This window comes from Ambystoma mexicanum, chromosome 3p (assembly GCF_040938575.1).
Source record: "Ambystoma mexicanum isolate Mex_15411 chromosome 3p, UKY_AmexF1_1, whole genome shotgun sequence".
Lineage (NCBI taxonomy): Eukaryota > Metazoa > Chordata > Amphibia > Caudata > Ambystomatidae > Ambystoma > Ambystoma mexicanum.
The window spans coordinates 261594509-262632637 of NC_090925.1; the positions used below are offsets into that span (position 1 = coordinate 261594509).

Here is a 1038129-nt window from a genome sequence, read left to right on the forward strand (position 1 = left end):
CGTCAGGGCCTTCTAGGTGGCCGCATTCCAGCATGTGGCTTTATGTCTTCTCAAAGAAATAGAGATTTCCTACAGAGACTTGGCTCCCTGTTTCTCACCTGCAATCTCCCCATGGTTCCAAAGGCGCAGTCGCCTCACACTGCTTATGAGCCTATGATCCTTCTGTCCTATAAGTGTCTTTTTCTAGTTAACATGGCTTTTGCTTACAGACTATATGAAGGGGCAGCCCTCCTTTCTACACAGCCTTAACTTAGCTTTGTTTCAGAAGGCCTCATCTCCCACCCCATCCATGACGTTCATCTTCATCATGACCTCACCCTTTCCATCCTTAACAAGTCTCAGAAGGGATCGGAGACAATTCTCTCCCAACCCTTGGACATGGGGGAAATATTTTGAATATGTTCTGACTCCCTGCAAATACTGTCACTGCGAGAAGCTATTTGATACACTCTGACCAGGCTGTTCTATTAAGAAACTGACTACAGAAACTTTAAGTAGATGGTTAAGGACAGCTGTCAAAATAACCTATAAAGGTGCTAGTTCCCTGAGGCCAGGAGAGGGTGCTGTGTAGATCAAGCAAGGCCATGTCAGGATCTTTTCGGGATCTTGTGCTGAAAACATGGGTGTCCCTTTTTGATGACAATTGTAGAATACCACTTGTGTCACATCTGAGTGTTTCATCAACCACTCAAAACGGTATATTGGGTTGGCAAGGCAGTCCTTCAGATCAGCTTTAATCTCATGCATGTATGACGAACTTGACATTTTGAGCCTAGACTATCTTTGGTGTGCAATATCTCAATGTTCTGCTGTAGTGTCATGAGACATGCTTCATGAGTAGCACACGTGATGCAAAGGTGGGTCATGTTACCCCTAAGGTTAGGTGGGAAACCACATTGTTGAAATAAAGTTTTAGTTTACACCCTTTGCCCCGTGTGATGGTCATCCTTTTCAATACCCGCTCTGTGTTAGTGTCAGCCTGCATGCCAGACACTGCATTTGTGACAAGCCTAGATCCGGCTTTTGTAAGAGCGGGTTTCGCCTGGCATGGTGCTCACAGCTCCATGCGAAACACGTACCTGATGGGGCACCCTGAGTACAGGCTGGCACACCAGCATCACTCAGGAGACCGAGGACCGCTGCGCCCGGAAATGAGGGTGTGGCGAGATGGACTGTGACAATGCAGAGAAAAAAAGCCTATGTATAAAGCGGAACAAGAACAAGAATCAACATATCAACTAGCACGACATACCAATAACCAAGGGTATAAAGACCACAGCACAGGTGAGAGGAAACCCTGCCTGATGAGGGTAGAGACTACAGGAGGGAGCCCGATATCCATAGCACAAGGGGACCAAACCACCTGCAGATAGGAGAGTCAGTAAAGGTGCAGCAAAACAGTAGCATATCAAAGGGAAGACCCACTGCCATGAAGCAACCAGGAAACATGCAGGCTACCCATAGTGTGGCTGTACACAAGGTTGTACGTCCTCAAGGGTACGGAGACAGCATCTTGAGATCCACCAGAGTAAACCCAAATCTTTCAGGACCAAAAATGGGAGACCAGGAGCAAGGGCAAGCAATCCCAGATCCAGTACCAGGAGACCTAGCACAGCAAATTACACAAGAAGTACGGAACACAGTTCCCCTACCAACGCTCCTCCTGTTTGACATAACAGACACGACCAACCTGGGGCCCATGTGGTTCAGATGGATCCGGGAGTTTGATGTATGATATGATAAGTCATTTACCACGCACCTGTACACAAGTCTTTCTAGCCGCGACAATACAAGGGAGGGAAGACAGAAGGAGGAAAAGAAAAACGATTTTACTAGTGCCTTGTGTCATTCAGATCGGGCAAGTGCAACAGTGCAGTGTGTAGGGGGATGGGAGAAGGGGGAAGTCAGAGGGAAAGGGACGGGGAAATGCCATCAGGGCAGCATTTCTCGGAGTAAGTGCAGCCAGGGCAGCATGGCACTGGGTAAGTGCAAGGAGGCAGGGGAGTATAGGGTTACAGTTACAGCCCCAAGTGCACGGTAGACCCAGAGGCAGTGCAGGGGAGACTTATCAACGAGGAGCCTGTACCCACTGAGATTCTATGGGTAGCCAAGCACCCAGCCAGTGCAGCAGACAGGTAGGTCAGCAGGGCAGAGGGAGAGAGAAAGCAAAGGAGAAAAGAAAGGTCTTGAGCAGCTTCCGGAACTTCAGTTGGTCCAGCGCACTTTTGAGAGGGTCAGGGAGGCCATTCCAGTGGGAGGCACCTGCAGAGGAGAGAAATCGACACCCCACTCTCCCCCCACTATACTTAGATGCGCTAGGTCCTCAAGCGAATAAAAGGGCTCCTTACGCTTACAGCAGGCCCAGAGGTGAGAGACTTCATTTTCGAACTGCCGGAAGATGTTGATTACACATAACGAGCACTCAAGCGCATTTTAAATTAACATTTTGCAATACACAATACACAATAATGTTGACTATGAACCACATATTTTCCACACCACCATGCAGATGGAAGGTGAAACAATGGACAGGTTGGTAAGACTGCGATCCAAAGTCAGAAACTGCGACTTGCATCGCTATTCCAACAAAGAGGCAATCACGTTGCAGATCATCCCAGGATGTATCTCCCTAACATTAAAAAAAAAGCGTTTCCACAAAACAAACACACTGGCAGAAATCCTGCCTCTATCTACGACCACCAATGCACTGGAGCACCAGGTGTCTACATTGAGCAAGCTACAGCTGTCGGCCATGGCTACAGTGAAGGAGGAGTCTGTGAACATACTAGGGACACAAGAGTTTGGGGTGAAAGATGAGAAGGAAGACAAAAAACAGTGCTCTTGCTGCGGATATGAATTCCCCCATGAAGGATCAATGACCCGCGCAAGGGGAGGATAGCTCCGCATGCAGGGCGAGGACCATTTCAAGTCCATATGTCGTGCCTTGAAATCTTCGGGAGCGCACCAAAAAGACTGCGGCTCATGCAACTGTCAATGTGATGGCCGAAGAGGAGTTAATGAAAATCATGCCTGAAAAAAGCCCAGCTGGATATTTATGCATATGGCACCAAGGAGCTGTTGCTGCGTAAAGGGAACTTCACCTTGTCCTGCCTTTATAAAGACAAGTCAGACCGCATCACAGTACATGCAATTGTCGCAGAAGCCACCAGCGGCTACATTCTCAGCTTCCGTCTGCCATCCAAATGGGACCGATTCATATTCTCTACCAAATAATGGCAGACAGATACATCACACCGACAGCAAAGATAGAGGTGACCTTTCCGTCCCTGTTCAAAGAAAAAGGAAAGCTCAAAGGCCGACAAATTAGACTGTACATCGACCCCTCCATCAAGCTTGTGGCACAACACTATAGGGGCATGCCCTTCAACATTCAGCCGCAGGTTGAAAAAAAGCTACAGGCACGGATCAGTGAGGACATAATTTAACCAACCCACTGGGCCAACACCATGGATATCGCCAATGGTCCCAGTACCAAAGAAAGGTCCGGAAGGACAGATCCAGCTGTGCATTGACATGTGAGTGCCAAATCAATCCATCCTACGTGAACGACACCAGACGCCACACATCACAGACATGATGCACCTACTCAATGGAGCAACTGTTTTCTCTCGGCTAGACCTGAACAAGGGATATCAGCAGATTGAGATCAGAGAAGATTCCTGCTACATAACGACTTTCACTACGCATTTGGGGCTGTTCCATTATAAAAGACTAAACTTCCAAATATCATCAGTTGGCAAGATTTCCCAAGAGGAAAGAAGAAAGGTCATATGTCACATCCCGAACTGTATAAACTACATACTCATATTTAGCCGCTCACAGGAATCACACAATGCAACAGTGCTGCGGGTATGCGAGCATGCTTGTATGAGAGGCTGAGCAATGATATTCGCAAGCAGAAAAAGAGGGTTTCGCTGTCGTCTGGGCACACAAGCACTTCCACTTGTTGCTGTATGGGTAACCATCCACTGTCACTACTGATCACAAAGCCCTGGTCACCATCTACGGGAAGCTGTCAGCACAAATGCCCCTTCACATTGCTCGCTGGGGGCTGAGACTACAGGTCAACATCGTCCACAAACCAGACTTCCTCTGCCGCCATCTTCGACAGAACCTCAAACCCTTGAGTGATCATGCAAAAGGGTACATCAATTATATCCTGCACCATGCCCACTATCCAACAATTACCCTTCAGGAGATCGGCAGGGAGACGAAAGAAGACCCAACTCTGTCCCTGGTGTCATCATGTATTCGAAATGGGAGATGGCGGGCCGCAGACAAGAAGCTGCGCTAAGCCCAACCAAAGACCCCCGTCTTTGGAAAACAATGGTCCGACTGAGAGATGAGCTGTCGATTGTGCCCTCCTACATTGTACTGAAAGGGAACCGGATCGTCATAGCAGACCGTATCAACAAGCTATTAATGTAGCACATGAAGGGCAACATGGCATTGTGTCCACCAAGTGACTACTGCAACAAAAGGTATGGTTCCCGGGCATGGACAGCCTACTTAAAAAACCCTCAAGTGCTGCTACACCTGCATCAACCTGCAGCCACACACCTTCCCAGAACCGCTACAGATGTCTCCACTACCAGACCATGGGTGGCAGGAAGTGGCAATTTACTTTTTTGGGGCCCTTTACTATGGCACATACATCTTAGTGGTACTAGACTAACATTCACAATATCCTGGTGTGCAGCTACTTCAGTCGAGAGCAGCTACAGCAGTCATTCCGGCACTGGACTGCATCTCCTCTATTTACGGCATCTTGAAGGTGGTAAAATCCGACAATGGACCCCCATTTAGTGTAAGTGACTTTAAGGCATTTGCCAACTACGTGGGATTCACACATCAAAAGATAACCCCGCTAGAACCACAGGCTAATTGGACAGCGGAGCGGTTCAGGGCCAACTTGAAGTGTGCTGTATGCATAGCAAACATCACCTGCTGACCCCTGGAACAAACTCTATATCGACTCCTGCATGAATACAGGAACACGCCTCATAGCTCCACGGGGGCATGCCTGGCGCAGCTGATGTTTGGCCGCACAGTGCGTATGAGCCTACTCCATGCCCCAGGCCAATTCGGGTCAACTGACAGTGATGGGGACGTGAGAAGAAATGACTGCAAAGCAAAAGAGAAGATAAAATAATATGCAGACCACCATTGTATAGACCGCCCCTCCGATCTATGTGAAGGTGAAATAGTACTAGTACGACAAAACACCATACATAAAGGAGTACCACCTTTTGCCCCACAACCATTGGTGCTGAAACAACGAAAAGGATCAATGGTGACGGCCTCCTGCCCTGACAAGATAGTGCCAAGGAACATCTCACTGTTCAGGAAGTTTGACCCTGGATCTGGGGGGGAGAGTGCCTGGGACCCGAGTGAGAGTGAAAGCTCGGGGTACTCGGGTGATGAAGATGAATCAACAGTAGGGGTGTACCGAACGTCGGCTTCGGGTAAGTATTCAGCCGAATTCCAGCTGAAAAAAAGCTATTCGGCTCCAGACGAATAGTTTCTTTATATTCGGCTCTTGCCAAATACTTTGACATTCTCATATGAATACAATGCAACAAGAACTCAGAAAGGCAAATATAGACTTAATTTTGCAAAAGTGAATAGAATTAGACCAGACACTTAGTCACAAGACCAGACAAATTGCTATCACACAGCTGTAAAATATCTTATATTGTAATCTGCTCTTTAGGGCATGTTTCGCTACAGATTCTTAGACATAAAAGGTGCTTATTTTATACTTAGCCTGCAACAATACAGGAACATCTTTTCTTTTGACAGATGTTCATATGCAAACAGAAAGAAATGTGCATATTTCACTTTAGGATACTTTCAGTTCCTCTCATGTCACTTCCCATTGCATACATCATAGTCCCCCCTTTTCTTTTTTTAGGGACTTGAGTCCTGAGTTTAACATCTGATATTTTATCAGGAATGATAAGTTGCATATGTTTGTGTATTGGCGAGAAGGAGTAGCGAGGATAAGTGAAAAATGAGCAGCATTTCTTTGGGTGGGGTGAATAGTTGTGAGATGGAGTTCACCCATTTCAGATTTCCTCTTGACTTGTGTCCTGCATGAGCCGACATGAACCATTTCATACATTTCTATGTGAGCTGCAAAAATGTTTAGAAACTCGACTGCATCGACTTTGCAACTGGATAGAGAATGCAATGCATCTGATTCACAAAGGCAGTTGCAAATTGCAATATCCATTTTGTTCATTGCAAACTAGTCCTTTTGCATTTGTGAGGGCTCCTACTTTAACTGGCACTGGTTTTGAATATGCAACAACCTTCTGTACCTTTGTACCCTTCGTGTTTGGTTAAATCTGTTTTTTTCTGGCTTTTATACTTCACATAAAGATGCTACATTCATTACAATGAAGAGAAATCCAAGTATAGAATGCATTTAAAATTGTGCTTTATTTGTTTTTTTTAATAAATGTGTTTTTTCAAGTTTGGAACATGATTTATTAAATAAAGGAACTATTCTGCTTCATATTCGGCTTTGGACGAATAGTTAAAAGACTATTCGGCGATTACTAAATATGCTATTCACCGGGGATCACCGGTCAGGCCCTGGCGTGGCTGACTTCTTTTCTCTCTGATCGACCCTCCGAGGTTCAACTTGGGTCCTTCCTCTCCTCTATCTCTACCTGTGGTGTCCCCTAGGGGTCTAACCTCTCTCCCTGGCTTTTCAACCAATACCTGGCACTTCTTGCCTACCGCATTGCCGTGCTCTGCCCCAACTTCCAGTGCTATGCGGATGACACTCAGCTCATTTTCAGGCTACCCTCAGCCACCTCTTCTCAATCTCTCATTTCTGACTGTCTGTCATCCAGGAGTGGTGTGCCACCAATGATCTCTGCTTTAATGCCAGTAAGACCAAGATTCTCCTCTTCGGCACACCCACACCCTCCTTTCCTGTCACTCTCTGGCCGGCCTCTCTTGGCCCTTTTCCTCATCCCACCTGTGAGGCAAAAAACCTTGGGGTCATCTTCGACTCCACACTCTTCTTCTCTCCTCACATCTCTGGCGTCTCTAAGAAGTCACACTACCAGCTGCACCTCCTCAGAGGTAATCTTCCTTTCCTCTCCTTCCCCCAGAAGCTCACTGTCTCCAGAGCCCTGGTTCTATCAAAGCTGGACTATTGCAACAGCCTTTTTCTAAATCTGCCTGCTTCCGCCCTCCGCCGTCTGCAACTCATCCAGAACAGGACTGCAAGACTTGTCCTTGGCCTCAAGCCCAGGGATCGTATCTCTCCAGGTCTGAAATCTCTGCACTAGCTCCCAGTGGCTGCAAGGATTAAGCTCAAAACCCTTTGCTTTGTCCACAAGGCCTTCTGGGGACTGGGGCCTCAATGCCTTCAACTCTCTCTTCCTAAATATCTTCCTTCTCGAGCTCTTCGCTCTTCCGCCTCCAACTCCCTCAGGGTCAGTCACTTCTCCAAGCAATGAGTTGATAGTAGATCTTTCTTCGGCTGGTGCCTCCCTCTGGAACAGCCTTCCTGCCTCCCTGAAACTTGAGAAGCATCTCCGGTTCTGGAAGCACCTCAAAACCTTTCTCTTTGCTTCCGCTTTCTCTCCTCCTCTCCCCTGCTGATTTCCTGGCTGAAACTGACACTGCACTGGCTACCTGGCCACCCTCTGATCTCGGGCCCAGGTCCCCTCCCCCGCCAGTTGCACACCTGCACTGCCTTCCTTGCAAGCCCTCATTTGGGGACTGTTTTTCTGTGTCCCTACAGTCCCTTTACCAGCACTTGACACTTGATGCCTGCACTTACCCTTTACCCCTGCACTTGCCAGCTTCTGGCCGTACTTTTCATATTGTTATTTATTCTATTATCCCTTGTACTGCACTTCCCCTTTATGCACTTGGGCAATCTAAGTGACACCTGGCCTAGTAGGATCGTTGTCTGTCTTCCCTCTGTTCCCCCGCCCCTGTCTTGTTGCGCCTTGGAACATTTGTGTATAGGCGTGTTATAAATGCCATATCATATCATATTCGGCACAGCCCTAGTCAACAGATTAAGGACTCGAACGTGAAGACAACCCAGAAAGGGAAGAAACCCAAGTTGTGGAAGAGAGACATTGCAGAGTAATAAGACGCCCCAAGAGGTGGATGGAACAGATGGGGTGAGACACTATTTATTTTGGGGAGAGGATCTAATGTCGCAAGACAAGCTTCACGAGTAGCATGCGTGACCCCAGGTTACGTGGGAAACCATGTTGTTGCAATACATTTTTTGTTTACACCCTGCCCCGGCCCGAGTGATGGTCATCCTTTTCCCTACCTGTTCTGCGTTAGTGTCGGCCTGCACGGTAGACACTACAACTGCGCTGTCTGTCCTCATGCAATTATGACTGGGGTGAGGAAGAGAGATAAGGAGGTAATGCCAAGATTAATTACTGGTAATCACATTACTCTCGGGTCTTCTCTTCCTTGTCCTGGTGCAGTGTTTCTCTCCCTCCTCCCTTCGGGGACAATGCTGAGGGGTTCATTGATGTGGTACAGACAGGTGGAATTTTGTGGCAATCTGGACTTCATGCCGTGTCCTTAAATGACTGTACTTCTGCTCCCAAATCGCTGTAGTGACGCACTTCGCATTGAATTTCTCGGCAGACGTCGGGTTCTCTTCAGCGTCCTCTATTTCGTTCCCCACTTTTTGTTTGTTTGCTGGTTCATGTGAAATGATCAGAACCGATGAGGAAGGCGTGTGAGACAGGAAGGGGGTGTCCTCGCAGCGGCGCGAGCCTCTATTTTGCGCTCTTACGTCGTCTCGCGCTGCCGCGCACAGAACAATGTAACCGCCACCTGCAGCCGTTGGAACTGATGCTCTCTGCCGTCCATTTGGCTGGCAGCGAGATAAGACCACAGCCCGCACGGCGCGGTGATTGGTTGACGGGGATGTCTGAAAAAAACTGGGGAGGCGGGGCTTAGCGAGGCGGTGAATGGGCGGCTGATGTGGACGAGCCAAAGGCGAAGTGTGGAGGAGAGAGGAGACTGCGAGCAGGTAAGGGTTTCAGGGAGTAGTCCAGATGGATGTTGCGAGGGGCACCATCCAAATGGACAAGGATGTGGCTCCGTTACCGGGAGGGGCTAACAAGGTGTAGGGAATTACACCTTAACTGGAGAGAGGAGGGGTGGTGGTGGAGGCATGTGAACACCACATTATGCTCAGATCTCTATTCTTCTCCTGTATACATAGTAAAACAGGCATTAGTAACCGCGCCTTGAGCGGCGTTGAGCGCATAGGGTGGGCGATATGAATGATATCCCCTCCCCGCAGCATGCCACGGCCGCATCCAGCATTGTATCACATGGAGGAGCCCGCCCTTCTTGACACACCCTCCTCCATCAGGGAGCCCACAGGCGTGGAGGCTTCAGCTCATCACTCGCCGTACTACTTTATTACCATATATGCAGTGTCTATATGCTACTATATACTGTCCTGGGGTGGGACAGTTTGCCTTTCAGTCTCTTGCCTAGTAACATCCTCGTGCTGGGAGTAGCCATGCGTGGTTGCATCACCCTCATGTACCATGCTTTATGGCTCTTGTTCATATTTTCAATGGCGTAACACAAAATGATGGGCGAGGGCTATATACTTTAGTGCGTGGCCCTGAAATTCCCACCAGGCGTGTGGGGCCCAATGCCACGCATGCATGGATTTGCAGTGGTGGCTGAATAGTGGTAACCCTGCGCTGCAGCAGATATAGGTATGCACGTCATGCCCCTATATTTTCCTTGCACCCTTGCTCATTGTTTGTGCACTTTATTTTATTTCTACACAGCTTGCATTTTCCTTCCTTGTTGGTTGTTTTTTTTGTGTGCTGAATCTTAAGAAATATTAATGTATAATTTGGTAAAGGAACAATCTAAATAAATGATATGATGACATAATGAAGTCTGCACCCAGTGGCGTGTGGATGAAACTCCTGCCATGCCCTTACTATGTAAATCCGAGGCTTACAGAAAACCCCTTCATGAAGTCTGCACCCAGTGGCGTGTGGATGAAACTCCTGCCATGCCCTTACTATGTAAATCCGAGGCTTACAGAAAACCCCTTCATGAAGTCTGCACCCAGTGGCGTGTGGATGAAACTCCTGCCATGCCCTTACTATGTAAATCCGAGGCTTACAGAAAACCCCTTCATGAAGTCTGCACCCAGTGGGGTGTGGATGAAACTCCTGCCATGCCCTTACTATGTAAATCCGAGGCTTACAGAAAACCCCTTCATGAAGTCTGCACCCAGTGGCGTGTGGATGAAACTCCTGCCATGCCCTTACTATGTAAATCCGAGGCTTACAGAAAACCCCTTCATGAAGTCTGCACCCAGTGGCGTGTGGATGAAACTCCTGCCATGCCCTTACTATGTAAATCCGAGGCTTACAGAAAACCCCTTCATGAAGTCTGCACCCAGTGGCGTGTGGATGAAACTCCTGCCATGCCCTTACTATGTAAATCCGAGGCTTACAGAAAACCCCTTCATGAAGTCTGCACCCAGTGGCGTGTGGATGAAACTCCTGCCATGCCCTTACTATGTAAATCCGAGGCTTACAGAAAACCCCTTGACCAATATTGAAAATGCAAATCCACCTTCTGCGTGCTCCTCGTCATTTCAAGGTCCTTCCCAGCACAAGAGAATCGGGGTATGTGTGTGCCCCACGCCATCTCATCTTTACAGCTAACTGCTAATGCTTTTTATTACTGAAGTTTCCACCCCTACCAAAATCAAAAGTAAAACTGCGCGAGAGGCAGTGAAGGAGAGTCAGAGGATGCCACCCTGTCTGTAAGACATAGCACAGATTTCTAGGATCAGAGAAGTTTAGGACTTGGCAGGCTGATGAAAAGTACAGAGATCAGATTTAGGGCAAGTCATTTTTGATCAACACAGCACATGTCTACTGCCAGTTAGGCACACATTTTCACATATAAAGTACCATTACTGCTAGATTAGGGGTCACTTTGGGAAGGAGAGTGGGACTCATCTCTTCCTGGCATGAAGCAGTGAGTGTGCACCTTACACCTATTCCATGTGAGTTACTGTATTACTGTACAATTGATATTCTTCTCCTTTGTTGTACATATGCTGGCCTTTCTTGCCATTGCTGGCAGGTCACTATATATATAAATACCTACATGCATTGTTGATGGATTTAGCTTATGGTGAACGGATTCATTACGCATTTGTGAGTATACTCTATAACGTATTGATTCGCTAATATTATGTGTTGCAGAAACTAGTTTGTGTATCCAAATTGTGATTTTCAAAGGTAATATCTCCTCAAGATCTTCTCTACGGGTTGATAGTACCTGCACAGTGAATAACCAACTGATCACATGATATTCATGGTTGTGTTCTTTGACATGTGCTACATTATGAGCACTGTATCCACGTAACCCCTAGTAGAAGACCTGTGCGCGCCTGTTCTAATTCTGACCTTCCTTATTATTTTTCTAACGTGTAGTAAACCTCTTCCTAGCATTAAATAATAGTAATGTTCATGTCAGACTGTGCCCATCTTTAAAAACTGGAATGACATGTGTTATTTTTACCCTGTTGAATGTGTTCATTTTATTGTGCCTGCATGGATAATGGGCTGAGACAGATCTGGGCAGTGGCAGTGTTTGATGGCATACTTCAACATTTTTGCATTATTGCAATAAATATTGCCCATCAATTGCCCACCACAGTACATGGCCTGTTGACAGTGTCAAAAGCTTCAGGTAGGTCTAGGTAGACTACCTAAATGGAGACCTTCCACTACCTCACTGCAGCTTCGCAACATTAGAAGAAACAGACAGTTAACTGAGGTAAACCTACTAAACCAGGAACCTGTTAAAAGGAGGTATAATTCCCTTTGTCTCTTCCCAAATAACAAGTTCTTTTACGAAGAATCTGGGGGAAAATGTTAGCGAAGACATAGAGTGCTTCTGTCATCCTGTAATTGGCCGGGGATACCTTACACTCTTCTTAAAAAAGGCATCATTTATCTGGGTCCAAGCTGTGGTGTAACTAACTCCCTTTAAGGACAAGCTTGCAAAAAAAGGAGTCTACAATTAATTCAAACCCAACTAATAGGGTCCCTTTCGATTGGTAATTTGCATATTCCATCAGGGCCTGGGGCACTTGGTGGTTTTAAAGCAACAATTATTTCAGTAATATCCTGAGTGCAGGCCGAACAATGGCAACTATGCATAACTGCCAAATTGGGAACCTCTTTCCATATTCAACTCAAGATTGGGTTGACCAAGGCAGTTGGGCCCTTTATTTGTCATGTTAATTTTCCTCCAGAATTGACAGTCGCCTTGACAAGAAGTAATTTCGAACTTGGCTAATATTAGTAATAGAAAGGAAGTGAGCTTGCGATGGGAAATCACCACTATTCTAATACATGGATGTTTTTATGGCCTAGATCAAAAGAGCATTTTCTTTTAGAAATGTGTAAAGAATGTATGCAGCTTCTCGTGTTCAAGTTGCTGCCTAGCCTACCAACCCTACCACAGTCTCAAAGGAGCTGAAAAATGGGTCCTGATTAGTCAAATTCACCTGGGCATATATATAAACGTACTAACCAAGTTAATATAATAATGCCAGAGCTCAATCTTCCTCAAGATTGATCATCCATTCAATTCAGTTAAGCCCAGTATTGAAATACATGTCAGTAGAGGCACTGCTTTGTACCGAAATAGTTGTTGTGCACTCCCATTTACAGGTTAAAGGGAAGTGGTCACTTTCAGATCTAGCAATCACTTTAAAAGGCGCAATAATTGGACAGTGTGCAGCTGGGTAAATAATGTCGTTTATGACTGAGGCAGAGCTGGCTGCACGCCTGGGGAAAGAGTCTTCAAACCTCCCGTTTAACTTTCTTGAATGTTGGCTTTCCAAATTATCCTGCCGAACCTTGCTTTGTGATTCTTTAACAGCTGCGGTAAGTGGGGCTCATTCATTTGATTGTTTTCATCTGATGGCATACTTCATCCAAAGGAGCTATGGAGGGGCATGTGACATTAATGTCACCTACGGCGAAGGTGGGTGCACCAGAGTAGGACTCTCCAATTTTCAAGTAAGCTTTTAGAATGTGACTAAATGATTTTGTAGTAGTTAGTACCGGGAGGCAATCATATGGGTTAATTATAAGCAACACCTCATGGCAATTAGTAGTAGACGAAAGCACCACTAAGGAGAGATTGGCTCAGAGGACAAAGTTCGCTTTTTTGGAATAAGACAAGAAATTCTTTACCGCAGTCATCAGGCCATCTTTTTGACAATCACGTTTTTGCACCAACCGCGGGATCATTAATTATGATGAGTCAGTCAATGTAAATGTCATTATTTAAGTCTACCGAGAAGCAATGACATAATTTAATATAAAGTTCAGAAAAATAAATATCCGATAGGTAACCTAAAACCTCTCATATTCCATGACAATATGGACAGTTGGTCAGCTGTGGATCAGCACACCTCCAGGACCCTGAACGATTTTGATTGAAATACCTCTGTGAGCCATAACCATGATGCACAAGAAACCTCACTGAGGGCTTCAGGATTCATTTTGACAGGAAAACCTGTGTCAACCTCTTATGCCCCATTAGCCTCTAAACCTGAAGCTGTTGCCATTGCACGCTTTGATATGTTTTCCTTAAAAAGGGACAAAAGGGGAAGGTGTCAAAGGTTAACTTTATGTTTTCAGAAAGCCTCAGGTTCGAAACAACCTCCACCTTACAAGAATACCCTCCCCCCATGATGGACTGGGAACATCATAATCTTGTTTCCTTGTATCTTGTATATAAGTTGGGATCAAGGAAGGGGATCTGGTTGAGCAAAATTTAGCACATGTGCAAGCCAAACTTTCAGTGGACAGCTCACAGCTAAACTCTACCAATTCCATATTTGAAGAGCTAATTACTCGCAGTGCAGGGCAGATAAGGTAAATATTAACCCTTCAGTTCATTATATCGGAAAGGTAGCGATAAGGTGGGCATCACGTGTGTCCACTGTTTCACACTCTTTTGGTGTCCACAAGCAGGTTAATCATTTTCAGTATTAAACAGTGATTTTCCATCTTGTAATCAAGCTGTATTTACCACCAGTGGTTTTCACTTGGAATACCGCAAACAGGAAATACTCTCATAGGCTGTAATGTGATTGGTGCTAAAACAGACAGTATTTGTAAAATGCCGGCAGTTTTATCATTATCGGCATGTCCGTAGTGAGGCCCTACATCTCAAACTCTGTGTAGTCTTTCTGCTATATTAATCATGGGATGTACCCTTCCTATAAAATTATAGTTTCTCAACAAAAGATCTCAGAAATAAATCAACATATTTTGACATTGGCTGTAACATGGAATGATTAAATCCTCAATATGAAAAGTTGGCCGTGTGAATTAGTTCAGGGTAAAGACTCCCTTTTAAGCCATCCCAGATCTCAAGTAGTGCGTATGACACTAAAACGTGTTAGCGAAACAACATATCTCATTCGGACAGTTGTAATTGATTTTCGCAGCTACTGCTAATTCATTAACAAATGTAAACAATACCATATCATCCAGTTTCATCATCAAAGAATGATTGTTACGTAACGTCGTGCTTATATCTCTCTTCCCAATTTGGATGAGTATGTTGCTCTTTGTTCTTTCCGGGGCAATTGAAAAGTCAAACAGGATGTTGCTCATGATCCAAACTTATGATGTGTGAACAAAAATACGATAGGAAATATGGGGCTACTGCATCTGTTTTTTCTTTTGATGTATTATCAACACAGAAGAATTTAGTATTATCTGTTCTAAAAAGATGCTTCATATGTAAGAGTCAAAGGTGTTATGAATAGTGCATAGCTTCCATTGGGATGACTTTGAAGTTCTGAATCCTTGTCTGAGAGTGCACATCTAAATGTAATATGTCAGGGGCAAGTGGGTGCATCTATTTTGTGAAGGTTGTTTACCTGTGGTGAATGTATATGTTATGTTAATACGCTTTCGTAATGCACCCATTCTGACCATAGGGGTCTTTCAGTGAAGGGGCTTGTCGGAATAGTTGTGTATTGTGCCCATTCCCAGAGCAACCAGACCGTGGTCTGTGGAGGTAAAGGAAGAGGGCAAAGAAGTGAGAGAGGCTAGGTCAGCATGAGTAGGATATAAACAAACAGACATGCAATTGTCAAGAGGTTAATAGGAGGGTCTCTGATTGTGGTAGTAGAGGTGCAGGTGTTCCCTATGGTAATGTATCAAAGAGAGAGCTGATCAGGAAAAGTCAGAAAGAAAAGCAACCAAATAGCAACCATTTTCCATTAAGGAACTTTCTCGGGCATTGTTACATGGTAATCGAATTATTCACCAAATGGTTGGATGAAGCATGTCCTTGAAGTGAGCCAGTTTCTCCACTCAGCAAAGTTTTAAATGAACCCACCCTCTACGAGAGAGAGGCAATTAAGTCTTCCCTTTTGGGTGTTCTGGGATAATGACAGAAGTAACCGTGACTAGGCTGTCAGATAATGGTAATGTGTACTTAGTGTTAAGGAAGTAAACCCCTGAAGTCCCCATTGTTTATCTTTCCGATGACCTAGAGTCTCATATACTGTGATGTATCTAGAGGTGTTGTCAAATGCTCAGTTGGCAAAGGAAACATGGAGAAAAGTTAATGGCATGCATTGCATTCATAACATGTTATGTACATATATAGTATACCGTGGTATGTTATGTTGCAGAGATGTTTTACCTGTGCAAAATCCCCACTATAGTTTGTTTGTTTATTTGATATGGCGCAAACCACAACCCTCAGGTAACTGGGCGCAGGCATTACAAGGATATTTACGAACTTGGTTACAGAACATTTCAAGGATACTTGAGAGAACCTAGTTACATAGGGAAGTAAATGCATATGTACATAGGAAAGTAGGTACAAGAAGGGGATAGTAAACATATTTTGGCCTAAAGTGCAGCTTTGCTAACACAGAGAGCCACCATGGAAATGTGTGCATTCTGCAGCCTGGAAGCAAAGAACATTTTTTTTTTGTTTTTTTTTTTTAAACTTTATTTAACAGTTGTGGTACATAACAGTGCAGCAACATGACAATTCAAACTCGCGTATATCATGTACAATCGATACAGCTTTTCAACACAACATGTGGTATTTACAGAACAGAAATATTATTAGGCCTTGCCGGGCTACTGTTAGCTGAGTCCATTTCACTTAGGTATACCCTGAACGTGGCCCAGATGTCTTTTGGTTTGAATGGGCTTGGTGGCGTCATCACATAATACTCCTCACATTCATTTACGTACATAAGTTCCTTGAGAAAATGATTCACCTGTGGTGCCTGTGCACTTTTCCATTTTTGCAGGATACACTTTTTGGCTATCGCACACGCGATGTTAAAGAGCCTTCTGGTCACCTCAGATCTCTTTCCTATATCCCCAAATAGGTATTTTAATGGTGTGAGATTTGCCGGTATCTGTGTTACCTCTTCTAGAATTGTTGCCACTTCCCCCCAGAATACCTTTATGTGTGGGCAGCTCCAAAACATGTGGAATGAGTCAGCCTGGTCGGCCCCGCATTTCTGACATCTGCCTGGGTCGTTTCGTGTGAATTTTGCAATTTTTTGAGGTGTGTAGTGTAGCTTATTCAACACTTTAAATTGGATCAGCCGGAGACCTGCATTCATGGACACCCTCTTAGTGAGCTCACAGTATCTCTCCCAGGACCCATCGGTGATGGTGGCACCCAGTCTCCTTCCACGGGACTCGGGGAGCGGTCGCAGGCAGCGCCGCAGTCGTCCCTGGGCGGGCGATCGCTCGACTCCTTCTTCTTCGTGTCCAGGATATTGCGAGGCACACGGTGCCCCTCCCCCACCTCGGCTTGTCGTCAGACGTCCCTGGAGCCCACTGATGGCCTCGCAGGCCCCCGCCAGCCGCCGGAACTGCCGAGCAGGATATCTCCGCACCTCGGTCCCGGTTTTTCACCGTTTCTTTTTTTAGTATGTGTGCTGGATCCTCCGCCACCCAAATGTAGCTTCCAGTAGAGTCTGGGACGCTCCTGACAGGATTTTTTGGAAAAAAGGATTGTGTCCGAGCTGGAGCTCTCACACTAGGCGGCCATCTTCCATGTGCGCAACAGCGCCCCCCTGAAGCAATGAACATTTTAAATAGGAAACTCCATTGACAGGAGTAATTAGAGGGCACACTTGCATGAAGGTGGTGACATTTTAACCTATGGAAAAATACTGACACAAGCAGCACAAGGGAAAACGAAGAGATGGCCTGTATTTACTGCGAGATGTAAAGCATATTTAATGTAAAAAATGCAGAAAGTAAAAGCATCATGTATTTTGCTGTTCCTAGGAATTAAGCTCAAAGCTGGACAGAACAGAAGACCTTTACTCATGAGATTCAAGAACAGTTCCCCATGTCCTTATATTTGCCAAGCCTGCCTTCCCCCTATCTGGAAAATCTCTTTGAAGCTTCTGCCAGCCAGGGAATGGGACGCCACCTGTGCCTTACCAAAGTTTATTGGGGGGATGGAATAACAGCACTGAATAAACAATGACCCAGTTTATAGATGTGAACTCTGAATAATCCCCCAAAATTCAACTACATTCGTGGTGCCTCCCTATGCAGACAGACAGTTGACATGCAACAGAAGACCACCACATGATGACAGGAGGTGGAGCTTTCGTCTCTGCCCTCAAAGATAAGGGAATAATTGGTCTATTAGTTCTAGGAAAAAAACATTTAAATGACTTTGTAGCAGGCAGTGTTAACAAAGAAACAGATGGCTTGACCTACATCTAAGTGGAAAAAGGAAATGTGATGTGTAATTGAAGTAATAATTATGCATATGACTTGAGATTACCATGGATGCTATGGGAAAATCATAATGGTTGATTATCTCGTGCACCATAATTCCTACCGAAATGGTTCAAATATTTTGGAAAAGCGTATGAAAAGACCTATCCAGTGATGTAACATTCGACCGTGGGACCCAGAGTTAGAAACTGAAATGTGATTCTAGCGTCTCAGAACAAGCTACGAAGTGGAGAGTCAGGAAGGTGGTATCTTATTAAATTAGATATCCACCTGTAAAATCTTGGGTTGATGATACATTTATACTTTATGAAGAAATAAAAATATATCCGCCATTCACCCCTGCAACCGCATGCCGAAATGAGACATAGTGCGTTACGACTGGCATGATCAGACACATTCACAAATATAGGGTTTGTGACTCTTATTTGTAAATTGGAAAAAGTTGTCAAGTTGTAGATTTTTGAAGTTCATAACTGTAGTGTTCAGAAATGCTAATGCAGATGGGTGGAGTTATATTTACCAGAATTGGAGCCTAGTAACTAAAGGAACCAATCAGTGCAATGGGGTGGACACTAGAGGTCCAATCCAAATCGTGAGACAATAAGCTGGCAGCTAATAATTTAGATATTTTGGGGTGTGATTATGGGTTTAAAAGGAGATGCACAATGGGAAATGGGGAGAGTTGTCTGAACGGATCCGAGTGATAACTGCTGACAAATTGCTGGAGAACCAACATTGCCTGATAGACAGAGAGATTAATAGGAAAATCAGGAAAAGAAACAGAGGTTGGGTATCTATTACCAGGAGAGGTAAATAGAGGGATGCTGGAAGCTATCCATGATTGATCTTGGAGTCTGCCTAGGTTCCTGTCCTTTACCAGGAGATGATCCAGGAGGCTTCGCGTTTTTATTCCTGAGCACAACCCCCCAGAGATGTTCATTGTAAGTAAACTTGTCCAACAGAACCAAGTATTTTGGGGATCTGCTTGAATTAATACCTTCCCCTTATTTATCGGTTGGCATACGGAAGTAGATCCCTAGCCTTTTCTTAACAAGTAATAACGTGTGTCCCTCTGTACAACAACAAAAATACTCCCACACAATTCATACCCCCAATGACGCAACTATACAATCGCCTGCACTATGCGCCACTTTTGTCTAACAGAGTTCGCCACACGCTATGCACCTCTCCTGCTCTACCGTAGGCATACACACACCAGAGCCCATTCCCTTTCGGGTTGTACACTCTAATATCATCACTTCTACAACCGATCAACCTCCCTTCTCAGAGGATGCGTCCTATACATCATAAAAATAATCTATCCCTCCCCCTCCCTGCACTATTGTCACAGTTTATAACAAGGCACACTCCAGCCTGGAACTCCTTCCCCGACAAGGAATGCGGCGTACAATAAAGTGCTTTTTATTTTTAATAAACCACAGATTCGTTTTGAGTAGGCTTCCAACCCGTCTCGCACCCAACCTTCACAAACACCCCATATCACAATGGACTAGGAACCAGGCCGGTGTGTATCCATAAGATATTTATTAATTTATTATTTAATTAAAAATTAAAAATCAACAATTTTACAACAGCCACCAATGTTGTGGCAATGCCAATGTAATGATTCCAACAGAACAATTGGTTCAGAAATCCTATCACAGTTTACACAGATCTTTAATGTCAAAACAGGAAAAAGAAACAGTTTTCAATCAAGTGATAGCATCAAGGTTTAGCACTCACCCCTGCAATTCTCACCCCCAAAAATCAGCTAACTTAATTCCTTTGAATGTAAGGCAGTGGCAAGGTTTAAGGATAAAATCGGATTTCAAATAAAGCCCACCACCCCAAAATGGGAAGTCAGAAAAGAAAAGGAAACTCATTTTTGGAGCAAAACGGCAGAATCGGATTTGAATTATTACTCGGCACGGCTACTCAAAACTGCTAGGGGACAGAATAAAAGAAATTCGTGTTGTTACACTTGAGATAGGGAAGCTTAGAGACTACTAATCAGTACACAGAACAATGTGGAAATGAGGTAAGGAAATCGATTTTTTTGGGGATAAAGCAAATGCAAATGGAAACAAAATACAAACGGCAAATGGAAATTTGTTTTACACTGGAAATCAGTTTTCAAAGACAAGGACAGGGGCACATAGAAGATAGGATTCTAGGCAAAAGGGATTGCTCTCAATGGGACCACGGTTTGGGGTTTTCAATAAGACAGATGCAAGTTAGGAGTTCATGGGGTAATGAACACAATACATGGGCAAATTCGATTTTCAGTTACACAGAGACTATGGCCCTCATTACGACCCTGGCGGAGAACCATGGTGCAATTTGCACCATGGTCCATGGCGCTAAGCTGCCAACTCCGCCATGGTGGTTGGCGGACTTACCGCCCCATTCCGACCTTGGCAGGGCGGTAAGTCCCCAATCCCCATTTACCCTTCCCCATTCCCATTTTTGCCCCATAGGGTATAATGGGAGTGGGGAAGGCGTTAATTACGCCACCGTAAATTACGGTGGCGTAATTAACAACAAGTCCCGTAGCGCCATGGATTTTTCCGCCTGCAAAAAGCAGGCGTAAAAATCACCATGGCGCTACGGGAACTCGTACTCAGGCGGAAAGGTACGCCATGGTTTACGCCGGCGTAAACCCCTTTCCGCAAGGGTCGTAACGAGGGCCTATATCTGTTGAGGCTATACTTTAATAACTATAGTTATTAAAGAAAGACACTAGGCACAAGGGGGTTAATTTCAAATTTTAACCAACTCGTACCATGAATTTCAATGGGGAATTCATTGATTTACTTCAAAATAATTCTATGGATTTATACAGACAACTGAGGGATTAATCAAAGGAATACGCTAACGCACACAGGCCAATACAGATTCTACTATGGAAAGGTGAATGAATTATACTGGCAATTTGGGACTTTCAATGGGATTTTCAATGGGGTTTCAATGGGATGCAATGTTACAAAAGGAGAGGGGTATGCAATTTGGGGCTGGGGTTATTTGCTACTTACAAAGTAAGCCTTGGTTTGGGATTCTGCAAAGTCAGCTGGATCTCAGGACCCTCTGGACAGCTAGGCAAGGGGTCTGGTCACTGCACTCTCCTGGATGGGATTCTGGACAGCTAGCTGTATCTTATGGCACCCTGGACAGCTAGTCAAGGGTCTGATCTCTGCACTCTTCAAGATGGTAAGGTTCAGCTTTCCCTCCATCCTCTTTCTCCTGTCTCCCTGCATTCTTGTATGTGTGTCTGTGTGTCTAGTACAGTCTCCCCTTATATAGCCCAAATGACATCATTCATTTTACAATCTAGGGGGAGTACTCTATAATTACTCCTACCCTGGGATAGGACAGCCTACCATTCCTCTCTCCAGCCCCTGGAATCATTGGTTCAGGGGAGGGAGCACCATCTGTCTGTTTGTTATTTATTACAGTTCTTTGTTTCTCAGGCCATCTTTATAGCAAAACTGAGTTATGTATCATAACTTCAAACTTATACTAGCCACCGCCATAAGAAATAGATATGCAGTTTCCGTGGGTAATAGGGAATTAGGCAAGGCGATCGCCAACTCTGTGCAAGGTAGTATGGCCCTTTGGCGCTTTTTTGTTCTTTTCAAGAAATGCATACCAGTTATAACTCTGCAAATGATTAAGCATGTTAATAATCTTATTTCCCACCTTTCCACATTTGTCCCATTTTAAATCAGCCTGAAACGAGTCTTTAGTGGCCATTTCAGTCCACAAAGTCCTAGCAACATGCACAGGGTCTCTTAAGAACCCCGTGGAAATCACATGGAAAAATAGCATAAAACAAAATGATTTCTTATTCTGAGTGCCGGGAAAAATGCCTAAAATGATTCAATCTTTTAATGTCAATCTGGAGGATCTGTCAGATATGGGAGGGTGGTGCATTATCCCCCAAAGCCAACTGTCTCCCCCTGGCTCAGCTTGCAACAAAAGAATGTTGTTACGCCCTTTGAAGTTTGTCAGTTTGTCCTTGGTTGTGGGTGCAGAAGGAGCTCACACTTCTTGGTCAAGCTCTAGCCACACTTGCTTTCTTCGCCCTCCCTGCTAGTACTGCCTTCCAGTCTGGCAAAGCAGGGAATTATAACGTCCTAAGCCACATCAGATGTCATTGCGGAATAGTTCACTTACAGGTGCGACTTCCAGTGGGAGGCTAGGCTTTCTATTGAGAAGTTTCCTTCCAGAGACAAAAAAAACATTTTTTCCAGTCCTCTGAGCCTCTTCTAAGGTGTTGGAAGTCATGTGGGACAACATACAATGTACATGGCTTTAGTCAACACCCCACCCGCAACATATTTCACTAACATTTCTGTGCGAGCAGAGCTGTCCTTTCAGGGTGATTTTTAGAAGTAATTGTCCCTTTTTTTCTTTCACACGTGTGGAAGCCGTATTTTATCTAACGTTTGAAATGATGTTCCGTAGGTCAAAACCAAGCCGTTTTTGATTTGCAATGTTTAGAGTGCTGCTGTTCACATGAAACGGGAAACAAAAGCTGTGTCGGGTTGCAATGTTGAAATCCTTTCCCCTCCTGTGAATTATCAATGAGACAAGGCCGTCTTGGGATGTAGTGCATAATTTCTGGTTATTCAGATGAAAGAGACACAAACGCAGGGACGTTTTTGGGGAAATGTTTAACTGCTTGCCACACATGTGCCAGGGAAAGAAAAGCACAGCCATTTTTGGTGGCAATGTTTAATGCAGCTTTTCAGGTGACAGGGATTTCTGCTTAGGGCCTGTAAATGCACCCCACACTATTGTGTTTTCTTGCATGGTTGTATTCACATCCTGGATACTCTCGAGTCCCTTTGGTAATGAGCCTCCACCACAGGCTCACCCTTCCACTGAGCGCAGGGCGGTGCTCGGGAACTGGCAGATGTTTGTGAACTCGGTGTCTGCAGAGCCTCCTAAGTTTTACAGGGATTCTATTGGTTCGTAGACATTGCCTCCTCGAAGGTTCTGTTGATTAGTGAAGCGTAATTGAAGCAAACAGTTCAACAGTTTCTCATTACAATGCCTCCCTATGAGGTATCACATTTATTCACACCCCATGCCGGAACAACTTGTTATTACTGAAGTAACATTTGTGCTAACCGCCAGAACTTTAATACACTGCCATTGATCACCATTGAGAACAGAACACAAGACACCCTGCAGCTGGTGGGAAAGTGGACATTCACATGATACCTATTGAATAATGACCATTGCAAACTCTGTAGTAGATACTTTAGCGGCTGGTTACCTTGTCAGAGCTCAAGAACTTACCGTCTGATTGGTCCTCCCAGGAACACCACTCCATCCAGTGTTCCGTTCCCACAGCCGCCTGCCAGTGGGCATCGGCAGTCATGTGATCAGCATACTGGTACAGAGCCACCCTCCTTGTTGCCATGTAGGGATGCTAGTTTGGCTGACCACCCTGTAATTACATCACACAGTTTTAGTTATGTTGGCTTTCTCATAATAAGCAGGTTGAGTCACACACCCCTTTGCAGCGGCCTGTCGTATTGGCCACATGTTTCAGATCGAGGTTTCTCAGTTCCAGCCCGCCCCGAGGGATTTCCCACTACATGTGTTTATGATGGGGCTATTTTTATCCTTCCCCTTCTTTAGCAAATCATAGCACAGTATCTTGGACTGTGTGTACACCCAATGCATCATTACCCTCTACCGTTCCCGGTGAAGGCCTTTGCACGGAATGCCTGTGGCTTAGAATGTCTGTGTCACTTTCTGTGTAGCTGCACCCACCGTCCCCCTTCTTTATTCTCGCAGTTAATAGGTGTGTCCCCCTGTCTGGCGCTGAATTAGCACCTTTAACACATTACTGAGGCTGATGTCACTGCTATCATTTCTCGATCACACCCTACGGCCACTCCTTCTGAACCTCTTCCTGCGACTTTGGTGAAACCAATCTTTTCTGCGATTGCCCCAGTTCTCACCCTACTTCTTTAATCTATCTCTGGCCTCTGGTGTGTTTCCTTCATCTTTTAAAATGGCAATTGTCATTCGACTTCTTAAAAAACCATCTTGCTCTCCTTCTGACCCATCAAATTTCCAGCCTATTTCTTTGCTTTTGAAACTACTGTAGCATCTTGTGCATACTCACTTTTCCTCTTTTCTTAACACACATAATCTTCACCCTTCTACTCAATCTGAATTCTGTTCTTTCTGTATCTGATCACATTCTTCATGCTCGTCACCGTAAACCTTTTTCCATTTTGATTCTGCTTGACCTCAGTGCCTCTTTTGACACTGTGGATCACTCTGCTTCACTTTTGACTCTCTCCTCCATTGGGGTTCCAGGTTCTGTTTTAAAATGGTTTCCTTCTTATCTTGCAAATTGTTACTTTTCTGTCTCCTGGAAGGATCTTATTTCTTGCTTTTTTTATCTCTGCCACTTGTCCCTCAGAGTGTCTGTCCTGGGTTCGTCTCTATTCACGCATTATACCTCTTCTCTGTCTTCTCTTATCACAGACTTTGGTTTTCTGGTGCACTTGTATGCTGATGACACTCAGATCTTTCTGTCTTTTCCTTCTTTCAATGATTTTATTCACTCTTGCTTATCTTCCTGTCTTGTGGCCATTTCTTCTTGGATGTCTTCTCATTTTCTTTGTTTAAACACTAAGAAAACTAAAATCTTCTTTTGTTCCATCTTCTTCTAAAATCTCTCCTCCCCCGTTGATTTTATTCCCTCCTCTGTTTCTTCCTTTATCATCTCAGGCACATAATCTTGGCAACTTATTTGGCCCTTCCTTTTCTTTTCAGACTCACATTTCTCCTGTTGATTGTTCTTGTATTTTTAATTGATTTAACATTAAGAAAATTCATCCCCTGCTCGCTTTTTGCCTTTGCAAAAATGTTACTCCAAACTTTGGGTTTATCTCAGCTCTACGTAATATTGTTGCTCACTTTATCTTGATCTTCCTAAGTTTGTTCTTCTTCCATTACGGTTGCTCCCTCATTCTGCAGTCCGCATTCTTTTGCTTCCCACTCCGTCTTCCCACATTTCTCTCTTTTTGGCTCGCCTTAAGTTACTACCGGTTGAGCAGCACTGTGAATTTCATTTTGTTCTTCAAATCTATTCATGCGCTAGATCATCCTCATTTATGTGCTCTGATTTCACTTCAGCATCCGTCACATAATCTTCGTTCTACCTCTCAGTTTCTTCTTTCTGTTCCCTCGCCTCTTGGCACTGCTTCTTGTTTTCGTTCTTTTCAATTACTTGCTCCCAAATTTACCTCTGTTAATCCGTTCTTGTTCTAATCTTTTACAATTTAAAAAATGCTTACAAATCCATCTCCTTCATCTTTTCTTCCCTGAATAATGTTTTGTACTCCTTCAGTGATTCATTTTTCTATCATTCTTCTAATATACAGCTATTAATTTGTGAGTCGCTTTGGATAAAAGCACCATATAAATGCAGTAAATAAATAAATAAATATGTGCGTACAAATATGACTTGCAAAAATATATCTGATGTAGAGCTCAAGTGTACATTCTATTGCCTACAATTCCTCCATTAGGAATCAGAATAACTTTTGTACCTGGCAAGGAATCATTTTACGCCCAATTTAACAAAAATGGGGAGTAAAATACTCCCATTTCAAAATCTTTTCTGGGTCCCTACTGGTAACTAAATAAACACAGGTGAAATATATCTTTTTTACTTATTTGGCCACTGAGGTGCTAAGAAATTAATCGAGAAAATACAAAGCCGAGAGGCCTGCATTATTATTTTTATTAATGTGTATTTAAATATGGCAGCTCCTTTTGGAAATGGTATCTTCAGAAACGTGCTGTGGTGAGCCCATGTGCAATGAACAGCTTTTTAATGGTGCCTTTTCACTAGAGATTTTGCAACAAGTAAGTTAGAAAATCAATTTCTTCAAAAAGTGTTGTAAAGCATCTATTATCCTGCCATGTGTAAGAATTGTTTTATGCACAAAATAACTACTCTTAAGGCCCAGTACCATAATTACCACCACCACATAAAACTGTGGTCAAGTGTGTAAGCTAGTGCAAGCTTTTCATCCAGAATTTCTGTAATTCATAATGTTACTTCTGTCACTCAAAAATAAGATCATTGGAATTCAGAATAACATTATATTAAATGTTAAAGACTCCATATTGGTAACAGTCTCCCAACTTCCTATGCAAAATCGAATTCAACCTTCACATTTAAGTCTGAAGGGGATAATGGGCAGGGCAAATTAACTACATCCTTTAGGACTCTCAGATTTGTTTTAGTTCTATTTCTGAATGAAAAGTGAAATGTAGCCTCCTTGACATTTAAGAGCCCAGTGTTTGTCCTACTGGTTGCTGTTATACTTGCCTTCCCAGATATGATTGAGTTGAGCCATCACAACAGGGTACCTGATGAAGCAGCGCAAATAAGGTCTGGCTACACTCACACATATTGAAGGCACCATGGACATGACAAGTGATAGTCCTCACTCATCACTAGATTCAATGGAACCGTTGCTGATGAATGCCCACTGAGATAACGCAAAGGCCATCTTACATGAATCCCAGTGGAGTCTGTTGAACCTTTCAGAGATGCTCAAATCAAATACAATAATCAATAATCTGGCCACTGCTAAAGTAGTAGTGGCCAGACTACCTGTGACCAGACTACCTGTGGCTTCCCTGCACCGGTTTAGCATTCTATCTGTAAGGTCATCATGCGGAGAATCAAAAGTATTGATCTTACAGAGATGATACTTAGATGGCTAACTCCATATTTTGGTCTGATAGCTTCAAGACCACATGTGTCTCTTCAAATCTTTCAAAATCAAAATCAAATCAAGGAAACAGGTTTGGCCCTTACATAGTCTTAAGCAGGTCGGTTCCAGAAACCCATCTGCCAGGAAGTGATAGTCAGCAACCCCTTGGGTGAGTAGCTATGCAGCACACCCCAAGGCATCTAAACGAAAAATAAAAGTTTCACAGAGTATTGTATGTAGAAAGCAGTTTCATCAATTGAGGATCTTATTTCTTAATCATGTTATGTTTTTATTATGAATTTCTAGAGCACAGACTTTTGCCACCGGGAATAACTACTTTGCGCTAAAGCAAATAGGGAATGTGACCTGAAGTGACCAGACGTGCATGACTAAGAGAACAAGTGGAATTTTGCCTGCTTCTGGAAGACTGTGTTATCTGTCGTCGGTAGGGAGCTGCATAGTTTGTGAGCCAGTACTGAGAAAGACCTTTCTCCAGACCTCGATAGTCTAAATCTACAGATACAGACAACCACAGAACCAGCATTTTGCTCAAGGAACACACAGCGGCACGGCGCTGCACCATGGAGAACACTACGAGATATCCTATGCTTCCCTGCACCCAAAGCCACAGTTTTGGTGCCTTGGCCTACACTTCAGGACATGATGAACTGTACCAGTGAGCTCTCTTAAATGTCAAGGGAGGAGTGACCAGAGACAGCTGGGTGAAGGAGAGTACACATTAGATCCCTCTGTCTTGAGCCCAGGTTTTGTGAAATCTGCCAGCATTTCTGGGGCTCTTTGTAGGGGGTCCTCCTCAATGGCTTGAAAAAATCTATCTGGAAATAATTGTGATTAGGAGAGGGGTGGACGTGTCAACTGCAGGCAAGACTGCAAACTACAAAGGTAAAGAGTGAAGCCACCGTGCCAATTACATTAGAATTACTCCCTCCCCCAGCCTTTTGTCTCAGGCCTACACAAAGACACATGTCTGTCAGCATGAAGATGGGTCAGGGATTTAGATGGAGACCATGCTTCTCTTCTATTCTTTCTCAAAGAGAACATGCCCTAACAATCTATTTTCTTCTGCCACCACTCTCTGGAAATCATAGCATGTTGGTGTGATCTCTGAGAAGTCTATAAACTGAAGTATTGCTGCTTTAATAGTGCTATTGTGTGCATCGATAGGGAACTAAGCACCTTTTTGCAGTACCTTTGTGAGTGCCCGACCCTCCCTGGATTCCCCAAAGAGACTTGGGATCATGATACCGACAACGCCATGAGCATAAGCTGCACTATCAGCTACATAAACCTGGGGTAACCCCACATTTCTCTTTGTTTCTGATCTCGACACAGGGTCTACCATTTGGACGCCCTGAAGAAGGTGCCTTATACTGGGCAAGTACTTTAAAGCACGAAACGTGCACCCACTTAACAACACACAGATGAAGACCGAGGACAGAATATGTACCTTTTCTCTTCAGCCACTAGTGTGTTAAATGAATGTTTTATGAACACGTTGGCTTAATACAGAGATATCCCTTAAGTCCAAAGATCCAGACCCTAAAAAGTCAACCCTGAGCACTGAAGTTGTGAGAACTATTAAGAACACTTTGCTCAAACAACTAAATCTCGAGGAAACCTAGCCTCAGAACTCATGTGATATTTCATACATGTCCAATAATTGTTCTGTTCAACTGTATGTCAAACAAAATATGTTGCAGGAAATATTTAGGCCCGATTTATGCTTATTCTTTCCTTAGCACATCGACTGTTTAGCACTAAGGATTTAAAGTGCAACATGGCTATATTTTGCTTTACTTTTGTTTTACCTTGTATATATGTGTCACTGTAAATTGTTCACTACACACTTGTATTATATAATTTGGTTCTTTTTACCACATAAATTGTTTTTTCATTAGAGTTGGTTGCATAGGGTCCTTTTTCTTTCCAACAAATACAGAGCCTGAATAAATAGTGGCATATGCATGAACTGTAGAAAAGGATATAGACCACAACCACTTGCAGAGTCATGAGAAGAGCTCCCCAGCAGTCCCCTTGTCTAACATCCAGTGTTGATTCAGTACAAGACAAGGAAGGAACAAGTTTATGCCCCCATTAAATTTAGGCGGGCTATAAAGAATTAGCTAAATGGGAGAGGGGACAACTTTTCCTTGTTGGCTCAGGCCTACACAAAGACACATGTCCGTCAGCATGAAGATGGGTCAGGGATTTAGATGGAGACCATGCTTCTCTTCTATTCTTTCTCAAAGAGAACATGTCCTAACAATCTATTTTCTTCTGCCACCACTCTCTGGAAATCATAGCATGTTTGTGTGATCTCTGAGAAGTCTATACTGAAGTATTGCTGCTTTAATAGTGCTATTGTGTGCATCAATCAGGGAACTGAGCACCTTTTTGCAGTACCCAAAAGGAAACAATCCGGGGACAGGGCAGGGGACTAAATGTGGACCTTCCTTTATTGAATACAAGTGCCTTTATTAGGAAATTATCTGGCCCTCACTCAAATTGTTCCCACATTTAAAGTTTCTTCTCTACCTCCCCAGGGCCATGCATCTAGCTCCCAAAAAGAAAGTCGATTTTAAAACAGTGACTAGGACTTAATGTCTAGGACTTCACAGGTAATGCCTACATGAGCAGTCTCCCGCAGATAGCTTGTGATCTACTAATAGCTCAACGGCTGCTGTGAGATCCTCTTCTGTCGCCTTATACAGAGTCGCTCTTCTGACAGACCTACAGGAAGTTTAAATGGGATTGATCAAGAAAGGCACATGGAGTCATGCTTATTTGTTTACTAATAATGCATTGCACGAAATAACTTCCAATACAAAGGTCATCTCTTTATGGTCTCTTTGGCCTTACCCGGCAGCAGGGGGAAAATCAGTCCGGAGACAGCTCAGGAGGCATGGATAAAGACACTACAGATAATGTTATGTGCCTGGACAAGTATAGGAGAGGACAAATGGACTTGGATAACCGAGATAAAAGGAAAAAAGGGGCATGCAAGCAGCAGTGGCACAGCTGCACTCTGAAAATATAGCAAGGTGCATGCACCTTTGAGATAGAAAAATGGGCACACTGTGTGATAGGTGAGAAAACATGATACACCGCTTTAAAAGGACACGGCTAAGAAAGCAAGCAATACATACAAGAAATGCATAATCATAAAACCGAATATTGTGAAAATTAAGAAGTAGCTACATATAAATTATGATAAATCAATGTTCTGCTTGTTCACAAACTGTAACCAATTACATTTTCTTCCATTTAGTGCATTGCCCCATCACTCTTTGGAATAGATGTGTATTGTTAGTTAATTGTTTGACTAAATTGTGAATGACCCAAGTTGTTTCTGCCAAAGGTTAATTTAAAACATATGCCCTTATATGACCCAAGAAAAGCTAAAAATATCAAAATATTAAATGTCTGGTTCTTAGAAATTTTAAAGTAGTAGGTCATACGGATAATACAAATCCCTTCACTGACCCTTTCACCGCCTAAGGGGAAAAATGTGTGGCTTTTTTCAGTGTGCAGCGCCTGATCATTTTCATTGATCACAAGTAGGTCTCATTACAGTAAAGTTTGGAGATTCCTGGCTTATTCCTTTGAAAGAATCCTTACAAAATGTTTTTCGATCCCTAGGATCTTGCTATCCATCAGCCCATTGCTGACCTCCTTTTTGTACAGCCAAGCTACTTAAGCGAGTAGATCATATTAGTTGCAAGCTCGTGTTGAGAATGTTATATTAGGGTGTGGGTTTTGTAGAGCGCAACACTCACCCAGGGTTATCTCAGCTCTTGACGTTTTAAGATGTGTTAATCTTGCATGCTGGTAAATCATGACAGAGTTTCTAGGAGCCATAGGCTTATTGTAAGTTGAAAAGGAAAATGTGTGGTTTCTTCAAAAAGGACAGGAGATTAGATTTTCTACAGAAATCAGGAGGTAGTGTGTTATGATATGATACGATATGGCATTTATAACGCGCCTATACACAAGTGTTTCAAAGCACAACGGGGCTAGGGAGGGGAAACAGAGAGAGGACAAAAACAACGATCTTCCTAGGCCTAGTGACATTGAGATTGCACAGGTTCATGGGAGTGGGGAGGGGAGAAGTACTGGGGGGGCATGGAAGGATGGGCAAGTGCAGGACATGGAATCAACACAAGTAGTGCAGCCAACAGGTGGCAAGTGCAAGTGTTAGAAGTACAGACAACAGGTGTCTAACAAGTGCAGGAAAGGGGACTGCAGGGTTACAGATACAGACCACAAGTGCGGGGGATGCCAGGAGGCAGTAAGGGTGTGCAACTGGATGGGCAGGTACCTAGGCCCGAGTTCATAAGGTAGCCAGGTGAAGAGTGCAGTATCAGACAGGAGATCAGCAGGGGAGAGAAAGAGAGAAGACAGAAGCAAAGAGTAAGGCTTTAAGGTGATTCCGGAACTGGAGATGGTTCTGCTCAAGTTTCAGAGATGCAGGGAGGCTGTTCCAGAGCGAGGCGCCAGCTGAAGAAAGAGATTTTCCCCCAACTCTTTGCTTGGAGAAGCGACTGACCCTCAAGGAGTTGGAGGTGGAGGAGCGAAGGTATTTCCTTAGAGAGAGTTGGAAGTATTGCATTCCCAGGCCCCAGAAGGCCTTGTGGACAATGCAGGGGGTATTGAACTTGATCCTTGCAGCCACTAGGAGCCAATGGAGAGATTTCAAGGCTGGAGAGATAGGATCCCTAGGCTTGAGGCCAAGGACAAGTCTTGTAGTCCTGTTCTGGATGAGTTGTGGAGGACTGAGAGAAGAGGCAGGTAGATTTAGAAAGAGGCTGTTGCAGTAGTCCAGCCTAGAGATAACCAGAGCTCTGGAGACACTGAGCTTCTGGGGGAAAGTGAGGAAAGGAAGAATACCTCTGAGGAGGTGCAGCTGGTTGTTTGACTTCTTAGAGACATCAGAGATGTGAGGAGAGAAGGAGAGTGTGCAGTCGAAAATGACCCACGGTTCTTAACCTCACATATGGGAGCAGGAAGAGGGCCCAGAGTGGGCGGCCAGAGAGTGACAGGAAAGGAAGGTGCAGTTGAGCCAATGAGGAGGATCTCTGTCTTACTGGCATTAAGGCACAGATCATTGGTGGCACACCACTCCTGGATTGCGGACAGACTGTCTAGGATGAGAGAGGTAGAAGAGGTGGCTGAGGGGAGACTGAAAGTGAGCTGAGGGTCATCCGCATAGCACTGGAAGTTGGAGCAGAGAGCAGCTATGCAATGGTCAAGGGGTGCCAGGTATTGGTTGAAAAGTCAGGGAGAAAGATTAGACCCCTGGGGAACACCACAGGTAGAGAGTGAGATAGAGGAGATGTCCCTGCATCTGATTGCTTGTACATGAAAAGAGCAACCACCTATATTTCATTTTTGGATTTTGGGGCAATCAATCTTTTATTTGCTCTTTGTATAGTGGAATGCGCAGATGCAGATGAGATAAGCTTTGAAAAGGGAGGATTTCACATATGGTGTTGCAGATTCCTTTAAATAATGCAGAGGCTTTTAAATGCAATTCGTTTCTTTACAGGCAGCAAGTGCAATTAGCGCAGGGCTGGAGAAATGTGCTCCTTGTTTTCATTAGGAGCCTTGCAGCTGTGTTCCTGACTCTTTCAAGCCTGTCAGTCATGTAGTTAGACAAACCACGATATATTGTTTTAATAAAATCTAACTGTAAGGAAACTAATGAATCAAAAAACAATGCCTGGTGTGGAAAGGATAGATAGGGAAGTAGTCTTTTGATTTTCTTAGTGATAAAATAACAAGACTTGATTTCTGATGACACTTGGGAATTCAGAGAAAGCTTACTATCAATCAGGATGCCAAGGTTTTTAACTTGAGGTTTAGGATTGGGGCACTGGCCAAAGGTATCAGTCCAACAAGCTGGTGTCCAAATATTAGGGGTGTCATTTATTACACCCCTAATAAATAAAATGTCATTTGTATCAAAGTTTATCTTCAGAGATTACATGACCATCCATGTCTTGACTGTTAACAGGCAATCTTTAACCTTACTTGACAGGATGGTATCATTCTCTTTAAGTTCCACCAATATTTGCGTGTCAACGGTATAGTTAAAGAAAGTCACTACGACCTGTTAGAGGACTTCCATCAGTGGACAAAGGTAAAGAGTAAAGGTGATTGTGCCGAGGCTTGGGGACACCACACTTGGACTCAAAAGGTTCAGAGAAGAAAGGACCCAGATGTGTCTGCTGTGTACGGTCGTATAAAAAGGATTTAATCTAGTTTAATTCTGCACCGTGAATTCCTAAATTGGAGAGGTGCTTCGGTAAGATTTTATGGTTAACAGTGTCAAAAGCTGCCGACAGATCTAACAGAATTAAGGTCCCCATTTCATTTTTCTCAACTTTGCTTCATAGATGGTCAATCACTGAAATAGTGACCACTTTGGTGCTACACATAGGTCTGAAACCTAACTGTCCCTATCAAGCAAGTTTGCTGATTCCAAAAGTTTTGAATTTGGGATACTACAGCTTTCTCAAGTTGTTTAAATAAGGAGGGAAGTTGGGAAATAGGTCTATAATTGGACAACTCCATGGGTCCCAGAGAGGGCTTTTACAGCAAGTGCTTAATGACAGAGCGTTTCCAGATCATAGGGACTACCTCAGAGAAGAGGGAAGTGTTAAATAGCGATAGATTATCATTCACAAATACTGTACATATATCTTGTGCAATTTTCGTGGGCATAGCATCCTGAGGCGAGCCTGACATTTTAGCTCATGATAGCAGATTATTAATATCTTGAAGGACTCCATGGTCATATTCGGGTGGGCGGTGCTTGATCAAAAGAATGATTGCATTTTTGATCAAATTCAACCAAAGTGCTGCCAATTTCGTGTGTTCTTACTCACTGGCGGCGAGAGGGTCTCTGGTGTTTAAGTCATCAATCTTATGATTTATTAGATTGATCATGTCAGCTATTCCTAGTATTTATGCCGAGGGCCTCATTCCGAGATTATAGGTAGTCATGGCGCTATTTGCGCCATGACTGCCTTCAATGATGGGTCCGGCACTGGTATGGTTCAGTGTGGACTTACCGGTGTAGTCCGACCTTTGCGGGACCGGTAAGTCCCCATTGAAAAAGCCATTCCCCATTCGCATTGAGCCCCCATAGGGCTCAATGGGAATGGGGAAGGCGCTAATAACGGTACCGAAATTGCGGTACCATTATTAGCTCTGAAGTCCCTTAACGGGTCCCGTCCATAACGCCTGGTCAGACCAGGCGTTAAAGGAGGGACCCGCTAAGGGACCTCGTAGTAGGGCGGTAAGGGATTACCGGCACCGGTCTCCTTACCGGGGCCCGGTATCCCTTACCGCCCTACTCGGAATGAGGGCCAGAGAGTGTAAATTCTGTTAATGGCTGGGAGGCATGTGTTATGCTCCACTTTCTGTGATTTATTTTAATAGCAGTTATTAAAAACAAGGTTACAAGAAAAGTAAACAAAACAACCAATCCTACAAGTCCTACACTATCCTCCAGTCATTGGCCATACAGTGCTTTATTATTGTTTGTTTCTCCCAAAATGTCATCTTTTTAAACTCTGAACTGGCTCCTTAGCTCGATGATCATCTGGGAAAAACATCAAACCAGCCACTGTCGACTAAAACCATCTTGATCCCTTGGAAGATCTTAAGTAGACTTGCTGACCCACTTGGAAAACTCCTGCTGCAAGAGAGAGAACACCTAGATCAGAGTGTCAAAACATGGGTGTTATAATACTTTCATGTGTGCCATTGATAGAATCCTGACACTCCATCATGAATACTAGCAACAATCGAAATTTTATGGCATGGTGTGAAGGCTTCATATTACGCATGTACAAAGATTCCTTAATACAGCTTGAGAAGAGTACACAATGGGCTTGCAGTAAAGCGTATGAAAAGTGCTATCATTAGACCAGACAGCCAACCACCCTAAGAATGTCGTCAAGCCTGGCACATGCCCAAAAATCATTTCATGCCATCTGCCTTCCCTAACATAATGAGCCCCTTAAACGTGAAGTATCACTACCCTCCTGAGACATTACATTGAATGAACCTAAGCACATAAGCATGATCTGCGTATCCAATAGAACCTAGTGAGATAGATCTTCATTAGACCACTTACATTTTACTATCAAACCAATTCCTAAACACAGACAAGACACAATTGATACCCCAAAGACAAGAATATTTGGAAGTCTGTGGCAGTGCCACCCATATGCCTTTATGAAATCTACAACCCAAACGGTGCTCCCCAAGCAGGAAGCCATTTATCCGACCATGCCTAGCAGAAATCACAGATCTGTAAGAATTGACAGTAGGGTAGGACAACTTTGCAACAAAATCAGCAAAGACATGTTCCACCTGCCTTAATCCTGTATGAAAGGGATCCAACTCCTCTGCATAGACCAGTGAACCTATACTCCCCAAGTATGGGCAGTATGGCAGTGGATTTCTGGATGAGTGATGAAGCCCTTGTTGAAATGCACTCTAGGAACCAACATTCCGTAAAATTAATCATACCATCAGCTGAAGTAACCCCTCCAAAACCAGGAGGTCAGGCTGATGAAAAGGGTCCAACATTGGTTTTCAGAATACCAGAAGAAGAATCAAAGCCCCCCACAGTCATTTCCAGGGCCAATGGATACCAAGCTTCAGCTAGAGAAAACGGGGTCCCCAGAAACAGTGTTGTGCCCTGCAGCTGAGCCAATGCAAAGAGAGAATGCACAGTGCCTTCCCTGTCCGCAGACTTGAAATAATGCATGTGATACTATAGCAAAAGGGTCAGGTCCCCAGCAGAAAAATGCTTGAGATGAGCATTCTGGTGGGATGTCAAAATAAATCCATGCGGGAAGACCCCACAGAACCTGGAGCCTGAGGAACTTGGACTGATGAAGCCGCTTGAGTTGCTGCATTGATGAGAACACCAGACTCTGCAAACCGGGAGGGTATTCTGTATTCCGTCTGTACGTTTATGCAGAACCTTAGAAAAAAGTCCCAGCAATTCGTGGCCAGGTCTGACAGGGAAGGAGAGCAGGCCCCCCTCGTTTGTTTTTTTTTATGTACGCGACTGCTGTCATGTTGTACTGCAACAGGCGCACCACCCAATGGGAAAACTGATCTGCAAAATGACCTGGCAAGCATTTCAAATGTGCTTATGTACCGAAAGAACTCCTGCTGCATATGATTCTAAAAGAAGACTGGGGATGGAAGGACAACTAGCCCACCTGGGCAATGCATACAGGCGAGCCAGCCACTAAAGCTCCTCTTCTTTTGCTTCTGTAGAAAGCAGCATCCAACTTGAATACCCTGTCCCCAGTGCAAAGCCTGAATGTGTAATCTCTGAAGTGCCCAGTAATGAAGAGGCCCCAGAAATAATCCTTAATGGAATAAGCCAAAATCCATAACAGTCCCGCTACATGTCTGAAGGAAATCGCCAACAGTAAGAGAGCCCTTTTTGCTCCTTATTGATGGCCAACAACCTCTTCGCTGGGAGAATGAGGGTGGACACCCTGTAGTTTATCCTACTCCCCAGGAATTGCATACTCGGAGACGGAACCAGATCAGATTTCTGCCGGTTTATGATGATCCCCAGTCGCTGTAAACTGAGCTTGGCCCAGAGAGGCCTGAGCAGACTTGTCTATAATCAGAATATCATCCAGACAGATCAACAGTCTGATACCCAGAGCTCCAGGTACGATTTCGAAGTGGTCCCTATCTTTTGAAGTTTGTAGTCAAATGATTTTAAATGAGTAAAAAAGTAAATCCTATTTCCAATGTAAGTATTTTTTAGATGAGTACAAATGTGTTTTAATTCTAAAACAGATTACTTTTTGAAATTAATACTTATTTGTACCTAGTAATTCAGGCTAATTAAATATGCATTTTTACGTTAAAGTTTCTCTTTAGATCAGGCAACAGTAAGAATTGTACAGAGCCATCCTGTGGCGCTGCTATGCTATGATGCATTGGCCAGAACGTCTTTGTGAAGCAATGTGAGTGGAAGTGGGCAGAATCCTCCTATATGTCCTGCTTTCCTATTTTATGTTCAGTATTTTTCCTCCCTATTTTAATTATTGGGGAATATGCACCTATTTTTGTTGAGTGGAACTGGCTTTTACACTACCTTTTTGGAGGCCTGCTCGTACCCCTTGCTCTGGGAAAGGCCACCCATAATTTGAGAAGTTTTGTAATGTGCCAGGACGCAGAGGAGAGGCCACAAGGAAGGGCTGTGAACTGTTAACAAATACATGTAACTCAATACATTGGGTCATCCCTCTGCTTAGGAAACCCTCCCTTGATCCCAGCCTACCTACCAACTATAGGCCCATCACCACTGTCTCATTCATACTCAAAATACTTCACCGTGCCACCTACCTCCATATCCAGGACTATCTGGAAGTTAACAATCTTCTTGGCTTAAGGAAATCTGGTTTCCGGCCTAGGCATGGGATGGAAACCGCCCTCATTGACCTAAAAACACAGAATGAGGTTCTGAAAGACAATGGGAAATTAGCCTTGCTATTACTACTTGATCTCTCAGCAGCCTTTCACCAAATCCTTTGCCAGCACCTCATATCAGCCGCCCACTTTTCTAACACTGCCACCACCTGGATCAGATCCTTCTTAAGCAATAGATCTATACAGGTTTACTCTCCGTCAGCATCTGCTGAGCCTGCCCCCATTCACTGTGGTGTACCCCAAGGTTCTTGTGTGTCACCAACACTTTATAATGTGTTCACCAAACCATTGTTTGATGTTTTTGACTATCTGGGTGTCTCATACACTAACTATGCTGACGACACCCAGATACTCAACCCCATCACGGATGATTATGCAGTGGACACCAAAGCCCTGAATGACGTCTACATGGTTATTAAGGCATGGATGGTGAATCATGAACTTTGCTTCAATGACGACAAGATGGAACTCCTTATTCTGGGTTCACACCAACGTCTTAACAAACTTGACCCCTCCTTAAAGTCATTCACCATTGATGGCAATGTCATTAAGGTCTCTAAGGATACTAAAACTTTAGGAATCTACCTCGATTCTACACTATCATTGTGCAGACAAACCAATGCTGTCAGTTCAGCGTCTGCCTACACATGCAAACTTATCACGGCCTGTAGACCATTCTTGACTACCCCCAATTGCACCATCCTGACTAGAACACTCGTCATGTCCAAGATAGACTATTGTAGCGCCCTTTACCTTTATCTAGGGACTAATCAATCTAACCTCAACAAACTGCAAGTCATTCAGAACAATGCCATTAGAGCAGCATTAAACATACCTAGAAACAACCACAAATCTAACCACAGGCGTAATCTACACTGGCTTCCTGTTAAGCATAGAATCTCCTTGAAAACACTTGCCCTAACTCACAAGTGCCTGACCAACCAGGCCCCCATCTACTTAGCCAACCGACGCACATCCCACACCTCCACTCGGCCCATGAGAGTGGCCCAAGCCCACAGTCTATCCCTCCCTAGGTTTAAAGTACAAAAAGCTGGCGGCGCTAGCTTCCCGGTCTTGGCCTCTAAGCTCTGGAATACCCTTCCTAATGCTATCATAACTGAGCCTTCCTTCCAACCCTTTAAGAGCAAAACCAAAGTGTGGCTCTCAGCACAATACATATGAGATATTTGACCTTATACTACAGATACTGCCAATCTGTCACTCACCTTAAAACTCTGCTGTATAGTTCATGTGTATATAAGGCTTGTATTCCTCATTGCATATATCTCTTGTACACAGATAATTTATCTTCCTGTGCCTATATTTTCGTGTGATCCTTCCTATATTTTTATGCTGTTAATTGTTAGAGCAACTGTTTGTATATCCCTCTTGCCTGTACATGCTCTTTTGTATTGTACATATGTGTGCCATACTGTAGTCCTACCCGCATGTTTACTGTAATCTGGTAGAGTCTTCTATTTTTCCATGTATGTAATGGTAACTTTGCCTCCTAAGATTTATTTATTTATTTGCATTTTCTTTTTTAAAGTGCTCACACAGCCTGGGGGCATCGAGGCACTGTTACAGAATTTTTTGTTTTGTTGTTTTAGTTGCATATTTATAACGTGCTTAAATACCCAGAGGTTTCTAGGCGCGGACCAGGGTATCGAACCTGTGTTGCTTCGTGTCGTCTTGCACTGAGCTATCCTCCCGGGACCAGGAAGATATGCGCCCAGATGCCCTTGGGCCCGGCGCGCTATATAAATAAACAAGATACAAATACAAAATACAAATATAAATTGTAGGAAAGCTCCAGTCAGCAGCATACACTGGGACCATGAGAAAGGCATCTTCAAGGTCCAGCCTCGCAAGCCAGTCTCTTGGCCTCAATACGTCTTCCCTCTTGAAGTGACAATACACCACTAAGTACCACAAATTGATTCAATTACCTCAGATTGAGCGCCGGGCGATACCCCTTGTCCTTTTTCCTGGCCAAAAATATATTTCTCTTAACCCCTCTGTGTTGTCGGGTTACCTTTTTCTGTGACCCTCTTGAAAAAAAGATCCTTTATTCCTGAGAGACTAGCTGATGATTTTCCTTTGACAAGAAAACTACTCTATTGGGCCTCCACTCGATCTGATTATTTACTGATTCCAATCTGAACTCTTGCCTGTGTGGAACAGCTAAGGATCCTGAGAAACATACAGCCGGTTTATCAAAGGAATATTAACCTCCAACTAACAGACCCTCTGGAACCTCTGGGAGTGGCATACCTACCTTCCGCACCTCTGAATCCTAGCGACCACATACCTTGGGGCCTCTGAGGGTAGAAGGTCTGTCTTGGGTGCTGAGGGCCTTGTTGGTACGCAACGTTCCTCGGGCCATAACAGCCTAAAAATAGGGAGTCACTGACTGCAGTACGACGCCTGCTATGGCCACAAAGTCTAGCCATTCACCAGAGTCAAATGTATTCATGAATTTGCTGAGCTCTTAAACAAATCTGTTATCAAATATATGTCCTGTGTTTTCTGGTCCCTTTGATTCCGCAAACCCTTCCCAATACCCTTCTGAATTTCCTGGATCATGGCTGCCTGGCCCAGTGGCTAACCTCTTCGGCATCTAAAGGAGAACCCACAGGTGTGGCCTTTTCTGCCAGCTCCAATTACTTCACTAACGGACCTGTGGTGTTAAGCAATTTTTCCAGCCACACCAACCCCTTTCGTATGAGCGTACCCATATTTGGAAAAAAAAGATGAAGAACATGGGGTCAATGGACTGGGTAATCAAAGTTTTCCTGACAAGAAAGGTTAGGGAATTTAGCGCTCATCTTGCTATAGGCTGCGGGGTCCACCCTATTATGTGAAAAGGTCTGCACATAATCCCCCGCTATTTGGAAGAGAAGCCATTCTCTAGAGTTGGGATGCATAGTAGGGGAAACATGGATTTCCCTAAAGAGCCTTGAAGACCAGAAGGACCCTCCCTAGTGTCAACCAAAGGATTCTCATCAACCTTTAAGAAGCCCGCCTCCTCTCCTGTACCATCCAGCAACATAGGAGCCCAGTGCTAATCCTCAACCCAACATCACCTGTGTGAGCTCCTATAGACCCAACACTATTCATATTGCAGGGATGCCCACGTCACAGCACCTGCATGACAGATTCCTCAAATTAATGTGAAAGGACTGATACAATAGCTCCCAAAGCCTTATCCACAGCCTGAGATAGACTCATTAATTAAAAAAGGCAAATATGCCCTGGCAAACTGGTGGTTCAGGTTCTAACTCATCAACCTGCTTCGTGTCAGTACCCTGACCTGCCTCTTGGACGGTATACTATCCATACTTTCACACTAATTTCATGAATCTATCACGCAGGTGCTGACACGTCGGAATCCCTGTGATCTGAATAGTGTAGGCTCTACAGGAGCTAACACGGTTGATGTAGGGTTGAGGCCATTAGGGAAGAAAACTCCCACAAAGATGAAACACCTGGTGCAGACTATGGACCCCTCAAGTGACGCTCAGCCATTTCAAGAAACTATATTTCAAAGCGCCGACTAAAGAAGCCAACTTGCACCTGTAAATGTGGGGTACCACTCTTTCACCTGCAGAGCACTAATATCACCTCTATGCACTGAATGAAGTTAGCGCAACAGGCAGGGGCTTTCTTCTTCTAACCCTGCAGCTACATGGCATGCGATTGCCTGCTCATCGGCCCACTAAACGCCCTGCAGTGTGTAGAGTTGTACATACACATGCGCCAAGACTCCTTAGCCTGTCCGTGTCCGGGATACGAGAAGTTCTCAAACTGTATGCTGAAAAGAATTGGTTTGTGAGGTTACTACTGGTGCGGATGAAACCCCTGCATAGTATCTGGTAACAAAATAAAGACAATATTTAACTGAATCTGGAAGCAGAAAGAAGAGGACATGTTCGGGGCAACTAAAACTAATAAAGGACTGGATGGCCACTGATAGATTGGCTGTCTGGGACATTTCAGGAAGGAATTTTGTGATTGGTCATTTTCTTTTCTTTGCTTAGAACTTCTTTTTTTCTTGCAGCTATTGAAATGTATAAAATAAAGGATTGCGTAATATGAAACCCTTGTGCCATGCCGTAGAAGTAATATTTAACAGCATGAACGACCAGATGTTTCTTGGCCACGATTTGGAGATGGAAGGCACTGATGGTGTGGGTGTGTCTGTTTGTTTGTCTTCTGGAGGTCCGCGGTTATCATGTCACCCTTTCTCTTTAATAGCGTATCCGCCTTGCCTCTTTCAAATATCTTTTGGGTTTGGTTATTGTAAGCTCCAAACAATAGCGAAGTACTGCTAACACCAGATAAGGATAATCGCCTTCTGGAACATGTGCTATCATACAGCACAATCGATCGCTCCCTGGAACATGTGCTATCATACTGCGCTACTGCTACCAATAGAAATGGACAATCGATCGCCCCCTGGAGCATGTGCTATCATACCACGCTACTGCTACCAATAGAAATGGACAATCGATCGCTCCCTGGAGCATGTGCTATCATACTGCACTACTGCTACCACTAGAAAAGGACAATCGATCGCCCCCTGGAGCATGTGCTATCATACTGCGCTACTGCTACCAATAGAAATGGACAATCGATCGCCCCCTGGAGCATGTGCTATCATACTGCGCTACTGCTACCAATAGAAATGGAGAATCGATCGCCCCCCTGGAGCATGTGCTGTCGTAACGCGCTACTGCTACCACTTGATAAGGATAATCGCCCCCAGAACATGGGCTATCATACAGCACAATCGATCGCCCCCTGGAGCATGTGCTATCATAACGCGGTACTGCTACCACTAGAAATGGACAATCGATCACCCCCTAGAGCATGTGCTATCATAACGCGGTACTGCTACCACTAAAAATGGAAAATCGATCGCCCCCTGAAGCATGTGCTATCATACCGCGCTACTGCTACCACTCGATAAGGATAATTGCCCCCTGGAGCTTCTGCTGTCATAACGCGCTACTGCTACCACTAGATAAGGATAATCGCCCCCGGAACATGTGCTATCATACAGCACAATCGATCCCCCTGGAGAATGTGTTATCATAACGCAGTACTGCTACCACTAAAAATGGAAAATCGATCGCCCCCTGGAGCATGTGCTGTCATACCGCGCTACTGCTACCACTAGAAAAGGACAATCGATCACCCCCTGGAGCATGTACTATCATACCGCGCTACTGCAACCACTAGAAAAGAACAATCGATCACCCCAGGAGCATGTGCTATCATACCGCGCTACTGCAACCACTAGAAAAGAACAATCGATCACCCCAGGAGCATGTGCTATCATACCATGCTACTGCTACCACTATATAAGGATAATCGCTCCCTGGAACATGTGCTATCATACAGCACAATCGATCGCTCCCTGGAACATGTGCTATCATACCGCACTACTGCTACCACTAGAAAAGGACAATCGATCGCCCCCTGGAGCATGTGCTATCATACTGCGCTACTGCTACCAAAAGAAATGGACAATCGATCGCCCCCTGGAGCATGTGCTATCATACTGCGCTACTGCTACCAATAGAAATGGACAATCGATCGCCCCCTGGAGCATGTGCTGTCGTAACGCGCTACTGCTACCACTTGATAAGGATAATCGCCCCCAGAACATGTGCTATCATACAGCACAATCGATCGTCCCCTGGAGCATGTGCTATCATAACGCGGTACTGCTACCACTAAAAATGGAAAATCGATCGCCCCCTGAAGCATGTGCTATCATACCGCGCTACTGCTACCACTCGATAAGGATAATCGCCCCCTGGAGCATCTGCTGTCATAACGCGCTACTGCTACCATTAGATAAGGATAATCGCCCCCGGAACATGTGCTATCATACAGCACAATCGATCCCCCTGGAGAATGTGTTATCATAACGCAGTACTGCTACCACTAAAAATGGAAAATCGATCGCCCCCTGGAGCATGTGCTGTCATACCGCGCTACTGCTACCACTAGAAAAGGCCAATCGATAGCCCCCTGGAGCATGTGCTATCATACCACGCTACTGCTACCACTAGAAAAGGACAATTGATCGCCCCCTGGAGCATGTACTATCATACCGCGCTACTGCAACCACTAGAATAGAACAATCGATCACCCCAGGAGCATGTGCTATCATACCGTGCTACTGCTACCACTATATAAGGATAATCGCTCCCTGGAACATGTGCTATCATACAGCACAATCGATCGCTCCCTGGAACATGGGCTATCATACCGCACTACTGCTACCACTAGGTAAGGATAATCGCACTCTGGAACATGTACTATCATACCGCACTACTGCTACCAATAGAAAAGTGCAATCAATCGCCCCCTGGGGCATGTGCTATCATACCGTGCTACTGCTACCACTAGAAAAGTACAATCAATCGCCCCCTGGGGCATGTGCTATCATACCGTGCTACTGCTACCACTAGAAATGGACAATCAATCGCCCCCTGGAGCATGTGCTATCATACCGTGCTACTGCTACCACTAGAAAAGGACACTCAATCGCTCCCCCAGGAGCATGTGCTACAATAGCACGCTACTGCTACCACTAGAAATGGACAACCGATCGCCCCCCTGGAGCATGTGCTATCATACTGCGCTACTGCTACCACTAGATAAGGATAATCGCCCCCTGGAACATGTGCTATCATACCACGCTACTGCTACCACTAGAACAGTACAATCGATTGCCCCCTGGAGCATGTGCTATCATACCCCGCTACTGCTACCACTAGAAAAGTACAATTCGATCGTCCCCTGCAGCATGTGCTATCATACTGCGCTTCTGCTACCACTAGATAAGGATAATCGCCCCCTGGAACAAGTGCTATCATACCGCGCTACTGCTACCACTAGAAAAGGACAATCGATCAACCCCTTGAACATGTGCTATCATACCACGCTACTGTTACCACTAGAAAAGGACAATAGATCGCCCCCTCGAGCATGTGCTATCATACCGCGCTACTGCTACAACTAGAAAAGGACACTCGATCGCCCCCTGGAGCATGAGCTATCATACTGTGCTACTCCTACCACTAGATAAGGATAATCGCCCCCTGGAACAAGTGCTATCATACCGCGCTACTGCTACCACTAGAAAAGGACAATCGATCGACCCCTTGAACATGTGCTATCATACCACGCTACTGCTACCACTAGAAAAGGACAATCAATAGCCCTCTGGAACATGTGCTATCATACAGCACAATCGATTGCCCCCCGGAGCATGTGCTATCATACCGCGCTACTGCTACCACTAGAAAAGGACACTCAATCGCCCCCTGGAGCATGTGCTATCATACCGCGCTACTGCTACCACTAGATGAGGATAATCGCCCCCTAGAACATGTGCTATCATACAGCACAATCGATCGCTCCCTGGAACATGTGCTATCATACCACGCTACTGCTACCACTAGATAAGGATAATTGCCCCCTGGAACATGTGCTATCATACCACGCTACTGCTACCACTAGAAAAGGACAATCGATCACCCCAGGAGCATGTGCTATCATACCGTGCTACTGCTACCACTAGAAAAGGACAATCGATCGCTCCCTGGAACATGTGCTATCATACCACGCTGCTGCTACCACTAGAAAAGGACAATCGATCGTCCCCTGGAGCATGTGCTATCATACCACGCTACTGCTACCACTAGAAAAGGACAATCGATCGCTCCCTGGAACATGTGCTATCATACCGTGCTACTGCTACCACTAGAAAAGGACAATCGATCGCTCCCTGGAACATGTGCTATCATACCACGCTACTGCTACCACTAGAAAAGGACAATCGATCGTCCCCTGGAGCATGTGCTATCATACCACGCTACTGCTACCACTAGAAAAGGACAATCGATCGCTCCCTGGAACATGTGCTATCATACCACGCTACTGCTACCACTAGAAAAGGACAATCGATCGTCCCCTGGAGCATGTGCTATCATACTGTGCTGCTGCTTCCAATCGCCCCCTGGAACGTTACCACTCTCCCTAGAGCAGTGGTCTTCAAACTTTTTTGGCCAGGGCCCCCCTGAGCAAAATTTGGGCAGGTCGGGACCCCCCAGAAATGCCAAATGGACAGTATATATTGCGCGCCGTCACCTGCTCCCATCAAAGTCGCTGGGCTCCCTCATCCCACTCCTATCCAGTCGCTGGTCTCTCCCCACCCCATCACACACCCAGGGCTCTCCCCACTCTGCTCCCATCACTATCCCATGGTTCTCGCCCATTGTGCTCCCACCATAGTCCCTCGGTTCCCCCATCCCGTTCCCAACACAGTCTGAGGGCCAGTGGCGGCTGGTGAATCTTTTTTAAGTGGAGGGGCATTAAGGGGAGGTTCGGGGGGGTTTCCCCCTGTGAATTTTTTTTTAAATAATAGGTTAAAATGTTGCATTGTAGAGCATACTTTTAACAAAAAATGGGTAAATAGCCAAACAGTTTGCAATTGTTGCTGGGAGTCCAGGGGGCAGGCATTGATATTTTATTTCTATTGCGCTCGTACACAAGTGTTTCAGAGCGTGACAAGGCAAGGGAGGGGAACAGAGGAGAATAAAACAGCGATCTTACTAGGCCCAGTGACATTGAGAACGCGCAAGTGTGAGGGGAAAAGTGCATGGAAGGGGGGAGAAGTGGAAAGTGCGAAGCAGAGGAGAAACAGATAAATAACAATAAATAAATAATAAAGGCAACAAACAGTGGTAGTGCAGCCAGCAATTTGCAAGTGCTACGTTTAAGGCAGCAGACAGGGTAGGTCTGATAAGTGCAGGAAGAAAGATGGTTCTCCTCAAGTTTTAGAGTGGCAGGGCGCTGTTCCAGAGGGAGGCCCCAGCCGAAGACGGAGATCTACCCCCAGCTCGTTTCTTTGATAAACGACTGACCCTGAGGGAGTTGGAGGTAGAGGAGTGAAGAGCTCGCGAGGGGAGGTATTTGCGGAGGAATAGCTGAAGGTATTTTGGACCGAGGCCCCAGAAAGCCTTGTGGACAAGGCAGAGGGTTTTGAATGATAGATGTCCGGTAAAAAGATACCATCCCTGTCCCCTGGGCCCCACTGGTCCTAACACAATGAACATGATTATGTGTATATGCAAGGCGCTGCACATTCATACAGCAATCACTCTATCATTCACATGAGCATCCATCACCATACACTCACTCATAACACATCCATACACATGTTTAAATAAAAACAATGAACATAAACGTACCTTCTGCATTGGCCTGTGTGTGGGTGCTGCTCCAGCTGCTCTGTCCGTATGTGCGAGGAGGCGCAGGAGCTCCCCCTCGGACATACAGACATGCAGTGCCCCAGCCAGCATTTCCAATGAGCTATGCAATGCTGGCGAAGCAAAACGCCCCAGCACTTGCATGGCTCAGTGAGCATGTGCGGCTGGGGAACTAAACTGAACTGTCAAAGGGAAACAGTGTTTCCCTTTGACAGTTCAGCCAGCCCAGGAGCACTCCATTAGCTGGATAAAGCAGCTGAGGGAGTGCTCACTGTTTCACTGGGCTGGCTCCTTAGCTCCTCCATAATGGGTGAGGGGCCACTATGCAGTTAGTAATGTTGACCATTGTTGCTGAATATATCACAATTTACTTACATTTTAACACAAAGCACCCCTTTGGGTACTATTGAAACAGTGGGCTTCATAACTACTCTGGCGGTAGCTGTGCCGGTAAAACCGGCACGGCTGCCACTGGAGTTGCATCCGGGTCTGGCACCCGCGAATGGGCAATTACTAGGTCATGCCGAGTTAGGCGGACATGATAATTGCCCTATCGAAGGTGCCGGTAGATCCCCATTCCCATTTGAGCCCCATATGGCTCAAATGGGAAGGGGGAGCTCGGATGCACCGGCACCGTTAATAACGGTGCTGGTGCATCCGACGAGCTGAGGTCAGACCTGGCGGGGGCTGTCAAGCACCCACGAGCACAACTCTTACTATGGCGGAACGGTAGCAACGGTGCCGGTAGTTTACCAGCACCGTTGTTACTGGTCCGCCATAGTAGTAATGAGGCCCAGTCTGTGACTAAAGGAATGAATATCCATTTACAACTGTGGGCCACTTTTTCATTGTTGCCTGAGACAGTTTCATGCTTCAGCCCGCCCATGTGGGCCACCCCTGCCCATTTCTTCCAATCTAAAAAAAAAAAAAATTCTTTTTTCATGCTGAGCTCTCAGGGCCCCCCTGGGATGCACCCGCGGACCCCTAGGGGGTCGCGACCCACAGTTTGAATACCACTGCCCTAGAGGTATCCGTGCCTGGCAATGTGTGTGCCAATAGACAGAGGTACATTTATTCGGGTGCCCCTCCTTTGTCTATCACCCAGATAAATGGAGATCTTCCTTTCACTACCTGCCTTTGTTCGTGTGGGTTTATTGGGTACTTTTCACTTCACATGGGTGGAGTTGTGAGCACGTTGTTTGCCCGTCTTGAAATGCTTTGCATATATTTCTTTTCCAGATAGGTTGGTTGCTATACATGGAAACAATACTTAGCTTGGCTTCCAGTCTGGCTAAATTAGCCGAGATTCGAGGCATCCAGAAGCTTGAGGAAAATATGCTGTTGGGGGGGGCATTTCACCTTTTACTGCTCTTCATTGGTTGCTTATAGGCAAAAGAGTGCCAATGAAAGTGCCTTGTAACCACGCAAATAGTTCTGATATAACATCTGTAATTGAGTTCTAAATTCAGGCTTCAGAAGACAAGCCTAACCCTGTGGCCACTGGGTGCCACATTCATTTCGAGTGCTAATATTTGGCACTTGTTGCTGGTGGAGCTGCGCAGAAAGACACTGGGAGGTTCCAGGGCCGTGGCGTACCTAGTACACTTGGATGATGTTTCTTCTTACTAGGCCGCAAGGGCACGCATGTAGAAAAAGCTAACCGTGAAATAAAGTCCATTCCAACTGAAAGGACGGGTGAAGGCCATTCCATTCGAGATCATGGGAAGGACAGTGCATACTCCGCTGGGGTCATCGTAATCTGATTGCACTGTGGAAAGTCCTGGTGTCTGGTCTGTTGGGAAAGTGAACTATTTTGCTATTGAAATCACTGCAATGTGTGTGTATGTATTCGGCGAGTCCAAGTTGTTACTCGTGAGTTTCCAACTGGATGAGCTCACTGTATCCCTTGGCTGATCCTCCTGGCTCGAGTTAGGCTGGGCTGCAAAGCCAGTGGCTACTTTCAGTTTCAGAATGGCTAGCGCAGGCCCCCCGTCCCCAGATAGGGCACCTCTCCCACCGATGGCGTGTCCCACCTATGGATGCTTTCAGTTTCGGGAGGACTGCCCTGATTGGACGAGACTTCTGGAGCTTAGGGGTCCCTCTGACCGGTGTGCTTTCAGTTTCGATAAGCAGAATAATAAGAGGCGCCGTCATCTGTTGTCTGCCCAATGTGTGGTAGAGGCACCACACTGGGTGCACAGTCAGGTGGCAGTAGCACGGCAGAAAGCAGCCTGTTCGGGGCAGAATCCCGCGAGGAGGGAGAACGCCGGTGGGGTGATTGACACACCGCAGCGTTGTGTGGAAGGTATTTTAAAATGATCAAAAACGATAAACATTCTGATGCAGTTCCTGGTGCAGCCAGCACGCTGCAGGCATGCTGGCCATTTTGGGGCATGCAGTGTGTGTGCACCATTGGTGGGGTCCCAGTGGCGTGATTGGGAACATGCTACGGTGTGTGCAGGTGCAGACCCCTTTCTACCAGGGAGGAAAAATACACAATATACTCATTTTGAAACAATAATTTAGAAAAATATCAGACAGCAACGTTTTCCTATTTGTGCATTGTGATTTTGTCCATTTGCTCTGGTAATAGGCAAGCTTGAATGGTTGTTTGGAAAATAGTTACACTTGTAGCGGGTTTGATAGTCCAGTGAGTTAGGCGCTCCCCTCGTGAAGTCGCAATCACATTTTCGAATTCCGGCAGGGCTGACCCAGGCTCATCTTATGTACCGTTTACTTGGATAGAAGTCGTGCTTGGAAGAATAAGAAATCAAGCATGAAACACAGTATGACAACATGATATAATTACTTATAACACAAGGGCCATTTTTTACGGCACATCGAGGGCGATATTTATTGAGAATGATTCTCCCGTGTATTATTTTTCATATTTTGGATTTTTACTATTTTGTACAATTTCCTAAATAATGTTTACATATTCTACATGTTCACATTTTTCATGTTTACTATTCTACATAACATATTCACGTTTTCCCCACAACCAGACATGAGCAAGGTCTGCACATACTTTATGGTGACATATTGTATGTGCTTGGAGAGGCACACAAGATGCATGCTGGGAAAATGTAGGGAGAAGAGCTTGCGTTGGGCCACCGGATGATGACATGTAGTATGCGCTTTGGAGAAGAGCGTGTGCTGGGCCTGATGAGGACATGTAGCATAGCCCTGTGCTAGGGGAATGGATTATATTCCTGTTGAGACTTACATTATGCATGCCTGGAAATGGAGGGAGGAGAATAGCTTGTTCTGTGCCTGATAGTGGAATGGAGTATATGCTTGCTGAGACTTGCATTATGCATGCCTGGGAGATGGAGGGAGAAGAGCTTGTCCTGGGCCTGATAGGGGAATGGAGTGTATGCTTGTTGAGACTTACATTATGCATGCCTGAGAAATGGAGAGGGAAGAGCTTCTTCTGTGCCTGATAGTGGAATGGAGTATATGCTTGTTGAGACTTACATTATGCATGCCTGGGAGGTGGAGGGAGAAGAGCTTGTCCTGGACCTGATAGGGAATGGAGTGTGTGCTTGTTCAGACATGCCCGGATACATGCCTGGGAAATGGAGGGAGAAGAGCTTGTTCTGTGCCTGATAGTGGAATGGAGTATATGCTTGTTGAGACTTACATTATGCATGCCTGGGAAATGGAGGGAGAACAGCTTTTCTTCGGCCTGATAGAGGAATGATATCAGCTTGTTGAGACTTACATTATGCATGCCAGGGAGATGGAGGCATAAGAGCTTGTCCTGGGCTTGATAGTGAAATAGAGTATATGCTTGTTCACGCATGCCCGGATACATGCCTGGGAGATGGAGGGAGAAGAGCTTGTTCTGTGCCTGATAGTGGAATGGAGTATATGCTTGTTGAGACTTACATTATGCATGCCAGGGAGATGGAGGCATAAGAGCTTGTCCTGGGCTTGATAGTGAAATAGAGTATATGCTTGTTCACGCATGCCCGGATACATGCCTGGGAGATGGAGGGAGAAGAGCTTGTTCTGTGCCTGATAGTGGAATGGAGTATATGCTTGTTGAGACTTACATTATGCATGCCTGGAAATGGAGGGAGAAGAGCTTGTTCTGTGCCTGATAGTGGAATGGAGTATATGCTTGCTGAGACTTGCATTATGCATTCCTGGGAGATGGCGAGAGAAGAGCTTGCTCTGTGCCTGATACTTGAATGGAGTATATGCTTGTTAAGACTTACATTATGCATACCTGGGAGATGGAGGGAGAAGAGCGTGTACTGGGCCTATACTGGGCTTGTATAGGGGCATGGAGTATATGCTTGTTAAGACACACATCATGTGTGCTTGGATACATGCATGGAAGATGAAGAGAGAAGAGATTGCTTGTTCTGGTCCTGATAGAGATGTCAGAGTCCAAAACTGCTGGGAGCTATCTGGCTCCTGCGTTTAGCCTTGAGGGCGTGGTTGGCTTGCCACCAACAGCTAACAGGAGTTCATTTGACTCCCCAGGGCAACTGGTGCCATGCAAACATACCTATGTGACATTAACTTTGTGTGTTAGGAATGTGTATAAAGAAACATGCAAATACATATAGAAGACATTTAAATACATAATACAAATAAAGGTTAACGATTGGGCAGGCTCATGCTGCTGAGCCCCTGTGCACTTAAGGCTGAGAGTTCTGCCTTCTTCCTTCCTCCATTTGGGAGGGCTTAAGCACGCATACACGATGAGTGCCGGGAAGATGTTAGGGGACGAGAAATAGGGGCCTTCTGAGACTGATGAAGAGACATGGCAGCATGCATGTTTAGAAACACGTGGTGCATGTTGGGGAGGAAATGACTGGAGTGTAGAGAGAAGAACCAGATCTATGAGGAGACATGGCAGCATGTATGTTTAGACACACGTGATGCATGTCAGAGAGGAAATTACTGTAGGGGAGCCAGAAGAACCAGACCTATGGGGAGACATGGGGGCGTGCATGTTTAGGCACACAGGATTCATGTCGGGGAGGAAATTACTGTAGCGGAGCAAGCAGAACCAGATCTATTAGGAGACATGGCAGTGTGCATGTTTAGACACACGTGATGCATGTCAGAGAGGAAATTACTGTAGGGGAGCCAGAAGAACCAGACCTATGGGGAGACATGGGGGCGTGCATGTTTAGGCACACAGGATTCATGTCGGGGAGGAAATTACTGTAGCGGAGCAAGCAGAACCAGATCTATTAGGAGACATGGCAGTGTGCATGTTTAGACACAAGTGGAGCTTCTCGGGGAGGAAATGGCGAGTGGAGTGAGAATAAGCAGATCTATGAGGAGACATGGCAGCATGTATGTTTAGAAACATGTGATGCATGTCAGGGAGGAAATTACTGTAGTGGAACAAGTAGAACCAGATATATGAGGAGACATGGCAGCATGCATGTTGGGGGGGAAATGACGAGTGGAGCGAGATGGACCATATCTACGAGAAATGGCAGCGTGTATGTTGGGAGACGTGGTGCATGTCAGAGAGGAAATTAGTGGTGCAGAGGCGATCTATGTGGAGACATGGCAGTCGGCATGTTTACTTGGTGTATGTCGGGGAGGAAATGGCTATACTGGTGAGAGGAGAGGCAGGTCTATGTGGAGACATGGCAGCGTGCATGTTTAGACACACGTGATAGACGTCAGGGAGGAAATCACTGGGGCGGAGCGAGACGATCTATGCGGAGACATGGCAGTCGGCATGTTTCCGTGGTGCATGTCGGGGAGGAAATGGCTATAGTGGAAAGAGGCAAACCAGATCTCCCTGGGATATATTATGGGTCTGAAATGGATACAGGGTGTATGCCAGGGAGGCGGAAGCGGTGGCAGACGCGGCAGAAGGTTTGATTCGCGAAGGCGGAGGGAAGCCTTCAAACCCGCCTCCCCCCGCCCCCTTCTCCTCTCACCCCAGGAGCGAGCTTGTCTCCTCTGCCGGGTTATTCTCGGCCATGCACCTGCTGCCTCAGGCGGGCGCCTTCATCTCGCGTCCACCAGGAAATTAGTCCCCACTGCTCACTTTGAAGCTGCGATGTGCCATGCAGACAGCTCCCACGGGCTGCCAACTGCTCCCCACAGTCCTTCGATGCCTAGATAAAATTCAGGATGCCAGTGCCTCTGGTATTGTTCAGATATCATAGTCTTGGTAGTTAGCGTTTCTTAAGGTTCACAGAAGCTGTACCCAAAATAATGGAAACCACGGACTCCAAAAATGTTTTTTAAAGAAGTAAAATCGTCAAACAATAGAAGTACAATCGTGAAACTGTTTCGGACACAAACGTGTGTGTGCCCGCGTGCGTGTATGTATGAGGCTTGAATGTTGAAATAACAGCAACACAGTCGTGCAACATTCTACATAAAAGACATCCAGCGTCACGCCCTCGTGCTACGTTATTTTGCTGCCAGGCTACGGCTGAGGGTTGGGATTTCCGAGACTATCTGAAGCCAGGAAATAGAGTTTCTTTTGCCAAGAGGCATTCCTCACATATGTTTTCGGTCATTTATACTGAAGATTACGCACGTTTGGCCTAATACTTTAAATATCCATTGACAATTAAAGAAAAGATGCTTGCTTCATGCTTAGGAAGATGGGTAATTTGAGTCTATTATATTACAGCAACTTATTATACCCATATATACTTCTGTAAGGGAAATTATCATTAAATAAACCCCTCTCCCAAGGGACGCAATATTTCCCAGTAATCATTTCGAGTGAACGACTGGGTTCTAAACAAACGTTTAAAATGGTGCAATTTTCTGAACACTTTATAAGTTAATGGTTAGACCCCCACACAATCTAAAACCAGTGACAAAAATACAATAAATGCCAGGTCTCCAACATTACACAGGAGCATTTCCCACGCATTTTCATGATGCCTGTGCATGGTTCAAAATAAAAATTTTAAGAATAGCTCAAACCAACTCCTGGCCACGGGGCATCATTTGGAAGGCAGGAGGTAGTTCTAAAGAACCAGGAGCTAGTTCATAGAACGCCACAAATCTAACTTCCACATGAGATCCAAACTTCAACTTTTTGTCCATTAATACTTCGATATCCTGCCCCCACCGCCCCATATTTGTGGGCGGGGAGCCCTTTTTCAGCATGAAGAAAAATCCCTCAATGTTTGTGGCCTTTAAGCATCCAGAGATTCCTCTGAGGTTCCATGGTCAGTGGCTAATTCCAAGGTGACTGCAAGTTTCCCCTCTTCAGGGCTAAATCCAGGTGCGCACCCAAGATTCCCCACTAAGGGGCTTAGACTGGACCAAAGTCTGAGGTTCCCGGACTCGGGGCTAAAACCAGGTCATCAACCGAGGATCCCTCTAAGAAAGCAAAAAAGAAACAGGCTAAATCTGCAGTCTTCTCGAAGGGCACTGGTCCAATTAAAATGGCCAGCCCGCCTGCTGAGGTCCCCCAGTTAGCATCAGACACAACTTTGCAGTGTTCGCCCTCTTGGAGCCATGCCAAGTATTCTGGCAAAATGGCAGGCAGTGCATCTAAGAGACACAAAATGGCGTCCATCTCAGGCAGTACACCTGTAATGCAGGAACCCCCTCCAGGTCCCCAGACCTCCAGGGTGTGCAAGGATAAGCACAGGCCCGGGAAGGTCTGCTCAGCTCTCATCAGGGGTGTGATCTCTTCAACCCTACAGTGCAGTGGCTGGTTCCTACTAGGATGGATTCACCACCCAATATGGATTTCACACCTTTGTCATTGCCACTTAATCTTCTCTGATCCGTGGTTTATGGGTGATAGGAAACCTGTGTGTGTCCCATATTCGCAACCTGTTTGTTGTTGACTTTCTGCTAAATGTCAAGGCTTTATGCAATCCTCTGTGATGAGAGGCTACTTAAGAACATTATACGGCAAATGCTGTCATTTCCGGTGAGAAGTCGGGCCCCGGTTAGCATGGCAACACTGACCTCTATATTGGTGGGGTCTCCCCTTTTGAGGATCCCTCCTCCTGCTTCTCCAGATCATGGACCCCTGGTTCGACCCCCTCTTCCACCTACATCCCCCTTCAGCTTCTCCACCTGCTGAAGTCATTTCCCCACCAGCGGGGTCACTGATAAGGCGGATGAAACAGAGGAGGTGATTCTGTCATCTGCATGGGCCTTCCATAAAAGGGTTGCTTGCCTACTGGAATTCTTTTATTTTTTATTTTTATTTTTTAAGATCAGAAAGCAATGCAAGTTTATTTGTACCAGTTTCTACAATAGCATTGCACTTTCTGGAGGCTCATTGGCGCCTCCTGCTGGCTCTATTTCTCACTGCACCATTTTGCCATCCTGTTGTTGATGGGAGTTTTCATGAAGGACTGGATTTCATGTAGGTGTTAATCTTCTCCAAAGCCTCTAATTGATCCAGAAAGGTCTTGAGGTTGGGGAAGGAGTCGAGACACTTGGGTTCCAACATGTGATGCTGGTCAAGTACATCGTACACAAGGAAATCTGCAAATACGATCTTTTCTCCAGCAAACCATTTCCGCTGCCCCAGGAATTTCTTCACAATACCAATGCCCAAGGCCCCTGCTGCAGATACGAGCTGCAGTCTAGACTTCATGGAGTATAGGTAAGTCAGGATCCCCTATGCAAAAGGACATCATGGCGGAAATATTATGGGGAAACCTGGCCCATAACATTTTAGAGGCAGGAGAGAGATTTTTAGAATAATCTTCTGTCCCTAAATAAAAATGTTCCATTGATTCCAACTCGTATGGAACTAGGCTCGTTACCCTTGTGTTATGTCACTAAACTGAGGCCAGTGTTTTTCTGGCTCTGAATCCACAGAGTCAATGATCTACATATTTGATTTGTAAAGAAATTGTGCAGGATTTGGCTCATGCCAATGACGGAATTACCTGGGATTGTCTCTCCCATATTAGGTCAACACTACATAATATAGGTTGGGTGTAGTTCATGGAATGGTAGCAGATCACTAACAGTGAGAGGGCGTGAAAAATGTAAACGTGCCTACAGTAACTTGGCAGGAGCCACCTCATAAATGGTAATACATTGGGTATAATGACTCCTGAATGCCTATCGTGCGAAATGTCTTTTGGGCCAGAATTATACTTAAGTGTAATTACAAATCTTTGCAAAAGACTTTTATTTTTTAAATTATGGTTGACCAAAATTCCCTTGGCTTTGGTAGCTGCATGATGGCGCAGCAATGAGCCGGGGAAATCCCAATCCTGGATAAGGTTGTGTGAGACATTTCGTTTAGTTTGACCTTTTCCCCTTTATATACAACTAAGAAAGAGATGGGTTATACCCCATATAAAACAGGAACACATCACACAGGTCTCAGTGGCTGCAAACCTTTCGAAGACAGCAAGTTCACAGGTAATAAGTTTATAAATAGTTAATTGTTTAGATGGTGCATAGTGCTTAATAGGGAGCTTTGTGAACGTGAACACTAATTAATGTGTTGTATTCTACTACTGATCTTAAATGTTTTTACTAGAAATGGATGTGTTAAGATATTCTTAATTAAACGATAAAGTCCTTTTTCATGCGATTGAATGGATAATGTGTGTGTTATTTAATGGAAATGTATTATTTAGGAAATGAGAGATGAATCAATCATTCATAGAGCCATGTTGGCGAGGGGCACATTGATTGCAGTTGACGTTAAGCGTAAGACTTACACAAGGGCAGTGAAATTGTCTGCCAATGTGCAGGATAAGATCCTGGAGCCACTGTTTGAGGATGGGGATCTTTTCCACTCATCCATGGATGAGAAATTACTTAAGGTTGGACCCATGGGTCCTGTTGGTAGGCTGGTTGGCTTTTCAACTCCTGCTTCCTCTCCTCCTACTTCCATGTCTCTGTTGCTGCTGCTGCTGAAGACCCTCACTGTAGCGTACAAGGTGCAGAAGTTGTTGGACATCCAGGCAATGGAGGATGTTCGCCCTTCCTAGAAAGGGGAAGGTTTTTTTTACAGACTGTTCAGAGTGCCCAAGAACAGCCAGGATGATCTGTCCACCATTCTGTACCTGTACTCCTTCAATTCCTACTTTCCACTGCAAACGTTCAAGATAATCACACAAGCACAGATCCTGTCTGGCCTCTGTCAAGGGAGGCTGGCTCTGCGCAGTGGATCTGAAGGATGCGTACCTCCATGCCCGCATTTGGGGTCCAGATCGCTGATTTCTGCGTACCTCTCTGGAGAACGGGCCGTTTCAGTACTGGGTTCTTACTACTGGCCTGATTGTGGTCCTAAGAAACTTCACCAAGTTGATATCAGCAGTGAGAGCCTTCCTGAGGCAGGGAGGCATTCCCATGTCTCAATACCTTGATCAATGGCTTATCCGGGTGTCCAATGCTCAGTAGGTGATCATATTGCTCCAGCTTCTCATTCTTTCTTCTTGGGATTCGCAATCAAGCCCTTGCCAGGATTGAATCCTACCTTGCACCTTGCCAATTATCTGTCTCCTGGAGCAACAACACCTCTCAACTCACTCCTCTAACTGTTGGTGTTCCACAGGGCTCTACCTTGGGTCCGCTCCACTTTACACTCTACATCTCTGCTCTTGGGGCACTAATCTCTTCTTTTGGGTTCTCGTACCAACTCTTTGCGGACGAGACCAAAATCATCTTCTCTTTTCCTGAACTCCCCTCTCTATCGAAATTTCCAACTGTCTCTTTGACATTAAATATTGCATGACTTTGCACTCTGGTGTTAAGCCCTACCAAATCAGAGGTGCTCTTCTTCCCTGCCAAAAGCTCTCTCTCATCTCTTCATATGTCTATCCAGTTCCCACCTGACACTCTCCCCTACTCTTCTTCAGCTAGAAACGTCTGTGTCATCCATGACCCTGCTCACACCTTCTCTACTTTGATTTCCAAAACTGGAACAGCAGCTCGCCTCAACCTCCTAAATATTAGGTTATCAGGCACCTCCTTTCCTCCCACACTGCCAAGCATTTCCTAACCACTATTGCCTTCTCTAAACTGGACTACTGTGCCAGCATCCTTTTTGGTCTCCCCAACTATGCCTTCTGTCCTCTCAACAAGATCATAAAACTTTTCTACCAGGACTCTCTTTGAACTCCCTTTCATCACACTGTGACGAATCTGAGGATGTCGTCCCTTCTTGCTTAGGGGGAGACCTTGCCCATGGGGGCACAGTGGTGCATTCACAGTGCAATAGGCCACTGGGGGGAAAGGGTGCACCGGGGGATGCTCACATGGCAGAGGAAGCCCCTTATGGGATTAAGGACGACCATTCCCAGAGAAAGCGGTATTCCTCTGCTTTATTAGACCCTCCCGCCTTCCCCAAACCAAAGTCTGCATCCCTGTTCCCAGTCCCTGCCAATATTTGTTATTGTGAGGGTGACCAACCTGCTAGCTTAGTCCTGATTGGTCAAAGGGAATACAAATCTGTAGAGGGAACAAACATGGAGAGAGCCATCCTCCGACGCTGGGAGATGCCGACCATATGACTGCAACCGGAGACACCGTGCACATAGGTGAATGGGAGCACAAAAGTATTCCAAGCAACCAGAGCTACTTGACTCGCTGTTAAGCATACCCCTGGGCGTCCTACAATCTGGCAAGCCATCAGAAAGCAAAGCCCTATCCCTAGAAAGGAGACAAAATTGGCAGAGCGACTGCCACCGAGAACAGAAACTCGAATGCAAGTTGACCGGCGAGGACGCCGACGACCCCAGACAATGTCAGGATGCTGCCGGAGCCTCGGTGGGAAGCGCTGCTGCTCTGAGGTCGTGAACCACAGTAACAGGTATGCGGGCAGACCAAGAGGTGCTGGAGGTCTGGGAGGAATCGGGGAACAGAGACCCACGCCTATGTGAAAGAGAGAAAACAAGAGCGTCTGTAACCCTTAGAGAAGCAGAGACAGTACAGAAGGGAGCATATGCTTGGCAGGAGAGTAAACCGAGTTATTGCAATGAAGCATTGCGAGTCTGGGACCCACACCCATATGAAAGCAAGAGAATAAGAGGGTCTGTGACCCTAAGTGAATCAGAGACATTACAGAAGGGAGTATATGTTTAGCAGGAGAGTAAACCAACATATTGTAACATAGCATTGCGAGTCTAGGACTCACACTCATTTGAAAGCCAAAGAATAAGAGAGTCTGGGACACTGAGAGAAAGAAAGTCAACAAGAAGGCATACGCTTGGCAGAACAGTAAACAAGTTACTTCACCCACACATTGCGAGTCTGGGACCCGCACCCACATCAGAATTTGAGAATAAGAGGGTCTGGGACCCTGAGAGCATAAGAGATGGATGAGAAGAAAGCCTATGCTTGGCAGGAGAATACACCCATTTGCAATAATACAGAACGGTGAGTCTGGGACTCACACCCACAGGAAATTATAAGAGCACAGTGAAGTGCATCCAAGAAGATATGGGTTCTGGGGCCCAAGGAGTTAAAGAGAGGAAAAGTAGAACCAGAAGGAATCTAGGGGAAAGGAGAAACCCCTTAATCCTTGGAGTTAAACATTGTGGAACATTTCCTTTTGTATGCCAATAAAAATAATCCAAAGAGCCAAAAATGCAAAGCACAAGATACAGGAAAACAAACATTCATTGCAATAACTTCCTTGTGGAGGTAACAACCAACAGATATTCAAATTGTAGTACGGTGAGCACATGGTTATATTGTGGTTACAGAAATCAAAAGCAACACTTTGTTTCAAATGTCTTAAACAGTGATTGGTTGGCACTAGTGATAGTATTAGCATTGGCTGTTCCAGAAGGAGTAAATGTGGAGTGAGTAAGCACAGATCTCGTTGACCAATCACCATTTTGAGTTGTGACAATGTGACACAAAATAATAACATCCAAGTTCCGTCCTAAGTGGCCTAAGCACATTGGCAATTTGTTATCACCCACACTCGTCATCATTAATTTTGTTGCCATTGCAAAGCGACAAACCTTCAGGGCATTGAAAGGTGGCATTCTGGTCTGGGATGATATTGTGACTCAGGGCCCCTTTGCAGACAACGTAAGAGGCGGAGCAGCCTGTATATTGGCGCCCAACTAGTCAGGCTCGTCTTCTTCATCCAGCGAATAGGTTGAAAAGTCCAAAAGATCAGTGTTCTCAAATAAAGATGTAAGGTGATTTTTGTCTGGCGAAGGGCCACCGTCAATTTTACGTTACCCTGCTGTTGTTGGGTTCTTTTAGAGAGAGTCAATGGAGAAGATAAGTTACGAAAGACGTTTTTTGCATCATAGGACTTATTGCATTTTGTATGAGCTATATACTTGGACTTTTTGGTTGTAGTAGCTCTCTAAGGGCCTTGTTCCCAATTTTCCTTTTCTTCCTTTTTTGAAATATAGGAAATGGCGAGTCCAAGCCGTTGGTCGCTTCAATAGGAGTTTCCTCTCTCTGGCTTTCCAAAGTGGGGGGCCACATCCACATTTCCCCATATTTCTGGCCCTTCTTTTGGCTGCTGGGCCTCCAAAGTAAGCATGTTGGCATTTGTGTTCAATTGGGGCAAAACCGAGATCCCCTTTTCTGGTTGTGGTAGAACAAAGTGGCTTGCTAAGTCTTTTGTGCAGCTGGTTTATCTGTGATGGTTTTTGCCCACATGCCAGCAATCGCACTAGCATCTCTTGGTAGTTAAGATTCAGCAGGAAGAGAGACACTATTCCTTGGAGACTTTTTTTCCCACAATGTCTCCAGAGAGTACCTAGTATATTTATTTTGTCAGCACTCTCAAAGTCCAGTGCTTCTTGAAGTTTTGTCTGCAGATAAGTCAATGTCGCTGCCTCATTGTACACCCTTGTCTGAAGCGATGCAATGAATGATTCAATATAAATCATTTTTGTGTGGATCATAGCCAAAAGCTTCATTTATAGTCTCATACAGTTTTATGAATGGAGTTAGAGCAATAGTTGCTGCTGACATGACATTCGCTTGAATGTTGGAAGTCATGGAGTTTGGGAGATGAGCAGGACCATGAAGCGTTCTATGTGAAAATAAATCGTCTTCCAACAACCAGATAGAAGTAGACGTTGACGGTTGTTTTTTCGAGAGAGGCGGTGGCAAGTCAGTAGAGAAGGAGATCAACCGTACTTGAGTTTGCAAGACCTCCTCAGCATTGCTACTTTTGGACTTCGGCTTGAGAGCAGGCTTCTGTGCAGTATTCATGAAGTTTGAATGCGCCAATGGTAAGGATGCATTTTCACATTTTAAATGTAGCTTATCAGAGAATTCATTGATCAAGTCTGCATTGCCCCGCTGCACCTTATGGTCCAAGTCTGTTTTAATTCGAGGAATATCACTGACCAGAAGAGCAGCAACAGCTGAGGGTGTCTCTATTTTTCCCAGGCATTCATCATCCAAAATGGTCAACTGAGATGTAGGACAATTAAGTAAGATCTCCTTGTATAGTAGAGGAAATGAAGCAGACCATGAGCTTGGAGCGTCAGGAATTACCATTTCGTTAAAAGTTGTTGGAGACTTGATGTTAGGTTTAGAGCACTTCAAATGCTCTAGTTTGTGTTCAGCATAATCGGTTGAGCTTATTGGTAGGAGTTGGGCCAAAATTGGTGCCAGGTCTGTCACCCAGATCTCCGCATCAGTTAAATCATTGGTGTTCTTCCTCGAGCATGAGGAAGCAAACCCTGAAAAAGATGCCTGGGCCTTGTTGTTTATTTGAGTAGAAGGGGCTAAAATAGTTTTGCTGGAAAACCGAAGTACATCCAAAGAGGCCAGAGGTGATTTATTTGCTTTCAGAGCTCTAATGAGCCTGGCACATTCCGTACCCTCTGTTGAGGCCCCCACCCACATGTTAGCATCCTTCAAATCAATTTCCAACGGGGCCTGCAGCACCAGTGGTCTAACTCTGAAGACTGCTCCAGTGCCTTCAGGGGTTGCACTGGTAAAGGATGCAAGTTTGCCTCCCTTCTTCAAGTGAGCGGGTTTGCTGCCGTGTTCTAGGGCAGGAAGAATTTGATTCCCGGGTCATTTTCCGCTCATTAATTAGGTATTCTCAGTTACGCAAGGGAAGCGGGAAGAGTGTGTCGCACTACCGTGAATCCCAGATAGTAACTATGGTCAATAGCCAAACTGCGCCTCCAACAGACACGTCGTATCGCACACTAGCAGCAGTCCAGAAGGTCACCTCTTTCCCATGGGCTCCCGGGGGAACACGTGAAACACTCCTAGACACTCTGTGATGCTTCGCGTCCGGAGAGTAGGTTTCGAAGTGTTAGCCCCACCTGCAGGAATCATCAGCAAAAACAGACTCAGCGCTGCAACAGAGGGGAGAGACACTGCACGGGAAACATCCCAGACACTCCCAGCTATGCAGTTGGTTATGAATTTTGAGATTGCACGGGTGAAGGATGGAAGGAGAAGTATATCTGTGTATTGTCAGCAAAAGGTGTTATTCAAAGCCAGAGGAGGAAATTCGTTTTCCAAGGTAGGAGATATATGGTGTGAAGAGAAGTGGGCCCAGGACTGATCCTTAAGGGACATCAACAAGAAGTGATTTTGGGGGGGAGGTGCTGGGGTTCCAAGGAGAAGGACATCACAGGCTCTTAGCCGATCAAGAAATGCAATGAAGGAAATCACTGGGTGGTGAGGACCAAGAAATTCATAGTAAGAAAGTGCTCTTGGCTCCAGATAAAAGTTTTGCAATGGGAGTAGTTTACTCCTTATTTTTTGAAGTTGAGGGGAAATTTTTTTTCAAGTAGTAAAAATGCAATTCTCATTCCCAAAGTTTTTTTTGTAGGCAAGTAAAAATATATTTAAACTGTATAACAGATATCTTTTTGTAATCAAGACTTCTTTGCACTTCGTAAATCATACAAATTAAAAGATGTATTTTTACCTTAAAGTTTATTTTTAGACCAGCCAGTAATGATATTACATCGCTTTGCTGGTGCAGTGCTCTGCTGGTCTCATTGATCCGAAAATATCTGTGGTGCTTTGTGGGTGGGGGCAGTAGAGAAGCTCCAAAATGTCCACTTTCTATTTTTTGTGGGCAATATTTTTACTCCCCATTTCATTTTGTCGGAAGAATTTGCATGTTTTTAGGGAGTAAAAGTGGCTGGTGTGCCGCTTATCTGTAGGGCTTGTATAAAAGTTTACGCCAATAAGCACAGCAGGCTTATAATAGTCTTGGTTGACTAGGTGACCAGAGACATTGTAACGTAACATGCATATCTTGCATGCAAGCCAGCAGGTGGTTCAACCCTCCTCGGAGGTCCTTTCCTCTAAGAGTCATCAATAGCAGACCTTTCATGCTGTATCTGGGAATGTGCACTCGGTTCCTTGCAGCCAAGGCACGTGAATAGGACATGGGGAAAGAGGACGATTAGCACGGTATGCGTTATGAACAACCGGCTGTTTTAAGTCACAAAATATCAACAGCATGGTGGCAGCCATGAAGACAGAACTTGGCACGCAGAGAGAGAGAGTGGGTCCGCTGCACTTTCAACCGCTGAAATACATGCACAATCCGTTAGCGCATACTGTCAATGTCCATACCTGAACCTGCTAAGTAGCTTGTCAGGTTCAAAAGTAAATAATGCTCAAATATGCCTGAGATGCTATGTCCAAGGTTGGCAAGTAAGATGAACAGGGATCAAAGATCGCTGCTAATGTATCGCAACACATAGCATGATTAATTAAATCACAATGTACGGTAAAACAGCATGCAGAGGGAGTGAATGAACTCTGTTGTGTTTGTCATTCTTGTTTGTATTCGATAGGGTTCCAGAACTGACAAAAGTTCCGGAACCAGACAGTTTTCGGAGCTGAGCCGGGCTGTGTGCCTGTTGCTCACTCATCTCTTACCTTAATAAACTGATCCTGCTTACACTTACTGCGTGCGGCCACAGTCACTTTACTGGCGATGAGAACTACGAATTCGTTGAGGGGCGAGCAGAGGAGAGAAGACCCTGACAGTGGCCACCTTCCTGGGACCCGCAGTGAACTTTCCCAGCACTCCAACACCGAGAGGAGTCCAAATGGAGGCGTGGTAGGAGAGCACCAGGCACCGCAACCACCGCTGGGCCAGGTCAGAGAGTGAGCGCTGCGCTGGAGAAGGGGGTGGAGCTGGGTGGAAACTTCCTAAAGTAGGCCTGCGGGCGCGCATCAAGCCAACGCTAGCAAGGAGAGCAGCAGAGGGCCTGCAGGACGTGCGCACGGCCACCCATGCGCTTACTCATTGTGACGCGTTGTCTGTCAATGCAGCGCGTCGCGGAGTGAGCCGACTCTACAGAGCTCCACAGAGGACTGGCTGCACACAGATCGGACGTGGGGCTGGACAGCCCAGTGAAGTAAAAGAAAAAAAAGTGGGGCACTTCTCAATTGTAAGGACCACATCTGAAGCCAAAGACACAACTAACAATGTCAATTCCCCATAATTTCCCAGGATATAAGTGGTTGATCGGGACAGAGAAGAAACCCAACAATGGCTGACGCCATTCTACCACCCCCACCATTCCTTGCAGAGCCTGGCACCACCCCCATCAGGTGGAAAAGGTGGAGGAGGATGTTTGAGAATTGCCTGGTGGCAATAGGAGGAGACAGATTCAGTCCATCCAGGAGAAAAGCTCTGTTGCTCCATAATCTGGGTCTAGAGGGCCGTTGTGTATTCGATGGACTTTCAAGCCGGTTGGAAGAGGGGGCTGGAGACCTGTATGAGTATGCAGTGACAGCCAAAAGGATAGAAGAACATTTCGAACACAGGAAAAACATCACTTTTGAAAGGCACAAATTCTTCCAGAGAAGTCAGGACAGCTCTGAGAGTCAGTGGAGACTTATGTAGCCACCCTAAGGACATTGAGTCACACCTGTGATTTCGGAGACCTGACTGATTCCTGGATCAGGGACCAGTTGGTCAGATGCACCAACAACCCGTCCAAGAGAAGCTGTAGGCCAAGGACATGTCGTTGGAGCAGGCTGTGGAGCTCATGAGAAGCATTGAGCAGACCATGCAATGCATGAAGGAGATGAAGGTGGAAAAGCAGATGGCACAGGTGGTATGTGCAGTTGCTCAAATGAAAAGGCTACCTGGTCGTGGCCCAAAGAAAGAGTGGTGGGGACAGAAGTGCCTCAGGTGCGGCAGCCCCAGACACAATGTGAGCAGCACATTCTGCCCTGCCAGGAGTGTGGAATGCTTTAGGTGCAAGGAAGCGTGCATTAACATGGTGGACCAAAGGGAGTACAATTGTGACTCATCAAATTCTTCAACTTCAGGTGCGTCTACTGCATCCATTCAAGAGAGCAAGCCACATCACATTTCTGAAATGTCTGCCCTGTCGGGAGAAACAAACCGCCCTGTAGACCAATTCATGATTGATGGGTGCAAGTTGACAAGAAAGTTGATTCGGCATCACCATGAACTATTGTATCAGAGGACACTCTTAAGCACACGTTTCATATGAATGGGCATGATTTATCACCAGCTAGAGTACAGCCTTGCGGCTATGGGGAGACCACAATAGACCTGCTGGGTAAATTCCAGGGTCTGGTGTGCTACAAAGGAAGGGAGTGCCCGGTTGATATTTTGGTAGTGAGGAAGGGTGCTTCGCTACTAGGATGGGAAGAGCAAAGGAAGCTGGGACTGAGAATCCAGGCCAGTGTACCCACGCCCATCACCATAGCCGAAGTAAATGACAAATGGTCTATGGAATTTCCAGAAGTATTCTAGAGGGCCTAGGAAGACTGAGAGACTTTGAACATGATATCAAGTTGAAGCCCAATGCGCACCCAGTAGTTCACAAAGTGAGACCAGTTCTGCTTAAAATGAGGCAGCAATTGCACGAAGAGCTGGCCAACCTTCTTCGTAATGGTGTGATAGAATGGATCCAAGGGACCAAATGGTTGACTCCAGTAGTTTTGGTAGCAAAGAGCAATGGGAAGCTGAGGCTGTGCGTTGATCTCAGAGAACTCAATAAGAATATCTTGGTGGAAAGACACCCATTGCCAATTATCTCAGAGGCCTTAGCCGAGTTGGGAGATGCCAGCTGCTTTTCTGTCATCGACCTATCGGCAGCATATCACCAGGTGCCATTATCCAAAGGAAGTTAAGACGTTGCAGCTTTCATCACTCGTGAAGGAACATTCAAATACCTGCGCATGCCTTTTGGGTTGGTGTCAACTGCTGCTGTATTGCAACAAGTGATGGAGGAGGTGTTGGAGGGCATGGCGAATGTTGTGTTATTCCAAGATAATATACTGGTGTTTGCTGTGAGTGAGGAGCAACATGATGAAGTGTTGAGGTCTATGTTGGGGAGATTGAGAAAGGCTGGTCTGACTGTTCAGAGGTGTAAATGAAAGATTGGGCTAAGGGAAGTGGAGTACCTAGGACACAAGATTTCCGGGCAAGGGATTGCACCCAAACTCAGTCTGGTGGATGGTATTTGTAAGGCTCCCGCACCGCAAGATAAAGACCAACTGAGATCCTTTATGGGGATGGCTGAATTTTACCATAAGTTTGTAAACAATTTTGCCACCATCTCCAGTCCCTTGAGAGAGTTGTTGAAGAAGGGGGTCAGTTTTAGTTGGTCGAAGGAATATCAAGTAGTATTTGAGAGAATTAAGGATGGCATTGGGGGTGCACCGTCTTTGCTTTGGGAAGATTTGTGAGCGGTAGGAGGACTGTGCTGTCTGTAGATGCAAGTTTGTTGGGTCTAAGAGCTTCACTTTTGCAAGTTGAAGTGGGGAAGGAAGAGCATGTAATTGCCTTTGCTTCAAGGCCCCTGAGGGGTGCGGAGAGAAACTACTCGCTAATTGAGAGGGAAGACCTAGCAGTGTATTGGGCAGTGATACACTTAAAATCTTTCTCGTGCGGACAGGAGTTCCTGATCAGAACAGATCACAAGCCACTGGTGCAGTTGATGAGCAGTGAAGGTTGGGCGAAGGGCTAGCCCAGGATTTCAAGATGGATGTTGGGCTTGCAGGGATATAACTTCCGGATGTGTTATGTACCGGGCAGAGAGAACATGGTCGCAGATTGCCTCTCTGAGTTACCGATGGAGGAAATAGGGGAACCAGCAGGGCTTGCACAGGAGGAGGACATAATAATTGCTAGCATTGATTGTGGTGCTGTGGAAAAGGAAGAGTGTGTGTTGGCGGACAAAGAGGCTAGGGTGAAAGAATGGACTGTAAGAGGGTGGCCAAGGAAAGAGGATATTGATAGGGTGTTTGATCATTTTTTTTTAAAGTCAAGAATGAACTATGTTTGTCAGAGGATGGCAGCAGACATAGGAGGGGCTCCAAGGTTATTCTCCCCGAAGGAGTCAGAAGCAGACTTATAAACATTGCTCATCAGGGTCATCCAGGTATGGGTGGAACCAAAAGGCTACTGAGACAATCGTTCTGGTGGCCGGGAATGGATAGTGAGGTGGATAGGAAGGTCTGCCAATGCAGGTAGTGTGCAATTTGTGACAAAAGTAAAGTAGTGAGAGAGGTTTCCCGCTCGCCTGTGCAGGTGCTGAGTGACCCGTGGAAAAAAGTAGCATTGGATCTAATGGGTCCCATCCAAGATTTGGGGGACCGTGTCAAGTTTGTGGTGGTTATGGTTGACTATCACTCAAAGTGGTTGGAATGGAGGGCCCTGAAGGAAGCGACCACGGGTGAACTATTTGCGTTTTTTGAGGATGTGTTTTACAGAGAAGGGTTTCCGTCTGTGTTTGTTACGGACAATGGAGTTCAGTTTTGCTCAGAGAAGATGAAGGCGTTTCTCTCACGTTTTGGGATAAGTCACTTGCGCACGACTCTGTACGACCCTAGAGCTAATGGGCTGGTGGAACGGGCCACCAGATTTCTGAAAGGGGGAATACAGCTGGCACTGAGAGCTGGGTTGTCGTTGATGGAGGTTTTAAAGGAAATGGTGTGGAGTTATTGCACCACACCTCCCTCTATCACCAAGGTTTCGCCATTTGTATCACTAAAGGGGCTCCAGCCAGCTACCAAGTTGTGCCCTGGTTGGTTGGGGTTGCCAGGGTGTGTGGACATAGAAAGAAAATAAAGTCATGAATTTGATAGACAAAGCTCAGTGTCAGTTTAAGTTCAGTTTTGATGACGCCGCTAAAGTTAAAGTGCATGAGTGGTCAGTTGGGGACCTGTTGTTGATTAAGAATCCCAGAGTTGTGCCTAAATGTTTGGAGTGTAAGTTCTTGGGCCCCAAGAGAATCACAGCCATTCGTGGTGGTGTAGTGATTGTAGAAGGCGGGGAAGTTTGGTCCAAAGGGAGGTTGCTCAAGAATGGTGCAGGGACGAGTGATGAAGTGGAATCGGAAGAGGAAGTTGCGGGGAAGGATGGTCTGAAGTGTGATTTTAAGAGTGTGGTGGAGGAGGAGGTTATGCAAAACAGGGCACTGGAAAATAATGAACAGATTATCAACCAACCAGAAGGAAGGCTCAAGAAGATGCCCATCAGATTCAAAGACTTTTATTGTGATTAGTGTGTTGTTATTGGTTTCGTTATAAGGAGGGAGATGTGTTGTGTTTGTCATTATTTGTATCATATAGGGTTCCAGAACTGACCCAAGTTTTTTTGTTGTCTCGCAGCTTAAAAATAAGCATGTTTACTCCCTTTAAGTCCAATTACCCTCTTCATTCGTGTTCTAATCAGAATGATAAACAAGTACAATTTGAGGGCCAACATTATCAGCCTACGAAGATGTTACTTCTGTTCTAGCATAGATACAGGAGACCTGTTATCAACAGCATCCAAGAAGGTATGCAGCCTGTAGTATTAATGCAGGACTGTATGTAAAAGGTACATGTAACCCAGAATAGACAGAAAACGTACATTTGCTACCTCACAGAACGCAAACGTGCTCAAGCATGGATAGAGGAGACCAATTGGGAGGAAGGAGAAAGCAACACGTACCATAGCATGGATAGTGGATGCAGATTAGACGCTACCAGGAAGGTGTCTGTATCCAGACAGACTGAGATTATAAGTTGTACATGGTTTTCAAATAGCGTTGCCATTAGAGATCAATAGAATAAGTGCCAATGAGGGCCTGTGGTGTGCAATATATCAATGCTCACTACTATAGTGGATGAAACACTATAGCCAGTGAAACCATGAGTGAGGCTGTTTTGAAGATCATACTCTAAGAAGGAAATCACTCTGAAGGGCTGACAATTTTGAAAGGTTAAGGGACCGGCAATTTCAAGAGGCTATGCAATACAAGGTCAAATTAGATGCCCACCATTGCACACACTGGTTAAGGGGTGAATTTGGGATTTGCGCCAACTATGCAATTTCTGCATTTGAACACTTTCATTACCAGTTCTTACCATGAACTAAAATAATCTAATTTTATAAAACGGACTTGGAAAGTACTCACATTACCAACCATGACAATTTTTAAAAACAAAATAGTATAGAAGGGTGTAACACAGAATGATTCTAGCTTCATTCTCTCCATCATCAAGAGAAGTATATAAGTACCAGCATACCAATCAGTGTGATTTAACAGATTTTGGGCCTCATTACACGGATGGCGGTAAGGATTTACCGGTACCGGTAAAATACCGGTACCGGTAAATCCTTACCGCCTTACTACGAGGTCCCTTTGCGGGTTGGGGGATTTAACGCCTGCTTTTTGCAGGTGTTAAAATCCAACCCGCAAAGGGACCTCGGAGCTAATTACGGCACCGCAAAATTGCGGTGCCGTAATTAGCGCCTTCCCCATTCCCATAGAGCCCTATGGGGCAGAAATGGGAATGGGGAAGGGCAATGGTGGAAGGGGGATTTACCGCCCCTCCAACCTTGGAATGGGGCGGTAAATCCCCTTTCCACCAAGGCGGTGCCGGTATATTACCGGCATGAGCCATGGCGCTAATAGCGCCATGGCTCACCGCCTACCGTGTAATGACGCCCTTAATCTGGGTTTGTCTTTTGAATTCTAAAGCTTTACATCCTTCCAAAACACTGGCTTGTAAAATTGTCATTTATAAACGTGCAGAAAAACCTTTGACTTTTATAAAAATGCAAAGTGTTTTTTGTGTCAAATGAGCAGACTTTAAAATATGCTTGCCCGAGTCGTGCACCTTCTGGTCCGCTCCCTTCTGTCTACCACCCCTTCCACTCAAATGGCCTACATAAGAAGAAAGATCAAGTAACGGGCTAAGCGATGCCACCAGCATGTGAGATGGCAAACTTCACAGAAGACAGAAGACAGTACAGTAATGTATGAAATATTAGATGATTTGACCAGGATCACTTTATTGTCTGCTGACAAATCAGAACAGAATACAAGCATGAATGCTTTGGTTCCAAATTCGGATACTTATTCATCTCTTGGACTAACAGTTTATGCTCATCGTTGGAGGTGATTGCCTAGGTTTTACAACACCCCATCTGAACAGACCAATTTTTAGACCTTCACCATAAGGAGGACATGTTCGTTTTTATTGCAACCCCTATTTGGTGCAGGTACAGTGCTGATAATAGCAAGACCAGTACATATGCAGGCGGGTTTATAAACTTCAGACATAGACAGCCAGCCTTACAGGAATGTGCTATTCTAGGGCCTCATTACACGTAGTGCGGTAAGGGTTTACCGGTACCGGTAAGGGCACCGGTACCGGTAAACCCTTACCGCCTTACTACGAGGTCCCTTTGCGGGTTGGTACTTTAAGCCTGCTGTTTAGCAGGCGTTAAAAACCAACCCGCAAAGGGACCAGGGTGCTAATTACGGTACTTCAATTTGCGGCACCGTAATTAGCGACTTCCCCATTCCCATAGAGCCCTATGGGGCAAAAATGGGAATGGGGAAGGGCAATGGGGGAAGGGAGAATTACCGCCCCGCCAACCTTGGAATAGGGCGGTAATTCCCCTTTCCTCCAAGGCGGTGCCGGTATTTTACCGGCATGGACCAAGGTGCTAACAGCACCTTGGTCCTCCGCTTACCGTGTAATGAGGCCCCTAATCTTGCATAGGAACACATATCTCTGCAATGTGTGCTTAACACACTGAGCAAACTTCTGAACCATTGTGGCACTCAATTTACCAATATGCATTTCAAATTTGGCTATTGCACATGATCAACATAATTCCAAAAGGAAGGAAAGAATGCTACAGGAGTTGTGCCGCAAGGAACACACAAACTATACATACCACAGTGAACACAAAAAGCATTACATGATGAATTGATCGAGGCAGAATGTACTTGCCAAAACAGACAGGCAATAGGCTTAGAGCCTCAGCACCATGCCATAAAATATCATGATGTGTGCTTTTTAAGTCTTGTGAACAAAGGAGTCTTTTTTAGATCAGGCAGCCTTGTGGGGCCCCCTCCAAGGTGGGGGCACTGGGCAAGTGCCCCTTTTGCCCTCCCATAAAAACGTCTCTGCATACCACGTGTGGCCACAGTCACTTTACACTGCTCTCAAATGTATATTAATTACCATGTTAAAAGTAAATAACGTTGTTCTATGGATCATATGGGAATGAGGAGGAAGTGTACACTTCTGAAATTGAAATTATGCAGCAGAGTCACAGAAGGTGCTCCTGATGCCAGATGCAGCCTTGTACACCTGAAGCATGGACTGCACATTTTATGGTATGGCAATAAAGGTGGTCCTCACAGTACACCTTCTCTGCCCTGTGGCACAACACTGGACAATTGTCCCATGGTGCAGCAGTGAGGTGTTTTGGGTTTTCTGAGTGGTACAGGTGCTAGAGAAATGTCTCTGAATACCTCCTTTGATGTCTGCCGCATGCAGATGCTCCACCATTTTCCATCTCTACTTGCCGCTGAATCCTCAGCTCACAGGCACTTAGGACTCCCCACCGGACCTTGACCCATCCAAGGGTGTGCTTCAGGGCATTGTCTCTTTTTGTTTGCTCTCTGGTCATTAACACATGGGTTCACTGGCCTCATGGAGGAGGCATTAGGAAGAGGCTTTGTGGCCACTCGTGGGTGATTTGGCATGCAGTGACTGCGTAGAAGGTGCTGCTCCCCCAAGCAGTACCAGCTTACCCCTTTGTCAAACCGTTGCAATTAGGATGTAGTTGCAGAGACCAGTTGCAGGTACAATCAAGGCAGTAGTTCATTCATCAGCATTGTTAGTCTCAAATAGGGAATAAGATATCATCATTAAGATAATAAGAGCGCACTCACTGGATATGCTTTTCATAACAGAATCAATTGGCACACAGTCAACACCAACAGCTGAGGCACTCATGTCCACATTCACTCCAGACACAACAATTTCTTGCCTTCATGACCAACGTTGTTATTTAATCCTGTACAATTCTCTCTCCAAGGGTTGGCAGGACAATTACTTAATGATTCAGGTAAACTTTTATTGTACAAATAAAGTTGTAAGGGGCACCCGCCCGCATACACAGCACAGCAATTGCCACTGTCCAGCAGGCACCCCTTACAATTTATATTGTACGGATAAAGTTGGAAGGGGCACCCGCATACACAGCACAGCAATTACCACTGTCCAGCTGGCACCCCTTGAAACATCCCAGCACTTCAACCCCTTCTTTACAAATTCCACCAACTACATTCCAGCACTTCCCCCAGGATGTCCATCCTATAACAATGCATAAGATACCACACCCTGCTATCTACCTCTCTGACCGTCTTCCATTACCTGAATCTCAGCCTCCATGTTACTTGCTTCCCTTACTTTACCTTTATTTTTCAAACTGATAATTCCTGACCACCCCTTTCACCTTTCTTTACTACCTACCCCTCTTTCTCCCATCACTGTTGGATCTGTTTCACACTACCAGCTTGTTCTATGACTGTGTTTTGCCCCATTCCACTACCTGCCCCTGTTACCTAGTGTATTACCTGCCTCTGTGACTTCCTCCCTCCTTTCCATTACTTCTGTGATTCTGGTCAGTTATTTGCCTCTGGGGCCAGCATGCTGTAGAGGAGAAGATGTGCACATCGTTGATAGACCCCACCCCCTCACCTCCAACTTATTGGATGAATAACAAGAAGACACTGTACATGACACCTGGTATAATTCCAATACAGCATTAAGTGTATGAGAGACGATATGCACTCAGACAACAGTACCGAATGTACCCTCGCACAGAAGTGGTAGCAGGAGATTTGCAGACACCACTGCAGACACCACTGAATATCGAGGAGCTGTAAAGAGAACCTGACAGGTGCAAAGTGATGTCATAATGAGAAGATACAATGATGCACTGAAACAATATATGAATACTTAAAGAATGACGATGCAACCAAAGAAACAAGAGTAAACATACATACAAGTGAGAAGAAACTATATATACAAAGAATATAAGTCACCAGATGAGTAGTATATGTATATACACAGAAACGCAAGGTAAATGAGTCATATAGAAGTTTGCTGCAGTAGAAAATAAAACTTGGATAAAGCGGCCATGTTGGAAAGATGGACACCGGCTCTCAATGATAGTACTCAAATAGCTCAAAGGAGAAAGACCAGGGCTGCAGAGCTGACAGAAGCTGGAAATACAAATGTGTGCTTGAACAAAGAATAGCTGTTGGCAAGAGGTCAAGGATGCCAAAGCAAAAAGCTAGTGAAGAGTACAGGGGAGTCAACGAGGATAAACAATGTGCGCAGGACATATTTCTCTTTGATTAAGTAAATGAGCGAACATTCACGAATTCCAAGTATCGACGATAAAAGATGCAGAAAAGCATATGTGAGACAGAACAACCAAGTCTCCAGAGGCGAAAAAGGGTAATGGCACCCAGGATAATTGAATCAAATAGCACTAAATAAAAGGCAAAATTGACAAAATCGTGGACTCTTCACACGTGGTGTAAGACCAGAAAACAAGGCCTATCCGTGAGCTTCAGGTGAAGATAACGATGTACCTTAACTCACCTTAAAGTTCCAGAGAAGAGAACAACCAGCAAGGTCAAGTACAAAGGAAAGACCTTGGCTGAAGGGTTGGCCGATGTGAGATGGTAGACTAATTGGACAAATGGGTAGTAGTCTGATGTTGGTCTCTACACCTTGGTTTCACTTTGCTTACGTTACGCTAGTGAGTCCTGTGTCCAAGTTTGGGATAGAATGCTAACTAATCAAAGGGCCTATGCAATGGTGAGCATACATTGTTGCAGAAGCCAATCCGCTACTGTATACTCCTGTAATCTGTATTATACGTAACTAGAGGGAAGGTCAAGGATTGCCTGCCAGTGAAGGGGCACTGATAATGTTACTAACACCTAAATAAGCTATAAGTAGATATGTTCCCCTAACCAATCCCTCCATCCTATAAGTTTTATTATTTGCCACATAGGATGACGTCAGAGCTGACGTACATCAAGGTATAACCAGGTTCACCAGATTTACCTACTTCATTGATCTGATAATAAAGCAAAAATTCTTTGAACAATTCTTTAAAGCGAAAACCTATTCTTTGAGTTTGTCCGGTTATTTTGGTTCAAGATTATTTGTTATGTCAATTCCATTCTGCACATAGACATGCCCAAAACGTGCTACTGCACAATGCCATACCAGCCACTGTGACCCCTCCTTTTGCTGTTTTCTTTCCACCATTTCCTCCACCATTGACCACCATTGCCCGACTCTGCCTATATGATCTCCCACTACCTCTCTGTGACCCACGATTGTCTGCCTCTGTGTCTCTCTCCCCCATTATCTTTCTCTATGCCTACTCATTACCTGGTTCTGTGATCCTGCTACGTGTCCCTCCAAACCCTCAACTATCCAAACCACTTCCGTAGCTTAGAAGCTGATCAAGTCTTCTAAACTTCAATAGCTACTACCTCCGCCAAAGACACCATACCGCTCTGACCAACTTTATTTTTTGCTTCTGTGACCGATCATTACCTACTTTTCAGGGTTTCTATGGGCCCCTTCAATTTCCTTTTATTACCTTCACCAGTGACCCCTCTCTATAACCAGCATTTCTTACCCACATATTACTTGTTTCTGCGACCCACCCTCAATTGCTTGCCTCTTTGTCCTCTGTTACCTAGCTATCATTCTGACAGCATTATCTGTCTCTGACCCCGATCAACTGCCTCTTTGATTGCATCAGCTACCAACCGCTCATGGGAGGATAGCTCAGGGGCAACGTGCTCGCCTTGGAAGAAAGACGATATGGGGCAACACAGGTTCGATACCGGGTCCGCGCTTAGAAACCTCTGGGTATTAAGCACGTTATAAATAACCTATCATATCATACCCCTACTACCTCCTACTTCTCTGACCTCTGACTCACCATTACCAGCCTATCTCCACTCTTCATAGTGTGCCTCTGTCCCCTCACTCTGACACCCACACTTACCCGCCACTTTTAGCAACATAAATTTCCTCTCCGAAAGCCTTTGCCTACCTTTGTATGCACGCTCCACCACCTGTCTCTTTGACCACATATTACGTGCCTCTTTCACCTGCCCTTCCCGTTTTTCCAGGTCTGGCTAATCAAGAGCCCATGATGTTTTCTGGCCCTTCTACTTCTGTGACCCCCACATTACTTTCCTATCTTTTGGAACATCATGTTACGTGCATCTGTGCTCCTTCTTCATTACTTACCTCTTTTACCCCATCACCTACCTGACTCTCTGACCCCATTAGTATTCCTCTGTGACTCCTCATTATCTGCCTTAGTAATCCCCACCATGTAACAAACCTCTGTGACACCCCCACAATGCCTGCCAATATGACTTCCAAATTTCATCCATCTATGATTTCTCCTACCTGTCTATATGTCTCCCTCATTACCTGCCCGAGTGTGCCCCTCTTTTACCTGCCTCTTTGTCCACCCCATGCCCATACGCCCACCATGTAGACTAACCTGCCTCTGCCTCACTCTGAGTCCTGTTCTTCCTTCCCTGTTTGATTTTTATTAGGGGGCTGTTGGAAGTTCTTTTCATGGTCCCATACGCACCTAAATTGAGCTGTAATTAAGCTTGTCCTTCTGTTTAAGAAACAGCTATTTAGTTAGAATCGTTGTCATCTGAACTATATTCTGCATTTACAGTTCTAGTTCACTTCTGTCATGTTGTAGCCATGAACACAGTGCTCTCTCATACTAACAGCCTGAATGCCTGTACTTTCTGTTTAGGTGAGCTAAAATGTAAAATTCCTCTATTCTCAAGCCAATACCGACACTGATGAATGGTACCATGTAATACGGCAGGTGGAGGAACCAGCCGTATTACATGGTACCAGCCAAACATTTGCTTTGATTTTAGAAGTTCAGTGTCTGAATTTGAATGCATTGATTTCCCAGAACTATGCTGCAGTAGTGTACCTGTTCACATTGGTACTAAATGATTGTTTAAAATGCTGTCAGTAAAATATGGATGCAGTGAGATAAAATAGCCGTTTCTCCAGTCGTCCTCAAACATAAACCTGCAAGATCTGTGTGACTGTCGATTGGTTTATATGACAAAAATTGACGATACCATGAAACAGCTTACCAATGAGAGTTGACAGTTTAGGTTTCTCTATACCACACCAGTGGCAGAGGCACCTTTTGGTGCTGGAGGGAGGGCAGAGGATCCTAAGAGGGCACCTCTATTGTAAGTGATTCAAGATTCTTTTGGGTGATTTCTTTCATAAGAGATTTTTTAATATCGCCCCCAAATTACTGTAGGAAACTAAGCGCTGCTAGGGAGCCCGAGACAAAGGAATGGCTTGGGGGGAGGGGCGGGGGTAATCCCCCCCCCCCAAGATATTTTTAAAGTAGTGTGATCAAATAATTTTACAACACAACCTTTGTGAAAATCTCTATAAAAAGCCATACAATTTACAGTCGGTTCTGTAGGCTAGCCCATAAAAACTCCAATATATCAAGTCCACGTCACCCAATCGTACACAGAAGCATTGCAAAATCATTTCATGATGCCTATTCTCACAATATATGCCAGAATTGGCACTGTAAAACATAGATATGATGATGCCCACAATATATGTCAACGCTGAGCTCATAAAGCACATGTTCATTAGGCGCATGTCTGCAGTTTGTGCAAAAATGACATTTTAATACTGCCTGTGCCCAAACATATGCCAGTGTGGCCACTCCACAGCGCAGTTATGGTGGTGACTACAATATATGTCAGAAATGTTACTGTAAACACATGTCCATGATGCTGGTGTTCACATATACGCCACCATGGCCTTTTACAGCACTTTATTTTAATGTTAACAGTGCCAAAATATGTGCACTCCACGGCACTTTAATAATGGTGGCCACAATATTTGCAGGCATGTCAGCTGTAAACACATACTCATGGTGTCTCTGTCCAAACAATTCATGCTCGGCTCCCTTGTCCCCAAGCAACAAAAACACTACTGAAACACATGCACACATCACACACTCAGTCCCTCACACACACATACTCACACACAAAAGAAGACAATGGCCCTCATTACGATCCAGGCGGTAAGGGGTTTACGCCGGCGTAAACATCGCCGACCCTTACCGCCTGAGTACGAGTTCCCTTAGCGCCATGGCGGATATAACACCTGCTTTTAGCAGGTGTTAAAATCCATGGCGCTAAGGGACCTTGTTGTTAATTACGCCACCGTAATTTACGGTGGCGTAATTAACGCCTTCCCCACTCCCATTATGCCCTATGGGGCAAAAATGGGAATGGGGAAGGGTAAATGGGGATTGGGGACTTACCGCCCCGCCAAGGTCGGAATGGGGCGGTAAGTCCGCCAACCACCATGGCGGAGTTGGCAACTTAGCGCCATGGACCATGGTGCTAATAGCACCATGGTTCTCCGCCAAGGTCGTAATGAGGGCCAATCTCAATCATAAATGGGTACACTACTTCAAACTGTTTTGCACACATGCAATTACTTTTTTATTATTTCTAAAAAGTACCTTTTCATGGTTTTTGTCTTTTCTGTAATCCATGGGACTTCTGGAAGCAAGTGTAGAAAGTTTTGAAGGAACACCTGTGGCACCCAGGGCCAGAGACCTTCATTGACTAACAACCTGTGACTGAGGGCTGGCGAGAGCGTAGCCATGCAGGTAGCGCCTTGCAGACTCTACTCTCACCAGCAAGCATTACATATTTTTGTCCAATGGGCTCACGCGCCAATCATCCTAGCAGAAATGTGGCAAGTGCACCAGGACATGGTGGAGGGACCCAGGGGTTTATGGGAAAGCCTGCTCTCTGGCCCTGGATTCTACACGATTATCATCTTCTCTTTCTTGCCACTCATAGTTTACACATTGTCGTGAGTCCATGCCCAGGATACAGGCCACCACACCAGTCCCGTTAGAGAGCTTCCTCTCCGGGAACGATCACTTCTTGTGAAATACAGGGCCTCATTACGAGTTTGGCAGTAACGTACTGGCGGGTTGCCGTTGAACACGCAACACTGTTTCCACCGCCTGATAGACGGTGCCAACGGGACATTACAAGTCCTGGTGGCCCGGTATGTCAGGCGGCAGAAGGAGTAAGTCCCCATTCCCATGGAGTCCGATAAGACTTTCCAACAGTTCCGGTGCTTCTGTGACAACACCGCCTACCGGGCCGTTTCGCCCGGCAGAGTTGGAGTGTGGCGGTCTGGAAAGGGTGTGGTACGGTCTGACCGGCACCCTTATTTCCGAACCGCTACACTCGGGGAACTAGCAGCAGCGCCTGTGGGAAAGAGACTACATTTCACCTAATTCCTGGCAAATGGTCACAGCATTTCCTCTATGGCACGCGGGCCAATCAAGAGTGTCCCCGGGGTGAACAAGATGAGGAAATCGGAAACAAGAGCTTTCATCGTGGGGAATGGGCGGTTCGGTGCTTCTTACTGACTTTCTTTTTCAAATATCGTTCGCACCGTTTGGAATATCTGTTTTCTCCACTTCCCTTCACTGTTGACTTCATGGGGGATCTTTAGTTGCTGGGCATATTGCTTCCATTGCCTTTACACTGTTCTGAATTATCCTTTGTATAAATGGTACTGTGTTTGCACTGTACAATTTGGAATATTCGGATTGCATGGAATGGGAATTCCCCTTCTAGTGTGGCATAGTTTGGTTGCCTGTTGTCATTAAGGAATCCACTCCTGTTTGACTTCCTACAAATTAAACTGCTTATCTTTTTATTTACTCCAAAAGAAATCATCTCCACCCATGGGTTCCGATTCCTTATCTGTGCCATCGGGTTCGCCCCTTCGCACACTTTGCGTGGGATTTGTGCGCGGTCCACCTGGGTTATCCTAACTCTGCCGGGTGGTTTTCCTGGTGTATGGACTGCAGTATATCCTGCTGATTCCTCTATTGACCAGTACCAAAGTACTAGCTCTTCGAGATGGGTGGATAATTTGGGAAGATCTCGAGGGGTTCTGGAGAAGTGCTACTGTTACGCATTCTCATCAAGTGTAGCCTGCCTTTTTTTCAACAGCCGCTGAGATAGCCAAGTGGTCCTCCTCCACCTTTTTCCCGTGGCCACATGTGGGGAACTGAGGGGAGAAGGCTGTTTTTCTTACCTCTTGGCCGTGCGGTCTGGAGAAAAGTCTCACTGCCCTCCTGAAGCCTATGACCATGAGACTCCCCTGACCAGGTCTGTTCCCTACAATGGGATAAAAGTATACCTCACCATCTCATTAACCAACTTGTCTATCTCCTACACTCATGGCTCAAAGAAACTATCTCTACCTGTCGAACTGCTGTGTGTAATTTATTGTATGTAAGTATTCTGCATATTTGTATTTATTAATTACATTGTTATCTGGCTTTCTTCCTACCAGTGAGTTGGGATGGGAAGCTAGGTCTTGCTGTGTAGACTTTCATTTAAAAAATAAAAAATAATAATATTTGGATATTACCACTGCCTGGTTACCCCTGATGGGGGCTCAGTATGCCACTATGTGGAAAAGCCTTGGTGCCGTAAGACCACTATGTTGGTGAAGGGTGCAGTACAAAAAGTTATTACCATAAAATAACATAATCTAACGTAACCTTCCGTAACAGAAATCCTTTCCTTCTGTGATAGTAATGATAGGAGGCACATTTGTATTTACTTAGGTGTTTTGTACAGTGCTACATGTCCCATTCCAGAGTCTCCAAAGGTTGTGTCTGCCTTGCGGAATACCAAAGAGCAATTCTTACTTCATGTTGATTGGCCGCTCTGGTGGTCTGATCAGTCACAGGGTTATTTCATATGGATTTTGGATGACTCAGCTTCGCAGAGGGCATTATTTTGATGCGATATGAACTAATGTCATGAACAACTGCTTTGCAATTATTTGTCTCAAGCTCTTGAAAAATGCTATGTTGTGAGCTATGACCCAGATGTGAGATCTAAGCTCAGAATTAAAAAGTATGAACTGAACAAGATCATTTCTGACCGGGTAGACTTCATTTTTCAGGAGTAAAATGTGTTATTTTAAAAATGGGGAGAAGGCTGGAAGGCTGCTTGCACATAGGTTGAAGGTGGCGGAGAGTGAACGGACCATCACGACTGTGAGAGATACATCTGATAACCTAATAATGACTCATAAAGACATAAATGGGGTATTTAGAGGGTTTTATGAACATCTCTATGAATCAGAGTCAACATGTGGGCAAGACACACTAGCATCCTTTTTTAATCAGACTTCAGTTCCTCGGTTGTCGGATGACCTTGCTCCTATGTTAGATACACTGATATCGCTGGAAGACATCCGTTCTGCAGTTTCTACATTAAGAGGATGCAAGATACTTGATGCTGACGGTTTGCCGGCTGAGTTCCATCGGATCTTGCCAGATTGTACCCTTCAACTGCTTTGTAATGTATATGCCACTTCGTTTGAAATTGGGTCACTGCCAGACACTATGAGGAGTGCCTTAGTGACAGTCTTGCTGAAGAAAGGCATGTCTGCAACGTGATGTACAGGTTATAGGCCTATTAGCCTGATTAATACGGATTGTAAGCTGTTTGGCAAAAATACTAGCCAAAAGGCTGGAGTCAGCTGTGCCGCCACTAGTGCATGAGAATCAGGTGGGCTTTGTCACAGGAAGGTCAGTAGCGGTTAACATGAGAAGGTTGCTCCTGACAATTGACGAAAGAAGTAAGCTGGTGTTTCCTGTGGCGGCAGTCTCTCTTGACACGGAGAAGGCTTTCGATAGGATTGAGTGGCCTTACTTGTTTGAATGCCTGAACAAAGTGGGATTTCGGTAGTGTTTCAGGCATTGCTGTATGTATCTATTGTAGATATGTACACTTCTCCTGCAAACATTTATTCGTATGTATATGTACTCTATGCCCATGTCATCTGTAACCATGAAAACTGTAATGCGCCCAGATGCCTACGGGCCCGGTGCGCTCTATAAATGAATAAACAATACAACAATACAATACCGGTACATGCACGCAATGCATGTTTGACCAGATGGAGTTTAAGTGGTGCCCTGGGAAGATTAAGTACTTGGGTATTTGGATTGGCCCAGAGTTGAAGTTTTTGCCCAAGATCAACTTTGACTTCATACTGCCTAAGCTGAGGACTGATATCGACAGATGGTCACTTCTGAAACTTTCACTATGGGACAAAATTAACTGCATCAATATGAACATGGCACTGAGGGTCAATTATATCCTTTCAATCCTGCCACTGAAAACGCCTAAATGTATATTCAAGGAACCAATTGTGCTTACACAGAAATTGTGATGGGATGGCAAACCGCCCATGTTGGCCATATGGAAGATGCAACTCCCATTGAAGAAGTGTGGTATGAATTTGCCGAATTTCTTTGATTATCATCTTCCATTCACCGTTAGGCATCTGTGCCGTGTGGCGAGGATTATGATATGATATGATTGGTTATTTATAATGCGCTTAATACCCAGAGGTTTCTAAGCGTGGACCCAGGGATCGAACCTGTGTTGCTCTGTTTCGTTTTGCTTCCAAGGCAAGCACTTTGACCCTGAGCTATCCTCCCGAGACCAGTGGGATGAATTCTAATTGGAATCTAGTAGTGTACTTAACTGGAACCCATGGCCTTGTCAACTGTTTCGAGGTCATCACGGCTGTTGAGTCCTGTGACTGCTTTCTTGCTTAAGTGTTGATGCTCCATATTGAAACGGCTGCGCAGTAAACCGTACCTGTTTCAGGATGCATCCATTTGAACCCGGCTTTGGCTATACAGAGGAAAGTCTTTGTCTGGTCATCCTGCTTTCTGGGTGGTATTCAATACACCAAAGGCCTGTTTGAGAATGGAACATGGATTCCTTTTACTCGTCTATGCAGAGAATATGACTTGAGAGATTGCTGCTATGCAGAATACAGACAGCTAGGGGGGATCATTGCAGCAAAGCTTGCTCTTGCTCAGCCATCAACAATGTAGAGCATGGCTTGGTCAGCGCTAGAACCTTGTGGACATACATTCCATCCGGCCACCACTATGTACAGTGTTCTTGAGTCTAATCGTAAAAGGGATTCTGTTCTTGCCAATGTCTGGGCTGGTGAACTGGGTGAGTCAATTGACCGTGACTGCTGGCAGAGATGCTGTAACAATGTCCGTTTGGCCAGCATGGACTGGGGTCTGAGGGCCTCTCAAACTAAAATTCTCTTTAGGACATATTGGACTCTGGAATGAATGTTTAAGAGACACCTTTTAGAGAGTGACCAATGCTGGAAGTGTAAGCAGGTAGGGGGTACATTGAGACATTTGCTTTGGGTTTGCAGCAAGACCTGAGACTTTTGGGAAGGGGTATGTGAGAGGTTGAGCCTGGTGCTGAACTGTACTATTCCAAGGAAAGCTTCCCCTTTGATTCTTGGGGATGTGTCTTCATTGGTGGATCTGCCATTTTGTAAGAAAATCTGTCTGAATGCTAGGAAAAATGATGGTTCTACGTGCATGGAAATCATCAAACTGCTTCTGTATCGATGATTGGGTGGAAAAGTTATTGACCGTGTCCAAATATGAGAGGGACATTTTCAAGCAGACTGGGGACACTGATAAATTAACTGACATATGGGGTCTATTCCTAGATCTATATGGCTGATATGCTTTTGAGGTGTGTTTCCTGATACGTTCTCATCTATGTAATTGTATTTGCACTGTTGCTCTTGAACTTGGATTATACTGTACCTACTGTATTTGCTATGTGCATGATTGTAAGACATATGATGTTTTTTTTTTTTCCTTCTCTCACACGTTGGCGTCATATCTGTCCTACTTGCTATAACCTGATTGTTCTACTGCTCCCCAGCACTGATTTATGCTTTTAACACATTACTTTTGTCCATTTTATTGTTGTTTGCTTTTGGCACATGAAAATAAAAAAATAAAAAAACCACACAAAGACAACTGCTTTGCCATTGGTCAGTGGATATAATAAATCAAGCATGCAGTGAAGCAGTTTGTTGTTCAGTTTGTAGCCATGCCCTCGTTTAGCAGGTGCCCAGAAACCTTTAGTTGTAGTATTTCTCACAAAAGGTTTGAATTTAAAGGCTCATCTAAATGGCAGAAATAAAGAGGCATTTCTTTGTAGCACCTAAAATAAATAAAAGCATAGTTCCTCATGCTGGCCGTGGAGTCCGAAGTTGCTTAATGGCATGAGGCATTACACTCTGTATAGAATACCTTGTAAATCGTAACACTTAGTCATAAACTCTCTCACTCAGGAACTGGCTCACCAACAGCAGGGCTTTAGTGAAGGTGATGAGGGCAGATCTAGTAATGGAACTGGTGAGCCAACATAAACTTGTAAATAGTCAACAGAAAAATCAAAGAGATTAAGGGTTGTCCAACTCCAGGCCTCGAGATCCGGATCCATGTCGGATTTTCATGGTACCCCTCATTAATCTTCATGAGATAAATTTGCATACAATTATTCTAAATGTATGCACATTTTTCCTCATGAATATTAATGAGATATATCATGAAAACCCATCAGGTTTCAAGCCTTCGAGGCCTGGAGTGGAGGTTACGCATACCTCTTGGATCCCGAGAACCTGAACTTAGTGAACTGAAAACTAAAATAAAAAAGTAAAATACATTTCTATCGAGAAAACCTGAATGATGGCTTGTATCAGGTGCAAAACATCACAGCTTTCTGTTCTAACTTGGCAAAGTGGAATCTGATCTTGATGCACTACATGGACATTGTGGAATCCATCCTTGCTATGATAACTTTCCCAATACTATCTGACGTTACTGGCCAGACTGTGCATAGTGGAATTAGGCACTGCTGTGCTAAATGGGCATAATGGTGTCATACCACCCTTGTAGCCGGAGGGAAGCCTCTGCACAGACATGAATATTGTTATTTTGGTAGCAAGTACGTCATTTAAATGTAAGTTAGAGCGACATGTAATAAAGGTAGGAGGCAATAACAAAAATGTACTCTTTACCAGGCCGTGAGCCAAGCCACGCAAATGGTCTGTGACAGCGGCTGTTAAAATGCACTGTGTCATATGTTTTTAAAATATGCAACAAGGAATATGCAAATGTAGGTTTATCAGCATGGGTGTTGTGGCCTCTAAGGACGACAGGACGCCTGGGTGATTGTAACTTCCTTTATTGATTAACAGAACACGTGGCTGCAATAATCCATGTGTGGAACGGGGCAGGTACTCACAGTCTTAGCTGGGCCTTCCAGTTATCTGCACTGGAGGCAGGGTGTGCATTTGCGCTGCACGCTGTGTACTTCCAGGGCCCCCATGAGGCCTCCCTTGGCATTGGACTTACGCCCTGGAAGTGAGCTGGTACTGGCTTGGGGCCTTCAGTCACGTTGGCTCCTCACATGGAGCAGCGCTGTCCAGACCGACTTGTCTGGTGCTCCGCCAGCCTCACACTGGCGCCAAAGTCCCTGCTCGCGAAGCGCGGGTCCGCAAGATCGCGTTGGGCCGAGATCTTGCGAGACCGCGCTCCCGCAGTCACATGATGTCCCCACACACCTCCTTTACTGGGAAAAAGATAGAGGGTCATTCCATGACGAAGACTGCAAACCTGCTGGGTTTCCTTTTCTCCCTCTGCGGTCTGCCTTGGTCTAGAAGTGGAGCAGGGTTGCGGGAGTACTCCTGGGGAGGTGCGGGTGATTCAGATCCTCCTTGTTTTGCTTTCCGCTGCTGCTCTCTGAGTGGAGCGGGGGAGTTGCTGCTTGAGAACTCGCTGCCGTAGGGTGACTCCGAGGCATCCCTTTCTGACTGGGAAGGGTTTTCAGGTGGCTCTGGTAGGTCTTGGTCTTCTCTGGTTTCCCAGCGTGGCTGTTTGAAGGGTTCTTTCCTGCGGTACATGGCCACCCTTTCTAGGTTCCATTTTCTTCCGTCGCTGGTGCAGATGTGGTTTGGCCCTTTGGCAGTGACTTCTATGGGACTGCTGTACCTGGAGCCTGTCACAGTGTCCTTGTGGGAAGCCGTATCTTGACCAGGTCGACTCTGTTAACTGATGTGCGGCGGGCAGACCGCCGCATGTCTCCTTGAGTCTTCATGGCCTCTTTGCTCCGCTGCATGCGAAAGACTACGTCTTCCATATCCACTTCTTCGTCAGCTCTCACTTGCTGGAGCAACGGTGGTACCAGTGTGGATGCTGCCCTTCTCCTCCTTAGCAGATGGAATGGTGACACGCCGGTAACAGCGTTGGGAGTGACGCGGTGGGCTGCGACGGCCTCTTTGACCGTCTTACATGGGTCTAGGCCCGAGGCATGCGCTAGTTGTAGCGCCCCTTTGATGAAGCAGTTCGCTCGCTCGACAAGGCCATTGGCCTGAGGATGGTAGAGACTTGCTCTTCGCTGTTGAATGTTGTTGAGTTTGAGGAATTTCTCCATTTCACGAGAGGTCAGCTGGACCCCATTGTCCGTCACAATTTCTTCCGGTAGGCCCTCGCGCTGGAATATGGCGGTGAGTGCTTCAATTACTGTTTTTGTGGTGATATCTGAAATAAAGTCAACTTCGACCCATTTTGAGAAATAGTCAACCGTGACTATCCCATATTTATGTTCTGGGGGCATGCTGTCCAGCGGCCCGATGAAGTCCAATCCTAGTTTGCGCCACACCCCTTTGGGGACTTCGGTGGGCAGCATGGGGGCTTGTCTCACGGACAGGCGCTTGTCGCTGTTGGCGCACTCGTGGCACCTTTCAACCATTTGTCGTATGTCCTGATCCATGCCTGGCCACCAGAAGGCATCGCATATCCTGCACCTGGTCATGTTGCACCCCAGATGGCCTGAGTGCGCTCTGCACAGTATCACTTTGCGAATCCCGCTGGGCGGGATCACTCGGTCGCCTCTCAAAATGAGACCGTTCATGACCGTGATTTCGTCGTTCACCTTCCAGTAAGGGCGTAGGCCTTCAGGGATCGCCCTTTCATCAGGCCACCCTCCGCGGACCCAGGCTGTTACACGCCTTAGGGCATCGTCCTGCTCGAACTCCTCCTGCCAGTGGCACTCACTCATGTCCATGTACTCGCCGTTCCTCAAGTCGCCTATGGAGGCTACAACGCATTCGTCTTATAGGAATGTGGTCCCAGGGTCGTCTTGGTTCAGGAGCCTGGACATGCAGTCCGCTTGTGCGTTTTTCCAGCCAGCAATGTGGGCTATTTCGTACGTGTACTCTTGAAGTTTTGCGGCGATCCTGGCCAGTCTCGGGGTGGTAGTCTTGATGCCACATGGGCTCAACATGTGGATGAGGGGCTTGTGGTCGGTGACCAGCCTAAATTTCGTGCCCCAAACGTAGGATCTGAAGTAGTCGACGGCCCAGGCACACGCCAACATTTCTTTCTCCACGGTGGAGTAGTTCTTCTCCGCTGGCGATAGTGCTTTAGATGCAAATGCCACAATGTTTTCAGTGTCGCCCTTCTTCTGGGTCAGGGTGGCCCCCAGTCCGTATGCGCTGGCATCCGTAGTGATGCAGGTGTCCCATTCGGCGTTGAAGAGTTTTAGATAAGGTGCATGCAGAATTCTGCGTTTGATTTCAGTGAAGGCTCCGTCTTGCTCTGGGCCCCAAGAGTAGGTTGCCCCTTTCTTCAGAAGATCCCTCATGGGGGACGTAGTTTCAGAGAACCTTGGGACAAACTTTGCGTAGTACTCTGCTAGGCCCAGGAATGAGCGGAGTTCCTCTCTGGACCTCGCAGCCGGGGCATCCGCTATGGCCTCCATCAGGTTCTTCTTGGGGCTCACTCCTTCGCTCGAGATGCAGTACCCAAGGTATTCTACTTTTCTCACTCGGAAAACACATTTCTCGTGGCGAAGATGAACGCCTGCTTCCTGAAGCTTGCTCAGGACTGCCTTGAGAGCCTTGTCGTGAGTCTCGTTGTCCTTGGCATACACGAGGATGTCATCCTGAAAGAATGAGACATTTGTGAGGCCTTTGATGAGGGCATTCATCATTCTCTGGTTTGCTGACGCTGCCGAGGATAGCCCAAACGGCATGCGGGTGTATTGAAAGGTGCCTAAAGGAGTGATGAATGCCGTAAGGGGGCTTGAAGACTTGTGTAAAGGAATCTGGTGATAGCCATCATGCATGTCAAGCTTCGAAAAGATGGCTGCCTCCTTCATCATCAAGACAATTTCGCTGATACTGGGGAGCGGGAAGCTATCGGTAACGACCTCCAGGTTTAGACTTCGCAAGTCGATGCATATTCTGAGGTCGTTGCTGGATTTCTTCTTGACTAGAACCACCGGACTCAGCCACTCGGAGGATTCCACGGTCTCAATGGTCCCTTCTTCGACCATCTTCCGGAGATGGGCCTCTAACGCAGGTCTCGCCGTGGCCGGCACCGGTCTACCTTTGTGCTTCACAGGCACCGCATTGTGTTTCAAACGAATCTTGTGAACAAAGTCTCTCACTTTCCCCGGTTTCTCGGAAAACAGGCTTGGGAACATCTCCTTGAAGTTTAGCGCTGCTCCTGAGGAGACCATGAGTACCTTTTCCGGAGTGCTGGGGTCTAGTTTGATGCTGAGTCTGTGTGGATCGTCCCACCCGAGCATGGCCGGCCCTCTGGTTGAGAAGTACACTTTGGAGTTGGTAGACATCCCTTTGAATTCAATTTGGGCTCTGATGTAACCCAGTAAGTCGACGGTTGCACCACCGAAAACCGCCGGTTTTTGCCTGGTCGATCTGATCTCCACTTTAGCCTTCCCCATCATCTCCTTGTATGTGTCTATCGGAAAGATTATGACGTCCGATCCTGAGTCCGCCATGACACGTGTTTCCATGCCGTCCACTTTAATGGTGCAGTGGGGCTTTTCCCTCCTGGCGTGAAGAGCATTGACCATGACGACCATCGGTCTGTCCTGTGGCTCGTCCTCGTCACTTGAAGCACGGTCTCCATCAACGCGGGAGACATTTTTTTCCCGCCATGTGCATGCAGGGGCCACGTGACTAATGCGTCCACACTTCAAGCATTCCTTGTTTCTGGCGGGGCAGTCGCGATCATTCGCCATGTGTTTGGTGCTGGCACACCTGTAGCATTTAGGAACATCCCTTTGCCTGGGGCCTTTTTCTCTGGGGCTGTCGCGGGACTGCTTGTCTCTGCGCCCTCTCCATTGTAGCACCGTCAGCTCGGGTACAGGTAGATGACTTCCCGCCTCTTTACGCCTGCTGGAGGTTTCTTCATCCGGGTGATGTAGTCGTCCACAGGTTCGTCCCTTCTTGTTTGCGGGTGTAGAACCTCATCCTGTGTAGTACTATGTTCTCCTTATTGGTGAACCGCTTTACGATGCGACGGATCGCCTCTTTGTAGACGTTGTCGTCATCCACTGGTATAGCTGTCAAACTGGCAAAAATGCGCTGTCCTTCGACTCCCATTGCGTTCAGCAGCATCGCCTTCTTCCTGGCGGGGGCATATCCTGTGCCGCCTACAGCCTCAAGGTACGGGGAGAACAGTGGCTCCCACTGCATCCACGGAATTGCCGGGGTCCCAGGTGAGGGGAGAAACGCCAGGGGCGGTGTGGCGCCTTGCATGGTGGGTCCGTGGGTATTCAGATATCCTCGTCGCCAGTTATGTTGTGGCCTCTAAGGACGGCAGGACGCCTGGGTGATTGTAACTGCCTTTATTGATTAACAGAACGCGTGGCTGCAATAGTCCATGTGTGGGACGTGGCAGGTACTCACAGTCTTAGCTGGGCCTTCCAGTTATCTGCACTGGAGGCAGGGTGTGCATTTGCGCTGCACGCTGTGTACTTCCAGGGCCCCCATTAGGCCTCCCTTGGCATTGGACTTATGCCCTGGAAGTGAGCTGGTACTGGCTTGGGACTTTCAGTCACGTTGGCTCATCACATGGAGCAGCGCTATCCAGACAGACTTGTCTGGCGCTCCGCCAGCCTCACACTGGCGCCAAAGTCCCCGCTCGCGGAGCGCAGGTCCGCGAGATCGCGTTGGGCCGAGATCTTGCGAGACCGCGCTCCCGCGATCGCATGATGTCCCCACACACCTCCTTTACTGGGAAAAAGATAGAGGGTCATTCCATGACGAAGTCTGCAAACCTGCTGGGTTTCCTTTTCTCCCTCTGCGGTCTGCCTTGGTCTAGAAGTGGAGCAGGGTTGCGGGAGTACTCCTGGGGATGTGCGGGTGATTCAGATCCTCCTTGTTTTGCGGGTCCGCGAGATCGCGTTGGTCCCGACAATGGGTTATGCATTAATCCTCTTAGAAACATGAGAACATATGTGTGTGTCTAAATGCTGAACGTGTGAAAGCTTGGACAGTTTAAAATGGCGCCTTCCTCATAGCTGCAAGGAAAGGGCTCAAGCCAAGGCGCCCACCTCCGATATCACTAATATCACCATCCTGGTACCAGAGCGGCAGTGTAGTGCTGTCATGGCCCTCTGCGCACCCTGAAGACCAGCAAAGCGTGGCAGTCTGGCGAAGCTCGGCTGTATTGCTTCCCACTGCGTTGAGGTGAGAAAAACTTGCAGCATGCCTGTTTTAAGTGCCTACTGTGAAGATTTGCCACTTCAAGGAACGTGGGTTAAGAGGTCCTGAGCGCACTCGTGCCCGATCCTCCTGTAAACCAGCAAAGCCAAGTAAAATGGATTCATAATATAAACGGAGCAGTTTTAAAGCGTGCAGCATCTGTTTTTTTAAATTGTCTGGCAAACATATAGTACACAGACTGCAGCTACGATCCCACCTGGTTTTGGGGTGTAGACTTTATCGTATTTTCTTTCAAAGCACTATTAACACTGTCCTTGAAACACTTCATGTGTTCCAAGACTTAGGAAGGAACTCTTGGAGCTGTAGTCCTAGGAAGCGCTTTAGCGACTGAATCTCAGAGGGAAGTGAAAGGATAACCATGGAAGTATGAAGTGTCATTGTCGTCCTAAGGGAACCTGTGTGTATTCATATTATAGTTATGCACTAAGCATTTTTTATTTTTTATTTTGATATAAAATAATAAAAGGTTTTAAACTACCATTCTGTGTAAGTGTGTTTGTGAACCACAGAATCACTGCGTCTTTCGTAAGCGTATATTGTAGGGGCCTGCATACCTCCAAGTGGCAGCATGTTTTCCACTGGCTATGACGTTTCTGATGTACATAAGGATTCAGGTGGCATACCACTATTGGTAACGACAGTCCTCCTGTATTGGTCCTGCACCATAGCATGTCCCAATAACCATCTTGGGAAACAAAGGGACTGTTACACATAGCAGGAGAGGGCCTGTTTCCTGTGTTATTCCCTCTTGCATGTCTGTGTTTCCAGCGTGCACAATGTAAGCCTCTGTGCAGTGTGCAGGTCTGCCCAGCAACCTGCTCTGCATAGTCACATGAAGGCATGCTTAGCCGCCTGAGAACTGGAATGAGAGTCACGTGGGTGCTAGGTATTGAGTTTATATAAGTCAAAAATAGGGCATGCAAAGGACTCTCCAAACTCCGAGAGCGCTCTGTCTGACACTAGCAAAGACAGGCGTATATATTTACAAAATGCGTCATAAGAACCTACACACTATAGGGGGCAAATGTTCGTGGGGATTGGGTGGCGACGACTAACTATAGGTGCAGCTGTGATGTGTTACGCCGTGGTTGGTGGACGTCACGGGGTGCCAACGTGGGGCGGGCAGGTCAGCTGGGCTCATCCGGGCGGTGCTGCGGTGCCAGGTGTGGCCAGTGTCAGTGATGAACGTCTTCCTTGGCTTTCTGCCCTAAGGGCCACGCACACCCCATTCATTCAATACGCAATATTATCTTTCCCTGTAAATCCTACAATAGGTTATTCTACAGGTTAATGCAACACAGGAGGAATGCACCTAGAGCGGGGTCCTTTGGTGATACATCAATACATGGTTACCATCATCCTGTTGGCCGGGTATCATAGGTCACGAGGTTGGGTCTCAGGGCAAGCAAGGGGTGAGCTGTCCAAGTTTTCGTGTCTCGTTGGAAGTCATTATGAATCGGTTCCCACAGTGTTGCTATAATATTGGGTGTCCTAATTTTACAGGGGCCATTAACCTGGGGTGAGCTGGTGGGTCGTGGAGCCTAAGAAAGGGCACCTTTTGGCCTGCGTTTATGGCCGGGGTTTACTGCTGGGTTGTAAATAATTCAGGTGGCTGGTCGCGGCCATGGGAGCTGCGGGGGAACGTGAATGCTTGAAGCGGCTCCAGCCAAATTGGGGTAGGTGAGGCAGAGCAGCCCGGGCCTCTGTCTTTCATCTGGCAGGCTTCACTGGGGAGGGAGGGGAAGTGGCCTTGGATATGCCCACAATGGTATTTTCCTCGTGTGTTTGCAGGTTATACAAAAAGATATAATAATTAATTTACTGTACAATACTCATTGAGCTTTTTCTTCAAAGCTTACATGTCTACATCGTTAGGGCCTTTACATGGCCATTTCAAATGTGTTACCTATACCAATGTTGCTATTGTTAACTATATGTTAAGCATTTAACAACCACGACATTTTGTTACACTCTATGCATGCACGATAAGCGAGGTAGTATTAAGGTTGGTGGAGCACGCAGGAACAACTGGCCAATGAGACTGATGGCAGTGACACATGGTGAGCTTGAACATTCGAAGGCATTCTATGCGTTTTCTTACACAATTTACATGAGCTCCCAATGCGGTTGCACTTGTTTTCCGTTGCACTCTAGCAGCATTAGTTCAGTTATGGCATAGGGCCTTGGAGTACATTCTTCTGGGAGAAACATATAACATAAAACCCGGGACACTTCTACCATTTGCGCATAGCTACGGGGATATGGGTATTTCAACCAGAATGCCACATGAACACACATTCTGACATCTTCATGGAGTTTACATATTTTATCAAAAAGTCATGGAGAGAAGAGTTTCATCACAGGCAGTTTGCATATTAGTATTTGGGGTCTCTACTTTTGTCGGGGGACCATTTTACAGTTCTTTTCCACCCCGGCGCTGCTGGCCGGGTCATACTGAGGACAGTGATACACTGCGGAAGGTAAATGTTACAGTGTTTGTTTCTAGCACTAGCTCATGTCTGTCTGTTCGTGGGAACGGGCTCTCAGCGGATCTGCCAGGGAGCTGCGGCCGCAGGGATAAGTGAGAACTCTCCAAGGGTGGGGGCCGCGCTGCGGTGCACAGGGGTTCATGTCATTCTGGTTTCACAAAATGGTTTCCAGGGCCTAGCTTAATACAGCACGTTTGGTCAATGTTTCAGCCAGTGGTCCACCCGCCACCTGGGCCCTGGTGGCAGGGGGGACCCCCGACGAGCCATGGACTCCACAAGGGGGGGGACTGCAGGGGACAGGGGGTCTCTTGGACCTATCCTCCCATACATTTCCCCCCTTTCGTTACTTAAGTAAAGAATACTGTAACTGCCTCAACCTCTTGCGTTCCTCTTCTTCTGCTACTGCCTCATCCCATGCGGCGGTGCCTTTTATGGGCATCCATGCCCTACATACCCCTCGCAGGCTTTCCCCCCTTCTAGCATACTCGTTTGGTGTACAGGTCATGTATATACAATCCCCGTCTCCTTCCAGATCCACCAACACCTCCTTATACCACTCAAGTTCATGGGGCTCTTTAATTGTAGTGTGCCATAGTCTGTCTACTACATCCCCACTGTGGTATATGGGCACCATCTGGAATTTTGGTGTGCTTTCTTCTCCTGTTTGCACCTCCACCTCCTGAATATTTTGTATTGCACCGCGAGTGTTTCCCATTGTCACCATCATCATCACATCATTTGGCACTGTGTTTGCACATCATCGAAGACCCACCTGCCACATACAAAAAATAAAAAGGAGTAACACCACCGTGGGCATCAGCAATTTGACAGTCATTCCCAGCCATGATGGGACCCAGGAGAAGAGGTTGTCGAACCATGTGCTTGCTTCGTCCCCACCTTCTGTTTTCATCCTCTCTCCAAGGTTATGCACGGCTTCGATCACGTGGGATAAGGTACCATTATCTGCATCTTCAGAAGGTTTGAAAGTGCAGCAGGCACTTCCAATTTTTCGGCAAACACCTCCATCCATCGCTGTTAATAGGTCTAAGACATACCTATTTTGAATGGTCATTAGCTGCAGTGCTCTCAGCTCCACCTTTATTACGTTAAATCCTTCTTCAGTGTCGTTTGCCAGCTGGATCAGCTCCCAGCGTGTGATTTGGAGCCATTTTGCATTTGCCCGTGCCTGGATGCTGGGGATGAGTGAGGCGAAGAAAGTCTCTGCAGAGCTGAATAATCGATACCTGTCTGGGATCTGTGCCAGTAGTTCTGAGGATGCTTTTGATATGTAGTTCGACGATCGTCTACTCCGAGACAGCATCTGCCCCTTATTGCCAGAAGACAGGACATATAATTGTGATTCTGCAGTTGGTTGGGCCTCATTCTTCTGAGGAATCTCTTGCATTTTCTTGCTCCCACCAATGTGGCTCTCTGGTATCACCATTAGTGCAGAATGTAGGGTGGCCAATGAGCAGATGCCGCTCCATGATTGTGGGAGGTGCAGGTATGCCTGATTGCCACATACCCAATAAGTGTCCATGAGGGCCGCTGTTCCTTTTCTCATATCCGGGATTGTGAGGGTCTTGTTGCAGTTTTTGTTTACCGCCATGCTAGTTTTCCCGTCTCCCTGGAAACACAGTTCATAGTCTATTTCTTTCTGTAGTTTGAATGGCTTTTCAATGGCAGTCACCCAGGTCAATTTTGGGATTTGCTCTTTCCATACTGGTGTACATGTTTTTTCTATCCACTGCAGTTTCTCTGGTGCCACACCTTGCAGTGCCTCAGCTTTGCACATTATTTCTTCATCTTTCCACTTATTTTCTGAGAATAATGTCCCTCTTATTATAAAAAATGGTTCTTCCAAACATATCACTCCTTCCGCTTTCGGGTAACAGGCCTTCTCATTTTGCAGCATTTTAAAAGTTACCTCATGTGCCTGGAAGGTGTTCTTAATTCTGCACAATGTGAGATGAAGGAGACATTGGGCATCCACAATAGGCAACTCTTTTGGTAGCAATACTTTGGGTGTACCTGAAGCATGGGGAATAAGGGAGCAGACATAGCAACTCTCATTTGTTGTTTGTTTTGCAGTTGCACTCATGTCTGCATACCATTTATTTGTCTGGTGGGGGTGTCGTTGGTCTTCCATTTTGTCCAGTCCCAACCCGTAATACTCGTCATATTTTCTCGTTCCCACCTCCCTTTTCCTCCTATTATTTCTAAGATATCTCCCGGCTTCACCGGCGAGGAACAGTCTAGACCCCCCTTTCTTCCCTCCGCCCCCCTTTTCCCATTCATCATATAATGCTGTGTATCTCACTGCCATCTCTTCATTCTCTTTCTTTATTCTATCAGGTAGTGTGTTCTCTGTTGTAGGGGTGGTTACATGTGCGGGCACGCTGGTGGGGGTGTTGTACAGCCATGATATAACAGAAGGGTGTCAGGTAAACTCTTACCTTCTTCTAGCTTCACTCCTGTCCCCCGTTTTTCTTTACCTCCTTCCTGTTCACTTTGAAATGTCCCTTCCGGTTCTGCTCCGAATCTCTTTTCCAGACAGCTTGCTCTCTGGTCTGATGACAAGGTCTACCCCGAGAGGAAGCCACCCTGCCCCTCGAACTCGGGGCAAAGGGGGCCCCCGAACCGGGGTAAACCGGTGTAGGGGAAAAAGCCCAGAAGGCACAAAAAACCCCTCTTTTTGCAGGTCTCTGTAGAAGGATGTGGCAGGACTGCAGGGCAGGACAGAGGTAAGCCGGTAGCGAAACTTGGAAGGTCCGCTAAACAGAACAAGGCAGGAGAGCCTGCATCGGAAGGTCGGAGCGACCAAGCAAATATGGAAGCCAGCAGGGAGCGAGGCACAATGGGAAAAGACACACGAAGCTTAAGCGAGGAAGAGAAAAACAAAGAGAAGGACTAGGAGGACAAAACAGAAGCGGGAGGAAAGCACCAGGTAAGCGAAGCGATGCACAAGGGGGAAATGTGGTGGTAGAAGCCACGGAAAAGAAACACTTCAGCGTACCAACCCGGAGCCTGACGCGAGGGTTGCAACGCGCGGGCTTCCGGGTTGGATGACGCTAAATAGGCTCCACAGAGGCGGGGCGAAAGAAACTAGACCGCTGCCAGCGGACGTCGGCAGCGTGACGGCCAAATCAATGGCCGCCCCATCGCCAGCGTCTCCACAGCCGCCAACGGCGGCCGAGCGTGACAGTATGCCCCCCTCCAAGGCCGAACCCCCCGGGCTTACCCGGATGAGCCCGGTGAAAACTCCTGACTAGCCTGGGAGCACGAATATAGGAGTTAGGCTCCCAAGAGTCCTCCGAACTGGAGTAGTTCTTCCAGGAAACCAGGTATTCCAACCTGCCCTTGCGATATCTGGAATCCCGGATAGCAGATACCTCATATTCTTCGGGCAGGGCCTTGGCTTTACTCGACAATCCAGAAGCCTTCTTAACTGAAACATGGGGATCAACAGGTCGAAGGAGGGAGGAGTGAAAGACCGGGTGTACCCGGTGCAGGGACTTAGGAAGCTGTAATCTATAAGCAACCGGATTGATCTTCTTGATGATCTTGTAGGGCCCTACAAATCGGGGGGTCAATTTAGTCGAATGCACCCATCTGGGCAAGAATCGGGTTGATAACCAAACTCGATCACCCTCCTTCCAATCAGGGCAGGGCAAGCGAGACCGATCAGAAGAAACCTTATACTTATGCCTAGCGGAAGCCAAACTCCGTTGAGCTGTAGAGTGTGCGGCAGTTATGTGATCCAAGGTAGATTCAATAGTAGGTATATTTGAGGGTGAGGAAACTACTGGAAGTATACCATGAGGGTGAAACCCATAGGAACAGAAAAAAGGGCTAAGACTCGTCGCCGAATGCACTGCGTTGTTGTATGCGAACTCTGCTGTGGGCAGAAGGCCAACCCAATTGTCCTGATTCTTGTTGATGTAACACCTAAGGTATTGTTCGAGGGAGGCGTTAAGTCGCTCCGTCTGACCATTGGTCTGGGGGTGAAAGCCAGACGATAAGGCCCTTTCTATCCCTAGTCGATGGCACAGGGCTCCCCAAAATCGAGATGTATATTGAGTACCTCTGTCAGAGATGATTTTATCGGGAAGACCATGGAGTCTGAATATGTCCTTAAGGAAAACTTCCGACATCTGGGTGGCTGACGGTATTCCCGGTAATGCAGAAAAATGCGCCAATTTAGTAAATGTGTCTATGGTAACCATGAGACAAGTCGACCCCTGGGATACGGGCAAGTCTACAATGAAGTCTGTAGAGATTTGCGACCACGGTCTGTCGGGTAATTCCGGTTGTGTCAGTAACCCATATGGTTTGCAGGTTGTAGTCTTATTTTGTGCGCACACCATACATGTTCTGCAGTGATGTCTCACATCCTGAGAGAGCGATGGCCAAAAGAATGAGCGAGAGATCAATTCTGTGGTTCCTTTAACTCCTCTATGTCCAGCGGTCACGTGGTTATGGCCCCAGACCAGGACCTTCTGCTGTAGGGTCTTGGAGGGAACGTATAAACGTTGTCCCACTAGCAAAAGTCCTTTCGACCAATTGATCTGTGGACGCAGACTCCCGGGTACTGAGGTGACTAAGTCCGGTCTGGTTACCATCTTGGTTTCTTGCAGAAAGGAAGAAACTATTCCCACAATCCTGTTTCGGGAAAACAGAGGGTTAGCGACAGGACGTATGAGGTACTCGGAAGACTGACTTCTGGATAAGGCATCGGCCAGGCGATTCTGAGTGCGTGGTATATATGTTATTCTGAAATCATACTGGCTAAAGAAATGTGCCCACCGGGCCTGCCTGGAGTTGACACAATCCATACTTCCGAGTACCTTCAGGTTTTTATGGTCAGTGCGTAACACAAAAGGATGGGTACCGCCTTGAAGTAGGTGTCTCCATTCTTCACAAGCGACCTTGAGAGCTAAAAGTTCTTTTTCTATTACCGAGTAATTCCTTTGGCTAGTTGAAAGGGTTTTAGAGAGATAGGCGATAGGGTGGTCCTTGCCATCCTTCAGCTGAAGGAGAACTGCTCCCAATGCGTTGGCCGAAGCGTCGGCCTCAACAATGAAAGGCTGATCCTGATCCGGTTGAGACAGGATCGGCGCTGAACAAAAACTTCCTTTCAGATCCATAAAGGCGTGATCGGCCGATTCCGACCAAAAGAAAGGCTTGGCATCCTTCTTCAGGAGGGCGGTGATGGGAAGCACAATCTGAGAGAAGTGATTGATAAATTTTCTATAGAAATTGGCTAACCCCAGAAACCGTTGGACGTCCTTGAGGGATGCTGGAACTGGCCAATCCAAGATGGCAGATACCTTCCTTGGATCCATAGTGACCCCTTCCTGAGAGAGGATGTATCCTAAGTATGGAATAGAAGGCTGGTAGAAGAGGCATTTCTCAAGCTTGACTAATAGCTGTTGCGACCGTAACCACTGGAATACTGTCCGAAGATGCCACACATGTTCAGTGTGGGTCTTTGAAAACACCAAGATGTCATCCAAATATATTATGACACTACAATACAACAGATCGGAAAACATGCGATCCATAAAGCGTTGGAAAACAGCGGGTGCGTTTACCAGGCCGAATGGCATCACCCGATACTCAAAAAGGCCAAACGGGGTCCGAAAGGCAGTCTTCCACTCATCCCCATTCCTAATTCGTAGGAGATGATAGGCACTACGGAGGTCCAGCTTGGAAAATATTGTGGAACCCTGGACTGCTTCCAAAATGTCTGCTATCAAGGGCATCGGGTATCGGTCTCGAACCGTGACCTTGTTCAGGCCACGGTAATCTATACAGGGTTTTAGCTCCGAGGAGTCCTTCTTAGGTATGAAGAAGAGAGAGGCACCGGCCGGGGATTTGGAATGTCGAATAAGGCCATTAACTAAGTGGGAATCCAAATATTTGCGAAGGGCCCTCTTTTCCATAAGAGACAAGGAGAACATGCGACTGAATGGCACCAGGGCATCAGGCAGCAACTCGATGGCACAGTCTTCCGGTAGATGTGGGGGTAGTTCCAAAACTGAGTTGTCCTTGAAGAGGTTTGAGAATTCGGCCAAATCCTGAGGAACCTTACAAATCTCGTTTACCCCTTCCTGTAGAGGAGTAAGGACCTGTACCGGCTCTTCTGCGGAATGGTTACCACACTTTTGTTTACAATACGAGGAAGTGAAGGCCAAAGTGTTCTGTGTCCAATCTATGAGCGGATTATGCATCCTCAGCCAGGAAATTCCAAGAATTATTGGAAAATGTGCTGCTCGGATTAAGTCGAACTGTAGCTGTTCCGAATGGTGAAAGATGCGAACCGTCATGGTTTCTGTGGAGTGGGTGATAGGACCTGATGAAAGCGGGGAACCATCGACTCCTTCCACCTTCTGGACTTCTTCCCTTTGTACAAGCGTGAGCCCTTGTTTGTGTGCCCACATAGTATCCATAAACACTCCTGCAGCGCCACAATCCAACAGGGCCATGGTGGTAAGGACCTCCTTCGAGGTAGTCAATTGGATGGGAACTGCCATCAGACGTGAGTCCAGCGTGGTTGGGTGAGACGCCACCGTCACTGTAAGATAGGGACTAATAGTCCGACCTCGTTCACTCGTCCCTTTTAGTTCCGAGGTCGTTCGTTTCCCGACCGTCTCGGCGGTACTTCTGGACAATTTCGAAGCAGGTGGGAATCCGAGCCACAATACATACAAAGCCCCAATTCCCTACGGCGTCTTCTCTCTTCGGATGACAAAGGGGTTCTGGTAGACCCTACTTGCATTGGTTCTTCTTTGTTGCTGGAGTGAGCTAGAGAAGGTAAAGAATGGGTGCCTTGAGGCAGGGAGACAGGGAACTTATACTTCTTTCTTTCTGCCTTGCGTTCGCTCAAGCGGTAGTCATTCTGGGTGACAATGGAGAATAAATCCGACAGTGTTGTGGGACGAGCTATTCTTGCCAGTTCGTCCATTATCTCCTCCTTGAGTCCACGACGGAATACAGTATACTGTGCCTGTTCGGGCCATCCTGCGGTGGAAGCCAAACGCTTAAAGGTGGATATGTATGTCAAAAGGTCGCTGGAACCAGGGTGAACGTCCAATAGCTCTTCTGCTGCCACATGAGTAATCTCAGCTTGTTCAAAGATCTGGCGCAATAAGGTCACAAATGCACCGTAATTATTTATCACAGGATCATTGTTTGACACCAAGGGAGTGACCCATGCTAAGGCGTTCCCTGTCATGTTGGAAACCATAAACCCCACCTTGGTGTGATCAGTTGAAAACAAACTAGGTCTGAACGTGAAATACATCGAACATGCTTCCAGAAATTCTTTGAGGTGCTTTGGGGTTCCATCAAACTTGCCAGTAGACAAGGCCATGGGAGGCAAATCATGATCCCTGGGTTCACGAGAAGTGATCAATTGTCTCAATGTTAGATTATCAGCCTTAACGTTCTGTAGTTCGACGTTCAAGGTCTGGACTGCGGCCACTAACTCTTGTACTTGTTCAGGGGTGGCCATAGTTACTTTCAGGCGTTGCAATCTGTCAGGTAAACTCTTACCTTCTTCTAGCTTCACTCCTGTCCCCCGTTTTTCTTTACCTCCTTCCTGTTCACTTTGAAATGTCCCTTCCGGTTCTGCTCCGAATCTCCTTTTCCAGACAGCTTGCTCTCTGGTCTGATGACAAGGTCTACCCCGAGAGGAAGCCACCCTGCCCCTCGAACTCGGGGCAAAGGGGGCCCCCGAACCGGGGTAAACCGGTGTAGGGGAAAAAGCCCAGAAGGCACAAAAAACCCCTCTTTTTGCAGGTCTCTGTAGAAGGATGTGGCAGGACTGCAGGGCAGGACAGAGGTAAGCCGGTAGCGAAACTTGGAAGGTCCGCTAAACAGAACAAGGCAGGAGAGCCTGCATCGGAAGGTCGGAGCGACCAAGCAAATATGGAAGCCAGCAGGGAGCGAGGCACAATGGGAAAAGACACACGAAGCTTAAGCGAGGAAGAGAAAAACAAAGAGAAGGACTAGGAGGACAAAACAGAAGCGGGAGGAAAGCACCAGGTAAGCGAAGCGATGCACAAGGGGGAAATGTGGTGGTAGAAGCCACGGAAAGGAAACACTTCAGCGAACCAACCCGGAGCCTGACGCGAGGGTTGCAACGCGCGGGCTTCCAGGTTGGATGACGCTAAATAGGCTCCACAGAGGCGGGGCGAAAGAAACTAGACCGCTGCCAGCGGACGTCGGCAGCGTGACGGCCAAATCAATGGCCGCCCCATCGCCAGCGTCTCCACAGCCGCCAACGGCGGCCGAGCGTGACAAAGGGTTGCGATCATTTAAACTGTGGGCATTGTAATCGGAGACATTTGGCGGGGAAGTTGTGCTATTCTGCATTTTATCCTGCATTCTTTCATTTCGCGAGGTAGCTGCATTGGGCGGTTTAGTGTTATATCCCTATACAAGTTTAGATCCGTCCCACACCAAAAAATCACCTTCTTTAGTAATCGCAGTTGTAGTTTGATTTGTTACATTATTCCGTTATTCCCTCCCCCCTCGTTCATCTCGATAGAGATGAACGCTATAAATCAATAGGTAGCCAAGCCAAACAGTATTGTAAAAAATAATTTAATGCATACAGACAATCCACACTCTTACGAATATCTACACCTTTCAGCTAAAGCATCTCTACATTTAATCAATCAATACGTTGCAGGCTGCCCGTTTGTTGCCATGGTAGTTCTTGTTTGAAATATAAAAGTGCATTAAGTACGTGCATGTAAACATTTTTGTTGGCACTGTATGTACCAGGAAGTTATAGAAAGGGAGATGGTCGACGGGGATGGGGAAAGGGGTGCACAGAGAAGGGAACAGAAAATACATATGTTTTACACCGTTATTTTCAATTAAACATTTCTTTTTTTTTTTCATCATTAATTTTTCTCATTTATCTCGATCAATAACCTGTAATAGAATTGTTTCGTTAACAGCTTAATTTACCAGTTACATTCCTCCATTCATCTGTTCATGTTTACTCATCATTTCCATTATTTTGGTTTGCTGTTGTCTGTGCCTCCCCATCCACTTCTTCCTGCACACTATTATATGCCTTCCGTACGTCTGTCAAATGTATCCAGTACCTGAGTCCCTTCACCTTTACAGCTGTGGGTGTACAAAAAACTACTTCGTATGGCCCATGGAACCTTGGGGCATTCCACCGGCGCACAAAGCTCCAGACATAAATGAACTCTCCTGGCATTAATTGTCCTTGTGTGTCCTGTTCCATAAAGGACACCGTTGTGTTCCCTTCCTCCCTGGTAAATGGCGGTGAGAGCAGCCTTGAGATTGCACGCGCTGCCCTAGTTAGCTTCTTCAGGTAATCTGTGAATTCATCTCCTAATATTGTGGCACTTCTGTGTGCATCTGAGTGTTGGCGCAGTGGGGACTGTGCTATGTGCATCCGCCTCCCTGTCACGATTTCGTGCGGGGACAGATGGTGATCCTTGCTCGGCTGATTCCTCAGCTCAAACAGTGCAAGGGGTAAGCAGTAGATCCAGTTTTTCTTTAACGAAAAACACAATTTAGACAATCTCCCTTTTAACAGGCCGTTCATCTTCTCGACAACGCCGTTACTTTGAGGATGATAAATCGAGCAAAGTTTATGTTTTATTTCTAATAATGTATTTACTTCCTTGAAGAGTTTGTTCACAAAATGAGTGCCGTTGTCTGAGCGAATTACGTCACAGATTCCCCAGCGTGGGAACACTTCCCTCACTAGGAACTTTGCAGCACTCTTAGCATCAGGGCGCGCACATGGACCTGCTTCCACCCACCTGGAGAATGGACATACAACCACTATCATGTAGCGTGCCCCATTACACCTCTCCCCATGTCTGCATAATCAATATGTAGTTCTCTGAAGGGCCCTGTTGGCTTTGGAATTGTCCCCCTCAGTGTCCGTAGGGTCATCCCTGAGTTATATATTTTGCAAGTCGTGCACTCCATTGTCAACTTGGATATGTGCTCCTGGAGACATGGCACGAACCAATCTTCCTGTATCTCTGCCGCAATGTGTTGTTTAGCATTGTGCGCTGGAAAGTGTAATTGCTGGAATGCTATCTCTAACAGTTTGATGGGCATTACTACTTTTCCTGAGTTATTTTGGCGCCACAATAACTCTGTTGCCGATTGGCTGCACCCCCTTTTTTCCCACAACACTTTTTCTTCCCCACTTGCACCTTCCTGCAGCTCTAGTATTTGCGATATGGGCATGGCATTGTATCCCTCTGGAAGTTCTTTGTTCGTCTGGTGCTGCAATAGGTACTCACCTGCTCCATGTCTTTCGAAATACAAAGCCTCCTTGGCAGCAGCGTCTTCTGCTGCGTTCCCCAAAGATACAACGTCGGTGTTAGACGTATGTGCTTGGCATTTCACTATTGCTACCATTGTTGGGCCTTTCAGGGCCTCAATCAATTCCTTCAACAGTTTGGCATGTTGCACTGGGGTCCCATCCGCCCTTCGAAACCCTCTCCGCCCCCACCGGGCTAGACCTCCATGTACGGTGGTCGTCATGTAAGCTGAATCTGTGTATATCGTCACTGCACATCCCTATTAGGGCGATAAGTTCTGCTGCCTGGGCTGAGAAATGGGACGGAAGGCGATATTGTACTAATACTTCATACTCACCCTCTTCTAGCCTCACTACTGCTAGTCCCACATGTTTCTCTCCTGTGTCCATGTCAATTGACGCTGACCCATCTACAAAGTACACCTCTCCCTTGCTCAGGGCATTTTCACACACCACCGTGCCCTGCCCTGTTTCTCCTGTGTATGTTGCACAATTGTGTTCTTGCATGTCTTCTAGTGTGCACGGTTCTGTGATGAATGTTGCTGGGTTTACTGTCCTGAATATTGGCGCTGGACAATATTAACTCATAGGCAGTTGCTCGCTGTGTAGTCAGTGTACTTTTTGATCTTTCCAGTATTGCAAACAATGAGTGTTCCACAAACAACGTGACAGGGCACCCCATTACTATTGTGGCACTTTTCTCAATGGCAAAAGCGGCGGCAGTGAGAGACTGCTCGCACGCAAAGTGGCCTTGCATTACTGCATCCAATGTGCCGCTATAGTAGGCCAATGGTTTGTGTCCTAGGGAAGTCTTTTGTGTCAGCACAGCCGTCATAAGAGTCCCCTTGCAATGTGAGAACAGGTAAAATTCGCGCTCATAATCAGGATTGGCGAGTACTGGCACACTCGAAATAAGCTCTTTTAGTGACCCGAACGAGTCACTCATTTCTTTTGGCCACTCTATTTTCCTGTTCTCTTGCTGGGCCTCTTTGAGTGCTTGCAGCAAAGGTCTGGTGTAGGCTGCATAATCTAGTATCCATGCTCTGCAATAGTTACACATTCCTAGGAATTTTTGCATCTCCTTCACTGTGGTTGGTTCTCTCACTGACCTTATTGCTTCCACTCTGTCAGGTATTATTCTTTTCCCATCCTTTGATATCAGCTGTCCCAGGTACAGCACTTCTGATTGGCAGTATTGTAGTTTCCCTTTGTCCACTTTGTACCTTTTATTGGCCAGCAGTGTCAAGAGGGTAACCGAGTCTCTTCTGCACATCTCTTCACTCTGTGCGCAGACGAGCAAATCGTCTACGTACTGAATGATCGTGCTTTCAACTGTTAGATTACCCAGGTCTTCGTGTAGTATGCGGTTGAATATGCTTGGACTCTCACAGTACCCCTGAGGTAGCCTGCAATGCTCGTATCTCTTCCCCCCTAGTGTGAATGCTGTCAATTATCTGATTTTTTTTTCTGCCAGGGGGATGGAGAAGAATGCATTTTTCAAATCCACCACTGTGAAATGTGATGCCGTTTTCGGGATACTGCACAGTATGGATGTAGGGTTCGGGACCAAAGGAAACTCTTTTTGTATGACGTCATTAAGGGGGCATGAATCTTGGATCATCCTCCACGCCCTTCCCTTTGCTTTTTTGATTGGATAGATACAAGTGTTACATGGGGAGTTTGAGGGCACTATTATTCCCTGTGCTAGCAATGCACTTACTGTCTCTTTTATCCCTTCCTCAGCTTTGCGCGACAATGGGTATTGCTTCACTCGGGGCACAATTGCCCCTGGTTTTAGTTTTATTACTACTGGTGTCACTCCATGCAACAAGCCTACATCATGGGGGCCTGTTGTCCACAACTTGTTTGGCACCAGTCGCATGTCATCATCAAAAAATGACAGCAATGCTCCCATCACTGCCATCAACTGGACGGGCACTTGTCTCGTTTAAATTAAAATGTCACAGGGTATTGCTATTTCCATTATTATCTCGCCATCACAATCTGAATCAGAAAAGAGATCCTCATACAAGTCACGTAGGGCGATATCAGCATTGATGCACAGTACAGTGCGCCATTCACACCCATCTATGTCCATCCCAATTACTGCAATCCTTTTGGCTGATACTTGGACAGCATGCAGGTCTAAGGATACCACTGAACCTGGTGCTATGTCTGGGAGTACTATTGGGCGGAAGATGAATTTTGCTGGTATCCTCCACTCTAACTTTTTTAGCTCGGGTACTACTTGGGCTAGTGTTTTTAATCCTTCAATAAACATTCTCTCGTCCACTGGCATGCCGCGTATTTCTGGTGCTGTTGCTCGGGCATGCACCACCAGCATCACGCGTAATGGGCATATTCCTGGGGTTGAGCACACTATCCCTCTCTCTGTAAACGATATTGTCATATTGAGCTTGCTGAGAAGGTCCCTTCCCAGCAGGTTTATTGGTGATTGTTCATAATAAAGTAAGGGTGTCTTTACCGTTTTACCCCCCACTGTCACATCCAAATCTTCTGTGTAAGGAACTTCAATTACAGCCCCAGAGAACCCCTGCATCTCTAACTTCCGGTTAGATAATGGAAACCGGCCTTCACGGATACATGATTGCTCGGCTCCCGAATCCACCATAAATATGAACTGCTTGTCTCCTATCTGCGCCCCTACCAATGGTTCCTCCGCTGCATCGTAGGTGGTAGACAGAACTGGACACGCAAGTGCTCTCTGTGGGCTGTCCTATGCTGGTTGTCTCATTGTCCCCCCCTGGCTGAAGACATTCCCTGAAACTACTGGCACACCACTATAGGGGGCCGGGGTGTTAAAGATGGCGTCACTAGGGCGCAGCGTACCTGTTCGTCCGGAAGTCGGCTTAGTAGATGATGCCAGAATGCCAGAAGTTCTGTGGTGATGTGAGAGTGACACAAGGAACCAGCCCAACTCCCGTCCAAATGGATACTGGACTGTAGGTGAACCAGCTCCCGATGCCACAGGTTAGCTCACCCCTGATTAATGTGGCATCAGGACAGTGCAAGCACTGACAGGGGGAGCCTGATAGTCTTTGGCTAGAAGTTCTCTGCAGACAACTGGAGCAAGAAGAGTTGCGAGTCGAATCCAGGAGCAGGAATCCAGGAGGCAGCAGAATGCAAGGGAAGGCGGGAAGGCAAGGGAACCAAGAAGGACCAAGAACCCAGAGGAAGGAACAGAGAACAACTGAGAGGGGGGAACTACCCCAGCAGGAAGGGAGCAAGGAGAAGGGAACCAGGGAGCCCCCTTACCCGGGCAAGGAAGGGCAGGTCTAATACAGAAGGAACTGGAAAAACCAGGCATGACAGAGCGGAACTTAGATCAAGGCAAGAGCAAAACAACGATCCGGTCAGACCACGTTGAGACGCGGTTTGATCAAACCGCCGGGCTCCTTAAGTAGGACCTCCCACACCCGGGAGGCTTGGAACGCAAGCCGTGCTGTTTCCCAGGTGCTGGGAGGCCCAAAGCGAGGCTTGGGCCGCAAACGGGCCAGGAGCCGAGAGCATCGTGTACCGCGCATGCGCGGAAAGCGGGAAGGGGTCGGCCGCGCATGCGCGGAACGGCACGCCCCGGGAACCCGGAAGAGCGCGGGACCCGGAGCGGCCGACCGCGTACGCGCGAGACCAAGCGTCCCGAAGATCCAGGAGCAACCGGTACCCAGGACCGCCCCGTACCCCCAGGCGAAAGCGGGGGTAAACCCTCCAAGGCGTGGCACGCCGCATCAGGTAAGTGGGCTGGAACAAGCCTGGGTTAGGCGGCGTGACACCATGCCCCCTCCCAGAAAGACCCGGGGCCTCGGACAAGGCGAGGTGCATGCACAAAACCGTGCGGTTCCCAGGTACGGTCACAAGCAGGATAACCCTTCCAATCTACCAGAAACTGGAGCACACCTCGACGAATCCGGGAGTCACATATCTCCTGCACTTCGAATTCCGGAACCCCCTGAACCTGGATTGAGGCTGGACGTGGACTGGAACGTCCAAACGTGTCTTTCACAAAGGGTTTTAACAGGGAAACGTGAAAGACTGGGTGTACCCGCCAAGATTGGGGCAATACCAATCGAAAAGCTACTGCAGATATGCACTTGGAAATCTTGAAAGGCCCAAAAAACCGAGGTGCCAGTTTAGTGGGCAGATTACTTACAGGTAAGTTCTTGGACGACAACCAAACCTGATCTCCCACCTGAAATCTGGGTTCAATGGTCCTTCCCCGGTTAGCCTGCTCCCTCATGCGCTGTTGTGCATCTGCCAGGGCACTACGAGCCAAATCATGCTGCTTCTGGATAACGCAGATCATCTGGTCAGCCGATGGGACGGCACTGGGTGGCACAGGACAAAAGGGAAACAGCTTAGGATGCTGTCCGGTAGAGCAAATATAAGGACTGACACCAGTGGCCGCGTGGGTTGCATTGTTGTAGGAAACTTCCGCCAAATCCAGGTACTTCATCCAGTTGGATTGGGTGGCGTTAGCATAGCAACGTAAGTATTGCTCCAAGGTCTGATTCGTTCTTTCAGTCTGCCCATTAGTCTGCGGGTGATAACCCGAACTCAGAGCTCTGCGTATTCCAAGGTGGCTACACAACTGACGCCAAAAGGAGGAGAGGAACTGAGACCCACGATCCGAAATGATCTTCTCTGGTAACCCATGTAAACGGTAGATGTGATGCAGAAAAGCCAAAGCCATTTGAGAGGAAGTAGGAATCCTGGAAAAGGGAATGAAATGCGCAGACTTAGTGAAACAATCCACCACTACCATGATGCAGGTGTGTCCCTCTGATGGTGGAAGCTCGACGATGAAATCAGTGGCTATGGTATGCCAGGGATAGGGTGGTAGTTCAGTGGGTCTGAGCAACCCCAAAGGTCTTCTCCTGGGCGTCTTGGTCTGGGCGCAAACTGGGCAGCTCTCCACGTATAGTTTGGTTTCCTTAGCCCAACCCGGCCACCAGAACTGCCTGGCAATCAACTCCTGGGTCGCCTTGATGCCACGATGACCTCCTACTTGCGAATCATGGAACCCATGGAGAATGTCCAAGCGACGAGATCTCGATGCTATGTACAACCGGTGTAGGAAGAAAAGAAAACCTTCACGTTCCGTGATTTGTGGACGTTTCAGTAGATTTGTGCGGTCTGGGTCTGTCTGAGTCTCTTGGAAGATCTCCTGCAAATGAGGAGAGATCGTGAGAAGAAAGTGCTTGGGGGAAATCAATGGAATGGGTTGGTTGACCTCCTCCACCTCTCTTTCCAAGGAGCGGGATAAAGCATCCGCTTTTAAGTTCCTGGCACTAGGAATGTACGTGATGTTGAAATCGTAGTGGGAGAAAAAAAAGGCCCATCGAGCTTGACGGGCGGTATGACACTGCAAAGATCGCAAGTACTGCAGGTTGCGGTGGTCGGTGCGGACTTCTACTGAAAAGCGACCACCAAGCAAATGATGCCTCCATTCCTCAAACGCTGTCTTGATTGCCAATAGCTCTCTTTCTATGACTGAGTAGTTCTGTTCGCAAGGAGAGAGTTTGCGTGAGTAATAGGCCACAGGATGTTCGTCACCCGTAGAGGGATGTTTCTGCAGCAGGACTGCGCCCACAGCAAAGCTGGAAGCATCGGCTTCGACGATGTAAGGCATCTCATCATTGGGGTGACAAAGTACAGGTGCAGTACAGAATGCTGACTTCAAGGCATCGAACGCCACTGATGCCTCAGTATCCCAGAGGTAGGGTATCTTCACACTGGTCAGACGCGTCAATGGAGCTGTGAGACGTGAAAATTGCGGAATGAAACGCCGATAAAAGTTTGCGAATCCCAGAAATCGCTGAAGTGATCTCACGTCCTGTGGTTGTTTCCAGTTCTGAATAGCCCGGACCTTACCGGGATCCATGCTAATTCCTGTACAAGTGATTACATATCCCAGGAATTCCATCTCATCCCGATGAAAGGAACATTTCTCAGCCTTGGCAAACAGATGATGTTGTAACAATCGTTGAAGAACTACACGAACGTGGGAGATGTGTTCCTCTAGGTTGTCGGAGTAGATCAAGATGTCATCTAAATACACCCAAACAGAGATGCCAATTAAGTCGCTGAAAACATAGTCCATAAACCGTTGGAAGACAGCCGGGGCGTTACACAGCCCAAAGGGCATTACCCTGTATTCATAGTGCCCGAAAGGTGTCTTGAACGCCGTCTTCCATTCATCTCCCTCTTTGATTCTGACGAAATGATAGTCTCCGCGGAGGTCTAATTTAGTAAAGACCCTGGCTGAACGTAAGGACTCCATGATATTCCGGATCAATGGTAACGGGTACCTGTCTTTAAGGGTGATGTCGTTCAGTTGGCGGTAGTCAATACAAGGCCGTAAAGAGCCTTCCTTTTTCTTCACAAAAAACAATGGGAAACCTGCAGGTGACTTGGAAGGAACGATGTATCCTTTCTTGATGCAATCATCGCGATAATCCCGGAGGACCTGTTTTTCAGACTGGGTGAGGGCATACACCTTTCCATGTGGCATCACGGCTCCGGAAACCAAGTCTATGGAGCAGTCAAAAGGCCTGTGAGGCGGCAGTGCGATGTCCCTTGGTTCGGAGAATACTGACATCAAGTCAGCATATTCAGACGGTATCATAGACAAGGAACACAAACCAGATGATTCTCTACCTGGGACTCAGGCTGTCGAGACGGACGTCTCTGAGGACGTGTTAGGGCTACAGCATTCTTGAAGGCAAAAAGAGGAGGTGAACTCCAGAGTACGTGTCTCCCAGTTTATTGTGGGGTTGTGTCGCTGAAGCCAAGGTAGCCCCAAGACCACTTGATATGAAGGTGTCCTTATAACATCCAGCGCGATTCTCTCCTCATGTCCTTTGATGCGTAACAACATACCCACAGTATGTAGTCGTATGGGGCCAGAAGCCAATGGGGTTCCATCAATGACTTCTACTGGAATCGCTTCTTCTTTGGTAAGCAATGGTATGCCGTTGTTGATGGCAAAGCGCTCATCGATGTAGTTCCCAGAGGCCCCACAATCCAATAACCCATGGATCTCGACTGTCTTATTCTGCCACTTGAGACTGACCTTCAGAATCATTAGGACTGCAGGCAACATGGGTGGAAACACAGATTCAGGGCAGGAAAGGACTGGTGGTTTAATCAGACCTGTCGGGGCCTTTCCGGAGCATGACAGGTCACCTAGTTTCCCCCTTTCTTGATTGGTCGTAGAGGACAAGTACCCAGAAAATGACCTGCGGCTCCGCAGTACAAACATAGGCGTTGGCTTCTCCTCCACTTCTTTTCTTCCTCAGACAAAGGGCCCCTTACGGCGCCTAGCTGCATAGGTTCTTGAGTGGTGTTCGAGGACACTGGTGTCCCAGCAGGCGGAATTGGAGGTCTGAGGTCCGATTTCTCAACCAATCTCTGATCAATCTTTAGCACCTGTTCAATGAGCTTCTGTAGATCTTCGGGTTCAGGAATGTGTAACAGCTCGTCCTTGTACTCTTCTCTTAACCCACGGCGAAACAAGGTCTTCTGTGTTATCTCAGGCCATTGGGAATCAGTTGCTAGTTGGCGAAAACGGCCTATATAAGAGATTATGTCTGTGTTGGCTTGTTTCAAATCCATTAACTGATTCTGTGCTGCTGAAGCCAGATTGGGGGACTGAAACACTTCCAGAAATGCCTTTTCAAAGGCCACACAATCACAGAGAATGGGACTGTTAGAAACCACAAGCGGTGTCACCCAAGCAAGAGCGTTGCCAGACAAATTGCCCAAAATATATCCAATCTTGGCTTTATCGTTATTGAAGTGGGCTGAACGATACAGGAAATGTATCCGGCAATGATTGCAGAATTCCCCCACACGTCTGGGGTCTCCATCGAACTTGATGCGAGTGGTGTGTGCCATAGCGCTCTCAGGTGGAGGAACAACATTTGAGCTCTGGGTTACCATCTGGCGTAGGGTTTGGTTCTCCTGGCGGAGTGCAATCATCTCAGCACGTAAGGCCTGCATCTCATCACGAAGGCTGGTGTCCTCATCCATCTCCGATTCCGAAGAGCCTCAAGCCTGGCGTCTCAATCTGTTAAAGATGGCGTCACTAGGGCGCAGCGTACCTGTTCGTCCGGAAGTCGGCTTAGTAGATGATGCCAGAATGCCAGAAGTTCTGTGGTGATGTGAGAGTGACACAAGGAACCAGCCCAACTCCCGTCCAAATGGATACTGGACTGGAGGTGAACCAGCTCCTGATGCCACAGGTTAGCTCACCCCTGATTAATGTGGCATCAGGACAGTGCAAGCACTGACAGGGGGAGCCTGATAGTCTTTGGCTAGAAGTTCTCTGCAGACAACTGGAGCAAGAAGAGTTGCGAGTCGAATCCAGGAGCAGGAATCCAGGAGGCAGCAGAATGCAAGGGAAGGCAGGAAGCCAAGGGAACCAAGAAGGACCAAGAACCCAGAGGAAGGAACAGAGAACAACTGAGAGGGGGGAACTACCCCAGCAGGAAGGGAGCAAGGAGAAGGGAACCCGGGTGGGGGTTACCATTTTGTTCCATCTCTTGAAATCCGTTGTTTGGCCTGTTCCTGCATTCTCTGGAAAAGTGACCTCACCTCCCGCAATTCCAACAACTTCCCTACGTACCTCTGGGACCTTGCCATTCATTCCCTCCGTTTCCCCCGTACCCTTGTCCACCCCCTCTGCGACCCCTGTACCCACCTCGTCCCCCTCGAGGGGCCCAATCTTGCCACTGCGGACCTCCGTTCTGCTCCTGCTCGTTCCACTGTGGTTGTCTTGCTCCTGCCCGATTCGTTGCCATCCTCCCCTGTATTGCTACCAGCCCCTCCTCCTCCTCCTCTCCCCCCCTGCTGTGTGGGACCGCGGCTACTGCTGCAGCGACCTTCACCAGTTTTGTTTGTACTAACTTTGCCTCGTCTGCCCATCTTTTTTGTGCTATTTCCTTTTCCCTCTCCTTTATCCTTTTACAGTGGTGAACTATTATGCTCTGTATTTCGGGCCACCCTTTCGCTTCAATACCTGCAATTTTGTCAAGTGCTTTTTGTACCTCTTTAGGGAGCCCTCTCTTTATTATGAAGTAAAATAATGAGGTTGACTGATACCAGGGTGTGCCCGTTTCCGCTCTCCACATCTCCTGGACCCGAAAAATGTAATCCATAGCATCTTCTCCATCATTCATCGTACATTGCATTACTGACTGCAAATCTGGGGTGTCTGGAAATGTTTCTCTTAACGCGTCCCACACCCATGCACGTACTGTGTTAAAAGAGACACCATCATGGCGATCGCAATCTAACGTTACTCCCGGGAAGCCAGCCTTTACCCATACTCTGTCAGCTTGATCCCCAACTGCCGATACTAGCAAACTCTTCACATCACCTATTGCTAGCGGTACCCCGGCTGTATGCTTCTCAAATGCATATATCCACTTGCTTGCCCCTCCTGATAGCGGCGGTAATAGCTTTAACAAATTAGCCTTGTCCATCTGAGCCCAGGGTATGTAATTTGGCCTCCCTCCTCCCCTGTGTATTAGTGGGAGTTGTAACTTCCCCTTCGTTGCCTTACCTGTACTCACCTTCATTCCTTTCTTTCCTAGTGACGCCATTTTCCCCAGCCTATTCCTTAATTTTCCTGCCCATTCTTCTTCCATTGTTCTTCCCGAGCATGCACCATCCAACCCCTCATTTCCTCCTCCCATCGCCATACTTAATCTTTCACCTTCCTCTGAGTCCTCTTCTATATCGCACAATAATTCCTCTCTACCTCCTGTGGCCATAATCTCATTGTCAGTATGTTCCTCCCTTTCCTCTACTTCAATTATTCGAGTTGGCTCCTCTTGTATTCTGAACAGTATCTCTCCCTTCTTCCACCCTTCCTCAATCGTTTTATCATGACCCTGTGTTCTTGTTGTCAGCTCTGACCAAGCAGTGTTAGCCCCACTCTGCTCACATATGCTTTTTAATCTCGAGAGCTCATCTTTTGCTACGGAGAGCCTAGTCTCTAAGTCTTCTGTTAGTTTCTCTATATTTACTGTGGGTGTACTCACCTGGTCGCGCTGTCTATGGCTCTCATACGGTGGGGGTGCCGTTGGCCCTCGAGTCGTAGTGACTGTTGTTGGGGGCACATATGTTGGGTCACTGTATCCTTCTGCGGGCACTGGCTTATTTAGTATTGGGTACAATCTAGTTACCTCTACTGGTGGTCCCCCTTCTTGCGACACCTTGTCGTCTTCAGGTATCAACAATGGATTATCAGTGGTGGATGGCAAATCAGTACTTAGCTCTCTTTTTTTGGGAGGGGGTACTTCTTCAAACAATCTCCATAGATCTAATATTTCTCTCCTATTATGTAACTGCTTCCCCTTGTATTTTAAACAAATGTATGTGGCTACCATATCCAGGACACTCTTGTCAAACGATCCTCCTTCTGGCCATATTTGGGGTAACCCTTCCCCCTTCAGTTCTGTAATCCACTGATCGTGATATTTCTTAATACGTTCAGCGTACCCAGGTAGATTCTTACAAATATGGGCCAGAGGTGTTTCTGCCCCCATGGTGTGCAGTTTGCCCTATGTATCACTAGATATATCTGCATGTATATGTATATCTCTGCGTGCAAGAACATGTGTGTTTTCACCACCTGGGCAATATGGGAGTAGGTGTGCACAGCTTATACTCGGTATAGTTTAGGGGGTACATACAAGAGCAAACCACTTTTTGTACACTACCAATATCTTCAGCACATTTATTCAAAAAATAGTCATTTTACTGCATCGGGCTCATCCCCGTAAAATTTCTTCTGGTCACACTTACCATGACCACACCATAATTATGCACTTTTTACCACTTTTACACATTCATCTTGACAAAAAGAATGAATAGAAAGAATAGCAGTTACTAATGTATTCACCGTGTCTCCCTTTTACAGACACCTTTATCTTATTTTCCACTTCTTCATATATTCCCACTACTAGTCAAGATAGCACTATGCGGCGCCGCCTTCTACCCCCTTGCGTCTCTTTATCTCTTTTCATCTCTTGATCCTAATGGCCATATGCAAAGAAAAAGTAGAGAAAGTCTAGAGTGGTTCTTAGTATTCCCAAAGTGTCCCTTTTTAAATAACCTTGTTCCCTGTCCTGTTTTCCTCCCCTGCTCCCTTTATGGTCGCTCGCACTTAATACTCACGTGCCCGTCTTGAACTGAGAGTCTCTGAACTGGGTCCGTCCAGGCAGTGTTGCCATACGCTCAACGGTCAGCCCCTGCTCCGGCGAGTGGTACTCAAAGGGGATTTTTCAACCGGGATCCCGTACCCTCTTTCTGTTGAGTGCGCACTTCTAAGCGTACCGGTCACCGTTGGCGGGCAGCCTACCGGAGCCGGCGCATCGTGCGTATCCCTTTTCGACCTGAGATTTTCGTGCTAAAGGGGACGGTAGGGATATATTTAAGGAAAAAATGATCACGCTGTCGGGGTCACCACTGAAGGCGAGCGTCCCCAGATAGCACGATCCTCCCCACAATGAGAGACAATAATGGACTCTCCCAAGATGGGAATAAGGCTAAGACGAAGTGCGCGTGAGCTTAATGGGAGTTTATATAAGTCAAAAATAGGGCATGCAAAGGACTCTGCAAACTCTGAGAGCGCTCTGTCTGACACTAGCAAAGACAGGCGTATATATTTACAAAATGTGTCATAAGAACCTACACACTATAAAGGGCACATGTTCGTGGGGATTGGGTGGCGACGACTAACTATAGGTGCAGCTGTGATGTGTTACGCCGTGGTTGGTGGACGTCATAGGGTGCCAACGTGGGGCGGGCAGGTCAGCTGGGCTCATCCGGGCGGTGCTGCGGTGCCAGGTGTGGCCAGTGTCAGTGATGAACGTCTTCCTTGGCTTTCTGCCCTAAGGGCCACGCACACCCCATTCATTCAATACTGCAATATTATCTTTCCCTGTAAATCCTACAATAGGTTATTCTACAGGTTAATGCAACACAGGAGGAATGCACCTAGAGCGGGGTCCTTTGGTGATACATCAATACATGGTTACCATCATCCTGTTGGCCGGGTATCATAGGTCACAAGGTTGGGTCTCAGGGCAAGGGGTGAGCTGTCCAAGTTTTCGTGTCTCGTTGGAAGTCATTATGAATGGGTTCCTACAGTGTTGTGATAATATTGGGTGTCCTAATTTTACAGGGGCCATTAACCTGGGGTGAGCTGGTGGGTCGTGGAGCCTAAGAAAGGGCACCTTTTGGCCTGCGTTTATGGCCGGGGTTTACTGCTGGGTTGTAAATAATTCAGGTGGCTGGTCGCGGCCATGGGAGCTGCGGGGGAACGTGAATGCTTGAAGCGGCTCCAGCCGAATTGGGGGAGGTGAGGCAGAGCAGCCCGGGCATCTGTCTTTCATCTGGCAGGCTTCACTGGGGAGGGAGGGGAAGTGGCCTTGAATATGGCCACAATGGTATTTTCCTCATGTGTTTGCAGGTTATACAAAAAGACATAATAATTCATATACTGTACAATACTCATTGAGCTTTTTCTTCAAAGCTTACATGTCTACATCGTTAGTGCCTTTACATGGCCATTTCAAATGTGTTACCTATACCAATGTTGCTATTGTTAACTATATGTTAAGCATTTAGCAACCACGACATTTTGTTACACTCTATGCATGCACGATAAGCGAGGTAGTATTAAGGTTGGTGGAGCACGCAGGAACAACTGGCCAATGAGACTGATGGCAGTCACACATGGTGAGCTTGAACATTCGAATACATTCTATGCGTTTTCTTACACAATTTACATGAGCTCCCAATGCGGTTGCACTTGTTTTCCGTTGCACTCTAGCAGCATTAGTTCAGTTATGGCATAGGGCCTTGGAGTACATTCTTCTGGGAGAAACATATAACATAAAACCCGGGACACTTCTACCATTTGCGCATAGCTACGGGGATATGGGTATTTCAACCAGAATGCCACATGAACACACATTCTGCCATCTTCATGGAGTTTACATATTTTATCAAAAAGGTCATGGAGAGAAGAGTTTCATCACAGGCAGTTTGCATATTAGTATTTGGGGTCTCTACTTTTGTCGGGGGACCATTTTACAGTTCTTGTCCACCCCGGCCCTGTTGGCCGGGTCATACTGAGGACAGTGATACACTGCGGAAGGTGAATGTTACAGTGTTTGTTTCTAGCACTAGCTCATGTCCGTCTGTTCGTGGGAACGGGCTCTGAGCGGATCTGCCAGGGAGCTGCGGCCGCAGGGACAAGTGAGAACTCTCCAAGGGTGGGGGTGGCGCACAGGGGTTCATGTCATTCTGGTTTCACAAAATGGTTTCCAGGGCCTAGCTTAATACAGCACGTTTGGTCAATGTTTCAGCCAGTGGTCCACCCGCCACCTGGGCCCTGGTGGCAGGGGGGGACCCCTGACGAGCCATGGACTCCACAAGCGGGGGACTGCAGGGGAGAGGGGGGGGTCTCTTGGACCTATCCTCCCATACAGTATTTGTAAAAAAATAAGTGCCAGGGCAGAAATATTCATGGCTCACTAATACCGGCCCCGGCGGCGCCACGGCACCAGCGGCCCGGCTCAGTGCTAGATCCATGTCACATGTTTGGCGCTGCAGCAAATGCTGGCATGGGATAGTGGGAAGGAGCACACATATCTATCCTTGTTTATTACACAACTTCTTTTATTTCATGTCTTAAATCACTTAAACTACCGTGGGGTTAACTAAATTTTTCAGTTTTGAATTTTCTTGCATTCTGGGAGTTATAGTTCACAATTAAAGCCACAATCATATTCTTTTGACTTAACATGTTGCTATAAGTATTTACATGCTGTCATATGGCTTTTTTATGCAATTTGTGTTTTTTGTAAGTAAACTCGATAAGACATTATTACTGTACATTGTAGTCCTTGAAATCCAACTATTGGAGCCAATCTTTGTGATCCTGGTCAGACCCCTTCCCCCACCATCCTGGCCATCTCTCTGACTAGCCCATCTCCAGCTGTGCCAGCTCTTCAGTCTGCCCGCCTCTTTCCATGAAACCAACCCTGGGTGGCTCATAAAACACACTATCTACTGCTCACCAATTGTGCAAATTGCAGTCAAATTCCAGAGGTGATCCAGGCTTGCTGTGTTGACAGGGGACCTATGGAATATGTAAAACATAGCCCAGTGTTGTTCATATTACCCAACACAGACTTGACACTAGTCCCTGCTGTCAACATTAACATGTATCATGCAAAAAAACAGGTCAGGGCTATTCATATGAGCGTATCTTCCTGATTAATGGTAACTTAAAGCACTAGCATGTGCCTAAAGCGCATTGAGGCAGTGGAAATGCCAGTTAAGCTCTATACAAATAGCACATGACATTAACATAAATTGTCATCCCTTTATTAATTTTACTGCCCAGCGTTATTAACGTTAACTAAACAAGCCCATTAACTAACCACACATGTTGTCAACATACATAGGGTGAAGTACTGGCCTGTGATATTAATGTTAACACAAAGCCCATGCACTATTAACATATGCTGTTAACATGCATGGGGTGCAGTACTGGCCTGTGATATAATGTTAACACATGATGTTCACATACACTGTGCAGTACTGCCCTGTGTAACATATGTTGTTAACATGCACGGGGTGCATTACTGGCCTGTGATATAATGTTAAATTAACACGTTTTGTTCACATACACAGGGCGCAGCGCCGGCCTAGAATATCACTGCTACCAAGCAAGGTTTACATGAATTTGATATGATGCTGGACATAATACGGGACAACGCTGGTCTGTAACACAGCGATGGTGTTACGAACTACTCATAGTTGAACTCTAGCTCCTACCTCACATTCTCAGCATTCTCTTATTCCCCCGGTCGCGGCCGCTCCTCTCACTCTGCCTCAGCTCCACCTCCAATAGCTGGCTGGCTTTATCCGGGATCTGGCGAGGCAAACATCGGAGGAGGGAAGCACTCCGATGGCATGAACATTGCCAGACAATCCTGGTGCATTAATTAGGACAATCCCATAAGCTGCCGGCAAATCCTCGGAGCAGTCAGGCAATCCCGCAGCAGCCAGGCGGCACCGGAGCAACCACGCAATCCGAGGGCTCGAAACTGTCCTGCGCGAGTCTGTGAGTCGACCACATTCACCTAAGAGCCAGGGAGCTGAGGCTTTTTAAGCTGTCTGCCGCTCTTCCCAGAGGCCGAGGAGTGTTCAAAGATGCACCTCCCCACTGAAAACACACCGGATCAGGTGAGGGAACACGCCCACCATTGTCAGTGCTCTGCCTGTGTCCTATGCGCGCAACCTGCAAGCAGACAGCCTGTCCTTCCTACACAGACCGTGAAAAGGCAGCGTGCCCGCCGGCGCCTGTACCAGCCTTTCACAGACACAGCCTGTGCACACACTCCGTGAGCTGCACGCACTCCGGGCCCTCAGCCAAGGCTCTGAGCAATCAGCCAGAGGGTCAGGGGGTGTCTGAGGCTCTGAGCCCCACGCAACAGTGTAGCCTGCTGTTCTCGGATTCCAGGTTTAAGATATAAGAGCCCCCAAACCCCCTTGCTACGCACCCTGCCTGCTTCTTCCCCGTGAGAGAAGCGCCAAAGGCAATTTCACAGAGGGACTAAATGATTGTGCATAGGGAGCCCACCCCCCAAAGCAACATGAGCTCGCAGTTCATGTCATGACCCACCCCCACCCACAACAATTTGTTTTTGAGAGTGCGGCCTGAGCTGGGCTGCTGCCTCCTGACTGGCGCCACACCGGCGTTGGCTGGAGCACTGCCAGCAGAGCCACGGCTAATGTGCATTCATCACAGAAAGTGAACACGTAATTGTTAACTTTCTTTGATGAATGCCTCTATCCCCGTGCACCGCTGCTCAGCAAGCCGTCATCAAGGGCAGTTCCAGAGATGGCCGGTGCCGAAAAAACAGTGCCGGTGTTGGCCACCAGCAAACACTGGCACAAGTTAAGCATTGAAATTAGGTCAACTCTTACTATGTAAGAGTGCATACAGGCAGTGGTTTGCATGACATGAATGGTCCAAGATGAAATGTACAGGACTTGAATGGTGCTGCAAACCAATGCCCTCCAAGATCAGAGGATGGTCTGTTGGAAAGTTAATTCTTATTGTAACAAACTAAATCTATCATACCGGCTCCTCTGAATGATCTCATTGTGTAAAACCCATTGAAACGCAGTTGATGAATTGTCCAACTGAACTGGAGATAAATGTCCAGTGATGGCTACGGTGGTGCTGCGCTGTGTGTGACTGGGCTATACGCCTACGTCCCATCCCCTTTCCTCCATACTTGTGGGACATTCTGTCCATCGGGACGGGAGCACTTTTGAAGCATCAAAAAATAAACTTTTTTGTCCTTTTATTTTTATGTGGGGCCACCACTGTGACCGCAGCCCTGCCTTCCTGAGCTGTGCCCCACGCATCGCCCGTCAGTCCTTTTCCTCCGCGCGGTCAGAGTCGGACAAACTTGCATCTCAGGGAATTCTTTCCTTTTGTTCCCTTGTCCTTCATATTGCTGCTCCGGTTCCACAGCCTTCTTTCTTCCGTCTGTGCTGCAGCATCTGGGATTCGTGTCCTGTTCTTTGTGTGAAGTCGTTTCACGAGGGCGGATCTCCACTCTCTCTGTCTGGAGTGCTTGGGCCCGGAACATCGGTGGGACTCTTGCTTCTTGTGCGACTCCCTCTCCGTCCGTGCACTCCAGCGTCGGCTTGTCAGGTGGGAGGAGGTGTTCTAGCGGATTCCTCCTCCACATTTACAACAGTTCATTGAAGAAAAAAGGAAGCGTCCAGTAAGTTACTTCCTTTTTAGGGCACTCTGGACAGGGGACTGGTTCCGGAAGGGGCCCAAGTGGCTCTGGTATCAGGGCTCTCCCTGAGGTGTCCCGAAAGGGATCTCACCTGCACTCCGGAGCTTCCTCAGGGGTTCCCTGTAAAGGGGCTGTCAGGACCGGATCTTCATCCGAGGTTCCCGATCTGGGGACTAAAGTTAAGCTCAGCATTTCTGGAGCTGTTTTCTCTGGGGTAGTTCCAGAGGTTTCCAAATCTGGAACTAAGTGTACTGAGACTCGTCTTGAGGTTTCCAATAAAGCGACTAAAAGCACCACAGTTACCCCTGAGGATCCCCTACTTGGTGCTATATCTAAAACCGCCAGGATCGAGGGGCCCCTTACGAGGGCTCTGGCTACGGGGGGTGATCCTAAGCCTTCCCACACACAATCCAGTGGTCGAACCGATCCTGCTGAGGGGGCAAAGAAGGCGGGCAAATACCCTAAGTCTTCAAGTATCAGCTCTGCCGAGGTTCCCTCACGAGGGCTAATTCTTCAGCAGACTCTAAAGTGCTCTAGACCTGCTGGCACAGCTTCTGCCGAGGTTCCCTGTCACAAGGCTAAAATGGAACACAAGTCCCCAGATAGGCCGCTGGTGACAGCAGCCTCACTGACACCTGTGACGCAGTTCTCCTCAGGCAATAACAAAATGGCGGTCCAACCCTGAAGACTGCAATGGCCATTTTGACTACCTCTCTCACACCAACATTCTCAACGGCTGGTACTTCGTGGCCTGTTCTTGGGGCAGAGCTGCCTTTTCCACGTAATGTGGATAATAGGAATCAGTTCCGCCCTCCGATGGATTGGTGTGCTTGTTTTCCACTGCCACATACAGTCTCGCTCCCTCCTACGTCTGCTCCCTTAGTCTACGTGGATCCAGCTGGTGGAGGGCCATCCTGGCAACCAGCCTCTTTGCAATCCTGGGGGTATGCCCCTTCAGAGAAGCCTCTACCCACTACAGTGACCAGGCCTTGTTCTGAGGATGCATTTTTTGGCAAGTTACAGACCCTTTTGCACTCTGCCCCGATGAAGGCATACTTTAAGGATCTATTCAAATAAATGTATCCTAAGCCTCTGCAGGTTCGGTAGTTCCACCTCCATCTCCTATTCCAGTAGGGCCCCACCTCCTCTACCACCACTGCCTCCACTTTCACCTGTGCTTATTGGCAGCAGCAGCTATGCTCCATTCTAAGCCATCCTCCACATCTTCTACTGCAACATCTCAAGTCTTTTCTAGGGAGGACAAGCTTCTTGATGCCATTGGAAAACAAATATTTTCTAATTAGGCTCTGCAGCTGTGACAGGCTAATACCGAGCTCATCCTGGTGCTGGTAATCTCAAGCTGTGGAAGGAGCTTGCCGAGCTTTCAGGAATGTATTCCTCCTGAAAGGCTCAGAGACTTTAAGGGCAGCTCAGGACCTGCTGGAGGCTGCAGCCCATCATGTCTCATTTCTGCTTGGGGACTTATGGTTGGAGTAGACACCTCCTGCCAAGCATTTCCGCATGCTACAAAGGTCTCGAAGGAGCTTTAGGACAAAGTACTTGATCTCCCTTTTGAAGGTAAGGAGCTAGTCCTCTCCTCTACTATTGAGGAATTCACCAAAACGAAGGCAAGCACCCAATCGGCTAAATCTTTGTTGATCCTTGCCAAAACCCCAGTTAAAGCAGCTTACACTCAGAGTTCGGGGTCTCAAACAAGATCCTTCTCTGGTTTCAGGGGGTTCCAGGGCCGCTGTGTGTGCCGGGCAGAATCTCCCGCTGGTGGGCCTCACCTCAAGCAGCAAAGGCAAGGTGGCCGTTTTTTCTGTCGGTCAATAAAACCTCCTCTTCAGCAACTGGGAGTCTCCCCACCGATAAACCATCTAAATGATGTTTTCCATCGGTCTCATGAGACTCCGGTCGGAGGGAAAATATTGTCTCATCTGGAGGCGTGGCAGACATTACAGAAGACCGATAGGTTTTGTCTGTCTCCCGAGTGGGCTTCTGCTTGCCCCTCCCTCCTGCCCCACCCTCCTCTTCAGCAGACTGGGTCGCCCTCCCTCAGAGCTGAGGTACAGAAACCTCTAGACCTCAAAGCAGTGGAGCCTATTCCCATCTGTTTACAGTGCCCAAACCCAACCAGGCTGGCCTGCGCACTCTCCTCAACATCTCTAATTTCAATCTCTTTCTACCCCAAGAGAAATTCAAGATGATTACGCCCAGCCAGATAAAGTCCTCTCTCCAGAAATGTGATTGGCTCAGTCTGGTAGACCTTCAGGACGCCTACATGCATATCCTGATCTGGAGCCCGCACCAGAAATGTCTGCAGTTCTCTGTGTGAATGGAACACTTCCAGTATCGAGTGCTACCGTTTGGTCTCAGCTCGGCACTGCACGTCTTCACGAAGAAGGCCGAATGCATGAGGAGACAGCTACACCAAACCGGCAGTACAAAATGAGAAGAAAAGCGGTGAGACCTGGAAGGATGACAAAGGGGGAATTGCCCTTGCGCTGTTCAACTCAAACCCGCAAAAACTCCAGAAGGGAAATCGTAAGACCCAGAGTTGCAGCTGACGTGCAGAGCCGCAGATGTCACTGTTACACAGTGGCCTCCCACATCAATAACGTAGGCAGATAGACAAGCTGGCTTCCATGGTACTATCCTTGACTCCATAGAACAAAGAAGCCAACGGGTTCGCACAGCTGGTGAGTCGGAAGAAGCTGATAGAAAATCGAACTGTGTTGAGCTCGAGGTTGCAAATAGCCACATTTTGAATGCAATGAATTTGCAAGACGAAGAACTTGTATGAACTTTAAAGAAAGCCCAGTTGAAGTCCAGGTGCAGAGGGTTCCGGTGTCACGTGGGTACTCATTCGAAAGATTCTGACCGGGACCTGTTTTGAAACCACAAAAACAAGAAGGCCCTAGAAAAGGGTGGCGTGAGGCGTCAAAGTGGTCAAATCCCCTGTACAATTAAAAGTCTCTGACCCGTTGCCAAAGGAAAGCTAGGGGAAGGGAACCCCGCTTTCCACTACGATTGTGTACTGTGATGATTGGCAAGTGTGAACCCCGACAGAAGGATGCCGAAAGAAAGCTAAATAGAAGGACAACCTGCTTTCTGATAAAAACTGAGCTATGCATGAACTGTATTAGAAATATATAAACCGTGTAAAAGAAAGGGTGTAGTGAACCTGACAGAGGGATTCCCTAACTGTGAGGAGGATCTGAGCCTGACGGAGGGAGATCCTGGGGTGAAGAACAATCGTCCAAGGTGCAAGTTCACTGAGAGAACATTTTGTTTGTTTGTCATTGTAAAACACCACAGGCCTTCTAAAAGACTGCAAGCGACTTTTGCAAAAAGGAGACTTATGCTCTGAAGGTTTTGATATTGTTGAACTGAACTGTGTACCTCATGCTGGCGTGGCCAATGAGTGTGCTGCGCTTGAGAGTCCTGCCTTGCCCGTGCTTCAAACGTGGGCAAGGGAGACCCAGCCTTACCATCTTGATTTATCATTTTGCAAACACTTCTTTCTTTTCTGGTGAACATTATCCCATACTCTTTTTGTAATTTACTAGTTAGGATTGGCAATAGTTGTTTTTAGTATAGTCCCTTTCTGCTTTACAAGACACCAGTAGGATTGCCTTATTTTTATTTGATGGTCATAGCTTGCTCCCATCTTAGATTTAGGTTTATATTAGGTGTTTACCTCACCCATTATACAGTTCAATAAACACCCTTGAACTGTGATCACTTGTGTCTGTCTTTACTGTTGCCACCATGAGTTCTTTACAGTGGCATAAGTGTGTATGGCGTAAGAATGTGTGGTGTATGATGTTTGAGTGTTTGGTGTATGTGTCTTGAATAGAAGTGCATAGCTTATAAGTAGCATCTAAGTGTTTGGTGTAAGGTCCTATGAAATGTACATGTTCTATACACCTCCAATACATTTGAAAACTCACATTAAAGTGAGGCTTGACTTTGTGCTTTTGTATACTTTTAAAGCATATAAGAGTTTTTCATGTATGCAATTCACATCTGTTAATATATTGATGTGAGTTTTTATATGTAAAGGAGTAATATAAGAGTTTTACATTTCATACATGTACACAATTTGAATCTCCTATATGTCTCATTTACATATGAAAACTCACATCAACTTCAGCACTGACTTCGATGCAAGTTTTCATACATCTAATACTGTACATGTATGAAATGTACATTGCCCAGTTCATATAGAAGTCAAATCGCAAATTCATTCTGCACATGCGTGAGATATAGATAAATCTTAAAATTTGAATATCTCAGAATTGGCCAGCTTGATGTTCAAACAAAATTTCAGTGCACCAAATCCTGATATGATGTAGGTGCATGCCAAAAGCATTGAACATCGAAGACGCCAATTTTAATATAGATGAGCAGAATTTTTAACTCCATGTTAAAAGCTGTACAAAACACAATTTAAAAATTCATAACCATCCATGAACATTACTGAAATGTTCCATGTGGGGGCAGATGCCTCTAAAATGTACAGTGGCAATCTTTTAGACTTTTTCAGGGAAGGGTTGGATGAAAGGTTTTTAGGAAATTATATTTTCTGATACTTAAATAAATAGATACATTGAAAGATTGGTATGTTGTAGGTCACCACCGTATTCTTAAGAAACTTAAAATAAACCCAATTTGAATTCACTCTTCCCAAATTCTATTGCTAACAACTTTTGTCTCACTTAAACGAATCAGGCTACAATTTCACAAAACATGTATTTGGTATGCGCCCCTCCAAACTGCACATTTTAGAGAAAATGCATTAAGCAATTCAAAAGTTACTAAGCAAAGGAAAAAGCTGTTTTACCCTACTTTCATTAATTTTCCTATAGAGAAAAAGGTGCTTCCATTGAATTTGCACACTGTGAAATCCGCTCAACGAATTTGCGCTTAGTAAGAAACAAGTTCAGCACAACGTGTTGCACATATTCCTTTTCTGCTTTGATGTAAATCCTTCCAAACAGAGAAAGTGGAGCCTGTGTTTCAAAAAACATGTATATAGCTCCCGTGGGGAAGTACAGAACTGAGGCTTTTTCTGAAATGAAAAGCCACCATTTATGTTCTTCGTTGTGCGTGATTCAGGCAGTAATCCCAGGGGAAGCCGAAAATGAAAAGGGCAAAAAAATATATTTGGAGGAGGCAAAAGGGTGGTGTCACATCAAGGTAAGGGTGGAGAGAATGGGGCTCTTAGGCAGGGTTCAAATTTAAGATTTGATGAGCAGGAGCTGAAACCAGTTCCTGGTTGTCCGGCATCACCCAGTAGGCAGGAGCTACCTCTGGGGAACCAGGAGTGAGTACATACTATGCTGCAAATCTAACTTACACAAAAGCTAAACATTTTAAGTTTATATGCATTGTGTATACTCCATTATGCTTCTGGATGTATTTGAATGCTTCTCTATACACATTCCTAACACACAAAGTTAATGTCACATAGGTATGTTTGTTTGGCACTAGTTTACCTGGGCTGTTGGTGCAAGAAAACCTGGGCTATAAGCAGGAGCTAAATAGCTCCCAACTCCCCGCAATGTCTGACCCTGCCCTAGGTGTCCACTCGGAGACGGGCTGGAGAGACCATTTTCCATCGGATTGTTTTTGTCTTACCATGGGATTCCCATGGTATTCCCACTGGTACATGGAAAGACACAATCAGGGGGCAGGGGGGTCTCCGGGAAAGAGCGGAGTAAATAGGATAATAGGACAGGGCCCGAAGGGACATATACAGTGAGGGGTGGGGAGGTGGAGAGGACCTAAAACAGAGGAGGGATGCACATGAAGAGAGGCAGTGTGGATGCAAAACACTTTTACATTTTGTAGAGTTTGAACGTTGCTGCAGTAATCTGAAAACGTTACGTGTCCACAGTAATGTTTAATGAATGAGTACATGAATTTATTTGTACATTTAGTTTTATGAAAGACCTTATACAATCATGCAAAAGTATCTAAGAAAAAGTCTTCATGAAATATGTATATAAAGAATAGAAAAGCCAATTGTAATAAATATAGACTAAGCAGCCATTTCTTTAAAAATCGTAAAGACATATTCACAAAAACTTACCATATAATATATTAAATTAAAATCATTTCCATTAAAAAACTGTCACATAGGTTTTGAAGGTTACAATTGTCTATTCTATTGGAGTATTGAATTAGGTATTAATAACGTAGTTTATCCAAACTTGTACACTCCACTGCTAAGTGTTTAATAGATTCAATAGGTAGTTTGCCACAGAAGCGACAGAATGATCCTTTCTTTCTATTTTCCTTCTTGCATCTACTATTTCCAAAGAATTTGCAATGTTACATTTATTCGCCATTAACTTACACACTGTATCACTACACGAGTAAACTTTAATATAGGCGGGAGCATTAACCCAATTCATATAGGAGACCACAAACATATTACTTTTAACCAATGTAACCAGCTGTTAACCAATGTAGCCATATTGACTAGATTGTGCTCTCTTTCTCAAGTTTTCAGGATGCTTTTAACAGTTGACTTATACATGGTGTCTGTCACGACTACACTGTTTATATCCCATTGTGCATCAATCGCTTTTTAACTGATCTAAATAAAAATTATTCCCTTGCCCCTGCATCCTACTATATGCATCCCTGATCAGCAGCAACAATGATCCATCCCCCACATCACATATCTTCTTATAAAATATAAGCATTTCTGATCGATAATTGTGTTACAGCTGTACAGGTGGCATTCTAATCTAGTATCTCCAATTGCTTCCCCACACTTCCACCCCATATATCAGTGATAGTAGTATTTTCGCTGTATATCTCGACAGTAAGGTTTGCACCGAATGACCTCCCTGTGCTCCTGCAAATGTATTAATAATACCAACTGTCTGTTAAATCTTCATAGTTAGCAGCCTCCAATGCGTATGCCAGCACAGTTGATCGTCAATTACCACACCTAGATATTTATACGTCTTCACTTGTTCCACTACTTGCGATTCTATATTCCAGGTAAACTTACACACACCTACTCCAACAGGCTTACACACCATTATTTTTGTTTTCATTATATTAATGATGAGCCCGTTTAGTTTTATATATTCTGCTAAAGTATCAAGCTTCTTCTGTAGTCCAGCCGGTGTGTATTCTGTCAATAAGAGGTAATCGGCATAACCAAGCCAGGACACTACTATATTACCATACTTGGAATTGGTCCATTAACCAACTATTACTGCATGCATATCGGCAAAATATACATTAAATAGCCAATGTGACAGAATACATCCTTGTTTGACTCCCTTCTGCGTTGTTATCCAATTTGTGACCCTACTTTCTTCATCCAACCTCACTCTTACCCGTGTATTAGTATACAACTGCTATATCATGCATAAGAGGCCATTCAAAATTTTCTGAATTTCCCAACAATTAAGTTTTTTCCACAACCTTATCTAATGACCGTCTCAAAGGCTGCACTTAGATCAATGAAGACAGCATAGACTGGCAATTTACTTTTGTCTCACTAAACGAATCAGGCTACAATTTCACAAAACATGTATTTGGTATGCGCCCCTCCAAACTGCACATTTTAGAGAAAATGCATTAAGCAATTCAAAAGGTACTAAGCAAAGGAAAAAGCTGTTTTACCCTACTTTCATTAATTTTCCTATAGAGAAAAAGGTGCTTCCATTGAATTTGCACACTGTGAAATCCGCTCAACGAATTTGCGCTTAGTAAGAAACAAGTTCAGCACAACGTGTTGCACATATTCCTTTTCTGCTTTGATGTAAATCCTTCCAAACAGAGAAAGTGGAGCCTGTATTTCAAAAAACATGTATATAGCTCCCGTGGGGAAGTACAGAACTGAGGCTTTTTCTGAAATGAAAAGCCACCATTTATGTTCTTCGTTGTGCGTGATTCAGGCAGTAATCCCAGGGGAAGCCGAAAATGAAAAGGGCAAAAAAATATATTTGGAGGAGGCAAAAGGGTGGTGTCACATCAAGGTAAGGGTGGAGAGAACGGGGCTCTTAGGCAGGGTTCAAATTTAAGATTTGATGAGCAGGAGCTGAAACCAGTTCCTGGTTGTCCGGCATCACCCAGTAGGCAGGAGCTACCTCTGGGGAACCAGGAGTGAGTACATACTATGCTGCAAGTCTAACTTACACAAAAGCTAAACATTTTAAGTTTATATGCATTGTGTATACTCCATTATGCTTCTGGATGTATTTGAATGCTTCTCTATACACATTCCTAACACACAAAGTTAATGTCACATAGGTATGTTTGTTTGGCACTAGTTGGCCTGGGCTGTTGGTGCAAGAAAACCTGGGCTATAAGCAGGAGCTAAATAGCTCCCAACTCCCTGCAATGTCTGACCCTGCCCTAGGTGTCCACTCGGAGACGGGCTGGAGAGACCATTTTCCATCAGATTGTTTTTGTTTTACCATGGGATTCCCATGGTATTCCCACTGGTACATGGAAAGACACATTCAGGGGGCAGGGGGGTCTCCGGGAAAGAGCGGAGTAAATAGGATAATAGGACAGGGCCCGAAGGGACATATACAGTGAGGGGTGGGGAGGTGGAGAGGACCTAAAACAGAGGAGGGATGCACATGAATAGAGGCAGTGTGGATGCAAAACACTTTTACATTTTGTAGAGTTTGAACGTTGCTGCAGTAATCTGAAAACGTTACGTGTCGACAGTAATGTTTAATGAATGAGTACATGAATTTATTTGTACATTTAGTTTTATGAAAGACCTTATACAATCATGCAAAAGTATCTAAAAAAAAGTCTTCATGAAATATGTATATAAAGAATAGAAAAGCCAATTGTAATAAATATAGACTAAGCAGCCATTTCTTTAAAAATCGTAAAGACATATTCACAAAAACTTACCATATAATATATTAAATTAAAATCATTTCCATTAAAAAACTGTCACATAGGTTTTGAAGGTTACAATTGTCTATTCTATTGGAGTATTGAATTAGGTATTAATAACGTAGTTTATCCAAACTTGTACACTCCACTGCTAAGTGTTTAATAGATTCAATAGGTAGTTTGCCACAGAAGCGACAGAATGATCCTTTCTTTCTATTTTCCTTCTTGCATCTACTATTTCCAAAGAATTTGCAATGTTACATTTATTCGCCATTAACTTACACACTGTATCACTACACGAGTAAACTTTAATATAGGCGGGAGCATTAACCCAATACATATAGGAGACCACAAACATATTACTTTTAACCAATGTAACCAGCTGTTAACCAATGTAGCCATATTGACTAGATTGTGCTCTCTTTCTCAAGTTTTCAGGATGCTTTTAACAGTTGACTTATACATGGTGTCTGTCACGACTACACTGTTTATATCCCATTGTGCATCAATCGCTTTTTAACTGATCTAAATAAAAATTATTCCCTTGCCCCTGCATCCTACTATATGCATCCCTGATCAGCAGCAACAATGATCCATCCCCCACATCACATATCTTCTCATAAAAATATAAGCATTTCTGATCGATAATTGTGTTACAGCTGTACAGGTGGCATTCTAATCTAGTATCTCCAATTGCTTCCCCACACTTCCACCCCATATATCAGTGATAGTAGTATTTTCGCTCTATATCTCGACAGTAAGGTTTGCACCGAATGACCTCCCTGTGCTCCTGCAAATGTATTAATAATACCAACTGTCTGTTAAATCTTCATAGTTAGCAGCCTCCAATGCGTATGCCAGCACAGTTGATCGTCAATTACCACACCTAGATATTTATACGTCTTCACTTGTTCCACTACTTGCGATTCTATATTCCAGGTAAACTTACACACACCTACTCCAACAGGCTTACACACCATTATTTTTGTTTTCATTATATTAATGATGAGCCCGTTTAGTTTTATATATTCTGCTAAAGTATCAAGCTTCTTCTGTAGTCCAGCCGGTGTGTATTCTGTCAATAAGAGGTAATCGGCATAACCAAGCCAGGACACTACTATATTACCATACTTGGAATTGGTCCATTAACCAACTATTACTGCATGCATATCGGCAAAATATACATTAAATAGCCAATGTGACAGAATACATCCTTGTTTGGCTCCCTCTGCGTTGTTATCCAATTTGTGACCCTACTTTCTTCATCCAACCTCACTCTTACCCGTGTATTAGTATACAACTGCTATATCATGCATAAGAGGCCATTCGAAATTTTCTGAATTTCCCAACAATCAAGTTTTTTCCACAACCTTATCTAATGACCGTCTCAAAGGCTGCACTTAGATCAATGAAGACAGCATAGACTGGCAATTTACGTCTATTCCATGAATATTGGATAAGTTCAGCTACAGTCAGTAAATTTGACAGTGTACTTGATCCTTTTCGGAAGCCTGTCTGATTGAACGGAATCATTTTGCACTCATCACATCATTCTGACAGTTGATTAAGCAGAACTGTCACAAAACCTTTTGTGGGAATATTCAACATTGCCAACAATCTGTAATTATGCGAGTCATTTCTACTCCCTCTTTATGTACTGGCAGTATGATTCCGTCCTTGCAAGCTACTGGTAACTTACCAGTATTACCGATGATAATAAACAATGTATGTTATGCCTTGGCCCATATAGTTGGCTCCAATCTTAATCATAACATTTTGTTATGATCTCAATCAATCCTTCTGGATTCTTATGACACTGCCAACTGTCCTCATAATGATGGTGTTGCCCTAGATCAATAACTTCACCTAGATTAGCAGCAGTATACACACTCAGCTGCACCAACACAATTAATCAATTTTGAAGGGCAATTTCTGTTGTTAATAATCCTCCTGAATGCTCTCTCATTCCTAGGCATGATTCAACAATTCCAACTATACTTGCTTATTTCGGTCTTTCAAATATATTCTTAGCCACTTTTTTATTTTGCTTTTCTAGCTCTTATCGCCTTGCAAAACTCCTATTCCTGCTCCTGCAGGGTATTACTACCATAATTCTGCACCATGTTTTGAATCTCAGTCCTCAATAGTTTCTTTTCCAATTGAATTCTAATGTCAAAATCATATCATCATTTTCTCAAATCTCTCCATAAGACCAAATTTGACAAATACCTGGTGTTCCTCAACACTGTTGACAAACTCTGCTAGTTCTGTGTTAGCTACCACATTTACCCTTTTGAAACTAAGAGTGTTCCAACGTAAACTGTTCATGCCAGTGTTGATATGGCCTCCCAGAGCATGCTCTTTCTCAAATTTCCTCTTTTCAAGATTTATGAAGACACACTGTGGTAGATGGTCACTTTCCGTGAGAAATACAATGCCCATATCTACGATCCATGCACATGCTGCATTATTTGCAAACATATAATCTATTGTGGATACACTACTGATACCCATTTGTGTAAATCCCAAGTGTTTATCTCTGGAATAAGTGCTATTTAGCATAGTTAGCCCATGATAACTAAACACTGTCAGCCATGCCATGCCTCTTTTATCCCCCTACTTTTCCAATACTGGTGCTGAATTCCACTCAACCTTTTTTGGTCTCATATCACGTTGTATTCTTGCATTGAGCTGCCCTTCCACAATGACTGGTCAACTATGTTTCAGTATGTCAAACATTATCCACTATACGTACATTTGTGGTCGGCTGATACCTATCTGGTGGGTCATATATATGAATGAACACTCCAGGACAGCGTACGCAGATGGACAGCATTCTGAACAGCCAACAGGCCCTTCCAGGACCCAAGACTCGAGCCATCTTGAATCGTTTCTTCCTTATCAGGAACCCCAACCAGGAACAACAGAGCCCATTCACTCCAATCATTGCCTTGATAAAGACCCTAGAGAACAAAACACATGTCGGCTGACCACTACCAAGACTAAATGTCTTCACCTAGATACTTTGCACCGTACCTACCTAATACTGTGTTGATACTCATCCTTTTCAATATAGCAGTGCAAGGTAGCCAGGATCTCTCTCTAAATATACCAAGAAGGTGTGGGCGTCACGTCCAACAACCTATGACCTTGCAGCAAACAATCATCAGAGCACCAGATACCAGAGCGCAGCACGGGAGTGTTCACAGCCTAGGGCCCAACAATTTTTCATATATATGAATGAATAGAATCCTACACCTTCCTAACTGTATTACCTACCATTATGCCCTCCAATACATACTCAGTACAAGTCGTTTTGTATGATGGACCATCCTTTATCCACCGAAGTGTGCAAGCAACCATTTAGGTCTTCCTTTTTCCCCCTTTCTAGCCTGTGCATTAATGGAAGTTCTTCCCTCAAATTCTAATGGTTCCACCAACCATGTCTCTTATAACATTAGTATGTTAAATATGTGGCCATTATCACTTAGTACATCTTCCTCCCATATATGTTAAAACCCCTAGTATTCCACAAAGAGAGAATAGTAAAATTATCAGGGGCAATGAGTAAAGTGAGATTTGATTGTTATCGGAAGCCATTGCCAAAACCCTTTAGTGGGCTCCATGGCTTCCTTCTTTTCTACCTTCACTACCTGCGCCTTGTCCTTACCTGATCTGACTGGCTTTTCAGTATTACACTCTAGATTTATTAATTCTTCTCTCTGATACTCCTTCTTTGTCAGTATTATTATTCTCCTACATTCATACCCTGTCTTATACAAGTCAGCCTCATGCTCCCTAACAAAATCTAATAATTCACTTGTTTCAAATACCACACGTAGTAGGCCTATCTGATCCTTCAACTTGATCGACTAGTTGAATATCCTCTGCTGATATCACCCTTAATGAAATAATACTTCTAGTTATTTGCATACAACTATGTCAATTTATTCGCAGAAGCCTACTTATCAGCGATACACAATTTATCCTCCGCGCCTCTTATACCTCATGCTTGCTGTTATTTGCTGGATTTGTCATGACGCCAACATTTATCCATTTTTTTGTATTATCAACATTTTTGTACTCCTCCCTTTTATCGGCACTTCTTTCTCTATTCGGTCACTGGATTCTTTCTTGTGGAAATACTAATTTTAACCCTTTCATGATATACCGATCTCCCTCTTATCTCATTCATCTTTTTTTACACTGCCTTTCATTACGGATGGACTTCTTCTTTTCCTCCACCCATAGGTATGAGCTAATATCATTTTCTTTTCGTTAACTTACAACCTCATCACCTGCGCTACCTCCTCCACCTTCCTCAATCACCATAACATGTTCTTCATTCAGAATAGCCCAGTTCTTTCTAACATCCTTCTTTTTCACCTCAACCTTTGCTTTAGTTGCCCCCTTGTCTATATTCCCATCTCAGTCTCGCTTGACACCAGATCCTTTGAGTTCAATGTTGAACTAGTCTGTCTTTTCTTTCGCTATTTTTATACATTATAGCTTGATGGATAACCCATTGCTTAAGGCGTTAAGGTTTATGTGGCAACTTCCCTGCTTTATACATTGCAGTCGTAATTTCTGTTGCTGAGGTGTCTTCAGGCTTAGACATGTTATTAATTGCTTGGGTTAAATTACCTCTACAGTTCACTGGTTCCTCTATAATACAAAGCTTACCCAATTCGGACATATCCTTTTTACTTGCACATACCGTTTTTTATTTTATTCATCAAAGTGGTATGCACCTCCAGTTTTGACTCAATTTTACCACATCTATTTACAACCTCACGACATCAGTTAATATGATCTCTCCCTACTATTACTCCTTTTGCTATATGATTTTAACAATTCAGAAAGCCATTCCAATTTGGATTCAATTATTTCAATTTTACTAATAACAACTGTTAGTAGTTGCTCCAGTGCCAAATATCGGGTAATAGATGAATCACTATCTCCCCCATTTATGAATTCATTGTTACTTAATATCTCTTCACTCTAATTACCCAATCTATTCTTTATTTATTTATTTATCATGTACTAAGGCCCGCAGGCATCAGGGCGCACATTTACACAAAAATACAACATCAAGAGACAGGACATGAGAGATACCAACAGCATAATCTACTCAAATAAGCACATTTTCAACCGTTTCCTAAAGGACACAGGGTTTCTTTCCTGCTGCAACTCAATTGGAAGGGTGTTCCATGTAGTTGCTTCTTGGACTGGGAAGGAACAACCGTTCCCACTCACTTGCTTGGTTCTTGGACACACCAGGAGGTTAGTATTGTAGCAGTGTAGTATTCTTGGTGGTTCATACTGCTTCAGACTTTTTCAAATACGAAGGGGCTGCACCATAAAGGCACTTATGTGTTAGAGTGTTTACTTTGAACTGTATTCTGGGAGCCACTGGCAGCCAATGCAGGTCTTTCCTAGTGACATGTTCTCCCCTCTGAATGTTCTTAACCATCCTGATGGCTTAATTTTGCATCACCTGTAGCCTTTGAATGCGTTTGCTGGCTCCGCTCAAATGTGCGTTGCAATAATCTATTCTGTGCGTGATTATTGCTCTCAGCAAGGTTTTGCAGTTTTTACTTGCGACAAACAGTTGTCTCTGTCTTAAGAGTCTCAGGTGGTATTGCGAGCTACTAGCAATATCTTTAGTATGTGCTTTGGCACCTATAGAAGACTCAAAATAAACACCCAGGGGCTGCTTCATGGAATTATTTGCGCCGAAAAATGGGGATTTGTGCGCCATTCTGCCCGCAAATCCCTATTTGTTAAACAGGGATTTGCGGGCAGAATGGCGCACAAATCCACTTTTTTCGGCGCAAATAATTCCATGAATCAGCCTACCAGTGTTTTCACCTTGTTCAAAACTGAAACACATCCAATGTGCTGACATCCAGTGACTGACAGAGTCGTAGAAGAACGTTAGTCTGTTAGCATCCTTGGCATAGTTACCACTCATCTCTATCAATAGCTGGGTCCCATCTGCCTAGCTTGTGAATGGTACCCCATTTTCAGCTAGCTTATCGCACAGAGGTTTACTATACACATTGAAAAGAAGTGGCGATAATCATGCACCTTGAGGGACTCCACAAGTGAGTATGGCTTGATCAGACACAGCATTGCGCCATTGTACTCTGGATTTCCTATTGTTTAGAAAGGAAAAGAACCAGCCACTGCACTCTAAGAGCAGCCTCTCATAGTTAGTAATGCTCCCAGGAGGCACTTGTGATCCAAAAGATCAAATCCTGCTGACAAGTCCAATAAAACTAGCAACCCAGTCTTACTTTTGTGAATGATGTTCAGCATTTGTGAATATGTATTACTTGATTGCCAGATATGGTCAAATGGTCATTCAAATTAGAATTAGAATGCACAGGAGTACGGCTTAGTGTTAGTTCGAAACCGTCGTCCTCAATAGTCCTTTGTACATCAGTCTTCACAGTCGACACCACTTTAAGAGGCTGTCTGTCATCCTTAATGTTGGCTTCAATATGGCTTAAACGGACCTCCAATTCCTCATTAATCTGCCCTGCACCCCCATTTGGCACATCCAGTTGTCAACATCTCCTTTATATGTTTGTCGGAGCTTCTTCCCCCTACCCCGCTTCGATCCTTCTTTTCTTTCCTATATTGCCCTTCTGATGTATTCATGCTACACCTAATATGGGAGTCTCTTTGTCATCATTTAAGCATGTCTCTACATCAGTTAAACACTCATTATTCACAGATGGTCGAGATACATATTTAACAATACTCCCTGTCATTTGTATGCCTAAACATGCCAACGGCGAGACCAAATCAGACTGAGATGACTCAATAGGGTTCACCACATTGGGCATAGTTGGGGGGGGGGCGTTGAGATTTTGTTAGTAGGCGTGACTGTTGCCAGTTTCTTATTCTCGTATCCAGCAACCTTGATGACTTTGGCAGGACACATTGTTGGATGCCGTAATGCGTAATTACACACAGGTTCCATTTTGTGGCAACGTAATGCTTACCGCCCTTAATACATCTCACCTCTCATACCCTTGATGTTTGTCCACCCTCACATTCTCCACCTGATGTCTCACCTCTTCCAGTTTCTCCATCGCCTGCTCGCCTGATGGCGTGATGGCAGCACGCTTTCGTATGCGGCATGCGTGTCGCTGTCGCTCAGTTCAATTGCCCCTTCAGCGCTGGCGTGGTTCTTATGAGTGAGGGCTCAAAGACCTCGACCCTGAAGGCACCCTCAGGTGTTGCCGGTATCCGTAGTGCACAGGCTCACACCAGACAGCACACAGTAGCAATTCCAATAAAACAGCAAAAAACAATGATTACAGAGCGGCAACACAAAACACCATTGTAATGATCGCAGGTGTCCTACAGCAGGAGGTTTCTGCTGGAAATTGTTGCAGAGAATGAAAGAAATAGAGGCAAGTGGCTGTGGGCCACTGGTCAGTAGACCATGAGCTTTTAGCAGAATTCTGGCAACAGGGTCAGTGACAACATAAATGAGGTGATGGCTGGAAGGTTTAGAATTAATATTAAATTCTGGAAATTGCTCTGGGCAGCCTTCCAGACCATTGTTCTTCGCCTGCCAAGCCATTACAGAAAGGGGAAAGACCATATGCAAATCAGGCTTGGCCCTACCCCTAAAGGGGCTATCCAACCCGAACTGCATGGTCACATACCTTCTGCATGAGACGACAAGCAAACCCTGACATGTTTCGACTTCATTGTGCGTTATCAGTGAGGTATAGCTTGGCTCTCTAGTCCAAGTGGGGACAGTGGGCCATGGCATGTGATGTGGGATCTGGTTATATACTAGTGATGGGCATATGCGCCATGGCCGTATCCTGATCTTCTAGCCTAATTGTGGCAATGTAGACAGTGGCAACCAGCAAAAGACCTTGGATGTTCGTATTTGTTTAATTGTTGCAATGTGGGCTGTGGCAGAAGGTCATGACCAGTGGGATGTGGTTATTTATGAGGGAGAGGGGCAGTGGCCACCGGCAAAAGGCCATGAATGTTTGTATCAAGTTAATTGTTGCATTGTGGACAGGGGCAGTATGTCATGGCTGGTGGTATTAAGTTATTTATGATGGGGGAGCAGCCATTAGGAATAACACGTGAGAATGCACCACCAAGTTCAACAAATTGATTCAAGATAGTATATGAAGATTTATATAGAATGTATAGCAAGCACTACAGAATGCCCAGTGGCACTACCACGCTAAACCGGAGTACAATGTAGATTGTAGTGTATTGGCTACAATGTTGTGTGATCACAGAAGGTCTATGCTAATGGCGTAGTACACCAAATTTTCAAAGAGGGGAGCGGCCATTGCACAATTGATGGTCAGTAGCCCACAGTCATTTATCCTAATTCCTGCATAGTGGACAATGGCCACGACCAGCCATCGCCAGTTGGTCCTGGAGAAGATACAGCGTAGTAAAACCCTTGAAATTCAGTGTGCAAACTTTATTTATTTTATTTTATTGTGCATTTATTAGGTGCTTATACAATAAGTCAATTCTGTTTCAAAGCGCCCAAAGGGCAACAGGGAGGGAACATGGAATTGAAACAATAATGCAGAGGAGGATAAAGATGACCTACTATGCCTTGTGAGTGTTCAGAACATGCAAGTGCAGCGAGAAGAGGGGAAGTGGGGGTGGGGGTAGGTGCTAGAGTGTCCATGTCTCTGGGTGAGCAGCAGATGAAGTACACAGTATGATAAGTGCTATGCGGCCAGAAGCCGCATTGGGTAGATGAGTGCACTGTGCAAGCCTACAGGACGAAAGCCAGTGGGTGCTGAGGCAAGTGCTGCGAGGTAGACAGAGGCTGGGGCTATTGGGTGTGGAAGGTCAGGACCCAAAAGGATACATAAGGGCCCTGGTCATCAGTCACATCGACTGTGAGATTAGCAGAGGAGGGAAGGAGCAAAGGAGGAAGTGAAGAGAAGCTTCCGGAATTTGAGGAAGTCCTGCTCAAGACTAAGAGGAAGGGGGAGGCTTTTCCATAAGAGGGAGCCAGCACAAGAAAGGGATTGGCCTCCGGCCCTCTGTTTAGCGAAACGCTTTACAGGCAGATAGTTGGAGCCAGAGGAGCGTAGAGGTCTAGAGGGAGAGTATTTATTAAGAGAAAGTTGCATATAGCATGGTCCCCGGCCCAGACAGCCTTGTGGATGATGCAGACGGATTTGAATTTGATCCGTGCAGCAATCGGAAGCCAGTGAAGAGTTTCTAGAGCAGGAAAGATGCGGTCCCTGGGCTTACAAAAACTTTCCTAGTGCTTTCCGGCTAAACATTTTACACAAGATGTTAAACATAACATTTGGACTGACCATGCAGAGTTGATGTTTTATATGAACAAGCAGGGTGGCACCAACTCTTAACCCCTTATGTACAGATTTGTGAATGGGTAATTCGGAGAGAGATATGGCTTCAGGCAGTTCATCTTCTGGGAACTGAGAATTCTGCATCAGGTTCCTTCAGTCATCTCGCCTTTGTGACTACGTGTGGGAACTAAACAACGAGGTCCTAAATCACATATTCAGTGAGTGGGGACTTCTCCAAGATGATTTATGTGCAACAGACGGGGAACAAGAAACTTCCCCTCTATGTCTGGAGAGAGGGCCTAGGAGTAATAGCTTTGGGAGAGGCTCAAGAGATCCCTTGGCATGGGATGACAGCTCTATCCTCCCCTCCCCCTACCACTAATCCATCAAGCCTTACTGCAAATGCATAAATCAGCCAATTGCAACCTGATATTCATTGCACTGTGGTGGCCAGCGATGGTCTGGTTTTCTGACCTTTTAACCCTTGTGACTTCTCCACCCATCCGTTTACCGGATCTGACAGACCTTCCTTATCAGGAGAATGGTTCAGTATTGTACCCCTCCCACGATTGCTGAACTTAGGACGTGATTCCTGAGATCAGGTCTTTAGGTCACCTCGGTCTCAAATTAGAAAACGTGCACCTCATTCAAGCGGCATGGAAGCCTTATAGAAGCGCTCCTTGCACAAGTAAGTGGCTAAGATGTTGTCAATGGTGTTTAGGGAAAGAAACCCACTGTAGGACTCTCTAGAGGATGTTCTTTTATTGATCGCAGAACATGCAGCTACAGGAACCCGGATAGATTCGTGTGCAACCTACCTACGGCTCTGTGAGGTACTTAAATTCACAAAACAACTTTTTTCCCTAACAAAGCCAATAGTAAAATGCCATTTTGATGGCATTTGTCACCTATGTCCTCTGATTAAGACTCTGTACGCTGAGTGGGATGTTAGTTGTGCCATGTCAATCCTTTGCACGTATGACTTCAATGGTTGCCTGCATTGTCTACATGCTTCGTTCTGTTGTGACACCCATCTCTTGTTGTGTCCCATCTACTGCTAATCCTCTCGTGTAAGGCATCCAATCACCGGACTGCTCTGTCCTCTGGAAGGTCCGTTTAGATGTTTCTGATCTAAGCACCGTTTCCATTGATCAATAAATGCAAAGAGGAAATTCAATGCTAAAAGGCTATGAAGTACGATGAATATCTCGTGATTGTAATTTCTCTGTCATGGTTCAAGAGATAGTAAGCAAAGCTTCCCCAGGGAAGTTGACACAGAAAGAGAGGCAGGTGCTGTTTTTAATGGATATTTGAAGGAAGGAGCACATTGAAATGGGCAGAACTGGCGGGCTTACTGCAGAATTGTGAATTGTTGTAATACATTTCGAATAAAGGTATGGTGTGAGAGGTGGGGTCAACAAAGAGGGGCTGGGGTTTCTAGGTACTGGCTTGAAGCTAGGGGTCAATATGTACATTCCAGCAGGGGTATGGGAGGGTTGGAGGGAGAGAGGTGCTGTCTGTCTTTGAGATATACAAGAACAAGGCTTAACGCCTATGATGTGGGATTTAAAGTTCGCAGTGGCGGTGTCATTCTAACGCAGTAAGAATAACCATGAGGTGGAAGGTGAGAGTGTAGAGTTTGAGAGAGGGAAGAATGGAGATGGGGAAGTTAAGATTGTAGTCCTGGAGTAAATTAAGACAAGTGCAGAACTGAAGATCGATTGCTGGAAGGGTTTGAATAAAACATAATTACTGGCATTGCTCTGAGCAGCCCTCCCAACTATCGTTTGTTCTTCAGTCTGCTCTGCCATTTCAGAAGGGGAAATACCAAATGCAAACCAGGCTTCAACCCAACCCAAAAGGGTAGTCCTTCCTGAACTGGCCACTTGCCCTGTGCACTAAACCAAACACGTTTCAGCCTCACTGGTCATCCTCAATGAGGTGTAGCTTGAGTATGTAGGCAGCAAACCCAGGACCCACTTCTAGACATGCATGTTCTACTAAGGACTTCACTACTACCTTTGGGGTGGAAACAAGCCTGATTCTTACGTGATCGTTCCACTCGTGTAATGGCATGGCAGGCTGAAAAACGATGGTCTCTCTCTGCAAGGCTGCCCAGAGCAGTCACACTGGCCATGACTCATTCACACCCTTTCCGGCCGTCACTGTTCAGTTTGAGAAAACTCCCACCAGTGGGACGTGTATATGCAGACGTGCTTCTCCAGTTTGCTTTGCCTAGAGACCCAAGCTGCGAGGCAATGATTACGCTCTATGACGATGAAACATATCAGGGGTTCACTCCCTGCTGGACTGCCTATTTTAGTGTGAAACCGAGCAGGGCACATGCTCCAAAATTGGAATTGGAGCAAGAAGTGATGTCAGAAAATGTCAAGTCACTTTAAGTTTTGTAAACAGGAATGTGCCTGGCCTCTTGGGTTAAACTTATTTGCTTCCCAGCAGAAAAGGTTTCCTCCGTTGACACACAGTAGTAGTCTGCGTAGAAACGGACAACGGTGGAGGAATTGCTATACACCAAAGTATATAGTAGTGTTAACAAACTACTGCACATTTCCTCCGCTAACTCCTTGATCATTCACTTTTATTTTGAACAAATGAGAACAGAGGCTTCCATTGATTTTCTGCTTGTCCTGCCTTTAAACTTTTGTCATTTTGAATTTTTGTAAGGTCCTTGTGGCATTGTGCCTTTACAAGTGTAAACCTACAAGTACCCGAATGCAAAGGGTTGTGGGTTTGAAAGCCAGGTGTGGCTGAACAGCTGACACCTGACTCAAGACAAATTAAGATCTCTGAAAACTATGCTACTCCGTTAAAGACTACAACACATACTTAAGGGGCTGTGTAATTTTCTCTACTCGTAGTAATTTTTTGACACGGCAGCCTGCTGTTATGCACAATGAGATTATATCTGCAGTGTATGTAGGGGAGGACTGGTCCAAGAAGACCCCCCCTCGCCTACGCTTTCTCCCCAGGTGAGGACTATGGCTCTCTTGGGCGTCCCCTCATGCCACCCGGGCCCAGGTGGTGGAGGGTTCACCCACTGGAGACATTGCCCGCACGTATTAATTGCCCACATGTATTAAAATTTAGCTAGGCCTAGAAACCATTTTGTCTGGTAAAGATGGTGTGAGCTCAGCGCACTGTAGCGCGGCCCCCACCCTTGGAGGGTTTCAGTCATCCTTGTTGCCGCAGCACCCTGGCAGATCCGCTGCGAGCACGTTCCCACGAACAAGACGGACATGAGCTAGTGTAATACACTAACATTGTAACAGTTCACCTCCCGCAGTGTATCATCGCTCCCAGCATGACCCGGCCAGCAGGGCAAATGAAAAGAACAGTAAAATGGTCGTTAGATGACAGACAATCTTTGTATATTAATGTTGAGACTACTTGCAAAGGATGCTTTTCTTCCATAAAATCCCTTATATTACAAAAGCCTGTAAGATGTATAATTACAAGAAATCATGCTCCCATGATATAAGCGATGGTGAGCCTATACCATTGCAGTTGGGTGCTAATAATAAAGGAACGCACCAGGAATCTGTTTGTTACGTGTATGACTGGAAAACTTACACCCCATGGGCTCGCGCCATAACTGAACTAATGCTGCTAGAGGACACAAGAAAACGAATGTAACCATACAAAGGGCCCATGTGAAGAATGCACGAGAAGGCGCATGTCATGTGTGCATGTCTAGGCCCCACATGCGCCACCACCGTCACGAACAAGTGGCGGGTTACTTTCTATGTTCTCCACCAATCCTAACTCTACCTCACTTACTGCAAATATATATGCATATAACTAAATACTGTACTTGTTAAAACATAATGGGCCTCATTAGGACCCAGGCGGACTTCGCGGTGCTAAATGCACCGCGAAGCATGGCGGAAAGCCGCCGATAGCGCCATGGGGGTTGGCGGATTTACCGCCCCATTCCGACCTCGGCGGAGCGGTAAATCCCCAATCCCCATTCTGCCCTTCCCCATTCCCATTTTTGCCCCATAGGGTATAATGGGAGTGGGGAAGGAGTTAATTACGCCACCGTAAAATACGGTGGCGTAATTAACAACGAGGTCCCGTAGCGCCATGGTTTTCTCCGCCTGGTAAAACCAGGCGGAAAAGGCCGCCATGGCGCTACGGGAACTCGTAGTATGGCGGAGAGGTACGCCATGCACTACGCTGGCGTAACACCCTCTCCGCCAGGGTCCTAATGAGGCCCAATGTATGAAAAAGGTGCTCGGACTGGGTATAATCAAGACACATCCAGCAAAGTTTAAATGCATGTTTTGTAATGTTTTGAATAAGTATTATAAGAGTGTTCAAATGTTTGTGATGTCTTTACCTAAATCGGCAACACACGAGGGAGATACCTTTGTGAAATACGTGCAAGGCCATTCCCCCTCCCACCCTACGAAGGCTGCCAAGGCATGAGAGCAGAGACCGCGCCGCGCTGCGTTACCTCCCCCAACCAGACTGGAGTCGCTTCAAAGATTTGTAACCCCCTCTGTAGCACCCAAGGCCACCACCTGCCACATGCATTATTTACAGCACAGCAGTAAACCTCTGCCTGAACACACGCGCCCCCTCGTAAACCTCACAACCCACCGGACCATCTCAGACTTATGGCCCTGTGCAATCAAGACACCCAACACTTTGACAACACACAGCGGAACATCCATAACAACTTCTAACAAGGCAGAAAGACATGTACCGCCCGTCCCAGGCCCTGAAGCTTAGCCCCTCAACCTATGGCCCCGGTCAACAGGACACTGGTAACCATGCCCTGACGTATTACCTCCTGTCCCCTCACAAGGTGCATTCCTCCTGTGTTGCATTAACCTGTTGTATAACCTATTGAAAGATTTACTAAAGAAGATAATATCAAAATGCCTGAATGACTGCGGTGTGCATGGCCTAGGGCTAATAAGTCAGGAAAAGACATTCATCTCTGCCACTGGCCGCGATGGCCCCACAACACCGCCTGGATGAACTCTGCCACCCTGCCAGGCCCAGCCCAACCCACGAGGCTGACCAGTGACGTCTTCCAGCCCAAGCCAACCACATCACAGCAGCACCTATAGTTAGTCGTCGCCACCCAATCCCCATGAACTTGTGCCCCCTATAGTGTGTAGGTTCTTATGACGTTTTTTGTAAATATATACGCCTGTCTTTGCTATTGTCAGACAGAGCGCTCTCGGAGTTTGCAGAGTCCTTTGCATGCCCTATTCTGATTGATAAACTCCCATTTACGCTCACCCGCACTCTGTCTTGGCCTTATTCCCATTTTGGGAGAGTCCTTCATTGTCTCTCATTGCGGGGAGGATCTTGCTGTTTGGGGACGCTTGCCTTCAGTGGTGACCCCGATAGCGTGATATTATTTCTTCCTAAACTCGTTATAACCGTCCCCTTTTGGCACGAGAATCTCCGGTCGAAAAGGGATACGCACGGTGAGCCGGCTCCGGGAGGCTGCCCGCCAACGGCGACCGGTACACTAAGAAGTGCGCACTCAATAGAGAAAGGGTACGGGATCCCGGTTGAAAAATCCCCTTTGAGTACCGCTCGCCGGAGTCGGGGCTGACTGTTGAGCTGACGGCGACACTGCCTGGACGGACCCAGTTTCGGAGACTATCGGTTCAAGACGGGCACGTGAGTACTGAGTGTGAGCGATTGTAAAGGGAGCGGGGAGAGAAGTGTAGGACAGGGAACGAAAAGGGGGTACGAAGATATACTAAAGATTATTCTAAAATTTCCTTTCTTTTTCTTTGCATATGGCCATTAGGATTACGAGGTGAATAAGAGATAGAAGTGACGGGAACCTAGCTCCGAAAGGGGGTGGAAGGCGGCGCCGCATAGTGCTATATTGACTAGTACTGGGAATATATGACGAAGTGAAATACAAGATAAAAGTGTTCAGCAAAAGGGGGCACTGAGAATATATTAGTGATCGCTATTACTTCTTTCTTTAGGGGTAGGGGGGAGAATAAAAAAAAAAAAAAAACAGAATTAGCACGGACTAGGGAGAAAAGTAAGGGAAAAAGGGTCCTACTAGAAGGGGGAGAGCAGGTTAAAAAAAAAAAAAACACAAATATATGTATATGCGCATCCATTTATCTAAGTAAGACAGACAGGGACAGCCGGCTAGGGAGGAAAGGGAGGGCAGCTCGAATGGTGAATTGAATGCTACCAAGAGGTGTGTGCACCTCGTATGTGTCAGAGGACGACTTTGATGTTGCGAATGTGTAAAACGGCTATAAATGTATAATTGTTAAATGGTCATGGTAAGTGTGACCGGATAAAACTTTTTGAAGACAACGTTGATACAGTGACGTGAGTGGGTGCCTTTTCATTTCCGGGTTGATATTGTCAAAAGAAATGATGGGTTGCTCTTGTATGTGTCCCCCAAAGAGAACAAAGTAGAAATTGTGTACAGTCAGTTTTGTATTGTGCAGTCAAGGGAGGGAGAGCCCAACCGAGCATAACATTGAATGTGAAGTAGAATACGAAAAATAATATTGATACTACATTCACATTGTAGTTGCAGACACACAGAGACACATAAGCACTAGGAGGGCACAGAGATGGGGGCTGAAACACCCTTATCACATATTTGTAAAAGTCTTCCAGGGTACGCGGAGCGGATTAAGAAATATCACGACCAATGGGTAACTGAGTTGAAGGGAGAGGGGCTACCCCAGATATGGCCAGAGGGAGGGTCATTTGATAAAAGCGTTCTGGATATGGTGGTCACATGCATTTTCTTGAAGTATAAAGGAAAACAGTTGCAAAATAGGAGGGAAATAATAGATCTCTGGAGGTTGTTTGAAGAGATACCACCGCCTAAAGCACCAGCATTAAATCCTGATCTCCCATCCACTACAGACAATCCACTGATGATACAGAAAGATATCAAAGAATTGTCAAGTATAGCGCCACCAATAGAGGTAATAAGTTTGTACCCGATATTAAAAAAGCCTGTACCCGCAGAAGGATACAGTGATCCAACGTATGTACCTCCCCCGACAACTACTACACCCCACCGGCCCACTGCACCCCCACCATATGAAAGTACAGGGGAGCGAGGTCAGGCGAGTACACAAAGGGTGGACATAGAGAAACTCACAGATGATTTACAGTCAAGACTCTCAATAGCAAAAGATGAGCTCTCAAGGATAAAAGACATGTGCGGACAAACAGCACTTAATGCGACTAGATCAGGGCGCACGTCTAGAGCGCCACGCGAGACAAGAAGACCAGAAGAGGGGTGGAAGAAAGGTGAGATACTGTTCAGAATTGAAGAAGAACCAACCCGAATAATTGAAATAGAGACACGTGAGGGAGATCCTGACAATGATGAAAGGCCTATGGGGGATAGAGAGGAATTACTATGCGATATAAGGGACGAGTTAGAAGAAAGTGACAGGTTGAGCATGGCTATGGGAGGGGGAAGCAAAGGGGGGGATGGCACATGTTCAGTGAGAACACTGGACGATGAGTGGTCGGGACGACTAAGGAACAGAGTGGGGAAAATGGCATCACTAGAGACATCAGCACCCACATCGGGTCCGGGTGCCATAACGAAAGGAAAGCTACAGCTCCCGTTGATACACAGAGGAGGAGGGAGACCTAACTATATCCCATGGGCACAAATGGACAAAGCCAACTTATTAAAGCTATTGCCCCCGTTATCAGGAGGGGCAAGTAAGTGGATATACGCCTTTGAAAAACATACTGCTGGGGTACCCCTAGCTGTAGGAGATGTGAAAAGTCTGCTCGTATCAGCGGTGGGCGATCAGGCTGAAAGAGTATGGGTTAAAGCCGGTTTCCCAGGAGTTACGTTAGATTGTGACCGCCATGATGGGGCCTCCTTTAACACAGTGCGAGCTAGGGTATGGGACACCTTACGCGAAACATTTCCAGATACACCTGACTTACAGTCCGTGATGCAGTGTACAATGAATGACGGGGAGGAGGCTATGGATTACATTTTTCGGGTCCAAGAGATGTGGAGAGCGGAAACGGGCACGCCTTGGTATCAATCGACCTCTTTATTTTACTTCATTATAAAAAGAGGGCTCCCAAAGGAAGTGCAGAAAGCGCTCGACAAGATAGCAGGTATTGAAGCAAAGGGATGGCCAGAAATTCAGAGCATAATAGTACACCATTGTAAACGAATAAAGGAAAGGGAGAGGGAGGTAGCTCAGAAAAGATTGGCAGACGAAGCAAAGTTAGTACAGACAAAATTGGTGAAGGTCGCAGCGGCAGTAGCCGCACTCCCACACAGAAGGAAGGGAGACGATGAGGAGGAGGGGCTGATAGCAATACAAGGAAGGATGGCAGCTAATTGGGCGGGAGCAGGACAGCGGCAGTGGAATGAGCAAGAGCAAGGTGGAGGTCCGCAGTGGCAAGAGTGGACCCCTCGAGGGGGACAAGGTGGGTACAGGGGCCGAAGAGGAGGCGGAACAGGGTATGGGGGAATGGGAGGAAATGGATGGCAGGGCCCTAGAGGTGCACAAGGAAGTTGCTGGAACTGCGGGCGATGGGGGCACTATTCTAGAGAGTGCAGAAGCAGACCCAATAACGGGTTCCAAGAGGTAGAACAATATGGCCATCCCCACCCGGGAAGCCCATATGGCCTCCCAATGGGACAACAACAACTAAGAAACCCAAGCCAAGGTAATGCCGGCCAGCAACAGGGACCCCAGTATAGAACACAGAACCACCCACAAAACATGCAAAACAACGACAGTATGCAATATACACCAAGCAACCCTTTCGCGACAGCAGCAAACGGGGCCCCCGCACCAGCACCTTACAACGGCATGTCAGTGGTCTCAGGTAACGTATTCAATGAAGGGGGGGCGATGAGACACCCCGCATAGGACAGCCCACAGAGAACACTTGCGTGTCCAGTTCTATCTACCACCCACAGTGCAGCAGAGGAACCATTGGTAGGGGCGCAGATAGGAGACAGGCAGTTTGTATTTATGGTTGATTCGGGAGCGGAGAAATCATGTGTCAGGGAGGGCCGGTTCCCGTTATCTAACAGGAAGTTAGAGACGCAGGGGTTCTCTGGGGCTGTAATTGAAGTTCCTTACACAGAAGTTTTGGATGTAACCGTAGGGGGCAAGACTGTAAAGGCACCCTTACTGTATTATGAACAGTCCCCGATAAATTTGCTGGGGAGGGACCTTATGAGTAAACTTAACATGACCATATCATTTACCGAAGGAGGAATAGTGTGTTCTACACCCGGGATATGCCCCTTGCGTGCAATGTTGGTAGTGCAAGCCTACACAACCACACAGGAAATACGAGGGCTGCCACAGAATGAAGAGATGTTTATTGAAGGGCTAAAGACTTTGGCCCTTATAGTTCCAGAGCTAAAAAGCATGGATTGGAGGATTCCAGCAGAGTTCCTCTTCCGCCCCATAGTGTGTCCAAACGCAGCACCAGGATCAGTGGTGTCGTTGGATTTGCACGCTGTGCAGGTATCAACGAAACGGATCGCTGTGATTGGAATGGACAGAGAAGGATGTGAGTGGCGCACAGTGCTGTGTACAAACGCCAACCTCGCCCTACGCGAGGTAACAGATGAGGATCTCTTTTCAGACACAGAAGCAGATGGTGAGATAGTAATGGAAATAGCGATGCCCTGTGACATTTTGATCCAAGCCAGAGAGATCCCCGTCCAATTGATGGCAGTGGTAGGAACACCACCGTCATTTTTTGATGACGACATGAGGCTAGTACCAAATAATTTATGGACAACAGGCCCCCATGATGTAGGGCTGTTGCATGGAGTACAACCTGTGATAATAAAACTAAAACAAGGAGCTATCTTACCCCGAGTCAAACAGTATCCATTGTCCCGTGAGGCTGAAGAAGGGATAAAAGAAACGATAAATGCACTACTAGTACAAGGGATAATAGTGCCTTCAAACTCCCCATGTAACACATGTATTTATCCAATCAAAAAAGCGAAAGGGGGATCTTGGAGGATGATACAGGACTTACGCCCCCTCAATGATGTAATCCAGAAAGAGTTCCCTCTAGTCCCGAACCCTGCATCAATACTATGCAGTATCCCAAAAGCAGCATCACATTTTACAGTAGTGGACTTGAAAAACGCATTTTTCTCAATACCCCTGGCTGAAGAGAGTAGATACCTTACAGCGTTCACACTGGGGGGAAAAAGATATGAGCACTGCAGACTGCCACAGGGATACTGTGAGAGCCCGAGCATATTCAACCGCATATTGCATGAAGACTTGGGAAACCTATCAGTAGAGAGTACGATTATTCAGTACGTGGATGATTTATTGGTGTGTGCACAAGACGAAGCAACATGTAGAAAAGATTCAACAACGCTCCTGACTTTACTAGCCAACAAAGGATACAAGGTAGACAAGGAGAAGCTACAGTATTGCCTGACTGAGGTCCTATACCTGGGACAGCTCATATCAAAAGACGGAAAGAGAATAATTCCTGACAGGGTGGAGGCAATAAGGTCAGTAGGAGAGCCCGCGACAGTGAAAGATATGCAGAAATTTTTGGGGATGTGCAATTATTGCCGAGCATGGATACTAGATTATGCAGCATACACCAGGCCCCTCCTACAAGCACTCGAAGCACAACAGGAGAATGAAAAAATAAAATGGTCAGAAGAAATGAGCATATCGTTTCAATCACTGAAAGAGCTAATTTCAAGCGCTCCAGTACTAGCAAACCCTGATTATGGACGCAAATTTTACCTATTTTCCCATTGCAAGGGAACACTTATGACAGCGGTACTGACACAAAAAACATCCTTAGGACACAAGCCCCTGGCTTACTATAGTGGTACTTTGGATGCCGTGATGCAGGGTCATTTCGCGTGCGAACAATCGCTCGCAGCAGCCGCATTCGCGATTGAGAAAAGTGCCACAATAGTAATGGGGTGCCCTGTGACATTGTTTGTGGAACACTCATTATTTGCAATACTTGAAAGATCAAAAAGCACACTGACCACACAGCGGGCAACAGCATACGAGATTATATTGTCCAGCGCCAACATCCATATAGTGAGATGTAAAACAGTGAACCCCGCCACATTCATTACAGAAGCGTGCACATTAGAGGATATGCAAAATCACGACTGCGCAACCCACACAGGAGAAGGAGGGGAGGACACAGTGGTGTGTGAAAACGCTCTCAGCGAGGGGGAAGTGTACTTTGTGGATGGGTCCGCATCAATTGATATGGACACGGGAGAAAAACACGTTGGCATGGCGGTAGTGAGATTAGAGGAAGGTGAGTTTGAAACACTAGTACAGTACCGCCTCCCGTCGCATTACTCTGCACAGGCAGCAGAACTGATTGCGCTCATAGAAGCACTACACGCAGCAAAGGGCTGTGCAGTAACAATATACACAGATTCAGCTTACATGACGACGACAGTACATGGAGGTCTAGCAAGATGGGGCCGTAGGGGATTCAGACGGGCAGACGGAACACCAGTGCAGCATGCAGTATTGTTAAAAGAATTAATTGAGGCCCTACAAAACCCTACTGCTGTAGCAATAGTGAAGTGCCAGGCCCATACATCCAACACAGACGTTGTGTCTTTAGGGAACGCGGCAGCGGACGCTGCCGCCAAGGAGGCTTCCTATTTTCAGAAATACGACAGGTGAGTTCATGATCAAGAACACAACAACCGAAGAACTGTCAGAAGGGTACAACATGATGTCCTTATCACAAATACTAGAATTGCAGGAAGGAGCTAGTGCAGAAGAAAAATTGACGTGGACAAAACGGGGATGCAGCCAATCAGGAACAGACCTATTATGGCGGCAAAATAACTCAGGGAAAGTGGTAATGCCACTACAGTTACTAGAAGTAGCATTTCAACAGCTACACTTCCCTGCACATAATACCAAACAACACATCGCAGCAGAAATACAGGAAGAATGGTTTGTGCCCTGTCTCCAGGAGCATGTGTCTCGATTAGCACTGGAATGTACAACATGCCAAATGTACAACTCAGGAATGACATTACGCACACTCCGGGGAACAATTCCAAAACCCATTGGCCCCTTCAGAGAACTGCATATAGATTATGCAGACATGGGGGAAAGGTGTAATGGCGCGCGGTACATGATCGTGGTTGTGTGCCCATTTTCAAGGTGGGTGGAAGCGGGACCATGTGCGCGACCTGATGCCAAAAGCGCCGCCAAGTTCCTAGTAAGGGAAGTGTTCCCGCGCTGGGGAATTTGTGACGTGATTCGCTCAGACAACGGCTCTCACTTTGTGAATGAACTTTTCAAGGAAGTGACCACATTACTGGGTATAAAACATAAATTGTGTTCGATTTATCATCCCCAAAGTAATGGCGTAGTGGAAAAGATGAACGGCCTGTTAAAGAGCAGGTTATCAAAACTATGCTTCTCATTGAAGAAAAATTGGATTTACTGTCTACCCCTGGCGCTATTTGAATTAAGAAATCAGCCAAGCAAAGACCACCATTTGTCCCCGCACGAGATTGTGACTGGGAGGAGAATGAATACAGCACACTCTCCACTGCGCGAACACTCAGATGCTCACAGAAGTGCCGCAATATTGGGAGACGAGTTTACAGACTATTTACGAAAATTGACAAGAGCAGCGCGCGCCATATCAAAACAACTCTCCCCACCCTTCACTAGAGAAGAGGGAAACGTAACAGGATCTGTCACAGAGCCAGAGCAACAGCTACAGCTGATGCCAGGTGACTCAATTTATGTTAGAAGCTTTGTGCGTCGGTGGAATGCACCACGATTCCATGGCCCATACGAAGTAATATTCTGCACACCCACGGCAGTGAAGGTGAAGGGCTTGAGGTACTGGGTGCATTTGACCGACGTACGGAAAGCATACAGCAATGTACAAGAGGAGATAGATGAGGAGGCACAGACAACAGCAAACGATGCAAATGAGTAGGATGTCTAAATATCAACTTGCGTGTGTGTGTGTGCGTCAGCACTGGACTAGAATGGAATAATGACTGACAAGGATATTCCAAAAAAAAAAAAAAAAAAATATGTGTGTGTGCTTTCTTTTTTTATCTTGTTGAGTGGTATGTAATTAATGAAATAATAATATTATAGCTTGTATATACCCTTGTCTGTGAATACCCCTCCCCCGCATCCCCACCCGCTTCCATTCCCCGTCAAATGTATTGGCACAGATGGTGCCAGCAAAACGTGTACATGCATGCACTTAATGCACTTTTATATCTCAAACAGGAGCTTCCATGGCATCTAACGGGCAGCCTGCAACGGATAGAATTAGTAGAATGAGAGAATTAGTATATGAGAGATGTAGATATTCGTATGAGTGTGGATTATCAGTATGCATCACATTGTTTTTTATGATAATGTTTGGCTTGGTTACATATTGGTTTATAGCGTTCATCTCTATCGAGATGTACGAGGGGGGAGGGAGTAACAACACTACTGGACCAATTAACAGTACCACCGGGCCCAATGCAACTGCAGGTGTCAAGACCAGGGAAGGTGATTTTTTGATATGGGACGGAACTAAACTTGTGTGGGGGTATCATACCACACCATCCAGTGTTGTGACCTCACAAAGAGAAAAGCCACAAGGTGGAATGCAGAGCAACACAGTGTCTCCACCAGGGGTATCCAATTACAATGCCCACAGTCTCAATGACCGAAACCCGTCTGCCATATCATGGTTGTATAACACCCCCACCAGCCAGCTTGCCCCCATCCCAAAAAACAATCTGCCAGATAACGTCAGGAAAGAAGACGAAAAGCTACTAGCAATGCACGAAATATTATATGATGAATGGGCCAAGGGGGGCGGGAATGAGAAAGGGGGGTCTAGTTTGTCCACTGCCCAGGGGGTTGGGAAGTACATAAGTAACAAGAACAACAGACGAAAGAGAGAAGCAGGGAGGAGGAAGTATGATGAGTACTATGGGCTAGGTCTAGATAAGATGGAAGACCCACGACACCCCCATCAAACAAATAAGTGGTATGCAGACATGAGTGCCACAGCTAAACAGACAACAAACGAGAGCTGTTATGTCTGTTCCCTCATCCCCCATGCATCAGGTACACCCAAAGTGTTGTTACCCAAAGAGTTGCCTATTGTGGATGCCCAATGTCTCCTTCATCTCACGCTGTGCAGGATTAAGAACACCTTCCAGGCACACGAAGTGACTTTTCAAATGCTGCAGAACGAGAAAACGTGTTACCCAAAAACGGCAGGAGTGGTATGTTTGAAAGAACCATTTTTTGTGATAGAAGGGACACTTTTTTCTGACAACAAGCGGAAGGATGAAGAAGTACTGTGCAAAGCGGAAGCACTAAGAGGTGTGGCACCGGATAAATTGCAGTGGATAGAGGAAACATGTACACCAGTATGGAGAGAACACATTTCAAAACTAACTTGGGTAACTGCCATTGAAAAGCCGTTCAAACTGCAGAGCGAAATGGACTATAAACTGTGCTTTAAAGGAGAAGGGAGAACCCCCATGGGAACAAACAAGAACTGCAACAAGACCCTCACCATCCCAGACCTAAGGAAAGGGACAGCGGCCCTGATGGACACGTACTGGGTGTGCGGCAAACAGGCATACCTACACCTCCCCCAGTCATGGAGTGGCAGCTGCTCAATGGCCACTCTGCACTCAGCCCTAATGGTGATACCAGAAAGCCACGTCGATGGGACACAGGAACGCATGCAGAGTGTGGCTCAACCAACTGCAGAGACACAAATATATGTCCTGTCGTCTGGAAGCAAGGGAGAAGTGCTGACCCGTAACAGACGAGCATCAAATTACATATCAAAGGCATCATCAGAACTATTGGCTCAGATCCCAGACAAGTATCGATTATTCAGCTCAGCAGAAACATTTTTTGCCTCACTCGTCTCAAGTGTCCAAGCAAGGGCAAACGCAAAATGGCTCCAGATAACACGCTGGGAATTAATTCAGCTGGCAAACGACACTGAAGAAGGATTCAATATAATCAAAGTGGAACTAAGAGCTTTACGACTAATGACCATGCAAAACAGGTATGTCCTGGACCTGTTGACGGCGATGGACGGTGGTGTTTGCCGAAAAATAGGAAGTGCCTGCTGCACTTTCGTACCTTCTGAAGACGCAGAGAATGGCTCCCTGTCCCATGTGATCGAAGCAGTCCACAACCTAGGAGAAAAAATGAAAATGGAAGGTGGAGCAGAAGCGAGTACATGGTTCGACAACATCTTCTCCTGGGTTCCCTCATGGCTTGGAACAACTGTGAAATTTTTAATACCAGCTGTTGTGTTCCTCCTTCTACTTTTTTGCCTGTGCCAGGTGGGTCTTCGAGTTTGTGCTAACGCAGTACTAAATGGTGCAGTGATGATGGTGACAATGGGCAACTCACACGGTACAATAAAAACGATGCAAGAAGCACAAGTACAAACAGGGATAGATAACTCGCCCAGGTACCAACTGGTGCCTATATACCACGATAAAGATATTGTAGATAAGTTGTGGCACACCACCATCAAAGAGCCCCGTATGCTAGAATGGTATGAGGAAGTTTGGGTAGATTTAGAAGGAGATGGTGGGTGCATATATCTAATGTGTACCCCAGATGAATACGCCCGGAGAGGTGAGAGCTTAAGGGGGGTGTGCAGAGCATGGATGCCCATCAAAGGAACTCCTGCATGGGATGAGGCGGTGATGGACGAGGCAGAATGTAGGAGGATAGAAGATTTAAAGAACTCGTTACTTTAGTAACGAAAGGGGGGAAATGTAGGGGAGGACTGGTCCAAGAAGACCCCCCCTCGCCTACGCTTTCTCCCCAGGTGAGGACTATGGCTCTCTTGGGCGTCCCCTCATGCCACCCGGGCCCAGGTGGTGGAGGGTTCACCCACTGGAGACATTGCCCGCACGTATTAATTGCCCACATGTATTAAAATTTAGCTAGGCCTAGAAACCATTTTGTCTGGTAAAGATGGTGTGAGCTCAGCGCACTGTAGCGCGGCCCCCACCCTTGGAGGGTTTCAGTCATCCTTGTTGCCGCAGCACCCTGGCAGATCCGCTGCGAGCACGTTCCCACGAACAAGACGGACATGAGCTAGTGTAATACACTAACATTGTAACAGTTCACCTCCCGCAGTGTATCATCGCTCCCAGCATGACCCGGCCAGCAGGCCTAGGCAAATGAAAAGAACAGTAAAATGGTCGTTAGATGACAGACAATCTTTGTATATTAATGTTGAGACTACTTGCAAAGGATGCTTTTCTTCCATAAAATCCCTTATATTACAAAAGCCTGTAAGATGTATAATTACAAGAAATCATGCTCCCATGATATAAGCGATGGTGAGCCTATACCATTGCAGTTGGGTGCTAATAATAAAGGAACGCACCAGGAATCTGTTTGTTACGTGTATGACTGGAAAACTTACACCCCATGGGCTCGCGCCATAACTGAACTAATGCTGCTAGAGGACACAAGAAAACGAATGTAACCATACAAAGGGCCCATGTGAAGAATGCACGAGAAGGCGCATGTCATGTGTGCATGTCTAGGCCCCACATGCGCCACCACCGTCACGAACAAGTGGCGGGTTACTTTCTATGTTCTCCACCAATCCTAACTCTACCTCACTTACTGCAAATATATATGCATATAACTAAATACTGTACTTGTTAAAACATAATGTATGAAAAAGGTGCTCGGACTGGGTATAATCAAGACACATCCAGCAAAGTTTAAATGCATGTTTTGTAATGTTTTGAATAAGTATTATAAGAGTGTTCAAATGTTTGTGATGTCTTTACCTAAATCGGCAACACACGAGGGAGATACCTTTGTGAAATACGTGCAAGGCCATTCCCCCTCCCACCCTACGAAGGCTGCCAAGGCATGAGAGCAGAGACCGCGCCGCGCTGCGTTACCTCCCCCAACCAGACTGGAGTCGCTTCAAAGATTTGTAACCCCCTCTGTAGCACCCAAGGCCACCACCTGCCACATGCATTATTTACAGCACAGCAGTAAACCTCTGCCTGAACACACGCGCCCCCTCGTAAACCTCACAACCCACCGGACCATCTCAGACTTATGGCCCTGTGCAATCAAGACACCCAACACTTTGACAACACACAGCGGAACATCCATAACAACTTCTAACAAGGCAGAAAGACATGTACCGCCCATCCCAGGCCCTGAAGCTTAGCCCCTCAACCTATGGCCCCGGTCAACAGGACACTGGTAACCATGCCCTGACGTATTACCTCCTGTCCCCTCACAAGGTGCATTCCTCCTGTGTTGCATTAACCTGTTGTATAACCTATTGAAAGATTTACTAAAGAAGATAATATCAAAATGCCTGAATGACTGCCGTGTGCATGGCCTAGGGCTAATAAGTCAGGAAAAGACATTCATCTCTGCCACTGGCCGCGATGGCCCCACAACACCGCCTGGATGAACTCTGCCACCCTGCCAGGCCCAGCCCAACCCACGAGGCTGACCAGTGACGTCTTCCAGCCCAAGCCAACCACATCACAGCAGCACCTATAGTTAGTCGTCGCCACCCAATCCCCATGAACTTGTGCCCCCTATAGTGTGTAGGTTCTTATGACGTTTTTTGTAAATATATACGCCTGTCTTTGCTATTGTCAGACAGAGCGCTCTCGGAGTTTGCAGAGTCCTTTGCATGCCCTATTCTGATTGATAAACTCCCATTTACGCTCACCCGCACTCTGTCTTGGCCTTATTCCCATTTTGGGAGAGTCCTTCATTGTCTCTCATTGCGGGGAGGATCGTGCTGTTTGGGGACGCTTGCCTTCATGTATCATAACAAGTACATGTCAACCATGCAATCAATCATCATGGAAATGTTATCGACCTCTTTGAATATCACCATCATCATATAATATTTATTTCTGTAAAAAAATACCATTATATCAAGCAATAAGATACACAATAACAATCAATGAACTGTAATTTATAAAAGCAGAAAACAGCAGTTCATTCCACACAGTATTGCAGAGCTAAGCAGTGTAACAAGTGAATATCACTGTGACACCAATGCACAGTGAGTTTAGGAATTCATTTTCCTAATTGCTAACGCCGACCTCAAAAAAGTCAGTAGTGTCCAAAAGATCAGGGGCGCAGGGGGGGGGGATCAGCTAACAAGATGAAAAGCATTGTTTGTCCCCATTGGTAACCATGTAAATAACGTAATAAAAGAATGAAAGTGTCTTTACGAACATGATCACATGTTGGACAGAAAAATAACAGATGTAAAAGATCTTCCGGGGCATTATTGCACAGATCGTAAATGACATTATCGGAGTCACCAGAAGCAATCTTTCCGTGACAGACTTTAGGGGAAGACGACTAAAGCGGGCTCTGGTAATCAGACAGCGTTCATTTAGGAGCTGTGAACCCAACCAGCTTTTTTGGGGAGCATTCGCATATCATATGATTTGTATTTTATTGATGTATTCTTGAATGTGTGTGTGGGGGTCTTTACTGCGGGCAAATGGGGTCTCTGGCCTTAACATGCAGCTAACTGTTTTTGTTTCGAACTAACATTGACAGCATGTTAGCATGCGATTTTGCCGGTTATCTGCTCCACAGGCTCCCGCCCCCACCACCTTCGTCAAGTGGTCTTTACATGCCCCAAGTCCCCGCTGTACAAATAGCAGAGGGACTTCCTCCACTCACTTGTTCCCTCGACCTGTGCCCTGGTGCCAATCATGATTTGCATACGATATTTCCCCTGTTGTAATGACATGCTAGACTATACATTTATGTTTTGTGGGATTGCCCAGGTCAATGCCAGTGGTTATGATGCCTGCAAAACCAGGCAGAAAGATTTCAGGCATGTAAATATGGCATTTACATTTCTTGCTCTGCCAAAAGGGCGCGCCAACGAGCTGAAAGGGAGGCGCGGGAGTGAAAGGTAAGGGAGGTGTGTGAGGATACACCTAAAGAAGATTTCCTGTATAGAGCCTTACACCTCCCACAAGCATCTCCAAAGTTCTAGAGGAGGGGTCAAATGGGAAGGCGGGGTAATACTGAAGAGGGAAGGTTGGCTGGATTGACAAAAGGCATGGTGGCAGGAGTGCGTAAGGTTAGAGGGGAAATCAGAGTTGCAGTGTAAGGAGACATGGGTTATTAGCAGTTTGGCAGTGCAGGAAAAGTGGCAGTAAAAGTGGCGGTAATTCTATTACCAGCCCCTTTTTCCACACCGCCGAACTACTAGTTTGCAGGTGAGGGGTACCTGATTTACCTCCAGCGAAGAGCGGGGGTAAATTGAGCCCTCACTGGCAAAAAAACGCTGGTATTACCGGCACCGTAAATACCAGTGCCGGTAATACCAGCAATTCCCCCCATAGAGTCGTCTGGGAACCCAGGGAATGGGGAATGACCGCCGTTGCTGGCACCTGCAATATCCCGGTGTAATATTCCGGTAGCACCGGCATATCAGGTGCCGGCAACGGTAGGTCAATTTGCCGGAATCCCACCGGAATTACCGGCGAGATACAGGTAATGTACCCCATGGTTTGATGATGAGTTAGAAGTTGCGGTGCAGAGTGGGAAAGCTACCTGGACAGAGAGATCCCATGGAAACACTCTAATGGGTTTATCCTAAAAATCCTTGCGCTCCTACCCCACAAAGAAGAGATGGAAAGCACCTAGGGTAAGAAGAGAGACAGAGGGGGGCTAGACATTAAACTCCTGGAGGCAGAGCTCGAGCACATTTGTAAAATTGGTTAAACCTAAGGTGTCGTTTTCTTTTTCTTGCTTAACATGTGACTGAAACAAAAACCCGCTTCCGGCCTTTTCACGCAACAGTGATTTCCCACAGTTGTACAGTATTCTCGCCCCTTTGATCTGTAGTCGTTAGGCAGCAGAGACCACAGTATGAAAATGCTCACTGGGCTGTGTCGCCAGAGGCAGGCTGAAAGCGGCCATTGTCTTCCATTGAGACGCGCCATGAGTGTCTCAGATGGACTTTTGGCTTCGCTTCAAGTCCTTTGTGCTTTAATAGACTGGCTGGTGGTAAGGCCCGCAAATGTATTTCCCTGCGCGCTTCACACAATACCTCGTATCCAATTTAGGAACTAGAAGCACAGGGCACTTTCTGTGAACATGTCTGGCTCCATGAGCGCCTAAAAAATCAATTTGGGACATGTTCCTTTTATTATTGTTCTTCTAGGGAGCGTTTAATATTATTTAAATCAAGGGTTTATTAACATTTTCGTCGACATGCACCCATCATGCTTTATTAACTCAGTTCGACTGTGTTTTATTTAAACCTCATTCCTTAATTTTCATAATTTCATGTTTGATAAGATTTGTAACTCTTTATATTCTGTGGATGGTTCTCATTGCCGGAGGAGTTGCCATGTTGAAGAAAGTCATCACACTGAGTGTAACCTTTTGGCCAGATAACTATGGAGCGAAATGCTGTGAGTGGCCTGAAGGTAACCAATGGTTTTTCACCAGTCTTGGGCCAGTAACTTGATAGCCCCCTGGCGACTGACCTTTCATTCAAAATCTCGAGTTCATGGCACGCTCCTGGAAAGCCATTTCGCTGATGTATTTTAGATATCGCACCACCCAGTCGAACATTGACGCCCCGTCTTGGATTCCAAGCGTCTTGGTCTCATTTCTTGTCATACTGGAACGGTAAGAGGTCTTAGCCTTGAAAGGCACACGTGCACCTGGGCCCTCTTGAATGGTGTCCTCATGAGTCAAAGCAGAAGTGTAGGGGCTGTAACCAAAAGTCAGTGGCTGAATGGGTAGGCTTTATGATACTGGAGTCAGTCTGTATTATCTTTCTATGGGTATTTCTTTCTCCAGTACTTATCTGTATTCTCATTTTATTTTCAGAATGAAGGAAATACTTTTGGGCTTTTTCAGCAACCTTGATTATTAACGCACTGGATGAACTTTCGTAGCAGCTCCAGAAACAAAGAGAAGCAGTTTCCGACCCAGAGGCATTGTTGCTGGTGGAAATGCCAAATAACCTGACAATAGAAAATTCGTTTAAGTCCAAACAGGAGCTTCTCTGTTTCAATGACTCCTCTCACCATGGAAACGGGTTTGGGTCAGACTCGCCTACCTCGATGGACGCATCGCCGTGCAATGGCGACTTACATTCCAGCTCTTGCAGCCCTTCGGACTCATACAGCAAGCCCCTCTGTAATGGGGCATCCCCAAAGAAGGCGCAGTACAACAGTGACGAACCTTGTGAAATCAAGTTTGTGCCATCAGAGAAGGAGTACTTGTGTGGGTGGGGTGCCTTCACACCCACATTCTTACAGTATTTCAACACGCCCAAAGGAGTGTTGTTTTTTCTCTGTGTGGCCTCCTTTTTGCAGGGAATGATCGTCAACGGCTTCATTAACACGGTCATCACCTCTATAGAGCGGCGGTTTGACCTTCGCAGCTACCACAGCGGCCTGATCGCCAGTTCCTATGACATAGCCGCATGTGTCTGTTTGACTTTTGTCAGCTACTTTGGGGGCAATGGACACAAACCGCAGTGGCTAGGTTGGGGGGCTCTGATCATGGGCATTGGCTCAGTGGTATTTTCACTACCCCATTTTATGACTAGCCAATATGAGGTGCACTTCTCGGAACAGTCAGGTGTATGCCACTCTAACCAGACATTTACCTGCGCGGAGGGCGCATCAAGTCTTTCCAACTACAGATTCCTCTTCATGTTTGGGCAGTTTCTTCATGGTGTTGGAGCTACACCGCTCTACACACTGGGAGTGACGTACTTAGATGAAAATGTGAAGTCCAACTATTCTCCTGTCTACATAGGTAAGTAGTGTGGCCTATTGTGTGACAAAGACCTCATTTTGTCATCAGACTGAATAGAAAGTCGCTAAATGCAAACTCGCTGACTAACCTGGTGGAGTACATTTTAAGATGGTTGGTGTTTAATTATAAATGTTTTAAAATAATAGGGTCTGCCTCATTATGTTTGTTATATTTATCCTTCTGCATGTGTTGGTCTGTTGGCTAATCTCCCCTTTCCTACCTCCTCGCCTCTAACCATTTTCTTTACTATCCACAAGCTAAGGCCTGGCGAGACCCTGGTGAGGTGCCGTAAAACCACTACAGTGGTGATGGGTGCAGTATAAATATTGCATAAAATATTTACGCCACATTCATGCACTTGTCAGGTTGTCCAACTGCAAGCCTCGTGGGCCGGAAACATTTTGGATTTTCAAAATACCCCTCATTAATATTCATGAGATGAATTTGCATACAATGATTCTAAATGTATGGAATTTTTTTCTCAGGAATATTAATGAGGGATATCCTGAAAATCCATCAGGATTCCGGCCCTCGAGCCCTGGAGTTGGACAAACAAAGCGGTTTTGACATTTTGGGGAAGCTCCCTCGAAGACATGAAGTATCTTTCATTTACTAGATCTCCTCTATTAGATCACTTAGGTGCGTTCCCCTGTTAAGAAAACACAATTGTAAAACACAATTTCAAATGTTGGAACATTCCCGCAAGTTCTCTGTGTCATTTAGAGTAGAAGCAACACACAAAAATAAGCACCAACAAAGCCAATAGATTTTGGCTGCCATATGTCAGCAGGTGCAGCCAGAAATGCTCCAATAAATTTCACGAAATGACCAATGGACAGAAATAAAGTTCAGAGCCTTGCAAGTGATAACAATCATTCAAGTGCTGAACAGACAAAAGGCGCAAATACTTCAAAAATGGGGCAAAGCAAACAGCCTCATTATAAATTTGCTGGTATCCTGGTGGGAAATCCGCCAGTATACCGGCAAATGATATTACTGTTTCCGGCACTCGATCCGGCGGCATTACTGCTGGATTATGAGTACCAGAGTGACAGTGTTAATCCCCATTCATGAAGTCCCATAGTACTCCATGAGGGGATTTGCCATCATCACCGGCACCAGCAATACTGGTATTGCTGGTAATAACACCAATTTCTGCTGGTAGGGCACATGCCTTGCCTCCAGCTCTTAGGTGTAATTGTAATGGGTTATTTATAACAGGCTTAATACCCAGAGGCTTTTAAGAGTGGACCTGGGGATCGTACTTGTGTTAATCTGCATCCTCTTGCTTCTAAGACGAGCGCGTTGCCCCTGAGCTATCCAAACTGTAGTTGGCCGGTCCGGTATTAAAGTGCCAGTCAAGGCTGGAGCATCTTGCACTATTCATTTAACTTTCACAAAATCACTCTTAGGGAGATTTCTTTCGGCCATTTTTCAATATTGATTGACAGGGTGTTTCCTTTGAGTTCATGACTCTTTAAGTGGTAGACTATCTAAAGCAGCCAAAGCAATCCTTCTGATAATGGGAGCTGGTGTAAAGGTGCAATCATTACACAATAAGGGATAGTCCACAAAATATACCTGTACAAATATATTGTTTTGATAACGTTGTGCATGTGATTTACCTGCAAACCATAAAGGTAAGTACACAATGAAATAACTTTTCAGAATATGGTTAAAAATATAAAAAGTGCTCTCAGAAACCCTTATAATGTCCACAAAAGTTGTAGCATTCTGTGGACTTTTCAGGAGGTCTTACAAACATAATTATCCCGGGTCCCAAAGCTTAGTCTCTCGGCCCATAGGCTACAGTGAGCCAATGCTATCCTATGGAGGTAAGTAAGGGTGTGCAAACAGGGTTCTGAAAGCAATTTTGACCAAAAGAAGATGCTCCATGAAGTTGAGGGGCCTCCCCAGGGACAGTTCAGTTCAAGAGGTCAACTCACCAGCCCCTAGGGCAGGAGCTCGAGTGATGACAATACTATCAAGAAAGCTCAGTCATGTTTCAGTTCTGGTTAGCTACCACAGCACGGGAGCACTACAGCTATGCAAGAATAGGACAAACCCACACAGGTGAGTTAGAATACCCCCAAATGAAGATCCCAGCAAATAAATGAAGACCAAAGTTGTTATGTTCTCCAAAGTGTTAATTGCATGGTGGGGACAGGCACGAATTGCAGTTGTGTGCAAATAGTTGCCATCCATGCAATTTGCCTCATTTCTTCTATCTCCCATCTCCTTTCCTCCATACCTGTGGGATAGTCTGTTGTTCTGGACGAGACAGGAACACTTTTTGGTAGCATCCCATAACATTGTCCTTTTTAATTTGTATGCATCACCAGCATGCGTATAGCTCTAGATAGATGGATAGATAGCCCCGCATCCCTGAGCCCCGCCCAGTGCATCGCCACCACTCCTTTTATTCGTGTGGTTGGCATCGGATGCGCATTGCATCCATAGGGGATTTTTTTCTTCAACCTGCTCTTGTCCTTCAACTTTTCTTCCTGCCTTGGTTCTCTGGTCATTTTCTTTTCATCCGCTTATGCCGGAGCGTAAGGGCTTTGTGTCATGTGTCTTCTGTGCACGTCAGTACGTGGAGGCAGTCCATCACAATCTTTGCCTCGAGTGTCTAGGCCCAGATCATCTGTGGTATTTGTGCTTCTATTGCTATTTCCTCTCGGTCCAGGCACTCGAAAGAAGACTCTTCAGGTGGGAGAAGGTCTTCCATGGTGTTCCTCCGGTCCACCTAAAGGAATTCATTGAGGTGAAAAGAAACCACCTGGTGAGTACCCTTGTTTTCAGAGGGTGATGCCTTCCCGGGGTCATCCAGTTCAGAGAGGAGTCGTCCTGACTGTAGCATCACCAGGGCGTGCTCTGTGTTGCCCCACTTGGGGACTAAACTGGATACTGGAGTCCGCTCCGAGGTTCCCACCTTGGGGGCTATAGGTACTGGGGTCACCCCCAAGGGCCCCTTGAGAGGGGCTAAGATGTCTACCAGGAAAGCAGAGGATCCCGTTCTGAGCATATAAAACCGAATTATCATCCGAGGTTCCCCTCAAACGGGCTAAACATTGTACCAGCCATGCTGAGAAAGCAACACGGAAGGAGGCTAATCCAAAGTCCACATCTACCGGCTTAGCCGAGGAGCCCTAAAAAAGCTCCTAAATAATGTCCAGAACCACAATGGCTCCGGGCTAGTCTGTGACATACATTACCACAGAATGGCTCAAAATGGCGGCTCCTCAGGTGTGAACGACGTCGGCCATTTTGTCTATCCTTCAGCTGAGAAATGTTTGGATACCAGGCCCAAGTCTTTGCTGTCTGCATCCTTGCGGAGAGGCCCTTACAGTCCAAGAGAGGATTGGACTCTGCATACGAGAACACCATTACCACCGACAGTCTCTCTTCCTCCTACCTCGGCACTGTTACACTACATCGATCCGTGGTTCGGCGGACCCTCTTGCCAGTCAGTATCAACTGAATCCTCCAGGCAAAATCCATTCAGCAGGCCGATTCCAGCTCCACAGCCAAAGCAATCCTCAGAGGATGCATTTTTCAGTCGTTTCCAAAACCTGATGCATTCAGACCTGGTAAAGACCTACTCCAAGGACCTCTTTCAGAACGTTCCCCAGGCCATGAGAACCTTCGGGGGCAGTGGAAGCACTGCCTCCAGCTTCTCCTCCTCAACTGCTGGTTGAACGACCCCCTGAGCCAAAGAAGTCCTAGCCTGCACCACATGCTCTGAGCTTGTCGCGTTCTGCTGAAAGTCCCGCCGATAAGGGTGCAGTGGATGTGCATGAGAAAGAGGAAGAGTCGCCTTCGTCAATCAGGGCATTTCATGACTGTGTGATTGATCCTGTGACTTATTTTGATATCCCGACACCAGAACCTCCTACCTTACAGGTTTTGTCAGGGAAACTTGCTCTAAAAACAGGAACGTCCAGACCTTTTCCTTCAGCAGGATATCTTGGCTGAGGTAAGAAAAGTGTGGGAAGAATTGCACATGCGCCAACACCTGAAAAAAATAGACACTCGCTACAGGCTTCAAGCGTCTGAGGAAATTCTTCTAACCACATGGTGGCAGCAGCTACTCTTCATGCAAAGTCTTTGATATCTTCCTCTTCATCTTCACAAGTCTTGTCAAAGGAAGACAAGATTTTAGAGGGCGATGGGAAAAAAGTGTTTGCAAAAGCAGCCCTCCAACTCTGTCAAGCAAATGCAGATCCGGTTCTGGCGTCGGTCAACCTAAAACTGTGGAAGGAGCTCTTGGAATTCGAGCAGTTAATTCCCCAGGGCAAACTTGACCATTTCAAGACTGCTCTATAAGATGCCATGGTTCTGGGTTAAGATTTATTAGAAACAACACAACAGCCCATCATATGGGTACTTCGGCGCGTAGTCTCGTGATTGGCTTGAATGTCACCCGACAAGCTTGGCTCCATGTGACCAAAATCACAAAGGAAGTCAAAAAGAAGATTCTGGACCTTCCTTATGAGAGTAAAAGGCTTTTCCACAGCAAAACCGATGATGAGCTTGTCAAGACCACAGCGAGTACTGTGACTGCAAAATTGCTATCCGTCCTCACAAAAGTACCAGCAGCAAAATCTTCTTACCCCCTGATGTCGGACTTTCGTTCTAGATCTGGACGCATTTCTATACATCTGGAGGCTTGGCAGACCATCATAAAGGATCCTTGGGTCCTGTTGGTAACCCGTTCGGATTTCAGTCTTCCTCTCCCACCAGTTCCCCCTTCACACCCTCCACTGACAAAGACAGGATCTCACACTCTCAGTTGGGAAGTTAAAAAACTGTTGGACTCAAGGGCAATAGAACCGTTCCTTCCAGAGAAAGTGGTCCGGGGCTTCTACTCCTGCATACTTACAGAGCTGAAATCCAACTAGGCTGACCTGCGCTCTATCTTAGACCTGTCTGAATTCAATCTCCATATTCACCAGGAAAGATTCAAGATGATCACACCTGCACAGATCCGCTCGTCACTGGTAAAGGAAGAGTGGCTCTGTGTAGTGGATCTTCAGGATGCATACCTTCACATCCTGATATGGAACCAGCACGGCAAATACCTTTGATTTTTGGTAGGGAGCGAACATTTCCAGTCCCAAGCCCTTCCCTTTGGACTGAGCTTGCCATCAAGAGTCTTTACCAAAATGATGGCTGTAATATCAGTCAGGCTTTGGGGAGTCCATGTCTATTCATATTTGGACTACTGGCTCCTCAGATGTCACTGTCCCCAGAAAGCAGCTTCCCAAATGCAAATGTTACTACAGATTCTATTCAACTTGGGGTTATCAGTAAACTGGAGGAAGTCTTCCATGATGGTCTCTCGTGATCTGATTTTCTTAGGTTTCTGCTGGAACATAACAATGGACAAGGTTTTTCTAACAGAAGAAAGGATAAGGAATCTGATTAAAACATGTACCCTTTTTCTAAATACCACTCACATGTCGGCCTACTGGCTTCAGAGGCTTCAGGACTTGATGACCTCCTGTGTTTTAGCTCTTCCCTTTCCAAGGTTAAAAATGAGATACACACAGTTAGACCTGTGATAGAACTGGTCTCAGGCGATGGATCCAGACTCTCAAATGATTCGAGTGACTCCTGTGAAGGCACCAGGAAGTAGACACAGACAACTGAGGAAAGTTTGGGTTACAAACCTTTATTAAAATCACAAAGGGGTTGGGATAACGCCTATCTTGCCCTATGTGAAAGTGGGATTTCCCTACCTACCTGAAACTAATGATAGTCTGTGTCAGGAAGTCCAAAGGAAATGTCTGTCTGTGTCCAAAACCTATACTTGCCCTCACATCTATTTGTTCAAACTGTGTAGGGATGTAAGCATGAAATGAGAAAGTGTTCAAACAAAAGTTCAGGATCGGACACCAGGGGCACAGTGATGTGCTAGCTCTGGGGTGCACAACATACGGCCAGCGGGCCATATGTGGCCCACCCTATTTTGATTTGCGGACCCCAGCGGGTAGAACATTCATAATGAGTGCGGCCCACTTCAAGCTACAGAAAACAAAGCAGGCCGCACTTCATTACGAAAGTCTTTCTTGCCAGAGACATTGCTGACATAGGCGTCCCTAGAGGGGTCTAATTTCCCCCCTAATTGATGACCTGCCCCCCCCCCCCCCAACCTCCCTCTCTGGCAAATAACTCTTTCCAAGGGCATTAAAGGGGGTCCTTTGTCCAGCTGTCATTCGAGCGCATTAGCAGGCTCTATTTGCATAGCCTGTGTCTTTCTTCTGGCCAGAAAGGGATAACATGGGAAGCAATGGGCCATGAATATCACTGGGGCGGGGGCGATTAGGTCAAGAGAGGGTACAGTACAGGAGTTGCCCTGTAGCAGCTTGCGAAGCTATTGGCTTATCCTACAAGCACAGACAAAGGCTAAGACTGCGGGCGAGACACTTTGAAATTCTTGAGACTGTGAGCAACTTGTAAAACAGTGTCATGAATGGACGCCCAGGAGTTACTGTACGGGTGCACGGACACCATGGCAAGTTGAAAGAAAAAAGGGTTTTATGATGAAAGTAAATTAAGTAGATATTAGGTTGAAAAGGGCCAGGAGCTTTGATGGCTGTGTATAGAACTGCAACTTCTCTTAGATGTGTTACTGGCAGGCTTGCAGGCAGTGGGCTTACAGGAGTTCATGGATTTCTTGTTGATGTCGCATAACGGTAATAGACCTGGTGCATGGATTGGTTTGCATTTGGGCTTGGAAAGTTGAAAAATTACAGCAAGGAAGATCCTCCTGTATGCATTAGGCCGAAACATTGAGTACTGATAGTAAGGGTCCTTTTTAATTCATGCTTCCATTTCTTCAGCACGTTTGCTTACTGGTCTTAAAAACACCATTTGTTGTATAGGCGCCTTACAAATATCCAATAAATAAATAAAATCTACATTGGATTTACCTGGTTATCTGATGTTCCTGCCTGACACGATGGGACTTTGTCACAGTGGCTTGCATGATCCTCCATTGGCTCCCAGTTTTAATTTGCTTGCATCCCATTTAGAAGCCTTCATGAGCCAAGTCTTAAATACTTTGCATTCCGGACCATGCTCATCTTTAACCCTTGATACCTGCAACACAAGAGTTCCTAGTGTTACAATCTGTCCATCTACTTTTATGGACAACTGTAGGTTCTCCTTCCAAGGCCCCCTAGTTTGGATCTATCTGCCCCAGTTCATCAGAGACTGTACTGCACTGACATAGCTTCAAACTCAAGAATATTTATATTTTATTTGATTGATTGATATGTTATTTAGAATGTGCTTATACACAAGTGTTTCAAGACGCAACAAGACAAGGGAGGGGGAACAAGGGAGGACAAGACAAACAGTCTTATTAGGCCTAGTGTCGTTTAAATTGTGCAAGTGCGCAACAAGAAGTGCCAGGGGAAGGGTATGGGGAGAAGTGCACCCAGAGCAGCACGGGCCTGGGTTAAGTTCAAGGAAGGCTGGGACTCCAAGGGGAATCACAACCCGGTAGTGCACGAGAGGCCAGGCGGCAGTGCAGGAAGGCCAGCAGGCAAGTGAAGGAGACTAGACAGGAAGTGCCTGGTGTCCCGTAAGATTCATATGAACACCAAGCAGCCAGTCAGCAGAATGTTGCAAGAACAAGGGAAAGTTATTAGGGGATAGGAAGAGAGAAAGAAGAGGAGAAAAGGAAGGTCTTGAGGAGCTTCTAGAACGTAAGGAGATCCTGCTCAAGGCGGAGAGAGGCAGAGGGGCCGCTCCAGAGGGAGGCACCGGCAGAGGATAGAGATCTAACCCCAGTCTCTGCTTGGAGAAGCAACTCGCCCGCAGAGAATCAAAAGTAGACGATTGCAGGGCTCTAGTAGGATCGTACATTGGAAGAGAGTTGGAGATCGTGAAGTCCATACCTCTTTTATACAGCGCAGGCAATACCAAGAGTGTCTTAGTGCACTGTTCATAGTTCAAATATGTGAAACCCAAGGTTATCCTCTGCACATCGGTTTCCGAGAACAGGATCTTCCCTGGGAACTACAGAAGATAATGCCAGGAAAAAAAAAACACCTCTAGAAATGAGAGTAGACCAGTAGTAATCACTCACATAGCCAACTCTGTCTCCTAGGGTGGAGGCAGCTATGTAATGTGCCTCTTTATGGGTTTGTGATAACCTGGACCAGGAGCTGCATATGGGTGAGAATGGGAAAATAATCAGACACTTATTCTTATGTCCCTTAAAGGTAGAAACCCCCTCCCACTACCTTGTATGGCCCATTGGGAATGTTGGCTGAGGAACTGCATGTTTGTGTAAGGGAGGCGCTGCTTTGCCTCATCCCACATGAAACGGAGCGAGGCACGTTGTCATCAGCATTCTGGCACGGGCACGCATTTGCACGAAAAAGGAAGCACTCTTTGCTTTGTGTTCATTCCTCGCGGGAGCTGGAGCGCTGGGAGGAAACATCAGGACCGGGGCAGAAGGTACTTTAATTTAAATATGTGTCTGTCATTGTGTATGCTTGTGTTTTACAAATGTTCTCAGGGAGGTGCGGAGGAAGACCCCCCAACACCTCTGGATTGGTTCGGGCTCCCTAGCTACACTCAATCACACTGGCATATTTGGGGGAAATAGTTATCCCCCTCCATTTAGAAAATGTGATGTGCCACCCCCGCCCCAACGCATTGTATTTGTTCCCCTGGTTTGACCCCCCAATACTGATTTCTAGTGATGCCACAGATTGCTGGCCCTCTATTGGCACAGCGTATGCACTACATGGCTGGATGGCTAATGATTCACATAGTGTGTGTGCTCAACCAATAGTGGCCCAGAACTGTGAGAACCACCGCTGGGATTGGGTAAATGGGCTATTCCCAACTTACTGTTGATGTAACGGAAGACACTCAGATGTCTCAACTCACCACATGGCCTACCTTGCCTCCATGGCATGCTTTGCCCAGGGGTTAATTAGTTTTTCTTCTAGCTTGGTAATAATGTGTACTAACACCAGCGCTATGAAGTATGTTAATAAGCACTAAAACAACTGTATTGGTTAATAAATGTGCTGCAGAATTGAAAGCACAAATGGCAATAAAGACAAGAAGTGCACCTCAAAATGCTGTTTCCCCACATGCTTACTAAAAATGTCTGGGGGGGTCGTAAATTCATCACATGCACCTCCCGGCTAACCCAGACACATAATCCGGCCCCCGGTAGACAGCTTGTTAGGTACATTCAGCCCTCTGGCAAAATTAGTTGTGCATCCCTGTCAGCTAGCTCATCTTTGTCGTTCCCCTTCAGCATTGCAACAAAGGGAGAAGATCCCCCCTAATTTGCCCACAGAGCACTGTGCCATCCCCCCTGAACCCAGCTAAGACCAAGTACAACGTGCGGGCAAAAAGACGAACCGGGAGAATCCCCGGAATAGCACAGAAAAAGCACCAGGAAGCTGGGGTGGTGGAAGCAACAGATTCATGCCGTCCTGCGGCTCCAGACAATAACAGTGGGAGGCTGCGAAGAAGAAACCGCGCCACCTTGGGAGAAGCGTGCCAAAACAGATCTCCCCCTGGAAGAGTACCCACAGTCAGTCTGCCAACCATCCCCAACCAAAATCAACAGAAAGCAGGAGGGCAGAGGGGTAGAGCACACTTCAGGATCAATATCGCAGTTGTCAGGGTTGAGTACCGTGGCCCCCTGCCCAATGTGATTGAAATATCTGAGGGCCCAGAGAGAGGCCCGGATAACCTGCACCACCCGTACCCCAGCAGAGAGCCAGGTGGGCAGAGAGTGGTGGGGTAGACAAGTGTGGCATCCAGCTGCCCGCGACCCCAGATGCTGATCGCGGTGGGGAGGGCTCCTCCTCCCCATCCACATACGTCGGAACTCCTAGCCAGTGGGGAACACCAGCACCTTGCCCCACGAAGACCGGCCTACTTCAAAATGCGGTGTGGGGGGTGCCCCAAGAGGAATTTAGAAGGGGCTCTCACAATAAGACAAGGCGGAGCAGCAAATCCTCCAGTAGGCGGTGTCCCGGCCGAGAGAGCACGGCAACGGGCCGTGGCGGGTGAAGAGGCCTTCACAGGGCATCCTCATCACCTGGCAACATCCGGGGGGGCAGTGGCATAAGTACTGCGAGCCCCCAGCACAGAGTGCCCCACAAAAGGTCCTAGACTCTACAGACACAGATCCCAACCTAACACAGAGCAGAAAGAAGGGAAGAAGAATGTGTCCTAAAATAAATGATTTTGAAAACAGGGAGCGCCAGAATAATCTTTGCTTCTTCGGGTTTCCTGAAAAAGAAGGAGAAACACAAAGACACATCGTCCAGCCAATCAAGGGAGTCATCATAAAACGTTTCAACGATGAAAACACCATGGAACTCACCATTGATAGAGCCCACAGAGCTGGGGGAGGTACCCGAGGCCCCCGCTCTATACTGGCAAGGTTCCATTACTATCCAGAGAAAACTAACATTTTAGAAAAAGCCAGGGCGATGAGCCCAATTGTATGGGAGAATCGAGGGTCAGCATCTACCAGGACATATCTTAATTTACTCTGTCCAGGCGTCGCCTCTGCACCCCCTTGACAAAATGGCTCAACTCAAAAGGCATCTGCTATAGATGGGGCTTTCCCTTCTCCCTGAACTTTGAACGTGAGGGATTTGATAACAACATCGGCAGGGTATCACCAGAACTAATGGGAGAGTCACCACAGAACGAGGCATCCATGGAAGTGGGTGAGATAAGGGGAAGGAACCCAAAGTCTGAGAGACCTAACGACAGGCAACGTATTAGGGGATACCACAAGTTCAAGAAGTTGAATCCACCTTCCCCAGCACAAACCTGAAGTGGAAATCAAGGAACCTAATTGACGCGCCGGATGGGGATCATTCCCGCACACAGTTGGTGGTAGAATAAACATTACAAGGTGATATGGGGCAAAAGGCGGATGCTCAGAGTGCTCAGTCAACTAATGTGGGAGGCTCGACTCCGGGGGAGAAGACAGCGATACCTGAGACGATAATTCACATGCAGGTTCGGGAGGGGGGGCAAGGAGAAGCGGGGTGCACAAAGTGAAAGTATAATATTGAGGTGTGGGGTTTCAATGGAATGCTATTAAGAGAATAATTATGCCTGGAGAAGGAAGGAAGACTGATGGTCTGGATCAATGGTGGCGTACATCTCGTCAGCGGCTCAGACGCGATCAAAAGGGAGAGTGGGGGAGAGTGGAAAGTTAAAGTTTTGCAGTTTGTTTATGTGGGAGGGATTTAACAATTTCATAAGGTGACACAACACGATAACCAAATACCAGGAAAAGCAAGGGAAGGAGACAGTCAGGTCAGCGTACAGGGATCCACAGTGACTGCGATTCAATCAGATACTAAACGAAACCCCAAATGTCTGATCTGATCACTGAGATATCATTAGGCTCACTTCCCCATCAAAAAGATCCCTAACAATCCGAGAATTTAACTGCTTGAAGATGGATGTCATGTTCCTGCAAGAGACCTATTGGAGGAGGGGGGTGGAACCAGCCATGAAAGCGAGGGCTATCGAAAAAAAAAATGTCCATGCCTCGGGTGTATCCAAAAAGACAGGTAGCAGTGGTTATGGCTAACAAGCTGGGCTTCACAGAACTCTCCACCCTACATATTGGTTAAGCGGTTGATAAAAGGTCAAAAGGTATCATTAGTCTCAATCTGCTGCTCAAATGAGGGACAGGACCACTACTGGGATAAAGTGAAATGGAAAATCCAAAGCTTTGAAGAGGGGCATCTACTTATTGGGGGGGACTTTAACATGGTGCTGGATCCGTCAAATAATAAGAAGGGGACAACCCCATCAAGGGGATCCAACACGCAGCGGAAGATGGCTCGACACTTTGCTCAGATGAATAACGAACTGGGGGTGGTAGATGCATTGACCCGTGAGGGAGAAGCTGACCCATCATACACATTTCACTGAAAGGGCCATGATAACTATTCAAGGAAAGATTATGTCCTCTTAGACTGTCCTGATACATAGAGTGTTGGAATCAACCATAGCACTGGTTCCCTGGTTGGATCATGATTTGGCCACTGTAAAATTGGGTGTGTGGACTTTAGAGCAGAGAAAGGGGAGATGGATGTGCAATGATCTGCTGTTGAAAGATAGAGAGGTGGCCCTGGGCTTGTAGAAATCGACAAAGGAGTTCTTTCAGTTCAACGATAATGGGGAGGTGTGGTCAACAACTGTCTGGGAGGCCTATAAGGCCATGATATGAGGGGAATTAATTGACTCAGAGCTAAAGAGAAAAGGTAAAGGCAGTGTGCAAAGCAGTGTGTCTGGTGGAGTTGGTGGAAGGTTTTTCCCTGACGTGGCTTACCAGCGTTATTGATTGACTGCTTATTCCTATTGCAGTTCTCAGCACTCAGTGTAAGGAGGAGCTGTGTGAAGTCCTTTTTTTAGCCGTACTACTGGCCGGAGGCGGACCCAAAGGGAGGAATCATGAAAAGGCAACACCGGCACGGAGCATGGTGCGGTGTGCAAAACAGTGTGTCTGGTGTCCGGTTCCCGCTGCCTGCTGCTTGCGTTGCCTATTACGGCTATTCGAGTGTCGCCTCCGTTGCTGATGTAAGGACATTACTCGTATCACACAGTCATCTGAGTAAGTGAAGACCTTATTCTGTGTTGATTATTTTGATGGAAGTTTGCTGAGCCTATGGCAGCACTGGTGTCTGGGCCACTTTAAATCAGCGTGCACCTCTTGTGACTTTGGTCTTGGAGATTTGGTGCCTGGCGGTGGGGAGTGACTGTGGGCCATGGCCTTGGCGCTCCCTGCGAGTGTTTAGACACCCGAAGCAGGATCATTTGTGTTTCTACGATTATTTGATAATATTTGTTTGTTGCCCAACGGCCAAGCACTGAGGAAAATTAACAGAGTTGTATGACTTTGGATTGTGATTAAAGAGTGCTAATTACTGTTGAGAGTAACGCCCCTTTTTGGTGTTGTATTTGGACGTTGTCCATCCAAGTATATCTTAGGAGTATTCGGGTTGACATTCCCAGAGTATCAACTCTGTACAACTGGGTAAATCAGGCCCATATATTCGTATAGTGGGTTGCGGTACTTGAGGCCATTATTGTTGCTGGTACCTGAACATTGTTTTCAATTTTTATCAATACCAGTTCTTGGGGTCTAAGTACTTTTTGGGCCGTAACAGCAAAGGGGCCTGATGTGGATAAAATGGGGGTTACGTTAAGAAGTAAGGGCTGTTTAGTTTAGTTTAGTTTAGTTTCTTTATTTGTACCGCGCGCCGAACCCTGGGGCAACCGGGCGCCAGAGACTTAAAGACAGTTACAACATGACAAAAATATACAATACACAATATGTATTGTGGAAGCTGTACAGCCTCAGCAGGGAAATGAGGGTGTTGTGAGACGACATAACCGAGGAAGTGCAGGAACCTCAGCACAAACAAGTATCCCGTCACTTACTCTGGGTATGTCAACTTTGCCTGTAGCAGAGAGAATGGCAATTGGTAACCCTAAGATTAGTTTTCGAAATTCTTTGTCGGACAAGGAAGTCCTGAATCATGGCTCCCCTGGGGTAAAAAATCAAGGGGAGATGGTGACAGGGGTCCTGGGTAATATAAATCAGGTTTTGGCCAATATAGAAGGTGATCTAAGTTCAATGGTCTCTGGGGATATGCTTCAGGAGGATGATTTAGTTTCAGATATTCTGATTTTGGCCCAGCTATCTCCCAAGAGTGGTCCAAAGGAGTGCGTCTGTGTTTGGATTTTAAAACCAACGAATGGGATCACCTGACCGGGATGTCAGCCTTACTGAAATAATGCTTCATCAGCATATGGGGAAAGGTCTATCCTTGTGTGAGCTTCCTCCCTCATTACAGTCTGCTATTCAGTCTGACCTACTTGGTTATAACTGGACGGCAGAATCTGCCAAAGGTGGTGCAATTGTGGACAAAGCTCCCAGGGATTACATGATAGGGGATGGGGCTAAAACAGGAGGGGAGGAGATCCTAGCGCCACCTGTGGATGAGTTGTCCTTCCCTATCCTGGCTGAAATTTTAGATTCAATGGACAGAGGTTATGAATCCCTTAGTTTTTAGATTCGGGACCTAAGACAGTCCGTGAAGGACTTGCTGAGTAAGGTACACCTCCTGGAAGGATATATAATGGCAGTATCAATCTATAATACTCTTACCTTAACAAAAGGGAAAATATGTCTGCTGAAGTCATTGTTGGGGAGTTGCGGAAAACGCAAGTAGGTGAGTTATTCACTACATCACCACGGGTATTGGTGGAAGTGGATAACCCCCAACCAAACAGAACGGTGGGTGAAGGACTCCTACCATCAGTCTCAATGTAAGGGATGGCCCGGGATCAGGGTATTAGAATAAGCAGTAGCCCTAAGCGGAATCACCAAGCCGTTAGTGATCAGAGAGGTCTGGTAAGAAGGAATAAAGTTCACCCGTCAGGAAAAAAACAAATACATTGCAAACTACCCCCTAAACAAAATAATAGGGGCTCAAGAAAATTCTCGAGAAAGTTAAGAACAGAGGTGGACAAGCAAATGCAAGTTGACAGGAACATTCTGGAAGAAAAGAAAAGAGACTTCTTTAAATTAAACAAAGGTAAGGGCATTAAAAACCCTTCTAAGGAGCAAGCCTTATCTAGGGTGGTAGTACACCTGGTAAACGAGCAGGTGGATGACAGCCCTTCTTTTGATTTGAGCAATATTTCCATCTACCCAGTAGATGAAGAAGTCCAGGTTCCTTTGGGAAGGGAGGACTCTGTTGAGTCTGCTAATACAGAGAAATGAATTGGTCAAGGGGGGAAGTGTTGCTTATTGAGGGATGGTGGGGCGGTACCACTGGTGGGGCCGATAAATTTAAAACCAATAGGCAGGGCTCCATTGTCCTTGAGTCATAAAGGGGAGGTTTCACAGGGAAAATTCTATGCAATTTTTTCGAAACCGATTGTAGTGAAGGATCCTGCTGGGGGTCATGCCTTTGGAGAGACCCAATTGGATATGCCGGTACCTCCTTCGAGAATACTAGAGGAAACGTGCTCTGGTCAAGCAAAGTAAAAACATAGAGGTGATGACTGGAAGGTTTAGAATGAATCTTAACCACTGGCATTGCTCTGGGCAACCCTCCAGACCATCGTTCTTCGCCTGCCAAGCCATTACAGAAGGGGAAAGACCATATGCAAATCAGGCAAAAGGGGCAGTCCAGCTCGAACTGCTAGGTCACATCCCTTCTGCATGAGACCACAAGCTTCCTAAAACATGTTTCAGCCTTGTTGGGCTTCATCAGTGAGGAGTAGCTTGGGTCTCTAGATCCAGCAGGCACGGGACCCACGTCTGGGCATACCCGTCCCACTCGAGGTGACAAAGCAAATACAAAGAGGTGATGGCTGGAAGGTTTAGAATGAATCTTAACCACTGGCATTGCTCTGGGCAACCCTCCAGACCTTTGTTCTTCATCTGCCAAGCCATTACAGAAGGGGAAAGACCATGTGCAAATCAGGCTTGGTCCCACCCCAAAAGGGGCAGTCCAGCTCGAACTGCTATGTCACATCCCTTCTGCACGAGACCCCAAGCATCCTCAAACATGTTTCGGCCTTGTTGGGCTTCATCAGTGAGGAGTAGCTTGGGTCTCTAGATCCAGCAGGCACGGGACCCACGTCTGGGCATACCCGTCCCACTCGGGGTGACAAAGCAAAAACAAAGAGGTGATGGCTGGAATGTTTAGAATGAATCTTAACCACTGGTCAAGCAAAGTGTCAACAACTAAGGGTTGATACTTGTTCTGACTTTGGGCCGGTGAATAGTGGGGTGAGATTTAATGCTAGGGTAACTCCACAACATAAATCTCCCCCCAAAAAAAAGACAGTGGTGAAAGAGCAGATTTGTATTTATATGAGCCAGTTACTTAAAAGCTCCAACAGATTTCCTCTCAATAGGCATTACACCCTCTTCCTCATGCACAAAATCCATAATTTAAGATTCCTAAACACGGGTGATATTATGACTGCGGAATTCGTGCATGAGGATTGTTTGGATATAGTAAAACTCCATTTGAGATCCTATATTACCAAAGAGGTCATTTTGGCAGAAAAAGAGCGTTTCTTAGCCCTGGGATTCGAGGTAATTGATGTGGGTGCATCAATAATCTCAAGACTTGCACCAATCTACCCAGATAAGAGCAAGATGGAGCGAGGTTCATCTTATATACGTAACAGTCTGATATATATATAGTGCACAGGGATATACGCAGGATCCTTCAAATAGGACGCAAAATGGAGGTTGGGCCCAAGGCTATAATAATAGGTGGGCAGAAGAACAAAGGGAAACACAGTATACATGACGGCCAATTGGACATTGGTCTCTTGGAATGCTAGAGGCTTTAATAATATTTTAAACATACAAGAACTCTTTGTGTTCTTTTATATAGTGTGTCTACCAGAAACCCTACTTCTAGAAGCACCAATTATTGGGGGTTTTGATTTAGTACATATTAAGGCCTGCGGGGCGAGAAAAAGGAAGGCCTTTTGGTGGTCTTTTGAAAGCAATTAAACGGGCCGATGGGCTCCCTATCCAAAGAATTGAATTGTATAGGAGAGATATGTTGGTGGCGATGTTGGTCTGGCAGAAGGGGGTGGCTGGACCACAAAGTAAATGCCTCCTGGTAAATGTTTATTTTAATCCAGATAAAAATCTACTCGAGGAGGCCTTGAGGGCACTATCCTTTACACTACTTGGGGAATTCCCTGAGGAAGGTGCCTCAGTGATCATTTTAGGCGATTTCAATGCGGAATTCCTGGACGATCACTGGTATTTGGTATCGACTAGAAGGGGTAATGCCAAGGGGTCACGAACCAGGGGCAGGAGAATTTGCCAAGAATTGGAAGCCTGGTACTTGTCTATTGTAAACGGAAATGTCCATGGGGATATCCCTCCTAATTTCACATGGCACAAGGGGCCATGGAAAACAGCACTAGATTATGTGTTCGTCTCTTCTGATTTAGCATTATTGGGGGGAAGTCTGGCAGTAAAACCATTGATTTAAGTGATCATTCTTCAATGGTGTATGGAATAATGTTACTGCCAAAGAGCTTGCGTTAGAAATAAATCCAAGAAATTGTGATGTTAGATGGTTCTCAAAATTGGCAAGGGCCTTTGACGACGAGATTGCCGGTCTGACCACTGAGAGGTTGGCTCTTTTTTGTTCTCCCAAAGGATTTTCTTCTACCATACAAGATGTCTTGGGTAGTTTAACTATGGACTCACATTTGAAGAGAGGTGCTTTTAAAGTGGGTGGAACTCATGGCTTTGATTTAGAGACCAATGCTCGCAAAAAGCAACTGCATAGGGAGGTAAGGAGGATAAAGAAGGACCTCCCAAGAGGCCATGAAAAGGAGTTCTGCAGGGTAAAACAGGAATATAGAAACTGGACGAAGGCAAGGCAATTTGTGTTGTATATTAATGATGCTGAAAAGATGCTGGCTTGTATGTCAGGGAATAACTCAGGAAGATTTTGGCAACTAATTAAGCCCAAAGGCAGAGACCGTTTTTTGAAGACCCGTTTGATTCCGGAGAAAACTTGGGTTAAGCAGTTCACTGACCTTTACATGAAACCGGGGCATAATGGGCCTCTAGAGTGGTCGCAGGCTAGGTGTAAGGGGGCTATTACGTAGAATTTGGAGGATATAGCTAATTTGATAATAAGGAGCAAACAATCTAATACTCCAGGCCCTGATGGCCTATCGAATTTGACATTTAAAGCAAACCCGAATGTTTGGTCCAAATTACTGTCAGATTTATTTGCAAGCACTCTGACAAATAAAGAATTTCCTGAAAAAGGGTCTGCTGCCACTATAATTTTGATTTCTAAAGGAGGTGATAGGTCTTCCCCTTTGTTTTTATAGACCTATATCACTGTTGGACGCCTCAAATAAAGTTTTTGCTGAGATGATGCTCAAAGAACTTAGGCATGCGAGTCTAACTGCCTGAATCCCTTTCAGTTGGGATTCAGACAGGGCATGGGTACTGCCTTAAATAGCTTTGTGCTGGAGCTGCTGGCAGAGCAAGCAAAAGCTCAAGCTAGACCTGTGTTTTTGGCATTTTTGGACATTAGCAAGGCCTTTGATTATGTAAATAGGGCCGTGCTATGGAAAAATCTGCAGGAAAGGGGCTGTCCACTTGCCATGATGGGGATATTGGAGGCAATGCATGTGGACACAAGGATTAGGGCGAGACTTGATGCTTATTGAGCTTATACATCATGGATTGAGACAAATAGAGGCCTACATCAAGGGTGTTTGCTGGCACCCTTTCTTTTTTGCTCTCCGAGGTTGGGAGGGTTCATAATTCAATACTTATTGTATGCGGATGATATTGTGATGTGTGATTTGACAGTCATTGGTCTCCAAAGAGCTTTAAGTGCAGTAGAAGAATTCTTGGATAGTTTGGACCTTTCGAAAAAAACACAGTGAAATCCAAGGTGCTGGTGTTAAAAGGGGGCAATAAAAAATGTAAAGTGGTACCCTGGAAATTAAAAACTGGTAGCTTGAGGTGGTCAATATGTTTAAATATTTAGGGACGCCGGTTATAACAACCATGAGTGGACCCGAGCTCTTGGCAGATCTCAAGGCTCAATTGCTGGGAGCATTGGTGAAGTTGCAGCGGCTTAATTCTAAATTTGGCAGAAGTGAGGATGCCCTCAGATTCCTCACACTCCGGGGCTGATACCTGTCCTTAAGTGGTGGTTGGACCGTTGGACTACTCCCCTTCTCAGGGCTATCCCCTTATGACATGTTAACGCCAGATTCCTCTATACTGGGTTGGGGAGCTACGTTGGGCCACCTGGAAGTGTCTGTCCTATGGTCTCCCTCAGACAGGGAACACCATATCATTTACCTCACATTATTAGCCATATTTCTGGCCCTGAACGTTTTCTAGTCCAGCATTACCAACAGAGTAGTTTGCATCAGGACAGACAATTCAGTCTCAATGTTCTGTGTAAACATGCAAGGGAAGACCAAGTCCATATCCCTAATCAAGATATCCCTACAGATATAGGAATTGGCTTTACAGAATGGAATTTGGCTTCAAGCGGTACACATTCCTGGCCATCAGAACACAGTGGCCAATATCCCTCAGCCGCCGATCTTCGGAAAAGCACGAATGGGAATTAAACTATCAAATTCTCTCCCATCTCTTCAGTGTGTTGGAGACCCCGAATATAGACCTGTTTCTGACCCACAGCAACAAGAAATATCCGATGTATGCCTGCAGAGAGGGTCTGGGCTCAGGCTCACTTGGAGATGCCCTGGAGATCTCTTGGGGTGGAGTGTTGGCATTAGCTTTCCCACCTCTCCCTTAGATTCATTGCGCTTTGCTGAAACTGCGGGAAGCAAAAGACTACACAGTCATTTTTATAGCACCTTGGTGGCCAGCCAGGCTCTGGTTTTCAGCGCTAAAGGTCCTGTCAATCAATTCGATAATTCAGTTGCCGGAGATTCCCAATCTCCTTTAACAGAACAATCGACAAGTGTGGCATCCCTCCCCACAATCTCTAAATTTCAGGTCACAAGCACAGTTCAATCCATCTGATAATAATATGCGTATTATACATGCCATGTGCAAACCTTCTATGAGTGCACAGTACAAGAGCAAATGGCTACACTTCAGACACTGGTGTCTAAACAAAAAGATTGACCCTCGTCATGCATCAATGGATCGTGTCCTTCCCTTTATATCGGACCTACATCCATGGGCATTCATATATACTGTTGCCGTACATACCTGTCGGCTATCGGTGCATACCTCAACACTGATACTTCTTCGTTCACCTCACAAGCCCAGTGACAAAATGACATTTTGAGGGCCTGCTACATATTTTTCCTCCTGCAAGATTCCTCAGGCAAAATGGAATCTCAATGTAGTGCTGAACGCGCTTTGTCATGAGCCGTTCGAACCCATGGTGACTGTTGATCTCAAATTCCTCCCCCGAAGGTGGCCTTCTCGGTTGCCATCACTTCATCTTGAAGAATTGGTGAACCACAAGCTCTGTACATTGATGTCCTTCCATAGGGATAAAGTGGTGCCTCGCACACATCCTTCTTTTCTCCCTAAAATAATTTTGGTGGTCCACTTGCACAATCTGAATGACACAAGGTCCTGTCCTCCCTCTGTCTTCCCTCCCTTGTCTTGTCGCGCCTGGAAACTCTTGTGTACAGGCGCATTATAAATGAGTTATCATACCATATCATAATCCTTACCTGTGCTTTTTCCTGACCCTTCTTCAGACGCAGAAAAGGTCTTACACAACCTAGACGTGAAGAGAACTCTTAAGTTCTACCTTGATACAACAAAGGACTTTAGGACGTCATCCCATCTTTTTCGCAACATTCGAGAATGCCAAAAAAGGAACACAGGCCTCTAAGGCAACAATTTCATACTGGATAGTTTCCTATGGAAGCCCACACAGTACACCTCCTTTAGGCCCCCAAGGGTATCCACACACATCTAGTACGGGATAAAGCTGCCTCTATAGCTTTCCAGAAATACATCCACTTGGGAAACCATCTCCAAGACGGCCACTTGGGCCTCTTCCTCAGTGTTTTGTAAACATTACTGTCTTAATCTGAGTCCTAGGGCCACCGCTCAATTTGGTCAAGCGGTTCTCAGGAACCTCTTTGACTAGTGGAGTTTAATCCATGCACCCATTATCTATTCATCAGTGCTGGGGATTCTCACACAAGTCTGGAGGAAAGGGGACGGGATGTAGGAATAAGAAAAACCTATCCACCATAGTGACTAGCATACTTCTAGTCCATAATCCCCGTTCCTCAATACACCCGCCCGGCGTCACCGCTAAAAAAAAGTACCCTTTAGTTGCTAATATGTCTACCAACCTTGGCGACTGAAAAGAACTGAAGGGCGATGCGCTGGGTGGGGCTCAAGAGCAATATGCGTAAAAACTTTAAAAAGGACAATGGTTTTGGGTGCTTGCAAAAAGTGCTCCGGTCCCGTCCCGAAGAACCGAATATCCCACAAATATGGAGCAAAGTGGACTATGAACTAGGAGTATGTTAGTCACTAGGATGAGTAACTTTTTCTTTCCACCACATAGTGGTAAACTATGGTGATGTAAATTCCTGTGGAAACTGCGTCCTTTTACCAGGTGGTACTTTCAGGCGAATTCCACAGGAATCCATTGGTTTCCAGCCAGCATGAAAATACATGGTGGCGGAAAACCTGGTGGATTTGTCAGGCAGAGCTGGAAAACCAGGAAGCCATGTTAAGTCTGTCCTGCTCCAAAACTCCTCCCGACAAATTGAAGAAAACCTTGTAGAGTGGTAAAAATGTCAGTAAAAACATACCACCATTTTTACTGCCATTTTTACTGAACCGCTGGACATGGCACATGACTCCTAGAGTCACTCCAGTGAAGGGCCTACACAGTTTAGCCTTTGGAGCAGTAGGATGAACAGTTGCGGTTCACAGTCGGATGGGCAGGGTCAGCAACAGACGATCCTGACCCCTGAGAAGCCGAACTGAGAGTACAGTTGACGTCACAGGGACCTCCCTGACGAAATGCAGGTGGAGAAGCGGCGCGCCATCAATAAGGAACAATGAGGCAGCAGTGGGGGCCCTAATCAGGTATCATAAGTCGCAGTTCAAAGAAAGTGCAACAGAACATGCTCCTGGCATGCTCCACACAGGCAGGAAAATACCCGGGTCCCACTATACAGATTAGCCAGTGAAGAAAGGGCCAACCAGAGGTAACAGCCAAACTGGGATGTCTGGAGGATGCGGTGCACAGATTCAGAAGTCTAGCAGCATATGTATGTCCTATGAGTTGCAGAGTCACAAAAACAAATGATACAGCTGCCCCTTTGGATCAAGGGAAAGGTGCATTGACAAAGCTCCTTCTGGTCAGAACAGTGGCAGAGTTTTGCCGTCAGAGTTTCAAAGTCCTAAAGGATGCGGTTGCAGAGCTTCCTTGGTCATCTTTCAGTCAGTTATCTGTGTGTATGCTTCAGGATCAAATCCCAGCAGCTGTTGTGCTGAAGGGAAGGAAAAGTGGATCCCTAACCATTCAAACACACCTGCACCATTAAATCATTTAGTGGCCATCCAGCAGTTGATGCCTATCACACACAAACATTTGCAGGCTTTCTCCTGGCCAAACTCAGGGAATGTGGATTGCTGAGTTATACTAGACATACAACCCACGCAATCACTCCTAGGCAACCCCATACATTGTTTTGTGAGCATCTGACCCGGAGCTCATGTCAGAAAAATTATTCTACAAAGTTCAGTCATGGTCCTCACCCAATCGCACTCAAGGGCAACAAAGTACAGTTGCCTGGATGCTTGATTTCACAATAGTAGAGACTCTATTTCGGCAGCCTCCTGGACAAAAAAGGTTTCTTGCAAGCCAGAATGTCTACTACTCTACTACGACTGTAGTAGAATACACTGCCACTAACCCGAATCAATTAAACTGTCTGAGTCAATGAACTGAACCAGAGAGACTAAGGTGCCCTTTAGTGGTACACCCCACCCTTGGAGTGCATAAGGCTCTCAGCCACATAAATATAACATTTGCGCCCAAGTGAGATCTAGGTGGACCGCACGGGGGTAAAATAGTCAGGGCATCATAAAAGACAAGCAACAAGTGGAGGGGACTCAGAAAAGTGAGCAAAATAAGATTTTCTTTCTTACAGTCTTAATGCCAGAAATATACAAAACGAGGAAATAATGAAACATCACAAAAGCAGATGTGTATTGAAACATACTTGCCCTTTCCCGCCATATATACTAGTAGTTTTGCTCCCCTGGGTCTTGCTATGCAATACCTATGAGCCGAAGCCTAACAAATGGTAGTTAGAATGGTCCCAGGGGTAATTAATGTCAGATGGGCATTGTACGCTATTATGTATCGTTGTGCATATGAGATGTTGACAGATTTGTATCCTGGATACACAGACTACTAATTAGATTATTTTGCTGGGTCGCATGACTCCTCAGGTCATCTAGGGGCTGAAAGCTCCGTCATCCAGTGAACCCTTCTTCGAAAGGCTACCATCTGACCTTCAAAGCATTAACACATGAATTAAGTTCTCTCACAGCATGAAAATCTACTAGTCGCATCCTGCGGATTTTCTTTTGGTAATCTGATCAGCCCTGGTGCAAAGGTGAAACCTGCCAAGCTACTGCTCTCTGGCAAGGATGGCCTACATACTTGAGGGATGTGAACACGACTTTATTTATGCACAGCAGCGGTGGGTACCTGATTGGAGCCTGCACGTTTTCAAACAAATATTTCCACTGAAGGGGAGATTGCTTTCTACCGATTCAAGGGCAAAAGCAAACATCTGCTAAAATGTTGATAAACGATTTGTATATTTTTCCCTAGGAATATGTCTATCAATAAGTGTAGTACAGTTGTAACCAATGACATCAATTCATTTCGCAGCAGTATCTCATGTAAATAAACAAAAATTGGCAACACCAACAGTTTTGACTTTTGTGTAGGCATGGGATAGGCATTATCCAGTCACTCTTAAAATGGTACTACCTGGCCATAAAATGGCAACAGCTGGCAAATGTAGGGATCGAAATTAAGATTTGATTGGCAGGCGCTAGAGGCAGCTCCTGGGTATCTAGCATTAACGAGTGACCAGGAGCTACCTCTGGGGAACGAGGAGCTAATACGTATAGTGCGTTCGGCAAATCTAACTTCCACATGAGAGGCAAATTGAGCACTTTGCACGTTATTTATGACCCCTTTTTCTTGTACACGTTATTCCACATCAGCATTCTGAGCTTGTTGGGAACACTTGTTCACAAGCGTTCGAACTTCGCCAACAATCATAATACACTAATCCAGGGAAAGGCAGGCATTTTCCATCTCCTCTTCTCAGTCATCCTTTCACAACATTTACAGTACTTTATTTTTCTTGCCAAAGAAGTGGTGAGCTGAAAAATGCCTGCCTTTCCCAGTTACTGTTTCACTTCCTCGTCGCCAAATGTAGTATAAATGAGGGGCAAGTGTTATAATTAATAAAGTATTTATTGTTACACTTAGGTATTAAGATATAGATATATAAAAGGGGATATGAGAGGAGTCTCTGAAGGAAGATGCTTCAGTCTCTCCAACCGTCTCTTCTCTGTGTTCTCCTCTCCACCTCCACATTCCCCTTCCAGAATCCCTCCAGATTCCACACTAATGTAGCAGCAGATGTTACCATGCTACACATGTGTCCTAATGTTTATTGATAGATTGTGCCAAATGAACAGAGTTAAATTCACATAGGTGTGTTTGTTCAGCAATCGTTTGTCTTGAGAGCCAAAAGTAGCTCCTGGTAGCTGTTGGTGTTAGTTCCTGGACATATTATTGTGGTGTGTGGTAAATGCCTATCTAATGTCTACATACGTGCCAAAGCTGATGGCTTTGCCTTGCTTTTATGCTCGTTTTCAAACAGGAATACTGCGCAAGGAGTAGATGCAAGCATGCGCACATAGCTTATAACTGGTCACAGTATTTTTATTACTTATGCAAATGCAAACTTTACCATTTTGTCCATTATGTATTATCCATTATGCTTTCATTGTCTTCTGAACGTATCCCAATGCTTCTTTATATACATCCCAGAACACACAAAGTTAATGCCAGATAGGCATACTTAAATAGCACTCATTTCTTTTTAAATGTTTTTAAATTGTGTTCATGGTACAATGTATGCCCACACAAACAATTTGATGAAATCAATATTACAAGAATAGATAAAACAAGAAGAAATGCAATTCTCCAGCATTGGATCTTTCATGGATTCACATGCTTAGAATATTCCCCGTCGTCAGACTGGGAACCCTCGGTACACATATATAGTCTTTTCCTATAGGAAAACTTCCGACACTTTTGTGTCCTATCTATGTCCTTTTAGGACCTGCCTACGCATGCTCCGTAGGCCGTCCCAGTATAAGAGGCCCGCCCCCGCGGCTCCCCTTCAGATTTCAACCGTCTCCAAGATAGTTGGATCTCCTCGCGTAGTCTCTACTGCTAGATTTTTCGAATTGTCGAAACTCCTGTGAGTTTGTTAATTTTATCGGAATGTCGGGTAAACCTCTTTTTCGCCACGTGCGGATTGAAGAAGGTTTATGAGGGGGACGGCCATTTAGACTGTATTTATTGCCTCCACCCTCACCACTCGGCAGACCAGTGTGAAATATGTAAAGGTTTTTCCCAGAAAACCCTGAAGGATCGAAACCGCCGGCTGGTATCCTGGTTAAATGACGGTGCGGGAGCGTACCCTCAGTCAGAGGTGGGTTCGGTGCGCAGTGTGGCCTCTGCGAAAACATCAGGAGCCCCTCGACGCTCAACCTCGTCGGAACCCCCGGCTAAGAAGTCACGACCTGTGGAAAAGGACGTTCCACGAAGTCACTCTTCTAAGGACTCTTCTAAAGACTCTGCAAGAAAGACATCTTCGTCCACTTCATCGAAGAAAGGAAAGGAGAGGCCTAAATCCTCCTCGGGCGATCAACACAGATCAGCCACGAGTAGAGATTCAGATAAACGCAGGGAGAGCGCTGTGAAGGCGGGACTGCCTAAACCACCTGCAGGCCCATCGTCAACGACGACGAACCAGTCGGTGTCTTCACTACCGCTGACGCAGTCGATTTCACCCGTCATCAACCCAGCGACGACCTTGGCGACGATGTCCTCGTCGACGGAAGTTCTGGCCTGGAGACCGGAGGTATTTGATATGGGGTTGCCTGACACATTGCTACAGGAACAGGCAGCGTCAATTGCCTCGAAAGAAGACGACGGCTTCAGAATTGTGAGCCCGGAGGACCTCGGTCTACGACCCAGGTTTCCATCAGGAGCAACCTGCTCTTAGGTGTTTACCCAACCTCCAAGCTCTCAGGCGACCCTGTCCATGGAGGTACTGTCCTCCTTACACTCGCTCCTGAAATCGCTGGACGAAAGGCTTCCACCTGTACCGTCGACACCCCCCGTCGACGAGCCCGGCCCTTCACACCGCCCGACCAAATCGATCGGGGTTCCAACTACTCCAGCAGTCCAGGAGGAAGGTGAGCTTTCGGACTCCCTATCTGACCACGGTTCAGCGTCAGATATATCCCTCTCACCATCGAGGGATCCATCCTGGGTGTTGGATGTGGAAATGGAAACACCAAAGAGTCCCACTCACCCGTCACCAGCGGACGATATAGGTTCCTTTCATTCTATGATGGAAAAAGCGTGCAAGGAGTTTGGCCTGGTCCAACAGGAGGAGAAAAAGGACTGTTTTCTTTTTGACCATATGTGCAAGAGTAGACGCTCAATATTCTCAATACCCATTTTAGACCATGTCTGGAAAGAAGGTGTCCAAACCATGCATCACCCATTTTCTGAGCCGGCTGTCAAAGGCTGCATTGAAAAGAAATTTAAAGCACCAGACTCTACACCGAAGTGTCTTTCTGCTCAACCTACTCCGGACTCGGTGGTGTCGTCGGCGGCGACGAGAAAAGCAAAGGCCCAACATAAATGCTCTACCCCTCCAGATAATGAGGCGAGGCGCCAAGACGTGTTTGGTAAGAAGGTTCTTTCTGTGGGGGCCTCAACGGTGAAAGCAGCGAACTCCCTGGCGATTGTGGCCAGATATGACAGGGAGATGTGGCACAGACTGGCACCTATCCTGGACCACCTCCCGGAAGAACATAGAAGAACGGCGATGTCCCTGGTTCGAGAAGGCGAAGAGGCATCGAATCATGCTATTAACATAGCGGTGGACCTGGCAGATTCGGGTTTTAAACAAATAAATAACGGAGTTGTTCTAAGACGCCAGGCTTGGCTTAAGTGCACCAACTTCAGACCCGAAGTACAGTATAAAGTTTTGGACATGCCATTCGAAGGTGATCTTCTTTTCGGAGAAAAGGTGGACGAGGCCTTGAAGGGCATGAAGGAGGACTCAGATACAGCACGCTCGTTGGGTTCTCTCCAGAGTGGTAAGCCCTTTCGTTCTTTTCGTCCCTTTAGAGGAGCATCTGGAAACGCAAGATTCTCAGCAACCAGGGATAGATCTTTTGGTAGATCAGCGTATCCTTCCCAAGGATATAGACGCGCCTCGCAGACCTCAAGCCGGCGCAGAAACTTCCAGTCTTCCAAGAGACGACCAACTTATTCGTCGTCGACGAGCAAACAGAAAGACCAGCAATGACGGGAAGCGTGCCGTTCTGGGAGGAAGAGTGTCAAGCTGCATCGAGGAATGGGAGACCATCACAACAGATCAGTGGGTTTTGGACACTGTGAGGTACGGACATTCCCTACTATTCAAATGCAAACCTCCAAAATGTCCACCAATACACCTATCCCAGCCACATCTAAACATCTTGAGGCAGGAAGTAACACTCATGTTACAGAAAGGCGCCATCGAATTAGTCCCTGCATCGCAGAAAGGCCTAGGGGTATACTCACGGTGTTTTGTGGTAAAGAAGCCAAACGGAAAATGGCGCCCTATTCTCGACTTGCGAGACCTCAACAAGACCCTACAGAGTCAAAAATTCAAAATGCTTACACTGCAGGAGGTGATCAGATCCGTCCAAAGGGACGATTTTTTGGCGTCACTAGATCTACATGACGCGTACTTCCACATTCCGGTGTGTCAAAAACACAGGAGGTTTCTGAGGTTCATGGTAGGTCAGACACACTACCAATTTGCAGTGCTCCCATTTGGTCTAAAGTCCTCCCCAAGAACGTTTACAAAATGTTTGGCACCTGTGGGAGCCTGGCTGCGAAAGGGAGGGCATCATGTATACCCGTACCTCGACGACTGGCTTGTGAGGGGATCCTCCCCAGCGTCGACCAACGACAGCGTACATGCCACCTTACAACTTCTGCAACGACTGGGGTTCGCAGTGAACTTCGAAAAGTCTTCTCTAAAGCCCTCAAAGAGCTTGAAGTTCTTGGGAGCTCAATTCGAAACCCACTCGGGAATAGTGAAACCGTCCCTAGACAGAATATTGAAGATCGAACAACTGACGAGTCAACTTCGCCTACAGAGCACATTTTCCGTGAGAAAATATGTGGCAATCCTGGGTTCCATGGCTTCGTGCATCCACCTAGTGGCAAACTGCCGATTGTTCATGAGGCCTCTACAGGAGTTCCTGTCAGACAGATGGAAGCAGGCCACGGGCCGGTGGTCGGACAGGATAACCGTCGACGACGACGGTGTCATCAGATCCCTCCAATGGTGGAAAATCTTTCACAACCTGGACAGAGGAGTTCCTCTACAAGAGCCGGAATTTCAGAACACCATCATCACGGACGCCTCCCTGACGGGCTGGGGAGCACACATGAACGATCATCAAACCCAGGGCAGATGGTCTTCGACCGAATCGCTCCTACACATCAACGTGCTGGAACTGAGGGCAGTGAGATGGGCCTTGAAATCATTCCTTCCACATATCAAAGGATCAAAAGTAAGAGTACTGACAGACAACACGACAGCCATGTTCTACTTGATAAAGCAAGGCGGCACCAGATCCAGGACCCTTTCGGCGGAAGCTCAAAAGATCTGGCACTGGGCGTTGAAACACAACATATCCTTAGTGGCTTACCATCTCCCGGGTGTGAAGAATGTGCAAGCGGATTCCCTGAGCAGGACAATGGCTCAAACACACGAGTGGGAGCTGGACACCGGTCAGCTTCAAATAATCTTCGAAAGGTGGGGGACCCCCTCAATCGACCTCTTCGCAACGAAAGAAAACAGGAAATGCGAACAGTTCGCAAGCAGATGGCCTGAAAAAGGATCCCTGGGGGAAGCGTTCTCGTTTCCTTGGACGGACAAATTCCTGTACGCTTTCCCTCCGTTCCCCCTTATACGGAGGACAATCCAGGGGATTCGCAGGTATAAATGCCGGGTCATTCTAGTGGCACCGTATTGGCCGAGACAACCATGGTTTTCCGACCTCCTACATCTGTCGTTGGAACAGCCTATAACTCTCCAGAAACTGCCGAACCTACTGTCCAGGGACAAGGGAACGGTGTGGCACCACAATCCGGACAGCCTCAACTTAACAGCATGGCTCCTGACTTTTCAGAGTTTGGCAGCTTGAAAGTCTCGTCGGATTGCCGGAGAATTCTGCAGGCGGCTAGGGCCCCTTCGACTAACAAATCATACATATGCAAATGGCGAAGGTTCTGTATGTGGTGTCAAACACAGCACGAAATTCAGCCTTTAGAAGTAACCCCTGAACAAATTCTTCCGTATCTTCTTCACCTAGCTGAGAGTGGTCTGTCATCATAGTCCATCAAAGTGCACTTGGCGGCCATTTCAAGGTTTACGAGGAGGAGACAGTCTTCACCATTATTCAGTGACAGACTGGTGAAACATTTCATGAGGGGTCTCTTTAGAACTTTCCCCCCTACGAAACGGTTCCCACCGTCGTGGAGTTTAAATGTGGTGTTGGCTGCCTTAATGAAGCCTCCATTTGAGCCAATGTCCTCTTCATCCATGCAGTTCCTATCTTGGAAACTGGCTTTCTTAATTGCCATTACATCGGCTAGAAGAATGTCAGAATTACAGGCATTGGTCATAGATCCTCCATATATGAGATTCTTTAAGGACAAAGTAATTTTATCAACTAACCCTACTTTCATCCCGAAAGTACCGACGGTCTATCACAAGCACTCGACAATTGCTCTCCCTACTTTCTTTGCGACACCGTCGTCGACGGCGGAAAAAGCCCTTCATACTCTGGACGTCAAAAGGGCGTTAAAATTTTACCTGCAAAGGACGCAAGATATCAGAACTACCAGACAGTTGTTCATTGCCTACGGTCCGTCGACGAGAGGAAGGGCAATCTCCAAGCAAGGCCTGGCTCGTTGGGTCTCTTCTGCAATTACTTTTAGTCACTCCAAGGCTGGGAGACCTCTACAAGGACGCCCTAGAGCCCATTCCACGAGATCGACAGCCTCCTCCGCGGCTCTATGGGCAGGAATTCCTCTGACAGACATCTGCCAGGCGGCGGCATGGTCTGTCCCACACACGTTTACACGCCATTACTGCCTGGAAAGGCAGCACACGGACGAGGTACAGATGGGAAGAGCTGTCCTGCGCCATCTGTTTCAATGAGGTAAGCTCCACGCTGTGGAGAATCTGTTTTCTACCTTTTTGATGACAGTATACTTTATGGGGGTAAGGTTATATGAGTTAACTTATTCCTACTGTACATATGCATTGTGTAGTATGGTGAGGGTATTACATTACATTCTCACCTCCATCTCAAGTGTTACTGCTATACAATCTATTCTAAGCATGTGAATCCATGAAAGATCCAATGCTGGAGAAGGGAATAGTTTCTTACCTGTAACTCCATTTCTCCAGCATTGGTATCTTTCATGGATTCACATGCGCCCGCCAACCTCCCCGGAATGCAATGTATTTGATTGATAAGTTTAACCCTTCCTACTTTGGAGGGGCCGAAATCTGAAGGGGAGCCGCGGGGGCGGGCCTCTTATACTGGGACGGCCTACGGAGCATGCGTAGGCAGGTCCTAAAAGGACGTAGATAGGACACAAAAGTGTCGGAAGTTTTCCTATAGGAAAAGGCTATATATGTGTACCGAGGGTTCCCAGTCTGACGACGGGGAATATTCTAAGCATGTGAATCCATGAAAGATACCAATGCTGGAGAAATGGAGTTACAGGTAAGAAACTATTCCCTTATTACAGGAGAAAAAAATAAAAAAATAACAGAGTTCATCATAAAGCCATGCACAAAACCCGCCCATTACATAATCGAACCAAGTGATGCTGAAAGTCAAGGAACATACCAAATAGTTATACTTCATTTACTAGACATTTCCACATATAAGTTGTAATAATTCCTCCCCTTCGATTTCAACTAATGATCATTAAAAACCTCACCAAAGCAAGTACTAAAGATAACTATGTCGCATTCATTCATCTTTTCCAGAAATCAGTTGTGATAACTGTGGATATACAATTAACAAAAGGGCCTAGGTGCTTTATTCTGTCGGGCCCTACCACCTCACATTTCATTACAACATGCAATATTGTTTCAGGACAGTGTGCAAGCTCTTAATTTGCAAGGAATATTCCACAGAGGACCCATGACCTTTACTGTAGGCAAGCAGTTTATGCAAAATGGCATGAACCATGCTCTGTAGACCTGAGAAGGAAATGTTATAACATATAGTTTGGTTTCGGGCTTGGTAACGTTCACCATAGCTCTATTACAATTTCAATCTTAGTAAATCTTCGCTATCCGTGATTTTATTGTATTGTATTGTATTGTATTGTATTGTTTATTTGATAATGCGCACAAAACCCAGGGGTAGCCGGGCGCAGCAGGTACAAGGTTACTTAAGCTTGGGTTACATACAGAGTATAGGCGAGAAACAACATAACAGTACAGTAAGACATATCAATACACGCTGTGTGGAAGAAAAAAAACTAGCATATTGTAGATTTGAGGGAGTGTACAGGTATAGGTATGAGAACAGAATCATTTTGGACAACGGTATCATGGTCATTGGGTGCCTCAAGAGTTAGTTGTCGTTTGTCCAGAGCCAGTTTTTTACCTTGCATCTAAAATTGGAGTAGGGTAAGTTGGCTCTTAGTGCAGTGGGCAGTGCGTTCCAGGCCTGGGCAGCTTTGACAGGGAAGCTTGCTCCGCCCGCTTTGGAGCGTCTGAATCTAGGGGTTTCGAGCAGGTAGTGGTTAGTAGCCCTGGTATGGTGCCTGGATGATTTTCTAGTCAGTCTGGCTGAGATGTAGGGGGGAGCAGTGTTGTTGAGCCCTTTATGGGTAAGCGATAGTGTCTTGAGCAGGACTCTGTCGCTGATTTTGAGCCAGTGGTGGTCTTTCCTAACGTTTGAGATATGTGCTTTGCGGGGTATGTCAAGGGCTGCTCTAAGAGCGTTGTTTTGAAGGATTTGCATTTTATTTATGATGGATTTGCTGGCACCTGCATAGAGGGCATTGCAATAGTCCAGTTTGGACATGACTAACGCATTGGCAAGCATGATGCAGTTGGTTTTAGAGAGGTAAGGTCTACAGGTCCTGATTAGTTTGCAGGTGTACGCTGTAGAGGATGCCAGGGTGTTGACTTGTTTTTTGAGGGATAGAGTGGAATCGAGGTAAAAGCCCAGGGTTTTTACTTCGGTAGCCACCTTGATTGTGTTGCCATCTATGTTAAAATTACGATAGTTGGGGCTCAGTTTTTTTAGGTTGGAGTCGGAACCCAGTATTAGTATCTCAGTTTTGTCGTCATTTAGGCAGAGGCCGTGGGAGGCCATCCATGCCTGAATGAGGAGGTAGATTTTGTTTACTAGAGCTGTATCTTCGACAAAGTTGCCTGATAGAGGTATGAGAATCTGCGTATCGCCCGCATAATTCGTGTAGGTTACCCCTAATTTGTCAAGTTTGTCGAAGAGAGGCTTAGTAAAGATATTGTACATAGTCGGGGAGACACATGAGCCTTGTGGGACACCACAAGTGATCTGGATTGGGTCCGCTGCTGCTACAGGGGAGAACACTCTCATCGAACGGTTGGCTAGGAAGGATTGTACCCATGCTATAGCTTCACTTGAGAAGTGAGCGGCAGACGCTAGATGGTTGCATAATACTGCGTGATCCACAAGGTCAAAGGCCGCTGACAGGTCAAGGAGGAGGAGCATAGCTGTATTGCCTTTGTCCTTCAGCTCGTCAATTTGTGTCTTGAGGTCAATGAGGGCTGTTTCGGTACCGTGCAGTGGTCTGAAGCCAGATTGCCGTGTACCTAACAGTTGGTGCGTCTCCAAATGGTTTTGGATTTGGAGGTAGGCTACTCTATCAATGATTTTAAGGAGGAATGGGACCGTAGTAATAGGCCTGTAGTTAGTGGGGATAGCTGGGTCAAGTGTCTGTTTTTTGAGAAGGGGGAGAACCCAGCATCCTTTAAGGTTGGTAGGTACAGTGCTCGTGTTAAAGGAGGCATTGATAAGTTTCAAGATGAAAGGTGCTAGATCTCTGGCTGCATCCTTGATGATTTGCGCAGGGCAACTGTCGCCTTGGCAGTTTGATGGTTTAAGGGACAGAATGACCTTTTCAGTTTCCAATATAGAGATATTGGTGAACCTGAAGGGTTTATCGTTGTTTTGTGGGGGTGTGCTGGGTAACTCCTTCAATGGGGTGGTGTGAGTACCGTGAGGGTGCAAGGAGGCTTTTTTCTCAGCAATTTTAGATTGAAGGGTTGTGATTTTATTTGCAAGAGTATTTTGGATGCTAGTGCACCAGGATTTGTCCTTAGGGACATTGTCTGTGGGGGCAATAGGGTTTTCCAATTCACGAAGAATAGTGAAGAGCTCTTTGGAATTAGAATTGGCTTTACTAATTCTATGATTGAATGAGTCTTTTTTCGTTTGAATAATTTCCTTTTTGTATTTTTTGGCAAAGTTAGCAAGTGTGGTTTTATTGTCGGCAGAGGGAGTATGCCTCCAAATAGCTTGGAGTTTACGTTTTTGGATACGCATTTCTTTGAGATGGGGGGTGAACCAAGAGTTAAGGTGAGTTTCACGTTTACTTTTGTGAAGTTTGGTAGGGGCAATCAAGTCTAACGCTTTGGTCATGGCGTTGTTAAAGGATTCAACTAACTCACTAGGGTTGGAATCGTTAGGACTAGCTATGAGAGTTGGTAGGAGAAGTGGGAGTAGTTTTTCAGCTGTGATTTCTTTTTTACTTCTTGATGGCATGGGGGGTGCTATTTTATTCTTATTGGGTTTGGGAGGTTCGATGTTGGCTGTGAAGTATATAACATGATGGTCAGTCCATATTTGAGATAGGATACTGGAGATGGTGATGTTGCAGTTGTGGTTGGCTATCCAGTCTAGCGTGCGGCCTTTTGTATGTGTAGGAGCTAGGACATTTTGGGTAATGTCGTGATTGGCTAGAATAGATTGGATTGCTTGTGCTTGTTTGTCTTCAGCGTCATTAAAGCCTAGGTTAAAGTCGCCTAGTAGAAGGAGCTGAGTGGAGTCTTTAATGCTGTCAATGAGGAGGCTAGATAGGTCTTCCTCAAAATTGCCTAGTGGGCCTGGTGGTCTGTACACAAGAAGTATTGTTAGTGTGCTGTTGTTTGAGATAGGTATTTTGGCTGAGAGAAGTTCGCACGATGTGAGAGCTAGGTGTGAGGTGAGTCTGGCAGCTAGATGTGTTTTGGTTATGATGGCTAGGCCACCTCCTCTAGTGTTGGGTCGGTCGACTCTAAGGATATTGAAGTTATCTGGTATGGCCGTCGAGAGGGCAGGGCCAGCTGCATCATGGAGCCAGGTTTCAGTGACAGCAAGGATATCTAAATTGTCCGAAGACAGTATATCTGCTATTTCGGTGTTGTGTGCTATAATGGACCTAGCATTGATGAGGGCTCCTGATAGTGTTGGATTTATCACACCTAGCAATCTTTTTTTTCACTACCCAGTGCGAGTCATCATTATTGACCCCTGTAGTTTCCATAAACCCTTTACAGCATTTGATGTATTTCCTGAGATACTGGTTGGTGCCTTTTCTCAGTAGTTCACCTAGCATAAAACCTAAACCGGGGCATTCCATGATCATCACCTCTCTGTACAGAATAATGCATTTTTTCATGTGTTGTGAGCATCACGATAAAAGCCCTAGCTCTGACCTTATGGCACTAATTGGTACTGCTTTGGGTAAATCCAAAACCTCTCTCCATCTAACAGCCTTCAGTGATGTCAAAATGCAATCTCCCACTGAACGGTACTAACTCCATTCCGGATAAGACAATTATTGACACCTTCCCTCAATAGAATTCAACCAAAGGAAGTAAAGAGAAAGCACACAACATGTACTTAATAGATTTAATCAGTGACACACATGCTGTTGCCTTATTCTACACTTCTGTTTCACCAAGGCATTTTTCACTGAAAAGATCAATCCTAGGCAACACAAGGACTCAACCTCTTTGATTCTCTCAATGTTGATTGTCCAAATAGTGGGTTTTGCACCTTTTAGTTAAGGTCAAAGTCAGGGATTTAGAGGGGTTGATCACCAGGCTATTGTGTTTTCAATATGAAGCAATGCCCTCAAGGGACTGTTGAAGACCGGCAGGAGTAACATCGAGTAAGATGAGATAGTCTGCATAAGCTATGCAGTTAACTCCTAGGCCTTCTAATCTAGGTGGATAACCACCCCATCTAAGACTGTCCTCACATAGGTCAGTGATGCACAGATTGAACAGAGTGGGGGTGATGACACAGCCCTGACGGGCCCCCTGTTTTCTTTGGCACTGCTTGTGAGATAACCATCAATATTCAATCCTACTCTGACTTTGTTGCCAGAGTATAGCTGCTGGAGCAGGTGCAGCAAGCTTGAATCAATCTCCCAACTACCAAGTTTTCCCTAGAGTTTCACTCTATCCACAGAGTCAAAAGCAGAGGAGACATCCAGGCTCACAATATATAATGTCCTCCCAGTAGCCCCCCCAGCCTGAACCAAGCAGGAAGCAAATGTTAACCCACTCAGCACTGTCCCAATCCCATTCCTATACCCTGTCTGCAGGGGGCTGAACCCTTTGTGGTATTTTCACAGTTTTTCAGGTCTTTCTACAGCAAGTTGGCCAAATTCTTTGAGGATGTATCAATAAGTGCAATGGGTCGGTAACTAGTGTGATTACCCCCGCCCCCTTTTGTTGTATATGTGTATCACGATTGCTTCCTTCCATGTTCCAGGAATAGATCAACTTATAACTTTCTGTGAAAACAGATTGAACAGTATATCAGCCCATAGATCAATCTTGTTTTTAAATAGGCAATTTGATATACTGTCGGGGCCACATGAGCAAGTTCTTTGATTTTTCAGTAATCATTTTGATATCTTCTCTATCGTACTGAAATTTCCACTGTTCAATCTGGCCACACAATTTCACTGGTTCTGAATTGGCCACACTGATGTCAAAGTGCACAGTCTGCATAAGTGTGCGACCCAGTCACTTTCTGAGACATAAGAAGACTGAGTTTGTATCTGGTCCTTATTGTTTAATTTCCACCAGATGCTAATGGCATCTTTACTTATTATTTGTACTAAAAAGTCCTGATTCCCTCTAGTATATTCCTGGGCTTTATAATTCTTTAACCAGTTTTTGTGAAATTTGCCTTAAAATGCATATTTTTGCCTCATTACGGCGGGTTGCCGCTGGACCTGTAATATTTTACCAGCGCCTGACTTCCCGGTGCCACTAGCTCATTAAGAGTCCGGCAGACCGGGAAGTCAGGCGCTGGCAAACTGTAAGTGCCCATTCCCATTGAATCCTTATCAGACTCTATGGGAGTGGGGACACGGAAGCACAGGCACCGTTAGCAATGGAGCTGGTGCTTCCGTGAACAGTCTGCCTACCGTGGCCGCAGCGCCCGGCAGGGTTCCACCTATCGGGCACAGCGGCCATGGCAGGCAGACACGTTGTGTTTCTGGACCGGCAAGCTTATAATGAGGCCCCATGTTTTTGAATAAGTTAATGGTACTAGTGAACTCCATAGGTGAACAGTGACATGTGTTCCCCTGTGCTGTTAGGTTCGCCCTCCACCTGACCACTTCACTGTTAACTTTGGCCCAATTTTTACTTATCTGTACTAACTTATTCCCTGCACTTTTAGTAACTAAATTCATGCATGCAGATGATACTTTAGTAGGTTTTGTGCAGGCACGGCAAGGTTTCCTTACTAGCATAGCGTGATCACTAAACTTGGTGTGTATGATATGAAAATTGTACATGTCTATATTATCTATATTAGCTAAAATAACGTATTGTGGAGGACGCAGATACACCCATTCTTTCATTTTTCCCCCCACATTATTATTTACTGCATCACACTCCGCATTGCTACCATTATCTAGATCTTCAAATTATAGTTCTATACCAGAGCAAGTGCAGTTGAAATCCCCTGCTGTTATTGATGCAACAGTACCTTGTATAGACCATTTGATCAGTAAGGAATCTAACTCGTTAATTACCTCATCAATTTGTTCTTTAGCTGGATTATAATAGATATTTCTCCAGCATTGGATCTTTGATAGATTCACATGCTTGAATATTCCCTGTCATCAGACTGGGAATTCTCTGTAAATTAATTAACATATTAAAACTTTCCCTTGGGAAAGAAAAGAAAAGAAAGCTAAACGGGCCCTATAGGGCTTGTGTAGCCTTTCATTTGTGGAGTCCCTCCACCTCCATTTGGTCCTTTTAGGCCCTAACCAATGTGGTGGCAGGGCTTAGGCTCCACCCTAGTCAACCATCTTCAGATTTTTCACTGTCTTACAGTACAGGGGATTCCTCCAGCTCTCTGAGCCTTATCAAAATTTTTCATAGTTTAACTCTAGTTTTTTACAACCAATTTAAGCTTTTCAGCTTCCTTCTTTCAGGGCCCTCCTAGCCCTACTCACAGAAGCCTGTATTTTTTCAACACACTCCCAAAATCGTTGTGTGTTTGATTCACTCTCCTCCTCATGGCTGAACAAGGCCAAACTGTCAAGGAGAAGACTTCTCTCCTCAAAGAATGTTCTAAGTGCAGCAAGAAGGTCATCTTTGTGAGGGACCCACACATATACTGCATCTACTGCCTGCGCCCTCATAACATTCAGCGATGAAGTATTGGACAGACATCCACCAATAAAGCCCCGGAGGACAGGCACCGAAGACTGCTTTTACATCTGGAGAGCAGGCAAATGTCCTCAGATGAGGAATCCTGCAAGACTGCACCATGAACTTCCTTCAGGCACACTGACAAGCGAGCTCACAAAAGGAGAGCTTCTTCAGTGGACAGAACATTCTCCCCACCAGCAAAGAACAAGAAGAGGAGTGGAAAGTCCTCTAAAGAACCCTCCAGAACCCAGGAGTCCATGGTGACGGGGGATTCACAGGTAAAGATTTTTCCTTATCCTCTCATTCGTCGGCGAAGCGGTCGTCCACAGGGACACCGACTACGACCAAGTTAGCCTCACTGTCTACTAAGACTATGCCGTCATCGACGGTTAAACCGTCATCTACTACCAAGCCACCATCGTCGTCGATGAAGTCATCACTGTCGACGAAGGGCTTGTCGACAACGCACTAGTCCACGAAGGAGTCATCGATCAAGTACTCGTCGTCGACAAAGAAGACGCCCTCCTCGACAAAGTTCTCATCAATGGCTAAGTCGTCCACAGAGAGCCCGTCAATGAAGCTTCCGTCTACGGGTAGGTCGTTGACCGAAAGCCCATACACAGATAGCTCCTTGATGCACAAGCATCTAACAAGCTTCCGCGTCGTCAACGGAGGAACCGCCAACGAGCCAAATACAGGGTTTAACACCACCGTCTTTACAAGGACCTACTCCGATGGTCAGCAAGTAGCTTCTGCCTCAAGAAGATGATGTTTTAAGTGTCCATTCACAATTGGAAAGCATAGAAGGCGCGGTTTCCCTCTCACCAATCACTGAAATGAATGAACTCCCAGATATAATCTTACAAGAGGAATTCTCAGAAGGGGAGGGACATTTACCAGTTCAACCCAAGGAAAATAGCCCTCACTGGCAACCTACAATGGAGGATGCTGCAGACCCTTTCGACCCAGCGCTGTTACAATCCATGCGCAGGAATATGAGGAATTGAACAGGCGGCAAAGAGCGAGACACTCATCACAGTCGGTCTCAGCAGTCAGACAACGGCAAAGCACATCGCCTATGCACCGCGATCGGAGCAGATTCCCCTAGGAACCACACACCTCACTGTTCACCACCGCCTTGTCAGTCCACTTCAAGCGACAGCTACCAGGGGCGCGAGCGTCATCGGGAGGAGCACAGAACGCAGAGGAGGAGACATTCCCCCTCGCCCCCGAGATCTTCTCCACAAACCGGGGGGTTCATCACCTCCGGACGATGTGGTATCCTTTCATACATTCATGGCAAAACCAGCAGAAATTTTTAAGATTCAGGTCGCTACTGAAGAAAAAGCAGCGGTTCTCTACGAACACAGGGACAAGAGGCGCTGCACCATCATGACAATCCCTATTTTGGAATACACATGGGATGCAGGTGTGAAGATTCTTGCTACACCATTCTACACCCCAGCGTTAGTAGCTAGACTGAAGAAGAAATACAGAGCCCCAGACACAGCCCCCTTATGCCTCAGAGGACATCCAAAAGCAGACTCTCTCATCACCGTAGCAGCAAGAAAAAGGCTGCAGAACCCGGCTTCCCCCCTCACCACTCCACCAGATAAAGAGGAACGTAAGCTAGAGGCCATCGGCTGCAAGGTCTCAACAGCGGTATCGCTTACAGTCAGTGCAAGCAACGCCATGGCCATGATGACTCGATTTGACAGAGAGCTATTGCTTTGTATATCTAAACTGGCGAAGCATCTCCCAGAAGAATTCCAGCAAGAAGCCAGTCCATCATTGCTGATGGCGAGACAGATCGGACCACATGATAGACACTTCGGTGGACACCGCTCAATGTGGTTTTGGGCAGATGGCACACGGAACAGTACATAGGCGCCAGGCCTGGATGAAGGCCACCAGTTAAGGGAATCAAGGCTGACATGGACACAGCTAGAGCAATTAGCTCTTTAAAAGACAAAGGCCCTCATTAGGACCTTGGCGGAGGACCATGGCGCTATTAGCACCATGGTCCATGGCGCTTAGCTGCCAACTCCGCCATGGGGGTTGGCGGACTTACCGCCCCATTCCGACCTTGGCGGGGCGGTAAGTCCCCAATCCCCATTTACCCTTCCCCATTCCCATTTTTGCCCCATAGGGCATAATGGGAGTGGGGAAGGCGTTAATTACGCCACCGTAAATTACGGTGGCGTAATTAACAACAAGGTCCCTTAGCGCCATGGATTTCAACGCCTGCTAAAAGCAGGCGTTAAAATCACCATGGCGCTAAGGGAACTCGTACTCAGGCGGTAAGGGGCGGCAAGGTTTACGCCGGCGTAAACCCCTTACCGCCTGGGTCCTAATGAGGGCCAAAGACAAGGACCAATGTTACTTTTGTAACTTTCAAGGCAACCGCGTCATTTACAAGTCTTATGGCAAATCCTCCCAGAGTCAGCCACCTTCCTCAAACCCCTCTCAGTTGGGGGGCAGGTACCACCAGAGTAACAACAGGTACCAAGATCAGTGTGGCAAAGAGGCTCCGGACAGGGCAGGAGCCATGCCAAAAAGAATAGACCATTACCCAATGCTCCTCCCACACCCAACCCCGGTAGGAGGACGTGTTTCAAGACACCTCGACCAATGGAACAACATAACGTCGGACAAAGGGGTGCTTCAGGTGATAAAAGGGGGACACACCATATAATTCATACAGAAACCACCACCCCACCCGCCACGAAAGAATAACGTAATGCTGCTACAACAGTTAAAGGTAGACACAGCCTAACTACTACAAAAAGACGCAATAGAGAGGGTACCCCCCTTAAAAGGGAAAGGATTTCTACTTTCACTTCTTCCTAGTACGAAAGAAGAACAGCCAGTGGCGCCCAATCCTAGACCTAGGGGCCCTCAACAAATGTGTACGTCGACTAACATTCAAAATGACTTCGCTACAATTGGTTCTCCCTTGGCTCAGAAAAGACGATTTCCTCGCCACTCTTGACTTGGAGGACGCCTATTTTCACATTCCCATCCATCCAACACACAGAAAATACCTCCGGTTGACAGTCAGCAACCAACGCTTACAGTTCAAGGTGCTGTGTTTCGGACTAAAATCTGCACCAAGAGTGTTCACAAAATGCTTAGCCCCAGTAGCCGCCCATATGAGGCACTCAGGAATCCAGGTTTTCCCTTACCTGGACCATTGGTTAGTGAAAGGAACCTCCCTAAACACAACGTCGGCAACAGTGGAAACAACAACATCACTTCTGCAGGTCCTAGGGTTCTCAATCAATGAGGACAAGTCCTCACCTATACCTGCACAAACAGCAATTTTTCTAGGAGCAGACCTCCACACCCGAGTACCCAGAGTGCGCCCCTCAGCAGACACTGCAATGCTAAATCTCATTGCATGGTTCAGAAAGAGGGCAAACTCTACTGTCAGGTAATACAAGTCCCTTTTGGGCATGATGTCATCCTGTATCCTCCTCATACCAAACTGCTGACTAAAGATGTGATCGCTTCAGGAGGAGCTGGACAACCAATAGGCACAGCACAGTGGGTCATGGGAAGGCATTGTTCACATCACCCAAAGTTTTCACAAGGCTCTCAGATGGTTTGCCAGTTGCGCTACTGAGGACGGATGCATTACTCGTGGGTTGGGGAGATCATCTAGCAACCTCCATGCAGTGGTATATGGTCACCAACAGAATCTCGCTTACCCATAAATGTGCTGGACCTCAGGGCCATTCGGTGGGCTCTAAGGTCCTTCCTTCCAGTTTTGACGGGCCAGATTGTGACAGTGCAGATGGACAAACCTTGTTGATGCACTACATGAACAAACAAGGGGGCACCAAATCCAACATTCTCTCGCAGGAAGCAAAACTGCTCTGGAACTGGGCCCTTCATCACAAAATTCACATGAGAGCAGAGCACCTTCCCGGCAAGCGCAACATCTTAGCAGACAAGCTCAGCCGGCACTTCCTACAATCACACGAGTGGGAGATCAACAGCGAAGATCTCAACAGAGTTTTCTGCATGTGGGGGAAACCCAACATAGATCTGTTCGCAACTCACCACAACACCAAATATGATCAGTTGGCTTCCAGGTACCCGGAAAGGCATTCACAGGGAGGGGCATTCTCCGTGCCGTGGAAGGAAAAATTCCTTTACAGGTTTCCACCAACAGCCTTGATTCCACGGGTGCTGCGCAGAATGATCAAGCAGCTCTGCACCATGATTCTAATAACCCCGATGTGGGCACGCCTGATCTGGTACCCGACGCTCCTTCAAATAGCGATCAGGAAGCCTGCATATCTCCAACCCCACTCTCACCTCTTATCTCAGCAGAAAGGTGAGGTACTTCACCACAATCCAGCCAGTCTATCCCTCAGGGTTGGCTCCTCAGCAGCGAAAGTTTCACAACCTCACGCTAGACCCTGAGTGCTGGGATATACTATGGGCGGCAAGAGCCCGGTCGACAAGGCGAACATGTTCCCAAAAATTGAAGCTTTTCAGAGCATGGTGTGTGCAGACCAACACAGATCCCCTATTGGCATAAGTGGAGCAAATACTACTTTACCTCCTATACTTAGCTAAGGAGGGTCTAGCAATATCTTCCATTAAAGCCCATCTCTCAGCTGTGTCCGCTTACATAACCAAGAATCGCCAGCATTCTCTAGTGTCTCATCCAGCGGTTAAGACTTTTCTCAAAGGGCTCACATGTCGTTTATTCCCAAACAAAGGAAAATCGCCACCCCATGGACCCTTAACAAGGTATTAGCCGCATTAATGAAAGCACCATTCGAGCCCATACACAGGTGTGATTTACATTTTTTGTCATGGAAGACTGCTTCCCTTGTAGGCATCACAACAGCCAGGCGCATCAGGGAGTTGCAGGCTTTATCTGCTGAACCTCCTTTCATCTATTTACACAGAGATAAGGTCGTTTTATGACCTCAACCTAAATGTATTCCTAAAATCATGTCGGAAGTCATTCTGGTGGAAAGTATTGTTCTACCTACATTCTTCGGCAACCACAAGACCACCGCCGAACGCACACTGCATTCACTGGACATGGCAAGAACACTTAAGTTCTACTTAGAACGTAGCAAGGAGTTTAGAAACTCTAAAAGACTCTTAATCGCATTCGCGGGACAAACCAAAGGCAAATGCATATCCAAGCAAAGCCTGGCACGGTGGGTATCCAGCTGCATCATGCACTGTCATGAACTCAGAAACAACCGATTGCCAGCCACACCCACAGTGCACTCAACCAGAGTGAGGGCGACTTCAACAGCCTTTCAAGTGGGAGTGTCCTTAAAGGACATCTGCGGGGCAGCCACATGGAGCACTTTCCACACTTTTGCCCGGCACTACTGCTTGGAAGAGGACAGCAAGAATGAATCTGCGGTGGGACAAGCAGTGCTCCAGCATTTGTTTGCTTAAGGTAGGATCATTCTCTGGTTCCTTGTTGTTGATTATTGATTGACAGTTCCCACCGTCCCATAACATGTGTTATTGGTAGCCTCATTTTGGCATGCTATAAGTATTATTACACAATATATATATAAATATATAAATATATATCAATATAGCACACGCACCTACGGTGCTACTCTACGTCTATCAAGCATGTTATGAGGTCTATGACTGCTAGGTATTCTATTTAAGCATGTAAATCTATGAAAGATTCAATGCTGGAGAAGTGATCTCCAGCATTGGTATCTTTCATAGATTCACATGTGCCCGCCCTCCTCCCCTGGGGAGAGGCTGCTCCTCCACCAGTCAGTCATCTTTTACTAGCCTTCACGGTTCAAAATCTGAAGATGGCTGACTGGGGTGGAGCCTAAGCTCTGCCACCTCATTGGTTTGGGCGTAAAAGAACCAAAAAGAGGTGGAGGGACTCCACAAGTGAAAGGCTACACAAGCCCTCTAGGGCCCTGAGGGTGTAGCTTTCTTTCCTTTTTTTCCCAATGGAAAATTTTAATATATTAATTTATATGATTTAATTTACAGAGGATTCCCAGTCTGACGACAGGTAATATTCAAGCATTTGAATATATGAAAGATACCAATGCTGGAGAAATACAATTACAGGTAAGTAACTAAGACTTATGACCAACATCATGATCATTGTGTTGCCCCGAAGATCACAGATAACTGTTTCACAACAATGTATCCGAGGTGGTGTTAAACCTTTGCAGTGATCTACCTTGACAATTCCTCACTGCAGTCAACAGCCCTCTGAAAGGTCTAACCATTTGACCTCTTTTCCTCAACTTTTGCATGAAGTAAAAAAAAATGCAAAGTCGTTACAATCAAGTAGTTACTAACCTCATTGCTCAGAAAGCTATTGTGCCCACGTGAGTTCCAACATAACACCCTAATTTCCTCTTTCTCCAAAGGCAGGTCTATTCCCAGTTGTGGTTGTGAACTGTGAAGCAAAGGAGGACCAACTTGTAGGCTCTTGATCAAACTTGACCTGCCTGCGACTGTCATTACCAATGATGCATGTCAAGTTATCTTTCTTTTTGAAAGCAGCACTATGAGCATCATGTTGGTCCTTGTTGCTAGAAAGATACATTCTGGGACCATATATTTCAAATCCTCTCACAAAATCCTCCTGACTAGCCAACACTAGATTCCTAATACATTTAGAATGGAAGTCAATGGCACTTTTACCCAACCATGACCCACCAAATTAATTCACAAACTTTAAATCAAGGCTAGAAATAGCACCTAGTTTAGGTATCATTGACAAGAGCTTCAGTATCCTAGCTCGATTTAAGGGAACCTCACGATCTTCCTCAAAGACTGATTAAATATCAATGTAAGTGAGTCATCAGTAGGAATCGGACAACTCTGTCTTTGTCCTGTCTCCTGGTCAATTGTCGCTGACCCGTCAACAAAGAGAACTTCCCCCTCCTCCAATGGGATATCTTTTGCCTTGGGGATGACATCCTCCTCCCCTTCTTATGTGGCACAATAATGTATTTCCAAATCCTCGTTTGTACACATTTCTGTCAGAAAAGTGGCAGGGTTTACTGCATTACACTGCAAAACATGAATGTATGGGATTGAGAGAATAATTTTGTATGCAGAGGCTCTCTGCCTGGTAAGGGTAGATTTTGACCTCTCTAAAATGGCGAATACTGAATGTTCTACATACAAAGGGATAGAGCATCCCATCACGATTGTGGAACTTTTTTCGATCGCGAATGCAGCTGCAGCTAGTGCCTGCTTGCACGTGAATTGCCCCTGCATAACTGAGTTGAGTGTACAACTGTAATAGGCCAATGGCTTGTGGCCCATTGTACTCTTTTGGGTCAGTATGGCAGTCATGAGTTTGCCGTTGGAATGGGAGAATATATAGAATTCCTGAGTATAGTCTGTAGTGGCGAGCACTGGGACTGTGGATATCTTTTCTTTCAGGTTGTTGTAATTTCTTTTACCATGTCTGCTGTCCACTACAGTTTGTGGTTGCCTTTTTGCTCTTCCTTGAGGGCTTGCAGGAGTGGCTTGGTATACGCTGCATAGTCTAAAATCCATGCTCTGCAATAGTTACATAACCCTAAGAACTTTTGCATGTCTTTTACTGTTATAGGTTTGGGGGTGGCATGCACAGATGCCACTTTGTCTGGTATGATTCTCTGGCCGTTTGCTGATATTAACTGACCTAAATACAGTACTTCCTGTTGACAGTACTGCAGTTTGGCCTTATCAACTTTGTACCCCTTGCGGGCCAGGACTTGTAGGAGTGTGATAGAATCTCTTCAGCAGTTCTGCTCACTGTCGCGCACGTACTGGATGATCATGCTGGGAACTTGAATATTTCCTAGGTCAGCATGTAATATTCTGTTAAAGACACCTGGGCTCTCTCCGTACCCCTGAGGCAAACAAGTGAGTTTGTAGCGCTTTCAGCCATGGGTAAATGCGGTGAGATACTATGATTCAGGGTGCAAAGGTATCGAGAAGAAGCAATTTTTAATATCTACCACTGTAAAGTGGATTGCTTCTTTAGGGATACTACACAAAATGGTGGCCGGGTTTGGAACCACCGGAAACTCTTTTTGAACAACATCATTTAGGGGGCTTATATCCTGTATCATTCTCCAATTGTTGCCTTTTTCACAGGGTAGATCATTGTGTAGCACTGTGATGTGTATGACACTATTATTCCTTTGTTGAGCAAGGCTTGTCGTGTCTCTTATTCCCTCCTCTGCTTCTCTTGATAGTGGGTACTGTTTTACCCAGGGTAGCACTGCTCCGGCCTTTAATGTGTTAATGTGTGATGTGTACTGGGGTCACTTCCTTTAAAAGGCCAACAGCGTGTGGGTTGGTGGTCCACAACTTCTTGGGCACATACTCTAAGTCTGCCTCGGTGAAGGGGGCGGGGCCTCAATGGCCATCAGGGAGTACTGCACTCTTCCATATTGTACCATGAACTCGCAGGAAATACAAATGTCTAGGAATATTTCTTTGTCGCTTTCATTATTCTCAAAAATGTCTGCATCAGTCACCTACTTAAGAGGTACAGTGGGGTCAATACAAAGTACTGTATTCCACTCACATCCGTGTCTGTCTGTCCCTATGAAAACCATTCTCTTATCTGATACCAACAACCCTTGCAAGTCTAGGGACAGGATTGGGCCTGCCACCAATTCCGGGGACACCACAGGGCAAAAGATAAAATCTGTTGGCACCCTCCAGCAGCCCTTGGCAATCTGTGGTACCACCTCCACAAGAACTGTTATTCCATAAATGAAGATATCTGGGTCCCCTGGTATCCTGCAGACCACCACTTCACCTGCCATTGCATGTATTATCACCATCACTCTTGTTGCGCACATCGCTGGTGTGGCGTAAACAATGCCCTGATCAGTAAATGTGATTCTCATGTTCAACTTAATGAGCAGGTCCCTGCCCAGCAGGGTGACAGGAGAAGTCTCTAAATAAAATAAGAGAGCGTGCACCACCTTCCCTCCCACCTTTACATCCAAATCGTTAGTATAAGGAACCATAGAAATAGTGCCATAGAAGCCCTGCATGTGGAGAGTTTTGCCCGATAATGGGAAGTTGCCCTCACTGATGCATTATTTCTCAGCTCCCGAATCAACCATAAAAATGAATTGCTTATTTCCTATCTCTGCCCCCACCAAGGGTTCCTCTTCATGGTTGAGGGTCATTTACAGGACCGGATAAGCAAGAGTTCTCTGTGGGATGTCCTAGTCAGGATATGTGTTTGTTCCAATAAATTAAAAGGGGTTTGCCCCCAACCACGGCTGCACCTCGGAAGGGGGCAATCACACCATTTGGTGCTCCATTCAATGGGTTTGTGTCACTTGCCTGTTGGAATGTGTTCTGGGGTGCTTATTGTTACACCACTTGCTGTTGTTGCTGCTGCTGTGCAGGTGGGATTTGTGGGGGCAACTTCATATAAATTGATGTATTTCAAGGTCATTCTGGGAATCGGCCCTTGTGGGGACCCCTGGGGCGGTGGACCGTAATTAGGCTGGCTGTAATTATACCCCATTCCTTGTCTAATCCTACACTCTGTTGAGAAATGTCCCCACTTCCCACAATTCCAACATTGTAAGGGCCCCATTCTTTCCCCTCTAGGTCCCATTCCTCCAAAACCCCTGTGCCAACCCTCTGAACCCACCTCTTCCTCGCGACTGTCCTCCTTGTTGCCTCTTCGGGCAGGGGTACTGCGTATTACCTGCCCCACTGTCCTCGTCCTCCTTCTGACCACACTGCAGCTAATCTAGGGTTTACAAAGTTTTGGGAGTTTCATGCCGCTTCTGTCTGGGCTGGCGTCGACACTGATGCCTCTACAACGACCTTAGCTCATTTGTATTGTACTAGTTTTGCTTCCTCTGCCTGCCGCCTCTGAACGGTTTCCTTGTCACGTTCCTTTATTCTACTGGAATGCGATACTATTTTGCTCTGTATTTCGGGCCACCCCTTTGCTTCAATGCCCACTATCTTGTTTGCACCTCTCTGTTCAGGCCATTTTTAATGATAAAGTAGAAAAAGGGTATCAACAGGTCCCACAAGTTACCGGTCTCCGCTCTCCACATTTCCTGAATTTTAAGAATGAACTGAGAGGGGTCTTTATCATCGCCCATTGTACATTGCAATATAGACTGTAAGTCAGGTGTGTCAGGGAATGCTTGCAGCAGCGCATCCCATACTTTTGCTCGAATCTTTTTAAACGATGCTGCATCATGTGCATCGTTCCCCAAAGTCACTGCAGGGTATCCTGCTTTTACCCACACATCCCCAGATTGGTCTCCAATAGTCGCTACCAATAAGCTTTTTATGCTGCCGACTGCCAGGGGTACTCGTGGTTTTGCTTTTCAAATGCGTAAATCCACTTTTCCGCACCCGCCGGGAGGGGTGGCAGTGCCTTTATCAAATTGTTTTGTCCATCTGTGCCCATTGCACATAGTGCAGTCTGCCGACACCCCTATGTATAAGGGGCATCTGCATCATTGTCCTATCTACATCAGTCCTTTCTCCGCTTCCTTGACACTGCCATATGGCCAAACTTGCTCCTTGCTCTACCCTCCCATAAACTCTCCACCCGAGAAGTTTTCTCAGGCACTTGCTCTACCTCTTCATCCTCATCAAACTCATCTAATGTACTCCACCCGTCTTCCTCTCCCTGACGAGACACAAGATTCTGGTACCTGAGGATGTTCACCCTCTCATCCCCTTCTCTTTGCTTCTCTATATGCACGTTTTTTTTTATAGCTGTATTATCTATCCTGAATAAAAAGTCTCCTGCTTTCCACCCATTGGACCTGTGCTCTGCTGGTTTATCGGGTTTTAATTCAGCCTGTGCTGTTCCTAATCTATTCAGTTCTGTTTTCTTTTGTTTCTTTTATAATGTTCCAGGTGTTGATAGTTGCTGTCAGTCGATCGCCCATTGCTGATTTATTTGTGTGTTTTTGCTTATTAGTTTCAATCTCTGCTTCTTCATTCTCTGTTCTATCCAGCGTAGAGTCCTGCTGACTATCTTTAATCGTGATTATCTCAGTATTATTTCCATTGCTTTTATAACCCGTATTTAGCTAGGGAAAACAGGGCCAAGAGATTTTTGCAAGGATAACAAGATTTAATTATACAAAAATAGGTGTGCCAGCAAAGAACTCTGCTGCACAGGAATGTTCAGAGGGAAAAGGGTACATTGTCAACAGTGGCATCATTGCATATGGTAAAAACTCACAAGGCTGGTTGGTACGACCCTATACAGGGGCAGCCTGCTCCATAGGGGATGCCAGGCCATTGGTCTCAGCCCAGTCTGTCCGTCTTCCATTACATGGTGTCTGCTCGGCTCATCGTCTCCAGGAAACCAAGGCAAAAGGAGCAATTAGCTACATTTGAAAAATAGTGCTGCACTATTTTTATAGAGTTCACTTGGCATGCTCGAAGGACTGGCACTGGGGGAGTCTCTGGGTCTCACTAATCCACATACACACACATTTCACTCATCCCAATCACATATCTGGGCTTCCAAGGTTTCCACCCTCACTCATTTATCCCTCCCTGTACCTCGCATTACAAACCACGTCCCTGTGAGGAAAACGTGGGATGACCATGTTCTTAGATCTTTTATGGTTGTTTGGTTTTATGGTCGGTGGTCTGGGGTCGACTGGTATTTTGGAATTTGGGGGTTTTAGGACTGGGGCTGGGGCATGTGCTATAACTCGTAGTTGGCTGGGTGGGGGTTGGATGCCTGCTTTGGCCAGTTTGTGATTACACGTACACCAAGGCACCCAGGACTGTCTCATGGCCTTGCGGGGCACTTTCTTTCAAAGGAGGGTTTCAATGGAAACTAGAAGTGGCATGGGCCTGTTCTCATCAGCGCTAGGGCCTATTCAAATTTCCTCGTCAGGTTTACGGCCTGTGTTTAATACACTGGGTATTTCATTGCTATGCAGGCCCTATGCTTCTACCATAGCTACAAAATAGCGTGTGCTTATAAGCACGCACTATGTTTAAGCGTCTATATTGCTTAAAATATTGTGATCCTGTGAGGACCCTTAGGACGCCCTTCTCCCCCCTGGGCGATTAGAGGTCTCCCAATGGGGCTCGCCTTACCCTAAAGCACCTAGGGTGGTGGGATGGGTTCATTTCCTTCCCAACAAAGTTCTGACCAAGACCCTTACCTCTCACAGAGCATACAGTTTGCTTTCTTCATTGGTCCAGGTTGGTGCTTTAGTTAGAGGCAGTTTCAACCCTCATAGCTTTATCCTGATCGTTTATCTCCCTGAAAACATTTCTCACCAACCTCCACATTCCTATTTAGCTCATCATTGACAATACTTTCCACCCTTGAATGTGCACTCTCCCCAAGATCCTTGACAGAGTAATTAACGTTCAATGGGCGAAAGAATCTCCTCATGTCCATCTTTGTGTTTCCCATTCTCTTTTTTCTTTTGTTTCTTTTATAATGTTCCAGGTGTTGATAGTTGCTGTCAGTCGATCGCCCATTGCTGATTTATTTGTGTGTTTTTGCTTATTAGTTTCAATCTCTGCTTCTTCATTCTCTGTTCTATCCAGCGTAGAGTCCTGCTGACTATCTTTAATCATGATTATCTCAGTATTATTTCCATTGCTTTTATAACCCGTATTTAAGTGTTATTCTCTCTTTTGTGTGGCACTCAAAAGGTTCCTTAAGAATTTTCTTGAACCTTTATTTGCAGTTTTGGCCAATCCCTTCATGTTTTTCGATTTTTTAAAATTACTACTTCTTGGACCTAATTTATCGACGTGGGGTATGAGCAGTTCTGAGTTTCTAATGTTTTCATGAGCTTTCTGTCTGCTACAATTAGCCACAGAGGCAGCACTCATACTACCATCCATGGACTTCCTATTGGAGGCCTCAATTGCAACATTATTGCTCATTGTCGTCCCACTTTCCTCACACAATATCATAATCCCTTTCAACTCACTTAAAATAGAGGTGTTAGACCTTACCTCCAAAATCACAGTGTCATATAATCTTGTAAATGACTGGAGCACTACATTTAGTGCAGCCAATGAGCTGCCTCCCAATTGAGAATAGTCCTGCTGTAAAGTATCCTCCCTGGAGAATGGCAGGGTAAACGATCACCAACAAACGTCTGAGCCCGGAAGAAATCTTGCCCACCTACCTCTTCCACTACCCCCTCTTCTCGCTCTGGTAGTCAAACATCCTGGATGAAACACTTAAACGAGTGGACTGTATATGCAACGCATGTATTTCATCTTTCAGGCTAAGACACGCTTCCATCAGGGACGTGCTGGCTTGTCTTTCCACTTCACAAAGTACTGGACCTGAAATATCAATGCTTTCATGGTAACTCAATACTCTTAGCATAACCGTGCCAGGTATGGACTCAGGTATAATACCTTCTGTCCTTTCTACTACCATTCCAACACCAGGTATGGTTTGCACTGCTTGACTATACGGCTTAGTGTTGTTTTGCTGAAAGAAAGACTTTCCTGCTCACAATGCTTGGTAGTCAGCTTCAGATTCTTTACAACTTATTTATGTAGAAGAGTTACTTCCATGCTTCTTAAGTGATACCTTTTGATTTTACCACGCATGCTGTTTAGTAATTGACCCTGTTAACTGTGTAGGGCATAGTGGTTCCAAGGGAATTATGCCAGCAGTAACCACCACGCCATAAGCTTACTGTAAGCTTACTACTATGGTAAAGGTAGTAATCCCCTAGAGTTTTCTGCCTCTTAATTATTATCCTTAGCTTCGAAATACTGTCACTGCACAAACAAGAGAAATGCGTGGCAGCTCAAAGGGAAACCCTTGCAGTCACCGCCATGCTACATGTGTGTATAAGTGTGCCAGCATACAAATCTTACACCTGTTAGAGAACAAGGTAATACAGGTAAGGAAGTTAAGAGGTAGGCGATAGAACAGACCGACAGTGTACATAGACTGTCTGGCAAAATACCCGCCACACTCACAACAACTCACAATTATGTGTTACTACTATGAGACTCACAACTGATGCAAGACCCCACCAATACCCAGCTTACTTCTGAGATGTTTGTGTCATTCTCAAAACACCTGATAGCACCACAAAGGGCAGCCTTAGCGCTATAGCGCTACCCTCGTCGCTTCCCTGACACCTTTGAAAAAATACAGGAGACACCGCACTGAACCTCTGCGCCACTGGATTCTGTGCCTCCAAACTTCCCGGTCTCCTTGGCACAGATGAAGCTGGTACCAGCGACTAGGAAGCTGTAATGAGCTGCAGCAAGCCACCAGCTGGAAGGCCGAAGGCATCTGAGTAAAGGACCTCACTACGCATTGTGCAACGAGCAGTGATCATAAAGCCGCACTGGAAAACGAACTCATAGAGCACCAGCTGTGCCAGCCGCTTCCGCCATTCTACAAGATCAACCTAATTAGCCTGGTGAGCAGCAAATATCTCCTAGTAACTGTTTGTGTTAAGATAACAAGCCTCTCCTAGGCTTGAAGCTGGAGCTAAATAGCTCCCAGCAATTCTTAACCAGGCCACACCCAAGTACAAGTACAGAAAAGGCAAGTACTTCATTCCCCCACCAAGTGTAAGCCTACAGCCCAGTCCAAGGGCAAGTTCACCACACAGGCCTGAGTCACCTGCTCTCACCCCACCCTACCTTTGACAACCCAGTGGGTTACAGAATTGGCACTTTTTCTTCAAAAATGTGCAAACTTAAAATTGGCTAATTGGGTGCTCTGGCTTGTGCAGCATGGACACATGCTAGATTAATCAAGATACCTTTAGCAATCACACCAAGTTGCAACCCACAATTCATATTGCAAAGGAGGCTAACGAACCAGTACCAACCGTCCAAACACCACCAGGGTTTGCACACAATATACTGCCTGATTAGAACGAAAAAACAGAACATGGAGACCCATCATGGCTGTCAGCTAATCCTCAAAAATGTTCTTCAAGAAGAAATGGTCCAAATGACCCCATTACTTGGGATAATTCTGGTGCTCCAGGAAGGTGATATCTAGTCTACTTACTTGGCGGATGCACATTTTCTCATGCCAAATCTGTAAACAATACAAACGCTGGAGAAATACAGCAAGTGTTTTTCCATATCCACAGACATGATATGCAAACTGTGTCAAAGACTACTAATGAAGGCATTTGACTCTCAATCTCTTGGTACAAATGAAAATGTCAATGTTCTTTGACGAAAAGGCCCATTAGGGGTCATAAGGAGTAGCAAAAGAGGCGAGGTAACCACAGATGGAAAAATATGAGGCTTTCCAAAAAATGAAATTGACAATTAATTTGATCTGAACTATAGACAGCCAGCTCCACTGAAGTCTCCAAAGAGTGATGTTGTTGGTACGCCATAGATTCCAAATGCGGCAGATAGCTCAGTATAGGGGCATCTGTGCCTTCATTAGCAGATACCCAGGAAAGGTAGTCCCATATGGAGAGCATGATAATAGTAGACTAACAGAGCTCATAAAATGGCAAAGCCTGGATGAAAAATGGTATGACTGTCTGGCTGCCAGATTGGGAATCATCATTCCAGGCAGAGTAGCAAGTCCAAGATCGTAGGACCAAATGATTGTTAGAGAGTTTGAGAATGGGATTGAACCTACGAGCATTGCCTCTGACATATTACTACTTTACTCTTTGACAGCCCTTAGGATGTTTATATATGTAATCATTTTTCATAGGAAAGCATTGACGGTCCGTAGTGCAAAAACTAAACAAAGGAACTTTCCACCCCTATCTTTGTCTCCTGATGCACTGATGAGGTCAAGGAGCCTCTGAATGTCATCAAAAATCATATGATGACAGATGCTAGCTTTCTGAATGGCCATAGCCAAGGGCAGTATGCACGCATAGAGGATGGCACTTGTAGAGATTGAAATCGCAGACCTATGGCACTGCCACAACTACTGGCAACTCTCTTACCTTTTATAATTCTCTAAAATGAAGATAATGCAGCTGAACAATGCTTGCCTTTGATATGAGACAAGTAATACTCTCTCAAAGTATACAGGTGTCAGTCGTCATATTACTTTCGCAAACCACATGCACTGGGACACTGGTAGCAGGTAGCCACATCCAAACCTAGCCTGTTTGCCAGATTAGTGACTGAATCATTGTCATTGTTTTGTCCAATTGACAGTGTTTGGCATCTTCATTGAAGTAAGACTGAGCATCACATTGTCAGGCTTTCATTTCCTTGGACTTGCAATAGCCAAAAAGGCCAGATTGGCATTTGGGCCAGGGTACTTAACACTTAATCTGACCTCCAACCAGTTCATGACCTACGTTGGTCACTGTTTGTATTTGTGTTTAATTCATTGGTGAGCATTTCAAATGGAAATGCTGTAGGCAAGTCACAAAAATGACACATATGCTCATAACAAATTATGTTGGTATGCAAGAAATAAGAATATTTGATTTGGACAATACACTACATAGCCAGTGCCACTGCCTCTGATGGGGGGTTGTTAAGCTACAGATGACTTTCAAACAAGAATACTTGATTCTCAATGACTGCCGTGAAGGTGTAAAGTAACATTGTGGCCCTCAGCTCAAGGGATAGTGTGTTCTAATGGTAGATGTCCAAAGATGGAAGCCTGAATTTGGAGGTGCCGCATAGAGGGTTGGGATTGGAAGAGGTTGGGCTGTTTTGGGTTTGTGAGCAGTGGAGTGGCTAATATGGTAGAAGGAGGAGGTTTGTGTCAGGTATGTTGAGGCAATGCAGTGGGCTCATTTGAATACTAGGGTGAGGAATTTGTAGAGGCAACTGTTGTGCACTGTGGGCCAGCTTGTTAGATGTCTGAAAGAAGAGATAGAGGTGGGTATCGGGAGGTTGAATGGGATCTGATATTCTTGAGTCCTTGCTCCAGGGGAAGGAAGAGTAGTAATGCACACTAATGATGATAAGGAAGAAATGTTGATAATAGTTTTTATTTAGAATGTGGAGCACAAGCTGTGGATGGATCTTCCTAATGTAAGTAGACTGTAATGGTCACATGTGCCATTTATGGTGATACACGTGGAGAGATGCTTGTATTTTTTTTTTTTTTATTGGAACATTTATATAGCGCACAAAATTCAGAGGTATCTAGGTGCTCAAAACGTACGAGATTGGTCACAGGCATACATTTCAACTTAATCAATGAAGCACAATGAAGTGGTTACAGAGTAGGGTACAGTGCAAACAGGTGGGGACCCCCCATAATTTGCAATCTTGACATACAGTATGCATTATACGTATGGTTTGCATTATTTATAACAATGTACACAGATTACACAGGCAGTAATATCTTTGCTAAATTAGCAGGCATCTTGATTGAACATCAGAGTTTTTCGGGTTTTTTTCGGAAGGACCATAGGGACGTGTCCATTCTTAGTGATCGAGGCAGAGTGTTCCAAAGTTGGGCAGCAACAACCGGGAAGTTAGATCCTCTGGCTTTCTGTCTCCTGAATCTCGGCGTGGAGATTAGGCTGGTGTGGGAGGAGCGGGTATGTCTGCTGTATTGGGTTTTTGTGATTTGATTGCAAAGGTAAGCCAGGGCATTGTTCGAAAGGCATTTATGGGTCAGTGAGAGGGATTTGAATTTAATTCTGTCTTTTACTGGGAGCCAATGAATGTTGCGTCTTGTTGATTAAATGGGTTTGTGTCTTGGTATGTCTAGCGCAGCTCCGATTGCATTATTCTGCACAACTTGAAGTTTGCTGATGTGCCTGGTATTGGATCCTGCAAAAAGTGAGATGAGGATGAGTGCTCTGGCCAGGGTAATCCATTGTCAGGTGAGAGGAAAGGTCTGCTAGCTCTAATTAGGTTCGAGGTATATGCCAATGAGGAGACAATGGCATTGACCTGTCTTGTTAAGGATAGAGTTGAGTCAATATAGACGCCAACGTTTTTATTTCTTTGGCAACATTAATAGTATTGCCATCAATGTTGAAGGAGCCTTTCTGTTGTGATCTTTACAAAATCAGATATTTAGTTTTGGATGTGATCTGCATTAAGTAGTTTACTGCATTGAAAGATAACAGAGTAACATTGGGTAATTTGCTTGTGGAGTTGTAGAGTGGGGCATAGAAAGGAGATTAGGGGAAAAACCAAGCTTCTAGACACACACCCCTTAGGTCGCCACATATTCACAGCACGCCATGTTATACTCGCCAAGAGTCAATTATCACTAGCCCAGGGCTAGAGGTGAGCGAAGCTTTGGGGCCTTAAGGAGAGGATTTGTTTGTCATCAGAAAAAAGGTGATACATGAAACCAGTGGAGAAGATGATGCCCTCAAGCTTGATACTGTAGACAGACAAGAGGAGTGGGTGCCAACAGGCAGCAGGATGTGTTAGAGGAACACCATGAGACATATTCGAAAAAAATATACTTAGTAGGTGAACCTGGATAGCACCATGGCTGTGATGTCGACATTGCACATAGTTGTAAACAGGATGTTTTGGTCTACCTCATTGAAGACAGTAGCAATTTTAGTAATAATAAATAATAATACCCATTTCTATATAGTACTCTATGCCAGATTCCTCCTTATTCTAAACAGTGCAGTTACTGAAAACAAAAGTTTCAACAATGCTGTCTCCCACAGGAGAACCAAAGAATGCCTTGCAGTTCCTCCAAGCAAAAGCGTGTTGCCCCCCAAGGAAACAAGCCATGCTTCAAGAAAAACATGTTTCATCCAAAGGAGATGGATGTGGGAACTATCAAAATATCTGTGTGGTTTGCACTGGAAGACTAGCACTAGAGACCCCAGCACTCCTAGGTAAAACCTAACAGAAAGGTTCTATTACTGTGCGAACAAAAAGAGAGCTATTCATGAAACAGCCCAAATGAAAATGGACGTGACCATACCCTATCAGTAATCTTTGCAAACACGTGTCACAGATGTAGAATCCAGTAACTTAACGGGCTACCAGCAACGCTGTGTTACACTCAATGTATTCCGCACCACCTTTTCAATATCGCTCTCACCTCACCTCCACAGTCTTCAGTAGGAAAGCTTATATATTCATCCTTAATGGCTGAACACACTCTGAAGCACTGCCTTGGTACTTTCGTGGTAAACACCTCACCTTCCATATATGCCACAAAGCCGACAACATTTAGAATCTACCTTATTGGATGAAAGCACTCTGAAGTATTGTCATGGTAACATCTTGGGGTATACTTATTTTGCAGATTACAGGTGAAGTCTCAAACAACATCCGACACTACATCTCCCCATCTTGTTTCTAGCTGATAGTGTCAACTGTTACAACTGCACTTTGCTATCTACTCATGGTTATTTTAAGATATATTGCAGCACGCCCATCATCTCTCCAGTGGTCCACATAGCTCCCTCTCCGCTTGGCACTTATGCCACTTCCCCACTCCTCTCTGAGAGACTTCCCTGCCTACCCCTAACATGAAAGACACACAGCCCTCCCACTCATTCCACTTCCATCCAGTATCATTTCAGCTCAGTCTAGATCAACAGCCACACCACTCCACCTTTCATCTTACCACCCAGAGGCAGAGCATAACCAAATGTGAAGACACCTCCATGGTACCACTGTATGCCCAGCTCTAGCTTGTATCCCATTAAACTGGTTAATTTTGAAACATAAGAGTACACTAACACTTCTATTCACTGTATGCCATTGGTATATAAAAGTAAATTACTTTCTGATAATTCGCTTCAATCCTGGTGAAGTTATTTAAATAGGTACCTTTGGGGGAAAGGGTGTGTGGTATATGAGTATGAGGGGGTTCCTCACGGGTATTGCTAGGTCTGGAAAAGATCCGGGGCTATGCTAATTTTGCGACTGTCGCGACTGGGGGCTAGCTAGTCTTTTCGGTTGTAACCCCTGAGCTTCTATCCGGGGCTACAACCAAAAGACCCGGGGCTATAGCCCCCTCGGCTCCCCTAGTAACGGCTCTCAGTTCCTCCCCATTGTAAAAAAAAAATGTAAAAAAGAAACAAAGTATTTGCCTCAAAGTGAATTGCCACCAAGTAATTCACTTCGATGTAACAGCATAGAACCCTTTTCACAATTCGTAAAATGCCAATCCATGTTTCATATAAAGCTAGTGTGGCTGCTTATGTGAATATGCTTCTGGCTAAATAAATGTTATACTTTGAAGATTACCTGTGGACTATCTGGACACTATGCTAACTGTATGGTTACTCAATGTCCAATACCCTCAATTGTGATCGTATCCACGTTTTAATGTAAATCTATTCTCTTTAGGAAACAATGTTTGGAAAGATCATGTGTTTGTTGTCCACCCCATGCTACAGGCAATGCTTTGACTCCTTGCATGACCTAGTTAAGGCTGTTGCAATCAGCAAAAATAAATGTAAAATAAATCAAATCTGTACCACAGAAGGTGACTTCGACTCAATACACAGCAATACACAGCAAGGTGTGTCCTGTGTAACAATCTGGAATCAATGCAAGGGCCTGGAGCCTTCTGCACCATGCACTCTCCTTCTACCACTACTTCACTTACCTAGACATCTTTGATCTTGCGTGGTGATACTGACGACCCACAGGTGCTGCTCTGGCTCACCTGTCCAGTGAAGCTGTTCTGGATAAAAGTACATGTTCCTGGTCGAAATGTGCCTGTTTGTTCTTTAGTCGAATTAAAACAAGGGATTTGCAAATCTTGTTAGTCAACACATGCACAACAGTTTTATGGGATTCTAGATCACCAAACCCCTCCACACTTTGGAGTGGTAATCTATAGGGTTCCATAAGACTTGGTAGGAAGACTAGAAGAAAATCGCCAAATGAAAGCAGTCCTACAGGTCAAATCTAAGAAATTATAAAGGAAAGAGAGTGCTCAGATATGACTGACTGGGTTGAGAATGGGACTATACTCTGGAATCATCGTTATTCATATTCAGGTATCGGCCCATAATGCTGAATGTGCGCTTTCGGCAGACAAACAAATTCGGAATCCCATTACACCGAATAAGGAGAGCGTGGGGGGTGGCTGTCCCCCGATCCCCTCATTCACTGTAATGGGCTGAGGGCTGTCCCCCACTTCCATTACATGGATAGCAGGAGACAATAAAGGAAAAGAAAAGGAAATAAAATGGAAAAAAGACCCTGCGGTGCCAGTTCGGGCCTATGTTAGTGGAAAGGAACTGTCGCTGCATGGACAGAGCAGAGTCAGCGGCACACATAGAAGTGTGCAGTGGAAAGGTAAGTAGGGAGGGAAAGGGGAAGCAGGTATGGGGATGCGGGCAAAAGTGATCTATCTATCAGCATTTCTTTTGTCAGCATTTTTGGCAGCACAGTGATCACATAGATCCCATATTCATCCTTTCAGACAGACAATGTACCATGCTGTGCAAGCTGGTAACAAATCTTAATGACAATTGACCTATGGTACAGGGAGAAAAGTCAAGACGTGTATCAAACACTCTCTGGAATGGGCCCAACCCCTGATTTGCCTATGAAACAAACCATACACACTGCTACTAACCAAAACAAATGTAACAGGCTCAGATATATCACATGACAGGAGAGTACTAATTTCAGATCTTTGTGAGTGAAGTAGAGTCTCACCGAAGTCAAAATGCATGAAACATTGCAAAGGCAGCACATACTAGGGAGATGGGTTGTGGAAGGGAGGTGATTCCACTGAGAGATGTGTGGCGGACGGTATTTTACACCAGGGAGCAACAGGTGAAGTATTTGAGCTTAGACCTTTTTGAGCTGGGTAGCAGAAGGAAGCTAACAGCAGTGAGAAATGAGTAGGATGCATTTACTATCAGGGCCAAATAGGTAGCAGAAGGCATCTCCTACTAGTAAGAAATGGATAAGGCTGGACTCATTCCAGCAAGAGATACGTAGCAGAACACAATGCATACCATGGAAGATTATAAAGAACACGGCAGATAATACTAGTGATCCATGGGTAGTCCATGGAATCTCGTACCAGTGGGATATGAGTAGCTGTAGGCAGTTCATATGGCTTGGAAGTGGGCAGTAGAAGAAGACAGCTCATCGTAGTGAAGGGTGAGTAGAATAAGGTAGTTCATACCAGTGAAGGATGAGCACAGGAAGACAGCTGATACCAGTGATGGATTAGTAAGAACAACAAATTATACTAATACGGGATGAGTAGAACACGGCAGGTGATACTATAAAGGCTTGGGCAATGTCAGATCAGGGCATAAAATAAGCCCAGGCACATATAAGAAAGTGGCCCTGTGGGTGTGTGCTCGCCTGGAATTTTTAAAAAAATGTTTAATTAAATGGAATGATGGTAGACCAACCTCAGATAAATGTGTGGGGCTAACCCATGCACATTTTCCTATGCTCTCACAACGACAATCTCATAGACCCGTGTACTCTGGGTAGACCCAGTTTACAGGCACAGACCGCCCTGTTATATTTCGTTGGGATATGAGAGCCAGGAGTACACCATGTCATCTCCAGAAAGGGGGAGAAACAAACTTCCCAATGCCATGGCCAGCCTGATTAACTAACAAAGGCTCCATGGATCCGCCCATCTCTTTTGTCGTGCAGCGATCGATTCGCATACCAATTAGGGGGTAATTCAAATAGGCCCACATGGGGCCTGGCAGCAGAAGTTAACAAAGGAGAAGGCAACCCCAACAACCTTTCACATGTAACTTTGCCAACCTGAAGCCAGCTCCTGCCCTCAGTATTTATGACAGTGAGCTGTCATGTCTGGGACTGTATGTTTACAGTAGTTCATCACTCAGGGGGACCACATTCATAAGCTACAAGAATGTGGTCTGCAGGAGCCAGAAAGTCTGGTCTTGCTGCAGCTTCAAGGGGGACTGCCGCTTTATTCAGGAACCACAGTGAGATCCATTAACCAGAGAGACTCTTTGATCCACAACAGGCAGGAAGATGGATGGAACTTAGTATCACATGTTTTCACCCCTTTACCTTTTCTGTGCAAAGCACTCTGGTTATGACCTCATGCATACAGGAGATTGTTGGTGGGGACCCCAGGATTGGTTCATTAAGGTAGGCTCAGGCTATACCAATCCCTGTGGCCCATTTGGCCGAGCCCCTCTTTTGGCAGATCGCCTGAAGACTTTGCAAGGAGTAGCAAGAAGAACTCATCATTGGACCCTGGCTGAAGTTACAGTCTGCCTTACATCTTCCACCAGTGAAGGAAGGCCAGGACATCCAAAGAGGGAATCAAGATCCCTCCACTAAACATCTCCCAGGGAACACAGGGATATACTGAATCCAGAGGACCCGCCATCCACTCCGTAACCAGTACCCAGCCAGCACACAGCGTGCCCTGCTAGGCTCTGCAGCAAGCTTCCAAGGTGGGAAGTGCCAGAAAGCAAACAAGGGAAAAGGCAGCTTCCTGGAACACACTCCTCATTTTTGGGCCGTCCACCTTAAAGGATGACACAAGCCCATTGAAGAAGCTGGAAGAAGTGTCTCGACAAGCATCTCCCAACGTCTGCTTTAAAGGACATTTTGAGCCAGTCGAGTTCCTTGATCTGCAACTGACTGCAATACTGACCGCTGCAGTTGCTTAAAGGCATCTAAGACGTCTCGGCCAGTGCTTCAGAACCACCGACCAGCACTGAGACAACAAATCCTGACCCCGAGCTACTATATAGGTCAGCCTCCAGCCGTTCGTACAACTTCGCTCATCAAACAATCTTGCCGTCTGATACCCGCAGCTGACTCCCACCTTGAACTCTGTCACAGAAGCTGCAAAGTGCAATGAAGCCAACTCGACCCCTGTCAAACACCTATAACACCTACAGCACAAGGTACATTTTGGTTCTGTCCCCTTGGGCCTTCCCAGAAGGCCCCTAGAGACATGTCAAGACCAATTTCTCCCTTTGTGCTGAAGCCAAGTAACTTTAACTGTTGTGGTTGTTAACCATACTGACTACCCTTCTGTCTTTACCCAGAGTGCTTCCCTTTTCTTTCTTTGAAAAAGTCCTCTGCATTCCTTTTCACAGTGGGTTGTGTTCATATGGTTACTCGAACTGTCTGTTGCGATATAAATAAAGTCGATATTTTTGATACAACCTTCACTGGACTGTCCCTTTTATCAATGTGCAATAATTATATTGTCGCTGTGTTTCAACTAACCAACGATCCACAACCGTTCGGAGAGAAGCCTGCTGTTCCATCCATGTTACCAAAATTGGACAAGGAGGTTTATAATTTGCTTGTGTTTCAAATCTGTTCGGATCCCTTCTGGTGTACTAGAGGTGTGGGGCTGATTGATGGTTTAGAAACTGATATTTATCCCTAGGGTTCCCCGGAAGTTGATTTGTCACAGGCCCACAATTGCAAAAGGCAATTTGTTACTTTTAATGACAAACAGTACTAAGTGTATGTTTTGGTCATACTTGTTGCAAATTCTGGTTTTCAAAGCACATTTGTTCAGTAATTTTTTGGCCCAACTACACGTGGAACAGTGCATTAACTCATCAAAGGGACAGACTTTCCCCCCAAACAATGTACTCACACTAGAATGTTGAGCATTACGCAAACTCGTAGGAGCTCATTTTTAGCTTGTTGTAATGGAAATTGCATGCTTAAACGCCTGAATGGCATTTAGGCATGTCATTTCTGTTCAGGCTAATTTTCCTTGGTTTGTATGGTGGAGAGGACGCGCGGAACGTAAGTTACTTTTCTGCCGCCTTCTTCTCTCTGCCATACAAATTTGCAGTGCCATGGATTTTCATACCACTGCAAATGCTGGAGATTCCTATGGATTCTGCATGCTTTTTGCACCAGCAAAAATCTGACAGACTCCATCGGAAACTATTGTAAATGCTGTCTGCCATGCATTACATAGAGATAATAAGAGAAGCCTGATTACCGTCTATGGCCCTTCAGGCAATTCTATAGTGGGATAGAGAAAAATGGGCCAACTAGACCAAAGATGACAGCTATCTATTGTTTAAATCATAGTAGCTTTCTGTTTATTGTACAAATACATACCATATTATACAAACTTATATACAGTGATTAAAATTTAACTCCAGATACCAAACAACACATCCCTTCATACACAGCTCATTCACAACTTCTTCATGCATTCATCATATTCACAAAGGATAGAAAAAACAGAAGTGATATCTTATTCATATCACAGTGGTAGATCAAACAATTGTAAATTAGACACTCAGTTATTTTACAATGAGTCCCTCTGTCTGTATTCAGAGGGTTGGAAAACTATTGTCAACATGTTTCGGTTGAGTTCTCTTGGCGAGGAAAACCGATCCCCTCATAAAATGACTTAATATTCAACCTTCTTTGTGTCCAATTGTGACCAATTGTGTCCGCAATAGACTCCCTATTGGAACCCCTTTCCATCTACAGTGAATTTTTCCTCAAACCTTTTGTCCTGGCTATGCCGTCTTACATCAGAGACACCAAGGATATTATTAAAATTGTCATGATGCCTACTCCCGGGAAGCCAGTTCAGGACCAGCGTCCCTGAAAGCAGACATCATGTCCCCAGGGAGGGACCCAGCAACCCCTTTTAGGGGCTCTTTGGACATTGTCCTGGCGCCTTTGACACCAGGCTCATAGAAGGCATCAGTCCTGGCACCATAGACACCAGGCTCATTATGGGAGTGCTTGGATGGACTTACCTGATGCAGACCATGCTGCCGGATCCAGACCTCCTTGAGGTCTGAAAGGGACTATTTTACCTATGGGACTATTTTACCACTCGGGCGTGGCTGAGGAAGAATACTTACCTGGAACTACTTTGAGGGCTATTTAAACCACGCCCAGACAGCAGCTCACGCTTTGCGTTGTTCTGCATCTAGCAGCTGGACGCTCACCGTGTCTGCTCCTCCATCCTGGCTCCAGCCACGCCCGCCTGCAACCTGGAACACCTGAAAAGGAAGGAAAGGAGAGAAAGGTGAATTATTGAACTTTACCTACCTCCATCCGGAGTCCGGAACCATCACTCCGACGATCCTGAGAAAAGACATTATTTTTAGAAGCGCATCGCATCGCTCGCTGCAGCGCCGCGTTCCACTCACCTTCACAAGGTGCCCTCGGGCTGTTCAGCACCAATGGCACGATCCGTCGCCTTTCAGCGCCTAAGGAGAAAAAGAGACAAAACAAAGGTGAGCGAAGGAATAGATTGAGGAAGGCCTGATTCTTCCACCTTAAGACTTACCTGATTATTGTTGGGACAATCTTTCCTCACCTCGGGTCGGCGCCGCTTCTTTGGCACTTCCGTACCCCGGCCCCTAAGGGGAAAAAGACACACGCATTAGTGGGTGAAAGCAAGATCACTAAGGGAACCATCCATCAAAAAGACTCACCAGAGTTTACCTTCGGGGAATCCATTCCTCAACGCGGATTCTTCATCCTGCATCTGAAATAGAGAAAAGGATGTTATGATGTAAGTGTAAGTTAAAACAAGTTCATAAAAATGTATTACCAGATCCTAGTTAAGCATTGAGCTGCACTATGAGCTCATTAAGTTCTAAGAATGTTATTCTAAGAATGTTGATGGGTTACAGTTCAGACTGCAGGGAGAGAGCCATGTTGGCACTCGGCTCTCATAGGCCGCTGTCGCTGTAATCAAATAAATGACTGTTTCTTCATCACTGCTGCCTGGAGCCTGGCACTAAAAATATTGTTGCGGACTGTCTCTCTCGTTTCCCCGCCACGATATATGCGTGGGAGACCCAACACAGTGCGTGACGGGTGACGAGTGTATGTTGGTGGCCAAGGTGTTTCCGGCCGTCAGTGAGCAGGAGTGGTGTATAGAGTGTGGACGAGATCCGGTATTAAATAGCATTAAAACAGCTCTCACAACTGGTGTGGGCAAGGACGATTTGAATAAATCGTTCGGTCAGGTGTGGTCTGAATTGTCGGATGGTCCGTGGGGCATTGCTAGGGGTGCTAGGTTAATACCGCCTGAATGTCTAAGGGCTAAGTTGGTGGAGTTGGCTCATGAGGGGCACATCGGTAGATCCATGACAAAAAGGAGGCTCAGAGATGGGTATTGGTGGCCCAAGATGGATGAGGAAGTTGAGAGGGTAGTCAAAGATTGTGTGGCCTGTTCCATCAGCGATAAGAGCAAAAAAACCTTGCCCCAACCCATTCAACCTGTGGAAGTGCCCCAAGATGTGTGGTCAAAAGTGGCCGTGGACATTATGGGTCCCATAGAGGCTTTGGGTGGAGGTTTGAAGTATTTTGTAGTGTTAGTCGATTACACCTCCAGGTGGGTGGAGGCCACGGCTTTGTCCTCAGTCACCACTGAAAAGGTGATTGATTTCTTGTCATCGGTGTTTGACAGGGAGGGTGTTCCTGCGGGAGTCGTCACCGACAACGGTCCCCAGTTTGTATCGGGTGTCATGCAAGAGTTCTTTTCTAAACTAGGGATTCATCACCATAGGGTGGCTTTGTACAACCCGGAGGGCAACGGGTTAGTGGAGCGGATGAACCGGTTCGTGAAAGGGGCTGTTCAGTTGGCCATCGCCAATGGTTTGCCGTGGTGCAGTGTGGTGTCTGAGGCACTTAAGGCTTATAGGATTACCCCTTCGTCTTTTACTGGTTTGTCTCCGTTTGAGTTAATGAGGGGTAGGAAACCGGGGTCGAAACTCAGGATAGCCGCTCTTGGGGGTGGTGTACAAACTTGCGTCAACATGCAGGAGGTTCTTGATAGGGTACGGATTAAACAATCCCGATTTTGGGAATCTCAGCTTTGCAAAAGGAAACCCCTGCGTGTGCATGTGGGTGATTGTGTTGTCATGAAAAATCCTAGGTTCGTGGCTAAAGGCTGTTCCAAGTTTATGCAGCCGTGTATCGTGACCAAAGTCGGTCGTGGTTATGTTAAACTACAGGATGGTACCAGATGGAGTTTGAGGCGAGTGGTTCCTGTTAAGGGAAGCTTGGCGGGTACTGAGGACCAGGGTTGTGAAGGGAGTGGTGCCACAAATGGAGAGGGTCTCGGTTGCGCGGCAGAGTGTGCGGTTCGTATAGCGAGCCCTCTGGATGCAAGTAGTCATGTGGTAGTGTCTGGACAGGCCAATGTGGTGGGTCATGAAAGTGTGGAGGTGTCTTCCCCGGGGAGTGAAGGTGTTGCGCCATTTGATGGGGAGGCGGATGAGTCTTCCGAATGTGATTCTGATAATTTTGCTCTTATCCCGGCTGAAGTGGGGCCAGAGGATGCTGATGAATGTGCAGTGTCTGTTTCGGACAATTCTGTTTTAATTCCAGCCGGGGTTGAACGAAGTGAGGCTTCTTCTCCTGCGGAGGCTTTCAATGACATGAATAACCGCCCTAACAGAATGAAGAAGCTTCCAGCAAAATACAAGGACTTTGTATTAGAATTTACAGATATTTAACTACAGAGTTTACAGATATTCAACTTTATGTTTTACAGATATTCAACTTTATGTTGTTGTTTTTCTGATGGTTCTTTCCTCATCGATTCAATATTTTTTTTTGTTTTACTTTTCCGTTCTTCCCCTCATTCCGTTTTCCTGTGCGGAAATTTGTGCTCACATGTTTGTGTGGTTTACGGGGGGAGAAGTGTTGCAAGTGGCTCGCGCTTTCGCGTGCCTTTGTCTTGTGTCCCATGTGCATGGAACCTCTCCGAGTTCCACGCTCGTGGCGGCAGTTGATCTTTGAAGGAGCAGGGAGCTGGGAGGGGATTGATGGTCACGGTGTACGGGTTGAAGAATAAAAGGAGTAGCACAACCACCTGATTCTTCCGTTATTACAGAGCCCTTATTTCCTCATTGGTGAAGAGGATGGCTCTCAGCAGTGTCTCCCTACTCCTTTGAAGTCTCGTCATAGCGCGGCCTGCATTATTCCACACTCCCGTGCGACAGCGGACGCTGCAGGAAGGCCAGGAGGAGCGGAACAACAGGTCAGCAGGCGCGTCCCCTGGGGGTGTAATCTTGCCTTCCCCATTACTGTATTGACTCTGTCTCAAAGCAACAGTGTTTACTTTCAAGGATCCCCGGCTCGAGCACTAGTCACTGAGCAAGGAAGTGGGCGTGGCCTCCCTACCATTGACATTATCGTTGCTGAGCAACCTGCCCATGCAGTTCTGGCAAGTTTCAGGAGCCAGCCATTATGACATGTATCCATTCTGTGGATGAGCAGCCATCACGTTCCAATTCAGACTGATGTAAGGAGGATTGTGACATCATACACAAGGGATTGTACTCATACAAGACTGATCCCTTTGTCTGCATAGCACAGCACTGTTGCTGCTCAGTCTGTGCATCCACTGGGCATACTTGAACTGATCCAGAGTCTATTGGTTGCATCTAGCAAGCCCACTCTTTACCACCTTTTTTTACCGCTTAAAACATGGCAGCTTCAATACTTCCGCCAATGCCATTTTTGAATGAACCTGGAGGCCCCCAAGTTAGGTGGGACAGGTGGAAAGACATGTTTGAAAACTACCTGGTGGCAATGGGAGGAGAGAGATTCAGCTCAACTCGCAAAAAGGCATTATTACTTCACAATCTTGGTGTGGAAGGCTGTGCAGTGTTTGATGGGTTAGGCAGTGCACAAGCTGGTGAAGTGGAGGACACAGATGAATATGCCCTTGCGATTAAACATCTCAAGGATCATTTTGAGCCAAAAAAAAATGTTACATTCGAGAGGCACAAGTTCTTTCAGCGTACGCAGGAGTCCTCAGAATCCGTGGAATCGTACATAGCCTCATTAAGAACATTAAGCCACTCCTGTGAATTCGAACATCTATATGACTCGTTAATTAGAGATCAGTTAGTGAGGTGCACAAATAATATTAGGATACAGGAGAAATTGTTGGCAAAAGACATGAAGTTGGATGAAGCAGTGGACCTAGCCAGAAGCATAGAACAAATCTCACAACATGTCAAAGAACTGAAGTCTGACTAACAGAGTACCCAAGCTGTGTGCGCAGTTGATCACAGGAAGAGACTTAATGTCAATACAAGCAGGAAAGGAACATGGGGTGCGAAGTGTACCAGATGTGGCAGTGTCAAGCATGGTCCGAATTACCCTTCGTGCCCAGCAAGGAATGCTGAATGTTTCAAGTGTAGGACCAGAGGACATTTCGCTAATGTATACAAGAGGTCATCAATAAATCTCTTAGAAACCAGAGACAACCAAGAAGAAGGTGCACACTCAGTTTACAACATACATGAGGTATACTCCTCGCAAAACAACCCCAGACATGTCTTTGAGATTTCGACCATTGGAGGAGGAGACAGCAAAGGTCCAACAGATGTTTTTGTAATTGATGGTCAAGAAATACTCATGAAAGTTGACACATGTTCCCCATGGACCATCATTTCTAAAGAGACATTTAAAGATGTTCTAAAAAAGGATGAATCAATGCTGGATCCACCAAGAATTCGGCCCTGCGGCTATGCGGAATCCCCTATTGAGATGCTGGGACAGTTTACTGCAAGTGTGCAATAAGGAGGTGGAGAATGCATAGCTGACATTTTGGTTGCAAGAAAGGGAGCCTCCCTTTTAGGTTGGGAGGAACAAAGGAAGTTGAGAGTCAGGGTGCAAGCTAGTGCCACTGAGCCTGTCACCATTGCCGAGATTGATGATATGTGGTAAGAGAGTTCCCAGAGGTCTTCACCGAAGGTCTGGGCAGACTCAAGAACTTCGAACATCATATTAGACTAAAGAAAGAATCTCAGCCTATTGTTCATAAAGTGAGACATGTGCCGTTAAACATGAGAGCGCAACTACGCAGTGAACTCGATAATTTAGTAGATAAGGGTGCCATTGAACCTGTTGAGGCCACAGAGTGGTTGTCCCCCATTGTCTTAGTGGCCAAAAATAATGGTAAATTAAGACTCTGTGTAGATTTGCGCAGTCTTAATCACAATATTCTGGTGGAGAGACATCCCCTACCCAACATTTCCGAGACACTCTCCACTCTTGGCGAACCCAAATTGTTCTCTGTCATTGATCTCTATGCTGCCTATCACCAAGTTCCCCTTTCCCGAGAATCACAACATCTCACTGCCTTTATCACACCTGAAGGCACTTATAAATACAATCGCATGCCATTTGGGTTGGCCTCGGCCGCATCTGTGTTCCAAAAGGTGATGGAGGAAGTGTTAAAAGGGTTGGAAAATGTTAAGGTGTTTCAAGATGACATTCTGATTTTTGCAAGTAATGAGCATGAGCATGACAGAGTACTTAGGGCAGTACTATGCAGACTGAAAGAGGCTGGGTTAACGGTCCAAAGAAGCAAATGTAAAATAAGTGTTGAGGAAGTGGAGTATCTGGGACACAAAGTTTCGAAAGAAGGTATTTCTCCCAAAAAGTCACTCATAGAAAGTATTAGTAATACTCCTCAGCCCCAAGACAAGGACCAACTACGTTCTTTCATGGGACTAGCGGAATATTACCATAAATTTGTGAATGGCTTTGCATCCATCTCATCTCCATTGAGGGAGTTACTAAAAAAGAACGTGAAGTACACATGGTCCAAAGAGTGTCAGGAAGCATTCTTGCAAATCAAAGATTGTATAGTCAAGGCCCCATCCTTAAGTGGATTCATGTTTGGCAGGAAAACGTTGCTTTCAGTTGATGCTAGTACCCTTGGTTTAGGAGCAGTTTTGACTCAGTTTGACTCAGGCAAAACTGAATACACAATTGCATTTGCATCCAGGCCACTTAGAGGAGCAGAACAAAATTACTCGGTCATTGAAAGAGAGGCACTAGCAGAATTTTGGGCAGTCACGCACTTCAAGTTCTTTCTATGGGGTCGACCTTTTATTGTCAGATCAGATCACAAGCCTTTGGTTCATTTGATGAACGGTTCTGAGTGGGCCAAAGGGTCTCCAAGAGTTTCAAGGTGGATGGTAGAACTCTTGGGTTATAATTTCAAGGTGTGTTACATTCCCGGGAGGGAGAATGTGGTACCAGATTGTTTATCCAGATTACCTGTATGTGATGGTGAATTGGAGGGAGCACCTGAATTTCAAGATGTGAGCATTGCAGAAATTGAGCATGATGCCATTGATAAAGAGATGTGGATAAGAGCTGGTGAGGAGGATTTAATATTGAATCAAGTTATGATTTGGACCAGTGAAGGATGGCCTCACAAGAATATTGTGGGAAAAGAGTTTGACAGATATTTTGGTGTGAAGGACGAGTTAAGTATGTCTGAGGACGGATGTAAACTTAGAAAAGGAAATAGGATAATACCCCCCAGTGGAGTCAGATCTCATTTAGTAAATATAGCACATCAAGGTCACCTGGGCATGGGAGGAACAAAGAGATATTTGCGGCAATATTTCTGGTGGCCCGGGATTGACAGCGATGTAGAGAAGTGTGTTAGGGGTTGCAGAGAGTGTGGTAAGAGTGACAAGACCAAGGTGGTTAGAGAAGTACCAATAACTCCTGTCAAAGTACCGAGTGAACCATGGCAAAAAGTTGCAGTTGATTTGATAGGACCATTACAAAACCTTGACAATGGGTATAAATACATTGTTGTGTTAGTAGACTACCATTCCAAATGGATTGAATGGAAGGCTTTGCGTGAGGCAACCACTGCAGAGATGGTGTTATTCTTCGAGGAAGTGTTTTACAGGGAGGGTTTCCCGACAGAATTAATCACTGATAACGGAGTACAATTCTGTTCTGAAAGGATGTTAACTTTCTTGAAGAAATTTTGCATCAGACACACTAGAACTGCTTTATATCATCCAAGGGCCAACGGCCTCGTTGAGAGAGCCAATAGGTTCATAAAGGGTGGTTTGCAATTGGCCATGGCTTCTAATCTAAGATGGTTTGGTGTAGTAAGAGAAATGATATGGAACTACTGTACCACACCACACTCAGTTACAAATGTATCTCCATTCATGTCATTGAAAGGGAGACAACCTGGAACAAAACTATGTCCAGGGTGGATGGACTTAGCCAAGAGTTCCAACATTGATCGCGAGAGAATTATGACTCTCATCAAAGAAGCACATGATGTGTACAAAGAAAGATTTGATGAGGACAAGAGTGTCAAAAGTAATACCTGGAAAGTGGGAGATTGTATTCTCATAAAGAATCCTAGATTCACTCCCAAATGTGTAGAAAGCAAATACATTGGTCCCAAGAAAATATCTGCAGTAAGAAAGAATGTAGTAATTGTAGAAGGGGGGGAGTGTTGGTCAATGTCCAGAATTGTGAAATGTCCAGAATGCATGAAGGACAATGCACATGATCAACATGACAATGGTGAACATGACAATGGTGAATTTGCTAATAACAGTATCAGAGACGCTAGTGTCATAGATAAGTGTTCCAAGGATGACAACAATTCAAGGTCTGCAGCAGAGACACATTCAAATAGAGTCAAGAACAAACCCAGCTGGTTTAAGGATTATTATGTGGAGTAAACAGCTGTATGCACATAAGGGATGAGATGTGTTATGATGTAAGTGTAAGTTAAAACAAGTTCATAAAAATGTATTACCACATCCTAGTTAAGCATTGAGCTGCACTATGAGCTCAACTGAATACTTACGGCCTCATATCGGAAAAGTCAAGCGGAGTTGAATACTCACCAAACCCGAGATCCAGTGAAGTAACTGGAAATCAACGCGCCCCTGCATCGGAAGCAGGATGGAGAGCTTGTCCTTTCAGACTCTAAGGTGAGACTCTACGGGGAATCGCAGAGGGGGTTCGAGGAGAGTGAGAGGGTGAAGAGGGGAATCCGACACATTATCCAGCAGACAGTTAATCCCCTTTTCCATCTACAGAAGGATTCTTCTACGGGCCAGACAGGCGAGGTTTGGGGGTCCGGTCCAGTCCGTCTTCCGAGTCCTGCGCATCACCTTAGAAGAGGTCATAGCAGTCCAGAACAGGTCGGCGCCTCCGTGGGAATCAGGTGAGCGTTACAGAACGCAAAGCCTACCTACAATTTTCCGCCCGGGCGCTATGGAGACTTCCGAGACAGACCAGCTGGCCCAGCTATTGGGGGAATTATGGGCTGAAGTTCATTCCGCTCGCCAGGAGATGAATGTCCTCAGGAGAGAGTTAATTGTATCTAAAGAACGAACTGATGATCTTGCCGGACAGCTATTACAAGGTCAGGCTGGTCAAACTCCTTTACCAGGTTCTGGGGGTAATTCCGCCCCAGTGGTTTCAAATAACCCCGTGCAAATTAATCTACCTGGAAATATGCCACTGGCCCCACCGGAACGTTTTGCCGGGGACCCCAAAAGGTTCGCCGTATTCATGAATCAATGCCGATTGCACTTCCTCTGCAGACCTGGGGCCTTCCCTAACGACCAAACCAAGGTCGCTTTTGTACTACCATATCTCAGCGGCAGTGCTGCGGATTGGTCAGTTCCACTGGTTACTCAAGATGACCCAATTCTTCGGAACTTTCAAGCCTTCCAGACAAGCATGGAAAGACTTTTTGCGTGGCATTCTCAGGGACAGGCCCTGGACAACGAGCTTCTATCCCTACGACAGGGTAACCTGGACCTCTTAGCCTATATCGCGACCTTCAATAGGTTAATTGTGGAGACTGGATGGCCGGAGGATAAAAGAATCACTTTATTCCATCGAGGTCTACGTGGAGAACTTAAGGATGTCCTGGCCTAGGTCGTAAATCCACCCCAAGACTGCTCTGAATATATAGACTTGGTGGTCCAATTAGATCACAGACTTCAAAACAGAAAGGCAGATCGGTCTAAGTTTGAGACCCTGGTTTTGGTCAAAACCCATGTTAACCCCAAGGGTGCCGATGTTACTGAATCTATGCAAATTGGAGGGGTTAAAGGACCTTTAACTCAAAAAGAGCGTGAACGAAGACGGCAAATGCAATTATGCCTTTATTGTGGGGCTTCTGGACACTTTTTACGAGATTGCCCTATAAAACCGTCTAAGAAGGCGTTAGGAGTCGCTGATAAGAACCTGATGGAATCTGAGTCGGGAAACGACCACGCCCGACAAGCGTAGGGGTCCGCTTGCCGAGCTTAAAAATGAACTCTCTGACCTTGCATTTCATCATGCCAATGGTCCTCGTAAATCCGAAGCAGACTGGGCGGTTACATGCCATTAAGGCATACATCGATAGTGGGGCTATAGGAAACTATGTGGATCGTGAATTGGCTTCCAGGATCAACCTCCCTCTTTGCCCTAATACCAGTAAGGATGTCATCACCACAGTGGATGGAACCGAAATCGCCTCTGGGCCGGTAACACACTCCACTACTGAAGTGACATTGTTGGGTCAAGACGGACATCGGGAGGCAATTGTGTTTGATGTAATCAAGGCTCCGCAATTTCAAGTAATTCTAGGAATCCCTTGGTTGGAAACACATAATCCTCGAATTGACTGACGAGCAAAGAGGATAACCTTTCCAGATTGTGCACAAACCTGTTATCCAAGAAATCCAAATATTGGCCTAGCTACAGTAACACCTGTCATTTTGCAAATACCGCCAGAATACCAAGAATTTCAAGACGTCTTCCAAAAGGAACAGGCCAACACTCTAGCGCCTCACAGGTCGTACGATTGCCAGATCGATCTATTGCCCGGTGCACAACCCCCTTGCAGCAGGATCTATGCCCTTACCGAACCCGAGAATCTTCATTTACGACAATATCTAGATCAGTACCTAGCCAATGGTTTTATTCGCCCGTTTAAGTCTCCTGCATCCTCAGCTTTATTCTTCGTGCCAAAAAAAGAAGGCGACCTCAGAACTTGTATTGACTACCGCGCATTGAACCAGATAACTGTTAAAAACCGATACCCTTTGCCTCTGATCCCTGAACTCCTTGACCAGGTGAAGGATGCCTGCATATACACCAAGTTAGATCTCCGGGGGGCCTACCATCTGGTGCGAATAAGGGAAGGCGATGAATGGAAAACTGCCTTCCGCACCAAATATGGGCTATTCGAGTACCAGGTGATGCCTTTCGGATTGTGCAATGCACCGGCTGCTTTCCAAGACTTCATGAACGATGTCTTTCGGGAACTCATCGACGTTTGTGTTGTTGTATATATCAATGACATTCTTGTGTACTCCTCTTCGGAATCTGATCATAGCAAACATGTCAGGGCAGTTCTCGAGAAATTGCGCCAACACAAACTATTTGCTAAACTTGGAAAATGTGTTTTCCATGCCACAGAAGTCGAGTTTCTTGGTTTCATCCTGACACCTAAAGGAGTCCGCATGGACTCACGAAAAGTGGATGCTATCCTCAAATGGCCATCGCCTAGCTACGTGAAAGGTGTTCAAAGCATGCTTGGCTTTGCCAATTTTTATTGCAGGTTTATCCCGGAATTTTCTCGTGTGGTTCAACCCATCACTGCGCTCTTAAGGAAAAATAAACGTTTCGAATGGTCTGAAGAAGCCGAGCAGGCCTTTCAGGAGCTAAAAGCTAAATTTACCTCCGCACCTGTATTGAAGCACCCGCGCCCAGATCTCCCTTATGTCGTCGAAACTGACGCATCCAGCCTAGCCATGGGAGCTGTCCTGTCTCAAAGAGATCCCGAAACTAACCAACTGCATCCCGTTGCATTTTGGTCCAGAAAATTCTCGGCACCCGAGGTTAACTACGCAATCACTGACAAAGAACTGTTAGCCATTAAATCCGCCCTTAAAGCCTGGCAGCATTATCTACTTGGCGCTAGACATACCATCACGGTGATCACCGACCACCGGAACTTACAGTATTTAAAGACCGCCAAGTCTCAGTCATCTCGACAGCTCCATTGGGCTTTGTTTTTTGCGGAATTCGATTTTGTAATCACCTACCGTCCTGGCTGTAAGAATGGCAAAGCGGACGCTCTATCCCGAATAGGAATGGGAGAAACTGATACTAACTCAGAACCTGTACCGATAATTCCCGAACAGAGAATTTTGGGCATGACTTCTTTACAAACGCTTGAAGACATTCAAGCTAGAGTTAAACAACTCCTGGACCCTACAGACTTACAGGATTGGGTACAAGAGGGATCTGACTTTACTATAAATAATGATTTACCTTATTTCCAAGGACGCTTATTTCTGCCACACAAGGAATTACAAGAGCTCGTTATTTCTCGTTATCATGATACACTAATAGAGGGGCACCCCCGTATTGCCAAGACGGAAGAAAAGGTGAAACGACAATTCTGGTGGCCTTCTTGGCGAAAAGATGTTAAATCATTTGTGATGTCCTGTGGTGTTTGCGCCCAAAATAAAGGCCAAAAGAAAAGACCAGCCGGTCTCCTTCAGCCTTTAGACATTCCGCCAGCACCTTGGCACACCCTGTCATTGGATTTTATTACGGACTTACCTCCTTGTTCAGGATATAACACTATTCTTGTTATTGTGGATTTATTTTCCAAAATGGCCCACTTCATTCCATTGAAAGGTTTACCTTCAGCTTCACTTCTAGCCAAAGAATTCCTTGAAAATATTGTTTGTTTACATGGATTCCCGTCTGTACTAATCTCAGACCGGGGAAGCCAATTCATTTCCCACTTTTGGCGTAGATGTTGTCAATTGGCACAAATCGATGTAAGATTATCGACTAGTCTCCACCCTCAGACCGATGGTCAAACAGAGAGGATGAAACAGACCCTTGAGCAATATTTACAGTGTATGTTGCAGCAATCTGAAAGTAACTGGAAAGATATTCTTTGGATAGCCGAATATGCATATAATAATTTGGTACACTCTGGGACTGGGCAAAGTCCTTTTTATACTTTATATGGGCATCACCCTCGAACCTCAGACCTCGACTCGCCTCAAGGCCTCGGAATGCCCGCAGTGGACCATCTGCATTCTACAATTACCCAAGCCTTCAAAGAAGCAACTACACATTTACAACAAGCCAAGAGAAAATACAAGAAGAATGCTGACCTGCATCGGAGTGAAGCACCTCAGTACCAGATTGGGGACCAAGTATGGCTGGCTACCAGGCACTTTTCGCTCAAGGGACCTCGAACTTTTAATCCAAAATATCTGGGGCCTTACTCCATTACGGCCATAATCAATCCAGCGGCCGTTAAACTTGATTTACCAGCTAACATTCGAATTCACCCTGTTTTTCATGTGTCACTTTTGAAACCAGTGCAACCTGGAACCAGACTAATCAAGCCTCCAGAACCCATTCAAATAGATGGAGAACCTGAATTTGAGGTGAAGAACATTTTAGATTCAAAGATGTTAAGGTCAAAACTTTTCTATCTAATCGATTGGAAGGGATACAGGCCTCAGTAGAGGTCGTGGGAACCCAGTGACCATGTACATGCACCTCGATTAATTAAGAAATTCCACCGGATCTTCCCAAACAAACCAAAACCTCCGGAGGGAACAATCTTGGGAGGGGCCTTGGGGGAGAGTGCTGTCATGATGCCTACACCCGGGAAGCCAGTTCAGGACCAGCGTCCCCGAAAGCAGACATCATGTCCCCAGGGAGGGACCCAGCAACCCCTTATAGGGGCTCTTTAGACATTGTCCTGGTGCCTTTGGCGCCAGGCTCATAGAAGGCATCAGTCCTGGCACCATAGGCACCAGGCTCATTATGGGAGTGCTTGGATGGACTTACCTGATGCAGACCATGCTGCCGGATCCAGACCTCCTTGAGGACTGAAAGGGACTATTTTACCACTCGGGCGTGGCTGAGGAAGAATACTTACCTGGAACTACTTTGGGGGCTATTTAAACCACGCCCAGACAGCAGCTCACGCTTCGCGTTGTTCTGCATCTAGCAGCTGGACGCTCACCGTGTCTGCTCCTGCATCCTGGCTCCAGCCACGCCCGCCTGCAACCTGGAACACCTGAAAAGGAAGGAAAGGAGAGAAAGGTGAATTATTGAACTTTACCTACCTCCATCCGGAGTCCGGAACCATCACTCCGACGATCCTGAGAAAAGACATTATTTTTAGAAGCGCATCGCATCGCTCGCTGCAGCTCTGCGTTCCACTCACCTTCACGAGGCGCCCTCGGGCTCTTCAGCGACCATTGGCACCATCCGTCGCCTTTCAGCGCCTAAGGAGAAAAAGAGACAAAACAAAGGTGAGTGAAGGAACAGATTGAGCAAGGCCTGATTCTTCCACCTTAAGACTTACCTGATTATTGTTGGGACAATCTTTCCTCACCTCGGGTCGGCGCCACTTCTTTGGCACTTCCGTACACCGTTCCCTAAGGGGAAAAAGACACACGCATTAGTGGGGGAAAGCAAGATCACTAAGGGAACCATCCATCAAAAAGACTCACCAGAGTTTACCTTCGGCAAATCCATTCCTCAACGCGGATTCTTCATCCTGCATCTGAAATTGAGAAAAGGACAACGGACAATTAAGGCTTGAACTTTTGCAACTGAATACTTACGGCCTCATATCGGAAAAGTCAAGCGGAGTTGAATACTCACCAAACCCGAGATCCAGTGAAGTAACTGGAAATCAATGCGCCCCTGCATCGGAAGCAGGATGGAGAGCTCGTCCTTTCAGACTCTAAGGTGAGACTCTACGGGGAATCGCGGAGGGGGTTCGAGGAGTGTGAGAGGGGGAAGAGGGGAATCCGACACATTATCCAGCAGACAGTTAATCCCCTTTTCCATCTACAGAAGGATTCTTCAACGGGCCAGACAGGCAAGGTTTGGGGGTCCGGTCCAGTCCGTCTTCCGAGTCCTGCGCATCACCTTAGAAGAGGTCATAGCAGTCCAGAACAGGTCGGCGCCTCCGTGGGAATTAGGTGAGTGTTACAAAAATCCTCCAAGGCGTCACGATAGAAACAGGAGATCTTCTAGTGACTATGGATGTAGAAGCGTTGTATATGTCTATCCCCCAAATGGCATGCCTGGAAGTCTTGGCAGAAGCATTAGACACACGTGACAGACCACATAAACCACCGACAGGATTTATACTATAATGTTCTAGACTTGCCATGACAGAAAATGTCTTCCTCTTTAAAAACCAGATCTATAAACAACAGAAAGGGGTAAGCATGGGGGCGACTTTCGCCCCGCATGTAGCTAATCTATACATGGCAAAGTTTGAATCAAGGTTTATTGCTGAAATCCTTAAAGATCAGACAACTAGACAGTTGAAGATGTGGCGTCGCTACATCGACAATGTGTTCATCATTTGGGGAGGGGACAGCATAGCCCTACTTACCTTTCATAAGTGACTCAATACGTGTGATCTAAATATAAAATTTACCATCGAGTGAAGCAGAGACCAGGTAGGTTTTCTAGATCTGATGATTAGGAAACAAGGGAACAATCTAGCCACAGAAAAGCTACAGATAAGAACACTCTACTGCACTACTCCAGTTTCCACCCTGAGAGCCTCAAATTTAATTTACCTTATGGTCAATTCTTGAGGATTCGACGAAATTGTATGGACAAGGAGGACTACAATACACATGCCACACAACTCAAAGAAAGGCTGGGTACCCGGGGGTATCCGAAACGTCTGGTCAGAAACAACCTAAGGAGAGCTGCCAACACAAACAGAGAACTCCCTCTACAAGGCAAGGACAACAAATCCAATGAGAGACTGGTCTGTGTGACAACATTCAACCCTATAAGCAACTCACTCAGAAAAATCATCAATAAAAACTGGGACTTGGTAAAAAACCCTGGTACTCTATCGAAAAAACCAATGTTTGCATTCAAGCGCAACTGCAATCTACGACAAAAGCTGGTCCACACTTACCATGAGAAATCCAAAGAAACTACCATCATGAACCAATGGGGACTTCCCCCTATTATTGGACACTATAAATGTGGCAACTGCAGTGTCTGCCCCCTAACTGAGACTAAACATAGCTTAAAATATGGGGACATGACATGGTGGATGAAAAGCCATACAAACTGTCGCACAAGAAATGCCATTTATGTTATATCCTGCCCCTGTCACCTACTTTATGTGGGTAAAACCACCAGAGAAGTGAATGTTTGAATTGGAGAACACCGCTCATGTATCAGAAACCACACTCCTGACAAACCCTTGGTTGACCATTTCAACAGGTACAACCATAAAGACACATAAATGAAGTGGTTTGTATTACAAACATTAAACACAAAGACCAGTGGCGGAGACATGGCAAGTGCTCTACATCTTCTTGAACAGAAATGGATTTATACTTTGGACACGGTACAACATGGGTTAAACATTTCAGTGGAATGGAACGCACTAAATAGCAAATAATTCCCGGTATGGTTAAAAACTACATTACCCATAGTGCACCTCAAACATGAGCCTCTCTCACACTGGGAAGGATAGTCTCCCGGTCACCAAACTGGCGACATTTCTAAGCACTATGCTAACTATAATGAAGTAAGTTAGTGCACATGAAAAGCGGAAGATGTCTCCCATTCGAACAAGGGTTACTACTATTTCCGCCTCCCTGGGTGCATCTTTTTTAAATAAGATGCATCTTTTTAAATAAGAGGCATATGTTTTTTTCTGTGCGTTTTTTTTCCCGTCATATAAATGAACAATCATTTATATGATTAGAGGGACTCGGACGTCCACAGACTAAATGGCCTGTGCATCTCATGGACTTCAAATCCCACAATTCTAAGGAGCTGCGCTGCAACTCGAGAGCGCATGATTGTGTGCTCTCCAGGTAACACTGGCAGACGAAATCAAACGAAGCAGACACCGTGACCTTGCTGCTTCGGGAACCATTGCCTGATTTATTGGATAAATGACAAGGTAAGTAAATAAATAGAGTCACAGGGAACGGCACAATTGTGCACAGTTTCTTTAAAGCGGATACTTAATGTGCCGCTGTGTGCCTGTGTTTACTTTGGCAGAGCCACGGCTTTGATGAGGGCCCTGCATTGCACGGCCTTATAGAATCCATTAAAGGCATCTAGCCTTTAGCCAGCGGCACCCAAGATCCAGCAAGTGGCCGCATAAATAAGTAAGCATTTTTCCATTCACAAAGTTTTATGTATGGACACTAGTAGCTACCGGGGCATTAGAACCTCACAGGTTTATGCATGTTCCGTATGATTTGTTTTCTCGTCTGCAGGCGTCTCAAGTACGCATCTGCCCCTATTGACAGCCCTGCACTACACTGGGCCACAAGACTCTGTAAATAACAGTGAGTACCAACCCACTAATTGGAATTACCACAGTTGGCTCCACTTTACAGTTTCCTGAATATATACGTCCTTTCATTTTTATAGGACACTGAATACAACGTGAAGCGCCATTTTTTGGAAGCATTCACGACAGGATCTACTCCACTCCAGCGGTTCACCATTCCCTGAAAGTCTCAGAGGAGGTGAGCGGTTGCTATACAGTTAAACCAGACAGCTGTATGTCTTACCCAGTGAAGGGTTTCTGAATTAACACAGAGATGACAATTCTATTTATTTTTTACTATTTTCTAGATCAAAGGCTCCCTTGCCACACACCCCCCACTTTTGTTTCCACCAAGAGGCAACGCGGATTCAGCGATTGCTCTCCTGTCCTGAAGAAGGTTGAATATTAAGTCATTTTATGAGGGGATCGGTTTTCCTCGCCAAGAGAACTCAACCGAAACATGTTGACAACAGATTTCCAACCCTCTGAATACAGACAGAGGGACTCATTGTAAAATAACTGAGTGTCTAATTTACAATTGTTTGATATGAATAAGATATCACTTCTGTTTTTTCTATCCTTTGTGAATATGATGAATGCATGAAGAAGTTGTGAATGAGCTGTGTATGGAGGGATGTGTTGTTTGGTATCTGGAGTTAAATTTTATATGAATATAATCACTGTATATATGTTTGTATAATATGGTATGTATTTGTACAATAAACAGAAAGCTACTATGATTTAAACAATAGATAGCTGTCATCTTTGGTCTAGTTGGCCCATTTTTCTCTATCCTGCCATGCATTACAGGCAGCATTTACTCAATTTGCATGGAGGAGTTCAAAAGAGCAGGAGGACAAGCATGTATGCCATCTTTTTTGCCCACCCCATTTGCTCTGTCCTGTGCGAATGTGAATAACTTGGTGGCAGAGACCTGTTTACATAAACGTGTCAACGTAAAGGTCCCCACCGCCGAATAACAACATGACTCGAAAATGAGTCCCACAGTATTAAGCGATGGGTTGAAGAAGGAACCTCATACTAGAGAGACAAGCAGAAGTCAACGAGTCAACGAAGTGCCAGATGAACAGAGTGGAAGAAGTAACCAGGAATTACAGAGAAAAACCTTATACCTGTCAGTTTTGGATAGTGGTTGGTAATTTGTATTTGTATTTTGTTTATTTATATAGTGTGCCGGGCCAAAGGGCATCTGGTAGTTATTACCAACACAGAACAATACAAAAGAAGGCATTTTATGCCAGTGAGAGATGGGTAGTGGATGGCCACTAAGTACAGTAACAAGGGGGAAAGAAAAGAAATCATGACAAACGAATGAATGAAAACAACTGAAATTAGAAGGGGAGAGAATGTAGAGGTTACAAGCAAGTACAAACCTGTTGAAAGAGGAAGTACAGAATGGGAAGCCATGACTTCTTTTCAGGGATAAGAATGACGAGTGAGTAGGGAGCCTCGCGGGTAACATATCATTGAGAAGAAGTTGGCTGGCCAGGAAGAGGTGATAATAACAAGGGACATTGAAATGTACACGCTTTTCAATTAAAACTGCAGCCCACTGTATTATAACGAGTATCGATGTGCATGAAAAATATTTTTATTTCAGTTTGTCTTTTTCCTCTTCAGCAATTTTCTACACTGCGGCCATCATTGGACCAGCGGCTGGCTACGTGCTTGGGGGGATATTCCTGAACATGTACACAGAGATCGGCACTAAGTAAGTTATAATATGCAATGGATCCGGCCTGGCCACTAGACACTGAAGCAGTGATTGGGCATATAACCTACACATACAGCAGCAGGCTTGTTATGTTAAGAGATTTGTATAATGCACAAAGCCTAACAGATGTCCCATTGGCCCTGGTTCCACAGTAGGTGGAGGCGGGTTATAATTTCATTTGCCCAAAGGGTTATGCCCAAAGCATGTGTTAAGTTTCTTGTTGAACAGTCTGAATTGTTCCACTTGGTTTTACTATGATAGAGGCACATTCATGGCTAGCATACATACTGCAACAATATCTAGACTGCCATATCTCTAAACCTCTACTACAATAACTTGGCTTTAGCATTACTGCCTGCAACATAGGCCCAGGCTATCTAGCGGGCATACTCCTGAAATAACTAGATTGGCACATCATGAAACTGCTCTTAAAGTGGCTTTGGCTTAGCATTCCTGCAGCAGAGGCCCAGGCATGTCTATCATGCGTACAGCAACAATAGATTGATTGGCGTATCCCTAAACTGCCCTGAAAGTGACTTGGGCTTAGCATTCCTGCAGCAGAGGCCCAGGCATTTCTAACATACATACTCCAGCAATACCTAGATCGGCGTATCTCTAAACTGCTCTTAAAGAAACAGGGCTTAATATTACAGCAGCAAGGGCCTAGGCATGTCTAGCATACATGCTGCAGAATGTCTAGATAGGCAAATCTCCAAACTTCTCTTAAATAACTTGGTCATAACACCACTGCAGCAGAGGCTCATACATACTCCAGCAATGCCCAGATCGGCGTATCTCTAAACTGCTCTTAAAGAAACATGGGTTTAATATTACAGCAGCAGGGGCCTAGGCATGTCTAGCATACATGCTGCAGAATGTCTAGATAGGCAAATCTCAAAACCTGCTCTTAATGGGAATTGGACTTATCATTACTGCAGCAGAGGCCCAGACCCATCAAAATACACAGCAGCAACAACTAGAATGGTGTTTCTTAAACTGCATTAAAGTGATTTTAACCATCAATTACTCTAGTCAAGGCACTGGGACGTTGACTGCACGGTGAAGCAGCAGCTAGAAATGATTCTCTCTGACCATGTAGAAAAGGCAGCTGCACACACATCGCGCCTCTAGCACACCTCAATCCTGGTGTTCAGTGGCCTAAGCACCAGTCCTTCAAAACTCCCTCTCAATGGAGAACTAAGTGACGCTTCATGCACCTTACAGTTGAACCATGTCTGGACTTTTGGAAGTATTTGTAAACAGGATTGGAAAAGAAGCACCATTAGGAGTTTACCACCAGGATACCGGCAAGGTTATAATGAGGCCCTTTTTGTTTTGAATGAAGGCAGCATGTATTACCTGCATAAGACACAAAAGCTTGCAGGTGGTGACTTTCCATTAATCAGCAGTGACTTGAAAGTAACTTTTATTCCTATAATGTGGCGTTAGCACCCTGTTCCAAAGGCTGGAATGGGGGTTAACAGCCCAGCAGCCCAAGTTAACGGCCTGACAGAAGTGAGGGCTGTTAACAAGGGCTCTGGGGGTTACCCTCCTTTCCGGCCCTTGAAACAGGGTGCTAACGCCATTAGCACCCTGGGTTACCAAAACAGTAACCGGGGTCCTAAAAAAAAGAAGTATTTTCATTAATTGAACTGGACGCTGTGTGCGTACCGTTCAATGAATGAAAATACTTATCCAAAATGGCCAGCATGGATGTGGAAGGTGGGGCTCCATACAAAGCCCCTCTTGTATTACAATGGTGGCCGCAAAAAAGCGAGTAGGGAAGTTTCTGCGGCGGCAGCAGTTGCTGCTGCCGCAACAATCAGGTAAGTGGGACTGGGTTGAGTGGTGACTCTCCTCATCGGAAGAAAGCTAAACGGCGATCTCGATCTAGGAGTGGGTCGCACCTCTCGTCGTTGTCTTCACGACGTATGAAGAAAAGGTGTCACAGGTCGCCGTCTTCATCACGGGTTACTTGCTTGACCAAATCGGGCTCACTGGCTGAATGGGAGAGATGCAGACTGAAAATGCTTCAGGTCTTTGAGAATGCGCCTTCGACCCCTTCCAAGAAGAAGAGTAAGAGTCATGCCTATGTGGAGAAACCCAACAAAGAAAGAGCAAAGGACAAAACCTGTGCGCCCTTGGGCCCGTGTGTCCACGAGAAAAATACTCGAGAACCTTAAGAGGTTCCATCGAGTCGAGAAGAAACTCCTTTGAACGGAAAATCTTCGATGTCATCGACGGCGAAAGAGTCGACAGACTTGTCGAAAAAATCTTTGACACTTCAGTTGTCGAAGCCCTCAAAGTCGACAGCGTCGAACACTTTGACGCTGTCATCCATGCATCTGACAAAATCTTCAAAAGAGGCTGGCAAAACTAAAGATTCTTTTCTCCCACTACCAAGAAAAGAATTGTTGAAGTCACTTTCTTCGACTTATGAGGAACATGAGCCCTTATCTGAAGATTCATGACCCTTTGGGTGGCAGTATGGGACACAAGGAGCCTCAATAGCAGCCATGGTGCTTTTTGCACCATGGCTGCCGCCAAACCGGGCTCCTTTACCGGTTCCCAGAATGGGGAATTACCGGGCCATTCCGTGTACGGAGGGCCCGGTAATTCCTCCCTCTGGGAACCCGGGCCCGGACCTTCCCCATTCCCCTATAGGGCTCAATGGGAATGGGAGAGGTAGCTTAACAACGGACCGATTACGACGGGCCCGTTGTTAGCTCCCTCTTCCCTCTTACCAGGCGTCCTTAACGGGTCCCGCAAGGGGATCTCTTAATCAGGCGGAATGGTGTTAACGGGTCCGCACCCATTAGCAGAACCCGTTAACCCATTCTGCCAGGGTCGTAATGAGGCCCAAGGTGTTCCAGAGTTTCCAGAGAAAGATCTATATGAGACTCTACAAACTGCAAGTGGGATAAATACTTCTCCCAAAATTGAATTTGGAAGTCCATATCCCTCAGACCATGCTGATGGGTCGTACAGACAATGAATGTCTAGAGTTATTGAATATCTGACAGAGTAGACCTGCAACACATTTTGAGCAGGACGATCTTACAGATATTTTAGATAAGGGACCTCAGGAGGACCCTATTCTTCCCTTCCATGTAGCCTTACAAAGGCTGGTCAATGCCAACTGGAAGAGGTGGGAATTAATTCAAGCGATAAATAAAAAATTGACAAGCAAATACAGAACTTCAAGCAGTGATCCCTTTTACCTAAGCACATATCCTACTCCAGAAGGTCTGGTGGTACAGGCCACTACATCCACATCTAAACAGACTGCATACACAACAATCCCCCCTACAGAGATGACAAATGCTATGATGCCATGGAAAAAAGGTCTTCTCTGCTGGGAGTATGACCCTTAAGTCGGCAAATGCCACGTGTGCACTAGCTAAATTCACATTTACCCTATGAGACTGCATATCGATGGTGGCTGAACATATCCCCGAAGGGGAAGAAAAAGACGTTTTTTTAAATATTGTTAAGGATGGGAAGGACGCCATGTGCAAATCCCTTCAGACTGTTCTCGACTCAGCAGACAGTATCGCAGAGCTATGGCGGCTAGCACTGTAATGTGCAGATGTGCTTGGTTGTGAAAGTCTGGGTTTGCTTCGGATGTGCAATCAAGACTTTTTAGCATGTCCTTTGATGGCACACATTTTTGGCAGCATGGCTGACAAGAGTCTAGAGAAGCTGCAGACCTCCAAGGCGGCAGCCAAATCCCTTGGTGCTGCAATCAGACAACTGCAAATTTGCCCAGTTTGCCCAGGAACAGTTTGGAGGGACAGGTCCTTTTGCTTTTACTCCTCAGCTGGAAGAGGGAGAGGACTGGCAAGTCAAAGAGGTCAGAGAAGATTCCCCCATGGTGGACGGGGAAGAGGTGCTAAGACTGCCCGACACCGGCTGCTTTACCCTCAGCTGTTGGGTCAGCCACCACAAAACCTCTTTGAGGCCTTAGCCCAAAAGCAGACTCTCACAGCATCTGCAAGAATGGCAGGGTATTACTTCAGAAGCATGGGCATTGGAAACAATAGCCCAGGGTTACTGCCTTCCTTTTCTAAAAATTCCTCAGGATCATACACCGGGGACACCTCTTTCAAAATTTCAGATCCGCTCCTTGTGCAGGAAATGTTGACCCTGCTAGAGAAAGGTGCTGTAGAACAACGGTTGGTACTCCCCTTTCCTCCTAATCCCCAAGGAGGACGGAGGATTGAGACTGAGACCCATCTTGGACTTAAGAGACTTGAACAAGTTCCTATGGAAGGACAAGTTCACGATGGTTACCCTTTCTCAGATCCTTCAGGCCCTCCAAGTTCAGGATGGGATGATGTCATTGGACCTTCAGGATTCTTTCTTTCATGTGCCAATCCATCACAAGCACAGAAGGTACATGAGGTTCACCGTTGGCAGTTCTTATTATCAGTTTCGAGTTTTGTCTTTTCGGCTGACCTCTGCACGAGGGTTTTCACCAAGTTGATGGCGGTTGTAGCAGCGAGTCTCAGGAGAGGGGATTCATGTCTATCCCTACCTATACGATTGGCTGATCAGGGCCCGTTCCCCCGAACAGGTCCTGGAACATCTCAGCTCCACCTGTCACTCCCACACAGACTGGCTTTCTCCCTCAACTTCATGAAGTCCCACATGATACCATCTAAAAGGCTGCAATTCATTGGGGCAGTCCAGGATGCATCCTTGGAAAAAGCTGAGAGTTCAAGACATTCTGCCGATGGTCACCAAATTCCAGAGTGCCCAGGGTCTTCCGGCCTTTGATTTTTTGAGGTTGCGCAGCCTCATGGCATCCTGCATTTTCCTAGTGCCAGAGGCTCGCCTGAGAATGAGATCTCTCCAATGGGCTCTCAGGACTCAATGGTCACATATCCCTGGCCGGATGTCAGACCTTCTTCAAGTTCCGAACAGAGTCGCACAGGATCTTCTGTGGTGGACCTGCGAGTAAAACATTCTGAAGGGAGAACCCTTTCGGCAACCATGGCCAGAGATATTGATAGTTACGGACACCTCACTCACGGGGTGGGAAGCACATGCCAATGATCTGACAATCAGCGGTGGTTGGTCTCCATCGGAGTCCAAACTACACATCAACCTTTTGGAGATGAGGGCAATCAGACTAGCGCTGATGTTTTTTCTGCCCTCTGTATGGGGAAAGAATGTCCTGATAATTATGGACAACACAGTGGCCATTTACTACCTCAAAAAGAGAAGAGGTGTAGGGTTACTACCACTGTGAAGAGAGGCAATGCAGCTCTGGTTCAAGGCAATTCAAGAAGGAATCTCCCTATTTGCAGTTCACCTAGCCGGAGAGGAGAACATGGCGGCGGATGCTCTGGGCAGGCAGAGCACAGTCTCCCAGGAGTGGGAACTAGCTCAGGAAGTCCTCCTTCAAGAGATCTACACCCTTTGGGGAACCCCTTAAGTAGATCTGTTTGTGACTCGTGTCAACCGGAAGTGCGAGCTGTACTGCTCGAGGGAATTTCCCCCAAGAGGAGCTGTAGGAGACGCGTTCATGGTGAACTGGGAGTTTCCACTCCTGTACTTGTTTCCTCCAGTGCCCGTCATTCGTCAAGGAGGTTGCGAAAGTTTGGGAAATCCATGATCCTAATTGCTCCGGATTGGGCCATGAGGACGTGGTACTCGGACCTTCTGGACATGTCCATCTGCCCTCTAATACGTCTTCCACAAAGAGAGGACCTTCACTCGTGAGAGGAGGGTCGGGTTCTCCATCCATAGGTCAAGACACACAACCTTCACGGATTGTTTCTGAGAGGTTGAGATATAGGAATTGGGACCTCCCGGGGACATAATGGGGATCTTGTTTTCGGCCGGAAGGACAGCAATGAAATCCCTGTACCGCTGCCGTTGGAACAAGTTCTGCAGCTGGTGAAGGGATAAGAATGTGGACCCTTTTACATGCTGCACACCTGTGGTTTTATCTTTCTTATTACACCAGAGGGTATCTGGTAGCGCTATCCATTTTGAAGCGATCCTCTGAAGAGGTATATTTCTTCAAAATACCACTAGTGATACCATTTCTGAAGGGATTGATATATGTGTTCCCTGTGATCCTCTTTCAAGTCCCGGTTTAGGATCACAACTTAGTTGTGAAATTTCTCATGTGTGCTCCTTTCGAGCCTGTTTCCTGTCCTTTAAGATTGCTAACACTCTAGACCATTCTTTTGGTTCTCTTACTTCGGCCCGTAGGGTGAGTGAAATCTAAGCCTTGTCTTGCAAGCCTCCTTACACAATTCCTTAAGGTTAGCCCCACATTTTACCACAAATTGTGCCTGATTTTCATTTACCTCAAAAAATTATCCTAACGTCTTTTTATGCTCCACCTCATCCTGGAAAGGAAGAGGAGAGATTACACAGGCTTGACCCAAGGCGTGCACTTAGCTTCTACATATCCAGGATCTTTAAGTTAATTCAGGATTATCAACTTTTCCTTGGTTAGACAGGCCATAAATCGAGAATGGCGGTCACAAAACAAACCTTAGCTAGGTGGAGCATCTTAAAAATTACTGAATGCTACAGATTAGCTGGAAAAGATCCTCCTGACTGTCTCAGAGCTCAATCTACAAGGGCCACGGCTACTTTCTCTGCTTTACAGAGAGGAGTCCCAATTCCGGATATTTGTGCAGCGGTCACATGGTCCTCCGCCCACACATTCACAAAGCATTATTGTCTGGACTGTACCTCAGGCCGGGAAGGTGGATTTGGGAAGGCGGTGTTACGTTCGGTACACACAAGCTAATAAGGAACTCCTGAATTCTTACTCGCTCCTCCAAAAATGCAACACTGCTTTGGGAGTCTATCAAAAGATGATGAATACGTGAGAGGACACAATCCATTTGAAGAACAAGTTACCCATGGTAAAGTTCTTTCGACTGGATGTTCCTCCCACGTATTCCTCATTGCCCCTCCCAGCCTTGTCCGCAATAGAATTTCCTTGTTATTGCAGTTTACGTTCTTTTAGGGCGAGTCACTGTCTTGATTAAGGTACATCCAAAAGAAAATTGGAAATACGCACAAAAACTGAACTGAAGCCAACGGTTGCTGCACATGCTATATACCAGTGATGACATTGACATCGAGATGGAGGCCCTCAAGGGACATCGAGTCGACAGGCATCGACGCGCAGTGCCCCCTGCTTGAAGAAATCTTCGAAGCAGATAAAGCTGGATATGGATATATCAAAAGATGAGGAATATATGGGAGGAACATACATTCGAAAGAATGTTACCAGGGATAAGTAACTTGTTTTTCTCAATCTGCCTAACTCTACTCTTCACCCTCTTCAACTCATTCAGAACAGGGCAGCAAGACTTACTCTTGGCCTCAAGCCCAGGGACTGCATCTATCCAGCCCTGAAATCCCTCCACTGGCTCCCGGTGGCTGCAAGGATCAGGTTTAAGACCATCTGCATCATCCACAAGGCTTTCTGGGGCCGTGGCCCTCACTACCATCAACTCTTCCTAAGTACCTTCCTCCTAGAGATATCCGCTCATCTGCTTTAAATTCTCTGCGGGTGAGTCCCTTCCCCAAACAGAGAATGGGGGTAGATCTCTCTCCTCTGCTGGCGCCTCCCTCTGGAATGGCTTCACTGCCTCTCTCTGCCTTGATCCGGACCTCTCTAAGTTCAGGAAGCTCAAGACCTTCCTTTTCTTCTCTTCTTTCTCGCTCCCTCTCCCCAGCTAACCTACACTTGCTCCGTCTGCTGACTGGCTGCTCAATGTCCTCGGAGTCTTACAGGACACCATGCCCCCCCTGACCAGTCCCCCTGCACTTGCCGCCTGGCCCACCTTGCACTGCCACCTGGTTCACCTTGCACTACCAGGCTGGGATTGCCTCCTGTAGTCCCAGCCTTCCTTGCTCTCAACTCAGGGCCCTGCTGCTTTGGGTTCACTTCTCACTGTACCCTCTCCCCCTGAACTTTTTTCTGCGTACTTGAATGATCTAAATGGCACTTGGCCTAGTAAGATCGTTTTTTGTTCCCCCTCCCTTGTCTTGTTGTGGCTTGAAACACTTGTGTATAGGTGCATAATAAATAACAAATCAATCAATCAATCCTTTAGGTCAGCCCACCATGCTGAAGTGTATACCAAACATGCCTTCACTGAACTAAGTTGCCCAACTCCTACACAGGCTGCCAGGTATATGCCCATTGGTCATGAATCACTTTGAAGATATGAAAGATTAAAACAGTGACCTAGTGGTGTGGGGCCTAGTGACACTGCCCCAGCGTTCAGCCAACCCATCACTCTTGCATTTGGACAATCACTTATTTGAATACCTTTCTGTCCTTTACATTGTGTTCTGTACCTTTAACAGGGGTTTAAGGTAGGTCACTTACAGCTAGAGTTAACAGCTGCTCTGCAAATACTTCACAAACAAATGAATACATGGAGATTTGAGAGGTTTTCCAGCGACTTGCTAACTTCAAAGTAATTATATAATTGTTCTTTTATTGTTCTTTTACTATACTGCTCCGTGGGAGTACAGGGATGCATATTGGCTAAAGCACCCACTTAACCCCACACTACTAGTACTGAAACAGCAGTGATTCCACTTATTAAGGAGAAACAGGCCCAGCCTGCCAGGTATGCCCCTTTGCCACTTTTGGGAATGTGAGACGAGGGTAGTGTCAACTTTTCAGGAGGTAAGTGAGCTGTTACAGAAGCAATCCAAACATCAATTGTACTGTGGTACCAAAAGAAAAGAATGTCCAACCAAGGGTCTATAAATATAGGAAATTTAGTTAAACTAAAGAAAATGCATGCAGCTAATAAAAACGCTACTGGCCAACACCTGCAAGGAAAAACACAGAGAAAGCAGACTTCAAAATAAAGTGGCACTCTGGGTTTGTGGACATGCGTGCCCAGGTAACGATTTCAAAGATACTGAATAAGTCTTTCCAAAGGTAGTGTAAGGGGCTTAAAAGTCACTATGGTCCTTTAACGCAGACCAGAGGGACAGGGCCACCTCAAATACCTTTCAGTTCTTTTCTTTCAGGTTTTTTGGCATTGAACCAGGTGTCCGGGCACATTCTGCACCGAGCCTGGGTCGAGTCGGGGAGTCGCCTTGATGGGTTCCAGTTACACTGTGTACTTTCGCAGTGGCAATGGCATGCTGGTTTAAGATGATGGGAAATGGCAGGCAACATCTGGTCAGCTGTACTGGAAGATTCGACTGTCTCGGATGCTTAGAAATGAAGACTTGCGTTAGGCAATGAATGGGCTTGAGTGACTCAACTCGACATTGTTGTACTGCAGCAACGATGACTTGAAGCTCAAAGAGACTGGTAACCAGACAGTCTCTATTGAGTTAGGGATGCTAGAAGACGCACTGCTTCTCAGATACAGAGCATCAGTGTCGAGCGGAACTCAGGGCTGCAGAGGCAGTTGAGGGTCAATGTCGAAGATGACTTCAGTGGATCCCTTGCAGCAGCTTAGATGGCATCAAAGTTGCCCAAACCAGCATTGAAGTTCCAGGGAGGGACTTCCAGGGGTCGCTTACTTGGTTCTGTGGGTGTTGGAAGACGCAGTCCAGGGGCTCTTGGACAAGGTACGTCCTTTCTTCTGCCCATCCCACCCAAGAGCGTTTGTAAAGAGTACTTGCAGGGCTCTGTCACCTCCAATGAGCAGGATCCTGGGTACCAGTGTCTCAATTGCAGTGGGCCTTGTACAGCCAGCTTATTATCCCAAATAGGCTCTTGGAATGGCTAGAGAGAAGAGCTTTCCTCTTCCTTGGAGCTCATGGTTTTCACCTCTCTGGCAGAGGACTTTCGAGTAAACTGTACTCCCAATCAGGTTAAAGAAAATCTTTCTTCAAGCAGTGTCCAAAGATGAATAAAATAAGGAGAGAGTTTCCCCCCTTACATAGGCAGAATGCTAGAGTGGATTGGTCCAGAACAAGCCTCTTGTTAAGGGGCTAACCTGTGATGGTGTAACAAGTGTTCTTTGCCTGCCAATGTCATACCTAGAGTGTCTTGTCTGCAGGAAATGGAATGGGGAACAGGAATATTGGGGCCCTATCAAATTCCAAAATTGTGATTACCCTCTGTGGACTCAACATCTCATCTGGCCTAATCTAACTCTGCCCCCTTCTTCTGGCTGCCTACTTCAAAGGCAATTTAGTAATCAGCACCCTAGTGTGAGATGGCCATTATCATGACATGACTGTCTTTGAAGCACTGGTTCCCGACGGATGTCTCCTGTTCCCTGAAGGAAAGTGTCAACAATCTCTGAGAGATCAAAGGGAGGATTTCTGGGCTGAACCCAACATGATTGAGATGGGTATACCCAAGACTGACAGTTATTACACACCATGGATGCTCACCAAGCTGACAATAATATGACCTCCAATGGTTGTGGCTGTATAATTGTGTAATCTCAGGAGCCACCATGTCATAGCTAGACATGGCATGTATTTATATATGAATCTGTCACCCAGCTGTTGGGGGACACAGTTATGATCTGTGGAACCAGAGATGCAGACAGGTAAAAAGCCACCTCTGCCTTTTGTAATGTTGTGTTCCAGTAGCTATGTTCAGGAATGCACGTGACCAATGAACCTGCCCTGCTGCCACTACAGGGCAGCTGCTTGGGATGTCAGCAGAAAGTCCCAGCAGGGTATATGTGTGCATTATGCTTTTTGGCATACAGCATTATGCAAGTGGGACTTAGTTTGCAGATCTCACTTTCAGAAACAAATTTACCAGCATGACTTTATAATTAAAAATGTAATGAAACCTCAAACTATTTCACCCTCGCAGATGGCATTATGTCACATTAAGGCCTTTTTCTAGTTTGATTCCTAAAGAAAACATTTTACAGTTAATGCTTGCTATACTATTAATGATACAGGTCACTGCTATGTGGTCATGTCATTGGAACAGCCTTGTAGTTCCAGGTGCTGCCTCGGAAACGCATGTTTATTACTGACCTGGGTTTCTAGAGGTGTGATATTAGCTAATAAGTAGCTTTTAAGACGACTTACTGCTATGCATTTCTTCGTTTGCATGCTTGGGTTACAGAACCATGAATAAGACGTTGCCTGATCAATTGAAAAACATAGCAGCAGTGCTTGTCAATTACTAGTTCTGGATGTGTGTTCATCCTTGCCATTTCGTGATTCCATGGGAGGCTGTGTGGCACTGCAGTTTTACCATCAGTTTGAGTGATGTTGGGAAGCTGGGACGATCGTGCCAGGCCCCCAAGAGGTTCCGAACGTGGCAGAGGCCCAAGAGTGTGCTGTTAATGCTTGGAGAGGATATAGGGGGAGGGGGGCACCAATAGAAGCTGTATTTCGGGTAGGTTATCATGTAACTGGGTGTAGATTGCACTAGAAAATAAACACCATGTTAGAAAACAGCAGCCATCTTGAAATCGAGGCCTGCCACTGCGCTGTAGACAGGACAGTACGCCCAATCATGGATCATTGAGATACACATGTGAATGTAGGAGTGGGTTGCAGCCTGGGCAGCAGTGGGAAAGCCTGAACCAGCAGGGACTCATAAACCTCTCATTGTCTCATACTATTAGCACGTGTAACCCAGAAAGAATATGCCCTCTAAGGCCATGAGGGGACCATGAGCGCCCTGGGCACAGTTATCCCACGAGATGGGGGGCACGAGCCTCTGACCTACCACGACCCAAGTCCTGAGATATAGTGTCCAGACGCCCCTCTCCCAAGACCCTAGCATTCCAGAGTACCAGTCAGCCCAAGACCACCGACTACAAACCTGCTAGAACACCCAGTTCTCAGAAAGATCATAGCAGAATATCCTGGGCCTGTGTGATTTCTGCTGCGTGGTGCCAGGGAAGGAAAGTACAATGTTTAAGCCTGGGTTGGGAAGAGTTGTGTGACCTCGAAAGTATCCTCTGCGCCCATGTCTGCAATACCAGGTGCACATTAGGCCACAGATAGGGCATGCTGTGAATTGTGCTTTTTGAATTGGCAATTAGGAACTGCAAGCTCAATGACATGTAAGGAAGAACCCCACATGGAAGAAGATGGGCAGGAGACACTGGGGCCAATAACCTGGCATCCCATATGGAGTAGGCTGCCTATGAATAGGGTCGCACCAACCAGCTACGTGGATCTGTAACCTATGTAATGTACGTCAACTGTGATGCTTTTTACCTTTATAAACTATCGTTCATGTTGATTTTGTCAGAGCGCTCCATGGCAGAAGAGTCCTTTGCTGGCGCGTTTTTGTTTTTTTGGAAAAGAAGCTTTGTTCTTCTTGTAAGAGGTGTGCTGGGGCTTTTTCCCTAGTGGGTTGTATTTTTTATGGTGTGAGCATTGAGGGGCTTCTCTACATTTTTGGGGACCCCGACCTAATCCCAGGTTTCTGGAGAGGCCACGCTAACATGCAGTGACCAGTCCCAAGCATGCAACCCATAGTGGTGTACAGGAGCGGTTTTCACAGAATTCCTTTCTTCTCTTTGGAGCGGGGTGCGGCTCCTAGAAGGGTGAGGCAGTTATTGGGACCCTGTGATGGGGGAGCTTGGGTGAACACACAGATGTAAGTACACCTCTTGGGAGTGACAACAGTGAAGGGTTGACATTAAGAGGGAAGTGGAAGAACAGGGATAACGGTGTGTGTGTGCTATAGAATGGAGAATGAGAGTGAATGGGATCTGACATGTAATTGAGTGAAATAATGTGTAAAAGACCACGTGACAGTTTTTGTATTGTTGCATTATTATTGTTTTAAGGATATGAGAAGAGAAACAGAAGTGTGGGATCCTTTCCGAGCTAGGAGAGAAGGAGGCACCATATTTTTTATTCTGATGAGAGGATCCAAAAAGTAGGGGCTCTGCATAATTAGAGAGCTCGGATTCCTGTGCCCAGTATATCCCGGGTGGGGGAATGAGATGAAGTAGTGGTTGTTATTGTAGTTTATTGTTTTAGTTTGTTGTTTATGTGTGTTATATTTTTGATTGTTTAGTAGGGAGAGGCCAAGGGAGTGCCTGAGGAAGTAGTGTGGGTGTCTGGTGTTAGGAGTGAGAGTGTGTGCGGGGGTAGGAGTGTGACCAGGCGGTGACTGGGGAGCGGGAACAGAGGACTGGTAGGGATATTTATGACAAATGGCGCGTGGTAAATAACTTTAGAGTTTCTTGAGCATAACGATCATCAATATGGTGGTAATGTCTCTGTTGGATTATATGTACAGCGCATTGCCGTTGTATAATGATAAGATACAGAAGTACCACACGCAGTGCGTGGCAGAGACAAAGGGAGGAATGTCCTGCCCATGGCCAGAGCAGGGAACGAACGACAGGGGGATATTGGAACACATGTCCATGTTTTTAGCAGCCAAAAGGTAAAAAACTTCAGAAAAGGAAAGACATTTTTTATTCATGGAAAATTGTAGAGAACATAGAGGACACTGATGAGTGCAAGCCCCAGTGTGATGGTAGCACCGCCCCAAGTGTAGTAAAAGAAACAGCAACAGAAGAAACACAGCCGCCCTCGCCCCAAGGAGGGCTGTACCCGCTCACCATCCTCCTAGCCACGGGATACACAAACCCAACATATGTGCCCTTGCCTGCCACAGCACTACCCTCCATATCAAACGTTACCTAACAGTACAACACTGCAGGATCACAAATCACAGAAAGAGTTAGAAGAGGCTTTTGAAGCAATGCAAGCAGAGTTGGCACAGTTGGTGGCCCTAAGGGAAGGGGGGAGCAAGCCGGGGTGTGGCCTGGACAAGTGGAGGGCCAGACACATTCTGTTTAGATTGCACAGCACCTCAATAATGTGCATATTGAGAAGGGGAAAAGTGACAACAGAGGAGCAGAAAGTGTAGGCTATGGGACATAAAGGTCAGACAGGGACGCAAAAATAGACTTGCAGGAAGGAGAGTGGGCCACCATGGATGAGTTAGAGGATGAGGAAATTACACCAAGGCTAGAGAGCTTGTAGGGTCTGGGATTGAGGAACAGATTTGGGCGGGTGGCAGTGGCCTGGAAAAAGAGAAGTGACGGAAGGAATGAAAAGCGAGGAATGGGCACACAGTTGCCATTGTTGCATATAGGCCCTCGGAGGGTGCAGGATGTCCCCTGGGCCCAGATGGATATAAACCACTTGATCAATGTGGTCCCTCCCCTTACTGCGGGGGCTGGGAAATTGATATATGCATTTGAGAAACAGACAGCTGGGATTCCTTTAGCTGTGGGAGACATAAAGAGCCTACTCATTGTAATTGTGGGAGATCAGGCTGGGGATGTGTGGGTTAATGCTGGGTATTCAGGTGTCAAGCTGGATGATGATATGCACAATGGGGTACCCTTCAACAATATCAGGGCGCAGATGTGGGATGCACTGAAGTGTGGATATCCCAACACACCAGACTTGTAGTCCATAATGCAGTATACAATGGGGGATTTTGAAGACCCCGCTCAGTACATTTGCAGAAACGGAGGACAAGTGGGACCGATCAGTTCCTCTTTTCTATTTTGTTATTAAAAGGGGATTGCCCAAAGAAGTGCAGAAGTCACTCAAGACGATACTGGGTATCGAATCGAAGGGGTTGGCCGAGATTCAGACTATAATCATACACTACTGTAAGCAGATAAAAGGGAGAAAAAAGGAAATGGCACAAAGGTTTCAGGCTGAGGAAGCGAAACTGGTATAGAAAAAATGGGCAAAAATAGCAGTTGAAGGGGCGGTAAGGACTATCACTCAAACAGAACCAGCAGGGCAGGCAGCAGTGCGGCCGAATATAAGAATAGGGGTGCTTTGGCCAGGCGGAGGAACGGTGCACTGCAGCCGCAGTACTCTAAATTGCATCAAGGAGGTCAGCAACGCGGTAGAGTGGGATTCAAGGGGGCAGGGGTGAATTTGGAGGGATGGGGCCGAGAGGAGGAGCGGGACCAGTTCAGTATTGAGGATGTGGGAAGTGGGGTCATTTCACAAGGGAAAGTAGGATTAATTAATTAATTAATTAATTAATTTGTTGATTAATTATTTTTATTAGGAGTAGGATGGGAGCGGGATACAATCCATATGCCCCTGCTGGCCCAATGCAACAACACCAGCACTTCCTGTGCCTCTGATGGCCACATCAATACTATATGAAATACACCAGGCATACACGCAGTTACCACCACAACCCCCAAAAATGCAACCACCGGCCTCGCCCTGCGCCCCAAACCAGACCACACCACTGAACCAATCATTCAGTGCTCCTGTACCCTGAAGCAATACAGCCCCGAATGCGACAATGGCACCTTATCAGGTGTGAGCGTGTTAGGAGGTAATCGTTTCACATTCCCAGGAACCAACACATATCCCAATTAGGACAGCCCACAGAGAGCTCTTGCATGCCTGGTCCTGTCCATGACTACCCACCCTGATGAGGAACCCTTGGTGGGTAATGAGATATGTAATAAACAGTTCATCTTTATGGTCGACACACGTGCGACTAAATCATGCATTAGTGAAGGCAATTTCCCATTATCAGGTGAAACTCTCAACACGCAGGGATTCTCTGGAGCTGTAGCAATGATTCCGTATATAGAAGAGGAAGCTATAAAGATAGGAGGAAAAGTGGTGCGTGCACCCTTACTATACTCAGAAACCACCTGAGTAAATTTGCCGGGGTGTGACCTCCTCAGCAAATTGAATATGACCATTTCTTTCGCAGATCAAGGAATAGTATGTGCTACCTCATGGATGTGTGCCATGAGGGCATTGGTGATAATACACATGATGGGGGGAGATGTGGTGGTTCGTGGTATCCCCGTGGACCCTGACATCTTTGTGTATGGGATCACAGTTTTGCTAGATGCAGTGCCCCAGATTGGTAAGGCATGCTGGTGTGTACCATATGATTTAATCTTTAGGCCTGTTGTGACCGCAGAGCTTGTGGCAGGGATTATTCTATCATTGGATCTGCAAGGGCTGGTGATGTCTGCGAAAAGGATTGTTATAGTGGGAACTGATTCAGATGGGTATTAGTAGTGCACTGTATTGTCACGCTCACCTGATTCCCACGGAGGCGCAGGTCTGGCTTCGAGTGCTGATGCTTCTTCAATGGTGAAGCGCAGGACTCTGATGATGGACAGGAAGGGCCTCTCTACTCTGGCTTTTCTGGCTCGCAGGAATATTCCCCTGTGCGTGAAAAGGGAGTATTACCTACTGACGGAATAATGCTCAAGCCTCCCACTCCCTTACAACCCTCCTCGATACCCTTCCACGATTCCCCGTGAAGTCTCACCTTAGGGTCTGGAAGGATGAGTTCTCCATCCTGCTTCTGATGCAGGGGCGCGTTGAAACCCAGTTACTTCACTGGATTGAGGTTTGATGGGAGTTCAAAATAAGCTTGACTATTCAGGTGAGGCGCTGTAAGAGTTCTGTTGCAAGTTCAAAAGTTCAAGCTTAATAATAATGGTCATTGTCTTATTGCAGCAAGCGCTAATGCTTATGTCTTTTTCCCCTTAGGGGCTGGGGTTCGGAATGCCGGAGATATGGCGCCGACCCGAAGTGTAAGTTCTGGATGAGCGTTCAGGTAATGTCTTTGCATTCGCTCATTCAATGTCTTTGTCTTTTTTCCCCATTGGGGCCGGGGTCCGGAATGCCAGGAAGCGTCAGGGCCCGAAATGAAATGGGAATGACCCAACAGGTAAGTCTTAGAAGGAAACTGAGCTTTTCCTATTTCCCTTCCTTCTCTCACCTTGTTTTCTTGTCTTTTCTCTCTAGGCTCTGGGAAGTGGTTGCGGATCCGGATGATCGCTGCTGAAGATGGAGGCGCCCAGGAAAGGTGGGTGAAATGCAGCGCTGCAGCGATCGAAGCGAAATGCATTTAAAATGATGTCTTCCCTTTCAGGATCGTCGGTGTGATGTCCCCGTGATGCAGCTTTAGCAGGTAAGGTCTTCTTTCTCTCCAATTCTCTCTTATCTCCCTTTGCAGGCGACCCAGGATGCTGACAGGCGTGGCTGAAGTCCAGATGCAGGAGCTGACACGGTGAGCGTCCAGCTGCGAGGAGCAGAACAACGCGAAGCGTGAGTTGCTGATAGGGCGTGGTTTAAATAGCTTTGGAAGAAGTTCCAGGCATGTATCCTTCCACCGATCAGGTATGTATCCTTCCCCGACCACACCCAGGTGGAAAGTCGTCCCACAGGTAAAGTAGTTCCATTCAGGCCTCAAGAGGGCCTGGATGTAGCAGCATGGTCTGCATCAGGTAAGTGCACATTAAAACACTTGAACACATGTCTAGCTTTATGAGCCTGGCGTCTAAGGTGCCAGGACAGGGGTCCAACATGAGCCTGGCGCCTAAGGCGCCAGGACTGTGTCCAAAGGGCCCCAGCTTGGGCCCGCTGGCACTTCCCTGGGGGGAATGATGCCTGCCTCTGGGGTTGATGGGTCGGACCTGGCTCCTTGGAGGTAGGCATCATGACAGTATTGTGTATTGAGCCAACTTTTCCCCTAAAGAAAGTAACAGATGCAGAACTGTTTGAGGATTGGGTCAATGATGGGGAAATTGTATTGGCTATCTGCATCCCCTGTGTGATCATGGTGCAGTATCAGAAGGTGCAATGTTCTTTGATGATGCTTGCCACTCTGCTCTCCTTTACTGAGAAAGATCTAAAGTAGGTCCCAGAGAGGTTATGGAAACCCAGTGCCCACAATGTAGGGCTCTTGCAGGGAGTGGCCCCTGTATGAATCACAATCAAGCCAGGTGTGATATTACCCCGAGCCAGACAATATTCTCTACCTAAAGAAGCAGAGGAGACACTATTTCTGCGCTCCTAAACCAAGGGATAAGTTTTCCTTCCACCTCCCCAGGTAACACAGCTATATCTGTGATATGAAAGGCAAAAGGGGGGAGTTGGAGAATGATCCAGGATCTCTGCCTCCTAAATGACATTGTACAGGCAGAATTTCCTGTAGTTCCTAACCCTGCGACTATTTTGTGTAGCACCCCTAACCAGGCGACACACTTCACAGTGGTGAAATTGAAAAATGCCTTCTTCTCCATACCCCTGCATCCAGACTCACAATTCCTCACTGCGTTTACGCATGGCGGAATGCAGTTCGAACACACAAGACTGCCATAAGGGTATTGTGAATCTCCCAGTATCTAACCAAATATTACATGCTGATTTGGGAAACATCCAGGTGCAATATATGGATGATATTTTGGTGTGCAGTGACAATGAGCAACAGTGCTGAAAGGACTCTGTCACTCTGCTGTAGCTGTTAGCATATAAAGGGTCAAAAGTAGACAAAGCAAAGTTGCAATATTGCCTTCAGGAAGTTCTCTATTTGGGACAATTGATATCTGTCCACAGGAAGAAAATTATACCAGATCATGTCGCATTAGTGTGCAGTGGCCCCAGCCGAAAACAGTAAAGGAAATGCAAAAGTTCCTGGGGTTATGTAATTACTGCAGTGGGGGATCCTAGGCCCAGGCCCCTGTTATAAGGTATCAAATAGGCAAGAAGGACAACAAAATTGTATGGACAGAGGACATGCTCACTAGCTTCAATGAATTGAAAGGGGTCATTTCTACTGCTCCAGTGCCAGCAACTCCCGATTACACTCAAGAGTTCCATCTTTTCTCCCATTCTAACGGTCAAATAATGTCTGCAGTACTCATGCAGAAAAGCACTATGGGCCGGAAGCCATTGGCCTGGTATAGTGGAGTGCTAGATTCAGTTATGCAGGGCCAATTACCGTGCAAACAGACACACGCTGCTGCTGCATTTTCAATCGAAAAAAACTCCACAATTGTCATGGGGTGTTCAGTAACATTGTACATGGAGCATGCAGTATTTGCCATCCTTGAGCGATCCAAATCAACTCTGACCACACAGCGATTGTCTGCATATGAGGTAATCTTGTCCAGCCCACACATACACATAGTACACTGCAAAACTGTAAACCCTGCCACTTTCCTCACAGAAGTGTGTACTGACAGACCTGGCAAGACACGACTGTTTGACATTTGAGGTGGAGGAGGAGGACATACGCAAAGCAAAAGACAGCCCGCTTTAGGTAGGGGAGGTCCTTTTCGTTGACGGGTCAGCGACCATTGACCAGGGGACTGGCTTGAGGTATAGTGGGGCAGCAGTTCTCCACCTGGTGGACGGAGAGTATGAAGTGATTGTGCAAAAAAGATTGACCATGCACTATTCGGCCCAGGTGGCAGAACTCATAGTGCATTTTGAAGTGCTTCTAGCATCTCAAGGGTGTCCTGTAGCTATTTACTCTGACTCCGCCTATGTCACCACAATGATGCATTCAGGGCTGGCATGAGAGGAAGGTGGTTCTGAAGGGATGACAGGTCTCCAGTACAACATGCAGCCTATTAGATCGGCTAATAAGGCACTCTCCCAGCCCTCCATGATGGCAGTGGTGAAATGCACCACCCACACAAATGACACTGACAAGATTGCACTAAGTAATGCCGCTGTGCATGCAGTGGCCAAACAAGCAGTGTATCTCCCTGTGCATGCTGTCTCAGAATAACCAGGGCTAGCACAGGGACAAGTGCAGTTGCCTGAATCCCACAACTCGTTCCCAATTGCGCAGAATATTGAGTTACAGGGTCTTGCACCACAAGTGGAGAAGGATCTGTGGCAAAGAAGGGGTTGTAAGCCGTCCCCCACAGACTTATTATGGTGACAAGAAATGACAGGCAAAGCAGTAATCTGCTGCATGAGTTGCTACTGGTCTCTTTCAACCAGTTGCACTATCCCTCTCACGTTTTGAAACATCATATTGCCGCAGATATACAGGAGATGCTGGCTAAAATGGTAACTCATTTTACTGCCTGCCAATCTTACAGTACGGGCCACACCCTGAGAACTATTCGAGGTACCCTGTCCAACTGGACCATTCTGCGAATTGCACATCGACTACGCGGACATGGGTGATAGATGTAATAGGTGCCACTATCTTATTGTAATAGTGTGTCTCTTTTTGTCACAACCACAGGTTCCTGGAGTTTATGGAAGAGGTGGAAATATGGCAGCCGTCCGACTGTGCCGCCACGTTGTGCTCCCAAGCGCTGTTAGCGGTCTAGTCCTTTCCATCATGTCCGCTGCCGAGTGTACTTCCCTGTTTACGCTCGGCGGCTCGGCGCGTTGCAACTTCTGAATCCTCTTCGTTGCTAGCGCTCCACAGTTCTCTCGCTTGGTGGTGTTCCGCTCCTTTCCTATTTTCCTCTGCTTACCTCTCTCTTTCTGTTGTCTTCTCTTCTCTCTCTTGCCTGCGCCCCGTTATTTCTCTTGGGCGCGTGGATTGCTCGCATCCCTTCTCCTCTCCTGCCTTGCCTCTTTTGAGTTTCTCTCTCTGGCTCCCCCCCCTTTGATTCCATTTTGTGCCGTTCTCTCAACTCGCCTTTGCTGAGCCCAATCCGCCGGATTTTCCGGTCTCCCATATTCCAGCTGGTCTTGGTTTATCCTCTCGTCCCGCTGCATCGGATATCTACACTCCGAAGGGGTTTTTGTGCCGTAAGGCTTTTCCCCTTGCCTCACTTGTCTGTCGCGGGGGGGAGTCACCACCGATTCGTTCCCAAAGGGTCGCGGTGGCTTCCTCCCGAGGCCGACCCTATCTACACAAGGAGAGGAGGACTTTCACTCGTCGATCCCGCGGAAAGAAGTTGGACTTCTCATCTTCATCAGGTGAGGAGGAAGGGGAATTTGCAGACTCTCAGGGTTCGAGTGGGGTGGACAACATAACGGAAAACCCTGTCGATACGCCAACAGCGTCAGGCATTGTTGATAGCTTGCAACGCCCAAATACTGACATGGCAACTCCCCAGCAACTTCAAGAATTGGTAGCGGCTGTACAAAACTTAAACCTGGAAGTTCAAGCCCTTAAGACGGCAAATACCGCTCTCCAACAGAGAGTTACCGCCAGAGAACAGCAAGTCACAGATTTACCGCCTTTGCCTCTGGTGTCAGGCAAATTCGACGGATCAGAGAAAAAAGTTAAAGAATTCTTGGAAGCTTGTAATATCCATTTCGCTTTCAGACAGAACACCTTTTCCTCCGATCACGCTAAAGTGGGGTTTATGATCACACACCTGACTGGTAATGCCCTAGCGTGGGCTACCCCATTGGTGTCCCAGTCCGACCCAGTGTTACAGAACTTTGTAGCATTCAAGGATCTTCTCAAGCAGACATTTCTTCGCACTGAGAGCGCTCACCTGGCTAGTGAAGACCTGTTGGATGTACGTCAGGGTGGTCCTGACCTACTCACTTACATATCCTCCTTCAAAAGACTAGCTGCAGAAGCTGGCTGGCAAGAAGAGGCTCAATACACCATCTTCAGGAGGGGTTTGCGCGAAGAGCTGAAGGACGAGCTCGCTAGGATCCCTCGCCCCGATTCTTTCTCAGATCTCATAAAGGCTGTTGTACGGATAGATTTTCGGTTGACTGAACGGAGGAATGAAAAGAGAAAGACCCGTAACTCCAGCTCTTACCCCGAGACTCACCCATCGACCTCCTCACCTGCCGCTCGTCCATCCACCCGGGAAGAACCTATGCAAATAGGAGCAACCAGAGCGCCCTTGACAGCGGAAGAGAAGAAGAGGAGAAGAGAGGGCAGCCTTTGTCTATACTGTGGCTCCTCCACACACCTCTTGAGAGACTGCCCAGATGTACCCCCCAGACGTCCGGGAAACGAACGCCCTCGGTAGTTGGCAGGACGGACTACCGAGGGGCTTTTCCCAGTTCCTATGTCACTCTTTCAGTTGCTTCTGCCCAACCCTCAGACGACCAACGTCTCATGGTGGTATCCGTCCAGCTTCAGTTCAGAGGAAAGGAAATGGAGACTCTGGCCCTGCTGGATTGTGGAGCAGCCGGGAACTTCCTGGACACCCTATGGGCCGACAAGGTAGGCCTTCGCAGGATAGCCAAGAAGGAAGACCAGAAGGTAGAGGGAGTAGATGGTACCCCTCTGTGCTCCGGCCTCATTACCCACACCACAGAGGAGGTACGGGTATCCATTCAACAACATACTGAAGTACTGTGCTTCGATATCATTCGCGCAGCTCATTTCCCAGTCATTTTGGGGATTGGTTGGCTCCGACGACACAACCCTACCATAGATTGGTCGGCAAATCTTCTAAGTTTTCATTCTGCTTACTGCCAGGAGAAGTGTCTTCCAGGACCCTTGTTCGAAAGCGTCAAGATGGGGTGTGCCCCTGAGAGGAGCACGATCCATTGTATCCCAAGCTGTCTTCAGGAGTACGCCACAGTGTTCCAAGACCAACAACCCATGGAACTTCCTCCTCATCGACCTGAGGACTGTAGGATAGACTTAGTCCCTCAGGCTCTGGTTCCGTTTTGTAGGATGTATCCCCTTTCCTTGTCAGAAAAGGAAGTCCTTAGACGCTACTTAGATGACAACTTAGCCAACTGACTTATCCGACCTTCCAGCTCACCAGCAGGAGCATCTCTATTCTTCATTCCCAAGAGGGACTCCAAGGACCTAAGACCTTGTATCGATTACCGAGGGCTTAACCAACTGTCATGATCTCTGCTTCCAAAAGGTCAGGGTTTTCCCAACTCCCTTGGAAGCAGATCCATAACCCAGGTTCCGAGTGCCAACCAGTCCCAATTGGGACCTTTTGGACCCAGTCCTGGCGCCAGTGGCACCAGGCTCATAAATATGCCCAGTCCCAGCGCTGGAAGCGCCGGGCTCATAATGCTTGGGTGGACTTACCTGCAGCAGACCATGCTGCTTACTTGCCTGCCAGTTGAGCCTCTGATCCTCTTCTGTTTGGAACTACTTTTCCTGTTGGGTGGGGCAGGAGCCACTCCCTAGATTCAGAACACTGGAACTCTTCTGGAAAGCAGGAACTCTTTTCTTACCTAGGCATGGCTGTGGAAGGAGACACCTAAGCACTACAGGAGGCTAATTAAACCACACCCGATGGATGAATCTTGCTTTGCGTTATTCTGCATCCTCTGCAGCAGATCGTTCATCGTGTCTTCTGCATCTGATCCTGGGCCTAAGGAAAAAGGCTTACCATCCTGAATCCAGTCTTCAGAAACACCTATAAAGACAAGAAAGAACAGGTTAGCATTGCGGTCTTCAGTGACAGCTCTTCACTTACCTGGTCCATCGGCTGTCACCAACGCCTCGCGCTGCATTCCGGCATCTGAAAGACAAAGGCTTACCTACTCTTCGTGCGCTCCGGAGGTCTTCACACTGCATTCCGGCATCTGAAAGACAAAAGCTTACCAACTCTTTGCACGCTCCGGAGGCCTTCGGCGCTGCATCCCGCATCTGAAAGACAAAACAAGGTGCGTTTAAAGACATTGGGGAACTTTAATACTCACGTGCCATTACTCCTTTCCACATCTAACCCAGTGGGTATTCCGGCACCCTGCAGCCGCTCCGAACTTGTACCTGCAAAATAAAAAGACAGTTAGAGCTCATCGTGAAGCAGGCAACAAGCGCTTACTTACGTGCTTCCAGGCGCTTCTATTCATCACACGGGCTCCATCTTCAACTCACTTCAGCCCGTCATCCGCCATCGCCGGAACCCGGCAAAACAAGAAACATCATTACTAAAGACTTTAAAGACATTAGAATTACTCGAAACTTACCGTTCGTGCAGTAAACGACGGACAGCAGTCCTCTGAAGTCAAGAGGCCTGCTCCCCTTACCCAGTGAAGAAACTGGTTACAGCACCCTGCCCCGAGGCAGATGGAGAGCACGGCGTTCACTTACCTAAGGTGAGAGCGTTAACCTTTGGTGTTCTACAGGAGAAGAGAAAGGGAAGAAGAGAGAGACATTCAATAACCCAGTTCCTTAATCCCATATTTTCTATCTGCAGACATCTTACCCTTCAAGTCAGACATACAGTGCACAGAGGTCCAGCCCAAAGAGCCAGCCGTGTGTAACACATCACCTTTGCAGATACGGTATACGCCCAGTCAAGACCGGCGCCTCTACGGGAATCAGGTGAGCGTTACAGAAACTTACCATCAAGGACCGGTACCCTATGCCCATAATCTCGGAGATCCTGGAGACCGTCCAAGGCTCAGTAGTTTTTTCCAAACTCGACCTACGTAATGCCTACCATTTGCTCCGCATCAGGACTGGTGACGAATGGAAGACGGCTTTCCACACTCCCTATGGGCTGTTCGAATATCAGGTTATGCCGTTCGGACTGGTCAACGCTCCCTCCATCTTTCAAAGGTTTATGGACCGTATATTTTCTGATCTCTTGGGCCAAAACACCGTTGTCTACTTAGACGATATTCTGGTTTACTCCCGTCAGCCCGAAGAGCATACTCGTCATGTGAAGGAAGTATTACACAGGCTGCAGCGACATCATTTATTGGTCAAGCCGGAAAAGTGTGCTTTCGCCAAATCCTCCGTCTCCTATCTGGGGTTTATTTTGTCCAGCGAGGGGATCGCCATGGATCCCAAGAAAGTCGAAGCTATTCTAGGCTGGCCCTCCCCTTCATCGGTCAAGGAGATTCAAAGATTTTTGGGACTGGCCAACTTTTACCGGAAGTTTATTCCCGAATTTTCCAGACTCACTTTGCCTATCACCTCCTTACTAAAGAAAGCCTCCAGGCCCTTTCGATGGTCCAGGGAAGCCGAGGAGAGTTTCATCTGCCTGAAAAGAAGGTTCTGTTCTGCCCCTATTCTGAGACAGCCGGACCAACTGCTTCCCTTTATTCTTGAGACCGACGCCTCCGCGGGTGCGGTTGGCGCCGTTCTCCTACAATCAAATCAGGGCCAAGAACATCCCATCGCCTATTTCTCCAAGACTCTGAACCCTAGTCAGCTAAACTACTCCGTCATAGAAAAGGAGCTCTTAGCTATGAAACTGGCTTGTCTAGAATGGAGGCATCTTCTCCAAGGAAGCTTACACCCGTTACTGATACGTACTGATCACAAGAACCTACAGATCCTACGTCAACAAGAGTGTTATAACACCAGACAAGCCCGATGGGCGCATTTCTTTGCACAGTTCCATTTTCTCATAACATACATACCTGGTACCCAAAACCAGGTTGCTGACGCCTTATCTCGCAGAGATGAGACCTCTCTGGGATACGAGAAAGAGCTCATGTTTCCCCATATCAAGATCATTTCCGCTGTATCGTCTTTCTTGGAAGAAGTGAGGGAAAGATCTCTTTCCCCAGAAGAAACGCTCTTGCAAGTGGGGAGGACTCCGGTGGATCAGAGGGACGGTCTGTACTTCACTCGAGGGAGGCTCATCCTTCCTTCACAGGACCTCAGAATACAAGCTCTCCAGTGGTGTCACAACTCGAAGGTGGCCGGGCATAGAGGCTTACGAGGGACTTTGGAATTACTGCAGAGATCCTTTTACTGGCCCGGTATGCGAGCCGATACTCAAGCATACATCCAGACCTGTCTGACATGTATGCAAAATGAACATCCCACTCGAAGTCCCCTTGGCCTGCTTCAACAAGACTCGATTCCCTCAGGCCCCTGGAAGCACATATCTACAGATTTCATTGTAGATCTACCGGTTTCCCAGGGCTGTACCTGTATCATGGTAACTGTGGACTCCTTCTCGAAGTTGGCTCATTTTTCCCCCTTACCCAGGATACCTTCGGCCTCCCTTATGGCGGAAGTCTTCATGAAAGATGTCTTCAGGTTGCATGGTCTCCCCAAAAAGATCGTGTCTGACCGTGGGAGCCAATACACCTCAAAATTCTGGACTGCCTTGTGCAGACTGTTGGGTATCGAAAGGGCTCTGTCCTCTGGGTTCCACCCACAGACTAACGGGCAGACGGAAAGGCTAAACGGGACCCTTGAGCAGTATTTGAGGTGTTTCATTAACCAACAACAGGATAACTGGGTTTCCCTCTTACCAACAGCTGAGTTCGCTTATAAGAATTCTGTACACAGCGCACTTGGGATCAGCCCTTTCTTTTGTACGTATGGGTACCATCCTAAATCTATAGTACCCACCTTCTGGACTGAGACTCCTATACCATCCTTAGAAACCTCTCTGTCTAGATTAAAGGAAGCCCATAACACCGCCAACCAAAGTCTTCTAAAGGCCAACACCCGTAACAAACTACAAGCTGATAAACACCGGAGACCTGTACCGGATTGGAACAGAGGATCCAAGGTCATGTTATCCACCAAGTTTTTGCCCCGCTGGGTACGTCCTTCTAAGCTATCTCCCCAATTTATTGGTCCCTTCGAAGTCCTATCCAGGATCAATCCAGTAGCTTATCGCCTCAGACTGCCTAAGAATCTTAGTCGCATTCATCCGACCTTTCATACCTCTCAATTACGTCCCTTCGTATCAGGGAACAGAAAACAGAATACCCCCAGACTCCACACTTTGCCTGCTCCCACCTCTGAGGAATACGAGGTCTCCCACATCCGAGATTCTCGTTACCACAGAGGTCGCCTTGAATATCTGATTCATTGGAAAGGCTATCCTTCATCTGAGGATACCTGGGAACCTCGGACCCATGTACATGCTCCCCGTTTGTTACGTCAGTTTCACAGATTACATCCCAGCAAGCCGGGGGGGAACCCGACTTCGAGGGGGGCATACTGTCACAACCGCAGGTTCCTGGAGTTTATGGAAGAGGTGGAAATATGGCGGCCGTCCGACTGTGCCGCCACGTTGTGCTCCCAAGCACTGTTAGCGGTCTAGTCCTTTCCATCATGGCCGCTGCCGAGTGTACTTCCCTGTTTACGCTCAGCGGCTCGGCACGTTGCAACTTCTGAATCCTCTTCATTGCTAGCGCTCCACAGTTCTCTCGCTTGGCGGTGTTCCGCTCCTGTCCTATTTTCCTCTGCTTACCTCTCTCTTTCCGTTGTCTTCTCTTCTCTCTCTTGCCTGCGCCCCGTTATTTCTCTTGGGCGCGTGGATTGCTCGCATCCCTTCTCCTCTCCTGCCTTGCCTCTTTTGAGTTTCTCTTTCTGGCTCCCCCCCCCTTTGATTCCATTTTGTGCCGTTCTCTCAACTCGCCTTTGCTGAGCCCTATCCGCCGGATTTTCCGGTCTCCCATATTCCAGCTGGTCTTGGTTTATCCTCTCGTCCTGCTGCATCGGATATCTACACTCCGAAGGGGTTTTTGTGCCGTAAGGCTTTTCCCCTTGCCTCACGTGTCTGTCGCGGGGGGAGTCACCACCGATTCGTTCCCAAAGGGTCGCGGTGGCTTCCTCCCGAGGCTGACCCTATCTACACAAGGAGAGGAGGACTTTCACTCGTCGATCCCGCGGAAAGAAGTTGGACTTCTCATCTTCATCAGGTGAGGAGGAAGGGGAATTTGCAGACTCTCAGGGTTCGAGTGGGGTGGACAACATAACGGAAAACCCTGTCGATACGCCCACAGTGTCAGGCATTGTTGATACTTTTCTCGATGGGTGGAGGCAGGTCCTTGTGCACTTCCAAATGCCAAATGTGCAGCCACGTTTTTTTCGTTGAGAGAGGTTTTTCCTCGCTGGGGAGTGTGCGATTTACGAAGGTCTGACAATGGCACACACTTCTTCAATGAGCAGTTCAAAGAAATAACAGCATTGTTGGGCATCAAGCATTGAATGTGCACAATTTACCACCCCCAGGCCAACAGGGTCTTGGAAAGGATAAACAGTCTATTAAAGAGCAAGTTGTCAAAACTATGCACCACGTTAAAGAGGAACTTGGTGCACTGTTTATCCCTGGCCTTGTTTAGCATGCGCACGCAGCCTTGTAAGGATCACCATTCATCGCCCCATTAGGTGGTAAGAGGACAGCAAATGCACACGCCCCATCTCCTGTCAGAAGAACTTTAGATGCGCAAAGGGTTGCATCCGGTCTAGGGGATGAGTTCCGTGACTACCTTTTCTGTCTTAACCAAAGCAATACAATTTACAGATAGCACCAACACTGTTTGATGATCCAACCAACGCTGCATCTACCTCAGTGACGTCACCAACACTCCAGCTCTTACCAGGAGACCAGATCTACATCAAGAACTTTGTCCGCAGATGGAGAGAGCCTAGATACAACTGCCCCTTTATTGTTGTCTATGCTATCCCTCTAGCTGTTAAAGTTAGGGAGCTGTGATATTGGATAGTTCTTTTGGTCGTCCAAAGGGCCCCCCATAACACACCCCCGGCATAGGTTGAATAAATGGTATATGCGCAGGAACTGTTACACTGACTGATTAAATAGCATCTATTGATGTCCATGAGTTTCGTTACATAATAAGAAGTTACAACTCCTCATTGTTTCATAATATTATTTTTTTCTTCAATTTCTTTCAGCGACCTTTTTAAAGTTACACATTATTGTTGCTGCTATGCACAATCTACACTTCTTTGCTTTTCTTCAAATTCTTTACTTTTATAGCTTGCTTTCTCTCTCTCTGTCTCTCTCTCTCTCTCTCTTTCTCTCCCTCTCTTTATCTTTCTGTGTGTCTCACGTCTCCCGTCCTTGTACTGTAATAATGAAGGCAGATGCACATTTATTTGAAAACGAGCAATATGTAAGTTTGCCTAGACACTCTTAGGTTCACATGCTTTTTCTCTACCTATACTTGTGTCATACATTGTGTCGCTAGACCATTTACCGTGTCTATGTTCTGATTGGGGATATATTTAGGATGTAGTTTTATAAGGTTAGAAAATATAAAAGAGGGGAAGTTGAATACTACTGGCATTTTTTCATCACATCTATGAAAGCGCCAATGAAGCTGTTATGAAAGCTAACACAACTATTGTTTCCACAAATGCTACCCGGGAGCAAATGGAGAAGGTCACTAACTGACTATGGGCCTCATTAGGAATATGGAAGTAAGGCAACAATGGTGCCGGTATCGCTACCGGCACCGTTGCTACCGTACCGCCATACTAGAACTTCTGCTCGCGGGTGCCCTTGCAGCCACCTGGTCTGACCAGGTGGCCGTACCGGCACCCGTGAGCAGAACATGATGATAGCAACGGTACCGCTATAAACGGTACCGCTGCTACCATCCTCCCCTTCCCATTGAGCCCTATGGGGGCTCAAATAGGAATGGGGATATACCGGCTCTGGCACCCTTGCAAGGGGAGGTCAGAATGGCACGGTGATTCCCCTTTCACGGGTGCCGGAGCAGGATGCAAGTTTGGGGGTAGCCTTGCCGGTAAAACCAGCAAGGCTACCTCCAACCTCGTAATGAGGCCCTATGTCATTGCTATTTCCTTAATATTACTGCAAATTCAAATTTTTCACACACTACTACATCCAAATGTTTTAAAAGACAGTTGAAAAGAGCCAGGTACGACGAGCATACAGGGTTAGGTTTGGATGTGATAGAAGATGTGCACCACCCAGAATTGAGTAACCGTTGGTACGCAGACATGAGCTCGGTGGTGAAAAAGAGGGTTAATGGGAGCCGTTATTCTGTTCATTGATACCACAAACGTTGGGGGCCCCCAAGGTATTAATGCCGCAAGAAACTCTGCTCTTGGAGGCTCAGTGTTTGGTCTATCTGACTTTATTCAGGTTGCAAAGCACTTTCCAGGCACGGAGCATACAACTTGTGATGATGGACCCAGAAAACTACAGTGTGCCCGCAATCCCAGAAGCACAAGGTGTTTACAAAGACCATACTTGAAGCTGGAAGGTGTAAGATTCGTGGCAAACAGGTGGCAAGAAACTACAATGAGCTGCATGGCAGGAGGCTTCTTGAGGTTCTGAGAAGAAGTAATCCAAAAGGTGAATGCAGTGTGCCGAGAATACTGGAATGAGCATGTGGCGAAACTCAAATGGATCGAGACGATGGAGAAACCAGTAAAAATAAAAAAGCAAGGAGAATCTTAACTGTGCTTCTACAATGAGGGAAGCGTCTTTGTGGGGGCCAACAACAAGTGCAACATGACATTATGTATCCCAGACCTCAAAAAAGGAACAGCAGCAGTAATGGACAGTTATTGGACTTGTGGGCAGCAGGCATTTCTGCACCTCATTCCACTCTACTTTCCTGGTGGTCCCGGAAGAGCACTTAATAGTGGGACCTGGTGGCTTGTCCATCCCAAAACAACAGCACCACTGTTGGCGGTCCCCACCAGAGTTCCCCCGCAGCGGCCCATATTCCGTATCCTACCAGAAAAGGAGAAGAACGAAAAACTGCAGAGTTAGCAGAGATCCAACTACCTGTCCCAAGATTTCCCACTAACTTTTCAAAGAATATCAGACCAATACAGACTGTACAGCAAAGCAGAAACATTTTTTGGAGCATTGTTATTACCTGGCAAGCAAGCAGCTGCCAATGCCAAGTGGCTCCAGATCGTCCGCTGGGAGGTGATATAATTGGCAAATGATACTGGACAGGGCCTCAATGCCATCAAAATGGAGATGCAAGCAATCAGGTTGATGACGTTGCAGAACAGCTATGTACTTGACTTGCTTACAGCCATGGAAGGCGGGGTCTGGGAAAAGATTGGCGATTCATGTTGCACCTAAGCACCCCCAAACAACGCAGACAACAGGTCTCTAACAAACATATTAGAGGCCCTGCACACCCTTGGCACCCACATGCAAACAGAGGCTGACATCCAGAGAAGTGACTTGTTTGATGACCTTTTCTTTTGGGCACCATCACGGATGGGAGCGATCGTGAAGATACTGGTATCAGTGACAGTGTTTGTGTTGGTAATATTCTTCACCTGCCAGATGTGAATTTGAGTCTGTGCCAAAGCAATGTCTAGCACTGCAATGATAATGGTTTCAATTTTTCAATTGGGGTACAGGGCGCACGTCGTGGTACAAAGGACAGCCAGGTTCTAACATACCCTGCCTGGTTGCAATAGAGCAACACCTCCACCCCCAGGCATCATCACTACTCCCCCACCAGACCCCAAAAACTATAAGGAAAACTGGGTCGACCTAACAGGGGACGGGGGGAGTGTATATATATGACATGTTATGTGAGAATAACATGGTATCAAGAATAGACAGACACAAGTGATCACAGTTTAAGGGTGTTTATTATACTCTCTAGGAAGGTTGGAAAATGCCTAATCTAAACCTAAATCTAAGATGTGATCAAGCTACGACCATCAAATAATAATAAGGCAGTCCTAGTGGCATTGTGTCGAATAAAAGGACCTATACAAAGAAAACCCTATTGCCAATCCTCACGCTAAATACAAAAAGAGTGTAGGATAGGGTTCACAAGAAAGAAAGAAGTGTTCACAAGTCAGGATGTGTTAGCCGGGGGCCTCCCTTCCCCGCATTTTGAGCACGGGACAAGGCAGGAGTCCTGATCACAGCACACTGTCGAGCTTTCCCAGCACGAGCTAACCGTTCCGGTTCACGTATCAGGACCTTCGGTGGTTAAGTCTCTTTTCTACAAAAAGTCTCTTTCACCAAAGGACCTGATGGCTTCCAAAAATAACAAACAAAAGAAGTTCTGTTCCAAATGTATGTTGGGTGATGGTTTCACCCCTGGGTCCCCCTCTTCCAGGCACAGACCCCTCAAACAGTTCTTATCAATTTCAGGACCTTTGGAGGTTGTCTCTCCTGCTTCCGAGAATGTGAAATGATTCAAATAACAAACAAAAAACTCTTTTGGATTGCACTTGAGGTGATGATTCTTCACCCCTAGGTCCCCCTCTTCCTGGTGCAGCACCCTCTCGAATATCAGCCGCTCTCCCATCGGGTTCACTGTGGCTTATATTCACAACGCTTTCTCTGTTGCATTCACGTGTCGTTGGGGTGATTGGCTCTTCACCCCTGGATCCCCCTCTGCAGGGCTCAGACCCTTCTCGAATATCAGCCTCCCTCCCGTTGGATTCCATCTGACTTATATGCTAAAGAATTCTTATTCTTGCCTTCATGGGGTGATGGTTTTCTACCCCCTCCATACCCCTCTGCCGGGCTCAGACCCTTCTCGAATATTGGCCTCTTTCCGTCAGGTTCACTCTGGCTCTAATTCGCAGGCTTTCCTCTTTTGCTTTCACAGTTCTATTCCACATGTACGTTGGGTGATGACTACACCCCTGGGTCCCCCTCTTCCGGACGCTGACCCTCACGAATCTCAACCTTCCTCCGTCAGATTCTCTATGGCTTTTGCAAAAATATTTTCTTCCTGGCATTTACAAATCTTAATGTCTTTTCAAACGGTTCTCTGTGGACATCCCTCTGCCAGGTTCACTTTTGTCAACACACTGTTTCTTGGGACTTTAGACTCCAATCCTCTTTATTGGCATCCCTCCGCCGGGTTCACTCTTGCCATTTCACAATTCTTTTTACTTTCTTTTGATGCAGGATTCACTTGCCTGGTGTTCTCAATTGTCGGTCAAAGACTTTCAATTTGGCAAGACCCCTGTACGACCACTTTGACTTATCTTCGCAGGTCTCCTAGAGCCTAGGGTATTAGTAGTTTCTTTCAAACACGGGATTAACCAGAGTCTCTCAAGTCAGCAACCAGGTGGTGCCGGACCCCTCTGCAACTGGTCTTCCCTAAACAATTTACAGTTCTTTGCACATTCCTCAAGGTGTCACTTTGTGATTTACATTCAACACAGTTCGGTTTCTTTATCGGTTCCCCTTCGACTCACCGGCTGTGATGAACCGCTTGGCTTTTCACTATATCTGGAGTCAAGGCTGGTAGCATGGTAGCAGGTGTCTCCCTCTGTCCTGCTTATCAGCATAGGCATGCTCCGTGTACCATTGAAATCTTCTGCAACACACTTGGGCTATTGTTTGCGGTCTTATGTTTCCCTCTGCAGAGGCTTTGCGGGTCTTGGTAGGCAGGGGCAAGGTCGCCTCTCTCCTTGTCGTCCCTTCGATACTCGCCGCCTTTCTCCTCCTCTTGAACTGCCGTACTTGGATAGCTCTCTCAACGTGCTGTCTGCCTTGCTCGTACTGTGCTCTTGTGCTCCGCCTTTTATCCCTGTGGGGAAGAGAAAGGGCCGTCAGGCCTGACCCTTGTGTCGGGACATGTCAGGTAAACAGCTCTAGAGTTAGTCTGTTGTCTTTCATGGTGAGCGAAAGTGTTTGTGTTGGAAAGGGGGGGCAGTGTTTCTGAATGTTCTACATGGTAGGATGGGGAAAAGGTGTTGTAGCGAGTTATAACCCTCATACTGGGAGGGTTGGTAAACTTAGAACGATGGGTTTGATAGGGTTTGTGAAATGCACAGGACTGACCGGGATTATTGCTTTGCGGGTCTTGGTAGGCAAGGGCAAGGTCGCCTCTCTCCTTGTCGTCCCTTCGATACTCGTCACCTTTCTCCTCCTCTTGAACTGCCGTACTTGGATAGCTCTCTCGACGTGCTGTCTGCCTTGCTCGTACTGCCTTGCTCGTACTGTGCTCTTGTGCTCCACCTTTTATCCCTGTGGGGAAGAGAAAGGGCCGTCAGGCCTGACCCTTATGTCGGGACATGTCAGGTAAACAGCTCTAGAGTTAGTCTGTTGTCTTTCATGGTGAGCGAAAGTGTTCGTTTTGGAAAGGGGGGCAGTGTTTCTGAATGTTCTACGTGGTAGGATGGGGAAAAGGTGTTGTAGGGAGTTATAACCCTCATACTGGGAGGGTTGGTAAACTTAGAACAATGAGTTTGGTAGGGTTTGTGAAATGCACGGGACTGACCGGGATTATTGTTGTGAAAGGAACAGGGGGGATTGTGGGAATGGTAGTGTTTTATGAAAGTAGACTGAGTGTTCGGGAAAGAGTAATCATAGGGGTGTGGAGAAGAATGGTTGGGAGTATTCGGGTAGGGACCAGGAAAACAGCGATTATGGGAGGGACGGTTTCTGAATGTAACAGGGTTTGAGATCCTAGGGGATTTGGTATAGATGGATGGGTCGTTGGATTTGGTTAATGGAGATTCCATGGGAGCAAGGGAGGCAGATGTGGTACAGCCTACAAAAGCCTCAGGGACTCTGTCCTCCTCACCTTCTCCCCCGGTATAATACTGCATCTCACCTGGGGCATTTTCCCCAGCACAAGCCCGGTCCCCCCTACAAAGGTGATCCTTCCTCGCTCGTCCACCCCCTGGGTTGGGATCTGAGAGCTCAAGCCTTTCTGTGTCCACCTGACTAAGGGATTCTCGAGGTCTACCTGGGAGAATACCCTCAGGTTTCTCACAGTACCCCAGAGCAGTATGCAAAAGCAGGAGAATGTTTGTGTTCTGTGTGCAGAGCATAGGTACCCAAGGAGGAGACACCGCCATATTTGGAGGCTGAGCAATTGGAGAGGGAAAGGATAGAGAAGGAGAAACGGGAAAGACTTACTTGGCAATTTGTTAATGTGGGATTAACAAAAGGGGGGAATGTTGGGAAGCAGGGACTATTGTCCCAGGCCCCCAAGATGTTCTGAATGCGCCAGAGGCCCAAGAGTGTGCTGTCGATGCTTGGGGAGCTTATAAGGGTTCGGGGGTACCAATAGAAGCTGTATTTTGGGTAGGTTATCATGTGACTGGGTGTAGATTGCACTAGAAAATGAAACGCCATGTTAGAAAACAGCAGCCATCTTGAAATCGAGGCCTGGCGCTGCACCACAGCCTGGACCGTAGGCCCAGGCACGGAACATTGAGATACACGTGTGAATGTTGGAGTGGGTTGCAGCCTGGGCAGCAGTGGGAAAAACCAAAGCAGGTGGGACTCAAAAAACTCTGATTGTCTCATACTATTCGCACATGAAACCCAGAAAGAATGCGCCCTGCAAGGCCATTAGGAGGTCATGAGCTCCCTGGGCACAGTTATCCCACGAGAAGGAGGGCACGAGCCTCTGACCTACCGCGACCCAAGCCCCAAGCTATAGTCTCCAGGGGCCCCTCGAGTCAGACCCTAGCATTCCAGAGTACCAGCCAGCCCAAGGCCACCGACAATAAATCTGTTAGAACACCCATTTCTCAGAAAGATCATAGCAGAATATCCTGGGCCTGTGTGATTTGTGCTGCGAGGTGCCAAGGAGGGAAAGTAACAAATTTAAGCCCAGGGTGGGAAAAGTTGGAACGGCGCCAACATGTCTGGAATAGAGCTGGGGTTTGTAAAATAGTGTGACCTCGAAAGTATCCTCTGCGCCCATGTCTGCAGTACTAGGTGCACATTGTGCTAGAATAAGGGCATGCTGTTAATTGCACTTTTTTCATTGGCAATTAGGAACTGCGAGCTTGATGACGTACAAGGAAGAACCCCACGAGGAAGAAGACGGACAGGAGACACTGGGACCAATGACCTGGCTTCCCATATGGAGCAGGCCGCCTATGTATAGGGTCGAACCATCCAGCTATGTGGATCTGTAAACTATGTAATGTATGTCAACTGTGACGCTTTTTACCTTTATAAACTATCGTCCATGTTGATTTCGTCAGAGCGCACTGTAGCAGCAGAGTCCTTTGCTGGTGCGTTTTGTCTTTTTTGGAAATAAAGCTTTATTCTCTTTGCAAGACGTGTGCTGGGCTTGTTTCCCAAGTGGTTTGTATTTTCTCCGGTGTGAGCGTTGAGGGGCTTCTCTACAGTGACAATAGGGATGTACATGTTCAATTGAACGCAACTATGGCTACGCATTCATGCATGCAGCTATATTTATTGCAGTTTGCTAGCACCATCGAAAACCTTCAGAGATAGATAGTCAAATAGATAGATCGATAGATAGATAGATAGATAGATAGATAGATAGATAGATAGATAGATAGATAGATAGATAGATAGATAGATAGATAGATAGATACACACATACATACATGCATGCATTGGAAAATGGCTAGATAAATAGATGCATAGGCAGACAGGTCTCCCATTCCCACGGGCCTCTGCCAACAGCTCCAACTGTCACTAACTCTGCCTCAGCCTTTCTAATGCACGCTCTCTTGCTCTTCCTTTCTCTTTGTCTCTCTCACTCTCTCCGACACCTAGATATATTATGCAGAGTAAGCAACAAGTATCAGGGTATGGCAGCTTTTGAGAGTCATACACTTAGTAAATGAGAGAAAAAAAGTTTCTTTAGTTTGAAAAATGCAGGCTTTGATTTTTTCTTTTTTAATATGAAGAGGTGAGTTTTAAGATGGATTTCTAAACTCTGACCTGGTGGGCAGAGGTTTAGGAGGCCATCCTCGGTTTAGTGAAACAGGGGAAGCTTCTGGACAAGCCAGACCAATCTAGGTAGCTTGGCAGGAGGTCAAGACTAAGGGCCTCATTACACGTATGGTGGTAAGGCAACAACGGCGCAGGTATCGCTACCGCCACCTTTGCTACCGTACGCCATACTAGGAGTTCTGCTCGTGGGTGCCCTTGCAGCCACCAGGTCTGACCTGGTGGCCGTACCGGCAGCCGAGTGCAGAACATGATGGTAGCACTGGTACCGTTATTACCGGTACCGGTGCTACCACCCTCCCCATTCCCATTAAGCCCTATTGGGCTCAAATGGAAATGGGAATGTACCGGGCCCGGCACCCGCGAAAGGGCAATTACCGGGTCCGGCTGGACCGGAATAGCCCGGTAATTGCCCATTCGCGGGTGCCGGACCCAGATGCGAGTTTGGAGGTAGCCTTGCCGGTAAAACTGGCAAGGCTAACTCCAACCTCGTAATGAGGCCCTAAGTCTCAGGAGGGGCGAGAGTGATCGGAAGCCCACAATGAGCAACAAATCACAAATTACTCTTAGACAAGTGCATATGAAAAATATCTATACATTTATTTTCGGCTGGACCAATAGATCAAGTAAACTTTAGTTATGCAAAACATGTATCACCCAAAATCCTTATACTATACAATATATATATACATTACGGTTCCTAATGCAATGCAGTGGTAAAATACAGCCACAACCTCTAAAAAGAGGTTTGAGTTAACACATTAATAGCATTAGGCAATTCTTCAGGGTCGTTCCTTAACTTTCGAGTTCAGCCCTAAGAAGAGGGGAGCCTTGTGCTCAACCGTACAGTTGTGCGTAAATAACGCAGCATCGCGCAGGTGAAGAAAAAAGCAGGTCTTCTTGGGAGGACCGTAGCAAGTCATGAGGGGGCTTGAGGCGATGAAGAATTAGTTCCCACTATTCTAGCAGGATCTGCCCTTGGTGGCAGAACAGTTTTCAAAAGGTGAGAATAGCTAGGGAGCGCAGGCTAACCCAGCCAATATTGAATAGCTTCACGGGATACTTGTGCTTAAAAATTATCGGATGTACCAGGGGGCCACCGGTAAGTGATGGAAGTACTCACTGACTCTCAGCACAGTCTGGACCAAACTTTGCCAGTTTAGTCGAGGTTCCTAGTAGGTTTAAGTCCTGCATTTTCCCGGCACTCCGGCTCTCAGCGGCTGCAGAATATAACGATCATCCGTGACGGGACAGTTGCCTTTTCTCAACTTCGAAGGAGGTATGAAGAAAGTTCCAGTGCAGCAGGCTTCAGGACACAGTAGAGCAGAAAAGCAAGGGATCTACAGCGACCGTCACCAACAGGTACTGAAGCGGCAATCACGGACGCGGGCCGCATTATGCACTCTCCTAATTCGTGACCCAGAGGAGCTAGGCCTGCGAGATTTGGTGGGAGAATGCACAGGACCACAAGCAAGAGATGTCCTAAGTGTCGGGTTTGCACTCGAGATGGCAGCGGTTCTGCGGGATACCCTGAGGTAGAGCTGGACAGTTCTCTGAATGGGCAAGGAACAATTCCCAAAGGGGATCGTTCAATGGGTAAGCAGGGGGCACCGGGAATAGTTGTTCCCACTACTCCAAAGGGGTGAAGCACCTTGGCAGGCCTTCTTGATCGAAGATGTAAGCAGGAGTCCAATGGCACAGTAGAGGGTGAAAGCTGCCAAAACCTTCCAAAGCGTCTCCGGCGGTTTCACAAGTCTGTTTCTTCATTCAGGAGGGTTGGCTCCTTCTGTAGTTCAGTAAGAACTCAGGCGATTGACCTGGAATGCTTGCAGAGCCCCTTCTCTTATCCAAGATTAGCTTTGCTCCAAAATCGAGGATTTCCAATCGAAGATCTGCTCTCATGCAGGCATCCCAGTCGTGGACCAATTACAGTCCACGGTGGTCTCAGTCATTCAGGTACTCTAGACATCCTGGCGCCAGTAGTGTGGATTGGGACCAGACAGTCCCAACCTGTTTCCCCGGCACACACACATGACAGGCAGAAGCCTGCAAAAGAGAGTGGTTTTCGCGGGAGGCTGCATGCCCAAATAAGGAAAACCAGGGTTACTCGACCTGGGTGAAAGCAAGGGACAAAATGGCCATGGGACAGAACAAAAGACTTTGTGGCTCAGCCATTTTCGGACCTGGCCACAGTCTTGAACCAAGCACGGTAAACATGGTGTGATTGAGTAAAACATTATAAAAAGTTACTGCTGCCACCAATTCGTCCCAGGCACACTCGTACAATCACCAAAAAATCCATTGAAGGTGTCTAGTGCCATAAAACAGAAAGGACCCCAGCACACGGTACTGGAAGGTACATTGTGCACTGCTAAAAAGTTACCAAGAAATGGCAACATAGTCAAAGACTAAGGGAAACTATGTTTTCCAGTACTGATAGTCTGAAGGTTGTGCCAGGATATAGCCGGTCTGATAGCACAGCGAGTAGAGCGCTCGCTTTGACATCTGTGCAGAACCTGCTGACACAGTTTCGAATCCCGGCAGGGCCAAACTCAGCCTTTCATCCTTCCGAGGTCGATAAATGAGCACCACAGACCATGGGCAATAATAAGCAGCGCTCAGATACGTGAGGGTTCGTAGCGCTATATAAATCCTAAATTATAACATGTGAGCTGAAGGCTGGGCTCCACTGAAAAAAGTCAGGATAGGAAAGCCAAACAAAAGCAAAAAGTTTGGGGGGCCCACAAATGGAGGGAAAATTACACATAAATGAAATCTTTCCAACACTCACGCCTCCCAGACTAAGGACAGGGGGAACTAATCCACCCCTGGATAGTCCTCATGTTGAGGTCGGTTAAACATTCTGGACAACCCATCAGCATTGCTATGTTGGAAACCTGGCCTGTGCTCAATGGTGAAGTCAAACTCTTGCAGGCTTATGGACCACCTGAGCAATTTTGGATTATCTCCCTTCATGTTCATCAGCCACTTTAAGGGCTTATGGTCAGTTTGCACAGTGAACCAGGCCCCTTAGAGGTAGAGCCTCGGCTTCCTTAGGGCTCACATGACAGAGAAACACTCTTTCTCTACTGTGGACCACCTGAGCTCTCTGTCCTTAAGCTGGTGACTAATGAACCCAATTGGTGTTCCTTGCCTTTCTCATCTATCTGTGATAGTACAGCACCTATTCCAGTGTCAGAGACATCTATCTGCATAATAAAAGCATGTTTGTAGTCAAGGGCCCTAAGGACAGGGGCCTTCTCACACTCCTTAGACCAAGAGACCTTCTTAGGCTTCTTTGCAGTAGTGAGAGCAGCCAGAGGGGCAGCTATGGTGCCATAGTCTGCCATGACATTTCAGTAGTACCCAGTGAGTCCTAAGAAGGCTCTCACTTGGGTTTGTATAGTGGGGGTAGGCCAGTCTTGTACTGCTTGTACTTTATTGGGTAGAGGCTGAATCCTCCCTCCACCACTTCATACCCAAGATAGACCACAGATCCTTGACCATCTGGCACTTGCTGGCCTTTATGGTTAAGTGGGCCTTCTGAAGAGCCTGCCACATAATTCTAAGGTGCTCCACATGTTCCTCCCAGGTGGCACTGAAGACTGCTATATCATCCAGATATGCAAAGCAGAATTCATCCATCCCATTTAGATGCCTCTGAAAAGTGGCAGGGCATTACCCTGAACTGGTAAAGGCCTTCTGGAGTTGAGAATTTATCTTCTCTTTGACATGTTCTGCTAGGGCTATTTGCCAATACCATTCAGTAAGGTCAACTTTGCTGAGGTACTTGGAGGCACCCAAGGTATCCACCAACTCATCATTTGTAATTAAGGGGTGGGCATCTGTCCTGGTGATAGCATTCTGGGCCCTGTAATCCACATATAACCTAGGTTCAGAGGTACCAGTTTTTGGCACTAAAACCACAGGGCTGGACCAGGGACTTCTGGAAGGTTCAATCACTCCCAGATCCAATATCTTGTTGACCTCAGTCTTGATGTAGGTTCTCACCTTATCCAACATTCTGTAACCCCTACTTTTGGTAGGTACCCTATCTCCTTTATCTATCTCATGTTTGCACCATGCCAAACCTGGAGTCAGTGAGAACAAGGAGGAGAACTGCCTCAGTAAGGTTCTTACTCCCCCTTGTTGGACAGAGGTCAGGTGAGGGGTCACTTGGACACTGTCAATGGAGCCATCACAAGTACCTTTATGGAAAAAATCAGGGAGAGGTTCTGATTCCTCCTCTTCCATATCTGATGCCAGTAGCAGTGTAGCTATTTCAACCGTAGGAATTAAAACCTTCAATCTATTCATGTGAAACACATTTTGGGCCTGTTCGGGCCTTCTAAGGTCCACCAAATAGTTGACCTCAATCAGCTGCTCCCAGCTGTGTAAGGGCCTGACCATTTATGCTGTAGGGCATGAGGCCTTATGAGATTCATGATCAGAACCTCTTGACCTGGGGTAAAGTGGACAAGAGAAGCTTTCTGGTCATACCACAAATTGACCAATGCCTGACCAGCCTTTAACTTGTCACTGGCCTGAACCATCAGGAGTACCATCCTCTTCCTTAACCCCAGCACACAGTCTAGTTCATTGGTAGTAACACGAGGAGTGGGGAGTTCCCACCCTTCCTTGATTATGGCCAGTGGTCCCCTTACAGGGTGACCAAAAAGAAGATAAAAGGGGCTGAAGCCAACCCCCTACTGCGGTACCTCTCTGTAAGCAAAGAGTAAGCATGTTCACAGGAGATCCTATTTCCTCCTTTAGCGTTCTTGCAGAGCCCAAATCATGCTCTTGGGAGTTCTATTAAACCTCTCAACTAAGCCATGTGTATGTGGATGATGAGCTGATGAAAACGTATAAGTGACCCCACACTCCTTCCACATGGCCTGCATGTACTTGGACATAAAGTTGCTAACCCTAGTAAATATGCCAAGCAAAGCTTTAGCAACTGACTTGGCAGTCACTGTCGTCAATGGGATGGCTTCAGGAGGATATCTGGTGGCATGGTTTATCAGCACGAAGATAAACCTATTGCCGGAGGATGTCTGAGGGTCAAGGGGACCAACAATGTCAATCCCTACCTTCTCAAGTGGCACTCCCACAACAGGGAGTGGCACCATGGAGCCTGGATGGTTGAGTCACTTTTCCCAGAGATCTGGCAAGTGACACAACTCCTGCAATGGTTTTCTACTTGCACCTCCATCTTGGGCCAGTATAGTTTCATGGATAACCTTTGCTTGATTCTCTTCATCACAAGGTGGCCAGCATGCACCAGTTGCAGGAGGAAGGGTCTTATTCGAATGGGGACCACCACCCTCATATGGTCTCCTTCAGTAGACTCTGTGGGCTCACTGTACAGGAGCCCACCTTCCCAATAAATCCTATGCTTCCCAGGAGGTTCACCCTCAAGCTGGGAGCAGGCCTGTCTCCTTAGACCTTCCAAAGATGGGCACTCACATTGGCCCTTACCAAACTCTTCCCTATAAGGACTACCTTTAAACAATAAACTTTGGAGTTTAGGATGGTCACGTGGGTTGAGTATTTTAGGCAGCACCTCTTCCTTGTCAGGTTCAGGTCCTTGGCCAACTACCTTCACCTCAGTGATAGGTGAGTTAGGGGGAATATTTTCTTTCTCACTTTTTATGATTTTCTGACTCCCTCAGCCTTGGGTTTCTCCTTTGCTTTGGCTCAGCCTTGGACTTGGCCAGCGCAGATCAGCTCTTGTTTGTGACCTTGTGCATGGTCTCTCTTCTGTGTCCCCCACAAGACCTATGTCTCTGAGGTCATTTCCGAGCAGGACCTTTCCGGGACTTGCCTCTGTATGATCACAGGAATCCTCACTACTGTACCATGATAGTCAGATCTACAGGCATTACTGGGGACCTGAGAGGGGGGCCATCAGCTAACTTGGTGGGCATCAGGGTAGCTCTGACAAGCCCCTCCTGGTTGACCAGTGTGGCATCCACCATGGCTCTACTGGCTCTACTATCCTTAAGGGCAGGAGTGTCTACTCCATTGATCAGCGTAATATATTGATAGTCCTTGGTGTTGTCATCATAAGCTTCTGAAACTTTTGGCTCCCATGAACCCAGGGAAACTAAGACTACTTCAGATTCTATGCCACTAGGGAAAGGATCTGAGGAGAAGGATGTTCCTGTCATAATTTCTTCCTCCTCATATGAGGTGAATGCCAGACTCACAGAGTGGACCCCCAAGGTTTTGACTTTACATCTGCTGTCCCCCTTCACATGGCCACTTACTCCACAAGCCTCACAAGATCCACTGGGTCTGTGTACATAGGGAGGCTTACTGTAGCCTGAACTATGCCTGAGAGGGTTACCCCCACTACTCTAACTGCTCTCAAGTGACCTACCCTTTTTAAACTTTTTGTGGCCCTTCTGAGAGGAAGATTGTTCAGATCCCCCACCCTCCTTATCTTTGTTATTTTCCCCCTCCCCCTGCTTACCAGAAGCAGACTTGTCCTTATGGGACTCTCTATGTGACACCCATAAATCTGCTGCAATGGCTAACTTCTTATAATCTATATCTTAGAGTCAGCCAAGTGCTGCTTAAGCTCAGGGCAACAAGAAGCAAAATTATTTTCAAGCATGACTAAATACATCATACCCTCAAAGGTGGCGGTAACCTTGTATCCTTCCACCCAACCAGTCAAGTTTTTAAAGAAATCAACAACTAAAAAACCCAAGTATTAACTTCTTTCGTTTTGTAGTCTCTGAATCTTTTCAAGTATTGGGCAGGAGTCTTCCCAAACTTTAAGACTCGAGTATGCTTTAATTTTGAAAAGTCAGTTCTGTCAGCCCTATCCATAATAGCACTGCAGCCAGAATGGGGTAGTCGATTGAGCAACCATTCAATCTTATCAGCATCCACTACTTCTTGTAGCACACATGCATACTCAAATGCAGTCAACCAGTCCATAATGTCACTATTGTCACCATATACACAAAGCAGATCTTTCGGAAATCCTGGATGAGAGGAGGGGCCAGACCCATTACCAGACCCTCTAGTGGAACCATTGGTGCTTTGCAATCTAGACAGCTCCAATTGGTGGTCCCTGTCCTTCTGCTTCTCTGCCCTCTCCAAATCTAGCTTAGCCATGCAAAATTGAAGCTCCTTCTGCTTAAACAGCAGCTCTTGCTTTTGAATCCAGCAAGGACTCAGCCTCAGTGCCAGCCAGAGAAACAGGGAGCACATCATCATTGCTTCTCTCTACCATAGCACTAGTCATTACATTACTGGTACTTGGGGTAGCCCAAGTGCCTTTGGCAATATCATAGGAGGGCAATGCTAGAATCTGCATTTCTTGCCAATCTGTGATCCTCTGGATCATTTCGGATTTAGTACCAATGGCTGACAGGCACCCTTTCGGTATAAATCTTTCTTAGTATCTCAGATTTACAGGCACTTAAAGCAATGTGCGTAATTGCTTCCATATTATAAGTAAAGGCATGTGGATTACAGTTAACTTTAACCTAAGAACACTATGGCCCTCATTAGGACCCAGGCGGTAAGGGGTTTACGCCGGCGTAAACCTTGCCGCCCCTTACCGCCTGAGTACGAGTTCCCTCAGCGCCATGGTGATTTTAACGCCTGCTTTTAGCAGGCGTTAAAATCCATGGCGCTAAGGGACCTTGTTGTTAATAACGCCACCGTAATTTACGGTGGCGTAATTAACGCCTTCCCCACTCCCATTATGCCCTATGGGGCCACAAATGGGAATGGAGAAGGGTAAATGGGGATTGGGGACTTACCGCCCCGCCAAGGTCGGAATGGGGCGGTAAGTCCGCCAACCACCATGGCGGAGTTGGCAGCTTAGCGCCATGGACCATGGTGCTAATAGCGCCATGGTCCTCCGCCAAGGTCCTAATGAGGGCCAATGTCTCTCATGTGTGTAAGTGTAACTTGGGTACCTTACCAGTGTGCAACACTGGGTACCTCCGATCTTATCCCACCACTGTACACCAATTTGTTAAGATAGATTTCTAAACTCTGACCTGGTGGGTAGAAGTTTAGGAGTCCACCCTCGGTTTAGTGAAACAGGTGAACCCTCTAGATAAGCCAGGTAGCTTGGCAGGCGGTCAAGACTAAGGGCCTGATCACGACTTCGGCGGTAACCCTTAAATCCGGCGGTAGCGCTATTACTGCCGAATTTAAGGGTCCGCCAAAGCAGGACTTCGGCGGATTTCGCCCCAGCTCTGAGCTGGGGGGAAATCCGCCGAAAATTCGCGCTATTACCGCCGGCGGGAAATCCGCCGGCGGTAAGAGCGCAAATTTTCCCCATTGAGCCCAATGGGGAATGGGGCATTCCCGAATGGGCTCAATGGGGAATGGGGATTGACATTACCGCCAAACTCGTGATCCGACGCTATTAGCGCCGGGGAGTTCGGCGGTAGGGCTAATACCGCCCATGCTAATAGCGTTACCGTTACCGGCCAAGTCGTGATGAGGCCCTAAGTCTCAGGAGGGGTGAGAGTGATCAGAAGCCCACAATGAGCACACACAGTAACAAACCACAAATTACTTTTAGACAAGTTTATATGAAAAATATCTATACATTTATTGTCGGCCGGATCAATAGACACAAGTAAACTTTAGTTATGCAAAAACAGTTATTGTACAAAATCCTTATACTATACAATATATTTACATTACATTTCCTAATGCAATGCAGTGGTAAAATACAGCCACAACCTGTAAAGAGAGGGTTGAGTTAAAACATTAATAGCACTAGGCAATTCTTCAGGGTCGTTCCCTAACTTTCGAGTTCAGCCCTAAGAAGAGGGAAGCCTTGTACTCAACAGTAAAGTTGTATGTAAAAACGCAAGATCACACAGGTGAAGCAAAAAGCGGGTCTTCTTGGGAGGGCTGAACCAATTCAGGAAGGGGCTTGAGGCGATGAAGAATTGGTTCCCACTATTCGAGAAGGGCGTTATAAGCACCAAAAAATCCTTCGAGGATGCCTATGGCCATAAAACAGAAAGAACCCCAGCGCACGGTACTGGAAGGTACTTTGTTCACTGTTAAAAATTTACCATGAAATGGCAACATAGTCAAAGACTAAGGGAAACAATGGGCCTCATTACGGGTGCAGCGGTAGCCATGCCAGTAAAACCGGCAGGGAGCCGCCGGACCTGTATTTAATTACTGGCGCCTGACTTCCTGGTGCCACTGGGCTATTCCAAGTCCAGTGGCCGGCAAATCCGGCGCCGGTAATTTTGTCAGTCCCCATTCCCATGGAATGGGAATGGGGAAATGAGAGTACCAGCACTGTTATCAACGGTGCCGGTGCTCCCGTGAGAACTCTACAAGCGGGTGCCATCCCGGCAAACAACGGTTTCGGTAGGCTTATCAGCACCATTGTTAATGGAAATATTTTACTGGAAAAATGTTGCTCACGCCTACAGCCCAAACCGCTGGACGGATTTTCACCAGATTTGCGCCAGGAGCGACGCTTGGTCCCGAAAGCGTGCTTTTGTAAATTTGGTGTAAATCCATTCTGTAGTATTTTTTTAAATGGCTAAAAAGTAGGTAAAAAGAAATTAGTAGCATCTGGGTTCGGTCTACGGACTCACTTCCCTGATTGGTTCACGGACTGGGCTCCGATTGGTCCAGAGGGAGGTGTGATGTCTGCGGACATCAGACGCATCCGCTGGCTGGATGGTGAAAAGTGTGAGGTGCGTCATATTTTTTGTAAATGCCCGCCATGTCGGATTCTCGGACAGCGGCCTTTGTCGGCGAACATTGCGTTTAAAAGATATTTTAAAACACAACATTGCACTTGTCAAACTAACAAAACAATCTCTGGCAGGTGAGGGGTGATGAGGATGGCATATGGCCATAAAAAGCCAAAATACGGGCGGTTTTTCATCTCTGAAGTCTGTGAACAAATCGGGGCAGCCCTGTGATGTTCACGAACATCTCAGATGTTCGGGGCACCAATACATATTTTTGCATTACAGGGTTGGTGAAAGGCAGTTTTTGGATGGCGTTTAACTTTGGTGCCACTCAATGAAATTGTATGAAATGTTGAGCTATCCTTCTAGGTGTGGCCTTGAATGGTTTTTACAAAGTTTGGTGCTGTTTTGCCAAGAGGGAACAAAGAGGGTTGTTCCAAAATATTTGAAAGGCTTATAAATGTTATGCCGTTTCACGAATCTGCACAAAAGTTTGCAACAAGATTTAAGACCCATAGTTGAATGTTGTTACACACTTTGGTGGAATCTTTTCGAGAGGGCAAAATTAGAGGGGGGGTTTCCATATTTTTGGATGGGTTGTAACTTTGTTGCCGTTTGATGAATGTGCACAAAATATTTTAGAAAGATTATAGACCGAACCTTGAATTTTTCTGCAAAGTCTGAATGGATTTTGTCAACGGGGAGCTAAGTTATATGACTATTTTATATATATATATTTTGACACTTTTCAAAAAATAAAACATGGATGGATTTGCAGGAAAGTTGTGCAAAGAGCACTGGCAAGTACATGGTTTTGCAAATGTGTCCGTGTTTTATTTTTTAAAAAGTGTCATAATGTAGGTACAACAGATAGTGATTATACCTTTGGTGACTGAGGTACAGCCGGGTGCTACGGGCAGTGGCCAGATTGTCTGAGTCATGGTCTGTGGTCTTGGGCAGTGTTCAAATTCTCTGAGTCATGGCCCTTGGATAATCTGGCTACTGGCCATGACCATGAGGGACTGGCAATGGGGTTAAAGTTGGGTGGGCATGGCCACCAGGGACTGACTATGTGGTGAAGTTTTTCAGCATCGGCATAGGGTTGAATGGGAATAGTTGTGCCCATGGCTAAAATTCTGTCAGTGGCTACAGCCCGAAGTGCTGCACAGGATTGCATCAACAGATTGTTGCGACTATCGCTGCATACACTCCGAGACAATGCTAATCACCAGATAATTACCAAGCACGCTGAACTAGGTGTGCATGTGGTCACCAGGCCACCTCTTGAAATCATTAACCACCCTTATTTGCGACCATAGTGGGACACGATATTGGAATTGGATGCCGGACTCATTTCCACAACGTCACAGCAATGACTGGCCCACAATCCACATGCCTAGAGAAAGACCCTAGAGAGCCGAATCACATGTCGGCTGACTACTAACAATGAATATAGCATCAAGAATGTTTTTGAAGACTGCTTCATTATGACAACAATTACTTATTGAATAACCCAGCGCTGAGGTGAACAGGGATCACTCTCCTATTCAAAACCTAACACTTGAAGAAAGAAGGGCACCTTCAAAAAAGAACCCCATTACCAGCAGCAGGGTAATCTGTTCAAAGTACTAGATGAACTGCAGTGATCTACCCATTCTACCGCCCTGCAATTATTTGATAATCGTGTACTCTGATTTAATTATTGGAGCATGCAGCATGGCCGAACCCTAGGTTTCAATGGGAAGAAATATTCTGGTTGCGGCTACAGCCTGAAGTGCTGTACTGAATTACAACAAACCTGCGTGAGGATCATAAGCAAGGACCTGAAAGCATGGTTTTGCAAATCTGTTTTGTGTTTTATTTTTCCAAAGTGTCCAAATGTAAGCACAAAAAATTGTGATATAAGTTTGATGCATTGACAATGGGCCTGGCCCTCGGCAAGGATAAATGCCTACTCTGATTTACTTATTGGGGCATGCAGCATTTAGGCTTAAATGGGAGTGCTGGACGGGATTCCAGCAAAATTGCGCAAGGAGCATCAGCAAGGACCTGAAAGGATGCTTTTGGAAATCTGTCCTGTGTTTTACTTTTTTGAAATTGTCGAAAAGCATAAGTACAAAAAAAGAGTTATATAACTTTTCTGCCATGGGCAGAGGGCCTGGCCTTCGGCAAGGACAAATGTCTACTCTGATTTGCCTTTTGGGGTATGCGCTGCTGACAACAACTCACATAAGTATGCGTTGCAAAAAATATGTTTGTTAAAGGAGGTTTATAGTTATTTCATATATGTTAAAAGAGGAATTATTAATAACATATACAGTGATGTAACATTATGAAACATTTTCACTTATGAAAACGTATTAAATTAACAGAAAACACTTTGTTAAAGTGTATAGGAGGGCGGAGCGACCTCTGACGGGCCCATGGGATCAGAGCTCACCCTCAAGTACTTTTAAGACGAGATAGCTGCACCTTCAGGAGGATGGGGTTCAGGATTCTCTTACCCCAACACCAATCAATAAGGACAACTCAGTAGTTTGGCAAAGGGAAGTCCGTTTAATGACAAGTATAATAAACGGGGAAACAAATGGAAATCAACAGTGATGCGATCACCTGTCTCGCTTCAACTTCCCAATTCTTCATTCAGACAGCAATAGTTATAGTACATTCTCGTCATCACTGACGTGTTACACTCCAAAATTGTCATGCAATTCTATTGGTTGGGAAAGGTAACTTAAGTATAGGGGCTATATCTGTAGATGGTAACAGAGTGTGAGGATTGGGTAACTCTTATCGGGTGGGTGTCTACGCCCATCCCTCTACATCACTCGTGATCGACGTCACTACAATACGACGTCTCAATGGTTCTACTAGCTATACGACCCTAGATTATTTGGTCCATTATGATCGCGTAGGTTACACCCCTAGACATAAATCTCCACTTCAATTAGCAGCATGCAGAATGGACACCCAGATGCAGTGTGCCCCAAGATTCACCCTGCCTCCCTTCCACCAATCAGTACTTTAGGGCTATGTGTCAATTAGTTGGCTGAGGATGGCCTCGAAACTGTAGCTTCTTATCAGGAAAAGTTATGGCATCCTCGGGTTCTGGATGACATCAGATGTTGGTACCTCTTCAGGCTTGGCTAGTCATGTGTCTGTTCACTGTGAATCTGCTTCATTTTCCTTCTTTTCTTGTATTTGATTCCTTCTTAGCCTTGCCACCTGCCTGGGGACTCCTTATCTCGAACTTCACGGGGCAGGCTGCTATGCTCTAAAGTTTCGATTCTTCGAAGTTGCCGCTCTCCTCCCTTCCTTGAATTGACCTCAAATTCCCAGGCATGAGCTGCTTTGTGCTCAGTTTCGATTCCACTCTTTCCTTCTGGCTTTAGCTGGAATATGAATCTCGGCCTGGTTGGCCCCTTGCAGCCTGGGCTTAATTCTGCTTTTACAAAATGGAATCGCACTTGTATAATGTGCTTCATTGAGGTAGATATATAATTGGCGCTTGCCGCTCTATTCTTCTACTAAGCATTGCAAGCAGTACCGTTTCCTTAGCTTCTTGCGTTCCAAGCCTATTTACAGGAGTTAGTTAGTTGCATATTTCATCTCACTTCATGGTTACGTTTCTTTATATATCAACATCGTTTCCTCTTACAAGTCCATTACATCATTGCTCTTCACATTTCGTCCTTGTGTGTCATCTTTCGATTGTTGTTTATGTTCATCTGTACGTCTGTCCGGGCCCTTGGGTCATCACCACTTGCCTTCCATTAAGGCTCTTTGGGTCTCTTTGGGGGCAGTTTGCAAGTTTCGTGTTAACTGCTGGCATGGTTGTCTCAGTGGGTACCGGGCTGCCCATGGTTGTCTGGTTATAGTCACTTCAACAGGCATTGCTCTTCTGATGGGCACTGGGCAGAGTCCAAGTGCAACTCTCTATTGGTTTATTTGTTCCTCATACGTCACATATCTTGGCAAGTATGTTCCTGGTTCCTCAAAATGGGGGGCTGGAGTGCAGGCCGTATCTGGGACCTCCTCTACACTCCCCCCTCTGGTCGGCTCATCGACCACTTCTGCTTCCTCCTTTGGATTCATCTTACTTGGTTCTTCTGCATCTTGTTCATCGTCTTCTGGGTTTGTACATGATGGTGTGAACGTGTGTTTCTTTGGAGTCCATATTGTTATCACTCCTTTCAGACTTCCTGCTGTTTTTACATGTTCGTCTTTGTTCCAGGTCATTAACTGGCATTGTCCATTTGGGCTGCAATAGATCCATTTTCCTTCATACGTTCTTCGTTTTCTGGGATACACAAACTTTGTTCCTTCTGGCGCAAATTTGCTGGCCTTCACAAATTCTCTTATTTCTTCATCAGTCAGGTCTCTCGGCTTCCATCCTGGTTTGACATTGATCATGATCTTCATCCCCACGGCTTTCTTCGCAGTTTTCTGGCATTGTGTGATGATTATCTTGATAACACAAACTCCTAGTAGTATCATTAATAACAGGGCTCCCAGAAACTTGAATATGTCCGCCATCCATTGTGGGACCCATGAGAATAGAGTTCTGAACCAGCTGTCATCATCAACTTCGTCAGTTTCATCGATCATCTGTTTCTGTAGGTTTGTCAGCATACTTATGGCTTCTGTTTAGGTTGCATTTTCTTCTTCATGTGAAGGTATAAATGTGCAACATGATTCTCCGATTTTTGCGCAAACACCTCCATCCATTGCAGTGATCATTTCAAGTACATATCTGTTCTGGAGGGTCATCAATCGGATTGCTCTTAGTTCTTCCTTAATCGCATTGAATCCTTTTATGGTTGTGTTGATGGTCTGCAATAACTCCCATCTGGTTATCTTCAACCATTTCGTATTTACTCCAACTTGGATTCTTGGCATGAAGATTGTTTTGAATACTGATGAGGTGAGGCTGAACAGCCTGTGTTCATATGCTTCTTCTGATTTTGCAGAAAAGTAATTTTCTCTCTTCATCCGGGATACCAGCTTCACTGATCTCCTTTTCCTCAGGTGAGCATCTGCTTTTGGAAAACTGTCAATATTCAGGTCACTTTTCGGGATCACTAGTGCAGGAAGGTGGACATTCACTATTGTGCATATGCCTCCCCAGTCTCTTGGCAGTCTGATGTATGCTCTGGATCCATATGCCCAATAATGATCCATAATTACTGCGTTTCCATGCATCATTCCTGGGCCTCGAAGATTCGTCCGCAGTTCTGATTCTCTCCCATCTTCCTTGTGCAATTGTTCCTGAAGCACAACTTTGGGCTTTCCAGTGGCACTATCTGCAAGGGTCCTCCTCTGTCTTTGACCCAGGTTAGTAACTTTACCAACTTCGGGCATAGAGGTTTGCACAGTCTTTGTGAGTTTTCTATCGCTTCTTTGCAGGCTCCAAGGACCATCCAAGCTCGGCAGATCACCACTCCTTCTTCCCATTCATTTGGGGAAACCACTGTCCCCAAATCTGCATTTGTCCCCTGTTCTTCCAAATTTGAGCCTCTTCTGGAGTCTTTCCTTGGACGTTCAGCCTCGGGTTTATCTCCCAACTTGTTCCTGATCCTTTAACTTCAGGCTTTTCATACCTGATCACGTGAATCTTAGTATTCGCTCTATTTCTTGTTTTGATGTCCTGGACGTAGCCGTCTTCATCTGGGTAATCTTTTTCAGTTGCCCATATCATTGTGGCGTCCCTCCCCATAAACTGTCCTCTGGTGTTGCACATGGCCACGTGTGACATACAGTGTGCTGTTGGGACATCAATTTCTACAGCCACAAAGATCTTGGATGCTCCCATGCTGTATGGTAGAAGTGCACAGACAAAGCATTCTCCTTCTGATTTTCTACTTCTGACCTCTTTCATGTGTTGGTACCAAAAGTTGTTTCCTAGATGTGCTGTGCTGTCCAGGTAATCATTTAGTTCATTGTTATTTTCATGTGGGCTTCTCTTGATTCTTAGTGTCTTTCTGTAGTTAGCTATAACTAAATCTCTAAATGCGTCTGTGTGACTTTCCCTTGCTGGAGGACTCTCGGGCATTCTGGTCGGTGAACCGGTTTTCATTATCTGCATCGATGTGATAAGAGGAGGTTTTACGATTCTCTTCCTCTCCTCTTCTATTTTTTCATAGAGTGCCTTTAACCACCACCTGTCTGCCATCAGCCCAATGTAAGGCTGCATCGTGGGCCTGGTGCTTGTTCCTTGTGTTGGAACTGGTGTGCTTGTCACTACAGTCTCTGTGGTTCTATTTTTCAGTTACTCATGTAGTTTCTTCACTCTAGCTATGAACGGAAATAAATGATCTATCAATATTTGTGTCCTTGTAGTGGATTCTCCCGTAGCCGCTTCTGTCTTCTTGAGGGCTTTTGCTTTATCTTCTTCAGTAAGCCTTTCACTTGGTGCCTTTCGGTCACCTTTACTATTTTCTGGGACGGGTTGTTCGGTAGGCAGCCTCGTGCCTTTTGTTGTCTTCCTTTGAGGTTCTGTAGCCATTAACACTTGCCCTGGTTTGTGTGCATTCGGTGTGTGTGTGCGTGTAGTGGTCAGTGCTACGTTTTCATTCATTCCGCGCTGACCCTGTCTCCAGCTTTTCTCTTCATTCATTACCTCAAGTGTGTATGAATCACTACTAATTACATTCAATTTTAGCTCGTTTACTTTAGCATCAGATTTTCTTGGAACTGGAATAACTATATAGGGTCTGGGTGCTTTCGTGGGACTCATGCGTTAATTATCTGGTGAGTGCATTGAAATTGGAAGGATTTGTGCACCAATAAAGAATGCAGTTCTGATTGTTAATGACAGAAAGACAATGATGATCACTATACATATACACATAATCGTGCGGTATGACAATTGGCAGCATTTCCTTCCTGGTAAGCGGGGGCGCCCCTCTGGTTGTGGGAGGACCAGGTTACTGTTTTGGGCCCCCATTTCAATCATAGCAACTGTTAAAGTTCTATTCTTTTCACTTACTCCATTATTGTTTCTCAGAAAGTTTGTATCATAAAGTGCCTTGTGCTTCGCAAGTGTCCCCCCTCTTGCGGGTGATGATTGTCTCTGGTTATGGGATACAGTTCCCTTGCTAGACTATGGAAAAAGGTTAGACTAACACCTTTGGTGAGGTATGTTCATTGTGCATATTCAAAATAGGTCAGTTCCCAGTCCCCCCGCCCCCGAATTTGCTTCAGTCCTGAGGACATGCTGGAACCTGTTCAATGCGAAGAAATGGAAAAAATAGCTATCTATCATAATCAAAGTAAAAAAATAAAATAAAATGGTGAAGTTCTTGTTTCTGTTCCCACAATCTGTCCCTCGGCGGAAATATGAATAGCTTTGACTCTGTCTCCTGGATCTGTCCCTCGGCGGAAAGATGAAGAGCTGCCTTGGCTTCCTTGATCTGTCCCTCGGCGGAAGGTTTCACTGGAATCTCCTCAGATACTCTCTTTGGAAGTTGGGCAGTTCCACTTGGAGCATAATGCCATGTAGGAGCGTTCCCATATGCGCAACATTAGCTGGATCTCTGATGAAGGTGATGACATCAACCTCGGCAGATCTCCCCACCATTTCTGGAAAGTCAGTGACTAGACGAAGCAGGACGTTGTGCGCCAGTCGGCTGTCCTCGGGAGACAGGGATATTTGTCCTGCTTTGCTGGGTTCTGGATCACAGGCCTTTCTTTTGGCGTGAACAGTCTCTACACTTTCCTGCTGCGTCGATTGCGACAAGGTAGCTGAGCTTAGCCCACAGCTGGTGTAAATGTTTAGTGTTTCTTGGATCTCTAATGTACGTAAGAGTGTCAGTGGTCCTCCCGACGAGTGCTGGGCACTCCTCTATGATACGAAAGAAAAGCGTGTTTGTGAGTTCATCTACTATCGCCTGTGGTGGAAGCATTTGTGTCCTTATCACTGTATTCTGGTAACACAGTGATGACTTCCGCGATGACAGTAAGCAGTTGCCAGATTACTTTCTTGTTGGCAGGATCTTGAATAAAGTCTGTGACACTGGTGACTCTCCCTACAAGTGATGGATATGTCTCTAGTACTAATTGGACACAGGACAGCACATCCCTTGTGATATTTCTGCTGGGGGATACCATAAGTTCTGCAAAACAAAGTCTTAGTGTTGGTTGCTTCAGGATACTGTTTGACAGCTGAAGGAGTGCAGTCCTCTACGATAAAAGGGATGTTCAATCTTGGCTCGTCCCACATTTTCCTTGTGTGGTTTTTCACCAACACGGCATCTCCAGGGAAGATGAGAGGTACACCTAGACCTTGAGCTGCATCTGCCTCAGTGCCTCCTGCTGTGTCTTGTGCTGCGCTGCACCCTTTTCGTCGTCGCTGTGGTTGCTCTGAAATTACAGTAAGGCTGGATGTCATGCAGTTCAAGTACTCTTTCATTTCGGATCTTAGGACCTCTCGGGTTGCCTGGGCATCAGATCTAGCTCTGTATCGGGGGAAAGGGGGTGTACATTCTCCTTCCTGTTACTATCTTGTGCGGCATAAGATGATGGTCGGAGCATGGTTGGTTCCGAAGAGCATACAATGCCAGTGGAAGGCAGTGCAACCATCCCCTCTTTAGAGTAAGCTTCAACTTGGCTATCCTTTCCTTTAACAAGCCGTTGAGCCTCTCACAGATACCATTACCTTCCGGATGATACGCCGACGAGAACTTGTGCTTTATACCAAGCAGCAAGCTGATCTGCTCAAAGACTGCGTTAACAAAATGAGCCCCGTTGTCTGACCTCATCACCTCACAAACACCCCATCTAGGGAATACTTCCCTCACCAGGAATTTGGCTGCACAGGTTGAGTCTGGGTGTGTACAGGGACCTTCTTCTATCCATCTAGAGAATGGACACACCACTACAATTAAGTACCTGTACCCGCTACACACTTGAATCATGTCAACATAGTCGATGTGTAAGTGCTGAAAAGGTACAATTGGCCGGGGGATGACTCCGCTCACTACTTTTAATGTGTGTCCAGCGGTGAATTGCTGGCAGATTATGCAGTTCGCCACAAAGAAGGCAACATGCTCAGCTAAATTCGGTATAAACCAGTCTTCTGCAAGCATTGCTGCTAGATTCTCTTTTGACATGTGAAATGGGTAATGCAACTGTTCCAATGCTATTTTTAGTAGGGCTACAGGCATTACTGGTTTACCAGTGCTGTCTTGCCGCCACTGTCTGTCAGAGGGGTTTAAAGAACACCCTCAACGTTTCCATAGGTTCTTTTCATCCTGAGTGGCCTCCCCTTGGATCTCCATCAGTTGGGTCAGCCCCATATTACTAAAGGCTTCTGGTGTGGCTCGTGCCATCATCATTCGTTCATGGGTGCACGCCACTTCTACTTCCATGATCGTTTCACTCTTGGATGCCATACGCTTGGCTTCCGTGTCTGCAGCATCGTTTCCACGTGACACAAAATCTGTCCCTTTGGTGTGGGCGGTGCATATCACAACCGCTATGCCCACTGGGAGCTGTAGTGCCTTAATCAGCCTGTCCAAAAAGGCTGCGTGCTGCACTGGCGTGCCGTCCGCTCGGAGGTAGCCCCTCGTTTTCCATCGTGCTAGGCCTGCGTGCACTGTAGATGTCACATAGGCGGAGTCACTGTACACCGTTACTTCCTGGTCTGCATGATTCTCAATGGCGAGTATCAACGCCAATAATTCTGCAGTCTGTGCTGAATAATGAGATGGTATTCGTGCACTGATGAGTACTCGAAATTCTCCATTCGCTATGTGTTTTACTACGGCCACGCCTGTGTAGCTTTGTCCGTCCTCTTGGTCGATTTTCGAAGAACCGTCAATGAAAACGATCTCACCACCCGCCAAGGCATTTTGTTTTACCCTGGGAATTTCATCATAGAATTCTTCATATTTTACACAGTCATGTACCGGCTCTCCTTCAGTGACTGGCTCAGATATGAACGTAGCTGGGTGTACTGTTTTACATCGAACTATTTTGATCGATGGATTAGATATGATCACTTCATAGGCAGAAGCTCTCTGAGATGTCAATGTACCTTTTAGTTTTTCTTAGATGGCAAATAATGTGTGCTCGACGTATAACGTCATGGAGCATCCCGTTACAGTGTTTGTCGCCTTCTCTATGGCGAACGCTGCGGCAGCTAAGCTCTGTTTGCATGGGAAGTGGCCTCTAATGACTGGGTCCAGGCACCCACTGTAGTACGCCAGGGGCTTGTATCCCAACGAGGTTCTCTGAGTGAGTACTGGCGTCATAACGCTGCCATCTGTGTGTGAGAATAGGTAGAATTCCTCTGCATAATTAGGAATCCCGAGAACTGGGGCTGCACAAATTGCTCTCTTGAGTTCTGTAAACCCCTTTTCCATTGCCTCAGTCAATTCAATTTTTTCCTTTGTCACCTGGGCCTTCTTTAGACCCTGGAGCAAGGCTTGGTATAAGTGCTGTAATCGAAAACCCATGCTCTAACATAGTTGTACAGGCCTAAGAAGCTCTGCATTTGCTTTATTGTGAGCGGCTTAGTCGTGTTCATGATAGCTTCAGCCCTTTCTGGGGTCACCTTTTTCCCTTCATGCGAGATGAGCTGGCCTATGTACAGCACTTCCTGTTGACAGTATTGTAGCTTTTCCTTGTCAACCTTATATCCTTTCTCAGCCAGTTTAGTCAGTAGCTGGACTGAATCGTGCCTGCATTGCTCTTCAGTGGTGCTGCAGATTAGAATGTCATCCACATACTGCAAAATAACACTGTCTAATGCAATATTGCTTAGGTCCATCTGTAGGACTCTGTTGAAAATGGACGGGGACTCACAGTACCCCTGTGGCAACCTTGTACTTTTCAGACACATTTGTCTGAATGTAAATGATGTCAGAGCTTGTGAGTCGCGGTGCAACGGGATTGAGAAAAAAAGCATTTTTCAAGTCAATCACTGGGAAATATTTTGCCTCGATCGGTATGTTACACAGGATCGTAGATGGGTTAGGGTCTAGAGGGAAATCGGCTTCAACAATATCGTTTAATGCTCTTAAATCTTGGATTAAACGCCAAGACCCTCCTTTTGATTTCTTGCCGGGGTAAATCACTGTATTACAGGGTGATTCTGACATCACCAGGATGCCCTGATCCATCATGGCTGAAATTGTCTTCGCAATCCCTTCATCCGCTTCTCTGGACATGGGATATTGTCGCGCTCTTGGTAAAATTGCTCCCGGTTCCAGTTTAATTTTCACTTCTCCCACCCCCTTCAGGAGGCCTATGTCATAAGGTCCTGTAGTCCATACTGAGGCAGGCACCTGGGCCATGTCGTCATAAAAGTGTTCCGGACGTATCAGTGCCAACATCATTCTCGGAGGCACTTCTCTCTTGATCATTTTCACCCAAAATATGAGACTCACTTCCACCCTCGTCTCTTCTGAGTCAGGTTGTTCTTCAAACAGATCATCATCGATGACGTCCGTCACTTGATATCCTTCTTCAATGGCGATAATCGTGCAACATTGTCTGCCTTCATCATCGTACCCTTCCACCAATGCTACTTTCCCTCGCACTGCTGCAGTTTGTATTGTCAAGTGAAATACGTGTCCCTCTTCTTCATGCATAGGTATTCTTGGTCTGAATAGAAACTCGTCAAGGGTTCTCATGGTCCTATCTGCAAGGCCTGGCAATCTCGCCATAAACACACGCATGCCATATGCGAAGACTTCTGGTTCTAAGGGTATAGCTCTCATGGCTATGTGTCCTGAGTATGCTCTGATCATTTTGCATACCATTGAATAATGCATTCCTGGAGTGGAGCATACTATGCCCTCCTCCGTGAACGAGATTGTCATCTTCAGTTTTGTCATTATGTCTCGACCCAAAATGTTTACTGGGGTCTGACGTGAATATAATAAGGGTACATTCATTTTGCACTCTCTTACGGAGACTGGGAGTGCGTCTGTAAAGGGAACTCGACTGTGAGCTCCTGTAAAACTCTGAGTGTCTATGGCCTCGCCGGACAAGGAAAACTTGCCCTCCCGTATGCACAAGCGTGTTCCCAGTGAGCTGTCCTAGTTCATATATAAGTTCGGTCCACTGTACACTTGTGGATTTTCTCCATTCCCAGGGTTGCCTCCCCTTCTGGAGTTTGTGCCCTGAGACATTTGCGGTGGTGCCTGTTGGAATTGCCCTTGTGGCAAGTTCCCCATGCTCGGGGGTTGAACCCCCTGCTGTGCACCCTGCTGCATGCCTGGTGCTTGCTGCTGCACTGTGTGATTCTGTGCACCACCCTTTTGGGAGATTGTTGGCGGATTCACCGTGCCTGCTCCCATTCCTTGGCCATTTTGCCACGCGCCTTGGCTTCTGCATGAGCGCGCCAAATGCCCTGTCATTCCACACAGCCAACACACTGGCGGTGGTCGGGCTATTTGTCCATTTGACATATCTGGATTGCCCATCTGCACGTTTTGAAAGCCTCCCTGATTACTCTGAAAACCTCCCTGATTACTCTGCCATCCTCTCCCTCTAAATCACCTTCCCCTCGGATACAATCCTACGTTACCCTGGTTGCTCTGCTGCGGGTTAGCTACCTGTGGCATGTTCTGTTCAGCTGGGTTTGTCAGCATGGCTCCTTCGAGAGCATTGTTTGATAATTTCTTCTGTACCAGCTTTGCTTCCTCACCCTTACGAGTTACCTCCTTTTTTCGATTCTTTTCTTGCAACAATCTACAGTAATGTGCAATAGTCAACTGTATTTCAGCCCAAGGTTTAGCCTCTACCCCAACCAATTTCTTGATCTGTTTCTGTACTGGTTCTGGCAACCCTTGGCACAATATCTGGTGGAATACAGGTATAGATTTTGTCCAAGATTCATGCGTTTCGAGCACCCACGCGTCTTGGAAATTCTAGATATAAATCAATGGATCTTCTGACTCCTTCATTTTTTTAATCATTATAGCTCCCATATCGGAAGTCTCTGGGTACAGTACTCTTAGCACTTTCCATACTGCTGCTCTGCAATTATTGAATCGTGCTCCGTCGTGGGCAGTGTTAATTATGGTGACACCAGGGTACCCAGCCCGTGCCCATACATCGTCTGCTCACTCACCGAGTATGGCAATCAGGAGACCTTTAATGTCCCCTATAGCTAACGTGACACCCCCTGTCATCTTTTCTAACTCGTGTATCCACTTCCCAGCTCCCGATGTCAGCATGGGAAGCTTGTTTTTCAAGTTCTCTCAATCCATGTGTGGCCATGGAATATATTGTGGTCTTACTCCCCCCTTTACTAGCAGCAGAAATTGGTTTGCGCAGTCTTCCTTCTCTACCCCATAGCTCTCCTGTCTATCGCTGGGGTAATATTCCCACACAGCCGTCTGCCTGGCAATGTCCTTAGCCTGTCTGCATAGGTGGATGCTGACACCCCCCTCTGACCCTGGGATGTTCCTTCATGTCGGTCAGACTCTGCGGCAGACTCTGATTTCCTTGGTGTGGACTCACTAGCATCTGACCATCGTACCGCTTTGTCCCTTGGGAGCCACTTTTCGCGCTGTCTCCCTTCTTTGGTTGTCTCGCACTCTGTCTCCTCTCCGGAGTCGGACACTGATTGTTCCCAATTCACGCAACTCCTTGCGTCTTCGTTGTTCTTACTGATTTCTAGCCTATCTAGGGACAGCCTCCTGCTCCCACTGCTTTGGGCGACATCGTCAGTGTCATACAGCTGAGTGCTTTCCAAGCGCTCGTCTTCCCTTCCCCTTTGGGATAATGGTTCCAACGCCATTTCATCATATATTTTATCGATCGTTTCCCCGATGCTTCTGGTGTCAAATTCATCTTCGATATTTGCCCCACTCGTGCCTGGTACTGAATCGTATGCAGGGTAGAATTCTTCAATGTCTTCCCATTCTACAACAGGATTGGGTTTTTTAACTTCCTGCTTCAGATATTCGAGATTGCGTGCCCTCTGTCTACGCTTACGTTCAATATCATCATCAAATTCCTTCTGCTTCCTTGCTTCTTCTCTGACCTTATCTTCTTCCCTTCTCCTTTCGTTTCTACGTTCATTTGCCCTTCTAACTTCCTCATCTTCTCGTCTCTTTACTCTTTTCTCACGTACTCTTTGCTCTTCTTCCAACCTTTGCAGGTTCTGTCTGTACTGGTCATAGGCTGCTATCTGCTTGCGACTGAGCGGCTTTCCTTGCTGTTCGCGATATAGCTGTTCTTGCCTCAACCTATCCTTCCTTTTTATTCTCTCGTCCCTTATTTCCTTATCCTTCTCCTTCTCCCTTCTCTGTGTCTCATCAGACTTCTCTCTCGGTCTCACATCATCACTTCCTTTTCCATCGAGTTTCAACAATATCTGTCCTCCCATCCATTCGTATTTCACGAATGCTATCCCATCAGTTCTGTCTTCACTTTCTTTCCATTTCGTCCCCTCTCTCTCTTTATCGAGAGGTGCACTTGTCTGTGTCTGATCCTTCCTCTCAACATCGCGTCTCTCGTCTCTTGGGACTGTGGAGGCAAGATTTTTATCCTGATCCTTCCCCTTAATTTCGTCACTACTGTACGTAGGTGACTCATATGCGGGGTTGCTATACCCCGTGGCTGCCTTTAGCTCACTTAATGGGTAGAGCCACTCTGACTTACTTCCCTCGATTTCTGGCTCAGGCGGGGCTGGTGGCACGGTAGGCATCTCACCCCCCTCTGTGCAAACGTTTAATATCCAGTCTGCGGGTGGCTCTTCCTCCTTCGGCTGTTCAAACATCTTCCAAAGTTCTAGAACAGCAAGACGTTTTTCTAATTTCTTGCCTGTATATGTGGCATGCAAGTAAATTGTCATATGTTGTAAGACCTCTTTGGATAAGGACCCATTCTGCGGCCACGGCATAAACATCTTGTGGGCGGTACCCTTAACCCACTCGGTCCTATATTTCTTAAGCTTGGGTGCATGTTTAGGCAGTTGTTTACATAAGTGAGCTAGTGAAGTAATATCTTCCATGCTTGAATTCTGTTTCTAACAATACTTTCATGCAATTTCACCACTCCCAACAATATGAGCGAGCACCATATACCGCAAGCTCCAATCCAATCTTCCCGCCAAAATTTAATATCACCAATATACTCAAGAACATCAATTCAGGTGCGATTGCCTCTCAACTATAGAATCGCGTAAAACCCCTAATCAATTTCAAACATCAAGGATACAAATTTCCGTGCATATGACACATCAACAGGACATGTATGACAAACGTTAAACAGACTAGACAGACACCAGATGGACACAGATTTCTCTGCCTTCTAATAAATACCCCGACATGGAGTTTAAACTAACTCCTTTTACGACGTCTTTAATTGTTGTAGTAGCCTATTTTTTCCCTATTATGTGGGACTATGAGTTCACGTTTCTTCTGACTGCTATATTAAAGCGCAGGAACAAGGCGTATCCTCTCTCTTCTCGGGTGTCTACCACGGTATCCTCTCTCTTCTCGGGTGTCATCCCGGTATCCTCTCTCTTCTCGGGTGTTCTCACCGGTATCCTCTATCTTATTCAGTTATTCTACAGTCACTATCCCCTTATATATATACAGTGTTCTCTACTTCCGACTATTTTGGTTTTCCGCCTCCCTCTGTTACTTTTCCCTTACTTGTTCTAATGCCTATAAAACATTTTCCAAAGCATTGAATTTTTTTGTTTCACTCACCGCTCGCATCGTTCCTCTCTGGATCCTCGGGATCACTGCCTCCTTTACCGCCTTTTTTGGTCTTTCGTCTGATCACTGCCCGTAGGAATGGAAGGGTTTCTGTTTTTAAAACGGGTGCCTTCAAACCCACTGCAGTTTTTTAAGACAAGTTTATACTATCATTGTCCACGGGAAGCTTCACAGTCTACTCAGCCAAAATGGCGAAGGACTTGTGATATTACCGAAGACCTAGAGTTACTTCGTGTCAACGTTCAATAGGTGTCTTATCAATATCAATGTTCAATATTTGATGGTCAAAGCCATCCTCACCGCTACCAAATGTACAGGAGGGTGGAGCGACCTCTGACGGGCCCATCGGATCAGAGCTCACCCTCAATACTTTTAAAACGAGATAGCTGAACCTTGAGGAGGATGGGGTGCAGGATTCTCTTACTCCCACACCAATCAATAAGGACACCTCAGTAGTTTGGCAAAGGTAAGTCCGTTTAATGACAAGTACAAAACACAGGGAGACAAATAGAAATCAACAGTGATGCGATCGCCTGTCTTGCTTCAACTTCCCAATTCTTCATTCAGACAGCAATAGTTATAGTACATTCTTGTCATCATTGACGTGTTACACTCCAAAATTGTCATGCAATTCTATTGGTTGGGAAAGGTAACTTAAGTATAGGGCCTATATCTCTATATGGTAACAGAGTGTGTGGATAGGATAACTCTTATCGGGTGGGCATCTATGCCCATCCGCTACATCACTTGTGATAGACGTTACTACAAGTACGACGTCTCATTGGTTGTATTAGCTGTAGGACCCTAGATTATTTGGTCCATTATGATTGGGTAGGTTACACCCCTAGACATAAATCTCCACTTTAATTAGCAGCATGCAGAATGGACACCCAAATGCGGTGTGCCCCAAGATTCACCCTGCCTCCCTTCCACCAATCAGTACTTTAGGGCTATGTGTCAATTAGTTGGCTGAGGATGGCCTCGAAACTGTAGCTTCTTATCAGGAAAGGTTATGGCATCCTCGGGTTCTGGGTGACATCAAACGTTGGTACGTCTTCGCGCTTGGCTGGTCACATGTCTGTTCACTGTGAATCTGCTTCATTTTCCTTCTTTTCGTGTATTTGATTCTTTCTTAGCCTTGCCACCTGCCTGGGGCCTCCTTATCTCAACCTTCACGGGGCAGGCTGCTATGCTCTGAAGTTTCGATTCTTCGAAGTTACCGCTCTCCTCCCTTCCTTGAGTTGACCTCGAATTCCCAGCCATGAGCTGCTTTGTGCTCAGTTTCGATTACGCTCTTTCCTTCTGGCTTTAGCTGGAATATGAATCTCGGCCTTGCAGCCTGGGCTTAATTCTGCTTTTACAAAATGGAATCGCACTTGTATAATGTGCTTCATTGAGGTAGATATATAATTGGCGCTTGCCGCTCTATTCTTCTACTAAGCATTGCAAGCAGTACCGTTTCCTTAGCTTCTTGCGTTCCAAGCCTATTTACAGGAGTTAGTTAGTTGCATATTTCATCTCACTTCATGGTTACGTTTCTTTATATATCAACATCGTTTCCTCTTACAAGTCCATTACATCATTGCTCTTCACATTTCGTCCTTGTGTGTCATCTTTCGATTGTCGTTTATGTTCATCTGTACGTCTGTCCGGGCCCTTGGGTCATCACCACTTGCCTTCCATTAAGACTCTTTGGGTCTTTTTGGGGGCAGTTTGCAAGTTTCGTGTTAACTGCTGGCATGCTTGCCTCAGTGGGTACCGGGCTGCCCATGGTTGTCTGGTTATAGTCACTTCAACAGGCATTGCTCTTCTGATGGGCACTGAGCAGAGTCCAAGTGCAACTCTCTGTTGGTTTATTTGTTCCTCATACGTCACATATCTTGGCAAGTATGTTCCTGGTTCCTCAAAATGGGGGGCTGGAGTGCAGGCCGTATCTGGGACCTCCTCTACACTCCCCCCTCTGGTCGGCTCATCAACCACTTCTGCTTCCTCCTTTGGATTCATCTTACTTGGTTCTTCTGCATCTTGTTCATCGTCTTCTGGGTGTGTACATGATGGTGTGAACGTGTGTTTCTTTGGAGTGCATATTGTTATTACTCCTTTCAGACTTCCTGCTGTTTTTACATGTTCGTCTTTGTTCCAGGTCATTAACTGGCATTGTCCATTTGGGCTGCAATAGATCCATTTTCCTTCATACGTTCTTCGTTTTCTGGGATACACAAACTTTGTTCCTTCTGGCGCAAATTTGCTGGCCTTCACAAATTCTCTTATTTCTTCATCAGTCAGGTCTCTCGGCTTCCATCCTGGTTTGACATTGATCATGATCTTCATCCCCACGGCTTTCTTCGCAGTTTTCTGGCATTGTGTGATGATTATCTTGATAACACAAACTCCTAGTAGTATCATTAATAACAGGGCTCCCAGAAACTTGAATATGTCCGCCATCCATTGTGGGGCCCATGAGAATAGAGTTCTGAACCAGCTGTCATCATCAACTTCGTCAGTTTCATCGATCATCTGGTTCTGTAGGTTTGTCAGCATACTTATGGCTTCTGTTTAGGTTGCATTTTCTTCTTCATGTGAAGGTATAAATGTGCAACATGATTCTCCGATTTTTGCGCAAACACCTCCATCCATCGCAGTGATCATTTCAAGTACATATCTGTTCTGGAGGGTCATCAATCGGATTGCTCTTAGTTCTTCCTTAATCGCTTTGAATCCTTTTATGGTTGTGTTGATGGTCTGCAATAACTCCCATCTGGTTATCTTCAACCATTTCGTATTTACTCCAACTTGGATTCTTGGCATGAAGATTGTTTTGAATACTGATGAGGTGAGGCTGAACAGCCTGTGTTCATATGCTTCTTCTGATTTTGCAGAAAAGTAATTTTCTCTCTTCATCCGGGATACCAGCTTCACTGATCTCCTTTTCCTCAGGTGAGCATCTGCTTTCGGAAAACTGTCAATATTCAGGTCACTTTTCGGGATCACTAGTGCAGGAACGTGGACGTTCACTATTGTGCATATGCCTCCCCAGTCTCTTGGCAGTCTGATGTATGCTCTGGATCCACACGCCCAATAATGATCCATAATTACTGCGGTTCCATGCATCATTCCTGGGCCTCGAAGATTCGTCCGCAGTTCTGATTCTCTCCCATCTTCCTTGTGCAATTGTTCCTGAAGCACAACTTTGGGCTTTCCAGTGGCACTATCTGCAAGGGTCCTCCTCTGTCTTTGACCCAGGTTAGTAACTTTACGAACTTCGGGCATAGAGGTTTGCACAGTCTTTGAGAGTTTTCTATTGCTTCTTTGCAGGCTCCAAGGACCATCCAAGCTCGGCAGATCACCACTCCTTCTTCCCATCCATTTGGGGAAACCACTGTCCCCAAATCTGCATTTGTCCCCTGTTCTTCCAAATTTGAGCCTCTTCTGGAGTCTTTCCTTGGACGTTCAGCCTCGGGTTTATCTCCCAACTTGTTCCTGATCCTTTAACTTCAGGCTTTTCATACCTGATCACGTGAATCTTAGTATGCGCTCTATTTCTTGTTTTGATGTCCTGGACGTAGCCGTCTTCATCTGGGTAATCTTTTTCAGTTGCCCATATCATTGAGGTGTCCCTCCCCATAAACTGTCCTCTGGTGTTGCACATGGCCACGTGTGACATACAGTGTGCTGTTGGGACATCAATTTCTACAGCCACAAAGATCTTGGATGTTCCCATGCTGTATGGTAGAAGTGCACAGACAAAGCATTCTCCTTCTGATTTTCTACTTCCGACCTCTTTCATGTGTTGGTACCAAAAGTTGTTTCCTAGATGTGCTGTGCTGTCCAGGTAATCGTTTAGTTCATTGTTATTTTCATGTGGGCTTCTCTTGATTCTTAGTGTCTTTCTGTAGTTAGCTATAACTACATCTCTAAATGCGTCTGTGTGACTTTCCCTTGCTGGAGGACTCTCGGGCATTCTGGTCGGTGAACCGGTTTTCATTATCTGCATCGATGTGATAAGAGGAGGTTTTACAATTCTCTTCCTCTCCTCTTCTATTTTTTCATAGAGTGCCTTTAACCACCACCTGTCTGCCATCAGCCCAATGTAAGGCTGCATCGTGGGCCTGGTGCTTGTTCCTTGTGTTGGAACTGGTGTGCTTATCACTACAGTCTCTGTGGTTCTATTTTTCAGTTACTCATGTAGTTTCTTCACTCTAGCTATGAACGGAAATAAATGATCTATCAATATTTGTGTCCTTGTAGTGGATTCTCCCGTAGCCGCTTCTGTCTTCTTGAGGGCTTTTGCTTTATCTTCTTCAGTAAGCCTTTCACTTGGTGCTTTTCGGTCACCTTTACTATTTTCTGGGACGGGTTGTTCGGTAGGCAGCCCCGTGCCTTTTGTTGTCTTCCTTTGAGGTTCTGTAGCCATTAACACTTGCCCTGGTTTGTGTGCATTCGGTGTGTGTGTGCGTGTAGTGGTCAGTGCTACGTTTTCATTCATTCCGCGCTGACCCTGTCTCCAGCTTTTCTCTTCATTCATTACCTCAAGTGTGTATGAATCACTACTAATTACATTCAATTTTAGCTCGTTTACTTTACCATCAGATTTTCTTGGAACTGGAATAACTATATAGGGTCTGGGTGCTTTCGTGGGACTCGTGCGTTAATTATCTGGTGAGTGCATTGAAATTGGAAGGATTTGTGCACCAATAAAGAATGCAGTTCTGATTGTTAATGACAGAAAGACAATGATGATCACTATACATATACATATAATCGTGCGGTATGACAATTGGCAGCATTTCCTTCCTGGTAAACGGGGGCGCCCCTCTGGTTGTGGGAGGACCAGGTTACTGTTTTGGGCCCCCATTTCAATCATAGCAACTGTTAAAGTTCTATTCTTTTCACTTACTCCATTATTGTTTCTCAGAAAGTTTGTATCATAAAGTGCCTTGTGCTTCGCAAGTGTCCCCCCTCTTGCGGGTGATGATTGTCTCTGGTCATGGGATACAGTTCCCTTGCTAGACTATGGAAAAAGGTTAGACTAACACCTTTGGTGAGGTATGTTCATTGTGCATATTCAAAATAGGTCAGTTCCCAGTCCACACCCCCTCCCCCCGAATTTGCTTCAGTCCTGAGGACATGCTGGAACCTGTTCAATGCGAAGAAATGAGAAAAAATGGCTATCAATCATAATCAAAGTAAAAAAATAAAATAAAATAAAATGGTGAAGTTCTTGTTTCTGTTCCCACAATCTGTCCCTCGGCGGAAATATGAATAGCTTTGACTCTGTCTCCTGGATCTGTCCCTCGGCGGAAAGATGAAGAGCTGCCTTGGCTTCCTTGATCTGTCCCTCGGCGGAAGGTTTCACTGGAATCTCCTCAGATACTCTCTTTGGAAGTTGGGCAGTTCCACTTGGAGCATAATGCCATGTAGGAGCGTTCCCCTATGCGCAACATTAGCTGGATCTCTGATGAAGGTGATGACATCAACCTCGGCAGATCTCCCCACCATTTCTGGAAAGTCAGTGACTAGACGAAGCAGGACGTTGTGCGCCAGTCGGCACTCCTCTATGATACGAAAGAAAAGCGTGTTTGTGAGTTCATCTACTATCGCCTGTGGTGGAAGCATTTGTGTCCTTATCACTGTATTCTGGTAACACAGTGATGACTTCCGCGATGACAGTAAGCAGTTGCCAGATTACTTTCCTGTTGGCAGGATCTTAAATAAAGTCTGTGACACTGGTGACTCTCCCTACAAGTGATGGATATGTCTTTAGTACTAATTGGACACAGGACAGCACATCCCTTGTGATATTTCTGCTGGGGGATACCATAAGTTCTGCAAAACAAAGTCTTAGTGTTGGTTGCTTCAGGATACTGTGTTAGCTCCTTTGGGCAAAAGTCCTTGATCACAGTCTATTTGGGTTTTGTTGTTCAACAATGCTTAAGTGTGGCTTGGTTCAAATGTTCGTCTCAACAACTGAGTTGTGGCTTAAATGCGCAATTTTCTTCTTCACCCTGCAACTAGGCTGCACAGAGTGTCTGTTATTGTCCTTATCCCCTTGTGTTTTTCTTAGAGGAAATGTTCAGTTCAAGCCACAACTTCCAACCGTGTTCTTTGTCTTGGCTTTGCTGCTCATGCATCCTTCTTCCTCGTCATGGATCTCGTCTGCATGTGCTGAGGTTCTTCCCCGTTGTTTGTGGTCTCTTCGCGGTGGGGTGCAGCTAGAGGGCTTTCTCCGATATAGGGCTTAATGTCATTGAGAAAGATCTATGCTCTTCTGCCTTGCAGTTTGACAGCTGAAGGAGTGCAGTCCTCTACGATAAAAGGGATGTTCAATCTTGGCTCGTCCCACATTTTCCTTGTGTGGTTTTTCACCAACACGGCATCTCCAGGGAAGATGAGAGGTACACCTAGACCTTGAGCTGCGTCTGCCTCAGTGCCTCCTGCTGTGTCTTGTGCTGCGCTGCACCCTTTTCGTCGTCGCTGTGGTAGCTCTGAAATTACAGTAAGGCTGGATGTCATGCAGTTCAAGTACTCTTTCATTTCGGATCGTAGGACCTCTCGGGTTGCCTGGGAATCACATCTAGCTCTGTATCGGTGGAAAAGGGGGTGTACATTCTCCTTCCTGTTACTATCTCGTGCGGCGTAAGATGATGGTCGGAGCATGGTTGGTTCCGAAGAGCATACAATGCCAGTGGAAGGCAATGCAACCATCCCCTCTTTAGAGTAAGCTTCAACTTGACTATCCTTTCCAATAACAAGCCGTTGAGCCTCTCACAGATACCATTACCTTCCGGATGATACGCCGACGAGAACTTGTGCTTTATACCAAGCAGCAAGCTGATCTGCTCAAAGACTGCGTTAACAAAATGAGCCCCGTTGTCTGACCTCATCACCTCACCCACCCCCCATCTAGGGAACACTTCCCTCACCAGGAATTTGGCTGCACAGGTTGAGTCTGGGTGTGTACAGGGACCTGCTTCTATCCATCTAGAGAATGGACACACCACTACAATTAAGTACCTGTACCCGCTACACACTTGAATCATGTCAACATAGTCGATGTGTAAGTGCTGAAAAGGTACATTTGGCCGGGGGATTACTCCGCTCACTACTTTTAATGTGTGCCCAGCGGTGAATTGCTGGCAGATTATGCAGTTCGCCACAAAGAATGCAACATGCTCAGCTAAATTCGGTATAAACCAGTCTTCTGCAAGCATTGCTGCTAGATTCTCTTTTGACATGTGAAATGGGTAATGCAACTGTTCCAATGCTATTTTTAGTAGGGCTACAGGCATTACTGGTTTACCAGTGCTGTCCTGCCGCCACAATCCATCAGAGGGGTTTAAAGAACACCCTCAACGTTTCCATAGGTTCTTTTCATCCTGAGGGGCCTCCCCTTGGATCTCCATCAGTTGGGTCAGCCCCATATTACTAAAGGCTTCTGGTGTGGCTCGTGCCATCATCATTCGTTCATGGGTGCACGCCTCTTCTACTTCCATGATCGTTTCACTCTTGGATGCCATACGCTTGGCTTCCGTGTCTGCTGCATGGTTTCCACGTGACATGAAATCTGTCCCTTTGGTGTGGGCGTTGCATATCACAACCGCTATGCCCACTGGGAGCTGTAGTGCCTTAATTAGCCTGTCCAAAAAGGCTGCGTGCTGCACTGGCGTGCCGTCCGCTCGGAGGTAGCCCCTCCTTTTCCATCGTGCTAGGCCTGCGTGCACTGTAGATGTCACATAGGCAGAGTCACTGTACACCGTTACTTCCTGGTCTGCATGATTCTCAATGGCGAGTATCAACGCCAATAATTCTGCAGCCTGTGCTGAATAATGAGATGGTATTCGTGCACTGATGAGTACTCGAAATTCTCCATTCGCTATGTGTTTTACTACGGCCACGCCTGTGTATCTTTGTCCGTCCTCTTGGTCGATTCTCGAAGAACCGTCAATGAAAACGATCTCACCACCCGCCAAGGCATTTTGTTTTACCCTGGGAATTTCATCATAGAATTCTTCATATTTTACACAGTCATGTACCGGCTCTCCTTCAGTGACTGGCTCAGATATGAACGTAGCTGGGTTTACTGTTTTACATCGAACTATTTTGATCGATGGATTAGATATGATCACTTCATAGGCAGAAGTTCTCTGAGATGTCAATGTGCCTTTTAGTTTTTCTAAGATGGCAAATAATGTGTGCTCGACGTATAACGTCATGGAGCATCCCGTTACAATGGTTGTCGCCTTCTCTATGGCGAACGCTGCGGCAGCTAAGCTCTGTTTGCATGGGAAGTGGCCTCTAATGACTGGGTCCAGGCTCCCACTGTAGTACGCCAGGGGCTTGTATCCCAACGAGGTTCTCTGAGTGAGTACTGGCGTCATAACGCTGCCATCTGTGTGTGAGAATAGGTAGAATTCCTCTGCATAATTAGGAATCCTGAGAACTGGGGCTGCACAAATTGCTCTCTTGAGTTCTGTAAACCCCTTTTCCATTGCCTCAGTCAATTCAATTTTTTCCTTTGTCACCTGGGCCTTCTTTAGAGCCTGGAGCAAGGCTTGGTATAAGTGCTGTAATCGAAAACCCATGCTCTAACATAGTTGTACAGGCCTAAGAAGCTCTGCATTTGCTTTATCGTGAGCGGCTTAGTCGTGTTCATGATAGCTTCAGCCCTTTCTGGGGTCACCTTTTTCCCTTCATGCGAGATGAGCTGGCCTATGTAAAACACTTCCTGTTGACAGTATTGTAGCTTTTCCTTGTCAACCTTATATCCTTTCTCAGCCAGTTTAGTCAGTAGCTGGACTGAATCGCGCCTGCATTGCTCTTCAGTGGTGCTGCAGATTAGAATGTCATCCACATACTGCAAAACAACACTGTCTAATGCAATATTGCTTAGGTCCATCTGTAGGACTCTCTTGAAAATGGACGGGGACTCACAGTACCCCTGTGGCAACCTCGTACTTTTCAGACACATTTGTCTGAATGTAAATGATGTCAGAGCTTGTGAGTCGCGGTGCAACGGGATTGAGAAAAAAGCATTTTTCAAGTCAATCACTGGGAAATATTTTGCCTCGATCGGTATGTTACACAGGATCGTAGATGGGTTAGGGTCTAGAGGGAACTCGGCTTCAACAATATTGTTTAATGCTCTTAAATCTTGGATTAAACGCCAAGTCCCTCCTTTTGATTTCTTGCCGGGGTAAATCACTGTATTACAGGGTGATTCTGACATCACCAGGATGCCCTGATCCATCATGGCTGAAATTGTCTTCGCGATCCCTTCATCCGCTTCTCTGGACATGGGATATTGTCGCGCTCTTGGTAAAATTACTCCCGGTTCCAGTTTAATTTTCACTTCTCCCACCCCCTTCAGGAGGCCTATGTCATAAGGTCCTGTAGTCCATACTGAGGCAGGCACCTGGGCCATGTCGTCATCAAAGTGTTCCGGACGTATCAGTGCCAACATCATTCTCTGAGGCACTTCTCTCTTGATCATTTTCACCCAAAATATGAGACTCACTTCCACCCTCGTCTCTTCTGAGTCAGGTTGTTCTTCAAACAGATCATCATCGATGACGTCCGTCACTCGATATCCTTCTTCAATGGCGATAATCGTGCAACATTGTCTGCCTTCATCATCGTACCCTTCCACCAATGCTACTTTCCCTCGCACTGCTGCAGTTTGTATTGTCAAGTGAAATACTTGTCCCTCTTCTTCATGCATAGGTATTCTTGGTCTGAATAGAAAATCGCCAAGGGTTCTCATGGTCCTATCTGCAAGGCCTGGCAATCTCGCCATAAACACACGCATGCCATATGCGAAGACTTCTGGTTCTAAGGGTATAGCTCTCATGGCTATTTGTCCTGAGTATGCTCTGATCATTTTGCATACCATTGAATAATGCATTCCTGGAGTGGAGCATACTATGCCCTCCTCCGTGAACGAGATTGTCATCTTCAGTTTTGTCATTATATCTCGACCCAAAATGTTTACTGGGGTCTGACGTGAATATAATAAGGGTACATTCATTTTGCACTCTCCTACGGAGACTGGGAGTGCGTCTGTAAAGGGAACTCGACTGTGAGCTCCTGTAAAACTCTGAGTGTCTATGGCCTCGCCGGACAAGGAAAACTTGCCCTCCCGTATGCACAAGCGTGTTCCCAGTGAGCTGTCCTAGTTCATATATAAGTTGGGTCCACTGTACACTTGTGGATTTTCTCCATTCCCAGGGTTGCCTCCCCTTCTGGAGTTTGTGCCCTGAGACATTTGCGGTGGTGCCTGTTGGAATTGCCCTTGTGGCAAGTTCCCCATGCTCGGGGGTTGAACCCCCTGCTGTGCACCCTGCTGCATGCCTGGTGCTTGCTGCTGCACTGTGTGATTCTGTGCACCACCCTGTTGGGAGATTGTTGGCGGATTCACCGTGCCTGCTCCCATTCCTTGGCCATTTTGCCACGCGCCTTGGCTTCTGCATGAGCGCGCCAAATGCCCTGTCATTCCACACAGCCAACACACTGGCGGTGGTCGGGCTATTTGTCCATTTGACATATCTGGATTGCCCATCTGCACGTTTTGAAAGCCTCCCTGATTACTCTGAAAACCTCCCTGATTACTCTGCCATCCTCTCCCTCTAAATCACCTTCCCCTCGGGTACAATCCTACGTTACCCTGGTTGCTCTTCTGCGGGTTAGCTACCTGTGGCATGTTCTGTTCAGCTGGGTTTGTCAGCATGGCTCCTTCGAGAGCATCGTTTGATAATTTCTTCTGTACCAGCTTTGCTTCCTCACCCTTACGAGTTACCTCCTTTTTTCGATTCTTTTCTTGCAACAATCTACAGTAATGTGCAATAGTCAACTGTATTTCAGCCCAAGGTTTAGCCTCTACCCCAACCAATTTCTTGATCTGTTTCTGTACTGGTTCTGGCAACCCTTGGCACAATATGTGGTGGAATACAGGTATAGATTTTGTCCAAGATTCATGCGTTTCGAGCACCCACGCGTCTTGGAAATTCTAGATATAAATCAACGGATCTTCTGACTCCTTCATTTTTTGAGTCATTATAGCTCCCATATTGGAAGTCTCTGGGTACAGTACTCTTAGAACTTTCCATACTGCTGCTCTGCAATTATTGAATCGTGCTCCGTAGTGGGCAGTGTTAATTATGGTGACACCAGGGTACCCAGCCCGTGCCCATACATCGTCTGCTCACTCACCGAGTATGGCAATCAGGAGACCTTTAATGTCCCCTATAGCTAACGTGACACCCCCTGTCATCTTTTCTAACTCGTGTATCCACTTCCCAGCTCCCGATGTCAGCATGGGAAGCTTGTTTTTCAAGTTCTCTCGATCCATGTGTGGCCATGGAATATATTGTGGTCTTACTCCCCCCTTTACTAGCAGCGGAAATTGGTTTGCGCAGTCTTCCTTCTCTACCCCATAGCTCTCCTGTCTATCGCTGGGGTAATATTCCCACACAGCTGTCTGCCTGGCAATGTCCTTAGCCTGTCTGCATAGGTGGATGCTGACACCCCCCTCTGACCCTGGGATGTTCCTTCATGTCGGTCAGACTCTGCGGCAGACTCTGATTTCCTTGGTGTGGACTCACTAGCATCTGACCATCGTACCGCTTTGTCCCTTGGGAGCCACTTTTTGCGCTGTCTCCCTTCTTTGGTTGTCTCGCACTCTGTCTCCTCTCCGGAGTCGGACACTGATTGTTCCCAATTCACGCAACTCCTTGCGTCTTCGTTGTTCTTACTGATTTCTAGCCTATCTAGGGACAGCCTCCTGCTCCCACGGCTTTGGGTGACATCGTCAGTGTCATACAGCTGAGTGCTTTTCAAGCGCTCGTCTTCCCTTTCCCTTTGGGATAATGGTTCCAACCCCATTCCATCATAAATTTTATCGATCGTTTCCCCGATGCTTCTGGTGTCAAATTCATCTTCGATATTTGCCCCACTCGTGCCTGGTACTGAATCGTGTGCAGGGTAGAATTCTTCAATGTCTTCCCATTCTACAACAGGATTGGGTTTTTTAACTTCCTGCTTCAGATAATCGAGATCGCGTGCCCTCTGTCTACGCTTACGTTCAATATCATCATCAAATTCCTTCTGCTTCCTTGGTTCTTCTCTGACCTTATCTTCTTTTCTTCTCCTTTCGTTTCTACGTTCATTTGCCCTTCTAACTTCCTCATCTTCTCGTCTCTTTACTCTTTTCTTACATACTCTTTGCTCTTCTTCCAACCTTTGCAGGTTCTGTCTGTACTGGTCATAGGCTGCTATCTGCTTGCGACTAAGCGGCTTTCCTTGCTGTTCGCGATATAGCTGTTCTTGCCTCAACCTATCCTTCCTTTTTATTCTCTCGTCCCTTATTTCCTTATCCTTCTCCTTCTCCCTTCTCTGTGTCTCATCAGACTTCTCTCTCGGTCTCACATCATCACTTCCTTTTCCATCGAGTTTCAACAATATCTGTCCTCCCATCCATTCGTATTTCACGAATGCTATCCCATCAGTTCTGTCTTCACTTTCTTTCCATTTCGTCCCTCTCTCTCTTTATCGAGAGGTGCACTTGTCTGTGTCTGATCCTTCCTCTCAACATCGCGTCTCTCCTTATCTCTTGGGACTGTGGAGGCAAGAATTTTATCCTGATCCTTCCCCTTAATTTCGTCACTACTGTACGTAGGTGACTCATATGCGGGGTTGCTATACCCCGTGGCTGCCTTTAGCTCTCTTAATGGGTAGAGCCACTCTGACTTACTTCCCTCGATTTCTGGCTCAGGCGGGGCTGGTGGCGCAGTAGGCATCTCACCCCCCTCTGTGCAAATGTTTAATATCCAGTCTGCGGGTGGCTCTTCCTCCTTCGGCTGTTCAAACATCTTCCAAAGTTCTAGAACAGCAAGACGTTTTTCTAATTTCTTGCCTGTATATGTGGCATGCAAGTAAGTTGTCATATGTTGTAAGACCTCTTAGATAAGGACCCATTCTGTGGCCACGGCATAAACATCTTGTGGGCGGTACCCTTAACCCACTCGGTCCTATATATTTCTTAAGCTTGGGTGCATGTTTAGGCAGTTGTTTACATAAGTGAGCTAGTGAAGTAATATCTTCCATGCTTGAATTCTGTTTCTAACAATACTTTCATGCAATTTCACCACTCCCAACAATATGAGCGAGCACCATATACCGCAAGCTCCAATCCAATCTTCCCGCCAAAATTTAATATCACCAATATACTCAAGAACATCAATTCAGGTGCGATTGCCTCTCAACTATAGAATCGCGTAAAACCCCTAATCAATTTCAAACATCAAGGATACAAATTTCCGTGCATATGACACATCAACAGGACCTGTAGGACAAACGTTAAACAGACTAGACAGACACCAGCTGGACACAGATATTTCTGCCTTCTAATAAATACCCCGACATGGAGTTTAAACTAACTTCTTTTACGACGTCTTTAATTGTTGTAGTAGCCTATTTTTTCCCTATTATGTGGGACTATGAGTTCACGTTTCTTCTGACTGCTATATTAAAGTGCAGGAACAAGGCGTATCCTCTCTCTTCTCGGGTGTCTACCCCGGTATCCTCTCTCTTCTCGGGTGTCACCCCGGTATCCTCTCTCTTCTCGGGTGTCCACACCGGTATCCTCTATCTTATTCAGTTATTCTACAGTCACTATCCCCTTATATATATACAGTGTTCTCTACTTCCGACTATTTTGGTTTTCCGCCTCCCTCCGTTACCTTTCCCTTACTTGTTCTAATGCCTATAAAACATTTGCCAAAGTATTGAATTTTTTTGTTTCACTCACCGCTCGCATCGTTCCTCTCTGGATCCTCGGGATCACCACCTCCTTTACCGCCTTTTTTGGTCTTTCGTCTGATCACTGCCCGTAGGAATGGAAGGGTTTCTGTTTTTAAAACGGGTGCCTTCAAACCCACTGCAGTTTTTTAGGACAAGATTATACTATCATTGTTCACGGGAAGCTTCACAGTCTACTCAGCCAAAATGGCGAAGGACTTGTGATATTACCGAAGACCTAGAGTTACTTCGTGTCAACGTTCAATAGGTGTCTTATCAATATCAATGTTCAATAGTTGATGGTCAAAACCATCCTCACCGCTACCAAATGTACAGGAGGGTGGAGCGACCTCTGACGGGCCCATCGGATCAGAGCTCACCCACAATACTTTTAAGACGAGATAGCTGCACCTTGAGGAGGATGGGGTGCAGGATTCTCTTACTCCAACACCAATCAATAAGGACACCTAAGTAGTTTGCCAAAGGTAAGTCCGTTTAATGACAAGTACAAAACACAGGGAGACAAATAGAAATCAACAGTGATGCGATCGCCTGTCTTGCTTCAACCTCCCAATTCTTCATTCAGACAGCAATAGTTATAGTACATTCTCGTCATCACTGACGTGTTACACTCCAAAATTGTCATGCAATTCTATTGGTTGGGAAAGGTAACTTAAGTATAGGGCCTATATCTATATATGGTAACAGAGTGTGAGGATAGGATAACTCTTATCGGGTGGGCGTCTACGCCCATCCCGCTACATCACTTGTGATAGACGTTACTACAAGTACGACGTCTCATTGGTTCTATTAGCTATAGGACCCTAGATTATTTGGTCCATTATGATTGGGTAGGTTACACCCCTAGACATAAATCTCCACTTTAATTAGCAGCATGCAGAATGGACACCCAGATGCGGTGTGCCCCAAGATTCACCCTGCCTCCCTTCCACCAGTCAGTACTTTAGGGCTATGTGTCAATTAGTTGGCTGAGGATGGCCTCGTAACTGTAGCTTCTTATCAGGAAAAGTTATGGCATCCTCGGGTTCTGGGTGACATCAAACGTTGGTACGTCTTCGCGCTTGGCTGGTCACATGTCTGTTCACTGTGAATCTGCTTCATTTTCCTTCTTTTCGTGTATTTGATTCTTTCTTAGCCTCCTTATCTCAACCTTCACGGGGCAGGCTGCTATGCTCTGAAGTTTCGATTCTTCGAAGTTACCGCTCTCCTCCCTTCCTTGAGTTGATCTCGAATTCCCAGCCATGAGCTGCTTTGTGCTCAGTTTCGATTACGCTCTTTCCTTCTGGCTTTAGCTGGAATATGAATCTCAGCCTGGTTGGCCCCTTGCAGCCTGGGCTTAATTCTGCTTTTACAAAATGGAATCGCACTTGTATAATGTGCTTCATTGAGATAGATATATAATTGGCGCTTGCCGCTCTATTCTTCTACTAAGCACATTGCAAGCTGTACCGTTTCCTTAGCTTCTTGCGTTCCAAGCCTATTTACAGGAGTTAGTTGCATATTTCATCTCACTTCATGGTTACGTTTCTTTATATATCAACATCGTTTCCTCTTACAAGTCCATTACATCATTGCTCTTCACATTTCATCCTTGTGTGTCATCTTTCGATTGTCATTTATGTTCATCTGTACGTCTGTCCGGACCCTTGGGTCATCACCACTTGCCTTCCATTAAGGCTCTTTGGGTCTCTTTGGGGGCAGTTTGCAAGTTTCGTGTTAACTGCTGGCATGGTTGTCTCAGTGGGTACCGGGCTGCCCATGGTTGTCTGGTTATAGTCACTTCAACAGGCATTGCTCTTCTGATGGGCACTGGGCACTCTCTGTTGGTTTATTTGTTCCTCATACGTCACATATCTTGGCAAGTATGTTCCTGGTTCCTCAAAATGGGGGGCTGGAGTGCAGGCCGTATCTGGGACCTCCTCTACACTCCCCCCTCTGGTCGGCTCATCGACCACTTCTGCTTCCTCCTTTGGATTCATCTTACTTGGTTCTTCTGCATCTTGTTCATCGTCTTCTGGGTTTGTACATGATGGTGTGAACGTGTGTTTCTTTGGAGTGCATATTGTTATCACTCCTTTCAGACTTCCTGCTGTTTTTACATGTTCGTCTTTGTTCCAGGTCATTAACTGGCATTGTCCATTTGGGCTGCAATAGATCCATTTTCCTTCATACGTTCTTCGTTTTCTGGGATACACAAACTTTGTTCCTTCTGGCGCGAATTTGCTGGCCTTCACAAATTCTCTTATTTCTTCATCAGTCAGGTCTCTCGGCTTCCATCCTGGTTTGACATTGATCATGATCTTCATCCCCACGGCTTTCTTCGCAGTTTTCTGGCATTGTGTGATGATTATCTTGATAACACAAACTCCTAGTAGTATCATTAATAACAGGGCTCCCAGAAACTTGAATATGTCCGCCATCCATTGTGGGACCCATGAGAATAGAGTTCTGAACCAGCTGTCATCATCAACTTCGTCAGTTTCATCGATCATCTGGTTCTGTAGGTTTGTCAGCATACTTATGGCTTCTGTTTAGGTTGCATTTTCTTCTTCATGTGAAGGTATAAATGTGCAACTTGATTCTCCGATTTTTGCGCAAACACCTCCATCCATCGCAGTGATCATTTCAAGTACATATCTGTTCTGGAGGGTCATCAATCGGATTGCTCTTAGTTCTTCCTTAATCGCTTTGAATCCTTTTATGGTTGTGTTGATGGTCTGCAATAACTCCCATCTGGTTATCTTCAACCATTTCGTATTTACTCCAACTTGGATTCTTGGCATGAAGATTGTTTTGAATACTGATGAGGTGAGGCTGAACAGCCTGTGTTCATATGCTTCTTCTGATTTTGCAGAAAAGTAATTTTCTCTCTTCATCCGGGATACCAGCTTCACTGATCTCCTTTTCCTCAGGTGAGCATCTGCTTTCGGAAAACTGTCAATATTCAGGTCACTTTTCAGGATCACTAGTGCAGGAACGTGGACGTTTACTATTGTGCATATGCCTCCCCAGTCTCTTGGCAGTCTGATGTATGCTCTGGATCCACACGCCCAATAATGATCCATAATTACTGCGGTTCCATGCATCATTCCTGGGCCTCGAAGATTCGTCCGCAGTTCTGATTCTCTCCCATCTTCCTTGTGCAATTGTTCCTGAAGCACAACTTTGGGCTTTCCAGTGGCACTATCTGCAAGGGTCCTCCTCTGTCTTTGACCCAGGTTAGTAACTTTACCAACTTCGGGCATAGAGGTTTGCACAGTCTTTGTGAGTTTTCTATTGCTTCTTTGCAGGCTCCAAGGACCATCCAAGCTCGGCAGATCACCACTCCTTCTTCCCATCCATTTGGGGAAACCACTGTCCCCAAATCTGCATTTGTCCCCTGTTCTTCCAAATTTGAGCCTCTTCTGGAGTCTTTCCTTGGACGTTCAGCCTCGGGTTTATCTCCCAACTTGTTCCTGATCCTTTAACTTCAGGCTTTTCATACCTGATCATGTGAATCTTAGTATGCGCTCTATTTCTTGTTTTGATGTCCTGGACGTAGCCGTCTTCATCTGGGTAATCTTTTTCAGTTGCCCATATCATTGAGGCGTCCCTCCCCATAAACTGTCCTCTGGTGTTGCACATGGCCACGTGTGACATACAGTGTGCTGTTGGGACATCAATTTCTACAGCCACAAAGATCTTGGATGTTCCCATGCTGTATGGTAGAAGTGCACAGACAAAGCATTCTCCTTCTGATTTTCTACTTCCGACCTCTTTCATGTGTTGGTACCAAAAGTTGTTTCCTAGATGTGCTGTGCTGTCCAGGTAATCGTTTAGTTCATTGTTATTTTCATGTGGGCTTCTCTTGATTCTTAGTGTCTTTCTGTAGTTAGCTATAACTACATCTCTAAATGCGTCTGTGTGACTTTCCCTTGCTGGAGGACTCTCGGGCATTCTGGTCGGTGAACCGGTTTTCATTATCTGCATTGATGTTATAAGAGCAGGTTTTACAATTCTCTTCCTCTCCTCTTCTATTTTTTCATAGAGTGCCTTTAACCACCACCTGTCTGCCATCAGCCCAATGTAAGGCTGCATCGTGGGCCTGGTGCTTGTTCCTTGTGTTGGAACTGGTGTGCTTATCACTACAGTCTCTGTGGTTCTATTTTTCAGTTACTCATGTAGTTTCTTCACTCTAGCTATGAACGGAAATAAATGATCTATCAATATTTGTGTCCTTGTAGTGGATTCTCCCGTAGCCGCTTCTGTCTTCTTGAGGGCTTTTGCTTTATCTTCTTCAGTAAGCCTTTCACTTGGTGCTTTTCGGTCACCTTTACTATTTTCTGGGACGGGTTGTTCGGTAGGCAGCCCCGTGCCTTTTGTTGTCTTCCTTTGAGGTTCTGTAGCCATTAACACTTGCCCTAGTTTGTGTGCATTCGGTGTGTGTGTGCGTGTAGTGGTCAGTGCTACGTTTTCATTCTTTCCGCGCTGACCCTGTCTCCAGCTTTTCTCTTCATTCATTACCTCAAGTGTGTATGAATCACTACTAATTACATTCAATTTTAGCTCGTTTACTTTACCATCAGATTTTCTTGGAACTGGAATAACTATATAGGGTCTGGGTGCTTTCGTGGGACTCATGCGTTAATTATCTGGTGAGTGCATTGAAATTGGAAGGATTTGTGCACCAATAAAGAATGCAGTTCTGATTGTTAATGACAGAAAGACAATGATGATCACTATACATATACACATAATCGTGCGGTATGACAATTGGCAGCATTTCCTTCCTGGTAAACGGGGGCGCCCCTCTGGTTGTGGGAGGACCAGGTTACTGTTTTGGGCCCCCATTTCAATCATAGCAACTGTTAAAGTTCTATTCTTTTCACTTACTCCATTATTGTTTCTCAGAAAGTTTGTATCATAAAGTGCCTTGTGCTTCGCAAGTGTCCCCCCTCTTGCGGGTGATGATTGTCTCTGGTCATGGGATACAGTTCCCTTGCTAGACTATGGAAAAAGGTTAGACTAACACCTTTGGTGAGGTATGTTCATTGTGCATATTCAAAATAGGTCAGTTCCCAGTCCACACCCCCTCCCCCCTAATTTGCTTCAGTCCTGAGGACATGCTGGAACCTGTTCAATGCGAAGAAATGAGAAAAAATGGCTATCAATCATAATCAAAGTAAAAAAATAAAATAAAATAAAATGGTGAAGTTCTTGTTTCTGTTCCCACAATCTGTCCCTCGGCGGAAATATGAATAGCTTTGACTCTGTCTCCTGGATCTGTCCCTCGGCGGAAAGATGAAGAGCTGCCTTGGCTTCCTTGATCTGTCCCTCGGCGGAAGGTTTCACTGGAATCTCCTCAGATACTCTCTTTGGAAGTTGGGCAGTTCCACTTGGAGCATAATGCCATGTAGGAGCGTTCCCCTATGCGCAACATTAGCTGGATCTCTGATGAAGGTGATGACATCAACCTCGGCAGATCTTCCCACCATTTCTGGAAAGTCAGTGACTAGACGAAGCAAGACGTTGTGCGCCAGTCGGCACTCCTCTATGATACGAAAGAAAAGCGTGTTTGTGAGTTCATCTACTATCGCCTGAGGTGGAAGCATTTGTGTCCTTATCACTGTATTCTGGTAACACAGTGATGACTTCCGCAATGACAGTAAGCAGTTGCCAGATTACTTTCTTGTTGGCAGGATCTTGAATAAAGTCTGTGACACTGGTGACTCTCCCTACAAGTGATGGATATGTCTTTAGTACTAATTGGACACAGGACAGCACATCCCTTGTGATATTTCTGCTGGGGGATACCATAAGTTCTGCAAAACAAAGTCTTAGTGTTGGTTGCTTCAGGATACTGTGTTAGCTCCTTTGGGCAAAAGTCCTTGATCACAGTCTATTTGGGTTTTGTTGTTCAACAATGCTTAAGTGTGGCTTGGTTCAAATGTTCGTCTCAACCACTGAGTTGTGGCTTAAATGCGCAATTTTCTTCTTCACCCTGCAACTAGGCTGCACAGAGTGTCTGTTATTGTCCTTATCCCCTTTTGTTTTTCTTAGAGGAAATGTTCAGTTCAAGCCACAACTTCCAACCGTGTTCTTTGTCTTGGCTTTGCTGCTCATGCATCCTTCTTCCTCGTCATGGATCTCGTCTGCATGTGCTGAGGTTCTTCTCCGTTGTTTGTGGTCTCTTCGCGTGGGGTGCAGCTAGAGGGCTTTCTCTGATATAGGGCTTAATGTCATTGAGAAAGATCTATGCTCTTCTGCCTTGCAGTTTGACAGCTGAAGGAGTGCAGTCCTCTACGATAAAAGGGATGTTCAATCTTGGCTCGTCCCACATTTTCCTTGTGTGGTTTTTCACCAACACGGCATCTCCAGGGAAGATGAGAGGTACACCTAGACCTTGAGCTGCGTCTGCCTCAGTGCCTCCTGCTGTGTCTTGTGCTGCGCTGCACCCTTTTCGTCGTCGCTGTGGTTGCTCTGAAATTACAGTAAGGCTGGATGTCATGCAGTTCAAGTACTCTTTCATTTCGGATCTTAGGACCTCTCGGGTTGCCTGGGCATCACATCTAGCTCTGTATCGGGGGAAAAGGGGGTGTACATTCTCCTTCCTGTTACTATCTCGTGCGGCGTAAGATGATGGTCGGAGCATGGTTGGTTCCGAAGAGCATACAATGCCAGTGGAAGGCAATGCAACCATCCCCTCTTTAGAGTAAGCTTCAACTTGACTATCCTTTCCTTTAACAAGCCGTTGAGCCTCTCACAGATACCATTACCTTCCGGATGATACGCCGACGAGAACTTGTGCTTTATACCAAGCAGCAAGCTGATCTGCTCAAAGACTGCGTTAACAAAATGAGGCCCGTTGTCTGACCTCATCACCTCACACACCCCCATCTAGGGAACACTTCCCTCACCAGGAATTTGGCTGCACAGGTTGAGTGTGGGTGTGTACAGGGACCTGCTTCTATCCATCTAGAGAATGGACACACCACTACAATTAAGTACCTGTACCCGCTACACACTTGAATCATGTCAACATAGTCGATGTGTAAGTGCTGAAAAGGTACATTTGGCCGGGGGATTACTCCGCTCACTACTTTTAATGTGTGCCCAGCGGTGAATTGCTGGCAGATTATGCAGTTCGCCACAAAGAATGCAACATGCTCAGCTAAATTCGGTATAAACCAGTCTTCTGCAAGCATTGCTGCTAGATTCTCTTTTGACATGTGAAATGGGTAATGCAACTGTTCCAATGCTATTTTTAGTAGGGCTACAGGCATTACTGGTTTACCAGTGCTGTCTTGCCGCCACAATCCGTCAGAGGGGTTTAAAGAACACCCTCAATGTTTCCATAGGTTCTTTTCATCCTGAGGGGCCTCCCCTTGGATCTCCAACAGTTGGGTCAGCCCCATATTACTAAAGGCTTCTGGTGTGGCTCGTGCCATCATCATTCGTTCATGGGTGCACGCCTCTTCTACTTCCATGATCGTTTCACTCTTGGATGCCATACGCTTGGCTTCCGTGTCTGCTGCATGGTTTCCACGTGACACGAAATCTGTCCCTTTGGTGTGGGCGGTGCATATCACAACCGCTATGCCCACTGGGAGCTGTAGTGCCTTAATCAGCCTGTCCAGAAAGGCTGCGTGCTGCACTGGCGTGCCGTCCGCTCGGAGGTAGCCCCTCCTTTTCCATCGTGCTAGGCCTGCGTGCACTGTAGATGTCACATAGGCAGAGTCACTGTACACCGTTACTTCCTGGTCTGCATTAATCTCAATGGCGAGTATCAACGCCAATAATTCTGCAGCCTGTGCTGAATAATGAGATGGTATTCGTGCACTGATGAGTACTCGAAATTCTCCATTCGCTATGTGTTTTACTACGGCCACGCCTGTGTATCTTTGTCCGTCCTCTTGGTCGATTCTCGAAGAACCGTCAATGAAAACGATCTCACCACCCGCCAAGGCATTTTGTTTTACCCTGGGAATTTCATCATAGAATTCTTCATATTTTACACAGTCATGTACCGGCTCTCCTTCAGTGACTGGCTCAGATATGAACGTAGCTGGGTTTACTGTTTTACATCGAACTATTTTGATCGATGGATTAGATATGATCACTTCATAGGCAGAAGTTCTCTGAGATGTCAATGTGCCTTTTAGTTTTTCTAAGATGGCAAATAATGTGTGCTCGACGTATAACGTCATGGAGCATCCCGTTACAATGGTTGTCGCCTTCTCTATGGCGAACGCTGCGGCAGCTAAGCTCTGTTTGCATGGGAAGTGGCCTCTAATGACTGGGTCCAGGCTCCCACTGTAGTACGCCAGGGGCTTGTATCCCAACGAGGTTCTCTGAGTGAGTACTGGCGTCATAACGCTGCCATCTGTGTGTGAGAATAGGTAGAATTCCTCTGCATAATTAGGAATCCTGAGAACTGGGGCTGCACAAATTGCTCTCTTGAGTTCTGTAAACCCCTTTTCCATTGCCTCAGTCAATTCAATTTTTTCCTTTGTCACCTGGGCCTTCTTTAGAGCCTGGAGCAAGGCTTGGTATAAGTGCTGTAATCGAAAACCCATGCTCTAACATAGTTGTACAGGCCTAAGAAGCTCTGCATTTGCTTTATCGTGAGCGGCTTAGTCGTGTTCATGATAGCTTCAGCCCTTTCTGGGGTCACCTTTTTCCCTTCATGCGAGATGAGCTGGCCTATGTACAGCACTTCCTGTTGACAGTATTGTAGCTTTTCCTTGTCAACCTTATATCCTTTCTCAGCCAGTTTAGTCAGTAGCTGGACTGAATCGTGCCTGCAATTCTCTTCAGTGGTGCTGCAGATTAGAATGTCATCCACATACTGCAAAACAACACTGTCTAATGCAATATTGCTTAGGTCCATCTGTAGGACTCTCTTGAAAATGGACGGGGACTCACAGTACCCCTGTGGCAACCTCATACTTTTCAGACACATTTGTCTGAATGTAAATGATGTCAGAGCTTGTGAGTCGCGGTGCAACGGGATTGAGAAAAAAGCATTTTTCAAGTCAATCACTGGGAAATATTTTGCCTCGATCGGTATGTTACACAGGATCGTAGATGGGTTAGGGTCTAGAGGGAACTCGGATTCAACAATATCGTTTAATGCTCTTAAATCTTGGATTAAACGCCAAGTCCCTCCTTTTGATTTCTTGCCGGGGTAAATCACTGTATTACAGGGTGATTCTGACATCACCAGGATGCCCTGATCCATCATGGCGGAAATTGTCTTCACGATCCCTTCATCCGCTTCTCTGGACATGGGATATTGTCGCGCTCTTGGTAAAATTACTCCCGGTTCCAGTTTAATTTTCACTTCTCCCACCCCCTTCAGGAGGCCTATGTCATAAGGTCCTGTAGTCCATACTGAGGCAGGCACCTGGGCCATGTCGTCATCAAAGTGTTCCGGACGTATCAGTGCCAACATCATTCTCTGAGGCACTTCTCTCTTGATCATTTTCACCCAAAATATGAGACTCACTTCCACCCTCGTCTCTTCTGAGTCAGGTTGTTCTTCAAACAGATCATCATCGATGACGTCCGTCACTCGATATCCTTCTTCAATGGCGATAATCGTGCAACATTGTCTGCCTTCATCATCGTACCCTTCCACCAATGCTACTTTCCCTCGCACTGCTGCAGTTTGTATTGTCAAGTGAAATACGTGTCCCTCTTCTTCATGCATAGGTATTCTTGGTCTGAATAGAAACTCGTCAAGGGTTCTCATGGTCCTATCTGCAAGGCCTGGCAATCTCGCCATAAACACACGCATGCCATATGCGAAGACTTCTGGTTCTAAGGGTATAGCTCTCATGGCTATGTGTCCTGAGTATGCTCTGATCATTTTGCATACCATTGAATAATGCATTCCTGGAGTGGAGCATACTATGCCCTCCTCCGTGAACGAGATTGTCATCTTCAGTTTTGTCATTATATCTCGACCCAAAATGTTTACTGGGGTCTGACGTGAATATAATAAGGGTACATTCATTTTGCACTCTCCTACGGAGACTGGGAGTGCGTCTGTAAAGGGAACTCGACTGTGAGCTCCTGTAAAACTCTGAGTGTCTATGGCCTCGCCGGACAAGGAAAACTTGCCCTCCCGTATGCACAAGCGTGTTCCCAGTGAGCTGTCCTAGTTCATATATAAGTTTGGTCCACTGTACACTTGTGGATTTTCTCCATTCCCAGGGTTGCCTCCCCTTCTGGAGTTTGTGCCCTGAGACATTTGCGGTGGTGCCTGTTGGAATTGCCCTTGTGGCAAGTTCCCCATGCTTGGGGGTTGAACCCCCTGCTGTGCACCCTGCTGCATGCCTGGTGCTTGCTGCTGCACTGTGTGATTCTGTGCACCACCCTGTTGGGAGATTGTTGGCGGATTCACCGTGCCTGCTCCCATTCCTTGGCCATTTTGCCACGCGCCTTGGCTTCTGCATGAGCGCGCCAAATGCCCTGTCATTCCACACAGCCAACACACTGGCGGTGGTCGGGCTATTTGTCCATTTGACATATCTGGATTGCCCATCTGCACGTTTTGAAAGCCTCCCTGATTACTCTGAAAACCTCCCTGATTACTCTGCCATCCTCTCCCTCTAAATCACCTTCCCCTCGGGTACAATCCTACGTTACCCTGGTTGCTCTTCTGCGGGTTAGCTACCTGTGGCATGTTCTGTTCAGCTGGGTTTGTCAGCATGGCTCCTTCGAGAGCATCGTTTGATAATTTCTTCTGTACCAGCTTTGCTTCCTCACCCTTACGAGTTACCTCCTTTTTTCGATTCTTTTCTTGCAACAAGCTACAGTAATGTGCAATAGTCAACTGTATTTCAGCCCAAGGTTTAGCCTCTACCCCAACCAATTTCTTGATCTGTTTCTGTACTGGTTCTGGCAACCCTTGGCACAATATGTGGTGGAATACAGGTATAGATTTTGTCCAAGATTCATGCGGTTCGAGCACCCACGCGTCTTGGAAATTCTAGATATAAATCAACGGATCTTCTGACTCCTTCATTTTTTGAGTCATTATAGCTCCCATATTGGAAGTCTCTGGGTACAGTACTCTTAGCACTTTCCATACTGCTGCTCTGCAATTATTGAATCATGCTCCGTAGTGGGCAGTGTTAATTATGGTGACACCAGGGTACCCAGCCCGTGCCCATACATCGTCTGCTCACTCACCGAGTATGGCAATCAGGAGACCTTTAATGTCCCCTATAGCTAACGTGACACCCCCTGTCATCTTTTCTAACTCGTGTATCCACTTCCCAGCTCCCGATGTCAGCAAGGGAAGCTTGTTTTTCAAGTTCTCTCGATCCATGTGTGGCCATGGAATATATTGTGGTCTTACTCCCCCCTTTACTAGCAGCGGAAATTGGTTTGCGCAGTCTTCCTTCTCTACCCCATAGCTCTCCTGTCTATCGCTGGGGTAATATTCCCACACAGCCGTCTGCCTGGCAATGTCCTTAGCCTGTCTGCATAGGTGGATGCTGACACCCCCCTTTGACCCTGGGATGTTCCTTCATGTCGGTCAGACTCTGCGGCAGACTCTGATTTCCTTGGTGTGGACTCACTAGCATCTGACCATCGTACCGCTTTGTCCCTTGGGAGCCACTTTTCGCGCTGTCTCCCTTCTTTGGTTGTCTCGCACTCTGTCTCCTCTCCGGAGTCGGACACTGATTGTTCCCAATTCACGCAACTCCTTGCGTCTTCGTTGTTCTTACTGATTTCTAGCCTATCTAGGGACAGCCTCCTGCTCCCACTGCTTTGGGTGACATCGTCAGTGTCATACAGCTGAGTGCTTTCCAAGCGCTCGTCTTCCCTTTCCCTTTGGGATAATGGTTCCAACCCCATTTCATCATATATTTTATAGATCGTTTCCCCGATGCTTCTGGTGTCAAATTCATCTTCGATATTTGCCCCACTCGTGCCTGGTACTGAATCGTATGCAGGGTAGAATTCTTCAATGTCTTCCCATTCTACAACAGGATTGGGTTTTTTAACTTCCTGCTTCAGATATTCGAGATCGCGTGCCCTCTGTCTACGCTTACGTTCAATATCATCATCAAATTCCTTCTGCTTCCTTGCTTTTTCTCTGACCTTATCTTCTTCCCTTCTCCTTTCGTTTCTACGTTCATTTGCCCTTCTAACTTCCTCATCTTCTCGTCTCTTTACTCTTTTCTCACATACTCTTTGCTCTTCTTCCAACCTTTGCAGGTTCTGTCTGTACTGGTCATAGGCTGCTATCTGCTTGCGACTGAGCAGCTTTCCTTGCTGTTCGCGATATAGCTGTTCTTGCCTCAACCTATCCTTCCTTTTTATTCTCTCGTCCCTTATTTCCTTATCCTTCTCCCTTCTCTGTGTCTCATCAGACTTCTCTCTCGGTCTCACATCATCACTTCCTTTTCCATCGAGTTTCAACAACATCTGTCCTCCCATCCATTCGTATTTCACGAATGCTATCCCATCAGTTCTGTCTTCACTTTCTTTCCATTTCGTCCCCTCTCTCTCTTTATCGAGAGGTGCACTTGTCTGTGTCTGATCCTTCCTCTCAACATCGCGTCTCTCCTTATCTCTTGGGACTGTGGAGGCAAGATTTTTATCCTGATCCTTCCCCTTAATTTCGTCACTACTGTACGTAGGTGACTCATATGCGGGGTTGCTATACCCCGTGGCTGCCTTTAGCTCTCTTAATGGGTAGAGCCACTCTGACTTACTTCCCTCGATTTCTGGCTCAGGCGGGGCTGGTGGCGCGGTAGGCATCTCACCCCCCTCTGTGCAAACGTTTAATATCCAGTCTGCGGGTGGCTCTTCCTCCTTCGGCTGTTCAAACATCTTCCAAAGTTCTAGAACAGCAAGACGTTTTTCTAATTTCTTGCCTGTATATGTGGCATGTAAGTAAGTTGTCATATGTTGTAAGACCTCTTAGATAAAGACCCATTCTGCGGCCACGGCATAAACATCTTGTGGGCGGTACCCTTAACCCACTCGGTCCTATATTTCTTAAGCTTGGGTGCATGTTTAGGCAGTTGTTTACATAAGTGAGCTAGTGAAGTAATATCTTCCATGCTTGAATTCTGTTTCTAACAATACTTTCGTGCAATTTCACCACTCCCAACAATATGAGCGAGCACCATATACCGCAAGCTCCAATCCAATCTTCCCGCCAAAATTTAATATCACCAATATACTCAAGAACATCAATTCAGGTGCGATTGCCTCTCAACTATAGAATCGCGTAAAACCCCTAATCAATTTCAAACATCAAGGATACAAATTTCCGTGCATATGACACATCAACAGGACATGTAGGACAAACGTTAAATAGACTAGACAGACACCAGCTGGACACAGATATCTCTGCCTTCTAATAAATACCCCGACATGGAGTTTAAACTAACTCCTTTTACGACGTCTTTAATTGTTGTAGTAGCCTATTTTTTCCCTATTATGTGGGACTATGAGTTCACGTTTCTTCTGACTGCTATATTAAAGCGCAGGAACAAGGCGTATCCTCTCTCTTCTCGGGTGTCTACCCCGGTATCCTCTCTCTTCTCGGGTGTCACCCCGGTATCCTCTCTCTTCTCGGGTGTCCACACCGGTATCCTCTATCTTATTCAGTTATTCTACAGTCACTATCCCCTTATATATATACAGTGTTCTCTACTTCCGACTATTTTGGTTTTCCGCCTCCCTCCGTTACCTTTCCCTTACTTGTTCTAATGCCTATAATACATTTGACAAAGTATTGAATTTTTTTGTTTCACTCACCGCTCGCATCGTTCCTCTCTGGATCCTCGGGATCACCGCCTCCTTTACCGCCTTTTTTGGTCTTTCGTCTGATCACTGCCCGTAGGAATGGAAGGGTTTCTGTTTTTAAAACGGGTGCCTTCAAACCCACTGCAGTTTTTTAGGACAAGTTTATACTATCATTGTCCACGGGAAGCTTCACAGTCTACTCAGCCAAAATGGCGAAGGACTTGTGATATTACCGAAGACCTAGAGTTACTTCGTGTCAACGTTCAATAGGTGTCTTATCAATATCAATGTTCAATAGTTGATGGTCAAAACCATCCTCACCGCTACCAAATGTACAGGAGGGTGGAGCGACCTCTGACGGGCCCATCGGATCAGAGCTCACCCTCAATACTTTTAAGACGAGATAGCTGCACCTTGAGGAGGATGGGGTGCAGGATTCTCTTACTCCAACACCAATCAATAAGGACACCTAAGTAGTTTGTCAAAGGTAAGTCCGTTTAATGACAAGTACAAAACACAGGGAGACAAATAGAAATCAACAGTGATGCGATCGCCTGTCTTGCTTCAACCTCCCAATTCTTCATTCAGACAGCAATAGTTATAGTACATTCTTGTCATCACTGACGTGTTACACTTCAAAATTGTCATGCAATTCTATTGGTTGGGAAAGGTAACTTAAGTATAGGGCCTATATCTATATATGGTAACAGAGTGTGAGGATAGGATAACTCTTATCGGGTGGGCGTCTACGCCCATCCCGCTACATCACTTGTGATAGACGTTACTACAAGTACGACGTCTCATTGGTTCTATTAGCTATAGGACCCTAGATTATTTGGTCCGTTATGATTGGGTAGGTTACACCCCTAGACATAAATCTCCACTTTAATTAGCAGCATGCAGAATGGACACCCAGATGCGGTGTGCCCCAAGATTCACCCTGCCTCCCTTCCACCAGTCAGTACTTTAGGGCTATGTGTCAATTAGTTGGCTGAGGATGGCCTCGAAACTGTAGCTTCTTATCAGGAAAAGTTATGGCATCCTCGGGTTCTGGGTGACATCAAACGTTGGTACGTCTTCGCGCTTGGCTGGTCACATGTCTGTTCACTGTGAATCTGCTTCATTTTCCTTCTTTTCGTGTATTTGATTCTTTCTTAGCCTTGCCACCTGCCTGGGGCCTCCTTATCTCAACCTTCACGGGGCAGGCTGCTATGCTCTAAAGTTTCGATTCTTCGAAGTTACCGCTCTCCTCCCTTCCTTGAGTTGATCTCGAATTCCCAGCCATGAGCTGCTTTGTGCTCAGTTTCGATTACGCTCTTTCCTTCTGGCTTTAGCTGGAATATGAATCTCAGCCTGGTTGCCCCCTTGCAGCCTGGGCTTAATTCTGCTTTTACAAAATGGAATCGCACTTGTATAATGTGCTTCATTGAGGTAGATATATAATTGGCGCTTGCTGCTCTATTCTTCTACTAAGCACATTGCAAGCAGTACCGTTTCCTTAGCTTCTTGCGTTCCAAGCCTATTTTCAGGAGTTAGTTAGTTGCATATTTCATCTCACTTCATGGTTACGTTTCTTTATAAATCAACATCGTTTCCTCTTACAAGTCCATTACATCATTGCTCTTCACATTTTAACCTTGTTTGTCATCTTTCAATTGTCGTTTATGTTCATCTGTACGTCTGTCCGGGCCCTTGGGTCATCACCACTTACCTTCCATTAAGGCTCTTTGGGTCTCTTTGGGGGCAGTTTGCAAGTTTCGTGTTAACTGCTGGCATGGTTGTCTCAGTGGGTACCGGGCTGCCCATGGTTGTCTGGTTATAGTCACTTCAACAGGCATTGCTCTTCTGATGGGCACTGGGCACTCTCTGTTGGTTTATTTGTTCCTCATACGTCACATATCTTGGCAAGTATGTTCCTGGTTCCTCAAAATGGGGGGCTGGAGTGCAGGCCGTATCTGGGACCTCCTCTACACTCCCCCCTCTGGTCGGCTCATCGACCACTTCTGCTTCCTCCTTTGGATTCATCTTACTTGTTTCTTCTGCATCTTGTTCATTGTCTTCTGGGTTTGTACATGATGGTGTGAACGTGTGTTTCTTTGGAGTCCATATTGTTATCACTCCTTTCAGACTTCCTGCTGTTTTTACATGTTCGTCTTTGTTCCAGGTCATTAACTGGCATTGTCCATTTGGGCTGCAATAGATCCATTTTCCTTCATACGTTCTTCGTTTTCTGGGATACACAAACTTTGTTCCTTCTGGCGCAAATTTGCTGGCCTTCACAAATTCTCTTATTTCTTCATCAGTCAGGTCTCTCGGCTTCCATCCTGGTTTGACATTGATCATGATCTTCATCCCCACGGCTTTCTTCGCAGTTTTCTGGCATTGTGTGATGATTATCTTGATAACACAAACTCCTAGTAGTATCATTAATAACAGGGCTCCCAGAAACTTGAATATGTCCGCCATCCATTGTGGGACCCATGAGAATAGAGTTCTGAACCAGCTGTCATCATCAACTTCGTCAGTTTCATCGATCATCTGGTTCTGTAGGTTTGTCAGCATACTTATGGCTTCTGTTTAGGTTGCATTTTCTTCTTCATGTGAAGGTATAAATGTGCAACATGATTCTCCGATTTTTGCGCAAACACCTCCATCCATCGCAGTGATCATTTCAAGTACATATCTGTTCTGGAGGGTCATCAATCGGATTGCTCTTAGTTCTTCCTTAATCGCTTTGAATCCTTTTATGGTTGTGTTGATGGTCTGCAATAACTCCCATCTGGTTATCTTCAACCATTTCGTATTTACTCCAACTTGGATTCTTGGCATGAAGATTGTTTTGAATACTGATGAGGTGAGGCTGAACAGCCTGTGTTCATATGCTTCTTCTGATTTTGCAGAAAAGTAATTTTCTCTCTTCATCCGGGATACCAGCTTCACTGATCTCCTTTTCCTCAGGTGAGCATCTGCTTTCGGAAAACTGTCAATATTCAGGTCACTTTTCAGGATCACTAGTGCAGGAACGTGGACGTTTACTATTGTGCATATGCCTCCCCAGTCTCTTGGCAGTCTGATGTATGCTCTGGATCCACACGCCCAATAATGATCCATAATTACTGCGGTTCCATGCATCATTCCTGGGCCTCGAAGATTCGTCCGCAGTTCTGATTCTCTCCCATCTTCCTTGTGCAATTGTTCCTGAAGCACAACTTTGGGCTTTCCAGTGGCACTATCTGCAAGGGTCCTCCTCTGTCTTTGACCCAGGTTAGTAACTTTACCAACTTCGGGCATAGAGGTTTGCACAGTCTTTGTGAGTTTTCTATTGCTTCTTTGCAGGCTCCAAGGACCATCCAAGCTCGGCAGATCACCACTCCTTCTTCCCATCCATTTGGGGAAACCACTGTCCCCAAATCTGCATTTGTCCCCTGTTCTTCCAAATTTGAGCCTCTTCTGGAGTCTTTCCTTGGACGTTCAGCCTCGGGTTTATCTCCCAACTTGTTCCTGATCCTTTAACTTCAGGCTTTTCATACCTGATCATGTGAATCTTAGTATGCGCTCTATTTCTTGTTTTGATGTCCTGGACGTAGCCGTCTTCATCTGGGTAATCTTTTTCAGTTGCCCATATCATTGAGGCGTCCCTCCCCATAAACTGTCCTCTGGTGTTGCACATGGCCACGTGTGACATACAGTGTGCTGTTGGGACATCAATTTCTACAGCCACAAAGATCTTGGATGTTCCCATGCTGTATGGTAGAAGTGCACAGACAAAGCATTCTCCTTCTGATTTTCTACTTCCGACCTCTTTCATGTGTTGGTACCAAAAGTTGTTTCCTAGATGTGCTGTGCTGTCCAGGTAATCGTTTAGTTCATTGTTATTTTCATGTGGGCTTCTCTTGATTCTTAGTGTCTTTCTGTAGTTAGCTATAACTACATCTCTAAATGCGTCTGTGTGACTTTCCCTTGCTGGAGGACTCTCGGGCATTCTGGTCGGTGAACCGGTTTTCATTATCTGCATTGATGTTATAAGAGCAGGTTTTACAATTCTCTTCCTCTCCTCTTCTATTTTTTCATAGAGTGCCTTTAACCACCACCTGTCTGCCATCAGCCCAATGTAAGGCTGCATCGTGGGCCTGGTGCTTGTTCCTTGTGTTGGAACTGGTGTGCTTATCACTACAGTCTCTGTGGTTCTATTTTTCAGTTACTCATGTAGTTTCTTCACTCTAGCTATGAACGGAAATAAATGATCTATCAATATTTGTGTCCTTGTAGTGGATTCTCCCGTAGCCGCTTCTGTCTTCTTGAGGGCTTTTGCTTTATCTTCTTCAGTAAGCCTTTCACTTGGTGCTTTTCGGTCACCTTTACTATTTTCTGGGACGGGTTGTTCGGTAGGCAGCCCCGTGCCTTTTGTTGTCTTCCTTTGAGGTTCTGTAGCCATTAACACTTGCCCTAGTTTGTGTGCATTCGGTGTGTGTGTGCGTGTAGTGGTCAGTGCTACGTTTTCATTCTTTCCGCGCTGACCCTGTCTCCAGCTTTTCTCTTCATTCATTACCTCAAGTGTGTATGAATCACTACTAATTACATTCAATTTTAGCTCGTTTACTTTACCATCAGATTTTCTTGGAACTGGAATAACTATATAGGGTCTGGGTGCTTTCGTGGGACTCATGCGTTAATTATCTGGTGAGTGCATTGAAATTGGAAGGATTTGTGCACCAATAAAGAATGCAGTTCTGATTGTTAATGACAGAAAGACAATGATGATCACTATACATATACACATAATCGTGCGGTATGACAATTGGCAGCATTTCCTTCCTGGTAAACGGGGGCGCCCCTCTGGTTGTGGGAGGACCAGGTTACTGTTTTGGGCCCCCATTTCAATCATAGCAACTGTTAAAGTTCTATTCTTTTCACTTACTCCATTATTGTTTCTCAGAAAGTTTGTATCATAAAGTGCCTTGTGCTTCGCAAGTGTCCCCCCTCTTGCGGGTGATGATTGTCTCTGGTCATGGGATACAGTTCCCTTGCTAGACTATGGAAAAAGGTTAGACTAACACCTTTGGTGAGGTATGTTCATTGTGCATATTCAAAATAGGTCAGTTCCCAGTCCACACCCCCTCCCCCCTAATTTGCTTCAGTCCTGAGGACATGCTGGAACCTGTTCAATGCGAAGAAATGAGAAAAAATGGCTATCAATCATAATCAAAGTAAAAAAATAAAATAAAATAAAATGGTGAAGTTCTTGTTTCTGTTCCCACAATCTGTCCCTCGGCGGAAATATGAATAGCTTTGACTCTGTCTCCTGGATCTGTCCCTCGGCGGAAAGATGAAGAGCTGCCTTGGCTTCCTTGATCTGTCCCTCGGCGGAAGGTTTCACTGGAATCTCCTCAGATACTCTCTTTGGAAGTTGGGCAGTTCCACTTGGAGCATAATGCCATGTAGGAGCGTTCCCCTATGCGCAACATTAGCTGGATCTCTGATGAAGGTGATGACATCAACCTCGGCAGATCTTCCCACCATTTCTGGAAAGTCAGTGACTAGACGAAGCAAGACGTTGTGCGCCAGTCGGCACTCCTCTATGATACGAAAGAAAAGCGTGTTTGTGAGTTCATCTACTATCGCCTGAGGTGGAAGCATTTGTGTCCTTATCACTGTATTCTGGTAACACAGTGATGACTTCCGCAATGACAGTAAGCAGTTGCCAGATTACTTTCTTGTTGGCAGGATCTTGAATAAAGTCTGTGACACTGGTGACTCTCCCTACAAGTGATGGATATGTCTTTAGTACTAATTGGACACAGGACAGCACATCCCTTGTGATATTTCTGCTGGGGGATACCATAAGTTCTGCAAAACAAAGTCTTAGTGTTGGTTGCTTCAGGATACTGTGTTAGCTCCTTTGGGCAAAAGTCCTTGATCACAGTCTATTTGGGTTTTGTTGTTCAACAATGCTTAAGTGTGGCTTGGTTCAAATGTTCGTCTCAACCACTGAGTTGTGGCTTAAATGCGCAATTTTCTTCTTCACCCTGCAACTAGGCTGCACAGAGTGTCTGTTATTGTCCTTATCCCCTTTTGTTTTTCTTAGAGGAAATGTTCAGTTCAAGCCACAACTTCCAACCGTGTTCTTTGTCTTGGCTTTGCTGCTCATGCATCCTTCTTCCTCGTCATGGATCTCGTCTGCATGTGCTGAGGTTCTTCCCCGTTGTTTGTGGTCTCTTCGCGTGGGGTGCAGCTAGAGGGCTTTCTCTGATATAGGGCTTAATGTCATTGAGAAAGATCTATGCTCTTCTGCCTTGCAGTTTGACAGCTGAAGGAGTGCAGTCCTCTACGATAAAAGGGATGTTCAATCTTGGCTCGTGCCACATTTTCCTTGTGTGGTTTTTCACCAACACGGCATCTCCAGGGAAGATGAGAGGTACACCTAGACCTTGAGCTGCTTCTGCCTCAGTGCCTCCTGCTGTGTCTTGTGCTGCGCTGCACCCTTTTCGTCGTCGCTGTGGTTGCTCTGAAATTACAGTAAGGCTGGATGTCATGCAGTTCAAGTACTCTTTCATTTCGGATCTTAGGACCTCTCGGGTTGCCTGGGCATCACATCTAGCTCTGTATCGGGGGAAAAGGGGGTGTACATTCTCCTTCCTGTTACTATCTCGTGCGGCGTAAGATGATGGTCGGAGCATGGTTGGTTCCGAAGAGCATACAATGCCAGTGGAAGGCAATGCAACCATCCCCTCTTTAGAGTAAGCTTCAACTTGACTATCCTTTCCTTTAACAAGCCGTTGAGCCTCTCACAGATACCATTACCTTCCGGATGATACGCCGACGAGAACTTGTGCTTTATACCAAGCAGCAAGCTGATCTGCTCAAAGACTGCGTTAACAAAATGAGGCCCGTTGTCTGACCTCATCACCTCACACACCCCCATCTAGGGAACACTTCCCTCACCAGGAATTTGGCTGCACAGGTTGAGTGTGGGTGTGTACAGGGACCTGCTTCTATCCATCTAGAGAATGGACACACCACTACAATTAAGTACCTGTACCCGCTACACACTTGAATCATGTCAACATAGTTGATGTGTAAGTGCTGAAAAGGTACATTTGGCCGGGGGATTACTCCGCTCACTACTTTTAATGTGTGCCCAGCGGTGAATTGCTGGCAGATTATGCAGTTCGCCACAAAGAATGCAACATGCTCAGCTAAATTCGGTATAAACCAGTCTTCTGCAAGCATTGCTGCTAGATTCTCTTTTGACATGTGAAATGGGTAATGCAACTGTTCCAATGCTATTTTTAGTAGGGCTACAGGCATTACTGGTTTACCAGTGCTGTCTTGCCGCCACAATCCGTCAGAGGGGTTTAAAGAACACCCTCAATGTTTCCATAGGTTCTTTTCATCCTGAGGGGCCTCCCCTTGGATCTCCATCAGTTGGGTCAGCCCCATATTACTAAAGGCTTCTGGTGTGGCTCGTGCCATCATCATTCGTTCATGGGTGCACGCCTCTTCTACTTCCATGATCGTTTCACTCTTGGATGCCATACGCTTGGCTTCCGTGTCTGCTGCATGGTTTCCACGTGACACGAAATCTGTCCCTTTGGTGTGGGCGGTGCATATCACAACCGCTATGCCCACTGGGAGCTGTAGTGCCTTAATCAGCCTGTCCAGAAAGGCTGCGTGCTGCACTGGCGTGCCGTCCGCTCGGAGGTAGCCCCTCCTTTTCCATCGTGCTAGGCCTGCGTGCACTGTAGATGTCACATAGGCAGAGTCACTGTACACCGTTACTTCCTGGTCTGCATTAATCTCAATGGCGAGTATCAACGCCAATAATTCTGCAGCCTGTGCTGAATAATGAGATGGTATTCGTGCACTGATGAGTACTCGAAATTCTCCATTCGCTATGTGTTTTACTACGGCCACGCCTGTGTATCTTTGTCCGTCCTCTTGGTCGATTCTCGAAGAACCGTCAATGAAAACGATCTCACCACCCGCCAAGGCATTTTGTTTTACCCTGGGAATTTCATCATAGAATTCTTCATATTTTACACAGTCATGTACCGGCTCTCCTTCAGTGACTGGCTCAGATATGAACGTAGCTGGGTTTACTGTTTTACATCGAACTATTTTGATCGATGGATTAGATATGATCACTTCATAGGCAGAAGTTCTCTGAGATGTCAATGTGCCTTTTAGTTTTTCTAAGATGGCAAATAATGTGTGCTCGACGTATAACGTCATGGAGCATCCCGTTACAATGGTTGTCGCCTTCTCTATGGCGAACGCTGCGGCAGCTAAGCTCTGTTTGCATGGGAAGTGGCCTCTAATGACTGGGTCCAGGCTCCCACTGTAGTACGCCAGGGGCTTGTATCCCAACGAGGTTCTCTGAGTGAGTACTGGCGTCATAACGCTGCCATCTGTGTGTGAGAATAGGTAGAATTCCTCTGCATAATTAGGAATCCTGAGAACTGGGGCTGCACAAATTGCTCTCTTGAGTTCTGTAAACCCCTTTTCCATTGCCTCAGTCAATTCAATTTTTTCCTTTGTCACCTGGGCCTTCTTTAGAGCCTGGAGCAAGGCTTGGTATAAGTGCTGTAATCGAAAACCCATGCTCTAACATAGTTGTACAGGCCTAAGAAGCTCTGCATTTGCTTTATCGTGAGCGGCTTAGTCGTGTTCATGATAGCTTCAGCCCTTTCTGGGGTCACCTTTTTCCCTTCATGCGAGATGAGCTGGCCTATGTACAGCACTTCCTGTTGACAGTATTGTAGCTTTTCCTTGTCAACCTTATATCCTTTCTCAGCCAGTTTAGTCAGTAGCTGGACTGAATCGTGCCTGCAATTCTCTTCAGTGGTGCTGCAGATTAGAATGTCATCCACATACTGCAAAACAACACTGTCTAATGCAATATTGCTTAGGTCCATCTGTAGGACTCTCTTGAAAATGGACGGGGACTCACAGTACCCCTGTGGCAACCTCATACTTTTCAGACACATTTGTCTGAATGTAAATGATGTCAGAGCTTGTGAGTCGCGGTGCAACGGGATTGAGAAAAAAGCATTTTTCAAGTCAATCACTGGGAAATATTTTGCCTCGATCGGTATGTTACACAGGATCGTAGATGGGTTAGGGTCTAGAGGGAACTCGGATTCAACAATATCGTTTAATGCTCTTAAATCTTGGATTAAACGCCAAGTCCCTCCTTTTGATTTCTTGCCGGGGTAAATCACTGTATTACAGGGTGATTCTGACATCACCAGGATGCCCTGATCCATCATGGCGGAAATTGTCTTCACGATCCCTTCATCCGCTTCTCTGGACATGGGATATTGTCGCGCTCTTGGTAAAATTACTCCCGGTTCCAGTTTAATTTTCACTTCTCCCACCCCCTTCAGGAGGCCTATGTCATAAGGTCCTGTAGTCCATACTGAGGCAGGCACCTGGGCCATGTCGTCATCAAAGTGTTCCGGACGTATCAGTGCCAACATCATTCTCTGAGGCACTTCTCTCTTGATCATTTTCACCCAAAATATGAGACTCACTTCCACCCTCGTCTCTTCTGAGTCAGGTTGTTCTTCAAACAGATCATCATCGATGACGTCCGTCACTCGATATCCTTCTTCAATGGCGATAATCGTGCAACATTGTCTGCCTTCATCATCGTACCCTTCCACCAATGCTACTTTCCCTCGCACTGCTGCAGTTTGTATTGTCAAGTGAAATACGTGTCCCTCTTCTTCATGCATAGGTATTCTTGGTCTGAATAGAAACTCGTCAAGGGTTCTCATGGTCCTATCTGCAAGGCCTGGCAATCTCGCCATAAACACACGCATGCCATATGCGAAGACTTCTGGTTCTAAGGGTATAGCTCTCATGGCTATGTGTCCTGAGTATGCTCTGATCATTTTGCATACCATTGAATAATGCATTCCTGGAGTGGAGCATACTATGCCCTCCTCCGTGAACGAGATTGTCATCTTCAGTTTTGTCATTATATCTCGACCCAAAATGTTTACTGGGGTCTGACGTGAATATAATAAGGGTACATTCATTTTGCACTCTCCTACGGAGACTGGGAGTGCGTCTGTAAAGGGAACTCGACTGTGAGCTCCTGTAAAACTCTGAGTGTCTATGGCCTCGCCGGACAAGGAAAACTTGCCCTCCCGTATGCACAAGCGTGTTCCCAGTGAGCTGTCCTAGTTCATATATAAGTTTGGTCCACTGTACACTTGTGGATTTTCTCCATTCCCAGGGTTGCCTCCCCTTCTGGAGTTTGTGCCCTGAGACATTTGCGGTGGTGCCTGTTGGAATTGCCCTTGTGGCAAGTTCCCCATGCTTGGGGGTTGAACCCCCTGCTGTGCACCCTGCTGCATGCCTGGTGCTTGCTGCTGCACTGTGTGATTCTGTGCACCACCCTGTTGGGAGATTGTTGGCGGATTCGCCGTGCCTGCTCCCATTCCTTGGCCATTTTGCCACGCGCCTTGGCTTCTGCATGAGCGCGCCAAATGCCCTGTCATTCCACACAGCCAACACACTGGCGGTGGTCGGGCTATTTGTCCATTTGACATATCTGGATTGCCCATCTGCACGTTTTGAAAGCCTCCCTGATTACTCTGAAAACCTCCCTGATTACTCTGCCATCCTCTCCCTCTAAATCACCTTCCCCTCGGGTACAATCCTACGTTACCCTGGTTGCTCTTCTGCGGGTTAGCTACCTGTGGCATGTTCTGTTCAGCTGGGTTTGTCAGCATGGCTCCTTCGAGAGCATCGTTTGATAATTTCTTCTGTACCAGCTTTGCTTCCTCACCCTTACGAGTTACCTCCTTTTTTCGATTCTTTTCTTGCAACAAGCTACAGTAATGTGCAATAGTCAACTGTATTTCAGCCCAAGGTTTAGCCTCTACCCCAACCAATTTCTTGATCTGTTTCTGTACTGGTTCTGGCAACCCTTGGCACAATATGTGGTGGAATACAGGTATAGATTTTGTCCAAGATTCATGCGGTTCGAGCACCCACGCGTCTTGGAAATTCTAGATATAAATCAACGGATCTTCTGACTCCTTCATTTTTTGAGTCATTATAGCTCCCATATTGGAAGTCTCTGGGTACAGTACTCTTAGCACTTTCCATACTGCTGCTCTGCAATTATTGAATCATGCTCCGTAGTGGGCAGTGTTAATTATGGTGACACCAGGGTACCCAGCCCGTGCCCATACATCGTCTGCTCACTCACCGAGTATGGCAATCAGGAGACCTTTAATGTCCCCTATAGCTAACGTGACACCCCCTGTCATCTTTTCTAACTCGTGTATCCACTTCCCAGCTCCCGATGTCAGCAAGGGAAGCTTGTTTTTCAAGTTCTCTCGATCCATGTGTGGCCATGGAATATATTGTGGTCTTACTCCCCCCTTTACTAGCAGCGGAAATTGGTTTGCGCAGTCTTCCTTCTCTACCCCATAGCTCTCCTGTCTATCGCTGGGGTAATATTCCCACACAGCTGTCTGCCTGGCAATGTCCTTAGCCTGTCTGCATAGGTGGATGCTGACACCCCCCTTTGACCCTGGGATGTTCCTTCATGTCGGTCAGACTCTGCGGCAGACTCTGATTTCCTTGGTGTGGACTCACTAGCATCTGACCATCGTACCGCTTTGTCCCTTGGGAGCCACTTTTCGCGCTGTCTCCCTTCTTTGGTTGTCTCGCACTCTGTCTCCTCTCCGGAGTCGGACACTGATTGTTCCCAATTCACGCAACTCCTTGCGTCTTCGTTGTTCTTACTGATTTCTAGCCTATCTAGGGACAGCCTCCTGCTCCCACTGCTTTGGGTGACATCGTCAGTGTCATACAGCTGAGTGCTTTCCAAGCGCTCGTCTTCCCTTTCCCTTTGGGATAATGGTTCCAACCCCATTTCATCATATATTTTATAGATCGTTTCCCCGATGCTTCTGGTGTCAAATTCATCTTCGATATTTGCCCCACTCGTGCCTGGTACTGAATCGTATGCAGGGTAGAATTCTTCAATGTCTTCCCATTCTACAACAGGATTGGGTTTTTTAACTTCCTGCTTCAGATATTCGAGATCGCGTGCCCTCTGTCTACGCTTACGTTCAATATCATCATCAAATTCCTTCTGCTTCCTTGCTTTTTCTCTGACCTTATCTTCTTCCCTTCTCCTTTCGTTTCTACGTTCATTTGCCCTTCTAACTTCCTCATCTTCTCGTCTCTTTACTCTTTTCTCACATACTCTTTGCTCTTCTTCCAACCTTTGCAGGTTCTGTCTGTACTGGTCATAGGCTGCTATCTGCTTGCGACTGAGCAGCTTTCCTTGCTGTTCGCGATATAGCTGTTCTTGCCTCAACCTATCCTTCCTTTTTATTCTCTCGTCCCTTATTTCCTTATCCTTCTCCCTTCTCTGTGTCTCATCAGACTTCTCTCTCGGTCTCACATCATCACTTCCTTTTCCATCGAGTTTCAACAACATCTGTCCTCCCATCCATTCGTATTTCACGAATGCTATCCCATCAGTTCTGTCTTCACTTTCTTTCCATTTCGTCCCCTCTCTCTCTTTATCGAGAGGTGCACTTGTCTGTGTCTGATCCTTCCTCTCAACATCGCGTCTCTCCTTATCTCTTGGGACTGTGGAGGCAAGATTTTTATCCTGATCCTTCCCCTTAATTTCGTCACTACTGTACGTAGGTGACTCATATGCGGGGTTGCTATACCCCGTGGCTGCCTTTAGCTCTCTTAATGGGTAGAGCCACTCTGACTTACTTCCCTCGATTTCTGGCTCAGGCGGGGCTGGTGGCGCGGTAGGCATCTCACCCCCCTCTGTGCAAACGTTTAATATCCAGTCTGCGGGTGGCTCTTCCTCCTTCGGCTGTTCAAACATCTTCCAAAGTTCTAGAACAGCAAGACGTTTTTCTAATTTCTTGCCTGTATATGTGGCATGTAATTAAGTTGTCATATGTTGTAAGACCTCTTAGATAAAGACCCATTCTGCGGCCACGGCATAAACATCTTGTGGGCGGTACCCTTAACCCACTCGGTCCTATATTTCTTAAGCTTGGGTGCATGTTTAGGCAGTTGTTTACATAAGTGAGCTAGTGAAGTAATATCTTCCATGCTTGAATTCTGTTTCTAACAATACTTTCGTGCAATTTCACCACTCCCAACAATATGAGCGAGCACCATATACCGCAAGCTCCAATCCAATCTTCCCGCCAAAATTTAATATCACCAATATACTCAAGAACATCAATTCAGGTGCGATTGCCTCTCAACTATAGAATCGCGTAAAACCCCTAATCAATTTCAAACATCAAGGATACAAATTTCCGTGCATATGACACATCAACAGGACATGTAGGACAAACGTTAAATAGACTAGACAGACACCAGCTGGACACAGATATCTCTGCCTTCTAATAAATACCCCGACATGGAGTTTAAACTAACTCCTTTTACGACGTCTTTAATTGTTGTAGTAGCCTATTTTTTCCCTATTATGTGGGACTATGAGTTCACGTTTCTTCTGACTGCTATATTAAAGCGCAGGAACAAGGCGTATCCTCTCTCTTCTCGGGTGTCTACCCCGGTATCCTCTCTCTTCTCGGGTGTCACCCCGGTATCCTCTCTCTTCTCGGGTGTCCACACCGGTATCCTCTATCTTATTCAGTTATTCTACAGTCACTATCCCCTTATATATATACAGTGTTCTCTACTTCCGACTATTTTGGTTTTCCGCCTCCCTCCGTTACCTTTCCCTTACTTGTTCTAATGCCTATAATACATTTGACAAAGTATTGAATTTTTTTGTTTCACTCACCGCTCGCATCGTTCCTCTCTGGATCCTCGGGATCACCGCCTCCTTTACCGCCTTTTTTGGTCTTTCGTCTGATCACTGCCCGTAGGAATGGAAGGGTTTCTGTTTTTAAAACGGGTGCCTTCAAACCCACTGCAGTTTTTTAGGACAAGTTTATACTATCATTGTCCACGGGAAGCTTCACAGTCTACTCAGCCAAAATGGCGAAGGACTTGTGATATTACCGAAGACCTAGAGTTACTTCGTGTCAACGTTCAATAGGTGTCTTATCAATATCAATGTTCAATAGTTGATGGTCAAAACCATCCTCACCGCTACCAAATGTACAGGAGGGTGGAGCGACCTCTGACGGGCCCATCGGATCAGAGCTCACCCTCAATACTTTTAAGACGAGATAGCTGCACCTTGAGGAGGATGGGGTGCAGGATTCTCTTACTCCAACACCAATCAATAAGGACACCTAAGTAGTTTGTCAAAGGTAAGTCCGTTTAATGACAAGTACAAAACACAGGGAGACAAATAGAAATCAACAGTGATGCGATCGCCTGTCTTGCTTCAACCTCCCAATTCTTCATTCAGACAGCAATAGTTATAGTACATTCTTGTCATCACTGACGTGTTACACTTCAAAATTGTCATGCAATTCTATTGGTTGGGAAAGGTAACTTAAGTATAGGGCCTATATCTATATATGGTAACAGAGTGTGAGGATAGGATAACTCTTATCGGGTGGGCGTCTACGCCCATCCCGCTACATCACTTGTGATAGACGTTACTACAAGTACGACGTCTCATTGGTTCTATTAGCTATAGGACCCTAGATTATTTGGTCCGTTATGATTGGGTAGGTTACACCCCTAGACATAAATCTCCACTTTAATTAGCAGCATGCAGAATGGACACCCAGATGCGGTGTGCCCCAAGATTCACCCTGCCTCCCTTCCACCAGTCAGTACTTTAGGGCTATGTGTCAATTAGTTGGCTGAGGATGGCCTCGAAACTGTAGCTTCTTATCAGGAAAAGTTATGGCATCCTCGGGTTCTGGGTGACATCAAACGTTGGTACGTCTTCGCGCTTGGCTGGTCACATGTCTGTTCACTGTGAATCTGCTTCATTTTCCTTCTTTTCGTGTATTTGATTCTTTCTTAGCCTTGCCACCTGCCTGGGGCCTCCTTATCTCAACCTTCACGGGGCAGGCTGCTATGCTCTAAAGTTTTGATTCTTCGAAGTTACCGCTCTCCTCCCTTCCTTGAGTTGATCTCGAATTCCCAGCCATGAGCTGCTTTGTGCTCAGTTTCGATTACGCTCTTTCCTTCTGGCTTTAGCTGGAATATGAATCTCAGCCTGGTTGCCCCCTTGCAGCCTGGGCTTAATTCTGCTTTTACAAAATGGAATCGCACTTGTATAATGTGCTTCATTGAGGTAGATATATAATTGGCGCTTGCTGCTCTATTCTTCTACTAAGCACATTGCAAGCAGTACCGTTTCCTTAGCTTCTTGCGTTCCAAGCCTATTTTCAGGAGTTAGTTAGTTGCATATTTCATCTCACTTCATGGTTACGTTTCTTTATAAATCAACATCGTTTCCTCTTACAAGTCCATTACATCATTGCTCTTCACATTTTAACCTTGTTTGTCATCTTTCGATTGTCGTTTATGTTCATCTGTACGTCTGTCCGGGCCCTTGGGTCATCACCACTTACCTTCCATTAAGGCTCTTTGGGTCTCTTTGGGGGCAGTTTGCAAGTTTCGTGTTAACTGCTGGCATGGTTGTCTCAGTGGGTACCGGGCTGCCCATGGTTGTCTGGTTATAGTCACTTCAACAGGCATTGCTCTTCTGATGGGCACTGGGCACTCTCTGTTGGTTTATTTGTTCCTCATACGTCACATATCTTGGCAAGTATGTTCCTGGTTCCTCAAAATGGGGGGCTGGAGTGCAGGCCGTATCTGGGACCTCCTCTACACTCCCCCCTCTGGTCGGCTCATCGACCACTTCTGCTTCCTCCTTTGGATTCATCTTACTTGTTTCTTCTGCATCTTGTTCATTGTCTTCTGGGTTTGTACATGATGGTGTGAACGTGTGTTTCTTTGGAGTCCATATTGTTATCACTCCTTTCAGACTTCCTGCTGTTTTTACATGTTCGTCTTTGTTCCAGGTCATTAACTGGCATTGTCCATTTGGGCTGCAATAGATCCATTTTCCTTCATACGTTCTTCGTTTTCTGGGATACACAAACTTTGTTCCTTCTGGCGCAAATTTGCTGGCCTTCACAAATTCTCTTATTTCTTCATCAGTCAGGTCTCTCGGCTTCCATCCTGGTTTGACATTGATCATGATCTTCATCCCCACGGCTTTCTTCGCAGTTTTCTGGCATTGTGTGATGATTATCTTGATAACACAAACTCCTAGTAGTATCATTAATAACAGGGCTCCCATAAACTTGAATATGTCCGCCATCCATTGTGGGACCCATGAGAATAGAGTTCTGAACCAGCTGTCATCATCAACCTCGTCAGTTTCATCGATCATCTGGTTCTGTAGGTTTGTCAGCATACATATGGCTTCTGTTTAGGTTGCATTTTCTTCTTCATGTGAAGGTATAAATGTGCAACATGATTCTCCGATTTCTGCGCAAACACCTCCATCCATCGCAGTGATCATTTCAAGTACATATCTGTTCTGCAGGGTCATCAATCGGATTGCTCTTAGTTCTTCCTTAATCTCATTGAATCCTTTTATGGTTGTGTTGATGGTCTGCAATAACTCCCATCTGGTTATCTTCAACCATTTCGTATTTACTCCAACTTGGATTCTTGGCATGAAGATTGTTTTGAATACTGATGAGGTGAGGCTGAACAGCCTGTGTTCATATGCTTCTTCTGATTTTGCAGAAAAGTGATTTTCTCTCTTCATCCGGGATACCAGCTTCACTGATCTCCTTTTCCTCAGGTGAGCATCTGCTTTCGGAAAACTGTCAATATTCAGGTCACTTTTCGGGATCACTAGTGCAGGAACGTGGACGTTCACTATTGTGCATATGCCTCCCCAGTCTCTTGGCAGTCTGATGTATGCTCTGGATCCACACGCCCAATAATGATCCATAATTATTGCGGTTCCATGCATCATTCCTGGGCCTCGAAGATTCGTCCGCAGTTCTGATTCTCTCCCATCTTCCTTGTGCAATTGTTCCTGAAGCACAACTTTGGGCTTTCCAGTGGCACTATCTGCAAAGGTCCTCCTCTGTCTTTGACCCAGGTTAGTAACTTTACCAACTTCGGGCATAGAGGTTTGCACAGTCTTTGTGAGTTTTGTATCGCTTCTTTGCAGGCTCCAAGTACCATCCAAGCTCGGCAGATCACCCCTCCTTCTTCCCATCCATTTGGGGAAACCACTGTCCCCAAATCTGCATTTGTCCCCTGTTCTTCCAAATTTGAGCCTCTTCTGGAGTCTTTCCTTGGACGTTCAGCCTCGGGTTTATCTCCCAACTTGTTCCTGATCCTTTAACTTCAGGCTTTTCATACCTGATCACGTGAATCTTAGTATGCGCTCTATTTCTTGTTTTGATGTCCTGGACGTAGCCGTCTTCATCTGGGTAATCTTTTTCAGTTGCCCATATCAGTGAGGCGTCCCTCCCCATAAACTGTCCTCTGGTGTTGCACATGGCCACGTGTGACATACAGTGTGCTGTTGGGACATCAATTTCTACAGCCACAAAGATCTTGGATGTTCCCATGCTGTATGGTAGAAGTGCACAGACAAAGCATTCTCCTTCTGATTTTCTACTTCCGACCTCTTTCATGTGTTGGTACCAAAAGTTGTTTCCTAGATGTGCTGTGCTGTCCAGGTAATCGTTTAGTTCATTGTTATTTTCATGTGGGCTTCTCTTGATTCTTAGTGTCTTTCTGTAGTTAGCTATAACTACATCTCTAAATGCGTCTGTGTGACTTTCCCTTGCTGGAGGACTCTTGGGCATTCTGGTCGGTGAACCGGTTTTCATTATCTGCATCGATGTGATAAGAGGAGGTTTTACGATTCTCTTCCTCTCCTCTTCTATTTTTTCATAGAGTGTCTTTAACCACCACCTGTCTGCCATCAGCCCAATGTAAGGCTGCATCGTGGGCCTGGTGCTTGTTCCTTGTGTTGGAACTGGTGTGCTTGTCACTACAGTCTCTGTGGTTCTATTTTTCAGTTACTCATGTAGTTTCTTCACTCTAGCTATGAATGGAAATAAATGATCTATCAATATTTGTGTCCTTGTAGTGGATTCTCCCGTAGCTGCTTCTGTCTTCTTGAGGGCTTTTGCTTTATCTTCTTCAGTAAGCCTTTCACTTGGTGCTTTTCGGTCACCTTTACTATTTTCTGGGACGGGTTGTTCGGTAGGCAGCCTCGTGCCTTTTGTTGTCTTCCTTTGAGGTTCTGTAGCCATTAACACTTGCCCTGGTTTGTGTGCATTCGGTGTGTGTGCGTGTAGTGGTCAGTGCTACGTTTTCATTCATTCCGCGCTGACCCTGTCTCCAGCTTTTCTCTTCATTCATTACCTCAAGTGTGTATGAATCACTACTAATTACATTCAATTTTAGCTCGTTTACTTTACCATCAGATTTTCTTGGAACTGGAATAACTATATAGGGTCTGGGTGCTTTTGTGGGACTCATGCGTTAATTATCTGGTGAGTGCATTGAAATTGGAAGGATTTGTGCACCAATAAAGAATGCAGTTCTGATTGTTAATGACAGAAAGACAATGATGATCACTATACATATACACATAATCGTGCGGTATGACAATTGGCAGCATTTCCTTCCTGTTAAGCGGGGGCGCCCCTCTGGGTGTGGGAGGACCAGGTTACTGTTTTGGGCCCCCATTTCAATCATAGCAACTGTTAAAGTTCTATTCTTTTCACTTACTCCATTATTGTTTCTCAGAAAGTTTGTATCATAAAGTGCCTTGTGCTTCGCAAGTGTCCCCCCTCTTGCGGGTGATGATTGTCTCTGGTTATGGGATACAGTTCCCTTGCTAGACTATGGAAAAGGGTTAGACTAACACCTTTGGTGAGGTATGTTCATTGTGCATATTCAAAATAGGTCAGTTCCCAGTCCACCCCCCCCCCCCCCTGAATTTGCTTCAGTCCTGAGGACATGCTGGAACCTGTTCAATGAGAAGAAATGGAAAAAATAGCTATCAATCATAATCAAAGTAAAAAAATAAAATAAAATGGTGAAGTTCTTGTTTCTGTTCCCACAATCTGTCCCTCGGCGGAAATATGAATAGCTTTGACTCTGTCTCCTGGATTTGTCCCTCGGCGGAAAGATGAAGAGCTGCCTTGGCTTCCTTGATCTGTCCCTCGGCGGAAGGTTTCACTGGAATCTCCTCAGATACTCTCTTTGGAAGTTGGGCAGTTCCACTTGGAGCATAATGCCATGTAGGAGCGTTCCCATATGCGCAACATTAGCTGGATCTCTGATGAAGGTGATGACATCAACCTCGGCAGATCTCCCCACCATTTCTGGAAAGTCAGTGACTAGACGAAGCAGGACGTTGTGCGCCAGTCGGCTGTCCTCGGGAGACAGGGATATTTGTCCTGCTTTGCTGGGTTCTGGATCACAGGCCTTTCTTTTGACGTGAACAGTCTAAACACTTTCCTGCTGCGTGGATTGCGACCAGGTAGCTGAGCTTAGCCCACAGCGGGTGTAAATGTTTAGTGTTTCTTGGATCTCTAATGTACGTAAGAGTGTCAGTGGTCCTCCCGACGAGTGTTGGGCACTCCTCTATGATACGAAAGAAAAGCGTGTTTGTGAGTTCATCTACTATCGCCTGTGGTGGAAGCATTTGTGTCCTTATCACTGTATTCTGGTAACACAGTGATGACTTCCGCAATGACAGTAAGCAGTTGCCAGATTACTTTCTTGTTGGCAGGATCTTGAATAAAGTCTGTGACACTGGTGACTCTCCCTACAAGTGATGGATATGTCTCTAGTACTAATTGGACACAGGACAGCACATCCCTTGTGATATTTCTACTGGGGGATACCATAAGTTCTGCAAAACAAAGTCTTAGTGTTGGTTGCTTCAGGATACTCTGTTCGCTCCTTTGGGCAAAAGTCCTTGATCACAGTCTATTTGGGTTTTGTTGTTCAACAATGCTTAAGTGTGGCTTGGTTCAAATGTTCGTCTCAACAACTGAGTTGTGGCTTAAATGCGCAATTTTCTTCTTCACCCTGCAACTAGGCTGCACAGAGTGTCTGTTATTGTCCTTATCCCCTTTTGTTTTTCTTAGAGGAAATGTTCAGTTCAAGCCACAACTTCCAACCGTGTTCTTTGTCTTGGCTTTGCTGCTCATGCGTCCTTCTTCCTCGTCATGGATCTCGTCTGCATGTGCTGAGGTTCTTCTCCGTTGTTTGTGGTCTCTTCGCGGTGGGGTGCAGCTAGAGGGCTTTCTCCGATATAGGGCTTCATGTCATTGAGAAAGATCTATGCTCTTCTGCCTTGCAGTTTGACAGCTGAAGGAGTGCAGTCCTCTACGATAAAAGGGATGTTCAATCTTGGCTCGTCCCACATTTTCCTTGTGTGGTTTTTCACCAACACGGCATTCACCAACACGCTGTAGTTGCTCTGAAATTACAGTAAGGCTGGAATGTCATGCAGTTCAAGTACTCTTTCATTTCGGATCTTAGGACCTCTCGGGTTGCCTGGGCATCACATCTAGCTCTGTATCGGGGGTAAGGGGGGTGTACATTCTCCTTCCTGTTACTATCTCGTGCGGCGTAAGATGATGGTCGGAGCATGGTTAGTTCCGAAGAGCATACAATGCCAGTGGAAGGCAATGCAACCATCCCCTCTTTAGAGTAAGCTTCAACTTGACTATCCTTTCCTTTAACAAGCCGTTGAGCCTCTCACAGATACCATTACCTTCCGGATGATACGCTGACGAGAACTTGTGCTTTATACCAAGCAGCAAGCTGATCTGCTCAAAGACTGCGTTAACAAAATGAGCCCCGTTGTCTGACCTCATCACCTCACACACCCCCCATCTAGGGAACACTTCCCTCACCGGGAATTTGGCTGCACAGGTTGAGTCTGGGTGTGTACAGGGACCTGCTTCTATCCATCTAGAGAATGGACACACCACTACAATTAAGTACCTGTACCCGCTACACACTTGAATCATGTCAACATAGTCGATGTGTAAGTGCTGAAAAGGTACATTTGGCCGGGGGATGACTCCGCTCACTACTTTTAATGTGTGCCCAGCGGTAAATTGCTGGCAGATTATGCAGTTCGCCACAAAGAATGCAACATGCTCAGCTAAATTCGGTATAAACCAGTCTTCTGCAAGCGTTGCTGCTAGATTCTCTTTTGACATGTGAAATGGGTAATGCAACTGTTCCAATGCTATTTTTAGTAGGGCTACAGGCATTACTGGTTTACCAGTGCTGTCTTGCCGCCACAATCCGTCAGAGGGGTTTAAAGAACACCCTCAACGTTTCCATAGGTTCTTTTCATCCTGAGGGGCCTCCCCTTGGATCTCCATCAGTTGGGTCAGCCCCATATTACTAAAGGCTTCTGGTGTGGCTCGTGCTATCATCATTCGCTCATGGGTGCACGCCACTTCTACTTCCATGATCGTTTCACTCTTGGATGCCATACGATTGGCTTCCGTGTCTGCTGCATGGTTTCCACGTGACACGAAATCTGTCCCTTTGGTGTGGGCGGTGCATATCACAACCGCTATGCCCACTGGGAGCTGTAGTGCCTTAATCAGGCTGTTCAATAAGGCTACGTGCTGCACTGGCGTGCCGTCCGCTCGGAGGTAGCCCCTCCTTTTCCATCATGCTAGGCCTGCATGCACTGTAGATGTCATGTCACATAGGCAGAGTCACTGTACACCGTTACTTCCTTGTCTGCATGATTCTCAATGGCGAGTATCAACGCCAATAAATCTGCAGCCTGTGCTGAATAATGAGATGGTATTCGTGCACTGATGAGTACTCGAAATTCTCCATTCGCTATGTGTTTTACTACGGCCACGCCTGTGTATATGTGTCCGTCCTCTTGGTCGATTCTCGAAGAACCGTCAATGAAAACGATCTCACCACCCGCCAAGGCATTTTGTTTTACCCTGGGAATTTCATCATAGAATTCTTCATATTTTACACAGTCATGTACCGGCTCTCCTTCAGTGACTGGCTCAGATATGAACGTAGCTGGGTTTACTGTTTTACATCGAACTATTTTGATCGATGGATTAGATATGATCACTTCATAGGCAGAAGCTCTCTGAGATGTCAATGTGCCTTTTAGTTTTTCTAAGATGGCAAATAATGTGTGCTCGACGTATAACGTCATGGAGCATCCCGTTACAATGGTTGTCGCCTTCTCTATGGCGAACGCTGCGGCAGCTAAGCTCTGTTTGCATGGGAAGTGGCCTCTAATGACTGGGTCCAGGCTCCCACTGTAGTTCGCCAGGGGCTTGTATCCCAACGAGGTTCTCTGAGTGAGTACTGGCGTCATAACGCTGCCATCTGTGTGTGAGAATAGGTAGAATTCCTCTGCATAATTAGGAATCCCGAGAACTGGGGCTGCACAAATTGCTCTCTTGAGTTCTGTAAACCCCTTTTCCATTGCCTCAGTCAATTCAATTTTTTCCTTTGTCACCTGGGCCTTCTTTAGAGCCTGGAGCAAGGCTTGGTATAAGTGCTGTAATCGAAAACCCATGCTCTAACATAGTTGTACAGGCCTAAGAAGCTCTGCATTTGCTTTATCGTGAGCGGCTTAGTCGTGTTCATGATAGCTTCAGCCCTTTCTGCGGTCACCTTTTTCCCTTCATGTGAGATGAGCTGGCCTATGTACAGCACTTCCTGTTGACAGTATTGTAGCTTTTCCTTGTCAACCTTATATCCTTTCTCAGCCAGTTTAGTCAGTAGCTGGACTGAATCGTGCCTGCATTGCTCTTCAGTGGTGCTGCAGATTAGAATGTCATCCACATACTGCAAAACAACACTGTCTAATGCAATATTGCTTAGGTCCATCTGTAGGACTCTCTTGAAAATGGACGTGGACTCACAGTACCCCTGTGGCAACCTCGTACTTTTCAGACACATTTGTCTGAATGTAAATGATGTCAGAGCTTGTGAGTCGCGGTGCAACGGGATTGAGAAAAAAGCATTTTTCAAGTCAATCACTGGGAAATATTTTGCCTCGATCGGTATGTTACACAGGATCGTAGATGGGTTAGGGTCTAGAGGGAACTCGGCTTCAACAATATGATTTAATGCTCTTAAATCTTGGATTAAACGCCAAGACCCTCCTTTTGATTTCTTGCCGGGGTAAATCACTGTATTACAGGGTGATTCTGACATCACCAGGATGCCCTGATCCATCATGGCGGAAATTGTCTTCGCGATCCCTTCATCCGCTTCTCTGGACATGGGATATTGTCGCGCTCTTGGTAAAATTGCTCCCGTTTCCAGTTTAATTTTCACTTCTCCCACCCCCTTCAGGAGGCCTATGTCATAAGGTCCTGTAGTCCAACTGAGGCAGGCACCTGGGCCATGTCGTCATCAAAGTGTTCCGGACGTATCAGTGCCAACATCATTCTCTGAGGCACTTCTCTCTTGATCATTTTCACCCAAAATATGAGACTCACTTCCACCCTCGTCTCTTCTGAGTCAGGTTGTTCTTCAAACAGATCATCATCGATGACGTCCGTCACTCGATATCCTTCTTCAATGGCGATAATCGTGCAACATTGTCTGCCTTCATCATCGTACCCTTCCACCAATGCTACTTTCCCTCGCACTGCTGCAGTTTGTATTGTCAAGTGAAATACGTGTCCCTCTTCTTCATGCAGAGGTATTCTTGGTCTGAATAGAAACTCGTCAAGGGTTCTCATGGTCCTATCTGCAAGGCCTGGCAATCTCGCCATAAACACACGCATGCCATATGCGAAGACTTCTGGTTCTAAGGGTATAGCTCTCATGGCTATGTGTCCTGAGTATGCTCTGATCATTTTGCATACCATTGAATAATGCATTCCTGGAGTGGAGCATACTATGCCCTCCTCCGTGAACGAGATTGTCATCTTCAGTTTTGTCATTATATCTCGACCCAAAATGTTTACTGGGGTCTGACGTGAATATAATAAGGGTACATTCATTTTGCACTCTCCTACGGAGACTGGGAGTGCGTCTGTAAAGGGAACTCGACTGTGAGCTCCTGTAAAACTCTGAGTGTCTATGGCCTCGCCGGACAAGGAAAACTTGCCCTCCCGTATGCACAAGCGTGTTCCCAGTAAGCTGTCCTAGTTCATATATAAGTTCGGTCCACTGTACACTTGTGGATTTTCTCCATTCCCAGGGTTGCCTCCCCTTCTGGAGTTTGTGCCCTGAGACATTTGCGGTGGTGCCTGTTGGAATTGCCCTTGTGGCAAGTTCCCCATGCTCGGGGGTTGAACCCCCTGCTGTGCACCCTGATGCATGCCTGGTGCTTGCTGCTGCACTGTGTGATTCTGTGCACCACCCTGTTGGGAGATTGTTGGCGGATTCACCGTGCCTGCTCCCATTCCTTGGCCATTTTGCCACGCGCCTTGGCTTCTGCATGAGCGCGCCAAATGCCCTGTCATTCCACACAGCCAACACACTGGCGGTGGTCGGGCTATTTGTCCATTTGACATATCTGGATTGCCCATCTGCACATTTTGAAAGCCTCCCTGATTACTCTGAAAACCTCCCTGATTACTCTGCCATCCTCTCCCGCTAAATCACCGTCCCCTCGGGTACAATCCTACGTTACCCTGGTTGCTCTGCTGCGGGTTAGCTACCTGTGGCATGTTCTGTTCAGCTGGGTTTGTCAGCATGGCTCCTTCGAGAGCATCGTTTGATAATTTCTTCTGTACCAGCTTTGCTTCCTCACCCTTACGAGTTACCTCCTTTTTTTGATTCTTTTCTTGCAACAATCTACAGTAATGTGCAATAGTCAACTGTATTTCAGCCCAAGGTTTAGCCTCTACCCCAACCAATTTCTTGATCTGTTTCTGTACTGGTTCTGGCAACCCTTGGCACAATATGTGGTGGAATACAGGTATAGATTTTGTCCAAGATTCATGCGTTTCGAGCACCCACGCGTCTTGGAAATTCTAGATATAAATCAACGGATCTTCTGACTCCTTCATTTTTTGAGTCATTATAGCTCCCATATCGGAAGTCTCTGGGTACAGTACTCTTAGCACTTTCCATACTGCTGCTCTGCAATTATTGAATCGTGCTCCGTCGTGGGCAGTGTTAATTATGGTGACACCAGGGTACCCAGCCTGTGCCCATACATCGTCTGCTCACTCACTGAGTATGGCAATCAGGAGACCTTTAATGTCCCCTATAGCTAACGTGACACCCCCTGTCATCTTTTCTAACTCGTGTATCCACTTCCCAGCGCCCGATGTCAGCATGGGAAGCTTGTTTTTCAAGTTCTCTCGATCCATGTGTGGCCATGGAATATATTGTGGTCTTACTCCCCACTTTACTAGCAGCAGAAATTGGAATGCACAGTCTTCCTTCTCTACCCCATAGCTCTCCTGTCTATCGCTGGGGTAATATTCCCACACAGCCGTCTGCCTGGCAATGTCCTTAGCCTGTCTGCATAGGTGGATGCTGACACCCCCCTCTGACCCTGGGATGTTCCTTCATGTCGGACAGACTCTGCGGCAGACTCTGATTTCCTTGGTGTGGACTCACTAGCATCTGACCATCATACCGCTTTGTCCCTTGGGAGCCACTTTTCGCGCTGTCTCCCTTCTTTGGTTGTCTCGCACTCTGTCTCCTCTCCGGAGTCGGACACTGATTGTTCCCAATTCACGCAACTCCTTGCGTCTTCGTTGTTCTTACTGATTTCTAGCCTATCTAGGGACAGCCTCCTGCTCCCACTGCTTTGGGTGACATCGTCAGTGTCATACAGATGAGTGCTTTCCAAGCGCTCGTCTTCCCTTTCCCTTTGGGATAATGGTTCCAACCCCATTTCATCATATATTTTATCGATCGTTTCCCCCATGCTTCTGGTGTCAAATTCATCTTCGATATTTGCCCCACTCGTGCCTGGTACTGAATCGTATGCAGGGTAGAATTCTTCAATGTCTTCCCATTCTACAACAGGATTGGGTTTTTTAACTTCCTGCTTCAGATATTCGAGATCGCGTGCCCTCTGTCTACGCTTACGTTCAATATCATCATCAAATTCCTTCTGCTTCCTTGCTTCTTCTCTGACCTTATCTTCTTCCCTTCTCCTTTCGTTTCTACGTTCATTTGCCCTTCTAACTTCCTCATCTTCTCGTCTCTTTACTCTTTTCTCACGTACTCTTTGCTCTTCTTTCAACCTTTGCAGGTTCTGTCTGTACTGGTCATAGGCTGCTATCTGCTTGCGACTGAGCGGCTTTCCTTGCTGTTCGCGATATAGCTGTTCTTGCCTCCACCTATCCTTCCTTTTTATTCTCTCCTCCCTTATTTCCTTATCCTTCTCCTTCTCCCTTCTCTGTGTCTCATCAGACTTCTCTTTCGGTCTCACATCATCACTTCATTTTCCATCGAGTTTCAACAATATCTGTCCTCCCATCCATTCGTATTTCACGAATGCTATCCCATCAGTTCTGTCTTCACTTTCTTTCCATTTCGTCCCCTCTCTCTCTTTATCGAGAGGTGCACTTGTCTGTGTCTGATCCTTCCTCTCAACATCGCGTCTCTCCTTGTCTCTTGGGACTGTGGAGGCAAGATTTTTATCCTGATCCTTCCCCTTAATTTCGTCACTACTGTACGTAGGTGACTCATATGCGGGGTTGCTATACCCCGTGGCTGCCTTTAGCTCTCTTAATGGGTAGAGCCACTCTGACTTACTTCCCTCGATTTCTGGCTCAGGCGGGGCTGGTGGCGTGGTAGGCATCTCACCCCCCTCTGTGCAAACGTTTAATATCCAGTCTGCGGGTGGCTCTTCCTCCTTCGGCTGTTCAAACATGTTCCAAAGTTCTAGAACAGCAAGACGTTTTTCTAATTTCTTGCCTGTATACGTGGCATGCAAGTAAGTTGTCATATGTTGTAAAACCTCTTTGGATAAGGACCCATTCTGCGGCCACGGCATAAACATCTTGTGGGCGGTACCCTTAACCCACTCGGTCCTATATTTCTTAAGCTTGGGTGCATGTTTAGGCAGTTGTTTACATAAGTGAGCTAGTGAAGTAATATCTTCCATGCTTGAATTCTGTTTCTAACAATACTTTCATGCAATTTCACCACTCCCAACAATATGAGCAAGCACCATATACCGCAAGCTCCAATCCAATCTTCCCGCCAAAATTTTATATCACCAATATACTCAAGAACATCAATTCAGGTGCGATTGCCTCTCACCTATAGAATCGCGTAAAACCCCTAATCAATTTCAAACATCAAGGATACAAATTTCCGTGCATATGACACATCAACAGGACATGTAGGACAAACGTTAAATAGACTAGACAGACACCAGCTGGACACAGATATCTCTGCCTTCTAATAAATACCCCGACATGGAGTTTAAACTAACTCCTTTTACGACGTCTTTAATTGTTGTAGTAGCCTATTTTTTCCCTATTATGTGGAACTATGAGTTCACGTTTCTTCTGACTGCTATATTAAAGCGCAGGAACAAGGCGTATCCTCTCTCTTCTCGGGTGTCTACCCCGGTATCCTCTCTCTTCTCGGGTGTCACCCCGGTATCCTCTCTCTTCTCGGGTGTCCACACCGGTATCCTCTATCTTATTCAGTTATTCTACAGTCATTATCCCCTTATATATATACAGTGTTCTCTACTTCCGACTATTTTGTTTTTCCGCCTCCCTCCGTTACCTTTCCCTTACTTGTTCTAATGCCTATAAAACATTTGCCAAAGCATTGAATTTTTTTGTTTCACTCACCGCTCGCATCGTTCCTCTCTGGATCCTCGGGATCACCGCCTCCTTTACCGCCTTTTTTGGTCTTTCGTCTGATCACTGCCCGTAGGAATGGAAGGGTTTCTATTTTTAAAACGGGTGCCTTCAAACCCACTGCAGTTTTTTAGGACAAGTTTATACTATCATTGTCCACGGGAAGCTTCACAGACTACTCAGCCAAAATGGCGAAGGACTTGTGATATTAGCGAAGACCTAGAGTTACTTCGTGTCAACCTTCAATAGGTGTCTTATCAATATCAATGTTCAATAGTTGATGGTCAAAACCATCCTCACCGCTACCAAATGTACAGGAGGGTAGAGCGACCTCTGACGGGCCCATCGGATCAGAGCTCACCCTCAATACTTTTAAGACGAGATAGCTGCACCTTGAGGAGGATGGGGTGCAGGATTCTCTTACTCCAACACCAATCAATAAGGACACCTCAGTAGTTTGGCAAAGGTAAGTCCGTTTAATGACAAGTACAAAAAACAGGGAGACAAATAGAAATCAACAGTGATGCGATCGCCTGTCTTGCTTCAACTTCCCAATTCTTCATTCAGACAGCAATAGTTATAGTACATTCTTGTCATCACTGACGTGTTACACTCCAAAATTGTCATGCAATTCTATTGGTTGGGAAAGGTAACTTAAGTATAGGGCCTATATCTGTATATGGTAACAGAGTGTGAGGATAGGATAACTCTTATCGGGTGGGCGTCTACGCCCATCCCGCTACATCACTTGTGATAGACGCTACTACAAGTACGACGTCTCATTGGTTCTATTAGCTATAGGACCCTAGATTATTTGGTCCATTATGATTGGGTAGGTTACACCCCTAGACATAAATCTCCACTTTAATTAGCAGCATGCAGAATGGACACCAAGATGCGGTGTGCCCCAAGATTCACCCTGCCTCCCTTCCACCAATCAGTACTTTAGGGCTATGTGTCAATGAGTTGACTGAGGATGGTCTCGAAACTGTAGCTTCTTATCAGGAAAAGTTATGGCATCCTCGGGTTCTGGGTGACATCAAACGTTGGTACGTCTTCGCGCTTGGCCGGTCACATGTCTGTTCACTGTGAATCTGCTTCATTTTCCTTCTTTTCGTGTACTTGATTCTTTCTTAGCCTTGCCACCTGCCTGGGTCCTCCTTATCTCAACCTTCATGGGGCAGGCTGCTATGCTCTGAAGTTTCGATTCTTCGAAGTTACCGCTCTCCTCGCTTCCTTGAGTTGACCTCGAATTCCCAGCCATGAGCTGCTTTGTGCTCAGTTTCGATTACGCTCTTTCCTTCTGGCTTTAGCTGGAATATGAATCTCGGCCTGGTTGGCCCCTTGCAGCCTGGGCTTAATTCTGCTTTTACAAAATGGAGTCGCACTTGTATAATGTGCTTCATTGAGGTAGATATATAATTGGCGCTTGCCACTCTATTCTTCTACTAAGCACATTGCAAGCAGTACCGTTTCCTTAGCTTCTTGTGTTCCAAGCCTATATACAGGCGTTAGTTAGTTGCATATTTCATCTCACTTCATGGTTACGTTTCTTTATATATCAACATCGTTTCTTCTTACAAGTCCATTACATCATTACTTTTCACATTTCGTCCTTGTGTGTCATCTTTCGATTGTCGTTTATGTTTATCTGTATGTCTGTTTGGGCACTTGGGTCATCACCACTCGCCTTCCATTAAGGCTCTTTGGGTCTCTTCGGGGACAGTTTGCAAGTAGTCTTCATTTCATGTTAACTGCTGGTATGGTTGTCTCAGTGGGTACCGGGCTGCCCATGGTTGTCTGATTATAGTCACTTCAATAGGCATTGCTCTTCTAATGGGCACTCGGCAGAGTCCAAGTGCAGCTCTCTGTTGGTTTATTTGTTCCTCATATGTCACATATCTTGGGGAGTATGTTCCTGGTACCTCAAAATGGGGGGCTGGAGTGCAGGCAGTATATGGGACCTCCTCTACAAAAGGGATGTTACGGTCCCTCCTGGGCTCCCATGAGCACTTGGCCATCCGTAATGCCCCTTTTATTTATGCACTGCTGTAAATGCACAATGTACATGTTCATTTATAGGAGCATTATGTACAATTCTTTGGTGTAAGTATGGGAAATGCAGATGCAAAAGATTTCTAGAACATTATTAAGTGGCAGTTGGTGGGTGGAAGTTTAATATGTTGACAGGCTATATGTAGAGTATTTTCAAGTGGTGGATACTTGTCTGAATGGTTTAAAGCAGGCAATGATGGAGTGTTACAAACATAACAGTAAAAAGAGTAGAAGGGCTGTTGTGTGTGATGGTGTGCATGTGCAGTCAGGTTTTCTAATAAGGCATGGGCTAGACAGGGGAATGCAGAAACTGTGGACAGTTATAAACGGCAATGGATAATGGTGTATATTTTGTATGCTAGAGAGAATAATTTTGGACAGAAATTTGTTTCTGTGCTTATTTCTTTTTCTCTAATATAAAATTGTCCATTATTTCGATTAGCATAGTAGAAAATGCTAATGGGAATGTTGGAGAATCTTATTGAATCTAACCACTTTACTGAAAAATGTAAAGTAGATGAGTCTATAAGCTTATTTTTTTAGTTCTATGTTTTAACTGTGAAAGGTGTTTTTTTCCAGGTTCTTTTGCAGAAGAGGACAGAAAGTAAGCTGGGGAGGGAAATGAGAGAAGGGGCACCAACCACAGATATGGAGGGGCAGATGGACAGGGGAAGATGTTGCGCGTGTCTTAAATATAAGGTAGAGGGCAGTGTTTCTCATGCGCCTTGATTACAGCTTCAAAAGCACTTTGAAATTGCTCCCCCCTCCGGAGTGGTGTGTTGCAGTATATACAGAGTATTGTTGTTTTTGAAAGATATGGATCAACAGCCTCTTTTATCGCTTGCAAGGTAGCTGGTGGGATTGTGTGTCCCACATAAGTAGGCTGTGTGGTTACAGCATTGATTGAGGAAGATGAGGTAGAGGAAGAAAGCCTACTACTTCCTAAGAAAGGAACAGCCTTTCTGAGAACATTGCAGTGGTTGGATTTGGTCTGGCTGCGCATGGAGGGCTGCCCGTAGGAGTACTGCCCAGGTTGTCCGCGACTGAGTGCATTTCACTTTGGTAGCTTTAGCCTCTGGTACATTTCCAACAGTGGTAAAAAACTGCCACACCCAAGATTCTCTCTGGGTGCTAGAGGTAGGCATTTCTTCTATCTCATCTTCCTGGTCTTCTTGATTGTCATTTGAAGTATTGTGCTTTTTTCGTTGTGTAGGTCCTCCAGCTGGTGGGGTGGTGGTGGTGGCTCTTGGGGAGGAGGGATGGCAATAGATGATGTAATTTTTAAGATAAATAGCAGTTTTCCTAAAATTCCTCCAAGTATGTGTTGTGTGATAGATTGTTAATGGATAATGAGTAAGAATAGGTGTAGGAGCTGTGCAAGGGTTCATTTTGAGCTTCAAAGTTCTTAGATGAGCTGGAAAATGCAGTTTCCGAGCTGTTTGCGAAGCAGGGACCTGTTAGCGAAGTGTAGACGCGTTCGCAGACACGTCATCATGCTGTGCGCAAGTGCGTGGTCGCGTGACACTGTCCGAGTAGTCTGCGATGACATCAGACATTCGCGAACATCGGCGACCACAAAAGCGGTGGAAAAAGTTGCAAAAAGTGTATAGAAGGGTTAAAAATTATGGTAGAAGGTCGGGAATGGCATAGGTTTAAGGTAAAACTTTCTAAACTGGACAAAAATGTTGTTAGATTGGAGTAAGTATGATATTAGTAAGGGGGCGTGGCTTGATGGCTACGTGAGAGGACGTTCCTTGGAGGAGCTCCCGATGATCCGATCCTGATCCTGGGAAGAAGTGATGGTTTTTGGCGGACTTTCGAGCCCACGGTGTAACCAAAGGCATATGAAAGTGGGGGGCACATGGTGAGTGCCCTCCCCACCAGCGAGACTGCATATCCACGGAACTAGACTCTGAAGAAGGTGGCGGTCGCGCAAAGGAAGGGGAGCACCCAAGATGGCCACCTGTGGACAAAGGGCCATAAATGGTCCGATGAGCTGAGGAAGTTGGTCGGAACGTGGGCAAGCCCAACCAGACAGACGGGTCGCATGCACCTCCGGCAGAAGGCAAGAACATAAGGGCGAGCCCACGCTGAAGAGGCCCTGGATCGTGGTGGGCTAGCAGAGTGAACCCGGGTCCAGCGGAACCTCGCTGTGAAGAGGCCGGCGAGCGAACCCCGCGAGGATACAGCTGGGCGCTGTCCTCCAAGGTGGTGCGACCCCGGATCAAACAGCCCACGATGGAGACTTACGCTAGGTCGCCCTCGGGCGCGGAAGGGGGCAAGAGCAAAGAAACCCCCGCGGCAGCGACGGACCCACCGGGTACTATCCAGGAGGTGCTGGCAGCAATTGCCGACTTGAAGGTGGCCTGGGAGACGAAGCTGGGCCTGGCCATGAAAGAGCTGCAAGAGGGCCTAAACCTTAAGATAGGAGCGGTCCGAGAAGAAGTGAACCTGTTGCGCCAGGATGTGCGAACGATCGCGGAGCGCACTGGGGAACTGGAGAAGGAGTTGGCCCCGACCACAGAGGCGTGCAATACACACGCCAAGGAGCTTCATGCCCTCGTGCAACGAGTGGGCAATTTGGAGGACAGAGCAGAGCAGGCAGAGGGGCGCGCCAGGCGCAACCACATTCGCATAGTGGGAGTACCGGAGGGAATGGAAGGATCGAACCCCACGGATTATGTTGAAACCATGCTTTTGCAGGAGATTACAGGTGGGGAGCTGACTTAGGGGTTCGCGGTCGAAAGGGCGCACAGGGCCCTGACCAGGAGACCGGCCCCAGGAGCCCCCCCGCGGCCGCTGATCGCGAAGATCTTGAACTATCGTGACCGCAAGAAGATTCTCGAATTTTTCTGGAAAGGAGGCACGATAGAAAGGGGGTCAGCGAATATAACGGCATATCCGTATTATACTCTGCTCGTACAACGGAGTCGAATGAACTTTGGGACGGTGAAAAGGAGGCTTAGAGAAGCAGGCCACCGCTACATGTTGCTTTACCCCGCCAGGTTAAAGGTGTTTTATAAGAACAGATCCCTCTTCTTTGAGACGCCGAGCGAAGCGATGGAATGGTTAGATATGCAAGGTCGACCTCAGGAATCGGATGCCCGGACAGAAGCGGCTGGAGATAAGTAGCACGTGGCAGAGGCACCCGTGAAGCCATAGCTATGGCATTGGGACTGGAATATAGTTTGATATTGTGCTTGTGTGGGGGAAGTCACGGCATCTGCCGGTGGTTCCTGTTGAATTCACTTCTCCTAAATAGATGACTGGGAGCTCCTGGGGAGCAACCTCTGCACCCGATAGTAGTATATTTAGTTAGGTCACTGTTAGATTGGTGACACCCCGCGGGGTCCTTGTTCTTGGTCACGAGACGGGTCCAGACGTGGGTAGGCCTGAGATCCAGGGATGGAGCTGGGCTATTGTTGGGGGTTGGCGGGAGGGGGGGGGAGTTATGTGCAGTGGTGTGAGGTTGGGGAAGGGGGGAGGGTGGCACTGTTCGTGAATAGAAGGGAAAGAGCCAGGAAACTACCCTACGTGGGGAACATTATGGGAAGGGGCGGGATGGAGATAGACCGACCGGATGGCATCGGGTAATCTCAGAATCGTGACCTGGAATGTACGGGGCCTCAACAGCTACCTTAAACGTAACAAAGTGATGTTGTATTTAAAGAGGATGCGCGTAGACTTAGCCCTGCTGCAAGAGACCCACCTCACTAGGGAAAGGCTGGAGGTGGTCGGGAGGAAATGGAAGGGCACTGTTGTGGGGGCGGCGTACTCGGTGTATGCCAGAGGGGTTGTCACCTGGGTGGTGCCCCACGTGCTGTTTCGGGTGCTTGATTCTACGGTGGACCCGGAGGGTAGAATGGTGGTGGTAACGGGTCTCTTGGAAAACAGAGAAGTGCACATCATAAATTTGTATGCCCCCAATAACGATACAGCGGCTTACTTTAGGACCCTCTACGGTAAACTTGGCCCCCTGGCAGGGGGTATGGTAGTGTGGGGGGGGGGACTTTAACTGTACCGTAGACCCCAGAATGGACAGGTCCAAGGACAGGGCACGAAAACCAGCACCGGCGGCTAAAGCGCTGAGTACCTTACTGAAAGACCTAGGCCTAGAGGATGCGTGGAGAAGGCTACATCCCACGGATAGACAGTACTCACACTACACAGCGCCACATGATTTGTACACAAGGTTAGACTACGTGTTTGTAACAGCCGAGATAGTGAGAGATATAGAAGGAGCGGAATACAAGGCCCGAGTGCTGTCGGACCACTCGCCCTTGGTGGTAGACTGGAGACACCAGCCCCCACGACCGCGGATCCCTACATGGAGACTTAGGACCGAGGCTCTGCAGGATGAGGGGTTTTGGGAGGGCCTGAGGGATGCCATTGAAGAATACTTTGATACAAATACGGGAAGTGTAAGCTCTGTGGGCACACTGTGGGAAGCGTTTAAGGTGGTGGTCCATGGGGTAGCTATTTCCCAAGCTAAGGGGCTACAGGGGGGGTCGAAAGGGAGCTCCGGGAGGCGGAAAGGGAGCTAGAGGAGCTCACGCGTTGCGAGAGCACCGCTTATGATAACAGAACCAAAGTAGAGGAGCTACAGTTGTCCTGCAGCGCACTCTGGGATAGACTGTGCAGACTCAGCTACAGGAAATATACGGAGAGGATACATGCAGGGGGCGACAAGCCGGGCAGACTGCTGGCTTGGCTGTATAAGAGTGAGACCCCCCGCTCGGTGATTAGTGAGATTCAGGGCGAGGGAGGTTGCATATGCAACACCCAGAAAGAGGTAAATGAGGAATTCCTTAAGTTTTACAGACACCTGTTTGAGGACACGGGGGAGGAAATGGGTCAAGACATACTGGACACATTGGGGGCCATTGAGCTGCCCACCTTAGATGATCTAGAACGTTCTGAGTTAGACGCACCCATCACCTCGGACGAGCTGGAGGTAGTGATTCGGAACCTGCCCACTTGCAAGGCTCCGGGTTCGGATGGGCTGCCCAGCGAGTTCTACAAAACATACCAGCAAGAGTTGCTTCAGCCAAAGCTTGCTACTTTCAACGAGGCCTATGAGCAGGGAGAACTCCCGTTGTCCCTCCGTGAGGCTGTAATCATCCCACCCCTGAAACCAGGCAAACCGGCCGTGGAGCGCGGGTCTTACAGACCGTTGTCCATGCTTAACCAGGACAGCAAAATACTCACGGTGGTGCTGGCTAATAGACTGAAAAGGGTGATTAAGAAACTGATACACCCAGATCAAACAGGAAATGTTCCAGGTAGGAACATCACCGATAACCACAGGAGGCTACACCATGTCATAGACCAAACTGAGGAAGACACGGGCGAGCTGGCTATAGTGTCGTTAGACGCGGTCAAGGCCTTCGACTCGGTACGATGGCCCTGGCTGAAAGCGGTCCTGAAGGGATACGGAGTGGGACCTGGATACCTCAGATGGGTCCAGTTGTTTTATAGCACCCCGATGGCGAGGGTCAAGACAGGGTCCATAGTCTCAGATCCCTGGCAACTAGGCAGGGGGACCAGACAGGGATGCCCCTGGTCACCCATGCTATATATACTGGCATTGGAGCCGCTGGCAATATGCCTGCGACAACAATATGGGGAGGTGGGCATAAACACTGCCAGTGGAGAGCATCTGATATCGGTGTCCAGTCATAATTTCGAAAACATAATTTCGAAAGTCAAAAAAGTCGAATCAAAAATGTCGAAAAAAAAAATGTCGAATTGTTTTTTTTTTCGATATTTTTTTTTGGGCTCTATTTTCTGTGAAAAAAATAGGTAAAAATAAAAAAAAAGGGGGGTTGGGGGGGAACCCCCCCATTTCGAAAAAAAAACGTCATTAAAAAAAAATTCGACGTTTTTTTTTCGACGTTTTTTTTCGACTTTTTGACTTTCGAATATTTTGTATTCGAAATTATGTCTATGAACCTCTGATATCATTACATGCGGATGATATGCTCCTTTATTTGTGCTACCCAGTGGAAAACCTACAGTACGTGCTAGAGGTAATAGAACGGTACGCCATCCTCTCGGGAATATCGGTGAACCCTGGAAAGTCCAGTCTGTTCCCCTTGGGCAGATATAGGAATGTCCCGGTGCAGAGGCTGCCTGTCCTGCCGATACCATGGCAGCCCGTGACATTTAGGTATTTGGGAATAAACATTTACCACAAGGTCGAGGCAGAACACAAGCACAACACGGAAAAGGCGATAGAGGGGATCAAGAACAGCATGGTATTCTGGTCCAGATTGCCCCTGACCATGATGGGGAGGGCAGCCTTGCTCAAGATGGTGTTCCTGCCTAGACTTTTGCACTTCTTCGTAAACGTCCCGTTTCTGATACCCAGGAGCCTATTCGCGAAACTTCACAGCGTGTAGGGGTTTCATGTGGGGCAGCTCTAGGAATAGGGTGGCTCTGTGGAAGCTCCAGAACCCGTGTGACAGGGGGGGGATAGGCGTGCCTAATTTCGAACTCTATTACCTGGCGGGGCAGCTGCAGTACGTGGCCAGGTGGCTCTTGGCTGAAGACTCGGCGGAAGCCAGGCTCCTGCGTGGAGATACAGCCCCATACTTTCTGATGGAAGTGGTGTGGTTGGGCAGAGACAAACTGGTGGGCAAGGGGCGGCTACTGAGGCTGGGCTGGGAGATCTGGCACAGGACATAGAAGATTGGGGGGGACTCGGAGCCGTACTCCCAGCAGGCCCCTTTGGCGGCGCTGTGCGGGAGCGACCCCTAACTACTTGAATCGGTCCGCAGATACTGGGAACAGGTAGGCCTAGCCACCCTCGGGGACATATGGCAGGAAGGGGAGGCAGTGGACTTTCAGAGGTTGCAGGAAGAGACGGGAGTACATGGTGGCCAATATATAACCTACACTAGGCTTGTGAAAAAGACTAGAGAAAGATGGCCTGAGACAGTGCTAGCGGAAGACCCAGACCCCTCCCTGGAAACCATGTATGATGTATCGGAGGGCTGGCACGAAATAACGAGGATACATGAGCTCCTGCGAGTAAGGGCAGGGAAGGAGTTGCTCCAATTGAGACAAGATTGGGAGGAGGAGGTGGGAGGACCCATGACGGATGGGCAGTGGGAACGGGCTCAGAGGTACCACAAAAAGGTGTCCCGGAACGCGAGATTCCAACAGCTTCAACTGTATGTTACCCACAGGGCTTATTTAACCCCCGGTAAGATTGCAAAGTTTGGGGGATCAGCTATGCAGCAATGCCCCAGGTGTGGGGAGGTGAATGCGGGATTGCTACACATGTTCTGGGCTTGCTCGGAGGTGCATAGATTTTGGGACGAGGTCAAGACGAAACTAGCGGGGGGTGGTGCTGGATGTGGAATCGGCCTGGTCATGCATGCTTGGGCTTTTCCCCAGACCCCGGCATTTGAAACACATAAGCAAGATAAAGGACCTGGCTTATGTCTTGGCCAAACGTAGGATTGCCATGGGCTGGAAGGGGGCCCACAGACCTAGGGTGGAGTTTTGGTGGACAGACCTCTTGAGGTGGGCGGAAGCTGAATCCGTAGTCTGGTTTGAAGCGGTCACTAGGGGGGGCGAGGAGGAGGTAGGGCCCTTGCTGGCCTGGGGCAATTGGTGGCCTTGTTGGCAAACCCTCACCAGGGTGACAACGAAACAGAGGACCCGGATGATGGCTTCCTAAGTATTGTGCCACCCAATGATGTTCCCGTAAACGACATGTGAAAACCGGCTCTAGTTTAAGGGGGGAGGGGGGAGTTGGGGAGTTTGAAAATGTGTTGGAATATGATGCTTTCTATGTTTTGAAACAGTTGTAGTGTGTTTGTTTGATTTCATAAAATAAAATAAAAATATTAAAAAAAGTTAAAAAGTATGATATTAGTAAGTTGTAGCAAATTAGGGTGCACTTATAAAAACCCATGAAATTAATTGATAAAACTTTGTTAAAGGGATGTTAGGGTTAAGCTACACTAATAAAAACCTATGACATTCAATGAAAAAGCTTTGTTAAAGGGACATTAAGGTTAAGTTTCATTAACCCTTTAAGTGCCATGGGTATTTCTCCCCAGTGCCAGAGCCTTTTTTGGTGATTTTGGTATGTGGCCATTCAATGGCTTGTAACTTTTTCGTTACATGAGATATCTCGGCCAAATTTGGCTCCTTTTTTTCCCACATGTAGGCGGTCGTAACGCCACCCAGGAATCCCAGGTTGCTGTAGGGGGGTGAGAGAAAATAAGGAAAATGTGCGAAAATTTTGGGTTTTTTCAAAAAATGCCAATAAAATGATGTACAAAGAAGCCTGTGGTTTTTTCCTTGTAAGAGCTAGGAACAAATGGTTTGCTGTGCTGAGTTCCCCAATGTGTTGGCTTTCAGGAACAGGTTGAGTGGAAATGGAAAAAGAAAATTTTGATGGGGATATCAACCGTTTTGTGAGAGGTAGGCGATTTTTGCCATTTTTGCCAATTGGACATGCATGGACGGAATGGGAGAAAAGGTCAGGAAAGCCAAATTGGAGGACAGAAAGGCATATATTTCTGAAAAGTAGACAAAATTCCAAGTTTAGGAAGGGGTGATTTGTATAGGTCAGGCAACAACTAGGTAGGGGAAACTGCCATTGAATGGGGGAAAAGCGGGAAAATGACTGAAAACAAAGGTATGTGTTGGACATGGTTGGCTTGGTACGGCAATGGCTTCTATGAATTTTGAGAAAATGCTCCGCTACATTCCCCCGACTCTTGCAGTTAGGAGAGCATACCATTTTTGTAGTGTTTGTACAAAACAAGCAATACCACAAGCCAAACACTGAGCCATGGTACACAGGAGTTTTACGCTCACGGCCTGACCAGACGCACTTAGCATGTGTAAATTGGAAAAACCAATGTGGTGAGGAATGGCAGCCATACATTTTTTGAAAGAGCACAGGGAGACCTTTTCAAGGGTAGGTGACTTGTGCAGGTTACAAAAGTGTATGGTGGCTAAAGCAGCGACTAAATGTAGGTCACATTTGGGAAAAGAAAGGATTGTGAGACAAAGGGCTCCAGCAAATGGGTCAAAACGTTATGAGAACCACACAAACACAACACATGGCCTACCGTCCCGCGTTCCCACAGGTGTCCCGATGAAAACGGTACCTCACATGTGTGGGTGCACCTACCTGGCCGCCAAGGGGAAAGCCTAAAACACAAGTAACCCCAAGTCTGTTTTCACACCGGAAATGTCACACTCTCACATCATACAGATATGGGCCTCGGGTGTCCAAGCCACCGAGGAAAACTGGGAACCCCATGCATTTCCGAAAAGAGGACACCCGTGGGAATCCGCAAAGGTATGATATGCCCAAATTGCCCCAGATTTTATTACCCAGACACCCCCGCAAAGTCCGAAATGTGGGAAAAAATACGCAATTTCCACACATTTCGCTCGGCTCACCCATCGAAACACGCCCCCAACAACACATGGCCTACTGTCCCTCGTTCCCACAGGTGTCCCAATGAAAACGGTACCCCACATGTGTGGGTGCACCTACCGGGGGCGCAAAAGGGAAAAGGTAACCGACTGGGAACCCCAAGCCATTCGCCACTGCCCATTTTGTTCATGTGGGCAACCTACAGATTTGGGCCTACGGTGTCGCAGCCAGCAAGGGAACCCCATGCATTTCCCAAAAGAGGACACCCGTGGGAATCCACAGAGGTCTGCCTTGCGCAAATTGCCCCAGTTTTTATTAGCCACAATCCCCGACAAAGTGTGATATTTGGTGGGGAAAAAACACAATGTTCACTGTGTCTGGGGTTCTGGGTAATAAATTCTGGCCCGCTTCGCGCAAATCAGACCTCTGTGCTTTCCCACGGGTGTCCTCTTTTGGGAAATGCATGGGGTTCCCCGTTTTCCTTGCTGGCTTGGACACCCTAGGCCCAAATCTGTAGGTTGCCCACATGAACAAATTGTGCTGTGGCGAAAGGCTTGGGGTTACCAGCGGGTTACCCTTTTCCTTTTGCGCCCCCGGTAGGTGCACCCACACATGCGAGGTACCTTTTTCGTCGGGACACCTGTGGGAACACAAGAAGGTATGACATCTGCTGTTGGCGACGTGTTTCGGTGAGTGGACACAGGGAAATGTCTCTGAAATTGGCCGGAAATGAAGACAATTCTCAGACATTTCGCTCTGGCCACCCACCGAAACACACCGCCAACAACACGTGGCCTACCTTCCCGTGTCCCCACACGTGTCCCGATGAAAACGGTACCTCACATGTGTGGGTGCACCTACCGGGGGCGCAAAAGGAAAAGGGTAACCGACTGGGAACCCCAAGCCATTCGCCACTGCCCATTTTGTTCATGTGGGCAACCTACAGATTTGGGCCTAGGGTGTCGCAGCCAGCAAGGGAAACAGGGAACCCCATGCATTTCCCAAAAGAGGACACCCGTGGGAATCCACAGAGGTCTGCCTTGCGCAAATTGCCCCAGTTTTTATTAGCCACAATCCCTGACAAAGTGTGATATTTGGTGGGGAAAAAACACAATGTTCACTTTGTCTGGGGTTCTGGGTAATAAATTCTGGCCCGCTTCGCGCAAATCAGACCTCTGTGCTTTCCCACGGGTGTCCTCTTTTGGGAAATGCATGGGGTTCCCCGTTTTCCTTGCTGGCTTGGACACCCTAGGCCCAAATCTGTAGGTTGCCCACATGAACAAATTGTGCTGTGGCGAAAGGCTTGGGGTTACCAGCGGGTTACCCTTTTCCTTTTGCGCCCCCGGTAGGTGCACCCACACATGCGAGGTACCTTTTTCGTCGGGACACCTGTGGGAACACAAGAAGGTATGACATCTGCTGTTGGCGACGTGTTTCGGTGAGTGTACACAGGGAAATGTCTCTGAAATTGGCCGGAAATGAAGACAATTCTCAGACATTTCGCTCTGGCCACCCACCGAAACACATCGCCAACAACACGTGGCCTACCTTCCCGTGTCCCCACACGTGTCCCGATGAAAACGGTACCTCACATGTGTGGGTGCACCTACCGGGGGCGCAAAAGGAAAAGGGTAACCGACTGGGAACCCCAAGCCATTCGCCACTGCACATTTTGTTCATGTGGGCAACCTACAGATTTGGGCCTAGGGTGTCGCAGCCAGCAAGGGAAACAGGGAACCCCATGCATTTCCCAAAAGAGGACACCCGTGGGAATCCACAGAGGTCTGCCTTGCGCAAATTGCCCCAGTTTTTATTAGCCACAATCCCCGACAAAGTGTGATATTTGGTGGGGAAAAAACACAATGTTCACTTTGTCAGGGGTTCTGGGTAATAAATTCTGGCCCACTTCGCGCAAATCAGACCTCTGTGCTTTCCCACGGGTGTCCTCTTTTGGGAAATGCATGGGGTTCCCCGTTTTCCTTGCTGGCTTGGACACCCTAGGCCCAAATCTGTAGGTTGCCCACATGAACAAATTGTGCTGTGGCGAAAGGCTTGGGTTTACCAGCGGGTTACCCTTTTCCTTTTGCGCCCCCGGTAGGTGCACCCACACATGTGAGGTACCTTTTTCGTCGGGACACCTGTGGGAACACAAGAAGGTATGACATCTGCTGTTGGCGATGTGTTTTGGTGAGTGGACACAGGGAAATGTCTCTGAAATTGGCCGGAAATTAAGACAATTCTCAGACATTTCGCTCTGGCCACTCACCGAAACACATCGCCAAAAACACGTGGCCTACCTTCCCGTGTCCCCACACGTGTCCCGATGAAAACGGTACCTCACATGTGTGGGTGCACCTACCGGGGGCGCAAAAGGAAAAGGGTAACCAACTGGGAACCCCAAGCCATTCGCCACTGCCCATTTTGTTCATGTGGGCAACCTACAGATTTGGGCCTAGGGTGTCGCAGCCAGCAAGGGAAACAGGGAACCCCATGCATTTCCCAAAAGAGGACACCCGTGGGAATCCACAGAGGTCTGCCTTGCGCAAATTGCCCCAGTTTTTATTAGCCACAATCCCCGACAAAGTGTGATATTTGGTGGGGAAAAAACACAATGTTCACTTTGTCTGGGGTTCTGGGTAATAAATTCGGGCCCGCTTCGCGCAAATCAGACCTCTGTGCTTTCCCACGGGTGTCCTCTTTTGGGAAATGCATGGGGTTCCCCGTTTTCCTTGCTGGCTTGGACACCCTAGGCCCAAATCTGTAGGTTGCCCACATGAACAAATTGTGCTGTGGCGAAAGGCTTGGGGTTACCAGCGGGTTACCCTTTTCCTTTTGCACCCCCGGTAGGTGCACCCACACATGCGAGGTACCTTTTTCGTCGGGACACCTGTGGGAACACAAGAAGGTATGACATCTGCTGTTGGCGACGTGTTTCGGTGAGTGGACACAGGGAAATGTCTCTGAAATTGGCCGGAAATGAAGACAATTCTCAGACATTTCGCTCTGGCCACCCACCGAAACACACCGCCAACAACACGTGGCCTACCTTCCCGTGTCCCCACACGTGTCCCGATGAAAACGGTACCTCACATGTGTGGGTGCACCTACCGGGGGCGCAAAAGGAAAAGGGTAACCGACTGGGAACCCCAAGCCATTAGCCACTGCCCATTTTGTTCATGTGGGCAACCTACAGATTTGGGCCTAGGGTGTCGTAGCCAGCAAGGGAAACAGGGAACCCCATGCATTTCCCAAAAGAGGACACCCGTGGGAATCCACAGAGGTCTGCCTTGTGCAAATTGCCCCAGTTTTTATTAGCCACAATCCCCGACAAAGTGTGATATTTGGTGGGGAAAAAACACAATGTTCACTTTGTCAGGGGTTCTGGGTAATAAATTCTGGCCCGCTTTGCGCAAATCAGACCTCTGTGCTTTCCCACGGGTGTCCTCTTTTGGGAAATGCATGGGGTTCCCCGTTTTCCTTGCTGGCTTGGACACCCTAGGCCCAAATCTGTAGGTTGCCCACATGAACAAATTGTGCTGTGGCGAAAGGCTTGGGGTTACCAGCGGGTTACCCTTTTCCTTTTGCGCCCCCGGTAGGTGCACCCACACATGCGAGGTACCTTTTTCGTCGGGACACCTGTGGGAACACAAGAAGGTATGACATCTGCTGTTGACGACGTGTTTCGGTGAGTGGACACAGGGAAATGTCTCTGAAATTGGCCGGAAATGAAGACAATTCTCAGACATTTCGCTCTGGCCACCCACCGAAACACACCGCCAACAACACGTGGCCTACCTTCCCGTGTCCCCACACGTGTCCCGATGAAAACGGTACCTCACATGTGTGGGTGCACCTACCGGGGGCGCAAAAGGAAAAGGGTAACCGACTGGGAACCCCAAGCCATTCGCCACTGCCCATTTTGTTCATGTGGGCAACCTACAGATTTGGGCCTCGGGTGTCGCAGCCAGCAAGGGAAACAGGGAACCCCATGCATTTCCCAAAAGAGGACACCCGTGGGAATCCACAGAGGTCTGCCTTGCGCAAATTGCCCCAGTTTTTATTAGCCACAATCCCCGACAAAGTGTGATATTTGGTGGGGAAAAAACACAATGTTCACTTTGTCTGGGGTTCTGGGTAATAAATTCTGGCCCGCTTCGCGCAAATCAGACCTCTGTGCTTTCCCACGGGTGTCCTCTTTTGGGAAATGCATGGGGTTCCCCGTTTTCCTTGCTGGCTTGGACACCCTAGGCCCAAATCTGTAGGTTGCCCACATGAACAAATTGTGCTGTGGCGAAAGGCTTGGGGTTACCAGCGGGTTACCCTTTTCCTTTTGCGCCCCCGGTAGGTGCACCCACACATGCGAGGTACCTTTTTCGTCGGGACACCTGTGGGAACACAAGAAGGTATGACATCTGCTGTTGGCGACGTGTTTCGGTGAGTGGACACAGGGAAATGTCTCTGAAATTGGCCGGAAATGAAGACAATTCTCAGACATTTCGCTCTGGCCACCCACCGAAACACACCGCCAACAACACGTGGCCTACCTTCCCGTGTCCCCACACATGTCCCGATGTAAACGGTACCTCACATGTGTGGGTGCACCTATCGGGGGCGCAAAAGGAAAAGGGTAACCGACTGGGAACCCCAAGCCATTCGCCACTGCCCATTTTGTTCATGTGGGCAACCTACAGATTTGGGCCTAGGGTGTCGCAGCCAGCAAGGGAAACAGGGAACCCCATGCATTTCCCAAAAGAGGACACCCGTGGGAATCCACAGAGGTCTGACTTACGCAAATCGGCCCAGAATGTAATACCCAGAACCACCAGCAAAGACCCACATGGGAGAAGGGTGCCCAAGGCCAGGGATATTACCGCCGACTTTGCTGGAGCCCTGGCTGCCCTGCGTTACAGCTTCTCCCCACCAAGGAGTCTCGGCAGTGTGCCAATACCTCCCCGAAGGGAAAAGCTGTAATGCAGCCCAGCCGCAACTCCAGGACAGTTGGAGGTGATCTGCCCAGACGGGCCATTCCCACCCACACCTCCAACAATCCAGCCCCAGTCTCACCCACCCCACTGACAGTGGGCCCTAACCATAGAATAATAAAAAACAGTACTCACATAACGTTGCAGCTGCTCGGGTAGAAAAAGCTGTAAACAAAACAAAGAACATGTGTTACCTACGGTCACACCAGCAAAATGTAGCCCTCCCCGGGGGCAGATAGGGGGGGTTGTCCTGCACTCCTCCCTGGGCTCAGGCGTCCGTTCCTAGGAGCAGATATCTGCCCCCAGGGAGGGTTGCATGAGGTGGGGCCCTCCATTTGGGGTGGGGGGGGTTGAGGGCCACCCCCCGTTGCGGTACATCATGCGCTGCCAATTTAGGGTGGCCCTCAGCCCCCCCTAAAAAGCAGCCTGTGGTTTTGTATATTTTTTTTTGTTTACCCAACTTTGCTTGGTGCAGATGGGCCCATTAGTGTGGCTATCTGCCCCCAGGGTGCCCAAACCCTACTGCCCCGTCTATTGGGGGTCCTTCCCCACCTTTTGGGGTGCCCCCCCCACCCCACCCCCAATGGCTGGGGGACACACCTCATGCAGCCCTCCCTGGGCCTCCTCCAAACGGCTGCGTTAGGTACACCCCACCTCCATTTGGGGTGAGGGGGGAGAGGGCCACCCCAAAAGGTGGGGCGGGACCCCCAATAGATGGGGCAGTAGGGTTTGGGCGCCCTGGGGGCAGATAGCCACACTAATGTGGCCATCTGCACCAAGCAAAGTTGGGTAAACAAAAAAAAATATACAAAATCACAGGCTGCTTTTTAGGGGGGGCTGAGGGCCACCCTAAATTGGCAGCGCATGATGTACCGCAACGGGGGGTGGCCCTCAACCCCCCCCCACCCCAAATGGAGGGCCCCACCTCATGCAACCCTCCCTGGGCGCAGATAGGGGGGGCCTCACCTCATGCATCCCTCCCTGGGGTCAGATGCCCCTTCCTAGGAGCAGATATCTGCGCCCAGGGAGGGTTGCATGAGGTGGGGCCCTCCATTTGGGGTGGTGGGGGGTTGAGGGCCACCCCCCGTTGCGGTACATCATGCGCTGCCAATTTAGGGTGGCTCTCAGCCCCCCCTAAAAAGCAGCCTGTGATTTTGTATATTTTTTTTTGTTTACCCAACTTGGCTTGGTGCAGATGGGCCCATTAGTGTGGCTATCTGCCCCCAGGGTGCCCAATCCTTACTGCCCCATCTATTGGGGGTCCTGCCCCACCTTTTGGGGTGCCCCCCCCCACCCCACCCCCAATGGCTGGGGGACACACCTCATGCAGGCCTCCCTGGGCCTCCTCCAAACGGCTGCGTTAGGTACACCCCACCTCCATTTGGGGTGAGGGGGGAGAGGGCCATCCCAAAAGGTGGGGCGGGACCCCCAATAGATAGGGCAGTAGGGTTTGGGCGCCCTGGGGGCAGATAGCCACACTAATGTGGCCATCTGCACCAAGCAAAGTTGGGTAAACAAAAAAAAATATACAAAATCACAGGCTGCTTTTTAGGGGGGGCTGAGGGCCACCCTAAATTGGCAGCGCATGATGTACCGCAACGGGGGTGGCCCTCAACCCCCCCCCCACCCCAAATGGAGGGCCCCACCTCATGCAACCCTCCCTGGGGGCAGATAGGGGGGGCCCACCTCATGCATCCCTCCCTGGGGTCAGATGCCCCTTCCTAGGAGCAGATATCTGCCCCCAGGGAGGGTTGCATGAGGTGGGGCCCTCCATTTGGGGTGGGGGGGGTTGAGGGCCACCCCCCGTTGCGGTACATCATGCGCTGCCAATTTAGGGTGGCCCTCAGCCCCCCCTAAAAAGCAGCCTGTGGTTTTGTATATTTTTTTTTGTTTACCCAACTTTGCTTGGTGCAGATGGGCATTAGTGTGGCTATCTGCCCCCAGGGTGCCCAAACCCTACTGCCCCATCTATTGGGGGTCCTGCCCCAGCTTTTGGGGTGCCCCCCCCACCCCACCCCCAATGGCTGGGGGACACACCTCATGCAGGCCTCCCTGGGCCTCCTCCAAACGGCTGCGTGAGGTACACCCCACCTCCATTTGGGGTGAGGGGGGAGAGGGCCACCCCAAAAGGTGGGGCTGGACCCCCAATAGATGGGGCAGTAGGGTTTGGGCACCCTGGGGGCAGATAGCCACACTAATGTGGCCATCTGCACCAAGCAAAGTTGGGTAAACAAAAAAAAAATTACAAAACCACAGGCTGCTTTTTAGGGGGGGCTGAGGGCCACCCTAAATTGGCAGCGCATGATGTACCGCAACGGGGGGTGGCCCTCAACCCCCCCCACCCCAAATGGAGGGCCCCACCTCATGCAACCCTCCCTGGGCGCAGATAGGGGGGGCCTCACCTCATGCATCCCTCCCTGGGGTCAGATGCCCCTTCCTAGGAGCAGATATCTGCCCCCAGGGACGGTTGCATGAGGTGGGGCCCTCCATTTGGGGTGGGGGGGGGTTGAGGGCCACCCCCCGTTGCGGTACATCATGCGCTGCCAATTTAGGGTGGCCCTCAGCCCCCCCTAAAAAGCAGCCTGTGTTTTTGTATATTTGTTTTTGTTTACCCAACTTGGCTTGGTGCAGATGGGCCCATTAGTGTGGCTATCTGCCCCCAGGGTGCCCAAACCTTACTGCCCCATCTATTGGGGGTCCTGCCCCAGCTTTTGGGGTGCCCCCCCAAACCCCACCCCAAATGGCTGGGGGACACACCTCATGCAGGCCTCCCTGGGCCTCCTCCAAACGGCTGCGTGAGGTACACCCCACCTCCATTTGGGGTGAGGGGGGAGAGGGCCACCCCAAAAGGTGGGGCAGGACCCCCAATAGATGGGGCAGTAGGGTTTGGGCACCCTGGGGGCAGATAGCCACACTAATGGGCCCATCTGCACCAAGCCAAGTTGGGTAAATAAAAAAAAATATACAAAATCATAGGCTGCTTTTTAGGGGGGGCTGAGGGCCACCCTAAATTGGCAGCGCATGATGTACCGCAACGGGGGGTGGCCCTCAACCCCCCCCACCCCAAATAGAGGGCCCCACCTCATGCAACCCTCCCTGGGGGCAGATAGGGGGGGCCCACCTCATGCATCCCTCCCTGGGGTCAGATGCCCCTTCCTAGGAACAGATATCTGCCCCCAGGGAGGGTTACAAGGGGTGCCCCCTTTCTACTTCGGTTGGGGGGGGCACCCCCCCCATGGAGGGACACCCCCCCCTTTCATTCAGTAAAAAATACATGGTGGCTAGTGGCCCCCACCCCTTCCCCCAACCCTGTTTCCCATCATTTCATTTTTATTTTTTATTTTACATTCCCTTGGGGCAGATGGTCAGCCATCTGCCCCAGGGTTCACATGCACGTGCCCCCATGCTTTGGGGTCGGGAGGGGGGAGAGGGCTGCTTACTTGAAGCAGCCCCCTCCCCCCCACCTCACAAAGAGATCCATGGTGGTCTCGTGGGTTGCTGGTCACGGATCGAGCGCTCTGCGCCGATCCGTGACCAGCAATGCCTCATATGTGGTGTCCTTGGAAAGGGGAGAAAGTCCCCTTTCCAGGGACACCACTTTCTGCTCAATCCCTGGTGGCCTAGTGGGCCCCAGGACCCCAAACCCCCTCCCACCTCCCCCCATCCCTCGGATTATTATTTTTTTTTCTTTTATTATTTCCCTGGGGGCAGATGGTCAGCCATCTGCCCCCAGGGTTCATTTTCATGTGTCCCCATGCTTTGGGGGCCGGGGGGGGGGGAGAGGGCTGCTTACCTGAAGCAGCCCCCCTCCCCCCCAACTCACAAACAGATCCATGGTGGTTCAGTGGGTTGCTGGTCACGGATCAGCGCTCTGCGGTGATCCGTGACCAGCAATGCGGCATATGAGTGGTGTCCCTGGAAAGAGGAGAAAGTCCCCTTTCCAGGGACACCACTTTTAGGTCAATCCCTGGTGGCCCAGTGGGCCCCAGGGCCCAAAACCCCCACCCACCACCCTCCTTCCCTCGACATTTTTTTTTTTCCCCCACCCCTGGGGGCAGTGATCATCTGCCCCCAGGGGTCCCTGGCGCTGTGGCCCCATGCTTTGGGGCCACGCGGGAAGGGGGCCGCTTACCTAGTAAGCAGCCCCCCCTCCCCCACGCGTCACAAAAGGATCTTCGTTTGATCCGTGACGTTGCGGCCCGCGGATCGAGGCGCCCGGCGCCCGATCCGCGGGCAGCAAAGTCACACAATGGGTACCGTTGGAAAGGGGAAGATCTCCCCTTTCCAACGATACCCGCCTCGATCTCCGGCTTGAAATACAGCCGGAGATCGAGGCGGAACAAGAAGGGCACTCACCTTCTCTCTCCAACGCAGCAGCCGAAAATGGCTGCTGCGGTGCAATTGCTTTCCGTTTCACGCCGACGTGCGTCACGCACGTCGGCGTGAAACTGAAGGAAATCCAACCCCCGGGCTTTGCAGGGATCGCTCAAAACAAGGTGCCGAAAAGGACGAGCTATCTCGTCCTTGGCACTGTGTGTGCACTTCCAAGGACGAGATACCTCGTCCTTGGCACTTAAAGGGTTAATAAAAACCTATGCAATACAATGAAAAAACTTTGTTAAAGGGATGTTATGATTACAAGTAAAACCGAAAACCCGCAGAAATTCACCAGTTATGGTAAGCTAAGCAACAATAACTCATGACACCACTGTGCACTGCTAAGACAAATACCAAGTGCATGAAAGATGACATCACAAATGTTATTGATGACATTGTAGGAAAACAGTACAATCTGTTACCACACCATAGAAGGTTGCCAGGTCATTTTCACCAACTTCTGCAAGATGAAGTGAAGACCCTTCTCCAAAAAGGGTCAAACTAAGAGGTACTGAGGCAACAAGAAACATGTCATTTACGCAGTGTATTTCCTAGTACTGTAAAGACTTAACAATGAGACGGGTTTTAAATCTGTGCCTAGCAAAAGAACTTGTCAAACCACAATGTTTTTTTTATAACAACATGACAGGAGGTAATCCCAATGTTTAACCTACTGTTGAAAAGGGAGATTAGATGAATAATTTCATATTTCCAACTGACAGGGTCATATGTCCAAAGCACCTCAGGTTCAAGATAGAAACAAATCATTACTCAATCAAAGTACTTCCTTTTGGGATTGCATCAGCACCTCGCGTGTTCACAAAGGTGTTAGCAGTAGTCACAGCACACGTGTGCAGGCAGAGGATCTCTGAATGTCCTTATTTAAATGATTGGCTCTTAACAGGATAAAGTGTCACCAAATGCCAAGAGACCACACAAAAGACCATTGATTTTCTTCAATAACTGGCTTTCTCAACAAATGCACAAAAGTGAAGCTTAGTTCCAAGTTGGTTCCAGAAGTTTTTCACGCATCGCCAGAGGCTCCTGAGGAGGAGAAGGAGGCTGTATGCCCATCGGGCTGTGCCACCGCCACCCACGGCTAGTTGCATGGCCCGTTGTGCAACGTCTGCACCCAGCAAGGCCATGCCTGTAGGTGGGCCCACAGGCCTTGCCCCAACACTAGCAACCGTAGCCACAGAGACAGAGGCAACACCTGCTGCAACAGACACTGAGGAGCCACAGGGGGACAGCAGCCCAAGGTCACCACTTGCTGAAGGCAATCAATTCCCAGGGAGCACTCTGCACCGCCAGCGCGTGATGACACCGGAGCTGGACGTGGACACCCCAATCTATGGGCCACCTGCCCGCAGCCCTGGTGCAGTGCAAAGCTCCCCTCCCAGACACCATAGTCCATCAGGCAGCGCGAGATGGAAGTAATCGGGCACACTCACTCTGCACACCTCCAAGCCATCAGGGACTGTATTCAGGGGGCCAGGGTAGTGCATCAGATGGTGCAGAACAGGGCCGAGATCAGTGCAAACATGTCCGCCCTGACACTCTATGCGCAACAAGTGAAATGATGGAGGGAGTCTCTGCTCTAGTGGAAGCCATACGTCAGGGCAATGAGTTGCAGCGGCAGCGGAACATTGCGGCAGAGTCCGTCCCATCCACCTCCACCACGCCCATGGTGGGTTCACAGCAGGACATGCCATGTCGTCAGTTGCAGCGACTTCTGCACCCAAGATCACCTGGGGCCTTCGTGGGGCAGGCGAAGAGGCTCCGACAGTGAATGACACTGGGACAATGGCCGCCATGAGTGGTAATGCCGGGAAGTTGATGGTGGGAGGGCGGATAGTGTGCTGGGGAATTGGTGGTGGGAGGGGGGATAGTGTGCTGGGGAGTTGGTGGTGGGAGGAGGGTGGAGGGACAGTGTGCTGGGGATTTGGTGGTGGGAGGGTGTAGAAGGATAGTGTGCTGGGAAGTTGTTGGGTCAGGGGTGAAAGTGTGCTGGGGAGTTGATGGTGGGCGGGGCAGGGGGGATAGTCAGGGCACATAGAGTGAAACAGTTGAACTACATCAATGCAAAGACAATCCTGAATGTGTCATTGTGGAGCTTATTTACAGAAGTGACTGTCACACAGTGGTCAATGGCTTGTGCCAGGGAAATTACTTCAAAGAAATTATATAAGAGAATAAAAGAGCCAGTCTCCCATCCCTCACATCATCTCTGACGTTGCCTGCTATGGCTCCTGCCTCAGGCACTTCATCATCATCTTCTGGGGGTGGCATGTCCACGTCAGGGGGTAGGGGCATATTCCTCCTCATGCAGATGTTGTGTAGCATGGCACACACAAGCACTATTTGTCCTACATTCTCTGGAGCGTACATAAGGGCTCCGCCTATACGATCTAGGCAGTGAAAAGCTGCCTACAGGAGTCCAATGGTGCGTTCAATGAACACACAGGTCTAGCTGTGTGCGTGGTTGTAGGCTATGTCGTACGGTGTTCATGGATCACACACAGGGGTCATTAGCCAAGGCAGCTGTGGGTATCCCGAGTCACCTGCATGGGGAGAGGCACAGACATTAGTCACTGTCAAATGTGTGGGGGTGGATTTACACAGCATCATGGTAATGGTCATCATGTGCATGCATATGGGGCTTCATCCCATGGCATGTTCCCGTACAATGTCTGTGCATGCTGTGTCACTGGTATCATGCAGTGTATTGCATCACTTGCCCCCGCTTACATTGCAGCAGATGTATCATGATGTGTCTGTCGGTGACATGTGTACCTGGTGGCTGTCTTGTTGTGGCGTATTGCTCTCGTGCATGTGGCTTGCTGGGTTGCCTGTCGGCAATCCCTACGCTTCTGTGAGCAGTGGGTGAGCATTGCCGGGTGGGTGTACATGGGTACATGGGTGTGGCACTGGCAGTGCTACGGTTGTGTGCTGTAACGTGGAGCTTTGGGTTTGCTCTTGTTCATGCATGATGCATTTTGGTACCTGTAGCCACGTGTATGGAATGAATTGCTGCTGTATGTGTTCATCTGCATGTCCGTCCAGGTGTGTTTATCATGTACATACTCCCTGGGCTGTACCCTGTCATTGGTGCGGGAGCGGACCAGGTACTTATTTTGCATTTACTTCATTATTCACATCCCATTCCCTCAATTTGGTCAGGTGCTTCACAGTGCATAGGTGCTGGCAGTTTTACTCACCCACTATCCCGGTCCATTGTCCTCTGTGCCTCTACATGTATCCTGGCAGCGTGCTGTTCCGTAAGACCATAGAGTCGTCATGGAACCTGGGTAGCGGGCACAGCAGTGGGTGATGATGATGAGGTTGGGGTCGCAGGTCACCTGCACATCTAGGGAGTGGTAGTGCTTGCGATTTCGGTACACTGCTTCGTGGGCCTGAGGGGCCACCAACGCAACATGGGTGCAGTCCAGGGCAGTGATCACATTAAGCGATTGGGCTACGGCATAGAACTTCATGGCATTAACTTGGGCTGAGGTGGTGGGTAGTGCGATGTGGTGTTGAACATGCTGCAGGAGGGCCACTGCGCAAGAACTGCCTTACATCATGGCCACAGAATGCTGCAAGGTGGCAGTACCTAGGAATTGTAATACTGACACTAGCTTGAGCAGTGGGTCACAGCTGTCTGGATGTTTATCCTGTCTAATCAAGTGTTGGACGACATCTCCCGTATTATTAATGGAGAAGCTGTCTGCCTCTTGGTATTACTGGATCTCTAATCAGCGTTTGATACCATGGACCACTTTGTGCTTCTTAACATATTGGCACCTTGCGTAGTAATGGGGGCAGTTGTCTTAAATTGGAATCAATCATACTTGTTCAATAGACACCAAATTGTCAAGATGGGAACCAATGAAGCATCCTCTTTCCATATGCAATGTGGCGTCCCTCAGAGCCCAATTCTTTCCCCCCATTCTTTTTAATCTCTATATGGAACCACTGGGAGATCTGGTACTGATGCATGTCCTCTCCATTCATCAGTATGCAGGAGTTACTCAATTGTATCTTCAGGTTTCATCAGATTACACCAATGTCTGCTTGATGTTGAGGCTTTGATGAAATTGGTATGATCAAAATGTAACAATTCCAAAACCGAATTCATATGGTTTGGCACAAATAATATTCAGAATATTGTTTTGCCTTGTTGTCAATCTCTATTTTCATGTCACTAGCAATTTGACTCGAAGTCAGCTGTGAAATCCTTGGGTTTCCTTTTGTATCCTGAGCTATCCTTAAAAATACATATAAACAGAAGTATTTCGCAAAATCAAGCAATTCTTGCCATCGCTCTCTTGTTCATGCCCTGGTTCTGTCGCATGTGGAGGGGGGATTGCACTACTTGTTGGAGTCCATGATTCCATAAAACCTCTGCACATAGCTTTCCAAAGGTGGCAAAACTTATTGTAGGAGCCATAAAATTCGATTTGGTTACACCAATTTTAAGATCCTTACATTGGCTCCCCTTTACATGTTCGAATTATTTTTAAATTAGACTGCCTGTCTGTTAAAGCTCTTCATTTAGGTGACACTTCTTATCTTACCCAAAAGTTATGTACTTTCGCAGAAATGAGAATTTCCAAAATAAAGACAAGCTGGTACTTTTCATTTGGATGCCAAAGAAAGCTTTGACAAAAAAAACAAAAATTCGAGCGGATTGTGTCCGCCAACGTATTCCTCATTTTAGATGTATTCCATCCAGCTTTGCTGCTCTTTGGAAATTTTTTCGGCAGAGGCCGCCGTGCGTCGATGTTGTCGAGTTGATGGTCCCTCAAAGGCCTCCGTCGAGGGTGACATCATCGGGTGTATAAGTAGCATGCGCGGCGCCCGTTGGCCTCAGTTCCGTTTTTCCACAGTATACGTTGCTTCGGACATTCGGCGCGCCTCGAGTTCTGTGAGAATATATAATAATGAAATATGTCCTTGTCATCGATGCTGACCACGACCCCGAAATCGGGATTCAAGAAGTGCAAATCGTGCGGGTCAAAAATGTCAATCACGGACCCGCATCGAGAGTGTTTGTGGTGCCTCAGAGAAGGCCACGACATGGAGGCCTGTACGAAGTGTCAGGCGATGACGGTGAAGGCCTTGCAAGAGAGGAGAGGAAAGCTGCAGGTAGGTCGAAAAACCGATCGAAAAACCTCTAGCGTCGAGTCAAGATCCCGTGAGGAGAATTCTCCTCGACGCGAAAGGCATCGATCGGGGTCCCGTAGCGATTCCCATCGCTTGTTGTCTTCGTCAAAAAGATCGAAGAAACGACGCCACAGGTCTCCCTCCACCTCATCGTCAGACGAGTCTCCAAAAAAGAAGAAATGCCCCACAAAACATTCATCTGCCGAAGAGTGGGAAGCATTCAGGGTCAAAATGATGGAGGTGTTTGAAAAAGCAAAGCCTCGGTCCGCGCCTTCTTCGGAAGCCGGCCGGGAGCCCGGGTAATCGAAAAAGGAAGGATAGGGAACCCTCCAGGATACCGAGTGAAAAACGCTCGAGTCGAGTCGACCGCTCGAGGTCATCGACGCCGTCCGAGACCCATCATACCTCGAAGGGAAAATCTTTGAAGGTTGCCTCGACGCCCTCGAAGTAGACCCTGTCGACAACCACGGTGTCGTCGAGGCCGTTATCGACGTTGACGCCGAAACCCTCGGCGCCAAAGGCTCCAGCCAAGCCAGGGAAGCCAGAAAAAGAGAAGGATAAGGTTACAAAACCTGTATTGCCCTCAGAGCCAGGTACTAGACCTCTTCCTCCTCCTCTCCCAGAGAAGGTTTTCAAGCCTCTCCCCAGAAAGGAGTTTTTCAAATCTCTGACCTCAATTTTTGAGGAACAGGAGAGATCTGATGAGGAGAATGTACCTTTTGGGCTGGAATATGGCACCCCAAATGTCCCAGAATGCTTATTTCAGAAGAAAGCACAATGAGGGACTTGGTGGAATCATTACACAATGCAAGTGGCATTGACACATCTCCTGAAAACGACTTTGGCAGACCAGAACCAGGAGAGCATGCCAGTCCATCATACCGTCAATTAATGACAAAGGTAGTGGATTACTTAGGATGGGTTAGACCATCAGCCATCAGATATATTGGACCATGGTCCCACCGAAGACCCAGTACTACCCTTTCATGTAGCCCTGCAAAATAGGGTGGCCAAGAATTGGGAAACTCCGGATTCTATTCCTCCGGTAAATAAATCCCTCACCTCAAAATACTGCCCAGCCAGTAGCGACCCCGGCTATCTGTCCAAACACCCAACTCCCGAGAGTCCGGTCATACAGGCAGCCACAGCTTCTAACAAACTTGCATACTCGTCTATCCCTCCAGACAGGGACGATAAGCGTGTGGATGGTTGGGCACGGAAGGTATTTTCAGCCGGGAGCATGGCATTAAAATCTGCCAACTCCACATGTGCCTTGGCAAAATTTTCGTCCACTCTTTGGGAGTGCATTGCAATGGCGGCGGAGCACATACCAGAAGGGGAAGAAAGTGAAGGGTTCCTAGCCATCGTTAGAGATGGAAAGGAAACCATGCAGGAATCCCTTCAATCTGGATTGGACACTGCGGATAGTGTAAGCAGGTCCATGGGCACTATCACGGTAATGCGCAGATTTGCGTGGTTACGGAAGTCGGGTTTCGCACCGGACGTACAAAACCGCCTTCTGAACATGCCTTTTGACGGGTCTCACCTTTTTGGCAACAAGGCTGACGAGAGCCTTGAGAGGTTGCAGACCTCAAAAGCAGCTGCCAAATCTTTAGGAGCTGCTATTAGGCAACCTCAGCCTTTTCGTGCGCAAGGACAGTCATGGAGGGGACGATCCTATCGTTACTACACCTCATATGGAAAGGCGAGAGGAATGGCCAGTCAAAGGGGCCAGAAAAAGGCCACTCGTGGTGGACGAGGAAAACGTGCTAAACCAGCTCCTGCTGCAGCCTCTCTGCCATCAGCGGCTGCAACATCCGCCACAAAACCGCTTTGAGCACTTGCATCACAAAACACCTGTAGGGGGCAGGCTGTCACAGCATCTGCAAGAATGGCGAGCCATTACTTTAGATGTTTGGGCTCTAGAAATAATAGACCAAGGTTACTGCCTTCCTTTTCTACCTCAAAGCAATCCACCAGGGAGACACCCGTTGAAGTCTTCAAACCTGCTCCTACAGCAGGCAGTTTTAACCCTGCTGGAGAAAGGTGCTATAGAACCAGTACATGGCGCGGAGAGGAACAAGGGATGGTACGCCCCGTATTTTTTGATCCCCAAAAAGGACGGAGGACTGAGACCCATCTTGGACTTAAGAAACTTGAACAAGTTCCTCAGATAGGACAAGTTCAAGATGGTTACCCTTTCTCAGATCCTTCAGGCCCTTCAACTTCAGGACTGGTTGGTGTCATTGGACCTCCAGGATGCTTATTTTGATGTGCCGATTCATCTCAAACACAGAAAATACCTGAGGTTCGTAGTTGGCGACTCACATTATCAGTTTCGAGTCCTGCCTTTCGGGTTGACCTTCGCCCCGAGGGTCTTCACCAAGTTAATGGTAGTGATGGCAGCGCACCTCAGGAGAGGGGGGATTCATGTCTACCCCTACCTGGATGATTGGTTGATCAAAGCGCGTTCTGCCGAGCAAGCACTGGATCATCTGAAAGTCACCTGCCACTTCCTCCACAAACTGGGCTTCTCCCTCAATTTCAAGTAGTCACAGATGACACCTTCCCAACAGCTTCAGTACATAGGAGCTGTATTAAACACGTCCTTGGGAAAGAGCTTGCCTCCCAAGTCGAGGGCTCAAGACATTCTTCAGATGGTTTCCAAATTCCAAAAAGCCCAAAATCTCCAGGCTTATGACTTTTTAAGGTTGCTCGGCCTCATGGCATCTTGCATCTTTCTGGTGCCAGAGGCACCATCCCTTCAATGGGCCCTAAAGACTCAATGGTCCCAGTTCTTGGGTCAAATGACGGATCTTCTTCAGATTCCGAACAAGGTCAGACATCCTAAAAGGAGAACCTTTTTGGCAACCATGGCCGGAGATCACAGTAGTGACGGACGCCTCACTCCTGGGGAGGGGAGCTCATGCCAACGATTTGACAATCAACGGTCGTTGGTCTCCATCGGAGTCCAAACTACATATCAACCATTTAGAGCTGAGGGCAATCAGACTAGCGCTGAAGGCCTTCCTGCCATCTGTCAGGGGAAAGAATGACCTGATAATGACAGACAACACAGTGGCCATGCACTACCTAAACAAAAGAGGAGGTGTGGGGTCACAACCCCTGTGCAGAGAGGCAATGCAGCTCTGGTATTGGGCGATTCAGGAGGGAATCTCTTTAACTGCAGTTCATCTAGCCGGGGAAGAGAATATGACGGCAGATGCTCTGAGCAGGCAGAGCACGGTATCCCACAAAAGGGAACTGGCTCAGGAAGTAATTCAAGAGATCTTCGCTCTTTCGGGAACCCCTCAAGTAGACCTGTTTGCAACCGGAATCAACCGAAAATGCAAAAGGTCTTGCTCAAGGGAATTTCCCCCGAGAGGAGCCCTGGGGGACGCGTTTGTGGTGGAGTGGAATTTCCCACTATTGTACGCGTTCCCTCCGATTCCCGTCATTCCTCAGGTCTACTGGAGACTGAGAAGGTTTTGGAGCCGCATGATCCTAATTGCCCCGGATTGGGCCAGGAGAATGTGGTACCCGGACCTTCTAGACATGTCCATCTGTCCTCCGGTACATCTTCCTCAGAGAGAGAACCTTCTCTCTCAAATGGAGAGTCAGGTTCTCCATCCAGAGGTCAAAACGTTCAACCTTCATGCTTGGTATCTGGAAGGCTGAGATACAGGGATTGGAACCTTCCAGGTGACGTTATGGAGGTGTTGCTTTCGGCAAGAAGGCCAGCAACAAAGTCTCTATACCGTTGCCGTTGGAAAAAGTTTTGCAACTGGTGCAGAGAAAAGAATGTCGATCCTTTTCTATGTTCTATTCCGGAAGTATTATCTTTCCTTCTGACCCTAGCACATAGAGGTCTGAATATCGGAACAATAAAAGGTTACCTTGGCTCGCTTTCCATTTTCAAGCGCTCATCGGAAGGATGCTCCTACTTCAAAATTCCTTTGATAAACAATTCTTAAAAGGACTCACTAATGTGTTTCCTCCTCACCCATTTCAAGTACCGATCTGGGATCTAAATGTAGTCCTAAAATTCTTAATGTGTGCTCCTTTTGAGCCTATGCACACATGTCCATTAAGATTACTAACGTGGAAAACAGCCTTCTTGGTTGCTCTAACATTAGCAAGAAGAGTGAGCGAATTGCAGGCACTGTCTTTTGGGCCACCCTATACTGTGTTCCATAAGGACAGAGTTGTGTTGAGCGTAAAACCATCATTTTTACAGAAAGTAATATCTGATTTTCATTTAAGTCAGAAAATTGTCTTACCCGCATTCTATCCTCCACCCCATCCTTCGAAGGAGGAGGAAAGATTACACAGGTTGGATCCGAAAAGAGCTTTAAGCTTTTACATCTCTAGACTTTCCAGACTTAGAGTGGACAACCAGCTGTTTATAGGTTACACAGGAAGGAAACTGGGTCAATCAGTGACAAAACAAACAATTTCACGCTGGATTGTGCTTTGCATTTCAGAATGCTACCGACTAGCTCAAAAAGACCCTCCGGAAGGGTTAAGGGCTCATTCCACCAGAGGCATCGCCTCCTCCACGGCCCTTCAAAGAGGTATTCCAATAAGATCCATTTGCGAAGCAGCAACTTCGTCTTCGCTACACACCTTCTCAAAATTCTATAACCTGGATGCTTCCCAGTCTAGGGAGCTAACTTTTGGAAAAGCAGTACTATAGTCAGCTATCTAAGAGTATTGAAAACTCTACCCCCTCCTCCAGAGGAATTGTCCATACTGCTTTGGGAGTCTATCTAAGATGGAGAATACGTTGGAGGACACAATTCACTCGAAGAACAAGTTACTTACCAACTGGTAACGTTATTTCCATTGGATGTTCCTCCAACGTATTCCTCATCGCCCTCCCAGCCTACCCCTCTGTAGATTTTTCCGGGTTATTGCCATCTCAAATCTCGTAAGGCTCATGCCTGTCTGCCGGCACAATCTACACAGTACAAGATCAAAGATAAAAAGAGGAAAAACAGAACTGAGGCCAACGGGCGCCGCGCGTGCTACTTATACACCCGATGACGTCACCCTCGACGGAGGCCTTCGAGGGACCATCGACTCGACGACATCGATGCATGGCGCCCTCTGCCGAAAAAAATTCCGAAGACCAGCAAAGCTGGATGGAATACATCTAAGATGAGGAATACGTTGGAGGAACATCCAATCGAAAGAACGTTACCAGTTGGTAAGTAACTTCTCGATCGCCGCCCCAACTTTCTAGAATTCTCTTCCAATACATATCAGTAATGCTGATTCCTTAATACTCTTTAGAAAACCTATCTCATTTCTAGAAATTGAATTAGATTTTTAGGATATGATCAGGTTTTATCTTTGTGATTTGAATTCTTCTGGTATTTCATACTTTTACTGGGATTGTATTATTGTATTAAATTGAACAGTGTTTTTATATTTGGTTTTTCCAATTTGACGTGAATTACCTATCTATCTATCTATCTATCTATCTATCTATCTATCTATCTATCTATCTATCTGTCTGTCTGTCTGTCTGTCTGTCTGTCTGTCTATCTATCTATCTATACATTTCTTATAGCCCGCCCAAAGGCCTCAGGGCGCTCACACGACATAACAACATGAAACAGAAAAAGCGGCAGATGCAGTCTTTCATGTGATAAAGAATCAATGTTTGTCAAATAGGAGTGTTTTTTGACATTCCTTAAATTGTGTGGTTGACGCACATCTTCTAAAGTTCAGACGGGAGAGAATTCCAAAGAGCAGGAGCCCAGGCGTCAAAACTAGAGCCACCTATTTTCTTGAGAGAGATACGTGGTTGACGTAGTACAACATCTTTATTGGAACGTAAGTTACACCTAAAAGGCATCTTCTTAACCAGTGAGCAAAGATATATGGGAGCTTCGCCCTGCAAGCATTTATACACCATAACAGTTCCTTTAACTTGAATTCTTTGACTAACCGGGAGCCAGTGCATTTTCTGTCGAGCATCGGACTCTCGAGATCGACGTCTGACCCCACAAACTACACGTTTTGACTTATCTGCAGTCTTTTTGTGTTGATCTGGGAAGTGCCAACGAGAAGACTGTTGCTATGATCTAATTTGGTATTTATAATGACAGCTGCCATCAAGGCCCTGTTAGTCGCTGAAAGGTAGGGACGAATCTGCCATAATAAGTGGATGAGATAAGAGCAAGAACAGTTCATATAAGACACATGTTTTTTAAAAGATAGTTGGCGGCCAAAAATTTCCCCAGTGTTTTTACAGATTTGGAGACTTGAATGGAGTTGTCAAAAATCGTAAAACTACTGTATAGTGGATACATTTGTTTTTACTTTGATTCGGTTCCTAGAATAAGCAACTCAGTATTTTATTATTTAAGGCCAATGAGTTCAGAGCCACCCAGGATTGTATGGCGTTGAAAACTTCATTAACCTTTTCTGAGGCTTTGTTACAGGAACCGGTCAACTCCAGCACAACCTGGGTGTCATCCGCATTGTTTGCGAATTGAACACCCATATCGGCCAGAAGACCAGGCAATGGTCTAGAGTAGACATTAAACAGTAGGGGTGATAGACACGAACCCTGTGGGATGCCACATGTAAGGGATGCTGTTTGCAACTGTGCATTATCCTTGACCACCTTTGCCGTCCTTGGACCAAGAAAAGATCTGAACCAGCAGGCAGCTGGGCTGGAGCATCTACCCACCTTAACCAGTTTATCTGCCAAAAGGACTAAATCAAAGGCGCCAGAAAGATCTTGTAATACAAGTAATGTTGTGCCACCTTTATCAATCATTCCTGCTGTGTTAGATTTCAAGTCCAAGAGAGCCGTCTCGGTCCCGTGATTAGCACGAAACCCGGACTGTCCAGGGGCAAAGAATTTGTTGTTGTTCTACAAAGCTTTGGTATTGACAACATGCCACCTTGTCAAGTATTATTAGCACAAAAGATACATTTGTGATGGGTCTGAAGTTTCCCGGGTCACTTGGGTCCAGGTTCTCTTTTTTAATAAAGGCATAATCCAAGCCTCCTTAATACATTCGGGAAAGTAGGTCTCCATTAAGGAACGATTAATAAAACTCATCACCCATGAGACAAGGGAGCCCAAGGACTCCTTTAAAAAAGATGCAGGGATGATATCCCCTTTCCAGGGTGTCGGTTTTATCACACGGACTATGGGCCTCATCACGAGTTGGGCTGTAGCCCTTAAATGCGGTGGTAACGGTATTACCACCGCATTTAAGGGCTGGCCCTATCACGAGTTGGGTGCTAAATCGGCTGTTTTACCTCCAGCTTTTTTCTGGAGGTGAAAATGCCTGTTTTCGGCAGTATTACAGCCGGCTGTATAAGCCCGCAGTATTAGAACCGAAAATTCCCCATTGGATCCCAATCAGGAATGGGGATTTACTGTTAAGGCCCAAACCCGTGATCCAGTGGTAATACCACCAGACCGGTTGGTGCTAGGGCTATTACAGTCGGCGGTATTACCGCCGGGAATACAGCCCAACTCGTGATGAGGCCTTAGCTTTCTGACATCTCCTTAAAAGAAAACAGAGTCGCTACAGTGGATGTTTTGATATTAACCACTGTGTGTAGAGGAGGTGTTGAAATTCCTGTATTCCTTATAAGTTTCACTTGTTAATTTATGCAAAGTTGGTGCTGCAGGGTTTTCTGTGAGAATCCGTAATGATTACGTTGGCACCATTTATTGTCAGTAACAGTATGTGTTTCAACTGGTGCTCCTTTTAGTTGATGTGGTACTGCAAACAATTCCCTAGGTTTTAACTTTGCTGCCTCAATCCTATCATTAAGTTTAGTTTCTTTAGCCTGAAACACAGCAATCTTGAAATGTTTTGCTGCCACCTTATAGACACAAAGGGTGAGGTCAGACAGGTGTTTCCTTCAACTGCGTTCTGCTCTGCGTTTAACCTTCCTGGCAGACAGAACATCAGATATAAAGCATTGATTATGCTGTGTCCGTTTCCACTGTATTGTCTACCTAAGAGGTGTCACAGTGTCAAATGTCTTGTTTGTAGTCATTCTAAAAAGATTAATAAAGTCTGCAAGGGTTATATCTTCCTCCAGAGAAGGTAATAAGGGGATCTGCTGCTGAAACCAGATACACCTACTTACTGAGCTAAAGATGACTAGCATCTCCAGGGGGATTAAATGCCTCAGCAGACCATTGTGATCTGCTGGGGGAACCAGATAAACCTACTCACTGAGCTAAAGATGACTAGATCCTCCAGGGGATTAAATGCATCTTCAGACCATTGTGATCTGCTGCTGGAACCAGATAAACACACTCACTGAGCTAAAGATGACTAGCGCCTCCAGGGGGATTAAATGCATCTGTAGACCATTGTGATCTACTGTGGGAACCAGATACATCTAGTTACTATGCCAAAAATGACTAGTGTCTCTGGGGCGTGGGGGGTTAAATGCATCTGTAGACCATTGTGATCTGCTGCTGGAACCAGATAAACCTACTTACTAAGCTAAAGATAACTAACACCTCCAGGGGGATTAAATGCATTTGCAGACAATTCCACAATCACCCCCGAGGGACACAGGAGTGTACCACCATGATGCCTCCGACATGCAGCAATGTAGCCGACCCAGGCCCTCCCAATATGGCCAAGGACACCACCTCTGTGGCTACCATCACTAGTACCACCACGGCCCTGGATTGGCTGCAATCAGGCCATCCAATGAGAAGAAGTGCCTCCAGCTTGCAGGCGAAGTCGAGCAATGAAGGCTGTCTGCAAAAGCCTTGGAGACTCTCTGCAGCTCTCCGCTGGTCGCCGTTTCTGCCTTGCCCCCTCGATACCTTCAGTCGATGATACCCGCAAACCACAGGTAAGCCACTTGCTCCACTGCAAGATCCTGGCTCCCCCCACGCTGTCTCCACCATGTCTCCACGCAATGCAAGCCCCCCTCCCCCCCGGTCCGCATAAAGCCGCCAACAATCACCTCTGCACTTCCCTGCAGACTCGTCCGCCTCCATGCCCGCACTCTCCCAATACCACACAAATCCCTACCCAGAGATGCCACAAACCGCAACGGCCTGCTAAGCACCCGATTTCAACCCCCCACTAACACCATCAGATACGCATTTTGCAGGCTCCCTACACCTTCACCTCAGGTCCACATGGCTAAGAGCCTCCTCAACAATCCTACTACTGCCACTTCACCAGGACGTACACCGGAACAAATCTCCCTTGGCAACCATGCTGCCCAATGCAGAAGCATGCGTCCAGCACCATCAGCAGCCAGACTCACTAAACAGTGCACACACGCACACACCTCTGCAGCTGCACCAACCACTTCAATATCTGATGCCAAACTTGGCACACCCATCACTCTTCTAAAATCACTCACCTATACCCACTCTTCTGTTACTACCATGCTTAATGTTGATGTTATGCCCACTGCCGACTATCGCGCCTGCCCCACTGTTGACACTATGCCTACTGCTCATATTATGACCAATGCTGTGAACTGAACTAGCTCCACTGCCACCAGTTTGCCTAATGCTGCTGCTATGCCTACCTCTGATATTGTGACCAATGATGTTAGCCCCACTGCCACCATATTGCCTAATGCTGCTGCTATGCCTACTGCAGATATTGTGACCAATGATGTTAGCCCCACTGCCACCATATTGCCTAATGCTACTGCACCATTACGCTCCACATGGTTTACCCCCCCCCCTCCCCCGGCCCCATTGCCGACTTCCAGGCTGTCCTCACACACCTCATCTTGGACAATCTGAAGACATCACCCAAGGTCATCCTCGCAGGTGACCTTAACCTTGAACTCAATGACCCAAAAGACTCACCTGCTAAATCCCTTGCTAAAGCGCTTGAAAGCCTAGGCTTCAAACACCCCATCACTGACCCTACTCACTTCAAAGGCTGCACCTTAGACTGGCTAGCACACCATAACTGCCCACCACTCGTTAGCGCTAACTCACCCTCCCCATGGACAGACCACCATGTCATCCGGTTCTCCATCTCCCCCCATAACTCCCCAAAGAAAGAGAAACCGCTCACCGTGCCTCTCCCACCCTCCTTTGCCAGGAGGTCCCGCATGCTCACAAAAGAGAGACTCATTCCCCACCTACTAGGCCAATCCCTCAGGCCTCCTTTTTCCAACAACCCTGATATACTGGCTCAAACCTACAACACCACATTAAAACAGGCAGCAGTTGCCCGGAAAGCCAAGCCAACAAAACACTCAAATGCCTGTTTCTCCCCTGAGCTACTAGAACTCTGCTCTAAAAAACGGATAGCTCTCTCCATCTTGCAATCAAACAACCTTGATTCAGCCAAACTCGAGTTTCGCAAACTCGCAAAGGACTATAAAAAAGCAATCATCCAAGCCAAAGCCGCGTCATTTAACACAAGGATCGCCAACGCCAAATCAGGCTCAAAATACATTTTCGCCATCTTCAGGGAACTGGAAACTCCCACTCCCCCCCCTCAGACTAGTATCAAAGATGAAGCCTGGTGCACTGATCAAAGACTGTGCAGGCACACTCACACCATTCCTCACTGCTTTCATAAATGCCTCCTTTGCTTTTGGATTCGTCCCCGCTAGCCTCAAGGAAGCCTGGGTACGCCCCCTTTTAAAAAAGCATCACTTGACCCTACCTCCCCCAACAACTACAGACCAATAGCCACAGTCCCCTTCTTACAATCAATTCTAGACAAAGCAGCCTATCCACAAATCCAACAATTCCTTGAATCCAACAGCCTCCTTGTCCTTTGACAGTCCGGCTTCCGCTGTGGCCACGGAACTGAAACAGCCCTGCTGGACCTAAAAAATACGATGGATGACATCAGGGACTCAGGCAAACCCGCCCTACTCCTCCTCTAACACTTATCGACTGCCTTTGAGCTTGTAGACCACAAAATACTCTGCCACCACCTCTCTTCCTCAGCACACTTTGAATGGATTGTGTCCTCCCATGTATTCCTCATCTTATGATATTTGTATCCCAGCTCTGCTGCTTTGGAAAATAAATTTCCCCAGAGGGCGCTGTGTTCGAGGCCGCAGAGTCGAAGTCCGTTGAGAGCCGCCGTCGGGCGTCTACGTCATCCGCTGTATAAAGGGCTCGAGCAGCGCCCGTTACCTCAGTTCCGTTTTTCCGACGCAACTGCTTCGTGTTACGAACGGCGCATTAGATTTTTTCTCGACGATGTCTTCATCATCTACCCACCACACCCAAGACAGGGTTAAAAAAATGTCAGAAGTGTGGTAGGAAAATGTCGATAACCGACCCCCATCGGAATTGCCTCTGGTGCCTCAGCTCAGACCATCGGGTTGAGAAGTGCGGGTCCTGTCAGGCCATGTCTAACAAGGCTCTTAGGGAACGTAGAGGTAAGCTGGCTGTGGGGGAGGAGAAGCATAAGTCTTCTAAAAGACAAAAGGATTCGGACGAATCCAGTCGAAAATCTCGTCATGAGTCGAGGAGGTCGAGATCAAAGAGTCGCTCTGGGAAATCTTCCTTGTCTTCGACTGAAAAGTCAAAAAAGCGACGTCACAGGTCTTCTTCCTCCTCGTCCTCCTCTGAGAGGAGAGTAACTTATCCATCAAAGCACGATTCCCCAGAAAAATGGGAGGCCTTTAGGGCTTTCGATGCTTAAAATATTTGAGAAAGCGACCCAGAACCCCTCAAAGTTGTCATGTGGTGATCATGCCTCTACCCACTCTAAAAGTGACAGAGGAAAATCTAGATCTAAACACGTAAGAGTTGAAAAGGAGTTAAGAGTATCTTCAAGGGAAAGTTCCCTGACGCCTCGGACTAAGTCAAAGGCTCCGGTGCATAAATCGGGGCTAGCGGAATCGACGTCGAAGCCAAAACTCGACTCGACACATTCGACGACCAATGCGTTGCTATATCGAAGCCTTCTTCGACAGCATCGAAGCTTCCTTCGACACCGTCGAAGCCAGCGTCTTCTCTATCGATGCCTTCAACGCTTTCATCGAGGCCTTCTTTGATTCCAAGACCCAAGTCGACGCCATTGTCCCTACCTAGGTCGATTCCACCTTCTTTACCTGAAAATACTTTCCACCCTCAACCTAGACAGGATTTATTCCGATCCATGTCATCTATATATGAAGAACATTCATCTGAAGAGGATGTCACTTCAGCTGGAGTTAGGTTTGGAACTAGAGAGGTCCCTGAAGAACTAGTCGACCCACAGTCTAAAATAACAGATATTTATGACTGTCTCCAAAATGCCAGTAGCTTAGACACTTAAAAAGAAGTGGATTTTGAAAGACCAGACCCTACAGATCATGCTGATCCTAGTTATAGGATTCTTATGGGAAGGGTCATTGATTTTATGGGTTGGAAGGCAGCTTCCCCAGATTTCGACCAGGATGACATGACTGACATCCTGAGTGAGGGTCCTTTAAAAGATCCTGTGCTTCCATTCCTTAAAGCACTGTAAAAAAGGGTGATGGTAAATTGGAATACTCCAGATTCTATATCAGCAGTAAATAAGAAACTTGTACCAAAATATAGGCCATCTTTATCAGACCCAGAATATTTATCTAAACATCCCTCCCCTGAAAGTTTAGTGGTTCAAGCTACAACCTCCACTAGGCAATCAGCCTACCCATCCATACCACCAGACAGGGATGGTAAAAAAGTTGATGCTTGGGCTCGGAAAGTTTTTTCTCTGGGCAGTATGGCCCTTAAATCTACTAATGTCACTTGCACATTAGCTAGATTCACATACACCCTGTGGGACTGCATGTCATCAGCGGCTGAACGCATCCCGGAAGGTGAGGAGCGGGATGGTTTCCTGGCTACAGTAAAAGATGGTAAAGAGGCTATGGAGGAATGCCTTCAGTCAGGACTGGACACTGCGGATAGTGTAAGCAGGTCCATGGCATCTAGCACGGTCCTACGCAGGTTTGCATGGCTAAGGAAGTCTGGCTTTGCACCTGATGTGCAATCTAGATTACTTAATATGCCCTTTGACGACTTGAGGTTGTTTGGCAGCAAGGCGGACAAAAGCTTGGAGAAGCTGCAGACCTCAAAAGTGTCAGCAAAATCACTAAGTGCCGCTATTGGGCAACCTCAACAACACTTTTACGCAGGCTCATCTTCCTGGAAGAGTCGCCCTTTTCGCTTCTATTCCTCTTTCGGAAAAGGGAGGGGGCAGGCCAGTCAGAGAGGCCAACAGAGAAAGCCCTTTTGTGGTGGAAAATGGAGAGGTGCTAGATCAGCCACAGCAGCGGCTAATACCTCCCCAGCCACTGCTGCAGCCGCTGCAAAGCCACTTTGAGGTCTTCACCCACAAGACACCGGTGGGAGGCAGGATCATCGGTATCTGGACGAATGGCGGGTAATTACGTCAGATGCCTGGTCACGAGAGATAGTGAGCCATGGTTACTGTCATCCTTTTCATCAAAGACCTCAAGATCATCCACTGGGAGCCAACTCTGTAAAAATTCCAGACACGCTCCTTGTGCAGGAGATTTTAACCCTGCTAGAGAAAGGTGCAATAGAACATGTACCTGTAGAGGAAAGGAACAAGGGCTGGTACTCCCCCTATTTTCTAATCCCCAAAAAGGACAGAGGATTGAGACCCTTCTTGGATTTAAGAAACTTGAACAAGTTCCTCAGGAAGGACAAGTTCAAGATGGTGACCCTTTCTCAGATCCTTCAGGCTCTTCAGCTTCAGGACTTGCTGGTTTCGCTGGACCTTCAGGATGCTTATTTCCATGTGCCAATCCATCTCAAACACAGGAAATACCTGAGGTTCGCAATTGGCGACTCTCATTTCAATTTCGAGTTCTGCCATTTGGGCTGACCTCCGCCCGACGGTCTTCACCAAGCTAATGTCGGTAGTGGCTGCGAGTCTAAGGAGGGAAGGGATCCACGTCTACCCCTACCTGGACGATTGGCTGATCAGAGCTGTATCTTCGGAACAAGCTCAGATCCAGCTAGATTATGTCTGCTACTTCCTTCACAAACTGGGCTTCTCCCTCAATTTAAAGAAGTCACAGATGATACCATCACAGAGACTCCAGTTCATTGGAGCGGTCCTGGACACTTCCCTGGGAAAAGCCCCGCCACCAGAGGTGAGGGCTCAAGATATTCTGCAGATGGTCAACAAGTTTCCAAATGCCCAACGTCTCCCAGCCTTTGACTTTTTGAGGTTGCTAGGCCTCATGGCATCCTGCATCTTCCTTGTGCCAGAGGCTCGCCTGAGAATGAGATCTCTTCAGTGGGCACTAAGAACTCAGTGGTCGCAATTCTCAGGGAGAATGACAGATCTCTTCCGGATTCCGGACAAGGTAGCCCATGACCTTCAATGGTGGGCCTATCCAGAGAACATCTTGAAAGGAGAACTGTTTTGGCAACCATGGCCGGAGATAACAGTAGTCACAGACGCCTCACTCACGGGGTGGGAAGCCCATGCCAACGACTTGACCATCAGCGGTCGTTGGTCTCCATCGGAGTCCAGACTACACATCAACCTATTAGAGCTGAGAGCGATCAGACTAGTGCTGAAAGCTTTCCTGCCATCAGTACAGGGGAGAAATGTCCTGATAATGAAGGACAACACGGTGGCCATGCACTACCTCAACAAAAGAGGAGGCGTAGGGTCACTGCCACTGTGCAGAGAGGCAATGCAGCTCTGGTTTTGGGCAATTCAGGAAGGAATCTCTCTATCGGCAGTCCACCTAGCCGGAGAGAAGAACTTGACAGCGGACGCTCTGAGCAGGCAGAGTACAGTCTCCCACGAGTGGGAGCTAGCTCAGGAAGTCCTTCAAGAGATCTTCGCCCTTTGTGGAACCCTTTGTGGAACCCCTCAGGTGGATCTGTTCGCCACCAGCACCAACAGGAAGTGCGATCTGTTCTGTTCAAGGGAATTTCCCCCGAGAGGAGCTCTAGGGGACGCGTTCGTAGTGGACTGGGAGTTCCCACTCCTTTACGCGTTTCCACCAGTCACTGTTATTCCTCAAATGATCAGGAGGTTGAGAAGATTCCGGAAAACCATGATCCTAATTGCCCCGGACTGGGTCAGGAGAACGTGGTACCCGGACCTTCTAGATATGTCCATCTGTCCTCCAATCCGTCTTCCACTCAAAGAGAATCTTCTCTCACAGAAGGGAGGTCAGGTTCTCCATCCAGACATCAGAACCCTCAACCTTCATGCTTGGCTTCTGAAAGGGTGAGGTACAAGGATTGGGACCTCCCTGATGACGTCATGGAGGTGTTGCTTTCGGCCAGAAGGCCAGCAACAAAGTCTTTATACCGCTGCCGTTGGAACAAATTTTGCAGCTGGTGTAGAGAAGGGAATATCGACCCTTTTTCATGTGGTACACCAACGGTGTTATCATTTCTACTCTACTTGTCAAACTCAGGCCTTCAATTTGGCACTGTAAAAGGCTATCTCGAAGCGCTTTCAATCTCCAAGTGCACTGCGGAGGAACCATTGTATTTCAAACTACCTCTAGTAATACAATTTCTCAAGGGATTAACTAATGTTTATCCTCCAAGACCATTCCAAGTTGCCTTATGGGACTTAAAGTTAGTCTTAAATTTCCTAATGGGTACTCCATTCGAACCAGTCCACTCTTGTTCGCTGAGATTTCTCACTCTTAAAACTGTCCTATTGGTAGCACTAACATCTGCTAGGAGGGTGAGCGAATTACAAGCTCTCTCTTGTAAACCCCCCCCATACAATTTTCCATAAGGACAATGTCCTAAAGGTGAAGCCTAATTTCCTCCCAAAGGTGGTTTCTGAATTTCATATCACTCAGATAATTACCTTACCTTCGTTCTACCCTCCTCCCCATCCGGGGAAAGAGGAAGAAAGGCTACATAGGCTGGACCCAAGGCGAGCTCTGAGCTTTTACATCAGCAGACTGGCTAGGATTAGGCAAGCAGGACACTCAGGTCACAAGTTGGGACTACCCATAACAAAACAGACCATTTCCAGGTGGATTATTTTGGCCATTCTGGAATGTTACAAACTAGCAGGGAAAGAGCCAGCCCAAAATCTTAGGGCTCATTCAACCAGAGGTATCACAGCCTCTTCGGCCCTCCACAGAGGGGTACCGGTCCGAGACATATGTGCAGCTGCCACAAGGTCGTCCGCACATACATTCACAAAATTTTACAACCTGGATTCCTCCACTAGTCAAGAGACCAGATTTGGCAAAGCCGTATTGCATTCGGTTCATTCCTAAAAGGGATACATGACATTATTACTCCCACCTCCGATTACATGCCACTGCTATGGGAGTCTATCAAAAATAAGGAATACGTCGGAGGACACAATCCCTTCGAAGATTACTTCTTACCTTGTAACGTTCTTTCGATGGGATGTTCCTCCGACGTATTCCTTATCGCCCCTCCCATCCATCCCCGCAGTAATACTTCCCTTGTGGTTGCAGCTTACGCTCCTTCAAGGTCAATAACCAATTCAGGCATGACTTATGCTACAAAACGGAACTGAGCAACGGACGACGCGCGTGGCTATTTATGGGCATGGTGATGTCGGTGCCAATACAGTGGCTGTCGAGGGACATCGACTCAGCGGACGTCGACGCGCAGCACCCTCGACAGAGAAAAAATTTCCGAGGCCAGCAAGCTGGAGACGAATTATCAAAGATAAGGAATACGTCGGAGGAACATCCCATCGAAAGAACGTTAGAAGGTAAGAAGTAACTTGTTCATCTGCCGGCATTCGACTTTCTAAGGTTGCTAGGCCTCATGGCATCCTGCATCTTTCTGGTGCCAGAGGCCAGATTGAGGATGAGATCCCTTCAATGGGCCCTCAGGACTCAATGGTCCCAGTTTTCGGGGGAGATGTCAGATCTTCTGCAAGTTTTGACCAAAGTGACTCAATATCTCCTATGGTGGGCTTGCAAGGAGAATATCCTCAAGGGGGAACCTTTTTGGCAACCATGGCCGGAGATAACGGTAGTGACGGACGCCTCACTCACGATCGTTGGTTTTCATCAGAGTCCAAACTACACATCAACCTTTTGGAGCTGAGGGCAATCAGACTAGCGCTGAAGGCCTTTCTGCCCTCTGTACAGGGAAAGAATGTCCTGATAATGACGGACAGCACAGTTTCCATGTACTGCCTCAACAAAAGAGGAGGCGTAGGATCACTCCCACTGTGCAGAGAGGCAATGCAGTTCTGGTTCTGGGAAATGCAAGAAGGAATCTCTCTATCGGCAATTCACCTAGCCGGAGAGCTGAACACAGCGGCGGATGCTATGAACAGGCAGAGCACATTCTCCCACGAATGGGAACTAGCTCAGGAAGTCCTTCAAGAGATCTTTGCCCTTTGGGGAACCCCTCAAGTGGATCTGTTCGCGACCGGGGCCAACCGGAAGTGCAAACTGTACTGCTCAAGGGAATTGCCTCCAAAAGGAGCTATAGGAGACGCGTTTGTGGTGGACTGGGTATTTCCACTCCTCTACGCGTTTCCTCCAGTCCCCGTGATTCCTCAGGTAATCAGGAGGTTGAGAAAGTTCAGGAAAACCATGATCCTAATTGCCCCGGATTGGGCCAGGAGGACGTGGTACCCAGACCTTCTGGACATGTCCATCTGCCCTCCAAAACGTCTTCCACAAAGAGAGGATCTTCATATTGGGACCTCCTGAGTGACGTAATGGAGATATTGCTTTCAGCCAGAAGGCCACAACAAAATCCTTGTATCGGTGTCGTTGGAACAAGTTCAGTAACTGGTGCAGGGATAAGAATGTGGATCCATTCCTTTGTAATACTCCAACAGTACTTTCTTTTCTCTTACATTTAGCCAATTTGGGGCTCCAAGTTGGCACTATAAAAGGACATTTGGCAGCGCTATCTATTTTTAAGCGCTCATTGGCAGAGGCGTCCTATTTTAAAATGCCTTTAGTCATTCAATTCTTGAAAGGGCTGACAAATGTATACCCTCCAACACCTTTTCAGGTGCCCATCTGGGATTTAAATCTAGTCTTAAAATTTCTCATGTGTGCCCCTTTCGAACCTTTACATTCTTGCCCATTAAGACTTCTCACTCTTAAGACAATTCTGTTAGTGGCTATAACATCAGCCCACAGGGTAAGTGAGTTGCAGGCACCGTCTTGTAAGCCTCCTCACACCATTTTCCATAAGGGCAAGGTTATTCTAAAAGTCAAACCATCTTTCTTGCCTAAAATTGTTTCTGATTTTCATTTGTCACAAAAAATTGTCTTACCTTCCTTTTATCTTCTGCCTCATTCGAGTAAGGAAGATGAAAGATTGCATAGACTGGACCCAAAAAAGGCTCTCAGTTTCTACATTTCCAGATTGGCAAATCTTGGACAATGTGACCAACTATTTGTTGGGTATACTGGGCACAAATTGGGCCTTGCAGTGTCTAAACAAACTCTATCCAGATGAATAATTCTAGCAATTTCTGAATGCTGCAAATTAGCTGGGAAAGAGCCTCCAGATGGATTAAGGGCTCATTCAACCAGAGGCATGGCAACTTCCACGGCTCTTCAGAGGGGTGTGCCGGTGCAGGATATTTGTGCTGCGGCCACCTGGTCGTCAATGCACAACTTCATAAAGCATTACTGCTTGGACTCTACTTCCTTTCAAGAAGGACTATTTGCAAAAGCTGTCCTTCATTCAGTCCATAATTAAAATTTCTAGTACTTCCACCTCCAAAATTACCACTGCTATAGGAGTCTATCATAAGATGAGGAATACGTGGGAGGACACAATCCATTCGAAGAACAAGTAACTTACCAACTGTAACGTTCTTTCGATTGGATGTTCCTTCCATGTATTCCTCATCGACCCTCCCAACCACCCCCTCCGTACAGTTTACGCCAGTTACACTCTTACTTCCTTAACAGCCTGAATACTTTAAACCTGATCAGCTGATGCGACCATGAACACCGTACAAACAGAACTGAGGTAGCGGGCGCTGTTCGAGCCCTTTACACAGCGGATGACGTCGACGCCCGGCGGCCTCTTTCGAGGAACTTCAACTCCGTGCCCTCGAACACAGCGCCCTCTGGTGAAATTTTTTTTCCAAAGCCGCAGAGCTGGGATACAAATATCATAAAATGAGGAACATCCAATCGAAAGAACGTTACAGTTGGTAACTAACTTGTTCTTCTCCCCCAACGCAACTGCCTGGATCCTCTCATGGTAGAGCCATGAGAGTAATCTCTGACCATGCTTGCGCCAAACCACCCATCATCCAATGCAGCGTGCCGCAGGGCTCCTGCATATACCCCCACGCTCTATAACATTTTCATCAGACCATTATTCAACATTCTGGATTCCCTTGGCATTACCTACACCAATTAAGCCGATGATCCTCCCCCCCTTATCGGGTGACTACGAGGCAGATGCCAAGACCCTTAACTCTGCCTACTCCACCATCCATGCCTGGATGGTAGAGAACTGGCTATGACTGAATGGAAATAAGACAGAATTACTACTGATAGGACCCACTGATACACTAAAGAAACTTGATAACCAATATTCATCCTTCACTATTGATAATACCCAAATCCCAGTCTCTCGGGCCGTAGAAACACTCTGGGTCTACCTAGACTCTAACCTCTCCATGTCCAGGCAAGTCAATGCCATTGCGTCCTCTGCAGCATACTACACAAAATGACTAAACGCAGACAGACCCTTCCTTACCACGGAAAACTGCCTGACTATCGCTAGAGCCATAATTGGCTCTAGTCTATACTACTTTAATGTCCTCTTCACAGGTACGTCAACAAAAAAACCTTGAGAAACTCCAAACCATCCAAAATGATGCTCTCCGTGCTGCAGTGGGCATCCCCAAAAGGGAACACATCTCCACTGCAAGGAGACAAGCCCATTGGCTACCCATCAGAGAACGTGTCCTCTTTAAAACACTTGCCTTAACCCACAAGTGCATCAACCACACAGCCCCACCCTACCTATAGCAGGGAGTTAACAGTTCCCTCTCCGCCAGACCAACGAGAACACCCTACGCAAACCGACTTATTGTTCCCAAAGTGAAAAGAGCCAGAGGGGGCCATGCAAGTTACCCTTTCATTGCCATGAGGCAATTGAACTCCCTGACGCTCTCCCTTAGAGCAGAACCATCACAGCTCGCTTTTCGGAAAGCTATCAAAACATGGCTATTTGTTTGAACCTGTACGTTGAATAACCTGCACTGTACTAAATGTCTGAATATGCAAACACATTATGTAACCTCCCTGTAACTAAGTCGTTATCTATGTAACAACGCCACAATGCCCCCAGGCTGCTTGTGCACTTTATAAATGCAAAACATAAATAAATAAATTATAGGAAAACTGGTTCATCCACCAAACCAGGGAACCCTTAGTCAGGTCAGTGATGACCAGTGATGACTACTGTTATACTACCAATGGCTCTGCTTGTTCTTGGAGTCAGGACCACCAAGGCAGTACCGCATGAGGATGGCCCAGCAACAGGTAAGATGCCAGAGGTGTCGTTGAGACTGATGGGCTTCCAGATTGAGACTCTATGCTTGAAGTTGTGCAACACAGTTTATGGTCTTCTCAGAAGTGCAATCTTGTATAGAAGACAGGGAAGAATATTATTCCGGGGTTGAGGAGTGCTTTGGTGAAGCTGACATAGGTGCTGTGGTTTCAGGTATACTTAGGCATCTGCAGGAGGCCAGTGGCCTGGACAATTCATCGGAGGCTTTGTTGAATGAGCAGGCCCTTATGGGGCTCAATGCTGAATTTGCCACCTATATCAGTCGGCCTCATGCGGCATGCTGTTGAAACCCAGATTATAGAGGTCTTGGATGACATTGAGCCTTCTGTAAAGGGTAGAATCACGTATGCATGATGTGGAAAGTCAAGTAAGTCAGTTCAGCCAAATTCGGCATAAAAACCTATTATTTAAAAAAACACACATTTCACACATTTCGATACAACAGCGATGAGTAAGAAGGTTGTGTTGCTGATTATGCTCAAATACAATTGACATTAAAAAAACAATTCAACAAAAGAAGACATTTTCACAAAGTTCATAGGACAGGCTATACATGAAATTGAATTTCTGTTAGCCGAGGTATACAGATATTAAAATTAATCGAGTTTTGTTATATGCCACTATTAAAAGGAAGAAGCCGAAATCAGTGGGCAAGTTGGAAAAGGAGCTAATTCATACCATAGTAGTCACATAGTGTCTTGGAAAGGTCCTAAGGAGGATCAGCCGTTGCTGGATTTTGCTAAGTGTTTTAAGAACCCACTTGCTGACATCAGGCAGAAGCATGGATCAGTTGCAGCCTTGAACTGAAACATCCCACACAAGTACAGGCCTGTGAGGGAAGACATTTCATATCTCTTCGACCTTCCAGTGGCTGATTCGTTGGCGGTTCATGCACCAAACCTGAGGGGCCATCCAAATGTGTCCCCTTCTGCCTGATAGGGAGTCAAAATGTATTGATGCTGTGGCCAAGAAGGTATTTCCTTCAAGCTCATTGTCCATGAAATTGGTGAAAGCTGCAACCACCCCAAGGAGTTATTAGTTTGCCTTGTGGCAGGTTATGGAGAAGTCTATTGACTATACCCCACTGGGCAGTTGTGAGGCCATGAAAGAAATAGTGTTGATGGATTTGAGCATTTGTTTAGGCTGGGTTGAACACAATTTCTATTTTTTTTTTTAAATGTCTTTTATTGTTTAAAGCGCAGACCTAGCTTGTGTACCCAGCATTTGGGCTGCCATCTTTTAACAGTCGTGCAGTACTGTGAGTTGACGTCTGTGTTCTGTATGTGCATCCATTGAAATGAGTCCTTGGTCAGGTGGACACAATGGACTGTGTATCCAGAGGGAGATTCTGTCAGTAGCCATGAAGCACCGGATATACATGAACATTTCGAATGCAGAAATGTCTGCATCCTTTTTTTTTATTGCGGGGGGAGACCCGCTGCACTCCTTCTACCTCCAACCTTAACTATTCCCGCCCCCCCTATATTTCTTAAAAATGTCCCAAAATTCGGAGAAATAACCACAAAAAAGATGCAGTCATTTCTCCATTCGAAAGTTTTCTTTCGGCTTTTTGTACGGATACCATGGTTGGTTGATAGTAACAGGTCAAGCTGCATGGATATGACCTCAAAACATACAGCTCCAGTGGGGGGCAGGACTAGAGACGTCATCGGGAAGTCCAACCGTATGACTCTCAGCTGCAATATTTGTCTGAAAAGGTTCTGGTATGTTGAGTACAAGGAACAAGGACACTTTACTCCTATAAGTGGCTGCGTTTTGCAGGTGGTATGATCAGCAGAAAATCAACTCTTTTTGTGCCTCAATTTCTAGTGTGCTATTGCTAGTGAAGGCAGGTCGGCATGTCTATAGGGTGAAGGGTTACTGGGCTGTGTTGTCAGTCTTCTTGCACAAGCCAGAACAGGGTCTTTCTTCAAGATCCACATTGTGATTCAGTTAGGGAAGGGGCTGGTGATCCATTACCCACCAGCACCAATCATTAAGGTGCAGTTGGACCTGAATCGTGTTTTGACCAAGATGATGGCTCTGCCTTTTGAGCCATTGCATAACTGTGACCTCAACTTTTTTACATTGAAAACTGCCTTTTAAAGGGGCCATCACTTCTACCAAGTGGGTATGTGAACTGTAGGTCCTGTCAGCTGACAGGTCATATAAGGGGCTTGCACTTCAACCAGGTGATGCATTTTGCAGCTTTCTTTCACTCTTCAAAGACAGGGGAAAGGCTGCACAGGCTCGATCTTGGATGGCCTTCAGCCATTTCATTGCAGGTTGGATGAATACTGGATGGACAGGAATCTGTGGGTTTTCGGTCTTGTGTCCAGAGGGGTTGCTGTGTCTTAGCAGACCATTTCCAGTTGTATTGCCACCTGCATCAAACTTTGTTATGAGGCTACTCTTGGAAGGGATCATAGGACATTCGACAATGGTTCGGGGGCTACAACTGCTTTCCTGATAAGGGTTAATCTGCACACTGTGCACACGTGGTGCTAGGGGCTTGTTTGGAAGATGTTTTCGTACAGCACATCGTTAGTTGAGATCTCTATTCCTATTCTTTGTGCATCTGAGGCCCCTCCTGCACATTTGTAAGATTGTGCTAAAATAGTCTTTTAAAAATAAGGAATGTTGATTCTGTTCTATTTGTACCAACTTGCTTAATGTTGTAATGTTTCATTTATATTCTTAATGCTTCTCATATATTTTGTATTGGAATGATGTATTTCTTTTGTACATTTTAAATAAAGTTGTTAAAAAAAGAAAATAAGGAATCTACTGAGCAGATAGTATCCATTAGAAGAGCAAGCTACATACCTGAAGCATAATCCTGGTTCTGATGGGTATAATACCTCCCTAGCAGATTCCTTATTTGCCTACCCTGAACCCCTCAGTTGCCTCAGAGTGCTCCCAGAGCTTCCATGGCGGAAAGTATCTGGGGGACTGTTGGTCTGCGAGTGGGGGGTACCACTTAAACCCTGGATACCTTCCAATCTGCAGAAGAGATATTGGGCCTCATTACGAGGGGGGCGGTAAGGGATTACCGGCACCGGTAAGTGCACCGGTGCCGGTAATCCCTTACCGCCCTACTACGAGTTCCCTTTGCAGGTCCTCCCTTAACGCCTGGTTTTACCAGGCGTTAAGGACGGGACCCGCAAAGGGACTTTGGAGCTAATAACGGTACCGCAATTTGCGGTACCGTTATTAGCACCTTCCCCATTCCCATTGAGCCCTATGGGGGCTCAAATGGGAATGGGGAAGGGCCCTGGTGAGTGGGGAATTACCGCCCCCGCCAACCTTGGAATGGGGCGGTAATAGCTCCATCCACCAGGGCGGAGTCGGAACGAGTTTGGAGGCAGCCATGGCGCTAATAGCGTAATGAGGCCCATTGTATCCATTAGAAGCAATGTTACCCTTAAGGTATGTAATTTGTTCTTTTATTTTGCAGTTTATTTTGCCGAGAATACACAACATTTTTTCTATTAAAATGTCCTTTCTTCTTAAAAAGGATCATGCTCAGGAATGTTTAATTTTGTACAAACACTAATAATTAACAACAAAAAATAAGAAATGCAATTGTTTTCCCTGCACATGGTACTCTGGTTCCTTGCAGGTCTGTCAAAACCACAGCTTGCCCCACAGAGCCTCTTTGTGTTCCCTTCACCTCCCTCGTTACAGAAAATGTGCCTTCAATGTCATGGAGAAATTCTGGCAGGTCAAGTGATGACAATGTTAGTCTCCAAATACCAGACCATACTTCAGGTGATAATGCTGATGATGCTTGTTACAGCCCTTGTTAAAAGCTAAACCTAGGAACCTTCTTCATTGTCTCCGGGTTATGAGTTTGGCGGTCGGGAAATAAAGGTGCCGGTAGTAATGTACCGGCACCCTTTCCAGACCACCAAACTATAAGTATGCTGGTCGGGCCACTGAACTACCAGCAGTCCTGATCTGCCGGGAGTTCAGGCCCCTACTGGCAAGCTTTTCACTGCAGCATCAGCACCGTTAACAATGGTACCAGTGCTTCAGGTTTCCCATTCCCATGGAGTCCTACAGGTCTCCATGGGAATGGGAAATAACTGTACCGCTGCCGCCTGTGATATCCCGGTAGCAGTGTTACGGGGGTGCTGGTAATCTGCCGCCTACCAGCGGGTTTTACCAGCAACCTTGTAATGAGGCCCAAATAATGTGTCAGAAGTAAACATGCTGTAAAGGGCAGACAGAAACAAGGCTGAATAAACAGAAGAGACCATGAGCTTCTTGAAGAGGAAAATGTGTTGTACGTGAGTTCCCAAATAAAGCACCTGCTTGGATGAATGTCAGTGTTGTAAGTGGTTAATCTCACATTTTAACCATTTCTTCTCTTGTTTCTTTTCAGCACTGATTTCACCCCTGAGAATCCACTCTGGGTTGGGGCCTGGTGGATAGGCTTCCTCGGAGCCGGTGCAGCCGCCTTATTGATCTCTGTTCCAATCCTTGGCTATCCTCAACGACTTCCAGGTACTCACACCTATATTCTTGTATAGAAACAACACTACCCTCATTATGAGTTGGCTGGTAAGCTGCCGGTATGACTGGCGGCTCACCGGCAAACTCGCCTTACCATTTCCGCCATCCAATATCCCATTGATTACGGGATATTACAGGTTGCAGCGGAACAATAAGTTCCTATTCCTGTGGAGTCCCATAGTTACTTACGTTACCGGTGCTTCAGTGAAAAGTCGACCAGTACGGGCCTGAACAACCAGCAGGCCAGACCTGCTGGTAGTTCACTGCCCCTACCGGCAGACTCAGAGTAAGCCTTAGCCGGTTGTCCCGGCTGTTTTACCGGCATTTTTCCCGGACCGGCTTACTCGTAATGAGGGCCTAAGGCTCTGCAAGACATCAGGCACTGTATGTGGGTGGGTTGGATCAATGCAAATGTGAGGAGTAAAATTGATGATGCTGCTCTAATGAGCTATTTGATGTAAATCCAAGAAATGAACGTGCTATTCAAAGTAAGTTCCCTCCTGGCAATGCATATACAAACCACAGGTCAATGACAACTCAGGGTCCTTTGACTACAAAGCTCTACTATTTGTTGGAACCTGTCCAATTTCTTAGAGGTTATGACATGATTGAAAAACAAATTCCTCCTTCGCCACCATCATGGCTACCAGAATGAGAACGCCCTTTCAATGTTTTAGTAAGCAACGTGAAGCAATTATCGCATTGTTACGGACTTCAATGCAAAAATGTTGACTTTGGTTCAGAGGACCATGTTGGCACAAGTTTTCCGCACAGCACAGTCATTCTCACTGTTAAAGAGCCTTTCCTTTGGCAGTGGGTGGGCCTTGGTCTTCTGCCTCTTTCCTACATGCTCACATGTTTTCGCTAGTGTACTGTGAAAGTTCCTTCTCCTGATATTTTACTTGATGCAGTGTCATTAAGTCACTTTCTGCTCTATTTCTACATGTGGCAAAATGGTAAAAAAACGATGCTCTGTTTAAAAACCGGCCTACATTTATGTACTGTAAGTACATATTCTTGAAGACAGCATTCTCAGGACCTCATTAATAATATGTTGGAAATGGTGAAAACATGTGGTATTTTAAATACCATATATTTTTGTATATGTAATTTACAAGATGCAACTTTTTTATGTGCCCCAGGCCATAAATATCACACGTTATTCCAACTCATAGTTAGTTGGTATTTTACAAATATGAGGTATTTCATATTTTCTTCTACCGTTAGCATCTTACTCATAACAAGGACCCTAATTTGGTTTTCAGTACTGTACCTATAATAATAAAACATGTCTGAACAGGTTTTCAGCAATGTATCCTATAACACATTTCATTTTGTTTTTAAAATAGGTCAGCCTACTAAGTACTGAGGGAAGTTTGCTTGTTTTATGTGATCATATTTACTAAAATAAAAATCCTTTATTCTGTATACCTGATACATCCCTAGTTCCAACAAATAATCTAGCATGATAAAGAGAACATTTATTGTAGTAGGATCTCCTCCAGCATTGGATCTAGTGTAGATTCATATGCTTTGAATATTCAGTTGGTCCTTAGCCACCAAGGTGGGTAGGACCTGCCCTTGAAAGCCATCTTTAGATTGAACTGTGCATCATCCTGAAGCGGAATCCTCAAGGTATTCTGCACTTTCACTCACTATTTTCTGTAAAGACTTCTTTCAAATGCTGAACAGGCAACAAAGCTACCTTTGACTGCCACCTGTGGTTCCCTGCAAAGGGGATCCTGACCTGTCAAGATCTCACATCCAGGTGAGCTCCTGTGCTCAGCTTCATCTTCTCAACTATTGGACCTAGCTAGTAAAAGAAGTCTCTTTTTCGTACCAGTGGCCATTGTGGCTGACACAACATTTTTTTCAGACTACAAACACAAAGAGTGGATTTTTTTCCTTCATCTTCACCACATTTTCCCACCATAAATTCCCCCAGGTGCTCTCATGAGGCGCGGCCCTCCCGTGGAGTCCCGTGGTTATTCTTTCCATGGTGCATACTTTCAGTGGCACATTGATCCATTCCCTCTTACATTGAGTCCGAGCACATTTCCATTTCATCACTAGGCAGGCCTGTGCTGCGAGCAGCAGGGGCCCTGCCAAACCCCTCAACCTGCACAGTTCTCCCCCGTTTCCTCCATCCCAAACCAGAATAAGAAGGGCGTTTTGGTACAGTGAACCCCCTCTAGTTCCTTGGTCGAGCCCAACACTTTGTCCCAAATACATGTATTCGAAGGCATCCCCACCAGATATGCGAGTAGTCAGCTCTATCCCTACATAAGCACCAGCATGCGGGAATCTGTCATGACCCTTGCCCCTAGCCCTCACTGGCAAGTCAGCATTCCAGTTAGGGACAGGTCAAAGGCATTAAAACCTCATCCAAGACTCTCTTGGAGTCAGTCCTGTCGCCTACGGCGCCAGGTTCATAACCATCATGAAGACCAACATTAGAATGGGACTATTTACTTGGGACTATTTAACTTGGGGGGTTCAGCCAACATGGAGGCACACACATAGCTCAGTTACAAGGAACTGAGCTATGCAGTCTAGTCTTTTGAGTGTGGCAGGCCTGGGACTAATTTACTTGGACTACTTTGGGTGTGGCAGGCCTGGGACTATTTTACCTGGACTACTTTACCTGAGACTATTTAAACCACACCCTAACAGCAGAACATGCTCTGCGTTATTCGAAGGGATTGTGTCCTCCGACGTATTCCTCATCTTAGATATCTCCTTCCAGCTCTGCTGGCCTCGGAAAATGTTTTCTCTCTAGAGGGCGCTGCGCGTCGACGTCCTCCGAGTCGATGTCCCTCGACAGCCGCCGTATCGACGTCGACGTCATCCTGCCTATAAAGGCCGCGCGCAGCGTCCGTTGTACAGTTCCGTTTTTCCGCGCTTACTCAGTGCCTCGGAATACCGTTGCTCAGTTCTTGTCAGATTAATCCTATTTACCTCGAGTTATTCGATCCGTACTCGATGGCTTCCTCGTCAGAACCGACAACTCCTCGATCCGGCTTCAAAAAATGCCCAGATTGTGGGAAAAAGATGTCGCTGACTGACCCTCACAGAGTTTGTCTGTGGTGTTTGGGAGCTGAACACCATTGTTCGGAGTGCGAGGACTGTATGTCCATGACAGCTAAGGCCCTGAAGGAGCGTAGGGGGAAGCTGGAGAAAGGTAAGACTTTTAAAGCTTCTTCTTCGTCGACGAAGTCGAGACACTCGTCTCCTCGTCACCATTCGCGCTCCAGGTCTCAGAGTGGGTCCCATCACTCCTCGAGATCGAAGCACTCGAAGAGGAGACGTCGAAGATCCCCTTATCCGTCTTCCTCTTCCTCTGTTTCGCCAAAAAGAATCCCTTGCCCCACGAAACATAGTTCCCGGGCTGAATGGGAGGAATTCCGCAAAAATATGATGAGCGTCTTCGAGAAAGCGGCCTCGACCCCCTCGAAGACTGCCGAGAGCGTTGCTCTGGTCGAAAGACCCGAAGGTCAAAAACGCAGCGAGTCGCAGTACCCGGCGAAGGAAACCTCTCGAGCGCGTCTCGAACCCTCGAGTAGGACTATGACCTCCAAACCTTCCTCGAAGGTTCCGTCGACGCCGTCGACGAGGGTTCCGTCGACACCGAGGTCGGTGTCTTCGACGCCGTTGTCGAAGGGACCTTCGACACACGGGTCTGTCGACTCTACGCCAGCTTCGACACCGGCGTCGACGCCAAGAAAAGTCACGGTCACGACACACCCAGTGACTATCCCCAGGTCCTCGATGGCGATGGCTTTGAGATTGTCGAGTAGAATCCCAATTCTGTCGAGGTCATCGAGGCCTCCGCCTTTGTTTTCGACGCCACGCTCGAAGCCTTCGACTTCGGCGTCGACGACATCAACGTTTTCGAGGCCGATAATGACAAGTTCAGCACCCTCTGCCTTGGAAATGGGATTTACTCCCTTTATGAGTTCAGAACAATTGAGAACTATGTCCTCAATTTTGGAAGAGGGTGAATTGTCTGAACAGGAAGACACATTTGAGTTGCAGGGACCTGTAACCCCAATTAGAGAGGAATTTTCCTCTAAAGAACGCAGGTTAAAGGATCTTCATGAATCCTTACATGAGGCAAGTGGGTTAGACACTTCCCCTGAGGTGGATTTTGCTAGGCCAGACCCGGGGGAGCATGCTGAAACCCCCTATAGAGCCTTAATGGCCAGGATCACAGAATTCATGGGGTGGTCTGCACCTTCACAATCTTTCCAACAAGATGACCTCACGGATATTCTTGACAAAGGCCCACAGGAGTATCCTGTGGTGCCTTTTCATAAAGCTCTTCAGAGGAAGATCATGACAAACTGGGAAACCCCAGATGTCGTACCAGCAGTAAATAAAAAACTGTCTACAAAGTACAGGGTATCCTCTACAGACCCGGAGTTTTTGTCTAAACACCCATCCCCAGAAAGTCTGGTGGTACAGGCAGCATCCTCTACCGATGTCAAGACGGCTTATCCTACCGTCCCACAGGACAGGGACGATAAAAAATATGATGCTATGGCAAAGAAAGTCTTTTCAGCATGTAGCATGGCGTTAAAATCTGTTAATGCTACTTGCACCCTTGCTAGGTTCAGCCATACACTTTGGGAGTGTGCTTCTACAGCGGCTGACTGCATGCCGGAGGGAGAAGAAAGGGATGCGTTCCTGAATATTATACAGGACGGTAAAGACGCTATGTGCGAATCCCTCCAGACGGGCATTGATTCGGCTGACAGTATCAGCAGAGCAATGGCGGCAAGTACATCAACCAGGAGATTCGCTTGGTTGAGAAAGTCTGGTTTTGCCCCAGATGTGCAAGCCAGGCTCTTGAACATGCCATTCGATGGCTCTTCTTTGTCCGGGAAAAAGGCGGATGACAGTTTAGAGAAACTGCAAACTTCAAAAGCAGCAGCAAAATCCCTAGGAGCTGCAATCCGTCAGACTCCTTTTCGTCCCACAGGAACCTCTGCGAGGGGCAAGTCCTTTCGCTTCTACTCCGCATTCGGAAGAGGTAGAGGACGACCGGCTCAAAGGGGACAAAGAAGAACTACCCGAGGTGGACGGGGTAGATATTCAAAAGCCGCAGCAACAGCAGGTGCCTCTTTACCATCAGCATCTGCATCAGCCGCCCCAAAACCACTCTGAGGACTTCCCTCACAGGACACCTGTAGGAGGCAGGTTGACTCAGCATCTGGCGGTATGGCAGGCTATCACGTCAGATGCTTGGGCATTGGAAACAGTTGCCCAAGGTTACTGCCTGCCTTTCCTACGTATACCTCAGAGTCATCCACCGGGGATCAGCTCTCAGAAAGCTCCAGATCCGCTCCTCTTGCAGGAAATTTTGGACCTGCTAGAGAAAGGTGCCATAGAACCGGTACCTGTAGCGGAGAGGAACAAGGGCTGGTACTCCCCTTACTTTCTCATTCCAAAGAAAGACGGAGGACTGAGACCCATCTTGGACTTGCGAGAATTGAACAAATTCCTCAGAAAAGACAAATTCAAGATGGTCACTCTTTCTCAGATCCTCCAGGCCCTTCAGTTCCAGGACTGGTTGGTATCTCTGGACCTTCAGGACGCTTATTTCCATGTGCCTATCCATCTCAAACACAGGAAATACCTGAGGTTCGCAATTGGCAACTCTCACTATCAATTTCGAGTGCTGCCATTTGGGCTGACCTCCGCCCCGAGGGTCTTCACCAAGTTAATGTCGGTAGTGGCTGCAAGTCTAAGGAGGGAAGGGATTCACATCTACCCCTACCTGGACGATTGGTTGATCAGGGCTGTTTCTTCGGAACAAGCTCAGATCCAGCTAAATCACGTGTGCCACTTCCTTCACAGACTGGGCTTCTCCCTCAATTTAAAGAAGTCACAAATGATACCATCGCAGAGACTCCAGTTCATAGGAGCGATCCTGGACACTTCCCTGGGAAAAGCCTCGCCACTAGAGGTGAGGGCTCAAGATATTCTACAGATGGTTACCAAGTTCCAACATGCCCAACGTCTCCCAGCCTTCGACTTTTTGAGGTTGCTAGGCCTCATGGAATCCTGCATTTTCCTAGTGCCAGAGGCTCGCCTGAGAATGAGATCCCTCCAGTGGGCACTGAGGACTCAGTGGTCACAATTCTCAGGGAGAATGACAGATCTTCTTCAGGTTCCCGACAGAGTAGCTCGAGACCTTCAGTGGTGGGCCTGTCAGGAGAACATTCTGAAAGGAGAACAGTTTTGGCAACCCTGGCCGGAGATAACAGTAGTCACGGATGCCTCACTCACGGGGTGGGGAGCCCACGCCAACGACTTGACTATCAGCGGTCGTTGGTCTCCATCGGAGTCCAGACTACATATCAACCTGTTAGAGCTGAGAGCCATCAGACTTGCGCTGAAGGCATTCCTGCCAGCTGTACAAGGGAAGAACGTCCTGATAATGACGGACAACACGGTGGCCATGCATTACCTCAACAAAAGAGGAGGCGTAGGATCACTACCCCTGTGCAGAGAGGCGATGCAGCTCTGGTTTTGGGCAATCCAAGAAGGAATCTCTCTATCGACAGTTCACCTAGCCAGAGAGAAGAACTTGACAGCGGACGCTCTGAGCAGGCAGAGCACAGTCTCCCACGAGTGGGAGCTAGCTCAGGAAGTCCTTCAAGAGATCTTCGCCCTTCGGGGAACCCCTCAGGTAGATCTGTTCGCCACCAGCCTAAACAGGAAATGCGACCTGTTCTGCTCAAGGGAATTTCCCCCGAGAGGAGCTCTGGGAGACGCGTTCATAGTGGACTGGGAGTTTCCGCTTCTGTACGCGTTCCCACCGGTCCCTGTCATTCCTCAAATGATCAGGAGGTTGAGAAGATTCTGGAGAACCATGATCCTAATTGCCCCGGATTGGGCCAGGAGAACGTGGTACCCAGACCTTCTAGACTTGTCCATCTGCCCTCCAATTCGACTTCCACTCAGAGAGAACCTACTCTCACAGAGGGGAGGTCAGGGTCTCCATCCAGACATCAAAACCCTCAACCTTCACGCTTGGCTTCTGAAAGGCTGAGGTACAAGGATTGGGACCTCCCTGATGATGTTATGGAGGTGTTGCTTTCGGCAAGGAGGCCAGCAACAAAGTCTTTATACCGCTGCCGTTGGAACAGATTTTGCAGCTGGTGTAGAGAACAGAATATCAACCCTTTTTCATGTGGTACACCAATGGTTTTGTCCTTCCTACTATATTTGGCAAATTCAGGCCTTCAAGTTGGCACCATTAAGGGCTATCTCGCAGCACTATCCATCTTTAAGCGCACTGCGGAAGAACCATCCTATTTCAAATTTCCCTTGGTAATACAGTTTCTAAAGGGGTTAACCAATGTTTATCCCCCAAGACCATTCCAAGTTCCCCTATGGGATTTAAACTTAGTACTAACTTTCCTGATGGGCACACCTTTCGAACCACTCCATTCTTGTTCGTTAAGATTCCTTACCCTTAAAACTGTTTTATTAATAGCACTTACATCTGCTAGAAGGGTGAGCGAATTACAAGCTCTTTCTTGTAAACCCCCTCACACAATATTTCACAAAGACAAAGTTGTCCTACAAGTGAAGCCTAATTTCCTCCCAAAGGTGGTTTCTGAATTCCATATCACTCAGAAGATTACCCTACCATCTTTCTATCCTCCTCCTCACCCGGGGAAAGAGGAAGAGAGGTTACACAGGCTAGACCCTAGAAGGGCTTTAAGTTTTTACATCAGTAGACTAGCCGGGATAAGACAGGCAGACCAGCTGTTTGTAGGTTACGCAGGGCACAAGCTGGGGTTACCAATAACTAAGCAGACCATTTCCAGATGGATCATTCTAGCCATTCTGGAATGTTATAAACTGGCAGGGAAAGAGCCCCTTCAAAACCTTAGGGCTCATTCGACCAGAGGTATTGCAGCTTCATCGGCCCTCAAAAGAGGCGTGCCGGTTAAAGACATCTGTGCGGCCGCTACATGGTCGTCAGTCCATACCTTTATACGTTTTTACAATTTGGATTCCTCCTCCAGTCAAGAGACTAGGTTTGGAAGGGCTGTACTGCATTCTATTCATCAATAGAAGACAGCGTGAAGTCAGTACTCCCTCCTCCAATAATAGAATACTGCTATGGGAGCCTATCTAAGATGAGGAATACGTCGGAGGACACAATCCCTTCGAAGAACAAGTTACTTCTTACCTTGTAACGTTCTTTCGACGGGATGTTCCTCCGACGTATTCCTCATCGGCCCTCCCATCCATCCCCGCAGTTATACTTCCTGTGTTGTTGCAGTTTACGCTCCTTCAGGGTGATTAGTCTAGTCCAGAAAGTATTACTGTGGGCTACAAAACGGAAATGAGCAACGGACGCTGCGCGCAGCCTTTATAGGCAGGATGACGTCGATGTCGATACGCCGGCTGTCGAGGGACATCGACTCGGAGGACGTCGACGCGCAGCGCCCTCTAGAGAGAAAAATTTTTCCGAGGCCAGCAGAGCTGGAAGGAGATATCTAAGATGAGGAATACGTCGGAGGAACATCCCGTCGAAAGAACGTTACAAGGTAAGAAGTAACTTGTTCTTCTGCTGTGGGCAGCGTAACGCTCACCGTGTCCAGTTCTTTGATGCCAGTTTACCTGAAGCCAAGGACCTGCAGAGAGAGAAAGAACACTTTGAAACTTACCTGGAACAGTATCCTGTCTTCAATCCATCACCGACCTCAGTTCCACTCCCCTGAAGGTACGAACTCCATCATCCGGCACCGCATGCATCCTGGAATACCATAACCTGGAAAGAGGAGAAAGAAAGACAGCATTAGTAAGTGTTTACTCACGTTTCCTTCCGAATGAAGAAAGCCACACAATTCTTACCTGGGTAGTCATCTCCTGGTCAGTATCATTGCTGGAACATTACGGCGCTCGGCGAGGAACATCGCAACCTGCAAGGAGAGAAAAGACACAGGTTAGCAATATAAAAGGGCGAAACAGAGCCGCGCATCGTGCATTACTCACGGGACAGCATCGAGCACACCACGCTTTCGCCTACCGGCCCATCTTCATCTTCAAACTGCATGAAAACTGCAAAATAGCTTTCCATACATAAAAGGAAAGAAGCAAGGCATTATTATTCAAACTAAGAGGAACATAAGAACTGCATATAAAGACTGTAAAGCAGCAAACCTACGGAGTCGCAGCAGGCCTGAATTCCCACAGGGGGGGCTTGCACCAGTGAAGTAACTTTGTCGCTGCTCGCCCCCCACATCTACGCGCCCCTGCCACGAGGAGCAGGACGTAGAATCCACCTTCTACAATATCAAGGTGAGGAGAGGGCCCAAGGGGGAGGAAGGAGTTGAGGCCAAGGGAGGTGGGAAAACATAAAGACAATCTGGTATTGAATCCAGCTCTCCTATATTGCAGACCCATCTTTAACCAGAGGCCTTAGCAAGGGACCGGGAGAGGGTTCAAGAGTGCAAATCATCCAACCAGGGCTGGGTGGCCTTCCTGTGGATACCAGGTGAGCATAACAGAACGCAAAGCCTCAATAATATTATCCACCTGGGCGTCATGGAGACTTCAGAGACTGACCAGTTAGTTTAGTTGTTGGGACAATTACACGCTGAAGTACATTCAGCCAGGCAAGAAACCAATGCTCTTAGGAGGGATTTGATTGTTACTAAGGATCGTACCGACGAAATAAGTAGACAATTGCACCAATCACAGGCAGGACAGACCCCATTGCCTGGTAACATTCCGCCAGCACCTGTACCAACTTCTACCAATCCAGTACAAATAACCCTTCCTGGGGCAGTTCCTTTAGCTCCACCTGAACGATTTACAGGGGACCCCAAGAAGTACGCAACGTTCATGAACCAGTGTCGTCTTCATTTCCTTTTCAGACCTGGGGCTTTTCCTAACGACCAAGCGCAAGTTGCTTTTGTTTTGCCATATCTGAGCGGCAGTGCTGCGGATTGGTCGGTACCATTGGTTAGTCAAGATGACCCGTTACATGACTTTGGGGGTTTGCAGATGGAAATGGAAAAACTCTTTGCTCGTCATACCCAAGGCCAATCATTAGACAACTAACTTTTGTCACTCCGTCAAGGAAGTCAAGACTTACTTACATATATTGCAACATTTAACAGACTAGTCGTTGAAGCTGGGTGGCCTGAGGAAAAAAAGGACCACACTATTTCATCAGGGTCTAAAAGGGGAACTAAAGGATGTCCTTGCTCAAGTGGTTAACCCACCTAAAGACTGTGCAGAATTCATCAACCTTGTGGTGCAATTAGATCATAGATAACAAGACCGAAAAGCGGACCGGATAAGGTTAGACACTCGAGCTGTGTATGTCCGGTCAAAGGATAATGTTCCATGTACATTGGGAAACACGTTAGAACCCATGCAAATCGGAGGTGTATGGCCCCCTTTAACTAAAACTGAAAGAGACAAGAGAAGGCAACAACAATTATGCTTATATTGCGGAAAATCAGGCCACTTCTTCAAAGAATGTCCAGTGAAACCACCAAGGAGAACTGCTGGAGCCATAGAGAAGGAAGATAATAACAAGGAGTCGGAAAACTACCAAGCCCGGCAAGGTCCGCTTGTCGAGGGAGAAGGATGAGCCACAGACCTCACACTTTGCTTTACCAGTAATTTTGATCAATCACCAACCACCGTCTCGGATGCATGCTGTCGAAGCATACATAGACAGTGGAGCAGTTGGGAATTATGTAGACCAAGATCTGGCAGCAGAGATGGGGCTTCCCTTCTGTTCTAAGTTGACTACTGAAAAAGTTACTACTGTTGATGAGACAGAAATAGCTTCCGGACCAGTAACCCATTGTACAGCAGCACTAACCCTAATGTCCCAGGTGGACACAGAGAATCTATTGCATTCGATCTCATCAAAGCTCCTCAGTTTCGACTAATCTTAGAGATGCCATAGTTGGTAGCTCACAACCCTCTAATAGATTGGCGTGCCAAGAAGTTGGCCTTTTCCGATGATTGTGCTCGCACCTGTTATTACCAAGAAAAGGGGAAAACAAGGAAGGAGCTATGCAGTCTAGTCTTTTGGGTGTGGCAGGCCTGGGACTACTTTACTTGGACTACTTTGGGTGTGGCAGGCCTGGGACTATTTTACCTCGACTACTTTACCTGAGACTATTTAAACCACACCCAAACAGCAGAGCATGCTCTGCGTTATTCTGCTGTGGGCAGCGTAACGCTCACCATGTCCAGTTCTTTGATGCCAGTTTACCTGAAACCAAAGACCTGCAGAGAGAGAAAGAACACTTCGAAACTTACCTGGAACAGTATCCTGTCTTCAATCCATCACCGACCTCAGTTCCACTCCCCTGAAGGTACGAACTCCATCATCCGGCACTGCATGCATCCTGGAATACCATAACCTGGAAAGAGGAGAAAGAAAGACAGCATTAGTAAGTGTTTACTCACATTTCCTTCCGAATGAAGAAAGCCACACAATTCTTACCTGGGTTGTCATATCCTGGTCAGTATCATTGCTGTAACATTACGGTGCTCGGCGAGGAACATCGCAACCTGCAAGGAGAGAAAAGACACAGGTTAGCAATATAAAAGGGCGAAACAGCGCCGCGCATCGTGCATTACACACCGGACAGCATCGAGCACACCACGCTTTCGCCTACCGGCCCATGTTCATCTTCAAACTGCATGAAAACTGCAAAATACCTTTCCATACATAAAAGGAAAGAAGCAAGACATTATTCAAACTAAGAGGAACATAAGAACTGCATATAAAGTCTGTAAAGCAGCAAACCTACGGAGTCGCAGCAGGCCTGAATTCCCACAGGGGGGCTTGCACCAGTGAAGTAACTTGGTCGCTGCTCGCCCCCCACATTTACGCGCCCCTGCCACGAGGAGCAGGACGTAGAATCCACCTTCTACAATATCAAGGTGAGGAGAGGGCCCAAGGGGGAGGAAGGAGTTGAGGCCAAGGGAGGTGGGAAAACATAAAGACAATCTGGTATTGAATCCAGATCTCCTATATTGCAGACCCATCTTTAACCAGAGGCCTTAGCAAAGGCCCGGGAGAGGGTTCAAGAGTGCAAATCATCCAACCAGGGCTGGGTGGCCTCCCTGTGGATACCAGGTGAGCATAACAGAACACAAAGCCTCAATAATATTATCCACCTGGGCGTCATGGAGACTTCAGAGACTGACCAGTTAGTTTAGTTGTTGGGACAATTACACGCTGAAGTACATTCAGCCAGGCAAGAAACCAATGCTCTTAGGAGGGATTTGATTGTTACTAAGGATCGTACCGACGAAATAAGTAGACAATTGCTCCAATCACAGGCAGGACAGACCCCATTGCCTGGTAACATTCCGCCAGCACCTGTACCAACTTCTACCAATCCAGTACAAATAACCCTTCCTGGGGCAGTTCCTTTAGCTCCACCTGAACGATTTACAGGGGACCCCAAGAAGTACGCAACGTTCATGAACCAGTGTCATCTTCATTTCCTTTTCAGACCTGGGGCTTTTCCTAACGACCAAGCGCAGGTTGCTTTTGTTTTGCCAAATCTGAGCGGCAGTGCTGCGGATTGGTCGGTACCATTGGTTAGTCAAGATGACCCGTTACATGACTTTGGGGGTTTCCAGATGGAAATGGAAAAACTCTTTGCTCGTCATACCCAAGGCCAATCATTAGACAACTAACTTTTGTCACTCCGTCAAGGATACATACATATACATATACATAGACAGTGGAGCAGTTGGGAATTATGTAGTCCAAGATCCGGCAGCAGAGATGGGGCTTCCCTTCTGTTCTAAGTTGACTACTGAAAAAGTTACTACTGTTGATGAGACAGAAATAGCTTCCGGACCAGTAACCCAATGTACAGCAGCACTAACCCTACTGTGCCAGGATGGACACAGAGAATGTATTGCATTCGATCTCATAAAAGCTCCTCAGTTTCGACTAATCTTAGAGATGCCGTGGTAGGTAGCTCACAACCCTCTAATAGATTGGCGTGCCAAGAAGTTGGCCTTTTCCGATGATTGTGCTCGCACCTGTTATTACCAAGAAAAGGGGAAAACAGACTTATGTACATCTGCTACTCCCAGTACGGCGGCGATTGTACTAGGTGTGAGTAGTACTCTACCAAATGAATACCAAGAATTTCAAGACGTGTTCCAGAAAGAACAAGCAAATACTCTACCACCGCACAGGCCCTACGATTGTCAGATCGACCTCATACCTGGTGCGCAAATTCCTTGTGGCCGAATCTATGCACTTACTGAACCAGAAAACCTCCATTTGAAATCTTATCTTGACCATTACCTGGCAAATGGATCTATCTGCCCGTCTAAATCACCGGCACCTAGTCCCTTATTCTTCGTACCTAAGAAGAAAGGAGATTTGAGGACTTGTATCGACTATCGCGCATTAAACCAGATCACAGTAAAAAAAACTTTATCCACTGCCCCTTAGTTCCGAATTATTGTATCAGGTCAAAGACGCCCAAATCTATGCCAAACTGGACCTTAGGGGGGCATACCATCTTGTTCGAGTGAAGAAAGGAGACGAATGGAAAACCGCCTTTCGTACCACATACGGCTTGTATGAATACCAGGTAATGCCTTTTGACTTTGCAACACTCCCACTGCATTTCAGTATTTTATGAATGATGTTTTGCGGGAGTTCATCGACGTTTGCGCCCTGGTTTACATTGATGACATTTTAGTGTATTCTGCTACAAAAGAAGACCATGTCAGGCATGTCCACTCCGTCCTTACTAAACTCAGCCAACATAAACTGTATGCTAAACTCGAAAAAATGCTCTTTTCATGTCACCGAAGTGGAGTTCCTTAGTTTTATCCTTACACCAAAAGGTATCAGAATGGATAGGCACAAGGTAGATGCCATTCTTAACTGGCCAACACCAACTTCATTTAAAGGAATCCAGAGTGTGTTGGGCTTTGCAAACTTTTACTGCTGATTCATCCCAGATTTTTCCCAAATAGTGCATCCAATTACATCACTATTGAGAAAAAACAATAAAAAGTTCCATTGGACCGAAGAAGCAGAGAAGGCCTTTCAAGAACTTAAGAAAAAATTCACTTCTGCTCCAGTTCTACAGCATCCTCGCCCAGACCTCCCTTATATAGTTGAAACAGATGCCTCTAGTATGGCTATGGGAGCTGTTCTTTCGCAAAGGGACCCAGGAATTGGCCACCTCCCGAACTCAACTATGCTATCACAGACAAAGAACTCTTGGCTATAAAATCAGCTTTCAAGGCCTGGCGACACTATATCCTTGGTGCTAGACATACTGTCACGGTCATAACTAATCATCGAAACCTGCAATACCTAAAAACAGCAAAGGCTCAATCATCCCATCAACTGCGGTGGGCTCTTTTCTTCGCTGAATATGACTATGTGATCACCTACCGGCCAGGAGTCTGAAACCGAAAAGCTGACGCCTTGTCCCGCATGGGTGTTGATGAAAAGGTATACATAACTCCAGATCCAGTAGCCATCATTCCAGAAGACAAACTCCTGGGTCTTACGACAACATTGACACAGGGTGAACTCCAAAACAAGATCCAACTCTTAATGGATCCCACTTTCTCACAAGAGTGGTGTACTCAAGGAGAACATTACACCATTAAAGACCAGTTACCATATTTTAGGAACCGTCTATACTTGCCAAGTAAAGATTTACAAGAGTAGGTTATTTCGGGTTATCACGACTCCCTGATTGAAGGTCATCCTGGAATTGCCAAAACTCTAGCTAAAGTAAAACAAAACTATTGGTGGCCCACATGGCGTAAAGGCATCATACAATTTATCCAATCTTGCGGTGTGTGTGCACAAAACTTTAAGTCCCAAAAGCAGAAACCAGCTGGTCTTCTCCAACCATTGGAAATTCCTCCCACACCATGGCACACACTGTCCCTTGATTTCATTACAGATCTACCTCCCAGTCAAGGATTCAACACCATCTTTGTAGTTGTAGACTTGTTCTCTAAAATGGCACACTGTCAAGCCGAGCCCCGTCCTCCCCCTGCTCTTCACCTAATGCTTCCATGTCACTGTCCTTGGAAGAGGAAGACAGCTTCTTTGGGAGTCTGGAAGTCTCTCTTGTTGGCTTCTCCTTGGACTTCCTATCATGCAAATAAGGTCTGGCTCCCTCAGAGGCCACCTTGACAGGGATTGGACCTGGCTTGGGGGACTCCGAGGAGCCAAACCCCAATGGTCAGGGAAAAAGCCAGACAGGCGTAAAAAAAAAACCTGAGGTATTGTCCTTGTAGTCTGTTAGACTCTCCAAAAGATGGAAAACAAAGGGCTGAAGAAATTCCAGGAGAGTGGGCTGTCAGATCTTGAAACAATGGGAACAATATCACTCTGATGTGCAGATCCGATGCAGGAGACAGAGAAAAAGGAATTGGGCGGCAGCGGAGTCACAAGGAGTCGGACAGGTGGCAGGCTGGAATCATCAGACTCTGCCGTTGGTAAGCGGAAGGAAATGAACTTGCAGAAAGCGGGACAGAAGAGGAAGGCTCCGAGGATAGTTAAGCGGAAATGGCATAAAAGGTAAGGAAACCAATCATAAGAACCCACATACCAGTATAAGATCGATCCCACAAAAAGAACAGGTCTGAATACGAAGAGCCGCGAAGAAGGCGGAGCCAGCAAGGGTGAACCGCAAGTTAGGAAGGCGAGAACGCCGACAGGTAAGCAAAACAAGGCGGAAAATAGAAGCGGCAGAATGCCAAAATAGAAAGGAAATACGAGTACTAGAGGGGAATGCCCAGGGAAGGAGGCCGGTAGAAAGGGAGAGAGAAAAAGGAACTAAGAAGGCTGAGAATGGCTGCTAAGCGAGATTAGCCATGGAGTATCGAGAAACAGATACAACGCACCGGGCGGTGGGCGGGGCTTGGTCTTATACACATGGCTGCCATGATGGGTGAGGACTAGACCGCTCCACAGGGAACTCTACACAGCGTTACCTTTCCAGTAATGCCAAAGTTTCCACAGTCGAGTCCTGACACACACTTTATTCCTTTTAAGGGTCTTCCAAATGCATCCAATTTAGCAAAAGTATTCCTGGAGGAATTTGTATGGCTACATGGCTTTCCTTCGGTCTTGATCTCAGATCGAGGTAGTCAGTTCGTATCCAACTTCTGGAGGAAATGCTGTTCAATGGCCCAAATTGACATTCGACTATCCACAAGTCAGCATCCTCAAACAGATGGCCAAACAGAAAGAACAAACCAAACCCTCGAGCAATACTTATGTCGCATGTTACATCAAGTGCAAAGAAATCGGAAGGACTTGTTATGGATAGCTGAATATGCCTATAATAATTAATTACACACCAGCACTGGACAAACCCCTTTCTACACTATATATGGTAGACACCCACGTACTTCAGAATTGGATCTCCCATCCCCAACCCCTTTGGAAATGCCAGCGGTTAAAACCTTACATACAACTATTTCCCAGGCCTTCAAAGAAGCAGCAGAACATTTACTCCAAGCCAAGAACAGAAAAAAGAAATTTGCTGGCCAACTTCGTAGTAAAGCCCCCGACTATCAAATTGGAGACAAGGGGCCTCATTCCGAGTTTGGAGGTAGCCATGGCGCTATTTGCGCCATGGCTGCCTCCAAAACCGGGTCCGACTCTGACCTGGTTCAATGGGGACTTACCGGTCCATTCCGATCCTGGAGGGACCGGTAAGTCCCCATTGAAAAAGGCAATCCCATAGGGCTCAATGGGAATGGGGAGGGAGCTAATAACTGTACCGCAATTTGCGGTACCGTTATTTGCTCCCTGGTTCCTTTGCGGCTCCCGCTAAGGGCGCCTGGTAAAACCAGGCGCTCTTAGCGGGACCCGTTAAGGGACCTCGGAATAGGGCGCAAAGGGATTACCGGCACCGATGTCCTTAATGGTGCCCGGTATCCCTTTGCGCCCAGCTCGGAATGAGGCCCAAGGTCTGGTTAGCATCAAAATATGTGTCCATAAAGGGGACTCAGACCTTTCGGCCCCGATATCTGGGACCTTATTCTATTGAATCCATAATAAATCCAGTGGCAGTTAAATTAGCCCTACCACCCACTATGCAGATTCATCCTGTGTTTCACATATCACTCCTGAAACCGGTGCAACCCAGTACTTGGGTTACAACACCACCAAAACCAGTATTAGTTGACGGAGAACCAGAGTTTGACGTAAAGGATATCCTTGACTCAAAATACACCAGATCCAAACTATACTACTTAGTTGATTGGAAGGGATACGGCCCTCAAGACAGATCATGGGAACCTAGTGAATACATCCATGCACCTCGCTTAATTAAAAAGTTCCATCAGAATTACCCAGCCAAACCGGGACCAGGTAGAAGTGCCACCTTGAGAGGGGCCTTGGGGGGGGAGTGCTGTCATGACCCTTCCCCTGGCCCTCACTGGCAAGTCAGCATTCCAGTTAGGGCCAAGTCAAAGGCCTTAAAACCTCATCCAAGACCCTCTTGGAGTCAGTACTGGCGCCTTTGGCACCAGGCTCATAACCATCATGAAGACTAACATTAGAATGGGACTATTTACTTGGGACTATTTAACTTGGGGGGGTTCAGCCAACATGGAGGCACACACATAGCTCAGTTACAAGGAACTGAGCTATGCGGTCTAGTCTTTTTGGTGTGGCAGGCCTGGGACTACTTTACTTGGACTACTTTGGGTGTGGCAGGCCTGGGACTATTTTACCTGGACTATTTTACCTGAGACTATTTAAAACACACCCAAACAGCAGAACATGCTTTGCATTATTCTGCTGTGGGCAGCGTAACGCTCACCGTGTCCAGTTCTTTGATGCCAGTTTACCTGAAACCAAAGACCTGCAGAGAGAGAAAGAACACTACGAAACTTACCTGGAACAGTATCCTGTCTTCAATCCGTCGCCGATTTCAGTTCTACTCACCTGAAGGTACGAACTCCATCATCCGGCACCGCATGCATCCTGGAATACCATAACCTGGAAAGAGGAGAAAGACAGCATTAGTAAGAGTTTACTCACATTTCCTTCCGAATGAAGAAAGCCACACAATTCTTACCTGGGTAGTCATCTCCTGTTCAGTATCATTGCTGGAACATTACGGCGCTCGGCGAGGAACATCGCAACCTGCAAGGAGAGAAAAGATACAGGTTAGCAATATAAAAGGCGAAACAGCGCCGCGCATCACGCATTTCTCACCGGATAGCATCGCGCACAACACGCTTTCGCCTACCGGCCCATGCTCATCTTCAAACTGCATGACAACTCCAAAATACCTTTCCATACCTAAAAGGAAAGAAGCAAGACATTATTATTCAAACTAAGAGGAACATAAGGACTGCATATAAATTCTGTAAAGCAGCAAACCTACGGAGTCGCAGCAGGCCTGGATTCCCACAAGGGGGGCTTGCATCAGTGAAGTAACTTGGTTGCTGCTCGCCCCCCACATCTGCGCGCCGCTGCCACGAGGAGCAGGATGGAGAATCCACCTTCTACAATATTAAGGTGAGGAGAGGGCCCAAAGAGGAGGAAGGAGTTAAGGCCAAGGGAGGTGGGAAAACATAAAGACAATCTGGTATTGAATCCAGCTCTCTTATATTGCAGACCCATCATTAACCAGAGGCCAGGGTTCGAGAGTGCAAATCATCCAACCAGGGCTGGGTGGCGTCCCTGTGGATACCAGGTGAGCGTAACAGACTCGCAGACTGAAACATCTTTGAGAGCCGAACAGGGTCATATTGCCACCTATGGAGGAGATTTATGGCATGCAGTTTGTATTGGCTTGAGATCAATGTCTGAGAGGCCCCTTTACACAATCTCAACCAGAGCGCAGGGTCCATTTCCCTCTCCATGTCACTTTCCCATCTTCGTCTGAATTTTTCAGTGGAATCGTTCCCTGCAACCACCAATTTCCTGTACATTTCAGAAATCAGGCCCTTCATTTCCGTTTTTTATCTAAGAGCTTCTCAAAGGGAGTAAGTTCCCTCTGTATCCAGTCCCTCCATGTTCCCCCTGTGATCACTCCTTTTAGCTGAAGATATGAAAAGACAGAGAGAGTACCTATGCCCAGCTCCCCCTCCAGATCCGTTATAGTAATAAAGGTGCCACCCCTCCACAATTGACCAACCCTCTCAAAACCCGCCTCAAACCACGCTTGAAATCTTTCAGGGTTTGGGATCGCATCTTGTACTCCGGGCGCCCTCAAATGACTCAGGGGGGAGGGCCATGTCGTTACTCCTTGCATTTCCGCGCCCTGTCTCCGTATCTCCCATATTGTGCCCAGAATTGGGAGATCCTGAATTTTGCGGTGAGCTTGCCTCTTGGTACCCACAGTCATTCCCCCACAGTGGCAGGAGACAGGTGAAGATTGTCCAGACCGACCCATTGGAACTCCCTCTGCATTCTAAGATGGGGTATAAGGACCCTTAGCTGTACTGCTTTGTAGTACAGTTTTATGTTCGGGAGCCCTACCCTGCCCCTATCTTTCGGTAAAGTGAGAACCTCGAAGGATATTCTCACTTTTTTCCCCCTGCCACAAGAATTTTAACATAGCCCCCTTTAGTTCCCGGAAGAAGGCTTCAGAGACCTGGATCGGAAGCATCTGGAACTCATATGGGAACCTTGGTAAGCAAACCATTTTAAGGGCATTTAGGCGTCCCAGTCATGATATGGTCAGTTTTTCCCATCTTTCCAGGTCAGCCCGAAATCCGGACAGGAGTGTGGGGAAGTTAGCTTGAAATAGGTCTCCCATGTCCCTCGTAAGGTTAATTCCCAAGTATCTCAGAGTGCCAGGTTGGCCAGTAATCCTAGTGGGGCGAATCTATTTATATCTCCGTCCCTATCCCTAGCCCTATCCAGGGGGTAAAGGACTGATTTAGCCCTGTTAATCTCAAAGCCGGAGTGGTCTCTGTACTGCTCAAACAGCCGGATTACCCTGGGTATTGAGGCTAGGGGGTTCCTTGTGTGCAAAAGCATATCGTCTGCATATAATGCCACCTTGTACTCCACCCTCCCTGCCACTGCAAGTCCTTCTACCCAGGGATCCTCGCTGATTCTCTGAGCTAACGGTTCCAGAGAGCGCAAAGAGTATCGGGGAAAGTGGACAACCCTGTCTCGTACCCCTACTTAGGGCGAACCAACGGGAGTAACCACCATTAACTGGCACGCACGCCTGGGGGGATGCATAGACTGCCATGATACCCCGCCTGATACTAATGCCTAGGACTACCTTACCAAGTACTTCCTTGAGAAAGCCCCACTCATCCCTATCAAAGGCCTTCTCTGCGTCCACAGAGAGGAAGGCATGGTCTCCCCTGATCCCCCGCGCCTCATGCATCAGGTGCAGTGTTTTCCTCATCGTGTCTGCCCCCTGACGTCCCTTTATGAAGCCCACTTGGTCCGGATGCATCAGTTGGGGCATGTATACCACAAGTCTTGCCACCAGAACATCTGTACACATTTTGGATTTGATATTCAGGAGGGTGATGTCATGATGCCTACCCCCAGGCATCCGGACCAAGCCCATCAGCCCCAGGAGCAGGCATCTAGACATTTAGTAAAACCTCAGCAGCCCCGGCTAGGGGCTATCTGGGTTCAGTCCTGGCGCCTTAGGCGCCAGGCTCATCGTAGAAATCAGTCCTGGCGCCTAAGGCGTCAGGCTCATAGTCATTACTTACCTCAGGCAGACCATGCTGCAAATGGCTCCAATCCAACATGAAGCCTGAAAGGGACTATTTTTCTACAGGGACTATTTTTTACTCGGGTGTGGTTCTAGGGACTTCTTACCTGGGACTACTTTTGAGGCTATTTAAACCACGCCCGACCAGCAACACACGCTTCGTGTTTTTCTGCATCCAGCAGCGTAACGCTCACTGTGCCTGCAGCCTGCATCCAGTCTTCTGCCACGCCTGCCTCGAATCCGGAGCTCCTAAAAACAAAGTGGAAAGAAAGGGACAAGGTTAGAAAACAAACTTATTCTATTCCACACCTGATTCTGGATCCATCTCGTCTCCGGACCTGTAAAGAACATCATTGCTGCAGCGCCGCGCCATACTCACCAGTCTTCGCAGCATCCTTCGGGTCGGCGCTGCCTCCATCATTTCTTCGCCGAACTTCGGCACCTAGGAGACAAAAGAAAACCACAAGGTGAGCCGAGGGAACCAGCAAATATAATTCTTACCACCATAGACTTACCTGATTTACCACCGGAGGCATCCTTTTGTGACTGTCCATATTTTCACGTGCCGCATCTGTGAAGAGAGAAAAAACAACACGTTTTCCACGTGCAACATTTACCGGACAGCGCCGGGTAAGGCAGACTCTTACCTGAGCGCCACCAGCTGCCACAAGAGCATCTTTTCACGAGCCAGCTGCAAGACAAGAAAGGAAGGGGGGAACAAGAGTGAACATCGGACATATTGAACTCTATGAACTTAATACTTACTGGTCCTCACCAGGAATCTCAGAGTCAATACTTTCCGGAACTCTCCCGAGCCTTCAAACCAGTGAAGTAACTGGAATCGACGCGCCCCTGCAAATCCACGCAGGATGGAGAGCTCATCTTTCAAGAATATAACGTGAGATTGCTGTGGGGGCATTTCGGAGGTGATTAGTTGGGGAGGACTGTGGGGGTGCCATCACTTGAATCCACAAGTGGCTAAATCCATCTCTCCACTTGCAGGAGAATATTTCTACAGGTTAAGCAGACAAGATTAGGAGGGCAGATCCAGTCAGTCATCGCTGCACTACACATCACGTGGATGGAGACCGCAGCTGTCCGGGTCCGACCGACGCCCCTGTGGGAGCCAGGTGAGCGTAACAGAACGTGAAGCCTGTCTACAAATCCCCACTCGGGCGTTACGGAAACCTCAGAAACCGACCAAATAGCCCTATTGTTAGGGGAACTTAGGGCAGAAGTGCACTCCTCGCGCCAAGAGACTAATGCCCTCAGGAGAGAACTGATTGTGTCAAAGGAGCGCACTGATGATCTTGCTGGACAATTACTGCAAAACCAAGCTGGGCAAACACCATTACCTGGACTCGGGGGGAATCCAACTCCTGTTTCATCGAGCAATCCTGTGCAAGTGGTTCTACCAGAGAGCATTCCTTTAGCTCCACCCGAACGTTTTGCTGGGGACCCAAAAAAGTTTGCCGTGTTTATGAATCAATGCCGCTTGCACTTTTTATGCAGACCTGGAGATTTTCCGAATGACCAAACCAAAGTAGCCTTTGTACTATCATATCTTAGTGGCAGCGCAGCGGATTGGTCAATTCCATTAGTTAACCAGGATGACCCTCTTCTTCGGGATTTTCAAGGTTTTCAATTGAGCATGGAAAGACTATTTACCAGACATTCACAGGGACAGGCCCTAGATAACGAACCTTTATCATTACGACAAGATAATCAGGATCGCCACTTTCAATAGGTTAGTGGTGGAAACCAGATGCCCAGAGGTAAAACGAATTACATTATTTCATCGTGGACTTCGGGGTGAACTCAAAGACGTTTTGGCCCAAGTTGTGAACCCACCTCAGGATTGTGCAGAATATATAGGCCTTCATTACAACCCTGGTGTTAAGGGGTTAACGGCGCCGTAAAAGGTGGCGGCGCCGTTAACCCCTTAACGCCTGATTATGAGGTCCCTTTGCGGGTTGGAGGTTTTAACGCCTGCTTTTTGCAGGCGTTAAAAACCAACCCACAAAGGGACCTTGGTGCTAAGTACGGTACCGCAATTTGCGGCACCGTACTTAGCGCCTTCCCCATTCCCATTGAGCCCTATGGGGCAAAAATGGGAATGGGGAAGGGCCATGGCGGCATGGGGAATTACTGCCCCGCCAACCTCGGAATGGGGCGGTAATTCCCCATTCCGCCATGGCGGAGTCGGTAAGTTACCGGCATGGACCATGGTGCTATTAGCACCATGGTCCAACGCCAGGGTCGTAATGAGGGCCATTGGGGGTCATTACGACCCAGGCGGTAATTACGCCAACTTTACCACCATGGTGTAAACTGTGTTTACACCATGGTGGATGGCGTATTTACCGCCCCATTCCAAGGTGAGTGGGGCGGTAAATCCCCATTTCCCATTTTCCCTTCCCCATTCCCATTTTTGCCCCATAGGGCATAATGGGAGTGGGGAAGGCGCTAATTACGCCACCGTAAATTACGGTGGCGTAATTAGCATCATGGCGGGTTAGCGCCATGGATTTTAACGGCTGCTAAAAGCAGCCGTTAAAATCGGAATCAGGCGTTAAGGGTTAACGACGGCGTTAACCCTTAACGCCTGAGTTGTAATGAGGCCCATTGTGTCTGTACTGTGGGGCCTCGGGACATTTTCTACGGGATTGCCCTATAAAAACATCTAAAAAAGTAGTCGGAGTTGCTGATAAAAATCAAACAGAGCTTGATTCGGGAAACGACCACGCCCGACAAGTGTAGAGGTCCGCTTGCCGAGCTTGAAGAAGGATACTCAGACCTCGCACTTCATCATACCAATGGTCCTTATAGATCCAAGGCAGCCATCACGTATGCACACAGTGAGGGCATCCATGAAAGCGGGGCCATAGGAAACTATGTGGACCACGAGTTGGCTTCTAGGATGAATCTATCTCTCTGCAAAAAGACCACTTCGGATGTCATCACCACAGTCGATGGAACTGAAATTGCCTCTGGGCCTATAACTCATTCCACTGCAGAGATGACACTATTGGGTCAGGATGGGCATCGAGAGTCTATTGTGTTTGATTTAATCAAAGCCCCGCAGTTCCAAATAATACTGGGGATACCTTGGTTGGAAACACATAATCCTTGTATTGATTGGCGAGAGAAGAGAATAACCTTCCCGGATTGTGCACATATTTGTTACCCGAAAAAACCCTTGAACCAAGGCCTGGCCACAGTCGCTACTCCAGTCGTGCAGTTACCTCAGGAATATCAAGAATTCCAGGATGTTTTCCAAAAGGAACAGGCAAACACCCTACCACCTCACAGATCATACGATTGTCAAATCGATCTCATACCCGGTGCACAACCTCCATGTAGTAGGATCTACGCCCTTACGGAACCCGAAAACTTTCACCTACGACAATACTTGGACCAATACCTTGCTAATGGCTTCATTCGTCCATCCAAGTCCCCTGCATCTTCAGCTTTGTTCTTCGTGCCTAAAAAGGAAGGTGACCTCAGAACGTGCATAGACTATCGCGCATTAAATCAGATCACGGTTAAGAACCGATACCCATTGCCTCTGATCCCCGAATTACTAGACCAAGTAAAGGACGCTTGCATCTACACTAAATCAGATCTCAGAGGGGCATATCATCTGGTACGTGTAAAGAAAGGCGACGAATGGAAGACTGCTTTTCGCACTAAGTACGGGTTATTCGAATACCAGGTGATGCCCTTCGGGTTGTGCAATGCACCAGCAGCCTTCCAGTATTTTATGAACAATGTCCTTCGTGAACTCATTGACGTCTGTGTTGTTGTATACATAGACGATATTCTAGTGTACTCCTCTTCAGAATCAGACCATGTGAAGCACGTTTGTGCAGTCCTTGAGAAACTACGCCAGCACAAGTTATATGCAAAATTGGAAAAATGCGTTTTTCATGCTACGGAAGTTGAATTCCTTGGATTTATCCTGTTTCCAAAAGGAGTCCAAATGGACCCTCGAAAGGTGGACGCAATCCTCAAGTGGCCATCACCCAGTTCAGTTAAAGGGGTACAAAGCATGCTCGGATTTGCTAATTTCTACCGCAGATTAATTCTGGATTTCTCACATGTTGTACACCCTATCACAGCACTTTTGCGAAAAAACAAACGCTTCTTGTGGACCGAAGAAGCTGAAAAGGCCTTCCAAGAGCTGAAAGCGAAATTCACGTCTGCACCTGTCTTAAAGCATCCACGCCCCGAACTTCCATACATAGTTGAAACTGATGCATCCAGTTTAGCCATGGGAGCTGTCCTGTCCCAGAAGGATCCTGAAACCGGTCAACTTCACCCAGTAGCATTTTGGTCCATAAAGTTCTCGGCACCCGAGTTAAACTATGCGGTTACCGATAAAGAATTATTAGCCATCAAATCTGCCTTCAAGGCTTGGCGGCATTATCTTCTCGGTGCCAGGCATACCATTACGGTAATCACCGATCACCGGAACTTGCAGTATTTAAAAACAGCCAAGGCCCAATCGTCGTGTCAACTTCGATGGGCATTGTTCTTTGCCGAGTTCGATTTCGTGATCACTTATGGACCAGGTTGTAAAAATGGCAAGGCAGATGTCTTATCCCGAATAGGGATGGGAGAAGCATATGCGAACCCGGAACCGGTGCTTATAATTTCAGAACAAAGAATTCTTGGTATAACCACTCTACAGACACTAGAAGATATTCAAGTAAAGATCCAACAACTCTTCGATCCAACAGCCCTGCAGGACTGGGTGAAGAAAGGTCCAGACTACTTAGTCATCAATGACCTACCTTCTTATCGAGGGCGACTATTTCTACCACACAAGGAACTACAAGAACTAGTCACCTCCAATTATCATGACACCCTGATGGAAGGATACCCAGATATCGCAAAAACTGAAGCTAAAATTAAGAGTGAATTCTGGTGGCCCACCTGGCGAAAAGACGTAAAGTCATTTGTAATGTCTTGTGGCATTTGTGCCCAAAACAAAAGTCAGAAGAAAAAACCAGCTGGCCTCTTACAACCTTTGGATATTCCACCTACACCATGGCACACCTTATCGTTAGACTTTATTACCGATCTACCTCCATGTAATGGATTTAACACCATTCTAGTTATTGTGGATCTTTTTTCCAAGATGGCCCACTTTATTCCTCTAAAGGGATTACCTTCTGCTTCAATTCTGGCCAAGGAGTTCCTCAAAAACATTGTTCGAATACACGGATTTCCTTCCGTATTGGTCTCTGACCGAGGTCGTCAATTCATTTCACATTTTTGGAAGAAATGTTGTCAACTGGTGCAAATCGATGTGAGGTTATCAACCAGTCACCATCCCCAGACTGATGGACAGACGGAGAGGACCAACCAGACCCTTGAACAGTACCTACGTTGCATGCTACACCAGACCGAAAGTAATTGGAAAGATATTTTATGGATTTCCGAGTATGCATACAATAACTCTGTACATTCAGGAACCGGACAAAGCCCCTTTTATACCATATATGGACATCACCCTCGAACCTCAGAACTAGATTCGCATCAGCATTTAGAAATGCCTGCAGTTAGTCATTTGCATTCTACTATTACATAAGCCTTTAAAGAGGCAACAGAACATTTGAAACAAGCAAAAGAGAAATACAAGAAAAATGCTGATCAACATAGAAGTGAAACTCCACAATACCAGATTGGGGATCAAGTTTGGCTGGCTACAAAACACATACCACTAATACCACTGAAGGGAACTCGGACTTTTAACCCTAGATATTTGGGACCTTACACTATTAAGGCCATTATCAACCCGGTAGCCGTCAAATTGGAATTACCCTCTAATATACGCATTCATCCTGTCTTTCATGTTTCACTTTTAAAACCAGTTCAACCAGGAACAAGATTAACCAAACCACCCGACCCCATCTTGATAGATGGAGAACCTGAATTCGAGGTAAAAAATATCCTGGACTTCAAGATCAAAACTTTTTTATTTAATCGATTGGAAGGGCTACGGACCACAATAAAGGTCATGGGAACCTAGTGACCACGTCCATGCACCTCGGTTGGTGAAAAGATTCCATCGGAACTTCCCAGACAAACCAAGGCCCAGGGGAAGAACAACTTTAGGAGGGGCCTTGGGGGGGAGTGCTGTCATGATGCCTACCCCCAGGCATCCGGACCAAGCCCATCAGCCCCAGGAGCAGGCATCTAGACATTTAGTAAAACCTCAGCAGCCCTGGCTAGGGGCTATCTTGGTTCAGTCCTGGCGCCTTAGGCGCCAGGCTCATAGTAGAAATCAGTCCTGGCGCCTAAGGCGTCAGGCTCATAGTCATTACTTACCTCAGGCAGACCATGCTGCAAATGACTCCAATCCAACATGAAGCCTGAAAGGGACTATTTTTCTACAGGGACTATTTTTTACTCAGGTGTGGTTCTAGGGACTTCTTACCTGGGACTACTTTTGAGGCTATTTAAACAACGCCCGAAAAGCAACACACGCTTCGCGTTATTCTGCATCCAGCAGCGTAACGCTCACCGTGCCTTCAGCCTGCATCCAGTCTTCTGCCACGCCCGCCTCGAATCCGGAGCTCCTAAAAACAAAGAGGAAAGAAAGGGACAAGGTTAGAAAACGAACTTATTCTATTCCACACCTGATTCTGGATCCATCTCGTCTCCGGACCTGTAAAGAACATCATTGCTGCAGCGCCGCGCCATACTCACCAGTCTTCACAGCATCCTTCGGGTCGGTGCTGCCTCCATCATTTCTTCGCCGAACTTCGGCACCTAGGAGACAAAAGAAAACCACAAGTTGAGCTGATGGAACCAACAAATATAATTCTTACCACCATAGACTTACCTGATTTACCACCGGAGGCATCCTTTTGTGACTCTCCATATTTTCACATGCCGCATCTGTGAAGAGAGACAAAACAACACGTTTTCCACGTGCAACATTTACCGGACAGCGCCGGGTAATACAGACTCTTACCTGAGCGCCACCAGCTGCCACAAGAGCATCTTTTCACGAGCCAGCTGCAAGACAAGAAAGGAAGGGGGGAACAAGAGTGAACATCGGACATATTGAACTCTATGGACTTAATACTTACTGGTCCTCACCAGGAATCTCAGAGTCAATACTCTCCGGAACTCTCCCGAGCCTTCAAACCAGTGAAGTAATTGGAATCGACGCGCCCCTGCAAATCCACGCAGGATGGAGAGCTCATCTTTCAAGAATATAAGGTGAGATTGCTGTGGGGGCATTTCGGAGGTGATTAGTTGGGGAGGACTGTGGGAATGCCATCACTTGAATCCACAAGTGGCTAAATCCATCTCTCCACTTGCAGGAGAATATTTCTACGGGTTAAGCAGACAAGATTAGGAGGGCAGATCCAGTCAGTCATTGCTCCACTACGCATCACGTGGGTGGAGACCGCAGCTGTCCGGGTCCGACCGACTCCCCTGTGGGAGCCAGGTGAGCGTAACAGGTGATGGGGAGGTAAGAACTGCATGACCAGGGGTCGCTGCTGCCCTCCTTGTGTATCAAAGTAAATCAGCGCACGGGAGAAGGATTTCCGGGGCTTCTCCCATCTCCAGAATATCATTAAACAGTTCTACCATGAACAGGATGAGGGGGGTAACAAAATACTTGTAAAAGTCCACCGAGAAACCGAGGACTTTCTCATCGGTACTCTTGCCACTTCCCTCTTGAATTCTTTGGCAGTTATTGCGGCCTCCATAGTCTCGGCCTCCTCAAGGGAGAGCCTGTGCATCAGAACTTGCCGGTGCAGTGGGGATGGGGGGCTTTCTCCTGTGGCCTGGTTCTGAATGACACAGTGGTTCTTTACTTCTTGTGGGGCACCAGTGTTGGGATTCCTGGTACCCTGATGTACCACGTTTGTTCCTTATTGGCCCCTGGGCCCTTCCTGTCGCCCACTCCAGGCCCCCACACGTGCTATGGGCTGAAGTCTTCTCTGCCAAGGGGAGTAGGGGGCACCCCCAGCTGCTAAAGCTGCACATCTGCACCAAGAAGGGTCTTTGTGGTGGATATTGTGGTGTGGGCCCTCACATGGGCTTCTCCCTTTCACCAGGAAGCAGTAGCGTCTTCTCACCCACTGCTTTCTGCCTGCTTTGGGGCCCAAGCCAACCCCTCCTTCCTCCTAGGGTGGTGTTTCGCCCACAGTGTCTTTGGGCACTTGTTTCAGTCCTCCACTGCTGACCCACCCTGTGCCCCGGTTGCCCCTTGGGCCAGTGGCCCCTCACTGGGACCCCTGCGTCCACAGGGCTCCCTTACAGAAGGCTTGCCGCAATCCTGTACAGGGTCCTGCCCCAGCGGGTCGGCTCCTTCTTGCCTCGCTGACGTGGGCCGCTTCACTGGGCATGCGAGGGGGGGCCCTGTCCACACCACCAACGGCCTCACAATGAACTGCGGGGAGAGGGGCACGGACTCACCTCCCCTCACTCCCCGGGTCCAGCTTATTCACTCCGCTTGTCACCAGAGAGCCTGTGGGCCACAACCCTCCTCCCCGCGGTTCCCAGGGACGGGTTTCTCTGCTTTCATTTTCGCTGCGAGCAGCTGACGGTTCACCAGTGTTCCATGGCCGATTTCGGCCCTTCTTCCTGCTAGGGGTGCAGTGGGAGTTCACCTCACTTCATGTCCAGGTTGTGTGACATGGGGGGGCTATATAAGTGGGGGCTCAAGCCACTTTACGGGCCCGAAGTATGGGAGGATCACGATGAAGCTCAGGTCATCAGTGCACCCCCTGCTGGCCTCCCCATTTTGGATTTTGTAACCTGTTTTTCCTGTTGGTAAAATTGTGTTTCAGCTTTTGATCCCCTATCCTACTATAAGTGTTCTTTGCTGACAATCAGAGACCTTGTATAGACTTTACTGTTTTCTTAGTATATTTAATACTGTCATTATTAGATGAGTAATCACTTGACCTGGCAGTTTTGTATTTAAATAAAGTATATATTTTCCAGTATATCAGTGGTGTTTGCTAAAGATAGGTGTGTGGATTAATTGTACCTTTGTGTCGACTTGTTACCCCTACCTGATAGTTAAGCCAAGTCGCTTTGACCATTTACCTACACTAAAACAGGGTTGGCTTCCCGCTATTGTCAGGTGTATTATCCCTCCCTGCAGGGTTAGTGATTGTGGCATCCTGTACAGTGGGTGGTACAAAAACGGCCTTAAAAAATAGGGATGCCAACATTGGAGATTCCAGCTGCATAGTTTCCACAAGTGCATGCATGTCAAAAATGCTAAAAGATGGACCATCATGGCAGAAGACAAGGACTTGGGATTATCACACAGAACATTTGCCTTTACTATCTCTTGCAATGTTTTTTCCCCTATGAAACAGTTGTACGTTCTGTCTGATGAGATCCAGGAGCATCAGATTACCACCGACTTTGAGGTCATGCAATACCTGGGATCATCACGTTTTGAGGATTCAAATTTTGGAAATGACGGAGTCATACCATAATCGCTTCTCAGCATCCTCAGAGAGAAGTAGTTGTCAAAGGACTGCCTAGTTAATGTACCACTTCCTGCAGAACTGCCTCGTCAAAATCACCTACCGTCGATGCAGATCCTGACATACCTTTGAATGTAATAACTGCTTGACACCATGTGTCGCAGGCAGAGTCATCACCAGTGATATTTCATTTCCAACCACTTCCTCAAACTCCACCAAGCATCGCTCAACCACAAGTACCAGCACCACTGCCGCTATAACATCCACTCAAGATGACAGCTGGGTGTCCTTGACAGGAAGTGGAGGATAGCACGTAAGAGACAATTTCAGAGAAAGACGACTGTTCACCAATTTTAGACCCCAATAGCTATGTGTTAGACCAAGGTTTATAAAAATCATAATCAGTTGTTTACAAGATGGTGATCTAGATGACGAGATCATACTAAAAGAGGTCGGGGAAGAGACCTTTTCTAAACATGGTCTGCAGATAAAATTTAGGTGTTTCATACTGTAAGAAATAAGGTTCTCAGTGAATTTGGTCTTTTTGTGACTTCCAGGAAAACAACTGCTTCTGTTAGACGGACAAGTACTGTAAGGTAGCCACATCCATGTAGGTCCCAGAAAATATGTGGGAAGAAGGTGTCATAACCATGAATAAATCCTTTTCAACTCCTTTTCTTAAATGTAGAGTGCAAAAGAGGTTTTGATATCTGCCTTCATGGTCAATTTTATCCAGAATCACTTATCTCAGGGACTCCTAGGAGATGCACAATGCTCCATCCCCAGATCGGGAATACAGTAAGGTTCATGCATTTGAAACAAAAGTATTGGCCTATCAGAGGCTCCAGGCTTAAGGCGGTAACTTCCTTGGCGATCCTCGCTAGATATGACAATGAGAGATGGTATCGGATGGTGCCCCTACTCAAGCACCCCAGAAAGGGAAGGAAAAGGAATCTTTCAACATCTTGAAAGAGGAGGAAGTGACCTCAAATCTTGCCATAGGCATAGCTATGAATGCTGCACAAACTAGTTTCCAGCAAATGCTAAATGGAGTGGTTCTTTGCAAGACAGGGCTGGATTAAGTGTAAAATCCCTCCGGCCTGAAGTGCAAGCAAAATGCTGTATATTCCATTAATAGGAGAAGATCTCTTTTTCACTAAAACTGGGAACACCCTCCAGGCCATCAAGTTTAGTGCATCTCATCAGTTGCATCAAAAAAAAGGAGAAGCCCAATTCACAAAGAACATCTGAATGAACGCATTTCAGGTGCCTTTTTCCCCGCTTTGAGCATTTGCGCTAATAAGAGTGCGTTTCTGGGCATTTTAAAATGTGCCTCAAATTCACAATAACAAAGTATACTGTTTGGGGGTGCAGAGATTTGAGGGGAGTCACCTATTGTGTTTTTCTCTGGGTGAGAGCAACATAGTTGAGGGGGTTTGAGGGGGTAGTTGATGCTGCCTTGTTTGTATTTTTTCCTTTCTCGCAAAATTATTATGGTATCTATTTATTAAAAGGGTTGTTTCTTATTTTTTGGGTCATTCGATGCCGGTAAAGGAATACCGGCATCGTTTACCGCTACGGGCTATTGTGACCAGCCTGACCGCTATTAGCGGCATCGTAAAGTACGATGCCGTAAATAGCGGTCTGGGCACGGGCACGCGACCAACCATGCTGGCAATAGCGGCATGCCGTAAAGTGGAGGAGATCACAAGTGAAGTGGACATACAAATAACGGCTTCATGAAGGTGGAAAAAGTGGTTACCAGCATGCCGTAAATACCGGCATCCTCGACCTACCGTAAAATGCCCTGAGCAGTGTTCACAACTGCCACAGGTGCACACAATCAGCACATGTGGAGGCAATGGAGTCTGGCCCAGTACTAAAGGAGCACACACACACACCACACCCCCTCCCACACCAAGATGATTTAAATAATAGTAGCATTACTGGAGCTAGAGGACATGATTGCATTGCCACAACATCAACAACAACAGCCGCCACCACAGAGGAGAAGGACGGTGAGACAGGGCCAGCATGGCCAACCAGTGCAGCCACCGTTACCACGCCGGCAGCCCCCAATCGCTCGCATCACAGCCAGTCCTTCCAACCTAACCCTTGAGCAGATCCACACCCTGTACCGTCTGGACCGGGACACCATCACCACCATAGTGGTCCTGATACACGACGACATAGTGAGCCTCATTGAAATATGCACCGCCATTCCCCCTCTGCTGAAGGTGGTGTCTGTGCTCCACTTCCTTGCCACAGGCACCTACCAGCACACGGTGGGGCACATGCATGGCATATCACAACCCTTATCTTCCCGGACAGTGAACCAAGTGCTGGATGTCCTCCTCAAGCACACAAGGGACTACATATCCCTACCACGGACATCCCAGGAGATATTTCATACAAAGGTCGGCTTCCATGCACTGGCAGGCAAGCCAAATTGTGTAGGTGCACTCGACTGCACCCACGTGGAGTTGGTGTTCCCGCATGCCATGGAGGCGGTGTACCGCAACCCCAACCAATACCACTCCATCAATGTGCAGATGGTATGCGACGGCAGCAAGATCATCCCACATTGTTGTACCCGGTATAACACATCAACTCATGACTCTATGGTCCTGCGGAACTCCACGCTACCACGCCTCATGGAGCGACATGCTGGACAACGCGCCTGGCTGCTTGGTAAATTGCATGACCGGCACATGGCATTGAAATGGGGGGAGAGATGCACAAACCACCATGGTCTCATTGGTGTGGTGACTGTGCACATCACCGAACACTGTGCCCCAAAGCATCACAAACGGTACATGACACCCAAATCCCATAGGAATGAAGTAAAGTTGACACCTATCACTACATGACTAACAGGAAACCACCCCACATCCCACAAAACGTGCACCACTCATCAGCGGCCCTCACCCTCCATAACGCCATCCTGCACAAGGCACTGCATATGCACAAGCATCCCTGTGAGTGCATCAAACTGAACCTACTAGGGAATACACTGTCTGGCACAGGGCCGGCACACTCACAGGAGTGCTGCATGTCACCATGGGAATGATCAGCGCTGGTTGACCAATATAGCACATACTACTGCCAACGCTCCCTGTAAGTAAATCTCGCAGAACACAACACCTCACTAATTTGACACTAACACAGCTGCACACCATGTATCATCTTGAAGATGCAACCCACACCATCAGTCCATGGCAAAGTACACATTGAGGCACTGCAAAAAGCGTCAATACATCCAGGGACATTTGCATGTGGCCAACGTAAACCTGCAGGCATGTGTGACTAGTACAGCTGTCCATCATTATTCACCTGACATATACCTTTAATTGCCTCCCATGCAGGTGATAGTGGCTATCCCTTGAAGCCGTGGCTCCTCACCCCTGTCCGAAACCCACAGAACAGGCACGAGGAGGAATACTACCGTTCCCATACCCGTACCCATGTAGACATCGAGCAGTCCTTTGGCCTGTTGAAGGCACGATTTTGCTGCCTCAGCCGGTCAGGTGGGGCACTACTCTACAGGCATGAGAAGGTTGCCAAGATCATCATGGCATGTGTCATGCTACACAACATGTGCATCCTCCGAAAGTTGCCCCTGCCCCCTGACATTGAACTGCTACCATCGGGTGATGAAGGGGAAGAAGAAGATGTGGCTGGACATCATCACGGTGCCGATGCACAGGATGGACGTGCTGTGCGCAAGTCAGTGATTGCACAATATTAATGACACACATGGTAGCAGAGGGTGACATGATGGTTGGAATGAGGGCACTGGGTGTGGCGGTAAATCTACACTATGCACTGTAACTGAATAAATGACACATGCGCAATGATGAATGTCCACTCAGGTCTAGTTTTTCACACAACTGGTGTATTAAATGTAACAATGTAAACGTAAGTGAAAAATCCCTCCACCACCCTCACTCCCTCCCCCTCCTCCCACAACTCCCCCACACACCCTAACGCCCCTCCCCCTCCCCCCACAACTCCCCCACACACCCTCACCCCCCTCCCCCACAACTCCCCCACACACCCTCACCCCCCCTCCGCCTCCCCTCACAACTCCCCCACACAAGTCCCATTGAGTCTCCAGAGCCTACATGAGGCTGCCCTGACAACTAATTGGCACTCCCTGGTCCAGGGGGCGGCATGGCTTGCCGGCGCTGGGTACGGGCCGACCGGCGGAGCGAGCTTGTTTGCGTTGAAATGGAGGAATACGGTGTGGCCGCCTGCTGTGGTTGTGTAGCGAGATGCCCTGCCTCCATGGCATCCGCTATGCGGCCTTACACCTGCCGGAGGGCCGAGACCTCCTCGCAGAGGCGGCTTGTGTTCTCAGAGAATGATTTCGCCAAGGAGGCAGTGTTGTCCGTGATGGACCTGCCTAGTGCGGCTAAGTCCTGGTGCCACTCCTCCCTGGCCAGTGTGTTGTCCTGGACGAACTCACACACAAGGGCAGTTAGCAGGTCAGACCGCTGCAGCCCTGCGGGTGCACCTGTGAGGTAGTCGGCCCCTGGCTGTCCTGCCCAGTCTGCTCAGCCTCCCTAGCCCTGCAAATTGGACTGAAGTGTCCCTCTGTCTGCTCAGGAGCAGACTGCTCCGGGGTGGTGGCGTGCTCTGTATCGAGCGACGATACTTGGGGGGATACCGGTGGAGTTGGGGTATGGACTACATCCAAAAGATCGTCCTCCACGGGGACCCAGATGTCCTCCTGTGTGTCCTCCACAGGCAGGGGTGCCGTGGCTGCCACCTCCCAAGCCAAACTCGACTCCTCAGATGGTGGTGCCTCGCATGGATCATCAGGCTGGGCAATGGGTGGAGTGCCTGGGGTGGCTTGCATGCCGGTACACAGTGCTCCCTGGGTTGTCCCCTCGAGGTTGAAGGCCGGTTGCTGTCAACCCGGGACCTCTTCCGGGGTGTGGCCTTTGCAGGGGTTGCGTCCTGCCCATCGCTGTCATGGTCAGTGCCTGAGGGGCTCGGAGAGAGGGACGGCTTGAGTGATGTTTTGATAGGCATCATACATACATTAGGACATTTTCTCATCCACACAATTGGGGGTAATAGGCATTTATGTTTGGATGAGCACTTTGATACATGGGTGGTTAATACAGGCATATGTCGGCGTCACTCATGTTGCCCAGGAACAGTGCTGTCTGACATGCATACTATTTTGGACATGCACGCTTTGTGACTCGTGCCATTTCCTACTTTGTGTGGTATGTGTCATGTACGATATTGCCTTGCACCAGGCATCTGCATGTGTCTGTGATGCATCAGCCTACTTTACTGGGAGTGTGTGTGTGTGGGCGACCATAGCTTGACTCTTTGAACTGATATATTGGTTGACTTTCATCAGATTTGGCATAGCAATGTTTACTTTGGACACTCACCTCCATCGTCCGATGTTGTGGCGCCACACTCCATCTCGCTTACACCATCGATGCCTTCCATCCCTATCATGCTTGCGCAGATGTCCTCCCATGGGGTGAGCTTTATCTGGGAACTGGGACCTCCTCCTGTTCCTATGGCCTGGCTGCGGTTAACAGAGAGGATGTTGCGTACCCTTAGTCGCAGGTCGTCACATCGCTTGCAACAGTCTTTTACTGTGTGTGGTGTGTTCCCCACAGCACTGACCTTCTGGGCAACAAGTGCCCAGATCTCTTTCTTCTTTAGCACTGCTTCTCTCTTCATGTTGCTAGAGAACACTCTGGCAGCATGCTCCTGCAGTGTGTCCACCAGCATCTGCAGCTCATCCTCATTGAAACTTTCTTTTCTCAGGCGGGCAGCTCCCTTCTTCAGGGCCTTTGGCATAGTGGTCTTGGAGGTGGATGTTTTGCAAAAATCATCAGAGTCCCAGGGGTCCTGTGTGGTGAGGATGGCAATGGATTGTGTTTTTAAAGATGGACACCGTGCTCTTTCCCGTTCCTGTGCGATGACGCTACTTCCGGTTCCGCTTATTAGTGGTGACCGTAAATAGCGGTGACCGCTAATTACGGTCACCGCTATTTACGGTCACCGCTAATGACGCATTGAACAATGTCGGTAGTGTCATCTGCGCTATGCTTGATGCCGCTAAGGGCATTTTGGGAGCCTTTAACGGCATGGCGCTAAATACCTTAGCGGCATGGCGTAAAGCTTGTGCCCGCGAAGTCGTAATAGTCCTCTATTAGCGGACAGATGACAGCACAGACACGCTATTTGCGCCATGCCGGTAAGGAACGTTACTTACCTCCAAACTCAGAATGAGGGCCATTGTGTTTTTTTTTAATGTTCATTTAGTTTCTTTTCCTGACTTTCCCTTTTGTTCTTTACTACTATCCTTTCCATTATTTTTAATCATTTCTATGTTGGTTTCTCCTCCATGTTAATACTTTGTTTTTTTTTTCACAGTCATACACATCATCAGTGTTTCTCATGAAACTCAATATGGTGAACAAGTACACTTATCCTAAGATTGTCAGATGTATTCATGTGTGCTCATTTCGGTCACACTTGTGGATGTTGTGATCTTACAACTTTCTGGTTTGTCACTACAGGGTCTCAGCGTTACGTGGTAATGCGAGTGTCTGAAGCACATCAGTTGAAAGATGGAAGCCATAAAACTGCTTCAGACCCTGACTTCGGAATGACTGTTAAAGACTTGCCTCGGTAAGAAGCAAACAAATCATATTGTTGGAAAATGTCTGTTTTTCTAATTACTCATCGGAATTAGCACACTGTCCTGGAATACCTTTCACATGTGTTACTTGTTATTGCTAGCTGAATTTGTCTTGGCAAGAAAAAATGTGTCCGAAGGATTTTTTCATGTTTCTAATCCCTTGTTCATCTATCTATATTAATAAAAGTGAACATTTGTGGGTTTGTGGCTCTGTTTGTGGGTTGGCAAAACGTTGTTCCTTATAAAATTCCACACCGTTTCACCAATCTGCGCCAAATGTTGAATAATTACCTGTTATGACCCTCCAGACAATACTGGCTACATGACATATGGACACCCCACCCTGTTCCCTAGATTTCAGCAAGAGTCAAAATGTGTTTGTGGGTTTGTGGCTTGGCGAAGCATTGTTACTTATACAATTCGACACCTTTTCACCAATCTGCACCACATTTTGCATAGTTACCTGTTAGGAACCTCCGGACATGACTGGCTACATGACATTTGGACACCCCATCCCTTTCCCCGGATTTTCAGCACCTTCACAAGGTTGCCTGAAATTGACAAAACATCGATGTGGTCATAAAGGGACCGGTCCTCAATCCTAGAATGCATGGTTTCTGGGACATTTGCAACGCAATGCATCGCAAGGAACTGCACCATGCATGGGTGAGGCAACAGGTGGGCAGAGAGCACAGAAGGTCCAGGAATGCAGCAGCACACCAACTCTCGCCTCCCACCAGCGTCTGCTCCGGGGTATGTCAGCCAGCCACACACACTCATTCTCAGTGAGTTAACTTCAGAATGCAAAGCACATCTAGCAATAAGCGAAGTGGAACAGCACCCTACAAGATGATTGATTTTCAACAATTTTGCTAGTATCAATATAAGAAATCGAATGTGCTGAGTGCCAGTTCCTGTCTGGTACTTGGTGAAACTGTTTTACATACTGCTGGTCCATAGACACTCCATATCAAGTGCTAATTTAGGGAAAACATTTGCATTGTGTACTATGAATCTCTGAATATTGCAACATGTCTGCCTGGAAACGTGTCCTGACCCACTATTACCATGCATATGTAGATAGGTTGCTTAGATTTAGAAAGCCTAGAGCTTAAGCATAGGCTTTGAACATGTTCCACCTCCCCCCTTCCTCTGAGGGCCACCCTCACAGTGACCTGCTGATCACAGACCTGCCTGGTTTAGAGGCTGAGGAATGCCTCCTTGAAAATAGTATCTGCTTGGGAGGACTTGTATCCCACCTCACCTTCTGGTGATGAGAATGTGAGTTCTTCCAGACATTTTGCCAGCTGTGAGTCCACCATACTGATTTCCCAAACTCCAGCTTCCACAACCTCATTAGCCTCATTCTCACCCACCATCAGATGAACGAGTGTGCTCTTGACAGTCAGAAAGAAGCGTGTGTTACAATCACTAACAATAAGACAGTCTGTCCTACAAGTGTACTTCTTTGAAGGCTTCCCGTTATACAGCACTGTATGGTCACTATGACTGACTCACATGAAACCTGTTTGGTGATATGTTGCAATACATCTCACACGTTATGTAGCAAGCCATAGGACTTCCTTTTTGAAAGTCAGCAGGCACGGAAATCGAATATTAGGGTCTCTGTAAGCTCAGCCATTTCATCAGAAAGAGATTTCACGGACAGCCTTAAAATAGGAAAGAATTTATGGCTAGGTTGCAACTGACCGAAAAAAAACGGGTGGAATCCACCCCGTAAAACCTGGCGCTCACTTATTGCTCCTCTTAGGAGCTAAATTCGTTCCTTTAGATTACTTTAAGTTCGTCTTTTATACTTTTCTTTTCATTTAGCAAGTCCTCAACAATGTTAAAAAAATGATTACATGAACTCAACTGTGAGTTTTACGTAAAACAGCTGTGTTTTAATCACACATCATTAATTTAGGCGATTTAGGCGTGAATAATGAATTACGAATGTGTTGTTACAAATTGAAAAATGGAATAATGTAGCTCTGAAGATGATGCTAGGCACCGAAATGCATTGGCAAGAGCCCAGATACATGCAAACAAAAGTCTTGTGATCGCCTAAATTAATGATGTGTGATTAAAACACAGCTACTTAACGTAAAACTCACAGTTGAGTTCATGTAATCATTTTTTTAACATTGTTGAGGACTTGCTAAATGAAAAGAAAAGTATAAAAGAAGAACTTAACGTAATCTAAAGGAACTCCTAAGAGGAGTAATAAGTGAGAACCAGGTTTTACGGGGTGGATTCCACCCGTTTTTTTCGGTTGTTGCATTATTAAATAAAGCCCCAGTGTCATAGGGCTATTTTGATCCTATGAGCTCCCAAAATATACCCAAATATAGAGAATTCTATACATGATCAGAACTTTTTTTGAAAAGAACTAAGTGGTGCCCTCCTTTTCTCCATACCGTAGGTTGCAACTGAAACACAACAATGCATTTTTATGTTTGCATGTTGTGAATATACAGGTTGAAATCAGTGGCTGAATCTGGATTTGGAATGGGGAAAACCATAAGACGCCTTCCTTTAAGGCTATTCTAGAAAAAAGATAGAATTATCAGCAAGTTTAACTCCCACTGCGGTCTTGCTCCAAAAGCATGAGCTCCAAAAAAGATATGCTACTGCAGACAGAGGCAAGGTTTCAGCACCTTTTTATCAGTCCCGAAGTTACTCATCTGCTGCTCCAAGCTTATGACCCCATTCTTTTTATACCACTGTCTAATACTTCAGTCATAGGAGAAGCATCTCCTTTTCTTCCAGCTTGTGAGAAATAAGAGCAATGTGGTCCTACCAACAGTGTAAGACGCTGCATTTTAAACCTGTGAAGTCACTATCAGCATTACTGTTCCCAGTGTTCTGCCATCAAGTCTCTAAGCAGTAGAGAGTATATACCCCTAAGGAACGGTAAGGGAAGTCTCCTATTGTAAGATAAATTAAGATTAATCATGTATGTAGCCCAGGGCCACACAGGGCCTGGTTAGTGTGGCTACATGCTTGTCCCCTGAGGGAAAACGTAGAAATAAAGACGCAAACCCCAGGGTAATAAAGGTTTTTATTGAAAGTGTAGTGTGTGTTATATTTATTTATTTGTCCTCTGTGTGTGTGTTTTGGACTAAACCATCTCGCCCGCCATGGGGCTGGATGTAATGTTTAAAAAGGAAAGAAGACAGGAACAATAGAATATAACTCCCAGGAATGGGTTGGGCAGGGGAGAGAAAGGAATCCAACAAGGCTTTAAAAAAAGACAGTTGCAAAAAGGAGAGTATGAGAAGGGAGAACGAGAGAAACAGAAAGAGACTTACCTGGTGGGGTTGCTAACACGACCCCTGTGGGCCTAAATACAGCAAATGGCGCCAGGCGGCGTGTGACAAGCTCCCTGTCCCACCACCCCGCAGATATTGATCCAAGCTGCTCGGCCGCCCTGGGGGCATGGTGCCTGTCTGGATGGGCCCAGTGATATTCCTGGCCCAGGCAGCATGCCAGGTTCTGCCTGGGCCCATAAAGAACAGCCTGGCCCGGGCCAGTTGTGGGGGGTGGCCCATACTAGGCTGCACGGCCGTGCCCGCGAAGTCCCCGCCTCTGGCCAGCGAGGCGAGTCCTTCATTGAAGTTCTCTGGGCCTGCGCATGCTAGGCGCAGCCCGAGGGGTGAAGTGACGAGAGCAGTAAACATTAATTCCCGGGTTAAGGACAATGCTGCAGGTACGGCAGTGAGTGTTGGTTGGTTCCCCAGCCAACGGAGCCCACCATGAAGATCAAGAAGGCCGCAGGGTGCAGCAGTGAGCGAGGGCAGACCAAACTCGCGCAGGGGCCGCCCAGGACTTCATTAGAGCGCAGGCTGTTCAGTGAATATAGGTGGCTTCATGTTTTGGGTGGGTCCACCCTGAAGAAATGAAGAGGGGCCAGGCCCCAGCCATCATCTGTAGAGACAGGCCACTGCCGGCCACCATCCAGCCTTGCCACCAGGATCAGCAAAACCAGCTAAACCACCACCAGCTAGCCACCATCCAGCCTTGACTTCAGTCCTGCCCAGCCAGCACAGAGCCAGTGCCACCACAGACATTAAGATACTGTGAAGGGGTGACTGACTGCAGCAGTCACCCCATTGTGACATAGGGCCTCATTACAATTTTGCCGGTCCCGAACCAACGGTGCCGGTAAGCCTACCGGCACCGTTGTTTCTGGACCAGCAAACTACAACTCTGCTGGTGTGTGCCATCCCACCTGCCAGGGTCAGACCTGGCAGGCAGGATGGCACCCGCCTGCAGAGTTTCACAGAAGCACCGGCACTGTTGCAAACGGTGCCGGTGCTTCCGTGGTCCCCATTCCCATAGAGTCCAACTTGTCTCCATGGGAATGGGGGCTTATAAAATTACCGGCACCTGACTTCCCAGCCACCTGGGTTGTAATACCCCAGTGTTACCAGGAAGTCAGGCGCCGGTAATTGTTTTCGAGTCTGGCTGCAAGCCGCCGGTATCACCGGCAGGCTTACCGCTAGACCCGAAATTAGGCCCATAATCTTTAATGTAGTATATATGTTGTAAGTCAATCAGCCTCATTACAAGTATGGCGGAGCGGGAAAATTTGGTGGTAACCCGGTGGTAATTCTGTTACCGCATTGTTTCTGATGCATTCCTGCACAGCCATACTATAAGGCCATATGCCCATTCTTGATAGGCTAAAGGAACACAACTTTGTGGTAAATGCCCTTTTTATCCCATAGAGAAATGGCTTTACTATTCTCTCCTCTTTCTTCTATCTTTTGGCAGATTTAGAAACTGAAAATCTCCACTGCCAGAATAATCTTGATCTCCCAAGATGGATACACCTGTGGGTCTACTCAGGCCTTCTTCCAGCCTTATTCCATTCCAGTTATGTTTTTGAGTTATTTATATTGATTTTAATAGTGAAAGGAAAGTAAGACAAATAATGAATAAAGCACTTTTTAAAACAATTAGAAATGCAAAGATAAGTGGCCCTCAGTACGAGTTCAGCGGTAAGTGGTCAGATTGGCAGTAAATCCGTTACCGTCACTTTTACCACACTGAAAAATTACAGGGCACCAAAACTTGGTGTTAATTCCACCGGCGAAATTAGCCCCGGCAGAGTTAATTAATTCTGTCAATCGTTGGTGAAATTACCCTGGCAGAACTAGTGCCAGTGGAATTACAGACAGAACCACAAATACTATTTCTGCCTAATTACTGGTCAAATTACTACTGAAATACCACCAAAAATGCAGTGCAGTTACCTCCACCCAAAAGGTGTGGAGGTAAAAGCATCCAGGTGATGGGAATGAAGCCTCCTAAAGTCTATTTAAGACCCACACCCTCCCCAAACACAATTCCAGCGATATGCAACCACAACCAGAAGTGAATTACGGCATCCACAACCTGCTGCTGTTCATTGAGATCCAGCAGCATGCAGGGCAACCACATGGAAGGATACATGCTGCACAAAGACGGGGGAGGCATGTGTTAAGGAAGCCGCCCATAGCACATGTTGTCCGTACCCCTGGGCTCTGACTGATGGCCAATTGGTCTCACAGTATGGCTTGGACAGGAACACAACAGGAGAGCTTCTGGCTCTCATAGAGGCAGATCTCCAGAGCGCCATACACATCTTTATTTATTTATTTTATTTTATTGGTTATTTATAAGGCGCTTATAAAACAGGACAGTGTAGCATTAGAACTGCAATCCCACCACTGCTTAAGCTGGGGTCTGTCCTCTACTTCTGTTCCACAAGTTCATTCCAGCAGAAGTTGGGGATGCTGCATGGCATGTCCCAGCCAACATTCTCAATGGTGCCTGCGCAAGTGTTGGACGCGCTCATGAGGTATGCCCATCGACACATCTCGCTGCCCTGCACCCAGGCCCAGGTGCATGCAGCAAAGGCAAGATTCTATGCCATTGCTTATATCCCTAATGTCATTGCAGCACTTGTCTGCACACATGTGGCATTGGTGCACCGCAGGTAGTGGAGCTTGTATACAGGAATTGAAAACTTTATCATTGCATGAACATCCAGATGAACTGTAATGCGGATCTGACCGTCGGACACTGCTGTGCATGATTTCCAGGTTCCACACATGATTCCATGGACCTGAGGAACAGCACCCTCCCTGCATGTATGGACACACACCATGAACAGCGAACCTGGCTCTTGGGTAAGTATGACATCTGATGATGATGCATACTTGGAGATAGGCATGAGACCACATATGAGGAAACTACATGTCCCATGAACCATATCCCATGTGGCACTCAGTAGCTCATGACCCTAAATCCAGCTAACGCTGGGCACACTGACACCTGAGAACATACTGCATACTCCTGCATGTGCCCACACACAGGGCCTCAACACGAGTTAGGCGGAATCCGACCGGGATACCGCCCAATGCAAATAGCGCTACAGCAACTCGGTCCGGCGCAATTTGTGCTGGATCACGACTTGCGGAGGGGCAGTAAATCCCCATTGGGTCCTTTGGACCCAATGGGGTTGAGGAGCGCTATTACTGCCAGCGATAATTGCACCAGCAGTAATTGCACCAGAAATGGCTGAAAACTGTCATTTTTACCTCCAGCAAAAAGCTGGAGCTAAAAATGCCATTTTCTGCCCAACTCGTGATTTGGCCAGCCCTTAAATGCGGCGGTAATACCGTTACTGCCAGATTTAAGGGCTCAGGCCAAACTCGTGATGAGGCCCACAGTCACTACAACCTCTCCACGCCCGTGCAGTACAGGGTGTCAGTCCTACACACATTTCACCACACAAAGGCCACCAGGACAATAGAGAATGGAATAAGCATGCAGTAGCTAAATTGTAATGCTAAACACTCTTCCCCCTACATTACTGTAGGTGACTTGGGCTATTCGCTGCTACCGTGGTTGTTGACATGGGTGAGGAACCCTGGTACACCACAGGAGACAGCCTACAATGAGGCACACATAAGGGCCAGGGCATGCATAGAACACACGTTTGGACTCCTCAAGGGAAGGTTCAGGTGCCTCCACCAGACAGGTGGGGCACTAATGTACACTCCAGAAAAAGTGGGTAAGATTGTTGTCACTTGCGCTATGCTGCACATGTGCATACACTGGAATATACTCATGCCTCCAGTTGAGGATATTGCACTCTCCAACTCAGGTGCTGAAGAAGATTCAGGTGACGACAGGGCACCTCACAATAGATGTGAGGAACGAAGGAAAGGACGTATTGTCCGGTAGGACAGCATTGACAACTATTTCTGGAAGCACATATACATGCACACCTGTCACTGTATATTTAACATCAACTGTATTCACATGTATCACTGTAATGAAATAACCATTGGATCAAATGGCTGTAGTTCAAAGTGATTTATTGTACCACTGTGCACCTAATCCCCAACAATATGACCCTCCCCACACCCTCATTCCCAACTAGACACCCTTCCCCACACCCTCATCCCTAACAACACCACCCTCCCCACACCCTTTTCCCCAACACCTTCCCCCACCCCACACCCTCATCACCATTCCCACACCCTCATCCCCTAACACCATACCCCTCCCTAAACCCTCGTCCACAACACCACCCCCATCCCCACACCCTCATCCCCAACACCATCCCCACAACTCTATGGTCCCTGCACCCAGTCTTTACCATGAAAGTGTCCACTACCTTCTCCTCTCGTCCCCTTTCCATGTGGGCAAGGTTGCACGACTTATACGGTGCTGGGAGCGCCTTGGTGGCGTGCTTGCCACTGATCCCTCAGTAGAGGTGGCTTACATGAAACTAGCAGGTTCACTGCCCCGGAAGTGCTACCGTTTAAGGGTGAAGGCCCTGGCCATTGTCTCGTGTGATGCCGACATTTGTTTAGCCAACTCCCTAGCCCTCTGACTCATTAGGGTGTTGTTGGCAATGGATTCTGGTGCACGCCAACAAAGATGGTCCAGGGAAGTGGTTACCCACCTGAAGAGGACAAGAACAGAAAGGCAAAGTTCTGAGATGGCAGAAGAGGCAAAGGTAGACTGGGTTATGTTATTAAGTCACTTGTAAATTTCCTTAACAGACATTTTAGGGGAATGGGATTGTCCCATTCCAAGATGGTGAAGCAGCAATTCAGGATTGATTGGTGGAAGGGCAGTAGTGACTATTTTTTTATTTTATTTTATTGTTTGGCTGTAAACAACAACCTTTCAATAAATACAATTTACAGTTCAAATCATCAATACATTTTTTTTTAAATGATCTCATACAAAAAAAACAAGGTGTATACAGTCTTCCAGGTACGTTCACTTACTGAGATTAGTTCAAAATTACTTTTAAAACAATTCATTTAAAAAGCCAGTTGTTGCTAATCTAATTGACATTCGTTTTGTACCAAAAATCAGCAGCCATAATTCCTCGATATCAGTTATCGTCTGATCTTTAAAACAGTGTAAAAAGTATTTACGGCGTGCAACATACAGTACTGGACAATAAACAATGACATGTTTCAGGGTTTCTTTAGTATTGCAATCTTTACAGAACCGGCAGATAGTTTCACTAACATCGATTAATTTCCGCCTGGCTAATATAGCTTTGGTATGCCAGAGATTGAGACGGATTCGAATGTAGTCATTTCTAAATTTTGGAGATGGATATTTTAGAATATATGATTCAGTAACTCTAAACCTCTTATGGCCAAATTGAGCTGAATTCCAGTTTCTAAAGTGGGAACATTTTTCAAGAGTATATATCCAGTCTCTTCGATACAGTTTGATTTTGGCCTGTGCTGGATTATGGATTAGGGTGTCTAAACAAATATCTGCATCAGTAAGAATATATAAAGCTTTGTTTAGCCAATGCTTAGGGTATTGATGTTCAGAGTATATTAAGTATTAGCCTAAAATACAAGAAATATCCATGTATTGCAATGACAATATACACTTTCTAAAAAAGGCTATCAATTTCCATGCAACAGCACTAAATAAAGACAATAGTCCTAATTCGAATCGAAGCATTGCAATAGGTACACAGGTAGGAAGATTAAAAAGTGTGCGCCAATATTTGCCTTCCATACGGTCCCAGAATGTCCGGGGCAACATCGGCGCAGCTTCTGAGCCATATGTGATAATAGGTTTGACTTTCATAGAATAAAATGATAATAAATGATTACACGTGAACTTTCCAAACTTATATAATATAACCTTGGATTGAGAAATCAGGGCCTGTAGTTTCGATTCAAGGTCCATTTGGTATACATTATCATTATCATTCAAGCTAATCGTAATACCTAAATATCTATATGCTGGTGTAATAAGGATTTGATCACTTTTAATAGACCACTTAAATTGGGAATATTTAGTGGTTTTACGATTTTGACACACCATAATTTGCATTTTAGTTAAATTGATGGTCAGGGCATTTTTCAAAGTGTACTCATATAACCCATTAATCAGTCGTTGCAATCCAGCCGGGGTTTTTGAGAGCAGAATAAGACCATCTGCATAGAGAATCCAAGGTATCTGATCCTGGCCTAGTTTAGGGGCATCAGAATTAATGTTCTTGAATTTTTCAGCCATATCCAGAATAAATAAGTTAAATATTGTGGCCGCCAGGATACACCCTTGATTCAACCCTCGGTATGATAATAGAGGGGGGGTTAGCATCCCATCGAGGGTTAGGCGAACATAAACTGATGTATTTTGATGAAAAATAGCAATAAGTTTGACCAGTGAATAAGGCCAGCCCATTAGCAACAATTTATGCAGCATTAAGTTGCTATCTATAGAATCAAATGCCTCTTTGAAGTCTACAAAAGCAATGAAAAGAGATTGCTTTTGCTGGCAGCAGCAGGCCTTGATTGAGGTCAGAGTGACGATATTTATAGCCGTTCCCTTACCAGCAACAAATCCCGTTTGAAACCTCTCTTGCATGTTTGATGAATTAATCCATTGGTGAAGATCTCTTAAAATTAGGGAAGCAAAGATTTTCCCTGGGACATCCAGTAGGGCGATAGGCCTATAATTGGTAGGATCGTGTCTATCGCCCTTTTTATAAATGGGTACAATCAATGAAGTGCACCATGAACTTGGTATCTTTTGAGTAATTAGAACTTGCGAGAATATTTCAAACAGGATTGGTGCCCATAGATCTGGAAACTCCTTCAGCCTAACATTGGAAAGCCCATCCGGGCCCGGGGCTCGCAACCTACTGGCCTTATGAATATAATAAAGAATATCGTCAATTGTGAAGGCTATTGAGAAAGGGCTCTCTAGTTTTACAGGAGGTATACAGTGATCAGAAGAGAATGATGCATAAAGTCGGGAAAAATGAGATTGCCATACTGACGGAGCAACATCATTAATCTGTATCTGACACTGAGAAGTTTTATATGTTTCCGTTATTAAGGACCAACATCCTGCAGAGTTTTTTGTTAAAACTTTGGCCAGCATAGCTTCACCATCTTTTTGAAATAAGGTAGATCGGTATGTTCTTCTCCAATTCCTAAATTGGGTCTTAATAGCTTTAAGAGCTGCCCAAAGCTGGTCGACTGGTAAAGACTGTGCCAATTTCTTTCTTTTCCGGAATAGTGTTTTCCCGTTCTGCATATTTAGGTCATAAGAGTGAGATGAGACAGAAGAACTTATTCGCTTTGTTGATCCAGCAAACTGATACATTAGTTTTGTGTAATCATAATCGCAGCTCACGGCATTTCTCGGACTCGTACAGGTGGCTTTGAGACGATCCGTGAAATGCAATAGCTTAGATCTAGACCACCGTAACCGGTTTCGAGCACAATTTACCTGGATCGTGCCTTCCATAGTCATAGGCATCGAAGGAGGAATAATCTCATGACCACTAGAACTAGATGTCCAAATGAGATTCAGCATGTTGTGATCGCTGTCCGAGGTTACCAAAACCTGAAACCCCTTCAAGAGATGGAATAGTGACCGACTAACATAGATAAAATCGATGATAGTCATAGAGTTACCCCTCTTCCAAGTCGGGTGAGGGGGGCAATCCTCAGGAAAGGAGCCATTCACCATAAGCCTGTCTTTTGATTGGATAAACATATTCCAACATCGCAAGCGTTCATCGGAGGATACTTTGAATTTCTTTAAACAATGCAGGTTCAAATCCCCTGCTAAAATTATGTGACACTGCTTTGGATGTTGATATATTTTCTCCCATAAGTACTCTAAAGTTCTCAGAAATGAGTTAGTTGAAAGAGCTGCAGGGTTCCAATACGTATTAATTATAAAATGATGAGTTTCAGCTATAGTCAATTGAACAAGTTGAATATATGGAGTCGGGGCTTCATATGTGATCATTGACATAGCTAGGGATGTTTTCAACAGCATCAGCAATCCAGACATAGGGCGACCCTTAGTAGCAGAAATTGCAGGATTTAGAATGGAGTGATAGCCATCCCAGGACGGACAATGGGATAGCCATGTTTCCTGAAGTAGGATAATATCATAATCTCTTAATTCGGTAGCTGCAGCAGAAAAAAGATGTCTAAAACCTCCAGTGTTCCAACTCAATAACGAAAGCTGTTTATTGGTTGATGATTTATGCTTGTCAAGTAGGACACCGACATTTGCACTACTGTTTACTTTGTAAACCACTAGGGTCCAAATTGAGAGAGTCGCTTACTAATAGCTTCTCAACCTTACACGGGTCAGACTTAGAAATGACTCTTAGATGGTCGGTCGAGAGTTCGAATCCCATATCCCATAGCACTGGACGGGCAGCCCATAGAGTATTTAAAACTACTCTAGTGCGTAGCCAGAGCCATGCTATGGAGAGATCATGACTAAATGGGAATTCAAGTTGCTCAATGTCACCCAAATTAATATCCAACAGAGCATAAATGTCACCAAAGATGGCCAGAACACTAGAGCGATTCAAGTCGTAAGAAGGGAACGGTGAAGGTCTACATTTGATGATTAAAGAGTGGAGGTTATTCTTTACATCACATTTTTTTGCATGATTTGCTTACTATTGGTATTAATAGCAGGCGCAGGTGGAGGATCCACCCTTTCCAAAGAAGAGAACACAATTTGACTTTGGATGGGAGTAGCAGTAGGTAAAGGCAGTCTCAATAGACCCTCCTCACCTAGAGCCTCACATCTGCCTGGAATAGGATGGTATTTTAGCATATATTGTTCAATGGTTGAGGTTATAATATAGTTTAAGGCAGGGGGCGCAGATGTAAGGATGCAATGATCCATTTTATTAGTGGTCGCCAAGGAAGTGGGGGGTAACGGCTGAAATACAACCTTTGAGGTAGGAAACTGCTGCGGTTGAGGCAGCCTAACTTCTTGCGGCAATGTAAGGCAGCCATCTTTCAGATTATGAACATCAGAGATGTTGGTTTCTAATAGTGGAAGACTAGAGGTTTTAGCATTCAGATAGAGATCTATCTCTTTGCGCAAATCGGCACGCTTCAATCGCAAGCCAGCAATCGCTAAATCATTTATTTTTGGAATATTGGGTTGGTTTTGTGGGCTATCCAAAACCACAGGCTTCTTCTCGATCAGAGCTACAATATCATCCAAGGGAGAATGATTCACCGGATTTCTCACAGTGAACGACTCCTTTGACTTTCTTTCGGTGGTGAGTTTAGCATATTTATTCTGTACTACTTTAGCTGCCATAGTAATTTTATTTTTAGCGGGTAACTTCAACCCCTTAAAAAAATGACTTTGCTATAGATGAAAGGATCTGTTGTTTAGACCGATTTTTAGTTTTTTTTCTCATAGGGTTCGTATTAGTCGACATAAATTGTTTGGGCTCTGAAGTACCCGCAAAAATTGTAAATAGTTCCTTGGGTGACTGAAGACCAGTCACCGTCACATTAGGAGGTAAAGAGCTAGGTAACGGGCACTCAGGCGCGTTATACACTTGAGGCAGCATTGAAACTAATTGCGTTGAGGCTTGGTTGTTAACAACACATGGTAATTTTTTCGAACTAATAATGGGAGCCAACAGGGGAGCCGGTAACTCAGGGCCCGCTTTAGGCTTTAGGCTGTATCTCACTACCTTTCAGCATTGTTACATCATAGATAAAGCCCACCGAATTATGAGAAGCTAAAGCTGTATGTTTGTCAGTAACAGCATAACTGGAAGAAAGAACATTATTAAATACCTTCTTATCTTTACTCATGGTGGAAAGCATCTGTTGAATATCACGAGAGACTACTGTGGATTTGGTTCTATCAATTTTTGGGACTCGTGAACATGAGGTGGCACGCGGTCGCGGCGTGCTTCCCATTTGCTTTCTTTTCTGATTAACAGGAGGAGGGGAGGGCGGAACAGGCTCCAGCTTGTTTGACCTTAAAAAATACGAGCAACGGCGCATTTAAGGCACAGCCAATAAACAGTTATTTTAAAATCGCAGTTATAATATTATAATATTATAAAAATCAGCTACCGTCTAAAAAGATTAAGTGACCCTGCCTACTGCACGACTGCACAGCAAACAGCCAACAGTCACTTAGGAATCACTTGTGAAGCGCGCGCTGAAGCGTGTACACGAGGTAGTTGTAGGAACGCTGGGAAAATGGGCAAGTGCAGGAGGAGCCAATACACTCTGCAAACAAAAGCAATAGATTAGCCGTACACAGCGTAGAAAAGTTCAAAAGTTCATTCGAAACGTTGAGGAAAGTTCATCACAGGCGCAGGCGGCGGGGCATACCTTCACCAAGGTTCCAAACTGCCTTTCATCAGCAGACTTGACCCAGGGAGGTCACAGTAACTAGAGTTCCAGTATCAAAAAAAGAAATCCAGTTTACAGGAGAAGAAAGCTAAGTGAATTTAGACATTATTTAGAAGCTAAGTGAAAGGTTTGTGAGAAACCTTGAAAAGGTTTTAAAAGAAAAAGACAATGGGCCTCATTACACGGACGGCGGTAAGGGTTAACGGTCACCGTTAATGGCAACGGTGACCGTTAACCCTTACCGCCGTACTACGAGGTCCCTTTGCGGGTTGGAGGAATCAACGCCTGCTTCTTGCAGGCGTTAAGTACCAACCCGCTAAGGGACCTCGGAGCTAATTACGGCACCGCAATATTGCGGTGCCGTAATTAGCGCCTTCCCCATTCCCATAGAGCCCTATGGGGCAGAAATGGGAATGGGGAAGGGCAATGGCGGAAGGGGGATTTACCGCCCCTCCAACCTTGGAATGGGGCGGTAAATCCCCTTTCCGCCAAGGCGGTGCCGGTAATTTACCGGCATGGTCCAGGGTGCTAATAGCACCCTGGATTACCGCCTTCCGTGTAATGAGGCCCAATATCCAGAGAATTCGAAGGTACCAATTTCAGACAGTGTTTAATGAACTGTATGTTTAATGTGCATAGTACAAGGACCGGAGCGGAGTGTTGAGAAGGGAGCGAGGTTTCCAGTGGCAGCAGACAGTGGCGAGCATGCGAGGTAGGAGAAAATAGTCTCCTTTGGCAGTCATTACGCGAAGCAGAGCACAAGCGTTCCCAGTGAAAGGAAAGCACCTGGCGGCGTGCGGGTAGCGTCACGTTGCCAAGTGAAGCAACGTTTCTTTCGAAAGGAAAAAGAAAAAAAAGCGTTTTGCTTGGCAACCCTTCGGAGTTGCTGAAAGGGGTCGCAAACTACTGAACTTCAAAGGGAGACACCGTAGTTAGCGTGCGCACAAGTTTCCAGTCATACGGAGCATATCTAGTGCAAGGCAAAAACTGCAATCAGCTTCTATAGACATCAGTTTAACAGTAAAATTGCATGCACAAAGAGTAAAACCAGTGAAGAAGCTACAGAAGGTTTTCAAAAAAAGTGCTGTTGAGTCTTTTAAAGCCTGTTTTGAAAAAGAACGGAGAAACAGAGATGAATCTGGAAACAAAAAACAATCAAGCTAGTTATAAAAAAGTTAAAGTTTTAAGACTTAAGGAGAGGTACAGCAAGTTAAACCAGTAAACGCTACCCAAGACTTTTCAGCAACTGCAGAGTCAAGTTCTAGATGTGTTAATTCCCTGTCAGCCTCCCAGAGAGCAGGAGAGGCAATCAGGTAATGGAATTGGGGTTATATAAGGAATGTAGAAGTGTAATCTGCGGTGTGTTTCCCTCATAGATTCCATCTCAGTGAGAGAGAGAGAGCCAAGGTACGAGGAATTCCCTGAAGACAGGATGAGTAGAAGGCAGAGGCGGAGATCTGACCGTTTGATTTGTTTTCCAATTCTCCTCGCTCCCACCCCCCGCACACCGAGCCGTTGAGTTGTAAGTGCAGGGCCATCGAGTTAGAAGTGTATTTCGAGGCCGCCAGCAAGATGACTGGTGAGGGGTTAAAGGGACTATCTCCAATTCCTGCAGGACATGTAAGCTAGGACCCCAGAATCCAGGGAAGTGGTTACCCACCTGAAGACACCCAGCACCACATCATTCATTGCCTGGGAGTGTCCCAGTTGCTCCTGGGCTATCTGCTGCATTGCCTCCTGCTGCTGCTCGATCTGAGTGTGCTTCTCCCAGATGACATTTAGTGTGTGGTCCTTGTTTGGCCTGGAAGACAGATGGGAGTGCCTTCCCTCAATGCTTGATGCCGGCCTGATTACTCCTTGTCATCCTGACCTTGGGAATTTGTGTCCTCAGGAGCGTGATAACGGAGGGCACAGCGAGATGAGACGGCAGAGGTGAGGATTGCATGGGTGATATGCTGGGCAAGAGGGAAGAATCAGAGGACATCTGCCTCGCAGGGGAAACTGCAGAGGTTGAGGCAGTGGTGGCAGACTCCGGTGGTTCAGTGTCAGCGGGTGCTTTGGCCTGGTCATATGCCTGCATGTTGTTAACACTTGAGTGGGTGAGTTCGTCCTCATACTCCCCAGCAGTGATGGGAGGTGGCTCAGTGGTGGGAGGTCCTGCAGCCCCCATTGTGGGCAGAGTTGGTGGCATTATCATGGCAGGTGAACGAGTGCCCCCAGAGGTGGCAGAAGCAGTGCACTTGCATAGGAGTGTTTTTGGTGTCTTGTTGTCTCTTCCCTTCCTGGATGTGCCATGTCCTGTGGCCTTTTTGCCACTTCCTGGGGCAGGTGTGCGGGAGGCGCTGCAGCCTTCCAAGGGGCCCTGTGTGTCTTGGATGCCTGTTAGGAGACATAAATAGTGCATCAATACTTTGATGGACATTAATAGGGTGTGATCTCATGTAGTGTTCTAAGCACTATGGGGTCACAGGGTGCAAGGGTGCATAGTGCCTACTTCATGTGGCAGACAGTATGATAGTTTACTGCCTTGATGATTCTGTATGTATATGGGCAGTTGAGAATGTGTGACTTGATTGGACTGTGGTGTCATCTTCTTCACAGTTGTACAAGGTCTTGTGTGCCCATGTAGGGCAGACCCAAAGTCGCTTGCGTATCCTGTTGTACTGTCAGCTGAGGGGCGCCCTGCTAGCTATGGCGGTGTGATTGCAACACTAGGCAGGACACAATCTTCATTGAGGCTTTGCAGCTACTGGTCTGTTGCACTAGTTGTAAGTTTGAGCCACACGTCTAGTGGTGTTGATTAATTGCCATATGTTACATGTGTGGCAGCAGTTTGGCTGATGTGTCTGTGCATGGGTGCTCGGCATGTTGGCGAGGGGTGGTTGTTAGGAGAGTGTTCCTAAAGTTCTACTGGTAGTAAGACTTTAGTAAGCTATCCCAGTGTTTTGTAGATCTCCAGCTCTTAGTATCAGTCTGTACTAACTCAGGACCTTGGTAGAGTGGCAGAGCAGTCAGGCTTATCTTAAGAGGAAGATGTGAGCTGTAGGAAAGTACACTGAACCTTAGCTAGACATGCACATCAAAGACACTCTTACACTGATAATTTATATACAATTATATTTATTTTATATACAGCAGAATCACTTTAAATACTTTAGACGTTTACACTAGAACACTTTGGAATACTTGAAAATACACTTCAAAGGAACTTTCACTTTGTGTTTGTTTGCGGTTACTTAACGTTACAAAAGGGAAAAGACAATTGGCTTCATTCAGACCCTGCTGGTCCAGAAAGAAAGCTTACCGGCACCGTTGTTTCCGGATCGGCATATTACCGGTCTGCCTGCCGGAGCCACCGTGCCCGACAGGTCTAACCCTGCCAGGCACAGCGGCCATGGTAGGCAGACCCGTCACGAAAGCATTGGCACCATTAACAACGATGCCGGTGCTTCCGTGTCCCCATTCCCATAGAGTCCTTTTGGACTCTATGGGAATGGGGATTAACGAAATTGCCGGCGCCTGACTTCCTAGCCGCCGGTCTTGGAATAGCCCAGTGGCACCGGGAAGTCGGGCGCCGGTAATTTTGTACAGGTCCGGCGGCAACCTGCTGGTAGCACTGGCACGGTTACCGCCGAACCCGTAATGAGCCCCAATGTTATTGTTTTATCGGTTATTACGCGCACCTGCAGTTTTTAACAGTTCATATGGTAAATACATTTACTCTGCAAACACATATAGTTAAGTCACTTAAAGGGAGGAAAATGGTTGGTTAGTGTAGCCTTATCCTGGTTCAAGGTTCTAGAGAGGGTTTCTTCGCCGAGTAAGTGTTAAATCCCAAAATGCAACCCTAGCTAGAGGCATTTCGGAGAGGGCTCAAAGTCTTGACAAGCAGCAGAATACGAAAAGTTCCTGAGTATTTCTTCCAGTCTCTAGTCTTATAGAAGCAGCAAGTTAACAACTAACAAGGGAGACCTGTAAAAAGGACTTGAGGAAGCGACAGAAACAGCGGCTTGAGTCAGTGGTAAAACGGGGTGACCCTCGGCACCTCCAGGTGCACTCCAACGCTCTAGAGCGACTTCTTGGAATCAGATAAGCAATACCTTTTTCCCCACAGTACCTTAGGTTAGAAGAAAATGTTTGTGCTGGATATTCCGCGATGTTGCAGCTCTGGACCCGACCACCAGATTCCTTGGTCTGATGACTAAAGGCAGGACAAAGGACAGGGTCTCTCAGCAGCACTCTCGAGGGAGGACCTGGACGACTTTCAGCAACTTCTTGGTTCACTCTCCGGTCTTGGCTCCTTTCCTGCAGCACCAACAAGGGACACATATCGCCCGGTCAATCTTCTTTGCTTCCTGCAGTCCCATACTCTGATGGTCTGGGTGAGTTGGATCAGATCGCTGGAGTGTCCTTACGGGTTCAGCAAAGATTTGGATGGATTCGGCCTTTCCACAACGATGCACTCGAAATGGGCAGCAGGTTGGGGTTCCACAGCTCTTGAAACTCCTAGGGCCTCGGGAGATGGCTCAATTTAGAGTTCGTCTTGGGACTGGTTGTTCCCACCAGCCAAAGGGAATGAGTCGTCCTCTTCGGAGCTCCTCTGTCACACAGAAATCGGGGTCAGGAGAGCAGTGGTTGCTTCACAGTGTTGCATAGGGTATGCAGGCATCTCTTGTCGTCTTCTTCGGTTACTTCAGAATTCCAGTGGTCGACTTGCTTTTCGCTCCAGAAGCTTCAACTTTTATATAGTTCCAGCACACACTCCTCTTCAATCTCTCGCAGCATTTTACATAAAGGGGCGTTTTGCCTGTGGGAGCTGGTCCTTTTCAGGCACTCTGGCAGACAAAGGACGGGCGGCTGGAAGACCCCCCCCCCACTTCCTGCGGGCCGAAACACTCTGGAGCCGAGACAGGGACACCCAAGGGTTCCTGCCAAATTCAAAACACACACACTGCACCCCCCCCTCCCAGAATGGTAGAAGAAGGGCTAACAAAGAACAACTATGCTACCAATGGAGAAAAAAGAAGGGAGGCCCAAGTTGGTACTTGGGTGTCCCTATTGTGCACTACCGGGGCTATGGACATAGCCTGCAGTATAAAAACGACACAATAGTTGGTAGAACATGTACACTGCCACCAGCCATAAATAGGAGATTGCCTATGTGACTTAAAAGGTCACAGGAGCAGAGAGAAGGGGATACTAGGTTTCCCTTTTGCACTCTCAGACTATAGAGTTTTGGGAGAGATGCTAAGTATCTCCCTATCCTTGGGAACTGTAGTTACTCAAGGATATAGAACAAGAATCTCAAAGGAGGACCCTAATGGTCCCCAGCAACACTGCCCATAAGGAGCTGTGTGCTGCAGTAGGTAAAAAGAACAGATGCCTTCAAGATCTATGGAGCAGACAGACTCCATAGCACAGGTAGAATACAAAGAATGGAGTTCCAAAAGACAGAGCCCACAAGAATGAACGAGTGGAAAAAGGCTTCACTCATCCAGGGTTGAAAGAAAAAGGTCCAGAAGTCTAGCACAAAGTGCTGAGAGGCTCGCTCGGAGAGGAGATGAAGCATATACATGATAAATCTCTCTAACAGTGGTGGTGATGTCAAATGCAATTGGGTGATTGGCCATGATACTTGCTTGTCCATGGTAGTTGTATGTGTCCTACATCATGGCCTTTTTTTTATTTTATTTTTTAATTTATTGAGTGTAGTTGAATTTAATCAACTGTTTTCAATTTATGACAACAATTTATCAAAAGGTTTACATATAAAACGCAATGAAATATAAAACATGCAATCATAAGAGATAATATTTTTTTTCAAGTTCACATATCCATGAAATCATCCTTGAATTATCATCGCGTATAACAGTGAAAAAAGGAAACTAAAAAGCAACTCTAACCAAGTCAAGTCAAAATGAAGAGCTTTTCTGAACACAAAGAGTTTTCATTCTACATGCTGAGTATTTAAGGGGGTTCACACCTTCCATGCCTTCTGATGTACTGTCCTGCAGTGTCACATTGATGACTTGTGCATTGTCTGGGTTACTCTCAGCTGGATGCATGGAAGTATGTGTATGTCAACAGGCTAGTGAGATTGTTGTGCTCTGGGTCCATCATTCACTCATGTACTCACTGGGGACTTCCTGGCTGCTGGCGCCGACCTCTGCCGAACCCACACCCTTCAGGCCCGCCATGTGGAGGGTCTGCTCACCATCTCCTCCCAGCGGGTCAACTGCAGTGGGGCAACTGTTCCTCCACCAATGACTGCTGTCTCCCAGCAGTGGTTGGAGATGAGTGTGCAGACTCGGGCTTTGAGGTTGTTCCACCTCTTCCGCATGTCCTCACTGTCACATGGGACATGTCCTACACCCAGCACCTTGTCCCCAATTTCAGCCCAGATGGTGTTCTTGCGTTGCTGGGTTGTTTTGTGGTTTTGTGACCAATACTGCTCTTCTGCATGGGCCACCGCCTGCTCAGCAAGCACACTGAGCTGCTGCTCAGTGAACCTCCTGACATGTTTTTTGTGTCTTCACGGTTGGATGGCCCTTTTTTAATGGTGATTTAAAGCAAATGCATTGAGTTTTTAAAGATGGCCACGGGCAAACTTCTCGTTCGCGTCATGACAACTTCCAGTATGGAATTACTGTTGTGTACTTCCGTCAATATACAGCGGCAAAGGTAATTCCGCCAAATATTGGCAGAATTACCATTGGGGTTCTGTTTTTCAGCAGTAATTCTGCCAGCGGAATTACCATTACCACCAGTGGGTGGTTCGCACCCCAGCCTACTCATAATTTGGATGATCGGCAGTAATGGTAATTTTCTTCTCGCTTAATTACCGCAGTTCTTACCAACAAACTCGTAATGAATCCCAGTGTCCCACACCGTTTGTACAATAGTCAAAAAACATAAATATTCAAGCTTGTGACACTTAATTGACTACTCCTTCCCGGGGTCATCTAGTGCTGGGAGGGGCCTCAACGCCATTAGCCATACCAGGGTGCGCCCTGAGGTATCCCGATAGGGATCTTATCTGGATACTGGAGTAGTCTGCGAGGATCCCCTTCAATTGGCTAAACGTACTGGGGGTCACTCACGAGGTTCCCCGGCCAGGGGCTAAAAATACCAGGGTAATTCCCGAGGTTCCCCACTCAGGGGCTAATGTCATGAATATGCATGCTTGGAAGCTCTGGGATAAATGGAAACTCTGCCATTGGAGTTCCGCCACGTCTCCTTTACCAACATTCCAACATGGCCTAGCTTCCACCCTGCGGTCACGTGATCGCTATTTTATTGAATTGCTCCGCCCCTTCATCGCGTTGCAACCCTCGTTGTTCTGCTTTGGTTACCAACGCTAGTTTTCCTGCTTTCTCCTCCTTCGTCTCTTGCGCTGCTTCTCTGGATCTCTCCTGCCTACTTTGCAGCATACTTTGCTACACATTTGCTCACTCTCTGACGCTTGCTTATCTTGCTTCGTTCTCTGCTCCTAGTCCACCTGGCTGCTTGTTCTACTCCTTGTTCTACATCAACTGTCCACAGCCATCTACGAACCTCAACCACACCTGCCCACCTGGTGCTACCATCATCAGGGTTTTTTTTGCACCCCCTGGCTTTTCCCTCCTTTCGGGCTGTTTCCGGGAGGCTCGCCTCTGACACCCTTAGTTACTTACTATTCGTAGGGCATAGTGATGACCTCCCGGAACAGACATTATATCTTCGACAAGAAAGGTACCTCCAAGCTGTGCTCAGATGACGCCAGATCAAGTCCTTCCGATCCATCCACCTCTTCCTCTTCAGGTGAGAGTGAAGGGGAACTTGGGGTGAGTTGTGAGAGCTATACGTAGCAGGGTTTTCCCTGAGGTTCCACGGAGAGGGGCTAAAAGTACTGGGGTAATTCCTGAGGATACCCAAATAGGGGCTAAGAGAAAAACCAGCACCAGGGGCCTGCCTGGGGTTCCCCTCAAAGGGGCTGAATTCCATACCGGTCCTGCTGAGGGAGAGAAGAAATCAGGCAAGTGCCTGTGGTCTTCGAATACTGGCTCAGCCGTGGATCCCTCACAGGTGGCTAAAGTAAATTCTAAGGCTCCTAAAAATCCTGTCATAACAATGGCCCCAGACAGGCCTATGACACAGGTCTCTTCAGAGAGTCACAAGATGGCGCCTCAGCCTGCATTGTCGGAGGCGTCCATTTGGTCTGCTCCTTCCAACTCTGCCATTTCAACAAGTTCATCAGGAGGACTCGGTATAGTGGTCGGACCCCATTTTTTGCCACGCGAGCTTGATAAAAGAAATCCTTTTCAGCCGGCATCTGACTGGAATACTAGAATCTCTCTCCCACCAACTTCAGACCCTCTACACTATTTTGATTAAGTAAGGGGGGGCCCATCTTGGCAGCCAATTTTGATGGAGTTGTGGAGGCATTGACCATTGGATCGGCCACTGCCCACACCTCAGCCTACGACATCCTCAGAGGATGCTTTCTTTTTGCAAAATTCAAGCCCTCATTCACTCAGACCCAATGAAGCCTTCTTTTAGGGACCTCTTCAAGGATTTGTGCCCAAAGCCTCTCAAACCCCAACCCACGCCTCCTCAACCCAGTCCTCCTCCACTACCTCAGAGTGTATCCTCAGCCTCAGGCATTGCCTCCTCCAACTCCTGCACTGCCAATTCATGTTGTGCATCCTCCAGAACCGAAAGTGTCTGACCACAATGTGTTTTTGAACCGCCTTCAGTGCCCGCCAAAAGGGACGAGGAGGAAATGAGTGAGGAAAGTGAGGACCCACCCTTTTCTATCAGGGCGTTCCATGACAGAGTGCTGGATTTAATGGCGTTGTTGGATATTCCAGCTGCAGACCCTCTGGCTTCACAGGAGGGGGCTCTATCAGGGGCCCTAATGTTGACATCCCAGGAGGCTTCAGGTCTTTTCTACAGAAAGATGTGCTGGCAGAGGCCCACAAAATTTGGGGAAACCCCCATAAGAGGCATCACATTAACAAACTAATTGATGCTCATTACAAGCTTCATTCATCCGAAGAAATTCCTTTGGTTTCCTGCCCGCTCCCTTCATCTGCAGTAGTGGCGGCCACTACGCTTCAGTGTAAGCCTTCTTCCTCTTTTGCCACCGCTTCAGCACACGTGTTGTCTAAGAAAGACAAGATCCTTGACGAGGTGGGGAAAACAGTATTTGCCAATGTGGGGATTCAGCTACGCCAGGCAAACACAGAGGTGATACTCGTGGCTGCTAACCTCAAGTTATGGAGGGAGTTGTCTGAATTTCAAGACTGTATTCCTCAGGACAGGCTGGAGAACTTCAAGGGTAGGCTCTCTGATGCCAGGGTTCTGGTTCAGTCGCTATTGGAGGCAGCGGCCCATCATGTAGATACTTCAGTTTGCAGCCTCTTGATTGGAATTGATGTCTCCTGCCAAGCGTGGCTCCACGCTACCAAGTTTTCAAGAGTAGTCCAAGAAAAGGTTTTTGTTCTGCCTTTCGAGGGCAAGGATCTTTTCCATTCTTCAGCAGACGAGGAACTGAATAAAACAAAGGCTAGTACACTAACAGCCAAGTCATTGTCGATTGTAGCAAAGCCTGCTCCTTCCAAATTGTCCGCCCCTCAGAAAGCAGACTCCCGGTCAAGATCTTTAGGGGGCTTTCAGGACCGTAAATCGCGCAAACCTGATTGTTCTTCTAGTGAGCCTCGATGCAAGCAACATAGATAAAGCAGATGTTTTTTCTCCCGATCCTCTGCCTCCTCCTCTACAGCAGGTGCCCCTGCCACCAATAAGTCTGCGAATGATGTCTTTCATCAGTCCAACGAATTTCCAGTGGGAGGGAGGATTTCTTCTCATCTGGAGGAGTGGAGGACCATTACCGACGACCGGTGGGTTTTGTCTGTCGCCCGTGCATGTTTTCGGCATCCGCTTCCGAATACCCTCCCTTTTGATCCCTCTTTACAGCATAAAGGGTCACCCTCTCTCGGGGCCGAGGTGCAAAAACCTCTGTACCTCAGGGCGGTGGAGCGTGTTCCCCTGTCGGAAGAGGGAGATGGATTTTATTCCTGTTTGTTCACAGTGCCCAAACCCAACCAGGTTGGCCTGCGCACTATTCTAGATCTGTCCAATTTCAACCTGTACCTTCTCCAGGAAAAATTCAAGATGATCAACCCCAAGCAGATCAGATCCTCCCTCTTGAAGGACGATTGTCTCTGCATGGTGGATCTCAAAGATGCATATATGCATATTCCAATACGGAACATTCTCAGTATCGAGTCCTCCCCTTTGGACTCAGTTCAGCCCCACAGATTATTACAAAAATGATGGCGGTTATTGCACCATTCTTCATGCTCCTAAGAGTCCACGTCTATTCATATTTGGATGACTGGCTCCTTCAAAGTCACTGCCCGCAAACTGCAGCAAACCATTTTCAGTTCCTTCTCCAAATGCTGTTCCGGCTTGGACTGTCAGTGAACTGGCAAAAATCATCGATGACGGTTTCTCAGAACCTGACTTTCTTGGGTTTTCGCTGTGATACGATCAAGGCCAAGGTTTTTCGGACCAAGGACAAGATGACAGATTTGTGGGCCACCTGCCACCTGTTCCTCAACTCATCCCACAGGTTGGCTTGGTGGTCTCAGAGGCTTATGGGCCTTATGCCTTCATGTGTTTTAGCCCTTCCTCTGGCAAGATTGAAAATGAGACATACGCAATTGGTGCTAGGGAGGAACTGGTCTCAAGCATGGGACCCAGACTCCTGATTGATGCCAATCCCCTCGATTATGACTACAGATTTTAGTGGTGGTCGGAGCCCACCAACCTCTTGGTGGGAGCCTCTTTTTGGTAGCCCTCACCTCAAGTCACATTAACAACAGACTACTCACTTCTGAGCTCGGCTGCAACATTGGATCACCTAGAGGTTTTCGATCTGTGGTCGCCATATCAATTACCTCAAGCTCCTGGCAATTTTTCTGGCATTGAGAGCCTTTCGACCTTCCATCTTCGGCAAAGTGGTTTGAGCGCGCACAGAAAATTCGGTGGCAATGCTCTATGTGAGCAAACAGGGAGGTACCTTGGCTCCGCCGCTAGTAGACCTAGCCATTCAAATTTGGGAATGGGCTGTGCAAAACAATATCTGGCTACAGGCAGTGCATATTCCGGGTCAGAACAATATTGCGGCAGATTCTCTCAGCCGCCAGTCTGTGGCGAACCACGAGTGGGAGATGAACAAAAGGGTTCTTCTCCACCTTTTTTTACAGTGGGGCACTCTGACAGTGAACTTGCTCACAACATCGGCCAACAAAAAGCTTCCACAGTATGCTTCCAGGGAGGCACTCGGTCCACATTCCTTGGGGGATGCTCTTGAGATTTCATGGGATAACATGTGGGCGTATGCCTTGCCTCTGCTTCCTTTGATTCCTCTGGCATTCTTGAAACTCAAAGGGGCCAACAATTGCACTCTGCTATTTATAGCTCTGTGATGGCCAGCCAGGTTTTGGTTCTCAGAGCTTCAGCATCTGTCAATACACACTCCGATCAGGTTGCCACAGATTCCCAATCGTCTGCACCAGAACAGACAACAGGTGTGGCATCCCTCCCCACAATGCTTCAGTACTCATAGTCCATAGTACCCTTTCCTCCATACGCCCACCTTCCCCTCTAAAATGTTTCCTCTCTTTGATAAATTGTCGTTCGACTTTGGCAAAAGAAAAGGATTTAAGGGCGATGATCTGGGCAGGGCTCAGGAAGGTGGGGATACAGCCACACGTGATTGCCCCACGTAAAAATAAAAGAACGACAATACAAAAATGTGATGCTTCAAAAAGTGCTCTGGTCCTGCCACGAAGGATGGAATGTCCCAAAAGTATGGAGGAAAGGGGACTATGGACTAGGGGTACGATAGTCACTATGGTAAGTAACTTTGTTATGTTTCATTACTCAGTGCTAATTTTTAAAATATGTGATGTCTGCTTCGGGGTTAAGGAGCATAAGTAGGGAATCATCAGCATATAAAAGAAGTTTACTCTCCATGTGGCCCAAAGTAATTTCTCTAATGGTAGGGCCATCCCTTAGGCGGCTGGCAAAGGGCTCTAGTGCAATCGCAAAAAGCAAGGGGACAAAGGGAATCCTTGTCTGGTACCCCAAGTTAGAGCCAAAGGAGTTGAAGTTGTGTTCCCATTTGAGATATTCGAGGCTTGCTTCATGATACAAAGGTGTTATCCATTCTATGAAAGTTTCAGCAAAACCAAATTACCTCAAAGTCAGTTAGGAAGGGTAATTCAACCCTATCGAAAGCTTTCTCAGTATCTTTGGAGATTAGAGTGGGGTTTCCTATCACCAAATCAGCAAAGTCAACATGTCTCATAAATGGCATAGGTAATCAGATACAAATCTGTAATACATCGATATCTATAAATGATGTGCCTAATATATTTTTGATCTGTGTCCCAGGTTTTGGAATAAGAGTTATTGTTGCTTGATGCTTAGACTCTGGGAGATCATGTTGGTTCAGGAATGTATTGAAAGGTTTTGTCAAATAAACTGTGATTGTTTCCTAAGTGCTTTTTAAGAATTCTGATGAAAAGCCGTCAGGCCAACGGGGCCTTCCGGTTAAGTAATGGAGAGATTGCCATTGAGAGTGCCTCTTCAGAGACATGGCAAACCATATCCTTGGCAGCATCTTGAGAATGTTTCAGAACAGAAATCATTTGGACAAAAAGCTCATATAGGGTCCAATTCTCAGATTGGTACTTTGAGTATAATGAGAGATAAAAAGATCTAAAGACATCGCACATTTTAGCTCCCTAAGTTACTAATTGTCCATCTTGGAATATGTTTAAAAAGTGATTTTGTTTAATAAGATAAACTAATAACTTCTCAATTTTGTTTTCATGTTCATAAAATGCACAGGCTGTGTTGTGTTAATATGTCTCCTATTTCACTGCGTTAAATGGGGGGTTGGATTTGCTCAATGTTGTTTCTCGGGTCTCTTAACGCAGTTTCAATAGTTGCCAATCTATTTTTGTATTTTTCTTGATTCTTGAGCCTTTCTCTGTTATAACAGCACTAATTGTTGTTTTAAAAACTGTCCAGATTGTTTGGTGGGTTGTTTCTCCAGTTTCAATCAGGGTCATAAAATCTAATTTGTTGTTTTTGAGCACACCAAAGTCCTCTTTTAATGCATATCAATGCAGGTAATGGTCCCAACATCTGGGTGGTCTTGCAGGACTAGAGTTTTTGAGTTTAATTATAATAGGGCAATGATATGAAAGAGCTTCAGCCAATGTATTTACCTCAAACAAGTCATGATATTGAAAACCTGAAATTAATATAGTGCCAATCCTTTCGAATGTGAGGTGACGCGGGACTCGAATATGTCATTATGAACTGCAGGAGCCTACAGACATCTATTAAAGAACAATTTACCATCTTCTTTTAAATTCTCTGATATACGGGGCTATGAGGCATCTGGGAGTTCCACATCTGTCCAGTGCAGGATTTAGCATGTTGTTTCCATCTCCACTATCCTCTTCTCACATTCAAGATATGGCAAACCTGTTTTTGTACAGACTGTAAGAAAAGACAACCGTTCATTTTTGGACCATATACAGAAAATGTTAGCATTGTAAGGCCCTCTAAATGGACAACTGTCATAATCTAAAGATCTTCTGGATGCCTTAATACTTTCTCGTCAAACGTCACATCAAATATCAGGCATCATTTCATTGGTCCTCTAAACAACAGTTTTACCATTCATGGTATCTCATGATGATGTCAGTCTCCCTAGTGATTGTTGTTTGGTAGTGATTTTGTTTGGAAAATGCTTCTGAGATCCTTTTTTGCAAGCTCTGTCTACCTCCTCCTATCCTCTGGTGCTCCCTGCAAAGACCACTGCTGTCCTTTGACATCAGCATGTGAATTCCAAGTTGTAAGAACCCATGGTAAGCGTTCCAAATCCGATAAATGGGCAGAGGATGTTAGTTAAAAATTGAATTTGCAAGAGTGCCTCCGTAGCAAGGGAATGCTCTGCTGGGAGACAATGAATTTTCAAATTTGTATCATCTGCATCAAGACCTGTGGCAGGAGTAAGTAAAAAGTACAGGTCTCTGGAACACGTGGAGCATCTCCCTGGAGATTTAAATTAACTTCTTTGTTTACTGCGGTCAAATAAACACAAGTTTATAACATTGTATTTTGTGAGTATAATAGACTTCAGCTACAATATAGAGTGTTTCTCGTTCTTAGCTGGATTTTGGGTCTGCTGTCCTTTGGTGAGAGGGTGAATTTGAGTTGGTTCTGTGACTGTCCTTTGCTATGCACAGGGCACCAAAGGAGAATTGCAAGGGGGACTTCCCCATGGCTACCCAAAGGTCCATCATTCACTTGTTTGGGGACTGGCCAAGATCCCTGAGTCACCCCTTTGATTGTTCTTTGTGTCTAAAAAGCATCCCTCAACATGCCAAAGATTTTCCTCTGACACCAATAAGTTCCACATGTTTTTATTCCATGTACTAACAAGTTGGCTCTAAAATACACACGAAGGAAAGGAAGGGCAGGAATTCTGAAAAATTTACAGCTACTGAACAAAAAATCCCAACTCAACATTAGAGTAATATTTCATAACCCTTACACCCAGACCCTCTCTCTCTTTCCCAACTTGTTGGGACATTACACAGAAGAGAATTCTAGGGATAAGGTGACATCATATGCCAACAGGCTTCAAGCAAATAAGTTATTCAGAATCTCTTGACCAAAAGAAGCCTCCTGTCTGGAGATACGCAGTTAGTAATGCTTTGAAAAAGATTGGGGTACAGCCCTGCCGCTTTCTGCAATTGGCACATGCACCTGAAAAGCTGCAGGTGCTGCCTTGGTTCTGGTGGAAAGCGCATGGCGTATCTTAGAAATCGGAACACCATAAAAAAAAACAGCCTTACAAATACAATACACAATCCTATGTTTGGATGGATAGATATGTCTCAAACAATCTACTAGAAAACCTTTGGCGATGTTGGCAGCAGAAGACTGATGTACATCATTGAACTTGGCATAACACACACAGAAAATGCCCTTGGGACTTGGATCCGTGACACTAACATGCAGGATATCCACTGTGTTGTCAAAGACAACAAAGTCATGGCATTATAACAATCTCACTGGAATCACTGATATCATAGACGTTACAAACAGTCTTGAGTTTAGAGCAAGCTAGTTTGTGATAGAGCCAAGCCTTTCTTGAGGTGACTTCTTCCCACGCTCAGGCTGGCCAATAAGGCAGTTCCGAAAGAGCCAATTTAACAGGCATGCAAGGGCCAATGTGGGTGAGTTTAATCATTTCTGGGTTTAATCCTTCTGGATTCATTTTGATTCTACATAAGGTGGTAAACTATGCAGAAAACAAACGTTCTGTATGTTTTCTATCTCTTTACAGTTATGATGGCGATCTCCTGGATGGACCTGAAAATAGAGCAGGAAATCCACTTTGTGCATTTCCCCACTCCGTGCATGTAATCTGCCTGCATTTGTGCCTTTATCTCATTTTGTTAAAGCTGAAAAGGCTGTGATACCTACGAATGTTGCCAGAAATTCTGCATTATATGTGTATAACTGGATCTACATTAAAATACCAAATTCCGAAAAGCTTGAGGTTCATAATTGCGAAGCCGACTTGCTTGCATTTTGAAAGTCAAGCTTTTTGGATTCTGCTGTATTGTCCCCCACTTCCCATTTAATGTATGGTATGCGGGGGACACCCCTTCAACCCTCTAAACCCATTATGCCGAACTAGGTGAGCGGGGGGCACCCCCGCAATCCCCACCCACCTAGTTCAGTATTTTCGGTTTCCTCATACTCCTACGTCCCTTCCCCTTTCCATCATACTTTTGGGACATTCCGTCCTGTGGGACGGGACCAGAGCACTTTTGTAAAAAAGCATCAAATTGAAAATGTGTCCTTCTTCTCTTTTTACGTGGGGTACCGCACGTGGCCGTATCCCCGCCCTCCTTAGCTCCGCCCAGCGCATCGCACTTCAGTCCTTTTCTCCGCGCGGTCGGGGCTGGACGCACTAGCATCACCGGGAAGACCTTTTTTCTTTCCCATTGTCCTCCTCTCCTGCTCCGGTTCTGCGGCTGCGTAGTCCTCCGTCTATGCCGGAGTGTCTGGGATTTGCCACTTGTTCTTCTTGCGAGCGTCGCTTCGCTAGGGCAGATCCCCATTCTCTCTGCTTGGAGTGTCTGGGACCGGATCACCGTTGGGACTCGTGTTTCTTCTGCGACTCCCTTTCAGTCCGGGCACTTCAACGTTGTCTTCGTAGGTGGGAGGAAATCTTCCAGGAGGTTCCTCCATCGCATTTCCAACTCTTCATTGACGGAAAGAAGAGATGCCTGGTAAGTTCCTTACTCTTCAGGGCACCCCGGCTGGGGGACTCCTTCCCGGGGTCCTCCAGGCCCGGGAGGGGCTTCAAAAGCTCTGCTACCAGGGTTAGCCCTGAGGTGCCTCGAAGGCCTAATAGGCGTACCAGGGGTTTTCTCCGAGGGATTCCACGAGGGGCCTACCTATACCGGATCACGATCCGAGGTTCACTGATCAGGTGCTAATAGCCAGTATAGTCGTGCTGAGGCGTTGGGTACCGGAGTTCGCTCCGAGGTCTCCTTGTCTGGAGCTTCCCACACAGATACTGGGGTGCGCCCTGATGCTTCTGTTGAGGATTTCTGTACCGGACCATGGTTCAATGCCCCTCTCGAGGGAGCTATTAAGACCAGACTCTGTTCCGAGGTTCCTCTTAACGAGGCTAAGGTGCCCACAGAAATGAGAGGCCTGTAAAAGTCTTGTCTGTGAGGTGGATTCCTCAACTTTTCCATGCTTGCGGATGTAGCGATTTTGTTGAGGGAGCACAGGGAGAGGTCATCGACCGTAACTCCTCTGTTACCGGCGTTGCCGAGATTCCTCCTTTAGAGGCTAATTCAAAGGACAGGATGTCCAGTAAACATCCAAGGCCCCATAGTACCGGCTCTGCCGAGGATCCTTGTGTCAAAGCTAAAATTGCAGTCAAGTCCCCTGACCAATCTGTGGAGTCAACTGCCTCATCTACACACGTGACGCAGTTCTCTTCAGATGTTCACAAAATGGCAGGCATTCCCACATGGTCTACGGCAGCCATTTTGGATTCTTACCTCAAACCCATGCTATCGTCGGCGGGTGCTGGCATCCTTCTTTTTGGTGGACAACCTTATCCACGCCACAGTGTGAATCCGCGCCGCCCTTCCTATGACTGGCATGCTCGGATGCCACTACTGCATACGGTCTCGCTTCCTGGCAGCCTCTTTGTCAGAGGATGCCTTTTTCGTGATGTTTCAGAGACTTATGCACTCTGACCCCAGGAGGGAGTACTTTAAGTGCATTTCTTGTAGCTCTGTCACCAGGGTTTTTCCTGAGGTGCCTGAAGGGCCTAACAGGCGTACCAGAGATTCCTCTGAGGGTTCTGACGGACCTGCCAGTATCGGACATTGTTCCGAAGTTCACCATCACAGTGCTAATGTTAAGCCCAGTTTGACAGGGTGCTGGGATACCAGGGTTCACCCTGAGGTCTCCGTTTCTGGAGTTTTGTCCGCTGTAACCAAGTTGAAACCTGCGGTTCCTCTTGTGGAGGCTAAAGTCTGTACCGAGTCCCTACTCAAGGCCCCTTTTAAGGGAGCTTTACGTACCAGGTTGAAACCTGAGGTTCCTCTTGTGGAGGCTAAAGTCTATATCGACAGATCTGAGAGGCCTTCTCTGAGAGTCTTGTCGGTGAGGTATTGTCCTCAACCGTCCCACGCTCAGGGTTGTGGTGATACCGGTTCTGTCGAGGGGGCAAAGAGGGGGGTCACGGACTGCATTCCCTCTGGTACCGGCTTGTCCGAGGTTCCTCCGTTGATGGCTAATTTTGAGACTGGTTCGAAGATGTCAACTAAGTATCCGAGACCACCCAGAACTGGCTCTGCCGAGGTTCCTTTTAATGCTAAAGTGTTACTTAAGCCCCCTGACTCTCCTGAGGAGGCAATTGCCTCAGCTACACATGTGACGCAGTTCTCTAACAGGTGGCGACAAATGGCGGCCCAACCTGCGTGGCCTACGGCAGCCATTTTGGATACCTCCCTTACACCTACGTTCAGAACGTCTAGTACTGGGAGCATTCCTTTCGGCACTAGTAACCCGTTCTGCCCTTCTTTGATCGGCGTGTGTGGGCTCTGCTGCCTCAAACTGTCTCACTCCCTCCTGCTTTTGCTCCTCTGATCTATGTGGACCCGGCCGGGGGTGGACCCTCGGGGCAACCATCCTCCTAAGCCCTCAGCTGAGGATGAGTTTTTTGGGAAGTTTCAGATGCTCATGCACTCTGACCCTATGAGGACGTATTTCAAGTGTCTTTTCACTCCTGTTCCACCCCGTCCCCAGCGGCTCCGGTTCGGTTTTTCTTTCAAAACCTGAGGCGGTAGGCGTGGAGGACCAGTCTTCTGTTTCCGCCTCATTGGGATGAGCCTTAAGTGGATGAGGACGGCAATGAGCATCCCTGCTCGTTGAGAGTATTCAAGGACCAGGACGGGCTTGTGCAGCTCTGTTACCAGGGATTCCCCTGAGGTGCCTCAAGGGCCTAATAGGCGAACCAGAGTGTTCTCTGAGGGTCCCTCAGAGGACCTGCCAAAACCGGACGTGGTTCCGAGGTTCACCATTTGGGCGCTAAGGTTCAGCTCAGTTCGCCTTTGGCTCTGGATACCGGGGTTCACCCTTAGGTCTCCATTTCTGGAGTTTTCCACACGGATACCGGGGTACGCCCTGAGGTCTCAGTTTCAGTTGCTTGTCACACCGAGACACGGCTCGAGGCCCCTCTTTAGGGAGCTATATGTCCCTGTTTAAAACCCAAGGTTCCTCTAAATACAGTACTGACGGAGTCGAGGGATCCTCTAAGGGTCCTGTCGGTAGGATACCTTCCTCAACCATCCCACGCTCGGGGTGTGGCGGTACCGATTCTGTCGAGGGGGTAAAGAAGGTGATCAGCAGCAGGCCTTCCAGTACCGGCTCTGCCGAGGTTCCTCCATTGGAGGCTAATTCTGGGTCAGTTCCTAGGATGTCCACTAAACATCCTAGATCTGCCAACACCGGCTCGGCCGAGGATCCTTGTTTCAAGGCTAAGTGTTTCTTAAGTCCCCGACTCCCCTGAGGGGACAGTTGCCTCATTTCTCCTATGACGCAGTTCTCTTCAGGTGTTGACTAAATGGTGGCCCAGCCTCCTCGGTCCACGGCAGCCATTTTGGAGACCTCCCTTACACCAACTTTCATTTTGACTGGTGCTTGGAGCTTTTCCTATGGGGCTGAGCAGTTTTTTCCACGCTATGTGCACAACAGGGACCCGTTTGTTGGTCCTGGCGGCAGCTTCAGGTAAGGCCCCTTGTACACAGAGGTTAGGGACTCAGACTCAGTCCTTCTTTGGGATCAGGGGGTTTCAGGGTCGCTGTGCGCATCGATCTGAAACTCCTGTTGGTAGCCCCACCTTAAGCGGCAGCAGCAAGGTGGTTGGTTTTTCTCTCGCCCATCAGCCTCCTCTACAGGGACCGATAATCTCCCTGCCAACAAATCACCAAATGATATTTTTTTGTCGGTCACACTACACTTCGGTGGGAGGACGAATCTCGTCTCATCTGGAGGCGTGGCAAACCATCACCAAAGACTGGTGGGGTTTGTCCATCTTTTAGGCGGGTTTTCGCTTGGCCTTTCCTCCTACCCCACCCTTCAAACCTCTTTTCTGGAAATTCAAGTTGATCACGCCCTTGCCAAATAAAGTCCTCTCTTTGGAAGGGCGATTGACTCAGTGTGGTGGTCTTCCAGGATGCGTAAGTGCACATTCTGACTCGAAGCCCGCATATGAAACATCTGCGGTTCTCTGGAGCCCGCATATGAAATATCTGCAGTCCTCCGTGGGAGCAGAACACTTCAGATTTGGGTACTCTTTTTGGTCTCTGCTCAGCGAGACGCACCAGAAACTACTCTGAGGGGCCCCGTAGCGGTCTCCCAATACCAGATCTTCTTCCAAGGTTCCCCATTTGGGGCTAAGGCTGACCCCAGTTCTGCTGTGGTTTTGGATGCCAGGGTTCGCCCTGAGGCTTCTCCATCTGGAGCTAACTGTACCGAGTCTTGGCTCGAGGCCCCTCTCAAGGTGACTATAAGACCAGGGTTAAACCTGAGGTTCCCCAGCGTGGGGCTAAATCGGTCACCAACAGAATTGAGAGTCCCTCATCGAGGGTCCTGGCTGTAAGGTTTGTCCTTAAGCTTTACTGTGCGCGCAGCCATCGTCATACCAGTTCTGTTGAGGGGGCGAAGGAAGGCGGTCACGTACCATGGACCTTCCAGTACCGGCTCTGCCGAGGCACCTCCACTAGAGGCTAATTCTGGGGAAGCCCCTGACGTGTCTGGTAAACACCCTAGATCTGCCAGTACTGGCTCTGCTGAGGTTCTTTGTTCAAGGCTAGGATGGCACACAAGGCCCCTGACTCCTCTGAGGAGACTATTGCTTCACTTGCTCCTGTGACGCAGTTCGCCCCTGGTGTGTGACAATGGCGGACCAACCTCTGCGGGCCACAGCTGCCTTTTTGAATACCTCCCTTATAGTGAGGTTTTACATCAACTAGCAGGGCGACACAGACTCTCCTCTCCTTGTGGATCTTGTCATACAAATTTAGGCTGAGCCATCCAGTATATTGTTTGGCTCCAGGCTCCACACATCCTGGGTCACCTCAATGTGACCGCAGATTAATTCAGGCACCAGTGGGCATCGGTTACGACTGTGAGATGAACAGCAATATCATCTCCAACTTTTCCAGCAATGGGACATGCCAGAGGTGGTCTTCTTTGCAGCTCGTGGGTCAACATGAAAGCTTATGCTTCCCCTCATTGCCTCCTACCTATTGGTCACTCTGTAAACAGATTGAACCGTTGCCAAAGCAGCTGCGTGGGCTTTCCCACCAGCTTTTGTGAAACATTACTGCTTAGACCTGAGCTCCAGGGCTGATGCTCAGTTCGGGGAAGCTGTTCTCAAAATCTCTTTCAGTAAAGGAGTTCCATCCACCCGTTATTCTGTACGGAGTGCTTGGTAATCTCCCAAAAGTATGGAGGAAAGGGGACGGGACGTACGAGTTACTCACCGTAGTGACTACTTTACTCCTAGTCCATAGTCCCCTTTCCTCCATACGCCCGCCGTCCCCTCTAATAAGTATCCTCTATTATTGCTTAAATGGTCTCAGACCCGGCGATAGAAAAGGACTGAAGGGCGATGCGCGGGGCAGAGCTAAGGAGGGCGGGGTTACGGCCGCGTGCAGTACCCTGCGTAAAAAGAGAAGAAGGACACATTTTCAATTTGATGCTTTTTTTTACAAAAGTGCTCCAGTCCCGTCCCACAGGACGGAATGTCCCAAAAGTATGGAGGAAAGGGGACTATGGACTAGGAGTAAGGTAGTCACTACGGTGAGTAACTTTGTTATTTTCTATCATGCCAAATGCGCAGTAAAAGCACATTCAGCATTTTATTTATGTTATTTTGGTGCAATACTGTATAAATGGCAAGCACCATTAGTGATCATCGTTGTGCACGCATGTCCGCATGATCAGCATGGTGCGGATAGTGCCACAAAAACCGGGGGACCATCCAGATTCCAGTGCCATTTTCCACCCCATGTGGAAAATTATCGAAATCCAGTGTAGTGGGCTGTGAATGCTGAGGAGGTCTAGAACTGTTCTACTGGATTTTAAAGGCTCATCAAATGAGCCTTTAAGTGCACTGTGCAGTTGTAAAGTTGCACAATGCACTTAAAGGCTCATTTGATGACATATATTCCTTTACCAAGGAAAGATTACTTCAAATCACTAACTTCAATTTATGAGGGAAATGAGCCATCAGATACTGATGCACCTGTTGGGCTTTAATATGGTACACCTAGTGTGCCTGAGAGTTTTATTTCAGAAGAATCAAGATTAAAAGATCTTTATTACAAACTGCAAACAGCCACTCGGGTAGACACTTCACCGGAGCGTGAATTTGGTAGGCCTGATGCTGGTGAGCATGCAGATGCTTCATATAGACAGTCAATGTCTAAGGTTGTAGACTACTAGGGGTGGAGTAGGTCTACCCTCCCCTTCAAGCAGAATGGTCTGATGCACATCCTTGGTAAGGGTCTGCAAATGGATCCCATTTTACCATTTCACATCGCTCTCCAAAAAAGAGTGGCAGCAAATTGCGAAACGCCAGAGTCTAATCCAGCAGTAAACAAAATCCTTACAAAAAAGTACTGCCAATCTAGTAGTGACTCCAACTACCTATCAACATCCCACTCCAGAAGGTCTGGTGCTGCAGGCATCTATGGCAACTTCAAAGCAGGCTGCTTATCCTACCATCCCTCCATATAGGGACGACAAGAGAGTAGATGCAAGGGCAAGGAAAGTATTTTCTGCAGGGAGCATGGCGGTCAAATCAGCCAACTCCACATGTGCCTTAGCGCAATTCTCATTCACTCTAAGAGAATGCATTTCCATGGCGGCAGAGCACATTCACGAGGGGGAGCAATGCGACGGATTCTTGGCTATTGTTAGAGATGGCAAAGAAGCCATGTGTAAGTCTCTTCAGTCGGGTTTGGATTCTGATAACAGCAGCAGCATAGCCATGGCAACTAGCACCGTAATACGCAGATTTGCATGGTTGAGGAAGTCGGGATTTGCGCCGGATGTGCAGTCCAGACTCCTTAACATGCCTTTTGATGGGTCTCACCTTTTTGGCAACAAGGCAACAAGGCTGACGAAAGCCTTGAGAAGTTGAAGACCTCGAAGGCGGCAGCCAAATCCTTAGGTGCCGCTATTAGGCTGCCTCAGCTCTTTCGCCCTAGTGGACAGCCTTGGAGGGGTCGATGTTTTCGCTACTACTCCTTAGTTGGAAGAGCGAGAGGAATGGCTGGTCAAAGAGGCCAAAGAAGATTCCCTCATGGTGGATGAGGGAGAGGTGCTAAGCCCGCTCAGCCAGGGGCATCCTTACCAACAGCCACTGCAACAGCTGCCTCAAAACCTCTCTGTGGTCTTGAGTCATGAAACACCAGTGGGAGGTAGGCTGTCCCAGTATCTAAAAGAATGTCGAAACCATAGCCCAAGGTTAATGCCTTCCCTGGGAATTTCCACTCCTGTATGCGTTCCCTCCAGTCCCTGTCATTCCTCATGTGATGAGGAGGTTGAGAAAGTTTGGGAAACACATGATCCTAATTCCCCCGGATTGGGCCAGCAGGACGCGGTACCCAGACCTTCTGGACATGTCCATCTTCCCTCCAATATGTCTTCCACTAAGAGAGGAACTTCTCTCGCGAGAGGAGTGTTGGGTTCTCCATCCAGAGTTCAAGACACTCAGCCTTCACGCATGGTTTCTGAGAGGCTGAGATACAAGGAACGGGACCTCCCAGATGACGTAATGGAGATTTTGCCAGCAATTAAGTCCTTGTACCGTTGCCGTTGGAACACAATCTGCAGCTGGTGAAAGGACAAGAATGTAGACCTTTTACTATGCAAAACACCAGAGGTGATATATTTTCTACTATACCTAGCCAATCTGGGGCTCCAGGTTGGAACAAGTAAGGCTATTTGGCGGCACTATCTATCTTTAAGCGTCGTCAGAGTAATCGTTATATTTCAAAATCCCACTGGTGACATGGTTTCTAAAGGGACTCACCAATGTGTTTCCCCCATCTCTTTACCAGGTTCCAGGTTCGGACCTTAATCTGGTATTACATTTTTTTATATGTGCACCCTTTGAACCTCTACATTCATGTCCGTTAAGGTTGCTAACATTTAAAACCATTCTCTTGGTAGCATTAACTTCAGCATGTAGAGTGAGTGAATTGAAGGCACTATCATCCAAGCCAACCTTTACTATTTTCCACAAGGATAAGGTGGTCCTGAGGGTTAAGCCTTCATTGTTACCTAAAATAATTTCAGATTTTCATGTAGGACAAAACATTGCATTGCCCACTGTCTACCCTCCACCTCATCCTGGCAAAGAGGAGGAGAAATTACACAGATTTGATCCACATAGAGCTTTAAGATTCTACATATCTAGATTATCCAAACTTCGTATTGATGATCAGCTTTTTATAGGCTATATAGGTCACAAATTGGGACATGCTGTGACCAAATAGACCTTATCCAGGTGGATCATTCTGGCAATTTCAGAATGCTACAGGCTGGCGGGCAAGGATCCTCCGGAAGGCTTAAGGGCCCATTCCACCAGGGGCATGGCTACCTCTACAGCTCTGCAAAGGGGTGCCCTGATCAAAAACATTTGTGAGGCAGCTGCATCCTCTACTATACACAAGTTCACAAAGCATTACTGCCTTGTGTCTTCCCTCAGTCAGCATGGAAGCTTTCGAAAGACTGTCCTCCATTTGATTCATGGAAACCATTAATAGCTAGATTCTTACTCCCACCACCAAAACAAACACTGCTTTGGGAGTCTATCAAAGATGAGGAATACGTGGGAGGACACAATCCATTCGAAGAACAAGTTAGTTACCCCTGGTAACGTTCTTTCGACTGGATGTTCCTCCTACATATTCCTCACCCTCCCAGCCTACCCCACAGTAGAATTTCCCATGCTGTTACAGCTTTCGTTCCTTCAAGGCTGAGTACTGTCAAACCTGTGGTTTTGCAGGTAGTTTCTTCTGTAAGAAAAACAGAACTGAAGCCAATGGGCGCTGCGCGTGCTATATATACCTTCGATGACATCATCTTCGAGACAGAGGCCCTAGAGTGACATCAAGTCAACTGCATCGACGCACAGCGCCCTCTGCCGAAATGTTTTGTCGAACCAGCTGAAGCTGTATATCGAATATCAAAGATGAGGAATACGTGGGAGGAACATCCAGTCAAAAGAATGTTACCCAGGTTAAGTAACCTGTTCATCTCTCACGATAACTACATTCCGTAGCTACATTACCATCCACTGCTATTTGGCCATCCAACGTATATAGTTTCACTACACATCATCTCACTTTACATAACTACAGTTGCTTGCTCTCAGCACACTGCTACATTGTCACTACACATCTTAACTACTGTATATATGTGTAACACAGGTTATGCCATAATATCTCGGTGTGCACATAGGGAACGCTCCTCGTCACCTTCACCCTAAAAAAACAGCATGTATATATATATCATTGTGAGATATATAATTGGGCCCTGATAATACAGACAGCTCCCCCTCCCAATTAAAAGTGCCACACCAAGATACATATATGTTCGAATCGATTGTGTCCTTCCCATGTATTCCGAATCTGATGATAATTATCCTTCCAGCTTCAGCTGTTTCAGAATGTTTCTTGAAAGATCTCGATCTGACAAGAAATCTTCAAGGGCTTTGACAGGTCAGGAATCCAGCCCATTGAGGGTTCCTTTGAAGAAGCATAAGAAGTCGACAACGTAGACGCCTTCGCTAACACTGTCCTCGCCAGAGCCGTCGAGACCAGTATCGAGGTCAACGCAGACAAAAGCGACTTCGACTTCTAAGTCATTGTCGACGATTACTTTGAGATTGTCAAATCCAGTGGTAATTCAAGAAAAGGTTTTCAAACCTTTGCCCAAAAAAGATTTTTTTAAGTCTTTAACAGCCATTTATGAAGATAATAAACCTTCAGATGATAACGCATCACCATTTGGATTACAATATGGCACCCCTAATGTGCCAGAGGAATTGATATCTGATGAGCCTAGATTAAAAGACTTAAATGACAACCTTCAATCGGACAGTGGGTTAGATACCTCTCCCGAGTTAGAATTTGGCAAACCAGATCCTAAATATCATGCAGACTCCTCATATAGGAAACTAATGAGTAAGGTTATAGAGTTTTTAGGATGGAGCAGGCCTACTCCTTCTTTTGAGCAGGATGACCTGACAGATATCTTGGATCAGGGTCCCCAAAAAGATCCAATTTTGCCATTTCACACTGGACTACACAAAAGGGTCTCTGCAAATTGGGAGACACCAGAAACTACGGCTGCCGTGAATAAAAACGTTCCTAAAAAATACCTACCATCCAGCAGTGACCCAGAGTATCTAACTAAACATCCTACACCAGAGAGTTTGGTGGTTCAGGCTGCTCCATCTACCAAGCAGTCAGCATACCCATCCATCCCTCCTTATAGGGATGATAAGAGAGTGGATGCCTGGGCGAGAAAGATATTTACTGCTGGTAATATGGCATTAAAGCCAACTAATGCAACTTGTACCTTGTCAAGGTTTACGTTTACCCTATGGGACTGCGTAGCTATGGCGCCTGACCACATCCCAGAGATGGCTTCCTGGCAATCATTGAGGATTGTAATAAGGCAATGAGTGAATGTCTCCAGTCAGGTCTGGATACTGCAGACAGCATCAGCAGATCCATGGCAACTAGCACAGTGTTACGCAGGTTTGCGTGGTTGAGGAAGTCCGGGTTTGCACCAGATGAGCAATCTAGACTACTCAACATGCCCTTTGGCGGCTCTAGGCTGTTTGGCAGCAAGGCAGATCAGAGTTTGGAAATGCTGCAGACCTAAGAGGCGGCGGCTAAATCCCATAGTGCCACCATTAGACAGCCTCAACACCCCTACTCTGGTTGATCTTCCTGGAGGGGTAAATCCTTTCGATTGTACTCTGCAATTGGAAGAGAAAGAGGACAAGCTGGTCAAAGAGGTCAGAAAAGATTCCTTCATGGTGGACGAGGGAGAGGTGCTAAACCAACCCAAGCAGCAGCAGTTTTACCCTCAGCCGCCTTAAAACCACTGTGAGCCCTTGACTCACAAGACCCCGATGGGAGGCAGACTTACTCAGCATCTGAAAGAATGGTGGGGCATTACTTCAGATGCTTGGGCACTGGAAACTGTGGCTCAAGGTTACTACCTCCCTTTCCAGAAAAGGCCTCAGGATCATCCACTGGGGAAGCACACTTTCAAAATTCAGGATCCGCTCCTTGTGCAGGAAATGTTGCCCTTGCTAGAGAAAGGTGTTATAGAACATGTACCTGTAGCGGAAAGGAACAAGGGCTGGTATTCCCCATACTTTCTGATTCCCAAAAAGGACAGAGGATTGAGACCCATCTTGGACTTAAGAAACTTGAACAAGTTCCCCAGGAAAGACAGGTTCAAGATGGCTACCCTTTCCCAAATCCTTCAGGCTCTCCAACTCCGAGACTGTATGGTATTGTTGGATCTTCAGGATGCTTACATTCATCTGCCTACCCATCCCAAGCACAGAAAGTGCCTGAGCTTCGCGGTTGGCTGTTATTATTATCTGTTTCGAGTTCTGCTATTTGGGCTGACCTCCGTCCCGAGGGTTTTCACCAAATTGATGGCGGTTGTGGCAGTGAGTCTCAGAAGAGGGGGGATTCACGTCTACCACTACCTAGACGATTGGCTGATATGGGCTTGTTCACCCGAACAAGCCCGGGAACATCTCAGTGTAACCTGCCACTCTCTTCACAATCTGGGCTTCTCCCTCAATTACAGGAAGTCCCACATGATACCATCTCAAAGACTCCAATTTAATGGAGCATTCCTGGATGCTTTCCCGGGGAAAGCCTTGCCACCCGAGGTGAGAGCTCAACATATTCTGCAGATGGTCACCACATTTCAGAATGCACAGCATCTTCCGGCCTTCGATTTTTTGAGGTACCTCGGTCTCATGGCATCCTGCATTTTTCTGGTGCCAGAGGCTTTCCCGAGATTGAGATCCCTTCAATGGGCTCAATGGTCCCAGTTTTCAGCCAGAATTTCAGACCACCTGAAAGTTCAGAGCAGAGTCTCTCAGGACCTTCTGTGGTGGGCTTGCAAGGACAACATTCTCAAGGGAGAATCTTTTTGGCAGCCATGGCCGAAGATAACAGTAGTGACAGATGCCTCACTCATGGGATGGGGAGCCCACACCAACGATCTGACAATCAGCAGTCGTTGGTCTCACAACAACCTTTTGGAGCTGAGGGCAATCAGACTAGCGCTGAAGGCCTTTCTGCCCTCTGTACGGGGAAATAATGTCCTATAATGACGGACAACACATGGGCCATGTGCTAACTCAACAAGAGATGAGGCGTAGGGTCACCACCACTGTGCAGAGAAGCAGTGTAGCTCTGGTTCTGGGCAATTCAAGATGGAATATCTCTATTGGCAGTTCACCTAGCTGGAGAAGAGAACACAGCAGCGGACACTCAGAGCAAACAGAGCACAGTCTCCCGCGAGTGGGAACTAACTCAGGAAGTCCTTCAAGAGATCTTCACCCTTTGGGGAACCCCCTCAAGTGGATCTGTTCACGACCAGTGTCAACCGGAAGTGTGAGCTGTTCTGCTCCAATGAATTCCCCCAAATAGGAGCTCTAGGGGATGCGTTCGTAGTGGACTGGGAGTTTCCACACCTGTACGCGTTTCCTCCAGTCCCCGTCATTCCTCAGGCGGTTGAGAAAGTTCGGGAAACCCATGATCCTAATTGCCCTGGATTGGGCCAGGAGGACGTGGTACCCGGACCTTCTGGACATGTCCATCTGCCCTCCAATACATCTTCCACAAAGGGAGGATCTTCTCTTGTGAGAGGAGGGTTCGGGTTCTCCATCTAGAGGTCAAGAAACTCAGCCTTCATGCATGGTTTCTGAGAGGCTGAGGTAGAAGGGTTGGGGCCTCCTGGATGATGTAATGGATATCTTGCTTTCAGCCAGAAGGCCAGCAACAAAATCTTTGTACCGCTGCCGTTGGAACAAATTCAGCAGCTGGAGCAGGGATAAGAATGTGGATCCCTTTCTATGTGACTCAATCTGGTGTTAAGATTTCTAACATGTATTCCGTTTGAGCCTTGACACTCATGCCCATTAAGACTTTTAACATTCAAAACTATTTTGCTTATTGCAATAACGTCAGCCCGCAGGGTAAGTGAGTTGCAGGCTCTTTCCTGTAAACCTCCACATACGGTTTTCTATAAGGACAAGGTTGTTCTCAAGGTGAAACCTTCTTTTTTACCTAAGGTAGTCTCCGACTTCCACTTGTCGCAAAAAATAATTTTGCCAGCTTTCTATCCACCTCCCCATACCGCAAAGGAGGAGGAAAGATTACATAGACTGTACCCAAAAAGGGCTCTCAGTTTTTGCATATCTAGAATTGCTAAATTTCGACAAAATGGCCAATTATACATTGGCCCTAACTTGGGTCTAACAGTTACAAAACAAACCATATCCAGATAGATCATTCTAGCTATTGGTGAATGTTACAGATTAGCGGACAAGGACCCACCGGAAGGCTTATGAGCACATTCCACAAGCGGCATGGCAACCTCTGCTGCTCTTTGAAAAGGTGTCTCAATCAAAGACATTTGTTCAGCGGCCACTTGGTCACACTTGGTTCACACTTTTGTGAGACATTTCTGCCTGGATTCATCTTCCAGTCAGGGAGGACAATTTGCAAAAGTGGTCCTTCATTCAGTCCATGATCAAAACAAAATATAATTCGAACTCCCACAACCAAAATATTACTGCTTTGGGAGTCTATCATAAGATGAGGAATATATGGGAGGACACAATCCATTCGAAGAACTTACCCATGGTAACATTCTTTCGATTGGATGATTCCACCCATGTATTCCTCATCGCCCCTCCCAGCCTACCCCGCCATACAATTTACGTGTTCTTACACTTTCCACTTTCTTGGAGCCTACGGTCTATGGTACGCCTGGTAATTCCTCTGCAGGAGGGGGAAAAACAGAACTGAAGCCAACGGACAGTGCATGCGCTACTGATACTAATGATGACATCGACAGTCAAACAAAGGCATTCAATGGAGATCGACTCAACGAGACAGCACACAGAACCCCTTGTCGAAAATAAAATCCTAAGCAGCTGAAGCTGGAAGGATAATTATCATAGGATGAGGAATACGTGGTAGGAACATCCAATCGAAAGAACGTTACCATGGGTAAGTAACTTGTTCTTCTCTCCAGCCCCGTCTGTGACAAATCTACAACCAGTGAATCTCTCCCCCTTTAGCAAGGTTAAGCCATGAATCAGGCTGGTTTATTGAAAGAATATATTTGTATTCATTATTATGGAAACATTCATATTTACACTACTTCACCCGATACACACCACATTCTCTGTTGCACCAAAACAAAGATTCAATACAAATAGTTCACCTTTTGGGGATAAACAGTAACAAAAGATTTGAAATTACACCACATGTGCGTTTTTGCTTTTCAGTCTCCAGTAAATAGAATACAGATCAAATGAACATTTCAACACTTGTATCACACACAAAATTCCCTGAATGCCAAAATGATGCAGCTCCTTAAAACATAATAAAATAATGTAACTACACCATAGCCTTTGCATACGGTTCACATTTCACGAAGTTTAATTTAAATATAATGCCACTCTGTACTATTGGCAAAAATGAAATTTAACATGTGCAGTGCTCTTTATTTTAATCTCCCTGCACACTATGCAATGCTCACAATGTTATAACACAACAAACTTTTAAAACGAACACTTTCATATATTTTTGTAGAAAACCTTTTTTTATCCCCATTCTGCAATGCAAAGTCTCCCTTCACTCAATGAACACTTTCTGTAGAAAGTACGCTTTTCAAACCAGGGACTTTATTCTGTTTCTTTGGGAAAACACTTTTTTTGTCCCAGCACACACATCCAGTTCTTCAGTTAATGTGGGACCCCTCTGCCTTAATGCAGGGTTCAGGGGAATCAGAAAGCAGTAGGGAATTTTGTTTTTTATACACCCCTCCTTTTCGGGAGTTTTGGGGTTGGCAAAAAGAATAGGATTACCCAATGACTTTATAGGCTATCGTTTGTTATTCACTCTGGAAGCAATGTTGTTTGTTGTTGATTTTGAACTTCAAAATTACTCAGTGTAATTGGGCTATATGGGCATTAATTAAATCATTGTTTATTAGAATTTGCTGAGGTCTACTGCCAGCCCCCCACCCACTAATTAAGGGCAAGGTAAGAACTCAAGCAGATCCCCACAAGACTAGTTTTAGTTGGACAATTTAGTTTGACAAGTTAACTTACATAGTCATCTTCGGGTTTACGCATAGGGAAGGACAGTCAGGTCATCTTTCAGGTACCGGACAGGAATCTGGTCAAACATTCAACATCCATCATGGATATTCTCCAGTCTCCCTTCCTTCTCCTGCCTCATTTGGTCAAAGATCCCCAGCCTCGTTCCCTTTTTCTGGTTAGCAGTTCCACCCAGATGATTTCAGTCAATCCTTCTCCTTCATTTCCCAGGCAGTTCTCCCTGAGTTCTCTTGTGCATCTCCTTATGAATCCTTTAACACCCCCCAAAAAATGTCTAAATTATTATATGCCAGCTTATTGGTCATCAGTTTTGATTGGACAATTATTTTCCAGCCCCTTCTTCAATGGTAGAACCTCTTTTCTGTAATCGGCCTCTTCAGCTTACCAAGGCCAAATTGGGCGGGCGGGGGGATCAGTCCATCCACTTGCATTTATTTTTTGACATATTTCATTTTTTGAAAATTTGTAACTAAGCATAATAATATTTAGATGAATAAAATGGTCTGCCCATGCCAGTTCTGATGAAACGTGTATCATCTCAGCACGATGTTGCACATGCAAATGTTTTCTTTTAATGATGAATTCAAACATTATAACAGTTATCAATCTGAAATGTGCTTATCAGATATCTCATTTATTAAGATACACCTCCCTGAATCTCCACTTTCTGGGGATCTAAAAATACAATTTAGGTTGTAACTCTTGTTACCATGGTTGCATTTTTATGAGAGTTAAATCAACAGGTAGGCTTGTTCATCTGCTTTTTAACGATACTTGAACCATTACTGAGCCATGAACAAAGTATGATTCTTAATACAACTTTATGGCAAACTCTAACCATATATGCATATATGCTGGAAGCCCATTACCTGTGCTTGGTTAAAGGGCTTTCACTGCGTGTTAGCTCTTTACTCAGAAACAAAAGCATAGGCTGGCCAACCCAGCCCTCCTCCTGTTTTAGAATAAAGAGACATCACGCAGCGGCAAGCCCATTTCATTGAAGTAGCTGTGTGGTTAAAGGGTTGCCTGGGATGGTCAGTAACCCCCACAGGCAATTCTTTAATCATGGTTCCTTGAATGCAAGGGCTGGAGGCTCCTGTTAGGGGCATAGCCTAAACACTCATGCTTAGGCGACGCCCCATAACGAGAGGCCCCCCTCATTTTACCACCCCACTAAAAGCACTGCCTACAAATGCTTGTTGCATTTTGCAACTCTACACCTGTAAGCAGTAACCTGTAAAGCCTGTAAGGGTGTTAACCGCTACAGTCCACATAACTTGAGATATACACTTGGCACTCCTGCTTAACGAATAAGAAACAGGGTCATCAACATGCTTAACTCAGCTATATTTATGCAATTTCACCTCTCACAATACATTTCTTACTTGCGTAACTGTGTGTCTACTAACCCTTAACCAAAAGGACTGACCTATTTGCGTCCAACTTTAGGATGCATTTACCCCAATGTCCTAAAGGACAACACGCTATTTGACTCCTTCACCCATGCCGCTAGTATGCATAGTAATAGCAGCATCACACTATGGCAACAGCAATTCATCAGCAAGGGGCATAGTCACAGTAATGTCATAGAATAACATTAGCAATGTAATCCATCTCTCCTATCACTCCTTGATGCTGCATTTTCTCCTTGTTTTTGTTTACTTGAGATTCATCAACAAACCAATGCTACTCACTAAATTTGTTTTTTATATCTTACTAAAGGTGCCAGTGCTCCTGTGTCCCCACTCACATAGAGTCCTGCAGGACTCTGTGGGAATGAGGATTAACAAATGTACCAGCGCCTGACTTCCCGGCCGCTGGACCTAATAGCCCGGTGGAGCCCTGAAGTTAGACGCCAGTAAACTATTATGGTCCGGAGGCAACCCGCCGGTAGCACCAACAGGGTTACCACCGGACCCGTAATGAGGCCCATTGTCTGCCTGCATGTGCCTTGTCCTTAAGTTTAACTGGTTATGTAACAGCGCCTTCATGCCCCAGGGCTTAGTGCGCTTTATAAATGCAAAAATAAATATACATTAATACATTTGGACTATATTGGGGATGCATACCTTTCAATTCGAAGAAAAGGCTCCTATTCCACTGTAAGTGCTAAATCAGTCACTGCAGATACCGCTAACCATCTTGGTAACAGTTAGGCCTGCCTATAGATCTGTAATAAATATATTAATGGTAGGGATTAGGTAAAGTCCATAATTGATGGGCTAAGTACACATCGTTCCTAGAATATGTCTGTAACCCATCAAAGGGGCAAAATGAGAATTCAAGATCCCGGTTTCTGTGTTCACTGTCTGCTTCCATAATGTCCCATGCATGCACGGGGAAATTCAGGTAATGTGTTTGCACACTAGTAGAGGCGGTGGTAGTCAGCAGATAAGATCAGCTGCAAATCTAAAATTCGAAAGTGAGATAATAACCTCTCAATGTGAGGTGTAGGACTATTTGGTTATAGCTAAAATTGAATATTGTACCACGATTGACAAAACATTTGTGTTTTCTCACCTCAATTCAAATTTGTGGAAGCCGTTCTGGAATGTAGAACCTAAAATGGCCGCTATTTATACAACATCATTGACATTTGACGTTGGTATGCGATGACATCACCGGATTGATGTCAACATTACCGTTTCAGTAATGACTCTACTCCATGGTGTGTTCAGTATAAATATAGGAAGCTGTGTATATAATCTTTCTTAGGTTCATTGGATATATTAGATGGACAGAATGGCTCATCTATGTAGTTGATTTTGAATTTAGATAAAGGTTCATATGTCCTGTATCAGAGGAGTATTGGGGCCATATGTAGCTAATTAGTTATGATGTCAAATATAGGCTCATGTATCTAATGATACATGTGTTTATAGACCTTGAGGTCAGCAAGACAAGTTGAGGAAAGAGTGTCAACTTGTCCACTATAATCTCAATTCTAAACAGTTGTACGTACTGTGATTCAAGAACATTTGTACATACGTATTTCTTGATGTCCGCCTCATACAGCAGGACGTAGATTTACAGTGTTGTAATTTCTACAATGTATGCAGTTAATTCCTATTACTTTATATGGTATCTCAATGGGCCATAGTGACCCTCAATGCTTGTGAGGTCCTATACAACATGTATTAGGCAGTGAGACATAATGGAGTGTTGTGGTTATATAAGAGAGGCAATTATAATTTCTAATATTTTCTGGGTGTATATACAGACAGTTACAGTAATACATTCATCACATAATAACGAATTCTAAGATGCTTACATTTTTAAATGACATAACAATTGTTTTTTTTTTTCCTCTTCAATTGCTTGTCAAATGCAGGTGTTAACCGATTGGGTACGGATAACATTGGTTTCATTTGCAGAGAATCTCTCCAAGAAACAGAACTAGGGAAAATTCTTCATTCATACCGGTGGGGTCTACTGAATCCAACTTGTGGATCCAGAACATCTCTCTTTTGAGTGGTAGTTCACTTGGATTACCTCCTCTAGATGGTGCCCTTACCAGTTCTATTATTACATATCTCTGTTGGGCTATTGTATGTCTTATAGTAGACAAATGCTTGGCTACCAGAGATTTTTGGTTGTTCATCCGTATATTCGCCCGTACCCGTAAGTCGCTCTTTAATGTTTCTGGTAGTTTGCCCCACGTAGAATTTGCCACATGGGCAGATCAAGCCATAAATTACATGTTTGGAATCACAAGTGGCAAAGTGTTTAAACCCAATCTTTTGCCCAGTGTGTGGGTGCCTGATATGGTCGCCCTTTTGAATATTGTTGCAGTGACTGCAGAGTAGACAGGGGAATGTACCATGTTTGGGTTTAGTTAAGAAAGGTTGTCTTAACTGGTCCGGGGATGGGAGTGCCAGACACTTAAGGACACTACTCTTATTTCTGTTTAAGTAACAGCTTCTTGTGGCAAAGCTGCAATTTTCTCCCCTGCACTCTAAGTCACTCTAGAAGACTTTAAAATTCCTTGACAAGTCATAAACTAGTCTCAAAGAAACTGGTGCGCGTACCAAAGTAGTGTTTCTGATAGGTGTTACAGGGGACAGCATAAGATCTGCATTTGCATTCCCTGAATTTCGCTGAATTACTCCTTTAGCCATGTTGTTTGTGCGAGTCATGTTCTATTCTTCAAAGAAGGTAAGAGATGATTTGTGAGGCTGTACTAAATATGAACTTACTGTAGCTCAAAATGACTGTGCTAAGAAATGGTTACTTCAGCTGCACCCTCTCATACTGAAAGATCTTCCTGTGCTCTTGTTTGCTAGACAGCTGTGAAGTCCTTTTAGTTCAAAGGAAAATTGCTACCTGCTTTGCTTTGCCTCAGAGGAAAGGATAACACTGGAATCCCTTTCATTTCTGCTCAGCTTTAAAGAAAGAAGCCATGCCAACATGTTATTGCTTTTTATGTTATTCCACCTGGTTATTATCATGATTCAATCTCAGAAGCTGTCCTTCTAATATTCTACATCTGTTTGAGTGAACACTCTTCCATCTATTGGTGGATTCTTCTCAAATCTATGGTTCTGGGCTGTTTAATATTCATCACACTTCTCAGACTTGGCCCTTACCATATCAAATACTTAGTGTATATCCATGATCATAAAACACATTTTATCAATTCAAAACTTGAACATAAAATGTTTAAAAGGTTTGAATGGTATCAGGTAATATCTCCACCAAAAATATCGCCGTACATATGGTCCTCGGGAACGGCCATAGGCGATTTTTTTGGTGGGGATAGTTTATGGGGTAAATGGGTGGGGGGGTTGCGGGGGTGTCCCCCGCTCCCTTTTAAAATATATGGGGGTTTCGGGGGTGTCCCCCGCAGGTTCCATGGGGTAATATCGCCGCAAAAATATGGCGACATTTTTGTATGGCGATATTTTTGCGGGGATATTATCACATGGAACCGTTTGAATGCAGTACACATTGAAGCTAGGAGAAACACTCACTTATATGTATATCTACAAAATGCACTTGTATAGCGTGGGGCTGAACAGACACATATGAAGTTAATTTGTCCATTAAATAGCAAGGGGCAGTGGAGTCCAAACATTTGAAAGCGAGCAATGCGATCTTAAAATGTATTAGTTCTTTACCCCCGACATTTGAAAGGATCACTATGCCCCAGACACGTAGTCCCTCCTTTTTGGCAAGCAAACCAGTCTCGCAGGCACATTTTCTATGTGCTTGTGCCACACGTTCATCGCAGTCTCTATGTTAAAGGCTATCTACCTCATGGAAATTAGTACAGTAATTCCTTTTACAATTTTCATCTGGTAATAGTAGCTGCTCAAAACTGCATTCATTTGCGGTATTAGGGCCATGCTGTGTTCATAGTTAAGCCTAGGTTCTTAACCTGGACACTGAAAAGCACATTTTCGACCAGGATGGCAGGGATGATGATAGATTGGAAATGTCAATGCCCCATCATCCCAAACAGAATAATCTCAGTTTTTCATCCACCAAGTTGCAAGGACTGACTTTAAATAAACAGTCCTGAAGAGGGAGGTGCATATCTTCTGCACCATTCACCCATCAGTATAGGACTGAACCTGCACAGGATATGTCCTGAAGAGATCAATAAATTACATACCATGGACATATAAAAAAGGGGGAAGAGGTGAGATCTCTGCGGGACCCCAAAATCAACCTCCCCACTAAAGAGGAAAAGCTGCTAGTTGCACCTTCGGAGACCTGTCCTACAAACAGGAATGGGACCATTTTAGAGAGTCTGCGGATATGTGGGCCACTGTTGACCTCTGGTGGAGAGGGATTGTATGGTACACAGTGCCAAAGGCAGCAGATTAATCCAGCATTACAAGCAGGACACCAGAGCTTTCTTCTGATGTGCCAGGCAATCATCTCAAAATCCCAAGGGTGGAACTGTGTCCTAGGCTCAGAACCAAATCCAGATTGAAAGGGGGGAAAGGAACATGTAACTATCCAGAGGGCCCTGAAGTTGGTTAGCCACAATGTTTCCAATCACCTTAGCAAAATTGGGAGGTTAGTGATCAGTCTGCAGTTTGACATTGGTCCCAGATGCCAAAAAGGCAGCACAATGTTGTGACAGAGCATGATGAAAATCAGCAGTTAATCATTGCTGAAAGCAACGGGGTGATAGTGCCAAAATGTTACAGAGGGAGTTAGCTTCGGACTTCTTGAATGTGAGGAGGACAAAGTGAGAATGCCAAAGTGATAGCAACCAATTCTGGCAAGGAGATGGTATGTAATATGTATGGCACTATACCAGGCATAACCAGAAATGTATCAATCACATGCATATTAAGCTTGATGATCCCATTTTTTCCAAGGGAGAAGTTGTTCAGATTGTCGCATAAGCTGATTGTAGGCATTACACCTGAAAAACACATTTTCAGGGGCAACAAGGGAGGATCCAAAATTAAGATAAAATGGCAGACCGATTGGATGCAAGGTGGATGCAAGGTGGATTCCTGATTCCCGATAGTTCATGTTGGCCTTCTGGGAGACTAGTTTGTACTCTTGAAGAAGGACTTTCTTGCCCAATAGGTTTTTATGTGTCCACCACTTTGCTTCAGACTTGCCATTCTCGTGCTCCATTTTTTAAATTTATGTTACAACTGGGGGGTGGGGGGAATATGGTTGGCGCCACGAGTGGACAGTACAAGCTACAGAGTATACCGCACTCTGAAACTGAGAGGAAAAGAGATAACAGCAATTATCTGTGAATGACTCAAGGGCTAGAGCAGCCAAAATAATCTTCTTAAAAGGGGGCTGAAGCACTTCCTTGTCAATTTGGATCTGTTTTCTTTTTGACAAAACTACCTCAAAACACTAGCATAGGTTGCATGACATTATCTTATGTACTTAATATTTGTGCCTCTCTGCTCTTAGTATGACAGTTCCTTTCTAAATTTGAGAAACAATTCCAAACTGTTGAAAGTCATCCATTCTTGATCCTTGGGAAACACCATGCACATCAAAGCAATTCACATGAATTCATACCTGCATTGCCGCTGTGAGTAGACTGAAAAAGCTTCAATGATTTGTAGTTCTAAACCTAGTCAAAAAGAAGACACATGTGGACCTCATTACAAGTGTGGCAATACGGAATTATGGGTGCCGGTCGCACCGTACCAGCACCCATTTCCAGACCGCCACACTGCAACTCTATGGGCGGGGGCCATTGCGCCTGGCAGGTCTCACTTGCCGGGCGTATCGGCCCCCGCCCGCAGAGTTTTCACAGAAGCAGCAGCAATGTTAACAATGGTGCTGGTGCTTCAGTGTCCCCATTCCTATGGAGTCCTATGGGGTTCCATGGGAATGGGGAATAACATTTTCCAGCGCCTGACTTCCCGATCCGCCAGGACTTGTAATGTCCCGTTGGCACCGGGAAGTCAGGCGCCGGAAACGTGTTACGAGTCTGGCAGCAACCTGCCGGAAGCACCGGCAGGGTTACCACCAGACCGGTAATGAGGCCTCATCACAGTCAGGCAGTAACCCTGAAAACTGGCAGTAACAGAATTAGTGCCACCAATACGACTCTGCCAGATGAAGAGCCGGCACAAATACCGCCGACTGTAAAATCTGCTGGCGCTATTACAGCCGGCGCTGTTACAGCTGGGGCACACAGCCGGCACTATTACAGCCGGCCACAAGAAGCGCAAACACGACCGCATCACAAGTCCGTGTGTGGTGGTATTAGCACTGGTTTTTAGCGCTGATACTGCTGAAAGCATGGCACAGTTACCTCAACACAGGTGCCTGAAATGAAGCCACAGGTGATCCAAATCCACTCCAGAGAGCTACATAAGGCACACCCCTACCCCAAACACTGTTTCCAACACCATGCTACCACTAGCGACTATGAGCTGGGACAGGAAGCTGCTCATGCTGCACCTGGGAGCAGATAGGCAGGACAACCAGGCCAGGGAACAGGGAGCACAGAAGAGTCAGGGGGAGAGCCCATGTAAGCCGTGCACCGATCCTCAGGATTAGGCCTTAACATGGACCCTCACTGAAAGGCAGCGAGGCCATAACAGAGCTGCTCATCACAATACAGGATAACATAGGCAGCAGGATCAACATCAGCACAGCTGTGCCCCCACTGCTGGAAATATTGTCTGTCCTAAAATTCCTTGGAACTGGCACCTTCCAGCACTCTGTGGCCATGATGCACAGCATGGCACAACCCACATTCTGTGCAGTATTGGGCCAGGTGCTTGAGTGCAATGCCACATCTCACAGCCTAACACCCCAGCCCAGTTCAATGCCATTGGGGTACAGTTCTATGCCGTTGCCCAAATGCCAAATGGGATCACTGCCCTGGAATGTAACCATTTTGCATTGGTGGCCCCCCAGGCCCACAAAGCAGTGTACCGTAACCGCAAGTACTACCACTCCCTGAATATTCAGGTGACCTGCGACCCCGACCTGCACATCAGCCACTGCTGTGCCTGCTACCCTTGTTCCACCCACAATTCCATGGTCCTACGGAACAGCACATTGCCAAGATACATGGAGAGGCACAGAGGAGAATGGACCTGGATAGTGGGTGAGTAGAAATGCCAGCAGGGTGTGTAGTTTACTAATTCAGCTTTAAGGGTTTGGATCAATCATGGCAAGTTCTTTCCTTAACGTTGCTTGTAGGAATCGAGAGTGTTCCCAGCCCAAGATGGATGCAATAACATGCAGCAATGACTGGCTGCTTGGTACTTGTGAGGTAGTTTGGAATCTTGGAAAAGATTCTAAACTGCCTTTCATTCAGATCCCATCAGAGCAGGTCACAGCAGTTAGAGCTCCAGAAAATCTACAGAAGAAACCCAGAGAAAAAGACCCTAAAGCGGAAACCAGAGCAGTGAGCCAGCAGGAAGCCAAAGTCATCCCAGTAACCAATTGAGATAGTAGTTTTACAGTTATATCAGATGAGGAAGCATGTTTGAGCTGCAAATTCTAAAGACGCCTAATGTACATATAGTGGTCAGTAACTATTGCTGCCCAGTTCAGTAGGAAAAAGAATTACAGAGTTTATTTTACATTAGAAGCAGTGACTTTGTTTTCAAAAGGCAAAAACTGAACTAAAAAGCAAGCAAGTTAAAATGTGTTCCATCTGATGAGGGCGAGAAGGTTGGGGGGGGTAACAGCAGTAATTTTATGTGTGCGTGTTAAAAGCGCTCTCGAGAGCCTACAGCGGCTTTCCGAGTTTCGTAGTTGTGGAAGGACTTTGATCACCAAAGGCCTTTAGAGTAATGGACCTTCTAACGTGAGAGCACGTCACCCTCGGTTGCCAGAAGAGGTATTCTGAGGGGATATTCACTAATTCTGTGAAGAGCGGTGAAACTGACGAGTCCACGCATCATCGGTAAAAGAAAAGTCACACAGACTTTAAATTGTTTATTTTATTTGTGCGGTTCATCAGAAGAGAGCGCCATTCATCAGTAAAAAGAGCGTGTGTGCGTTAGTTACCAAAAAAAAGGTTTTTGCAACATTACTTATATCCGTTATTTTTGAGTAGAAGACAAAGACATCTTGTCAGCTGGTATAGCATGGTATTGGTTAGAAAGAAAAAGGTGTTAAGATTCAGTGAGGAAGTTTACTCTTTCACATTCTTCACTAAAAGAACAGCAGGGAGAAAAATCAACAGTGCAAAGCTGTTAAAAGCCTTTCAGCAATAAAGCAAATGCAACAGGTATCTGTTCAGGGTGAAACATATGTATTTAATGGTCAGATAGAATTCAATTGGTAAAGGCATGAATCATTTATGTGTGTTTCATTTCTTAGGTCAGTTGATCACCTGAAAGGATTCGAAGCAATAAGGGCGACTGGCAAAACCTGTCTTTCATTATTGTATTCACTTCACCTTTTCCCCAGGGTTTGCCAGCACAGCAATTGTAATAAAAGGATTGTTTGGTGAACAAGCCTTTGGGGTCTGGTGGGTTCATAATCCACTCCTCCTGGAACTAAGAGCTGGGACCTGACAACTTGACCACCTCCCACACCAACGTCACAGTACAGGCCAGGGAGCATGCACATGTCAGACTTACCTGGATGGAGAAGATGACGTACACATACAGTAGCAACTATAAAAACTAACATGACTACAGGTACTACAATGCAACATGCACTAACCAAAGCAATGCTGACGAATGGCTACATCGCCACACACAACAACCCTGCTAGTACCACACCCATGCACCCATATGCGGCCAGCCCACCAGTTGGCACCAGATGCTCAAGGAGGGCCCATGGGGAACCCATTATGCCACATGCACCATGGAAATATACTGCCACATGACAGCCACCATGTCAGCTGCATATGTCACTGACAGACACCTTACTTAACATATGCTGCAAGGGAACAAGGTTCATGTGAAGCAGAAACAAGGCATGACACGAGTGACTCAGCATGCATGGACACTGTCACGATGCCCGCTCCCGGGGAGCCGGCTCAGGCCCTGCGTCCCCGAAAGCGGACATCAAGTCCCCGGGGAAGGTCCCAGCAACCCCTTATAGGGGCCCTTTGGACAGCGTCCTGGCGCCTATGGCGCCAGGCTCATAGAAAACGTCAGTCCTGGCGCCATAGGCGCCAGGCTCATTATGAAAGTGTTTGGGTGCACTTACCTGATGCAGACCATGCTGCAGAACCCCGGCCTCCTTGAGGCCTGAAAGGAACTACTTTACCTGTGGGACTCATTTACCACCCGGGCGTGGTCGGGGAAGGATACATACCTGATTGGAGGAAGGACACATTCTAGGAACTTCTTCCAAGGATATTTAAACCACACCCGATCAGCCACACGTGCTTCGCGATGTTCTGCATCTAGCAGCTGGACGCTCACCGTGTCTGCTCCTGCATCTTGACTTCTGCAACACCTGCCAGCATCCTGAATCACCTGCAAAGGAAGGGAACAAGAGAACAGAAGAAGGAAAAGGCCTCACCTGCTAAATCTGCATCCCAGAGACATTTCGCCGACAATCCTGAAAAGGAAGACATTTATTTTTAAAAGCACATCGCATCGATCGCTGCAGCGCCACATTCTACTCACCTTTACAGGCGCCTCCATGTTCAGCAGCGACCATCCGGATTCGCAGTCGCGCCCCCGCGCCTAGGGAGAAAAAGACAAGAACAAAGGTGAGAGAAAGAAGGGAAAAGGGAAGCTAAAACTCCATGTCAAGACTTACCTGTTGGGTCATTCCCTTTTCATTTCGGGGCCGTGCCGCATCCAGGCATTTTCGGACCCCGGCCCCTAAGGGGAAAAAGACATCAGCGTTAATGAGTGAATGAAAAGACATTACCAAAACACTCATTAAAGACTTACCTGATTTCCACAAGGATTTCACTGCTCACCTCGGGTCGGTGCCTGTTCCCCGGCATTCCGTACCCCGGCCCCTATGGGGAAAAAGACACTAGCATTAGAACATTAATGCATGGACACAAGGGGAACCACTTATAGAAAAACTTACCTGGAAGCCAAGCAAGTTTGGTTCTCACCCATCCGAAAATCCAGTGACGTAACTGGATACCAACGCGCCCCTGCATCAGAAGTAGGATGGAGAGCTCGTCCTTCCAGACCCTAAGGTGAGACGCTACAGGGAAGCACAGAATGGTTTCGAGAAGGGTGAGAGGGGTAAGTGGGAGGCCGATTGCATTACCCCGCAGACAGTTAACCCCCTATTCTCACCTACAGAAGGATACATCTGCGAGTCAGACAAGCCAGATCTGGGGCCCGGTCCAGTCCGTCTTCCGAAGCCTGCGCATCAGCTTAGACGAGGACACAGCAGCGCGAACCAGGCCAGCGCCCCCGTGGGAGTCAGGTGAGCGTTACAACATTGAATAGACACATGGGGCCTCATTCCGAGTTCGGAGGTATCCACGCCGCTATTTGCGACATGGCTGCCTCCGAACTCGTCCAAACTCCGGCCTGGTGAATGGAGTAATTACCGGTCCATTCTGAGGTCAGAGGGACCGGTAATTCCCCATTCACCAGGGCCATTCCCCATTCCCATTTGAGCCCCAATAGGGCTAAATGGGAAGGGGGAAGGCGGCAATAACCGTACCGTAAATTACGGTACCATTATTGACCCCGGAGTCCCTTTGCGGGTCCCATCCTTAACGCCTGCTAAAAGCTGGCGTTAAGTAAGGACCCGCAAAGGGAACTCGTAGTAGGGCGGTAAGGGTTTAACGGCACCGGTCTTGTTACCGGTGACCGTTAACCCTTACTGCCCTACTCGGAATGAGGCCCATGACCTGAAAAGAAGGCCCATTGGCATGCACAAGATGTCCATTGACCTGATATTGTGCAGGGCTACCCCCACACCTTACACCGTGACCAATGCCTGTGCCTCCCCCCATGCAGGTGACTCTGGATACCCACAGCTGCCCTGGATAATGACCCCTCTGCACGATACATAATCCCTGCAGGATAATGCTTACTATCCCGAAGTGGTCTCTTGCTGCTATTCCCCAAAGAGCAAGCAGCTCACAGCAGGAACCATGTGTGCATCGAGCGTACCTTCGGCCTCCTGAAGGCACGTTTCCGCTACCTCAACCGTACCGGTGGAGCCCTGATGTACGCTCCAGAGAAAGTGGGTAAAATGATGCTTGTGTGTGGCATGCTGCACAATATCTACCTGAAGAGGAATGTTCTGCTATCCCATGACATTGACATGCCACCCCCAGCGGATGGGGATGCAGTGCCTGTGGCAGAGGAAAATGCATGCATTGGCAGACATGACGTGAGAGATAGGAGATTGGCCCGCCAAGGACTGATAGACAATTTATTCTGACACTTTCACATGGCACAAGCCATGTGTCACTCACCTCTATTAATAAACACGACAATGACACAAGGCATGTCCTGGCATTGATGAAGTTCAACAGATTTAATGATATGAAGTGCCCCAACTATCCCTCCTCCCTCGTCCCACCACCATCTCCCCAGCATGGCCACTCAGGGCAATCATTGTCTTGATGTTGTTTACAACTCAGGTCTCTATCCCCCCCTGTCAGACCCTGGTGATCTTGTGTGCAGATGGCGCTGGGACTGACGTCTCGGTGTGCTCTGCTGAGACTCCTCTGTGGGAGTTGTGGAACTGGAAGGGATAGAGCCTGGCCCCTTGATCTGTTAGTGTGTCAACTCATTGCTCTGGCAGATGGCCTCTGCCAGTGCAGAGACATCTTCGGTCATTGCCCTGACCCTCTGGGTGTATAGTGTCAGGACCGCTGTACTGCCAGTTGTCTCGACCCGGTTCTTCGCCATGGCCCGCACAATCCAGCGGTTGGCACCTTGTATGCTGTCACGTGTGGCCTGCAGGTGTTCCAAGTGCATCTGCCCTATTGCCTCCCTCTACCTCTGTCTCTCTCCATCTCCTCCAGCCTCTGCAGCACCGTGCTGCTTGTTGGTGTGTGCGGTATGGGAGGGTGGTTGTGCAGTGGCTCTGGGCTGTTGCTAGGGGAGCCATATGAAGATGTGTTAATGTTCAGCTCAGGTGTTTGAGTACACCGTCAGCAGCGAGGGCTTTGTGGGGACTGAGCATGCTGATGACGGTGAGGGCTTCCTGGTTTTGGTAAACGCTTGCGACGGCTAGTGCGCCCAGGAGTTTGTGGCCCTTCTGTATGTGGTGACACTGGGTTGGTGCCCCCCTGTGTTCCCACAGTCGCCATACCTGGAGGTGTGGCCCCCGTGTCAGACCCTCCAGCTGCTGGAGTGGGTGCATTGGGCCTTGGAGTGGTTCTGGTGGGCTGTGGAGTTGATGTCGGCCTAACCCTGCTTGGTTGCAGCGTCTCACGGTGGGACATCTGCTTTGGCAAAGCCTGTCTGCGCCTTTGCGGGGTGGTGATGGCGGACCTTGAGGGCCTGGGTGCGTCACTCCCAGATGGGCCTGCCCCCTCAGATGTCTCTGGCGATGCGTGAGTGCCTGAAGGGAACATAGGAAATCTCAGCAGGTATGGTTCTTCCACATGTGTTGGCATGCAAGACAAATTTACTATGGTACAGAGTGGGACCCCACACATTTGGGCAGATGGGCATGGTTGGTCAGGGGAGATTACAAGTGGGGCCGGCATTATGGGGGTGGTTGCAGCAATGAGTGTGTGACACATGGCCAGTTGGTCTTTGGCCTGTGTGTGGGGAGGGCAGGGTGTCCATGCTGGGGCAGCTGATGTTTGGCATGCATGTGTGTGGTCTTCGATTTTGGTACCAGAGGATCCAAGCCCGAACGAAGGAGGTCCATTGAACGAGCCCGAACGAGGGAGACCAAATGTAAACATTGAGATATCCAGAGCATCCGAGCCCGAACGAGGGAGATCCGTGGTCCGAGCCCGAATGAGGGAGATCAAGTATGAACATTGTGATAAAAGGAGGTCTCAGCCTGAAGAGGGAGACCCACAATGAACATTCAAAGCAAGCCCGTGTGCATGTAAAAATCCTGATAGGAATGGAACTTTGAGACTTTGTTTGTTACGACAGACCCTCTGCAGTAACAGACCGTTATTTAAAAGAGGCTTTGGCAGAAGGCCCTGATACCTGTGCTTTGAACTGTATCCTTGTTGCCGAGAATCCAGAGTGTGTGCAAAGCTCGAACGTAACACTTTTCTTTTTGCATATACCATGCCCTTTTGTATTTAGAAGTAAGTATTGCCAATACGTTTATTAGTATAGGCCCTTTTATTTGACAGAGACTTGACTAGGACTGCGTTATTATTATTTGATGGTCATAGCTTGCTCCCACCCTTAGATTTGGGTTTAGATAGGCGTTCGACCAACCCATTTGAAGTTCAATAAACACCCTTGAACTGTGATCAGTTGTGTCTGTCTTCACAGTTTGTACCCTGCCTTTTTTCACCCCCTACATCTGTATTTCGTAAAAAAGTGATTTGCCCTCATTACGAGTCCAGCAGAAACCGTGCCGGAAAAACAGGCAGGTAGCTGCCGGATCTATAATGATTTGCACCTGACTTGCCGGAATAACCGGGCCATTACAGCCCTGACATCCGGTAAGTCAGGCAGCAGTAACATGTTGGTATCAGACTCCAGGGTAATGGGGACCATGGAAGCACTGGCACCCATAATAACAGGCTGAAAGGGGAATGGGTAGCATTTTATTCCGGCGCCCACGAATGGGCAATTACCGGGTCTTGCGGTGCTGGAATGACCCGGTAAATGCCCATTCGCGGGCGCTGGAAAAAAATGATACCGGCGGTCTTATAATGAGGGCGATTGTCTTCAAAGATAGTTCAGGCAATCTCAGTAGCTGGACTTTGCCTTCCTTCCAGACCATTGAAGATCATTGTACCTGCATCTTTAATTAGGTACATGCCTAACTTAAGTCCTTTTTTCTCACCATTCAGAACGTTTTTTTAATACCTCCGTTGATTATCGAGGTGGCACAGGGGATAGCTGGAGCAGGATCATTTATTCAGATTCTCTGTCATTTCTTGTTCACTGGCTTAAAAGGTTGTTACTTCTTATAGTATCAGATTTTTCTGTTGTAGGAATGCTATAATTTCTACTTCATTTTAAAAGCTTTTGATAGTCAGAGTTAACCTGTGCAAAAATGTGGCCAACAACAAAGGATATTGTGATGGATTCACATGTCAAAGCTCCCGAATTAAAGGAGAACTCAGATGAGAAATGCAGTAAATGGTCATTCAAACAGTCAAGAATCTTTTTCTTCTTGCATATCCTGGCCACTAGAAGTGGAAAGTCTCCACCGTGCTGATCTTCATTATATTCATAACCTGCACAATAATCCCAGCGGGAGATGTGGATCCTCTGGGATTTACTTTCAACACTATGATTATTCAAAATATTTATACTATGATGAAGCTTTATCTGCGGATACTGTTTTGAACACCCGCATACTTTAACCAACAGTAAAATAGCATGTTAAATATTTACTACTGAAAAAGAGCCTCACAGACTCCAAAATGTCAGGAGCTGTTCTACCTTTGTGACCTCTACCTGGATTCATCATTAGAGAGACCTATTGACCATGCGATTCTCCTACACCCAGGATTAAGCAATTGCTTGTCAGAGGGTCATCATTCTCTAACAACATTTCTATGCATACTCATTATTAAGATTTGCTCTCTTGACCATCATTGTCTTGGTTTCCCATGGGGGAGATCTACTGAGCTGGCCATCATTGTATTATATTGTTATGATGTAATCTCGTAAAATGGACACCATCACATTTTCCAGGTGTGTTGATCTACTTATCGAATGGATTGTGTCCTCTTACGTAGTCCTTATCTTTGATATTCGATATCCAGCTTCAGCTGCTTCAGAAATGACATTTTGACAGAGGGCACTGTGCATCGATGCAGTCGACTCGATGTCCCTTGAGGGTCTCCGTCTCAAGGATGATATCATCGTAGGCATATATAGCACGCTCAGCGCCCGTTAGCTTCAGTTCCATTTTTCCCTCGAATGCTATCGCTTCGAGAAATACGGCGCGCTTAATAACTTAATACACGAGTATGTCTTCTTCCTCAACACCGACTTCCCCGAAGACCGGGTTCAAGAAGTGTCGAGATTGTGATTCGAAAATGTTGTTGACTGATCCACACAGTATATGTCTATGGTGTCTCGGGGTGGAGCGTAAGACATTGGCGTGCTCCAAGTGCCTTTCAATGACCGGAAAAGGCCCTTAAGGAGCAAAATTGGAAATTGGTGGTAGGTCATAAACCCAAAAAATCTACTCTGACCAAAATACCTTCGACCAACGAGTCAAGAGGTGACTATCCTCGGAGGAAGAAAGTTAAAAAATCGAGGAGTGGCTCCCACCACTCCTCATCGTTGTCGAGGAAGTCCAAAAAGAAGCACCATAGGTCACCTTCTTCAACTTCATCGTCGGATACCTCCCCTTAGAGGATATCTTGTCCCACAAAAAAATCCACTCCTGCCAAATGGGAAGCATTTAGAGCAGAAATGCTGAAAATATTTGAGAAGCAGAAACCTGCGGCAAGCCATGCTCATACCGCACCTTCCAAAGAAGCCATTAAGGAAAGGGCAAGACCTAAATCCTGCACACCTTCGAGCTCGGGTCGAAGGCCTGACCCCCATTGAGAGCCGTCAAGGCCTCGATTTGATGACAAGTCATCGAAGGATCTGTCGAGCCGTAAACATAACCACAAGTCGATGTCATCGACACCATGGACGTCATCAAGGACGGCCACGTCTTCAACGCCAGCCAAACCCTCAACATCACCATCACCTTCGAAGCCTAGGGCATCGATGCCAGCTGCGCCACCAATGCCAGCTGCGCCATCGACATTGATGCCAGCTGCGCCCTCGGCGCCAGCTGTACCGTCATTGCTGAGCGCCCCATCTAAACCTATGGTGCCATTGAAAAGTTTTTTGACGACTCCTCGAACGTCGAATCCACTATTTATCAAACCCTTGATGCCTGATAAAACGTATGTTCCTTTACCAAGGAAAGACTATTTTAAGTCCCTTACCCCAATGTATGAGGAGAATGAACCCTCAAACAACGATGCACCCTTTAGTCTCCAATTTGGCACACCAAATGTGCCTGAAAGTTTAATATTTGAGGAGTCAAGGTTGAAAGACCATTATGATTATCTACAGATAGCCAGTGGGGTGGACACCTCACCTGAGCTAGATTTTGGAAGAGCAGAGGCTGGGGAACATGCAGATGCGTCATATAAACAGCTAAAGTCCAAGGTGGTAGAATATATGGGGTGGAGTAGGCCTTTGTTAGCATTTGAGCAGGATGATCTGATGGACATACTGGATAAGAGTCCACAGAAAGATCCTATTTTACCTTTCCACATTGCTCTCTAAAAAAGGATGGCGGGGAATTGGGAGACACCAGAAGCAAATCTGGCTGTGAATAAAAGTTTGACCAAGAAATACCGCCCTTCCAGTAGTAACCCCAACTATCTGTCTAAACACCGCACTCCAGAGAGTCTGGTGGTACAGGCAGCTACCGCAACTTCTAAGCAAGCAGCTTACCCTAGCATCCCTGCAGATAGGGACGACAAAAGAGTAGAAGGATGGGCAAGCAAAGTATTTTCTGCAGGGAGTATGGTGCTCAATCAGCCAACTCCACATGTGCCTTTGCAATATTTTCATTCACTCTATTGGACTATATTTCCTTCTCGAGAGGAATGAAAGAGACAGGTTCTTGGCCATAATTAGAGACGGCAAAGAAGCCATTGTGAGTCTCCTCAGTCAGGTCTGGATTCTGTTGACAGCATCAGCAGAGCCATGGCTACCAGCACCATTATACGAAGATTTATGTGGTTGAGAAAGTCTGGTTTTGCACCTGATGTGAAATCCAGACACCTCAACATGCCCTGTGACCGGTCTCACCTTTTTGGCTACAAGGCTGACGAAAGCCTTGAGAAGTTGAAGACCTCAAAGGCGTCAGCCAAATCTTTAGGAGCCACTACTAGGCAGCCTAACCCTTTTTTTGCCCTACTAGACAGACCTGGAGGGGTAGATCTTTTGCTAGTACTCCTCAGTTGCACGCGCGAGAGGAATGGTTGGTCAAAGAGGCCAAAGAAAGTTCCCTTGTGGTGGACGAGCGAGATGTGCAAAGCCAGCTCAAGCAAGGGCATCTTTACCATCTGCCATTGCATCAGCCACCTCAAAACCTCTATGATATCTTGAGTCACAGTTCACCTGTGGGGGTCAGACTGTCTCAGCATCTAGAAGAATCGCGAGACATTACTTTGGATGCTTGGGCATTGGAAACCATAGCCCACGGGTACTGCCTTCCTTTCATACAGAGACCTCAGAGCAATCCACAGGGGAGCCACTCTTTGAGGATTCCAGATTGGATCCATGTGCAGGAAATGTTAACCGTGCTAGAGAAAGGCGCTATAGAGTTGGTGCCTGTAGCGGAGAAGAACAAGGGATGGTATTCTCCATATTTCCTAATACCCAAAAAGGACGGAGTACTGAGACCAATGTTGGACTTGAGATACTTGAACAAGTTCCTCAGGAAGAACAAGTTCAAGATGGTCACACTTTCTCAGATCCTTCAGGCCCTCCAACTCCAGGATTGGATGGTGTAATTAGTTTAGTTTAGTTTAGTTCATTTGCTTGTATAGCGCGCTAAACCCGGAGGTATCTGGGCACTTTTTACTTTTACATGAATGTACAACCATTCTTACAAGAGACTAGTAGAAAGAGTTACAAGGACAGGTGAAGACAAGAGTGGCAGAGAATGTGCAGAGTTAAGCAGGGTGCTAGACTTGTGTTACATATCAAGTCACAAAAATTAAGGAAGACTTGTGTTACATATCAAGTCACAAAATTACAAGAGGCATGCGACAGTATAGCTAGGAATTATGTATGTGGTGGTCTAGACCAGTGCAGGTAATGGCTAATGGGTAAATTACAAGGCAGGTGTGGAACGAAAGTGGCAGTGGAATGTAGTGCCAGGCAAAGGTTATAGACTTCTATCGCCAAGACCCGTTGTAGGAAACATCTTAAGTATATATAGGACATAAGGTTAGAAAGTAGGAAAGTGCGGGGTTCAGGTCTTCTGTTAGAGTTCAGAGATGGTATCTTCAGGATGGTGACCGGAACAAACAGGTCTAGACCGTGAGCATACTGGTCGAATGGTTTAGATGGTCGTCCGGCAGGAAGTGTGTGGCGTTAATTACACTTAAAAAGAGCCATGCTTTTAACTTGTTTCGGAAGGATGGGAATGAAGGTATTGCCCTTAGGACAGGGGGGAAAGCATTCCATGTCTTGGCTGCCAAGACTGGGAAATTAGATCCTCCAGCTTTAGACAGCTTGAATTTGGGTATATTCAGGCAGTGGACATAGTTGGTTCTGGTGGGTCTAGTTGATTCCCTTCTGGAGAATTTGTCAACCAGGCACTTGGGGGCTGACTTATTCAGGCACTTTTGGGTGATCATCGGAGTTCTAAAAGTGATCCTGTCTTGTATACGAAGCCAGTTGGTTTTCCGTCGGGTTTGTGAGATGTGATCGGACCGGGGAATGTTTAGGGCTGCTTGTTACGCTCACCTGGTCTCTGCGGAGGCGACGGGGCACGGTTGCAGCCCTCCGGGGGTGAGGTTGCTCGGGTCCGACTTCACCGTCTGCGCTTATGTGGTGACTGGTGGTAATAGGTGATGCTGCTCGGGACTGCTCCTGCGTGGAGAATAGGGGGCGTGAGTATGCCAGCTTGTGCGCCTGATCCCCTTCCAGGCCCCTTCTCTCAAACCGTGATGTCCCTGGAAAGCTCACCTGTTGATTAGTTTTGGCGAGCACTCCGTCCTGCTGCTTCTGGCAGGGGCACTTGTATGATCTGGACCGAGTTCCTTCACTGGTCCCTTGTACGTGGTAGTCCAGTCCTGCTGCGACTAAGCCACTATACTTCAGGTAAGTGTTCCTGTTTGCCTTTGTCTTTCCTCGTCTGTTTTTGTTGTATTGTAAAGCTTGTTGTCTTGTATTGCTGTCCGTTCCACTTTTGATGTTTGCTCTTTTGCTTTCTTCCCTTGCAGGTGATGTTGCCGATCCGGCAGAATCTGCGGAGCATTAGGCGGCAGCCGGAGGGAATGAGGAATGAAGCTGCAGCGGTACAGTAGCTGGTAAGTTGTTAACTAGGGGGCACGCAGGGTTCAAATGCGGCGCCGCCCTAGGACGGATGCTCTAACCTTGTCTTTCTTCTTCTTTACAGGGTCCGAGTTCATGGATGCGGAGTGCGTTGCTGCGGCATCACGATCAAGATCACTGGATGTCAGGAGATGAGTCTGCAGATGAAGCGATGAAGCACCGGTTTCCTGGAGGTGAGTAGGCAGGAGAACGCCTGGTTTCAAAGTTAAGTAAAGTGCTCCAAGCAGCGGTGAGCGTCACGTTGCACGCGAGTGCACAGTAACGCGAAGCACCAGCCTTAAGGAAGGAGCAGCTTATATAGCTGAGCTTCTGAAGCCACGCCCACCAGGTTCAGCGTGCCTGCCACACCCGATGAGTCAGCACATGAAGACCAGGCCTAGGGAGCCACACCGATGAGTCAGCACATGAGGATGTTCTCTGGAATAAAGGCTTTCAGCTCCTGGAAAGTTCTTGCAAAATAAAAGCACTCCTGTACTGAAATAAAGTACAAGCACTCCTGCACTGAAATAAAGTGTTCCTGCTCACATCTCTATATGAGACTGGCGCAAAAGGCGTTTCGATTGAGTCCAGCCAGGGCCCCTGTGTTTATGGGTCCCAAAGGGACATAAGTGTATCAAGTGGCCCATTGCCCCCATCACTAGATGGTGTTGTTTTTTGTGTTCTGGGGCCTGTGGCCATGACACTGCTCTGTGGGTGGTGTTTTGCATTACTTGTAGCTTGTGTAAGTTTCTCTGACTAGTGCCTAAGTATATAGTGTTGCAGTAGTCCAATTTGCAGAGTATGAGAGCTCTTGTCAGGGTGGTGCAACTATAGGCAGACAGGAACGGTCTACACGCATTTATTAGTTTAGAAGTGTAGGCAGTTGATGATGCTGTAGCACTTACTTGTCTGTGGAGCGAGAGGGAGGAGTCCAGATAAAATCCTAATGTTTTGGCATCCTTGTCTACTTTGATGTTGTTACCATCAATATTGAAGGAGGGGTATTGTGGACCCAGCTTGTCAAGTTTCTATTTAGTTCCAATGAGCAGAAGCTCGGTCTTGTCATGATTTAAATAAAAACCATGCTTGGCCTTCAGGATGCCTATTTTCATGTGCCAATACATCTCAAGCACAGAAAATACCTGAGGTTCACTGTTGGCGGTTCTCATTATCAATTTTGAGTTCTGCCATTCGGGCTGACCTCCGCCCGAGGGTTTTTACCAGAGGCGTTGCTAGGGGAGGGAAGAGGGGGCTATAACCCCGGATATTTTGGTTGTAGCCCCGGATAGAAACTCAGGGACTACAACCAAAAGGTTATAGCTAGCCCCGAATCCCACCAGTCCCAACATTAGCTTAGCCCCCAATCTTTTCCAGACCTAGCAACACCCCTGGTTTTTACCAAATTGATGGCGGTGGTGGCAGCGAGTCTCAGGAGAGGGGTGATTCACGTGTACCCCTACCTGGACGATTGGTTGATCAGGGCGCGTTCTCCCGAACAAGTCCTGGATCATCTCAACATCACCTGCCACTCTCTTCACAGATTGGGCCTCCCTCAAGTACAAGAAGTCCTATATGACACTTTCTCAAAAGCTCCAGTTCATTGGGGCTGTACTGGATACATCCTTGGGAAAGAGCTCGCCACCCGAGTTGAGGGCTCAAGACATTCTACAGATGGTCTCCAAATTTCAGAGTGCCCAGCGTCTCCCGGCCTTTGATTTTTTGAGGTTGCTCGGCCTCATGGCATCCTGCATTTTTCTGGTGCCTGAGGCTCGCCTGAGAATGAGATCCCTCCAATGGTCCCCGTTCTCAGGAAAGATGTCAGGCCTACTCCAGGTTCCAAGCAGGGTCGCACAGGATCTTCTGTGGTGGGCCTGCGAGGACAACATTCTGAAGGGAGAACCCTTTTGGCAACCATGGCCGGAGATAACAGTAGTCTCACTCACGGGGTGGCGAGCCCACACCAACGATCTGACAGTCAGCGTTGTAGGTCTCCATCAGAGTCCAAACTACATATCAATCTTTTGGAGCTGAGGGCAATCAGACTACCGCTGAAGGCGTTTCTGCCCTCTGTTCAGGAGAAGAATGTTCTAATAATGACGGACAACACAGTGGTCATGTACTACCTCAACAAGAGAGGAGGTGTAGGGTCACTTCCATTGTGCAGAGAGTCAATGCAGCTCTGGTACTGGGCAATTCAAGAAGGAATCTCTCTATCGGCAGTTCACCTAGCCGGAGAAGAGAACACGGCGGCGGATGCTCTGAGAAGGCAGAGCACAGTCTTCCAAGAATGTGGGGACTAGCTCAGGCAGTCCTTCAAGAGATCTTCACCCTTTGGGGAACCCCTCAAGTGGATCTGTTCATGACCAGTGTCAACCGGAAGTGCAAACTCTACTGCTCCAGGGAAGAGGAGCTCTAGGAGACCCGTTCGTAGAGGACTGTAATTTTCCACTCCTGTACGGTGTCCTCCACTCCCCGTCATTCATCACGTGATCAGGAAGTTAACAATGTTTTGGAAACGCATGATCCTAGTTGCCCCGGATTGGGCCAGGAGGACGTGATACCTAGACATTCTGGACATGTACATCTGTCCTCCAATACGTCTTCCACTAAGAGAGGATCTTCTCTCGCGAGAGGAGCGTCAGGTTCTCCATCCAGAGGTCAAAACTCTCAGCCTTCACACATGGTTTATGAAAGGCTGAGATACAACGATTGGGACCTCCCAGATGACATAATGGAGATTTTGCTTTCGGCAAGAAGGCCAGCAACAGAGTATTTGTACCGTTGCAACAAATACTGCAACTGGTGTAGAGACTTGAATGTAGACCCTTTTCTGTGCAAAACACCTAAGGTGTTATCCTTTCTACTATCCTTAGCCAATCTGGGGCTCCAGGTTGCAACTATTAAGGGATATTTGGCGGCGCTATCCATTTTTAAGCGCTTGTCTGAAGAATGTTCATATTTCAAGATTCCACTGGTGACACCATTTCTAAAGGGGCTCACCAATTTGTTCCCCAATCTCCTTTCCAGGTTCCAAATTTGGGACCTTAATCTGGTACTAATATTTCTAATGTGTGCACCCTTTGAACCTTTACACACATGTCCATTAAGGTTGTTAACTTTAAAAAACATTTTCTTGGTAGCTCTAACTTCAGCCCATAGAGTTAGTGAATTACAGGTACATTCATCCAAGCCACCCTTTGCTATCTTCCATAATGATAGGGTTGTTCTGAGGGTTAAGACTTCATTCTTACCCAAAATAATTTCCGATTTTCACATAAGGCAGAGAATTGTTTTACCTTCTTTCTAGCCCCCACCTCATCCTGTTTAGGAGGAGGAGAGATTACACAGGTTGGACCCTCTTAGAGCTCCAAGCTTTTATATATCTCAGCTGTCAAAACATTGCATTGAGGATCAGATTTTCATAGGCTATGCAGGCCACAAACTGGGTCAGGCTGTTATAAAACAGACCTTATCGAGGTGAATCATTCTGGCAATGTCAGAATGTTACAGACTGGGAGGCAAGGATCCTCCTGAAGGATTAAGAGCCCATTTCACCAGGGGCATGGATACCTCTACAGCCCTACAAAGGGGTGTACCGATAAAAAGTATTTGTGCGGCAGCAAGGTAGTCTACCATTTACACGTTCACAAAACATTACTGCCTGGAGTGTTCCCTAGATCAGAATGGGAGCTTTGGAGAAGCAGTCCTGCATTCGGTTCATGAAAACCTTAAAAAAAACTAAAATCTTACTCCCTCCACCCAATCTAATACTGCTTTGGGAGTCTATCAAAGATGAGGAGTATGTTGGAGGACACAGTCCATTCGAAGAACAAGTTACTTACCCCTGGTAATGTTCTTTCGACTGGATGCTCCTCCCACGTATTCCTCATCGCCCTTCCAACCTACCCCACAGTAGAATTTCCCATGCTATTACAGATTTCGCTCCTTCATAGCTGAGTATGGCCATTCCCGTGGTTATGCAGGTATTTCGACTGTAAGAAAAACAGAACTGAAGCCAAAGGGCGCTGCAGGTGCTATATATGCCTTTGATGAAATCATCCTCGAGATGGAGGCCCTCGACAGACATCGAGTCAACTGCATCGACGCACAGCTCCCTCTGCTGAAAAATCTTTGCTGAAGCAGCTGAAGCTGAATATGGAATATCAAAGATGAGGAAAACGTGGGTGGAACATCCAGTCGAAAGAACGTTACCAGGGGTAAGTAACTTGTTCTTCTGGCGATAGTCTGTGTTTCTATTGTTCATATACTTTCAGTGGTCATTATGTTGGCGATCACTCCCACGTTCGGGGGCAGACATTGCTGGTCACGGACCTCCATAGAGCCTCCATGTGAGCTCCGGCCATTACTGACCCTGTCCACACCTGAACACGGAGTTGTTCACTATTCTTCTGTACTTACTCCAAGACTCCATCTAGGGTGTGAATACATTTAAACTATAATATAAGATGACCGACATGGAAATAGTAAAGGAACAGTGTCATTTTACTATTTTCATAATCGGGATGCCGACAGCCACAGTGATACTGCACCGAAGGCCGTCTGAGGTGAGCAGGTAAGTCAGGTGGGTTGGGAATGGTGGGAGCAGGGTTGCAGGATTCAATGGGAGCTGGTAGAGGCCATGTGAAGGAATGGACCTGGGTGGCTCAGAAAAACAAAAACATTGTGGACAACTGGGGAGGCACGCAGGTGGCAGTTAGAAAGCAGGTAGTCTCTGGTAGGTTCAGCCCACATTCCAAGCCACCTTCTTGGCCAGATGCTCTCCCCCAGGGGCGAATATTTCATATTCTGTTGGTTGTAATTTGCTATGTAGTCATCATTATCTCATCCGCTCATGGTGGATGTGTACTAGGCCAGCTATTGTTATTGAATTCTCTCTTTGTGGTAATGTAGCTCAACCACAGGGAAAAGAATAAATGTATCTGAGATCTGTTGGGTGACAGTGAAGAACCTGAGATTGAACACCTAACTGTATGTCCTTCACCTGCATCACATATCCTTTTTAATCTGATGCTGCTGCAAAAATATATTCAGTGAAAATGAAAATGATTCTAGACTGCTGTAAACACTAGAGATAATAATAATGTAATATAATTGTTTAATATAGTGCTTCCTGTCAGATTCCTCCTACCTCTAATCACTGTGATAATTGCTGTTCTAGTTACTGATGCCAACGGCAAATGCTTAACACGTCAGCTGTCCTTGACACATTATGTAAAACCTGAATTATTGTGTTATTACAAAAGGTTGGTTTTCCATGTTGAAACAAAACCTATTAAATAATCATGCTCAATTCTGTTGAATTTGAGAGCTAGGCACTTAATTTACTTTTATAAGCACTGGTATTTATTCAGCTACTACGAGAGGTGCTTAGTTAAATCTCTCCGTGTGTATTACATTAACATGGTAGCAACAGTGCGATTATCCTACATAGAGGTCGAAAAGATGTTTGTGCATCTGTCCTACACCTGCACCTGTTTCTGAGCATTTGTTACCTTTCTTCTGATCATTTCGATATAACTTGTAATAAAGCTGCCATGCTGAATCAACAATGAGGTTTATAGTAACTAACAATTAATGAGTTCCTTTCTTGGGAGAATTATCATCATGAAGTTCATCATACTCAATGATGAGCTCGCAGAGCTTTCAGTGTTGAGGGGGATCCTGATCATCAGTCCTTACATCACAGTCTTTACACATTAAGGACACTTTACATGTCAAGGGGCCGAACATTTTAATGGCACTCAATGTGGAGGGCCTCTCACCTTTTGTCACCTTCAATGCCAGGTGCATTGTTTGAAAGTATACATGTGTAACCCCCATGTCATTTTCCAGACTCAGGGCCTCATCACGAGTTGGTATTACCGCCTCATTTAAGGGCTGGACCTATCACGAGTTGTGCGCTAAATGGGCTGTTTTACCACCAGCTTTTTCTCTGGAGGTGAAAATCCCATTTAGCGCCCTGGTTTCTGTGGTATTACTACTGGCTGTATTAGCACATGGTATTAGTGACAAACATTCCCCATTGGATCCAATGGGGAATCGGGATTTACTGTTAACACACAACCTGTGATCGACGGTGATACCGCCGGACCGGTGGGTGCTAACGCTATTACAGTTAGGTGTGGTATTACAGCCGGGATACTGCCCAACCCGTAATGAGGCCCCAGAATGCTGCTTTCTATTTTGCTGGATAGGAAATATACAAACAAGGTTCACCTCAGATTCTCACCTCCCCTAGCCAGAGCAGGGAATCCACTGACATTAGGACAGGGCACTGACAAGACATTACGACACAGGCGCAAAGGTGTGCCGGTAATCCCTTTGCGCCCAATTCCGAGGTCCCTTTGCAGGTCCTTCCTTAACGCCTGGTTTTAGCAGGCGTTAAGGACGGGACCCGCAAAGGGATACCAGGGTCAATAACGGTACCGCAATTTGCGGTACCGTTATTGCCGCCTTCCCCCTTCCCATTGAGCCCTATGGGGGCTCAAATGAGAATGGGGAATGGCATTTCAAATGGGACTTACCGGTCCCGCAAAGGGCGGAATGGACCGGTAAGTCCCCATGCCACCACGTCGGAATGAGGGCCAAGGACCAGTTCATAGTGTATGAAATCCTCTGAAAGGTGTTAGCCCATGCATTTAGTGAGATACTCAGAAAAGGAATAGACAGCATTGTGCATGGAGGACAGATCAACTGCCTGCCTGACACTGGGCTGCAAAATTAGGTCTTGGGTGTATACTCTATCCTAAAGAGTGGACTTTTGGTGCTCTGCTAGTTAGAATTTTAAGGTCAAGACTAACTGGAACGTTTGGGGACAGAGAAACTATTAGGCAGGGATCACCTTCACAGTCCTGTTTGTGTTGCCATGGGCATCATCCACATAGGGCCTCATTACGAGGTTGGAGGTAATGGAAAAACGATGCTGGTAAAGGATTACATGCATCGCTTACCTCTCCTGTGTATTATGACCCGGCAACCCGCTATTAGCGGCACCCTGAATAACGGTGCCTCTAATGGCGGCATGGGCGCGTACACGCACCCCTTTGGGGAGCAAATACCGGCATGCCAGTAATAGGAGGACATCACAACCCAAGCAGACATGCAAATACCGGCATCCAGAAGCCGGTAATCACGGGCTGCACGATGCCGGCCATACAGGCATCACGGACCACCCGCAAACAGCAATCAGCAATCAAGCCAACTGCCACAGGTGCACACAATCACCACAGGTGGAGTCAATGGAGGCTGGGCCAGTATTAAATGAGCACACCCACACACCACACCCCTTCCCACACCACAATGCTACCACTAGCTGTTGCAATCATGGCGCTGGAGGACATGCCTATACTGCTACAACTACAGCAACAACACCAACTACAACAACAACTACAGCAGCAACAACAGGCAGCACAGAGGAGACACAGGAGGAGAAGGAGGGTGAGGCCCAGCAATTACCACCAGCGCAGCCAGCAGTGCCTCGTAGGCAGCCAGCAATCCCTCATATCAGACCCAGGCCATTCAACCTATCCCCTGAGCAGATCCACACCCTGTACCGGTTGGACCGGGACACCATCACCACCATAGTGGACATGATACACAACGACATTGCCAGCCTCATAGAAATACGCACTGCCATCCCCCCGTTACTAAAGGTCGTGTCTGTGCTCCACTTCCTGGCCACAGGCACCTATCAACACACAGTGGGTCAGCTGCATGGCATTTCACAACCACTATTTTCATGCATGTTGAACCAAGTGCTGGATGCCCCCCTGAAACACGCAAGCACCCACATATCCCTACCACGGACGGCCCAGGAGATAGCCGACACCAAAGTAGGCTTCCATGCACTGGCAGGCATGCCCAATTGTGCCAATATGGCTAATGTGACCATGCACAGTGTAGAATACACAGCATGAATGGGAGGCTAAACATTGTTGTACAACCACAGTACATCCGCCTCAGCATGCATTATTACACCCTGCATCCTCTATTGAACGCCATCCAGACTACCACACCCCATAGCAGTATAGTATGCATCTAGGTCACAATCTTGCATACGTACAGGGACATGTGCATGTCCACACCAAATAGCTGCGTCCATGACTGTGCTTCCTGAAGGTGGCAGCTCAGAGTGACACACACCTATTTGTATTTGCTTGCAGATGATGGGGGATATCCCTTGAGGCCATGGCTACTTACCCCTGCGCGGAACCCGCAGAACAGCCATGAAGAGTAGTACAATCGTGTGCACACCCGTACCCGTGTTGTGATTGAGCAGACCTTTTGCCTGTTGAAGGCATGTTTCCGCTGCCTAAGCAGGCCTGGTGGGGCACTCCTATATAGTCCTGAGAAGGTGGCAAAGATCACCATGGCCTGTGTCATGCTGCACAACATGTGCGTCCGGAGAAATGTACCACTGCCACCTGACATTGACATGCATGCACTGGGTGAGGATGATGAGGATGGAGATGGAGGTGAAGTAGCCCCCCTGCCAGTACGTGATGCACGGGATGGCCATGCAGTACGCCAAGCACTGATTCACAAATACTTCTGAACCACAGGGACTATGAATAACATGTGTCAGTGACACACTGGGTCCATGTGGACATGCACACTGGGATTATTGGGAGTTGGCCACTGAACACTGTCACACATTAAATGGATATACACAAAATGAACAATGTCCAGCCATTGAATTTTTTTGCACACAACGGGTGTCTTTGTTCAAACAGGGAAAAATGTGACCACTCCCTCCCAACCCACAGTGAACTCCCAAAACCACCCAACAAACCCCAAAAACCCCCAGTGAACTCCCAAACCCCAAAAACCCCCTGTGAACTCCCAAACCCACCCAACAAACCCCAAAAGACCCCAAATGGACTCTGTGAAATGCTCCCCTTCACCCACAGCCATGTGTCCCACTTCCACTGTCTGGCCGCACTACTTCCGGGACTTTTTGCTGGCCTGGGGGTGGCATCTCGGAGTGCCGTGCACTCCTCCAGGTATGGCGCACAGGGCTTGCGGGGACTGAGATGCAGGTGTGGTGGCTGTGGATGAGTCCGAGGCAGGTTCCACGCCTGCTCCAAGGCATGGCCGCTGCATATGGAGCAGGATGGAAGTGAGTACTTGGTTTACTGCCCCCAGACAGTCCCTCATGAGCACAGCTGACACATTCACAGTGGCTGTGTTCGCTGCAATGGCCGCTGTGGTCCCCGCAATGGCAGTTGCAATACCCCTCCTTGTGTCCTCACCATCGGCAATATACTGCCGCAGGAGATCCAACATGGCCTCCTATCGGGCCTCCACCCTTGACAGGTGTGACTGCAGGGTGTTGGTGGGAGCTGGAGTGGTGGGAGCTGGAGTGGTGGGTGGTGCACTGGTGGGTGGTGCACTCAAGGGGCCTGTGTCCTGGGTGCTGTCCTCCTCGAAGGGGCACATGTCCGAATCCCTCAGGTCAGAGTCATAAAGGCAGGGATCATCACTGCTGTAGGTGGTTGAGGGCTCCATATGGGGCAGCAGGGTGGGCAGGGGGCTTGGGGTGGGTGGACAAGTCACTACTGTGACTCCCCCAAGGTCCACATTGCCATTCTAGACATCCTCGGTTGTGGCCGGCACAGGAAGGGACCCAACTCCGACTGGTGTGGGTGTGGGCTGCTGGGTCTTATGTGTGTCCGGCACACTGGAAGAAGGTGTTGGTGGATGTGTTTCCACTCGGACAGGCACACTGCCTGTGGGTGTGGCCTGCTTGTCTACCATGGGGGTGGTGGTGGCGGTGGCTGTTTTCTTTTGGTGTGACACGGATGCCCTTGCGGTGTTCTCCTGACTGACATCTTCCTCATTGGTGCCTGGGGGGGTAGAAGAGATGCAGGTCATCAGTGACGGTGTCACATGCCAGAGGCATACAATTGTGCTGTTCAATATTCATTCATTCATTCATTCATTCATGTCTTACAGGTGTGAAACACTTGGTGTTCTGAGGGGGCATATTGGCATTCACTGCATGGCAGGTGGCATGCCGTTGATTTGGGGTTTGTGTGATGTGTTACATGGGCACGGTCCAGGTGTGTTGGCCATGTGTTGGTTATGGGATTGGCCCTCAGCATGCATTTCTGTGTGGCAGGGTTTGGGCTGCAATCTGGACTTGGATATGTTGATGTGGGTCTAGGGACATGCATTGCCTTGCCTAGTCTCTCTTCCACATCACTTGTGCTACGTCATGGTTTCCCCTACAGGGATGTGCAGGGTCACTCACCTCCTTCTGGGGATGATCTGCACCCATCTCCATCTCCCCGAATCCCTCAATCGACTCAGGATCAATGAAGCTGCTAGCAGTCTCCTCCCAGGGCATCATCTTTGCAGGTGAGTGGGGACCCCTGCCTGTCGCCATGGCCGCCCTCCTGTTGCTTGACATGATGTTTCTGACCCTCAAGCGGAGGTCGTCCCACCCCTTACGGCAGTCCCGGACAGTACGTGGGGTGGTCCCCACAGCCGACACCTTGCGGGCTACCTCCTGCCAGATTTCCTTTTTCTTCAGCTGGGCCTCACGATTCATATCATTTGCTTTAATGATGTCTGCATGTGCAGCGAGAGTGTCCGCCAACATATTCAGCTCTGCGTCGGAGAAACGCTGTTTCCGCTGCCTGGGGGTGGTCTTCCGGGTAGACTTGGACATCCTCAGAGTATTGCCACAGAGCATAACAGGAATCGACTGGTGGTTTGGGAGGATAGCAATGGATTGTTTTTTTAAAGATGGCCGGCGGCCAATGTCCCGTTCCAACGCGATGACGTTATTTCCGAGTCTGGTTTTACGAGCCCGGTATTAGCATGTTGGTATTACCGGGTCGGCATTTAGGGGTTCCTCCTAGGCGGTGGTGGTATCGGCGGGTCTTGTGATGCCACTATCTGGGGGTTGGAGGGGCTTTTGCGGCATGTCGGTATGGCCATTACCGGCATGGGGGTTTGCGCGTGCTCGCGCACTTGTAATCACCCGCTATTAGTGGCGTCATATGAGCACGAACCCGCTTGTTCCGCCATTCCGGTAATGACCACGGTTTTACCACGCTACTCGTAATGAGGCTCATAGAGTCAGAGAATTTATCTTCTCCATCCCAAGTACCTGTTCTGAACGGAAAGGGGAATAAATCATAAATACCATTAATTCAGAGCATGGGTAGCCTTTCGAGATCAACTTGCTAGATCAACAGCACACCAAGCATGTACAAAGTTAGGTTAAGAAATAATATAGTAGAGTAGACCGGGCTCACATAGAAACGTAATAGGTCTCCTAGTGGCCAGTGTTTTGGGCATGGCCCCATTCTTATGTTTTGGTATGTTAAGTTGATTTATACCTCATACCGTTACCATTTGCATGGTCTCCAGGCCCTCACATGGTTCTCCAAGAAAGTGGCTTGGTTAGTTTAGTGAGGAAAGAGGGGATAGGATAGAGGTTAGGCTCTTCTGCTTGTAGAACCAGGACAAACTGGCATCGGGGCGTGTCAGCTTTCTAAGTATTTTTTAAAAAAAAAAAAATATTTTTATACAGTTTATTACAAACTTTTAAAAAAAGAGAAAGAGAGAAAAAAAATAAATTCAACAAAAAGTTAAAGAAGAGTCAAGGAGGAGAATACATATTGACATCATAGAAGTCCATCCGCTCATCATAGAGCATACAAGTCCAGAGCCTAAATTTTAATTTAAATCAAAACGTCACTTCTCAATACACTCTTCTTTACTTTGACAAACTATCCAAATACATTTAGCCATCCAGTTAAAAAGGAAGTACTATGGTGACATTAAACTAAAAAAGCAATAGCCAGTAATGAATCATCCACTATTCTTTAGGCTTAAGATATTCATTCATAAGGCATTTCTAATGTGTTCTAGGAAATAGACCAAGGCTTCACAATCCCAAGTTGTTCTTTTTTCAATTTCAACTCCGAAAAACATTGATCTTTTTCCGCAAAGCGCAGGGCAAAAAACGACCAGATGTTTTAAGGTTTCTGCATCGTTTTTACAGAACCTACATATTGCGTGATCATATGATATTTTCTTTCTATACCTTAAGATTTCTTTAGTTTCAAATTGATTTAGCCTAAATCTTAGAAACACATCGCAAAGATTTTTACTTGGAAACTTAACCATATATCTCGATAATTTATTATATGGTTTGGCTTCAATCGGGACAAGTTCCATACATTTATGTTGCAATCTTTGTTGACAGGTTAACATAGAGTCCCATTGCCACAACTTAATTTTGATCTTATTTGGATTCTACCATAACATCTCTTCCGGAACATTTAGCGTCTCCAGCATCAGTTTACAATTTGCCATCCACAGCTTTTGTATCGATTGATCATAGATTCCTGGATATGGTTTTAATATTCGGAATTGAGGCACACAATTTGGGTCAGTCATTTTCCCAAACAAAGATAGCGAGTTCCATATTATTTTTGCTGAAATGGATGTTAAACCTAACTCATATCTGATGCTGTTACGCTCACCTGGCTCCCACAGGGGCGTCGATCGGACCCGGACAGCTGCGACCTCCAACAACGTGAAGCGTAGTGCAGAGATGACAGACTGGACTGGACCGCCTAATCTCGTTTGCTTGACCCGTAGAAATATTCTCCTTATTATTGTAAATGATGAGCTCTCCATCCTGCGTGGAATGCAGGGGCGCGTAGATACCAGTTACTTCACTGGTTTGAGGGCGTTGGAAGAGTTCCGGATGAATATTAACTCCGAGGTTCCAGGCGAGAACCCGTAAGTATAAAGTTCAAAGAGTTCAATATGTCCGATGTTCACTCTTGTACGTTCCTTTCTTGTGCTGCAGCTGGGTCCAAGGAAAGATTGTCTTGTGGCAGCTGATGGTGTTGAGGTAAGAGTCTGTATTACCCAACACTGTCCGGCAAAAGATGCGTGTGTTTAAATTGCTGGTTTCTCTCTCCTTACAGGTGTGGCGTAAGAAGTTGCAGTTTGTTACAGAATAATGCCTCCGGTTGTTAATCAGGTAAGTCTATGGTGGAGAGGTTGTATTTGTTGGCTCTCTCGGCTCACCTTATGTTTCTTTTGTCCCCTAGATGGTGGAATTCGGCGGAGAAAATGATGGAGGCTGCGCCGGATCGAAAAATGCTGTGAGGACTGGTGAGTATGGCGCGGCGCTGCAGCTGGCGATGCAACGCGTGTAGAATAATGTCCTTTTCAAGTTCGAAGACGTGATGGATCCGGAATTCAGGTAAGGATTGAAATAATATCTGTTTTCTAACCTTTCCTTCTTCTTTCTTCTATTGCTAGGAGCTCTGGATTCGAGACGGGCGTGGCTGAAGACTGGATGCTGACTGCAGGCACGGTGAGCGTTACGCTGCTGGATGCAGAATAACACGAAGCATTTGCTGCTGTTCGGGCGTGGTTTAAATAGCCTCCAAAGTAGTTCCAGGTAAGAAGTCCCTAGAACCACACCCGAGTAAAAAATAGTCCCTGTAGAAAAATAGTCCCATCCAGGCCTCACGTTGGCTTGGATTAATTTGCAGCATGCTCTGCATGAGGTAAGTAAAGTCTATGAGCCTGGCGCCTTTGGCGCCAGGACTGATTTCTATTATGAGCCTGGCGCCTAAGGCGTCAGGACTGAACCCAGACAGCCCCCAGCCGGGGTTGCTGGGGTTTTTATTAAATACCTGGATGCCTGCTCCCGGGGCTGATGGGCTTGATCCGGATGCCGGGGGTAGGCATCATGACAGCACTCCCCCCCCAAGGCCCCTCCTAAAGTTGCTCTTCCCCTTGGTCCTGGTTTGTCTAGGAAGTTCTGATGGAATTTCTTCACCAACCGAGATGCATGAACGTGGTCACTAGGTTCCAATGACCTTTCTTGTGGTCCGTAACCCTTGCAGTCGATTTAATAAAAAAAGTCTTGATTTAACCATCTTAGAGTCCAGGATATTCTTTACCTCAAATTCAGGTTCTCCATCTATTAGGATGGGGTCAGGTGGTTTGGTTAATCTTGTCCCAGGTTGAACTGGTTTTAGAAGTGAAACATGAAAGACAGGATGAATCCGCAAATTAGAGGGTAATTCCAATTTGACGGCGACCGGGTTGATAATGGCCTTAAAGGTGTAAGGTCCCAAATATCTAGGATTGAAAGTTCAAGTTCCCTTTAGAGGTATGTGTTTTGTAGCTAGCCAAACTTGATCTCCAATCTGGTATTGTGGGGTTTCACTTCTATGTCGATCAGCATTTTTCTTGTATTTCTCCTTTGCTTGTTTCAAGTGTTCTATTGCTTCCTTAAAGGCTTGTGTAATAGTAGAGTGCAGATGAGTCACTGCAGGCATTTCTAAGTGTTGAGGCGAATCGAGTTCTGAGGTTCGAGGATGATGTCCATATATGGTATAAAAGGGGCTTTGTCCGGTTCCTGAATGTACAGAGTTATTGTATGCGTATTCGTAAATCCATAAAATATCTTTCCAATTGCTTTCGGTTTGGTGTAGCATACAACGTAGGTATTGTTCAAGAGTCTGGTTGGTCCTCTCCGTCTGACCATCAGTTTGGGGGTGGTGACTGGTTGATAGCCTTACGTCGATTTGCGCCAATTGACAGCATTTCTTCCAAAATTCCGAAATGAATTGACTACCTCGGTCAGAGACCAATACGGAAGGAAATCCATGGATTCGAACAATGTTCTCGAGAAATTCCTTGGCCAAAATCGAAGCGGAAGGTAATTCTTTTAAAGGAATAAAGTGGGCCATTTTGGAAAAAAGATCCACAATAACTAGAATGGTGTTAAATCCATTACACGGAGGTAGATCTGTAATGAAGTCTAAAGACAAGGTGTGCCATGGTGTAGGTGGAATATCCAAAGGTTGTAAAAGGCCAGCTGGTTTTTTCTTCTGACTTGTTTTGGGCGCAGATACCACAAGATATCACAAATGACGTTACGTCCTTTTGCCAGGTGGGCCACCAGAATTGTCTTTTAATTTTAGCTTCAGTTTGTGCGATACCTGGGTGTCCTTCCATAAGGGTGTCATGATAATTGGAGATGACTAGTTCTTGTAGTTCCTTGTGTGGTAGAAATAGACGTCCTTGATAGTAAGGCAGGTCATTGATGACTGAATAATCTTGGCCTTTCTTTACCCAGTCCTGCAGGGCTGCTGGGTCGAAAAGTTGTTGGATTTTTAAATGAATGTCTTCTAGAGTCTGTAGAGTAGTTATGCCAAGAATTCTTTGTTCTGAAATTGTAGGCAACGGTTCCGGGTTCGAATATACTTCTCCCATCCCTATTCGGTATAGGGCATCTGCCTTACCGTTTTTACAACCTGGTCGATAAGTGATCACGAAATCCAATTCGGCAAAGAATAATGCCCACCAAAGTTGACGCGATGATTGGGCCTTGGCTGTTTTCAAATACTGCAGATTCCTGTGATCTGTGATTACAGTGATGGTATGCCTGGCACCGAGAAGATAATGCCGCCAAGCCTTGAAGGCGGACTTGATGGCTAATAACTCCTTATCAGTAACCGCATAGTTTAATTCGGGTGCTGAGAACTTTCTTGACCAGAATGCTACTGGATGAAGTTGACCGGTTTCGGGATCCTTCTGGGACAGGACAGCTCCCATGGCTAAACTGGATGCATCGGTTTCAACTATGTATGGAAGCTCAGGGCGTGGATGCTTTAAGACAGGTGCTGACATGAATTTCGATTTTAGCTCTTGGAAGGCTCTTTCAGCCGCTTCAGTCCACAAAAAACGTTTGTTTTTTCGCAAAAGTGCTGTGATGGGGTGTACAATATGTGAGAATTCAGGAATAAATCTGCGATAGAAATTAGCAAATCCAAGCATGCTTTGTACCCGTTTAACAGAACTGGGTGATGGCCACTTGAGGATTGCGTCCACCTTTCGAGAGTCCATTCGAACTACTTTTGGAGTCAGGATAAATCCCAGGAATTCTACTTCTGTAGAATGAAAAACACATTTCTCCAATTTTGTGTATAATTTGTGCTGGCGTAGTTTCTCTAGGACTGCACAAACGTGCTTCACATGGTCTGATTCTGAGGAGGAGTACACTAGAATATCGTCTATGTATACGACAACACAGACGTCAATGAGTTCACGAAGGACATGGTTCATAAAATACTGGAAGGCTGCTGGTGCATTGCACAACCCGAAGGGCATCACCTGGTATTCGAATAACCTGTACTTGGTGCGAAAGGCAGTCTTCCATTCATCGCCTTTCTTTACACGTACCAGATGATATGCCCCTCGGAGGTCTAACTTAGTGTAGATACAAGCATCCTTTACTTGGTCTAGTAATTTGGGGATCAGAGGCAATGGGTATCGGTTTTTTACTGTAATCTGATTTAATGCGCGGTAGTCTATGCACGTTCTAAGGTCACCTTCCTTTTTAGGCACGAAGAATAGAGCTGAAGATGCAGGAGATTTGGATGGACGAATGAAGCCATTAGCAAGGTATTGGTCCAGATATTGTCGTAGGTGAAGATTTTCGGGTTCCGTAAGACGTAGATTCTACTGCATGGAGGTTGTGCACCGGGTACTAGGTCAATATGACAATCGTATGATCTGTGAGGGGTAAGGTATTTGCCTGCTCTTTTTGAAAAATATCCTGAAATTCTTGATATTCCTGAGTTAACTGCACAACTGGATTAGTAACGGTGGCCAGACTTTTGTTCAAGGTTTTTTCCAGGTAACAGGTGTGTGCACAATCTGGGAAGGTCACTCTCTTCTCTCGCCAATCAATACAAGGATTATGTGTTTCCAACCATGGCATTCCCAGAATTATTTGGAATTGCGGGGCCTTGATTAAATCAAACAAAATAGTTTCTCGATGCCCATCTTGACCCAACAGTGTCAGCTCAGTAGTGGAATGAGTTACAGGCCCAGAGGCAATTTCAGTTCCATCGACTGTGGTGATGACATTCGAAGCAGTCTTTTTGCAAAGGGGTAGATTCATCCTTGAGGCCAATTCGTGGTCCATGTAGTTTCCTACGGCCCAGCTATCAATGTATGCCCTTACTGCATGCATACGTGATGGCTGCCTTGGATCAATTAGGACCATTGGTATAATTAGGTGGGAGGTCTGAGTGTCCTTCTTTAAGCTCGGCAAGCGGACCTCTACGCTTGTCGGGCGTGGTCGTTTCCCGCGGACCTCTACGCTTGTCGGGCGTGGTCGTTTCCCGAATCAGGCTCTATTTGACTTTTGTCAGCAACTCCTACTACTTTCTTGGGTGGTTTTATAGGGCAATCCCGTAGAAAATGTCCTGCGGTTCCACAGTACAGACACAATTGCATCTGCCGTCTCTTTTTTCTTTCCTTTTGAGTTAAGGGTCCTTTAACCACCCCGATCTGCATAGGTTCTGATGCATCTGTTCCTTTGGGGGTGACATTGGGTTTAACCCATACCCGACTCTCGAACTTAGCTCGCTCAGCCTTTCTATTCTGAAGTCGGTGGTCTAACTGGACCACTAAGTCTATATATTCTGCGCAATCCTGAGGTGGGTTCACAACTTGAGCCAAAACATCTTTGAGTTCTCCCCGAAGCCCACAATGAAATGATGTAATTCGTTTCTCCTCAGCCCATCTGGTTTCCACCACCAACCTATTGAAGGTTGTGATATAGGTTAGCAGATCCTGATTACCCTGTCGAAGGGATAAAAGTTCGTTATCCAGGGCCTGTCCCTGTGAATGTCTGGCGAATAGTCTTTCCATGCTTCTTTGAAAACCCTGAAAATCCCGAAGAAGAGGATCATCCTGGTTGACTAGTGGAATTGACCAGTCAGCTGCGCTGCCACTAAGATATGATAGTACAAAGGCTACTTTGGCTTGGTCATTTGGAAAAGCTCCAGGTCTGCATAAAAAGTGCAAGCGACATCATAAACACTGCGAACCTTTTTGGGTCCCCAGAAAAGCGTTTGGGTGGAGCTAAAGGAATAGTCCCTGGTAGGATTACTTGCACAGGATTGCTCGATGAAACAGGAGCTGGGTTTCCCCCGAGTCCAGGTAGGGGTGTTTGCCTAGCTTGATTTTGCAGCAGTTGTCTAGCAAGATCATCTGTGCGTTCCTTTGACACAATCAGTTCTCTCCTGAGGGCATTAGTCTCTTGGCGCGCAGAGTGCACTTCCGCCCTAAGTTCCCCTAATAATTGGGCTAGTTGGTCTGTTTCGGAGGTTTCCATAACGCCCGGGTGGGAATTTGTAGATAGGCTTCGTGTTCTGTTATGCTCACCTGGCTCCCACAGGGGCGTCGATCGGACCCAGACAGCTGCGACCTCCTCCAACGTGAAGCATAGTGCAGAGATGACAAACTGGACTGGACCGTCTAATCTCGTCTGCTTGACCCGTAGAAATATTCTCCTTATGTTTGTAAATGATGAGCTCTCCATCCTGCATGGAATGCAGGGTGCGTAGATACCAGTTACTTCACTGGTTTGAGGGCGTTGGAAGAGTTCCGGATGAATATTGACTCCGAGGTTCCAGGCGAGAACCCGTAAGTATAAAGTTCAAAGAGTTCAATATGTCCGATGTTCACTCTTGTACATTCCTTTCTTGTGTTGCAGCTGGGTCCAAGGGAAGATTGTCTTGTGGCAGCTGATGGTGTTGAGGTAAGAGTCTGTATTACCCAACACTGTCCGGCAAAAGATGCGTGTGTTTAAATTGCGGGTTTCTCTCTCCTTACAGGTGCGGCGTAAGGAGTTGCGGTTTGTTACAGAATAACGCCTCCGGTTGTTAATCAGGTAAGTCTATGGTGGAGAGGTTGTATTTGTTGGCTCTCTCGGCTCACCTTATGTTTCTTTTGTCCCCTAGATGGTGGAATTCGGCGGAGAAAATGATGGAGGCTGCGCCGGATCGAAAAATGCTGTGAGGACTGGTGAGTATGGCGCTGCAGCTGGTGAAGCGACGCGTGTAGAATAATGTCCTTTTCAAGTTCGAAGACGTGATGGATCCAGAATTCAGGTAAGGATTGAAATAATATCTGTTTTCTAACCTTTCCTTCTTCTTTCTTCTATTGCTAGGAGCTCTGGATTCGAGACGGGCGTGGCTGAAGACTAGATGCTGACTGCAGGCAGGGTGAGCGTTACGCTGCTGGATGCAGAATAACACGAAGCATGGGCTGCTGTTCGGGCGTGGTTTAAATAGCCTCCAAAGTAGTTCCAGGTAAGAAGACCCTAGAACCACACCCGAGTAAAAAATAGTCCCTGTAGAAAAATAGTCCCATCCAGGCCTCACGTTGGCTTGGATTCATTTGCAGCATGGTCTGCATGAGGTAAGTAAAGTCTATGAGCCTGGCGCCTATGGCGCCAGGACTTATTTCTATTATGAGCCTGGCGCCTAAGGCGCCAGGACTGAACCCAGACAGCCCCCAGCCGGGGTTGCTGGGGTTTTATTAAATACCTGGATGCCTGCTCCACGGGCTGATGGGCTTGATCCGGATGCCCGGGGGTAGGCATCATGACAGATGCAGGCTCTTGGGACTCCAATTCCTAAGTGCAATATTTTTGTCCAAAAAAGATGTTCACAGATTTCCCACACCTTGTGGGAACATCCGAATGAAGTCTCAGCGCCGTAGATTAGCGAGGGCACCACTTTCATCTTATAAAAATTAGTTACTGGTTCCAGACTGAACTTACCATATTTCTTGTTGATAAGTGAACCTTGCGCCGTTAGTTGTTTACCTTTTGCGCTTACAGCTCTCATCATTGGCTCATCATTAATTTTTGCACTTATCGTCGCTCCAAGATATCTTATTTGTGTGGATTTCTTTAAGCTGTTAGATGCTATCTTCCATCAAAAGTTGTTCTTTTGCCCTGTAGATTCTTCAATTCAATTATCTCTGTCTTGGCACTGTTAATCAACAATACATTCTTCTCTATATATGCTTGTAAGGCCATTAATTTACGCTGTAGGCCAATCTCTGTTAAATCCAACAACACAATGTCGTCCGCGTACATCATCAATTCTACTTTCATGTCATTGATTTTGGGTGAATACGATCTAATTTCTTCGAACAGAGTTCCTATGTTCGCAATGAAGAAATTAAACAGGATTGCACCTAATGGGCAGCCCTGTTTCGCTCCCCTTTCTGTTGTTATCGATCTTGATAGCAAACCTTTATGATCCAATCGGATTTTGATATTCGTATCTGTGTACAACTGTTTTATTGCACGGACCCTGCCCTATGGACAGTTTTTCTTTTTCAGCTTTCCCCAGAGCAAATCTAGATCCAGTGCATCGAAAGCATGCACGAGATCAACAAATGCTGCAAATACAGTTTCTTTTTTCCTTATCGCCTCCATTTTTAGTACATTGATTATGAACAGATTCAGGTTGCATCCGACACCTTTCACAAATCCTGTTTGTCTTATGTCGTATGCGCCTGACTCTCTAATCCATGATGATAGTTGTTGTTGAAGTTGTGTGGCGAAGATTTTTCCAACAACATCAAGAAGTGCGATGGGCCTGTCATTTTTTGGATCTGAGCGAATACCTTTTTAAAAAATTGGAACTATTATGGAACTCTTCCAAGTCAGGGGAATTTGTTTTTTTTCAATGACAATATTAAAGACAGTTCTGCAAAAACTAGCCCACTCATCTGGATTTTGTTTCATCATGTGGTTTGTAAGACCATGTCAGGTTTCTTTTCCTTTATCTCTTTATTATTATTATTATCCCTTTTAGATTGGCCTTATGTGGGTGGGAAGTTTTCTATTGTAGTTGGTTTGGCCTTAACTTCTTAATACAGAATCCTGATTCTGACCCAAGGCAAGATGGAGTTTCTCAGTGACTGCTCTGATTGGCTAAAGAACCCTGCAGAACAACAATGAACATTCTAAACTGTCACTCTTTGCCTTTCATCATCTAACACCCAGCTGAGAGGACGTGTGTAGTGGCTGCTCCTGCTTTAGTCTTGGGCATGGTGGATTTTATCCTTCAGGCACTAGCAGTTGAGCGGCTACTCTCTAGAGGGTGTCAGGAGAAGATCTTTGTTTACCAGGTAAGTGATCTGAAGACAGGAAACCCTGAAGATATTTAGAAATCATTTTGGAGATAAGTGACTATCTTTTGAGATTTTAATTCTACTGCTTTGCCTTCATCTTGAAGTCGTTTGAGAGAGAATACATAAAATGTTTTCTTGAAGCCTTTAACTTTGAATTGTTTAAGTGCGGGAACTTTGGTGTTCATTTGAAAGTAAGCGTGAGGTTTAACGTGTGTTATGCGCGTGAGCTTTCTATCGCGAGAATTCCTCGGCGCGAGAACTTGTCTGCGCGAGAACTCTACTGCTCGTGTGTAACCAGCGCATGTGTTTCTTATCGCGAGAATTCGTCTGCGCGTGAACTTAAAAAGCACGAGTGTGTTATGCGCGTGAGATTCCTATTGCGAGAATTCCTCGGCGCGAAAACTTGTCCGTGCGAGAACTCTACTGCGCTTGTGTTTACCAGCGTGTGTGTTTCCTAGTGTGAGAATTCTTCTTCGTGTGAACTCTGCTGTGCGTGCGTTTTCAAGCGCGTGTGTTTCTGCGGTGTACTCTGCTGTGCGTGTGTTTTCAAGCGTGTGTGTTTTAGCGCATGAACTCTGCAGTGCGTGGACTCTTCAGCACGTGGGATTTTAGCGTGTGTGTTCTTCTGCGCGGGTGCCCTTCAACACGTGGACTTTTCTGCGCGTGTGATTTTAGCGCGGGTATTCTTCAGCGCGGGTGCGCTTCAACACGTGGACTTTTCAGCGCATGTGATTTTAGCGCGGGTATTCTTCAGCGCAGGTGCGCTTCAACACGTGGACTTTTCAGCGCATGTGATTTTAGCACTGGTATTGTTCAGCGCGGGTGCGCCTCAACACGTGGACTTTTCAGTGTGTGTGATTTTAGCGCTGGTATTCTTCATCCTGGGTGCGCCTCAACAAGTGGACTCTTCAGCGTGTGTGATTTTAGCGCGTTTGTTCATCAGCGCGTGTGCATCTTTGCGCGCGTTTCTTCAAGAATCTACGTACTCAATTGTATTGTAAATAGTTTGGAATTTAAGAAAAGAATAAAACAAAGACATTTACTAAAGACAATCTTACTGGAACAATTTGTCAACTTTGAAAAGGCAAAGAGCAAGACTTCCCAGGTTTGCCATAAATAAGAAGTTGCTGTAAATTTCAAAAGACTCAAGTAAGAAAGATTTTCAGCTACTTCTGCAAACTTCTCTAAGAAGTTTTAGGAGAATAACCAGGTATGATTCTTAACTTATCAGTTATGGATTTAAAGTCAATTCTAATCATTGAAGTTAAGTAAGTAATGAGAGGATTTGCATCTGTTTTCTTGTATTCTCAAGGTTCAGTTTCGGTTAGTCTTGACGCAGTCAGCCTGGTGTTTTTATGTTATCCACTTCCCCCTTTCCCTTACGGGTGTAGATAACAGAGCTGAGTTGTATTTCTGGTTCTGAGAATTACACTTCAGGGGGATTGTCGGAGGTTCAGCAGCTTCCGCAGACACAGGACCTCTCAGCCTGACAGACCATCAGGTCCACATGCTCGTGAGGATCTTAGTCTTTTTATGTTGTCTAAGATGTCTGATTCATCAATCATCAGGTCCCATGGTTTCATTTCATCAAATATTACTGGTTTTCTTTCTCCTCTACTCTTATAGAGTTCTATAGAATGGTTAATCCAGGCAGCTTCACTTACCATGTTACTGGCGAGAGCCTTTTGTGGGGCTTCCAAGTTATTTATTAGAGCCCAGAACTCCCTAGTTGTTTTCTTTCTTAGACAGAGTTCCATTACTTCCGCGTCATTCTGCAGGATTATACTTTTATGACTTTTTATCCATTTGTTAAATTATCGTTTCAATTTTAAGATTTCACCTCGCCAATTAGCCACATCTTTGTTTTTTTTAGTTTGCAAATTTTTTGTCACATATCTCTTTTTTTCTTCATGATATCTTGATCGAAGGTATGAACAGGCTTATGTTTAGTTTTTCCATAACTTGTTGCAATTCTTTATATTGCTCCAGAAATGGTGGATAATTCATTGTGCTGTTGTTCTCAACCTTTTTTTTTTAGTTCCAATATTTTTGAGGAATTTAACCTGAGCCTATTCCGGCCAGGGACTACTTCAAAATCGTGCATATAATTGACCTGCTTTTTAATTCGCAGATAGTCTCCAATCCCAAACATTATTAGATCGTGATCACTCTTTTGAGTTTTATGGACTTTTAAGTATGATATATTTTCCAGTAATCCACTTGATACAAATATATAATCTAAAATTGCTCTTTGATTATTCCTTGTCCAAGTCGGAATTCGGCGGTATGTCACCTTGAATTTGTCCATTTAAAAGATGAAGACCTCGACTAGTTAACTCCTTTTGTATATAAGTTGCTAATTTTACTTTTGCAATTAGTTTAGCACCCTTATCCTTACAAGTTGGCCCTTCGGTTGTGGCAATTAGATCAAGGTTCCAATCTCCACATATGATTATGTTTGGATTTTCATACTCAGATATGATGTTATCAATTTCATCACATAAACAATCAGCAAAAGTCCATGTCCCAGTAGCCTTTGGTTGCCAATATATGTTAATTAGATGTAACCTTAGATCCATATCCCGGTCTTCTTTCGTTCTATCCAGGATTGAGATCATAATGTACGGTGATTTATTCATTGTCTCTGTTATTCGATATCCACTTTTTTTATGCACTAAAGTAAGTAGACCAGACATTGGTCGCCCTTTTGGAGGTCTTATAGCCGGATTCATTGATATTTCAACTCATCAACTACAGGTTGGACAGATAACCATGTTTCTTGCAAACATAATATATCTGCTTCAGTGACTTCCGGTGGTTGCTCTTGGAATAAATGAATAAAACCCCTAGTGTTCCAGGATCCAATTTCCAGTGGATCCTTTTGGTCCTCATTTAGGCGTTAACTTACATTTTTACCATTCAAGGCACTGGCAATCCAAATCCAGTCTTCAGATTGAGTAATCATCTTCTTTGAGAGTTTTGGATTTATTTGTTGAATTTTATTTAAGTCCGATAGAATCGTTATCTTAATTAACCTTGCTTTTTGCTTCATATCATTCTCATTTAACTCACTACCTGAAGGCACACATTTTCTTTCAGCCACAGCTTGTAGAGACTCATTTCTCTCTTCCAAATAGATTTTTACTGTAGATTTGCTATTTTGTGGCATGTTTGATTCCATTCGTATTTCGGAGGAAGCTCCCTCTTGATAACATAGATTTGGAAAAGTTTCAGCGACTTTAAATCCATGACGTTTCAAGGACATTTCACCTTCTAGAATTTGGTCTTTTTTATAATTTGAGTGAATATGTAATACCACTCGATCAGTTTGAATTTCATTAACAAATTCAACAGTTTTGATGTCACTCGATACAATTGATCTCAGCTCGGGAATATTCTGAAATAAAGTTATGATGTTATGTCTGTTTAATATCAGACCGTCATTTAAACTAACACTTCTTTCCAACGCAATATAGTAGTTAGATCTTCCTCTTTTCTTATTATCAAGTTCATGTTCTTCATTTTGCGTTGATTTATGTGAGGTAGTTCCTCAGCTTTCTAAGTATGTTTGGCTTGTGTTCACTGGGGTTATTGTGTCTGGAAGGGCAACGTCCAATGACTCCATTTTTTGTTTGCAGCAGTTGGTTCTTAAAGCGAATGTGTGGGTTGTGTGCATGTGCGAGGTGGGACAGGGCAATTAGTTTGTGTGAGGTATGTGTGGGTACGCTGGAGAGGAGCAGGGATGGTTAGTGGTTTGTATGGCATGTTTGCTTTATTGTTGGCTCAAGAATCTGTGCTGTCATTTGTTTGTCTCAGGTCCCCAGTAATATTGCTGTCAGTGTCTGGTGAGGTGTTCTTCTGTCGTTCTTTTTTCCCTCAGGATTGAGTTCCATAAATTGGCAATTAGATGTGAGAGTGAGGTTCCTCCGAATTTCTTTTTTTCAGATGGTTTTGTTTTGATTTTGAGGTCGTCGCTTCATCTTAGGTTTCTTCCTGGTTGGTAGTGGTTGACCTTGGCTTGGAGGAATTCGGCTCCTTGTCCATGTAGTGATTTGCGGGCGTTGCAGAGGGCTTTGAAGTTAATGCATCTTTTTTTGTGGGAGCCAGTGTACGCTTCTCAGGGCCGGTGTGATGTAGTGTCTTCTATTTAGTCCCAGGAGTATCCTTGTTGCCGTCATTTGGCTGTGTAGGAGTTTTTTAGCAGAGTCGATTCTTGATAACTACTAAGGAGATGGAGACGATTGCAAGGGTTCTATGTGGGAAGGAGAGGTAGGGGTTGATACCTCTCATTAGTCGCAGGAGTTACAAGCATTTTTTTGCTATAACGTTGACTTGTGGTGCTAGTGCGATCCATTGTCCATGAGTATTCCCAGATTTTTTTTATCATGACATGCTTACGGTTGGGTTCCTATGCCTGGTGGCCAGTTCAGTTGTGTGTCTGTTGTGTTATCCTCTGGGGGTGAGATCATTATTTCTGTTTGTGTCAGGTTTAGCTTGAGGTTGTTGGTTGTCATCCAGCTGTATTTGTCAGTGAGGCATTTGTTGAGGGTGTTGTTTGGGACTTGGGTTGAGGCTTTCTTGACGACGAGTGGGGATCAGCTGCGTAGGCGGTGAGACTGTGGTTTTGAATAATTTTCATTAAGGGGGCATGTAAATGTTGAAGATGAGTGGGGAGAGGCTGGAGCCTTGTGGTACACCACAGGAGATGTTTTTCGTATTAGAAGTAAATGGCGATAGGTAAGTTCTTTCAGTTCGGTTAATGAGGAAAGATTTTAACCATTAGAAAGCGAAATCTTTTATGCTGCATTCCTCTGGTCTCTCGCTTAGTGTTGCGTGCCTGATTGTGTCGAACACGGCTTTTATGTCCAGTAGTATAAGGGCAGATTGTGTACTGTTGTCTGCATTTATTTGTCGGTCATCCCATATGGATAGAAGTGCTGATTCCTTTCCACTCATGGGTCTGAAGTCGACTTGTGAGTGGTTGAGTATTCCGTTTGTTTCTACGTGGTTGAGTAGGATTTTGTATATGTCTTTCTCCAGTAGATTTGCTGGGTAGGGTAGATACGATATAGGTCTATAGCTAGTGGGACCTTCTGTGCTTCCTGTTTCGTGTTTTAGGAGTGGGTTGATATAAGCTGATTTGAAGGATTTAGGAACTATTCCTGTGTTTAGGAACAGGTTCATCAGTCGCTGGAAGTAGGATGCTGGGGTGTTGTGGATGAGGAATTCCTTGTATCTGCCTGGGGGATCTGGCAAAATTGGTGTTATTTATTAGTGTGGTGAAAACTTCTTCTTCGAATACATTGTGTCCTCCCACGTATTCCTCATCTTATGATATTTCCATATCCAGCTTCAGTTGCTTGGGAAGAGAAGATTCGTCCAGCAGAGGGCGCTTTGTCTCTATTTCGACATCATCGATAGTATAAAGTGTGCGCATCGACCGTTGTCTACAGTTCTGTTTTTCCACATAAGTTATCTCTTCGGATACAGTACGCTTCGGTTCCATATCGAGAATCTTCGAATATATTGTTGAAAATGGCATCATCATCAGCATCTTCGACTCCTAGATCAAGATTTAAGAAGGGCCAAGATTGTGGGGCTAAGATGTCCCTTACGGACCCCCATCGGGTATGTCTGTGGTGCTTCGGTTCCTCTCATGCTACCTTCCACTGTAAGGCCTGCCTATCAATCACCGCAAAGGCCCTGAAAGAGCGAAGAGGAACATTTGCGGCAGGTAGGTCAAAATCCCCTTCAACCCCGTCAAAAGAAGTGTCTTGAGATGAGTCGAGCAAAGTTTCTCCTCGTCGTAGAAAGCCAAAGAGGTTGAAATCACACAGTGGTTCTCACCACTCGTCATCTTCACGACGATTGAGGAAAAGGCACCATAGGTCGCCGTCTTTGACGTCGAGTTCCTCACCAGAACGGGTTATATGCCCGACGGAATTGGCCTCTCCAGCTGAGTGGGAGAAGTTCAGAGTAAAAATTATGCATGTTTTTGAGAATGCAGCCTTGACCCCCTCAAAAACTCATGAAAACCATGCTCAGGTCAAAAAACTCAACAAGAAAAAAGATAAGGGGAGAAACCGTGCACCTTCCGGCCCGGAAGGCAAAGAAAAATCTCCTCGAGAGCGGTCGAAGGTTCCCTCATGTCGAGACAAATCTTTCTTGAGGAAGAAGTCATCAGCGCCATCGTTGCCGAAAGACTCCTCATTGGACCGTGACAGGTCCTCGACCCCAAAGGCGTTAGACAAGTCCACGATGCCGAAAGCGTCAGACAAGTTCTCGATGCCAAAGGTGTCGAAGCCCTCGATGTCGACTGTGTCGAAGCCCTCGCCGTCGACTGTGTCGAAGATTACGGCGCTGCCATCGAGGATCGCAGAAAAGATATATCGCCTTTACCAAGAAAGGACTTTTTTCAGTCACGTTCTTCAATTTATGAGGAAGCAGAACATTCTTCAGATGATTCACAACCTTTTGGTCTCCAATATGGAACGCCTTTGATCTCAGAGGAATCAAGGCTAAAAAACTCACAGGAGTCCTAGATGCGTCCCCAGAACTAGAGTTTGGGAGACCAGGCCCTGCTGACTATGCTGAAGAGTCTTATAGACAGTTAATGTCCAGGGTGGTAGAGTATATGGGGTGGAAAAGACCAACACCAATATACGAACAGGACGATCTAACTGACATCCTAGATAACGGAACCCCATGAGAACCCTAATCTTCCTTTTCATGTGGCATTGCAAAGGAGAGTGAGTTCAAATTGGGAGATGACAGAATTGATTCCGGCAGTGAATACAAAATTGACTGCTAAATACAGGGCATCCAGTAGTGACCCCAGTTACTTGACAAAGCATCCCACTCCTGAATATTTAGTGGTATAAGCTGCCACATCAACCTCTAAACAGAATGCATACCCGACTATTCCCCCAGACAGAGATGACAAGCGTTGCAACACTTGGGCCAAGAAGGTTTTCTCAGCGGGAAGTATAGCCTTAAAGTCAGCAAATGCTACATGCACGTTGGCCAGATTCACTCACACTATTTGGGAATGTGTAGCACTGGCGCTGATCATATCCCCAAAGGGAAGGAAAGGGACAGATTTTTAAATCTAGTCAAGGATGGGAAAGATGAAATGTGTGTATCCTTCCAGACAGGTCTCGGCGGCTAGTACAGTTATGCACAGATTTGCCTGGTTAAGAAATTCTGGTTTTGCTCCAGATGTGCACTCCAGATTGCTTAACATGCACTTTGATGGTACACATTTATTTGGTAGCAAGGCTGACGAGAGGCTGACGAGAGCCTAGAGAAATTACAGATCTCTAAGCGGCAGCAAAGTTGCTTGGTGCTGCTATTAGACAGCCATAAAACTGCCCCACTAGCACACTTTGGCGGGGTAGGTCCTTTCGCTTTTACTCCTCAGTTGGAAGGGTTGAGAGGACTGTCCAAGAGGTCAGAAAAAATGTCCCTGTGGTGGATGGGGAAGAGGTACTAGAACAGCGCAGGCAGTGGCTGCTTTACCATCAGCCACTGATCCAGCCGCCTCTAAACCTCTCTGAGGTCTTAGTTCACAAGACCCCAGTGGGAGGCAGACTGTCACTGCATCTGAAAGAGTGGCCGGGCATTACTTCAGGTGCATGGGCATTGGAAAAAGTTGCCCGAGGTTACTGCCTTCCCTTTCTAAAAAAGCCTCAGAGTCATCAACTGGGGAACAGCTCTTTCAAAGTTCCAGATCCGCTCGTTGTGCAGGAAATATTAACCCTACTAGAGAAAGGTGCCATAGAACCAGTACCTTCAGCGGAGAGGAACAATGGTTGGTACTACCCGTACTTTCTAATTCCAAAAAAGGACAGACGGAGGATTGAGACCCATCTTGGACTAAAGAGACTTGAACAAGTTCCTCAGGAAGGACAAGTTCAAGATGGTTACACTTTCTCAGATCCTTCAGGCCCTCCAGCTTCAGGACTGGATGATGTCATTGGACCTTCAGGATGCTTACTTTCATGTGCCAATCCATCAAAAGCACAGAAGGTACCTGAGGTTTCGCTGTTGGTGGTTCTCATTATCAGTTTCGAGGTCTGCCATTAGGGCTGACCTCTGCCCAAGGATTTTCACCAAGTTCATACATTATATTACTAAGTTGTTATTCCTGTATATGCTTCAGTAGGGTGTCACCAGCGTATCAGCCCTGTTGTGTTGGGGGACAGAATGGGTCACCAATCAGCAATTGCATAGTAACGACTACAGTGTGGGCCACTAAGGACCCTGTATATGCACACTGGTTTTTCACGGGGGTTTATCATCTGGTAAGTGGAACATGTCCCAAATTAGTGATTTCCAGGATTCGTATGCTGGGCCTGCTTCGCCCCCAGCTTTGTGAACCCTGTCACCCCAAACTCTAGTCTCAGCACTCGTCCAATGCTCCAGTTCATTGTGCCATTTTTTATATCGTGGTCCACCCGGCGATTTCCATGCCATTGGAATGGACCTCTTTGCTAGTATGCATACCATATCCATGAGTTTCATCACGTGCCTGCATTTACCAAACCTTGGGAAGGACCCCAAGAGGCATTCCTTCGATGCCCACTCAAATCTCACCACTCCGGCTTTCCTACAGGCCAGTTCAATTTTGTTCCAAAAGTACTGTGTCTTAGGGCACTCCCAGGACATGTGGATCAGTTCCACTCCCTCCGAGTTGCACCAGGGGCACTGTGAAGTAACCTTAATGTTAAACCTAGCAATTCTGCCTGGGGTTATGTACGTCCTGTATAGGACATTTAGTTGAATCAGCCTGACTCTAGCGTTCCTAGAGACTTCCCGGCGGTATGCCAGCACCCTCGCCCACTCTCTGTCTGTTATATCGGTACCTATGTCCGTTTCCCATTCTTGTTTTAGTGCTATTCTTTTGGGGTTAGGTCTGTCCACCAGTTGGGCATAGATTCTGGACACGGGTCTCCACCCATCCCCAAGATTGTGTAACACTGCTAGCACCTGATCTATCTCTGGTTCTTCAGGCCATTTCTTCCTGTGTTTTTTTTCAACTTCCGTAATCCTGTGATACCACAGAAATTGGCATCTGGGCAGCCCTTCCCCCTCCGCGATGGACTCAAATTCCCTGTAGGCCCCCTCTTCATGGATATCACCCCATGTGTAAACGCCAAACCCCTCCCATAGCCTCATGTTTATTAGGTCTTCCTTAACTACACAAACCTCAGCTGCCATTGGGGTTTCAGGGAAGTATGGGCAGTAACTTTTTGTCAGCTTTAGGGTCCTATTCCAAACTTTCCTGCCCAGCGTTACTATCATTGGGATTGTGTTCAAACACCCTAGTGAGATCCAAAGTATTTCCTTCAGGTTTGCAGGGGCCACAAGTCATTTTATCAGTCTTGTTTCCGAGGTAGCCTCATCAGCAAGCCATTTGGCCACGTGACTGAGTTGCGCCGCTAAATAGTACCTCTCAAGTTCTGGTAGTTGGACCCCACCTTCCTTATATGCCAGTGTAAGCGTGGATAGGGACAGTTTGTGTCTGGCATTGCCCCATAGAAGTTCCCTCAACAGTTTTTCAATTGTATGGAAAAAGGCGGCTGGAATGTAGTGGTGCACATTGTGGAAAAAATACAAGAATCTGGGCAATATTATCATTTTTGTTATGGCAACTCTACCCATCACTGATAAAGGAAGCTTAGACCAGAACCCAATGGATTTTCTGAGCCCCCACAATGCCAGTTTGGTGTTGTCCTCATGCATTATACTGGGGGTATGCCAAACGTTCACTCCCAGGTACTTAAATGATTTAGTCTGCCAGTTAAGCCCTATTTCCGGAAGTTCAGTTGCTGGTTTCCAAGCTAATCCCACCAGTGGGAATATGCAGGATTTCCTCCTGCTGAAGGATATCCCTGAGTACTCTGCGAATGTTTCCAGCACATCTAGCATCACTGGGACATTCAGGTGCGGGTCCCGTAGATATAGGAGCACATTGTCCGCATACAAGGACACCACGTGGTGCCCTCCCCCCACTGTGATTCCTGCATCAAAAAACTGCTTTTTAATGTATATTGCTATCGACTGTCTGGTCCCTCTCTGTATGTCCCGGGGGGCTGAAACTATCCTACCTGTTTTAACCCTGGCCACTGGCGCTGCATAGAGCAGTTTCACCCATCTAATAAAGTGCTCGCCCAGCCCAAACTCCCTCAACACCGCGATCAACCACTCCCAATATATAGAGTCAAATGCCTTTATGGCATCTAGTGAAACTACTGCCAGTTGTTCCTGCCGGCTAGATGTTTGTTCCACTATGTGTTGTAGCCGTCGCAGGTTAACCGCCGTGTTGCGGTTCAGAATAAATCCATTCTGATCCTCATGTATTAAGGTTCCTATCGCCTTGGAGAGGCATTTCGCCAGTACAGTTGTCAGAATTTTAACATCGTAATTTAACATTGCTAGGTGCCTATAGGAGTCACACTTATCTGTGGGTTTACCAGGCTTAGGGATCGGGACCACCAGGATCTCTCTCATGGTGCTCGGTAGCATTTTGATTTCGAATGCTTCCTGAAATACTTCATGTAGAATTGGAGTCAGCTCTGATGAGTATGTTTTGTAAAATTCAGGAGGCAGACCATCGCTCCCGGGAGTTTTGCTAGTGGCCAATGACTTGATTGCTTCACTTATGTCTTCAGCGGTCACTTCGCCGTTAAGCATTTCTTTTTGTGCCTCATCTAGTTTGGGTAGTGCGATCTCCTCCAATGTATCCAATATTTCCTGTTGTGGCACTTGTTTGTCGTGGCGGTACAATTGGGAGTAACATTTTTGGAAGGTGTCATTTATAGACAGCTGTGTCGTGTGCACCTCTCCCTCCTCATTCTTAAGTGTCGTGGTTAGGTGTCTCGGGTGCTCCCTCTTGCACAGCCACGACAAAAGCCTGCTCGGCTTGTCCCCCTCAGAGTGTGCTCTAATGGTTTTCTCTATGTAGTCAAATTTAGCCAATCTATTTCAGGCCTCTTTATTGCTTTCCCTGAGCTCCATCAGTTCCTTTTCCCCTTCTCGAGTCTTCTGGACAGTAGTTTCCAGGTGTGTGATACTTTCCTCAATTACCCCAAGTTCCTTTTTTAATGTTCGCCTAATTCCCCCCGCACCCGCAATGGTTTCCCCTCTCACCACTATTTTTAGTGCTTCCCAGAGAGTGCTCCATCTATCAACACTCCCCACATTCATGTCTATGTACTCGGTCAATTTAGTGAGAAGTTCTTCACGAAACACATCATCTGTGAGAGCGTCAGTCGGCATCCGCCACATCGGTATGGGGGGCCTAGGACGCTTCATTGCCCAGATCGCTAATAAGGGCGAGTGTTCCGATATCGATCTGCCCAAGTAGGTTGCGGATTCAATTTGGGGGTAATGTGCCCTGTCCACTAATAGGTAATCTATTCTCGTGTACAGCCCATGTGGTGACTAGTAGTATGTGTATTCCCTCCTCCCAGGGTGTAATTCCCTCTACACTTCTGACAAGTCCAGAGTCTCAATGACCCGCTTGAGCAGTGACCTTATATTCCCCATCTCGCTATGTAATGGTATGGACCTATACAGGTCATAATCATGCACACAGTTAAACCCCCCTCCCCCCAAATGAAAAAACAATCACGATGTGGGGCAGTGCCTCACACAGCCCATTTAGGTATGCCGTGGTTCGGGAGGTAGGAGTTCACTATACAGACCTCATTCTGCTCAATGGTGCCCTTAACTATGAGGTATTTCCCCTCTGCATCCGCTATTCTCTTTGTTAAGCGAAAAGGAAATCGCGCATCTATCCAGGTGTATACACCCCATGCATATTTAGAGTATCCTGCCCCAAAGCCCTGTTCCCCCTAGTGCTTTCCATTTTTGCATTATCGTCTACCGTGAGGTGGGATTCCTGTAGCAGTGCAGTGGAGACTTTCTCTATGAGCAGGAAAGACTTAATTCTGTTTCTGCGCATGTAGGGGCCCATGCCCCGGACATTCCACGTTAAGATTTTTATATCATCTGCCATCCTTATCTGGTTCCCTTCCCCTCAGCTTTCCCCCCTTTTCAGCCCCCCGGTTGACCTCCACCATTTTCCACTGATTACTTACGCCCCAATCATCCACATAGTGCTTCATCCATAGGCTTCGTGTTTTCCCCGGTCCCCATCACTCGCCCCTTCAAGCACCCACAGATTCAGTTTATCTGCTAATTTGAAGACTATATAACCGTTCAAACAGCAACAATAGTAACAGAACAAAATTAACCAACTGCGCCCAGCAGCCGCTTCTTGCAGGTGGCGCTCAGGCGCCACCGCGCCTTCGTGGCCCATCCTGGTCTTCGTGCACGGTTCTTTAGGTGTCAACAACAGGTCAACATCAGGTCCCTCGCGGGTGTGTCTATGCGCTCAGGCCAAGTGGCCCGTCTGTGCTCCCGTTTATTTCAAAACTAAGTCTTGCCAGTAATGTTTTCTGCTCCTTTTCAATACAGTTGTTCATCTCAGAAGCTGTTTTCACACATCATGCGTTGGGGTGTAGACTATGGCACGTCGTCCTCACCTGTGTCAAGGTTATTGTATCCTAGCCACATGGTGGCTGCCACCGGGATTTCCAGAAATACAGCTCGGCCTTTGTAAATCACTTTGAGCCTTGAGGGGTACATAAGCATGTATTTGAGATTCAGTGCTCGCAGTTTATCCTTAATCGGGACGAAATAATTCCTTGCTCTCTGCACTGTTTCTGTGTAGTCCGGATATATGGCGATTTTAGCATTGTCTCTTTTTATTTCTCCACCTTCTCTAGAGAATCGTAGTATAATCTCCCTGTCTTGGAAGTTCAGGATCTTAGCTATTATTGGGTGGGGATGTGAACCCGAAGGGGGCTTTTTCTGTAATGTTCTATGGGCTCTCTCCACCACAAAACCCTGTGAGAGCCGGCCGGCTCCGATTTCCTGTTGCAGTAATGTCTCCACAAAGCTTGTGGGGTTGGATCCCTCCATTCCCTCCGGTCCTCCAAGTAAACGTACGTTGTTGTGCCTCGCACGCCCCTCTGCATCTTCCGCCCTCTCTTCCAGGGCAGTGTTTCTTTTTTCTAGAACTTGTTTGAAGTTTAAAGTTTTGTTTATTTGTAAAGCGCACCAGGCCCATGGCCATCCGGGCGCATAATCTTAAGTACAGGTTACAACAGAGTATATACAGAGGGCAAGGTTTGCAGGTAATACATAAATACAGAATACACGTTATGAGTGATACAGTGAGGCATATATACACAGATAAGGTATATTACAGGTAGGCGACTGGCTAGCGAGAGGAACCTTATGCTTTCTAGGTGAACAGCCAAGCTTTGGCATTGTTCTTGAACATTAGGAATGAAGGTTCAGTTCTTATGTGGGTAGGCAGAGTATTCCACAGTTTGGAAGCTAGGACAGGGAAGCTCACGCCACCCGCTTTTTGGAGTTTGATTCTAGGCAGGATAAGGCTGTGAGTTTGGACTGATCTTGTGGGACGGGAGGAGGAGTGAAGCGCAAGATGCGATGTGAGGTAAGGTGGGGCATCGTTGTTCAGGCATTTGTGGGTCAAGGCTAGTGTTTTCAAGGCAATTCTGGGGAGCCAGCGTAGGTCAGATCTAAATGTAGAGATGTGGGACCGTCTAGGGATATTGAGAGCTGCCCTTATGGCATTATTTTGAATAGTTTGAAGTTTATTGAGGTTAGACTGACTAGTCCCTAGGTAGAGGGCACTGCAGTAATCTATTTTGGACATGATGAGAGTTCTGGCCAATGTAGTGCAGTTGTGAGTGTTCAGAAATGGTCTGCAGGCAGTGATAAGTTTGCATGTATAGGCGGAGGCCGACCTAACAGCATTTGTTTGTCTGTTCAGGGAGAGGTTGAAGTCCAAATAAACGCCTAATGTTTTGGTGTCTTTGGAGATTTTGATGACGTTGCCGTCAATCGTGAAGGACTTATAGGCTTGGTTAAGTTTGTTAAGACGATAGGTGGATCCTAGTAGTAAGAGCTCCGTCTTATCGTCGTTGAGGCAAAGTTCATGTTGCGCCATCCAGGCTTGAATGACCAGGTAGACATCGTTCAAGGCTTTGGTATCAGCTGTGTAGTCACCAGTAATGGGAATGAGTATCTGGGTGTCATCCGCGTAATTAGTGTAAGATACACCCACATAGTCAAGCACATCAAAAAGGGGCTTGGTTAATATATTATACAGTGTAAGCGATACACAAGAGCCTTGAGGGATGCCACAGAGAATGGGAGAGGGGTCTGCCGATGCTGAGGGTGAGAATACCCGCATAGATCTATTGCTGAGGAACGAGTGGATCCAGGCATTAGCAGAGTCAGAAAGTGGGCAGCGGATTTGAGATGTTGGCAAAGTATCTGGTGGTTGACCAAATTGAATGCCGCAGAGAGGTCGAGAAGAAGGAGTAGAGCAAGTTTCCCATTGTCCTTTAGTGTCTCCATCTGAGTTTTCAGGTCAATCAGGGCTGATTTGGTGCCGTGTTTGAGGTGGAAGCCTGATTGTCTTAGCCCCAGGAGTTTGGTAGACTCAAGGTAGTCTTGGATCTGCAGGTAAGCTGCGCAATCAAGATTCTTAAGCAGGAACGGGACCGTGGTGATGGGTCTGAAGTTAGTTGGTATGTTGGGGTCACGGGATGGTTTTTTGAGTAGTGGGATTACCCACACATCCTTGAAGTTGTCAGGGACTATGCCTGTTTTGAAGGAGGCATTTATGAAAGATGTGATCAAAGGGGCAAGGTGGTGCAAAGCTTCCTTAATGATAGGAGCTGGGCAAGGGTCACCTTGGCAGTTGGATGGTTTGAGATTTTTTATGATTCCTTCTACTTCAGGGATGGTGAGAGGGGAGAAGGCGAAAGGTTTAACGGATGGGTTTTCTTGGTGTTGGGAGCTAGTTGTGGATGTGAACAGTGGTTGGTCCAGCTGTAGTGACTTTTGTTTATTTCTGATTTTAGTTTGAAGGGTGGCAATTTTACCCAGGAGTGCTGTCTGGATGTTAGTGCACCAGTTGCTGTCTTTGGGACAGGAGTCAGGGGGGGCTACAGGTGACTCGAGTTCCTTGAGAATTTTGAATAATTGAATAATTCCTTAGTGTTTGATTGAGCCGACCCAATACGGTTATTGTATGAGTCTTTTTTGGCCTGGAGAAGAGCTTCTTTGTAGTTAAGGGTGGCTAATAGGAGGCTGTCCTTGTGTGTGTCAGAAGGGTGACTTTTCCAACGTGACTCTGCATTGCGCTTCTCTTTGCGTAGCACTCTGAGCTGCGGTCTGAACCACGAGTTGAGGTGCGCATGTTGTTTAGGTCTTCTAAGTTTGAGTGGGGCGATGGAGTTTATGGCTGTGAGAACTGACCGGTTGTAAATGTTAGCTAAGATAGTAGGGTCAGAGCAGGAGTCAGTGGCAGTATTGAGAGTGGGGAGAATGAGAGGGAGTAGCTTTTCTGAAGTTATGTTCTTTTTGTTTCTGGTGAGGGTGGCTGGGGCGACAGGGGGCGCTGGTAGTAAGGTTGCTTCAATGCTGAAGGTGATGATGTGGTGATCTGACCAAATGCAAGGAACTCTGGAAAGTAGGCAGATGTTGCAGTTGGTGTCGCTGAGCCAGTCTAAGGCTCGTCCTTTATTGTGGGTAGGTACTTGTATGTGTTGAGAGAAACATAGATCTGTTAAGGTGTTGGCAAGATCACGTGCCGCCGGGTCATTAGGGTCTTGGTAACCTAAATTAAGGTCACCAAGGATAATAATTTGAGAGTTTGTTTTCGCTTTGTCAAGTACTAGAATGGTGATGTCATCCACAAAGGAGGCGGAGGGACCAGGTGGTCTGTAAATTAAATGGATAGTGGCCGTTTGTTTGGCTGACAGTGTAAGTTTGACCGAGAGTAACTCTGCAGTTTCCAACTTAGTACTCGGTAGAGTTCTAAGTCCTAGTGAGTTTTTGTAGATGAATGCGATTCCTCCACCTCTGGCAGTGCGGTCGCATCTGGTATTGGCATAAGTTGGTGGGATAGCCAGTGAGAGAGCTGGGCCAGAAGCGGGGTGCAGCCTGGTCTCAGAGATGGCGATGAAGTCAAGCTCCTGAGTCTTGATGAGATCTGCAATGTCCAGGGCGTGGGCTGCTAGGGACCGTGCGTTGATCATGGCAGCCTTGATCAGGCCAGTGTTGCTAGGCTTTGCCTTAATCTGACTGGTGTTGCCTGAGGCGGCAAGGTTAGTCTGTGGACCTTGGGGCATAGGTGAGGTAGGGGTTTGTGGGGACATGGTAGGCTTCATGGTTTTCAGAGATGCGTTCAGGTACATGGGGTGACCCTTCTTGCCCATAAGTCTAGAGCCTAGTCTTAGGTTTCTTAAGGCGGTAGCACAAGGTTGATTAGGTGTAGGTTTTTTAGTGAAGTGGTCGAGCAATAGGGCCGGTGCATTAAGGTAGATATTAGGCTGCTGGGGAACAGCGCTAGAGCAGGTGTCAGCAAGTCTGCAGGTAGGAGCCATAGATGCAATGTACAGAGTAGTGGGTGCCAATGTGCTGGGCGGTAATGGGAAGGGCGCGCAGGTGGATAGCCACAGTATGAGGAGTGCTCTTAATATCGGGAGGAAGAGGATTTGGGCAGGAAGGCGTGGTAACATGATACCAGAGTTGGGTGGAGTGGGGGCACCAGGCCAATGTAGCGGTCACTAAGTGGGCAGAGCAGAGTGCAGCAGGCTAGGTCTAGCTCTATAGGCTATGCAGTACAGAGTGCACTGACGATAACAGCAAATGTCAGGCACATCAGGGTAGAACCATGCAAAATACAGCGCACCTAGATTCAAATGTGTGAAGCAGCAGCGCCTCGGCTGGTGCCGCGGCGGCCGCAGCGTGTAGCCGGCCCGCACGAGTCGGGCGGCGCTGCCATGTCCGCGGCAAGAGAGGGGAAAGGGAAACCCGCGGAGGTTAGCCGCGCGGCTAAAACCGCTACGGGTGGCCACGGCAGGGCCGCGGATGAAGCCGCTATGTGCAGCCGCGGCGGGGCCGCTCGGCACTCACCTGTTCGCCCCAGTCCGGCGGGGGGGGGGAGCAGTGTTCACGACGGCGCCGGGATACGAGCGAGCAGCGCCCGGCTCGCCGGCCCCGTGCTGCTCATGGCGCTGCCGGAGCTGCACGTTGCAGGGGGGGAAGGCCCAGCATCAGGATGCGTCCCTACGCGTCGCGGCCACAACCGCATGGCCAACACCACCGCCCTCCACCACCAGGGGAACGGGGCCAACACCGCCGCCCTCCACCACCAGGGGATCGGGATGAGCGACACACTGGGATGGCAACCCTTAAGAGAGGTGGGACCATGTCCCAGGAACCAATGAGAAGAGGGTTAACTCAACCCCTCAGTGATTGGTGGGGGCTTGATACCTCCAGCTGTGATAAAAGAGCGCCCAGGGAGGCTAATGGGTTGTTCTCATTACACAGGACACGGGGAGGAGAGAGGAGAGCGAACCAGAGTGGTGGGCCTATCCGGACAGCGGCTCGAGATAGGACCAAGCCAGGCCTAACGCCGTTGTACTACAGGAGGACAAGACACCGGTGAAGCTAACCGGGAGGACTTAATAGTTATTCTTTCAGCATCTGCTGCCTTAAGCCAGAATAAATATTGTTTTAGCACTTGCCTGTCTCCGACTATAATTCCACCCTTCACACTGGCGACGAAGGTGGGATTTTTAGACAGCGCTATGGAGTCGTTGATAAAGACCCTGTCTGAGGGCCAACAACAATTGCAACAGATGGTACAACTGCAGTCACAATAAGCAGCTGCGGATCGGCAAGCCTTTCAACAAGCCATACAGCTGCAGGGCTCTATATTGACCACCGCACAGGACAACCAGCATGAGGCCATGTCCCGTCTCACCGATGCAGTGGCCAGCACTAGAAATCAACCACTGGTGCCCTCGGCCCTCCTACAAAAGTATAAGGACGGAGAGGATCCCGCCTTCTTCTTTACTAGTTTTGAACGTATAGCCAGAAACGCACAGTGGCCTCCTGACCGGTGGGGTCAGTACGTCGCCCCCCTACTGTCCGGGGTGATGCAGGGCGCCTATCAGGCGGTAAACCCCAACGGCAACACGCCGTACGGGGAGATCAAGGCTGCCGTACTAGACCGCTTAGGCCTGGACGACGAGGCCTACCGGATCCGACTGAGGGAAACCAGGCTCAGGACCGGGGAGAATCCACGCCAGCTATACTATAGGATAAAGGACCTAGCAGAGAAGTGGTTGTTGGCTCCAAACCCCGCTAACCAACCCCTAATCGATAAAATCATTCTGGAACAATTCGTCGAAGCCCTGCCCGGCCAGATGCAGAAATGGGTTAGGCAGCACCATCAACCCACCCTGACCGAGGCTGTGGATATTGCATCGGCATACCAGAAGGCAGGCCACTTCCGACTACCAGCTACAGGGGTATCAGCCCGCATCGCCATCCCGATATCCGACCCCCATATGATTAGGGGTAACCGAGCCTCACCCATAAGATGGAGACCTTCCAATGAGAACAACAGGAGACCCGAAGACATGAGACCAGGAAGCGAGGAGAAGGCCCCAGCACCGACCCCTGGTTACAAGCAACCGCAGTGCTATGAGTGCAACGAGTGGGGCCACATAGCCCGGTTTTGTCCCAGGAGAAGAACAGTCGAACCCATGGACATCGGCTATCTGACCCCGATAGACGAGAACGGCGTCCAGGACCATATGTGGTGGACATTCGAGTCGACGGCAGACCATCACGTGCACTTTTGGACAGCGGCAGCAGGCAGACCGCCATATCACCAACCGTGAGTAACACTCCCTGCTTACCTAACGTAACCGTACCTATCCGATGCATTCATGGGGACACCAAATGTTATCCGATGAAGGATGTGGTGATTGACTTAAAAGAAACCTCCTCTCCCTTGAGGGTTGCCGTCCTACCTTGTCTCCCAACCCCGGTGGTAATTGGGACCGACCTCCCCGGTTTCGGTCAGACATTAAGGGATACAAGGGAAGGGCAGTCCCCGTCCAAATCCGATGTTGCAGGAACCGACCCCGTCTCCCAGGAACCCCCACCTGGGCGAAAGAGGAGGACCCGGATGGCATGGTGTCAGGCCAGTTATATGACCCGGCCTATCGACTGGAAGCTAGAAGGCAACGAAGACACCATAAGAGGGGAGACCCTAACTGACCCCACCTTACGAGTAGCCAGAGAAAGGGCCGCCCGGGAAGGGGAACCCAACGTAGCCAGAGGCCCAGGGTTTCTACTGCGACAAGGTCTCCTATACCGAAGGTATAAGGGTGACGACGACGCCATGAAGGAACAACTGGTGCTACCAAAGAGCCACCGACTTATAGTGCTACAACTGGCCCACAACCATCCCTGTGGAGGTCACATGGCCTCTCTTAAAACCCAACAAAACCTACTAAAGAGGTTTTACTGGCCCGGCATTTATGGGGAGGTCGCCCAACACTGCAAGAACTGCCCCACCTGCCAATTGACTAGCGGGGTTCTACCCGCAAGGGCACCACTACAGAAAATGCCCCTCATTCCAATCCCATTCCAGAGGATCGGCATGGACATAGTGGGACCCCTGGAACCAGCCAGCCGTGGTTATAGATATTTACTGGTCGTAGTCGACTACGCTACTCGATACCCCGAGGCCTTTCCCCTAAAGGGAACGTCGGCCCGGTTGTTATGCGACCAGCTAATTCCATTCTTTGCCCGAGTGGGGATTCCCTCCGAGATAATCACCGACCAGGGGACCAATTTTATGTCGACCCTCCTAAAACAAGTATGTGGACAGTTCCAGATCAACCAGTTGAGAACCTCAGTATATCATCCCCAGACTGATGGGCTGGTAGAACGTTATAATCAAACAATCAAGAAGATGCTAAGAAGGGTGACGGGACCAGACGGAAAAAACTGGGATCGGGTGATCCCCCTGGTGTTAATGGTGTTAAGAGACACCCCCCAGTCGTCCACCGGTTTCTCTCCCTTCGAGCTCTTGTTTGGGAGACAACCTCGAACAATACTAGACCTGGTTAAAGAGGAATGGGAATCCACAGAAGAAGTGTCTTTAACCGAGTATACAGAGGAATTAAAGGAACACCTAACCGCACTACGTACACTGGCCCAAGATAACCTTGGACGTGCCCAAACAACTCAAGAAAGAAACTATAACAAGGGGAGCCGTATGAGAACCTTTAACCCAGGGGACCAGGTACTGGTACTCCTGCCTACCAGCACCAATAAACTGTTGGCTAGATGGAGAGGGCCGTACGAGGTCACTGAGGTACTAAGCCCAGTAACCTACCGGGTACACCAGCCTGATCGTACCACCCCTGAAAAGGTCTATCATATCAACCTTCTAAAAAAATGGAATGAGCCTCTTCTGGGCGCCTTTGTATGTATCGAGGAAGCCAAACCGGACGAGATCCTGAACACCGTTCCTGATACCCTGAATTCAGTCAATTGGGGAGACACCCTAACCCTCGAAATGAAGACGGACATCAGGAACCAGTTGTCCCCTTATGCTGACGCCTTTTCCGCCTTACCTGGAAGAACCGATGTTCTTGAGCATATTATCAAAACAGATCCCGGACCACCTGTAAGGCTTAGACCCTACCGGATACCCGAAGCCAGGCGAACCATCATCAATTCCGAAGTGAACGAGATGCTAAGGATGGATATCATCGAGCCTTCGGTCAGTGTTTGGTCATCACCCATAGTGCTTGTCCCTAAGCCGGATGGCTCGGTTCGTTTCTGTATGGACTACAGACAACTGAACGCGGTGTCCCGATACGAAGCCTATCCGATGCCTCGGATGGACGAACTCCTGGAGGGCCTTGGAGCAGCCAATTTCTTAAGCACCCTCGATCTAACCAAGGGCTATTGGCAAATACCCCTTCGCTCCCAGGACAGGGAGAAAACTGCCTTTTCCACCCCACAAGGCTTATATCAGTATAAAGTCCTACCCTTTGGTCTCCACGGGGCTCCCGCCACATTCCAGAGATTGATGGACATCATACTGAGATCGCATACTGGATACGCTGCTGCCTACCTGGACGATATTGTGGTATACAGCCAATCCTGGGAATTGCATCTGAACCATCTAGAACAAGTAGTGGCTGATTTACAGAAGGCAGGGCTACATATCAACCCCAGGAAGACTACGATGGGAACCAATGAAACCAAATATCTGGGCCACATAGTGGGTGGGGGAGTGCTGAAACCGCAGTTGTCCAAAACACAGGCTATCCAAGATATACCGACTCCCACCAACAGGAAACAAATACGAGCTTTCCTGGGATTGATCGGGTATTACAGAAGATTTATCCCTGACTTCTCCTCGATAGCCGCTCCCTTGACGGACGCATTGAGGCTCAAGGGGAATCCCAACCTGACCAACGACCCGAAGGCCTTGAACGCCATAGCACACCTAAAACAAAGGATCACGTCCAACCCGGTCCTCTGTTGCCCGGACTTCCAGAAACATTTCTTTTTACAAACGGACGCCTCAAACCAGGGCCTGGGAGCTGTGTTATCGCAGAGGAATGGGGAGGACCTGCAACCGGTGTGCTTCATCAGTCGGAAATTGTTGCCCCATGAAGCGGCTTACTCAACCATTGAGAAGGAGTGTTTGGCCATCAAGTGGGCTGTTGACTCGCTCCGGTACTATCTGTTGGGTCGCCGGTTCACTCTGTACACCGACCATGCACCCCTCCAGTGGCTGGCCCAACATAAGGACACGAACCAGAGGGTCCTCCGCTGGTTTCTCTCCCTTCAGCCATTTGATTTCGTCACATTGCACAGGCCTGCCAGGTTTCAGCTGGTGGCTGACTATCTGTCTAGGTGTTCACCCTGGCCCGAACGGCCTGGGGTTGGGGTGGGGATGTGTGAAGCAGCAGCGCCTCGGCTGGTGCCGCGGCGGCCGCGGCGTGTAGCCGGCCCGCACGAGTCGGGCGGCGCTGCCATGTCCGCGGCAAGAGAGGGGAAAGGGAAACCCGCGGAGGTTAGCCGCGTGGCTAAAACCGCTACGGGTGGCCACGGCAGGGCCGCGGAGGAAGCCGCTATGTGCAGCCGCGGCGGGGCCGCTCGGCACTCACCTGTTCGCCCCAGTCCGGGGGGGGGGGAGCAGTGTTCACGACGGCGCCGGGATACGAGCGAGCAGCGCCCGGCTCGCCGGCCCCGTGCTGCTCATGGCGCTGCCGGAGCTGCACGTTGCAGGGGGGGAAGGCCCAGCATCAGGATGCGTCCCTACGCATCGCGGCCACAACCGCATGGCCAACACCACCGCCCTCCACCACCAGGGGAACGGGGCCAACACCGCCGCCCTCCACCACCAGGGGATCGGGAAGAGCGACACACTGGGATGGCAACCCTTAAGAGAGGTGGGACCATGTCCCAGGAACCAATGAGAAGAGGGTTAACTCAACCCCTCAGTGATTGGTGGGGGCTTGATACCTCCAGCTGTGATAAAAGAGCGCCCAGGGAGGCTAATGGGTTGTTCTCATTACACAGGACACGGGGAGGAGAGAGGAGAGCGAACCAGAGTGGTGGGCCTATCCGGACAGCGGCTCGAGATAGGACCAAGCCAGGCCTAACGCCGTTGTACTACAGGAGGACAAGACACCGGTGAAGCTAACCGGGAGGACTTAATAGTTATTCTTTCAGCATCTGCTGCCTTAAGCCAGAATAAATATTGTTTTAGCACTTGCCTGTCTCCGACTATAATTCCACCCTTCACAAAATGTCAGGCACATCAGGTAATGCAGTGCAAAATACGGCGCAGGTAGGTTCAAATGTCAGGCACATCAGGTAATGCAGTGCAAAATACGGCTCAGGTAGGTTCAAATGTCAGGCACATCAGGCAATGCAGTGCAAAATACGGCACAGCTAGATTCGAATGTCAGGCAACTCAGGTAAAACAGTACAAAGTACAGCACAGCTAGATTCAAATGTCAGGCAACTCAGGTAAAACAGTGCAAAGTACAGCGCAGCTAGATTCAAATGTCAGGCAACTCAGGTAAAACAGTGCAAAGTACAGCGCAGCTAGATTCAGATGTCAGGCACAACAGTAAAACAGTGCAAAGTACAGCGCAGCTAGATTCAAATGTCAGGCAACTCAGGTAAAACAGTGCAAAGTACAGCGCAGCTAGATTCAGATATCAGGCACAACAGGTAAAACAGTGCAGAATGCACCAGGCAAAGGTCAGATTGTCAGATCAAAGGCTAGGCAATGCAGAGTGCGGCCAGGTAGATGCCAGGGTAGATGTAGCACAGTGAGCAGCAGAGGCAAGGCGTCCTAGAATCACACTAAATCTGCATAACATAATTACAAGGTAGCAGCCTACGGCTAGGTATCAGGCTGAGAACAGGGAGCAAGGTAACATGGCAAACAGCTACCGTTGGATAGCAGGGAACACCGTATGATGAAGCGGGGAGGATGAATGCTAGGTGCCGAGAGATTACATGTCAGGAGTAGGCATGCGGACAGGCGAGCCAGTAGCTCGAGGATTGTCGCGTGGGCAGGGTCGGCCCAACCAGAGAGTAAAGACAGCTGGCGATCACCCGTTACAGGTAGGTGCATGTACGCTGGTTTGTAGGTCTTTGAGTATTTCTGTTGTTTCCTTCTGTTAAGTCTCAGTGGTGGGCACTCGGTCCGCTAGGTTTCGCACATCTTGCCTCAGTAATTGCATATCTTCTTTGACCTCCCCTATTTTGGTGTCAATGGACGAGCGCAGAGCTGCTATTGCATCTAACACCTTGTCCTTGTCCTCTTCCTTTGGGACTTCTTGTGCCTGTGTGGCACCCTTGTTGGCCTGAGGGGGGTCTTTCGTTTTAGCTGTGACAAACGAGTCCATTGTTGTGGGCTTGTTCTTTTCCTTATTCAAGGGCATATCCACCTGATACCCTTAGGGTGATTGAGCGTCGTAAAGTTTATGTCATCAGCCAGCCGTCGTTTGTTAGGGCTCCTGTTCGCGCCATCGCTGTACCCAGTGTCCGTTCACAATCAGCAGTGTCCGTTAGTGCACTCCAATGGCGTGTATTATTACTCCACTTCATACCCCTTCCTGTTTCCCCTCAGAGCAAGGTGAGGTGTCCTATCCGCAGTGTTACGCCAGGGCGTAGTGGTGTCAGCTACGCCGCGTGTTCTGTTTCTTATTAGACTCTGTACTTCCCCTGCGTATTAGGCACCAATTAGGTGTCAACCAGTGATCGTTGGTGCTGGCGGGTTAGGTTGAGGCCCCATCAGCTTCAGAAGGACAGGTCACGCCGCCTGTCTTTGGTGCAGCAATGGCAGTGGGTCCTCATTGGATTGCCTGGCGAGCTCGTGCACGGGAGGAAGATGAGCCAGCTGTAGTTGAGGTTGGGATACTGGGGTGTGTCGGCCGAGCTTTATGTCGTAGCACTGGAATCTGGCAGAGCGGACCGGAGACAACAGCTTTCAGCTAGGCAGCTAGCCTCAGTAGTTTCAGGGGTGCAAACAGTCGCAGTGAGGCCGTTCGTTGCTGTGTTCCTGGTTCAACAAGCAGGCACTATCGAGGCTTGAAGTGGCACTTCAGTGCATCATTCTACACATGTAGAGAACACCAAAGTGCCCGCAAAGCGTGAGCCAGCGGAGCTGTCTGTTCCGGTAGATTGGGTGGAGAGTTAGTGATAAAGGGGAACCGGACTTGTATTGTTTCATAAGTGTTCCCGGTATCCCAGAGGGGTTGCAGCAACAGCGAAGAGTCCACTCCCCTGCCACAATAGCCCACCAGCGTTTAGGAGTGCACCCTGCTGACTATATTCAGCAGGTGGTCACTGGCGTACATAGAGATAGCACACGCCCTTCATGGTAATTTATGTAGAGCGTACCTTAGTGAGCACTCCTCGTACCTGTGCTCATTCGGCGACGTCAATCTCGCCGTTTGGAGTAGTCACCGTTGCCTCCCCCTGAATCAGAATGTTCGGGCCTCTGGAGGGCGTAATGTCCAGGCGTGCGGTGTTCGTGAAGTGATCTGTGGGGTTGCAAGGAGATGTAAGGGCGTACTCCTCCTTGGTGGGAACGGTCTGGCACAGTTCACAGGATAGAATACGATGAGACGTTCTATGTAGATGGCCTGCTGCGCCAATGGGCACTGATTACATGCAGCGGGGCACTCCGTGTACGCAAGGCTCACATCTAGTAATTCGCGTATGGTGATCCGGGCCGTGCGAGTGTGTCCAACAGTTCAGTTTCACAAATGCCACCAAAGTGAGCCAAGGCGTGAATGCCTACCACCGCCCCCCACTCATGTGCCGCCGAGCACCGGGTTACTTGGTGTCAGAACGTTTCCCAACTACCACTCAGAACGCCTCCCCACTCACAGGCCTAGAGATATCGAGGTCCGCAGTGGCCGCTACGTTCGTGCCGGGGATCGGAAGGGCGGGGCACCCCGTACCTCAATGTATCTCTTGGTCTTCACCTAGTGCGTTTGCCAGGCTCCGGTCGGTCCACGGACATGTCTGTGGGTTCGATGTTGGTGTCCCGTCCTCCGCGAGCCCAGCAGCTCCTCACCACAGCCTCTGGCGCGTGTCGATGTGGCAGGGGGGTCGAGGACACCGCTCTTCCCTCCCAGTCCCCCAACAGGGAGCAGCGCACTGCAGTTGACTGCGGCACTCTGCATTTCTTTTACCCACAATGCTGGTGCAGGAATTCCATCGGTTGTCTCGTGGATTTAGGTAAGGACGGAGGGAGGGGGTGACACCCAGTCTGCAGTGTGGCCCCCGTACTGGACGGTGTTCCGCAAGGCTCCGCTGGCACTCACTTGCTCAGAGTGTTGTATTACGGAGCGTCAGAGCCATTTTGAGATCATAGGGGTACTTGAAAAACTGTCCCAGCCTCGGCTCTCAGGATCCGATCCACATCGAAACGCACACTAGGTGATAGGGGAGAAGTTCAGCTACCAGCAGCGCCGTTCGGTTAGCACAAATCTGTTGCTTAATTGCCGCAACAGGATAATTTGCAGGATCAGAGACAGGAGCTCAACGGAGCTGCTTGCTTACGCCATGCGTGCTAGCCACGCCCCCCCTTAGCTGATCAGGGCATGTTACCCCGAACAGGCCCTGGAACATCTCAGCTCCACCTGTCACTCCCTTCACAGACTGGGCTTCTCCCTCAACTTCAAGAAGTCTCACATGATACCATCTCAAAAGCTCCTATTCATTGGAGCAGTCCTAGATGCATCCCTGGGAAAAGCCTCGCCACCAGAGGTGAGGGCTCAAGACATTCTGCAGATGGTCACCAAATTCCAAAGTGCCCAGCATCTCCCGCCCTTCGACATTCTGAGGTTGTTCGAGCTCATGGCATCCTGCATTTTTATGGTGCCAGAGGCACGCCTGAGAATGGAATCTCGCTCCAGTGTGCTCTCAGGACTCAATGGTCTCAATTCTCAGGCAGGATATCAGATCTCCTTCAGGTCCCAAACAGAATCGCTCACCTATGGTGTGCCTGCAAGGACAACATTTTGAACGGAGAACCTTCTGACAACCATGGCCAGAGATAAAGGTAGTAAGGGACGCCTCACTCACAGAGTGGTGAGCACATACCAATGGCCTGACGATCAGCAATCGATGGTCTCCCTCGGAGTCCAAACTACATATCAACCTGTTGGAGTTGAAGGCCTTTCTGCCCTATGTGCAGGGGAAAACGTCCTGATAATGACGGACAACACAGTGGCTATATACTGCCTCAACGAGAGAGGAGGTGTAGGGTCACTACCACTGTGCAGAGAGGCAATGCAGCTCTGGTTCTGGGTAATTCAAGAAGGAATCTCCCTATCGGCAGTTCACCTAGCCAGAGAGGAGAACACGATGGTTGATGCTCTGAACAGGCGCAGCACAGTCTCCCACAGTGGGAATTAGCTCAGGAAGTCCTTCAAGAGATCTTCATCCTTTGGAGAAACCCTCAAGTGTATCTGTTTATGACCAGTATCAACCGTAAGTGCGAATGGTACTGCTCATGGGATTGTGGGAATGTCTCCTAAAAGGAGCTCTAGGAGACGCGTTCGTAGTGGACTGGGAGTTTCCACTCCTGAATGCATTTCTGCCAATCCCTGCCATCCTGTCATTCCTCAAGTCATCAGGAGGTTGAGAAAGTTTGGAAAATACATGATCCTAATTGCTCCGGGTTGGGCCAGGAGGACGTGCAAACCGGACCCTCTAGATATGTCCATCTGCCCTCCAATACGTCTGCCACAAAGAGAGGTCTCTCTCTCTCTCTCTCTCTCTGTCTCTGTCTCTCTCTCTCTCTCTCTATCGAGATGGAGAGAGGAAGAGAGAGAGAGAGAGAGAGAGAGAGAGAGAGAGAGAGAAAGAGAGAGAGAGAGAGAGAGAGAGGAGGGTCAAGTTCTCCATCCAGAGGTCAAGACTCTCAACCTTCACACATGCTTTCTGAGAGGTTGAGATACAAGGATTCGTACCTCCTGGAAGATGTAATTGAGATTTTGCTTTTGACCAGAAGGTTGGCAACACAGTCCTTGTACCACTGCTGTTGGAACAAATTCTGCAGCTGGTGTAGGGATAAGAATAAAGATCTGTTTACATGCAGTACACCTATGCTGTTATCATTCTTATTACACCTGGCTAACTTGGGGCTCCAGGTTGGTACAATCAAGGGGTATCTTGCAGCGCTCTCCATTTTAAAACGCTCTTCTGAAGAGGTATCTTTCTTCAAGATTCCTATTGTGATACAATTCTTAAAAGGACTGACAAATACATTTCCCCCAGTCCCATTCCAAGTCACAACTTGGTACCTCAACCTAGTATTGAGATTTCTAATGTGAGCTCCTTTTGAGCCTAACCATACATGTCCTTTAAGTTTATTAACCTTAAACACCATCCTTTTAGTGGCCATTACATCAGCCTGAAGGGTGAGTGAACTTCAGGCCTTGTCCTGCAAGCCTCCTTATACAATCTTCTATAAGGATAAGGTAGTCCTTAAGGTGAAACCAACCTTCTTGCCTAAGATTGTGTCTGAGTTCCATTAAACTCAGAAGATAATTCTATCTTCATATCCTCCTCCTCATCCTGGAAAGGAAGAGGAGAGATTGCACAGGCTTGATCCAAGGCATGCACTAACATTTTACATCTCCAGGATGTATAAAATAAGACACAATGACCAACTTTTTGTAGGTTAAACGGTTCATAAATTGGGTATGGCAATTTCAAAACTAACCTTGTCAAGATGGATTATTTTGGGAATAACTGAATGCTACAGATTAGCAGGGATCCTCTGGAGGGTCTTAGAGCTCATTCAACCAGGGGCATGGCTACCTCCTCTGCATTACAGAGGGGTGTCCCAATTAGGGATATCTGTGCAGCTGCCACATGGTTGTCCGTACACACCTTTACCAAACATTATAATATGGACTCTTCCTCAAGCCGAGAAGGTTTATTTGGAAAGGCAGTGCTACATTCTGTGCACACAGACCTATGAAGGAACTCCTAAATTATTATGAGCCTAAAAATTCTGGCTCCCTTCTCCAGGAATACTTACACTGCTTTAGGGGTTTATCATAAGATGAGGAATACGTGGGAGGACACAAGAACAAGTTACTTGCCCATGGTAACGTTCTTCCGACTGGATATTCCTCCCAGGTATTCCTCAAGCCCCTCCCAACCTGCCCGCAGTTGAATTTTCCATGTGATTGCAGTCTATGCTCTTTTAAGAGAAGTAACTGTCGGGTGTGGGTTATCCTATACATGCTTTAAAAATGGAATCACTATGTGTTCTCACATAGTGATTCTGATGGTATGATGCATTTGTTGGAGGATGTTAGGAGTTTGATTTCTTTGATGATTTTGCAAGGTTACTTTTGTGGAAGATGAGAAGCGAGGTCGGTTGTACATTCATTCTCAATTAATTGGATCCTTTGATTGAAGTTTTGTTTCCACCATGATCAAGCCTAGCGTTTCAACCCCGTGACCACACCGATGGCGGAAAAAACAATCTGGGTACGTCGACACGTGCAGTAGCATAGATACAAACGCAGGATGGGAATAGTGTTGCAGCACCGTCCATATCGACACCCTTTTCGCTTTCCAAAAATAAGCTGTAACACTGTGCACCAACCACAAGATGGTGGCCTATGCAAATCATTTGATTATAAACAGATACAAGGCACAGAAAGACTCTTCCTGCTAATGCTCAGTAGCATCTGTCATATAGCTTTGACCTAGGATAGGTCCCATTTGGTTCAAGCCAACCTAGAGCCAATGGTGTTGGTTTTACATACATTTAGAGTCTTTGAAATATTGCCTATCAAATCCAAAACAAGTTCACCTCTCTGACTAGAAAACCCCATTATGGTATCAATTATGAAGAGAAAGACTTCAGTCATCGGTTGGGATTTTTCCAGCCAGCCTGATAGGAAGAGTAAACCTAGGAAGCAGTGTGAAGGAAAGCCTTTTTCACAGGTCTTTATATATTCAGGGCTGGGTTTTGCACCACTGTGAGAGATTCTTATGAATGAACTGCTGCGTAATCCCATTTCAGCCATAGCTACTACTGCCTTAGTTCAGGAACAAAGTTAGTTGGCTATCTAGCTTTTTATGATATGATATATTGATTTGCAGTTTTTCCAACGAGGGAGAGTTCACAGAAGTGTGCTGAGAAGAACATATTGGCAGAGTGATTCAGGTTTGAGGCAAAGTGTTAAACAGAGCATTGTTGTTCTCCTGGAAGATGCATTTTTCACATTCCAATCTTGAAAAGCATTACACGTTTTGTAGGTTCAAGAATCACATTGTGGTACTTTGCTTAAGATCAGTGGTAAGCACGCTCAACAATTCTGGGGCTTCGATATTTGGCTGATCAGGAAAAAATAATTAACATCATGCTCGAGACATGTAAAAACAGTGCAATAGGACTGCTTCATCACCTGGAATTCTCTGTCAGTTGTGTATTGCCATCTCAAAGTTCCACGTTTTATTCTCAGGATGACTGTTTCCCTGAAGGTTTTCCCCTCTGAGGAGAGCTTTCAAATGCTGAAATTAGTACTCACCTTTCATTCAAATGAGTATCAGAACAATGACAGCCTTATTTAGGTGATGACACCCATGTTGGGCTGTAATGGTTGGTAATGTCCCGCCAATAGTTAACAGGGGCCGCAGCACCATTAACAGATGGTGCAACCTGCCAGCAAAGGTGTTATCACAATTAGCATCTGTCCAGAACATCCAAGCACTTCGTTTTTGTTTTGTAAACTTCTTTGCGCTCCAAATGCAATGCTCATGGAGCACGAACAAGATTACCAGAAATGTAAATAAATGAAAATAACCACAATTGAAACTGGAGAGAGCACATTAACACAAATGAAAGAGCCCCCTTCTATTTCCAATATGGAGGTGGCTCAGAGTTGCAAGGAACAAATGAATAGGTCCATCAAGGACAACATAAATGGTTGAGAAATGGAGGGCTAGGAGGAATCAGCTTGCAGAATTAATTAAATAACATGCATAAATCATTCTTATTGGCTAAACTGGAGTCACTGGGTGATAAGGAGACTCATGGCACCAATGTAATCAATGCATGTTTTCATATGCCATAGGGCTACAAGGAAGGTCTAGTGACGATTGCTCATCAAGCCATTAGCTTCTACTATCAATGCACAAAGGAACAACCGGTTCCTGTGGTTCTTGAATGTAACAGCAGTCACTCACCAACATTTAGCATTAATTGATGCATGCCTGTTGGGTTGCCGTTATGTAGGAGAGCTTTCCACAAGGAGACCCCACTCTGCACATAAACATTCTAGAGCTGAGAGCAGTAAAACTGGCTCTACACACCTTTCTATTAGTCCTCTATGATAGTATGCAAACACCAGTTGGCAAATTTAACACATAAACTTTATAATGACACAGAAATACAATTTAACACAAATCTTTAAAGTGCACCACCGAGCACAGTTTCTGTAAACTGGCCTATGGTTCCCACATATTTATGGGATAAGTCGGGTAAACATATATGTATTTTTACCGGCGAGCACCAGGAAGGATGAGGATTTCTTATGAGGCTCTCTGGGTACTGCTCTGGGCTCTTGAAAACCTTATGTTACTTTCCGTGGCACACATGCCATGCCTGCCAAACTCAATCTGCAGAGAACGATTGAAAAATCCTCTGGTGGTGATGCCATTGCTGGAGAACCATTTATTTTCTTATCATAACATATAGGTCCCATTGATGGTTCCTCTTTTCTGTATACAACTGATTTCTTTTTCAAAAACATGTTGGATTTTATGAAGTCATTTAAAAGATGTGCTCTTTTTATTTTATCCTTTCCCTCTCCTAGATCAGTACTCTTGCTGCTGAAAAATCCCACATTTGTCTTCCTGTGCTTAGCTGGTGCCACCGAGGCCACACTTATTGCTGGGATGTCAACCTTTGGGCCCAAGATTCTGGAATCACAATTTAGCATAAGTGCCTCAGAGGCTGCTACTTTTTTTGGTGAGTGAGAATTGTTTGTTAATTGAGAAATATTATGAAAATGATTTTGAATTGATATAATAGAAATCAATAACGCTTTCTGTACCACTTCGCAATTCACAAAAGTTTCAAATCACTAAGAGTCCACCCCTTCTTTCCTCGACAATGGAAAGGATCATGGAATGAGTCTGATAGGATCCTGTCTAGAAAAGAGGCAGTTATTTCCCCTCTATCTGATTTGCAATGCCCAGTTGTTCAATGATGAAGTGTTGAAATGATTTCCAGGAGTAAGTGGGCCGTTAGTTAAAGCATGGCTCAAAGGCTCAGTAGTAATAGGACCAGGTTCGTCACAGGAATTGGGGTAAATGCATGGCCTGCTTTCAAGCATGAATGTTAGCAGAAAAATCAGGAGCAGTATTCATTTCTTAGGATACAGGTGGTTTATGAAAAGACACCAAAGTTGGCCAAGTTTAATTACATACAAGGCTCACATTGGCCTGTGCCGTCCCTACCTGCCTTCTGAAGGCATGCCCCTAAATGCTCACACAAGAAAAGATACAACCCACTAGGGAAAAAAGGCCAAGAGATCCTTGCAAGGAAAACAAGTTTTAATTAAACAAAAAATAGGTGTGCCAGCAAAGAACTCTGCTGCTCAGGAACATTCTGAGCAACAAGGGTGCAAGCAAGAGCTTAAAAGCAGGCACAGCATCATCGATATACAGTAAAAACCTGCACGGCTGGTTGGTGCAGCCCTATGCATGGTCGGCCTACTCTTTAGGGGATGCCAGGCCATTGACCCCAGCCCCATCCATCCGTCTTCCATCACGTGGGGTCGGCTGAGCTCATCATCTCCAGGGGACCACGGTTGAAAAGGCGATTAAATGTATCATTCTAACAGCGCTACTCTATTACTACACAAGGCACCTGGCATGATTATGGACTGGTAGAGGGGGAGGCTCAAGGTCACTGTGACCCACACACATTTCACTCATACCAGTTGCGTCATCATTTATCCCTCCCCTCACCTCACATTACAAATCATGCCATTGTAAAATACAGATTGGGTGACCATTCTTTTAGATCTTTCATGATTGTCTGGTTTATGGGCGGTGGCCCGAGGTCTTCTGGTATCTTGGAATTCAGAGGTCTTTGGACTCAGACAGTTGTAGGGGCTATAACTTGTAGTTGGCTGGGTGGCGGTCGGAGGCTTACTCTGACCTGATTGTGATAACACATACAGTGAGGTGCCTAGCACCGTCTCGTGGCCTTGCAGGATACATTCATTCTCGGGATAAAACGTATTGGCAACAGATGTAGAACAAAGGAGGGTTTCTGTGGAAATTAGCTGTGCGGGTATCTCCCTCATCAGAGCTTGGGCCTATTCAGGTTTCTTCATCAGGTTTGCGGCTTGTGTCTAACTCGCTGCCATGCAGGTCCTATGTTTCTGCAATAGCTACAAAATGTCTCCTGTTTATATGTGCGCACTAAGTCTAAACATCTACAATTTGCATAATATGTCAGTGTGGGGTCTCTGAGTACGGCCCCCTGCCCCTGGCACATCACAGGTTTCCTTATGGGATTCACCTCACCCTAAAGCACCTAGGGGGGTGGTATAGGTTAATTTCCTTCCCCCCCTTTCATTACATCTACAGTAACAAACTCCCCCTACGCATGCGTTCGTTCTCCCTTCTCACTGTGGCCTCATACGGTGGGCTTCCCTTTATTGGCATCCAGGCCCTACATACTAACCGCAAACTTTCTCCTGCTTGCACATATTCTTCGGGTGTGCATGTCATTAAATATATCCCCCATCTCTTGCTAGATCAACCCATACTTCCTCAGAATTTTCAGGGTCAGGGGGTAGAACAATGATGGTGTGGTATAAGCGGTCTATTTCATCTCCATAGGGAGTAGGAAGCATTCAAGGAATGTCATGGTCTGTTTGTTTTTCAGTATCCTTTGTATTGCGAGGTGCTTTTGGAACCCCAATTGAAACCATCATCATTGCACTACTAGGCACTACTTTGGCACAACACCAGAGTCCCATTTGGCAGGTGCAGAAGATGACCAAGATGAACACGATGACAGGTACCAGCATCTTCTTAATGGCCATAGCCAGGAATGAACCCAATCAAAGGCGATGTCAAACCAATCCTCCCCTTTGATACCAGCTTATTTTCTCATGCGCACTCCCAGACCGTGTACTGCCGCTATTATGTGAGACAGTGATCCATTCTCCACATCTTTGGGAGGCACGAATGTGCAACACAAATCCCCAATTTTTTAGCACATGCCTCCTTCCATTGCCGTCAGCACATCGAGGACGTAGCACTTCTGTATCGTCATCAACCTCAGGGCACGCAGCTCGACTTTTATGACATTGAACCCCTGCTCAGTGTCGTTTGCCAACTGGACCAGTTCCCAGCATACTATCTGCAGCCATTTTGCATTGGCAGCTGCCTGTACGCTGAGTAGCAAGAGCGAGGTGAAAAAGTTTTCAGCTCAGCTGAACAATTGGTGCTCTTCAGGGACTTCCCCAAGCAATGCGGCTGAGTCTTTTAATAGATAGTTTAATTATCTCTTTTTCCTTTGCAATTTTTCATACTGGCGTTTTCCTGGGGAGATGCGAAATTCTGGTGGTGGCACTGGGTTCTGTTCCTCGAACTCAGGAGAAACTGTTGGGGCTGTGTCAGGTATTGGCCCCCCCTTTCAAGTGTTCTTCTGGGATTACTAGTAGCATTGAGTGCAGCATGGACAGCGAACAACAGCCCCCTCCATGATGGTGGGAGGTGCAAGTACGCTTGTTGGCCACAGACCCAGTAGTAATCCATTGCTGCTGCCAAGCCCCTCTCCAGGTCTGGAATGAGGATGGTCCTGTTGCACTTCTCATTAAAACCGATAAAGGTAGTTCCTTCACTGTGGAAGCAAAGTTTATATGTTTCTTCACAATGCACTTTCACTGGTTTCTCTATCGGTGCGATCCATGTCAATTTTGCAATGTTCTCTGTCCGAATTTGGCCACGGGTTGCATACACTCGGGCCAGGAGTTGCTCCTTGTATCCTAATAGTCCTTCTGCCAGACAAGTAAGTGTGGTTTTTTGCCACTTGCTGTTTGTATATTTGAGTCCTTCATTGACCAAGTATGGTGGCTGCAGGCATTTAATGTCTCTTGCGTTGTCAACACATTGCAGAAGATCTGGATCGATGAGCTCTAGTCGTACTCTGTGTACCTGGAAGGTGCCTTTAATCCTACGTAGTGCAAGATGAACCGGGCACTGTGCCTCTATAATTGGTACTTCCTCTGGTACTAGTACCTTGGTTGCCCCTGACGCGTGTGGGGTTAGTGAACAGATGTAGCAGCTACCGTTTGCTGTTTGCATCCCGGCTCCACTTCTGTTGGTCTACCAGCTATTTGACATTTCTGGATATCGTACATCCTCAATGGCATTGAGGACAAGCCCGTGGTAGGTGTCTTATTTGGCCCTTTGTGCTTGCCGTTTCCTTCTTTTACGTTATTCTAAGGATTTTCTAACAACACTTCCACTACTTCTATCATAAATGCTTATGTTATACAAAAAACCTTTAAAAATAAATGGAAAAGGGTGTTCTAATATCACGCTCATTTTCTTACTAATATATGCAGGTGCACTTGTTGGTTGTTATAGCTGTTATTATGCTCGTTACTGATGCTATACATATTTACAGTTCTCTTGGTGGTGTTTATAAATGCACTCCCTTCTCCCCCCTCTTTTATATGAGCTTCCCATATAAAAGAAGTGCTCCAGTAAATTCCTAATGCAAACATCAAAATAGCAAATAGTGCTGCACTAAAATGCAATCCATATGTGTACGAATAGGAGCCTCTAGGGACAGTTTGATATTTAGAAATGTTTCTAATGTAACTAGATGTTTCCGATAATGTTGGTTCCATTGTCTTCTTCCTGTAAGGGAAAAATAATGCACACAAAAAAGTGGAAAATATTGAGGGAAAGGGAGAGTGGAGAGTGAGTGGGAGGGGTATGAGAGAATGGGAGATAGAAAGAAAGAGATAGAGAGAGAGATAGGGAGAATTAGAAAGAGAAAGAAAGAAATCATTTTATAAATATTTTATTTAATAATGGGCTTGTGTTATTCTATCTTTATTATATACCTGATAATATATTGTAGTTGTTTACTGAGGTGGGAGAGCGAGTACATGGGAATGCAGTCAGGGTGGTTGTGTGCTGGTTTGGGGTGCCCTACATACATCTGAAAGATGTATCCAGTAGCAGAGCCACATCACTTTTACAGCAAGAGGGGTGGAGAAAATGATCTTGTATGGGCCATGAAATCTGGGGTTGTTCCATTTTCGGACAAAGCTATGCACGTAGATCATTTCTTCAGGCAGGAGTGGTTGCGTAGGCTGGGATCTTACCACTGCTGTGTGTGTGGTACCTGTTGTGTCCTCCTCCTAGGGCGGTGCAATTTGTCATGGAATGCATTTAATGACATGCTTTAGGGTTGTCAAATATTCTTTCAATTCCTCACCTAGGACCACTGCTGCCTTATGGGCATTTGATGCTTTCCTGACAGGGGATATGGTGTGTTTATGCGCCGACCAGTTACCACCTCATGGGGTTATAGATGGTGGTCCTTGCTAGGTTGTGTGCATGAACTGAAAAGGGCCAAGGGTAAGAAGTGCACCCAGTTCTTTTTCAATGTGGTGCAGAGCTTAGATAGTTTGCTCTTGAGCAGACCGTTGATCCTCTCTACAACGCTATTGGCCTGTGGGTGGTAAATCGAACACATCCGGTCCACAACGATCAAGTACCGTGACCCATTGCATCTTTCTCCCATGTCGGCATAATCTAGGTGTAGCTCGCGGAACAGCCCAATAGGGAGGGGCAATGTCCCTCGTAAGGCCCAGAGCATCATGCCTGTGCTAAATCTTTGCCATGTGGTGCAATGTACAATCATGTTTGTGAGGTGCTCCTGAAGATTGGGGACAAGTCAATCCTTCTGTATGTCTGCTGCAATGTCTTGTTTTGAACTGTGGGTGGGGTGATGCATTTGGTCAAAAGCTATTGCTAGTGACTCGTATGGTATTAATGCTTTACCCGAGCATTCTTGGCACCATTACAAATCTGTCTGGAACTGTTTACACCCTCTTTTGGACCACATTTCCTCTTCTTCACTTGGCGCTTTGCCTTGCAGCTCGATGGGCTCCGCAACAAGCAATGCTGTAAACGGTATGGCTTGATGATCGTGTGTAGTTGTCGTCAGGGCATACTCAGAAATTACTAGGACCGGAATATCAGCCACCATTTTGGCCACAGCGTCCACCGCAGGTGTTTCCCAATGAAATTCTGTCTGTATTATTGGTGTGGGCGGCTCATTTGACCACAGCTACCACAGAGGGTTGTGACAATGCAGAAATCAATCTGTCTAGTTGTGCGGCATTCTGTTATGGGGAACCGTCTGCTCTCCGAAACCCCCTCCTCTTCCATCGTGACAACCCAGCACGCACTGTTGTAGTGATGTATGCCGAGTCTGCATAGATGGTCACATGGCAACCTTGTGATGCATGTATCGCTTCGATGAGTGCTACCAGCCGTGCTGCGTGGGCTGAGTAATGCATCGGTAGTCTCTTTATCACTAGTGTTTCATAGTCACCTCCTTCGAGGCGCACTACTGCCGGGCCTGTATTTGTTTGTCCTGTCTCTTGATGAATTGGCACTGACCCGTCAACAAAAAGCACCCTCCAATGGGCTATGCCTTGCTTTAGGAATGTCATCCTCCTCCCCTTCATATGTGTCGCAGTCATGTATTTCCAAATCTTCGTCTGTACATATTTCTGTCAGAAAGGTGGCAGGGGTTTCCATTTTGCATCGCACACCATGAATGTTTGGGCTTGAGAGGATAATCTCATATGCTGATGCTCTCTATGTTGTCAGGGTAGATTTCAACCTTTCTAAAATGGTGAATAGTGAATGCTCCATGTAAAAAGTGACTGAGCATTCCGTTACGATTATGGAACTTTTTCCGTTTGCAAACCCACCTGCAGCAAGTGCTTGTTCACATGCAAATTGGCCTTGTATGACTGAATCAAGTGTACCACTGTAGTAGGCCAGTGGCTTGTGGCCCATTGTACTTTTGTTGGGTTAGCGCAGCGGTCATGAGTTTGCTGTTTGAATGTGAGAATATGTAAAATTCCTGGGTGTAGTCTGGGGTGGCAAGAGCTGGGGCTGTGGATATTACTTCCTTCAAATCATTGAAAAGTCGTATCATGTCTGCAGTCCATTCAAGTTTGTAATTGCCTTTATGTGCTTCTTTTAGACCCTGTAAGAGCGGCCTTGTGTATGGTGCATAGTCTAGAATCCATGCTCTGCAGTAATTGCGCAACCCTAGAAATTTTTACATGTCCTTCACTGTTACAGGTCTGGGAATGGCACGCACGGATGCCGCTCGGTCTGTGTAATACTGCTCCAGTCTTCAGTGTAATGTGTACTGGTGTCACTTCTTTTAAAAGCACAACGTCATGTGGATTGGTGGTCCACAACTGTGCGGGCACATACTCCAAGTCTGCCTCAATGAGGGGAGGTGGCGCCGCAACGGCCATCAGGAGGCACTGCACCCTTCTGTACTCCACCGTGATCTCACAGGGTATACAAATCTCTAAGATTATCTTTCCATCACTGTCACTGTTTTTGAAAACCTCTGAATCTGTTACCTCCTTGAGGGGTACGGTGGGATCGATACAAAGCACTGTATGCCATTCGAACCCTTGCCTGTCTGTTCCTAGCACAACCACTCTTTTTGCAGATACCGCCAACCCTTGTAGGTCTAGAGACAAGATTGTACCTGGCACCAATTCTGGGGACACTACAGGGCGAAAAATGAAATCAGTTGGCACTCTCCAACAGCCCATGGTTATTTGTGGCACTGTCTCCACAAGTAATGTTATGCTGTAAGAAAACATGTGTGGGTCTACAGGTATTCCTCGGACCACCACCTCACCTGCCATCATGTGCATTATCACCATCCCTCTCATTGCGCACATCCCTGGCATGGCGCAGACAATGCTGTGATCAGTAAATTAGATTGTCCTGTTCAACTTACTAAGCAGATATCTGTCAAGCAGGTTCATAGGAGAACTATTGGAGTACAATAGGGGAGCGCGCACTACCCTCCCCCCTACTTTTACATCCAAATCTTTAGTGTAGGGAACAGTAGAAATAGCCCAAGAGAATCCCTGTGTGTTGAGAGTTAATGCCAGATAATGGGAAGTTCCCTTCACTGATGCATGAGTTCTCAGCAGCCGAATCAAGCATAACATTGAATTGCTTGTTCTTATCTCTGCCCCCAACAAGAGTTCCTCTTCAGGGTTGATGGCCATTGACAGGACCGGACACGCAAGAGCTCTCTGTGGGCTGTCCTAGTCACAGTATGTATTTGTCCTGGGAAATGAGAAGGGGTTTCCCCCCACCATGACTGCTCCTTGAAACAGGGCGACCATAGCATTCAGCGTTCCATTAAATGGGTTTGTGCCACCTGCTTGTTGAAAAGTGTTCTGGGGTAAATATTGTTGCATCGCATGCTGTTGCTGTTGGTGCAAGGGTGGGCCTGGAATCTGCTGGGGCAACTGCGTGTATGCCTGGTGTATTTTGTGGGGTATGGAGATTGGCCTGGGGGTTGGCCCTTGGGGGACCCCAGGATTGGTCTGGGTGTTGGCCCTTGGGGCACCCCATGAGATGGTGGACCATAATTCGGTTGACAGTAACTGTACCCCATCCCTTGTCTGCTCCTACACTCTCTTGAAAAATGTCCCCACTTTCCACAGTTCCAACATTGTGAGGGCCCCATTTCTCCCCCTCTGGGTCCCATTCCTCCAAGTCCCCCTCCCCTCGACCCTCAGAATCCACCTCTTCCTCGCTGCTGTCCTCCTTGCCACTGTGGGCCAGAGTACTGTGTATTCCCACCCCACCGTCCTTGTCCTCCTTCCGACCACACTGCGGCTATTTTAGCGTTTGCGAAATTCGGGGTGTATCCTGACACTTCTGTCTGGGCTCCACAACGACCTTAGCTAATTTGTTTCAACTAGTTTCACTTCATCTGCCTGCCACCTCTGAGAAGTTTCCTTGTCACGCTTCTTGATTCTTCTGCAATGGTGTACTATTATGCTCTGTATTTCAGGCGACCCCTTTGCTTCAACACCCACAATTTTGTCTAATGTCTTTTGCACCTCTTTCGGTAGGCCCGTTTTAACAATGAAGTAGAAAAAGGGTACTGACTGAGACTATGATTTACCAGTCTCCGCTCTCCACATCTCCGGAACCTTAAAAATGATTTGAGTGGGGTCTTCATCATCGCCCATATTATATTGCATGATAGGCTGTAAGTCGGGTGTGTCAGGGAATACCCGCCGTAGCGCGTCTCATACCTTTGCTCAAATCTTGTTTAATGATGCTCCATCATGTGCATCGTTCGCCACAGTCACTCCAGGGTACCCGCTTTCATCCACACCTCCCCAACCTGATCTCCAATCATTGCCACCAATAAGCTCTTTATGTTGCTGACAGCCAGGGGTACCCCCAGCTGTCTGCTTTTCAAATTCGTAAATCCACTTGCACACACCCGCCATAAGAGGCGGGTGCACCTTTATCAAATTGTTTTTATCCATTTTTGCCCATGGCACATAGTGTGGTCTGCCGGTACCCTTACGTATAAGGGGGATCTGCATCCTTGGCCTTCTCCCATCAGTCCTTGTTCCTACTTCCTCTCTTCCTTAACACTGCCATCTGGCCAAACCTGCTCCTTAACCTGCCCTACCACAAACTCTCCACTCGAGGTGTTTGCTCGGGTGCTTGTCTCCTTGTCATCATCATCTTCGTACTCATCAAATGTACTCCACCCGTCCTCCGCTTCTCAATGTGACCCAAAATTCTCAGACCCTAGGCTGCCTGCCTTCTCATATCCTTCCCCTTCCTTCTCTATGTACATGCTTTTTATAGCTGTGTTATCTTTCCTGAACAAAATATCTCCTGCCTTCCCCCCATTGGACACTTACTCTGCTGGCTTGTTGGGATTTACTTCAACCTGTGTTTCTCGCAATCTAGTCAATTCTTTTTGTGCTGATTCTAGTGCCACTTCTAGGTCTCTTTTATTGATATCTGCATGTGCTGGTACTTCTGGGGGGGACACATACGGGGGTGGTGGGGCTGTCGCTGGAGTGGACACATAGGTCGGACTGGTGTAACCTGCTGTGGGCTGTCAATGGATATATTCCCCCACACTTTCCATGTGCCCTGCCCTCCTTTCTGGTACAGTCCTAAGCGCTTTCACATTGCGCTTTTCCTCCCTCAAGATCTTCCATTTTCAACAGATCTAATATCTCTTTCCTTTTTGTAACTGTTTCCCCTTTATACTTAGCTGTTAAAAATGTAGACATGTGTTCTAAGATTCCCTTGTTATGGGATGCCTGCTCTGGCCATGAGTGGGGCATCCCCCCTCCTCTTGTCTCGCCGACCCACTGTTTGTGGTATTGCTCCATTCTGTCCCGATACAATGGCAGGGCCTTATACATATACTCTATGGGTGTCTCTACCTATTGCAATATTTGAATGGATTGTGTCCTCCAACGTATTCCTCATCTTTGACATGTAATTTCGGCTGCTTCGGGAAAGAAAATCGGCAGAGGGCGCCCTGTGTCGATGGCGTCGAGTTGATTGTCCCTTGAAGACCTCCGTCGAGGGTGATGTCATCAGAGGTTATAAGTGGCATGTGTGGTGCCCGTTGGCCTCAGTTCTGTTTCTCCGCAAACACGTTTGCTTCGTGAGAAGCTCGGCACGCCTCATACTTGTAAAGTATATTTTAAATGGATTGTGTCCTCCCACGTATTCCTCATCTTTGATATACGTATCTCGTCCAGCTTCGCTGCTTCGGAAATATTTTATCGGCAGATGGCGCTGTGCACCATGTCATGGCGTCGATGTCCCGCGAGGGCCGCCGTGGAGTGTCGACGTCACCAGTAGTATAAGTAGCTCATGCCGCGCCCGTTGGCCCGTTGGCTTCAGTTCCATTTTTCCGATAGCTTTGCATCGTTTTTCTTCTGAAAAATGTCTTCTTCAACCACTCCTACCCCTAAGTCGGGTTTTAAGAAATGTCACGACTGCGGGGCAAACATTTCGATAACAGATCCTCATCATAACTGCCTTTGGTGTTTGGGTTCTAGTCACCGAACCGAAGAGTGCTTGTCCTGTCAGTCTATGACTGAGAAAGCTCTCCGGGAACACAAAGGTAAATTAGTGGTGGGGTGGGAAGCTGCAAAGGTTTCTTAGAAGAAATATAAAAAGTCTGGTGAGTCCAAGGTCTCTGCTCGACATAGACATTCAAAGAGGTCCTGATTGAGGATTCAATCCAGACAATCCTCATTGTCTTCTTCCAAGAAGGCGAAAAAGAGACACCAGAGGTCTCCCTCTTCATCATCGGATACCTCTCCTGAGGTTATACGATCTCTGCTGACTAGGTCGGATTCTCCTAGTAAATGGAATGCCTTTAGACAAGATATGATGCAGATCTTTGAGAACACGTCCTCGATCCCCTCAAAAGAGTGTTGCAAGAGCCAGACCCCGGTCGCTTGTTGGACAAAGCAGGAAGGTCAGAAACTACTTTGGCCAAAACAAGTAGTAAATCGAAGGCTCGACACGCTCAACCTGACAAAAAGGTGTCGAAGGCATCGACACGTGAGTCGACTTCGCCTCCGATACCGGTGTAGAAACAAAAATACGTCGAAGCCATCAACGATTTTCTCGACGCCATTTACGTCGACTCCGAAATGGAGAGATTTTACGAAGACGCCTTTGGCGCCGTCAACGGTGTCTTCAATTCCATCGAAGCATTTAACGGTGCAAGAAAAAATATTCATGCCTGTACCGAAAAATACTTTTTTAATGTCCTACATTTATGAGGAGGATAGTGCTTCAGATGAGGATGTTTCTCCATTAGGAGTGAGGTTTGGCACTAGGGAAGTGCCTGAAGAGCTAATTGAGTCTAAAATGAAAGATCTCTGTGACTCCCTCCACTCTGCCAGCGGTCTTGATACACCCCCAGAGTTGGAGTTTGGTAAACCTGACACATCAGACCATGGTGATTCAGGATATAGAAATCTGATGAGCAGGGTCACTGAGTACATGGGATGAAGTAGGATTTCACCAACCTCCGACATGACAGACATCCTGGACCAAGGCCCCCAAAAAGATCCAGTCTTACCTTTTCACAAGGCCCTCCATAAGAAGATGATGGCTAATTGGGAAGTGCCAGAATCTGGTCCTGTAATCAACAGGAATTTTGCCCGAAATATAGACCCTCATCCAGTGACCCTGACTATCTCAGCAAACATCCTACGCCTGAGAGTCTGGTAGTCCAGGCTGCTACTTCCACCAGGAAGTCTGCCTATCCATCTATCCCACCGGATACAGACGATAAGAAAGTGGACATATGGGCTCGCAGGGTTTTCACCTCGGGCAGTATGGCCCTGAAGTCCACAAATGTTACCTGTACCCTGACTAGGTTTACCTATACCCTGTGCGAATGTGTTAGTATGGCAGCTGAGCACATTCCAGAAGGCGAGGAAAGGGATGGCTTTCTGAACTTGGTTAGGGATGGCAAGGAGGTGATGGGAGAGTGTCCCCAATCAGGACAGGATACTGCTGACAGCATTAGCATATCCATGGCTGCAAGTACTGTGCTACTCAGATTTGCGTGGTTGAGAAAGTCAGGGTTTGCACCGGACGTGCAGGCCAGACTGCTCGACATGCCTTTCGACGGCTCGAGGTTGTTCGGCAGCAAGGCATACAAGAGTCTGGAGAAGCTTCAGAGCTCCAAAGCGGCAGCTAAATCCCTTAGCGCCTCTATTCGGCAAGCTCACCAACCTTATTCGGGCTCATCTTCCTGGAGAAATTCGTCTTTTTCGCTTCTATTCCACAGTTGGAACAGGAAGAGGACATGCCGTACAAAGGGGGCAAAGAAGATTCCCCCATGGTGGACGAGGTAAGGGTGCAAAAGCAGCCCCAGCAGTGGCATCTTTACCCTCAGCTGCTGCTGCAGCCCCTCTAAGCCACTACGAGGCCTTGACCCACAAGACCCCGGTGGGAGGCAGAATCTCTCAGCATCTGAACAAATGGTGGGGCATTACTTCAGATGCTTGGGCTCTGGAAACAGTAGCCCAAGGTTACTGCCTTCCTTTTGTAGAAAGGCCTCGAGATCATCCACCGGGAACCAGCCGTGTTAGAATTTCAGATCTGCTCCTCATGCAGGATATCTTGACCCTGCTAGAGAAAGGTGCAATAGAACATGTACCTGTAGTGGAGAGGAACAAGGGTGGATACTCCCCCTATTTTCTCATTCCCAAGAAGGACGGAGGACTGAGACTCATCTTGGACTTAAGAAACTTGAACAAGTTCCTCAGGAAAGACAAGTTCAAGATGGTCACCCTTTCTCAGATCCTTGAGGCTCTCCAACTCCAAGTTTGGTTGGTATCATTAGACCTTCAGGATTCTTACTTTCATGTGCCGATACATCTCAAGAACAGAAAGTACCTGAGATTCGCGGTTAGCGGTTCTCATTATCAGTTTCGAATTCTGCCATTCAGGCTGACTTCCGCCCCAAGGGTTTTCAACAAACCGATGGCGGTAGTCGCAGCAAGTCTCAGGAGAGGGGGGATTCAAGTCTATTCCTACCCGGATGATTGGCTGATCAGGGCTCGTTCACCAGAGCAAGCCCAGGAACATCTCAGTATCACCTGCCATTCCCTACACAGACTGGGCTTCTTCCTCAATTACAAGAAGTCCTGTATGATACCATTCCAAAGACTCCAGGTCATCGGAGCGGTCTTGGATACTTCCTCGGGCAAAGCCTCGCCCCCTCCCCCCGAGGTGAGAGCTCAACACATTCAGCAGATGGTAACAAAGTTTCAGAATGCCCAGCATCTTCCGGCCTTTGACTTTTTGAGGTTGCTCGACCTCCTGGCATCCTGCATTTGTTTGGTCCCAGAGGCCCGATTGAGAATGAGATCCCATCAATGGGCCCTTAGAACCCAGTGGTCCCAATTTTCAGGGAACATGTTGGATCTTCTGCAAGTTCCGACCACAGTGCTTCAAGACCTAATGTGGCGGACTTGCGAAGACAACATTCTCAAGGAACAATCTTTTTGGCAACCTTGGCCGGAGATAACAGTAGTGACGGATGCCTCACTAACAGGGTGGGGAGCCCACACCAGAGGATTAACAATCAGCAGTCGTTGGTCTCCATCGGAGTCCACACTACACATCAACCTTTTGGAGCTGAGGGCAATCAGACTAGCGCTGAAGGCCTTTGTACCCTCTGTACGGGGAAAGAATGTCCTGATAATGACGGACAACACAATGGCCATGTACTACCTCAACAAGAGACAAGGCGTAGGGTCACTACCACTGTGCAGCTCTGGTTCTGGCAATTCAAGAAGGAATCTCTCTGTCGGCAGTTCACCTAGCCGGAGAGCAGAACACGGCGGCGGATTCTCTGAGCAGGCAGAGCACAGTCTCCCATGAGTGGGAGCCAGCTCAAGAAGTCCTTCAGGAGATCTTCACCCTTTGGGGAACCCCTCAAGTGGATCTGTTTGCGACCGCTACTAACCAGAAGTGCGAGCAGTACTGCTCAAGGGAATTTCCCCCGAGAGGAGCTGTAGGAGATGCGTTTGTGGTGGACTGGGAATTTCCACTTCTGTAAGCGTTTCCTCCAGTCCCCGTGATTCCTCATGTAATCAGGAGGTTGGGACAGTTCAGGACGACCATGATCCTAATTGCTCCGGATTGGGCCAGGAGGAGGTGGTACCCCGACCTGCTAGACATGTCCATTTGCCCTCCAATATGTCTTCCACAAAGAGAGGATCTTCGCTCGCAAGAGGAAAGTCGGGTTCTCCATCCAAAGGTCAAGACACTCAGCCTTCGCACACGGTTTCTGAGAGGCTGAGATATAAGGACTGGGACCTCCCAGACGACGTAATGGAGATTTTGCTTTTGGACAGAAGGCCAGCAACAAAATCCTTGTACCGGTTTCATTGGAATAAGTTCAGTAACTGGTGCAGGGATAAGAATGTGGATCCATTCTTAAGTGGCACACCTATGGTGCTTTCTTTTTTACTACATGTAGCCAATCTTGGGCTCCAGATTGGTACAATTAATGGATACCTGCCAGCGCTTTCCATCTTTAAGTGCTCCTCTGAGAATGTTTCTTATTTTAAAATACTGTTAATTGTCCGGTTTCAGAAGGGATTCACTAACGTGTACCCTCCAGTACCATTACATGTCCCGGCTTGGGATTTAAACCTTGTGTAAAAGTTTCTAACATGTATAGCCTTCGAGCCCTTACATTCCTGCCCATTGAGGCTATTAACACTGGAAATTGCTTTTCTTGTAGCACTAACATCAGCCCGCAGGGTAAGTGAGGTGCAGGCTCTGTCATGCAAACCTCCTTATACCACCTTTCATAAGGATAAAGTAGTCCTGAGAGTTAAACCATCTTTCTTGCCGAAAGTAGTTTCTGGTTTTCATTTGTCACAAAAAATAACACTCCCAACTTTCTACCCTCCTCCTCATTTGGGCAAAGAGGAAGAGAGATTGCATAGACTAGACCCAAAGAGGGCTCTGAGTTTTTACATTACGAGAATAGTTTATTTATTTATTTTATTTTAATGTGATATAGTTTTTTAAACAAAAACTTTAGACATGATTTCATAAAATTGTTATCAAATTACATAATAGAGAGAATAAAAATAAATAACTATCTTCATCATATATATGAATTCTCTTACGAGAATAGTGCAATTTTGCCTTGATGACCAACTTTTTGTAGGTTATACCGGTCCTAACTTAGGAATAGCGATGACTAAACAAACTATTTCCTGGTGGATTAAACTGGCTATTGGAGAGTGTTACAGACTTGCTGGAAAAGACCCGCCGGAAGGGCTTCGAGCCCATCCCACGAGGGGTATGGGTACTTCCATGGCTCTTCAAAGGGTTGTCCCGATGATTGACATTTGCTCATCTGCAACTTGGGCGTCAATGCATACCTTTGTTAAGCACCACTGCTTAGACTCCTCCTCATCTCAAGAAGGCCTTTTTGCTAAGGCAGTCCATCATTCCATTCATGCTAAAAGTAAATAGTACTCCCTCCTCTAAATTGCCACTGCTTTGGGAGACTATAAAAGATGAGGAATATGTGGGAGGACACAATCCATTCGAAGAACACGTTACTTACCAGCTTAACGTTCTTTCGACTGGATATTCCTCCCACGCATTCCTCATCGCCCCACCCAGCCTACCCCGCCGTACAATTTACATGATTTACACTCTGCTGAAGTGGGAGAATGGAAGAACAGGCTCCCACCCTTCCCCTCTCGCGCTTGGCCTAGAGGATCACGGCCTAGACACCCGCCACGAGAGGAGTTTGCCTATCTACCAGACGACCAAATACCCTGGTACAGGAACATACGGATGTGCCCACCTACCTGCCCAGCAGCCCGCCCTGTCCATGCCGACACCTGCGGCACGGATCAACTCGACTAAACCTACACGTCGTTAGAGATGCCATGACGACCTAGCCAACGGTCAGCACACCTGTGCAAACATGCACACCGGACACTCCCACACCAATCCACACGAAGAACATACTCAGTGCTATGACGTAGGCGACAGACATACCCACGGACGTGCATCTTTATTATTTTCCACATAGGCTCTCAAAATGCAGAAACGCAAGATGCATAATGAACGTATCTAAAAAGGCTTGCTCACGCTTCTTCTAAGAACCATGTACCATAATGAAGAATATAACGGAGACACGATACTGAGGATAGAGCAATATGACACCGTAACCTAAAGCGCTCTGCATCAAACGGTTCCACCTATGCACCAGGCCCAAGTAGGCCGCAAGCAAAAGCTTCCATGAACATTGAATAAGCAAGAGCTGGGTTGCTGACCCTGCAAAATGAGCCCGGCGAAAGCACACCGCCAAGGGCACAATGTTGCAATCTCGCACGCCGCAAGCCGACGCCAAGGTCGCACCTGCAAGATAAACCAGGCACACAGTAGGAAAAACAATATTAATTGTGTTGAATTTTGCCTCAAACACGGTCCCACCTCACGTGACAAAGCCAAACTTAACGGGATGCCAAGCCCAGGAGGAAAGAGACGCCTGAATCCCACGTTTCAAGACACAGGCAGATACAATTAAAAGACTCATTGGACATCTGCAGCAGTGGGAGTAGTCGACCTCCCAACATATGAATGAAGCCTCACATTGTTTACACCTACCCATAGTAAAACATTGTTGCAAATGACAGGTGCACCGCGAGCTGGGAACAGCGATAGTCCCAGACTGGGAGGCTCGCGAGCGGACCAATCAGAACATGGGGTTCTTATCACTGACGCCATTAACATTGACCAATCCTCAGAGGTCTTCATGTAACAATTTGCATCTATCAAATTGAAGGGACAGCCCAGGTATACCACCTGACTAACCTTCAACCACTAACACCATTCTCTATATGTATGCTATACTAACCCTACCACTCGAGTAACCAATCCAGAGTGGAGATAGGTTTTTTGCTAAACTTTCCAAAGTGACGCAAGTAGCGCGTCATACTAAGGTAAAAAGGGCCTGCGAGCCCCACGATTGTGTGTGTGTCAGGACGGACGCGTACGCTCCTTGACCCATCCCTGCCGTTTTGTCTAATAAACAGCAGAGTCACCTTGCTTCTTGCGTGTGTCTCATACTCTATCTCTTTTGGGATATACGGGAGGAGTTGGGGCCTCCCTGCCCGGAGGTCTGCGGACGGCCTGGCCGACCCAGGCAGAATTTCCCCCCCGACACTGCGTTTCCAGAGAGCTTGCAGTCTGGGTTACGCTGGTTAGTTCCTCGAATAATGGAATGAAAAAACAAAACTGAAGCCAACCGGCATGGCACGGCATGAGGTACTGGTGATGTCAACCCGCCATGGCGGCCTTCGAGGGACATTGACACCATGGCGGCCCTCGAGGGACATTGACGCCACGACATCGTGCACAGCGCCCTCTGCCGAGAAAAAAATTCTGAAGCAGCGAAGCTGGACGAGATACGTATATCAAAGATGAGGAATACGTGGGAGTAACATTCAGTCGAAAGAACGTTACCAGTTGGTAAGTAACTTGTTCTCCTCTTTGTTTTTTCAACACCATCTCGATATGTCTTCATCATCTACACCATTGACACCTCGGTTGGGTTTCAAGAAATGTAAAGACTGCGGCTCGGAGATGTCCACTACCGACCTATATCGAGTCTGTCTGTGGTGCCTCGTTGAGGGCCATGATACGGATATGTGTTCCAAGTGTCAATCCATGACAGGAAAGGCCTTGAAGGAATGAAAGGGGAAGCCCCATGTAGGAAAAGTTTCCAAACCCCTTAAGACCCGACCTGCTAGGCCTTCGACTGATGAGTCGAGAGGCGACTCTCCTCAGAGGAAGAAGGCCAAGCGATATAGGTCTAGGAGTGGCTCCCACCACTTGGCTTCTTCGAAGAGATCGAGGGGAAGGCACTGCCGGTCGCCTTCATCAACGTCTTCGTCAGACGGTTCCCCCGAGACGGTGGCATGCCTGTCCAAAAAATCTACACCTGTGGAATGGGAAGCTTTCCATGTGGAAATGCTGAAAATCTTTTAGAAACAAGGTCATGCTCTGCCCGTGCCTTCTATGGAAGCCAGACAGGAGAGGTCTCGGCCTAAAACTTGTGCGCCCTCAAGCCTGAGTAAACGGCATGATCCTCATTATGAGCCCTTGAGACCTCGATCGGAAAAGAAGTCGAAGGATAACTCGAGACAGGGGTATAGATCGAGGTTGTCTACGCCTTCAAAGCCCTCAAAGCCCTCATTGCCTTTGGCGCCGTTGATGCCCATAGGGTCTTCAACCCCTATTAAGCCATCAATGCCGTCGACACCACTGTCGACGTCGAGATCATTGACGCCAGCTGTGCTACTTTTGCCGGCTCGGGCACCAGTGCCTAGTGAACCTCCAAAAAAGGCACTGACTAAGACAAAGTCGGCGACTTCGACAACGTCGAAGCTTCTGGGTTCTAAACCAAAGAAGATAAATACTCCTCTGCCAAAAAATGATTTTTTCAAACCCTACATTTTTGAGGAGGAAGAACATTCAGATGAGGAGGATGCCCCTTTTGAGCTTCAGTACGGTACACTAAATGTGCCTGAATACCTTATTTCGGAGGAGAGTAAAATGCAAGATCTTTATGATAATTTGCACAATGCTAGTAGCATTGACACCTCTCCTGAGCTGGAATTTGGCAAGCCAGAACCCGGGGAGCATGCTGACTGCTCGTACAGACAGCTCATGTCTAAGGTTGTCGAATACTTGGATTGGTCTAGGCCTCCAGCCCCATATGATCAGGATGATCTGACCGACATTCTGGACATAGATCCACCTATTGATCCAATTTTAGCCTTCCATGTGGCTCTTCAAAAAAGGGTGGCCAGGGATTGGGAGACTCTGGAAACTAATCTGGCAGTTGACAAAAATCGTACAAAAAAAATACCGCCCCTCCAGTAGTACCCCAGCTACCTGTCAAAACAACCCACTCCCGAGAGTCTGGTGGTCCAGGCAGCTATGGCTACCTCAAAACAGGCAGCGTACCCTACCATCCCTCCTGATAGGGATGATCAGCATGTAGATGGATGGGCAAGAAAGGTATTTTCTGCAGGGAGCATGGCATTAAAATCTGCCAACTCCACTTGTGCCCTTGCAAAATGTTTGTATACTCTGTGGGAGTGTATTTCTATGGTGGCAGAGCACATTCCTGAAGGGGATGAAAGAGACAGCTTTGTAGCTATTGTTAAGGACGACAAGGAGGCCATGTGTGAGCCCTTCAATCTGGATTGGATTCTGCTGATAACATCAGCAGGTCCATGGCTACTAGCACCGTGATGCGCATATTTGCGTGGTTGCGAAAGTCGGGTTTTGCACCTGATGTGCAGGCTAGACTTCTCAACATGCCATTTGATGGTTCTCATCTTTTTGGCAGCAAGGCTGACGAGAGCCTTGAGAAGTTGCAGACCTCGAAGGCGGCAGCCAAATCTTTAGGCGCCGCTGATAGGCAACCTCAGCCTTTTCGTCCTAGCGGACAACCTCGGATGGGTAAATCTTTTTTGCTACTACTCCTCATTTGGAAGGGCGAGAGGGATGGTCAGACAAAGAGGCCAACAAAAATGTCCTTGTGGTGGACGAGGTAGAGGTGCCAAGCCATCTTAAGCAGCATCCTCTTTGCCATCGGCCTCTGCAACAGCCGCTTCAAAACAACTCTGAGGGCTTGAATCACAACTCACCAGTGGGGAGCAGACTGCCTCAGTATCTAGAAGAATGGCGAGACATTACTTCAGATGCTTGGGCTCTGGAAACAATAGCCCACAGTTACTGTCTTCCTTTTATAAAGCAGCCTCAGATCAATCCATTGGGGAAACACTCTTTGAGGCTTCCGGATCCGCTCCTTGTGCAGGAAATTTTAACCATGCTAGAGAAAGGCGCTATAGAACCGTTGCCCGTAGTGGAGAGGAACAAGGGTTGGTATTCCCCATATTTTTTGGTTCCCAAAAAGGACAGAGGACCGACACCCATCTTGGTCTTAAGATACTTGAACAAATTCCTCAGGAAAGACAAATTCAAGATGGTCACTCTTTCTCAGATCCTTCAGGCCCTCCATCTCCAGGATTGGTTGGTATCATTGGACCTGCAGGATGCTTATTTTCATGTGCTAATCCATCTCAAGCACAGGAAATACCTGAGGTTTGCAGTTGGCGGCTCGCATTATCAATTTCGAGTCCTGCCATTCGGGTTGACCTCCGCCCCCAAAGATTTTCACCAAACCGATGGCAGTGGTGGCAGTGAGTCTCAGGAGAGGGGGGATTCACGTCTACCCCTACCTAGACGATTGGCTGATCAGGGCGTGTTCTCCCGAAAAAGCCCGGGATCATCTCAACGTTAGCTGCCACTCTCTTCACAGACTGGGCTTCTCCCTCAATTACAAGAAGTCCCATATGACACCTTCCCACAAGATCCAATACATCAGAGCTGTGATAGATACATCCTTGGGAAAGAGCTTGCCACACAAGGTGAGGGCTCAAGACATTCTTCAGATGGTAACAAAATTCCAGAGTGCCCAGAATCTTCCGGCCTTCGAATTCTGAGAATGAGATCCATTCAATGGGCTCTCGGAACACAATGGTACTGTCGGGGGGAAATTCTGCCGGGGTCGGCCGGGCCGTCCGCAGACCTCCAGGCAGGGAGGCCCCAACTCCTCCCGTGTATATCCCAGATGAGATAGAGTATGAGACACACACAAGGAGCAAGGTGACTCTGCTGTTTATTAGACAAAACGGCATGGATGGGTCAAGGAGCGTACGCGTCCGTCCTGACACACACACAATCGTGGGGCTCGCAGGCCCTTTTTACTGTATTATGACGCGCTACTTGCGTCACTTCAGAAAGTTAACAAAAAACCTATCGCCACTCTTAATTGGTTGCTCGAGTGGTAGGGTTAGTATACCACACATATAGAGAACAATGTTAGTGGACAAAGAGTAGTCAGGTGATATATCTGGGTTGTCCCTACAATTAGATACATGAGAATTGTTACATGAAGACTCCTGAGGATTGGTTAATATTACTGTCGTCAGTGATAAGAGCCCCATGTTCTGATTGGTGCGCCTGTGAGCCTCCCAGCCTGGGACCACCGCCGTTCCCAGCTCTCGGTGTACCTGCAATTTGCAACAATGTTTCATTATGGGTACGTGCAGACAATGTGAGGATTTATTCATAGCTGGAAGGCTGACCGCTCCCACTGTCGCAGATGTCCATTGCCTTTCAAGTGTATCTGCCTGTGTCTCGTTAGCGAGGGATCCAGACGCCTCTTTTCTCCTGGGTTTGGCACCTCGTCAGGTTCGGCTTGGTCACGTGGGGAGGGACCGTGTTTGAGGCAGAATTCTGCACAATTAATATTGCTTTTCCACTGTGTCTGGTTTGAGTTGCAGGTGTGACCTTAACGTTGGTGCGCGGAGTGCGAGGTTGCAACATCGTGCCTTTGATGCTTTGCTCTTGGAATGTGGGTTTGCAACATTGCGACCTTGGCTGGTTGTTCCACCCGGCTCTTTCTGCAGGATCAGCAACTTGACTCTTGCTTTGTTAATGTCCACGGGAGCTCTTGTTTGAGGCCTACTTGGGCCTGGTGCATAAGTGGTCCGTTTGGTGCATAGGTGCTTTAGGTTATAGTCTCATATTGTCTTATGGCCAGTATCGTGTCTTTGTTATAATTCTCATTACGGCACCTAAGTGTAGGAGAAGCGTAAGCAAGCTCTTTAGATGAGTTCATGATGCGTCTTGCGTTTCTGCATTTCTGAAAGCCTATATGGAAAACAATAAAGATGCACGTCCGTGAGTATGTCTGTCGCCTACGTCATAGCACTGAGTATATTCTTCATGTAGATTGGTGCGGGAGTGTCCAGTGTGTATGTTGGCACAGGTGTGCTATCCGTTGGCTATGTCGTCATCTCTAACGACGTATAGTTTTAATCCAGTTGATCCATGCCGCAGGCATCGGCATGGGCGGGGCGGGCTGCTGTGCAGGCAGATGGACACATCCGTATGTTCCTGTACCAGGGTATCTGGTCGTCTGGTAGATGGGCAAACTCTTCTCGTGGCGGGTGCTTGGGCCGTGAACCTTTAGGCCAAGCTCGAGAGGTGAAGGACGGGAGCCTGGTCTTCCATTCTCCCACTTCAGTCCCCCCTCTTGAAGGTACGCATACATATGTAATGTTGTGCTCACACTTGGAGTTTGTACTAATCACCATATGTGTTAAAAGAATGTACCCTTTTGTTAAAAGAAGAGGCCTTCTCTTTATACAGCGGCGTTTAAGACCTGCTGACCTGGCAAGAACTTGTTTTTAACAGAAGAATTGTGTTTGGTCACTGTATGTCGAAGCATGCTGAGCCTGCTAAAACTATCTGCAGATTACGGGTGGGGAAGGAATGAGTAAGCACAGCCTCGTGCACAGAGATAAGGACACAGAGGGGCACGAGAGAGAGCGAATAACAGATAACAGGAAACCACAATAGCAGATGTTGAACTGTTGACCGTTGATGCAAAGTCATGACTGTGAGGAACCGCCTTGTGGTGGACATAATCTATGTGCAGCAATGTATGACAATGTAAAACAGATGGGTATAAAAGGACCACGATGTGCAGGGGAAAGGGCGGCACTTTGACGACTTGCTTTGCGAGACGGTTGAACTTGTGGCCCATTCGCGAATGCTTGTGTGTTAATAAAGCAATGTTTACTCAACTCTTTTCTGTTTGAGTTTTTATAGGGTCCCTTTTGTACTGATTATGGTGACGGCGAGAAATCGCACCCACAATTTTGGTGTCAGAAGTGGGACGCGAAGGAGCGACAGTCCGTCACTGGGTGAGGAACGCCGCGGCGGAACCGGAGAAGGAATTGATCACGGGGCCCCAACAACTGAATCCGCACCTTTGATTGCAACCAACGCGTCATCCTTGTTTTTCCGGCTCCGTTGGCGGTGGAACAGCAGGCTATCGCCCTTCGGGTCCGGAACACTCTGGCGGGACCCTTAAGATAAGTGGTATGGACGGATGCATGATGGAATAAGGAAATAATGATTCAGGGTTTGTGAAGAGGACGGTGGTAAGTCCGTCTATGAAGAAGTAATGTTGAAATGATGATATGATATGTTAGATACGCCAGGAGGATGTATTATTATTGTTAGCCAATAAGTGCATATTTGGGAAAGGTGAGTGTTTTAGGCAATTGCGGTATACCGCCAAGATGGGTCAAACGGCTTCCCACAAGGGAGGTATAGGCAAGAGACACTATGCCCCCCTTGAAGGAACCCCTGCATTTGATATGTTGATTAAACATGGATTGAATTCAACATTGTTCTTAAAAGAATGGTCCGAATACACAAAAGATTTGATTGAGCATAAATGGCCAGACACCGGGTCCTTTGATGTGGACCGCATATCCAAAGTAGAAATAGAATTAGTAAAAAGACGGGTCAGACCCGCACAGTTTGAGGCTATATGACTATGGAGGGTAGAATCAATGCACAGGCGCAATACTCAGAATAAACAAAAAGCAAAGGAGCAGAAGAGAACGGTAAATCAAAAATTACATGATCTAGAGATAAAAGAGAAGGGTGAGAGGCTAGATCAGTTGGATAGACATATGATGATTAAGAACAGTGGGGGTATGTATCCTGCCGTGCCGGTGCCTCGATATGAAGATGTGATAGGGCTAGAAGCAGAACAAACAACGACTGAATTATTGTTTCCAGGAGCTACAGCTCCACCGGCAGACAGTGAGGGTGAAAGGGTGGAATTCCCAATGAAGTATGGAGACCCAGATAGGTTGATAGACCATAGGAGAACGACTACTGTAGAAAAGGATAGAGATGGAGACTTTCAAATCCTTATGACCGGGCTGTATGGCACACCCCTCAATGACAGCCTACGGGACCAATTGGGGCGTTTGACACCTTTGGAATTTAGGACAGTGGCCACTAAACTATATACCTTTCATGAGGGTAACTGTAAATTGAGAGGACAGAGTACTGCGGATCTGCCCTCAGCATATCAGGACGCTGTCGCGTTACTACCAGTGACTGCGTCCAGTGTTCAGTTATGGGGATGTATGTCCGACATAATAGCGGAAGTCATAAGGGGCGGTGTTGAATGGGAGAAGGAAAAGAGGGCATGGGAAAGAGAGGTGAGGGAAAGAGAGGCTAATCTCAAAGATGCAGACCAGGCGGGCCAAAACGTAGCTAATCGTATGATAGCATCCATACACTCGCAGTCCATGTCCACCCTGGTGAGTCTGATGGAGGGCCTTGGCTGGCCTATACAAGTAAACGTAATTAAATATCTTCTTATTACGGTGGATGATATAGAAGAGGAAAAGGAGCCTAGGTATGTGTCCCAGTGGAATAGGATTAGGACGGAATTGGATAAGAAACTGCTATCTAATATAAGAGTGGATGATTCAGGGGCGGAAGAATGGAGGATGGCTAAGGTGGAGAAACTATTAAAAGATTATAAAAAAATAAAAGAGAAAGCTCTTAGTCATCAATCCTCTGTTTCGCCACCAGCGCAGGCCCCTGTGAGTGAACAAACAAATACGGAAAAGTTACTATTAATGCCAATGAGAGAGTGCCAACCCACCATAGAGGCAGCCACTGGTAACATGATGCGCACCTATGTGTATGTCCCTTTATCCCGAATTGAATTAATGCATATCACCAAGTCCATCCCCGACCCCCGTATAGACCCGGCAGGATTCTTCAAAGAAGTAGGAAAGTTATTCAGACCAGGGTTATTTACCGTAGAGGATGTAGATAACATATTGTTAGCCATTGTCCCAGAAGAAATATGGACCCCCTTTCGTGCCAAAGACAATGAAACAATAAAACGGAAAGATGTAATGGATGCGAGCAAAAATAGAAAACTGCATGAGGAATATCCTGAACCCCTAAGGGGGCATGGCATGGCAGTCCTGAGGGCTCTAGAAAAGGTGTTACCCCCATTTGATGTGAATGTGGAGAAACTGTCCGCTGTGATACAGGGTGCAAGTGAGGAAGTAGCACAGTACTTTCTGCGTTATGAAGCAGCATTCAAAGCGCACAGTGGGCTAGAGATAGGGTCTGAAACGGGCCAACGGTACTTTGCCACAAACTTTGTAGAGGGGCTCCACGGGCCAATTCAGGAGAACATTAGGAGGGCAGAAAGTACATGGATGACTAGGAACCCCCGGGATCTCCTCGAAATGGCTAGGTATTACGAAAGAGGGGAAAGAGTGAAGGGACAACAAAAGGCACGACAAGAGAAGGATTTAAAAACCAAAGTGTTGATGCAACAGTTGCATCAAGGGCCCCAAGGCAGGTATAACTACAATTATAACGGCCCGTCACAGGGCTATAGTAGCAACATGATAGGGGGCCAAGGGACAGGAAGAGGTACAGTGCAAGGAGGTGCGCTATATGGGAGGAGGGATGGGCTACCCCAAGATGTATGTGCCTTCTGCAAGAGACCCGGACACTGGAAATCCCAGTGTCCCCAGAGTGGTGGGAGAGGAAGGGGCGTACGGCCCCCTTCACAGACAACATTTGCCCCAGGAAATAGGACTGGTGCGTACGGCAACCAAGACAATAGAATGTTTAAACCCCCTCAACCCAATGCCTTTGACGGACAAGCAAGAGGGGATGTTCCCTGGCCGGCCCCGCCTCCCCACAATCTACTGTATCAGCCACGACAAACGACACAAGTGCAAGGTGTATGCCAGGGTGAAGAATGTGGAGAAGGGGTATACTATAACGATGATTTTCAGGATAACACAAGCGATATGTCCTGAGGATGCCGGAATGAGATAGCGGGAGTGGTGCAGGTTCCTATAGACCAAAGGGGGCCTTATGCCTCTATTAGGATCGGCCCCCACCGAAACTTGAGATGTCTGGTAGACACGGGAGCTGGAAACAGTTCCGTGAATATCAGAGCCGTCCCCGCTGTCCCATTATCGGATAAAAGCAAGGTATCAGTTGGATTTGGGGGAAATCCAATAAAGACTCCTTTAAGTGAAATAGTAGAAGCGGAACTTCATGGGGTAAAATGGGAGAATGGGTGGCTATTGACCAATCACTGCCCAGAAAACTTGTTAGGTATTGATGCATTAAAAACGCTAGGGGCCACAATATATTGCTCCCCCCAGGGAGTGAGAATGACCATAAGCAAACCTATGAGTATGATAGGAGTAATGCAAACCCTGCCCCCGGAACTCCAAGACATCCCGAATGAACTATGGGCCACTCATGGGAATGATGTAGGAGTGTTGGATGTTTCCCCAGTAGTAATCAAACTAAAGCCTGGTGCCAGGTTGCCCAGGATAAAACAATATCGCATATCACACGAGGGAGAGCAGGCACTATATCAAATAGTACAGGACATGATACGATTAGGGGTGGTAGAGCCAACAAATGATAGCCCTTGTAACTCTCCGATCCTTCCAGTACACAAGAAAGGTGATGAAGCGGTACCCTATCGTTTCATTATTGATTTGAGGGAGATAAACAAAATAGTAGAACCCAGATATCCAGTTGTCCCTAATATTTCAAGTGTACTCACTTTAATTCCCAAAACAGCGAAATGGTTTACGGTAATTGATTTGAAAAATGCCTTCTTCAGCATTCCTATTGCCGAAGAAAGCAGGTACCTGTTTAGTTTCACTCTTCGAGATAGACAGTATCGATTTACTAGAGCCCCGCAGGGATATACAGAAAGTCCCGCCATATTCAGCCAAGCACTAAAAACACAGATGGATAACCTAGCCCTACCCGCTAACACTGCTCTGATACAATATGTTGATGATTTGCTATTATGTGCAGCCACCGAAGAGGAATGCCATTATGTGACCAGATTGGTGCTAATGCACTTAGCAGAGAATAAGCACAAGGTAGCCCTAGCCAAAATGCAGTATGTAAAACAAAAGGTCCATTATTTAGGCTTTGAGCTGTCCGAAGAGGGGCGAACCCTGTCTACTGATCGCATTGCTTTGATACAGTCCATAAAAGGTCCAGACACGGCAAAGGGTCTCCGAAGGATAATTGGTGTTTTATCCTACTGTAGACACTGGATTCCTGAATTCTCTGTATTGATCCAGCCCATGCTAAAAGCCTTAAAAGAAGTACAAGAAAACGGCCCATTAGAATGGACACCTGAGATGGAAAAAGCCCTGACAGCTATGAAAGATGTTCTATGCCAAGCACCGGCCTTAGGCACACCTGATTATACTAAGAGATTTTGCCTTTTTGTTGATGAACAGGAAGGTTGCGCTGTGTCAGTCTTGACACAGGAACAAGGGGGTAAACAGAGACCATGTGCATATTTTTCTAGCACTCTGGACTCAGTAGCTCGAGGCCTACCCCCATGCATGAGAGCAGTAGCTGCAGCAGCGACAGCCCTAAAGCAAAGTGCAGGTATCATCCTAGGGAGTGAAGTAACAGTAAAGGTTCCACATACGGTAGATGTTCTTCTGAATAGAGTGCATACACAGCATTTGACTACAGCTAGACTCACACAGTATGAGATGATCCTGTTTGCCAGTAATGTAAAAATTGAACGGTGTAACACTTTGAATCCAGCGACACTGCTTCCTTTGCCCACCTCACCTGATGACATTAGGCATGATTGTGTGATCCAAATGGAAGAACACACTAAGGGTAGAGCAGACCTGCAAGACACCCCGCTGGTTGATAATGAGGGTATATTATTCTGTGATGGTTCCTGTTTCAAACTGCCAAATGGGGAGACAACAGCAGGGTATGCAGTAACTACAGGGGAACGGTTGATTGAGAGTGGGAAAGTGTGTGAAAAATCGGCCCAGGCAGCAGAATTAATTGCGCTAACGAGAGCATTAGTGTTAAGCAGCGGTATGAAAGTGACAATTTATACTGATTCAGCCTACGCTCATGGGGTGGTTTCCAGTTTTGGTAAACTCTGGGGAGAGCGTGGGTTTTTAACCTCCCAAGGTGATACTATTAAACATGCCCGATTGATTGCTGAATTATTGCAAGCCCTTACGCTGCCCAAAATGGTGGCCGTAGTGAAGTGCTCAGCGCATAAAAAAACACTGGATTATGTCACGCAGGGAAATTCTTTGGCTGACCAGATGGCTAAACTAGCTGCCACAAGGGACACTCGGTGGGAAGCCCGACAGCTCATAGTGGGGAGGGATGTGACTATGGAAGGGACGAAGGAGCGCGTAAAGGAAATCCAAGCAGATGCAACCATTGAAGAAAGACTATCTTGGCACAAGGATGATCAATACGAGGAGACGGTAGATGGGCTATGGGCACATACCAATACGAATACTTGGGTACTACCTGATGCATACTTACCTGTGATAGTGAGTGTGGCTCATGGTCCAACTCACGTTAACGCAAGGACTATGGAAGAAGTTTTAAGTACTGTGTGGTACAACAAAAGATTGGGAATGTATTGTCGCCAATGGGCAAAACAATGTGAAATATGTGTTTTATATAATGTGGGGAAAGGTGTACCGGCCCCGGCGGGCCACAGTAAGTTACCCACCTGCCCTTTTGAGGTGGTGTATATGGACTTTATACAGCTGGAGCCTGTAAATAAACATTCCTACTGTTTGGTGATGAAATGTGGGTTCTCAGGATGGGTGGAAGCATATCCCCTGCGGGACAATAGTGCCACCTCCACAGCACAATGCATATTGAAACACTGGGTGCCCTTGTATACGGTCCCCAGATATCTATGGTCTGACAATGGGACTCATTTTACTGGTGAAGTAGTACGCAAAGTTTGCAAGGCCCTTGGTATTGATCAACGTTTCCACGCAGTTTTTCATCCTCAATCAGCTGGGATTATAGAGGGCACAAATAAGGTACTGAAGAACAAACTGGCAAAGGCTTGTGCTGAAACGGGACTGAAATGGCCGGATGCATTGCCTATTGCATTATTGAGTATGCGTACTATGCCTAAGCGTACACATGGTTTATCTCCTTTCGAAATTGTTATGGGGCGCCCACCAAGTATTGGGACCCCCATATCACCTAAGAGATTGTCTGAGCAAGCATGGCCTGCATTACAACAGTACTGTATTGGGTTAACTAATAGACTGATTTCTATTAATGCACAGGTGAACGCAGTAGCTCCATCTCCTCTGATAGGAGAAGGTCACGACGTGCAGCCCGGTGACTGGGTTGTTATAAAAGCCTTCGATCGCACCAGCGGACTGCAACCCAGATGGAGGGGCCCGTTTCAGGTGCTCCTCGCAACACAAACTGCGGTAAAAGTTGATGGCAAACCGCACTGGTACCACGTGAATCACGTCAAGAAGACGCTTCCATTACTGATTCCTCCGGAAAAAAGGGAACCAACCAACCCCAGGTTGCAACAGTACTGCCAGACGCCATTAGTAGGTGTGCCCATCGTCTCCGATCCCGTGACGTGTATGTGCCAAGCAACGTGTAAGGACACTGTTTTGAACTTTGATCATTAGGGAGATGAACATTTGGACTCTCTTGTTGGTTTTAGCAGAATTGTGCCTTACTGAAGACGACGGGCTTGTAGCCTGAAGGGCCTTTGGCGTTCCCCTCCTGGGACAGGCACTACGAGACGTGGGACAGATCGGATGAAGGTTTTCAGTGAGACCTACCACTATTAGAGTAATAAGGACACTGGTGCTTTAAAAAGGGGATATTGCTATATCGCTAGGTTGCAACTGATATACGCTGTATACTGAGCCATATACTGAACTATGTCTACACCCGTGTATGCTGGTTTAGTCCCTGAACGGATAAGTGTATGCTCCTCAAACACAGAAGGTAAGAGGAAAATACCAGTTTGTACCACAAGAGGCAACATTTTGTTTTCTGTATGCACGATAGTAGTACTAATAGCATTTGCCATAATATTCTGGTATCTGGAACATCCATCTAGATATGAATTAAAGAACCTGTTGCCCGAGTCAAATGAAACAGGGAGAACAGATTGGGTCAAGAGCAGGAATCGAGATGCCTATGACCAACACGACCCGGAAGACTATGCTAAAAATGAATACGTGAAGATAATAAACACAACATATGGGGTAGTGAATAAAACTGATTGCTGGATCTGCACCCACATGCCCCGACATAGCAGTGAAGGCATCCCAGTGTACGCATCGCCAGTTACTGAGGATGCCGGGTGTACATTAATTTACATGAGAATAGTGTCAGCACAGCAATACATGATACCGAATACCGCTTGTTATGTTAGAGGAGAGAACAAAACCCTTATAAAGGAAAAGATACGCTATAAAATCAAAACTGAGGGAATCGGGCTTGCACCTGCTATGGTACAGATAGTAAGAGAACCTCCTCCCCCTATCACCATCACACAAGAGTTTAGGCCAAAGAATATATGTTTTAAGAGGAGCGCAAGAGGTAATCAAAGAATGATCTCGGGGTGCAGTCAAATGGTGAATCTAAATAACTACACGAAGGGATTGTTACAGATTGAAGGACATGCCTACGTCTGTAACAAGAGGGCTTATTTGTGGTTAGCCAAAGATTTTGTTGGGGTATGTTACATAGCCAGAATAATGCCGGCTGTGATGGTATATGCCCCGTCTACTCTGCATAAAGAAATACACAGCAGAAATAAACGAGCAGTAAACCCAAAAATTCCTACGTATCAACCTACAGGATGGGAAACGTTTATAGATCTGATGGGGGTCCTGGTTCCTCCAGCGGGCATCTTTATGAACAGTCAAGAAATCCAAAAGCTAAACAGGGCCCTTGAGTTCGTAATCGAAGAATCTGCAGACCTAATGGAAAACATCACTTATGAAATGAAAGCAATTCGGCTAGTGGCTCTCCAAAATAGGTATGTCTTAGACATACTCACTGCAGAAAGGGGCGGAGTCTGTTTTTTGGTGGGATCCCAATGCTGTGTTTACATACCAGAAGGGAGTACAGGAATCCTGGATGGAGTAAACAAACTGCATAAAGTGGCGGATAGCATCCACCAGGAGGAAGGGTCAGGAGATAGCTGGTGGATGAAGCTCCTGAAAGAAATTGGATGGCAACTTCTTACGCCTATACTGGTTCTAGCGGCAATAGTTGTAGGAATTTGTCTCTGCATCCAATGCTTCCCGGTATGTGTGTCGTGCTGTGTTTCCATGTGTTCTTCCAGCATAACGCGCCTAAATCCAATGGATAAAAGCCATGTACAACAGGAATTTTTTGACATGGGAGGCCTGGAGAAGATTATGGTACATACAGTATGTGATGATGTTGCTTTCCTGCCATCTGCTTATGCTAGGACTGTTTAGATTGATGCTCAAGTGTGAGCAAAGGGTGGATTGAAGGTACGCATACATATGTAATGTTGTGCTCACACTTGGAGTTTGTACTAATCACCATATGTGTTAAAAGAATGTACCCTTTTGTTAAAAGAAGAGGCCTTCTCTTTATACAGCGGCGTTTAAGACCTGCTGACCTGGCAAGAACTTGTTTTTAACAGAAGAATTGTGTTTGGTCACTGTATGTCGAAGCATGCTGAGCCTGCTAAAACTATCTGCAGATTACGGGTGGGGAAGGAATGAGTAAGCACAGCCTCGTGCACAGAGATAAGGACACAGAGGGGCACGAGAGAGAGCGAATAACAGATAACAGGAAACCACAATAGCAGATGTTGAACTGTTGACCGTTGATGCAAAGTCATGACTGTGAGGAACCGCCTTGTGGTGGACATAATCTATGTGCAGCAATGTATGACAATGTAAAACAGATGGGTATAAAAGGACCACGATGTGCAGGGGAAAGGGCGGCACTTTGACGACTTGCTTTGCGAGACGGTTGAACTTGTGGCCCATTCGCGAATGCTTGTGTGTTAATAAAGCAATGTTTACTCAACTCTTTTCTGTTTGAGTTTTTATAGGGTCCCTTTTGTACTGATTATGGTGACGGCGAGAAATCGCACCCACACTCTGGTCGACTTGTCGACCACAAACATATCCTTCTCGTTATCTCCTCTTACTCGCCATATCTTAGTTATTCCTCCTAGATGTCCATAATGGTTCACATGATCTTCGAATGACCAATACATATATTCACAGGTTCCTCCAGGAGTACAGTATACCCATTTCCCTATGTAGCTCCTGGGGTTTCTTGGGTTCTCGATCTTCACTGATGGTGGGTCTAGATGGTTGGTGATGATTTGGGTGCGCAGCTTCTCCCTCTCCTGTATTATCACACCTGTATGTTGGCCGTCATCTGCTGGCATCAAGGGGTGCATTCCCACCATTTCGAGCAACTCGTCAGTGGTACGTGCCTTCCGGGCCTTCCAAAATCTAATTATGATCAGCGTAGCTCCAGCCAAAATAGTACACCCCACTATTATTTTTAGTCCATCTGACAGCCAGGATGGCATCCATGACCATAATAGTGAGAACCAGCTCTTATCCTTGTTTACACCGTTACTTTCATCCATCATTTTGGAGTGCATCTGGGCCAATTGTGAAACTGCTTCAGTCAGTGTACCATTGTCAGCATCGTTGGCAGGTATGAACGTGCAGCATGATTGTCCTATCTTTGCACAAACTCCTCCTTCCATTGCTGTGAGAAGGTCCAATACATATCTGTTCTGTAGTGCTACCATCCTTATAGCTCGCAGCTCCTCTTTTATTGCATTGAACCCATTTACTGTAGAATTGATGGTCATCATTAGTTCCCATCTAGTTATTTGGAGCCATTTTGCGTTTGCGTAAGCCTGCAGTCCCGGATGTATTATTGAGGAGAAGAACATTGCTGCTCTGCTGAATAGTCTGTGTTCTGGCGGTATCGAGGTTAGTGCCGTTTCCGACCTTCCCCACAGGTAATTTCCTGTTAGTGGCTCTCCTTGTCTTTTTCTTCTATTTAGGACAGTATCATTGCTGTTGGTCCTGTTCCCTTGCTCCTCCTCAAGTGGTGCAGACCTCTTTTTTCTTTTGTCCCCTTCATCCATTTTGGGAAAGTTCGCCACATTGACATGCTTCTTAGGTACCACTAGTGATGGTACATTGACGTGCACCATCGTGCATACACCATTCCACAGGGGAGGCAGTGTATGGTATGCCTTTTCTCCACAAGCCCAATAATGGTCCATTATTACTGCTGTTCCTGCTCCCCCCTCAGGTAACTCCATCACACTTGCACAGTTGGTGTTATATCCTACGTCCACCTCACCTTTATGCTGGTAGCATACCTTGGGCGCAGTCAACGGTAGTATTGTTATTGGGTCTTCATCTGTTTCTACCCACGTGAGCATTGGTACATACTTGATCCACGTCGTCCAACATCGGTGATTGTGTGCCTCGATAGTTGAGATAGTTTCTTTTGTTACCATGTTGCTGCCAATCACTCCTATCTCCCAGCTGTTGTCCAGATACACTTTTCCTGTTATCGTCACCAGCAGCCTCTCCCAGCATCCTTGTTTACCCGGAACTTCAGTGGCGTATCAATCACATGGTAGATACTGCAGTGTTACTTTCTTTGTTTCTCCTTTTGCGGGGCCACTTGTTATGTATCTGAATGCCTCAGCATGTAAACTGCTCTTGTGGTAACTCAAATAGGTCTTGAGGAAGTTGTTTTCATATGGGTATGAGTCTTGTGTTTTCCATGTCATGTGCACTACTGTCCCTTGAAATCTTCCTTTCGTTTGGAACAGTGCCAAGTATATTATGCACCGTGCTGTCTTCATCTATTTCTGTGGCAACAAATGTTCGTGAAGCACTCATGGCGTATGGTATTAATGAGCAAACGTAGCAGCTGTCCTCAGTTGTCTGCTTACCAATGCGGGTCATGTGTTGGTACCATATGTTGTTTGTGACGTGTGCTGAATCTTGTATATAATTATCAATACCTTTATTGTCTGAGTATGTGTTGCGTTTAACTCTATCTTGCTTGGGTGCAATGTTACTACTATCACCTGACGTAACACCTGTTGCAGCAGGGGACGGGGGTATATTAGGTTTGGGTGCAGCAATAAAATCAATAGCATAGCTGTACTGCCATACAGAGGCAGCCAAGAACCCGGTGATCATCAGAATCCCTATTACTTTTATTACATATGCTAATCTCACTGGCATTTTGCTCTTACCTTGCTGCAGTCCTGGCAGCGTATTCTTGCGACGTTAAAGTTGCCCGCCTAAAAATTCTCAAAAATGCTTGTTATTTAATGTTAGTTTTTTGTTTCCTTTAAGCTCTCCCTATCAAATAGTCATTCAGTGCCCAGGCGAAGAGCTGTTCCCACGCTACTCTAAGCGATCTGTCTCTTAGGACCGGCAAGTATTGGCGGAGGTGGGGCATGGAATATTCTATGGCCAAGAGGAATGCTGTGTAGTAGACACGTACCCTTCTCTTTTTTAGGTATGTTGGCCTTTTTATTTCGTATACAAATTGGTGTGACAATTCTTCTGAGTAGTCATCGTCTGGGAGTACCATCTACGCCTGGGCAGTGAACTTGTTAGTCAGATATTTTCTTAACAATACAATAATACGCAGTTCCTGTATGTGCGAGAGAAAAAAGAGAACATTCACGTGTTTACATGTGTATTTGTGCAGGCAATGTCTTTCAGTTCAGTTATAACTATACTTGGGGGTCAATGGGCGGGGGGTTTGGGCTCAGATGGCGGAAGTATTTTTACTCTTTGAGCGTGTGACCATGGGGTGGGCAGTATGGGGATCACCCCTTTCTTCGTCAGTTATTGTCTCTGGGGAAGCTGGATAGTGACATGGTAAGGGAACAATTGGGTCGTTGTCTGTGGTAGAACTTCCTTCCGCTGTCAGGGATGTTGTTGCTGTTCTTCCAATGGACCTGTCGTTGGCGCTGGGGCGGGTCTGCAGTTTGTAGATCTTTACATCATGTAGGTGATTCCAGGCACGCTTGTCCTTCAGTTTTACTGCTCTTGTTGATACGTCCTCTACCAGATGGGGGCCAGTGAACCTCCTATCGTTCCATTTCCTATTGAAATTGCGGAGTAGCACGTGGTCACCTTTGGCAAGTTTGCACAAGTTCTCCTTTTCCAATTCTGTACTGGCGCCTTCTTCTTGGTTGCTGGTAGACCCGCCCCGTGTGCGCTCGAGCTGTTGAGACACAAACACAACACTAGTAATCAAAGAAGACACATATTGATACATTTCATCACCTAACACACTTGCTGAACTTTCGTGGTCAGTGAATGCCCTTGAAGTTGGCGTTAGGGGAAGGCGCATTTGACGTCCAGTAACCACCTCGTGAGGGGTGAGGTGGTGGTCGGACCCTGGCCTATTCCTTAATTCAAATAGGGCTAATGGAAGGCAATACAACCAGCTTTTCTTTGTTGTTTGTTGTATTTTTGCAATTGCCTCCTTCAATAGGCCATTCAGGCGTTCACATACACCATTAGCCTGTGGGTGGTATGCACATGCAAATTTGTGTTTTATGCTCAGCAAGGATGTGATATGCTGGAACATTTCGTTTGCGAAATGCGGGCCATTGATCTTAAAACCTCGCACACTCCCCACCTGGGAAAGACCTCCCTTACTAGGAATTTGGCTGCTCTAAATGCATCTGGGTGTGAACAGGGCCCTGCTTCAATCCACCTAGAAAATGGGCATACTACTACAATCATATACCTATTACCTTGACATATGTTGATGATATCAACATAGTCAATATGGAGATGCCGAAAAGGTCCCTCTGGCCGGGGTATGGTACCTCTTATCACCTTTAGGGTATGACCGGCCGTAAACTGTTGACATGTGAGACAATTGCTGATGAGAATTTAACTTGGGACAGAACCAGTCTTCTCTAATTCGCGCTGCAATTATTTCCTTGCCTGTATGGGCTGGGTGATGTAATTGGCTCAGGGCGGTGTTTAAAAGTGCCAATGGTATTACAACTTTTCCAGTGGCACCCTGGCGCCATAGTGCGTCGGTTGGTGACATTGTACATCCTCTTTTTACCCATATTTCTTTTTCGGCCATTGGTGCAGCCGCTTGTAGCTCCATAATCTGTGTGGCTGGGAGATGGGTGTACCCTTCTCTTATCAACATCTCCCTCGCCATTCCCCTCCCTCTCCCGCTCTGTGAATCTGTGGGGTTCCATATCTCACCAAAGTATGCAGCATATTTCGCATGTGCATCTGCTGCTGCATTCCCTTTTGAGACGTGGTCTTCACCATTGGTGTGTGCGGTGCATTTGACTAGGGCTAGTTCTTGGGGGTCGTTTATTACTTCAATTAGTTCAGCCAATAAGAGGGCATGTTGTACTGGAGTGCCATCAGCTCTCCTAAACCCTCTTCTTCTCCATTTTGATAGCCCTGAGTGGACAGTGGATGTAACATATGCACTGTCGGAATATATGGTTACTCGTTTGTCAAAACTTTCCTTTAATGCCAATATTAGTGCAACCAGTTCCGCGGCTTGAGCAGAGTAATGCTGTGGTAATTGTACACATTTCATAGCCACACACACCGGCGCCTCCATCATTTTTACCACTGCTGCCCCAGTCCTCCTTATCCCATCTCCTTGATCAATAGTTGATGACCCATCAATAAAAAAAAGCTCACCTCCCTCTAGTGCGTTTTCTTCAACTTTTCTAGTACATGAGTACATTTCAGTTATTTGGGTGCAGTCGTGGGCGTAATCTCCCTCCTCAATTACTTCTGCTAGGAACCTTGCAGGGTTAACCGTGCTACATCTAATAATTGCTAGTTCAGCTCTAGACAAAATGATCTCATAACCTGATGCCCTCTGTGTTGTTAGTGTGGACTTGGGTTTATTCAGTATTGCAAATAGTGCATGCTCCACAAACAGTGTAGTTGGACACCCCATGGTTATTGCTGATGCTTTTTCCACTGCAAAAGCAGCTGCAGCGAGGCCTTGTTCGCAAGGGAAGTGACCCAACATCACAGGGTCTAAGTGGCCGCTGTAAAATGCTACTGGTTTATAGCCCATGCTAGTTTTTTGGGCCAATACTGCTTTCATCACTGCTGAGTCGCAATGTGAAAATATGAAAAATCGTCGCTCATAGTCTGGGGATGCCAGTACTGGAGCAGTTGAAATCGCGTCTTTCAATTCGTCAAAGGCCTCCCTCATTTCCATAGTCCACCCCAACTTTTTCTCCCCTTTATTTGCTTCCTTCAAACCCTCAAGCAGGGGTCCTATGTATGAACTGTAATCAAACACCCATGCTCTACAGTAGTTGCACAGCCCCAGAAATTGCTGCAGTTCTCTCACAGTCTGTGGCATTGGAGTGTTTGAAATGGCCTGTGCTCTTTGTGGTGCAATCCTTCTTCCATGTTGGGATATCAGTTGGCCAATGTAAAGTACCTGTTCCTGACAGTATTGTATCTTTTCCATGTCTACCTTGTACCCTTTTTCAGCCAATATCGTCAACATTTTTAACGAGTCCTCTCTGCATTTACTTTCGTTAGTACTGCAAATTATTATGTCATCCACATACTGTAACACTGTGCTTTCCACTTCAACGTTACCCAAATCCATCTGTATTACTCTATTGAAAATTGAGGGTGATTCACAATACCCCTGTGGTAGTCTGGTATGTTTCCACTTTGTATTTCGGTAAGTGAAGCTTGTCAAATCTTGTGAGTCTGGGTGTAATGGTATTGAGAAAAAAGCATTTTTAAGGTCAATCACTGTAAATCGTGATGCTTCTGCTGGAATGCCACATAATATCGTGGCCGGGTTTGCTGTTACTGGATACTCTGCTTCCACTATGTTGTTCAAGGGCCTGAGGTCCTGTATGAAGCGCCAAGACCCCCCTTTAGCCTTGCGCACTGGGTACACAGCCGTGTTACATGGTGACTCTGAGGGGACCAATATGCCATTGTTTATAAGGGCCGTTATGGTCTCATATATGCCCTCATCTGCCTCTTTTGACAGTGGGTACTGTTTCACTCTTGGTAGTATGGCACCTTTTTTTAATTTTATCCTTACACCCCCTATGCTTTTTATGCATCCCACGTCATAAGGGCCAATAGTCCATAATGATTTGGGCACCTTTGACATATCCTCCTTAAAGAATGGGACTGGGGTGCATGCTGGTGCCTCAAGTGCCATTGCAATTTTCTGTGCTACTTGTTTGTGAGCCACTCTTAACCATATTTCTACACTCATCATGAACACCATTTCACCTTCCTCCTTTTCTTCTGAAAACAGCTCCTCATCTGACACCTGGGTCAGCCTACATCCTTCTGCTAGTGCAATCACTGCCCTCCATGCTCTCCCTTCTTTATCTTGGGCGTGCACAGCAATATAATCATGGTACCCCCCACTCTGCCTTTTTCCCTTTTATTGTTACGGTTTCTAAATCTATTAGGTCTATTTCTCCTTTTCCTTTGTTACCTACTGCTCCCCCTAGTGCTGATGTTGTTGCTACTTCTCTACTTCTATATACATCCCCCCATTTTTCACTCTCCCTACTCCTCCCTTCTCTTTCCCCTTCGCTTCTCTCCTCCATCTCCCTACTATTTTCCTCCCTTTTCCTTTTCAATTCCTCCATTACTTCGTTGCTCATCTGTTCCAGTATCCTTTCATCCTCCTTCTTCCTTTCCCATTTCACCCTTTCTCTTTCTACTATACTTTCTATTACTTTCCCCTCTTCATATTTCTTAGCTGTCTCTGATAGTACCCTCCTCTTCCATATTTCCATTTCCTTTTCCTTTTCTTCTTCTTCCTTCTTCTTCTCTCTCAGCACTACTCTTGATACCCTGTCTGCTGCTGCTTTTACCCTTTCAGCTTCTCTCCTTTGCTCCGCATTTCGTTCCCTTAATTTTTCCAATTCGTTCTTACCTTCTTTACTTTTCCTCACTCTCTCTCTTTCCTCCCTCTCAAGCTGTTTGATCAATTCATTCTGCTCATCCCTTAGCTTTGCTAATCTTTCCTCCAAAATCTCTTCCCCTTGCCGTAATAGCTCCTCCCCCCTCATTTCACTCTCTCTTGCACTATCCTCGTATGTTCTCTTTATTACCTCCCTCTCTTCTCCAGTTAGTGAACCCTGTAATTTTAATAATATTTGTGCAGCTACCCACTCATCATTTCCTATCTCTACAGTCTGTTCTTCTCCAATCCTCCCCTCCCCCACTGGTATCTTCCTATGAGCCACATATGGTGGAGGGCTGTATGCCGGGTTCGAGTATCCTTCAGCCGCCCTTAACTGTCCTTCTATTTCTCCTAATTCTCTTAAAGGGTACAACCCTCCTCCCTCTGTTTTCACTCCCGGTGTTATGGGTATCTCGTTACTTGGTTCCTTCTTTATGTCCTCTGATTTATCAATCTTTTCTCCTCCCTCTCCTCCGTTCCCTGTATTCTTTGTGCCTTCACACCCCTTTTTCCCATCCTCTCCTTCTTCTTTAAACTCCTTTTCTTCCGGTGTTTCCCCCATAGTGAACAATCCATTTGGTCCTGGTCGGGACCCCTGGAACATCCTCCATAAGTTAAACACCTCCACATGGTTTGCCAACTTCTTCCCCTTGTATGTATTGTGCAGATGGTTTAGCAGTGAATGTTGGGCATATGGATCGAAACTACCATTAGGCGGCCATGGTGTTAACATTTTGTTATCCGTCCCCTGGGTCCACTCTATGCTGTACTTAATTAATTTCTCCCTATGGGGTGGCAGTGTGGTGCATATGTGTTGTAGTGGGGTAGTGAGGGTGTTCCCCCACCCTCCCGACCCTGTCCCGTGTTACATAGTGGCGCTCCACTTGTTACCCTTCCCTTCACTAGCAGTTTACAATATACAACCTTATATTGTTTACCTGGCCCCTCAAGTGTGGGGACTTACGACAATCCTTTGACAGATTATGCAATACAAATTATTTAAAAAAAAAAAATAAAAAAATATGTATATATGTGTATGATTTTATTTTATATATCCCTTCCCTTACGGCCCCCTGCGGCCGAAGCGCACGCAGCCCCCTGCGGCTGCGTACCCTTTACGACGCTCTCATACAGTCGTCCTGTTTCCCCGTCTCCTCCCCCTTTTACACTTGCCGTGGCCGGCGTTCTCCGTGCGCAGCCACGCCTCTCTCCCCTTCTCCTTTTCCCGATCCACTCGTTTATCGTTTATCTCCGTGTCCGCTCCCTTATCATATTTCTCTTCCCCACTACTCTCAAAACCAAAGTTCCTCGTGCTCGCGATATCCTATTAAAGCCCTACTGGTGACGTCACCGATTTCTTCGAGCTACCGGTACATTCTTCATATGTTCTTTAAGTTCAAAATACACTTGCGACCTACCCCCGCTAACCCTACAGCTGTCTTCCTGTCACTCCTGGAACAAGGTAATCAAATCAATAATATAATCGGACTGCGCACGCTGCGTCGCCTCGCGTGTGATACGCCCCTCAACAGGAGGGCTTAACCAGCCAATTATCATCCGTATTGGGCAACTAGGCAACTAGCCACCGCCTACAGGGAAACGTCATCTACCTATCGAGTTTCTTGCTCGAACAATAGGGATCCTCGTCTACTCATTGATCAATAAATGCCAAATCGTAGGAAACCACACACACCCACCCTTACACGTAGTCGCGATTCAGGCCAATCAGTGTCTTACGAGCGGCTGCACGTGATGTTTTCGTGCTCCGCCCCCTCTTCCGCGTAACGTAGCCGACTGCTCTCGCACTCGTTTCACTACCATTCATTCCATTGGCAACACTAAGTTGTTAAACCTTCGCCGTGCATCTGTACAACACCTCCCTCCTTCCTTATTTACTTCCTCCCCCTCCCTCACAATTTCACATTGCTTGTTGTGCGTGTCATGCTCACCAAGTTCTCTCGATGCAGGGCCGCTCGACTGCGTGCACCCCTCAAGCGGCTCGCCACCTCCCCTCGTCTGGACCACGTCTGGACACTCGCCAACCGCGGGCGGGATACTTCTCAACCGGCTCCCGAGGGCCAATATCCGGATTGCGCTGTCCGGTCTTCTCGCAGCTCCGCGATGGTCCTGTAGTCCTCAGAAGGGGGCAACGGCAGAGGGGGCCGCGCCGCCGGGCCTCCTCGCAACGGGAGTGCCTGGAAAAAGTAAAAAATAAAAAGTCGATCTTAAACAGATCTCAGCAGTGCCTCCAACTTGTCGGGGGGAAATTCTGCCGGGGTCGGCCGGGCCGTCCGCAGACCTCCAGGCAGGGAGGCCCCAACTCCTCCCGTGTATATCCCAGATGAGATAGAGTATGAGACACACACAAGGAGCAAGGTGACTCTGCTGTTTATTAGACAAAACGGCAGGGATGGGTCAAGTAGTGTACGCGTCCGTCCTGACACACACACAATCGTGGGGCTCGCAGGCCCTTTTTACTGTATTATGACGCGCTACTTGCGTCACTTCAGAAAGTTAACAAAAAACCTATCGCCACTCTTAATTGGTTGCTCGAGTGGTAGGGTTAGTATACCACACATATAGAGAACAATGTTAGTGGACAAAGGGTAGTCAGGTGATATATCTGGGTTGTCCCTACAATTAGATACATGAGAATTGTAACATGAAGACTCCTGAGGATTGGTTAATATTACTGTCGTCAGTGATAAGAGCCCCATGTTCTGATTGGTGCGCCCGTGAGCCTCCCAGCCTGGGACCACCGCCGTTCCCAGCTCTCGGTGTACCTGCAATTTGCAACAATGTTTCATTATGGGTACGTGCAGACAATGTGAGGATTTATTCATAGCTGGAAGGCTGACCGCTCCCACTGTCGCAGATGTCCATTGCCTTTCAAGTGTATCTGCCTGTGTCTCCTTAGCGAGGGATCCAGACGCCTCTTTTCTCCTGGGTTTGGCACCTCGTCAGGTTCGGCTTGGTCACGTGGGGAGGGACCGTGTTTGAGGCAGAATTCTGCACAATTAATATTGCTTTTCCACTGTGTGTCTGGTTTGAGTTGCAGGTGTGACCTTAACGTTGGTGCGCGGAGTGCGAGGTTGCAACATCGTGCCTTTGATGCTTTGCTCTTGGAATGTGGGTTTGCAACATTGCGACCTTGGCTGGTTGCTCCACCCGGCTCTTTCTGCAGGATCAGCAACTTGACTCTTGCTTTGTTAATGTCCACGGGAGCTCTTGTTTGAGGCCTACTTGGGCCTGGTGCATAAGTGGTCCGTTTGGTGCATAGGTGCTTTAGGTTATAGTCTCATATTTTCTTATGGCCAGTATCGTGTCTTTGTTATAATTCTCATTACTGCACAGTGTAGGAGAAGCGTAAGCAAGCTTTTTAGATGAGTTCATGATGCGTCTTGCGTTTCTGCATTTCTGAAAGCCTATATGGAAAACAATAAAGATGCACGTCCGTGAGTATGTCTGTCGCCTACGTCATAGCACTGAGTATATTCTTCATGTAGATTGGTGCGGGAGTGTCCAGTGTGTATGTTGGCACAGGTGTGCTATCCGTTGGCTATGTCGTCATGGCATCTCTAACGACGTATAGTTTTAGTCCAGTTGATCCATGCCGCAGGCATCGGCATGGGCGGGGCGGGCTGCTGTGCAGGCAGATGGACGTATCCGTATGTTCCTGTACCAGGGTATCTGGTCGTCTGGTAGATGGGCAAACTCTTCTCGTGGCGGGTGCTTGGGCCGTGAACCTTTAGGCCAAGCTCGAGAGGTGAAGGACGGGAGCCTTGTCTTCCATTCTCCCACTTCAGTACCAATTCTCAGGAAAGATGTCGGACCGACTTCAGATTCCAACTAGGGTCTCACAGGATCTTTTGTGGTGGGCCTGCAAGGAAAATATTCTGAAGGGAGGACCCTTTTGGCAGCCATGACCAGAGATAACTGTAGTGACGGATGCCCCACTCACGGGTGGGGAATTCACGGCAACGATCTGAAAATCAGCGGTCGTTGGTCTCCATCGGAGTCCAAACTACACATCAGTCTTTTAGAGCTGAGGGCAATCAGACTAGCGCTGAAGGCCTTTCTGCTCCCTGTCCGGGGAATCAGTGTCCTGATAATGATGGACAACACAGTGGCCATGCACTACCTCAACAAGAGAGGAGGCGTAGGGTCACTACCTCTGTGCAGAGAGGCAATGCAGCTCTGGTACTGGGCAATTCAAGAAGGAATCTCTCTGTCTGCGGTTCACCTAGCCGTCGAGGAGAACATGGCGGCGGACGCTCTCAGAAGGCAGAGCACAGCCTCACACCAGTGGGAACTAGCTCAGGAAGTCCTTCAAGAGATCTTCACCCTTTGAGGAACCCCTCAAGTGGATCTGTTCACAACCGGTGTCAACCGGATGTGCGAGCAGCTCAAGGGAATTTCCTCCAAGAGGAGCGCTAGGAGACGCGTTTTTGGTGGATTGGGAATTCCCACTACTGTACGCCTTTCCTCAGTCCCCATCATTCCTCATGTAATAAGGAGGTTGAGAAGGTTCAGTACACACATAATCCTAATTGCCCGGATTGGGCCAGGAGGACGTGGTACCCAGACCTTCTGGACATGTTCATCTGTCCTCTGATGCGTCATCCACAAAGAGAGAACCTTCTCTCACGGGGAAGGGTTGGGTTCTCCATCCAGAGGTCAAGACTTTCAACCTTCACGCTTGATTTCTAAAAGGGTGAGATACAAGATTGGGACCTCCCGGATGACGTAATGAGGGTGTTGCTTTGGGCCAGAAGACCAGCAACAAAATCTCTGTACCGTTGCCGTTGGAATAAGTTTTGAGACTGGTGCAGAGAAATGAATGTTGATCCTTTTCAGTGTACAACTCTGGATGTTTCATCCTTTTTGCTTTCATTAGCACATAAAGGTCTTCAGGTTGGCACCATTAAGGGCTACTTAGCAGCGCTCTCAATCCTTAAGCTCTTATCAGAAGAATGCTCCTATTTCAAGATCCCGTTGGTGATTCAATTTCTAAAAGGGCTCACAAATGTGTTCCCTCCATCTCCTTTTCAAGTTCCGGTTTGGGACCTCAAGCTGGTTTTAAAATTTCTGATGTGCACTCCATTTGAACCTTTGCACACATATCCGTTAAGTTTGTTAACCTTTAAGACAATACTATCGGTTGCTGGAACATCGGCGCGTAGAGTGAGCGAATTGCAGGCACTTTCTTCCAAGCCACCCTTTACTATGTTCCACAAAGACAGGGTTGTGTTAAGGGTAAAACCCTCCTTCTTGCCTAAGGTAGTTTCAAACTTCCATTTAAATAAGAAAATTGTGCTACCGCCTTCTATCCTCCACCTTATCCTGGTAAGGAAGAGGAAAGGCTCCATAGGTTGGACCCTAGGAGAGCGTTAAGCTTTTATATTTCCAGAATGTCAAAGCTGAGAGTTGACGAACAGCTCTTTATTGGGTACACAGGACACAAGCTAGGCCAGGCTGCTTCCAAACAGACCTTGGGCCTCATTACGAGAAAGGAGGTAATGAAAAAAGGAAGGCGGAATGGTAATACCGGCATCGTTAACGGGTCCGGGCCATTACGACCCGACAACCCGCCAATACCGCCACCGCCCGTACCGTGCCCCTTCATACCGGCACGCGCGTGTACACGCGCCCCTTCACGGAGTAAATACCGGGATGCCGGTAATAGGAGGACATCACAACTCACGCAGGCATGCAATTACCGGCATCCCGAAGGCGGTAATTAGGGCCTGCAGGATGGCGGCCATACAGGCATCATGGACCACCCGTAAACAGCAACCTGCAGTCAAGGCAACTGCCACAGGTGCATACAATCATCACAGGTGGAGTCAATGGCGACTGTCCCAGTATAAAAGGAGTACACCCACACACCACACCCCTTCCTACACCAAAATGATACCACTAGCTGTTGCAGTCTTGGGGCTGGAGGACAAGTCTATACTGCTACAACTACAGCAACAACACCAACTACAACAACAACTACAGCCACAGCAACAGGCAGCACAGAGGAGACGCAGGAGGAGAAAGAGTGTGAGACAGGGCCAGCAATTACCACCAGTGCAGCCAGTAGTACCTCGTAGGCAGCCACCAATCCCTCGCATCAGACCCAGTCCATTCAATCTAACCCCTGAGCAGATCCACACCCTGTACCGGTTGGACCGGGACACCATCACCACCATAGTGGACATGATACACAACAACATCGTCAGCCTCATAGAAATACGCACTGCCATCCCCCCACTACTAAAGGTGGTGTATGTGCTCCACTTCCTGGCCATAGGCACCTACCAGCACACAGTGGGCCAGCTGCATGGCATATCACAACCACTATTTTCACGCATGCTGACCCAAGTGCTGGATGCCCTCCTGAATCACGCTAGCACCCACATATCCCTACCACGGACTGCCCAGGAGATAGCCGACACCAAAGTAGGCTTCCATGCACTGGCAGACATGTCCAATTGCGTCGGTGCCCTTGACTGCACCCATGTAGAATTGGTAGTCCCCATGCCCTAGAGGCGGTATACCACAATCGCAAGCAATACCACTCCATCAATGTGCAGATGATATGTGACTCCAGCAAGATCATCATACATTGTTGCGCCCGATATCCCGGATCTACACATGATGCCATGATGCTGCGTAACTCCACGCTACCCTGTCACATGGAGCGACATGCTGGACAACGTGCCTGGCTGCTTGGTGAGTTGCCTGACTGGCCCATGGCAGTGCATCAAAGTTTGTGAGGTGGGGGATGCATACTCCACCAGGGTGGGAATGGGCAGTGAGTGGAGAATGCATGCAGAGCTAAACACTGCTAACCTGAACCTCCCAACCCGAACATGACACATCACTGACACACATTGGACCACTGCCGTATATCAATGACAACATGTAAGATGCACAACCTGGCCACCATGGGTATGTCAAGCAATGCATGACTAAACATGATTGCAACTGTGCCAGTGTGGCTAGTGTGATCACGCACAGTGTAGTATACACAGCACAAATGGGAGGCAAAACATTGTCCTGCATCCACAGTGCATCCGCATCAGCATGCAAGAAATCACCCTGCATCATCTGTACAACGCCATCCAGACTAGCACACTATATTGCAGTATACAATGCATCTAAATAATATTTGTGCATACGTACAGGGACATGTGCATGTCAACACCAAATTGCTGCAGCCATGGCTGTAAATCCTAAAGGTGGCAGCTCAGAGTGACTCACACAGATCTATTTTTATTCGCTTGCAGGTGATGGAGGTTATCCCTTGAAGCCGTGGCTACTTACCCCTGTGCGGAACCCGTGGAACAGCCATGAAGAGGAGTACAATCGGGTTCATACCCGTACCCGTGTTGTGATTGAGCAGACCTTTGGCATGTTGAAGGTGCGGTTCCGCTGCTTAAGCAGGTCTGGTGGAGCACTCCTTTATAGGCCTGAGAAGGTGGCAAAGATCACCATGGCCTCTGTCATGCTGCACAACATGTGCGTCCGGAGAAATGTACCACTGCCACCTGACATTGACATGCATGCACCGGGTGAGGACGATGGGGATGAAGACGGAGGAGAAGCAGCACCCCTTCCAGTACGTGATGCATAAGATGGCCGTGCAGTACGCCAATCACTGATTGACGAATACTTCTGACCCACAGGGACGTTGATGGTTATGTGTCAGTAACACATTAACACATCAAGCGGCCGTGGTAGGTGGTGCGGCTTGACTTGCTTTCCTTCCTTCCTCCCTCCCTGTGTAGGGTGCTTTTATCTGAAGCAGTCACCGCGGCGAAGGTGAGGGCTGCGGCTGCAGCAGACTGCAGCAACGTGTTTGAATCTGGCGGCGAGGTTGCTTCCACAACTCTGCTGGGAGCGGTGCCTTCACTTTCTTTTGCAGACCAGCCTCGACCCATCTCAGCTGGGAATCCCTTGGGCTGCAGCTCCTTTTGCCGACGGCTTATGTTAACGGCTTTCCTGCTTTTTAGATGGTAAACGGATGGTGAATGGACGTCGGTTTGTGACGGTCAGGTACCTGGATTTGGTGCATGCCTGAGCATTTCTGTCTTTCCTCAGTTTTTCCCATTACTACTCGTACAAATGCATAAGCATAAGCATTTCCTGGCTTGGTGCCGGAATTACAAGTAAGCTGCTTAAGGTGTGTTTTCCTATGAGCGCACATCTACGGCACAGTATTTGGAGCCGGGTAGTTTATCTTTTGTCTTTTTCCCTTGTTTTCTCTGTGTTTTTATAAACCATGCCAGTCACCAGGCTACAGTCCGGGGTAGATACAGGAGTAGGTACAAATAAGGGGAATGTTTTGCCCATTGGAGGGGACATAAGCTCAAAACAGGGACAGGGTCCTGCTAGCTCCCTGCCCATGGTGTTGGGCGAAGTGGTGTTACCGACGCAATTAACAGTACGGACACCCCGTAGGAGCAATAACTGTCTGTCTGATGTTTTAGCAATGAGTGCTAAGCGCAGATTGAAGCTGCAACAGGAACAGCTTACTTGCTCCGAACTTCTAAATATCGGTAAAGATTTCCAGAATGAGTCCATCTTGGAAGAACATGTTGTGGCCCCACTGATATTAACGCCTAGGCTTATACAGCCCTCGACAGCCAAGACCCCGGAGCCTTGGCATACTCTACAAGAACAGTGGATGCGGAAGCTTGGGGCTTGTTCAAATATCTCGGATTTTCAGAGATGGGTGGCATTGGTGGGTTCAAATGAGTTCTTTTCAAATTTGCCTGACCCAGGGAAGCCCAACATGGAAATAACTAATAAGGAAAATTCCACACAAACTCCTCCCTCTTCCAAGAATCACCAGCAAAAGGGCTGTCAAACAGACCTTATCGAGTCTAGTCATATGTTTAGGCCTCTGCAGGTGAAGACCTTTCCCACAGCAATTGGTCAAGGGGAATACACATCACAACCGGTCCCTATGCCTACGAATAAATCCGTTCTACCAGTCACTTCCCCATCTGACAAGGACCTTCGACTAAGGAAAGCTAAAATGGCCAGTATCACAGATCCCATCTTAAGGAATTTTATTAAGAAGCCGCGAAATGTGATTATCACTGATGTTCCTAAACCCAATCAGCACGAATCTAGGGAAGCCCTGAAAAACAAAATCTTGGCATGGGCTAATTCCAAATTAGGGACAAATTGTATAAGAACGCAAGACTTAAAAGTGCTGCGTAGAATACAAATCACTGATGTTCGAGTGAAAACACTGACTGCATCATTTTGGGATGTGGGTTTAGCAGTTTACCGACATACCTAAATAGAATTTCTTTTTCACAGAAAGTCTGCTTATCCACGGCCCTGAGAATTGTACTGAATTGAACTAGCTGTTTATTTGTATTGTCTTGTTAGTTGGACTATATTCCCATGGCCATACTATTCTTTATTTATCCTCCCCAGCTAGGTTGGTGCTAGTATTCACTGTAATGTAGTTTTTGTTTCATGTTTTTGGTTGTTTGTCTTTATCTTGTTTTTGGTGCCTTGTTAGATGTATGTTTTGTTATGCGCCTTGATGCCCGAGGGCTTTGGCGCTATATAAATATACAAATAAGTAAATAATAAATAAAATACATTGTACACTGGGTCCATGTGGACATGCACACAGGGAATATGGGGAGTTGGGCACTGTGCACTGTCATGAATAAAATGTATACACACGAAATGAACAATGTCCAGGCATTGAATGATTTTTCACACAACAAGTGTATTAATAACAACTACAGAAATGTGCTGCCCCCACAACACCAAAACACCCCATAGCCCCCAATGTACTCCCCATACCCCCAATGAACTCCCCATTCCCCCAACGAACTCCCCATACCCCCCAATGAACTCCCCCTAATACACCCATACACCACCAACACCATCTGACCCACTCACATTGTTGTCCCAAACTATTTCCTTGCTTTCTTGTTGTCCAGGGGCAGCATTTCTGAGTGCCTCGCACTCTGTCTTGTTGGACGCACAGGGCTGGAGGGTGCAGAGGAAGCAGGTGTGGAGGATGGGGGTGTGGTGGATGGGGTGGAAGCTGTGGTGATTTGCACGGCTGGCGCGGGTTGTTGCTGCTGCATGTGCAGCAGGATTGAGGTGAGGACCTGCGTGACGGCCCCAGACTGTCTCGCATCATCAACGCAGAGGCATTGATGGCGGCTGTGTTCGGCGCTATGGCCTGCGCAATATCACTCTTCGTGTCCTCTCCCTCTGCAACATATTGTCGGACAAGGTCCAGCATTGAGTCCTGTCTAGCCTCCACCCTTGCTAGCCGTGCCTCAAGGTTGGTGGGAGCAGCAGTGGTTGAGGGTACTGCGACCGGGCGTGCCTTGTCAGTGCTGTCCTCGGTGGGGGGGTGCTGAGGTCCGAATCCTGGAGTAGAGGATCTGCAATGCTGCTGGTGGGTGAGGCCTGAGTGTGTGGCTGGGGGTGGACACGGGGCTTGGGGAGTGTGGACATGCCATATGGGTTAGTCCATCCTCATCCACATACTCCTCCACTGCTGTTTCAATGTTGCTCAGTGGGGCAGTGGCTGCCTGCTCGCCCACCGAACTTGTTGCTGTCGAAAGTGTGCCACTGGCCTCGCCTTCCACTGGTGTTGCCAGCTCGGTGGTCCCGGTGTCAGGCGTTGATGTGGGGCCCTCATGTGCGGCCATGGCCTGGGCACTCACCCTGGGTTTTGGTGTGGCCTGCGAGGCTGCCCCGGAGGTGGTCTTGCCTGTGGGAGTGGTCTTGTGCCGGGACGTGGATGGCCTTGTGGCTGTTTCCTTGCTGGTATCCTCTCCATCGGTGCCGGGGGGGGTAGAAGAGATGCAGGGCATCAGTGATGGTGTTACATGCAAGATGCATTATATGGTGCTGTGGAGGATTTCATTTATCATGCATTCATATCTTACAGGTGTGTCACACAGGGTAGCATGAAGGGGGCATCTTGGCATTTGCCGTGACGTCTCAATTCAGGGATGTTGCATGGCAGGTGGCATGCCGTTGTATTGGGGTTTGTGTGATGTAATACATGGGCACAGTCCGTGTGTGGTGGCTGTGTGTTGGTAATGGGATTGGCACTCAGCATGCATTTCAGTGTGGCAGGGTTTGGGCCTCCATCTGGACAAGGATATGTTGATGTGGGTGTTGGGACATGCATTACCTTGCCTAGACTCTATTCCAGATCACTTGTGCTACGTCATGGTTTCACCTACTGGGATCTGCAGAGTCACTCACCTCCATCTCCAGATGTTGCGGCACCCATCTCCATCTCCCGAAGCCCTTGATGGACTCCATCTGGATGAGGTACTGCACGTCTCCTCCCAGCGCATTAGTTTTGTGGGGACCCCCGTCTGTGGCCATGCCCTCCCTCCTATTGCTGGCCAAGATGTTCCGTACCCTGAGGCGGAGGTCATCCCACCTTTTCTTACAGTCTTTGACTGTCAGTGGGGTGGTGCCGACTGCCCAGATCTCCTTTTTTCACTGCTGCACCTCCCTTTTGAGGTTGTGCTGGTTAATCTCCTCAGCATGGGCAGCAAGGGTGTCCGCCAAAATGTTGAGTTCTTCGTCCAAAAAACGCTTCTTGCGCAGGCGGGCGTTTCATTTCCTGGTAGCCTTAGACATGTTGAATAGATTGGCACTGGTCTCTCCTGAACACAACTGGTGGTTTGGGAGGATTGCAATGGATTGTGTTTTTAAAGATGGCCACCAGCGCATTTCCCATTCTGACGCAATGACATTACTTCCGGGTCCGGTATTATGAGCCCGGTATTAGCATGATGTTATTACCGGGTTGGTATTAAGGGGTGCCTCGTAGGCGGAGGCGGTATCGGTGGGTCCAGTGATGGTGCTATCGGGGGTTGGAGGGCCTTTAGCGCCATGACGGTATGGCCATTACCGGCATGGGGGTTCGCGCGTGCTTGCGCACTCGTAATCACCCGCTATTAGTGGCGTCAAACGAGCACGGACACGCTAGTTCCTCTATGCAGGTAATGACCCCGTTTTTTCCGCACTTCTCGTAATGAGGCCCCTTGTCTATATAGATCATCCTCCCCATATCTGAATGCTACAGACTGGCAGGTAAAGACCCTCCTGAGGGTTTACGGGCTCATTTCACCATGGGCTTGGCTACCTCGACAGCCCTTCAAAGGGGTGTCTCTATTAAGAACATATGCGATGCTGCAACGTGGCCATTAATACACACGTTTACAAAGCATTATTCGAATGGATTGTGTCCTCCAACGTATTTCTCATCATAGATTTATTCACCCAGCTTTAGCTGCTTCGTAAATGTTTTCTCGGCAGAGGGCGCCATGCGTCGATATCGTCGAGTCGAAGTACCTCGAAGGCCTCCGTCAAGGGTGACGTCATCGGGTATACAAGTAGCACGCGGGGCGCCCATTGTCCTCAGTTCTGTTTTTCCGCAGTACGTGTTGGTTCACAGACTTGGCGTGCCTCGATAGTTCTGTGACACAGTTATTGTGAAAGAAGATATTCGAGATGTCCTCATCATCGACCCTGACTATCCCACGTTCGGAGTTCAAAAAATGTAAAACCTGCGGTTCCAAAATGTCGATCATGGATCCGCACCGAGAATGTCTGTGGTGCCTCGGTGAAAATCACGACATGGAGGCCTGTACGAAGTGTCAGGCAATGACGGGCAACCCCTTGCGAGAGAGGATGGGAAAACTACAGGTAGGTCGAAAACCCGACCGAAAAGCCTCAAGCGTCGAGTCGAGATCCCATGGGGAGAAATCTCCTCGACGCGAAAGGTGAAAACACAGGTCTAGGTCCCGAAGTGGTTCACACCACTCTTCGTCTTTGACGAAAAAGTCCAAAAAAAGACGCCACTGGTCCCCTTCCACCTCGTCTTCCGACGAATCCCACAAGAAAATGAAATGCCCCACAAAACATTCTTCCTCCGAAGAATGGGAAGCATTTAGAGTCAAAATGATGGAGGTTTTTGAAAAGGCTAAGCCTTGGTCCTCGCCTTCCTCGGAAGCCGGCCAAGAGCGTTACCGTTCTGACACTTGTGCGCCCTCGAGCCCAGGCGATCGAAGGAGGAAGGATTGGGAACTTTCCAGGACCCAGAGTGATAAATATCGCTCGAGTCGAGTCGACTGCTCGAGGTCATCAACGCCGCCCGGAACCCGACACACCTCAAAGGACGAGCCTTCGAAGAGCGTCTCGACGCCCTCGAAGCCAGCTCCATCGATGACTGCTATCTTGTCGGCACCATCGACGCCTTTGTCGACGTCGACCCCGAAGCCTTCGGTGCCAAAAGTTTCAAAGGCCCCAGTTCAGCCAGAAACTGACAAAACAGCAAAAGAAAAAGCTGTAAAGACTATAAAACCTTCAACCTCCACTGTAGCAGCTCCTCCAGAAAAAATGTATAAACCTCTACCAAGGAAGGAATACTTTAAATCCTTGACTTCAATTTCTGAAGAACAAGAAAGGTGGGAGGAGGAGGATGTTCCTTTTGGCCTAGATTATGGCACCCCTAATGTCCCAGAATGTCTGATTTCTGAGGAAAGCAGAGTGAGGGATTTGGTGGAAACCTTGCATAACGCAAGTGGAATTGACACATTACCTGAAACAGATTTTGGCAGGCCAGAACCAGGGGAACATGCCAGTCCCTCATACAGACAACTGATGACAAAGGTGGTGGATTATTTAGGATGGGCTAGACCACCAACTCAGTTCATCCAGGATGCCCTGACTGATATATATTTACCCTTCCATGTAGCCTTACAAAATTGGGTGGCCAAAAATTGGGAGACCCCGGACTCAATTCCTCCTGTGAATAAGTCCCTCACTTCAAAATACTGCCCTTCCAGTAGCAACCCGGCTATCTGTCCAAACACCCTACTCCTGAGTGTCTCAGGCAGGCAGCAACAGCTTCTAATAAGGTGGCGTACCCTTCCTTCCCTCCAGGTAGGGACGACAAGCGTGTGGATGGTTGGGCATGCAAGGTATTTTCAGCCAGGAGTATGGCATTAAAATCGGCCATCTCTACATGTGCCTTGGCAAAATATTTGTACACTCTGTGGGAGTGCATTGCAATGGCGGCGGAGCACATACCAGTAGGGGAAGAAAGGGAAGGATTCCTAGCCATCGTTAGAGATGGAAAAGTAGCTATGCAAGAATTGCTTTAGTCTGGATTGGACACTGCAGATAGCGTGAGCAGGTCCATGGCCACTAGCACAGTGATGCGCGGATTTGCCTGGTTGCGAAAGTCGGGTTTCGCACCAGACGTGCAAAACCGTCTTTTGTACATGCCTTTTGACGGGTCTCACCTTTTCGGCAACAAGGCTGACGAGAGCTTTGAGAGGTTGCAGACCTCAAAAGCAGCAGCCAAGGCAACCTCAGCCTTTTCGTACATAAGGACAATCTTGGAGGGGACGATCCTATCGTTATTACTCCTCATATGGAAAGGCGAGAGGAATGGCCAGTCAAAGAGGCCAAAGAAAAACCACTCGTGGTGGACAAGGTAAACATGCTAAGCCAGCCCCAGCTGCAGCCTCTTTGCCATCAGCAGCTGCAGCAAGCGCCACAAAACCACATTGAGGACTTGCATCACAAGACACCTGTAGGAGGCAGGCTGTCACAGCATCTGCAAGAATGGCGAGCCATTACTTCAGATGTTTGGGCTCTAGAAATAATAGCCCAAGGTTACTGCCTTCCTTTTCTAAGGCAACCTCAAAGCAATCCACCGGGGATTCTCTCTTTGAAGCTTCCAGACCCGCTCCTACAGCAGGAAGTTTTCACCCTGCTAGAGAAAGGTGCTATAGAACCGGTACCTGTAGCGGAAAGGAACAAGGGATGGTACTCCCCATATTTTTTGATCCCCAAAAAGGACGGGGGACCACTTCAACTCTCGCAAGGCTGACACCTGGCTACCTATGCTATCTATACAGCAAGAGGGGAAAAACAGAACTGAGGCCAACGGGCGCCGCGCTTGCTACTTGTATACCCGATGACGTCACCCTAGATGGAGGCCTACGAGGGACTTTGACTCGACGACATCGGCACACAGCGCCCTCTGCTGAGAACATTTTTCCAAAGCAGCTAAAGCTGGCCGAATACATCTAAGATGAGGAATAAGTTGGAGGACCATCCAGTCGAAAGAACGTTACCAGATGGTAAGTAACTTGTTCTTCTCTGGATACTTCCCATGTTCATGATGTCACTTTTGGTAAGGCAGTACTTTACTCTGTCATTTAAAAATATTAATGTATAAATTCTTCACCCTCCCCCAATCATGGATACTGCTTTGTTCTTCTGTGTGCCTCACTATCTCTATGGCATCTACGCCTATGGTAAGGCGCTGTGCACGCTGCTGTTCTTCAAAAAAGTCAGTCCGTCATCTTCCTCCCTCCCCATAAAAAGTCAAAAATACATTTGAATGGATTGTGTCCTCCCACGTATCCTCATCTATGATAGTCGTATCTCGCCATCTTCACTGCTTCGGAAAAGTTTTTCCTTTTTTCGGCAGAGGGCGCTGTGCAGGAGGTTGTGGGGTCGATGTCCCTCGAGGGCCACCATTGCATGTCGACGTCACCAGTAGTACAAATAGCTTGTGCCACGCCCGTTGGCTTCAGTTCCGTTTTTCTGAGCTGAGCTTCGTGACAACGGTGCGCTTCGTTTTTACCTACAGAAAAAATGTCCTCTTCATCTATCCATTCGACCCCCAAGTCGGGTTTCAAAAAGTGTCATGACTGTTAGGCAAAAATGTCCATCACAGACCCTCACGTGTTTGCCTTTGGTGTCTGGGTAAATACCATCGAACTGACGACTGCGGCTCCTGTCAGACTATGACTGAAAAAGCTCTTCGCAGACGAAAAGGTAAATTGGCGGTAGGGCAGGAAGCTTCGAAGGGCTCTTCGAAGAAATACAAAAAAAACAGGGAGTCCAGAGACTCCACTCGTCACAAACATCTGAAGAGGTCTCGATCGAGGAGTTCTAAGAAGTCGAAGAAAAGACGTCACAGGTCTCCCTCTTAGTCATCAGACATCTCCACAGAGGTTATACGATGCCCGACTAGGTCAGATTCCCCCAGCAAGTGGAATGCTTTCATGGTGGAAATTATGCGAATCTTTGAGAATGCAGCCTCGAACCCCTCAAAAGAGCCTCGCAGGAGTCAGACCCCGATCGCTCCCTCAGATGACGCAGGCAGGTCATGAACTACTTCGGCAAGTAGTAAGTTGGAGACTCGACATTCTCGGCCCAATACCAAGGCGTCGAAGGCTTCGACACGGGAATCGGGTAGATCCCCGGTTCCATCGAAGAAACATAAAACGTTGAGACCATCGCTTCGACGTCAAACTCAAAGGCATCTCCATCGAAGAAACTGCTGAGGCCTTTGACGGTTCCTTCGAATCCCTCGTAGCAAATTCCGGTACAGGAAACAATCTACAAACCTGTACCGAGGTCTGGCTTTTTTAAGTCAATGTTCTCTTTTTTTGAAGAGGAAAGTGCCTCTGAGGAGGATATTCTCTGCTAGGAGTCAAATATGGCTCTAGAGAAGTTCCTGAAGAACTAATTGACCCTGAGTCAAAGTTGAAAGACTCTGCCAGTGGTCTTGATACGTCACCAGAGTTGGAGTTTGCAAAACCTGACCCTTCAGAACATGCTGATTCAGGGTACAGGAACCTTATGAACAAGGTGACTGAATTCAGGGGTTGGAGCAGGGCCTCACCATCCTTTGAGCAGGATGATATGACAGACATCCTGGATCAGGGTCCGCAAAAAAGACCTAGTTCTACCCTTACATAGGGCCCTACAAAGGAACGTAGAAGCTACCTCGGAGACTCCTGAGTCTGTTTCAGCTATTAATTGGAGCTTTACCAGAAAGTATAGACCATCTTCCAGCGACCCTGATTATCTCAAGAAACACCCGACACCTGAAAGCCTGGTGATCCAGGCTGCAACTTCTTCTAGACAGTCAGCCTATCCCTTTATTCCCCCAGATAGAGAGGATAAGAAGGTGGACAATTGGGCCTGCAAGGTGTTTACCTCGGACAGTATGGCCCTAAAGTCCACGAATGACACCTGTACCCTAGCCAGATTCACCCATACCCTGTGGGGCTGCATTAAAGGGGCGGCTGAACATATTCCAGAAGGCAAAGAAAGGGAGGGTGTTACGCTCACCTGGTCTCTGCGGAGGTGTTGGGGCACGGTTGCAGCCCTCCCGGGGGTGAGGTCGCTCGGGTCCGACTTCGCCCTCTGCGCTTATGTGGTGACTGGTGGTGATAGGTGATGCTGCTTGGGACTGCTCCTGAATAGAGATTAGGGGGCGTGAGTATGCCAGCGTGTGCGCCTGATCCCCTTCCAGACCCCTTCTCCCAAACCGTGGTACCCGTGGGATGCACTGTCCCTGGAAAGCTCACCTGTTAATTAGTTTTGGCGAGGACTCCGTCCTGCTGCTTCTGGCAGAGCGCTTGTATGATCTGGACTGAGTTCCTTCACTGGTCCCTTACACGTGGTAGTCCAGTCCTGCTGCGACTAAGCCACTATACTTCAGGTAAGTGTTCCTGTTTGCCTTTGTCTTTCCACGTCTGTTTTTGTTGTATTGTAAAGTGTGTTGTCCTGTATTGCTGTCCGTTCCACTTTTGATGTTTGCTCTTTTGCTTTCTTCCCTTGCAGGTGATGTTGCCGGCCCGGCAGAAGCTGCGGAGCTTGAGGCGACAGCCGGAGGGAATGAGGAACGAAGCTGCAGCGGTACAGTAGCTGGTAAATTGTTAACTAGGGGGCACGCGGGGTACAAATGCAGCGCTGCACTAGGACGGATGTTCTAACCTTGTCTTTCTTTTCTTCACAGGGTCTGAGTTTGTGGATGCGGAGTGCGGTGCTGCGGCGTCGGGATCAAAATCACTGGATGTCAGGAGATGAGTCTGCAGATGAAGCGATGAAGCACCGGTTTCCTGGAGATGAGTATGCAGGAGAACGCCTGGTTTCAAAGGTAAGTAAACTGGTCCAAGTGGCGGTGAGCGTCATGTTGCACACGAGTGCACAGTAACGCAAAGCACCGGCCTTAAGGATGGAGTAGCTTATATAGCAGAGCTTATGAGGCCACGCCCACCAGGTTCAGCCTGCCTGCCACACCCTGCCACACCTGATGGGTCAGCACATGGAGACCAGTCTTAGGGAGCCACACCCGATGAGTCAGCACATGAGGATGTTCTCTGGAATAAAGGCTTTCAGCTCCGGGAAAGTTCTTGTAAAATAAAAGCACTCCTGCACTGAAATAAAGTAAAAGCACTCCTGCACAGAAATAAAGCGTTCCTGCTCACATCTCTATATGAGCCTGGCGCAAAAGGCCTGAGTCCAGCCAGGGCCCCTATGTTTATAGGTCCCAAAGGCACATAAGGGAGTCAAGTGACCCATTGCCCCCATCACTAGATGGTGTGGTTTGTGTGTTCTGGGGCCTGTGGCCATGACACAGGGCTAGATGCTGCTGAAAGCATCAGCAGATCCATGGCTGAAAGCATGGTACTGAGCAGATTTGCGTGGTTGAGAAAGTCAGGTTTTGCACAAGACATGCAGGGCAGGCTTCTCAACATACCTTTCGACGGCTCGAGGTTGTTCGTCAGCAAGGCGGATGAAGGCTTGGAGAAGCTGCAGATCTCCAGGGCGACGGCTAAGTCCCTTAGCGCCTCCATTCGGCAACCTCAGCAACCTTATTCGGGGTCATCTTCCTGGAGAGGTTGTTCTTTTCGTTACTACTCCTCCTTTGGTAGAGGAAAAGGACAGGCTGCACAGAAAGGTGGATGAGGAAGAAGTGCTAAATCAGCCTCAGCAGCGGCATCTTTGCCATCAGCTGCTGCTGCAGCCGCCTCTAAGCCACTCTGAGGCCTTAGCCCACAAGACCCTGGTGGGAGGAAGAATCTCTCAGCATCTGAACGAATGACAGGGCATTACTTCAGATGCTTGGGCACTGGAAACAGTATCCCAAGGTTACTGCCTTCCTTTTCTAAAGAGGCCTTAGGATCATCCACCGGGAGCCAGCTCTGTCAAAATTCCAGATCTGCTCCTTGTGCAGGAGATATTAACCCTGCTAGAAAAAGGTGCAATAGAACATGTACCTCTAGCGGAGAGGAACAAGGGTTGGTATTCCCCTTATTTTCTGGTCCCCAAGAAGGGCGGAGTACTGAGACCCATCTTGGATTTAAGAAACTTGAACAAGTTCCTCAGAAAGGACAAGTTCAAGATGGTCAAACTTTCTCAGATCCTTCAATCTCTCCAACTACAAGACTGGTTGGTATCATCGGACCTTCAGGATGCTTACTTTCATGTGCCAATCCGTCTCAATTACAGAAAGTACCTGAGGTTTGCGATTGGCGGCTCTCATTATCAGTTTTGAGTTCTGCAATTCGGGCTGACCTCCGCCCCAAGGTTTTTCACCAAACTGATGGCGGTGGTGGTAGCGAGTCTCAGGAGAGGGGGGATTCACTTCTACCCTTAGCTGGACGATTGGTTAATCGGGGCTTGTTCATCCGAACAGGCCCAGGAACATCTGAGGATCACCTGTCACTTCCTTCACCAACTAGGCTTCTCCCTCAATTACAAGAAGTCCCATATGATACCATTCCAAAAGCTCCACTTCATCTGAGAGGTCTTGGATACTTCCTCAGGGAAAGCCTTGCCTCCCGAGGTGAGAGCTCAACACATTCTGCAGATGGGAACAGAATTCCAAAATGCCCAGCATCTACCGGACTACAATTTTCTGAGGTTGCTCGGCCTCATGGCATCCTGCATTTTTCTAGTGCCAGCGGCCAGATTGATAATGTGATCCCTTCAATGGGCCCTCAGGACTCAGTGGTCCCAGTTTCCAGGGAATATGTCAGATCTTCTGCAGGTTCCGAGCATAGTTGCTCAAGACCTTCTATGGTGGGCTTGCAAGGTCAACATTCTCAAGGGAGAATCTTTTTGGCAGCCATGGCCGGAGATAACTGTAGTGACGGACACCTCACTCATGAGGTGGGGAGCCCACGACAACAATCTGACAGTCAATGGTCGTTGGTCTCCATCCGAGTCCAAACTACACATCAACCTTTTAGAGCTGAGGGCTATCAGACTAGCGCTGAATGGTGTCCAGTCAACTGGTGGACGACAAACTGGTCGACTGCAATTTGGTCGACACCATTTGGTCGAATGCCAAATGGTCGAATTTTTTTTTTGTTATATATATATGTGTTTTGTGGGTTTTCGTGTGGGGAAAAAAAATAAAAAAGAAAAAAAAGGGGGTTGGGGGGGGACCCCCCCAAAAAAACCCAAAAAATGGGTAAAAATAAAAAAATTCGACCATTTGGCATTCGACCAAATGGTGTCGACCAAATTGTCTGTCGACCAAATGTTTTCGACCATTTGACTGGTAACCGCGCTAAATACCTTCCTGCCATCTGTACGAGGAAAGAATGTCCTGATAATGATGGACAACACAGTGGCCATGTACTACCTCAACAAGAGAGGAGGCGTAGGGTCACTATCACTGTGCAGAGAGGCAATGCAGCTCTGGTTCTGGGCAATACAAGAAGGAATCTCTCTGTCGGTGGTTCACCTAGCCGGAGAGCAGAACACAGCGGCGGATGCTCTGAGCAGGCAGAGTAGAGTCTCCCTCGAGTGGGAACTAGCTCAGGAAGTCCTTCAAGAGATCTTCACCCTTTGGGGAACCCCTCAAGTGGATCTGTTCATGCCCAAGTTGAATTGGAAGTGCGAACAGTATTGCTCAAGGGAATTTCCTCCGCAAGGAGCTCTAGGGGACGCGTTTGTAGTGGATTGGGAATTTCCACTCCTGTACGCATTTCCTCCAGTCCCCGTCATCAGTCATGTAATCAGAAGGTTGAGAAAGTTTGGGAAAACCATGATCCTAATTGCTCAGGATTGGGCCCGGAGGACGTGGTACCCGGACCTTCTGGACATGTCCATCTGTCTTCCAATACATCTTACACAAAGAGAGGATCTTCTCTCGCAAGACAAAGGTTGGGTTCTCTATCCAGAGGTCCAGACACTCAACCTTCACGCATGGTTTCTGAGAGGCTGAGGTATAAGGATTGGGACCTCCCGGATGACGTAATGGAGATTTTGCTTTCGGCCAGAAGGACAGCAACAAAATCTTTGTACCAGTGTCGTTGGAATAAGTTCAGTAACTGGTGCAAGGAAAAGAACGTGGACCCTTTTCAATGTGGCCCTCCTATAGTGCTGTCCTTCCTATTGCATCTGGCCAATCTGAGGCTCCAGATTGGTACAATAAAATGATGCTTGGCTGCGCTTTGCATCTTTAAGCGCTCCTCTGAGGAGGTTTCTTATTTCAAAATTCCATTAGTTATCCAATTTCTGAAGGGACTCACTAACGTATCCCCTCCAGTACCATTTCATGTCCTGGCCTGGGATTTAAATCTTGTGTTAAAGTATCTAACAGGCACACCCTTTGAGCCTTTACATTCCTACCCATTAAGGCTCTTAACATTGAAAACTGCCCTTTTTGTGGCACTAACATCAGCCCGCAGTGAGTTACAGGCTCTTTCATGCAAACCTCCTTATACTATTTTTCATAAGGATGAGGTATTTCTTCAGGTTAAACCGTCTTTCTTGCCGAAAGTAGTTTATGACTTTCACCTGTCGCAAAAAATAATACTTCCAACTTTCTACCCTCCCCCTGATTTAGGCAAAGAGGAGGAGAGGTTGCATAGATAGGACCCAAAAAGGGCTCTGAGTTTTTATATAGCGAGAATGGCGAAATTACGCCAAGATGACCAACTCTTTGTAGGTTATACTGGTCTTAAATTGATACCAGTGGTAACAAAGCAAACTATATCCTGCTGGATTACTCTAGCTATTGTGGAGTGTTACAAGCTAGCGGGGAAGGAACCGCCGGAAGAGCTTAGAGCTCATTCAACGAGGGGCATGTCTACTTCCGCGGCTCTTCAGATGGGAGTCCCCATAGTTGACAGGTGCTCAGCTGCAACTTGGGCGTCAATTCATACTTTTGCTGATCATTACTGCTTAGATTCTTCATCTTCCAAGAAGGTCTATTTGCAAAAGCAGTACTTCATTCCATCCAGTATAAAGCTAAATAGTACTCCCACCTCCTATTTATTACTGCTTTGGGAGGCTATCATAGATGAGGAATACATGGGAGGACACAATCCATTTGAAGAACAAGTTACTTACCAACTGGTATCATTCTTTTGACTGGATGTTCCTCCCACATATTCCTCATCGCTCCACCCAAACTACCTTGCTGTACAATTTACGTGATTTACACTTTGCGTTTGCGAAGAGCTTACAGTCTGAGGCACACCTGGAAGGTTCCTTGAATTATAATGAAAAAACAGAACTGAAGCCAACAGGCGCGGCACAAGCTATTTGTACTACTGGTGACGTTGATACACAATAGCGGCCCATAAGGGACATCAATGCCACGACCTCATGCACAGCGCCCTCTGCTGGAAAAAAATGAAAAATGTTTCCGACGCAGCGAAGCAGGCCAGATACGACTATCATAGATGAGGAATACGTGGCAGGAACATCCTGTCGAAAGGACGTTACCAGTTTTTAAGTAACTTGTTCATCTCTCCCACTCCCTCCTTCTCTCACACTCAACACACTTACCTCAGACCAATAATCACAAAAATACCCCTTACCGGGCCTCTTCCCTACACAATAAAACACAAAAAAACCAAGCTAAAATAAAAACGACTACTGTTCCCGAGCCCACTAATTATGCAGGGCTCCTATGTATTTCCTTTTTTCCTCTGTTATGCGATGCTTGTGCTACCACCTTCTCCCCTCTCTCTGGGAGGCTCCCTACCATTCCATTTTCCTTTCCTCAATATTATCCTTAAAAAATGAATAATACCAAATAATAAAACATACCACACCCACAACACACCAACAATTTCACTCTCTGCGCATTCACGCTCTTCACATTCTTCCATATATCTGTCCCCTACTTGTTATCACTTGCTTTTAAGGCTATACTCACGTATGCGTGTTCACCCAAACTCCTCCATCACAGGGTTCCAACAACACCGGCTTGCACTCTCCTCAGAGCCGCGCCCCGCTCCAAAGAGCAGGCAGAAATTCTGAAAAGACGGCTCCTGCATGGCCACTGGGGAATTCGCATTTTTTGGGACTGGTTGCTGTAGGTGGGCATGGCCCCTTCGGAGAAGCTGCCTGGACACCTCTGCGGGTACGGGGCTCAGGGATCACGCCAGGGTCACCAATGGAAGGTACGCCCCTAAACGCTCACACCAGAAGAAAAAAAAACCCACATGGGGAAAAAGGCCAAGAGATTCTTGCAAGCATAACAAGTTTTAATTATACAAAAAATAGGTGTGCCAGCAAAGCACTCTACTGCTCAGGAACGTTCTGAGCATAAAGGGTGCAAGTAAGAGCTTTAAAGGGGGCACAGCATCATCAATATACAGTAAAAACCCACATGGCTGGTTGGTGCAGCCTTATACATGGTCATCTTACTCCATAGAGGATGCCAGGCCATTGGCCCCAGCCCCGTCCATCTGTCTTCCATCACGTGGGGTCAGTTGGGCTCATCGTCTCCAGGGAACCAAGGTCGAAAAAGGAGATTAAATGTATTATTCTAACAGTGCTACTCTATTACTACACAGGGCACCTGGCATGATTATGGACTGGTACAGTGGGGAGGCTTGAGGCCATTGTAAAGTACAGATAGGGTGACCATTCTTTTAGATCTTTCATTGTTTGGCTTATGGTCGGTGGCCTGGGGTCAGCTCGTATCTTGGAATTCAGGGGTCTTTGCACTCTGACAGTTGTAGGGGCTATAACTTGTAGTTAGCAGGCGTGCTCTGGCCTGGTTGTGATAACACGTACAGCAAGGAACCTAGCACCGTCTCATGGCCTTGCAGGATACATTCCTTCTCGGGATAAAACGTATTGGCAACAGTTGTAGAACAAAATAGGGTTTCTGTGGAAATTAGCCGCACGGGTATCTCCCTCATCAGCGCTTGGGTTTATTCATGTTTCTTCTTCAGGTTTGCCACCTGTATCTAATGCGCTCCCATGCAGGCCCTATGTTTCTGCCATAGCTACAAAATGGCAACTGGGTATATTCGTGCACTAAGTCTAAACATCTAAAATTCGCATAATATGTCAGTGTGGGATCTCTTAGTACTCCTCCTGACACATCAAAGGTTTCAATATGGGATTCGCCTCACTCTAAAGCACTTAGGGGGGGTGGGATAGTTTAATTTCCTTCCCAACACTTGCCAAGGTACTAGCCTCTCTAATTCCCCATGGTCGAGTTCTGTTCCAAGTAATCGAGAGCTCTAAAAGGTTGCAAGCTCTGGGAAGGGAAACAGTTAGAATGGTTACAAAAGATTGCTCAGCTAAATTGCTTTTTTGTGTTATTTTACTGTAGTAGCGCTAAACTGCAGAGCAGAATGTTGCACATGGTGATGATAAATTGCACTGGTTAGCATGATCCACTGGTAGCACGTGTTTCTTTAGAGGTAGTGAAGCAAAAACCAGAAATTAAATTGCAAGGCACATTTTCATTCTAAGATTGTTTGCAGTAATCCAGCTCTGGTCTTGAGAGTTACTGCGAAATAAGCCCTTTATAATAAGCAAACAGAAGTTCTAATCTTCTGTGACAGAATGTCATCTGGTGGGACCGGGATAGCCTGAGCTTTTTTTAATTTGTAATAATAAAATGATGATGATAATTCTGTTTCTGAATGCAGAATCTGCCAATCAGACCTAACTTTCATAATGCTCCATGACAAAAATATAAATGCCCACATGTGCCTTGTTGTGACCATCTCCTGACCTCTCCAGCAGGTGCCTTACAGTGGCTGCAGAGCATGTTCAGATGTCTCATGTGATTTCCTGAACACAACTGCTTGAACTCTTAAGATCCAAAAGGCAGAGATGTCTTTTTAACCATCCGCACATCTGCTTCGAAATATAATTGTGTAACCAAGCAGCCTGGTGGCAGTTATTAATATCTAAATATAAACCATGTATGGTATTGACATGGTGGCTACTGAGATTGGACAATTTTACAGCAACAGGCATTTGATTTCATATATTGTTAGGTTGGTGAGCAGTGTCTCCTTTCGGACAGGCGCTGGTGTTTTTTAGCCGTCCGAGCTGGGTGTACCCACAACAACCATTTTGGGACCCATCCCACGAAGCATTCTCTTTGTTCCCCCTGACTCCCTTTCGTCCTGGGAACATGAGTCCTTTCTGGAAGGACCCCTGGTAACTGGTGCTTCAAAAATAGGCTTGCCATTACAGTGGCCACCTCACATCAGGGTGCTGATTACTGGAGAGCTTTGAAGTAAGCAGACAGAGGAACAGGGTGGAATTGGTATAGCCCAGAAGAGAGCTTCAGTCCACAGAGGGGTGTCCACATCTTGGACTTTGCCAGGGTTCCCAAACTTCCCGTTACCCTTCCCCACTTCCTGCATACGAGGCACTATGAGTATGACATCAGCAGACAAAGAACACTTGTTCCAGCTGCCTGGATTGAACCATTAAGAACATGTTTGCACGAGACCAGTCAGCTGTATCATTTTGCCTATATTAGGGGAAGAGTCATCGTTGGACACTGCTTGAAGAACGATGTACTGGAACTCTTTTGGGGATACAGTCTGCTAAAAAGTCCTCTACCAGAAAGGTGAAGACAGAGAGCTCCAAGGAAGATATTGATATTGATATTTTATTTCAATCGCGCTCGTACACAGGTGTTTCAGAGCACGACCAGGCAAGGGAGGGGAACAGGGGAGAACAAAACAACGATCTTACTAGGCCCAGTGACATTGATAAAGCACAAGTGCATGGGAGAGGGGGAGGGGAAAAGTGCATGGAAGGGAGGAGAAGTGGAAAGTGCGGAGCAAAGGAGTAACAGAAAAATAATAAATAAATAAATAAATAATAAAGGCAACAAACAGTGGTAGTGCAGCCAGCGAGTGCTGGGTGTAAGGGAGCAGACAGGGTAGGTCTGATAAATGCAGGAAGAAAAAAAAAGGGAGGGGACTGTATGGGTACAGATACAGACCCCAGTGCAAGGGGTGGCCTGGAGGCAGTGCGGGAGGGTGGCAGGGTGAGCAGGTACCTGGGCCCGGCGGACAGAGGGTGGCCAGGTGCACGGTGCCAATAGAGAACAGATCAGCAGGTGATGGGGGGGGCAAAGGCAGAATCAAAGAGGAACGTCTTGAGGTGTTTGCGGAACCGGAGATGGTTCTCCTCAAGTTTTAGAGTGGCAGGGAGGCTGTTCCAGAGGGAGGAACCAGCCAAAGATAGAGATCTACCCCAAGCTCGTTTCTACATATTATGTAAGAGGAATGCTATTTTCCCTAACCATATCTATGGACTATTTGGGATCGCAAGCTGGCTGGATAGGGTTTGCTGCAACTCAGATGCTAGTACTCAGGACCCTGTTCACTGGAGGTGACAGAACTCTGCATTTGCTCTCTACAAACCTTCCTGTTCGGGAGAACAGAAGAAAGGACTCACCTTGACCCTGAGTTCCTGCACTGGTCTCCCAGCAACCATAGAACTACGGAAGCGACCCCTGGTTCTTCCTGCATTTCTGAACTGCTTCAACGTCAGTTCGATGCCATCCAATATGCTGCAAGTGAATGGCCAGAGTCCTCTTCATCCACTAGTCAATCGCCTCTACATCTCCAAGTTTTGTTTGATGCTGATGCGTAAACTCTGCTGTCTCCCCATCTGAGAACAGTCAACTCTTCTAGCATCCCCAACTCAACACCACCTGATTGTGTACGAGTCTCTTTGATCTCCAAGCCATCACCGTTGCAGAACCCTGACAGGGTTTGAACCCGCTTGTCACCAAAAGCCAGTCCCTGTGTCTCTGCTCCGTAGGCCGCAGTCTTCCACTGCCGCTGACTTGACATCACCTGCCATCCCCAGTGTCTTTGACCAGCAAGTGATCCCCATTGTTGATCAGCTCTGCATCATTGAAAACTGCAGCTGCCACTCGCTGACTCTGCCACAGGCTACTGCCGGACAGGCTCAGGCTCCTGGTTTGATGCTGACATTGTGCCTTAATGATGTTGCGCCCATGAAGACAAGAACTAAAAGTATTTGAAGTGGCTAAGTCAACCTTTAAGGCCCCTCGTGACTTTGAGCCCCCTTCTCTACCTTTTTTTAAAGATATCTTCATAAAGTCTGACATTCTGCTGCTGAAATATTTGCCTGAGGTCCCCTTGTTTACAAACACAGAGTTCCCCTTTAGTTTAAAATATGATTTTGCTGAGTTTTCCCTTATGGAGGGCCGTGGGGGGGAGGGAGTAGTAGTGTTTTTATCAATGCATTTTTTTAGTTTAATCAAAGCTCCTATTTTTAAAGATCTTAGTTGGAATGTATAAATGTTTGTACCCATGCAGTTGTTTTTGTTGCATCTGTGCAAGCTCAAATCTCTCCTGAAGACTATAGCCTGCCCTTGTCCCACTGTACCAAAAGAGATGAAGGAGGTATAACTGTCGGGCTGTGCCTGTTTCACCTTTATGAATGTGATCACTGCTGCTTTATTAGTAGTGTTGGGCTGAGTAGCCACTACTCACCCCTGTACACAGACATAGAAGTTGTAATGTTATCATATCTTTCTTCTAGCTGTCATCCTTAAGTGTGTGCTAGGAGAGTCGATGGTTTGGTATTCCTGCACTTTAAAGTGACACGCTTTTATCTTCACATAGGTTACCTGGTGGTCCCAGCCGGAGGTGGAGGCACGTTCTTGGGAGGCTTCATTGTGAATAAGATGAAGCTGCGCTGTTCAGGAATCATCAAGTTTAGCTTATTTTGCACACTACTGAGTCTGATGGCTTTGTTTGTGTTCCTTGTTCACTGTCCCACCATGTCTGTGGCTGGCATCACAGCTCCATACCCCGGAAGGTAAGCATGAGTAACCTGTTGAAAAAAGGTTTTCAAAATTAGGGTGTTCTAATCAATTAAAGATAGCACAAAGGCACATTGGTGATCTTTTGGACGCATTCAGTATTGCACTGTCCCCGTCTTAAGGGTTTTCAAGTATGGTTTGTGTGTCTTCGTGAGTATGTTTTGCCTGTCTCCCATGAGAAGGTGATCATATTTATTCATATATTCCTACTGTGTGAGACTTTAAGATGGAATGTATCAGTGGCCATATAAAAGCCTCCACAATATTAGGCTAAAGAGATGCTTAAATGTAAACCACTTGAATAGTCGCATCACTTACACGATTTTCTGTCTTTATATTGAACCATCACCTTTCCTTGCTCTGTGAGATTATTGATTGTACCACTACACATGAGATACTCCAACTAGGGCCCAGAGTAACTCTCACTGACAGCGTGATAGCATAGGTTCTGTCAGGACTGGAGTTAAACACTATGCTGGTGACACGAGCTTCAAATGAAAACTGTGCTTTCTTTATTCTTCTTCTCAACAATGAATTCTGCCCCCACACATCACTTCCTTTACCCCTTGCTCATCCTTTCCGAAACGGACCCATGACAGGTCCCTCCTCCTATAATGATGGTGCGGGTCAAATAAGAAAAGAACACAGATGCTACAACTTCCCCACAGCTTGAATTAAATGTCAATCAACCCATCCCCTCAATCCATTCAACCGGTTTCTTCCCTATTCAACCAGATCGTTGTGCAGCCAGATGTGGAAGTGTCTCTTTTACTCCCACTTCTTTGTCAGTGTTATGCTCAGTGTCAGATGGATCAGTGTCCACAAAGTAACAATATTCTGTGTCACTGACAGCTGACTATGAATTATGAAAGTGTTGTTTCATAGCTCCTTTGGAAAAATATAGAGTTTCTGGTGATTTCTTTTTCCCCCATTTTCTGCGGTTATCACAGAACCTCTGGTCTTTGTTATGATGAGAAGGTCGGGTTGAAACAGCGCCACTGCCTTATGAGTCATTAGCTGCTTCCACAAAACATCACCAACATTCAGTGCAGATTTCTTAGCCCTCCTTAGTTTGTCTGCATATCGTTTCATTTCTGCTTTGGCCTGGGTGTCTTGTTTTCTGATCAATGGATCCCCTTGATCTATATCCTTGGACAACATATGGTGTGTTTTTCTAGTATCTGTCTGTTGAGAGTTGTCTAGATTCCAGTGTTCAAACACCCCATTTGCAACTAATTAAATAGTAAATAATAAATATTTGGTTTATAGATACATTTAGACCCTCCGTGCTGCCTTTTTTTGTGTTAATTGCAGTACCAGGATTACTGGCTTAATTTACTGCATATGGCAGTTTTTCTGTATACGGAGTACATCCCCGGATGTTGCCTCTAGACGATCCAAAATCTCCCACAATGCACGCTGAGACAGGCTGTCCTCAGCACCACTCCAACATACATGACAGCATCTGGGCACACCTGTTGGAAGGCCCACCTACAGACTACATTCCATGCAGATCAGCACCGAAAGCTTGCACCTGGACACCAGGTAGGGGACAAATGATGGTTGTTCATGAAACACCTGCAAATTCTCAGTGCCATATGTTGTTGCCCAAGTATGTGGGACCATACACGATAGAACATACCATTAACCCGATCTTGAATTTGTTTAGCTCTGCCAAGACGATTGAGGATACCCCCCATTTTTCATGTATTCCATGTTAAGCCCTGAACTCCTGCCACTCGTTTACTTAAATGTCCTGTTCCTAATTGCTGGACTGTAGCCTGGATATGTGTTAAAGGGCATCATGGTCTTTAAATTGAAAAAGGGAACCCTTATTACCTGGTGTACTGGAAAGATTATGGGCCCAAAGATAGAACCTGGGAACCTGCTACTAACATCCATGCGCCCATCCTGGTCACCCAGTTCCATCGGTGCTTCCCCTAACCCTTGCGTGTTGAGCGGGCTAGGAGGGGGGGGGGGCTATCAGTTGCACCAGCAGCCATGGGAGTGTTGTTTACCGTGCCTCCTGCACCACTGTGGCACAATCTGTATTCCAATTACCAGGAGTCAGCCACACCAAGACTGAGCTGGTGGTGCACTGTATTTAGAGTGCTGCTCAGATCTCTGCGATGCTTTCTCGGTGTTTATGCGTGAGTGGTGTTCCTCTGGTCTCTTCTGCTTTACTTGTCCTTTTGGCTCTCTGCTCTGGGGTTATTCTACTGACGCCCCTCTGGATCACCTCTGGAGCATAGGAGAATGTTCTCCCCTCTTATTTCACCGAAGTTTCTCTTGGCCCTGACCTCAGACTGCTTTGGACTTTTCTTCTGGATTCTCCTTTCTTCACAGATTACCAGGGCTCTCAGATTTGGGATTGGCTTGTATTTAGCTTCCTGGCGCCTCCTTTTGTCAATGCGTGAATTATTGTGCTTTTTTTGTTCTATTCGATCGGTTTATACTCTATTTTCTGTGATTGCTTGCTGTCTTTGAACATTGTCTACTCCATGGCTGCCACTTCCTCCCCTCCTACTCCACTTCTCTATGCCATGGTGGTCTTCTGAAGGGTTTGTTTGCCCTACTAAGGTACCCTGGGGTCTGGCTAAAGGGGGGAGGAGAGGGCTTTTACATTTCTAAGTACTTATTGGGCATTTTTCTTTAACAGCTTTCTGGTGAGTGTCTTGTGGCATCCCTCCCGTACCTTTCAGTTAACCTAATCACCCCAAAGATATACGTGTTTTGGAGAGGTTTGGTGGGCAGGAAGGTCTTGTTCTTGTCTGAGAGCCAACCCAGTTCCCCTCAGGTTAGTGTCACAAAACAAATGCCTTATTCAGAAAATATTTGTCCAAAGAACGTCAGTGTGCATTTCCTAAATTCGCATTTTTCTTTGTTCTGTTGGAAATGTTTTTTTTCTAATGCAACGTACGCATGCTGACATGTATCACCCTGGCACTCCTGAGCTCTGCTTAATATTAGTATGGCGTTGTCATAATGTACCCCATCAAAAGTGGAGTCAATTATCACAAACACTTTATTTAAATCTAATACATTTCATAAAAACAATCATGATTCATAATACATAAAACATATATAATATGTTAAAACCACACAAGTAAGAACACCATGAGTGAATAATGTTGTAGTCATTTCTTTAGGATCATACACTCTGATTCCTATGCCGCACTACTAATGGCCTATTTCCTATTGGTGTAATGTAGACAACCCGACTTGTACAAGTTTCTGTCCTTCAGATACAATATTGTGGGACATTCTTCAGGAGAAATTGTCTTGTGCCGGAATTAATAATTCTTCTTTAGGGGAGAATCCTGTTAATCAAAAACAATGGACACCCTATTAGTATCTAACAATCCAGTATTAGTCTTACTTTACATAAATAAAACCCTCATCCCTAAAAGGGTGAACAGCAGGTATAAATCTGACTACATACCTCTCATCCCATTGATAAATCTTGGGCCTGTTCTGTAATTCGCTGCAGATTCCCAATTTCTTAAGGAATTCTTGCGTTTCCTTATTCTCTCCTTTCTAGGGTAATGTGTGACACGGGCAAAATTAGTATACAGGCAAAATTAGTCTGGGGGGACTTTACACATACCCATTTCTATTCACTACCAATCAACATTATTATAGACAATCTTACCTATCTCAATGTTGGTCTGTAATGCAGTAAGGTAAGCACTCTCAGTCCTGTGTCAAATATTCCACAACTGACTCTCCCATATCAGTGGTAAGTGGAAACTTTCCACCACCCTTTATGGGTTAGTAATCTGCAAAGAGACAGAATCCCTATTTAGTGATCTCTCATCTCCCCATATGTCATGGCATAATCATCCCCCAACATCAAAATGATGGAGGCCCTTTTCCTTACTTACTTCCAAATGTACCTTATATCTGCCTCACTATTCCTGTGTCATCATCCTCATCTGGAGATTCGCATATGGAATCGCGGCTCAGAAGGCCTCTCTTTAAATATCCGCTAGCGATATTGAAATTGCACGAAATTCGCGGGTCACAACGTGACGTCGTGACGTCATCGCGCACCCACGGCACGTGACGACGTCACGGCGCCGCAAGCGCGCACATCCCGGCATGGAAACCCATACATTTAGGCACCACGTGCGAATTCCCAGACACAACGCCAAAAAAAGTGCTAATCATCACGGCGTGTCCATTGCTCTCAGAAAATAAAGGGCAAGACTTTCAGTGCGAGTTTTTCCTTTTGGTTGGTATACATCCATTCAAGTATTGATGTCAGTAATACATATATCGGACTCACATATCTTCTTTCGAAAAGATACAATGGACACCACTTAACAATTGGTGGCCACCGTCTCCCCATAAAGATCTGTGACATTACTCCCATTGAAATATTATAGATTTACAACAGCTGTGTTTTTACACAATCCAAACACAGGACAAAGCATCGATAAAGACAAATGTTTGGACAAGGATAAATGAACATAATCTTAACAAATGTCACATTACTCACATGGGCATTACATAATATTGCACACCCTTTAGTATTACATTATTCAGAACGCGCCAGGAAACATAACTACCCCGCACCATACAGAATCATCGGGACCAAACATCCTAGTCTTTCTCTACAAGGTCTAGTTATTGAGAACGTAGGAGCGGGGGGAACAGAGAGAGACCAAAGAATATGTGTAATTAATCGCCACACACCTCCTAGGCATTATGCCACTCCACTCCTTCGTTCAATCCCTTGATATGACTTTTGGACAGAAAAATGAGTTTTTGTTCTAAATGCAATAATTTTTTGTTGATAATCACCTGTGACCGACCTTTGATGTGTTTCAAAATACACCATTCAAAGTCATTATGTAGATGTTTCATTTCTATAAAGTGCTTGACCATAGGGGCCTGTTCCACCTTGTTTCTAATGCAGCTTTTATGCTCAATCATTCTAATTCTGCATTTTCTGTTAGTTTTACCAATGTACATTCGTTTGCATGGACACACAATCAAATAAATCACATTATTTGTGTTACAATTCGTGTGTTCATTGATGTTCCACATTCTATCCAGGCCTAAATCTACATTCACTGTTTTCTTTGTTTGGGTGCACATACAACAGTTTCCACAAGGGAAATGCCCCACTACTGGGGGGAGACCCCATAAGTTTGTTTGTTGCAAAGGTTTCTTTTTAATGCTCACATCATTTCTCATTATCAGATTTCTTACAGTGGTGCTTTTTTTGAAAGCTACAATGGGCCTACCAACTTCCTTGGCCATGATCTTATTCCAATTCCTTGTTACAACGCCCTTAATTTTATATGACAAATTGCTGAATGTATTAACAAACAAAGAAAACAGTGAATGTAGATTTAGGCCTGGATAGAATGTCCTTCGTTCAATCCCTTGATATGACTTTTGGACAGAAAAATGAGTTTTTATTCTAAATGCAATAATTTTTTGTTGATAATCACCTGTGACCGACCTTTGATGTGCTTCAAAATACACCATTCAAAGTCATTATGTAGATGTTTCATTTCTATAAAGTGCTTGACCATAGGGGCCTGTTCCACCTTGTTTCTAATGCAGCTTTTATGCTTAACGAAGGAGTCGTTATTTGTGTGCAATGGACATGGGGTTAGAAAAACAATTCTAACAGGTTTTGACCCATTAGTATGAAAATGGAAGAGTTTAGTTCCAGACAGTGCCAGCGTTAGATTACCGTAATGTTGGTAATAGCTGCATCTGTTTACTCGCGTCATGGGTTACAAGTGTGAAATGGCTCGTGCCTCTCTTTTTTTATATAGTGATGCCTCTTGATGATAATAATCAAGGCAGGGGCTAAAAATCTTAGCCCCATTGAAAAGCCAAAGTGTTTGGCGTTCATATATTCTGAAACGGTTTTGACACGTCAAAACCGTATTACAACTAATACAGGGTGAGCAGGTCTATGTGTCAGGGCCCGTCATGTGTTGCGCAATGATTGTTTCTATTATAGTTATTGTATCCTAATGCAGCTTTGAGTAGTACTCATCCGAGTTTTGTTCTAAATATAGGTACCGCTGATGTGAAAGCTGCCTAGTTGTCAAAAAGGTATGCCGAACAAACAGTGTTCTTATATTATAGATGAGATGGCAGGCGTGCCTTTGGGTGCTGGGAAGCATTGTGAAATGGATATGAATGCTGATTTTCACTTGAAGATGACGCTCCATTTGACTAGTTTGACCTCAAGTTACCGCCCTACCAGTGCGTGGGCAGATTGTCTGAAGATGTGGATAGATAGTATCCTGATCATGTTGTAGTTAGAGTGGGGAACACTCTTGGATGCTGTTAAATAAATGCATTCCATTCTACGGCAATGTTAAAGGTGTGTTTGACCGTGTCCAGATTATAGATCCACCTTTGTTCACATCTGGTGAGGTTGAGATCTCTATTACCACCTCTTGGCGATTGCTTAATAACCTGGATCATGCACCACAACATGTCAGTACATTTATGTTGTTTGGCTACAAAATGAGCTACTAGGGGTTTGTTCTCTATTTTGTTACGGATACACGACTTATGCTCACAAATTCTTTGGTGTATTTGGCGTTTCGTTTTCCCTATATACACGAGATCACAAGGACATTTAATGCCGTAGACTACCCATTGCGATAGGCAATTGGAGAAGGACGTTAGTTGGCTACAGTGTCTCTTAGTTTGATGCTCTTCATGGTCGTTGTTTGTGCGCATACCGGGCATTTACCACAGCGATGATGGCCTTCAACTGGAGGTAAGCCACACAAAGATGTTTGTGACAGTCTGTCCCTAGTAGTGTTAGGGTACGTGTGTACCAGAGTATCTTTGATGTTCCGTTGCCTTTTAAAGGCAAAACGGGGTATAGGTGGATAGAAATCCTCAGTTTTAATCATGTGCCAATGTTTTTGAATTATCTTTCTTAGTTGGCTACTGGTAGGACTATATGTTCTAACACACGTCATTTTCTCCAGACTATGTCGCTGTGAAGATTCCAAACAGGAAGCTCTATTGGTATGTAAAGCCCTTTTGTATGCCTGTTGTATAGTCGCCTTCGGGTAGCCTCTGTCTTTTAACCTAGATTTTAGTGTTTTTCCATGTTCTTCATACGTGTTTACTTGGGTACAGTTTCTGCGGATTTGCAAAAACTGACCATATGGAAGCCCTTCTTTAAGACTACGAGAATGGAAACTATGATAGTTGAGAAGTGTGTTCTTGTCCGTCAGTTTTCTGTAGAGAATAGTTTCTAAACCGCCTGAGTCTGTCTTCTGTATTTCAAGGTCTAGGAAAGGTATGCTTCTTAAATCAGAATGTATTGTAAATTGAAGGAAAGGATTTTGAAGGTTGAGCCATTTGTGAAAAAGAAAAAGTTGTTCAGAAGTGCCGCTCCAAATCATGCAGATGTCGTCGAGATAGCGGAGCCATATCTTAATGAAATGGGAATACGGGTTAGTAGGCCCGTAAATCGATTGTTGTTCGAGATCATCCATGTATAGATTGGCGAGATCTGGTGCGAATGTCGCCCCCATACTTGTACCTTGTAACTGATTGTAAAATACGCCATTATACAGAATATTTTTTCCCGTTAAATACAGGATAGTAATTAGAGTTATGGAAAGGTTTAGGAACAGAGGTAGGATGATTGTGGCAGTTTTATTAGAAGCTTGGACCATTGTTAGAATTACAGCCTTGTACATTTTTGTATTTATAAATAGCTTTATTTGGCGACCTTATTACTGGCAACATTTTGCATTGAATGGCTACATTTTTTTAAACGACTGCATTTTCATCGGAGTACATTTTCCTTGGGATATTTTCACATAGAGCTAGTCATCTGCATGACCATTGGACTGAGAGATCAAGTATGTTTGCTATGGATTCCCTCATAAGTCATTGTTGTCTCCATCACTGCTTAACGGGCCTAATACACATAGCTCCACCCTCAGAAACTCACTTTCCCTTCACCTCTGTCTAGAGGAAGACAGCTCTATATTCCACAGTCAACAAAAGAACTGTCTCTTCCCACGTACCTTCAGCTCTGGCATTCCCTACAGCCGAATGTTACCATGATTCAGCACCACCTGATTCCCAACACTGAGATCATGAAAGCTCACTGATAACCACCAAAAGCATCATGCCTTGAATGTGAATATGAAAAGGCTTGGCCAGTGGTACACCTGGGATTCACATCTTGAACGATGCTCTGCACAGCCAGAAGACATTGCCTAGACACAGTGCATCCGGTCTGTGGTATCCTTTGTTGCAATCATGACCCTACCCATCAAGTAACTGGGAGGATAGCTCAGTGGCAACGTGCTCGCTTTGGAAACAAGACATCACGAGACAACACAGGTTCGATCCCCAGGTCAGCGCTTAGAAACCTCTGGGTATTTAAGCGTGTTATAAATATGCAACTAAGACAACAACAACAACAAAATTCTGTAACAGCGCCTCGATGCCCCTGGGCTGTGTGAGTGCTTTAAAAATGCAAATAAATAAATAAGTACTCCATAGCAGCTGCAAAGAGGAGCAAACGCTATGTAAATGCACCTACCAAAATTAAAAGCATACCATTAACATGTCGTTTGGTGGATTTTAACACACAACAAAGACTGCAGTTTGGAACATATGTGCATGGCAAACCACCTTAACTTCAAGTGGGAAACAGTCAAGGTCCCCACAAAGGAACCCAAATTGTTAAAGGTATCTTCCATGTTGAATGATTGAGAGATATGTGGGCCTTGTTGGATATCCGATCATAATTCTATGGTTATTGTAACCCTAATAAAAGTAAAATGTAATTGCTATGACCCGAGAAGCTGTGTTCAAATCATGTATTGTATGGTAGTAGTCGTTTATATAACGCCTTTTCCTATTTGTATGGCCTCAAAGTGCTTTGTGGTAGGAACCCCCTCGGGAACCAAAGTCCAGGTATGGGAAAGTTCTTAGAGGAGGTTTCAAATGTGTGTGTCATTGGACTAAGATTAGGACTTAGGTGGGCTGGCTTGGCTCCAGTAAGCAACCCAAGAGGTTAGGCATGTGGGCGGGTGCTGAGGGAGTTCACAACAGAACGCTAGTGCAGGGGAGTCGATATGTACCCAGCCAGACCGAAATTTGTCATGAGTTGTCGCTGTATTCTAATGGCTGTGGTGTTCAGGCAAGTTTGGTGTTTCAGTGAAAAACAGTTATGTGACCAACTAGACTGAATTTGTTGTATTCGTAGCTGCATTCTAAAGTGCATGGATGAGTAGCCATCCCTGCGGCAGATGTCCAGTGAAGTGGTGTGTTTATAAGTACTTTAAGCTCAGGTGGAATTTATCTTTGATGTTTCTGTGTCATCCGATCTACTGTGGGTAAGAGAAAGACAGCTACATTTGTAGACTCCTCTAGGCACTATGGACAGGATTACCCTCAATTCTACAAATGCAATAGACTGGCTGTCCTACAAGTCCTAGAAACATCTTCTAGATGGGACAGATAGGCTACAAAAGAGACTGAGATAATGGGATTCTTCTCTAAGTGCAATGGACAGGTTACATTTATAGTCTTAATACATATTTTCCAAGTTCTACAAATGTTAACCGAAAGGATACCTGCATATGGCCACTGTGCATTACAATGGCTAACCTAATCAGTAAGTGCAATAGAGGGTTACCAACATATATCTCTGAGCATCATGACCGGGCTAAACATCATGAGGCATAAATGCTCTAAGTGTAACACCTGTGCTAGCCTGCCTATGCTTGCTAGTTACAGCGACAGGCTACCCGCGTATCTAAGATCAATCACATGGCTGTCCTTACCAATATTGTAAGCGTATAAGGGGGCTAATTATCAAGAAACTGTCAGGTCCAGTACCAAGGCCTCAGAGCCGTGGCAAGCTATCCTGACAGATCTTTAAAACACAGAACGGGTAATCCTAGTACCTCTTTTTGGTGCAATTAACAGTCTGTTCTCCAAGGACGTCAGGCGCATTTGGCTGGTTCTCTCTATGATTTTCAGATTGCTGAGGATATCATCATTAACACCTGCACAAACGGATAGGCTAGCAAGAGAGTGCTACACCATTCCTATCCACCTTAAGGTACATCCAATATGTCACATTTCCTACCCCCAAAGTCCCTCTAAGTGCCTCACATTTCCTACCCACAACAATCGACCTAAGTGCGTCACATTCCCTCCCCAAAATCCATCTAAGTGTATCACATTTCCACTACCAAAATTCACCCCAGTGCAGCATATTATCTACCCCCAGCAATCCATTTAAGTACATCACACTTTCTACCTCCAAAATGTCATCTAGTTTCATGTCCTGATCGGCTATCCTGAAATTGTTCATAGGTAACCTGTAAGCTACCATTAGACTGTCAGGTGTTGTATATTGTAATCCTGAGCACACCAGTCAGTGCAGAGGAGGCCCGGGTGCAAATGTTTGATTGTGTGCAAAGATTGGTCTGGATGGTTGGGTTATCAGGGCGGGCTGCCGCGACAACGGCTGGCATTTACTTGTGGGTTTGTGTAAATGAGGTTGTCAGTGATTGAATGTGTGTGTAAGGCATGCCGCTGAGATAACAGCCTTAATCCGCTGTAAATGTGACTTGTTAGTGTTTTGATGAGTGAGGCCGTGGCTTGTAAACAATGCTAGAGTGATGGAAAGAGGTGGGGAAGAAGATTTCAGGTTATTGTAGGGAATACATTGCGAACAAATGTGGGCGTGATTGGCTGATTTTAATAATAGATACAGCGAAAGAAATGACTGAAAAACAAACTTTGGAATTGGCTAAATTGGAAGACGAAATCAAAAAATGGGTTCCGCTAGAGGCCTTTACTAAGAGACTGGACCAAATCATCAAAGATATGAATGATTTTAAAGAATCCACAGTGAGGGACAGAATTAGAAGTCTGAAAAAGGACATAGCCGATTACAAACATGAAAAAGCCTTCCGCTATACTCAAGAGGGCTATGTCCCAAACCAACAATATGATGGAGCACAAAGAATAGCTAAGAAAAATGTCTGTTTTGCTAATACATCTTATAGCTCACACAGCTCAGAGGAGGATGTTTTCAGCAGGGTCCCAACTACAAATTCCAAAGACGAGGCTCAGGCAGGGGCAGGGGCAATGGTAACAATAGATGTAGAGCTCAGAACTTTCGTCCAACACAACGAGGACGTGGTCCCTCTACTGGTTTTTTAGACCAGGACTTGTCAACATGGGACTACGAACCCAGAGTGACAAGGAGCAACACGGCCTACTAATAAACCTCTCTACATATACACCCACTGATGTAGAGACATCAGTGCTTCAAAAGGGGCTTGGGTTTGTACCAGCGGCTACTTATGACCGGTTCAATACACGCCTGGAAGTACAGAATCTCTTCAGGAAAATTACACTTGAAACAATACTTCAAGGACAATCCATTTGATATGGAGCAGGCCAACAGCGGACTCCATAATCCATCTACTTTTTGTCCCCCGAGTTCCAGCCATATTCCTGAGTCTGTGGTCTTTGAACGGAGAGTCATGTCTGAACTAGATAACTTAGACGCATCAGCAATGACACGCACTTTCCAGAATCTTTCTTTTCTACAACGCCAAGCAATTATTGGATTAAAAAACAATAAATCAGTTGTAATTCGCAGTGCTGACAAAGGGGGCGCCATTGTCTTACTTGACCGCGCTGACTATATTTCTGAATGCAACAGATAGCTGGCAGATACAAGTTTTTACAAGCCATTGAGCAATGACCCCACAGCCCATTTAAAAGCCATGATCACAACGAAAGTAGAGAAGGCAAGAGACAGGAAATGGATTACCAATAAAGAAGCAGCATATCTGGTCAAATGTGACCCTAGAGTTCCTGAATTTTACATTTTACCTAAGGTCCATAAGACCCTAGCTAACCCACCTGGAAGACAAATAGTTTCAGGGACCAACTCTCTAGTAGAACCTCTAGCAAAATTTGCAGATTCCTTTTTAAAGGGTTACGTGACAGAGATGCAATCGTTCATACAAGACTCCACCAGTGTCATCAACCTCATTGAACACTTTCCCATTAACAGCAGTGAAGATATATTTGTGACCCTGGATATTGTTTCTTTATATACCAAGATTCCACAATCATCCACTTTAGACATGATTGAAGAACTGTTGTTGACCAAACATACACCAGGTATTACTCCAAATTCATTTATACTTTGGTGTACTTCATTGGCCCTTACGGAGAACTTCTTTAAATTTAATAATGATTATTTCCAACAGAACAGATTCATGGGACAGCCATGGGCTCAGCAGTGGCCCCTACCTTGGCTAACCTTTATGTTAATTCATTTGAACAACAAAGTATTTACAGTGAGGTCAAAATCTTTTGTCATCATCAGGTCCTATGGAAAAGGTATATCGATGACGTGTTGGTTATCTGGCACGGAGACTAACAACAATTAATGGCATTTTTTGATTGGTTAAATGGTATTAATCCATTTTTACAATTTACTATTCATCACGACAGACAGAAAATTGACTTTTAGATCTCACGGTTGTAGTGAATAACACCAACAACACGTTGCAAGTCAAACCTTTTCACAAACCCACTGACCGGAACTCTTTATGACAGTTTTCACCCCAAAACACTTTGCGACAATCTCCCCTTTGGCCAATTTTTGAGGTTGATGAGAAACAGCACTGATCCTGATATATTCCGTGAGGAAGCAGAGACTCTGAGTGATAAACTCATTCAAAGAGGTTACCCTCGTAAAATTGTAAAACAGTCTCTAAAAAGGGCCTCTAATAACCATCACCAAGCCCTGCTAGAGTATAAGAAAAAATCATCTACATCTGACCCGGACAGTTTAGTGTTTGTGAGCACTTACAATCCACTTTTGCATAAGATTGTGAGTATAATCAGGAAGAACTGGCATCTCTTATCGAAGGGTAATAATCCTGTTCCGGCGCCGAGATGTGCGTTCAAACGTGGACGTAACCTTAAAGAATTGATAACTAGGAATGACATCAGTGACGAGTCCACCTCCCAATTAACCATCACTGAACAATGGGGTCTAGATAGACTGAGTGGCCATGCCCCGTGTGGCATGTGTAAATGCTATTTGTCTACTAAACGAACCACATCTGTGGATATAGGCCTCAGAAAACCCTGGCAACAACATGTCTTCACTAATTGTAACACCAGTGGAGTTATATATGCCATTTGGTGCACCTGTCCAAAATTGTACATTGGGCAAACTGAACGCAAAGTTAAGATCCGTATAACTGAACATAAGAGCTGTATCAGGAATAAAAATATTACAGCTCCCATGGTCGGTCATTTTTTGACGAACAACCATGATTGTGAAGATCTAAAATGGACAGTTTTAAAGAAAATACGTACCGCAAGTGGTTGTAATACAGGCAGTAATATTTTGGTGAAAGAGGAAATGAGGTTAATATTTCTAACCAAGAGTCACCTGATTGGTCTTAATGAACAGTTAGACCTTGTTTTGTAAGTTAAGTTATTTGGATGTAGCCACAATACAATACAACAGGTACTACTTATGTTCTCCATTTCTACCTGGGCACTGTTGATTCCGTATGATGACTATTACAATTGTTCTTATTTTATTATGTCATCACGATTCGTCCTAAGCACTGAGTTGGCTTTTTCAGTCCATCCACAGCTTAGGTGCATAGTATCTTTATATGTTTGTTGTTTGTTGTTGCCTTTTTCAATATGGCCGCCCATACGACCCGTCAGCTTGCCTTTAAATATGACAATTACCATGATGCTTCACGGCATATATTGAGCAGCTATACCGCTCTCTGCTAGTCCTTTGTCTATTTCCGCGAAGACGTTTTCACTCTGACAACGGACACCAGTCGGGCGCTCGCTTTTGGTAAGCGTGAGACTGTGTACTTGTTATCGGCAGAGCGCATGTGTTATTCACATATCTAACGGCACTCCTAGTTACATTGTTCATTCTTCTGCAAATCTGTTCCGTATTATCATGTTACGGCACTTTGTTTACACGCGGGCTATTGGCACCCGAGTCAAACGATAAATGGTTCATACTCTGCACGGGCTCCTGATACGGGCCGGTTCTGTGGCGACTCTGACATCTTTCTTAAGTAAGTGCCTCTTTACTGTATGCTTTCTTTTACGACATCCCTTGGTACACTGCACGAGTACATAATCGGTTCTGACACGAAGCGTTAATTGTTATTGTTCTGCTTTTTCTGACTTTGCTATCCATAGACGGTAATTTTGTCTACCGGTTTATCTGATAGGCACTATGAATCGCCGTCTTTGAGACACATCTGCAGCGGCCATTAACGCACCTGTGAATTTCCCTCCACTTGCGTGACCATACATGCCATTGCTCAATTATAAACAACGGCTTTGTTGACACTGTTGTGGCAAGTAAGTGCCCTTGGTCCCGATTCCATCATTCTATTAGTGTCGGATTTTGATTGTTACCGACATTTTGTTACTGACATGTCATCCAGTAACAATTATTGTATTGATGTTTGACTCAACATAAATCTAACACTTCCCTTTTTTTGTCTGTTTCTGTGTTTATTTTCCTGGAGGCTGTATCTCCAGGAATATGACTTGGTTATGCAGTGTTTGGTTCAACATTTTGTGACTAATGTGTGTCTTACACAACAGGAGTGGGTCAACAGCTGAGTTATTGCTACCTTGATTGAATTTCCTCTTTTATGCGATTATAATAACTTATTCAGGTATTACCCCATACCGTTGATGTTATTCCATGTCTAGCCTTCACCATCTTGTTGCCACCCTTTTCTCCAACATTTGCGGTCGTTTGCGGGGGGTTGTGTTTTATTGCCAGACTGTTACTAACCGTGCACGTGCTGCTTGTTTTAGATTCTAGTGTCCAGAATGAGACTAGGGCGACTTCCTCTAATTTTTGCAACGTGTCACTATTATATCCTGAACGATTCCTTGTGATTGTTAATCGGATTGTATACCGATATTTAGTCCCAGACCATCTACGGGGTATTTCTTTTTCACTCTCTTACATTAAACTCTGGGTTATAACCTTATTGATTCAGGTTTTATGCTTGGCTGGTCCATTCATTATTTTGCTTGTTACCCCATTTAGGTGAATTTTTCTTCACTAGGTCACTTGACCTTGTATTTACGCCCATAGATAGAGCGTCATACAGATATATACTGAATCCATTGAATTGATTTGGTATGAGATCAGTAATGCCTGTTCTCTTGTTTAGGTGTCAGGTCAAGACTGGTATACAGTGTTCTGCAACAACCCAGTACCATGTGTCACCGAAGACTTCAGGCCTTTTGTTTTCCCTGATGAATTTCCACATAATTAAGTCAATCATGAAGATGGAAAGAAACATGTCGGATCTTTTCTTGTTTTGATTTAACTGTCAATTAATCTGACGTATTAAGGTCTCCAATTTCGGGACACTTTATTTTCTAGTAATACAGTATTGGTTATTGACTAGAATCTGTGAATGGTACTACAACATTGTGTGTAATTTGGTTGCTTTTGTTTATGTATAGCTTGTGTATTTTTGTAATCACCATTGTAGTTGAGGTATGCATTTTAGGTATGTATGAGTGTAGTATGGATGGAGTTACTGGTGATGTGAATGGGTCTGGTTGCGTTGCACATTATATGGAGTGATTGGTATTTGACAATCATTCATTAATATTTTTCTGAATTGCATTTTACTATTTTCTATTTTTGATATATTATGAAATTTTATAACCTTTATGATATATTTTATTAAATCAATAAATCTATTTTCTATTATGTTTAGGAAGTGAATTGAATTCTTTCACCTCATATTGTATGATGCATTTATCTGGTTATATCATTAATCTGTTGTGTCAATAATTATTCAGTCTTGCTCCTCACCTAAACAAGATTTCATATCCCAGTCTCTTAGTTGCTCTTTATATATATGTGTTCTTTCCAAGCACGGCCGTGGATACATTTGCTTGGATTCCCCCTTCGTTTTCTTAGTATTGTAGGGAATAGCCAGGTGTTGAGGGCCTTTCTGAATGAGAGGTGGTTATCAATGTGGTGGATGTGGATAGGAAGCAAGTTCCATGTGGCAGGGGCTTGGATGGAGAAAGAGTATCCTCCCAATCTGGTGGAGTTGTAATGGGGAATAATGAGTAGAAGAGCATAGCCAGATCTGAGGTTCCTGGTGGGTACATAGCATAGAGTTTATCCTAGTGGGATTCAGGTCCGGTGTTAGTGGAGGGCACGGTGAGAGATGCACATGGCTATAAAGGTAGGGTGTCGAACGATAGGGAGCCAGTGTAGGTCTCTGAGTGCTGGGCTAATATATTCTCTAGGTGAGAGGCTAATGGGGAACTGGCCTGGGAACTGTATTGCAAAATGGTTTACGGTTTTCTCTATTTCTTTATGGTTTACAGTCTCATAAGACTTGTACGTGTTCGCCTTACCTTCTGCCGGGGAACTCTTCACCAATTTCGCCAGGGGTTGCAGGTCCACTATTCCTACTTTAAGTTCTTCCTTTAGTAGTCCTCTGTGTCTTGCCTCTCTCCACCTCGAGTTATTGTTGACCGCCTCAGTGTTGCTGTCGGACCCCTCGGTCCCACCATGACAGGTTACTCTTCCTCCACGGTCTCTCGTCCTCTTCTGACCTACGTGGTTCTGCTGTAGGCTATGGTAGGTGGTCTCGGCAGTGCCTTTGGACCTAATGGTCCACCCACTATAGGCGGTACCGCCACCTCTCAGTCACTGCAAGTTTATCATGTCGGATCCCAACTGACTCGCAAGACACTTCTCGGGCGTCACGCTATTCCTCTCCTCAGTCTTGGAGACAAGCCTTGTTGCAGTCTCCAGAAGCCCTGCCTCAGCTTTGAAGGCTTTGATGCAGCCCTCTCGGTCGCCTGGGTCTACTTCTGGTCGTATCACAGCTTTCAGTTTGCCAGAACCAGACGGCCATTACCGGATGTGTCAGAGGATGACAAAGAACACAGTCCTTCTTTTCTGTTCAGTTTAAATAGCTGGGACACAGTGGAGTAACTTTGCTGAAAGTGTTGGGGGGGATATGACATCTGAAGAAAAGACAAAATGTTGTGCCATGAAAGTTGGGGGGACAACACCCCTACACCCCCCTAGAATTACGCCCATGCTGGGACAACCCCACCGTAACATCCGTCCAATTGATAGTAGCTGCGCCAACCTTTGTCCTGCTGAAAGGTAGTGTTTTTGAGCACTTCTTCGTCTCAGTACCTATGGTATCAGAATGGTTTAATAGTTCACAATAACACATAGTTTTGGAGGTGATCCTATGTTGATAAGATTTGAGCGTTATTGTCAGCCTACGTGGTGGGGTTTTACAGGAGCCGTGCCTCCAAATTGCGTCCTTATCCCCAGGAGGGCCCCTCTCCATGAGATCCTCCCCATTTTACCACTCTAGGGGCACTATTGGTTTGCAGCCTCACCTTCCTAGCCTCATGGAAAGGGGTTCTTCCCTGGGGAGAAGTGACACCATATGAAGGATCGTCACATACACTTCCCCTTAGGGTTTCGGCTTCCCCATCTGTCTCTACAGGAAATCATGGCAAGAAATCCACAAAGATGTGTTCCCTTCCTTTCCAGTGTTCAACATGGAAACAGAATGGTTGTAAGTCTAGAAACCAACAGTTTGTGTCTTTGCGTAGTCAGGTTAGGGGGGAGTGGTCTGTCACCAATGTAAACTTGCAACCGGTAAGGTAATATTGCAGAGGTCTCACGGCCCATTTAATAGCAATGGTCTCCAACTCTATGCTTGCATAATTTCTTTCATGAGGAAGCAACTTTCGACTTGTGTAGAGTTCCATCCAATCATGGATTTATGATAGGATCAAAGGCCAACCTTTGAAGCATCCGTCTGCAGAATATATTCTGTATTGAAATTCAGTACCTTAAGTACCGGCGCACTACAGAGGATGTGTTTAAGAGTATTGAAACGGTCCTGATCTTGTTTCACCCCATCAAATTTTCTGTGGTTCAGCGTTCTTTAGTTTGTCCGTCAAGCAGGACGTAATGCTTGAATAATTCGGAATGAACCGTAGATAATAGCCTGTAAGGCCTAGGAAGGCCCTTAACTCTCTTTTGTTTTTAGAGGGAGGGGTTTTGCTGACTGAGGCCTTACCAAGAATCCTAGGTATCTTACGGCCGACTCGGCCAAGTGGCATTTCTTTGGGTTAACCGTCAAACCTGCCTCTCTCAGGGTTCTTACAATTTCGTAAAAGTGGCATAGATGTTCCTCCCAGGTTTGACTATGAATTACGATGTCGTCAAGATATGCGCTGCAAAAGGTGGAATAGGGTTGCAATATCTTATCCATAAGTCATTGAAAAGTTGCTGGTGTGCCGTGGAGTCTAATAGGTAGGACTCAGAACTGAAATAATCCCCTAAGACTGGAGAAGACCATTTTATCTGTGTCAGAGGGGTTCAATGGCACCTGCCAATAGCCCTTGGTCAGATAAATCGTGGAACTAAAACCACACGTCCCAGTCCGTCAATAAGATTGTTGATCCTATATATGGGATAATTGTCAAACTGGGATATCGCATTGAGTTTGTGGAAATCCATATACAATCTCCACACTTGATCTGGTTTCGCGACCAGGACTATTGGCAAAGACCTTGGATTTTCAGAAGATTTTATGATCTCTGCCTCCAACATCTTCTCAACCTCCCTGGGGATTACTTTCTTGCTCGATTCAGAAATTCTGTAAGGACGAAGGTTAACTACTTTCCTAGGAGAAGTTCTTATATAGTGTTGGAAATTCTTAACCATTCCTGGCTCTTCACTAAACACATCAGGAAACTGTTCTAACAGATACAGTATATCCTGTTGTTTTCCGGGAGGTAGCCCCTGGGTTATCAAACTATGCTCAGTAACCTATACCGACAAGGAAGCCGCCATAACCACTGAGGTTTTCTTATCTGGGTCTTCTTTCCATTCTTTTAACAGGTTTATATGATAAATCTGTGTTTTCAGTTTTCTCTCTGGTTTTGACACCCAATACTTTACTGGCCCTGTTTGTTCTAAAATCTCATATGGGCTGTGCCACCTTGAAGTCATTTTGTGATCTGAGGTTGATAGTAATACCAAAATCTTCTGGCCAACAGAAAAATATGTTTTTGTTGTCTTCTGGTCATAATATGCTTTCTGGGTTCCCTGGGCCTTCTCTAGGTGTTTATGCACCAGGTCCCGGACCCCCGTCATATGTTCCTTCAGCCATTGGGCTGTCTGGGGTAAGGGTAAAACAGCTTCCTCGGGTTCCTCCCAAGTTTTCCTGAGCATATTGTAAGGGTGAAGATGTAAAGCTCGGACACAGATGTGATATGTGTTTGGTCATAAACTTTTATTCAACATAAAAGAGGGTTGGTAAAATGCCTCTATGTCCCTAAAGCTGAGAGGGGTTTCCCTACCTCAAAGAAAACTAATCGAAATGTCAGGATGGCAAACAAATAGTTAGTGACTTTCGTGTTTAAGAACCTTAAAACTGACCCTAACACTCTTATCCTGAATCTGACATGCAAGGATATTATCTCAACTGAGAAAATAGTGGAACAAAAAGCTCTGCCAACAAAAAGCTTCAAGTGCCTCTGGTGGGTTGAATAAATAAGCAAATGTTCTGTTTAAAAAGAAACAGTACTTTAATATCCAGGGAATTACTCCTTTCCACTGGATTCCGGCATCTTCCGCTTAAGTAGGAGTTTGTCTCATTATGTGGTTTTCGTAAAAGCACAAACAAAAGTTCCATATGCCAGGCCAAACGATTGCCTGTTACTTGCTTCTTTTTAGAACTTCCCAGAGTCTACAAAAATACTCTGTCAACCATGGGATTTGTCTTCCTTTCCCTGGCCCCTTTTAAGCTTTCACAATAATGTACCACACAACTTTTTATCTTGCTGGTCTCAGACCCTGTGTTTTCTTATTTAAAGTTCACCGTAGGCTTTTGATTCTCATAAGTGTGCGTGTCCCAGACTCGCCATGCAGTAGTATGTCAGCTTGGTGTACTCTCCGGCCATGCATATAACTCTTCTCTCTCTTTGGCTCTCAGGATCCCAGACCCTTTTATCCTTTGGTTCTTATATGGGTTCGGGTCCAAGTCTTGCAGTTCTGAATCCTAACAGCTTGGTGCACTCTCCTGCCAAACAGATGTTATTGCCTCTCTTGAGTTTGGGTTCCCAGAGTCACTGTTCTGAATCCTGACAGCTTGGTTTATTCTCCTGCCAAGCATATGATATTGCCTCTCCTGTATTTGGGGTCTCAGACCCTTTTATTCTTTTACTTTCATATGGGTGCGAGTCCCAGACACACTTTTCTGAATCCTGACACCTTGGTTTACTCTCCTGCCAAGCATAGGATATTATCTGTTTTGTGTTTGGGGTTCCAGACCCTTTTCTTCTCTCGTTTTCATATGGTTGTGAGTCTCAGACTTGCTGTTCTGAATCCTGACATCTTGGTTTACTCTTCTGCCAAGCATAACTTATTGGGCCTCATATCGCTACAGGCACCGTTGCTACCATACCGCCAAACTAGGAGTTCAGCTTGCGCGTGCCCTTGCAGTCACCAGGTCTGAACTGGTGGCCATAACGGCACCCGCGAGCCGAACATGATGGTTATTAACGGTACCGATGCTACCACCCTCCCCATTCCCATTGAGCCTGATGGGGCTCAGATGGGAATGGGGATGTAACGGGCCCGGCACCCGCGAAAGGGCAATTACTGGGTTCGGCTGGGCCAGAATAGCCTGGTAATTGCCCATTCTGTAACGCTCACCTGATTCTCGCAGAGGCGCCGGTCTTGACTGGGCGACTATCGTATCTTCAAAGGTGATGTGTAGCACCCGGTTGGCTCTTTGGGCTGGACCTCTGTGCACTGTATGCCTGACGTGTAGAGTAAGATGTCTGCAGATAGAAAATATGGGGTTAATGAACTGGGGTTATTGGGGTGTCCCTATCTCTTTCCTCTTCTCCTCTCCTGTAGACCCCCAAAGGTTAACGCTCTCACCTTAGGTAAGTGAATGCCAAGCTCTCCATCTGCCTCGGGGCAGGGTGCTGTAGCCAGTTTCTTCACTGGATAGGTAGCACAGGCCTCTTGACTTCAGAGGACTGCTGTCCGTCGTTTACTGCACGAACGGTAAGTTTCGAGTCATTCAAATGTCTTTTTAAAGTCTTTAGTAATGATGTCTCTTGTTTTGCAGGGTTCCGGCGATGGCGGATGACGGGCTGAAGTGAGTTGAAGATGGAGCCCGTGTGATGAATAGAAGCGCCTGGAAGCACGTGAGTAAGCGCTTGTTGCCTGTTTCACGATGCGCTCTAACTGTCTTTTTATTTTGCAGGTACGAGTTCGGAGCGGCTGCAGGGTGCCGGAATACCCACTGGATTAGATGTGGAAAGGAGTAATGGCATGTGAGTATTAAAGTTCCCCAATGTCTTTAAACGCACCTTGTTTTGTCTTTCAGATGCGGATGCAGCGCTGAAGGCCTCCGGAGCGTGCGAAGAGTTGGTAAGCTTTTGTCTTTCAGATGCCGGAATGCAGTATGAAGACCTCCGGAGCGCACGAAGAGTAGGTAAGCCTTTGCCTTTCAGATGCCGGAATGCTAACCTGTTCTTTCTTGTCTTTATAGGTGTTGCTGAAGACTGGATTCAGGATGGTAAGCCTTTTTCCTTAGGCCCAGGACTGGATGCAGAAGACACGATGAGCGTCCTGCTGCAGAGGGTGCAGAATAACGCAAAGCAAGATTCATCCACCGGGTGTGGTTTAAATAGCCTCCTGTAGTGCTTAGGTGTCTCCTTCCACAGCCACGCCTAAGTAAGAAAAGAGTTCCTGGTAAGAAAAGAGTTCCTGCCTTCCAGAAGAGTTCCAGTGTTCTAAATCTAGGGAGTGGCTCCAGCCCCACCCAACAGGAAAAGTAGTTCCAAACAGAAGAGGATCAGAGGCTCAACTGGCAGGCAAGTAAGCAGCATGGTCTGCTGCAGGTAAGTCCACCCAAGCATTATGAGCCCGGCGCTTCCAGCGCTGGGACTGGGCATATTTATGAGCCTGGTGCCACTGGCGCCAGGACTGGGTCCAAAAGGTCCCAATTGGGACTGGTTGGCACTCGGAACCTGGGTTATGGATCTGCTTCCAAGGGAGTTGGGAAAACCCTGACCTTTTGGAAGCAGAGATCATGACAGTACCCCCCCTCAAGGCCCCTCCCAAACCGGGCTTCTCCGGGGGTTTTGGCTTGTCAGGAAATGTTCGGTGAAATCTTTTGATTAGGCGAGGAGCGTGGACATATTCAGCAGGTTCCCAGGATCTCTCTTGGGGGCCGTAGCCTTTCCAGTCAATTAGGTAGAATAGTTTAGATTTGGAGATCTTGGAGTCCAGAATGCTTTTGACTTCAAACTCGAGTTCTCCATCCACTAGGATAGGTTTTGGAGATTTGGTTAGTCGGGTTTGAGGTTGCACGGGTTTTAATAGAGAGACGTGGAAGACCGGATGTATCTTCATGTGCGGGGGCAAGTCCAACTTGACCGCTACTGGGTTTACTATGGTAGTGATGGAATAGGGACCAAGGTATCTTGGGTTGAATGTGCGTGGCCCTTTTAGAGATAGATATTTGGTGGATAACCAGACTTGATCCCCTACTTGATAGTGAGGGGCTTCCTTCCGATGTTGATCTGCTCCTTTCTTGTATTGTTCTTTAGCCCTTTGAAGGTGAGAAACAGCTTCCTTAAAGGCTTGGGTGATTGTAGAATGCAGGTAGTCTACTGCTGGTGTTTCAAGATCTTGGAGGGGATCCAACTCCGAGGTTCGAGGGTGACTGCCGTACAAAAGAAAAAACGGGGTTTTCCCAGTTCCCGAATGGACAGAGTTATTGTAGGCATACTCGGCTATCCAAAGGATATCTTTCCAAGTTTTTTCAGTTTGTTGCAGCATGCAGCGTAAATACTGTTCCAGAGTTTGATTGGTCCTCTCGGTTTGTCCGTCGGTCTGAGGGTGGTGACTGGTTGATAGTCTCACATCAATTTGAGCCGACCGACAGCAACTTCGCCAAAAATGAGAAATAAATTGACTACCTCGATCCGAAATTAGAACCGAAGGAAAACCGTGCAGTCGGACGATGTTTTCGAGAAATTCTCGGGCCAGAGTTGCTGCTGTTGGCAAGCCTTTGAGCGGAATGAAATGCGCCATCTTGGAGAATAAGTCCACGATTACTAGAATCGTATTGTATCCGGAGCATGGAGGTAGATCGGTGATGAAGTCCATAGAAAGCGTATGCCAAGGGCGAGGTGGGATGTCAATAGGGCGTAAGAGGCCTGCTGGTCTTTCCTTTTGACTCTTGTTTTGGGCGCATACTCCACAGGACATTATAAAGTCTCTGATATCTTTTTTCCAAGACGGCCACCAGAAGTAGCGCTTGATCTTTTCTGAGGTCTTGGCTATACCGGGATGACCTTCCATTAAAGAGGCGTGATAACAAGAGATTACTTTTTTCTGTAAATCTGTGCTGGGTAGGTATAATCGTTCTTGGAAATACAATAAGTTGTCCTTTACTGCAAAGTCCTTTCCCTGCAGATGCCAATTCTGTATATCTGCTGGAGTTACAAGTTGACTGGCTTTATCCTTAACTTCCTCTATGGATTCTGTGGCGATTACACCCAGAATTCTTTGTTCGGGAATGATTGGTACAGGTTTAGGGTTGATCAAGTGTTCTTCCACTCCCATCCGAGAAAGGGCATCGGCTTTACCGTTCTTTGTACCAGGTCGATAGGTAATTATGAAGTCAAACTCGGCAAAGAATAATGCCCAACGGAGTTGTCTAGAGGATTGGGCTTTTGCGGTTTTCAAATATTGCAGGTTTCGGTGATCCGTAATCACAGTAACGGTGTGTCGGGCCCCCAGCAGATAATGCCGCCAAGCCTTAAAGGCAGACTTGATAGCCAGAAGTTCCTTGTCAGTAATCGTGTAATTGACTTCAGGAGGCGAGAATTTGCGGGACCAAAATGCCACGGGATGCAACTGATTGGTTACCGGGTCCTTTTGTGATAGAACTGCCCCCATGGCAAGGCTTGAAGCATCAGTTTCCACGATGTAGGGGAGTTCGGGGCGAGGGTGTTTTAAGATTGGTGCAGAGATAAATTTAGTCTTCAAATCCTGGAAAGCTTGTTCCGCCTCGGTAGACCATTCAAAACGTTTGTTTTTCTTTAACAAGGCAGTGATGGGCTGGACTATTCGAGAGAACTCGGGGATAAACCTGCGGTAAAAGTTAGCGAAGCCTAACATGCTTTGCACACCTTTTACGGAGGATGGTGATGGCCATTTGAGAACTGCATCGACCTTCTTTGAATCCATACGCACTCCGCCAGGTGATAATATGAATCCCAAGAATTCAACTTCAGTCACGTTGAAAACACATTTTTCCAACTTAGCGAAAAGTTTGTGTTGACGCAATCTTTCGAGGACCATTTTCACGTGTTTCCGATGTTCAGATTCCGATGAAGAATAAACGAGGATGTCGTCAATGTAAACAACAACACATACATCTATGAGCTCTCTGAGGACATCGTTCATAAAATATTGAAAGGCGGCCGGGGCATTGCAAAGTCCGAAGGGCATGACCTGATATTCAAATAGCCCATACTTGGTGCGGAAGGCCGTCTTCCATTCATCGCCCTCTTTTACTCGTACCAAGTGGTAAGCTCCTCTAAGATCCAGCTTTGTATATATGCATGCTTTTCTGACTTGGTCCAGGAGTTCCGGGATCAAAGGTAACGGATATCTATTCTTAACGGTGATCTGGTTCAGGGAGCGATAATCGATACAAGTTCTAAGGTCTCCTTCCTTTTTTGGAACGAAGAACAAAGCTGAAGAAGCAGGGGACTTGGAAGGACGAATAAACCCATTTGCCAGGTATTGATCCAGGTATTGTCGAAGGTGAAGGTTCTCAGGCTCGGTGAGGGCATAAATTCTACTACAAGGAGGAGTAGATCCAGGTATCAGGTCTATCTGGCAGTCATAAGACCTATGAGGAGGTAGAGAGTTAGCCTGATCCTTCCGGAAAACATCTTGGTATTCTAGGTATTCGGGAGGTAACTGGGGAGTCTCTGAAGAAATTGCGGCCAGTGCAACACCAGGTGGAGGGTGACAAGTAGAGACACATTCTGGAAACTGGACCGTTCTTGCTCGCCAATCGATCAGAGGATTGTGTTTCTCTAACCAAGGTATTCCTAGAATAATCTGAAACTGAGGGGCCTTGATCACATCGAACACGATCTTCTCATGGTGTCCATCTTGACTTACTAGCGTCACTTCTTGAGTGGTATGCGTTACTGGCCCGGAGGCTATCTCCGTACCATCCACCGTAGTAATGACGTCCTTTACAGCCTTGGGACAAAGAGTTAGATTCATCCTCAAAACCATTTCATGATCCACATAATTGCCGATGGCACCGCTGTCGACGTAAGCTTCAATTGCATGTAATCGATCCGGATTATCAGGGCTAATGAGGACCATAGGTATCACGAAATGCGAGGTCACGGAACTGGTTTTTACGCTCGGCAAGAGGACCTCTATTCTTGTCGGGCGAGGTCGTTTCCCTGCTCAGAGTTTGTAACTTTGGTAACTGCAGCTCCTACTGCCTTCTTGGCAGGTTTCACCGGACAGTCTCGAAGAAAGTGCCCTGAGTTTCCGCAATATAGGCATAATTGCAACTGTTTCCTCCTTTCCCGCTCCCGTTGTGTTAGAGGACCTTTCAGACCCCCTATTTGCATGGGTTCCCCGGAGTCTACTCCTTTGGAAGGAGTTGGCGGTTTGGAAAATACTCGAGCATCAAACTTGGAACGATCGGCCTTCCTGTTCTGCAGCCTGTGATCTAATTGAACGACCAAGTCTATGTAATCCGAACAGTCTTGTGGGGGATTCACTACTTGGGCTAAAACGTCTTTGAGCTCTCCACGTAGACCTCTATAAAACAGCGTAATCCTTTTGTCCTCAGGCCATTGAGTTTCCACTATTAGTCTATTGAAAGATGCAATATAAGCCAAAAGGTCTTGATTACCCTGTCGCAACGAAAGAAGCTCATTGTCCAAGGCCTGCCCCTGTGAATGTCTTGCAAACAGTTTTTCCATACTAAGCTGAAAGGCTTGAAAATCATGGAGAACCGGATCATCTTGATGAACTAGAGGGATCGACCAGTCTGCCGCATTGCCACTAAGGTACGAAAGTACAAAAGCTACTTTAGCTTGATCAGTTGGAAAGGCTGCTGGCCGGCATAAGAAGTGCAACCGGCACTGATTGATAAATACTGCAAACCTCTTTGGGTCACCAGAAAATCGCTCGGGCGGGGCCAGAGGTACATTCCCAGATAGGTTGATCTGCACTGGATTCATAGAGGATGTTGAAGGAAGATTTGCCCCTGATGCGGGTAACGGGGTCTGTCCGGCTTGTGACTGTAGCACTTGTCTAGCAAGATTGTCTGTTCTCTCCTTGGAAATAATTAGTTCCCTTCTTAGAGCATTCGTTTCCTGACGAGTTGCATGCACTTCTGCCCTTAGTTCCCCAAGTAACCGGGCTAGGGGGTCAGTATCCGAGGTTTCCATAGCGCCTGGGCGAGAGTTTTGCGGTAGGCTTTGCGTTCTGTAACGCTCACCTGATTCTCGCAGAGGCGCCGGTCTTGACTGGGCGACTATCGTATCTTCAAAGGTGATGTGTAGCACCCGGTTGGCTCTTTGGGCTGGACCTCTGTGCACTGTATGCCTGACGTGTAGAGTAAGATGTCTGCAGATAGAAAATATGGGGTTAATGAACTGGGGTTATTGGGGTGTCCCTATCTCTTTCCTCTTCTCCTCTCCTGTAGACCCCCAAAGGTTAACGCTCTCACCTTAGGTAAGTGAATGCCAAGCTCTCCATCTGCCTCGGGGCAGGGTGCTGTAGCCAGTTTCTTCACTGGATAGGTAGCACAGGCCTCTTGACTTCAGAGGACTGCTGTCCGTCGTTTACTGCACGAACGGTAAGTTTCGAGTCATTCAAATGTCTTTTTAAAGTCTTTAGTAATGATGTCTCTTGTTTTGCAGGGTTCCGGCGATGGCGGATGACGGGCTGAAGTGAGTTGAAGATGGAGCCCGTGTGATGAATAGAAGCGCCTGGAAGCACGTGAGTAAGCGCTTGTTGCCTGTTTCACGATGCGCTCTAACTGTCTTTTTATTTTGCAGGTACGAGTTCGGAGCGGCTGCAGGGTGCCGGAATACCCACTGGATTAGATGTGGAAAGGAGTAATGGCACGTGAGTATTAAAGTTCCCCAATGTCTTTAAACGCACCTTGTTTTGTCTTTCAGATGCGGATGCAGCGCTGAAGGCCTCCGGAGCGTGCGAAGAGTTGGTAAGCTTTTGTCTTTCAGATGCCGGAATGCAGTATGAAGACCTCCGGAGCGCACGAAGAGTAGGTAAGCCTTTGCCTTTCAGATGCCGGAATGCTAACCTGTTCTTTCTTGTCTTTATAGGTGTTGCTGAAGACTGGATTCAGGATGGTAAGCCTTTTTCCTTAGGCCCAGGACTGGATGCAGAAGACACGATGAGCGTCCTGCTGCAGAGGGTGCAGAATAACGCAAAGCAAGATTCATCCACCGGGTGTGGTTTAAATAGCCTCCTGTAGTGCTTAGGTGTCTCCTTCCACAGCCACGCCTAAGTAAGAAAAGAGTTCCTGGTAAGAAAAGAGTTCCTGCCTTCCAGAAGAGTTCCAGTGTTCTAAATCTAGGGAGTGGCTCCAGCCCCACCCAACAGGAAAAGTAGTTCCAAACAGAAGAGGATCAGAGGCTCAACTGGCAGGCAAGTAAGCAGCATGGTCTGCTGCAGGTAAGTCCACCCAAGCATTATGAGCCCGGCGCTTCCAGCGCTGGGACTGGGCATATTTATGAGCCTGGTGCCACTGGCGCCAGGACTGGGTCCAAAAGGTCCCAATTGGGACTGGTTGGCACTCGGAACCTGGGTTATGGATTTGCTTCCAAGGGAGTTGGGAAAACCCTGACCTTTTGGAAGCAGAGATCATGACACATTCGCAGGTGCCAGACCCGGATGCGAGTTTGGAGGTAGCCTTGCCGGTAAAACTGGCAAGGCTACCTCCAACCTCGTAATGAGGCCCAATGTCTCTTTTGCATTTGAGGTCCCAGACCCTTTTATTCTCTTGCTTTTTCCATATGGATGCAGGTCCCAGACTCACAGTATCTTCTCAGGGTCCCTGATCCTCTGATTCGGCTCTCTGTTCTCGCTTCCCTGCTTCCCCCGGACCTCATGTCCGTCGTGGGCTGCCTGTGTACCTTTGTGCTTGATTCACATCTTCTGAGCCATTGGACGTCTGCAATAGGCTCCAGCAGCATTCGGGTGCTTCCGTTCATCAGTCTTGGATTCGCAATGTTCTTCACTTCTCTTCAGCTTGCACCTCCCGAGATCCTGGAACGTCCAGAGGGTTGTTTGGTCTACGATATGGTAGTCCTTGTATCCTGGACTGTGCCCGGTCCTTCTCCCTTCTCCGTAAACAGCTTTCACTGACTTCCAACCATTGCTACAGTGTCACTGACAACTCCTCTCAGGAGAGGGGATCTCCCTCATCTGGTTTCCCTCTTCTACTTTGAATGAGTTTGTCCCAATCGGGTTCAGCAAGAGTCTAGAACGCTCAACACAGTTCTTGAGATCATTCTTCCCACTCCTAGCCATCTTCTTCATCCCAGTATTTGTATTACCAATGAATGGAAAGCCAGTTGGATTCCCTTGTGTGTTTTGGTAAAGTAAAAGGGGGTGACAAAGCGGAAATGTACAGCATTCTCTGTGCATGGTATCCCTAATTCCCTTCCCATGTGATCGTCTCCCTGTGTACCACCCACAGGGAGACTATTGTACTGTGGATGCACCGCCCTGACCCCATTGGAACGGTCTCCATCTAGGGGAGAAGGGACGGCATCCTCAGATTCGTCACAATAGCTAAGATGTCCCTCTGGTCCTGACCATATAAAAGTTAGAATGAAGAAAAACCTAAAGACGCTTGGGAAGATTTGCGTATTGCAAGAAGAGCCCACGGCACCATCAAATCCCAGTTTCAGGAATTTGGCCTCACCCAGCTTCCTAAGAATGTTCTTTAGGTTCTGATTAAATCATTCCACAAGCCCATCTGTTTTATGGATGGTATACAGAGGTGCGAAGTGTAGTAATGTGGAGAATTTCTTTCACTTCAGCCATAGCTCTCAACATAAAGGTACTCCCTTGGTCGGTTAGAATCTCCTTAGGGAAACCGACAGGTGATAAAAAGGTATCAAGTATTTTAAGATTTGCTGGGAGGTGTGGCTCTTCATTGGGAATGCTTCTTGGTAACGGGTCACATAGTAAACAATGACCAAAATATACTTGTTTCTTAGTCGGATGGTACAAACGGGCCAACAATATCCATGCCTATTCTTGAGAATGCAACATCTATAATCAGAAGGGGCTTTAGTGGGGCCACCGGAACATGGGCCTGAGCTGTTTTCTGGCATATGATGCATCAGCATGTACACCCGAGGATAGCTCTGGGGCAACACGCTTGCCTTGGAATCAAGATGACACTAAGCAACACAGGCTTGCTCCCTAAGTCTGTGCTTAGAAACCTCTGGGTATTAAGCGCGTTATAAATAAACAATTCTAAGTTTCCAGATGTTAGGTCGGCATGCACCACTTCTAAAATAATTCAACAATAACTCCTAGGCACCACCAATTGTGTTCTCAAAATTCCTTCAGGGATAACATCTCCCCTATAAAGGAGATGTTTATTTACAAAGAAGGGACCTCCCTGTTCTCTACCCTCTTCCTCACAAATGGCCTGATGAAAAGCATCAGTCAATAGCGGATGGCTCTATTGTGCAAATGCTAGATCAGGGACTACTTCTATGTCTTCATTAAGCAGACCTCGCACTTCTGCACTAACTAAACCGTCTTTATCTATCAATGGGGTAACCTCCCCAAGGAGAGGTTCATTGGCTGCTCTAAAACCATTGGTATCCTGTTCTATAATTTCTTGCTCTGGGACTTCTACGGGTTTGGGAAAAGGCACCGCGTCCGATACACCCTATGCCATTTTGTCCCCAATTTATATGTGGTAGGATTTCTTCCCTTGATTATGGAGCAGAATCTTCACATCCCCCGATAATCTACGTTCACACCCCTGCTACCTCATCTAGTTCATGCCTCCATGCCAGGCCGGACTTAGACACAAGCCGTATGTATGTGCCTTTCAGTGGGGACAAGATGAAGCCTATGGGTATCAATTGTCTCTCGCCAGCCTAAATCACTAGGTCCTCACTACTACTTAGGTTGAATCTGATGGACTCACAGGTGGCTACTGTAGGGTCGGAGGCTCTAGTGGTCAACTTGGTAAATCTAAGGGTCCCCCAATTTTTGTCAGTTGGGCAGGATCCCACGCTGACACCATTTGTGCTGACAAGGAATGAAGAGACTGACCAAGTGGTTGATATTGACTTTTATTAAATGAAAAACCAAACCTATCTATCCCTAACTCTAAGAGGATTTCATTACCTAAAATAAAGAAACTCAGGCACTCCTCAGGAAGTCTGTGTGAGTCAAAACAAAAAGGCACCGTCCCGGTCACTACAACAAAGCACCATGAAGTCCAGCCACTGTTTGTAATCCAGGAGAATGACTCCCTTCTCCTGGATGTAAAGCTTCCAAACTCCTCTCAGGTTGTTCAAAGCAAAAGTTCCAAAAAGGTGCTGGGTTCTCCATAACCCAGCAGAAAATCAAATAATCACTTAAAGTTCTCGTGGGGCTAGGATAATGACTCCCTTCTCCTAGTTGGTTCCCCTATGTCTTTCACAGTTCTTAATAACATTTGTAACTTCCTTATGGAGGTTTTCCCAATCTCTGGGTTTTGCACATCTCTTGATCCGCTCCCTCTGGGACAGTAAAGCGGTTGCTGGAGTCCCTCTCAATACTCCAGCGCCACACTTATGTGGAACTGGCCTGGGAACTGTTTCGCATAATGGTTTATGTTTTTCTATTTCTTTATGGTTTACAGTCTTGTAACTTCCCATCGCCCTCCTGGACTTTTTGTCAGACCAAACGGTCTACCCACTACAGATCGTGCCACCATCTCAGTCTCTGCAAGTTTATCAGGCCAGTTCCCAACCAACTCGCAAGACACTTCTCGGGGCATCCTACTATTTCTCTTCTCAGCCTTGGAGACAAGCCTTGTTGCATTTTCCCGAAGCCCTGTATCAGCTTTCCAGGCGTTGATGCGCCCACCTGATCGCCTAGTTCTCCATCTGGTCGTATCACAGCTTCCAGCACACCAGAACCGCACGGGCCATTGCTAGATGGGTCAGAGGATGAAGAAGAACACATTCCTTCTTTGCTGTTCAGTTTAAATAGGGAGGGTGGGCCCAGCGTAACGTCTGTCCAGTTGACAGCAGGTGTTCTAGCCTTCGTCCCACCTATCAGGGTTATTTTATAACAGGTGCCCAGAAAAATATACAATGCTGCAGTAAGAAATGGCTAGAAGGGCAGCACCCAAATGCCAGACTAGCCAGGTAATTACACTTAGCAGGACTGCTTTATCAGATAAATAAAAGTCAAGCCAAACTAAGAAAGGACTAGACTGGCTGAACCAAAATGCCTCTCTCGCCACTAATACCACATATTATGCCTGCTTAGCATGGATATGGATAAACATTAGGATTTATCGCACAATCCCTGCCCCACCCCACCACCACACATCCTCTCTCCCACCCACCCCCTGGCCCAACCCCCAAAGTTAGCTCCTCGGCCCTCAATTACCTCCACGTCCCTCTTCCTTGTCCCAGTGCTTCCGTATGAGGCCCCCTGCCTCATAGGTGTGTACTGAGACGAGGAAGAGTGAGACTAGGAGTAATGAAGATTACAGGTTACTAAGCCAGGCATTACCTCCATGTCCCTCTACCTCATCCCAGTACTTGTGTATGAGGCAAACCGCCTCATACACAAGTACTGGGACGATGAAGAATAGGGCTAGGAGTTATGAAAATTGCCAATGAGTAATCAAGGCATTAAACACATCAATGTGGCGCAACACCATTGAGGTGACTGGGCTTTAGCCCTCTCCCCACCCCGAAAACTTTGGGCTATGTTAACTTTAACTCTGACCTACAGAGCCGTTGCCATACAGAACAGGATACCGATGTTAAACTGCGCCTGGGTTTCTCTGTTAACCAAGGCCCAGCAATTACTACCGTAAGCATTACACTGTTAGTACCTGCATTGAAATGCTTCATTACATTTTTTACACAATTGAAATCGTTATGTGGGTTTAGTACTTTTATACCCGGGGAGTGATTCCAATGGTAGAGAGTGGACAGAAGACTGCTCATTCTCACAGCAGTCCATAGGTGGGTGCTTTCTGACTTAAAGGAGACAGTTAACTGCTTGCAACATTGAAGCTGCACTATAATAGTCTCATTAGAATGTGTAAAGAAAGTAGATGACCCCACACAAATAAATGTGCCCCCCACCTCCCGTGAAGTTAGCCCCTCTCCCAACATTTGAAGGGTTAGCTCCCCGAAATGTAGGTTTTGTTGCACCCCTGAACTCAAGCACACTCACCATTCACCATACACGCACACCCAGCCACCCATAAATGTAAGTATCTACCCTTTCACCATACAGGCACACCCAGGCAGCCACCCATATATGTAAGTATGCACCCTTTCACCATACAGGCAAACACACCCAGGCAGACACCCATACATTTAAGTGTGCACCCTTTCACCATACAGGCACACATGCACACCCAGCCAATCATACATTTAAGTGTGCACCCTTTCACCATACACTCACACAGGCAGCCACCTATACATTTATGTGTGCACCCTTTCACCATACACTCACACACCCAGCCACCCATGCATTTAAGTGAGCACCCTTTCCTCATAGACTCACAAAAGCACACCCAGGCAGCCACCCATACATCATGCACTCACTCATTCATGCACATTCAATTATCGACATATATAAACACACAAATACATGCACGCACACATATTTAAAGAAAATGTATGTTCTTACATTTTATCCGTTGGTCCAGGGAACAAGGCCTTCAGCTCCCTGCAGCAGCCAGGAACGCTGGTTTCCGTCTTCTGCAGAGGATCTTGCGGCCTCCATGTCATGGAGTGGAGGGGAGCCCTTTTACTTCAAAAAGAAATGGTTTCCTTTTGAAGTCACTTTGACTTCATAATGTATCGAAAATAATGTATTTATGAAGGCAAAGTGAAAAAGAATATATTTCTTTTTTAAGACATATAGTTCTCTCCACCCTATGACATGGAGGCCTCCAGTCTGGAGGCTTCCATGTCATGGGGTGGGCTAGCCCTCTGGCTTAAAAAAAGAAATTGTTTCTTTTTTAAGTCACTCTGCCTTCATAAAGAAATTATTTCTGTTACAGTTCAGTCCTTTAATAGAAATAATGTCTTCAAAAAGAAAATATTTAATTTTGGTTTTGGTTTTCCCTCCAGTGGTGCCAGGGGAAAGCAGGGAGTGCACTGAAAGAAGGTCCACATTCTAAGTGCAAGGACTGGACCAGGCTCAGTAGCGGTGCAGGCCCCGACAGGCTAGTGCAGGGGGAGGGAGCCCGGAAAGGCAAGTGCAGGAATGAGGGGGTCAGGGGAGGCCGAAGTGAAAGGGTAGACTGTGCGAGGAGGGCCAGGAAGCCAGTCAAATGTGGCAGAGGGGGACATTAGCAGGGGAGCGGGAAGGAAGAGAAGAAAAGGAGGGTCTTGAGAAGCTTACGGAACTTACGGAGCTCCAGCTCAAGCCAGAGAGGGGCAGGGAAGCCATTCCAGAGGGAGGCACCTGCGGCCAAGAGAGATATACCCCCCCACTTTCTGCTTGGAAAAGCATCTGATCTGCAGAGAGCTGGAGTGAGAAGACCACAGGGAGGTATTTAGGGAGAGAGAGTTGGGTGTAACGGGGTCCCAGGCCCCAGAAAGCATTGTGTATGATGCAGAGGGTCTTGAACCTGATCCTTTCAACAACCGGAAGCCACTTGCGAGATTCCAGGGCCGGAGAGATGCGGTCCCTGGGCTTGAGGCCAAGGATAAGTCTTGCAGTCTTATTTTGGATTAGTTGAAGGGGGCAAAGGGAGGATTTCAGCAGATTAAGGAAGAGGCTGTTGCAGTAGTCCAGCCTAGAGAGGGCCAGAGCTCTGGAGACATTGAGTTTCTAGGGGAAGGTGAGGAATGGGAGAATGCCTCTGAGCAGGTGCAACTGAAAGCTGGCCTTCTTGGCAAGATCTGTGATGTGAGGAGAGAAGGAGAGAGAGGAGTCGAAAATGACACCTCAGTTCTTGTGAGGGGAGGGTACCCATGGAGGGGGGTCAAAGAGTAAGAGGGAAGGAGGGAGCTGGGGTCACAATGAGAAGGATCTCAGGCAGAGATTGTTAGCAGCGCTCCATGCCTCAATAGCAGACATACAGTCAAGAATGAGAGAGGCAAAAATAGGAAGCAGTGGAGGGAAGCTGGAAGGAGAGCTGTGTGTCGCCCACATAACAGTGGAAGTAAGGAGAGAAGGCGAAGATCAAGTGGGCCAGAGGGGCAAGGCAGATGTTGAAGTGCCACAGCGAGAGGATCGAGCCCTGAGGAATACCACAGGTGGAAAGTGAAATGGAGGAGAGAAAAGGGCCCAGTCGAACCTGGGATGGTCAGTCATAGAGGAAAGAGGTCAACCAGTCCAGTGCAAGGTATGTGATGCCAAGTGTGTCGTGGAGCCGATTTACAACAGTGGCATGATTGACTAGCGATCCGTCATATTGGAGTGGTGTAGTATTTAACAATGAATTCCCATTCTGGTGATTAAAGTTTAGTTATCTGGGGTAATCACGGGTTTCAAACAATGTATCCGTTGCAGGAAGCAGTTCTCGGCAGCCGATCCTCATCATGCCTGCGTCCGATGCCTGGGAATACACCACCCGATGAGTTCCTGTGTTTTCTGTAGAGGAATTTACCCAAGATATCTGTGGATTTATCTTCTTTCCATGTCACAGCTGGTACCGGTACCAAAGATGACTGAGGACTTCGTTCGGACCAGGAAGGAGGCCGATATTGGTAAGATGAAGACTGTACCAGCAAATGAGGTACGTGTTTCGGCACCAGCCCTCGGTACGCAGGTGAAGAGCACCACCCCATTCAGGGGAGTTCACAGGCCCATTTACGGGGAAACCCTGGGCGTTTACATCTGCATATACCTCTTGGTGGGAAAACATTAGTACCTCCAGGTAGGAAGGGGTCTGCAAAGATCCAACCGGTTCCAGAAGATCTGTTCATCTGGACAAAGCCTGTACGGTACTGGAAAGTCTTTTTCACCTCAATACCACCCGAACAGGCAAGATTATCCTTAAAGAGGCAAAAGCGTCCATGTTTGAGACAGTATAGGCAGACTCGTTTCTGTCCGCCTTGGACTTCAGCCGTACAGGCAAGAATAACCATAGAGAGGCAGAAGCCTCCAGGGTCGAGTCGGTACCAACCCTCTGTGTCTGTATCGGTACCCATTTCGGCTGCCACAGTGAAGTCTTCGGACTCTTCGATACTGAAGAAAGCAGATAAAAACTCTCAGAAGAGACATAAACATTCTCAGCCGGTACCGGGCTTGATAGTAACTTCGGCTAAGAAGCACAAAAGAAAGAGGTCTTCAAAGAATAATCATCCTAAAACAGTCTTAGCACTCGAGGTATACAGTGATCATATTGATCTTGTTTCGGACTCTGAAGAGTTTGAGCCTTCAACATCTGCATGGCTTTTCAGTACCCCTGTGAGGCCTAAAACACCAGAAATGTTTTCTCAGTTTTCTCCTATTGAACACTTCTTGGCAGAGCCTGTGCATTCTGCAATGCAGTTGGTGTTAAAGAAAATTCCGATACCGAGACCTCTGGTGTTCAATATATATAATCCTGCACAGCAGCCTTCCAGGGTAGACTCTTCTACGTCTCCCTCTGGAAAATATTCAGAGGGAGCCTGCGGAAATGGCTAGAGGTCCTGGCGCAATGCATTAAAGATAAAATTGGGTCTTCTGAAATGCCTCCAATGGATGTTCTCACAGAGACTCCCCTGATACCAACGCCTGTTAGAGTTGAGAGTCAACCATCTGCTCCACTACCAAGAAACAGAAGGTGTCCAAGGACACAGACCCTGATTCAGATGAAGAAAGTTCCTCTGTTTCACCAGTGTTGCATGACATTGTGACTAAAGCCATGCAGGCCCTTGAAATTGTGACTAAGGACAAACCTAAGGCTGGGGGAGTGTTTGGTAGGCTACTTCTCAACACTCCAAGTCTTTATTACCTATGGAGCTGTGTGTTATGGAACAGCCATCAGTTATTGGGGAAAGCCTCATTCTGATCCTCATGTGTCCAAAGCATTGGATGCCAAATACAAGGTCCCTAAGGAGGAGCCCTTGGTTTTGATGGGAAACTTGCCAGCACAGTCCTCTGTGGTTTCGGCAGCTTTAGGTTCAAAGGCAAAGGGCCCTGCACCATCTCCTGCTGCAGTGTTAGACAAGAACTCTAAGGCTTGGGAAGCTCAGGGTAAAAAGTCTTACTCTAATTCTCCATGACAACTCAGACAAGTCAATGCTGCTACTGTTTTAGCATTCTGAATTGGGAAAACATTCATCACTTTACAGAGCTACTTCTACAAGAAACAGCAGTTGAATTTTCTTTCTGGGTTTCAGAAGGCAGGGAAAATTTGACTGGCACTACGGAAAGGTCCATGACTGGTGCAGTCTGCATGCGTAGACATCTGTATTTGTCAGCTACGTCTTTGCATCAAGACATTCAAGACAAGGTTATTTGCCTTCCTTTCGATGGCAAAACTTTGTTTTGCCCATGAACAGATGAAGTACTGCAGGAATGCAAGGCAAGTGTTATGGCAGCATAATCCCTGAGTTACATCTCAGTTAAACAACTGTACCACCAAAATTTTAAAACTTTTAAGCCACATTCTTCAGTTGGAAATAATTCTAACTCCACGAGTAAGTCTTATTATTCTTCAATATAAAAAGAGGAGATATAGACCAAATGTTAAATCGGAGGTTACACCCTCTGCCACTCAAGATCAAAAGGCAAAACATCACAAAAAAGCATTGGATTTTTAACATAGTTTGGCCCTTCCTGCTATACCACTTTCTTCACCCACAAGGTTCCAAAATAATCTCGGGAGATTCTCAGAGAGATTAAAAAACTTCTCTCTCTGGGAGCGATAGAATTGGTTCAAGAAGGAGAAAAAGGTGGGGGTTTCTACTCCCATTATTTCATTATTCCAAAAAAGACTGGTGGAATTTGACCAATATTGGATTATTATTATTAATATTATTCAATTCTTGTATTGTGCAACATGCCAAAGGCCTCAGTGTGCAGAAAGACAGATGTCAGAGAGAACAAGAGAGATCAAAACAAGCCGGGAATAAGCAGACAGGGAGAGAAGACTAATCTTTAGTATTAAAAATATATGTTTTTAGTGCTCTCTCGAAACTAGAAAGTCTTTGGGGGGAAGAGAGTTCCAAACAATTGGGGCAGACACTTGAAAGCAAGTGCCACCAAAGTTCTTCAAATTGTGTCTTTGTACAAAACGTTTGTTGGCCCTACTGGAGCGAAGAACGCACCCAGTTGTTTCCTTACACAGCCAGTTCTTAAGGTGCCTAGGAGCCTTATCAGCCATGCATTTGTATGTAAGAGTGAGCATTTTATGTGAGATGCGTTGGCTAACTGGAAACCAATGCACCGCTCTTCTTGAGTCTGAGACATGGTCTTGTGGGTCAAGATTGCAAACAGCTCTTACTGCCCCATTCTGGGCAGTTTGAAGACTTTTCAAATTGTGGTTGGATGTACATGCAAGAAGACAATTAAAATAGTCGAGCCGAGATTTATCAAGTGCTGTGGCCAGGGAGGAGAGATGATCAGAAGATAAGTATGATCTAATCTGTCTGTGCAACTTGTTAACATAAGCACAGGGTGCCTTCACATGGCTTACATGTCACTTCATTGTAAACCCAGAATCCAAGATGACGCCTAATATTTTCACAAAGGGGTTTACTGGAATAACACAGCCAGATAGCGAAGTGGCTATACCTAGGATCTAACATTTCCATTCTCGGACTGGAACCAACAATCATAACCTCTATCTTTTCTTTGTTCATTGCCAAGGAGTTAACTGGCATTGAGTCCTGGATCCCATTATAGGTGTCATTAATGTATATGGATCCCATGTTAAAGTCACCAGAAAGCTCAAAGACCAGCTGGGTGTCATTGGCATAGTTGCTATATTTGATGCCGACGCTATCAGCTAGTCAAAGAGAGGGAGCATGTACACATTGAACAATAAAGGCGAAAGACAGGCAGCCTGTTGAACACCACAAGATAGTAGCTATGGATGGGCCTGAAAACCACTAATTGCTACTCTTGCTAATCTGGGACCAAGAAATGAAGTAAACCATGTAATGGTTCACTCAGAGCAGGTGACAAGTTTGCACAGCCTTTCTAGCAGTAAGACATGGTCAACTAAGTCAAATGCGGCTGAAAGGTCGAGCAACAATGGAGTGTGACCTTGACGTTGTCGACCATTTCCGCCAGATTCACTCGCCGGTTAAACATTGATGTTTCTGCCCCATGCATCGCATGGTAGCCAGACTGACGTGTTCCAAACAGGTTGTTCTTTTCCACATGCTCTTAAAGCTGTATATATGCAACTTTATCTAGGATTTTTAAGTATGGAACATTGGTGATCGATCTGTAGCTCCCTGCAGCCTCAGGATCCAAGGTAGTTCTTTTCAAAACAGTGGTGATACAGACCTCTTTAAAACTTGCAGGGACACACAAATTAGTTATGGACAAGTTGACAATACTGGTGATTAATGGAGAAAGACGTGATAGAATCCTTAATGGTTATTGCAGGTCATATGCCACTAGCACATGTAGTGGGATTAAGCCCATTCACAGTTTTATTCAGAGACTTTTGAGTGATAGAGCGCAGGCAAGATTCTGAAACAAAATCGCTGAGAATGATTGTTAGAGCCAAATTCATAGGAGTACTCTCAGTAGTATGGGCTATCGCCAGCCTGTAGCTGCCGATAGTTGATTGATGAATCTTTATTTTGAAGGAAAAACTGTCTTGGATTTCTTGACACCAAGAATTACTTACTGCTTATTCTGCTATCCAATTCACCAAGAATGAAGAACAGTTCTTTTTTGTCTGATTTGGCATTACTGATTCTGTTTGCATCATTTTCCTTTATTGCAGCTAGAATAACTTTTTCATAATCAGCATCCGCTGATCTATAAGCTGCAAGAGATTTGGGCCATAGATCCTTCTTACATTGTTTTTCAGCTGTTCTTTTTATTTTCTATGCTTACTTATATCAATAGAAAACCATGAACTCCTTGCAGTTTCAGTTTTTAATTTCTTGATGATGATGGGTGCTAATTTATTAATAGCTGAAGCTGGCATATAGGTACATTTCTGCACCAGTGCTTCAGTATCAAAAGCTCCAAGGCGGGAAGCCACAGTGGGAGAAGAAGATTGGAAAAGTCTGAACTTGAAACTCTGTTCAGGTTTCTTGTTTTAACTTCAATTGGGAAAAGCAGTTTTGTTTCCAGCTCGGGATACCCCGCTGCGTAGGCAATTTTTGGGTTGGAATTGTAAGTGGGAAAATAGGTAGGTGAAGTACTTAGGGTTATATTTGATGAGAGATGTGAAATAAATGGGTGAGCTCAATATTGTTAAAGTTATAGTGGCTTTGAAGAAGAATATTAGTAAATGGAGCAGATTGTCATTAACTACTTGGGCAAAGGTTAATGCTATTAAGATGGTGCTCTTACCCAAAGTTTTATATATACTTCAGTCAATTCCTTTGAAATTCACAAAAAAAGCTTTGGGTGAGGTAGACCGAGTCTTTCAGGTTTTCCTATGGGGTCCAGGAAAACGACCTAGAATTTCTCAGTATTTACTGACTCGGAGTGTGAGCAATGGGGGCTTTGTTTATCCTATTCTTGAAAACTACTATAAAAGCTTTTTGATTAAAAAATCAGTTATTTATTCTTTTATGAATGATCAAAGGTCTCCAATATGGGCCCAGATAGAAGACTATAAAATTAGACCTTTTAGAATTGAATACCTATATTCATTGGGTATACTACCCAGATGAGTATCTAAATTTAAAACAGTGCTTGCAACTAAGGATGCAATCTCTTCACTGGTAGTAGGGTGTGGGCAGGGAATTTGCATGCATGAGGAGGCTTCCATCTGGCTGAATCCAGGATTGCGGATAGAAAATAATATGTTATGTTGGCGAAGTTAGATCAATAAAGGTATATTGCTAATGAGAGATGTCTGGTGTGAGGAGGGACTGTTATCTTAAATATGCACTGAGCTGAGGAGATATCATTTGTTAAAGAATTTGATTGAAGAGTGGTTATTGATAATTGATGAACCTTTATTGGGGAGACCGGAGTGGTTTAATTTCCTCTCAGCTGCCCCTCGGATGGTGTCAAGTTATTTAAAACTCTTCCCGATAGAAGAAAATGTTACATCTTAATGGGATGGTTTACGGATGGTGTGGTCTGAAGAATTAGGTGTGGAGATCATGATGAAAGATTGGGAATGTTTATGGAAGGTTCCGGTTAGGATGAAAATTGATTTGAATCTGTGTTATATTCAAAAGCGGATCTTGGGTCGTCTCTTTTGGACCCCGGATAACATGTACAGATTGGGGTTAATAACCGATGATGTATGTTGGAGTTGCTCTAAGGAGAAAGGAACTGTGCTTCATACGTTGTGGGATTGTGTAAGAGTTAAGAGTTTCTCGAGTGATGTTTTGGATAAGGTCGACTTGGTTTGGAATATAGTTTTCCCAAGAACACCATTGGCTGTACTTTTGAAATCTTTGATTGGTACACGTCATCTGAGTTTTGTGACACCATGTTGGGTTAATAAAGTCCTTTTGGTGGCAACATGCCAAATTCTGCGCCTTTGGAAGACAAGGAAAAAAACCATGTGTTGAGGAATGGATAGTACAGGTGCAGTTGCTTTCACATTTTGAAAAGGTCAAATTTTATGCTTTAGATAGGAAAGAACTTTGTGATGAACAATGGGGTGTATTTAATGAGTTTTACATATGAATTTTGTCATAACAGGTTTTCTTTTGCTTTAAATTGGTATTGGAGTGGATAATTTAAAGGAGGGTTTAATTGTTTGTCTTGTTTCGTGTTTTTTGTATTTGTATATAATGTTTTGCTTATGTTGATTTTTCGTCATTTCACAGTAAAATGGTTAGGATATTGTTGATTGCAAGTTGATAATTCTTGAATTGTTTCTGTTTTTGATTGTGCTAATTTATTGATATTTTGATATTTGTTTTCACTGATGATCTCTGTGTTGATAAGTTTTTTACTGTTTAAACAATGTAAATAAAGTATTGAAAAAATGTAGTTGCGCACTAACCTTATAAGAAACCAGAGGAATAAGATCAAAAAGGATAAGAAAATGGTCAATTCATGGACATTGAGTGATGTTAAAAGAGAAAGTTTGAAGATTATGAGTAAGGACCCAATCCAACGTATGCCTGTCCTTATGACTAGGTTTTTTTTATAAATTGCTGGAGTCCAATGACCTGCAGAGACATAATAAGAGAGACGGCAGCAGAGTCTGTGCTGTCATTGTCCCAGAGATTTAAATCACCTAAAAGTATAATGTGAGAGATGGGTTTAGCGAGCAATGTCAATAATTGCTCTTCAAATAAAGTCATGCTGGATGGTGGCTGATAAATAATTATTAACTTGATAGTGGGGTTTTTATCAATTAAACTTTTAATAAACAGGTGTTCACAACAGAGATTAATAGTACTCAGAACATGATATTTAAGATGGTTTTTTAAAATAACAGCAACTCCACCACCTCTGCCCTTTTCACGGTCAGAGCTTATAATTTTGTTACCTGCTGGTGTTGCTAATAGCGCAGCATGATTAGTTGTTGCATTTAACCAGGTTTCTGTAACAGATTATATCAAGATTGTGTATAGTCAATAAGTCTGCCACCTCTTTGGCATGTTTGACGAAAGAGCGGGTATTCAGATGTGCTAACTTAAACTTTTGGAACTGCAGATGCAACATACATCTGAGTAATCATCGGGTCAGAGGGGAGATTTTGGCTAGCCATATCATGACTTTCCTCAGGAGCTGAATTTTTCATATTCTGCATATAGCCTGACCTTGTGTATGTATGGGAATATGGGCTTATTTGAATAATACAAATATGTTTCGAAGGGATTGTGTCCTCCGATGTATTCCTTATCTTTGATAGATCTTCTCCCAGCTTGCTGGCCTCAGAATTTTTTTTTTCAGTAGAGGGCGCTGCGGGTCGACGTCCCTCGTGGCGATTTCCCTCAACGGCCTCCGTATCGGCGCCGACATCACCACGCGTATAAATAGACTCGCGTAGCATCCGTTGCTCAGTTCCGCTTTTCCGTTCTTCAGTCAAATATATTGATATATTCCTCATGAATACCGACTCGTACTCGATGGCTTCCTCACCCGAACCGACGACTCCACGGTCCGGCTTCAAAAAATGTCGAGACTGTGGAAAGGAAATGTCGTTGACGGATCCTCACAGGATCTGTTTGTGGTGCCTGGGAATCGAGCACCATTGTTCGGAGTGCAAGGACTGCATGTCCATGACGGCGAAAGCCTTGAAGGAGCATAAGGGGAAGCTCGAGAGAGGTAAGGCAGGTAAAACTTCTTCAAATGTTTCCTCGGCGGAGTCGAGACATTCGTCTCCTCGCCATCATAAAAGACATTCTCGTTCTAGATCTCGAAGCAGTTCCCATCACTCTTCGAGATCTAAGCATTCAAAAAAGAGACGTCGAAGATCCCTTCCTCGTCTTCGTCTTCTTCCGTTTCCCCAAAGAGGGTCTCCTGTCCGACAAAACATAGCTCTCAGGCTGAGTGGGAGGAATTCAGGAAAAATATGCTGAGCGTCTTCGAGAAAGCAGCCTCGACCCCCTCGAAGACTGCTGAGGGTGATACCCTGGGTGAAAGACCCGAAAAATCAAAAAGCCGCGAGTCGCAGTACCTGGCGAAAGAAGCCACTCGAGAGCGTCACAAACCTTCGAGTAAAGGCAAAATTGCGTCTTCGACGCCGTCGTCGAGGATCCCTTCGACACATAGATCGGCGTCATCGACGCCGTTATCGAAGGGTTCTTCGACGCACAGGTCAGTCGAGTCGACGCCGTCTTCGACGCCGAGAAAGGACAAACCCACGGCCACCTCACAGCCAGTGGCCATACCCAGAGCCTCGAGCACGAGAATGTCATCGACAACCTCGAGTAGAATCCCGATACTCTCAAGTTCATTGAGGCCTCTACCACCTTTCTCGACGCCTTTTTCGATGGCTTCGAAGCCTTTAACGTCTGCGTCGACGACGTTGACGTTTTCTCAACCAATCATGACAAATCTGGCTCCTTCTGCTCTGCAAATGGGATTTATACCATTTTCAAGACCTGACCACTCCAGGGTCTTATCTTCTATTTATGAAGAAGGGGAGGATTCAGATCAGGAAAGGCCTTTTGAGTTGCAGGGATCTGCAACTCCTGCACTAGAGGAATTTACCTCTGATCAAGGTAGGTTGAAAGACCTCCATGAAACCCTACATGAAGCAAGTGGTTTGGACACTTCCCCAGAAGTGGAATTTGCCACACCAGACCCAGGGGAACATGCTGAAACCCCTTATAGAACCTTGATTGCAAGGATAATAGAGTTTATGGGATGGCCCACACCCTCTTGAAAACAACAGGGAAAGCTTAAAAAGCTAAAGGACACGGTACAACCGTGATCATCCTTTTAACCGTTAACAAGGAAACGTATGGTAGCACAACAACAACAGTTTTTTAGGAAGGCAAGTATTCAAGCTGCATCTTAAGTATGCAAACAAATGGATCAATTAGAGTGCTCACACTCAAACACAGAAAGAGAGAGGGCCACCCTGCTCGGCGTACCTTACCCTAAGGAAGAACACCCTAACCCTGGCGGGGGTGCCTATCCCTAGGTAGCGCGTGGTGTATCTCCTATCTAACAGATATAGAGGAGAGTGCTGTCCCTCAACCTTCTATACTAGTGGCAGTGTCTGTAGGCAGGCAAAGGTCATCAAAAAGTGAAAAGGTCTAGAAAATGGTGTTCTCCAGAAGGTTGAGCAGTGTTCAACAAAGCTGTGGATTAGATCTTGAGGCTGCTCGATCTTAAGCGTGGGTACAACCTGCGAAACAGGTCAACTGTTTATGTTCCATCCAAAGTGTACAACTTTAATACTGCCCGTAGGTCACCTTGGTTGGGGTGTGAAACAGTACAGCTGGAGAGACCACTGGTGGGTGAAGCAGTAAAACACAGCCAGAGGGCTGGAGGGCTAAAAAATGGCTCTTATAAAAATATTTATCTCACTCGGTGGTATTGAGTGTGCTACAGCGAATGATTTTCAGAAAATAGAGTCTCTTTTTTGGTGTAGAAGAGATCAAAGGTGGGTCATGAGAGCCCTCATGACCGAAAGGGGTCGACCGGTTTCAATGGCGTAGGAAATTCGAGCCATCTTCTTCAGGACCGTGATTAGAAATGCAAGCTGGGTTGCCGAGGTTCAGAGAGATTCTGAACAAGTAGAGAATTGCTGGTGTCTCCGGTGGGGAGACAAAAGGGAGGGGGGGGAATGGAGAAAAACAATCAAGGAGGGGGAAGGGCAATTGAGGAAGACTAGCAACAATCAATGCATGCAAGCATTATGGTGGAGGTCTTCATGCATTGGGGTGAGCACGTGGGAACAAGAACTAAATAGGTCAATAAATACAGGAGAGGTGAGGGTGCCTGAGCACCTGTGAGGAGTCTCACCGCCAAAGGGTAAGGGAAGTGGGAAAGTGAAGGAGAAACGTCTCTTAAGGTGACTGACTGCGGCTGACTGCCTCCCGGAGGGAGAAGAAAGGGTAGCGTTTCTCAACATCATTAAGGATGGTAAGGACGCAATGTGCAAATCCCTTCAGACTGGCATCGATTCTGCTGACAGTATCAGCAGGGCCATGGCGGCAAGTACAACAACCAGGAGATTTTCTTGGTTGTGAAAGCCTGGTTTTCTATCTATCTATCTATCTATCTATCTATCTATCTATCTATCTATCTATCTATCTATCTATCTATCTATCTATCTATCTATCTACCTATCTATCTATCTATCTATCTCTCTATCTATCTATCTATATTTTTGTATTGCGCCACCAACCCATAGGCCTCAGGGCGCTCACAAGAGGAGGAAAGGGACAAAAACAACAGGAAACAATATCAGACAAGGAGAACGAAAAGACATGAAGGCTTGGTGAAATCTAAACCTCATAAAGACCAGCAGAATGAGGAAGAAGATAACGGAGAACTGATTTCAAGTACCGAGAGGGCTACGCTAAGAAGACAGAAATGGACCTATCCTTTATCAAACAGGAAGGTCTTCAATTTCTTTTTGAAGATAGGCAGAGACTCACTATTAGAGAGGTATTTAGGGAGAGCATTCCAGAGAGCTGGAGCCCAAGAGTCAAAGCTAATATCCCCAAATCTTTTCAGGATAGATGGGGGCTGAACCAAGACGGTGTTGCTACTTGAGCGCAAGAAACGGGTGACAGGTTTCTTTTTGATCCTGGTAGCGAGATAGGATGGAGCTTGGCCATGAAGGCATTTAAACACAGTAGTAAGGCCTTTGTGGTGTAAGCGCTGTTTCACAGGGAGCCAATGAAGGCTACGCCTGGCGTCAGAGACGTGCATATTGCGCTTAAGGCCCATTACTGCGCGTGCTGCGTTGTTTTGTATAATCTGCAAGGTTTTGATGTTGGCCTGAGAGGTACCGATCATTAGACTGTTACAATAATCGAGCTTGCAATTTACAATGGCGGCTGCAATCACAGCAAGGTTCTCTATAGACAGATAAGGACGGATCTGCCATAAAAGCTGAATATAATAATGACACGAGGATTTGAGATAATTGGCCTGACGGGTGAAAGATAGCTGCGGGTCAAAGTAAACTCCTAAGGTCTTTACGGACTTAGATACGGGGATTGTATGTTGGCCAATCAGAAAGTTGTCATATTTTGTGTCAAGTTTCTTCAGATTTTTCTGGGTACCTAAAATCAACAGTTCTGTTTTTGCATTGTTGAGGGCCAGTGAGTTTAGAGCCATCCACTTCTGGATTTCAGTGAAGATTGAGTTGATGTGCTCAACATCTTTTTGATACTCACCAGTGAGTTTAATAACAACCTGCGTGTCGTCAGCATAATTGGCAAAATAAATGCCTAGGGCTGACAGAAGAGCGCAGAGAAGACGAGAGTAGATGTTAAAGAGAAGAGGCGAAAGACATGAGCCCTGTGGAACACCACATAATAGTAGGGATGCCATGGAGTGAGCATTATCCTTGGTAACTCTCATGTTCCGTGGTCCCAAAAATGATTTGAACCAGGCAGAGGCTTCAGGGGAACATTTGCCAATTGTGATTAGTCTATCCGCCAGTAGTTGATGATCGACTAAATCGAACGCAGCGGATAGGTCTAATAATAGTAACAGGGCGGTATGCCCTTTGTCAATAAGGCCAGCAATGTAGGATTTTAAATCTAGCAGTGCAGTCTCAGTCCCATGATTGGGGCGAAACCCAGATTGTTGAGAGGCTAGAATATCATGTTCCTCGACAAAAGTTTGGTATTGACAATAAGCGATCTTATCTATGATTTTCAGCAAAAAGGGAACATTAGTGATTGGGCGATAGTTTCCTGCCTCTGCAGGATCCAGATTTTCCTTCTTAAGCAAAGGAGTGACCCATGCTTCTTTTATGCTTTCGGGGACATATGATTCACTGAAGGATCTGTTAACAAAGGTAGTAACCCATGGGGCAAGGGTATGAATATGATCTTTAAATAAGGAGGCCGGAAAAACATCTCCCCTACAGGAAGTGGGTTTGAGTTTTACGACGATGTCGATAACTTCGGCTGTAGAAACGGGTTTAAAGGTGAAGACATGAGAATCATTAGGCGAATCCATGTTATCAAAAATGGAGGAGGTTTTGCTCCAGATGTGCAAAGCAGACTATTGAATATGCCCTTTGACGGCTCTTCTTTGTTTGGTATGAAGGCAGACGACAGTTTAGAAAAACTACAAACATCAAAGCAGCAGCAAAAACCTTAGGAGCTGCAATCCGTCAGACACCATATCGCCCCTCAGGAACCCCTTGGAGAGTCCTTTCGCTTCTATTCCGCATTCGGAAAGGGCAGAGGACAGCCAGTTCAAAGGGGTCAGAAGAAATTCACCCGAGGTGGACGGGGTAAAAACACAAAAGCGGCAGCAGCAGCAGGTGCCTCTTTACCCTCGGCATCTGCATCAGCCGCCTCCAAACCGCTCTGAGGACTCTCTTCACAAAACACCAGTAGGGGGGGCAAGTTAACTCAACATCTGACGGAATGGCAGGCTATTACGTCAGATGCTTGGGCGTTGGAGACAGTTGCCCAAGGTTACTGCCTGCCTTTTCTACATATCCCTCAGAGTCATCCACCGGGGAACAGCTCTCTGAGAGTTCCAGATCCGCTCCTCTTGCAGGAAATTATAGACCTGCTAGAGAAAGATGCCATAGAACCGGTACCTGTAGCGGAGAGGAACAAGGGCTGGTACTCCCCCTACTTTCTCATACCGAAGAAAGACGGAGGACTGAGACCTATCTTGGACTTACGACAATTGAACAAGTTCCTCAGGAAGGACAAGTTCAAGATGGTAACTCTCTCTCAGATCCTTCAGGCCCTCCAGCTTCAGGACTGGCTGGTACGTCTGGACATACAGGATGCTTATTTCCATGTGCCAATCCAACTCAAACACGGGAAATACCTGAGGTTCGCAATTGGCGGCTCTCATTATCAATTTCGAGTTCTGCCATTTGGGCTGACCTCCGCCCAAGGGTCTTCACCAAGCTAATGTCGGTAGTGGCTGCAAGTCTAAGGAGGGAAGGGATCCACGTCTACCCCTACCTGGACGATTGGCTGATCAGAGCTGTATCTTCGGAACAAGCTCAGATCCAGCTAGATTATGTCTGCCACTTCCTTCACAAACTGGGCTTCTCCCTCAATTTAAAGAAGTCACAGATGATACCATCACAGAGACTCCAGTTCATTGGAGCGATCCTGGACACTTCCCTGGGAAAAGCCTCGCCACCAGAGGTGAGGGCTCAAGATATTCTGCAGATGGTCACCAAGTTTCAAAATGCCCAACGTCTCCCAGCCTTCGACTTTTTGAGGTTGCTAGGCCTCATGGCATCCTGCATCTTCCTTGTGCCAGAGGCTCGCCTGAGAATGAGATCTCTTCAGTGGGCACTGAGGACTCAGTGGTCGCAATTCTCAGGGAGAATGACAGACCTCCTTCAGATTCCGGACAAGGTGGCTCGAGACCTTCAGCGGTGGGCCTGCCAGAAAAACATCTTGAAGGGGGAACTGTTTTGGCAACCATGGCCGGAGATAACAGTAGTCACAGATGCCTCACTCACGGGGTGGGGAGCCCATACCAACGACTTGACCATCAGCGGTCGTTGGTCTCCATTGGAGTTCAGACTACATATCAACCTGTTAGAGCTGAGAGCAATCAGACTAGCGCTGAAAGCTTTTCTGCCATCTGTACAGGGGAAAAGTGTCCTGATAATGACGGACAACACAGTGGCCATGCACTACCTCAGCAAAAGAGGAGGCGTAGGATCACTACCACTATGCAGAGAGGCAATGCAGCTCTGGTTTTGGGCAATTCAAGAAGGAATCTCTCTATCGGCAGTCCATCTACCCGGAGAGAAGAACTTGACGGCGGACGCTCTTAGCAGGCATGGCACAGTCTACCACGAGTGGGAACTAGCTCAGGAAGTCCTTCAGGAGATCTTCGCCCTTTGGGGAACCCCTCAAGTGGATCTGTTTGCCACCAGTACCAACAGAAAGTGTGATCTGTTTTGTTCAAGGGAATTTCCCCCAAGAGGAGCTCTAGGGGACGCGTTCGTGGTGGACTGGGAGTTTCCTCTCCTGTACGCATTTCCACCAGTCCCTGTCATTCCTCAAACGATCAGGAGGTTGAGAAGATTCCGGAGAACCATGATCCTAATTGCCCCAGACTGGGCCAGGAGAACGTGGTATCCGGACCTTCTGGACATGTCCATCTGCCCTCCAATTCGTCTTCCACTCAAGGAGAATCTTCTCTCACAGAAGGGAGGTCAGGTTCTCCAGCCAGACATCAGAACCCTCAACCTTCACACCTGGCTTCTGAAAGGTTGAGATACAAGGATTGGGACCTCCCTGATGATGTCATGGAAGTGTTGCTTTCGGCCAGAAGGCCAGCAACAAAGTCTTTATACCGCTGCCGTTGGAACAAGTTTTGCAGCTGGTGCAGAGAAGAGAATATCGACCCCTTTTCATGAGGTACACCAACAGTGTTATCCTTTCTACTCTACTTGGCAAATTCAGGCCTTTAAGTTGGCACTATCAAGGGCTATCTCGCAGCGCTATCGATCTTCAAGCGCACTGCGGAGGAACCTTCGTATTTCAAATTACCCTTAGTAATACAATTTCTAAAGGGATTAACTAATGTCTACCCTCCGAAACCTTTCCAGGTTCCTTTATGGGACTTAAATTTAATCTTAAATTTCCTGATCGGTACTCCTTTCGAACCACTCCACTCTTGTTCGCTAAGATTTCTCACCCTTATAACTGTCTTATTAGTGGCTTTAACGGGGGGCGTGGCCTGATGTCCGAGGATTGAGGACGCAGGTTCCCTGAGCTCCGGCTAAGCCACAGCAGTCTGATCCTTTTCTGGGTGCTTCCAGCCCATATATACCACCCACACTGCGATCTACCAGCGACCGAGGCGAGGAGCTGTGCTTTCCTCCTTACCCCGACAAAAATCAGAGCCCGAGACGCCTCTGCCGCGATCCGGCCCGGCTCCCCCTCCTCCCCGAGCGAGGCACACAAGATGGCGGCCGTTTCGTGCTAACGGACCCGAGGCACATATCAGCGCCGTGAGCCAGCGACTCCGGAGCAGGGCAGGCCCCGCGTGTCTCCTGCGGACGTTCCCTTCTTGGGGGTACAGGGCGTACCCACAGGCTGGCTGCTGGAGCCCACAAGAACGCCATTCGGAACCGGGGGGTGCCCCTCCCCCCACGGCCCGAGCGTCCTAGATAACGGCCGAGGGCCGACGCTGCCGCGCGGCGAGGAGTCATTGTGCGGCTGGCACACACCGAGGTAACTGGACTGGGGACCATCTCAGCGGCAGCACCTCCTCTACGACACACGCGCCCCACCTGCACGCTGAGGAACGGCACTGATCCATACCGGGAGACAGTGCGTGATCAACGCACTTGGTGATTCCCCCCCCTGATCTACGAGCCGGGTGTCCGGTGTGCCTGTTGGGGGGAGACGCCGCTCCGCGCCAAGGGGGCGGTGCGGGAGCGGATTGTGGCGGAACCCATCAAGACCATTCACGGCACTCCCCGACAGTCACTCCAGCATCGTGGAGTCGCTCCCCGAAACAGAGCTTCCTCCATCGGCGGCGCTGGTGGTCGTCGGCCATCTGCTTATCGCCACAACACCAGAACATTGGAGATCATCTAAGACAGTCCTAGACAGTCACTTCAGCATCGGGGAGCCGAGCAGTCGCTCCCCAACACAGAGCTTCCTCCATTGGCGGGGCCGGGGTCGCCAGCCAACTGCCCTTCGCCACAGTACCGGAACATCGGAGTCCATCCACGGCACTCCCCGACGGTCAGCTCAGAACTGGGGAGCCGAGCAACCGCTCCCTGACACAGAGCCTCCTACATTGGAGGGGCCGGGGTAGCCAGCCATCTGCCCATTGCCACGACCCCAAGACACTACCCGCATGTAATGGGCACATCCAGGTTCTCCCAACCACGTCTCCCCTACACACAATAGTGCTAATGTGGTGAAATCCTTCCTTGGTGCATGCATAGGTCCCATTATCGGCGCTTTCTGCCTGCCAAGAAAACCCACCACCGCCAAGGAGTACGGCCACCCCATAGGGGGCAAATCAATCAATTGGGCACCGCGGATCCACGTCACGGAGCCCCCCCCAGTGCTCCGACCATATAATACACTGCCTGGACAGTGTTATTTCAAGAGCCCCCAAGGAGGCCCCCCAACATCATAGACCACTACAGAAGGGGCATGGTCGCAGACCTAAACGCCATTTATGCCACTGACACAAGGCGCCACCATGCCTTAGGGTCCAGACCATCACTGTGAGTGGCAGAGCTGCACTGTCGTACACTGGGTTGTGACAAACTGTAAGAGTTCACACACTCTACTTCTCTGAGGGAGAGCTACAGACATTTCGCATTATCCAACGGGACCAGGCGAAGTAGAGATGGCCGCTGCAAGGAACAAAGCCAAGAATGCCACTTTGGACCCTTTCATAACAGCCAAGCCTCACCCTACTGCCCAATCCACCCCAAAAGGCTCAGCAACACACGATGGCCCCGAAGATGAGGTCAGGCATAACCAGCTGCTAGAGGCAATCGCAGCCCTGAGAACATTAATTGACACGAAAATAGGTGAAGTTAAGGCCGATATCCAACTCATACGGCAAGATGCCGTAACCTCACGGAGCGTATCACCATTATTGAATCCTCCCAGAAGGACATTTCAGATGATACGACGGCCCTAAAGACGGAGGTTGTAGACCTCAAACGCAAAGTGAGCTTCCTGGAGGCGAGGTCTGAGGAGGCAGAGGGTCGGGCCAGACGAAATAATATTAGGATTCTAGGTATACCGGAGGGGACAGAGACCATGGACCCGACAACCTATGTGGAATCCTTAATACAGCAGGAAATAGGGGCAGCGAACCTCTCACAGGGCTTCACCATAGGGCTCAAGGATCTCTTCAGAAGAGGTCCCCCCCTGGATCCTATCCTCGTCCCATTATAGCGAAGGTTCTCAATTTTTGTGACCGCGAGGTGATTCTGAAATTCGAGAGAGAGAGAGAGAGAGAGAGAGAGAGAGAGAGAGAGAGAGAGAGAGAGAGAGAGAGAGAGAGAGAGAGAGAGAGAGAGAGAGAGAGAGAGAGAGAGCGAGCTAGGGCACCCATGGCCCTTGTATTATACCTTAAATCAGAACGAAGCTACACTACCACTGAAGCAAAACTACGACATGAGAATGCTAAATGACTGCAGGGCTCACCTGACCTCCTGCACATGGACACAAACCACAGACCCGCTGATGACCAGTGCAGGCCAGTTGCCTGCACGCAACCACTCGCGCCAGAGACCCGGATTGGGTCAGACAGCGCGAGAGCGCCCGAGCACTGCACCCCGATGACAGAAGCTGGGTGCGTTAGTTACAGTTACTTTTTCCAAGTTGTTATTGTTTCGACTGTCCTATCTCAGATGATCAATGGCCGGACTGGCTTGGATATTGGACCAGAGGCAGGGGCTGCCCATCCTATACAAGCAGAACAATATATGACATATGATTCGATGCATATAACCCAGAAGGAGGGGGGGGGTGCTCCCCATTATAAGGAACCCAATCATGCAATGGCAGCAAGACTCAAGTTAATCACATGGAATGTTAGAGGGATGGGAACCTATATACGGAGAAACCGAATATACTCGTACCTGAAGAGAAAAAGGGTATCACTGGCCCTCCTTCAAGAATCACACCTCACCACAGAAGCCACAGACAAGATGGTAAGCTATTGGGGGGGCCAGGGCAATGGCGCATCCTACTCGAGGTATGCAAGAGGAGTCTATACGTGGGTGAGTCCGGAAACACCGTTTCACCAAATGGGGGTAGAATTGGACAAAAAAGGCAGGTACGTGATAGTGTGGGGCATGCTTGAGAACTCCCCTCTGTGCATAGTAAACTCATACTTCCCTCAACACAACATACCCTCTCACATCAAGGAGATATGTGCCAGATTGTTGCATTATAGAGAATATACTTTTATATGGGGAGGAGACTTCAATTCCGTCATGAACGTCGAATTAGATAGATCCGTAACGCCACGTATACCTAACAACGTTTCCTCAGGGTCCCTCTCTAGGATGGTTGCGGACCTACATTTAACTGACATTTGGAGAGATCTTCACCCCTCCGACAGATCATATTCATTCTACTCGGCTCCCCACAACCTCCACACCAGGATAGATTACTTTTTCATCGCCAACGAGCTAACCCCGCAAGTAGAATCGGCAGATTATATGGGCAGATCAATCTCGGATCACTCCCCTTTACTGTTACAGCTCTGCTTCAAGGGCCCTCGCCCACCTATCCCGATGTGGCGCATGTCAGTAGACACCCTAACCGACCCCACATTTAAGGAAACCCTAGGTGAAAAGCTAGAAGAATATTTAAGGATCAATAAGGGATCAGTCGGGAAATGGAGCACACTCTGGGGGGCGATGAAAGTAGTATCAATGGGAGAGATAATTGCTGAAGCAGGCGGGATCAGGAGGCAGCTGAGAAGGGAACTGGAGACAACAGAGGAGAAAATCAGACACCTCGAAAGCGGCGGCCCATCGGCCACTGAGAAGGAACCAGAACTGAAAACGATCAGAGAAGACTGCAGGGTTGCATGGGAAAGACTCTCAAAGTTCGACTTCTCTGTACGCACCCTGAAGGCCCACAAGGAAGCAGATAAGCCGGGTAGAATACTTGCATGGCTATGCAGGAAGGAACACCCGAGACCAGCCCTCAAGGAGATCAAAGATAGAAATGATATAACCCATAGGACACAACAGGAGATTAATGATGTTTTCACTGACTTCTATACAGAGCTATATGCCCACATGAATGAGATTCCTTTGGCAGATATAAGAGACACGCTGGCCGAAGTAGGACTACCCAGGTTGAATCAGGAACAATGGGATACGCTGGGAGAGGCCATCACGGTTGAGGACATCTCAGATGCGATTAGATCCCTTCCCACATGCAAGTCCCCCGGGACTGATGGTCTTACTCCGGAATTTTACAAGGCCTATGGGGAGATTTTGTCCCCTGTATTGCACGCAATATATATGGAGGCATATGAGTCTGGAACTCTTCCTAATACCATGAGAGAGACCCTCATAGTCCCAATGCTCAAGCCAGGTAAACCAGCCGACAAGTGTGACTCATATCGTCCACTGGCGCTCCTAAACTATGACAGCAAAATATTAACAACCATATTGGCTAAGAGGCTCTCGAGGGTGATTGGATCTCTGGTGCACGAAGATCAAAATGGTTTTGTTCCGGGACGAAACACTACTGCCAACCTCAGGAGGCTCCAACATATAATAGCACAAACAACCGAATGCAAGGAAGACCTAGCAGTACTCTCACTTGATGCCATAAAAGCATTTGATTCAATTTATTGGGAATGGCTGATTGAGACTCTGAGGGAGTTTGGGCTCGGAGAACATTTCATCCGTTAGATCAAGGTGCTCTACAACAACCCGGTAGCAAGAGTAAAAACGGGAGCCATGGTGTCAGAAGCCTGGCTTATTCAGAGGGGTACCAGACAAGGATGCTGTCACCAATGCTATATATCCTGGGTTTGGAACCAGTGGCAATCTACTTCAGGAAGCAGTTTTTTGACGCTGGCATTAACACTGGTGGGTCGGACAATATTATTTCTTTATACGCAGACAATGTCCTCCTATATCTGCGAGACCCCCTGAAGAATGCCCCAATAGTACTGGATGTCCTGGATAATTTCGCGAAATACTCGGGGATAAAATTTAGCAGACAGAAGTCATGCTCGTTCCCACTTGCAAGTCTAAGGGAAAAGCCTGTGGAAGAGATTCCTGAGATCGGGATCTGTTGGCAGGTGGATGCCTTCCGCTATCCAGGCCTTACTATCACACACACACCAGTATCCACCCATGAGTCCAACACGGAGGCTGCAATGAGTGGAGTACGTAGATCCATAAAATTCTAGTCGAAGCTCCCGCTCTCCATGATGGGTAGAGCTGCAATATCCAAAATGATAATACTCCCGAGGTTCCTCTACGACTTCACCAATGTGGCATACTACATTCCCCCACCCTTCTTCAGGAAGCTGGAATCCCTGATTAGGGACTTTCTCTGGGGACGAGCCAGACACAGACTCACACTAAATGTCCTTACACTTACCTGCACCGAGGGTGGATCCAGCTTCCCGATTTCCAGAGATACTACTTGGCGGCTCAATCGACACATCTAGCAAAATGGCTTTCAGACGAACCTACAGCTGAGTTGAATCTTCTCTCCCAATTAACCTCACCGTTGCACCCCAAAGAGTTAATATGGAACACACGAGTTGGGCCATCCAACCCACCCATGATACTAGATGTGGGGAGACAAGTATGGAACAGGGTTAGATCCATAGTCGGACTACAACACTCATATGCACCCGATATCCCCATGCTGGCGGACGTTTGCAAAACCCCCAGTGATCTATCAACACTGAGGTGCTGGGAGAGTTATGGCCTCTACACATGGGGAGACATGTTCTCCGAGGGACTCTTCAGGGACTTTGAATCACTGCAAGAAAGGGACGGACTTCCACCAGGCCAATTCCTTTGGTACTAAAAAGTGAAGCATGTAGCCAAGGAGAATTGGGACAAATGGCCTGAAGAGCCAGAGACACACCCCCTTTTGCGGGAAATATACGACCTCGGCGACGGCTGGAAGCCAACATCACGGCTATACACCCAAATAAACAACAGGCCCAACCCAAGGAGTGCACGGCTGAAAGAGAAATGGGAGACCGACTTGGGGACTGAAATCACAGAGGGCGAAAAGTTGAGAGCCCTGGCATACCCAAAGGAGGTATCTAGGAATGCCAGGTTCAGACTGATCCAACTGAACGTACTTTAAAGAACTTATATGACCCCACACAGGATATCCACGTTTAATAACACAGCCGACCCAAGATGTCCTTGGTGCTCCTCCGACCTGGGGGACATGATCCACATGTTCTGGGCTTGCCCCAAATCTCAGAAACTCTGGCAGGCCGCTGAACAAACCTGCAGAAATGCTGGGCTGGAGACATATGAATGGACACCCAAGGAGTGCCTATTGGGCACTTACCCGAGGCTGAGTAAAATCAGGCACCTGGCAAAGCTTATGGACATGGCTTGTGTGTTAACTAAGAGGACGATTGCCATGGCCTGGAAATTGCCAGCAGGCCCCAGATATGAGCCCTGGATTAAGGCGATGGAGAGGTGGACCACGGCCGAAACTAGAGCTTGGGAGGAGGGGAACAGCCGGGGAGGCGACGGAGCGAGCAACACACTAGAGGCCTGGAGGGCCCTCCTGAGAGACATGATTTTTTCGACGGACTATAAACCTCCTTGAATCTAAACCCCCTGGGACGCCAAAAGGGAACAGAGCGCAGAGATCAGTCCATTATTCCCATATGCGTCACTATGTCACTGCCCTGAGTGGGTCAACGCAGAGAACTGGCTTCGGACCTGAGCCCCTAACCTAGAAACATGGAACACGAGGTGCTAGTAAATGGTGGGACAGTCAATGTTGTTATTTTGTTTGTTTATTCGTTATTGTTTTACTGCAGTTTAATTGGCACACAATATATACATAAGATGATGCAATCCAAAGCAGTTGCTAAACAACTTTTCTGTATACTTATAAATGCCAATAAAAACATTTAAAAATTAGTGGCTTTAACATCTGCTAGAAGGGTGAGCGAATTACAAGCTCTATCTTGTAAACCCCCTCATACAATTTTTCATAAAGATAAGGTTGTCCTACAGGTGAAGCCTAATTTCCTCCCAAAGGTGGTTTCTGAATTCCACATCACTCAGAAAATTACTTTACCTTCATTCTATCCGCCTCCCCATCCGGGGAAAGAGGAAGAAAGGCTGCATAGGCTGGACCCAAGGCGGGCTTTAAGCTTTTACATCAGCAGACTTGCTAGGATTAGGCAAGCAGACCAACTGTTCGTGGGTTACTCAGGGCACAAGTTGGGACTACCGATAACAAAACAAACCATTTCCAGATGGATTATTTTGGCCATCCTGGAATGTTACAAACTGGCAGGGAAAGAGCCTCCTCAAAATTTAGTGCTCATTCAACCAGGGGTATCCAAGCCTCCTCGGCCCTCCAAAGAGGGGTTCCGGTTCGAGACATATGTGCAGCTGCCACATGGTCGTCCGCACATACCTTCACAAGATTTTACAACCTGGATTCCTCCTCCAGTCAAGAGACTAGGTTTGGCAAAGCTGTATTACATTCGGTTAATTCCTAAAAGGGAACATGGCGTTTTACTCCCACCTCCAATTGCACACCACTGCTATGGGAGTCTATCAAAGATAAGGAATACGTCGGAGGACACAATCCCTTCGAAGAACAAGTTACTTCTTACCTTGTAACGTTCTTTTGATGGGATGTTCCTCCAACGTATTCCTTATCGCCCCTCCCATCCATCCCCGCAGTAATACTTCCCTTGTGGTTGCAGCTTATGCTCCTTCAAGGTCAATAACCAATTCATATAAAACAACTGTTAACGTCAAAACGGAACTGAGCAACGGATGCTGCGTGAGTCTATTTATATGCGTGGTGACGTCGGCGCCGATACGAGACAGTTCTGAGGCATTTTGAGGGTCCACCTTCGCTTACACCTGCTGATTCGTGATCCTCCACCTCAGTGGGATTTGAATTTGTTCTTTCCACATTAATGAACAAGCCTTTTCAACCCATGGCTTCTCGTGATTTGGTTCTCTTAACATGCAAAACAGGAAAACAGCTTTTCAGTCACTTTAACATCAGCTAGGAGAGCTTCAAGCACTAGCTTCAGAAGAATCGTATCTTGTTTTCCATAAGGATAAGGTAGTCCTTCATACAGGCCCCTCCTTCTTACCAAAAATTGTATTTTATTTTCATTTAAATCAAGAAATATTCCTTCTAGTTTTTCAACCCAGACCACATTCTTCTCCGTCCAAAGAGGCCTTACATAACCTGGATGTAAACCGTTCAGAAAAACAGACCAACTTTTTGTCACATATGTCCCACCCAGCCATACCCTCTAAAAGCATATACTTTACAGACGCCAGCAGGTGAAATCAGGAACTGGGTGTGGACAGTTGGTGATGCAGGGGTGAGGGATGGGGCCGGCATGCAGAGGGATGCATGCACGCGCGATGGTCCCATCATGTTAAAATTCTTAAAGGGAAGCTATTTTTTTAGTCTGATTTTTCTGACCCACCTGTGAGTGCAGGCGATCCCAACCAGTTGTGAAGGCGGGAGAGTAAGGGCTAAGAGAACCTGGATAACCATTAAGGTAATGTTTTCATATTTTAGCCCTGGAGCTTGTGAGAGTGGGATGGTGCATTAATGTCTGAAATTGTGCTCTGGCCATAATATTCACTGCGGCTCAATTTGTCAATGTATACAAGTTTATCAGAAAGGTCTGGGAGCCCCTCTACTGAGAACGAACACAGCAAAATAATCTGTTCTATGCAAAGATGCCCACTCGAGAGCGTCTACAACCACGTTTTAACTCCCTGTACCTTTCATCAGTCTTTGTCCGACCCACAAGGGCAGTCCAGCATTGAAATGCTAGGCAATTCTCCTCTGAACAAGAGTACCAACAGCAACCCCAGACACGTGTTTCGGCCTAGTCAGGCATCATCAGTGAGGTGAAGCTGTGCCTATCCAAGCACAGTGAGCGAGGTGTCCACGTCTGGATTAACCATGGTAATTTAGAGTGAAACCCAAAGTTCCTAAAAATGCACAAAAAGGTCTGGGAGCCCCTCTATCGCGAACTACCATGGTCAAATAACTTGTTTGAATGGATTGTGTCCTTCCACGTATTTGTCATCTTATGATAATTATCCCTCCAGCAGCTGCTGTCGAGGTCATCATCAATGTAGCACACGCAGCGCCCGTTGGCTTCAGTTCCATTTTTTTTAGCAAATGCTTCGAAGAATTACGGCGTGCTTCAGTTCTTCAGTGAACTTCATTACTTATTTTCGATCATAGAAAAAGTGTACCCCGCCAGCTCCATCAACACCTAAGACGGGCTTCAAGAAGTGCGAAGACTGTGGATCGAAGATATCGATCACCAACCCCCTCGTCATATGTCTGTGGAGCCTTGGTACCGGTCACTGTATCTCCGACTGTAACTCCTGTCAGGCGATGACCGAAAAGGCTTAAAGGAAGCTTAAAGGTAAATTGGCGGTGGGGAGGTTGCCTTCGAAGTTGCCTTCGAAGAGCTCAAAGAGAAAGACTGATGAGTCGAAGGATTCTCCTCACTGAACAAAATCTAAAATGTCTCGATTGAGAAGTGGATCACACCATTCTTCGTTGTCTTCTTCGAAGAAGGCCAAGAAACGGCATCATAGGTCACCTTCGACCCCTAGTGATTCCTCGGCTGAGGTAATCAAATGTCCAACTAAATCGGGCTCCCCAGCAAAATGGGATGTATTTCTTAATGAAATGCTTAAAATCTTTGAGAATGTGGCCTGACCCCCTCGAAGGAAAAGCAGAAAGCCCATGCCCCTGTCAATCTGGATAAAGACGACAAAGGGAAATCAAAGTAATCATCGGGGGCTTCAACACGTCAGGAATCCAGTCCATCAAGAGTTCCTTCGAAAAGCATAAGAAGTCGACAGCCCCTTCTCTAACACCGTCGGTGAAGGAGCCGTCGACACCAGTATCGAAGTCGATGCAGACAAAATCGACTTTGACTTCAAAGTCGTTGTCGACGATTAATTCGAAGTTGTTGAAGCCAACACTAATCAAGGAAAAGGTTTTCAAACCTTGCCAAAGAAAAATTTCTTTAAGTCTTTAACCTCCATCTATGAAGATAATGAACCTTCAGATGATAACCCACCACCATTTGGGTTACAATGTGGCACCCCTAATGTGCCAGATGAATTCATCTTAGATGAGTGTAGATTAAAAGACATTTGATAACTTTCAGTCAACCAGTGGTTTAGATACCTCTCCCGAACTGGAATTTGCCAAATCAGATCCTATTGACAACGCTGAATCCTCATACAGGAAGCTAATGAGAAAGGTGATAAGAGTTCTTAGGTTGGAGCAGCCCTACTCCTTCCTTTGAGCAGGATGACCTGACAGATATTTTGGACCTGGGTCCCCACAAAGGTCCAATTTTACCATTTCACAATGCACTACAGAAAAGGGTATCAGTAAATTGGGAGACACCAGAAACTGCGGCTGCAGTCAATATAAATGTTGGTAAAAAATATAGGCAATCTAGCAGTGACCCAGCGTACTTAACAAAACATCCAACACCAGAAAGTTGGATGCTACATCTACCAAGCAATCAGCATACCCCTATATCCCACCTAATAGGGATGATAAGACAGTGGATGTCTGGGCGAGAAAAAATATTCTGTGCTGGCAGTATGGCATTAAAGTCAATTACCACAACTTGTACCTTGTCAAGGTTTACGTTTACCCTGTGGGACTGTGTGGCTATGGCTGCTGACCATATCCCGGAAGGTGAAGAAAGAGACGGCTTCCTGGCAATCATCAAGGATGGGAGGAGGCAATGGGTGAATGTCTACAGTCAGGTCTGGATACTGCAGACAACATCAGCAGATCCATGGCAACTAGCACAGTGTTACGAAGATGTGTTTGGTTCTGTATTTGCACCAGATGTGCAGTCTAGACTCCTCAGCATGCCCTTTGATGGCTCGAGGCTGTTTGGCAGTAAGGCTGATGAGAGCTTGTAAAAGCTGCAGACCTCAAAAGCGGTGGCTAAATCCCTTAGCGCCGCCATTAGACAGCTTCAATACCCCTACTCCGGTTCATCTTCTTGGAGGGGTAAGTCCTTTTGATTCTACTCCTTAATTGGAAGAGGACAAGCCGGTCAAAGAGGTCAGAGAAGATTCCCTCATGGTAGACGAGAGAGAGGTGCTAAGTCAAACCAAGTAGTGGCGGTTTTACCCTCAGCCGCCACTTCAGCCACCTCAAAACCCCTCTGAGGCAGACTTACTCAGGATCTGAAATAATGGCAGGGCATAACTTCAGATTCTTGGCCACTAGAAACTGTAGCACACGGTAACAGCCTTCCTTTTCAAAAAAGTCCTCATGTTCATCCACCTGGGAACAACTCTTTCAAGTTTCTGGATCCGCTCCTTGTGCAGGAAATTTTGACCATGCTAGAGAAAGGTGCTATAGAACAAGTATCTGTGGCAGAAAGGAGCAAAGGTTGGTACTCCCCATACTTTCTGATTCCCGAAAAGGACATAGGATTGAAACCCATCTTGAACTTGCTGCCAAACAGCCTCGAGCCATCAAAGGGCATGTTGAGGATTCTAGACTGACATCTGGTGCAAATACAGAACCACACACATCTTCGTAACACTGTGCTAGCTGCCATGGATCTGCTGAGGCTGTCTGCAGTATCCAGACCTGATTGCAGACATTCACCCATTGCCTCCTCCCATCCTTGATGATTGCCAGGAAGCCGTCTCTTTCTTCACCTTCCGGGATATGGTCAGCAACCATAGCCACACAGTCCCACAGGGTAAACGTAAACCTTGACAAGGTACAAGTTCTGTTAATTGACTTTAATGCCATACTGCCAGCACAGAATATTTTTTCGCGACCAGACATCCACTGTCTTATCAAAAGCAAGTTCCTCAAGAAGGAAAAGTTCAAGATGATTACTATTCCCAAATCCTTCATGCTCTCCAACTCCAAGACTGGATGGTGTCATTGGACATTCAGGATGTTTACTTTCATGTGCCTATCCATCTCAAGCACAGAAAGTACCTGAGGTTCGCGGTTGGTGGTTCTGATTATCAGTTTCGAGTTCTGCCATTCGGGTTGACCTCTGCCCAAGGGTTTTCACCAAGTTGATGGCATTGGTGGCAGCGAGTCTCAGGAGAGGGGGGATTCACGCCTTCCCCTTCCTGGATGACTGGCCGGTGCGGGCACATTCACCCGAACAGGCCTGGGAACATTTCAGCATAACCTGCCACTCTCTTCACAGTCTCGGCTTCTCCCTCAATTACAAGAAGTCCCACATGATACCATCTCAAAGACTCCAATTTATTAGAGCAGTCCTGGATGCTTGCTCGGGAAAGCCTCACCAACCGAGGTGGGAGCTCAACATATTCTGAAGATGGTGTCCAAATTCCAGAGTGCCTAGCATCTTCCGGCCTTTGATTTTTTGAGGTTGCTCTGTCTCATGGGATCCTGCATTTTTCTGGTGCCAGAGGGTCACCTCAGAATGAGATCCCTCCAATGGGTTCTCAGGACTCAATGGTCCCAATTCTCAGGCAGAATGTCAGACCACCTGAACATTCTGAGCAGTATCTCTCAGGACCTTCTGTGTTGGGCTTGCAAAGAAAACATTCTCAAGGGAGAATCATTTTGACAGCCATGGCTGGAGATAACTGTAGTGACGGACGTCTCACTCACTAGCTGGGGAGCCCACGCCAACGAGCTGACAATCAGCGGTCGTTGGTCTCCATCGCATTCCAAACTACACATCAACCTTTTGGAGCTAAGGGCAATCAGACCAGCGCTGAAGGCCTTTCTGCCCTCTGTACGGGGAAAGAATGCCCTGATGATGACGGACAACTACCTTAACAAGAGAGGAGGTGTAGAGTCACTACCACTGTGCAGAGAAGCAATGCAGCTCTGGTTCTGGGCAATTCAAGAAGGAATCTCTCTATCAGCAGTTCACCAAGCCGTAGAGCAGGACACAGCAACGGACGCACTGAGCAGGCAGAGCACAGTCTCCCACGAGTGGGAACTAACTCAGGAAGTCCTTCAAGAGATCTTCACCCTTTGGGCAACCCCTCAAGTGGATCTGTTTGCGACAAATCTCAACCGGAAGTGCAAACTGTTCTGGTCCAAGGAATGTCCCCCAAGAGGAGCTTTGGGGGACGCGTTCGTAGTGGACTGGGGATTTCCTCTCCTGTATGCGATTCTTCCAGTCCCCGTCATTCCTCATTTGATCTGGAGGTTGAGAAAGTTGGGAAATCCATTATCCTAATTGCCCCGGATTGGGCCAGGTGGACATGGTACCCTGACCTTTTGGACATGTCCATATGCCCCCCAATACGTCTTCCACAAAGAGAGATACAAGGATTGGGACCTCCCATATGATGTAATGGAGATCTTGCTTTCGGCCAGAAGGCCAGCAACGAAATCTTTGTACCACTGCCGTTGGAACAAGTTTAGCAGCTGGTGCAGGGATAAGAACGTGGATCCCTTTTTATGTGACGAACCTATGGTGCTTTCTTTTTTCAAGCACTCTTCAGAGTAGGATTCATATTTTAAATTCCCCCTGATTGTTCAATTCCTAAAGGGTCTTACTAATGTATTTCCACCAGTGACATTCAAAGTCCCTATGTGGGATCTTAACCTGGTGTTAACATTTCCAACATGCATTCCCTTTGAGCCTATACACTCATGCCCATTAAGACTGTTAACCTTCAAAACTGTTTTGCTAATTGCAATAACTTCAGCCCGCAGGGTAAGCGAGTTGCAGGTACTTTCCTGTAAACCCCCACATACAGTTTTCTATAAAGACAAGGGTGTTCTCAGGGTGAAACCTTCTTTTCTTACTAAAGTAGTCTCCGACTTCTACTTGTCGCAAAAGATCATTTTTCCGACTTTCTATCCACCTCCTCCTCCTGGGAAGGAGGAGGAAACATTACATAGACTGGACCAAAAAGGGCTCTCTGTTTTTATATATCAAGACTGGCGAAATTTTGTCAAAATGACCAATTATTCGTTGGCTATACAGGCTCTAAATTGGGCTTAGCAGTTACAAAACAGACTCTGTCCAAATGGATCATCCTGGCTATTGGGGAATGTTACAGGTTAGCGGGTAAAGACCCGCCGGAAGGCTTGAGAGCACATTCCCCAAGGGGCTTGGCACCAAATTATTACTGCTTTGGGATCCATTTGAAGATCAAGTTACTTACCTCTGGTAACGTTATATGGATTAGATTTTCCTCCCACGTATTCCTCATTGCCATTCTCAGCCTAACCCGCTGCGGAATGTACGTGTTCTTACACTTTATGCTTTCTTGGAGCCTACAGTCTATGGTGCGCCTGGTAATTCCTCTTCAGGTGGGGAAAAACAGAACTGAAGCCAACGGCCGTTGCGTGCGCTACTTATACTGATGATGATGTCGACAGTCGAACGGAGGCCCTTGAGGGACATCGACTCGACAAGACGGCACACAGCGCCCCCTGTCGAAATAAAAATTCTGAAGCAGCTGAAGCTGGAGGGATAGTTGTCATAACATGAGGAATACATGGGAGGAACATCCAATCGAAAGACTGTTACTAGTAACATGTTCTTCGAATGGATTGGGTCCTCCCACGTATTCCTCATATTTTGACACATGTTGTCCAGCTTCAGCTACCTGGAAACAAAAATTCGGCAAAGGTGATATGCGTCGATGGCGTCGACTCAATGTCCCTCGAAGGCCACCGTCGAGGATGATGTCATCGAAGGCATATATAGCACGCGCAGCGCCTGTTGGCCTTGGTTCTGTTTTTCTGCGACAGAGATAGCTTGGAAGAAATACGGCATGCTCATTCACATCTTCTGATGTCTTTGTTAAACTTTGACATCGAGATGTCTACATCATCGACACGATGACTCCGAAGGCCAGTTTAAAAAAGTGTTGGGATTGCGGATCATGTGTCCCTGACTGATCCGCAGTGTATCTGTTTGTGGTGCCTTGGAGCGGACCATGACACCTCCGACTGCGCCAAGTGCCAATCTATGAGTGGAAAAGCCTTCAGGGAACGGAAGAGGAAGCTGAAGGTAGGCAAAATCCCTAAATCCCCTACCCAATCAGTGAAACCTTCCATTGACGAGTCGAGAGGCGACTCTCCTCGTAGGGAGAAGGTCATTCGGTCCAGGTCGCGGAATGGCTCACACCACTCTTCATCGTCCTCGAAGAAGTCAAAGAGAAGGCACCATAGGTAGCCTTCTGCGACTTTGTCGTCCGACACTTCCCCAGAAAGAGTTGCTTGTCCAACCAAGAAATCCACTCCGGCCGAGTGGGAGGCCTTCAGGGCTGAAATGCTTAACATTTTCGAAAAGCAAAAACCAAGCCATGCTCCTACTGTGCCTTCAAAAGAAGCCAGAAAGGAAAGGTCTTGGCCTAAGTCTTGCGTGCCCTCGAGCCTGGGAAAAAGGTCCGTTCTGCATCATGAGCCTTCGAGGTCTCGATCTGATGTGACATCGAAGGATCATTCGAGACATAAACACAAGTCGAGGTCGTCAATGCCATCGACACCTTTGACGCCGGCGGCACCTTCAACGCCTGCCAAACTCTTGAGGTCGAAGTCAACATCGACGCCAAAAACTTTTACGCCAGCTGCGCCATTTTTACCAGCTGTGCCATCTACGCTGAGCGCACCTCCTAAACCAATCACGCCGATAAAGAAAACCTTCTCGACTGCTACAGCGTCAAAGTCAATTCTGTCAAAGCCCATAATTCCTGACAAATCCTATGTTCCACTGCCTAGGAAAGAGTTTTTTAAGTCTCTTTCTTTAATTTATGAAGAGGATGAGCAGTCTGATGAAGAGGCCCCATTTGGCCTAAAATATGGTACGCCCAATGTACCATAGAGTTTCATTGCGCAAGAGTCCAGGATGAAGGACCTTTATGAAAATCTGCAGACTGCAAGTGGGATGGATACCTCACCTGAACTAGGATTTGGGAAACCAGAGGCTGGGGAGCATGCAGATGCATCCTACAGGCAGCTCATGTCAGAGGTGGTGGATTACATGGGTTGGAGTAGGCCTCCATTACCACATGAACTGGACGAGCTTACCTACATTCTAGACAAAGGTCCAAAGTCAGATCCCATCTTACCATTCCACATGGCCTTGCAGAAAAGGGTGGCCAGGAACTGGGAGACACCGGAGACCAATCCGGCAGTTGATAAAAACCTTACTAAGAAGGACTGCCCTTCCAGTAGCAACCCAGACTACCTGTCAAGACATCCGACTCCGGAGAGCCTGGTGGTGTAGGCAGCTACTGCAACATCAAAGCAAGCGGCATACCCTATCATCCCTCCTGATAGGGACGACAAACGCGTAGATGGATGGGCAAGGAAGGTATTCTCTGCAGACGCCATTGTCGAAGGGACCTTCGATGCATAAATCTGCTTCATCGACGTCGTCTTCGACGCCGTCGCCGACTCAGATGAAGGATAAGCCTAGAACTGCCACTACTTCACAGGCACCAGAGGTGTCGAAAGCCCCGACCATGACGTCGAGAGTGCCATCAACAATCTCGACGACGCTGAGTAGGATTCCGATCCTCTTGAGTTTATCGAGGCCTTTTTTTCCGACGTTTTCGAAACCTTTTACAGGATTGTCGAAGCCTACAACGTCCATGTTGACAACCATGACGGTTTTTCAGGCAGTAACAACAAATTTGGCTCCTTCTTCTCTAGAAATAAGTTTTACTCCATATCCTAGATCTGATTACTTTAGAGCCTTGTCCTCCATATATGAGGAAGGGGAGGACTCTGACAATGAAAGACCTTTTGGTCTACAAAGGACTACAGTACCCATTCCAGAGGAATTAATGTCCGAAGAAAATAGGTTGAAAGACCTACAGGAGTCTCTACATGAGGCGAGTGGTATAGATACATCTCCAGAAGTAGAGTTTGCTAGATCACAACCTGGAGAACATGCTGACATACCTTATGGGGCTCTTATGGCTAGAATAATTGAATTTATGGGATGGACTACACCTGCACCTTCTTTTCAGCAAGATGACCTTACTGATATATTAGATAAATGACCCCAAAAGGATCCCGTTGTCCCTTTTCATGCTGCTCTGCAAAGGAAAATATCTGCAAATTGGGAGACTCCTGAAGTTATCCCTGCAGTAAATAAAAAACTCTCTGCTAAATACAGAGTATCAGCTTCAGATCCCGAATATCTAAGCAAACATCCAACTTCAGAGAGTTTAGTTGTGCAGGCAGCGAATTCATCAAACAGTAACTCGGCATACCCCACTATTCCACAAGACAGAGATGATAAAAGATTTGATGCCATGTCAAAAAAAGTCTTTTCGGCATGTAGTATGGCGCTTAAATCTATCAACACCACTTTCACGCTAGCAAGATTCAGCCACACACTTTGGGAGTGTGCTTCATCTGCGGCAGACTGTCTCCCAGAAGGGGAAGAACGGGAAGCATTCTTAAACATCATCAGAGATGGAACGGATGCAATGTGTGAGTCCCTTCAAACAGGTATTAACTCTGCTGACAGCATCAGCAGGGCCATGGCGGGGAGTACCACAATTCACAGATTTGCGTGGTTGCAGAAGTCTGGGTTTGCTCCAGATGTGCTAGCCAGACTTCTGAATATGCCCTTTGACAGCATTTCTCTATTTGGAAAGAAGGCTGATAACAGCCTGGAGAAATTGCAAACATCCAAAGCAGCAGCGAAATCCCTTGAGGCTGCAATCCGGCAAACTCCAAATCGCCCCACAGGTACATCCTGGATGGATAAATCCTTTCGCTTTCACTCTGCATTCGGAAAAGGCAAAGGACAGCTAGCTCAAAAGGGCCAAAGACGATTCACCCATGGTGGATGGGTCAAAGGTACAAAATCCACTCCAGCAGGTGCTACTTTACCCTCAGCATCTGCGTCAGCCGCTTCTAAATCTCTCTGAGGTCTCCCCTCACAAGACACCAGTAGGGGGCAGGTTAACTCAACATCTGGCAGAATGGTAGGCTATTACGTCAGATGCTTGGGCATTGGAGACAGTTGCCCAAGGTTACTGCCTGCCTTTCCTACAAACACCTCAGAGTCATCCACCAGGTAACAACTCTTTGAAGTTTCCAGACCTGCTCCGTATGCAGGAAATTTTAGACCTGCTAGAGAAAGGTGCCATAGAACCGGTACCTGTAGCGGAGAGGAGCAAGGGTTGGTATTCCCCCTACTTTCTAGTACCAAAGAAGGACAGAGGATTGAGACCCATCTTGGACTTGCGAGAATTGAACAAATTCCTCAGGAAAGACAAGTTCAAGATGGTAACCCTTTTGTCAGATCCTTCAGGCCCTCCAGCTTCAGGACTGGTTGATATCTCTAGACCTTGAGGATGCTTATTTCCATGTGCCAATCCACCTCAAACAAAGGAAATACCTGAGGTTCGCAATTGGAAACTCTCATTATCAATTTCGAGTTTTGCCATTTGGGCTGACCTCCGCCTGAGGGTCTTTACCCCTACCTGGACGACAGGTGATCAGAGCAGTATCCCCAGAACAAGCTCAGATCCATCTAGATTATGTTTGCCACTTCCTTCACAAGCTGGGCTTCTCCATCAACTTAAAGAAGTCACAGATGATACCATCACAGAGACTTCAGTTCACATCCCTGAGAAAAGCCTTGCCACCAGAGGTGAGGGCACAAGATATTCTACAGATGGTCACTAGGTTTCAAAATGCCCAACGTCTACCAGCCTTCGACTTTTTGAGGTTGCTCGGCCTCATGGCATCCTGCATCTTCCTAGTGCCAGAGGCTTGCCTAAGAATGAGATCTCTCCAGTGGGCACTAAGGACCCAGTGGTCACAATTCTCAGGGAGAATGTCAGATCTCCTACTAATTCCGGACAGAGTAGCTCGAGACCTTCATTGGTGGGCCTGTCCGGAGAACATCTTAAAAGGAGAACAGTTTTGGCAACCATGGCCGGAAATAACAGTAGTCACGGATGCTTCACTCACGGGGTGGGGAGCCCATGCCAACGACTTGACCATCAGCGGTCGTTGGTCTCCATCGGAGTCCAGACTACACATCAACCTATTAGAGCTGAGAGCGATCAGACTAGCGCTGAAAGCTTTCCTGCCATCAGTACAAGGAAAAAATGGCCTGATAAGGACAGACAACACAGTGGCCATGCACTACCTTAACAAAAGAGGAGGGTCACTGCCACTGTGCAGAGAGGAAAGGCAGCTCTGGTTTTGGGCAATTCAAGAAGGAATCTCTCTATCGGCAGTTCACCTAGCCGGAGAGAAGAACTTGATGGCGAACGCTGTGAGCAGGCAGAACTCAGTCTCCCACGAGTGGGAACTAGCTCAGGAAGTCCTTCAAGAGATCTTCGCTCTTTGGGGAACCCCTTAAGTGGATCAGTTCACCACAAGTATCAACCGGAAGTGCGATCAGTATTGCTCAAGGGAATTTCCCCCGAGAGAAGCTCTAGGGGACGCGTTTGTAGTGGACTTGGAGTATCCACTTCTGTACGCGTTTTCTCCAGTCCCCGTCATTCCTCAAATGATCAGGAGGTTGAGATGACTCCGGAAACCCATGATCTTAATTGCCCCGCATTGGGCCAGGAGAACGTGGTACCCGATCTTCTAGACATGTCCATCTGCCCTCTGATGCATCTTCCGTAAAGAGAGGATCTTCTCTTGCAGAAAGGAGGTCAGGTTCTCCATCCAGATATCAGAACCCTCAACCTTCATGCCTGGTTTCTGAAAGGCTGAGATTCAAGGATTGGGATCTCTCGGATGACGTAATGGAGGTGTTGCTTTCAGCCAGAAGGCCAGAAACAAAGACTTTATACCGCTGCCGTTGGAACAAATTTTGCAGCTGGTGTAGAGAAAAGAATATTGAACCCTTTTCATGTAATACACCAATGGTGTTATCTTTGTTGCTTTACTTAGCAAATTCAGTTCTTCAAGTTGGTACGATCAAGGGCTACCTCGCAGCGCTGTCAATCTTTAAGCACACTGCTGAGGAGCCTTCATATTTCAAATTACCCTTAGTAATTCAATTTCTGAAAGGATTAACTAATGTTTTTCCCCCAACCCCTTTTCAAGTTCCTTTGTGGATCTAAACCTAGTCTTGAAATGGGTAATGGGTACTCCATTCAAACCCTTTCGTTCCTGTTCATTAAGGTTTCTCACTCTTAAAACAGTTTTTCTAGTGGCTTTAACTTCTGCCAGAAGAGTGAGCGAATTACAAGCTTTATCTTGCAAACCTCCTCATAGAATCTTTCACAAAGATAAGGTTGTTTTACAAGTGAAGCCCAATTTTCTCCCAAAGGTGGTCTCATAATTCCACATTACTCAGAAAATAACTTTACCCTCGTTCTACCCTCCTACACAGGCTGGATCCAAGGCGTGCCTTAAGCTTTTACATTAGCAGACTTGCAAGAATCAGACAAGCATACCAATTGTTTGTGCGGTATGCAGGGCACAAATTAGGTTTGCCCATTACAAAACAAACCATTTCAAGATGGATTATTTTCTACTATCATAGAATTCTATAAATTGACAGGAAAGGAGCCCCCTCAACATTTTAGGGCTCATTCAACCAGGGGTATCGCAGCCTCTTTGGTTCTGCAAAGAGGAGTTCCAATTAAGGACATATGTGCGGCTGCCACATGGTCGTCCGCACACACTGTTACCAAATTTTACAGCCTTGATTCCTCCTCTAGCCAGGAGACAAAATTTGGAAAAGCTGTGTTGCATTCTGTGCATCTTTAAAGGTAACATTTCATTTTACTCCCGCCTCCTCTATATACTACTGCTATGGGAGTCTATCAAAAATAAGGAATACGTCGGAGGACACAATCCCTTTGAAGAACAATTAACTTACCAAACTGGTAATGTTCTTTCGATGGGATGTTTCTCCAACGTATTCCTTATCGCCCATCCCATCCTTCCCCGCAGTAAAAATGTTCCCTTGTAGATGCAGTTTACGCTCCTTCAAGGTTATTAACCAATTCATGCAAAGCAAAACTAAATTCAAAACGGAACTGAGCAACGGACGCTGCGCGAGATTATTTGTACTCATGATGACGTCGGCGCCGACACGGAGGCTGTCGAGGGACACCGACTTGAGGGACGTCGACGCGCAGCGCCCTCTACTGGGAAAAAATTTCCGAGGCCAGCAAGCTGGAATGGATTATATCAAAGATAAGGAATACGTCGGAGGAACATCCCATCGAAAGAACGTTGCCAGTTTGGTAAGTAACTTGCTCATCTCTAGGTGGATTATTTTAACAATGGCAGGTAAAGACCATCCAGAACAAACAAGGGCCCACTCAACCAGGGGTATCGCAGCTTCGTCAGCTCTTCAAAGAGGAGTTCCAATAAAGGCTATTTGCGCAGCTGCCACAAGGTCATCTGCATACACCTATACAAAATACTATAATCTGGATTCCTCCACTATCCAAGAATCTAAATTTGAAAAGGCAGTACTGCACTCTGTAAATTCTTAATTACTCTAATTTACTCCCTCCTCCTGATTATATCACTGCTTTGGGAGAGTATCAAAGATAAGGAATACGTGGCGGGACACAATCCATTCGAAGAACAAGTTACTTAGCCCTGTTAACGTTCTTTCGACTGGATGTTCCTCCCACGTATTCCTTATCGCCCCTCCCATCCTACCTTGCAGTAAAATGTCCCTTGTGGTTACAGTCTGCGCTTCCTCAAGGGTAGTTATCGTCTAACTCAGGAGATTGCTTCGCTTGAAAACAGAACTGAGCAACGGACGCTGTGCACGCTACTTATACCTGTGATGATGTCGACATCGGCACAGAGCCCTCAGAGGGACATCGACTCGACAAGCATCGATGCACAGTGCCCTCTACTGGGGAATTTTTCTTCCTGAGGCAGCAAGCTGGATATTAGGAAATATCAAAGATAAGGAATACGTGGGAGGAACATCCAGTCGAAAGAATGATACCAGGGGTAAGTAACTTGTTCTTTTCCTCTGTGAAGGGTGCAGTGAGCCAAAACGTGTTTGTAGACCCTCCTGAGTAGAAGAAATTCCATAGAACAGGGTTTTTGGCCCATGTTCGTTCTCAGTAGAGGGTGCTCCCACACTCCTTTGTAACTATACATGAATATCATCTGATTGTTTTTTAATGTAACAGCACAGCTTGCAATGCTTGCCTGCACTGGAAGTTTCTATGTCATATCATCGAGAACCGTTTTTTTGATTACGGTTTTTCAAAAGAAAATTGCTGAAAAAACTCCCCCACCCCCTGCCGTTTTTTTACTGTTCCCGACCCCCCGAACACTTTAAATGCCCTTCCCCCCACCCCTAAGATATTCGATATGTTTATTTGGCAAAAATATTTCGGAAAAACACCAGTCCATCAAACTGCAGTCGATAATAGCACATCGTATCCACTGGAATAACATATGTTTGAGACAAGGAAACCATCTTCCTCCCCTTCACGTTGGATGTTCATCAGGGGGAAGTTTCTGTTCCAAAGGCGGCAACCCTGGAGAAATGTGGTCGGAAGCCCGATGGCAAGGATGATCCCCGTAATGGATAATCGGCTTTGCACACTTTTACAAAATGGTTCAGCTTTTGACACCTCCTACAGATCTGACTTGATGTTGGGCAGCTAACCACATGCCGTAATGTGCCACCGTAGTATTTGCACCATTCTCACCCGTTCAGAGTGGTAGCCCTGAACTCCTTGAACTCTAGGCGTTTGCACGTATAGCTTCACTTCTTCTGTCCTGAGCATTGGGCGGTTTCCATATCTTCAGCTCTTATTTATTTTATTGTTTGCTTGTTAGGCACTTATACAATAAGAAATACTGTTTCAAAGCACCCACAGGGCAGGGAGGGAGCAGGACTGGGAAATACATTAAAATAAATTAAAAACACAATATGTAAGAGCAGTGGGGGAAAGAAGGAAACAGGACACACCTACTATGCCTTGTGAGTATTCAGAATGTGCAAGTGCAGCAAGGAAGAAGGCTGGGGTCAGTGCTGTGGAGTCTGAGCTCACGGGTGAGCCGCAGATGAAGTGCTAGGAATGTTGAGTGCTACACGGCCAGGAGCCACGAGTGGTGTAAGTGCGAGCTACCAGGGCAGAGGGTGTAAGTGCAAGTGCAGATACACAGGAGCTGGGCCCATTGGGTGCAGTCGGTCAGGGCCCCTGAGGATGCAAAAGGACCCAGGACACCAATCGCAGCAACTGTGGGATTAGCAGGGGAGAGAAGAAGGGAAGGAGGAGGTAAAGATGGGAGTTTTAAGGAGCTTCCAGGATTTAAGAAGATCCTGCTCAAGCGACACAGGGAGTGGGAAGCCATAGGAGGGCGTCTGCTGAGGGAAGCAAACAACCACCTTCTCTCTGTTTAACAAAATGCTTTACACACAGAGAGTTAGAGATGGGGGAGCGTAGTGGTCTAGAGGGGGAGTATTTAGAAAGGTAAAGTTGAAGATAGTGTGGTCCGCGGGCCCAGCCTTGTGGATGATGCAGAGGGATTCGAATTTAATCCGTGTGGCAACCGGGAGCCAGTGAAGACTTTCTAGTGCAGGAGAGATGTGGTCCCTTGGCTTAAGGCTATGGATAAATCCTGCTGCCCTATTCTGGATTAGCTGGAGGGGTCGCAGAGTGGAAGATGGTAGATTCAGGAGGAGGCTATTGCAATAGTCAAGCCTAGAGAGAACCAGGGCTTAGGTCACATTGAGTGTCTGGGGGAAAGTGATACAAGGGAGAATTCCTTTGAGAAGGAAGAGCTGAAAGTGGGACTTCTTGGCAATGTCCTGAGTGTGAGGGAGGAAGGAGAGAGAGGAATCGAAGATGAATCCAAGGTTTCTGCATTCAGAAGACAGTGCAGTAGGAGAGCCCAAAGGGGAAGGCCAGAGTGAAGGGAAGAAGGAGGGAGCAGGGGTCCCGATGTGAAGGATCTCCTTTACAGTCGCTGAGGCAGAGATCATTGGGGGTGCATCAGGACTAGATGGCAGATAGGCAGTCAGGGATGCTGGAGGGTGAAAGAGGTCTTACATCGGCCATTTTGTGGAAGCCTTCTAAATGCAAAATACGGTGGAGAGATATCCCTGAATCCCTCAGGACCTGGTGTCTTTTTCATGCCAAGTAGCAGCTTTGAATGAGGAGAGCTTGCACTTCTTCCTCGTCAGGCAGAGGGCATGTTAAAATCAAATGTCTGAGACGTGCATGGAATGCATCTAATGATTCATACGTGTCTTAACAAGCTTGTCTCAAGTGAAATTGATCATAATTTAAATTCACAACAGGAGTGAAATTGGCAGTGAGCATTTTCTTATGTTATAGGATTGATCCACCAGATTTAGTGTCTTGAATATTTTGTCGACAGCCACACCTGCATAAGAGAGGGTAAGAGAGGGTTATGGACTTAATGCCAGCCTCCCTCAACACCATAAAGTACATCTTTGGATGTTCAATCCAGAATTTCCATCAAGGGTCAAGAGCAGCAGAGTCCCCTACGGCATCAAATTCTAGAACTGCAGTGGAACGAGAAGTGCCCCAGCATACCATTGGCAGTGCTTCCTCGTGCTGCTTTGTCATGAAAACAGCATAAAAGAGCGCAAATCTCTCAACATCGACAATTACACACTGTGGTCTCCGGTGGTTGAAATGGACACATTTTCAAGGGGGATCCCACAAGGGTCAGGGTGAGGGTGGGGTTTGGAGGAGGGTGCGTAGTTCCAGGAGGCAGAGTTCCGAGCTGGCGGAGCTGGCAGTTGAACTCCGCTCAAAGGAAAAGTTCAAAATAATAGTTTAAAAATTGTGCAATTTCTGTCATGCTGCTTCTTTCCAAACTCCACACTATACATCAATTCCACTGTAAATAACTTCCATGGCAGTGGTGCACCCAAAATATGTTATCATTGCCACTTTAAAATCGCTTCAGGATCCCATCATCTGATGAGGTGTGAAGGCAAGCTGCAAGCTCTGGGGTTGGGTTTACACATGAGGAAGCTGTGGTAAGGAGTCTATTTAGCATGGCATTTGCCAGACTTCAGAAAAATTGCTGTGTATTGATTTCTATATCAACCCTTCTCCCTCCATGCAAAGAAACGCCTTGAACTTTTAGAATATTGGTAGATTCTGTGGCAAGTTTGGTGAACTCTGCTTGCCTGCCTCCGGCTGGAACATGTGCTGTAAATTGTGTTGTTTTGAACTGGGGATGATTATGGCTCTTTCACTTCACTCGGTGTGGGAACTTGTGCCTCCATAGCACAAATCAGAAGCTGGCACCTATGAATACGCACAGTAAATGAATGTATTTTAAAGACATATTTACATATGTAGTTCAATTGACCTTGCCCCTTAGAAGAAAGTGCACGAGGTAAAAGAGCATGGGTCATTCAAAATAAATTACTCCTACGCCCCGTCCCTTTTCCTCCATACTTGTGGGACATTCCGTCCTTCGGGACGGGATCGGAGCACACTTTGTCAAAAAGCATCAAAAATAAAAATTGTTGTCCTTCTCTTTTTACGCAGTGTACCGCACGCAGTGGTAAACCCGTCCTCCTGAGCTCCGCCCCGCACATCGCCCTTCAGTCCTTTTCTCCACGCGGCCGGGGCTGGATGCACTTGCATCACCGGGAAAACATTTTCTTTGTTCCCTTTGTCCTTCTTTCCTGCTCTGGTTCTGCTATCGCATAGTCCACCTTCTATGCCGGAGCGTCTGGGATTTGTGTCCTATTCTTCATGCGTACGTCGCTTTGCTATGGCAGTTCCCCATATTCTCTGCTTGGAGTGTCTGGGCCTGGACCATCGTTGGGATTCGTGTTTCTACAGCGACTCCCTCTCCGTCCGGGCACTCCAGCATCGTCTTCTTCGGTGAGAGGAAGTCTTTCAGCACATTCCTCCACCTCATTTTCAGCTTTTAATTGATGAAAAGAAGAGATGCCCGGTAAGTTCCTTACTGTTTAGGGTGCCCCGGTCGGGGGACTCCTACCCGTGGTCTTCCAGATCCGGCAGGGGCTTGAGCAGCTCTGCTACCAGGGGTTCCCCTGAGGTGCCTTGCAGGCCTAACAGGCGTACCAGAGTTTTCTCCGAGGGTTCCCACAACGGACCTGCCAAAACAGTACCACGTTCCCAAGGTTCACCTGTCAGGTGCTAATCTTCAGCCCAGTTCATCTGTGGTTTTGGATACCGGGGTTCACTCCCAGGTTTCAGTTTCTGGAGCTTTCCACACAGACACCAGGGTACGCCCTGAGGTCTCCTTTCCTGGAGCTTTCTCTACCGAGCCACGGCTTGAGGCCCCTCTCGAGGGAGCTATACGTACCGGGCGAAAGCCTGAGGTTCCTCTTTTTGAGGTTACGGTGTGTACCGACAAAACTGAGAGACTTGCTCTGAAGGTCTTGTCTGTGAGGTGGATTACTCAGCATTCCCACGCTCAGGGACGCAGTGATACCGGTTCTGACGAGGGCGCAAAGAGGGTGGTCATTGACCTTAACTCCTCTGTTACCGGCTATGCTGAGGTTCCTCCTTTGGAGGCTAATTTTGGGCCCATCTCCAAGATGTCCAATAAACAACCAAGACAACCCAGTACCGGCTCTGCCAAGGATCCGTGTGTCAAGGCTTAGGTGTTGCTTAATTCCCCTGACCCGCCTGAGGAGACAATTGTATCATCTACACATGTGACGTAGTTCTCTTCATGGTCCACGGCGGCCATTTTGGATTCTTCCCTTACACTTACGCTCTCGACGTGAGTGCTGGGAACCTTCTTTTTGGGACAGAGCAGCCTTTTCCACATCAAGTGGACAGTAAAAATCTGGTCTGCCCTTCTTACGACTGGTGTGCTCGGATGCCGCTGCCGCATACTGTCTTGCTTCCTCCTGCTTCTGCTCAGTTTCTCTATGTGGACCCGGTTGGTGGTGGGCCTTACTGGCAACCATCCTCATTGCATTTGTCGGGGTATGCCACATATGAGCAGCCTCTGCCCACCCCAGCTACTAAACCTTCATCAGAGGATGCGTTTTTCTGGAAATTTCAGAGGCTTATGCACTCTGACCCCATTAAAGGTCTGTTCAAGGAGATCTACCCTGAACCTCCTGCTCCACCTGCCACCCCGGCGGTTTTGACAGCTCCTGTGGTGGTAACACCTCTTTCTCTTGGCCAGCCTCCAGCTCTTCCTCCCCTACCTACACTGTGTCCCGTAGAGACGACACTGGCAGAGCGGGATAGCACTTTAAAACCTGTGCTGGTCCAGCCGCCTGCTTCCGATTCGTTGGACGACCCTCAAGCAGATTAGGATAACGATGAGCAGCCCCGCTCTGTCAGAGCATTCCATGACCGGGTCCTGGATATGATGGCCCTCCTTGACATTCCAGTACCTGAGGCCTCCAATATGCAGGAGGGGGTGCTTTCGGGAGGGTTCACCTTGTCACCATAAGAGCCCACCAGCCTGTTCCTCCAGAAGGACATTTTGGCCGTGGTCCGTAGGTCTGGGATAAGCCCCACACCGGGCTACATATCAATAAAAGAATTGACGCCCGTTACAGTCTCCACACCTCTGAGGAGATAGCCTTGGCGTCCTGTCCGCTCCCTTCCTTGATGGTGGTAGCTGCGGCTACGCTTCAATCCAAGCCGGCCTCTGCGACATCAACGGCTGCGGCTCAGATTCTCTCCAAGGAATACAAGATTCTGAACTCCTTGGGCAAGAAAGTCTTTGCCAACTCAGCACTCCCACTTCGTCAAGCACATACTGAACTCATCATGGCTGCAGCTAACATGAGGCTGTGGAAGGAGTTGGCTGATTTCCAAGAGTGTATTCCTGCGGATAGGCTAGACGACTTCAAAGCCGGTTTGTCGGACCTCAGGGTGTTGGCACAAGATCTGCTGGAAGCTGCGGCACACCATGTAGATACCTCAGCTCAAGGCCTTATGGTGGGAGTTCACACCTCCCACCAGGCATGGCTCCATGCGACAAAGTTTTCGAAGGAGGTGCAAGACAAAGTTCTGGACCTTCCCTTCGATGGCAAGGAATGGTTTCATTCTTCTACGAATGAGGAACTTACAAAGACTAAGGCGAGCACCCAAACCGCCAAATCTTTGTCGGTACTGTCGAAGGTCCCAGCTAAGGCCCCTTGTACACAGAGATCAGGGTCTCAGTCTCGATCCTTCTGTGGCTTCAAGGGGTTTCAGAACCACTGGTCGTGCAGAACTGAACCTCTGGTTGGCGGCACCCTTGAAAACAACAACGTGGTTGGTTTTTCTCTCGCCCATCAGCCTCCTCTACCAGGACAGGTAGTCTCCCTGCCGCCAAATCTGCAAAATTATATTTTTTGTCGGTCGCACGAGACTCTGGTGTGAGGACGAATCTCGTCTCATCTGGAGGCATCGCAGACCATCACCGAAGATCGGTGGGTTTTGTCCATCGCTCGGGCGGGCTTTCGCTTGCCCCCACCCCACCTTTCAACCCTCCCTTCCAACAGATCGGGACACCCTCCCTCATAGCCGAGCTTCAGAAACCTCGAGACCTCAGGGCGGTGGAACCTGTTCCCCTCGGGGAACAAAGGGAGGGCTTCTACTCTTGTCTGTTCACAGTGCCGAAACCCAACCAGGCTGGCCTGCGCACTATCCTCCAACCTTTCGCAGTTCAACCTTTCTCTTCCCCAAGAGAAATTCAAGATGATCACGCCCTGCCAAAAAAAGTCCTCTCTTCGGAAAGGCAACTGGCTCAGTGTGGTGGACCTTCAGGACGTGTATATGCACATCCTGATATGGAGGCTGCATCGGAAATATCTGGGGTAGAGGAGCATTTCCAGTTGCATGTGCTCCCGTTTGGTCTCAGCTCGGCAATGCGTGTCTTTACGAAGATGATGTTGGTCATCCCAGCTTTCCTCCGGCTACAGGGTGTTCATTTATATCCATACTTGGACGACTGGCTCCTACGCAGCCCGTGTCCACTGACGGCTTCAAGCAATCTCCAGTCTCTCCTCCAACTCCTGTTCCATCTCGGGCTGTCGGTGAACCGGCGGACCATGACAGTCTCCCAAGACCTGATTTTCCTCGGTTTCCGTTGGAACACGGTTGACTCCAGGGTGTATTTGACGATTGACAGGATTGCGGATCTATTTGCCACGTGTCAGCTCTTCATCCAATCACAGCACATGACGGCTTGGTGGTTCCAGAGACTTCTGGGCCTCATGGCCTCGTGCGTACTTGTTCTTCCTCTTGCGTGTCTCAAAATGAGGCGTACTCAGCTGACTCTTCAGAGTTCTTGGTGTCAGGCTTCGGACTCAGATTCCAAGATGATGCCAGTTCCATCCTGCATGATGACGGATCTTCTATGGTGGTCTTCGACCAGCAATCTTACAGTGGGAGCCTCCTTTCAGAAGCCCTGCCCACAAGTGACGATTGCCACTGACTCATCCCTTCTGGGGTGGGGCGCGACGCTGGATCATCTCCAGGTTTTTGATCTATGGACACAGCAGGACAGGCAGTTTCCCATAAATTATTTGGAACGCCTGGCTGTATTTCTGGCACTGAAAGCTTTCCAACCGTCCATCACGAACAGGGTGGTCCACATCCACACGGACAACTCAGTGTCGATGTTTTATATCAACAAGCAGGGTGGCACCAAATCACCACCTCTTGTGGACCTTGCCATGCAGATTTGGGAATGGACCATCTAGTACGGCATTTGGCTGCTGGCGGTACACATTCCGGGTCAATTCAATGTAACTGCAGACTCACTCAGCCGACACAGCAGCCAGCTACGAGTGGGAACTGAACACGGTGGTCCTCTCCACCATTTTCTGCCAATGGGGCACTCCGGAAGTGGACCTTTTTGTGACTTCTACAAAGAGGAAACTTCCCCTTTATGCATCCAGGAATGGTCACGGGGCCTCCTCCCTATGAGACGCTCTCGAAATTCTGTGGCACAACATGAAGCCCTATGCCTTCCCGCCTCTTCCTCTGGTTCATTGGTCATTCTGCAAGCTCCGGAATACATCGAATTGCACTCTCCTGTTCATAGCTCTGTGGTGGCCAGCCAGATTCTGGTTCTCGGAACTTCAGTATCTGTTGATTTGTCCCCCGATCAGACTGCCATTGATTCCCAACTTGCTTCACCAGTGCGATCAGCAGATGTGGCACCCCCCCCAAAATGGTTCAGTTTGATGGCCTGGTGCCTGAATTGAAATCCTTAGCATAGTTTAACTTGTCCAAGGATAATATGCGCATTATCCAAGCGGCCAGGAAGCCATCTACAAAGTCTCAGTATAGGAGCAAATGGCTCTGTTTCTGCCACTGGTGTTTAGCTAAACAGCTGGACCCCAGACAGGCTACGATTGACACTGTCCTTTCGTTCATATCTCATCTGGCAGCTTCGGGCATTCATGTCTTGTCTTGTAGGACTTACTTGTCGGCTATTGCCGCCTATCTGTCCACTGACAGCTGTTCCTTTTCTTTGACAAACCCAGTCATTAAAAGGCATTTTGCAGGTCTACTACATTTTTTTCCACCGGTACGCAATCCGCATCCAAAATGGGATTTAAATGTGGTCCTCACCGCCTTATGCCATAAACCATTTGAATCCATGGCTACGGCGGATCTAAAGTACCTTTCTTGGAAGGTTGCATTCTTGATTGCAGTGACTTTCGGCAAGGCGAGTAAGCGAGCTTCAAGCTTTGTCTGTGGAACATCCGTTCTTCACATTCCACAAGGATAAGGTTGGGCTCTGCACTCATCCTTCTTTCCTTCCTAAAGTAATGACTGACTTTCATTTGAATCAATCTATCTCATTGCCTGTCTTTTTTCCGAACCAGGCTTCAGATGCCGAGAGAGTATTACACAATTTAGATGTCAGAAGAGCCCTGAAGTTCTATCTTGACAGAGCTACTGAGCTCAGGGGCTCCTCTCAACTCTTTGTTACGTTTGGAGACCCTGAAAGGGAAACCCGCTTCAAAGGCTACTATCTCCCGATGGATTGCCTCCTATATCTCTGAAGCGTAAACCATTCAGGGCCTCCAACCTCCGAAGGGCATTCATGCCCTTCTTGTACTTGGCAAAGCGGCTGCTGTTGCCTTCCAAAAATATGTTCCCTGGGAAACCATTGCCAACACGGCTACATGGGCTTCCCCATCAGCTTTCTGAAAGCATTACTGCTTTGATCTGTGCTCCAGGGCCGATGCTCAATTAGGCCAGTCTGTTCTTAAAAACCTTTTTCAGTAAGGAGTTTCCATCCACCCGTATTACCTGTGAGGAGTGCTTGGGAATCTACAGTATGGAGGAAAGAGGACGGGACGTAGGAGTATAACAAAGTTACTCATCGTAGTGACTACCTTACTCCTAGTCCATAGTCCGCTTGCCTCCATACGCCCGCCGTCCCCTCTAATAAGTATTCTCTATTATTGCTTAAATGGTCTCAGACCTGGCGATAGAATAGGACTCAAGGGCGATGAGCAGGGCAGAGCTCAGGAGGGCAGGGTTACGGCCGTGTGCAGTACCACACGTAAAAAGAGAAGAAGGACAAACATTTTCATTTTTTATGCTTTTTACAAAAAGTGCTCCGGTCTCGTCCTGAAGGACAGAATGTCCCACAAGTATGGAGGAAAGGGGACTATGGACTAGGAGTAAGGTAGTCACAACGGTGAGGAACTTTGTTAAAATCAACACCAAAAAAATAACCTGTGAGATGAGAGTTTCCAATAACTACGCTGCCAAAGTATAAAAGGTGCTCGCCTTTTAAACCCAGCAATCTATAGTGCAATATTCCCTGGAAAACAAAATCCAAATATGAGGCATGTGCTTTGATGACAATTGTATGTGGTCTTGCAGGTAAGCGTCAACACTAGGAACGTGACAACCCGGGTGAAATCCTGCTAGCCAAACGCTTGAGCAAACTTGCCGGCACAAAAACACCCAAGGGGTTTTGCATCTGCCCTCTGAAAAAAAAGCGACACTGTCCACCTACATGTATCCTTTCCTTGTGCCCTGAAAAGCAGCACATGACCATAATCAGGGAAAAAAATGCTCCTGTCTCCAAGATCTTGCCATGTCCTTGACAATTATTCACGACTCACTTGCACTCTCATTATATCCCCTCCTCACCCCCCTGTTTGACTTTCAACAAACTCTGCTTCATAAAGATGGCTTGAAAAGTACACAAGGTACTCACACAAATATATAAACCTTATAGAAATATGTTTAGAAAAAACATGTACAATTGTGAGATTATTCCCCCCATCTTGACTGGGAGACTACACATACCAGAATCCAGAAAATGACCTTTGAGGTTTGTAAATGTACATCCAAGACTTATAACAAAATGTAATGTGTGAAAAGGTTGCCTGTTTATGTTTGACAAACGCAGGTTTCATATATGAAGAAAATATTACCTATTCCAAAAGTAAACACTGTTTGGTGTGTTAAATATGCACATCTAAAAACAATGTAGTTAGTTTAAAAACTGTTTTGTGTGATAGAATTAAATTGACCTAGAGAAGGGCATAGATTTAGGCAGCTAACTGGTGGCTTTATTTGTGCTTTCAAAATGGAAATCTCCATTTGCATTTCTTAACACAGATCCATTGCGAATGTCTTCTCCAAAATCAATAGTCCCTTAAATGAGCCATGATTTATAAATCACTCGTACCTTAAAAGCTCTGCCAGAATAAATAAAGTGAGAAGCTGTAGTTATGGGGCCTTCACCCTCTGATGGGCCACTGGGAGGGGGTATTTGTCTCTAGACAGCCACTGAGCCACAGGAGGTGACACAGTGGCTTCACTCAGCAAAAGAAAAGCGAGCCTCGCACATGGAAGCCTCACAGCCTGCCCATGCCTCAGGCTGGCTCTGGACAGGGACTCGCTCTAGAAGCCGTGGCTGTGCTTTAACAAGGGAATCCCTGTCCCTGTGCAGAGCTGGGGGCTTGGTGATGTAAACTACTCTGCCTGCTAGAGTGCACAGAGCAGAATAGATCACTGAGCCCCCAGCTTTTCTGAGGGACAAAGACACCATGCTCCATGTGTTAATGAGGGAGTCCCTGTACCCCTGCAAAGCCTGGGGCTGGGTAAAGCCTTGTCAGGGCTGAGGCAGCCGGGTTTCAGATCTGGGCTGACATATAATGCTGGATCCCAGACCCATTGACCAGTGCTGGTTGTCTCCCCCCTCAAACATGTTGATATCAATGAGAGGAGGAATTGCATCCTGAAGAAGCTTGTGAAGGTCAGGCAGCAGGAGCCCCCCCTTACCAGTACACACGCCCACGTAGACAAAGTATGTGTTTGAACAGGCAGCATTAGCACTCACTTCGCTGACCGCACACCTGCAAAACTCACATGTGAACTGTCCTCTTAATGGAGCCCCCCCCTTACCAGTACACACGCCCACGTAGACAAAGTATGTGTTTGAACAGGCAGCATTAGCACTCACTTTGCTGACCGCACACCTGCAAAACTCACATGTGAACTGTCCTCTTAATACCTGATGTGAAGAAACATTCACTTAGAGCCACCCTGTACACCAGAGGCCGATCCAGTCTGCTGCAGTGGACTTTGCACATCCAGGATTTGGGCAAGATAGTTCATTGTTGAGACAGGGAGGGGCAGGCCTCATTTTTCCACTCGGAGTGTCAGGAACAAAAGTTAAATCAGTGCACACCTGGCACTGTATCTATGCTCCAGCAAGAGGTGCAGCCATATCTATCCGTTTACCCCTACTCATTGGCAGTTGTTATGATCATGTAGCATCGCAGACAAAGCACGTTAAAGAGGACACATGACTGTGTTCTGCAGTTGGTTCGAGTAAGACACCCTGGGTGCTCCCTTTCCTTTATTATCACCTGTCACAAGGAGGCATACCTTCATAGTATGCACATTGTTAGGTAAGATTTTCTTTTTGCTGCTTTCCTCCCTTCTAAGTGACACCAATTCTTGTTGCTTTGTTTAGACTCCTGTTCTGACTTTTTGGAGTTCAGTGATGCTTTCTGTTTTGCCTCTCTTATCTTTTTGCTCATTCCTATGGGGCAACTGATTAGTCCTTAAGACTATCACTACTAAAAGATGATGCCTCTCTTTCTGAATGTCTTGTATTTTTACAATTGCACACATCACTCTAAAGTGAAGTGCAGTTTGGATGCTTTGTATCTTTATAATGTTTTCGGTAATGGCTTTTTGGTTACTGTTAGAATGTTCCTATGACGAGCTTGGAGCAGCAAATATTTTTCTACTGTGATTTATACTTTTTACTCGTATACTTTTGCATTTACTGCGAAGGACTACCAAAGATGGCTAGCACCCTAAGGTGGCCATGCCAAACGTTTTTTTCTTGTCCTTTGGCCATATTGTTCTTTAGCCTTCTTCCTGACTTTTCAGTTGAGGAAATACCATATATGGAAGTCCCTTTCCCAGGTAAAGCTGTTGCTTTTGATGGAAACAAGGTGGTGTATTTGTGAGCCTGAATGTGGGGTTGGGACCAGTCTACATCCTGGTGCCTCAATGTCTGTTACTGGGCAGATATTTTGGCCAGTGTCTATTGTGAGAAACCCAAAGGTGTCCCACCCGCTAGTCCTTGCGGATCTCTCTCCCAGGTGGCCAGGGAACGCCTATCGCCTTTGGATACAGACCCTGGGGGTGGACCAGTGCGGGAGGATCACCTGGGTGAGGGGCTTCTCGGTGAGAGGGAGTGGGACACTGGATGGCGAGATGCAGTATTCCTTTCTTCCCTGTTTATTTTTAAATGTTTTTATTGGCATTTGTAAATGTACATACATAAGAAAAGAATATCTGTTAAGCAACTTCGCTGGGTCATATCGTCTGGTGCATATGTTGTGTGCCAATTAGTCTTATAAAGATGCAACAACAAATAAACAAACCAACAAAACAACAACGTTGACTGTCCCACCGTGTATTAAGGGCTTGTATTCCTCATTTCTAGGTTAGGGGCATGGGTCTGGAGCCAGTTCTCTGTATTTGTCCACTCAGGGCGGGGACAAAGTTGGATAGTTAGGTTTGATGGGCCATTTTTTGCTGGCTGTCGTCTTCTGGGGTTCGGGGGGGGACAGGCTCAGGGAGGTTTATAGGTTGTTGAAAAGATCATGTTTCTGAGGAGGGCCCTCCAAGCCTCTAGTGTGTTGCTCACGTCATCGCCTCCCCGTCTGTTCCCCTCCTCCCAGGCTTCGGTCTCAGCCGTGGTCCACCTCTCCATCTCTTTGATCCAGGGCTCATATCTGGGGCCTGCTGGGGATTTCCAGGCCATGGCAATTGTCCTCTTGATTAGCACGCAGGCCATATCCATGATCTTTGTTAGGTGTTTGATTTTAGATAATCTTGGGTAAGTGCCCAGTAGGCATTCCTTGGGTGTCCACTCGTATGTCTCTAGGCCAGCATTCCTGCAGGTTTGTTCGGCGGCTTGCCATAGTTTCTGAGATTTGGGGCAGGTCCAGAACATGTGGATCATGTCTGCCGGGTCTGAGGAGCACCAGGAACATTTTGGGTCGGCTATGTTGTTGAACGTGGATATCCTGTGCGGGGTCATGTATGTTCTGTAGAGTATGTTCAGTTGGATCAGTCTAAACCTGGCATTCCTAGATACCTCCTTTGGGTATATCAGGGCTCTTGACCACTCGGTCTCCGTGATTTCAGTTCCCAGGTCTGTCTCCCATTTTTCTTTCAGCTTTGTGCTCTTTGGGTTGGGTCTGTTGTTTATTTGGGTGTACAGCCTGGATGTCGGTCTCCATCCATCACTAAGTTTGTATATTTCTCTCAGGAGGGGGTGTGTCTCTGGCTCCTCGGGCCATTGGTCCCAGTTCTCTTTGGCTGCATGTTTCACTCTTTGGTACCAGAGGAATTGGCCTGGTGGAAGCCCCTCCCTTTCTTGGAGTGAATCGAAGTCCCTGAATAGTCCCTCGTGGAACATGTCCCCCCATGAGTAAAGGCCATAGCTCTCCCATCTTCTCGTCGTTGCTAGGTCACTGGAGGTTTTACAGGTGTCCGCCAGCATGGGAATGTCGGGTGTGTATGAGTGATGTAGTCCGACTATGGATTTCACCTTGCTCCATACCTGTCTCCCCACCTCCAGTATCATGGGTGGATTGGGTGGCCCTGCTCGAGTGTTCCAAATTAGCTCTTTGGGGTGTAGTGGTGAGGAGGATTGGGATATCAGATTTAGCTCTGCTGTGGGTTCATCCGATAGCCATTTTGCTAGGTGTGTCGATTGAGCCGCCAAGAAGTACCTTTGGAAATCGGGGAGTTGGATACCGCCTTCGGCATAGGCGAGTGTGAGGACGTTTAGAGTGAGTCTGTGCCTGGCTCGTCCCCAAAGAAAGTCTCTCATCATGGATTCTAGCTTCTTGAAGAAAGGTGGGGGGATGTAGTATATCACGTTGATGAAGTAGTAGAGGAACCTGGGGAGAATTATCATTTTGGATATTGCAGCTCGGCCCATCACGGAGAGCGGGAGCTTCGACCAGAATTGCATGGATCTACGCACTCCAGTCATTGTCGCCTCGGTGTTGTACTTGTGGGTGGCTATTGGTGTGTGTGTGATATCAAGGCCTAGGTATCGAAAGGTGTCGACCTGCCAACGGATCCCGATCTCTGGAAGCTCTTCCACAGGTTTATCCTTTAGCCTTGCAAGTGGGAATGAGCATGACTTCTGTCTACTGAATCTGATCCCCGAATATTTTGCGAAGTTGTCCAAAACATTCAGTACTATCGGGGCATTTTCGAGGGGGTCTCGCAGGTATAGAAGGACGTCATCTGCGTATAGGGAGATAATGTTGTCCGACCCACCAATGCTGATGCCAGCGTTGAAGAACTGTTTCCTAAAGTATATTGCCACTGGTTCCAGTCCTAGGATATACAGCATTGGTGAGAGCGGGCATCCCTGCCTGGTGCCTCTTTGGATGGGCCAGGCCTTAGATACCATTGCACCTGTTTTGACTCTTGCTACTGGGTCGGTGTAGAGGACCTTGATCCAGCGGATGAAGTGCTCTCCGAGTCCAAATTCCCTCAGGGTCTCTATCAGCCATTCCCAATAAATAGAATCGAAGGCTTTTATGGCATCCAGTGAAAGTACTGCTAGGTCCTCCTCGCTTTCGGTCGTGTGTGCTATTATGTGTTGGAGCCTCCTGAGGTTGGCAGTGGTGTTTCGTCCTGGAACAAAGCCATTCTGGTCCTCGTGCACCAGAGATCCAATCACCCTCGAAAGCCTCTTAGCCAATATGGTTGTCAATATTTTGGCGTCATAGTTTAGGAGCGCCAGTGGGCGATACGAATCGCACCTGTCAGCTGGTTTGCCTGGCTTAAGCATTGGGGCGATAAGAGTTTCTCTCATGGTGTTGGGGAGAGTGCCCAACTCATATGCCTCCATGTATACTGCATGCAGTACAGGGGACAAGGTCTCCTCGTAGGCCTTGTAGAATTCTGGGATGAGGCCATCTGTTCCGGGGGCCTTGCCTGTGGATAGGGATCTGATCGCATCCGTGACGTCCTCAATCGTGATGGCTTCTCCCAGTTTGTCCCGTTGTTCTTGGTTCAATCTGGGTAGTCCTACTTCAGCCAGGGTGTCTCTTATGTCTGCCGCAGGAATCTCTATCTTGTGAGCGTACAGGTCATTATAGAAATCCGTGAAGGTGTCGTTGATCTCTTGTTGTGTCCTGCGGGTCACATCCATGCTATCTTTGATCTCCTTGAGGGCTTGTCTCGGGTGTTCCTTTCTACACAACCATGCGAGTATTCTGCCCGGCTTATCTGCTTCCCTGTGGGCCTTCAGGGTGCGGACAGAAAAGTCGAACTTTGAGAGTCTCTCCCATGCTTCTCTGCAGTCTTCCCTGATCAGTTTCAGTTCCGATTCCTTTTCAGTAGTCAGTGGACCATCCCCTTCGAGTTGTTTAATTTTCTCCTCCACTGCCTCTAGATCCCTGCGTAGTTGTCTCCTGATCCCGCCAGCTTCGGCGATTATCTCTCCCCTTGTCACCACTTTCATCGCCTCCCAGAGTGTGCTCCACTTCTCAACTGAGCCATTGTTTATCAGTAAGTATTCTTCCAACTTTTCTCCTAGGGTGTCCTTGAACGCTGGGTCGGTCAGGGCATCTACTGGCATGCGCCACATCGGGATGGGTGGGCGAGGGCCCTTGAAGCAGAGCTGTAGCAGTAGGGGGGAGTGGTCCGATATTGATCTGCCCATGTATTCCACGAGTTCTACTCGTGGGGTTAGCTCATTGGCGATGAAGAAATAGTCTAGCCTGGTGTGGAGGTTATGGGGAGCCGAATAGAATGAATATGATCTGTCATAGGGGTGGAGGTCCCTCCAAATATCTGTTAAGTGTAGGTCTGCCACCATCTTGGAGAGGGGCCCTGGGGAAGGGCTGTTGGGTGTGCGTGGGGTTATTGATCTGTCTAGTTCAGCATTCATGACGGAGTTGAAGTCCCCCCCCCCCATATGAACGTGTATTCTCTGTAGTGCAGCAGTCTGGCGCATAGTTCCTTGATGTGAGAGGGTATGCTGTGATGAGGAAAGTACGAGTTTACTATGCATAGGGGGGAGTTCTCGAGCATGCCCCACACTATTGCATACCTTCCTTCCTTGTCCAGTTCAACCCCCATTTGTTGAAAAGGTATTTCCGGACTCATCCACGTGTAGACTCCTCTTGCGTATTTTGAGAAGGATGAGCCGTTGCCCTGGCCCCCCCAGTAGTCCGCCATCTTGTCTGTGTCCTCCTTGGTTAGGTGCGTTTCTTGAAAGAGGGCCAGGGATATTCTTTTCCTCTTCAGGTATGAGTATATTCGGTTTCTCCGTATGTATGTTCCCATCCCTCTGACGTTCCATGTGATTAACTTGAGTTTTGCTGCCATTGCGTGAGTGGGTTCCTCATTGTGGGGAGCACTTCCCCTTCCTCATTTGTCGAATGTGGTGCATCGTGAGATGCATGTTGCCTCGCTTGTGTGGGTTGGGTGGAGCTAGCCCCTGGATCGGGGTCCAGACCAGGCCAGTCATTGTTCATCTGAGGTGGGACAGTCGAAACGATAATAACTTGAAAAAAGTAACTGTAACTGACGCGCCCAGCTTCTGTCACCGGAGTGCAGTGCTCGGGAGCTCTCGCGCTGTCTGACCTAATCCGGGTCTCTGGCGCGAGTGGGTGCGTGCAGGCAACTGGCCTGCACTGGGCATCAGTGGGTGCGCGGTCTGTGTCCATGGGTGAGAGGCCAGGCAAGTCCCGCAGTCATTCAGCATTCTCGCTTGGTAGTTTTGCTTCAGTGGTAGTGTAGCTTGGTTCTGGGTTAGGGTGCGATGTGAGGGGCTTGGGTGCCCCGGCCGTGGTAGTAAGCGATCAACCCTGGGTGCTTTCTTTGTGATTCTCAGGTGCGGATTCTGTAGGAATCTCAGCCAGGTTGTTGTGTTCCATCCACATGGTGGCCGCCTCTGGTGATTCTAAGAATATCGCACGCCCTTTATGGATTACTTTTAGTCGTGAGGGGTATAGGAGCATATATTTCAGGTTTAGTTTCCTCAGCCTGGCCTTGATCGGAACAAAGGAATTCCTTGCTCTCTGTACTGATTGGGTGTAGTCGGGGTATATGGTGATCTTTGAATTGCCCCGCTCTATTTCTCCTCCGTCTCTTGAGAATTTCAAGATCACCTCACGATCGCGGAAGTTGAGAACCTTAGCGATGATGGGGCGGGGATAGGATCCGGGAGGAGGCCTCTTCTGAAGTGATCTGTGGGCTCTCTCTATGGCAAAACCCTGTGAGAGGTTCGATGCCCCTATTTCCTGCTGTATTAGGGCTTCTACATAGGCTGTCGGGTCGATGTTCTCTGTCCCTTCCGGTATGCCCAGGATCCTGATATTATTTCGTCTGGCCCGCCCTTCTGCTTCCTCGGACCTTGCCTCCAGGAAGCTCACTTTGTGTTTTAGGTCTGCAACCTCTTTCTGTAACGACGATGTCCCGTCTGAGATGTCTTTCTGGGAAGATTCAATGATGGTTACGCGCTCTGTTAAGTTGCGGGCATCTTGCCTTATGAGTTGGATATCAGCCTTAACCTCCCCTATTTTTGTGTCGATGAATGTTCTCAGGGCTGCAATCGCCTCGAGCAGTTGGTTATGCCTGGCCTCCTCTTCTGGGCCATCGCGATTTGTTGGGTTCTTCGGGGTGGATTGGGCAGTGGGGAGAGGTTTGGGTGTCATGAAGGGGTCTAGTGTGGCGTTCTTGGCTTTGTTCCTGGCAGCGGCCATCTCTTTTTAGCTTGGTCTCAGCAAGTGATGCAGCGTGTCTGTAGTTCCCCTTGAGGGAAATATCTTGTGTAGGCACTCAGAGGCTGTCTCAGCCCAGTGTACCACTGTGTGGTTCCGCCGCTCACCTTGATATTCTGGGCCTCAGGGAGTGGTAGCGTCTCTTGGGACCATGGGGTGGTCTATGATGTGATAGGGCCTCTGAGGGGGCTCCTGAGATGGCACCGTTTAAGTGGTGTGGTATGTGGCTGGAGCGGTAGGGGAGGCTTCCCCAGAGCGAATCGACAGAGTTCGATTGATTGATTCGTCCAGTGTGGTGTGGCCGTAGACTCACTTGATAGGTGAGGAAGGTTGGGTCGCCAGCCCCAGGGGGGGATTTTCCGTGAGCACCACGGATGGGCTACAATGTAGGGTCGCGGGGCCGGGTGGTTGGGTGATGACCCGGTCCCCGTCGGCGAGGCAGGATCCGCTTCGGGGAGCAGGGGGTCGGCCCCCCTATGTCGAGGTGGCTGTCCGGGAGTCCGGAATTATGCTGCTGTGGGTTGGGGAGCCGGGCAGCAGGCCCCCGATTTTGGAGTGTCCGTTGGGTGGCGGGGTAAGCGGCCCCGGCGGGGTCCGTCGGCACACCTCCCCGGAATGGAGTACAGCGCCCCTCCAGCGGGCACAGCAGGCCCGGCGATCGGCGAGAACACTCACCAGACGGGCCGGCAGGCGCAGCTCCTCCGGCGTGGGTCGGCGCCAATCCGCGTCGTGCAGCTCCTCTGAAATGGGCCCTAGGCACCACCGGCTCCGGCGCCTCCGGGCGTCCCCGTCGCACAGAGATCTTGCGTGGCGCCGGTCCTCGGCGGTCGCCCGGGGCACCCAAGCCGTGGGGGGAGGGGGCACCACCGGTCCTTGATGGGGATTTAGCAGGCTCTGGCTGTCAGGCCGTGGGTTCGCCCTGTGCCCCCAGGGAGGGACATCAGCAGGGGGGCACTCGCGAGCAGCCCGGGTCCGCCTGGGTCCGCGCCCGCCAGTCCCCGGCCCCGATGCGCGCGGCGGGTCCGTCAGCTCGAGGCGGCCGCCATCTTGTGCGCCTCGCACGGGGAGGAGGGGGAGCCGGGCCGAGTCGTGGCAGAGGCTTCTCGGGGTCCGATTTTCGTCGGAGTAAGGCGGAAAGCAGAGTTCTTCGCCTCATTTGTTGGTGGGTCTCTGTGTCTGTAATGTCTGTGGGCCAAGGCACCCAGCAAAGGATCTGACTGACGTGGGTTAGCCGGAGCTCAGGGAGCCTGCGTCCTCACTCCTCGGACATCAGGCCACGCCTGCCTTTCTTCCCTGTAACACCTTTATCCCATCCTATCCGATGGAATATTTAGAAACTCAACACCCCCCCCACACACACCCCCCACCTCCCCTTTTCCTGCACAAACACTTTCTCATGGACAGCCCGCTCTGGGAGAAAAGAGACTCACACCCGAGCTGTGTACATGACCTCTCCCAATACTATGGTCAGGCGAGGTCAGGCAATCATCGACAATCACTCACACCTGACTTCCATTACACTTCGCCACACAGATAAAAGGCGGAGCACGTGAGCACACTCTGAGCGAGGCACAACACACAACAGTTTCGAGTTGGCAGTTGAAGGAGGCAAGAAAGACGGCCAGGCACAATAGGTTTGTGAGAGGGGTAACCCCCTTGACCTTGTTGACAGGAAGCCGTTACTTTCAAGAAACCTTCAAGGCAGAAAACGTAAGACCAGGAAACAAGGCTAAAGAATCCTGCACTGTGAGTCGGAGATATCAAGGGACCTCCCGCGCGAATGACCAAGGCGGGGACGATCAGCAGACGCTGTGGTATCCTCCTTGGCTCCAAGAATAAAGAACCGATAGAGAACAATACAGCTGGTGAGTTGGGGAGACTGGTTTGCGTTGAAGCAGCAATGTTATAAAGTGAGTGCTGGAAGGAACATTGTTAAATGCATGTGATGAAAGACGCTAGTGAAGCTAAAGTGCTGGTGAATATTTGAATATTAGAAGAAAAGCTATGATACCGTTGACAGAGTGGTCCGGCACTGTGCATGTACTCAATCAAAGATCTCTGTACGGTATCTTGATGAAAGGATACAAAAGCAGATGATTGATGTGAAGTGCAAATTGTGTGAAGTAAATCGAAGTGATCCTGCGACGGTTTAAGTAAAACCCATTGCACATTCGAAAGTCTTCGATTCTGGTATCAAAAGGGGATCTGAGCCCGAATGTGGGGGATCCATGTTCCGTGTCCAAATGAGGGAGACCAAATTGTGAACATTGTAGAAAAGGGGTCTGAACCCGAAGAAGGGAGAGCCGTGGTCCGAGCCTGAAAGAGGGAAACCAGTCATGAACTTGTGAAAGTGAAACCTGGACAAAGGAAAATAACTTTTGTGTTTTGTTTGCTGCATCAGTTCCTCTGCATTTAGAGACTGTCATTGCGAGACAGACTTTGGCAGAAGGCCCTGATGCCTATGTGTTGAAGTGTTACCTCGTGTCCAAGAAGCTAGAGTGTGTGGGAAGCCTGCCCGTCCCGACTTGCCCCGTGCTGTAAACATGGCTAAGGGAATCTAACTGCTCAACTATTCTGACATATCATTTCTTGAACACTTTTCTTTTGCGTACATTGTTATCCCACATCATTTTGTATTTAGAAGTAAGGATTGGCAATAGGTTTATTAGTATAGGCCCTTTTATTTTGACAGACTCCACTAGGACTGCGTTATAATTATTTGATGGTCGTAGCTTGCTCCCGTACTTAGATTTAGGTTTAGATAGAGGTTTTACCAACCCATTGAAGTTCAATAAACATCCTTGAACTGTGATCACTTGTGTCTGTCTTCAATGTTTGATACCATGCCTTCCTTGCACTATCCATGATTGGATAGCCACAGCCAGTTTGAATGGTGGAGATCCTTACCATTGGTGGAAGTGGGTGGGCTTCAAGTCCAGATCCTGAAGAAAAGGGGGGACTCCTGCAGTCGTTCTTGAGATCATTGTTGAGCCAAGTCCTCTATGAAGAAGAGCATCCAGTTGACGATACGAGGACGACCCCTGCAGGTGACCAGCACCAACTGCAGTGAAGTCCAGGTGAAGCCCTGCTCCTCAGCCTGATCTCAAGAAGGCTGTAATTGGTGCTTTGATCCCTGAACTGGTGGTGACAACCAGTCTCAACCCCTGCTCCATGATCTGTGTCTTCTGAGCATTCGGAAGTGTCCCTGAAACAAACCTGTGGACTGACCAGCTCTCTCCTGCGCTACCTCATGGCAGCGGCCGTCGTTCCATTTGCATCCTTGAAACATGGAGGGTCTGCAACTTCTACAACAAGACACCTGCTCCAGTATTTTAAGCCTTCTTTCATCAATGGAAGCTGTGCAGAACCTGCTCTTTTGTCCTTGGAAGAACAACTGTCGCCGCCTGCCCGTGATGACTCCCATTGCAATCCATCTTCTTCGCATCCTAGGGGTGTTATGAGGTCACCTGCTCTGCAGAAGTCTTCATCTTTTCTTCGCTTGGGTGTTCAGCTGGCAGGTGCCTGGAACCGATTCCTAAGCACGTGACTGACCAAAACTAAACTCTGCATCCGAAAGGGACCTCTGCACCTGCGACCCCGGGGCCTTGCTCAACCAGGCCAAGCACAGAAGATTGTACACCCAACAGATTCCAGAGACTCGGCAGTGGTCTTTGGAGAAATCTGAGTCGGGGGGGGGGGGGAGTAAATATACTTGCATGTGAGGGTTTGACTGTTTGGGTGGATGTCACGTGTGAAATGTGAATGCAGAATATGTGGTATGGGTGCATGTGTGAATTAACTAGTGTGTATGTTGTATTAGTGCGTGTGTGAATGAGGCACTGTGCATGTTGTATGGATGCATGTATGAATGTGGGCGTGCGTGCGTGCCTATGGGCAAAGCAGGCCTCTGATTGGGGGAGAGGAGGCTACATTGGTGAGTGCAGTAGCAAGCAGCATGAATGTTTTTTATTATAGGCACATGTTTTATTGGCGTTATGGGCAAAGCCAACGTTAGTGTGCTTAAATGTGAGTTGGGGGATGGCTTCAATGGTGCAGGCAGAATGGACATGTTTTCTGACAGTGGCATTGCATTTTTTACTGTCACTATGGACAAAGCCAACATGGTGAGAGTTCTTACGTGGTCATATGGCCTGTATTGGTGCAGGCAGTATGAGCATGTTTTCTGACTGAGGCATTCAATTTTTCCTGCACTATGGACAAAGCCAACATAATGAGTTTTCTTACTTGACCAAAATGGCCTTCATTATTTGCACTCAATATGGAGATGTCTGCTGAAAGTGTAATTCCCTTTTTTTACTAGCATCATGAACAAAAATAACATGATGCATGTTCTTACTTATGGGGCTCATTGACGCAAGCAGCATGCACATTTTTTCTTGCAGTGGGCATAGCAGGGATACGGGTATTGAGAGCAAAGCCCAAATGATGATGAGGGTTCTAAAGTGGGAGGAGGGTATTGGTGTAAGCAGCATGCACAGGTTTTCTTAGAGTGGGCATATCATTTTTACTGGTATTATTTTCAAAGCCTACACAATGAGGGTTCTTACAGGGCCATGCTGGCCTACAGGGGTGCATCCAGTATGGACATGTTTCTGACTGTGGCATTGGCCTTTTTTACTTGCATTGTGAACAAACCTAACTTGATGACTGTTCTTACCTGGGGGTTCACTGGGGGTTCACTGGTGTGGGCAGCGTGCATGTTTTTTTCCAGTGGACATAGAATTTCTACTGGCATTATAGACAGAGCCAATATGAAATGTTCTTATGTGGGATGGGGTTTCATTTGTGCAGAGAGTGTACTCATATTTTCTTACAGTGAGCTTAACATATTTGTGATATTGGCGCAAAGCTAACATGAAGATGAGTGTTCTTATGTGACCATACTTGCATAAGGTGGTTCCACCAGTATGGACATGTTTTCTGACAGTCACGTGGTATTTTTACTGTATTATAGACCATTCCAACATGATAATGAGCATTCTCATGTAGGGTGGTGGGATCCATTGGTGCAGGCAGCGTGCACATGTTTTCTTTCAATGGGCATAGCATTTGTACTGGAATTATGGGCAAAGCCAACATTATGAGCATTCTTATTTAGCCATACTGGCCTACATTGGTAGAGCCAGTATGGGCATGCTTTCTGACAGTAGCAATGTATTTTTTACTGGCATTGTGGATAACACTAACATGATGAGTGTTCTTACGTGGGGGATTCATTTGTGCAGGCAGCATGCAAATGTTTTCTTACAGAGGGCATAGAATGTTCATGGTAATATGGACAAAGCTAGCATGAAGGTTGATTGTTCCTATGTGGGAGGGTGGGCCGTTCATTCTTGCTGGCAGCATGCATATGTTGCCTTACAGTGGGAATAGCATTTTACTGGTATTATGGGCAAAGCCAGCATGATGAATGTTTTTACGTGGACATACTGGCCTACAGTCGTGTATGCAGTATGGACATGTTTTCTAACAGTGACATTTTTACTGGCATTAGGCACAACGCTAAGATGATGAATGTTCTTATGTGGGGCTATATTGGTGCAGGCAGCATTCACATGTGTTTTTACGATGTACTTAGCATTTATACTGTATCATGGGAAAAGAGAACATGTTGATGAGTATTCATATGTGGGCTGGGGTGATTCAATTGTACAGGTATTATGCACATGTCTTCTTAGAGTGGGCATACCATCTATTATCAATGTTACTCTACGTAGTGACTACCTTAATCCTAGTCCATAGTCCCTTTTCCTCCATAATTTTTGGCCATCCCATCCTTCGGGCTGGGACCAGAGCACTTTGGAGCATCAAAAACTGCATTTGATCCTTCTTTTATTTTTACGCGTGGCCAACGCAAGTGGCTGTAACCCCGCCTTCCGGAGCCCCGCCCCACGCACCGCCCCACACACCGCCCTTCAGTCCTTTTCTATCACCAAAGTCGAAGGACCATTAGCAAATAGATGAAACTTTTTAGAGGGGAAGGCAGGCGGGCATATGGAGGAAAGGGGACTATGGACTAGGAGTAAGGTAGTCACTACAGTGAGTAACTTTGTTATACTCCTGCATCCCGTCTCCTTTCCTCCATACATTTGGGAGATTCCCAAGTACTGGCCAAAGAAACTGGAGGATGGAAATGTCCCTTACTGGAACAGGTTTTTAAGAACTGCCTGGCCAAACTGGGAATCAGCCCGGGAGCTCATGTTAAGACAATAGTGTCTACAAAAAGCTGAGGGAGAAGTCCACGTTGCCGCCTTGGCTATGGACTCCCAAGGGACACATTTCTGGAAGGCACCAGCAGCCTCTTTTCCTCGAACCAAATGTGCATGAATGCCCTTTGGGACCTGAAGGCCTTGAACTGTATAGGCCTCTGAGTTACACTTAGTGATGCATCGTGAAATGAAAGCTTTCGAGACTGGTTTCCCTTTTGTGTCCCCGAAGGTAACAAAGAGTTGTGGGGAGCTTCTGAAAATGTTTGTTCTTTGAAGATAAAACTTGAGAGCTCTTCTGACATCCAGGTTATGGAGCACCCTCTCAGCATCCGAGACCGGGTCTGGAAAGATAACCGGTAGGGGGACTGACTGGTTTATGCGGAACTCTCAGACAATTTCAGGAAGGAAAGAAGGATGAGTGCAAAGCACAACCTTATCCTTGTGAAAGTTCAAGAACGGGTGTTCGACAGAGAGAGCTTGAAGCTTCCTTTTTCTTCCAGCAGATGTAACTACAATTAAGAAGGCCATGTTCCAGGAGAGAAACTTGAGCTCCGTAGTGGCCAGTGGTTCAAATGGCTTGTGACACAGAGCAGTAAGGACCACGTTTAAATCCCATTTTGGGTGAGGAGCAGAAAGAGGTGAAGGAGACCTGTGAAAATGTCTCTTGATTACTGGGTTTGTTTGAGAAAATGAGCCATTATATGTTGAAAGATAAGCTGCAATGGCTGACAGATAAGTTCTGCGCGATAAGACATAGATGCCAGAGGCCGCAAGGTCCGATATGAATTACAGGAAACAGTCAATAGAAGCATGTCGAGGATCAAGCTGTTTAGCAAGACACGAATGACAAAAACGAAGCCATTTACTTTTGTTCTGCGCGCTTGTAGAAGGCTTACCTGCTGCCTGAATTATGCCCATATTATTCTCCAAGAGGTTAAACTGCACTAAGGACGTGAACTCAGGCACCAGGCTGCCAAGTTGGAGGATTGATTGCCACACCTGATGATTGCTCTGGTGGAGAAGACTGGGGATCAGGGGAAACCTGATTGGATCGCTTTTTGATAGGTGCTGAAGCTCAGAGAACCAGAACCTGGCTGGCCACCAAGTAGCTATTAATAGGAGGCACTCCTGAGCTTCCAGAGCAATTGATGAATCAATGGCAGAGGATGGAAGGCATAAGCCTTCATGTTCTCCCATGGAATCTCAAGCACATCGCCCAAGGAAGATGCTCCGAGGCCATCCTAGGAGGCATAGTATGTCAGTTTCTTGTTGGTTGCAGTCGCGAAGAGGTCCACCGTTGGCATGCCCCATAGCTGAAAAGGTTTGGCAAGAACCTCGCTGTTCATTTCCCACTCGTGGTTATCTATAGACTGGCGGTTTATGGAATCTGATGTAACATTGTTCCATCCCGGAATGTGCATGGCTTGTAGCCAGACATTGTGTTGGACTGGCCAATTCCAAATATGGACAGCTTTATCCACCAGAGGAGGAACTCTGGTGCCTCCTTGTTTGTTCACATAGAAAATAGCCACCGAGTTGTCCAGGCAAATTTGCCTACATAGTTGATGATCGAAGGCCGGAAAGCTTTTAATGCCAGGGAAACTGCCAGGTTGTTGATATGAGACATCCTGTCTTGGGAGGTCCACAGCTCGTAGACTTCGAGATGACTCAACGTAGCCCCCCAACCCAGAACCGCCACAAACATAGGCCCCCCAACCAGCCGTTGAAAAAGTTGGTTTGTAGGAGCCCCTCAAAATGGCTGCCTCTTGCCGCGTGGGTTGGGCCACCATTTTGTCACTACCTGAACAGATCTGCGTCACAGGTTTTTGTAAGCCTTTGTCACCACAGGAATTGTAGGAGCTTTGGAGTCAATTTGACAGGATACCTCGGCAGAGGTGGTACTGAAAGACTTGGATCGTTTTTCAGCCCCTTTAGCCTCAGAATCAGTGTTAGCCCTCTGTGAGGGAGCCTCAGCAGGATTGGTACTCAAAGACCTAGGGCCTTTGCCCTCCTTTTTTGCCCCCGCAGCAGGACCGGTACAACCACATGACCCCTTCTGGCAACGCTCAGGTTGATACCCGGTAGCCAGACTCCTAGAATGGGACCCCTCGATCCTGCTGGATTTGTTTATAGCTCCTATTTTGGGATCCTCTAGAGTAATCTCTGTATGTTTAGTCCTATACTGGGAAGCCTCTGGAATACCCCAGTCGAAGCCACCCTGGAAATCCTGGGCAGCACTTTTAGCCCCCTGAGGGGTCATCTCTGAGGACACTCTGCTATCCAGGTTAGATCCCTCCCAGGATACCTCAGGTAGAAACCTGGTACAAGAACCACTTGGACCCCTGCCAGACCCAGGAGACCCCGGGAAGGAGTCTCCTGGCCGGGGTGCCCTAAAAAGGAAGGAAATTACCAGACGATTCCTTTTCTCATCGAGTTGTTGTAAATGAGAAGGAGGTAGCTGTTGCAGCATTTCCTCCCACCTGACGAGCCTACGCTGGAGTGCCCCAACGGAGAGTGAGTTGCAGTAGAGACAAGAATCCCACTGATGTTCTGGGCCCAAACAGTCCAGATAGAGAGAATGGGGATCCGCCCTAGCGAACCGACGTTCGCACGAAGAACAGGAAACAAATTTCTGATGCTCTGGCGTAGATGTAGGTGAAGCCGACCGTGGACCCGGAGCAGGAAGATGAAGGACAAGTGGGAAAAGGACAAAAGAATCCCCATGATGCAAGTGCGTCCAACCCCGACCGCGTGGAAAAAAGGACTGAAGGGCGATGCGCTTGGCGGAGCTCAGGAAGGCGGGGTTACCGCCATGTGCGGTGACCCTGCATAAAAACAAAAGAAGGACAAAAAAGTAGTTTTGATGCTTCAAAGTGCTCTGGTCGCATCCCGAAGGACGGAATGTCACAAAAGTATGGAGGAAAGGGGACGGGACGTGAGAGTAACAGGTATTATGGACAATGGCAACATGATGAGTGTTCTTATGTGGGTGTGGCGTATTCATTGGTACAGGCGGCATGCACATATTTTCTTAAAGTAGGCATTACATTTTTACTGCTATTATGGTGTAGAAGAGGTGCCAATCTCGATTCGCACTCCAACTGCCCATTTTGAAGTACCAGGAACATTCACGCCGAAATATGTGACATATGATGAGCAAATAAACCAGCAGACAGCCGCAGTTGGGCTCTGTCCAGTACCTATCAGAATAACAGCACCTATTGAAGTACCAACACCTAAGAAAACCTGGACAGTAAGGTACCCATTGAGAAAACCATATCGACAAATGAGACAGAATGACGATTGTCAGAATGTAATACCCGAAGAAACTAAGAAGATACTGAAGGAAGACGAATGATGATGTCATAAGAAACCAGACTGACTCACATATAGAAGATATAACGACCTGAGAATGATGACAAACAAGACAAAACACCATGGATAAGTGACATCCCAAGCCTAAAGTGAGACAATTGATGTCAAGATGTCAGAAACCTATGCCATATGCACGATGAAGATATTCATTTAGTTTAAACGTGTACATATGCAAAGTAACCGCAGGAAGCACAGAAATTGTGAGGCTTGCTTATGCTTAGTAGTAAGATAGATTGCGGCAAGCGCCACTTATACATATCTACCTCAAAAGGAGCACTTTATATAAGTATACATCCACTACACACAAGAGCAGAATCAACCAAAGGTTACTAAAGGTCTCAAGAGGAGAGTTTTGCAGCAAACAAATAGAGAATTAAAGACGGAGAGAAACTCAGATGAAGGTAACCATGCCAAGAAGCCAAGGTCATATCGGCTGAAATAGACCAACAGTGGATACAATTAATGAGAAGAAGAACAGAGTACCCAGTCAAGATAAGCCACAGATGGCAGACGACTGGCAGAATTAATTCAAATACATAAAATTGCATCAAGGAAAGGCCGATTTCACAGTGTCGAAATCACGTGACCAGACCAGCAGGAAGGGATGAAACTTTCACACCTATGCATGGACCTTTGCCATGCCCAGAGGCCTTAACTTTCCCAGACCAAGAAGCAGACTCGAGCCCAACCGCAAAGAAATAATTGGAAAAGGAAAAAGGATTGAGAGACGAAAGAATCATAAAAAAGGACAGAGACAAGAGCAGTTGTATCGTGAAGAGCAAGAAAGGAAACGTGATCATAAGCCAAGAACAGCTCATGATCAGGACAGGCAGGAACAATGGAGAATAGAAGAAGAAGAACAAAAAATACTGGCAAAGAGAATAAAAAGACAATGGGATGAGGAAATACGAAGGGAAAATTAATGTAAAGATGCAAGGAAACAGGAAAAAGACAGGGTTAGAGGGGAAGGGAGGAAGCATAGAGAATTCGATGACGACATAGAACGTAAGCGAAGACAGAGAGCACAGGATCTTGAATATCTGGAAAGAGAGGTTAAAAAACCCGATCCAGTAGTAGACTGGGAAGACATATAAGAAAATCTTTCCTGAGTACGATTCAGTACCAGGCATGTCTAGGGCAAATATGGAGGATGACTTCAACACCAGAAGCATCAGAGAGACGATCGATAGAATATATGATGAAATGAGGCTAGAACAGATACCCCAAGGGAGAGGAGAGGATGAGCGTCTGGAGAGCACTCAGTTGTACGACACTGAGGATGCCTCCTGAGGTAGCAGAAATAGAGAGCTGTCCCTAGATAGGTTGACACTAAACAGGAATGAGGAGGATGAGAGAAGTTGCACGAGTTGGGCACAGACAATATCAGATGCAGACAGAGAGGAATATGAGGAAAGAGAAGCTGAGAGAAGATGGGAAAAACGCTTCTTTAGAGGAAAGGGAATAAGATGGTCAGATTCTAGTGGGTCTGTACCTAAGGCATTAAAGTCAGCCACACAATCAGACCGACACAAAGGAGTTTCTTACGGTCAGAGGGGGGTGTCTCCACCACCCTATGTGAGCAAACTAAGGACATTGCCAGGTAGACGGCGATGCAGGATTATTACCCCTGCCGTGGATAGAAAAATGGTGAGAGAGGAAAAGGAGTGCCATGTGTTACAATTCCCGTTACTTGAAAAAGGAGGAACGAGGCAACAGTATATACCCTGGCCACGCATGGATCGAGAAAATCTGAAAAATAAGCTTCCAATGTTAACATCGGGAGCCAGAAAATAGATACATGAGTTAGAAAAAATGACGGGAGGGAAAACGTTAGCTATCGGGGATATTAAGGGTCTTTTAAATGCCATACTTGGTGATAAAGCTGACGATGTGTGGACACGTGCAGGTTACCCTGGCGTGACTACAGATAATACTGCGCATGATGGAGCTCCATTTAACAATTGCAGAGCCGCGGTATGGAAAGCGTTATGGTTGCTACACCCGGATACTTCAGACATGGGAGCTATAATGACACGTAAAATGAAGGAGTCAGAGGATCCTCTGCTTTACATTCAGAATTTCCAAGATGCGTGGGTGCTGGAAACTCGTGAATCTTGGTGATAATCCATATCTGTGTTTTACCATATATTATGCCAAGGGCTGCCAGATCAGGTACAGAAGCAGCTCAAGAAATTGGTAGGAATAGAGGCTAAACCGTGGTCTGAAATACAGTTGACCATAGCACACTATTACAGGCTGCTGCAAGAGAAGAATCGCAAAAAAGAGGCTGCACGAAAAATTAGTGCAGAAGAAATTGTCAAAATATGCCATTGAATGGGCAATGATGACTAGCACAGATAACTAGCACAGATGGATTGAACATACAGCAAGTCAATAATCAAAGGCAGGTTGATCAAGGCAATAACAGGTTTTACCACAGAAGGAGAGGCATTCGAGGAAGAGGATGGCAGAGTTATCAAGGAGGTTTCCAAAGTAATCAGGGAGGTTTTCAAAACATGCAAAGCGGCAATCAGGATATGTCAAATGGGCAGATAATAAGACCACCGCCAATATGTTGGACGTGTGGGATGACAGGGCATCTAGCACGCACATGCAGAAGTCAAGGCATGGTGCAAAATGACCAAGGAACAAGAGTAGGGATGGTGAACCTGTGTTTTAACAGCAGGGTGGAAATGGAGTTGCACAAAATTACACGGTGCAGCAGCAAGCGCTGGGAGCACAGCAAGGAGTGCAACCTCAGAATATGACAAATTTTCCGCAAGGACAGTCTCAACAGTCGCTGATGCCATTGTTACAGACAACAAGTACAGCACAGGTACTGAATTCTGGAATAAGAAATAACACTGGTGATGGAGGAAGTCCATTCACTCAGCATGGGACAAAGTTATATATGGATTACGACAGCTCACTGGGAAACCTGATGTGTTCTATCCTATCAGCGACACTAAACCCTCACGAGGAACCAAGGGTAGATATCTTAATAGGGGATAAAGAATATTCTTTCTTAGTTGACACAGGTGCAACACGCTCGTGTATACGTGAAGGCAGGTTTTCTTTGTCCTGCGATGCCATAAATACTCAGGGCTTCACAGGAGCAACAAGTCGTGTTCCTCTTACAAAAGAACTTCTGGTTTCCATAGGAGAATGTGACATAAATGTGCCACTGCTGTATTCAAGGCAAACCCCAGTAAATATATTGGGACAAGACCTAATGACAAAGTTAAACATGACAATCTCGTTCACGCAGAAGGACATAGTATGTTCAACTCCAGGAATGCATTATTTGAACATATGCCGAATGATCAGAGCATACGCAGGACAAACGGCTATGAGAGCTGTTCCATTGGAACCAGAAATATTCGCGTAGGGAGCGTGCATATTACTGTCAAGTCTACCAGGCCTTGCAGACAAACCAATGCGAACCCCAGATGAGTTTCTATTTAGGCCAAGAATACCTATGCATGAGGAAAAGGGACAAGTGTTTCCCTTGGCAATACACACAGCCATAGTGCGAGGAAAAATGGCATTGATCGATGGTTGTGATGACAAAGGCAGATAATGGTGCACAGTAATCGCCATTGAGAAAGGATACAGATTGACTGACATCACTGATGACGATCTGTTTGAAGAGCAAACAGGTGTAGATGAAATGACAGTTGAGGTTAATCTCACTTATTGGGTGAAAATGATCAAAAGGGAAGTACCCCAGAGAATGATGCAGGCACAAAAACGTCCTGAATATTTTGATGACGACATGGTAAAGGTGCTTCTCTCTCAGTGTGGACTATAGGCCCTTATGACGTAGGCTTGGTGAAAGGAGTCGGAGAAGTAAAGCTTAAATTGAAACCAGGAGCAATTTTACCAAAAGCACGACAGAATCCCATGTCTAGGGAAGCAGATGAAGGGATTTTCAAAACAATATCTGCTATAATGGAGCAGGGAATTTTAGTTACGTCAGAGTCGTCATGCAATACAGCAGTTTACCCTATCAAAAAATCAAAGGGAGGCGCTTGGCTTTTAATTCAAGATCTAAGGCTGATAAATTATATTGTAGAGGCCGAGTTCCCTCTCGTCCCTAACCCGTCCACAATCCTATTTATTATATCCATTGAGGCGAAATATTTCACGGTGATTGACTTGAAAAATGCATTTTTCTCAATCCCATTGCACAAAGACTCGCAAGATTTGAAATCATTCACGTTCAGGCAAATGCATCTAAAAAGCACAAGGTTACCTCAGGGGTACTGCGAGTCTCCTTCGATTCCTGCAGATGGACTTAAGCAATATTGCATTACAGAGTTGTCATGCTGAGAACCTGGTGTCTGCAGAAGCTGCTGAACCCCCGACAATCAACCCAAAATGTGGCACTCTGAGCTGACATAAATATAACTGCTCAGTTTACCTCACTTTCAGGGGAAAGGGGGAAGGGAGAAAGAAACAAACACCAGGCTGGAAGCGATCAACTCGCTGGTTCTTCACCTTTAGTTAAAACATAAACATGCAATATGCCTCATTACTCATGGGTTACTATACTAACCTTAAACTCTAAATCCTTTACCAAAATAGTTTAAAAACCATACCTGGTACTTCTCTTTAGAATGCCCAGAGAAGTTATAAGCAGACAAGACTTCCTTACTTGTGGACCAGAATCTTATAGATCATTCAGCCTTCTCAGTAGGCCCATGGATGTAATTTAACTTTGTAGTTAGTCTGCTCAACTCTAAGATTCTTGAACAAGGTCTTCAAATAAGTTTTAGGAAGTTCTTTTAAGTTCTTGTATTTGGTTTTTTAATATTTTCTTTGTAGAGTGTCTTTTTCTCAGGAACGAATTTAACTTGCGATGGAATCTTCACGTGGAAAGCCAGCATACGCGCTAAATTCCAAAACCGCGGGAAGAAAAATCACACGCGCTTTTCTCCAAATCGCGGGAAATACGCACACGCGCTAACAATCAAATTTGCGCGAAAAACGCACTCGCGCTAAAGTCCAAGACGCGATAAAAATTACACGCGCTTTCCTCCAAGTCGCGGGAAAAACACACACGCGCTGACAATTCAATTCGTGGGTAAAACGCACTCGTGCTAAAGTCCAAGACGCGATAAAAATTACACGTGCTAAAGTCCAACTCACGAATAAATACGTACACGCGCAAATAACCAAATCGCGAGAAAAAACACACGCGCTTATTTTATCACGCAGAAAAACCCTTGCGTAAACGAACAGTAAACGCGAGTCCACAGAACACGCTCGCGCTTCACTCTCACGCGCAGAGACACATGCACGGGCTCAAAGTAACGGGCAAAAAACTCACGCGCTAGATTGAATTGACACGTAGCGATAAAAACAAACGTACGCGCTTCAATCTTTTTAGATACAGATTTGCGATTTCAATCCCTTAGATAAATATAACCTTTTTACAAAGTTCAACAAACTGGAAGGTCACTTATCTTGTGAATAAGACTTGAAAACTTCTTTTCTCAGAAAAAATGGAAGTTTCTGACTCCTGTCCTGTGTCTCCACCAAACTCCAAACACGACTTCTGTTATACTTTCAGATCTTCCGCTCAACTGCTAGAAACTTGTCACCATTGACAAAGTTAAGCAGGAGCAACAAGGCACACAACCTCTCAGCTGGACGATGAAAGGCAGATTAGAATGTTCATTGTCCTCCCTACAAACAATCCCCAGCCAATCAGAATTTAGACTGAGAACCTCCATCTTGGCTTGGGGCAATTTCCATAGACTGCAATGAAGGTTAAGGGCAAAATTGGCTGTTTAAAAATATAACCCATAATAACTTCCTAAAACCTTTCTATACTAAATATGTGTCTCACCTGACCCAATGTAAATGAGTATATGATACTGTATGTAAAGAATATGTCACTCCAACCTGACAGTACCTGACAAGAGTGTTGTCTTGCAATATGTGGATGACATCTTAATTTGCAGCACGACAGAGGAAACGTGCAGACACGATTCTATTCAGCTATTGAGTATGTTGGCTGAGAAAGGATGTAAAGTTGACAAACAGAAATTACAATATTGTCAACAAGAAGTGCTGTACGTAGGCCAGCTGATATCACACGAGGTGAAAAGGGTTACCCCTGAAAGGTCTGAAGCCATATTAAACACAGCCAAGCCACACACGATAAAGAAAATGCAGAGTTTTCTTGGTTTATGCAATTATGTCAGGGCATGGGTCTTTGACTATAGCTCTTTTACCAAGCCCTTGTTACAAGCCCTAAAGAAAGCACAGGTGACGAAAGAAAAAATGGAGTGGTCCGAGACTATGGAAGAAGGGTTTGTTGAACTAGAAAAGGCTATTTACACAGCACCAGTTTTAGGGATTCCCAATTATGCAGAGGAATTCTACCTGTTTTGACAAACGAATTGCAGTGTTATGACGGCAGTACTCACACAGTGAACCACGTTAGTGTACAAGCCCCTGGCATACTACAGTGGGAATCTGGACCCAGTAATGAGAGGTCACTTTCCGTGCGAACAAAGTTTAGCTGTCGCAGCGTTCGCCATAGAGAAGGCTACAACCATTGTGATGGGATGCTCAATGACGTTGTTCATCGAGCACGCACTATTTGCCATTCTAGAGAAACCGAAAGGCACATTGACATCTCAGAGAGCTTCTGGCTATGAAGTGATCATATCAAATCCATCGATTAAAATAATTCGATGTAAGATAGTGAACCCAGCTATGCTTATAGCAGAGCCAGTCACTGACAGAGAGGCAATCCTTGACTGTGCGAACTATGAAGAATTTTATGATGAGATTCCCAGAGTGAAAGAAAATGCTAGGTGAAGGAGAAATCGTCTTCGTTGATGGTTCTTCGAGAATCAATAAAAATGATGGGCAAAGATATACAGGCACTGCTGTGAAGAAGCACACGGCAAATGGAGAATTTCAGGTACTCATTAGTGCACGATTAACATCACATTATTCAGCACAAGCTGCAGAATTATTGGCGTTGATACTTGCACTCGAGAATCACGCAGACCTGGAAGTGACGGTGTACAGTGACTCCGCCTATGTGACATCAACAGTGCACACAGGATTAGTGCGCTGGAAAAGGAGGGGCTACCTCCAAGCGGATTGCATGCCAGTGCAGCACGCATCCTTATTGAACAGGCTGATTAAGGCACTACAACTCCCAGTGGGCATAGCGGTCATGAAATGTGCCGCCCACACGAAAGGGACAGATTTTATCTCACGAGGAAATCAAGCAGCAGACACGGAAGCCAAGGGTGTGGTGACTAAAGACGAAATAATAATGCTTCTTGGTCTGGGAAAGTTAAGGCGTCTGGGCATGGCAAAGGTCCATGCTTAGGTGTGAAAGTTTCATCCCTTCCTGCTGGTCTGGTCACGTGATTTCGACACCGTGAAATCGGCCTTTCCTTCATGCAATTTCATGTATTTTATTTAATTCTGCCAGTCGTCTGCCATCTGTGGCTTATCTTGACCTTTCTGAACAGGATACTCTGTTCTTCTTCTCATTAATTGTATCCACTGTTGGTCTATTTCAGCCGATACGACCTTGGCTTCTTGGCATGGTTACCTTCGTCTGAGTTTCTCTCCGTCTTTAATTCTCGATTTGTTTGCTGCGAAACTCTGCTCTTGAGACCTCTAGTAACCTTTGGTTGATTCTGGTCTTGTGTGTAGTGGAAGTATACTTATATAAAGTGCTCCTTTTGAGGTACATATGTATAGGTGGCGCCTGTCGCAATATATCTTACACTAAGCATAAGCAAGGCTTACGATTTCTGTGCTTCTTGCGGTGACTTTGCATATGTACACATTTAAACTAACTGAATATCTTCATCGTGCATATGGCATAAGTTTCTGACATCTTGACATCAATTGTTTCACTTTAGGCTTAGGATGTCACTTATCCATGGTGTTTTGTCTCGTTTGTCATCATTCTCAGGTCGTTATAGCTTCTATATGTGAGTCAGTCAGGGTTCTTATGACGTCATCATTCGTCTTCCTTCAGTATCTTCTTAGTTTCTTCGGGTATTACATTCTGACAATCATCATTCTGTCCCATTTGTTGATATGGTTTTCTAAATGGGTACCTTACTGTCCAGGTTTTCTCAGGTGTCGGTAATTCAATAGGTGCTGTTATTCTGATAGGTACTGGACAGAGCCAACTGCGGCTCTCTGCTGGTTTATTTGTTCATCATACGTCACGTATTTCAGTGTGAATGTTCCTGGTACTTCAAAATGGGCGGTTGGAGTGCGCATCAAGCTTAACACCTCCTCTACACTCCCCCCTCTGGGTGATTCATCAACCACTTTCACTTCTTCTTTTGTATCCGCCTTTACTTCATCCTCTGGATCCACACATAGAGGTCTGAAGAAATATCTCTTTGGGGTCCATATCTTTATGACTCACTTCAAGCTTCCTGCTGTTCTCACCTGCTCATCTTTGTTCCATGTCATTAGTTGACATTGACCACTTGGACTGCAATAGATCAATTTTCCCACATAATTTCTATGTTTCCTTGGATATCGAAACATAACTTTGTTCCTTCTGGTGCATAAATGCTTGCTTTCACAAAGTCTCTTATTTGTTCATCTGTCAGGTCTTTGGGCTTCCATTCTGACTCAACATCAATGATGATCTTCATCCCTATGGCCTTTTTTGCAGTTTTCTTGCACTGAGATATTATTATCTTGATAACACAGAATCCAAGCAATATCATCACTAGCACGGCTCCTAGGAATTTGAATGCATCTGCCATCCATTGGGGAACCCATGAAAATAGTGATCCAAACCAACTGTCTTCATTGACTTTGTCAACTTCATCTATCCTCTGTTTCTGTAGTTTTGTCAGCATACCTATGGCTTCTGTTAAAGTTCCATTTTCGTCATTATGAGAAGGTATGAATGTGCAACATGATTCTCCAATTGTTGCACAAACACCTCCATCCATAGCTGTGATCATGTCAAGGACATATCTGTTCTGGAGAGTCATTAGTCGAATAGCCCTTAGCTCTTCCTTGATTGCATTAAATCCTTTTATGGCCGTGTTGATGGTCTGCAGTAACTCCCATCTGGTTATGTGCAACCATTTAGTATTTGCTCCAACCTGAACTCTTGGCATCAGAATTGTTGGGAACACTGATGAGGTTTGGCTAACAACCTGTGTTCATATGGGAATGCATGAAAAGCTTCTTCTGATTTAGTAGAAAAGTAATTCTCTCTCTTCATTCGGTTCATCAGCTCCACAGATCTCTGCTTTCTCAGGTGAGCATCTGCTTTCGGTAAACTGACAATATTCAGATCATTTTTTGGAATCACCAACGCTGGAACATGGACATTTACTAGTGTGCATATACCTCCCCAATTCTTCAGCAGTCTGAAATATGCTTTGGATCCACATGCCCAATAATGATGCATGATCACTGCAATACCATACACCATTCCTGGAGCGTCAAAGACTTGGTCACAATTCTGATTTTCTCCCATTTTTCTTGTACCATTATTTCTGAAACAGAATTTTGGGCTCTCAAATGGTACTATCTGCAAGGGTCCTCCTCTGTCCTTGACCCATGTCAATAGTTTAGCAAGCTATGGCCATAATGGCTTGCATCCATTCTGTACTATGTCAATAGTAGCCTGGAAACGCCCAATTACTACCCAAGCTCTGCAGATCACTACTCCTTTTTCCCATATGTTTGGTGAAAGCACTGTTCCCCAAATGTGCATTTGACCTCTGTTCTTCTAACTCAGAGCTTCTTCTGGAATTTTTCCTTGAACGTTTAGTCTTTGGTTTGTCTCTCTTCTGATCTCTGCTCCTTTAACTCCAGGCTTCTCATATCTGATCACAATGTTCTTTGTTTTTCCATTGTTTCTTGTCTTTATGTCCTGGACATAATCATATTCATTTGGATCAGTTACTTCAGTTGCCCATTTGAGTGAAGCATCACTTCCCATGACCTGGCCTATGGTCTTGCACATTGCTATGTGTGATAGACAGTGTTCTGTCTGTACATCTATTTCAACAGCTACAAAGATCCATGGTCCAGGCATTTTCTTCTGTACCATTTGAGTAGGAGAAAGTCTGGTAATTCTTTCCTTGTCTTCTTGTATCTTTTTTGCTCTGGTTATGAATGTCCATATTGACTCTGCTACTGTTCCAGCATGTAACTGTTTTGCAGGACTCACGCTTGACCCTTCCATCGCTGGATCAGGTGTGCTTGCAAATGCTGTCTCTGTTCCTTTATTCTCCAACTCCTTTTGTCTCTTTAAAAGTTCAGCGTTCTCCATTTGTCTTTTAACTTCACTTGGCGTGGAACTTCTCATCGTAGGTTGTCCAAATTTCTCCCATTCTTTGGACTGTGGTTCTGCAGTTATTGACACTAGACCAGGTGTATGTGCACTCATTGTTTGCGTGTGTTTGTTTTTCATTAACCCCCTCTCATGCTTCCTCTGCCGACCTTGACTCGAGGCCAACCACAAAGAAATAATTGACAGATGACCACTGAGGTGATGATTGATTGTAGCAATAATTGGAGGGAAGCTGGGGTGCAGACGAACTCCCTGCACTTGGCCGGCTGTTCTGCACGCTGCTAAAGCGCAAGTGGAAAAGTATGAGTGGGGTTGATGCCAACCCAATCATAGTGGACCATGTAATCTAGGGTCCTATAGTTAGTAGAACCAATGAGACGTTGTACTTTTAGTGACGTTTACAGTAGCCATTTTGAAGGAAGGGCTTAGATGCCCCACCTGACATTGTCTATCCAATCCACTCTCCCCGATACCATATACAGATATAGTCCCTATATTAAAGTTACCTTCCTAGAACCAATCGAGTTGCATGCTAAGTTTTAAGAGTTACACGTCAGTGATGACGCGTTTTTGGTATAAATATTATGTTTTTTCTGAAATTAATTGGAGTTGAAGCGAGAAGGAAGATCGATCGGTTGCTGATATTCATAAACTCCCCGTTTTTTGTACTTGTCATTAAACGGACTTCCTTTGCCAAAACTATTGAGTTGTCGTTATTGATTTGGTGCAAGAGTAAGAATCTCATCCCCATCCATCTCAAGGGTGCTTCTTCTCATCTTAAAGTGCTGTTTGAAAACCCCCAGTCCTATGGGCCGGCTGGGGTCCATCTAGCACGCTGGGCAAAGCCAGCATAATGGTAAGTGTCCTTATGTCGGACGAGGAATGGTTAATTTGTTCAGGGAGTGCACTGTTTTCTTACAATGCCTATAGCATTTTGCTGATGCTATGGACTATGCCAACATGACGATGTGTGTTCTGATGTGTGTGTGGGGTGTCCATTGCTGCAGGCTGAATGCACATGCTTTCTCACAGTAGCTATGGCATGTTTTACTGGTATTTAGGGCAAACCCAACATGAGTGTTTTTAAATGGCAATACTGTCCTATATTGGTGCAGCCAGTATGAACATGTTTTCTGACAGTATCATGGCATTTTTCCTGCCCTTATGCACAAAGCCAGCATGGTGAATGATCCGTACATGGCCATACTGGCCTACATTGGTGCAACCAGTATGGGCATGTTTTCTTATAGTGGCATGGAATTTGTTACTGGGATTCTTGCAAAGTCAACAAGGGGATGTTCTTATGTGGGGATTGTGGCATATATTGGCGGAGCCAGCATGGACATGTTTTCTTATAGTATCATTACTGTCATTATGAATGAAGCAAATTTTAGTATGTTGTTATACGGAAATACTGCCATATATTTGCGCAGCCAGTACGGACATGCATGGGGACAGTCAGCATGAAAATCAAATTGCTCTGGCATAATACTGGCATATATTGTGGGCAAAGGCAACATGAAAATGCATTGACCAATGCTCCGGAAAAGGCTCCTTTGTACTCTTGGTGACTTGGCATCTTCTGGGTTTATTTTCATGTCACTACAAGACCATTAGTAAACTGCGTGGGTTTTAATCACATTTTTCACAGAAGGTATGCTGTAAAATGCACCATTTTAACCCATTATTTTAAAAATGTGCTCGGGGGAGAACCACCGAATTCCGTTGGTTTAGACTCTCTCGCTATGCTCGGTTGCTCACGTATGTATATTCATGAGAAATGCTTTTGCCCTTTCAATTAGAACATGCACATATCCTAATCCCATTTAAGTCGACCCGGCTCTTCTACTGTGCCCCCCCTCAAGGAAAGATTGCTTACTTGATTGAATTTTCTTTGTTCATGGGGTCTCAATCGGTAACCATCTTTCGCTACACATTCAGCGCAAGGATGATCACATGTGTTCTATTAAAGCCATCAAAACCTTGCTCAGCTGTGAATACTTAGAAGGAATTTATAAGGTGGAAAAGCGGCAGATGCTTACAATTACACAACTAGTCACCCTATATCACAGTAATGCCCAGTATGTGTACTCAGCTCAATTGGACTCAGGCTTCAATAAGCAATCTGAATGTTGTTAGTTGCCTTCCACAAACTGACAATAACAAAAATCGTATAGGATGACAAGAATATTGGATTGTTCACTAAGCTATTTACTTTGAAAAGCAGAAATTCTTATGCAATGCTGCCATCTGGAGGTATGTTGAGAATCTTTTGTGAACAGTGGCACGTAGTTTGCTTTATTTATTTTATTTTTTCCCCCGTAGCTTCGGAAATCTTAGTCCATCCAATGTAAACAGCACGTGGTGCTTTGCATAGTCATGACGGACAGTCGCTAGGTGCTTTGCATAGCCATGGCGGACAGTCGCTATATGTTTGTGTCTTTATTTGAAATGGTGGCGGTTGGCGGACTCTGTTTCAGGTACTGGCGACATCCGTTTCTGACTGAGATTAGTGGAAGGAGTCAGCATATGTGCTGTCGTTCCTGTTGTTTTTAGTTTTGACTCCCACTAGCCAAAACTGTTAGCATGCATGGGAGTACAGATAGGAGGGAGGTGAAATGTGATGAAGTACACATAGATGGTGGGTGTTGTTTGGCTTTTACCCATCCATTGTTCTCCCATTGTCATGCTTATCCTTATGGCCATTAACATCCACTACCTGCCCCTTCCCGCACAAAACCCACCCTACAAGGATCTTCTAGCTATATTGTGCTGTAGCATAAAACTTTTATGGGGATACCATTGTTATTTCTAAGCAGTCTTTTGAAAGTTAGTTACTTAATTGCAGTTGTAAATCTCCTCCTGGTGTAATAAAAATATTTTTACCATAAATAAGCATTGGTTTTGTCAAAGCTAGTTAATAGTCCACGTTCGCGAAAGGCATAAAATGTTCGCGTAGCGCATTCTTCGCCTCGGCATAGGACACATCCACTGCTTGCACGATTGAAATATTTGATGCACTGCCGGGCCAGCCGAGTACAAACATGCAGCCACCATATTTTCCTCATCAGTCTCTCCAGTGGCCTTGAAATATATGCCCATACGGTCGATCCACGATTTCCACTGCGGACCCAGGCTTGATGGTGCCCCTGAGACACCAAACTCAGGTATTGAATAGCACACCCTGCTGACGTGGAATACGGGCACCTACAGCACAGCCAGCGCAGCTCCAGTGGGGACTGCAATTTGGTCGTGCCATGTTGGTGAGTCTTGCACCACAAAATATTTTGTAGTCCCCAATGTGCCCTTCTCCTCCACACTATGCAGAGGAGCCGTAGTAAAATTGAGCAAGCTGAAAGTCACTGGGCCTCATTACACGGACGGCGGTAAGGGTTAACGGTCACCGTTAATGGTACCGGTGACCGTTAACCCTTACCGCCTTACTACAAGGTCCCTTTGCGGGTTGGAGAATTTAACGCCTGCTTTTTTGCAGGCGTTAAAAACCAACCCGCAAAGGGACCAGGTAGCTAATTACGGTACCGCAATTTGCGGTGCCGTAATTAGCACCTTCCCCATTCACATTATGCCCTATGGGGCAAAAATGGGAATGGGGAAGGGCAATGGGGGAAGGGGGGATTACCGCCCCACCAACCTTGGAATAGGGCGGTAATTCCCCTTTCCACCAAGGCGGTGCCGGTATTTTACCGGCACGGACCAAGGTGCTAATAGCACCTTGGTCCACCGCCGTCCGTGTAATGAGGCCCACTGTCTTTCCCACCTGCACTCAGCACAAAAACAAAGCCATTGGTGAAAACTCCACCCCACCAGAGAGGAAAGAAGTGAGAGAGAAAAAAAACTCTCCCCACTCATCCTGACAATTCACATGTTCGCCCTCACCTTCCTTCTTTTAGATGAGGGATCCAAACTCCCAACTTGCAGATATATACCCACATGGCAGTGGGCTGTCCAAATATTTGGTGTGGGAGGCGCACAAGCACTCCACTAGGGAGCCGCTACCTCCCCCACCAGTACGGCAGAAAATGGTGGCTGAAAATGCTGCATGCACCGGCTCTGTTAAACCCGCATGGGCCCTCGCAATGAAGACAGGCACACCGAGGGTTCGGAAACACGTCTTTTATTTCTCTAATACAACTTCTTACTGACTCTTGAACCTCCCTCCCCTCGGCGTCACGCGTCACGTGTCGGGGCCACGTGACACAGTCCGTGTCTCTTAAAGAGACAAGCCCAGCGTAACATCACCCCCGGACAAATTTCCTTGCAACAACAACATTAACATTCTTCAACTAGGCGTGACGGTTTCTTCACGACACAATGGGGTCGACCATTGGTGGCTTCTCCCGAATCTTCCTCTGGCCCTTGCGTTCTCTTCATTCCTGGGCGAGGTGAAAATCTCGGTGGCGACCACAGTGAGTCTCTCGGGTCCAAAGGCATTGGTTCCGGATCTGGGGGTTCTAGCCCCTCATGGCCCTGGATGGCAGTGAGCTTGAATTGCGAACAATTCCGGGTTATTTCCCGCTCTTCATTTTCAGCTGTCACCATGGTTCCTTTTGTGGCCGTCACTCGGAGCGGCTGTGGGGAGAACCTTGGGTCAGTCTTTTTGACCACAGTCTGTTGGACCAGTACTTCGTCTCCAACCTGGATCTCTTTTGGGCGTGCACCTCTTTTCTCATCTGTTTGGATGCGGGTCCGTTCCGCATCTCTCACTAAGACTTCCGGGTCTACTTCCGGTTTGTTGGTGGGATGTCTTATGATACGTGTGCGAACTTGGTATTTCACCATCATTTCAGCCGGTGTCCTGTTCGTTGCCTCATGTGGCGTGTTTCGATAGTCCCGAAGCATCCTGCACAGGGCCTGATGAGGGTCAATGTTTTCTAGTCTGGCTCTTTGTAGGGTCTTCTTGATAGACGACATGAACCTCTCGGCCATCCCGTTAGCTTGTGGCCATCTTGGTGTTATTTTCTGGTGTTTGAAACCCAGATGCTTGGCGAAGGTTGCAAAGTCGTGGCCACAAAACGGCGGGCCGTTGTCCGACTTGATGACTTCTGGTATGCCCCACTCACTCACAACTTCGTCAAATACAGCTGCTATGTGGGCGAAGGCTGTTGACGGCGATTTCTTCACGATTGGGAAGCGGGAGTGCTCATCAATGAACAAGAGCAGGTACTCCCCGGACTCGAGGGGCCCATAAAAATCTACTGCCACTCTTTCCCACGGGTGTTCAGGGATCTGAGGTGACTGTAGCGGTGCTGGAGCTTCGGCCCTGGCTGTGCATTGACATGCCATGCAATTTCGTACCCAACGGTCTACTAGCGCATCAAGGAATGGGAACCATATGTGGCACCGAAGTTGCCGTTTCGTGTTGTCCGCCCCGCGTGGCCTTCATGTGCCGTCTTTATAATGTCCGACCGCAGGGCTGCGGGGATTATTATTCTGCACCCTCGGAGGAGTATGGATTTGTCCTTGACGGCCAGCTCCGTATGAACTTTTGCCAGCCTTTCCAGTTCATCTCGATTTGCATCTGGATGTTCCGTCAGAAACTTCCTGTAGGTCTTCCATCTGTTGTGCTCCGTGAGGTTGATAGCCAGTGCTATGGACGGATCGGCAGCTGACGCCTCTGCGACAGCCTCCAGTGATATTGCAGGAGGCAGTGCGTTCATGGTGACGTAACTAATGTATTCTACATCTCCTTTTCTCGGTGTGGCTTCTCCTGTGGGGTGTCTCGACAGGTAATCCGCTGGGTTGTGTTCCCCCCCGGACGATGTATTATTTGATAGTCATATTCTTGCAGGCGGATGCCCCAACGTTCAATTCTTGGCGGCATCTTGGTTCGTGGGTTGCCAAACAGTGAGAGCAGGGCTTGGTGGTCCGTTATTAGGGTACATTTTTTTCCTATGACGAAATTGTGAAAGTGTTCACATGCCCAGACTGCTGCTAGACTTTCTTTTTCCGCCTGCAAGTACGCGGACTCGGGATTTGAGAGAGCTCTGCTGGCATAGGCCACCACATGTCTCGGGTGGGTGTCCACTCCATTTGTTTGGGCAACTGGACTTGCATTAAACCACGATTTCAGTGTGCCAGTTGGGGTCAAAGTAGGCAAGTTTTCTGGCTTCTGCTAGATATTGTTTGATAGAGTCGAATGCATCTCGGCATTCTGCCGTCCAGGCGAAAAGCATGTCTTTCTGAAGGAGTTTCCTGAGCGGTTCCATGATTGTGGCATAGTGTGGTATGTATCTCGCGCAGTACCCTGCCATCCCTAGGAACGATCGCACGTCTGCTATTTGCCTTGGTTCTTGTAGGCTGAAGATTGTCGCCACTTTGTTGGGATCTGGTGTCATTCCGTCCGCAGAGAATATGTGGCCAAAAAACTTCAGCTTGGTCTTGCTGAATCGACACTTGTCGACATTGAGGGTGAGACCAGCGTTTTGAATGGCTTTGCAGGTGGCGCAGAGAGCAACATCGTGTTCATCCTTCGACTTCCCGAATACTAGGATGTCGTCGCTGTAGTTAAGTGCCCCTCTGATTGGGCGAATGACTTGTCTGATGGTTTCATGAAAAATCTCTGCGGCTGACGAAATGCCAAAGTTGAGGCGCTTATAACGGAATAGTCCATCATGCGTGGCGAACGTGGTTATGCCCCTGGATTCTTGTTGGAGAACCAACTGGTGGTAACCCTGATTAAGGTCCAGTTTTGAGAAGAGGGTGGACTTGTTTATCTGAACGATAATGTCCTCGAATCGGGGGCCGGGATGTCGCTCACCCTGGATCGCGGTGTTGGCGACACGCATGTCTACGCAGAGTCTGAGCTGTCCCCCCTCTTTTGGCACGATGACCAGTGGGGAGACCCACGGGGTCGGACCCGTCGCTGGTTCGATTATATCATTTTCTAGGAGTTGTCCGAGTTCGGCTGACACTGCAGCTTGGAGATGGAACCCAACTCTCCTCGGGTGCTGGGGGACGGGCCGAACTGTGGGGTCAATATGCAGTTTAACTGTGGGTCCTTTCAATTTTCCTAGGCCTTTGCAGATGAGGGGGAATTCTTTCACAATGGTGTCTTTTGATATCACGTCCGTCTCCCTGGGTTCCGCTTGGACGTTTGACACGCTCTCTTTCGCTACTTGAGTTGGCTCTGATGAATAGATCTTGTCGCCGTCTCGGACGTGTATGTCTATGAGTCCCAGGGAGGAGGCCGTCCTGTAGCTGAGGAGGCACCTTCCTTTCGTTGGACTGCGAATTACGTGTATGCTTGTCGTTATGGCACGGTTGCCATGGATGAGGTGACGGGCGAAGAAGCCAATTGATTGTAGTGGAGTGTCGGCACCCCATTGGTATATTTTGGACTCAGATGGCACTAAGGCTGGTTTCCTGGGAATTTGGTGGAACTCCTTTTCACCCATTATGTTGACCGTAGCTCCTGAGTCAACCAGGAAACAGAATTGGTGGCCTCCTATTTCCATTGGTATCTTGGGTGCTTCACGTGCTTGTCCTTCGTCCATGATGAGGTTGACATACTCATCTTGCCGATAGTGATCGTACTGATAACCTTCATCTTCAAGGCATTGTTGGTCTGCCTCGTAGTGAGAGATGGACGCTGGGGGCCCGTCGTATTCATCTCTTATGCGGGATATTTGTTCGTATTCTTCATTGTCTTAGGGTTCTTCCGATGGGTAGACGTCTTCAACTACTCTGACGTACCTTCTCGGGTTTTGTTGATAAGGGCGCGATTGGTAGCTTTGGCCTTGTGGATTCCTGTAGGGTATTTTAAACTGCGGGGCGACTGGTGGTCTTTGGGTCGGGAATGGTTTGCCCTCTCTGCAGACCGATTGCAAATGTCCCTTTCTCCCGCAGTTGCCGCATTTCTGGGACAATGCGGGGCACGTCCCTGCATGGGGATACGGCATTCCACAGCGGTAGCACTGGCGTTGTGTTCTTGGGGTCGTTGAGTAGTTGAGATTCGGTCCTCTGTCTGTTGTTCTGGCATTACTGGCCTGCATTGCTGCGATCGTCTCGTTTTTGTCATGTTTGGAGGAGGCGGTGTCAGTTATCTGCGTCACTTGTTTTTCGACTCTCTCCAGAATCCTTGCCATCTGACTAACTTCATCAATAGTGATGTTTTTTTTTAGAAGTTGCTTCTTTAGTGTTTGGGATACACACCCTTCAATCACTCTCAACCTTATGGCCTCATCTAGGGAGAAAGCGTGGAACTGGCAGTTTGCGCCTTTTATTCGTAGGCGGGTGATGAACTCGTCGACCGTTTCGTCTACCCTCTGCGTGCACTGATTGAAAATGTATCTTTCATAGTCCCTGTTGGGTTCAATCACCAACCGTCTGTTCAGTGCTGCGATAAGAGCTGGGAAGTCAGCTTGTTCTGCTGATGGAATGGTTTTCAATAGTATTTTGATGTCGTTCCCCGCAAAGTTCAGAAACATGCTGCGTAGTCTTGGGGATTTCTCTTCCCCCGCGGCGTCTATGAAGGTGTTGAAGTCTTCCAACCACTCGACCCACCTTGGGCCTTTGTCTGCCTGCGGCATCATGGAGAAGGGGGGGGCATGCGCCATGCCGTGGTTGCTGTGCTTCCCGCTGGGGCGGGGGGGGGGCCAGAGCCTGCTGGTCTTGGGGCGCGCTCATGGTGACGGTGAGCGGTGCGGTTCACCTGTGAGCGTCTGTCTCTGGGGGTCCGTTGCCTTAGTGGCGGGCAATGTGGACTAGCAGGCGGCGCAGGGTGTCACCCACCTTTCACCGGGGTCCCGCTGGCAGTCTCTGGAGCCTGGATGGTGTAGCTGGCGGATGGTCATGCACCCCGGAATCGGTGTCTTGCTGTCGGTGGCTGGGCCCGGGGTCAGGCGCGCTGGCGAGTGCTTGGGATCAGGCCCAGATGCTGCTGGAATCTGGGCCTGGGATCAGGCTTGCTGGTGGGTGCCTGGGGTTAGGCCTGCTGCTGAGCTGGGCCTGGGTCAGGTGTGCTGGAAAGTGCCTGGGATCAGGCTTGCTGCTATGCTGGGCCTGGGATCAGGTCTGCTGGAGCACACGTGGTGTTTTCGTTTTTTTTTTTATTTTTGTTTTTTTCTTTCCTTGTTTTGTAGGCAGAGGAGGAGGAACCTTCACGTGTCGCGGGAGCCGCGGAGGAGCGTACTGCAGGCAGGGCCGGGATCGGCGCGAGGCAGAAGATGTGGAGGAGGAGTCGGGCGCTCGCGGGCTGACGGTGCCCGACGTGCGCTGCAGAGCGGGATGGGCACCGGAGGCGAGGAGGAGGAGGAGGCGCACTCGGCGGCCTGAGGAAACACCTCGTCGCCAGTTGTTAAACCCGGATGGGCCCTCGCAATGAAGACAGGCACACCGAGGGTTGGGAAACACGTCTCTTATTTCTCTAATACAACTTCTTACTGACTCTTGAACCTCCCTCCCCCCGGCGTCACGTGCACCTGACCATCCTATCCATGACCTCTGCCCTCCCATCCAAGATGCCCCTCAGGTCTACCCCTCCTACTTCTGACTGCTACACCTCGTCATTCGCACTGCCTATCGTGTCTCTCCCACCTCCCTGTACCACTCGAAACTTTTCTGAAAGAACCAGCACTTTCTCGAACTTGACTAATCAGCGTCACGTGTGCTGCACTGGCATGACTCTTCTCGCACCGCCCTCCACCACCGTCTGACTCCTCGCATCGAACTCTTTTCTCCCACGGTTCCGGCCGTCAGTGCCCCACCAAACATTCTCTATATTTGCATCTGTTTTGCATTCCTCTCAAATTATCTGTGAACCTATTATCTACAGCCTCTAACTCCACAACTGTGCAATCGTCGCAGTTCAACACTATATACTATATGTAATACGGTAGGAATTTGCTTAATATGTGTGTTTTCTATGTATTACATCTACCTTCCTGGAAAACGTTCCCATTACTATTTTTCCCTACCGAGGTTTCACTGTCATGTATCATCTTTTCCTTTGATCAGACGCACTGGCCGAGGAAATGTCCTCTGTTTATGCATCATTCCACCGCTCGCAGTCACCGTTTTACTTATTCTGCACCTATGTCACCATTGCCCAAATAATGTTTTACACATGCAGTGCTTTACTCCCCCCACCCCTCAGCTGCCCCCAGTGTATTTACACTCCCACTCCCCCCGCTTGTCGCTTTTGACCCCTCTCCCACCCCAGTAAGTGTGTAGCTGCCTGCCACTCCTGAGATCTGCTCCACGTTATTGCCCGTTGGTGTCAAACCCATGTATCTAGTATGCACCTGCCACCCCGTATATGGGACTGGCCCCATGCTATTCCATGCTGACTCTAACCATGCATTCATGTGTAGCTTGCCTCCTCTGTGCTTCTGTGTGGAGCACCATGGATTTACCCTTAACTATGACCACGTGTATAAGTACTGGTGCCGCCTGCAACTCATGGCCGGCACCTTTTACATGAATACTAACTTTGACCATGCAACTGTTTGTAGCTGCCGCCATGTAAGATGTGGCTGGCATCATATACTTGCCCACCATTCTATGTAGTCTTTGTTAAGTACTTATAGTAACTGTTATGAAGCAACATGTATGTATGTATGTTTGCCTTATAATGCACTTATGTAACCAAGTGAGCCTGCTTAACAGCTCCACGATGCCCGAGGGCCGTTTGGCGCTTTACAAATTCAAATAAATAATGTGGAAGGGGGCCTCCTGCTAGGAGGCCTTCTGTTGCCCTATGAGCCCCGCCCCGCACCCCTGCCCCCAGCAAAAAGAAGACACAGGAGACTCTGCTTCCCATCCGGGCTCCACGCGTGCTCTGGAAAGCGCACGTGACGCGCGTCGCGTCCCATTTATTCAAATCCTCACGCGATTGAGTTATGTCACTCTGCCACGTGTGCCTGCTAAAAGCATGCGTGGCATGTAAGGTTGCTCTGCGTGACCTCAGCCGCCGGCTCCACCCACCAGTCTTTTTGACCACACCAGCAAGATGGACACCTTGGCAGCGTGTGAGAATTTGTACCAGCTTCACCTCTATTTTTTCAATTCTACTTTTCCTTTTTTTAAAGAAATTCTTGCTAGTTTTTTAGTGGTCAACACTGCTCCACTTGCCTGTGCTGTTGAAGTCTGTTTTTTTCTATCTGCCTGCTGTTCCTGTTAGGAACTTCTCAGCAGCAGACCCCCATGCTTTGTGTCTGGAGTGTACATGCCCAGCTCATGTGTGGGAGATGTGTGTGTTGTGCGGCACACTCTCCAATAGCACTGTCACTTGTCACTTAAGGGGCTGGCTAGGACTGTTTGATAGTCTGCAACCTCCAAACTTGAATAAGTTAATTGTGCCAAAGACTTCAGCAAGTAAGACTCTTTTCTCCAAAGGAGCCCGGTCCGGCGACACATTCCCTCATATCCGTGATGCTGGCAGTGCTCCTCCCAAACCTCCATCGGTTTGCTACTGTTAACGTTAAAAAAGGAGTAGTCTTCATTTTTTTTATGAATGAGTAAACGTGTTTATTACAGTATTCTAAAAGCCAAATAGCAGTATCCTAGAATTAACCCATTCTTAACCCAACTAACTCACCCCTTCTGGTGCACTATCCCCGCTTATCTAAAGCAATTAGCCCTTTTGTCGCAGGGGACTGGTCCATTGTCCATTGGTTGCCACCTGACTAACCAGTTCCAGGTAAATACAGCGGTGATGATGTCGTTTCCAGTATCATTCTCCACCCTCCCTATAACCATTTTCACTGCAGATAAAGGCTCTTTTGTGAGAGGTAGTTCGGCACGGTGAGTCCATTGGCATCGAGGTGATAACCTTGTACCAGTAACCCAGAGCAAGCTCAAATGTCCAATGTCAGCACCTTTTATTGCGACTGCACAGCCCAGTATATCAATAACAAGTTTTGCCTGGTGCCAATAGAAACAGAATACCCTGACGAGAGTCCGCCGAGATTTAAAGACAGATCGGGATGGCATCATGGCAAGCAGTGTAAAACATCTTTTCCCTTTGCCTTGTTTTCTTTTGTCCAGGAAGTTCCCTACGAACCCACCCCGCTCCCGTAGCATAACCCCTCCCCATATTCAACAATTTCATTGTTATTGCATTATTTTGTCTGGCTTGTGGTGTGCTCCTTCCACAGAGCCCTCCACCCCACTTTTGCACTTCCTGCACAACTATCAACACAACTTCTGAGCAAATGCCACGTTTTCATTTCTTCTGTTTTCTCGTACAGGAGTAGTAAGTTTTGTAGTAGCAGGGCCATCATGTTCTGCCCTTTACTATTCCTTTTGCTTTAGAATCTAAACATTATTCAAGCTTTATTAGCACTGTATATTTCTTTTCCCCTCATTTTGACTTTTAGAAAATTATTCAGTCCATGTTGAAGTGCATCTTTCTCTTTAGTTCATGAACTACAAAGGACGGATACAAATCCGGGGTCATGTAGTGCAGAAATGATATGCAGTGCACTGCATTGATCACCATGGTTTCCCTTTTATTGCAACACCATCGACAGCAGGAAATAAGACCGGCCAATAGGAAGAAAAATAGAGTTATGCACAGAGTGCAGGTGATGTAAGGTTGCTCAGAGACTTCATTGTAATTGCACATAATATATTGCTCGGGGTACAAGTGGCTTTACAGTGTGCTACCTTAAATAGTATCTTCTGCTCATTAAATACTACTTCTAAAACGTGCAAGCTCTCCTGAATGTCAGTAATTCTTTTGACTTCTGGTAGCAGTTTTTTCTAGCGCCTCAAACCTTCTAGGTACTGTCTTAGACCATCCTTTCAAGAATTCCATCTGAACATGCACTGCCTTATGTTCTACTGCAGGCCAGTACACATTATACTGCCATCATCTTGTCTGTATCACGAAATGCAAATCTGTAGTCAGCATGGAACCTATTTCTACACACTTATCCTCACAATGAAATAGTAGTCTACCTGTTAATAATATGCCTGCCACCTGGCCAGCCCAACATATTATATTACCTACTATCACTTGACCCATTGCTAGTTTGTTAAGATATTGCAACTGGGTGGTTGAAGGGGCCAGATTTTCCAAGTTGAGCCAATTCCTAACCACAAGTCAGGGATTATCCCTGGAGAAGAGGCTAGGTATTGGGTTGAATTGCCAGGCAGTCTCACTTCCCACAATTCTCTGTTGGTTTCCTAGTCCCAACTGCATCTGGCCCACAGGCCCCAATACAGTGCTGCTTATAGGGGCCCAGGTGTCTTTTATCAGCCCCTTGGCATTGAAGGCACGCTCTTATCTTCTACGGGTACAGTTAGATTCCTTAGAGGGCCTCAGATCTTTGGGTAAACAAACGTTTTTCCCAGGATTCTGGGCCATCTGTTGTGTTGCACATCCTTAAAGATCCTTGTGAGTTCAGAGTTCATGTACCTTCTACTTCTACAAAGGAAATATCTCATTGCATTTTTTGCCTTGCTGTCATCGTACAATGAATCAGCTGGATTAGGGTATGTCACGTAAGTTTGCTCAGGGTCTCACATGGAGCTCCCACATATTTCTGTTTGTGTTGGAGAGCTGTGCCCCAGAGATAATCCCTGTTGCTCATTCTAGGCGACATAAGCATCATTCTAAATTGTGTCCCTTATAGACACCCCAGGTTGCAATGGATGTGTTTGCCCCATCCCAGATACGATCTACTACTTTTTTCTGTCTTCCTCTGCGCCATCCTTCTCTCTGATGATGGGGGTGGATGGATGCTCCCTCACTGCAGTTGGGGAACTGAATAGTAACCTGAAATGCAGACAAAGGAATAGTTAATAATAATGTGACTAAAGTGGTGTTCAAAACAACATTATCAGTATCCAGTTTTATCTCTCTATTTAACTGAGTCATACCGGAGGGACTATTCATTCGCGTATTCTTAATAAATTTAGTGACCTCAAAGATTGGAGACATAAGATTTTGTGTGCGAGTACAGGTTCAGTTATCTAAATCTTCATCATATCGGCATATAGCATAGGGGGTGTTGTAGCACTCTGTGGTCACCTCAATACTGTTTCTAGAACTCAATGTAGTTAGTAAATAAAAGTAATGCTCATAGAATTATTGTAATCTTTCCCTAACACTACACTTTGATCTGTCTCACATTCTTCTGGCTCAGCCACTCTGTGAAAGCTATGGGGCAACAGCACTTTATAAGTGGCCCTGCTCTCATTACCAGTCTGAGCACGTTCCCTCACCACCACAGTAGTGTTCATTTGGAAGCGGTACCTAGTATGTAAAACAGAATAACAGTAGTGTGTTCAATCAGAAATGTGAGAAGGTTATATTTACAGGTCTGGCAGCAACACGCCGGTAATACCGGCTTGGTTGTTGCCGGACACGTAATGAGGCCCATTGTCTAAATACCAATTTGGGACAGTTTCACATGAGTAAGGGTCATCACCTTGGGGGCACATAGCAGTTCTTGGAAGAAATCCTAACCACATTTGCACCCCACATTCCCAGGTCTCTTATCTATGAGGTGGTGACAACATTTGTAACATTATAGGACTGCTTTGATTTTGAGGAGGCATTACAGTCAACATTAGAGACCAGAAGAGAGAAAAACAAAGAAAACATACAGAATAAACATTGTTATCTTTCTCAGGATGATGACAGTGTAGCCCGCTTGCACTGGGTCATGTTGACGTAGGTCAGGTGCCCATATGTTTTACTGGAAAAATGGATACCTACAGCCCCTCGAGAGGCCCCTTTCATCTTGCGCCAAAGCTGACTTTCCCTGGTGTATCTTCACAAGTACCTAATCATTTAGTTGTAGAGAATGTCGGGTGCAATTGGTTCTCTGGGCAGCACTGCCTTAACCTGGTCATGGACAGAACTGACAGAGTAATTTATGGACTTCACTTACCCTAGCAATTGGTCATCAGTTAGGTGCAGGTTGTCATCAACAGATTTTAGAGGCTGGGACAAGGATAATTGTATCGGTCTGCCATACAGCACCTCATAAGGGTTGAGGCTAGTTATTCTGTTTGGATTGCTTTGCCTGCTGAAGAGTACAAGGGGAAGGCGGAAGGGCTTAGGGCCATTTTAGCCCATTCTCTTGACAGAGGTTGACCAATTTATTCCTAACCACTCCTTTACATCTTTCCACTGCCTCAGCTGATTAGAGGTGGTGGGGGCAATTGAAACTATGCTGTATGTTCAGGTTAGACAACAGTAATTTCACAAGGCTGTTTACAAATGGCGGCCCTGGTCACTGTTGATGCTAATTGGCACCACAAATCTGGGCACAAAGTTCCTCACAAGTATTTTCAACACAGTCACAGTATCTGCCTTTTTGCAAGGGTAAGCCTCCACCTATCTGGACAATATGCCTAAAGTCACAAGAAGGTATTGCCAGTTATTACAACCAGGGACCTGGAGGAAGTCTATCTGGAGGCATGCACATGTTCCATAAGGGAGGAGTAGGTAACCCCTTTGTGGCTGGTACAGCTTTCGCCGCATAATTTTAAAAGTAGATGGTGCAACACTTACAATATTAATTAGCCATTTTAGGGCATTCTGGTGCAAATCAGGATTTGTTAAGTGTCAAAACCATGCCTTCTCTTCCCACATGGGCTTGACAATGGTATATCTGTACAAGATGTGACAGTAGAATTCCGTGTGCCATTAATCAACATTCTTCACCTCTCCACACAGAGTTATCATGTAATCTGCAGCCCTTTCTTATCCCATTGTCATTTTCAATTGGAGGAGCATTCACTTGCATTAAGGCCAAATCTTCTAGGGTCTGGTATAGAGAGGGGACAGCGCTAGTTTTTAATGGATGTAAATATTCATCCTCAGTGACTGTCACCATTGTCAGTTTAGAGGTTCTATCTGCAAAATCGTTGCCGCTTCTAATTTCGTCATTAAGGGGCTGATGTGCGGCACACTTAATGATGGCAATTTTCTCAGGTTGCATAATAGCGTCCAAAAGAGCTTTAAAATAGTGTCTGTTTTTAATAGGAGATTAAGTCAAGGTTTACAATCCTTGTTGCGTCCAGTTGACCAAAGTTGTAGGCTACCCCAAATGCATATCGAGACTCGATATAGATGTTTACACACTACTGTGCAGTTAGACTGCATGTTCTTGTTAATGCTATCAATTCTGCCACTTCAGCTGAGGTAACCTGGGGAAACCTTTCACTTTCCACCACCTCCCCAGGGTTACACACTGCGTTTCCTGCAACCAAATTCCCATTCTGATCTCAATAACAAGAACCATCCAGAAAGTAAGTTGATCGGCTCAGGTAGGGGTACATCCGCTAAATCTGTTTGCGGTATTAGTAATCAATTGTTGGTAATGGCTACACAGTCATGTGGTTCAGTTATGTGCAGGACCCCGTCTTCGGGGCTAGGAAGCAGAGATGCTCCGTTTAATACTGATCATCTAGACAGAGTAACACTGAAATAGTTTTAAGAGGAGAATTTTATATTTACTTGCCCTGGACAGACATGTGCTGAATCACAGACAAAAAAAAGTGAATAAAGTACTGCATTCCCCAGGAGAGTGCCTAGTATAATTTTCACACACTGCTCTACTGCTAGGCAAGGTGGCATTCCTACAGAGAATGGGTCTAGTTCTTTGCTGTAGTAAACTATACGTTCATGGTTTATGCCCTGTTTCTCTGTTAAGACAGCTTGTGCAAATCCACGGTTCTCATGACAGACAGTACATAGTGGATCCCTTCTTGTAATCAGACAATCTTAATTCTATGGCATTAACTAGACAATTATTTATCTTGACAAAAGATTCTTCAGCTTGAGGGGTCCATTGAAATGGCTCCACAGTATTTACTTGGGTTTATTGTTGTGTGGCCTTGACAATCTCAGAGTACCCTAAAATCCATTGTTGGCAATACCTGACACACCCAAGAATGCCCTGATCTGTGTAATGGTCTGAGGCTTCGGGGATCTTAAGTATTACCTCTTTTCTAAAGGGGGCTATTAATGGAAACCTCGGGTTATGCTGTGTCTTAAATAGTGAACTGTGTGCCCACACAGCTATAGTTTAGTTTTGGATGCTTTATGCCCGTTTACTGCAAGGGCGGTCAATAGGGCCTGTGTGCCTTGCTTTGATGCCTCATATGAACCATGCCTAATACTGAACAAGGACTGACCCTCCTGTGAACTTCATATGATCAGGATCCTTCTTTAATTGTTGGGGGCCAAGTCTGGGGGGTTCGGTAAATCCCTTGGGCAAACGGGTCCAGGTGCACCGCATTCCTCTGAGAAAAAGGCTAAACATATGTCTACAACAGTGAAGTGTGTAGAATACTGATAGTATCCACAGATGTTTTAATGGGTGGGCAAACAGGGCACATGCACTGGGCCCCCACCCTTGATGAGGGCCCCCACCTGATGCCCAGCCTGGGAGGGTGTGAGGTGGCACTGCTTGGGGGGGAGAGGAGGGTGGGTGGCACTTCATGGTGTGCGGCTAAGTCATGACACCAGAATTATTTTTCTTTCTTTCTCTCATTTGCATCATCATGTAGACAAAAAGAACATATGCTTTGTGTCTGCATGCCTGGCAGGCACATTTGACACACAAAAAACAAGCATTGGCAATGCCAACAGTTTGGGCTTATATGTAAGCATGGGAAAGGCACTTACAAGGCACTGCATTGTGGTACTAACTGGCCGTTGATGGTATCAGGTGCAAAATGGTGTGAGTATCTGGGCATCTAATAGCAGCGCCTGGCAGATACACAAGCCAACGCTATTGGCTTTACAATTGGCTTTATATTGTTTATAAATCGAGTGGTTAAAGGCAGACCTGGTTAATATTTTTATTACACAAGTAGCATGTTTACAACTCCAATTAAGCCATTAACTCTCAGAAGACTGCTATGAAAAAACACTGGCTGGAACTTTGAGAGCAAAGTTTGATGGTAAGGCTTCATTAAAGCGAGCAGAAAAAGTTCACACAAGGAGGTGTTTTGGGTGGGAAGGGGTAGGAACTGGGTGGGAATTGCCATAGGGATTAGCATGGTCATGGGCAGTCAGTGGGTGGGCAAATAACCACACAACACCTTCTTCAAGCTTTGTGTCCCTCCTAATATGCCTTTCTCTCTATCTGTAATCTAATGCAATAGTTTCAGTTTATAGGTGATGCTAAAGTACTACCTAATAGCCCACATTTAAAAAAAAAGCAATGATGATTGGTATGGAGGTGCTCATATTGTCTGATGGCTCTGCCCCTCCTTGTAGTGAGTCAATCATTTGTCACAGTTCTCGTTGCCTTGCCTGACTACTGGGTGTGGCCATGGGAGCGCAAGCGAGTGAGTGCAACCTCGCAAGCCTCAGAGCCAAGCAGCACGAGGACCCACGCTTGGAGAGGCAGCAAGCCTTGACTTCTATCCTGATATTTGCCTGTCTTGGATCGGATACTTTCCCATCTCATGTGCAGGTGGCAGACTGCAGTAGCATTGAAAGGAAAAAGTGGGCACCACTGTATTCAAAATCCAATTGTAATCATAGACTATAGACTGTGGTGAACTGTACAGTCCAATTTAATAGGGGCAGACTGAGAAAAGTCCAGAGACACCTGGACCCAAAAAACTGCCGCAAGGAAAAAATTGATTGTAGAATACTCAGTTAGACAGTCGCTCACTTACTGTACCCCATAAGGGGTTACTGTTAAATTCTGTGCAAGTATAGATATTTAAACAGTTTTTCTTGCTCTGTTGGGACTGATGTTGTCCTTCAAAGTAAACAATGAGTCATTGATAGTAAACAAACAAATTTGTATTTTAATTTAAGTAGATGAGGAGGTTCGAATAGGCCTCAGTGTATTATAGGTTAATGTGCCAATGCATTTCGGATTTGTCACGGCTGAGCTTTATTAGTAAATACAAATAGTAACAAATAAACGGAGTGCAATAACAATAATATCCAAAATTCCATGGAGACAAATAAAAGCAATACGCGTTAACACCACATGCAATCACGGCAATATAATATAGAATGTAGTCAACATCATGTACATACCACATTTTCAGTGCGCAGTAATATCACAGTGAAAGGGAAGATAAGAAAAAAGAACAAAGCAATGATGACAGTGCGTGCAACTACTAATGAAAAGTACATTTTGGTGAAAGTATGGAGGGGTGCCTTAATATCTTCACCAACTGGTCACTGAGTAAACCAATAACGGTAGAATTGTTCTGTTCCAACTATCTGCAACAAATAATAGAATGTGTGTGCATCAGTGTCTTTCACCTGTCTACCTACAGTCTGCTGCCAGTCTCTCCTTATCAAGGCTTGAGGCAAGGGAGATGAATGGTCACCAAATGGGGGAAATGGATGTACATTCATCATCCATGTAGGGCTGTGTGACAGAGGGATGCCTGTGAGAGGGACAAACTGCCCCGGACCTCGCAGGGCAGGGCGGACTCATGGGTTGGGGATTCCTCATGTGTTGGGGATTCCTCATGTGTTATGTTGTAGGTTATTATTTCCATAGCCCTTCTGGCGTATTTGGCCCAGTGAGAACGAATTGTGATGCGTGGCCTAGTGTCCATATTACTGAGCTTAGCACTCAGGCACTTTGATTTAAATCCTAGCTTCAGTACCTGATCAGCAATGTGTTATTCTGGACCAATCTCTGCATCTCGCTATGTCTAAAGAAAGAAATTATGTGGAATGTGATGTGAAACTGTAGCTGCCAGATGCTGTGCTGCTGGTTGATAATATCCTCCCATCACTTCTAGGATTCTCTAATTTGACCTCCACTGCCCCAAGGCCTGATTGTTATTGATATGATATGATAGTTTATTTATATAGCGCCTGTACACAATGTGTTTCAAAGCACTTCAAGGCAAGGTAGGGAACAAGGAAAAATACAATGGGCCTCATTCCGAGTAGGGCGGTAAGGGATACCGGGCACCGAGAAGGGAGACCGGTGCCAATAATCCCTTACCGCCCTACTACGAGGTCCCTTAGCGGGTCCCTCCTTTAACGAATGGTCTGACCAGGCGTTATGGACGGGACCCATTAAGGGACTTCAGAGCTAATAACGGTACCGCAATTTGCGGTACCGTTATTAGCGCCTTCCCCATTCCATTGGGCCCTATGGGGGCTCAAATGGGAATGGGGAATGGCTTTTTCAATGGGGACTTACCAGTCCCGCAAAGGTCGGACTACACCGGTAAGTCCCCATTGAACGAGACCGGTGCCGGTACCGTTATTGGAGGCAGTCATGGCGCAAATAGCGCCATGACTACCTCCAATCTCGGAATGAGGCCCAATGACATTCTTACAGGCCATGAACAATAAGAATGTGAAATTAACTATCATACTCGGCCTGGTGACAAGAGCTAAGACATATATAAGGAAGGGAGGGGGAGAGTGGGAAGGAAATGGAAACAGAAAGGCGACTACTGTACTAGGCCTGACGACATTTCTGCTAGAGCCAGAGATTAACAAAAGGTGAGAGAGAGAGGTGCAGAAAAAGAGGGGAGGAAAAAAAACAAGCGACTAACATACTAGGCCTGACGACATTTCAGATAGTGCTGGAGGGTGGGGGGGAGAAAACAAGTAGGGGAGGGGGAGGAGACAAAGAAGGTTGCTATCATAATAGGTCAAGGACAATTCTGATAGAGTAAGTGCATAGAAGAAAGTAAGGGGAGGAGGGGTGGAGAGGAGGAGATAGGAAAAGGGAGAGGAGGAGAGAACAGAGAGTGAGCAGTGAAAAAGTGGAGAAGCAAGAGGGGAGAGCGAATACAATTGCAGAAGTCAGTAGTAACACATAATGTTGCGAGAGAACAGCAAAAACATGTCAGGATTCAAGATGAAAAAGGGAACAGCATTAATCAGGGCCACCATGAGTACAAGATGCAGGGGAAGTCCAGCATGAGAGTTGAGAGAGGGTGACACACCGTGAATCAATGAAGTCCATAAAAGTCAAATCCAAGCATTGGCAAAAGGCGTTGATGGTGAACCAGAATGTATCAGGACAGACTCCTGCAGAGGTAGGATGTAGGGATGGGGGAGGAGAGGATTGGAGGGGCGAAGGGAAGCAGGGTAGAAGAATCAAGCAAAACAGGCAACTCCTGTATGCAAGAAGGGGGGCACAACGGAACATCACAGGGGGACCAGCGGTGGGGATGGCCTGTGGGGACAGAGGGAGTAAACACATGTTGGTACATGCTAATCTGCTGTCTGGGCAGGGGTTTGGGCCCTGGGTCCTTCTGGCCCAAACAGGAATTGCCCTTTTCTTCGTCTGCCCTTCACTTCGGACGCCCGGGCGAGAGACGCCCTTGATCTATGAGTTAAGAGCAAAACAAAGAGGCTGGGCTAAGAAGGTGGGTGGGCTTTGGCCAAAAGAGCCGCAACCAGGAAGGCACCAGGTGGGCGGGGCATAGGCCAGGTGACCTAGGTCCCTTGCACCTGCTCCCCATCTGCAAAGGAAAAGAGGCTGGAGGGCTGCTTAAGTAAGGAAAAAAGAGCGGCAACCAGGAAGGCACCAGGTGGGCGGGGCTTAGGCCAGGTAACCTAGATCCCTTGCACCTGCAAAGGAAAAGAGGCTGGAAGGCTAATCTGATCTCTGTTAAGTGACTTCAATTCAGCACTCCAACTAAGTCAATGCCCAGTCTGGGATGCCCAAGGGAAGCCCTTATTTATATATTTTTATGACAAGTTCATAGATCTGGATGATAAACCCTTGTATAACGCCCCTCTCTTTGAATCCCCCTGACCTCACTGAGCCAAGAAGTAGGTTTGTTTGCAAATTAAAAGATTTATTTCAAAAATTAAACAATATATATATATATCACACTTTTATGAATAAATTAATATTTGATAGCACACTTATGAATATAATATTGATCAACGATGGGTAATGTTACAATTGCACACTCTTTGCAATCAGTGAGGAGGTAGTATAAAAAAGATGAGGTAGCAGAGAATACTTTTATGGTTTCAAGGAAATGCAATGATGGAAAAGAATGCAGCACAGAAATAAACTGGTATGGTTTCAACAAAAGGTAATATGATCACTTTTTCCCTTGTGGCAATTCAATCCCCCCCCCCTATGCAATATAAAGAGATGGAAGGAGAGCACACAGTTTTCAGGAGGAGAATCACAATACAATACAAATTCTAGTTCCCCCCTAGCAAGCTTGGAGCAACCGGTATGCTTTTAAAACATGCAGAAATACTTGCAATGAAGTGAAAATATGCTAAAAATGATTTTAATTCCCTATAGGAGATTCAGGGTAGGTGACAGCTACTTTGAATTAGTTCAGGTCAACACTAGCAATGATTCATGAGGGGTTATCAGGTTGAAAACGAATTTCAGCAATGCAAGCAAGAGACAGCTATTTTTTAACGTGTGGTGAGATTGAGCTAGTTTGCAATTCGCGCACTTTTTTTCCAATTGCGCTGATCGCGATCACAGAAAAACTATAAGGAATAGAAAGTCGGTTTTGGGCTTGTTGGAAAGCTGAGGATCTTAGCTTTAAAATCAAGAAAATCTCACTCCTAGGACGTGTGGTTCAAAAGATACGGACGATTTAATGGAGGTAGATTCTCAGAAAAAAAGTAAGATTCAAATGACAAAGGACACTTTCATAGGATTGAAATCATAGAATGGACACACGATTTCTATGATGCAGTTCTAGGTAGGTGGAAATGGTTTGAATTAGATTATTTTAAACTAAGAGATTGGTTTTGCACAGTTCTGGCTGGATACTCACACTATAAATTTGAACTAGGCCGTCAAGATCTGGTCAGGTTGGACTGGACTTCCGGCGGGTGGTTCTGAAGTCACAGCTATCTGGGTCAGCTCTGCTCTCTGGGTCTGGTTCTCTGGTTCTGGCGAAAGTTCTTGGCACTGCACAGCGGTCTGGTCTTCTATCGGCACTGCACGGCGGTCTGGTCTGGGTCTAGTCTGCGGTCCTGGATACAGCTCTGCTTTCTGGGTTCTGGCACAGGGTTCTAGCCAGAATCAAACAGCTCACCCGGCTGTTGAATATCAGGTTGCAAAAGATTTTGAGGCCTGCTGGAAAAGATTCAGCTTGTGGAATGGCCCCTCCGCTTTAAGTTCTGGAGTCTAAGTTGTGGATCTCAGGATCTGTCTGGATTTGACGTCTGGAGTCTGGTTTTCTAAGTTCTGGTCTCTGGATATTGCCTGAATTTGAAGTCGTCCGTCAAAGTGCTTTGCAAGAAATCAGTTTGAAGTGGGAAGTGAATGTCTACCTGGGTCTCAGTGGCTCTTTTTATGTCTTTTGAAAGTGGGTGGGAAGGCTAACTTTCTATGCCCAACCCTCTGAGGATCCTGATAGGCTAGAGGATTCTCTGTCGCCTGACTGGGGAACTGAGTTGTGAGTCATCCCGTGTCATGAGACATCTTTTTTATGGCACACAGAAAGAACACTCCCCTTGTCACTTTGCACACAAATTTATTTTTGATTCCAATGCATATTTATCTATGTACAATTTTTCTAATATTATATGTCCAGTTAACATATTTTCTGTAGCGCCAAACAATCCGATCCCTGTCTTTGTAAGATGTTGTGTTCACTTCTGACAGAATTCTGCCCTTTTCATCCAGAACACAATCTCTAAACCTTTCCAGAATTTACACAAATGTGCGCAAGGAATATGGGCATCAGATGATGAAGTGTCAGATTTTTAACATACAGACATTTGGAGTAATACCCTTTTTTCCGCTACTACCCCACAGAACATACCACAGAGTCCTAACCCCTCTTAAAATGTGCACAGGAATAATTATATTATTGATATACTTTTGACAATTTTGTACTATGAATTATCCATCTTCTTAAAATTATGCTCTGGCCCAGAGGGGTGTGGTTTCCCAAAGCACATGGGGGAATTTCTGGTTTGTCCACTTCCTCCAAGCTCAGCTGGCTCACAGAGGCAGTGCCCCTCCCATTTCCTTCCAAGAGGAAGCCATTTACGACCCCCTGATTTAGCAATTGCTTGGAGCAAAGGGAAGTTCATTGTTCTGTTTTCCTGCAGTCCCAGGTACCCCTCCCCTGATTCAATCAGAGAGGTGTAATCTCCTTTTGGTGGGGCAGCAGAAGGCAGGCCAAGCATGTGAATGCAGTTGCAGGGCAAGTTTCAACTCCTGTCGGGGGTAGTTGCCGGGCAGAATTCAGTCCCTTTAAGCCAGGCTTCAGCCAAAGGTCACTTTTGTTCCCATTTTTCTTCATTCAAATCAAACTTACAATTTTGACACATGCAGCTAGAACGCTGATTCTAAGTTCAAAACCATGACATTTAAGCAGTTGCAACCTATGTGACACTCAAAAGTAGGTCACTCATTTATTTTAAACATTTTGATTTTAGTGGCTTTAAATCCCATTTCACTTAAGCTGCTGACATCCACAGCCCAGCCAGTTTTGTTATGAACATTATTTTAGGCTCTTCATCTTTCCAGATTTTGTATGCACACAAGACTTCATTTTACCAGACGTCTGCTGGTGTTCAGTAAGATTTTTGAATATCTTGCAATATTTGAAATAGGCATTTTGAGCTTGCATTCAGAGAAACAAAGGTGATTTCAAAGCGCTCTTTGAGCTAACAGGCACTGCTGTTTTTCCTTTGGCACCACATTTCACTCATGGCGCTTCTGGCCCATCACGCTCGCACTGGTGGGTGGCAGGTCAGGCGACCATTTTGGTGTGCGCAAAAAACTGCGCGGTTTTCCTGGATTCTGGCGCAAATGTGGGCTTTTCAGCCATCTTGGATTTTCTAACCCCACAGCACCAAATGTTGCAGCATAATAACTTGAACGTGGGTCGATACACCTGACATCACCTAGGAGATTGATAGAATCACAAGTACAAATTGATAACTAAATTTCGGAGCAGACGGCTGAAAAACAATTAATAAGTAACAAACCTCACAGTGCAACTATGCTTTCTTTCCTCTTGACAAGATCATTAACTTTGCTACCAGGACTCTTTTTGAACTCCCTCACTTCACACCTACTTCCAGGTACCGTCACCAGGCTGGATGGCTGCAGATGCAAGGCAGGGCCAGATTTAAATGTCTTCTCCTGGTTCACAAATCTATTCACAAATCTATCCACGGTAAGACACCACTGTATCCATGCGGTCATGCATGTTTGAGAGGGCCCTGCCGCTATCTAGCTCAAATATCAGCTTTTATCCAGGAGACAGTAACAGTTCACCTTTTACATTATGTTGGATTTTTTAAAATCTGCTCAGAATTCAAAAAAATATACACAAAGTTAAAGGAAAAGAAAATGGGGGCTGAGCTCTGTAACCTGTAGGACACCGTTTCTGAACCCTATCAAGGCAGACTCAGCCTTTTAATCTTTTCCGAGGCGGATAACATGGATACCATTTAGCTATGAATTTAAACCACTGACTACTTAAGCGCCAGGTTAGTCTAAAGTGCGCAAAATAATATGACTCACAAATTGTCTTGAAAAATGCTTGTCTGAGGAAGAAATGTAGTCGTCAGATTGGGGGAGGGAGCCTGAGGAGGGCATTTGCAGGTCCTCTCTTTAGTGGAATGTATTTCTGCTGTGGCAGTCCCCCCCTAAGCCCTAGATTCTGCAAGGCACACAGTGAGCGGGCTCCTCCATCCAAGGGGTCTGTAAATAAGTGTATGGATTCAGAAAACAGGAATGTATAGCCTGAGAGAGCAACAATCGTGCAAGCAACTGAGTATAGTATTCCCTCAGCATGCTGTAAGAGCTGAATCATGTCTTTGGGCCTCATTATAATAATAGTGCCGGTCTGGAAACAACTGTGCCGGTAACCCTACCGGCACAGTTGTTTCCAGAAGGACACACTATGGATTTGCTACCGGAGCCGCTGTGCCGGACAGGGCAGACCCTGCCGGACACAGCAGCCATGGTAGGCAAGTCGTAACGGAAGCACCGGCACCGCTATTAACCGTGCCGGTGCTTCCGTGTTCCCCATTCCCATTGAGTCCTAATGGGAATTGGGAATTACAATTTACAGGCGACTGACTTTCTGTAATCCCCCAGTGTTACCGGCAAGCCAGGCGCCAGTAAATCTTACAAGTACGGCGGCAAGCCGCCGGTAGCATCGACAGGGTTACCGCTGGACTTGCAATGAATCCCTTTGTCGTCTAATTTATTTATTGTTCATTTGTAATGCACCTATACACAACTGTTTCGAGGTGCAGCAAGGCAGGAAGGGGGAAATAGGAAGGAGGGAGTAGTGATCCTAATAGGCCTTGCGACATTCAGTTGGGGAAGTGCAGGAAATGGGTGGCAGGGCCCATAACAAGGAGAGTGCAAGTGAGGCCAGGTGGAATGGGCCACGGGGAAGAAGAGCGAGAAGGGGGTCCACAAATAAGTGCAATTTAGGGCCTGGAAGGCTACAAGGATGCAAGCCAACCACCTAAGTTTAGGTGGGGGGCCTGTGAGAGCAAGTGCAGGATGAGGGTGTAGGGGGCAGGGACCAGGGGAGTAAGTGCAGGGGTAGACTGGGTAAGGGAGGGCCTGGCACCCTGTAAGATTCTGAAGGAACTAGGCCACCAGTCTCAGGCAGAAGGGACATTAGCAGGGGAGAGGAAGAGGAAAGGAAGAAGAGAAAAGGAGGGTCTTGAGGAGCTTCTGGAACTTAAGGAGATCAGGCCCAAATCTGAGAGTGGGAGGGAGGCCATTCCAGAGGGAGGCACCTGGGGAAGAGAGCGATATACCCACGCTCTCTGCTTGGAAAAACGTCTGATTTGCAGAGAGTTAGAACTAGATGACCGCAGGGGTCTAGCATATCGAGTGTTCCAGGCCCCAGAAGGCATTGTGGATGATGCAGAGGGTCTTGAATTTGATTCTCGCAGCAACTGGGAGCCAGTGGAGAGATTTAAGGGCTGGAGAGTTGGTGTCCCTGGGTTTGAGGTCAAGGATAAGTCTTGCAGTCCTATTCTGAATTAGTTGAAGGGGGCAAAGGGAAGAGTTAGGCAGATTGAGGAAGAGGCTGTTGCAATAGTCCAGCCTGGAGAGAACCAGAGCTCTGGAGACATTGAGTTTCTGGGGGAAGGTGAGAAAGGGGAGAATGCCAGGCCCATGATGTGAGGACAGAAGGAGAGGGCAGAGTAGAAGATAACGCCAGGTTTTTGCTTCACACGAGGGTGAGGAGAGGAGGCCCAAGGACGGTGGTCAGTGTTACGCTCACCTGGTTCCCACGGGGGCGTCGACCGGAACTGGGCCGCTGTTGTTTCCACCAGCTTACGTGGGTTTTAACCAACACCCTGTTCTCAAACTTGGTTCGGTCAGCCTTCCTGGTTTGAAGTCTGTGATCGAGCTTGACCACTAGATCTATATATTCAGCACAGTCTTGAGGCGGGTTCACGATTTGGGCCAAAACATCTTTGAGTTCTCCCCGAAGTCCTTGATGGAATAATGTGATTCGCTTGGCTTCAGGCCATTCGGTTTCCACTACTAATCTATTGAAAGTTGCAATGTAAGATAAAGATCCTGGTTACCTTGACGTAGGGATAAAAGTTTGTTGTCCAAAGCCTGTCCTCGGGAGTGTCGGGCGAATAGTCTTTCCATGCTTGTTCGAAAACCCTGGAAATCTCGAAGAATCGGGTCATCCTGGTTAACTAGTGGAATGGACCAATCTGCCGCACTGCCGCTGAGATATGACAGTACAAAGGCTACCTTGGCCTGATCGTTTGGGAAAGCTCCAGGTCTACATAAAAAGTGCAAGCGGCATTGATTCATGAATGTTGCAAACCCTTTTGGGTCTCCGGCAAAGCGTTCAGGTGGAGCCAAAGGAACGGCTCCAGGTAAATTTATCTGCACCGGGTTACTCGATGGTACAGGAGCTGGACTTTCCCCAAGTCCTGGTAGAGGTGTTTGTCCAGCCTGGCTCTGTAATAGTTGTCTGGCCAACTCATCAGTTCGTTCTTTTGACACTATCAGTTCCCTCCTGAGGGCATTGGTTTCTTGGTGGGCGGAATGCACTTTGGCCCTTAATTCCCCTAATAATTGGGCCAACTGATCAGTTTCCGAGGTCTCCATGACGCCCAGGTGGGTATTTGTGGGTAGGCTTTGCGTTCTGTTACGCTCACCTGGTTCCCACGGGGGCGTCGACCGGAACTGGGCCGCTGTTGTTTCCACCAGCGTGACGTGTAGCGCCGAGATGACTGACTGGACTGGCCCGCTCAGCCTAGTTTGTCTGGCTCGCAGGAATATTCTTCTGCAAAGGAGAAGAGGAATTAACCCTCCGTGGAATTGAGTGTCAACCCACCTTCCCCACTCCCGTTGTTTTCCCACAGATCACTCTTGATGTCCCCTCCTCACCTGATGGTTTGGAAGGATGAGCTCTCCATCCTGCGTCGACCGCAGGGGCGCGTTGATGACCAGTTACTTCACTGGCGTAGAGGAATTGGTGAGTTCCAGTATTGACTCTAAAGTCCAATTGTTCATAAGAGTTCAAATGTCTGATCTTCACTCTGTCCGATTCCTTGCAGGTTGCCGATTAATCCACTCGAAGATTTCCAAATGGCAATTGGTAAGATTCAGGTAAGTCTATTGTGGTTTTCCCCTTAGGGGCCAGGGTACGGCGATGAAGCAGAGTTGACTGCGCCGACCCGAGATGAGGTGAGTACCCCCCGTGGTAAATCAGGTAAGTCCTTGGGGGTAGCTTGCATAGCCTTAGAGAGTCCCCTTGCTCACCTTGCTGTCTTTGTCTCCTTAGGTGTCGGAGGGCCGCCACGAGATGGAGAGAGCGTGATGGAATGCTGAAGTACCGCCAAGCAGGTGAGTTCAGCGCGGCGCCGTAGGAATGCGAAGCGATGCTTCAAAGACTTCTGTCTTTCAGCTCCGTGGCGAAATGGATCAGGATTCAGGTAAGGATTAAAGTTAAAACTCCTGTTCTAACCTTTATCCTTCTTTTCTTCTTGTTTCAGGAGTCCCAGGACTGAAGCGGGCGTGGCTGAAGACTGGAGCTGCTGAAAACACGGTGAGCGTTACGCTGCAGCAAGGAGAATAACGCGAAGCACGTGTGGCTGTCCGGGCGTGGTTTAAATAGCCTTGGAAGAAGATCCAGGTAAGTATTCTTCCACAGCCCCACCCAAGTAACAAAATAGTCTCTTCAGTAAAATAGTCCCTCCTAAGCCTCATTTGGCTTGAGTCTTCATGCAGCATGGTCTGCCTCAGGTGAGTATGCAGCATGGTCTGCTTCAGGTAAGTTATGAATAATGAGCCTGGCGCCCATGGCGCCAGGACTGACTTTATCTTTATGAGCCTGGCGCCATAGGCGCCAGGACTGCACCCAAACAGCCCCTAACTGGGGCTTTTGGGCATGCTCCAAGTGGCATGATGCCTGCTTCCGGGGCTGCTGGGCCTGGTCTGGTCTTCCGGGGGCAGGCATCATGAGAGTCAGAGTGTGGGGGGAATGGGGGAGCCGGGGCCCCAATGAGAAGGATCTTGGTCTTACTAGCATTAAGGAGGAGATTGTTAGTAGTGCACCATGCCTGGATAGCAGACAGGCATTCAGGAATGAGGAAGGATGTAGAGGAGTTAGTGGAAGGTAGCTTGAAAGAGAGCTGCGTGTCATCAGCATAACACTGAAAATTAGGAGAGAATGAAGAGATCTCATGGGCTACGGAGGCCAGGTAGCTATTGAAGAGCCAGGGCGAGAGGATAGAGCCCTGAGGGACACCACGTGTGGAGAGTGAGATGGTGGAGAGGAAAGGGTCCAATTGAACCTGGGAGGGTCGGTCAGAGAGAAAGGAGGTCTACCAGTCCAGAGGCAGTTCGTTGATGCCAAGCGTGTCACAGAGCCACTTTATCAGGATGGCATGATTGACCGTATCAAAGGCAGAGGAGAGATCAAGAAGGATGAGAACAGAAGAAGAGCTGGAATCGAGATAAGTGAGCAAGTCTTCACAGGGGTGTTCAGGAGAGCAGTTTCCGTGTCTTTAGCAGCTCTAAAGCCCGTTGGTCGTGGAAGCAACCAACAGATTTGGTGTGGTGGGCAAGCTGGGAGATGGCCCGCTTCTCCAAGAATTTGCCCAAGAACGGGATAGTGGAAATAGGGCGGTAGTTTGCCGGACAGGAAGAATTGTTTGTATAGCGCATAGGCCGCTCCCCAGATGTATCAGGAAAGAAATAGTAATGGAAATTATGTTGACTCAATGCATCATAAATATGTTTTGGTGTGTGAATGCTTTTGTTGAGAATATTTTCTCTAGCAATTATGTTAAGCTGTACAAATTAGAATAAGCAGACATAAATTGCAATCTCGCCTTAGTCCCTGCCATCATTTTCAAAAATAAAAAACTCGGACATGCTTGCTTCAGCACACCTGTTATAGTTAATCTTTGGTACAGGGCTGACATCCACACCATAGCCATTAAACCTTGTAAATCTCAATCTGCGTCTCGCTAAGGTGATGGCTGACAACAAAAGGAGAGCGATAACATGCAAGATAAGTGCAATCTATTTGTCTGCATACAATGAGATGTTGCACTGGGCATCTCCCTGGACTTCCTGGCCATTACAGAAACCTGGCTACATCAGGCAGCCGGCCCAGCACTCTCCCTAGCCCTAACAGAAGGTTACACCATCATTAGGGCTGACAGAAACTTGGGCAAAGGTGGTGGAGTAGCCTTCATCGCTAAAACCCACCTTGCCCTCAGAGCCACCCCACCTACCAGTTTCCCCTCAGCAGAGCTCCTATCGTTGAAACTTACACTTTCCCCCACACAAACAATACTCTTGCACCTTATCTACCGGCCCCCTGGCCCTGCTCCCTCCTTCGAGGAAGACATCATGAACCTCCTTTCCACTAACACTAAGCTCAGCTTCCAAACTATCCTCCTAGGAGACCTCAACCTCGGCCTTCACAACCTTAACGACCCTCAAGCCTTAGCTGTGGATAATGCCATCACAAATCTGGGATTCCCACACAGAATCACTACACCAACCCATTCCAAACGTCGAACGTTAGACTGGGTGTCAGACCTCAGCTGTTCCATCACCATTCTCCAAAATAACCCAGTAGCCCGGTCGGACCACCACCTTATCCTGTCCTCCATCCATGGATCCTCCCCTTCTAAAGCCACCTTAGCCTGCACCCGGTCTAGAAATGGTCACAACATCTCTATAGACAGCCTACAGCCCCTTATTAGCAACATCCGCAACGATTCAAAGTTCAACAACCTAGACCTTTATAACGACACTCTCAAATCAGCTCTAGATATCGCAGCTCCCCTTAAACTCAGGAAAGCCAAACCCATCGCACACCTTAATAAATGGTTCACCCCTGAACTAAAAAGCCTCAGAAACACCAAAAGAGCAGCAGAATCCTTTTGGCAGAAATCCCCTACCAACACCATTAAACAGCATTCTTTTGGCTAAGAAAGAAGCCTATAACTTCAGAATCCACAATGCCAAAACTAGCACTAAGGAGCTCTTCAGCATACTTAAAGAGCTTTAATCCCCAGCTCCCCCCTCACAAGACTGCATCAAAGATGCAGAATGGTGCACAAATATCCAGCAAGCCCTCGCAGACAAAATCATCCTACTTCAAAACAAGATTGAAACCAAAAGGGCTACCCTTACCAACGGTTCCCAGTCCACCCCAGACTCAACGAAATCCCTTCAATCTTGCACCCCTTTCACTTTCTCACAAGTAACACCAAAGGAAGTAGAAGATATCATAAAACGCCTAAAGCCATCCACTGTCAGGGGGACATCTGCCCAGCTTCTATCATCAAGGAAGGAGCAAAAAACTTAGCTCCCTTCATCACGACACTGATAAATTCATCCTTCTTGTCTAATCAGGAACCTAACAATCTTAAGGAAGTCTGGGTCATGCCTCTCTTAAAAAAACAACCTTGATCCAAATATCCCCACAAACTACAGGCCCATAACCACCGCACTATTCCTCCTAAAAATCCTGGATTGGGTGGCCTACCTGCAAATTCAGAAGCACCTAGAGGAGAATGAACTCCTAGGCCTTCGACAATTGAGCTTCACACCCAAACATGGAACCGAGACAGCTCTCCTTGACCTCGAGATCCAAATGGTTGAGGCGAAGGACAAAGGTAAACTAGCGATCCTCCTACTCCTGGACCTATCTGCCGCCTTCGACCTCGTCGACCACCAAATTCTCACCAAACACCTTACCGTTAACGCATCTGACTGGGTTAAATCATCCTTCCTCACCAACCGGACCACCAGAGTTTTCTCCCCTTAAGCCTCAGCAGACCCAACACCCATACTCTGTGGAGTCCCTCAAGGCTCTTGTGTGTCACCTACACTATACAATATATTTACCAAGATGCTATTCGACTGTCTGGACAATTTGGGTGTCATCTACACCAACTATGCAGATGACATCCAAGTCCTCATCCCCCTCACTGGCTGTTATGAACAATACTCTAAACTATTGAATGATATTTATCTTGAAATCCAAGCTTGGATGGCCACCAACAGTCTATGTCTTAATGAAGATAAGTCTGAGTTAATGATCGTGGGCACGATTGAATAAACTTGACACCAGGTATTCATCCTTCAGCATTGACGGCAACATAATCAATGTATCCAAAGAGATAAAAACACTAGGGGTCTACCTCGACACAACATTATCTCTAAAAAACGAGTCAGCAGCGTGGCGTCCTCCACAGCTTACACAAACAAACTTATCTACAGCTGTAAATTGTACTTACCTACAAGCAGTTGCCTAACATTAGCTAGAGCACTCGCATTGTCTAAATTAGATTACTGCAACACATTGTTCCTAGTATCCGCTGAACACAACCTAAATAGACTCCAGGTACACCAGAACAACTCACTGAGAGCAGCACTTACTCTACCCAGATCCTGCCGTATCTCCACTCACAGACACAACGCCAACTGGTTGCCCATTCGTGACAGAATCACTCTACGAACCCTGGTGATCACGCACAAATGCCTCACAAACTCAGCCCCTAAGTATCTGTCTGATAAAATCTGCAAACACCAACCCTCACATACCACCAGATCGCCTCACTCTCACAACTTTGTGGTTCCAAGGTTAAACCTAAAAACAGCTGGAGGAGCCAACTTCCCAGTCCAAGCTGCCAAACGATGGAACTCTATTCCCATCCCTATCAGACAAGAACCCTCCTTCCTCACCAACAAAGCTGGTAATAAAAATTGGCTGAGCAACAAGCCCCTACATTAATATGTCACCGGCTTTAATTATCTGACTCCTGCTTATTTACGCCTTGTACAATGCCGCCTGTTTGTCTGACCCATCTGTAACCAGGGTCTCTATCTCTATATTCCCACAATTTTATATTGCCTCACCATGTATGTAACCTCTAAGTTTTTGAAGCGCCCAGTTACCCTAGGGTTCGGTGCGCGATATGAATAATAAACAAATACAAAAAGACAAAAATACTGTGAGAGGGACCCCATCTGGCTACTCGGCAAAGAAGTTGTTACACTTTTTTAAAGCCTTAACACATCATGATAATGCATAGTGTGCTGATGAGATCACCCAAGTTGAGATCAGAACAACAAAACCTCTAAATGCCCAGTTTGTGCATTCACTACAGCACAACATTTGTGGCAATTCCTTCTTTCTTTGGGGAATATATTAATAAAATGCAATAATTCAAGTTGAAATTAATATTGATAAGTTTGAGTTCCACCATGGTGAGGAAGATAGAGTTAAGCACTTGTTTCAGGGATCTATGTTCATGTGCTGGGGTTTATATTTGTGTATATACATGCTGTTGATAGTAGCATATACTGTGCTACTAAACCACATACTAAATATACACAACATATAAAATAATCAGTTATGTAAACTAAAATAGCGTCATTATTGTGCTGGTCTAGTTAGTGATGGTGTGTGTCTTTCCTCACACCAATATTCTTTATAGCAAGAACAGCTTGCTACATTTCTCAGTGTCATCCATACACTGTTGCCCCTTCAACTCTTCTTTACTTTAATTTGTGCTTTCTTTGAGACATATTTTTATATTATGGGCCCCCTTTGAGCAATGTCCTGCATTTATAATCAATTCCTGAGCATGATGCATGTCACATTTTAGAATGTACACAGCGTGAGGAATTGCCATCTGGCAAGGGTGCAAAGCCCTGGCTTTTTTTATTTTTATTTATACATAAAATTATGTAGGAAATTTCATCTGCAAAACGGTAATCTTCCAACTGGATTCCACTTTTTGTCAACTCCATGCCAAAAGCATAGTGTACTTGTGCTCTGCTGCATCAGTTGCCTGATCCCCAGAGCCTGCTCTGCTAGTGGCATAGAGGAGATTCAAAGGTCATAAGATGCCCACTCGACAGCGACAGCCAAGTTTCTGCCATGCAGGGGCAGCATTTACGATATGCTAGATTAAACTACGATGATCATGAGTAACCCATGCTGGTGGCAGGGTAAACTCCAAATAAAGGTATGCCTGAGTTTAGGCATGGTGCATTGTACTACGTCGGATCATGGCCACCACATCCCAATTGATATTGCAGATGTGTCAGCTCCTGTGAGTCAGGTCTGCTGTGGAAGGTGATGTGTATTCTAGCCTGCCGGGCAGAGACTACCAAATGGCAGGACGGGAACATGGAGGATGGGGTCTCTTCTTTGATCTCTTTGTGAGGGCAGGTAACACCCTCCGCCAGAGGCAGCTGTCCTGGGCCAGGGCATCAAAGGAACACACCCATTCAAAAGGAGTAGCCTCACACCAGGGTGCTGCATCTCTAAGGGCCTTTGTTCTTAGTAGGAAGGGAAGGGGCGGCATTAGAGTAGGCAGGAGGCCCTGATCAATGGAAGGAGACTTCCACCATCCAATAACAGTTGTACCATCCTGGCCAGAGCACTTATCTTGACCCGCCTGGATTATTGCAACGCCCTGTACATAGGTACCAACAAATCCATCTTCAGAAAAATTCAAACCCTACAAAACAATGCCCTTAGAGCAGCACTATGCATCTGAAAAAGAAACCACATCTCTGAGAATAGACAACAGAATAACTGGCTCCGAACCAATGACAAAATCCTTCTAAAAACCCTCTCACTCACCCATAAATCTCTCAATAACGCGCCCCTATCTACCTCTCCGAGAGATTCCACAAACAGACATCCATAAGACCCACCAGATCAGCAAACAGGGACCGCTTGTCCATCCCTAAATTCAAACAAACCACGATCGGAGGTAATAGTTTCCCCGTTAAAGCGGCTAAACTATGGAACTCCCTGCCTCCAACACTGAGAATAGACCAACCCTATCTCAACTTTAGAACCAACACCATCTTGTGGCTGAAAGCCAATGACTATTAAATCGCACGATATCAACTGAACTGTAACGAACAACGCTCATCCCGAGCTGCAACCCCTATCTGGTGCCCTATCTGGTGCTCCCAGCATATAACAGCTGTAAATATTTGTAAATTTTGCCATTGTAAATATGTACTTCACTTTAAGACTTAACTTGTGTTTCCCCGCGGGGATCACTACAACATTGTACATTATGCCTGTAATGTCTGTAAATAGCAATTTTTCCTGCTCTGTAATTTATGCTTCACACTTTGACTCACTGTAACTAAGCTTTGCATTATCTTGTAACTGTTGCGCCCTGATACCTCTGGGTCTGGCGGCATTATAAATAATAAACAAGCAAACAAACAAACAAACAAACAAACATGATTGTTTCAGAAGCACATAACGTTCATCATGCATCAACTGAATACTTCAATAGGGGTTTTCTTCTCTTGAGAAAGACAGCCACTACACACTCCTTTGTTATATACAACATTTTTCTTTTGTCAGGATGTTTTCAATAACGTTCATCAAGCACATGGGTGGCATTACCACATTCTTTCTGCCACAACCATACAACATAATAGAGTACTTCAGTGTCTTTTCATGGTTCACTAACCTGCCAGGCCTACCATTAGCAATCCTTTTCCTGGTGTACACTCCTGCCAGGATGAATCTACTAACACTACTGCAAGTACTATGCTGGGTAGTCCTTCATTCTACACAATAAGGAGAAAGGGTCACCTGTCCCACGAAACACAGCTCTCCAGCTAAGTGGGAATAATTTTGCAAAAGAAATGCTAAGGGTCTTCGAGAACGCGGCATTGTCCCCCTCAGAGATGCCTAGAGGTGATACCCAGGGTGAAAGACCCGAAAAAGAGAAACGCTGTGAGTCGTCGACCTCGGCAAATAAAAATCCTCAAGAGCGTCACAAACCCTCGAGTAGAGACAAGAGGCCTTTGCACAAGACGGTGCTTTCGGCACACAAAACTACACCATCAACGCCGTCGTTGGCCCTGACGAAAGGGAAGTCAACGAAGCCTCATGCCCCGACCCCGTCATCCGCCCCCGAGCATTCGAGGGATCCTTCGAAGACGTCTAAAAGGACTTCGACTCCATCAGCGACATCAAGCAGAATTCCGATTCTCTCGACGACATTGAGGCCATACTCGAGTATGTCGATGCCGTTTGTGAGTTTGTCGAGACCTATGACGTCTACATCGATGACTACAATCCTATCTCAAGCAGTGTTAACCAATTTAGCTCCCTCATCGCTTGAAATGGGTTTTACTCCTTAACCACGCTCTGACTGCTTCAGAGCTTTGTCCTCTTTTTATGAGGAAGGGGAAGACTATGATAATGAAAGGCTTTTTGGCTTACAATCTACAAGAATTCCTATTCCAGAGGAGCTAATATCAGAGAAAGTCAAGTTGAAAGATCTTCAGGAGTCTTTACAGGATGCCAGTGGCATAGATACCTCCCCAGAGGCAGATTTCGGCAGACCAGAACCTAGAGAGCATGCAGAGATGTCTTATAGATCTCTCATGGCTAGAATTATGGAGTTTATGGGGTGGTCAACACCTGCACCCCCTTTTCACCAAGATGACTTAACAGACATCTTACATAAGGAACCTCAAGAAGACCCTATAGTTCCTTTTCATTCAGCATTACAGAGAAGGATAACTACAAATTGGGAAACACCGGAAATTATCCCTGCAGTAAACAAAGAGCTCTCTGCGAAATACAGAACATCGGCCTCAGATCCTCTGTACCTAACTAAGCATCCGACCCCAGAGAGCTTGGTAGTGCAGGCTGCGACTTCGTCAGGCAGGCAATCGGCGTACCCAACAATACCACAAGATAGGGACGCCAAGAAATTTGACGCCATGGCCAAAAAGGTCTTCTCGGCATGCAGCATGGTACTTAAGTCAGTAAACACCACTTGCACGCTAGCGAGATTGAGCCACACCCTTTGGAAGTGCGCTTCATCAGTGGCTGACCATCTCCCAGAAAGGGAGGAACGGGACGCATTCTTGAATATCATCAAGGACGTGAATGATGCAATGTGTGAGTCCCTCCAAACAGGTCTCGACTCTGCTGACAGCATCAGCAGAGGCATGGCGGCCAGTACCACAATCTGTAGATTTGCGTGGTTGCAGCAATCTGGTTTTGCTTCTGATGTACAAGCCAGACTTCTAAATATGCCCTTTGACGGCACCTCTCTATTTGGCAAGAAAGCTGATGACAGTTTGGAGAAATTGCAAACCTCCAAAGTGGCAGCCAAATCCCTTGGGGCTGCAATTCTTCAAACTCCAAACCACCCCACAGGTACGTCCTGGAGAGGAAAGCCCTTTCGTTTTTACACCACATTCGGAAAAGGCAGAGGGCAGCCAGCTCAAAGGGGCCAGAGACGATTTACCCGTGTGGACGGGTCAAAGGTTCCAAGTCTGCAAAGCTGCCTTACCCTCAGCATCTGCGTCAGCCGCTCCAAAACCCATCTGCGGTCTCGGCATTGGAGACAATTGCCCAAGGTTACTGTCTGCTTTTCCTACATACTCCTCAGAGTTATCTACCGGGGAGCAACTCTTTGAAGTTTCGAGACCTGCTCCTTATGTTGGAGATTTTCGATCTGCTAGAGAAAGATGCCATAGAACCGGTACCTGTAGCGGAAAGGAACAAGGGTTGGTACTCCCATACTTCCTAAAAAAAGGACGGAGGATTGAGAGAGAACCATTTTGGACTTACGAGAATTGAACAAATTCCTCAGGAAGGACAAGTTCAAGATGGTAACCCTTTCTCAGATCCTTCAGGCCCTCCAGCTTCAGGATTGGTTGGTATCTCTGGAACTTCAGGATGCTTACTTTCATGTGCCTATCCATCTCAAGCACAGAAAGTACCTGAGGTTCGCCATTGGCAGCTCTCACTATCAATTTCGGGTTCTGCCATTTGGGCTGACCGCCACTCCGAGGATCTTCACCAAGTTAATGGCGGTCGTGGCAACAAGTCTAAGGAGGGGAGGAATTCATGTCTACCCCTACCTAGACGACTGGTTGATCAGAGCAGTGTCCCCGGAACAAGCTCAGATCCATCTAGATTATGTTTGCCACTTCCTCCACAAGTTGGGCTTTTCCCTCAACTTAAAGAAGTCACATATGATACCATCACAGAGACTCCAGTTCATTGGAGCAGTCCTGGACACATGCCTGGGATAAGCCTCGCGACCAGAGGTGAGGCTCAAGATATTCTACAGATGGTGACCAGATTTCAAAAGGCCCAGCGTCTACCAGCCTTCGATATTTTGAGGTTGCTCGGCCTCATGGCTTTCTGCATTTTTCTAGTGCGAGAGGCTCAACTGAGAATGAAATCTCCCCAGTGGGCGCTAAAGACCCAGTGGTCGCAATTCTCAGGAAGGATGTCAGATCTCCTTGAAATCCCGAACAGAGTAGCACGAGACCTCCAGTGGTGGGCCTGTCGGGAGAACATCTTGAAAGGAGAATCGTTTTGGCAACCATGGCCGGAGATAACAGGGGCCATACCATCGAATTAACCATCAGCGGTCGTTGGTCTCCATCGGAGTCCAGACTGCACATCAACCTATTAGAGCTGAGAGCAATCAGGCTAGCACTGAAAGCTTTTCAGACATCAGTACAGGGAATAAATGTTCTGATAATGACGGACAACGCAGTGGCCATGCACTACCTCAACAAAAGAGGAGGTGTAGGGTCACTGCCACGGTGCAGAGAGGCAAAGCAGCTCTGGTTCTGGGCAATTCAAGAAGTAATCTCTCTATCGGCAGTTCACCTAGCCGTAGAGAAGAACATGGCGGCGGGTGCTCTGAAAAGGCAGACCACATTCTCCCACGTGTGGGAACTAGCTCAGGAAGTCCTTCAAGAGATCTTCACCCTTTGGGGAACACCTCAGGTAGATCTGTTCGCAACGAGTGTCAACAACAAGAAATGCGAATGATACTGCTCAAGGGAATTGCCCCCGAGAGGAGCTCTAGGAGATGCGTTTGTGGTGGACTGGGAGTTTCCACTTCTGTACACGTTTCCTCCTGTCCCCGTCATTCCTCACGTAATAAGGAGGCTCAGAAGATTCCGGAAATCCATGATTCTAATTGCCCCTGATTGGGCCAGGAGAACGTGGTACCCAGATCTTCTAGACATGTCCATCTGTCCTCCGATTAGTCTTTCACAAATAGAGGATCTTCTCTCGCAAGAGAAAGGCAGGTTCTCCATCTGGATATCAGGACTCTCAACCTTCACGCTTGGTTTCTGAAAGACTGAGATACAAAGATTGGGACCTCCCGGATGACGTAATGGAGGTGTTGCTTTCGACCAGAAGGCCAGCAACTAAATCTTTATACCGCTGCTGTTGGAACAAATTCTGCAGCTGGTGTAGAGATAAGGATATTGACCCTTTTTCATGCATTACACCGATGGTGTTATCTTTCCTGCTATACTTGGCAAATTCAGGACTTCAAGTTTGTACAATCAATGGTTACCTCGCCATGCTATCAATCTTTAAACGCACGGCTGAGGAACCTTCATATTTAAAATTTCCTCTAGTCATTCAGTTTCTGAAAGGGTTGACTAATGTCTTCCCCCCCCAACTCCTGTTCAGGTTCCCCTGTGGGATTTAAATCAAGTCTTAAAATTTCTAATGGGCACTCCTTTTGAACCTCTTCATTCCTGCGCATTAAGGTTTCTCACTCTTAAAACAGTTTTCCTAGTGGCTTTAACTTCTGCCAGAAGAGTGAGCGAACTACAAGCTTTATCTTGCAAACCTCCACATACTATTGTTCACAAAGATAAAGTAGTTCTTCAGGTGAAGCCGAATTTCCTCCCAAAGGTTGTCTCAGAATTCCATATCACACAAAAAATAACCTTGCCTTCATTTTACCCTGCTCCTCACTCAGGAAAAGAGAAAGAGAGATTGCACAGGCTGGATCCAAAGCGTGCCTTGAGTTTTTACATCAATAGGCTCACAAGGATTAAGCAAGCAGACCAACTGTTTGTGGGGTATGCAGGAAATAAACTAGGTTAACCATCACGAAGCAGACCATTTCAAAATGGATAATTCTAACTATCATAGAGTGCTATAAATTGGCAGGAAAAGGCCCTCCTCGACACCTCAGGGCTCATTCAACCAGGGGTATCGCAGCCTCGACAGCTCTCCAAAGAGGAGTTTCAATAAGAGACATCTGTGCGGCTGCCACATGGTCGTCTGCACATACTTTGGCCAAATTCCACAGTCTAGATTCCTCCACTACCCAGGAGACTAGATTTGGGAAAGTTGTACTGCACTCTGTGCACTCTTAAAACCTTTCTAAATATAGCTCCAACCTCCTGTACACATTACTGCTTTGGGAGTCTATCAAAGATAAGGAATACGTGGGAGGACAGAATCCATTCGAAGAACAAGTTACTTACCAACTGTAACGTTCTTTCGACTGGATGTTCCTCCCACACATTCCTTATCACTCCTCCCATCCTTTCTCGCAGTAAAACATCCCTTGTAGTTGCAGCCTATGCTCCTTCAAGGGTACTAAGCATCTCATACTAGACAAACACAGCACCTCAAAACGGAACTGAGCAACGGACGCTGCGCAAGACTATTTATACCTATGGTGACGTCGGCACCGATACAGAGGCCTTTGAGGGACACCGACTTGAGGGACGTCGACGCGCAGCGCCCTCTACTGGGAAAATGTTTTCAGAGGCCAGCAAGCTGGAAGTGGATTTATCAAAGATAAGGAATACGTGGGAGGAACATCTAGTCGAAAGAGTGTTACAGTTGGTAAGTAACTTGTTCTTTTGAGTGACAATTGTACCTTTGTTAATAACCTAGCAATAAAGGAGTTCGCTATGGCTTCTTGTGTTGTTTAATCATGCTTGATGATGCCCAAATGTTGAACAAATACTACCTTCAGTCGATCTGGATAATCTGCAGGGGATTCACCCTTGTTTTGCTTACAGGTCCCCATCTTTGCCCAATCAGTCCTTCAGGGGGAAACTCTTGTGGATGGCAGTAGTTATCATCTCTCTAAGCTGACTCAGATCATCCCCATTGCCTGAATTGGAATCTGGTCATGTAGCCTGCTCAATCAATCATTGTCTTACATCTGGTGGCATAACCACCCGATGAGCTTATTCATATCTGCTCAGGAGGGATTATAGCACTGTATTACAGTGCTCAATTCTTCTCTAAAACATTGTTGCTCCTCTCTAATATTTGGGAATTCTTTAGCCAGGCTCCTCAGGTTGCCTGGAGTCCACAGGACATGTACGGTGATGAGGTGGGGCGGTGGTTCCCGCCCTCGTCTACTTCATTCCCAGCCGGAATTTGTCTCAGAGGCGCTTGGAGCACCAGCAAGTCTCTTCTGTACCCCATGCCTCCCCTTGTCACCGACAGAGTATAAGAGGGAGTTGGGTTATACAACCAGGTCCCCTTTGGGATCCCTTGTTCCTCGGTCTGGGCACTGCACGTGCAGAGGGTTCAACAAGTTGGAGCTGTATTGCCCATCGGGGCCAGTTTGCTCTGTCTGCTTGAAGCCTCTGCCCCACCTGCCTCCGAGCAGCTCTTGCTACAGCACCCACATTTGTAAAGTACTCAATTACATTGTCTGCATCATGCACAGTTTCAGTTTTTCCCTTAACTATCTGGGGGCATAGGTGCATAGATTTTTCTGATGCCTCCTTTTCTCGCAAGTACTTTATCAGTCCTCGCAATCTGTTGTTAAATTCCCTGAGTCCCTTCACCTTACTGTCATTTCGCCTGGTTGCCGCATCGTCTAAACAAGTCACAAAGGCAAGTAACTGCTTCAGACTTATCTTTCCCTTCTGTTCTTCCAGCTCAGATTGAAGAGTGCCTAATTTGCCCAAAGTAAATGTCTCATCAATTGGGAAATGAGTATACTTCTTAAGTCGTATCAGAAAGTGCCAAGAATCTAGGAAATCACAAGTTCCACTGTTCATTTTTGTGAGCATATAGTGTGCATGCAAGCTCTTAGGTGGGGCTTTTACCTCTTTGGATTCTCCCTTTCCCATTATCTATCCATTTTTAAGCTCTCAAGTGACCCATGCCCACTTGGCTCTGTACCATTCCCTCTTTGACTTTGCTCTTTTGCGGTCCTGGGAGGAGAAAGGGGGCTTCAATGTAGACTCCGCAGAGTGGTCCTGAAAGGGCTAAAGACACTCACTTTACAAACATTTGTCTCTCCATATTTATGATTTGGTGGTGGCATTATCTCACCAGTCAAATCCCGTTCTTCTAATGCAATTTTATTATTCCCTATCTCAACCAAAAAAACAGACAGAGAGTTCTCTTTTGAGTGTTCTCTCCTACCAGAGTCCATTCGATTTCAGACTAGACCCGGATATCTATACCCAAGACCTGAGGGTCTGACTACAAAAACCTACCTACCTAGTTTACCATTCCCAATGTTTTGTGAGACCTATTTCAGGGTTGAAAAGGTAGATAATCACCAAAACCACAGCAATAAAGCAGGCAAGAGTAATGATCAGAACAACATATCCAACCCAAAATGTCCAACCCATATTTGCATAACTGCTAAATAAATCCCTTTACGGTACACCCATATTGAAAAACTCTCAGTTCCACTGAGCAGCTCTGCATGCATGGCACCCTCCGGCCTTCTTCACCTCCTCCCATTAAATGCCAGCAAGTTTTTTCAAAAAGGACTCCTACCTTATTCATGGTCTTATTCAGCAGGTCTTATTCGGAAGTGCGGTGGTGCACCGTGTTCATTGACAGGTCCGAGTCACAGTCAACTTTAAAAAAGGAGTAGTCTTAATTTCTTTTTGTGAATGAGCAAACATGTTTATTACAGAGGGTCTTGCAAGACAAACAGACAGCATCCTAGCATTAACCCATTTTCAACCCACCCTGCCCTTCCAAATGAGCTTCTTCGTTCCCTCCAGACAATTGACCTCATGACATTGAAAGGTACTTGCCAGGTCTTCCTGTGCACTAAGCCTGTCATCTCTAAAACAATTAGCCTCTTTGTCTCAGGGAATTGGTCCCATCTCTATGTCCATAGGGTGTCACCTTACTAACCAGTTTTGGATAAATATGGCAGTTATGATGTAGTTTCCGGTGTTGTGCTTCACAGGCGAGGGGCGTAGGACACCACGCCTATTACCATTTCTTCTGTGGATGAAGGCTTATTTGTGAAAGCTGGTTCGGACTGGCGTGATCCGTTGGCATAGTGCTGATGACCTTGCTCCAGGAAACTGGAGCAGGCCGAATGTCCAGTGTCAGCACATTTTGACTGTGACTGCGCAGTACAGTATAAAAATAACAAAACATCTTGAAAAAAAAACATCTGTAGATGCCTTTTTTCTGGTCATGGTAGAACTGAAAGGGCCAAGTCTTTTGCTAACTTCCAGGAATTCTAGGACACAGTTAGTAAATCTAAATAATAACGTTCTTATTGGATAACACATACCACCCTTGGGAGTGGAGGGGGCACCTAGATCTTTACATAGGGAATTGGAAACAAATGATTAGTGACCCCTGCAATATATCAGTGGCCTCCAAATGTTTCCAGCTTCCCATTTACTCTTTACAGCCTACCCACTTACCACTCCACCAGATTGGGAGCAAAACACTATGGCAGGAGAGGCCATAGAAGTAGTCTCAGCTTTGCTGAGGATTTATGGGTTTTTTAAAAGATTATTTTAAGAAGAACCATTCTGTCCTACACACGATCTTCGATCAGTCTTCCCTCAATTTCTTCCTCCCACTAAAGAAATTCAAGATGATCATACTGGCACACATCTCTCTATCTCTCCTTCAAAGGACTGGATTTGCGAGGTGGATCTAAAAATATACCTATTTACATATCCCTATTCAGGAACCTCATTGGAATGTTCTAAAGGTTCTCCGTGGGGGTAGATTCAGTTTCCATAAAAGATCCTCCCTTTCGGCCTCAACTCATCTCCCATTGACTTCATGAAATTGATGACAGCAGTAGCCTCCCATCTCAGAGGGAGGAGCATGTATGTCTATCCTTACCTCGATCACTGGTTAGTCTGTGGTTGCAGTCATCAGGAGATGTTAATGTCAGCCGAAGCGCTGGCAAATCTTTTGCATGAGCAAGGGTTTTCTGTCAACAACAGCAAGACATAACTTGTGCCATCTGTGAGAAACCAGATGGTGGTCTCACCCACTAGTCCCCGGGGATATGTCATCCAGGTGGCCATGACACAGCCATCACTTTTAGATACAGTTCCTGGGGGTGGACCAGTACGGGAGGATCACCTGGGTGAGGTGTCTTTGGGGAGTGGGACGTGGTATCCCTCCCCCTGTAACACCTTATCCCCATGTAACACCTTTACCCCATCCGACCAAGTAGGATACATGGGAACTTTACCCCCCTCCGACCCCCACCCTTTCCCTTCACAAACACTTCTACAAGGACAGCCTACTCTGGGAGTAAACAGACTCACACCCGAGCAGTGTACCTGAAATTTCCCACTACTATCGTCAGGCAAAGTCAGGCAATTACTGACAATCACTCACACCTGACTTCCATTAAACTTCCCCACACGGATAAAAGGCAGAGCATGAGAGCACACTCTGAGTGAGGCAAAGCACATGGAGGAACAGCAGTTCGAGTCGACAGCTGAATGAGGGGCGAAAGACTGAAAACCAAGAAGGGTTTGCAAGGAGGGAAATACCCTTGACCTTTTTGTCGAGAAACCGTTACTTTCCAGAAACCTTGGAAGCAGAAAGCACAAGGCCAAGAAACTAGACTGAAGACTCTTGCATTGTGTGTTGGAGATACCTAAGGCCCTCCCGCGTAACCAACCAAGGTGGGGAGGAGCAGCAGCCGTCGGGTTATCGTTCTTAGCTCCAATAACAAAGAAGCATTAACGAGATCAACACAGCCGTTGAGTTGGGGAGACCGATGCAAGACCGGTCTGTGTTGAAGTCAAGGTTGCAAGTGGCAACATTGAATAACGAGCACTGGAATGAACATTGTTAAACACGTATGATGGAAGATGCGAGTAAAGCTAAACTGCTGATGAGTGTTTGAACTTGAGAAAGCAAAATACAATACCGTTGACAGAGTGGTCCGACACCGTGAATGTGATCAGTCAAAGGTCTCTGTAAGGTATCCCGCCAAGAGAAATGAAAGTAGAATATTGATGAAAACAATTGTGTGAAGTGAATAGAAATGGTCCTGTGACGGTTTAAGCAAAACCCATTGCACATTTGAAATTCTTCGATTTTTATATTAAGAGGATCCGAACCCGAACGAAGGAGACTTAGTGTGAACATTGTGATAAAAGGGGGTCTCTGCCTGAAGAAGGGAGACCCATGATGAACATTGAAAGCAAGAACAGCATGTGAACATCATGATAGGAATGGAACTTTGAGATTTGTTTTGTTATGACAAACCCTCTGCAGTAAGAGATTGTTGTCACTAGATAGTTTTGACAGAAGCCCATGATGTCTGTGCTTAGAACTGGATCCTCATGGCCGAGAAGCCAGAGTGTGTGTGTGAAGATTGAATGTGCCATCTTTGCCCGCCCTGAAAACGTGGGGAACGGAAGCCAACTGTTCAACCGTCCTGAAATATTATTTCTTGAACACTTTTTTTTTGTTGTATACATTATTGTCCCACACACTTTTGTATTTAGAAGTAAGGATTGGCAATAGGTTTATTAGTATAGGCCCTTTTATTTTGAAAAAGACTTGACTAGGACTATGTTATTATTATTTGATGGTCGTAGCTGGCTCCAATCCTAGATTTAGGCTTAGATAGGTGTTTAACCAACCCATTTGAAGTTCAATAAACACCCTTGAACTGTGATCACTTGTGTCTGTCTTCACTGTTTGATACCATGCCTTCCTTACACATCCCACAGATTGACTTACATAGGGTATATTTGGGACACCAATCTAATCACAGTGTTCCCTATCCAACAGAGGATTTTGATTAAAGGGCAAACAGTTACTAATTTCCACAGGAATGTGTGCACCGTGGCCTGGCGGTTTCGGCAGATTCTGGACCCCATGGGGTCTTGTTTAATGGCTTTTCCCAGCCTCCACATGAGGTGCACTCAAATGCATTTAGTGAGTTTTTGGAGTCAAAACCAACATAGTCAGTCTGTGGAGCTTCCTACAACACTCTCAGTCAAAAGGAAGTGGTCAGTGGGCTATAAGCCAGAATCTACTGAAAGGTGCCCCTTATCAAGACTCACAACCCGAGATCATGTTGACAATGGATTCCTCCTTGATCAGAGAGAGACCCACTGTGATAGGGGTTCACATCCACAATCTTTGGGACAATCCAGAATCAATTATGCACATCAATGTACTCAATCTGAAAGACATATTTCTATCCCTCATAGCGTTTCTGCCCAAGACAAGGAACAAACAGGTGTTGACCTTTGTGGACAAGACTATATCAGTTTTCTATGTTAAAAAAACAAGGGGGAGCACAATATTTGTCTTCGAGCTCTGGATCTGAGGTAGTGGACTCTGAAACATGCACAGACTGGCTCAGCATATTTCACCATCAACCTCACAAATCGGAGCTGAATTGATCAATCCTACTCACTGTTTTTCAGGTCTTGCATTCTCCACTGGTGGATCTATTTGCGGCTCGGAGAACTCCAAGAGCCTCTGGTGTGCATCCTCTTTGGGAAGGGGACCACTCTATCTGAGACACAATCAATACTTCTTAGGACAATCTAAGAGCAGATGGCTTCCCTCCAGTCCCATTGATGCAGAAGGTCTTAAAGCAATTCACAGAAGGGGTAAATTGCTCTCTCATTCTGGTAGCCCCTCATTGGGCAACACATTTTCTGGGTCTCAGATCCTCTGACCCTGTTCAGAATACCTCCCACATTTCTGCCTCAGTTGAATGACCTGCTCAGCCATTGAGGGGTTCTCACATGTCACCCATCCCCTCAATCCATGAACTTAGCTCCATATTCCAAAGCAACATGGAGATTCTTCCAGTGGCACCTAAGAACTCCATCCCAGAAAATGGACACAATTCTGCTAATGGTGCTTAGACAGGCAGTTAAACCCATGCGGGACAACTCTAGTAATTCTTTCATTGTGAAGTAAGCTAAGTCAGGGGTCAGATGCCAAGATGGATACTTGCAGAACGTGCCTTACAGCTTAAGCTTCTGTCCTTCGCTGACCTATGTTTCTCTTTCTACAACCCAAATATGAAAGAAGGCATTGTGATGAATCCTGTGGAGTCATCACTGATCCCCAGCCTAATGACTACTCTGATGTGGCCAGGGGAAGGCAGCCACTACCTGATCCTGACCCTGGGGGCGGTATTCTGAGGGTGGATGAAATGGGAGGAGATGGCAGTCAGGGAAGAGTGGCGACTCCACAAGAAGAGAAGTGTTGTACTTCTCTGTTTTGTAAAGAAGATCCTTTAATTCCAGAGTTTTTGATTGCTCACTGCCAGCATTCTAAACCATTTAGTTTTAAAACTCTGAGAAGCACTCTGATTAAACATAACCCTATTCAGTCTTCATGTATACATGGAAATCCCAGAACATGTGAAACATCTGATGTTTATGGTGATTGTCACTTTATTGCAATTTTTCAACCATGTGATTTAAAATCCATTGAAACTTCCTTGGACTCCAAGTCCCAGAAAGCCTCAAGTACTGTGATGAGGAAGAGGAGCAAGGAGTTCATCTGGAGGAAATTTGACCATAAGAATACTATGTCGTCTAGTTGTCATGAGTCTAATCAGCTACAAAAGACCTTTAAATTACCAAATCACCTGAAACAAGGAGACCAAGAAGAACGCAGAAGGTGAGAGAAGGTGTCACAACCCTCAGCCCTGATCCCCACTGGCAAGCTCATTGGCCAGGTGAAATCAGGACTCGGATCTTAAATAAGGCCTGGTATCCACGCCTCAGGCCCTCTTGGGGCCAGTCCTTGCGTCTTTGGCGCAAGGCTCATGCACAGTGAAAGATGTCTGCTCAGCGAACTACTTTATTTAGGCTTTTATCCAACATGGAGGCATCCACATAGCTTGATTCCTGAGAAACAAGCTATGCGGTATAGTGTTTTGGGTGTGGTGGCCTAGGGACTACTTTACCTGGACTACTTTGCAGAGGCTATTTAAACCACACCCGAACAAGACAACACGCTTCGCGTTACTTTGCAGCTAGCAACGTGACGCTCACCGTGTCCAGCTTACTCACGAGCCTGGGAAATCAGAACCTGCAGAAAGACAAAAGAACATTGTTAGCAGCAGCATCTTACCTGCAATCTCCATCCTTCACTGCTCGCAGCTCCTGTGTAGCTCCGTTGCATCTGCGCTTCGCCCGGACCAAAGGACCTGAAAAAGGAAGAAAAGACATCATTAGAGGAGGTATCAGAGACATTTCAACCACAAATTGCTTAAAAGACTTACCAGGCTGATCGCCTTTTGGCCGGCATTGTTCCGGAAACCCTACGAAAAAAGGAGAAACACAGGTCAGCGAAGACAAGACATTGCTGCGCTGCGCAAAGCGCTTACTTACCGTATCATAGTGCTTTTTGTGCGCCATCGTTGGCCGGCAAGGCCCAGCTAGCCAGTTCGCCACGCGGACGCTCCGCAAACCTAAAGGAGATAAAAGAGACATTATCAAACAGAGAAAGGCATGCAAGAATAATGACTCATAAACAGCAATAAGACCTACCTGAAAGACATTACTTGGGCCGCTGTCAGTGAAGTAACTGGACTGCACACGCCCACGAAAGTCAACGCGCCCCTGCCCAGAAAGCAGGACGGAGAGCACGCCCACTTCTACAACAAGGTGAGAAGAGGGCCCAGAGGGGCTGAAGTCACACGGGAGGTGGGGGGAAAACTTACCTTGGTCGGCCAGTCCTAAACACAGTCCTCCTGTATTTCCAGGCAGAACTTCCACGAGAATCATCCCAGGGAATCATTGAGAGGATACCAGCGACCAACTGGCTGGGTGGCGTTCCCGTGGATACCAGGTGAGTGTAACAGAACGCAAAGCCTACCATAACTAATCCACCTGGGCGCCATGGAGACATCGGAAATTGAACAATTGGCCCAATTGTTGGGGGACCTTCGTGCCGAGGTTCATTCTGCCCGACAAGAGGCTAATGCACTCCGAAGAGACCTAATAGTAACCAAAGATTGCACTGAGGAGATCGGTAGACAGTTCTTGCAATCACAGGCAGGACAGACTCCTCTGCCTGGGGGAAATCCATCGATGCAAAATCCCACCACCTCATCTTTTACCCCTACTCCAGTACAGATCATATTACCTGGAACAGTTTCCCTGGCACCACCAGAAAGATTTTCAGGTGACCCACGGAAGTATGCAGCATTCAGAAATCAGTGTCGCCTTCATTTCCTTTGTCGCCCTGGAGCATTTCCAAACGACCAAGCTCGGGTAGCTTTTGTCTTATCATACTTGAGTGGAAGCGCAGCGGATTGGTCGGTGCCGTTGGTAACCCATGATTATCCACTGTTACAGGACTATGGGGGGTTCCAGAGAGAAATGGAAAAACTTTTTGCTCGCCATACCCAGGAACAAGCAGTTAACAACGAACTCTTATCTCTCCGGCAGGGGAATCAGGACTTGTTGACGTACATTGCTACTTTTAATAGACTGGTTGCTGAAGCCAGGTGGCCAGAAAATAAAAGAACCGCGTTATTCCATCGAGGCTTGCGAGGCGAATTAAAGGACGTCTTAGCCCAGGTAGTTAATCCCCCCCGAGACTGTACCGAATTTATAAATCTGGTCGTGCAGCTAGACCACCGGTTGCAGGACCGAAAAGGAAACCGGTCAAAAACATACTCTCGCGTGGTTTATGTTCGATCAAGGGACAACGCACAACGGGTGACAGAAAATGCTGTAGAACCCATGCTGATCGGAGGGATACGACCTCCATTAACAAAACAAGAGCGGAATAAAAGAAGACAGCAACAACTTTGCTTGTATTGTGGAAAACCAGGACATTTCCTGAAGGACTGCCCAGTAAAACCCCCAAGGAGGACAGTCGGGGCCACAGAAAAGGAGGGAGTTAAGGAATCGGAAAACTACCAAGCTCTGCAACCGTAGAGGTCAGTTTGTCGAGTGAGGAGAAAGAGCCACAAACCTCGCACTTTGCAATACCAGTGATCTCAATAAACCACCAACAGTCGTCAAAGATGCATGCCGTAGAAGCGTACATCGATAGCAGAGCAGTTGGCAATTATATTGATCAAGAGCTGGCAGCAGAGATGGGACTTCCTTTATGTTCCAAGTCAACCAGGGACAAGGTAACTACCGTGGATGGGACAGAAATCACCTCCGGACCAGTAACCCAGTGCACAGCTGGAGTAACCCTGCTGTGCCAGGATGGACATCGGGAGTGTATTTCGTTCGATCCCATTAAAGCACCTCAGTTCCGGTTAATACTAGGGATGCCATGGTTAGTTTCTCACAACCCTTTAATAGACTGGCGGGCACGGAAACTAACCTTCCCCAGAGACTGCTCTCCGGCCTGCTATTATCCAAAGCTGGAACCCGATTTCTGTATCTCCAAGACTTCCAAAACAGCAGTATCTGTACTAGGAGTAACTAATACCTTGCCACATGAATACCACGATTTTCTGGACGTATTCCAAAAGGACCAGGCTAACACATTGCCGCCGCACAGGCCATATGACTGTCAGATTGACTTTGTTCCTGGTGCACAAATCCCTTGCGGTAGGATCTACGCTCTCACCGAAACAGAAAACCTTCATTTAAAATCCTATTCAGACGAGTACCTTGCAAACTGATTTATCCGCCCATCAAAGTCCCCGGCACGCAGTCCTTTGTTCTCCGTACCGAAAAAAGAAGGGGACTTGAGAACCTGTATTGATTACCGTGCAATAAACCAGATCACTGTGAAGAACCGCTACCCTTTGCCACTTATCCCTGAAATGCTGGACCAAGTCAAAGATGCCCAGATTTATACCAAATTGGACCTTTGAGGTGCGTACCACCTGGTCCGAGTCAGAAGCAGAAATAAGTGAAAAACCGCTTTCCGTACCAAATATGGCTTGTACGAATATCAAGTCATGCCTTTCGGGTTGTGCAACGCTCCCGCAGCGTTTAAATATTTTATGAATGACGTCTTGAGAGAATTGATTGATATTTGCGCCTTAGTGTACATAGACGACATCTTAGTGTACTCAGCCTCGAAACAAGATCATATCAGGCACGTTCGTTCAGTCCTCACCAAGCTCCGTCAACATCGTTTATATGTAAACTTGAGAAATGCTTTTTTCATGTCACCGAAGTAGAGTTTCTTGGTTTCATCCTTACGCCAGGAGGCATCAAAATGGACGTACACAAAGTAGGCGCCATTCTAAAATGGCCATCACCAACGTCTCTGAAAGGGATACAGAGCATGCTGCGCTTTACAAACTTCTACCGCTGGTTTATCCCAGACTTCTCTCAGGTTGTGCACCCAATCACTGTACTGCGACGAAAAAACTATAAAAAGTTTGCTTGGACCGAAGGAGCGGAAAAAGCCTTCCAGGAACTGAAACAAAGATTTACCTCTGCCCCAATCCTGCAACATCCTCGTCCAGACCTCCCTTATGTCGTGGAAACTGATGCTTCCAGTATGGCAATGGGAGCTGTCCTTTCACAGAGGGACCCAGAAACCGGACAACTGCATCCTGTGGCCTATTGGTCAAAAAAGTTCTCACCTCCGGAGATGAATTACGCCATCACGGACAAAGAACTCCTGCCCATCAAATCTGCTTACAAAGCATGGCGACACTATCTTCTGGGGGCTAGACACACCATTACAGTCATCACAGACCACCGAAACCTGCAATATCTCAAAACAGCTAAAGCCCAGTCCTTGAGCCAATTGCGGTGGGCCCTTTTCTTCGCCGAATATGACTATGTAATCACGTTTCGACCAGGGGCTGATGCCTTATCTCGTATGGGCATCAATGAAATGGTATATACAACCCCAGACCCGGTGCCGATCATACCGGAAGACAAACTCTTGGGTATCACGACAGCCTTAACACAAGCAGAATTACAAAATGAAATTCGACAGGCGATGGATTCTGATGCCTTCCTCGCATGGCAAACTCAAGGAGAACAATATTGCATCAAGGATCAATTGCCCTTCTTTAGAGACCGGCTATATGTACCCAAGAAGGAATTACAACAGCATATTATTTCAGATTACCATGACTTTCTGATCGAAGGACACCCTGGGATCACCAAAACCTTAGCTAAAGTGAAACAGATCTTTTGATGGCCTACCTGGCGAAAAGACATTGTCCAGTATATTCAGTCTTGCGGTGTCTGCGCACAAAATAAATCACAAAAACAAAAACCATCGGGTCTCCTACAACCATTGGACATTCCTCCCGCTCCATGGCACACTCTTTCCCTTCACTTCATCACAATCTGCCTCCCAGTCAAGGATTTAACACCATTCTTGTAGTCGTGGACTTATTCTCTAAGATGGCACACTTTATTCTTCTCAAAGGCCTCCCAGACGCATTCACCTTAGCAAAAGTGTTTCTGGAGGACATTGTTAAGCTACATGGCTTCCCATCCGTTCTGGTCTCTGATCGAGGCAGCCAGTTTGTATCCAACCTTTGGAGAAAATGTTGTGCAATGGCGCAGATTGACGTCCGGTTATCTAGCAGTCACCATTCCCAAACGGACAGCCAAACCGAGAGGACCAATCAGACCCTCGAGCAGTATTTACGGTGCATGCTGCACAATGAATTAAGATATTGGAAAGACCTACTTTGGATAGCCGAATATGCGTTACAACAATTCCGTACATTCTAGCACAGGACAAACACCTTTTTACACCCTGTATGGCAGGCATCCACATACCTCGGAACTCGACCTTCCAGCCGGGTTGGAAATGCCTGCAGTAAAGACTCTCCACACAACCATCACTCAGGCTTTCAGAAAGGCGAGGAAACATCTCATTCATGCTAAGGAAAAGCAAAAGCATTTTGCCGACCTTCATCGGAAAAAGGCCCCAGACTATCAAGTGGGAGACAAGGTTTGGTTAGCCGCCAACTTTGTACCCATCAAAGAGACCCGGACCTTCCATCCACGATACTTAGGACCCTATACCATCAAGGCAATTATCAACCTGGCAGCCGTCAAATTGGACTTACCACCTAATCTACAAATCCATCCGGTATTTCATGTATCCCTCTTAAAACCAATGTAACCCGGTACACGAATTGAGACACCACCAAAACCCATACTTATCGATGGAGAACCTGAATTCGAAGTCAAAGGCATCCTGGACTCTAAATACTCTAGAGCCAAGTTATATTATCTCGTCGACTGGAAGGGATTTGGACCCCAAGATAGATCCTGGGAGCCCAGTGAGAACATACATGCACCACGTCTGATCAGAACGTTGCATCGGAACTTCCCAACTAAATCTGGACCAGACAGAAGAAACAACCTGAGAGGGGCCTTGGGGGGGGGGTGCTGTCACGACCCTCAGCCCTGATCCCCACTGGCAAGCTCATTGGCCAGGTGAAATCAGGACTCGGATCTCAAATAAGGCCTAGCATCCATGCCTCAGGCCCTCTTGGGGCCAGTCCTGGCGCCTTTGGCGCCAGGCTCATGCACAGTGAAAGACGTCTGCTCAGGGAACTACTTTATTTAAGCTTTTATCCAACATGGAGGCATCCACATAGCTTGATTCCTCAGAACCAAGTTATGCGGTATAGTGTTTTGGGTGTGGTGGCCTAGGGACTACTTTACCTTGACTACTTTGCAGAGGCTATTTAAACCACACCCGAACAAGACAACACACTTCACGTTACTTTGAAGCTAGCAACGTGACGCTCACCGTGTCCAGATTACTCACGAGCCTGGGAAATCAGAGCCTGCAGAAAGACAAAAGAACATTGTTAGCAGCAGCAACTTACCTGCGATCTCCATCCTTCACTGCTCGCAGCTCCTGGGTAGCTCTGTTATATCTGCGCTTTGCCCGGACCGAAGGACCTGAAAAAGGAAGAAAAGACATCATTAGAGGAGGTATCAGAGACATTTCAACCACGAATTGCTTAAAAGACTTACCTGGCTGATTGCCTTTCAGCCGGCATTGCTCTGGAAACCCACACATGCTGGGAGCACACCGCGACCTACGAAAAAAGGAGAAACACAGGTCAGCGAAGACAAGGCATTGCTGCGCTATGCAATGCGCTTACTTACCACATCATAGTGCTTTTTGTGTGCCATCCTTGGCCGGTGAGGCCCAGCTAGCCAGTTCGCCACACGGATGCTCCGCACACCTAAAGGAGATAAAAGAGGCATTATCAAACAGAGAAAGGCATGCAAGAATAACAACTCATAAACAGCAATAAGACCTACCTGAAAGACATTACTTGGGCCGCTGTCAGTGAACTAACTGGACCACACGCCCACGAAAGTCAACGCGCCCCTGCCCAGAAAGCAGGACGGAGAGCACGCCAACTTCTACAAGGTGAGAAGAGGGCCCAGAGGGGCTGAAGTCAGACGGGAGGTGGGGGGAAAACGTACCTTGGTCGGCAGTCCTAAACACAGTCTTCCTGTATTTCCAGGCAGAACTTCCACGAGAATCATCCCAGGGAATCATTGAGAGGATACCAGCGACCAACTGGCTGGGTGGCGTCCCCGTGGATACCAGGTGAGCGTTACAGAAAGGCTGCAGATTGCACGGAGTGGGAAGCGTGACCGGTTTCAGAGAAATCCCACAAGGAAACTTGGGGAGAGACGCTTGCCAGAAGCAGGTTGGCAGCGCTCAGGACCGGAGGAGAGGAGCTCCGGAAGAAGGGAGAAAGCAGATGGTGCGCAGCGGGGCTGTGTAAGGAGACGCAGTCCTGTAGTGCTGCGCAGGTCTTGGGGGCGAAGGACAGAAGTCCCGACACAGAGACCCAATGAGATTTTGCCTAGAAGGGGAGAATCGCAAGCACTTTTCAGCAGCCGTACGGTGAACAAGTGAGTCAGCCTAATTGCGAAGGGGGCCCGGGACATACGAATATGATAAAAAGCATTTTTGAAAGTACTTTTGTATACTGACATAATAGAATTGAAAGAAAAAGGCGAATGTGGTGCAATTCTCCTGACATGAGATATCAGTTGGGGGAAACCTGGGACCAGCATTGTCTAAGCCAAAAGACATTGCCAGAAGAACAACACAGGCAAATATGGTGCAATTCTCCTGACATAAGAGGTCAGTTGGGAGAATCCTGGAACCAACATTCCCGAGAACCAAAAGAGGTTAAGAGAGAAATAAAGAGGCAACATTGTAGAATTCTCCTGACATCAGATGTCAGTTGGGGGAAACCTGGAGCAAGCATTGCCAAGAGCTAAGAGGGATTGAAAGAAAGGTTGCCAGACAGAGCTTGAACAAGCCCTCAAACATGGGATGTCTGTTTGCGGGAAATTGGCACACATAACAAATGAAGTCAGCAAAAGTGTGCTAGTGAAGAAGCACAGGTGTGTGATACTTAAGGAGAAAGTGAATATGGCAGAGAAGCCTGATAAAGATATCAGATAGTGAAGCCTTATTGGAAAGAGATACCTGGAAGGAGAGTACACCAGGGGATGTAAGTGAACCAAAAGGTGGATATTCCTGGCAGGAGAATAAACCAGGATATCAAGAGTTTGTAGTTGCGAGGTTTCCTGGCAGGAGAGTGTACCGGGAAAACTCACTTTCAGTTGCTGTGTTGAAAAAAGACTTGGTCATATTAAGTTCTTGCTTTCTTTGAACATTTTGTTAACCAGAAACCTTGAAAATACCTTGAAAATACCTTCTTTTTGCCATACTTGAATCTCTGTTGTGAAGAAGACATTTATTTTGCCATCCTGAAAAGTAGTACAGACTTTCCTTTAACTTATGCCAACCAGAAATGTGGAAAATACATTTTGTTTTGCCATTCTGAGAGACTAGCAGAGACGTCATCTTTCCTATTAATCTTGTGGAAGGAACATTTGTTTTGTCATCCTGAAAAGAGGATTAGGTAAAACACACATCTGTAAAGCATTTATGAGACTGGTTTTGACACAGAATATTGTGAATAATTTACTTGAAATAATCCAGTGGAAGGGAGCCAACCCTTGGATACAAGAAGTATTTTAGGTTAAATTTATATGTTTGAGTTATTGCAGTTTAACTGTGAATCATTTACTTTGCATAATGTGAGGGTCAGAATGAGTTTGGACACAAGGTCATCTTGCTTTAGTTTTAGTTTCATAGGAAGGGGCATTCATGTTACGATAGTGAAAGTTAGGCCTTTATCTAAACCCCTTTCTGTTGATAAAATAGCTAACGTTGAGAATTATACCTCTTTGTGTACACCTCTCCTTTCTGACCCCTCACAGCATTTTGAGGATTTGCAGCATCTTTCCCTCAGGTTAAATAACCACACCATTTGTTGGATCTGAATGGGGTGCTTAATGTATTGACTCACAAATCGTTCGACTCTATGACTTCAGTGCATATGAACATACTATCCCAAAGAATGCTTTCCCGGTAATGGTCACAACAGCCAGAAGTGTCAGTGAATTGCAAGTGCTTTGTGATTCAGACCTGTTCCACAATGACAAACCAATTTTCCTTCCAAGATTGTTTCAGATCTCCATATAAATCAGGAAAGATGTTTATCTACTTTTTTCTTCTTTCGGTGTGGATTCTCCATTGCCTAAATGTTAGAAGAGCTCTCAATTTGTATTTATGAGAGGACCAGACAGTTAAGAAACTCTTACAGGGTCTTAATTAGGTATGGTCAGAAAAACCTATTGTGAAGTGGATTGCGAATTGTATCATCGAATCCTTTCAGTGTTGGAGCGAAACTCAGCATCAGCTTTCTGATTTGACATGCGATCTCTGTTGGAGCAAAACAGCTTTGGGGGTTTGCTAGACAACTGTCCCCATACATAGATGCCATTTGTAAGATGGCTACATGGGTCCCTACCTCCTCTTTCAGCAAACTATACTTTCTGGACCTGAGCTCAAGGGCAGATGCTAGATTTGGTTAAACAGTGCTGTTAAAACTCTTTGGGTAAAATATCCTCAACCCACCCGTTCCTAAACATGCGGTATAAATCTTCCATAAGTATGGAAGAAAAGGGGATGGGTTGTCAGAGTATGCAAAACCTACCAGTGTTTTGATTGCTATACTCCTAATCAATAGTCATCTTTCCTCCATCAAACCTCCTTATCACTTCTACCTGTTATTGTTCTGGTTTGGGCAGTCTAGCGAACATGCAGGTGAAGCTAGTGGGGGAGTCAGGTAGAGTGGCTGATGCTCCATGCACCAGCTCATATGCAAATTGGGGTGTTTTCTTTTTTTTTGGCTGACTAAAAAGGCTCTGGTCCCATTCTCACGAGGGACATGAGAAACCTAAGGGTGTTCTCCCGATCAGACCCAGAGAATCCCTTATTCAGGTGGCCAGGGAAGGGCTGGGCTCTCAGCTCCCAACCCTGGAGGTGGACGAGCGAGGGAGGATCCCCTGGGTAGGGGAGCCCAGGTTATGGCCAGAGGTGAGGCGCGGTATTACACCAGGGAAGAGGAGGAGGAGGACGAAGTCCCTGAGGCATTTACAGGCTGTTCCAAATCAACCTAACTTCTGCCAAATGAACCGCCCTTATCAAAAACAAACCCAACCCCTGTTACAGCGAGAAACTACATCTGCCAGAATCCCTATTTACTGGTTGCCTACCCGAATACTACCAGTCATTCTTTTCTCCGTCCCTCTCATTATTATTTCCCGAACTCCCCATCTGCTTAAACCAAAAATCACTGTTCCCACAATTCCACCTATTCATTTCACGACAATAATCCCACTCCTTCCCTCGACAAACCTATAAGCTATTATATTACAGATTTTTCCCATTCATTTCAAAAACCCTACAAATCTCACCCTTCTGAGTTTACCAACCCCCCTAGGATGAGGGTTTACGAACTAGGAGGTAGAAAGAATCCCCAGGGGAATACGAGGGATATCATTCCTTATGAAAGCCTGCCATGGTGTCCCAGTTTTGAAGCAAGACAGACTAACACCAGAACCGTATACCTGACATGTCCCAACACAAGGGTCAGGCAGAGTCAGGCAATTGCTGATAGCTGCACACAACTGACTGCCCTTTCTCTTCCGCATAGGGATAAAAGGCGAAGCACAAGAGCACACTTTGAGCAAGGCCGAACACACGAGGAAGCAGCTATTCTGGGACGGCAGTTCAAACGAAGGAGAAAGGTGGTGGAAACCGAAAGGACGACAAAGAGGAAGTTGTCCTTGCCCTTTTCAACCCAGAGCCGTGAAGTCTTAGATAAAAGAACAGTAAGACCGGGAATTGCAGCTGGCGATTGGTGTAACCAATGTCAACGGTACATGGGGCCCTCCCGCATTGATAGCTAGGGTGGGGAAAAGTGCTTGCCGCCGTGGTACCGACCTTGACTCCAGCGGAAGAAAAGCCAACGAGTTCAGCACAGCCGGTGAGTTGGAGAAAACTGATAGTGGACCGGAGTGAGTTAAGCTCAAAGTTGCAGTGGCAACTTTTGTGTAAAAGAAAAGAAGATAATAGACAAAGGTCTTTTGTGAACAACTGAGGGATTATGATTAGAGTGGTCAGGCGCCACGTGGGTGATATGTTGAAGTGAGAAAAACTACAAAAACCACGAGGCCCTAGGGGAGGCCGGCATAAGAAGTCAAAGTGGTCATACAAGGGTCAAACCAAACCCCTGTACAGTCGAAAGTCTGACACGTTGTGAAAATGAAGTGACCTGTTTTACTGAGGCGAACGCCATGAAAATTGTGATAGCATGAAACCTGCACTTGGCAAAAAATCATGGAGTGACCCAGCGAGACATAACAGCCATTCGGAAGTCACTGTGTTAATTGGCAAATGCTTTGGGAGGAAGGTGTAGGAAGTCTGAGCCCGAATGAGGGGGACTTAAGTAAAGTGGAGAAGGTAACCCAGAGGTTTGTTTAAAAAAACATTAAGATTCCTGAATATAATAAGATGATGATTCTGTGAATTGAAAAGCTAAGTGAACTGCATTGTGATGACAAACGCGAACCCAACTGAGGGATGCTGACAGTGAGTTGTTGGTCTGAGCCCGATTGAGGGAGGTTGACGTTGTAAAGGGGATCGGAGCACGGATGAGGGGGATCCTCGGGTGAAGAGTAATCGCCCGACGTGATGATTAATAGAAGGACCTTTTGTTTGTTGTTTGTGATACATCAGGCCATCTGAAGCAAGAGACTTTGCATAAAAGAGACTTTTGCACAGAAGGCCTTGCTATTGTATAAAAGGAAGTGTAAACTCAGGCCAGAGAAGCCCAGAAGTGTGCTGTGCTCGAGAGACCCGCCTTGTCCCGTGCTTCAAACGTAGGGAAGGGAGACCCATGCCATAACATCCTGACTTATCATTTTGAGAACACTTCTTTCTTTCTTTGTGAACATTATCCCACACTATTTTGTAGTATAGTGATAACGATTGGCAATAGGTTTGTCTTAGTAGAGGCCCTTTTTATCTGACTAGACTCTAGTAGGACTATTATTATTATTTGATGGTCGTAGCTTGCTCCCATCTTAGATTTAGGTTTAGATTAGACATTTATCTCAGCCATGTGTACAGTTTAATAAACACCCTTGAACTGTGATCACTGGTGTCTGTCTTGCTTTGATACCATGCCTTCCCTACAGACATCCCATTAGTATGCGAGAAAGGGGAGTAGGGACTACAAAAAGCTTTCATTTTTAAAGTTAACACATATGAAAACACTCTAATCTTCAGTGATTCCAATGCATAAATTCAACTTTACCCCTGGTTAATGGTAATTTTTAACATGTAAGTGGAGAATAGGCCCTTAAACTAGTAGTGCCATTAAATCATTATTGAGAACATACACTTGAAAAGGCTTTGTGTTTCAGATGTTTTAACAATTTGAAGAAGTGCCTTTTAAAATGCCTATTGTGTTCCTGAAATGCCCTCAGAATTCAAGGCCTTGGTCCAGATGCAACCGTCGATCCTACTGTTGTGGTCCTCACATCTCAGTTTACAGTTACTGCTAGTGCACTAAAGCTGCCTTGATCAAAAGACAAATTACAGTCCACGGTTGCACAAATTCAAATGTTTTAAGAATCAGCAAATCGGTTGTGGGCACATTTATAAAAATTATAGGTTGGCCACGTATGGCTCTAAAACATCACATCACCAGTCACCAGAGATTATTCTGATTGGCTGAACCTTTGTTGATCTTTTATGGCTAGGGAACACTGTTTTAACCAGAGCCTCAAATGTTGGGAAAGCCTTTTTAAAGAAAATCTTTTCAAAATGCCCATTAATATAGGTTAGTATTGTTAGAGACATCGCAACACATGAACTCTTTCATTTTTAATGACAACCTACTGAGTGTACCAGTGCCAGAGCAGTAACATAACGGACATTTATCATTGGGATCCTGCAGGGCTCTTTTTACCTAGTGAGAGAAATCCTCCAGCAGCTGAAGACCTGGAAAGATGGCACTAGGGCAGCCACAGGCAGCCAAAGGCAGAAGATCTAGGGATTGTATGGACAAGTTTCCAACTCTGGACCAACTGAGATCAGAGCCCAGAATAGAGTAAGCTGACACATCTCATTTAAAGTGGTCATTTGAAGTGTACTTGTGCCACTTTTGTATGGCATGATGGTGTCTGGTTCTGCATAAAAGGGTACGAGACAGGGCTAAAGATAAAGTGAGCTCTGAACAGCTTTGCCAAAGGTCAATATGGTGGAGATGGTGGTCAGAAGCATAAAGCTACCCTGCATGTGGGGGACCTTGTATGCAGTGTTAAGGTGCTATTAGACTAAACGGCAAGTCAGTTAAGTGAGGTAAGGAGAGGTAGTTTGGGGCCTCTTCAGGAGTCCTTTTTCTGAATTTTAAGTCTAGACTGAAACAGTAAAGTCCCTCTCTGCCATATATTAAAATCAGAGGACCTGTTATGTTGTTATCCATCAGTATGAGGTGATCCTGCGGTTCTGGCTTTCATTTTATGATGATTGTCAGGGTGGTGTTAGTGTCCTATGTCTGGAAGGGACAAATGTTAGGAAGACTGGCCCAATTTAAGGATATTCTACCGCCCATTATCCTTTGGATTACAAAGGCTGTTAACCTTTCCTGCCAATCAGGCGTTATTCCGGCGGAATGAAAACAGGCTACCGTGATTTCACTGCTGAGAAAACCATCTCTGGACGCAGCAATGCAGTCTAAATTTCGACCTATTTCTCTCCTTTCTTTTTTCATGAAGCTTCTGGAGTCTTTGATCTCCCCTCTTCTTGCCTCTTTTCTTGAATCCTGAAACTTAACGGCAGCAAGACTGAGGTTTTGGTGGTGGGTTCTCTCCCTGATCCTTCACTATGGGTTTCAGCTTTCTGGCCTTCGGAATTGGGTAATCTGCCTGCACCAGTGGCATTGGTTAAAAACCTAGGGATTACCCTTTCTGCTACTCTGTCTATGGCCCCACAAGTTGGTGCTACTTGTAAAGTCGGTAATTTCCTTCTTAAAATACTCTGCAAGGTGCTGCCTTTCTTGCCTTCTGAAATGCGCCCTCGGGTGGTGTCTGCCATGGTCATGAGTCACATTGACTATTGCATTGCCCTCTACCTGGCCCAACCCTTGGGACTTTTACATCGGTTACAGCTTTTACAGGTTGTTGTGTTGGAATTTCAACTTGGTGGATTTTGGGACCCAGTCATCGAATGCACAATGGATTTTGAATTAGATCCTACATTTGGTGAGTAGCCAGTGGAGTGTCTGTAGAGCCGGGGTGATCTGTTTCCATCATTGCACTCTTCGGAGGAGTTCAATTGCAGTGTTTTTGGGTTCTTTGCGGTTCGTTTAGCTATTGTTATAGGAGGCTCAGGCAGAGGCTGTTGTAATTGAGCCTGGAGAGCACTAGAACAGGTCAAGAAATGAATATGCGATTTGCTGGTGTGGTGCTACAAATCTCAAGTTGGTTGGGTTTAGTTTTAGTCAATTTGCCATCAACCTTCAGTCAATAGTGACACGCATGAACCAACATCCAATTAACCTCTGGTTGAAGTGTGTGTGAGTTTAAAGATGTTGTGAGTGATACCTACATAGTTGAAGCATCTGATTCTGATTTGCTGATCATTTACAGGACAGGCCAATATAGATGATGAAAAGTAGTGGATATAAGCTGAAATTTTGGGCTACTCCACAGGTGATGGAAGGGGCCATGTAGTTTCTCTGCCTTGCTCCAGGGGAACAAAATGCTTCAACATAATGCACTTCCTTCATATTCGATGTCCGTTACTCTTTCTAATAGAATTTTATGACTGATATTGTTAAAGTCCTTGGAACCATCCAGATTTAACAGGACACTTGTTATGTTTTTTGTTTTTAGCATATGCCATATTTATGGGAGGGTGGAATAATTATAGGATTGGGAAAAGCATAGTTTGTTTGTTTATGGCCTTGTAGATGTTACAGGGACGTGGATCTTCATGTGTTCCTGTTGGGCTGCTGGTGTTGTGTGTTCCTCCTGGGCTGCTGATTGTGCCTGTGCTTGTAAACTCTTGCATCAAGAAGAAGTGGAAAACCCCTAGTACCGGAATTGAGATTTTGCTGGGTGTTCCTTCCAATTCTGGGTTGTTTGCTGTAGTTGGTTCTCTATAATGTGAAGGGAGCCTTGATGATGGTTAGTACTGATGTAGCCACAGTGAATTTGAGGAACAGATAAGTGTGATGGTCTTGGCAAGGTGAATTTGGTGAATAGAATAGCATGGTAGTCTAGAACATCCAAACGAGCTGGAGGAGCTTTGACCTGGCAGGGCATCTTAAAAACTGTGGCCCAACTGAAGTCTAGGAATAGTAGTAAGGATCTGCCTGACAGAAAGAGGCATAGACCCTTTGGGAATTCTCCTCGTTTCCCTGTAGACCAGTCTTCTTCTCTTTTTAAATTGCTAAGTGGTTTCTTGGTTTTATGCACACCTGTTTAACACTTGGTGCCATGCCCACTTTTTTCAGTTTACAGTCCTAGTCAATGCACAACAGATGTTATTGAAGTTTCTCTTGGTTTCATGTCCCATGTAACTGTTACATTTGTAGAAATCGCTGTGTACTGTCATCTATAACAGTGCTTTCCTTCCATTTTGTTTCTCTTTAGTGACCTGGTGGAACACAGCCAGCACCTCACAGCTTCCTGTAATGCTGGGTGCAACTGTTCAAATGAGGTTTACAGTCCTGTTTGTGGAACTGATAACATCATGTACTATTCTCCCTGCCATGCAGGCTGCACTGCGATGTACATCAACCCTGACAGCGGACTCAAGGTAAAAGCACTGCAGCACAAAGTGTGAGAGCTGTATCATCACATGACTATGGGCCTCATTACACGGATGCCGGTAAGGATTTACCGGTACCGGTAAAATACCGGTACCGGTAAATTCTTACCGCCTTACTACGAGGTCCCTTTGCGGGTTGGGGGATTTAACGCCTGCTTTTTGCAGGCGTTAAAAACCAACCCGCAAAGGGACCCAGGGAGTTAATTACGGTACCGCAATTTGCGGTACCGTAATTAGCGCCTTCCCCATTCCCATTGAGCCCTATGGGGCAAAAATGGGAATGGGGAAGGGCAATGGTGGAAGAGGGAATTACCGCCCCGCCAACCTTGGAATGGGGCGGTAATTCCCCTTTCCGCCAAGGCGGTGCCAGTATTTTACTGGCATGAACCATGGCGCTAATAGCGCCATGGTTCTCCGCCATCCGTGTAATGAGGCCCTTTGTGTGGTTTGTTTACCACACCACACAGGTTTCCAGTGAACCTGTGCCTGCATACTTGTAGAGCTACAGTTAAGATACAAAGGTGCACACATGCAGTGGAGGTTTTACACTGTAGCTAGCAAATGTACAAACCATAACATTTACTAACCTGTTGCACAATGGAACATTGAATTAGCAGTATTTAAAAATGTTTGAAAATATGTTGAGCGAATTGAAAGTTCACCGGCACTGGATCCTTCCTCGTGTCACAATCCACTAAGTATTCCACTCTGTCAGACACAGCTTGACATGATAACCCTATTAGAGAACCCTTGTTACGCTGTTACCGACTCTGCAGTTCCTTGCACTACAAAGGTCCATGTTCTTCCTTCACAAGTTTGAAATCCATGCCAATTCCTGCGGCCAAAGTTCCCTGTATAGATGTAAATGTGCTTTATTGTATTTCAGTGAACAGATGGTTAGGGGAAAATCAAATGGCATCACAGTTTTGGATTACACTGTTATTTTCTGGTCATTAATTTATCATGAACCATCATGGAGTCACCTGGTGTCATGCTTTTATCTTGTAGCATTTCCTTACAAAGTCACCTTTCTGCCTATATGTACCCAGCAATTCAAAGCACTGTCTGTTCTTTTCCTTTTAGGAATAGTGTGCATCTGAACTTCCTAAATTAGTAAATTTGGCTATGTATGATCCGTTTAGTTGAGGATGTATCTTCGGAACTAGTGCTAGCGCCACTCCCCTCATCCTTTCTCATTTATTTCATGTTTTCATAGGCATTGATCTCATTGTGCCAATTCAGTCGTTTCCTCAGTCTTCTTAGGATACAGAAAAACAGATGCAGTAATATATTTTAACTCTTCACTTCCCATAGTTAACTGAGCCCCTTCCGAACAGTGCTCCTCGACAAATTGTTTCTTTAAAAGTGTCACATGGGCAATCACATCCTAAGTTGTGATTGCCCCTCCACCCCTTATCGCCTTATCATCTGTCACGCACTTGCACAATCTGAAATGTCGGTGGCCAAGTATGGTATCTTAAAGACTGTATGTTCTTCTCCCTCTCCTCCCCCGTCCCTCCTTCCTTTTTGTCTTACACCTGCACTTGTATTAAGGTGGTCTGGCCAAGTATGCTAGTCTTTTTACAAGATTATTCAGAAATGTCAAGGCCTAAGAATGACTCTGTATTCCCCTGTTCCCGTCCCGCCTTGAAGCGCTTTGAAGCACTTCACCTTTGTATAAGCGCTCTATAAATAAACAATTACAAGTTCTTTGGTATACATCATGTTTTGTCATAGGCCAGGTTTGCTGACGCCCACCTTTCCAGGCTGACTTTAACTAGCGCCAGCTCCCTTTCTGTTCTCTTCTCTAATGCAGGGGACCCCTCTGCACTCCCTATTCTCTCCACTCATCCCTGCACCCACGCAATATCCCTTTTCTTGTTTGGGGGACTCGCAGTCACCGGCCAGCCCTAGCTCCATTCCCTCCCATAACACTGCCCCTTCCCAACCCCACCATAGCATCCAAGCCCAACCTTTCCCATACCCCTGACCTGACCCCTGTCGCCCCCTTTCCAGTGTAGCTGCTGCCACCTCCTGCCCCTTCATATGCATGCTTAATTAGCACATGTGCTCTTTCCTGATAGGACCCAATTAGGTAAAGGTAATCTGTCTGAAATGTTATTGCAGCAAAAGTGTGCTGAATAGTTCTTTGATATTGTTAGTTGTTCAGCTCTATTGATTTGGGATGTAGACCTGCAGCCCTGTAGGTTAACATTTTAACAATGTATTAGCAATGGCTTACAACCCAAGAGAATATCTTGCCTCTACAGTTGGTATCAATAACTAAAATCGTTTCTTTATCATAACATAATTTGTATTAGTATTTATTAAGTTTATATAGCGCTTTACTCCAAAACGCTGCACATTGTAACAACAGGATACATATAACAACAATAACAAAATAACAGTAACAGTAGAAGCAAATTACAATTTTGAGTCAGACCAACAAAACAGTATGTAGAGCAATTAGACAGAGGGAGGAATAGGTAGGAGGAGGAGGGAAAAGGAAGTGGTAAAGGGGTGAGAATGGGGTGGAGGGGGAAGTGGAGGGAGATGATTATGGGGAAAGAGGGGGATGGTGGGGGAGGGAGAGCGTGAACGGGGAGGGTTTTCATGGCAGGGAATGGAGAAGGAGAGATTTAAGGGACGTGTGGAATGAGGAAAAGGTAGGAATAGAGCGGATTGAGAGAGGTCCAGTGCAGGGGGGCTAGGAGTTGGAAGGAGCAGAAACGGGAGGAGGCACAAGGGGAAGGAGGAACAGTGAGAAGGAAGTGGTCAGCTGAGCAAAGGGAGCGAGAGGCAGTGTAGAAAGAGAGAAGGGGAGAGAGATAAGGGGGAGCGAGACCATGCAGAGATTTGAAGATAAGCAGAGAAAATGAAATTTAAGTTGGGAGTGAAAGGGAAGCCAGCAAAGGGAGGCAAGGGAAGCAGAGATGGAGTCTCGGGAGGTGAGGAGACAGAGGGTACGGATGGCAGAATGGTGGATAGATTTGAGGGGGGCGAGATGAGAAATAGGTAGACCAAAGAGTAAGGAGGAGCAGTAGAAGAGGCGAGAGAAGATAAGGGAGGAGATTAAACGTTTAGAAGCATGGAAAGTAAGAGAGGGGCGGACTTTGCAAATATTAAAGAGATGGTAGCGACAGGCACGAGAGGTGAGAGAGATATGATGGGAAAAAGTGAGAGAGGAGTCAAAGTGAATGCCTTAGTTGCGAGCGTGGCCGGAGAAAGGAAGATTAGAAGGAGGAAAATGAATGAAAGGAGGAGGAGAGGAAGGGGGAAGGGAGTTGGAGGGGAAGAAAACTACTTCAGTTTTGTCAGTGTTAAGGGAAATAAAGCGAGAAGACATCCAGTTTTTAATGGCAGTAAGACAGGAAGAGAGTTTAAGGTGGAGGTCGGCAGAGAAGGAAGAGAAGGAAAGAAAGAGCTGCGTATAGTATGTTATTCGTAATATGTGAATACAGCGCACAAAATATATATGAAACAGAGTTTCCAAACATAGCATTTTCCCAAGAGCCCCTCTTTTCCCACACAAAATTGAAGTATATCCCCAATACCTTGGCTATGATATTTTACTGAAGTATTTAATTTGCTGCAGTTTCTCTCTACGGAAATCCAATTACCCCAAAGGCATTTCTAGCTGTAATTGTCTTTCTAAAAGCACTCACGATGTTCATAGATTTCTCAATGTGAGCAATAACATTAGAGTCCATCAGATCATTTGTGTGATTGTATTAATTGCTTAGATGTGTGGACGGTTATAAGCTGATACATTGCCCTACTACTCGTGCCAATGCCTTTATTCAGTGGATTTGTGTTCCAGATCTCTCTAGGACCTTACCTGAAAAACAAAAGATACCAATAACTAATGGGGTTACAAATTAGTAACATGCCCAAATTGAACATTCATTCCCAAGAGAGTAACTCTTATGATTTCAAGAATGTACCATGTCAATCGTGACCGATTACATGTAGTTCTTAAGTTACCATTTTTCTGCTTTGACACTCAAAAATACCCTTCCAGTGTAGTGCCTTCCAATTGAAAGTTCAAGTTAGAGCAGCATTTTGTCAGCAGCTTTAAATGTCAAAAGCTATGTAGATGACCCATCCGCCAGCAGTTAAATAAGCCCCAAACAGTCTCTAAAGCTAAAGTCACCTTTAAAGAATGTTGAGAGATAAGCGCTCTTCTCCATGATCAACTATAGCAATGTCAGATTTTGCAATCACAAGTATGGAATCAGCTCAGTTGTAGGTGTTATCAATGACAAAAGATAAATGCAGGAAACCAGGGCTGCCTCATATGCTTAACTAGGAATTACGTCCATTTGAAAACAAACTGCAGCCTTTTAGGGTCTTCAAATTCCTTCAAAATATTGTCTCTCCAGAAACCTTCTCTGCAATGGCAACTGCAAGTGTGCAACTAACTAACAGTGGCTAATGTGTAAAATGGTTTGAATTAACCAACAAACACTATTCAAAATAAATAAATAATAAAGTCAATATCAAAATTATTGAGTTTCACGGGTGCAGTGGCCACTCTTCTTCAGCATTCTAATGGCTCCAATCCTCCTATCTAAGAATGTGTGCAAGAGGTCCCTTCCAGACTCCTTGACAGGGTTGCATACACTTCTGTAGGACAAAACAAGATGGGACTGGAACGGGGCAGTTTCTCAAACATCACTAGCAGAATTCTACCCTCTCTTGGCCAATCAAGGTCTCAAATATTTAGGCTCTTGTACCAAGAGCATGCAACAATTAGCTCTTCTAATTATTAGACCTACAACTCCCCAGCAAGCAAAGTAAATGGTGAGGGGCGATGAGAGCCAGAGTTCAACACTTGTGGAAAGCCGCAGGTTGCAGTCCTGTCAGGCTTTCTAGAACTTACATCTTTAAGACGGGACTTTGCTGTCTTTTCATCTTCTACCTGCCAGCACCCCACAACAGAAGTGACTGTGACTGTTGTGATTGACAGGTGGTGTGGCATGTGTGGGGATAGGTTATTGCTATTTTTCTGCCCCTACTTGAAAATATTCCAGATGAAAATGAAACACAGATTTGTTCCATACTCGAATTCATGATTTATGCAATTGATAACTTCTGACAAGGATCAAGGACAAAAACACCATCCATTTTATATTCTCTATTACTATCCCTAACATGGAACTACTGGGCAGCTGATCAACATAGCCAGGTGGCAGTTGCCTACTTGCAACTGCATTATAATGAGGCCATTGAGTGGGCACCTCAGTTTTTCCATTTCCTGAAAGGATGGTGATTTGGCTTTCAAAATTCCCATATGTACTGTGCTGTTACCAATGCACTGGAGTCGATTACAGATTCCAATCGCTCCTTATGAGACTAAATGATCTTTGGAGCTCTAGACAAGGTTCTCAGGGATACTGGGGCTGAATCTGGCATATCCGTCCGGAAGGCTTCCATTGGACAGAAAGAGGTTGATGAGTTCCAGGGCAGCCCAGGATTCAGGCCCTTGCATAGGAGATGTGGCATGATGTGCAAGAGCAGAAGCAACATTGTGTAGAGTCTCTCTTACAGTTCCAGAGTGGAATGATGAATGCGGGCAGGATGGTCTAATAACGCTTTTTCTGAATATTGTAGTGTTTAGTGTGGTCACAACAGACAAGGTGCCCCTCTTGTGCCGGAATCAAAGGAAGAAAGCTGGACATAGCTTTTCAAAACCTGGTGGCAACTTTCATCAGTTCTGGAGCCTGTCAAAATGTAACATGAACATTGCCTGATGTAGAGTAGGTAGAGAATGGATACAGGCAAACAACATTCTTTTACAAAGCAACTTTCCACAGGAACTGAACTTTGGGCCTCCTGGTTGATTTCTACAGACTTTCTGTAGTCTGTCTAGCAGGAATTTTGATCACTTTCCATTTTAATTATGTTCTGCCTTAAGTCGTCTGATTTGTGGTTCTACTGAGTTGGCCGTGACAGAACACGATTTGCACAATGATTTGCAGTGTACTTTTTCATTAGCCTGTCAAGTGTTGTGCTGTCAGCCTTTTATTATATAAATGTTTGATATTGTAGTAGATTTGTCTATAACTAGCCTAGCAATCTTGGCCTATGCTAACAGGAAAGGTGAGTTGTTGGTGGTAGTGGCATTGCAAAGTATTGCTTTCCATCTCAGGTGTGATCTGCTCTCTTGATTGGCTCAGGTCCTGCCTGCAGCATGCTTAGATTCACACCAGGTTTCTGTGGCTGTCTCGGAGTTAGGGTGAGAAATTATCATAAAGATAAAGATGATGTTTGTCACACTCGCTCATTGCCCTTGCCAAATCTTCTGGTGCTAAACCTTTGATCTGTGTAACTGCCTCTGTCTTTGTAACATGTGTCTGACGGTGAAATTCCTGTTTTCCAGACATACCATAACTGCAGCTGCATTGCCGGGAACCTGTCCAGGGTGTCCAGCCAGGCTCTAGCTGGGAAATGCTCATCATCCTGCTATAAAAAGCCTCTTCTATTAATCTTCATCTTTGTCATCATTCTGTTCACCTTTCTCTGCAGTATTCCTGCTCTTACAGCAACACTAAGGTAAGCCTGGTGCGTCTTTTGCCAGAAGGTTTAAATAGCAACCAATGAAACCTGGTACGGTTACATGGCCCTAGCTGAGTGTGTCATCGGGGACTTCCACAGTAAAAGGATATGAACAGTAATCTCCTTCTGTCCCCAGCCATAGAGTAGAGTTCTACAAATTGAATTGTGTCCACTAACACCTAAGAGAGTTGGTGTAAAATAGAACATCACTTTGTTCTAATGACACTCCGGGGGTCATTTCCTAATGGGCAATGGAGATGTAAAAGCATTCAAATGGAGGGATAAAAGCATGATGTAATGCTTTTTCACCAACATTTCCCATTGCATGCAGTTGTCATGTGCACACGAGGTGGAGAAGGGTAACAGATCAGAGATAAAATCTCCACCGTTGCTTTCTTCATCCATCTCATGTGTTCACTTGGTTTTTGTCTTACATGAGATTTTAATGCAATCCTAAAATGAATGGATTCCTCTGGAATGTGTTGTGTTTGTAGTCTCATTTCTTGTCTGTGTGGCAGAATGCTCAGTGTGAGTGATGTCAGAGTGATGGATGTCATGAGTGGAATGTGTTTGTGTGAATGTTAGGCTGCCCTAACCCGTGTGTTCCACAAGCATTCAGTTGGTGGGCACCAGTGGGTCCTCCTCTTATCTAATGGACTTACTGGATGTAATTTAAACAAAGGAACTCATAAAATGTACCTGCAACTCCAGAAATCTTTGATTATAACACTGTGACAAGCTGGTCCAAAAGGGTACAGAAAGCAAACCCAGGAGGGCAGCCATCTGAGTGCACTACCGAGGACCTACCACACAGGCGGCACACAAGAGAGATGGTAGCTTATGGATATAGAGCTGCTGCAGTAAGTACATAGCAGTGAAAACAAAAAAGAAGCAGGGCACTCAGAGCAAATTTCTGGGTATTTCTTGAATGCACGGCATGCAAGCAAGTCTGCAAGTCAATTCATGGAGGCTGTGGATTTAGAGATGCTGCAATAAAAACAGTGCAGAGAAAGCAAAAAGGGACTATACAACCAAGGAAATGAAGAGGATGTGCAGCATATAGGGTGGGTGTTACATATCCAGAGCAGAGTTTTTCTGAAGTACTGTGCGGCTAGCGTTGCAGACATGTTCTACAAGCATCAGTGCTACACCGACAAAGGTTGCCTTAGGACCTTTCTTGGTCTTTTAATGTCTAGTCGGTGTAGCACGTACATAGGACAGTGTGAAGTCAAGTGGAGAATGCTGATGTTGAGCAGACATCAGTTGCCTGTTATGTCGTCAGCCACTCATGTCACGTGGCAGGGGACACTGGGACACGGGAAGGGGAGGAACGGTTAGCGGGAATGGAAGTTAGTTGGAACCTTGGAGTCTATGAATAAAGGTAGTCTCGTGAGTTCAGTGTGTGCATGCTGGAGACTGGGGGAGCTCGGGAGCTTGCAGGTCCGCCTGAGACTCTACATTGCCTGACAGAACATTGCTTCCATAAGGGTAATTTGGAATAACGCTAATGGAAAGAACTGGGAACACAGGAACGCTGCCAGTGAATGTGTTCCGAGTAACGTGGAAACAGAAATAAAACAAAGTGTCTTTGGTGTTGTTGACAGGAAGCCACCTCTGTGAAGTGAACGTGCGAACGATTAGAGTGTGGTCGGGTCAAGGGAATAACCTAACCAAATTCTTTATCAAACATGTTTTATCTTTGGTTAACCATCACAAAATCGAATTGCTGTTTTATATTAAGAAGTCCCTAGGAACCGTGGTTTTTGAGGGTGGTTCTGTAAATCCACCTAGTCTTGCCGTCATCCCTGTGAAAGTGCATAAAAAGTAATTTCCTGATGCTCTGAGACTGCAAGAGGGTGGATTTGAATCTTTCGAAGTCTTCTGTAAAGGAAATATCTCCCTCTTTCCCTATCTACAGGGATGGCTAGGTACCTTGATCTGATAACCGATTATTACCACTGGTCTTTATTGACCCATGCCATATTAAATGCCCTATATGTTAGGGCAGTGACCAGAAACTGGTTTGGCCTGAAGTATGCAAATGAAGTTTGCTGTCCCTGTGGTGCCATAGAATCTTGGGCACGCCTTGCTCTTTTCTGTCCCCTGTACAACGATCTGCGGACGAGTTCGCTGGTGTGGGAAAAAAAGTGGAGGTAATTCAGTTTATCTCCATTTTCTATGCACCGCCAAACTAGAAGTATGTTGGTATGACCTCAGCCGATATTACCAGATGGTAATACCACTGATTTTTGGATATAAAGCTGGAGGTAACTCCTCCACCTTTACCTAAAAAAATCTGGTAATTTCAGCAGAGGTGCTACCGGTAAAAATCCAATGGGGATTTATACTGCCAAACCACCACTTGTAATCTGGCTGTATTACCGCCGGAGGTACCGCGGTATCGGAATACAGGCAAACTCATATTAAGCCCCAATATCTTTTAAATTTACTTAGAGTTTTGGTTTTAATTGTTGGAAACCTGCTTTTATGCTACTATTCTGTGCATCAGATGCTAATAGCACCTTTAAATTAGCATGCTGCCTACAAAGCGCTTGGAAAAGAAAAAATCCCTTTACTCATCTGCAATGGGAATTCATAATTATTTTAGGATTAGTTTTCTGTGATTTGTTATTTATAATTTGTTGGGCTTTTATTCGACCTGGGATTTGATTTTTGTTGTTTTCTGAGGTTGTTTTATGGATTGTTTCTACAAATACAAAATAAACATAAGAGTAAGATAAGATAAGATAAAATAAGATAAGAGTTCCTGCAGGGTTTGCGAAATGGAACCTATACCAACTGCTTGTAGAGTGCACATCTATTTGGATGGTGAATTTAGGTACTGATATGTACATTCATACCACAGTGACCAGGAATATCGAAGCTGTGACATATGGGAATTGAGCAGTTTTCTTCTCCTATTGCGTTGATCGCTACAAGTTTAGTTCTCGTTAAGATGTAATTGTTATGCTCGAGATCGAACAAGACTTATTATTTTTAAGATAACCTAGACACCGAAGATAGCTCAATGAAGGCTCTTCACCTGGCAAGTTCTCACTGGCAGCGGGGCTAATGATTTTGGAAGATAGGTGGTCGACGACGTGTCCATGGCCCTCATTACGACCCTGGCGGAAAGTAACTGACATGACCGCCACAGCGTAAATAGCGTTTCCGCCATAGCACGATGGAGCAAAGTGCGGCTAATTCCGACCCATCGGGCACGAGCATAACGCAATGGCGGAAGTGCAAAGTCCGCGATGGCGGAAATGGCCCCAAAACGCCCCTTACCGCCGTCGTACGCCGCCCAAGGTGCAACTCCGCCACCCATCTCAGCGGTCACCGTAATGAGCGGGCAGCGCAAATTACGGTCACCGTAAATATACGGAAACGGAAGTAAAAACATGGGGCCGGAACGGGAAACAGCACGCCGTACACCTATAAAATCAGAATCCCAACACAACCATCAAAAACCGACCCTGAGACACATCACAACCCGTTAGCCACCCCAGTTAAAAAAATAAATATGGGAAAAGTTGCTGAAAAAGCGTGCGATCGCAAGCGGCAGGTCCACTTCTCCCATGAGGAACTCACCGTGCTCACAGAGACCCTCCAGGAGAATGCTGCCGTCGTCTTCTCGACGCAAATGACCAGGACGGCACTTGCGAACAAGAAGGCCATATGGGCCCTGGTGGCACAGCGGGTAAGTGTGGTGGGGACCGCACCCCGCAACCCACAGCAATGCAGAAAGCGATGGGACGACTTGCGGATACGCGTCCGGAGCATACTTTCGGCCAACCGAAACATTGCCACAGCCACCGGGGGAGGATCGGAATCACCCATCAAGTTGACCCCCTGGGAAGAAATCTGTGCCTCCACCATTGGAATGGAGAGCATAGAGGGAGTCGGAGGGATGGAGAAAGGAGTGCAGACATCCGAAGAATCAGGTAGGTGGCCCAAATAAAACAATGCTAAATCCACAATGTCCAATCATGTGAAGTACCATGTGTCCCCATAGTGCAATAGAAACACATGTCCAGGAGAACGTCCACATACATTGCCATGATAGCGCCCTTTAAAAGTCAGATCAAATACATAAATAAGTAAAAAACCTAAAAACACCCTCTACATGTGCAGCATGCACACCCTAACTGCAGGCTGCAAAATAACTGCATCCGCAATCCACACAAAAATGAGACCACCTCCAAGGCCCTGACCCAAATCACCCTCAGGTACCACCCCAATGCATGTGATACATTGCCATTCCAATTTCCACAGACCCATAAATAACGCTCGCCCTCCTTTACTCCACCACAGGGTCCGAATCAAACGACGAGCTACAGGACACCCCTACCAGCACACCTGCAAAGAGGGCCAAGACCAACGGCCAAAGACCCTCCACCTCAGCTGCACGGAACAAGACACGGCAGCAGCACAAATCAAGTGGCAGCACACTGGAGGGGACTTCAACAGGCACCCCAGCAGCCAGCATGTCCACAACAGCAGCACCACAGGTCCCCCCAATGGATGTCACAGAAGGCACTGCTTCTGGTGGCAGCAGCATCATAGGTGACACTGCTTTCATGCCAGCATGCTCCGACACAGAAAACGGTGCTGTAGATGTAGGATCCATCCATGACCTGTCTCAATCCCCCTGTTTGTTTCATCCCGTACACCATGAGGAAACCACGCAGGGGCACCCACTAGACGACGACTGGCCAACCCCCACGAGGCCTGTGGCAAGGCAACATGAGGTGATCAGCCCCTCTGTGACACCACCGCAAATGGGCATGGCCCAGCAGAGGCAACAGTCCCTCGAGCAGATGATTGTGCAACAGCAGCAACTGGCCACGCTCCTCAAGGAGCATGCTGCTGAATGTGGGGGTTCTAAGGCAGCCATTGAAACATCTACTGAGACACTTAGGGCAGAAATGGAGCGAAGTACAGAGACACTAAGGGCACAAATGGAGAGAAGCACCGAGAGCCTGAGGGGGGAACTGCATGCGACGTCCAAAGACGTATGTGGTGAACTTGCCGCTGTGCGCCGTGTGCTCACTGAGCTCTCACAAACCCTTAGGGACATGCATGGACGTGAGCAGGCAGAGACATCATCCGTTGCAAGTTCCGTCCAGGGCAGCCCCCAACGTAGATCTGGGAGGAACCTGCGCTCCACAGGCAGGGGTGCCCCTGATACCCGGAGAGGGGGCTTGCAATAGCGACTGCCCACTGACACTGAGCATCTTTGGACACTGGTGTTGGGGGGGGAGGTAGGAGGGTGGAGGGGGTGTGTTGGGCTTCTTTGGGTGGCGGGTCGATTGGGTGTGTAACATCATTTCACATTTGCTATACATTTCTTCATATTCATCCAATGAGATGTGTGGACATTGATCTTTGTGTACGATGCCTTTCTTGGCGTACAGTCCACATTGTGCATGTTCCAGACACACACAGTGCCACAAGTCCCGTGTCCATGTAACAGCCACCAGGCGTGAGTGCTAGAAGCATGCATCTATGAGATTCTGACGAATTTCACGGGCCTCCTGTGCCTCGCGGACTCCTTGAGGTGCTGCCACATCCCCACCCTCATCATCACCATCCTCAGGTGCTTGCAGTTCTGCGTCAGGGGGCATGGCCACATTTCTACGTACGCACATGTTGTGTAGCATGACACATGCCATGACCATCTTTGCCACCTTCTCATGGCGGTACAGGAGTGCCCCGCCAGACCTGCTGAGGCAGCGGAAACGAGCCTTCAGTAGGCCGAATGCCTGTTCTATGACTACACGGGTACATGAGTGGGCATGGTTGTAGTCCTCCTCATGCTGGTTCTGTGGGTTCCGGATTGGTGTAAGGAGCCATCTCTTCAGTGGATACCCGGCATCACCTGTATGTGGACAAAGAAGGATGTTTGTGGAATAACATTGCTACGTACGCATCCCCCCCCTTCCTGCCACGTCATTGACGCATCACCTACCCCACATTCACATGCATTAAATGAGACTCACCGAGTAGCCAGGATCGGTGCCCTGCGTGTCGCTCCATGTAGCGTGGTATTGTAGAGTTCCTCAAGACCATAGAATCATGGGTTGATCCTGGAAATCGGGCACAACAATGTGTAAAGATCCTATTGGAGTCACACACCATTTGTACATTGATAGAATGATATTGTTTCCTGTTGCGGTACTGGACCTCCATGGCATGTGGGACAACCAATTCCACATGGGTGCAGTCGATGGCACCAATGCAACCCGGTATGCCGCCAAGTGCATGGAATCCCACTTTTGTGTTTGTAAGCTCCTGCTCCGAGCGTGGTAAAGAGATGTAGTCGTCTGTGTGCTTCAGGAGGGCATCAAGCACTTGGAATAGTGTCCGTGACAATAGTGGCTGTGAAATGCCATGCAACTGTCCGACTGTGTGCTGGTAGGTGCCTGTGGCCAGGAAGTGGAGTACAGACACCACCTTCAGTAGGGGTGGGATGGCGGTGGGGCTATCTATCATGCTGACAAGGTCAGCGTGTGTCATGTTGACAATGGCGGTTATGGTTTCCCGGTCCAAACGGTAGAGGGTGTGGATCTGCTCAGCAGTGAGGTCGAACGGATTAGCTCGGAGGCGTGGGATTGCGGGCTGCCTGCGTGGTGGTAGTGGCTGTGCTGGTGGGCCTTGCTGCCCGTGCCTTGCCCTCCTCCTCCTTCGTCTCCTCTGTGCGGCCGGTTGTTGTAGTAGTTGGTGTTCGTCTTCTTCTTGAAGTTGGAGTACTTGCAGTGCTATCAGGTCCCCCAGGCCCAACATCGCTAGTCCTGTCGGTAGCATTTTGGAGTGGGTGTGGTTGTGGGAGGGGTTTGGGTGTGCATTTTATGTGTTTTCAGGCTGTATGGCCTCCACCTGTGGTGATTCATTCCACCTGTGCCAGCTGCAGTAACTATTGGGCGAGCACGTCCCGCACACAACGCTGCAATTTGACGCATGGCATCTTGCAATTACAATCATGTATTTAATCCCGATGGCAGTGAAATATTGGTTTATATGTTAATTTTGCTATTGTTCCATTTTTTAACATACTATATTTGCAGTGGCGAACAAACTTGTGAAGGGTCAGTGGAATGTAGTACTCGATGAACGGTGGACCCTCATGCAGCACTGTACTGACGTTCACCGACGGGCGGGGAGTCCCATTAGTGATTGGAGCCAGTTACCATTTTCACACACAGCCACACTACATAGATGTATTTGTGAATTCAAGCGTTCACAGATGCCTTTTCGACGTGATGTTGCAAATGAGGAATTCGAAGGACAGCGCTTTTGGTTTTCAACTAGCGGCGAGGAGACGCCCACAGGTCTGACAGGGAATATAACGTTCTATTGTTGAATGTCCTTGGGACAGGGCCCATGACGAGAATGCAATGATTGATATGAATTGAATGGGATGCGCAATAGCGTAGTGGGCGATGAGGCAGGACGTTCCCAATTACATGTTATTTCACTACACTAGAAATCCGCCCAGGAGCACAGTGGATTTTGCAGACTGCATTACGCACAGACTCAATGGAAATTTCAAATGTTATGTGAGTAAATATTCAGGCGTTTTTATACCGGGATGAGGGAATGATGAATGGATGCATGGACAGATGATTTAATTGAGGGTTTGCCATGTACATGGCTTTTTGGAATCTATCCCCTTCCCCTGCGCTATGTGATGCAATGCTGCCATAGTGGGACCATCGTCTATCTGCCCTTGTTGAACCCTCCCTGTCTCGACGCGCCTTCAAACATTTGTGTCTATGCACGTTACCAATCCCATCAAATGGATTCTGTTTTAACAGACGCATGCACACAAACACTCGTTTGTGATAGTGTATTCACCTCGATTTATATCGTTATGATTCCCAAGTTATTTTTGGGTGAAATTAATCCTTTTGAGTGGGCTAGCATGCATATGGTGGTAGATTTAGTGTGTTGAATGAAGTGAGTAATACTTATGAAGTTCGGATTCTCATACTATTTTAATTTTTATTCATTTGGGTGACAGGTATCTCCTCCCCTTTTGCCGCTGCCATCTGTACGCCACTCCTGCAGATGGCTTCTACAGTCGACACCTGCAGCTTCGAGTTAATCAGTGGAGCACCATTACGATCTTATGGGACGATCGCCAATGGGCCACATGCCCTTACGCAGTACTAATGGCTAGGGGCAACATCTCATACTTTCAGCTGGATTAGTGCCTACTTCATGGGACGGCCCTGCGGTTCTAGGCCTTCCATGTTGCCTTTTTGAACGTAAATGTAGCCCCTGTGTACCATGAAGGAACAGGGCGTCACACAAGAAGTAGCTGGTCATTTATTGCGGATGCAGCCCACAGTAATGAAAATATGGAAATTATTTGGGAGTTTATGAGTAAATAGCTGTATGGGCTTGGTGATTTTGATGTGCATTAAATTTATATTCAGTTATTTACCGTGTAGCGTTATTCTTTGCTAGTAATGAAGCATATTCCCATTGGTGCCGCGATGTATTGTGAGATGATATCATTGGGTTCCGGCTTCTGAGTAGAGTTGTGTGGTACTGTACTGGCCGCGTTTGCCTGCGAAGCCCAGTTAGGTCAGGGATAGGGGCTGCCATTATGACTGTTTTTATGATGTCATGCTCAGGGGCGGGGGATTAGCTTTTGTGCAACAGATGCCGGTCAGCCAGGTGAATTGGTGGAATGATGGGATTATCAGAAAATGGCTGGTCACAGGTGCCTGTGTTTGCGTGCGTTTCTTGGAGGGAGACTGAGGTCAGGTCCATTGGAATTGCTGCTGTATTCGGGCCATCTGTGCCCTACAGCTCCCATTGGCCCCTCTTGAGATGAGCCTGGCTGCTCAGTCACTCTGCCAACTTGTGTGGTACATGCTTATGCTGATGGTTGGTTTGTCTACTGGCAAGAGTACAGGGCTGGTGCAGTCTCCCTCAGGATACTGCTTTGGATGTTGATTTTAACTGGTGGCAAGCGATGGGGGACTATTGTTGTTTTGTCTCATGGAATGTTTCAGTTCATTTTGGTGTACTTGTACCTTCACATGCCTGTGCTGCATCAGTACGGCAATGGTGACATGACAAATATGGATGGCCACTCACAAGCCACTTGGAGCCCCTGCATGCATTTGATCGTTGGCATGCATGGGTGGCTTGTACATTTCACTGGTTGCATAGTGTAACTACATTGCGCCTACGGGGAGTTGTGCAATGTGGGCAGGGAGTGGAGTACAGGCACTCAGTAGGGCCATTTATGGTTGGTTTGCGATGCCGTAATTCTCGCCATGGCGGAATGGTACTTTCCGCCATGCTTGATGGCGTTGAGTACATGTCCGCTAGGGTCAGAATTCGCGTACCGTTGCGCCATGGCGGAAATTACGGTTTCGCAAGGCGCGCGTGCGCGTACTTGGTGCAGTTAGCGTTGGCGTTCACTACGGTGTCGCTAATGGCATCGTACTTTACGGTGACGGGTCATGATCGCAACGAGCGGTATTCGATGGCGGTATTACATTTCCGCCATCATTTTTCGAATTCCGCCAGGGTCGTAATGAGGCCCCATGTCTTTTAAGGTGTTACAGTAGGGAGAGTTGGGGAAATTTCTTACACTAGACTACACTATTTTAGACTGTCTACATATATTTTCCCTCTTTTTAAAATAATCTCCCTGTCCTCTTGCTTTGACAATGGAGAATACTCCTGTTAAATTCTGGCCCTACTGTAACCATATGATTCCCTGGAGATACACAAAGTGTAATCACTATCTCCCATGTGATCATCAGGATATGAGGGGTCGGGCCTTTCAGACAGAGATGCTCAAAGATCGACAGTTGAAACAATGGGTGGCATATGCGATGAGGCATCCGACGAACCTTCCACAGTCGTGGAAAACATTAAGGCTGACAGGTCAGTCCCGCTTTTGAAAGTGAAACCGAGGAGAACACTGTTAAGCAACCCATGGGTTCCCAAAAGCCGGTACCGATCTCCGACAGGCATGTGTCATGCCCAGCTATGGAGACTATCCCTGGCAACAAAACGGCTGTACATATAAAACACTCACATGGGGGCTGTACCAATACGGCGGTTGAGTCATTGAGGCAGAGCAACGCTAAACACTGTGACTCACACACTCTACACCTGATAGGTAGCCTGCCTCAAAACAAAAATCAGATTCAATGTGCTCAGACTCAAGTGGTTCACTCTCATCCCAGGTTGCAAAATCTGCCCCAGTAACAAAACTATCTCTTTCGGCGCATATTAAAAAAACAACACATCACCATAGGTCCAGCGACACTGAGGTAGAGAGCTCTTTGTTAGATGCCCCGAAGAAGAAAAGTGTCCCTCAAATCTCAGATTCTGATGAAGATGAGAAGGATAGTATTTTCCCACTTCAGTCTTCCTCAAACTCGTGGACTAAGGAAATATTTGAAAAGGCTATGGAGAAAATATCCTCTTTCATGGATTTCCTAGAGAAACACCCAGTTAAAAGGAAGCACATATTTGCAGAAGGCACTGTACTACCTAAAACGTCCAAACAACCTATCTCACCTGTAGATGATGATCTCACTGAGGTAGAGGATTATACAGATGAGGAAGATTGCACATTAGATGAGAGTATAAATGTTGAACCCGAGGACTACTCCATGCCCCATCCAGATATTATTGACTTCCCACTTTCGTCATCTCCTACAGATGATCATATTTTAAATAAAGATCTTCTAAAAAAGCCAGCTGAACATTTCGAAATAGATGCAGATGAGTCTAAAGAGGACACTGATTGCTTTGAGGAATTCCTCAAATAGGTCAAATAGGACAGTATATTGCCCTATTGCAATCACCTTCACCGGTTACTCCAGCTCTCACTAAGGCAGCTAACCCACATAGAGAGAAATTGTTTAAAACTGCACCAGTGGACCCTCTCTATATAAGAGGACATCTTACGGCAGACTTGCTTGTAGTACAAGTATGGTTGTTCCCAAAAATTCTTTGGGAACTCCCGTCCCGTGCACAGTTTTTTTGAGTGTTTGATGACAGTGACCAGATGCACTATGCATTCACTACACTTTATCGATCCTTTTAAGATATGTAAGTTTTCGCTCCTCTATACTTCTTCACCTATCACAACATAAAACGCTTTTTTAAGGCATTTTTGTACATACTATTACTTAAAATGGTTCTAGATACGACCGCAGCAACAAAATCTTTTTTAAGAATTTATGATCTGGGTTAAAGTAGATAAGTTTAGCTGAATAGGAGCTACATTTTTCTTTTCTTTTGTGTAAATCAAGAAAATCACTATGTGTTTTCCAAGGATTTGCTTTCAAATCAATATATGTATGCCCACTACTTCCCAAACTGTTACTCTTTGTTGAAAATTGTCATCATGTGTCTAACGAAATCGCCACTTGTTTTATTGAGTTAAAAACAGAGACAAGCTATATAAATTGTTATAATAGACCAAAAAATATGACTTATGTCCTCTTTTCACTTTGTAGAAAAATTGAAAAAATGGTGCCATTGCCCCTGAAGAAGAGTTGATTAACGCGAAACGCGTTGGGCATCATCATGTACTATGTACAATAAAGAAAAGGATACTTTCACCAAAATCTTTGTTTCTTCAAAATATCTCTTACTTGATTAAGAAAAATGGTTTATGTATTACAAAAAATGTTTGTCAAAATTACTGTTGGCCAAATTTTGCCTAAAAGAGTATGCTAAACAAAAAACTCCAAAAAACTCCTTTGAGTTATTGATCTGATTTTTCAAATATTCAACAGTGTGCAGGGGACGGGAGTTCCCAAAGAATTTTTGGGAACAACCATACTTGTTCTATTTTTCCAACCCAGATGCCAAGGTTGGGCCTTTCTCCCCCCGCACCTCAAATTCATCCTCAATTTCCCCACTTCATCTAACTAGTTTTGATGAGATAAACATCATAAACAGGTGTTCCTTTAGGTTCTATATATCTTTCAGACTTGCTTGTAGTGTCAACAACTCATAAACGGGCTCGGACACCTTTAACATCTTCAGAATCCTCACCCGATAAGGAGGGCAAAATAATCAATGTTCTGGGGAAGAAGGTAGTAACATCCTCAACATATCAAACACATATTTAGTTTAGTTTATTTATTTGTAGAGCGCACCAAGCCCAGAGGCATCTGGGCGCTTATCTTACATGTTGCAAGGATGTATACACTTATCTTACAATTTGCAGGATTGCACACAAACAGTTAGTTTCGTACAAAGGCATAAAAAGGCTTAACTTACATACTTACATATTTACAAAGGGTTTAGTTAAATATAGAGCTGTGAGTACAGTAGATACAGCACCGATGCAGAGCAATTCCAAGGTGGGCAATGTCATGAGGAGCTGCTGCTTTCTTGCACATGAAGCCACAGCTTTACCTTTTTTCTGAACAGATGGTAAAATGGTTCAGATCTTAACGTTATAGGCAGAGCATTCCAGCTTTTGGCTGTTAATACTGGGAAGCTGATCCCTCCAGCTCTTTGTAGATTGAACCTGGGCACTTTGAGGCAATGTGTCTGGGCAGTTCTTGTGGGGCGAGTTGGTATATTGCGTGGAGACTATTAGACAGGTACTTAGGTGCCAGGTTTGCGTGACACTTGTGCGTGAGTGACAGGGTTTTGAGTGTAATTATTTGCTTGATGGATAGCCAGTTCAGATTACATCTGATTTCAGAGATGTGTTGTGATCTCGGAATGTTCAATGCTGACCTGATGGCATTATTTTGTATGACTTGCACCTTATTTAGGTTCCGTTGGATGGTTCCCAGATATAGTCTGTTACAATAGTCAAGTTTTGACAAGACTAGGGCTCTGGCTATTGTGATGCAGTTTGTAGTAGTGATGAATGGTCTGCAGGCAGTGATTCATTTGCAGGTAGACGCTGAAGAGGAGGCAATTGCATTGGTTTGTCGTTTTAAGGTCAGATCCGAATCGATGTAGATACCTAGGGTTTTTACATCCTTAGATATTTTGATTATATTCCCGTCGATGTTAAAGGAGGTAAATTGTTCATCTAGTTTGTTAAGATTAGCTGGGGTTCCTAGGAGGAGCAACTCAGTCTTATCGTCACTGAAACAGAGTCCATGATGGGCCATCCAGGCTTGCATGATGATGTAGATGTCATTAAGGGTTTTGCTGTCAGTAGCATAGTCTCCAGTGATAGGGATGAGTATTTGGGTGTCATCAGCGTAATTGGTATAGGTGACACCCAAATAGTCAAGGTCATCAAATAGAGGCTTTGTGAACACAATATATAGTGTAGGGGATACGCAAGACCCTTGGGCGACTCCACAAGTGACAGGTGATGGTTCTGCAGAGGCTGATGGTGCAAAGACCCTCCTAGATCTGTTGTTTAGAAAAGACTGGATCCAGGCGTTACCTTTGTACGAGAAATGCAAAGCAGACGTTCGATGGTTGCAGAGGATTTTGTGGTTTACTAGATCGAACGCTGCCGACAGATCTAGAAGGAGGAGAAGAGCAAGTTTGCCTTTGTCTTTTAGGGCTTGGATTTGAGTCTTAAGGTCAATCGGAGCTGTTTCGGTCCCGTGTCTGGGTCTGAACTCTGATTGTCTGAGACCAAGAAGGTTGTTTGATTCTAGATGTTGTTGAAACTGCAGATATGCTGCTCGGTCCAATATTTTCAATAGAAAGGGTACTGTGGTAATGAGTCAATAATTGAAAGGATTATCTGGGACTAGGGTTGTTTCTTTTAGTAGTGAGAGTACCCATACATCCTTAAGGTTGTTGGGTACAATGCTAGAGTTGAATGATGCGTTGATAAGAGATGTGATGAATGGGGCGAGTTCCTTAACTGCCTCTTTAATGATAGGGGCAGGGCAAATATCTCCCTGACATTTGGAGGGTTTTAATTTTGTGATAATGTCCTCAACCTCTTTAAGGGAAATGGGGGAACAATTGAATTGGTTATGGGTATTCACACCTGGTGTGGGGAGAGTGGGAGTGGATGCTGCATTAGTAATGTTATGTTTTTTAGATTCTATTTTATTTTGGAGCATTGAGATTTTAATGCCTTCTGTATATTAGTGCCCCAGGAGATATCTTTGGTGCAAGTGTCAGGTGGTGGGGCAGGGGATTCTAGCTCTTTAAGAATGTTGAAGAGTTCCTTGGTGCTATATTTCGCTTTGGTGATGCAGTTTTTATAATTGTCTTTTCTGGCCTGGACAATAGCTGTTTTATAGTTGAGGGAAGTTAGTAAGAAGTTATCCTTGTTGGCTGCTTAGGGGAGACTTTTCCAGAGGGCTTCTGCATTTCTTTTGAGTGTTCGTAGAGATCTGAGGCGCAGGGTGAACCATGAGTTTAAATGCGCACAATGTTTGGATTTGCACAATTTTAATGGTGCTATGGTGTTCATGGCATGGAGTAATGTGCAATTATAAAGGTCAACTATAGCAGTGGCGTCAGTGAGTGTCATGGGGGAGTTGATGATTGGCTGTAGTAGGGGTAATAGTTTCTCCATTGTTATATTGCATTTGTTTCTAGTGCTCTTTGGTGGAGCGATATTCTGTTGGTTGGGCTGATTACCTTCCTTGATGGTAAAGGATATCAGGTGATGGTCAGACCATGCACATGGTGTGTTGGACAGGATATTTATGTCACAGTTGAGGTTGACTATCCAGTCTAGGATTCCGCCTTTGTTATGTGTTAGTTCAGTTATGCTGTGTAGGAATCCTAATTCGAGGTTCCTGTGATGTCATCAGGGGTCAAGGGTCATGTGATGTCACTTCTGCTACCCCTGGCATTTTGGTGAAATGGCGTCCCTGGCCTCTGATGGTAGTTTGAGTATGCAAGTCCATAATTGTGATGAGTATTTAGATGTAGGCTATGAAAGTGAGTGGAATATGCATGACTGAGCACCTTGTGAGTTAAGCTAGGGTCAGTAGTGCGATCTGGTTTCTAATGCTGCAAGCCTGCTAGAATAGTGTCCATATGGTGACTGTTGGTGACTGCTAATACAAAGAGGTGTACAATTTGAGCTAGCATGGTCTGAGGGTCAATGCTAGAGCTATTCAGATTTGCAGGTTAGTATGGCAGAGTGCAGATAACAATTCAAGTGCACTCAACCTAACAAAATGCAATTGGTAACAGTCTAGTCATTTAGATAACAAGGGCTGGAGCACCGTGCTAACGTTACTCAGAGTTACAGGCAAATATGGCATAGTGTGAATTGCGCAAGTACAAAGCATATCATCAGAAATGCAGTAGGTAATTAACTGTCCACGTTAACTAGCGTGAGCTGCGGTGTATTGCTCGAGTTAGATACAGGTAGTGCAATTGGTGCAATGAAAGACTTATAAGTCAGGAGCAATAATTTTATGGTAAGATGGTGTTTTTATGCTAGCGGGACTAGTAAATAGTACACAGAGCTCGGAGACATATAGGGTGGAATTCTCAAGTGCATAGTATGCTGCTGCGTGTGTAATGGTAAGGTGGGTGGGATGCCCTTAGCAGTCAAATGTTAGGATCACTGGGGGTGATGGTGGTTGAGTGTCAGACGCTGGATGCCGTGGAGGGATTGTAACAGCCGCAGGCGAGTATGCAGTGTTAGAGGTACTATGATTATAGCGGTATTGATCACAGTGGTCAATACGTAGGAAAAAGATTGTACAGGCGGCAATTAGCGCGTTGCATAGCTCAGGGCCAACGAGCGCATTGCCCCTGAGCTATCCTCCCGAGACAATGGTTGAGGACAATGTTCTTTTCTTTTCAGAAAAGCTGTTGATGGAGCCTTAGTAAAGGCCAAAAAAGAGTTTGAAACTATACAGACCTTAGATCACATCACAGGTAGACCTGTGATACCTCAGGGTCTGGGCCTATAACAAATGTAATAAATAAATAGCTTACCCTACAGCTGGTCTGAATGGTGTAGCGGGTGGCTTGGCTGGCCCATTGGCTCCGTCATGGCCCGACAGGCACAGACAGGATCTGGTCTTTTAGTGGGACATTATGGTGAGGGCAGGCTTCCGCCTGCTGGCAAACTTGATTTGTGTAAATGGACGCTAATGGCCAATCAGAGTGTGCTGGCGAGGTGTCGAAGCGGTGGCGTCAGCCATTTTGGAATGGTCGATTCAGCCGATTTAAGGCACCAGCAATACAAATACTGCTCCTGTTGCACCAGCAACATAAATACTACTCCTGTTGCTAATGCTACTGTGCTGATGGCTACCTATAATAGGGCAGAGTGGGACATCATGGATGATCTGGTTAGGGATGTCCAAGAACATCAAAAGATACAAATGCTCAAGGTTCTGCAGGAGGGCAAGCAATCTGCAAATGCAATTATTAAACATTTCCTTTATTCAGCTGAGAATGCGGCAGACTAAATGCAGAGGGAACTCTAGTCAAAAGACATGCTTGGAAGTGAAGGTCAGGGTTTATACCAGAAACTCTGGCCACCCTCTTCAACATGCTGGTAGATGATGATTGGTTATTTATAACGCACTTAATACCCAGAGGTTTCTAAGTGCGGACCCGGGGACCGAACTTGTGGTGCTGTGCGTCGGCTTTCTTCCAAGACGAGCGTGTTGCCCCTGAGTTATCCTCCCGAGACAATGGTTGAGGACAATGTTCTTTTCTTTTCAGAAAAGCTGTTGATGGAGCCTTAGTAAAGGCCAAAAAAGAGTTTGAAACTATACAGACCTTAGGTCAGATCACAGGTAAACCCTTTCAGGAGAGGGGATTTCAAGCCAATCCATGTACTTTTCGATCCCAAAGTTATCAATGGGTAGCCTCTTAGTCAACTTATACCCCAAGCACAAGTACTTGGTTTTCAAACCAAAGCCAACAGAGCACTACACCATCAGGTTTCCAGAGGCAGATTAGACAGGGGGAATCCGTGGAAGAGGTCACTCCTCAAGAGGAGCTGCCTCTGCCGCCGATAATGATGTCCTGGTTCACGTTCCCTCTCATGTTACCCCAGTAAGGGGTTGGTTAACATCATACGCACACGCATGGAAGGAGATAACGATGAGCAAGTGGGTCTTAGCCACCGTGGCATGGGGGTATTGCATTGACTGCATTGAAAAACCACACATTCTTTCCCCAAGGAACAGAAGAAGGCTGCCAGGTCATCTAAGGCTTCTAAAGGCAGAATTCAGGCATTACTCGAAAAAGGAACCATTAAAGCAAGTTCAGTTATCGCAGGTAAACAGAGGTATTTATTCATTATACTTCCTTCGAACGAAAGAAAAAACAAAGAGGCCAGTGCTGGATCTAAGAACAGCAAACAAATATGCAAAGCCACAAATGTTCAGAATTACAATGTTACAGGAGGTCACTCCACTACTAAAAGAGACCGATTTCCTGGCAACTTTGGTTATGAAAGATGCATACTTTCATATTTCAGTACTCCCAGCACATCAAACTAGGTCATGTACATTAACAATTCAAGGTACTCAGCACCTCGAGTGATCCTAAAAGTGCTAACAGTGGTCGCAGCACGCCTCTGCAGGGAGGGCACTGCAGTGTACCCAGGTTAATAACAGGGGAGAATCCAACAGTATGTCGCAAGAATACTCAAACCACAATCAATCTTCTACACAGACTGGAGTTTCCAATCAATGAAAAACAAACCAGTATAATATCCAGCCAACAATTTTGAGCTTTTATCAGCACAAGGTCGGCACTGCATCTTCATCGTCACACACACCAAACCGATTATGCCTCCAGAACAAGAATGGTAGCGAAACAGTGGTCTCAAGCAGAGGGGGATTGGGACGATCGAGTGGAAGTTTCACACACACTGGTATTGCTTCTAAGATGGTGGACAAAAGAGAACATGTTCAAAGGAAAACATTTGGACAGCCCTCCAAATCACTGAACCATCACAAAAGATGCATCCCTGACAGGTTGGGCCACTCACTGCACCCACCTCATGGCTCAGGGAACATGGTAATTCCTGATAAAGAACCAGCACATAAACGTACTGGAACTTCTAGTAGTACATACGGCACTACACACTTTCCAACAACATCTAAAGTGGGAAAACCATCTGATTGCAACAGACATTACAACACCCATGTTTTACATCAATAAACAAGCCAGAACACACTCCCCAAAGCAGTCCAAACTAGCTCAAATCATTTGGAAGTGGTGTTTCCAAAGGTCAATACACCTCCAAGCTCAACATGTTTCAAGAGTGCTCAACTGTCTAGCTGACATCCTAAACAGAGTACAAGCACTAGAGCATGAGTTTTCACTCAATGGGGTCACCTATCAATAGACCTTTTTTCAACTGCAGAAAACGCTAAAAGCCTAAGTTACGCATCCAGGTACCCACAGAAGGGATCTACAGGGATTGAACTATGGATCAATTGGTCAGTGATGTTTGCTTACACTCCCTCGACATATTTCTAACGCTCAATGCACCAGGAATATTTAACAATGATACTCATTGCACCAATGTGGGCAAGCCAAACAAAGTACCCCCATCTTCTCAAATGTCACTATGCCCACCGATAAGGATGACACTGTCTCACAACCTGTTAACACAGTGTCAGGGAAAGGTCCTACATCCTCAAACTCATACACTGAACTAAGCAGCTTGGCTCCTAAAGTCATAGAGTTTGGTCGCCTCAATTTACTCGACAATGCATGGAAATCTTAAAGGAGTCACACAAACGCAACAAAAGGCATTGCTACTTTAACAAATGGAAGAGGTTTGTCATATGGTGAAGAAAGTCTAACATCAATCCTATTGACTGCTCACCTTCACATATTCTTCATTACCTCCTTCACAGAAGCGTAGACAGGGTAGGCCCCGACTGGCAAAACCCACCCAAAATCTGTAAATGCCCACTCAGCACCGCTGTGTGGGTATTGTAAGGAAGGCATGGTATCGAGTAGACACAGACACAATGTATATAAGTACTTAAACCTTTATCTGGTATTTTGGTTGGGTTGGTAGAATTCCTAACTGGCCCTGGCTCTAGAATAGGAGTAATCTCGAGCCTTAAACAAATAACAAACAAGTCCAAGTCAGTCTAGTCAAAATAAAAATGCCTATACTAAGAAAACTTAAGATTGCCCTCCTTCTCAAAATGACAAATGTGTTAAGGGAATACAAAAGGAAAATAGTGTCTCAAAAGAATCGTCAGAGTGGCTTAAGTAACAACTCCCCACATTCAGCCCCACAGGGTCTAAAGTTTCTTAAACAGGGTAGGTGGATGGCACAGTTGCATCAGTCTTCCACACTTTGGGTTACCGGTACAATTCAACAGTTCAGTCTTGGGCTTCAAACCTCTGGCAGTCTAATCACTTCCTTAGGCTTTGTCCGCCTTGTCATCAATACTGCATTCCCTTTCTCAATTTCTCACAGTTCTGCAAAGGCTTCCCTCTGCAGGGATCAAGCCTGTCTCTTTTCACTTGATCACACAGTTCTGCACAGGCTTCCCTCAGCTGGGCTTGAGCCTTTTTTCTTTGTGGTGCTTTCCTTCCCCACGTTTTATCTTAGGTATCTTTTCACTGTCGAAGACTTTCGAAACTGCAAGGATTTACGCAGACCTCTGCATAACCACTTCAATCTCTCTTTCAACAATTCTACAATTCACAATCTTCCTCATCTTGCAACACCAATGCCTCTTGGTACTTGTAGTTCTTATTCTCTTTAGTTTGCCCTCTAGGCCTTTTTCAAAGTTCATATACTTTGCCCTCTTGGCATATTCAGAGTTCACATACTTCACTTTCCTCTTATTCAACTTTCTTTCCTTATCGAAGTTACTTTCTTTCCTTTGTTTCCCGCTGTAATATCTTTCAACTCTCATAGCATTTCACAGAGACTTTTAAATGTGCGACTTCACCTCGAAGGACAACTCTGTTACTTTGTATCCTTTCCTTTTATAATTCAGCAATTGTCCTTTCATTCGCGTTTTATCGGCACACGCACAACCTTCAACTTTCAGATTATATTTACTTTTAACACAAACTGGGCTTTTGTTGCCTCTGACAACTCACTGGTCGTGTTAATTGGTCTTCTTTCATCTTGTTCATGCAGCAGTCAAGGCTGTTACCAATGCCTCCTCTGCTCCTCCCCAACTCCCCCATTCACTCGGGAGGGTCACAGGGTGCTTTCATGCAACTTGAAGGTTTCTTTCCTCCGTTCACTCGGTTTCAGTCTTGCAGTGCGTGCGGCTTCCCAAAAGTATGAATTTCTAGCCTGGCACTCTCTCGATCCATTCAACTGCCGAACAGCCTGACGGTCTTCCAACTTCCACATCCTAGTTTGCATCAGCCCCAAAAGAGCTGTTCCTTCTCGTTCCCAGCCTCGCTCAGAGTATGCCTGTGTGCAGCACCTTTTTTCTCACAGGGAGTGTTAACAAGTGAAAGGTGTGCGTTGTTAGGACTACGTGCCAGACTCTTCCTGGCCTCATTACAGGGACAGTGCCAATGCAAGTCAGTCGGGGTAATCTTTCTGACCTCATTCCTCCTCTACCTCGGCTCACTACTGTTGTTAATGTAAAGTGGGGAGCTGTAGTTTCCCATAAAATAAGCAGGGATAGGGGTTAGATGGGTTGTGGAAAAAGGGCATGTCTCACCATTGGGTGCTTCTCCCCTACTCCCCGAGGACCCCCTCCCCAAGTGATCCTTCCTCACTTGTCCACCCCCAGGGTCGGGATCCAAAAGCAATGGCCTTTCCCTGGCCACCTGAGTACGGGATCCCCAGGGACTAGGTTGTGAAACACCCTCTGGTTTTCACAGCATTTACAGGTGTAATTTCACTGCGGTGGGCCCAACTCAGGCCCCACTTGTTAGACAATCCTAGCTACGCCTCTGCTCTTTCATTTTGTAAAGGTAGGCCCAAAAACCCATTTAGCCAAAAAAATCTGTCCAATGAGCAATAAAAGTCCACGAATAGCAAGAAAAACAAACTTTCGTTACATGCAATTTGGGACAAGAATAATACAGATATAATTTGGATTGTGATCATGAAATGGCGGTTTAAATAGGACTGTGACACATCATGGCTTTGACAATGTTTCAAAATGCATGTACATTATTATTCACTGATTGGTTAATCACTGCGATCCCCTACATATTGCTATGCATTGCCTCGCCCTATTGGCCCAACCTACCCCTCGTCACCAGATTAGTAACCTCCTTCTAATAATGACCTAACCATCAATACTAGACTATTTCTTTGTTTCCGAGGACATACATGCGCGCGTATCATCCGTCCCAGTGATTCATAAAACAGAGAGTGATCACAATCTGGTGGAATCACGGAGTAGTCGTGGAATCTAGCAGGATTAGATTGAGACTCAATGACAATGAGGTGAAGAGGATTAAACTAGATTATCAGAAAGAACCATGCCAACTCGAATACCAACATCTTCCGATGCAATTTACTGAAAAAAAACAAGGATTGCAAAATTTTGCGTTCAAACCGAAACACGCTTTGATTTGGAAGTATTGAAACGCAAATGTAAATTAAGAGCGTAAATCAGACTCTGCTCAAAAACAGATCTAACCCAGTACATCTTAGAAAAAAAAAACTATATCACAGTCATATAATAACTGGTTGAAAGCACACAAGGCTGTGATGACACAACGAGATGCCGAGACAATGATGTCAAAACTAACAAACAAAAACACTCGAGAATTCTGGGGAATTATCAATGAACACAGCGGATCTCAAGCTGCCCTTCAGTCAAATATGGTGTCCGAAGAAGAATGGACGAGACACTATAATCAACTCTATAGTAAAAAGGGAACATAGGAGAACCTCTCCTCCCCAACGTGGACCGGTGGGACCTGAAATTTGACAAGAGTGACAATTTGGATATCATTAAAAAAATAAATTTGTCACGTGCCCCGGGCCCTGACAGGTTGACTAATTATTCCCTGAAAGGAAACCCAGAGGAATGGGCTGAATTCTGTTAATCTTTATTCGCAAAGATTACAGCTAATTGTGCGACCCTTGCATCATGGAAGAGCACGATCATTGTGCCCGTATTTAAGAAAAGTAACAGAGCCAAACCAAAGCACTATCGCCCCATTGCATTATTGGACACGCTTGGGAAAATATATGCAAACCTCCTTCAACACCAGCTATTGAAGTGGATCCTTGCAAGTAATCACATCGACTTCAGACAAACTGGATTTGTCAAGGGTGTGGGGTGAAGCCTGAACCTCTTAATTGTAAATAATATGAAAATGGAAGCCTTGAGAACGGGCGGAAAGGTCTATCTTGTTTTTATAGACCTATTGCACGCGTTCGATAGTATAGATCGCGAGATACTGTGGACCAAACTGCTCAAATGGAATTGTCCGCCAAGTCTGTTAATGGCCATTAAAGACCTTCATACAAACAGCAACATCAGAATTAGGCTAGATCGATCCGGCAGACTCTCGCCAGCAATACGAACCTTTTGCAGTGTAAAGCAAGGGTGCCCATTGGCTTCAATCGTTTTCAACCTATTTTTGTCTGATATCGATCAAAGTATTGAGAATGTTCCATCCTTCCCTCCCAAAATCAACGGATCTCAAATAAGCCGGCTGCTTTATGCAGATGATTTAATTTTGTTGGATGCAACTCCAATTGGCCTCCAGCGAAAAAACTGAACGCCCTTGAAGAATACATTAACACCAATGGGCTCTACATCAATAAATCAAAGTTGGAAATTCTAGTGTTGGAAGATCAGCGGGGAAACAACACACGAAATTGAACAAAATTTCGATGGCATATAGGAAAAGTGACTCTGAATAACATACTTCAAACAAAATATTTGGGCATGCAGATCAATCCCAACTTAAATGACGCACCGTGGGTTGAAAACACTAAAAGGAAATGTCATCAACTGGCGACCCAAGCAGCCGCATTGAACAAAAGATATGGCAAATTCTCACTGTTGCCAGCCCTTGCCTTCTTCAAGCAAAAGGCAGTTCCTGCTCTAATTCACTGAGCTGAATATGCATTGGGCTGCTCTTACGAGCTATGGAGGACCCTAGAAAACATCTTCTGGTCTAAGGTATTATGCTTGCCTTGGAGAACGCCAACAGCATGCATTCGTCATGAGCTCAGTTTAACATCAATAAACGCAAGAGTACTGGGACATGCTTAAACTTTACCAGAAGATGACCATGGAAGACATCCTTCCACAATTTTAAATCCTGCTGAATCCAGGAAATGGAAACGAATCTGGTGTGCTATCCATGTGGGCAGATCGTTGCAAAGAAACATTAGATGAACTTGGCATTGCTATTGACACTCTGCAAACCAACCCAAATCATGCGAAAAAACTGCTGTGGAGATGCGACTGGATTGCAACAGGCGAACAAAGATTCAAGCATAATATCATGAAGAACGCTCCCAGTGTAAAAAGAGCAGTGAACGAAATACAATATTCTCCAGCATTGGATCTTTCATGGATTCACATGCTTAGAATATTCCCCGTCGTCAGGCTGGGAATCCCCGGTACATTATATATAGACCCTTTCCCGTAGGAAAACTTTTTCGACGCTTATGCGTCCTATCCACCTTGTTTTGTATCATGCGTGCCCGCACCGTCAGGACGTCATGATATAAATACAGGCCCCGCCCCCGCGCTCCCTCAGATTTCAATCGTCTTTCAAAGTAGTGGGATCCTCGTGATTACTGCTAGTGGAAACTAAGTTGTTTTTTCTGTTTCGCTTCGGCGAAGTTCAAATTCTGGAGAATATGTCTGGAAAAGCGTTATTTCGCCCTTGTGTGACATGTGGCCTCAAAAAAGTTTATGAAGGAGATGCCCACATGGATTGTATATACTGTCTCCACCCGCACCACACGGCGGATACATGTGAGATATGCCAGGGTTTCTCCCAAAAAACCCTTAAGGACCGTAAAAGAAGGCTGGTCGACTGGCTTAATGACGGAGCGGGTGCCTACCCGGCTTCGGAAGTTGGCTCCACGGCCTCCAGGAGCAAGTCGGAACCTCCATCGAAAAAGGTACGGCCAGCAGAAAACCGCGCTGAGGACAAGCATAAGGGGAAGCATGCTGGGTCCTCCTCATCACATAAAAAGCCCTCCTCCTCCTCCTCATCTAAGACGGAGAGGCAAGCGCTGTCAAAATCCTCCTCAGGGGACCGTCCCAGGTCTTCCGTGAGTCGAGATGTTTCAGCCGGGAAGTCGGCATCGAAATCGGCGACGAAGTCTAAGGGCTCGACGACGACAACTTGCTCGTCGACCTCGGTGTCATTGACGATGCCTATTACCGTTCAGGCAGCAGCGGTTGGGATTCCTTCGTCGACGGAGACTCAGTCTATGGCTTGGCTGCCAGAGGTCTATGACCCGATCCCCCCTGAGGTCTTACTGCAGCCAGACACGGCCTGCTCGGTGGAAGGAGAAGGTGGCACGGTTCTGCAGCCATCGGATTTAGGCTTACGGCCTTCCACGTCGACGACGACGAGTGCGAGTGGGGGTATGGTACCTATATCATCAACGTTATTGAACCCCCAGGCAGTTTTGTCTCTGGATGTGCTTAATACTCTTCAGAAGCTCCTGCAGCGGCTGGATACGCAGATCCCTCAACCTGGGACTTCGTCATCACCTTTTTCTGTACCTCCTGTCGACGAGCAAACTTGTGCGGCTCGCTCGACGACTAAAAACCCATCGACTCCTCAGGCAGTAAAAGATCGTCCTCGAGCACAGGAGGAGGGTGAGTTGTCGGAGTCCGATTCTATACTGGGTGACTCAGGGTCAGACATCTCCCTGTCACCTTCGAGGGACCCAACATGGAATTCGGATGTAGAGGTAGAGTCTACGAGGAGCCAGTCACAGCCATCCCCCCGGATGATGTGGGAGCCTTCCATGCAATGATGGGAAAAGCTTGTTCCGAGTTCGGCTTGATTCCTGAGGAGCAGAAGAAAGACTGCTTCCTTTTTGACCATATGGGTCAAAGGAGGAAATCGGTATTTGCCATCCCAATTCTGGACCACGTGTGGCAGGAAGGTCTCAAGACGATGCGCCATCCGTTTTCGGAGCCAGCTATAAAGGGGCGGATTGAGAAAAAGTTTAAAGCTCCGGAGTCCACTCCAAAATGTCTAACATCACAACCTCTGTCTGACTCGGTGGTGTCGGCGGCAGCGGCTAGGAAGGCCAGGGTACAGCAAAAATTTTCAACTCCACCAGAAAGCGAGGCTAGGAGGCAAGACGCCTTTGGAAAAAAGGTGCTCTCGGTCGGTGCGACGACGGTAAGAGCAGCCAATTCCTTAGCGATCGTATCACGATACGATAGAGAAATGTGGCACAAACTAGCCCCTATCCTAGAACACCTGCCAGACGAACACCGGAAAGCAGCCATGTTACTGTTGCGGGAGGGCGAAGAGGCCTCGAACCACGCAATTAATATTGCAGTTGACCTAGCAGAGTCTGGATTCAAACAAATCAACCATGGCGTAGTACTTCGTCGACAAGCGTGGCTCAAATGTACTACTTTCCGTCCTGAAGTCCAGTACAAAGTCCTTGACATGCCATGTGAAGGGGAACACCTGTTTGGCGAAAAGGTTGACGAAGCGTTGAAGGGGATGAAGGAAGACACGGATACCGCTAGGTCCCTCGGCGCCCTCCAAACGGGTAGAAACTTTTGCTCTTTTCGCCCCTTTAGGGGTGCTTCTGGAAACTCCTGCTTTGGAGCCTCGAGGGACCGGGGATTTAACAGGCCCTCGTACTCTTCACAAGGGTTCAGACGAGCATCCCAATCGGCACGTAGAAGCAGAGACTATCAAGCTTCCAGGCGGCGAGGCTCAGGTCCCTCGTCGACGAAGAACAAGCAAACCAGCAACCAATGACGGCCTTCGGAACGTCCTGGGGGGACGAGTCTCTCATCACTTCGACCAATGGAAATGCATCACCACAGATCGATGGGTTCTAGACACGATTCGCATGGGTCATGCGCTACAATTCAAAGACAAGCCTCCACGTCTTCCTCCTGTATTTTCGACCCAGCCCCACCTCCGAATCCTACGACAAGAGGCGGCGCTTATGTTGCGAAAAGGAGCGGTAGAGAGAGTTCCTGTGGCACAGGAAGGACACAGAGTTTATTCCCGGTTCTTCGTTGTCAAGAAGCCAAATGGAAAATGGAGGCCCATTCTCAACCTGAGGGTACTCAACAAATGGCTAAAGAGCCTAAGGTTCAAAATGCTAAAGCTCCAGGAGGTTATCAGGTCGGTGCAACCCATGGATTATCTGTCGTCACTAGACCTTCAAGACGCCTATTTTCACATCCCGATACGCCCACGACACAGGAGATATTTAAGGTTCGTCGTCGGGCGAAAGCATTTTCAGTTCAAGGTCCTCCCGTTCGGTCTCAAGTCTTCCCCCAGGACGTTCACCAAGTGCTTGGCCCCCATAGTGGCCCATTTAAGGAAGGACGGTCACCACGTCTATCCCTATCTAGACGACTGGCTGGTCAGAGGCTCGTCCAGGGAACAAACACGAAAAAGTCTGGGGCCCACGATGTCCCTCTTACAGGAACTGGGCTTCGCGATAAACTTCAGCAAGTCCTCCGTAGAGCCTTCGAGGACCTTGGTCTTTCTAGGAGCGGAGTTTCATACGCACACAAGTCTGGTAAGACCATCCAGCGAAAGAATACAGAAGCTACAAAGCAAGGCATCGGAATGGAGATGCGGTACCAGGGTGTCGGTGCGCAAATACATGTCCCTGCTAGGGACCATGTCATCCTGCATTCCGCTGATAAACAACTGCCGTCTGTTTATGAGGCCCTGCCAGGAATTTCTAGCGGACCGTTGGGCGCAGAGCCAAGGTCGCTGGTCCGACAGACTGATCATCGACGAACAACTGGTACAAGCACTCTGTTGGTGGAGAGTTTCTACTCATCTAACGAAAGGAATGCCTCTGGTGGAACCGGAGTTCCAGAAGACGGTGGTGACGGATGCATCGCTGAGCGGATGGGGAGCTCATCTGGATACGTTACAGGTACAAGGCCAGTGGTCGTTGCAGGAGTCCTCCCTGCATATCAACCTGCTAGAACTGAGAGCAGTGAGATGGGCTCTGAAATCTTTTCTTCCTCAACTGAGGGACTCGGTGGTGCGTGTCATGACGGACAACACCACTACGATGTTCTACTTGAGGAAACAAGGAGGGACACGTTCCAGGTCCCTATCGACGGAGGCACAGAAAATCTGGCATTGGGCCCTACAACACAACATGCAAATCTTGGCGTTCCACCTACCAGGTGTGAGAAATGTGGAAGCCGATGCCCTCAGCAGAGAAATGAACGAAGTTCACGAATGGGTGCTGAACGACCAACAACTACAGCAAGTATTCAAGAAATGGGGACATCCTTCCATAGATTTGTTCGCGACGAAGAACAACAGGAAATGCCATCAGTACGCAAGCAGATGGCCTCAGCAGGGCTCACTGGGGGATGCGTTCTCCTTCCCATGGTCGAACAAATTCCTGTACGCATTCCCTCCATTTCCCCTTGTCTGGAGGACGTTGCAATGGATCCTCAGGTACCCATGTCGAGTAATTCTGGTGGCCCCGTACTGGGCCAGACAGGTGTGGTTTTCAGACCTGCTGCACTTAGCTGTGGCGGAACCGATGAGATTCCAGAAGACCCCCGACCTTCTGTCTCGACAGGAGGGTGTAGTTTGGCATCACGACCCGGACAGCCTCAAGTTGACGGCCTGGCTCCTGACTTCGCCGAATTCGGTCGGCTAACGATTCCGGAGGACTGTCGGCATATCCGGCAAGCGGCAAGAGCGCCTTCCACAAACGCCTCATACAAGTACAAATGGAGAAGTTTCTGTCAGTGGTGTGAGGATCAACCAGGGTTGGCCCCGCAATCGATTAAGCCGGAACAGCTCCTGCCATACTTGCTGTTCTTAGCTCAAAAGGGCCTATCGGTATCGTCAATAAAAGTACACCTGGCCGCCATTTCCAGGTTTACTCGTCGACGGCATTCGACACCATTTTTCAGCGACCGCCTGATTAAGCACTTCCTTAAAGGCCTCTTTCGGAGTTTCCCTCCAGAGAAGAAATTTCCACCGGAGTGGAGCCTCAATCTGGTCTTAACGTCTCTTATGAAACCTCCTTTTGAGCCAATGTCATCATCGTCTCTAAAGTTTTTGTCGTGGAAATTGGCCTTCCTGGTGGCCATCACTTCAGCCCGACGTATTTCGGAAGTTCAGGCTCTAATGGTAGACCCACCGTACTTACGATTTTTCAAGAACAAGGTAGCCCTTGCCACTAACCCACAGTTCATACCGAAAGCTCCTTCGGTGTTCCATAAACACTCCTCTATCGTGTTGCCTACGTTCTTTCCGGAGCCATGCTCGGTAGCGGAGCGCACGTTACACACATTGGATGTAAAAAGGGCTCTCAAGTTTTATCTTCATCGTACGCAACCATTCAGAGAAACAAGACAACTGTTCGTGGCCTATGGTTTGGGTGCTAGAGGAAAAGCCATTTCTAAGCAAGGACTGTCAAGATGGGTGTCATCTACCATTTCGTACTGCCATTCCAGGGTAGGGAAGCCTCTTCTACGACGGCCAAGAGCTCATTAAACTAGAGCAGCGGCATCGTCGACGGCACTGTGGGCCGGAGTCCCTCTGGGGGACATCTGCATGGCGGCTACCTGGGCGGCTACACACACCTTTACCCGCCATTACTGCCTGTCGCAGCAACATGCCGAAGATACCAGGATGGGACAGGCGGTGCTCCGACACCTATTCCAATAAGGTAAGCCCCGACTAGGGGTGGCATCCTGTGGAATTTATGACTGTATGTGGTTCGTTTTCCTATGTTAACGATTACTAATGTATACATGATCATAGGGAACGGGCTTTGCGAAGAAAGTATATGGGTTTGCATGCACGCCTCCTCTCTTTGGGGTGTACTGCTATGTAATCTATTCTAAGCATGTGAATCCATGAAAGATCCAATGCTGGAGAAGGGAATAGTTTCTTACCTGTAACTCCATTTCTCCAGCATTGGTATCTTTCATGGATTCACATGCGCCCACCTGCCTCCCCCTGAACATGCAAACCGGTTCCCCCACTACTTTGGGGGCCGAAATCTGAGGGAGCGCGGGGGCGGGGCCTGTATTTATATCATGACGTCCTGACGGTGCGGGCACGCATGATACAAAACAAGGTGGATAGGACGCATAAGCGTCGAAAAAGTTTTCCTACGGGAAAGGGTCTATATATAATGTACCGGGGATTCCCAGCCTGACGACGGGGAATATTCTAAGCATGTGAATCCATGAAAGATACCAATGCTGGAGAAATGGAGTTACAGGTAAGAAACTATTCCCTTACTTGACGAAATATCCGGATCGCCACCGCAGAGCACTTTACATGAAGTTTTGTATGAACTTGTTCAAGGCTAGAGAAAGAGCAAGTCTCTGGTCAAAGGACACGGAATTCATAAAAACCTGTAGGCTGTGCAACTTACATGATGAATCTCTAAAACATCTAACGTTATTTTGCTCAGCACTATGTATGGAAAGAACAAAGTACCTCGGAAGGTTTATGAAGGAGAGGTCAAAATTAAGTGCAGAAGATTGGTGGCCAGTGCTATTTGACGAGACAGACAGGAAATTAACAGTAGCCCTGGCGTTCTTTTTAGAAGAGATGTCTACTCGGCATTCGGTAGAGAGTGATGAACTACAAAATGCAAACAGTAATGTGTACACAGCTGCCAGTTCCTCCTCGCTCTGATTGTTAAACAAAGTGCACACATGGCGATAGTGGTGGTCTTTCTTTTTCTTTCCTCTCGGTCTATTCTGTTTTTGTTTCTCGGTATTGCTGGATTTATTCAAGACATGATATGTTGTATTTTAACATAATTCTATTGTGATAAGTTGTATTTTAAAGGTTTGTAATAAACCATAAAAGAAAATTAAAAAAAATAATGACCTAATAATTAGGTTATTCAACCTTCTTCATTCTTATTGGTTGCTGTAAATTCTTACATTTTGCAACATGCAGATCATTTCCCCATTGGCTATCCCAACCTCAAGTGTTCCATGGTGAGTTTCATCCCTCTTCAATGCCCAATCTTTTTGTGAGATGTAGACAGTGTGGCAACAAAAATAAATTCCTCATCACTTTCTCATGGGACCTGAATGTTGGCACCCTCTAAACGTTCTCAGCCTTGTGGCTGTACAAATGTCAGTTAATAGTACAACTTCTCATCATAAACATGTTTCACCTTCTGGGACATATCCTTCCTTTCCTATCATGGGAACAAACAACCTCTTAGACAATACTTCTATGACATCACTCTAGGACAAAATACAATTCTTGTGTATACATATGTATATATGTCTGGGTGTGGGTGTGGGTTGTTGTGATTCTTGTGAATATTTTTATTTTAGGGATGCAACAAATATACTTATTCTACCCTCCACCCTTCCATGGCTCCCTACTATATTCCCTGCATTGATCAAGTGTCTAATTGCTTCTTTTGTCATAAATCCCTGTTCCCAATACTCTTATTCACAGTTTCCTTGTTGCTTGGTATTTGTAGCTTCAATTGAGGTGACCACCTTCTGCCAGGGGGTAGTGTGTCTCCTGCCTGATCAACTCTGACAGGCGCACATCTCAGCACACTACCTCATTCTCACCAAACTATGGCCTTCACATTGCAAGCCTTGGCTAGTGTAAGAACTATATTTTTTATAATTTCTCTTGTTTGAGGCTTGGGCACCTGCTTTGCCCCACGCTTCTGACCAATCCCTATGCTGCTTTTCGCACCTCCTTCAAGGGCTCTGTCCTTGTCTCTTGCAGCATCTGAGACAAGCAGGAATGAAGTGTATGTTACCAAAACAAAAACAAAGCAAATGCTTCTCTGCAGCCATGTTTTCTAACTACCACAAAAGGGTGCTTTTTTAAATGCAAGTCATTCTAAAATGGCATGAACTTCAGCTAATAAACACCGCCTTGCCAGCGCCATGATGGTGGTGCTGTGGCAATCAGTACTGTACTTGGTATCACTATATAGTATTGCCATGTGACCACACATACAGATTACGAACACTATTTCCCCTTCTTCCTCCATGTCTGTGAACAGCCATCAGTCACTTCCCTCAATGGCAATGTGGGGTCTATGCATAGAACAGGGTGCACCACTCTACTCCATCCTCATCTGTGCCTGTTAGAATGACTGCGTCCTTTCTAGTGGTACTGCCTTCATGTATATTGTGAAAACTGTTCCAGGTGCCTATTCTTGTTGGACAGCTGGCTTAAATAAAAATTCTGCGGGTAGGAGGAATATCATATTTTGTAACCCAGGGAGCCATTCTATCAAGACGGTCACTGCATACATAAGCATATGCTCATGCAAAGGTACCCCTCAGACAAGTACTACATATCGCTTGCACAATTGAAGATTCTCCCATATCTGCTGTTGAGCATACCATTTCTTTGTCAGTGAAAGAAACGTCATATTCAATTTACTCAAGAGATCTCTTCCCAATAAGTTTACTGGAGTTTCCGTACTGTACAATAAAGGTGCTAACACTTCCTGTGCCCCTACTGTAATGGGCAACTCTTCAGTTAATGGAACTCTAACAATAGCCTCAGAGAATCCCTGCGTGTCCATGTTTCTGTTAGTAAAAGGAAACCTCCCTTCCCTTATACAGGACATGGTGGCCCCGTATCCACTATGAAGATGCACATGCTGTCTCCTATCTTCACTCCCACCTTGGGTTCCTCTTCTGGTTCTGGGGTGACAGACAGGACGGGACATGCTAGAGCTTGCTGTGGGCTGTCCTACTGAGGATAAATGTTTGTCTAGGGGAGTGGGAGAGGATTGCCTCCCAACACACTTGCCCCGGTGGAATGTGGCACCGTCCCTCGTGGTGGTGCATTCTATTCCCAGGAAGGCGTGGCAGCTTGGGCAGGTGCTTTTTATGTTGCATTCTGTATAGTATTCAGAGTTGGGTATTGTATTGGCTGCCCCTGTGTAGGTGCCATTGCTTGCATTGGACCAGGATTCTGTGACTGTGCAGGACCAGGGGCATACAGAGCTCCAGGTGCATATGCTGGCATCTTGTATGGTGGAGGGTGGGCTGAATATTATTCTGGGGGTGCACTGGGATGATACTGCATAGGGGGCCTGCATCAGCAATCTTGCACCATGTGTCCATTCTTCCACATACCAAATAGGATCCCACAATCATGGTCTTAATCCCCAAACCCCTCTTCCCGTCCTCTTTGGGAGTTACTTCTTCCCCTTTGGACTCCACCCATATCCCTGCTGTTGTCCCATTGTGCCTAAGCCCATCCTGATGGCTGTCCCTGTTCATATGGCCCTTCTGTGGTGTTAGTAACTACTGCACCTTCCATACTTACTTTTGCTAGTTTTTTATCTACCAGTTTTTCCTCTGCTGGCTGCGCTCGTTCTTCTTTCTTCCTTTCCTTCTCATGTCTTCGCTTACAATAATGTCTTATATGCGCTTGTATCTTGGCCCATCCCTTTGCCTCAATACCCACTATCTTGTCTAAATCTGCATGTACCTCAGTGGGGCGACCTCTACACAGCATGTGATAAAATACTGGTTTATTCTTGTCCCATGCATCCACTGTCTTTTCTCAGCACATCTTCTGAATCAAGAGAATATATACTGCAAGGTCCTCATCTTGTTTCGTTGTGTGGGCCATAGGTTTATCTGGGTATGCACTTTTCAGTGCATCCCATACATGGGCTTGGCAGTTATTATATGGAGCACCATCTTGTGTGCATCACCGTCTAATCAAACCCCTGGATACCCAGTTGTCTTCCAAATCGTGTTTGTTTGGTCTCCTAATATTGTGGCGAGAAAGCTATTCATGTCTCCTACTGCTAACATAACCACTGCGGTCAGTTTTTCTAGGGCATAAATCCATGTACCTGCTACCGCTGTAAATGAGGGCAGTGTCTTCATTAAATTATTCTTATCCATGTGAGGCCAGGGTATATAATGTCACCTCCCTATTCCCTTCTGTATCAAGGGGAACTGTGTCCCACTCTTTCATTTTTTGGGTACTTTCCCTCCTTCTTCCCCTTTGCTACTGCCATCCATCTTGGGCGTGGTCTAAGTCAATTGCCCCATGGCGTTCCTTCCCTTTGCTCTTCCTCTCTCTTCCAATTCTCCTCATCCTCTTCTGTTTCCCCTTCATCCTCAGAAAATACTGAATCATAATCAATGCTTTGGTGATCTTGCTCTGACATCCTTAATCACAGTGTTACACATTTTTAAAAAAATTTGCCCTGTTGTCCATGTGTCACTGTTTATCACCAGGCACGGCCTTCCCCCTTCTCCACATCATCCTTTCAAGCTCCTCCACAGTTTTCTGAATTGCTGCTTCTGGATCTCTACGCGCTCTGTTTTCTATTTCCGCATAATCAGATATTGTGTTTTGTCTTTACTCATACTGCCACATGATGCTATGGGTTTTGGGTCTGTTTTGGGGGACATTTCAGGGATTTGTATATCCCGTGGTAGGCTGTAAAGGAAATGTTCTGGGTGTATGTGGGACTGTCATCTGTGCAGGCATTGGAGCCTGTGCTGAATTGGTGCTCTCTACTGGAAGGGGCGAGGCTGTTGGCTGCGCAGGTGCATTATCACCTCTCTCATTTTTGTATTTTAACTTGAGTATGCCGTCATTTCTTTCATTTTGTACCTTTCTACAGCGGTAACAAATGTGTGTACATATGCTCAATAATACCTCTATTGTGCGTGCCTTCTGTAGGCCATGCAGTAAACATTTTGCCCTCTGTCCTTTGCACCTATTCATTGTGATATTTGCGAATATTCACCTTATAGTTTGGGAGCTCTTTGCACATGTGCTCAACCAGCGTACACATTTTTTACAAAAACTACAATGATGTAATGGCCAACAACAAATCGTCACACAAAAACCATTAATGACAAAGACCTTCAGGGGCAGGCCCCAATGGCACCCCTAGTCCAGCACAAAACAATAAATCCTCTCACAACACGCCCCCCCCCCGCAAATACTCCTATCACTCTAGAGAGCAACCTGATGGTATTCTTTCACCTACTCCCCCCGGGATCTTCCATTGAGGTGGCCTGGGAAGGGCCATCACTTTTGGATCCCAACCCTGGGGGTGGACAAGCAAGGGAGGATCACCTGAGTGGAGGGTCACAGAGAATTGGGAGGAGAATGCCCAGTATTCCGCCTTTCCCAATTATACACCAACCCACTCTCCCTCTGCCTTAATGGAGAATTTCCAGTCACACCCCATCTCCCCCTCCCGATTTTCACCATGTACTGGGATGAGGAAGAGGCGACCGAGGGCAATAAAGATTTCCTCTAAGGCTAACACGGGAAGGCAGGGAGAGGCCTACTACTATAGTCCACCAATAGACTGTCCCACTGATATCAGGCACGGTCAGACAATCAACCCAAACCATTTACACCTCACTCCACTTGACAATCACTTCAGGTATAAAAGGTGTGATTCTGCCAAGAAGTGCGAGCGAGCTTGGATTGCTGGTTGGAACGTGAAGGCAACAGCACGAGAAGCCTGGGAGGACCAGAAGAGAGCAGGATGCAGAGACGCTGGCGTGGTTTACCAGAGGGGATGCAGCGTAGCACAGGAGCTGTGTCTCTGTGAAGTCTGAGGTTGCCTATTGGCCTTGTCCAGGCCAGTGCTCCTTCCCCTGGGGCGTGTGTCAGTCCCAGCAGAGTGAGACCCTGACCCCACACCCTGTATCCCTGGGAGCTGCTCGCTGGCACTGTGCTGCCTGGGTGAGTCTCTATGAGTCAGCAGTTTGAGGATGGCTGAAGCGGGAACGACTGCTTGAAGGAGAAAACGGAAAGTAAAGTGGTAAGTGGAAAGAAAGGGAAATCAAGGAAAAGCATAGTGCATAAGGGGGCCAAAGCGAAAACAGTAAAGTGAGGGTACAAGCAACCCAAAGCAGGAAATGGGGGCGCTAGCGACCCAACAGATTAAATAGCAGAGCGACAGAAAGCAAAGAGAGGGTGCAAGAGACCCAAAACAGGAAAGTAGGGTGCAAGCAACAAGACAGATGGAAAAGGTTAAAGATAAAGAGAAAGAAAGGGTGGGAGCGATCCGAAACCTGGAAAGGAGGGTACAGAAGAGAAAGTGGAAGAGGCACGATACAAAGAAAGGAAGGTGCAAGGGTGCACGACCAAAGACCAGAGTGTGCCAATGGCACTATAAAGTCAAGAGGAGTGTGAAAGAAGAAGAGAGAAGTGTGCAGGTGTGCACCATAGAAGGAAAGAAAGGTGAAAGAAGCTGAAAGAGAAACCAAACCGAGTGGAAAAGAGCACAAGAGGGAATGGTGCTCCAAAGGAAGAAACAGAGTACAAAGAGAGGGGTCAGGAGTCAGAGTGGTCATGCGGGGAGGAGCCAAAGCCCAGCGTTTTAAAAAGTCTCTGACACAACCTCATGGAAAGAACTGTGTGTTAAAACTGTGCATCCTGACAAGGTGAACTTTTGTGTGAAACCAGAGGGACCTAGGCTTGGGTAAGGGAGCCCTTAGAGGCCCACAAAAGACAATGTTGAATTTATAGGAGAAAGCCCTAAGCTTGGTGAAGGGAACCCCGAGAGTCCCCCCAGAGACATTGTTGAACATTGTGAAGCGAGGCCTAAACCTTGGGGAAGGTAACCCTGAGAGGCCTAACAGGAACGTTGTCTTTTTTGTTTGGAACTGGAAGCAGGGAAAGATTGAGGAAGATAACCCCAAAAGACCCAGAGACATTGTGAACACTATTTACTTACGGCAAGAGCCCTACGTGGAAGGTTTCAAGGGCAACTCTTTTGAGTTGAACTATTTTGCACTGGCAGAACTTCACCTATTGGTAAGACTACCTGAAACCAGATGTGGTTTACATTTCTTTTTGAACCACAATTTTTCATTAAGAAGATACCTGAACACATTTTGTCTAAGAGTGAGGGAACGCATAGGTTTAGACACAGACGGACTTTCATTTTGGACTTACGGACATCGGCAGCCCTTGAAAGCATCAGTTGAGGGAACCACCCCTTTAGAATTAGGGCCAGTTAGGTATTCCACCAACCCAACAAAGTTTATAAAAAAAGGTTTTCGAACTGTTCCTTTTGAGTCTGTGCCTCTCTTGATAGCATGCCTGTCTCACACTCTCCACACACACACACACCAAGCTAATCTCACCCCAAACCAAACACCTCTAAATACAATGTATACCCCAAAGACAAAAGGAACACTTATTTACACAATGGTTTATTTTTCCTCCTCTCGCCTTCTTACCTCAGGACGGAGGAATTCAGTCGTCTCCAGTACAGGACTCTCATTTCTTCTCTAAGCAACGCTGCTCTCCCTCCTCTGTCGAGGGATTCTCCACTTCAATATACCTCACTACTTCTGCTATTGTGATGTCACTGCTCCCCTCTGCGGGTGCCCTCTTCTTTATTCTTACTCAAAATGAAAAGGAAAAACAAATGTACACCATTTGGTTCAATCCTTCAAACTCTCCTCACTCACCCCCAAATACTCACACTCTCATTTGTTGTTCCTGCAATAAGTGCACTCACATTTTGTATCTTCTTCCAAGGACCACTGATGCATCTCTCCCCCTCAAAGGCCTTGCACGACTGGCGCAGTGCTACACCTGCAGCGATCAGGCAAGCCTTCAGATAACCTTGGCGCTTGCGGTCCTCCTCGTTGTGGGCAGGTATTCTGTTCTCTGCAGGTAGGCGCAGCTGCCCAGGGAAATGGAGCGGAGAGAGCTCCCAGTTCCTCGGAGGGGCCTGAAAGTGAGGGTAGGCCCAAAAACGTGTGTAGCCATTCGGATTGTCATTGTTAAATGGCATTTATATAGGACTGTGTGACATCATGGTTTTGACAATGTTTCAAGATACATGTACATTCTTATTCACTGATTGGTTAACCATTGCGATCCCCTACACCAGAGGTCTTCAAACTGTGGGGCGCGCCCCTCCTAGGGAGGGGGGGTTCCAGAGCCCAGCATGAAATGTAAAAAATAAAACGTTTTTAAAAAAAAAATGTTTTAGATTGGAGGAAATGGGAGGGGGCAGCTCACATGTTCAGACTGGACCATAAAACTGTCTTAAGCACCAATGAAAACATGGCCAGCAGTTGCAAATGGATATTCAGTCCTTTAGTCACAGACTGTTTGAATAGTACCCAAGGGGTTGTTTTTTATTCAAATGTAAACAAATTGTGATATTTAAAGAATATTTATTCAGCAACAATGGTCAAAACTACTAGATGCATAGTGAAGCAACTCCTCAAACTGGCCCACATTGGCCAAAAAAGTGGGCCATTTTGATTGGCCTAAACTAGCATTTTGCATTTTTGGTACAGTCATCGCCCTATTGCCCTATAGGCCAGTCCATCCACTGGCCACCTCACCCATTATGGAGGAGCCAGCCCAGTGAAACACTGAGCACTCCCTCCGCTGCTTTTTCCAGCTGAGAGAGTGCTCCTGAGCTGGCTGAACTGTCAAAGGGAAACACTGTTTGCCTTTGACAGTTCACTTCCCCAGCCGCACATGATCAGTGAGCCATGTAACGTTGGGGGTGTTTTGCTTCGCCAGCCTTGCATAGCTCATTGGAAATTCTGGCTGGGGCACTGCATGTATGTATGTGCAAGGGGGTGCTCCTGCGCCTCCTCGCACATACGGGTAGAGCAACTTGGAGCGGGGCATTTTAGCAACCATGCGCAGGCCCCTGCAGATGGTACGTTTATGGCGATTTATTTTTTCTGTAAATGTGTATGGATGTGTGTATGTTTGTGTTATGGGACTGTGGTGGGAGCAGAATGGGCGGCAGCACTGGGAAAGTGGTGGGAGTCGGGTGGGGGAGAGGCCACGGTCTGTACTGGGAGTAGGGTGCGGTGACGGCACGCAAAAGTTCATAGCGATTTCTACATACTGTCCATCCGGCACTTTTAGGGGGGCCCGGCCTGCCCAAACTTGGCTCAGGGGGGGCCAAGGCCAAAAAAGTTTGAAGACCACTGCCCTACACATTACTATACATTGCCTAGCCCTATTGGCCTAACTGAGAAACCAGAAGGTGTCTCACCCGCTAGTCCCCGGGGATCTGTCCTCCAGGCGGCCAGAGCATGGCCATTGCTTTTGGATCTTGTTCCTGGGGGTGGATCACCTGGGTGGGGGGTCTTGTGGAAGTGGGACACCGGATGGTGAGGTGCAGTATCCCCTTCCCTGTAACACCTTTACCCCATCATATCAGGTAGGATATTTAGGAACCCAATCTCACCTCCCCCTTCACAACACAAACACTTTCTCACGGACAGCTTGCTATGAGAGAAATCGGACTAACACCCGAGCTGTATACCTGACATGTCCCAATACAATGGTCAAGCAGGGTCAGGTAATTACTGACCATCACACACACCTGACTTCCATTACACTTCCCCACACAGATAAAAGGCGCAGCATGAGATCACACTGTAAGCTAGGCAAAGCACACAAGGAAGCAGCAGTTCCAAGATGGCAGTGTAATCCGAGGCGATAGATGGCAAAAGAGAAGGGGATCACAAGGAGAGAAGTGCCCTTGACCTTTTCGACGAGGAACAGTTACTTTCATGGACCCTCGAGAATAGAAAGCGTAAGACCAGGAAACCAGGCTGAAGAATCCTGCATTGTGTGTCAGTGGTATCCGGGGCTCTCCTGCGTCAATAATCAAGGCAGGGAGAATCGCTTGCCGCCGTGGTACTGTCCTTGGCTCCTACAATAAAGCAGCATCAGTGAAAGCAACACAGCCGGTGAGTTGGGGAGACTAATACCAGAACGGTCTGTGTTGAAGCCAAGGTTGCAAGCGACAACATTGTATGATGAGCGCTGAAGCGAACAATTGTGTGAAAAGCTTGTGATAACCAACGAGAGTAAAAATTGAACAACAGATGAGTGATTGAACTTTGAAACCAATATACGATAGTCTTGACAGAGTGGTCCGGCACCACGTGTGTTCTCATTCGAAAGTCTCTGTAAGGTATCCAACTGAGAGTTGAGAAAGGTGAAAGAGTGGCAAAGAACTGTACATCAGAGTGGTCCTGTGACGGGTCAAGCAAAATCCTGTGCACAATCGAAAGTCTTTGATGTTTGATACTGCCAACCAAGTTGATCCGAGCCGAACGAGGGAGATCAATTGAATAAGTTGATGACATGATAGAGAAAGTTGGTCTGAGCCGAATGAGGGAGATCAATTGAAAGTTTTTGGGATAAAGCAAGTTTGTGTTAAAGTGAATTAAATTGGTCCCAGCCCAGCAGAGGGAGACTGATTGAACATTGTGTTAAAAGGGATCTGAGTCCAGCTGAGGGGGAACCGGAGTGAATAGTGAATGACCCAAGCAATTAGATACATGAAAATCCTACGAAGTTTGTATTAAAGGGAATCTGAGCCTGGCTGAGGGTGATCTGAGGTGAATAGTTAATCACCTGAGAAAATTGAGAACGTGTGAAGTTCCAAGAGGAAAATAACATATTGTTTGTTTGTTGCATCAGGTCCTCTGCAAGAAGAGACTTTGGAAGACAAAGACTTGTGCACAAAAGGCCCTGATGCTACTGTTTGAACTGCACTCTCGTGCTAGAGAAGCCAGAGACTGTGCTAAGCTCGAGTGTACTGCCTTATCCCGTACTGAAAACGTGGAGAAGGGAGGCCAACAGCCTGAACATCCTGACATATTTTTTTTTGAACACTTCTTTCTTTTGCATGACATTGTTTCCCACACTATTTGTATTTAGAGGTTGGGATTGGCAATAGGTTTATTAGTATAAGCCCTTTTATTTTGACAAGACCCCACATAGACTGCATTATTATTATTTGATGGTCGTAGCATGCTCCAATCTGTAGACTTAGGACTAGATAGGCATTATTCAAACCCTTTTTGAAGTTCAATAAACACCCTTGAACTGTGGTCACTTGTGTCTGTCTTACTGTTGATACCATGCCTTCCTTACATAACCTACCCCACGTGACCAGATTAGTAACCTCCATCTAATAATGAACTAATAATCAGGTTCTTGTTGGTTGCTGTTAATCCATACAATTTGCAGCATGAAGATTATTTCCCTTTTCACTATCCCACCCGCAAGTGTTCCATGGTGAGTTTCAGCCCTCTTCAATGACCAATCATTTTGTGAGATAACAAAAATAAATATCTCAACACTTTCTCATGGGACCTGAATGCTGGCACCCTATGAACGTTCTCAGCCATGTGATTGTACAAATGACAGTTAATATTCTGACTTCTCTTCAGAAACATGTTTCACCTTGTGGGCCATATCCACAACCTCCTAAACAATACTTCGATGACATCACTCTAGGACAAAATACAATTCAAATGGATTGTGTCCTCCAACATATTCCTCAACTTAGATGTATTCCATCCAGCTTCAGCTGCTTCGGAAAAATGTTTCCCTCGGCAGAGGGCGCTGTGCGTCGATGTCGTCGAGCCGAGGTCCCTCGGAGGCCTCCGTCGAGGGTGACGTCATCGGGTATACAAGTAGCACGTGCGGCGCCCCTTGGCTTCAGTTCTGTTTTTCCGTAGTACGTGTTGCTTAGGAGACTCGGTGCCTCGAGTAGTTCTGTGATGCAGTTACTAAAGATATTCGATATGTCCTCGTCGTCAACCCCGACTACGACCTCGCGTTCATGATTCAAAAAGTGTAAATCCTGCGGTTCGAAAATGTCCATCACAGACCCGACCGAGAATGTCTGCGGTGCCTTGGTGAAGGCCACGACATGGAGGCCTGTACGAAGTGTCAGGCAATGAAGGGGAAGGCCTTGCGAGAGAGGAAGGGAAAACTGCAGGTAGGTCAAAAATCTGACTGAAAAGCCTCTAGCGTCCAGCCGAGTCGAGGTCCCGTGAGGAGAAATCTCCTTGACGCGAAAGGCAAAAGCATCGGTCTAGGTCCTGAAGTGGTTCACACCGCTCTTCGTCTTCGATGAAAAAGTCCAAGAAAAGACGCCACTGGTCCCCTTCCACCTTGTCCTCGGACGAATCCCCAAAAAGAATGAAATGCCCCAGAAAACATTCTTCCTCCGAAGAATGGGAAGCATTTAGAATAAAAATTATGGAGGTGTTTGAAAAGGCTAAGCCTCGGTCCGCGCCTTCTTCGGAAGCCAGCCGGGAGCGTTACCGTTCCGACACTCGCGCGCCCTCGAGCCCGGGTGATCGAATGAGAAAGGATCGGGAACCCTCCAGGACGCCAAGCGAAAAAGACTGCTCGAGTCGAGTCGACCGTTCGAGGTCACCGACGCCGTCCGGAACCCAACACACCTCGAAGGGTAAGTCTTCGAAGAGCGCCTCAACACCCTCGAAGCCAGTTCCGTCGACGACCACTATTTTGTCGGCGCCATCGACGCCTTTGTCGACGTCAGCCCCAAAGCCCTCAGCGCCAAATATTCCAAAGGCTCCAACTCAGCCAACTCAGCCAGAAGCTGACAAAATAACAGCAAAAGAGAAGGCTGCAAAGGCTGTAATGCCTTCAGGTTCCAATGATACACCTCTCCCAGTAAAGGTTTATAAACCTCTTCCAAGGAAAGAATTTTTCAAATCCTTAACTTCAATTCTTGAAGAACAGGAGAGGTCTGATGAGGAGAATGTTCCTTTTGGACTGGAATATGGCACCCCAAATGTCCCGGAATGCCTGATTTCTGAGGAAAGCAGGATGAGGGATCTGGTGGAAACCTTGCATAGTGCAAGTGGAATTGATACTTCACCTGAAACATTTGGCAGGCCAGAACCAGGGGACATTCCAGTCCCTCATTCAGACAACTAATGACAAAGGTGGTCGAATACTTAGGATGGGCTAGACCACCAACTCAGTTCATCCAGGATGATCTGACCGATATATTGGATCATGGTCCCACCGACGATACGATTTTACCCTTCCATGTAGCCTTCCAAAATAGGGTGGCCAAAAATTGGGACACCCCGGACTCTATTCCTCCGGTGAATAAGTCCCTCACTTCAAAATACCGCCCTTCCAGTAGCGGCCCCGGCTATCTGTCTAAGCACCCTACTCCCAAGAGTCTGGTGGTCCAGGGAGCCACCGCTTCAAGTATGGTGGCGTATTCTTCTATTCCTCCGGATAGGGACGACAAGCGTGTGAATGGTTGGGCACGCAAGATATTTTCAGCTGGAAGTATTGCGTTAAAATCGGCCAACTCCACATGTGCCTTGGCAAAATTTTCGTACACTCTGTGGGAGTGCATTGGAATGGCGGCGGAGCACATACCAGAAGGGGTTCAAAGGGAAGGATTCCTAGCCATTGTTAAAGGTGGAAAGGAGGCCATGCAGGAATCCCTTCAGTCTGGATTGGACACTGCAGATAGTGTGAGCAGGTCCATGGGCACTAGCACATTAATGCGCAGATTTGCGTGGTTACGGAAGTCGGGTTTCGCACCAGACGTGCAAAACCGTCATCTGAACATGTCCTTTGACGGGTGTAACCTTTTTGGCAACAAGGCTTACCAGAGCCTTGATGAGGTATCAGACCTCAAAAGCAGCTGCCAAATCTTTAGGAGCTGCTATTAGGCAACCTCAGCCTTTTCGTGCATCAGGACAATCTTGGAGGGGACGATCCTATCGTTACTACTCCTCATGTGGAAAAGCGAGAGGAATGGCCTGTCAAAGAGGCCAGAAAAAGGTCTTTTTTTTTTTTATTAGAAAGTTGTTTTAATCAAGTAAACTTGATTTTTCAAGAAATACAATTACAAAATGTTGTTAAAAATTCATTTAAATGATTTAAAACATTCTTAAAACAAGAAACAAATGAAGTATATTTGACAATTCAACTTAATCGAATCAAACCAACAAGACAAAACAACAACTCTTCTTTTAAAGACAGTAATGATAATAAATGAAAAGATATCCAACCTTATTCAAAGGTTAAGCACAGAGGAGAAATGCATATGATCATAATTTGCTCTGAATCGATCTCTTATCTATCAATTTCAAACTGTACAAGAAATTCAAAATAGCATATCTCAATGACTGTCTATTAGTATGAAACAACAGATCTCACAATCTGTCACTAGTAGGTATTATGTGATCCATCAACAAAGGTTTCAGATACTTGATTCTTTGCATAAGTAACGCAGGACAGCTTGAACACAGATGTTTCAGGGTTTCTGGAGAGACCTCACAAAAACGACAGGAACGCTCATACTCAGATATTAGTTTGCGTTTATATAGTAGTTCATTGGTTGGCCAAAGATTCAATCGACAGCGCAGGAAATCATCACGCAGCCGTGGACTGGGGAACATGGCTAAATAACTTTCGATTGTACCATAACGTTTCAGATTAAATGGAGTATTTACAAAAATCTGATATTGGGTACACGCAAGTCGCGTCTGTATCCAATCATGCTCCCATAATCGTATTTTTGCTTGGTTCGGATTCTCTATTAATAGTGTTATTGAGAGCCCGGTTTCACTGATGATTTCCTGGCGTTTTTGTCTCCAGCCAAGAGGAAATACATCCATTGAATGTAGGAGATACTTCGTAATTACTTTAATTAAACCTGATTTGTTATCTGCCATAACACATTTCCTATAAAGTGAACACATTTTCCATTTGCAAATGTCATATAGAGACACTAGTCCCAATTCGTGTCTCACGATACCCTGGTAAAGGCAGGACTCGTTTCCAATAACGTCCCTCTATAGTAGTCCAGTAAGTATAGGTTTTTTCCAAGCATGCCTCAGCTCCATAAGTTATTACTGGAACAAACTTTTGCTTGTAATAAACAACTGTCGGAACCAAAGAGAACTTGCAATTTTTAGCTTTGATCAAGCGGGCCTGTGATACTGCTGTTATGACCTTTTGTTTTACATAATGATCATGAGTGTTGACATTTGTGTTGTTTGTAACCAAAGTGGAAAGTTGTAGCCAGAAAAAGGTCACTTGTGGTGGACGAGGAAAACGTGCAAAGCCAGCCCCAGCTGCAGCCTCTTTACCATCAGCGGCTGCAGCAACTGCCACAAAACCACTTTGAGGACTTGCATCACAAGACACCTGTGGGAGGCAGGCTGTCACAGCATCTGCAAGAATGGCGAGCCATTACTTCAGATGTTTGGGCTCTAGAAATAATAGCCCAAGGTTACTGCCTTCCTTTTCTAATGCAACCTCAAAGCAATCCACCAGGGAGACACCCTTTGAAGTTTCCAGACCCGCTCCTACAGCAGGAAGTCTTAACCCTGCTGGAGAAAGGTGCTATAGAACCAGTACCTGTAGTGGAGATGAACAAGGGATGGTACTTCCCATATTTTTTTATTCCCAAAAAGGACAGAGGACTGAGACCCATCTTGGACTTGAGAGGCTTGGACAAGCTCTTCAGGAAGGACAAGTTCAAGATGGTCACTCTTTCTCAAATCCTTCAGGCCCTTCAACTTCAGGATTGTTTGGTGTAATTGGACCTCCAGGATGCTTATTTTCATGTGCCAATTCATCTCAAGCACAGAAAATACCTGAGGTTCGTAGTTGGCGACTCACACTATCAGTTTCTAGTCCTGCCATTCGGGTTAACCCCCGCCCCACGGGTCTTCACCAAATTAATGGTAGTGGTTGCAGCGCACCTCAGGAGAGGGGGGGATTCACATCTACCCCTACCTAGACGATTGGTTGATCAGGGCGCGTTCTGCCGAACAAGCCTTGGATCATCTGAAAGTCACCTTCCACTTCCTCCACAGACTGGGCTTCTCTGTCAATTTCAAGAAGTCACAAATGACACCTTCCCAACAGCTCCAGTACATGTATTAGACACATCTTTGGGAAAGAGCTTGCCTCCCAAGTCGAGGGCTCAAGACATTCTTCAGATGTTGGTTTCCAAATTCCAAAATGCTCAAAATCTCCAGGCCTACGACTTCTTAAGATTGCTCGGCCTCATGGCATCCTGCATCTTCCTGTTGCCAGAGGCACGCCTGAGGATAAGAGTCCTTCAATGGGCTCTAAAGACTCAATGGTCCCAATTCTTAGGTCAAATGATGGATCTTCCTCAGAATCCGAACAAGGTTCGGCAGGATCTTCTGTGGTGGACTTGCACAGAGAACATCCTAAAAGGAGAACATTTTTGGCAACCATGGCCGGAGATTACAGTAATGACGGACGCCTCACACATGGGGTGGGGAGCTCATGCCAACGATCTGACAATCAACGGTCGTTGGTCTCCATTGGAGTCCAAACTACACATAAACCTTTTAGAGCTGAGAGCAATCAGACTAGCGCTGAATGCTTTTCTGCCATCTGTCAGAGGAAAAAATGTCCTGATAATGACGGACAACACAGTGGCCATGCATTATCTAAACAAAAGAGGAGGTGTAGGGTCACTACCTCTGTGCAGAGAGGCAATGTGATCTGGTATTGGGCAATTCAAGAAGGAATCTCCTTAAAGGCAGTTCATCTAGCCGGGGAGAAGATTATGATGGCGAACGCTCTGAGCAGGCAGAGCACAGTGTCCCACGAGTGGGAACTGCTCAGAAAGTCCTTCAAGAGATCTTTGCCCTTTGGGGAACCCCTCAAGTAGAACTGTTTGTGACCGGAATCAACTGGAAGTGTGAAAGGTATTGCTCAAGGGAATTTCCCCCGAGAGAAGCCCTAGGGGACGCGTTGGAGAACATGGTACCCGGACCTTCTAGACATGTCCATCTGTCCTCCGTTACGTCTTCTTCAGAGAGAGGACCTTCTCTCACAAATGGAGGGCCAGGTTCTCCATCCAGAGGTCAAGACTCTCAACCTTCATGCTTGGTATCTGAAAGGCTGAGATACAAGGATTGGGACCTTCCAGATGACGTCATGGAGGTGTTGCTTTCGGCAAGAAGGCCGGCAACAAAATCTCTATACCGTTGCCGTTGGAAAATGTTTTGCAACTGGTGCAGAGAAAAGAATGTTGATCCTTTTCGATGTTCAATCCCGGAAGTCTTGTCCCTGGCACACAGAGGCCTAAATGTTGGGACCATTAAAGGTTATCTTGCAGCGCTTTCCATTTTCAAGCGCTCTTCAGAAGAATGTTCCTACTTTAAAATTCCTTTGATAACACAATTCTTAAAGGGACTCACTAATGTGTTCCCTCCTTACCCTTCCCAAGTCCCAGTTTGGGACCTTAACCTGGTTTTAAAGTTTTTAATGTGTGCCCCTTTTGAACCCTTGCAGGCTTGTCCACTAAGGTTGTTAACATTGAAAATAGCTTTCCTGATTGCTTTAACATCTGCAAGAAGACTGAGCGAATTGCAGGCGCTGTCTTCTGGGCCACCCTATACTGCGTTCCACAGGGACAGAGTGGTATTGAGGGTTAAACCCTCATTTTTCCCTAAAGTTGTGTCTGATTTCCATTTAAATAAGAACATTATTCTGCCCTCCACCTCATCCCAGTAAGGAGGAGGAAAGATTACATAGACTGGATCCGAGAAGAGCTCTAAGCTTTTACATTTATAGGCTTTCCAAGCTTAGAGTGGATAATCAACTTTCCATTGGCTACACTGGAAGTAAATTGGGTCAATCGGTGTCAAAACAAACCATATCACATTGGATTGTGCTTTGCATTTCAGAATGCTACAGATTGGCAGGCAAAGACCCACCAGAAGGCTTAAGGGTGCATTCCACCAGAGGCATAGCCTCTTCCACAGCCCTTCAAAGAGGTGTTCCCATAAACTCTATTTGTGAAGCAGCAACATGGTCATTGCTGCACACGTTTTCTAAATTCTGTAGTCTGGATGCTTCCCAGTCTAAAGAGCTTGCTTTCGGTAAAGCAGTGCTATATTCGGTCATATAATAATAATATAAAAAATATGCTCCCTCCTCCAGAGAGCTTTCTACACTGCTTTGGGAGTCTATCTAAGATGAGGAATACGTTGGAGGACACAATCCATTCGAAGAACAAGTTACTTACCAACTGGTAACGTTCTTTCCACTAGATGTTCCTTCAACGTATTCCTCATTGTCCTCCCAGCCTACCCCTCTGTAGATTTTCCGGGTTATTGCCACTTCAACTCTCGCAAGGCTGACACCTGGCTATGGCTATCTACACTATTCATACAACAAAGCAAGAGGAGGAAAAACAGAACTGAGGCCAACGGGCGCAGCAAGTGCTACTTGTATACCCGATGATGTCACCCTCGATAGAAGACTCTGAGGGACCTCGACTAGACGCCATCGACGCATGGCGCCCTCTGCCAAGGGAAAAAAATGTCCGAAGCAGCTGAAGCTGGATGGAATAAATCTAAGATGAGGAATACGTTGGAGGAACATCCAGTCGAAATAACGTTATCAGTTGGTAAGTTTACTTGTTCTTCTTGAGTATACATATGTACATATGTGTTATTCTTGTGAATATATTTGTTTTAGGAGAATTGTACGATCAGACCGAAAAAAAGGTCCGGCTGTACAAAAAGTCAAAAAATGCATACCACCAAAGGTCCGAACACCAAAACTTCGAACCATTGGTGGCATGCATTGTAGGTAAGTAAAAAAAAAAGATTTTTTTTTTTTAAAACGGGGCAACAGGGGGTGTCCCCCGCAACACCCCGCTCACTATTCTGTGTGGTATAGTGAGCAGGGTGTTGCGGGGGACAGCCCCGTAGCATACCTGAAAAAAAAAGATTTTTTTATTTTTTTTAAAAACATGGGCTGCAAGGGTGTCCCCCGCAACCCCCGCTCACTATACTCCATAGTATAGTGAGCGGGGGTTGCGGGGGAAACCCCTGCAGCTGCCCGTAAAAAAAAGAAAAAGAAACTAAAAAAGAAAAGGACCCTGCGGAAGTGAAAGGGAACTGACGTCGCAGGGACACAGCGTGAAGAAAAGGTAAGTAGGGTTTGTTTATGTTGGGGGTGTAGGTGGGGGTGTGTTGAGGGTGGGGTGTGTGTCGTGGGTGTGCTGTGGGTGGGGGTGGGGGTATGTAGTGATTTGCAGTGTTTTTCGCATGGGAAATGTACTAACTTTTGGTGGTGCGTACATTTCCCATGCAAACTTTTCCGTCACCGACTTTTCCATGACGGAAAAATCCTGCAGATCCGTTTAAGGGAGGCAGCTAATATACTTATTTTACCCCCCACCGTTACATGGCCCCCTACTATATTCCCTGCGTTCATCAAGTGTCTCCTTGCTTCTGTTGTCATGAATCTCTTTTCCCAATATTGTTAGTCACAGTGTCCTTGTTGCTTGGTACTTGTAGCTTCAATCTAGGTGACCACCTTCAACCGGGGGGGGGGGTAGTGTGTCTCCTGCCTGATCAACTCTGACTGGCGCACATCTCAGCACACTACCTCGTTCTCACCAAACTATGGCCTTCACCTTGCAAGCCTTGACGAGTGTGTAAGAACATTATTTGTTATAATTTCTCTCATTTAAGGCTTTGGAATCTGCCTCGCCCTATTCTTCTGACCAATCCTTGCATGGCTTTTCGCACCTCCTTCAAGGTCTCTGTGCTTGTCTCTTGCAGCGTTTGAGACAAACAGAAAGAAGTGTATTTTACCAAAGAAAATCTAAATGCTTCTCGGCAGCCTTGTTTTCTAAATACCACAAAAGGCTGCTTTCTGAAATGCAAGTCATTCTAAAATGGCATGAACTTCAGCTAATAAACACCAGCTTGCCAGCACTAATTTCTATATGTTCCCCACTATTTTCTCTACTTTTCTCTATTTTACTTCTGCAAACTGTTTTTCATCTACTTGTAGTGCCATATGCTCCTTCCTCTACTTAAAAGTGTATCCTATTTCTGATGCACTGCTACATAATAATCACCTCCTCCACTGCTCTACATGCCTTGCCCTCTCAATATATTAAATGCCTCAGGTTTCTACTTTATATTTCTTCATTGACTGCTGTCAGAAATCCATCTATCCCTTGTCAGCTTCACATATGGCTTAAATGCTGTGCACAATAGCAAGGTCGACTCCTCCGTGGCCCATATCACATGCTATAGAGAGTTTCTAAAGTTGTACTTACTCTAACGCTTGGGATGCTGGATTTGCATCCATACAATTTACTAGACCATGGTCTAGTATTTCATCCCTTAAACGGTCATCTGGCAGCACTTTCGGTTTACACAACATCGTAAAACAAAGTCTCCTGGTAGGGAATACCAGTTATCAAAGCCTTCATGCAAGGTGTTAAACGTTTACACCCATCGTTAGCTAACCCCCACCAGATTGGGATCTCAATGTTCTGCTAAACAAACACATGGGTGCTCCGTTTGAGCCAATGCATAAGTAATCCTTTAAGCAGCTTGCTTACAAGGTGGCATTCCTTGTAGCCATCACATCCATTCACAGAATTAGTGTGCTTTAAGCTTTATCAGGAACTGAACCATTTGTCACAGTGCATAAAACAAGGTTGTCCTAAGAACACAACCATGTTTTCGCCAAAATACGTGTCTAAATTTCATATCAGTCAATAGAAGTACCAGATTTTTTTCAAAACCCCTGAACTCAGTGAACAGGCTCGTCATACACTGGATGTACGCAGAAGAGTTATGTACTACCTTAACATGACAGAACAAACAAGGAAAACTGATCAGTTATTTGTATCACTGGCAGCCATAACAGAGGGGCACCCTGTCTCAAAGGCTACTATTGCTAGATGGATCGCAAGGTGTATTCAGCAGTGTTATAGCCACTTAAGCAAAACACTTCCTTTCACACCCAGGCCACATTATGCATGCAGTACATTAGCTACATTGGCCTTCATTGCTAATGTGCCACTGGAAGCTATTTGTAAAGCAGCAACATGGACATCAGGGCACACTTTCACACAACACTATTGTGTTGACACACAAGCAAGAAATGATACTCAGGTGGGACAGGCAGTATTAAAACATTTGTTTGTTACTGTTCCTTCAATTCACCCACATACGTCATACTCCACTACTGCTTGCTAGTATACGAAAAGAATCTGATTCTGAGCAGATCCACAAGCCTCTAAGACAAACATTACCTTCCGCTAATCGTCATTCTGCTGCTTGTTTCTGCTTAGATTTGCATACGCCCACCCATCCTCCCTCCCTGCTAAGGGAGTTGAGGGTATCACAAGCAGCATGAAAATAATGTTTATTCAACATTTTCATTGCTGGTAGATTTAGGAAATAACTAATTTTGGAACCTTGTTTTAGTTAACTACACAGTCCCCTATAGACTTCATGCATCCTCAATAACAATAAGAGGACGTCAACGTGTGAAGGATCATGGGTACTGTATACATTAGAATAGGGATAATATTACGGGAACACCCTGATGATGTCCTGTTTTCAAAATCAAAAAAGAAATATTGTAATACTCTACACCAACCACTAGATGAAAGCCTATGCAAAGCATGTGAATATAAGCAGATAAAAGCAACAGAATGATGATTACTTGGAAGGTAATGTTTGTTACATGCAAATATTTATAGATGAATGCAAAATGTGCAGTGGTTTGAATCCGATAAGGACTAGTGATAATATTGATTTAAGATTGAAGTGTAGAACATTTTGTTTGTGATGTGTAGATTTCAACGTGGGCTTGCAGGGCATATTTGTATCCCATGTTAAGACAGGTTTTATCTGAAAGTTATGCATAACCCTTTTTTGTAGGCTTTGCATCTTGCAACAAGGCCTTTTAGGGCATCAATTACCATGAACAGAATGGGAGCTTGGAATATATAGAAGTATTAATTAAGCTATACTTAGAGCACAATGTCAAATCTGTAGTTCAGGGAAGGGTTGTGACTTGCGCTGGAGGGGAACTGAAAATGTGCTTATGTAAATGTAATATAGTTTAGAATTTTTGATGCGAGCTGAAAATGTATAGCAGCAAAGTGTTCTTAGAATTAGAGACCCATCACTGCTGCAGTGCCTTGGTGGGGGTGGGGTAGGACCATACCTGATTTGCAAATGGTCTTTCCCCTTCTGTAATGGGTTATAATTTATTCAAAACCTTCCCGCCATCACTTTTGATTGTTCTTTAGTCACCCAAGTGGGACAGGTATGCCCAGATTTTTTTAAAATTTCGACCCTGTCTTTCGGGGTCCACTCTCAGGTTTTAGAGAGTCCTCCTTGTTCTAATGACAGGTTTTGAGAGCGGTAGGTTGGTTTTTGATCTTTTCTAACTTCTTTTTTATATAAGGAATGGAAATGTTTTGCTGCATCTGAATGATTTTGTGCAGTCTCAATGGTCATGCTAAGGGTGGGCCGATTTAATTGCAAGATGGCTTTCTGTAGAAAAGGAGGTAACGAGTTGGTACACTGTTCCAAGATTATCATTTCTACGAACTCCTCTGGAGTTTTACTGCTGACCCCGAGAGAGACAATGTTTTTAATGTATTCCCCTACTTCCAGGGGGGTCTCACTGGGGTTTAATCTATGATATGATATGGTATTTATAACGCGCCTATACACAAGTGTTTCAAGGCGCGACGAGGCAAGAGAGGGGAAAACAGTGGAAGACAGACAACGATCCTACTAGGCCAGGTGTCATTCAGATCGCGCAAGTGCGAGGGTAAGGAGAAAGGGAAGAGTGCAGGGGAAGGGAAAGGGGAAAGTGCAGTACATGGGAAAGAATAATAAATATGATAAATAAAACAGCTTGATGGTGGCAAGTGCAAGGTAAGAATAGACATAAGTGCTGGTCTAATGGACCTTAGTTTTTGTCGATACAAATTACTGGTTTGGCCTGCTCTTTTAAGCCACCCTTGCTTGATGGATATGAACATAGCTTCCAAGGCTAGATTAAGTAACTGATAGGCGGTTTGTAGCACGCCTTTTAATAGAGGTTCCAAGTAGCATTTCTTTAAGTTTTTTCCCCATCCCAGCTGTTCAGCTAATCGCTCAAATTATAAAAATGTGTATTCCCCTAGGTCTTCTCCTTGCTGGTATGGTTGTAATATCCCTTGGGTGATAGGGGTCTTGTTTGTAATTTCTTGAAGGCAAGCTTCGGCCTGAATCTGATGAGTGGCTTGTTGAGCTCCGACTGCTTCAATATGGGCCATATTTTCAGGATGGGTAAGGGTTACTCTGTTGTGTTTTCGGACTCAGAGAAGAAAAGCGTCTAAACCACTTCAGAAAAGGTTTCCAAGTCATCTGACTCTTCCGAGATTGATTTTCAGGAAGGGTGTTTGGCCACAAAAAAAAGGTTTGGGAAAAGGTGGGTTTAAGGCGCTAGGTCTAATGAATACATGGGAGGGTCTTATTTTTAAGACTCGTCGGTCCCACTGTTATATTTGATAATGGGCTATTGGTAGGGTATCTAATAGCACATGGGTTTTGAAAAACTATTCCTGCTGGCTAACTGGGATTTGAAGTTGGGAGAATAAGGTCTCCTCAATAGTGGATATTCGATCAGAATCAAGGACTTCATTAATCCTACTCTCCCCTTCCGGTGGAATGACAATTACCAGCATGGGTTTGCAACTTTTGTCAATTGAGTCAGAACCCACTCCTGCCACCCTATGTAGGGGAGGCATGGTATCACAAGTATGACACTGACTCAATAGGTACAATTTGTAAAACCTTTATTGTAGTTTCTGGGGTTGGAAAGACTTCTACTTTTCCCTATAACTAAGATGGGAGTAGTCTCGACCGACCATCAAACGATAAATAGTCCTAGTGGAGTCCGTCATATCAAAATGGCCTATGCTAACAAAACCTAATCCCTGCCCCTACCCAAAAAGTGTATAAAGGAGAAATGTATGTAAAGGAAAAATCAGTGTTCAAAAGAATAAATGTGGCTGAATCAACTCTCCTCCCCACATTAGAGCACACAGAGTAAGGCGGTCCTTGTAGGTAGGATGACACATTCTGGCTCAGGTTTTCAACACAATGAACAGTTACAAAACGTGGATCGAGGCCCGCCTGGCCTTCCACATTAATGTCTCTCTTTCCAGACTTCCAATTAATGTTTCAACAAAAAGTTCATGTAGGCCCCCCTCTGTCGGGCTCAGACCTCTTCAAAACACAGTTCACGTGGGTCCCCCTCTGTCGGGCTCAGATCTTTCTGTCTTGAGCCGGAGCTCCTTAAGTTTCGAAAACTCCTCGAGACCTTACTCTTCTCTTCCTCTCTCTCTCCCTCTCCCCTGCTAACCTCCTTTCCTTTCTCTCCTGCTTCGCTCCTCCTCTCTTCCTAACTCTGTTTAGTTTTTGCTGACTGGTCGCCTGGCGCACTCCCAGAGCCACACAGGTTCCAGGCACCCCCACCAGTCCATGCACTTTCCCCCTGGCCTCTGCACTATGCTCAGCACAACTGCACTTTCAATACACGTTCCATGAGAGAGGTACCTCTCTGCACTTAACCCTGAGGGGTGCCCAGAGGGGTAACGTCTCTGCACTTAACACAGGGCCCTGCTGATGGGGCGCACCGGTCCTCCCCTCCCCCTCCCTCGCACTTCTGTCTGCACACTTGCATGACCTATATGTACTAGACATAGTAAGTTTGTTTGTATGTCCCACCTTTGTCTCCCCTCCATAGCTTGGTTGTGCCTGAAATACCTTATACACTTTTGCACTAGGAGAAATGCCGTCAGGCCTAGTATGCTAGTTATTTTTCTGTTAGATCATTTGGAAAATTCAAGGCCTAAGAATGACTACTGTATTCCCTTTCTCCCTTCCTGCCTTGAAGCGCTTTGAAGCACTTCACTTGTGTATAAGCGCTGTACAAATGAACAATTACAACAAAGTTCATATAGGTCCCCCTCTGTCAGGCTCAGACCTCTTCAGAACAAAGTTCAACAAGACTTGCAAGGAGGCTCCCTTCCCCAAACTTTGTACACTTCGGGTCTCCCTCAGTGGGGCTCAGATCACTTTAGGATGTCAAAGACTTTCAAATGTGCTTGGCTTTCTTTAAAGACCTGCGCAGGACCACTTTCACTAATAGATCAACTTTCTCTCTCCCCTTCTCTAAAAGTTAATTTAGTTTACTTCACTTTTGCGGTTCATTTGCTTTATCGTTGCAAACAATGCACCTTTCACAGAGACTTTCGAGTGGGCTGCTTCCTTTCACCGGACCACTCCGTTACTGAGTATCGCTCATTTCACAGCTGTCCTTACTTCAAAGTTCATTGACAGGTCTGCCTTTCTTTGTGTCTCATCTACACGCGTGCAGCCTTCACTTGCAATATAACATTTCCACTTCAAACTTTCTTTTAACACACACCGGTCCCTAAGGTCGCTTGCCAACTCACCGGCTGTGTGCGTTTCTTTCTTGGTTTTCCGATTTCCAATTCACGACTCAAGGTTAGTACTACAGGCTTGACTTCACCTCCCAAACTCTGCCGTTCACCCGCGAGGGTCGCTTGCATCCTTTAAACACAATGCAGCCTTCTGATGTGGGATCTGGCCTTCTCCTTGCGTCTTTCGGGGCCTGTCAGAGGCAACAACCTCCAGTAGGGAACTCTTGGGATTTTCAACACGCTGCTCTCGTCCCTTAGTCCATCACTCTACACCAGTAGGTTTGACTTCGCCCTGGAAGTGCTGCTCATACTCGTGTTCCGCCTTGCTCAGGTTCTGCCTTTTATACGTGTGAAGAGAGCTAATTGGTATCAGGTGTATGCACTTACAGTCAAGTGCCTGACTTTGCCTGATCCGATTAACGGGACATGTCCAGAACGATGTATGAGAGTTAGTCTTGTAACTCTTAGTTACCCTCTTCCTCAGCCCAGTGATTGTGTGAAAACGGGAGAGGGAGTTTGGACCTCAGAGAATCCTAAAAAATAGGATGGGTTAGATGAACAATGAAAAGGGGGGGAATACCGCGTCTCACCTATAGGTGCCTCACCACTACTGTAAGAAGACCCCTCACCCAGGTGATCTTCCCACACTGGTCCACCCCAGGAACTAGACCCAAACGCGATGGCCGTGTCCTGGCCACCTGGATGACAAGTTCCTGAGGACTAGCGGGTGAGACACCCTTTGTTATGTTATGTTATGTTATGTTTATTGAATCTATATAGCGCTTTAAGCCAAACCCTTTGGTTTCTCAAACCTAGCGATCTGGGCTGGACTGCCCCTTTTGGGGTGTGACCACACCTGATTTGCATATAGTCTTTCCCCTTCTGTAATGGCTTAGCAAACTGAACAATGGTGGTCTGGAGGGTTGCCAAGAGCTGTGCCAGTGGATATGATTTATTCAAAACCTTCCAGCCATCGCATTTGGTTTTGCAACGACTTTCATTGGCAAAATCAACCACTACGGCGCTTCCCACCTCTTTGCTGGACACTTTGCTGGCATCCTCACTAGTCTGTTGGGACCTCACACACCTGCTTCTTTTGTCTCTCACCACTAGGGAGGGCATGCTGAATGCCTAAATCTGACTGTGTTGCTCTTGAGGGCTTGCTGACCCTTTCCTGAATCACACCAACATATGCTCCCATTTGCTATCCTGAGGGGGTCTCCAGTGTTGCTAAAAGCAACGTCAATAGGTCCTCACCCTGTCCAGGGATCTCTGCATGGGTCTGACATACCTTTCGTTCGGAGCCTCAAACCTGCGCCCTGTGAGACCTCAGTAACTTAATCCACAGTGAGCCCTGTTGCATCCATTAATTCTCTGTCATGTGGTGTCCTAGGTTTCTCAAGTCGGAGTCTAGAGGATTGAGCTAGCTTATATCTCTAACCGCACCAATCCTACTTGACTTGCATTGGGTGTAAACTGCTAACTTAAAAATAAACAACCTTACAGGATCATAGGCAGTGTAGCCTGGGTCAGGAATCCTTTCTACAGTAACCAAGGGCCCGGGAACTGGTAATCCTGCTCCTCATAGCTGACAAACTGACTGGGAACTTTGTACAGTGAACATCCTGCTTGATAAGCCGCCACCTACTGGTAACAGAAGGGAATCTGAAAAAGGTAGGGATGAACTTAAAATGCAATTTTCTTATGTGCTAGAGTGTACAAGTCATTTCAATTTACTACTAACCTTTTCTTCCCCACTTTAGGTATGCTAGTCTTTATATACCTATGGTTAACATTGGTAAATATTAAAGTGAAAGGTAGCCCATGGTGGTGTTGCCAGACTGTGTATGTATATATGTATGTATATATATATTCAATGAAAAAACTTTGTTAAAGGGACATTATGGTTAAGTTGCACTACTAAAAACCTATGAAATTCAGTAAAAAAACGTTGTTAAAAGGACGTAATGGTTACAATTAAAATTGAAAACCCCCTGAAATTCGCCAGTGATGGTAAGCTAAGCAACCATAACTGGTGCCACCACTGTGCACTGCTAAGACTAACACACAGGACATCAAAGATGACATCACAAATATCATTGATGACATCACTGATGACATCACATGTCTAGCCCCTTCTTTTTTGTTCACTGCCATATCTAGGCCAGATGGGTTTATTTACTGACATTCAGAAACTTAATTTTCAAAAGGTATTACATTTATAGATATTGCTATTCTCACATGTTCTTACACTACTTTCCTTAGAATTTAATCACATCTTATGATGTACATATATAGAGGAAGAAGCAGGCCTGAAACACAGCAATCATTTTTGTGCGTGAATACAATCATGTAGATTATACACAGTTGCTAATGATACTGCCTCTTGTTTGCTTACTTTACTCTCCATATATAAGCCCCATATTTGTATGCATTGTAGTCTATTTATGTTTTGTGTGTATTAGTAGAAATATTTAGTAAGTGATGCATTATTAGCTACTTAGTACATGTTTCACACACCAGAAAAGTCTGATACAGAAGCATTCACCGTTTTATTATATAACTTTGGAAAATTACAAACATAGCACCTCTGTGGTGTATGCTGCAGCCAATACCTACATTTCTGTATGAGTAGGTTCCTGTACTAGAAAGAACACTGCAATGGAATTTTCTTTAGAACACTACATTGCGTGATGAAGTATGTAGTTTATTACACATCTCCCGATAATACCTCATACTTTTTTGCCAATATTACATTCACAAACCCTTGTATGAAAATTAAATGCACATGTGATGTCATCAGTGATGTCATCAATTATATTTGTGATGTCATCTTTGATGTCATGGGTGTTAGTCTTAGCAGTGCACAGTGGTGGCGTGAGTTACGGTTGCTTAGCTTACCATAACTGGCGAATTTCAGGATTTTTTTTTTCGATTTTGATTGTAACCATAACGTCCTTTTAACAATGTTTTTTACTGTATTTCATAGGTTTTTATTAGTGCAACTTAACCATAACGTCCCTTTAACAAAGTTTTTTCATTGAATTTCATAGGTTTTTATTAGTCCAACTTAACCATAACGTCCCCTTAACAAAGTTTTTTCATTGAATTTCATAGGCTTTTATTAGTGCAACTTAACCATAACGTCCCCTTAACAATGTTTTTTCATTGAATTTCATGGGTTTTTACCAGTGCATGCTATTTTCCTACAACTTACTAATATCATACTTACCAAATATAACAATATTTGTGCCCAATTTACAAAGTGTCACCTTAAAACTCTGCCTGCCATTTCCCACCTTCTAGAATCATTTTTAACACTTCTATACACTTTTTGCAACTATTTCAACTAGTTTTGCATCCGTAGACATCTACGAACATCTGACTTCATTACGGACTTTCCTGACAGTGCCACATGACCATACGCTGGCACGCGGCATGATGACGTGTCCGAGAACCCGTCCGCACTGCACAATAAGATCTGTCTTTCGCGGACAGTTCGGAACTGCATTTTCTACTGATCTAGGAACTTTCAACTTCAAAATTTCCCTAGCACACCCCCTACACCTTTTCACACTCATTATCCGTTACCAATCTAGTACACAGTACATACTTGGAAGAAATTTATCAAAAATGCTATTTATCTTAAAAATGGCATCAGTTATTACCATCCCTCCTCCCCAAGAGCCACCACCACCACCAGCTGGAGGACCTTCGCAACAAAAATAGCGCAGTACTTTCAAAGACAATGAAGATGACCAAGAAGATGAGGTAGAGGAAGTGCCTACTTCTAGCACCAAGATCGAATCATGGGTGTGCCAGTTTGTTGCTACTGGTGGGAGTGTACCAAAGGCTAAAGCTACCAAAGTGAAATATTTGTACTCAGTCACAGACTACCTGGGCAGTACTCCTACGGGACCACCTCCATGCACCGCCACACCAAATCCAATGACCGCAATGCTCTCAGAAAGGTTATTCCTTTCTCAGCAAGTAGTAAGCTGTCTTCCTCAACAAATACTGTAACCACACAGCCTGATGTCTACGGGCATTTGTGCGTTATAAATAAATAAATAAGGAGGTCTACGGACCATTATCGTCCATTGCAGCCCCTGAAATGGCAGATAAAGGCCATTAGCACCCCTGGTTCCCAAAGCGGGAACCCAGGGTGCTAAAACATAGGTTTTTCTTCCTATAGCGGGACGCCTGTGGCGTCCCGCTGTAAGAAGGAAGGAAAATCCTTTTCCAAGACAGCCAACATGGAAAGAGAAGGCGGGGCTCCATACACAGCCCCTCTTCCCTTGCCATGGCAGCCCGTAAAACCCTATGAACATATTACCACAAGCACTTTTTTTCCCTTTCAAACCTATCCTACCTTCGAATAACTTTCCACATAGCCGGTCCCAGGTAGACATAGCCACTTTAACACCATTTTCCGTCCCTAGCGGTCATGGCCAGTAGCCAGATTGTCCGTGTCATAACCTTATACCATGACCCAGACAATCTGGCTACTGCCCACGGCCACAGGCTATACCTCAGTCACCAAAGGTATATGACTATTTTTTGTAACTACATTATTACACTTGTCAAAAAATAAAACACGGGCACATTTGCAAAACCATGCTGTGATTTCCTTGCCAATGCTCCTCACGAGTTTGCTCGAAATCCACCCATGTTTTATTTTTTAAAAAGTGTCAAAATATATGTACATATTTTGTCAAACGGAAAATTATATCATGCCTCTTATTGCAATGAATATATGTATATTGGCCTACGCCAAGCTGCTTGTAAGCCACTTGCGAAGAAATCTGTGTTGCAAGGTCCTGACCTTAGAATCAATGTAAACCGCCATTTTAGGTCAATACGCCACTTTAGGTTCTCCCTGCAAAGTCACCCTGTGAGTTAAAATGGTGGACGATGTCATTCCGAAATACAACATGGCCGTCTTGACCTCTGCGTACAACTAATATGTAACTTGTCTGCAGGCCACTTGTTGGGGTCGTGAACTGAGACCTTGTCCTTCGCTGACCTGTGTGTAAAGGATTACTCATGCCAATGAACCTAATCCGCGAGCATATGTTAAGAACAATGTATCCAAATACTGAACTGAGAACACTTGTTTAACTACATTGTATTAATGTTTGAGAAGACTCTATGAGGAATCCTAAAATACACTGTTACCGTGTAGACTTGTTGGCGAATGCATTAAAGGCAAACCCTAAGCATATAGATGTGTGAACTCAGCATGAACCCTAGATCAGTAATGTATTAGAGGAATATTAACCCGCAATAGGGTTGGACATCATGTTCGCAAAGGGTATAAAAGTGCGACTAATTCTAATGTACAGTCCCACTCGCTGAGCACACTGAACCATGCTGGAGTTTGCTGTGTTGTACTGAGGGCCGATAGCTATCTGATTGTTTTGTCCTTTGAAACTGTTCAGTATAAATTAAAGATTTTTGTATGTTCCTTTGTAACTTGTGTTTGGTGTATTTCCTTTTGGGGTACTCAGCCTCGATATTTTCTCTTTGTTTTCACAGTTGGCGCCCCAATAGGGACCCTCAAGATTGATGCCGGATTGTCGAAGGTCCACACATGCTATCGGACCCGGATCGGACGGTGTAGGGGGCCCCTTCTGAACGAGACACGACACCTCAGCAGCGCTGCATGACCCGATCCCTGGACGATTAGCTTGTGGTCCGAGACGGCATCTTGACGAGGGTCCACTTATCGAGGCAGGCAGTTTTGCCGAAATCACCAAACACAAGGTAGTATTTGTTAGAAAAAGAATTTGAAATCCGATCGGACCTCCTTAGGATTGATCAGGTGAGTCGTGACCCGATTCTTAAGTATCCTGATAATTTGATTTTGGCGTATTGCATCTGCAGACACAATTATTGACCAGGTAACACCAATATTTTGATATGCCTGGGAAACTGTCTACCTGCTTCAGGGCGTTATTCAGCAGCGATAGACAATCTTTGGAATTTAGCCGTCCGGCACCACAGGAGCGGGCGCCGGCTTGTACTATGTACTGTAAGCATGGCATTGGAAGTATAGTGTTTAATGATATTTAGCACAGACAAACCAGACATGCCTCCGAACTTCAGTGGCCAATCAATGGTAGTTTTGAAATCCCTCGTATTGAGTATTTAGAGTCAATTCTATTAAAGAAAAAGGCTAGACCTGCAGCATTCGATGTTTTGCAGAATTGGAAAAAAGAAGCGTTGCAGCAGTTTAAGAGTAGGGAAAAACATGCGCGCCGTCATAAAACGAATGCCGAAAAAGCATTGTTGTATGACCAAGATAAACAGTCTGAGTCAGCTAGGAATATGGATAGGGCTTTCTCAGCATTCAGAAAATCTATCCTTCTAAAGATTTCCATGTTTCTGATGAATTCATTGACAAATTGTTAAATGAGCGAAGGCCTGGTGCCACTGCGCCACCTCCGTATGTTCCTCTTCCTGCTGTTGTGCCTCTTCCTGCTGTTATTCCTGCTCTGCCTGTTGTTCCTGCTCCTCCTAATGTTCCTCTTCCTCCAGTTGTTGTTCTTCCACCTGTTCCTCCACCTCTTACTATTGCACCAGTAACAGTACCTCCATTGAATTTGCCTGCTCCCCCTCTTCCAAGTGGTCTCGTACCGCTTGTAGTCGATCAGGGTGCGGGGTCAAGGGTTGTCACTCGTAATACTATACCTCCAGAAAAGAAACATGAATTGATTGCATGGGCTAAGCATTGTATGGAGAGAGATGATCAAGCTAACGTTTTTGCCACACTTTCTAATATGGATAATTTTCCTGAGAAAAATGTTTTCATTCAAGGTCTAGGGGTTCATTTATGTGTAATGTGGGGCAAATTAAATAATACAGATCTCCCACAAGGGTTAAGGGATCTAAACATTTTAGCGTTTTCAAGAGACACTGTGGAGAAAGTAAATGAGCATGTCGAGAGGATATTTGAGTATAGAAAGGAGTTGGAAAGGTTACAGAATGAGGATGACGAGGGGGAAAGTATGTATGTACAGAAACGGTTCCTTCCTTGTCGAAAATCGATATCTGAGGAAGTACGAATTTGTACGAAAGACACGCTTAGATGGATCTCAGATATGTCGATAACTCCAGTTGAGGTATATGACACATACAGTCAGTATACGCCGGAAATGCAGAGGAAAGTGATACAGGTAATGATAGAGTACCTACAGGATGATTGTATGAAGAGAAAGATTAGTTGTCCCACAGAGTTATTGAGTATTTATAAGAGAGCTTTTTCACTTGACACTACTTCTCAGTTGCCTATGAGAGAGGTTCCTCCGACATTTGTCCCGAAGGTTGAGATTGCGGCCGATCCTGCAACGAATGCAGTTGCTGTGAACATTCCTGCACATTATGTATCACAGTTTGTTCACGTCCCGTTCTCAAGACAGGAAGACTATTAGACAATCTATTCCTGACATTAGGAAAAATCCGACAGGATCCTATAAAGAAATAGAGTCTGTCTTGCAGTCCTCAGTATTCACCCTGGGTGACATTGATTTGTTATTTCCTGTACTCCTGCCTGTAGATTTGTGGAAACAAGTTAGAACTATAGACGACGTACCAGGGTTGGGAGATACATGGGCTAACATAACTAGACTCGATAGAGAAAGGCCAGCTGGTGAGAGACCGCCCCAGGTGATACTAACTTTGCCTGATAGAATCATTGCAAAATTGAAAACTATAATTCCCGAAAAGAGGAGGATTATCTGGGACAAGCTCACGGCCTGTGTCCGAGGGAAGTTTGAGGGTGCTACCGAGTTCTTTAATCGGTTCGAACAGGTATTCTCGGATTTCAGCGGATAAGACTTAAGCACAGAGTCTGGGAAAAGATTATTTGTGGACAAATTTGTGCATGGATTGCTGCCTGACATCCAGTCACAAATGATGTCTTCTGAGAGCGCTTGGCAGGCAAAGTCCCAATCAGAAGTACTGCACATGGCTCAGTATTACGAGAATCGTGTCAATAATGAAAAAGATAGAGTTGAGAAGCAAAAAAGGTGACTTAAAGACTAAAGTATTATTACAGCAAATTGTAAGAGGCCCCAGAGGGGGTAGTTCGCAGATTAGAGGTCAGTATGTTCCACAAGGCAATGTGCCCTTGGGTCCTGTGAACATTAACCAGTGTGCCTATTGTCGACAAGAGGGTCATTGGCGTGCACAAGCCCCGTCCTTCGACAGAGGTCGAATAACACATTCGGAAATATGGGTAGACGATCCAGGGGTCGCCCGGTGTAGGGGGCCCTGGTAGAGGTCAGTTTGCACAGGATCCTCAGCAACCTTTTTTGCAGGATAATCAGACTCCGAGTGTGGATACTAGAAACATATTTGATCATCCTTCTGCATATCTATCTGAAGAGCTTCCTTTTGATGACATTCTGTTTCGTTAGGATTGCCCGAAGCAGGGTTTGGAACCTACACCTATTCCCGTTAATCAGAAAGGTCCCTATGTTGAAATGGTAGTGGGAAATAGGAAACATCTGTTTTTGATAGATACTAGAGCACAGAAGTGTTCCATTGATCATTCTCGGCTTCCAAACATTCCACTGTCAGGGCAAACCAATGTTTCTGTAGGGCTTTCAGGCACACCCGGTGTTTGTTCAGTTTCTTCGCCGGTACCTATTTCTTTGGGTCCCTTTGCGGACCACTGTCCTTTTCTGTTGACTTCGAATTGTGGAGAGAATTTGCTTGGGTTGAATCTGTTGAAGGAATTAAATGCGGTAATTTATTGTTCTTCTGACGGAGTGCGTTTGACAATTTTACCACAGCAACTTTCTGTCTCTCAATTCCTAAACAGACCTTTGCCGCCAGAATTCATTGATGTACCAGAGTGCTTATGGGCAATTGACGACAATGATGTTGGTGTTTTACAGATTGAGCCTGTTAAAATAGTCTTGAAACATGGAATTGAGCTGCCACGCATTCCACAGTATAAGATTTCAGTTGAGGGCGAGCAAGCTTTGAAATGCATTGTTTCCGATTTTGTGCATCGCGGGTTGATTGAGGAAATTTCAGGTAGTTTGTGCAATAGTCCGATTTTACCCGTGTACAAAAAAGGCGATAATGCAATTCCATTCCGTTTCATAATTGATTTACGTGCCATTAATAAAGTCGTTGCTCCGCAATTTCCAATTGTGCCTGATGTGACAACAATATTAACCATGATTCCATCTACAGCTACTTACTTTAGTGTTGTGGATCTGAAGAATGCTTTCTTTAGTATTCCTATACACAAGGACAGTAGATACTTGTTCGCATTCACCTTAGGGGGACGCTCGTTTACATTTACTTGTGCACCTCAAGGTTACACAGAGAGTCCTAGCATCTACAGTAGGGCTTTGAAAGAACAGCTTGATACTGTTGAATTGCCCTCTACTTGTACATTGCTTCAGTATGTTAAAGACTTGCTTTTAGCTGCAGACTCCGAGAGTGCTTGTAAGGAGGGCACTGTGTTGTTGCTTATTCATCTAGCTAAACATGGTCACAAAGCTTTGCTTAAAAAGTTTCAATACTGTTGTCAGGAGGTCGCCTATTTAAGCTATCTCCTGTCAAAGGAGGGAAGAAGATTGACACCTGAAAGAATAAAACACATTTCTGGTATGTCTGTCCCAAATACACAGAAGGAAGTTAGAGCCTTGATAGGTATGGCTTCTTACTGTAGGTTGTGGATCCCAAACTTCTCACTAGTGATTAAACCGATGTTGGCTTTGACAAAGAAGGGCATTTCTTCGCCGTTGCCGTGGAACACGGAACACCAGCAATCATTTGATCTGCTCAAGACTGCATTGTGCTCCGCACCAGTTTTGGGCACACCAAACTATGAAAAGGCCATTGTGTTGTTTGTGCATGAATGTGATGGATGTGCTTTGGCTGTATTAACGCAAGAACATGGAGGGAAGAATAGGCCGTGCGCTTACTTTTCTTCCGCCCTTGATCCTGTAGTATGCGCTTTGCCAAGATGTTTGCGAGCTGTCGCTGCTGCTGCATCTGTAAAACAGAGTGAGGGAATGGTCCTAGGCCATGATCTAACCCTGATGGTGCCTCACTCTGTAGATGTTCTACTGAACAGAACCCAAACGCAACACCTCACTTCCGCACGGTTGACGAGATATGAATTGATCTTGTTTGCTCCTCACATCCAAATTAAGGGGTGTTGTGTTCTTAATCCGGCTGAACTCTTACCTTTCCCGCAAGGTACTGCTTGCGGCGACGAAGAGTCACATGACTGTCTGTATACTACCAAACAAGAGACAAAGGGTAGAATTGATCTAAAAGACACTCCTTTGAACAATCCACAAGGAGAGCTGTTTTGTGATGGCTCCTGCTTCAAACTTCCGGATGGTACATCCACAGCTGCTTATGCAATCACCACATTGAGCACGGTCGTGGAAACCAAGAGAATCACGCATAACTCCGCGCAGGCCGCAGAGATTTTAGCATTGACCCAAGCTTGTGAACTTTCCGAAGGGCTTACAGTAAGCATATATACTGATAGTCAGTATGCCTTTGGTGTGGTTCACAACTTTGGGAGACTTTGGTCAGAGAGAGGGTTCTTAACTTTGCATGGCGCAAAGATCCAACATGGCTCCCTAATAGTACAACTGCTCTCAGCGCTTGCACTCCCTACTTAGTTAGCTGTTGTGAAATGTGCAGCACATCGAAAGATTATAGATGATATAGGAAAAGGGAATGCTTTCACTGATCAGATAGCTAGACAAACTGCCATCGATCTCTTTACGGAGATGTCTGTTTCAAGGGAGACTGTAAATGCCTATGCAATGGACGAAGGTGTTGGGTCTGTACGGGATATCCAAGCCGATGCCACGTTAGAAGAATCCAAGAGGTGGGCTGAAGGCTTGGGGAAACTCGATGATGATGGGTGTTGGGTGGACATAGTTGAAGGGAAATGGCTACTCCCTGACGCTTATGTGATGATGATGGTCGTTATGGCCCATGGCCCTACACATATATGTGCCCAGAAGGTTACGAAAATGTTAGAGAAAGTTTGGGAAAATGACAAAATTTCGAAAATTGCCCAGCGCTATGTTCAGGACTGCATGATTTGCCTACAACACAATGTGGGAAAGGGGACATCAACTCCAAGGGGAAGTTTTGGGCCACCTTCTGTCCCCTTCGAAGTCATTCACTTCGATTTTATTGAGATGGAACGTTGTAACAATATGAAGTATGTGTTAGTTGTCATCTGTGCTTTTAGTAAATGGGTCGAGGCTTTCCCTGTCAAAGATGCTATAGAGATGACTACTGCGAAAACCATGTTAAAGGAATATTTTCCTCGGTTCGGGCTACCAAGAGTCACCTGGTCGGACAATGGTCCACATTTTGTCGCTGCTATAATTCTGCAGATATGCGCGGCATTACAGATCGACAAACGGTTCCATTCGGCCAGACATGCTCAAAGTGCCGGACTAGTAGAAAGACACAATGGTATCATCAAGAACAAGCTCACTAAGACGTGTGCCGGCAATAAATTAAAATGGCGGGGCACCTTACCGATCGTGTTACTAGCCATTTGTACAACCCCTCAAACTAAGACTGGGCTCTCTCCATTTGAGGTGGTAATGGGGAGACCTGCCAATATCTGGAATCTTCCCAAATGTAGATCCTTGAAAAATGTTGAAAATGTACTTCTTTCAGATTACTGCAGCCAGTTGACTAAAAACCTGTATTTGATTTATCACCAGGTGCGAGAGGCTTTACCTGTGCGATACGAGGGTTCGGGCCACAGCATTCGGCCTGGGGACTGGGTGCTTACCAAGGCATTTGAACGTTCTTCCTGCCTTGCACCTCGTTGGCGGGGCCCATTCCAGGTCCTGCTGGTCACACAAACGGTGGTGCGTGTCTCAGGCAGAAAACATTGGATGCATGCGTCGCACCTCAAGAAACTTCCTCACCCAGTGCCACACGATACAGAAGAAACAGAACCCCTCGCTAACGCTGCAACCAACGATCCCAAAGCAGTAAATAGTGCTGAGAGTGCATCAGAGAATCTTTCTGAGCCCGTGAAGCTTGGGAAACCCGTCATTCTGTCTCCACACTCTCCAAAAGTTTCGCTTCCGGAAACTTTCGTTTCGAATTCTGCATCTTCACTTGCTCTTGATACGTTGCTTCCAACGGGAAGTGACGACACATTGTTTCCGGATCAATCAGTACCGGGAAAAGCAAGGTACAATCTGCGTCCAAGGAAATAGACTTACGGCACAGTTTTGCTGTGCATCTGATAGAATTACGGCACGGTTCGGCTGTGCATTCGGAGAAGGAAAAGAATCATCAAGGGCTTGCTTTTTGCCCAAATAATTGTTTGAAAAAAAGGGGATTCTGTTGGCTAGGGTTATGGAAGGACTAAGAAGTCGTGCGGGCGGGAGGTCGCCGGCAACGAACTTTGGGGGTTTCTGTTTGAAGACTACAATGCCTGCCACCGCTACCGCTCGTATGGGACTTGTAAATGATCGTGTGACCAGCCGGGATAATGGACAAAGCACTTGGGCCCCGAAAACGTATTGCTGTGTTTTTATAATAATATTTGGTTTTATAATAGTCACTGTCTTAGGCCTATGGTACCTCGAGGAAACTCATCCTTTAGAGTCCATGTTACCGACTGAAAATGTACCCACTGTTTCTTCTCCCTTCGTATATTTGCATACTTTGTCCCCTAGGTACTCCCAGCATAGACAAAGGTATCATAACAATACTCTGTTACTTATCATGAATGCTACGCATGCCATTTTTAATAGGTGCAACTGATGGGTCTGTTCGCATTTACCGCAACATGGGGATAAGGGGCTAGGTTGCTATATTCACCCTTTACCTTTGACAACTGCTTGTTATGCTTCTCTTAGAGCACTGTTCTTTGGCCGATGGAACGATAGCATCTCGGGGAACTTTGATGGCACTAATTTGAATAAGTTTGAGAAACGTGTTCTGACTCTCCTGGGATGCTCGCTTTTCACAAATAGGAGTAAGCTCAACGTTGCTTCTATTAGGCCCTCTGATAGACTGTCTCGTCCCTTTCAATCTTTGATTTCCTTCAAGATGGCTCCGATAGCCAATAAGGATGCCATGCCTCCTTCGTACACTGTTAACCATAGCCCACGATTCAGTTTCTTTCTGCATACGGAGGAATGGTACTCAGTCAATGGGAGATTTTAATGGTTGCCCCAACGTTGCGAATTTGACTGGGGAAAACAGACCTTTGTATGTAGGCGAACCTGTATACTTTGTTTGCGGTAATGTAGCATTTCAATGGTTATCCAGGGATTGGCAGGGAACCTGTTATTTAGGGATCCTGTTACCTAGGGTGTTCATAGCTAGTACAGTAGAGGTTTCAAAGGCTCGTCCACAGCAGGACGAGAATGGTGACACTCCAGCACAGGTCTTGGGAGATGTAGCAAAATCATTTGTACCATTTTGGGGGCAGATAGCGATTTCCGTAGATATCCGAAGACTAGCGAGAGTACTGGAGAGAACCATCAACCGGACCACGGACATACTCTATAATATGACATTAGAACAGAAAGCGATAAGACTAGTAGCGCTCCAGATCCGGGAGGCATTAGATCTCATTTTGGCTGAACGTGGTGGAGTGTGTAAATTAGTGGGGTCTGCTTGCTGTGTTTTCGTGCCAGATTCCTCCCCAACTATCTTCAAAGCAATACAGAATCTGCACGTCCTTAGTTCAGAAGTGCATGTTCCTCTGGGAAACTGGGATCTTACCACTTGGTTCAGGGACTTCTTGCGATCTTGGGGTTGGAAGGTGTTGTCGGTCTTACTGATCATTTTGGGAATTCTGATGTTTCTTTGCTGTTGTATCCAGTGTTTACCTAGTATATGTTCGATGCTAGGGGGATGTTGCACACAGGCACAGGTACAATAGGACATAAAGTGTATGCCCCAGATAAAACCTCCAAGGAATATGTGTTAAATGAAATTTTAGCAAACGATCTGATGGCAATAGATATTTCTGACAGCGATTCAGGGTGCATGGACAATGATGCATGGAGTTGTTTGCAAGGAGATCAGAAGTAGTTTAGCACTTGGCATAGGCCAAAAGGAGGGTTTGTCGAACAGGAAATTATATCATGCCTCCTATTGCAATGAATATATTTATATTGGCCTACGTCAAGCTGCTTGTAGGCCACTTGCAAAGAAATCTGTGTTGCAAGGTCCTGACCTTAGAATCAATGTAAACCGCCATTTTAGGTCAATCCGCCATTTTAGGTTCTGCCTGAAAAGGCACCCTGTGAGTTAAAATGGTGGACGATGTCGTTCCGAAATACAACATGGCCGTCTTGACCTCTGCGTACAACTAATATGTAACTTGCCTGCAGGCCACTTGTTGGGGTCGTGAACTGAGACCTTGTCCTTCGCTGACCTGTGTGTAAAGGATTACTCGTGCCAATGAAACTAATCCTCGAGCATATGTTAAGAACAATGTATCCAAATACTGAACTGAGAACACTTGTTTAACTACATTGTATTAATGTTTGAGAAGACTCTATGAGGAATCCTAAAATACACTGTTGCCGTGTAGACTTGTTGGCAAATGCATTAAAGGCAAACCCTAAGCATATAGATGTGTGAACTCGGCATGAACCCTAGATCAGTAATGTATTAGAGGAATATTAACCCGCAGTAGGGTTGGACATCATGTTCGCAAAGGGTATAAAAGTGCGACTAATTCTAATGTACAGTCCCACTCGCTGAGCACACCGAACCATGCTGGAGTTCGCTGTGTTGTACTGAGGGCCGATAGCTATCTGATTGTTTTGTCCTTTGAAACTGTACAGCATAAATTAAAGATTTTTGTATGTTCCTTTGTAACTTGTGTTCGGTGTATTTCCTTTTGGGGTACTAAGCCTCGATATTTTCTCTTTGTTTTCACAATATAACTTAGCCTCCACTCGACAAAATCCATTCAGTGTTTACACAAATATTGAAGGTTTGGTCTATAATCTTTCTCAAAACTTTTGTCCACATTCGTCAAATAGCAACAAAGTTATAAGCCATCAAAAAATGTTGAGACCCCCCTCTTATTTAGCCTCCTCTTGAGAAAATCCCACCAAACTTTAGAAAACCATTTATATCTAGATCCAAATCGTTTTGCCAAATGTTGTGCAGATTCGTCAAATGACACCACATTTATATGCCTTTACAATATTTTGGGACCCCCCTCTAATTTTGCCCCCTATTGACAGAATCCCCCAAAAAAATTGCAAAACCATTCAGGATTAGTTCTAGAATAAAATTGCAAAATTACATGCAGTTTCATTGAGTGGCGCAAAAGTTATAAGCCATCCAAAAACTGCTTTTCCCCAACCCTGTAATGCAGAAATAGGTATAGATGTCCTAGGACATCTGAAGTGCCCGCGAACACCAAAGGACTCTCCCAGGACATCCAGAGTGTTCGTAGACTTTCAGGGGTTAAACAACCCGTTTTTTGGCTTCTTATGGCCATATCCAAACCAAACCTCACCCCCCACATCCCCAGAGATGGTTTGTCGAGTTTGACAAGTGAAATGCTGTTTTTAAAAAAAAAGTTTTCACTGCGCCGTTCGCAGACCCCCAAAAAGTCAGCGAATCCAAGATGGTGGGCGTTTCAGGAAAACAGATGCATTTCACGTTTTCTCACCGTCCAATCAGCGGCCGCGTCCCGGTGTCCGCGGACCACGAAAAAGTCCGCACATTTTTCTGGCCAGTCCGTGGACAGTGCAACCAATCAGAGGCCAGTCCGCGGACCGAACAGGGATATCACCATTTTTTTTGCTTTACGTTTTGGTCATATAAAAAAAAAAACTACTGGACAGATTTACACCAAATTAACAAAAACACGCTTTCGCGGCCAAGCCGCCGCTCCTGCCGCAAATTTGGTGTCAATCCGTCCAGCGGTTTGGGCTGTGGGCTTGAGCAAAAAAATGTTTCCCATTATGTCTATGGGAAAAAAAGAAATTTTGGGACCCCTCCTATAACTTTGCCCCCCATGGACCAAACCTCACCAAACTTTGCAAACAAATTCAGAGTGGGCCATATACTTTTTTTGCAAAGTTTGGTGAGTATTCGTCAAGGGAGAGCGAAGTTATAAGCCGCCCAAAAAGTGCTGTTCCTATGGAAACAGCAACTTAACCATAACTACATGGCCGCTACCACGGCCATGTAATATATATATATATGTTTAACAGTGGTTTTGCTTTCCTTTAGTGTGTTGAACGTAATGTCGTTTTGTGTTTAATAAATAATATATTTTGTACTCACTTGTGTGGACCACTGTTTCTTAACAGACTTTGTAATTGCTAATTGTATGTCAGATCAAGCCTATCTCCTCCTGAGTCTAAGCCTGACTGGTCAGTCATTCTACCTTTGAGAGTTTGGTCAAAGACTTAACAGTAATCTGGTTGCACCTTTAAGCTGGAGAGACTCTACGTGTCTGTATTTAGCCACCTAGTCCCACTGTCTTACTTTTTTTTAAAAAAACCCTGTTCAATGTTGCATAGGATGCACCCGTGGTATATTCCGGGTACCATCCTAAGTCATGAATCAGGTCGTTCACCAGCATGCCAAAACGATCTTTGCCCTGTTCTGGGGCAGCCAATAAACTAAGAAGTTGACATCTAGAATGTGTATGGGTTTTAATGTATAACAAACCACGGGCCTCATTACGAGTCTGGCGGTAACCGAGGTGGTAAAACCGCCTGGTTACCGCCGGACATGTATTACCATTCCGCCTCCATGATTGCCGTAATTACCGGGGCATTACAACCCCGGTTTCCCTGGAATCACGGAGGCGGAATGGTGTTAATCCCCATTCCCATTGAGTCCTATCGGACTCAATGGGAATGGGGATCATGGAAACACCGGCAGCATCTCGTAATGCTGCCGGTGTTCCTCGTACGCCTGCAGGCGGGCGGTGTTAAACCCGCCAGGTCAAACCTGGCGGGAACATCACCTCCCGCCTGCAGAAGTCGGGATGAGGCGTTCCGGAAACAATGGTGGCGGCGGGTTTACCGCCACCGTTATTGCCGGACCGCCTGATTTGTAATGAGGCCCCATGTCTTCTCAACAGTTCTCCTTTGAGGGAGGTCAGGCCAAATTCTAATTTTATGTACTGTATTGTAGCCGACGGCTTAAGTCTCAGCATTTGCTTCCAAAAGCTGCCCTCCAAGATGTCTAACCAAGAAAGATCGCCCATGGCCAGTGCGTCTAACCCATAGAGAAATGTTGGACAAAAACGTTGTTTATACAGGAATATAATTTCCTCCAGGGAATACCCAGCGGTATCCCTGGCAAATTTCCAAATTGAGCAGATCATCCTACGGGCTGTAGTCTTTTTTCCTTTCACAATTCTCCTATAGGCAGGTGTGTTGCTAGGTCTGGAAAAGATCCGGGGCTACGTTAATGTCGGGACAGCCGGGACTCGGGCTAGCCAACTTTTGGGTTGTAGCCCCTGAGCTTCTATCCGGGGCTACACCCAAGAGACCGGGGGCAATACCCCCTTAGCCCCTCCTAGCAACGCCTCTGCCTATAAGATATAGTGCTATCAATTTCCAACCCCAGGTATGTATACACATCCACGTATTCAATTATTCCCAGATCACATTTAAGTATAGGTCTTTTCACCTTCTTTGCCGATACGGCCAAAACATTAGTCTTGTCCATGTTTATGGTTAAAATATTTAGGACTGCATATTTACAGAGTACCATAAACATTGCTTTAACCCCCGAGAAGGTGTAGTTTGAGAGGACAAGGTGGTCTGCATATATTAAGCAGGGCAGGGGACTACCCCCTACCCTTGGACAACACCCCATCTCTGTGTACAACCAGTCCGGAACATCAGCCATATACAGGGTTGGTGCCAGGGTGCAGCCCTGTTTAACACCTTTCCAGGTTTCTACCATCTCTGTAGTCACACCATCATCAGTGAGTCTAACCGCCGCCTTGGTAGATAGGTGCAAACCCTGCAGTACACTAGTAAGCCAAGTAGGGCAACCAGCCTTAGTAAGTTTCTCCCAGAGTCTGGGCCGATCAACCGTATCGAACGCAGCTTTAAAGTCAATGAAAATAATATATAGTGTCTAGGTACCAGAGCCCAGAGTGCCATGTATAAGATGGTCTAATACCCTAAGGTTGTGGCTTGTACCAGAGCCAGCCGAAAACCTGTTTGGGTGAAATGTAAGATCTTGGATTCCTCAAACCACTGGTTCAATGCCTCAAGAATAAAGGTCAAAAAGATCTTCCCGTCACGTCTAATAGTAACAATAATCTATAGTTCTCGGGGATCATCATGTCGCCTTTTTTGTAAACAGGCATTGTGCCATGAGTCAGGTATATGCTGATTTTGACAGACCTTTTCGAATAAAGCCCGCAAGACAACAGCCCACTGGTCCGGGTTCCTCTTTAGGACAATATTAGCCAGCCCATTACGACCAGGGGCTCTCACGTTTTTTTAGCTTAAGGATTGCGTCTTTTACAGACTCTATAGTGAAGGAGGGTGGCCAGCCCCGCTCCAGCATAGCCGGCATAATATTTTGTATTGGATCCCCACCTCTGTTCTTTAGATAGGTCTTCCAAATTTGACCTTGTATGGGGTTAACTATATGCTCTCTGACGTCCCCTTTAGCTTTTGACAATAGCACCCATATTGAACGGGTACAGATTCCCCATAATGTTTTAATCATATGCTGCCAATCAGCATTCCGAATAGATTGTTTCCATTGTCTGTTTCCATTGTTTCCATTGTCTGAGCCACCCTCAGACAATGGACACAACCCTGGTATGATCTACCTATCTCTTTACAATGGATCACTGTTTCCTGGCATTTACCTCCTTTTGCCTGTGCCATACGGATTTGTCGATTCATAGATCTTTTTCTATCCCGAATGTTTTTATTGTAGCAATGGGTATGCTTATTATAAACAGCCAATCCCACTTTTGCCACCTTGCCCACATTACTGGTGAGATGCCGTATCCATTTTTCTATCTCACATTCGTTTATACGTTCTACATTACATATCATAGCACTAGGGGATACACTGAGGATACCATCCAGTTTGATAAAATTATTTTCAGTCCATCGTATAGTGTTACCAGCATGGTTTACTTTCAAGTTTGTGACACCACTCCTTCCCCCTCTTGTATAGAAATGTCCATATCCAGTATTACTGGGTCATGATCACGTTCCGAGCCATATACGGCAAAGAATTTCACTCATTGTAAGCATGCATTGTTACCAAATAGGTAGTCCAGGGTTGCCACACAGTTATTACCTCTCCAGGTGTATGCCCCTGGTATATCACTCATCGTTCTGCCGTTCAACATCCATAAGTCAAACAGACCCAAAAAGGAAATCCATTTCCTGCCTTTGTTATTCGCTACAATTTGATGCGTAGTACATTTTGACTGTACATTTCTATACGTAGGTCTAGGGGTGCTGTCAACACACCGGGCATTCAAGTACCCTCCCAAAACTATCAGGTGATTCTCATCGTCCTTGTCATTGATAAATAGTTCTTCTAAGCTGTTATTGATCACCTCCAGCCTTTCTGGCCCTGGTGGGGTGTAAACATTAATTATCAACAGCTCCCAATCAGGCCTACCCTCTTGATCTACTACCACCGCCATTACATTTCCACCCACTGTGTCCAAGGGTACTTGCTTAGAATGGAACCTGTTTCTTACTGCTACAACAAGACCACTGAATGGTCTACCACATTCCCCCTTATTGACCAGTACCTGATATATGTGAAAACAATCAATCACCAAAGGACAATCTAACCATGTTTCCTGAAGCATAAAAATGTCAGAGGTTATAAGCCAATGAAGTGAACCAGAATTATTCAACAAGTGTCTATGCCCCTGTGTGTTCCAGCTCACTAACCTCACTGGTCAAATGATGTTCTTCTTATTAGAATGATTACCTGTGCGCATCAGTGTTTCCCATGATAGTGCTGCATAGTTTAGAACATTCTGTGGGTTACTCAGGCTAGGCTTAGCGTATGCCTGTTTATTTTCGTACATTCCACCCGGCTTGACGAGGGGCTCCTGTTCATAATCACCTTGGTCAGCCCCTACCTTACTTGGGCATAGCCCTTGAACCTCCCCCACCCTGAGACCTAACTTGAGTAGTTCAGCAGCATTTTTTTTGCAATAAATCAGATGCGATTTTATTAGTAAACCTCAATATTGCCCAGTTTGTTACACTGTCAGCCCTAGGGAGCTTTATCTGTGCCACGTCCTTAGTTGAAATTAATGAGAGCTATGGTATATTAGCCCAAATTTGAAGGAACGTAGATCTATTCAAAAAAGGGCTTTCATCGGAGGTATGGGTTTCATCCAGTCTAACCAATAGCTCAGAGGACTGCTTGTTGTCACCTTTAAAAGTATGGTTATTTATATTCCTATCACTCCTATCGTTCAGCTATCTGCACACCGACACCTTCAAACCTGCTCTTAACAAAACACGGGCATTATCGCAAAGTAAAGCCATTGCGATCTTATTGGCCATGCGTATCTGTACCCAATTGGTAATGCTGCTGTATTTAGGGAGTGTAACCTGTGCTATATCTTTTGTGGTAATCAATGATAACCATGGCATCGTAGCCTACAGGCTTAACAGTGTCGACCGGTTTAAAAAAGGGCTCACGTCCGTGGGCACTACTTTCTCCAATCTGAGGGTGAGTCCTAATTCCGCCAGGTCAACTATTGACGGTGCCTGATTCTTATCTAGGTCATTAGTCATCTGCACCTCTAAAGTGTCACTTGGTTGATCCAGAGAGGAGACATATGCCCACTTAATCTTGAGCCCCGGGGTCCGCACTGCAGGATTGAGGCTGTGTTTTCAATATCCAGTTATATTGATCTATCACCTTATTGTCTATTGTTCCCCCTTCGTAGGCAGGCCTTTTGGGAGCCACCAAAGGCCTTATCTCAGGACCCATAGCTTGTGCTAATGTTACCTGACTAGTAGTTACTAGCCCTCCTATGGACATCTTTTTGGATTGATATTCCTGCGTCTTTATCGTGGGTCTCATTAACTTTTGTGGTTCTTGTAGTTTCACAATATTAAAGTCTTGAAAACGAACCCATTTATCCAAAGGGCCTTTCGGCAGGGTTCCAACCTCCTGGACATCCATCAGGGATGACTGAAAACAAACACTCTGCTGGGGAATATTCTCTGTAGTTGGACTAGTGGCCTTCCTCATCAAGGATATTTCCGCACAGAGGGCGTCAAACGCATCCTCCTCGGAAACAGCTGCTATATTCACTGAGTCTTCCAACCCCCAGGTTGAGTTCAGTGTGTCAGAAATTGTAACCACATCTGTTACACCAGAAGGTCTAGCCAATGCCCGGCCATTACCCAGTGGTTTGGTTTGTGTGGGGGTAGGTACACATGCCACTGTCTTCATAATACCAATGCTAGGATTACAAGGTTTGATGGAATCAAAGTTAGGCCTCCCACCCATATCACTATGGGAAATAAGCTTAGATGTTAAAGAATACAGTCTTTGTTGGTCTGATGCCATCACTGAACACAGGGAAAACAGAGCTTCTACCTTCTCCGAAAGGGCTTCAATCAAAGCCTGCATAGCATTAACACCAGAGAAGGAGGTTCTATCACTGATAGGCACATCACTGTCTCAGGATATGTCTTAACTCCCAAAGGTTGTATAAGCAAGTCAAGATTAGGGGTTGCAGACAGATCGGTAAATTGGGTATCGCTAATACTGACCTGACGGCCCACTCCCATAGAGTTTCTTCTAACATTAGCACAAAGTGCAAGGAGGCAGCCATTACTGTCAAGTGATCCCTCATATGCCAATGATTGGTCCTCCCCCACAATGTTGCTATCAACACCATCTAACAATTGCGGGGGCTGTATATTTTTACTTTCAGTGTTAGGCTGTAGTTCGGGAAGGGAGTCTAGTTTCCCATTATCAGTTCCTAAAAAATATCCTGAGATTTTCATCTGCTGTGCCATGAGTTTAAAGTTGACTACATTGGCTTTCTTTCCTTTTTTTCCACGAGGACCTTCCCATTTATTTTTGATTGCCAACCCTGGACTCTGTGACCATTTGTCATTCCCAGAGCAAGCACTTGTCAAGCCTGATCTCTTCGTGTGTCTCAATTTCATATTGTCACACCCGTATGTAGCCAATGTATTTAAATAAAATATATATTATGTAATAGATATACATATATATAAAAGAGAAACCCCAGACCAAATGTGACAGAAATCAAAATAGTTTAGGATATACAGTACAACATGCCAATATGCAATGATAAAAATCCACGTCAAAATTCCTATCAGCCAGACCACTATGCGATAGGATTAGTCCTTTTAGTCTTCCACCTACAGATAGCAGTGTCTGTAGAGACCCAACACTGTATCACATAAAAATGCACCTAAAGCGCTGTTTGCATTATACCATGGGAGAGGGGGCCCACTCCACTCCTCGCAGCCCAGTAAGTTCGAGACAGCGGGAGGAAATCTTGCAGCCACACTGAATATTAGTTTCCAAGGAATAACAGCGTTCAGGGTTGCAGCTGAGTCAATAAATATACCTATATAAAAAAGAGAAACCCTAGACCATTTGTGACAGAAATAAAAATAGTTTAGGATATACAGTACAACATGCCAATATGCAACAATACAAATCCTCGTCAAAATTCCTATCACTATGAAATAGGATTAGTCCTTTTAGTCTTCCACCTACAGATAACAGAGTCTGTAAAGTCCCAACACTGCATCACATAAAAATGCACCTAAAATGCTGTTTGCATTATACCATGGGAGAGGGGGCCCACTCCACTCCTCGCAGCCCAGTACATTCCAGACAGCGGGGGGGGAAATCTCGCAGCGACACTGAATAATAGTTTCCAAGGGATAACAGCGTTCAGGGTTGCAGCTGAATCAGTATACTAGGAGCAGTAAAAAAATCAGCTTAACACATTTGAGGTACCCGCAATAGTCATACTGCTGTTAATGATGTCTAGCACTGCAAGTGTTCCACGCATCGTGACAACATAAAAATGTTAATTTCACTGGGCTTATTTCTCATAGGCCACCTTTGTGTGCCACCGTGTCACACCAGGTCGTCAGAATAGTTCTCAACACAGTTCCATCTTGGAAAACCCCTCTGCTGCACAACCTGAACGTCACTACGGGTAGAGATGAACAATACAATTATACCCGCAGTGAACTCCAAACAGTTTAAATGTGTAACGATGTCAGGCCCCTCTTACACGCGTACTGCCAGGCATGCTACCTGTGCTCTTCTCACCTAGTCAGTGAATCCGACAGTTTAGTAGCGATGTCAGGCACTGGGGAAACCAATCAGCACCCGATGCACATTCCAACGGGTGTGCAATGAACGTGATATTGCTCCTTACACCGTGTCAGGTTGTTCCCGCCCTGGCATCACCAGCCCACATCGTTATGTGGGTGGACCGCCGTTGCGGTCCTTTCCTGTAGGAGGGAAGTGACGTTGGGGTTGGGGAGGGGGGCGAGGGGTTTCCAGCAGTTACTGCCGTTGTAAGAAATAAAGAAGGTTGCAACTCATCCCGGCTCCCGCGTGATATGTCCCTAAGACGGTTAGAGGTCCGTGCAAAACCTCACAGCTGGCGACGAGGGGTGTCCGACACCTGCCTGTGCCGTAACGAGGACCGGAGTCGAGCGGCTTGGTGCGTCGGCGCACCTCGACCCTAGGGACAGACACAGAGTTTGCAGCAGCCAGGCCCCGGAGCAATCGCGCTGCGGCGCGTCAGGCGTCAAGTGAGTGGCCCTGCCCCACACTGCAGCCCGGAAGACAACAGGCTCCAGGCCATATCAGGGAGGCCCCGACACATGCGCACGCACCGCGCAGGCCTACAGAGGCTGCCATCATCCCTCCCACCACGCGCAGTGACGGCCTGGGAAGCAACACGGCATAGCACACGTGGGCCCACGGGCCACGTGTACCAGACCCCAGGCAGAGGAGACACGTGCAGCTAGCCCACAAAGAGGAGACACCCTGCAGCCACACCCTGCAGCCAGTAGGTGCACACAACCATAGTAAGGTACACAAGCCCCAAGGAAGGGAAGAGGAAGCACTATACCCAGGTGCAACGCCCCCAAGAAGCACGCAGACCACCAGGCATACGTGACTTTAAATTTTACGCAGGAGCAATAGGCCTCACAGACGACGCAGGACTTAAAAACACGGTGTTCATGGCCGTAGGCCCGGCTGTCAGGGACATCGCAGGTGAACTGTTAAACGTGGACACAGTGACATACGGGGAACTTCATGGCAAACTGTCAGAATCCTTTGCCCCCCACACCAACATAGACTACGAGCGTCACATATTCCACACCACGAGACAAGAAAAAGGGGACTCGATGGACAACTTCGTGATGTGCCTCCGCATCAAGTTAAAATATTGCGAATTCCACAAATATTCAAATGAAGAGGCGTTAAGGTCCCAAGTAATCGCTGGCTGCATATCACAACCTTTCAGAAAACAACTGCTTCAAAAGCAAAGGTCGCCGGAGGAAATACTCGCATTAGCCAGGATGGAGGCAGCAGTAGAATCGCAACTAGACAGTCTGGGAAAAGTCACCATACAACAGCTAACATCAAACACGGACATGATCAACAAACTATAGAGCGCCCCTACACAAGGCAGAAAACACGCGGACGCCACATGCTATCGCTGCGGATACGAGTATCCACACACGGGAGAATGCCCAGTGGTAGGACAACAATGCGCTGCATGCGGCGGAATGGACCATTATAGAGCCGTCTGCAAGAACGCGCCAGGAGCCGCACACAGCAGACAAAGGCATCAGGAGAGACGAAGAAGCTCACTCCTCAGCCTACCGGCCAGCAGAGGAGAAGGAGAACAGGCGGCACCGAAATGGGAGGACAGAGCACGAAGGAGTTCGTATGCACGTGAAGACAAGAGGCCTTCAGACAGCTCCAGACGGTCCCAGAGGAGGAGATTTGTCCGATATATAGAGATGCGATCCCCATCCAGCAGTGAAACCCAGTCATCAGAGGAGGACCAGAGGAAGAAAGAATATGTGTGTGCTCTCAACAATGCCACGGCCACCCAGCACAGCCCCACCCTCACACTACAAGTCAACAACACTCCCCTAGAATTCCTCATTGACACGGGGGCGACAGTCACCATCATAAGTGAACAAGCGTACAACTCCCTCACCAGTCCACCAAAAATCTGCAAGGCAACCATAGACATCTCTCCGTACGGAACAACGACCCCGCTACCCTGCAAAGGCACAATCTCAGCATGGTGTGTACACAAATCTCACGCTGCGAAGATCCCTCCACACATATTGAAGACGGAAGCCAATAGTGGATGTATCTTAAGCTTTAAGACAGCGGTAGAAATGGGCCTGGTCCACATACCATACCAACTAATGGCCCACAAATACTTTACCAAGCCCGACGCCGTAGAACAGGCTTTTCCAAATCTCTTCAAAGGCCTAGGGAAACTGAAACACAGTAAGGTACAGCTCCACATCAACCCAGACGTCCCGCCGGTCGCCCAACACTATCGCGGCATACCCGTGAACATCCAACAACAAGTAGATGAAGAATTAGACAAGCTCAGCAAACTCAATGTCATCGAACCGGTCTCCGGACCTACGCCATGGGTATCACCCATAGTCCCGGTCCCCAAGAAATCCCCGGACGGATAAATACGCCTGTGCGTAGACATGAGAAGGGCAAACGTAGCGATTGAAAGGGAGAGACATCAAGCACCCAGGATCACAGACATGATCCACCTTCTCCACGGAGCACAAGTCTTCTCAAAGCTTGACCTAACAAAAGGTTACCATCAAATCAAGATAGCCCCTGAATCAAGATACATAACAACCTTCGTAACCCATCTGGGGCTGTTTCAGTACAAGAGGCTCAGTTTCGGCATTTCATCCGCCGCTGAGATTTTCCAAGAAGAAATCCATTGAGTTATCAAGCACGTACACAACTGCTTAAATTATTCAGATGACGTCCTAGTTTTCGGCAAAACCAAGGAGGAACACGACACGGCACTACACAGGGTGTGTGCAGCCCTAGAAGCAGCAGGACTTACACTCAACAAAGCCAAATGTGAATTCGGCAAAGGCTCCCTACTTTTCTTCAGACGTATGCTTTCCAACAAAGGCATGCGGCCGGACCCAGACAAGGTGGCCTCCCTCAATTCGGCTTTGCCCCCCAAAACCGCAACAGACCTGCAGTCGTTTCTCGGCTTAGCCAGCTACTGCTCGAGATATTTAAAGGATTATGCCACGGTCAGCAACCCACTGCGCTTGCTAACGTGCAAAGATCAACCGTACATCTGGTCCGGAGACTGCCAGAAAGCATTTGAAGCAATACGCAATGCCATCGCGAAAGCAGAGGACATGGCCTACTTTGATGCAAAACGGGACACAGAGGTAATAGTCGACACCAGCCCGCTCGGGCTGGGAGCCATCCTCACACAAAGGGACCCAGAGGCACCTACAAATGTCTAGATAGTGGCATACACCAATAGAAGCTTGCCCCCTACAGAACAAGCCTATTCCCAGGCAGAAAAGGAAAGCTTGGCAGTGGTATGGGCGTGTAAGTACTTTCATTTGTTTCTGTATGCGAAGGAGTTCACAATCACAACGGATCATCAAGCCCTGCTCACAATATACGGAGACCCCAAAGCGAGAATGCCCCCGCAGATAGCCAGGTGGGGATTGCGTCTGCAAGACTACAAATTTGTCATCAAACACCACCCAGGGAAAGAGGACAACCCGGCAGACTACCTGTCCCGTCACCCAACAGGACCGGCAAGCCCCCAGCCATCCATAGCAGATGCGTACATCAATTACGTAGTACACCACCTGTAGCCCCTGCCAGTGGGGTGGGCAGACATCATCGCACAGTCGGAACAAGACCCGGCCCTCCGGATCGTCCGACACTGCATACAGGTGGAAAGGAGAGCACACATGAGACAATAGGCAAAACAGGAACCGGAGGCGGTTCAAGAAGACATCAAATGGATAGACCACGTCCGAGATGAACTCTCCATAGTAGATGAACACGTCGTGTTAAAAGGATGCAAGGTACTCATCCCGGAGGTTTTGCGAGCAAAAACAATACACATGGCGCATGAAAGCCACCGAGGGGGGGTCGTCACCAAGCGGCTACTAAGACAAAAAGTGTGGTTCCCGAGGCTCGACGCCATGGTGGAAGAAATAGTGGGAAAATGCCCGACGTGTGAGCAAATAGCACCACCACCACACCCGAACCCGTTCCAGATGTCACCCCTACCAGAACAAGTATGGGAGAAATTAGCGGTGGACTTCTTCGGACTGCTGCGAGACGACACCTACGTGCTAGGACTAATAGATGAACACTCCCGATTCCCTGAAGCCCTAATTGTGGAGAGCACAGCCGCCTCAAGCGTCATTCCTGCCCTGGACCGCATGCTGTCCACGTACGGAATTCCAAGACTGATAAAGTCAGACAATGGGCCACCATTCATAAGTTAAGACTTCGAGAACTTCTCCAAATACATGGGGTTTCAACACAGAAAAATAACGCCTCGATGGCCACAGGCAAATGGCATCGTTGAGAGATTTATAGACAATATCAAAAGAACACTACAAATAGCCACCATTCTCAACAAGCCGTTAGAACAAGCCCTCTACCAATTTCTGAGGGACTACAGGCACACCCCTCACAGCACGACAGGGATATGCCCGGCAAACCTGATGTTTAGAAGACCAGTCAAAACTCGGCTACCAGAAGACCACAGCCCTGTAGACGCAACGCCGCTAGAACAGGAGGCCAAAGAACGAGACGACACCACGAAGGCCAAGATGAAGGACCCAGCAGATCACAAGAGGGGAGCTCAGGAATCGACCGTGGAATTAGGAGACCAGGTGTGGATGCGTCAACCGAAACAACGAAAAGAAGATGCCACGTTTGAAAAGGAACCGTTGACAGTGACCCACAAGAAAGGCACAATGATCACGGCACAGAGAGAGTATCAATCCTTGCTTACTCGCAACGTCTCACACTTCAAGTGCATGACGACCATGCCCGAAGACACATGGGACAGAAACACGTATAGTGCTGAGGAAGGACAATGAGATTAACCCTTTCTGGGAGACAGCGAGGCCTCCGAGGATGAGGACAGTCAGACGAACTATCCAGAGACCTGGGTGACTCACACCACAGAGGAGTCGCATGAAACCTCACAGACTTATCGAAGAGATGGAGTGAGAAGAGGTGAGGACCTGGTACTTTAAAAAGGGGGGAGATGTCAGGTTGTTCCCACCCTGGCAGCACCAGCCCACATCATTATGTGGGTGGACCGCCGTTGTGGTCCTTTCTCGTAGGAGCGAAGTGACATTGGGGTTAGGGAGGGGTGCGAGCTGTTTCCGGCAGTTACTGCTGTTGTAAGAAATAAAAAGGTTGCAACTTATCCCGGCTCCCGCGTGATTAGTCCCTAAAATGGTTAGAGGTCCGTGCAAAACTTCACACACCGCTCCAGGAGCTCCACGACGGAAACAATATTTGAGGAAAGTGCTCCGCCTCCAGGCTTCTCCAGATAATTTAACCCCTTCACTCCTGGGGAAAGAACTGCAGCAGCAGAACGCGTATAGAAGTCTCACAAGGACTGTAAGGACTCAGCGGCCTTCGTTGTGTTATGCTGGGTGCTTCTAAAAATATTGACTCTGCTGTCAGCAGTTTTAATGGTGGTGAGGCAGAAATTGTCAAAGAGGATAAATAGAAGGATACATTATGCCGATCTGGTCGGTGCTTTCACCTTCTCCCAGCCTTCCCTGCTTTGTTTTGTTATGTGAATGATTTTTGTATGAAGCCAACAGTCAGCAATAGAAAAGAGACAAATTCAAGAGCAAGGAAAACTTACCCAGATGTACTTACTCTTAGTTCCATATTGCTCTCCCAACTATCCATAACGACTTTGATTAAAGCACCCTCGAAGTGAGGGGTCTCCAACCAACAAAAGTAGCCTATTCAGTCCAAGTACATAGGGGGAGTTGAGGCGTTTAGAGGTTTTCACAACTGGCGGATAAGGGCGGAAAGGCCCCCCCAGACCCCCTTGCAAAAACAGCCACGCCCTCCTCCCCAAGGGGTTCTTCTTCCAGCCCTCCCCCTCCCAGGACCCCAAAACGTCTAAGTGACTTGAGGGTCAAGGTCCACAGCACTCCTGCAGTGGGCAGAGTCTGCCATCCTTCAACCCACTGGAAAGCAATAACCATTTGTTCTTGGGTTTTGTCGGTGGTTGCCAAAGGTTATCGTCTTCCACTTCTCCTCTTCCTTCTTCAATGCCCCTCTCTCAGCAGGGTTTACAACCCCTGCAGCAAGTGATTCTGAAAATCTTACATAGCAATAGAACATGTCCCTCTGTCAGAGAAGGGGTCATGTTTCTATTCAAGGTTCTTTGCCATCCCAAAAGAGAAAAAGGCTGGCCTTTGGACTTCTCCTCTTTCAACCTTTTCTTCAAGATGACAACCCCAACAATAATTCGAACATCCATAAAACCGGGCAACTGGCAGACTTCTGTGGATCTCAAAGATGCATACCTGTATGCATCGATTTGGACTCCCTCATTGTCGCATCCTCTGCTTCTCCATTGGAAGCGATCATTACCAATACAAGGTTTTGCCCTTCTGGCTTAGCCTGGCGCCCAGAATCTTAACAAATCTGATAGCTTTTATGGCTCCAGGGAGTACATCTCTATCCCTATTTAGACGATTGGCTGTTTAGAGCGGACTCGCCAGAATAGTCAGTAGGCCATCTATAGCTTCTGTTAGACTAATGTTCTCTTCGGATCGATTGTTCAACTTAAAAAAGTAGACTCTGATGCCCACACAGACTCTGGAATTCATAGGCTTCAAAGTGTTCTCAAATCAAGAGAGAGTAGCAGATGTCCTGGCCATGGAGCATCTTTTCTTAACTCACAGCAACACCATAGCATGGTGTTTCCAACTCCTGGTAGGACTGATGGCAGCTTATGTGCTGGCTGTTCCCATGGCAAGGTTGTGCAAGCGCCACATTCAGGTCCACTTGTTAGCCCTCTAGGACCAAATGAGAGAACTCTAAGACAAGTCAATTCCTATCCCAGACTGGAACATGAATGAGCTTTTATGGTGGGCTAACAAAACAAAACTCTGGCGGGGGACTTCCTTCCAGCATTATCAGCTCCAACTGACAATGGTGACAGACGGTTAGGGAGCCACACTCAGAGAGATCCAAATGCACATTATTTGGAGTCAGCAGGAAGCAGAGGAGTACAAATTACCTAGTGCTGGAGATAGTGTTGCTAGGCCTTCATGCATTCTGCCTAGGTCTGAAAAACTCATCTATCATGATTCTCACAGACAATGTGAGGACCATGTTTTATCTGATTAAGCAAAGGGGATGAGGTCAGTAAAACTGTGTGCTCTATCGATGCAGATCTGGGGCTCGGCCCTATATAATGGTATTTTCATTCAGACAGCCCATTTGGCAGGGTCAGATAACTTGGAAGCAGACTCCCTAAGCAGAAAAGGGGCCCTCCAAACATGAATGGGAACTCAGTTCAAAAGTCCAGGGAAAAATCTTTTCTGAGACTAGCACCTGCAGGATCTCTTCACAATGGGGGAGAGCGGCAAGTGCTAACTGTACGCTTCATGAAGGGAAGGGGAGAAAGGTCCCTAGGGGATACGCTATCATTTCAATTATGCCTTTCAACCTCTACCTCTGATCCCCAAGGTTCTTCAGAGGTTTCAGAAAGCCTGGAATGGCCAGATTCTTCTTAAAGCCCCTCATTGCCTGAAGAAGCATTGATTAGCAGACCTACTGCGCATGATGTCTTGGCCACCTCTTCTCCCATGCTCTCCGAATCTCCTTCACCAACAAGGGGGGAAGGTGTTGCACTCTTCCCCTCTATCGATGTCTTTAGTGCTCTGGCACCTGAACAGTTGATGTATAGATAGTTTTGACTGTCAGAAGATAACATGCGCATCCTGGTAACATCCAGAAAAGGTTCCACCAGGTCCCAGTATAAAGGGAAATGCCTTAGGTTCTGCCATTGGATACTCAACAAATCAAAAAACTCTCTGCATGTGCAGGTTGATGTTTTGACCTTCCTCTCTAGTCTGGTGCACTCACAGACACAGCGTTCCTCTTGCGTACCCTTCCTGGCTGATTTGGCCGTGTATCTAACTAATGATCAAAGGGCTATTGCTCTTTCCAATCCCATCATAAAGAGACACTTTCTACATCTGGTCCATCTCTTCCCGCCTATATGCAGACCCATCTCGGTGTGGGACCTGAATGCGCTACTGACAACATTGGCCCACAAACCATTCCAAACCATGTGTTCCGTGGAGTTACTGCTTGTTTCTTCCTAGTAGCAATAACATCAGCTCAGAGATTTAGTGAAATACAGGCTCTTTCCACGGAGGAGCCTTACATCACCTTTCACAGAGACAAAGTAGTGCTTCAAACGCATCCTTCCAGTATTTTGTCCAGACACCCAGATGAAGGCAGACAGAATCTCGCACTGTCTTGATGTTCGTAGAGCCCTGAGGTTCTATCTGGAGAGGACTAGGCATCAGTGAGCAACAGACAGCCTTCTCATAATGTTTGGGGGTCCTAATCCAGGCAAACAAGCAGCAAAATCCCCCATCGCTAAATGGATTGTGTCTTTGTGTCTTGCATTAGCCACTGACACAACCTTCATGGCTGACACCGTCCAACGAGTTTACAAGCACATCTGACAAGAGCGAAAAGCATGGCAAAGGCGACATGTGCCGTGGGAAGATATTTTACATGCTACTTGGGTGTCTTTGTATCTCTCTCTTTGTGTCTTGGGTGTATTTACAAGCTGCTTGCGTGCCTCCTCCAGTCTTCTGTAGGTACTATGCACTTGACAACATCTTTAGGGATGCCCAATTCGGGCAGGCAGTCCCGTGCAACATTTTTGCATCAGTGTAGGATCCTTCCACCAGTAGAGCTGCCAGGATACTGGCAAATGTGGATACCGTTTGCGCCACCCGGTGCAGGGGCATTGCCGCCGGATTACGGGTGCTGGAGTGATGGTGTAAATCCCCATTCATGGAGTTCCATAGGACTCCAAGAGGGGATTTGCACCGTCACTCCGGCACTGGCAATGCCGGTGCTGGTAATGATGGCTATTTTTGCCAGTAGGGCGCCTGGCTTACATCCAGCTCTGGAGGTAACCCAGGTGCCCCACCGGCAAACCTGGAGTCGGCTTACCAGACTGGCTGACTTAGAATGAGGCCCTAAGTATGGACTAATCAAGTCCTGCACAAATTCTTTCAAGTCGTTTTGTGGCACAGATTTTGGTATGCCTCTAAGTCTGACGTTATTTCTGCAAGAGTGATTCTCTTTGTCCTCCGGTTTGCCATGTAGAGACGCACTCTGGGCTTCCAATGCCTCGAGATGGTAAGTTAATTATGAGGTTTCATCGGGTTGCTCACATGCCAAGGTTTCATCCTCTTCAATGCCCTGTTCTGCCTTCTTCCTTTGTCTAGTGCGGAAATATTAGTGTTTCATTCTGCCATGCTACAATTAATTTCTGTTTTAATTTCTCCAAGGAGGTTGTGCAGATCAAGCTTAGTGGCTGGCTGATTAGGGTCTTTCTGCAAGCAATCAAAGTTATGTACCATTGCCAACGTGGTTTCTATTTTATTGTAACTTTGTCTTGAGGTTTGAGCCTTTGAGCCTTGTGGCTATGCCACTGTTAGTGGGCTTGATTTGCTTGGCTATCTTGGTAATGCACACTTCTCCTGTAAAGGGGAGCAGATATTTTCACTAAGCAATGAACTTTTCAAATGTCACTAAGAAAAGATATCATCTGATTGCCTATCATGAGCCATGAGCAGAGGCTGCAATCAGATCCCCAGCAATCCAAGTAACTCCAGCGGGCGGACGCACCGCGAGGTTGCCCACTCCACCTTCTTCAGCTCTGTGCCAAGCCCCCCACTGTCGGTTATGAGGGAAGTTGTGCCTCTGTGTCCCAACAAGGGGCACACCACTCACCTAGCTAGCAGGCTCACAATCACAGAGCCACCGTGCTGCAAGTGTGCCAATGCACCAGAACCCAGACAGTAGCCGGGTCCGCTAATGCACCCTCATCTGTCACCACTGACCCTCATCCACCACCGAGATCAGTGCAGCTCCTTGCCTGATTGTCATATTGGGTCAAGCCCACCTATGGAGTCCCCAGCCACACACCAAAACCATAGGCATCTGAGCCAAGTCTCAGAGAGGATCCAAGCTGCTCTATGCTGTCAGTCAGAGTCAGGTGCACCCACACAGCTATGCCACTGCCCTTGGGCGTAAGGCACTGATGCCTTGACAGCTGTATAGCAGCTACATTTGCCATTCCCCACATCTTCCCTGGCGTCTTGTCAGGCCATGCCTTTTTCTTATATTTTGGATTGTTTTGTCCCTGGTCTGTGTACCACTTTCTCCCACCCTCATAAACTGGCTTGCCACTTGTTCTCATCTTTGTGCTATTGAACAGGCAACTTTCTGTGGAATGTCTTCTCCACCTGTAAATGTGTTCTTCTAAATAATTTCTGTTCGAAATTGACATCCATGTTCTTCAAATAAATACAAAGTATACATATGTTTTGTAAGTCAACACAAGGCTTTCCTGCATGTGAGGCTTTCTTTAATCCTTTTGAAACTACGTCATTTAAGAGTGCATATGTCTCATATTCAAGAGGGAGTAGATACATTGGAAGGAAGTTACATTTCCTTCTTTTGTAGAATCCACAAACCTAACGAATGATTGTTGTGCATGCCATCATGGGCCCTCACTTGCAGCATGAAATCGTGAAGGGGGACTGGTTGGAGAAGTAGAATAACCCACAAAAGTTTGTCTTTGAGGAAATTCCATCAGCAATTATTTCGATTGATGCGGGAAAAGCATTCGATCGAGTAGAATGGTCCATGCTGTTTGTGATTCTACATAAAATGGGAATGGGCAATGATTTCATAAAGATGATCGGAGCCGATTACATTTCACCAATGGCCAGGATTGCAGTCAACAGGGAATTGTCGAACCCCATCAAAATAGGAAGGGGCACCAAGCAGGGGTTCTCCCTATCACCCCTACTCTACGCAATATTCCTCTAACCCTTTCTGGCAAAGATCAGAGCGGCCCCAGACATACTGGGCATAGAAATGGGAGGCCATATGCATAAAACAGCTGCCTACGCAGATGATATGATGATGTCCCATACAGAACCAATCAAGACCCTACCCCTACTAATTCATCAGATAGAAGAATATGGAGCAATATCCGGACTACAAATAAATAAACAAATATTGTCGGTAATGGCCCTGGCGGGAGATATAGATGAGATTTACGAGACTACAAAAGACCTACGACTACAAACGGCCGAAGAAGGCGTGAGATACCTGGGAGTGACCTTGACTCCAACCATGAAAAACCTCTACAAGGGGAACTACATGAAACTCCTAGACGATGTTAAAAGAGATCTGGACAGATGGAACCCGTTGTCAATCTCTTGGTGGGGCAGAATAACGGTCATTAAAATGACGATCCTTCCCAGACTGCTGTATTATTTCCAAGCTCTCCCCACTCGAATACCGAAGACCTTCTTCAAGTCTCTCACCAAAACAATAACCAGATATATATGGCAGGGCAAGTCGCCGAAACTGTCACAACAGGCTCTCACGGCGCATAAAGCAGATGGAGGTATGGCGCTCCCCCACTTTAATAAATACTACGAGGCGGCACAATTATGGGTCCTAAACGAATGGATCACAGACTCATCAGAAAAATGGTGGGAAGCGCAGGATAGAGTAGCAAGATCAAATTTGTGACACCTCCTATGGAGGAAACCCAAGCACAGACACCAAAACATCAAAATAAGTGAAGTAATGAGCACCACCATGGAAATTTGGGACAAAGCAACCAAAAAAGAAACGCTCACGATAGACCCAGCCCCATTCATACCAATGTTTGATAACCCAGACTTCCCCCCAGGTGTGGAAAAAGGAACATTCCAGAAATGGCGAGAAATGGCGAGACGCGGGCTGCACAAAAGTGGGAGACATGTTCGAGTGACAGGAGAACATTCGCAGACTGCCAGGAGCTGCTGGGCCTCACGGAAAAGGACAGGTTCCCGTATGAACAAATCCTCCACTTGCTCACAACGCCAAGAATCACCAAGGCATTGACAAGGGATCTCACTCCATTTGAGACGTACATGATGACCCCGACGGGTGAAAGGAAATTTGTATCCACCCTGTACAAATTCATAAACGTCCAGGAAGAAAACATAACATGGCACTACATGAAAAAATGGGAAATCACGCTAGGAAAACAAATTGCGAGGGAACAATGGACATATCTCTGGCTAATAATCCCAAAATGAACACGAGCGATACAAACGAGGGCAGCATGGACCAAAGTAATGATCCAATGGCATTACACCCCGGAAAGACTGCACAAAATGTTCCCGACTGTACAAGGGAAATGCTGGAGGGGATGCGACACAATGGGAACATGGAGACACATCTGGTGGGACTGTAAAGAACTACAACACTTTTGGGCGGAAGTGAGGAAGCAAATGCAAGAACTGTTCAAAGGCACAGATAACCTAGGAGAAGAAGTTTGGATGTGTGGCATGTGGCCCCCTCGAGATAAGACTCTCACCAAGACGCAAAAACTGAACTTTATGGGCCTTCTAATCGCTGCGTGGCTAGCAATTGTGCAGAAATGGAAACAAAAGACCCCTCCAACCACACAAGAATGGCTCCACAGCATATGGACTTATGTAGCAATGGAGAGAATCACATATAATCTCCAAGTGGACAGACAACGCTTTGCAACGGACTGGGGAGTCGCCATTGAATACCTGCAAAGCGACTACATGCTCCAATGGTGTCCTCACAACCTACGTATTCTGGACATGTTGACAGGCTAAGATTGATCCATCTAGGGAACACAGAAGTACAGCAAGATTGACAACCGGTGGGGAGGGAGGGGAGTGGGAAGGGGATTGAGAGGGGACTATGTTGAGTCCCGATGTTTTATGTTTAAAGAAATGCCAATAAAAAAATGTTGGAGAAAAAAAAGTTTGTCTTTGAGATGTGTGCTGTCAATGTTGGGCTGCAATCCTCCAGTCATGAGTTAATCAACTGCACAGACAATACATCAGAAAACATGGGAAGATTAGATCCCAAACGAGAGAGAGAAAGAAGGCAAAATGTGCAAGAAAGAGAGAGAGATTGAGAGGCATCAACAATCATGGAGGTAGGCATTCAGATTCTGAGTGACACTGATATCTACCAGGAGCTAAAAACTACAATGGCCAATTTTTCAATTCACGACCCTCTAGATTAATCGAAAGGAGTTCTGCATCAATTTATCCATCTTTGATGTACACCCTTCATAGAGCTCTTTGTAACAAAGTCCATTGTAAAATGTCAAATTAGTGCCTCCAGCTAGGCTAACATGGGGTGTCTGTGAGGAATGTTTTGGATACCCTATTGTCAGGATAATTTATGTATGCTTTTTCCTCAGATCACCCAATCCCTCAAATGATCATCACACTGTAAACAGTAAGCTGGTAAATTACTGTAATACCTGCAACCTGGGCCTGACATGTCTCGTGTATGGATCATGTACAAATCTCAGCACAGACTCTTCTTGCCAGGCTGAAGATCTGTGTGTTATCCAGGGAGAAAGGAGCATTGTAGAATCTGGCATCTCAGAATTTGTCAGAATGGTTCTTTAGATCCTAAGATTTGAGCATCTGGTCAATTCTCCATCACGTATCAGAGTTCTGAGGGGCCCGCAACAAGTAAAAATACCTTTGCTTTGGTGTTCAAGTGAAAGATCCTTTGACTTTATCAAGTCCCATCATCAAGCCATTTTCATGGGTCTCATTAGAATTGCCCCTCCAGTTCATATAAAGGATCCAGAAAATTATAAATGGGGTAGAGTAACCCCTACTGGACATGATAAGGATACTGCAGGTCACGGACCAAATGTGATCTCACTTACTGACTCCTATTATCTTCAGTTGTTCCCATCCGTGCCCTCCCATCAGTGTAGCTCTACTCCTGACCTAATCTTCTCCCCACAGCCTTTAGCTGAGCCTGTGTCCTCTTGTCCTTTCTATACCTCTGATCATGTTTTACTTCCCTTTTCTCTCTTTCTCTCCTTACCGTTGCTACTACTCCTCCTTCACGTACTTTTGCTCATCGTAATATTTGTTCCTTTGACTCTTTATATTCTCTCTCTTCTCTACACTCTTCTCTTTCATCTATTCCTACTTTTTCTTCTTTGTCTCCTGATGTGGCTGCTAGTACCCTCCATTCTACTTTGCTGTCTGCACTTGGTTCTGTTTCTCCTCTGTGTTCTTTTAGTCTCACTTGTAAAACTCCTCAGCCTTGGCTTACTTCTGATCTTATCTCCCTCCGCGGCCGTCTGCAAAAAGCTGAGCGGCACTGGAAAAAAATGTAGATCCCTGTCTGGTCTTGCTGCACTTTCAACTTTATAGTTTTTGTTTTACTCTGCCTTACTTGCGTTAAAAATATCTTACTTTTTGGGATCTTGCTGTTTCTCTTTCTCACCACCCTTGTCATTTTTTCCAACTTCTCCACAACATCCTGTCTCCTAACTCTCCTGACCAGTCCCTCCTTTCATCTTTTTCTTCCTCTGACTTTGTTAGTTACTTCACATCTAAAGTTGCTAATCTTCGTTCTGCTTTTGCTTCTTCTCCCACTCCTTCTCCTTTCTCTTCTTCCAGTTAACCTTCATACTCTTTATCCTCATTCACTCCTCTTACCGATTCTGATACTTCTGCCCTTCTTAACCGTGCTCATCCAACGGTGTCTCCTTCTGATCCTCTTCCCTCTTGTCTTATTCACATGTCTATCCCCATCTTCGTCCTTATTTTAGTTCACTTATTAATTCTTCTCTTCATGACTCATGTTTCCCTGCTCCCTTTAAGCAATGCTCTTATTCGCCCTATTCTTGACCCTTCCACTCCTGCACATTTTTGCCCAATTTCACTTCTTCCCTTTCTCTCTAAAATTCTTGAGTGGGCTACATATGCCCAGGTTGCTAGTTTCCTAAATCTTAATTCTCTTCTACCACCTCTTCAATCTGGATTCCATCCTTCTCATTTTATTGAGACTGCTCTTTTGCATGTCTCTAACTCTCTTCTCTCTGCTCATCATTCTAAGCTCTCTTCTATACCAGTTCTTCTCGATCAATCTGCGGCATTCGATATTGTTGATCACACTCTTCTTATTTCCTCACTTTCCTCTTTGGGTATTACTGGGTCTGTCCTTGAATGGCTCTGCGCCCATCTTTCTCAGAGGTCCTATTCTGTAACTTGGGCCCGACACAGTCGTCAGACTGGGAATCCTCAGAAATGTAAATAATAAAAATAATAATATAAAACTTCTTCCTATAAGAAGAAAAGCTACACCCATAGAGCCCCACAGGCCTGTGTAGCCCTTCAGTTGTGGAGTCCCTCCACCTCTTTTGGTCCTTTTAGGCCCCAGCCAATGAGGTTGTAGGGCCTAGGCTCCACCCCAGTCAGCCATTTTAAGATTGTTCACTGTATCTAGAGACCAGGGGAATCCTCTTCAGCTATCTGGGCAAATACATGTTTTCAATACTAATTCTAGACATTTTTGACATACTTTTTTAAGCTTCAGTTTCACTGGGGCTTCCTGGTACAACACTTTGAGATCTGGTTTCATCCACCTACCACTAAAAAACGTTGGGTTTTTGGGCTGCTCACTCTTGCCTCATGGCTGAAACTCAAGTACAAGCTGTCAAGGAAAAGACCTCCCTTTTCAAGGACTGCTCCAGGTGGGGTAAAAAGGTCATCTTCATCAGAGACCCCCACACACTTTGCATCTATTGTCTTTACCCATATGACATCCATTCATGTAAAATATGTCAAACTTTTTCCAAGAAGACTCTGAAGGACAGGCAGAGCAGGCAGATGTCATCAGATGAGGAATCCAGCAAAACTGCGCCCTCAACCTACTCCAGGCACCCTGAGAAGCAAGCTCCAAATAGGAGAGCTTCTTCCGTGGATAGAGCAGACTCTCTGCCATCCAAGGGCAAGAGGAGGAGTGGAAAATCCTCAACTGAACCTGTATCTAAGGGTCTGTTGGAAGGAGAACTACACAAAGGTAAAGGTTTCTCCTTCTCTACCGCCAACGAAACGGTCATCCACGGGGACACCGCCCACGGCTAAACTAACCTCGCCGTCCACTAAAACTGTCCCATCGTCGACGGATAAGCTGTCATCCACCGTGAAACCAACCACCTCGTCGACTAAGTCATCAATGAAAGAACCGTCGACAAAGCACCCATCCACGAAAGACACTACCAAAAAGCATGCGTCAACATAGGCATCCTCGTCGACAAAGCACTTGTTGTCGACAAAGCACTCGTCGACGTCCAAACATTAGTTGTCGACGGAGAAACCATCGACGGGAAACCCATCAACAAGCCCCCAGAACAGGACAAGACACAGCCGGTTGACCCAACACCACCAGACATCATCGAGAAGCCCTTTCAACAGCCAGAGGAAGTTTTAAAGACTCATACACCACAGCTAGATGGGTTAGAAGGCGTTGCCCCTCTATCCCCTGTAACTGAGATGGACGAACTACTTGACATCATATTACAGGATGAGTTCTCAGTGGGGGAGGAACAACGGCCAGTACAGCCTAAAAAGCACAATCCTCACTGGCAACCGGTGATGAAAGATGTGGCAGATCCTTTCGACCGTTCTCTATTAAAGTCCATGCACAGAATTATAGACAAGTTCCAAAGGAGGGAAAGGGCAAGACTCTTGGTCACGCTCGCAGTTCCTGTAGGCAGACCTTCACGGAGCACATCACCATGCTATGGCAGATCACCCAGGTTTCATTCACTGCCAGTACAAAGCTCAAGCTATGGCGGATCACCAAGGTCTCATTAACCACCGACACAAGGCTCACGCTAGGACGGATCACCCAGGTCTCAGAAGAGAAGACGCTCTCCATCTCCTCCAAGGTCTTCACCTCAAAGATCCAGAGCGCGCAATGTGCCTTCAATTGTCACAGTCTCAATATGTCTGGAAGACATCGTAGATGACACAGGGGAGTCCGAGGACGGATTTAGGGAATTTTTCCGGCCCCGACCATCATGCCGACTTGCCGGAAGAGGGTGAACTGCCTCAGGACACTCCAGACACAGACTCAGACCCAGAAGAGTGGGAATCTATTGTCATCGAGAAGCAGTAGAAACGTGACTCACCGGGGGCATCCTCACCTCTGGATGATATCATATCTTTTCATTTCATCATGGCAAAGTCGGCAGAAATCTTCAAAATACAATTCTCCACAGAGGAGAAAGCATCAATCCTCTATGAGCACAGAGACAAAAGACGACGCACCATCACCACGATACTGATATTAGAAACCATTTGAGACGCAGGTGAAAATATCCTAGCCATTCTGCTGTCCACTCCGGCGCTGGTGGCGAGACCAGAAAAGAAATACAGAGCACCGAACTCGCTACCGTTGTGTCTCAGAGACCATCCTAAACCTGATTCCGTCATCACGGTGGCGGCGAGGAAAAGACTGCAAAACCCAGCTTCTCCCCTCACAGCTCTGCCGGATAAGGAGGGGCATGAACTAGAAGCAATGGGGTGCAAGACTTTCAATGGTGTTATCATTGACGGTGCAAGCCAGCAACGCCATGGTTATGATGGCAAGGCTGTATAGAGAATAATGGCTCTGTATGTCCCGTCTCACTAAACACCTTCCCCAGGAGTTTCAGGAAGAGGCCAAGGACATTATCACAGACGGCGAGGTGGTCTCGGACCACTTGTTCGACACATCTGTGGACATTGTGCACTGCGGCTTCAGGCAGATGGCACACGCCACAGTCTTGAGGCCCCAAGCCTGAAAGAAGGCCACAAGTTTCAGGCCAGAGGTACAAGCGCAGATCCTAGACATGCCCTTCGACAGACAAGACACATTTTGATAGAAAATAGATGACCACTTGTAGGGCATCAAGGCCGACACTGCTAGGGTGATTAGCTCATTAAAGGACATGGACCACTGTCCTTTTCATTCCTTTCGCGGTACCAACTCTAAGTACAAGTCATATGGCAGATCGTTCCAGGGTCAAGCATCCTCTTCGACCTCCTTCCAATCAGGCGGTAGATATAAATAAGGTTCCACCAGGTACCAGAACCAACGTGGCAAAAGGGGTTCAGGCCAGGCAAGGAACCAGACCAAGAAGAACTGACTCGTACTCAGCACGCCTTCCACATCACGCCCCAGTGGGAGGATGCGTCTCGCTGCACCTCAATCATTGGTACACCATAACATTGGATAAATGGGTGCTTCAAGTTATAAGAGGGGGACATATCACAGACAGTACCTCCAGCTCACTGTCGGCGACCAAGATTTCCAATAATTCAAGGTACTTCCTTTCAGGCTAAAGTCTGCACCAAGAGTGTTTACGAAATGCCTGGCCCCAGTGGCTGTTCATCTCAGGTTCTCTGGGGTACAGGCTTTTCCATACCTACATGACTGGCTAGTGAAAGGAAGCTTAGAAGAAGAAAAGAGGATCCAAAGATAGGAGCCCTCCCGTCCCCTGCACAAGTTCAAAACCCTCTGCATTGTCCACAATTCCTTCTAGGGCCTTGGGCCAAAATACCTTCAACTCTCTTTTCCTAAATATCTTCCTTCTCGAGCTCTTCGCTCATCCGCCTCCAACTCCCTCAGGGTCAGCTGCTTCTCCAAGCAACGAGTTGGGGGTAGATCTCTCTCCGAAGCAGGGGCCTCCCTCTGGAACAGCCTTCCTGCCTCCCTGAATCTTGAGGAGAACCATCTCCGGTTCCTGGAAGCACCTCAAAACCTTCCTCTTTGCCTCCGCTTTCTCTCCCCCTCTCCCCTGCTGAAATTACTGAAACTGCACTGAATCCGCAACTGGGCCACTCACCGATCTCGGTCCTTGGCCCAGCCACTATCCCCTGCACTGCCTCCCTGGCAACCCCTGCACTGCGGGACTGTTCTCTGCATCCCTACAGCCCCCCTTCCGAACACTTGTCTACACTTACCTTGCACTTGCCACCAGCCGGCCTTTAGTATTTATCTTGTTATTCTACTAACCCTGTATTGCACTTTCCCCTCTCCCTTTCACCCTTGCACTTTTCCCTTCCCCTCTACCCTTGCACTTGCGCGATCTAAATGACACCTGGCCTAGTAGGATCGTTGTCTGTCTCCCCTTGTTTCCCCCCCCCCACCTCGTCGCGCCTTGAAACACTTGTATATAGGCACGTTACAAATGCCATATCATATCATATCACTCTTTTTTAAATCCATCAACAGATAGTTCATCGAAGTTAAATAAAAATAGATTGTTATAACTCACAAGTGTATACGATTTATAAATAACAAAGATGTTCATTAATTTAGTAAAAAAACAATTTTAATTGTAGTCACAACTCATTCACCATTGCAACTTTAAAGAAAGCCAAATTAGCTGTCAACAGAATATGTTGATAAGTAAAGGTAATCCATGTATACAATTCAAAGGTGGCTGACGCGTTTCGGTATAAGTATCCCTTCTTCTTGAGCCAAGTGGTTTAAACTAGAAAACAAAAAAGTGAATGAAGACTGTTTCAATCATGTATTCTTCCCATAAACATCATGTATATACAGAGGAGTAACAGGCTTTACACAGCATTGCTGATTGGTCATGTATGTAACATTCTGAACACAATTCAAAAGACATTCTAACATGAGAGTCATAATTACTTTAGTTTTCAGAGGCCACCATTACAGCCAGTATGAACTGGTATATCCAATCAACGTTCCAAATCAAACAGTTAAGAAGCTATATGGTTATTAAAGCAACTCTTGGGCCAAAGTGTTTAGAGTTAGCATACCTTGATTATGGAGGAAGTGAAGTATGTGTTTTCCCCTGAGAAATGGCGAAATGGAGTGTTGCACTACGGTTGTGGAAAATGTTCCTCTCTTCAATGTGGAGCACCTAGAGTCAAGAAAAATTATATGTCCTGACTTAAATTCCTGTAATGTAGTGAGTACTCGTTACTCTCCACGATGCATGATAGATAAAACCGAAGATACTCTGCAGCCTGTAATACCCGAAAGTGTAAATATTTCCTTAGAAGAGACAAAAAATGCAAAGCAAAAATATCCTGCTGTTTCAAAAAGGATTAGACATAGATAGTAAAATGGCTTACCTCTCAAATATAGAGGCACGAAGAAAATAAGAGTGCTATAATTCATGTTGCTTCGAAAGTTTGACGTTATAGGCGTTGTCACCACAGCATCAAATGGAATATTCTGTGCAGAGGAAAATATGTAAAAATAAAAAGATCGAGTAGTGAGCTCTATTGAAAAGGACCTTCCTGGGGCTGTGTAAATAAGTAAATAGACCAATATCTAGCCTAACTGCTGCTTACCTCTGCAGTGTTACTGTAGAAAACACTGGCAGAGGATGAAAAGTGTCCGTTCTACTCTGCGTTTCTCCCTGTGTCCGCACGTGCTCCAAAACAGATGCGCTGCTCGTTCGTGCTGCGGTGGGTTTCCTCATAACCCTGGCAACCCTCTTAGTTGTCAGCAAGCAAGACGCATATTAAGACAGTCTCTGTCTGTATGCATGTTAATAGCCATAGAAAACGGACTAATCTGTATCTCTATGTGCAAGATGCTGTTTTGAAAGTGTGTGTGGGCGCCATCTTGGAACGTCCAAGACGCTCATAAATGAGCTTATATCAATGTGATACTATTTTATGTCAAATCTAATATTATTATAGAATGAAGTAAAAGTAATGAATAGTCTCATGTGTAACCATATTTATTATGACGGTGAATGTGATAAGTAAAAAACAGGGGGAGTAGTAGAAAATTGCCTGGACGCACGTGTTTAGGAATACCACTCTGGCCGTAATGGAGACCCTGCTTTATAACTCATAAAGGTTATTTTATATTCATTCATATGCATGGAATATGACATGTCAAGTGCTCATAAATAAGGTCTTAGTTGTAAAAAGTGGGCCGGTCAACACACCCCGGACTGAATATATTTTAACAGTTATTCCACTGTCAAAAACATATCAAGTACTCATAGATAAGGTCTTCATTGTGAACAGTGGGCCGGTCAACACATCCCGTTCTGTGTCTATTTTAACAGTTGTTCCACTGTCAAGAACAGTGTGTGGCATCTGTTACACCTCATGTAGAACATCCTTTGCTCTCTTTTAACATTTAAACCAACTTGATTTCACAAGTGGCTCTAGCAATTGCCTCCAGGGTGTTCCCCAATTAAAATAAATCTTCACAGTAATGGGATAAGAATACAAAATTGTACATTCGACATAATTAAAAAGAAATAAAGAATCGAGGTCAGTCATCAGTCAGATAATCAGATAAAACACCTCAGGGAAAACTCTTCATTAAGACCTTTAATGTGTCTAGGAGGTATATCCAAAACTTTTCCCTACGTGAGAGAATTGATTGATAGTCTCCCCCTCTGTGTGGTTTCTTGACTACCTCCAAAATCTGGAATTTGATCTGGGCTACGGTGTGGTGGTATTCTGTGAAGTGCCTTGCCAATGGTGATTTTATGTTATTACACCTGATATTCGATTTGTGTTCGGTTATTCTTTCTTTGACCGCTCTTTTAGTTTGGTCCACATACAGTTTACCACGGGGCATTTAATTGCATAAATAACCCCTGTTGACATGCAGGTAGCGTAACCTCGTAGTTTGAGTCTCTTGCCCGACTGGGGATGTGTTATGTTTTCACCCTTAATTACATTGTTGCAGTGGGAGCATCCCAAGCATGGGAATGTGCCTTTCTTTCTTGTTTGCAAGAATGTTTGTTTTTCTTTGGGGGGGTCTCTCCGCTCTTACTAGTTTGGCCCTCATTACAACCCCGGTGCTAAACCATGGCGCTATTAGCACCATGGTTGGTGCCGGTGTTGTAACAAGTCCGCCATGGTGGAATGGGGAAATACCGCCCCATTCCAAGGTTGGTGGGGCGGTAATTCCCCATGCCGCCATGGCCCTTCCCCATTCCCATTTTTGCCCCATAGGGCTCAATGGGACTGGGGAAGGCGCTAATTATGGCACCGTAAATTACGGTGCCGTAATTAGCTCCTAGGTCCCTTTGCGGGTTGGTTTTTTAACGCCTGCTAAAAGCAGGCGTTAAAGTGCAACCCACAAAGGGACCTCGTAATCAGGCGTTAAGGGTTTAACGGTGCCGACACCTTTTACGGCACTGTTAACCCCTTAACGCCTGGGTTGTAATGATGCCCTTTGTCTCTCAAATTTTGGCCTCTTTTGAAGGCCATCATTGGGGACTTAGGAAATAGTGTTTCAAGTAGTGGGTCACTGTGGAGAATTACCCAATGTTTTTTGATGGCTCACCATACTTGAAAACTCTGTCGAGAATACTTCGAAATGTAAAGTAATGGTGTCTCCTTGTTCTTACTTTTTGGTGTGTGTAGTTGTTCTTTACTCACACTGGATGATCACTCTTTGGCTTCCTCTAAAACAGACTGTGGGTAGCCCCTTTTGGCAAACTTGTCCAATAATTTAGTGCATTCAACATCAAGTCCCGCTGGATCTGAGACAATCCTTTTCAGTCTTAGAATTTGGCTATATGGTAAGCTCCCCAGCATTGACTTAGGATGAAAACTAGAAAAATGTAATAAATTACTGACATCGGTTGGTTTGTGGTAGACATTGGTCTCAATTTGGTTGTTTTTAATCTCCAGGAGACATCTAGGAAATGTAAAGATGGTGTTCCTACTTCCATTGTGAATTTAATGTTTTGATGTACAGAATTCAAAACATTAAAGAAAGTGAAAGGAAGCTCCCTGGAAACAGCATCAGAAGAAGTGGAAAAAACAACAACCCTACTCCAGGACCTTGGGTTCTCAATCAACAAGGAGAAATCGTCACCACTAGCAACACAGACAGCAATCTTCTTAGGAACAGATCGGGACACTCGAATCCTGAGGGTTCGCCCATCTCCGGACAGAGTGGCCACCATGTGAAACCTCATTGCATGGTTCAACAAGAGAGCAAGCTCCACTGTCAGACAATACAAGTACCTCCTGGGCATGAGGTCCTCCTGTATTTTCCTCATACCAAATTGCAGACTGAAGATGAGACCGCTTCAGGAGGAGCTGGACAGCCAATGGGCTCAGCACAGTGGATCATGTGAGGACATCGTGCAGCTCACACCAAATTTCCACAAAGCCCTCGAATGGTGGGCCAAACACTCATCCTCTTCCAGGTTTACCCTTCCAGAAACCCACGTCCACTCTACTCTTGAGAACAGACATTTCACTCACGGGCTGAGGGGCCCATCTGGGCAATTTACAAGCCAGCGGGATGTGGTCATCGGCAGAAGCCTGTCTACACATAAATGCACTGGAGGTCACGGCCATCCGGTGGGCGCTAAGGTCCAATCTACCAGTATTTTCGAGACAGATGGCGACAGTGTAGACAGACAACACCACGTCAATGCACTGCACAAACACACAGGGCGGCACCAGGTCCAGGATCCCTTCGATGGAGGCTCAACAGATCTGGAACTGGGCAATACACCACAAAATACACTTGAGGGCAGAACATTCCCCAACAAGGACAGTGTTTTGGCAGACAAGCTCAGCCGACAATTCCTTCAATCCCACGAATGGGAGATCAAGGAACGTGACCTCAACAGATTATTCCTCAGATGGGGAAAACCCACAATAGACCTATTTGCAACCCGCGAAAACAAGAAGTGAGATCAGTTCGCTTTCAGGTATCCAGAGAAATACTCCCTGGGGGATGCATTCTCCATACAATGGAAGGGGAAATACCTTTACGGGTTCCCTCCGACACCTTTAATCCTGCAGGTGCTGCGCAGGATACACGAACAATCCTGCACAATGATAATAATAGCACCAACGTGGGCACACCAGATTTGGTACCCTGCACTCCTTCAACTAGCACTGCAGAAGCCTTTTCGCCTCCAACCTCACCCACACCTGTTGTCTCAACACAGGGGTGAACTACTTCACCACAACCCGGCCAGCTTGTCCCTCAGGTGCTGGCTCCTTAGCAGCGAAAATTCCATGATCTTGTCCTAGACCCTGAATGCTGGGGTATACTGCGAGCTTCCAGAGCTCTGTCCACCAGACGGACATATACCAAGAAATGGAAACGGTTCAGATCCTGGTGTTTAGAAGCTGGCACAAATACCTTATCAGCATCTGCAGAACAGATATTATCTTACCTTCTACATTCAGCAAGGAACGGTTTGGCAATTTCTTCCATCAAGGTCCATCTTTCGGCCATCTCCGCTTATACCCCCAGACCTCATCAAAACTCTCTAGTGGCACACCCGGCGGTCAAAACCTTCATTAAAGGGATTATGCGCTCTTTTCCCAAACAGAGAAAAATTACTCCTGCCGTTTAGTCTTAACACAGTCTTAGCCACGCTAATGAGGGCGTCTTATGAACCCATTCACAGGTGTGACATTAAGGTTTTATCGTGGGGAAACAGCCTTCTTGGTGGCTATCACCTCGGTCATGCGTATCAGGAAGCTACAAGCACTATCCACCGAGCCGCCCTTCACAATCTTTCACAAACATAGGGTCAGTCTACAACCTCAACCTAAATTAATTCCTAAAGTTATGCTTGAATCCATTTTAGCGGAAAGAATTGTTTTGCCCACTTTCTTTGGCAGCCACACAGCGGAGCGGACGCTGCATTCACTAGATGTGGCGAGGACACTCAAATTCTACATTGAGAGAACAAGAAAATTCAGGACTTCAACAAGACTTTTTGTCACCTTTGCAGGACGAACCAAGGGTAAATGCAGATCAAAACAAAATCTGGCACTTTGGGTTTCCAGTTGCATTACTCACTGTCACCAAATCAGAAATAACCCTCTGCCAGCCACGCCTATGGGCTGCAGGCTACGGCACACTCCACCAGAGGGAGAGCGGCCTCAACTGCATTCCAGGCAGGAGTGTCTTTGAAGAACATCTCCCGGGCAACCACCTGGAGCACGTTTTTCCGGCATTACTGCTTGGAAGAAGACAGCAGAACGCAATCTGTGGTAGGACAAGCAGTGCTTCAGCACTTATTCGCCTAAGGCCGTAGCAGCCTCTTGTTCCTTGACTTTGATTCTTGTTTGTTCCCAACGTCCCTCTACATGGTCTTTATGGTAGCCTTACTGTGTACGCTATAACGTTGTGACACAAGATATGTATATAGCACATTCACACACAGGTGCAACCTTCCGGCTATCAGACATGTTCGATGATATTTGACTGCTTGGTATTCTATTTAAGCATATGCATCTATGAAAGATCCAATGCTGGAGAAGTCTTAGTTACTTACCTGTAACTATTTCTCCAGCATTGGTATATTTCATAGATTCACAAGCGCCCGCCTTCCTCCCCTGAGGAGAGGTTGCTCCCTCTCCAGTCAGTCATCTGTTACTAGCCGTCACAGTTCAAAATATGAGGATGGCTGACTAGGGTGGAGCCTAAGCCCTGCAACCTCATTGTTGGGGCCTAAAAGGACCAAAGGAGGTGGAGGGACTCCACAAGTGAAGGGCTACACAGGCCCTATGGGGCTCTATGGGTGTAGCTTTTCTTCCTATAGGAAGACGTTTTATATTATTATTTGTATTATTTACATTACCTAGGATTCCCAGTCTGACGCGGGGGAATATTCAAGCATGTGAATCTATGAAAGATACTAATGCTGGAGAAAAACAGTTACAGGTAAGTAACTAAGACTTCCTTTTTTCTACGGTGCCCCTTAAAGTTCTGTACTTGGTCCTCTCCCTTTCTCTCTTTACACTGCCCCACTCTCTGCTCTTATTTATTCATTTAATCTTTCCTTTCATCTCTATGTAGATGATACATAAATCTTTCTCTAATTTTCTTCCTTTGACTCTATTCTGTCCAATGGATCAACTTGCCTTTCTGCTGTCCAAAACTGGATGTCTTCTCATTTTCTACAACTCTATCTTTCTAAGACTGAGATTCTGTTTTTTCCAGCTTCAACTATTTTGTCTACTCTTCCTCTTCTGTCTCTCTTTTTTTCCCTCCTTCCTCTCTGCCCTTTTCCTCTTCTGCATGTAATTTGGGAGTTATCTTTGATTCTTTCCTTTCCTTTAAACTGCATATCTCTTGTATTGCTTGCTCCTGCTGCTATGCCCTTTTTTAACACCCGTCATGCTTGCACCCATCTCTCATTTCAAGCTATTAAACGTCTTCTGTTCTGCCTGTTCTTTTCTCGCATTAACTACTGCTCTTTTCTTCTTCTTGGCCTTCCTGCCTCACATCTTCTTCCTCTCCGATCTATTCATAATTCTTCGGTTCGTCTTCTCTTCTGTTTACCTTTTCACTCCTCTATCACATATTTGTTACTGTCTATTTCACTGCTTCCCTTTGACTCACGCCTTCTCTACCATTTTCTTTCTATTGTTTTTAAATGTACTCAGGGCTTGGCTCTTCCTTATCTTTCTTCGCTAGTCTCATTCTATTTTCCCTCTCTGACTTTCTGATCACATAATCTGCTTCTTCTCACTGTCCCCAAGACCACCTGTGCTTCTTCCCATTTCCGATCTTTTGCCCTCTTAGCCACTAAACACCGGAATTTTCTCCCTCTCTCTATCCGCTCTTCTTCATCCCTTCCTATTTTTCAATCTAACCTGAGAGCTCAACTTCTCTCTAAGAGACATTTATTCTTGCTGTGAACATTTCCATTGTTTGTTTTAACAAACTAGGAACCAGAGGAATCAAAGGTCTTTGTGGGTACCTTGGTTGTTTGGATTCAAAGTCTATAGAAGTCCCCTCATGTACACTGTTCCCGCTTTGTTAAGCTTCATGGTGGAACATTTGTGGGATAAATCCTGGCTGGTTCTGGAGAGGGAGAGACAGGAGAATACTCTGACCAGTCTAAGGGAGACATATCTCTAGTCGGAGGTGAGGGGGTCCTCATGAGGATACGTGACCCTAGAAGAGCAGGCATCATTTTTGTGGTGACAAAAATGTTGTATTTATTTTATTTGTATAGCACTTTACGCCAAAGTGCTTTAGCAAGGTTCAAAGACAGTAAAAAAGAATGCATGAATGGTGCAAGGTATGGCAAATGGTTAAGTGGTAGAGGTAGACAGAAGATAGTCTTTCAGATGAGTCATGAAGAGAGAAAAAGACAGAGATCTAATAGAAAACGGTAGGATATTCCAGTGTATTGGAGCAAGAACAAGCAAAAGCGGGAAGTTGCACAGGCGGACGAGAAGAAACTGAGATTGCGAATGAAGTGCGCGAGAGGGAGAATAGAAAGACACAAGAGCAGAAAGATAGGGAGGAGACAAGCCATGTAAAGATTTGAATACAACACAAAGAATGAAAAATGAGATGGCCTTCAAACGTAAGCCAGTGAAGTGAGGAGAGGGCAGACGAAATAGAGTGACGAGGTGATAGGCCAAGAAGGAAGCGAACTGAGGAGTTGTAAATGGAACGTACGGGGGTGGGTTGATAGGCAGGAAGACCCATTAACAAAGAAGAACAGTAATCTAATCTCGACAAAACAAGGGAATTAACCAGGAGTTTAGTCGCATGAAAGGAGAGGAAGGGACATACATTCCTGATGTTATATAGCTGGTAGCGACAAGTGCGGATAGTAACAGAAATATGAGCCGAAAAAGAAAGGGAAGAATCAAAAAGAATGCCAAGATTTCTGGCATATGAAGACAGAGGTAGATTGGCAGGAGGAAATGGTATAGAAGGTGGAGGAATGGGGGCAGGACAGAGGAAGAGAGAAAGAATAGAATCTCTGTTTTAGTAGGTTTCATGTTATGTTATGGTGCATTTGTATAGCGCCTTATGTACCATTCGTATGATCTCAAAGTGCTGTGGGTTGAATGCCCTCGGGGACCGTGGTCCGTATCAGTGGAGAGAGTAGTGTAGCATTAAGTGCTTGGGTGCACTTGGTATGTGTGCAGCCAGAGTAGTTTGCGCGGGTTGGCTGCATTCTAATGCTAGGTGTGGTGCTGTGGATATGCGCGATCAGTGTAATGTGTGCAGGAAGGATGGTGGTCTCAAATTATACAATCTGGCTGCCGTGGGGCCTGTGTAAGAGATTATGTGTGCCGCAAGGCTGATTTTTCGTGGGGTATAGCTGCGTTTACCAGGCTGTTCTATGAGCGATGTAGGTATGTGTGCAGCTAGGCTAAATTGATTGAGGGATGTAACTGCATTCTATTGTTTGTTGATGTAAAGTGCAGAGTGAGCATATTGGTAGGAATGAGGGTCTGTAGTTATTGGTGGGTGGCCCCTCTTATTGGGATGCTTTCGGAGCTCAATACGCCAGCCGTGTCTGTCCTGGTGGTTCGTGGTAGAGGATTTCAGAGAGAGGTAAACTCGCTGGTGAGGGTATGTTGTGTTATCTCAGTCGGTCCTTTTCCAGACGCTCTATAGTAGGACTCAGAGGGCCCATTTTCTAGGTCCCTGGTGGAATTTTAAGCTGTGTTGCTGGGTGCTTCCTTGGTTATCGCATGATTCGCCAGAGAGCCCAGCCAAGCATAGTTACTTCTGTGCCTCCGGTGCAGGGTACTAAGTTCATATTGCTAGGTAGACAGGGGTAGCCTCTGTTGATCATATACCACCATCTATGCCTTGGTGGTCGAGCTGGGTGCGTGCAACCCGCAACTGCATAGGCCTGAACTCCTTTGGTCTATTGGCCGACTTCCGAGCCCTGACTTGCTGCTTTTCCGGGTTGAAGTAATTAATTAACTAGCCGTCTTCCTTGGGTCTTCTGTTGATGTGCTTCGAGTTAATGCTGATTCTCTCAGAACCTTGGCCATTATGGTATGGATTTATGGCATTAGGTGGACCCTTTCATGGATTTGGCAAAAGCCATGCTTTTAACGCTTTACGGAAGGCCATGTAGTCCTGGTTGTGTCGAAAAATAGGGAGGTAGTGAGTTCTGCAGAGTAGGTGCCAAGGTACGCTGACCCTCCATGTCTAGCTGAATTGGAGGCTGGGATCATTAAAAGGAGTGCCGTGCTTGACCTTATGGTGCATGTTGGGTGGTAGGGCATAGTCTTCACTAGGAGGTATGTCGTGCCGGCCTTGTGCACTGCTCGGTGGGTGATTCACAGGATTTTTAACATGGCCCTTCATCCAATAGGTAGCCAGTGGAGGCTGCAGAGAGCAGGCAAGATGTGGTCCCTTCGTCCCAGTGCAAGGAGGAGTTTAGAAGCTGCGTTTTGGACTCTTTGGAGTTTGTTAAGTTGGTGGGCCGGAGCACCCAGGTACATGGAGTTTGCATAGTCCAGTCTGGACAGGACAATGTAGTAGCCATTCTGTTGGAGAAGGTGAGATAAGGGAAGATGCGTCTCAGGATCCTGAGGTGGTAGTGACCAGATTTGGATACATTATTGATCTGTGGGACAGGGTTGGGCCCGAGTCGAATGTGCAACCAAGGTTTTTGACTGTGTCGAAGGTAGAGGGTTGGGGATGCCGAGGGAGGGAGGACATGGGAGTGGTTGCGGGAGTAGATCTGTGTTGCCACACACCATGATCTCGGTTTTCACTGGGTTGAGAAGGGGGTGGTTTCTAGTCATCCATTGGCCTATTTCACAGAGGCAAGCTCCTAGGTCCGGGCATTGATCACAGCTTGTTTTGGTGATTCTTTGAATCATTTGGGTGTCGTCAGCATAATTGTTGCAGTTGAGGTCGTGCGAGCGGATGATCCCTGGCAGCGGGGTCATTGAGAGGTTGAAAAGGTGGGGAGAGAGGCAGGCGCACTGGGGTACTCTGGTTTTCACTGGGCAAGCTGAGGAATTTAAAGGGGGGAGGCTACTGATGTGTTTCCTGTTGTTAAGGAACGAGGCAATCCAGTTCAGTGCTGAGTCTCGGATTCCAAGGGAGTGGAGCGGGTCGAGGAGGATTGAGTGGTTAACGGTGTCAAAGGCAGCTGAGAGATCAAGGAGAACCAGAGTGGTGCATCCTTCGGAGTCTGATGTGACATTGAGGTCATCCCAGATCGAGAACAGTGTGGTTTCAGTTCCATGGCGAGGCCGGAAGCCAGACTGAGCGGAGTCTAGTAGGTTGTTGGATTCAGTGAAAAGGTTGAGTTGAGAATAGGCAGAGCAGTCGATGAGTTTCGCCAGGAATCTGGTGTTGGAAATGGGCCTGTAATTGGATGGCTGGAGGTGGTCAAGACCTGCGTTTTTCTGAAGGAGTTTGACTTGCGCTACTTTGAAGGGGTCTGGGAAGGAGCCAGAGGTGAGGGAGTTATTGAGTATTTACTTAGTCTGTTCTTGCGCACAGGTGGAGAAGATTTCTTTGAGGAGAGAGGCGGGGCAAGGGTCAAGGGGGGACCCGGAGTGTCTGCTGCTGGAGAGCAGTTTGAGGAATTCCTTGCTCGAGATCAGCTTGAAGGAATTGAAGATTGTCGTTGCAGGGGCAGGGCGATCTTAAGGGGCGGGTGGGGGGTGAGGTTGGCGAGTTTGGCATTAAGGGTGGCCATCCTGTACTTTGGAAGTGATGGGAGAGGGAGTTGCAGAGCACGTGCGTGGGCATGGTCGGGGCTTTCTTTTTTTAACTTTATTTATAAGTTTTCAACTTAATACAACTTCTCACCCACATGAGGGTGGATTAACTGTGTGCCATTCCCCCTCCCCCGCCCTCTGCCTCCCCCCTCCACACTTCCCAGCGTTTAACGCCCCCGTGCGTCCGCTCTTTTCCTTCTCAGTGTTTTTCTTTCAAAGTGTTAGGTCAAGAGATTGGGCTAGATACTAGTTTGTGCACTGTGTCCTTTGGGTCTCTGAAGGAGGAGTCCCTTCGGCTTCGTTCATCAGGAATAATACCACTGGGCCCCAGATGTCTGGTGGGCGAGCGTGTAGGGGCAGTGTTTTAACAAAGTCAGTCTCCACGTCCTGGCAATAGAGGAAGTCTTAGCGCCAGTTAGTTGCTGTGGGTGGGGGCCCTCGACCCCAAGACATGGCTACCCTCCTACGGGCAGGTGTTAGTAGCAGTCCCGCGAGCTTCCTCATAGACGGGGAAAGTAGTCTCGTCATCCCCAGTAGAGCTGGGGTGGGTTGTATCTCCTCGCCTACGATGCTGTCATCTCGAGGACTTGATTCCAGAATGGGGTCAGCTTGGGGCAGTCCCATGCGAGGTGGACAAAGTCAGCTTTGGGGTTCCCGCACCTTTCACATCTTGGGGGTGTGTCGGGATGTTGTTTGTTCTTTTTCACCGGTGTAAGGTAGGTCTGGTGCAGAAAGTTAAAATGGATCAGTTTGAAGCGTGAGTTAAGAGCTATTTTTTGTGTTTGTCTCAAGATGAACGTCCAATCTTCCTCTGGGATGGTTATGTGCAGGGACTTATCCCATCTTGCTTTTGCGCGGGTGTTGATAGGGGTTGTGTCGGTGATGATGGATTTATAGATGCCTTCCCCATGTGCCTGGATCACATTGTGAAGAAGCTGCCACGTCGGGGGTTGTCGTGGAAAAGTTAGAAAGAGTGTTTGCAGGGTATATCTGGTTCGGAAATATATGAATGTGTCAAGGGCGGTGGCGCTGCCTCTCAGTTTTGCTTGCTGGGGGGTCATGAAGATGCCTTCGGTGAACAATTCGCCCAGAGCATTTATGTGGAGTTTGTCCACCCACTGGTGGAAGACCTTCTCTGACGTCAGCGGGATTCCTGGTATAAATTTGACTGGGAGGAGAGGTGAGTATCGTATTTGAACTTTGTATTTTTGGGCAATTCTCTTCCAGACTTTGTATGTTGAGAGTACTATGTTCATGGTGTTATTGGGCACTGGGAGCTGGCTGATGATAACTGCCCTTAGAAGATTGGGAGTCACCAGGGCACGCTCTATTTGTACATGTGGTCTAATCATTTGTGTGGAGTACCAAAAGCTAAGGAATTGTGCTTGTGCTGTCCAAAAGTATTTCTCCAGGTCCGGAATGGCTAATCTGCCGCTGGACACCGGGAGAGTCAGTGTTGAGTGAGCAACCCTGGCTGGTTTACCTGCCCACAGCAGTTTGAGGACCATGCTTTTCAGTTACTTTAAGAAGGATTGTGGTAGCAGGATCGGGATGTTGGTGAATAAGTATAGAAGCTTCGGCAGGATCACCATCTTGACCAGGGAGGCTCTGTCCCACAGAGTCAACGGTAGAGACTTCCAACGCATATTTTTTCCTGCAAGGTTTTCGCCACTTCTTCATAGTTGTCGCGAAATACGTTGTGGTAGCTTAGCGACATCTGTATCCCCAGGTAGCGAACACAGGAAGTTTCCAATGTGAACTGGAAGTCGTCTGCAAATGTCTTGGTAGCCGGGGTCAGCGGGAATATGATGGACTTAGTCTGGTTAATTTTTAAGCCGGATACTGCTCCAAATTTAATTACTTCCCGCATAACTGGGTTTAAGTTTTCGGCGGGGTCGCGTATAAACAGTGCCACGTCGTCTGCGTACAAGGATAAGATCAGCTTGTGTGGGCCTATGTTGAGCCCTCTGAGGCTTCGTTGTTCTCGAAGATTGGAGCCTCATTATCAGTGCAAATATTAAGGCCGAGAGCGGGCACCCTTGCCTAGTCCTGCGTTGTAGCCCTATAGGGGCCGATTTTGCAGCGCCCACTATGATGCTGGCCCGGGGGTTGGTATATAATAGTGATATTAGCTTGATGAAATGGGCCCCCAGGCCCATCCTAGTGAGAACTGCGAAGAGAAATGGCCACTCCACCGAGTCGAATGCCTTTTCGGTGTCGAGCAATACTGCAACTGCGTGGTGGGAGGGATCAAGGGCTTCAATGATGCTAAATAGTCTTCTAATTCCGAAGGTCGTGTTGCGTCCGGGTACAAATTCAGCCTGATCAGCGAGCACTAGTGCAGGCATCAGTGGCATCAACCTGTTTGTGAGGACCTTCGCCAAGATCTTGTTGTCGAGGTTGGGCAGGGAGATGGGGCGATAAGATGCGCATGCCTCCGGTGGCTTGCCCGGCTTGTGTAAGAGGACTATATTGGCTTCACGGGTGCTCTGAGGAAGGGATCCTTTTTCCAGTGCTTCTTCGTATACTTCGGCAAGGAGGGGGGCCAGGGTCTTTGCGAACGCCTTGTAGAATTCTCCCGTTAGGCCGTCTGGGCCATGGGCTTTGGAGCTTGCAAGGGTTTTGATGGCTTTGATGATTTCCTCTGGCGAGATGTGTTTATTAAGGGGTTCGCACAGCTGCTCTTCTACCCAGTAAAGTTCTGTGTTTTCCAAGTACTCTTGTAGGGCGTTTGAGTTTGCGTTGTGTTTTGAACTATAGAGTTCCTGGTAGAAAGTCCTGAATTCCTCTGCAATTCCCTCATCTGTGTGTATCAGCCTGACTTGTTCGGAGCGTACTCCTTCTATTGCTGTTGGTTTTCTATCTGCTTTAATTAAATTTGCAAGGAGGGCTCCAGGCTTTTGGCCTTAGCCGTATTGGCGGACTTGTCGGTTACGGTCTAGGAACTTTATTTTGCGATCTGCTGCAGCACAGAACTTTTGCAGTTCCTCTTTCAGAGCGGCTTGTGAGCTTGGGTCATTCGAGTTTGTGCATCTGAGCTCGACTTTCAAGATGTCTTTCAGAAAGAACAGGCTAATACCCTGTCACCGCATAGACCATACGATTGCCAAATCGACCTGATACCCTGCTGCTTGATATGCTGCTTGACCATACTGTACATTTCATAGTACGTTCTCCTGGCCGTATCGCCATATTGAAAGAATGAAGGCCCTCCGGGATTGGTCCTTTTTCTATGGACATTAATTTAGTTAGAACTAGGCTACACCCTCTGTTTCTGCCTTTTTTCCTGCTTTTTTCCTGTTGGTCTCTGCTTTGGTTTTTTCCTGCAGAGACTATATAAATACTATGGTCACGGCATTTGGAATTAATGTTATTTCAGGTAAGCTTCAGAAAGGTTGAACAAAGCACCATAATAATAGAAAAAGGACCAATCCCAGAGGGCCTTCATTCATTCAATATGGCGATACGGCCAGGAGAATGTACTATGAAATGTACAGTATGGTAAAGCAGCATACGGGAGGTAGCCTGTCAACCTGTTTGAATAGCCCTAAGAACTAGGACTCGAGAGCAATATCCAGGTATACTGTACTAAGATGAATGGGCATAATATCCCATTTGCGCGAGGTTCCCGAAATTCATGGGTAACTAGTAATAAAGGAAAGACTATATCAGAGCGATCTACTTCCAAGATGGCGGCCGTAATTTTTAACTAACGTGAGAAACCGGCGTTGCGAGCAAGGAGTTAGTCACAGCTCCGGATCGAACGCGGAAGCAGAATACGAGCTTGTCTCTGTAAATAAAGGTAAGAGACACGATACCCGCGAGTAGTAACACTCTATAGCTGTTAGTAACATCTAGTAGGAGAAATGACACGAGCAAGTGTCTCTATGGAGCTATATATTTATAGATGCCATGTTTTGGTTTTTGTAGAGATAAATCTCGCTGCATGGAAACTCAGGTTCCTCAACACCCAGTTTGATAACTTGCAGCATACGAAATGACCATTCCTTCGTTCAAGATAATTCTGATAAGCCCTAACTGTTAAGCGGGGATTTGCTTAAACAATAGAATGATGACCGTTTGAGCTCCACAATACCAAGTGATCCCAACCCGTGTGTTTTTTTCCCCTTATTTAACAGAAGTGCTAAATAGCCATATAAATGGAAGCAGCCACTGCTAACAGAAGAGCCTAAGTCCAGTTTGGTAATAGAGCAATTCCTTTATAAATCTGGCGGAATACAAGACCCTCATTAAGGTACATAAATATGTTTTCATATTCAATGAATGACAAGAAGTCCACCAATGAAAAAAAAAAAACCTTTTTTGCTACTTCTCAGAAATCCTTCTAAATTAGATTATGTAAATCTATTTTCAGGTGGACTACCCCAATATTGAAAAGGGTATTACACTATTCTCGAGGACATCTCTTGCTTTATTCAAGTTTGTCATCTCGACTAACTCCACGCATTAGACCAGGTAAAGTTACCTCTAGGTCTTTTCTAGTTTTATACTTAAAACAGGGAGATGAAATTTAGCATTTTAAGCTTACCCTTTCTCCTGGATTGTTTTTATCAAGAGTTGCAACACGTTTCATAATAAAAAGGAAATATCGTTTACACTGTTTACAAGACGCGGGAGAGAAAAAACTCCAGCACGGTGCAAGAAGAGCAGAAGTATTATGTTTTTCTGATTACCATGTGACAATTACTCCTGAGGAAAGTTCCTAGATCAAGTTAAGAGAACTGATACATGTCGAGTGTATAACAATAGTATATGTCTGATCCATTGAAATTCCAGAGTGATTCAGATAATGACATTTTCAACTTAGAGAGATAGTTTAGTTTCTCTATAGACAAATTCATAAACGTTGATTTAGATCCTAGCCTATCTTAGCAGGCACTGCTTGTCACAGTTTTTTTTATTTGTAATTTTATATACAGTGTTTTTTATATAAGATGTTTGAATAAAGTAATATTTTTATATTTCAATATTAACAGTTGTAGGTTAATGTTTGTAACTGTTGATACAAGCTTTCTATTTCTTGTTTAAAATATATTTTTTTTAATGCTCGCCATATGCCCTCGAGGGAGCGGTTATGCGTTCAGGTGGGGTGTGAACCATTTGGGGTTAGATCCTTTGCGGGTGGTGGAGGGAGTGAGAGGGAGGAGTAAGTTGTTGAGCCGAGAGTCAAAGGATTCGATAGGTAGAGGTCTGTCTGTAGTTGGGAGTGAGCTTAGCAAGGCTTCAGCCAGGTCAGGCAGCACCTTGACCATGTTCCAGCATTTGTGGTTGTGTGGTGGGACCAGGCAGACCTTGGGTGGTGGGGTCAGTGTGCGGACAGAGGATGGTAGGGCTGAGTGGTCTGTCCAGATGAGAGGTTTGGGGTTGTACACTGTGACGAGGTCAGAGGAGCTGAAGATTGCACCAAGGGTGTGGCCTCCGGTGTGGGTGGGACCAGTGGTATGTTGGGAGAGATTGAGTGCCTCTAGGCTGTCGACCAGGGGTTGGGTCATGGAGTTGTTATGTACATCAAACCAGATATTGAAGTCCCCCAGTTGAGTGAGGGAAGGATGGGTGACCTTAATTGTAGCTAGTGAGTCACAGAGATTGTTGGCAAAATGTCTGTCGTATCCCGGTGGCCTGTAGATGAGTCGGAAACTGTGAGATAGTGGGCAAATAGGGATAGTCTGACCAGCAGAGATTCACAGTTAGCTGTGCATGGCTGGGTTTCGGTGACTGAGATTGATAAACTGGGTTTGTGGAGGATGGCTCCTGCGCCACCTCTCGTGGCTCTGTCGTGGGGGATGAGTGTGTAGTCGGGTGCGAAAGCCTTGTGTGCGACTGGTTTAAAGTCATCACTGAACCATGTTTCAGTGATGAAGATGAGATCAGGGTTGTCAAAGGATAGTAGGTCAAAGATGCTGTGTCTGTCTCTGGCCACGGAGCAGGCATTGAATAAGAGGCAGGTGACTTGGTGGGTGGAGGTGGTTCAACTGATGCTAGTGGCCAGGTGGATATGGTGGGGAGGGATTGGTAGCAGCGGGAGGATGTGAGGTGGGAGAGGCCAGAACAGTTGGAGTGGTCCAGGATAATGTTGGGGGGGGTGAGGTCGGGTGGGAGAGGGAAGAGAGAGCGTGCAGTGGCCGGTTTGCATATGATGGAGGCAGGCGGGAGGGGGGTGTGGGCAGTGAGTGGTGCCGATGTGGTGTGTGGGTACCGTCTGGCTGATGGATGGCCTGCAAGTCTGGAGGGAAGGGGTTATGTAGAGGTGGTAGGGGAGAGGTAGCGTACGAAGAGGGACAATCTGGGAGTGGCTAGTGGGTAGTTCCTGACAGCCGGGCTATGGGTGGTTGGGACAGAGGACTGATGCAGGCGAAGTGAAGCATAAAGAGTCCAGGCTGGGGGCCGGTCATTTTTCCTGAGTTTAGTGTGTTTGGGCGCAAGAGGTTTGTGAGAGAGGGTGGGGGGGTTGAAGGGGAGAGGGGATGAGGCAATAGTTCTGGCCAGTGCTTAAAGTGGGCCGGGGCCTGCCCGTCCCACCGCCCGCAACATTGGCAGGATGCATTATCCCGTCGCGGCCGCAGCCGCGACGGGAGATGCATGCGCCTGCCATGAAGTCAGGCGATCTGACAAAAGTGGCAGCCAACCACAGCGACGCTGTGACTGAATGCCACTTCTGTAAGTCAAAATAACTGCATCTGGTGACCACTCGCGCGAGAGGTCAGCAGAGGCGGTTACTGTCCCTTTGTTTCCCCAGGTCGCCGAGGCGTCTTTAACCCTCGGCGAACCTGGGGATTCCTCGACATATTTCGAGGTTTATAAAAGATGGCTTTGAAAGTACACATTTCAAGCCATCTTTTATAAAGCTTTGCCGACGGACAATTTTGTCCGTAGTCAAAGCTTTATAAAAGACGGCTTGAATTGTGTACTTTCAAAGCCATCTTTTATAAACTCGAAATGTTTAAAAAAGATGGCCTGAAAACTAGGCAAATCGTAGGGTATACACACAAATATATATAAATGTTATATATTTCTGTGCGTACCTTACAATGGTGTATGTACTGTGCAAGCCATCTTTTCTAAACATAGAAATATGTTACATATTTCTATGTTTAGAAAAGATGGCTTGCACAGTACACACACCATAGTAAGGTACGCACAGAAATATATTACATTTATATATATTTGTGTGTATACCCTACGATTTGCGTACTTTTTAGGCCACGCCCCTCCCACAAGCCACGCTCTCAAATGAGGCCCCCCCCTCGATTTCTTACCCCACTTAAAGCCCTGGTTCTGGCATGCAATGCTGAGCGAAGGCAAAGGGGTTTAAGGGGGTGGTCTCGAGATGGAGGGTGAGTGGATGCTGGGAGGGTGGGTGTGGGGAGATGGGCATAGCAGGTGGAGAGGAAAAGGGGTTTGACTGAGGGGAGATTGAGGGGGAGGAACTGTGAGTGAGTTGGACATGCTGAAGGGACGCTGGGTATTGGTGGGAAGTGGGGAAATTGTATGGCGAGGCAGGTCGGAGTTGGAGTGGAGGGTTGGTTTTATTTCAGGGTTAATGAATGGACATGGACCTCTCCCTGAATGAGTGATTGTTGTGTTTTCAAGGGGGGGGGGAGGTATGCGCGGTACTGGCTAAGGCGTGGAGGGATGTGGGCGGTGGAGTTGATCTATGGGGTGAAGTTCTGCGTGGAGGAGCAGATGAAGCAGTGGTGGCAGGGGGGCTGTTTATGGAGTGTACCAGTTTGAGGTAGCATATGCAACAGCACCTAGATTTGAGGCACCTAAAATGGGGGCACAGTAGTAGATGCAGCAACACCTAGATTTCGGACACCTGGATAGAGGGAGAAACCCGCTTAAATGGGGGCACAGTTGTGAGTGTGACAACATCTAGATTTGATACACCTAGGTAGAGGGAGAGAGCGTCTAGGGAGAAACGGCTAAAATGCAGGCACAGTAGTGAATGCAACAACACCTAGATTTAAGACATCTGAAGTGTGGCCCAGTAGTAAATGCAACAACACCTAGATTGGAGACAACTAAAATGGGGGTAAAGTAGTAAATGCAACAACACCTAGATGTGAGACACCTAGCGTGTGAGCACAATAGTAAATTCAACTACACCTAGATTTGAGAAAACCTGGACAGAGGGTGAGAGCCTCCAAAATAGGAACACTGTAGCAAATTTGACAACATCTGGATTTTAGACACCTGGATAGAGGGAGAAACGGCTAAAAAGGTGCATAGTAGTAAATGCAACAACATCCTAGACTTGATACACCTAAATGGAGGCACAGTAGTAAATGCAACAACACCTAGATTTGAGACACCTAAAATAGGGGCACGCTAGTAGATGCAACAACACCTAGATTTGAGACACCTAAAATGGGGACACACTAGTAAATGCAACATCACCTATAGTTGAGACACCTACAATGGAGGCACGGTAGTAGATGCACCAACACCTAGATTTGAGACACCTAAAATGGGGGCACAGTAGTAGCTGCAACAACACCTAGATTTGAGACACCTAAAATGGGGGCACAGTAGTAGCTGCAACAACACCTAGATTTTGGACACCTGGATAGAGGGGAAAGAAAACAGCTCAAATGGGGGCACAACGTGAAAACGCCTAGATTTGAGACACCTAAAATGTGGCCACTCTAGTGAATGCAACAACACCTAGAACAGAGACACCTGTAGTGGGGACATGCTAGTTAATGCAACAACACCTAGATTTGAGACTTCTAACATTGGGGCACAGTAGTAGATGCAGCAACACCTAGATTTGAGACACCTAAAATGGGGGCACAGTAGTAGATGCAACAACACCTGGATTTGAGACACCTGTAATGGGGGGACAGTAGTAAATGTAACAACACCTAGATTTGAGACACCTAAAGTGGGGGCACAGTAGTAGATGCAACAACACCTAGATTTGAGACACCTAAAATGGGGGCACAGTAGTAGATGCAACAACACCTAGATTTTGGACACCTGGATAGAGGGGAAAGAAAACAGCTCAAATGGGGGCACAACGTGAGAACGCCTAGATTTGAGACACCTAAAATGTGGCCACTCTAGTGAATGCAACAACACCTAGAACAGAGACACCTGTAGTGGGGACATGCTAGTTAATGCAACAACACCTAGATTTGAGACTTCTAACATTGGGGCACAGTAGTAGATGCAGCAACACCTAGATTTGAGACACCTAAAATGGGGGCACACAACACCTGGATTTGAGACACCTGAAATGGGGGGACAGTAGTAGATGCAACAACACCTAGATTTGAGACACCTAAATGGGGGCATACTAGTAAATACAACAACACCTAGATTTGAGACACCCAACGTGGCGGCACGGTAGTAAATGCAACAACACCTAGATTTGAGACTTCTAACATGGGGGCACAGTAGTAGATGCAGCAACACCTAGATTTGAGACACCTACAATGGGGGCACAGTAATAGATGCAACAACACCTAGATTTGAGACACCTAAAATGGGGGCACGGTAGTAGATGCAACAACACCTAGATTTGAGACAGCCAGAGAGAGAGGAGAGAAGGGAATCAGTCAGGGAAGAGAAGGAGAAAAGGATTGGTGTGTCATCCGCATAGAAGTGATGGGAAAGACAAAAATACATGATTATAGTGAAAAGAAGAATAGTGTATTGAGAGAAAAAGAAAGGGTCAAGCACAGAATCCTGGGGTACATCATACTGAAGGAGAAAGAAGAAATAAAGTTAGCCCAAGAGACCGAGTAAATGCGGTGGGAAAGATAAGAGTGAAACTAGTCAAGAGCAACATTGCGAAAGGCCAGAGAGTAGAAAGAAGAACAGAGTGGTCTACAGTTTCAAAGGCTGCTGCCAAATCAAGCAAGACAAGAAGGGAAGACTGCTTGGTGTAGCGAGAGGATAGTAAAGAGTTGGTGACATATAGAAGAGCTGTCTCTGTAGAGTGATGTGGACGGAAACCAGATTCTATAATAGGGAGAAGAGAAGAATAATTGAGGTGAGCAGATGCTTCAACGTAGACAATGCATTTGAGTAGTTTAGAAATGGGAGCAAAGAGATAGTATGGAAATTGGAGAAAAGTGAGGGATGAAGAGTTGTTTTTTTCAGGATGGGGAGAATGGAAGTGTGTTGGAAAACTATAGGAAATGTGGCAGAGGTTGTAGAAGTGTTGAACATCAGGGTTAAATAGAAGAGAAGAAGAGAATAGATCTTAAGTATTAAAGTTGAGGGCTGAGGGTCAGAAGGAGCTGCTGTAGAATGGGCTGGAGCAAAATAGGTGACAACCTTGAACTCGGATAATGGCGAAAAGGAAGAGATTACTGAAGAAGGAGAGGGAAGGTAAGTGTCCACAGAGGCTGAAAGAGAGCAAGGTGAGCAAAAAGCCCCAAGAAGATTTACTTTGGATATATAGAAATTAGCAAGGTCAGAGGCTGAAAGAGAAGAAGTGCGAGAGGGGCTAGGGAGAGGATGAGTATGAATGGTCAAAAGATAGGAGTTTGCATCAAAAGAAAGTGAAATGGGAGGAGGTAGGAACAGAAGGAATAGGTAGATGAAAGGAGGAGGAAAAAATGTAATGGTTAGTAGAATAGATTGTAGGAGCTAATACGAGGAGAAAAAAAGGATAGTAGAAATAATGAGTTCAAGAAAAGAGCCAGAACAATGGGAAGATGACGTTGTAATTTCAGTAAGGTAATACGAGTGTATTATACATAGAAAAGGGATAGAAGCTTGCATGGTTGAGGTGGAGGTTAAAATCACCAAGAACAATAAGAGGAGAATCGGTAGGAAGGATGAACAGTAAAGATTCTAAGGGGCTTGTTACAGGTTTCCCAGTATCCTGCCGTTTATTACGGTGAGATACTGGGAAACTGCCCCTACAGTCTCTGCCGCCTGATATCCCTGTATTACCTGGATATTACAGGTGGCCGAGAAGGCGGTAAGTTCCCATTCCATGGAGTCCTCCAAGATCCCATGGGATGAGATTGCCAGAATGACAAGCACCAGTAGTACCAGTGCCGGTGATTCTGGCATTTATTTACCGGTAGGGGCCTCATCTACTGGCAGGTCAGGCCTGCCGATATACACAATACACAATATAGACAGGGTGCTGGGGTTCAACATTACAGGAAACCACGCAAATTAAATGGTGTGTAGAGAGAAAAAATATTCAATGTACTCTTTTTTTTACAAAAATCAATCATAAATGTATTAATATTCAAAAATCGCAACACTGTTAAAAGTTAAAACTTCATGTCAATATTAAAGACCAGTTGTTAATACCTTAATAAAAACATTACCTCATATAAAGACACAATCAAAAAAATGTATTATAACATTGGTGCACTGACAACAGATACACAAAACACTACAGTGTTTTATTCATAAAAAACAGCTAAATGTATAGCTAGAACAAAAGTGCTCCAGTGACAACCTACTACAAATTACTTAATTACTACCTAACATGTTTCATTCCTATCAAAATATTCTATATAATTGTGGACCTTCTTCAGGGCGGATTATGTTTTCATTCAGTGTTGTCATGGTGACAAAACATCAAAGGAAATATTGCTCACGTCTTAATTAGCTTGTGGTCTCCTGTATCATGAAACACAAAATAACAACTCTTAATTAGTTGTTCTTTGTCATTTACTTAACATACTCAATGAGAAAAGCAGATGGCCTTACATTAATATAGTGCCACACATAGCTTACTCACTTACCTATTATATATTCTTTAAATAGGTCTTTTCGAGGAGTTTAATTTCCCTCGTAACTCTCTTTCTATAGAGACACAAGTGCATAGAATCTTCCTATAGAGACACAATTGCATAGACCAATGGTCAAAGGCATCCGATGGCACATACTGTTTACTCATGTTATGTGAAAATTAATGGAAAATGAGTGAAAGGTGGCAACTACTTATAGCGTTTACTTACTAGGAGAGTTGTACTGGAACTTAAACGTGACTCATATAAATCATAAAAGTCATAAAGGTCATTCCTTCTCAGGAGTAGCCAAAGGTCAACCGCCCAAGCGAGACAACCACAGGCATCTGGAAGGCAAATGTAATGCCACTTTTAGTTTCACCGTTTTAGATAATTAATACGGATAACAGCATTCAAGGAAGTAACTAAAAGTGCTCAGAATTGTTTGCAGTTAAATCTCATCCCAGACATACATGCATCATTATAATACTCGATTAGAAGGCAGAATATTAGTGAAGGCAAAGACTAATAAAAGCCCTTCAGGTATCAGATACACACCTCATAGGAAAAATAAGACGCCTACTTCCATATGACAAATCTAGTCAAATGTGCATGAACCTCTTAATAGCTGTCACACTCTACAGGAGTTGCCACCTCATTCGGTACGGGGAACTGCTTCTGTAACGGTAAATAGTTTGTGTCACATGGCAGCACTTCACACTTGCCGATTCATAATTATAATTAAGCGGTACTAAAATGTAGCTGTGAGGCTTTCAAATACCCCAACAATGCAATTACGCATATGATTTAAATTACAGTGCACTTAGAAAACCGTAACTTAATGCGAGGAGTATCAAAGCGTCTTTTTTACCTTGCCGCCGATTCTCTCATTCAGAACACTTCGGGAACTGCACAGCTTGTCAACAAAGTCTGTTCCCACTGGAATATGAGCTGGTCTAAATAATTACATACGCATGCTCAACCATTGTTCCTGTTCGAGTCAGTAATAGCATGTAAAACTTGGTGGCCATCTTAGACCGGAATGGTTCACATTTCGATCAAGGTAGACAAACCATTTAAGGTCAAGACTTACATAGTTAGAGTCACGACTCAACTGTGTCTTTATAACACACAACATGACTGAGTTTTACCGCGCCCATGGAAAATCAATCGACTCATCTCATACCTTCGTCACATATCACTCCTGATTGTTGATCTCATCACTTCCAACTAGGTATAGACAAATCAGCATCCCTCATCTCTTTAATTGGCTAGCTCTGCAAACATCTTATCTGCTCAAGCTCTGCCACTCGATATTCTCATTAATTCCTGTTTCATGGCTCTTTGTTAGAAATATTAAGTGCATTTCATCTCTAGTGAGCTTTAATTTATCAAATTTAGTGTTATTGCTCACATTGATTCCATCTCAGTTCTTCGCAGTTATGTCCCGCTATCATGAAATGCTCTACCATAAGGGCAGTCAGAGTTCTGTTCCTAATACAGCTCTTATGTTCGTCAATGCAAACTTTTACTTTGCGTTCTGTTTTCCCAATATAGATTTTATTACAGGGACACCAGACAACATAGATGCCCATGGGGTGTTGCAATTCGTAAAGCTTCCTTGTTACCAGGGTTTATCTAAACCGATATCAACTTCCGTTGGTCTTATCGTTTGGGGACAGCATCTACAGTTACCACAAGCACTGTGGCCAACTTGGCTGCCCAAACCCCATTTTTATCTTAAGATTGATTGTCTGGTCATCGGTTCATATATATCATTTCCAGTCAGTAGTTGTTTGAGATTTTTGCTCCTTTTATAAGCACATCTAGGCGGCTGGATAGGATGTGTTCCTTTGGACAAGATATACCAATTTTTGTATGCTATTTTCTTAACTTGGTTGGACAGAGAATTATAGGGGCTAACAAATATGATGTTTTCACACTTATCTTTCTTTTTGTGATATTCTAGTAATGCCTCTCGGTTGATGTTCAATGCCCGTTTGAATGCATTCCTTATAATTCTATTGGGCTAACCTCTTTCTCTTAAATGAGTGCTCAAGATTTGTCCTTCTTTCTCAAACTCTGTCTTGTTCGTACTATTTTGTTTCAGTCGTAAAAACTGCCCCACTGGTAGGTTCTCACAGGTATGTTTAGGATGGAAACTGTTAAAAATCAACAAAGAATTTTTGTCAGTTGCCTTGTGAAAAGGTCTAACTTTTAGTACCCTTCCTTCGTTGTCTACATAGATAGTAATGTCGAAGAAATTAATCTTCTTCTTGCTACTACTATTGGCGAACTTAAGATATGTATTCTGCTTTCTGAGCCAGTCAAAAAACTCTCAAGACTCGCTACATCTCTGTGCCAGATAACTAAAACATCATTGATGTAGCATTTCCAAAATATCACTTGGACCTTAAATGGGTTTTCATTAGACAAAATTCTACTTCGTTCTAAACTCTCTACATAGAGATTTGCTAATGAGGGTGCTACTGCAGACCCCATTGCAGTACCATGGATCTGTTTAAAGAATCTGTTATTAAACTGGAAATAGTTTTCTGTTAAGGCCATATCAGTGCACCATGATATAAATGAGTTAGTGGTAATACCGCCTTCTCGCTTGCTGAGTACTAACTCCTCTACCATGTTCAATGTAGCCCCCTGTGGAATTTTGGTATGCAAAGAAATTATATCTAAACCCACAGTATCTCAATTTGAGTGTCAAAAGGGTACCCTTCTACCAAATTGATGACACTCGTATCTTGCAGCCAAGATGGCATCTTCGCAACATAACCATTTAGAAAGGGATCTGCAAATTTGGCCAATGGTTCCAATATTGAACCTTTACCCGACACAATGGGTCCCCCAGGCGGGTTGTCCAGAGTTTTATGGACTTTTGGGTAATCAGAGATTGTAGTCTACCAGTTGGGTCCGACTCAAATTCTTTCTAAAACTAAACATCTACCAATTGACGTTCGCATTCGGTAATGTACGCTTCCCTGTCCTGGAGTACTATAGCCCCTCCTTTGTCAGCTTTTCTGATAATGATAGTCTTGTTGGACTTCAATGATTGCACCGCTGTCCGTTCTCTATTGGAGAGATTTTGAAAGACATGTCCTTTATTCGTTTTGGCTTCTAAAGCCTCTAGTTCAGCTAGGACTCCATTTTCAGAAACAATAGATCCGGGTCTGAAACTTGTAGTAGGAGGGCAGAACTCTAAAGGTTTATGAAACCCACTGTTCATGTCCTGTGCCTCAAAAGGATTCTCTGATAAATATAGCTTAAGGTGTATCTTCCTTACTAACTGCTCTAACTCGATCCTTGTAGTGAAGCTATCATAGTTATTCGTGGGTACAAAGCCTAATCCTTTCTCTAGCACCAAAATCTCATCTGGTGTTGGTGAATAAGAGGAAAGGCTCATAAATAAACTGTTTGGCTCCTTGTCTGGCAGGGCTCGTATTCCCATGCCATCAGGTCCCTGTCTAGAAAATTAGACTATGATGGTGCCAGTATTTCAGAACCCCCGCCGGCAAACTCAGGTTTCCATGGTCTGGTATAAATGCCAGTGCCGGTACTACTGGCAATGTTTCTGGCTATTCTACCGGACCAGGCACCTCATAATGAGGCCCTATGTCTTCACAGAACAAGGTGACTGGCCCAGTAGGGCAGTAAATGGTAAGAACAGCCAGAGACATATGGAGAGAAAAGGTAGAGTAGTGATATTCAAACATGGGAAAGAGGGGAGCATTTGGTTGGGAAGGATAGAGGAGCCAAGAGGAGTTATATAGAATACCTACTCCCCTGCCTCTTGTGCCAGGACGAGGGGTGTGAGAAAACTTGATCTGGTTGAAAAGGAGTTGCAGGAATAGAGGAGTCAGAAGAAGAGAGCCAGGTTTTGGTCATGTACAAGAATTATAGCTCAAGGCGGAAGAAAATGTCAAGAATGGTATGGGTCTTGAAAATTGACCAAAGAGCAAGAGAGATTGGGGGAGTAGTAGATGATTGAATATTATTCAGATAGACTAGATTGGATGTGCAGAAGGAAGTATAACATGTAGAAGCCGTTGTAGGTGAGCAGAGAGTAGGAGCAGAGCAAGTCATAGTTGTAGCACAAAGAGTGGAGAGAACAGAGTAAATTAAGATCAGGTGAACTGTGGAAGAGAAGGTGTCTGGTGCCACCAGGTCGAAGGAAAAGCTGTGTACTCATGACTGTTGTTGGTAGATCAATGGCAGGAAGTCAGTGGAAGTCCTTCAGAGATGTAGATGGTATTATGCATCGAGCGACTAAAGGCAGGATAGAGAAGCTCAAAAACTAACATAGTGGATAAGAAGATGGTGACTAAGGGTGCTCTCACAGCTAGAAGAGGAATCAGTGGAGAGAGCCACGATGGATGCGAAAGCTGCGAACAGCGGCAGACAGCGAAGGAGGGACTTTGCCCAGACTTTGCGTAAAAACAAATGATGTAGCTCCACTGATGACAGCTTCCGGGTAGGCTGGAGGCTGGTGGTGGTTGTGTCTTCAATTGAAGGGCGTGGCAGGTGAGGTTGCGCAATTGTGCAGGTTCCCTGGCCGATCGGACGCAGGAAGGCAAGATGGTAGGCAGAAGCAGTGTCAGCCTTGGGCCTGGTGGAAAGGCAGCTGCAGGTAAGAGCACGCCGGCTCACAGCACAGGAATGTTTCAGGCAACAGTTTATTCTCAGTGGCAGACAGCAAAGGAGGGATTTTGCCCAGACCTCTAGGCTGGTTTCAGAGATGGCCCAATGGGGGTCTGTAAGACACACTTTTTTCGAGGCTGCAGGCCCAAGTCTTCATTTCCTTGTGGCACCAAAGCTATTATGGGCTTTTCACTGTAGTTTTCCACTCTCAACATAGAGGTTTTCGACGTCAAGACCCTTGAGGTAGAGTAAGTCAATATCAATGCAACCACCAAGTCTTCTTTCTTGGTCGAGCAGTTCACCAGCGAAGCCTTCAAGATTGAATCCCTCAATGTCAAACATCAGTCCTGGTGGTAGTATCAATGTCAATGGTGCTCTGAAGTATCCCCAGAGGTATCAGAGCTAGCCCTTGACAAGCCATGTAGAAGAGTGTGTTTTAGTCTTTTGAGTGTGCTTTCCATGTCCTTCATTCTCCTGTGAGACATTTTCTGACATATAGGGCAATCCTCCACTGTAAGGCTTTCTGGTAAACAACTAATACAGAGGGCATAGTCATTCTTGACTGACTTTTTTCCACCAGAAGGCAGCACATTTGTCAAATAACTATTTGATGGGTTTTAAGTTACAGCACAACAAGGCTGTAGCATTGGCGAAGCGGGGGCCATGGTGCGGATGTCCCCACCGCCATATGTCCTGTGAGGCCGGGGGCAAGGGGCCCGCGGATATGAAAATAAATAGTTTATTTTTGAAGTCATTCAGACTTCATAAAGAAATTATTTCCGTTATGGTTTGGTCCCGTAACAGAAATCTTTTCTTTATTAAGGCATAGGACACCCCCCACCCCCCTTGACCCCAGGCCTCCAGCTCCTCTGCGCATGACACGAACACGCGTTCCTGCTGCAGGAAGCTGGAGGCCTCGGGCCAACAGATTAAAATAAAAAGGTAAGAAAAAGTATTTTGTGTAAGTGTGTGTGTGTGTGTGTGTGTGTGTGTGTGTGCGTGTGTGCGCGTGTAAGTGTGTGTATGTATATAATGTAATGTGTGTGGATAAATGAGAGCATAATGTATGGGCGTGTGTGTGTGTGGCACGACCTGCGATTTGTTGCCGAGCTTGGGGCAAGGTCCCTCAGCATGGCTCTCAGGGGGCCCCCCAGATGTTGTGCTGTGCCACTGGGCTGCAGACAAAATAGAAATAAAAATGCCCTTCAAATGAAGGAACAGACGAAAGATATCTTGTAATTTGATAAACGGCAGACAGTTCTGTTAAAATTGACCAAAATGCTGGTGTTCATTAGTAGTTTGCTGGTATCCCGCTGGTCATTCTGGTGGGAGACCAGCACACTGTATTACTGTTCCCAATGCCTACCAGCACACTGTATTACTGTTCCCAACGCCTGATATCCCAGAATTACTGAGATATTACAGATGGCGGGAAGGGCGGTAAATTGGAGATTGTCCGTATAAACAGCACTGGTAATGCCAGTGCCAGTAATACAAGCTGTTTTTTGCCAGTAGGGGCCTGATTTACCTCCAGCTCTCGGCTGATTTACCTCGAGCCGTTAAAGTCTTTGGCTTTAACGGCTTGCAATAATGCCACGGCTCATTTTCGGTTATTTGTATGGCAAAGAGGAGGGATGGAACGCAACCTGTCTTTCCGCCCCTCCCTTTTTCTCCACCATACAAATTCTCCAGCATCTGCACCAGCATGAATTTTCATGCCGGTGCAAATGCTTGAGTTCCCTATGGCATTGGCCTGCTTTATGCACCAGAATAAAGCAGGCGGACCCCATAGTAATCCATTGTACATGAGCGTGTACAATTGAAATGAAACCCTCCCGGACATGCAAGCATGTCGGGGAAGGTTTGGGGGCTTACACACTTGTATGTCGCCTTTTGCCTTTTAGAATTGCACCACGCAGTGCAAATTATGATAATCAGGTGGCGGGGAGCTGCTTACATTACAGTGTAAACCTAACGCTCCCTGCCGTCAAATTACATTTTTCTAGAAAATAAGTCCCCAAGGATATAGAATTGAATTTACAAGTATCTATAAAACGTGCCATGGCTGCAATTAGGTGTTTTAGTAGCATTTGTAATTCTGTCAAGAGCTGCCTTTCATACAGTCTACAGTTCTGCCATGCCCAGGGTCTACTGTGATGTCACAACTCAACTGAGTAGTAATGTCATTCTTATTGCCTGTAATGTATGGGCTACAGTACCACCTACCTTAGGTTATAAGGAAATTGCAAGTCACAGAGGAATTAGGGGACTAAAGAGAAGAAGGAGACCGAAGGCCGAGTTCCTTTAAAAGATTAAGAAACTTTGGTGACTTGTAATATCCTTCTTAAGTATGCTAGGTGTTACTCTGTTCCTTGTAACACACACCGTAAAACCCTTATGTGCCTGGTCTCTTGCTTGTTTTAATGATCTTTCAGTTGTTGATGCATACAATCTGTTTGGATAAACTTAGGTAAACATTGTTGGAGCAGTTTAATAAAATATATCTAAATAAGGTTTGTGGTTTTAAATAAATGATAACATGAAGAAATTTCTCTTTCGTCCTGGCTCTCCCTCCTTTTCATCGAGATGGGAACGCCTGCATCCGCAGATGGGCCGGAAAAAGCTGGCTGCAAAAGATAGCTGTCACTTAAGAAAATTGAATGTGTAGGGCCTAAGTCATGCATACGTCCCTCCAGGCACCGGCCCCACACCTAAACCCTACATCACCAATGTTCCACACCCAGTTCCTGTTTTTCTGCATACTGGTCGGGTCGGAATTTTGATGCGCTGCGACTCCCTCCTTTTGCGGGGCATTACTTTTTGCTGTCCCTTTTTTCTTAGAGCTCAGTCATTCATTTAAATTTTACTTCGTGGTGCCTCCTTCTACACTTGCCGTATGCGATAGGATTCAAACAGTACATCCGTTGTCGGAAGCAATTCTCTGCGGCTGATCCTCATCGTGCCTGCATCCAGTGTTTCGGTATACATTACCCGGTGAGTACCTGTGTCTTTTGCTCAATTCTGCACCCATGTTATTCACAAACATTCTGGGAACAGTGGCAGCTTACCTTCGGTTAAGGACAGTACATCTACATCCTTACCTAAACGACTGGCTCCTCGATGCCCAGTCTCTGGAGGAATTGCTTCAAAAGATGCAATTAACATGCCACACTCTTTTCAACCTAGGGTTTTTGATAGATGTGGCAAAATCCAGACTCATCCCATCGCAAAGGATCCAATTTCTAGGGGCAGTAATAGATACTACTCTACAGAAAGCCTTCCCTCCCCCGGAAAGCGTGGGAGCAATTCAGCAAGTCATATCGATGTTCCAAACACATTAGGTTCTAACAGCTGGGTGGTTTCAAAGACTCTTGGGGCTAATGGCCTCTTGTATAAACCTAGCTCCCTTTGCAATGCTCCGTAGGAGAACAGTTCAGTGGCATCTTGCCTGCAACTGGAACCAACTGTTGCATTCTCAGGAAATTCAAATTCCAAAGCAAGTTCAGCACTCACTAATCTGGTGGAACTCCCCACAGAACCTGTTAATCGGGCCAACTTTTCAGCCTCCCCTTCACCAAATAGTTATTACAATAGACTCATCACAGTACGGTTGGGGAGCCCTGCGTCTGGTGTTTTGGTATACATTACCCAGTGAGTACCTGTGTCTTTTGCTCAATTCTGCACCCAGCGTATTCACAAAAATTCTGTGAACAGTGGCAGCTTGCCTTCGGTTTACGATAGTACATCTACATCCTTACCTAAACGGCTGGCTCCTCGATGCCCAGTCTCCGGAGGAATTGCTTCAAAAGAATTGCTTCAAAAGATGGCTACCATTGCCAAGCTGAAAGCATCTAACTGTAAGGGTGACAACTTCCCAGCTCACCTAGTCAAAGAGTGCTCCACCTCTCTCACCACTATCATCACCAGCTTCATCAACGCCTCCTTCAGCACCAACATAGTCCCAGCCAGCATCAAAGAAGCCTGGGTCACACCGCTGATCAAAAGAACTACGCTTGACCCCACTATTCCCACTAACTATCACCCTATAACCACAGTCCCATTTCTACTTAAGATCATTGACAAAATGGCCTACTCACAAATCCAAACACATATCGAACAGCACCAACTCCTAGGGGCTTGCCAATCGGGCTTCAGACCCGATCATAGCACAGAAACAGCACTCCTAGACTTGAAATCTCAAATGGACACCATTAGGGACTCAGGAAAGTTATGTATGTTACTTTTATTAGACCTATCAGCCGTGTTTGATCTCGTAGACCACGACAAACTCTGCACCTCTCTAACTAATGACTTTAACTTCTCAAATAACACCACCCTCTGGGTTAAATCATTCCTCTCTGAACGTTTTTCTAGAGTCTCCATAGGTAAAGTAGCAGAAGATCCTATAGCAGTACCTACAGGAGTACCCCAAGGCTCCTGCCTGTCACCAACCCTATACAACACCTACACCAAACTCCTCTTTGCAGCACTAGACGAAATGGGTGACATCTACACAAACTTTGCAGATGACATCCAGATCCTCATCCCCATCACCGGGAACTATGACCAAGATACTTTAATAATCAACAGAATCTATTCTGTTATTCAAAATTGGATGGCCTTAAACAGTCTGTCTCAACGATGAGAAGACTGAAATTCTCATTGTGGGCTCTGCCTCTAAAATAGCATCCCTCCATGCAGATTATTCAGCAATCAACATAGATGGCTCTATGATCACAATCCTCAAACATGTCAAAACACTAGGAGTCCATCTAGATGCCAACCTCTCTATGACTAAACATATCTCAGCACTCTCCTCATCCACAGCATACACTTCTAAACTTATCACATTAAACTGCCAATTTCTCACACCTACTAACTGCATCACGCTAGCAAGAGCACTAATACTTTCGAAGTTGGATTATTGCAACGCGCTACTGTTAGGAATTTCAAACAACAACCGTGTCAAACTCCAATTTATGCAAAATAAAGCACGTCGTGCTGCCTTAGGCATAAAAAAAGCTGATCACATCACTAACATTAGGAGAGAAGCACATTGGATGCCTATCAAAGGAAGAATATTATTCAAAATACTTTGTGTTACTCACAAATGACTCGACAGTAAAGCACCCATCTACCTTAATAACGCCATCAAGAAAAAGAAACTTTCCCGGGTACTAAGATCCAATAACGAGGAACTCCTGGAAATCCCCTGTTTCAAATACGCCAGAGCAGGAGGAAGCAGCTTCCGAGTCCTCGCCCCTAAGCATTGGAACTCACTCCCCATTCATATCAAAAAGGAAGTCTCCTTTCCCAAATTCAAGAAATGTTTAAAAACCTGGCTCTTTAATAAATTCTATCCGAACATGGACATATATTATCCCAGCCCTACTCAGCCTTTTCTTTGGAACCTTCTAACACCTCTCACTCTATGTAACTATATCCTTTTCCCTTTCTCACCAATGCCTCTGAATTACTATTGTAAATGTAACTTTGTATATTCCATTGCCAATGTAACTACGCCGTGATACCCCAGGATCTGGGCGTGTAACAAATGTAATAAAATAAATAAATAAAATGTCAAAGTCTAACCGCACGTGGCCTCTGATCTTCTCACGAAAAAAGGGACCACATAAATGTCCTGGAACTAAGAGCCAGATTTTTCACTGTAAAATAATTTCTTCTCTCCCTTCAAGAAAAGGTGGTGAAAATTCTCACAGACAATACCACTGCAATTTTCTATGTCACCAAGCTGGGGGGTACTCGTTCCCTTCCCCTCTGTCTCCTTGCTGAGAAGATTCGGTTTTGGGACATTCACATTTTATTGTTGACGTCCCATCTGGAGGGCAAGAAGAACGTCCTAGCAGACAAACTAAGCAGGTTACTCTCTGCTCCGCACGAGTAGGTGCTGATACCGTCAGTAGCAAAGACAATATTTCAGATGTAGGGCCATCCGTCAGTAGACCTCTTTGCCAACCAGCACAACACTCTATGTTCTCAGTTTGGGTCAAAGCAGGGTCAGGGTCTTGCATCCCTGGGAGATGCTCTACACTTGCATTGGTCGAACCTAACACTTTACGCTTTTTCTCCTCTCCCATTGCTACACAAAACATTGCTCAAATTGAAGATGTCACAGAATCTAACAATGATTTTTATAGCTCCATTCTGGTCTTGCTAGACTTGATTTCCAGACCTCCTGGAGTTAGCGAGGACTTCAAAATTAGATCTACCATCATCGAAGGATCTATTGACTCAACAAAAACGGCAGGTTCTTCATCCCACCCCTCAATTGCTGAACTTGAAGGCTTGGTTCCTGAAGAATTAGCCTTCTCGCACTTACATTTATCAGAACAAAATCTAACAATCATGTCAGCTTCCAGAAAAGCTTCTACAAAGAAGTAATATTGTAGCAAATGGTTATGGTTCTGTCTCTGGGTCCTAGACGGCAACCATAATCCACTAGAGGCTTCTATTAATAATGTCATGTCCTTCATGTCTTATCTAGTTTCCACAGGTGTCAAAGTGGACACTTGCAAACAATACCTATCGGGTATTGGAGCTTATCTAAATAGAGAGCATAAGTCCTCTCTCTCCAATGAAGCCATTCGTAGGAACTTTGAGGGCCTTCTACGTTTGCATCCCCCTATTCGTGAACCTCCACCTCAGTGGGATCTTAACACAGTTTTGTCAGCTCTAATGCAAAAACCATTCGAGCCTATGGCATCATGCAAATTATAACTTCTAACATGGAAAACTGCCTTTTTAGTAGCCATTACTTCAACTAGAAGGATTGGAGAACTCCAAGCTCTGTCCTCAAAGGAACCTCATACAGTATTCCATAAGGATAAAGCAGTCCTTCATAGAGTCCCCTCCTTTCTACCAAAGGTGTTTTTTCCAATTTTCATCTGAATCAAGAAATATGATTTCCTGTTTTTCTTCCTAGGCCGCATGTTGCCTCTAGATAATTAGTCTATTTTAATGTTGTAGGGGGAAACTTATCAAAGCAGTTCTTAAAAAAGACGGTTTGTTTTGTGTATAAACATGTTACCTAAATCACACACTACAATGAAGTGATAGACTATTCTTCAGTGGTCATGGCAGTAGTTATTCATGCATGCAAATTTTTCTGTATATATATAAAGCAGCAACATAAGTTCCCTAAAAAAGTATTGCATGAATGTGGATACAGCAGCCGAAAATAAAGTTGGCAATGGTTTCCTGAAGAAGAGCCACTTCTCCATGCTTCGGTGTTTTCATAGATTGGCATGCTTCATAGATTTACTGCCAAGATCTGGGTACCGATAGTGTTCCAGTTTCCAGCAGGCTGTGGCCTTCAGCAATCCCTGTGGTTAGACAAATGACTTTCTTTAAGAAAGAAAATGGATCAGGCGGCCCCTCAAACATTTTGAATCCAATGTCTGACCCCTCATGAGGAAGAAGCCCTTTGACCTCCAGGACCACACATAGGAGGGTGTTATCTTATCTTTGAAGTCCCAATGCGAGAGAAATGAGAAAGACCAAAAACACACAACAGTGTTGAAGGGGAGAAGAAATCAAAGGAAAAATACTATGGCTTGGTGGAAAAGTTTAAAACTATACATTCAAAGTTTAGGCGCCTAGGGCTTCTATACATTGCTCATAAATGTCAGCAAGTATTAAAGCGATGAGTGCTAAGAAGCAGGCAACATGTGAGCCGTTATCAAAGAAACAGCATGCATCATTTCCACGAGCAGCAGGAGAGGGTGCCAGTGTGAGAAAGGCTTCAGTGTCAGGTGGAGCGCTACACCTACAGGTAAGCAGCTTAGTAATATCCAGCAGACAGTAGGAAACGCTGATTGTTAGGCATAATCAAACCACCACATTGCCGGGAGGCAAATATGTATTATGTGTACTCCTGGGCTGTGACAATCTATAGTGGCCTTCGGCGTTGGCCTTTTAAAAACCTTACACTAATTGGATGCTTAGAAAAGAAGGCTGCGTGAGAAATTGGCAGCATAAATTCAAAGTATGTAAATCTATGAAAGATACCAATGCTAGAGAACTGACGTTCCCGGTAAGTAACCTTTTCACTCATGTTGCCTGCAGGACCGTTGTGTGGTTCAGGTATTTCTTGCACAGAATATTTGAAGCCCCTCCCCCTATTTTGTTTTCTAGGTGTGTCTCAGACAGGCAGCGCTCCTTTGCATTAGGAATCCAGTGGATCGTTGTCAGAACACTTGGTAAGCTTCTGCTATAATTTCAATGCTTGGGCTGCACATCACAAGTTATACAAGGAAGGTCCCGGCCACATAGTCATTTTGCTACCTCCCCTATTTGAGCAAGCACACAGCTAGGACCGGTTCTCTTTCCATCAAGACTTTCTCATAAACTACTTAGGCAAGGTGGCATCATTGAGGAGTGGGCATCATGGGACAATGGGACTGAAGCTTCCTCAGAAGGGCTTTCTTCGGAGGGCTTGAGGACTTTGAACCAGTGGGTGTGATGTCTGTAAAGGCAGCTCATTAGCATGTCTGTTGTCAAAATAACACAGCCACATGACTGCAGTTTACATATCGGCAACCCTATCACAGTTTATTGCCTGTAAAACGTTTAATGTGTTCTCCTCTATACAATATGTTGGATGAGATGCTTAGAATGTGAATTATCAACATACATATGCACAAGTGGAGAGCTTTACCTCTAATTTTATGCAGTGGAAAATAATTGAATTTGCTAAGCATAAGGTGCTCCTGGTTGAGCAGTTTCTTTATCTTTGCCCGTAGCCTTTATTTGAAGCCATCACCCACATGAGATGGTGTCAAAGCCTTCCGGTCGCAGTCTCACTCTAAAGCCATGGTTGTTGCAATAGACATTGCTCCTGCTCCCGATTCTTTGGCACTTCTCCACATATGGAACAACAACCTCCAGTAAAAGCATATGCTGGCAGTTTAAGAAAGGTATCTGACAACAACATAACAGCCTCAACAAAAAGAATGTAGAAACGTTCTCTAAAATAATTAATTGAAAAAAAAACATTTCAGGAGCTGCCACAGTCTAAGAAGAACTCTGATACTGATTTAGAGGAAACAAGAAAGTAGTTGCATGGTAACCCACAAAAACGGCAAATTATTTTAAGATGTGCACTAATCAATGGCATTGAAATGAAAAGGAAGCACTATTGATTCTACGATTAATATGATTTGACAAAACATAACATATTCCATTGACTACCCCAGAGGTTCACCAAACTGTTGCTGGGTTGCCCAAAACCTGTTGTAGGATAGGACAGTTGGCTATGATCAAACAATCTTAAGTCATATAATGGTAGGGTCATGGCACTGTTGAACATGGATTACTTAATGAAAATGGGGTCACGTTATAAAACTGTAAGGAATTCTGCTTCATGCTGTGTACTGCTAGTATCTTTCAGGAGCTGACAAGTTACTGTGTCTTCTTTCTATGTGCAGGCGGCATCCCAGGACCCATTGCATTTGGTTCCATGATAGACATCTCCTGCTTGTTGTGGCAGGACCATTGTGGGGAACAGGGTTCTTGCTACATTTATCAGAACTCCGCCATGAGCCAGTACACACTCACAGTGGGAATTATTTACAAGGTAAGTTGAATTGAGTCATATCAAACCCGTATTCTCTTTGTCCTCCTTAAATCTTAGGGGGTTCTCCTCGAACAAAATGGGGAATCACATTGATTTAATCAATAAAGGTTGGCAAATGACTATTTCCTCTGCCAGTTCAGGTCTCACCCATTCTTTATCCCCTGACCTCTCCCCTACAGAAATGACCTCTGTCGGAACATACATTTTGGGTTCCTAATGCTACTGTAGTTCTCCAAATACGAACCTTTCTGGCCCTGGGCCACCCTTGGGTTTATATGCTGCAACATCACAGGGAAATATTGCACAGTTTTAGGGACAGCTGATGTGACTGTGGTTCATTTTCTAAAGAGACTCTTGACAGCAAAGGAGAAAACAAGCTCCCTCCTCATTGGGCCCTATACCAGCAGTTTTCTGAATCTTGTGAAGGGATACATGTTTGTATATCATCACATGCATCAGAAAAGGTGTGAGCGATTCACAGATGGCATCTTTCACAGATACACCAATTCAGATCTCATTTGTGAATTTCAAAATGGAATTGGACACATTTTCTTCCAGATGTTTCCACAAAGTAGTGGAGGACTATTAATTCCTGTTACTATCCTGGTTTAACGCTGCGCAGTAAAGCACCATGCTCATTATAATGTCCAACGGTCCCCTATAGCAAATGATAAGGTCTGGCTCTTATTTTATATAACTGTCAGACTCACTCTCTCCCTTCCACAGGATGCTATCCTAGTCTGGCTCTGTGTTGGGGAGATTATTTTACATATTGCCCTTTTTTTGTTTTCTCCCAACTTCCATTCAGCACACAGCCAACTATTGGCTCTGACACCTGTCAGCAGGCTCAGCATCACCAGGTCTTGTCATGATTCCTCATAAGGGAAAACATTATGGATACCTGGTTCTAAGCCCCCACAACTCGCAGGAACTCTTGAGCCCATCTCAAGGCCATAACATAGCCATAACTCGATTTAAATTAAACCCAACAACACATTGCACCATGAACTGACAAGAGTTTTGATTTATCCAATGTGGATAGTTCCCTACTCTTTTCAGGACCGTTTTGGTCTAAACCCATACTACTATATATGCATCCCAGCAATCACTACCACTCAACCTTGTGTTATCTCTCCCTTTTGTGACCTATGTCGATGTGTGTTGTTCTTCGACTGTCCTCCTCTTTGCCATCTCCCACTAACCTTTTCATTTTCACCCTACAGACCACTGTCTAGCTTACACCCTGGGTGGGGTTACAGTACACCCATACGGACAAGATTTCAGTGCTTTAAGACCACAACAGTGGTGATGTGCGCTGTGTAAAAGTCAATTAATGTAATGCAACATTAAAAACTGTACCCTATATTATAAAAACAGGATGCGCTTTTCAATGTATGGCAAATCCATGGTTGCCGTACGCCTGTTGAGAACAGATGTTGGGGAATGAGCAGTTCAGTTCTGACCTTTCTGTATATTTGTTTGGCAGTGGCCTGTGTGAGAAACCAGAAGGTGTCTCCCCGACTAGTCCCTGAGGATCTGTCATCCAGGTGGCCAGGACATGGCCATCGCCTTTCAATCCAGTTCCTGGGGGTGGACCAGTGTGGGAGGATGACCTGAGTGAGGGGCCCTCAGGGATTAGAACACCTTGTGGCTAAATGCGGTATCCCCCTATAATCCCTTTAACAGCAGCACATTTAAAGCCAGGAAGTGAAGCAAGAGAATCCTATTCTGTGTGTGCGAGATTCCCGGGGCGCTCCTGCATGACTGGCCGAGTCAGGGAGGAACAGCAGCTGCCGTGGTATCGTCCTTGGCTGCCAGATCAAAGCCAAAAGCAGAACCTTCAACACAGCAGGTGAGACGGGAGGAACTGTACAAGGCCAGTTTGTGTTTAAATTAAGGCTACGAGTGGCGACAATGTATCCTCAGGGAGCGAACGTTGAAGCGTTTTGATGAAAGACGCAAGTAACATACGGAAAGCTGATAAGTGTGTTGAACATTTTATGAAAGAAACAAAACCCCACTGTGTGGGTTCTCAATCGAAAGTCTCTGGCGAAAGGTGTTTTACAAAGAAACAAAGCAGCAAAACTTTGATATTTGAATAATGACATTGCAAATGAAAATCCGATACGAGAAAATCGGAGTGGTCATTCGAGGGTCTGAGAAAAATCCTTTGCACAATCAAATGTCGTCGATATAAGTGAACTACTCATTAAAGTAAACCCTACCAATGCTCGAGCTCGGCTGAGGGAGGCCTGTTGGGGTTGCAAGTTAAAGATCGGAGATCCAAGATCCTCTGGGGTGATCATTTCTCCATACCCTGACTTATAAATTGTGGCGTACCCCAGGGGGCCAGCCTATCGCCCCTTTTGTTTTATCTCTATCTGCGGTGTCTATGTACCTTATTAACCAATTTAGGTTTCTTTTTTTACAAATTTCGCAGACGATACACAACTAGTCATCGAACTGACTGGCTCTCATACCACTGACAATAATAAGCTCGCTTGCATCTACAGCTCCATTGAAGCCTGAATGATGACAAACTGGCTTTGCCTCAATGGAAGCAAGACTGAGCTCATGATCTTTGGATCACCCCAGGCAAGAGCTAAACTAGAAACAGATTACACCACCTTTAAGATCAAAGACACAAACGTAGGGGTCTCAGACAAGGTCAAGACATTAGGTGTCTACCTGCAAGCATCCTTGGGAGCGGATGTCCTTGTAACATATCTGAAAAACAATTGCTGATACCACCAAAGGCTGCTCAGTCACATCAGGTCAGTACTGAGTAAACAAAACAGCACCATTATCACCCGCGCCGCAATCTTATCTAGACTGGACCACGGGAATGCACTGCTAATGGGGGCGAATAAAAAATGCATCAAACAATATCAGACCATACAGAACAATGCAGTGAGGACAATTACCAGGAAACAAAAGGGGGGAACATATCACAGAAGACAGAAAGTCCCTTCATTGATTAGCCCTGGAAGACTGGATCACCTTTAAAACAATGACCATTGTGCATCACTGTATATTTGGTTCTGCCCCTGTTTACCTAAAAAGCCAAATAACCACATGCGAGCCTTGCCACACCTTAAGACCCAAGCTACAAGGGTTTGTGCAAGTAACTCACTCCAAAAAAGCCAATGCACTTGGGCAAGCCTTCCCTACCAAAGGGGCATCCAAGTGGAATGATCTCCCAAACAGCCTAAGGCTAGAATCTAACTACCTATCCTTTGTTCAAATAAAGGACCTGTATAAAAACTAAAGACCATGTAAAGTAATCTACTCAGGGGGCCTCATTACACGGATGGCGGAGAACCATGGCGCTATAAGCACCATTGTTCATGCCGGTAAAATACCGGCACCGCATTGGCGGAAAGGGGAATTACCGCCCCATTCCAAGGTTGGCGTAGCGGTAATTCCCCTCCACCATTGCCCTTCCCCATTCCCATTTTTGCCCCGTAGCGCATAATGGGAATGGGGAAGGCGCTAATTACGGTACCGCAAATTGCGGTACCGTAATTAGCACCCTGGGTCCCTCTGCGGGTTGGTTTTTAACGCCTGCAAAAAGCAGGCGTTAAATTCCCCAACCCGCAAAGGGACCTCGTAGTAAGACGGTAAGGATTTACCGGTACCGGTAAAATACCGGTACCGGTAAACCCTTACCGCCATCCGTGTAATGAGGCCCAGAACCAGTAATCTTGCTCTGCTGTCCTGTCACTTTCCTGTTGTCCTTGTATTTATGTAATGCGCCCTGATGCCTGCGGGCTTCAGAGCTATCGAAATAAATAGAAAATAAAGTCACAAGTGGGTCCGAGCCCGGTGAGGGAGACCTATTGTGCCTTTGAGTTTTCAAAAAGTGGTCCGAGCCTGATCGAGGGAGACCCATTGAGACATTGTGTAAGTAGAGGGTCAGAGCTGGGCTGAGGAAAACCCAAAGTGAATGTTATACCTAAAAACGAAGGACAGTGAACTTTTGAGGAGAGAGAACTTTAAGTGTTATTTTGATAACCCATGGCATTCTGCGAGAGACTTGTGGAGAACAAGATACTTTAAAGCAGAAGGTCCTATTTGATTTTTGAACTGCATCCTGGTGCGCAAAGAAGCTACAGTGTGTTCCAAGCTCAAGTGTGATGCCTTGCCCCGTGTTGAAACTTGGGGAAGGGGAGCTCATCACTCATCTGTCCTGACGTATTGTTTCTTGAACACTTTTTTCTTTTGCATGCATCATTTTCCCACACCATTTGTATTTAGAAGTAAGGACTGGCAATAGGTTTATTAGTATAGGCCCTTTTTATTTCGACAAGACTCCACTAGGACTGTGTTATTTTTAATTTGATGGTTCTAGCTTGCTCCCATCCTTAGATGTAGGTTAGCTAGGTTAGTTAGGCGTTCAATAAACACCCTTGAACTGTGATCACTTGTGCTTGTCTTCACTGCTTGATACCATATACCATACCTTCCCTTACACCTGCAACAACATGAATCACTACTGCTCCACAAACATTGGTAGGGGCAGAAATGTTATTCCTTTTTTTCGGTAACAATTCATAATGGTGGGCCATTAACGGAAACCTACGATACCAATGGGGAGGGGCTTACAGTTAGTGCATTATAAGAATCCTGCTATGTTGGGGCATACCCCATGCTGGAGAATCCATGTTCCAGGTATGTTGTTTCCATGTCATTTTATCTGATGCATTGTCTATATCTAATTTACTAACAGCTTAGTGTTCATATTCATCTACAGGATCATAAATATGACCCAGTTCTTAACACAGAACACTGTAAAGATTCACCAGCCACCTCTTGCATAGTTTTTAACCTGTCTGTAATCCTGCTGTTGGAGTTTAGTTTGTTGCATAGTGATACTGCTTGGATGGTTTCCATGTTTGAATGTTATTTTAATTTTGTCTGCTGCAGGTCCTGGGAGCCTTGTTCTTTTTTCTTGCATGGATTCTGTACAAGCCACCACCGGAAACCCCTGCAGACAGCTCAGATACTTCCGACGAGTCCCCTTCCCCAATCAAGAGCGACACGGATTGTACGATCTGACATACCCAGCCGCCATTACTTTACTGAGCCACAGTCCCTTACATTGTTGTGGCTGTTCACCATATTTGTGACTTTGAAGTGGAGATCGCTTTAACCTGTGTCTATCTTCCTCAAAGGCCTGGTATTGATCGGTTTGCGATCATTGATGCTGCTAATCGTACACAGAACAAGGGCTTACCATAACTGTGTCGTCAAATCAATGAAGCAAGTTCATCTTTTTAATATCGTGCACACCTGGCACAGACATTGGTAGCACAAAGTTGTGATTGTCTTTTTCCCCACCTCAGCTTGTATGCCTAATCTCCTAATGGATGTAGAGTTTGCGTTGGTGAGAAGATGAAGGACGCTCCTTATAATGTGTTATGATAGCAAAAAGGGAAGAGGGGTTTCTGTTGTATGTTTATCTGGGTGGACTCATTCATAAAACCAAATTCCTCGATTTATATTCAACAGGTATTTGCATTCTATTCCAAGGCAGAGCTAGCTTTATCTAGATAATTAGGCTTGGGATGGACTTGAAGGCACCTCAGACATCTGGGACTTCTCCAGAAGGGGCATTCTGCCTGCAATGTACATTACGCACACCTGCCCGTGTCACCTCTCAATGCCAGCGAGTCTCAGACCTACTGGTTACTTGCAAGGCCTTCTGGGCGTGATTTTCAGATTATGTTTTTGTAGGAAATGTGGAGACCGTCATCGCAGTGTTCAATTAGCCAAAGACGGCTTTTAGCACGTCATTTTCGGCCTGTCCATACAAAGGACTGGTTTGAGCAATGTGTAACTTCACGCAAATCTGGCCTGGTTGTCTTTTGAATTTCTGAACACAACTATTTATTTTAATTGAACACATAAGCACTTAAATAACCATACAACTTTCTGACAGAGTTCTTGACGCCTTCCTCCAATGCTGGCCATGCTGGCTAGCTCTGGCTGTCATGTACTGTGCATTTAGTCAGGATAGGTTGTTTAATAAGTGTGCATTTACTGTACTCTTACCATGTAATATTGATGAATGTCAGCTGGGTGTGTGACCGGATGCTAGAGGCTGGTGCCAGAAGGTTTCTGACCGGTGGAAGGTCTGATTCCACTGCTTGCTTTAAAGTGCAGTCCATGTATTTGTCCGAGGGCTATCAGATTTCTGAGCTCTCAAATTCACTATAAAGAGACGTCCCCCACCTGCGCAACTACTCTGCTTTTGCACGGGCGACATTGAGCTATGCAAGTTTTATTTATGTCAAAAACAATGACTCCTTTGTTTTGCAAGAATCCAAATGTATCAGGTGTTCATGTTTTATATGAAGCGCTATAACCAGGAAAGACGAACGGTTCGTCTCAGAAGCGGACTTCTGTATGAAAGTTACGGTGCATCTTGCACAGCAGTGACGTGTGGATGCGTTGACTAGCTCATGTGTGGGGCCACCATGTTATATCATTTCTAGTCTTATATATTGTTTGAAATTATTTCTTTATAATTAATTTAGGTGCAAATATCTATGTTTTTGTTTACACAAAAAACTGGATTCCATATATTGAGGGAAACAGTTCAAGGGTTTTGACTGGGCAAAAGGGCTCGAATTGCAAGTGCTTCAAAGTGGCATCACAAGTTGAGAAGGTTGCCCAGCAGTGAAGTACCAGGCAGCGTGCCATCACCTGTCCATCTATATGCGAATTACCCCTCTGCAGTATAAAGATACTGGTGAATGTTGCTGATTTCTAACTGTTCCTCCACTGATATGCAGGCACATGTTCAGTTCCAGTTATTGTCCAATAATTATGTGCAACCAAAAGGTAGCTCATAATGTTCTTCTTAATTCTACCAAATGATCTGGCGTTTCACTGACTTGCAACTGGCTATCTTATGCACAAAACACAATGTCTGAGAGGTTCTCCTTGTCAAATCTCTGCTACATGGGCTAGCCATTTACTAAGATCCTCGAGGACAACACCTGAGCATCAGGAACCATTCTTAATAAGCACTGTTGCATGCTTTCTAATGACTGAGGACATGTATTGGTGGAGCTGTTCTAGATAATCTTTTTCTTTAAATCATCTTCCATTTTTGGCTGCTGTGAGATGCATTCAATGTAGTGACGCACGGGGAACAGACTACAAAAGATGCTTGTTTGCTTGTAATGCTGTTTTTCGGAATTGGATTTCCTCTATATATTTGCATGCTTAAACTAGATCTTTGAACACATCTTGGTAACAGATTTTTAGCTTTCAACTAGAAACCAATTTGGTTCGAATTAGTGGAGATTATAAATGGTAAAACAAAATAATTCAGTTTCTTATTCAGCTTGCACTGGGATATTGTTATAGGCCCATTTGTTTTGTTGATCTGTACTTTCTTTTTTTAAACATGTATTTATTAGCATGTCAAGAAATACAAATCACATCGATATGATACAAGGGTTTTTAGATTTTAGCAGAAGCATAAACACATCAGTCAACTATATTCCAATAAGTACACAATGCAAAGCAAACATAAAAATCTAACACACCCCCCTTAGACATACTAAATCCCTTTCAGTGTATGTAAACAACAACAGTCTCAAAAAAGTATAACCACCCCTCCTATCAGAAAACATACATAGACACCAGACTCCACGTAGACCAACACCAAACCAATACACTAAGAAAGAGAGCAAAGAAGAAAGCTAAGAAAAAGTAGAAAGAAAAGAGAAAGAGGGAAGAGAAGAGAAAGACGAAAGAAGAGAGAGAAAAAAAGAAAAAAAAAATTCCCACTCCTCAATATCATGCATACCTTAGATATTTAGCCATATAAAGCATTGAATGGTCCCCACATTGAAACGTATTCCTCGTCCTTCTTTCTCTCTTCGAATGACATTTTATCATAAGTAGACAAGGTCTGCAACTCCATTAACCAATCCTCCACTGAAGGCTTCTTCCTGGTTTTCCAAACTCGGTTCTTTTGACCCTTTAACACCTGAACAGTTTTTCTCACATATTCCATCTACTGATTTATTTTCATACATGTTTAAGTTTATACCTTGACAGCAAACTCCAATTTGATTTTCTTTTATAACTTGATGCCATTCCCTCAGCATCTTTTCTTTTTCTAGTGTATTTTTGCTGATGGAGTCTTTACCTTTCAATGTTGCCCTGCATACAAATGTCATTACAGAGGCATATGATGAATGCACATGGAGCCCATTGTGTGATCACAAGCCACTCTAGTGTGTCTACTCTAAGTTGTTGATACCTAAAATGTTCGGGTGGAACAACATATGACTAACATGGCAATGTATGCGTTAGTTGTCCCTCATATTGATTCCAATTCCTGATCTGAGGATGCAATGTACTCATATTGTACTCATATTGATTCCACTCTCCAACACAATTTCTGGCTCTACTTATCTTGAACTACAACAAGTGCATATCCCCACTCCGGGGGATAACTACTGTCCAACCTCCTGGACGGATGCTCCAATGAAACAGGAAAAATGTTGATTCCTCCCAATTGCCTTTCAATGAAAAGACTTGAGGTAAATAAGGTGTTTACTCCTCTTGTGTCTTGCTTGACCTAGATAACTTCAGCTTCATAAAAGCCAATGTAGAACATTAAAAACCATGGACGCAAAGGTCATCTTTTTTGCCCAATCAATGGAGAGATTTTGTTTCACATTGACCGCCTTCATGCTTTTGGTGTCGGTAAGTCTGGCACAAAGAGACTGCCCACTGCTTCAATCTTTCGTACCCACAATGAGCTATGTTCTCCAAGAGCATGAGGACTTTTGACAATTCATAGAGGACTAACATTAACGCAATGTACAGATTGGAATGATAACAGAACCTGTCATCCCAATTCCCCATAGTAATCTCCATCAAGTCCTCACTCAGAGTGTGCTGAAGAATGCAGTGCTCACTTGCATAAAGCGTATGTTCTTTCACCTTCATCTTTTGCATTCCCTGTTATGGAAGCCTAAATAGAACCTATCATGAAGCCTCTCCCTTCCCTGGAGTCTTCTAGGGCTTGTTTACTGAAGGCGGTAGATGACATAAGGGGCAGCTAGTTTGTCCTTGTCCTTTTCTGCTCCGTAAATTCCGTTTCTCCCACTTTCAGATACTTAATCTGAGCAAATAAATAATGAGAGGGTAAAATATCAGCACACCAAGTTCTAAGTTCTGCATTTCAGGAAATGGCACACATAGTGTGAGCTTACAAAATGGCTACTACTAAAGATGCAAAAAAGTCTACAACATGTTCACAAAGTGTTCTGAAATCCTAACTGAGCTGATGGAGGACAGTCTACGCATGTGAATATCTGAAAGATGCCCATCAGAGAGTAAAATTGGTACGTGAAGCAAATCTTTGCTCTTAAGGATTCTCTGCCTCTGGTAGGGCATCACAGTATGCACCCAGACTACCCACTTCACAGTGTGTCTGCGGTAAAGGGGAAACAGATTCGAATTTTTGGCAATAAAGAGTTTGACAGCAGGACATGAAAGTAGTTGGCCCCTTTACTGTTGTGCTGTGGACATCAGACTGATTCCCTATGTGGAAGCTAGTGTAAACAGATAGCAATGCAATGGTAGAAACATGCATGTTGGTAATTGTGGTGCAAATAGACACTAAAGTAGGAGGAGCAAAAGGCAATTTGCTGAATTTGGCGACAATTTAAGGCAAGTAATGGACACTATGCTGAATATATTGAAATCAGACAGGTAGCAATGAAGGGGCAGCAGGAGTGCTCTGAGGAATGTATCAAGAGCCTGCAGCGATGTAGTTGGAGTGAAGTGCACTGCGCTGAAAGTGGTGTAAAGGGACAGGTCACAAATAGTAGGCCACTAATCACGACTCTAAAGAGTTCTACAGAAAAAGACCAGTGCAAATATAGATGCACTAACACACACATCATGGATTTTCCTGCAAATGCACAGTCACCGGTGTAGGCATAGTAGCAACCTCTGGTGAATAGGGTGTAGGCGATAGGAGCCAGTGCAGGGGAGTAACTAGCACTGGGGCTCATGTACATAAAATGCGTAATTTGATGGCAGCGAACCATTACGTTTGTACTGCAACATAAATGGCTTCTCGCCGCCAAATGTTCGTCATTTACAGGACAGGTGCAAAAGTGTAGAGCAAAAGGCAGCGTACACACGTGTATAAGCCGCCTTTTGTCCTGCACTTTTGCACTCCGCCATGCAAAGTGAGTAAATGCTGCCTCGCATGCCCGCATGCCAGGCAGCATTTACTTTAAGCTCCCATGAAAAGCAGCGCTCACAATTACAACTGAACTCTCCATGACAAGAGTTTAATTGTAATTGTACACGCTGCTTGGCATGCGAGCATGGCAGGCAGCGTGTACAATGGATCTCTAGTGGTCCGCCTGCTTTATGCATAAAGCAGGCGGACCCTATAGGGAACTCCAGCATTTGCGTTGCCATGGAAATGCATGCTGGTGGCAACTGCTGGAGAAATTGTATGGTGGAGAGGAAAGGAGGCGGCAGAAATGCAAGTTGTGTTCGGCCCCTCTTCTCCGCCATACAAAAAATTGAAAATGAGCATGGAAGGAATGGAAGGCATTAAAGCTTTGCTCAAAGCTTTTACTCCTTCCATTTGCATTACATTTGAACATAAGCTCCACTGTGTTTCTAATTACAGATATTGCCAAGGGTTATCAATTGTGTGGCACATTTGTAAAACCACAAGACAGTGATTTTATGTCAAAATGAGAGAATTTTATTTGGTGCTTCACATTCTTGCTTTTGGGTGGTATTTTCCCACCCCTGGCGGCATACAGGATAACAGGGCACTATGATGTATTGTGGAGCAATTATAGCTCTTCACAGAACCACAGCATGATCATACCAAAGTGCACTGAACAGCTTCCAACCTAGGAACATAAGCGAAGTTCACATTTTGCACAAACACTATCAAGAAGTCTGCAGACAAACATTGACACAAAAGCACAACAGATCGAGAACGTGCAGCGCATGGACAATCTTATGCTGGCAGGTACCTCTTGTGCATTCTTGGGTGTGGATTTACTGAGATCAGCTGAGCCATCCCTTCAATGTGGAATAAGTTCCCAGCACTGCACTAGGCCTTAAAGCCTGCCAGTGATTGGACGATACCTTTCAATAAACACTTAACAGTACCATAATCCTTCCACTAAACCAGTTTTCTTGCATTTCTGGGATCTTTCTCAAAGACAAGATCTCTGGCCTATGCAAAGGGGGTGGTATATGAAGACGTATCAGGAAATCCCTCATTTCTGATTTAAATATAAGTATATTCATGTGCACTCTTTTCTTCGCCTGTTATTGGTGCTCATAGCTGCAAATGTAGACACGCAAACATTAAATAGGGAATTTTATTTTAAGGCCAAAATGTGTTTGTGTATTGCAAAATGCATCAGATTTTGGGGAATTTGTTTTCCAACATTTGTAATATTGTATGCCAAAATCTATCTATGCCAAAATCTATTTTATGATTTATATTTTATGGCGAAAGTAAAATTAACAGATTGCTAATTCATACCTCTAGTGTGTCAACGTATGCATATGTTTCTTACATTTTAGTTCACGGGTGGGAACCAGATGTACTTAATAAGGGTGTTGTTCTCTTTGCATCAATTGAAAGCCTTGATTGGCACGTGTCTATAAGACTTGAAAGTGGCATAATGGAATGACTATATACTTTACACCTGCAATGTTCTCCTCGTGCAACATTGGCCTTTTTTGGGGACATTTCTTTTTCCAACATCTGATCTTCAAAAACTGTTTAAAAAACACTCGAAGGATTTAAAAAAAACAAATGGTTTGCATATTGCACTCATACAGTGTGATGTATTTTGTTTCTATTGGTTTTGCGCATTCCATTTTATTTTGACGATTTACAAGTTGCTTGAAAGAACTATACTCTACTCCCTAACAGGTTCTTTGAACTTGAACACAGACCTTTAAAAGAAAATACCATAGTTTTAATAAATCTCATCAAGTTCTTCATTGTTTTGAAATAACATGATTTTGTCTCATAGCATTCACAAATACAATTCAGTTTTAACACTGAATGGTGTTTTCAAAAAGGAAGGTTTAAAAAGTAAAAGATTCCATTTCAGGTTTAGTCTTTTGTTCAAAGTTCCAAGGAAACAGTTTCACGAGCAGGTTAAACAATGAATTATTGATGTACTGATAAAATGCATTTTGGGAAAATTGGATCTTTTGCATGAATTTCACATCTAAAATGTGATCATCATTGGTTGTTTTTGAACAAGAGACGTCTTTTCATTTTTTCTAAGCCTTAACTGTGTCTTTTCATTGGCGACATTTTAATGCTGGTCATGTTAAAGAAGAATTTAAAAAGCACAACATAGGAACGATCAAGGGTTGTAGAAAAGGAATCAAATAAACAAGTACAAGGGGTCTACTACTGCTAAAAAATGCAAAGCCCATGGGCCTCAATACGAGTTTGGCAGCTCAGAGTAAAATGGCGCCAAGGTGGTGGTAATTGTGTTAACACCACTTTTCCGCACTGTCGAATTCTGACCTGAGGGGTCAAGTGGAGGATTGTTAATCTTCCACTTTACCTCCAAAAATCATCAGATTTACAACGGTGGAATTACTATTCACGGTACATCAGACAGACCTCCCCATGGAGTTGTATGTTGCTCCATAAAGGGGCACTTACGCTTCAGTTACCCCACTAGTAATCCTGCAGAAAAGCTACGGGACAGAATAGTGGCAATGGTAAAGAAAAGTTTGACATTAATTCCAACAGAATTACTGCCAAACCTGTAAGGAGGCCCTGTTCGACAAGAACACAGAAAGGGTGACCGTATGCAATCCTAGCCTTGTGAGTTTTGTGAATTCTATCTGTGAATTCAAATCTGTTTTTACTAATAATTGCATTGTAACGATTCTATCTAGGGTTTTTGTTCAATTCTTTCAGGACCAATGCTACTTAAATGGGCTTCCTGCCTGATGTACACATTGTACACAGTGTGTAATGACATGTAAAGTGACAGAGAAACCAACAGTGCAGCCTCTGGGATTACTGCAGGTAGAGCCTCCGATCTAATTGAGCAAAGTGCTAAAGTGTAGTGCATGGCCAACTCTGCTTCCATGTAAGAAAGTGAAATGTTTTGTTAACAATTTAAAGCTGTGCCAAATTACGCCTTGTATTTTCCATTGTACAATGTGTTGCCACGGCTTGGCAACCTGTGGTCCCTGACATGTCAACAATATTTGGGCATTATGGCAGAACACCATGAATGCATGGGTGTTTGAGCCCCAAGATGAGCCTGCTGTAGTGTTAGCAAAACCCTCCTAGAATGAGCCAATATGTAGCCATTCAGTGTTTTAAACAATAGGCTTAGAACCCAATGGTGCAATGTTGATGTTCTCAGATTCACATGAATGCTAGAGGTCTTACTGTACTGAAGCCTGGGTTGCCAGCAGAGGGATCAGACTAGAACAGTACCTTTCTTTTTTACCTTGAGTTTACAGTTGGTATAATAACTAACCTGTAAAAGTCCAACCTTTGGTATTTTCTGACCCATCTGGATAGAATTGACATATTCCTGTGCCACATTGGAATAACAGCACTTGTAAAGGTTTGCTTGCTAGGATTGTCTTAATTTTGGCATGTGCATATTTAATAGAAGTGTAAATAGAGCAGGCGTCAGTGGCAAAGGACACGTTTGGGGAAGTACAATGATTTAGCGGTGTCTGAGTGGTAGATGTCTGATAGATCTGAAAGCACACAGGATGTTTTTGTGCCTTTAAGATAAATTCAGGGGTTTAAGCTCCTATGCCTTGTTTAAAGTAGTCGGTATTAATGGCGGTCTTCAAAGGAGACCTGAAATACCCCTGTCTGAATGTGTAATACTGTGTATGAACTTGTACTGTATTGTTTTGTATTATTTCAGTCAAATAAAATGCTGCTATGCAATATGTGTTTACTGTAGTTCATGTTTTGGGGTTGCCTTGTTTTTATTAAAACACACTTTAACCTGTAGCCTTGTGTATATCAGATTTGTAAGCACTTTATTGAAAAAGGTGAAATTAAGAAAACATGACGGTTAGTAGGGGCACAAAGTGACACATTACAAAGCTTGTTCTAGGAAGAATATATTTGGAGTTTGAATTAGTAATCATAACAAATTAGGAAGGCTGTTATAAAGAGCACATTAATACAAGGGTAGATGCTTGCCTGCTTTTGAAGTGGATTAAAGTCAACATTTGCAGCTCACATGTTAGTATTTACATGTATCTACTTGTTGGATTCTGAAAGGAATTAGAATGTATGAGGTAAGACTAGAATAGGAGAGTGGAATGATATGTGCAGACGATTCAGAGCGAGAAAGAGAAAGGGATGGTTATGTGCTGGTGGGTCTCATCAAAGAGAACCACTTGGATTTAAGAAATAAGGAACAAAGAAACATGTCTGTTGGAGTGGGGAATGTATTACAAGTTTGGTGACGAGCTAGTGAGCCTATGTAATAGGTGTGATGCCACTGGGCAAAAAGCCATTAGCCCTGCATATCCAGCGGTGAACATTATATGTAGCAAATGCATAAGGAAGGGAGACATGGCAAAGTGCTGCAGAACAACATCAATCGTGTGGAGGAGATGAATGAAGGTGAAGAGGAAGCCATCTTTACAATTGAAGATGAAGAAGAAAATCTTGAGGAACCCAAAGATACATTGTTCGTTAACAAAATACCTAGATGTGTGATGATAGACTGTGGGCATAAGTATACCCAGCTCCCTAAACAAATGATTGACCAGGTTTTCAGAGGAGAGGAACTTTATGAGGTGGACATCAAACTTGTAGGTTATGGTGGGGCTAGAATAGAGATCATTCAGTGGTTTGCAGGGAAGCTATAGGGAAAGTAAATGTTACAAGTAAGGCGCATCTCCTCTTTTAAGTTGGCTGCATGAAAAGAAATTAGACATACAATTGGGCATCTCAGGGATTTTGTACATCAGACACCAGTACGCCCAGATTCAGTACCAGTTGTCCACAAGGTGAGGAACATCCCTTTGTCCTTTAGGTACCAAGTGAGACAGAAATTAGAAAAAATGGAAAAAGACTGAGGCCCTAATTCATGTAATTATTTGTGTTGAATCAAGGTACTGCAAAAATAGGCATCCAAGCGTGGGGAAACAGGAAAGGAAACAGAGACAAAAACCAGAGGGAGAGCGAGAGAGAAAGTGCGACGCCGAGGCGTCGGACCGAGGGAACACAGCAGGGGGAAGAAACGACAGAATGAGAAGAGGAAGAAGACAGGAAAATCAAGTACAAAGCGTTCCGCTGAAGAGAGGAACGGAACGTGAAAGGAAAGAATATAGGCAGTGTTACAGCAACCACAGAGCGCAATATACTACGGCTGACCGGACGGTTGCAACGCAGTGTGAGAAGAAAGAGGCGTGGCTGATAAACTCCAAAACAGTCATGTAGGGGAAAACACTAGACCGCTGCGGTCTGAACATGAAAGGTGTGCTGGGTATTTCAATGGCCTCCTAAACTGATACGAGGCAACCAGCGCCAAGCAAAGCAGCGCATAACACATGTGCATTTAGTTCGGGACAGAACCATGACTCTTTTATTCGTGCTGCAATTACCTCCTTTCCTGTATGAGTTGGGTGGTGCAGTTGGGCCAGCACTGTTTTTAGTAGGGCCAGGGGCATAACTATTTTTCCTGTGTCATTTTGTCTCCATAGTGCATCTGTTGAGAAATTATGCATCCTTTTTTTACCCACAATTATTTCTCTGTCATTGGGGCTGCTGCCTGTAGTTCCATAATCTGTTTTTCGAATGGATTGTGTCCTCCCACGTATTCCTCATCTTATGATATTCGTATCCCAGCTCTGCTGCTTCTGAAACATTTTTCACCAGAGGGTGCTGTGTTCGAGGCCGGGGAGTCATAGTCCCTCGAGAGCCGCCGTCGAGCGGCGATATCATCCGCTGTATAAAGGGCTCGAGCATTGTCTGCTGCCCATGTAGGGGTTATGCCCCAAGATCGCTACACCCCCCATATGCTTTATTGCTACTGTAGTGTCCATGGGTTGTTGTGTGCCATCTTGCAATTGTGTTAGTTGCTGCACTCTGTGGACATGTTGTTGCTGTGTCGCTATCATTTGCTGTTGTGCCTGTTGTTGGGCTGGTTGGTGTGATATTTGCTGTGTGCTGGGCATCACTTGTGCTGCTGTTGTTGCTGTGATTGTGGCATAGAGTATTGCAGTCCCCCCTGCACCTGACCCGTCTGTTGTGCTTCTGGTTGGTAGTAGTGGTTTGGTCACCCTTGGTAGCCCAGTTGTCCCTGTTCACTGCATCCTGGTTGTGCCGGCCTTGCCCTGCATGTGCGTGCTACGTGTCCTACCAACCCACATGTCCAGCAGGTGGCCGGCTCCTGTGCCTGCCATGTGAATCCCCCTGTGCTATCCAAATATCCGTGTTGTCCATATTGGGAATATCCTCGAAACCCACCCCCCGGCTGGTGTGCTGATGGTCCAAACCCCCTCCTCCTGTTGAAACCTCCTCTCCCTCTGTAGTTGTTCGTGTAGCCATTGCCCATTGTCGTGTATCCTCCCCCCATAGGTTGTGCATAGTGTTGTTGTGTTGTGTATGGAGGCGGGGGTGGTAGATGTTGAGTCGTTGTGGGTACTTGTTGCTGTATTGTTTGTTGTTGTTGTGACGGTTGTACTGGTGGGGCGGGGTTAGTTATGAGCACTCCCTCTAGGGCATATTTTGAGTTTTTTCTGAACCAATTTTGCCTCATCTGCCTTCCTGTCCTCCTCCTTCTGCTTCACTTTTTCTTGCCATAATCTACAACGCTGTACTATTGTTAATTGTATCTAGGGCCATGCCTTTGCTTCCATCCCCACCAACCTTTTGATTTGTCGCTGCACGGGTCCTGGGAGCCCCTGTATCAGTATGTGATTAAATATGGCTAGTGTTTTGTCCCACAGCTCCTGTGTTTCCAAGCGCCACTTCTCCTGAATCTCTTGGATGTAACTGACAGGGTCCTTATTCTCACACATTTTCATGACGTTATTGCCCCTATGTCTGATGTGTCAGGGTACTGTACCCTCAATGCCTGCCATACTGCGTGTCTACAATTTCCAAACGGCGACCCGTCATTTGATGTGTTGCTGATAGTTACCCCAGGAAACCCCACCCTTTTCTAGATATCATCTTCAGCGTCACCCAAAATGGAGATCAAAAGCCCCTTGACGTCGCCAGCCGTTAACCTGTGGCCTGCTGTAAATGTTTCCATTTCGTATATCCATTTCCCTGCCCCTCTGCTTAAGTAGGGTAGCCTGAATTTAATGTTCTCCTTGTCTGTATGCTTCCATGGTACATATTGTGGTCTTGTCCCCCCTCTTTCCAATAATGGCATCTGCATGTATTCTGCCATTTCCTCCGGTGTGCGTTTATATTGTGTTGCTTGTATGTCCTGTGTGTCATCCTCCATGTCGGACAAATCGTCAAATAGTTCAATGAGATTGCATGCGTGTCCCCTGTTTCCTTGTGTCCCCCGCGTTGAAGTGACTGGCCCTTGTTATGCGCTATTGCTGAACCTTCCCTTCTGCGCCCGGGGAGGTCCCTGAGCCTGTTGACATATGGTGTGTCTGTGTGGCTGATGGTGTTACTGGTTGTAGCGTACCCTCCCTCTGTGCACTTGTCCCTCCCTGTCCAGCTGTTGTCTCTTCTCGTGTTCTACATTCCCATGATGGCCCTGTGCCTGTGCGCGTGATTTGAAGTTTGCTGAGCCCTTCTCCATTTTCATTGCTTTGACCTCCACATGATTTCTCTTCATCCTCATCACTGCAAACCCCCCAGAGAATGTGAGTTTTGTACGTGGCGGGGGTATGGGACAGTTACCGTTTCTAAATCTATGTCTATGCGCTTACCCGCATCCACAATGTCTGCCCTTTCCTGAGGTGCTGTCATCAGTCCGCTATTGTGTGTACTGAACTTACTCCTCACAGTCCTATAATTTTCCTTTTGCATTTGTTCTCCTGGCCTGGTCGCATCCTTATTTTCCACCACCAACCTGGCCCTGCGTAGTTGTTCATTACGGCGTTACTTACCTCGCCCAGGGCCCTCGCGTCTCTGTCCTTTGTACTCATCTCTCCACTACCCCTTGCTAATATGATGTCCAGTATCCTGCCCTCTTCGTACTTATGTGTTACTTCTGATAGAATCTTTTTCTTCCAGAGTGTCATATCCCGGTCAACCTCTTCCTTTTCTTCGTCTCTTCACCTATTTTCCCGTTGTACCATGCGCGCTGCCCCTCTGCTATACCCCATACGTGTGCCTCTTCCCGCTTCCATTCTTCTTCCCCTTGCTGCTCGAGTTCCATTCTCATTCCCTTTTCCCTTTCCAGTTGCACCTGTCTCTCCCGTTCCTTTAGCTCAAGCTTCTTGGTGAGTATGCTTTGTGTTTTCTTTAATTCAGCTATCTTTTCTTCCAGCTCTGCTTCGTCCTCTTTCGCGGAATTCCCTTCTTCCCTGCTACTTACCCCACCTTCCCTCTGTGTGTGTCCTACTTCCGTTCTATCTATTGCCTGCATCACCTCCTCTTCCTTCCCCTTGACCATCCCCTGTAGTTTCAACAGCACCTGCGCTGCTATCCATTCATCTGGCCCTATACCTACTAGTTTTAACTGTGTTTTCTTTATGGCATCACCATTTGGCTGTGTCCCTTCCGTGTTTACCGTGTCCCCTTTTTGCAATGTTTTCCGGTATTGCTCCTCCGGAGCATACAGTGGGGGGTTATATGTGGGGTTCGAGTATCCCTCAGCTGCAGTGAGCTCTCAGGGTTTGGCTGCCTCCTTCAATTCTCTTAGTGGGTATAATCCCTCACTCTCTTCCTCACTCCCCTCAGCGCTGTCTGTGGCACCGCTGGGAGGGGACTGAGGCAGAGTGTTTCCCTCTTCTTCGCTCTCCTCTTCTTTCTTTACTTCTTGCATGCTCATCATCACTGGGCAGCATCCCTCAAACATCCTCCAAAGCTCAGAAATCTCTAAATGGTTTGTTAATTTCTTCCCCTTGTATGTGTTGTGTAAGTACGCTAACAATTAATGTTGAGTTTCATTGCAGAAGCTACCATTAGGCGGACAAACAATCCTTATTTGTTGGTCTGTACCTTTGGTCCATTCTATACTGTACTTTACTATCTTATCCTTGTATGGTGGCAGTGACGTACAGATATATTGGAGTGGTGTTGTGTTAACGTGTGATACCCATGATGTGTCCCTATCCCATAGTACGATGACATTTTTTTAGATATATACCACTATTACCTGGCACCTAGCTGGGGACCTTCTACTCTCCGCTGTCAGTGGGGAGGAAAAATGTTCGTTAAAACGTTCTTAATAACTTGAACACTTATTTCTCTATTGTCTTACTAGTTTTAACTGTAAAAACTGGGCTGCCGTCTTCCGACACGCCTGCTTGTGTTTCTAGAGTCCCCTTCGACCTGTGGCATTCGAAGTCCCCAAGTGACCTCACACCCAACGCAGTGTGCTCTTGGGCCACCCCGCCCTCTCCAGGCTGCCGCTGTCAGGCGCACCCTCATTGTTATTCGAACTCCTCCTTTTCTCCTTTACTCCTCACAGCCTGCGCTGTGTATGTCTGTAACACCCCATCCACACAGGTTGCACCGCTGCTCAGCACACCCCCCTCGATGATGTGCCGGCGTTCTCCGTGCTTGGCCGCCTGTTCACTTGCACCCCGCCCTAGCCGCTGGCCGCAGCTCCAGTCTTCATAAAACAAACACAATGTCCCATGCACAACTCTATGGGTGACGTCACCAGCTAACACAATGTATTACATATGCACAGTTTGAACATACAATGCGTGTCAATTTCCACATAAACAATCCCCACAATGCCCACAGCTGTCTTCCCACTACGCCTTGAGTGGAGTATTCATTAATCACCTTTTTCACTATAATTGTGCTGCACACGCTGCGTTGTCGCCTCGTGTGTGACACGCTCCCTCACCAGGGGAACTTAACTAGCCACCTATCTTCCGCAATCTGAGAGAGACTCTAGCTACCTCCTGTGGGAATATATCGTCTATTCATCGAGCTAAAAAACACAATGAATAGGAATCCTCATCTGCTCATCAAAATACAAAGCTGACTCATAGGAATACCACACCTCCATACATGTGTTCACCATTTAGACCAATCAGCGCGGCACTCCGTCCAACACGTGAGGACCCGTCGCCCCACCCAATATGCTCATCAACACAAGAAGGAACTACCTCTGCTCCGTTCCCTGCTACAACTCATGTGCCGATCACCACCAATAGGCTGAATTTTACGACAATGTATAACCGCCCGCCACCCTATTTACAATGCCCCCCCCCTCCCGCACAACATGATATTGCTCATTGTGTGGACCATACTCACATCGGGCTCACGTCTGCGGGTGCCGCTCGGCTGCGGGCACCTCTCCCAATCAACTCGCCACCTCCCCTCGTCTGGACCACATCTGGACACATACCAACCGCGGGCGGGAGATTTCTGAAGTCGGCTCCCGACGGCCAATCTCCGGATTGGGATGTCCGGGCGTCTCACAGTTCCGTGATGGTCCTGCAGTCCTCCAAGTGGGCAACGGCAGAGGGGGCCGCATTGCCGTGCCAGCTGGTCACAGGCGGTCTCGCTGGGATCTCAGCAGTGCCTCCAACGTGTTAAGGTAATTCCTGGTGGTCGGCAGAGCCGTACCCGGGGTCTGTGAACCTCCAGCTCTCGGAAGGCCCTAACTCCTTCCGCGTCCCAAATAATTAGGAGGCCCACACAAGAGCAATAGTTACTTTTGTTTCATTAAACGGAAACAGACAGGGACAGGTACAAGGAGCATAGGTTCCAAGCAACTTCTCATCCTAATCTGAGTGACGCAACAATGTACGTCATCTGTGAAAGCTCATCCCCAAACCTACCGCCACTCCAGGTTGGTTCCCCGAGTGGTAGGTTCAGTACAGACCCGTATAGTGAAAAGTGTTATTGGTAGAGTAGAGGTCAGGTGGTACGCTTGGGTCGTCCCTAAAAGTCGCTACTTCTAAAAGGTTACATGGAGAGAATTAGTGATTGGTTGTGTTGTAATCCCGTCAGTGGTTAGCCCCTCGTGTCCTGATTGGTCCATCAGCGAGCCCCCACGCCTGGGACCATCGTCGTTCCCAGCCCGCAATGTACCTGGTGTTAGCAACAATGTGTGACTATGTGTCAGTGGATGACAATGGGCAGGTCGTGCTACTTGCCATTAGAACGCTCCTTTCCCATCGCCGCCGGTGCCTGAGTTGTTACAACTTTGTTGCGAGCTGTGTCCCAGCCGCGGGACACTAGTGTTTCTTCAGTCCTCGGGAGTTGGCGTTGTATCAGGTCTGCTTGGTCACGTGTTGAGAGACCATAGCTGAGGCAGAATTATGGATGGAGATTTGATTTGTATTTTGCTCTGGGTAATTGCAGCAGTGTCAGGTGTCACCTTGGCTTGGAGAGCGCGGAATGTGGATTGCAACATCGCAACCTTGGCTGCGGGGCTCCGGACAGGGGCTGTTCTGCATGGTCAGCACCTTGTAGCTCTGTATGAACTGCTCTGGGTCTGTCGACTCCGATTTGCGGCCTACTTCGGCTTGGTTGCATGTTGTGGCAAAAGGTCCATAAGGATGGGGTTGTGAGGGTGCGGTGTGGTTCCTTGCACATCGGTCCAGTTAGGGTCTTGTCTCCAGGGTTAGTAGCATGAAGTCTCTGCAAGCATACAAAACCTCTTTTGGTGTCTTGCGTTTCTGTGAAGCGATTGCTAGTCTGTATGAAAGATAACGATGTACATCTGTGAGTGTACACGGTCCTCTACGTCATAGCACTAAGCGTGTTCTTTGTGTGGTTTGGTGTGTGTCTGATCCAGGTGCGTGGCAGCACATGTGTTTATGTCTGTTGCAGCTATGTCGTCGTGTCATCTCTAAAGATGGCGGCTTAGGCTGTGAGACGTTTTAGTCAAGCTGGTCCATGCAATCGGCCTCAGCTCCGTCTTGATTCCCACCTCGTGCTCTGGGTTGGATGCGACGAGGTTTCACAGGCGAGGCATTGTCACGGTGAATGTTAACATCTGCGGTAGTGGACAGAGGTGCAAACTCATCCCACTGAGGGAACTTGGGTCGTGACATTGTTGGCCATGGTTTGTACATTGGCCGGGGGAAGGGACCGTCCCATTTTCCCTCTTCAGTGTGTAAAATGGGCATTTGCGTGCCATTCTTCCTGCAAAGCCCCATTCGTCAAAAAGGGATTTGCGTGCAGAAATGCACGAAAATCCCTGTTTTACACACAAATAATTCCATGATTCAGGGCCTAAGTCATTGAACGCAGCAAAGCATCGTAATCTGCACTGCCATTAGTAGTAGCAAAGGCTAATGGAAACATAAGATTGTGCATTGAGCTGGGAGTCCTGAACAAGGGTATTATACAGACCGTTATCCTCTACCAAACGTATCAAAAGTGCTGTCCACTTGGGAAATGCCCACGTATTCCCATCTCTTGACCCAAGGTCAACATATAACCAAATATAGCTGCACCCCAGCTCTAAAAGGTTGACAGCATCATTACTCCTGAGCACTTCTTTCATTTTACCTGCATGCCTTTCGGTTTGGTGTCTTTTGCATCAATGTTCCAAAGAATCATGTATGAACTCTTGAGAAAGCAACCTGGAGTAGCCTGCGTCTAAGATGGTATTTTAATATATGGGAGTGATTAAAAACACATGAACAAAGATTAAATGCACTCCTAAATGTATCGGAAGAGAAGGGTATGACGCTAATCAGGGACAAATGCAAAGTTCCATCAAGGCAGCATAGGGACATAATATTTCAAAGAGGGGTATGAAACAAGAAAAGACCTAGTGTACTCTATAAAAGATGCACCCGAACCACAAGATAAGGATCAGTTGCGATCCTTTTTAAGCATGGTGGAATACTATTCCAAATGTGTAGCAAATGCTGCTGACAAAACAATAAACATGAGGCTATTTCTAAAAAATAAAGCAAAATGTGAGTGGAAGGAAGCATTCATGATGGAGTTTACAGTAATAAAAGAAGAGTTGGATCACACCCCATCACTATGAAATTTTGAACTAGGGAAGAGCACTACGTTATCTACTGATGCTAGTAAAGATGGACTTGGTGCTGTTTTGATGCAAGTAGAAGAAGGGATGGAACGAGTAGTAGCTTTTGGATCAAGATTGCTGAAGCGTGCAGAGGAGAACTCTGTTTTATTTATGAGGCACCAAGTTTCTGGTTCGCACTAATAACAAACGTTTACACTTTAATGAAGAAAAGGTTGTAGAAGGTCTCCACTACAATCAGAAGATGGGTGATATGACTTCAAGTGTATACTTTCATGGTGGAGTACATTCCAGGAAAGGGAAATGTACCAGCAGACTGTCTTTCTCGCTAAATGGCGACTTGTCCACATGGGTATGACAGTGGTGATTAAGAGCAATGTGATTTGAACATTGAACAAGGGATGGTAATGAAGAATTAATTATTTTGGAAACAGTCAAGATAAGGAAGGAAATACTAGTATCTTTTGGGGTTGTGGCCTGTCAGGGATTAAATGGAGCTAGTGGTGGTTAATGTGTTGAGAGGAGATAGGCTTATTCCACCTTCAAATGATAGAGACAAGATAATAAATGTGGCTCACAGGGGACATCAAGGCATCATCAAATGATGCAACGAGTAAGGGCAGATTATTGGTGGCCAGGTTGCAATTTGCAGATTGAGAGGATAGTGTGAAACTGTGCAGTGTGAAGTGAGTGAAAAGGGGTGAAAAGCCTACGAGGTACCAATGACAAAGATGCTGATTTCACATCTGCTCTGGGAAAGTAGGCCCCATGCAGAGCTAGGGGGTATCCCATTACTGTATAGCATTAATAGATGTTCTGACAAGATGACTGGAAGTTATGATTCCCAGGGGTATTACCACGCAGATCATAATACAGTTTTTAGAACAAAGTTTCAGAAGAGAAGGATACCCTACAATCATAATAATTGATAATGGTGTGCATTTTAGATCCATGGAGATCAAGAAATATTTGGCTGAGAATGGCATAACACATGAATGTAACTCAATTTATCATCCCCAAACTAATGGAATGGTAGAAAGATTCAACAAATTCATTAGGGATAGTATCAGAAGGCTGTGGGTGAGGAGTCAAGATTGGAAAAAAGCAGTTCAAGAGAGTTAGCGTTCACATATTCTCACCTCATTGTTCCACAGGTTTGTTTCACTTTGAAATGAGTAGGTGTGGGAAACCCAACACAAAATTATGTCCAACCTGGTTGCAGAAGGCAAAATGGGCAAAAATAGATTGGGAAGGCTGTAGCACAATGATCAGGTAGAAACAAAGGGAACATAAAGGGAAATGTGACAAAAGAAAAAGTGCAACCAACATGGTGGTGAAAGTTGGAGATTAGGTGAGAACATCTGGTGGCTTTACAGCTAGGGCCATTAAAGTCGTCCGAGCCAAAAAGAGTGTGTCAGATGATGTATTGGACATTTTACACTGAAGATGGGAGAGTTTGGAGTTTGAATCGAATGAGATTGTGTGCGGAAGAAGGAGGAAAGATCATAGAAGGGATGGCTGAAAGAGGAGAGATAGGTGGACATAAAGGAATAAGGGGTGTCTACAGGAGTCAGAGACCATTCCAGTGTAAGAAATATTCAAGAACATTGGAGGATTATGTTGCATAGGATTATGTTGCATATTGGTGAAAGGGAGGTGTGGGGTATTTATATGGTGTATTCTGAAAAGGAATTAGAATGCATGAAATACGACTGGAATAGGAGAGCGCAATGGAATGAGCAGATGTTTGAGAAAGGGGCCGTTATGTGCTGGTGGGGCTCATAAGAGAGAACTACTTGGATTTAAGAAATAAACAAACGTATCTGTTGGAGTGGGGAATTAATTACACTCACTCGTAATGCGGCTGTTCACTGCATAGGAGAGGTAAAGCAAAAGGCATCACCAAAACAAAGCAACGAGTAAGGGCGGATTATTGGTGGCCAGGTTGCGATTTCGCAGATTGAGAGGGTAGTGTGAAACTGCAGTGTGAAGTGAGTAAGAAGGGGTTGAAGGCCAGAGAGATACCAGTGATGGAGATGTCAATTCCATGTCTGCTCTGGGAAAGTAGGCCCATTGAGGTGCCATGGGGTGGTCCATTATAGTACAGTATTAATAGATGTTCTGACAAGATAGGTGGAAGTTAAGATCACCAGGAGTATTACTACAGAGACCATAATACAGTTTCTAGAAGACATTTTCAACAGAGAAGGATACACTGCAATGATAATGGGGTGCAGTTTAGATCCATGGAGATTAAAAAATATTTGACAGCAAATGGCAAAACACATTTAGATCCATTCGGCATCCCCAAACTAATGGGCCCGTAGAAAGATTCAACAAAGCCTTTAAGGATAATATCAAGTGGTTGTAGGAGAATAGTCAAGATTTGAAAAATGCAGTTCAAGAGAGAGTTAGCGCTCACATAGTCTCACCTCATTGTTCCACGGTTTTGTCTCCCTTTGAGATGAGATGGGATAAAACTCCCAACACAAAATTATGTCCACACTGTTTGCAGAAGGCAAAATGGTCAGAAACAGATTGGGAAGGCTTAAGGACAAGTATCAGGTAGAAACAAAAGAGAAATATGACAAAAGAAAAAGTGCAACACACAATGGTGAAAATTGGAGATTAGTGTGGATAAAACATGTGGTGGCTTTACAGCAAGAGCCATTCAAGTGGTCCCAGTCAAAAAGAGTGTATGAGATGATGTATGGGGCAGTTTGCACAGAAGGTGGGAGTTTGGTGTTTTAATATAGTGAGATTGTGATTGAGAGAGACGAAACAATATAGAAGAGATGGCTTAAAGAGGACAGCGAGGTGGGCATAAAGGGATGAAGGGTTTCTACAGGAGTGGGAGACCATACCGGATTAAGAAATATCCCAAAACAATGGAGGGTTATGTTGCAAATCGGTGAGGATTATGTTGCATATTGGTGAGGATTATCGGTGAAAGGGAGATGTGTGGTATTTACATGTTGAATTCTGAAAGGAATTAGAATGGATGAGTGGAATTGAATGTGCAGACGTAGAGGGAAAGAGAGAGAGAGAGTGAAAGGAGCGGTTATGTGCTGGTGGGGCTCATCAGAGAGAACCACTTTGATTTAAGAAATAAAGATAAAAAACGTAACTGTTGGTGTGGGGAATTCATTACACTTTCACCGCATAGGAGAGGTAAAAGGAAAATAAAAAGGCACTCTCTTGTCATGCTCCACCTCCTTTTCAGCGGTTGAGTGTCGCCTGTACAGAAAGCATGGCTAAGCAGATTGTTGCTACGACAAGGCTTTAGAATGGCGCTTTCCACGTCTCTCGTTGGTCACACACCGCCACACCCTGTTCCTGTTTTTTCCACTTATGTACAGCTCTGGAAAACACACCTCAGCTGGGGCTTCGACCTTTTTTCCAGGCAAGGAACTTGCGCTATTTCCCACTTTTTCTCCAATGGCATATTCGTTTGTGTTATTTCTGTTCTATGTTGGATATATTTGCGAAACATTCAGATGGAGCTCTAGTTCCCCTACCATAAACTGTCGAGAGCCGAGTTCAACAAACGGAGGGTCTCTTTTAGTGTTGGGCGGATTTTCAAAACGAAAACCTTCCTATTAAGAGTTTGCCACTGGCAGAGGTGGTATTTTGTATTTCTGGAATACCTACAGAGGTACCAAAAATACCACAATTAAAATAAAAAAATGCTTTTTAGCCATTCCCGCATCTAATGTGAAAGTGATAATGAATAAATGTACATTATTAGTTCATACCACTGCTCTACATGTTTTAATGCAGACAAGGGTAAATTCTGACCCTGTAATTGTTGCATGAGTAAGGTGGTGAGAAGGTGGCATTAGAGATGCTTGCCTTTCCCCCTCTTACCATTGCCCATTGTAAAATCCTTTAAGCTAAAAAAATATTTGGGCCAATTTGCAATTTCTGTCTCCACCCCTGAGTTGAAGGTAAACATTTGAAGATTATCAGCAGAAAATCCACCTGGAATACCACCAGTGATATTTCACCAAACCTGCAGTTAGAGAAATGGTAAAATCGACAGTATTTACTAAATACTGCTGGTTTTACCATTATCTCCCAACTCTAAAAGAGGCCTTTCACTTCTTCGATGCTCAGCCGAGCCAAGCCTGCATGATGTATCCCAGAGACTTCTTTCTGGTTAGTAGCAGTTCCCTCTTTGGAGGGTGGGCACCAAATTCACTGAGGATGTGGCTTTAGTCAATGACCCGGAAAGGAACAGTATTGCAGGCAGCAACCCGCAAGCTTTTGGCTGTTGGTAAAAGGAATTTGGTAGCAGGCGCAGAACCAAAGTGGTCAAGGCTAGCATGAAAGTCACAACCTCATTCCCGGGTCAGTTAACCACACAATTACAGGAGTCTCATTTTGTACACAGGCAAGTACTTCCTGTAGGGAAAGATCCCAGTTCAGAACAGGAGAGCCTGGAGTATTAGATATCCTTTTGAAACCTTATATAGTCAAAAAGGCCCCATAGAGTTGGTTGCCGCAGCTTAGGTATCATGCCTTCCTAGCATGGAGGTGTCCAGCTGTCATGGTGTCATGACGCAGCAAGAACAACAACTTGGTGAGACCTAGGCTAAGGTCCCTCCTGGATCTGCATACGACAAAAGTGGCACGTAGTGCTCCCGCAGGCCTTAAAAAGAGCCACCAATCCCACCCTTCACCCGCAGGCAGTGAGAAAGGAAGAACCCATGGTACTGTGCTCAGTGCCAAAGACTTCGGGCAAAAAGCACACAAAGGACACAAGCAAGTAGAGAAGATCAAACATTTCTCCTATGACAACAGAGAAAATGACAACATTTCTGACCTTGTACCAAAGAGACCATCGAGTCTCTGCTCCGGTGAATGCTCAATCTTTGTACCCAGAGTTTAGCCAATAACCTTGTCATTCTCGCTGTTTGATACTTCTTTCCTGTACCACCGAGCCACCCTTTCCAGATGTCCGGATACCAAAGTTCTCTCCATCGGATCGGTGATTGCCATCTCTGGAGGGCAGACCTTATTTAAAAACTCCATCTTCTCCTTGTCACCACCGCCCAGGCAACGTGCGTTCCTTACAATTGTAGAGCTAATAAGACGTGTTGAGTTTAATTCATAAAACTGAAATACACAACATTCAACTCACAATTAAGAGGACCTTGCTAGCTTGTTATAAGATGAGGCAGCAGAAGAGTTTTCTTTCTGGCTGTTTGAAAGCAAGGAGGCAACCTTATAACAACTCAAAATTAATAAAGGCATGACAGACAGGACCTCAGAGCCAGGCTCACTTTTATTGCATCAGGGTATTCATATTCTTTTTTTTAAAGTCACCTCATTGAGGCTGTTGAGCACAGGGAAGTAATTTCACCAAAATGCCAGCGGTAGCGAAGTGACATCACACAACCATTGACATCTGATGACATCACAGGAAGTGATGTCATTTGACCCCACCCATGACGTGACATCACGGGGAGCAATGAAACATAATCTTTCACCCCTTCACAAAACAGGAAGTGGCATCACATAGAATTGTTCCTAAGTACACTATGAAAAATATGGTTACGATATCACTTTAATGTGAGATACATTTCACACATGTATCGTTAATATCAGTGTGTATAGACCCATATTATCAAATAACTGTGAATGCAATCAGACGTCCAAGGCCAAATGATAATGATGTGTATATAACACTTGAGCTTAAGCGCTTTATATAGAACAAATATACAGACAATATCACCCAACCTGTGTTTATACACGCCCGGGTTGAGTGGCGGCGAAGCAGTGTGTGGTTGCGTTGTACTGAGGCGCTTGGCCTGCAAGGTTTCAGCAGTCCACGGAAAACAGGGAAAAGGACTCCAGATACAGCCACTCAACCGGGCTGCCCAGTGGTGAGTTGCACTGTGCTCTGGGTTGGACCAACCCTGAACAGGAGAAAATCCTGCCCCTGCAGCCCTGGGTCTGAGAGGGAGTGGGACAATTTTTCTTCCTGGTGGAGGGGGGGGGTTCAGAGGGGCACATGCAGGCCTGATTGTGGTGCATCGGTGCTCTGGATGTCTGCGCTCCGCTGGCTCAAGCAGCAGGGGACCTCAGGGACATCCAGTTGAAGTGATCACATGGGAGGAACCCAGGGATTCTGAAGGCTGCGCGGCCAATTGGATGCCAGAGGGTAGCGGCTGCCAGTGAGTGCTTGTGTGCTATTGTGACAGGACTCAGTGCAACATCAGGCAACCATCATGGGGGATGAGGAGAATGACGCCCAAGGGGCGTATCGACAGAATGGACAGCTTGTGCCACTGTACGCCTTTGATGTGGTAGGAGCACCTGCCACTCTAGGACCCCGTTGGACGGCGTGGGTGGAGAACCTCGAGCTGTATTTTGAGGCAGTTTGAGATCAAGGAAAGGGTGAAACGGCCAACTCTGCTATACTCAGCAGGCCCAGCAATGCAGAAACTGTTTAAGGTCCTGCGACCAAACATATGCCGCAGCCATGCCACACTGAATGAGTACTTTATGCCGCTGATCAACCGTGATTATTAACGGTTCAGGATGAGATGCGTGAGACAAGAGGAAGGGGAGAGCTTAGATGCATTTCATGGCAAGCTTTGGAACATTGCGCTGTCCTGCGCTCTGGGCAACTTTGAGTATGACGAGGTCAGGATTCAGAAAATGTATGGCTGTAGCTCTGCCAAGCTCGGGAAGCAGGTCCGCAGGGAGCCAGGGCTGAGGTTGGACAGAATCCTGGAACTGGGATGTGCCCAGGAGCTGGCGAAGGTGCATGCCTCGGCCCTGGACATATCCTGGCAGCAGCTCAAGCTGGAAGCCCCCATGCAGTGGGTGAAATGGGAGGATGTGTGTGTCGTGGGCAAATGGCAAGGAAGTAAGCCGGCAAGAAAAGGGGAGTGGACAAGAAAGGAGACGGGCGCCACGTTATGCCCTCAGTGTGGATGGGGCCTACCACATGCACATGAGTGCCCAGCCAAAGGACATACATGTGGGAGGTGTGGGAAAGAAGATCTTTTTGCAAGGGTCTGCCCAGCCCCGTCACCTGCCAGCCCAGTGGGGCCAGCAGTAGGGAGCTCTTCAAAGGACGAAATGAGACAAGCTATGGGTAGGAAAACGCCCAAAACAACCGCAATCCAGGTGGCAGAGCAACAGAGAAGGCAGTTTAACTACGTGGAGGATGACGAGGATGTATACTTCTTGTCCTGCAGCAATACAAGTGGCAAGGGGTGTCTCCAGCAAAGGCAGGACGACCGGAGCATGACTCCCTGGGGAGGACAGTTTGATCCAGGAATATAGGGCCGTTGGGTCTCAAGTGGGTGCTCGGACTGGAAAGCACCAAAGTTCACTGTGGTTAGATACATGTGTGATAGTACTGATGTGCGGACTAGAATGCACCAAAGCTGTGGGATCAGTTGTAGGGCCATTGTTGCTGTGTTGTTTGGTTTGATTATAATAAAGGAGGTGTGGTGTGTCGCCCCTTTAACTGTGGCATGTTGCCCCTTGAAGAATACGAGCCATGACTTTGTCAGGACTCGAGCCAATAAAAGGGGCCTCTGCGTGCAAGTGCAGGCACTGCAGCAGAGACCCAGGAAGCGGCAACTCTGTGACTGTTCCCTTTATGGTGTGCCTTCAATGTGCCCATGGTCTGTGTTGAAGCCCCAGCCTATCTGACCACAGAGCCGAGTCTAACGTGTGCTGGGTTCCCCCAGTATTGGTGTCGGTAATCCTGACTCCCAGCAGAATGACCCCTGCTGTGCAACCCGCTGCGTAATCGCAGCCTTGCTGTCTGGCTTGGTGATCCCGGTACGCAGTGTGTCCCGCTCTGATGCCCTGAGAGTGGGACACTACAAGGGTGATACCACCACTGCTTATATCATTGATGCAAATGCGCAACAAAGCATTAAAAAGCTTAAATCCACATGGGCATGTATGCTACCACAGCAATATATCCTCCCTCTCAAACTTCCCCACTCTTACCTTGCCGTAGCAAACGGGAATGGAGGGGAAACCGGGCTACGAGCTGTAAACGAACCAAGTAACCCACGCGTGGTTAAACAGCATCACAGCAACCTGCTGCAACCTGAGGCTTGGCATGCTTTGCTCCTCTCCAGAACAGACAAAGACAGAAACAGTCTGCAAAAACCTGTCAGAAACAGGCTGGATGCCCCAGAAAGCACAAATGTTCTCCAGGTTCTTCATCGTTTTCTTTTTTTTAACAGCCTCCTCTCTCTCTCTCTCGTATCTCCTGGGCTTTTCTAACCCCCCCTACCCCCTGGGCACACACCAAAACATCCTATCTGAGGGGGTGCAGCACCCAGTAACCAGAATTCCTTCTCAGGAAACCCACAGGTTCGCCCTGGCAGCGGAAAATACAAACGCCCACCATTTCATGACAAATGACACCTACCCTAGCTAAAACGAAATGGATGTGCAGGTGCTTTTTATTATTGTGACTGAAATTAAAATAAATGCAGACGACCTGGAATATACAAAACAAATACACAGGGGATTTACTAGTAACGTAGACATCTAACACACATTGGGCCTCATTACGAGGGACCCGGTCCGGAAATAAAGGCGCTGGAAACGGTAAAGTGATGTTGCCGGTAATACGCTGGTAGCACCGTCGGGTTACCGGCAACCTCGTAAGACTTCCATATGCATCAAACAAATGCATATATACCTTTTTCTGCACAAACAGGTCGCTCATGGTTACAGGTGGAAGTCAAAATTTCCAGTGCTGTGCTGATAACACACAGCTTTCCTTCAAACGTCCCTCCACTACCTCCTCTTCCTCCTCTCTCATCCCTGATTGTCTGTCTGCCATTCAGGCATGCTGTGCAGCAAACAATCTCTGTCTTAATAGCAGTAAGACGGACATCCGTCTCATTGGGACACATGCGCCCTCCTTTCCTCCTACCCTCTGGACACCCTCTCTGGGCCCTCCACCATCCTGTGAAACCAAAAATATATTAGTCATCTTCTACTCGGCTCTATCCTTCAACCCTCACATCATGGACCTTACCAAGAAGGCCCACTTCCAGCTCCACCGCCTCAGAGACCTTCTCCCTTTCCTCACCTCTCCCTAGAAGCTTGTCTGCAGAGCTCTGATCCTCTCTAGGCTGGACTACTGCAACAGCCTCTTTCTCAATCTCCTACTTTCCTCACTACACCCCCTACACCTGCTACATCCCTCTAGCTAATCCAGAATAAGGCTGCAAGCCCACAGACCATATCTCTCATCCCTAAAATCTCTCTACTGGCTCCCGGTGGCTGAAAGGATCAAATTCAAGATCCTCTGCATCATCCATAAGGCTTTCTGGGGCCTGGGACCACGCTATCTCCAACCTTCCCTCCCTAAATATTCCCCTGCTACAGCCCTCCATTCCTCTAACTCCAACTCTATCCTTGCCCCACGCTTCTCCAAGCAGAGAGTGGGGGCAGGCCTCTCTCCTCGGCTGGTTCCTCCCTTTGGAATAGCCTCCCTACCCCGGACCTCCTTAAGTTACGGAACTGCTCAAACCTCTCTAGCTCTTTCCCTTCCCTGCTAATCACCCCACTGCTGCAGAGACCAGTGACCTGGTCCTCATGAATCTCACAGGGTACCACACCCTTCTACCCAGTCGATACCAGCACCTCCCCACCCACTGCACTGCCACTGCGGGCCCCTGCTTGGCAGCACTACATTCCACCCTTGGGCGTCGCCCGCATTAGCACTTAGTCTAAGGTGTCCTCCTTGTCTCCCCTTGGTACTTCCCTCCCGGGCCCCCCACCAGCACTTGTCCATTCCTTGCTTGCCCCCCACACCGATACCTATCTCCTGCACTCCTCTGCACTGCACTTGCACATCCGAAGCACTTGCACGTCCGAATACCACAAGGCCTAGTAAGGCCACAACTGTATATTTACTGTTTTGCCAATGGTTTTTCTCTCCCCAGTTTCCTTCCTATTTAGCCTTGTGTCACTTTGAAACACAATTCTGTTGTATAAGTGTCTAATAAATGCTCAATAAAATAAAAAATAAATGGATGAGAGATAAAGATAGGTAATGTGCGAGGCGATGAAAACAGACAAAACAAACACTATGGCCAACTAAACTCGTTCGTGTCTAGACGTTTATGATTCCCAAAAAGGAAATGCTGCAGCAACAGCCTACTCAAACGGTTTTTACACGCAAGGGTTTGCTTCACGCTGCCGGTTTAAAGACACCCCGGCTTATTATTTTGTAGATCACACTTCAGAATTAAAAAGGCCATGAGGAGCAATAAGAGCTTTCGGATGTCTCACAAAAACAAGTGTGGGAGACACTATATAAATACATACATATTTATGTATTGTAGAGGAATGGTATGTATGACTGAAAATCCAATCACATCTCCTTTCACTACCTAGAACAGAATTCAGATTTTCCACACATACGTTACAGAAATTCATAATTCTATTAAAGACACGGAGGTGAAGGATGATGCTTTCTCATAACTTTACTGTTCGAGCAGCATCATTAAAACAATAACAATAATGCAGAAAAATGAAAACTACAAGTCCCAACAGTTTAAAGTCTTTTTGTAGCTCATCTGTTATTGGACTTTAAAAACATATAACCTTAACTACCAATTATCATAGTCTATAGTCCATCCCTATAAATCCAGTCCACCATAATGACTCCTCTTTCTTTGTCTGGTCTTTTGTAAACTGTAGCATTCCAACCCATCGATGCCGTAAACTGGTCCCTTAGCCTGACATCATGTTCCAGATGATTTATTATCCGCCACAGAACCTTAAACACAAATATTGTTTCAAAGGTGGGTGATCAACATGAGTAGACAAACCATTCCATATTTGTTTTGACAACAGATAATTTAACATTATTATCATCATCACAGAAGACATCTCATTAACAATTTCTGACATTGATTACTGCGTGGGACAATCCTTCGCCTCTGTGTCTTTAATATAATTCTGACTTTCTGTAACGTATGGATGGAAAATCTGAATTCTATGTCAAGACACTTAGGCTCGTATTACGCTTGTTCAAAGCTTACTTACCACCAACGTGGCCACGTTTTCCCACTGGCTTAAAATAAAATGTTTTAAACGTCGATTCTTTTCACCAATCTGCTGCCTTCATGGTGTTTTCTACTCTGGCCCTGCCTGAAATGCCTTAGAAGCCATTGCTCCTCTCACTGAGTGTGCCCCATAGAAATCTGTATCTTCTCCTGCTTGGGCCATAACCCATCTAATCCATCTAGCTAGTGTGGTTGACGCTACTGCCCCAAAAGGTTTCCTTATGGCTATAAATAACGGATTCACTGCGGGGGTCTCATTTCCGTAGTCATGGACTCATAGGTTGCAATGCATCTCACTGGACATCATTTTGGGTTGATCTGGGAATGCTTGATAAGATATCGATCTCAACCAGGTTTTGGTCCTTTTCACAATATCATACGTTATTCCCGAGGGGATATGGTCTTCCTACATATCTCTAGTTCTCCGACGTCTGATACCCATTTGCACGACAATAAACATAAGAGCCTAGCTAACTTCGCTGATAACGCCTTCCTTGTCAGTTCGCCATTATTTGCCCATGATATAAACATTCTCAGGACTATGTCCCATACCCGAAGATATATTCCTTTTGGAGGTCTAAATATTCTAACACCTTTCAAAAGTGTGCATATCAGAGGGTGTTCTTCCACTGTTATCCCCTCTATTCTCAGATGTCCCGCAGAAATAGCTGAGCGGGCTGTGTTGATCGGCATGTATGCCTTGCCCTGAGCTGCTAGCTGTGCTGGCCGGCCTTATCACTGGCCATCCCACCTGTATATTCCATTTTTAGGAAAGACCGCAACTCCCAGAGAGGTGGAGGCGTTGCCCTCATCGTCAGGGACACCCTTACCATCAGAGAAGTGGAAGGCATCCTTGACAGCAACAGCGACTACCTCCCTCTAAAAATCAATGTCTCGCCCAACTGCACCATATCCATGCACATTGTCTACAGACCCCCAGGCCCGTGTACTGACTTCCTTGACACCCTTATCCCTGCACTGTCTCACAACATCAAAAAGACCTCACAGAGTCTACTCCTCAGTGACCTCAACCTAGGGTTGAACGACCCCAAAGACTCCCATGCGAAACACCTCAAAAAGGCACTCTCCAACCTCGGCTTTGCACAGTCCATCTCTGACCCCACGCACATCAAAGGACGCACCCTTGACTGGATCAGTCATCACAACTGCTCCCTTCTCATCATGACCAACATCCCTATCCCCTGGTCTGACCATCACTACATCCAATTCAACCTCGGAACTAAAAAAGTGTCTCTCTCTCCGCCACCACCGTGCCTCGCCACCTACGCCAGGAGTTCACGCGTTCTCACAGTCGAGAACCTAGCACCTTACCTCCTTAACCCAGCCCTTCAGGCCCCCTCATCAAATAACCCTGAAACCTTAGCTGACACCTTTAAGGAAGTCATTACGTCAGCCGTGGATGCCATTGCTCCCCTGACTCTCAAAAAAGCTAAGAAAGCCAAACATGCCAATTCATGGTTCTCAAAAGAACTCGTTGACCAACGTGCGCAAAAGTGGATCGCACTATCCACCTGGAAAGCAAACCCTTCGGAAGCCACTAAACAGAAGTTCAAAGCCATCTCCAAATCATACAAGACTAACATCACTCTGGCAAAGGCTCCTTCCTTTAACGCCAGGATCGCTGACGCCAAGTCAGGATCCAAGGAACTATTCACCATCTTTAGGGAACTTGAAAAACCATCTACCCCCGCCCCCTCCTCAGTCATCAAAGATGACAAGTGGTGTAACAGCATTCAATCTGCCATGCTAGAGAAGCTCAACACCTTCCAAACTAAAATTCGGGGCCACCAAAAAGCCCTCTCCGACATTATAGCGAACATGCACGCCAAGCCACCCAACAAGACCACGCCATCCCCGATGTTCGAATTCAAAGACATCACTGAGCAAGAGGATCACCCTGCTCAATTCTATCAAACCTTCTAATTGCAAAGGTGATGCCTGCCCAGCCCGCCTCATCAAAGACTCTGCACCTACCGTAGCCCCCTTCCTGACTGCCTTTATCAACTCCTCCTTCCAATCAGGCCATGTCCCATCAGGACTCAAGGAAGCGTGGGTACGCCCACTCCTCAAGAAACCTTCACTCGACCCAACCGTCCCAGGGAACTACAGGCCCATCACCACTGTACCATTCCTGCTCAAAATTTTGGACAAAGCAGCCTACCTGCAAGTCCAAAGGTTCCTAGAGAACAACCGTCTCCTCGGCCTGCGGCAATCTGGGTTCCGCCCCCGACATGGCACTGAAACGGCCCTCCTAGACCTAAAGAACCAAATGGATGATCTCAGAGATGCAGGCAAACCTGCCCTCCTACTGCTCCTGGACCTATCCGCAGCGTTCAATTTGGTTGACCACAACACCCTGTGTCACCATCTAGCCACCCAAGCCAACTTCTCCCCTAAAGCTTGCCAGTGGATCACCTCCTTTCTCCAAAAAAGGGCCATGAAAGTCTTTTCTGAAGTTGCCGCTGCCACCCCCAGCCTACTCACCTGCGGTGTCCCTCAGGGATCCTGCATCGCACCCACACTCTACAACCTCTTTACTAGGCCCCTGTTCAGCATCCTGGACTCCCTTGGTATCTCATATACCAACTATGCGGACGATACGCAGGTACTCATCCCACTCACGGGCGATTACCTAGCAGACACCAACACTCTCACCTCTGTCTACTCTACCATCCAATCTTGGATGGTGGAGAATTGGCTTTTCCTCAATAGGGAAAAGACCAAACTCCTCCTCATTGGGTCACCCTTCACTCTTGGTAACCTCGGAGATCAGTACGCCTCCTTCACCATTGATAACATTCCAATCAAGGTCTCGAACCATGTTAAGACTCTCGGAGTCTACCTTGACTCCGACCTGTCGATGGATAGACAGGTCAATGCTATCGCTGCATCCTCAGCCTACTACTCCAAAGTCCTCAACGCTGCCAGGCCCTTCTTGGCCCGTCAAAGCTGCCTCACAATTGCCAGGGCAATTATCGGATCAAGATTAGACTACTTTAATGCCCTTCTCGTGGGGACATCCAACAAAAACCTGGCCAAACTGCAGCTAGCCCAAAACAATGCACTAAGGGCAGCCACCGGCACGGCAAGAAGAAACCATATCTCCGAAATCAGAAGGCAAGTACAGTGGTTCCCTGTCAGAGAGAGAATTGTCTTTAAAACTCTTGCTCTCACCCACAAATGCCTCCACGAACTTGCCCCTCCCTACCTGACTAACAGAATTACCAAGCACACGGCCACCAGACCTCTCGGATCCCTTTATGCCAACTCAATTGTCACGCATACTACACATAAAGTGCGCGCTGGTGGCTCCAGCTTCCCCACCCAAGCAGCCACGCACTGGAACGCTCTGCCACCTCACCTAAGACTCATTGAGTCCCACCTAGCCTTTCGTAAGGCTATCAAAACAAGACTCTTTGTCTAACTTGAATCTGTATCATCCACTGTATATTTGCCTGCCAATCTGTAACTAAGAGCCTTCCTGGCACCTCTCTGTAATCTTAAGTCTGCGTATCCTCTGTAACAGCGCCTCGATGCCTGTGGGCTGCAAATGCAAATAAATAAAATAATAATAGATAATTGGCAACATGAACTACATCTGTTCCAGTGGAATGTACGCTCCTTTCAACAAACCAATTGTGCCTGCCTGACCAGGCTGTCCTGTATGCCTTCCTGGTCCCAGGTGCCCAGCCTTCATCGATAATATGTTCAGCCTATTCCGATAATTGCCCATAGAATGTAATTGAGGCTGCCTGTCCTCACCAGGGGGTGACCCTCCCCTGAGGGGTCTCTCACTATTAGCTCTAATCTGGGAAGTGCTATTGGGTTTTCGTATGACATCTCCAGCAGGTCTGGGAACCATGCTTGCCCTCTCCAATCTGGCATAATCAGTACCATGGAAACTCGCTGCCTCCTCACTTGCGCCACAGTCCTTGCGATCATTGCGAATGGAAGAAAGGCATATTCCATGCTCGGACCGCACTGTTGTGGGAATGTGTCTATCGCTTCTGGGTCTGGTCTCCAACTGAAGAAACAAGCAATCTGCCTGTACAACCTCGATGCAAAGAGGTCTGTCCTGCACTGACCCCATCTCTCCATCAGAGGCTGAAAGACCTTTTCGTCCAGCTTCCAATCTCTGCTATGCCTGAGGAATCTGGAGTTCTATTCTGCTACCTCGTTCTGACGGCCTGGTAGGTATTCTGCCGTCACTGATATCCCTCTCTGCATTCCAAAGTGGCAAAAACGCTTCTTCGTTAGCACTGCTAACATCCTTGACTTTGTGCCTCCTAGTCTGTTTATGTAATAGACTGTTGACACGTTGTCCATCTTGAGGAGCACACAGCATCGTGTTCTCTCTTGTGTCCAACATTTCACAGCAAAGAATCCTGGTAGGAGTTCTAGGCAGTTTATGTGAAGATTCAATTCTTCTTCCGACCATCTGCCCCTTGTCGACAGATCACTGCATCTGGCTCCCCATCCCCACCTGCTGGCATCAGATTCTATCACTAGGCCCGGGAATGAGCCAAATATTGCCCTTCCATGCATCCATGTGGTGTAACCACTATTCCAGTTCCTCCTTCGCTTCTATAGAGAGGGGTATCCTTTGTTCGTTGGATGCGCCCTTCCTGAGATGTTGTATTTTTAATCTTTGAAAGGCCTTATAATGTAGTGGACCTGGGAAGATCACCTGAACTGATGATGTGAGGCGTCCCACTAATCTCTCTAACTCTCTCAGTGATATTTTCTCGGATGTTAATCTGTTCCTTATCTCTTTCTTGATATTGTTCACTTTGTTCAGAGGGAGATTTAATGTTCCCCTTACTGTGTCTAGCCTGAAGCCCAGAAATTCCATGCTCTGTCCCACCTGTAGGCTTGATATTTGCCCAGATTATTATAAACCCTAGTTGTTGAAGGAGGTCTAATGTGACTTCCACCTGTTCTTTGATCAACAATGTATCCTGGCACATTATATAAATGTTGTCCAGGTAAGTGATCATTGTTATCCCCCTTTCTCTGAGAAATGTCACTACTGGTTGGGCTGATGCTAACCCGAAAGGAAGGCAAGTGAACTCCCAAATTTGACCTTGCCACCGAAATCTCAGAAATGTTTGTTGCTCTAACGCCATAGGTATAGTCAGGTAAGCATCCTTAAGATCTATACTTACTAGCCAATCCCCTTGTTGTAGTATGTCCCTAAGAAGGTGTATGTCCTCCATATTGAAATGTCTGTAAATTATAAAGGCATTTAGTTCCCTTAGATTTATAATCAGTCTTGTTTTGTGCCGGCCTCTCACTAAGAACATGTTGTGTGTAAAGCTGCCCCTCGTAGCTGTAGCTTGCCTCATAGCATCTTCCGTGCTAGTTCTCCTATTTCTGTGTCTAGTAACTCTTTTATCTATTGTGTTGAGCGCTAATGCCTTTGGCCATTTCTCTTGTCATGGCAAACTTTAGCAATCTATGTGAAAACCTTGTATGGTGTCTAACACCCAAGCATCTTTAGAAATAATTTGCAATTTTTCTAAAAACTATGCTACTCTCCCCCCTACTATGGGAGTCTGATTCTGTGTCATCTGCGCTTGCACACTCATTCTCACCTGCGTTAGGTTGATGTTCATTATCTGTGTGTCTCCAACCTCGTAATCTTCCTCTTCCTCTTGATGGGAAGAACGGGTAAAGTTTGCTTTGCTCTTATTCCAATGGTATCTGTCATCTTGGAACCTGTTGTTTGCGAAGCGGCTGGTGGAGCAGCCACTACCTCTTCCAGCCCTGACAAAAACCTGTCTGCCGAATACTCTTTTTAATGAAGCATGGGCTTTATCAATCGCTGCATAAGAATTTGCAAATTGTGTCAGTTCTTTTATAAACGCATCTTCGAAGAGTTTTCCTTTTGCAGACAATGCCGCCTCTGAGGAGGCCAGTTCGCTGAGCTTGGGATCGATCTTGCCCAAGATTGATCCCCCAAGATTGATCTCCTTTCCGCCATGATGGCACTATTGGCATTGCCCGATAAGCAGATTGCTCTCTGAGCGTAACAAGATAGTATAGTTGGGTCTATCACCTCATTTTTTTATTTCACCTTGTCTCCCATCTCCATTATTTTTGTAATAGGTCCAATTACGTCTAGCATTTTGTCCTGGCATGAGCGCCAGGACCTATCTAGACCTCTTTTGATATCTTTGACGTACCTCTCCATGAATGTGACCATGCAGTCATCAATGTCTGGGGTCGCTGCAATGCCTTCCGGCAGGTGTGGTCTTCGGAACTCTGACCTCAGTTTGTTTCTGGTTTCTTTTGGTAGTGGCGTTCTAAGCCTCTTCTTTATGTATGCCGCTATCTTAGCTGGCGATTCCCATTCTGAGGAATGTGAATGTATCAGGGCATCCGTGTCAAATTTGTCTCTGGCTTCCTCTTCCTTATCTACCATTTACTTTTTCTTGGAAGCTCTAAACGTTTCTTCCTCTTCCGAGGATATCATTTCCACTTCTTCTGATGATGATTGAGTGCCCCAATCATCCTCATCCTATCCATCTGAACTATCAGAGGTTTCATCTCTCCATTTGCACTCTTTGTCTTTTCAGCTTGCCACCTTCCTCTTGCCCTTTTGATTCATTGGCGAGCCCGTCAGGGGTGTCTCAGCATTTTTTGCTTTGCAGGCTTTCTTCCCCCTTTCTCTATCGCCTGAGCACCTGTACCTCTAAGCTCTTCCATCCCTTTGGAGAACTTTATCCAGACTTCCATGATCGCCAGCTGCTGCGAGCTGTGCCCCATATTTTGGCCCAATGCCTGATGTAATATTTCCCCCATGCCGGGTTGTATTCTTTTCTGGTTCACTTCCCTCTTTGCTTAAGCTGGACATTATTTTATCTGAGTACATACAGGTGTGCCACTGTTATATAAACCAAGTATCTTGGACCTGTACCAGTCTTTTGTATATTTTCTAGGGCAGAATATTTTATTTTAGCACTCTGGAGGCTTGTAAGCCCTGTAAAACGTCTTTCTTGGCTGATTTGCCCTTTTTGGCCACTAGGTGACACTGTTCTTTGCTCCGTGTTAGCTAACGCTGCTGTATGGTGCGTTCTTTTCTGTAATCTTTGATCTCCTCAGTGATCCAAACGATGAGGATTTCTGAATCAGCTTTATCCATATAATCCGAAATTAATCCTACGCTCTGTGTTATGGGCACTGAATATGTCACTGAAGTTGTAAATGAGGAGCACCAGAACTTTGATAAGTCACTGTTGTGCTCTTTGCAACTTCCGTGACTGCAGTGCCCCCTCTGCCTAATGCGGAAGCCGTAACTAATAGACCCGTCGCGCCCATCCGAATAATTGTTAGAACATATACTCACTTATAACAACGATCTCTGTTATAATCCTGAAATCAATGTGGATATGCTCCGCCACTATTAAGCAAGGCTGCACGCTATCGCTCGCTTATCTCCCGCTTGCCAGTAATTGACATAAAGCATATCTTGCACCATCAAGTAACGTAATTAAGGATAGATACTTAACTGGCTGCCCGAGCATGCAAAGAAAGAGGAGGAGTCATCATGGTGGACTGGATTTATATGGATGGACTATGGACTATGATGATTGGTAGTTAAGGTCACATGTTTTTAAAGTCCAATAACAGATGAACTACAAAAAGACTTTAAACTGTTGGGACTTGTAGTTTTCATTTTACTAAGTTATTGTTATTGTTTTAATGATGGTGCTTGAACAGTAAAGTTATGAGAAAGCATAATACGAGAATCCATGTCTTGACATAGAATTAGGAACAAACTAGAATACAGCCACTACCCACTCAAAGTTAAACTCAGATGGTCACCCGATATAAATAAAGTTTCTCTACCTCTTCGAAGAGATGTGTGGAACAGTGGCTGTCGGTTTTCTCCTTTTCTTTTAGTTTTAGAGTTTTTTTTTCCCCTCAGGGTTATACCACCACTGAATGGCGCAAAGGTGCGCAAACGGAAATCCACATGGGCATGGATCCTACCACAGCAAAACCTCCTCCCTCTCAAACTTCCCCACTCCTACCTTGCTGTAGCAAACGGGAATGGAGGGGAAACCAGGCTACAAGCTGTAACTGTACAAAGTAACCCATGTGGGGTTAACAGCAGCCTACTGCAACCTGCGGTTTGGCTTGCTTCACTCGTCTCCAGAATGGAGAGAGACAGTAGCAGGCTGGAAAAAACTATCAGAAATGGGCTGGATGCCCCAGAAAGCAAACACGCTCTCCAGGTTCTTTCTTGTTTCCTTTTTTCTTTTTTTTTTTGCCGCCTCCTCTCTGGCATCTCACTGGCTTTTCTAACCCCCCTGGACGCATACCAAACCATCCTTGCGGCGTAAAGTACAAACGTCCACCATGTCGACCCTAGCTAAAATGAAATGGATATGCAGGTACTTTTTATTATTGTGACTGAAAATAAAATAAATGCAGACGACCTGGAATATACAAAACAAATACACAGGGGACTTAACAGTAACGTAGACATCTAACACACATTGGGCCTCATTACACGGTAGGCGGTAAGGGTTTACCGGTACCGGTATTTTATCGGTACTGGTAAATCCTTACCGCCTTACTATGAGGTCCCTTTGCGGTTTGGGGAATTTAACGCCTGCTTTTTGCAGGCGTTACAAATCCAACCCGCAAAGGGACCAGGGAGCTAATTACGGTACCGCAATTTGTGGTACCGTAATTAGCACCTTCTCCATTCCCATTATTCCCTATGGGGCAAAAATGGGAATGGGGAAGGGCAATGGAGGAAGGAGGAATTACCGCCTTCCCAACCTTGGAATAGGGCGGTAATTCCCCTTTCCTCCAAGGCGGTACCGGTAAATTACCGGCATGAACCATGGCGCTAATAGCGCCATGGTTTACCGCCTACCATGTAATGAGGCCCATAGACTTCCATATACATTAAACTAGGGTGACCACATTTAAAAAGTAGAAAACTTGGACAGGGCAACTAGCATAAAAGTAGGACTAACTCTTGGAAGTGAAGTTACTACACTTCAGTAGCGTTTGGAGGTGAAGGGGGTTTAAGTGTTACTTACTGTTCAAAGAAACACATATAATTGATTTATCACAAACAAACACTACCTGAAGTTATAAAATGCAGCATTTCTTCTGTGCGAGATTCGGCATCCCTGTCTGCCAGCTACGAAGACCTACTACAAAAAAACGGGGCCATTGTAGTCTCCAATGGGAACATAATCTAGAGAAAGGGGAACAGAGCACCAAATACCGGCACAGTCCCTGCAAAACCTGGACATCTGATCACCCTAATTAAACAGATGCATATATACCTTTTTCTGCACAAACACTTCGCTCATGGTTACAGGTGGAAGTCAGAACGGTGCAATTAACAAAAGGAACCCCACTGCTTTAAATGTAAATGTGGCTGAAATAAAAATGTTCCCAATTAGTGGTGGGTTACAAAATGGTCAGACCTCCTGTTACAAGTTGTCTCCTATGAACGTATGCTTCTAAAAGGCACTACTGCTGATAGCAACACATTAACTCTTTGTCAGACATTTGTTTCCTTAATTTAGGATAATCCTAGAGCCTTTCGCATATCTGCTTTATGATATTATTTTGTCTTTTTTGCGTGAAAGTCTATTACTTAAACTATTGCAAACAGATGTGGTTTGCATTATCTCTGCTGAGAATTTTTTTAATTTTATTTATTGTGCGTTGGTAAAGAAAAAAACGTATAAACAAACATTCTAAAATACATTACATTCACTCTTATTTATCAACTTAATTACATCAATCAAGAATTAAAATCCCATACATAAATTCATTAAAACAAAGCTTTAAAATCATTTAATTTCATCCTTATAATACATACAATATCGTGCACAATTAATCATTCGATAATATAAGCATGAACACAATTTCTCTACAACCATCAATTAATGTCCCAATAATCATTTCACAGCTTCATTCCAGACATAATAGCCCGCCCCTGTAATTCCCAATGAGGTGGCTCCATAAAGTGTACTCCAAAATTGATCTAGCTGTATATTTTCAACCTTAACAGCCATAGATGAATAAGCCTTCTGACATTGTATTTTCAGTCTGGAACACTTGGTGAAGAGGTTATGATTTGTTTCCACAGAGACATGACGCAGTGTACATATACGGTCTACATATATGGTCCACATCATGCCATCCTCCCACATATTAATAGGTTGGCAAAATATTTAATAGTAGGTAGATAATGAATTCCCTTATTTTAGGATTACATGCCTTTAACAGGTAAGAACATGGGCCCTTTTTAGCAAATCCCTGTTGTGTATATTAATAATAACGCCTTTTGTTTTGTAGTTTTTCCATAGAATCAGCTCTATCCCATGCCCAGATCGTCTTCTTGAGTACACTTAGATAATTCGGCCTTTCATGAATAGTGTCCATTATGAAGTTAATATTGTCAAAATAAGATAGCACAGAATTTTCCAATGTTCTCAAGAAAGTATTTGAAGGGTCCTTAAGTAATGTTTCTGCCACAAAGCCCATTAGTGTTTTATCATCTGATCATATTAATAAGGCACAATATAATGTACACCTCTTCAATAACCTTTGAGCCCGAAGTGAATATACACCTAATTCAAAATGTAAGGCTTCAACTGGAGTAGCTTTGGACACCTATAATATTGATCTGAGAATGTTACCCTCAAATCTATCTAACCAACCCATATATGCCTCTGTCAACAATTCCAAGCTAAAGGTTAATACCGGGATAATATTAGTTTGGTAGATCTTTATCAAACCTTCAATATTATTCCCTCCTGAATTTGCCACAAACCGCTTGATTAATAGCCGTCTTTTCAGTATACGGGCTGAGATAAGGTCCCCATAACACAAGTTAGTCGGTGATATACTACTAGGGAAATAAGTATAACAACGTACAATTTAAAGTTTAATATCATTCCTTTTCCACACATATGGACCATTATATCTCAGTCTGCTGCCTACTACCATAACTTTGGTTTTTAACATATTAATAGACAGATCATTCGGGGGGTTTATATACATTTATGATTAGAGTCATTATTTGTGACTGACTCCCGTCATAGAGAACTGCAGAAAAGACATAAGAACAAGATTTACCCACCCTGAAGGGTTTCAGATGTAGGAAGGATTTGACCCTTATAGCCAGCCCACCCATTGTGCGACCATGTATATTTTATTTTGCAGCAGTGCAAATGATGTTAAACCCATCAATAAAAATAATCTCAATTAACCAAGTTTTCTGCAAAAGGAATATATCATATAAGGTTATCATCTTCAAACCATGGGGTTTTCCTAAAAAAGAATTAAAACCCCTCGTATTCCATGAAGCCCATCGTAATTGTGCTTGGTTAAATGCACCCTTACCCAGGCCTCCAAATGTGCATTTTCTACGGCAAGCCCCAGAGCTTGGAATGTGATCCCTCCTGATCTCAGAGAACTGGGCTCTATAGCATTGTTCAGAAAAAAACTAAAGACACTGCTCTTCAGATGATTGATATGATCGATATGATGTTCCCTTTTATAAATATAATAAAGTAAAGTAAAGTTTCCAGGGATTCATGTAGGGTACAATTTGAAATGGCTATAGGAATCTTGCCTCCAAGGGTTCGTTTTACATCCCAGATGATGTGTGGACCCAATTTTATTTGCTGAAGTATTTATGCTATTACAACCCACGTGACAAGTGTTAGTCATCAATTGCTGTACACTAGGGGATGATTCAGATTCTGAGTAGTTCCTAGCTTGTTTTCGCCAAACAGTTAGTAGGAAGCCCATCTTTTTTAGTTCATGATATGAAAGATTCAAAAGGGCCGTGATGGCCGGAGAGATGAATTCAACCAGGGCCCAATTTGTAGAACTATGCCAACCTGGAAGAACAATCCTTGTTATGTCCGTTCTGCATATATTCCTGAGTGCTGGTATTTGATAGAGGAGATCCATGATAAAACCTCAATTCATAAATGGGCTAGATGATAAATGGCATAAGTTCCCCCAACTTTATACCTCTACCCAAAGGTAACAATTTGTCATTATGTTCCTCCACAATAGGATAAGGTCTATTACTAATCATTTGGGTCAAAGTGGGTACACAAGCATAACTATTTTGTAAATTAGTATCCCCGTCAGAATCACAGATCCTATCCCCAATACCTGATGTTATGTATTCATCAATAATCACATTATGTGTTTGAGGAATGTTTGTGGGTGGCAGTGATTTATTTTCTAGTTGGGCACCACTACCACCCAAAGGCAGCCATCTGATCCGAGCCAGTCCGGTAGCACAGCGAGTAGAGCGCTTGCTTTGACATCTGTGCAGAGCCTGCTGACGCAGGTTCGAATCCCAGCAGGGCCAAACTCAGCCTTTCTTCTTTCTGTGGTCGGTAAAATATCACGGTACACTGTGGGTAATAATAAGCAGAGCTCAGATACCTGAGGGGTCGTAGCGCTATATAAATGCTAAATTATTATTATTATTACTATCTTTCCAATGGACCTCAGAGATCTACTTGACGCATTGTGTCATCAGGCAGAACATTAGTAACCCTAGCACTAGTTTCACCTTGAGCATAGACCATCATCGATGGTTCCATTGAAAGTCCATTGCTAGGCGTATTACTGAGGGGTTCGTCATAGTTGGATTATTTTGACTTCCACTATGTTTGGAATCGGGAAGTACCTTCCTTGATGGATAAGGCAAAGCATTTCCTTCACGCTTTAGTTTCTTCTTTCCATTGGTAGGTTTAGGCTGGGAGGAAGTGTCCTTTAATAAGGCTTCAGACATATTTTTCCCCATTAAGACCCATCACAATCAAGAGTTCCATGTTCGATCCTTAAAACAGGCTGAGCTTGGCTCGTAAGATCAATAGTAGTACAAGGTGGTTCTAAAATACAATTACTAGTAGCAACTGATTGAGTATTTAAAATCCCTATACAATCAAATAAATCAGGTACAGAATCATCAGCAGGAACACACATATCCTGTACTACCACATTATAATCACATGAATTCAAAACCAGATCGACCATTTCTACCAGCAATAATATCATTTACCACCGTTCATTAGCCATTTTAGTACATAGTACTAAAAAAGAGTCTTTAGAGGCTACAATTGCATTCAAGGAAGGCTGTGTGTGATGCCCCAGCGTTCTAGCAGACATCAAACTGTAATCTCTGTTCCTCATCTTCCATATCCGTACTCTCTGAGTCACCATCATACTGACTGGATTATGAGAGCAGTCGCTGCAGATCCGGTGTGGCTGACAGTTGTGTTCCAATAATGTTATTAAAAGTAGCTGAAGTATTTAAGATGTTATTTCCCTTTGTTGGCACCAATGAATTACAATGTAAATTCATGCATAGATTTAATAGAGGAGGATTATTATCGATGGATGTCGATAGTAGTTCAATTTGGCCGGCTATTACAGTAGGGGCTGCATGGAAAGTTTAATCTCCAAGAACTTCTGATGGTGAACGTTGCTCCGGCAAAATCATGGATATCTCCTGATTAGTATCATTTGTGAGTCCATGCTCAGGGGCCACTTTAGGCAACTCCAATATGGCTTGCCTATGTATTTGTAGAAGTGTTATAATGTTTTCAGTGGTTGTCTGTTCGTCCACTAAAATTGCCCCAAAATATCCAGTAATTCTATTAAGTTCAGGTAACGCTGGCTGGGGTACACCATTCTTTCCCACCACCAAGTCCTGTGACCGAAGAGTAGTCCCACCAGTTTTTGTGTCAATGTTTCTGCCTTGTAGCTATGAAGACCCACATTTTTTACCTGATTCCCCTTCTTTGGGGTGTGAATAGCGCTCATGGCACTCTTACACTCCGTAATGTCGATAATAACTTCCAATCGTACACAGTACCTCGCACCACAGCAAGTAGTCCAGGAGAGCTGTAAAACTGCTCCCTAAGTTATCGGCGCTTTCACGCTGGAGCTGATGCTTTATGACAGCCCAGGAAAGAATGTAACACACGTCAAGCACCCCCTGCTCTCAGACGTGAATAGTGGAGATCCGATGGAATTTCTTTCCATTATACGAGCAGGCAACCACGCAATGACGATAAACAAGCGACAGAGCTCAAACAATGATAAGCACAGTCACAGGTAAAACTGCTTCTTGACTTGGCTCTCGTCTACGCACCATCTGCACCTCAGGGTCCGTTATGGAAGACTAGGATGTACAGATGAGCCTTTTGGCGCATCAACGTGCCTTCCCACCAAGTTTACACAGATAGTTACCCGAATGTGATTAAGGTTTCACCCTCTCACTATACAGGCAAGGTGGGGATTGTATCAATGCTCACAGTGGGCCACTAGTGGCTGGTCTCATAGCTGCTATATATGCAGAAATAGGTGCTTAAGTCGCCCACAGCTGCACCACCTCCCTGTTTAAGGCTCCACTGCGTGAACAGACGTTTACAGGAGCCGGGACTCACAGGGAGGAGAGCCCTGCTCAAACTTCCCTGCTGCTCGACCACTTGAGCAGGCCACACAAGGCCACCACAGCCTCACAACACCCAAGGTTGCAGCCAGAGTGACCCGACTCCCCCCAGCACTAAACAGATCAAAAATGCCACAAGGATCCAGCTGGACCAACCCAGGAGGTCCCGAAACCACTGTGGGGTGCTGTCACACTCACCGCAGTACGTCCCGCATCAGATCAGGTCTTACCTTGAGCTGGGAGCGTGCAGGTTGCAACACCCAAGTCACACGACATTTGAGGGGGGCTCGTCCAGGATATAGTGCCCAGCACGCTCCACTCCAGTGCCTCAGCTCAACGCAGCCCAGCACAGCACATCAGCTCCACAGCCCGCCACCTCACTATCTTCACCAGTCAACTTCTGCTAAGAGGAAAGGAACCAAAGACCAACAGCATCAAACCGCACTGCGCCTGCACTGTTGGTCTATCTCTTGCAGTCGTCACCGATACTTGTGTAAATATTGATAAATTGTGTTTTTGCTCCCATTTTGAATTGTATATTATGTTAAAAAAAAACTTTAATTGAAATAAATTAAGTCACCTCAACACCACTGACCTGGAGAGAAGGCAGCTTTCTGCTTTCATCTTGATATCCTGCCTAAGCACCTAGTACATAAAGCAGCTGTGTGGCATTTGGGAATAATTCAAGCATTTTGTAATCTGCTAACACTCAAATAACAAACTTTCTTCCACAATGTATCAAAAATAGATGTTTAACTCCTGTCTTTTGGTTTATTCAAATGAATCCATAAAAAAATATTTTAGGATACAATTTGAGAGTGCGGTAAACAAAAGAGGCTACGATGGAAGGGGCAGAGTAATGTCCATTGGGCAATTGACTTTCCCTCCAGTGACCTTCAGTTATAGAATTATGTGTTACCCTTAACCTCATAATCTGGGGGGCGCTAGGGAGCCCAGAGTCAAGATGTCTGCTTCGTTCTGAACTCTGCGTAAGAGCTGCTGAAGGAGGAGGCTAACATAGCACCCATCAGGGAAAATGGTGATCCCATGTGGCAAGGACATTCCCGTTTAAGTGCTGTCCCTCTGCAGCCTGACTTGAAGCTCCCGGAATAGCTGACACATACCACAAAGGGGCTGAGAAAGTCGCCAGACTCGCCCCGCTGAGGAGGCCCGGATGGCAAAGTGGGAGGAGCGGACACTGTACGACCGTATGACTGAAACCATCCTGCGACTGATACCACGGCTTCTGGATCCCGCACCAGCCCACAGCAGTGTGGGAAGCTCAGATTCCGGTGATGAGAACCTCCCAGAGCGTGAGGGAAGGAGCAAGCAGGAAGACACCCATCCCCTCACAGAGCAACATCCCAAGGAGATTTCCTGGTTGAGGTTGCCCTACCGGGGTCTTGAGCTTCCGAGACAGTTGGAGCAGAGGGAGCCGGAAGAGGAAGTAGGACTCCTGCCCAAAGCGCTGCATGGCACGGACCGCGCTGGTGTCCCCTAGACTTGGGACGCCAGCGGCATGACACCTTGGGAGTGAGAGGGCTTACAGTGCCCCGAGTGGCAACAGCACCCACACCACCCGAACTAGCTTGCACCCCACCTGGGCCGGCTGCTTCACCCTGGCACACCGCAGGCCATTTTAATCAGAATGATGGCTTCAACATAGACCGCGCTGGTCAATAACAGCATGGTCGTGCTGTGCACCAATGTTGCAGCAGCCTTAATGCAGCAATCCACAGCTGCCTCCGCCCCAACCACGGTGGACCCTTAGTACAGAACTTGACACCACCCCAGCTGCTAGGCCCTCAATTCAATATACACCCACAGTCATTGAGCTGGGGCATCCCCACGCAAGGCTGACAGATCTTTCTGATATCCCGGCTGACACGGCCCAGGCCCGGGCTGGTACTCTGTCTGGTGTGCTACCCTTGTTCCTCCTGTACCTCAAGCCTCGGGGGGGGGGGAGTTTACAGTAGCTCTGAAGTCCACCTTGAGGTAGGCAACCCATGGACCCTTATGATGGTGCACCCAAAAGCTGTCAGGAACAACTCACATGCTCCGGGCTCCACCTCAAGCAGACCTACTCTCATCAGAGTGACTCCTGGCCCTTTGGGTGGCCCCCATACCCAGAGATACTGTCAGGGACAAAGGAACCTGCTCCCAAGAACAATGTGGCTAGGGGGGGTGCCTGGACTACCGCAACTGCCAGGTGGCCCCAGAAGTCAAGATACAGAGTGCACCAAGAGTGGTTGAACGGAGTGTGAGGCCCCCTTGGGACTACGGGGGTGACATGCAAAAGGGGTGTTATATGGCTAAAGGCAATAAACAGCAATCCTGCTTGCCTTTTTCGCAAAAGGAGGGACTAAGCAGCGGGGGGTGAGAAGATGTTGGCGTCTCGTGACACTCCAGACAGATCATGCCAACTTGGCCAAGACAAAGCCCCCGCGAAACCCGCAGGGGGCACCCCGGCATTGGAGCTTATTCTAGTGCTGGCGGAGATGCTCACAGGTTTTGCATCCATAAACACAAGACTAGACGGAATGGCATGCAAGGTGGACCGAATGCAAGAGCTCATCGAGAAGGAGAATGGATGGATATCTGAGACGGAACACCGGGTGAGGTCCCTCGAAGACACCAGTGGCGAGGTGACACGGGCAATTTGTACGCTCTGGTGGGAATTCACTGCTATTAAACAAAAGAATGAAGATCTAGAGGTGAGGTCCCAGAGGAATAATATCCAGGTGGTGGGGGTCCCGGAATCTGTCCGGCAACAAAATCTGGAGGTCCTCATGGAAAGGTTTATACAAGATGTGCTGCAGGCACCACCTGTGTCATCACAATTCTTGATTGAGGGGGTGCACCGGATATCACAGACGGCCCCAAGGCTGGGCCAGAGCCCCCACCCGATCATAACACACCTCTTAAACTATAGGGACTGTGACACAATTCTCTGTAGGACCCGGGAGCTTGACGACTTTAACTACAAAAATGCCAGGGTGTCGTTTTACCCAGACTTCAGCCCATCAGTCCAAAAGGCTCACCTCTCTTTTCTGGTGGAAAAGTGAGCACCTCGCGACCGTGGCCTACAGTACGCAATCCTGTACCCGTCAACCGGTGTGTGCAGCATGGAGGCCAGGCAAAGTTCTTCACAGACCTGGGGGCTGTGCAGGACTTCCTAGAGACGCTACCGAAGGAGTGAGAGGTCAATCGAATCAGGGTTATTTGCCTGTGTGCAGATCAGCACCTGAGACCATATATCACTGAGTATTGAGGATGATAGACCCTAGCTGAAGGCGACTGCTGATAGCATAAGAACCTAATGTGCAATACACAAACTTTCTCCTGGTGGGATATAGATATGCTGGCCCATGTAACGTTATAGTCCAGCTGCTGGGTAGAGATGACTCTGTAAGGGCTTCCCTCTGTGTCCAGATGCGGTGAGCGGTTACTTAGGTATCAGTGTCCGGCGCCCCCGGGCTGTGGCTCATGGCAATTTGCCTGTTGGGGAAGGGGGGGGGCTGAATATTCCACTGCTAGTTGGGGGTGGGCAGTGTGGGCGGTGGAGGGTTTATTGGGCGTTAAGGGGTTGCTCGGGGGTCTGAGGTGGGGAAGTTGGGTGTTAATTCAAAATGATTCACATCTCTTGCGTTCAGGTCATAGCTGTGGTGAGGCACGAAAGTGTGGGATGGTAAGACTGGTCTGTTTAGAATGGATATGGGTTCATGGCGAGTTGTAAGGTGATAAATTGGAATGTGTGCGGACTTAACCCGCGTAAGGCCCGTAAGGTGATCCAATACTGTGAGAGACACTGCGAAGGAGGCCCTTATACAGGAAACTCACTTAGTTGGAAAGGGGAATTAGGGGGTTGCTAGGTCCTGCGGGGACTGCAAATACTACACCTCTTACTCCACATACTCAGCGAGGGTTATGATACTCATACATAAGTCACTTACATTTCGTACCACTGAAACAGTGATTGATCCGAAAGGGAGATTTGTGATTGTCTCGTGGGGGTTTGGGGGTCCACGCTGGTGACATTCATCAACATTTATGGCCCCAATGTGGATGACCCCTCTTTCTTCGAGTCACTACTATCTAGATGCCACAAATACCTACACACCAACATTGGGTAGGCGTGAGAGCTCAATATCACCCTGGACCCGGTGAGGGATAGATCAATTGGAACCTCTCGCCCTCGATCTAGGGCCGCTGAAATGGTGCAGAGATGCACAGAGGATCTGGGGCTGGGGGATGTATGGAGGTTACTCCAACCCGAGGGCAGGGAGTACTCGTTCCATTCCATTCCAACACCTCCTTGCGTATAGATTATATTCTAGCGAGTCCGACTAGTTCACAGAACTATCGATTGCATCCTTCTCCCTAGAACACTATCTGACCACTCTCTGATTCTTTGGGCACTAGACCCGGGCTCCGAAGGTGTCCCCCGACCCTTCTGGAGATTCAAAGGTGTAGCGGTATCGGACATAGTATACAGAAGTGAAGTGCTTAGTCTGGTCAAGTCATACTTCCAGGAGAACCTGGACTCGGTTTCTACAGAGAGCTCCATATGGGAGGCATTCAAGATGGTCCTACTGGGGGGATGTCTATCCCTGGAACTGGGAATGTTGAAGACAATACGTAGATAATTGACCGAAACAGAGTGGGAGATCAAGAGGCACAAGAGCAGGGTTGAGGAAAAGGAAGGAGTTGTCTACGAGGCTGACTTGGGTGACGCATTAGAGTGCTTCAATAAGCTGGCCGAGCGCGAGCTTAAATAACTGGCATGTCCGGCACTGGCTCGTTGATATGGGGAAGAGGGTAGGCCGGGTAGACTGTTAGCAGCAATGCTTAAACATGAAAGGGAGGCCACAGACTTAGCCGCTGTGAGGACAGCGGATAGTGAAATGGTTGTAAAGCCGGATTCCATACTGGACAACTTCCGTTAATTGTATGAGCGGCTATGTACATATAAGGGGTCGATATCAACAGAAGAACGTATAGGGTATGTGGGTGAAGCGTCCCTGCCTGTATTGCAGATCGAGGTGATCGTGGCGCTTGCTGTGCCTATTACGCACAACAATGTTCTACTCGCAATATGTGCCCAACCCTCTGCCAAGGCGCCAGGCACGGACAGAATTATGGCTGAATTCTACAAGGAAATGGGTTCAGAAGTAGTCCAACACCTGCTTTCGGTATGGGAGGAAGGGATGAAGGGGGGACAGTTTCCCCAGCTATGTGTGAGGCAGTGTTTACTCTGATCCTGAAGACTGGGAAGGACCCCCTGGACTGCTTCTCATACCACCATATCTCCCTGCTGAACCTAGATAATAAACCTTTTGCTAAGGTACTGGCAGACTGACTGCTCCCATATGTCTCTAACATAGTCCATATGGACCAGTCAGGCTTCATCCCGGGGAGGTCGGCCTCCTCACTGAACTTGCGCCGGCTCTTTGCAATTCTGGCTCAGATATACCCCAAGGTCCAGGCAATGGCGGCTCTACTCGACATGGAGAAAGGTTTTAACTCCGTCGAGTGGAGCTTACTTTTCGAAGTACTGCGCAGGTGGGCATTCCGTAATACTACCTGAAGGCGGTTTTCCTGCTGTATGCTGGAGGGAATGCTCAAATAGGGCTCACCGGCAAGAGATCCAAGCATTTTAACTTGGGTCGCGGAACCGGGCAAGGCTGTCCGCTCTCGCCATTGCTCCACTGGCGGCCCGGCAACGCAAATTCCATCTGTCGAGGGGTCTGGCACTGGGTGGGGCTAGGTAATTGGTATCGCTGTATGTAGACGATGCGATTATATACTTTAAAGACCTCACGTCCAACTTGCAACCGCTGTTATTGGAAAATGCTGAGTTCAGGCAGGCTTCTGGCCTCAGGATAAATTGGTCAAAGTCAATCTTATTCCCACTAAATGAATCCACGGCTAAACCTCTCAACACTGAAGGGTTCAGATGGGAGCAAACAACAGTCACGTATCTAGGGGTGCAGGTAAGCCGGGACGCCCGGATGTTACAGGAGGATAATCACATAAGGTATCTAAACACTCTGAAGTCCAAAGTGGAGCGATGGTGTAGACTCCCCCTCTCGCTGCTCGGTCGGATTGCGATCGCCAAAATGGTGATGGTCCCTAAACTGCTTTACATCTTCCAAAACATCCCTGTATGGCCGGGGAACAGCTACTTCGCTGAGCTGAAGGCCCAGTTAATTAAAATGGCATGGTACCCGCAGACCCATCAGTTAAGTTGCGACACCCTGGTTCTCCCCTGCGACAGGGGAGGTGTTGGTGCACCAGATGTGGAGTTATATTTCCTTACAGCACAACTATAATGTGCATCCTACTGGATGCCAGATGCCCCATTTTACCCTCATGTACGTATCGAGAGATGTTTAGTCCGACCATTTACTCTGCAAGGGGCCCTAGTGTCCAGGAGGGTGTTAGATAGATGTACATTTAACCCAGTGATGTGCACCGTGCACGCATGGAACAGTCCGAAGGGACAGCGAGTCGATATCCCCTTCGGCACGGGTCTTCAGCTATGGAATATCGAATGCATGCCACCAACAAGCAGTGAAGCCGTAGTCCGGGAGTGGAGAGGGGTGGGGTTTGAACGCATGAATTTGTAACTCAGGAGCAGTTCTCTCAAAGATTGGAAAAGGGTTCCAACGCAGATTGCAATACTTCAGAATCTGAACCGCTTTCAGAGAGTGGTCCCCGTTGTTCCCTAATATACCACCTACACTCCCGCTGGTGAAGTTTCTGCTGGCCTCTGCATGGTAATGGCTAATTCAACACGACTCCCCCCAGGAGACCCTGAAGTGTAGAAGACAATGAGCGGAGGATGCCGGGGCTCCCATTACAGAAAAACAATGGGCAAAGCTCTGCAAACACACGCACAGTGCGGCATTCAATACACGCTCACAACTAATTCATTTCAAAACCGTACACAGAGCGTGCCTTACCCCAGCTCGCCTCCATCAGTTTAATTGCGACAAGGCGGGTAGCTGCCCGAGATGTAACGCTGAAACAGCTGACTTTACCCACATGTTGTGGGTGTGCCCTAAGCTACGAGATATCTGGGAGTGGGTGGTGGAGGTAGTCTCTAGCATGCTAAAGAAATAATGTGTTGTATGTTTGGTTGGCTCCCTACGATTCCAAAACAAAACTGGAAGTTGCTTACAATGTACATGATAGTTGCTAGGAGATGTATCCTGATGAGATGGACTGGATTGTCCCCTCCTGGTAGACAGGCTTGGCTTAAGGATCTGGTTTGGCTTAGCGACACTGACAAAGAATACAACCTACTGTGTGGCCAACAGAACAGGCCCAACAGCATTTGGGACCCTCTGGTGTCCTGCCTACTATCTCTACGCCCTGAGTCAGAGTCTGGGGAACCAGAGCCTGCACTATAGATAACTTATGTCCTGGTATCTAACCCAAGTTGCAGTATATTTCAACATGCTAATGATGGTCCAGTGAAGAGGCCCTGCTGCGTGTGCCACGCGTGCTCAGGGGAACTCGGTTGCTAGCATAACGGTGTATGACCTGTATTTTTTTTGCTGTAATTCACCATGAACAAGTTATTTTTTGTGTTAAATGTCTTGAGACGTGAATCATCCAAGAAAGAAAGTTTGAAACAATTAAAAAAAACCTCCTCATCTGGTCTGTCTATTGCATTAATGCTCTTATCGTTCTCTATTTTCATTAATGTATTGCATAGAAACAAATTAAAACACTCAGAACAGCATAAAAATCAAAAAAGTCTGCAGTCGAATTAGTTTCCTTTCCTATATGGAATATCCGTTTTACAAATAGCATGGCCGCTGTCTGCTCCCAAACCATATCTAACATTCCTGATCCTGCCAACACTTAACATGCTGTTCCCACTGATGCCTTTTAGAATATTGCTTCTCACATGAGCGCATCTCTCTGGTAGCAAGGTTCTGTTCTGACTAACAGATTTAATCTGTCATTGGTGACTTTGGCTACTAAGGCTTGTGCCTCAACATTCCATGTTCTCTAGTTAAATATGTAGTTGCCGCGTTTTTGAGCTTCTTGATCTGCTACTTGGCCACAGGTGAGTTGATTTTGTAGGGCCAGTAATGTGAATGGTCGTTGGTAGCAGTCAAATGCATTTTCAGAGATGTCAGAAAGTTCCTTGACCACTGGATTTACATTCTAATCCAGGTCTCCGTAAAACCTGTTGCTGAGCTTTCAAAGTTGTTCATCCAGTATCTCAATGCCCTACTACCTGTGAAGGTCTCTTGTTCTTCAGTTGAGAAGCTCCAGCATGTAAAGGCGGTCCCAAAGTCCCACACAGACACAGAAAACTGGAGTCAATCTAAACCGGACTCAAAGACAGAGTAGTCAAAATGCAAGGCAAAAACCAGCTTTATCATCATCAAAACAAAGCCGGGACAATGTACAAGCATTCAAATCTTGCTACTCTCAGTAAGTTCATAGAAAACAATTGGTTAAATACTCAAAATGTATTATCACTGACATAATAACATAATCTCAGTTACAAAAACATACAGGGATCAGAGATTGGTTAATGGGTTTAGCTACATATGGTTTATATAGGTGTTAAACATTTTGTGTCATTGGGTTACACATATCCACCCAGGCATACCCCTATATTGATAAAAGGTAAACATACATCATCTCTAGACTAAATAAATGGTTGGCTTACTTTCCTGATGGGCGGCCTGACACTTGGGGTTTTGATAGGTGGGCTTCTTGCTAACCAACCTTACACACTTGATAGGTTGTCAGATATAAACCAGACCGGGAGTAGGGAGAGAGAAACATGTGGACTGTTCCTTGTTCAATTAAAAGTTACCATCCCTCATTCCTAGGCCATGAGAATGGGGAATCTCTTTGTATTTGACCTTGAGTGGCAGCCCGTGTCTATGTGTGTTTCTAGGGAGTATTGCATGTGTCCTATCTATGTTGGCCTCTAATGAAGAGTCAGTATTCTCCAGCTATAGATCATGTGTTAAGAGGACTGTGTATGAAATCGAATTACCTTCTATTTATTGAGATTTTAGCTAATATTAACTTGTGCGTTGTGTTTTCTGTTTCCACGAGGGACAATCTTGAGTTGCTCTTCACAGAGTCTTTGGTGTGCTGTGTTACTGCACCTAGCTAACAACGACTGGTTGTATTCTTATGAACCTTTAATTAATCTGGGACCATCCTGCTTGTGTCTTGGGAATTATTATCTCGTGCCTTTGTTCCACCATTCCCATCCTCCCTTATTCACTTTAACCTTGGAACTAATTTTCAGCTACTGTCCGAGCTCTGCACAGGTCTGCATTTCTCTGGATTCAACTATTTGAGTTTTACCCAGGACATACAGCCTTTGCTCATTCAGAAGCATGCTGTGGCTTCCATTTTTAAGAAGATGGCTGCCTAATTATTAGACTCTTGTTTCTATGTTAGTGAGCTATATTTGTGTGTCTTTCATGTTGTATTCAACGTATACATTGGTTTTGTTCTTCATGGCTTATGGATGATATGTTAATATTCTTCTTGTATAAATGCAAATATTGCCTTGTGTATGCGTTGTTCATGTGGACGGCATGTATGCTTTGTGTTTAATGCTTGCACTGCTATGTTAATATTCTTCATGTATAAATTCATATATCACCTAGTGTACATGTTCTTCATGTGGAGTGCATGTGTGCTTCGTGTCTAATGCATATGCTTGTTACTGTTACAACATTTGTTTGACTGCTTTTGCCATCTTCAGCTTAGATTGTCTCCACGTCCTGCTGTCCCTGCCTTGGATAAGGACGGTACGGTTATCTCAGCAAGTAACGTTTCTCACGTGTGCAGTATTGGGCCGTGGGAGGGGCAGAAGCTATGGATTATGTATTCATCTGGCTCCGAACAAGCCACTATCCATAGGGTTTTGCCCTGTACTTTTTGAAGAGACTCCTGGTGAATTCCCAGGTGGTTTCCACACACTGGTGAGGTGAATGTCAGATTGGGTATAATAATTGCCTCTATAAAATATGCCAGCATAGGTGATGCCATCTGCATGATCTTCTCAATGTGGTGTCTTCATTTTAGCTTTTTATCTAGCTGGTCTCCAACTTTATGTTCTCTCCAATATGGCGGATTGGCATTTGCTCCTTTATTTTCGTTTGGGTAATTTTGTTATTTGTAGACACTGTACCATGAGGAAATCATGTCAATGGGTGCTTGTAGGTTCCTAGCCCCTTCTATTTCACTGAAAAACTGGGAAATGACCACACCATCTTCATAGAGTGCCAAATCTGTCTTGTGGAGATGCATAGACATGTTGTTTGAGAAGAGGTTGAACAGGAATGGTCAGAGGTTTGATCCTTGTGGCATGCCTGCTCAGAGAGGGCATGTTGTAAATATATCCTCCCACACAAACATGTGAAAGGTGTATTTAGCAAAGTAGCTTGCTATCACATTAACCATATATATCAGAAATACAAGGTAGATTATCCTGTGCAGCGGTCATTTGTGCAATACTTGAGTCAACGCTTTGGCCATGTCCAAGAAGACTGCTCCAGTTGATTGGTGGATGTTGAATGCATGACTTAGTATATCCATACACTCTTAGGAACTGTTGGTTGGTGGAGTTCTCTTTCTGGAATCCAAACTGTTCCTTTAGAAGAAGGTTTCTGTCAGAGGCAACGTCGCTGAGGTGGGCGTGTGTCAACCTTTTCCAAGAATTTTGATAATTAGACAGGCGGCTAATCTTAAGGTCCCTTAACGCTTTTTCAGATTTTCCAAATGCTAAGACTGTCGCTTCTTTACAGGATTTAAGGAGGTGCTGAATTTCTATTGTATGCATCTGTTGAACATCACTGCAAGGCATTCCATAGCTGCAGGTGGGAGCATCCTGATGGCCAGGTCGGTTATTTTTTCACTCCCTGCGGATTTGTTATTTGCCATCCCTGCCACAAGGTATAACTCAGTACTTGTACTTTCCTTACTGTTTTCTGCTTCTGTCTCAGGAGGATTTCCTTCTACCATTATTTTATATTTGGGGGCGTTTCCACGATCCATATTCACGTAATTCGTGTTCAGCATTATATTTATGAACAAATATGTCATTTGTTGTTCCACTAGCTCTACTTGTTTCTTCTCGGAATCTACAGCCAGAAAGACTAATTTAGCTTACGCCAATATCCAGCCCAACAGCTTTGAGAGTTTTTCATTCACTCATTCCCAATAAATCTTTTTAATACAGCCACACAACATGCACAATAGGTATCTAGTTTCGACCTGATATCACCCGTGGTTATCAATCATACTCAAATTCATCAGATTGAATCTAAAAGGAATATAGTACATTCCAATGATTGTGTAATACTGATTCGGCTGTCAACTCGAGAATATCAAAAGCGTTATTCTAAGCTATTCATGATAAAGTTCTAGATTTGCCATTCGAGGGAAGACCCTTTTTTCACTATTGATGGATGATGGCTTACAGGAATATAAAATGGGCTTAGCAACTAAGGCCCTATTGCAATCTCTACAGCAAATGCAAATATCCCTGACCACTAGAGACAGTCTAAATCTACGACACAGATTTTACTGCAGAAAACTCAGATTTCTTAATGAGTGTCTTGAGACTGATGCATCAGAGGGGCACGTCTGTTCTATGTAGAAGCATATAAGGTCAAGCTTGCCACATCAATAAATGAGCAGATGTGTGAGCATGCTGAGGAGGACAGAACTGTTGTGTATTGCTGTGGCACCAGTGGTTGGAGGAAGTCTACTTGCAAATTTATTACCAAGAAGTATGCTTGGGAGGGAGGGTTTGCTGCACGTTTAGTAGCCTGAGTGCAATTGCATGTAAGCAAGAGGTTTGCAAGCAGCGCTAGCACTCCTACAGGCTTCCAATATTTTCATATTTCTTCAGACTACTGCTGTACACCTTTAAACAAGTCCTTTATACATTTTCATCCTATTAATTTTGAAGAGCAGTTTTATTGATAATTTTACTGAACCGTGCTGTATGAGTGTTGTCCTGCCACTTATGGTTTGTGCCTGACTGCTAAATATGTTTACTCCCTTTATTACACAAACTCACAAACAGACAAAGGTGAGAAGAGATGGCCATTTTTGGCCAATTCGACCAGTGCATAATGAGATGATGCACATGTAGAGGGAGGAAGGCAAATCAGCAAAGAAAAAAAGGAAAAAGGAAGAAGAAGGAATAACAAGGAGGGAAGGCTGATCAAAGGTGAATAAAATGTGTAGGGGAAAGTGGTAAGAAAAAGTATTATGTACAAACTAAGGGGCGATGACACATATGAGACAGACTAACATTAGAGGACTGCCGGAAAAACAAAGCTTCAGCCAAGTCCAAAGGAAAAATCCAGCAAATGATGGGCAGGAGTTGAGTTCAAACTCTTAAAATGCCTTGATCATTATCAATGAATTCACAGTTTTGTGGCAGGCAATTAAACTAAGATAGCAGGGCGAGAGAGAACTGGCTCAAGTGATGGTCCATCAAGTAAACTAGGGGGATTAATTATTTAGCTTGACTCCCTTATTAAGGAATAACCCAAAACATGACTCAGAGCCTGTGAGCCTCAGCGATGGAATTGGAGGACCAGCATATCCCTACATCAGGTGTGATGAAGCAAAGTGTGGTAACATCCTCGCTCAGGGATGGAGAGAAGGGGAATCTCAGAAGGTCAACAGTGCTAAAGAAGAAGAATGTAATATGGGTGTTATCCATGATGAAGGAGACCCCTAAAAGAAGCTCTAGCACAAGCGGAAATGTCATGAAACACCTTTTGAAATGTTTACATGTAAAGCCTTTGTACTCAACTGATTAGACCTCGCGTAGAGAGCTGGTGAATTTGAAGAAGCCAGGGCAGGAGGATATCATGGTAATATTAATGAAAAATCTGTATCTGTAAAGCGAATAAAGACATAGGGTTGTGCAGGTAGTAGTCACTGTGAGTCAGAAGAGAAGACAGAATCGGATCCTGAGCATATAATATAAATGTATGCAACTCGAATCTACTCAATCTCAGGACACCCGAAGCTCACTATATAAATCTCTCTGAGGGCCAAACAAATGCATACGTTAGATAAGTAAGTGTCCATCTTAGACACAAAGAGCTTTTTAACCATCTTATTAAAAGAGTGCCATCATTTACAATGAGGTTCAAGCAGCGGGATAGGGGATGAACAAATTGAGGCAGCAAGAGAAGGGATATGAAAAGGGAAAAAAGGTTTTCAGAGAATCTGCCTGCCAAACGAAACTTCACAAACTTCCTCAAATTGGTGAAATCTATGGCAATGAAGAGGTTACCTCATGAAGCCATTCTAGTAAAACTAGAAGGGAAATGGTAGCTTCACACGCCCCTGGAACAACCTGTGGAATTGTCAAAAAGGAGAGGGAAAACACCAGAATTGGGCCAAAAAATCCAAGTCATCCCGGAATTCAATTGAACACCCATGAAAGAGTTCACCTTTGTATTCCTCTTTGCGAGCTTCCAAAAGTAGATCAATGGAAGTTGCAAGAATGCTTGCATGATAACCACAATGATATATTAATTCAGATTACTAAATTAACTGAAAAAGAATTAAGGGAATCTCTGTGAAATAAATTCTATAACAGGCTTTGTAAGATTTTAGGAGAAAGTGCCATTAAAATATCAGATTTTAAGGTGTGACTATTGTCATCTGTCTACATTGAATCAAGTCTACTTACAATCTCATGTAGCAGCACCTCGATGCCTCTGGACTGCAAGTGCGCTATACAAATGCAAATAAATAAATGAATAAAAAGATTCCAGGTACCAGAAAGGGGTTTAGAAACTGATGGCATCAGAGGATGTGATTAGACCAGTCTCATTAAATGTATGAAAATCTGATAGTAGTCCTTTTAGAAAGATTGGGATTGCCCAACCCCCCTCTTATGACCCATTAAAAAGATATTTCCACAAAAGATTAAGGAATTTACAAATGGTACCACGTCAGGAAGGGCCCAAATTGTTGCAGGATGGAAGGATGGTACATGTGGCATGAGATTGCTGAAGCAGGCTAGAGTATTTTAACGTAGACGCTCAGCAAATGCAATCCCCAACCATGTCATATGCCCCAGACTCTGTGCAATCACAGCAGGCATGGGTTGAACAGAGCCCAATGACTGCGGCTGCACAGACCTATTTGATTCAACTGACCATTCCAGCACAGGCACCGGTACAGACATGGGAAAAAAATCCTTTAGCCCAAGGAACATAATTCATTACAGTCCAGCAAGTGTTTTTGTAGGGAATCCTTTCTCGCTCCCTCGTGCTAATATGTCCCAAGATTAGGACAGCCCACAGGGATCTCTGATGTGTCCAGTCCTGTCTGGTACCACCAATTCAGAAGAGGTACTCCGAATAGGTGTGCAGGTAGGTGACCAAACATTTTAATTCATGGTTGATACAGGGGCTACAAAATCTTCCATCACGAAGGTGAGTGCCCCTTGTCAGACAAAATTATGGACGCACAAGGATTCTCTGAGGCTATCCTGTCGGTTCCTTTCTACGTATTAAGGTAGGTACACAATATGTATCTTCTCCTTTGTTGTATTGCATAGACACCGCTGCAAATCTCTTGGGTAGAAATCTCCTCAGTCAACTCCATATGACGATTGTTTTCACAGAGGAAGGTATAGTGTGCTTGACTCCAAGTTTGTATCCAGTAAGAGAAGCAGCGCATTTGCATGCAGACTGTAGTGACAGGAGGGGAGGGGGTACCTGTACATTATACTTTGTTTCTTTATGCTAGCAATTGAGTTTTTGTTTCAGCCTGCTGTGCCGCAGGAAGTAACACCAGGCACCATTGTTGCGATTCTCCTAGAAGCAGTAGTTATCAAGAAGAACAGGGTGGTTCTCCAGCACTGATGAAGAAGGTAAAAAGTGGCACACAGTTTTGTGCATCGATCCGACCTTATCGCTAAGGGATGTGTCCGACGAGCAATTGTTCAAAGACACTGAAAACACAAGAGAGATGATTTTTGAGATTGGGGTGACTTTCCAGATAGCGACAGAGCAAAGGGAAGTAACACAGGCCATGCTCATTGTTAGAAATACATTGCCACATTGGAAGAAGAATTTGGAAATATTGCCCAACCTTTTATAGACCAGCAATCATCAAGATGTGGGGCTGTTAATGAATGTTGGAGCAGTGCATATAAAATTGAAACCTGGTGCAATATTACCGCAGGTTAAGCAGTACACCATGGGCCTCATTCCGAGTTTGGAGGCAGCCATGGTGCTATTAGCACCATGGCTGCCTCCAAACCCGGGTCCGGTCTGGCTGAATGGGGACTTACCGGATCATTCCGACCTTGGAGAACCCGGTAAGTCCCGATTCAGTAAACCATTCCCCATTCCCATTGAGCCCCTGCTAAGGGACCTCGGAATAGGGTGGTAAGGGTTTACCGGCACCGGCATCCTTACCGCCCAACTCGGAATGAAGCCCCATGTCTAGAGAGGCAGACAAAGGGCCTCATTACACAGTAGGCGGTAAGGGTTTACCGGTACCGGTATTTTACCGGTACCGGTAAATCCTTACCACCTTACTACGAGGTCCCTTTGCGGGTTGGGGAATTTAACACCTGCTTTTTGCACGCATTAAAAACCAACCCACAAAGGGACCCAGAGAGCTAATTACGGTACCGCAATTTGCGGTGCCGTAATTAGCGCCTTCCCCATTCCCATTATGCCCTATGGGGCAAAAATGGGAATGGGGAAGGGCAATGGTAGAAGGGGGAATTACCGACCCGCCAACCTTGGAATGGAGCAGTAATTCCCCTTTCCACCAAGGTGGTGCCGGTATTTTACCGGCATGAACCATGGCGCTAATAGCGCCATGGTTCTCCGCCTACCGTGTAATGAGGCCCAAAGGGATTTATGAGACCAATATGGCATTGTAGAAGCAAGGCATAATACAACCTTCTGTGTCCCCATGTAATACGGATGGCCATCTACCCTGTGAAGAAAGTGAAACGGGTCCAGTTGGACGATGGTCCAGTATTTGCGCCCCCTCAATAATATTGTTGAGGCAGGATTCCTGGTGGTACCGAATCCTGGTACTATTCTCTGTAATATCCCTATTGGGGCAACCCACTTTACGGCAATTGATGTAAAGAATGCATTTTTCTCGGTTCCCCTTAAAACCGGATTCTCAGTATCTCACTGCGTTTACGTATTGTGGTCAGAGATTCGATCACACAAGGTTGCCCCAGGGGTATTATGAATCTCTGAGTGTTTTCAACAGGGTGGTTCAAATGGATTTGGGAAATGTATATGTGTACACAGTAATCCAGTACATAGACAATTTGCTAGTCTGTGCACTTCAGAGGAGCAGTGTCGAGGACATTCAATAACGCTCCTCACCCTGCTTGCAGAGAAGGGGTAACAAAGTGGACAAAGAAAGATTTCAGTACTGCCAGACAGAGGTAGTATGTTTGGGACAAGTGATATCGCCCACAGGAAGGAAGGTAACCAGAGAGAGCCACTACAGTTCAAAATGCACCTCAAACGGTCACAGTGAGCGGTTTTTGGGACTCTGTAACTATTGTAGATCTTGGACTACTCTAGTTATATGAAGCCCTTACTGCAGGGACTTAAGGAAGCTCAGAAAGTGAAGGTTCTGTCAGAAAAGTATGAAGAAATGGTGACTTGCTTTAGGGAACCCAAGGCTGCGATCCACAATGGTCTGGTCTTGGCGACCCCGAACTACAAGAAACCATATTATCTGTTTTCTCATTCGAATGGGCAGGTGATGACAGTGGTCCTGGGCCAGCAAACATTGCTAAACCATAAACCATTAGGATACTATAGTGAACTTGTGGAGCTAACAGGGAAGGCAGTAATGCTTCTTGTGGCTCTAGAGCAACCACATTACCCGGCATACACATTTCGGCAACAAATTGCAGCAGAGCTGCAAGAGGAATGGTTCATACCAAACCTCCAGGAACAGTTAAGTAGATTTGTAGGAAACTGCATAGTTTACAGTGAATTCAATCCTGGAAACACCATGAGGTCAGTAAGGGGAGTTGTGCCGAGGACCTCTGGGTCATTTCGGGAACCTCTGGCCCATTTTGCGAACTCCTTATTGATTTTGTCAATATGATTGTGCAATGTAAGAATTACCGGTAGCTTATAGTCGTAATTTGCCCATTTTCCCGATGGTTTGAGGTTGGTCACTGTGCACACCCTGATGCTAAGTCTGCAGCAACATTCCTGGTGAGGGAGGTTTTTCCACGGTATGGAATTTGTGAGGTCCTGAGGTCAGACAATGCAACTCACTTTTTTAATACCTGGTTCTCAGAAATCCCTTCACTCCTGGGGATCAAGCACAGGTTGTGTTCAGTTTACCACCCACAGGTCAACAGCATTGTAGAGTGGTTAAACTGAGTTCTTAAGCTCTGGTTGGACAAAAAGTGCAGTGATCTAAGTAAAAAGGGGTTATATTGTTTGCCATTGGTTTTGTTTTATTTGAGGAATCAGCCAGGGAAAGATCACCACCTCTGCCCTCATAAGATTGTGACGGGGCATAGGTTACACACACTGCTCTCACCTGCACACACAGCATCAGAAGCACATACGTCAGCAGATGTTCTGGGTGAGGAGTTTATGGAGTACCTTACAACCTTAACCAAAAGTGTCAGAATTATATCTTCATAGGTTGTGTCTTCTCACCAACAGCCTACCGGAGGAAGCGGCAAAGAATCCAATGATCTGTACAAGCGACCATTGCTCCCCGGGGAGCTGATCTTCATTTGTACCTTTGTGCGATGATGGACTGAGCAGCGTATCCATGGGCTGCACCATGTGATTTTCGCAACTCTAACTACTGTGAAGGTGGAGAGCAGCAAGAGCTCGGTCCATAGCAACAACGTACCAAAGGATACTGGCACCACTCCACCGGTACAGGAGCAGGCTCAAAGTTAAGTATGCCCTAAGGATTTGCAGTTCATTCCAGTGGAAAAGGGGGGAATGAATGAAACCAGGAATTGTTATTTTCTTTCAAGAAAAGAAGAACACTTTGGATTTATAATGTATATTAGAATGATTGTTTATATGTCTTTCTCATTTCTCTTCTCATCATTTTCAAAGATGGCAAACAGTATGGATGTGAATGGTTTAACTGTATCTAGTATCATAGAATTTGATGACATATTATTGAGGTCACAAAGGAATTTTGACGCTGATTTCCTGGGCAGTGAGGACAATGTAAATTTAGAAAGGATAGTAGATGCACCTGGTTTTGCAGCGGATAATGTATGCTATAACCATATGAGGAGAGTTGGGAGAGATAGATCTGTAGGATTTTGCCTCATCTGCTCTCTCATCCCCCATGCTTCTGTTGCCGCTAGGGTGTTTATCCCGGATGAAATAGATTTAGCAGAGGCACTGTGTCTAGTGCACCTAGTTTTGTGTGTGGTCCGAGAGCAGTTTCAAGGCCAATCGGTCACAGCATCTATTTTACCTGTGACAAAGAATGTTCATCTAAAGATCGTAAAGAACTGAAGAATGTTCGATGTATGCAAATAGTCCAGTTGAGTTTAAAAGGGGCTATTATCATCAATAACCAATGGGAGCAAAGAGTGAAGAGTTGCAGAACTGGCGGGATGAGGGTATTCTCAGAAGAACGTGTGGCACGTGTAAACAAAGAATGTGGCAGAAATATTTAAAGTATCTGACATGGGTCAAGGAGCCAGAAAAACCTATTCAGGTTCATATAACCATTTTTTCTATATGTTAAGGGCAATGGCACAGTGCCTGCTGGCACAAATGAAAACTGCAGCTGCACTTCTCTACATTTCTTGGACTTCAGGACAGTACACCTACAGTTTCCTCCAGCCTGGCAAGATGTGTGCAGTTTCACCACTTTACATGTGCCGATCCTTGTTATTCCTGAGGAACATTTAAACCTCACCTGCCCGATGCTCAAAACTACATCTGTGCTCACTTTGTCCCCTGTTCCCCATGCGTCGACTGTATCATCACACAAGGACACCCGACGGTCTGATCATGGAAAGGAGGGACTATTGTGAAGGACCATGCGGTCAAACTACCCGTCAGCAGCATCTTCAAAAGATTTGATGGACATCCCGGAACAGTATTGTTTGGTTAGTCATACAGAAAATGTATTTCTTACCACCTGGCATCCAAGTGGCAGCAAACGCAAATTGGCTTGAGGTTACCCAGTATGAATTCAGGCTATCTGTGAATGCTTCCGAATAAGCTTTCAGCTCCATCAAGGAAAAACTGCAGGCCCTGTGGCTCATGGCCTTGCAGAACACGTACATCATCGACTTCCTAACAGCTATGGAGGGTGGGGTCTGTCAGGAGATAAGGAGCACCTGCTGCACATTTGTGCTTCACAATGCTTCGGAGAATGGGACGTTGACTCAGACTATTGCTGCTTTGCACAAGCTTAGGGTGGTCATGGAGAACAAGGCATGAATCACAAATGACCCATGGTTGGACTCTTAGGTGCCGTCTTGGTTAAGCCTAGCTGTCAAAATTGTCATGCTTATTTTTGGCTTTTTCCTGGTTATCTTTTGTTCTTGTTAAATGCTCTTATGATGCTGTTCTGCCCAGGTACCCAAAGTAGCTGCCATGATGACTGTGACCCTGTCCAAAGCTAGAACCACTACCATTTCAATTCACATGGGTACTCAGACTGAAGCTGTCTTTTGTCCTCCACCAAGTTGGGATGATTGTGTGGAGCAGCTGGTAGATTGCGGAAATGGTGGGGGGACAAGTGGGGTTTATTCAGCGGAGTAGTATGCCCATATTGGGACCAATGTGAGAGATGATTGTAGGGTTTTTCCCAGAGAAGATGGTTCAGAACAAGAATTTGGTTTATTAGTTAAAGTATTAACTAAAGGGGGGAATGTTGGGGTGGACAGTAAAGGTCCCAATGAGAAAGAGGGGTTCACGTTGAGTGTGCCATATGTGTGACTGGGGGAACAGCGAAGTTGACTCGATCTTGCAATTTTATATGTATCCAGCACAGTTAATGAGAATGGCATATGTGTTACTTTAAGTGTTATTTTGTGTTTAAGTTGATACATTTAAGATTTGTACTTGTGCAGCAAGATAAATGTCAAAATTACCAATGAAATATAAATACAATCATGGTATGGTGTGCCATGTGGCGCTTAGAAGCTGGGCAATGAGGTACTTTATAATGTGCATCCGAGGAAGGGGATTTGTCATGAAGAGCCCACTGTGAAGAAGACACAGTAATTATTAAACATGCATGCACTGATATACATATATGGGGTATTTACAAATCTACATGCAGTGTGCTCTTTTCATAAATTGGTTAAACTCTGCAGTCAGGGTTTGCGAGGTGAATTCTAAGTGAATGGGAAAAACTGGTTTTGCAGGGTTTGGATGCTGAAGGAAAGGTAAGGAGTAAAATAACCGCGACATTTGGCAGATGGTCAGCCAACAGGCCGGCCCAGGATTTTTATGGCTTGGCAGTATCGAGGAAGGAAGATGCAATCTTTTTAGTGCCTGGGAGCTTGTTAATTATTATTCAGTGGGATCCAGCCATTTGCTTTTTGACGAGAAATAAACTTGGTGTGAAGGAACGCCTGAGGCCATAATTGACTGATACTTCATGGGTTTTGATTTTTTACTCAGGATGTTACCAGAGGCCATGTGTGCTGAATTGTTAGTCATTTAGAATAGAGTGTTCCGAAGACGCCAGCAAGTCGGGGTGGGTGAGATGGTTATCACCAGTACAAAAGGTACCTGTCTATTCTTCCCCTCTTCCTATTGTTTGAAGTACAATTGCAAACCATGTGCAATTACGTCCAGGGTTAGGAGGTCTCAGGCCATTTGGGACTTACAATAAATCATGTTTGTATGTGAATGTGTAGCTGTGTGATGATGTCACGACCTACCACAGACAAATCCTAAAAAGGGGTGCGTTGTCCACATGAGCTGAAGATGGTAGTTAAGAGAATCGTGACCAACAAGAACAAGGGAATTGGAGAAAGATTGGATTTCTTTTGTATAGGTTTTGACCAATCACATTTGCGGGTGGTTTGTAATAAAGTATATGGGAGTATTTTAACTGTTGCAAAAATAGACATAATATGCCAATTTACGTGGTTCAAAGAGACTCAGGTTAGTTTGACTCTATAGAATCATCTAGCCCCTCCCAGCCGATTGTACAGTAAACTTGCTTAACGTACAAGCGTGAACTCGCTCCTTAATTGGTGGGCCTGCTTTGGGTTAAGGTGATTAGAAGCCCATCCTCACAACCTCCTTTCATCTTCTTAACAACCTTATTTATCTTTAATAACTTACCCTACTTAGTGCTTAACCCTACTTAGCATTCCCACTAACAATTACCCCAAAAGCTATGCTTCCCCCTATTTAACATATACCCTACATAACAGTAATTAAATATATACATATAACTGTGCATACATAAATATACTTACATACACCACATAACACATATAAAACACTATGGCCCTCATTACGAGTATGGCAGAGCAGTACAAAATTAGTGGTAACGGAATTACTGACACTTTTACCACTCTGCTATATTCCTAGTTTGGCTTGGAGTGGAGGATTTACCTCCAGCATCGTGCTGGAGGTAAATCTTCCAACTTTCAGATGACGAATCAGTAGAGTTACTGCGTGTGATAATTCTGCCAAAATCCGCATGGCGTTCAATGGACTCCAAAAAATAAGGACTAACTCCACCACTTGTAATCCAGCTGTAAATCCACCAGACCAAGTGGCGGTAACAGTAATTCCATTTGGCAGTAGTCCAGCGGTTTTACCACCGGAATACCGCCAAACTCTTTATGACAGGCAATGTCACAATGGGGTGACTGCTGCAGTCAATCACCGCCTTCACAGTACCTTCCATAGGTCTGTCCTTGGTGGCACTGGAACATTTCTGGCTGGCCATGAAGCTGATGGATGAGCTGGTTATTGTAGGGCTGGTTTCATGCTAGTCAGAATGTAGGGCTGGTTTCAGGTTGGCTGGTTCAGGCTGAGCCTTGTGTCATTGATGGCTGGGGCCTGGCTCCACTATTCATTCTTCTGGGTGGCCCCGTTCACCACATGGAGCCACCCGCGATCACTGCGCTCCACATACTCTTTCAATTGTCCTGGGCAGCCCCCAGCAGGGGTCTACCTATTGCCACTGCTGCGCTCCATGGCCTAGTGCAGTCTTCGGGGTGGGCCTGTTGGCTGGGGGGCCCACCAGTGCTCACTGCAGCACTCGCGCTATGGGAACATCTTTGGGAAAAAACCCTGGGAGCGTGGGGGCCACCCCACATCACTGCTGTGCCTGCAGCCGACATCTTGTCTTGTGGCACCAGCCCTGTTGTCAAGGAGATGCTGCCACGCTCAATGCTGCAATCCTGTGGCCATTTGACTTTCAGGCGGTGTCCCCATTGCAACAGGGATGGCGCTGCTTTCACGGCTGTGCGCCCGTGGCATTGATGGGGCTTCTAGCCTACCCAGCCCCCTCAGCAATGCATCACGAGACACAGGGGGCAAGCCACTGGCCTTCAACTGGGTTGCTCCACTGGGTGACCCGGGGCTTTCCTTCCCTTGGGCTGCACAACAGAGCAGCCGGGACTTCCTCCCTCATCCTCTTCACCGGCGAGGCCAACCAGGGACTTTTTCTTCGCTGCTTCTCTGCTCTTCACCTCCTTGGCTGCTCCTGGCATACACAGCCCAGGAGGACTTTTATGAACAGCCTGCCTCGCTGGTCATGAGGTGGGCCATAAGGAGCATGGCCGGGCAGCCTGGTCTGGGAGGCCCCTTATACGTGGCCCAACCAGGGCTGTTCTTTAGTGGCCCAGGAAGCATCTTGCATGCTGCCTGGGCTCTGGATACTGCTGGCCCTGTCCGGTATGGCCCCCCAGCTGGCCGACAGCGGCCACTGCCCTGGGGCAGCCAAATTGCCATTTGCATGAGCAGATCAGACCTCTGTATCATTCTCTGGGAGGGGGGCTCCCCATGCGCCACCTGGCACATTTATAAATTAGACCCTGGGGGGGCCGTGCAAGGCAGTGAGCTCCGCCACAGGTAAGTCTTTTTCTTTCTCTCTTTTTTCTCCACTACGCTCTCTGAACTGTCTTTTTTCAGCTGTTATTTTTCAAACCCTCCTTCGATTCTTTTCTCCCCTGCTCAGCCCATTCTTGGGGGGGAGTTCATTTCTATTGTTCTTTTTCTTTCTTCATGAAATATTCCAACCAGCCGCATGGTGGGCTGGGTGGTTTAGTCCAACTCATATACCCAGCAGACGCACAGAAATAACACAATACACATTAAATAAAATACATTGATTACCCTGGTGTCTGCGTCTTTATGTGTAAGTGTTCCCTTAGGGGACAAGCATGAAGCCCTACTAGCTGGGCCCCGTGGGGCCAGAGGCTACTCAAATGGTCTGAGAAATAACTGGTCTAAATCTCAGCTGTTGCCCCTCACCGAAGCCACTGTATGTCCACCGAACATAAGGGACTATAAATGGGGATCTTCCTCTGTCAAATACCTGAACATCACAATCAGCAGAGACTATGCACAACTATTGGCAGGCAATAGCGCCCATGCTCAATTAGGTGTCAAAGTGGAAGCCATTACCACCCTATACATGGGCAGGGTCTCCCTCGCTAAAATGTCTATTCGCCCCAAAATGCTGTATCCATTGCAAAATATTCTGGTTTTTTTTAACAGCTGCGTTCTCTAATAATTCAGCTAATCTGCTACCCTAAATGCCCTCGGATCCGAAAGGAGGTGCTCACCAGATCATTTGGACAGGGGCCTTGGCAGACCCAGGTATGGCAGGAACTTGATTCCCTTGCATCTCAGGGCCACTTCACGTCCTACTGGATGCCCAACAATCCTCCCTATCGACACCCAGCTGAGCATACTTCCGTGCATCCCCACCCTCTACAGTCTCTAGTAATCTCCCGAAGGGGACGAGAGGTGTGTAAATTCGACCCGGTTAGCTGCACTGTTGATGGCTGGGCAAGGCTCCATCACCGTATAGGTATTACACTCCCCCAACATTCCCCCAGCACTCTGGGGATTCAAACTCTGGCAGCGACGTGTGACAAATGGATAGCGGCTCCTGTTTATTTATTTATTTTTAGTTTTGTCATTTGTTATACGCCCAGACGCTGAGGTATCACGGCGTAGGTTACAGAATGCTTACTTAAATGGATACAATGCACAATCAACACAAATCAATACAACATTTACAATATGCTTACTTATATGCCCTGTGCCCTGCTGGGAATTGTACGTCTCAAAAGATATGTACCCGGAGGGTTTCTTCGTGAATAAGGAGCAATTTACCAGCACAGTGGTGGTGGACGGGAAAGTTGGGCCTCGCATTCCGTACCTCGAAATGAGAGAAGCCTTCCAGGCATGGGACCCCAATTTCCCCCAACAAGCCAGCGCCCACTTCCCTCTTAAAATATATTGTAGCCTCTGTGGGATGCATGTAATATCTGCGATATACAAACTGGCGCAGGGCCTCTCAAACCCACTTCAGCCGAACATTAAGACCAAGTGGGGAAAAAATATGGGGACAACACTAAAAGACATCAGAATGGAAAATAGCAAGTAATTACACCCACCTGGTGTCCCTCAATGCCAGAACAAGCCAATACAGTTAAGCTGTTACATCAAGCATACATTACCCCAGCTAGACAGGCCAAATTCGACATATCACATAATGGAGCATGTACGAAATACGGCAGCGACAATGATGTGGTCATGTCCATCAATACAGACATTTGGCTTGGTATTCTTACTGTCACCCCTGCCTGCCTCTTGTTTGCTTGACTGGAGGAGCGAGTGGCCTTTCCAAGGCCTCTAATGACCTGCTGCCAATGGGTCTCCTTATGTCAAAGCATTGAATTCTTCTCTAATGGTGACATAGAGCTCCCGTAACTGTTGACCTCATGTGGAGCTGCGAAATTGGAAATACACTATTGTAACTTGAAATGCCCAGGTTTGTGGCTGGAGGACATCTGGTCAGAGTTTAGAAATGATTTGGAGACCTTGTCAAACACGGACTAAACGTATGCGTTCAAACTGGGTCCAGGGTCAGACCAACTGAATCCTGGTACCTTCAAAATGTCAGGAATATCTGGCTGCCATGGTGTAGGGTGACCAGACAGACATCCCTGTTTCCCCAGGACTGTCCCGGTATTGTATTTGCTCCTCTGACGCGGGGAGCTGAGACATTTTTAGGTTTAAAAACCCCATCCCAGGATTTGGTGATCGGGTGGCTACCATCCCAGTTTTAGGCCAGATATCATGATTTTTCCATCGGTTTGCCAAAAACCGGGATGGTAACCACCCGATACACAAATCCGGGATGGGTTTTTTAAACTTAAAATAGCCTCGTGACCCCGGTCGCTGCAACATGACATGGGGCAGGCCACCCACATAGAAGTAAGACTACAGTTTCACAGCTGAAGCTGTAGTCCTACTTCTTTGTCAGTGACCTGTAACGTTTTTTTTTATTTTCAAAGTGTGGGCACCCTACCATGGTGTCCTTAACAATGCATGATGGTGTTTACGATTCGAAGCAGTTTTATTATTGTTGCTGCTGTTACCTTACACTGCTCAGTGCTTTGGTCTAATAAATGTGTGTTGCACACACAAAAAAAGGTTAATGACCATCGCATACAACACAATGAAAACAGAGAAGCATGTGCTTTGGCTGCACAACGTATCCCTAACCTGTTTAAACGGAGAGTAAGAAATGAAATGCTCCTCAGCCGAAAAGCATGATCAAGTCTACGCGCCTTTCACCCGTACCCTTAACCGGCGCCCTTCTGGCCCCCTTCTCAATCCCAATCCCGCCGAATTTCGATGCCCGGTGGAGGTAAAGCACCGCTGTTAATAGTCCTGACCACCGAGGCCCCCTATTGGCAGCGTGTCCACCGGCATTCCCCCAGAATGCTAACATTGTCTAAGTGTGGGCCTGTGAATGTATTAGTTCCCCAGTAACAGGGCCGTGCACAAGGATGATTGGTTGGTGAATGCTGTGAGTCAAAGTGATGGCATCACAGAGAGTAGAGGGGGCGGGGGAGATGGTGAGGAAGAGTGAGGAAGAGACAGAGCATATGTGCTTGCCTGTCTCTGGTATATATAAGGTCTGCATAGGCATGCAAGTGTTCTTTTCTCTAGCCCAGGGATCTGTGACTTTCTGGTTTTGTTGGACTGCAGCTCCCATCAGCCATAGCCAGCATAGTCAATAATGTGGGATCAGGGGAGTCGCAGTCCAGAACATCATGGTGCAGGCTGTTTATGTGATGCAGTGAATGCGCTCTCTTGGGGGAGCTCTGGGTTGGATCCCCGTATGGAGGAACCATGCCTGCTAAGAGACTAGCTAAGGTGAACAAGTGGGGGTGGAATAGGGTGGGCATCAGAGTCACCTTGAGCCCCAGGGTAACATAGACCCTGAAAAGGCCCGTTTCTGAAAACGGCAGGGTGAAGTTGCATGTCAGATCAGGCAGGAAGTGGTCTCTGTAGGAAAGACTGAACCATGAGTGGAGTTGTTGGTAGTCTCATGTCCAATTTGCATACGGTCTTTCTCATCTACAGTGGCGTGGCAGACTGAAAATCAACGGTCCCAAGGCAGAAGTTAGGATTCATTCAAAAGCTTCCAGCCATCACTAATCGGTTTTGACGAACGGCGAGTTGAGCAGGTCTGACGGGATATCAGGTGAAGTTGACCTTAGAGGAGAGTATTTTTCGTGAGAATTGGCGGTGAGATCCTAAGTCAGAATAGGCCTCAAGAATACTTGGCACACATTATCCACCCCCTTCAGTAGGGTGCCAGGTTGCGCACTGCATGGACAGAATACTTAGATTCTAAAAAAGGGAGGACAGACGTTGTACCATGTTCTAATTACACTCGCCACAGCGGACATTGGAAGGAGACACAGATGGAAAAGAAGCCTCTGACTTTAGGTTTGTGAAGAAATTGAGTAGGAAACCATTACCAGTGGTGACCTCGAAACAGGGGCATCACCGTGCGCCCCCAGATGTCTGAGTGCTAGCCATCCACACGGAGGATGCGTGTGGCCCTGCAGAAAGGAGTCATCCACAGTATAGTATCCCCAAGAGATGGGACTGGCTGGATGAGGAAGATTCATTTCAAGCGTTTGGCTGCTAGGTTTCCCGGATACATGCCACAGGAAGCACTTGCGTTGGCCGCCAGCAGCTTCTATGATCTATTCTGCTGTTGCCTTTTTATGCATGTGCCTGGTGTTCAATTTCGATTTGGTTTTGCATTTATTTGATTTGTTTGGTCTAGTGGGGAACAGCCTGCCCTATAGCAAAGTGGAGGTAAACAAAAAACTGTTTTAGAGGTGGACTGCACAGGGGGGGGGACACTAAGAGTTGGCGCTGCATCCATTTCCAGCGTGTTTCTGTTCTCCAAAAGCCCCACCTTGCACTGCACAGAGTGCCAAACTCATACATACAAACACACATCTAGGGCAGAATTGGTACTTCATCCGGATGAAGTTCTCTGAGGGCCAACATAGAGGCTCTGCCACATTTGCACAGCCCAGTGATTTGCATATGTTTACAGATCACAAAACATTAAGGGAGCAGAGAAAGGTCTCCCTCAGTGTGAAAGTCTAAACTGCAGGTGGAATGGCACAATGTCTCCTGCCACGTGGGTGGCCGTTGGCTGGAGACCAGATAGGAGCAGAGGACACAGTCCCTTGTTGCTGGTGTGAGCCTGAATGATTCCTGAACTCATGTAATGCTGACACCAGCAGCAGGAGAGAAGGCACTGCATGCAGTTTCGATTTTGCTCTCATTTCAGTGCAGCCTCACACAGAGGTAAGAATGTCCTCTATAATCTCCCGGTTTCTTTTCAATGCGTGTATGCGGTGCATTAACGACCCCCCACACGACACTCCAACACACCACTATTCATGCAGGGACCCACTTAGGTAACCAAGACTCAGGGCCACCTTGCTTAGTCGACACTGGACAGGCGGCCCCACACATTATTCACCCTGGTAAGGCTCCCATCACTAAAAGTTGCAATTAATTGTAGAGTTATCCTGATGCCAGTCCCCGGCCACAAAGAATCCAAAAGAACTGAAGAAACCAAACAGTCTCAAGGCTTGGGGCCTAGGCATTAAAACATGGCATTGGTGGCCCCGCACAGGCACCACACATGGCCAGTGAGAAATCTGTTAGACTAGGGAGACAGCACTGGGAAAGTGGGGTTGAGGGCAAAGAGGGAGCAAGCAAGACATTGGCTGCCCTACTGGGCCCATGCCAAGCCCCTGAGCCACGGGCAACTTTCATAGCGACTGGAACTCCTGGGTGTTTCTTGCCAGAAACAGGGTTTTCAGATTCCTTAGTGCTCAACTCCCCCCCTCCCCCCATCACTTTCCATTCGCAAACTTCCTGCTCCTTTCCAAGTGGGAAGGAAATGCATGAAGCTATGTCCATCACCCTATTTTATTTATTTATTGGGTATTTATAATGCGCCTCTACACAATGTGTTTTGAGGCGCCACAAGACAAGAGGGTAGTGGACAAAAGAAAACAATCCTACTAGGCCTCATGATATTTGGATCGTGCAACTGCAGTAGAGAGAAGTGAAAAGGAGATAGAGGGCCCGTGAGAAGAAATGGAGTGCCAGGGGAGGCCAGGTGGACAGAACCAGGGGAAAGAAGGTCACACAAACCAATCACGAGGTAAGGGGCTACAAGGGTGCAGGCTCAGCCAGGCTACTGCAGGACCCAGAAGGGCAAGTGCTGGTTGAGGGGTTTCAGCGGAGACCAAGTGCAGGGGTAGACTGGATTAAGGGGGCCTGGTACCCTGTGAGACTCTGAAGGAACCAGACAGCAAGTCAAGAGGCAGATGGGGACATTATCAAGGGAGGGGACGAGGGAAGGAAGAAGAGAAAAGGAAGGTCTTGAGAAGCTTCCGGAACTTAAGGAGATCCGGCTCAAGTTCGAGAGGGGCAAAGAGGCCATTCCAGAGGGAGGCACCTAAAGAGGAGAGAGATCTGCCCCCCACTCTCCGCTTGGATAAAGATCTGATCTGCAGAGAGTTAGATAGCCAAAGGGCTCTATCAGGGAGATATTTAGGATGAGAGAGTTGGATGTAGCGGGGTCACAGGCCCCGGAAAGCCTTGTGGATGGTGCCAAAGGTCTTGAACTTGATCCTCACAGTAACCAGGAGCCAGTGGAGAGATTTTAGGGCTGGAGATATGCAGTCCCTGGGCCTGAGACCAAAGTCTCACAGTCTTGTTCTGGATTAATTGAAGGGGTCAAAGGGTGGAGTTAGGCAGATTGAGGAAGAGGCTGTTGCAGTAGTACAGCCTGAGAGGACCAAAGCTCGGGCGACATTGAGTTTCTAGGGCAAGGTGAGGAAAGGGAGAATGTCTCCGCAGAGATGCAGCTGATAAGGTCTGGAATGTTTGGATAGAAGGAGAGAGGAGTTGAAAATTACACCAAGGTTTTTTGCCTCACACTAGGGTGAGGGGAGGGGGCCCATGGAGGGAGGCCAGAGTGTGGGAGAGAAAGATGGGCCAGATGTCCCACTGAGAAGGATCTCTGTCTTACTGACATTAAGGCAGAGTTTGTTAGCAGTGCACCATGCCTGAATAGCAGACAGGCAGTCAGGAATGAGAGAGGAAGAGGTGGAGACAGAGGAGGGAAGCTTGAAGGAGAGCTGCATGTCATCAGCATAGCACTGTAAGTTATGAGAGAAGGCAGAGATCAAATGGGCCAGAGGGGCCAGGTAGAAGGCAAGAGAATAGAGCCTTGAGGGACACTGCAGGTGGAAAGTGAGATGGTGGAGAGAAAAGGGCCCAGTTGAACCTGGGAAGGTTGGTCCGATAGGAAGGAGGTCAACCAGTCCAGAGCCAGGTCTGTGATGCCACAGTTATCACAGAGCCGATTTATCAGGGTGGCATGATTGACTGTATCAAAGGCAGAGGAAAGGCCAAGAAGGATGAGAACGGAAGGAGAGTTGGAATCGAGATTAGAGAGCAAGTCTTCGTGGGTGTTCAGGAGAGACGTTTCCATGCCTCTGGCAGCTCTGAAGCCAGATTGGTGGTTGTGGAGACCACCAACAGATTCAGTGTGGTGGATAAGCTGGGAGATCGACAGCTTCTACAGGACTTTACACAGGAAGGGGGTAATGGAGATAGGGCAGTAGTTTGCTGGACAGGAAGGGTCAGCAGAAGGCTTTTTGAGGAGAGGGTGCACAAGGGAGTGCTTGAGGAGTGAGGGGAAGGATCCAGTGGCAAAGGAGTGATTGCTGAAATCAGCCAAGGCTGAAGGAAGGAGGGAGGCAATGTTGTCCTTGATAGTCCTGGACAAGCAGGGGAGCACCGGTTTGGATGAGACTTTCATAGAGCGGACTTGTCTAGAAACCTCATCCGGTTTCACGGGAGAAAAAAAGGAGAGTAGGACGGGAGGGAAAGACGTGCCAAGGGAGGCTTTAGAGCAGGTGAGGGAGAAGGGTGAGGAATAGAGGAGAGTAAGGACATGATATCCTGAGTTTTATAAATGAGAGGCCAGAGAAGCACAGAGGGCCATGGAAGGCAGAGGAGAAGTGGCGAGTGCAGTAGGGTTAGCAAGTTCCGTGCAGACTTTGAAAAGTTTAGCCATGTTGTTAGTGGCTGCAGAGATGCAGGCTTGGACACAGGCCTTCCTCATCGAGCAGATGGAGAGTCAGTATTGCCTTCGGAGCAGGTGGCAGGCCAGTTTCTCACAGGATGTGCTCGAAGCTTGCCACTTCCACACAACTGCTCTGCACTTGCGTTTCAGAGCGGCCAGGTCAAAGTCATACTTGGAGGCAGGTTTCATGCAGATCCTCATGACAAGGGCAAGGATGTCTAGAGTGTTGGAGATGGAGACTTGAGGGTTAGTAGGGCTGTGTGAGTTTGAGAGTTAGTGGCAGGAGTAGGGGGGAGTGAAGGTGGCAGCAAAAGCGGCAACTAACACTCGCTTCATAGGTCGAATGATGGAAAATGAGGCTGGCAGTGTGGGCAGGGGCTTAGCCGGGGGACCCAGGAGGTCCAGGTGATAGGACAGGAGAGCGTGATCAGACCAAGAGAGAGGAGTAACAAGAGGGTTGGCGATGGGGATGTCTGAAGAGGTGAGAGCATCCCAGATGTGTCCGCCCGAGTGCTTTGGACCGGAAAGAAGAATGGAGAGGGAAAGAGAGTAATAGAGGTTGCGGAAGAGCCCAGAGGCCGCATTTGAGGAGTTGAGGTGAATATTGAAGTCTGTTAGGAGGAGAAGCCTGGAGGTGGAGACTGGGAGAGAAGAGGTGAGGTTAGCCCATTCTGAGAGGAAGTGGGAGACCTGGCCAGGGGCCTGTAGATGGTGGCCAGATGGGTCCTCACCCGCCTACTACCAACAGTATTGCATTATGAACATCTATTCCACATATTGCAGTGCGATTGTATGCCTCTTCACTACGGCATGCCATGTTATGCCCTGTGCCGAATTACTAAGTGTCTCTTTGTAATTCTACACTGAATTCTGCACTCGCCTATTGCCTATCCTATTGCCTCACTGTATTGTTTGCATTGTTTTCTAAAGCACTGTCTGACACCTGCTCACAGTCCTGCCAGTACCATTCACCTGCCGTACCCGCAGCTCATTGCACTTGGTTTGCAGCCGTAGCATTTTACCCCGCCTGTTTTTTTTTTATTTGGTTTTATTGAGTTTTCAGCATAACAGAATAAACATCATACAGGTACCGTTCACTGCATAGCTGCCAAAACAAAGAAGGGAGAGTCTTCATATCCCTCCTCCCTCAAACTTTAGAACTCGATCTCAAAACCAATTTCCCCCTCACCCTCCCACCTCCCTCTCAGGAACAGTGTTACGTTCAAAACAAGTCCACCAATAGGTCTTTGTCTTTAAGCTACCACGCATGACCGGATTTGGGTCTCTTACCATATTATAGGGTAATGAACACTCAACAGGCAAGGGTGCTCTCCCGGGCCTTTCTTCCTGTATGCTAAATGTCCTGTTCATCTTGCAATACCTCCCACCCTCATCTACAAACCGTGTGCGCGTCAGCAGTTCATGTTGGGGTTCTGATACACACACTGGTCTAGGGACAGCTAACATATTTGTCAATATAGTCTTTCCATAGTGTCTCATATTGTGTGGAGCTCCCATGTAGGGCCGCAGTTATCCTCTCCATCAAACAAATGCTGGTGGCGACCTTTCCCCACTCCTTCTTACTTGGGGCCATGACTGCTTTCCATTTAACCACTATATATGCTAGCGCTGCTAATAGTAGGGGGGAGGCCAGCCCTGTTATCCTCACAAACTCATCCTCATCTCTCTCCAGTCCAAATAACACAAGAAGAGGTGTGCACTCACGTTGGATCCCTTCTACATCCTTGATCCAACCGAGGACTTTGTCCCAATATACTCTTACCGGGGGGCATCCCCACCACATGTGCCAGTAATTTGCACTTTCCACACATTGTTGCTAGCATAGGGGGATCACTGTTTGAAACCTCTTGGAGAGCCTATAGGGGTCTTATTGCCACCTATGAAGATGTTTAGTAGCATGCAATTTATACTGGGAGGCAATCAACACCATAGAGGTTCCCTTACACATCTTAGACCACAATTCAGGGTCAATTTCCAGGTTCATATCTATCTCCCATCTATTCTTGAGTTTGGTCGTGGACCCCTTCCTGACGTCTAAATGTTCTGTACAATATTGAGATCAGCCCTTTAGTTTCAATAAGAGTGTTTAGCAGTGATTCGAAGGGGGTGAGGTCCCTTTGTATTTTCTCTTTCCACGGTCCCCTCATCAGCGCATCCTTAAGTTGTAGAAAGTGGAAGACCTATAGTGTTCCTATGCCTAGTACGTTCTCAAGATCCATGATCCTAATGAAGTTACCTCCCTCCCAAAGTTGTCCTACCCTCTCGAGACCCGCCTCGAACCACCTTTGAAACCTGCCATGTTCCAGAATCTCTTCCCGAATCCCTGGCGCCCAGATGTGACTCAGGTGGGATGGCCACGTTGTGATGCCTCGCATGTCTATGCCCTCCCTCCAGATTTGCCAGATAGTGGCAAGTATAGGGTGTTGCTGGATCCTGCGAGTCAATTTGTCCCCCGGAACCCAGAGCCATTACGATAGGGTGGCCAGGGAGAAACTATGATTGTCAAGGCTTACCCATTATAAATGTATTTGGTTTCTCAAATGTGGTACTAGGATCCGTAGCTGCATCGCTATATAGTACCTTTCGAGGTCTGGCAAACCCCCCCCCCCTTTTTCCTTGGGCAGTGTCAATACTTCTTATGCGATTTTTGGTTTTTTCCCCTGCCATAGAAGTCTCAGGACAGCCTTCTTCACCTCCCCAAAAAATGATTTGGGCATTTTGATTGGAAGCATCTGGAAAGGGTATAGGAACCTTGGGAGACACACCATCTTAATTGCATTTAGTCTTCCCATCCATGAGATTGTGAGTTTCTGCCACTTGGATAAATCGGAATGAAATTTGTCAAGAAGGGGGGAGGGGGGAGTTGGCCTTGTATAGGGCATCTAAGTGTCTTGCCAGGTTTATCCCTAGATATCTCAAAGTGGTACTTCCCATAGTAAGGCCTAGGACCGAGTACCTCACTATGTCTTGTTGTGTTGGCTCGTTCAGTACCCCGCCTGTTTAACCACTTTGCGCATGATCTTTGTGTTATCATGTATCTTTATTTATTGTCTCAATGTACACCTTGCATTAGCCCGTGAACTATACTCGACTCAACATAATACGCCTCTTATACATATCTGATGATTGGTTGGGAGCCCTTGCTAACACTCCTTACCATCTCTGGCCTTCTCCCATGTATTACCGCAGTACGTGAACTGACATTTGTTCTGCATGTGCCTAATTGAGTGTTTGCACGCCGCTGCATGCACGCTGCACCCAGCCCTTATAACAACTACTATCAGCTGGAGCACCACTTACTCTAGTCCCACCATGTTCATCTATTCCGATTGCTTGCCAGCGCAATGTGCTGCCTGGTAATGCCAATTACACACGCTATTCAGAACTGCCCTCCGCACTCGTGTAAACACCTACACGGCCGAATCACTCATCCTTAACTGAGACTTAGGTGCCTTTTTACCCCGATATAACTCACCTCAGACCACCATCGGAACACACGCATGCTTATTGCTTCACAGTAGCTCCACCAATTGCCTTTATACGCAGAATTCTATTGCACTGTTCACCTAGCCTAACTGTTCCTTCACGTTGCATAGTACTCCCTCACTATGTCCACGCCCCTTTTACTATGTTGCTCTCTTCTGGTACACTTTCTGACAACATCACTGGCTGAGACTCACTATGGTAGTGCTCCTCCTCTCCAGTCTACCCTTATTAAGAAACCTATTATCATCATGCTGGGCCCTGTCAGCACCCTAGGCCCTTCCAGGCCACCACACCTAAGAGGACCCCTGCCCTCAATACTCCTGACTAACGGCCCGCTGTCCAACACCAGCAGTAAGACCACATCCACATCGCCACCCACCAAACTCACTTAAACTCACCTGCCTTATGGTTACGACATTTTGCAGTCAAACCCACCCCCAATCATCCCTTCTCTGTGCCATTCAGGAACATCAGACTAGGCTCCAGATTTACTCATTCAGCCCGCTATGCTCACACGCTCAACACTACCCCGAAATTCCCGAGTACCGCAGGCACTAACTTACATAGTCCCATGCCCTCAGGCCTTAATAACACCTCAACTGTAGACACCCCCAATATCACCTCAATCAAAACGCCCACCCCCAAAGAGACCTTGATTAAAGGAGCCCTTGTCAACGCCAGGTCCCTACCAGCGCATGCATTAGACATTGCTGACTTTATCACATTGCATGAACTAGATTTCATAGCTATTACAGAGACCTGGCTACACGCAGCATCAGGTCCCTTACACTCCCTTGCCTTACCTAGTGGTTATGCCATCATCAGAGGTGACCGCAACACTAACCAAACTAAAGGTGGTGGTGTTGCCTTTATCCACAAAACCTTCCTCGGCCTCAGAGTCATCCCTAATCAACAAATTGCCTCAGCAGAATTACTGACGGTCAAGTTACCCATCTCACCGAACCAAACTGCTACTATGCATCTGATCTACAGACCCCCAGGACCAGTCACCACCTTCGCTGATGACATTACCTCCATCATGGCAGACAAAACCAAGACCAACCCACAAATCATTCTGCTAGGTGATTTCAATCTCGGACTCCACGACCCAAACAACCTCAAAGCTCTTGACATTGCCAGTACTTTAACTGATATGGGCTTCTCCCACCACATTCTCAAGCCCACCCACAACAAAGGGAGAACCCTTGAGTGGCTGGCTAATCTGAACTGCACCATTAACCTAGTGGCTAACTCTACGTGCGTTTGGTCAGACCACCACACAATCTCCTTTCATATCAAAGCCAATGACCAATGTTACAGACAGGATACTGCCCCTGCTATCTGTACAAGAAATAAAAGGGATATACCAAAATAGAAACTCATCCCTCTCATCCTACCCATACTAGACAATGCTTCACTGTCATGTACTGACCCCACAGTCCTAGCCAACACATACAATCACATCATGCTCAAAGCGATGAACTCCATCGCCCCAATTAAACTGCAGAGACCTAAACCGTGAGCACGCCTCAACTCATGGTTTACACCACAACTGAGAGTGCTACGCAAAGAAAAGCGAAACATGGAAGCTCGCTGGAAAAGTTATCCCTCGGATGTTAACAAAGATAGTCTCATTAAAGCCTCCCTTAATTATAAAGAGGCTATCCTCCAAGCTAAAAAAGAGACCTATAACAAGCGCATCTTGCAAGCAGAATCCAATACCAGAGACCTTTCAGATGCTTAAAGAACTCGAATCGGCCTCCACTTCACCCGACATCTGCAGCAAAGACAGCTCATGATTTTCCAACATTCAAAAAGCGCTCCTCAACAAAATCACTACACTCCACTCCAAAATTAATTCCAAAAAACTGCCTTCGACCAAACCTGCACCTCAATTCCCCTTCAGGAAATCTGCTACTATACCTCACACCCACAAACCGTTCAGCTTCTCCCCATGATCTATCGCTGAGGTAGAAGACATTATCCGCAAAATCAAACCCTCCAATTGCCAGGGTGATTCATGCCCTGCTCCCATCATCAAGGAGGCCACCCACGAACTAGCCCCATTAATCACTGCATTTATAAACTCTTCGTTCAGCACAGGTATAGTCCCTGATAACCTGAAGGATGCACGGCTTATCCATCTACTCAGAAAACCCTCTCTGGACCCTTGCATACCCACCAATTACAGGCCCATCACCACTGTTCCCTTTTTGCTAAAGATATTGGACCGAGCTGCCTATCTGCAGATCCAGGACTATCTGGAAACTAACAAACTACTCAGGGTTAGACAATCCGGTTTCCATCCAATGCATGGAACTGAAACTGCCCTCATCGATTTAAAAACACAAATCGAGGACTTAAAAGACAACGGTAAACCGGGCCTCCTTCTATTACTTGACTTATTGGCTGCTTTTGATTTGGTGAATCACCAAATTCTTTGCTGACATCTAAAATCAGCAGCCCACTTCTCTGACAAAGCTACCTTGTGGATTAGCTCATTCCTGCCCAATAGATCCATGAGAGTCTTCTCCCCGTCTGCTTCCGCTAAACCATCTCCAGTCCCTTGTGGGGTCCCTCAAGGATCATGCATTTCGCCTACACTATATAACTATATAACATGTTCACAAAACCTCTTTTCGATATTCTTGACTACCTGGGTGACACCTACACTAACTATGCAGATGACACCCAGATACTCTTCCCTATCAAAGGAGACCACTCGCTGGACACTAAAGCCCTAAATCTGGTTATCCAGGCTTGGATAGCACAACACAAGCTCTGTCTTAATGACGATAAGACGAAGCTCCTCATCTTAGGTTCACACCATCGACTTAATAGGCTTGATCGCACCTTCAAATCCTTTATCATCATTGGCAACACCATCCAAGTATCTAACAATACCAAAACCTTAGGTATATATCTTGAGTCTACACTATCACTTTCCAGACAAACCAATGCTGTAATCTCAGTATCTGAGATTACCCACAAGTGCAAATTTATTACAGCCTCCCGTCCATTCCTCACTACCTCAAACTGCATCACCCTTGCGAGAACCCTCATTATGTCGAAACTCTAACTACTGTAATGCACTCTACCTAGGGATCAGCCAACAAAATCTTAACAAGCTTCAGGTCACCCAAAACAATGCCATCACGGCAGCACTGAATATCCCTAGAAATCAACACATATCTGACACTAGATGCAGCCTACACTGGCTCTCAGATGCCCAAAGAGATTCCCTCAAAACTCTTGCTCTTACACATAAATGTCTTGCCAACCAGGCCCCTAGTTATCTGGTGCGCCAGTTCACACCCCACACCTCTTGCCGCCCATAGAGAGCTGCCAAAGCTTATTGTCTATCCATACCTAGATTCTAGCTTCAAAAAGCTGGCGGGACCAGTTTCCCGGTCCTGGCTTCTAAATTATGGAACTCACTTCCCAACCTGCTCAGATCAGAACTCCCCTTCTACTCTTTCAAAGGTAAAGCCAAATTGTGGCTGATTGATCAAGATACACCAACCACAGGTCTCATCGGCCTTAACTCCAACACAATGACCTCCAACGTATCCTCCAGCGTTCTCAATGTAAATGTTAGTGTATATTCACTGTAGTTCATCCTGTAAGTATTATGTATGTATCTAGCTCTATAGTACTGTGTATGCATCTTCTGCGTTGATGCCTGTTTTGATGTATACTATGCCATTGTAGCATGTGTAACCTAAGATATGCGCCCAGATGCCTTTGGGCCAGGCGCGCTTTACAAATAAACGAAATACAAATACAGAGTCAGAGAGAGGCCAGGAGAAACACCAAACCCACAGACAAGGCATTTGAAGGAGGAGTAGGGTATGATAGTAGAAGGGGCTCACTCAGGGAAGATCAGGGCAACTCCGACCCTGGGCTGGTTAGGCCTGGGCTTAGAGAGGACTCTGTAATCATCAAGGAGGAGAGTGTCAAACTCGTGACAGAGCTGGCAGTGAACCACGTCCCAGTGAGAACGAGGACGTCTAGGTTGAGGTCTTCAAGGAGGTGGCAGATGCCAAAGGAGTGTTTGACGGTAAAGCGAGAGTTGAGGGTAGTTAAGTGGAGCAGGTTGCTCCCTTTGAAGGTCTTCCGAGGAGGGGCACATGAGAGTGGTACACCAACTGGAGGGGTGGCAGAAAGAGGAGTGGTAGGAGAGGGGAGGAAGTTGAGAACGGAAGACACCTATCAAGAAGGAGGAGGTTGGGATGAGAGCCATGGACTGTGACAGTGCCATTTAGGTAGGCATTAACGATGACCATAGAGGAGAGGAAGGTTGCCAAGAGTACCTTCCAATGGGTGCCACCATTAATGGGAGAGTAGGAGAAAGGGGAGAGCACAGAGACCATAAGGGGAATCCAAAGGTCCGGAGAAGGAATGACAAAGAGGATGTCAGTGAAAGTCTGCCTGGAAGAAGTGTTGACATAGGTGTCAGCGATGGGCAGGCCTGGATTGTCGACCAGGAGATCCTTCTTGAACATTTTCCTTCCAGACTTCGTCAGAGGGTTAGGATAGGTGATAGAATAGCAATTAGAGAAGATAGAGGAGATTGAGAGTACCATTGAGGGAGAGTGCGGAGAGAGGGAGGAACTGCAGAGCACGGCACCAACTACAACCAACAGCAATGCAACAATCTAGAGTCAAGCATCCAGGAATGGAAAAGGCCTAGGTTACATCATACTACAGAAAGCACGACACCTTGAAGCAAGTTTTCTGGACAGAAGGAAGAACATAGTATAGAGGGTAAAAAGCCTACTTTTATAACAGCAGTAAATGCAAGAACACACAGATTCGACTTTCCTAAAAGAGTGGGGTAAGGCCTACTTTAAAAAAACATGTTTTAACACAGCAGCTAATGCAGCTGTTGCAAGAGCCCCATAATAAAGACAATTCACCAATGCCAGATATGGATAACATAAAATTGCAAAGTGCAGCAGACTGCAGAATTAGATAATAGAAGTAATGAGAGAGGAGGGACAGTTAAATAGGTAGCAGTTATGGCTGTTCCCCCTGCCTGCACCTTACCTTGTCAGTTAGCGCTGCATGCTCCCACAGCAAACACTGGCAAACACCCTCTGGAGCTGCAACTGTGGGAGCTCCCCTTTGCCTCTGGGCCTTTAGCCTCAGGGGGCTGCCTAGCATAGTAGTCTAGTAAGGGCCTAGTGTCCAATGGGAGCACGGTGGACGGGAGGAAGGAGCAACCAAGGAAGCAGGGACAAGCGGCGTGGGGAACGGGTGAAACACCCTATAGACAGTTAGCCTGGCTTGCCATTCAGGTTGTTAGCCTTCTTGGTCCTCCTGATGGACAACAGTGGCCAGATTATCTAATATTTGCGCAGGTGCTAAAATGTGAGGCAATAAAGTTTTGCCACAATCCATATTATCGAAAAAAAGGTTTGCACTAGGTGCAAAAATTAATCGAACTTTGTTGTTTTACTATGTTTGCCGCATAACTTAAAAATGATCAAGTTTGCTACATTTCTTTTCTTGTTACTAAGCGACTATAGGAAATAAAACACTTTGCTACATGTTTCCACTAATGAAAACATTCGAGATAATATGGATTGGGGCCAAACCCATTTGCTTCATTCCTTATTATCCAAGCAGCAAAACTGGTGCTCAATTTATTTCTTCCATTTTTTTCACAAAGAGGCCAATTTTTGATAATGGGGCATTAAATTGCTCATCTCCTCCCATTGTTAAGGCACTCATAAGCATTCAGGTATTAGTTGCACCTACTTAAAAAATAAAACCTCATACAAGCCCACAGAGTACCATAATACAAGCCAGGAGCTACCGGGCCTTTGCCAAAGGTCGATATTCCTTCCTTTAGGTCAAGAATCATTAGAACAACCAGGAATTGGGGGCTCAGCTGATCAAATCCCTCTCTTGGCACATACTGCAAGTTACGAAAGAGCCGAGAGAACCCAGCAACTTCCTAGAAGCAAATGTCTTGATTGGATGTGGGGTGGCCCACGATCTCACAGTCACCGAAGTCGTCTAGGCTATTCAGAAAAGTCGAGCTTAATGAGCTGATGAAATATTTAGAGCTTGCTTCTGGTCAGGGTTATGACACTGTTCCTAACGTATGTTGTTACCCTCAAAAATCGTTCACAGGGATCCACGCCCTAACATTAGATGAGGGGGGAAGAGGAGATGACAATTCATATCCCATTTGGTTTCTTGCCAAATTGATTAGCAATTTCGTTTCATTCATAAATGAGAGTATCATGTATGTGAATAGCACGCTAGACCGCAAATTTACAAAAACGGTAGAAAATTGAAGGATATCCATAGCTGCGGAAGCAATGAGGACAGTAAGGAACAAAAACCAGGAATATTTGCGCACGTTGTCTCCTCCAAGATTTTTGTTTTGAAACCGAGCAGAATAATCTAATAATGTTTGTGCACATGTGAACAGTGCAGGGATTTTCCTTTTCATAACCAATGCATTCTGGGATTTGTTGTCCAGAGTCAATCCATTGCAACCATTTGGACAAACGTACACAATTGCACAGTGTGAGTTTCTTTCACAACTTGCTACTAACGATCAATACGAGAATGTATTATATTAGGGCTGTAATCCCCAAAATGTAGAGTTTGTAATCCTCAATACTTAAGAATAAGAAAGACGACTTCACATCCGTTTACTCCACACTGCCTCACCGCGTTGCTAAACCACGTGTCCAGCTGTTGCTGTAGTTACTGTGTAGCATTCCAATGCTTAAATAAATAGCTTACGGAAAAAAAATGAAAAAGTAAACAAGAACACACAATGCGTCTTACTGAATTTAGAAACTATGGTGGACACATTTTGGGTGCGGATAGAAAATTCTTCTTTTTCGATTTCTTTCTAATAAAGAAAGTTTATTTCCAGAAAAGGACTCTTTACTACTGGTCAGTGGTTGCATTGACTGGTAGGAGCGCTTCCCAAGGAAGTTTTTAATGTTTTGATATATGTGCAATTCCCACCTCTGAAAGGGCGGGGCCATTCACATCCACTGTGGCTAATTTCGCCCAGCTCCTTCAGTCAGCCAGGAAATTAATTATATTTGGAACTTTATCGACATCCCAGCATTAACCTGGCATCAAACTGACATGACTGCAGGAATCCGACGTCGGCAAATTACATGACAATATGTGCCTGCTCAACGCACAGCCACCCTCTTCCAGATGCCCCATGCGTCACTGGCTTCTTACCAGTGACCACCATGACTGCAAAAATGGACTACCTTCTCATCACCAAGCCCTGTTCCGCTGCCATTCCAAAGCAATTCAGGATGTGCAGTCTAGAGCTGGGCGAGCCAGGCGGAGCTTGCTCTGGCCTGACCCCGCCCCGCCCCCTCCTCAAGCCAGTCCCCGCCCAAAGCAGGGTCCGGCCACGAGCACCACCGAGTGCTCGCCCAATCCTTAAATAAAGAGATTTTGAAGATTTTTTTTTAAAGAGCGGCTCCTGTAAGTGTGCCAACAGCACTTACAGGAGCACGTCTGTCTGTTTTCCGTCTGCGGCCGCCTGAGTGACGGTTCCTCCCCAGCCACTGACTGATTGGCTGGGGCTGGGCAGGACAGGAAGTAAGGCGGCAGGACAACAAGTCAGATAGACCTGCTTCTGCAAGTGCTGCTGGCACACTAGGAGCATGTCTTTTTGTATTGCCCCGTCTGAGCCAATCAATGAGTGGCTCGGGCAGGACTGGAACACTTCCTGGTGGTGCTGTGAGGCAGCTGTGAATAAAAAAAAGGGAGCCCCTTTGTTTATCCTCCCCAGTCCCATTTAGCTCCCTCTGTTGCCTATTAACCCTTTTAGTTGCCCCAGGCCCGTTTTCCCTCTTTTCTTGACCCCGCCCATCCCATTTAGCCTAGGGTGACCAGATTTAAAAAGTAAAAAACCGGGACAGGGCAACCAACATAAAAGTAGGACTAACTCTTGAAAGTGGCACTTTCAAGGCACTACACTTAAGTAGCGTTTGGAGGAGAGGCGGTTTCAGTGTTACTGTTAAAATAAACACATTTTATAATCAATTTCTAACAAACGAACACTATCTTAATTTGTAAAATGCAGCATTTCTTCTTTGCGAGCTATGCCTGCCAGCTATGAAGACACACTACCAAAAACCGGGACCACTGCAGTTTCCAATGGGAACATAATCTTGAGAAAGGGGGACAGAGCAACAAAAACCGGGACAGTCCCGGAAAAACCGGGACGTCTGGTCACCCTAATTTAGCCCCTTTTGTTGCCCCTGTTCTTGCCCCCTTTAGCCAATTGTGCTGCCCCCAGTACTATATAATCCCCTCTTCTTGCCTCCTTTAGTCCCTATTCTCGCCTTAGTCCCAAACCTCTTTAGTCTCTTTTATTTCCCCAATCCCTTTTGCCCCAGAGCCCCTTTTTTGACCCCGACACAGGCACCCTGCCCCCCCTGTTTTGAGCAGCCATTTTCTGGGCTCAGCTCGGTTGGGCCCTAAAAGCCAAGACAGACAGACCCCCAGGCTTGGACCTGGCTCAGTCCTACCCATGAATTCCCTGGCTCCCCCACGTCTAGTTCAGACCAAGCGTCGAAGCTAAGGGTAAACACAGCAACCTGCAAGTCCTAGTGGCAGCAATTGTTGAGGCCTAACCATATGTCCCCTACCACCAAGGTAAGCCACAACGTGCCTGTGTACACCTTCAACATGACCTAGGCAATCCTCCCTCCCTCCCTCCCTCTCAACTTTGTCCCGGGAGGATAGCTCAGCGGCAACGTGCTCGCCTTGGAAGCAAGACGACACAGAGTAACAAAGGTTCGATCCCCGGGTCCGCGCTTAGAAACCTCTGGGTGTTAAGCGCGATATAAATAGCCTATCATATCATAACTCATACACTAAAATCCTCACAGCATCTGCACCAACAAACCCCTGTATGATGCACCACCTCCAGAACACTGCATTCTTACATCAATGCTCATCACTGCACACAGTTGTTTTTAATAATGCACATCATGCCACACTCCAGCCTCTAAACGCGGCACCAGGTATCGAACCCCTGCTCAGCTCTGTTTTCGTTCCAAGACTATCGCATTGTCCGTTGGTTATCCTCCCGGCACCACAGACCTTATCGTACACCACAGACTAAACTCTCCTTTCAGTGAAAGCAACACACTGCATCTCAAACACATTTGCTTGGCCATCCTAAACAAACCACTCCTTCACTCAATACCCTCTAGACCCACATAACCCCTCCAAGCATGTATGTTGATTCTGCCGCAGGCCGCCCGCTATATCCGAATCTCGGATAAAGCGAAAAGCTTGTGAACCTACAAATCTTTCCATCAAATCAAGCGATAAAGGACTGAGGGAGGGTCAGTGCAGCAATAATGTCGTTCTGCGTTTTGGCCTGGAGGGCCTCAAACAGAGGAGCACCATATGACACTGTTTTGATCCTAAAACCATTAAGTCGGACCCATTGTAATGGAGACTGTTTTTCAAATATTGTGCACTTAATCACTTCTAAGGACCTCAATGTTTGCAGTTAAGTCACAGTGAGATGACCATTATTTGCCCGGGATCACATCCTTTAGTTAATCCGTGCAGCTGGGGTTTCAGCCCACTCTGCAATGTAGGCACTTGCCCACATACCTTCCATTCTGTCTGTTGTGTTTTTACCTATCCTGATTATGTGGCCATTCCCTGTATGTCTGTGTGCCTGAGTCTGGAATGTTTGGTATGGAGTGTTCTGGTTGGAATGTTTGGATGTGAGTGCCTGTGTTCCTTTATTGCCAGTTGGAAACTTAAGCTTGGCACAGGGGGACCGGTGGGTGCTTCTACCCCATGAACTTATCCTGTATTATTCCTAATGTACTTACCTTTGTTCCCACAAACCCACTAAAGTTATCTAAACTAAACAAGGCTCTGGAGTGCTTATTTAACGCCCTCACCCAATCCTAACACTGGCGACGAGGATTATTGGAAACTGAGTGGAGCATCAACAGAAGAGGAACAGGGAAATAAGCAGTACGAACGAGGACTGGTACCAGGAAACAAAAGGTGGCAAGGAAGATACCCACCAGGAGAAAGGAGGAATTACAGAGGCACCCACCGGCCCCACCCCCCAGCCCCAAGGTAAGCGCGCCCCGTTGCCTGCTTTCAAAGAGGCAACCTCTTATGTGCCTGCAAGGTCTGTGTTCGCATTAAATTGACTTTGGGACTGTGAAGTGGTGAACTATGACAGCGCATAAGGGCCGGGGGAGGTCACTGTATTATACGCAGGCCGCAATTCTTGAATAGCAAACTTTCAGAGCGGCTGCATAATGGTGATTGACACTGAATGGAGTATAAAGGCACATGCTGCGCGGCTGGCGACATCGTCTTAGTACCCTCAACGTTGACTCATTTGGTTGTGTGCCGCGTCTTGGATGGGGAGAGAGTTGTCTGTCGCCTCTGACAGGGGTCCCTGCCATCGTGCTGCAGGTGGCAGTTACTGTGGAGAGCTCTGCCCGTGGCCCCGTCGCCCTTCATTGTGGTGACGTCATTTGGTCACAGGAGGTATTGGTGATTGTTGCAGAGAAACTCAAGGCAAAGTTCTGCATTCGAGGCCAGCGACACCGGAAAGCATTGAGGGAGTTAAGAATAAAGGACCCTCCAACGTGCATGAACGTGCATCCGCACATCAGATGTAAATAAAACGAAATGTAGTACAACGGCAAAGTGTTTCATTTAAAATGCAGCGGTTTGAAACGAGGACAATAATGCAACGTCGCCATATGAGGAGGATAGTGATGTAAGATGTCCATTTTCAGACGGCAAGTCGTTGAACCGCGAGGTGTGAGAGGGCCATCGGCATCTGAAACCTCGTTCCGTTTCAGTAAATGAAAGACAATTTCGTGATGCGGGTTAGGGGAGAATTACGTCATCGTGGAAGTGCTTGTTTTCCTTGTGCTGGGTACAATTTCGGCTGATGTCTTGGGGGAGGCATGAGGTACTGTTTTTTTGTGTGTGCAGTATAGGGAAAGTGATACACTGCGGAATGGTCACAGCATGCAATCTTATTTCTGATATATGTGATAATGTGGAAAACATTTCTTTTGTCGCATAGTACATTTTTTTTATATGTGACAACCAAAGGTCAACTACAGATGTTAATAAGATAATATATATGCAATTTTATCAAATGTGCAAGCTGACAATGTGGACCTGTTGTTTTCAATGTTCTACTTGGGATTCATTCTATGGGATTTTACTCCGGTGTAATCTATTCCATTTTTTACCATGTTTGAAGTTCAATTTGTTCTTATGGCTAGTTACTGGGGAAAAAAATGGAAGTTTCATATTGGAGACCATATGGATGATATATTAGGTGGTGATTGATGTGGGTTGTCACTACATTGGAAGAGTGAAATGTTGCTTGCACGGCGTTATGATTTATCATCTGGTATTATTGATAGCATAAAATTCTCTAATCTTGTTTTCTTCCACAGGTGCATTTAAGTTCTGCTCTGCGATTTGATCTATGGACATTTATTCCGGGAGATGTTATTATTTCTTCAAGTTCTCCATGTTTAAACTCAATTTTCTGTTTTATTTGTGTGGATGAATACATGTTGGTGAGGATGGAGAGCTTGAGAAAATGTGAGTGGTGACTTTGTGTGGATTGGATTTGAATTTCTTCATAGAGTTTATCTTGTGGTGCTACCAATGGCGCCAACGTTATTGCTGAGAGGGGTCTCAGTTGTGCTTATTGTTTCTGGACATTTTTTCTGTTGTGCCAAGGGTACATTATTAGTTGCACCCACTTAACATTTTGGTGTGGGTTGGCATCAATGCTTTTGGTTGAGAAGGAGTCTCCGTTAGTGGTGCATTTTCGGTGGTGCATTTTAGTGGCACCAACTTGACAATTTTGTGTAATTGCATCAATGCTTTTGCTGAGAGATTGTCTCAGTTGCCGCAGCTCAGGCCTGGTGCCTGGAGTGGAGGTTATTGGTTGCTCTATGGTGAGCATGGGATGTTCAATGGTGAGCATTTAGTAGCTGAGGCATGGTGCCTGGAGTGGTGGAGTGGTGGAAATGGTAGTGTGCTCAGTTGTGAGCATTTGGTTTCTCTAGAGTGTTTTGAGGACGCCCATAGTGGAGTTGAAATAGTAAGCTTTAGGCAGATAGTAGGGTGAACCCTGTAGATTGTGTTAGCACAACTTGTTGTTGGTGTATGATGATGCAGGGTTATTGTTGTGATGTAGGTGGTAATGGTTG

At 46.4% G+C, this 1038129-nt stretch overlaps 1 protein-coding gene and 1 long non-coding RNA gene across 3 annotated transcripts; one reads left to right on the top strand and one right to left on the bottom strand.

The window, feature by feature from the left end:
* Positions 1 to 8835: 8835 nt before the first annotated feature.
* Positions 8836 to 957033, top strand: SLCO4A1 (solute carrier organic anion transporter family member 4A1). 2 transcript variants are annotated; one of them, XM_069650753.1, is made up of 12 exons: positions 8836 to 9055; positions 157978 to 158916; positions 240236 to 240326; positions 407908 to 408029; positions 444789 to 444900; positions 562614 to 562768; positions 628953 to 629148; positions 802490 to 802655; positions 809050 to 809222; positions 941552 to 941616; positions 942844 to 942992; positions 947919 to 957033. In XM_069650753.1, the coding sequence occupies exons 2-12, from the start codon at positions 158103 to 158105 to the stop codon at positions 948048 to 948050; spliced, it is 2175 nt and encodes a 724-aa protein (XP_069506854.1). In that variant the 5' UTR covers positions 8836 to 9055; positions 157978 to 158102; the 3' UTR covers positions 948051 to 957033. The 2 variants fall into 2 exon arrangements, with proteins under 2 accessions (XP_069506854.1, XP_069506856.1); XM_069650755.1 differs by lacking the exons at positions 941552 to 941616; positions 942844 to 942992; positions 947919 to 957033 and adding an exon at positions 848718 to 849130.
* LOC138580321 (uncharacterized) lies at positions 905918 to 929421 on the bottom strand. The gene is made up of 5 exons (XR_011304232.1): positions 929303 to 929421; positions 928976 to 929091; positions 928760 to 928849; positions 906363 to 906466; positions 905918 to 906064 (listed from the first exon to the last, which is right to left on the bottom strand). It is a non-coding gene; the product is annotated as an uncharacterized lncRNA (long non-coding RNA).
* Positions 957034 to 1038129: the final 81096 nt, after the last annotated feature.

What these genes read in the sequence shown, in the direction of transcription:
- SLCO4A1 (XM_069650753.1), top strand. Translation starts at nt 158,103, where the DNA reads ATGCCAAATAACCTGACAATAGAAAATTCGTTTAAGTCCAAACAGGAG. An exon ending in GCTCTTACAGCAACACTAAG is followed by an intron (nt 809,223 to 941,551) that starts GTAAGCCTGGTG and finishes TTTGTTTTCTAG; the next exon opens with GTGTGTCTCAGACAGGCAGC. An exon ending in GATCGTTGTCAGAACACTTG is followed by an intron (nt 941,617 to 942,843) that starts GTAAGCTTCTGC and finishes TTCTATGTGCAG; the next exon opens with GCGGCATCCCAGGACCCATT.